The sequence below is a fragment of the Triturus cristatus genome, chromosome 12 (genome assembly GCF_964204655.1).
Source record: "Triturus cristatus chromosome 12, aTriCri1.1, whole genome shotgun sequence".
Classification (NCBI taxonomy): Eukaryota; Metazoa; Chordata; class Amphibia; order Caudata; family Salamandridae; genus Triturus; species Triturus cristatus.
This window is the reverse complement of record NC_140595.1, coordinates 621125979-622279411: the sequence shown is the minus strand read 5'-3', so window position 1 is coordinate 622279411 and position 1153433 is coordinate 621125979. Positions and strand designations below refer to the sequence as shown.

Sequence of the window (1153433 nt, the reverse complement as noted above, 5' to 3'; positions counted from 1 at the left end):
CCAGTCTGCCGATACATTGGATTTGCCTGGGAGATATTCGGCTCTTAAGGCGATTTTGTGTTCCAAGCAGAACATCCAAAGTTTCTTGGCAAGATTGGAAAGGTCGGCAGATTTGGTTCCACCTAGCCGATTTATGCAGGCGACGGCAGAGATATTGTCCATTTTTAGGATGATAGACCTGCCCTGAATGAATTGTTTGAAGCTCATCAGGGCGTAAAGACCAGCTGTCAATTCCAGAAAATTTATATGATGTAAGGATTCTTCCAGAGACCAAATTCCACCAGTGTTCTGGCCTTGAAAGCATGCTCCCCAGCCATGAAGGCTGGCATCTGATTCTAAAACGAATTCTGGAGTTGAGCCAAAAATTGCTTTCCCATTCCATGCCTCTAGGTTGTCCAACCACCAGGTCAGTTCTACCTTGGCCTCCTGGTCTAGCGAAATAACGTCTCCGTACCAAAGGCCCGATTGAAGGGCCCTTGCTTTCACCCTCTGAAGTGCACGGTAATTTAGAGGGCCTGGGAAGATGGCTTGTATCGAGGAGGAAAGGAGACCTAGTAATCTGGCTAGTTCCCTTAGAGGAAAACTCTGAAGTTTTAGGATATGTCTTATCTCTTTTTTTATTTTGGAAATCTTTTTTGGAGGAAGGAGTAGTAGACAACTTGTGGTATCTACTGAAAAACCAAGGAATTCCAGTTTTTTTGAAGGTGAAAGGATGGATTTTTCTCTGTTTATAATAAACCCCAGGTTTTCCAAAAGGTCCATCACAGTATTTAGATCTTGGAGAATTTGACAATGGTCCTGAGAGAGGATGAGGATATCGTCTAGATAAAGTATCATGCGAATACCTTTTCCTCTTAAGAAGGAAGCGATTGATCTCACCAGGGGGCTGAAGAAAGTCCGAAGGGGAGAGCTTTGAATTGGAAAAGACGGTTTTTCCAAAGAAATTGAAGGAAGGGTTGGTGGGTTTTGGCCATAGGGATCGTGAAGTAGGCGCCGTTTAGGTCTAACTTTACAAGCCAGTCGTCTTTTAGAAGTAAATCCCTCAGAAGGTGAATACCTTCCATCTTGAAATGTCTGTAGACAAGGAATTTGTTGAGGGCTCTTAAATTTATAACGGGTCTCCACCCTTTGTCTTTTTTCTTGACAAGGAAAAGGGTGCTGGTGAATTTTAGCATCTCTAAAGGGACTTCTACTATAGCACCCTTCTGAAGCATGGAGGAGATTTCCTCCTCTATAATCTTTTCCTGATCTAGGGAGAGAGGCATTTCTTTTGGGAAAGAAGATTGGTAAGGAGTTTGGATAAAGTCTATCATGAATCCCCTCACAGTATTTAAAACCCATGGGTCTTGTGTTATCAGCTTCCAGTTGTTGAAAAAGAGTTTGAGTCTTCCACCCTCCTTGGGGATAGGAGGGTGGGGAGAAAAGGTAGACATTATACTCACTTTGGTTGCTGTTGTCGGTAGATGCTCCGCGGGATCTGAAGCTTCTTGAGCGAAAACCTCTTCCTCTTTGCGGGAAGAATTGGGGAGTGTTTGGGTTGAAGAAACCTCTTCCGCCAAATCCTCTTCCTCTAGGATAGGGCCTTCTGTTGAATCGGCCGGAAGACTGGCCCCGTCTACCGGCCCTTCCGAAAAGGTTATTAGAGTTAAAAACTCTCTTCATATTCTGATGTGCTTTATCAAGGGCTGTGAACGTAGAAACGTATTTGCCTAGGGTCTTAATGAGGTCTTCCCCGAAAAGCAATCCTTTAGGGTTTGCAGAAGGTTCTTTGTCTGCTAGATCACTGAGTTTCGGGCTAATCTTGGTTAGAACTACTCTTCTCCTCTCAGAATTCAGGCTGGCATTAGAGTTGCCTAACAGAACAAGGGCTCTCTGACTAAGTCCTCTAATGAGTTCTGTGTCGAGGGGAGTGCCATTAATATGGCTTTCTTCAGAAATATCAATGATTCTTGCTAGTGGGCCTAGAATGTCGAGGACCCTATCTTGGCAGCCTTTTACGGATCTTTCCATGCTTTTTCTAGGATCCCTTCCGAGTTTGAAGAGGTACTTGATAAGTTCTGGGTCAAGATTAGGAGTCTGGCAAGTCTTATCTGCAAAGGAAGGTCGAGAGCATTCAGCTCTTAGTAGGTTCCGAGCATCTTTATCAAGGGGGTTTCTCAGCCATTTGTTTATAAATTTGCTCACGTGATCGTGAGGAATCCAATCTGAGCTCCTGGGGTGTTTAATGTTGAGAGGAGAAAACATCTCTTGGCCCAAAGGGTCTAGGATGGTATCTTTTGAGTGAGAGAGGTCTTCATCTAGAGAGTTGAATTCGAGATCGTCTTGATCTAGGTCTAGGACATATTCGTCCGGTGAGTCAGAGGCGTCATCAATATAGAGATCATCATCAGTAGCGAGGTCATTGTTTAGAGCACTTTGATATTTTGTGCCGCAGGGGACACCATGATATTTTGTGCCGCTGAGGACACCTTTAAGTATTGTGCCGCTAGGGACACCTTTATATGTTGTGCCGCTAGGGACACCCAGGGAAAAAGAGGTACGATGACTTCCCGTAAAAGAAGAGGTACTAGCCCCTTCAGTGCTCTTGGGGAAATATCTATGTTTTTACTTTTTTTGGTTCGTTTTCCCCTTGTGTGAGTGAGATCATCATTAGGGAGAGTATGTTGGTCAAGGGAGGTAAACTCCTCATCAGACAGGAAGGATCTTTTAGAAGTCATCACTTTAGACAAGGTCTCCAACATACATGATCTCATTTCCTCGTGAATGATGTCTTTAAAAGCCTCATTATTTAAAGTGGGGGTAGGCGCGCTAGCCTCTGCTTCGTCTGAGTCGAAATCAGACATGATAGGTGAAGGTAGAGATAAAATATTTATTAATTAAATATTAATATGTAAAATGCTCTCACTCTCTCTCTCTCTCCTTTTTTTTTTTTTAAATATAATAATGGGGATAATAAATAATAATATTAAGTTATATATATATATATATTTTTTTTTTATAAATTAATTTAAAAAATCCGGCTTGAGAATTAAGTTTGAATAAGGAATAGCTGAAAAGCCTAATAGTTTCTAAATCCTCAGTGCAAATTTGTTATTCAATTAGAAAAAGGGCTTAAGCTGGAGAGAAAACGCTGGATATCAACTGTCCTCCTCCTCCGGTGATCGAAACGCGCTCGAGCGCGATCACCGGAGGTTGTTTATGGCCTGGTTGCCATGGCGCGCTTGACGCGTGTATTGCAGGCTGAGAGGGATTCGAGGAATGATCCTTGGCAACACGACGACGTTAGCGTCGCGTTGCCAACGCTCATTCCTCCATTAGGGAAGGGGAAAGGTGCCGCTGTAAGCCCCGAAAGGGCAGAAAGACGCAGGGAAGCAGAGCGCACCGTGGGGCGGGCTGCGGGAAGTGAGATCGACTATGAGCGGCGTAAAATAAAGAAACGAAGAAAAACAGCGCAAGGTAGGGTCCAACCTCCATAAATTGGAGGCGGGAGGGAGAAAAACTGTGCCGAGGGAGGAGGGCGGGGGGGGGGGTCCCGAAGTCCCGAAAGGAATCAAATGGGGGCGGGAGGCCCAAGTGTGTGAAGGTGCAAAGGCACGAAAAAAGAACATAAGATTGCGAGCAGGCAGGGTATAGTTGGTAGATGGCACCCAATAAGATACATCAAAATAGGTTAAAACATCGCATGAATTGAGCAACACAATATAAAGACAAGTTAGATAAGGTATCACAAGAGAGAACTTATCTGTCCTGGAGCCGCATTTAAAAGAGGCAGAATACTGTGGGCTCATGCCTTTTACTGTGGTTAAATGTTCTATTTGGAATACTTCCTTTGTGATGTATGCGGCTGTCCTGGTGACGCAATTAAAAGTGTAAGCATAATGGTAGCCTCCGGTCTTGTAATGAAATTCTTCAGATATACCACTCAGTAATACAGATAAAGAAAATGCATCACATTTCCCCAATAGAATATCATAACCTCATCAAAGACTATTCTAGACCGAAGGACTGACAGTAACTGAGGTAAAGAAAAATATTTCCTATTAACTTTATTTTTCATTTCCAAGCAACAAAGCTGTTGCGCATATTTTTTGAAAAATGAATTGCTATTGTAAATATATATTTTTCTCTATTATTATCTTATACCTTAAGGCACTAAGAGCAATGCCGTTTTATTCTTCATTTTGTTTTTAAATATAATGCAGTCATTATACAGAGAGCAGTATTCAAACATGGCCGCCGCACTGACATTCATATGGTTGTGACGTCAAGCAGCAAAGCTGGTAAACCAAGGTAGTCTTTCTTCCAACTCCATGAGGTATTGATTTAGTCGTGTTACTGGTAAAGTTTTGCTGTCAAAGCAGGGAGAGGCTGACGGTGTGGTGCAGCGAAGCCATGTGCCAGGTGGAAGAGGAAGATGGGCAGTACTGCCAGGACATGGAGGGAGAGCAGCAAAGAGTAAGGTGAGGAGCCGGAGGTAGCGTTTGAAACACGTTCAGTACGAGGCTGACCCAGCCTTCAAGCTTATTGCTGTGAGAACCGTGGGCGGCTTTACCATACAGTGTGACAGCTTGCTGCCGCAGCATTTTGCTCACTGCTGGCACAGTGAAACCTGCTTCACCATGTACTGCGTTTATACAAATCCTCTACAAATTAGTTCAGTCCATAAAGGGTGACTTTTACACATACATTGGGGCTGCACGTGCTCTCATCTATTTGTTTTATTTTTTGCACAACGTACACACCTGCTTGTTTTTGTAGACTTTGACTGCGCATAAGGGTATGTAGTGCTGATTGGCACAGTGCTGTACACAATGGGACACTGTTTACAGTGGTCATGTGTTCATTGTATCTGCATGTGAGACATACTTACCACGAATAACGTTTACTTTTATTTATTTTATATGTTCAATTTTTATAGCGTGGTTAACTTAAGCTTTGTTTAAGCGCTTTACAGAGACGTGTGCGAAAAGGTAAAATCACATAATTTGCTTGAGGAGTATAATACAAATTCACAATTATTTACAAATTAAGAATGTGGTTGACGTTGATTATGATAGGAATCGACTACGGGAAGTATTTCAGGTCCACATCGAGCTGGGAGAATCCATTCGAATTTACTTAGTACACGCGCAATGTGATCAACGTTCTTCCTGTCAATGATCAATCTTGCAGCTGCTTTGAGGGCTTCTTTTTGTGGAGCTGTCCGAATTTCAGTAACAACAGTGAGTAAAAGAACGAGCGCCCACATAACCTGTTTTTGATCATGAGCAGGAATAGATGTATTTCAAAAGTTTTAGTTAACAGGTTTGTTCAATCTAGGTGATTCACAGTCCATTAATGTCAAGTCAGAACAAAACCCCCTTTATCTTCCAAGTCCACATCACCTCTTTCCTGGTCGATAGCATTCCCACCTGAGGACTTTGTTAAACCTAAGGGGCTTCAGCCAAACTAAAATAGCTCATCATGACTCTTTGTCCGTATCCATCCCAGTGGAGGCTCTAGCTTCATTGTCAGTGCCATTCGTGTTGCCCTGGGCAAGAGAGTAGCCAGAACATTAAAATGATTCCCCCTTGAACCGTATCTCTGAACACACAAAGCAAGCAATTGAGACTTTCCTTAGAATAGTTCCCATTAACCTTTCATTCTCCTTCCATCTATCTCTAATGCCACCCTTCCATCTATTCCTACGCCCATCTTTCCATGTCTTCACCTTTCAATTAACCCATCAAGCCCGGACTAATGCGTCTATTGTAGGGGCCTGTGTTTGACTTCATGGTCACAGGTTCAAATCCTGTGTTCACTCAGCCTTTCATCCTACTGAGGTCAATAAAATGAGTACCATTGAGTTGGGTAACAATAAACATTTGTTATTCAGCGCCAAGATGCCCTTCTGGGTGAACTTGCGCTTTACAAATCCACGTCCTGTTATGTTATATCCATGTATCTATCGAGTCACCCTTCCATCCATCTGTCTTTTATTCCATATTTCCACCTATTAATTCTCTCGCCTGTAGATTCTTTCATTCATGCTTTGATCCTTCCAATCACGTTCTTTCACCCTTCTTCACTTTTGTTCTTCCATCCTACCCCACTACTTTATCGCCCTTTCTTCCTCCTCCTGTTCTCTGTTTCTCTCTCTCTCTCTCCATCTTTTTTTTATCATGCTTACATTTTCTTTCTCACCCTTCTCTCTCATGCTCGATTTCTCTATTTGTCATTCATCATTTTCCTAATTTATTTTTCTCTGATTTTCTTAAATACACAGTTCAGTCTCTTGTCCATTCCCCACTGTCGAGGTATTTCCTAGTAGTGCTACCTATTAGCATTTTGTCTGCAGACAGAAGACACCCATAAAAAAAACATATTAATGTTTCAGTGGAACCCAGTTCTCCAACCTAGTGGCAGCCCCCTCTTAAGCTGCTATAGTGGGGTTCAGTCCGCCACTCGCCCTGGGTCGTGCCATCAGCATTGGCACACACCCACCGTTCCTCCACTGAGGGATCATCCTCCTACGGAAGTGATCTGTGCTCGAATTTTTTTTCCTTCAAGTTCTCAGGCGACTGACCCAGTATTGTCTATTCTGCTTGTGAACCCTTGTACTGATTGGTGTGCAGTACCTCTCTTTTTCTCTTGCAATCTGTGTTTTTCTTGTCACCCTATTTCTCCACTTGCCTCACTGCACACCAATTGTCTGTGCTCTAATATTATCAGAGCTCCTCTTGTCCGGTGTCTCTCTGGGTACCATCCTTTGAAGGCACTTGGGAATGGGTACTTTCTAGGGCAGCATTTTCAGTACCTTCCAAATTGGCCCCAGGGTCACTGGAAAACAGGAGGCATAACGCTTGAATTAGAGATTTTTTTAAAAGTTGAATCTAGACTTTCATTAACATCTTTCAAAACATTATTTTGATTTTGGTCGCATGCCTGCTTTGTGGCTCATCATACGTGTGGATCTTGCAGGATGCACGGAGGTAAAGCGTGCCTGTAGATCTGCTTGGTGACTTTGACAGTAGATTGAGCGTATTGAACTACTGGATTGTATAACATCTTTTCGGATGTTATTAGTTCTCATACCATTAGGTTGGATCTCTTACTTGAAACTGCATTTAGTACTTCAGGCTAATTGATTTATTTACTATTAGTCATTCACTCTGTAATTGCGCATCCTGGCACACTGCTAGTTGGGGGATGAAGTCCCCTTGGCTCTTGAGGGTCCTTGGGGGCCAACAAGCCCTCCTGTTACCACCAGTAAGACGCACACAGCTGGATTGCTGAGAGGTGGTCAGAGGCCATGCCCCATTTCTCCACCACTCTGCAAACGCACCTCCTGGTGCACTGCTGCTTGGGGGAAGAAGTTCACCTTAGTCCCGAGGCCCTCAGGAAACACGAGGACCACAATGTCTGGGGGGTCAGGGTATTCCTAACCTGCCAATTTTTCTTAATTTTTTTACTCGGACTCTGCTTTAAGCCGAGTCCCAAGATGTCTGCCAACACTTCCTGGTTGAAGTGTTAGCAGCAAATCACATTTTAGTAGGATCCGTGAGTCTACTGCAAGAACTCGTGTCCTCGGTTATCTATATTATTTTAAACTTTAGTTTCTCTGAAACTATTGAACGGATTTACACCAAATCACAACAAGCATTGACATAGCCAATGGGTCTCGCCTTTGGGACCTTATGTGTTTAGTTATCCAGCACAATATCCTTGGTGCAACAACATCAACTGTTGCATGGCTAAACACTTAAAAGGTCCCAAAGGCGAGATCTATTGGCTATGCCAATGCTTGTTAACACATTTCAATCTGTTCAACACTGCGACGGCCCGGACCTAATTCTGGGGAAAATATGACTCCTCTAATTTTGTGAGGTGCATGCATTACAAGAAGGTGAGACCTGCTAGCTTTGGCAATATTTTTGTTTTCTGTGTAATTTTGCCTCTATCCTAATCCCGCTCCATACTTGTTGCAAGATATTTCTGTGCGAGAAATCCTACAAGTTCCCCTATTTTTTCACCATGTAATTTCTAATCCCGATTATGATGTTACCGTGCTGCATAGCGATGTAAAAAAAATATGGGTAAATATTACAAAGATGTTGCATCCAAGTATGAATCTTTGGGACAGTACTTTTTTTGTTTTTATTTATTTTAGTCACAAAGTGGCATGACATATCTAACAGAGTAGTCTTACACAATTATAATGGTGGTACATTGCTTAGGAAATTTAATGGATTACATTAAGCAGAATGGAGACTGAGGTTTTGAATAAAGAAGATGCTTTGTGATGAAACGGCAAGATGACAGATAAGTAATAAAAAAAAGGGCAAGATTGCAGGCACACATGTTATAGTAACATGGAAGAAATATTCACAGCTTTGGTATGATCTTTGTTCTTTCACTCCATTTCCTTGGTTGGCATTTTACAGTAGCTTAAAGCAAGCTAGAATCTCCGGCACAGTGGATTCAAGCAAGGTCACAGTCTGGATGCTTCACGTGGTAGTTTGGGTGTGACAAGGAGGTTCTGGGTACCAGATCATTGATTTCTGGTGGGAGTCTAGTGGCCCAGTTGGTAGTACGAGAGTCTAAGGAGGTACCATGACCACTTTGTATGCTATTGCCAACAGATTTTAGAAGGATCTATTTGTAACGGAGAGCCATGCAGCCTCATGACAGATGAGTGTGTGTCTGGGAAGGTCGAATAAGGTTCTGGTATCAAAGTTGAGAACTGAGTATTGAGTGTGGGCCAAAAGTAGGTTGTTGAAATAATCTTATTTACTATGTACGAGTGAATTAATTAGTTCTTTGGAGGTATAGAACAAAAGCTGCAGAGGCATTTTCATATGCTTAGTAGATGACGATGCATCCCAGTGGCAGTGATGCACGATTCCGTATGGAGCACAATGCTAAGAGTTTTCATAGAGCAAAATCGAGCAAATTCAGTTTCCCTTGAAGGGAAGATTCCCTAATATGCTAAGCAAAAGAAAATCAGGAAATCCGGTAGAAAAGTCAAGCAGGAGGTGTCCCCAAGTAAAGCCTCTAAAAGGCAGAATCAAATAAAGATTCAGCCAAGTAAGTGAGAGTTTATTTGCTCAGGGGTCCAACTCTTTGCGCATGAAAAGTTTCCTCAAAGGAGAATGGCGAAGGAGCATCTGAATCTAACTAGCTCAGAAAAGCACAAATAAAACACATAATTCTCAACAAGATGTAACACTCCCCACGATTCCCATGGAGATGAGGCCAGCCAGGTTCGGACATTCCCTGGTAAGACGGTTTCAACCTTATTCCTAGTCATCACACAACTTGAAGAGATATCTTGTAGCAGGATGGTACATCACGATCAGCGGGTCCCAGGCATAGGTGTGGAAATTCACTCTACTCACTCAATGGAACGCATACAGATAAATAATTCTCACAGAATCCAAAACATTTTTTTTTAACATTCTATTTCACGTGAACTACTGTAGCTTGGCTCCTGAAACGAGAGAAAGAAAAAATACACAGCAAACGCAGAGCATTTTGTTTTACTACGAGTCACTCAAACTGAGGCCTACATTATTTCTACCTCTGGAAATAAGTGTTCATTTATTCCTCCGAAATAGCCTATAATCGCTGCCTCCGAACTACATCGTCCATCTAGTCCAACCTTTATTGTATATTATTACCCTGTTTGCCTACTCTTTTCTTGTGCGTTTCTCCTAAAAATGTTGCAGTGCAAACTTTGTATAGCGTTTGGAGAAGATAACTGACACGCGGAATACAGAGCAAAATGGATCTCCAAAGCAGGTCCAAGTACTGGCAGGACCCCTGAAGGAATCTTTTTCATGACAGCCTCTTTCTGTGACAAAATTGTGCATGTGGTTCACTTGACTGCTGTAACACTATCTCAAGAATTATCCCTAGACTGAAGTAGTCCTGGAAGTTCCTGTTTCTTGTAATTGGGCTGGAGTCATCAACTTCATGATGCTCCCAGAGTTGTCAAGAGCAACTCTGATTAAGAGTCACTTTAGTTTATACCTGCCATGCAGCATCTTAGCAGGTGAGATTATTCGACTACTGCATCAGAATCCCACCCAAAGTCACCTGCCATCATATATTTGAGATATCATAATAGGTATTCTGTCTATTTCTCTTGCTGCCGAGCTGGGGCTGGAGCTAGGGGCTCTAAATAGCGTCAACAACACACGAGGAGTCCACTGAAGAGATTTGAGAATCCGTCATGGTGGAATGTGAGGATTCTAAATGTACGGCCTACCGATCAGCCGTTACTCACTCTGCCACAAGGATTACTGAGCACAGAGGTAATTAAACTATCACTTTTTGCTTCTCAACTCCTTCACAAGTAAAGAAGATGTTCCCATACTGTTGCTTGACAGAAGGCCTAACAGAGAATTGATCAGAGTTTTTAAAATGGATGTGAACTTGAGACTCAAAGTTGTGGAAGTGGACTTAGTGATCCCTGAAAAGTTCCTGTTGTGTTGCAACCAATGTGATTCGTATCTGAATAGCCCTTTGCAGAACCCCAACATCATCCGCAGGGCACCAAAGGATGAGCACAAATAAAAAAACAATTTAAAGTTTCAAGCTAGACATTAGTAATTAAGGAATTGTGGAGTGGGAGCACCGTTGACCTTCATCCTCACTCCTGTCCTCTGAAGAATAATCATAGTATTTTAGGCGACCTGCTGACCAGCACACACCCACACCACTGAAGCAAGGAGCTTTACTTCAGCATTGAGGACCTTTGTTATGTCCCTTCACTTCTCTAGCCTTGCACCTTGACCCTGTATGGATTAGGTTAAAAGGGGGGCACCACCTAGTCTGTGACAGGCTAGGGCAAGAGGACCAGAAGAGGGTTATGTCTGTGCCGGATAGGGCAGCATGAGACACTGGTGCAAGGCCATGATTTCTCCCATTAGAACTTGGAGGACATTCAAACCGAAACAAATCTTGGGGTGGCAGTATGAGTGTTTTCAAGCAAAGCTTTTGTAAAGAGAGCTGTGCAGCACCGAATAAGTTGAAGAAAACAGTGCAGAAAGAGGCACTAGACACCTTTTGGTATTGCAGGCCTTCTGCTTGAGAATAGGGTTTCTTCAATGTGGGACAATGCTGATGACAGTGGGTACAGCACTATTTCATTGAACTTCTGTTGCTACAGTTCAAAAGTGTGGTTAATATGGAATGACTTGAGGATCTCTGAAAGCTTTAATCATCAAATGTGGGATCCTTTGAAAGGGCGTAATAGTTTTATAAAGAAATGTTATCGATGGATAGCTCTACATGAATATGCACCTGTTTTCAGGTGACGTGTGCCAACCATGGTGTTCTCACTTAATCAGCAATGACATTTGGGTCAGACTGATATTCCCATGCTGGAGAACTATTGAGTGCAGTCTCCCTTTTTGCTGGGAGCTCCATGATCACAAGGTTTTAGGATGTGGCTGAACAACCCGTGAATATCGAACACTATTGAGTCTCTTTTATCTTTGGTGTTATCCCAGTTGTTTTTCAGGTATATTATGGGATCGGAAAAATAATACGGTTCACTGTCGAGCCTTACGGGGACTCTGCTTTCTTCTCAGATAGTATAAGTATAAAATTGCTAAATTACTATGTTCTAATCACGTTTTGCAATTATAGAAATATAACCATCTATTTGTTGTTCTTCCTTGGTGCACAAATACGATTCCATACAGCTTGTGAGGAAAACATTCAAGCTGCAGGATGTGAAATTGCATGCGATGAAGCCTGAAAGGGCAGTGGTTCTGAGTGCCTGCAGAGTGTGAACTTGTGAATGCATGTTGGAAACATTGAAGTGGATGTTGTGAGTTTGACTTGCATTATGTAGAGCACTGACTTGAGTGAGCTGTGAGAACGACTCGAGTTGATGGCACTCCTAGAAGATAGCTTCCTAGTGCTCACCACAGGCACTTCATAAGTTCGAGGAAGTGAGACCTTGAAGTGTTCTAGGTCTATGATCTCATGACTAGAATGTGATTGACCAAGGAGATGTGTGTAAGTCCAAGTGTACGTTCCCATGAGGGAGCATTAACGGCTAGTCATTGAAGGTGTGCATAACATAATAGCTGTAGAATAAGGCATACTTCAGAGGACCATAGAATTGCAAGTCATTTGATAGATTGTTTACTAATAGGCATCCTGCTGTGCAGGTATCGTCGGATGGAGGCATATTTATGGACTTGATCAGGGTTTGTTGATTCACATGTACACATAGCAATGTGTTTGATATAGTGACAGAGGTCTAAGTAATAATCTAAAATGGCAGAAACCTCTTTTCATTCAAAAAGGCAAGAAGCATCAAAGATGCCCTTGTGCACACGAGACCAAGGCAAACATCATCTGACAATACTCCTTCTGTATTACAAATTTGGGGGCTCCCAAAAGTGACAGGCCACTTCCCCTGTGGTCAGTGCAGTGTATGCCATCTTACGAAAGCCAGTAAGACCCTAACACTTGAACAGGACAAAGTGTGGACCCAGCGGGCACACACGAATTGTAACTCATCAAACGTGATCTATTTACTAACATGCCCATGTGGCATCAGATACATTGGTATGACTACACGTAAAATAAAACAGCGTATTGTCGAACATAGAAGTAACATCCGCTGTGGGAAAAACATCACTAAAATGGCAGAACATTATGCACTTGTCAAACATACCCCTGACGACCTGAAATGGACAATTATTGAACAGATTAGACCAGGTAATAGGTCTGCGAATATCCTCTTTGAAAAAGAACAACGCTGGATCTATCGCCTTTCAAGTCACATTAGGGGATTCAATGATAATATTCCTTGGGGTACAGTACTAAAACGCTGAACATTACATTACATTAGATTACATCATTTGTATCGTACAATTCATTAGTAAAATGAACAGTAACACCACTATGCTCATTTCCTGGCATGTCATTCCAAGAATCGACATCACCCAAATGATTATGTTAATAACAGACCTCCTGGTGTTTACTGATTTATTTGAATCATGTAACTTTATTGTTATACTTTTTCCAGTGAAATGAACATTAACATCATTATGCTCATCCCCCTGCTTGTCGTCCTAACCGACTTCATCCAATTAACATCGTCACTAATGGAGCTCTTGGTGTCTATTGGTTTCCTAGGAAACCGTTGTGTCCGCGTATTACTCTTTACACAGGAGGCGAGCGCAGCACTCTAATCCTCCCCTCCCGCATCACATGATCAGCGTGATGACGCTACGTCCCTTAACTGATGGTAGCAGTCTAGTTTTCTATCTTCGCACTAACAGAATCACGTGTTGTGCGTGATGACGCTACGTTCCTCGATGGGAAGAACGCCTTCTATTTTAGTACACCTCCCGGCCCAGACGCTAACATTCGAGTTCTGAAGGTCGACCAAATAGGTTCTCCGTGGGCTGGTGACTTTGGAGTAGTAAGTAGAGGTCCTGATTTGCCCAATCCCGCTCCACTTCTACCACGTAAGTTTCTTACGTTTATTATTTATTTTTCGTTTAGCGTGTGACTATAAGTCCCCCCCCCCCCCCCCCACCCGGACTCATGCAGTGACGTTGAATTCAACATTACGTAAGCTTCTACATCTCTGTGGCTCCGTGTGGGTGTTTACCAATCAGTTTGCCAATACCTTGCGTCTCCATTCACAAAGCCAAGCGTTATTTTATTCTCTTCTGCCTCCCGTAGTCAGCCAGAGTTTAACGCTGATTAATAGTGCGAGGGCAAGAAGCTCTTGTACCTAGAGTGCACTTCACGTGAAAGTTTACCCTTGTTACAATTACTTATCACTAGGGCACAGCACTCTTTGGCACAATCGATTAGTGCTAATTTGCAGCACGAGAAATCCACTATACCGGCACGGGCTGATACGAGTGTCAACTCCCGGTGTTTCAGGTTCTGTTAAAATTCACAGTTTATGAGCATGAAGTTCATTCACAAATCTGTTTGAGTGTCCATGGTCTGTTCCTTGTGAATATTTATGTATGTTGTGAATCACTGTTTGTTTTGTTTTCTCTTTTACTTCTGCCTTGTTCCAACAGAATTGAAAGCTCTCAGAAATCCTGAAGGGTTATTTTACAACAACCGTAAGTTTTAGCGGTTCTGGACCCCACAGGTCAGGGTACGCCTTAGCGTGTGTATACCGCCGTGGTGGTCCACCATTAGGTCCTGAAGAATGCTTCATGTAGTATCGTGAGAAGCAGAAACATGTTGACCATCTTATTCACATTGCACTTTTCTTAGGACGTAGCTGGCCTATTTGTTACCAGAGTTCTCACGTCCACCACACTATTTTTAACGGTGTCCAGTTGACCACTATTAAAAGTTGTTTATTGGTTTAAATTGCGACACATTTTAAACAGCACCATCACGGATCGTACTACCCTTACACACACAAAAAAACCAGCTCCGCTGTAAATCAGGCGTTGTAGCACACCGGGGAGACATTCGGTCTCTCCGGTGGGAACCCAATGATGAAGCATGTCACCAGCTAGGCTGGTGAGTGAGGGTTCTTCTAAAAACAAAGTGATTCACCCCTGTGCTTTTCTGAATATTTCAGCACTTGTCTAATCCTAAAGGACACACTCTTTTTTTGTTTATATATACTAGCCCCGGGGGATTAAGAGTGGCTCCAATAAAATTTCCCTCTCTCTCTTGTTGTTAAATTATAGAGGTCTACATTTGACAGGAGGCTGATATAGTGGGAGGAGCCTTTGGTTCAAAGGGCTTGAGTGGGATTGTGGAGACTACAGAGATCCTTTCCCTACAGGTGTTGGTGAGGATATGCTTGGAGATAAGGTCTCAAATTTGCATGACTGCAGGAGCGCATTGATGCTGTCATCTATTGGAGGGTTGCTGCAGAGAGTTCGCATGGGTTATGTCTGGTGCAAGTGATGCTGCGTATGGTAGGTTTTTTGTTTTTCTTTAAATGGTTCATAGTGGGTTCCTTCCCCTTCCCTCTTGTGCAGACTAACTGTCCAGCTATCTTACTAGGCAGGGCTCATCTTGATTTGTAATGCTGAGGTTTCCATACTGCAGGGTGATTAGACCCTGGATTTTTAGTCATCCAGGAATATGGCTGGTGTTGATTTGAAATTTGGGTTTGTGCGTTAACTGTGTTGTTGATATTGCAAATATAGAGCCACAACAGCTTTTTTTTACTGTCCGAACAGCTTTGGTAGCCATATTGGCTTTAGTAGCTTCAGACGAAATTTTAACAGACCCGGGCAGCAGCAGGTTAGTTGTAGTAGTGATTCTGTTTTGAAATTACAGATTCTACACCTGATTATATGTTCAAGGGCTTTCCACCACGGATTTAATTATTTTATTGGTAGAGGCACTAGTCTGGCCCACTGAATGTTTTTTAGGGCCTTTCTCCCCAATGCTTGATGAAGGTAAGGCTGGGATTTGTACTCCATGTATGTAGCGATCAGCCCTGATTAACCACTCCCACTCTCAAAATGTGCTAGATCACTTTCTCTTGACAATTGATAGCATTGTTTATTGATATCCCTCTTGATAGCCGGGTAGGTTATGGCCTCATGACCCCAATTCTGAGTTGCCAAATCTAAAACTTCTACTGCTTCCTGCATATAGACCTGCCATGGATTAGGAGGTCCTCCATAGATGGGTTTTAGCATGCTCTTCAGGCTCCCTTCCGGAGCTTTGAGTACATGATGATAATATTTTGAGTGCACTCCCTAGCATTCTTTGCTCTGTTGCACCAGACCGAATTCCAGACGGATGCCGCTATTGCGGGTGTATTTGTGTAGTTTAAAAATGCTTTTGTATGCCCGGCATTGTGCTTTTTCCCTCATTGTGTTAATTTTGCCCGGGAATGTCTACTGTGCGTACCCCGCGATTGCCCTTATTTTAGATTGTAACACCTTTCTGATTAGGATGGTGGTGGGCTCTGCATTTTCTCATGTAGTTTACACAAAGCATAGATTGTAGACTCTACTTAAGATTTCATTTTGTGTAAATGCAAAGTTGCTTTGCCTGAGTCACTCAGCCAACACCCGAGATAGTTGTAAGACTTTTAAACAGTTATTGTCTCTTTTTCCATGTGCCATTTGAGGAGTGTTTTTTTTTATACAACTCCCGAAGGTCAATACTTTGGTCTTTTCTGGATTTATTGTTAATTCATTGATCTGATTGTAGGCGTTTAAAGCATCTAGTCCCCTTTGTAGTCCTATTTTTGTGGGGACCATCACCACGAAGTCGTCCGCGTATTGTAAAATTTGGATTTTATTGACTCCAATTTTGGGGACTGCGAGGTTGGTGTTGTGGAGCGTCTTGCCCAGGTCCGCTGTATATAGATTGAAAAGTGTTGGGGCAAGTACACAACCCTGTTTTAGGCCTCGATTTGTAATGCACCTTTTTGTTGTAGTGTTGTTTCCTAATTTAACTTTGATCCAAGTATTGCTGTATAACGAGATGATAGCGTTGAGGCCTGGTGGAATTTGGACCAAAGCTTACAACGTGGCACCCCGTCGAAGGCTGCTGAATAGTCTATGAAGCAGGCAAAGACTTGTTTCTTATTTTTGACGTTGGCTTGCTGACTTAAGTAAGATATGGCCATGATGTTATCGATTGTCGAAGAGACTTTGCGGAATCCTGTTTGATAAGGGGAAGGATTTCATTATCTTCAACTCATCTGTTTAGTTCTGTCAACACGGTGTTTGCATAGGCTTTCTCTTCAATGTCTATAAGGGTGATTAATCTGCAGTTTTTAGGTTCTGTATTATCGCCCTACTTGTATATAGGTTGTAAGATTGACCCGAGCCACGAGTCTGGCACCTTGGCCTGTAGTCGGCATTCGGTGAATAGATTGGATAGGACGCTCCCCCAGTATGTTGAATCTTCCCTAAACATCGCACTGGGTAGGCCACTGGGACCTGGTGCCCTGTCCTTCCTTATCTTTGTAACTATTTTTTCAACAGCTGTTGCATCTTGGTCATTGCTCACAACTACATTAGTAGGTTCCACTATGTTTTTTTTTTTTATACTTGCTGTGTGGCCGTCCATGGTCCTTCCGATTTCACTGCAACCTTCCTTTTCCACATAAATTGCTGACACATGTCTCAACCAACCATGCGTCTGCGTGTACCGAGTTATGCCGATCTACTTTATCATTATCCAACTGGGCTATATATTGCCAGAGTTGTCGATGTTTATCGGGTTTTGTTAGCTCGTGGATCTTGATCCCTTCTTCATCAAGCTTGTTTTGATTGAGCACCTTAAGCAGTTGTTTCCACTCTTTCTGCAGTTTGTTGCGCTTGTCCAGTGTTCTTTTTGAACCTGCAATCTTATGTGCTCTTTTTGCCTTGTTTAGGTTGCGAGTGATGTCACTCAGTTTTGGGTTGTTATACGCAGTTTATACAGTAGTTTTCTCTTCTGGTTTGGGCTCAGCTTTCTTCAAAGCTGTTTTCAGGTCAGTGGTCCACCCTGAACAATTTTCCATGTTCGGCCCAACCCCAGAGTGATTGCCTGTGTGCTTGTTTTTCTTTCCAGTCCTTAATTGCCGTCACCTGATGCTTGTTCCATTTTATTGTTTTCACAAGGGCATTTTCCTAAAAAAAAAGTGGTCGATTGAGCTGCCGCAATGATTTTTTCCCGTTCTTTGATTATGATGTTCAGTTCAACCTGGAGTAGTGCATGATCGCTAGTGTCATCTGCATTAATTTCAAAATTTTCAATCTTTCATGCAAGTTGGTTGCATAAAAATATAATCGATTGTGGAGCAATTCTTAACTGTAGTTGTCATTTGGTTGTTTGAGCCTGGGCTTTTTAATAGGTTCTTGACTGAATTGAGGTCGTAATGTAATAAAAAATTATTGAAAGTTCTTTCAGCGCTAGTTAGGTGCTTCCTTTCACACTGCTTTGTTCCCAAGTGGTGCAAGTTGGAGTCCACCACAAGCATTTTCGGCGGTGACCAGTGTGTACAAAGAATATCCTGTATTGTTGTGATCATAGATTTTGTTGCCTCTAGTTTCGATTGACCTAATGCGTTTAAGTATACATTTATTAAAAGCAGTGAGACGCTGTCTTCATTGTCCCTTTTTCCTTCAATTGAAAGTGCCTGCAGCATATTTGAGTGGTGTTTATAATCCTTACTGTTAGTTGTTTTGCGTGTTTGATAAAAGTCGAGATCCCACCTGATGGTCTTCCGTAGCAGTTGTGTTTAGTGGCTAATTTATGGAAGGCAGCATATTCTTCCAGGTGTACCGGCTCTGTAGCCCAGGTTTCTTGAAGGCATATAATATCTCCCTCTAGCAGTTTGTTTATTGCTGTGACTTGTTTCAGAGCTTTTTGTAAACCTGCCACGTTCCAGGAGACAAGTGTAAGGCTGTGTGGTGTCTTTTGGAGTAGCCCTGATGTGCTGGTATTTACCGCTGTTAACAATTTTGTCTCGGGCTGCGCTCGAGGGTCCCCCGAGAAATCAGCAATGAGTTCTTTTACGTCAGGTATAATGAGTGCTGCACTGAGTGTCACTTTTGTTCCCCTTATTATTCTCCCTCCATCGGATTTTCTGGGGTGCCTCTTCTTTTATTTTTCTGTTTGTGTCCTCCTGTGTTCTGACAGATATACTTAGGTTTTTAGGTCGAGCCTAGAAAAGCGCATGCGCTGTTGCTTGACTTTTTGTAAAGGGGATCTCGAAAGTGCTACCCAGGCATTTGCTGGCTGGCTACAAGCTTGAGTGCACGTGCACGCGCGGCCATCTGCCTTTCCTGTGCACCATCTGTCTTTCCTCTCCCTTGCTCCCTGCCTCCGCCCCTCCCCCCGCTGCTGCGCGCGCATCCCTAGCGTCGTCGCGATCACTTTATCTCACAAGTAATAGTGTGCGGTTCCAGGTGGTATGCAAATTGCATGAACTTTGTAAGGCATCCTCATTAATTGACATGCCATCGTATGGCAATTACCCACTTGTGGTGTTTTGAAACGCAAATGGTGCTTTTATTACACACATAGAAATGCATGTTTTCGAGGAATGCTCTTTGCTGTGGAGAATACTTTTAAGGTACTGGGAATTTCCCCTCCTATGGCCATATAGCTAGTGAGCCACTATCAAAGAATCTCCCAGGGTTGCCTTACACCCAGCATTTTTGAAATCGTGTTTCCGTGTTTGAGGTTGCCACCAGCGCGTCGGTTTCAGGAATGCCTTTTCTGACATCACCACGCATTCCTTAGCGTGCACGTCGGTTACGAGGTTATTTAAATCTTCCCGGATGTTTGCTTGTCAGGAGCCGGTGGCTGGGTAATAGGGGCAGGCTCTGAGCTGCACTCTGGTAAAGGGTGTTACTCCAAATACTTCCTTTCTTGTGCTCGGCATGATTTTATAAATATTATCCAATGCACTGATTCTTTTGTATCCCCACATCTACTGGGTTTTTAGGTCGAGCCTAGAACAGCGCATGCGCTGTTGCTCGACTTTTTGTAAAGGGGATCTCGAAAGTGCTACCCAGGCATTTGCTGACTGGCTACAAGCTTGAGTGCGCGTGCACGCGCGGCCATCTGCCTTTCCTGTGCACCATCTGTCTTTCCTCTCCCTTGCTCCCTGTCTCCGCCCCTCCCCCCGCTGCTACGCGCGCATCCCTAGCGTCATCGTGATCACTTTCACTTTCAGAGTGATCACGATGACTTTCACTTTTACGGCCGCGCGGCATTACTTTTACTGCCGCATTGCCAATGGTTGTTGCTTTTTATCGTTGCCACCTCACCAGTACGCTGGTACACTGGTCTTTGTTTCTTAGATGCTTCACAAAAACTGATTAATTCATCACCCAGTGGTGTTGCTAACTCTCACAATCTTGTGCCCCTCCAAATGTCGGTGCTAATCGAATCTATAAAGTGGTGTATGGTATGTGATCAACTCTATCATAGTGCCGCTGGGCTCATGTGTCTTGGAGGTTATTTTGCCCCAATACGGTTGTCAGTGAGCTCGCATACCATATGGTTGCATTGTTACATTTTGCAGAACATGGTTATTTTCCAGCACAAATTATTTTTTTTTTACAGTTAATATGCTGCACATTTATACAGTGTAGCCTTTTTCTTTCAGATGATGTTGATTTCTCTAATCCAAAAATCTTGTTACTTTCTCATTATTTTCATGTTACGGATCTTTTGCATATTAATTCCTGCCTTGGTCTCCCTCACTTCTCTTTCCAACTCTTTTTATTTATCTTTCAACTCTTTTTCTTCTCTTTTTGACTGTTTTGCAGCTGCTGCACATAAAATCTGCTTCACCGCAAGACATTCTTCAGAGACCGTCAAACTTTTTCTGGTGTAAACATGATGCTTCAGTTCCCTGTTTAGATATGTGTTCCTTATCCCTGACTCCTATGAGTTCGCCTGACTTCAGACTTTTACCTGGTCTACTAACAGCCCCGCCGTCAAAACATGGTCTTTCAAAGCCTGTCAATGAGTACAGCCTACCACGGCCTTGTGTAATCCTTTTGTGCAAATGCAGTATTTTCTGGAATGTTACCTTTGTTGTTTGTTTTAACTGCTTGCAAACATACATTTTGCACAGTGGACAATAGGAAACAATGTTGATTTGTTCATTGGAGGAATGGCAGGACGTCCTGTACCTCTGACTATCGATTTTGTATCATACCATTAGTCGGCATTACCAAGAAGGGATTTTGTCATATGGGACAGTTAACCTTTAGTGTCTTGTGGCCAACTTACTACTAGACTTCGAATTGAGCACCAAGTACCCTTTCTATCCCTGAGGATACTGAGGCAGAGCTGTTTAATTCATACTCTGTGGTGTGGGCTACAAATTCAGTACTCAGAACAGTGTAATAACACTTACATAAATCAGTGTCCAGCCTACATTTAAAACTGCATGTCAGGCCTCTAAAATCAAGCATTGGCATAGCCAATAGGTCTCGCCCTTTGGACGGTATACGTTTTTAGCCATCCAACAGTTGATGTTATTGCGCCAAGGATATTGTGCTGCGTAAGTAAATACTTATAAGGTCCCAAAAGCGAGACCTATTGGCTATGCCAATGCTTGTTAAAGTACCGATCTAGTTGTGTATTCAGGGTACCTTCCAAAATACTGTGGGGATGTTCCTTTACTTTCTTTGTATGGTTGGCAGTATTTGACTGTCCAAGTAAAATTAGCGGATATTTTTCTTGCTCGGGTATCATGATCGTTATACCCCAATTTTTGAAGATTTCTTTTTCCAAGAACACAGCTTCTGGAATATGATGGTTTATCCAGGTCACTACCGTATTTTCCTGAGTGGGATCGTCGTCCCTTGGTTCGAAGTGAACACTCGCCATATCTACACTTGTTATACTGGACAGTGATGGTATATGTTGGAAGAGCCTTAATAAGTTGCCCCCATTTAAGATGTCATACCTGCCCTTTGATTTGTAGAGTGGTTGGAAGATGCTTAGTTTTGCATCTCTTGTGTCGGCAAGATGGAATTTGTTGCTGTTGGAAACAGCCCACTCCCACTCCGCAGGGTGGTGGTGGACTCCCCGAACACACTGTGGTAGCTTGGCTCGAGTGGTCAGGGAACAGGCGCAGTGCTAAGCATACAATATACCCATACAAGAACCATGCGTGCATCCGTTCCAAAAACGACTCTACACCGTAAAAATTATGAAAATATTCTTTCTTTATCTTTTTCTCTTAGTTGCTGATTGGAAAAATAAATAAGACAATCACAATATACAAATTTAAATAGTGCAGGTCAAATAAATACTGGCTGTTTGATGAAATAAATAGGGGTGATCATAAATAACAGGGCATAAATACAAGTGCAATATATACAGACAATTAAATACTTTGAGGCAATAAATACTGTACCAATAAATATTGTACACCATCAAGTCCTGTGGACCTATAAATATAGTGAAGCAATAAATAGGTAAAAACTCAATACATACAGTATCCCCAATAAATAATTAAAAGTATACAGCAACCCTCATATAATCAGATGACACTTCAATTCTTAAGGGCTGAGTTGGCCCAGGCACAGCTTGTAGGGTTGTGGAAGGCTTGAGGGGGGCCACTCCCTGGCTGGGACAAGGCTGAGGCCTAAGCTGAGGTAGATCAAAGGGGGGAATACCAGTGCCCTGGCTTTCTCTCTCCACACAACCTCTCTAGGTTAGTCCCAGTTCACCCCAGGCACAGTCAGGTGGGTTTCAGCACCTCCCTAGCCCCTTAGAGCAGTCTCTCAGGTCTCCACAGGGCCTTAGGCGCCCTCTACTCCACTTACTGCCCTTTTTCTGATGTTCCGACGCCGCTGGAGTCGTGTCGACGCCGTGAGGCGGTTCCGGTTCGGTCTCGGCGGCCTCGGCACAATGTCAGTTCTTTGACGACGCCGGCAGGCGGTTCCGGTCCGATGTCGGTGGCCTCGGTTCGATCTCGATCTCGACCTCCGATTCGACGGCGTCGGGCAGTCTCTTCACGATGTCGACTTCGGGCGGCTCCGGTCCGATGGCGCTCTCGGCTCCGATGACGTCGGCCGGCCTGGCCTCGATGTCGACTTCCGGCGACTCCGGGGTGCGATCCTCACCCCCGACCTCCGGTGCTCCTCCTCACAGGCTCCGGGCGACTCCGGAGTGCGATCCTCACTCCCGACCTCCGGTTCACCTCTACCTCGGTCTCCGACGACTCCGGAGGGCGGACTTCACTCCTCCGATGACGCCGCTCGCTCGACCTCGGTTCACTCCCTCCTCGACCTCTGGTATTCCTCACGACCTCCGTCGGCGCCCTCTCACGACCTCAGGCGGCTCCGGGTACGACGTCTGCTACTTCAGTCAGCGCCGCTTCTCCACCTCGGGCTCCAGGTCTCAGGCTACTCGACGCCGGACTCCAGGGAAACCAGTTTCCAGGTCAGGATCTTGCTGCTTTCTTGGTTCTAAGGCCTGTTCCTGCTGTCCAGGTCCTTAGGATAAGTTTCTTCTGTCTTCTTCCCACACAGGGCTATAGGCTGGGATCCATCAGTAGGGACAAGTATCAAGGGTGGGTTTATGGACCCCACTCCAGGCACAAGTTTCCACCCCTGCTGCTTCACTCCTTCCTCCTTCACTGTTGTGCTCCTCTCTCTTCACCAGTCAGGTGCCAACTGCCAGCTCCAACTGCCAACTGCCTCTCTTATCCTCCCAACATTCTAAACGGTCTCCAACTGTCACAGAGTTCTGGAATCTCCTGGAATGTTCTGGAAGGTGCTGGTAGGTTCCAGTGGATGCTGGTGATGTCACAGGTGGCCACCATTTTGTGCTCCAGGCCCTCAGACAGAAGTTTCAGGGGTAGCTAAAATGGCTCCCTGAATCTGCAGCAACACGAAAAAGTCTGGTGGTTCCCAAAAAGGAAAAATTCAAACAGGGTTTGAGGCAAAAGTGGGACAAAATAAATAATGATGAGGAGGGACCACCCAAAGGGCTGACAGGTCTAACACGCGTCCCCCCCCCAGCTGAAAGTGGGGAGAGCTACCCAACCCCTTGGGAGTTCTCATCACTAAGGCGGAAATACCTTGAGAGACCGTCTGCATTGGCGTGGTCCACTCCAGGCCGATGTTCCACCTGAAAGTCCATCCCCTGTAGGGAAATAGACCACCTCAACAACTTGGGATTCTCCCCCTTCATCTGCATCAGCCAACGAAGGGGTCGGTGGTCGGTCTGAACTAGGAAGTGCGAGCCAAACAGGTATGGCCGCAACTTCTTCAGAGCCCATACCACTGCAAAGGCTTCACGCTCTATTGCACTCCACTTCTGTTCCCTGGGAAGTAGTCTCCTGGATAGGAAGACCACGGGTTGATCCAGACCCTCTTCGTTGAGTTGCGATAACACTGCCCCAATGCCATGTTCTGATGCATCTGTCTGGACAATGAACTTCCTGGAAAAGTCTGGGGCCCTTAAGACCGGGGCCTCGCACATGGCTTTCTTCAATCTCTCAAAGGCTTGCTGACAAGCCTCCGTCCAGACTACCCGTCGAGGTTGTTTCTTGGACGTGAGCTCCGTGAGAGGGGCTACGATGGTACCGTACCCCTTCACGAAGCGGCGATAGTATCCCGTGAGGCCCAAAAATGCTCGGACCTCAGTCTGTGTCTTGGGGGGTTCCCAGGCCATGATGGCCTCGATCTTCGCCTGGAGGGGTTGCACCGTTCCCCTACCCACCAAGTGTCCAAGGTACACTACCGACCCCTGCCCGATCTGGCACTTGCTGGCCTTGATCGTCAATCCAGCTTGTCTCAGGGCCTGGAGAACAGCTTGCAGGTGACGCAAGTGATCCTCCCAGCTGTTACTGAAGACGGCTATGTCATCCAGATAAGCAGCAGAGAAACTCTCCATCCCGGTGAGGATCTGGTTTACCAGGCGCTGAAACGTGGCAGGTGCGTTCTTGAGCCCAAAGGGCATCACACAGAACTGGTAGTGGCCATTGGGCGTGGAGAAGGCTGACCTTTCCCTTGCTCCATCAGTCAAAGAGATCTGCCAGTACCCAGAGGTAAGGTCAAAGGTACTTAGATATTGGGCAGCTCCCAGCCGGTCAATTAATTCATCTGCCCTAGGGATCGGATGTGCATCAGTCTTTGTCACTGAATTCAGTCCCCGGTAGTCCACACAGAACCTCAGTTCTGGTTGGGCACCCGGTGGTGCAGCTTTCGGTACTAACACCACCGGACTAGACCAGGGGCTGCTAGAAGGTTCAATCACTCCTAGCTCCAGCATCTGAGTGACTTCACTATGAATGCTGGCCTTCACCTTGTCTGACATCCGGTAGATCTTGGACTTCACAGGTGGGCTGTCTCCTGTGTCCACGTCATGGACGCACAGGTGAGTCCTACCCGGGACAAGGGAGAACAACGAGGAGTACTGCCCCAGGACCTGGCGACAGTCCTCCTGCTGTTCAGGAGTTAGAGATGGGGAGAGAATCACTCCCTCCACCGACCCATCCTTTTCCTGAGACGCAAACAGATCAGGGAGAGGCTCGCTTTCCACGTCCTCTCCTCCGTCAGTCACCATCATCAAGATGACTTCGGGCCTCTCGTGGTGGGGTTTGAGGCGGTTGGCATGCAGCACCCGCAGGGGCTGACGAGGGGTCTTCAGGTCCACCAAGTAGGTAGCCTTACCCTTCTTCTCCAACACCTCAAAGGGTCCTGACCAGCGATCCTGAAGGGCACTAAGCTCTCCTGGTTCGATCACCCACACCTTCTGGCCAGGCTCCAACTCCACCGGGTGAGCGTTGTGGTCATACCACGCCTTCATTACTGCTTGGCTGGCTTCCAAGTTGTCAGAAGCTTGCTTCCACAACTTAGCCATTTGGCTCCGGAAGGCCAGCATGTAGCTCACCACATCCTGGGGGAGCTTTCTGGGAGTTCTTTCCCATCCGTCTCTCACCAGGTTAAGAGGTCCACGTACAGGGTGCCCATACAGAAGCTCGAAGGGGCTGAAGCCCACTCCCTTCTGTGGCACTTCCCTGTATGAAAAGAGTAAACAGGGTAGGAGGACGTCCCATTTCCTCCGCAGGCTTTCAGGCAGACTTCTGATCATGCCTTTCAAGGTTTTATTAAACCTCTCCACCAGACCATTGGTCTGGGGGTGGTAAGGAGTCGTGAACCGGTAGGTCACTCCACACTCCTTCCACATTGCCCGCATATATGCTGACATGAAGTTGGTCCCCCTGTCGGACACAACTTCCTTGGGAAAACCCACTCGGGTAAAGATTCCCATCAGGGCCCTAGCCACAACAGGTGCTGTTATGGTCCTCAGAGGTATTGCCTCTGGGTACCGTGTGGCATGATCCACCAGAACCAGGATAAACCTGTGACCAGCTGTAGTTGGTGGATCTAATGGACCCACAATGTCGATGCCCACCCTTTCAAAGGGGGTGCTAACGACAGGAAGTGGTTCCAGGGGAGCTTTCAGCTTCACCCCTGTTTTCCCACTGGCTTGGCAAGACACACATGTCCGGCAGTAGGTATCGGACGACACTTTCATCTGAGGCCAATAAAAGTGTGGGACAAGACGGGCGAAGGTCTTGTCTTGCCCCAGGTGTCCTGCCAATGGTATCTCGTGAGCCAACTCCAGAAGGAAGGCTCGATAACGTTGAGGGACTACCAAGGCTCGTGACGATCCATGTAGGGGTGCCTTGGGTTCACTGTAGAGGAGGCCATCCTCCCAGTAAACACTGTAGTTCCCTTCAACGTTCCCTGCTGCCTGGGCTTCGGCCTGTCGCCTCAGCCCCTCAAGGGTAGGGCACTCCCTCTGGCCCTGGCAGAATTCCTCCCTGGACGGGCCTCCCTCCACGTGCCACTCGGCCGGGATGGGTAAGTCCTCCAGGTTGGTAACGTCCCCCTCCGCAGACTCCTGGCCCACCACCTCCGGTGGCCTATCCGTCCTACGGGGTGGAGACGCCGAGGCAGGCTCCTCCTGTCCTCGGTTCTTCCCTTGACTGGCAGCTGGCTGGGCCTTTGTTCCAGGCTCCAGCCGGAATGAACTCCCTCTTCGGGTAATCGCGGACCTTGTGCTAACACAGGCCCAGTCAGGTGTACCCAGCATCTCGGTGTGAGTCCGGTATTCCACCTCCTTCCAAGCGTTGTGCTCCATGTCATTGCCCAGCAGACAATCGACTGGCACGGCAGGGCTTACGGCAACTCGAAGTGAACCTGCAACCCCCCCCCATTCAAAGGGAACCTCGGCCACGGGATAGTGACCTGTTCTGCCGTCAGCCATCGCGGCTGGGTGGAGTACATCGGGAATTACCTGCTCTGGAGACACCAGCTGGCTACGCACCATAGTCATACTGGCTCCTGTGTCTCTCAGAGCCTCCCCTCTTTGGCCGTTGATGGTGATCCACTGCCCATACTTTGCGGTATTTGCGGGCACCTGGATCTTAGGAACCATCTCCCGTTCTCCCAGGGACACTAAAGTGACACCCGCCCACTCCCTTCCCTTAGTTAAGGGCATCTCCTCCCCGAGCACTACACTAGCTACTCCGGGGGGCTTTCCTCCAGTGGGAGGGGGTGATCGTTTCTGACACTTCGGATCTCCTTTATAGTGTCCAACGCCACCGCACTCGTAGCAATGGACAACCCTTGGCTGCTGACTCTGGCCAGGATTAGGGTTTCTGGGTGGGTTAGCCTTAGAGGTGAATCCTGTTCCCTTCCCTTGGAAGTTATTTTGGGGGCCTTTGGAGAACTCCTTTTTCTTTTCCCCTCCTTCTTTCTTCTGGGGGGCGCCCTGTCCGGCCTTTTGAGTATCCCCTCTAGTCCCCCTTGTGGACACCCGGGTACTAGCCCAAATGTCCGCCTCCTCAGCAAGCTTCCGGGGGCTGGTCAGCTTGCTATCCACCAGGTGTTGCCGCAGTTCAGGGAAACATTTCTCGAGTAGGTGTTCCTTCAGTACTAGGTCAAACAGCTCCTCGTAGTTCCTTACTTCACTGCCCTGAATCCAACCTTCCAGTGCCTTCTTTGCATAGTCCAGGAAGTCCACCCAATTCTGTGTGCCCAGTTTGTGACTACCCCTGAACTTCTGTCTGTACTTTTCAGGTGTTAGTCCAAACTTTCTGATGAGCGCCAGTTTCATGGTGGGGTAGTGGGTCTGCTCATCCTCTTCGAGGGCCAATAAAGCATCCCTACCAGCTGGAGGCATGTACCTATACAATCCTCCTCCCCAATACTTCACTGGAACCCCATGGGCCCTCAACGAGACCTCATAGGCTGCTAGCCACTTGGCGATGTCGTCACCCGCCCCATAGCTAGCTACTATGTCCTTTGGCAGGTAAGGTTTGGATTCCCTGGTGATTTCTTGGTCTTTGCTGCCACCATTAGGAACAGTTGGTGCCCCAATTCTTAAGATCTGAAGCTCTATCTCTTTCAGTCTTATCTCATGAGCCATCCTCTCTTTCTCCGTCTCATGAGCCAACCTCTGTTCCTCCTTCTCCTTCTCCAGCTTTGCTAAATCCCATGTGAGCTGTCTTTTCTCTCTCCGATCTGCTAACTCCACGCTGGATAAGCCCCCGCTAGAGACAGTGCTGCCCTTCCTAGAAAGTGTCCTGGGCCCTGCTGACAGGTTCCCCACCTCAGGTTGGTACATCTCAGCCCCCTCGGGGTCAGGCTCTCCATCCCTGTCTTCCTCCTCAGCCTTGCTTTCTCGGCGTGCCTCCCCCCAAGCCCTTAAGCTGGTTTGGAGTGCACCCTTCTTTGCTCCTGGGGGACAGTACACCCCCTCCCGCTGGCAAAACTCCCTGAGTTGGGCCACAGTGTACGTTTCTAGATTCTCTAGTACAAACTCCATCTTGCCCACTCAGGTTAGAGGACAGGTTTTGTGCAGTAGCAATGTAGGGGGGTACCTTTAGTAATACCTCCTCCCACCACCAGAGTAAATTTGGAAAAAACAAAAACCCACAATTAGGAAGGCCGCTCTTGAGAAAACTCCCGGTGTAGGCCTATGGACTACCCACAGTTATTGTTGAGTATATGTAGGCACAGCTCTATCCCACCACTGAACACCAATTTATGTTGGAAACAGCCCACTCCCACTCCGCAGGGTGGTGGTGGACTCCCCGAACACACTGTGGTAGCTTGGCTCGAGTGGTCAGGGAACAGGCGCAGTGCTAAGCATACAATATACCCATACAAGAACCATGCGTGCATCCGTTCCAAAAACGACTCTACACCGTAAAAATTATGAAAATATTCTTTCTTTATCTTTTTCTCTTAGTTGCTGATTGGAAAAATAAATAAGACAATCACAATATACAAATTTAAATAGTGCAGGTCAAATAAATACTGGCTGTTTGATGAAATAAATAGGGGTGATCATAAATAACAGGGCATAAATACAAGTGCAATATATACAGACAATTAAATACTTTGAGGCAATAAATACTGTACCAATAAATATTGTACACCATCAAGTCCTGTGGACCTATAAATATAGTGAAGCAATAAATAGGTAAAAACTCAATACATACAGTATCCCCAATAAATAATTAAAAGTATACAGCAACCCTCATATAATCAGATGACACTTCAATTCTTAAGGGCTGAGTTGGCCCAGGCACAGCTTGTAGGGTTGTGGAAGGCTTGAGGGGGGCCACTCCCTGGCTGGGACAAGGCTGAGGCCTAAGCTGAGGTAGATCAAAGGGGGGAATACCAGTGCCCTGGCTTTCTCTCTCCACACAACCTCTCTAGGTTAGTCCCAGTTCACCCCAGGCACAGTCAGGTGGGTTTCAGCACCTCCCTAGCCCCTTAGAGCAGTCTCTCAGGTCTCCACAGGGCCTTAGGCGCCCTCTACTCCACTTACTGCCCTTTTTCTGATGTTCCGACGCCGCTGGAGTCGTGTCGACGCCGTGAGGCGGTTCCGGTTCGGTCTCGGCGGCCTCGGCACAATGTCAGTTCTTTGACGACGCCGGCAGGCGGTTCCGGTCCGATGTCGGTGGCCTCGGTTCGATCTCGACCTCCGATTCGACGGCGTCGGGCAGTCTCTTCACGATGTCGACTTCGGGCGGCTCCGGTCCGATGGCGCTCTCGGCTCCGATGACGTCGGCCGGCCTGGCCTCGATGTCGACTTCCGGCGACTCCGGGGTGCGATCCTCACCCCCGACCTCCGGTGCTCCTCCTCACAGGCTCCGGGCGACTCCGGAGTGCGATCCTCACTCCCGACCTCCGGTTCACCTCTACCTCGGTCTCCGACGACTCCGGAGGGCGGACTTCACTCCTCCGATGACGCCGCTCGCTCGACCTCGGTTCACTCCCTCCTCGACCTCTGGTATTCCTCACGACCTCCGTCGGCGCCCTCTCACGACCTCAGGCGGCTCCGGGTACGACGTCTGCTACTTCAGTCAGCGCCGCTTCTCCACCTCGGGCTCCAGGTCTCAGGCTACTCGACGCCGGACTCCAGGGAAACCAGTTTCCAGGTCAGGATCTTGCTGCTTTCTTGGTTCTAAGGCCTGTTCCTGCTGTCCAGGTCCTTAGGATAAGTTTCTTCTGTCTTCTTCCCACACAGGGCTATAGGCTGGGATCCATCAGTAGGGACAAGTATCAAGGGTGGGTTTATGGACCCCACTCCAGGCACAAGTTTCCGCCCCTGCTGCTTCACTCCTTCCTCCTTCACTGTTGTGCTCCTCTCTCTTCACCAGTCAGGTGCCAACTGCCAGCTCCAACTGCCAACTGCCTCTCTTATCCTCCCAACATTCTAAACGGTCTCCAACTGTCACAGAGTTCTGGAATCTCCTGGAATGTTCTGGAAGGTGCTGGTAGGTTCCAGTGGATGCTGGTGATGTCACAGGTGGCCACCATTTTGTGCTCCAGGCCCTCAGACAGAAGTTTCAGGGGTAGCTAAAATGGCTCCCTGAATCTGCAGCAACACGAAAAAGTCTGGTGGTTCCCAAAAAGGAAAAATTCAAACAGGGTTTGAGGCAAAAGTGGGACAAAATAAATAATGATGAGGAGGGACCACCCAAAGGGCTGACAGGTCTAACAGTTGCCATTCGCATTATGCAGGTGTATGATTCCCTCGGACGTTATCTCTCCTGAGAACTTAGGTGTGACCTGAGGTTGCTTCTTTCCTTACCCCCCCATTTTGTCTTTGGGGTTCACCTTTGGTATTTTGTCCAAACAGATTTCTTTTGTATCTGGTGTGTCCCTATTTGCTACCTCCACTTCTTCAAGTTTCTCCTGTGTTTCTCGGGTAGCTAAATCAGTTGTAATTTTCGCCACTGCAGGACCATCTCTGGACTGTATATTTGCTTTAGGCAATTTGATAAAGGTTGGATATAGTTTTTTTATTCATTTGCAGGTCCTGTTTTTGATCTGGTGTTATTACTGGTTCGTTTGAGGCGTATGTTGACTGCCCCCAACTTCTTCTAATTTGTGTAGTCTTTTCGCACTTCTTTTGTTTTCTTAATTTTTCCTTCATGCGTCTTGTCAGATTCATCTGTGTTGGTTGGATTAAGGTTTCCTGCTTGTCCTCTGTATTTAAATTTTCTGTAATAGCTATCAGTTGATTGTCAAGTGCTGAGTCTGTGTTTACGCTGCCCTTGCTTGGTTCCTCTTTTGTGGTGTTATGCTGAGGCCGTGCAAGCGTGTTATTGTGGTTGTCGTTGGTTACTCTGATCTTTAAATCCTCAATGAGGGTGGTCAAGACTTCCGGGATTGTTGCTAATTTATCAATTGTTGGGCAGCAGGTACACTCCATATTTAGTGCGGTTGCGTAGGCCTGTGCTCGCATGACTAGGGAGTTAAGGTTAGCCAATTTTTTATCAATCCCTGTGATTGCATTTGCCATGATATTTAGCAGATCTACTTGAACGTCCATCTTGTTTGATTGGTAGTTCAGTGCCTCCAAAGTAAGTTGTGATGTTTTAAAGAAAATATCCCATATGGTTCCTGAGTCAATTGATGGCACTGTGTTGGTTATTGATACTGAGTCATTTGTCTCGGGGTTTTGACATGGCTTTGTGCATTCGAGCAACTGATTTGGTGGTGATGGTATTAAAATTTGTGTGGTTTTTTTCTGGTGCCTGTATGTTTTGAGCTGCTTCCAGATGGTGTGCTTGCTTTGATGTTTGATTAATGATTTTTACCAATACCTCAATTGGTTGTTGAGCCTCATTGCTTATAGATTGTTCTTGAGTTTTTTGCATAAGTGTGCTGTCGGACTCCTCTTGTTGGAATTCATTGGCTTGCGGAGATTGTTCTCTAGATGTAATAAATTCCAAGTCTGTTACGGACCCCTATGAATTATTTTGTTGTTCCGCTGGTTCTAGTTTTAACAGACCCTCGGTTAAGCCTATGGATGTTCTTAATTCATTTGAGACATTTGGCTCAAGCGTGTCCTTAATTTGTTTGTCCTTTGTTCTTTTATTTATTGGAGTGATTGGCGCTGGTAGATGGCTTTCTCCCTCTTGTTCTTTTATTTATTGGAGTGATTGGCGCTGGTAGATGGCTTTCTCCCTCTTGATTCGTGAGCATTGTTCCTACTGGGTATTTTAAGAAATCAGTCTTGCTTGGTGCATTGTTTGCTCTTGCAAAGATTGGAAAAATTTGCGAATTTAAAGTTTTGGCCTCCCCCCTCAATTTTTGCTTTGTTGTTTTTGGCTGTCATTCCTTGTGTTTTCCTTTTTATTGGAGGGAAAGGCACTCTGTCTCTTCCTGACCTCATGGTTCGCCCTTCTATTTTTAATTTTTTTTGTTGTTCTTGTATTCTTCCTTTTATTCTTCCTTTTAATTAAACTTTTTTTTTTTTTTTTGGTTAGTTTGGATGTTTGGTTTGGCAACCTATCTCAATGCCCAGGCCGAGAGTGGAATTGCAGAATGTCCAGAATGGAGCCCAGGTGATAACCCGGCTCCTAAAGCTCCTAGGGTGAACACCTGACAGCAAGAATAACAGTTCTGTTGCAGAAGTACCTCCCCAGGTGCCAGTCCAGATATCACACCAGGCTGTTCACCCCCTCTAGCCTCTCACTCACTCACTCACTCACTCACTCACTCACTCACTCACTCGCTTGCCTGCTGTGTCCTGTTTCCAATGCCAAGTCCTGGGTGGCTGGCTCTCACAGCTCTCACCACCTCTCTCAGCCTGGCCGCTCTCCCGCACCCTCACTCCACTCCACTCCTGAGGTGAGTGGATAGCGGGGTGAGAGAGGTGCAAGAATCAGCGCCCACAATGCACAGACCTGTAGTTGAGGCAGCGGGGCACCGCCGAGCCGCCCGCCGCACCGCTCAGCTGTCCAGCCACACCGCAATCCCGCTCAGCGATCCCGCTCTACAGCGGTAGCAATGCTGTCAGCAGCAGCGGAAGGGGCGACAGTGGTGAAAAGCTGCGGCTGAAGACCGGCAAAAGCAGAAGGCAGCAGAAAGCGGCTGAAGGACAAAAGAGCAGCAGCGGCCAAGACCACGTACATCAACAGCTACGGGCGGTAACTCCTCCTCTTCTGGCAAATGTAGTGTACTCAAGTGATGGACCAGGGCTTGCCGATGTCATCCGGGTCTAGTGTGCATTGTAGGAGAAGGATGTGGCCTGTCTTGAGATCTTCTGGGAAGAAGGCGTGAGAGAGATGTTGAGTAGGGGTGAGAGGGCTTCTCCTGTGAGGGCACTGATGAAGGTTAAGTGGAAGACATCATCTCCAAAGGAGACGTCTTTAAAGCAATTGAGTATGCTGGTGAGGTTTGCGACAGACTGGGGCAGAGGTTTTAAGGATGACTATTGTGGTATGTAGCACAGAGTGGTGGATATCGGAGGTAAAGTAGGCTTGATGTTGGTATTGCACTGTCTGATCTGATGTGTTTATTTTTTTTTCACTAGAAAAGTAGTTGATGGCATAACATTTATCTGTGTGGTGTAGGATTGGAAGGTCAGGTATGCGATTGATTCAATGCTTGATAACCTTAAAAAGTTTTCTGCTTCAATTGCCTGCGTCTTTTATATAGTTGGTATAGTGCTTGACTAGAACTGATGTGAGTAGTTCTCACTGCGTTGCAGGCAGACACTTCAGTAGTGCAAGTTTGTGAGTACTGTTTGCCTACCATTTACCTTCCTGTCTGCGGATTGAACGTTTGTCATTGGCAAGGTGTTTGGAGTAGCAAGTCGCTGAGGGGGATCATGTTGCAATTGCGTATTTTAGTTGTCATATGGATTTTCATCTGGTTGCCTAGAAACTAGTTAAAGTCGTTCAGAAGGGAATTGACATCAATTGTTGGTTGGGGGTTGCAGAGTGAGAGATGAGTTTCCGCTGCGTTGTCGAGCAAAACATCTTTAAAGATCAGAAGGTTTGTTCTTGTTTCGGTTGACCTTGGCATGTTGCTTCAGTGCTGAGCAAGGTGATGGTAATGTAAAGGCGGGCCAGTTTATTCCAGAGGTGTGAGCGGTTTGCATTGGATGGTTGGTGATGTGAAGACTTGCTTGAGGTTGTGGCCGGTGGAATGTGTTGGGTGGGTGATATGCTGAACCACATTGAGTGTGGTATTGAGTTTGGCAGTGGGTCTCCTTTCCGTAGTGTTTGAGTTGCTTGGGAGGTTTAAGTCACCAAGGTGAGTGATATGGACATGGCTGGTTTGTTAGTTCAAAAGTAAGATTGCCCTGCAGGGGTTTATTGACTTGATATACCAAGGCTGGTAACGTGATGTCCTCAAAGGCAGGTCTTTCTTGACCAGCACAGCTACAGTAGCTGCTGTTGTGCTGTAATTGGCCACCAACCTGTTTTTGATAGCTGTTCCCAGCAATGGATAGCCTTCCCTTTACTCATGTATTGATTTGTTGAAGAGCAATAGCTTGATCATTTCTGCATGAAGTATTGTTCATAGTAATAAGATTCTGAGTACATCGCACCCAAAATAGTTTGGTGGATTGGATAGTGTAACTGGTGATAACTACATAATGATGGAAAACATTGCATGTGTTAAGTACTTTAATATATCTCAGCCTGTTTATTTACATGCAAAAACACCAGTTGATGGACAGAATGCAGAACAATGTCATACATTCACCCCAGTACAGAGATCTGGGCCTAAATACATCGGTTTTTTGTTCACCATGCCGTTCCAGTTTGAACCCAGCCATATGCAAATCAGTCTTGACCCCTGTGCCTCATGGGAACAGTCCAGCCCGAACTGCCAAGCCAGGTCCTCCCTGGACTGGAAACAAGCATCCTAGGATCGGTTTCAGGGTTTCACCCCTCTTCAGCCAGGATAGCTTGATTCCAGTGGCATGGAGAGCAAGGGACCCACGTCTGGGCATACCGTTCCCACACGGGGTGACAAATGCAAAAACAACAGTTGATGGAAAACATTTCTTGTGTTAAGTACTTTAATATATCTCAGCCTGTTTATTTACATGGCACATGGATAAGAGGGTAGGAATTGAAAGATGGGATTATAATGAATGGTGAGTTTTCATTCTTCTTTGCTAAACTATGTTTTTAGAATCGTTTTAAAGGTGATGGAGGGGAGGCTAAGGGGGAGTATGTTCTTTGAGGAGGTTCAAGCAACATGCAAAGACCAAGATATTGAAGTGGCTTGGGTGTGACTAGAAGATTTGGCTTTGGAAGCAAAGGTGTGTGGAAGGGAGGTAACACACCTGACTAGGTTTTCGGCTAGTTATGAGACTGTGCATTCATAGTTTTGAAGGCTAGTCAAGTTCTAGAATGCTTTAGTTGTACAGAGACAGCCACCAAGGCTTGAGCTTTCTTTAAATTTCTGCAGCCGCTACAAGGTTCATAGCGTTAATCCACATCAGTTAAAATGGGCTTTTCCCAAACCTGAAGTTCACTTGAGCCTAGATGAGTCTGTGCCCAAGCTCTCTGATGTCGCTGCTGTAACTGTGTGAGCACCTACTTGTCACTGGGTGTATTGATGGCTTGCTTCAGGCGGAATTCTGGCATCCTTCTCACTCCCCCCTACACCTATTGTGAAACAGGGCATGTCGTGCTATCCAGTTGAATGCCCCAATCTGGATTAGACCCTCCAAACTGAGTGCCTTAGCTGTGATTCTTGTGAACTTCCCTCGGCCCCCAGTGGAGACCCTAAGCTAATGCTTTCAAATCGTATTCATATAAACACCTATCTTTCTGCTAAACTGTCTTCCAGACATAGTGATGCTCGAGTGACCACATGTATACCGTGCATGAAAGAGTTAAAAAATATCAAAGGAGACACTGGGTGCAATGTACGAGGATGCATCCACTCTAATGGACTTTACCATCAGCATTGTATACTCTGAGGCAGGGACAGGTTTCCGATGAGCTCTCTATAGCCTTCTGCTGTATGTTAGTTTTGTACACACCCTAAATGTACTGTTTGAACTCTGCAATATGTATGTTCAGTTTTACACACTCTGAGGGAGGAGTACTGTTTCGTAAATTGTCTTAACAGTGATCATTGCTGTGCACATTAACTTAGGAGTCTAGATTTTGCAGGTGTTTGTTTGACAGCTTTACATGCTGTCACAGTTTTGCACACTGACTGCACAAGGGGTCCTTTATGCGGTCTTATTATATTCTCCTTCCTCTACAATGCATTTTGGGAACTATTATTCTGTTTGCTCACATTGCATTTACTGTTGCAGGCGAAGGGCTCAGAGGACCCATTTAGAACATCCTTCCTGCTCATAAGGACCCTTTTAAAACCTATTTGCATCTGTGTCTCATGTTACAACAGTCCTCCCACAATGGGCTGTGGTAGATGCAATTAAGTTAACTCGCATAGAAGTTATTTCTGCAGTCAAATACTCACTCAGTCAATAATACCGTTAATGTCTGCACGTACTCGTTCGTTTTTGCCATTCTTCAGGGAGGAATATTAGTTTCATTCGGGGGTACTTGTATTCAGCTTGTACATTATTATAGCCATAACTTTATCTTCAATTCTCCACCCAACAGCCCTAAGGTTTTCAACCTCAGCACTGTACTGGATGACCATAATCTGGTTCTTGTGTAATCTTCACTCTAAGGTGAACATGGAAATGGCAGCAGTGCTGACCACAAGGCCTTACTTCAGAGACTTTAGAAAACACAGCTTGGTTGAGTGATTCTTTCCAATCATGGGTTATGTTGTTATATACAAGCGATAGCAACAGGCCTCGCTTGCTGTTCTTCCTTTAACAGCTCTTCAGTGCCTCCCATAATGCAGTTCACCATCTTTTAGACCCACTGTGTAACGTTCTCTGGACTGTTACTGTTAGTAGTGTAGCAACGACGCCCAGATGTATGTGCATGTCGTTTGCAGCCATCAAGAATATTATAAAAAGTTTATAAAATACCCTTTGTGTAGGATTTAAGAAAATGACATAACTATCTGTAGACTCCACCCTGTAAATTAATTAAATACCCCACCTAACCTGTCACCACCCAGCTTGGTTTGTAGCCTTACTGTGATGACTCAGCAGGCGTTGCCTACTTACTTTGTGTGCTCTTAGCCCAAAGGTTCTATGACCTAATCATCCTAATAGAAATGCTGCAGAGATGCCCAGTGACAATGGTGGTCCATGTGAATCCACTGGTGTGTGGCTCAATTGATCCTAACTCTAACACATCCATTCTTTGTGTGTCGAAGGGTCCTGTCCCATATTTTGAGATCCTCCTTCCTGAACCAAGGTCTTTCCAAAGACCAGAATATCAGCTTTGGCTATGCTTGTGAGCCTGTACTGGCAAGATCCCCGCCATGCCCAGTTTCCTTCACCAGACAATTTTCATTTTGATCTCACTGTTACACATTCGTGTATTCAACCAATGCCTTGAATCATGCACTGCTTCTCTCACGTTCAGCAGACACAAATCCTTTGACTCTTAGTACACTGATTTAGCCGCCTTGAAGCAGTGTCAAACACACAACATAAACAGAGTGCCTTGCTGCAGCAGCACTCACCAAATTCATCATTTGCAAGTGTAAATTTATCTGAAACTGAAGGGTTCATACTGACTTGTGAAAAGTGTTGTTTCTGTCTCTGCATTTTGTCTGTAAAGCTTTTCTTTTATTTAAGTCGTGTTTGCTTGTTTCTTTTCAGCCCCGCACAAAAGTGTATGAAGTGTAAAGAAGGTTCTGCTGCCTTATTAATCCGAGCAGGTGATGCTTTTTGTGGGTAAGTTTGTTGCAGTGCAAACTGCTTCTTGTTGCTTATATTGAGTAGGAGATGTAACTGCACTGGCTCGTACAACCTATTGAGCTTGAATGTCAGTGGGTAAGATATCTCCATAATCTTCATAGACCATTTGTATAGGTTGGTATCCAAGTCATACATCTGCATTCTTCTACATGGCACCTGTTATCTTCGTCACTATCCTTTTAAGTCATCTGACTATTCCTCAAAGTTGTGACTAGATGATAAATGGGGCGTTTAAAAAAAAATATATAATTCAAGAACCTGAGCTCTGAATGGGGAGTTTCTGACTTCAATGCACGATTACCAAATTTCAGTTGCCTGACCCAGGCAAGATTGTTTTGGTTTGTGTTGGGAAATCTGCTATGAACTGGTAAGATATCTATGTGATTTGTTGTGCCTGCTGTACATTTCTGTGCATAACCTGTATGTCACAGATTTGAATCCTGACAGGGCTGAAAAGTCAAGTCTCCTTTCAAGTTCAGTAATTTAATTGCTAGAGGGGTTTGACATTGTTCTAGGGAAATCTCAATGTTGGACACCCTGTCATCCCAAAGGGAAACAGATCTCATGTGGAATGTAAGTTGTTAGCTTAACAACAAGGGCCCCTGCCGTCTAATATGGGTATCCCTAGTGGACCAGAATTGGACACGTATTATTTTCTCTGCATGCTTCCCTTCATTTTCTTCCCAAATTGGAATTTGCCAAAATCGCAGCGAGTTTATTTTATTTTTTGGTAATTTCATACTGTTTACACCAAAGTGCTTTGCAAAGACTATCTGTGGTGACAAAATGCATTTTGCAATTTTGACAAGAGAAAATGAGAACATTTATCCAGATAGTGTACCATTGTGACAAAAAGGAGGGGGGACAAACCACATGTTTTAAGAGGGAGCAGAATTAATGTGAGCATATGTAATTCCTAAACTATAAATCTTACATCTCTCATTAAATAAGTCCTCCCAATAAAAAGCAAGAATTGTGCATCTAATGTCTGCGGTATAGGAATGACAAGATTCTTGTTCCATGCACAGTCCCAGCAAATAGCAGAATTTGCAGATTAACTTGTTACCAAAATACAAGAGTTATCCATGAAGTGTCAGATTGGAGCAATGACTGATGAATTTATATGGCACCAACGGATAGTGCAATGTAACAGTAATACAATTCAATAGAGACTACGGGCAGCAAGAAACCCATTATTGAAAGCTCTCTGAGACATTGTCAGGGTGGTCGAAGAATCTGCTTATTTATTGTATGAGGGAGATGGACGATAACGGGGAAAAAAGGTGAAGCGGTGTCTGCAGAAGGAAAAACTGATGGTGATGTGAAAGTGTTGGGGAAAAGGACCTTCTTGTCTACTTTGCAGCCAAATGGTAATAGGATGAAGGCTGGTGGTGCAAGAAAAACTGGGACTAGTAGGCAAGGCATCTAGGGGTATCACCAGTGTAGAAGATTTTATCATGCTACATCAAAAAATGCTATACCATAAATAGAGAGGAAGTGTTGTCAAAAAAGACATTTTGTGTGTATGTGCAGGGAGAGTGGTAGAAGCAAAGTTGTAGTTTCAGAGAGAAAGGGTAGAGTCAGGAGGGTGTTGAGTGTAGGCATTTGTCACCACAACAAGCATAGGTAGTGTCGCCCAGAGGTGGAATTTATAGTAAATGGGAAGAAGGTTTACATAGTGATTGATTTAGGGTCAATATATATCACAATCCTTAAGAGTGTGTTCCAGCACTATCATGAAGGCCACGGTTCTTTAAAGTCGGTCCTGGAGGGCCGAATCCATGTCAAATTTTTAACATATCCCCATATAAAAAAAGATAATTATCTTAAAAATCTGGCATGAATCTGGCCCTCCAGCACTGACTTTGGAGAACCCTGATGTAGGCCGATACAACTACTTGTAGTCCCAGGGGATGGGTGCAGGGCACGGAATGTTTGCTTCCATGCACAACAAATGGGTACCAGTTTACACACTACTACTGATGGATGAGAGCAGCAAGGGGGGGAGGGAGATCGTTGCAAATTTGTTATTGACACTGTCCTAATTACAAATCGGATATCTATTGGAACAGTGATGATCCAAAGAGATATGTTTTATCCTGTGAAAAATAATTAAGGGCACATAACAAAAAAAAGTGTGTTACAGCAAGAGAGTGCTAGGAGCAAAATTGCTTCATAAAGGCATTTGATTTGGTTCGTACAAGCGCCTTGAGACCCTTGTGGGTGAGTAGTGCGCTATACAAGTATCAATTTACAATTTATTTGGTTAGCTCCAGGTTTAGAGAAAGAGATAAAACGGGTAGTTTGTTTCAGAGGATGATACCTCAATTTTAGGATGGGTGCATAAATATAATTTGCATATCATTATTAATCTTAGAGTTATTTAAGTAATGGCTGCGGAGGGCACCACTATTGAGGAGATAATTTGTGATGCCAAAGATGTATTTCGAGAGACCTTTAACTCCTACAAAATGTTGAATCCATACAACACACAATGAAGAAGATATCCATGATAGTGAGCGATTAAGTACATCTATGCTGAAGGAAATAGTATGGGAAGGATTTGTAAAGCAAGTTATGAGATTTAGTTTTGTTTCCCCTACGGTTATCACAGAAAAGACTGATGGCAGACTAAGGTTTGTTGATCTGTTCCGCCTGAACCAGTACACCCTAGTGCATAATTTTCTTCTTCCAAATATACAAGATGTGGTACTATTGTTGAATGGATGTAGATATTCATGTTGAAATACTTTAAGTTGACTCCCACCACAATGAACTTTGTTTTCATGTATTGCGTCTTGTGGATGTCCAATGAGCTCCAGCACACCTGTGTCACTCTTACGTTACCCTTTCTCTTTCCCACACCCTACCCTTCTCCATTGAGTCTTAATATCCTGTTTCCTTGGAAGCTTTGCCCTTTGCTGTATGGGACTGTGTTGCACATTACCTATGTTGTTGTTCACCTCTCCAAGAAACAATTGTTTGTGAAGGGGAAAATGTTTGACTACACTTGATAAAGGAGATGTCTCCACAATGAGAGGAAAATGATTTAGGCCTTATTTAAAGTCATGGGTTTTGTATGCTAGGAAATATTTTCCGCACAGCTGGTGGATTTTTTTAGTTGTGCCATATATAATGAATTTCTAAATAGCAGTGAAATTTCAAAGGAATTTGTTGAGGCAGTGATTGTCAGTTTTCTGAAGAAAGACTGACCCCCCCCCCCCCCCCCCCCCCCCGGTACAGCCAGATTCGTATCGACCTATAAGTCTCTTGAACTCGGACCATAAACTTCTTGTTAAAGTTATTACATTAAGACTGGCCCCTGCTGCATAGTCCGCGGTACACAGGGATCAAAATGACTTTTTACCTGGCAGAACTATGTAATTAAACACAAACTTTCTTGCACAGCCCTTAGATTATTATTCTAACAACAAGGTTGAAGCAGCTATAATTGTATTAGATGCCGAGAAGGCTTTTGACTGTGTACAGTGGGGAGTTTTGTTCATGATCCTCCTGTGCTTTAGATTCCCTTCTGAACTCATAGTGCTGCTGCGCAATTTATATGCTAAAGTGGAGGCAAAAATCACGATAAATGCTCAGACAGTAGGAACCATCCTATATCCAAAGGCAAGCATCGGGGGTGTCCATTGTCACCAGTATTGTTTGCTCCGTTTGTTGAGCCTTTGGTGACAGCCCTCAGACAAGACCCGGAGATTTAGCTACCACTTCCTAGCGCCCCAGAACTAAAATTATTTGCCAACGATGATATTCTTTGTCTAGCGGGCACAGCTCACAATGTCTATAACAACGTCCGTAGAATACAATCATTTCAGCTGTCGGAGGTCATAAAACTAACCAGGCGAAATCTGAGGTGCTTTGATATCACTGCCCACCCTCAATTCTCCCTATGGATATGGATGGAACTTTTCGACAACTCGATCCATAAGATATTTGGACATCTTTGATTCACATGAATTCTTTTTTTTTTTTTAGATTTGTTCAACTTAAATTACACTGCTGTCCTCCGCAAAACATGTGCAGTGTTAAGTAGCTGGCACAAGTTACCACTGTCCATCATCCGACCGGTAGTGATAGTCAAAATGTCGATCCCTACTTTGTTTTTGTTTTTTCAAATATAGTGATTTCAGTCAGGCAATCTTTCTTTACTGGGGTGTATCAAATGCTGCGATATTTCTTATGGCAAGGGAAGAAACACCGTACTAAACTATCTATGCTTCAGCTATCTGTTTAGGATGGCGGTCTGGCACTTCTCTGAATGCGGAAGCCTCATCAAGCCACCTTTCTTGATTGGCTGAAACGTGCAGCCGCAGGAAGCCCCTCTTCGAGTTGCTTTATTCTAGAGAAAATGTTGGTCGAATCTGTAGTTCAGCTACCAGCTTTTCTGAAAATCCCAAAGCTGCCCAAATGCTCCAGATATAGGTTTTCACACACAATAACTAAAAGGTTCATGCGACTTCAAGAAGAATATCCATGTCCTTTGATGCATTTCTTGATGCCTTTGAAAGAATGTGGGCTAATAGACTTATCGCTGCAAAATAGCACTATCAAGAAAAGGGAGAAGGCAGGGTATTCTACTCTTCGCAAATTTTTATTAGCAGGACAGGTATGGCAGACAATGCTAACATTTCATCCGATCTCACATTTCCCCATCTTCAAATTCACGATCATCTTAAAGCTTCTATCCAGACGTCCAGGATAGCTAAGGAACATATCAGTAAAGCGCATTTTGTGAGGAAACTGATAGGGCTCGGAAACCGGAATCAAATTTTATATATGTATCTCCACGAATTAATTGCTCTTAGGGCTATTTCCTCAATTTCACAATATTTTAAGGGGAGAATGGAATTTCCTAGTTGGTGTAGATTTAATCGAATGGCCCATAAGGCCGTGAGCGAAACCAACTTTAAGCGTATTGCCTTTTACTCAAAATGGGCTGTGTATTATACCCCATATCGTTTGCAACGGATGTCGTCCTCATCCGCCAAATGTTTCAGATGTGGGCATCCTCGAGGGGACTGGGCGAATGTAGGGTTTCTATGTCCCAAATTATTTGATTATTGGAGCAAGATTATGGCCTTCTTATGAGGAAAACTACAAGTGAAAAATCAATTTGACATGTAGGGGGCGTTATTTGGGATCCCACACTCAAGCTGCTGCCTAAAGTTGCAACAGTACTTCTTTATTGGGTCATTAGTAGCTAAATCATTAATTTTGCAAAGGCCTAAATCCCCGATTCCGCCTCTGTACGAAGGTGGATAACGACAATGGATCGTGTTAGGAAACTAGAGGAACTGTATGCCCAAAGGGTAGGTGCACTGAAGAAAGCCAAGGGAATTTGGTATTCCTCCAGGGAGGAGGTAACAGATGAATGTTGGAGTGTATTATTATGTATTGACAACTCGAATTATAAATATGAAGTAAGATTTTATATTATAAACATCTATTGTTTTTTTTTTAATAACGATGGTACAGGTTTCTTTTCCCTCTCTTTTGGAATTGCTTCTGTTTAGGTAGCATTGTTTTTTTTGTTTTTTTAAATTTTTTATATCTGTAGGTGAATGAATTCAGTGTAATGGACCGTTTTGCTTTGGTAGAGGTACTGATTATCAATAAAAAATGTAATAGAAAAAAAGTTGTGGCATTTCAGAGGTTATTTGCGTCTGTAATGTTGCTACTGCTGTGTAACTGTTGTCATTTCCTGCTTTAAGGGACTGCTTTAAAGAATACTTTGTTCACAAGTTCCGGGCCATGCTGGGAAAGAACCGTCTCATCTTCCCTGGAGAAAAGGTAAATGCCCTGGATGGTTTGTATAGAAGTGTTGCAGAATGATCCCTGCTCGAAGTACATTTGCATTGGATTCCCCTCTTTGTAGATTACACGCAAGAAGGTTAGTAGATGGCCTTGGTAAATGTGTATTTTCTGTGATGCAGACATTGGTCAGAGCTACACTGTGCTATAAGAAAAAACTAGTAATGATGCCAGATACCAACTGCCAGAGGAATAGTGTGTTGTGCTGTGACAAAATAATAAGCCCTGCCACAGCAAGCGAAGTCTATGGGGAAATCAACATATTTTTTAATTGACCTCAGAATGGCTAGGAGAGTTTGCCAATTTATAAAACCCCCAGGTTGTGGTAGCTGATGTCTGGCTGTACCAGTTTGTGAAAAAGTGAGACTGGAGACTAATATATGGGGTACCTATATATCAGTTTATATGAGCTATCCGCTCCTAAATGTGATGGGCTTGGTCTTTCTGTATCATTTCCATAAGCTATACCAAGTCCGAAAGGCTCAGATAAGTGTTGCCATGTACCTTCTGTCTGCAGGAGAAAGACTGGGTAGTTGTGTACCATTTTCATCAGTCATCTCAATTGAAAGCGAAATAACTTGTATTTCTGCACAGTTCCCCAGAGCCACCAAATTCTCCAGAGAAAGGCTTACTTATTCAATTTTCATGAGCCATTCGGCCAGAGTCAGAAAGCTTTGCATTCCTGTACTGTTCCCTTAAGCAATCTCATCTCCGGGATAAACCATTGATATATACTAGTGAATCCCTGCACAACACAAGTAAGCAGTAATGCCACTTAATAAAATACTTGTATAAAGAGCCCTGTTTGGCAGGTGCAAAACAAAAACAGCAGTACCTTGAAAACAAAATGAAGATTTTAAAATGATATGCAACTGTTTTCCACTACAGCACAACCGTTCTACAAGTGACGTAATATAAAGGGAGTTCTACTGATGACCTAAAAGCCATTGAAGAAATTCTATATACAGGACAAAAGATTCACTCACTCGCAGTCTGGACAGCTCGCTGCTTGGTTGCCTATTTCACTGGCATCTTTTTCACATACACCTTAATTCTAAACACAAAGACTCACTTCCTACGTTAACCTGTACTATTCACATAATCCTGCCATTTACAAATAAAGCTTTAAGAATCAATATCCTTGTGGTGGTCTTCACTGGATGTAGCCATGACACTCGGGCTCTAGTGTATGACAAGCCCAGAGGTACAATCCACCAACTGTAATTGCCAGGCTGACACCAAGATCACACACCTAGTTCTAGCGTCCTCCTCTTGCTCAGCTGGAGTGGTAGACAAGATTGCCCCAAAAAACTGTCTGAATGAGAAGTATTTTTTTTAATTCTTTGATAAAGTTATCAGCACACAAAATATTAACACAGTTACATTTGTTGAAACAAGACAAGTAAATACAATGCACGATTTATGACTAGGGAGCTGGCCTATATAGCACAAAAAATTAAAGCATGTTACTCATGCTTACTTGGTATAAAAATGAAAGATACAGTTAAAAGTAGGGGATCTCCCACCTGTTCAGCCAGTGGTGTTCAATAAATTAGTCAGTAGAGTTGTCTGCCGTGGGTGGTATTCTACATTGAAAATGTACTCCTGCAGATGCTGCATCTATTTTCAGTTAGATGGGTGGGGAGATTGACTGGCGCCTGGAGCAGGGTGGTGGTCAGTTGCTAAAACAAAATGGTTGTCCATAAAATTAAAATTTAGCACTCGCACACAGTTACCAGTTGCTCTATTGTAATGCTACAAAGTGGTCATTAATGCTCAGCTGGTTTAAGCAATCTGAGTCACTCTGTCTTCCCCCATTTGCCTTAAGCTGAACTGCTTCTAGCCTCCTATGAGAATAATCCACTGCCAGCGTAGTCAGTTGTTAAGGGTCCAAGTGGCCGATTTTGTTATCTTACAGCAGGGTATCTTTTGTCTTTCTGAATATCTCTTCTTGACGTTCAACCCACTCCCACTGGGAGCCTGGTCTCCGCAATTTGTGCTGACTTTGTCTGGGCTGATAGGTTAGGTATAAGTCGGACACAGCCGTGACCATGTTGAGGAAGACTCTTGGGGCCTCATGTACAAAGGTATTTCTCATTCGCAAACCCTCTTTTTTTCAGTAAATCAGAGTTTAAAAATGCTAAAAATCCTTTTTTAAATGCACTAAACCCATTTAATTTTTTGGAAAAGGTTTTCCGAATCATAAAATGGGTTTAGAAAATCATCAAAAATCGCTATTTGGAAGGGCTGTGTTAACGTCTCCTCCAAATACGGATTCCTTATGGTATGTATTGTAATCTGCCCGCAAAACATTAATATTTTACCACAAACTCAAAGGAGGTGATAAGACATTTGCAAACGGGGAGGGGTTCATTTGTGAATTTTGAAAATATAATGTTTCTTTTAGCACGCATTACCTAACCATGTAGTTTGTAGGATGCAAGTAAGTACAAGATCTAGGTTTTTACCTTTACCACACATCCTTTACCACATGGTACCTTCCCACACAGGTAATTGTGTTTATAGCATACTTTTAATGCTGATTGTTTAAAGAAAATTAAAAAGAAGGTGCGGGTAGAGGTAAAGGGAGGTGGGAGTGATTTTAGAGTTTAGGGATGGGTAGAGATAAAAGGGGGTATGGGTGATTTTTGGCTTTAGGGGTTGGTAGAGGAAAAAGGAGGGAAGGGTACATTTACTGTTTAGGGTTAGGTAGTAGTAAAGGAAGGAAAGGGTAATTTTAGGTTTTATGCATGGGTGGAGGTAAAATGAGGTAAAGGTAATTTTAGGGTTTAGGAGTAGGTAAAGGGAAACCTGCTTAATTTAAGGGTTTAGGCATGTGCAGTTGTCAAGGGAGGTTAGAGCAAGCTTAGGCTTTAGGAGTGGGTAGAGATAAAGCTTGGTGGGGGTAATTTTATGGTTTTGGTAGAGGTAAAGGGAGGTAGGGCACATTTTAGAGTTCAGGGAGGAAAGGGGTAAAGGGAGGTTAGGAGTTAAAAATGAGGGTGGGGGGAGGGGGTTGGGAGTTTCCTCCCAAAAATGAAAATGTAAAACATATCAATGGAGAGAGAGAGAGAGGGTTTTCAGGGTGTCTACCCCAAAAAATAAATATATATGTATGTGGGTCCATGATGTATTGCAACGTGTTATAATGTATTAGATGCATGGTAATGGCATGGGTTGTAACACCTGTTTTTCCTCCCTAAAAAAGTTTGTATCACTTTTAATTTTAAATGCATCCGTTTCCCTTGAAGGCCACCATACCTGTGATTGTGGCTGTGAGACCGGCCTCGCGGCGTGGGCCCTCCTGACCAGCAAGCTACCCTGCAACCACGCCGAACCTCGATGTCACAGACTTCCGGCCCTCGTGGCCCAACATCCCGAGGGCCAGCCAGATCCCCTACACGCATGCCCGGCCGAGGGAGAGAGGAACCCCCCCAAGCCAGACCGAGAGGCGCCGACCCTGAAACCTCTGGTCTCTTCCCCGAGGGAGGTTTCGATCGACCACCAGGCCCCCGGTGAGCGGCCGCCTCGCCTGCTGGGTGTCTGGAGTCCCTCCCGGACCCACCTGAACAGATCAAAGGGCCGAGCGACAGGAAACCCCGACACACCGCCCCCAGGCACCAGACCCCTCTCCGCGAGGACTCCGGACTTTAAAGAGGAGGGGGAGTATAACAAGGGGTGCTGAAGGGACGGGAGGCAGAGAACACCTGAACTGACGAGAGCCTGCTGACCTGGTCGCGGCTCAATCGCTCCCCGAACCGAAGAACCCTGAACCATCTGAGCCCTGCTGACGCTGTCGCGGCTCCCTGAACTCTGAACCATCTGAGCCCTGCTGACGCCGTCGCGGCTCCCCGACCTCTGAACCATCTGAGCCCTGCTGACGCTGTCGCGGCTCCCCGAACTCTGAATCATCTGAGCCCTGCTGACGCTGTCGCGGCTCCCCGAACTCTGAACCATCTGAGCCCTGCTGACGCCGTCGCGGCTCCCCGAACTACGAACCTCCGGTGCCTGCTGAGTGACTCGCGGCCCGCTCCTCCAAGAGATTCGGCAGAGATTGCCAAGAGAAGCAACATCCCCTCAGCTCGAGGATTGAGAGCTGTGCGCCAGACACTCCGCAGAGACACTGATTCAAAGACTGTCCCGCTACCCCCTACCCCTCATCACGAGATCGCTGCCGCTTGTGGCACTAATTCTGCACCTGCCTTCCGGATCATAAAGATCCCTGACAACTAACGATAAAGTCTATTGTCTCGCAAAGAATTCCTGTGTGGTGTCCCTCTATCCGAAAAGGGTACGTGCAGCGTGTGCGATCCTAGATACGAGACCCTTCCAGGAAGGGCCTCCCCGCTCTTGCTCGGCCTAACTCTGGGCAAGGTGGGCCTCCGGGTGGTCAGGAAAGTATTCTGCAGCCTCCCCGGGGAACGCCTTCCAACAGTGGCCATCGTAGTGAGTTCGAATTTCCAACCTACCTCATGAATATTGCTGAGGTAGGTTGAATTGCAACCCAATACAGTTGTGTATTGTGAACCTATTACTACGAGGTTGTTACACAAAATACCAATGCGTTCGTTAGAAGTTGGTGCACAAACAGCAACCACTTCTGCTGGATCTATTTTAGTACATTCTGAAAAGGAAATTGAATATTGCAAATCGTTATTAGTTGCATATATGACTTCTTATTTGTAATCTTTGTACGAGGCCCTTAGTTCTGACCATTTAAAGGGCTTCTGTCCTATTTTACATCCTACACTTTTTTTGTACAGACTTTCACTCTTGCTACTGGGAACCTGCATCTGAAGAACTCCAGCCAAGGTTTAGTAAATAGCACTTGTCCCCGTGAAGCGTCAGACCACAGTCTGAACGCCATAGCGGATTCGCTGGGAACTGCGCATAGTGTCCTTGTTCGTTAGTGGCCTATATAAGAATGCCATCACTAAGGTTCAGAAGTCCTCCAAGGATCTCTACAATGACCTTTTGAAAACTGTCAGTGATCGAAGATGCCACAAAGCATAGGCTCTTCTGGAATTGAATCCCTATGTGAATGTGGAAAATTGTGATGTATCGTGACTTCTCATGGAACAACAAAGTTCATATCTGCATTTCTGAGATTAAGAGTGAGTTGATGGCAGTCTTGGCTGCTGGAAAGTAATCGTCTTGACGAGGTGAAGAATATTTGCTCCCTTCAAAGTTCAGTAGGATTGAGGCTTCTCGGAAATAACTCCAGCAAGGGTGATTTTGACACTGAAGATACATGTGGTCTCACTAGTGAAATCATGTTGGAGACCAGACTATGTGTGAGTTTGAATGATGGCATTATTATCTTTTTCTTGCCCTTAAGCAGTCCTGACCAAGCCTTCTCCATCTATGTTGTACAGTCTCCAAACGTCCTTCCCTTTTCAGTCCCTCCTTGCTGTAATCCTTCTACCCTTCTTGGTCTCTGCTGTTCAAATCCCTCCTCTCCCATTACACATCATACCTTCTTCCTGCCATGACTGAAGTCTTGTATAAGCATGATATCTCTGTCTTTGCAGGTACTGCTTGCATTGTCTGGGGGACCTGCCTCTAGCGCCATGGTTCAGCAAGTGCAAGAGGTATGATTTACTGTTTTTGCCTTCTATTAATAAACCAATTCTGTTATCGGCATTTTCCAATTATTGTTTAAATCGACATTGTCTTTGTTTACATTAATAAATTTATTTTTCATGTTGATGTCAAACCAATATTGTTGTGTATACCAATACATTGTGTATTGTAAGAGACATCACCTCAGTGTGCATCTGGGCTCAGTACCCATTGTGTCTGCACTACATGCGAGTGCCATCGAAAACTCAAAGTGCTGCTAGGACTAGCAGATTAGTAGCAGCAACTAAGTGGTATTCACTGCTACAAAATTCAACAGAACCGTGAGGGAATAGGTTTTGCATCTTGGCGAAGACCATCCATGTTTTCCCTTTTCTAAAAGCCCTCCTAAGCTATGATGAGAGATTCTTCAAAGGGATTTTAGCATGTCCCAGTCCCAATGTGATATAACAGGAAATGTTTTGGATCAGACCTGGTAAAATGGTGTACTGAGAGGTAGAAAGCCAAATACTTATTGTTCACTTCTACATGAGTATCCATGCTGGCTTGTTGATTGGGATGTATACGCAGTACCCACATATTTTTAGTAACTGCCTGTGTGATTCATGTATAACCAGCTGCTGCCTAGATTGCTGTTTTCATTGCCTGAAAAGGAATGTGCCAGTTAGTGTTCATCTGTTCTATCAGAGCAGTCAGCCAGAGTGGCAGACAACATTCTAGGCTTTTGAGTCTGTCTGTGCTAGAAGGTTAACATGAATATCTAGCTAGCCTGGGCCAACCTGCACGCCAAAGACCATTGTCAGAGAGATGAGTAAGTTATGCTGGTGTTCACCAAGTGCCACTGTTTGCACACTGTACTCACCAGATGCTTTTAAACAAGTAATCTGGTGTCCTACTCTCAAAAGATCAGGATGGCATGTGTTTTGAAATGCAACCTCTCCTGTCTATTTCGTGCCATTCTCTATCTGCCTGTAGCTCAGTCAGTCAGTCAATCGTCAGCCAGCTGGATGCATGGAGTTATTCTTCTCAATGCTAAATCCTTGTATTGCTTCTCTTTTTAGGGTTTGAGTCGTGCGGCTCCCAAAAAGCTACGCTTTGCTCCTGGGATCGTCCATGTAGATGGTAAGACTCTTTCCATTCCTCTGTACCTCTCTGCTTCACACTACTCAGTTACTTTACCCTTGATCTCGGAAGATTCAGGCACTGTCCACACATGCCGGCTGAGCAAGAGTGAGACTCTGACTGACTGTGTGTTCGGCTTAGAAGGAGCCCATTCAGCATTTTATTTTGTTTTACTTTCTTTTATAATCAAGTTGAAAATGCATGTTACTTAAAATGAAACACAATCTGTTTTGCAAAAAATATAGTTACTTGTTTCTCTGCTCACCTGCAACTCATTCCTACTTGTCTATCTGTCATCCCCACACACCCCAGCTCTCACGAACCATCTCTGAGACTCAATATCCAAGATTGTAGTTTAGCACACAAATCACTTTAAGAGATTTAAAAACCTGGTTTGAAAACTGCACTACATTGGACCTTGTGTCTCCTCGATGAGTCCTATCAGCTAGCCAGTGGCCCTACCCACTTGTCAGGCTTTTCCTGAAGCTTTATTTGTCTCTGTTGGACCTATCTCAGTCACAATAAGTAAACCCACAACCTAGGTTATCATCATCTTTAACCTTATGCTCCCAGTGAGAACGCCAATACCGGAATGTTTACTAGACCCTAGCAGTCCATCTTCCTAAATTCCTACCAAGCAAAACTCACTGCTACCCAACAGTTTGACCTAGAAATGGATATAAAGCAACATCACTAATGTCTAACAAAGCCTTTCAACTTCATGTTACCCTCAAAACAATACATCATCGACCTTATCGTCAGACTGGTGAATGGTTCTACTCCAAATTAAAACTGCACACTTCAAAGACCATGGAGTAACAAGCATTGACATAGCCAATAGGTCTCGCTTTTGGGACCTTAGAAGTGTTTAGCCATGCAACAGTTGCATAACTAAATACTTATAAGGTCCCAAAAGAGAGACCTATTGGCTATGCCAATGCTTGTTTCTGTTTATTACTGCTCTGTAGTAATGGCGGCACCCATGCTTTAGCTTAAACATTTTAAGCTAAAGTCGGGTGCCGAGATTGCTTCAAAAGTAAAGAATTGTCTATTTCTTTACTTTTGAAGCAATCTCAGCACCCGACTTTAGCCTAAGATGTTTAAGCTAAAGCATGGGTGCCACCATTATTACATAGAAGTAATAAACAGAAAACCAAAAAAGAACTGGCTCACGGGGAACATCAAAGCGGCCCTGCGGCCGTGAAAGTGATCGCGATCAAACATCAAAGCGGCCGCGAAAGTGAGGCGCCCGCGCACATGCACTGTAGCTCTAGGCTGGCCGTGGTAGCACTTTTTTGAGCCCTCACAAAAAGTCTCGCCAGACCAGCGCATGCGCTGGGTCAGGCGAGACCTAAAAAGTGCAACCAGAACAATTCAATTTGCCTCCATCAACAGTACAGTCTTTCAAAGATTCAGCGAGGAAGCCTAGCGATGTACATGTTCTTATTGCATTTCAGTTTCTACTTTCCCCTAGGAAAAGCTCTTAAAAAAGGCCCTCTGACTCTGTAATCGTACCAGCACCACAACTGGCATAAAACGCGCACAAGAACTCATCCGCTAAATGCAAACTTCCTCTAATGAAGCAACCTTCCCAACACAGTCTAGAATGTGCTACTTTAACTTGCTAATTATTACGGAAACCAGGGAGGTCATTAAAACTATAAGTGTAGCAGGGTTGCCAGCAGATTATCTGCCTCCAAAAATAAATATACGAAAGTATTCCCTTAGAATCTTGTGCTACCATATTAACCAGAACAATCCTCCATTTCTCTCCATCACAGGAGTGTCCCAGAGTGATCTAAATACCTCTTACATTATACTCATTCTAACCAAGCAGAGACTTGATCAGTCTGACCCAGGTAATTATAGAACTATGTGTCTGCTCCACAATTATTACAAGCTAGTTGTGACTTCTTCTCTCACTACAGATACATTCTGACTTCAGAATGCACCTGTAATAAGAAAATAATCTACACCATTTAACAGTGGGATTAGAACCTTCTACAAATAATTACACAGTTGGCTTTAGCAACCGTAATGTTATGGTTAAGTCTGTTTCCATTGAAAAGGCTTTATTTAGTTTTGTGTACATCTGTCTATGGGACATTTGGTGGGGAAGATGGAAAGGTTATGGGAGGGATCAAAAGAGGCAGTCACTGTTGCAGCTTTCATAGAAATATTTGCTAACAAAAACTGCTGAACAGAATAAAATCAAACTTGGAATGAAATTTAATATTTTCCTAGAATCTGGCATTTTGTGGTTTGGTGCAAATCTGTGCAGTAGTTTTTGACATATGTTGTAACAAAAAAGGTATTGTGAAGGGCTAATCAATTGTACGTCTTGACCGTTAATCCTCAAATTATTTGCAGATCTTGACCCTCAAATCCTTTTAGGAAAAGGATTTTGAAAAGGAAGCTTATACAGTGGGACAAAAGACCCTTTTCCCCTTAGTTTAGATCTGCAGATCTTCAGAGCATTCCAGGAACTGGATGATCTTATTGTCTGGCGGCAACTGAAATATTTTATTGCACCATATCTTACAGGGTGCCAGGCACCAAAGCCGTCATCCTTAAAAATGTGACTGGGAATTATGCGGAAGTTGGTGCGAGCTTCCACTGACCCCAATAAGGATGTAGTGGTTCCCAAAGAGGCAGATCCTTTTATAAGGATATGCTGATCTGTTGCTATGACTTTGGATTCATGAATTTTAAAACTATATCTTTTTTAACTCCTTGTTTTTCTGGCTACAGGTTTATTAATCCTGAAAAAGTGCAGGACACCTTTCCTGTGGCGAGATATAGCTGTTTTATTGCCTATAGCCAGGCCACCTGAGGCAGGGCATGGTGTAGCCAGCCTCCACTGCATGGCTGAAGGCCTTGTGCCATGTGGTTTGGGTGCACTTGAGTTATGGGTGCTGATCCAGGCTCTGCTAATATGGAAAAGCTGTGCACTGCTGCGGTTGGCCACATCATAGGTTTGAAGAGGGCTACAGGCTAGGTCCTTTTTTTCAAGCCCACTGAGCCCAGATACGCAGACCAAAACCACATGAAGATCTAGTTGGCCGCCTGAGGGTTGGATGCAGGGACTGCTCAAAGGCTATACCCTTTGACCAACACCTGCAGTGCATGTCCAAAGGCCATGTTAAACATGTTTTGGCCACATGGAAGGTATGGCCATGTCCTGCTTGTCCTGCTAATGACCTTGTACAGCGTGGGTTGGGGCACACATTTGGTTGGGTGTAGCGCCTGGCCCTAGGCCAGACCCTGCAGCCAAACCCCACATCATACAGCAGAAGACTGTATACTGTGGATGTTGGCCTCACTATGGGTTAGGAAGAGTGAAATATTAAAATATGGAAGTTAGATGTAGTATAGCATCAAACCCCCAAAGAGTCACTGAATAAACTTTTTTAAGGGTAAAGCATAGTTTATTTGCTCACACAACATTAACAGATTGAAAAAATAATAAACGCCATCATTTTCACGGTGACATTGGTCAGTTATGGTTAGCTGAGCAAACCACAACTTTCCACCAAATGCACTACTCGTGTCCTAATTCTTGATGTTGCGTCTCGTATCACCTCATGTTTCAAAATTATTTGTGATGATGGGTGTGTGAGAGAGAGAGAGAGATCCTGGCCAATTTCAGTTTTTTTTTTAGGGATTGTTTGTAACCATAATTTAATTTTCTCTGGTATTTTTGTTTTTTCTCAGAGGAATAATACTATATATAAAGCATGAGCAGACCATTAGAGAACGGAAGGCAATACAATTTACAAGGTATGGGTTAGACTATCAAAGGGGTCAAATGTATACATTTGTACCCATTCTGATACCCTACGTAAACAAAACTTCTCCGACAAGAGTGCTCCACAAATAACAAATCCGGAAAAACGAACAACAATAGAAACAAGTTCAGAGTTCAGTTCTGAACTGGATACTGATCAGGAGGATGGAGCAGGAGTTTCGAATAAAGATAGCGAAATGATAGAGCCTCCCTCGGTGATCGAAGAGCTCAGTTTTTTACATTTAGATCGGACAGGCAATTGCCAGATCGCGCCCACCACGAAAAGGAAAATTCAACAGAGGAGGCACCAGAGAAGAAGAAGAAGAAGGCATGGAACTCCGATCTGGGGTCAAAACAAAACTGATGCGGCAACGCAAGTAACATTGAGAGCTGGAACGGTGGTCAATCTATTGGATTTAAAGTTAACAGAAGAAGGTATTTTGTGTTTGGGACTTTCATTTTGTGCACACACAAATTGCAACTACGGACAGACGCGAATTGATGTTTTCAAATTTGTGAGGAAGCTGAAGCTGAGGAAGTTTTTCCACAATAAAAATAAGCAGGGAGACGTGGAATATCCTGGAGAGACCATCCCTGATTCGAATTTGGTAGTTGGTAACATGGATCTGCTGAATGATCTGGAACAATTGGAGAGGGACAATGAAGGAAGACACCCCCTTTCATCATCCAGGGTAACAGCAGACATTTTGGGTTTAGATATTTACGGCAGCACTAAAACACCTTTTAAGGGGAGAGGATGTAGCCTTACAGCTATAGCAGTCGACCACGGAGCTGGGGAACTGCGTTCGAGTCTCTGCAACGGAGCTCAACATCCTGTAATTCTGGGCAAATCACTTAATCTCCCCGTGCCTAACAAAAATGAATGTGTCTATCTGTAACGAAACTGGTGCTCATGTAAAGGGCTCTGATACCTGATGTCTTCGAGTCTAGTTCGCGCTATATAAATCTCTAAAAAAAAAAACAAGAAGAAAAAGAGCCCAAGACTATCTTTGTACTGAATCTTCCAATGGACTCCCTGGATATATATTCAGAAATTGTCATCCATGATTTAAAGACACTATCACTGATGTGTAGTGGGAACTTTTTGAGTGGTAACAAAAAGCAAGGATTACAATATCAGCAAGTTGTAGAAAAAAATCAAAGCCAGAAAGGATATTGTGGTTTGTCAGTGCAATAAGGGAAGGAACATCATCCTGTGGCCCCTTAACATGTATAATATTGAGGCCAAGGTGCAGTGGAGGGATGTAATGTGTTATCAAAAAGTACCACAAGCCAATCTAGTTGAAATTAAAAATGGATTCCATACTGATTTAGCCAGGTGGAGAGGGACAGGTCTAATCTCAGAGTGAATATTTGTATCTGAAGGTGGATGCCCCTATACCACCAATATTGTACCTGATAGCCAAAATACATAAGAATCAGGAGACTCCCCGCGGGAGACCTATCATTTCAGCGATAGGCAGCTTATTCAAAACCACATCCCGATACATTGATTTTTTTTTTTTACAGGAATTTGTAGGTAGTCTCCCTTTTCTATATACAGGACACAGGATTTTCTTAGAAGAAACTATGACATTCCGTGGGAGCAGTCCTATTTCTTGATGACATTGGCCGTGACTTCGTTGTATACCAGCATCTCCCATGAGCATAGACTTAGAGCTATGAAGTATTTCTTGGGTTCAAGGCCAATTTATTTGTACCAACATTCTGACCTGCTTATTAAAATGACAAGATGGTGCCTAGAATTTTTTTTTTTTTATGTATGGAAAGGAGACTTATAGGCAAGTAAGGGGCACGGCCATGGGCACCTGCTTCACCCCGAGTTATGCCAACCTACATATGGGTTGGTGGGAGGAGCAGGTGCTTGGGTCAAATATGCCAGAGAGTGGTTCGAAAATGTCATTCTTTGGACAAGATTTATAGACTATCTGTTTAACCTGTGGAAAGGTACCCCAGAATCTGCTCGGGCATTTGTGTCAGTATTAAACATCAATACCTTGAACCTAATATTTACTTCAGCTATTCGTACATCTGAGATTTGTTTTCTGGATTTGGAAGTTTTTGTGAAAAATAACAAATTACACATGAAGACACATAGGAAGCCCACAGCAGGGAACTCTATTTTACATTCAGGCAGCTTTCATCTAATGAAATTGAAGCAGAGCATTCCCTATGCGGAACATCTGCGGATGAAAAGGAACTGGAGTGATTCGACATCCTTGAAGGAGGCTCATGAGCAATTGCAAGAAAGATTTATTGAGCGAGGGTATCGTCCCCAGGTACTAGAACTAGCCAAACATAAGGTTGAGGGAACCACCAGTGAGTCACTTTTTTTTTTTTATAAACTCTTTTTATTACAAAGCTCGAGAGACCATACCATACAAATGCATTTCCATAAGTACATTAGGTATCGAACACAGAGAATCAATGACCATATGATTATTAGTAAAGCGGGCAAATTCGCTACCTTCTGGCACATCCCTAGTCTCCTGCTCCCAATTCTCTATACCTTCGCCTCGGCATCCACATTTTTTCCCATTTTTTTGACACCTCCCCTACTTTTATACACTGTTTCTTCTGCCCTCTGGCACCAATCAAGATGTTGTTTCCACTCCACCTGCGGGGGTGAAGGTGCTCCCCAGCACCTGGCAATATTGCGCTTCGCTACACCCGCTGACAGAGCCAGCCATATTCCCACGTATCTGGACCAGTCCGCATCACCACAAATCATTAATAAAGCCATTTCGGCTCTAATAGAACAGGCTCTCCCACCACCTCTGTCATGATGTTCGTGACTCCCTGCCAGAATCGGGATATCTCAGAACAATCCCACAGAATGTGCATAAAGGTCCCCTCCTCCCCAAATCCCCTTACGCACAGCGCTGTCAGTGCCTTACCCCAGGAATATAAGTGAGTGCGAGGATAGTATGTGCGATGAAGGATTTTGAGCTGTACTAGCGAAATCAGGAGCGTATGGCTGCCTCTCTAGGACTCTGAATCGCCTCTTGCCAGTCCTTGTTGTCCATGGACCCTAGATCCTTGACCCAGGCTTCCCTAAGAGCAACCAGGGGGTCTGGTATGTTGTTCATTAATTTACGATAAATCGTGGAGGCTGGTTTTTCCTTAATGGGATCTAGTGGTATCCTATCTTCTAACGGGGAGTAGTCTGGAATGGAAACTCCACTGTGTATATGTGTGCGCAGAGCATGTAAGAGTCTCAGATGTGTGTAGTTTTGCGATTGGTGCAAGTCGTACTCTTTTTGGAGAACGTCTAACGTAAGGGGCGAATCCCCCTTCCATACCTCCCTCACATATTCTATTCCTTTTAATTTCCATCCTTTAAAGCCCGACAGCGCAGCCACTTCACTCAAAAGATCACCCACCCATAGTGGGGTTTTGCCTGTCCGTTTCCCAGCCCAGCCCAGTAGTTTATTGGCCTCCCTCCAACACTGGATGACCACTTTTGGTGTGCTCTGGCCATTCCGGTCGCGACTGTTGGGAGTACAGGAGGGGTTCACAATTCTCCCCTGGCATGACTGCTTTATCCGCTCTATAGGCCAGCTCCACCCCCCTACGTACACCCAGTCATTAATGACCTGCAAGTAGGAGGCCCAATAGTACAGCCTGACATCTGGAACAGCTATACCCCCATCGTAGACTTCCCTATGTAACTTACGTAGCGCGATTCTTGGCGCGCCACCCTCCCACAGCAGTGTCTGCACTTCCTGCGATATACGCTTGAAGATATTCGGAGGAACCTGGAATGGGGTATTCTTTAAAATATAGAGAAGCCTTGGTAACATCATCATTTTAAAAAGAGCCGCCCTTCCCATCAGAGAGAGCGGGAGCGTACGCCAGTGACTGACGTCTGTAGTCAGGCGACTAATTTGGGGCCCAAGGTTCCTATCCAGGAATTCTTTATGATCCCTTGTGACGTTTATCCCCAAGTATTTTAAGCCCTCCAACGCCACCGATGCCGACCACCGCAGCGGGACTCGGGAGGGGGTGGGGGGGGGGGGGGGATTGTCCCAATTGTGGAAAAATCACTGACTTTGACCAGTTGATATTGTACCCAGGATAGCTACCAAAGAGCTCGTAAATATTGAGCACTCGCGCTATAGAGTAGTAGGGAAGTCTCCGGTACAGCACAATACCATCAGTGTACAGGGAAATGCGCTCCTCCCATCCCCCACGGCACCCGTATTCCCCAGATCATAGGGTCTCTCCTGACCCAGTTAGCCAGTGGTTCCAGCGCCAGTGTAAACAGGAGCGGGATAGAGGGCACCCCTGCCTAGTACCTCTCCGCAATTGAAAGGATCTGAACATGGCTCCGTTGACTCTCACCCGCGCCGTAGGCCTTTCGTACAGGAATCGGACCCACCTACAGAAAATGTGGCCAAAACCCAGCCTCTGAAGGACCATAAATAGGTATGGCCGTTCAATGCTGTTGAAAGCCATTGAGGTGTCCAGAGCCATCAGTGCCGTTTGTGGAGTCTCGTGGCCCCTAGTCATGTGCAGCACCCCATACAGTCTCCGCAGGTTGTGCCGGATACTTCTACTGGGCATGAACCCCGATTGGTCCACGTGTACCAGGTCCGCAATTACGGATACTAACCTGTCTGCCAGGGTCTTTGCCAAGACTTTGGCCTCCACGTTAATAAGAGAAATAGGACAGTATGAACTGCACAGATCTGGCTTTCCATCTTTATATAGCACTACTATCGTCGCTGCCCTTTGGTCTGCTGGCAGGTGCCCCAAGTCCCGCGCCTCCAACAGCATTTCTCTAAGCTGAGGGTGTACGATTGCGGCCTGTTTCTTGTATATCAACCAGGAGCCCATTGGGACACGATGCCTTCCCCGATTTAAGTGAGCCCAATGCTTTACCTAGCTCCTCCACCGTGATGTCTGCTTCTAATTGTTCGCGTCCCTCCAGAGACAACATTGGTAGGTTAAAGTCCTGAAGAAACTCAGCATCAATCTGCTTCTGACCTTGTGCACACCGGCGCGTATACTTGCTCGAAGTGCACCGCAAAGGCTTCTGCTATATCATGACTAGTGGATTTAAGCACCCCTTCCCCATCACGGACTCCTAGCACCCAAGATCTATCTCTGTCACGTCTCTCTTGCCACGCCAGGAGTTTAAGAGCCTTATCCCCAACATTGTCAATGCGATGTTGCGTGGCTAGTGCATATGCCCTCGCCTCACATTCTGCCAGAGCCCGAAGGTCCCGTTGTTTCAACCCCAACCTATGGCGGGATTCCGCGCATGAGGCTGTCTCAGCGTCACTTTCCATTTGGCTTATTTCTTGTTCTATATGCCTAATCTGCAGAGTCTCCTCTTTTCTCTGTGCTCCAATCAACGCCTGCGCCTGCCCCCTCAATACTGCTTTATAAGCCTCCCACAGCGTAATGTGTGATTCCACTGTCCCTTTATTTTCTTTAAAATACAACTCTGAGCCCTCACGGAGCTTGTCGCTAAGTGCCGGATCTCGAAGTCGCCAGGAATCTATCCTTGAGAAACTGGCTCTGTTAATAGTCGGGCCTTTAAGAGTGCTGATCAGAAATCCCTCTCGCCATGTGCTTAGCATTGGTAAAGTCTCCCACCTTGTCTGTATGGGTGGAAAAAATTGTCTATTCTAGAGAAGGACCCGTGTCTGGCCGAGTAGAAAGTGTATTGCCTCATTGCAGGATTATGGGCCCGCCATAAGTCCGTCAAACCCAGGGCCCTGACGAAATCTGTCAGACCGCGTTTCCCATGTTTACCAGACCGGGAACCAGACCGGTCCATTTCTGGGTCCATGACTGCGTTTGTGTCGCCACCAATAAGTAAGGTTCCCATAGGAAGGTCAGTTATGAGTGAACTAAGTTGTGGGAGGATCACCGAGTGGAGACCCAGCGGTATGTAGCAAGAAACCAGAACAACCAAGCGCCCCTCCCATCTACCCACGGCTGCCACAAAGCATCCTGCATTATCTGCCCATGTGCCTGTGATTACAAGGGGTAGTGTGTTTCGCACCAGGATTCCCACCCCTCGTGCCCCTGACGTAAACCCAGAGTGAGCTACCATTTTGTAGCCAAAACGATCTAGGGCCTTACATTTGCTCCCCCTCAGGTGCGATTCCTGAATCAGAACAACATCTGGGGAGTGTCTCTTAGGGTATTGCATCACCAGTGTGCGCTCAATCTTATGCCCCAGGCCATTCACGTTCCAGGACCAAATCCTCACACTAGCCGGGTCTCCCATGATCGCTGTTTGGGCTGATAGCAAAGAGGCACGCCCTCTCCATTTTCGTATCCTCTGCATCGACCATCAGTAATTTTTGTATATCTAGGTCTCGAGCGTTTCCCCCTCCCCTTTAAACAGAACAATCAATGAGTCCAACACCCCCCTCCCTGCATCCCTGCTTGGTGAGTCCCCAACCTCCCACTACCCAAACTTGCAGAGTGCCTGTCTCCCACTAAATACAGAAAAAAATGTTTCTGAGGGGTCGTGGACTAGCCTCCAGCGTGAAGTGATACCTGACTGCTGCCTGGGATTCTAAGCCCTTTATCTAGACCTGGAAGGGCCCTTTACCCTAGAGTTCCCACCTGTGGCGCAGCTGAGCCCCTAATTATAAAAGCAAAAAGTTTGGACAAGGCGTGCAACTCAGTATTGTGTTCAAGAGGTCCAAACCCCATTGTCTGGGGGGCAACATAAACCCCAGCCTCCCTCCCCGGGTCACCCACCACTTCACACAGTGTAACCCAAGAAAGTGTAACGCAGTTCCAGCAAACGTAAAGGTGTCTTATAAGTTAATCTCTTGCTGGCAGATCTAGCCCCTGGGCGACCCTCCGACCTCCTGGTCCAGCTCCTCACTGCCTGGCTCCGTCTCAGACCGCCTTTTCCCTCCTCTGCGGCACACTGTGCGCCAGTCCTCCAGCCAGTCACTCTCATCCGCCGGCGTGTTGAAAAAAGTAAGCTTTCCCTCTATCCCAAATTTTGAGTCGAGCTGGAAAAAGCATCCTGTCATGTTCTGCTCCCTGAGGGCTCTTTTAACCCCATCGAAGGAGCGCCATTGGCGTTGGACGTGCAACGTGAAGTCTGGGGAAAAAGCAGATAGTCACAGTTTCATGTCTGAGGTCCCCATGCATCCGTGCTGCTTGCAAAATGGCGTCTCTATCCCCGAAATTCAGGTTATGGGTGATGATGGTGCACGGGGGTGCCCCGGGGTGAGGCTTACCCCCCAGCATTCTGTGGGCCCGCTCCACTGAGAAAAACTGCGACAATTTTTTTGGTCCTTAGGTGATTCAGGATTAGGTCTTCCAGGAATAGGTCCATCGCCGGTCCCTCCATTCCCTCCGGCACCCCCACTCCGCGAATATTGTTGCACCGGGCCCTTCCCTCCTGGTCTTCAAGCCTGGCATAGATGTTTGCTTGGTTCTTCGTGAGGGTCGCCACTTGTTCTTCGAAGCGGTTAGTTTTCAACTGTACACTCTCAATATCCGCCTCCGTCGTGGCTACTTTTTCCGACATTTTGCGGAAATCAGTCCGCCTCCGCCGTGGCTACTTTTTCCGACATTTTGCGGAAATCAGTCCGCAGGAGATTCACCTCCTCGGTGACAGAGTCAAGTTTCAGCTCCAAAGTACCCTTCAGCTCCGTAATGGCCCTCATTAGGTCTTTCAATGTCCGGTCTGGGCTCTGATCGCCCGCTTCCTTGTGCTGTTCCCCTACCACTGCCCCCTCTTTGCGACAGAGGGCTACTGTGTACTTGTCTGTTTGATTAGCCTGTCTGGGCCCCAGCCCTTTATTGCGGCCCATGTCTCTGTCCTAGAGTAGCTCGTTTGACACCCCGGGGCTCCAGGTGTCCCTGCCGCAGCCGGCACCTCTGGGGGACCCCCCTGTATCTCGCCGGTGGTGGACTCGCTGCTCATCCCCGTCTCCGCCCGGCCTCCGGATTCTTCTTCCCAGGGATGTGCTAAGAATGGGCCCTCCTCAGTCGATGGGCGGCTGGTCCCCACATTCTCAACCGGTTCCGCTGGACTACTCCCGACTCCCAGCATCTATGCCCGCTCTGCCCAGCCGCTCGATGCCTCGTCCGTGTATGTGCACAAGGGGCGGGAAAGGGGCCTCTTCCCTGGCTCTTCTTCGGGGCCCCTGGGTCTCTCCCGGGCCGAGCTGTGCTTCCGTGTTGTCCCTCTGTGTGTGGTCCGTCACTACACTGCCACGCAGGCACACCTCCGTCCTTCAGGCGGGGCCCGCCATGGCCGCACTGACCATAGAGGGTAGCCGGAGTCCGCCGCTGTCTGCCTCTCACCCTCTGCAGGAAAGGTGCGCCGCCACCTCACGGTGTCTCAATCTTGGCAGCGGGGCTAGGATCGGGCCGCAGTCTCTCTCTGCGTCGGCTGATGGATGCGCTGCAGTATCGCCATATATGGCTCCCGGGGAGGCGCCATCTTGCCGGCTCGAGCTTCCTCCGTGGAACACCCCTCAACCGGCTAGCTGCAGTCCGCCGCAGGATTTTTGGCACCACTCTGTCACCGCCGCTGCCCTCGCACCGCACAACATGAGAGCAGCCCACCAGGCCATAGATCATGACTGATTTTAACGGGCATTCATGCAGTCCGCTAGCTCAGCACAATCAGCTTGCGGACATCTTCCTCGGCTGCTAGCCACGCCCCATTCACTGTTAATTTTGAGCAGGAAAAAAGATAAAGGTACTAGAGATCTTAGAAAAAAAAGCAAGGATGAATTGTGAATGATCACAGGATACAATGCCTACCATGCTATGGTGAGCGTGATAATGACTAGGCATTGGCATCTAATTAAGAGTGATCCAATTTTAGGAAGTGAAACATCTTGTAAACCTCAGCTGAACTTCAGACGTGCTAAAGCAATGCGTCAGTAGCTAGTTGTTAGCAGTCCTGAAGTGATGGAACTGGAAGGTTGGATGAGGCCTAGCCTTGGTTTACTTAAGTGTCACAGGTGCAAAGCCTGTAAACATGCTCTCAATAAAAGAGAGGTATATTCACCATTGTTGAAAAGCCCATGGAAAATCCGAAACCCCTACAGTTGTAGGAGTGGCTATATAGTATACATTCTACAGTGTTCCTGTCCTAAACTTTATGTAGGGAGCACCATTCATATGCTTCATGTGAGAATTTTGCAACATCTCAGGGCTGTGGAAAATTGTGATTAAAAGCTACCCTGTTGCCAGGCATATGAATGAGATGCATGGAGGTAATCTGAATGAATTGTTTTACTATGTTATCGATTCAGTCCCCAAGAACAGACGAGGTGGGAATCAAGAACTTAAATTCAGGCAATTGGAATCTAAATATATTGTGATATTAAATACAAAAATACCATATGGTTTGAATTCCAACGAAGAATTATATGTACATATTTAGAAAGGATTCTTCTCTTGATTGATAAAGTAGCAAATAGTAATAATGGATTACATGTATACATATGTGAAATCATGTTTTGAAAATTAAATTTTTATCACAGACAGTAAGCACTTAAGGGTAATTGGGTAAATTGGTGCGTGCGTTTATACAATAGGTTGTGTTGTGTGCTAAATTGAGTGGGGAACATTAATGGGGGATCTTTTAGAGATCTATCCTCTCCTCCCTATCTCCTCTCAAGTTGATATTGTAGGTGCAGACAAAATTACGTGCAATGCTCCATCGAACCCTTCTTCTCCCAGTCTATCCGTCACACATATCCGATCCCCGAGATCAGCTACCAAGAGCAGCACCCCCACTAATCGGATTGGTGAAAGAACTGAAGCCGGCTGACCGATGGTTCCGGAGATATTGTCGCCGGCATTTGTGGCCTGAACGAGTGGAGCAGCCGGGTGACGAGGTGCACGCCGAGGCAGAGTGCGTAACGACGCACGGCGGCCATCCTCTGGCTCAGACTGGGCTCTGGACCGGACCGGAGACACCTCGCTCAGCGGAGTCCCGTGACAGAGCACGGAGGTGGGGCCAACCTCCAGCTACCCTGGACTAGTGCTACACCTGAGGTCAGGGGCGAGATCCTGAGGCCTGTAAGATGTTACACGGACAGGTCACCGGCAACTGGGTGCTACTCCTTCCCACCGATACAGCCCAACCTGCGAAGAGGGAGCAGACACCGGCCACGACTCTCACCTGACAGTTGCTGCGACTCAGGGGCTTGCTGCGGTGCGGCACCACAGAGGCTCCACGCTGGGGCCTACAACGGTGAAACCCACGATGTCCGGGACAAAGAGCTCCAAGATAGTCCTGCAAAATAAACTGGACCGCTACACCATCTCCAAGACCTCACCCCAGGATCAATGGCCAAGAGAAGGGGCGAGAGGTGGGTCGAAGGAGAATCCCCCTGAACGGACACTCAAAGACGTCATGGAGGCCATTTCTGGGGTCCGATCCTCCCTGGAATTGAGGATGGACATGATCTCCTCGGACGTCGCACTCCTCAGGATGGACCTGGCAAAAAGTACCAAAAAATGTCAAGCAACTGGAAATTACGACCAAGAGCTTGGTGGACGATACCTCGCAACTTCAGACTGAGATCCGCGAGCTACAACTCTTTCGAAAGTTAGCAGAAAGTAAGCTCGATGACTATGAAGGGCGTACACGCCGCAACAACGTTAGAATTTTGGGAATACCGGGATGGGCGGAGGGACAAGCACCTAATCTTTTCATCGAGTAACTCATACTCACCCACCTCCAGCCTATAGGCCTGTCCAAATTCTTGGTGGTTGAGAGAGCGCACAGGGTCCCAGGGGGACGTCCGAAGCCTGGGGCTCCCCTGTGGCCGCTGTTGGCGCGGATACTGAACTACAGAGACAGAGACGTGATTCTCCAGAACGCCAGGACATGCCCCCCCTCAAATATGAGAATGCAAATATTTCCTTTTTCCCAGACTTCACACAGACGGTTCAATGACAACGGAGATCCTTCCTGACCCTAAAGAAGTCTCTGCGCGATAAAGGGATGAAATACGCCATTATGTTCCCAGAGCGCCTTCGAGTGGAGGCGGATGGTCGGGCCTGGGTTTTTGACACTCCCGAAACTGCGACGGAATGGCTGGAGGGCTGGCGAGGAGCTAGAGGACATAACTCCGATTGATACAAACCGTACACCCGCCCGCTGAAGACATGAGACCTGGTGGCGGAGAATTTTTCTAGTGTGAGGCTTGTGATCAAGAACAAAAGTTTGAAACACGTAAAGCGTAAACGCGTATAGAATTTGTTTGAAGTTGGAACCTGACTGTGCTGCAGTCCTCAGGCAGAGGCTAACTTTCCGCGAGGGCGTCCCAAGGAGGGCAACCTTTTGGTGTTTGGATTTTAGTGGCCGTACCCGATCGCGGGACGAACCGCCGCCTTCAGCGGATCCTGAGCGCCTCGACCACGCGGCGCTAATCGGAGTGGAAAGGTCAATTGGGAGACTTTTTAGAAGCCGCACAAGCTGTATTGCACTTTGAAACAACCATACATATGGATTTTATTGAAACATGAAAGGGAGTGATATGGCTACACCCACTTGGGAAGTATTGAACTATGGAAACTGCGAAGGCCAGAATGTCTTGCATGCAAACGCCTACTGTGGCGGTAGTACACGGCCACTGGGGCGGGACTCGATGAATAAAATCAGCAGGTGCTCCATAGTGAGGTGGCTGTCTTTCTCCTGTGTGGCTTGTGATCAAGAACGAAAGTTTGAAACGCGTGAAGCCTTTATAGAATTTGTTTGAAGTTGGAACCTGACTGTGCTGCAGTCCTCAGACAGAGGTTAACTTTCCGGGAGGGCGTCCCAAGGAGGGCAACCTTAGGTGTTTTGGATATATATATATCACTGCAGGTCTGTAATCCATTAGGAATAATGGTTAATAAGCATAATAAGTGAGGACAGCTATTCTTCCTGTGGATGGTAATTGAAGACTGTCAGTGTTTAGAGTAATTTGCAATATGAAGGACTAAAACATTTATATAGGGCTTGTACACAGCACATCTCTAGATACTGGACAACCCATTGTCTGTAGAACACTGAGCTTAGGGAGAGAGAAGGAGCGTTTTACAGTTCCTCCTAACAGTGTTATGAGGGGTTCAGATGTAACGTTACTGGGATGAAGGGCCATGTTTTAGGATATAGCATTGCTAAACATCATCTTGCAATTGAGTGGGAGGTAAGAGACTGGTGACAAAAAGCCTCAAGTTCCTGGTCTTTTAATAAGGTGTTTCTTACACTTGAGGTTGTTCTGCAAAGGTGGCAAATGTGTTTTTGTAGGGGTTAGGGAAGAGACATGCGGAGAAAGAAAAGTATTGTTGTGGGGAGGGTAGTGAAAGAAGATCACAAAGAAATAAATCTGTCTCTTCTGTATTGCACCTCTCTCTGACTGTTGGTAGTTTAAGATTACAGGATGCTTGGCACTCTGTCCACCTCCTTTCTTTGCTCACACAAATACATTATGGCTTGGATGCTGCAGGTATATGTCAGCAGAGGACATCCACTAAAGCGTTGGTCTGGGTTTTACCACGTTGTCTTCAGTATCTGTCCAGTTTCACAAATAGATAATGCAAGAAGCTTTCTGGGTTACCTCCACAGGCATACCCTGTAGTGCTCCCTTTATAAAAAGTGCCTTATACTGTAGGACAACAGCTCATTTCAAACTCTCCCTTCTGGTGCAAGTTTTCAGTAACCTTTGTTCTGTGCATTGTTTGGTTTCAGAGGGAGCAGTCTGTGGTCAAAGCCAAGAAGAGCGAGCTCGGACTGCTGCTCAGATGGAATCCGTTCTGAAGGCGTCTGGATTTCCATATCACGTCATCTCCTTGGAGGCGGTAAGGCTGGCGACATGGCACATAGGAATTTATGTTGGAAGAATCCTGAGCTGCTTTGAACAATAGTTTAATTGGCGTAGCAGGGTGTTATTTGTGACAAAAACATTCATCCTGGAATTGCTAAGAACAGAGAAATAGCACAGAACAGAAATCTTTCAGTCGCTTTCTACAGTGATGAATTCTGTTCTTTCTAGTGGGTGTGAAACTGTAGAATTAAATATAATAATGACTATTACAACGTATGCTGCAACCTCCACCAAACAAAAAAGGAAATATAGAGTAAGCGGTGACTCTATCATTGTTACCATATGTATTTACCAACATATTTTAACATCCTCCATAGTTACACTGCAGCATTTATGTGTGGCATCTTACGAAGTCCAGTGCAGACTCTTCTGCTGACAGATTCTACTCCAAACAGATGAGTCTCTGTTTAAGCACCTTGCCAGGGAACATAATGCGGGAGACTTATCACCCGGCACTGCCCTACCTTGACTCTCTGTTCCCCATCAATCTACATATTGATACCTCACAGCAGGTAGATATCCTTTGAGGCTTGACTCTCTAGGCCACGCAGTCTTAGAGGAGCCTGACATCCAAGGGTTTCAGCTTTTCCCCTCCTGCACAGTAGTGTCTCAGTAGGTACATCTTTATGGATAACAGACTTCTTCCACCTCCATGTTCAACCTTGCATATATCATGGAGGACTTCTTTTCCCTACATGTCCAAAATGAGGACATGCAAGAGGCCAGTGTGCTTGTACTTACTGGATGGTAATTGAAAATCCAAAAGGAACTCCACCACAGCCTCCCTGCCTTCTTTGTTCACTTTTACATGATTATGACCGCTTCTTGTTCGTACACAACCATACCACTTAAGGCTTCTTTTCATTCTCCGGATTAGATAGCGAAGTAGCCTTGCATGCACCAACCTCAATACGAGCATCATTTTATCTCGCAGTATTATGGCTTTACTGCTGTTTAGGTGGAAACTTCACATGCACACAAACATTATTCATAATTTGAAATACAGTGACAAGGTAGCCATATATCGGGAACATAGGTCAATTTCTACCACACAAACATTTTATGCTGTGCTTTAGATTAAGAGTTTACTGTGTGTTGCCAAGCTAGGTGGTCTATATTAAAGAATAAATACTTTCAAAACCAACATATCTTGAGGGTCATTTTGTACGATCTTTATGTTGCACATAGTTAGTGAGCTAGATTGGCATGTTCCAATCCGCAAGTGTACGTTTTCTCCTACTTGCTTCCTTTTGAATTTAAACAAGTAAAGAAGTGTGATGCTACTTAAATAGGTGGCCAGCCACTAATTATTGAGTCTTGCAGGGTGCCATCAGCAGGTGGTATCCACAGATGAGAAGTGGGCTCCAGTCTGAGTGCAGCTCCCACTGCTTTAAAGATTGCAAGTAAAGGTGTTGCTTCTAAAAAATAAATAAAAGAAAGGCTAAAAAAAAGACCGTTACTGATTGTGTGCAGGCATATGGCACTCACTGCGACACCCGCAAACAGTGAGCAGTGAAGAGAACTCTACACAACCTGTAAATCCCTATTAAATAAAAGCATATGAGTCATTTATTAAATATCACAATTGCATTTCTGGATAAATTGTGTAAACACAGATAGCTGAAAGGACAACAATTTAAATTGTAAAATGTTCCGACAAAGGGCATTTGGCAATCTAGTAGAGTTTCCATCTGAAAGAGCTGGTATTACTCAGAAGAATCATTGGCAAAGCTGCTAGGTCTCGCCTTTAGACTTATTGGCTTTGTCAGGGCCTTTTGACGATGCTGTGCAACATGGAAGGTGCGATGGCAGGGGCCGCATCATTTTATCATTTCATTGAAGTACGCATGAGTGATGTGCGCGTGCCTACAAAATGACACGAGCACCATTTTTTTTTTTTTAACCTATCTGAAGTAGGTCAGTAAATAAAATAAATAAATAAATACACTTTTTATGAAAAGATGATAGCCGTGAGTGGGTGCATGGAGAAAGCAACAGGGAATGGATAGCACTTTCATGGAGTGCTTAAGAAAAGAGAAAAAAGTAGCTCCCTCAAAGGGAGAAGTGGAAGGATAGAAGCCAGCCAATCAGGGAGATGGCAAATAGGTTATGCTCTAGGGGAGGCACAAATACAAGATGGAAAAGCTTGGACAAGGAAAACCAGTGGATAAGAAGCAAACCAATGAGGGTGACAAATAAGTCAAACAATAGTAGGCAATGGGTGGGCCGTAAGTTCTTGGTAAACCCACAATAGGTCTTTTGCAACAAGACCGCTTGCACTGTTGTGGTAGGCTTGACCTAAAAATGAGCGATCAAAACATAGTGAAATTTGAAAACAATTGATTAGGAATTGACCTTAATCCATGTGTTTTACAGCTCTAGTTTGCTACCACAATTCAGTAATACAGCCACAATACCTGAAGGACAGGAAATGTGAATACGCTTTGTGCGCTCTGATTCCTTGAGAAAGTAATAAAGTAATGGAAAGACTAGCTCTGGCACTTCGATAGAGACAGCAGCATGAAAAAAGGAAGAAATCGCGTGTTTATAGTGGCATAGTTTCAGAAAATGGCAAGAGTTGGAGTGAACAAGAAAGGTAGCGTTCTTCTGTGTGAAAATATAATTGTAGCATTTTATCGCTAGTGTGTGCTCAGCTTGGGCCTTATCCTCATTTGAGGGTTCCTTCACAGCTCTAAAGCGATCTATGGCATTCCTTCTCATATTGAATAAGATATCTTTGAGAAGAGTAAATGCATGCAGCGATACGCACCCAAAAGTACCAAATAGGACACATTACAGGTCACTTTATCTCCAGTCAAACATGATGCACGTCACACCATGGGTTCTACTGAACAGAGGATTGGGTGATGTCCCTGTTCCATTAGGGGCCATTGGGTTTCCAATGTGTATATGGTGTGCTTCTACTGCTTTGTTTTTTATTGATGCAATGTCAGTTAGTTCCATCAATTTATTCCGAATATTTATTCCGCTGGAGCAGAAATCAACATCGAGTATTTACAAATTCTTCATGATCACACAAGAACAGAAATCGATAATATACACATCTCTTTTCTTTTTCATACCCTTTAAATTGTTTCAATGAACCCTATAGTTTCAAAAACTTACTGTGGCTGCCCTGTCTTTTTTGTTTTTTTAAGTTTCTTCCTTAGACATGATTTTAAATTCATTAAGCCAGGCTTCAGGAGATGGAACTTCCATCGGCCGCCATTCTAGACCAGTAGTGCATGAGCAATCACACTACCGAAATAGATACATTTGCATACTTTTTCATATTGATTGCCGGGCCTCGTAGATACCCCTTCAAGGCCTTTCATGTATCAGGCGGTGGTCCAATGTTTGGGTTAATTATTCGAATCTAGTTTTCCAAACATGTTACAGCATGGTGTATTTATTGAAAAAGGGGGCACCACCTGCTATAAATAACGGTTACTAGTGCACGGAAAATATCAACTTTGCAAAGAAAAGCCCCGGTAACTGTACTCATTCATTTTTAACTTCATCCAAAATGTATGGCTCGGAGAAAGTAAATCTTCTTTATATTCATATCTGTATTGACAGTCGACAAATAGAGAAATTCCTAAACATAAGTATTCTCATTTTTTTTATATCAACAGCAGTGACTCATAAATAAATATTGCACGTTACTCTATAAATTAAAATACAAATTAGACGGACAACATTCACACCAAACATCCCATCTATCATACCTTTTATATTCAATCTAACATCCTTCGATAAAATCATGCAACATCTAGCAAGATAACAGTACATATAGGTCTTATATATACCAGCAATAATAATTTTCTATCTTCAATCAATTTTTAGTAACACAATTTATCTCTTGTTGTGCCTTTGGTATACAATATATTAATGTCCAGATATGATTCTAGAATGTTTAATCAATGTGGCTCATGTTCTTTATCTAGGATCTATACCCTGCTGTTGAAGTATCAAAATGAGAATATTTCTGTTTAGGAATTTTTCTATTTGCCAATTGTCAATAAAGTTATGAATATAAAGATTTACTTTCCCTGAGCCATAAATGTTGGATGAAGTTATAATTAAATAAGGTTGCCAGGGTTTTTCTTTGCAATTCCAGCTCAGTGTATTATCATAATGTATGAATCAATCCACATTCTTCCACAGGGCACCTAACACATCTGCTAGAATATTTATCACAAAATGTATGCTATCGGAACAGGGTTTACTTAAGTTGATATTCTGAATAATATTGCATTCTTCTAAAATTATAACTTCCATGGACCGAATACATGGATTAATTTGTTTCCATTTCTCATCTGAAAATTCAATCCCTATTCCCTCAACCTATAGTATAGGAAGTTTAGAATAATCTGTCTTCATTAATAAGAGAAATAGCTCATACAAGTCTATGTTAAATATCTCAAAAAGTGTGCAGTTTGCCAAATGATGCTTTTCTTTCCAACTGCAGGCCTTTAAATTGCCTGGCTCAGTCTTACAGTGCCGTACACCAGGGCACAGAAACAACTACAAGGAATGTGTGGACAGATTCATACAACACCAGCAGAACTTGCATAACACCACGAATGAAGTGATACTGACACAGGTCGAAGAGAGGCTGACCCGGCTCAGCACAGAAGACCCAGAGAGGCAAAATGTGGATTGCGCATTACCAGACTCCACAGGAAATCAGCCGCTGTCCTCTGTCCACACCCAAAAGTTGATCGATCTTTTCAGCTCTGTGACGACGTTGACCGCTAAAGAGGAACTCTTACAGACTTTGCGGTGAGCAATTTTAAATCTTTTCTCACTATATAAGAGCATCCATTTCTTTTCCCAAATCTTGCACAAAGATTGATGTACTTTTGTTTCTCATGTGACGTCCATCTACATTATTTAGCTATTTAAAAATCATGATCAAGATGACATTGACTTGATATTTAATTATAACTACACACAAGCATCAATTCACTCTCCTGCTGTACTCGGATAAACTGAATTTTATCTCTCAACTGCTGAAAACATTAGGAGTTGGAAGTGTGTGGAGCTTTATTTTAGGATATGCAGACAGTTCAACGTTTTGCAAACTGATTACAGGGTGCGCATTGCCAAGGAGGTGTGATTTATGTTATTTTGAATCATGTATTCATCCCTAACACTTTTCATCAAAGAAAGAAGAAATTAATAAAGAGTAGTTCGGTGCTCGTTTTAGCCCCACCTGGAAGATTTGGAATGATCATAATATTTTAAAGAATCCTTTTGATGCAATTTTATTCAGCTTGTGAAGGTAGTTTTCCCTTATTTCCAAGATCAGCATCGGGAAAGATTGTCAACCAGTCATGTAAGATATCTCAACTTTTGTTCTTGGCTTTAGTTGTCTAGTGAAGCAGAGGCATGTATGCGGTGCTCTTTGCACTAGAAGTTAAAGCACTTAAGTAATGAGACTCAGTATGACATAGAATTTAATGGCAGGCTGTGGCTCTCAAGCGGCCCATTCTGCCCATTCCCTGTCTGGTCTTCGTGCAAAGGGAGCTTTTGTACCTGACCCTCACTCAGCCACTGCGACGGATGATCATCATCCAATTTCAAGAGCAACCTTCTGTATCTGCTGTATTGTGTATGCCATTTCTTAGGTGCTCCTGGTCGGCGTGCTTCTAGTCATGATTATTTTGTTATATCATTTCATATATTGTCATTTTATTTATATATGCCTTAAAATTCCAGGACTCACCTAATCCTCCACACAGCCAGAACTCATGGATACTCCAAGGTGATGATGGGAGACAGCTGCACGCGCCTTGCCATCAAGTCCATGACCAACATCTCCTTGGGCCGTGGCGCCTTTCTTGCCACAGACACTGTAAGACTTGTAGGCTATGGTGGGGGAGGGGGAGAAATGAATGCGGAGGTGTTGCTGGCTATTGATCACATATCCCTTAAGAACATTGGATCTATTTTGGCGTACATTTCTTTGTACCATCAAAATTAGATCATACCCACTCTTGCCAGTGTACCTTCCGCTCTCTGACCCTGTATGCCTATTCTTACCCATTTCTTACTTGTGCCCAACAAACATTGCACATTTCTATTTTGGGGTGCGTGACCACCTACCGCTTAGTTGTGTGCCTGTTATACTGTCTCTCCATGCTTGCATTATTCTGCATCTGTCTACGCTGTATGTGACTATGAATTATACCCTTGAGACTCCCTTGTACCCATGCGCAATGTGCCTCTGTTATCTTCTTACTATATGCCCCATGTACGCACCTAATCCATGCCTAAGCACCTGTACCTGCACTGTCGCACCCTTGCAGTGAGCGCTGCTGCATGGGCTCTTGTGTTCCAGCATCTTCACTTATGTTTGAGACAATAGGACTTGTTTATGTAAATTATGACTTCATTTGTTGCAGTGAAAAGCAATAATTTTGCCACTAAATTTAAAATGTAAAAAGCACAATTGCCTATTTTGTCCTGTTTGATCCTGTGGTTTTTTTCTTAAATCAGAAAATCTTTCTGAATTTCCTTATCTTGGAAGTAAAGGCTGGTCTGTTTTCTTCAGACATTTAACCCTGTATTTGAAAGGTATTTCCTTTATCACCACAGATGAATTCTATGCTTTAAAGCAGTGGCAAATTAATATGAACACCATTTTATCATAGGCTGTCATTTCTCTTTTATTGTTTAGTTGGTCCGACCCTAAAGGGTCTTTTTATCCACTTCAGGTAAAATGTGTATTTCTTCTAATGGTAGCAGGACTCGTTACCATTTAATGCACCATTGTGAGGGGTTTTCCTGTAATGTATTGGGTAAGGTAGCACAGTGTGCAAGCATTTACTTTAGAGGGCTAGATGTAACCCGCCGATGACCAGTTCAAATACTGGCAGTGTGTATCCCTGATTTGTATAACCACTTTGGGTAAAAAAAAAAAAAGTAGCAAGCGAAAGCGTGTTAGTAGTATGCAGCTGTAGGAGAGTGGCATCGACTGCATAGTTGCCCCCAACTTTTTGCTGATGTTTTATGACACTAGCCAGGCTGTGGCCCTGCTATCCAGGACCCCAGCCTATCTGCTTCTTCTCTAAACTGATGTGAGTGCCCTAGGTACAACCCAATTGGATACTGAGGATACCCTGTCAACCCTTGTAGATGGTACCCTAGGTACCCAGGGCATGGGTCCCTCAGAGGCCTACCAGGGCTGCAGCACTTATTGTGCCACCCTGGGACAGCCATATCAAATGACACCACCAGACCACTACTGTAGTCTGGTTAAGGTGGTGCTGGCACCTCCTTACAGAGATACAGGTACGCTGTATCCCACCTATGTACAACACATGTATTCTCATTGGTCACCCCTCAAGCAGGCCTTGCTAATCCTACAAGGCAGGGTGCTGAGATGTGTGAGGGGGGACCCCTACCTGAGTAGGGCCCCTCTGCAACCCTTGTAAAACCATTGCTGGGTTGTTTGTAGTGTAGCCATACCATATACTCTTAACCGCATTATAAGTATATCGCTATAGTGTGATAACTTGAGAATGGCTACACAGAACCATATCGTGTTTGGTGTCAAACATGTAGGTGTTGGAAGGGCGTTCTCCGGGGGCTTCAGAATACGTTCCTGACAACCCTTTGACCCACCTCTCCCAGAGTTAGGCCGAGCAATGGCGGGGAGGCCCTTCCTGGAAGGGTCTCGTTCCTAGGCTCGTACACGCGGAGCTTACACTCTTGGACAGAGGGATACCACACAGTAGTTCTTAATAAGACAGTATACTTTATCGATAGTTTCAGGGGATCTTTATGATCCGTGATACCGCTGTTGGGATAATGCCACCAGCGGCGGTGGGTTCGTGATGGGGGTATTGGGGTAGCGGGACAGTCTTTAAGTTCAGTGTCTCTGCGGAGTATCCTATGCACAGCTCTCAATCCTCGAGCTGGGGGATGTGGGTTCACTCGGCAATCTCCGCCGATCCTTCTGGGTAGGAGCGCCGCGAGTCTCTCAGCAGGCACAGGTGGTTTCAGATTCTCGGAAGCCGCGACGGCGTCAGCAGGGCTCAGATGGTTCAGAGTTCGGGGAGCCACGACAGCAGGGCTCAGATGGTTCAGAGTTCGGGGAGCCGCGACAGCGTCAGCAGGGCTCAGATGGTTCAGAGTTCGGGGAGCCGCGACAGCGTCAGCAGGGCTCAGATGGTTCAGAGTTCGGGGAGCCGTGACAGCGTCAGCAGGGCTCAGATGGTTCAGAGTTCGGGGAGCCGCGACAGCGTCAGCAGGGCTACGATGGTTCAGAGTTCGGGGAGCCGCGACAGCGTCAGCAGGGCTCTCGTAGGTCCAGGTCTTCTCTCCCGCCTGTCCCTTCAGCACCCCTTGTTATACTCCCCCCCTCCTCTTTGAAGTCCGGAGTCCTCGCAGAGAGGGTTCTTGGGGCCTGGGGGCGGTGTGTTGGGATTTCCTGCTGCTCGGCCCCTTTTGATTTGGTCTGGGAGGGACTCCAGACGCCCAGCATGCGAGGTACCCGCTCACCGGGGGCCTGGTGGCCGATCGAACCCCTCCTTGGGGAGGAGATCAGAGGTGTGACAGGGACGGCGTCTCTCGGTCTCGCTTGGGGGTTTCTCTCTCTCTCGGCCGGGCATGCGTGGTAGTGTCTTGGGTTTTGCTGGGGCCCCGGCTGGCCATCTGGTTTACTGGGCCATGGTGGCCGGAAGTCTGTGATACCGGGGATCAGGTGTGGTTGCCGGGTTGCTTTTCTGGTCGGGAGGGTCCACGCCACAAGGCCGGTCTCACAGTAGGAATCATACCCCCAGTCCAATCATGGGCATGATTCCCCCCTGCTAGAGGGGCGATATGGGAAAAGCGGCAGAATTTAGACACCAATTTAAAAGTGCACACGTATCACAAAATGGATGCAACTCGCCACCCACACGACTCTGGCTGCCTGTTGCTGGGGAAAATCCCAGCCTCGGCAGCTGGACAATAGGGATCCTGTTGCAGGGAGGTGCCAGCACCTTCCCAGACAGGCTATGTGGATTGGAACTGGGTGGGTGCACCATAGGATACCTTTCAGAGTTGCACGTAGGCTGCTACAGCGCCTACATTCTGCATACACCGCCTGGAACCGGTTCAGGGGCATCCTGTCCCTCGCCCAGGCGGGAAACACACAAAGGGGAGAGGGTGTAGCCACCCTTTCCCGCCTCAACTACCATTGGTGGACACTGATCTGGACACTACCCTAATCTTGTGGATAAAGGTGAATAACGTGTCCCCGGAGATTCAGATTAATCTTGGACTTCACAGACTTGACCTTCGACGAGCTGCTGCCCAGCTGACTGAAGAAATCTCCCTTGGGGTAAAGGAGTTAGCCCCTGCTTGGCAGGCACCTGAAACACTGCAAGTGACCCGGTTGGAACTTCGCTGCTCCTTTGGACATCGACGACTCCTCTCAACCTTGAGGTGGGTTTCCTAGCATCCCAGAGGCCAGTGAGCGTGCCCAGCAAGTCTGAGCACCGTGGACCGTGTGGGTGCCGAGATCCCCGATACCCCAGGACACCGGCCACCTCTTGCGTAGCACACGACCCCGACCAGTGGGGAAGTTGTGCTTTGGCCCAATATTGAGCCAACCTCTCAGCAGCAACTGTGCCAAAGATCAGCGCCCTAGCTCACTCCGGTGGCCCGTGGGCACCCTTTTACGCGGTCCCTTGTCTCTCGACTTGTGGGCCCTGGCGGAGGACAAGCCTTACTTTTAAGAGTTCCCCTGGTTGCTCCAGGCCTGCTCTACAGTCTCCTCGAAGGAGACCTCTCACAGACCTCGTGGGTCTGCACCAGTAGCTGATTTGTTCATCTTGCGTGGGTTGCGTTTGCCAAGGCTTAGTGGATCCAATCCGGACACTAACACTGCAGCGACCCTCATCCGACGTGGGACAGTCGCCCTCCAGAAGCTGGCCTTCCCTGAAGCCTCCCGGAGCCCGTGGCTGCAGATCCAAGCTACACCTTTTCCACTTGAAGCACCCGACATTGAAGGGCTCTTTTCCTTGAGCTCCCTGGTCACTGTGCCGTGACCCAGACTCTGTCCCCTCTGCTTTCAGGTTCTTCTCTACAAGATCTACAACTTCAATCTTCACGGCATCATCGACGCTTTTGGCTAGCAGCAGTTTTGTACATTTTCCCATTGAAAATCAGCCCGCGACCCGACATCGAAAACTACCTATGCACCCGGCTTCCATGGGGCAAGTAACAATGGTACCTCGATACTCCCGTGGTAGTGGGCTCCTCAAAGGCTTAACTCTAAGTTTTTAACTTTGAACTCCTGCTAGAAGTGTCTTTAATCTGTTTAAATCAAACCGCGACATTCTCCATAGGCTTTAATAGAGATCCCGATAGCAGCTATTTCCACTGCACGTGCCTCCCGTGGGTCCCCTTCCTCATAACCTGGGGTGGATTCTTAAGGGGCCAGCGACCCTAAATGCCCTAGGCATTGTCTGTAGAATCGCGTGGTTCTTATACCACTTTTTTAATATATGGTTTGGTCCCCCCCTGGGGCCCTGTGATTCCAGTGCTATTTATTGTATCTATAAATGCTTGTTTGAATTGTAACTTTACCTCTAGCCTCATAAAGAGACTTGTGGGATTCTGTTTAGAATAAATACATATATTTTATATATATATACCTGTGTGGACTACTCTTTCATTTGGTCATTCAAGAGGTTATCTATGGTAAAACAATAAGCTTAACACTCCTTCAAGACTTAGCCTGAAGGCTGCTCTCCACAGCTACCACTAGGATAGCTTTCTTTAAAGGTTGTCTTTTAAACCTATCACCGTAAGAGTCGCATTGGACTGGTGCAAGGTGGCCACTATAACTAGTGACCAGCATATGCCAGGCCAACTTCTCACAGCAGCATACATAAGTAATGATATTTGAAACAGTACTTTGGCAGTCACGGCGAACCACAAGTTTCTTTATTGAATAATTGTAAATGGTTAGTGCTTTCATTATGTTCCTCTTTCAACTTGAATGGATTTGATTAGTTTTTGTTGGGAGTGTCACAGATACAGAAATCTTGTTTGCCATCTGCTGTATGCATTTGTGGTTAGAACAATATACGGTTTAGGGCAGCAGTCTCCAACCTTTTCTGTAGTAAGAGCTACTTCTAAAGGCCAAGCAACTAGTTCAGAGACCCTGCCACCACCACAGCCCTCTTCATTGACTTCAAGACTAATTTCCATATGTACAGTTTGTTACAGAGCATCTTGCTGAACATGTGACCAGTATATTTATCACATTTAGCTTTTTGTTCTGTGACTGTTTTAGACGTTATCACAGACATTTGAGAACATTTCTAAGCGACCTAACTGTAGCAGCATCTCTTGTCATGGGACATATTGCAGCCACGGTCAGCCGGAGACAGAAATTTCGGTGTGAGCTGGGTACATTGCAAAGACCCAAAGGGAAAACAAGGCAGTGCGCACACTCCTCAAAGCAAACTGAAGCCTGGTTACTTAGAGAGTGATATTTCTCCCGCTGCAGCTTTATACTCTCTTACGTTTGAGATGCCATATGATCCTATGGGGATGTCCACACGAATTGTTGAATCATGTACACACATTAATTATTGTACATATTATTCTGTTTGGTCAACAGTCTGATTCTGTTAGGGGCATTTTCTGGTCATATGTTCCTCGTTATTAACTCTCAAACATCCACAAGTGTATATTGATCTGCAGGTAGCAGATTTATTATCCACCAACCTGTATGTGCACATAGCACTTCTAAAATATATGATTTGATGTTATTTCTCCATGCACAGCTGTGTTGTGATATAATTTCCTTTCAAAATCTTTTTACTGATGATTTTACTTGAAAGATGCCTTGCAAATTGGCATAGTGTGGTTGGTTGTTTATCTCTTTTAGATCTCCTTCCCTGGTGTACCCACCCTAATTCCCTTCCGCCCCTGTCAGGCCACTCTGTTCCTCTGCTCATATCATTGTTAGAGACAGAACTGCTGGAAGATGTTTTTTTTGGGAGGTACTGTTCCTGAGAATCCTTCCTGCTTACCGCACCACCTGCGCAAAATACAAACCAAAGTCCCGGGCCTTTTAATTGATCTGTGGCGTCAAGGTGGCCGCACTGGCCACACAGGCCACACAGGTCATTAAGGATGGAAGCGTAGTTGTGAACTGCAAAAAGCAGACCGCGCGGTTCCTGGTTGGCAGTCTAATATTGCTGGTCCTGGGTTTAGGCAATGATGTGGCCCGTTTCACGCCACCCCCCTCACTGCAGCTAAGCTCAATTAAGCCAATTTGAGCAGCTGGTTTGGATGAGGACAGACCAGTAGTGCAAAGAGGCCTCAAATGAAACAAAACCATAAAGACCGTTTAAAACATGGCTGAAATGGTGTTAGAAGCTATCGGTAGCTCACGATCGACCACCGGTTGAAGACCCCTGATTTAGGGTATTTCCAAAAGGAAAAGTTTATTCCAATGTAGGAGATCCAGCAAAGTGCTCTGCTTCTGTTGTGGCAGATATGTTACCGAACGTAGGGTAGCAGATGCCACGAGAAGTGTCTTAGATTGTTAGGGGTTGCTGTATTACATACCTCTCCTTGTTAAGTTGGAGAGGTGAGTGGTTTTTATTCAGTCTTAAATGCCCTGTCATGTTCAGTGGTAGTGAATACTCCTGACTTGTCAACCCAGAGATAAGATGCACATCATTTCTCAGTTCTCAAATACACTTTTAGGTTCACCATTTAGTAAAATGCTCAATTCCACCTTAGATACAATATGTATAAGTGATTTTACTTTACTCATGCCTAAACACCCTAGTAGGTCTCGGGGAGGGGAAGGTTGCATATAGGGTTGATCCAGATGAAAGATGTAGAGGGGCTGAGAATTACTGAGGCTTGTATGCCTAGTGCGATCCATCCAGATCCATCCAGATGTATGTGCAGAGGTTGTTGAGTGTTAGATGTGCGCACATATCCCTGACCTATACCCCAGATATGCGATTTCCATTGTACCTGAGCAATAGTGTGGTCTAAATAACCCCCGATATGTCCACCAATGTGCACAGTTGGCTCAAGTTTATGTGGATATAAACTCCCTAGTAAAATCAATACAGAGATGACTCAGTCAGTCAGGCCATTTTACCTCCGTCAGACCCCCCAAATGGTTATACATGGGGCAAATGCCCCACTTGGTCCACCCAGACTTGAGGTACAAAGATAGATCAGAATTAGCTAAGTTTCAATACTTCAGTTAGATCCACCCAGATGTGAGAAGCTAGTTGGCTTAGAATTAATGAGGCAGCCGGGTTGTTAAGCTGTAGAAGTGAAGTCTCAAATCGTGCTTGTGCTCTTCCGGGTGTGACTGCTTAGATGTGCCTCTTGAATTCTTGGTGTCTTGCCATTCGGCCGTGGCTTCCCTTGCACCTGGTTTTTGAGTTTGTGCTACCGTTGGTGATTGCCGATGCTAGCACCACTTCCTGTATGATGCTTTACCCCCTGGTACCTGGGGAGAAAGTTGGGAGGCATGTACTGGAGTGTCTTTGTGGCGTGTTGGGTGGCTACACGGTTGGTCCTGGTGATGGTGGTGTCTGTGTTGTTGAGACCATTCGAGGCTGCATGTGCAGGTTAGAAAATGGGGAGTGGTGTAGCTTGTGGCTTACTGCTGCCTCTCTGACCAAGAGTGTATAGTTTTGCAGTTTGGTCATGAGGCTTAGAAAGGTCATTCTTCATTGTTGGGTGTTGCTCACTGTCTGGCGTAGGGGATGGGCACTGTTTACCGTTGCTACAACTTCAAGTACACTTACAGTAACAGTTATGTGCATAGGACTAGGACAGAAGGGAAGACTGCAGTGGTGTAGAACAACTTGACAACCTTCTAGTCCCTTCAGTGAAGAGAAGGTAAGAGAATGACAGACTGGTAGCTAGTAAGTACACAACACAAGAGGTTACGAGGCATACATCTGTGAGATAAGACACTGAAACCTCATTTAATTTGTATATATCAGGCTTGCTGATAATTGTACAAGTGATACGTTCCTCAACCCTAACTAAAGGTTCACATTATTGCTGGCAAGTGCTAGATACCTGTGGCTACTTGAAAGAACGAATTCTGAAAAACGAAGTTTGGCGGTGCGAAGGGCTCAGCACATTGTCCTCTCCTTTCGCCTTCTCCAGAAGAGGAGGTAAATGAGACACAAAGATAGCTAGTCCTGATTACGCAGTACCAGGGCGCAGGCCATGAAGCATCTCCCCACTCCTTTCGGGCTACTTGCTGTGCCAGTCTCTCTGACGGCACAGTGAGATCTTCCAGAAATAATCTTTCTGACTGCTGCAGGTCCCTAACTCGGTCTGCATTAACGCAAGTTCACCAGATCCCAACAAAACATTGGAATCCATAGAATTGACACACGCTCTATACGAAAAATAGTGCATACCTTTATTATCACCTAAACATTATTATTAAACCGTTACCAAGAAAAAGCATGCATCCGGCTGCTAAGCAGCAAAGAAAGAGGAAGTGCTTTTTCTTGGAGACTGGTTCAGCCCTGGCATAAATTCATAGCTGCACCCCAATTTATATTATTCTATCCTTGTTAAAGTGTCATACAATTATATTGAAACCAGGATTTAGCAAACTGCGTGTTACCATTATATAATAAATCCTGGTAAGTGTGGCACAGGTGATGATGGGCATATGATAGGCTGTATAACCAAATTTATAGATTGTGTTGCCCAAGTTAGAGAGCTCCGCATCTGTCTTACACTCAACTTGTTCAGTGCTGCCTAGAGTAGTGTTTAATGAAAGATTTTGACTGTTTTATACTAAATATTGAGTTCTAAAATATTTATGCTCATCGTGTTAAGAAGGGCAGTTTCCTTCTGGTAGAGTAATGAAATTTTGATGATGATCAGTTTTAAAATGAAAAAGTATTGAGAGTCCACCCCTGTGATGGTGTTGTGGTGATAGATCAAAATACACAATTATTAATCAAGTTGGAGGAAGTAGGGTCCTGTTGCTTTTTTCTGTCATGGATTGTAGTACACATTGTTTACATGCATTGATGTGGTGTATATCTTTGTCTTTTATGGATTGTTCTATATATATTGTGATAGCTTTAACTAATTAACAATAAATTAAAAACTAAAATGATTAGGCCTAAAATCCCCAGTCTACTAAAAGCCCCAGTCTCCCCCCACCCTGACAAAATGCAGGGGTGACTGCATTTTGTACAGCCTGAGCTTTCATCTGTAAGCTTCAATTACCTGTTCTTTGCCATTGCTGTTGAGATATCACAGCAAGTGAAACACTCTGCCAGGCATCCATTTAAACTGAAGTCCACAGCCTAGATCCACAACTGAGCCAATCTATTGCTCCGGCCTCCAAGGCTGGTTTGCCGAGCAACCACCAAATTGGGTCTAATTGCACCAGCCATTCACAGCACATAAAAGGCGAACTACAACACCAAGCATGACACAAAAACAAGTTTTTATAGATAAATCCAAATGTTTCTGCCCCTTGATAGTTTATAAATGGGGATATATTCTTTGGTAAGACCATGGCATCCAATCTCACTCCTTCCTTTTTTTTATTGCAGGGTTTTTCCGATGACCGCCATGGGGATGTGGTGGTGGTGCGTCCCATGAGGGACTACTCACTGAAGGAGATCTCCTACTACAACCACATGTTTGGTGTGCAGAGTATCTTTTTTCCAAGTCTGGACACCAAGGTGAGAACGAACAGTTGGACGTTCAACCCAAGTCTTTCCCATACACATGTGTAGATGTATGTCTGCCTGTTATCGGTGCATGCATGTGGTGTTTCTTGACTGGAGCTTCAGTCGCTGCTAGCCTGGAGAACCAGCTTGACCACTTATTTCACAGTCTGTGAATTTGGACAAAGTGGAGCGTAGTAATGGCACTTTTGGAACTTGTCCATGTTAAAAGTTGGGCAGTATAACATCCCATATTGCAGCTTGTAACATGCTCATTGCTTGTTGAAGGGTGCAGGCTTTTTGTTTATTGGCCTTGTCCAGATGTGTTACGGTATCTTTTTTTTTTTTCGTCTTGAATGTGTAATGCTGTTCCTGCTTTCCATTTCTCATTTAGAACTCTAAATGGCATCCCTTTAAATAGAGATACTAGCTTCTGACACACAAGAGGTAGACACCAGCTGCAAAGTAAAACATGAGAGAGACATCTCACTAGCAGGGTGCAGACAAAGCACAAGCATGCAATGAACTCAAGATGGACTTGCAAACATGAGAGAAACAGGCCAGCACGAGTGCGGAAAGACTGATCGTAAGCACTAAACAGAAGCGCAAGAGATGCAGAAACACAAGACTCAGGGCGGGTGGATATGTGCTAACTACAGACCAATCTCCCTCCTCCCTGCTCTGGCGAAGGTGTTGGAGAAACATGTTCAGCATACTCTGACCACCTTTATTGAGAACAACAAACTGCTGCATGATTCCCAGTCCGGCTTTCGTGCGAATTACAGCACGGAGACGGCTCTGGTAGAGGTGACCAACGCCATCAGGGAGACGCTCGATCATGGGGGAAAGGCTATGCTAGTTATGTTGGACCTATCGGCGGCATTCGACACCGTCCCACACGCAGGTCTTCTCTCAAGATTTAGGGAGATCGGTCTGCGAGGGACGGTGCTGGATTGGTTTCAATCCTTTCTTGCCGACCGCCGACAGGTGATCTGGGCTCCGCCGTTCTCGGCCGAAATGCTTTCGCTGGAGGTGGGGGTGCCTCAGGGTTCTATCCTGAGCCCCACCATTTTTAACATATATATGGCCCCTCTTGCGGAGGTAGCAGAGGCGTTTGGGGCCCGGGTCATCACATACGCTGATGACACCCAGCTCTTATTCACCTGCAGGAAGGGAGAGGCTTTCAGCGGCGGCAGAATCAAGGACTGTCTGAGTGCAGTCTTTGCGTGGTTTCAGCGGCACAGCCTGAAATGCAACTCAGACAAATCTGAGCTGCTCTTTTTCGGCTGTGCCCCTGATCCGGGCTGGAAGACATGGTGGCCCCAGGACATGTCCCCCCCAGAGAAGCCATCTTCTCAGGTAAAAAATCTCGGAGTGGTGTTTGACGATGATCTATCTTTCCGTCCACACATTCTGGGATTAGCAGGGAAATGTTTCAGCATCCTCAAGATGCTCAGGAAATTTCTTACTCTACTCTCACTGCAGTATCGTAGGAAGGTTGTCCAGGCGCTTGTGGGCTCCCGCCTGGACTATGCGAATGCTCTTTTTGCAGGCCTACCTAAGTATCTGTTATCTAGACTGCAGATTGTTCAGAATTTGGCGGCCAGAGCTATCTATGGGCTGCCCAGGAGAGCTAGTGCCTCTGCGCTTTTGGCTAGGCTGCACTGGCTCCCAATTTCAGGGAGAATTAGATTTAAGCTCCTCACTCTGGCATTTAAAGCCCTTCATGCAATTGGCCCTAACTATTTGAGGAAGCGTATTGTTTTCTATGTGCCGCGGAGGCTGCTGAGGTCGGCGGACCGGGCTATAATGGAGGTGCCTGTGGTCAAACGTGTTCGGATGGGAGGTCGTTCCTTCCAATACGTGACAGCCTGCTTGTGGAACGAGCTCCCACTCTCCCTCCGGAAAGCGAACAACCTCCTGGCTTTCAGGAAGGAGTTGAAAACTCTGTTTTTTACTAAGTAACCCGTTGTGACGGTAGTAGGTTTTTGCCTTTGGTTTCTTGCTTCTCTGGGCCTCTTTGCCAAAGCTCCGGGACACCCTTCTGGGGTAGCCGTGCGCTCAAAAAGTGCGGCTTAACATAACATAACATAACAAGATGAACAGACATTCAATCATGTAAGCTGATGACTGCTTTGACAACGGTGCTGTCGGGTGTGTCAAAGTGGGCTAATTTCCAACAATAATTACAGTGTCTACCCCAACTCCAGGAATGGAATGATGAATAGGGCTAGGGTAACTATTGAGCTGTGAATGGCAGGGCTCAAAGGATCAAACAGCTGAACCCCAACTCTGCAGCAGCTCCTGTTGCTAAGCTTAGGTTGGTTTCTGTGACTGCAGTACTCCTTTGCCAACCGCTGATGAGGAATGATTAAGAGATATCTTGCCCCAACAGCGTTTAAATAGTTGAGCCGAAATGGCTGTGGTGATTTAAGGGTCAATGAAAGCCAGTGAATTGGCATAGTGTTTGTGTTCTGTGCACTTCTTAACTTCATTTCAGTCGATTTAATCAGAGATGACGGCAGTGGTCTAGCACCTAAGTTCTGGTCTGTGAAAATGGAAGCACTGGGTTTCGATACAGACTTGCAGCACTAACCATGCTATGAGAGAAAGGGTAAATGAATATCCTCTTTGTCCAATTTGCATATATTTCCCAAAAATTGGAAGTGCTATACAATATGGGATTTTTGAATCCATGGTGGCTCCTCCTTGGAATCGATGGCACCATTTGGACATCATTTACAAATATAGGGGAGGGAGAACAGACAATGATTTCCTGTTTAACATGCAATAGAGGGCGTTTATATACCAGTACCTACTGTTTGCTGCACCTTTTAAATCCACAGAGGAGCTTTCAGCCTCTTTCTGTACATGGTCTGAGGGCTGAGCGTTCCAGACTGGTTCTGTTGCTTTCCCATTAGCAGGTTTTAATTGTGTTTTTCTTTCTCTGTGTCCTTCCCAGGCTTCTGCTAAGGCAAGTGTACACCGGCTGACCGAGGATTTTATGACCAAGCTTCAGGCAGACTTCCCATCCACCGTGAGCACTGTGTACAGGTAACGCAAGGCCTTCACACCTCCCAGTATGAGATAACTTTATTAGCAGGTGACTTCAGTGATTGTTCAGAAGTAAATCTGTCCCTGTAATCATTGTGGGTCCATGTGACTGATAGGCTACTGCCGCAAGAAACCATTGGCACTAGATAATCTTGAATCTTTCTGACACTTCTGTGGTACTTTTGATCTTCTGCTGATTCAGCAGCTGGTAACTGAGATCAGGCTGTCTGGGAAAGCAAAAATGTAGCTCATGTTCTTGGTGTAGGAGACAGATGCAATCTTAGATTAGACCTACAATTGTTTTCAGAATGGACTGGACAAATTCATATGTTGAGATGTCTTACTATGATATCAGTAGATTGCACAGGATTCATGCTAGAAGGACCTGAGCCATCTTTAATCCAATAAAGACACCATTTCACTTCCCTGTTCATTAGGCTCACTGATTAAGTGGTTAGGTGTATCTAGGTTCAGATCTTCCCATTTATATGAAGAGCATTCTGAGGAAAGCTCTAATTTCTCTTCGTAACTCATTTGCTAGATATGTGCTTCTACGACTACTGCGCTAAGACTATACTTGTAAATGTTCAGGTTTGCTGCCTGATTTTGCAAGCTTTGATGTATAGCTTCTGGAATGAGCAATCGCATGAAAAATAATCAAAGTTCCTTATTTGTTACTGCTGCTTTCCTTCGGAATACTACTTAAAAGCTCCCCCTTCAAGGTCTCCTAAATAAAACCACAGGGTGGCACTGCATGCCCTGAAAATTAGTCCGTACAGCTTGCCTTGTTTATGGTAGCATACAACATTTTCTGTCTTGCCACAAAAAGCAATACTAGCGAGCTTCTGTGGTGCTTGCAAAGTCCATGTTGAATGAAAAGAGGCATTACAAAGCTACTGAAGAATTAGGTGTGGGATGAAGATAATGTGCATTGCCCTCAGCAGCCAGGTGGTTGTATGCATTGGGGTAACTCACAAGCAGCTCTGGAGACTACCACCCTTCAGTGAGTGGTGAAGGCACCACTATAAGCTAGGTCCTTGCAACCTCCCTGCATGGTTGTGCAAATTACAGCTGCTTCTGACACACATTTGCTCTTCATCACAACATGCATTAATTGCGTATCTGTTAAACCAGAATTTTGACTTTTCCATGAGACAGCTCTGCTTGTCGCCTGATCACAGAGGTGAGGTGATCAGTGAAGAGCAGTATTATGTAGTAAGCAAAAAGACCAGCACCGTCTGAGAAGAGTAGATCTCTTGTGTGATAGAAACGGGTTCTGAACAGGCCCGCTTCTCCTCTTTAAGTTTAACTTGGTTTTATTCTTTTCTTTTCTTTTAGGACTAGTGAGAAGCTAGGTGTCACTCCCAGAGGACCAGCTGCCTCTGCTGATGTAGTGGACCGTTGTCTTCTTTGCATGTGTTCTCTGGACACTCATTTTGGTATGTATGTATTTTCATCATCTACTCTATACAGTGCTCTTCTCAAAGCAGCTGTGTTCTATGGCTCATGATAGAATTCAACAAATGTATTATGATCCTTGGTATTGCACATGCAATATTATGTGTGCCTATGTTTGTTTATTTTATAAAGCGCATCGATCACACCACTAGAGTATCATGGCTCTGAAAACATGTCATAAACTTCCGATTCAGATTCTTAAATCGAGATGCAATTAGTCAGTAGGTCATATCCGCGCCAAGACGCCATTGGCATTTGTGTGCTTAATAAAACATCAGTCAGTCACAAATCTTTATTCTATTTAAAAAAAAAAAATCATCAAAGATACAGATTAAAAAATTTCAAACATTTAAACACAGGTTAAGTTGAATGTATAGTACAGTATGATCTTACAATCCTACACATATTGAGTCATAACTGAATACCTAACACTCATTTTAAAATTTGTTAAAATCTAGAAATGTGTGACATTACTTATGGATAGTAGTACTATAATGCCCCTTCAATTTTCAGGCAATGTCAAAAACAGCCAAAAGTTGATAAAGTGCAATGCATCCATCACTTTCTCCCTTTTCGGGTAGGACTTTGCTTATGAATTTTAAAACTGACTACCCTTTCAATTTAAGAACAATAAAGTGCAGGAACATTCCCAAAATTATAGAGTGCAAATGCATCGACCACATTGTCCACTTTCAAATATATGAACAAGCGTCTATATACAGCATGCAATATTAAAACCAACATTTAAAATGAAAATTAATGTTAACATTTCAGTCCCTTTCTCTTACGAACTACATTTATGGCGAATAAATATCTACTAAGACTAAAAACGATTTTCTGGGATGTATCTCTTTTTAAAATTCTTAGCGCCTGTACGTGTGACCCAATTCCCATGTTACGACAAATTGGTTTTATCCATTTTTAGGTTGAGCCTAGCGCAGCGCACAAGCGCTGCTTAGGAGATGACCTCGTGGAATTGGTTTGTACTTTTTGGAAAACTCGTGCATGTACTGCACTGTTTCCAATGAGTACTCATACATGTACAGCATCTACCTTGCGGGAGCGGGCAGCTGAGCCATCTGTTTCCAATTATCGCGCCCGCGGTTGTTTACATTTGCCTGTCTCGCGGTCGCGTTAATTGGAAACAGATGGCTAATGCATAACTGTGTCCCATTGTAAAGGAAAGGCGCACTATTCCTAGCCAGTGTTCTGCCTCTGAAAGTAGAGTACTAATACCACCAAGTGGCCAAAAACAGAACTACAGCTGTTCATAATTCTGAAGTATGAGCACGCTATTTATTCACCTCTGGGAATTGGGTACTGGGACAGTCATTCTCCCCTTACTCCATACGTGTGAAATATTTGGCGTGAACAGTCCACGTTCTTCTCTACTCACGGGTACATAAAGAAACCAGGCTAGCATATTTTAACCAGGCACGACCGCCTAGCCAAGCAAACTTCTGAGTAAGGTTTACCAAACCGAGCACCTGAAGAGGAGAGACCCCGCTGACGTCCGTGCAGGAGCCCTGCTGAAGGACGCGCACTGGAAAGCCATTCAAGTCACTTTGGCTCTGACCGCCCGCACACGGGCATTACCTTCGAAAGAATAACATTAGGAAGGCGAAATTCGGCCAGGCAGGCAAACGCTTAAGAGACCTTCAGGTTGTACTGCCAAGCACCATGAAAACAAGCATTGGCATAGCCAATAGGTCTCGCCTTTGGGACCTTATAAGTGTTTAGCGATGTAACAGTTGTTGTTGCACCAAGGATATTGTGCTGCATAAATAAATACTTATAATGTCCCAAATGCGAGACCTATTGGCTACGACAATGCTTGTTTCAATAGGGATCGTATAGGCTGGGCAGAAAAATTATATATGTGGGTCATTTTCTACAGCATTTTGTGTACATAAGGTGCAGATAGCCTCTCTGTCATTTATATTATTGCACGGCCACTTTGATGTATTGAATTTGATCTGTAAAACATCAAAGCAGAACTTTATGTTCGAGGCATATGAGCTGCAGATTGTACACTTAGCATAGATCGCCATCTGGTGTTGGGCCCGGATGTTTACAGTTTGTTTTTCTTCTTGGACAGTCTTTGGAAGTCACGAGTTTGGTGACTCCTCCTTCGGTCCGTACTGCGCATGGGCTTCGGCCCCATCCTCAGATTGTTTTTTTCCGCCATCGGGCTCGGATGTGATACTTCGTGCTCCGGCTTCGAACTTCTACGGTTCCAGCCTCGACGGAAAATCCTCGTTTCTTCGAGTTTCTTCATCATCATCTTCATCTCTCGAAGCGGCACTTTTCTCCATCCCGTACATCGGCACCGGCCTTCGGGCCCTCCTCGACTCCGGTCCTGGCCGATGGAAAGGACTCCGTTCAAAAAGTGCCCAAAATGTGGGTCTAAATTTCCCCACACCGACCTCCATCAGGTGTGTAATCTTTGCCTCTCTCCAGAACACGAGGCCAGAGACTGCCCCGCCTGTAAGTCTTTTCGATCGAAGAAAACCATCCGGGATCGAAAAGCTCGACGCACCATGGCGCACTCATCGTCTGCAGCTCCACCGGACATCTTCGGAGACGGCGCCGAAGCTTCGGGGCAAACACACACCGAGCAGGAAGAAGACGTCGTCAGCGCTTCCGAGGCCGACGACTCCGACGTGGAGGACATCACACCGGCGCAGCGGGCCGTGAGTACTGTGCCCCCTCCCACCCCCGCGCCCAAAACCAAAGAGACTCAGGTTACTCCCTCGCCTGCCGGCCTGGGCAAAACCAAGACCAAAGCTTCGATCACCCCACCTTCGGGCCCGGTGTCGAAGCCTCCAAAGTCTCACGGCAGCTCGGGATCGAGCCAGCCGACGCCCGGTGCCGAAAAACAGCATCCGGCACCGAAGAAAGCAATATCCAGCTCGACTCCGAAGCCACCGGTGCCGAAGCCTGGACTCTCGGTGCCGAACAAACACAAATCTGTCGGCACCGACGCTCCGGCGCCGAAAACTCCTTCGACGCCGAAAAAACCGGAGGCCCCAAAAAAGCATGGCGCACACAAACCATCGAAGCCCTCGGTTCCGAAATCACCGGTGCCGACGGACGATTCGGCGCCATTGGCTCTGTTTACACCAGACCCTTTACAAAAGACTCTGTCCAAAGATCCAAAGACTGGGCTATTGACTTTAGTTATCAAGAAAAGACGCCTTGATACTCCGGCTCCTCCTCCACCACCCAAACGGAAGGACTCTGCTACTTCTCCCCTCAGAGTGCCCTCCCCACTACCGCCTCCTCTACCTCCTCCACCTCCTCCTCCCCCTCCCAAGTCTCCGCCACCTTTACCTCACTACTCTCCGACCCCGTCCCCAGATCCGGATGACGGGGTCCCGGACAATTATCCTGCGGACGCCCCAATGGATCCCACTCCACCAGGGACCCCAGACCCATGGGAGGATTACAATAACCCTGATGTACCCGATATTCCTCAGGACGACCTATACCCATCCAGGCCGTCTCCTCCAGAGGACTCCTTAGGGTTCCATCATTTAGTGCAGAGAGCAGCACACTACCATGGGGTGGACATGCACACTGAACCAGTGGAAGACGACTTCTTACTGGATACGTTCGACATACAGGACAAATCCACTTCTATCTTACCCATGCTTAAGGGTGTCACCAAGCATGCCGCAGAGGTGTTCAAAGACCCTGTCAGGGCCAGGGTACTAAACCCTAGAATAGAGAAAAAGTATAAGGCGACACCCACAGACCCTGCATACATTAAGGGCCCTGCTCCCTTAGATTCCCTAGTTGTCTCTACAGCTAGAAAGCGGGCTAACTCCCAGTCCTCAGGAGAAGCCCCACCGCCAGACAAGGAATCCAAACTCCTAGACGCGTCTGGCAAGCGCACCGCCTCTCAAGCTGCAAACATGTGGCGCATTGCAAACACACAAGCGCTACTTGCGCGCTATGACAGAGCACACTACGACGAACTTGAGGCTCTTATGCAGCACCTCCCCGAGAAACACAAGCGTAGGGCTCATGAGCTAATACAGGAGGGTAAACTCATTACAAACACCTCCATTAAGTGTGCCCTCGATGCAGCCGACACTGCCTCTAGAGCCATAAATACCAGTGTCCTGCTTCGTCGCCATGCCTGGCTCAGGATCTCAGGGTTTAAGCCTGAAGTCCAGGCGTCCATACTCAATCACCCCTTTGACCAACAAACTCTCTTTGGGCCCAAGGTAGACGAAGCGTTGGAAAAGATGAAAAAGGACACAGACACAGCAAAGTCTATGGGGGCACTCCAAACACAAGCCTCTAAACGTTCCTTTCGACGCTCCTCCTTTCGTGGCACAGGCAGAGGCTTCTCCACCGATAGCACCTCTACCTCCTACAAATCCCCTCCTCAAAATACCTTTTCAAAGGGCAACCAAAGGGGTGGTTACAGAGGCAACAACAATAAGGGCAGGGGCAAAACTAACAACACCCGTTCTGCCACCCCGCCCACACAATGACTTCCCTCCGCTCCCCCCAGACCATCCCACTCCGGTCGGGGGCAGACTACAAAACTTTATCCACGCATGGGAGTCCATAACATCGGACAAATGGGTGACCCAAATCATTCGGTCAGGGTACTGTCTCGAGCTAACATCTACCCCACCCAATATCCCACCAAGGCACCGCCCAATGTCTCAAGAACATTCCACACTGCTCAAACAGGAGGTACTCTCCCTCCTCCAAAAACACGCTATAGAGCAGGTCCCCATCAATCAGCAAAATCTAGGGGTTTACTCCCTATATTTCCTAATACCAAAGAAAGACGGGACCCTCAGGCCCATTCTGGACCTCCGGCCTCTAAATGCCTACATACATTCAGACCATTTCCATATGGTCACCCTACAACAAGTCCTCCCGCTCCTCTGTCAGGGAGACTTTCTCACAACCTTGGATCTGAAAGACGCATACTTTCACATTCCAATACACCCCTCTCACAGGAAATACCTCAGGTTCGTGGTGGACGGGCAACATTACCAATTCACGGTTCTCCCCTTCGGGGTCACCACCGCACCACGGGTGTTAACCAAATGCCTAGCGGTAGTAGCAGCACACCTCAGACGTCAACACATTCACGTCTTCCCTTACTTAGACGACTGGCTGATAAAAGCCGCGTCTTACCACCAATGCGTGCAGCATACAAACAGCACCATCCAACTGCTCCACCAGCTAGGCTTCACGGTGAACTACCAAAAGTCCCACCTCATACCATCTCACACAAAGCAATATCTCTGGGCCACTATAGACACCTCCAAAGGTATTGCCTATCCAAACTCAGCCAGAATCACAAGCATTCAAGCCTTACGTAAAACATTCCTTCCCCAACACTCTCTTCCAGCAAGAGTGTTCATGAAGCTCATAGGAATGATGGCGTCTTGCATCTTTATAGTGCCCCATGCAAGACTACACATGCGTCCACTTCAAGAGCGCCTAGCACAACAGTGGAACCAGGCCCAGGGTCAGCTGACGGATCTGGTGTTGGTGGACGGCCGCACACATCACTCTCTGCAGTGGTGGAACACCACAAACCTTTCCAAAGGGCGGCCGTTCCTGGACCCGGTTCCTCAGGTGATTCTAACAGCGGACGCATCGCTCTCCGGCTGGGGAGCGCACCTCCTACACCTCACAATGCAAGGTCTATGGACGCCACAGCAAAAATTGCTCCACATCAACCATCTGGAGCTCTTGGCGATCTTTCTAGCCCTAAAATCTTTCCAAAAACAGATTTCGGGCAAAGCAGTCCTCATTCGCACAGACAACATGACTGCAATGTATTATATCCAAAAACAGGGGGGGACACACTCTCCCCAGCTCTCCCGCTTAGCCCAGAGCATATGGAGATGGGCAATTCCCCAAAACATCTTTCTCCTGGCACAACACGTTCCAGGCGTACAAAACACCATGGCAGATCTGCTCAGCAGACAAACGCAACAACTACACGAATGGGAACTGCATCCACAAGTTCTTCGCCCATTCTTCCAACAGTGGGGGCATCCTCAGATAGACCTCTTCGCCACCCACGAAAATAAAAAAATGCCCAAGCTTCGCCGCCAGATACCCACACCCATTGTCCAAGGGCAATGCGATATGGATGAACTGGTCAGGCAGATTTGCATACGCCTTTCCACCTCTCCCACTAATTCCATTAGTGGTCAGGAAGCTACAACAGCACTCCCTCACACTCATTCTGGTAGCTCCGACGTGGGCCAGGCAGCCGTGGTACACCACGCTACTACAACTATCAGTGGTACCACATCAAAAACTGCACCTATCCCCATGCCTCCTAACCCAGAACCATGGAGAAATCAGGCACCCGGACCCAGCTCAGCTCAACCTGGCGATCTGGCTCCTGAAATCCTAGAATTCGGATACCTTAACCTTCCCCCTGATTGCATGAACATCATCATGGAAGCCAGACGTCCTACCACTAGAGCATGTTATGCCGCAAAGTGGAAAAGATTTGTTATTTACTGCCGTAACAATACAATCAACCCTTTAGATGCATCCATACAGCACATCATATGCTATCTGCTCCATCTTCACAGGTGTAACCTGGCATATTCATCCATACGCCTACACCTAGCAGCGATCGCTGCTTATCTACAAAACAGACAGCATTTATCACTCTTCAGAGTGCCCGCTATTAAAGCCTTCATGGAAGGCCTTAAACGAGTAATTCCTCCCAGGGCACCACCTTCCCCTGTATGGAATCTAAATTTAGTTCTTACACGACTAATGGGTCCGCCCTTCGAACCAATGCATAAATGCGAGCTACAGTTTCTCACCTGGAAAACAGCTTTTCTCGTAGCTATCACTTCCCTTAGAAGGGTTGGTGAAATACAAGCGTTCACTATACAGGAACCCTTCATACAAATACATCACAGCAAGGTCATACTTCGCACAAATCCGAAGTTCCTGCCCAAGGTCATTTCCCCCTTCCATCTCAATCAATCGGTGGAATTACCTGTCTTCTTCTCGCAACCTCAATCTGTTGCAGAAAGAGCCTTACACACACTCGATGTAAAAAGGGCCTTGCTATACTACATACAAAGAACGCAACCCTTCAGGAAGACTAAACAATTGTTCGTCTCCTTCTCTCCACCACATAAAGGCAACCCCATTTCTAAATCAGGGATAGCTAGGTGGATTGTAAAATGCATACACATTTGCTACCAAAAGGCTAAAAGAACATTATCTGTTCCGCCTAAAGCCCATTCTACAAGAAAGTTAGGGGCTTCTATGGCCTTTCTAGGGAATATACCCTTAGATGACATCTGCAAAGCAGCCACATGGTCTACACCGCACACCTTCACAAAACATTACTGTGTAGATGTGCATTCCAAGCAGCAAGCTAGAGTGGGCCAGGCTGTACTAAAGACACTATTTCAAACCACTGCAACGGATACCGGTGGTCGCCGCTAGGGTTGGGTACTGCTATATAATCTATGCTAAGTGTACAATCTGCAGCTCATATGCCTCGAACGGAATATGCTACTTACCAGTATGCATCTGTTCTTGGCATGTAGAGCTGCAGAGTTGTACACGCCCACCCGCCTCCCCGGCTACCTGTATCCGTTCCAGTACATCTTATTTAGATACTACACACATGGGTTTCTCACTGTGATTACCAAGCTCCATCATTTCCCTGTTGGCGAAAAACAATCTGAGGATGGAGCCGAAGCCCATGCGCAGTACGGACCGAAGGAGGAGTCACCAAACTCGTGACTTCCAAAGACTGTCCAAGAAGAAAAACAAACTGCAAACATCCGGGCCCAACACCAGATGGCGATCTATGCTAAGTGTACAACTCTGCAGCTCTACATGCCAAGAACAGATGCATACTGGTAAGTAGCATATTCCATACAGGGACTTGGCTAAATGGGGTTGTATTTCATCGATGTATACTTCAAATGAGAGAACCTGCGTGGTCAACCTTCCTCCTTTTGTACTAGAATACAGACTATCCTGAGTATACAACCAGTGGATGTTATTCAAGATTTTTTTTTTTAAAGCTGTGTTAATGAATAGGGATTATCCCAATAACTATTTAGGCCTAGATTGAAAAACCAACTGTGCACATGCCAAAGCCAAGGAATTGTAACATTGTAATCAAGTCTCAATACCTCAATTAACCCCTCTTTATAGTGTTTGAGCTCTTGTATGGTCCACAGACGGACCCAAAGCAACCAGGGTCTTAGAATGGCTTAGGGCTAGATTCGCCTGAGATTTATATCTTGGATAATGGGGACCATATGTGTGCGTACTGGGAGCTACAACAGCATCCTTATGAATTTATTCTCTTCCACAGTAAGCGTATTCTGACTAATAATGCCCCAAAGTTCTGCACCATTGAGGGTTGCTGCTTGCGCCCTACACTTGTAAACTTTCAAGGCAGGTGACACTGCTTTAGATATACTTTCCTGTTGCTTTTTCACAATTGCGATGGAATTTTGAACCAAAATGGACTTACATTTAAGCATCTGAGGTTTCCATGACAATTTAATATTGAGGGTAATACCCAGGTAATTAAAATTGGACACACATTCCAGTTTTTGTTTTCCAACAATTATATTTTTCTTAAAAGATGTGTGCGGATTTAAGGCCATGTATTTGGTTTTGTTTGAATTTATTTCGGGACATTTTTCCATGCAGTACTCACTAAAGCAGTTTTAAAGGTTTTACAATCCCTTGGGCGTTTGTGATATTAAAATTATGCCATCTGCAAAGAGTAGGGCAGGTACTGGCACCCCTCCTAACTTTGGTGAATCATGCTTACAACCCTGAAGATGTTGTACAACATGATTACATATAGTGAGAAGAGGGTTGGTTCCAGTGCACATCCTTTCTCTTACTCCTCTTTTAATTGGAATTGCCTCAGTAAGTTCGCCCCGCGGGCTCCTTCTGACTTTTGCATAGTTATCTTTGTGGAGGTTTACTATTTGACTCAGAAGGGCATCGGGAACTCCCTGGATTTTTAGGGAGTTCCACAATGAGCTCCTAGGAATGAGATCAAAAGCAGCCTTAAGATCTACGATACAGGCTCTGTACATATGGCCTCCCTTAAGTTTAGTATACTTCCATACTATACCCTACTCAATAATCTGAAGACCTGGTCGATTGTACTAGTTCTAGCTCTGAACCCAGCTTGGTATTGAGAAAGAATGTTATTTTCCTCTAGCCAATTATTAAGCTTAAATAGGATCTGTTTTGCATAGATCTTCTGTAGAGTGTCTATTAAGCTTATTGGCCTGTAGATAGCGGGGTCTTGGCGAGTCCCCTTCTTAAAAATGGGAATTATTTTGGCCCCATGCCATGATTCAGGTATTGGTGCGCCTGCACCCAGAGCATTGCAGAGTAAATTTACATAGGGTGCCCAGACTATACTATCATGTCTTAGCAGGTCTCCTTGGAACTTATGCGGACCTGGGGCTTCCCCCTGCTTTACTGCTTTATTGCTGCCACTGTATCATCTAGTGTGAAATAAGGGGTGCTGTTCAGTTCATCCCAGTCAACTATCTCGGGACTTATACCATTCGTAGGATTGGCAGTTTTTACTGGATCTGCAGCATTCAAATATAAGGCTGAAAAGTGACTTCACCAGGTGCCTGGGTCCAGATAGTGATCCAGACTGGAGTTCCCTGTTTTATTTCCCTGTGCTAATAGTTTCCAAAAGCCCATATGATCCTTATTTTTTGCTGCCTTGAGCAATTCATTCCAATTGCTGTCCTCCCAGTCTTTTTTGCCTGCACTAATTGTTTCTTATAGTTTTTCCTTCTAGCTTTTATATTTTCTATGTTGTTGGACCGAACAGCCGCCATCAATAGATGCTTTGCAACACAGCAGTCCTTGGTGAACTAGGGATTATGTGAGGAATATTTAATGGTGTTCAATGACTCATGCTCACAAGGGATTTTACTCAGGAGGATTGTTAGTTTCTCGGCCAAAATTCAGTGTATTTGCACAATAGGGACCTCACATGAGGCAGTATTTGTAGAAGCAGCTAATACATCTGCAAAGGTGTTATAGATCTTTGCCATGGCTTCGGGGTTTCCAATAATGGAAGACCATTTTAGTGCTAATCAATGGGTTTAGAGGAGAGTTACTCTTGGTAGAGCTTTTTCCCCAGAGTCCAGATTTCAAAATATGTGCCCTCCATTGACAAGTACAGAGGAAAATGAACCCAGTCATCTCTTGGCTCTACTTTTAAATTGATAAGGTTACTCCATAGGCTAATACTCACTAATATATTGTCGATTTTAGTCTTCGTATTGCTCTTTTGAATGTGTATGCACTCGGGCTGTCTAACGACAACCTGCTGTTGCATGCCCTCAGTCCTGGCCCTGAGACCAATCGGACCATTTGCTTTGCCGCCATTGTGCATGGTGGAATACCTCTTGCTTGATTTTCTTCTTCTAGGAGGGTTTCTGGGCCCACGGCAGGCTCAAACTTGCAGTTAAAATCCCCACTGAAAACATGTCATAAACTTCCGATTCAGATTCTTAAATCGAGATGCAATTAGTCAGTAGGTCATATCAGCACCAAGACGCCATTGGCATTCGTGTGCTTTATAAAACATATCGATAAACAGACTTGCAGCTGTTATTTGGATTTTCTTCAATTAGGCCTAGGTAAAGCCAGGTCTTCAGCCTTTTCCTAAATTTCTGATTGCAGAAATGGATCTGCCACCGACTGACTTACGGTTAACTTTGTGGGACAATGAAGTTGGGTTGGGTCTGAGCGGTCAAAGACTTGGTAGGTATATCACTTTATGTACTAAGAAGAGCAATTTAAACAGAACTTTCCTTTATGGCAGAGAATTACGTTTTGGCAAAGCTTGAGAAATGTGGAAGCTGCTCTGTGCCCTAGTAGCCAGTCTTGCTTTGAAATTCTGGATCAATTGTAGTTTTTAACAAGATAAGCTAGTAGGCCTAGGTAAATAGTGACAGTAATCCAAACAGGATAATACAAATGCATTTAGAATAGTGATCCCTTGAGCAGGGGTAAACCGATGGAGCACTTGTTTACGTGAGTGTAGTTGAAATAGGCAGGTTTTAGTTACCATGGATACTTGTTCTGATAGTGCAGAATAATTTTTAACACCCACGTTCTTAACTATTGGCACTAATCACCAGCTCCGCTGTAAACAGGCATAGTAGCACACCGGGGAGGTATTCGACCTCCCTGGTGGGAGCCCAATGATGAAGCATGTCACCAACCAGGTTGGTGAGTGGGGGCTCTTTTAACAAATCTGATTGATTTTGTGTGCTGGCTTTACTCTCTTCTATAGTTCTCCCATACTCTTTTGTTGTTTAATTTTATTATTTCAGGGGGATTAAGAGTGTGTTTTTACCCTCTCTCTCTTGTTGTTGTACTCTGTATGATTAGCTATTCAGTCATCTCGCAACTCCAAACTTTGTTCTCATGTGAGTTGAGGCACAACCTCATTAAAGTAGTGTATTTAGTGTGGAAACACAAGACCATCAACGAAGGTAGTTCTTAATATCTGTGTGGGATGCTGAAGTGCTTGAATACAGGGGCTGCATGCTACACTTTGGAGGGTGTGAGGTTGGAAAAGTGTTGTCTTTCTATTGGTTCTATGTGGGAAGTATTTCCATGTTGCGCATAAGGATCACTTAGGCGCTGTTGTGTAGTTTCCACTAATCAGTAGGAACTGCACGTTTGCGGACAACATACATTTAGGATGGTGCCAGACTGATTCCATGCACCTCCGTGGGATATGTTGTCCCTTGGAACAGCTAGCTCGCAGTGCCACGGTTAGCCCCTCTAAACCTCAACAGAGAGCGAACAGTTTTGGCAACCACTGAACATGAAACTTCGTTCCCTCAGGAACCGTGGTGACAGACTTCGAACTTTCCGCTTAGTCACTGGTGCTTTCTTGTGCTCAGAAACGTATACAGTGAATACACAAAGAGGCGTTTTCAATATTTATTGAACCGTAGTGATTAATGGGACAAAGAGAAGGCAACTGTAGGGAAAATGGATCCCTTACATGCAAGAATCATACTAATTCCTACCTTATTGAGTCATGGGCTCAGGGCTCAGCAGTGTGTTGGATGAACAAGTGGAGAAATAGACGGGAAGTTTATGGTTTTCAGTAAACTGGTATCTTTGAGCAGATCCTCCTGTCCCATAGTTCACTAAGCTGGTTACTGCATTTTTGTTGTTCATTCTGCAATATTTTGTTTAAAATGTATGGGCCTGAGCTGTACGACTTCCAGCCCGTGTTTAAGTTGTAGATTAATATGGTCTTGTAACTTTGAAGGTTCTTAGGGAGTGTTTGTTTGTTTGTGTTTGTTTTTATTGTTTCAATTAACTAAAATTGTTAACAAAAGTAAAAAGGCTGGTTGGGGCGCACTCCGTCCAGACACTTTTTTGAGTTTAGATAAAGCATAATCATTTCAACTGACAAAACTATTAATCATATATTAGACATAATCATTTCTTTAAAACATTCTGATGTTACTACTTTAAGAAAAGATGGGACCGCAAGATCAAGACTACAGTTTGTCTCTAGTCTTTAACTGAGTCATTATATAGCAGAACTTTCACCTTGTGGGCAAATTTCACTAATCTTGCTAGTTCCATTGGGATCTCTAGCTTGAAGAGAAGTTTCATGGCGTCTGTGCAGGTGCGTATCCCATATTTTAAAAACCAGGGTTTCAATAAAATGCGACGTGCATGATTCAAACTGTGACCTATGTAGACTATGTGGGCCATGGACTCCTCGTGCTGATGGCACAATCTGCAAGTAGTGACTACCTCTAATGTTTTCCAACGGCTGTTGATGTCTTTTATCAGTAGTACCATCAGTCTCACAGACAGGATTTGCTTTAAGATTGACTTGTTCAAAGCGGAATCAAGGTATGGCTGGCTCATTTTATCGTGGAAGGAACTGGCTAATATCCTGATGTTACTACTGGAGGACTCTAGTTCCTTCAAGTCCTCTTCCTTTGATAGCAATCTGACTTGTTTCTTTAAAATGTTTTTTAAAATTCCAGGTTGATAAATAAAATCCTGCCAATTGGACATGTCAAGGTGCAATTCAGTGCAAGCAGTTAAAAGGCCATTTGCCCATGGGTTGTCATTTTTCACGAAAATTTCCTTTAAGATTGCCCTCGAAAATAACGAACAAACAATGCCCAATGTTCATAATGCTGGTTATTTAGCCCAAATTCAAGACGTACCAAGGTGTTCCGAGCATGGGCGGGGATGTGAAAGATCTGTTTAAATGCCTGGCAATTGGCGCGTTCCATGATGTTAATTGATGCTGCGGGAAATGCTAGTTGGCCGTATGTAATTGTCGGGAGTAGCTTGGCTCTTATAACCTTTCTAATGGGACCTGTTGTCGGACTGCTTAGTTTGGAGTTTAGTTTGCACCTGGCGTACGTCACTGCCTTAGCTTTTGATTCAATAGATGCAGCGTGTGCTGCAGACTTCCCACTGCTCATAATCCAAACCCCTAAGTAATTATATTTAGTTGTTGTAGCTACTTTCAGGTTACCCATTTGCCATTGTTTTTTTTGTTTATTCGCATACTTCCCGAAAATTACTACTTTTGTTTTCCCTACATTTACTCTTAGATCATTTTCATTATTATAGATGTTTAATGCATCCAGTAATCGTTGCATACCCGTTTTGGTATGGTCCATAAGCACCATGTCGTCCGCATACTGCAGTAAAAACAATCTGGTAGGCCCAATTTTCAGGGGTAACAAATTCGCTTTGGAGATTGTTTTGCCAAAGTCTGCAGTGTAGAGATTGAAAAGCAGGGGTGCCAGTACATACCCTTGTTTTAGACCACGATCTGTGTAAATCTTTTTGGTCGCAGAGTTCATCGTTACTTTCACTCGTACCCAGGTTCCGGTGTAGAGAGCAGTAATTGCTTTCAACAGTGTAGTCAGAATCCCCCAGTCTTGTAATTTCCTCCACAGCAAATTCCTATTGACTCCATCGAATGCTGCAGAGTAATCCACAAAGCATGCGAACAGTGGGGGCTGTTTTTCCTTGGTAGATTGTGCTACCAGGTAGGCAAGGGCTAAGATGTTATCTAGTGCCGAAACTCCTGGCCTAAAGCCGAACTGATATACAGATCAGATCTTGCAAAAGGAGATTTGCATATCCTTTTGCCTCAATATCCAAAAGGGCTATCAGCCTGCAATTAGATGGATCTCCAGTGTCTCCCTTTTTATGAATCGGTTGGAGCAAGGAACCTTTCCAGGCTTCAGGCACCGTTGAGTTATCCAGACAGAACTGATAAAGTGGAGTAAATAGAGTTCCCCAGAAGTCGCTGTCATCTTTGAAATGGCTTCCAGGCAGGCCATTGGGTCCAGGGGCCCCATCCTTTCTGATGTTTTTTATTATTGGCGTTACCCGATTTCCTACTTCAGAAGTTTCAGATGGTTCTTCCGTGCTACTTATACGAGAATTGGTTGTGCTGGAATTAGTGAAGAATATTTGTTGGTATACTGGGCCATGGTCTGGAGCACTACAGTACAGTGTGGTCACGTGGGAGACCCATGTATGGCTGGCGACCCCATTGCGCCGGTCGTGGCCGGACAGCCTGTTGATATAGGCCCAAAATTCAGCCTGTCTATTGGACGCCAGCAGGCTGAAAATATGAGACCATTGCGAGTCCTGCAATTGCCTTTTGTGGTCACTTACATTTTTCCTGTGAGCTTTTCTTGCTAGCAACAGATTTCGTAGTGTTTTGTTGTTACCCTCTCTCATATTTTCACGGTTGGCTTGTCTCAGGGACCGGTTGCTTTGTGCGATTTTTTTTTTTTTTTTTTTTTTTTTTTCTCTCACATCTCGGATGCATTTGGCAGCACTCCCTTTCTCCACAATCTTGCTGATGGTGTGCTCTTTTACCTAACAAAAGGCGATACAGCTCCGGCACCAGGTTAGTCCAATTCTCAGCCATGTTACCAGCTGCGAAGTCTTTCGCAAATATGGGCCAGTTACTTTTCCAGTTTGACAGGCTAGTTGTATCAATTTTATTCCATTTTAGCCTTCTTAGAAGCGCGTGAATTTCCTCTCCATTGGAATGGCCTAAGAGGGTAATGTACGGAAGACTATCTGTTTGCAGTGTAATGGCTGTGACTAATGGTTGATGGTCACTAGTCTGCAGCACTGGGTTTTGAAGAGCTACTGCTTGATCGTGTAAACGATTGCACATGAAGATGTAATCAATTGGGAGTTAAATTTTTCCCTGTGAGGCATGGTTGGTAAGTGATGGATCTTGGCTTGGCCTCAAGCTGTACATGTTTAAAAATGTGTTAAGTAGAGTCCCAGCCCGATCCTTATGCACTAATGCATCATTTGCAATCCCCGAGTTCTGGGTGTTAAAGTCCCCGGCCAATATAATCCCACTATTTGGATAGTTACTGAGCAAATCTTCAAGTATGTCGACCAAGACCCTCATCTCAGAGTATCTTTAATTATCTTTGCAATTAAAATAGACATTCAAAAGGAGAATAGTTGATGGACGGCCATTCAGTTTTAATCCCTGCAGGTAAATAGCTTGTACTGTATCCGTGGCTAACACGGTTTCAGTTTTTATATTGCGGCTAATTCGTATGTATATGGATAAGCCCCCAGATGGCCTACCAAATAGATCATTCCAGGCTTTGTAGAAAGAAACAGCCAGCTAAAAAGTATGACCACTGGAGCAAGTAACCAGGTTTCTTGGAGACACAACAGGTCCCCAGACTGTAAGAATTCCAGTGCAGCTCTGTTTTGCAGCGTGGTTTTTGGACCGTACACATTCCATAAGATGACTTTCACAATGGTGGTCATTCGACTCTCCCGACAGTAGTTCCTTGTTGTGCTAGAAGCAATTTGGTTTTATGCATGTTCGAGTCATTACTGCTCCCTTTTGGGGGTTTCTAGATTGATCAAGTGGGACCTCTTTCTGTTAGGTTGGAGTTAGGTGAAAGATGTATTTTTAAATTAAGAAATGCTAGCATGCGAGGGACTGGTTTTGTCCCTTTTAAGATGGTCTTTCTTGGGGTTTGTGTCTTTTTATCAATAGGTCCACCTCCTAACGTGTGTTCTCAATTCCCAGGATTTTATTGCACACCGGGGTCTAATTTAGCATAAAGTTATATGTTTCATACATTGTGCTCTGGTCCATACCCGAGACTGCATTGTGCCTTTTGTCAGTATAGTGACACAGTTGCTTCAGAGCGTAGAGGCGCTGCAAATCCTGCATCTTTCGTTAACCCTATATTTTCTACTTACTTTTGAGTGATGTTCTGTTGAATTAGACATTACATTTCATAGTGCCTGTAGAAGGCTGGCTTAGTATATGGTGCTTACTTATGTAAGTGGAGCACCCTGCACTAATCCAGACAACCCTTATGTAGATTTTAGTGGTCTTAAACAACCTTAGAAAGCTCTCGAAGTGGTAGCTGTGGAGAGCAGCCTTCAGGCTTAGTCCAGAAGGAGTGTGAAGCAACTTGTTTTACCAGTACTAATCATATAGTGTAGGTTAAGTGAAAAAGAACCACACAGTGTAGTTATAAAAAATATGTATTTCTTATAAACACTCACTAACACATTGCAATATCTCCTCCCCGGAGATATACACACAATAGTTCAGTAATAGAACACGTAAGTAGCACAGATACACAGTGGTCTCCTGGGGGAGATCAAACCATATACTGAGAAAGTGAACCTAAAAGACGTAGAAGTGTTGGGGACCCAAGGAACCACCCAAGGTAAGTACCCAGGAACCCCACAGAGTCCGTGTACAGAGCGGGAACACGACTGCTTGATCAACACAAGTCCATGGGGAAGTCGCGGTTGCAGTTTTTAAGAAGGACCCTTCCCAGAGGACCTTGAAGAGAACTCTGTGACCGATAGAAGGTTAGAGAGTCACCCCACCCGTGGATACCCTGGGAACCACGATACCTACACCAGGGAAGCCGGGTACATATGTGCGAAGTGACGTCGGAAACCGCCATGGACCACAATGGAGGGCTTCAGTAAAGATGCCGCTGGTGAAGAAGCGGAAAGAGTCCGGTGAAATCCAAGGGTGGATTCAGGATAAGTGGTACCTGCAAGCAGAGGGGACAGAGTCTATCCCACTCAGGAGTGACCAATAGGCACGGAAGACGAATGCACACCTGTGTCAGAAGATGCAGGAGGGTTGATGGTGACCTTGGCTCTTTAGCAGTGTGGACCAGGCGACACTGTGGAAGACCAGGAACAGTTCACGAGCTGTCCGACATCGGATGTCAAGAGCCAGGGGGTTGGTGTCCAGCCGGAGCACCAACAAGCCTTGGCGGCGGCAACAAACATGGCAGACGAAAAAGGTACAGTGTCGGGACCAGCAAGATCCTAGGGACTCATCAAGTGGAGGTAAGTCAGAGTGGGCCCAGAACCAACAGGGGAGCCCACTGGAGCCAAATAAGACCCTCGAGAGGACCCACGGGCTGAAGGCACAGGAGTTGCTAGAGGACCTCGAGCAGCTCACCAATGATGCAGGGCCACGGTGCAGAGTATGTGGCGAGGACGAAGATCTTGGTAGCAAGAGATGCTTTAGGCTGGAACTTCTTGGAGCTCGAAGATCTCTGGAGAAAAGAGTCAACTGGAAGTCAACTTGGTGCACAGGGGTATTGCTTCAGCGGTTCCGACGAGGGATACTGGCTTCAATCTTGCTTTGAGGACAGTGCAGGCCTCGCGGGAGTTGCAGAACCACCACCTGTGTTGCTGAACATTTCGGAGTCCGTTGGAGCTCAGGAAGAGCAGACCAGTCCGCTTTGTTGCGGTGCCCTCAGATGCAGGGGAGTGACTCCTTCACTCAAAGGAGATTCCTTCGGGTGTCTTGAATGTCCACAGGCCTGGTGAAGAACCTGTATGGAGCACAAGCACAGACTATGCAGAAGACTGGCAGGACGATGAGACCAGGAGCAGCAGGAGTCTTCCTGGTGCAGACTCTGTTCCCAAAGCGAAGTCCAACGAAGTCCAAAGTACCCAGAAGGTTCAAGATTAACTGGTTTTGGATCTGAATCTTGTCCCACGACGAATTTGAAGAGCTACCCACAGGTAAACCCTTAAGTGCCCTAAGGAAAGGGTTGGGACGATTCAGGTTCCCCTCCCAGAGGAGGTGCTGGGCAGTGGGGGGGAGGGAGATACTCCCATGTCCTTTGTCCAGTTTCGCACCAGAGCAGGAGCCAATGACTTCCTGAACTGGTTCCAACTGGAGTAAGCAGACACCAAACCTGCCCTTCAAAGCAGTCTAGTGGCGCTGTCAACCACCCTCACCCTGGCCTAATACACTAAGTCCTGTCTGGGAGGTGGTCGCACCTCCCTGTGGCAGGAAACCTGTTGTTCTGCCTTCCCCTGCTTGAGCTAGGTTCAGCAGCAGGAGGGCAGAATCGTGTCTGTGGTCGGGAGTGGCCATAGCTTTCTGTCAGATTCTGAAAGGCTGGTACTGGGAGCACGGAGTGCTTCCCGGAGGAGCCTCACAGTGCATGAAATCATACCTTCAACACCGTTTTACAGTTTTGGAGTATGACTTCAACATGTTTGATACCAAACTTGCAAAGGTTCGTTACAGCCAGTTTAGAGTTAAACATTGCGTAATGACGCACTGGTCACTCTATATAGCGTAATGGTTGATGTACTTACAATGCCTGTAGAATGGACTCCAGTGTTTTTAGGTGTGCCCTTCTCATGCAGGGGCACCCTCACACTTATAACCAAGCACTCTGCCTTCAGGATTGAAAGGCTTGCTTTAGGGATGACTTGTAGGTTTTAAGTGTAGTTCTCTCCGATATAAGAAAACCTATATCTGTCGTAGGTGATGCTAGAACCAGCTTACACAGGCTGCAATGGCAGGCCTGTAGTCACATTGTGAGTGTTCTCCCATGGATAGCATAATGCATGCGTCAGCCCATGGGGGGGCCCCAGGTGTACCTATGTCCTGGGTACCATATACTAGGGACTTACGAGGGTATACCAGTAGCCAATTTGGAAGGTACCCGAGTACTCACCAAGGTCCAATTTAGGGAGGAAGCACAGAGACTGGGGCCCTGGTTAGCAGGATTCCAGTCAAACTAGTCAGAAAACAGAATTACACCAGCAAAAAGTGGGGGTAACCGTGAAAGCAGATCCTACTTTCCTACAGTGCTGATGATTTAAATGGAGCCACTGGCAGAGACTGGTTTTATTTTTCAGCTAATGGAAGCTATATATTCAAATTAAAGCCTTCTCTCTCTTCACTTTCAATAGGGACCAGATCCAGATGTCAACTAGACCAGTGCAGCAAACTCTGTTCCTTGGACCTTTTCCACTTAGCAGTTTTTGGAGAGTTGTTCCAAAGCAGTAGCCTGGATATATGGACCCTTTGGGATCAGTAAGTGACCAGTCTCCCTTTCCTCAGAGTAGTCTTTAGAGTCCACAATTCAAGGGAAAGCTTCAAGGGGTGGGTACAGTGTTTTACAGGATTGACCCGACAGTGATTAGCTTAATTCCCTAAACTTTGCACAAGTAAATTCTTACACAGTCTCCACCTATAGCTTTCTACATTATGATGCCCACAGTAGGACACGTCCATACATTCTCCCCACACCAACATAAAACAGAAACAGAATTTTTAACGCCTGGTGAACACATTCCAGATCAGCCAGTGAGTGGTATCGGTACTCTACAGAATTACCCAAAGCCTTCAGTTAAGGCACACATGCCATACTTTACGAAGAGTACGCATGCCAAATAATCCAATTAGTAAGTCAAAATCTTGGATAGACCTCTGGCCACACAGAGCAAACCTACAACACCTATGCTCATCAATATGAAAACATCATCTATTTCAGTTGCTTACATATTACAACTTGCAAACACCATTATATTCAGGTGTGGAAACCATTAAAACCGTCTCAAGAAGGTATTGAACATTTTGTGTGCTGCAGAGCCATACGTGTGACAACATGCCTGGCAATTAAATACCTATAAATGGTGGCCTTTAAAAAAAAATACACCAAACATATTTTTAATCAAAGGAAGTAAAATGGTTTTCAAAATCTGTTCAGCATTTGGGGACCTTTGACCTGCCAGATACAGGGCGGGTCTTGGATTTATTTGCTTTCTCTTAACATTCAAAGCAGTCTTAATGTAATTGGCTACTGTTTACTGTTGTTTTATAGTTGAACATCAAATCTATGTCCTTCCCCGAGATGCTCTACAGGTTCATCCAACACTTCACATAAAATAATAAATTGCACACACTCAAAACCCCTCGGATAATCCTCAAGTGTCTGTCATGGGGCCCCTGCAACACTGAACAATGACTCGACCTTCTTCAGAACATTTTTAGAAAGCGCTCTATGCAAACGAACAACACAGCACTGACATGATGTGTAATTGGGTGCCAAAGTGCTCACAACAGCACTGCCCACCAACACGTACCATGAAGCACTTAAAACAGCGAAAATCCATAATGAGCTTTGAATATAGCCCTGATATGGGTTTAACTGGATATTAAGGCAAACATCACTAGCTTCCGTCAGTTATTAATAAGCATTGGGCCAGACAATGTGTACTCGTACCACCTGAGGAACTATGAAAGCATTTTGATAAAGCCCTCTAGACTCACTCACCAAAAGGCCCATAACTTACTAAAGCTGACATCCTCACCATGCACAAATCCACAAAAAAAGTCAGGCTCTGGGCTGTGGTGAAAATGTTGGACTTCTGCGTGGAACCAAAAGTCCTGAGTGACACCCTACTAATATTAGATCATGCCCTGTACAAGTGCTAAACAGGGGTAATCTGCAACTGGGCACCCTTATAAAATCCAGAATTGCCCACGGTTTGATTCTTCAGCAGTTAAAGCATGACCATTGTTGAACAGTGAAACAGGGCTGAGCCATGAATGCGGGGTCCTTGTGAGCCATTAGGCGAGCAATTTTGTACGATTACTGTATTAACAAATATCTACTTATACACATTGGGGTCATTGTGGACAAGCATATGTGTCAGCATTACTGTTATTGATGCCATACAATATGGTCCAACATTTGACCAAAACAAAGTGGAAGAATTCATGTCTGAAAGCGCACAACTTCTTGTTTAATCATTTACTTTTAATTGCTGCAAAGATATAGTTTGGTGGGAGGATGTATACCAAAATCAACATTCAAAGAACCTTCAGGTTGCTTTACTTCTAAAAGAAGTTATTTGCCTCAAAACAGAATGGCCACGCCTAGTCTTGTATTGTACAGGATTGCTATGCGAGTGAAGAAAGACTATTGTTTACACAAATTGGCTTGTGGCTCAGACCATAGGATATCAACATGAATTAAAGTATACAGGCGGGGTAAAGCGCTTTGATTGAGCCCACGTGGACAATTGAACAGAATACTGTGGTTGAGCGTATACAACAAGGTGCCTTAGTAAAGTGTTTAAGCATGCAGGAAGGAGTCCTAAAATACTGTGTTTAAAATCATTGGGATGCTGCCCGAATTCATATGATATGGTCATAAAGTATCATGTGAATAGATAACTAACAGAAATAATGCCCACCTTTAATTTTATTATCACTGTACATCCCAAATCCTATCCTTTCCCTACATATGGGTTTCCAGTAGCAATTTCCATGTGCAGAAGCCACATTACCTACCATACATTTGACCAACCAATAGCCATCCGACTCAAAAGTGTCTAAAATAAGCTTGTAACTAACAGACTAGTGAGGTTGCTCAAACCTTTTTAAAGCAATTGGTTTATTTCTCATATTTGTGTATGATCATTTGAATCTTCTTTTGTGAAGTTTCAGATGTATTTAGTAATATGACTAATGAACGAACAAGGATACACATTTCATAGGATCCTAGTTTTAACCACTGATTACTTTTTTATAGTCTGTTTGGATGTTTTTGAAAGATAAGGGCATTTTCTGTTCTTTTGTAGTTATTGTTGTATGGTTGCAGAACTCATCTCATGTACTGGATTTTTGATTTTATTGATTGCATGTTTTGAAAATGGATTGAATTTGTAAAAATATATTTTAAAAGGTTTTCCGTGTTTACTGATGTGTAGGAAATTGATCAATTTTGGAAATTTTAGTCCTAGAAATAAAAGGTTGGGCAATATTTTTGTTTTTTGTTGATTTTATATCAATATCCCATCTTGCCACTGGTAATTAGAATTCTCTTGAGTTTTGCTGTCATGCACAAGGTATTGTACTAGAGTCCACATCTTGGTTTTTAACTGTTGTGCTCTAGTTCATACAGTGTGCACATGAAGTACACCTTGTTGACATGAGGAAATATGCTCCAGACCATATGTTGTAGGCATGAAGTACTGTGCTAGAGTTCCTGTAGTGTAGGCATGAAGTTCTGTACTGGAGTCTGCTAACCACATAAACATTCCCACGAGGATGGGTATGAACTACCTATCTTATGGACATACAGAGGGCAGCTCTCAGAAGTTCTTTTACACTATCAAGGGTTTTAAGCGCATTGCCTGCCATTCACTAAGCTGATGTAGTGTGTGTAGTTGACTCAAACCACATCCCTACACTGCTTTTTCTTGGATGGGTTCTACTGTGGGTCAGACCTGAATATTAAATGATGGTGAACTCCTGCTGAAACAATATAGTCTTCAAGCCCTTTTTAATACTCTACTGGCCTTCTGCCTTTGAACAGAAAGAATGTTTCGTAAATGAGTACTGTGTGCTCCCAGAGTCCTTTCTCCTAATTACTGGATTGGCCAACAGGACTCCACAGCAATATTCCTAGTTGCGAGTCCTTTAGGACCAGCTTTTTGACCTGCATCCAGAACTGGATATCAACCAGACCTGTGTGCCTCCTGTTAACTAACAAGGAGGCTTTTGTGGAAGACACTTTGCTCTCCTTACTACCAAAGAGTGTGAATGTAAATCCATGAAGTTAATCTTCTTGCCTAAGGGGTGCAGAGAGCTGTTAAAGAAGAGTTGCGAGATGACTGATCGTCTGACTCTTGGAAGCTAGGAGGTTCCTTACTTGTTCCGGCCTCAGATGATGGATGCATTCAACAACAACACAAAAAGAGGAGGTATGCCTGATAGTAGATGTTGGGGTTCTTGAGGCACTTGAGTAAATTTGCAGTTTTGCACAGACATTTAGTATGTTTACATCACACAATGGAAAGGAACAATTCCCATACATTTGTGTAAAATTACATTCTAGGAGCATGAGCCAAATAATATTGGCTACTAAGTCATGCTGAAGAAAAGTATCTCTTGTGCACCATGAAGATTGTCAGTACATGTTAATTCTAGTGACCTTCATTTGTCATCGCAAATAACCAAGTACAATTTAAAAAAAAACCTCAGTCTCTATAGAAATCTGTTCTCTTGTTGGCATTCACCAATGATGTAAGAAATAGTTGGCTAAATAGGCAAATAACAATGACATTAGTTTGGAGGTCTCTTGAGTCTGAGTGACATCATTCACAATCAACACCGGCCTCATTTTGGGCAGTTACCTTTTCTTGTATGCCTTTTGTTGATTGTATGGGCAGAAAACCTCAAACAATTATAAAATGCCCACCAGTCTTCATATTGGTCTTTAGTGACACTTTTCAATGTGCAAGAACAATGTAAACGTTGGGCCCCATTGTTGAATTAGCTTGCACATATGAAATACCCTTTAATGATCTATCAACACAAAACCTCCAAGTGCCCACTTATCCTGTGTGACACCTTTAGCCAGTCCTGTCTGTTTTGCCAGCACACTTTTTTTTTTCTTTCTCGTATACGTAGCTGCACCTTTCACATTATAAATATGGGCGTAGAACTGGCAGCAACAAAAGTGTGGTGGATTTAAAAAAAAAACAAAAAAACAGGAATGCCCCATGCTGTCAGACATTGCATGGACCTCCTGGGTAGCTGTGCTCAGAGCACTCTGTCTTAGTGCAACTTGTTTGTCGAAAATACCCTTTGGTATGTTTATAGTTCACAAATCATATTGGTTGCACTTCTGACTGAGGGGTTGAAACTCTCTATTTTTGTAGAACTTTTTCCTTTAGCAAAAGTGGTGAATAATTCTTAGTGTAGCAGTGCATCCTGCCCTACTAATAATTGCTGGTTCACTCACAACCTAATTCCTCCATACATTGTGACCTTCCCTTTCTTTACCGTAACCAGTTCAGTCGAGTACCAGATCATTCACCAGTCCTTACAAGAGTATGTCTGCTATTCTTTCCTATTGCTTCACAAAATACCCTCTCAGTGACACCCTAGTGGGTTTTTCATGTATGACAATGTTATTGTAAACGCTAATTATATCCAGTTTTACTTGAAATCACAACTTTTTCATAAGATTCTTCAAAGGTGTCTATTTTGTTGTTTTGAGTAGGTTTGTGGGTGTTGGCATATCTGTTCTGATTGGGGGTGCTTTTTTTTCTTATTAACATCAAAAGAATCTGTTACCCGAGTTGGTGGTTTTGATTTTTGGAGGGAAAGTTGAAAGGTTGAGTGTATCTGCTGGGGTTTCCAACCTTTGAGTAATATGCCCAACAGATCACAGCAGATGGAGGCTTATCTCGTAGAGCCTGTTGGCTAGCTAAAAATCATGACTTGATGCCAAAGGTACCAGAATGGCCCATCACGGTATCCTAAAAAACCCTTCTGGTCTCTCGTCTGGTACGACATTCAGCAGTAATTCTTTGCAAACACTTTTTTGCATTTTACATCAATGATGTTTCATCCTGGCATGCTTATGACTACATATGCATATACATACTTGGTTCCCTTTTTAGGTCTGTCTTGACAGCGCAGTTGTGTTTACCCATTGTTACCAATTTTTATTAAATGTTGCTAGAGGGGGCTTTGGGTTCGCCCGGAAGAGTATTTGAGTCTCACTGATGCTATTGGCTATTTGATGTAGGTTTCTGCCTCCTCTAAAGAGTTTCCATAAAATTCCCTGAGTGCCTATTTTGCATCTCAAAAGTACATTGGCTCATCACACATTTTATCTCATGCATGTATTGTATACAGAAAAGAATCCCCTTTTTGTTTTTCATTGCAGCATTTCTTTTTGTTCGAGGCATGTGGGCTGCTGAATTCATATCTGTGCATAGATCGCCGCCTAGTGTTGGGTCCGGATGTTTGCACGTTGTTGTCCTGGAAGAGTCTTCGAAGTATCCTTGGATAGGTGACTCCTCCCCTGGACTACAGTGCGCATGGGCATCCTCTCCATCCTCAGATTGTTTTTTTCCGCCATTGGGTTCGGATGTGCTATCTTAGCTCAAGTTAGGAAAATATTTGGTCGAGGCCAAAAGGCCTTTAGTTCGCGTCGGTACTGTTTATCGATCGGGTTTCGATAGAATTTTGTTAGTTTACTAACTTTCAGCACCGACTTCTTTCGCATTTACCAGTCCATCGACTACTTCGACGATGGAATCCAGGACGCCATTCAAAAGGTGTCCGGTATGCAATGCGAAGTACCCACACATCGACGTCCATCCGGTGTGCAACAAATGCCTTTCGCCGGACCACGACGAATCGACATGCATGGCCTGTGCCCGGTTCCGTTCCAAGAAGACTCTAAGGAACCGAAAAGCGGCGAGACTCGAGGCGCGGCACGCGGCACCGGCCCCAACAGACATCTTCGACGAAGCCGACGTCGAAGAATTAGAAGTCATACCCTCCAGTCCCGTTTCCGAACACGACCCCGGATCGGACGAGGGCGACGAGTCACTCTTCCACAGAGGTGAAGACGACACCGAGGTAGGAGACGACGAGGAGGCCTTAGGGGCCGAAGAGAGTAGCTCCAATGATGAACAAGGCCTACCTGTTCAAACCGAAGAAACACCAGCGCCACAGCCTTTGGCTCCGGTCGAGGGATCGCCTTCGGGCCTTACCCGAGACCCATCCCGTAGTTCTTCGGCCCCGCCCTCGGGCCCGGCCTCGGACGTTCAGCGGCAGCCATTGCTGCATAAGCCAGCTGGTTTCCCTACCACAAAACCGAAACCGAAAGCTGCTCCGGTTCATCCGAAACTGAAAGTGGCGCTGGTCGGATCGAGGCCTTCCACGCCTTCGACGCCAGCGCAACGCGTCGGCACCGACCGCACCAAGAGGGACTTCGGTGCCGAACTGGAGTCGGGCGACATCGGAGTCGACAAACGGAAAAAGGCCATCGGCACCGAGAAACCTACTCGGCTACCGACGCCAACGACACCGAGGGCAATACCGCCTGCTTCGCCTCGCGTCGCTCCCTCGACGACGCCGAAGCCTCACGTATCGAGGACGTCGACGGTGATCTCCACACCTCGACTCGAGGACCCGCCGGCACCGAAAAAATCCACGCCCGGCTCTACGAACCTGCCCGGTGCCAAAGCCTCAAAGACGCCCCAAGTGCGGCCTGCTGCGACGCAAAGCAACAAAACCACGGCGGCCCTCAAAGACCCGTCGGGTTCCGGCCCGATCGGAGCTCCAGCAACCTCTATGGGGCCAGCCAACATTACCTTCGGCTTGCCTCCGTCAACAATCCCGAAGATGTTCCAACTCAGGACACGGGTTACCCAGACTCCGGTTCCACCGGACGAGACGTCTCCGTCACGTGTCATCGACGCCGACACTGGCAGGATGATTCTGATGGATACATCTGCCAGTGGATTCCTCACCTTGTGAATATCCCCTGCGCCAGCATTCCACGGAACTTTTCTTCCCCAGCATTCCACGTCGACGTGGGCGACGTCACAATACATCGGCTCCGCACGCGACTCCGTACGACGTCATCGGAGCCATAAGAAGCCCACGTCGGCGTGATGACGTCAGTTCCCTTTTTTCCGCGCCGTCGACGCGCAACGGTTTTTTCCCAGTGCTCTCTAGATACTTTGTAATCTAGTGGTGTATTCTTGTTAAAATCGGTATGTCTTCGACGAGGAAGTCGGGCTTTAAGCCCTGTAGGGAGTGCGGAGGCCTGATGTCCATGACGGATCCGCATCAGAATTGTTTATGGTGTCTCTCCTCTGATCATGATGTGGATGAGTGCGGGTGCTGTAGGAGCATGAATCCTAAAGCACTGAAGGAGAGGAAGACCAAACTCTTCATGAAGAAGATCGGTGAGGAGAAGAGAGGGAGGAAGAAGGAGAAGTCCAGGCGGGAGTCTTCGACTTCGAGGTCGTCGAAGTCGAAGAAGCACCATAAGAAGAGGAAGCATTCTTCTCGGCGTCGGTCCTCGAAGTCTAAGAGGTCGAGGTCTGCTTCGCCTCGTCGACGTCAGAGCAAGGTCTTGTCTCCTTCGCCTTCTCCGGATAAGTCTTCGAAGTCTCCCTCTCCGAAGCGGACTCTGGCTCGTTCCCCGACGCCGTCGCCGGCGCCGTCCAAGGCTTCGACTCCGGGTCGGGTGGAATCTGATGTGGAGCAGGAGCAGGAAGAGTCTGTCCCGGTGCCTGATGACTCCGCGGTTCCGGTGGAGGATTCGGAGGAGCCGACGCCGGTGGCTCCACAGGAGGATACAGGGGCAGTTCCTTATCCCCAATTCCCGGCTCCAGGTACGGATCCTTCGGGATTTCTGAATGCCATGTATGGCATTTTTCAGAGAGCATCCTTCCCATCCGGAGCACCAGCAGGTCCCGTGGGTCCGATGGCGTTTTCTCTGGGAGTGCCGCAGCAATACGCTCAGGCTCCTTTTCTGCCTTTTATGCCGATGGCGCCTTCTTGGCAGTTTCCGGCGCCGGTTGGGAATCCGGCTCGACCTCGGATGGATGGTCAATCTTCGGAGCCTTCTTTGACGCCGAGGCCGACTCCATCGACGCCGCATCCGGCGCCGCCGACTCCACCTGTAGCGCCGCCGATGCCTTTGGCTCCACCGACGCCGCGTACGACGTCGACGACGCCGGCTCCCCGGAATCGATCGAGGCGGGAGGCCCAAAGGGTTTTGGAGGAGGAAAGATTTCGTGCTGAGGTGGAAGAAGGTGAAGTCGACTCTTCTTCGGATGAGTTTGGAGGTATAGAGGTAGCAAGTGGTTTGGATACCACCCCGGAGTGGGAGCATGCTTCTACAAGGTCTTCTCCACCACAGGAATTGGCGCCCTATCATGTTGTGATCAAGAAGGCCGCGGAGTTGTTAGATCTGCAGCTGCCCTCTGTGGAGTACAAGTCCAATCTGCTCACAGAGGTGTTGCACTCCCCGACGTCGGCTTCGGAGCCTTTGCTGCCTTTCAATGAGGCTCTCTTGGAACCAGTGTTGGAGGTGTGGAAGAAGCCTCTGTCAGCTCCAGCAGTTTGCAGGCAGGTGGCAAGGAGATACAGGGTTGCGCCAGGAGACCCGGATTTTTTATCCACGCATCCTTCTCCGGAGAGCCTAGTGGTGCAGGCTTCATGTTCTAAACATGCTTCGGGTGCTTTCCCCCAATCTCCTGCTGATAGGGAGTCAAAGAAAGTTGATCAGGCGGCCAAAAAGTCTTTCTCCTCAGGAAGTATGGCGTTGAAGTCATCAAATGCTACGTGCTTGCTGGGGCGTTATGTTCATGCCCTGATGGACTCTATAAAAACTCTGGCCCCTAAGTTACCTGAGGGGGATAAGTCGTCCTTCATGGAGGTTGTGGCGGACACTCAGGCAGCTGCCAGGCAGGTGATCCAGTCTGGACTGGATACGGCGGACTCTGTGGCGAGAATTATGGGGTCGTCCATTGCCGCAAGGAGACAAGCTTGGCTCCGTTCCTCAGGGTTTTCTGCAGATGTCCAGGCCACGCTGGTGGATCTGCCCTTTGATGGACAAAAGTTGTTTGGGGAGAAGGCAGATTCTGCTCTTCAACGTTTTAAGGACAGTAGATTAACGGCGAAGTCCTTGGGTCTGCAGGTTCCTGTGAGAGGTTCAACTTTCCGTAAGGCCAGGGGATTCGGAAGGTCATCCTTTCGCTCCTTCCGACAGCCACAACAGCAGCAGCAACAACAGCAGCAGAATCCTCTCTATCGCTCCTATAGAGGGAAGCAAAGGGGTCGGAGAGGTTCTGGTCGCAACCCCTCTTCTTCCTCCTCCTCCTCTGCTCCAAATGAGGCTTCAGGGAAGCAGCCCTAGATCCCCCATCCCGGATCATGTAAGACCTGTGGGGGGTCGGGTGTCCTACTTTCTACGGGGTTGGAAATCTGTTACAACCGACCTTTGGGTTTTGAACCTCGTAGAGACTGGGTACGCCCTTCCCTTTCGGGAGTTTCCTCCCCCTTACCCTCCTTGCCAAGGTTATTGCTCGGAGGACCACCTGCTTCTCCTGCAGAAAGAAGTTCAAGCTTTGTTTCAGAAGGGCGCGATAGAGGTGGTTCCGGAGCAGGAAAGGGGTCAGGGATGCTACTCCCGGTATTTCCTGATCCCCAAGAAGGACGGCAGATTGCGTCCGATTCTGGACCTCAGAATCTTGAATTTTTACCTGAAACAGGAGAAGTTCAAGATGCTGACCCTTGCGCAGGTTCTTCAAGCGTTGCAGCAAGGAGACTGGATGGTGTCGCTCGACTTGCAGGACGCGTACTTCCATGTCCCAATCCTGAAGTCGCACAGGAAGTATCTCCGTTTTACGGTTGGGTCGCAACATTATCAGTTTGCGGTCCTCCCGTTTGGTCTTACTACTGCACCTCGAGTCTTCACAAAGGTGATGGCAGTGGTGGCTGCTCATCTCAGGAGGTCGGGGATTCCGGTTTTCCCCTACCTGGACGACTGGCTTCTGAAGGCAGAGTCCCCAGAGATGGTGCAGCGTCATCTGCAGGTGACAACTCAGCTGTTATTCGACTTGGGTTTTTCGATCAATGTGCCCAAGTCTCACCTGGTGCCCTCTCAACGCAACCTGTTTATAGGGGCAGTACTGGACACTACTGTGTGTCGAGCATTCCCTCCTCCTCAAAGGATTCTCGACATTCAGGAGATGGTCCCTTTATTCCACAGTGGAGCGGTTGTTCCAGTTCTGAAGGTCCTTCGCCTGCTCGGTCTGTTCGCTTCCTGCATTCTGTTGGTCAACCATGCACGCTGGCACATGAGGGCGCTCCAGTGGTGCCTCCGCAAGCAGTGGTATCAGCACAATGGGGATCTCGGGGAGTCGATCAAGATCTCCGGAGAGGCTGCAGCGGATCTGTCTTGGTGGAGCGTGGAGGGCAATCTGTCCCAAGGGAAGCCTTTCCATCTACCTCCATCGGTGGCCACAGTGATAACGGATGCCTCCACCCTAGGGTGGGGGGCTCATCTGGGGGATCTGGAGATCAAGGGTCTTTGGTCTCCAGAGGAGAGGTTGTTTCATATCAACCTTCTGGAGTTGCGGGCGATTCGTTTGGCACTCAAGGCCTTTCTCCCTTCCCTTCGCGGTCAGTCAGTTCAAGTCCTGACGGACAACACGACCGCGATGTGGTATATAAACAAACAGGGAGGGGTAGGGTCTCTTTGTCTCTGCAGAGAGGCCCTGCGGCTGTGGTCCTGGGCTCAGGACCATCAGATTTGTCTGATGGCAAATCATCTGGCCGGGGTGCTGAACGTGCGTGCGGACAGTCTCAGTCGGCAGTTCTCCGCCGACCACGAGTGGAGGCTCCATCCGGAGGTGGTTCGTCACGTCTTTCGGACGTGGGGGACTCCTTGGGTGGACCTGTTTGCCACCCGAGAGAACGCGCACTGCCCGTCATTCTGCAGTCTCCAGTATCCGATGCAGGGGGCGTTGGGGGACGCGTTTCAGTTGAGTTGGAGCTCACGACTCCTTAACGCGTTTCCTCGGGTTCTGAGGAAGATTCGCCAAGACCGGGCCCAAGTCATTTTGATCGCCCCGGACTGGCCAAGAAGGGTGTGGTACACAGATCTTCTCCACCTCTCCTCGTGCCCTCCGCTCCGTCTCCCTCTGAGGGCAGACCTCCTCTCGCAGTCGGAGGGGCAGGTTCTACACCCCCACCTCCAGAGCTTACACCTTCATGCCTGGAGATTGAACGGGGCAACCTGAGTTCCTTCTCTCTCCCACCTGATGTGGTGGACGTTATTTTATCGGCCAGGCGACACTCCACCAAGTCCATATACTCCTACAGGTGGTCTAAGTTTGTAAAGTGGTGTGGAGAGAGGTCCATTGACCCTTTAAAGGCTCATCTTTCTGATGTGCTTCAGTTTGCTCTTTCCTTGGCTCAGCAGGGCTGTGCTGTGGCCACGGTCAAGGGCTACCTTTCGGCCTTATCGGCATTTCTGTGCCTTCCGGATCAACCGTCACTGTTTAAATCTCCGGTTGTTCTGAGGTTCATCAAGGGCCTTACGAACATGTTTCCTCCTACTCCATTTGTAATGCCTCAGTGGGACCTTAATCTTGTCTTAACCTTTTTAATGGGGTCCCCGTTTGAGCCTCTTCATAGTTGTCCTTTGAGGCTGTTGTCCTTTAAGGTGGTTTTTCTTGTAGCCATAACCTCGGCAAGGAGGGTGAGTGAGCTTCAGGCTCTTAGTTCCAAACCTCCTTTTCTTGCCTTACATGCTGAAAGGATGGTTCTCAGGACCAGGGCTGCTTTCCTGCCAAAAGTTGTTACTCCTTTCCATTTGGGGCAGTCTATTACCCTCCCTGTTTTTTATCCACCCCCTCATCCTTCCAAAGAAGAAGAAAGACTCCATCGCCTTGACCCGAAGAGGGCTATGAGTTTTTATTTGGACAGGACCAAGGACTTTCGTATGGATGACCAGCTTTTTATTGGCTACGTTGGTCGTTCTAAAGGTAGAGCGGTGCACAAGCGCACGCTGTCAAGGTGGATTATACTGACCATCAAGATCTGCTACGCCTTGGCTGGTAAGACTCCTCCTGAGGGTATTCGTGCTCACTCTACTAGAGCTAAATCTTCATCATCTGCTCTGGCCCGGGGTGTTCCTGTGGCAGATATTTGTAAAGCCGCGACTTGGGCCTCCCTCCATACTTTCGCAAAGCATTATTGCTTGGACTCTGAGATGAGGAGGGAGGGCCACTTCGCGCGCTCTGTCTTGCAAGACTTTCTGGTATAGAAAGGTGGACACCCTCCTCCGGGAGTGGGGACTGCTGTGGGAATCTATTCACAAGGTGAGGAATCCACTGGCAGATGTATCCATCAGAAGAACAAGTTACTTACCTTCGGTAACGCTTTTTCTGGTGGATACAGTATCTGCCTGTGGATTCCTCACCAACCCACCCGCCTCCCCGTTGTCCACCTTTTGTATACCATGAAATAGGTCTTGTTTGAAATGCTTATATTTTCTCTTGTACATTTGTAGGTAATGCTTGTTTGATTAGCATTCCTTTGTTTTGTATGCTATGTATATGTATTGGTTTTTCTATATACTGTGTATACTTGGGATTGTCGTTGGTTCACCTGTTCGCCTCGAAGGCACGGAAAAAATGGGTGGAACTGACGTCATCACGCCGACGTGGGCTTCTTATGGCTCCGATGACGTCGTACGGAGTCGCGTGCGGAGCCGATGTATTGTGACGTCGCCCACGTCGACGTGGAATGCTGGGGAAGAAAAGTTCCGTGGAATGCTGGCGCAGGGGATATTCACAAGGTGAGGAATCCACAGGCAGATACTGTATCCACCAGAAAAAGCGTTACCGAAGGTAAGTAACTTGTTCTTCTCCACGACCGAAGAATAACTTCGGAACCGCCATTGGACCCTTTCAGGATCCCACTAAAAAGGAAGCTGCCTGTGGAATCAGAACCTCTCCTTTACGAACCGTTCCATTCCTCCTACCAGGATCCACGCCGGTTCTCCCCCACACGCTCCGACACGGATGCATTGGAGGACTACATGGATGACCAAGCACCCTACCATGTAGACACAGACCCTGATGACCAGCAGGACCCTGATCAAACTTGGGGCGACCCTGCAGACCCCAGTGCACCTCTCGATACACAGGACCCACAACTCTATGGGGCAAAAACATCTCCCACGGAGGATACTGCGGCGTTCAACGCTCTTATTGAACGTGCTGCAAATAACCATGGGGTACAGCTTCACTCAGATACCATCGAGGATGACTTTCTAATGGACACTTTTGCATCCTCAGAAAGACATGTAAAAACTCTGCCAATGCTGAAGGGGGTCCTCAAACCAGCTAAGGACATTTTCAAGGAACCCACCAGGGCACGAGTGATAAACCCCAGGATTGATAAAAAATACAGATCAGCACCTGGGGATCCTACTTGCATCAAAGGACAATTACCACTCGACTCCATCGTCGTAGCGAATGCTCGCAAGAGGGCACACTCGCAAACGACAGGTGACGCTCCTCCCCCGGACAAAGAGTCCAAGGTGCTAGAGACCTCCGGCAAGCGAGTTGCCGCCCAGGCTGCCAACATATGGCGCATAGCCAACACTCAAGCGCTCCTCGCTCGCTACGATAGAGCGCACTATGACACATTGGAGCAACTACTCCAACATCTCCCTGACCAGTTCAAAGAAGGTGCAGAAATTCTTATCAGAGAGGGACAGCTACTCACAAATGCTTCCATCAAATGTGCCCTAGATGCTGCAGACACGGCTGCCAGGGCCATAAACACAAGCGTCATGCTGCGACGACATGCCTGGCTACGAATCTCAGGATTCAAGCCTGAGGTACAAAACAACATACTGAACCAGCCCGTCAACCCCGACTATTTATTCGGCCCAGAGGTTGACACCACCCTCAAAGATAAAAAAGGACACGGACACTGCAAAGTCCATGGGCGCCCTCCAAACTCAGTCCTTTCGGAGCGGCTCCTTTCGTCGCCCCGGAAAGAAGGGGGCAGGTAGAGGACAGGGGTCACAACAAACGTATAACGAAGGCAATACACAGACCACCTACGATAAAAACACCCGAGGTGGATATCGTGGCTCCAGTACAAAGGGCAGAGGACGTGGCTACGGCAACACCAGGTCCTCCCCCAAGAACAAGCAGTGACGCCCTCTCCCTTCCTCCCGACCACATACCACCTGTCGGGGGAAGACTACAAAGGTTCCTGTCCACGTGGAACTCCATCACCACGGACAGGTGGGTCAAAGATATTGTAAAATACGGTTACTGTCTGGAGTTAACCGCCACTCCACCCACAATACCACCAAGAAACCGTCCTATGTCCTCAGAGCACTTAACGCTCTTACAGCAAGAGGTGCAAAGTATGCTTCTAAAAGGCGCTATAGCGGTCGTACCCATCCACGAGCAGGGTACGGGGGTTTACTCCCTCTACTTTTTAATTCCAAAGAAGGACGGGTCGCTCAGGCCTATATTAGACCTGAGACCCCTGAACTGTAACGCCCTGAACGTCTCAGGATCGTTTAACAGACACGACAATGAGGACGCAACCACTTGTGAAGGGTTAGTTCTTTTAATGAAGGCAAATAAAATACAAAGAACAAACAAAAGTTATAGTCACTGGAATCCTCCAGGCTAAGTACGTTACCAGCCCACAGCACGGATGGTCCTAACCGTCCTCTGCATATACGCCGATCCCGGCGTATGCCAACAGAGGGCAGAAATGAAATGGCCGACAATGCCAATCGGTAGGCTGTGAGGGGCACGAAGAGTGTTGGGGAGAATCGAGGAGTCAGGGAAACACCCAGCCGGGGTCTCTACCTGAAGGGAGCAGCCGCTCAACCTCTTCCTCAGACTGCACCGGGACGCGGAGTCACCTCCTGGTGATACGTCACCGATACCCCAATCACAAGCAAGAAGACTGAACCGAGAGCAGCCGCTCGATCGATCCTGTGGACTTCCGAGTCTGTAACGCGGCAAACACCTCCTGGTGTGCGTTACAGCTGGCAGTCCCTGTGTCTCTGGTCGGGCTGGGAGTTACGACTCCAACCAGCAAAAGCGCCACTGCGCTTGGACTCAGCCGAGTCAAAAAGCGAAGCTCAATGGTTGACCGGTAGAGCTTCCGGGTCCTTCACAGGTGACGATGGGGCAAGACACGGCCCAGGGAGTAACGACTCGACCTACCTCCGTTCTTGCCTTACTGGAGCACCACTCCGGAACACTGCTCTTCACGAAGCAGGTACGTCGGTGTAAACACAATATCCGACAGCCTTGTACCTCCCGGTTCCTCCCTTTATAGGGCGTGTTTTCCTTGAGTTATGTAACAGCTCTCCTGTTTACATAAGGGCGTGTTTCCCTTGAGTTATGTAACAGCTCTCCTGTTTACATAAGGGCGTGTTTCCCTTGAGTTATGTAACAGCTCTCCTGTTTACATAAGGGCGTGTTTCCCTTGAGTTATGTAACAGCTCTCCTGTTTACATAAGGGCGTGTTTCCCTTGAGTTATGTAACAGCTCTCCTGTTTACATAACCTCTCAACCGCTAAGCATCCTGGGAGATGTAGTCCGTTTTCGCTGGTTACCGTTTTCCTCCCCTCGTATGACAGGAATTCTTGACAGTACATCCTCCCTCTCAGCGGCTCCCCACGGGTCCAGCGCTGGCAGGAAAACGCCGATGGAACAAGGAGACCAAGCGCGGAGCATGAACCCCTTCAGCCGGTTCCCATGAATGCTCCTCCGGGCCATAGCCTTTCCACGCAACCAGGTACCACAGCTTCCCCCTGCGCCATTTGGACGCCCGTATGCCCGACACTTCATACTCCACCTCCGACTCCACGCATACCGGCCGAGGTGTCCCAGACGGCTTGGAGGGTGCTGGTTTGAGCAATGATACATGAAAGACAGGGTGTATCCGCAATGACTGGGGCAAGCACACCTTCACGTTCACGGGACCCATACACTTGGTAATGCGATAGGGGCCCATGTACTTGGGATGGAACACACTGTTCTTTCGAAACCTCATGTTTCTTGTGGATATCCAGACGTAGTCTCCAGTGCGGTACAGTGGACCGGGCCTTCTCTTCCTATCTGCCGCAGCCTTGTATCTTCTCTTGGCCTCTATTAGGACAGCCCTTGAGCGCATCAACGTGTCTTTTATGTGTGCCACCCTGTCCGCTGTGGCGGGAATCCTGTCCTCTCTGAACGGATGTAGAAATGGCAAGAACCTGGGATGTTGGCCATAGTTGCTATAGAACGGAGATGACTGTGTGGAGCTGTGAGTGGCGTTGTTATAGGCTATCTCTGCAACCCATAGCAAGTCGACCCATTCTTCCCTGCCCTGGTCCACAAAACATCGCAGATACTGTTTGAGCGTTTGGTTCAGGCGCTCGGTTTGGCCGTCCGTTTGAGGGTGGTAGCTGGTGGACAGGGCGGTCTTAACATGCAGCGCAGTGCACCAAGTCTTCCAGAATTGCGCAGTAAACTGCGACCCCCGGTCCGACACGATCACCCCAGGTAATCCATGCAGTCGTACCACATTCTTTAGGAGTAGTGACGCCAATTCCCCGGCCGTAGGGACTCTCTTGCAGGGGATGAAGTGCCCCATTTTCGTCAAGTAATCCACCACCACCAGTATTGCCGTCATCCCCTGGTCTACCGGTAGGCCCACCACGAAGTCCAGTGATATGCTATCCCATGGTCTATCCGGGGTCGGAAGTGGATGTAAGAGCCCTTGGGTTCGGCCATGGTCGGCCTTCATGGTAGCACACGTAGGACACTCCTGTCCCCACCTCCTGACATCCACTCTCATGGTTGGCCACCAGAAATGCCGTCCCATGCTAGCCACCGTTTTTTCAAAGCCCAAATGACCTGCGCATGGAGAGTCATGGCACCAGATGAGTGCTTGTTTCCTTAGCCTAGGCGTGGGTATCAATAGGCACCTGCCCTTCAGGGGTATCCCGTCCTTCAGCTGCCATTCTCTGTGACTGAGGAGCCACCTCCGCCATGCGAATGACCTGATACCTCTCTTTATTCCCCTCAGGAAAGTATCCGGTTGGATAACCCCCAATACCATCCTCTGGGAAATGATGGAACGCTCGGTTGCAGGCAATGGTTCCTTAACTGCAGATTGACGGGACAGGGCGTCCGCCTTCCGGTTTTCCGTCCCCGGCCGATATGTGATGCGGAAGTTGAACCCCGCAAAGAAGATCATCCACCGCAGCTGCCTGGGAGAAAGGTGTCTAGTGGCCGTCATGAACTGTAGGTTCCGATGGTCCGTGTACACCGATACCACATGTCTTGCCCCCATCAACCAATGCCTCCATTCGGTGAAGGCGTCCTTGATTGCGAGAAGCTCCTTCTCCGCAATATGGTAGTTGCGTTCGGCGTCGTTGAGTTTGCGGGACATGTACGCAACGGGATGAAGCACCCCTGTGTCGTGGTTGCGTTGGGACAAGATAGCCCCCAGCGCCACATCCGACGCGTCCGCTTCCACCACGTAGGGGAGATCCGGATCGGGGTGAGCCAACACCGGCGCCTTACCAAAGGCGCTTTTCAGGGCCTCAAAGGCTTTGTTCGCTTCAGGGGACCAGACAAACTCCTTGGACTTCCTCAGCAGCTGTGTGATTGGGGCCACCACTCCTGAAAATCCATCTATAAACCGCCTGTAAAAGTTGGCGAAGCCAATGAAACTTTGGACGTCCTTCACGCTTTGGGGCACCGGCCATTCTTTCACCGCCTTGATCTTTCGTTCTGCCATCTCCTGTCCCTCTGGACTCAGCATCACTCCGAGGAATTCCACGGATGTGACGTGGAAGTCACACTTGCTGAGTTTACAAAACAGCATGTTTTCCCTCAGCTTTTGGAGCACAGCTTTGACGTGGTGTACGTGCTCCTCCACACTGGACGAATAGATGAGGATGTCGTCGATATATACGACCACGTAGATATCCAACTCCTCTCTGAATACCTCATTCAAAAAGTACTGAAAGGCTGCCGGGGCGTTGCACAGACCGAACGGCATGACGAGGTACTCAAAAAGGCCGAACCTGGTCTTAAAGGCGGTCTTCCACTCGTCTCCGTCCCTCATGCGCACCAGATGGTATGCCCCTCTCAAATCCAACTTGGTGTAGATACGAGCTTTCTTGACCTGTTCCAGAAGTACACTGATGAGAGGCAAGGGGTACCGATTTTTTATGGTTATCGCATTCAATGCCCTAAAGTCCACACAGGCTCTCAGCTCCCCATTAGCCTTCGGGATGAAGAAGAGTGGCGAGGCGGCCGGAGACTTGGACGGGCGGATGAATCCTAGCTTGAGGAGTTTATCCAGGTACCCCCGGAGATGCACGTTTTCAGGCTCCGTCAGGGCATACAGCCTGCCGCTGGGAACGCTGGCCCCTGGCACCAGGTCGATCTGGCAGTCAAACTGTCTATGTGGTGGTAGCACTTCCGCCTTCACCTCATCAAATACATCCTCAAAACTGTGATAAGCCTGGGGGAGAGCCACATCTTTTTCTGCCGCTGTAGCCACCGTCTGACTCCCGCTCTCATCTGCGTCAAGGGATTCCGTTCTTATTCCACAATGCAGGATGCAATACGGTGACGTCATTTCGATGCGATGTGTTGGCCAATCCACAAAGGGGTTGTGTTTCTGTAGCCACGGCAATCCCAATATGACGCCATATTGGGGCGCTCGGATGATGTTAAAATCGATTTGTTCCAAATGGTTCCTCCCATATCTCATCGGAAGGACCCCCGTGTGCTGTCCGATGGGCCCCGTCACCAATCGCCTTCCGTCTACCGCATAGACTTCTTCGGGTACTGCTTTGGGAAGAAGCACTAGCCCTAGCCTGCATGCCTCGTTGTGGTCCATAAACATGCCAGTGGCCCCTGAATCCACCATGGCCACAACGGGTATCCACTGGTCATGCACTCCCACGTGCACCGTGATAAACAGGTGTCGTTGTCCCTTAGTGACCGAGTTGGAAAGTGAAGGGATGGATGAGTGACTCCGAGACGCCCCTTCTCTGGTCTTGGAGTCCTCTAGTTTTCCGCCGGTATGTCCACCACGGCTGTTACCGACCGGTTGGCCCGATAACGTGACGTCTTCGGTTTGGCAGGGCATTCACGTACGTAGTGGCCTTTTTTGCCACAATATAGGCACAATCCTTGTTTGCGGCGTGCCTCTTTCTCCGTGGCTGTGAGGCTCGCTCGTATCGCGCTGATGTCCATGGGTTCTCCCTTGGATGCGGTGGAAGTTTCAGGACTTCCCACCGTCACATAGGATGGAAGGGATTTTCCTTTTCTCCCATGATCCCCCTTTCTTTCACTTAGCCTATGTTCCAGCCGTAATACCAGGTTGATAAGGCCCTCACATGTCTTGGGTTGAGGGTCAATATGAGCCACGGCGTCCTTGAGCTCATCGCACAGCCCTTGATGGAAGAGCGCCGTCTGTTTAGCAACAGGCCACTTGGTTTCCGCAACCAGCCTTCGGAACGCGTTGAGATACTGCACCAGGTCGTTGGATCCCTGTCTCAACTCAAGCATTTCACGGTCCGCCGTGTACGAGTCAGCCCTTCTGTCGAATACCTTCAGGAATTCCTCGCGAAAAGCACCCCAATCACATAAGAGGGGGTCGTCCCTGCTCACCAGAGGTACGGCCCATTGTGCCGCGTTTCCAGCCAAATAGGATATAAGGAAAGCCACACGAGCCTGACTCGTGGGGAACGCCTTTGGTTTGCACGATAAATGTAGCGCCACTTGTGTGAGGAATACCTGCACTGTGTTAGGATCCCCACTGTACCTCTCTGGTGTTGCCAAGGGGATGGCTACCGGCATTTCCACTACTACCGCAGGGGTCTGGTTCGTGAGGGAGGTGCTGGGCGTGAGCGGGTCCAATTGGATAGCATCCAGTCTGGCTTTTTCATCGGCTGTTTCTTGCCTAGAGGCAGCCACTTCAACTTGCATGGCCGCTAAAGCAGCCAGCACATCATCAAGTGTTGCCATGTCTGTTATCGACCGGGAGACAGTTAGTGTTATTAAGGTCGGATATTTTGTAACGCCCTGAACGTCTCAGGATCGTTTAACAGACACGACAATGAGGACGCAACCACTTGTGAAGGGTTAGTTCTTTTAATGAAGGCAAATAAAATACAAAGAACAAACAAAAGTTATAGTCACTGGAATCCTCCAGGCTAAGTACGTTACCAGCCCACAGCACGGATGGTCCTAACCGTCCTCTGCATATACGCCGATCCCGGCGTATGCCAACAGAGGGCAGAAATGAAATGGCCGACAATGCCAATCGGTAGGCTGTGAGGGGCACGAAGAGTGTTGGGGAGAATCGAGGAGTCAGGGAAACACCCAGCCGGGGTCTCTACCTGAAGGGAGCAGCCGCTCAACCTCTTCCTCAGACTGCACCGGGACGCGGAGTCACCTCCTGGTGATGCGTCACCGATACCCCAATCACAAGCAAGAAGACTGAACCGAGAGCAGCCGCTCGATCGATCCTGTGGACTTCCGAGTCTGTAACGCGGCAAACACCTCCTGGTGTGCGTTACAGCTGGCAGTCCCTGTGTCTCTGGTCGGGCTGGGAGTTACGACTCCAACCAGCAAAAGCGCCACTGCGCTTGGACTCAGCCGAGTCAAAAAGCGAAGCTCAATGGTTGACCGGTAGAGCTTCCGGGTCCTTCACAGGTGACGATGGGGCAAGACACGGCCCAGGGAGTAACGACTCGACCTACCTCCGTTCTTGCCTTACTGGAGCACCACTCCGGAACACTGCTCTTCACGAAGCAGGTACGTCGGTGTAAACACAATATCCGACAGCCTTGTACCTCCCGGTTCCTCCCTTTATAGGGCGTGTTTTCCTTGAGTTATGTAACAGCTCTCCTGTTTACATAAGGGCGTGTTTCCCTTGAGTTATGTAACAGCTCTCCTGTTTACATAAGGGCGTGTTTCCCTTGAGTTATGTAACAGCTCTCCTGTTTACATAAGGGCGTGTTTCCCTTGAGTTATGTAACAGCTCTCCTGTTTACATAACCTCTCAACCGCTAAGCATCCTGGGAGATGTAGTCCGTTTTCGCTGGTTACCGTTTTCCTCCCCTCGTATGACAGGAATTCTTGACATGAACCAGTACATTCTTTCAGAGCACTTTCACATGCTCACCCTACAGCAAGTCCTTCCGCTTCTCAAGCAGGGAGACTTCCTAGCCTCACTGGACCTCAAGGATGCGTACTTTCACATACCCATCCACCCCTCACACAAAAAATACCTCAGGTTCACTGTTCAGGGGCAGCACTATCAGTTCAAAGTCCTTCCCTTCGGCGTGACAACAGCGCCCAGGGTTTTCACGAAGTGCCTAGCTACTGTGGCAGCACATTTACGGAGGCAGCATATACACGTCTACCCCTACCTAGACGACTGGCTCGTTCAAGCGAAGTCAGCCCAGCAATGTGCAAGCCACATGTCCCGCACCATTCACCTTCTTCACAGTCTGGGATTCTCACTAAATTACCCAAAGTCCCATCTCCAGCCCGCACACGTACAACAGTACCTAGGTGCGACTATAGACACTCTGGCGGCCACAGCTCAGCCAAATTTAGTGAGGATCAACAGCATACAACTGCTGATCTCCAAGTTCAAACCCAATCACTCGCTTCCAGCGCGAGTGTTTATGCAGTTGATAGGCATGATGGCCTCCTGCATCTTCATAGTCCCGCACGCGAGGTTACATATGCGCCCACTTCAGGAGTGCCTAGCACGTCAGTGGAATCAGGCTCAAGGACAGTTGAAAGACCTAGTGTTGGTGAGCGGTCGGGCATACAACTCTCTGCATTGGTGGAATCCACAGAACCTTTGCAAGGGCCGACCGTTCCAAGAGCCTGTTCCACAAATAGTACTGACAGCGGACGCGTCTCTCCAGGGATGGGGAGCTCATGTACTCCACTACACAGTGCAGGGACTATGGACGACACAACAGAAGAAGATGCACATCAACCTTCTGGAACTGATGGCAATCTTCCTGGCCATGAAGGCATTCAAAGTACATCTGTGCAACAAAGTCGTATTGATCCGGACGGACAACATGACTGCCATGTACTACATACAGAAGCAGGGAGGAACACACTCTCCACGGTTGTCTCATCTGGCTCAGAGCATGTGGAAGTGGGCCATTCAAAGGAACATGTTCCTCATGGCGGAACACCTCCCTGGCAAGGACAACCAGATGGCGGATCTGCTCAGCAGACACAGCCACCAGATGCACGAGTGGGAGTTACACCCATCAGTGCTCCAACCGTACTTCCAGCAGTGGGGTCATCCAGAGATAGACCTATTCGCGACAAGCGAAAACGCAAAATGCCAAAGCTTCGCCGCCAGATTCCCACATCCGCAGTCGCAGGGCAATGCGATATGGATGAACTGGTCCGGCAGATTTGCGTACGCTTTTCCCCCAGCGCCGTTGATACCGCTGGTGGCTCGCAAACTACGACAACACTCCCTGACACTCGTCCTAGTTGCTCCCACGTGGGCACGCCAGCCGTGGTACACCACCTTCCTCGAACTTTCCGTGGTGCCGCATCAAAGGCTGCGGATCAAACCCGCGCATTTGACGCAGAACCATGGAGAGGTTCAGCACCCAGATCCGCAACAGCTGAACCTGGCGATCTGGCTCCTGAAGTCCTAGAGTTTGGCTATCTCAACCTGCCACCTGACTGTATGGACATCATCAAGGAGGCCAGGAGACCCACTACCAGGGCTTGCTATGCAGCCAAATGGAAAAGGTTCGTCATTTATTGCGGTAATAATGACATCAACCCGCTGGACGCATCCATCCACAACATCATCTGTTACCTCTTACACCTATACCGATGCAATCTGGCGTACACCTCTATACGTGTCCATTTGACCGCAATATCAGCCTATCTGCAAACCCGGCAGCACCTCTCTCTGTTCAGAGTGCCTGCCATCAAAGCATTCTTGGAAGGGCTCAAACGAGTCATTCCACCTAGTCACCCACCGGCTCCAATGTGGAACCTCAACTTGGTCCTCACACGCCTGATGGGTCCACCCTTTGAACCTCTACACTCATGCGAGATTCAATTCCTTACCTGGAAAGTGGCCTTCCTAGTAGCGATCACTTCCCTTAGAAGAGTTAGTGAACTCCAGGCACTAACCGTTCAAGAGCCATTTATTCAGGTTCACGCCAACAGGGTCGTACTACGTACCAACCCCAAATTCATGCCCAAGGTAATATCGCAGTTCCACATGAATCAGACTATTGAACTGCCCGTTTTCTTCCAAAACCCACAAACTGTTGCAGAAAGGGCACTACATACACTAGATGTACGGAGGGCCCTCATGTACTACATCGACAGGACTAAACCATTCAGGAAGACAAAACAACTGTTCGTTGCCTTTGCCCCACACCACAAAGGTAACGCCATCTCCAAAGCAGGGATAGCCAGATGGATAGTTAAGTGTATTCAAATCTGTTATCAAAAGGCAAAACGCACATTAACTATTCCACCACGAGCCCACTCAACACGTAAGTTGGGGGCTTCCATGGCCTTCCTAGGAAATATTCCCCTGCATGATATATGCAGAGCAGCCACATGGTCCACTACACACACATTTACAAAACACTATTGTGTAGATGTGCAGTCAAAACAGCAGGCAGCTGTAGGACAGGCTGTTCTCAAGACACTTTTTCAGACCGCTGCAGCTGGCACGGGTAGCCGCCGCTAATAGAGGGCACTGCTATGTATTCTATGCACAGATATGAATTCAGCAGCCCACATGCCTCGAACTGAATATGCTACTTACCAGTATGCATCTGTTCTTGGCATGTAGGGCTGCTGACATTCATATCGCCCTCCCTCCTCCCCGGCGCCTGTCGCAGCTGCAGCTCTCAGAATTACTGCAAGCATGGTCATCACTTTCTGTATCTACTCCATCACTGCCACAATGGCAAAAAACAATCTGAGGATGGAGAGGATGCCCATGCGCACTGTAGTCCAGGGGAGGAGTCACCTATCCAAGGATACTTCGAAGACTCTTCCAGGACAACAACGTGCAAACATCCGGACCCAACACTAGGCGGCGATCTATGCACAGATATGAATGTCAGCAGCCCTACATGCCAAGAACAGATGCATACTGGTAAGTAGCATATTCAATATTGGTCAGGAATTGTGTGCGAGTCACAAACACATCTATGTTTACAAACTCGCATACGGGCACACAAACCAGCTGCTTCAAAACATAACGAGTATTGCCAACAAATTGATCTGGCTTTAATGTGGTCACATACAAACCACTTGCATGCATTAGTACATTAAAGTCTCACCTACTGTCTTTGTTCTTTGTTTTCTTGTTTATTTAGCTGTGTACTATATAATGAAACTATCCCTTTTTTCCTCCCCATGGTGCACCACAATCATTGGTCGCTAACCTTTGAATGTGTTCTCTTTGCTTTTGTTGTCAGATGAATGTCCTTGTATTCACTGTCCTCATGCCCAGGCAGTAGCCTTATGGATATTGCCACAGTCGCCTGATCATTGTCCTCTTGAGTCACCCCCATGTGCATTTTGATAGGTATATGTTATGAGCAATTCAACAGGCAGACTGCAGAAAAACCAACTGGTCACTATACATACTGTGGGTCAGTTCTATTAATTTCTTCCAACACACAAAAGGCGAAAAAACGTAACTCTGAACTTGCAAAATACTGTTTATCATTGAGGTGTACTCACAGTAGTGACAGCCCCACCGTAAGCTGGTAAATTTCCAGGCATGTCATGACACTGAAGTAGAGTCCCTCTAGGACCTTTTACGTCTATAGTAACACAATACCGCCTTCCTCGCATACTTCCGTTGTTCACCACACCACTCTAACTTTTGCACACTAAAGAAAAGAGTGCTGGACCTACAGTACCGGGCTAGTAGGCATTGGTGCTTGTAAGAAGCAAGGGCACCGACCAACACGTACACCTGAGCACCACTGTGACAAAGAGAAGTAAGGAAACTATTACAGATTAATAAGGCAATATTGGTGTGAAATCGCTTGTGGCATTGGTGAGGTCGCGTACGTAGTGTCCTGCTAGGTAAACATAAGCTGTTCGGTCAAGGGGATGGTGTGGTTCTATTTGAACATAACATTGCCATTTCCTGAAGTCAAGTGGTTTTATAGGGACAGCATAACTTTTCTTTAAAATGACATACACGTGCTTGCAGTTTGCATTGGTATGTTTGTTTTTATTGCCATGTACTTAACGTCTAAAACTTTAATTGTACATCTAAAGAAAGACTGCATCAAGTGACCCAGGATAAAACACCATTACCAGCCATAGGCGTTCCTCATCAATGCACTTTCAGGATCCACAAATAACATATCCAAGTGTACTTTTCTGACCTTAGTGATGATGCTTTTTTTTGGGGGGACGCGCACATGCTAATAAACTCACTTCCGCTTTTTGTTTTATCCTACAGCGGAAGCCTCTGCTTTCCACGCTACCTTGGTGTCTGAGCAGTTTTCGAAGAAGACCAAACCTGAACTCTCAACTGCTGGGAAGACATGCTGCATGAAGGCTGGAGACGGTGCTGGACAGTGTGGAAATCCTTCCAGAGACTGTACATCAGTTCAGAGGCAAGTAAAGCACTCCTAACGCCCCCTTTGCTAAAAAAAAAAAAGCAAAGTATTCCTTTTTGTGAATCCTGCCAGATGTGTTGCCCATACCATTTGAAAGGTGAAAACAGAAGTAGTATCACAAACTAGATTTTGCTCCTTCTGTTCCTATGGTAGTTTTTGTCTGCTTAAAGGCATGGGTGTTTTTACTTGCTGGCAGAAAATATACACTAGGACTAGTTAATCACCTATTTATTAATTCATGGGGCCAGTAGCAAATCATTACATTTAGCTTGTCTGAGACATTGAACAATACAAAATGCTAATATGCAAACAAGTATAAACCTGTCTGAAACAACCAGCCTGTGTGCAAACTATCCAGACACTGGGCTCTTGCTTTCTGTGCCTAGGAGCTCGAGGTACCCAGAACTGTAGATGTTCAAAAGAGATAAGGGTGTCTTAGTTCCTTGGTTTCTCGAGTAGAGGAAATGTGTAGCCTATTGAGCTAAGCTGTTTGTGGAAGACCGGGCCTTGGCCGATCGGTCTATATAGTGTTGAACCTCTCCGCAGTGGCAGAGATAAGTTAAAGTAAAGATGCTCCTTAGATGTTGTAACCTTCTCTTGGCTGCACGACTTCTTAAAGGCTTCAGCCATTGCAGTCTTGTGATTCACATTCATAAACCACCACTGAGGCGGAGAACTGCAGAAGCCCAGCAAGACCATCTGATCTCATGCTGTTTAAACTAGCATTGTTCAGTGTACTCTACAACGCTGTTGACTTAATATGTTCTGATTGGATGATGTGTTGTCTAATTAATTGATTTTCTCTTCTTTCAGTGGTGATGGGAAGTCTACTTTTCTTAGACTTCTCTGCTATGGCTGTAGGTTGACAGTAAAGGATATGGTAAGTTTTACTTTAATGTGAAAAGATCTTCTTAATATCTTGACTATATATCTCCTTGGTTTACTCCTTTCTGCAGTAACTTCAGTTTCACCCAGTTTTTATGTCGCAGCCTACCAGACAGAGCGGCTGTCTGGTTTGCTAAAAGACATCTTGGGGACATTCAGAAAGTTGACCTAGGAATGCATTCCACCTGTTGCTTACCATTGACTTTGTGGTTTGTAACTCACGTTTTCTTTCTTTCTGTTTGCTGACTTTATTTGTTTTAGGCTGTCCAGCTTGAGTTTGTACCTTCCCATGCCCAAACTTTATTTACAGTATCCTTACGAGTTCTCCCTTTCTGTAAACAGGCCTGTAAATCTTGTTATCTCGTAACATTTGCTGTGCATTCAAAGACCACTGTCAAATGTCAGGCGTTTGTCTTCTGAAGTTGCTTGTTTACTTGTCTTTCTCTGACTTCAAAGTGAGAGTATTTATGTGACAATCTTGCAGGATACTGTGGGGTATGAAAGTTTTTTTTCTGGCAAATGACAACATTTAAATTAACTCTGGAAGTATTTCAGAATATATCAGAAGTAGGAACACAAAGCACATTTTTTGTTATTTCTGAAGTGTGATGGAAACAAATACTTTAATATGATCAAAACAAGTCATTACACTAGGTGATGCAATTTCCACACATTTTCGTTTCTGCGCTGTATAGATTTATTAGTAAAACTGTATGTCTGTTCAAATGTCATGGTCATTTCAATTGAAAATGTGTTGTCTATAGTGGCACTCTGCGTCCCTTCACTTTACTCTGCACCACTCCTCTTAACACCACTTCACTGCAGTCTGCGTCTCTCCACTCTACCCTGTACCACTGTACTCTGTGCCAATGCACTCTTCGCCACTCTACCCTGCACCACTTCAGTCTGGGCCACACCCTAATCAATTTTGCACAATTCCACTCTTCGCCAATGCACTCTACGCCAATGCACTCTACGGCAATGCACTCTACTCTGTAACACTCTACTCTATGCCCTTACACACTATGCTAATCCACTGTATGCCAATCTAATCTACTCTACGCCACTGCACTCTACATCACTATACTCTATTCCATTACACTCTGTGCAACTGCACTCTGCCCTGCACCACTCCACTCTGAAACAGTCTACTCTAAACCACTGCACTCTATGCCACTATGCTCTACTACACTCTGCCACTCTGCTCTGCGCCACTCCACACCACTCTACTATGCACCACTCTAATCTAGGCCACTGTGTTCTATGAAGCTGCATTGTATGCCACTAAATTCAATGCCGCTATAATCAGCAACACTGTACGACACTCCAGTCTATGCCAGTCTACTCGACTCCACACTATTCCACTCCACTACATGACACTCTCTGCCACTCCACTCTATTAACACTCTACTCTTCGCCCTTCCGCTCTGACACTCCACGCCACTCTCATGTATGCTAACTTTTTGCCATACTGAGCAGCAGCCACACTGGTGTACAACATGGCTAAGACACATTGGCAAAGCCAATAGCTCTTGCATAGGCGAGACTTATTGGCTTTGCCAAGGCTTGTTCTTTGTGTGCCCATCCCTCTGTTGTCTTGACGTATGCCATATTTTGTGTGCACTTGCTCCCGCTGTAAAGTCCACTGTTACCTCACTATATAAGATCGCCCTACTCCTCTTGACTTTCTGAAAATCTCATCTTTTTTCTCTCACCTCTTGGGATAGCCAGAGGCTACCAGACCGTATCAATCATAGGGATCAGTGCACTGTTGTACTTGACACCGGAAAGACTGTCAATCCAGTGATAGATTAGCTTAGCAGCACATATCGTGGTGGTAGGGGTTTGACACAGATCTAGCATACCGTAAAATCAGTGTTTGTTAGAGCAACATGTTCTAAAAAGAGTAGGCTTTACTTTCTGCACTTTGAAGTTAGGGCAGTTAAAATAACGTGCTCCCAAAGAAACCAGGCTGCCTCACTACCTGCTGGGGTTTGGAGATGACCTCACATACTATTTAAGGACTTATGAGAAAAGGCATTGATCCGGCAACATGTTGGCCAATGATATAAGTAAACGGAGCGGACCCTAAAGAGTCCCTATAATTGAGATTCCTTCGGGGCTCATATGGTGTCAACTAGTTTTTCTTCCTGTGCTATAAACAGAATGTTGCAATGTTTCAAGGGCCATGGTCTGTCTGTCCTTTGCCCTATTTTGTCTGCATCCTCCGGCTTAAGAGAAGATTGATCAGTGTTCTGAGCCAATATTGCATGAACATTGCCAAAAGCGGCTTGAGAGGACATGTAAACTGAAAATGGTGCCACTTGTTACATGAGGTACTGAACACTAGGAGGTGTCTGGTTTAAGGATCTTGTGCTGTAATGTGGTAACTTGACCTTATTCCTGGGACCAGAAATGGCTCCAGTGGGTCTCCCATAATGTTCAGGGTGTGAGAGGTTCATAGCAAACGGTATGGACCTTGAGGATGATAGCCAGAAGTCACAGCTTCAGGAGACTGCTTCTCTTGCACTGTAGAACATGGACATAATTTGTTTGTGGTGGCGAAATTCACAGGCATACGGGTGTCCACTGAACTATTTTTTTATCCACGGACAAAAAGGGACGCTTATCCCAGTTTATTCTTGGGTAGCCACCGAACCTTTAACCACTGACAGTTCTGGGATGTATATATTCTAGGATGTTTGTTCAAATTGCACAAATACTTGCCAGTGCCTTTTTGAGCTCATCCCTGAGGGCTACAGGAAAGCCTTCAAGTTTCTATCAGGATCAGAAAATGGCAATACAAGGAGGTTCTGTCTCGTTAAGGCCACGCTTAACTTTCACCACTGGGTAACAGGCCAAGGTTCTGACTACTGAACTGAAGAGCAGTTGTTTTATGGTCGGTGGGGGAGGTTTCGTCTGTTGGGTTCTCTGGCCTGTCTTTGTCTAATTACCTCTTAAAATAAAGGTATATTCTTAGCTCACAGGTTAAGTCAAAGGGTGGGGAGATTTGGGGTTTCCGGTAGGCACCGGGTGATGCTCTTCAGACCCATGAGGGAAGGGGGACTCGGGCCCCTAACTTTGAGCTATATTGTGTTGTGGACACAGCTGCAGTGGCCGGTTCGATGGTTGGAGGAAGGCCCCCTGCCCACAACCAATGTCAGTAAGTAGATTTCTAAATGGGTCACCTCTTTATACCTGGCTATTTTCATCGGGTACACATCTCCTTCATCCACCGCGGATTGCACAATACTGTTGGCTGCAATATGTCCATGGCAAGACGTTACTGCCAGCATATGCCCAATTGATTTCTCAGTGGCAGGCGACAGCATTCCAAGGTGTTGTCCGTAATGACAGGGTCCAAGAGCTGGCGGTAAGCGGTGCTCACACATATGGGGGACCTGTGTGGGGAGGGGTTGTTTCTCTCTTTGCAGGAACTCAGATGCATTGCTGCCGGACACCTTTAGACATATCATGCAATATTTGGCGCAGTAGTGGGGTCGAGCGGAACCTCCCACAGCTCCCCCGTTACACACAGCCCTCACACATTGGGGTGTGCGCAGATTTATAACTGCTCTTAATATGGCCTTACTAATACACAGCTATCAACCGGACACTAAGGCGCAGGAACGTGGCATGCAATTAACACGCGCCATTATCGGATAAGCAATGGACCAAGGCCCTGCAACAGGTTTGCTGCGTGTCTCATAATCTCATCTTTCGCTACACGCAATTTAATTATGTGCACCAGACATATCTTGCACCACGACCGATCCTGTTCCCAGCTGCCTCATTGGCTTATCCCAGATGTGGAACTATGGGTGCGGGGTTCATACACATGGGGTAGGAATGCCCAGTGCTGGTGAATGCCTGGGCTGAGAAAACAATAATAACATCTGCATTGTTTTACACGGCGCTCCAAATCACACCGGAGTCCTGTTTATTGGGATTCATACAAGGGCCAAGGGGGACAAACACTTGCATCAGTTTGTTGATTTGGCATTTATATTGTTCAAACGGTTAATTGACATGCCCTGGAAATCGCAAACCCCACCCAAAAATTATGCTGGGTATGTGTGCTGCATAAATGGGCGTGTGCGGAATGCGATGTCCTCGCGGAAACACGCAGTTGGTGGAATGATGGGAGAGTGAGTGTGATCTGTGGAACATATGTCCAGAACCTGGAGGCAAGAGATAACCTTGAGCGCATATCCTGTTCTTTAAATACGTATGTAAATCTAGATTGACTTTTGTTGCTGTGCTGTTGTGATGTTCGGATTGCCCCACTCAACGATCTCCGAGTGGGAACCCCTGTGATGATGATTTGTAAAATGGCACGTACTTTAATTGCAGCCCAAGATGGGCTTTACAACTCCTTATGTGATTGTAGATCATCCTGTATTACTTTTCCTTTTTTTCCTTCTGTTTACTGCTTTTGTTTCTGCATATATACAATAAAAATGTTGTTTTTTTTATAATTCATAGGATGTGGGACAGTAACATGGGGTGTTGTGGTACACTGTGGTTCTCTGGGCTGGCACTTCCAGTGGTTAGGTTGAAGGCCACGTCAAGAAATGGACTGATTCCAGAGGGCTATGACTTATCCAAACCTAGGACATGTGCCTGGAAACTGGAATTCAGGCTTCACTGATGTCTTTTCAGCCTCTCCCCTCCCAACAGTGTAAATGTCCCTTGTGTCTGATCCCGAACTCGTTCTTTCTTAGAGTTCCACATCCACTCAGCCTATCAAAAACTCAGAAGAATAAGATTCAGATTACTGCTTTCTTTAATCTGATTCAATCCATGTGAAAGTGCCACATTCCCCTGCTTTGGACTTGCACTACCTTCCTGGCCCATCATCTGTCTTGTGTGTACATATTCCTTTAAAGGCCCTGCTCTCCCTTGTTATCTTGAGGTTACTGTAATTTATACCACCCACCCCTAGCTGCGCTATCTTTACTTGTACTGCATTGACTGGTGCTTGTTGGGGGCAAGAAGTATTACCTGTTTTTCTACAGTTGGTGACTGTCATGCTACCTTTGCTGCTGTCCTTACATTAGTAAATTAGGACAGCTGAAGTGGTGATGGTGCCTTTACTGTAAGGATTGTGATCTTTTATTCATATCCATGCAGTAGCAAGTCTTAAAGGTTGATTGTGTTGCTGGTTTCACTTCCAATGGCAACTATAGAAAGCTGGGGCTATTGCTGGAACACTGCAGTTTAAGTGGATTGCAGCTTTATTATGGACATGACATGCTCTGTTTGTTATTTTTCCCACACAGTAAAAAAAGAGAGTGGATGTCTATGGACAAGAAAGGGGTTGAGGTGTGCCTGATTTCCCTGAAGAGTTAGCTTTGGTAGGATGGATGGGTTGGTGACCAATTACCTCTATAGGAGAATTCAAAAACCTTGCAAGGATTAGAGTTCCCACCTGAATCTTATGTTTTTGCATTAGAAGAAACCAGCTTCTTTTAAAGGTATTGGGATGTTGCAGTTAGGAGGAAGGGCATGCCTTCTCTGCCTCTCTCTCGATGTTAGGAGCCCTCCTCATAGCATCTTTATCTGTCTTGTTAGAAACACAATGTATATGCATGCATTGTGCCAAAGAGAAGGAGGAACGAAGAGTCTGTGACAGGAAACAAGGTGTAAGAGCTGCAGTATCCCTACTTCTAACCCTGTTAAACTCCCAGTTTTCTGAATGAGCCAAATATTTGAGAGGTGTGTGTATCCATAGTACAGGCTGGGTGTCTGATTTAACACCAGGGTTAACATGTTTCTAACCACTCTGTTTTGGTAGGTCATTCCTCAGGGCTATTAATGTGCACCAAGCTGTGAACTTTGATGCACAGAGGAGATGTCCAGTGTAGTTGACTTGTCCTCTTGTTCTCCAACCATTATCACACCCACCAGACCATCTCACCTTAAAATCACAGTAATGGTTCTCTACACCCTGTGTTCAGCTGTGCGGAAAACTCTGTGCCCAATTCTTCACTGAAATAAGGAGAATCTGATAACACACCTTTGCTTTTGAGTTGATCACTGACAGTCACCCTTAAGCATTTTTAGCATTTTGTGAATTTCTCATTCTGGTCCATCCTTTGATGTTTCATCTAATGCTTTGACACATTATTTGTTTCTCTCTTTCGACCCGGACTCCCTCTTCAATGTAATCTAACCTTTTTAGATGATTTCACAGTATTTAGAACAGAAGAAGTGAGTGTGCCGTCATAATTAAACAACAGTAAGGGTTGAAGTGTTAGTGGAAAGAAATTACATAGAAAATTACATTTACTCCCAGCACTTGGAACACTGCTGTTAGAATTGCTCCCATCCTGCTAATGTGACTGCAGTTTCTTGCTGACTTCTAACTTTGCATGTTCTTTCTGTTTTTTCTGCAGAGGTCCATGGATATGTTGCCTCCCTATATCCTTTTACAGGCCGATCAGCAGAATCGTAGGTATGTAGCGATAACAGATTGTTCTTTCTAAAAAAAAAAAACCTTTAAAATGATCACAGAGCACAGTCCTCTCAATGCTGTCAGCTCTGTGAATACTAGTTTTTAAGGCAGCAGACTTGTTGATTGGAGTCCCCTGTGCAATGAGTACCCTATTTAACAAGAACCCGACCCAGGCTTCTGCTCCCTGTGGAACCTGCCTAGAGCGCACGGTTTGCGACAGAAAAGGCCCGAGCACAGCTGAACCTACCATAGGAAAATATAAAGCAGAAGGCCGGCACACAGATTTACTCCTTGCAGTGTAGACAACCAATAGACACACCCAAGGACAAACCTGCTCCTTACAAGTAACTTTATACTAGGAACTCTGCACTACCAGCCTGCAGATGAATGCACAGACAGATACATTACAGTTTTCCTACCCAGCACTCTGTTGCTCATCAGTGTTCGGTTATGTCCTAGCTAGGTTTGGACTGTGCAAGTACAACCTACAGACCTGTAGTGCTCACGGAGCAGTGTGTTGCTGGAAAATAGACTCAAGCAGAGCCTAACTATATTTACTACAGGTGCCCCATGAGCACTGCTTTTATACGAAGGGGAACTAAGGGCATGCCCCCTGACCATGCCTACAGCGCACTGCACGATTGCACCACTAATCAGCTGTCCTGCTCCTTCTGCACCCATTTGTTTTGTCGCAGTATTGCATGTCTTCCTGGTCCCCCGTGCCTCTTTTTTGACTTGTACCCTATCACAATTGCAACCGACAAACATTCACTTTACTAAAGTCCCAGGATTGAAGATGTAAATCAAAGGTGTATACAGTTGTTTTGTAAAAGTCGTCATCATTGGAGGTTTCATGCATAGACACTGACTCTGCTGTCTACTGATATAAATGTAGATGTAGTGAATCTAGTTTACTTCTCCAGCATTGGATTCACATGTTTAAATAATTCCTGGTAAATTACAGAATCCCGGGTACATTAAAAACAATATCACTATTAATCTCCATGGAGGTAATTTAGCTCAATGGGCAACTCCCACATCATTGTAAAATACTTGAACTCTAGCTAATGAGAAGGGTGTGTCCTGAACTCAAACTCCCTCAGATGCTACCATTTTCCAAATGTTCTACTGCATTTATTTAGACTTAGAACCTTTCTTTTCTAATGACAATTCATTATGTCTTGAAGAATGATGGACGCAGATACTGGCTTGTTCGCAGATGGCTCTTTCTTTCTTTACATCATTTTGTTCCTCCTTCAGAGTTTAACCTTCAAGCCTAGCTGCAGCCCGGGCATTCTCTCTGGGTATATCAGCCAGAGCTCTGGGTCAGGGGAACAACCAATACAGCACACTTGCTTTCAATAAATGTGACAGTCGTGCAAAGAGTATCTTGAGAGGGCTTCCATATGGACCTACACTGAAGAATAGCAAAGGTTGGGCTGAAGAAAGTGCAGGTGGTAGAGCAAGGTTTCCTGCAGTTCAGTAGACTTTCCCTTGCATTATATACAAAATCTTCATGACTTCGAAGGGTGTGTGTTAATTGTGCCAGGAGCTCTTGCTAAGGAGCTGAAAACTTATTTTTTCAAGCAGAAATGCCAGCACACCCGACCTGTGGCAAAAAGAAGAGCATCGGATCAGTCACTGACCCACCTCTCCATTTAGATAACTCTGCTGCTTCCTAGTTCTCACCTGCAAGCATGGCATTTAACATAACAGATGGGCTCTGGCTATTGCTGTTATGGCCATACCCCACAGTTTCTTCAGAACCTCCAACTACACACAAGAAAGCACCAATGTCTGCCTGAAGTTCATGGGTAAAGTGAGCCTTTACATGCTCCTGGGAGGAGTCTCACAAACATATCTGTATGGTGTAGGACTACCCTGTCCCTTCTGCGCCTTTTTAAGTATCTCAGGACACAACTGTTCAGTATGGTAACACTCAGGATGTCCTCTTTCTCGTAGCCAAGAAGGTCTTTGTTTCAGTTGACCGATAGAACATATGCTTTCATGTTACAACTTATCAAAAGCATTGCAAATTTCATTTAAGGAAGGAAGGTGACCCTAGGTTCTGGTAGCTTTTACTTGAAGCTCAGAAACATGGCAAGTGCTCTGTAGAAAAGTGTCTTTATCAATGTAGAAAATCTGACAGTGAAGACCGAAAACCTGGCAGGGTCCCTCAGAAGGAGAAATAGTTCCTGACACATGCCTTGTGTTCTACAAATACGGCTCCTTGACTCGTCATGACAGTCTCCAGCACCAAATGCCAGTGCTTCACCATCAGACAGTGGCAACTATAGATATCAGGAGGAGGCTTTTCTGATTTTGTTGGTTCGGTGTCTTTGTCCATGCAGTTCCACTGTTTTGCGTCATCCCTAGGTATCTAGCCATGCTCTAGTGGGAGCCGCAGCCTGGGTCCCCTAGTATGGCTAATGGACTTCCTTTAGTTTTCAGTTGACGATCCATGCATGTTCAAGTTGCCTCCAACACTCCTCATGAAGATCAGCTGCAAGGTTCTTCACCACAAACAAGTGTCCCTTCCTTTGACTATCTCGCTCTGAACTAGCAGAGTTGAGTTTTCTAAGCATTTCAGCCGAATGCCAACAGATTGTTGAAGCAACAAGATCTCTTCCACAATTTACACATTCCATAAATTCCTAAAGTTTATTTATATAGTGGAGGTGAAAGAGTCTGCAAACTGTGGCGGCATGAAACCTTGCCCTAACTCCTGCACTAGCCTCAGCCTGGCTTTTGTGTTTCTTCGGTGTCGGTCCTCATGGCTGCTATCTTGAAGGACAGATAGGGATCCCATCCTGGTTCTCACTCCACCTCATCCTGTACCAGCTAAACGTAGGAGCTGAATACAGTCCTTTTAAACTCTTCTTTCTGGCAAATGCATAAAGCGGACATTAAGTACTTTTTCCAGGAAAGCCATTTCATCTGCCAGATGCATGGGTTGGATACATCTGTTGTTAAATAAAGAAGCACACCTCTGTTTCCTTAACAACGGAGTTACACTGAACCCCAATCTGAAGTTTATTCTGAAAATTCTGCGCTGATTACATATCAACAAGCTTATTTTTCATCCCGTGATCTTTACAATCATGACTTGGGCAAAGGAGATGACTTTGACTCTCTTGGCTGCATAACTTTTAGTAAAACAGATCCAAGTTGTTCAGAAAGACAGAATAGCTTTTTGTAGTCTTTAGGGAGGAGAATAAAGGCCATGTTGAGTCTATATAGAAAGCAGCCAGATGGATCGCCACCTGTATCTTTCTGCCATGCCAAAGGAGTCAGACCACTTACAGCAGCGTTGTATCCCACTAGGGGTGATGACGGCAACTATCTTTGCAGAATTTTCCCTCTTGGACATACATAAAGTGGTGACATGGTAAACATGCCATACCTCTCCCTTTATAGTCTGGTTATTAAGTCAATAATTGATCCCACAGTGAGATGAGTGGAGCTCTAGCATCTTTTTCAGTTATTTGAGCCTCTCTACCTGACCATTTCTTCTGCTTGCTACTCATGATTCAAGCATGTGACTCAGTGAAAGAACCAATAGTGAAGAATAAAAAATTACTTAGCTGAATTACAATTCTCCAATTTGGGTGTCTTTCGTAGATTCACATGCATGGCTTCTGTCACCTTGTTTTGACGCTCATTAAGTGCTTTTCATACTTGTGTGAAAGGAATTTCTGAAGTTTGGTAGCAGCTTTCAAAATGCAGTTCACAGCACATCCACCTCTCAAGCTGAAGTTTCCAGCCATTTGCAAGGATTTGGATATGCACTCTTTTGCAGGATGCATGTTAATATTACTCCACTTTTAAATGTACATTGGATTCCCAGCCCGATGATGTGTATGAATTTTTGAAAGATGCCTGCGATGGAGAATTGTAGTTGCATGAAACTAATTTTTTAATGTTCTGAAAATGTGGCTGAACTCAGGTTCTGGTTTAAATGGTGGTTGTCTGTAAAACCGAAGATGGCCAGCATCATACCCTGCAGGGTAGGGCATCCAGAGGTATTGCTCAATGATAAAACAATCTTCTAGATTGTTCTTCTGCTTTGCAATTTAGAACCATAAGCGGCACAAGAATAAAACCCATACCCAAATATTGCTCTTCAGGTAAGTTTTCTTTTTTTTTTTTAGCACTATGCTTTCCCCAAAAAGAACGTTGAATGTACAACCTCTTGCGAAAAACAATATTGCAGCTCACCACCCAGGACAACCTCTCTGCCCCAACTAACCCCCAATATACATCGGATTTTTGTCTTTCTTTCAACACCCATCCCACTCCTCACCTCCCATGTCTCCATTCCCAGTCAACAACCACCATCCATTCAACAACCACCTTCCATTCAACAAACTAATATAGAGTTAACTGAGGAAAAACCAAAGAGATCATCTTGTCCTGTGTGTATATTGTTCAGGATTGATTAGTGGCTAGAGGTTATGCAATACAGTCTTTTGTCAGACCATGGTCCACACTTGCCCACACAACAGCAGTTTAGTGGTAGAGCCTAATGACATCATTCAGGCCAGGCTAAGTCGGTGCCTGCTTTCGAAGAGGACGAGGCACCCAATCTCCCGCAGACATCCCTGTCTGAGGCAGAATCCTCTTTTCTTTGGGGCTGGAAGTGGTCAATTGCGAGTGCTCCTCTTGGTTCCTCCCCTCGTGATGATCGACCTGGAGGACTGTCTGCAGCTGGAGAGGTCGTCGCTCCTCCACCCACTCCCATGCTGCCTCCAGAGTGTCAAAGAATAGTGATTTCCTTGCGAACATCACTTTCAGCCGGCAGTGAATATCCACATGTATGGAATTTGCATTGCCCTGAGTTTCTGCATGACCCCCACAAAGGATTGGCACATTTGCTGAACTTTGATGGTATAGTCTGGGAACAGGAGAACTTTGGTGAATTCACACATCCATTCTTTCCACTGTCTAGCGGAGCACAAGATAAAGTCCCTGTCGGCATAGTTGAGGATCCACATGCTAATGAGATGCGGGGGCCCGGACAGAGGGCGGGGAGCCAGAGATCTGTGGGCCCTCTCCAGAGTGTAATACAACAATGGGCACACCTCAGGGAGGCAGGCTTGCAGCCAGGTGGTGAGGAATTGTTCGGGTCTGGTGCCCTCAGCTCCTTCTGGGATCACCTCCAACCACAGGTTATTCCTCCTGGAGTGGCCCTCTGCTTCTTCCGCCGTCTTTTCCAGACCCACTGGCAAGTGTTGCAACTGCCTAACCTCTTTATAAAGTGAGGTCATTTTGTCTTCTACATTGGAGACTCTGTTTCTCTTCCAGGGAATACTCATCATTAGTTATAAGCACTGAATAGTCCCGCCCACGTGCGGTTACCCTGGAGCAATAACAAAAAATATATGCATATACACCTATATATATATATTATGCATATATTTCCAATATACACGCATGTATATAAATATGCAGCCTAATCAATAATATGAGGCTCAAAAATGCCAGTATTGCATTGAATATTTTCATTTAAAATACTTAGAACATATAAAAATAACATTTTCATTGACCCAGAGAAAAAATACCTCTAACGTGTTTTTGAACATAGCCTTTATTTACAAAGGAAAAAGGCAAATTATAGTAGGCAGATTAGCCTAGGAAAGGCTGCATAGAGAACACTCCGAAAAAAACTGGTGCCGTGCCTTTAAGATCTCCAGGCTCCCATCATGCCCCACAGGTGACCATTAGGTCAGTTATTTTTTTTCCTGGCTCCTTCTGTGAGGATCCTGGAGCATTGAGCTCTTCAGTTAGTGTTTTTTGTCACTAATTGATCTTTTCAAATGACATTTTTTGTCTTCACTCTACGCTTTTAGGAACTATTGAACTATTCTCATTTTTTTTTCAGACTTTGCAGCTATTTTTTCTGTCAGAATGCCGGCCTTATTTAATAAGTGCCCTTCCTGTGGGAAGAAAATGGCAAAGTCTGATCCGCACTCAGTCTATATTCTGTGTCTACCATCTACACACACCTGAAAAGTTCTTCTACTGCCAACAATTTTCAAGAAGAACTCTTCGTGAAAGAGAGAAGATTAAGCTTCATTCTATGCAGCAGAGAGGAAAATCCGCTAGAGGCAAGGAAGGACGTTCCTCTAAAGAGCCCTCCTCTCAGAGAAGACCAGAGCGCAAGAAAAAAGGTGAAAAACGAAGACATCAGTCAAATTTGCTGTCGAGGGATAGGTCGACGTCAAATTCCCATGTGCTCTTCTTCAGCGTCGAAATCCCCGGTGCCGAGAACGATGTCGAAGACTTGTTTCATTGTCGAAGGGAATTAATACAGGTACTGCTAAGCCTCTCACCGACCGATGTTGACTTCCTCTCGCAGGCGGTCCGAGTCAGGCTTGCCTACGATGGTGGAAGGCAGACGCTCGATTTCGAAGACACATCACCGGCAGGTGAGGTCGCCATCGAGAACACCACCGACGTCGAAGGTACATAAAACATAGACCAGTCCGGCACGCACTCGTAGCCGTTCAACTATTTCGTCGGCAAGGTGAGTATCGCCGTCGAAGATTGATGTCAAGGAACTCACCCGCGAGGAAGTCTCCGACATCAAGAAAAAGGTCATCTCCAACGTCGAGAAGGTCACTGACTGGGTCGGCGTCGAAGGTCGACGTCGAGGCCTATTTCCACTGATAGGTCTCCACCAGCCAAGAGGTTGAGAACAGATCGCTCACCAGGGTTGAAGTCAAGGGATACGTCGTTGGAGATCCACGTTCTGACTGGTAAAGAGCTGGCATTTAGGAGTACTTCATCCTCTCCAGAATTGCGAATCGTCCAACTAACGCCGGAGGGCTCTCCGGTTCCAGTGCAACATACACCTCCGACTAACCTCTCCACAAGGTGGTTGGAGAGTATAAGAAAATGGAAGAGGCAGAAAATTACCATTGGGTCAGACTACTCGCAAATATACTCGCCTTCTCATTCACCTGACAGGCAAGTGCAACATTCTACACCTCAAAAGTCCACAGCTTCTAGGAGACACAGGTCAAGATCTCCTCTTAGTCATCTCAGATCTAGGCACAGTTCAACCAGAAAACGAAGACACAGGCCTTCGTCGTGGTATTCGAAATCGTCATCATCATCATCAAAGGCTTACTACTCTCTGACTCTGTCATCCACTCCGACGGCTAGAGTGTCTCCAGTAGATAGTATTATCACATTTAATCAGGTGTTGTGCATAGGGGCTTCGAAGCTCAACATTGAGGTGCCTACAGCTGTTCTATCAACATCTGTAATTTTCGAGACTCTGCATCACAGGTCTTCCACTAGACCTCTTCTTCCCTTGGTGCCTGGCTTACTAGAACCAGCTCTCCACACTTACCTGACACCGGCTTTGGTGGGAGCAGCATCAGAGGATATGAAAAAAGTACAGGGCTCCTGAGCATGACCCTCTTTTTGTGAGGTCGGCCCACCACCAGACTCTGTCATAGTATCGCCTGCAAGGAAAGGTCACACGGGGGCCTCGTCATCTACTGTTCCCCCTGACAAGGACAGCAAAGCCACAGACGCCATTGGAAAGAGAATGTGTAACACCTCTGCCTCTTTCATGAAGGTGGCAAGCGCATCTGCTCTACTAGGTCGTTATGACCGTACACCGTGGGACTCCCTCTCATGCTTTACAGAAAAATTGCCAAAAGAAGATCGGCAAGATTTTCAGGAGATTCTGCACGAAGGAGGTCTTGGGGCGAATCAGGTCATCAGCGCAGCAGCTGATTTCTCAGACCTTGCTGCCTATGGCTATTCTCATGACATCTGTGCTAGGAGATCCCCTTGGCTGAGACTCACAGGACTGAAACCGGAGTCCAGCATAGAATACTCAACCCCACCTTCAATGGTACATCTCTCTTTGGCTCTCATGCAGATGATGAGATGTCAAGGATGAAATCCGAGCTGGATACATTGAAGGCGGTTGGTTTGGAAAAAAAAGGACTTTCGACATCGTTATCGACCCTATGAAGGTCGTCCATACCAGCAGAGGGTTCAAACCCTCATTGGTCCTCTCTGCAACACCATGCAAGGTTGCATTTCCATCAGCGTAGACCCGGTAGAGGAAGAGGTGGCTCTAGACAAACCCCTCCTACTGCAAAACCACAACCTAAGCAGTGAGTTCTTGCTTCCTCCAACTCTGTTACCCACTCCGGTGGGAGGAAGTATAGATTTCCATTTGGAAGAGTGGATATAAATAACACAGGACAAATGGGTACTCAATATTGTGCGGAATGGGTACTCCATCAGATTCAAGTCTCCACCACCATCTGTACCTCCTCGAAAAATCCCAGTCGGTCAGCTAGATCTGCTGCAAGAGGAGGTATCCATCCTGCTACAAAAACAGGCCATTGAAAGGGTTCCCTTGCAACAAGATCAACAGGTGATTTATATACGTTACTTCCTGGTTCCAAAGAAAGGTCCAAAAAAGGAGTTCAGGCCAATACTAGATCTCGGACTCTTAAACAAATACGTTCTCAGAGGGAGATTCAGGATGCTGGCCTTACACCAAATCACCCCACGCATCCATCAAGGGGATTGGATGTGCTCCATAGACATTCGGGATGCTTATTTTCACATCCCAATTTCTCAAAAACACAGGCAGTTCCTTCGATTCAGGATAGAGCCAGACTATTTCCAGTTCAAAGTCCTTCCTTTCAGACTCAAGTGTGCTCCTCGCTCCTTCTCAAAATGCATGGCGGTGGTGGCGGCCTTCCTGAGGAAGCAAAAAATCTTAGTCTATCCTTATCTAGATGACTGGCTACTCAAGAGTGCCTCTCCCAGTGTCCTGCAGAATCATCTGAGTTACTGCATCCAAATTTTGAATCGACTGGGCCTGGGTGTGCACTTCAAAAAGTCTATCCTATATCCTACTCAAAGGATTCACTACTTGGCACTACGCCAGACGCTGCAAGCGCAAGAGCGTTTCCTTCAGAGGAGAGACTATTATCAATACTCCACAATGGTTGCAATCTTCTAAAAACATCTCATCCTACAGCCAGACATGTATCATCTCTGCTGGGTTCGATGGAGTCATGCATATTCATTGTCCCGAACGCCAAGTTACACATGATGCCTTTACAACAAACTCTAGAGGACCAGTGGTCCCAAGCCTAAAATGGTTGGGAGGACACCATAACACTTCCTCTCTCAGTCCAAATCTCCATAAGATGGTGGATGCAATGATCCAATCTTCTACAAGGAGTTCCTTTCCATCAGGAAATTCCCAGAGTATTGTCACAGGTGCGTCTCTACATGGCTGGGGTGCTCACATGGGTTCTCTTGAGGTACAAGGAATGTGGTCGGACAAGGAGAAAATTTACCACATCAACATGTTGGAACTCGGAGCTGTGCATCTGGCACTCAAAGCATTCTTCCCCTCCAGGGAGTCGCACTCCCTGTTGGTTCAGACGGACAACACCACAACAATGTACTACCAGAACAAGCAGGGAGGGACCAGATCAAGACCACTGTCTCTGGAGGCTTAAGCAATTTGGAAATGGCTACTGGCGAGGAACATGTCCATAACTGCAGTCCACCTTCCTGGCGCCCTCAATACACAGGCGGACGACCGAAGCAGAAACTTCATCAACACGCACGACTGGGTGCTCAAAGACGAAATAGCACAAGATATTTTTCGGACATGGGCTTCTCCAGACAATGACTTATTCGCATATGCGACAAACACAAAATGCCTCGCATTCGCGTCCAGGTACCCCCAACCAGGCTCCAGAGGGAATGCACTGTTGATGGACTGGTCAGAGAAATTACTTTACGCCTTTCCACCAGCCCCTCTCATACCACTGGTGATCAACAAGCTCTACAAATCCAGGACGGAAATGATCCTGATCGCACCAGAGTGGCCTCACCAGTGGTGGTACACAAACTTGTTACACCTCTCCAAGACACAGCAGAGAAGGTTGCCATGCATCTGCTAACCAGGTCAGGAGGGAAGGTCTTGCATCCCAACCTTCCGTATGCAGATCTTAAAGGAATCGAGAAGGCCTTCGACGAGAAAGTCATATGCTTTCAAATGGAAGTGTTTCTATTTATGGTATATAGCTAATGGTCATAACCCTATCAGGGGTCAAGGACAGGTTATTTTGCCTTATCTTTTGTACCTAGCTAAAGCAGGCTTACGTTTTTCCTCTATCAGCAATTACAGCTTATAGTAAGTCTCCTACTCAAATTTCCTTTTTATCAAATGCCAGTTGTTAAAGACTTCCTGGAAGGGCTAAAAAAGGTCTACCCTCCAATTCGGTTACCTTCTCCTTCCTGGGAACGTAATGAGGTCCTTTCTAAATTAATAGGCCCCCCTTTTGAACCCATCCATAAGGCTTCTCTACAGCGCCTCTCTTGGAAAGTCGCTTTTCTAGTAGTGATTACCTCGGCTCGTAGGGTAAGCGAGATTCAGGCCTTATGCTCCGCAGAGCCTTATCTCGTGTTCCATGCGAATTGAGTGGTCATGAGGACTCGCCCGAGTTTTCTGCCTAAAGTGATTTCAGATTTTCATATTAATCAGTCTATCACTCTACCCACATTTTTTCCTAATCCTACAACGCCTCCTGAAAGAGCTTTGCATTCACTTGATTTGAACAGGGTGCTAAAACTCTATCTAGACAGAACTAATGATATAAGGAAGTTTGACCATCTCTTTGTTAACTATGGTCCAATACGTACTTGTTTTCCTTCTTCTAAAAGATCCATGGCTCGATGGATAGTGTCTTGCATCACATTGGCCTATCAGCTAGCTCATAAGCAGCTTCCTGGCCAGCTTAGGGCTCATTCTACGAGAGGTAAAGCGGCTACTACAGCACTGCTTAAAAATGTACCTATTCAGGAGATATGCAAAGCGGCTACATGGCGGTCGGTTCACACCTTTGCCCGCCACTACTGCCTAGATTCTGATACTCAAGCGTATGCTCTGTTCGGACAAGCATCCTTGAGGAATTTGGATAATTGTTTGACTACAGAATGTTCTTGTTTTGCAGGTTTCGTCTGCAAGGTCCAGGGATGGGCTTGCTACTCTATTCAGTGCTTATGACTATTGATGAGTATCCCCTGGAAGAAAAGGATAAGCTACTTATCTGTAATCCTAGTTCTCTTCCAGGGGTATACTCATCAAAGTCATAAGCAACCCTCCCTCCTCCCCAGACGAATACCATGTCTGTAAGGATATGTCTGCTACTCATGTTATGAATACAATGTTATACGCTGTCAAAAAGACCTGACCTAACTGTCACCTGTGGGGCATGATGGGAGCCTGGAGGTCTTAAAGGCACGGCACCAGTTTTTTCTGAGTGTTCTATATGCAGCCTTTTCTAGGCTAATCTGCCTACTATTACCTTGCCTTTTTCCTTTGTAAACAAAGGCTATGTTCAAAAACACGTTAGAGGTATTTTTTCTCTGGGTCAATGAAAATGTTCTTTTTTTATGTTCTAAGTACTTCAAATGAAAACAAATCAATGCAATACTGGCATATTTGAGCCTCATGTTATTGATTAGGCTGCATATTTATATACATGTGTGTGTATATTGGAAATATATGATATATATATATATTTTTTGTTTTATTTTTTTGCTATTGCTCCAGGGTCCCGGCACGTGGACAGGACTATTCAGTGCTTATGACTTTGAGTATACCCCTGGAAGAGAACTAGGATTACAGATAAGTAACTTATCCTTTCAACCTTCGTCGTACTCTTCACAAGCTTTTGCAGGTCCTGGTGGAGTAGAGCGACCTCAACTGCTCCCCATACAGATCTTGTCTCACAGAGCCGGTTTAGAGTCTTTGATCACTTGAAGGATGAGAGTAATCTTGGTGGCGTCCAACGAGTCGATATTGGGGTCCCTATTGGTATTATCAACCCCTGGCTCCTGGTGAGCTTGGTAAACTAATTTATTTTCCCTTGGACCGGCTGTGCCTGGGTCTTATCTTTGCCCATTGTGACAGTCTGGTGGACATATAGGGCCACACGGGACAGTCAACACACAACAGCGACTCTGGGCTTTATTGACTCTCTGCTGGATTGGGCCTTATGTCGGCCAGTCTCAGAATAGAAGGACAAGGGAGTGCTGCGTGTGACCCTGTTCTCATGGCTACCGTCGTAGCTGGGGCTGCTCTTTGTGGTGCAACGCCTCTAGCATAGGGGGTTCAGCATCCGGGGGGTGGGGGGGAAGGTTCATATGGGGATCTCCTTTGCTTGTTCCTTACCTGGATACCCTTGGTCTGTACCCCACGTGGAGTCCCCTTGCAGCTCACACACGAGCGGCCCTCGTGTGGCAGTCGCACACTTTCCTGATCAACAGCGATGCTTTTCACCATGGGTGACTTCAGGCAGTCAGTTCCCACCAGGGCAGTAGGACCTGGTGTCCACTTGCACAGCTGTATTTTTCTCATTTCCTGGGCTGTGGAAGCAGCATTCGGGGGGGCACCGAGTCGGCATCCCCCCCCCACCCCGCAGCACAGCAGGCCGGTATTTACCACTGGGGCTCGCCCCAGCTTAGCAAGTGCCCTTGCTCAGGTTCTGCTTGACCACCTAGAAGCAGAAGGTCTCCGCCTGCCTCACTCTCGGGTTCAGCTCCGACCTTAGTCCTCAGGTCCCGTGCTGTCAGTCAGTGGCGCTGGAGGGGGGGGGGGGCAGTTTGGGGGGGGGAAAGAGGGCGGACATAGATGTTAAAGAGCATGGGGCTAAGGATGGGTCCCTGCGGGACTCCCGAGGTGAGTGAGTGTGGCCTAGACACTACATTTGATGAGAAGAACTGAAAAGTGCGGTCCGTCGACAAGTAGGATATCCATGCAAGCGCTGTACCTTGGAGGCCTAGTTGGATCAGTGTTTCAACGAGACTGCCATGGGACCCAGTATCGAAGGCCGCACTGAGATCTAATAGAATCGGTGCAGCTGTGCTGCCCGTATCCAGGAGCTGCCTTAGATGTTCTGTGACTCCTAGAAGGGTGGATTCGGTACTGTGCACGGCTCTGAAGCCTGACTGGGAGGGGTGGAGGGCATCCTGGGTCTCCACAAATGAGGTCAGCTGGGCATTTACATGTTTTTCTAAAATCATCGACAAGATAGAAAGCAAAGAAATTGGCCTAAAATTGGACCTGTTGTCAGAGTCCAAGTGGGGTTTCTTTAGCAGGGGAAGAACTATAGCATGTGTCCATACTTTGGGCAGATTCACCTCGCGTAGAGAAGAGTTTAAAAGTTCTACTACCAACTACACAAGATGATGGCTCAGTAAGCTCAATTTGGCCAGGGGGGGGAGAGGCGCTAGCAGTGAGCCCGATATGATTGACAGCAATAGGTCCAGAAGGTGAGGATAATCCAAGGGAAGCAAAGACTGCAATTTTGCGGTTGAGCAGCCTGGCGCCAAAGGAGTTACTTCCCTGGTGGAACATAAAGTGGAATTAGATCTTGGGCTGTTGCTCCTTGACTGGCTGTTGTCATTCTTAGTTACAGCCAGGGTAAGCTGAATATCTGTGACCTTCTTAACAAAGAAGTCAGCAAGCTCCTCGCATTGAGTTTGTGACCACGAGGGATATCTTGGACCACATTAAAAAGTGTTTTGGGGCAGTTTTATGCTTGAGAGATTTTTTTTTTTCTCTGAATAGAACAAAGCTCACGCATTTCTGCAGCGCACATGATACTGACTCAAGGCTATTTTGTATTTCTTTTTTGAGTTTGTCCTATAGCTTCCTTCAAGCTCTTTCTAATCGCTTACGGAGTTTCTTTTCTGCCTGTAAAGATTCATTAAACCAGGGGGCAGGGGCATGTTGCCTGGATGAGGATTTCGGTTTGACTGGTAAGATTATATCTAGAGAGTTTCTGAGCCAGTTGTCGATCGTAGATTGATCTTCTTCAACATTTTGTGCTAGCGAAGGTAAGGTACTCCGCAAGCACGTGTTAGTGCAGAAGTGTCAAGTTTGGCCCCGTTTCTGGCCATGGCTTTGGGTCAGACTGCAGCCGGAGTGTATGAGGAATGAAAAGGTATAGAAAAGGTTATTGCAAAGTGGTCAGACCAGAGTAGCGGAACAGGAGAATCCGTGGTGACGCCTGTAATATTAGAAAAATGGGGAAGAATTTATTAACTTAACGTTCAAAGCGCCCAGGTTGTCTAAGTGCTTGACTAAGTGTGCAGGTGACATCTTCTAAGTGCATGTTTAGGTCACCAAGTAGAGTGAAATTGGCGCTTTTAAGTATGACAGAAGAGATTGCGTTGTGGGTTGTAGAGCTCCAAATCCCAGTGTAGCCGCGAGGCTGGTAGATGATGGTGCCAGAGATCGTGAGTTTAGGCATGAGGCCAAGTGAAAAGAGCAGAGCTTCACAACCCAGTGAAAGTAAGATGTCCTTCAACATACACTTCACACTGATTGGCTGACAGATAAGCTAGACCAACATGGATATCTTAATTAATACTTTGCTGGCCAACCACTCACTGTGGCTGATGGCTGGACCTGAAAGGCTACATTGGAAAGAGAGCATCAAGTTAACTTACACTTGTCATCAGTTACACAAGCAACCAGAGAACAACAAGGCGAAAGGTAGACGCACCTTAGCTCCGGACTCTGATTTATTATCCTTGCTCTTCTTCACGACACCGTCCTAATACAGCCTCCCCTCTTCATAGCTTGAAAATGGTCTAATGTGTTCCTAGCCCCTCACAGGATCTGGCTAGTGCCCTAACTAGAAACAAGTACTGTGAAGTTGTAATACCACTGTATGCATAGAGATCTGGTGGGGGTAGATGGGGAATGGGGGTGAAAACCTTTTCTGTTTAAGTCTACAATGAGCCAAGCAGCATACTTTCTTCCACTGTCTATTGTAAATTCACTCTTTCCTTTTGTACTTTTAGGGCTGAGATGAAGAAGGAAATCCAGGAATTTCTGCTGTGCGAGGATGAGACAAGCGGCCCACTGACATGACACTGCAAGACACAGCAGCTCTCTTTACATCACTCTTCGAGACCTGATTAGCTTTATGTTCATGCCAAGACTATCTGTCATTGGTGGATCTATAAGAGAGAGCCAAATACTTCAGGATATCATTACAATCGCTTTCCAGGACTTACACCGAGAACAGAGCAGCAAGAGGTCTTCCTCTGTCGGGATTGCGTGCTGTCGGGACAGAGATAATCTGAACAAATGTCTGCCCAGATGCTGAGGTGTAGCTTCAAAACGATTTTTGTATTACATCACACATTTTCTCTTCTACTTTACATAAGCATTCAGAAACAAAATGTCTTTGTTTTAAATATTATAAATAAATTATTTTTTTAAATACCTTTTCATGTTCCCATTGTTTCTAATTAATTATTGGTGGTTGGAAGCCCTTATTCTTGCTCTGTCTTCCGCCCACGAATATTTTTTCCATCTATCTATCTACTCTGATTGATCCTTAGTATGTGGGTATAAATATTAGTTTTTGTCCCCCTCCACTGCCTTGTTCTTATCTGTTAATGTATTGTGGAGTTTTAAATAGCCATACGTGCTACCTTTTGGTTTCTTCAGAGCGCTATCGGGTACAAATTACAGTTAGTGCTGGAAGTGGAAATTTGCATCCATTCCGTAAGGGTGAGTCCTATTTTCTTCAACACAACCCTTGTTCCTAGATAATCCTAGATGAAGGCGAACTCTGTTTTCAAGAGTTTTCTGAACTTTGCGTTGTTTGGTTGAGCTGTTGTGCTTGGTTTAAGGGTGGTCCATTCTTGGTCCTTACGCACAGATATTTGCCACTGGGTCCACTTGTTTTAAGACATGCAGGTTAATCCAGTGGCTTGACTGGGAACGAGGATCTCTGGTAGGGATCTAGTGAGGTGTCCGCTTCTTCAGGTAAGCAGGATCTTTGTGCCTATATACTTTGTGGGTGGTGTGTAGGGCCTTAAATTTCATCCTCGTCTCTTCTGGCAGCCAGTAAAGCTTAGCTTTTTTTAATAGCAGGTTTGGTGTGGTTTCACCTGCTGAGGTTTAGACACATTCAGGCTCCCTGGTTCGGGAGTTCTTGGAGCCTCCAGCTTTAGCACAGGTAGCTCTCCTTCATCCAGTAAAGCATGTGGTGCACAAAACAGAAGTTTTGCTTTGAGTCTCTGGACTGTTTTTAAGGTGGAAGAGTGTTTGTCAATGTACATGTGGATGTTGGATACTACTGAAGATTGCCTGCCACAGATGTTAAGGGGAATAGAGAGCAGATCCTTTAGGAAAGCTGCATAGCACAGGGCAAATGGACAGTTCGATTGCCCCACTTATAGGACATTTTGTCTATGTCTGGTGAGGAGTGATTTGGTGCAGCGCAGTGCTGGTCTAGAGATCCCTGTCCAAAAACACAAGAATTTGAGAGGCCCGCTGTGTCATAGGCTGCTGACATGTCGAGAAGGATCAAGGCTGTTTTCTTTTGCAAATCCAGCAGAGGAGGAGCTCTTCCAGGATGTGGGTGATTGCAGTTTCAGTGCCTCACGTGGGGGCAAATCCAGTTTGGTGATCGGGAAGAACTTCGTTAAGTTCAACATATTCTTAAAGGCGTCCTTCATTTCTCGTGCCTTAATTTTGCTGAGCAACAGAAGTTTACGACAGTAGTTAGAAAGAACTTTCTTGCACTTGATAATCTAAGCAGTAAGGCAGAATCCCTATTAATGTCAGTCAGAGACGTTTTAAGGCATGGGCAAAGTGGGCTCTGCCCCAGCCTTTCAGGGGGCCCCCTGATAGGGCAGGGTCTGTTCTGCATAGTCTTGCCCTGGTGACCTTGAATCATTCTTAATCAGATTGTTTCAAATACCATTCTCCTTCAATTTATTATTTAGGTGGGTGACCTGTGAGTCTATTACAAACATTTTGCACAGAAATGTGGCGTTTAAGTTTCAAGCAACATTCATAAAAGTTGCTTTTACATCAAAACAGGACCTCACATATTCATATGCAGAGATTTTATTTGCAGTAATATTAGTGTGCTGCTGTTTTACAAATATAAGATGTAAACACATTTAGAATTTGGCCCAATGTGCCTGTGCACTGACAGTAACCTGACCAAAGAGGGCATGGAAGAGCTGAAACTGGATCATAAATTCAAAGCTGTTCTGAACAGGGGCCCCCAAATACATTTGGTCAAGGCCCCCCTAAATCCTTAACATGTCCCTGGTCAGTATGGGAAGAAGCAGGTGTGCTGGGCCTGACCTAGGCTGAACCTAGGGTGTTTAAGTGAGAGCCAGATCCATGCCATATTTCCAACATATCCACATGGAATAATTCCGCGGTTATTTATCCTGGAACTACGCTGATCTCCGCTCGACTAGACAATAATTTGGGCATTCTTAATCAGTCTGAAAATTGGTTTGACAATGCCTCGGATTTTCACATTGATCTCCCAACCCCGGATAGATTTCACTTTACTGAAACTCATCCGTGGGATAATTCTCGGGGAGGTGCGGATACTGGTTTTGCAGCATGAACGGTATTTCGCATATTAGATGAGTAATTCATGCCACCTAGTGGTTACAGTCAGAAAGTACAACTTGTATTTCTAACCTTTTGCATTCACAAAACTGAAGGTTTTATGTTCGAGGTAGGCAAGCAGCCGGGGCACTTATTGAATACCAGCTGCAAAACAAGCATTGGCAAAGCCAATAGGTCTCGCCTCTGCGAAAGCTATTGACTTTGCCAATATTTTTTTTGCCACGTTGTGCAGCTGTATGGCTTAAAGTAAAAAAAAAAAAAAACTATGGCGCGGTCAGCGCTAGCCGTGTCATAGCATTTTTTTAAACCTGCAGCCAAACAAACTCACTCTGTGCAACATAGCTAAAACAAAAAAAATTGACAAAGCCAATAGCTCTTGCATAGTCTAAACCTATTGCCAATGTTTTTTTTTCTGATAGGATGGAGCAAGTTACAATGGGGGAGGGAGGGGTTTGAGTGGGAGGTGGCAAACAACGCGGGAGGGGAAGAGGGTAAGCAACAAGCGACTGGGCAAGCAACCACGTCGGACAAGTGGGAAACTGCCTGCAAACACATATACTGCTGCAACTAAAAGAAAAAGAAAGTACCTCCAAAGTCTGTCCAGCAGTGGAAGGACACACGATGGGCAAGAAAGCAGTACTTGGGACCATGCTTCAGGGGAGGGACAAACACAAGAAGAAGTGAAGCCTGCACATGCTGAGCAAAGAGAAGCAAGGAAAAGAGTGACGATGAAGCCTATTAATGGTAAGCAGTGGACTGTATTTGTTATGGTGACAAGCCAATGTTCAAGGCTATGAGCCTAATCTGTTAATTGTGAAAAGTTATGTCCAAGTCCATGGGTCCAATCTTTTTTATTATGAAAATGTAGGACAATTGCAGTAGGCCTCATTTATTTATTGTGAAAATAATTTGTTAAAGCCAATAGGGTCTGAAGGGTGGATTGTTAGTACACTGTGTTAAAACATGTAGACCAGTATTGCGTGTGAATTCTCAGTTTACAGTTGTGGGCAAAGGTTTTGGTCCCCCCCCCCCCCCTTTCCCAGTTTTCCCTTTGATAAATCCTTTCTGTAGAAAATGTGCACTTTGATGCTCATTGGTTACCCTGGTAGGAGAGGTTGGATATTGTTTTGCCAACTGTAATTTTGGAATATTTCTAATTTCTAACTGTATGCCTGAGAGCTGCCTTGTGGGCCAATTTATTCTGAGCTGAGTAGGCCTGAGTTGGTAATGGTGATTCAAACTATAGGTCCAATTGGTTATTTGGGAAAACTTACATTGGGTGTCATAGGTCTGATATGTTTATTATGAAAAGTTACAACACAGGTTGTAGGCCTGACCAATTTATAATGAAATGTATTTATTAAACCAAGAAGCGTTTAAGGGTTGATGATTGTTGCACTGTTGAAGGCTGTAGACTGCTGTTTTGTTACATGAAATCTCACATATTAAAAGTTAGCAAAGTGTTTGGTATGGGTTATCCCATCTGAGAAAGAAAGGAGTTTAATATTTGCAGGTTGATAATCCTTAGTAGGTCATTTTCAGAGGAGTTGTGTATTGTTTTTCCAGTTGTAATTGTGTACATATTTGTTATTTTATTAGCATGTCCCTGATGATTGTCAGTTTATGTGCAATACTGGAGGAATCAGTTAGTTAGTTATGACGACAAGCCAGTAATAAAGGCTATAGGCCTGTCTGGATAATAAAGTAAAATTGTCCGTTGCCAGGGGTTTGTTTTGTTTATTGTGAAAAGTTATGACAAAAGCAGTAGGCATGGCGTATTTATTGTGAAAATAATGTGTTAAAGTCAATTGGCGTCTACGAATGTATTTTTTATTACACGTTAAAGCCAGAGTTATTGTTTTACACGGGTTCTCATAGATCACTCTAGTAGGCAAGGGACCTGGTGTTGGTTGCCTCTCACAAGACCCTGCGGGTCAAAGATCTACAGTGGTAGAATCCTTATTAGACCCTCTTAAGAGTTGTATATTGTTTTACCACCTCAAATTTTGTACCCATTTCTAATTTGATGACATAATGGTTGCCTTTTAGGAAAGCGTAAACTCATTCTAGTAGACCTGAATTATTGAAGGTGGTGAGCCTATGATAAAGGCTATAGGCCTGATGGGTTCATTAGGATAAGTATTTCTGATAGAGACTTCTAACTGCAGATTCATCACCTTGCTATATTTCCCAGGCATCAGACTGGATCCAAAAAATCTTGAGCTCTACCTCTGTGCACTGGTAGGTGGCATAGGTCGACTCGACATCAACGTAGTCCATGTCAGAAGTAACATGAGCGGTGCCTATATAGGTTCCACCCTGGTGTGCTGACATCCGTTCCTTTCTTTCTGCGCCAACAGAGAAGATCCAGAAGGCTTCTTCGGTTATTTTTGACCACTTTATTCAAATTTCTGTTGATTCTTTTTGAGCCGTGCTCCTAGTGTAATCGGGACATGTCTCATAATAAACCCATGGGGTTTAAACCATGTGAAGAATATCACAGACAGATGTATGTCTTTGACCCACACTGAGTTGGCCTCTGGTTGGGCCACGACTCAAAAGCTTGTATCGACTGCAAGTCATTGCATCTGAAGGCAATTCGAGCGTGCACAATGAAGCTCTTGGTGACGCAGCAGCAGAAGGCTCCGCGCCAATCTTGAAGGAGATCTCGGGCCCTTTCTTGGAGTCGATCCCGCAGATGATAGTTATCACGCTCCAAGTCCTCATCATCCAAGCCTGGTAAGTCCACGAAGTCAAAGCATTCTTCGACTTCTAGCAAGCCCTGTGCTTCTAGGTGCTGCTCCTGCACTCCACTCGCAGAGCTGGCAGCCAGGTCTGCTTCATTCTTCTCTGAGTTCCACAGAGTTAGAGCGACCACTGGCCAACTCAATGAGTTCTATGATGCCATGCAAACAATCTTTGGGCCAACGGCTCTCTCTGGCGAACTTTCGGGCCCCATGGAGCAGAGAAGTGCTCCTTCTGGATTACTGTCAGCGGGTTCGCCCTCAATGTCAGCCAGGCCCTCTGGAGCTCTCCAGACTCTGTTCTCTGGAAGAGAAAATGCTCCACATAAACCTCCTGGAGCAGTAATTGATTCAGTTGGTGTTAAAGGACTTCCTCCCATCCATCAAGGGAAGGCTGGTTCAGGTGTTCATACATAACAATACCACCATGTGGTACCGTAACAGCAGGGCGGGTGGGATCGTGGGCTCTGTTCCAGTAAGCTCTACGCCTCTGGACTTGGATGGAGCATCAGGACATTTTGGCTTTACAGCAGCTGGCCCAATCTCTAAATACTAGGGCAGACTAACTCCGCCGTTGGTGCCTTGCGGATCATAAATGTCCTCTACATCAGGAGGTGGAGCAAGGTCTTTTCTGCAAATGTATAGGACCACGGCTTGATCAATTCGCCACTGCCGAGAACGCTCAGAGGCTTGTTTAGTTTAGACGGCACCTGGGACTCCTCTACACGTTTCAGCTAATACCACTCCTGCCCCATGTTCTCAAGAAGATCAATCCGCCCAGGCCCAAGTCATCCTGGTGGCTCTGGTGTGGGCAGGAGGGTTTAGTATCCTAAACTCTTGAGCATGAGCATCTGTCCTCTTTCAGGATAGCCTCCCGTCACAGCAACAGGGCAGGGTTCTGCACCCGAACCTGTGCACGCTCCACCTTTATGCGTGTTGATTGAACAGCGACTGTTAAATGCTTTTGACCTTCCTCCCAAGATGTGTGATGTCATCCCTTAACTAAACCTGTATACGCCTGCTGCTAGGAAGAACTTGTGGCTTGGTGTTCCTCCTGTAACGTTGATCCACTTTCTGTCTCCCTGTCGGGGATGCTGCTGTTTGTTCTGTCGTTAGCCCAGAACGGCCTTGTCCAGGGCACTGTTAAAGGTTCTAGTTTCACCAGCTTGCCTTTTTTTTTTTTTGTGGTGACCGGATCAGCCTTCACTGTTCAAATCACCTGTTCCCTTTCCTCCTTTCCACACTGGCCAAAGCATCACTTCTCGTGATGCTAAACTCAGTGACTGAAGAGGCACTTTCAGTTATAATCTAGACTTATTGGACTTGCTAATGTTTTTTTTTTGTGGAAGGGTGGTGTTCCACCCCCCCCCCCCACCCCCCACACAAAAAATAACATTTACGATGCTTCTCTCTCTGATGTAGAGACTGGTATCTTTTCATTGTCAGCTAAAAGCTTTAATCTATAGCAATTACCATCTACAAAATATAATACAATTGGTCTAGGTCATTTTTACATGAACAAAACATAAGAGTGCATACCTGCCAACTCGCCCGGTGACGTGTGACACTATATCGGCTCACATCACACGTTCTCCCTGGTTATTGGCTGAAAACCACTGCATATAGTGATTTTCAGCTCGTTTTCCGAAGCTTTGAACTGCTGATGTCCATTAAGGGGTGTGAAAACACCCCAGGACATCGGCACCCACTTCAGCAAACTTTTTTTTCTTCTTTTTTTGGGAGGAGGGTGTTAGGGTGCAGGGTGGGGTTCAATAGTGCCAAAGTACTTCTCGGCTCAAGGCCCTGCCCCTTGCTCACACTGTGAGATTGCTCTTCAAGTTGGCAGGTATGAAAGCGTATATTCAAAATCTAAAACCAGTATAAAGCAGCTCTTTTCCTCCCTTCCCTAGTAATCAACCATTGTGATAAAAATTGTGATTGGTGGGTAGATTAAAGCTGAATCAGTCCTGAAGAGATGTTATAAGGAATGGGCAAAGTGGGCTCTGGCCTAGGGCCCCAGCCTTTAAGCCCCCCCCAATAGAGCCAGGTCTGTTCTGCGGGTCTTGCCCTGATAACCTTGAATAATTCTTAAACGGATTGTTTTAAATATTGTTTTAAATACTGTTTCCTTGAATTTATTTTTAATGCCGTTGATTTGTGAGGGTCTATAACAGGCATTTTGCCGTGAAACGTTGTTTTTATGTGTCATGTAACATAAAAAAAGTTAAACAGGACCTTACATGTGAGAAATGAGAGGGTATGACATAGATTTTGCCGTAGTATTAGTCCTGCTGTGTTACAATATTGAAAACACACATCACTATCCACTGTCAGTGACCTGGACAAGGAGGGCCAGTAAGAGCTGAAATTGTATAAGTTCAAAGTTGTTCCGAACAGGGACCCCCCCCCCCCCCCCCCCCCAAATACATTTGACCCAGGGCCCGTCAATCCTTAAGATGTCCCTGATGACCGAATGCCATTCCTACTTCATAATATGTAATTCTCGCACTTTTAAACAGCGGCAACATTTGTTTTCCTTCCATGGACAACTGTTTTTGTACAAATTAGCATAAAATGAGAAGGACTTTCTATACCACCCATTTCAGTCACCAAGACTCACCATATCCTATTTCATACAACAATGTGCCATGTTACCATGCTCTGGTAACACCCTAAGCCTGAATTTTAATTATCAAGTGCTTTGGATTTCGGGCGAAATTTAACCAATGTGCAGTTAATTGCATCTTAATTGGAAGGTATCCAGGTAGCACAGTCCCCTCGTACTGCTTAAAGTCAATTCTTAAAGTCTAGTAACTTTTTTTAATGGGTCCAACAGAATGTGCTTTCAGTGACCTCCATAGCATACTTACGTGTCCTCTCTATGTGCAAACCATGCACATTTCCTGTAATTACCCATCTCTCTAACATCACCCTTAGCTCTTGCATACAGAAGTGCACGAGGATTCACATATAACCTTTCCCAGAATGCCCGGCTGCATAAAGATCACATCTGATCGAGACTACTAGCTGCAGATTCCTTCACGTAGAATTATCCCCAGGCGTGAGACTGGATCCGGAAACTTTTTTTTTTGCCACAGCATCCCTGCGCGCCGGGGGCGGGGCGACATCACGCGACTCCGCCCAGGCGTCGTCCGCATACGCAACGTCAGCGAGGTCACATAAGACCCGCCCCAGCGCGCCTACGTCAGTTTTTTCCTTTTCCGTGCGCAACGCGGATCCGATCCTTACTACGGGCCTGTTGGGGCCCCTTTTTCTTCCATTTCCTTTTGGTGGAACAGTGTGCGAATGCCTTCGGGCTTCAAAACTTGCACATTTTGTGGTTGTCTTAGGTCGGCGACGGACCCTCACCTCATTTGTATGTGGTGTTTGGGGGAGGATCACCGCACCACAGATTGTGCGGCGTGCCAACAGTTGAAGCCGAAGTCGCGGCGGGAGCGCCGGATGAAACTTCTCTCGGCGCGTCTCTCCAGGTCGACGTCCTCCCCTCGGTCTGCTTCGGCGGATGGCTTCAGATACGGTCGTGGTCGTCGCCCTCGCCCTTCTCCGATGTCATGTGAGCGTCGCTCCCCGGTGGGTAAGTGTCGCAGTTTGTCCCCGGGGGCTGGTTTCCGGCCTTCCGAGGGCGTGGACTCTCCGCGGGTGATTCGGCCCACGTGTCGTCCTATCCACCGTTTCCCGGTGTTGGGGCGTCGAGAGTCCAAATGGAGACATACGCGGCGGCTTTGCAGGCCCCGCTGGCATCTCCTCCTCCTTCCCCTCCTGGGGCATCGACGGATCCCTCGCAGGGCCCTTCACTGCGCCGCCGGTGGCTCCGGCCCTGGCGCTGACTAGTTCTGATCCAGGTTTGGAGGATGTGGTGCTGTTAGGGTGCGGCTCCTCTGGGGCACCTCCTTCAGGCCACGGCGTCTCTGCCTCGCTGCAAACTCCTGCAGGGGTCCCTGCGGTGTTGCGGGAGGTCGCCGGGGCTCGGGTCGCATCCCCGAGCCCCTCTCGGTCCTTTGACAAGGTGGTCCTGTCTAAGGCCGAGGTGACACCGCTACGGCGCCGGCAGCAGCTGGACCGTGCGGAGCCACAGGGGTCGGTGGATCCTTCTCGTCCCGCTTCGGGTCGAGGCCGAGGGAGGACCACTCGTTCCTCTCCGGGCCCCTCTTGTCCCTCCCCACAGGCGGCTGCCTCGTCGGAGGGCGAGTCGGAGGTTGAATCGTCCTTGGCACCGCCACATGGGTTGCCGAGCGATCTTTGCCTCATTCTGGGACGCGGCTGGCGGAGGGCTTTGTGCCACTCCCCAGCCAAGTCTCGTTCCCCCACGCAGGGGGCTGCCTCGGCGGGGGTTGGGTCGGCATCATTCCGGCTCCAGCTCTACTCCGGTCTCCGCTGCGGGGTGACTTGGCGGTACCTTGTCCGGTGACGCCGGATGGTGCCGACGTCCTGCCTCAAGCAGCGGACTCTCCTTATTCTCCAGAGGCAGGCTGTATATTTGTGTCATCCTCCCCGGAGACTGGTCGCCGTTTGGTGTCTTTCTCACCAGCATCAAAGGGCGGTTCCCCGCCCTTCCTGAGGCAGAGGTGTTTGTCGGAAGAGCGGCAGGTCTCTCATTCTTCGGCTCCTTCTGACTTCCAGGTCTGGCCCTTGCCTGTCCCGCTTGGCCTCTGGGACGGCCGCCTTAGTTTGCAGCCGTCGCCCACGGAGGAGCTGCTTTCTCCACCGTGGGGCCCTACGGAGGCGGGTGCGGCCTTCGCTCACGCTGTGTCCACGGCTGTGGGCATCCTGCACATGGGTGACCCAGTGGCTCAATTTCCGGCGGACCATCTATTGGAGGTCCTCCACCGGGGCTCTGGTGGGAAGGAAGTCTTACTTCCCTTTGAAGGTTCGCTCCTTTCTTCCTTGACGGGGGCTTGGAGGCATCCTGCCTCAGGGGACCTGGTGCCACAGCATCTTCTGCACCGGCACCTCCCGGCGCCGCGTGACCGGGCGTGTCTTTCCCTTCAGCCCTCAGCCGCCAGCCCTCTTTTGCGGACTGCTTTTCCCTCCCTGCCGCCACTGTTGACTCTGTCGTTCAGAGAGGCCTGCTGGCTGGACTCTTGGGGGCGCAACATGTTTGCCTCGACCAGCGCGGCCCTGCGGGCCCTTAACACCTTGTGTGTGCTGGCTAGGGCCTCCTCCTGTTTGTGGGACTCAGCTGAGTCTCTGGGATCTGCAGCGTCCCAGGAGTCTGGTCAGGTGGACTTGCGGCATCATGCATTGGATGGCCGGGAGCTTGCGGCGTTTATTCTCCGCTCCGCTCTGGACATCTCAGAGGTGCTGGGCCGGGCCATGGCTTCCTCAGTCGCTCTCTGTCGCCATGCTTTGCTTCGGGATGGAGTATTCCCTGAGAATATTCGGGAGCGACTCATTGACCTTCCGTTTGATGGCAGCCTGTTGTTCCATGCCCCAGCCGACTCCGCCATCCAAAGGCTCTTGGCGGGGCTCCGTTCTCCTCTGTCCCCTCCTCAGTGACTTCTGAGTTGGGTTGATTCCGGGCCTTCTTAGGCTGGTTGTTCTGGCTGTGGAGTGTGTTTTCTGGCCGTTTACGTCCTTTCTTGGGACTCTGGCATTATTGGCTGCTGGACGGCCCTTGTGTTGATTGTGTATGGGTTCTGCAGGAGTTGTTGCGCAGACTTGGCCCTGAGATTGGGCCTTCTGCTTTGCTTGGGCTGCTTATCACGCCTTCAGCGGGGGTGTTATTTTCCCCGTGGCTCTTTTGTTTTTCCTCTGCTGCGGAAGTTCTTCCAAAGAGGGTTCCCATATCTTGGGACTTAACGTACCCTATGTGGGGTAGTGGTAACTGTCATATAGCTTGCGCTCTGCTAGAGGGTTCTGGTCGTCTTCGGGTGCCTGTTCTCCATGGCGTTTAGGTAGGTTGCTTTTGCTTCCTGAGGTCCTGTGCGCGGCCACTCGTAGTGGTGTGCCCGGGCATCTCCTCCTCTCCCTGCTCCTGTCCTGAGGTCTGGAATGATCCTGTGTTCTCCCTTGCCAGGCGTCGCCTACTCTGCTTTCCTGGGGCCTCGGGCTGTTCTTCTGGCAGCTTTGACTGCCAGTGCTGTTCTGGCTGGCAGGCTGCTCTCCATCTGGAGTGGGTTCGCCTTCTTTTCCCTCGTTTCCTTGGGCTTCTTCTTCTTCCGCTTTTCCTGTCTTGGCATTGGGCGGAAGCTATGTTGCCTTGTGGGGGAGTGGGGTGCTTCGGCCTCTCCGTCCTTGCCCTTGGTTCTTCTGCTGTGAGTGTATGAGCCTCTTCAGCCTTCTTTCCCTCCTACATCCCCTTCGGGTCGGTGGGGTTCTGCTTGTGGGGGTTCCCTTGGCCTAGCAGGGGCGAGGTTCTACCTGGTCCACAGATCTGCATTGGCTGGTTGGGTCCTTTTGCAGACCCTCCTTCCCAGGGGGTATGGCTAGGGTATCTATATTACGTGAAGGAATCTGCGGCTAGTAGTCTATCAGATGTACGAGTTACTTACCTTCGGTAACGATGTATCTGGTAGAGACGATTCTAGCCGCAGATTCCTTCACGGCCTGCCCTTCCTCCCCTATTCTGTGAGGACCCTTGGGTTGGTCTTTGGTACTCGCCTCCCGGCGGGGGGGGGGGGGGGCTGTGTCTCCTGTGAGTGCCTTCCTTGTTCTTGACGTGTGGCTCCGTCTGGGGGCGGTTCATTCCTCCTTTGGTCCTTTGGAGGATGGGGATCCGGTGCTCTGCTGCTCTGGCTACTCCAGGTTCGGGGGGGATTGCTTTCTATCCCTGTCCTTCCTCCCCTCCCTTCCATTGCTATCCTCTGATTAAGGGTCATCTGGCCTTGTCTTGCCTTCTAGGTTGGGCTAACTTGGAGGTTTGTTGTCCCTGTCTGTCTTGGGACTGGTCCCATTCCTTGCTCAGGATGGGGGGGGGGGTTGGTTTACTACATGTGCCATGACTTTTACGCATTTTCTTTGCCTCCGGCGCACAGGGATGGGAGGTTGTCTATGTGCTGGCAGGGTGACTGTGCAGGTTTCTGCTTCTTCTTCTTCTTTCCCTGCCCTTGGGTTCTGCGGTGTTGGCACTACTCTGGTGGTGGTGTTAATCACTGTTTCTTTCCAATTTTTCTGCTCTGCTCACACTGTTCCCGTGGTTCCACGTTGTGGTGCGGAAAAGTTCTCCGAAGAAAACTGACGTAGGCGCGCGGGGGCGGGTCTTATGTGACCTCGCTGACGTCACGTACGTGGACGACGCCTGGGCGGAGTCTCGTGATGTCGCCCCACCCCCGGCGTGCAGGGATGCTGTGACAAAAAAAAAGTTTCCGGATCCAGTCTCCCGCCTGGGAATAATTCTACATGAAGAAATCTGCGGCTAGAATCGTCTCTACCAGATACATCGTTACCGAAGGTAAGTAACTCGTACATCTGTGATGAAGTGCATGCCTAGTGCTTGTCTCACGTCATGTAATGGGGCACCAATTGCAGGAATGATCTAAGAATCTCTGCTCTGGGGCTATCCATAGGATCACACTAGCCCAATAGTTCTATGCTTAAAGTGCTGCCATAGCAGCTTTCATTTCATACACTTGTAAAATCGTGTTTAGACAGTCGGAGCTGTTCATGTTCTTACAATGTAGAACTGCAGCTTTTGATTATTCCAGGATAGCTTGCTGTTAATTCTGTTACCCAAGTAACCAAACCAACAAACTCATTCTGATGGGCTGCCCTTAATAGAGTACTGTTGGGTGAAGTGCATCTTCCACTCTATGGATCCTAGCCCTGAGTCTAAGCAGAAAGCGCTTTCTGAGTAACCCCAGGCAACTGTTTCCTAGAATATGATTGATGCCTTTAGCTAGAAAAGCAGTAATCAAGACTTTATGATATGCCTCCCTCTTTTTAGACTCTGTTGGTTTTTGATGCTCTCTTTGCCAGTCCTTCACAAATGGCTGCCTATCCAGTCTAGAATGTTTTAGCCCCAGTACTCTATTTAGCTCAATTTAAGCTATTTTTATTATTCTCATTCTTAGGTTGTTTAGTTGTAACAAAGTCTTGGAGAAACATTTTTTATCAAACTTTTGAAGACCTCAGTCACTTTTCACCCTCGTACGTGGCATTTAGTCACCACCTCCTTAAACTGTAAAACCTAAAATTCAAGCAGCAATCGTAGTATAATTTCTAGTTTTTCCTCTGGTGGATTTTATAACATTAGTCAGAACTAATTGTGCTGCTGCCGCCAAGGGTTCAAACACTATAGCAGCTTGCACAAAGCTTGGGAGTTTTTATGTAGTTATAAAGGAGTCCTGGTCACTTTCTGCCCACTGGACTCTTTCCATACCCATTACTACTGACCATGTTTCCAAATTAATAAAGACCTGCTCAGTTGGCCTAGATCCGCTTCCCTCCCTGAAAGTTTTTCAAGCTGGCATCTCAGACCTTGTTCAGACATTTAGGGCTCATACACCATCATCTACCATAACAGCAATACGCGAGGTTCCTTCCTTATGATATCAGACCTATTCAATATCAGCTTCCAGTATTGCCCTTGTGCAGCCTTCCCTTTTAGGTCTTCTCTAGCCATCCCTTGGGCTGGCTCACATAAAAGCATATGCAGATCAAAATGGTGCTACCATTGTACCAAATAGATAATTCCTTAAATAGAGGGCTTCTACCTCAAGTGCCATCAGAAGAGGGACTCCCTCTTTACTTTTACCATGTGTCCAATACATATTGAAGACATTCATATATGCTCCACGACCCTCCAACTGAATGTGCGGTATATTATGTGATTAAACTTGTAGGACTTCTAACTGCAAGTATGTGAAACCCAGGTCCCCAAAGCACCCATTGATCTCTCTTGTTTACACTTAACTGCTGGCTCAAATATGACAGATTCACCCATTAAGATCTGTTCAGTAGCCCACGTTTCTTGAAGATACCGTTGTTTACCACATCTAACCCAGTCAGTAGCCTCTGTTTTTCCCTTAAACTAGTAACATTTCAGCCTTTTATCTGGCAGAAGTTCCTAGTCGATTGCAAAAAGAACTGTTGATGGACAGAATGCAGAACAATGTCATACATTCTCCCCAGTACAGAGTTCTGGGCCTAAATCCATCGTTTTTTTGCTCACCATGCCGTTTCCAGTTTGGACCCAGCCATATGCAAAGGTTCCTAGTCGGTAAGACTCTTTGTTTCAGTTTTGGTCTGCTCACTCCTTGTTGTACTTCTTGTACCTATGTAGAACCTTTAGTCAGTTGTCACTCACAACCGAGGCTCTGTCCTCTTTTACTTGTGGAGTGGGCTGACAGCAAAATATTATTTTCTGCTTTTCTTGAAAGCAAATCTGTCTTTGAGGCTTGACATCCCTTCTCCAGCATTAGATTTTTGCTTAGTGACTTAAACAACTCTACTCGTGCCTTTACCGTAGATTACTGCCTGCTCGTATATAGTCCGAATGTAAGGGTGTAGTACATTCAAAGGGCGACAAATGTGTGTGCCCCCATTCGAAACCTTTTCAGAGAACTACTAAACTTGGTAATGATGGAGTAGCCCAGTTTGCCTTCATTCCGCTAGGTCTTTGCCCCTCCTGACCAAAACCTTACCTGAAATCATGTTGGCAGGTGTGCACGGTCCAGAATTGCTTTCACGAGTCTCAGAATATTACTCCTGTTCAAGTATATCAGGGGGGGGCGTGTGAATTATACAATGGCTTTAAAACAATTGCTAGATTGCAATTCCCATTTTGCTAACACTCGTTTTCAGCCTTACTTTGTTAATCTTCTCTGAAGTCATTCAGAGTCACGCCATGCTTCTCAGTTCGTGGTGCTAGTCTTACACTTTCAAGTGAGCTAGAGTTCCCGCATATCTTCCTCTAGCCGACTTCCGAGAGGTAAGTTTCCATTTCTCCTTCTGTAGTTGGTGGTTCTGTTGGATTTGGGGTGATGTCTTCCTTGGTCAAAGATTGTACCTTAAATTCTTCAGCCTCTGTCCCTTGGAAAGCACTAACATTACATTGCTTGTTTTTATTAATAATTAATGCCATAGCTGGCGGCCAGTTAAGTGCCTTGGTGCTTAATTTGTGTTTGCCAGATGTTAAAACTGAACCGGTCAGCATTTCAGAAGTTTCGGATGCGATCTCTTGCGAATTAGCAACTCGTGCATAGCTTTCCATAATACTTACTTGTCTGTCGTCCTGATTTATCACCTGGGTGTTTGCTTACAAAGCTCTTGGTGCCTCCATGTTCTTTCACGTGGCTTTGCATCTTTTGGGCCTCTTATACAGCAATGCTCTTTTTTCACAGTTTACTCTGAGCTACATCTAAAAAGTCAACAATGTTTTGGTGGTACTCTGTCTCTACAGGAGTGCCCTCAAAGCTAGTCTCCCCAGGGGCCATAAACACTGCTGAATATTGACTTCTGAACTTACTCCCTTGGGCTTTGTGGGACATTCTTTGCAAGGAGAGTATAAGGAAGGGCGCTCCCGGTGATACCTCTTGCAATCCCTGACCAATCACAGGTGTACCTCTTCAGAAGATGATGCTAAGACTTAACCTTTCTCGAATCCATTGGTATCATGTCCTTTAGGAGCTATAGGTTCGGGGAACTAAGTGAATTTTGTGCAATATTTTCATTTAGCTCAGAATGCGGTCTAGTCCACTGTGCCTTTGCTTAAGAGAAAAACAGCTACCAAACCTGTATAATAAATTATTTTTGGTGTTCATCATTGTGGTTTCGACTTAAACAGCATGCCTCCAGACAATCTTAATCCTTTGTGTTTTTCTGATGTGGGAGAGGAGAAGATTTAATCAAATGGTGTTTTTGCATTCTTTCTGATGACAGGCTGGCTAGGATCAGTCAGTCAGCACACTAGTAGAGGGCAAGTTTTTCAGAAGGCACCTCTCAGATGCATGAAGGGGGCATGTATTAATAAATCGAACACTGGAATCAGTGTGGGCTTATTAATAGATGTTTGATACCAAACGTCTTGGGTTTCAGTGAAGCCCTCATGTAGCTGGGGAACTTGTTTTCACCAGTGTCCAGCACATGTACTTAAAATGGCTTGCCTGGTCACATGTACTGGCAGCAATTCAACTGACCAGCACTGGGGCAAATCTGCTCATGCAGGTAAGTCCACAAATGCAGTATGGTTCACACTAACTTACGGCTGTAAGGCCTGCTGTAGGGGGTGACTTACCCAGGCTGCATGCAGAGTGTGTGGGCTTGGCACCCAGGGATGTGTGGCACGTCGTTTTTTCACTTTTGTCTGCACCAAGACACACAGCCTGCAGTGGCAGTCTGCTTGTGCTTGGTGAGGGGTCCCTTAGGGTGGCACAATTCATGCTGCAGCCCTAATGAACCCTCTTTAGTACCCCATGCCCTAGGTACCATTTAGTAGGGACTTACATGGGGGGTGCTAAATGTATTGCCAATTGGGGTACAATTGCTCAGTTTTACGGAAAGAGAGCTGGCACAGGGGACCTGGTTAGAAAGATCTCGGTGCACTTCCAGTTGAAATTACATCAAATACCAGGCAAAATGTGGGGGTGACCATGTCATAAATGGGACACTTACCTACACAGCCCACTCTCCCACCCCCAAGGAAAGAGAATGAGACTAACCTTTCCCAACAGTCTTCATTGTGTAAGTGGAAAAACCTGGAAAGGCCATCTGCATTGGCATGGTCAGTCCTTGGCCTGTGCTCTACTGTAAAGTCCATACTCTGTAAGGAGATGGACCAACTCAACAGTTTGGGATGTTCACCTTTCATTTGCATTGGCCATCTGAGAGGCCTGTGGTCAGTTTGAACAAGGAAGTGAGAACCAAACAAGTATGGTCTCAACTTCTTCAGGGACCAAACCACAGCAAAGGCTTCCCTCTCAATGGCACTCCAATGCTGCTCTCTGGTGAGTAACCTCCTGCTAATGAAAGCAACAGGTTGGTAATGGCCATCTTCTTTGGTTTGGATAGGACTGCTCCTATCCCATGTTCAGAGGCATCAGTCTGCACTATGAACTGCTTAGAATAATCTGGAGCTTTCAGAATGGGTGCTGAGCACATTGGTTCTTTCAGAGTGCCAAAAGCCTTTTGACAGCTCACTGCTCAGTTTATCTTCTTTGGCATTTTCTTGAAGGTCAATCCTCTGAGGGGTGCAACAATAGTACCATACCCCTTCACAAACCTCCTGTAGCACCCTGTTAAGGCAAGGATTCCCCTGACTTGAGTCTGGGTGGTTGAAGCTACCCAGTCCACAATTGTCTGGATCTTGGGTTGTACTTGGCATCCACCTACACAGTGTCCCAAATATACAACAGGGCCCTGCCCTATCTGGCACTTGCTTGCCATGATAGTGAGGCCTGCATTCTGCAGAGCTTCAAGGACCTTTCCAAGGTGGATCAGTTGATCCTGCCAAGTGGAGCTACAGAACGCAATATCATCAAGATATGATGCACTAAAAGACTCCAACCCAGCAAGGACTTTATTCACAAATCTTTGGAAGGTGGCAATGGCATTACACTAAATTGGTAATGTCCATCTGGGGTTGAGAATGCTGATTTCTCTTTTGATCCAGGGATCAGCCCAATCTGCTAGTACCCTGATGTTAAATCAAAGGTATTGAGAAACGTGGCTGCCCTAACCTGTCAAACAGCCCTAGGAATTGGGTGTGTATCTGTCTTGGTTACTATATTGAAGCCCATATAGATCACACAAAACCTCAGCTCTGTTTTTTCCACCCTTGGAATGAGGTTTGGGGACTAGAACAACTGGGCAAGTCCAGGGGCTCCCAGAGGGTTAAACGACACCCACATCCAGCATCTTGCGTACTTCAGCTTTGATGCTCTTTTTGAGAGGTAGGCTGTCCCCAGTGTCCACATCATGTGTGCCCCAGCTTGTCTGACCAGGGTCGAAAGAGAAGAGCTCAGCATACCACTGCAGGACTTGCCTGCAGTCAATCTGCTGTTGGACAGAGAGGGTGTCTGAAAAGACAACTCCATCTACTGACACATTTAGGGCTCTGAGAGAAGTCAGGGAGAGATTCGCTCTTTTTTTCCTGATCCTCATCAGTGATCATCAGCATGACCACATCAGCCCTGTAATGGTAGAGTTTGAGGTAGTCTACATGGATGACCCTTTTGGAATTCCTGGAAGTGCCATGGTCCAGCAGATAGGTGACCGCCCCTTTTCTTTCAAGGTTGGGTAGGGTCCACTCCAGTTGTCCCGGAGGGCCATAGGAGCCACAGGCTCCAAAACCCACACCTTTTGCCTTGGTTGGAACTCCACCAGGGCAGACTTTTGGTCATACCAGAGCTTCTGGAGCTCTTGACTGGCCTCAAGGTTTTGGATCATTTATCTATGTATTCAGTCATCATTGAACATAGGCTAAGTACATAGTATACTATGTCTTGCGTAGGCTTCTTTGAGGTCTCCCCCAGACTTCCTTCACTAGGCACAATGGTCCCATTACAGGATGACAAAACAGAAGTTCAAAGAGGGAAAAACTACTCCCTACGGCATTGCCATGCCTGCTTTTTGCCCACAGGGAAGTAAGACAGCCCAACTCCTTCTGAGTTTTTTAGGGAGTCCATTGATGATACCTTTCATGGTTCTGTTGAATCTCTCAACTAAACCATTTGTTTGTGTGTGATAGGGGGTGGTAAACTTATAGGTCACCCCACACTCAGCCCACATGGCTTTTAGGCACACATAAAGTTACTATCTCTGTCTGACACCACCTCCTTAGAAAAACCCACTCTAGTAAAGATACTAATTAGGGCTCTGGCAACTGCAGGAGCAGTGACATTTGTTAGGAGAATAGCTTCAGGGTACCTGGTGGCATGTTCCACTACAACCAGTATAAATCTGTTCCTTGATGCTGTTGGAGGGCCCAGGGAGGTACCGAAGCCAACCCCTTCCCTTTCAAAGGGAACCTCAACCAGTGGGATAAGGGGGGAAGCTTTTGGTGGCCACCTGCTTTGCCACTGGCTTGGCAGGTAGCACAGGAATTACAAAATGCCTTCACCTTTCTTGGACTTGGCGGTCCACTAGAAGTAGGTTACTAACCTACTCCAAGTTTTGGCCTTGCCAAGATGTCCAGTTAAGGGGATGTCATGAGCCAAAGTGAGTAAGAAATCTATTCACATCTGAGGCTGTTATATGGCCATTATCGACATTGCTAAGTGAGCTTGAGCTCTGCTGCCATGATGCTGCTTTTGCGCACGTTGCTGCATGCCTTTATTCTGCAAGACTCTATTCATGCCTTTCACATGAGAACTGTCTGCTTTTCCCGTTTTCTGCTAGTTCCTGGAGTTTAGTCTGAACACGATGTGCAAGGTCAATAAATAGTGCCCCTTGTTATCCTGTTCTGGTCAGTCCCTAGCACCTAGACAAAACATGCTAAACACTGCTAGAAACTCGTGCTTTGATATTACGGAGATGCATTTTGTTCAAACACACACTTGGAGAGAGATCTTTCCAGGGAGATGAGCTATGCTGTTCCGATGATGTAAAACTTCCATCCAGGCACTAAGGTATGGGGCCTGCTGACAAAGCCCAGAGATCTTCCTTTATATAATAAAACTCTACCTTACCAAGGGGAGGGTGATTAGGCCTTAAAGTCCTTTTTCCACTGTCTGTATACGATGACATCCCCCTTTATATTCTAGGGCATAGAAACAATGCTAATTGTTCTGAGTTTATGCATTTAACTCCTGTAGCGGCTCGTATACTGCATTATAGAGCACAATAGTTAAAATAAACATTTTGAACTATAACCATGACTGTCAATTCTCATTGTGGACAAGTACAAGTGAGCGAGCAAAAGGGTATGTCTTGCTACTGCGATTCCTGAGAGAGTCTGGAGTGTCGTGTTCTGGGTTGTCAAATCATTTGTAGCTTCATGATTATGTAGGGGAATGAATGAGACACTATTGCTAGTCGATTTTGAGATTTTGGGTACTAAGGTGGTAGGAAGGTACAACCCCTATACACGAGGTCCTGTTTTCCTGCGCATAGTTCTGTGTATGTGTAGAATCCACGCAACAAGGCACTACCACTCTCCTAGTGGCACCAGGTTTGGGGTCTCTGGCCTCAGTCTATAGAAGTCCCTCCTCCCAATAGGTTCTGTGGGGGCCACTGACATCTCCCTTTTGCTGATCAGCAGCTTGCTGTCTCAAGTTCTCAAGAGTGGGAGACAGGTCCTCTGCCCCTGGCACAGATATTTCCTAGTGGTTCCCCAGGGCCCAGGAGCTTAACCATGTGATGCACCAGTTCCTGGGGCTCAGTTCCCTCTAGGGCTGACACATCTTCTCCCCGAGGAGAGGGGACATGAGCTTGTGTCTGATGTGAATCTGGTTCCTCAGTCTTCTTCTTGCCTTTTGTTTTGGAGGTTTGGGGCATTTTTCCAGGCTCCAACGCCTCTTTTTCACCCTGGGCTTTGCATTGTGCACCTGTTTTTACATACACCCATTCAGGTATACCAGCATAGTTGCATGGGTCTTTCTTTCGACCACAGCCCAAAGTGAGGACTTCAGATCATTTCCCAGCAGACATTCTACATGCATTGCAAAGGCTACCACCATCTTCTTTTGGACAATACACCCTCCCCATTCTAAGGACACCATCGCCATGGGATGGACCTTAGTCTGGTTGTCAGCACTGAGGACTGTGAATGTCGTACCAGTCAGATACTGTCCTAGGGATGTCATATTTTCAGTCACCATGGTGACACTTGCACCTGTATCCCTCAGTACTTCATCTCTGATACCAATATGAGGTTGTTGTATGTATATTTCCAGGTTACTGGGCAGACAGCCAGGGCAGCTACATCCATCCGACCCTCGGAGACTAAAGTTGCTTCAGTGAGCTTTCTGACCACGTCAGGGCTCACCTGGAGGCTTACCACTATATTTGGTACTGCAGGTGCACTAGGGGGATGACATCTTGTGGGCTTACCAAGAACAGAGGGGCTTGCAGCCAATCCATTACCTACCAATTGTTGGTTTTACTGTCCCTCTCATTTGTCTTTTCCTTATTTAATGGCTTGCCTTGTCCGTCTTGGGTCTGTCTCTCCCTTGGAGCATGTACAATTTACTTGTGTTCTTCCACCTTGCGCTCCTCAACATCAGCTACTTTAGAGAACTTGATAACTGGGGGAAGGCTCATTTAGCTTCGATCTCTGAATCAAGATCTTTTTTGGTCCCATTTTCAATGGTGGCTTTTACTTCAACTTCGGAGCTAATTTTGATTCTGTGGGCGGTGGGTCTTGCCCTCGAAGACAAGTTAGTGCTGGTTGTGGTTGAGGTCAGCGCCCTTGACTAGACTCTCTGAAGTGTAGGTAGCCTCTCCAAGCTCAGTGGCAGCCGGCATGGCTTCCGGGTGGAGAGGCGGGGGCGGGCGCAGGGGGGTGGGTCACGTGGGGTTACTCAGGGGGGGGGCACAATAAATAAATAAACTTACCTTGCTCTGTCTCTGCTCTCCTCGTCGAGGAACAGGAAGCACAGCCAGACTACCCTGACCATTCACAATGCTGCAATGCAGCGTTGTGATTGGTCTGAGCATCCTGGTTCGACGCTCAACCAGGGAATGGGGGCCTGGGTATGTTCTCTTCTGTAATGCAGCCTGCATGGAGAACAGGGAAAGTGTGCATGACTGTTTGGGCGGCCCAAGAGGGACCGGCCGAACAGTTATGTGCATATAGCAGTGGGCAAACCAATCCTCCCCTGCCCTGCTCCGAGAGCAGCTCTGCCCGCAAAGTAGCACAAGCATTGTGAGACCGGCCTCACGGCGTAGGCCCTCCCGATCATCCAGCCGACCTGCAACCACCCCCAAGACACGGCATCTCCAACTCCGGCCGCCCCAGCCACACAGACCCGAGGGCCGGCCAGGGTCCCCGCCAGACTCGACACCCTACCACGCATGCCCGACCAAGGGAGCGGGAACCCCCCGAGCCAGACCGAAAGGCGCCAGCCCAGTCACCCCTCGGATCGCCTTCCCCCGGGAGGGCTCGATCGGCCACCAGGCCCCTGTGGCGCAGGCGCCTCGCCTGCCTAGCTTCTGGGGTCCCTCCCAGACCCACCTGAAAAGACCAAAGGAGCGAGCGGCAGGAAATCCCGCCGAACCCCCTCAGTCACCAAGACCCCTCTCTGCGAGGACTCCGGACTTCAAAGGGCAGGGGGAGTATAATAATGGGTGCCGGAGGGACGAATGGGAGAGAAGACCTGGAACCATCGGAGCCCCGCTGACGCTGTCGCGGCTCCCGAACACCGAACCACCTAGGCCTGCTGAGTGACTCGCGGCCTCCAACCGTTGAACCATCTGAGCCCTGCTGACGCGGTCGTGGCTCCCGATCTCCGAACCACCGGTGCCTGCTGAGTGACTCGCGGCTCTCCCCTCAAGGAAGATTGGCAAAAGATCGCCAAGAGAAACAACACCCTCCAGCTCGAGGATTGTGAGCTGTCCGCAGGGTACTTTGCAGAGACACTATATTCAAAGACTGTCCCGCTACCCCCATTCCCCTACCACCGATTTGTAGTCTCTTGTGGCACTGATGTACTACTTGCAACTTGGATCATAAAGATCCCTTGAACCCTTCGATAAAAGAACCTATCGTCTCACGAAGAAACACGTGTGGTGTCCCTCTGTTCGTAGTGTAAGCTCAGGGTGTGCGCGCCTGGTTCGGCCTACTTGGGAGAGGTGGGTCAAAGGGGTGGGCAAGACATGTATCAAGCCCCTCTCCGGCAAACGCCTTTCCAACATTTGGTGGCAGACGACGGGATCCGAGCCGACACCGAAAGAGAGCGTGCAGTGAATGACTGACGCACTACCAAACAGAGATGGAAGGAGAAACCTCCCTGGGTGCCGCAGGTACCGAAATGAGCTCGACGTTCCGAGAAGATCAATTGGACTATTATACGCATAGAGAATTAAAACAATTTTGCAAAGACCTTGGAATTGCTACCACCGGATTAAGCACAAAGGAAGACTTCCAGAAAGTATTGAAGACCTGGGTCGAGACAGGGGCGTCCCCGACCCAAACAGAAGGAGATTCCGCCCATGAACCACGAAGCATCCCGGTGAGAAACAGCGGGCCAGAGGGGAACCTGTCCCCCGAGGAACTAGCAGACCGAGAGAGAGGCTGCAACCACGAACTTGAACTGGCCAAGCTGAAAATCGAGGGAGAAATAAAACTGGCCGAGAAAAAGTTAGCCGTCGAGCAGTTAAGGCTACAAGGGGAACTCGAGGAAAAGAGACGCCAAAGAGAGCACGTAGAAAAGGCACTCCAGCTGGAACATGAACGCAGCCTAAAAGAGATCGAGTTAAGGGCTAAAAGTGAAGAGTCCCGACCCTCCGGGAATCTACCATCCGCTCCCACCGTGGAAGCCAAAGTCCACATCCCCAAGGATGTGGTAAAGGAGTATTACAAAAACGACGATATCCAGCAGTGGTTTAAGGCCTACGAAGTCGCCATGACCTCTCACCGAGTCCCGCAGAAGGATTGGGGGGCTGGGCTATGGGGGGTTCTTAAGCAAAGGAAGAGATACCCTGCTGGATCTGCCCTCCACGGTCATGAACTCCTACAGCCACATGAAGGAAGCCCTCGTGGGCCGATATGGACTCACCCCCGAAATGTACCGGCAACGGTTACGAGATTGCAAAAAGATACCGGGCACTACATGGGTAGAATACGTGAACTTTTACAGCCGGGCCTTGGACGGGTGGGTCAAGGGCAGCAAGGTCTCCACCTTCGAAGAGCTGTTTGATCTGATAGCTTGGGAACATTTAGCGGCCAATTGCTTTGTAGAACTGCGCCAACATCTCATGGACAGTAAACTCACCGACCCACCGACCTGGCCGCCGAGGCTGACCGTTGGGTGAACACCCGGGCCACCCGAGGCCCCGTGGGAGACTACGGTCGCCACAGTCAAGGACCCCCCCGCCAGAGGGGGGGAGGAAACCAAGGCCGACCGAGAGACTTCCAAGGGGGGCCCCCGCACAGCCCTCCCAACAGCCCACCGGCGGCAGGTCCAGCCCCGTCCCCAGCCAGCACCGGAGCCCCGGGGCGGCTGGGGCCCCGAATAACAGGACCACCTGCTTCCGCTGCCAACAGCCCGGACACTACGCCAATGACCCCCAGTGCCCCCTGTATCAACGACCCGCAACGACCAACCCTCCGGCCCGGCAGATGGCCTCCGTGGCCCTGGAGGAAGAGATCGAGGACTCCGAAGAGTGGGAACCAGCTGCCATGGCCCTGGTCTCCCTTGGGGATCGAGAAATGGTCCCCGTAACACCCTTGCCCGCCAACACGAAGAAGTACCGACAGCAGGTGACCATCAACGGCCACCGAGTCGAGGGCCTCCGTGATACCGGAGCGAGTGTCACCGCGGTCCACCGCAACCTAATCTCCGAAGACCAGATCCTACCCGGTGCCCTCTGTCCGGTCATATCCTCCGACAATTCCGAGAGCCTCTGCCAGATGGCTCTGGTGTCTTTCGAGTGGGGAGGAGTCTCCGGAGAATTGAAGGTAGCCGTCCGAACATCCCAGCCCGTAGACTGCCTCCTGGGCAACGACCTTGAGAGTTCCCCGTAGGGGCAAGTAGAATGAAGAGCCCATCTCGAGATGATGGGCCTACCCGAATGGGTCTGCGCCACCACGCGCTCCATGACCGCGCGATTGCCTCGCTCCGAGGGCGTCGAGTCTCTCCCACTGAACACTGTCCCCGAGAAACGGGATACCCTACCAGAGACAGACAGCCCTCCTCCGGAAGGAGAAGAAGACACTAACCCGGGCGAGGGGTCGGAACCTTCCGCCCCTGAGGCACTGACTGAGCTCGGAGAACTCCCCGAGATGGCCCAGTGGCGCTGTGAGGGAGGTCCCTCCCGTGAAGAATTCTGCCAAGAACAGGCCACCTGCCCTTCCCTCGTGGGACTCCGACAGCAAGCCGAAGCCCAGACCGCCGGTGACCGGTCCGGAACCCACTGGGTATATTGGGACAATGGCCTCCTATACAGCAAACAAAAGTCAGCCGAGCTAGGCACAGCCCGAGTACTGGTAGTACCCCTGCGCTTTCGAAGCCTCCTCCTGGGCCTTGCCCATGATGTACCCTTGGCAGGACACTTAGGCCAAGACAAAACTTATCAGTGGTTAGTTACCCACTTCTATTGGCCCAAGATGCGAGCAAATGTAGAAGTCCACTGTAAATCCTGCCTCACGTGCCAGGGCAGTGGGAAAAGTGGCGGAAAGCGCAAGGCTCCATTACAACCCTTTCCCATTGTGAGTACCCCGTTTGAGCGGGTTGGCATAGACATCGTGGGACCCCTGGATCCGAAGACCGCCCAGGGCCACAGATTTATCCTCGTCCTGGTGGACCATGCCACCCGCTACCCCGAGGCCATTCCCCTCCGCACCGTGACGGCTCCAGTGGTGAGCCGGGCTCTCATGGGGATCTTCTCCCGTGTAGGATTCCCCCGCGAGGTTGTGAGTGATCGCGGAACTAACTTCATATCCCGCTACATGAAGTCCCTGTGGCAGCAGTGCGGAGTAACATATAAGTTCACGACACCCTACCACCCCCAGGGCAACGGCCTGGTGGAACGCTTTAACAGAACCCTGAAGGGGATGATCCTGGGCCTCGAGGGGCCCCTGCGCCGAAGATGGGACGTCCTCCTCCCTTGCCTCCTGTTCGCGTACCGGGAAGTTCCCCAAAAGTCCCTGGGGTTCAGCCCATTCGAACTACTATACGGACACCCCGTCCGGGGGCCCCTGAGCCTGGTCATAGAGGGCTGGGAGACAAGACCCCAGGGGACCCCCCCGGATGTGTTCCGCTACATCCTGGCGCTCCGCAACCAGACCCGGAAGTTCAGAGAACTCGCAGAAGCTAACCTCGAGGCCAGCCAAGAAGAAATGAAGCGCTGGTATGACCAGAACGCAACTCTGGTCGAGTTCCAGCCGGGCCAGCAGGTTTGGGTCATGGCCCCGGTGAAACCCTGCGCCCTACAGGACAAATGGACTGGCCCCTTCAAGGTGATCGAGCGAAAGAGTCAGGTCACGTACCTGATCGATGTACAGTCCCCACGGAACCCCCTCCGGGTTCTCCACGTGAACCGTCTCAAGCCCCACTTTGTGAGAACGGAGTTGAGTTTGCTACTGGCCACCGATGATGGGGCGGAAGAAGACACGGAACCCCTGCCCGACCCCCTGTGCGCTAAAGAACTGGATGGTTCCGTGGAGGGAGTGAAACTGTCGACCACCCTCACTCCCCAACAGTCCGACGACTGTCGCCAGCTGCTCAGACAATTCGCAGACCTCTTCTCCCTCATCCCAAGAGTCACCGACTGGTGTGTCCACAACGTGGACACCGGCGACAGCCCACCTGTGAGACTCCGAGCCTACCGGGTGCCTGACCAGGTCCGCACCTGCATCAAGACCGAAGTACAGAAGATGTTAACCCTTGGAGTGATCGAACCCTCCGATAGCCCCTGGGCCAGCCCGGTAGTCCTGGTCCCGAAAGCGGCCGCCCCAGGGGTCGCCCCCGAACTAAGATTCTGTGTGGACTACCGGGGGCTCAATGCGGTCACCCGAGCGGACGCTCATCCTATCCCCCGCGCCGACGAGCTCATCGACCGCCTTGGGGCCGCTCGTTTCCTCAGCACCTTCGACCTGACCTGCGGTTACTGGCAGATTGCGCTCACGGAGGGAGCAAAAGAACGCTCCGCCTTCTCCACACCCGATGGACACTACCGCTTCAGGGTCATGCCGTTCGGGATGAAAAATGCCCCGGCCACTTTCCAGCGGTTGGTAAACAAGGTCCTGGCCGGACTCGAGGAGTTCAGCGCAGCGTACCTTGACGACATAGCCGTATTCAGCTCTCAATGGCACGAGCATCTCCAGCACCTCCGGCAAGTACTGCTGGCCCTGTGCCAAGCCGGCCGAACAGTGAAGGCCAGCAAATGCCAGCTCGGGCAAGGCTCCGTGGTCTACCTGGGGCATCAGGTGGGCAGCGGGCAGGTCGCCCCCCTCCAACCAAAGATCGACGCCATCAAGTCCTGGGAGCCCCCCACCACTCAGACGGAAGTCCAGGCCTTCCTGGGCCTCACAGGATACTACCGGAGGTTCATTAAAAACTATGGTAGCCTCGCAGGGCCTCTCACGGAGTTGACCTCCAAAAAAACTCCCGAAGAAGGTGCAGTGGACCCCCCCGTGCCAACAGGCGTTCGACGCCTTGAAAACCGCCATGTGCACCGCCCCAGTACTCAAGGCCCCCGACTACTCCCAAGAGTTTGTGGTCCAGACCGACGCATCCGAACACGGCATCGGAGCCGTCCTCTCGCAGTTCAACGACAAAGGCATAGATCAGCCCATAGCCTTCATCAGCCGAAGGCTGCTGCCTCGCGAACAGCGTTGGAGTACCATAGAACGAGAGACCTTCGCCGTAGTCTGGGCCCTCAAGAAACTACGGCCCTACTTGTTCGGAACCCACTTCCGAGTGCAGACGGACCACCGGCCCTTGCGGTGGCTGATGCAGATGAGGGGAGAGAACCCCAAGCTATTACGATGGTCCATCTCCCTCCAAGGGATGGACTTCACTGTCGAGCATCGCCCCGGAACGGATCATGCCAACGCCGACGGCCTGTCCCGGTTCTTCCGCTTCGGCAAGGAGAACCCCCCAGTGGATGGGTAGTTCTCCACGCCTTTCAGCTGGGGGGGACGCGTGTGAGACCGGCCTCATGGCGTATGCCTTTCTGATCATTCAGCCAATCTGCAACCACCCCCAAGACACGGCATCTCCGACTCCGGCCGCCCCAGCCACACAGACCCAAGGGCCGGCCAGAGCCCCCGACAGACTCGACACCCTATCACGCATGTCCGACCGAGGGAGCGGGAACCCCCGAGCCAGACCCAGAGGCGCCAGCCCAGTCACACCTCGGGTCGCCTTCCCCCGGGAGGACTCGATCGGCCACCAGGCCCCTGGGGAGCAGGCGCCTCGCCTGCCGAGCGTCTGGGGTCCCTCCCAGACCCACCTGAAAAGACCAAAGAAACGAGCGGCAGGAAATCCCGCCGAACCCCCTCAGTCTCCCAAGGCCCCTCTCTGCGAGGACTCCGGACTTCAAAGGGCAGGGGGAGTATAATAAGGGGTGCCGGAGGAACGAATGGCAGAGAAGACCTGGAACCATCGAAGCCTGCTGACGCTGTCGCGGCTCCCGAACACCGAACCACCTGGGCCTGCTGAGTGACTCGCGGCCCCAGCCATTGAACCATCTGAGCCCTGCTGACGAGATCGCGGCTCCCGAACTCTGAACCACCTGGGCCTGCTGAGTGACTCGCGGCCCCCAGCCATTGAACCATCTGAGCCCTGCTGACAAGATCGCGGCTCCCGAACTCCGACTACCTGTGCCTGCTGAGTGACTCGCGGCTCTCCCCTCGAGGACAAATTGGCAAGAGATCGCCCAGAGAAACAACACCCTCCAGCTCGAGGATTGTGAGCTATCCGCAGGGTACTTCGCAGAGACACTACCACCAAAGACTGTCCCGCTACCCCCATTCCCCTACCACCGATTTGTAGACTCTTGTGCCGCTGATGTACTCCTTACGCTTTGGATCATAAAGATCCCTTGAAACCTTCGATAAAAGAACCTATCGTCCTACAAAGAATACGTGTGGTGTCACTCTGTTCGCAGTGTAAGCTCAGGGTGTGCGCGCCTGGTTCGGCCTACTTGGGAGAGGTGGGTCAAAGGGGTGGGCAAGACGTGCATCGAACCCCCCTCCGGCGAACGCCTTTCCAACAGATATTCTTCCCCCCCACTGGTGTTTTGTGTGGTTCCTTTTCCGTGATAGTCAATTAGACACGTTTCCTCTTCCTCTAGAGGATTGGCCTCTTCCTCTGCCATTCCCTCTTCCTGGAAAGGGCTCCTTTTGTTGTTGTTGCCAACCTTGGTAGCTAGACTGTTGACCCATCTGTTGGTTTGGGTTCTGTCCCTGAGATTGTGGTGGCATCTGCTATCCTTGACCAAAGCTGCCTCTACCTGTGGTTTTTCTGTTAGAGAAGCCTCCTCTTTTAAAATAACCTCTTTTCCTTAGGGACCCCATTGCCCTTGCTGTTTCATTGTCTTTTTTAATTTTCTGGAGGGATTCATCCACTTCCTTGCCAAACAGAGCTTCTCCATTGAATGGTCTGTTGATGATTGAGGATTGATGTCTCAACTTCTTGTTTAAAGCCAGAATTTCGGAGCCAGCCATGCCTTCTGAGGATGGTTCCACATGCACATTTGCAGTATCTGCTGCATCTAGAGCTGACTTTAGGCAGGTGTTAGCCACATTTTTCCCTTCTTGGACAATAGATCTTGCCCTCTTTTTGTCCTCCTCGGGGAGTTTGTTCAGCAACTCTTCTATTTCATCCAACTGTTGGTGGCCAAATCTATTTAACAGGGCATTTGATTTGGCAATGCGCCACTCTGTTGCAGCTTCTTTTTCCATCCTTCTGCCCACCATATCCATCCTCTTACTTTCTTTCTCTGGTGAAGGCATGGTGTTGGAGACTACATTTGCTCTCTTCCTGGCTGTGGTGACTATGATGGAGTCAGGTGTAGTACTTCCCTGTATGTATTTTGGGTCCTTTGAAGAAGGCTTATATTTTTTCTCCACTCTGGGAGTTACCCCTTTGTTTTTAGCTGGTTCTTTAAAGGCTTATTTGCCTTGATCCAGGATACTGGGCAACATGTGTCCCCCTTTTCTTCCTCTAAGGGAACACCAGATTGGTTTGCTGCCCTTTTTACAATGTAAATATAGAAAGTAATGTCATCTGGGGGCGATGCTTTCGAAGGCTAGCTGGAGATTTCTTCCCCTGGACTCTCCGTGTCTAGGTCGTTCCATGTATCCTCAAAGATTTCGGAGTTTTCCTCTTCCTGCGGTACATCTCCGTATTGCTCAGGATCTTCGCCTCGAGGTTCGGTGCTGGTGGGTATTCGGAGATACGTTCTTCCTCCCCCTTGACCTCTTCAGCGTCCACGTTTTCCGGTTCGCCAGCCGGTGTGTTAGGGATTCGAAAATCCTTTGATAAGGCGTCCCATTCCTTTTTCTTTTGTATGAGCGTTGCCATCTCCTCCTAGAGTCTTCTCCTTTTCCTTTAGACCTCAAGGGCCCTCTCGGCGTCGGAGGCCGGGGACTTTCTTTCCTTCCCGGCATCAACGTTAGTCTTCGGCGGTGTTGTGCCCTGTTTTGCAGGTTCGCTGTCGACCCTTGCCTTCGGTGATTTTCCCTCTTTGGCAACCTTTGGATGGGTTCCGTGGGGTTCTTTTAATTGCAGCTGACCCTCAATCGCCTTTTTTGCTTGGCGTCAGGGCTGCCTTGGTCGCCTTATGTTCATGGCCCTTCGGTTCTGAGCGGATCGTTATGCTGTCTTACCTTCTCCATCTCCTTTTTAGGTCTCGCCTGGCTATCGCATAAGCGATCGCCAGGCGAGACTTATGTAGGGGCTTCCGAAAATGCTCCCAAAGGCTTCCCAGGCGGATCGGGTGGCGTTCACGCGCACAACCACGCGCATTCCATTTGCCACCAGCTACTTCCTGCGCGTGCGCTGCCTCACGCATTCAGAGAGATTTAGTAAGGGGCACAAGACCTTAGGAATGCGGTTTATGGCCAGTGCATGTGAGGCATTCAAGCGCGAAGCTGGCATCTGGCATCCGACTTGAAAGCAGCAGACTGCTTTCGCCAGAACTTTCGTTACAACTCACACCCCATATGCTCGTTCCCTCCCACCCTTCCTTTGACGTCCGCTTTTCTTGTTGTTTACAAACCACGCCACACACTGCTGCACCCCGCACACTGCTGCACCCCGCACACTGCTGCACCCCGCACACTGCTGCACCCCGCACACTGCTGCACGCCGCACACTGCTGCACGCCGCACACTGCTGCACGTCACACACTACTGCACGCCTCACTGCTACATGAAACACACTGCTGCACGCGACACACTGCTGCACGCGACACACTGCTGCACGCGACACACTGCTGCACGCCTCACACTGCTGCACGCCTCACACTGCTGCACACCGCACACTGCTGCACGCCGCACACTGCTGCATGCCACTGCACACCACACACTGCTGCACGCCACACACTGCTGCATTACACACTACTGCATTACACACTGCTGCACGAAACACTGCTACATGAAACACACTGCTGCACGCCACACACTGCTGCACGCCACACACTGCTGCACGCCACACACTGCTGCACGCCACACACTGCTGCACGCCACACACTGCTGCACGCTGCACACTGCTGCACACCGCACACTGCTGCACGCCACACACTGCTGCATGCCACTGCATGCCACACACTGCTGCATGCCACACACTGCTGCATGCCACACACTGCTGCACGCCGCACACTGCTGCACGCCACTCACTGCTGCACGAGACTGCTGCACGCAGCACACTGCTGCATGCCGCACACTGCTGCACGCCACTGCACGCCACACAGTGCTGCATGCCTCACACTGCTACACGAAACACTGCTGCACGCCACACACTGCTGCACGCTACCACATGCCACACACTGCTGCGCACACTTCTGCATTACACACTGCTGCACGCCGCACACTGCTGCACGAAACACTGCTGCACGCCTCACACTGCGGCACGCCGCACTGCTGCACGCAACACACTGCTGCACGCCACACACTGCTGCACGCCACACACTGCTGCACGCCTCACACTGCTGCACGCCTCACACTGCTGCATGCCGCACACTGCTGCACGAAACACTGCTGCACGGCACACACTGCTGCATGCCGCACACTTCTGCACGCCACACACTGCTGCATTACTCACTGCTGCATGCTGCACGACATTGCTGCACGCCGCATACTGCTGCACGCCACACACTGCTGCATGCCGCACACTGCTGCACGCCGCACACTGCAGCACGCCGCACACTGCAGCACGCCGCACACTGCTGCACGCCGCACACTGCTGCACGCCACACACTGCTGCACGCCTCACACTGCTGCACGCCTCACACTGCTGCACGCCTCACACTGCTGCACGCCTCACACTGCTGCACGCCGCACACTGCTGCATGCCGCACACTGCTGCACGAAACACTGCTGCATGGCACACACTGCTGCATGCCGCACACTTCTGCACGCCACACACTGCTGCATTACTCACTGCTGCATGCTGCACGATACTGCTGCACGCCGCATACTGCTGCACGCCACACACTGCTGCACGCCACACACTGCTGCACGCCGCACACTGCTGCACGCCGCACACTGCTGCACGCCGCACACTGCTGCATGCCGCACACTGCTGCACGCCACACAGTGCTGCATGCCTCACACTGCTACACGAAACAGTGCTGCACGCCACACACTGCTGCACGTCGCACACTGCTGCACGCTACCGCACGCCACTGTTAGAAAGGATAGACGGACCGGGAGGGTCGGCCGGGGTCAGGAGGAGAGGTCTCCGGGGAGAGCCGTCTCCAGCAATCGTACAGACAAGTAACGTCCCCCCCACAGACAGATACCACACACGGATAAGGTTCAGTGTTCTTTATAAGCACTTCTTAAGGTACGGTTGAATGGTACAAGGAGGTCTGGACTCAGGGGTCCCCTCGATTCAAGTCTCTCAAAGTAGGGTAAGGGGTAGCGGGACAGTCTGTCTACCAGTCAGGTAGTTTGGATGAGATGATGATTAGCTCACAATCCTCGAGCTTAGTTGGTGCGGGCCGCGGCAGCGCCAGCAGGTCCCGGAAAGATGGTCGATGGACGGTCCGCGGCAGCGCCAGCAGGTCCCGGTGAGGATGGTCGTTACAACGGGCCGCGGCAGCGCCAGCAGGTCCCGGAAAGATGGTCGATGTACGGTCCGCAGCAGCGCCAGCAGGTCCCGGTGAGGATGGTCGTTACAACGGGCCGCGGCAGCGCCAGCAGGTCCCGACGAGGATGGATGTTGTAGAAGGCCGCGGCAGCGCCAGCAGGCAGGACGATGGTTCACAAGAGCGGGCTACGGCAGCGCCAGTAGTCCGTCAAGGCTGAGTTCTCTCGGTGTCTCTCGACTCCAGGATACAACTGCCTTCCTGCTCCGGAGTTGCCCCAGTTATAGGGCAGGCGCTCTTTGATGTCCGGACCCTCGCACTTGGAGGTCGGAGGGCCCGGGATGAAGGTGTCCAGACACCCAGCAGGGGGTGGAGCCAGCGCCTGGGGGAGTTGGAGGCGATCGGCACCTGGCGGGGGAAGAGCTCTTGACACTTCGTCCTCCCATTGACCTGCCAAGTGGTCCGCTCACCTCCCGGGTGGATGGTGGTGCCGGGATGTCGGGGCCGGTCAGGCCCGGGGTTAGGGTCGGGGCGAGGCCACGCGGCCTCGTGGTGCAGGGCCCAAGATGGCGGCTTGAACCGGCCGGGGGAGCCGGTGGGGCTGGGCCCCGTGATGAGTAGAGGTCCGAGGGCAGAAGATCCGTCGGGAGACGGGGTACGGGTGCTTTTCGTGGGTTATGCCTGGTGGGCCGGAGCTCGGGCCCTGTCGTGCGGGGAGGGAGCAAGCCCTTCGTGTGGCCTGTCCAACATGCGTCCCCCCCAGCTGAAGGCGGGGAGAGTCACCCATCTCCTTGGGGACTCTCTTCGTCGAGGCGGAAAAAGCGGGACAGGCCATCCGCGTTGGCGTGGTCTTGGCCTGGTCGGTGCTCCACAGTGAAGTCCATTCCCTGCAGGGAAATGGACCAGCGCACGAGTTTTGGGTTCTCCCCCCGCATCTGCATCAGCCACTGCAGGGGTCGATGGTCGGTTTGTACCCGGAAGTGGGTACCGAAGAGATAGGGCCGGAGCTTTTTGAGGGCCCACACCACTGCGAAGGCCTCCCTCTCGATGGTGCTCCAGCGCTGTTCTCGGGCCAGGAGACGTCGACTGATGAAGGCCACCGGCTGGTCATGACCTTCGGGGTTTAACTGAGAAAGGACGGCTCCGATGCCGTGGTCGGAGGCGTCGGTCTGTACCATGAATTCCCGACTGTAATCGGGGGCCTGGAGCACAGGGGCGGTGCATAGAGCGGCCTTCAGCTTTTCGAAGGCCGCTTGACAATCGGGGGTCCAGTTAATCCGCTTCGGCTGGTTCTTGGACGTGAGACCCGTGAGGGGCCCCACGATGCTGCCGTAGTCCTTCACGAACCGCCGGTAGTAGCCGGTGAGCCCCAAGAAGGCTCGGACCTCGGTCTGGGTGACGGGGGGCTGCCAGGACTGGATGGCAGCAATCTTAAGTTGTAGCGGGGCCACCAGCCCGCTTCCCACTTGGTGCCCAAGGTAGGTCACAGACCCTTGGCCAATTTGGCACTTGCCGGCCTTAATTGTGAGGCCAGCCCGCTGGAGGGCCTGTAGGACCTCTTGGAGGTGACGGAGGTGGTCGGGCCAGTGGTGGCTGTATACAGCGATATCGTCCAGGTAGGCAGCGCTGAACTCTTCGAGCCCCGCCAAGACCTGGTTCACGAGGCGTTGAAACGTGGCGGGGGCATTCTTCATGCCGAAGGGCATGACCTTGAATTGGTAGTGGCCATCGGGGGTAGAGAAGGCTGACCGTTCCTGAGCCCTGGGTGTGAGGCCGATCTGCCAGTAGCCCGCTGTTAGGTCGAAGATACTGAGGTAGCGGGCGGCCCCCAGCCGGTCGATCAGCTCGTCTGCTCGGGGGATCGGATGAGCGTCGGTCCGGGTGACAGTGTTCAAGCCCCGGTAGTCGACGCAGAATCTCAGTTCAGGTGCGGTGCCGGGGGCAGCGGCTTTGGGGACCAATACAACCGGACTGGCCCAGGGACTGTCCGAGGGCTCGATGACCCCGATTGTGAGCATCTTGGCCACCTCCTCCTGTATGCAGGCCCGTACCCGATCTGGTACGCGGTAGGCCCGGTGTCGGACAGGGGGACTGTCCCCGGTGTCCACGTCGTGCAAACACCAAGGGGTGACCCCGGGGGTGAGGGAGAACAGGGTAGCGAACTGCAGCAGGAGGTTCCGGCAGCCCTGGCGTTGCTCCGAAGTGAGGGCGTCAGAGAGCCGGACCCCGTCCACGGAGCCGTCATTCTCCTGAGTCTTCAGGAGATCCGGGAGGGGTTCGGAGTCTTCCTCTGCCCCACTGTCCGTAGCCATCAGGAGGCTGAGTTCTGAGCGCACAAAGTGTGGTTTGAGTCGGTTGGTGTGGAGGACCCGAAGGGGGTTCCGGGAGGTCCCCAGGTCGATGAGGTAAGTGACGGGGCTTTTGCGCTCGACCACTTTGAAGGGCCCCGTCCACTTATCTTGCAAGGCACATGGTTCGGTGGGGGACATCACCCATACTTGTTGTCCAGGCTCGAACTCAACGGAGGAGGCATTGTGATCATACCACTTCTTCATGTCCTCCTGGCTGGCCTCGAGGTTCGCCTTGGCCATCTCTCTGAAGCGCCGGGTCTGATTGCGTAGGGCCAGGAGGTATTTGAAGACGTCTGGAGGGGTCTTTAGGGGGGCCATCTCCCAACCTTCTTTTACTAGGCTGAGGGGCCCTCGCACAGGGTGCCCGTGCAGGAGTTCGAAAGGGCTAAAACCGAGGGACTTCTGGGGAACTTCGCGGTAGGCGAAGAGGAGGCACGGGAGTAGTACATCCCAGTAGACCCAGTGAGTTCCGGTGGAGTCCCCTGCGTTCTGGGCGCTGGCTTGTTGGCGGAGTCCCTCGAGGGAGGGACAGGTCTTTTGTTCCTGGCGGAACTGTGCTTGGGTGGGCCCCCCCTCTTGACGCCACTGAGCCAGGTCAGGAAGGTCCTGGGGTTGCGCGTCCCCTTCGGCCGTCGGGTCTGGGAGGCTGGCCTCGTCGTTGTCTTCTACTGGGGCGACTGGGGGCGGAGGTGCTGGCCATTCTGGTTCTTCTGCTCGAGGGACGGCACGGGCGGCCATGGACCGGGTGGTTACGCAGGCCCAGTCCGGGAGGCCCAGCATCCCCAGGTGCTCTCTTCTCACAACGGTGGCCCACGGGGAACTCTCGAGGTCATTCCCCAGGAGGCAGTCCACGGGGGCATCGTCCCGGACCGTCACCTTCAACAGGCCGGAGACCCCTCCCCATTCGAATGGAACGCAGGCCATTTGACACATACTTTCAGAGTTGTCTGCCGAGCGGACGGGGCAGAGAATGTTCGGCAGGATCTGCTCGGGCTTCACCAGGTGACAGCGGACGGCCGTCACACTGGCGCCTGTGTCACGCAAGGCCTCGGCTCGCTGTCCATTAATGGTCACCCACTGACCGTATTTCCTGGTGTTAGCGGGTAGGGGAGCCCGCGGGACCATGTCTCTTCCCCCTAAGCACGCCAGGACCATGGCGGCCGGTTCCCACTCTTGCTGGGCCGGCTCATACTCCTCTGGTTCCTCCAATGATCGCTCTTCCCCCAGGGCGGCGGCAGCTACCTGGCGGGGCTTGGGTGTTTGGTTCTGCGGGCAGCTTGGGTCATTGGCGTAGTGGCCGACTCGCTGGCATCGGTGGCACGTGACGTTGGCTCGGACCCCAGGACGCCACGGGGGGTTGCCCCGACCGGCCGGAGCCGGGGTGCTGGCCACGGGTGTTGCGGGCAAGGCGTCTCTCCCTCGCCCCTGGCCCCCTCCTCCTCCCCGAGGACGGTGCTGGCCTTGGTTGTTTCTGTTCTGTTCGTGTGGCCCCCTCCGGCCCACTCGGGTGCTTTCCCATCGGTCAGCTTCGGCGGCGAGCTGCCGGGGGTCAGTCAGCTTACTGTCGAGGAGGTGCTGCCTGAGCTCGACGAAGCAGTTGTTCGACAGGTGCTCCCATACCATCAGGTTAAAGAGTTGTTCGTAGGTGGTGACCTGGCTCCCCTTTATCCAACCCTCGAAGGCACGGCTGAAATAGTTCACGTATTCTACCCAAGTTGTACCTGGGATCCGGGTGCAATCTCTGAACCTCTGGCGGTACATCTCGGGTGTGAGGCCGTAGCGGGTGAGGAGGGCAGCCTTCATGTGGTCGTAGGACGACATTTGGTGATCTGGGAGCTGCAGTAGGGCATCGCGCCCCTCGTTGATAAACCTCCCCCAGAGTCCGGCTCCCCAATCACTCCGGTCGATCCGGTGGGAGGTCATGGCGATCTCGTAGGCTTTAAACCACTGTTGTAGGTCGTCTTCTCGGACATACTCGCGGACAACATCCTTGGGGATGTGGACTTTTTTCTCGATTGGCCCCGGGGTGTGTGGTCGCTCAGGCACCCCCAGTTCTTTATTCTGTTTCCGAAGTTCTATTTCGGCCAGTTTGCGCTCGTGCTCGAGCGTTATGTTTTTCTCCTCCAGCTCTCTCTGTCTCTGCTTCTCTTCTCGTTCATCTCGGAGCCGCATGTGCTCGAGGTTGAGTTTCTGTTAAGCTAACTTGAGTTCCCCATCCATCTTGAGTCGTGCCATTTCCAACTCGAGCAATCTGGTTCTTTCTCTTTCTCGGATCTCCTCCTGCGAGAGGCCCGTTCCCCGCTCCTCGGGAGCCGTGGCGTTCCCCTCTGGTGTGATGCTGCTTTGGTCGGAGGGTCCGGCGACCCCAGTTTCTGTCCACGACTCTAGGGCGTGCTTTAGATCATCTTTGGTACTCAGGCCGGTGGTAGCAATGCCAAGTTCTATGCAGAATTGTCTCAGTTCGCGGTGGTTGTATTCTTCTAATTTATCCATTTGGAATTTCTCGGTGGAGTTGCTATCTTTGGCTGACATCGTGTTGTTGTCGTGGGGTGAGCTACTCTCTGTACGATTACGCGTTGATTCGGATCGCGCCGCTGGCCACCAATGTTAGAAAGGATAGACGGACCGGGAGGGTCGGCCGGGGTCAGGAGGAGAGGTCTCCGGGGAGAGCCGTCTCCAGCAATCGTACAGACAAGTAACGTCCCCCCCACAGACAGATACCACACACGGATAAGGTTCAGTGTTCTTTATAAGCACTTCTTAAGGTACGGTTGAATGGTACAAGGAGGTCTGGACTCAGGGGTCCCCTCGATTCAAGTCTCTCAAAGTAGGGTAAGGGGTAGCGGGACAGTCTGTCTACCAGTCAGGTAGTTTGGATGAGATGATGATTAGCTCACAATCCTCGAGCTTAGTTGGTGCGGGCCGCGGCAGCGCCAGCAGGTCCCGGAAAGATGGTCGATGGACGGTCCGCGGCAGCGCCAGCAGGTCCCGGTGAGGATGGTCGTTACAACGGGCCGCGGCAGCGCCAGCAGGTCCCGGAAAGATGGTCGATGTACGGTCCGCGGCAGCGCCAGCAGGTCCCGGTGAGGATGGTCGTTACAACGGGCCGCGGCAGCGCCAGCAGGTCCCGACGAGGATGGATGTTGTAGAAGGCCGCGGCAGCGCCAGCAGGCAGGACGATGGTTCACAAGAGCGGGCTACGGCAGCGCCAGTAGTCCGTCAAGGCTGAGTTCTCTCGGTGTCTCTCGACTCCAGGATACAACTGCCTTCCTGCTCCGGAGTTGCCCCAGTTATAGGGCAGGCGCTCTTTGATGTCCGGACCCTCGCACTTGGAGGTCGGAGGGCCCGGGATGAAGGTGTCCAGACACCCAGCAGGGGGTGGAGCCAGCGCCTGGGGGAGTTGGAGGCGATCGGCACCTGGCGGGGGAAGAGCTCTTGACACTTCGTCCTCCCATTGACCTGCCAAGTGGTCCGCTCACCTCCCGGGTGGATGGTGGTGCCGGGATGTCGGGGCCGGTCAGGCCCGGGGTTAGGGTCGGGGCGAGGCCACGCGGCCTCGTGGTGCAGGGCCCAAGATGGCGGCTTGAACCGGCCGGGGGAGCCGGTGGGGCTGGGCCCCGTGATGAGTAGAGGTCCGAGGGCAGAAGATCCGTCGGGAGACGGGGTACGGGTGCTTTTCGTGGGTTATGCCTGGTGGGCCGGAGCTCGGGCCCTGTCGTGCGGGGAGGGAGCAAGCCCTTCGTGTGGCCTGTCCAACAGCCACACACTGCTGTGCACACTGCTGCATTACACACTGCTGCACACTGCTGCACGAAACACTGCTGCACGCCTCACACTGCGGCACACCGCACTGCTGCACGCCACACACTGCTGCACGCCACACACTGCTGCACGCCACACACTGCTGCATGCCGCTGCACGCCACACGCCACTGCACGCCACACACTGCTGCACGCCACACACTGCTGCACGCCGCACACTGCTGCATGCCTCACACTGCTGCACGCCTCACACTGCTGCACGCCTCACACTGCTGCTCGCCGCACACTGCTGCTCGCCGCACACTGCTGCACGGCACACACTGCTGCACGGCACACACTGCTGCACGGCACACACTGCTGCATGCAGCACACTGCTGCATTACTCACTGCTGCATGCTGCACGACACTGCTGCACACCGCATACTGCTGCACGCCACACACTGCTGCACGCAGCACACTGCTGCATGCCGCACAATGCTACACGAAACACTGCTGCACGCCGCACACTGCTGCACACTGCTGCATTACTCACTGCTGCATGCCGCACGACACTGCTGCACACTGCTGCACGCTGCTGCATGCCACACACTGCTGCACGCAGCACACTGCTGCACGCCGCTGCACGCCACACACTGCTGCACGCCGCACACTGCTTGTGAGAAGTTGGCCTGGTATATGATGTTCACTAGTTAAAGTGACCACCTTGTACCATGCCAAGCAACCCTTATGGTGTGGTTGTAAGTCAACCTTTTCGGACTAGCTGCCTTAGTGGTAGCGTAGGCTAAGCAGTCTTTGAGGCTAAACTCGTTAAAGCGTGTTAAGGAGGCTGTTTTACCAAATGTAACCCCCCTTTATACCAATGAAAGGACACCACACAGATATATATTCAAAATATATATGTATTTATTTCTCAAAGTATCCCCTAGACTCTTTATGAGCACAGGAGCACAAATCGTTAAACAAGACAACGTTATAATATACAGAAGTTGCACTTTATATGGATGGGCCCTGGTGGCCACTCAAACCATATACTAAAATAGTGGTATAAGTACCACGAACAGGAAAGGGAAAAGGCCTAGGGCCTCTAGAATCGCTGGGCCTACAAGGAGCTAACTTCAGTTAGTAACCAGGAGGTCCACGGGTCGCGTGTGCAGTGAGGAAAGTTACACGCAGGCTCCCATAGGTTTTCAATGGGTGCGTAAAAGTTTAAAAGTTACTGCAGAAAGGGTCTTCTGGATGGACTACGATCTTAAGATTCAAAACACAGACACTAGAGATGTTGCTCTACACTTGGGCACCGGAGTGCCAGCTTTACCTCACCCACAGGAAGCGGGTGCATAGGTCTCGAAGTGCGTCGGGTTTCTTCTATCGATTCAATGGAGCCTGATGACAAAGATGCTGCAGGCGGTCGGTCCAGAAGAGATGCGGTGGATCCAAGAGTGGATCGGAGTTGTAGAAGACCTGTAAGCAGAGGGGACAGTGTTCACAGTCACTAGCCAGTGACCGGCGTGGCACCAAGTAGGTACCAGGCGATGTCAGGTGCAAACAGGTGGTTAGGTGTAGCTTGTCTCCGCAGCCACGTGGTCCCTGAAGGTCGACTACGTCCAGGAGTCAAGTCACGAGCTGTCCCACGCAGGCTCTCGCTGTCGGCGACTCGAAAGAAGCAAACAAGCCTTGGCAAAGGCAGGAGTTGTGGAAGGAGAGGAAAGCTGATTGTTCTGACCAGCGAGGTCAGAGGGGCTGCTCTTTTAGAGAGCAGCTAGGGCCAGTCTGGAGCAACCAGACCAGCATCGTTGATTTCAAAATAGGTCACCAAAATGGCCACTAGCCGACCGGGCAGGCGCGTCGAGATGCAAAGTGCAGAGGGGCCCCACGCAGATCGTGGAGATGCTGGAGGGCTCACCTTTGGTGCAGATGCTGCTCGGTGGTTGGGCTTCTCAGGACCCAAAGCACAACTTGGATGGAGCCTCTGTCGTTGCACTTGCAGCTTGTCGTCGGTCTTCCAAGATGGCTGGCTCCACGTGTCTCGGTGCCTCCACGGGTTCCTTCTTTGCAGAGACTGTGGATCGGGTTGTGAGAGGTCTGGAGGTCCAGGTCTTGTCGGGCTCTGGGCTCCGGCGGGAGGCGGCGGCAAAGCAGACGTTGAATAGCTGGTTGGTGCTTGCGTTAGCAAGATGGTCACTCCCTGACCATAGGGGAGATTTCCTTCAGTCCTCTGTGCAGCAGAGCGTCGAAGTTCCCGTCTTCTTCTTGTGGTTAAGTTGATTCCAGGATGTCTGAAGTCTTAGGACACAGCTCCTACCTTTAAGCAGATTCTAGGGGCCGGACTACCTGCTAGGTCCCTCCCTAAGGGTGGGACCAGGAAGGGGGGTGGTTACACCCCCAATCCTTTGTCCAGTTCGCCCCAGGTCCGGGGCTGGTGTGCCCCAGGACCGGTTTGAACTGGCATATGCACCGAGGCTCCTTGTGAGCCGCAGGCATGTCTGGTTCCTTTCAAGCCCTACCTGACCAATACACAAAATCCTGTCTGGGGTGGTGCTCGCACCTCCCCTGGCAGGAAACCCTTTGTCCACGTCTCCCAAGCTGGAAGGACTCCCAGCACCAGGAGGGCAGACTTGTGTCTGTGGTGGCAGCATCCATTTTGTGGAGCTGAGGCTATGTCTGATTTTACCCGGGTTTCAGGTACTGTACATGTTGTGTCCCTCTAGAAGGGTGGAATGCTAACCCCGTCGCCAGAATTGGCGAGGGGTTAGTATTCCAATTCGTATGACACCTTACTCGACATGTTTTGATAAAGCCAAACCAAAGATAGCATTTAACCGCGAGGTTCATAATGCACTTAAGAGTATATGGTATGACGATATCTGGAAACGGTAGAAGGAAGTTGTTCCGACCACTGCAGACAGGCTCAGCTCATGCCAGAGCACCATCTCACAGGAAACCAAGCACTCTGCCTTCAGGATTGTTAAGGCCTGCCATAGGAGTGACTTATAGGTTAACAGGTGTCCCATTTAAGGTTAGGTATAGGTATACTACACCTAAGTAAGAGGTGGTTACACCAACTTACCCCAGCTGAGTGATCAGCCAGTTGTGTCAAATTTGTTAGGCCAGGCCAGGGGTGGCACAATACATGCTTCAGCCCCTGGTAGGCCTTAGATACACCAATGCCCTGGGTACCTAGTGTACACTGGTACAGGGGCTCACAGGGTGATCCAATTCCAATTGGTTATGCACCTAGGGTGCATAGTGTTAATTTAGTTAGAGAGAACAGCAGGCTGGGGGTCTGATTAGCAGGCCCACAGCCTCAATATGTCAAAAACCAGTGAAGCAAAAAGCAAAAAATTTGGGGTGACCATAGGATAGCAGACCCTACTCTCCTACACAACCCCCCCCCCCAAACGCAGGGACATTAAACTAGCCTTGACCAGTCTCGTCTTCATGTCCTAAGTGGAAGTACCTGGAGAGACCATCTGCATTCCCATGGTCTGTACCTAACTGGTGCTCCACTGTAAAGTCCATCCCCTGTAGGGAAATGGACCACCTAAGCAGTTTGGGGTTTTCACCCTTCATCTGATTTAGCCACAAGAGGGGCTTATGGTCGGTCTGAATCTTGAAGTGAGTGCCAAACAAGTATGGCCTCAGCTTCTTCAGGGCCCACACCACAGCACAGGCCTCCCTCTCAATAGCTGACCAATTCTTCTCTCTGGGGGTCAACCTTCTGCTAATAAAAGCAATGGGTTGGTCTTGACCATCTACATTAAGTTGTGACAGCACAGCTCCCACACCCAACTCAGAAGCATCTGTTTGGACAATAAACTCTTTGGAGTAGAGTAGTCAGGACTTTTCTGGATAGGTGCAGAGCACATGGCCTTCTTCAGGTCATCAAATGCCTTTTGACAGCTTACTGTCCACTGAACCTTTTTGGGCATCTTCTTGGATGTCAGATCATTAAGAGGAGTCACAATGGACCCATAGTTCTTAACAAACTTCCTGTAGTACCCAGTCAAGCCCAAGAAAGCTCGAACTTGAGTCTGGGTGGTTGGAGGGGACCAGTCCTTGATGGATTGTATCTTACTCTCCAGTGGTTGAACTTGGCCTCCACCTATAAGGTGGCCCAAATACACAACCTTACTCTGCCCTATCTGGCACTTAGTAGCCTTGATAGTGAGGCCTGCCTTTTGCAGAGCCTCAAGTACCTTCTTCAGGTGGATCAGGTGATCCTCCCAGGTGGAGCTAAAGACAGCAATGTCATCAAGATATGCTGCACAAAAGTTATCCAACCCAGTAAGGACTTGATTCACCAACCTTTGGAAGGTGGCAGGTGCATTCTTCAGACCAAAGAGCATCACCAAAAATTGATAATGCCCACCTGGGGTTGAGAATGCTGTTTTGGCCTTAGACTCCTCAGCTAATCTGATTTGCCAATAGCCAGCTGTCAAGTCAAATGTGCTCAAAAACTTAGCAGAAGCTAGTTTATCTATGAGCTCATCTGCCCTTGGAATAGGATGTGTGTTGGAAAGGTGTTCGCCGGAGGGGGGGCTCAGATGGTTCAATGGCTGGGGGCCGCGAGTCACTCAGCAGGCCCAGGTGGTTCGGTATTCGGGAGCCGCGACCTCGTCAGCAGGGCTCAGATGGTTCAATGGCTGGGGGCCGCGAGTCACTCAGCAGGCCCAGGTGGTTCGGTATTCGGGAGCCGCGGCAGCAGGCTTCGATGGTTCCAGGTCTTCTCTGCCATTCGTTCCTCCGGCACCCCTTATTATACTCCCCCTGCCCTTTGAAGTCCGGAGTCCTCGCAGAGAGGGGCCTTGGGTGACTGAGGGGGTTCGGCGGGATTTCCTGCCGCTCGTTTCTTTGGTCTTTTCAGGTGGGTCTGGGAGGGACCCCAGACGCTCGGCAGGCGAGGCGCCTGCTCCCCAGGGGCCTGGTGGCCGATCGAGTCCTCCCGGGGGAAGGCGACCCGAGGTGTGACTGGGCTGGCGCCTCTTGGTCTGGCTCGGGGGTTCCCGCTCCCTTGGTCGGACATGCATGGTAGGGTGTCGAGTCTGTCGGGGGCTCTGGCCGGCCCTCGGGTCTGTGTGGCTGGGGCGGCCGGAGTCGGAGATGCCGTGTCTTGGGGGTGGTTGCAGGTTGGCTGGATGATCGGGAGGGCATACGCCGTGAGGCCGGTCTCACACGCGTCCCCCCCCCAGCTGAAAGGCGTGGAGAACTACCCATCCACTGGGGGGTTCTCCTCGCCGAAGCGGAAGAACCGGGACAGGCCGTCGGCGTTGGCATGATCCGGCCCGGGGCGATGCTCGACAGTGAAGTCCATCCCTTGGAGGGAGATTGACCATCGTAATAGCTTGGGGTTCTCTCCCCTCATCTGCATCAGCCACCGCAAGGGCAGGTGGTCCGTCTGCACTCGGAAGTGGGTTCCGAACAAGTAGGGCCGTAGTTTCTTGAGGGCCCAGACTACGGCGAAGGTCTCTCGTTCTATGGTACTCCAACGCTGTTCTCGAGGCAGTAGCCTTCGGCTGATGAAGGCTATAGGCTGATCTATGCCCTTGTCGTTGAACTGCGAGAGGACGGCCCCGATGCCGTGTTCGGATGCGTCGGTCTGGACCACAAACTCTTGGGAGTAGTCGGGGGCCTTGAGTACTGGGGCGGTGCACATGGCGGTTTTCAAGGCGTCGAACGCCTGCTGGCACGGGGGGGCTCCACTGCACCTTCTTCGGGAGCTTTTTGGAGGTCAACTCCGTGAGAGGCCCTGCGAGGCTACCATAGTTTTTAATGAACCTCCGGTAGTATCCTGTGAGGCCCAGGAAGGCCCGGACTTCCGTCTGAGTGGTGGGGGGCTCCCCGGACTTGATGGCGTCGATCTTTGGTTGGAGGGGGGCGACCTGCCCGCTGCCCACCTGATGCCCCAGGTAGACCACGGAGCCTTGCCCGAGCTGGCATTTGCTGGCCTTCACTGTTAGGCCGGCTTGGCGCAGGGCCAGCAGTATTTGCCGGAGGTGCTGGAGATGCTCGTGCCATTGAGAGCTGAATACGGCTATGTCGTCAAGGTAAGCTGCGCTGAACTCCTAGAGTCCGGCCAGGACCTTGTTTACCAACCGCTGGAAGGTGGCCGGGGCGTTTTTCACCCCGAACGGCATGACCCTGAAGCGGTAGTGTCCATCGGGTGTGGAGAAGGCGGAGCGTTCTTTTGCTCCATCCGTGAGCGCAATCTGCCAGTAACCGCAGGTCAGGTCGAAGGTGCTGAGGAAACGAGCGGCCCCAAGGCGGTCGATGAGCTCGTCGGCGCGGGGGATAGGATGAGCGTCCGCTCGGGTGACCGCATTGAGCCCCCGGTAGTCCACACAGAATCTTAGTTCGGGGGCGACCCCAGGGGCGGCCGCTTTCGGGACCAGGACTACCGGGCTGGCCCAGGGGCTATCGGAGGGTTCGATCACTCCAAGGGTTAACATCTTCTGTACTTCGGTCTTGATGCAGGTGCGGACCCGGTCAGGCACCCGGTAGGCTCGGTGTCTCACAGGTGGGCTGTCGCCGGTGTCCACGTCGTGGACACACCAGTCGGTGACTCTTGGGATGAGGGAGAAGAGGTCTGCGAATTGTCTGAGCAGCTGGCGACAGTCGTCACACCCTCCACGGAACCATCCAGTTCTTTAGCGCACAGGGGGTCGGGCAGGGGTTCAGTGTCTTCTTCCGCCCCATCATCGGTGGCCAGTAGCAAACTCAACTCCGTTCTCACAAAGTGGGGCTTGAGACGGTTCACGTGGAGAACCCGGAGGGGGTTCCGTGGGGACTGTACATCGATCAGGTACGTGACCTGACTCTTCCGCTTGATCACCTTGAAGGGGCCAGTCCATTTGTCCTGTAGGGCGCAGGGTTTCACCGGGGCCATGACCCAAACCTGCTGGCCCGGCTGGAACTCGACCAGAGTTGCGTTCTGGTCATACCAGCGCTTCATTTCATTTCTTCTTGGCTGGTTGAGGACCCCCCGGGGAAGTCTCTTGGTCGGCCGTGGTTCCCTCCGCCCCTCTGGCGGGGGGGGCCTTGATTGTGGCGGCCGTAGTCCCCCACGGGGCCTCGGGTGGCTCGGTGTTAGACGGACCGGGAGGGTCGGCCGAGGACAAGGGGAGAGGTCTCCGGGGAGAGCCGTCTCCAGCGGTCGAACAGATGAGTAACTTCCCCCCCACAGTTGTACACCACACAAGGATAGGATTTACCGTTCTTTATAAGCGATTTCTTAAGGTACGATGGAATGGTACAAGGAGGTCTGGACTCAGGGGTCCCCTCGATTCTAGTCTCTTGGTTTGGGAAAGGGGGTAGCGGGACAGTCTGGTTACCAATCTGGTAGATGTGATGATGGATAGCTCACAATCCTCGAGCTCGGTGTTCTAGCTTGGACGGGCTGCGGCAGCGCCAGCAGGTCCCGGTGAAGGTGGTCGTTACACGGTCCGCGGCAGCGCCAGCAGGTCCCGATGACGGTAGTAGTTACAACGGGCCGCGGCAGCGCCAGCAGGTCCCGACGAGGATGGAGGATGCTGAAGGCAGCGGCAGCGCCAGCAGGCAGGACGATAGTTCACAAGGCAGGGCTACGGCAGCGCCGGTAGTCCGTCAAGGCTGAGTTCTTCTCGGTGTCTCTCGACTCCAGGATACAACTGCCTTCCTGCTCTGGAGCTGCCCTAGTTATAGGTCTGGCGCCCTTTGATGTCCGGACCCTCGCACTTGGAGGTCGGGAGGTCCGGGATGAGGGAGTCCAGACACCCAGCAGGGGGGTGGAGCCAGCGCCCGGGGGAGCTGGAGGGCGATCGGCACCGGGCGGGGGAGAGCCATCGACACTTCTTTCTCCCATCGACCTGCCAAGTGGTCCGCTCACCTCCTGGGTGGATGGTGGTGCCGGGATGTCGGGGCCTGGCCAGGCCCAGGGTTAGGGTCGAGCTGAGGCCACGCGGCCTCGTGGTGCCATGTCCAAGATGGCGGCTGGTCCGGCCTGGGGAGCCGGTAGTGGTTCGGCCCCATGATACATAGATGTCCGGGGGCAGGAGCTCCGTCTGGAGACGGGGTGCGGGTTGTTTCTGTGGGTAACACCTGGGGGGCCGGGGCTTGGGACCTGTCATGCGGGGAGGGAGCAAGCCCTTCATGTGGCCTGTCCAACATGCGTCCCCCCCCCAGCTGAAGGCGGGGAGAGTCACCCATCCTCTTGGGGACTTTCCTCGTCGAGGCGGAAAAAGCGTGACAGGCCATCTGCGTTGGCGTGGTCTTGGCCCGGTCGATGTTCCACAGTGAAGTCCATCCCCTGCAGGGAGATGGACCAGCGCAATAGTTTGGGGTTTTCCCCCCGCATCTGCATTAGCCACTGCAGGGGTCGATGATCTGTTTGCACCCGGAAGTGGGTACCGAAGAGATAGGGCCGGAGCTTTTTGAGGGCCCACACCACCGCGAAGGCCTCCCTCTCGATTGTGCTCCAGCGCTGTTCTCGGGCCAGGAGGCGTCTGCTGATGAAGGCCACCGGCTGGTCAAGTCCTTCGGGGTTCAGCTGGGAGAGGACCGCCCCGATGCCATGGTCGGAGGCATCCGTTTGCACAATGAATTCCCGACTGTAATCGGGGGCCTGGAGCACAGGGGCAGTGCACAGGGCGGCTTTCAGTTTCTCGAAGGCCGCTTGACAGTCTGGGGTCCAATTAATCTTCTTCGGGTGTTTTTTGGATGTGAGACCCGTGAGGGGCCCCACAATGCTGCCATAGTCCCTCACGAACCGCCGGTAGTAGCCGGTGAGCCCCAAGAAGGCTCGGACCTCGGTCTGCGTGACTGGGGGCTGCCAGGACTGGATGGCAGCGATTTTGAGTTGCAGAGGGGCCACCAGACCGCTTCCCACCTGGTGTCCGAGGTAGGTCATGGATCCCTGACCAATTTGGCACTTGCCGGCCTTGATTGTGAGGCCGGCCCGCTGGAGGGCCTGCAGGACCTCTCGGAGGTGGTGGAGGTGGTCGGACCAGTGGCGGCTGTACACAGCGATATCGTCCAGGTAGGCGGCGCTGAACTCCTCGAGCCCCGCCAAGACCTGGTTTACTAGTCGCTGAAAAGTAGCTGGGGCATTCTTCATGCCGAAGGGCATGACTTTGAAGTGGTAGTGGCCATCGGGGGTAGAAAAGGCGGACCGTTCTTGGGCCCGGGGTGTGAGACCGATCTGCCAGTAGCCCGCTGTCAGGTCGAAGATGCTGAGGTAGCGGGCAGCCCCCATGCGGTCGATCAATTCATCCGCTCGGGGGATGGGATGAGCGTCGGTCCTGGTGACAGCATTCAAGCCCCGATAGTCGACGCAGAATCGGAGTTCGGGAGTGGTACCGGGGGCAGCAGCTTTGGGGACCAGCACGACCGGGCTGGCCCAGGGGCTGTCCGAGGGCTCGATGACCCCGAGCGTGAGCATCTTGGATACTTCCTCTTGGATGCAGGCCCGCACCCGATCTGGTACGCGGTATGCCCGGTGTCTGATAGGGGGACTGTCCCCAGTGTCCACGTCGTGCAAGCACCAGGGGGTGACCCCTGGGGTGAGGGAAAACACGGTAGCAAACTGCAGCAGGAGGTCCCGGCAGCCTTGGCGCTGCTCGGGGGTGAGGGCATCGGAGAGCCGGACCCCGTCCACGGAACCATCTTTCTCCTGAGTCTTCAGGAGATCAGGGAGAGGCTCGGAGTCTTCTTCCGCCCCACTGTCTGTAGCCATCAGGAGGCTGAGTTCCGAGCGCACAAAGTGGGGTTTAAGTCTGTTGGTGTGGAGGACCCGGAGGGGGTTCCGGGGAGATTCCATATCGATGAGATAGGTGACGGGGCTCTTGCGTTCGACCACTTTGAAGGGCCCCGTCCACTTGTCCTGCAAGGCACATGGTTCGGTGGGGGACATCACCCACACTTGTTGACCAGGTTCGAATTCGACGGAGGAGGCATTTTGATCGTACCATTTTTTCATGTCCTCCTGACTGGCCTCAAGATTCGCTTTTGCCATTTCCCTGAATCGCCGGGTCTGATTGCGTAGTGTCAGGAGGTACTTGAAGACGTCTGGAGGGGTTTTTAGGGGGGCCATCTCCCACCCTTCTTTGACTAGGCTGAGGGGCCCTCGCACAGGTTGCCCGTACAAGAGTTCGAAAGGGCTAAAACCGAGGGACTTCTGGGGAACTTCTCGATAGGCGAAGAGGAGCCACGGAAGTAGTACATCCCACTGGCGACGGAGGGGCTCTTCCAATCCCCCAATCATTCCCTTGAGCGTGCGGTTGAATCGCTCAACTAGTCCGTTTCCTTGAGGGTGATAGGGGGTCGTGAATCGGTAGGTGACCCCGCACTGTTGCCAGAGGGACTTCATATATTTCGAAATAAAGTTTGTGCCTCGGTCGCTGACGACTTCTCGGGGGAAGCCCACCCGGGAGAAGATCCCCATTAAGGCCCGGCCGACCACCGGGGCTGTTACAGTTCGCAGGGGCACAGCCTCGGGGTAGCGGGTGGCATGGTCCACCAGTACCAGGATGAACCGATGTCCTTGTGCTGTGCGGGGGTCCAGGGGCCCCACAATGTCTATTCCCACCCTCTCGAACGGGGTGGTGACAACTGGGAAGGGTTGCAGAGGTGCTTTGAGTTTGCGGCCGCTCTTCCCGCTGGCCTGGCACGTGGGGCAGGACCGGCAGTGGTTGAGGACGTCGTTTCTCATCCTCGGCCAGAAAAAGTGGGTCACCAGGCGACTGTAGGTTTTGTCCTGGCCCAGGTGTCCAGCCACAGGGACATCGTGGGCCAAATTTAACAGGAAGTCTCTGAAACGGAGGGGCACCACCAGCACTCGACTGGCCCCTAACTCCGCGATTCTCTGTTCACTGTATAACAGGTCGTTATCCCAATAGATCCAATGGGCTCCGGTGGTGTCCCCTGCGCTCTGGGCGATGGCTTGCTGGCGGAGTCCCTCGAGGGAGGGACAGGTCTTCTGCTCTTGACGGAACTGTTCCTGGGTGGGCCCCCCTTCTTGACGCCACTGAGCCAGGTCGGGAAGGTCCTGGGGCTGGGCGACCCCTTCGGGGGTTTGCTCTGGGGGGTCGGTATAGTCGGTGTCCTCTACTGGAGCGATCGGGGGAGGAGGTGCAGGCCATTCTGGTTCTTCTGGTCGGGGGATGGCACGGGCGGCCATGGACCGGGTGGTTACGCACGCCCAGTCCGGGAGGCCCAACATCCCCAGGTGCTCTCTTCTTTCGACGGCGGCCCACGGGGAACTCTCAAGATCATTCCCCAGGAGACAGTCCACGGGGGCATCATCCCGGACCGTCACCTTCAACATGCCGGAGACCCCTCCCCATTCGAAGGGGACGCAGGCCATGCGAAATAGACTCTCTGAATTGTCGGCTGAACGGACGGGGCAGAGAATGTTCGGCAGGATCTGCTCTGGTTTTACCAGGTGACAGCGGACGGCCGTCACACTGGCCCCTGTGTCACGTAGGGCTTCGGCCCGGCGCCCATTAATGTTCACCCACTGGCTATATTTTCTGGTGTTGGCGGGTAGGGGGGCCCGCGGGACCATGTCTTTTCCCCCTAGGCACGCTAGAACCATGGCGGCCGGTTCCCACTCTTGTTGTGCCTGCTCGTATTCTTCTTGTTCTTCGGAGATTTGTTCTCCCCCCAGGGCGGCGGCAGCTACCTGGCGGGGTTTTGGAGTTTGGTTCTGTGGACAGTTCGGGTCATTGGCGTAGTGGCCGACTCGCTGGCATCGGTGACACGTGACGTTGGCTCGGAACCCCGGGCGCATCGGGGGGTTGCCCCGGCTGGCCGGGGGCGGGGTGCTGGCAGCGGGAGCGGCCGGGACGGTGTCTCTCCCTCGCCCCTGGCCTCCTCCCCCTCCTCGGGGACGGTGCTGACCTTGGTTGTTCCAGTTCTGCTCGTGTGGCCCTCTCCGGCCCACTCGGGTGCTTTCCCACCGGTCAGCTTCGGCGGCGAGTTTCCGTGGGTCAGTCAATTTACTGTCGAGGAGGTGCTGCCTGAGCTCGACGAAGCAGTTGTTAGAGAGGTGCTCCCACACCATGAGATTAAAAAGTTGCTCGTAGGTCGTTACGTGGCTTCCCTTGATCCAACCCTCGAAGGCTCGGCTGAAATAGTTGACATATTCCACCCAAGTTGTACCTGGGATCCGGGTGCAGTCCCGAAACCTCTGGCGGTACATTTCGGGTGTGAGCCCATATCGGGTGAGGAGGGCAGCCTTCATGTGGTCATAGGATGACATCTGATGGTCTGGGAGCTGTAGCAGGGCATTGCGGCCTTCGTTGACGAACCTCCCCCATAGGCCGGCTCCCCAGTCACTCCGATCGATCCGGTGGGAGGTCATGGCGATCTCGTAGGCCTTGAACCACTGTTGTATGTCGTCCTCTCGGACATACTCTCGAACGACATCCTTGGGGATGTGGACTTTCTTTTCTGTCGCTCCCGGGGTGCGCGGTCGCTCGGGCACCTCCGGTTCTTTGTTCTGCTTCCGTAGTTCTATTTCTGCCAGTTTGCGCTCGTGTTCAAGTGTTATTCTTTTTTCCTCGAGCTCTCTTTGTCTCTGTTTTTCTTCTCGCTCTTCTCGGAGCCGCAGATGTTCTAGATTTAGTTTCTGCTCGGCTAACTTTAGTTCACCGTCCATCTTGAGTCGTGCCATTTCTAACTCATGTAATCTGGTTCTTTCTCTTTCTTGGATCTCCTCCTGCGAGAGGCCCGTTCTCCGCTCCTCGGGAGGCGTGGCGTTCCCCTCTGGTGCGACACTGTTTTGGTCGGGGGATCCGGTGACCCCAGTTTCTGCCCACGACTCAAGGGCGTGCTTCAAATCGTCTTTGGTACTCAGGCCGGTGGTAGCAATGCCTAGTTCCATGCAGAATTGTTTAAGTTCGCGGTGGCTATATTCTTCCAACTTATCCATTTGGAACTTTTCAGTGGAACCGCTATCTTTGGCTGACATCGTGGTTTTGTCGTGGGGTGAGCTACTCTCTGTACGATTACGCGTTGATTCGGATCGCGCCGCTGGCCACCAATGTTAGACGGACCGGGAGGGTCGGCCAAGGACAAGGGGAGAGGTCTCCGGGGAGAGCCGTCTCCAGCGATCGTACAGATAAATAACTTCCCCCCCACAGACAGACACCACACAAGGAGAAGATTCAGCGTTCTTTATAGGCAATTTCTTAAGGTACGATGGAATGGTACAAGGAGGTCTGGACTCAGGGGTCCCCTCGATTCGAGTCTCTCAAGATGGGGAAAAGGGGGGTAGCGGGACAGTCTGGTTACCAGTCTGGTAGTTGAGGTGGTATGGTGGATAGCTCCCAATCCTCGAGCTTGGTGTTCTAGCTGGGACGGGCCGCGGCAGCGCCAGCAGGTCCCGGTGAAGATGGTTGATACACGGTCCGCGGCAGCGCCAGCAGGTCCCGGGAAGATGGTCGATACACGGTCCGCGGCAGCGCCAGCAGGTCCCGGTGAAGATGGTCGTTACAACGGACCGCGGCAGCGCCAGCAGGTCCCGACGAGGATGGATGTTGCAGAAGGCCGCGGCAGCGCCAGCAGGCAGGACGATAGTTCACAAGGTAGGGCTACGGCAGCGCCAGTAGTCCGTCAAGGCTGAGTTCTCTCGGTGTCTCTCGACTCCAGGATACAACTGCCTTCCTGCTCCGGAGCTGCTCCAGTTATAGGGCACGCGCCCTTTGATGTCCGGACCCTCGCACTTGGAGGTCGGAGGGTCCGGGATGAAGGTGTCCAGACACTCAGCGGGGGGTGGAGCCGGTGCCTGGGGGAGCTGGAGGCGATCGTCACCTGGCGGGGGAGAGTCCTTGGCGCTTCGTTCTCCCATTGACCTGCCAAGTGGTCCGCTCACCTCCTGGGTGGATGGTGGTGCCGGGATGTCGGGGCCGGCCAGGCCCAGGGTTAGGGTCGGGGGGAGGCCACGCGGCCTCGTGGCGCAGGGCCCAAGATGGCGGCTTGACCCGGCCGAGGGAGCCGGTGGTGGCTTGGGCCCGTGATGCATGGAGGTCCGAGGGCAGGAGTTCCGTCGGGAGACGGGGTGCGGGTGATTCTCGTGGGTCACGCCTGGCGGGCCGGGGCTTGGGCCCTGTCATGCGGGGAGGGAGCAAGCCCTTCGTGTGGCCTGTCCAACAGGATCTTTATGATCCAAGATGCAAGTAGTACAGCAGTGGCACGAGTACCACAAATCGGTCGTGGGGAATGGGGGTAGCGGGACAGTCTTTCAAGATAGTGTCTCTGCGAAATATCCTGCGGATAGCTCCCAATCCTCGAGCTGGAGGGTGTCGATTCTCTGGGCGATCTCTTACCGAGTCGTCCTCAAGGGGAGCGCCGCGAGTCTCTCAGCAGGCACAGGTGGTCGGAGTTCGGGAGCCGCGATTCCGTCAGCAAGGCTCAGATGGTTCAATAGCTGGGGGCCGCGAGTCACTCAGCAGGCCCAGGTGGTTCAGTGCTCGGGAGCCGCGACCTCGTCAGCAGGGCTCAGATGGTTCGATAGCAAGAGGCCGCGAGTCACTCAGCAGGCCCAGGTGGTTCCGTGCTCGGGAGCCGTGACCTCGTCAGCAGGGCTCAGATGGTTCAATAGCAAGAGGCCGCGAGTCACTCAGCAGGCCCAGGTGACTTCAGCGTTCAGGAGCCGCGACAGTGTCAGCAGGCTCGGATGGTTCCAGGTCTTCTCTGCCATCGTTTCTCCGGCACCCCTTGTTATACTCCGCTTGCTCTTTGAAGTCCGGGGTCCTCGCAGAGGGGGGACTGGGGTGACGGAGGGTGTTCGGCGGTGTTGGACAGGCTACATGAAGGGCTTGCTCCCTCCCCGCATGACACGGCCCAAGCCCCGGCCCTCCCGGTGTGACCCACAGGACCAGCCCGCAGCCCGTCTCCAGACGGAACCCCTGCCCCCGGACATCTGTGTATCATGGGGCCGACCCACTCCCGGCTCCCCCGTCCGGACCAGCCGCCATCTTGGACACTGCACCACGAGGCCGCGTGGCCTCAGCTCGACGCTAACCCTGGGCCTGGCCAGGCCCCGCCATCCCGGCACCACCATCCACCCAGGAGGTGAACGGACCACTTGGCAGGTCGATGGGAGAAAGGAGTGTCGATGGCTCTCCCCCGCCAGGTGCCGTTTGCCCTCCAGCTCCCCCGGGCGCTGGCTCCACCCCCTGCTGGGTGTCTGGACTCCCTCATCCCGGACCTCCCGACCTCCAAGTGCGAGGGTCCGGACATCAAAGGGCGCCAGACCTATAACTAGGGCAGCTCCAGAGCAGGGAGGCAGTTGTATCCTGGAGTCGAGAGACACCGAGAGAACTCAGCCTTGACGGACTACTGGCGCTGCCGTAGCCCTGCCTTGTGACCTATCGTCCTGCCTGCTGGCGCTGCCGCGGCCTTCTGCAACATCCATCCTCGTCGGGTCCTGCTGGCGCTGCCGCGGACCGTTGTAACGACCACCTTCATCGGGACCTGCTGGCGCTGCCGCGGACCGTGTAACGACCATCTTCACCGGGACCTGCTGGCGCTGCCGCGGCCCGTTCAAGCTAGAACACCGAGCTCGAGGATTGTGAGCTATCCACCATACCATCTCCGCTACCAGACTGGTATCCAGACTGTCCCGCTACCCCCTTTCCCCAAACCAAGAGACTCGAATCGAGGGGACCCCTGAGTCCAGACCTCCTTGTACCATTTCATCGTACCTTAAGAAATCACCTATAAAAGAACGCTAAATCTTATCCTTGTGTGGTGTATCTCTGTGGGGGGGGAAGTTATTTCATCTGTACGATCGCTGGAGACGGCTCTCCCTGGAGACCTCTCCCCTTGTCCTCGGCCGACCCTCCCGGTCCGTCTAACAGGCGGGATTTCCTGCCGCTCACTTCTTTGGTCTTTTCAGGTGGGTCTGGGAGGGACCCCAGACGCTCGGCAGGCGAGGCGCCTGCTCCCCAGGGGCCTGGTGGCCGATCGAGTCCTCCCGGGGGAAGGCAACCAGAGGTGTGACTGGGCTGGCGCCTCTTGGTCTGGCTCGGGGGTTCCCGCTCCCTCGGTCGGACATGCGTGGTAGGGTGTCGAGTCTGTCGGGGGCTCTGGCCGGCCCTCGGGTCTGTGTGGCTGGGGCGGCCGGAGTCGGAGATGCCGTGTCTTGGGGGTGGTTGCAGGTTGGCTGGATGATCGGGAGGGCATACGCCGTGAGGCCGGTCTCACACACACACTACTGCATGCCGCACACTGCTGCACGCTTCACACTGCTGCACGCCGCACACTGCTGCTCGCCGCAAACTGCTGCTCGCCGCACACTGCTGCTCGCCACGCACTGCTGCATGCCACACACTGCTGCATGCCACACACTGCTGCATGCCACACACTGCTGCATGCTGCATGACACTGCTGCACGCCGCACACTGCTGCACGCCGCACACTGCACGCCGCTGCATGCCTCACAGTGCTGCATTACACACTGCTGCATTACACACTGCTGCACGCCGCACACTACCGCACACTGCTGCATTACACACTGCTGCACGCCGCACACTGCTGCACGCCGCACACTGCTACACGAAATACTGCTGCAGGCCGCACACTGCTGCACGACGCACACTGCTGCACTCCACACACTGCTGCACGCCACACACTGCTGCACGCCGCACACTGCTGCACGCTTCACACTGCTGCACGCCGCACACTGCAGCTCGCCGCACACTGCTGCTCGCCGCACACTGCTGCTCGCCACGCACTGCTGCATGCCACACACTGCTGCATGCCACACACTGCTGCATGCCACACACTGCTGCACACTGCTGCATTACTCACTGCTGCATGCTGCATGACACTGCTGCACGCCGCACACTGCTGCACGCCGCACACTGCTGCACGCCGCTGCATGCCGCACAGTGCTGCATTACACACTGCTGCATTACACACTGCTGCACGCCGCACACTACCGCACACTGCTGCATTACACACTGCTGCACGCCGCACACTGCTACACGAAACACTGCTGCAGGCCGCACACTGCTGCACGACGCACACTGCTGCACTCCACACACTGCTGCACGCCACACACTGCTGCACGCCGCACACTGCTACACGCCACACACTGCTACACGCCGCACAAGGCTGCACGCCACACACTGCTGCACGCCACACACTGCTGCATTACTCACTGCTGCACGACACTGCTGCACGCAGCACATTGCTGCACGCCACAGTGCTGCATGCCTCACACGAAACACTGTTGCACACCACACACTGCTGCATGCCGCACACTGCTGCACGCCGCACACTGCTGCACGCCACACACTGCTACACGCCGCACACTGCTGCGCGCCGCACACTGCTGCACGCCGCACACTGCTGCACGCCTCACACTGCTGCACGCCGCACACTGCTGCACGCCGCACACTGCTGCACGCAACACACTGCTGCACGCCACACACTGCTGCACGCCACACACTGCTGCACGCCACACACTGCTGCACGCCGCACACTGCTGCACACTTCTGCACGCCGCACACTGCTGCACGCAACACACTGCTGCACGCAACACACTGCTGCACGCCACACACTGCTGCATGCCGCTGCACACCACACACTGCTGCACGCCGCACACTGCTGCACGCCGCACACTGCTGCACGCCGCACACTGCTGCACGCCGCACACTGCTGCATGCCGCTGCACACCACACACTGCTGCACGCCGCACACTGCTGCATGCCTCACACTGCTGCACGCCGCACACTACCGCACGCCGCACACTACCGCACACTGCTGCATTACACACTGCTGCACGCCGCACACTGCTGCACGCCGCACACTGCTACACGAAACACTGCTGCAGGCCGCACACTGCTGCACGACGCACACTGCTGCACTCCACACACTGCTGCACGCCGCACACTGCTGCACGCCGCACACTGCTGCATGCCGCACACTGCTACACGCCACACACTGCTACACGCCGCACAAGGCTGCACGCCGCACACTGCTGCACGCCGCACACTGCTGCACGCCGCACACTGCTGCACGCCGCACACTGCTGCACGCCGCACACTGCTGCACGCCTCACACTGCTGCATTACTCACTGCTGCATTACTCACTGCTGCATGCTGCACGACACTGCTGCACGCCGCATACTGCTGCACGCCACACACTGCTGCACGCCACACTGCTGCATGCCACACTGCTGCACACCACACTGCTGCATGCCACACTGCTGCACGCCACACACTGCTGCACGCCACACACTGCTGCACACCACACACTTGTGCATGCCGCACAATGCTACACGAAACACTGCTGCACGCCGCACACTGCTGCACGCCGCACACTGCTGCATGCCGCTGCACGCCACACAGTGCTGCATGCCTCACACTGCTACACAAAACAGTGCTGCACGCCACACACTGCTGCACGTCACACATTGCTGCACGCTACCGCACGCCACACACTGCTGCGCACACTGCTGCATTACACACTGCTGCACGCCGCACACTGCTGCACAAAACACCGCTGCACGCCTCACTGCGGCACGCTGCACTGCTGCACGCCACACACTGCTGCACTCCACACACTGATGCACGCCGCACACTCCTGCACGCCACACACTGCTGCATTACTCACTGCTGCATGCTGCACGACACTGCTGCACACCGCATACTGCTGCATGCCACACTGCTGCACACCACACACTGCTGCACGCCACACACTGCTGCATGCCGCACACTGCTGCACCCACACACTGCTGCACACTGCTGCATTACTCACTGCTGCATGCCGCACGACACTGCTGCACGCTGCTGCATGCCACAGTGCTGCATGCCACACACTGCTGCACGTACACCACACACTGCTGCACGCACGCCACACACTGCTGCAGGCCGCACACTGCTACACGCCGCACAATGCTACACGCCGCACACTGCTGCACGCCACACACTGCTGCATTACTCACTGCTGCACGCTGCACACTGCTGCACGCCGCTGCGCTGCATGCCTCACACTGCTACACGAAACACTGCTGCACGCCGCCCACTGCTGCACACCACACACTGCTGCGCACACTGCTGCATTACACACTGCTACACGCCGCACACTGCTGCACGCCGCACACTGCTGCACGCCACACACTGCTGCACGCCACACACTGCTGCATTACTCACTGCTGCATGCTGCACGCTGCACACTGCTGCACGCCGCTGCGCTGCATGCCTCACACTGCTACACGAAACACTGCTGCACGCCGCCCACTGCTGCACACCACACACTGCTGCGCACACTGCTGCATTACACACTGCTACACGCCGCACACTGCTGCACGCCGCACACTGCTGCACACTGCTGCATTCACTGCTGCATGACACTGCTGCACGCAGCACACTGCTGCACGGCGCACACTGCTGCACGCCACACAGTGCTACATGCCTCACACTGCTACACGCTGCACACTGCTGCATTACACACTGCTGCACGCCACACACTGCTGCACGCCGCACACTGCTGCACGCCGCACACTGCTGCACGCCGCTCACTGCTGCACGCCGCTCACTGCTGCACACCGCTCACTGCTGCACACCGCTCACTGCTGCACGGCGCACAATGCTGCACGGCACACACTGCTGCACGGCACACACTGCTGCACGCCGCACAGTGCTGCATGCCTCACACTGCTGCATGCCTCACACTGCTGCACGCCTCACACTGCTGCACGCCTCACACTGCTGCACGCCACACACTGCTGCATGCCGCACACTGCTGCACGCCACACACTGCTGCACAATGCTACACGAAACACTGCTGTATGGCACACACTGCTGCACGCCACACACTGCTGCACACTGCTGCATTACTCACTGCTGCATGCCGCACACTGCTGCATTACTCACTGGTGCACGACACTGCTGCACGCCGCACACTGGTGCACGCCGCACACTGGTGCACGCCGCACACTGCTGCATGCCACACACTGCTACACGAAACACTGCTGCATGCCACACACTGCTGCACACTGCTGCATTACTCACTGCTGCATGCTGCACAACACTGCTGCACGCCACACACTGCTGCACGCCACACACTGCTGCATACCGCACAATGCTACACGAAACACTGCTGCACACCACACACTGCTGCATTACTCACTGCTGCATGCTGCACGACACTGCTGCACGCCGCACACTGCTGCACGCCGCACACTGCTGCACGCCTCACTGCTGCACGCCGCACACTGCTGCATGCCTCACACTGCTACACGCCGCACATTGCCGCACACTGCTGCATTACACACTGCTGCACGCCGCACACTGCTGCACGCCGCTGCACGCCACACACTGCTGCATGCCGCACACTGCTACACACTGCTGCACGCCACTCACTGCTGCATGCCACACACTGCTGCACGCCGCACACTACTGCATTACACACTGCTGCACACTGCACACTGCTGCACGCCGCACACTGCTACACAAAACACTGCTGCAGGCCGCACACTGCTGCAGGCCGCACACTGCTGCACGCGGCACACTGCTGCACACGGCACACTGCTGCACGTCGCACACTGCTGCACGCCGCACAATGCTGCACGCCGCACAATGCTGCACGCCGCACAATGCTGCACGCCGCACACTGCTGCACGCCGCACACTGCTGCATGCCGCTCCACGCCACACACTGCTGCACGCCACACACTGCTGCACGCCGCACACTGCTGCACGCCGCACACTGCTGCACGTCACACACTGCTGCATGCCACACAATGCTGCACGCCACACAATGCTGCACGCCACACAATGCTGCACGCCACACACTGCTGCATACTGCACGCCGCACACTGCTGCACGCCGCACAATGCTACACTAAACACTGCTGTATGGCACACACTGCTGCATTACTCACTGCTGCATGCTGCACGCCACAAACTGCTGCATGCCACACACTGCTGCATGCCACACACTGCTGCACACCACACACTGCTGCACACCACACACTGCTGCACACCACATACTGCTGCACACCACACACTGCTGCACGCCACACACTGCTGCATGCCGCTGCACGCCACACTGCTGCACGCCACACACTGCTGCACGCCACACACTGCTGCTTACTGCACGCCACACACTGCTGCATACTGCACGCCGCACACTGCTGCACGCCGCACAATGCTACACGAAACACTGCTGTATGGCACACACTGCTGCATGCCACACTGCTGCATGCCAAAAACTGCTGCATGCCACACACTGCTGCATTACTCACTGCTGCATGCTGCATGCCACACACTGCTGCATGCCACACACTGCTGCATGCCACACACTGCTGCATGCCACACACTGCTGCATGCCACACACTGCTGCACGCCACACAATGCTGCACGCCACACAATGCTACACGAAACACTGCTGCACGCCACACACGGCTGCACGCCGCACACGGCTGCACGCCGCACTGATGCACGCCGCACACTGCTGCACGCCAGTGCTGCATGCCTCACACTGCTACACAAAACACTGCTGCACGCCGCACAATGCCGCACGCCGCACAATGCCGCACAATGCCGCACAATGCCGCACACTGCCGCACGCCGCACACTGCTGCACGCCGCACACTGCTGCACGCCACACACTGCTGCACGCCACACACTGCTGCACGCCGCACACTGCTGCATGCCGCACACTGCTGCACGCCGCACACTGCTGCATGCCGCACACTGCTGCATGCCGCACACGGCTGCATGCCGCACACGGCTGCATGCCGCACACGGCTGCATGCCGCACACTGCTGCACGCCGCACACTGCTGCACGCCGCACACTGCTGCACGCCGCACACTGCTGCACGCCACACACTGCTGCACGCCGCACACTGCTACACGAAACACTGCTGCACGGCACACACTGCTGCACGCCGCACACTGCTGCACGCCGCACACTGCTGCATGCCGCACACTGCTGCATGCCGCACACTGCTACATGCCGCACACTGCTACATGCCGCACAATGCTACACGCCGCACAATGCTGCACGCCACACACTGCTGCATTACTCACTGCTGCACGACACTGCTGCACGACACTGCTGCATGACACTGCTGCATGCCGCACACTGCTGCACGCCTCACACTGCTGCACGCCTCACACTGCTGCACGCCTCACACTGCTGCATGCTGCTGCATGCCACACACTGCTGCACGCCTCACACTGCTGCATGCCTCACACTGCTGCATGCTGCTGCATGCCACACACTGCTGCACGCCACACACTGCTGCATGCCGCTGCACGCCACACACTGCTGCACGCCACACACTGCTGCATGCCGCTGCACGCCACACACTGCTGCACACCGCACACTGCTGCACGGCGCACACTGCTGCATGCCACTGCACGCCGCACACTGCTGCACGCCGCACACTGCTGCACGCCGCACACTGCTGCACGAAACACTGCTGCATGGCACTCACTGCTGCACGCCACACACTGCTGCACGGCACACACTGCTGCACGCCACTGTGAGACCGGCCTCGTGGCGTGGGCCCTCCCAACCAGCAAGTCACATTACAAACACGCCGAACCTCGTGGGCGCGGCCTTCCGGCCTCCGTGGACCAACATCCCGAGGGCCGACCAGATCCCCAACACGCATGCCTGGCCGAGGGAGGACGAAACCCCCCCCCAAACCAGACCGAGAGGCGCCGACTCTGTCACACCTCTGGACTCTTCCCCGAGGGAGGTTTCGATCTGCCACCAGGCCCCCGGTGAGCGGGCGCCTCTCCTGCTGGGTGTCTGGGGTCCCTCCCGGACACATCTGAACAGATCAAGGGGCTGAGCGACAGGAAACCCCGACACATCGCCCCCCCAGGCACGAGACCCATCTCCGCGAGGACTCCGGACTTCAAAGAGGAGGGGGAGTATAACAAGGGGTGCTGAAGGGACGAGAGGAAGTGAAGACCTGGACTGACGAGAGCCTGCGGACCTGGTCGCGGCTCGATCGCTCACCGAACAGAAGAAACGCTATCCGAACTCTGAAACCATCTGAGCCCTGCTGACGCCGTCGCGGCTCCCCGAACTCTGAACCAACTGAGCCCTGCTGACGCCGTCGCGGCTTCTCGAATTCTGAACCATCTGAGCCCTGCTGACGCCGTCGTGGCTCCCCGAACGCTGAACCATCTGAGCCCTGCTGACGCCGTCGCGGCTCCTCGAATTCTGAACTATCTGAGCCCTGCTGACGCCGTCGCGGCTCCCTGAACTACGACTCTCCGGTGCCTGCTGAGTGACTCGCGGCCCGCTCCTCCAAGAGAATCGGCAGAGATTGCCGAGAGAAGCAACATCCCCTCAGCTCGAGGATTGAGAGCTGTGCGCCGGATACCTCGCAGAGACACTGATTGAAAGACTGTCCTGCTACCCCTTTTCCCATCATCACAAGATCACTGCCGCTTGTGGCATTAATTCTGCACCTGCCTGCCGGATCATAAAGATCCCTGACAACTACCGATAAAAGCTATTACCTTATAACGAACTACTGTGTGGTGTCCCTCCATCCGAAGAGAGAGTAAGCGCAGCGCGTGCGATCCTAGGTGCGAGACCCTTCCAGGAAGGGCCTCCCTGCTCTTGCTCGGCCTAATTCTGGGAAAGGTGGGCCTCAGGGTGGTCAGGAACCCATTCCGCAGCCTCCCCGGGGAACGCCTTCCAACATTTGGTGGCAGGCGACGGGATCCGAGCCAACACCTAGAGATCGTGCAGTAGACGGCTTACGCACCACCAAGAAGAATGGAAGGAGAAACTTCCCTAGGTGCCGCAGGCACCAACCCAAGCACGGCATTTCAAAAGGACCAGTTAGAATCGTATACGCACCGAGAACTGAAACAATTTTGCAAAGACTTTGGAATCGCTACCACCGGACTAAGCACGAAAGAGGACTTCCAGGGGGCATTAAAAACCTGGGTCGAGGCAGAAACTCCCCGGTCACAAGCAGAAGGAGAGCACCCCAACGAACCACGAAGCAGCCCGGGGAGGAACGGCGCCCCCGAGGGGGGCCTATCCCCAGAGGAACTAGCGGACCGAGAAAGAAGTCGCAACCACGAACTGGAACTAGCAAAACTAATGTTAGAAAAGGTAGACGGACCGGGAGGGTCGGCCGGGGTCAGGAGGAGAGGTCTCCGGGGAGAACCGTCTCCAGCGATCGTACAGACAAGTAACTTCCCCCCCACAGACAGATACCACACACGGATAAGGTTCAGTGTTCTTTATAAGCACTTCTTAAGGTACGGTTGAATGGTACAAGGAGGTCTGGACTCAGGGGTCCCCTCGATTCGAGTCTCGCAAGGTAGGAAAGGGGGTAGCGGGACAGTCTGTTTACCAGTCAGGTAGTTCGGATGAGATGATGAGCTCACAATCCTCGAGCTTGGTGGTTAGGTGGTACGGGCCGCGGTAGCGCCAGCAGGTCCCGGTGATGATGGTCGTTACAACGGGCCGCGGCAGCGCCAGCAGGTCCCAGGAAGATGGTCGATGTACGGTCCGCGGCAGCGCCAGCAGGTCCCGGTGAAGATGGTTGGTACAACGGGCCGCGGCAGCGCCAGCAGGTCCCAGGAAGATGGTCGATGTACGGTCCGCGGCAGCGCCAGCAGGTCCCGGTGAAGATGGTTGGTACAACGGGCCGCGGCAGCGCCAGCAGGTCCCAGGAAGATGGTCGATGTACGGTCCGCGGCAGCGCCAGCAGGTCCCGGTGAAGATGGAGATTGCAGAAGGCCGCGGCAGCGCCAGCAGGCAGAACGATGGGTCACAAGAGCGGGCTACGGCAGCGCCAGTAGACCGTCAAGGCTGAGTTCACTCGGTGTCTCTCGACTCCAGGATACAACTGCCTTCCTGCTCCGGAGCTGCCCCAGTTATAGGGCTGGTGCCCTTTGATGTCCGGACCCTCGCACTTGGAGGTCGGAGGGTCCGGGATGAAGGTGTCCAGACACCCAGCAGGGGGTGGAGCCAGTGCCTGGGGGAGCGGGAGGCGATCGGCACCTGGCGGGGGAGAGCCTTTGACACCTCGTCCTCCCATTGACCTGCCAAGTGGTCCGCTCACCTCCTGGGTGGATGGTGGTGCCGGGATGTCGGGGCCGGCCAGGCCCGGGGTTGGGGTGCGGCCACGCGGCCGCGTGGTGCAGGGCCCAAGATGGAGGCTTGACCCGGCCGGGGAAGCCGGAGGGGCTGGACCCCGTGAGGAGTAGTGGTCCGAGGGCAGGAGATCCGTCGGGAGACGGGGTACAGGTGCTTGTCGCGGGGGTATGCCTGGTGGGCCGGAGCTTGGGCCCTGTCGTGCGGGGAGGGAGCAAGCCCCCTGTGTGGCCTGTCCAACATGCGTCCCCCCCAGCTGAAGGCGGGGAGAGTCACCCATCTCCTTGGGGGCTCTCTTCGTCGAGGCGGAAAAAGCGGGACAGGCCATCCGCGTTGGCGTGGTCTTGGCCTGGTCGGTGCTCCACGGTGAAGTCCATTCCCTGCAGGGAAATGGACCAGCGCAAGAGCTTTGGGTTCTCCCCCCGCATCTGCATCAGCCATTGCAGGGGTCGATGGTCGGTTTGTACCCGGAAGTGGGTACCGAAGAGATAGGGTCGGAGCTTTTTGAGGGCCCACACTACTGCAAATGCCTCCCTCTCGATGGTGCTCCAACGCTGTTCTCGGGCCAGGAGACGTCGACTGATGAAGGCCACCGGCTGGTCATGACCTTCGGGGTTCAACTGAGAGAGGACGGCCCCGATGCCGTGGTCGGAGGCGTCGGTCTGCACCACAAATTCCCGACTGTAATCGGGGGCCTGGAGCACAGGGGCGGTGCACAGGGCGGCCTTCAGCTTCTCGAAGGCCGCTTGACAATCAGGAGTCCAGTTAATCCGCTTCGGTTGGTTCTTGGACGTGAGACCCGTGAGGGGCCCCACGATGCTGCCGTAGTCCTTCACGAACCGCCGGTAGTAGCCGGTGAGCCCCAAGAAGGCTCGGACCTCGGTCTGGGTGACGGGAGGCTGCCAGGACTGGATGGCCGCAATCTTAAGTTGTAGGGGGGCCACCAGCCCGCTCCCCACTTGGTGCCCAAGGTAGGTCACAGACCCTTGGCCAATTTGGCACTTGCCGGCCTTAAAGGTGAGGCCGGCCCGCTGGAGGGCTTGTAGGACCTCTTGGAGGTGACGGAGGTGGTCGGACCAGTGGCGGCTGTATACAGCGATATCGTCCAGGTAGCCAGCGCTGAACTCTTCGAGCCCCGCCAAGACCTGGTTCACAAGGCGTTGAAACGTGGCGGGGGCATTCTTCATGCCAAAGGGCATGACCTTGAATTGATAGTGGCCATCTGGGGTAGAGAAGGCTGACCGTTCCTGAGCCCTGGGTGTGAGGCCGATCTGCCAGTAGCCCGCTGTTAGGTCGAAGATACTAAGGTAGCGGGCGGCCCCCAGCCGGTCGATCAGCTAGTCTGCTCGGGGGATGGGATGAGCGTTGGTCCGGGTGACAGCGTTCAAGCCCCGGTAGTCGACGCAGAATCTCAGTTCAGGTGCGGTGCCGGGGGCAGCGGCTTTGGGAACCAATACAACCGGACTGGCCCAGGGACTGTCCGAGGGCTCGATGACCCCGATCGTGAGCATCTTGGCCACTTCCTCTTGTATGCAGGCCCGTACCCGATCTGGTACGCGGTAGGCCCGGTGTCGGACAGGGGGACTGTCCCCGGTGTCTACGTCGTGCAAACACCAAGGGGTGACCCCGGGGGTGAGGGAGAACAGGGCAGCGAACTGCAGCAGGAGGTTCCGGCAGTCCTGGCGTTGCTCCGAAGTGAGGGCGTCAGAGAGCCGGACCCCGTCCACGGAGCCGTCATTCTCCTGAGTCTTCAGAAGATCCGGGAGGGGTTCGGAGTCTTCCTCTGCCCCACTGTCCGTAGCCATCAGGAGGCTGAGTTCTGAGCGCACAAAGTGTGGTTTGAGTCGGTTGGTGTGGAGGACCCGAAGGGGGTTCCGGGAGGTCCCCATGTCGATGAGGTAAGTGACGGGGCTTTTGCGCTCGACCACTTTGAAGGGCCCCGTCCACTTATCTTGCAAGGCACATGGTTCGGTGGGGGACATCACCCATACCTGCTGACCAGGCTCGAATTCAACGGAGGAGGCATTGTGATCATACCACCTCTTCATGTCCTCCTGGCTGGCCTCGAGGTTCGCCTTGGCCATCTCCCTGAAGTGCCGGGTCTGGTTTCGTAGGGCCAGGATGTATTTGAAGACGTCTGGAGGGGTTGTTAGGGGGGCCATCTCCCAACCTTCCTTGACTAGGCTGAGGGGCCCTCGCACAGGGTGCCCGTGAGGAGTTCGAAAGGGCTAAAACCGAGGGACTTCTGGGGAACTTCCCGGTAGGCGAAGAGGAGGCACGGGAGTAGTACATCCCACTGGCGACGGAGGGGCTCTTCCAATCCCCCAATCATCCCCTTGAGAGTGCGGTTAAAACGCTCCACTAGTCCGTTCCCTTGGGGGTGATAGGGGGTCGTGAATCTGTAGGTGAACCCCGCATTGTTGCCAGAGGGACTTCATGTATTTGGATATGAAATTTGTGCCTCGGTCGCTGACGACTTCTCGGGGGAAGCCTACCCGGGAGAAGATCCCCATTAGGGCCCGGCCAACCACCGGAGCTGTCACGGTCCGTAGGGGCACCGCCTCGGGGTAGCGGGTGGCATGGTCCACTAGCACTAAGATGAACCTGTGTCCTTGTGCCGTGCGGGGGTCCAGAGGCCCCACAATGTCTATCCCCACCCTCTCGAACGGGGTGGTGACCACAGGGAAGGGTTGCAGAGGGGCTTTCAGCTTCCGACCACTCTTCCCGCTGGCTTGGCATGTGGGGCAAGATCGGCAGTGGTTCAGGACGTCATTCCTCATTTTTGGCCAGAAAAAGTGGGTCACTAGGCGACTGTACGTTTTGTCCTGGCCCAGGTGTCCAGCCAGGGGGACATCGTGGGCTAAGTTGAGCAGAAAGTCTCTGAAGCGGAGAGGTACCACCAGAACTCGACCGGCCCCCAGCTCGGCGATTCTTTGCTCGCTGTAGAGCAGGTCGTTATCCCAGTAGACCCAGTGAGTTCCGGCGGCGTCCCCTGCGTTTTGGGCGCTGGCTTGTTGGCGGAGTCCCTCGAGGGAGGGACAGGTCTTTTGTTCCTGGCGGAACTGTTCTTGGGTGGGCCCCCCTTCTTGACGCCACTGAGCCAGATCCGGAAGGTCCTGGGGTTGCGCGTCCTCTTCGGTCGTCGGGTCCGGGAGGCCGGCCTCGCAGTTGCCCTCTACTGGGGCGACCGGGGGCGGAGGTGCTGGCCATTCGGGTTCTTCTGATCGGGGGGCGGCACGGGCGGCCATGGACCGGGTGGTTATGCAGGCCCAGTCCGGGAGGCCCAGCATCCCCAGGTGCTCTCTTCTCTCGACGGTGGCCCACGGGGAACTCTCGAGATCATTCCCCAGGAGGCAGTCCACGGGGGCATCGTCCCGGACCGTCACTTTCAGCAGGCCGGAGACCCCTCCCCATTCGAATGGGACGCAGGCCATTTAACACATACTCTCAGAGTTATCTGCCGAGCGGACGGGGCAGAGAATGTTCGGCAGGATCTGCTCGGGCTTCACCAGGTGACAGCGGACAGCCGTCACACTGGCGCCGGTGTCACGCAGGGCCTCGGCCCTCTGTCCATTAATGGTCACCCACTGACCGTATTTCCTGGTGTTGGCGGGTAGGGGAGCCCGCGGGACCATGTCTCTTCCCCCTAAGCACGCCAGGACCATGGCGGCCGGTTCCCACCCTTGCCGGGCCGGCTCATACTCTTCGGGTTCCTCCGATAATCGCTCTTCCCCCAGGGCGGCGGCCGCTACCTGGCGGGGCTTGGGTGTTTGGTTTAGCGGGCAGCTCGGGTCATTGGCGTAGTGGCCCAGTCGCTGGCACCGGTGGCACGTGACGTTGGCTCGGAACCCGGGCCGCAACGGGGGGTTGCCCCGGCCGGCCGGAGGCGGGGTGCTGGCCACGGGTGTTGCTGGCAAGGCGTCTCTCCCTCGACCCTGGCCCCCTCCTCCTCCCCGAGGACGGTGCTGGCCTTGGCTGCTTCTGTTCTGGTCGTGTGGCCCCTTCCGGCCCACTCGGGTGCTTTCCCATCGGTCAGCTTCGGCGGCGAGCTGCCGGGGGTCAGTCAGCTTACTGTCGAGGAGGTGCTGCCTGAGCTCGACGAAACAGTTGTTTGACAGGTGCTCCCATACCATAAGGTTGAAGAGTTGTTCGTAGGTGGTGACCTGACTCCCCTTGATCCAACCCTCGAAGGCACGGCTGAAATAGTTCACGTATTCTACCCAAGTTGTACCTGGGATCCGGGTGCAATCTCTGAACCTCTGGCGGTACATCTCGGGTGTGAGGCCGTAGCGGGTGAGGAGGGCAGCCTTCATGTGGTCGTAGGACGACATTTGGTGATCTGGGAGCTGCAGTAGGGCATCGCGACCCTCGTTGATAAACCTCCCCCAAAGTCCGGCTCCCCAATCACTCCGGTCGATCCGGTGGGAGGTCATGGCGATCTCATAGGCTTTAAACCATTGCTGTATGTCGTCTTCTCGGACATACTCGCGGACAACATCCTTGGGGATATGGACTTTTTTCTCAATTGGCCCCGGGGTGTGTGGTCGCTCAGGCACCCCCAGTTCCTTATTCTGTTTTCGCAGTTCTATCTCCGCTAGTCGGCGCTCGTGCTCGAGCGTTATTTTTTTCTCCTCCAGCTCTCTCTGTCTCTGCTTTTCTTCTCGTTCATCTCGGAGCCGCATGTGCTCGAGGTTGAGTTTCTGTTCAGCTAACTTGAGTTCCCCATCCATCTTGAGTCGTGCCATCTCCAACTCGTGTAATCTGATTCTGTCTCTTTCTCGGATCTCCTCTTGTGAGAGGCCCGTTCCCCGCTCCTCGGGAGCCGTGGCGTTCCCCTCTGGTGTGATGCTGTTTCGGTCTGGTGTGACGCTGCTTTGGTCGGAGGGTCCTGCGACCCCAGTTTCTGTCCATGACTCAAGGGCGCGCTTTAGATCATCCTTGGTACTTAGGCCGGTGGTAGCAATGCCAAGTTCTATGCAAAATTGTCTTAGTTCGCGGTGGTTGTATTCTTCTAATTTCTCCATTTGGAATTTCTCGGTGGAGCTGCTATCTTTGGTCGACATCGTGTTTTTGTCGTGGGGTGAGCTACTCTCTGTACGATTACGCGTTGATTCGGATCGCGCCGCTGGCCACCAATGTTAGAAAAGGTAGACGGACCGGGAGGGTCGGCCGGGGTCAGGAGGAGAGGTCTCCGGGGAGAACCGTCTCCAGCGATCGTACAGACAAGTAACTTCCCCCCCACAGACAGATACCACACACGGATAAGGTTCAGTGTTCTTTATAAGCACTTCTTAAGGTACGGTTGAATGGTACAAGGAGGTCTGGACTCAGGGGTCCCCTCGATTCGAGTCTCGCAAGGTAGGAAAGGGGGTAGCGGGACAGTCTGTTTACCAGTCAGGTAGTTCGGATGAGATGATGAGCTCACAATCCTCGAGCTTGGTGGTTAGGTGGTACGGGCCGCGGTAGCGCCAGCAGGTCCCGGTGATGATGGTCGTTACAACGGGCCGCGGCAGCGCCAGCAGGTCCCAGGAAGATGGTCGATGTACGGTCCGCGGCAGCGCCAGCAGGTCCCGGTGAAGATGGTTGGTACAACGGGCCGCGGCAGCGCCAGCAGGTCCCAGGAAGATGGTCGATGTACGGTCCGCGGCAGCGCCAGCAGGTCCCGGTGAAGATGGTTGGTACAACGGGCCGCGGCAGCGCCAGCAGGTCCCAGGAAGATGGTCGATGTACGGTCCGCGGCAGCGCCAGCAGGTCCCGGTGAAGATGGAGATTGCAGAAGGCCGCGGCAGCGCCAGCAGGCAGAACGATGGGTCACAAGAGCGGGCTACGGCAGCGCCAGTAGACCGTCAAGGCTGAGTTCACTCGGTGTCTCTCGACTCCAGGATACAACTGCCTTCCTGCTCCGGAGCTGCCCCAGTTATAGGGCTGGTGCCCTTTGATGTCCGGACCCTCGCACTTGGAGGTCGGAGGGTCCGGGATGAAGGTGTCCAGACACCCAGCAGGGGGTGGAGCCAGTGCCTGGGGGAGCGGGAGGCGATCGGCACCTGGCGGGGGAGAGCCTTTGACACCTCGTCCTCCCATTGACCTGCCAAGTGGTCCGCTCACCTCCTGGGTGGATGGTGGTGCCGGGATGTCGGGGCCGGCCAGGCCCGGGGTTGGGGTCGGGGTGCGGCCACGCGGCCGCGTGGTGCAGGGCCCAAGATGGAGGCTTGACCCGGCCGGGGAAGCCGGAGGGGCTGGACCCCGTGAGGAGTAGTGGTCCGAGGGCAGGAGATCCGTCGGGAGACGGGGTACAGGTGCTTGTCGCGGGGGTATGCCTGGTGGGCCGGAGCTTGGGCCCTGTCGTGCGGGGAGGGAGCAAGCCCCCTGTGTGGCCTGTCCAACAACTAAAAATCGAAGGAGAGATAAAACTGGCTGAGAAAAAACTGGCAGTAGAACAGTTACGCCTACACGGAGAACTAGAGGAAAAGAAACGACAGAGAGAACACGAAGAAAAGAAACTCCAACTAGAGCACGAACGTAGCCTAAAAGAAATCGAGCTCAAGGCCAAGAGGGCGGAGGCCCGACCCTCGGAAACACAACCCATCTCCTCCACCGTGGAACCGAAGGTCCACATCCCCAAGGATGTGGTGAAAGAATACTATAAGAACGACGACATTCAGCAATGGTTCAAGGCCTACGAAGTCGCCATGACCTCCCACCGAGTCCCGCAGAAAGACTGGGGGGCTGGGCTGTGGGGCCGGTTCCTGAGTGAGGGGAGAGATACCCTGCTGGACCTGCCCCCCACGGTGATGAACTCCTACAGTCACATGAAAGAGGCCCTGGTAGCCAGATATGGGCTCACCCCTGAAATGTACCGGCAACGGTTTAGAGACTGCAAAAAGATACCCGGTACCACCTGGGTGGAGTACGTGAACTTTTACAGCCGGGCCTTGGACGGATGGATCAAGGGCAGCAAGGTCTCCACTTTTGAGGAGCTGTTCGACCTAATTGCATGGGAACACTTGGCCGCTAATTGCTACGTAGAGCTGCGCCAGCACCTCCTGGACAGCAAACTCACAGACCCTCGGAAACTGGCCATCGAGGCTGACCGGTGGGTGAACACCCGGACCTCCCGGGGCCCCGTGGGAGACTACGGTCGCCACAATCAGGGACCCCCCCGCCAGAGGGGCGGAGGGAACCAAGGCCGGCAAAGGGAGCTCCCGGGGGGATCCCCGCTCAGCCCTCCCAGAGGACAATCTCCGCCCTTTCCAGCTCCGCCTCCGGCCAGCACCGGGCCCCCAGGGAGGCCGGGACCCCGAGGGAGAATCACATGTTTCCGCTGCCAGCAGACCGGACACTATGCCAGTGATCCTCAGTGTCCCCTGTACCAGCAGACCACCACCGCAACCCCGCCGGCTCGACAGATGGCCTCTGTAGCCCTGGGGGAAGAGATGGAAGACTCCGAAGAATGGGAACCAGCCGCCATGGCCTTGGTCTCCCTAGGGGACCGGGAGATGGTCCCCGGAACGCCCCTGCCCGCCAACACGAAGAAGTACAGACAGCAGGTGACGGTCAACGGTCACCGCATCGAGGGGCTCCGGGACACGGGGGCGAGTGTCACGGCGGTCCACTGCCACCTGATTTCCGAGGATCAGATCCTGCCTGATGCCTTTTGCCCCGTCATCTCATCAGACAATTCCGAGAGCCTCTGCCGGATGGCCCTAGTCCCCTTCGAATGGGGGGGAGTCACCGGCAAGTTAAAGGTAGCGGTCCGAACCTCCCAGCCCGTGGACTGCCTCCTGGGCAACGACCTGGAGAACTCCCCGTGGGGACAAGTGGAACGAAGGGCCCACCTCGAGATGATGGGCCTACCCGAGTGGGTATGCGCCACCACGCGCTCGATGACTCTCCGGGCGCCTTCCTCCGAGGGGGGAGAGGCCATGCCCCTGAACACCACCACCATCCCCGAGAGCCAGGATACACCACCAGAGGCCAACGACCCCCTTCTGGACGAACCATCCGCTCCCGGCGAAGAATCCAGGCCTTCCGACCCCGCAACCCTGACCAAACTCGGGGACTTGCCAGAACTGGCCCCGTGGCCCTGCGAAGGGGGCCCCTCCCGTGAAGAGTTCTGCCAAGAACAATCCACCTGCCCGTCCCTCATTGGACCCCGACAACAGGCAGAGGCCCAAGCAGCAGGCGACCAGACTGGCACCCACTGGGTATACTGGGAGAACGGACTGCTGTACAGTGAACAGAAGTCGGCCGAGTTGGGATCGGCCCGAGTATTAGTAGTACCCCTACGCTTCCGAAGTCTTCTCCTGAGCCTGGCCCACGATGTACCCCTGGCCGCACACTTTGGCCAAGATAAGACATACCAGCGACTCGTCATCCACTTCTACTGGCATAAGATGCGAGCAAATGTGGAGGCCCACTGCAAGTCCTGCCCACGTGCCAGGCCAGCGGAAAGAGTGGGGGCAAGCGCAAGGCTCCGCTCCAACCCTTCCCCGTCGTCAGTACCCCTTTTGAGTGGGTAGGAATCGACATTGTCGGACCACTGGACCCTAAGACCGCCCAGGGTCACCGGTTCATCCTCGTCCTGGTGGACCATGCCACCCGTTACCCCGAAGCCATCCCTCTCCGCACCGTAACGGCCCCCGTGGTGGGCCGGGCCTTGATGGGGATCTTCTCCCGCATGGGGTTCCCCCGCGAAGTCGTGAGTGACCGGGGTACGAACTTTATCTCCCGATATATGAAGTCCCTCTGGCAGCAGTGCGGAGTATCGTACAAATTCACCACCCCGTACCACCCCCAAGGAAACGGCCTAGTCGAGCGCTTTAACAAGACACTGAAAGGGATGATCATGGGCCTCGAGGCACCCCTACGCCGGAGGTGGGACGTCCTCCTCCCATGTCTCCTGTTCGCCTACCGGGAGGTCCCCCAAAAATCCCTGGGATTCAGCCCATTCGAACTGTTATATGGACACCCCGTCCGAGGACCCCTGAGCCTGGTCAAGGAGGGGTGGGAAGCAACCCCCCGGGGGACCCCTCCAGACGTGTTCCGATACATCCTGGCGCTCCGCAACCAGACCCGAAAATTCAGGGAACTCGCAGAAGCAAACCTCGAGGCCAGTCAAGAAGAGATGAAGCGCTGGTATGACCAGAACGCTACGCTGGTTGAGTTTCAGCCAGGCCAACAAGTCTGGGTCATGGCCCCGGTGAGACCCTGCGCTCTCCAGGATAAATGGACTGGACCCTTCAAGGTGATCGAGCGGAAGAGCCAAGTCACCTATCTCATTGATGTGCAGTCCCCGCGGAACCCCCTCCGGGTTCTCCACGTGAACCGCCTCAAGCCCCACTTTGTGCGGACCGAATTAAGTCTACTCCTGGCCACCGACGATGGGACCGAAGAAGACACCGAGCCCCTCCCAGACCCCTGGGGACGAAGGAAACCGATGGATCCGTGGAGGGAGTGAGACTGTCGACCGCCCTCACAGCCCAACAGACCGATGACTGCCGCCAGCTACTTGGGCAGTTCGCGGATCTCTTCTCCCTGACCCCCGGGGTCACCAGCTGGTGTGTCCACGATGTGGACACCGGAGACAGCCCGCCAGTGAGACATCGGGCCTACTGGGTCCCTGATCGGGTCCGGACCTGCATCCAGACCGAGGTGGCAAAGATGTTAGACCTTGGGGTGATTGAACCCTCCGACAGCCCCTGGGCCAGCCCGGTAGTCCTGGTTCCGAAAGCGACTACCCTGGGTGTTGCCCCCGAGCTGAGATTCTGCGCGGACTACCGAGGCCTCAATGCGGTCACCCGAGCAGACGCTCACCCTATCCCCCGTGCCGACGAACTCATTGACCGCCTTGGGGCCGCCTGCTACCTCAGCACCTTCGACCTGACCAGTGGGTACTGGCAGATTGCCCTCACCGAGGGAGCCAAGGAGCGCTCCGCCTTCTCCACCCCGGATGGGCACTACCGCTTTAGGGTGATGCCGTTCGGAATGAAAAATGCCCCGGCCACCTTCCAGCGGCTGGTGAACAGGGTCCTGGCCGGACTAGAGGGGTTCAGCGCAGCATACCTTGACGACATAGCGCTCTTCAGCTCCCAATGGACCGAGCACCTCCAGCACCTCCGTCAAGTCCTGCTGGCTCTACGCCGGGCCGGCCTCACCATCAAAGCTAGCAAATGTCAAATTGGGCACGGCTCCGTAACTTATCTGAGGCACCAGGTGGGGAGTGGGCAGGTCGCCCCCCTCCAGCCGAAGATCGACGCCATCTTGTCCTGGGAACCCCCTACAACCCAAACAGAAGTCCGAGCCTTCCTGGGCCTCACCGGCTACTACCGAAGGTTCATTAAAAACTATGGCAGCATCGCAGGCCCTCTCACAGAACTAACCTCCAAAAAACACCCCAAGAAAATACACTGGACTCCCGCCTGCCAGAAGGCGTTCGACACCCTAAAGGCCGCAATGTGCGCGGCTCCAGTACTCAAAGCACCCGACTACGCCCAGGAGTTTGTGGTCCAGACGGACGCCTCGGAACACGGTATCGGGGCAGTCCTCTCACAATACGACGACAAAGGCATAGATCAGCCCATAGCCTTCATCAGCCGAAGGTTACTGCCCCGGGAACAGCGGTGGAGCACGATTGAACGTGAGACGTTCGCCGTAGTCTGGGCTCTCAAAAAGCTACGGCCCTACCTGTTCGGAACACACTTCCGAGTGCAAACAGATCATCGACCCCTGCGGTGGTTGATGCAGATGCGAGGGGAAAACCCCAAGCTGCTACGCTGGTCCATCTCTCTCCAGGGGATGGATTTCACTGTGGAACATCGCCCCGGGACTGACCACGCCAACGCGGACGGCCTGTCCTGATTCTTCCGCTTCAGCGAGGAGAACTCCCAAGTGGATGGGTAGTTCTCCCCGCCTTTTAGCTGGGGGGGGGCACGTGTGAGACCGGCCTTGTGGCGTGGGCCCTCCCGACCAGCAAGTCACACTACAAACACGCCGAACCTCGTGGGCACGGCCTTCCGGCCTCCGTGGACCAACATCCCGAGGGCCGACCAGATCCCCAACACGCATGCCCGGCCGAGGGAGGACGAAACCCCCCCCCCCCTCCCCCCCCCCCAAACCAGACCGAGAGGCGCCGACTCTGTCACACCTCTGGACTCTTCCCCGAGGGAGGTTTCGATCGGCCACCAGGCCCCCGGTGAGCGGGCGCCTCTCCTGCTGGGTGTCTGGGGTCCCTCCCGGACACATCTGAACAGATCAAGGGGGTGAGCGACAGGAAACCCCGACACATCGCCCCCCCAGGCACGAGACCCCTCTCCGCGAGGACTCCGGACTTCAAAGAGGAGGGGGAGTGTTGGAAAGGCGTTCGCCGGAGGGGGGTTCGATGCACGTCTTGCCCACCCCTTTGACCCACCTCTCCCAGGTAGGCCGAACCAGGCGCGCACACCCTGAGCTTACACTACGAACAGAGTGACACCACACGTATTCTTTGTAGGACGATAGGTTCTTTTATCAAAGGTTTCAAGGGATCTTTATGATCCAAAGTGTAAGGAGTACATCAGCGGTACAAGAGTCTACACATCGGTGGTAGGGGAATGGGGGTAGCGGGACAGTCTTTGGTGATAGTGTCTCTGCGAAGTACCCTGCGGATAGCTCACAATCCTCGAGCTGGAGGGTGTTGTTTCTCTGGGCGATCTCTTGCCAATTTGTCCTCTAGGGGAGAGCCGCGAGTCACTCAGCAGGCACAGGTAGTCGGAGTTCGGGAGCCGCGATCTTATTAGCAGGGCTCAGATGGTTCAATGGCTGGGGGGGCCGCGAGTCACTCAGCAGGCCCAGGGGGTTCGGAGTTCGGGAGCCGCGACCTCGTCAGCAGGGCTCAGATGGTTCAATGGCTGGGGGCCGTAAGTCACTCAGCAGGCCCAGGTGGTTCGGTGTTCGGGAGCCGCGACAGCGTCAGCAGGCTTCGATGGTTCCAGGTCTTCTCTGCCATTCATTCCTCCGGCACCCCTTATTATACTCCCCCTGCCCTTTGAAGTCCGGAGTCCTCGCAGAGAGGGGCCTTGGGAGACTGCGGGGGTTCGGCGGGATTTCCTGCCGCTCGTTTCTTTGGTCTTTTCAGGTGGGTCTGGGAGGGACCCCAGACGCTCGGCAGGCGAGGCGCCTGCTCCCCAGGGGCCTGGTGGCCGATCGAGTCCTCCCGGGGGAAGGCGACCCGAGGTGTGACTGGGCTGGCGCCTCTGGGTCTGGCTCGGGGGTTCCCGCTCCCTCGGTCGGACATGCGCGATAGGGTGTCGAGTCTGTCGGGGGCTCTGGCCGGCCCTTGGGTCTGTGTGGCTGGGGCGGCCGGAGTCGGAGATGCCGTGTCTTGGGGGTGGTTGCAGGTTGGCTGAATGATCGGGAGGGCATACGCCGTGAGGCCGGTCTCACACGCGTCCCCCCCAGCTGAAAGGCGTGGAGAACTACCCATCCACTGGGGGGTTCTCCTCGCCGAAGCGGAAGAACCGGGACAGGCCGTCGGCGTTGGCATGATCCGTTCCGGGGCGATGCTCGACAGTGAAGTCCATCCCTTGGAGGGAGATGGACCATCGTAATAGCTTGGGGTTCTCTCCCCGCATCTGCATCAGCCACCGCAAGGGCCGGTGGTCCGTCTGCACTCGGAAGGGGGTTCCGAACAAGTAGGGCCGTAGTTTCTTGAGGGCCCAGACTACGGCGAAGGTCTCTCGTTCTATGGTACTCCAACGCTGTTCGCGAGGCAGCAGCCTTCGGCTGATGAAGGCTATGGGCTGATCTATGCCTTTGTTGTTGTACTGCGAGAGGACGGCTCCGATGCCGTGTTCGGATGCGTCGGTCTGGACCACAAACTCTTGGGAGTAGTCGGGGGCCTTGAGTACTGGTGCGGTGCACATGGCGGTTTTCAAGGCGTCGAACGCCTGTTGGCACGGGGGGGTCCACTGCACCTTCTTCGGGAGTTTTTTGGAGGTCAACTCCGTGAGAGGCCCTGCGAGGCTACCATAGTTTTTAATGAACCTCCGGTAGTATCCTGTGAGGCCCAGGAAGGCCCGGACTTCCGTCTGAGTGGTGGGGGGCTCCCAGGACTTGATGGTGTCGATCTTTGGTTGGAGGGGGGCGACCTGCCCGCTGCCCACCTGATGCCCCAGGTAGACCACGGAGCCTTGCCCGAGCTGGCATTTGCTTGCCTTCACTGTTAGGCCGGCTTGGCGCAGGGCCAGCAGTACTTGCCGGAGGTGCTGGAGATGCTCGTGCCATTGAGAGCTGAATACGGCTATGTCGTCAAGGTACGCTGCGCTGAACTCCTCGAGTCCGGCCAGGACCTTGTTTACCAACTGCTGGAAAGTGGCCGGGGCATTTTTCATCCCGAACGGCATGACCCTGAAGCGGTAGTGTCCATCGGGTGTGGAGAATGCGGAGCGTTCTTTTGCTCCCTCCGTGAGCGCAATCTGCCAGTAACCGCAGGTCAGGTCGAAGGTGCTGAGGAAACGAGCGGCCCCAAGGCGGTCGATGAGCTCGTCGGCGCGGGGGATAGGATGAGCGTCCGCTCGGGTGACCGCATTGAGCCCCCGGTAGTCCACACAGAATCTTAGTTCGGGGGCGACCCCAGGGGCGGCCGCTTTCGGGACCAGGACTACCGGGCTGGCCCAGGGGCTATCGGAGGGTTCGATCACTCCACGGGTTAACATCTTCTGTACTTCGGTCTTGATACAGGTGCGGACCCGGTCAGGCACCCGGTAGGCTCGGTGTCTCACAGGTGGGCTGTCGCCGGTGTCCACGTCGTGGACACACCAGTCGGTGACTCTTGGGATGAGGGAGAAGAGGTCTGCGAATTGTCTGAGCAGCTGGCGACAGTCGTCGGACTGTTGGGGAGTGAGGGTGGTCGACAGTTTCACTCCCTCCACGGAACCATCCAGTTCTTTCGCGCACAGGGGGTCGGGCAGGGGTTCCGTGTCTTCTTCCGCCCCATCATCGGTGGCCAGTAGCAAACTCAACTCCGTTCTCACAAAGTGGGGCTTGAGACGGTTCACGTGGAGAACCCGGAGGGGGTTCCGTGGGGACTGTACATCGATCAGGTACGTGACCTGACTCTTTCGCTCGATCACCTTGAAGGGGCCAGTCCATTTGTCCTGTAGGGCGCAGGGTTTCACCGGGGCCATGACCCAAACCTGCTGGCCCGGCTGGAACTCGACCAGAGTTGCGTTCTGGTCATACCAGCGCTTCATTTCTTCTTGGCTGGCCTCGAGGTTAGCCTCTGCCAGTTCTCGGAACTTCCGGGTCTGGTTGCGGAGCTCCAGGATGTAGCGGAACACATCAGGAGGGGTCCCCCGGGGGCTTGTCTCCCAGCCCTCCTTGACTAGGCTCAGGGGCCCCCAGACGGGGTGTCCGTATAGTAGTTCGAATGGGCTGAACCCCAGGGACTTTTGGGGAACTTCCCGGTACGCGAACAGGAGGCAAGGGAGGAGGACGTCCCATCTTCGGCGTAGGGGCTCCTCGAGGCCCAGGATCATCCCCTTCAGGGTTCGGTTGAAGCGTTCCACCAGGCCGTTGCCCTGGGGGTGGTAGGGGGTCGTGAACTTATATGTGACTCCGCACTGCTGCCACAGGGACTTCATGTAGCGGGATATGAAGTTAGTGCCGCGATCACTCACAACCTCGCGAGGGAATCCGACACGGGAGAAGATCCCCATGAGAGCCCGGCCCACCACGGGAGCAGTCACGGTGCGGAGGGGAATGGCCTCGGGGTAGCGGGTGGCATGGTCCACCAGGACGAGGATGAATCTGTGGCCCTGGGCGGTCTTCTGATCCAGGGGTCCCACGATGTCGATGCCGACCCGCTCAAACGGGGTACTCACAACGGGAAAGGGTTGTAATGGAGCCTTGCGCTCTCCGCCACTTTTCCCACTGCCCTGGCACGTGAGGCAGGATTTACAGTGGACTTCTACATTTGCTCGCATCTTGGGCCAATAGAAGTGGGTAACTAATCGCTGATATGTCTTGTCTTGGCCTAAGTGTCCTGCCAAGGGTACATCGTGGGCCAGGCCCAGGAGGAGGCTTCGGAAGCGCAGGGGTACTACCAGTACTCGGGCTGCGCCTAGCTCGGCTGACTTTTGTTCACTGTATAGGAGGCCATTGTCCCAATAGACCCAGTGGGTTCCGGTCCGGTCACCGGCGGTCTGTGCTTCTGCTTGTTGTCGGAGTCCCACGAGGGAAGGGCAGGTGGCCTGTTCCTGGCAGAACTCTTCACGGGAGGGACCTCCCTCACAGCGCCACTGGGCCATCTCGGGCAGTTCTCCGAGCTCCGTCAGCGCCTCAGGGGCGGAAGGTTCCGGCCCTTCTCCCGGGTTAGTGTCTTCTTCTCCTTCCGAAGGAGGGTTGTCCGTTTCTGGCAGGGTGCCCCGGTTCTCGGGGTCAGTGTTCGGTGGGAGGGCCTCACCGCCCTCGGAGAGGGGCAATCGCGCGGTCATGGAGCGCGTGGTGGCGCAGACCCATTCGGGTAGGCCCATCATCTCGAGATGGGCTCTTCGTTCCACTTGCCCCCACGGGGAACTCTCAAGGTCGTTGCCCAGGAGGCAGTCTACGGGCTGTGACGTTCGGACAGCTACCTTCAATACTCCGGAGACTCCTCCCCACTCGAAGGGCACCAGAGCCATCTGGCAGAGGCTCTCTGAATTGTTGGAGGATATGACCGGACAGAGGGCATCGGGTAGATTTTGGTCTTCCGAGATTAGGTTGCGGTGGACCGCGGTGACACTTGCCCCGGTATCGCGGAGGCCCTCGACTCGGTGGCCGTTGATGGTCACCTGCTGTCGGTACTTCTTTGTGTTGGCGGGCAAGGGTGTCCCGGGGACCATCTCTCGATCACCAAGGGAGACCAAGGCCATGGCAGCTGGTTCGGAGTCCTCGATCTCCTCCCCTAGGGCCACGGAGGCCATCTGCCGGGCCGGGGGGTTGGTCGTTGCGGTTCGTTGATACTGGGGGCACTGGGGGTCATTGGCGTAGTGTCCGGGCTGTTGGCAGCGGAAGCAGGTGATCCTGGTTCGTGGCCCTAGCCGCCCCTGGGCTCCGGTGCTGGCTGGGGGCAGAGCTGGACCTGCTGCTGGGAGGGCTCTGCGGGGGCCCCCCTGGGAAGTCTCTCGGTCGGCCGTGGTTTCCTCCGCCCCTCTGGCGGGGGGGTCCTTGACTGTGGCGACCGTAGTCTCCCACGGGGCCTCGGGTGGCCCGGGTGTTCACCCAACGGTCAGCCTCGGCGGCCAGCTTCCGAGGGTCGGTGAGTTTACTGTCCAGGAGATGTTGGCGCAGTTCTACAAAGCAATTGGCCGCTAAATGTTCCCAGGCGATCAGATCAAACAGTTCTTCGAAGGTGGAGACCTTGCTGCCCTTGATCCACCCGTCCAAGGCCCGGCTGTAAAAGTTCACGTATTCTACCCATGTGGTGCCCGGTATCTTTTTGCAATCTCGGAACCGTTGCCGGTACATCTCGGGAGTGAGTCCATACCGGCCCACGAGGGCTTCCTTCATGTGGCTGTAGGAGTTCATGACCGTGGAAGGCAGATCCAGCAGGGTATCTCTTCCTTCGCTTAAGAACCGGCCCCATAGCCCAGCCCCCCAATCCTTCTGCGGGACTCGGTGAGAGGTCATGGCGACTTCGTAGGCCTTAAACCACTGCTGGATATCGTCGTTTTTGTAATACTCCTTTACTACATCCTTGGGGATGTGGAGTTTGGCTTCCACGATGGAAGCGGATGGTAGATTCCCGGAAGGTCGTGACTCTTCGCTTTTAGCCCTCAACTCGATCTCTTTCAGGCTGCGTTCATGTTCCAGCTGGAGTTTCTTTTCGTCGTGCTCTCTTTGGCGTCTCTTTTCCTCGAGTTCCCCTTGTAGCCGTAACTGCTCGACGGCTAGCTTTTTCTCGGCCAGTTTTAGTTCCCCCTCGATTTTCAGCTTGGCCAGTTCAAGTTCGTGGTTGCGGCCTCTCTCTCGGTCTGCTAGTTCCTCGGGGGACAGGTTCCCCTCTGGCCCGCTGTTTCTCACCGGGATGCCTTGTGGTTCATGAGCGGAGTCTCCTTCCGTTTGGGCCGGGGGCGCCCCCGTCTCGACCCAGGTCTTCAATACTTTTTGGAAGTCTTCCTTTGTGCTTAATCCGGTGGTAGCGATTCCAAGGTCTTTGCAAAATTGTTTTAATTCTCTATGCGTATAATAGTCCAATTGATCCTTTCGGAACGTCGAGCTCATTTCGGTACCTGCGGCACCCAGGGAGGTTTCTCCTTCCATCTCTGCTTGGTAGTGCGTCAGTCGTTCACTGCACGCTCTCTTCTGGTGTCGGCTCGGATCCCGTCGTCTGCCACCAAATGTTGGAAAGGCGTTCGCCGGAGGGGGGTTCGATGCACGTCTTGCCCACCCCTTTGACCCACCTCTCCCAAGTAGGCCGAACCAGGCGCGCACACCCTGAGCTTACACTACGAACAGAGTGACACCACACGTATTCTTTGTAAGACGATAGGTTCTTTTATCGAAGGTTTCAAGGGATCTTTATGATCCAAAGTGTAAGGAGTACATCAGCGGCACAAGAGTCTACACATCGGTGGTAGGGGAATGGGGGTAGCGGGACAGTCTTTGGTGATAGTGTCTCTGCGAAGTACGCTGCGGATAGCTCACAATCCTCGAGCTGGAGGGTGTTGTTTCTCTGGGCGATCTCTTGCCAATTTGTCCTCGAGGGGAGAGCCGCGAGTCACTCAGCAGGCACAGGTAGTCGGAGTTCGGGAACCGCGACCTCGTCAGCAGGGCTCAGATGGTTCAATGGCTGGGGGCCGCGAGTCACTCAGCAGGCCCAGGTGGTTCGGTGTTCGGGAGCCGCGACAGCGTCAGCAGGCTTCGATGGTTCCAGGTCTTCTCTGCCATTCATTCCTCCGGCACCCCTTATTATACTCCCCCTGCCCTTTGAAGTCCGGAGTCCTCGCAGAGAGGGGCCTTGGGAGACTGCGGGGGTTCGGCAGGATTTCCTGCCGCTCGTTTCTTTGGTCTTTTCAGGTGGGTCTGGGAGGGACCCCAGACGCTCGGCAGGCGAGGCGCCTGCTCCCCAGGGGCCTGGTGGCCGATCGAGTCCTCCCGGGGGAAGGCGACCCGAGGTGTGACTGGGCTGGCGCCTCTGGGTCTGGCTCGGGGGTTCCCGCTCCCTCGGTCGGACATGCGCGATAGGGTGTCGAGTCTGTCGGGGGCTCTGGCCGGCCCTTGGGTCTGTGTGGCTGGGGCGGCCGGAGTCGGAGATGCTGTGTCTTGGGGGTGGTTGCAGGTTGGCTGAATTATCGGGAGGGCATACGCCGTGAGGCCGGTCTCACAGGGAGTATAACAAGGGGTGCTGAAGGGACGAGAGGAAGTGAAGACCTGGACTGACGAGAGCCTGCGGACCTGGTCGCGGCTCGATTGCTCACCGAACAGAAGAAACGCTATCCGAACTCTGAAACCATCTGAGCCCTGCTGACGCCGTCGCGGCTCCCCAAACTCTGAACCAACTGAGCCCTGCTGACGCCGTCGCGGCTCCTCGAATTCTGAACCATCTGAGCCCTGCTGACGCCGTCGCGGCTCCCCGAACGCTGAACCATCTGAGCCCTGCTGACGCCGTCGCGGCTCCTCGAATTCTGAACTATCTGAGCCCTGCTGACGCCGTCGCGGCTCCCTGAACTACGACTCTCCGGTGCCTGCTGAGTGACTCGCGGCCCGCTCCTCCAAGAGAATCGGCAGAGATTGCCGAGAGAAGCAACATCCCCTCAGCTCGAGGATTGAGAGCTGTGCGCCGGATACCTCGCAGAGACACTGATTGAAAGACTGTCCCGCTACCCCTTTTCCCATCATCACAAGATCACTGCCGCTTGTGGCATTAATTCTGCACCTGCCTGCCGGATCATAAAGATCTCTGACAACTACCGATAAAAGCTATTGCCTTATAATGAACTACTGTGTGGTGTCCCTCCATCCGAAGAGAGAGTAAGCGCAGCGCGTGCGATCCTAGGTGCGAGACCCTTCCAGAAAGGGCCTCCCTGCTCTTGCTCGGCCTAATTCTGGGAAAGGTGGGCCTCAGGGTGGTCAGGAACCCATTCCGCAGCCTCCCCGGGGAACGCCTTCCAACAGCCACACACTGCTGCATTACTCACTGCTGCACGCAGCACATTGCTGCACGCCACTGCACGCCACACAGTGCTACATGCCTCACACTGCTACACTAAACACTGCTACACGAAACACTGCTGCACGCCGCACACTGCTGCACGCCACACTGCTGCATGCCACACACTGCTGCATGCCACACACTGCTGCACGCCACACACTGCTGCACGCCACACACTGCTGCACGCCACACACTGCTGCACGCCACACACTGCTGCACGCCGCACAATGCTACACAAAACACTGCTGCACGCCACACTGCTGCACGCCACACACTGCTGCACGCCACACACTGCTGCATGCCGCACACTGCTGCATGCCGCACACTGCTGCACGCCGCACACTGCTGCATTCCTCACAATGCTACACGAAACACTGCTGCACGCCACACACTGCTGCACGCCGCATGCCGCACACTACCGCACGCCGCACATTGCTGCACGCCGCACACTGCTGCACGCCTCACACTGCTGCACGCCTCACACTGCTGCACGCCTCACACTGCTGCATGCCACACACTGCTGCACACTGCTGCACGCCACACTGCTGCACGCCACACACTGCTGCATGCCGCACACTGCTGCATGCCGCACACTGCTGCATGCCACACACTGCTGCATGCCACACACTGCTGCACGCCACACACTGCTGCACACTGCTGCATGCCGCTGCACGCCACACTGCTGCACGCCGCACACTGCTGCACGCCGCACAATGCTACACAAAACACTGCTGCACGCCACACACTGCTGCACGCCACACACTGCTGCATTACTCACTGCTGCACGACACTGCTGCACGCCGCACACTGCTGCACGCCGCTGCACGCCACACAGTGCTGCATGCCTCACACTGCTACACGAAAAACTTCTGCACACTGCTGCACGCCTCACACTGCTGCACAACTCACACTGCTGCATGCCGCTGCACGCCACACACTGCTGCATGCCACACTGCTGCATGCCGCTGCACACCACACACTGCTGCACGCCGCACACTGCTGCACGCCACACTGCTGCACGCCGCACACTGCTGCACGCCACACTGCTGCACGCCACACACTGCTACACGAAACACTGCTACACGAAACACTGCTGCACGCCACACACTGCTGCACGCCACACACTGCTGCACGCCACACACTGCTGCACGCCACACACTGCTGCACGCCACACACTGCTGCACTCCACACACTGCTGCACTCCACACACTGCTGCACGCCGCACACTGCTACACGCCACACACTGCTACACGCCACACACTGCTACACGCCGCACAATGCCGCACGCCTCACACTGCCGCACGCCTCACACTGCTGCATGCCACACACTGCTGCACGCCACACACTGCTGCACGCCACACACTGCTGCACGCCGCACGCCACACACTGCTGCATGCCGCACACTGCTGCACGCCCCACACTGCTGCACACTGCTGTGTGAGAAGTTGGCCTGGTATATGATGTTCACTAGTTAAAGTGACCACCTTGTACCATGCCAAGCAACCCTTATGGTGTGGTTGTAAGTCAACCTTGTCGGACTAGCTGCCCTAGTGGTAGCGTAGTCTAAGCAGTCTTTGAGGCTAAACTCGTGAAGCGTGTTAAGCCAGCTGTTTTACCAAATGTAACCCCCTTTTATACCAATGAAAGGACACCACACAGATATATATTGAAAATATATATGTATTTATTTCTCAAAGTAACCCCTAGACTCTTTATGAGCACAGGAGCACAAATCGTTAAACAAGAATACGTTAGAATACACAGAAGTTGCACTTTATCCACGCCACACACTGCTGCACGCCACACTGCTGCATGCCGCTGCATGCCACACACTGCTGCACACCTCACACTGCTGCACACTGCTGCACGCCGCACACTGCTGCACGCCACACACTGCTGCACGCCACACACTGCTGCACGCCACACACTGCTGCACGCCACACAATGCTGCACGCCACACAATGCTGCACGCCACACAATGCTACACGAAACACTGCTGCATGCCACACACTGCTGCACGCCACACACTGCTGCACTCCACACACTGCTGCATGCTGCACACCACACACTGCTGCACGCTGCACACTGCTACACGCCACACACTGCTACACGCCGCACAATGCTACACGCCGCACACTGCTGCACGCCGCACACTGCTGCATTACTCACTGCTGCACGACACTGGTGCACGCAGCACACTGCTGCACGCCGCTGCACACCACACAGTGCTGCATGCCTCACACTGCTACACGAAACACTGCTACACGAAACACTGCTGCACGCCGCACACTGCTGCACGCCTCACACTGCTGCACGCCTCACACTGCTGCACGCCTCACACTGCTGCATGCCGCTGCATGCCACACTGCTGCACGCCACACTGCTGCACGCCACACTGCTGCACGCCACACTGCTGCACGCCGCACACTGCTGCATGCCGCACACTGCTGCATGCCGCACACTGCTGCATGCTGCACACTGCTGCACGCCGCACACTGCTGCATTCCTCACAATGCTACACGAAACACTGCTGCACGCCACACACTGCTGCACGCCGCATGCCGCACACTACCGCACGCCGCACATTGCTGCACGCCGCACACTGCTGCACGCCTCACACTGCTGCACGCCTCACACTGCTGCATGCCACACACTGCTGCACACTGCTGCACACTGCATGCCACACTGCTGCATGCCGCACACTGCTGCATGCCGCACACTGCTGCATGCCGCACACTGCTGCATGCCACACACTCCTGCATGCCACACACTGCTGCATGCCACACACTGCTGCACGCCACACACTGCTGCACACTGCTGCATGCCGCTGCACGCCACACTGCTGCACGCCGCACACTGCTGCACGCCGCACAATGCTACACAAAACACTGCTGCATGCCACACATTGCTGCACGCCACACACTGCTGCATGCTGCACGCCGCACACTGCTGCATTACTCACTGCTGCACGACACTGCTGCACGCCGCACACTGCTGCACGCCGCTGCACGCCACACAGTGCTGCATGCCTCACACTGCTACACGAAAAACTTCTGCACACTGCTGCACGCCTCACACTGCTGCACAACTCACACTGCTGCATGCCGCTGCACGCCACACACTGCTGCATGCCACACTGCTGCATGCCGCTGCACACCACACACTGCTGCACGCCGCACACTGCTGCACGCCACACTGCTGCATGCCACTGCATGCCACACACTGCTGCACGCCGCACACTGCTGCATGCCACACTGCTGCACGCCACACACTGCTACACGAAACACTGCTACACGAAACACTGCTGCACGCCACACACTGCTGCACGCCACACACTGCTGCACGCCACACACTGCTGCACTCCACACACTGCTGCACTCCACACACTGCTGCACTCCACACACTGCTGCACGCCACACACTGCTACACGCCACACACTGCTACACGCCACACACTGCTACACGCCGCACAATGCTGCACGCCTCACACTGCCGCACGCCTCACACTGCCGCACGCCTCACACTGCCGCACGCCTCACACTGCTGCATGCCACACACTGCTGCACGCCACACACTGCTGCACGCCGCACGCCACACACTGCTGCATGCCGCACACTGCTGCACGCCCCACACTGCTGCACACTGCTGTGTGAGAAGTTGGCCTGGTATATGATGTTCACTAGTTAAAGTGACCACCTTGTACCATGCCAAGCAACCCTTATGGTGTGGTTGTAAGTCAACCTTGTCGGACTAGCTGCCCTAGTGGTAGCGTAGTCTAAGCAGTCTTTGAGGCTAAACTCGTGAAGCGTGTTAAGCCAGCTGTTTTACCAAATGTAACCCCCTTTTATACCAATGAAAGGACACCACACAGATATATATTGAAAATATATATGTATTTATTTCTCAAAGTAACCCCTAGACTCTTTATGAGCACAGGAGCACAAATCGTTAAACAAGAATACGTTAGAATACACAGAAGTTGCACTTTATCCACGCCACACACTGCTGCACGCCACACTGCTGCATGCCGCTGCATGCCACACACTGCTGCACACCTCACACTGCCGCACACTGCTGCACGCCGCACGCCGCACACTGCTGCACGCCACACACTGCTGCACGCCACACACTGCTGCACGCCACACAATGCTGCACGCCACACAATGCTACACGAAACACTGCTGCATGCCACACACTGCTGCACGCCACACACTGCTGCACTCCACACACTGCTGCATGCTGCACGCCACACACTGCTGCACGCTGCACACTGCTACACGCCACACACTGCTACACGCCGCACAATGCTACACGCCGCACACTGCTGCACGCCGCACACTGCTGCATTACTCACTGCTGCACGACACTGGTGCACGCAGCACACTGCTGCATGCCGCTGCACACCACACAGTGCTGCATGCCTCACACTGCTACACGAAACACTGCTACACGAAACACTGCTGCACGCCGCACACTGCTGCACGCCTCACACTGCTGCACGCCTCACACTGCTGCACACCTCACACTGCTGCATGCCGCTGCATGCCACACTGCTGCACGCCACACTGCTGCACGCCACACTGCTGCATGCCGCACACTGCTGCACGCCGCACACTGCTGCACGCCGCACACTGCTGCACGCCGCACATTGCTGCACGCCACACAATGCTGCAAGAAACACTGCTGCATTCCTCACAATGCTACACGAAACACTGCTGCACGCCACACACTGCTGCACGCCGCATGCCGCACACTACCGCACGCCGCACATTGCTGCACGCCGCACACTGCTGCACGCCTCACACTGCTGCACGCCTCACACTGCTGCACGCCTCACACTGCTGCACACTGCTGCACGCCACACTGCTGCATGCCACACACTGCTGCATGCCGCACACTGCTGCATGCCGCACACTGCTGCATGCCACACACTGCTGCATGCCACACACTGCTGCATGCCACACACTGCTGCACGCCACACACTGCTGCACACTGCTGCATGCCGCTGCACGCCACACTGCTGCACGCCGCACACTGCTGCACGCCGCACAATGCTACACAAAACACTGCTGCACGCCACACACTGCTGCACGCCACACACTGCTGCATTACTCACTGCTGCACGACACTGCTGCACACCGCACACTGCTGCACGCCGCTGCACGCCACACAGTGCTGCATGCCTCACACTGCTACACGAAAAACTTCTGCACACTGCTGCATGCCTCACACTGCTGCACAACTCACACTGCTGCATGCCGCTGCACGCCACACACTGCTGCATGCCACACTGCTGCATGCCGCTGCACACCACACACTGCTGCACGCCGCACACTGCTGCACGCCACACTGCTGCATGCCACTGCATGCCACACACTGCTGCACGCCGCACACTGCTGCACGCCACACTGCTGCACGCCACACACTGCTACACGAAACACTGCTACACGAAACACTGCTGCACGCCACACACTGCTGCACGCCACACACTGCTGCACGCCACACACTGCTGCACTCCACACACTGCTGCACTCCACACACTGCTGCACTCCACACACTGCTGCACGCCGCACACTGCTACACGCCACACACTGCTACACGCCACACACTGCTACACGCCGCACAATGCCGCACGCCTCACACTGCCGCACGCCTCACACTGCCGCACGCCTCACACTGCTGCATGCCACACACTGCTGCACGCCACACACTGCTGCACGCCACACACTGCTGCACGCCACACACTGCTGCACGCCGCACGCCACACACTGCTGCATGCCGCACACTGCTGCACGCCCCACACTGCTGCACACTGCTGTGTGAGAAGTTGGCCTGGTATATGATGTTCACTAGTTAAAGTGACCACCTTGTACCATGCCAAGCAACCCTTATGGTGTGGTTGTAAGTCAACCTTGTCGGACTAGCTGCCCTAGTGGTAGCGTAGTCTAAGCAGTCTTTGAGGCTAAACTCGTGAAGCGTGTTAAGCCAGCTGTTTTACCAAATGTAACCCCCTTTTATACCAATGAAAGGACACCACACAGATATATATTGAAAATATATATGTATTTATTTCTCAAAGTAACCCCTAGACTCTTTATGAGCACAGGAGCACAAATCGTTAAACAAGAATACGTTAGAATACACAGAAGTTGCACTTTATCCACGCCACACACTGCTGCACGCCACACTGCTGCATGCCGCTGCATGCCACACACTGCTGCACACCTCACACTGCCGCACACTGCTGCACGCCGCACACTGCTGCACGCCACACACTGCTGCACGCCACACACTGCTGCACGCCACACAATGCTGCACGCCACACAATGCTACACGAAACACTGCTGCACGCCACACACTGCTGCACGCCACACACTGCTGCACTCCACACACTGCTGCATGCTGCACGCCACACACTGCTGCACGCTGCACACTGCTACACGCCACACACTGCTACACGCCGCACAATGCTACACGCCGCACACTGCTGCACGCCGCACACTGCTGCATTACTCACTGCTGCACGACACTGGTGCACGCAGCACACTGCTGCACGCCGCTGCACACCACACAGTGCTGCATGCCTCACACTGCTACACGAAACACTGCTACACGAAACACTGCTGCACGCCGCACACTGCTGCACGCCTCACACTGCTGCACGCCTCACACTGCTGCACGCCTCACACTGCTGCATGCCGCTGCATGCCACACTGCTGCACGCCACACTGCTGCACGCCACACTGCTGCATGCCGCACACTGCTGCATGCCGCACACTGCTGCATGCCGCACACTGCTGCATGCTGCACACTGCTGCACGCCGCACACTGCTGCATTCCTCACAATGCTACACGAAACACTGCTGCACGCCACACACTGCTGCACACCGCATGCCGCACACTACCGCACGCCGCACATTGCTGCACGCCGCACACTGCTGCACGCCTCACACTGCTGCACGCCTCACACTGCTGCATGCCACACACTGCTGCACACTGCTGCACACTGCTGCACGCCACACTGCTGCATGCCGCACACTGCTGCATGCCGCACACTGCTGCATGCCGCACACTGCTGCATGCCACACACTCCTGCATGCCACACACTGCTGCATGCCACACACTGCTGCACGCCACACACTGCTGCACACTGCTGCATGCCGCTGCACGCCACACTGCTGCACGCCGCACACTGCTGCACGCCGCACAATGCTACACAAAACACTGCTGCACGCCACACACTGCTGCACGCCACACACTGCTGCATGCTGCACGCCGCACACTGCTGCATTACTCACTGCTGCACGACACTGCTGCACGCCGCACACTGCTGCACGCCGCTGCACGCCACACAGTGCTGCATGCCTCACACTGCTACACGAAAAACTTCTGCACACTGCTGCACGCCTCACACTGCTGCACAACTCACACTGCTGCATGCCGCTGCACGCCACACACTGCTGCATGCCACACTGCTGCATGCCGCTGCACACCACACACTGCTGCACGCCGCACACTGCTGCACGCCACACTGCTGCATGCCACTGCATGCCACACACTGCTGCACGCCGCACACTGCTGCATGCCACACTGCTGCACGCCAAACACTGCTACACGAAACACTGCTACACGAAACACTGCTGCACGCCACACACTGCTGCACGCCACACACTGCTGCACGCCACACACTGCTGCACTCCACACACTGCTGCACTCCACACACTGCTGCACTCCACACACTGCTGCACGCCACACACAGCTACACGCCACACACAGCTACACGCCACACACTGCTACACGCCGCACAATGCTGCACGCCTCACACTGCCGCACGCCTCACACTGCCGCACGCCTCACACTGCCGCACGCCTCACACTGCTACACGCCACACACTGCTACATGCCGCACAATGCCGCACGCCTCACACTGCCGCACGCCTCACACTGCCGCACGCCTCACACTGCTGCATGCCACACACTGCTGCACGCCACACACTGCTGCACGCCACACACTGCTGCACGCCACACACTGCTGCACGCCGCACGCCACACACTGCTGCATGCCGCACACTGCTGCACGCCCCACACTGCTGCACACTGCTGTGTGAGAAGTTGGCCTGGTATATGATGTTCACTAGTTAAAGTGACCACCTTGTACCATGCCAAGCAACCCTTATGGTGTGGTTGTAAGTCAACCTTGTCGGACTAGCTGCCCTAGTGGTAGCGTAGTCTAAGCAGTCTTTGAGGCTAAACTCGTGAAGCGTGTTAAGCCAGCTGTTTTACCAAATGTAACCCCCTTTTTATACCAATGAAAGGACACCACACAGATATATATTGAAAATATATATGTATTTATTTCTCAAAGTAACCCCTAGACTCTTTATGAGCACAGGAGCACAAATCGTTAAACAAGAATACGTTAGAATACACAGAAGTTGCACTTTATCCACGCCACACACTGCTGCACGCCACACTGCTGCATGCCGCTGCATGCCACACACTGCTGCACACCTCACACTGCCGCACACTGCTGCACGCCGCACACTGCTGCACGCCACACACTGCTGCACGCCACACACTGCTGCACGCCACACACTGCTGCACGCCACACAATGCTGCACGCCACACAATGCTACACGAAACACTGCTGCATGCCACACACTGCTGCACGCCACACACTGCTGCACTCCACACACTGCTGCATGCTGCACGCCACACACTGCTGCACGCTGCACACTGCTACACGCCGCACACTGCTGCACGCCGCACACTGCTGCATTACTCACTGCTGCACGACACTGGTGCACGCAGCACACTGCTGCACGCCGCTGCACACCACACAGTGCTGCATGCCTCACACTGCTACACGAAACACTGCTACACGAAACACTGCTGCACGCCGCACACTGCTGCACGCCTCACACTGCTGCACGCCTCACACTGCTGCACGCCTCACACTGCTGCATGCCGCTGCATGCCACACTGCTGCACGCCACACTGCTGCACGCCACACTGCTGCATGCCGCACACTGCTGCATGCCGCACACTGCTGCATGCCGCACACTGCTGCATGCCACACACTGCTGCATGCTGCACACTGCTGCACGCCGCACACTGCTGCATTCCTCACAATGCTACACGAAACACTGCTGCACGCCACACACTGCTGCACGCCGCATGCCGCACATTGCTGCACGCCGCACATTGCTGCACGCCGCACACTGCTGCACGCCTCACACTGCTGCACGCCTCACACTGCTGCATGCCACACACTGCTGCACACTGCTGCACACTGCTGCACGCCACACTGCTGCATGCCGCACACTGCTGCATGCCGCACACTGCTGCATGCCGAACACTGCTGCATGCCACACACTCCTGCATGCCACACACTGCTGCATGCCACACACTGCTGCACGCCACACACTGCTGCACACTGCTGCATGCCGCTGCACGCCACACTGCTGCACGCCGCACACTGCTGCACGCCGCACAATGCTACACAAAACACTGCTGCACACCACACACTGCTGCACGCCACACACTGCTGCATGCTGCACGCCGCACACTGCTGCATTACTCACTGCTGCACGACACTGCTGCACGCCGCACACTGCTGCACGCCGCTGCACGCCACACAGTGCTGCATGCCTCACACTGCTACACGAAAAACTTCTGCACACTGCTGCACGCCTCACACTGCTGCACAACTCACACTGCTGCATGCCGCTGCACGCCACACACTGCTGCACGCCGCACACTGCTGCACGCCACACTGCTGCATGCCACTGCATGCCACACACTGCTGCACGCCGCACACTGCTGCATGCCACACTGCTGCACGCCACACACTGCTACACGAAACACTGCTACACGAAACACTGCTGCACGCCACACACTGCTGCACGCCACACACTGCTGCACGCCACACACTGCTGCACTCCACACACTGCTGCACTCCACACACAGCTACACGCCACACACTGCTACACGCCGCACAATGCTGCACGCCGCACACTGCCGCACGCCTCACACTGCCGCACGCCTCACACTGCCGCACGCCTCACACTGCTGCATGCCACACACTGCTGCACGCCACACACTGCTGCACGCCGCACGCCACACACTGCTGCATGCCGCACACTGCTGCACGCCCCACACTGCTGCACACTGCTGTGTGAGAAGTTGGCCTGGTATATGATGTTCACTAGTTAAAGTGACCACCTTGTACCATGCCAAGCAACCCTTATGGTGTGGTTGTAAGTCAACCTTGTCGGACTAGCTGCCCTAGTGGTAGCGTAGTCTAAGCAGTCTTTGAGGCTAAACTCGTGAAGCGTGTTAAGCCAGCTGTTTTACCAAATGTAACCCCCTTTTATACCAATGAAAGGACACCACACAGATATATATTGAAAATATATATGTATTTATTTCTCAAAGTAACCCCTAGACTCTTTATGAGCACAGGAGCACAAATCGTTAAACAAGAATACGTTAGAATACACAGAAGTTGCACTTTATCCACGCCACACACTGCTGCACGCCACACTGCTGCATGCCGCTGCATGCCACACACTGCTGCACACCTCACACTGCCGCACACTGCTGCACGCCGCACGCCGCACACTGCTGCACGCCACACACTGCTGCACGCCACACACTGCTGCACGCCACACAATGCTACACGCCACACAATGCTACACGAAACACTGCTGCATGCCACACACTGCTGCACGCCACACACTGCTGCACTCCACACACTGCTGCATGCTGCACGCCACACACTGCTGCACGCTGCACACTGCTACACGCCACACACTGCTACACGCCGCACAATGCTACACGCCGCACACTGCTGCACGCCGCACACTGCTGCATTACTCACTGCTGCACGACACTGGTGCACGCAGCACACTGCTGCACGCCGCTGCACACCACACAGTGCTGCATGCCTCACACTGCTACACGAAACACTGCTACACGAAACACTGCTGCACGCCGCACACTGCTGCGCGCCTCACACTGCTGCACGCCTCACACTGCTGCACACCTCACACTGCTGCATGCCGCTGCATGCCACACTGCTGCACGCCACACTGCTGCACGCCACACTGCTGCATGCCGCACACTGCTGCACGCCGCACACTGCTGCACGCCGCACACTGCTGCACGCCGCACATTGCTGCACGCCACACAATGCTGCAAGAAACACTGCTGCACGCCACACACTGCTGCACGCCACACACTGCTGCACGCCACACACTGCTGCACGCCACACACTGCTGCACGCCACACACTGCTGCACACTGCTGCAAGCCACACACTGCTGCACGCCGCACACTGCTGCACGCCGCACACTGCTACACGAAACACTGCTGTATGGCACACTGCTGCACGCCACACACTGCTGCACACTGCTGCATTACTCACTGCTGCATGCTGCACGCCGCACACTGCTGGACGCCACACACTGCTGGACGCCACACACTGCTGCACACCACACACTGCTGCACGCCACACACTGCTGCACGCCACACACTGCTGCACGCCACACACTGCTGCACGCCGCACACTGCTGCACGCCGCACAATGCTACATGAAACACTGCTGCACGCCGCACACTGCTGCACGCCGCACACTGCTGCACGCCGCACACTGCTGCACGCCAGTGCTGCATGCCTCACACTGCTACACGAAACACTGCTGCACGAAACACTGCTGCACGCCACACACTGCTGCACGCCGCACAGTGCCGCACGCCGCACAGTGCCGGACGCCGCACACTGCTGCACGCCGCACAGTGCCGCACGCCGCACACTGCCGCATACTACTGCACGCCACACACTGCCGCACACTGCTGCACGCCTCACACTGCTGCACACCTCACACTGCTGCACACCTCACACTGCTGCATGCCACACACTGCTGCACGCCACACACTGCTGCACACCTCACACTGCTGCACGCCACACACTGCTGCATGCTGCTGCATGCCGCACACTGCTGCACACCGCACACTGCTGCACGCCGCACACTGCTGCACGCCTCACACTGCTGCACGCCTCACACTGCTGCACGCCACACACTGCTGCACGCCACACACTGCTGCACGCCACACACTGCTGCACGCCACACACTGCTGCACGCCACACACTGCTGCACGCCACACACTGCTGCACGCCACACACTGCTGCACGCCACACACTGTTGCACGCCACACACTGCTGCACGCCACACACTGCTGCATGCTGCACACTGCTACACGAAACACTGCTGCACGCCGCACACTGCTACACGAAACACTGCTGCACTGCACACACTGCTGCACGCCACACACTGCTGCACACTGCTGCATTACTCACTGCTGCATGCTGCACGACACTGCTGCACGCAGCACACTGCTGCACGCCGCACACTGCCGCACGCAGCTGCACACCACACAGTGCTGCATGCCTCACACTGCTACACGAAACACTGCTGCACGCCGCACACTGCTGACCGCCGCACACTGCTTTTATGAGAGTTTATGCTACTGACATTGTAAATGACAATGCCTTTTATTTGTTTTAAAACCAAAACATAAATAAAAGGCATTGTAATTTTACAATGCCAATAGCTCAAACTCTTATAAATGCGAGACCTATTGCATTGCAAATGCTTGTTTGACTCTCTCGCCTTCTTTTTGGCGTGGACCTTATCGGGGTCCCCTTCTGGAATTTCGACGTCCGATTCTTCGTGTGTCGACTCCACTGGAGCTCCATTTTCTTCCTAGTCACTAGAGAAACCCAGCTCCCTCAGGGAAGGTTTCTTTGTTGAATGCAACATTGTAGAGTGGTGGACCTTTCTTTAAGCTTCTTCGGCAGCAACACTGCGCAGGCCTCAGTCTTCGTCCTGATGTTCTTTGGGCAGGCAGAAATTGCACACGTCATGTGGGTCGCGTTGTGTGTATTTGTGGTGGCAACTGGGGGCAGAATTTGAAAGGGGTATTCTCCATGACCCCTACCGTGCCATTTGTGGGCCGGAGTGGTCCTCTGGTGTTCAAACGGACGCTCTGCTCCTGCTTTCGGCTACGACGTCAGTTGCTTGATTATACTTCGATGATCCATCGATGATAATCTTCTTTTGAAGTTTTATCGGGAAAAACAATAACTTTCTTTGGAGCGTCCCGTCTTGCTTCCAGACCCAATGGCAGAAAAAAGAATCTGAAGATGGCCACCACGCACGTCGACCTCCAGGATACCATCTGACATCACACAGGGCACCAAATGGTGGTCGACAGCGACCAAAACAAGAAGAAAAAAAGAAACAAAGACAATTCCGACCCGAACCACTAGATGGCAGAATGATGCACAGCATGTGAATCCGGAAAAGGATGCTCGCTGCAAAAGCCAGATTTCATTGAGAGCATTGATCGGCCTCCGGCTGAGATGGATTTCAAGGTGAAACCCCTGAAGATTGTTAGACGGACCGGGAGGGTCGGCCGAGGTCAGGGGGAGAGGTCTCCGGGGAGAGCCGTCTCCAGCGATCGTACAGACAAGTGACTTCCCCCCCACAGACAGACACCACACAAGGATAAGATTTGGTGTTCTTTATATGCACTTCTTAAGGTACGATGAAATAGTACAAGGAGGTCTGGACTCAGGGGTCCCCTCGATTTAGGTCTCTTAGGATAGGGAAGGGGAAGCGGGACAGTCTGTTTACCAGTCAGGTAGTTCGGATGAGATGATGGTTAGCCCACAATCCTCGAGCTTGGTGGTGTAGCTGGTACGGGCCGCGGCAGTGCCAGCAGGTCCCGGTAGAGATGGTCGATACACGGTCCGCGGCAGCGCCAGCAGGTCCCAGTGAAGATGGTCGAGGTAAGGTCCGCGGCAGCGCCAGCAGGTCCCGGTGAAGATGGTCGAGGTACGGTCCGCGGCAGCGCCAGCAGGTCCCGGTGAAGATGGTCGTTACAACGGGCCGCGGCAGCGCCAGCAGGTCCCGACGAGGATGGATGTTGCAGAAGGCCGCGGCAGCGCCAGCAGGCAGGACGATAGTTCGCAAGATAGGGCTACGGCAGCGCCAGTAGTCCGTCAAGGCTGAGTTCTCTCGGTGTCTCTCGACTCCAGGATACAACTGCCATCCTGCTCCGGAGCTGCTCCAGTTATAGGGCAGGCGCCCTTTGATGTCCGGGTCCTCGCACTTGGAGGTCGGAGGGTCCGAGATGAAGGTGTCCAGACACCCAGCAGGGGGTGGAGCCAGCGCCTGGGGGAGCTGGAGGCGATCGGCACCTGGCGGGGGAAGAGCTCTTGACGCTTCGTTCTCCCATTGACCTGCCAAGTGGTCCGCTCACCTCCTGGGTGGATGGTGGTGCCGGGATGTCGGGCCGGCCAGGCCCAGGGTTAGGGTCGGGGGGAGGCCACGCGGCCTCGTGGTGCAGGGCCCAAGATGGCAGCTTGACCCGGCCGGGGAAGCCGGTGGGGCTGGGGCCCGTGATGCATGGAGGTCCGAGGGCCGAAGTTCCGTCGGGAGACGGGGTGCAGGTGCTTTTCGTGGGTCACGCCTGGCGGGCCGGAGCTTGGGCCCTATCGTGCGGGGAGGGAGCAAGCCCTTCGTGTGGCCTGTCCAACATGCGTCCCCCCCAGCTGAAGGCGGGGAGAGTCACCCATCTTCTTGGGGACTCTCCTCGTCGAGGCGGAAAAATCGTGACAGGCCATCCGCGTTGGCGTGATCTTGGCCCGGTCGGTGCTCCACGGTGAAGTCCATTCCCTGCAGGGAAATGGACCAGCGCAATAGTTTTGGGTTCTTCCCCCGCATCTGCATCAGCCACTGCAGGGGTCGATGGTCGGTTTGTACCCGGAAGTGGGTACCGAAGAGGTAAGGCCGGAGCTTTTTGAGGGCCCATACCACTGCGAAGGCCTCCCTCTCGATGGGCTCCAGCGTTGTTCTCGGGCCAGGAGACGCCGACTGATGAAGGCCACCGGCTGGTCATGACCCTCGGGGTTTAATTGAGAAAGAACGGCCCCGATGCCATGGTCGGAGGAGTCTGTCTGTACCACGAACTCCCGACTGTAATCGGGGGCCTGGAGCACAGGGGCGGTGCACAGGGCGGCCTTCAGCCTCTCGAAGGCCGCTTGACAATCGGGGGTCCAGTTAATCCGCTTTGGTTGGTTCTTGGACGTGAGACCCGTGAGGGGCCCCACGATGCTGCCGTAGTCCTTCACGAACCGCCGGTAGTAGCCGGTGAGCCCCAAGAAGGCTCGGACCTCGGTCTGGGTGACGGGGGGCTGCCAGGACTGGATGGCAGCAATCTTAAGTTGCAGCGGGGCCACCAGCCCGCTTCCCACTTGGTGCCCAAGGTAGGTCACGGACCCTTGGCCAATTTGGCATTTGCCGGCCTTAATTGTGAGGCCGGCCCGCTGGAGGGCCTGTAGGACCTCTTGGAGGTGGAGGAGGTGGTCGGACCAGTGGCGGCTGTATACAGCGATATCGTCCAGGTAGGCAGCGCTGAACTCTTCGAGCCCCGCCAAGACCTGGTTCACAAGGCGTTGAAACGTGGCGGGGGCATTCTTCATGCCGAAGGGCATGACCTTGAATTGGTAGTGGCCATTGGGGGTAGAGAAGGCTGACCGTTCCTGGGCCTGGGGTGTGAGACAGATCTGCCAGTAGCCCGCTGTTAGGTCGAAGATACTGAGGTAGCGGGCGGCCCCCAGCCGGTCGATCAGTTCGTCCGCTCGGGGGATCGGATGAGCGTCGGTCCGGGTGACAGCGTTCAAGCCCCGGTAGTCGACGCAGAATCTCAGTTCAGGTGTGGTGCCGGGGGCAGCGGCTTTGGGAACCAATACAACCGGGCTAGCCCAGGGACTGTCCGAGGGCTCGATGACCCCGATCGTGAGCATTTTGGCCACTTCCCCCTGTATGCAGGCCCGTACCCGATCTGGTACGCGGTAGGCCCGGTGTCGAATAGGGGGACTGTCCCCGGTGTCCACGTCGTGCGAACACCACGGGGTGACCCCGGGGGTAAGGGAGAACAGTGCAGCGAACCGCAGCAGGAGGATTCGGCAGCCCTGGCGTTGCTCCGAGGTGAGGGCGTCAGAGAGTCGGACCCCGTCCACGGAGCCGTCATTCTCCTGAGTCTTCAGGAGATCCGGGAGGGGTTCGGAGTCTTCCTCTGCCCCACTGTCCGTAGCCATCAGGAGGCTGAGTTCTGAGCGCACAAAGTGTGGTTTGAGTCGGTTGGTGTGGAGGACCCGAAGGGGGTTTCGGGAGGTCCCCATGTCGATGAGGTAAGTGACGGGGCTTTTGCGCTCGACCACTTTGAAGGGCCCCGTCCACTTATCTTGCAAGGCACATGGTTCGGTGGGGGACATCACCCACACTTGTTGACCAGGCTCGAACTCAACGGAGGAGGCATTGTGATCATACCATCTCTTCATGTCCTCCTGGCTGGCCTCGAGGTTCGCCTTGGCCATCTCTCTGAAGCGCCGGGTCTGATTGCGTAGGGCCAGGAGGTATTTGAAGACGTCTGGAGGAGTCTTTAGGGGGGCCATCTCCCAACCTTCCTTGACTAGGCTGAGGGGCCCTCGCACAGGGTGCCCGTACAGGAGTTCGAAAGGGCTAAAGCCGAGGGACTTCTGGGGGACTTCTCGGTAGGCGAAGAGGAGGCACGGGAGTAGTACATCCCACTGGCGACGGAGGGGCTCTTCCAATCCCCCAATCATCCCCTTGAGAGTGCGGTTAAAACGCTCCACTAGTCCGTTCCCTTGGGGGTGATAGGGGGTCGTGAATCTGTAGGTGACCCCGCATTGTTGCCAGAGGGACTTCATGTATTTGGAGATAAAGTTCGTGCCTCGGTCGCTGACGACTTCTCGGGGGAAGCCCACCCGGGAGAAGATCCCCATTAGGGCCCGGCCAACGACCGGAGCTGTCACGGTCCGTAGGGGCACCGCCTCGGGGTAGCGGGTGGCATGGTCCACTAGTACCAGGATGAACCTGTGTCCTTGTGCCGTGCGGGGGTCCAGAGGCCCCACAATGTCTATTCCTACCCTTTCGAACGGGGTGGTGACCACAGGGAAGGGTTGCAGAGGGGCTTTCAGCTTCCGACCACTCTTCCCGCTGGCTTGGCATGTGGGGCAGGACCGGCAGTGGTTCAGGACGTCGTTCCTCATTTTCGGCCAGAAAAAGTGGGTCACTAGGCGACTGTAAGTTTTGTCCTGGCCCAGGTGTCCAGCCAGGGGGACATCGTGGGCCAGGTTGAGTAGGAAGTCTCTGAAGCGGAGAGGTACCACCAGCACTCGACCGGCCCCTAGCTCTGCGATTCTTTGTTCGCTGTATAGCAGGTCGTTATCCCAGTAGACCCAGTGAGATCCGGTGGGGTCCCCTGCGTTCTGGGTGCTGGCTTGTTGGCGGAGTCCCTCGAGGGAGGGGCAGGTCTTTTGTTCCTGGCGGAACTGTTCTTGGGTGGGCCCCCCTTCTTGACGCCACTGAGCCAGGCCGGGAAAGTCCTGGGGTTGTGCGTCCCCTTCGGTCGTTGGCTCTGGGGGGCTGGCCTCGTCGTTGTCTTCTACTGGGGCGAACGGGGGCGGAGGTGCTGGCCATTCCGGTTCTTCTGATCGGGGGACGGCATGGGCATGGGTGGTTATGCAGGCCCAGTCCGGGAGGCCCAGCATCCCCAGGTGCTCTCTTCTCTCGACGGTGGCCCACGGGGAACTTTCGAGGTCATTCCCCAGGAGGCAGTCCACGGGGGCATCGTCCCGGACCGTCACCTTCAACAGGCCGGAGACCCCTCCCCATTCGAATGGGACGCAGGCCATTTGACACATACTTTCAGAATTGTCGGCTGAGCGGACGGGGCAGAGAATGTTCGGCAGGATCTGCTCGGGCTTCACCAGGTGACAGCGGACGGCCGTCACACTGGCGCCTGTGTCACGCAAGGCCTCGGCCCGATGTCCATTAATGGTCACCCACTGACCGTATTTCCTGGTGTTAGCGGGTAGGGGAGCCCGCGGGACCATGTCTCTTCCCCCTAGGCACGCCAGGACCATGGCGGCCGGTTCCCACTCTTGCTGGGCCGGCTCATACTCTTCCTGTTCCTCTGATAGTCGCTCTTCCCCCAGGGCGGCGGCAGCTACCTGGCGGGGCTTGGGTGTTTGGTTCTGCGGGCAGCTCGGGTCATTGGCGTAGTGGCCGACTCGCTGACATCGGTGGCACGTGACGTTGGCTCGGAACCCAGGACACATCGGGGGGTTGCCCCGGCCGGCCGGAGGCGGGGTGCTGGCCACGGGGGTTGCCGGCAAGGTTTCTCTCCCTCGCCCCTGGCCTCCTCCTCCTCGAGGACGGTGCTGGCCTTGGTTGCTTCGGTTCTGCTCGTGTGGCCCTCTCCGGCCCACTCGGGTGCTTTCCCATCGGTCAGCTTCGGCGGCGAGCTGCCGGGGGTCAGTCAGCTTGCTGTCGAGGAGGTGCTGCCTGAGCTCGACGAAACAGTTGTTCGACAGGTGCTCCCATACCATAAGGTTAAAGAGTTGCTCGTAGGTCGTGACATGGCTCCCCTTGATCCAACCCTCGAAGGCACGGCTGAAATAGTTAACGTACTCCACCCAAGTTGTACCCGGGATCCGGGTGCAATCTCTGAACCTCTGGCGGTACATCTCGGGTGTGAGGCCGTAGCGGGTGAGGAGGGCAGCCTTCATGTGGTCGTAGGACGACATTTGGTGATCTGGGAGCTGTAGCAGGGCATCGCGACCTTCGTTGACGAACCTCCCCCATAGTCCGGCTCCCCAATCACTCCGGTCGATCCGGTGGGAGGTCATGGCGATCTCGTAGGCTTTGAACCACTGTTGTATGTCGTCTTCTCGGACATACTCGCGGACAACATCCTTGGGGATGTGTACTTTTTTCTCGGTTGGCCCCGGGGTGTGCGGTCTCTCAGGCACCCCCGATTCTTTATTCTGTTTCCGAAGTTCTATTTCCGCCAGTTTGCGCTCGTGTTCGAGTGTTATTCTTTTTTCCTCAAGCTCTCTCTGTCTCTGCTTTTCTTCACGCTCCTCTCGGAGCCGCAGATGCTCTAGATTTAGTTTCTGCTCGGCTAACTTGAGTTCACCGTCCATCTTGAGCCGTGCCATTTCCAACTCGTGTAATCTGGTTCTTTCCCTTTCCTGGATCTCCTCCTGCGAGAGGCCCGTTCCCCGCTCCTCGGGAGCCGTGGCGTTCCCCTCTGGTGCGACACTGTTTCGGTCGGAGGGCCCGGCGATCCCAGTTTCTGTCCACGACTCAAGGGCGTGCTTCAAATCATCTTTGGTACTCAGGCCGGTGGTAGCAATGCCTAGTTCCATGCAGAATTGTTTCAGTTCGCGGTGGCTGTATTCTTCTAACTTATCCATTTGGAATTTTTCAGTGGAACCGCTATCTTTGGCCGACATCGTGGTTTTGTCGTGGGGTAAGCTACTCTCTGTACGATTACGCGTTGATTCGGATCGCGCCGCTGGCCACCAATGTTAGACGGACCGGGAGGGTCGGCCGAGGTCAGGGGGAGAGGTCTCCGGGGAGAGCCGTCTCCAGCGATCGTACAGACAAGTGACTTCCCCCCCACAGACAGACACCACACAAGGATAAGATTTAGTGTTCTTTATATGCACTTCTTAAGGTACGATGAAATAGTACAAGGAGGTCTGGACTCAGGGGTCCCCTCGATTTAGGTCTCTTAGGATAGGGAAGGGGAAGCGGGACAGTCTGTTTACCAGTCAGGTAGTTCGGATGAGATGATGGTTAGCCCACAATCCTCGAGCTTGGTGGTGTAGCTGGTACGGGCCGCGGCAGCGCCAGCAGGTCCCGGTAGAGATGGTCGATACACGGTCCGCGGCAGCGCCAGCAGGTCCCAGTGAAGATGGTCGAGGTACGGTCCGCGGCAGCGCCAGCAGGTCCCGGTGAAGATGGTCGAGGTACGGTCCGCGGCAGCGCCAGCAGGTCCCGGTGAAGATGGTAGTTACAACGGGCCGCAGCAGCGCCAGCAGGTCCCGACGAGGATGGATGTTGCAGAAGGCCGCGGCAGCGCCAGCAGGCAGGACGATAGTTCGCAAGATAGGGCTACGGCAGCGCCAGTAGTCCGTCAAGGCTGAGTTCTCTCGGTGTCTCTCGACTCCAGGATACAACTGCCATCCTGCTCCGGAGCTGCTCCAGTTATAGGGCAGGCGCCCTTTGATGTCCGGGTCCTCGCACTTGGAGGTCGGAGGGTCCGGGATGAAGGTGTCCAGACACCCAGCAGGGGGTGGAGCCAGCGCCTGGGGGAGCTGGAGGCGATCGGCACCTGGCAGGGGAAGAGCTCTTGACGCTTCGTTCTCCCATTGACCTGCCAAGTGGTCCGCTCACCTCCTGGGTGGATGGTGGTGCCGGGATGTCGGGGCCGGCCAGGCCCAGGGTTAGGGTCGGGGGGAGGCCACGCGGCCTCGTGGTGCAGGGCCCAAGATGGCGGCTTGACCCGGCCGGGGAAGCCGGTGGGGCTGGGGCCCGTGATGCATGGAGGTCCGAGGGCCGAAGTTCCGTCGGGAGACGGGGTGCAGGTGCTTTTCGTGGGTCACGCCTGGCGGGCCGGAGCTTGGGCCCTATCGTGCGGGGAGGGAGCAAGCCCTTCGTGTGGCCTGTCCAACAAAGATCAATCCTCGGGTGTGGGTTTAGGAACAGAGCCTCAGGGCATGATTTTTGTTCTGGGCTCTGGGATTGCTTTCAGAGCAGTTTGATGCAAAGGTTGCAGACCTGATGTGTTCTGACCACAGGAATTTGATGTTACACTTGTGATAGAATGAGCAGCGGTACCCAAACTAGAGCTGAAATGCCTGAACCGGATGACAGGGGGAACAAGACAATTTGAGATGTTACCTTTTTCCCCTGTATATTTTGGACTAAGGGAGGAATCACAAGCCCAAAGACTTCTTCTAAGAAAAACAACTTGCAAACATTCATATCCAAAACTAGAGAACAGGAATATGTTAAGCATGTATATCTACAACAGCACATGCTACAAATAAAGTTTTGAAAATGCATCTTATGGGCATGCACAAACACAAACCCAAAAACCAAAAGCAGACTGGAAACCCAGAAGCCTCCTCTGAGTCAATATCATCTTTAGAATTTTACATTGTTGTTAGTCTCATAATTTGTTTGGTTGCAGAATTACAAGTGGAAACTTGCCATGATCCTAAACGTCATGCTAATCAGAAGGAAGGCATCACAAGCACAAGTCATGGTCACAGTAGTTCTATGATACTAAGAGCAAAAAATGAACAGCCTGTTTTGCATATTTCTGACTCCTTGATAACTGAAAGGAATTCATGTAAGGTACTTTTCAACAATACCACCTGTTCTGACATGTGAAACACTTCCTTGAGCCAGCAGTGTTTTATGACCTGGGTCAGCATTATGTCCTTACAAAGGCAGCAAATAAAACTGTGAATTCTGAAAATCTCTGGAAAAGTGGAAGTCTTCAACCTGCTAAATCCTGAAGAGAACACAAATGTGGGTAAACAAATTGAGTGATGGTACTCGATTTATTATTATTTTTTGTAAGAAGTCTTCTTGTAGGTAAGGCAAGAGTTGGGTTTGTGATTCATGGTGAGTGGCTATTGGACGTGGGGAACGACAGGGCAGAGTCCTGGCACCATTTCTTTTTACACTCTATATTAATAATCTGATGAGGGCCGTTGAGGAAGAAAGCACATACGTTCCACAAATTGGCCTGACCCCTGCTTGCACTTCTGTATGTGGACAATGCAGTGCCTATGGCTCATACCCTTAAGGACCTCTAAACTCTGATTGATTTGTTAATATATGACTTTCTTAGACTCGAGAGTGAATCTGTCAAGAACTTTTATCATGGAATGCAGTCCGAAGGCGGATACGTCTTACCAGTTTAAAATAAAGGGATACCAAGCTTGCAACAACATCCACCTTCTCCTACTTGGGAGTACTGTTTGATGTTCAGGGCACCTGGGGACAGTTGGTTGTGAGACCGGCCTCGTGGCGTGGGCCCTCCCGACCAGCAAGTCACACTACAAACACGCCGAACCTCGTGGGCACGGCCTTCCGGCCTCCGTGGACCAACATCCCGAGGGCCGACCAGATCCCCAACACGCATGCCCGGCCGAGGGAGGACGAAACCCCCCCCCCCCCAAACCAGACCGAGAGGCGCCGACTCTGTCACACCTCTGGACTCTTCCCCGAGGGAGGTTTCGATCGGCCACCAGGCCCCCGGTGAGCGGGCGCCTCTCCTGCTGGGTGTCTGGGGTCCCTCCCGGACACATCTGAACAGATCAAGGGGCTGAGCGACAGGAAACCCCGACACATCACCCCCCAGGCATGAGACCCCTCTCCGCGAGGACTCCGGACTTCAAAGAGGGGGGGGGGGGGGAGTATAACAAGGGGTGCTGAAGGGACGAGAGGCAGTGAAGACCTGGACTGACGAGAGCCTGCGGACCTGGTCGCGGCTCGATCGCTCACCGAACAGAAGAAACGCTATCCGAACTCTGAAACCATCTGAGCCCTGCTGACGCCGTCGCGGCTCCCCGAACTCTGAACCAACTGAGCCCTGCTGACGCCGTCGCGGCTCCTCGAATTCTGAACCATCTAAGCCCTGCTGACGCCGTCGCGGCTCCCCGAACGCTGAACCATCTGAGCCCTGCTGACGTCGTCGCGGCTCCTCAAATTCCGAACTATCTGAGCCCTGCTGACGCGGCTCCCTGAACTACGACTCTCCGGTGCCTGCTGAGTGACTCGCGGCCCGCTCCTCCAAGAGAATCGGCAGAGATTGCCGAGAGAAGCAACATCCCCTCAGCTCGAGGATTGAGAGCTGTGCGCCGGATACCTCGCAGAGACACTGATTGAAAGACTGTCCCGCTACCCCTTTTCCCATCATCACAAGATCACTGCCGCTTGTGGCATTAATTCTGCACCTGCCTGCCGGATCATAAAGATCCCTGACAACTACCGATAAAAGCTATTGCCTTATAACGAACTACTGTGTGGTGTCCCTCTATCCGAAGAGAGAGTAAGCGCAGCGCGTGCGATCCTAGGTGCGAGACCCTTCCAGGAAGGGCCTCCCTGCTCTTGCTCGGCCTAATTCTGGGAAAGGTGGGCCTCAGGGTGGTCAGGAACCCATTCCGCAGCCTCCCCGGGGAACGCCTTCCAACATTGGTTATAGTTAAAAAAAAAAAATGCAGATGAATAAATCAATTGCTGCATTAAAAATAATGTCAGCAAAGATATGGAGGAAGCCACTTAAAGAGCTATGTATTGTATATAGAGCAAAATGTATTCCATGGCCCAATATGGGGCTATGCTAATTTAGAAAAACTGCAGCGCGCAGTAAGTACCTTTCCGTTGCACAAGGTGTTTCCATTGATGTTTGTAAGAGGGAATTGGGGCTTTCGTTTCTTGAAGACCTTATTAGGATGCACCCTACCTTACTTTGGCACAGAATTTAAACAAAGACATGTTCAAACAGCAAGATGATGACTGAATGTTTATCTTTGGATCTGGCAGATACAATTCCATGGCTTAAATATGTCAAGGCCTTTTGCGGCAGGTTGGGTAGACCGGATTTCTTTCAATGGCCTGCATCTCTACATCTATTTACGAAGGCAGACATTAAACACATCAATTAATTTGTTTGAGGATGAAAGATTTTGCTTGGAGTATGGAAAGTCTAGTGTTTTAAATCATGAACTGATGGTAACTAATGAGGGCATACAATTTTATCGGGAACGTGCATATCCCTCAACATAGATTTGTTTTAACCCAGATTAGATTTAACCATTGTTTCGTGTCCGTCCCTAGAGGAAATGACTGGTCACCCATTCTTACTAGGTGCCTGTGTGATGGTGTTAGTGAGAAATGCACATTGTACGTTTTATGAGGTACCCCGGACACAACTTTTAATGCCACTACTGTGATATTCACACAATGCGGACCAGCTCTGCTTTTTTTTTTATTTTACAACTGCATTCTCTTGAAATCTGCTCAACTATGTCCAAGTTCTTATGGAAGGTTATAATGACACGTATAAAGTGGGTAATCGATTAAAAGGAGCTTCTGTATGTATATATATATATTTCTGTGCAATGATATTTCATAAAGGTGTTCATATTATTGATATTTTCTGTATTTTTTTAACCTAAGATAGTTGTTGGTGCAGTTATTTGTTTTCTCCTCTTTTTTATATGCAATGTACCTATTTACTGCCATGCCTTTATAATTTTATGTCTGAAACCAAATAAAGTTGAATGTATTAAAGTGAATTGAGTGATACTGCGCAATCAGATAGGGTTCCGGTGGGTGTCACAAATGGCCTTATTATTGAAACTTACTCTGTCAATGATATGAATTAGTATAGATCCAAACAATAGACGACTGCATAACAGAATCATGCTGAAAAACATTTATTTTCTTTAGTGCAACCAAATTATTTGGAAAAAGTTGGCAATGTAACTGCTTTCCCCACCCAGTGACAGCGACGGTAAGGTCACCTGCAGAAACAGGTTGGCCTATATGTGAAATATGAGATGTGGCCAGCTTGGCCTACAGCCTATTGACCTATCAGAGACAGAGGCATGCCAGGATGCTCTAAATTTCCGCAGAGGCCAGTCCGCCTTTGGTTACATTCAAGGTTATCAACAAACACAGATCTCTGTAAATCAGGGGGGGAGGGAAGAGATGTTCTCCTTTTGGTATTAAAGGAAAGAGGTGTAGTAACAGCTGTACTTTTCTTTTTAAATAAAAATACATTGTGTTTTTAAATCTTTTTATACATAAATATCTGTTGTGGTTCTCTTCAATCTGGTTCTCTTTAAAGTCTTGCATGATTCATATTCTCTATTGCATACAGTATTCCATGAAAAGCCGTTCTCAGTTGAGTGGATCCGCCTTTCCAGGCATTTAAGTCCTGTCCACAGTCTGTGTGCTGGCAGCAGGATTACTCAGTAAAAAAAATGTTTTTAAACTTGTCAGCAGCAGTAGGATATGTGTGGTGACTCTCAGGTGAGCCTCATGGATGGAGTTTTTAATTTCACTTTGGGCAAAGTATCTCGGTTGACGGGTATCTTGCTCATCTTTGACAAGTGCAGCAGGTGAAAATCTGACCATGTGTCACATACGGTGAGATTTGCCATTCCGACGTTTACGCTCACCTAAAATTCTTCAGAGTCCTTTTGTAGAGCCCCCGCTTTGAACTTCATCCTAGTTTTCTCAAGGGTGCAATCTTAATGATTTTCTGCTGCTTTGAATCCTTATGAATTAAAAATAAGAGACAAACATAGCAGCTATCCATCCCCACGCTTTGCTGCAAAAAATGAACTCAGCAGCTCATACACTCGGTTGTAAATAAGGACTCCTTTAAATCTAAGACATTGCGGTGGGTTTAAGGGGGTTGGCAGGTCCACAACAACCAAACTGTGCAGAGTAAGGGCTTGAGGAACGCCACTATAACAAGCACTGTTGGGTCGAAGATGGGAGAGAACAGGTGGTTCTTTAAGATGTCTGGACTAACATAAAACACAAAGGCAACATTGCAACCCTACTAGAAACCCTTAGTCCAGGCGCTAACCCTTGAGGACTGTAGCATGGTGCCTTGGCAGTGGCATCCCAGAGTTTGCACAGATGAGCTCCAGGAATTGTTAAGACATTAAGGCACCCCGTGTTCCACATTCCTGTCGCTAAGAGGTAAATGATTGTGAGCGCCCCCTGCGGGCTCCTGTGGGTCTTAGTCCTTCTCCCGGGTCCATTTGATCATAGTCTCAGGGGAGCGGTAGAGGAATATGAGTTTGGCATACAGCTCCTCTTCCAGCTCCAGCTCGCCTGTCTCCCGTACTAGGAAGATGTCCTGGCACAACTTCAGGATGCGATCCACACAAGGCAGTTCCTCAAACATAATGGAGTGGGAGATCTCACTGAAGAAGCCGCGCACAAATTTCCCGATCACCAGCACAATGGACACGTACAAACCCATAATCCTGAAAACAAAAAACATGAATATTAGTTTGCATCGTTTATTGTTGTACAAGCATTTTCTATTCATTAAATGAGTTGCCGGTCTCTTAGATGTAAAAACGTAATGCAGTGCTTTGTGCTGCGTTACGTTACACTATGGGGCCGATTACGATGCCGGTCGCAAAGCATTCCGACCGACTCCTTGTCTGAATGGTTTCTGGCTGACTCTGGCTCGGGTAGTCCGACCAATCAATTACAATGTTTTCAAACACCGTTCGGTCAGCCTACCATTGACTTCAATGGGAGCTTGTGTTCTGACCGACTACACAGGTTCCCATTGAAAAATGGGGTAGTTGCGGAAAACCTTGCACCCTCTAGCAGGCACCCCATGGTGCCTGCCACACTGTGCATGGTTGGAAAGATGGGACCCATGGATACCCCACTGGCCCCAACCGGAGGCCTCCGGGTGAAGAGGGGCATGCTACGGGCTTCCAACAGCCAATCTGTGTTGGACAGACCGATTCGGAAATGCTGTCTGAATCCGACATCGTAATCGTTCGGTCGGAAACGCGGCCCATAGAGACGTACGAGTCTGCTCTGACCGACTCGGTGTCTCCGAATGCCGTTCAGACACAAGTCGGACAGTCCGAACGGTTTCCAACCATCGTAATCAGCCGATCAAAAATGTTTCCGAGTCGGTAGGAAACGAGGCTTCCGAATCGAAAGAACGGAATGCCGTTCGGAGCCCTTCTGACCAACATCGTAATCAGCCCCTATGTTGGGAAGGCTTTACATGGGTGGAGCATGGGTGTTCCCGTGCTTCCACTCAAGAATGTATGACGTTATAACGCATGCAATTACAACGCGGTTTTCAACGCATATGAAATTACAATGCAAACCTTTACCACGCATATTCCTTTACCACGAACTTCGTTGTAATAGCATGATTAGTAAAGGCATACGTGTGATCAAGGTTGCATTTGCAAATGTAAGTATTTTACAGGTAAGTATAAACACTTTGTGTGTATATAAATTATAGGTTTATATGTACCCGTAAAATACTTACATATTTGTAGTTAAGGCATGCATGGTAAGGGCATATGCTTTGCTTAAAAATGACAGGTAAGTAAATACACCTTTTCTTATATATATTTATACATATATATGTGTGCGTGTATATATATGTTTTGATATTTCACACACAACTTATTTCACACACAACTTCTTAAGAATGTATGTGTGTGTGTGTATATATATATATATATATATATATATGACTTTCCAAACGACCAAGTTTCCAAAGTCTATGGCCCGTAGACAGGTGGCAAGTCAAACCGGGCAGGTCTCCCGGTGAATATGTCACACGCTGCAAACTTCTTCAAAGAAGGACTCGCACTCAGGGAAAACCAAGATTTATTCACCACGGTAACGCGTTTCGACAGACAAGCTGTCTTGCTCACACAAAATCGTGTACATTTCAAAGGAATCTTTATAGGTACAAACATGAAAGAAAGACTACTGTTTGTCAAATGGTCTCGACCTGCAAATGTGGCGGCCATGTCTGAGTGTCAAAAAACAAATAATACGTTATATGTTATACTCAATAGATCAGTTGGTATTGACAATACAGACACACATTGGATGTAAAACATGTGTATAATTATATTTTGTTATTGTAGACCTATAGTCCTATGTCTGTAATCATATTGCATCAAACGTGAATCTGAGCAAATCAGTGTAATTACTATAAACGGCAAATAGTGCTCGAAAAAATCATGATAAACACCCAGATCACATGCAGTCAGGCGATCAAACTTACATCTTGGGCGGGGATGAATCAGACTTTATACCCTTTGTTTTTACATAAATATGCTGGCGGCATAGTGCCCCTAATGTATTAGGTGATAACCCACCTAATACATTAGGGGCACTATGCCGCCAGCATATTTATGTAAAAACAAAGGGTATAAAGTCTGATTCATCCCCGCCCAAGATGTAAGTTTGATCGCCTGACTGCATGTGATCTGGGTGTTTATCATGATTTTTTCGAGCACTATTTGCCGTTTATAGTAATTACACTGATTCGCTCAGATTCACGTTTGATGCAATATGATTACAGACATAGGACTATAGGTCTACAATAACAAAATATAATTATACACATGTTTTACATCCAATGTGTGTCTGTATTGTCAATACCAACTGATCTATTGAGTATAACATATAACGTATTATTTGTTTTTTGACACTCAGACATGGCCGCCACATTTGCAGGTCGAGACCATTTGACAAACAGTAGTCTTTCTTTCATGTTTGTACCTATAAAGATTCCTTTGAAATGTACACGATTTTGTGTGAGCAAGACAGCTTGTCTGTCGAAACGCGTTACCGTGGTGAATAAATCTTGGTTTTCCCTGAGTGCGAGTCCTTCTTTGAAGAAGTTTGCAGCGTGTGATATATATATATATATATATGTATGTGCATATATACATATGTATGTGTATATATTTATACATTTCCATGAAACCCCACAATCCCTCAACCCATACCCATCCTAATCCCTAAAATTAACCATGCCACCCAAAAACCCATACACCCATACCCATCCTAATCCCTAAAATTAACCATGCCACCCAAAACCCCATACCCACCCTAAACATACACTTGCCACCCAAAAAACAATACCCACACTAAACCCTAAAAATACCCTTGCGACCAAAAACCTCATACCAACCCCTAATCCTTAAAATATCATTGCCACCGAAAAACCCACACCCACCCTAAACAATAAAAATATCCTTGCCACCCAAAAACCCATATCCACCCTAAACCCTAAAAATATCCTGGCCACCCAAAAACCTATACCAACCCTAAACCTATACCCACTCTAAATCCTAAAATTACTTTTGCCACCCATACCCTCCCTAAACCCTAAAAATAATCTTGGCATCCAAAAACCCATACCCACCCTAAAAATATTCTTGGCACCCAAAAACCCATACCCACCCTGAACCATAAAATTAGCCTTGCCACCCAAAAGCCCATACCCACCCTAAACCCTAGAAATACCCTTGCCACCCAAAAACCAATACCCACCCTAAAAATAACCTTGCCACACAAAACCAATACCCACCCTAAAACTACCCTTGCCCCCCAAAAACCCATACCAACCCTAAAATTACTCTTGCCATCCAAAAACCCATACTCACCCTAAACCCCTAAAAATATCTTCACCACCCAAAAACCCACTCACCCTAAAAATACCCATGCCACCCAAAAACCCATACCTACCCTAAAAATATCCTTGCCCTCCAAAAACCCATAACCACCCTAACCCTATAAATGCCCTTGGCACCCAAAAACCATCCTAATCCCTAAAATTAACCATGCCACCCAAAAATCCATAGCCACCCAAAAAATACCCTTGCCCCCACAAAACCTATACCCAACCTAACACCATACCCACTCTAAATCCTAAATTACTCTTGCCACCTGTGAGACCGGCCTCACGGCGTTGCCCTCTCCATCATCCCGCCAACCTGCAACCACCCTCAAGACCCGACATCCCCGACTCCGGCCGCCCCAGCCACCCCCGATCCACGGGCCGGCCAGAGACCTGACAGACTCAACACCCTACCACGCATGCCCAACCGAGGGAGCGGGAACCCTCGAGCCAGACCCAGAGGCGCCAGCCCAGTCACACCTCGGGTCGCCTTCCCCGGGAGGACTCAATCGGCCACCAGGCCCCTGGGGAGCAGGCGCCTCCCCTACCGAGCGTCTGGGGTCCCTCCCAGACCCACCTGAAAAGACCAAGAAGTGAGCGGCAGGAAATCCCGCCGAACCCCCTCCGTCATCCCAGTCCCCCCTCTGCGAGCACTCCGGACTTCAAAGAACCAGCGGAGTATAACAAGGGGTGCCGGAGGAACAAGGACAGAGAAGACCTGGAACCATCTGAGCCTGCTGACGCTGTCGCGGCTCCTGAACGCTGAAGTCACCTGGGCCTGCTGAGTGACTCGCGGCCTCTTGCTATTGAACCATCTGAGCCCTGCGGACGAGGTCGCGGCTCCCGAACACTGAACCACCTAGGCCTGCTGAGCGACTCGCGGCCCCCAGCATTGAACCATCTGAGCCTGCTGACGGAATCGCGGCTCCTGAACTCCGACCACCTGTGCCTGCTGAGAGACTCGCGGCGCTCCCCTTGAGGACGACTCGATAAGAGATCGCCCAGAGACACGACACCCTCCAGCTCGAGGATTGTGAGCTTCCGCAGGGTATTTCGCAGAGACACTATCTTGAGACTGTCCCGCTACCCCCATTCCCCACGACTGAATTGTGGTACTGTTAGAGTCGGGGATCTCTGGTTGGCGCAAGGTTGCCCTTGTGTCAAGCAGGAACCCTCTCCTCCACGTCAGGGCGCAGGATAACCCCTCACGAATGACCCTTGCTCACCCTCTAGGTGCGTGGCGTGAGCAGCCAAGGCGATTCCTCAGGCGTTGTTGGTTAAGCACTTACAATCGTACACACAGTAAATACATCAATCCCCCCAGAAACGGACACCAGACTTGGATATATATAAAAATACGATTCTTTATGTTAAAATAAGGTATATATATCTCAGCAGACTTATCACAAGACCAATAACGTTTTCGCTATGCCACCAGGTTGTCCAGCGGGCAAATGTTCGTTGTTCGTAGCTTCAAATGGATAGTTCGTAGTCTCTTTACTTGTAGTTCCAGTACTCACAGAGATCGGTTCCTGCGAACGGGGAAATAAGGCGTTGCGGGCCCCGAGCCCGATACTGGAACTTCTTTCGTGATGTGGAGAGTCGGCACAGGTTGGTGCGACTCTCAGCTTGGGAAGTGTTCTTGGGTCCTCAATCAGCAGGTGTGGGCACGTAGGCAGGCGCGGCCAGCGACCCTTTAGCACGGCGGTGCAGGAGGGTCTCCACAGTGGGGGCGGCGCGGCCTGAGATGTCCGGGGATAGCGAAGCGGGGTCGCAGGGCACGGTCAGTGCAGCTGGATGACCCGGCGTAGATCACAGTCGTCGGACGGCTTCCGGCGGGAGGGGTGATAGCGCGTTCAGCGCGCTCCAATAGCAGGCGGTGACAGGGATGCAGGCGGCCTGGCCCGGGGACAGAGAGCGGCTCGGGACGGAGCGGGGCTCTCACGGGTTTGAGGCAGGCGAGCTTCTGAGTGTCACGGCCCTAGGAGGGGCGATGAGGGGCGCAGTCTCTTTTCCAGCGGGATGCACACACGGCTCGAATTGGAGGACGAGCAAGAAGCACAGAGAACCCACTGTTCCTGGGGTTCAGTTCAGGGGGCAAGCTCAGATCAAGCCCTTGGAGAATGTTCAAGCACAAAGTAGCAAAGTCTCTTCAATAGTCTCTTCCTCTCCTTTCTCAGCAAGGCAGGCAGCAGGCCAGCTCCTCCAGCGTCTCCTTCTCCTTCTAGTCGGGCAGAGGTTCTTCGTGGTAAACAGGATTCCGATTTCTTAGGAGCCAGGCTCCTACTTTTATACCATGATTCTTTTGTTCTTTAGCGCCAGGGGGCCTAGGCCTGGCTCAGTCCAGTTCTGGAGCACTTTGTTATGGTGACTCTGCTCTTTCCTTTCAGCAGCAGGGCAGAGACATCAGCCGCCCCACAGGGGGTGGCGCCGGCTTTGTGGTGGCAGAGCACAGGTCTATTCAAGAGTCAAGGTGTACTCCTCCCACCCATCCAGGTGTCACCTCTCTACCCACCACCTGGCAGCCAACCTGTCTCTGGGGATTCCCCAACCCTGCTCCTTACTGTTGCCAGGCAGAACACATACACACAGCAGAGGCGGACTGAGATGGTCAGGTCAGTAAATACTAACTTTCTAAAAGTAGTATTTACAAACCCAGGATATTAAAATAAACTTGACTACAAGAAGTATTTTATTATTCTGAGTTCAGGCATACTAAACTTGACACTTCTACCATGCTCTCTGAGTCCACTGGGGTCACAGCGTTGGCGTGATCCCAGCAGCCCATCCTGGCCTATGGAGAGCAGGTAGCCTTCAATAGTGAAGAACGGAAAGGGCTGTAATTCACTACTAAGACATGCCACACACATCAGGGCATGTCCTACCTTATGCCTACAATGCACCCTGCCCTTGGGCCTACCAGAGGGGTGGCTAATATGTAGGTAAGGGAAGGTTTAGGGACTGGCAAGTGGGGGCACTTGCGCAGTCAGCGCGACGGTCCCGGACCGCGCACAGGGTCTGCGGTGGCAGACCCTAGACACATTTTACAAGGCCGCTTCCGTGGGTGGCGCAACCAGCGCTGCAAGCCCACCAGCAGCATTGGCATTCACAAGCCCTGGCACCCCTGGTGCACTTTACTGGGGACTGACAGTGAATCCAATAAACCAATCATGGACACCAATTACAGGTACACTTTACCTAGGGAGCACTTGCACTGCGGCACGGATTAGCCGTGGCGCAGTGCCCTGAGCGGACAACACCAGCAAAACAGTCGAGGCACACCATCAAAAAGTGGAAGGGAAACTCACGCCAAGGTGCCAGGTCTAACACGTGTCCCCTCCAGCTGAAATGTGGGGAGAACTACCCTTGCCCAGGGGGTTCCTCGTCACTAAGGCGGAAATACCTGGACAGACCGTCAGCGTTGGCGTGATCTGTACCAGGACGGTGTTCCACCGTAAAGTCCATACCCTGTAGGGAGATGGACCACCTCAACAGCTTCGGGTTCTCACCCCTCATTTGCATCAACCATCTGAGGGGCCTGTGGTCCGTCTGAACCCGGAAGTGAGACCCAAACAAGTAGGGTCTTAGCTTCTTCAGCGCCCAGACCACAGCAAATGCTTCTCGCTCAATTGCACTCCACCTACTTTCCCGTGGAAGTAACCTCCTACTGATGAAGGCTACGGGCTGGTCCCAGCCCTCCTCAGTCATCTGTGAGAGAACAGCCCCCACACCATGCTCTGAAGCGTCTGTCTGGACTAGGAATTCCTTGGAGAAGTCAGGGGCCAAGAGCACGGGCGCCGTGCACATGGCAGTCTTCAGGGTGTCGAAAGCTTTCTGACAGGTGTCAGTCCAAATCACGTTCCTGGGCTGCTTCTTGGAAGTCAGCTCTGTCAAGGGGGCAACGATCGTTCCATAGCCCTTGACAAACCTCCTGTAGTACCCAGTGAGCCCCAGGAAGGCCCTCACTGCGGTCTGCGTCTTGGGGGGTTCCCAAGCCAGGATGGTCTCGATTTTGGGTTGCAAGGGTGCCACCTTGCCACTCCCCACTTGGTGTCCCAAGTACACCACGGAACCCTGCCCGATCTGGCACTTGCTTGCCTTGATCGTGAGGCCTGCTCGGCGCAGCGCCATCAACACTTCCCAGAGGTGGCGCAGGTGTTCAGGCCAGGTGGCACTGAACACTGCGATGTCATCCAGGTAGGCGGCACTGAACGCATCCAGCCCAACCAGTACCTGGTTGACCAACCTCTGAAAGGTGGCAGGGGCATTCTTCATCCCAAATGGCATGACTCGGAACTGGAAGTGCCCATCTGGTGTAGAGAATGCTGACCTCTCTTTGGCCCCATCGGTCAAGGCGATCTGCCAGTACCCAGACGTTAAATCAAACGTACTGAGGAACCGGGCAGCCCCCAGCCGATCAATGAGCTCATCAGCTCTGGGGATGGGGTGCGCGTCAGTCTTCGTTACTGAATTGAGTCCTCTGTAGTCCACACAGAACCGGAGTTCAGGTGTGGCTCCCGGCGCAGCAGCCTTTGGGACCAAGACCACGGGGCTGGACCAAGGACTGCTGGAGGACTCAACCACCCCTAGCGCAAGCATTTTGGAGACCTCCTCCTTAATGCAAGCTCTGACCCTGTCAGTTACCCTGTAAGCCTTGTGCTTCACGGGTAAGCTGTCTCCGGTGTCCACATCATGGACGCACCAATCTGTGACACCAGGAACCAGGGAGAATCGGTCGGAAAATTGTCCCAGCAAGTGGCGGCAGTCTTCCTGTTGTTCGGGCGTCAGGGTGGGTGAGAGGTTAACTCCATCCACTGACCCATCTTTCTCAGAGGCCACTAAGAGGTCAGGAAGAGGCTCGGTCTCCTCTTCCATTCCATCATCAGTGGCCAGCAGCATGCCCACTTCGGTCCTCTCTAAGTGGGGCTTAAGGCGGTTAACATGTAGGACCCTCAAAGGGTTCCTGGGAGTCTGCATGTCCACCAAGTAGGTGATAGGACTTTTGCGCTCCACAACCTCAAATGGACCTGTCCACTTATCCTGAAGTGCACACGGCTCCACTGGGGCCAAGACCCACACCTTTTGTCCAGGTTGAAGCTCTACCAGAGTGGCATTCCGGTCGTACCACCGCTTCATCTCTTCCTGGCTGGCTTCCAGATTTGCCTCAGCAAGTTGCCTGAAACGCCGAGTCTGGTTCCGGAAGGCCAGCATGTAACTATATACATTCTGGGGAGGTTTCCTGGGAGATTGCTCCCAGCCTTCCTTTACCAAACTCAGAGGTCCTCTTACCGGGTGACCATACAGAAGCTCAAAGGGGCTGAACCCTAGAGACTTCTGCGGCACCTCTCGGTAAGCGAAGAGCAGGCATGGCAAGAGGACGTCCCACTTACGCCTCATTGGACCGTCCAGGCCCATGATCATGCCTTTGAGGGTTCGGTTGAATCTCTCAACCAACCCATTTCCTTGGGGATGGTAAGGAGTGGTGAACTTGTAAGTTACCCCACACTCCTTCCACAGGGATTTCATATATGTGGATATGAAATTGGTCCCCCTGTCGCTCACCACCTCTAGAGGGAATCCCACTCGGGAGAAAATTCCCATCAGTGCCCGTCCCACCACGGGGGCCGTCACTGTCCTCAGAGGGATGGCTTCAGGGTACCGGGTGGCATGGTCCACCAAGACCAGGATGAACCTGTTGCCCAGGGCTGTCTTGGGGTCCAGAGGCCCCACAATATCAATACCCACTCGTTGGAATGGCGTACCGACCACAGGGAAAGGTTGCAGAGGAGCCTTATGCTTCCCTCCGCTCTTACCACTTGCCTGGCAAGTCTGACAGGTTCTGCAGTAGGAATCTGAATTCTTATGCATTTGGGGCCAGTAAAAGTGGGTGACAAGCCTGTCATAGGTCTTGTCCATCCCCAAATGTCCTGCTAAAGGCACATCGTGAGCCAGCCCCAGTAGGAAGGTTCTGAACTTCTGGGGTACCACCAGCACACGGGCTGACCCAGGTTCAGCAGCCTTAGGCTCGGAATACAGGAGGTCACTCTCCCAGTACACGTAGTGTGTTTTGGCCTGAACACCATTGGCCTGGTCCGCAGCCTGTTGCCGCATACCCACGAGAGAAGGGCATTCTTTCTGCTCCCTGCAGAATTCCTCCCTGGAGGGACCTCCTTCTTGCTGCCAATGGGTCAGCTCAGGCAGATCTCCCAGTTCGGCAATCTGTTCCCCGGTAGGCTCCAGAGCATCCCCCTCAGGGTCTACTTCCTCCTGGGCCGTGGGAACTTCGGGGGCCGGTTTCCCGCGCCTCCTGCGCCTTCTCCCTAAGGCCGGTTCCTGGACCTCTCCCTCAGGCTCCAGGACCCTCTCAACACCCCTACTGGCTGCCATGGACCGGGTGGTCACGCACGCCCAGTCGGGTAGACCCACCATCCTCAGATGCGTGGTCTTCTCCACCTTTTCCCAAGGGGAACTCTCCAGGTCGTTCCCTAGCAGACAGTCTACAGGCATGTCAGTTCTCACAGCGACTTGTAGAGTACCAGAGACCTCCCCCCACTCAAAGGGAACTTGAGCCATTGGACAACGACTCTCTACGTTGTCAGCATTGACAACCCTACAGTAGGCATTGGGTACAATTTGCTCTTGAGACACCAGGTGTTGCCTCACCGAGGTCACGCTGGCTCCTGTATCTCTAAGAGCCTCAACCTTCTTTCCATTGATGGTCACCACCTGCCCATATTTCTTAGTGTTAGAGGGCAGGTAGGTTACAGGGACCATCTCACTGTCTCCTAGCGAGACTAGGGTCATCTGCCCGGGACCCCCACCCTCCTGGACTGCTACTTCCTCCCCAAAGTTAACACTAGCTACTTGCCGGGGTGGAGCACCAGTGGGTGCGGTCTTACCAAACAGGCGACACTTAGGATCAGAGGCAATGTGACCCGGGTCACCACACTTATAACAATTGAAGGGCCCCTTTGGAACAGGTCTACCTGTCGGGGCCCCGTTCTGCTGCGGGGGTGGGGGAGGCTGAGAACCCTTCTGCTGGTTCCCTTGGGAATTACTTTGGGGGCCTTTTTGGAACCCCTTCTGTTTACCCTTGTCCCCCCCACTCTTCTGCTGGGGACCCTGCCCACCTTTGGCGGAGTCTCCCACTTGACCCTTGTGGACCCTGGTGCTGAGCCAGCGGTCCGCCTCCTCAGCAAGCTTCCTCGGGTTGGACAGCTTGCTATCTATCAGGTGCTGGCGTAGCTCAGGAAAACATTGACTGGACAAGTGCTCCCATGCAATTAAATCAAGCAGCCCTTGATAATCATTCACTTTGCTACCCTTCACCCAACCATCCAGCGCTCTGCAGAAAAAGGTCACATATTCCACATACGTACTCTCAGGGATCTTCTTGGTCTCCCTGAACCTCTGTCTATATAGCTCCGGAGTTAACCCATACCTGGTCATTAAAGCTTCCTTCATATGGGGGTATGAGGTTTGGAGATCTAAGGGTAAATCTAACAGTGTGTCACGCCCTTCAGCAAGGAACCTTCCCCACAGCCCCGCTCCCCAGTCTTTCTCAGGGACCCGGTGTGAGGACATGGCCACCTCGTAGGCTCTAAACCACTGCCCTATGTCATCCTTTCTAAAATACTCCTTTACTACATCTTTGGGGATGTACACCTTGGACTCTACCTGCGCTGGTGGAGTGCTGCCACCAGAAGGAGCGGTGTCCAAACTTTTCGCCTTCAGCTCCAACTCCTTCAATCTTATATCATGATCCATTTGGCGTTGTTGTGCCTCCAGGGCCAACTTCTGCTTTTCCATTTCCATCTGTCCTGCCAACTTTGCCATCTCCATTGCATGCGCCCTGTCTGCTGCCCTGTCTGCCAGCTCCTCTGGCGACCGGACTCTGCTGGGCTCCTCAAGATTGTCGGGTGGAACGATGTCCCCCGCATTCCGTGGGTCTCGTGACTCCTTCCAGGCTCTCAGCGCCTTGAGGTACTGGTTCTTCTTCCTGAATCCAGCATGGGGAACTCTGAATTTTACACTGTAGCCTTTCAATTGCTCCGTTGTGTAACCTTCCAGTCTCTCCCAATCCACCTCATCTATTCCAGAAATCACAGAGAGCGCTCTTCCAGCAGAGAGTGAGCCAGGCATGGTTGCAGTAATGGCAGATGTCTCAACAAAGTTCACCAAATAAAAACCTGCGGCTGCGTTATTTGGTCTGCTCTCACTATCTGGTGATTAATAATTCACTGTATGCAAACTACAAGTGCAAATCCGAAATCCCAACCGCTGCCAACAATGTTAGAGTCGGGGATCTCTGGTTGGCGCAAGGTTGCCCTTGTGTCAAGCAGGAACCCTCTCCTCCACGTCAGGGCGCAGGATAACCCCTCGCGAATGACCCTTGCTCACCCTCTAGGTGCGTGGCGTGAGCAGCCAAGGCGATTCCTCAGGCGTTGTTGGTTAAGCACTTACAATCGTACACACAGTAAATACATCAATCCCCCCAGAAACGGACACCAGACTTGGATATATATAAAAATACGATTCTTTATGTAAAAATAAGGTATATATATCTCAGCAGACTTATCACAAGACCAATAACGTTTTCGCTATGCCACCAGGTTGTCCAGCGGGCAAATGTTCGTTGTTCGTAGCTTCAAATGGATAGTTCGTAGTCTCTTTACTTGTAGTTCCAGTACTCACAGAGATCGGTTCCTGCGAACGGGGAAATAAGGCGTTGCGGGCCCCGAGCCCGATACTGGAACTTCTTTCGTGATGTGGAGAGTCGGCACAGGTCGGTGCGACTCTCAGCTTGGGAAGTGTTCTTGGGTCCTCAATCAGCAGGTGTGGGCACGTAGGCAGGCGCGGCCAGCGACCCTTTAGCACGGCGGTGCAGGAGGGTCTCCACAGCGGGGGCGGCGCGGCCTGAGATGTCCGGGGATAGCGAAGCGGGGTCGCAGGGCACGGTCAGTGCAGCTGGATGACCCGGCGTAGATCACAGTCGTCGGACGGCTTCCGGCGGGAGGGGTGATAGCGCGTTCAGCGCGCTCCAATAGCAGGCGGTGACAGGGATGCAGGCGGCCTGGCCCGGGGACAGAGAGCGGCTCGGGACGGAGCGGGGCTCTCACGGGTTTGAGGCAGGCGAGCTTCTGAGTGTCACGGCCCTAGGAGGGGCGATGAGGGGCGCAGTCTCTTTTCCAGCGGGATGCACACACGGCTCGAATTGGAGGACGAGCAAGAAGCACAGAGAACCCACTGTTCCTGGGGTTCAGTTCAGGGGGCAAGCTCAGATCAAGCCCTTGGAGAATGTTCAAGCACAAAGTAGCAAAGTCTCTTCAATAGTCTCTTCCTCTCCTTTCTCAGCAAGGCAGGCAGCAGGCCAGCTCCTCCAGCGTCTCCTTCTCCTTCTAGTCGGGCAGAGGTTCTTCGTGGTAAACAGGATTCCGATTTCTTAGGAGCCAGGCTCCTACTTTTATACCATGATTCTTTTGTTCTTTAGCGCCAGGGGGCCTAGGCCTGGCTCAGTCCAGTTCTGGAGCACTTTGTTATGGTGACTCTGCTCTTTCCTTTCAGCAGCAGGGCAGAGACATCAGCCGCCCCACAGGGGGTGGCGCCGGCTTTGTGGTGGCAGAGCACAGGTCTATTCAAGAGTCAAGGTGTACTCCTCCCACCCATCCAGGTGTCACCTCTCTACCCACCACCTGGCAGCCAACCTGTCTCTGGGGATTCCCCAACCCTGCTCCTTACTGTTGCCAGGCAGAACACATACACACAGCAGAGGCGGACTGAGATGGTCAGGTCAGTAAATACTAACTTTCTAAAAGTAGTATTTACAAACCCAGGATATTAAAATAAACTTGACTACAAGAAGTATTTTATTATTCTGAGTTCAGGCATACTAAACTTGACACTTCTACCATGCTCTCTGAGTCCACTGGGGTCACAGCGTTGGCGTGATCCCAGCAGCCCATCCTGGCCTATGGAGAGCAGGTAGCCTTCAATAGTGAAGAACGGAAAGGGCTGTAATTCACTACTAAGACATGCCACACACATCAGGGCATGTCCTACCTTATGCCTACAATGCACCCTGCCCTTGGGCCTACCAGAGGGGTGGCTAATATGTAGGTAAGGGAAGGTTTAGGGACTGGCAAGTGGGGGCACTTGCGCAGTCAGCGCGACGGTCCCGGACCGCGCACAGGGTCTGCGGTGGCAGACCCTAGACACATTTTACAAGGCCGCTTCCGTGGGTGGCGCAACCAGCGCTGCAAGCCCACCAGCAGCATTGGCATTCACAAGCCCTGGCACCCCTGGTGCACTTTACTGGGGACTGACAGTGAATCCAATAAACCAATCATGGACACCAATTACAGGTACACTTTACCTAGGGAGCACTTGCACTGCGGCACGGATTAGCCGTGGCGCAGTGCCCTGAGCGGACAACACCAGCAAAACAGTCGAGGCACACCATCAAAAAGTGGAAGGGAAACTCACGCCAAGGTGCCAGGTCTAACAGGTACGTTGTGCCGCTGCTGTACTATTTGCCTTTTGGGTCATAAAGATCCCTGAAATCATCGATAAAAGAACTTATCGTCCTACAAAGAATACGTGTGGTGTCCCTCTGTTCACAGTGCAGCTCAGGGTGTGCGCGCCTGGTTCGGCTTACTTGGGAGAGGTGGGTCAAAGGGGTGGGCAAGACGTGTTCGAATCCCCCTTCCGGCGGACGCCTTTCCAACATTTGGTGGCAGCGACGGGATCCGAGCCGACACCGAAGGAGAGCGTGCAGTAAACGACTGACGCACTACCAAACAGAAATGGAAGGAGAAACCTCCCTGGGTGCCACAGGTACCGAAATAAGCTCACCGTTCCGAGAAGATCAATTGGACTATTACACGCATAGAGAACTAAAACAGTTTTGCAAAGACCTTGGCATCGCTACCACCGGACTGAGCACAAAGGAAGACTACCAGAAAGTACTGAAAGCGTGGGTCGAGACGGGGGCGCCCCCGACCCAAACGGAAAGAGACTCTACCCATGAACAAACAAGCACCCCGGCGAGAAACAACGGGCCAGAGGGGAACCTGTCCGCCGAGGAACTAGCGGACCGAGAGAGAAGCCGCAACCACGAACTGGAACTGGCAAAACTAAAAATCGAGGGAGAGATAAAACTGGCAGAGAAGAAGTTAGCCGTCGAGCAGTTACGGCTACAAGGGGAACTCGAAGAGAAGAGACTCCAAAGGGAGCACGACGAAAAGAAACTCCAGCTAGAACATGAACGCGGCCTGAAGGAAATTGAGTGGCGGGCTAGACACGAAAAGTCACAGCCGCCCGGGAATCCCCAGCCCGCTCCCGCCGGGGAAACCAAAGTCCACATCCCCAAGGATGTGGTCAAGGAGTATTATAAGAACGATGATATCCAGCAGTGGTTTAAAGCCTACGAAGTCGCCATGACCTCTCACCGAGTCCCGCAGAAGGATTGGGGGGCTGGCCTATGGGGCCGGTTCTTAAGCGAAGGAAGAGACACTCTGCTCGATCTGCCCTCCGCGGCCATGAACTCCTACAGCCACATGAAGGAAGCCCTCGTGGGCCGGTACGGACTCACCCCCGAAATGTACCGACAACGGTTCCGAGATTGCAAAAAGATACCGGGCACCACGTGGGTCGAATACGTGAACTTTTACAGCCGAGCTCTGGACGGGTGGATCAAGGGCAGCAAGGTCTCCACCTTCGAAGAACTGTTCGATCTGATCGCCTGGGAACATTTAGCGGCCAATTGCTTTATAGAACTGCGCCAGCATCTCCTAGACAGTAAACTCACCGACCCTCGGAAGCTGGCCGCTGAGGCTGATCGTTGGGTGAACACCCGGGCCACCCGGGGCCCCGTGGGGGACTACGGCCGCAACAGTCAGGGTCCCCCCCGCCAGAGGGGCGGAGGGAACCACGGCCGACCAAGAGACTTTGCCGGGGGGTCCTCCACCAGCCCCCCCAGCAGCCCACCAACGGCGGGTTCGGCCCAGTCTCCAGCCAGCACCGGAGCCCCAGGACGACCAGGTCCACGAGCTAGGATCACCTGCTTCCGCTGCCAGCAGCCCAGACACTACGCCAATGACCCCCAGTGTCCCCAGTATCAGCGAACCACAACGACCAACCCCACGACCCGGCAGATGGCCTCCGTGGCTCTGGGAGAAGAAATGGAAGACTCCGAGGAATGGGAACCGGCGGCCATGGCCCTGGTCTCCCTTGGGGATCGAGAAATGGTCCCCGGGACACCCTTGCCCGCCAACACAGAGAAATACCGACAGCAGGTGACTATCAACGGCCACCGAGTCGATGGCCTTCGCGACACCGGGGCGAGTGTCACCGCGGTCCACCGCAGCCTAATTGCCGAAGACCAGATCCTCTGTCCGGTCGTATCCTCCGACAATTCTGAGAGCCTCTGCCAGATGGCCCTGGTGCCCTTCGAGTGGGGAGGGGTCTCCGGAGAACTGAAGGTAGCGGTCCGGACCTCGCAGCCCGTAGACTGCCTCCTGGGCAACGACCTGGAAAATTCCCCGTGGGGGCAGGTGGAACGAAGAGCCCACCTAGAGATGATGGGCCTACCGGAGTGGGTCTGCGCCACCACGCGCTCCATGACCGCACGAGTGGCCCCCTCCAAGGGCGGTGAAGCCCTCTTACCGAACACTTTCCCCGAGAACAGGGACCCCCTACCAGAAGCAGACAACCCTCCTTCCGAGGAAGTAGGAGACACTAACCCAGGGGAAGGACCGGAACCTTCCGCCCCAGAGGCCCCGATGGAACCCGAAGAACTGCCCGAGTTGGCCCAGTGGCACTGCGAAGGGGGGCCCTCCCGCGAAGAGTTCTGCCAGGAACAGACCACTTGCCCCTCCCTCGAGGGACTTAGACAACAAGCCGAAGCCCAGGTCGCCGGTGATCAAACCGGAACCCATTGGGTTTATTGGGACAATGGCCTCCTCTACAGCGAGCAAAAGTCCGCCGAGCTAGGCGCAGCACGAGTACTGGTGGTACCCCTGCGGTTCCGGAGCCTCCTCCTGGGCCTGGCCCACGATGTACCCTTGGCAGGACACTTAGGCCAAGACAAGACATACCAGCGATTGGTGACCCACTTCTATTGGCCCAAGATGCGAGCGAATGTAGAAACACACTGCAAGTCCTGCCTCACGTGCCAGGGCAGTGGGAAGAGTGGCGGAAAACGCAAAGCTCCCTTACAACCGTTCCCCGTTGTAAGTACCCCGTTTGAGCGGGTCGGCATAGACATCGTGGGACCCCTGGATCCGAAGACCGCCCAGGGCCACAGATTCATCCTCGTCCTGGTGGACCATGCCACCCGCTACCCCGAGGCCATCCCCCTCCGCACCGTGACGGCTCCCGTGGTGGGCCGGGCTCTCATGGGGATCTTCTCCCGGGTCGGATTTCCCCGCGAGGTTGTGAGTGATCGCGGCACGAACTTTATATCCCGCTACATGAAGTCCCTGTGGCAGCAGTGCGGAGTCACGTATAAATTCACGACCCCCTACCACCCCCAGGGCAACGGCCTGGTGGAACGCTTCAACCGAACTCTGAAGGGAATGATCCTGGGCCTCGAAGAGCCCCTGCGCCGGAAATGGGACGTCCTCCTCCCTTGCCTCCTGTTCGCGTACCGGGAGGTTCCCCAAAAGTCTCTGGGGTTCAGCCCCTTCGAACTGCTGTACGGACATCCCGTTCGGGGGCCCCTAAGCCTGGTCAAAGAGGGCTGGGAGACAAGCCCTCGGGGAACACCCCCAGATGTGTTCCGCTACATCCTGGCGCTCCGCAACCAGACGAGGAAGTTTAGGGAACTTGCAGAGGCTAACCTCGAGGCCAGCCAAGAAGAAATGAAGCGCTGGTATGACCAGAACGCAACCTTGGTCGAGTTCCAGCCGGGCCAGCAGGTTTGGGTCATGGTTCCGGTGAGACCCTGCGCCCTACAAGACAAATGGACTGGTCCATTCAAGGTGGTCGAACGGAAGAGCCAGGTCACGTATCTGGTCGACGTACAATCCCCACGGAACCCCCTCCGGGTCCTCCACGTAAACCGTCTCAAGCCCCACTTCGTAAGGACAGAACTGAGTTTGCTACTGGCCACCGATGAAGGGGCAGAAGAGGACACGGAACCCCTGCCCGATCTCCTGTACACAAAAGAACTGGACGGTTCCGTGGAGGGTGTGAAACTGTCGGACACCCTCACTCCCCAGCAGGCCGACGACTGCCGCCAGCTGCTCGGACAATTCGCAGACCTTTTCTCCCTCATTCCAAGGGTGACCGACTGGTGTGTCCACGACGTAGACACCGGCGACTGCCCGCCTGTGAGACACAGAGCCTACCGGGTGCCTGACCGGGTCCGCACCTGCATCAAGACCGAGGTACAGAAAATGCTCAACCTGGGGGTCATCGAGCCCTCCGACAGCCCCTGGGCCAGCCCGGTGGTTCTGGTCCCGAAGGCTGCCTCCCCAGGGGTCGCCCCCGAACTAAGATTCTGTGTAGACTATCGGGGGCTCAATGCGGTCACCCGCGCAGACGCTCACCCTATTCCCCGAGCCGACGAGCTCATCGACCGCCTGGGGGCCGCCCAGTTCCTCAGCACTTTCGACCTGACCTGCGGGTACTGGCAGATCACTCTCACGGAAGGGGCGAGAGAGCGCTCTGCCTTCTCCACGCCAGATGGCCACTACCGCTTCAGGGTCATGCCGTTCGGGATGAAAAACGCCCCAGCCACGTTCCAGCGGTTGGTGAACAAGGTCCTGGCCGGACTCGAGGAGTTCAGCGCAGCGTACCTTGACGACATCGCCGTATTCAGCTCTCAATGGCACGAGCATCTCCAGCACCTCCGACAAGTACTAATGGCCCTGCGCCAAGCGGGCCTGACAGTGAAAGCCAGCAAATGCCAGCTCGGACAAGGCTCCGTGGTCTACCTGGGGCATCAGGTGGGCAGCGGCCAGGTCGCCCCTCTCCAGCCGAAGATCGATGCCATCAAGTCCTGGGAGCCCCCCACCACGCAGACAGAGGTTCGGGCCTTCCTGGGCCTTACGGGGTACTACCGGAGGTTCATTAAAAATTATGGTAGTATCGCAGGACCCCTCCACAGAGTTGACCTCCAAAAAACTTCCGCAGAAGGTGCAGTGGACCCCCCAGTGCCAGCAGGCGTTCGACGCCTTGAAAACAGCCATGTGCACCGCTCCCGTACTCAAGGCCCCCGACTACTCCCGAGAGTTCGTGGTCCAGACCGATGCATCCGAACATGGCATCGGGGCCGTGCTCTCGCAGTTAGACGACAAGGGCATTGATCAGCCCATAGCCTTCATCAGCCGAAGGCTGCTGCCGAGAGAGCAGCGTTGGAGCACTATAGAGCGAGAGGCCTTTGCCGTAGTCTGGGCCCTCAAGAAACTGCGGCCCTACTTGTTCGGAACCCATTTTCGAGTACAGACGGACCACCGGCCCTTGCAGTGGCTAATGCGGATGAGGGGGGAGAACCCCAAGCTACTACGATGGTCCATCTCTCTCCAAGGGATGGACTTCACTGTCGAACATCGCCCCGGGACGGATCATGCCAACGCCGACGGCCTGTCCCGGTTCTTCCGCTTCGGCGAGGAGAACCCCCCAGTGGATGGGTAGTTCTCCACGCCTTTCAGCTGGGGGGGACGCGTGTGAGACCGGCCTCACGGCGTTGCCCTCTCCATCATCCCGCCAACCTGCAACCACCCTCAAGACCCGACATCCCCGACTCCGGCCGCCCCAGCCACCCCCGATCCACGGGCCGGCCAGAGACCTGACAGACTCAACACCCTACCACGCATGCCCAACCGAGGGGGCGGGAACCCTCGAGCCAGACCCAGAGGCGCCAGCCCAGTCACACCTCGGGTCGCCTTCCCCGGGAGGACTCAATCGGCCACCAGGCCCCTGGGGAGCAGGCGCCTCCCCTACCGAGCGTCTGGGGTCCCTCCCAGACCCACCTGAAAAGACCAAGAAGTGAGCGGCAGGAAATCCCGCCGAACCCCCTCCGTCATCCCAGTCCCCCCTCTGCGAGCACTCCGGACTTCAAAGAACCAGCGGAGTATAACAAGGGGTGCCGGAGGAACAAGGACAGAGAAGACCTGGAACCATCTGAGCCTGCTGACGCTGTCGCGGCTCCTGAACGCTGAAGTCACCTGGGCCTGCTGAGTGACTCGCGGCCTCTTGCTATTGAACCATCTGAGCCCTGCGGACGAGGTCGCGGCTCCCGAACACTGAACCACCTAGGCCTGCTGAGCGACTCGCGGCCCCCAGCATTGAACCATCTGAGCCTGCTGACGGAATCGCGGCTCCTGAACTCCGACCACCTGTGCCTGCTGAGAGACTCGCGGCGCTCCCCTTGAGGACGACTCGATAAGAGATCGCCCAGAGACACGACACCCTCCAGCTCGAGGATTGTGAGCTTCCGCAGGGTATTTCGCAGAGACACTATCTTGAAAGACTGTCCCGCTACCCCCATTCCCCACGACTGAATTGTGGTACGTTGTGCCGCTGCTGTACTATTTGCCTTTTGGGTCATAAAGATCCCTGAAATCATCGATAAAAGAACTTATCGTCCTACAAAGAATACGTGTGGTGTCCCTCTGTTCACAGTGCAGCTCAGGGTGTGCGCGCCTGGTTCGGCTTACTTGGGAGAGGTGGGTCAAAGGGGTGGGCAAGACGTGTTCGAACCCCCCTTCCGGCGGACGCCTTTCCAACACCACCCAAAACACAAACCCACCCTAAAAATATTCTTGGCACCCAAAAACCTATACCCACCCTAAAAAATATCATTACCACCCAAGATCCCATGGCCACCCTAAACCATGAAATTTCCCTTGCCATCCAAAAACCCATACTCGCCCTAAACCCCTAAAAATATCCTTGCCACTCAAAAACCCACTCACCCTAAAAATACCCTTGCCATCCCAAAACCCATACCCATCCTAAACCCTAAAAATACCCTTGCCCTCTAAAAACCCATAACCACCCTAACCCTATAAATGCCCTTGGCACACAAAAACCCATACCCATCCTAATCCCTAAAATTAACCTTGCCACCCAAAAACCCATACCCACCCTAAACCCGAGAAATATCCTTGCCACCCAAAAACCAGTACCCACTCTAAACCCTAAAAATAACCTTGCCACACAAAACTAATACCCACCCTAAAATTACCCTTGCCATCCATAAACCCATGGCCACCCTAAACCCCTAAAAATATCCTTTCCGCCCCAAAACCCCACTCGCCCTAAAAATACCCTTGCCACCCTAAAACCCATATCCACTCTAAAATACCCTCACCACCCAAAAACCATACCTACCCTAAAAATACCATGCCACCCAAAAACCCATACCTACCCTAAACCCTAAAAATATCCTTGGCACCAAAAAACCCATACCCATGCTTATCCCCAAAATTAACCATGCCACCCAAAAACCCATAGCCACCCTAAAATTACCCTTGCCACACAAAACCTTTACCCAACCTAGCACCACACCCACCCTAAAATAATAATTGGCACCCAAAAACCTATACCCACCCTAAAATATATCCTTACCACCCAAAATCCCATGGCCACCCTAAACCATGAAATTTCCCTTGCCATCCAAAAACCCATACTCACCCTAAATCCCTCAAAATATCCTTGCCACCCCAAAACCCACTCACCCTAAAATACCCTTGCCACCCATACGCCCCTAAAATTAACCTTGCCACCCAAAAACCCATATCCACCCTAAACCCTAAAATTACCCTTGCTGCCCCAAAAGCCATACCCACCCTAACACAAAAAATTTCCTTGCCATCCAAAAACCCAAGCCCACACTAAAATTACCCTTGCTACCCAAAAACCCAAACCAAACCCCTTAAAATATACTTGCCACCGAAAAACCCATACCCACCCAAAACCCTAAAAATACCCTTGCCACCCAATAACCCATACCCACCCTAAAAATGCCTTTGCAACCACAAACCACATACTCAACTTGACCCCACACCAAATCATAAAATTACTTGTCACCCAAAACGCATACCCACCCTAGACCCATACCCACCCTAAAATTACTCTTGCCACCCAAAAACCCATACCCACCCGAAACCCTAAAAATACCCTTGCCACCCAAAAACGAATACCCACCCTAAATATACCCTTGTTACCCAAAAACCCACACCCACCCTAAATCCTAAAAATTCCCTGCCACCCAAAAACCAATATGAACTCCAAAATTACCCTTGACATCCATAAACCCATACCCACCCTAAAACCTAGAAAAATATCCTTTACCACCAATAATTCCATGGCCACCCTAAACCCTAAAAGTATCATTACCACCCAAAAACCCATGGGCATCCTAAACCATAAAATTACCCTTGCCAGCCAAAAACTCATACCCACCCTAAACCCTCAAATTAACCTTGCCACCCCAAAACCAATACCCAACCTAAACCCTGAAATTAATCTTGCCATCCAAAAACTCATACCCACCCTAAGCCTTCAAATATGCTTGCCACCCAAAAAACCATACCCACCCTAAAAAACCATATTCACCCTTATATACAAACACTTAATAATTATATTTAAAATGCATATGCCTTTACCATTAATGCCTTTACAACTAAATGTATTGTAAGGCCAAATGCGTGGTAAAATGTTGCGTTGTAATGGCATATGCGTTGTAATAACCACGTTGTAGTGGCATGCGATATAATTCCCGTGTTGTAATGGTTGTTTCCCTCCACTCATGTATTTTTGATGCAAACCCCAATTTACTAAAGGTAGTACACTGGATTTATGCCATACTGGTGCACCTCCCTGAGGCTGACATAATGAGTAATATCTCCATTTTTCCTTATTACTGCATCTTTCCATGTGTGCCACAACTTGCAGCATACATAGAAAGAGGAATATGCCTGAAAAGATTGAAGGTGCACCTTCCTGCACAAAAACAATCCTACCTGTAACGCACGATGGCACAAAGGAGCCTAAACCCGGGCTAGACTAGCTGAATGCGCCAGTAGTGCATCATATATTATTATATATGGAGCATTTCTCTTCTCTCCCTTTCACGCAATGTAGCAAGGCAACTTGCTGCTTTGCATGACAGGTTTTCGAGTCACAAATGTTAGGATCTCTTATTGATCAGGTTTTCGGTATTGCTACCAGCTGTTTTCGGTTTTCCTATCTTGGATGGATCATCTGTGTAGTTTTTCTTCCTGCACGGATCAGTTTTTTGGTTTAAATACCTTGCACTGATCACCTTTCCTCTTTTTTTCTAACTTGCATAGTTTGTGTTTTTTGGGTTTCCTTACTACCATTTTACACAGATTATATTTTCAGTTTTCTTAACTCACATGGACTAAATATTTGGTTGCGGCACCCACTGTGGATTGGCTTTCACTGCCTGGATCTTCTAACATCTGTTGGGTTTACAGTCCTCTCTACTTTCACTCAATGGATCAGGGAACCCATATTTACACTTACCCGTATCCGGCGAGGAAGCCCAGGCTTGGGGGGCTGACCTTGTCGCTGAAGATGACCATTGGCAGTATGTTGCAGTCGTCTTTCTCACAGTCTTTCAGTCGAATCACCCACCACTCTAGAAAGCTGCTTGTGCTGTTACCTTCGCCAATTCGCTGCCTCTTCAGCTGCACCTCAACATCTAGGTAGCTCTCCTCCTCATCTATAAAACGTGTGTCAGAGTATAAGCATGCATGTTGACACTGCTGTTGCCTCTCCAAAAACCTACAGGCATGGTTTCTGGCTGGGCGTCCATCTCATACAAGCATTGTAGCTGCAGGTGATCCACCAGGATCTCTCAACACATGTCTGATTATTATTGTCACTCATCACTAAAAGGAGTATAAGCATGCCTCAAATCTTGTAAAACTCACAAAAACTGACACAAACAAAAAACTATCAAGAAAGGCATGAGGGTGAAATAGTTCTTGAAGCGACACCGAAACACAGTCACTCTGCATTTGAGATTGTAATAGGATGGGTTCCACATCTTTGGTACTGAACTCTAAAAAGACGGCCTATGCCCCCCCCCCCAAACCCGCTTTGAGACTTTGAGTGCAGGACTCTGAGTAACCAAGACTGTAGTTTGTGGCCCAGTGGCATACTGCCTGTAAAAATACATGGCCAGATCCTGCAGCAGGTAAAGGCACCGCATCCTTCCTGCCCATTCTCTGCTGAGCCCTTTCTTGCCCCTGACCCATCATTATCCACATCTCAACCACTTATCTTGATGATGAATAAAGAATATTTGCAAGTGTTTCAAGCCATGTTATGCTTTGTATCCCCACACATTGAACCCTGCGTTTCTTCTCGCATTCATGGTTAGATGAGGGATCTTGGCCCCTCTAACTTAATCCCCTGTTTTTGGTGGCAACAGATCCCTGGTGCTTGGTCTTTTAGATTTGTGGCTCATGCCCACATTTCACTTCCCTGTGGGCAGGTAAGGCGCATGCTCTCCCCCACACTACCGCAGTCCACCACTAGTGGCTTTGGCACAGGAAACATTTGATTACACACAAGTCACTACCAGAATGTCCTACCAACCACATCAGTAATTGTACAACAGAGTGGCTTAGGGCCAGTGATGGCTGGTACAAACGTTCTGATCCAAAATTCCAATGTTTATCTTTGTTTCCCCATTTTTGACTGTAGACTATTCCACCTTCAATGGATGGAATGTTCTAATAGCATTATAGCCCTTCTACCTCTAACTGTAGCAGTTGTTAAAGGCCCACTGCCTCTTCATAGTCCCCCTATCTGTGGCTCTGGCATATAACCCAATAACAAGGTCATAAATAAAGGTTATAGCCCTTAGCAGCAGGCTATAATGATTTATTAAATACTGCCTCACTGGCAGATGCTTAAATTGCCCTTTATGTTAAAATAATTGCCACCACCAGATGACTGAAAGTAATAGCTATCATTGTTAAGAACACAGACAGAGATTAGACTCACACAAATCAGAATATGGGGGGAGAGGAGTCATACACACTTGGCTCCTTACTAGAGCCCTGGTTGACTAGTGCAGTGAGAGCAAACTTAAAAAGCTAACTACACGAAATGACAACAAACTCCACATATGCTCAAAAGAATTGGCCCTGATTAACATTGAACGTGCTTCAGAGATTGACCGTGGGTCAATTTGGCTGTTTAGTCGATTGAGAATAGGCTCAAAGGTGAGACTACAAGGACTTGCACCACACGGACAAGATTACAGACTACAACAGGCCACAGTCCAGGCTTTAGTATTAGTACACATGTGGACTCAGACCTTTCTCTCCAGGGACTAGCCAGACTCTCCTATTTTACACTCTGGCAAGTTGGTGCTCAATGGACTGAGGACAGACTCCCAAAGCTTAAAATCAAGCCGCTAGCTCCAGTTTTCACAAGAGTACGGACCTTCTCAGCTATAGTACAGTCTTGGCCCAAAAGTGATTCACCTGCTTACCTGCCTATGGCTTACAAATCCCATAGCATGAGGATTGGCCATTGACTCGCAGCTCACACATCACGCGTAGTGACCACAGACTCACTTGGCTGCGTACTAGACTTACACATTTCATAATTTGAGGAGTGCCCCCCTACTCACATGGTTCCTAACTGGAGTTAAGTATAGACTCACACAGCTCACATTTTGAGTATTGGCCCCAGAGGCACTCAGCTGCTTACTACGTATGGACTAACAAGCTCACGCTTTTGGGATTCGAACCAGACTCGTATGTCTAACACAGCTCACGGTTTGGAGATTGAGCCAGACTCACCTGGCTGCAGTTGCCTCACAGGATTGGCTTCTGGCCCATTCGGCGCCCGGATGTATTTTGGAAACAGATGAGCCACGCGACTGCAACAAAAATATAAAAATAATGAGAACCTAAAGCAGTTACAAGAAACTTTGAAACAGATATTTACAGGTTCACTGTGGGCATCTGGTTGTCACATGGTATTGCTGGTAGCCACACTGAGGTTTTGTAAGCGTGCTACAAAATATACTCACATCCAATACAAGTAGTCATCTAATTATATGGTTGCTAGGCAAGCATGAACCATGAGGGCATCTCAGTGTTGCTCTACGAAACCCATCTACACATACCCTCGATGAACATGTGCATCTCAGAAGACTGTCTGGCACAGGTTTGGTGACTCAATCGTGGGATTTAGCCATACCACCCCTGACACAGAGAGGAGTCAGAGCTGTGTAGGCATGTGTGCCACCAACACTAAATCTGTGGGGTCCAGCATCAAATATCTCATCGTGATCCAATTGAGAGCGCAGTCGCTGGTGTCTGCTCAGCAGTGGCTTTCTACTAGTGATGGACTGCGAGGACTGCAAGTGAGATGAGGAAGGGAAATGGTTCTCCAACCCACTGAAACACCCAAAGCAGATGGGAGTTTGAAGGCGGTGAAAAGTTGTAAAATACATAAACAGCAAATACTGGGTTGCACGATGAAGAATGTTTCTGAGAAGGAGAAAGAAGTATGGGCTAAATATATTTAGTTGTTGCCCGTTAGTCACTACTACCCACTGCAAAAGTTTCTCTGCATTGATAAGGATTTTTGAGTAAAAATAACCAGAACCAAATTAAGCTGCTGCTTCATTTGCAAACCAAATGAAGCAAAGGGGCAGCAAGAGGATTACGTTTAAACTGAAGGAAAGGAGGTCTGCGGGATGGGGGGGACTGTAAAGGGCTTTTGTGGGCATCTGAAACGTGCAATGCTTCTTCATTCAACCTTTGTTGGTCCTGTTTTACTAGAAAAGAGTGCGGTAGAATCTCATTCTTACTCTGCTGCCCCCTGTGTGTGACGAACTGTTCTGCAGATTTTCATAAGTTGGTCTGCAATGTCACGTGACCATGACAACAAGTTGAGTACTAGGTGGAGGCAGACAGTCAACCTACCTTTTCCCCAAGGACCGCACTGTGAGTGCATTTCTATGGCAGGGAATAGCAAATGTACTGGTTATACATTAGACCTGCCTGAGGCATCAATAGCGTTTATGCATCGTTTTCATAAATTCAATAACCTTTCTAATCCGCTGAGCTGTACAGAGTCACTGAAAGCTGGGATGGACTTGGTAGCCATCCCTTCTTCATCAATACTGCTAAACCATCTTGAATTTGACACGTTTCTTAGTTCTTGTCATAAAGCTAAAGTTAGTCCTCAATACCCAAACATATGTTGCACTTTATCACATACAGTTGTATACTCCCACTAAATTGTGCTTAAAATGGTGTCCACAAAATGTGCAGATAATGGACGAATACACACCCTGCATCCCACTCAATTAATAGACACAAAATAGGGATCTCTCCTTTCATCCTGGTTCTTTTTGAATAACTCCCCAGCTAAAATGACCTACGATCCATAGGTTTATCGATTACTTATGGCGTAGGACATTTTTGAATGGTGTGAATGTCTTTTCCCTACTTTTCACCCACAAAATGACCATCACAAATTTCATAAAGTGAATGAGCACCCCGTGACGACGACAGGGCAGTCAAGGATTGAATGAGCTTGAACTCCCTTCTCCCTGTGTACTGGCGGGCAGAGCAAGCGTTCACCCTGGCGGGCTGTGCAAGCGTTCACCCTGGCAGGCAGAGTAAGCGTTCGCCCTGGCGGGCAGAGCAAGCGTTCGCTCTGGCGGGCAGAGCAAGCGTTCGCCGTGGTGGGCAGAGCAAGCGTTCACCCTGGCGGGCAGCGCAAGCGTTCACCCTGGCGGGCAGCGCAAGCGTTCACCCTGGCGGGCAGCGTAAGCGTTCACCCTGGCGGGCAGCCTTGAGCAGCTCACTCTGCTATGGATGACAACATGGTCCATTGCTGTAAATATGGCACACTTCAGACCACCAACTGAACTACCTGGGTTCGCCCATGCACCTCCTGGTGATTCAGTTAGCATTGTCCACTTTACCCAAACTCACTCATTGTCTATGCTACGTAGATGAATCTGTTAATCAGAGGTGGGTACGGGGATGTCTGTGCCCAACAATCCCTGTTAATGGTACATATTTCCCACAAGTCACTGAACCCCATTATGTTGTTGCTTGCGTTCAGCCTTACACACTGCTATGCTTTGAAAAAAACAAGAAGTTCCGTTCAGATAGCTGGCAGCTTCTATGTAACGTAGTGTTTGGATGTCAATTAAGCTATCCATGAGTACTTCCCCTTGTACGAGAAATTAAGGGGGCAGAAGTAGACTGCAAAGAGTTTTTGGAGGGTGAGGGTGGGAGGAGGAGGCTTTAACAGCCTTGTTTACTGTCTGTAGTTTTTACATCTTGCATTAGTCTGCAGTAAAGAGGCAACTGTTGAAGGGGTGTAGCATGGGACAGAATATCTTGTCTTCTGTTTCTCAGCAGATCATTTCTGGTAGTGAGCAGGGATTCCTAAGGTGCTCTGTCATTTTAACTGAGAGGAGCAGAGTCACTGGCAAACTTGAGGGCTCTATTGCTGCTGAACCACAGACCTTCCGGCCCATTGCACTCATCTTCTTGATTTCTGCATTCAGATGTTTCTAGTGCCAATGCATGCTTTTTGCAGACTGCAGATACTGTAACTAAGTCTGGTCTTGGTTTCTGGTGAAGAAGTAATAGGATCTCGCTGGGCAGGTTTGTATTCCTTAAGGAGGCGTGGAATAGTCTAGTTTTGCCGTACAAATAACAAGGACAACCTGGAATGTCAAGATATCATCCACTGGAGAAGACCATAGAGGAGAAGCTGGTGGTGGCGCATGTGTATGATGAATCCGAGGCATGATACATGCATGTGCTCGAACAGGTGGCGGGCGTGCTCATATGCTTATGCCAGTCAAGAGCACACAGATGACACGCCGGTGCTGTAGGCTCTGAAAATCATAGAACTAATGGTATTGGAGTTCCTTGTGGCAGTGATGGTTCTGGTGTTATGGGTGCCACAGGAATGATGATACGATGTAGCACCGGCGGTAGTAGAGCATGTGGCTCTAGTGGTTCCTGCAGTGGATCCTCTGCTGGAGTGATCATTCTTGGTCCCACTGAAAAATCAGGTTCTTCTATAGGGACGGTTAGATCGGGGTGAGTGGACAACAGTGCAAATGAGACCATAGAGTGCTTTGATGCCTACGTCTCCATGTCGATCTCTGGGTACACACCAGAGAGAGAGGCATTCTCTGTGGCAATATATCGTATCTTATTGTCAAAGATGGTGCAGTGGAGTGCTTTGGTGTTAAATGACGGTGCAGTGGAGTAACGACTGTCGAATGTGTCGACGATCGATGATGTGCCGCTGTCATTACATTATCCCTTGCCAGTGCTGTAGTCGAAGGAGAAGGTACCATGGAGGTAGTAATCAGTACCCGGTCTCTCAGTGTCAATGTCGTAGGAACCTTAGGGCCTCCCAGGGGTGAGCATGTCAGTGCAGAAGTCTCTACGTTGGTGGTGTTTTCGGCATTTTCTCTACCTGGAACGCCCTCAATGAGGGTCTTTTTCACAGGAGGAAGCTGGTGCTTTAGAGGGAGCTGCTACTCTTCTCTGCTTCTTATTTTCATCTTCAGTCCTGAGTTCTTCTAATTTTTCTCTCAGAGGTATTCCTTCTCTGTCTTTAAGAGCCTTTTTTGTCACTTTTTGGCAAAAAGGACATTCTTTTACAGAGTGTGAGGTAGGAAAACAGACCACACACAGGTCATGAGGGTCCGAGATAGTCTTCTTTCGCCCACAGGACGGGCACTTCACAAAAAGTGAAGGCATTTTGAAGCAAACCATATTAGCTGAGGCCCTAAATAAATAGGGCTGTGAGGCAAATTGCCAGTACGGTGCATGCTGGGTAATGGAAGCTGCTGGTTTCCTTAACGCTACAGTGTATGCTGAATACAGCTAGTGCACATAGGACATAAGAGGAATCTTTCCCTACATATTTCTTTGCAGTTACAGCAGGGTCCCAGTCTGTCTAATTAGGCAGCACATTTCTGCATCTAGACGCTGCAATGTGGTTATGTTTAATTCTAAATACTGTAGTTTTCTGCAGAAAAAGGCTGTCAAAGTTAGCCTGTCACAGACTTATGGAAGTATCACAGAACTGTCCAATATAGAGGTGTCTACCATCAGCATCCAAAGAATAAATATATATATATATATGCATACATATGACCCAGTGGCGGTTACCATTGGTAGTTATAATTAGGACCACATTTCCATAGGAAATAGATTTTTTGGTTTGCTAATAACTTTGGGGCGTTTGACGAATCTTCACAAAACTTTCCAAACAAAACTGTCGTTCACGTCAACTTCTTCCTGGAAAGCTTCAGGGTGATCTATCAAGCAGGGGCAGAGAAAAAAATGGGAGGGTCCGAAACAAGTTTTCCTCATACAATTATCCACTAAGACTTTAGACACAGCTACAACCAAAACGGCTGAACGTTATTACACCGGATTTGGCAGAAAGCTAGATCTTGATCTAGAAAGCCTGCTTTTTGTGATTTGGTGTGAATCTTTGCAATCGTTTTTTGAGAAATAATGGCTCAAAAGGTATGCATATTTCACACTGCAATTATTCCACATAGGAGGGAGTTGTACACAATAAAATTAAAAAAGATATTAAAGGGTAGGGGTACCCTGACATGTGGGTTGGCCACCTTGAGGACAAGCACTGCCACTTGCAGAATCTCAGTGTATCCATGGTGAAATAAAATAAAGGGGGTGGGGGGTTGCGTGCAGATCCGTGTGCCCAATCCCACGCTGCGCATGGCCAAAGGCCATGCACGGCGGGGGGTTAGCTGCCCCCATGGCTTTATCACAGCTTCTCCAATAGCCAGCATCTGCTGTGGCTCACAACAATTGTGGGCTACCCGTAACTCTTCCTCTGATGGTATCTGATATCAGCCTCTTCCCGATATCACTAATTCATCTACCTGGATTCAACATACAGTGTCTTGACATTAGGGGACCTATTTCACAATGACAACCAGCATTGCTTGATCACTCCAATTATGGTTGCTTCCACTTTTTGGTCCTTATGATGACCCTCTAAAATTGTTTTACCAGGGTCAAAACATCAGCAACTGCACTAGCAGACTGATATCAATTATAACTATTTTCACACTGTACTCGTATTCTAAGTCAGGTTGTTAAAGTATATATTTATTATGAACCTCTAGTATAGTACATATGCTTGTATATAGCACCAGTGCACATATTTGTACGCTTGTCACTATCCCGTTTCACTGCTCCATTTTATTAGAGCACCTTCGTCACAATGCAATGTGTTTTCATATTAACTACAAGATTATACATTTAAAAGATTTCATGTTCATATCTGATTAGCCAAGGACGTTTAGGCATATAATTCCTCCAAGATGACCATTGTCGTCTTCCTATTAATTTGCCTGGGTTTCCAGGAATACAGGACTGCCCCATAATGTTTTGCACAGTACCGGGGCAGAAGCAGAAGGCTTGTGGTATTGTGCACAAAACCATTATCCTGCATAAGTGGATCAAACCTTTGAACACACTTGTATCAGGTGAACGTACATGTTAATATAAAGTTAAGGAATATGCTACTTACCAGTATGCATCTGTTCTTGGCATGTAGAGCTGCAGAGTCACACACTGAGGATAAGATCGCCATCTGGTGTTGGGCTCGGATGATTGCAGGTTGTTGTTGTCTTCGGAAGAAGCCTTTGGTCACGAGGTTGGTGACTCCTCCCCTGGACAACAGTGCGCATAGGCATCCACTCCATCGTCAGATTGTTTTTCGCCATGATGGGAAAAGATGGAGTGTATAGAAATGAAAGAAAGGATGTCCATGTGTAATGTCTAAGTAAGACGGATGCTGGAACAGATACAGGTCCCGGGGAGGCGGGCGGGCGTGTGTGACTCTGCAGCTCTACATGCCAAGAACAGATGCATACTGGTAAGTAGCATATTCCGTTCGAGGCATATGAGCTGCAGATCACACACTGAGGATAGATTATACAGCAGTGCTTCCCCTTAGCGGTGGTCGCCTGTATCCGTTGCAGCAGCTTGAAATAAAGTTTTTAGGACAGCCTGGCCCACGGAGGCCTGTTGTTTGGCCTGCACATCAACACAATAGTGTTTAGTGAAGGTATGCGTGGTAGACCACGTGGCTGCCTTGCAAATGTCTTCTAAGGGAATGTTACCTAAGAAGGCCATAGAAGCCCCTATTTTACGGGTGGAGTGCGCCCTTGGGGGAACTGTAAGTGTACGTTTAGCCTTGAGGTAGCATATTTGGATGCATTTAACTATCCACCGGGCTATACCTGATTTGGAGATTGGGTTGCCTTTATGTGGTGGTGCGAAAGCAACAAAGAGTTGTTTTGTCTTTCGAAAGGGTTTTGTCCTGTCGATGTAATAAAGCAAGGCTCTTTTGACATCTAAGGTATGTAGGGCCCTTTCAGCTACGGAGTCTGGGTTTGGGAAAAAGACCGGTAGCTCTACTGATTGGTTAAGGTGGAAAGGGGAAATCACTTTTGGAAGAAATTTAGGGTTTGTCCTAAGAACCACTTTGTTACGGTGTAGTTGTAAGAAAGGTTCCTCTAGTGTAAGGGCTTGTATTTCACTTACTCTGCGTAGGGAAGTGATTGCGATAAGGAAAGCTACCTTCCATGTTAGGAATTGTAATTCACATTTGTGCATAGGTTCAAATGGGGGACCCATGAGTCTTGTTAGAACCACATTGAGATTCCACACTGGTGCAGGTGGCAATCTTGGGGGAAGGATTCTTTTGAGACCTTCCATAAACACTTTGATGGCAGGTACCTTAAAAAGGGACAGGTGTTGCCTATTTTGCAAGTAGGCTGCCAAGGCTGCTAGGTGTAAACGTATAGAGGAATACGCTAGATTGCATCTTTGCAAGTGTAGTAGATAGCAAATGATGTTTTGGATGGAAGCGTCCAATGGATGTATGTCATTATTAGCGCAGTAGATGGCAAATCGTTTCCATTTAGCGGCATAACACGCTCTAGTAGTAGGGCGTCTGGCTTCCTTTATGATATTCATACAGTCTGGAGGGAGATTGAGGTAACCGAACTCTAAGACCTCAGGAGCCAGATCGCTAGGTTCAGTGTTTGAGGATCTGGGTGTCTGATTTCTCCATGGTTCTGGGTTAATAGATCCGGGGAGAGGCGTAGCCTTTGATGTGGAACTAAGGATAGTTCTAGAAGCGTGGTGAACCACGGTTGACGTGCCCAAGTGGGAGCCACTAGTATTAGTGTTAGTGACTGTTGTTTCAGTTTGCGTACCACAAATGGAACTAGTGGGAGAGGCGGAAAGGCGTACGCAAATCTGCCTGACCAGTTCATCCATAGGGCATTGCCCTTGGACTGTGGGTGTGGAAACCTGGCGGCGAAGGTTGGGCATTTTGTGTTTTCGGGAGTGGCGAACAGGTCTATGTCTGGTTGTCCCCACTTTTGGAAGAAGGGGAGTAGAACCTTGGGGTGTAGTTCCCATTCGTGGATCTGCTGTGTGTGGCGACTTAGGAGGTCGGCCACTTGATTGTGGATCCCTGGGAGATGTTCTGCTAACAGATAGATGTTTTGGGGAATTGCCCATCTCCAGATTTGCTGTGCCAGTTGGGACAGTTGGGGAGAGTGTGTCCCTCCCTGTTTCTGTATGTAATACATTGTCGTCATGTTGTCTGTGCGTATGAGGACAGTTTTGTTCTTTAGGTGAACTTGAAAGGATTTTAGTGCTAGGAACACTGCTAAGAGTTCCAGGTGGTTGATGTGGAGCAGTTTTTGTTGACTGGTCCATCTGCCCTGAGTGGTATGGTGAAGGAGGTGGGCTCCCCACCCCGTGAGAGATGCGTCGGTAGTTAGCACAACTTGTGGAAGAGGCTCTAAGAACGGTCGCCCTTTGGACAGGTTGATGGTGTTCCACCATTTCAGTGAGCGAAGTGAGCGACTGTCCACCAACACCAGATCGGTAAGTTGTCCGTGAGCTTGGTTCCACTGTTGTGCTAAACATTCCTGTAAGGGACGCATTTGAAGTCGTGCGTGTGGGACTATGGAGATGCATGACGCCATCATGCCTAGGAGCTGCATGAACACTCTTGCTGGAAGAGATGGATGAGTTTGAAACTGAGAGATGAGATTTTGTATACTGGCTATCCTGGCAGTGCTGGGATAAGCAATGGCCTTGGATGTATCTATGGTTGCTCCTAGATACTGATGTAAGTGGGAGGGTTGTAGGTGGGATTTGGGGTAGTTGATAGTGAATCCCAAATCGTGGAGAGTTTGAATCGTGCGATGAGTGTGGAGAACGCATTTTTGGTATGTATTGGCTTTTATGAGCCAATCGTCCAGATAGGGGAAGACATGGATCTGTTGTCTTCTGAGGTGCGCTGCCACGACTGCTAAGCACTTGGTGAACACTCTGGGTGCTGTTGTTACTCCGAATGGGAGAACTGTAAATTGATAGTGTTGCCCATCTACCACAAATCGTAGATATTTTCTGTGAGCGGGATGCATAGGGATGTGAAAGTATGCGTCCTTGAGGTCTAATGTGGCAAGGAAGTCTCCCTGTTGTAGGAGTGGGAGGACTTGTTGGAGAGTGGTCATATGAAAATGATCCGAATTTATATACTGGTTTAGTAGTCTGAGGTCCAGTATGGGCCTTAGTGTTTTGTCCTTCTTGGGAATGAGGAAGTATAGAGAATATACCCCTTTTCCCTGATGTTGAAGGGGGACTGGTTCTATCGCATGTTTTTGTAACAGGGATTGAACTTCTTGTTTGAGGAGAGAGAGATGATGTGAGGACATTGGGCGTTGTTTGGGTGGTATGTTTGGGGGGGATTGTATGAGTTCGAGGCAGTAGCCAGACTGGATAATTTGTCTTACCCATCTGTCTGTGGTGATGGAAGTCCAGACAGGTAGGAATTGTTGGAGTCGCCCCCCGACCGGAGTGGAATGGTCCGGGGGGAGTGGTGGCAAGTCACTGTTTGGTGGCTGGGGAGGTGCGGGTGTTGTTGTTATTGCCCCGCCCTCGGCCTTTGTTATTGTTTCCCCTATAACCTCCCCGGAAATAACCTCTGTTAGGGGATGTTTGTCCAGAATTTTTAAAGGTGGACGTGGTCTCAGTTGATGTGTTTTTGGAGCCTCCTCTATAAAAGGAGCGACGAAAGGAACCCCGGTTTTGAGGAGACTGCAGTGCTCCCATAGACTTGGCAGTTTCATTATCCTTCTTCATTTTTTCTAATGCAGTATCCACTGCAGGGCCAAATAACTGCTCTTGGTTGAAAGGTTGAGCCAGAATTGCGGTTTGAACCTCCGGTTTAAAACCGGAAATACGGAGCCAGGCATGTCGTCTGAGTAAGACGCTAGTATTGACCGCCCTAGAAGCAGTGTCTGCTGCATCTAAGGCGCATTTAATGGAGGCATTAGATATTAATTTGCCTTCTTGAATGAGGTCAGTGGCCTGGGACTTAAAGGGTTCAGGCAGATGTTGCATAAGGTCCTCAAGTTGGTCATAATGTGCCCTGTCATACCGAGCTAACAGGGCCTGGGTATTGGCAATACGCCAGTGGTTCGCCGCCTGTGCGGCGACTCGTTTGCCTGAGGCCTCTAAAAGCTTAGACTCTTTGTCTGGGGGGGGCGTTTCTCCAGTTGTCTGTGAGTTAACGCGCTTCCTGGCATTTGATACGACCAAGGAGTCTAAAGGGAGCTGGGCTTTAATGTATGCAGGGTCCTGCGGGGCTGGTCGGTACTTTTTTTCGATGCGGGGGTTGAGAACCCTCGCTCGAACAGGGTCTTTAAAGACGTCAGTGGCATGCTTTATAACCCCTTTAATCATGGGAAGTATATGACCAGTTTTTTGTGACTGCTCAAAGGTATCGAGGAGAAAATCCTCCTCAAGGGGGTCCGTGTGCATAGTGACACCATGGAACGTTGCTGCCCTATTTATTAGTTGGCCAAACCCTAGGTGGTCATCAGGAGGGGAGGGCTTGGAGGGGTAGGTAGTGGGGTCAGGCATGTCAGGCATTGGATAAGACCAGTCATCTACCGGTGCTGTGTCTGGAAAGGTAAACGGGTCGGTTGGATCAACAGGATCATTAAATAAATCAAGGTCCGCCCCTCCCCCTAAGTCATCATTATCATCCTGTGGAGGAGGTGAATGATAGGGAGGTGGTAAAGGTAAAGGTAAAGGAGAAACAGGAGGAGGAGGGGGGGGACGGGTTAGAAGGTAAAACAGGAGAAGAAGGACGAAGTGGTGAAGTGGCACAGTCCTTTTTCCGTATGGGAACTGGGGGAGGTGTAGTGTCCAGCTTCCGTTTTTTATATGGGATGGCAGTCACATGTCCAGTGTTAGGATTGATGTAGATCCGCTTTTGAGTAGGATCTGGTCGAAAAAGTTCATCTGGCTCCGAAGGTGGTGGCGGCGACGCCCGCTTCGGGTCTTTATGAGCTGTTTTTGGTGTGGACGTAGTTTTCGGTGCCGATGATGTTTTCGGTGCCGAAGAATGTTTCAGTTCCGATGGATTTTTCGGAGCCGATGGAGTTTTCGGTGCCGATGTATGTTTCGGTGCCGATGTATGTTTCGGTGCCGAGGGACTTTTAGGCATCGATGTCGAAGAACGTTTCGGCGCCGGTGGAGACTTCGGTGCCGAGGAACGTTTCAGTGCCGAAGGAGATTTCGGTCTCGAAGCCTGTTTCGGTGCCAACAGTGGGTTTTTCGGTGCCGAGGGTGTTAAAGGCACAATCATATGAGGTTTGCTCGAGCCCGAGCCACCTACAGGCTTAGATGTCTTCGGAGCCGGGCCCGAGGGCGGGGCTTCTGAAGAGGATTTCCGGTCGCGACTGGGCCCAGCTGGCGGAGTCTTGACCACTGTCTTTTTGGATGGGGCAGGGGCAGGGGGGGTGGTACTCACACGCTGCCCTGGAGTGATGAGGTCATCGGAATCGTCGGCCTCGGACACGATCTCGAGATCTTCGGTGTCGTCTTCGGGAACATCTTGAGCAAAGATGTCCTCCGGTTCTGGAGCTGGTTTGGCCATAATATGGCGTCGAGCTCTTCGGTCCCGGAGGGTCTTCTTCTAACGGAAAGCGGCACAAGCTGGACAGGTGGACTCGTTGTGTTCCGGTGACAGGCAGAGGTTACAAACCTCGTGGTGGTCACTGTGGGGGAACTTCGCTCCACACTGGGGGCAATTTTTGAAGGGTGTCCTGTCCATCAGCCGCTTCCGGAACCGGTCCGAGTTGATTTCGAAGTCGATGGAATGAAGATTAAAGAGTTAAATTGATTGCTAGAAGTTTTCTGCTGGAGCGGAAAAAAGTTCATCCGAACCCAATGGCGGAAAAAAACAATCTGACGATGGAGTGGATGCCCATGCGCACTGTTGTCCAGGGGAGGAGTCACCAACCTCGTGACCAAAGGCTTCTTCCGAAGACAACAACAACCTGCAATCATCCGAGCCCAACACCAGATGGCGATCTTATCCTCAGTGTGTGATCTGCAGCTCATATGCCTCGAACTATATGTTACGGCCACAAAAGGCATTACACAATGTATCCCTGTTATATATGCTAGGGCAACAAATTGTGAAACTCAAAAGGCAAAACATATGGGAGGGGTTTAATATAGTCCACACCATGTCTGATAAACCATGGTCCCTGTATCTCTATTCCACTTTAAAATGTAGCCTCCTGTACTGTGCCTAATCATTTTAGGAAATTGAAAATCTCAAACCTGTCCACATCCCTCTGAGCCATGTACCTCGGTTTGTTTAACTATGCCTTTTGGACTTGACATGTGTCCCACCAGATTGCATTCCATATTGTATTCTCTGTTTGCTTAGCTGTGCTACTAGAGCATGTGCATCTTTTGATCCAGGAGGGAACCCATACAATATTCTCCGATTGCTTAATCATGCCTTCAGTCGTTGGGCTGCTACGGCTTGGGGTGGACCCCATAAGCAATATATTACTTATCCTGTAAGGATCTGTACACAGTTTGTAGTGCCGTATATTCACATGCTCTGCATACTCCTGGCATATTTTGGGCTCAGATGTTTGCAACTTGCATTTGTTTGAAGAAGTCTTTTGAATCACAAGGTGTTGGACCCGGCCTCGTGGCGTGGTCTTAACCCTCTTGGATTGTGCTCGTCCCCCGCACCGGCCTACACGGGCCGCCCTCTCAGGCCGCCAGGGACCCCTCCTCCCTTCGAGGCCCTCTTTGGATTGTACCCGTTTTCCTACACCCACCTCAGCGGCCCCCTTTTCCAGGCTGCACAGGGACCCCTCATCCCTTCGTGGTCCCCCCCATGCTTGCTCCACGCACCAGCCCACGCAGCCCGGCTCTCTCCGGCCTCGGCCCCAGCGAAGCCCCGACATCGAGGCACCAAGATCTGGCCAGGGGGCACCGCAAGGCCACTTCACCACTCCCGGAGGAGGGGAGTTTCGATGGGACCCCCACCGTCCCTCAACACCTAGGTGCGATCGTCCTCCGGCCTCCCCGGGCCTGGCGCCTCTCCCGCTGGGCGTCTGGCCTCTCCCAGCCCGGCCTCTCCGCCCCCCAGGCGCAAGGGTCCGGACATCAAAGGGCTCCAGACCTATATCTGGGGCAACCCCGCAATGGGACAGTAGTTGTATCCCGGAGTCAAGAGCCCTGCTGATGGAATCGCGGCTGACCCTACGGAGAAGAACTCTTGCTTGATACTATACCACGAGCCCTGCTGACTGCGTCGCGGCTCCACCTTATTGAGACCAGGAACCTCACGGAACATCGGTGCCCTGCTGACGCTGTCGCGGCCCAACCTCGCTGAAACCTCCACCAGAGCCCTGCTGACGTCGTCGCGGCTCGAGCTGAACTGAAACACCTTAAGAGCCCTGCTGACCTGGTCGCGGCTCAAGCTCCACGAACTGATCGCCAGAGCCCTGCTGACGTCGTCGCGGCTCGAGCTGAACTGAAACACCTTAAGAGCCCTGCTGACGCCGTCGCTGCTCGACCACTCCGAGACCCGGAGTCCCTCCAGCTTGAGGATCAAGAACTGGGCCAAGGTACCCTCGTACCCCGCTGCTACTGCAGACTGTCCCGCTACCCCGTCCCTACCAAAGACTTTGAGACTCTTGCGGATCCCTCGATCCCCCCTTGTATATATCAATAACCGTAACTTCCTAAATGCTGATAAAGAATTGCTCGTCTTGATAAACAGCCTCGAGTCCTGTGTGGTGGTGTTACTGTGCTAGTACGGTATAGGAGAAGGACCTCTCCTAGGAGGCTTCTCAGCAGCGCTCGGCTACTTCGTAGAGTGTGGGGGCCCCTCTGGGTGGTCTCTCCGACTCCCCCGAGGTCCGCCTTCCAACATTTGGTGGCCAGCGATGGGATCCGAGCTGAACGCAGATCGTACAAGCAAGTAACCCACTCGCTATCCATCCAGACGAACAGAGACCATGAACAACCAGGAAACCACTGCGACCATGGAGTTCCAACCAGAACGATTGGAAGAGTACACGCACAAAGAGTTAAAACAGTTCTGCAAGGACAAGGGCATTGCGACCACCGGCCTAGGTACCAAGGAAGAGATGCAGAAAGCCCTGAGAACCTGGATAGAGTCCGAGGCGGGTCCCTCCCAGAGTGAAGGTCCCCTGCCCCTGAATGCAGCCACGCCACCGGCACCGACCCCAGCGAACGGAGGGAGAAACAGCCTGGAAACCGGCCTCTCCGCGGAAGGAATACGAGAACGGGGGAAGGTCCGGACCCATGAGCTAGAGCTCGCACGACTTCCGCTGGACGGCGAACTCCTGCTGGCCGAAAAGAAATTGGCCATGGAACAGCTACGGCTACAAGAGGAGATAGAGGAGAAGAAGCGGCATCGAGAGCTGGAGGAGAAAAGGCTGACCCTCGAACACGAGCGGGGCCTCAAAGAACTCGAGCTCAAGGCCCAGAAGGGGGAGACCGGCACCCCCAGCAATAGAGACGCTCTGCCGCCCACCGAAGCCAAGGTCCATATTCCCAAAGATGTCGTCAAGGAGTACTATAAAAACGACGACATCCAGCAGTGGTTTAAGGCGTACGAGGTGGCCATGACCTCCCATCGGGTACCCCGGAAGGATTGGGGTGCCGGCCTATGGGGTCGGTTCCTTAGCGAGGGCCGAGACACCCTACTCCAGCTCCCGGAAGAGGTGATGACCTCGTACGACCATATGAAGGAGGCTCTGCTCACCCGCTATGGACTAACCGCGGAAATGTACCGCCAGCTTTTCAGAGACTGCACGAAATTCCCCGGTACCACGTGGGTAGAGTATGTTGACTTTTTCAGCCGGGCCCTAGAAGGTTGGATCAAGGGGAGCAAGGTCACCACCTACGGACAGCTGGTCGACCTCATTATTTGGGAACACCTCTCCAACAACTGCTTCGTGGAGCTAAGACAACACCTCCTCGACAGCAAGCTGACCGCGCCGCGGAAGCTCGCCGCCGAGGCCGATCGATGGGTCAACACCCGAGTCCCCCGGAGCTCGATGGGGGAGTACCAGCGAAACCGCACCGGACCCCCCCGCCAGCGCGGCGGGGGAGGAGGGTCGAACAGGAATCGGGACAGCCCAGCCGGGCCGCTCCGGAGTCCGCCTCGGGGGCCGCCTCAGCAACACACCTCCCCGAACCTAGCCCGAAGAGGGACGACGCCAGCCAAAACCGGACCCCGGCCCACGATAACCTGCTACGGCTGCCAACAAACAGGACACTATGCCAGCGACCCTGCCTGCCCCATGAACCGACGAAGTGGGACCAGCGGGCCCCCGCCCCGACAACTAGCGGCTGCCACCCTGGGAGAAGGGGAGGAAGAGGAAGAACCCCTCGACGGAGGGTCCACTGAGTGGGAGCCGGCGGCCATGTCCCTGGTCTGCCTGGGCAGCCGAGAAATGGTGCCCCGAACACCCATCCCGAGCAACACCCAGAAGTACCAACAGTGGGTCACTATCAATGGACGACGGGCCGAAGCCCTCCGTGACACCGGAGCCAGTGTCACCGCTGTCCGCTGCCACCTGGTGGCCCCCGAACAGATCCTGCCGAATGTGCTATGCCCCGTCCGGACGGCCGACAACAGCGAGAGCACGTGCCAGATGGCCCAGATTCCCTTCGAATGGGGAGGGGTGACGGGCATGCTGAAGGTGACTGTCCGCGACGACGCTCCGGTGGACTGCCTCCTGGGGAACGACCTCGAGAGTTCCCCCTGGGCTCAAGTGGAGCGGCGAGAGCATCTCCGAATGCTAGGACTACCCGAATGGGCCTGCGCCACCACCCGGTCCATGGCCGCCGACACCGTCGAGCCCGAGGGGCCCGTGCCACCACCTGCCTCCAGCGAGGAAGAAGCGGACACCGATGCCAGATCCACGGTGCCCCCCCCGGACGAGATCGCCTCTCTCGGCACACGCCCGGAGCCTGCCCAATGGCGCCACGACGGGGGCCCCACCAGAGAACAGCTCTTGCAGGAACAGAAGACCTGCCCCACCCTTGAAGGAGTCCGGCAGCAAGCGGCCTCGCAGGCCAACGGTGACTAGACCGGAACCCACTGGGTCTATTGGGCCGAAGGACTACTGTACAGCAAGCAGAAGATTGCAGAACTGGGGGCCAGTCGAGGGCTGGTGGTCCCCCTCCGATTCCGGGAGTTCCTCCTTAACCTGGCACATGATGTGCCGCTTGCCGGGCACCTGGGGCAGGACAAAACATACAGCCGCCTGGTGACCCACTTCTACTGGCCCCGGATGCGGAGGGACGTGGACAACCACTGCCGGTCCTGCCAGACCTGCCAAGCCAGCGGCAAGACGGGGGGACGGGTCAAAGCCCCTCTCCAGCCCTTCCCGGCAGTCAACACCCCGTTCGAACGGATCGGAATAGACATCGTAGGGCCCCTGGACCCCCGGACCGCCCTGGGTCACCGCTTCATCCTGGTCCTCGTGGACCACGCAACCAGGTACCCTGAGGCCATCCCGCTTCGAACTGTGACAGCCCCCGTAGTGGGCCGGGCCTTAATGGGGATCTTCTCGAGAGTGGGGTTCCTCCGAGAAGTGGTGAGCGACCGAGGTACGAACTTCATCTCTAAATACATGCGGTCCCTGTGGCAGCAGTGCGGGGTCGCATACAAGTTCACCACCCCCTACCCCCCTCAGGGGAACGGACTGGTCGAGCGGTTCAACAGAACCTTAAAAGGCATGATCAAGGGCCTGGAGGAACCCCTACGGCGGAGATGGGATGTCCTGCTGCCGTGCCTCCTGTTGGCCTATCGGGAGGTCCCGCAGAAGTCCCTGGAGTTCAGCCCTTTCGAATTGTTGTACGGGCATCCAGTCCGAGGACCCCTCAGCCTGGTCAAGGAGGGCTGGGAGACGAAGCCCCGAGATGCCCATCCTCTTACCCGGGCCGACAAGCTCATCGACCGCTTAGGGGCAGCCCGCTACCTGAGCACTTGTGACCTCACCGCCGGGTACTGGCAGATCCAGCTCACCCCCGGTGCCCAAGAGAGATCCGCTTTCTCCACCCCTGATGGGCACTACCACTTTCGGGTGATGCCCTTCGGCCTGAAGAATGCCCCGGCCACCTTCCAGAGACTAGTGAACAAGGTCCTGGCCGGGCTAGAGGCCTGCAGCGCGGCTTATTTAGATGACATTGCCGTATACAGCAGCCACTGGGCTGAGCACCAGGGGCACCTCAAAGCAGTCCCGGCCGCCCTCCAAGGGGCCGGGCTCACGATCAAGGCCAGCAACTGCCAGATAGGCCAAGGATCGGTGACCTATCTGGGCCATCAAGTAGGGAGCGGTCAGGTGGCTCCCCTCCAACCGAAAGTTGATGCCATCCAGGCGTGGGAACCCCCCACCACCCGGACAGCTGTCCGGGCCTTCCTGGGCCTCACCGGGTACTACCGGCGATTCATCAGAGACTATGGGAGCATTGTCGGCCCCCTCACAGAGCTCACGTCAAAAAAGCAGCCCAAGAAAGTACACTGGACCCCCCGCTGCCAGACGGCCGTCGAGACTCTCAGAACGGCGATGTGCACCGCCCCCGTGCTACAGGCCCCTAACTACAGCAAGGAGTTCGTGGTGCAGACAGACGCCTCCGAATATGGAATTGGGGCCGTCCTGCCCCGGGTAGATTCAGAGGGACTCGACAGACCCGTGGCCTTCATCAGCCGACGGCTGCTGCCCCGGGAGCAGCGGTGGAGCACCCTCAAGCAGGAGGCCTTCCCTGTAGTGTGGGCCCTCAAAAAGCTCCGGCCCTATCTCTTCGGCACCCACTTCCGGGTCCAGACCGACCACCGGCCCTTGCGGTGGTTAATGCAAATGAGGGGCGAGAACCCCAAGCTGCTGCGATGGTCCCTCTCGCTGCAAGGGATGGACTTCTCTGTTGAACACCGGCCCGGCAATGACCACGCCAACGCCGACGGCCTGTCCCGCTTCTTCCGCCTCAACGAGGAGAACCCCCAAGGAAATGGGGGACTCTCCCTGCCTTCAGCTGGGGGGGGGGGACGCCTGTTGGACCCGGCCTCGTGGCGTGGTCTTAACCCTCTTGGATTGTGCTCGTCCCCCGCACCGGCCTACACGGGCCGCCCTCTCAGGCCGCCAGGGACCCCTCCTCCCTTCGAGGCCCTCTTTGGATTGTACCCGTTTTCCTACACCCACCTCAGCGGCCCCCTTTTCCAGGCTGCACAGGGACCCCTCATCCCTTCGGGGTCCCCCCCATGCTTGCTCCACGCACCAGCCCATGCAGCCCGGCTCCCTCCGGCCTCGGCCCCAGCAAAGCCCCGACATCGAGGCACCAAGATCTGGCCAGGGGGCACCGCATGGCCACTTCACCACTCCCGGAGGAGGGGAGTTTCGATGGGACCCCCACCGTCCCTCAACACCTAGGTGCGATCGTCCTCCGGCCTCCCCGGGCCTGGCACCTCTCCCGCTGGGCGTCTGGCCTCTCCCAGCCCGGCCTCTCCGCCCCCCAGGCGCAAGGGTCCGGACATCAAAGGGCTCCAGACCTATATCTGGGGCAACCCCGCAATGGGACAGTAGTTGTATCCCGGAGTCAAGAGCCCTGCTGATGGAATCGCGGCTGACCCTACGGAGAAGAACTCTTGCTTGATACTATACAACGAGCCCTGCTGACTGCGTCGCGGCTCCACCTTATTGAGACCAGGAACCTCACGGAACATCGGGGTCCTGCTGACGCTGTCGCGGCCCAACTTTGCTGAAACCTCCACCAGAGCCCTGCTGACGTCGTCGCGGCTCGAGCTGAACTGAAACACCTTAAGAGCCCTGCTGACCTGGTCGCGGCTCAAGCTCCACGAACTGATCGCCAGAGCCCTGCTGACGTCGTCGCGGCTCGAGCTGAACTGAAATACCTTAAGAGCCCTGCTGACGCCGTCGCGGCTCGACCACTCCGAGACCCGGAGCCCCTCCAGCTTGAGGATCAAGAACTGGGCCAAGGTACCCTCGTACCCCGCTGCTACTACAGACTGTCCCGCTACCCTGTCCCTACCAAAGACTTTGAGACTCTTGCGGATCCCTCGATCCCCCCTTGTATATATCGATAACCGTAACTTCCTAAATGCTGATAAAGAATTGCTCGTCTTGATAAACAGCCTCGAGTCCTGTGTGGTGGTGTTACTGTGCTAGTACGGTATAGGAGAAGGACCTCTCCTAGGAGGCTTCTCAGCAGCGCTCGGCTACTTCGTACAGTGTGGGGGCCCCTCTGGGTGGTCTCTCCGACTCCCCCGAGGTCCGCCTTTCAACACAAGGTATAGTACCTCCTCCCTTAGTTGGCAATGCACATGGGGATCAACTCTGTTGCTAGATTCTTTTTTGCACAGGGGTGATCGTACAGATGCAACAGTATAAAGGACATGTTGATGTCCATGGGTGGAAGTGGATAAAGTTAAATATGTAAATTAAAGAGGTATGAATCTGTAGCAACCACTGCCTCCCGGGAAAGGGGTGTGGGTGCATGAGAATTTACAGCACTACAGATGCTTACAGGGTAAGTAACATTTACCATTTGTAGCATGTGTGGCTGTAGATGCAAACCTTTCCCACTCGTCAGTGTAACAGTCCATGAATTCCTGAGGGAGATTGAGGTAACCAAACTCTAGGACCTCAAGAGCCAAATTGCTAGATTGAGCAACTTGGGCTTCCAGCTGCCTTGATCCTGCATGAGAAGGTCTAGCCTGTTGCGTAGCTTCTCGTGAGGTACAGCAGACATCTCAAGAGGGGTCTAGCACCAGGGTTGTCTGGCCCATGTGGGAGCCAACAAGATGAAAGTGAGGGAGGTTTGCCAAAGGTTCTTGGCCACGTACGGAAGGAGTGGGAAAGGAAGAAAAGTGCAAGCAGAGATCCCTGACCACTTCATTCATAGAGCGTTGCCCATGGATTGAGGGTGTGGAAAAGTGTAGGCAAAGATTTGGCATTTTGCATTATGTGAAGTGGTCTAGGTAGACCTCTAGGATTCTCCAACAACAGAAGTAGGACTCGCAGGTGGAGTTCCCACTCATGGACTTGTTGCTGCATCCTGCTGAGGAGGTCTGAAATGTTATTATTCGCTCCTGAAAAGAACTTTGGCAGGGGGTGCATCTGATGATGATTAACCCAATGCTAAATACTCTGTGCTAGAGATGATAACTGCAGGGAATGTGTGCTGTCTTGCTTTTGTAGGTAATACACTGTGGTCATGATGTCCATTCTCATGAGGACACAATTGTATCTGTTGACCTGAAGGAAGGTTTGGAGAGCTAGCTGGATGGCTAGAAGCTCCAGGTAATTGATGTGAATGGCTCGTTGTTGCTGTGACCCATAGCCCTGGCCTGTTAGATCTCCATCCTGAAAGTGAGATGTCTGTGCTGATTATCACTGGCAGAATGGAGCCCATAATGCGCCATCCCTGCAACAGGTTGTTGCTGTTCCACCACTACAGAGAGCAACAGGTGCTGGCCCGTTTTAACAATAAATCTTCCCAATGACCCTCCACCTGTGAGCATCGATCCGATAGCCACTGCTGTAGAGTACATATGTGTAGTCTAGCATGGGGGTTATGGCAATGCAGAAACCCGTCATCCCTACGAGACACATCAGAGTTCTGACTGTTAAGTGACAATGTGGCTGAAAATGAGGCAAGAGCTGCTGGAAAGCTTGCATTCTGATTCAGCGTAGGTTGACTGTGCCCATCATTGAGTTGAGGGTAGCCCCCAAGAAGGGCTAATTCTGGATGGGCTGGAGTTGGGAACTGGTGGCATTTATGGTAAATCACAACCTGTGGAGGAGGGAGATGGTGGTCTGAGTGTGTACCAGGAACTGCTGCTTGCCTGAGCTCATGATCAGCCAATCATCAAGATCTTGGAACAAGTGATCCCCCCCTTTCCCCACCCTTTCCCTGTCTGCAAAAGAAACCCTTGGATGAAGGGCACCCATGGCTTTACTTACTGGTTGAAGCCATAGAGGCAGTCAGGAGTGGTGGCACAACATGATGGAGGTATTAACTGCTCTAGCTGAAGTGGCAGCTGCATCCAGGGCACAGTGGATAGTGGCATTAGAGATGAGCTTCCCCTCTGTCACTATCTCTTCCTCTTTTATCTACGCTCTGGAGGGAGGTGCTTACGCAGGTTCTCCATCTCGCCCCACTGCGCTCTGTCATAATGAGACAGAAGGCCAAAGGAATTGGAGATATGTCAGTGGGTTGTGACACCTACCGCTACCCTCTTGTCTACAGCGTCAATCTGTTTGCTCTCCTTATCCAAGGAGGGGAGGGGGCATGGGTTAGAGGGAGGGGGAGCCACTGGTGTCTTGATCTACTGCTCACACTTGAGGGTTGTGGCAACCACCAGGGATTCCAGGAGGATATGCCCTCCAATGTACAAGAGGTCGCAGGGAAAAAGTTTATATTTCTTCTCTTTTCTGGGAGTGAGAATACAAAATTACACTGGCTCCTTGAACATCTCTGAGGTAGCATTGTGCATGCCCTTCAACATGGGAAGGAATTGGAGCTCCGTCCCGGAGAGTGTCTCTACCAAGAAACCGACATCCTCATGAGTGGTGTGCATGTCTACCTTGTGGTAGGTTGCTGCACGTTGGATGACCACGACAGTAGTGTTATCTGGTGAAGGAGCCCCTACTCGACGTGTTCGAGGTCCGAGTCCTCTGAGGCTCTACGTCATAGTCTTCCCAGGGGTCACCAATGGGATGTGGGTGGCGAGGGCTGTTGAAGTCCTCTATAGGAGAAAAAGGACTGGCTATGTCCAAAAGCACTGTAGTGACCCCCTGATGGGAGGTATGAGTGGGGGTCATGGGTAGTGGAAGTGGAGGGTGGATGAAAGTGGGGGATTGGGTGGAGGGCTGGTGGCCTTTTCAATGATTGCCTTCTTGAGTGAATGAGCCAAGGGCTCTGAAAATGGATCTGGAACAGGAGTGACTTTGAAGCTGAGCCTGCCTTTCTTAGTCACCTGTGCACCAAGGCTAGTAAAAGTCTTTCCTGTCTGGGGAGGGTAAAAATAGTCTTTTGCCGCTTGTCAAGCTTGTGCTGGAGTATTTCAAGGATGGGCTTTTTTGGAGTCTTCAGAGTTGGCTGTCGAGGCCAGTTTCAGGGCATGTGGAGTTTATTGCGCAACAGGGTCTTCAGCTTTGAAGTGGGTTTGGGCGTTTCAGCTCTGGAGGTGCTTCTCTGGACTCTAAGGCCGATGAGGGTTGAGCATCTTGGCTGGATCCCATCTTAGCTCTGATGGACTTGCCTTGATGTCGATCAGAGCCTAAGGGCAGCAACGCAGCTTGAGTTTGCAGTGGCTTGTGCTTGGGGCTCCATGCCCTTCCTCCATGGGTTAGTGCTCTGCCTTGGCACATGGCCGTTTGTGTGGCTTGTGAGGTTTTGTGTCAAACGTACTTACAACTTTCGGTGTCATCTTGGTGAATGGGCCGGTGCTGAGAGAGACACCTGCAGAACCTGTGTCGTCCTCTTCAGCATCAAGCAGGTCAGCTTCGCCGAAGATATCTACCATTTCCTTGAAAGATCACTGCAACTTGACACGGGCTCAGTGTCTGTCTCTCTGCTGTCGAAGGGTCTTTTGGCCCCCAAAGTCTAGGCAGGAGGCACAGCAAGTATTGTTGTGCGCCAAAGAGAGACACATATTTCGGACTTCTTACAGGTCACTTTAAGAATATTTTGTGTGCCACTGAGGGGCTGTCTGAAGGGCATCCGTTCCATCACCCTCAACACTTCTTCATTCTCCAGAGTCATTATGGAAGGGAAGGGGCCCAGAGGTGTGGGTGTGCCCCGAGGATAGGGGACCCATCTGCAGTGATGGTGTCTCGATGACAGGATAAGCAAGGATTGGGCTCAGGGAAAGCAAACGTTGAACGTGTAGAGTCCGGGTGCTGCATATCACCCAGTGGCAGAGAAAAACAATCTAACAATGGTGCTGATGCCCATGCGCATTGCCAATTATAGGAGGAGTCCCTATTTCTCATGCCGCAAAAGACTTCTTTGAACAAAAACAAGTTGCAAACATCTAAGAGCAACACTAGATGGCAGGTGTATGCAGAGCATGTGTATATACAGCCATACATGCTACGAACACTTCTTTCTGATGACTGAACAGTTCCCTGGGGTGGGGCCTCTGTCACTCTCTGGTAAACCCAGATAGTTTAATACTTATGAACCACTGGTAAACATCAAGGGTAGCTTCTAAAGATGGTAAGTATCTGCTTCGGTGTGACCCTTCCACGTAGGTCAAACACAAAAAACAGCCTTTTGACCATGCAAAAGGGTGCACAGGAATCTTTTGCAGACCCGAGGGCACATGGGAAATCAAGCGATTCACACAGGAGGAGAGGGAAGTGAAAACAATCTGACTCGGGTGATACATCACAATATCCACCGATCTTGAAGTAGACCAGGGGAGAGAAAGTTGTCGGAAATAAGCAGCCAGTGACAATGGGTTACTTTAAATTCTTGGCTCTAAAAGAGATGAGAACAGGTTCTAAATGGTGCCCTGCTCTGCAGGAAGTGTGAATGAACCATTTATAAGATCTTCCACTGTGAGTGGTTCTCTGTGATCAGTGGGAATGGGATGTTCAGAGGCATTGCTCTCCAGACAGTGCAAATGGACTGCTTCAAATGATGTGCTCAGTATGTAGAGGGAACTAGTTGTCTGAAACTCGTTGCCTGGGAGAAGGTGTACAGATTGTTTTAGAGGCCCTGCAAGCAGTGGCAAACTTACACTGGGCTGTCCCTGGTGCCATCAAGGAGCTCCGCTAGCTCTACTCGCACTGGATTCTCTGGCTCCAAGTCAGTGGAATGCTTCTCTGATGTGTGCTCAGTTGTTCCACCTTTCCCCAGATCTCTGTGGAAGAAACAAGAATACATTTAAAAAACAGCCAGGTGCAAGCCATAAGCAACACAAGTGCATGCATGTACAGTTTACTTTGCTACGCATGTTTCGTCAGCTCTGTGGGAGATATTTGCAGCAAGAGGCAGTGGGACATATACAAGTAATCGAAGAAAATAAGTCACTTACTTGTAACTCGGGTTCGCCAGCATTTGGTATCCTTTGTAGAGGCCCATGCTGGAATCATTCCCCGTTGCCAGGCTGGGAACCCCCTGATAATTTTACAAACGGCAGTCATCCCCACAGTAGTCATATACACAAATAAACATAAGCACACACACATTAACATTGATTAAAAACAATGCTTCCTTTTCTCACTTATCTGCATCATTATACGACCCAAACTTCTTCCAGTCAGAAACCACCTCACCCAACCGACCCTCTGACTGAAGTCTACAACTGTCAGATTTTCCAAACCACAAAACCTTAGAATGATATTATTGGAAGCCTCATTATCAGGGGAGGTGGGTGGGCTGCAGGTGAATCTGTGAAAGATACCAATGCTGGAGAACCCGAGTTACAAGTAAGTAACTTATTTCCTTCTCCAGCATTGGATCTATGATAGATTCACATGCTGGAATACAGACTAACAAAGCAGTAACAACTTATAAAATTTGTGGAAAGTGGGAATGAAGCCTACCATAAGCAATAAAATTCCTTAGTATCGCCTGCCCCACTACGGCCTCCTTTCTCAAATGCATGTCAACACAATAATGCTTTACAAATGCATGCGTCATCTTCCGCGTTGCAGCTTTACATATATCTTCCAAAGACACTCCAGCATAAAATGCAGCAGTTGGCACCATTGCTCTTGTTGAATGTGCCTTAACTCATCCCTTTAATGACCATTTTAGGAGTTCTTGCGTTGTAGTAATAAAAGGCGTAACCCATCTAGCAATAGTCTGCTTTGAGACTGCCTCTCCTTTACTTTTAAATCCAAAGGCCACAAACAGTTGGTCTTTCTTGTGCATCTCGCTTGTTGCCCATACATAATATTTCAGACATCTCCTAATATCGAATGAATGCAAATTCTTTTCGTCTCTGGAAAAACACTGGCCACGTTTTACTTTTATTACTTGCCTCAAATGAAACTCAGTTGGAACTTTCAGAATAAACCTTAGATCCGTTATCAATTTCACTGAATCCTTAAAAATCAGAAAAGGCTCCTTACAACATAGAGCCTGAATCACACTAACTCTTCTTGGTGATACGATTGCTAGCAGAAAAGCGGTCTTCCATGTCAAATATTTTAATGTTGCTTTATGGATCGGTTCAAAGAGCGCTTTCATTAAAACCGTCAACACAGTATTTAGTTACCTACCATTCCAGTGCTGGCTACTTAACTGGTGGAAATTTCCTGCACAGTCCTTTTATAATTCTTTTATCTTTCTCTGGGAACACAGATTTCCCTGATTTGGAGCTCTCAAAATCTTGGATTGGCTGCTAAATGCACTTTCACCGACATACAAGACAACCCTGACTCAGCCAGGTGCAATAAATAAGGATAAAATTGATGAAGCGCCATACTAATTGGATCCAACTCTTTACCTTTTGGATTGTATGTCTTAATTGTCGATGGAACTCTTGCCTTCCTCAACATCTCTCTACAATCCTCTTGAATGCTCAAATGTCCAAATTCCAAGTCCTGATGAGCAATGCTGTCAGATAAAGCGACTTTGGGTTGTTGTAAATAATTTGTCCCCTGCTCTTTGTGAGTAGCTGATCATCTGCTTTAAGCTGCACTGGCTCTTCCACACTTATTTCTCACAAATCCACAAACCAATGCTGACGTGGCCATGCAAGAGCCACTGGAATTACATTGCAACTCTCTCTTTATCTTGCATAACACCCTCGCAATCAACAGTATTGGCAGAAAGGCATACAAATGTCATGTCCAATTTATGGTAAATGCATTGCCATGTTTCTATGGGCAAAACCACCTGCTTGCAAACTTCCTGCATTTGCAATTCTGATCCACTGCAAATATGTCTTATATCTGCTTTCACCATCTCCTGAATTTTAAATTCAATTGTCTGGAATCTATTTCCCATTCGCGTGTATCCACACACTGTCTGCTTACAAGATCTGCATCCTCATTGTTCGAACCTGGTATGTCTTGTGCCATCAGCATTGCATTGTTGTTTGATTGCTCATTTTCATATTCTTTGCACTTCCCATGAAAGCAGCATTGATCTTGTTCCTCCTTGCTTTTGAATGTAATACATTGTTGTTGTATTGTCTGTTCTTACCATTACATGACAGTTTTCACTATATTCAGAAAAGCTTTCAGCACTAGCTTGATTGTTCAAAGCTCTAAAACATTTATGTGCAACCGGAGCTCCTCTTCTGTCCATAGCCTGCTCACATGCATCCCAAAAAGATGAGCTCCCCATCCTATCATGGAAGCATCCGTAGTCCGGTACATCTGTGGCGTTACTGCTTGCTGCACTTGACCTCTGAAAACATTCTCCCTGTTTATCCACCACTAAAAAGCTTTCCTCATAAGTGGCGTAACATGGACTATATCGTCCGAGTCTCCATTTACCTTTTGCTAATGCCTGGCTAACTGCTCCTGACAAGCCTCATGAGAAGCCAACAGTATGGAACCCGTAAAATACATTACAACATGGACCCAAGAACAGACTGGATCTTCCTTACAGTCACTCTTTCGTGATCCATTATCACAGAGACTTGTGTCATCAACTTCATGCCTCTTTGCTGCGATTAGTACATCATCCCTTTTGTTGTAACTATTTGTGCACTCCGAAAATCTACTCCTTGCTCAGTTGTAGTTGAGGCTTCTTCTGTTGATAGCTATACCCAGGTTTAACAGCAATTGTTCTGTAAAACTGGTCACTTCCTTTGCCTTCTGCAGGGTGCTTGCACTTATCAACCAATTGTCCACGTATGGATACACCAGATCTCCTTTTCTCCTTATGTAAGCTGCTATTGGTTCCATACTCTTTGCAAAAACTCAAGGGGCTGACCTCAGCCCGAATAGTAGAGCCTTGAACTGAAAATGCTGACCATCCATCGTGAATCTCAAAAACCTTGTGTGCTTTCTGTGGATCGGAACATTGAAATATGCATCATACAGATCTATGGCACTGAGGAAATCTCCGCTTTTGTTGTATTTATGTTCGGAGATCCAAAATTAGATGCCACTGTCCATATTTCTTTAAAATTAAAAGGAATCTTGAAAACAAAACTTTGAATTTCTCCTCCAATGGTACTATTTCGATGGCTTACTTCTCCATCAGTTTCAGAATTACCTCTTTCAAATCTTTCAAATGTCTGCGCATTTCTTTTATCGGTTGAACAGGTGGAGGCTCCTTCAGAAACTCAAAGCATGTTCATGCTTTACAATTTCCAAACCCCATCTGTTCGATGTCACTTGCTTCCAAGTAATAAATGTCCTCTCTGTTGTCTTTACTGTTGCACTTGCTGGCCATAACCTCCATATTGACCATACAACCCATACTGCCTGTAGGGTCGAAACAAATGTGCCTTGATGTCCTTGACCTTGTTTCTGAAACAGCCTTCTAAAACCTCTGTAAGGCTGCTTATTTTGCAACATCCTTCGAGAATGAGCCATCTCTGTATCTGTCTCTATTGTCTGCAAATCTTCATCCACCTTCTTTCCAAACACATTATTCCCGTCAAATTGCATGTCCATCACTCTCGATTTAACCTCAGGTCTAAGCGATGTACTCTTCAACCAGCTGTCCCTCCTCATACCCGTCACATTTCCAATTTGCCTCAATGCGCATGTAGAAGCGTCCATCGCAGCATCAATAAGATAAGGCGCTTGAGCTCTATCCCTTAATATAGCTGAAGCCATTTCTCGGTCTTTCTCCAGCAACTACTCTAAATATTGTGCCATATCACTCCAAAGTTGCCTATCCAATCTCACCACTATTTCAGATGCATTTGCAATCTTTACTGCAACAGCTGCCAACAGATTAACTCGTTTTCTCATATAGTCCTATTTCCTTCCCTCCTTTGTTGGTGCTGTGCATGCTGATGAAGAATTTCTATCTAGACCTTCTTTGTGCTGCAGCCGAGATGACTGAATCAGTGCATAACGGATTCAAAATGCATCCTGCAGACTCCTCAGGGCTTACATCCTTCTGAATAATAAACAGGTTCCATTCTGAATCCTCATTAGGAGATCCTGGCAAGCTCTCCACATCTGGATCATCATCAGCAGCAGCAATATAAACATCTGCATCTGGAGAATTTGCCTAGACTTCCTCTACACTCTGCTCCACAGATACGTTCTCATCTGCCTTCGCTCTCCTTGCTGATCCTCTAGCAGCATCACTGTCCTGTGCCCTAGACTGCACTGGCCTAAACTGTGGTGCTTGCTGCGTTTTAACCAACTGTGTTTGAAGATCATCAGCAGTCTTCTGTAGATTTCAGCAATCATATCCTGAATAGAAGTCAACAGCTGCATAGACATGTGCAGCATCCCTTCAGAAGAATGTGCTTTCCTTCCTTGTTGGACTTGGCCCTTCTGGCCGGTTCACCCCGAAACTTTTTGCTTCATATGGTGACTTGGTTTAGTGATTTTATGGACTTCGGCGCACTTTACCGCTGTGTCCCAGGGTAAAGTGCGTGCGTGTTGTGAGGTTGGCCTGCCCTCCCATAGGAATGCATGGGGGAATGTATGTGTCCTGGTAGTTCCTGATGCATGAGGTGTGCAGGCCCGTGTTTGGTATGTGCGGACTCGTGTGAGTGAATGCTGCGCGTTGATGTGTGCGGCGTGCATGTACCTGGTGTGGAAGTGCCACTTCTAGAAGTGGGCACTTCAGTGTGCAGTCTGAAATGTGTGGCTTGTCTGGCGATTGGCTGGTGAGGTCAGGTGACGGACTAGGGAATTCCCCAGTGTCAGGAGGAGTCACCCAGTGGTGAATGGGGAGTTAGCATGTTGATGGCTGGGGAGGAGTGTACCTGGGTCCTGAATAGGACAGGGCTTCCCCCACACAATGCTGGCGCCGGCCCCTGTGGTGCGTCTAATGACCCTAGCCCTGCCAGTGAATAGGGAGAGGGGCTGAGCAAAACAAAGTGCTCAGGAACCTGTTGGAACTGGTTCGCCCCTTACCTGCACCCTAGACAAAGCCTTGTACTGTATAAAAAGGGGCTGTGTCCCCTTACAGAGGGTTCTCTTCCAGGATCCACTTGAGGGGGGGCCTGCTGCTGCTGGGCGCCAGGAGAGACCGCCACTGGGGACTGCCTCCCTGCTGGAGGGCCCTGTGAGCTGGCTCTGGGCCCAGCCTTTGCCCCCTGCTCTCTGAAGGACCTTTTTGGTTGCTGGGCATTGCTTATAGCGCCTGGGAGCGCTTCCTGGACTTCGTAGCGCTGTACGCGCTGTTTTCCTAGGACTTTGCGCTGTTTTTCTTTATAGCGCTAGGCGCGCTGTGATCCTGATAGCGGGTGCCCACCCCGCGATTCTGCCGTGTTTTGATTCAGCCTGCGGGTGCCCACCCCGCTTAGGTGCGTTTATTTCGAGGGAGCCTACCCCTCTTACGGCCGGAATAATCACCGCTGCAGCCCGGGCTGAACCAGGAAGTCAGGCGGCTGAGGGCGGGCCTCCGGGACAACCGGAACTTAGGAAAGGAGGGCGGGAGCCTACCCCGCCTCCTACTGCAGCGTCGCGGCTTCTCCGAGCCCCGGAACAGGCAGGAGCCTACCCTGTGCCCCGGTGCGTTCTGACCGAGAGTACGATCCAGGCGGGAGCCCACCCCGCGCTGGACTGAGAGGAGGACGCGAGGCAGCGAGATGCGGCTGCCCCGACCGGAGTGCTGACGAGAGTAAGAGGACTCCCGAGGAGCGGGAGCCCTCCTGTGCCCGGAGCCGAGAGAACGAGGAGACGACGAGGGAGTCCCCAGAGCAATGGCCCGGTGAGTGCTTAAAAGGGCTGGGGGACTCCGCGCCTGTGCTGAGAGGGTGCGGGGGCAGTGTGACGAGCCCCGTGAGGCTCCAACGTTCTGAGGGGGCATTCCGAGTGGCGCAGAGTCCAGAGGGACTCCAACGTGTGGGGCATTGTTTCTCCTTGAGCCCGTGAGGCTCCCAACGTTCCGGGGGCATGCTCCTGTGAGAGCGCGGGGCGCTCCAACGTGAACACAGCTGAGTGTTCAGAGCGCTCAGAGCGCTGCAACGTGGGGATTGTGTTTTTGTTGAGCCCAGTGAGGCTCCAACGTTGTGCAGAGCCACGAGGGCTCTAGAGGGCATATCTTTAATGAACAGAGCCCAGAGAGGGTTCCAGAGGCACGCAGAGTGCCTGAAGTTCGTTTTCCAGCTGCCCAGCACTTAGTGGGCAGCTGCCACGTTTAGGTGGGGGACCATTCTTGTTTTAGTCTGCGCAGCTGGCGCAGCTTGACTGAACGCAGGGCGTCCTAGCCCCTACCAGGCCAGTTGGCCCAGGGACTGCCACAGGTGGTGGCTCAGGTGGAGCCTTGCGCAGTTGTTCCTACTTGCACCTCTGAATGTGTGTTGATGCATCATGTGCCATTGCTTTTACACCTCTGAATGTTTTTATGCATCATGTGTTTTCCATTGCTTTACACCTCTGAATGTTTTTAGGCATCATGTGTTTTCCTTCCCTACACCTCTGAATGTGATGCATCATGTGTAACGTTCTATTACCCCTATAGGTATTGTGATACGTAGGTGGTTGTTTGCTTTCTCCTAGTACAGGTGGTGCTAGTGAGGTTCTAGTTCCCTGCGTGACAGTCTCCTAAAGTAGTTAGGGTTACGTAGGTGGTACTCCCCCGATACCAGTAAGTACTGGTTGTGTGCTATACATATTATTTTTGTGCTACAGTGATCTTATATATTTTTGTGCTACATCTAAAAAGTGCTAATTCCTGACAGTGGTCCAGGTGGCCCTGTCTTGTACATAATCCCTTGTAAATTCTGCCCGTGCCTGTTGGCACATTGTAAAGTGTGTGTTTTTATCTAATGTGTTGTGTATAATACAAAGGTTATTTTTATAGAATACCTTGTGTGGAGTTTCCTTTGTGGTGGGCCTTGGGTGTTGTTGCTGGGTGCGCGCGCAAACGCTTTACACATCGCCTCAGAGATAAGCCTGACTGCTCGTGCCAAGCTACCAAGGGGGTGAGCAGGGGTTATCTTTGGCGTGTAACTTCCTTGCCCTGACTAGAGTGGTGGTTTCTGCCTGGCTTTGGCGCAAGCCTTAGCCAACCAGAAATCGCCAGGTATAACATTCCTCCTTTTGACTCTTGCCTCTCATAACAATAGTGTTCCACCAACTCATCCTCATTGTCATCCTCATCATCAACCATGTACAGAATATTCAACTCTCCTTCAAATGCCTCCATCTGAGCCATATCTGGTTGAGTGTCCTCATGACATATCTGTAGATGACCTTGCTCTTCTGGTGAAAGTCCCTGCAGTAAATGCTGTGGTGATTTTAATGGTACTGGGGACACCATAAACACCTGAATTTGAGTTCTTCCATTCTGTGGGACTCTTCCTGAACACCCTGCCCTATCAATCCTCTGGTTGACATGGGCGTCAGCATCATCTGCTCCCTTTTCACTGAGAGAAACAGTCATTGACAACAACTCCCTTGCTAACAAGAAAGCCTTTGTTGACAGCATCTCACTCATCAATGGCAGCCACTTCACCGACAACAAATCCTTACTCTACAGCTTTTCATCAGTTGACGGTAATTTCCTTGTCGACAACAAATCCTCCACCAATGACTTCATTGGCAGTGACTACTCCTGTGCCTTCTGCGCCAACAGTCTTGTCATAGAAGTTGATGAATCCATTGATGGCGACCTTTGTTTGTCGCTCTCGCCAATGGTAATTCCTCCGTCTGCGGCTTGTTTGGATTTCCCCTTCATCGTCATCGACCTCTGCCCAGAGTCTGTAGTTACCTTAGGCTTCTTAGATGGAACCTTGTCCTTCACCTCATCTTTTTCTCTCAATTTGTGCTTCTTCTAAACATAATGCCCCTTGTGTTCCTTCATACTAGAGTGCACAAGACCAGCTCTCAGGCTCTAAGGAGCAGAACCAGAGGGTCCTTTCTCCGGTCCTTTAGTTTCCAACTCTTTCTTCAAAATAGCCAGCGCCAGGCGCCTTTCCCTATCCTTCAGGGTCTTGGCTGAAAAGGTATGGCTAATCTTACATTTTGCTGGCTTGTGATCAGGATGTAAATAATATAGGCACTTCTTATGCTGATCTTCCAAATACATTTTTTTGCCACATACCTTACAAGCTTTAAACAAAGACTTCTTTGTGGTAGCCTCTGTCTCAGCCATGATGCGATAGATTTTATTTTTTCTCTCCCAATAGTAAAATCTTAAACAGCGTGTGGTAGAAAATCTGACAGCTGGAGGCTTCAGTCAGGGGATCAACTGGGTGAGGTGGCTTCTGATTCGATGAAGTTTGGGTCATATAATGAAGTAGATAGGTGAGAAAAGGTAACATTGCTTTTAAACAATGTTAATGTATGCGTTTATGTGTATTAATTTGTGTACATGACTGCTGTTTGCAAAATTACTGTTGGGTTCCTAGTCTGACGATGGGGAAGGATTCAAGCATGTAAATCTATGAAAGATCCAATGCTTGAAAAACAGTGAGGAACATAGAAAGCCAGAGAGGCATATGTTAAAAAAACACACAGTCATGTGCACATGACAAATACATATTAGAGCATCTGGTGCAAGGCACACAAGATGAAAGAGATTACCAGGCTCTTAGTGACGCTTACAGGGAGCTAAACACACAACAGTGGACACACATTTTTTGAGTCAAACAGATACACAGTGAAATACAACCAGCAACGTACACATGTATGTGTGTATGTATACAATGATATATATATATATGTCATGTGAGCAAGGGCCGAGTGGCCCGAAACGCGTCATGAGCTGTGCACATATCGTCGATTAAATAAATACGAAATTTGAGCATTGGTGATTCAAGTTGTCCGTTCCTATTTGTGTGCGTGATTGCACATTTGGAGAGTTTTTGAATATATATATATATATATATATATATACATACAAAAATTCTGCGAAGATTCGTCAACCGGCGCCAGACTTATTGGGAATAGAATGTTGCGGATTTCCTAAGGAAAATAGGTCCTAACTATAACAGTAGGTTATATATATATATATATATATATATATTTTAATCACGGAGGCAAGTGAGGCCCAATACCAGCAGCCCTGAAGGGTTTGGGGCTCCTGTGCCTGGAGGTCTTGTTTGCTGATGTTGAATCTGGAGCTCGATCCACTCATCGCCAGGAACCTAATTAAGGCAATGCTACTTTAGCAAAATCCATGACGATGCAGGAAGGGATTCGGAGCTGGGTGACCCCCGCCTCGATCGTGCCAGAGAACAGGCTTCGTTGCAGGTACTTAAGAAACAAAGCACTGAGCATGATTAATTTAACACGGGACAGTTTGAAAATTATACCCACTATTTACGATGCCAATATGATGAGTAACTTTTAATATGAAGGCAGATGAAGTTTACATGATTCCCTGCAAAAAAATATGCAACGAGATGCATCATGGGATTAGAAGTGCGAATATATCGGTCACGTGATCGTCGAGTGAAAAAGCACGCACTAATGCACTTTGCGCATAAAGACTCCATCCTGTGACCAAGGCGAAAGGTCGCCGAAACGCGTAAGGAATAAGGAGATGAAATTCTGTTGCGTTGCTGTACCTGCAAATAAAGCTTTCCCTCTGGTATTGGGCCTCACTTGCCTCCATGATTAAAGTCAATTGATGGGTCTCTCCGGTACCATTGTTGTGAGGCCGCCCTGAAGGGTCTGGGGCTCCTGTGCCTGGAGGTCTTGTTTGCTGATGTTGAATCTGGAGCTCGATCCACTCATCGCCAGGAACCTAATTAAGGCAATGCTACTTTAGCAAAATCTATGACGATGCAGGAAGGGATTCGGAGCTGGGTGACCCCCGCCTCGATCCTGCCAGAGCACAGGCTTCGTTGCAGGTACTTAAGAAACAAAGCACTGAGCATGATTAATTTAACACGGGAAAGTTTGAAAATTATACCCACTATTTACGATGCCAATATGATGAGTAACTTTTAATATGAAGGCAGATGAAGTTTACATGATTCCCTGCAAAAAAATATGCAACGAGATGCATCATGGGATTAGAAGTGCGAATATATCTGTCACGTGATCTTCAAGTGAAAAAGTGCGCACTAATGCACTTTGCAGGTAACGGATTACCTGTTACCTTCAAAATGCCATGAACAAATGAAGATTCCGCCTGCTCTACTGTTGAGTGCTTTTCCAAATATAGAGCCATTGAAATAAAATTAAACTGCACGACAGCTTCGTCGTGGGAATAGCACCACCTCATGAAAAGGAGGGGCCGCCAGCAGGAGTTTCCTGTTTGAAGAGGCACAGCAGACGGCTCAAGAAACGAAGGTGAAATCTAATCCGGAGCACACTGAAGTGCTTTTAGGCAACGAGGAACAATGACGGATTACCTGTTACCTTCAAAATGCCATGAACAAATGAAGATTCCTTCTGCTCTACTGTCGAGTGCTTTTCCAAATATAGAGCCATTGAAATAAAAAAAAATATATATATATATATATACACACACATACATATATATCTCGAAATACACGTCGACATACACAAAATAAGTTGCACAGCAATACTCACACACAATGAAAAAGACAGCGAGACATGCATACAGTGACACATACACAAAGCAAAATAAACACAGAGAGCAGAAAGACATTCGGACAGCAAGACCTGAAGAGAGATGGACAGGTACAGACATCACAGCTTATGTTGTGGCTTGGACATTTTGTGCCTGATAGTCCATTGTGAGGTAAGTCATAGTGGAAATGCTTTAGTGGAATTCACAGCATGGCAGAGAGAGACAATGGCGGGCAGCGTACAATAGAGTAGCAAGGTAAAATAGGTAAAGCCTAACAATATATAATATTGTGATCTGTCAAATTACAAAATTCCGGTTCAGCAGGCTACAATATTTCACTCTGGTAGACTACTATAAGCTGGCATTCCAGACTACATTAGGACAGTTCTGTCAGAAGCAACAGATTCCAATGGAGTAGCGTTGTAGTTTATAAGAGGATGGCCCGATAGATAATATATCAGGCTGACTATAAACAACATGGCTGACTGTAGTATACTATAAGCCATCTGTTCATCAGTACCTCTGAAAGTTCCAAGTGAAGCGGAGTGTGATATCCGAGGTACCATTCTGAAGCTCTTTCCTCATCTGCTCACGGCTTGGTGGGCTGATACTCCAGAGCGAACCAGAGCTGCCCTCGATGCGCGCGGTCACAATGTCCTCATAGCTGTACAGAGTGATGAACTGCATGGCAGTCTGGGATCATGGGGACAACAAGCAAGAGATCAACATCAGCACACACAGTTTACATGTACAGATAAGCAACCCATTTCTGTAAATAATAAGGCACCCTAATACATTGATGCACAACCATAATAATACATAAAGAGCATTTGCAAGAACTTCCCAATGTTTTAGTAGCCAAAACTCCCTTTTTGTCAATCCATCATGGGTGTACCAGTTCTGTCTTGTAGAATGGCTAAGTAGGACATATGTGACTTTGACTTTATAAAGACGTCAAGCTGTAACACTGGTATTACTGCTAAGCAGAAACCTTTTTCACAGCTTGTATCTCTTACAGACTTACTTTGCAATTGAAAGTAGGATTAAATCCATGGTTCACATCCTTAAAAGGTTTCATAGTGTTGATTCACTCTAATATCTTCTCAGATACTTTCAAGACAAGCCATCCGAGGAAACCACGGATACAGGCCTGCGTCCTCCCTCAACTTTCACCCCACATGATGGCATCACCCCGAATGAGATTTTGACTTTCGAGCAAGCAGTATCAAAAGAAGTGGAGAATGTCACCAGACCGACACTGTTTAATAACCTATCAACAGTCGAGAGGACAGCATTGAAAGCCCTTAACGAAGATTCAACCATTACAATCAAAGCAGCAGATAAGGGAGGTGCGATCGTCATCATGGACACACCAGATTACGATCAGGAATGCCTACGACAACTCTCCCAAGTCAAGTACTATACTAAGATTGATGGAGATCCGACAGGAAGGCTGATGACCAAGATTAAGTCCATCGTAGAATCAGCCGAAACGCAGGGCTGGATCACCAGGAATGAAGCACAATTTCTGGTGAACACGCAACCCAGAACGCCTGCCTTCTACACCTTACCAAAAATTCATAAGGGAGTTAATCCACCCCCCGGTCGCCCTATAGTCTCGGGCATAGGGTCACTACTGGAACCCCTCAGCAAGTTTTGTGACCATTTCCTTCGTCCATTGGTCCAACGGATACCCTCATATCTGAAAGACAGCAGGGACGTCCTCAATCTATTGGCCGATACTACCATGAGTGGAGAGATCGATCTCATGATGACACTGGATGTAGAAGCTCTCTACACGAATATTCCCCAAATGGAGACACTGAGGGTTATTGAAGAGCTCCTTCTGAAAGAAGAGTGGACATCACACACCCCAGTCTCCTTCATAATGGAATGTGCCACCATCGCCATGTGTGAGAACTACTTCATATTCAAAGACCAATATTTCCACCAGACCCAAGGAACTTCTATGGGCAGCACCTTTGCGCCGAGCTTGGCATGCCTCTACGTCGCAGAATTTGAAAGCCTCAATGTTGAAAAGACCAACCCCTATTCCAACAACATCATTCTTTGGAGGCGTTATATTGACGACATCCTGATCATGTGGAAAGGGGATCTAGAAACTTGTGACAACTTTTTCACTTGGGTGAATTCTTTGGACCCCTATTTGAAATTCACCAGATCGGTCTCTCCAACCGAAATACATTTCCTGGACTTGACAATCACATTGCACAATGGGACCCTATCGACCCACACTTACAGAAAACCAACGGACCGGAATAGTCTGTTACAGTATGAAAGTCACCACCCTAAGACCCTCAGGGATAATCTCCCCTTTGGCCAGTTCCTACGCCTCCGAAGGAACTGCGACAAGACCAGTGACTATAAAAAGGAGGCCTCCATCCTTAGCGACCATCTAAAGGCACGCAACTATCCCACCACCATCATCAACAAATCTAACAAAAGAGCTCTCAACAACAACCGGGAGGCATTGTTAGAACCAATAATGAAGGAGACGGAGGACATCATAACCTGTGTTACTACTTACACACCAGAATCCAACAAAATACAAAGAATCATCACAAAAAACTGGAAGATCTTGACCACAGGTACTTTATCTTTACCTAAACCAAGGTTTGCTAATAAACGTACAAGTAACCTCAGAGACATCTTGGTACACACACGCCCTAAAACCACTAAAACAACAGCTCAAGGTACCCTTTGGAGTTCTACTCCAGTCAGGGGCCACTACCCATGTGGAGATTGCGGAGTATGTAACCTGACTAAGGCAACAAAAGAACTCACCCTAGAGGCAGGCAAAGTTTGGACGCAAAAAAACCACACGAATTGCAACTCTAGGAACTGTGTCTACATGATCACATGCCCGTGCAACCTTCGTTACATAGGCATGACCACACGTCCAGTAAAAACAAGGATCATGGAGCATCGGAGTAATATACGATGCGGGAGAACCACCACAAAGATGAGTACCCACTTCATTGCCAACCAACATGGAGCTAACGAATTACACTGGACAGTACTTGAAAATAACCCTGCTTGGTCCAGTCAAAAACTCTTCGAAACTGAACAAAGGTGGATTTTCCGCCTTTCTACACACAGACAAGGTCTTAACGATGATATCCCTTGGACAGAAGTTAATACCACAGCAAAACGATAAAATTCATCTTCCACGTCGAATTAGATTTGCACATCTGCTCCAATCATAATTGTTAATCTACACGACCGTGGGGTCTAGACCGTTGATGTCTACAACTATGTACCATGTTATTATCAGGACCCCTTTGCAAAATAGAATATGTTGCTCCAACTGCTCTTTAATAGTAGTTTCCGCCTGTTTATAATCTCTGTGATCGATACCTTAGATTCCATTCAGGGTCAGGCATCTCGTCTTGTGACAAAATGGCGGCTTAATCTCACGAGATTTAGATCGCCGGTTGAAGGTTCATAACCCGGATCCTACCGCCTACGGTAACACCATGGTGAGATGGAGACGAGTAGGTTCTAAGACGAGCCCACGTCTCGTTCAGGGTAAGTCTGACTCCCCCACCCTCCTTCACTCCCCGAGACGCGAGTGCATGTAGCCTAGCCGCAGCATGTCGGCCCGCTATTTCCCGGCACGGTCACGTCCACATATCCTGAAACCGTAACTCTGCTTTTATATATCACGAAAGTCCGTTAAGATCCACGGTTCCCATTACTTACGGGCTCCGGATCATATGAGCACAACTAGACCTTGACTTTCTCGTTGGCACGGCACACCAGTGCCTTTACTTTTAACCCGTTCACGGCGAGTCTGCCAAAACCAACCCCCCCCCCCCGGTATCACGCCCATTCTCGTATTTCGAATACGTTGTCATACTACTTCACGAGTACGATCAGTGATCTCACCCCGCCGGCACGACACGCACAGTCGATACCAAGCGGGACCCGCATTACACTCACCCCTCCCTCACTGGACCTTTAGTTATCTATGCACCGGTCTTCCCACTCACGCTGGCACGAACGTGGCACCAGGGGTTTGTGGGATGCCGTCGCTTGTCCGTTAATGAACAAATTTTGCAACCATGCATAATTGTCTTCAATATAACCCCCTATTATCGACAGACCAGTATGTTCTGAGGGGAGCACTTGTTGATAAAGTTTTTTGTTCAAATTATTGTTGTACAATGGTTAATGATGATACATATTAGAATCGAACAATCTAACAGTTTTTCTTCCTGTATCAGTATATACTTATATGTTTTATTCAGCAATTTCACCGCTGACAGTATCATGTTGTAGGCTTGATGTCTCCTTTACTTCCTGTCATATAGTACACCCGCTCAATTGGTCGGGTCGTCTTCCCTCATCTATGAGGCTCCACATCCTACCTTGAGGAGGTAAGATTATTTTCTCGTCCTTGACAACGTTACCCCCCGTAACTGTTTGGTCCTACCACATTTGTGTCACTTTAGTCATATCATGCTGTGAACTCTTTCATGCCATGTTCTTTTTAATTGTTCTCCTAGCGTTAGTTCTTTTATTATCCCCTTGTTATTAATAGATACCGGCCATATTTGGCCTAGTCTGGATGATATACTGTCTCTTGTCTGGATGAGATCCTGTTTTCTGTCTCAGCTGATTAGATCACAGTCATGAATTCTGATGGTATCCATATCCCTTTCTTTTCTCCTTGGCCTTATCTACACAGGAAGAATGCCTTTAGGATAACCCCAAGTTGAGGATCCTATCCCTCTGAAAGGGTACTCACCACCCATGACTGTTTACTAAGCGGTCATATTATTCCGGTCCTGAAGAAGTGTCGCTTGACTTTGAAGCACATGACACGAAACATGTTGACCTGACTTAGTCCACCAATGGCTACTAGAATACCTTTAATTATCACACGTAGCCTCACTGTTTTTAACAAAGTCCCATCCTTGACCATTTAATAAAGTGAACTAAAAAGGTTAGGGGCCTTTTTTAATAATCACAATCTACACCTTCACCAAACAATGTTTCTCCTATAGCCCCACACACTGCACTCACCATACGGCGTTCACAGATCAAAAGATCTCCGATAAAGATGCCACCAGGCCCGTCGGACATTGCAGCGCCGGTCCGACGAGGAGCGCCCAATGATGAAGCATGACACCCTAACAGGTGTGTGAGGGCATTACGATCTGGATTTGCAGATCCCCCCGGATACCATTCGTAGCAGTGTAGTAGGTCATTGTAACCCTCTACCCAGGCCCATAGAGAGGAACTGTTTCCCTTTTTGATATTAATCTACTTGCCTTGGAGCATGGAAACAGGACCTCGATAAATAACTAGCTCTGTTGTCCCCCCTTTGATTATACGCTTACATACGGCTCCTTTGCCGAGGGACTATTATATTATATTATATATTCCCCTTGAACCAACGCTAGTTTTTCACACCCCTTTTCCCCCCCCCTCCCTTCCCATTTCCCGTCACCCTCCGTGACCTACCATTCCACTTGGCACAACCTTCCCACTTACAACATCCCTCCCCCTACACATAACCATGGACAACCAAGGTCTTAGTTTTTCAGATGACATGGTGTCAGAAATCTTACGCACCCCCTCCCTGCTACAAAACGATGGCAGTATTCCATCTTGCAGTACCACAGACGATTGGAATTCCTTAGCTAACCAGAAGAAATTACAGACGAAAATAGCACTCCACGGTGCAATGATGACAGAATACCTTAGGGCAAACATAGCCCCAAATGGACTCTTAGTTACGAATGCACCGAGAATCTTTCTGGAGGATATTGGCTTTAGGAAGGAATGGTCTCTTGTGGCGTGGAAGTGTACCAGGGACTGGCTGATACTGATTATAAATACAGCAAAACGCTTAGCTGACAAACTTTTGGTCGAAATAACAATTGCAGAGAACAATCTAAAAGCCTCAATTAACATCACGGCATTCAAAAGCAGACTTGCTGAAATCAATACAGAGATGGATGACCATAAAAATCATCTGATGCGACAAAAAATAACGAAATTGCAAAAAGATATCAAGAAATTTGATAAAGAAAAGGTGTATCCCTATACCAAGGATGACTACCAGATACCAACAGGTGAAGATTCATCCGACGGGAGCTCAGTGGAGAATAGATCTCGCACCTATTCAAACAGCAGTGGTTCCAGCAACGAGAGTAGGTCCAATTTCAGAAAAAACTGGGGACCACCACCACCTCCGCTCCTTGGCTTCCCTATGAATCCCTACTATGGGCAACAAGCACCTTGGAATCCCATGTACCAAATGCCCCCACCAATGTACCACTACAACCAACAACAACAACCTTTTTTAGGAAGAGGCCGGGGCAGGGCAAGAGGCAGAAGACGAGACGGAGTATTCAAGCAAGTCCAGTGGCAAGACCCTCCGGCACCACAGCAACAAGACCGGATGGAACTGAGATCCAGGAAGAACAACAGGACCTAGTGGTCAATCTATCCTCAAGAGTACTCACCCCGACGGAAAAGAAAGTACTAAACAGAGGTCTGGGTTTTGTTCCTACCCCACAACTGGATCGATTCCTTTTGCACAAAGAACTTCATAACTTCTTTCGGAAGATACGACTGCGAGCGTACTTTCAAGACAAGCCATCCGAGGAAACCACGGATACAGGCCTGCGTCCTCCCTCAACTTTCACCCCACATGATGGCATCACCCCGAATGAGATTTTGACTTTCGAGCAAGCAGTATCAAAAGAAGTGGAGAATGTCACCAGACCGACACTGTTTAATAACCTATCAACAGTCGAGAGGACAGCATTGAAAGCCCTTAACGAAGATTCAACCATTACAATCAAAGCAGCAGATAAGGGAGGTGCGATCGTCATCATGGACACACCAGATTACGATCAGGAATGCCTACGACAACTCTCCCAAGTCAAGTACTATACTAAGATTGATGGAGATCCGACAGGAAGGCTGATGACCAAGATTAAGTCCATCGTAGAATCAGCCGAAACGCAGGGCTGGATCACCAGGAATGAAGCACAATTTCTGGTGAACACGCAACCCAGAACGCCTGCCTTCTACACCTTACCAAAAATTCATAAGGGAGTTAATCCACCCCCCGGTCGCCCTATAGTCTCGGGCATAGGGTCACTACTGGAACCCCTCAGCAAGTTTTGTGACCATTTCCTTCGTCCATTGGTCCAACGGATACCCTCATATCTGAAAGACAGCAGGGACGTCCTCAATCTATTGGCCGATACTACCATGAGTGGAGAGATCGATCTCATGATGACACTGGATGTAGAAGCTCTCTACACGAATATTCCCCAAATGGAGACACTGAGGGTTATTGAAGAGCTCCTTCTGAAAGAAGAGTGGACATCACACACCCCAGTCTCCTTCATAATGGAATGTGCCACCATCGCCATGTGTGAGAACTACTTCATATTCAAAGACCAATATTTCCACCAGACCCAAGGAACTTCTATGGGCAGCACCTTTGCGCCGAGCTTGGCATGCCTCTACGTCGCAGAATTTGAAAGCCTCAATGTTGAAAAGACCAACCCCTATTCCAACAACATCATTCTTTGGAGGCGTTATATTGACGACATCCTGATCATGTGGAAAGGGGATCTAGAAACTTGTGACAACTTTTTCACTTGGGTGAATTCTTTGGACCCCTATTTGAAATTCACCAGATCGGTCTCTCCAACCGAAATACATTTCCTGGACTTGACAATCACATTGCACAATGGGACCCTATCGACCCACACTTACAGAAAACCAACGGACCGGAATAGTCTGTTACAGTATGAAAGTCACCACCCTAAGACCCTCAGGGATAATCTCCCCTTTGGCCAGTTCCTACGCCTCCGAAGGAACTGCGACAAGACCAGTGACTATAAAAAGGAGGCCTCCATCCTTAGCGACCATCTAAAGGCACGCAACTATCCCACCACCATCATCAACAAATCTAACAAAAGAGCTCTCAACAACAACCGGGAGGCATTGTTAGAACCAATAATGAAGGAGACGGAGGACATCATAACCTGTGTTACTACTTACACACCAGAATCCAACAAAATACAAAGAATCATCACAAAAAACTGGAAGATCTTGACCACAGGTACTTTATCTTTACCTAAACCAAGGTTTGCTAATAAACGTACAAGTAACCTCAGAGACATCTTGGTACACACACGCCCTAAAACCACTAAAACAACAGCTCAAGGTACCCTTTGGAGTTCTACTCCAGTCAGGGGCCACTACCCATGTGGAGATTGCGGAGTATGTAACCTGACTAAGGCAACAAAAGAACTCACCCTAGAGGCAGGCAAAGTTTGGACGCAAAAAAACCACACGAATTGCAACTCTAGGAACTGTGTCTACATGATCACATGCCCGTGCAACCTTCGTTACATAGGCATGACCACACGTCCAGTAAAAACAAGGATCATGGAGCATCGGAGTAATATACGATGCGGGAGAACCACCACAAAGATGAGTACCCACTTCATTGCCAACCAACATGGAGCTAACGAATTACACTGGACAGTACTTGAAAATAACCCTGCTTGGTCCAGTCAAAAACTCTTCGAAACTGAACAAAGGTGGATTTTCCGCCTTTCTACACACAGACAAGGTCTTAACGATGATATCCCTTGGACAGAAGTTAATACCACAGCAAAACGATAAAATTCATCTTCCACGTCGAATTAGATTTGCACATCTGCTCCAATCATAATTGTTAATCTACACGACCGTGGGGTCTAGACCGTTGATGTCTACAACTATGTACCATGTTATTATCAGGACCCCTTTGCAAAATAGAATATGTTGCTCCAACTGCTCTTTAATAGTAGTTTCCGCCTGTTTATAATCTCTGTGATCGATACCTTAGATTCCATTCAGGGTCAGGCATCTCGTCTTGTGACAAAATGGCGGCTTAATCTCACGAGATTTAGATCGCCGGTTGAAGGTTCATAACCCGGATCCTACCGCCTACGGTAACACCATGGTGAGATGGAGACGAGTAGGTTCTAAGACGAGCCCACGTCTCGTTCAGGGTAAGTCTGACTCCCCCACCCTCCTTCACTCCCCGAGACGCGAGTGCATGTAGCCTAGCCGCAGCATGTCGGCCCGCTATTTCCCGGCACGGTCACGTCCACATATCCTGAAACCGTAACTCTGCTTTTATATATCACGAAAGTCCGTTAAGATCCACGGTTCCCATTACTTACGGGCTCCGGATCATATGAGCACAACTAGACCTTGACTTTCTCGTTGGCACGGCACACCAGTGCCTTTACTTTTAACCCGTTCACGGCGAGTCTGCCAAAACCAACCCCCCCCCCCCGGTATCACGCCCATTCTCGTATTTCGAATACGTTGTCATACTACTTCACGAGTACGATCAGTGATCTCACCCCGCCGGCACGACACGCACAGTCGATACCAAGCGGGACCCGCATTACACTCACCCCTCCCTCACTGGACCTTTAGTTATCTATGCACCGGTCTTCCCACTCACGCTGGCACGAACGTGGCACCAGGGGTTTGTGGGATGCCGTCGCTTGTCCGTTAATGAACAAATTTTGCAACCATGCATAATTGTCTTCAATATAACCCCCTATTATCGACAGACCAGTATGTTCTGAGGGGAGCACTTGTTGATAAAGTTTTTTGTTCAAATTATTGTTGTACAATGGTTAATGATGATACATATTAGAATCGAACAATCTAACAGTTTTTCTTCCTGTATCAGTATATACTTATATGTTTTATTCAGCAATTTCACCGCTGACAGTATCATGTTGTAGGCTTGATGTCTCCTTTACTTCCTGTCATATAGTACACCCGCTCAATTGGTCGGGTCGTCTTCCCTCATCTATGAGGCTCCACATCCTACCTTGAGGAGGTAAGATTATTTTCTCGTCCTTGACAACGTTACCCCCCGTAACTGTTTGGTCCTACCACATTTGTGTCACTTTAGTCATATCATGCTGTGAACTCTTTCATGCCATGTTCTTTTTAATTGTTCTCCTAGCGTTAGTTCTTTTATTATCCCCTTGTTATTAATAGATACCGGCCATATTTGGCCTAGTCTGGATGATATACTGTCTCTTGTCTGGATGAGATCCTGTTTTCTGTCTCAGCTGATTAGATCACAGTCATGAATTCTGATGGTATCCATATCCCTTTCTTTTCTCCTTGGCCTTATCTACACAGGAAGAATGCCTTTAGGATAACCCCAAGTTGAGGATCCTATCCCTCTGAAAGGGTACTCACCACCCATGACTGTTTACTAAGCGGTCATATTATTCCGGTCCTGAAGAAGTGTCGCTTGACTTTGAAGCACATGACACGAAACATGTTGACCTGACTTAGTCCACCAATGGCTACTAGAATACCTTTAATTATCACACGTAGCCTCACTGTTTTTAACAAAGTCCCATCCTTGACCATTTAATAAAGTGAACTAAAAAGGTTAGGGGCCTTTTTTAATAATCACAATCTACACCTTCACCAAACAATGTTTCTCCTATAGCCCCACACACCGCACTCACCATACGGCGTTCACAGATCAAAAGATCTCCGATAAAGATGCCACCAGGCCCGTCGGACATTGCAGCGCCGGTCCGACGAGGAGCGCCCAATGATGAAGCATGACACCCTAACAGGTGTGTGAGGGCATTACGATCTGGATTTGCAGATCCCCCCGGATACCATTCGTAGCAGTGTAGTAGGTCATTGTAACCCTCTACCCAGGCCCATAGAGAGGAACTGTTTCCCTTTTTGATATTAATCGAATGGCTAAGTAGGACATATGTGACTTTGACTTTATAAAGACGTCAAGCTGTAACACTGGTATTACTGCTAAGCAGAAACCTTTTTCACAGCTTGTATCTCTTACAGACTTACTTTGCAATTGAAAGTAGGATTAAATCCATGGTTCACATCCTTAAAAGGTTTCATAGTGTTGATTCACTCTAATATCTTCTCAGGCATCAAAGTTCAAGTATTACAGCCTTGTAAAAGGGTACCCAGAATACCAAGACGCTACATCACATATTTTAGCCAATGTAAAGTTTCACAAACATTAGGCTGTTGTGGTATTTTTCTTTGTTATATAAAGTTTAGAATCAGCAGGCAACAGCTGCTTAACTAAGTAGCCATCAAATCTGAATCATGCTACTAGACACAGTGACTGCTACATCCTAAATATCCTGTCAAAAGGCAACAAACACTTCTCTTGTAGTACTTATAGCTTAAATCCAATCAACTTAGTAGATTTAGGGCATGCTCTTTTTGAGTTCAGTTTGTGCTCAGAACAAACGGAAGTAATTGTGCTTGAGAGGAAATCCTGAGAGATAAAATAATGGAAGTATATTCTACTATCCACAAGAAAAAAGTATGAGGCCTAAGATTAACCTTGTTCCCGTGGAAGGTGGTGGAAATGTAATCTAGACATTGACCTCCAATTATTGAAAGTGTCTTTTATATTGAAATGCAACATGCAGACACCCTCATAAAGAGCAAAACTGGGGAGAAATGTAACATAAGCATGTAACTGTGCTTTACAAAATAACAATATAAATACCCTTTTACAAAATGTATTTAATAAATACTGCTGCCCTTACTGCTGCCTTCAGTGCCGCCACGGAGACCGGGGTCTCCATTCCCCAAGTGCCTCAGCGCCAGGAGGCGCCAACAAAGTCCCAGAGCACCCGGGCCCATAAAATCACTGGATGGCTCCCGCAGCGCGGGAGCCCTTACTGCTGCCTTCAGTGCCGCCACGGAGACCGGGGACTCCATTCCCCAAGTGCCCCAGCGCCAGGAGGCGCCAACTAAGTCACAGAGCGCCCGGGGGTGCATAAAATCAACGGAAGGCTCCCGCAGCGCAGGTGTGCCTGGGCAAAGCCCGGGCCCATCAGAGCCCGAAGGAGACTGGGCTGGGCAACCCCTCTGAGCCCTGATAAAGAATTCTCCTGGGCTTGTGACTCCACCGGGCAGCTGATATAAGGTTAGTGCCCCCAATAAACTGTTGTGTGCTCCCCACCCCAAGCATTTGCAGGAAGCTCTTCTTTCTCTCTGTGGCCACCACCCCTGCAGACCAGCATAGACCAAAAAAAAAATCCTGAACCCTGGGTAACCATTCCCAACATGAACTACTGAGAAGTTCCACTGTGGCCATAACCTCTTTAAAAGATTGTGTCTTTTTCACTGCTACTAGCAAACATGGGAAAACCCACATGCATGGGGAAAAATCAATCTGTTCCCTTGCAACCCGCACCCTCCTTACAACCAACCTAAATTCTCAAAATGCTACAGAGGGTAATTGGCGCAGTTGCTACGGAAATTGAACTGACCAAAAGGTGCCTCTCATTAACCCCGGATCTAGCCCTACTTCCCACCATCTATGACCCTGTTAGTCCCCCCTCTGCCTTAGCCTTGGACTCGCCAACAGACCATCCAAGGATACGCGCAATGGACTGCGTGGCACACACCGTTGAGTTGCACCCGGTGGGTGCTGGCCCAAAAAACAGGAAACACAAACTTGCCACAAACTCGGGACCCAAGAGGAAAAAACAAACGGAGATCAATGTAACAACCAGTGACTTAGGGGTAATTGGACCAGGGGCATTACCGCAAGTGAGCCTGGAGCAACCAACTTGGGTGACTAACCTGGTAGTTGACCTTCAAGTTCAAATCAGGTCCATCGTAAAGGATGAACTTGATAATTTACTGGAACGGGTGGACAAACTATCGTCATTGGTTGAACTTTGGGTGGGCAAGGAAGAGTCAATTCATATGGGGGTTGAGTCAACAAAAACCCCAGTTTCACAACCAGCCCCTCTAGCATCTAATACCTCGACCTTCTCTACTAGGCCTAATCTAATCAATCAGGAGGGTGCAGGTAAATGTATGAGAAACCCACTGCCACAAAAATAGATGCCAGTATCCACCGCCAGGGGCCTCCCCAAGGGACAGTGATAGGAAACATTCCTAGGCCACCCGTAGTAAGACTACAAGCGCCTGATCCCCAGCAACAAGGTCCAATCTATAGGGACAGTACAAGGGCGGCTCCCCGCGAAGATGAGACTGCCATGCCATGCATTAATCTCCCCCGGACTCAACTCCCTATGTTATCGTATTAACAGGAGTCCCAGAGTTGAACAGGGGGTGTAGGGAATCCCATTTTGAACTAAAAAATAAATGCATTTTCTGGCTTGCTAAGCACAGGCAATTTTCCTACAAAGACGCAAATTAAATTATACTGATGCTTAGGGTAGGCTGGGTGGGATGGAGACCAAAAGATGTCCCTGGGGACTGTGTAGTGATACATTTCAGAAACACACTGGTCGTGGAAACTCTCATAGACTGCAGCTACCAGAGGGAGAAGGGGGGCACAGGTTCCTTCCCCTTGGGATACTTCTTCCCCCCAGGGATTATGCCTCATAACACAAGAAGAGCAGGCCACAACTGGGGTGTGTGGAGCCAGAATGAGTCATTTGCTAGTATGGATCAGGATATCCCAAGAGCACTATTTTACAATCTTCCAGTCTCAAATAGATACAGCCCACTAGAATCAGGAGACTGACTAACGTGCACTGGGCTCCTACTTGTGAGCTCCAGACGTCAATTGGAGATCCCAGGGGGACCAATGCATCAGGAAGAGCTTGTACAGCGGAGAGTGCAGGGCGTAGGAAGCAGAAAGGAGCACAGGTGATGGTCTACTTGGGAGGAGAGAGAGTGTAAATAGTAGAAAACAGGAGAAGGCCCCCACTAGTCCCCCATTGCATCAGCCATCCCGTCAGGATTCACAGATAATTAAAACCATCCAACCATTGGTAGTAAAGCCCCCTCCTGCCCCAGTTGGCGATTGCGAATTAGGCATCGGTGCAAGTTCGACGGGGCGGGTGGGGACCATTGACCCACATCAGGCCCATATAAAGGCCTGCGTCACTCAACCAAACAATTCAGCTAATGAAGTGGGCCCTTCAGGCCTGAAGTTACTATCCTGGAACATAGCAGATCTCACCTCCTAACTGGATAACCCAGATTGAGGGCTATTCATAAAACAACATGAGATCTGCATGTTCCAGAAAACCTGGGCTAGGGCGGACACACACAGATTGGGCTATGCGTCATTCAGCATCTTAGCTAACCAGGGGGGCAGGGAAAGACCATCTGGGGGACTGTGCATTTGGGTTGGCGTGCACCTGGGCTGTGAGATTAAACAGATAGAGACCTCATCACGAGACATTCTTTGCATTTTTCTGACTTTTGCCACAAAAACTAGAATTGCTCTGATCAATGTCAACTCACGGCCGGTCTATTATGGCCAAGTCTCCCCTACACTTGACCAATTGACCACCTTTCTTCCAACAATCCCCGATAATTACTGGGTAATCATAGGTGGGGATTTTAACTGCCAGTTCGAACCTTTGAATGGCCTGGCCACAAGTATCTCCAGCGCGGAGGACTCACTTTGGGCCATTCCAGAGCCCAACATCTCGCCTATTCGGGCTTGGACGCCGCTGGTACTACAGATGCATACGCTCACACTGAGCTCTTCACTAAGGACATGCAATGGCCGCACAGCACCCGACAGCCCCGGCAAGTGTACCTTTAACAGACCAGGGCAGACCTCGATCATAGATTACATCGCGGTAGACACCAAATCGTGGCACAGGGTCCTGGATTTTAAGATCACCCCTCGCCACGAGAGTGACCACAATGCTCTTTCTCTAGAGGTAATTTTACCATATGCCGGTAATACACCTAAAACACCATCAACACACAACCCTAGATTAACACAGGCAAATGGAGGGAGGAGAGTCCGCTGGGGGGAATTCTCCCAATCTCAGGAAAAGCTGCTATTCCTTGTTGCTGCAAACCAACTCTCAGAGATCAATGGTACCCCAAATTCCCAAACTAGAATGTTTAACAACCATCAAGTCCTGCTCTCCACCTTTTTATATTAGCAAGTAGTCTAGGCTGACTAGAAAACCACGTCATCCATGGTATAATGAGTGCTGCAGTGCAGCCAAGTCAGCCCTTTTAGTTGCCATTAAAGCAAACGACAGGCCATCAATCAGGGAAGCAAGGGAAATTTATAAAATCGCCATAGCAAAGTAAAAAAGCAGCTGGGAGCACGAAAAAAGGGATTCCCTCAGAAATGCATTAAACAACCATGACATGAGGGCATTCTGGAACCTGATTAATACAGGATCCCTTGAAGGTACAAACATTGGGGAGTAAGTCTGGAGAGCCCACTTTAAATCTTTATATTTAATGGGAGAGGATGAAGACGGGCTTGCGGCTAAGACTCTCCCCTCCCCTGAGCCAAATCATCGAGACACCCCTGTTTTCCCCAAAGGAGATCACTGAAGCACTGGCTAAGATAATACCAGCTAAGGCGCCAGGGTTGGACAAGATCCCTGGGGACCTCTTCCACTCTGAACCTTCTGTCTGGGCCCCCTATTTGTGGTCCTTGTTCATTTCCATCCTTCAGGGTATGGCGATTCCTACCACCTGGGCTGGGGCAGAAATTATTCCAATATTTAAAAAGGGTTCTCCGCTCATTCCCGCCAATTACCGCCCCATCAGCCTCCTAGATGTAAGCCAGAAAATATTTGCACATGCACTCTTGGGGCGACTGCAGTCCTGGATAGAAGAGCACAATGTACTAACCCCTCTTCAAACTGGGTTTAGGGCTAATATCGCCACAATTGATTTTCAGATTACAGATCCTATTCTGGAAAACTGTGACCATAGAGGGTGGCAGCCTCTATCTTATATTTGTGGACCTTTTATCTGCGTTTGATCTTGTCCAGAGGGATAAACTTTGGGCAATATTATTATTGGACATGGGAGCCCCTGAGTACCTTTGCCATCAGATGAAACGACTACATCAAGGTAATTTTGCACAAACTAGGTATGGCAAAAACGGAGAACTCTCAGCTCCTTTCCCACTAGAGAGAGGTATGCGCCAAGGCTGCGTCTTGGCTCCGACTCTTTTCTCCCTTTTTATTAATGGCCTAATCAAGTCATTGGCAGCTGGAAAGGATATTGATGCCCCCAGGCTAGCGAACCGCAAAATACCTGCCATGATGTTTGCAGACTATTCCCTTCTGCTCTCGAAATCCCCATGGGCATACTAAGGGCACTTGATACTTTTAGTGTCTTCTGTAGAAACAGAGGTTTGGAGCTCAACCTTAAAAAAAGAAGGTATATGGTCTTTAATGCGAATAACAGCACTCGCCCAAACCCCTGTCTAGAAGGAAGGGCACTAGAGAGGGTATCTATTTTTGAGTACTTGGGGATCACGCTTACTGAGAAAATGAATTGGGGGGCACAAATAAAGAAATGAAGTCTGAAGCTGGCCCAGTCAGCAGGGGGTATCTCAAAGGCATAAAAGAGCTGCATCCATAAAGCAGTAGGCCCTGTGGCAGAACTCTAGGAGGTACAGGTTAGGGGTGCTGCACTGTACGGAGCAGAAATATGGGGTCATTGTCCAACCGGCTCCCTATTGCACATAGAGAACTCCTTTGCTAGGCAACTCTTGGGTCTCCCCTCTAGTTCCCCACTAACACCCCTCAGAATGGACCTCGGTATTAGTTCTATTGCAGATGAAGTAGCTCTCAGACCTCTTCTATTTTGGTGATGCCTTTGGAGTACTCCCGAACTGGCTCCGTACAGTGATGAGATGAGATGTTATGGGCCTTCAAGGTGTCGGAAAACTCCCATGCTTGGCATATCTTAGGAACACCTGCCAGGCTCTGGGGAGGGGCAATTTGTGGAATACTGCAGAAGAAACCTGCCCCGTGACCCCTAGAAAGGTACTTTTAGAGACCTATAGAGAATATAAACTGGTCCAGCTATGGAGGGGTCTACGCCTGGTTGTCTAACCCTTAGGTTTCTCGAAGCAAAAGCCCAATACAGGCTAGAATCGGTGTTAGACGATATTTAGCCACTCCTTGCGAGGAAGCTATTCCTCCAATTCAGACATGGGGTGCTCCTGCTCCGATCATTTACCAACAAGTGAGCGGGCGCCCCAGTCTGGTTTGCCCTGTGTGCAAGAATGCAGAGGAAACTGAAATTCATGTGCTATTCTTCTGCCATGGCTATAGGAGGTCAATGTCTCGTTGGCTGTTACAGTTGTGCAGGAACCTGGGGTCCAGACACTGTTACGAGGTGTTTAGGTTACTTAAGTACGATTCTGATATGCCCATTGTGTTCTCCATCTCGCGCTTATTGTATTCTATGTGGTGTACTCGTAGAGCTATCTTAAAGAAGAGCCCATAGGCCAACCCCAGTTCACCACTACGCATTATGACAATCGGGTCTCGTACTTTCCCTCTTAAAATGAATTAAATAAATTGTCGTTCCCTATGTTTAGCACTATTTTAAACAGTTAGTGTTTTATGAATCACTGTACTTCTTAAATCGTCTTTTTTTTTTTCTTTCTTTTCTTTTCATACTAATTGTTGTAAACAGTCTAGGCCTTTTTTCCTTGTAAACGCGCTAGCCCCTGTCCCACCTGAGTCCTGTCTAGCATGCATGGCCCTAATTGCATGCTACAATCCTATTATAGACGAAGCTTTGCATGTGCATCTTCTCGCTCTCAGGAATTGCAAGATAAGGCGGCGGGCACCTGGATTTAATGGATCTTTCTTACATTTCTATGCCCACATTTTTATCCTGACATTGTCACTGTCTTTTTTAGTGAAATTGTTTTTTTTATACATCACAATTTGATACCTAGCTACCCAAAAGCATTCTTTTTGCTCCTTTTTAAGTGACCATACCTAAATGAAATTGATCTTTTTATTAAAATCACCCCATTGTTCATGCACAGGCACTTTATTGATTTTTACTTTGCGGCTAATGTAAAGGCCATATGCTGTGTGTATATTGTACAATGCTTTCTAGGCTAGCGACAAGAGGAGCTGACCTCGCCAACCCAAAATCACAGATAGGAAACTTATATTTCTCTCCAAAGTACTATCCGGTCCTATATAGCCTAAAGGCTATCACCAGCAATTTGTATGTAATGTATTGTATTTATCTACTTGTGCTTTTATGGCCCGAGTGGCCGATATAAAGATCTTTGATTCTGATAAAAAATATACAGATAATGCTTATAACAACATCTCAGAACAAAACACAGCCGGAAAATGAGCAAAACATCAGAGTAATTTAGCATTAATGGCCATGGCAAACAAAAGCTGCCAGTTCCTAAAAAGAGCCAGTAACTATTTCAAAATTGACCCAGATAGAATACAATTTGTCACTGAAATCAACACAAACTCACCCAAATAACACTAGCTTTAGCACAGAATCTCTCAATATGTGTGAGAGCCAGCTCTTGTGTACGTTTCATCTACTGATAACCAGAATACATGGTTCTCAGAAATATTGACTACTTTTGAGATAATTTCTTATATTTGTTATTGTTTACATATTTATACCATCTAACAAAAGGCAAAATTATAGGTTGTGGAATTAATACTATTTTATTTTTTAAATCATGTAGTTTCTTTTCAGAGGTTATGATTTGATGTCTGAAAAGCTGTGCTGCATGCAAGAGAGGGTAACGTTCAGTTAACTTGTGAGACCAGTTATGGTGCGACTGACGGTATAAATAAAATGAATACATTCTCTGCAGTCTTTTATGATTCTGGGACAGCAAAAAAAAACACACAACAGATTCTTAGGAATAAATGTCTGTTGTGTTTTCAAACAACCTGTGCAATTTTTCTAGAATGGAGTAATAACAATGAACCAACTTTAAAAAAAACTATATTGAGAACATAGCCCAACATAATTTCCAAACCACTGGATGAACATTGGACTTTATTTAACCGTAAATGATTTAGCAGAGCAGTTGATTATTACCAGCCTTCTTTTAAAGACTTTATTAGTAGAGCATCCAACCAAAGGTGGCCATTTACTGGAGCTCTTTTTACAACACTGAGTAGTTAATGAATACTAAACAATAACTATGTACATTAGAAAAATGAATGCAGGGGATAATGAAATGCATACAGTTAGTGGGAAAATGAGCAGTGTCTTACACCTGGTTGGACTTGAGTTACATGTGATTTGGCAATATTTGCATACTTGCCTCATACTTGTATCAATAACCTTAAAAAAACTGTTACTTGTTGCAACTCTGCATATTTATGATGAATATATCTTCCTGCAAATTCTTCATCCTACGACTATTGCTCCAGGTAGGTCTGGAAGGCTTTTCCAAAGCAGTAGCTCTCCAGCACCACCAGGTGGGACGAGGTTGATTCAGCGGTTATTTTGCCTGGCGGATGTGACAACATAGGAGGATTTTTAGGTGCCAACCGGCTCGCTGGTGTCAATATGGGGTTTTCACAATTCATTGATGTGGGTCTGGAGGTCTCTCTTTACAATGAAATGCCTATGCATCTTGAAAGCGAGTATGTCACATGCCTCCTCCTTAGATTTTGTGGTTTAAACACTATCGTAGGGGCCATAAGAAAATGTCCTTGCAGACCCACATGACGTACATTTGACGGCATATTCTAATGGATACTCCTAACCGCAGATTCTTCACCTTAGAATACTCCCCAGGAACCAGACTGGATCAGGAAAGGTTTTACAGCAATAACTCTGTGTGTCACCCAGTGATGCTGTGCTGGCTATTGGCTGGTTGATACTTTCTGGGAGGTGATAGAGCAGCGCTGCATGTCAGTAACACCAGTTCCTTTCTTTCCATGCTTTTGGATATGAATCTTAAACTCTCTTCCCAACTTTGTCGGTTTGTCTGCCGACTCCAAAAACTATTTAATCAGTGTGCTAGGGAACGATGACCCTACCAAAAATATCAGATTTCATGCCATGCCACAACGGCAGAAGGCAGATGTTGGTCATGGAACTGCATGAGGTGCATTATTGGTGTCTTAGTTCATGCCAGAATTTTAAGTCGGGAGGTGAAGCTGTATGTCACTGAACACAAGAAGAAATGACAGGCTTTGGGAAAGTCCCACTCTCGATCCAAATCATGGACCCAGTACAGGCCTAGGGACCATTTGTGCGACCTCTCAACTTTGTGGTCACAGACCTAAAGTAAGTCCAAGCGCAAGCATAAGAAATGAAGAGGGATTCGACCCCATCCCGCAACTATGACTCCATAGAGAAGGCGCGAGGGCATTATGATGTCAGGAAGCAGCCACCAGAAGGCCCAAGGAACCATTCTACCAGGGATAAAGCTGCTACCACTGCTTTGGTGGCAAAGTGCCTGTCCTAGACATCTGCCATGCTGCAACGTGGGCATCAGTGCACATGTTCACAAAGCACTACTGCCTTGACAGTCAGTTTGGCAGGAATTGCATTTTGCCTGCTTGTCATGCAGGACGTTTTGGTCCCAGCCCGCTCCACAGACCCTCCACCTGGTGCTGCGTTGGTATCTATTCTAGGGTGAGGAATCTGTGGTTAGATAAAGAGTATCTACCAGAAAACGCATTATCGAAGGTAAGTAACTTGTTCGTTTTGACTTGGAACACAATGCAGCGGCTTGTGGTTCTTGCTTTTTAGTGCACCTGAAAACCACTGAGGAGTGGGATGCCAAGTTATTTTTCGCCTGGCCCCACAGGGATACGTTGAAGCATTCCCCCTCCCCTTCAGGTACGTCTCTTGACAGGAAAAGATCTCCAAAAATATCTTCCCACAAAAACACAATATTGCCAATTAAAGGACAGATCCTCTTATGTCCTTGCTATTTTTAACAAAGGGGCCAGAGAAGTGGAGCTTCTGGAAGAAAGAGGATAGGATTTTATTCCCTTTGTTTCTTGGTATCCGAGAAGCATGTGGGCCCGAGACTCATCTTTGTTCTTCATCTCTTGAACCTGTTCACTCCACAGGGTAAGATCAAGATGCTGCCCCTCAATGCAGGTCATTGGCTACAGTTCCTTGTGCGCCAGGACTCCTACTTCCATCTGCCAATCCATCCTTGCCACAGATGTTACTTAATAATTATGGTGGGGTCCCAAATCTGTAAGTTAGCAGTCCTGCTGTCCAGAATGACAACCACTCAATCCCTGCTAGCATTTATGTAAAGAAGTGTTGGTCATCAGTTGAATTGCATGTCAGCTTTCCTCATGGCATTCCCATTTGAGGAAAAGCACATTTGGCTGGTTTGACTCAGAAAAACGTACTGTTATTGGTAATAACTTCAGCTCATAGGGTTGGAGAATGTCAGGCCATCTCATTTCATCCACCTTTCATAGTTTATTACTATAATAAGTTGGTTCTTCATTCCTACCAATCCTTCCTACGGAAAGTGGCATCTGCCTTTTTATATAGACCAGTCTGTTACTGTCCCATCCTTCTTCCCGCCTCATATTCAACCTGTTTAGATTGGACCCCAGATGTGTTGTGTCTAATTACATTAAGCCTGCTTGACAGCACCTTGGATAATGATCTCTTTGTGGTTTGGTCACACCTAAATAGGGCGAGGCAGTGACCAACCACACCAGTTTTTGTTAGGATTTTTATTAAGATCTGCTACACCTTATTCAAGAAAGGCCCTCCAGAGAGTATTTGTGCCCACTCCACTAGGGCATTGGCCACTTTCACAGCTGTCACCAGAGATGTTACAGTGGCTGACATCTGCTGGGCGGGCATGTGCTCATCCTTGTATACGTTTACCAAACATTACTGCTTCACAACCCAAGCACAGTGATGGGTTCTTTGACAGGGCTGTATTGCATGATTGCCTTTGTTAACCAGCACTCAGTCCCAACTCCCTGGGAGGTATTGCAAGAGTTTCTTGTCCTTCCTTACATGGTAAGTATCAGTGTTCTCACTCAATCAATATTTTCAAAGCACTTCATGGAAACTCGAGGATCTAGCAACCTTTCCTTTCTTCTTTCATCATCCATTTAGAGTGTAAATAATTATGAATGTGGCCTTGACATGAGCAATTACCTTGACTTTGTAATGGGCACGTATTGTATCAGAAATGTTGGGTATGATTGGTGTTTCAACTTCATGTGTGACTGTGCTGACCCCTTTCTCATCCTCAGATGTTGTCTGGGGTCAATGGCCATGGTGTTAAAGATTCTCAGTGGCTGTAAGTGGATATGTGCAGAGACATCATAAGACAAGGCAGTGTCATACTTGATAGACCATATCTCATGGTCGAAGCCATTAATGCGGCCATAGGATTTGCTAAAGCTAATTCTATTATGTAAGAGGGGTGAGACCCTCTTAACCTCACATAAAAGATGGTCAGCTTCACTGACAATGCTGTTGATTTGTCCACCTCAAAACTTCTTGTGCTAATGCCAGTGATGATGACCTGGAATGAAATCTGAATTTTGATTTCAGTATCCTCCACTTTGCAGGTAACTGGCAGTGTCCGAGTACATAATATGCTATAATTCTTTCCCACTAGCTTTGGCACAAAAACAAACTTCTGAGTTTCCACAAAAAGCAGCTTTGGGGCCAACTACAGTAAAACAATTCAAGGCACCGGATACCCCATAAAGATTGGAGTGCAGGTAAAATGTCAGCTGAAGTGATCCAATAGCCATTTATATGAATCCTTTCCTTGATCTTTTAGTATTTAAAAATGACAAACTCACACATGTATTACTATTTAAGAATATATTTAGTAGAATCATATTTCCCAGATCTCCAAGGTGTTTCCGTCACCTGAAATCTTGAATAAGGTCCTGGTTTTTCTTACATCCGAGTCGCACTTCCTGGGTATTCAGAATATTGGTGATTCTCGTTTAGACTTTGGCAGTGCCTTATGCTATTATCTCACTGGCTATTTACCCCATCCTGTCCAGCTAAGCTCAGACTGCAGTTGGACATTTGGTTCTCGGCCTGCCTCGCAGAGAACGCAGCTCACATCACCTTATTCAACTTGACTGTTTCCCTACAAAAAACATGTCAACTGTGAAAGCCTATGCAGCTACCACAAGGCACTCAATTCTCAAGCTGTCAAGTTTGTTACAACCCTAAGGGAAGCTTCAGTCGCTTTCAGCACCTTGCTTGAATATTCCTCAAGTCAGCTCACCAAGAGGATGGATCAGTTTTTTATTTGGCTGCAGTGATTTGGATTACATCCCTCTCACTTTGCAATCCACAGCCAACCATCTGAGTTTCGGAACGTTTAAAAAGTGCCTGTTTACTAACTAAATGGTAATTCTGCTCTGCGTTCCCACACATCTCAATGCTAGAACACCTTAACAGGTAAAGAAAGGTGTGCTTATAAACCAATAACAAATTAAAAAAGTATGAGGGTGGTGCTGAATCCAGGAGGGTCTGGAGATTCAGTCATTGTCATCGTACTCGCGATCATAGACCCACAAGTTATCTTCTATGTTTCAGATACAAACATCAGATGCAGAAATCGGAAAAGAAAATCTAATCTACACCAGCTCCTTGGGAAAAAACACTGTTTAAAGGAAGAAATGTGAGGGGAAGTGGAAATGCAGACAAAAGGAGAAGAGAATGAAGAATCAAAGGAAACAAAGAAAGAAGTTGGGACGTAAGAGAACATAAATAGAGGAGGATGAAGATAGGCTGTAGGGAGCAAAGAGGAACAGAAAAAGCTCCAAAGAGGCATGCAAAGGAAAATGGGAATGAAGGGCAATAAAGAAAAGAAGGAAATAGAAGGAGTGAAGTATGAGAAACCAGAATGGGGGATACAAGTGGAAGTAAAGCAATGATGAAGTGGGGGGATAAAATAAAATGCTGTAGAAGGGATACAAGTGGAAGTAAAGCAATGATGAAGTAGGAGGATAAAATGAAATGCAGTAGAAATCAAGTGGTAATGGAACAAGACCATAATAAAGTTATAAACGCGTCACAGGAGGAAGAAAATTAGATGGAGAATGGAAGAGGCAGCAATTGAGGTGATTTAAATAAGAAGGAAAGTAAGATGTGGAGGTAAAGGCAAGGAAAAGAAGAGAGTTAGCAGATACAAGTGTAAAAGGGAGGGAAGAAAGAAAATAATGGGAACGTGGTGCAGCTGGTCACCCTGGTCTATGGTGGCTTTTATTAACAATGATTCTATGCGTTTCCTCCTGCCACTTCTTTGGAGGAAGCTGATGTGCTTTTCAAATGATCAATTAAATACGTGAAAGGAAAAGCAACAGTGAAGGAGTTATGCAGGAGGGAGAGTAAGGAAGGAAAAAACTGTGGAAAGCATGGGTAAGGAAAAAATGACAGCGAGGACTCTGAGTTCAAGGCATAAAAGAAGAAAAGGAAGAACAAAGACAAAAGGGAAGTTGTGAAATGAAAGGATGGAAGAGGACAGAGGAAATAAGAGGAATACACCATGAAGCAAAGAATGAAATATACGGAGGAGATGGTAGAGCAATTAAGTAAGGAGGATGTGAGAGAAGAATAAAATACAATGAGACCGGAATAAGAAAGTTGCAAGGTGAGAACATTCCCTTAATAAATACATAGAGCGGTCCCCTGATACCATGTCCCCCCTACTCAAAGCAAGATTCTTAACAAGTTACAAAGAGCCTCTGATAAGTCAGTATCAAAATAGATTGATATACACAGAGGCTCAAAAGATTACTTACAGGCTGACGTTCGAATTCTCCAGTTAAAGCTTCATATGCCTGGGCTGTAAATGGCTGTATGGACTGCTGCTGAGCACTCATCGTAAACAGAGGCTGTGTGTCAGGAAAAGAGTGACAATATGAAGACCAGCTAACAAGAATAAATATAAATATTCATCTAGAACCTTTGCTGAGCATTTTTGCTTACCTCATAGCCCCCCAGTTGGAGCGTGACAGTGACATCAATAGGGTGGTTCACTACTCCCACCACAGAGCGCACGAGGGACATGAAGAGCAGTGGGAACCAAATGATACAGATGAGGAAGAGGATGATGAGGCCACCCATACCATACTTGACGATCTTCTTCTTCTTTTGACCTTTGGGTTGAGGATATTTCTAAAGAGGAAGAGAAAACACCACTACCTTGAGATACCGCAATGCGGACCTGGACCCACTCTAGTTACAGAATTTTGTTTACTTCCACATGTAACATAGTTATGTATGTCCTCCCTGCTTCACATGATCTTTAGGGATATCCCTGTCAGAATACGTAAACCTATCCACTCTCAGTCACAGAATATTTAGGAATACCCTACATCATTTATATAATGTTTGGTATAGCCTCCCTCAGTCACTTAGTGTTTGGGTACATCCTGCCTTTCACATAATGTTTAGGTAGTTCCTATTTCTGTCACATATTGATTGGGTATATGCTCCCAGAGTCACAGTGTATAGGTTTAGCCTCCCAAGTCACCCTATGTTAACATAAATCCTTTCGGTCACATAATGATTAGGTATACCTTTCCTCAGTCACTTAATGGTTAGGTACATACTGCTTCTACCACACAATAAGATATACCCTTCTTTCAGTCACAATGTTTAGGTTTATGCTTCCTTAGTTACATAATGATTAGTTACATCCTCACACTACCACATAATGATTAGATATAGTGTCCCTTAGTCACAGAATGTTTCTTTTATTGTTTTATTGATTACATGTTCAGGTAATGGACAGCAAGCCTTATAAGCCCCGTAAGTGTAGCAAAGATAAATCCCCCAGGAATCATGGTACACAAGCTTAGCATAGTCCATGCATCTCAGAGCAGGCGATCGAACATTTGGTTATATCAACTGCAGTAAATAACAGTATATCCATCAAAATGACTCCAACGGTTCCATCGTGGGACCATCATCCCTCACTTATCTGTGCACGCCTCATGACAGCATGCCTCACTATTGTGCTGATGCAGACGGAGTTACCCCTAGGAGTGCAATACCATTTAAGAAACTATGCAGTGGGGCCCAAATCTCATTGGGTCAAGTTGCTGAAGGCAATGTAGAGTAATAATAGTACAGTTGCTCGATGCAGTAAATAAAGCCCAGCAACCAAGACTTGACCATCGGCGACCGATTCCTACTACACACACACCCACCTTCCTCTTCAACAACAAGAGCCCCACAGACACCAGCCGGCAAACATCCTTGAGGATGATGAATGTAGAGCCCAGCGGCACCAGCAATGGCGAAGGTTGCAGATCCACCTTAAGTATTAGTGATAGATGATTAAGTATTAGGGAGGGTGTAAGAATTCTACATAGGTACCATGGCACCTCAGGCAGGCTCAGCCATCCACCAGATCTCTCTTTATAAGGAGCACAAGGGTATGGGGTACAGTAAATTTTTGTGCAGGAATTTATAATGGAGTGTAGGACTTGGCCCTTTTTCCCTCAGTTGTTTTCATTTTTCATGTTGATGCAGATTCAGGGAGCCATTTTATCTACCCCTGAAACTTCTATCTGAGGGCCTGAAGCACAAAATGGTGGCCACCTGTGACATCACCAGCATCCACTGGAACCTACCAGCACCTTCCAGAACATTCCAGGAGATTCCAGAACTCTGTGACAGTTGGAGACCGTTTAGAATGTTGGGAGGATAAGAGAGGCAGTTGGCAGTTGGAGCTGGCAGTTGGCACCTGACTGGTGAAGAGAGAGGAGCACAACAGTGAAGGAGGAAGGAGTGAAGCAGCAGGGGTGGAAACTTGTGCCTGGAGTGGGGTCCATAAACCCACCCTTGATACTTGTCCCTACTGATGGATCCCAGCCTATAGCCCTGTGTGGGAAGAAGACAGAAGAAACTTATCCTAAGGACCTGGACAGCAGGAACAGGCCTTAGAACCAAGAAAACAGCAAGATTCTGACCTGAGAACTGGTTTCCCTGGAGTCCGGCGTCGAGTAGCCTGAAGACCTGGAGCCCGAGGTGGAGAAGCGGCGCTGACTGAAGTAGCAGACGTCGTACCCGGAGCCGCCTGAGGTCGTGAGAGGGCGCCGACGGAGGTCGTGAGGAATTCCAGAGGTCGAGGAGGAAGTGAACCGAGGTCGAGCGAGCGGCGTCATCGGAGGAGTGAAGTCCGCCCTCCGGAGTCGTCGGAGACCGAGGTAGAGGAGCACCGGAGGTCGGGAGTGAGGATCGCACTCCGGAGTCGCCCGGAGCCTGTGAGGAGGAGCACCGGAGGTCGGGGGTGAGGATCGCACCCCGGAGTCGCCGGAAGTCGACATCGAGGCCAGGCCGGCCGACGTCATCGGAGCCGAGAGCGCCATCGGACCGGAGCCGCCCGAAGTCGACATCGTGAAGAGACTGCCCGACGCCGTCGAATCGGAGGTCGAGATCGAACCGAGGCCACCGACATCGGACCGGAACCGCCTGCCGGCGTCGTCAAAGAACTGACATTGTGCCGAGGCCGCCGAGACCGAACCGGAACCGCCTCACGGCGTCGACACGACTCCAGCGGCGTCGGAACATCAGAAAAAGGGCAGTAAGTGGAGTAGAGGGCGCCTAAGGCCCTGTGGAGACCTGAGAGACTGCTCTAAGGGGCTAGGGAGGTGCTGAAACCAACCTGACTGTGCCTGGGGTGAACTGGGACTAACCTAGAGAGGTTGTGTGGAGAGAGAAAGCCAGGGCACTGGTATTCCCCCCTTTGATCTACCTCAGCTCAGGCCTCAGCCTTGTCCCAGCCAGGGAGTAGCCCCCCTCAAGCCTTCCACAACCCTACAAGCTGTGCCTGGGCCCTATCAGCCCTTAAGAATTGAAGTGTCATCTGATTATATGAGGGTTGCGGTATACTTTTTAATTATTTATTGGGGATACTGTATTTATTGAATTTTTATCTATTTATTGCTGCACTATATTTATAGGTCCACAGGACTTGTTGGTGTACAATATTTATTGGTACAGTATTTATTGCCTCAAAGTATTTAATTGTCTGTATATATTGCACTTGTCTTTATGCCCTGTTATTTATGATCACCCCTATTTATTTCATCAAACAGCCAATATTTATTTGACCTGCACTAATTGAAACTTGTATATTGTGATTGACCTATTTATTTTTCCAATCAGCAACTAAGAGAAAAAGATAAAGAAAGAATATTTTCATAATTTTTACGGTGTAGAGTCGTTTTTGGAACGGATGCACGCATGGTTATTGTATGGGTATATTGTATGCTTAGCACTGCGCCTGTTTCCTGACCACTCGAGCCAAGCTACCACAGTGTGTTCGGGGAGTCCACCACCACCCTGCGGAGTGGGAGTGGGCTGTTTCCAACATAAATTGGTGTTCAGCGGTGGGATAGAGCTGTGCCTACGTATACTCAACAATAACTGTGGGTAGTCCATAGGCCTACACCGGGAGTTTTCTCAAAGCGGCCTTCCTAATTGTGGGTTTTTGTTTTTTTCCAAATTTACTCTGGTGGTGGGAGGAGGTATTATTAAAGGTACCCCCCTGCATTGTTACTGCACAAAACCTGTCCTCTAACCTGAGTGGGCAAGATGGAGTTTGTACTAGAAAACCTAAAAACGTACACTGTGGCCCAAGTCAGGAAGTTAACAGACCGGAGGGAGAAAAGACAGCTCACATGGGACTTAGCAAGGCTGGAGAAAGAGATGGAGGAGAAAAGGATGGCGCACGAGCTTTGGATGAAGGAGATGAAGCTGCGTGCCCTCCAGATGAGTGTGTCCAGCGAGGACACTGGTGGCAGCATACCAGAAGCTTCACAGGAGCTAGAAGTTTATGTACCCCAGGATGACATCACCAGGGTGTCTGAGGAGGCATTGGGGTGTGAACCTGAGGGGGTAGTGCAGGGATCTCCCAACCCAGCGAGGTGGGAGAAGTGGCAGATAGCCCAGCTAGGTCCCAGGGAGAGAGGGTTGTAGGGCCTCACGACCTATCTGTAGGAAGGCGTGAGACGGGGAGGTGTCCCGAGGTGCCCCAACCGAAGTCTCAGGGCCTGGAGAGTTCCACAAGGGAGCCCCAGGTTGGGAGCCTAGGCTGTCCCGATGTGCCCTCCAGTGCAGGGGAGCCCCTAGTGTCAGGAGGACCCAGGGCGACTGTAACCAGCGCGCCTGAGGTTCTGGGGTTGGCCCAGTTTCAGGGATTAGGTCCTGGGCTGGGATGCCAGGCTCAGGGGTTGCCTGACCTGGCGGGTGGGGCCTCTGTTAACCAGGTCCCCCCGAAATTGACTTCCAGGGGTACTTTTCCTGTTAGGAGGGTGCTGAAATCTGGAAGGGGGTGCAGAGGGAGGATGGTCTCGCATCAGGCACCGACTCAGCCTAAGGGTTTAGACCCTAGGTTGAAGGATCAGTTGAGGGGTCAAGGCCCTAGACTGAGGAGGAAGTGTTGGTCTGAGGGTGCCTTGCAGGGTAGGGTGAGGAACCCCAGAAGGAGAGTTAGGGGGAGGAGAGCCTCGCCCCTGAAGGCTGGTCAGCCTAAGGGTGTGAACCCCAGGAGGAAGGACCAGAGACAGTTTAGGACTGCAAGGAGGAGGACCGGAGTGGTCAACGGGCACTACAGGCCTGGGGCTACTGCCCCCCACTCCGCGAGATCACCCGGGCCAGAGACATCTGGACGGTCCAGGGGCCGGTCCTGGCCACAACTAGCTAGGGAGCCCCCGTGGGGTGGTTTTGTTGGTCCAGGGAGGGTTGTTAGGGAACCATTGGGTTCCAGAGCGGAGGAGAACTTGCGGGTGCTCCTGCCGTTGCGGGCCTGCGTCCACCTTTTCTCGCCCCAAGCAGGGAAGACCATCAAGGCATTGATCGGTCTACCCTGGCTTTTGGCTGGAAGGGGGTTGTGTAGGACTTGGCCCTTTTTCCCTCAGTTGTTTTCATTTTTCATGTTGATGCAGATTCAGGGAGCCATTTTATCTACCCCTGAAACTTCTATCTGAGGGCCTGAAGCACAAAATGGTGGCCACCTGTGACATCACCAGCATCCACTGGAACCTACCAGCACCTTCCAGAACATTCCAGGAGATTCCAGAACTCTGTGACAGTTGGAGACCGTTTAGAATGTTGGGAGGATAAGAGAGGCAGTTGGCAGTTGGAGCTGGCAGTTGGCACCTGACTGGTGAAGAGAGAGGAGCACAACAGTGAAGGAGGAAGGAGTGAAGCAGCAGGGGTGGAAACTTGTGCCTGGAGTGGGGTCCATAAACCCACCCTTGATACTTGTCCCTACTGATGGATCCCAGCCTATAGCCCTGTGTGGGAAGAAGACAGAAGAAACTTATCCTAAGGACCTGGACAGCAGGAACAGGCCTTAGAACCAAGAAAACAGCAAGATTCTGACCTGAGAACTGGTTTCCCTGGAGTCCGGCGTCGAGTAGCCTGAAGACCTGGAGCCCGAGGTGGAGAAGCGGCGCTGACTGAAGTAGCAGACGTCGTACCCGGAGCCGCCTGAGGTCGTGAGAGGGCGCCGACGGAGGTCGTGAGGAATTCCAGAGGTCGAGGAGGAAGTGAACCGAGGTCGAGCGAGCGGCGTCATCGGAGGAGTGAAGTCCGCCCTCCGGAGTCGTCGGAGACCGAGGTAGAGGAGCACCGGAGGTCGGGAGTGAGGATCGCACTCCGGAGTCGCCCGGAGCCTGTGAGGAGGAGCACCGGAGGTCGGGGGTGAGGATCGCACCCCGGAGTCGCCGGAAGTCGACATCGAGGCCAGGCCGGCCGACGTCATCGGAGCCGAGAGCGCCATCGGACCGGAGCCGCCCGAAGTCGACATCGTGAAGAGACTGCCCGACGCCGTCGAATCGGAGGTCGAGATCGAACCGAGGCCACCGACATCGGACCGGAACCGCCTGCCGGCGTCGTCAAAGAACTGACATTGTGCCGAGGCCGCCGAGACCGAACCGGAACCGCCTCACGGCGTCGACACGACTCCAGCGGCGTCGGAACATCAGAAAAAGGGCAGTAAGTGGAGTAGAGGGCGCCTAAGGCCCTGTGGAGACCTGAGAGACTGCTCTAAGGGGCTAGGGAGGTGCTGAAACCAACCTGACTGTGCCCGGGGTGAACTGGGACTAACCTAGAGAGGTTGTGTGGAGAGAGAAAGCCAGGGCACTGGTATTCCCCCCTTTGATCTACCTCAGCTCAGGCCTCAGCCTTGTCCCAGCCAGGGAGTAGCCCCCCTCAAGCCTTCCACAACCCTACAAGCTGTGCCTGGGCCCTATCAGCCCTTAAGAATTGAAGTGTCATCTGATTATATGAGGGTTGCGGTATACTTTTTAATTATTTATTGGGGATACTGTATTTATTGAATTTTTATCTATTTATTGCTGCACTATATTTATAGGTCCACAGGACTTGTTGGTGTACAATATTTATTGGTACAGTATTTATTGCCTCAAAGTATTTAATTGTCTGTATATATTGCACTTGTCTTTATGCCCTGTTATTTATGATCACCCCTATTTATTTCATCAAACAGCCAATATTTATTTGACCTGCACTAATTGAAACTTGTATATTGTGATTGACCTATTTATTTTTCCAATCAGCAACTAAGAGAAAAAGATAAAGAAAGAATATTTTCATAATTTTTACGGTGTAGAGTCGTTTTTGGAACGGATGCACGCATGGTTATTGTATGGGTATATTGTATGCTTAGCACTGCGCCTGTTTCCTGACCACTCGAGCCAAGCTACCACAGTGTGTTCGGGGAGTCCACCACCACCCTGCGGAGTGGGAGTGGGCTGTTTCCAACATGGAGCAACCTCAATCTATTATTACAGGAAATTGCACCGGTTTGTGTGCAACAGATCTTGTTTGATAAGGGGCTCAGAAGTCCAATCCCTACTTCGCTCTAGCCCAGGGAACTAGAGAGGGGCGTATGTGCTGAATTTTAGAGCTTGGTAATTATCTGTTTATTTGTGATAAGGAGAAGTGATAGTGTTGTACACGGTTTAGGTTCTTGTGGATAGGAGGCTAACACTGCCCGACATACTGTTCTCAGTCTTTAATAAAGTAACATATCCAGCGCTGTGCAGGCTATGCATATCTTTGATAAAGGAGTATGGAATGAAGCTGCCTCCCAGAAAAAAGTTGACCAGTGTTAGCAGCACACAGCTGGTAAGTCCATTGTGAATTTGTCTGTTCTTTGTGACGAGTATAGAGGGTAGTGCAACGGAGATTGTTCAGGGACATACCGTATAGGACAAGCAGTTTCCTGAGTTTATCCCACGCAGTGTATGAGTTTGTTTAGAGGCTCACAAGTTAATCTCAGAGCAGTTACGTGATAGGCATAGAATTAGCGTAGGTACGGGAGCAGCTGTATCCCTCTCAATAGTGATATGGCCCCACAAAAAAAGAGGTGGATGAAGCCATAACAATGCAAATTGCGCTTGAGCGCAGGGACAGTATAACTCAAAATCTGGCACGGCAAAGCCCCCCGGGTCATAGAACAGCATCAACACTTCCTGCTTAAGCTTTTGGGAGGGCACCCTCCTAAGCCAATTCTATCATGCACAAGTGTAGTTGTTTAAAGAATTGTTGGTTCAATGTGATGGGAATGTTGAGAAATAGAGTAGCAGGGGCAAAATAACAATTTTCAAATGGAACATTCTGACTGACAATGATAAAGGAAATGCCCACCATCGCCATACTTTATATTCGATTTTCGACACAGCAGTGCCATCGTTATCAGATATAATTATGTTTTCATAGTAGCCAAGCCAAATACCTAAATATTTAACAGAGGATGTACACAATGGAGAGGAAATTCTAGGGGGTGGGTAAGTGTACTACGGGTAAGCAGGAATATTGTGGATTTTTCCAATTTATAGGGAATTCACGAATGACTGGGGTGAGATTGCAGTTTCCGTCACAAAGGTATAGTGTAATGTCAGCATATAATGATTTAATTACGTTACGTGTAGTAAAATTAAGGCCTCTGTTTGCTTGGCACTGCCTTGTGACTGAAGCCAGAAGCTCAAGCACCAGAGCAAATAGAAGGGATAGCGGGCATCTTTGGCTGGTGTCCCTCTTAATTGAAATAGGGGTGGAAAGGAGCCTGTACAGGTGAAATTTGGTCATGGGCTCTACATACAGATGTTTAGCTCATAAAGTCAGGTGGGATCCCGATTCTGGCCAGGATACTTATTTATTTATTTAGGAGTTTTATATAGCGCTAGCCAGATCTGAAGGTGTCAGAGCGCTTTACAACATAGGTGGAAGGGAAATCACAAAAGAAATAACAGTAGTATACATGTTGATTCGTTGCGAGTTGAAATTCTCGGATCAGCATAAACATTGCATAGCAGGAGATCATCACAAAAAAAAAAAGTAGTATACATGTAGACTTGTGGCAAGTCAAATGACTCACATCGAAATACACATTGAATAACAGGAGATCACGGATTCTTAGGGTGATAAATACCTAGACTCGCGGGGAGACCGTTCCGGGAGGGGGGCATATGAATGAGTCAGAAGAGGGGTGAGGTAGAAGTCTTAATATTAAGGTGGCTGAGTGCTTCAATAGACAAGAGTCTGCATAACAGAAAGATATTCCCATTCCAAGAAGTGAAAGGCCTTGGTGGCTTCCAAGAAGACCACAACTGCTTAAAGATTGGGGTCTAATTGATGTATTAGAGCAAAAATAAATCTGAGATTGTGAAAGTTGATCTACCAGGGGATTAAGTCTGATTGATCCAGGCGTACCATGTTGAATAGTATTAACCACAGTTTGTTTGCCAATAGGTGAGTATTTTAGCATCTCTTTTTATGAAGAAGAGGGGTCTATATGATTCGCATAGGGTAGAAGGTGTGCCAGGTTTTAAAAGTGTGATCAATATAGTGTAACGTATTGATTGGGGAATGGTGCCCTTGCCATGGTCCTCCTCTTAAACCTGCAATGTCCAGGGAGCTAGTAGGTCTGCGTATACTTTGTAAAATTCACTCAGAAGCCCATCACCCCAAGATGCTTTTCATGTGGGCAGCCTAGAAATGATGACTTTGATCGCCTCCCAAGTCAAGGAGCCATCAAGAAAATGGTGTTTAGCCCCCTGCAGCCAGAAAAACGCAGTTCTGTCTAAGAAGGCTGTGGGTGCGTGACAGCGATTCGCGGGATGTGTACAGGTCAGAATAGAATGCCCTGAATTCTGTTAATAAGTGTTGGGCTTCATACAGCATCTTCCCATTACCAGTTTTAATTTACATTATGTCATGGAAGAATCTGGGGGGCTGCAAGAGGGCTGCTAGTGCCCTACCCGATCTCTTACCATCACCATACACTGTGGCTTTGGCATGGTGAGCTATGTGCTTGGTTAACCTATCCGCTACCTCTGTGAATTCAGTCTCAATTTGATGTCATATAGTACGACTCCAGTGTGCATATCTCCCCATCTGATCTATTCAAGTGGCCACAAAGCCTTTTCCTAACTGTGCTGTTTGGAGATGCATACACCAAGAATGCTGGTCTTGAAGGTTTCCCATAAAATACCCACAAAACAGACAATGTTCATTTGCTGCAAAGTAATTAACAATCTCATTTCTCACCTCCTCCCTAAAAAGCCCATACTGCGAGATGAAAGGAGACAAACTTCAGGAGAATGCTCGATGTTGGGGAGCGGGTAGTTGAAGCACAAGGTGCACTGGGGTGTGGTCAGAGAAGGTGTTCAGAACGTTTTTCCCTGTGTTGGTGTTGGGGCAAACGTCAGCGGTGCTGAACCAGAAATCCAGTCTAGACCAAGAGCCATGGACCGAGGATATGTGCATGCCTTCCCTAAGGGTAGGGTTTCTTCTCCTCCAGTTGTTTACTAAATTATGATCACTCATTAGGGAGCGTAAAACCACAGTGGTGGAGGAGTGCGAGCCAGGTATGTGATCTGTCCAGGGCAGGGGACAGCAACAAATTGATGCCTTGCCCCATAGGATGGAGTGAGTTGTTAATTGCAAACAGTGGTTCTACAATTGTACAAACTCAGGATCATCTGCATTTGGGCCAGAACCATGTATAAAGGATATGTGCTTACCATATATAATTTCCTGGACAATGAAGAATCAGCCATTGTTCACTTTCTGTAATAGACAAAAGGGTGTGCCTGTTTAACGAAGATAACCATTCCGCTGGCATAGGAGGCCTGCGTAGCAAGGGCACAGTACCCACTCCACTATGGCACAAAATTGGTGGGCTGAGGATTAGTGAGTTGGGTCTCCTGGAAAAAAAACTACTTCAATGTGTTGGCTACCCAGATATGATATCCAATATCTGGAGAACCGTGGGTTGTTTTTTTGTTACGTTTTTAAACATAGCACAAACATGACCCAAAGCTACTGGAGTGCTTTATATGAGCACCAGTTACATTACACTTAGACACTGGGAGATTAAGTGACTTGCCCAGAATCACAGGAAGTTGAGCTGAGGCGGAAACTCTAAACTGGTTCCCCAGTTCCAAAGTCAGCAACTCTGGCTGTTAGGCCACATCTATTTTTAGGCCCTTAACATTCCATGTGAGATATTGCAAGGTGGTTAAAGTCTTGGACTTCTTGAGTACGAGTAAGTGGTTATCTTGGTTAGCTTGATCCTTGATCGACTTCTCAGTTAATGTAGGGGCTGTGGGTAATGTGAACACACATGGTTAATGCACGAAATGCAATTTACTGTGGGGTCAATGTGAGGTGTATAACATTGAAATAATGACTCACACTTCAACCATGGTGACCACCCCAACTTGTCAGCAGAAAAAAACAGCCCCATTCCTCTCACCCACCAGAACAAACCCTCAAGCTTGACACACAAACGATGGGGCAACACCTCTAACAGGGAGATGCCTGAGAGGGTAGGAAAGAGTTATCGGACCAATACAGCATACTGAGTGTCGTTGGGCAGCTAAAGTGGGAATGGCAGTTGCCACGGTCACCATATGGGGGACATATCCCATTATGAACCACAGGTATGAAGGCTGCCCAGCATAAATAAGGTAAAATATATTAATGGGAGGGTTGAAACCCGGGTAAGCATTGCCCCTGGATGCATGCGTAGAGATAAGCCAAGTACAGCATCACTAGATACTGACACCAGTACATAGTAAGCAGTAACGGGGCTCATATAGGACCCACTGCACTGTTGTGACGTACCAGTGGTGCCTACACAGACAGTTATGAGAGGCTGTCATTGCAACATATTAAGTGATAATATAATTGTAGAAGAGCAAGTAGATACCTCGGGTAATCAGAGTGTGAAGTGAAAGGAGACCAGTTTGGGTTGACCGTAACCCGAACAATCAATTGTTGACAGTCAATCGTTGACACTCAAGTTAGAGTCCATTGCATGGGATGAATCAGGGGAGGCAATCTTATTACCGGATAAGATACATTTTATAAAAAGATGAGCACTTTGTGGAGTGGAGAAGATGTGGGGGTTGTTTTGATGGGTTATACTCAGCCGTGATGGATAGAACATGGCGTAAGGGAAGCCTGCTTTTGAGCATCTTCCACTTTAAGGAGAGGTATTCCCGGTGGGCCTTCTGCACAGCTGCTGTAAAATCAGGATAAATTGACAGGCAGTACCCATTGTGTGTCTGTGATTGCTTCTCTCATGCCAGCTGCAGCGCCTCACGGTCCCTGAAATTGAGAAGTCTCACGGGACATCAAAGATGTCATTAACGTGTCATGAGTGACATAATATGTGAGGTCATAAGTAGTACATGGTGGAGGCGCAAGTTATAATTTGTGTATCATTTTTGGGATTAAAACGTGACATTGTGACTGACATTTACACATAACTATCATGTCACATTAACCTTTGTTTTTTCCAGTATTTTTGTTTATACATAAAGTGATATCTTATGACCATACCCAACCCCAGGCCCCACGCACAACACCATACAGGTAGCTAACGGCAGCAGACCACTACCCCACATTAGTTAGAAAAGAAAAAAAAATCTAGTACTGCCGGGCTAGACAGGAGCTACTATGGCTCCCACGAGACCGTGAAGACATTACAGTTTTTTAGATTTGGGCCAAAGAGGAGTTCCCTCTGGGAACCAACCCCGCAACAACTACTAGAGAGGTCAGAGTTGCCCTACCCTGCCTCTTTATATAGACTGCCAAATTATATCCTCCTATGTCAATCAAGGATTTTTCAAGTGGTTTTATTCCACCCGGATTATAATTTGCTACATAATGCCCCGTTTATTCCCCTCATCTCAAAGTTTTCAAGTATATCCTTTATCTGCCACAGAATGACTAGGTCAATTTTTCATCATCAACGAATGTTCACGTATATCCTCTCGCCTCCACAAAATGCCTACATTTGTAAACAATCTTTGTCACAAAATGTCCTTGTTAATTATTCCTCAATAAAGAAATGCCCACTCTTACTTACGATGTTTGTAACAAAATGCCTATGTATACCATGCCTTTGGCACAGTATAGAAGCGATTAGATGCACCCTTCTTCCAATAATGTCTTAGTATATCCTTTCTACAATGTCTCTAACCAAGTTTACATTTTTACCTCTTACCTTTATATTGTCATTCTCACAAATAGCTATATACATATAATACATTTTCAAACCCCCAAAATACAGATGATCTTGCATGGAATAACCTGCATCACTCCAATTCACATTTTAGTTGCTAGTTACAAGGAACATCTGGATCCTATCTGGGTGGCTATTAAACAACTGAAACTGATATTCTGTTTATAGGACCAAGGAATCAAACCTAATTTTATAATTTTGTGAAAAAAAAGTTTATTAGTAACATGCAACTTTGGTAAGTGCTTGAAAAGTGGGAGAGGGTTAATTTCTAAGTATCGTTATTAGTCATGGTACGGAGCCAAAGTGTTGTACTGTATTGTATTGTAATTGCATTTATATAGAGCTTACTACCCCCTGATGAGGCGTCGAAGAGCTTTTTCGGTGAGTAGCACGCTACTCCGGAACCTAGGAAAGTACATGAAAGAGGGACATAGAAATGCTAGTTTACCAACACAGAAAGATACTTCTATTTTTTACTCAGTAGTTAGATACATGGAACTATAGGAAGAATTTGTAGTGAAACTGATTTGTCGCTGTAGGGGTGTTCTTTAGTGCCTATGTATATTTGTATGTACTTGTGTATCTGTACATTGCTTGTGACGGGTCTTTGTTCAACTATGTGCATCATTGCCTGGCTGAATGCATGCCTATATTTGTGTACACAAAGGTCTATTTTTAATGCATGTGTGGCTGTTTAGGTGTACACGTGCCTCTGTGCTGGTGTGTGCTTGCACGTGTGCCTCTACTGCGTTTGCAAGACACCCTTGAGTAATTCCAGCGTAATGGTGCACGGTGAAAACTAGCCATTGCTGCAAGAGCCTAAGCTTTTACCACTCTTTATCCTGAAGAAATTCTTGTTGGTGGATCCAAAAACCTTCTGTATAGTGTGTTTTAAGTCCTGTCACCAATCAGTGACATCCTTGACCGATCAGATGAAACAAGACTATCTAGTCAGAGGTCACCCCACCACCTGCAGAATCTCAGCAAGATGGCTAGCCTGCTAAACCAGCAACAATTGTAACTTAAATGTTTTTAAAAAAAATCGACCGGCTGGGACATGAGAGAAGAAATACTAAACAAACAATGAAAAAACATATCTGAAGCCTTTCTGCATTAGTCAACAGAACATGTGTAGTTTGTTTTTAAACACATACATTTCCCCCCACACAAAAGGCTGCACTCAGAGCCCACCCTGACAGACAGTAATAGAATCATATTGTTTTCCATCTTGCAAAATGCCTATGGATACTGCTTCGCCTGCTGGCAAATCGATATGTTACCTTCTCAGTTTCCCGACTGCACTTGATGATGAAAATATTGGCATAGATGTCTTCCACACACATCCAGTTGGAGAGGGACAAAGTGGTATCTGTCCAAACCCAGTCCATCACGGCTCGAAGCTCTACCAGGAATGGTACCAGGCGAAAGCTGCAGGAAAGACAGCAAAAGGATTCTTCTTCAAGCATCAATAGAAGAATTCAGATTTTCTCAGTCGTTTAGGTTTCTGTTTCTTGAATATTCCTAGTTCCTTGTGCATCTCTACTTGCTTGCCAGCATTCCCTCTAGTTTAGTCTTGGTTACTTATCGAGGTAGGGCTGAGCGCTGGGAAGAGCATGGGTGGATTATTTAGCAACCCTTCTAATGAATAGCAGTCATTGTTGGACTCTTCAGACTTGTTCCACATACTATACAGGGACATCAGCAGGATATCAGACATGGGAAAGGTGAAAAAGCCCACGGAGCAATGAGGTGTACATCTTAACCAATGCCATAAACCTATTGTGCATGGTACACCAGGAGGAATCTGTGCTTACTTACCCCTGGAAGAGAAACAGGTTGAGATGGTTGTACTTCTTGGTGAGAAAGTTTCCCAGAATGCGTGTCGGATAGCCACAGCGGATCTGGTAGGCCGAGAGGGTAAAGTAGATGCATTTCACAAAGTACCATAGCTGAGCCACGGAATTAAGGCTGAACTTCCTGTAAAAGTCAAAGAGAAGCAAAAGTCATCAGGAACACACCTAACTACCGTTTTAAATAAAGACAGATTGTCTTGGAGGCAAATCTGAAGATGCCACAGCAGGTGGGTGCCGCTGAAAATTTATGACGTCTGGGAAAGACTCAGTAACATACCAGGATCTCTATGTGAAAATCTGTTTCTTCGTGTCAGACAAGCTCATAGCAGGAAATACTGCTAGTAGGTTACTACAAACAATATTTAACATCAAAATGCTTATGTTTATCTGCAGTCACAACGAAGGCAGATGAAATGTGAAATCCAGAAATGTGGGGACAGAACCTCAGAACTACCAGAAAGGTGACAGTATTGTAAATATTGACATTACGTGTCAACGCTAGTACCACAGAGGTTTAGAGTCACCACTGGCAATACTGAGACTAGGTTTAGGCTGTGAGCATCCAAATAGTAAAAGTAATATTTAAAGTGTGTATCAGAACCTGAGTTTTTCCAAGTATAGGGGTGATGCTGGATGTCCTGAGAGTGAGTCCCAGGCATAGAGTAATACAGCAAACCATGAGGCAGAATCCATCAAAGTTGAGTTGTTTGTATCCAACAGAGCACATATTGAGGCTGGAGTAAGATTTCACTAGCATTAGAAGGTATACCGCCCTAAAACCAGCCACCAAGGCTAAATTAAATGAGTGGTTACAATATTCAGAACTCACAAATAAGTTATGTATTGTGAGATACAGGTTGATTAACGTGAAGATCCAAGGGCCACATCCAGGCACGCAACGCCCAGTGGGCTCAAAGGGATTCAGCCCCCCGTGTCGTGTGTGGCAGCCCGGGATGAGACAGCTTCCCGGGTACACACACAGCCGCACCCGAGTACTTCACAGGTCTTTAAAAGACCATTTGCTTGTAAATGAGGCTTTGTTGTTTTTTTCACCCCTTCTTCGAGCCCCTGCATCTCCACTCTGCCTATTGCTGGAAGAATTAGCCCCCCCCCCCCCCCGAAATGTTTTCTTAGCCGCCCCCCCCCCTGTGAAATTTGGCTCTAGTTGCGCCTCTGGCCACATGTACAAAGAAGTATTGCGGTTGCAAAGCATGCGATTTGCAAACAAGGGGCTTTCAATTACAAAACATGTTTTAAAAAGGTTTCAAAACCCTTTATGAGCCAGATTCCACCTCCTATCTAGAAATCGTTATGGAATTTTTCAGTGGTTTGTGATTGGAATTGCATTACCACCCTGAGATGCGATGAATAGCTGATTGGCAAAGGAGATGCTGCTTCTGTGGGATATATTCCCCTTTGGAAATCATGTAGATGGCTTAGGGGGCAGCAGACGGTGGTCCAGGAGCATTCTTCCACGATAGTGTTCCCACATGGAAGACTTATTTTTTAAAAAGCAGAACCTGCCCCTTTAATGGACACGGGCTGCGTTAAAAGAGGTTTCCTGTCTGGGAATGCAAATGCAGGGATGGGAAAGTACTATTCCTGGAAGGCCTCGATCCCTGCATTCAAAGCTAATCACAGACGTTCACAAATTGCATATACTTAGTTAATGGTCATTAGCAAGGTCATTTTGCTATCACTCCACATATGTACAATTTGCTATATGACCTATTACGATATAGGTCACATCGTAAATTGCATTCCCATTCGCAAATAAGTTTGCAAACTACTCTAAGAGAAGTGCACAGTGGTCATTTCTGCTGTAAGTGCATAATTCAGCAGGGGAGGTTAAATATTTAAACTTAACTTTGAGAATCCTATCATAGTAACAGACCACTATTAACAGCATGAAACAGGCCTCAATTTTTAAGGCATGGGCAGATGCGTGGAGAGGACAATGCTACTATGTTTTCTCCTCCTCTGTTTGGGGTCATGCTTACAAACTGATATGATAAGTAGCCCATCTCCACAACCCTAAAGACAACCTCATAACACTTGCAGCAAAACACTAGAACTCGGTGCTCACATTGGTGTCCCACCGAGGAAGGAAGAACATGTAAGATTGTCTTATGCACAAGATTTAGCATTTAGGAAATCAACCTTACCTGAGAAAACGACTATCTCCGACAGACAGAAACGCCTCAGGAATAAAGACACTCTTCAGCCGGGAACCTTAACATTCAATACTTCTCTAAAACTGAACGTCCTTCACTGGTGCTGCAAAATAGACTCTGGAACTCCCTTCTGGTCCAAGTAAGAACATACCCAGACATCCTCTCTATGAGGAAACTGATGAAAACCTATCTATCCAACTCCATTTGAATTCCCCCTTTTTCCCCCCCTTTGTAGTCAAATTCAATTCCACTTCAACTACCTACCTTAACACATCAATTAATCAGCTCAGATATCGTATCTTGTTTGTTGTTCTATGTGAAGCACACTAATTACTGTTAGGTACAGCAGCGCTATCTAAAAATGTTAAATAAAATAAATAAAAACTAGAAAGTGCACCATAGCTCGAGCTCAGGACTTTTCCTACAGAGGCATTGTAGACTTGACCACATTGTGAGAGTTGAGCTTAGCTCCACTGGACCATAGAGCTAGAGAGCGGCCACTCCGTTTTTCTTTTAAGAAGGTGGATAACCACCCTAATAAAAAGTTTATTTGGATTATGCAACCTTTTTTAATGTCACTCACCCACATCACATCTACACTGTTTTTTAGGGCCCTCACACCCACAGCACCATACGGCAAGGAACAAAATATCTCCGCCAAAGAGCCCCTTTATGGGTGCCCGTCGGGTATTGCAGCGCCGACCCAATGAGGAGCAAGTCCATATGATGAAGCATGACACCTAGCTTTCTGGGTGTATGAGGACTCTTGTTCTGAAAAGGAGGATTTCCCTCCCCCTGCAACTCGTAGTCCACTTTTGGGGAACAGCATACTCTTCATGTAATGTATTGACTAGGCACGTATGCTGGACCCCGTTAACAAGCCCTATCAGTCCCCCTTCTTTGTTAAAGAGCATTGTAGACTTGCCCTGCTGTGAGAGTGTTTGCAGTTCATCCAGGTTACCAGGGCATTTGGAAGTGAGTGTGGGGTGCGACTCAAAGACATTCAAATGGACATTGCCAGGGCAATGCCAAGTGCAGCCTCCGTCACCCATCAGAGTGGGACTGAAATTCATGGGTTGGCATGGCAAGTGAATTAGAAACATTGTGCTGCTTGTGTATTGAGCTGGTTGTGCTATAAAAAGCATGACATAAAAATTGATTCTGGCATTAATATGTTCCTAAATCCTGTTATTGCTAACAGATAGGTTAACTAAGGCACAGCCAAAACACATATTTTCTCTTCCCTTCTCTCTTGATCAATTGTCCCCTTTCCTGTTACCTGCATCTCAATGAAGTTGTGAAAGGGCAGCAATATACATTACTCAGTCAGCCAACATGACAAATTCTGCCTTGGCAGAATGGCACTTCCTCATTCCACATTAGTGCTCCAGCGCAATTATCAACCATGGGGTTGGCTGAGAGATTATGACACCTGGATACTGGAGTCCACGCATTGCGTGTAACTGGTAAGTGTTCCTGCCTTATTCCAAGTGTCTCAACTTTCTTATGGGGCATCCCTTTGCTACTTGCCGTACAAGATACATGACCAAGACTTCCAGGGGTGTTTTTTGCTGTAAAGTTTCAGTCTTCTTTGCAGCAACATTGGACCCTCCTTTCTCGTCTTCCTTCCACAGAATGCTCAGGTGGTGTGTGTCTGTAGCCTGTCTAATCATCTGGACCAGTTACTTAAACATTTACACTTGGATCCCTTACAATGAAGTGTACAGTCTGTTTGACACTTTGTAGGACCAGCCCTCATGCGAGGCTCACCAACAAACTCAGGGAGGTTGTTATAGTTTAGCAAATGTGAGCTATCGACTGCATGACAGCCCTTCTATATTCAACAGCACACTTCTGATTCCCTTAACTGTTACGACTTGTATGTGTTACCTCAACTTGCAGCGTGTCACAAGTCGCACATTGCTGGTCCACAATGTGCTAGAATTGTCCAATTGTACATACTATAAACAAGCGCAAGGTTTGGTAAGGCCTGGGTCCACACTTATAGTTCTTTACTGGCTTGTTCAATTTTAAAAAACACACTTAATGATTCGGATAAACAAAGTGTCAAAAGTATTTATTTCATTTATATATAAATAAACCCATTCATCTATGTTCTATTAATGCTTGATGCAAGATCATCTGAATTTATAATGAATCCAGATGGGTTTCATCATAAAATAATTGTTCCCATCGCCGTTCAAGCCTTTTTGGCTCTTCATTAAGTTTCACAACATGCCCAATTTTGTAAGGAGCTAACAATGGGTATTCAGTCACATACAACATTACCAAAAAACTGCTAGTCGTATGTACATCCTAATTCACTAATTAGTCAGCAACACCTACTTAGGTAAGAAACTTAATTGGCACGATTAAAATGAGATAATAAGAACACATTCATGCAAGTTCATAACCAGAGTCCCTTAATGGTACATTAGTTTTTACTGTCCTCCCACAGGAGCATCCCTTGAACTCACTAGCCCACCATGGCTTGGGAGAAGAAAGCCCTTGACTAAATAGACATGAATGCCAACTCAGGTAAGAAATTAACTATTGCGGAAACAAGGAGATATATACATTACATATACCTTTAGAATTTTAAACACTGACCACAGCTTGGTGGATACACCTGTGAGAGGATGTTTAAAACTTATGTGCCATTATGGGACTCAGGCAATGAACTTGCATGAACGTGTCCTTATGACCTCAATTATGCCATGCAGGACGCTGCGTGGTACAATATAGTTCAGGGTTCTCCATAGTTGGTCCTGGAGGGCCAGATCCATGCCAGATTTGTAAGATAACTACATTTATCTAAATGGGGATATGCTAAAAATCTGGCATCGTACAGCCCTCCAGGAGCAACTTTGGCAAACCCTGATGTAGATCAAAGTTTCTTACTAAAGTAAGTTTTGAGGACTAATAAGTGAATGAGGATACATATCTAATCTGACTGGCAGTGGTTTCGAATCTCAGTTGCAGATGAACATCCGTTGATATTTCTTTATAGAACTGGGCACATGAAGAGTCAAAAGATCTAAAATGCATTGGTAACAATTAGTTTATTATGCCCCACCTGGTATCATAAATTCAGATGATCCTGCATCAAGCAATTATAAAACATGAATAAATGTGTTTATTAAGATATAAAATAAATACTTTGGCACTTTCATTATCCACATGATTCAGTGTGGTTTTCAACTCTGAACAAGGCAGGAGAGCACCTATAAGTGTGGTATCAATCCTTACGAAACCCTACACTAGGGTGGAGTATGTAACACTAGATTTTGGATAGCTGTCGAAAATTGACCAATGTGCTGCCCACGCTATTTAGAGCTTATGGCCAGGTATATGCTGTAAACAGGACATATGGAACATCCGTCAATTTTGTGGTCGCTGCCCTGCACCTACCAAACTCTAAATACTCTCTCAATCTCTTAAAATAGTGTGCAGAGTTACCTGAACCTGATGTTGGTTGGGACTAGTTTATTTAGTTGTACATTAATAACGGAAATCGACTGCAAACCTTTCTGAAATTATTCCTGCTTCACCAAGTAGCCCAGCGCTGGTGACATCCCAGCTGGTCGGGATCTGAAAGCGAATAAAGGAGGATGGGAGTCGCTTCATTTTCGTCCTTAAACATTGTTAAACAGCTTATTGACCTGTTTCTGAGAACTGTTAGACAGGTCAGACTCCCATTAACGCATTCACAGGCGAAATCTCTGAGTAATCTGAAGGTCACGGATTCAGATCCCAGTGGGTCTACGTTAGCCTTTCATGTAACCACTGTTTTGGTTAATAACACCTGCTATCAGGCCTGAGAGGCCAGAGAAATGGTAAACATCCTATATAGGTGTAGCAACTATTAATTACACAAGGCTGGTGTTTTTAGCACAGGGCAGGTTTATGAACATATGTACTGCCAAATTACTGTCACTGTGTGCCATAGGACACACGTTACAACAAACAAATGATGGACGGAATGCTGACAATGCATACATTCTCCCCCAGTCAAGAGATCTGGGTTAAATCCATCGTTCTTTTGCCCACTACACCACCCCAGTTTAGACATGGCCATATGAAAATCAGTCTTGACCCTGTGCCTCATGGGAACAGTCCAGCCCGAACTGCCAAGCCATGTCTTCCCTGGACCGGAATCAAGCATCCTAGGACCGGTTTCTGGCTATCAACCGTCACACAATTAGTCACACAAATCCCCCCAACAATGTTGCTCTGATAGAAATCAGACACACTGCTACAGCCGCACTAGTGATCCTTGGCAGGCTCACAAATATCGCTACACTTTCTTTTGACCGGTTGTGCATAGATACTCAGCTGCCTCCTCCCTGCAGTTAGACAGAGATACACTGTCATCTTTGTGTCCCTATGCTACAAGCTAGACTCCTACTTAAGTGTTGTTGTCTCACTCGCGTATGATAGATACTCCCATCCACAGACCGGTCCACTGCAGACCAACATGCAGTACATCTGAAAAGCAACAGATTTTCGTTGCAAGGTAGAGATAATCTTACTTGTTGGCTGTTGCCAGGAAGAGCACGCATATATCATGTGTCCTCGTGTAATGCAACTGGTGCTATGTAAAGCGCTCTGATACCCGATACCTTCGGGTCAAGTTCGTGCTGTATAAAACTCCATAAAATAAAAATCATGGTACATCGTTATTTTTTATCTGCCGTTCACTACAAGAATGGGCAAGGAGACACTGGGGTAATAACTAGTTTCCCCTTATATACCACATACCCCAATGAGTAGTAATGACTATCTATAACTGCCTGCTGTTTTAAGTGTTCTAGTATTTAGTTGTACAATGCTGTTGTAACACCGTCAACCAAAGGATTCCCAGCCTGACGATAGGGTATATTTAAGCATGCGAGTTCAAGATCGAACTCGGGAGAAGGAAGAACCATCTAAAGTACCCTAATCTTTCTTTGGATCCCAAACGCTATGACTCTCACTTGGAGTACGACAAACAGCACATGTATATAATATGTGCATTTTTGCAGGCTTTCAGTTTTCCCACATCCATTATTTGGGTGAAGCCAGATTGAATTATGAATGGTGGAGGTACCACTTTTGGAAATTCTTATAGTGGACATCTGAGCACCTGGTGTTGGGGGATGGGAGGGCTATTGCTCTATGCTCTAACCTGAAGGACAGCAGAGGGAGGACTCCACGGCCCTCTTTGAACCCTTACACCAGCAATAAAATCTACATTCATGGACCTCCTTCAAGACATGCCATTCCAAAACACCAGCTACTCCCATTCTGTGTTACCTCTCTGTAACGCCCGGCAGGATGAAGAACATCCACAGGTGGATCCCAAAGACCAGAATGACCTGGAAAATCAGCTTCCCCAGCACAGTCTTACGCAGGTACAGAGCACGGTCAATCACCATGGTGGAGAACTGGATGAGCAGCATCACCAGGAAGGCCTCAGGCACTTGATCATCCGAAAGCGAAGAGGCAATATCAGCTGCAGCAGAGTGTTTCTAGTGTGCAAGAGAAAACAAAAATTGAAGCAACCATTCAATAGTGAAGAAAAGCTGCTGAGGGTGCGGCCACAGCAAAGGAAAAAAGAATATTCTATATTTAATGGCAAAGGACGAGAAGATTCCTCTAGCTCTAATCCTGAATTGGTTGTATATATGTGTTGGCATCAGTAAAGAAGCACTGTGCAGCACAAATCTAACATGGTGGCTTGCAAAGTGGTATGTTCTCTACTTATTTGTGCCTGGCATAGAACGAGCTTTTAATGAATTCAGATGTGCCTTCCAACAGGGCAGGACAGGCCATTCTGCCACTCTGGCATTTCACTGGTAAGCTGTAGGATAGGGGCCTGCTTTCAGCGGAGGATGAATTGCTGTTACCTAATCAGTCTAAATTGCAATACTCTAGCTACAGCCTTCTGAAGGGTGGGGCTGGTCTGGACATTTTTGGAATGGTTGTTTTTGACTTCCAGTCTGGACCTGGTTCCCATGTACATCTACCTCAGCTGTAACAGCTGGGTGTCAATAGATTAAAGGGGTGTAGGGAGAAGAATATGGAGTTTGTGTTAGCTAAGAATGGTTAAAATGGCTCCTCGTGCAGCAATGGTGTAACTAATGGAGATTTATACTGTGATTGCATATCCTACCAAAAATTTAACGGGTGGCGATGGACACTACTGGATAGATTTCTCTCTCCTTGATAATAGTCATTATGTACCTCAATTCTTTCTTTGCCAATTTGTTTGCAAGCTGAAGCACCAGAGTTATGGTGGTGGAGGGTGGTAATACCGGGGAAATACGGCAAGCTGATTGCAAAATATATAATATTCTTTTATAAAAGTGAGGATTCATGCAGCCTTCTGAGAGAGGTAGATGGTTTGGAAATGGATAACAGAAATAGCAGTGCTACGATTCTAAGCAGGCCACAAGAACATATCTTTAGATGCAAACGTACTGAAGATGTAGGTGGTTTTATTAGTTGACTAAATAAATTATCAAAGATCTCTGGTCTGCAGTGCTTAATTTGACCAAGTGACTGCAGGTCGTGGGCATCAACACTCATTTTTGGGGGCCAAACCATATTTTTTGTTATAAGACTTTGATCCAAACAACTACATAGGAAGAAAGTGTAGGTGAAAAAGAACACATAAGTGTGATAATAGAACAAGAAGTTTAGAGTGGAGGAATAAAGGAGCATGATGTGGAATCAAAACTAGGCAGCTTTGCTATTCGGCAACCCATACATTCCGTAGTTGGTTCCTAACAAAAACAGTGGCCCCCTGAAGTTATTTTTTTTGTAACAAATTAAGCACTGCTAGTCTGTATATGTAACATACGATGAATGGATCTTTGTGGTCTGAAAAGCTATATCATTTTCGCAATTTGTCAGGCAAATAAAACAGTGACCCACTTACAACATATAGAACTCCTTTGCATTTTGACACCATGCCAAGTAACCATTCTATCTAAACTCTTAATAGACATTTGTTTTTTAATTTTTTTTATTTGAAATATCTTGTTTCTGTGCAGGCAGAGAGAGGTGTTGGGAAATATGAATAAGGATAGAAAAGCGTCTGCAGGTAGGAGAGAAGACAATCAGGTAAAGAGCTTCAACACTATTAGCAAATGTAATGAAGAAGGAAGATGACCACCAGCGGGTGGTGGAGAGATATTATACTATTCTCTTGACCATTTATAAATTAACTGAATTCTTCAATGAAAGAGTTGGATGTCTTAAGTAAGATTACGTGAAAGTTATACAAATATCACCTTGAATAAAAATCTTGCTCTATAATACGGGGTTTCAAACTCAAAACATGATATGAATTCTATGGATGTTTTGTGTATTGTTTTGGAAAGTGCACAAGTCCCATGGTGCTTATCAAATCCAGCTTATACGTGCATTGCCAATTGACGTTCGTGGCCTTATTCCGGAAGAAATTAAGCTGGTGGTAAATTACCACTCTGCTGAAATTATCACTACACCTGTGGTAAAATTTGTCATAATGATACAGCTAAAAGACCGGTGCTAGATATTGCAAGTGGCATTTATCACAGCTTATGATTACTACGACAATGAGACACATAATTTTCTACTTTCAACAGTTAAATTTGCTGTATGTTTTACCACAGACAGTAAATGTTTCCTCTGTAATAGAAAGAAATCAGAAACAACAGCATTAATTATAGGGGCAGCGGAGGGAAAAATGTGGCATATTTCAGCTCCATGCCAATACCCAAGTCTGTAGTAACAATGCTTAGCCAACATATTAATCATTTAAGACAATCTCACGCTGATATTTTCTGCAATGATAAATACACTCATTTGGAGATGGAATTTTTCCAGCAATCAATAAGTTGTTAGATATTGCACTTATCACTTGTGCTAATTTTTACTACTGAGTTCATCCAGTATAATTTCGGTGGTGAGCGAACAGAATAGTTTTTTGCCAGAAGGCTGGGTTTTGCCCTTTCAGAACGAGTGGTATCTAACTGCTGGCGGTATTCCCCAAACACCCTTTTTCATCTGTATGTCAGTTGAGTTTTGGGGAATACTACAATGGATGTTCCAGTCAAAACTGGAAAAATCCAAATATTTATTTCCTAATCATGAAAAGCCTTACAGGGTTTAGAAAGCCAGAGGATATGTCAATGGAGCAGTAAGAACTAAACTAAATTAAATTAAACATGTATAATCAAATTTACCAGAAATACAACAAAATGGGTTTAAACTGGAGTAAGAGGTTTCATGTTTTAATGGTGATTTCCTATATGTCACTTGATGTGCACCGTGTACTTCAGAGCTTGGTTAGACAGTAAGAAAGGAAGGTGTGTGTAGAGGTGACATGTGGACACTGCTGTTCCGTTCGCGAAGATAAGGGCATGCCAGTGGTCAAAATCAGACATTTTAGGCTTTCGGCTTCTCGTTGTCCCATTGTATGTAACATTGCTAAAAATTAGGGGTTGGCCTAACTCCCTAAATTCAGTGTAGCATAATCATGTGGAATTACATAATAATTCGACAAGATTATGTTTGAATTATGTGAGAAGAGTAATTCTATGCTAAGCGCCATTTCTTAGCAGAAAGATGCCCCCTAACGTCCGAAATGAACGTAAGGAAGCATTTTGCGCTAGGACACAGTACTAAATGAAGCAGTACACGAAAAAGGAGTGCGAGCGGCTACTTGCGCTCGCTAAATGGGCTCTTGGGTTATGACTTTCCCCCAACTTACTACTAGAGTGTAGCGCTATTTTCTTAGCATGTGTCCAAAATGGACGCAAAAATACATTTTGCGCTAAGAAACAGCACTAAATGCAGCAGAACACAAAATAGCTCTCATGGTAGGACCCCCCCCCAAATTACTCTTATTTACATGAGCAGGAGTAGTCACGTAATTAATTATCAGTAATAGTGCATCAAAGAATAATGCAGAATTACAGAAATTACTCCGATTACTCTGGCGTAATTGAAATTCTGCCCAGGCCTACTGAAATTATTGTTGTAACCAGTAACTATCCACAGAGTTAATTCTCGGTTTCCTATGTTCTGTTGCCGTGCATCAATCTCTTCAAATTTCTCAGCAAAATGAGATTAGCCAGCTGGGAACAGCAATGTATATAAGTGAGAGATGGCAAAAATGATGAACCACCTATGTAAAGATGTGTGATTACCTGGTGCGACACCATTATGTCAATTGAGCACTATATTTACAATAATAATTACTTTGACTTACCATTACCTCAGCTTGGCTTTAGCACCCAACACCTTCATAAGGTGAAATAAGGAGGTACCAAACAAAAAAGTTCACAGCAGGAGGGTCCTAGGGAAATTTTAAAGACCACACAGGATTTTCTCCCCAATAATTACTCACAAAACAGTACGAAATCCTTGGGTCTATTAAAAAAAAATTAAGGAAAGTGTGTGGCAAGCCAAAACTGGATAATTACTGAAATATCAGCACAGAACCAATGGCTATACACCACAGCAATAACTGTGGGCAATTCCCTTTTTAGGACGAAATTCCTCACTCACCAGAGGTGACATGCTTCATCATATGGGATTCTCCTCTCAAAGGAAACCCCTAGTTCCTTTGAGGGCTACAACCCCCTCTCTGAGAGGGAGGAGCTCAGGGATGTTTTAAATGTTAGTAGGATATTATAAATCCACATATGAAGAGAAAACAGTGCGAGTGAGGGTGCAGCGCAAAAAATAACAAATGTGAGGAGGGTGAGACTAAAACTCATTTTCCAACCTACCAATGCGGTTTAAATCCATACCGCGGGTGCACTGCTTTTTAATCCTGGCAGTGGGTGTATTGGAATAAAGAATACTGGTTTACGCTCCCTAGCTAGTTTTAGTCTCACCCTCCTCACATTTGTCCTTTTTTTGCGGTGGTGTATAGCCATTGTGTTGTGATCTATGAAGATAGACACCTGGAGCCAAGAGGTATTATTAAGTCTTCTTTATTCAGTCTCCAGTACAGGTCACATCTGTCTTGACTCCAGCCAGCCTAGTGTGGTACCAGCTCCTACACCAGCCCCACCAGGAGCAGCCTGCCTAGCTGCTCAGCCCATCTCCAACTGTCATCACTCATCCACACAGGCACCCAGTCATTCCATTCATCACAGTCACACCAACATTCCGTTACCATCTCTCACTCTGGCTGAGCAGCTAGGAAGACCTAGGCTAATTACAATTAAATGTAATACTCAGGATATAACATTATCCCTTTCCTTTTAAAATGAAAACAAAGATTACAATACTGAAACAGATAACTACACACAAGATAAGCAATGATGTTCATAACTCAAGGATGCAACTAAAAATAAAACATCACAAAAGAGAGAACAATGCTAATAAAGAAAAGATGGGCAAAATACGACATATATGAAAACATGCATCAAAATTCCCCATCCTCCCTCAAGATTATTCAAATAGTTATTAAATCACAATCCAAGATAACGCAGAGAAACAGACTAACACTGCATCGCAGAGAAACAGACTAACACTGCGTACCTTCGGGAAGGAATATAAATTGTCAAATTACATACTAACAGTAACCCCATCCTTCCCCCTGAACATTTGAAAAACCATGTAGTGAAAGGTGAACACACCCCACGACAAACACCCGAGGCCAGAAACAGACAACAAGGGTGACCAACACTACAGATACACGTGTACCACAATATGGACCACATAGAGGGTACACACAGTGAGGCGCAGGGCGACTTACACATGACCACATCTGAAGCGCGGGGCGACTTACACAGGACAACATGTGAGGCGCAGGGTGACTTACACACACACAACATCTGAAGCGCAGGGCGACTTACACAGACGAACACGTGCAGCACAAAGCAACTTACACACATTGAACACAACACAAAACCGCAAAATGTCGCGTCACCACAATACATAGAGGCGGGAAACCACCCACCTAGACCAGAACAACAATCATGTAAGACAAAAGCTGTGACATACAAACCCTATGTACCCTTGTACATAAAACGGGAATTACACACACTGGTATAAGGGAGATAATCCATATACCTACCCCCATGTAGGGGTCACTAACTGGGACTAAAACCCAACCTCACCCCTCACCTAAGGGATAAACTGTGATGTCCACCCACTAGGAGACTAGGACGTCCCAACCAATTAAAGGGCGTAAAACTGTGGCATCACGTAATAATAACATTGTATGGTGAATACAAGTAAAATTCCAATAACAGTAGAACACTACTAAACTGTGTCCTACGCCGGTGAGCGACCTCTCACCCGAGTTGTTCTAGGTCAAAACACCCGCTGCATAAGGAAAACAGAACAACACCAACCGAAATGCTGAACTTGAGTCAACAACCCAAATGAGTCAAATACGAAATATCTGCAGACACACAGTTTTTGTATAATAGACTACAAAAACCTGAGTAGTGTTACTCTGTTCACACACGTATAGTGCATGTCAACTGAAACAGATACAGACTATTTTAAAAGAGCAGAAATGTCTCTTTACAGCTCCAAAAGAATCCCTCTTAGACGAATCTTCAACTTACTCGTGACAAAGGAACACGATGCCGCTTCCAAGGAAACAATACAAAGTCCAGCACTGAAATGGAGATTAAGCCACTGCACCATCCATCACCGTCAATGCTGCCTTGAAAACCCAAAAATCGCGTAGTCTCCAGCCATCATCCGGCCTTGTTGAACTTTATTGCGACAAGAATATAAACAAAAAAAAACGTGGTTGGCAAAATGCAATGCTACCTTCGTGACATCAGCGCTTCTATGAGAGACAAAACAGCAGTCCCCAAACACAAGATGGCGGCACGTTTTATTACGTCGTGCCGGATGGCTCCCGGCGTTGCTGTGCTGCAGAGCATCCATCAGCAGCTGACCGTGCCTCAGGGAACAGGACGTAACCACGGTGCCATGGAGACTAATACGCAAGGTAAGAGAGCCCGTGCAGGGAATGGCTCGTGCCTCCGTTTCTTTTCAAATTGAGCATGGCGGTTAAATGGGCATTAGCGCAGCTCCAACGAACACATGTCCAAATCGAATAAAAACTTTGTTGGGCAAATAAAGCAACCGGCACCAAACTCCATTTACACAATGCCGATTTGCTTGCCACAAAATTAAAGTCACAAAGTTTCAGAGGAGATACCAAACGGAGAAACTCATAAGTTGTGCTGGCATTCACCACAGATGCCTCTTAAACCAGACCTAAACACAGAGCACATTCTCGCTCTGTAGGAGAATTAGGCTTGTTCATTACAACTTCTCCATTTGTGCAGAGACTGCAGCCGATTGTAGTGACCTCCAGATCCAGGGCAAGCACAGTACTTGTACATAAGCAAATGCTAAATTTCGCTATCCATGTGTCACCAAGACACCAATCTTAGTTGAACCACTCCGCTCGTGTGGCACAAGTGAATCACCTTCACTGAGTTAATCCATAACTCACATCTTAAACAGCCACAATGCCTTTGCGCAGTGGATATATCCATACGGCATATTCAAAAAGAAGTAGTAGGGTGCAAGTCAGTCCATTCATACCCTAACATACAGACCAAACCTGTGGTCAAGTTCATGGAGCAAGATCAGGCAGGACACAGGTTGGGGCCGTCCGATGACAGGACACTGGTGGGGCCGGCTTGCCTTTTACTCCATTCTGTTTCATGTATTTTTCTTTCTTTTTTCTTTGTAGTTGCGCTAGTTCCCATGGTTTCTTTGTAGTTCCTGAGTTTCTTTTCAGTCCTTGAGTAGCTTGGGTTCAGGTCCGCTAGTCGCCAAAATTATGTTGTGATCTATGAAGATAGACACCTGGAGCCAAGAGGTATTATTAAGTATTCTTTATTCAGTCTCCAGTACAGGTCACATCTGTCTTGACTCCAGCCAGCCTAGTGTGGTACCAGCTTCTACACCAGCCCCACCAGGAGCAGTCTGCCTAGCTGCTCAGCCCATCTCCAACTGTCATCACTCATCCACACAGGCACCCAGGCATTCCATTCATCACAGTCACACCAACATTCCGTTACCATCTCTCACTCTGGCTGAGCAGCTAGGAAGACCTAGGCTGATTACAATTAAACGTAATACTCAGGATATAACACATTGGTTCTGTGCTGATATTTCAGTAATTATCCAGTAGTGGCTTGCCACACACTTTCATTAATTTTTTTGAATAGACCCAAGGATTTCGTACTGTTTTGGAATTAAGGAGGTAGCCATAAGGAGCATCTACTAGATTTTGCTAAATTACAAGAAAAAGCCTAGAAAATGGCCATGATCATTGTAATGTTCAGGTTGATATACCAGTCAGTCAATAAAATAAGCGTAGAGTTTATGACTTATTGTTGCCTTTAGGGAGCAAGCGTAGCAGTTCCATTAAGTAGGTCCTGGAAGGGGGAGGATTGATGCTACTTCCTGTGCAGATAAACAATGGGACATCCAGTGATATAAATTCTGTGCATATGAGTGATGGGAAATCCAGTGATGTCACTTCCTGTGCAGATGGGTGATGGAAATGAACCTTCTTGCGTGGCTTCTTCGTTTAAAGTCTGTTTTGGCAGGAAACAGTGATGTCACTTCTTGACGGATGGATGATGGGAACTCCAGTTATGCCATTTTGTACTGATGGATGATGGGAAATCCAGGGGTTTCAATTGGTTTAGATGGATGATGGAAATGAGTCCTCTTGATTGGCTTCTCCTTTAAAACAGTTTTGGTGGTAAACCAGTGAATTTGCTTCTTGTACAGATGGATGAATGGCATTCCAGTGAGGTCACTTCCTGTGCAGTTGGATGATGTTAAATACTATGATGTCACTTCCTGTGCAGATGATCCATCTGCGCAGTGTGAGAAAGTGCCATCTTACTTGCATGGTATGCCCCCACTTTTTTGCTGAATTGCTGATGTACTTTGACTGAGTGTGCCCTGGGCTCTTGCCAATCAGGTACCCAGGGCCTGTGTTCCTTCCCTAAAAACTGCATGAAGCCTAAATCCAATTGGCATCTCTGGCCACATGTCAGCCCCTGGTAAATGGTACCCTAGGTACCCAGGGCCTTGTGACCAGAGAAGGCCCCTAAGGGCTGCAGCACTTATTGTGCCACCCTTAGAGGCCCTGTACCCTGACACACACACACTGCCTTTGCAGGCTGAGTGTCTTGGTACAGAACAAAACAGAGTCGACATGGCACACATCCCCGTGTGCCATGCCCACAACACACACTGCCCTGGCATACCTCAGTCACCGATCTAGCTGGGTGCCCTATGCCAGTGGTGTGGGTACAGGTGCATGAGCCCTGTGCCCCTACAGTACCCAGGTCCTTTCCTGGGCACTGTAAGTGCAGTGCTGCCATTAAGAGTATGTGGTACTGGGAGGTCGTCAACATGAACTCCACAGCACCATGATGGCAACACTGAAGACTGAGAAGTTTGGTATCAAACTTCTCAGCACATTAAACCCGCACTGATACCAGTTTGGGATTTAATGTACAATGCATGACAGAGGGCAAGTTAGAGTTGCCCCCTGAACCTAACCTACAATCCACGTCTTGTCTGAGGGTCTGCCTAGGCTGCCACACAGCAGACATGTTGCTGGACCCCTGGGTAGAGAGCTGTGAGAAGTTGGCCTGGTATATGATGTTCACGAATTAAAGTGACCACCTTGTACCATGCCAAGCAACCCTTATGGTGTGGTTGTAAGTCAACCTTTTCGGACCAGCTGCCCTAGTGGTTGCGTAGGCTAAGCAGTCTTTGAGGCTAAACTCGTTTAGGCATGTTAAGCAAGCTGTTTTACCATATGCAACCCCCCTTTATACCAATGAAAGGACACCACACAGATATATATTCAAAATATATATGTATTTATTACTCAAAGTATCCCCTAGACTCTTTATGAGCACAGGAGCACAAATCGTTAAACAAGAAAGTATTACAATATACGAAAGTAGCACTTTATATGGATAGGCCCTGGTGGCCGCTCAAACCATATACTAAAATAGTGGTATAAGTACCACGAACAGGAAAGGGAGAAGGCCTAGGGCCTCTAGAATCGCTGGGCCTACAAGGAGCTAACTTTAGTTAGTGACCAGGAGGTCCATGGGTCGCGTGTGCAGTGAGGAGAGTTACACGCGGGCGCCCATAGGTTTTCAATGGGTGCGTAATTGTTCAAAAGTTACTGCTAGAAGGGTCTTCTGGTTGGACTACGAATTCAAGACTTCAAACCTAGACATTAGAGGTGTTACTCTACACTTGTGCACCGGAGTGCCAGCTTTACCTCACCCACAGGAAGCGGGTGCATAGGGCTCGAAGTGCGTCGGGTTTCGTCTATCTGTTCAGTGGAGCCTGACGACAAAGATGCTGCAGGCGGTCGGTCCAGAAGAGATGCGGTGGATCCTAGGATGGATCGGAAGTGTAGAAGACCTGAAAGCAGAGGGGACAATGTTCACAGTCACTAGCCAGTGACCGGCGTGGCACCAGGTAGGTACCAGGCGATGTCGGGTGCAAACAGGTGAAGAGATGTAGCTTGTCTCTGCAGCCACGTGGTCCCTGAAGGTTGACGACGGCCAGGAGTCGGTTCACGAGCTGTCCCACGCAGGCTCTCGCTGTCTGCGGTGTCGGTGACTCAGAAGAAGCAAACAAGCCTTGGCAAAAGCAGGAGTCGCAGGAAGTGAAGAAAGCTTTTAGCTCTGACCAGCAAGGTCAGAGGGGCTGCTCCTTTGGAGGGAAGCAGGGGCCAGTCTGGAGCAACCAGACCAGTGTCGTAGTTTTTCAAGATGGTCGCCAAGATGGCCACTAGTCAACGGACCAGTAACCGGTTAGGCGCGTCGAGTCGCGAAGTGCAGATGGGCCCCACGCAGATCGTGGAGATGCTGGAGGGCTCACCTTTGATGCAGATGCTACTCGGATGTTGGGCTTCTCAGGACCCAAAGCACAACTCGGAGGGCGCCTCTGTTGTTGCACTTTCAGCTAGTCGAGTGTCTTCCAAGATGGCTGGCTCCACGGGTCTCGGTGCCTTCACGGGTTCCTTCTTTGCAGGAACTGTGGATCGGGCAGTGAGAGGTCTGGAGGTCCAGTCCTTGTCGGTCTCAGGGCTCGGGCTCCGGCAGGAGGCGGCGGCAAAGCAGACATCAATTCGCTGGGTGGTGCTTGCGTTAGCAAGATGGTCACTCCCTGACCATAGGGGAGATTTTCTTCAGTCTTCTGTGCAGCAGAACGTCGAAGTTCCCGTCTTCTTCTTAGTTGCAAGTTGATTCCAGGATGTCTAAAGTCTTTGGACACAGCTCCTACCTTTAAGCGGATTCTAGGGGCCGGACTACCTGCTAGGTCCCTCCCTAAGGGTGGGACCAGGAAGGGGGTGGTTACACCCCCAATCCTTTGTCCAGCTCGCCCCAGGTCTGGGGCTGGTGTGCCCCAGGACCGGATTGAACTGGCATATGCACCGAGGCTCCTTGTGAGCCTCAGGCATGTCTGTTTCCTTTCAAGCCCTACCTGACCAATACACAAAATCCTGTCTGGGGTGGTGCTCGCACCTCCCCTGGCAGGAAACCCTTTGTCCACGTCTCCCAAGCTGGAAGGACTCCCAGCAGCAGGAGGGCAGACTTGAGTCTGTGGTGGCAGCGTCCATTTTGTGGAGCTGAGGCTATGTCTGATTTTACCCGGGTTTCAGGTTCTGTACATGTCGTGTCCCTCTAGGAGGGTGGAATGCTAACCCCGTCGCCAGAATTGGCGAGGGGTTAGTATTCCAATTCATATGACACCTTACTCGACATGTTTAGATAAAGCCAAACCAAAGATAGCATTTAACCGCGAGGTTCATAATGCACTTAAGAGTATATGGTATGGCGATATCTGGAAACGGTAGAAGGAAGTTGTTCCGACTACTGCAGACAGGCTCAGCTCATGCCAGAGCACCATCTCACATGAAACCAAGCACTCTGCCTTCAGGATTGTTAAGGCCTGCCATAGGAGTGACTTATAGGTTAACATGTGTCCCATTTAATGTTAGGTATAGGCATACTTCACCTAAGTAAGAGGTGGATACACCAACTTACCCCAGCTGAGTGATCAGCCAGTTGTGTCAAATTGCTAGGCCAGGCCAGGGGTGGCACAATACATGCTTCAGCCCCTGGTAGGCCTCAGATACACCAATGCCCTGGGTACCTAGAGTACACTAGTACAGGGGCTCACAGGGTGATCCAGTTCCAATGGGTCATGCACCTAAAGTACATAGTGTCAATTTAGCAGAGAGAACAGCAGGCTGGGGGTCTGATTAGCAGGCCCACAGCCTCAATACGTCGAAAACCAGTGAAGCAAAAAGCAAAAATTTGGGGTGACCATAGGATAGCAGACCCTACTCTCCTACAAGAGCCATCCGCTCTTCTGGGCCTGCAACACTGCACATCCTGGGCGAGGTACTAGGTCTCCTCCACAGGATGGGCAGGGGAAGCTTCAAAGGCATGCCGCCTTTGTGAGCTTCTCCAGGCCACTTGCTGTTATCAGCAACTGGCCCCCACCAGTTCTGACCCCCACTCTGGCGGGAAGACTGGCGGGAAACCCCAAGGGAGGAAAGGGGGAGTGCCAGCCTCTGTCAACCCCACCCCTCAGGAGGGGGAGGCGAGGTGAAGCACATCCCCGGGCTCTCACTATCTTGAAGATGGGGAGCCCTGCCCAATCAGGATTAGGCTACTGCCTCCCTCCCACAGGAGAGGGACAGGATAGGGGGTGTACCCACCCCAGGGAAGGGACCCATTGGTCCCTGCCCCTTAACTACATGTAACGCCCCTAAATTTAGTATTTAGGGGCACCCTGAACCTTCCTTCCTCAGATCCCGATTCTGCAGCTGCTAACAAGAGGAAGACACCAACTGATTTGGCCCCAACCCTACAGGCCGGTCGACCCTCGAACCTGCTCCTGCTAAGCCCCGGCGTCTCCAGTGGTCAGTAACCTCAAAAACCCTGGAGGACCTGACTGCCTTGTGACTCTTAAAGACCGGGACTCCCACGAGCAGTGGTCCTGCTCAACAACAAGCAACAACCCCTGGCACCAGCCAGGAACCGCAAACCCTGCACACTCTGCACCCTCCAGGCCTGGCCTGTGCCTGAGTGGACAAAGACCATGAGGACGTCCCCCTGGCGACTGTGACCCAGAATCCAGCACCCAAGGACCCACCTCGACACTCCTGAAGACGCCTGCAGCCTTAGAACCAGGGACCCCTGCACCCTCAACCAGCAGAGGGTAAGATTTCCCGACGCCAAAAGGCACCCCTGCACCCGGCGCCCTGCGGCCCCCTGTGCCCAACTCCTGGGTGCCTACCTATCCTACAACTTCCCAACTTACCTCTCGAAGTGTTGGTCGCACCTGAAGAATCTTCGTCCCCGAGCTTGCAGCCTTTGTTCGTCACTGAGCTTCTCCATTGAAATCCATTGTGTGCCCGATGGCTCAAAAGCACCCTGCACCCAGCCACCCGAGTGCCCCTGGTAGAGCAACCTCTATCCTAATCTACTTCCCCACTTGCCCTGAGCATGTGACCAGACCCTTCAGAGTGTTGCCACGTTAAGATAGGACACCGTTTATCTACAGAAAACTGTGATCTGAGGTAACACTCCCCTTAAGGAGGAGGTAAACTAACATTACCCCATAGACATTGGACCTGACTAAAGCTGGTGCCATTGTCCAAGAACTACCATATTCAATTAAGTATGGTTTTGTATGTCTATTTTATTGAGTTTACACACAGAGTGACAACATCATAGGTCCCGATGAATGCCGCGAATTTATGTTCAATTGGCAGAAACATGTCGACCATTGATAAATAGGATATTTTTTCAGTCCTTTATCACATGCTTTTACTTTAGCCCATGGGGACTACCATTAAACTTTTTTGTCACCCAGGAGCTATTTTTAATGCACCTTTTTTGTTTTGTACTGTGCACTCTGTCCCTTACTCCCATTGCCTAAATTGGTAACTCTGTAAAACACCTCACGCTCCTCTCATTTTTTGTGGAGAGTTGTAGCCCACATTGTCTACATTGCGGTGGCAGTGTGCAAGAGGGGACCCAATGATGAAGCATGTCACCTTTGGGTGAGTGAGGGTTCTCGTCTTTATTAATTAAGACTTCTGATTCTATTCCTTGTCTTCCTGCTAATAGACACCGTAGTGACCTTGTTTGGTCACAAGCATTCCATCACCTTTGTGAGATAGACAAGTGACCAGGAGCAAAGCTCCCACAGCCGCGTGGCCTGCTTGCCAGCAGCCACCAACCAAAGGCCCCCTGCCCGCCATAGGATAACATTGGGCCTAACTCTCTCTGCACCCAGCTGCCACTGTGCCGCTGAGGGTGTAACAACTGTACCTACCTGACCCTGGGAGACCCCTCAGTCTATGCCCAGAACCTGAACTATGCCAGTTTAGTACTTACCCAAAAGTCGATAACTCACTTTTCTTCAATAGGGTAACATTGACTGGTTTCACTTGGAAATTCGTGTCGAGTTTTGAAACTTTAAAATATTCATCTAAAATCAGCAGAATAACAAAAACGAAATTACTCACCTGTTATCAGGAGAGATCCCAGTGCTGGATCTTGGTGCCCAGCACTGACCCTGAAAAGTAATTACAACTGTACCTACTGCTAACTTGATTTTCCTCCATAGGATAACATTGCCTGGTTTTCACCAGAAATTCTTCTGTCGATTTTTGAAACTTACAAATATTCCTTAAAAATCGCCTGTATAACGAAAACGCTTTCTTTCAACTGTTTACAGGAGATGCACCAGTGCTGGGTCCAGGATCCAACACTGAGTAAGAAAAAGTAACGATAACCCCACTTACCTGCTAAGTGAATTTTCTCCCATAGGATAACATTGGTGATTCTATGTGAAAAAGTTTCTAAGTGTCAACTTTTAAAATACAATAATATACCTTAAAAATCATACCTGTAACCAAAACGTTTTTACTCACCTGTTTCCAGGAACTGTCCCAGGACTGAATTTAGGATCCAGTCCTGTGGTAAGAAAAGTAATCCAAAAAGTATCTAATTGCAATTACTTAGAAATTCCCATTGAGCTCAATGTATAATTGTGTTTGAAATTGTGTTGCCCATTGCAACAACTGTAGCTACTATATTCAAAAGTCTATTGCCTATTGAAAGCATGTATCTAAAGCATCTCATTCTGAGAAGGAATATGCTACTTACCAGTATGCATCTGTTCTTGGCATGTAGAGCTGCAGATCTATACACTTTTGCATAGATCGCCATCTGGTGTTGGGCCCGGATGTTTGCAGTTTGTTTTTCTTCTTGGACAGTCTTTGGAAGTCACGAGTTCGGTGACTCCTCCTTCGGTCCGAACGGATACAGGTGGCCGGGGAGGCGGGTGGGCGTGTATAGATCTGCAGCTCTACATGCCAAGAACAGATGCATACTGGTAAGTAGCATATTCCGTTCGAGGCATATGAGCTGCAGATTATACACTTTTGCATAGATTATATAGCAGTACCCAGCCCTAGCGGCGACCACCGGTATCCGTTGCAGTGGTTTGAAATAGTGTCTTTAGTACAGCCTGGCCCACACTAGCTTGTTGTTTGGAGTGCACGTCTACACAGTAATGTTTTGTGAAGGTGTGCGGTGTTGACCATGTGGCTGCTTTGCAGATGTCATCTAAGGGTATGTTCCCTAGAAAGGCCATAGAAGCCCCTATCTTTCTTGTAGAGTGGGCTTTAGGTGGAACAGATAATGTTCTTTTTGCTTTGTGATAGCAAATTTGTATGCACTTTACAATCCACCTAGCTATCCCTGATTTAGAGATGGGGTTGCCTTTATGCGGTGGAGAGAAGGAGACAAACAACTGTTTAGTCTTTCTGAAAGGTTGCGTTCTTTGTATGTAGTACAGTAAAGCCCTTTTAACATCAAGTGTATGTAGAGCCCTTTCCGCAACAGATTGAGGTTGCGAGAAAAAAAACGGTAATTCCACCGATTGATTAAGATGGAAGGGGGAAATGACCTTGGGCAGAAATTTTGGATTTGTGCGAAGTATCACCTTGCTGTGATGTATCTGTAAAAAGGGTTCTTGTATAGTGAACGCTTGTATCTCACTAACCCTTCTAAGGGAAGTGATAGCTACGAGGAAAGCTGTTTTCCAAGTGAGGAACTGTAGCTCACATTTATGCATTGGTTCGAAAGGCGGACCCATTAGCCTTGTAAGAACTACGTTTAGATTCCATACAGGGGAAGGTGGTGCCCTGGGTGGAATTACTCGTTTAAGGTCTTCCATAAAGGCTTTAATAGCAGGCACTTTGAACAGTGATAAATGCTGTCTGTTTTGTAGGTAATCAGCAATTGCTGCTAGGTGTAGACGTATGGATGAATATGCCAGGTTACACCTTTGAAGATGGAGCAGATAGCATATGATGTGCTGTATGGATGCATCTAAAGGGTTGATTGAATTGTTACGGCAGTAAACAACAAATCTCTTCCACTTTGCGGCATAGCATGCTCGAGTGGTAGGACGTCTGGCTTCCTTGATAATGTTCATGCAATCAGGGGGAAGGTTAGGGTATCCAAATTCTAAGATTTCAGGAGCCAGATCGCAAGGTTGAGCTGAGCTGGGTCCGGGTGCCTGATTTCTCCATGGTTCTGGGTTAGGAGGCATGGGGACAGGTGCAGTTTTTGATGTGGTACCACCGATAGCTGTAGTAGTGTGGTGTACCACGGCTGCCTGGCCCATGTTGGAGCTACCAGAATGAGTGTGAGGGAGTGCTGTTGTAGCTTCCTTACCACTAATGGAATTAGCGGGAGAGGTGGAAAGGCGTATGCAAATTTGCCTGACCAGTTCATCCATATCGCATTGCCTTTGGACAATGGGTGTGGGTATCTGGCGGCGAAGCTTGGGCATTTTTTGTTTTCGTGGGTGGCGAAGAGGTCTATCTGAGGATGCCCCACTTGTGGAAGAATGGGTGAAGAACTTGTGGATGCAGTTCCCATTCGTGCATTTGCTGCGTTTGTCTGCTGAGCAGATCTGCCATGGTGTTTTGTATGCCTGGGACGTGTTGTGCCAGGAGAAAGATTTTTTGTGGAATTGCCCATCTCCATATGCTCTGTGCTAAGCGGGAGAGCTGGGGAGAGTGTCCCCCCCCTGTTTTTGAATATAATACATTGCAGTCATATTGTCTGTTCGAATTAGGACTGCTTTGGCTGAAATTTGTTTCTGAAACGATTTCAGGGCTAGAAAGATCGCCAATAACTCCAGATGGTTGATGTGGAGTAACCTCTGTTGTGGCGTCCATAGCCCTTGCACTGTGAGGTGTAATAGATGCGCTCCCCAGCCGGAGAGCGATGCGTCCGTTGTTAGAATCACCTGAGGAACCGGGTCCATGAACGGTCGCCCTTTGGAAAGGTTTGTGGTGTTCCACCACTGCAGAGATCGATGAGTGCGGCCGTCCACCAACACCAGATCCGTCAGCTGACCCTGGGCTGGTTCCACTGGCGTGCTAGGCACTCTTGGAGTGGACGCATGTGAAGTCTTGCATGAGGCACTATGAAAATGCAAGACGCCATCATCCCTATTAGTTTCATGAACACTCTTGCTGGTAGAGAGTGCTGAAGAAGGAACTTTTGGCGCAGGGCTTGCATGCTTGCGATCCTGGCTGAGTTGGGATAGGCTATAGCTTTTGAGGTGTCTATAGTGGCACCGAGGTATTGCTTTGTGTGAGACGGTATCAAGTGGGACTTTTGGTGATTCACCGTAAAGCCTAGCTGGTGGAGTAGTTGTATGGTAGTGTTTGTATTTTGTACACACTGGTGGTAGGACGTGGCGTTTATGAGCCAGTCATCCAGGTAGGGAAAGACGTGAATGTTTTGTCTTCGGAGGTGTGCTGCCACTACTGCCAGGCATTTGGTAAACACCTGTGGTGCGGTTGTGACCCCGAAGGGGAGAACCTTGAACTGATAATGTTGGCCGTCTACCACAAATCGGAGGTACTTTCTGTGAGCAGGGTGTATTGGGATATGAAAGTATGCGTCTTTCAGGTCCAGTGTAGTGAGAAAGTCGCCCTGACGGAGGAGTGGGAGAACTTGCTGAAGAGTTACCATATGAAAATGGTCTGAATGGATGTATGCATTTACAGGCCGGAGGTCTAGAATGGGCCGTAGGGTCTCGTTTTTCTTCGGTATGAGAAAGTACAGAGAGTAGACCCCTAGATTTTGCTGATCGACGGGTACCTGCTCTATCGCGTGTTTTTGCAGGAGGGAGAGTACCTCTTGTTTCAGAAGTGTGGTATGTTCTTGTGACATCGCACGGTGTCTGGGTGGAATATTTGGGGGGGTAGAAGTTAGTTCGAGACAGTACCCTGACCGAATAATTTGGGTTACCCATTTGTCTGATGTTATGGCCTCCCAGGAAGTCTTGTAGTCTGTCCCCGACCGGAGTGGAAAGGTCTGGGGGGAGCGGGGGATAGTCATTGTGTGGGCGGTGTGGCAGAATGGGCGGTGTTTGTTTTGCCCCTGCCTTTATTATTGTTTCCTCGATATCCACCTCTTTGGTAGCCCTTTGAGAAGGTATTTTGAGATGGGGACTTGTAGGAAGTGGAGGCGTTATCGGAAGAGTAACCTCTGCCAGAGCCTCGAAAGGAGGAACGGCGAAAGGAACGTCTAGGGGTTTGTGATTGCAGGGCTCCCATAGACTTCGCCGTGTCTGTATCCTTCTTCATTTTTTCCAGGGCTTCGTCTACTTTTGGGCCAAATAAGTGTTGTTGGTCAAAAGGGTGGTTTAAGATAGATGCTTGGACCTCTGGTTTAAAGCCTGAAATTCTGAGCCAGGCGTGACGGCGAAGCAGGACACTGGTGTTTATAGCCCTGGACGCCGTGTCTGCTGCGTCAAGTTTGAGTTTGAGTTTGAAAGTATTTTTAGAGCGCACGTATACCAGCGGTTTCTTGACGCTAAGGCTGACGGGGACTGAGGTTATAGGCGGGGAGGGAAGGGGGGGCGTTTATTCAAAGGACTTTGTAAATAAGTGGGTTTTAAGGCATTTCCGGAACTGTGAATAGAGGGTGATGGAGCGAAGTTCAAGGGGAAGGGAATTCCAGAGAGTGGGGGCAAGAATAGCAAATTTGGATCCTCCCCACTTCTTTCTCCGGAAGCGTGGGATGGTGAGGAGGGACTGGGAGGAGGAACGTAGAGCCCTGGTGGGGGTATATGAGACAATCTCAGAGGAAATGAAGGCTGGCGCCAAACCCGATCTGGCTAGAAAAGTGATGGATGCGAGCTTGAATTGGATTCTTGCTCGCACGGGGAGCCAATGTAGTGAATTCAGAAGTGGGGTGGAATGATGAAATTTAGGGAGATTGAAAACCAGGCGGGCCGCCTGGTTTTGTATCTGTTGTAGGCGACGCAAACTGTATGCAGGGATGCCGGCATACAGGGTGTTCCCATAGTCCAGGCGGGACACCACCATGGCCAAGATAATGAGTTTGAGGGCAGAGAAAGTGAAGAAGCGGGACACCCTGCGTATGGTGCGCAGTGAGAGAAAGGAGGAAGATACCACAGAGCTAACCTGGGAGTGAAGGGTGAGTTGGGAATTAAGTTTTATGCCTAATGTTTTAACTGAGGAAGAAGGAGCAGGAGAGGGACCGAGGGAGGGGGTCAGAAAAGAGGGGACCAGGGGCTGGATGAGCCGCCCGTCAACACCAACTCGGTTTTATCAGGGTTGAGTTTAAGGTGGTTGTGGTTCATCCAGTCCCTGATATGGAGCATGACAGTTTGGAAATTAAGAATAGCAGAGGGAGAAGAAAGATTAAAGACCAGCTGGAGGTCATCCGCATAATTAAATACGGTGACCTCCATCTGTTGAAGAGAAAAAATCAAAGGGGCAATATACAAATTAAACAAAAGGGGAGAAAGAGAGGAACCTTGGGGGACCCCGCACTGAACTTTCCGGATGTCCGCTGTAAAATCACCCAGGCGGACAGCCTGGGTGCGGTTACTCAGGAAGGAGGATAACCAGACCAGGGCAGTCCCCCCGATCCCCGCCGCCCTGATACGGGAGAGTAAGATGTTGTAATCCACTGTATCAAAGGCGGCTGAGAGATCGAGGAGCACAAGGTCCTGGTGCTGATTGGTATCCATGCCCTCCCTGAGGGTGTCTAGGACCGACATGACCACGGACTCCGTGGAGTGTGCGGGGCGGAAGCCAGCTTGGCGGGGGGCAAGGGCTCCATGCTTCTCCACAAAGGAACTCAGGGCGCAGGTGACGTGGCGCTCGAGCACTTTAGCCAGAAATGGTAAAAGGGAGATGGGGCGGAAATTGGCTGGGACAGAAGGATCTGCCCCCGGTTTCTTCAGAATGGGCACGATTACCGCGGATTTCAGGGAGCTAGGAACTATGCCTTGAGAAAGGGAGCTGTTAAGGAGGTGAAGGGGGGGGTCTGGGCAAGAAACGAAGATGTGACGGAGGATGTGGGCAGGACAGGGATCGTGCGGGGAGCCAGATTTGATCAAAGGCACCAGAGAGATCAGACCTTCCTGAGTGATAGGAGGAAAGATGGTCAGTGCGCCTTTGGGGGGAGGACATCGGGGATCATCAAAAGATGGGGAAGGAGGAGGGATGTTAGACTTGATGGTTGCAATTTTCTGGATGAAATAATCATTGAGAGAGAGGCAGAGCTCTTCAGACGGGACTGGTTTTAAAGTGGTTCTGTCCAAAAAAGCCAGGTTATGAACGATGGTAAATATCTCCTTGGACTGGTTCTCTGCTGCTAAAATCTTGGAGGAGAAATAAGATGTTTTAGCCTCCAAGATACCTTTTTTGTACTGGTTCAGGATGTTGGTGTATTCCAGTTTCAGAGTGGGGCAATAGTTTCTCCTCCAAGCCCGCTCCGCGCGGCGGACTGTTAGTTTGGTGGTGTCAAGTGCACATTTAATAGAGGTGTTGGTAATAATCTTTCCCTCTTGTATTAGCTCATGAGCTTTATTCTTTTTTTTTTTCTGAAAACCTTTATTTACACATCGAATATTCACAGTCATGGGCCTACAACCGCATGGGCCGGCTGCTAATGTAAGACAATAATACAGTAGTCACAAGAGACGGAGCGAGCCGCAAGCATAACGGCTACAGCCGCCCACAACTGAACATAGTACTACAGAAAGGTTTCTTATTAACTATTTTATAAAGAAAACAACAAAAAGAAACTTATACCAGGCAAAAGAACTCCATGAATAGGGACTTGCTCTCTCATGGGCGGGGGACAACAGCGACAACTCAGCCAATTACACAGATATTCGTGTGAAAAAGGGGGCAGGGGGGGGCCGGGAGAGGAGTGGGCATCAATCCCGCAAAGCGACCAGGAACCTCAAAGTCAAGGGGACATCGTCACGTCTGGTGCGACCACCAAGGGGGGGGCGCAGATATTCCCCCGATAGGAATTCCAGGGACCCCACAACTTACTCCATGCCCTAGGCTTGCCCCTGGCCACGTACACCGTCTTCTCCCGGAACATGCACCAATCCATGTTTTCTTTCCATTTCGCAACTGTGGGGGGCCGGCCGGACCCCCAGAGCTGCGCAATGTCCCTTTTAGCGATCATGTTGCCCAAAGTCACCCAGCGTTCTTGTGCCACATCGCAGTCATTCGGTTCCCATACATTCAACACACATCGCCGAGCCTCAGGGAGCAGCGCCACACCCGTAACCTCCTCCATCACTGCATGTACACCAGTCCAGAAACGTATCACCTTCGGGCACTCCCACAGAATATGAAGAAAAGTACCAAGCAAGCCACAACCACGCCGACATAGACCATCATCTGTGTAACCCATGTGAGGCAAGCGGGGACCGGTGACATAGACCCTATGTAGCATCTTCAACTGCACAAATCGAAGGCGAGCCGGTATAGCCACCTCCCTCGGTGAGGCTATGGCCGCGACCCAATCCTCATCATCCAACTCTAGGCCATCAGCGACCCAGACCTCTCGCAAATGCGTGAGGAGGTCCGCTCGAGTGTTAATCAGTTTTTTATAGATCAGGGAGATAGTACTATCTGGCAGGTAACCATCAAGCAAACGATCTTCCAACGGGGAGGCTTCGGGGACAGCTGCAGGATTCGGGAAAGCGGAAAGTAGCGCATGGCGCATCTGCGCATAACGAAAGAACTCCCTATCGCTCAGCTTATATTCCGTCTGAAGAGCTTCAAACGATTTAAAAGTGCCCTTCGTCCAAAGATCCCCCACACGACTAATTCCGATCAAATCCCACCTCTCAAAGCCTTTCGAACGCCATAGACCTCCCAACGCATCCGACGCATACAGTGGAGTCGCACGAGACAGACGGCCCGTCCATCCCGTAGCAGCGGTGGCGCAATGCCAGGCGCGCACCGCGTTTTTCGTAGGACCGGTCAATTTAGCACTTCCCTTCGTAGAGTAAAGCGCCCTATTGAAGTCTCTGCCCGGCAACAGTAGCTTATCCACCTCGTACGCAGGGTTCACCGCCGGGCCGTATGTCCCATGATTCACCGCCACCAACTGGGACGCCCAATAATATCGTCTAATATCAGGGAGGGCTATGCCACCATCATACCACGGTAGGGTCAGTTTAGCGAGAGCAATGCGCGGCCTCCCATCCCAAACTAGCTGCCTCTGTAAGCTCTCTACCTCACTAAAGTATCGGGCGGGCACCACGTCCAGCGTATTCTGCAATGCATACAAAAAGCGTGGAAGAGACATCATTTTGAATAAGGCTGCCCGGCCAAGCGGCGATAGCGGGAGCCTACGCCAGCGAGCTACATCGGCCCGCAGTCGCTGGAGCGGGGGCAACAGATTCAGAGCATAACGGACCGCCGGATCGAGGGACACGTGGATACCCAGATATTTAAATCCAGAATGTGAAATCTGAATCGGACAGCCACGCGGGAGAAGAGGGGGGTCGCCAACCAGCACATAAACACAGGATTTCACCCAATTAATGACAAGCCCCGAATTGCGACCGAAGGAGTTCAGTACATCAAATAGCACTATCAACGATTTCCGCGGGGATGTGAGATAGAGCAAAATATCATCTGCGTAGAGTGATACGCGATCCTCAAACGTCGGTGTCCACCGAATACCCGTGATGGAGGGCTCCCACCGGAGCCACGCCGCCAGGGGCTCCAACGCAAGAGCAAAGAGAAGCGGGGACAGGGGGCAACCCTGCCGCGTGCCCCTGCCAAGCAAAAAGGGGGCAGAGACTCTGCCATTCACCACCACCTGCGCCAGTGGTTCCACGTATAACAACTTCACCCATCCAATGAACCCAGGTCCAAAACCAAACCTAGCCAGTGCCGCCCAGAGATACGGCCATTCCAGCGTGTCAAACGCCATTGTGGCGTCCAGTGACGCCAAAATGGCAGGCTCCCGAATAGAGTCAACTCTCGCGAGGACTCCATGGAGGCGCCGCAGGTTCAGCGCGGTGTTGCGATGCGGAATAAAACCAGACTGGTCCGGATGTACCAGGTCACCGATGACTTTAATCAGACGATTAGCGAGCACTTTAGCGAGAATCTTAGGTTCAGCGTTTAGGAGTGAGATGGGCCTATAAGACGCACAGCAATCACGCGGCTTGCCCTCTTTATGGAGCACCACAATGGTCGCTAGACGTTGATCACGCGGCAGGGCGCTGGCCTCTCGGGATGCAAGAAACATCTCGCGGAGATGGGGCGCCAACTTATCTGGACAAAGCTTGTAAAGCTCGATCGGAAGGCCGTTAGGGCCGAGAGCCTTTCCTGAACGGACCGAGCGAATCGCCGACGCTATCTCATCGTTTGTAACCGCCGCGTCGAGCAGTTTTTTATCATTGACCGAAAGGCACGGCAAAGCAATATCTCGCAACAATTGGCAAGAGTCCTCTTCTGGCCTCTCCGAGACCGGAGAGTAGACGTCCCGCAAATGGTCCGCAAAGCAGCCCACAATCTCCCTCGGATCCGTAACACTCCCACCATCAGCACGCACAATCACTGGGACCACACGACTCGCTCGTTCTTTCCTCTCCAACCATGCAATCAACCTTCCAGCCTTGTCACCAACATCATACAAGCGCCCCTGTTGCTCCCTACTAGCGAGCTTAGCGGCATCCGTAACCAACGCCTTGTAATCCGCTTGCTTCAGGCCAAGGGCATGGAGTTTGCCCCGTGTGACCCCCCGCCCGAGATCTTCTTCCAAGTCAGTTATGTCCGACTCCAGGCGTACCACCTCCTCAGTTTTACGCCTCTTAGCATGGGAGATCAAAGATAGGGCCTGCCCACGGATGACCACCTTGAAAGCCTCCCACAACGTTACGGCCGACGAGACCGAACCCTGATTTTCCTCGAAATAGCAGTCTAGAGACTTAACCAAAAGGGCACGAGTCGTGGGGTCATGCAAATACCAGGGATTAATCGGGGCCACCCTCCCCTCTGCCCCCATGGCCACATCTAAGTGGAGCAGGACCGGGGAATGCTCAGAGATGCCCCGGGTCAGATGTCTGACCTCCCCGATCATTTGGGCTTGGGCGGCCGGCATCAGCACATAGTCCAATCTAGATAAGGAGCCGTGGACGCCAGAGTGAAATGTAAATTGGGCGAGCCCCGGATGCATTGATCTCCAACAGTCCACAAGCCCCATAGTGTCGATAAAGCCACCCAGCCAAGAGTGCGCCCCGGGGAGGTCTCTGGGAGGGTGCCGATCCTCTCTACCCGACACCACAGAATTGAAGTCACCACCCACCAGCAAGAGGCCCTCCGGGAGCCCAAGCAGCAACCCTCCCAAGTCCGCAAAGGTAGTGGTTTGCAACCCCGGGGGAACATAAACTGAAACCAAACACCAAGTCTGTCCTTCCCACCGGCCCACCAACACCACGTAGCGCCCCAGGACATCATGTATTACCTCATCAATTTCCAGCGGGAGAGAGGATCGAACCAGAATGCCCACCCCTCTGGAGCCGGTTGTAAAACCAGAGTGGGCCACCAAACGGTAGCCCTTTCTATTCATAGCATGGCATGAGTGTCCCACCAAATGCGTCTCCTGCAACAGAACCACATCAGGAGAGTGACGTTTCAAATATTGTAGCACCACCCCTCGCTTCAATCGGTCCCCCAAACCATTTACATTCCATGTTAAAATGCGCAATCCCCTACCCCCCATCCCCACAGCAATGGACACCCCACCCACGATGAGAGCTAAAAACAGCACACTGATTGCCCGGTACAAAACGAACACCACACAAAAACAACACCCCTACCACCACCCCCCCAACTCCCGCTACAAACCCCCCCACCCTGCACCCCTGCACAGGACCATTAAGCCACCCCAACTCGCAGTGTGCCTGTCGCCCCCCCCATGAACCTACTCTAAGGAAAGAAAGAAGAAAACCCCTCCCGAGGAGGAAGAGTCTCACCAGATACCCCGCAGCCTCCCAATGATGAAGGAAGGGTAATGCAGTCCTAGAAAAGAAAAACCAGTACATCAAACCCAAGTCGGGGGTGAGCTCAAAATTGTCAAGGAACCACAAGTCATTCGTTCACCCTTGGTCTGCTGATCCACCACCCACATCCGCAGCTCGTTCCTTCCCGCCGTGCTGACGGTGCAAGGTGTCAAGCCAGTCCTCAACTGCCTCGGGCCGGTCGAAAAAATGAGTCCGTTCTTCCAATTCAATGCGTAACTTGGCCGGGAAAAGCATAGAGTACTTCAAGCCCATGTCACTCAGCCGCCGCTTGACAGTCATGAAGCCCATTCGCTGTTTTTGCACCGATTGTGTAAAGTCAGGATAGAAACTGATATCCGCATTGTCATATTTCGTCGGGCCATGCACACGGGAGGCCTGCAGGATCGCGTCACGGTCCCTGAAGTTGAATATCCTGGCAATGATAGGTCGCGGTGGGGCCCCAGGCCTCGGCCGGCCCCCCCCCGGGACTCCGTGTGCCCGCTCCACCGTGAAGAATTTGCTGAGGCCTTTCGGCGCTAATTTGGTCAGGATCAGATCTTCCACAAAGAGATCGACCGGCCCATCCTCCGACCGCTCCGGCACACCGATAATGCGTACGTTATTCCGCCGGGCCCTGCTTTCAAAATCCTCCAGTCTCTTGGCAGAGAGGTCGCTGAGGGCCCGCAAACTACGGATCTCCGTCTGCAGTTCCGAGACATCCGTCTTGAGGCCAGATGACGTAAGATCGAGTGATTTGACCTTCTCACTAGTTTGACAGATCAGCCTTAAGTAAGTTGATATCGATCAACACGGTGTCCAGCTTGTGGGCCAGCGAGTCGAATTGCTGGCCGACCGAGGCCTTCATGGCGTCGATGGCACCCATGACGTCTTGTAGTGTCAATTCCGTCGAGGGTGACGGGCCCTCCTTGGCTGTATCTGAAAGTCCACTCGATCCGGGAGATCCCTTCTGCTGGGCATAGCGGTCCATGTTGTTCGCTTGCACGTAGCTACCCCTCCGGGGAGCTCTAGACTTGTGCTTGTCGCCGTCCAGCCGGGTCGTCATCACTCAGCAGGGAGGGCAGATCCAGTACACTTGGTAGACGCAGCACTCACCCTGGGGAGTCCACCTAACTGATGGGCAGCCCCCGTGTCAATGCCACTCGACCGCTACAGTTCGGTCCAAACTCCGGGCGACTGTGAGCGCCTGCCACCAGACTCGTAGAGGAAAGTCGAAAACGAAAGTGAAACCAGGGGGGGGGGGGGATGCCAGCCCAAGACCCTAGTGCCGTTGTTGTTCAATTGGAGCTCGGGGACAGTGCCAACCCAAGTCCGGGGTGGCGCCACGGAGTAGGCCTCTTTCTGGAGCAGAGGATAAGTCGAGTTCCCAAAGTCCGATTTAAGTCCCGAAAACGGGAATCACCTCCGCTTCGGTTCACCAGTAATATTCCTTCAGAATAACAGGATTATAGCCAGGATAGACGTGGGAGGCCGCGAGGGTCCCGGGAGCCCTGTGCCTACGCGTCCATCTTGGTTGCGCGCTAGGCTCCTCCTCATGAGCTTTATTCTTATATTCCTCCGGGAGATGCTGCATGAGAGCCTCCAGCTCATCATAGTGCGCTCTATCGTACCTTGCTAGCAGCGCCTGCGTGTTGGCGATGCGTCACATATTGGCAGCCTGCGAGGCAGTGCGTTTGCCTGACGCATTTAAAAGCTTGGACTCCTTATCAGGTGGTGGAGCCTCACCAGATGACTGAGAGTTGGAGCGCTTCCTAGCTGTGGAAACCACTAGTGAGTCTAGGGGCGCAGGTCCTTTAATATAGACAGGATCCGTGGGGGCTGCCTTGTACTTCTTTTCTATTCTGGGGTTTAAGCCCTAGCTCTAACGGGGTCTTTGAAAACCTCTGTGGCATGCTTGGTCACCCCTTTAAGCATGGGTAATATAGCGGTGGATTTATCTGCTATGTCAAATGTGTCAAGTAGGAAGTCTTCCTCAACTGGATCACTGTGTAATTCCACCCCATGGTAATGTGCCGCCCGTTGTAAGAGGTGGTGGAACCCCAGGGAGTCCTCTGGTGGAGACGGCCTGGATGGATAGAGATCATCCTGAGGCACATCTGGGACATCGGGATTGTGATAATCCTCCCATGGGTCAGGTGTTCCCGGAGGAGTGGGGTCCTGCGGGGCATCTGTGGGATCATAGAATGGATCTCCGTGGTCATCAGGGTCCGGAGACGGTGTTGGAGACCGATGAGGCAAGGGTGGAGAAGGTGGGGGCGGAGATGGAGGGGGTGGAGGAGGGGGAGGAGGTGGAGGAGGAAGAGGAGGAGTTGGAGGCGGTGGGGAGGGTACTCTGAACGGGGATGTGGCAGAGTCCTTCCGTTTTGGTGGTGGAGGAGGAGTTGGCTTGTCCAAAAGTCTTTTCTTGGAAGACAAAGTTAAATGTCCAGTCCTGGGATCCTTAGTTAAAGTCTTTTGAAGAGGATCCGGTGTGAAAAGCTCCTCCGGCACAGATCACTCCATCGGTGCCGATGTTTTCGGAACCGAAGGCTTCGTCGGCTTATCCGCGCTGTGCTTTCTCGGGGTGTCCGATCTTTTGGTCGGTGCCGAGGCCGGCTTCGACACGGAAGCGTCGGTGCCGAGGGATTTGTGTTTGGTCGGCACCGAGAGGCCTGGTTTCGACACCGATGGCTTCGGAACGGAACTTGTTTTCTTCGGCGCTAAAGAATGTTTGTCGGCGCCACTAGGAGGCTGGCTCGAGCCCGAGCCGCCAGGAGACTTGTGATGCTTTTTCACCGGGCCCGAAGGTGGGGTGATGGAAGCAGTATGCTTGGCTTTCCCTAGGCCCGGAGGCGAAGGGGTAACCGGAGTCTCTTTCGGTATGGGAGGGGGAGGGGGTAGAGTACTCACGACCCTCTGCACCGGTGTGATCTCCTCCACGTCGGAGTCGTCGGCCTCGGAAGCGCTGACGACATCTTCCTCCCGCTCGGTGTGCAGCTGCCCCGACGCTCCGGTGTCTTCTCCGAAGATGTCAGGTGGAGCCGAGGTCGATGAGTGCGCAATGGTGCATCGAGCTCGTCGATCCCGAATAGTCTTTTTCGATCTAAAAGACTTGCAGGCGGGGCAGTCTCGGGCCTCGTGTTCGGGAGAGAGGCAGAGGTTGCACACCTGATGGAGGTCGGTGTGGGGAAATTTAGACCCACATTTTGGGCACTTCTTGAAGGGAGTCCTTTCCATCGGCCGAGACCGGAGTCGAGGTAGGCCCGAAGGCCGCTGCCGATGTCTGGAATCGAGGACGTGCCGAAGAGAGAGATGAAGAAGTCGATTCCGTCTAAAGAATCTCGATGGATGAGGATTCTTCGTCGAAGGTCGAACTGGAAAGGTTCGAAGTCGGAGCACGAAGTATTACATCCGAGCCCGATGGCGGAAAAAAACAATCTGAGGATGGAGCCGAAGCCCATGCGCAGTACGGACCGAAGGAGGAGTCACCGAACTCGTGACTTCCAAAGACTGTCCAAGAAGAAAAACAAACTGCAAACATCCGGGCCCAACACCATATGGCGATCTATGCAAAAGTGTATAGTCTGCAGTTCATATGCCTCGAACAGTATATTTTGATACCTATTGTTGGTTCTAAAATAAAACAATCATATATTCTTATATACAAACCATTGGCCTAGAGTTCAGTTCTTGAGTGTGTGAGACCATTTGCTGAGTGTGTACAACAAATGCTTTACACTGTCCTCTGATACTGCCTTACTACTCGACCAAGCTACCATTTTAGAGAGTAAGGTTATATCTAACTTTAGCCTCTGCCAAACCTCTGGGGACTGTGGACTCTGTGCACACTAAACCTATTTGGGAACAGTATATACAGAGCTACTTTCTTACATGCAGGAAGTGACATCATTGTTGGAAGAATTGAATGAACATAACTTATTGTGAGTTGATACAGCTAAACTTGTAAAGTCATCATACAAGTGTGGGAGCCCAGGGAGCGGATGGTTGTATCCATAGAAGAAGACGAAGACTATACCTACCAGAAATGTTTCATATATGAGAAGAAGCATGAGAACAGTGTTTACAAAAGGGATAATGGCAGCTTTTTAACAGAGTTAACTTTGAAATGTGTTCAGAATTCACTGAGGTGACCTCAGAGTTCTGCTTCATAAGGCAAGCAAAATTGACTGACTGCCACTAAAACCAGAACGAGCTTAAAACTGGGGTTCTGACTGGCTTTCATCAATTGCATTGATAACAAAGAAAAAAGAAGTCCACAGCAGTGTGGCTGGTACTGAAAAGGACCTTGTGCCCGTGGCATCCTTGCTAAAAGTGAGACACCTCCTGAGGGTTTCCCTTTGTATATTTAGGAGGCAGTGACCTTATTATCATGTATCACATTAGATATAAGCAAAGGACATCAGTAACTCAAATCAAGATTATCACAAATCGTGCCTTTGGATAAGTGAAATGAAGCAATGTGTTCCTATACCTCATCCCTTGATACCATCTCTGCTCTGCTACCGCATAAAAGACAGTTCATCTGTGGACTGCAGAACACAATACCTGTGGATGGGAGGTAAAGACGTACCCCAAATGCCCAGAATCCAAAGATGATGATCACAAAGTCTACCACATCGGCGAGGAACATCAGGGCATAGACATCAGTGGCAGCCCGGTACTCTGTATGCAAAATGTCACCAAAGAAGCCTTTCACAGGAAGGTAGATGCTCTGGGCTCTAAAACAGGAAGAATGGGATACACTCCATTAGCAAAACAAAATGTTACCATACTACAATCGTAGAAGTGGCATGCAGTAGTGTGAGCAAGGGCACACGCTTTGCTCAATTTAACTGGGGCAGAAAACTCCATCAGGGGTTTACACTTATTAGGCTCTGTTTTTCTTTATTTCCAGCCTTCTACCAAAATATCAGTTGCTTATAAAAACTACCCACAAAACACTCATGGCATAGTTGGGTTTTCTTACAATGCATTTATTAAATATTTGGAATGCATTATGCAATTGCTTAGCAGTGCAAGGCATAGAAGCTTGGACAATGTGAAGCCGTATTAGTGGAGAATTATGATTTCCTATTGGCATTCAGATTCAGTTTGTGCCAGGTTTGGAACTACATTTAAGTGGGGCCCGGTCTCTTTTGGGAGGGTGAAGGGAGTGACCTAATGGTACTCTATTAAGAGGAAAGGCCTCATTGAAGAGAGTTGTTTTCAATTCTGGAAGGCAACCACAATTAGTTGGTTTATATGGCCTGGGTACATTCCTAAACTGATACATTCCTTTCACACTCTGCCATGTCAGAACTTTTACCCCTTTAAAAAAAAACAAAATACAAAATGCATTTGATCCATATCTTCATCCACTGTAAATCAGACTTTTAGCTTGAAGCTGGTACCAGAAAGGGTCGGACCCGGGAGAGGCTGCTTACATGGTGACAAAGAAGACTTTGATCTTCACCCCTGCTGCTTTTATCTTGCGTCCGGTCTCGCCCTTTTTGACTTCTTCTGCTTCTGTCTGTGGTTTGTCACTCTCTGAGAATCCACAGTAATAAAGAGAAAAGAGGACAGAAGATTGGCAGCTGGTTTACAGATACATTTGACACATTATTTTGATATTAAAGAGTAGTCCCTCCATGTTACAATACAAAGTCTACAGATAATAAAATCTTAATCTTGGTTCTCAATCCTGGGAATCTTCAGTGAAGTTATACATTCTTGAATGATCCCACATGCTTGAGGGACACCAGAGTCCTACACACAGACAGGACTATTAAAGTGTTCATAACTATCAATGAAGATTCCATAATGGAGAATGTTTAATTAGTGAGCAATATTCAAGTAGGTAGAGGAACAGATATTGTTGAAGGACCGTCTGGCTCATCTGCCCGTCTGCTTCAATATAACATTTCATCTTCTGTTTCCAGCTCTGCTTTCACCCTCAAACTAAGATTACTACCCTTTGTCTGGCCTATGCCATTGTTAATTAATTTACTTCGACTTGGTCCCCTTTCTTGAATTTTAGATTCCATGCAAAGGTATGGACAGTTCAGTTCAGTTCATCTATCCCTAAAGGCACATGAAACAAACAAAATGTTCTCCAAGAGGTTTCCTCAGTCACCAGAAGGTGACAATCACTTACCACTTTGCAACTCCAAAGCCTCTGGTTCTTTTTTCCTTCCCCGCCACCTGAGACGCAAACTTGTCCCTCTTGGTTTGGAGTCCTTGTCCCCCAGATGCACCTCTGTTGCTATAGGGTCTGCCTGATCCAGCTCGAGGTCCATGCAAGGGGCACTTTCCTCTTGGTCACGTTTTAACTTCTCACTCTTCTTCTTGACTTTTGGTTCAGTCTCTTTATGATCCCAGAGGCCATAACTCTAGGAAAAACAAGCAGACATTGTGCATTGTTACTCACTGCTAGTTGTTGGATGGGGGTGTGTAGACAAGACATTCATACAACCCCCTTGTGCTATTGACTTCCTGGCCTTCCTCAAAAAACCTTACTAAGCAGCATTTTGATGTTGACCTAATTTCCACTTGTTTTTAAAGTCCAAGAACATGGGCAACACTGGAGTAGGATATGTTGCTGCCCTATGTAAAACAAATCGATTAAAATGGTGAAGTGGTGTACACAATGGCTATGCAATACAAGGAATTCACAAGATGGGACCATGCAATTGTGAATTCCCAAAGCTAAAATAACTTAAAATGATCTTTGCATTTGTCTTTTGAAAGGTGAAGCTGCCATCCAAAGACTGTAGAAAGGGATGTAGATTTGCTTACCATGAGGAGAGCTCGATGGAAGAATAGCGCCAGAAGTTGGAGAAGGTCGTACTTTATGTATGATTCTGTCTTTTCCAGTCCAAGGATGCGAGGAGGAAAGAACGGCTTGCCTTCATTGCGAAGCAGGATGATGTAACTGTTCCATGGGAAGAATCCAAACTGAAAAAGGTACTTGATAACAACCATCACCTGGAATAGAGACAGACAACAAGGAGCGATAGATGAGAAGGACTTACCATTTGCATTTTTTTCTATTCCCAAAAACTTCTTTTATTAAGGGAACAACTTCGGCCTTCTCTTAACTAAAGGAAAAGATCAATAAAAGCTTTACTTTCGGACCATTCATACATAGTCAGTCAGACTTGCCAGTGAGTGATAGGAGGGGTGCAAATAGCATTTGCTTGCATTATGAGTACTTGCTCCCCTCTTTGCAAAGGCAACTTCACCTTAAGGCAACTGCCGATTTAGGACAGTGTACAAGGCGTAATAACATGGACTGTTGCATTTGCAATTCCGCATTACCTATCATGAAGGTTGTTAGTGGGTATAAAGGTGCACCAGAGTCGTGTTACACAAAATGCCATGCAAGCGCAATGGACATGTGCCCCCTCTTTGTGCATCCTCAGGGCACTTTGGTATTATAGAATGGGACACATATGGTTGTGCAGGCACTTATGTAAAAGAGTTGGTGCTGATGCACATGTTGTGCCAGCATTATCTCAGGAGGGCATTCCCTCATTTGTATTAGTGTGTATGAAAATAGGATGATCAGCTGTGTCGAAGGCAGCCGACAGGTCCAGCAATATGGTCTAAAGGAGCCCCACAAGCATTACTTGGAGGGGAGTTGGCCTAACGGCTAGGGCGGTCGACCTCGAACCTGGGGAACTGGGTTTGAGTCTCGGCAATGACGCTGAACATCCTGTGATTCTGGGCAAATCACTTAATATCCCCGTGCCTAACAAAAATGAATGTGTCCTCATGTAACGCAACTGGTGCTATGTAAAATGCTCAGATACCCGATACCTTCGGGTCAAGTACGCGCTATATAAAACTCGGAAGAAAAAAAAAATGCTTAATATGATGTGAAAGAACACAGAGCTGGTGGATTTCCACTGACACTTTTTTCTACTCAGGCATACTTTGAAAACAAAATGGGAAATACTGTAAATGTTTCATATACTATAATTATAAAAACAAAGACATGGGACGGATCTTATTTTAGGAATTTAATACAGATTCACTAGTTGACTATTGACATTCATCCTCTTGTACAGAGAAAAACAGCACATTATCTACCAGTGGAGATGTCACAGGAAGTAAACGAAAACGGAAATATCCCATCCACTCATTACCTATTCCACAACAACCCTATCTCACTCCTTCTCACCACCAACTTTTCCATTATGGTTCATGCACCCTGTGAGGCCTCTAAAAGCTTCCCCTTGCATCAATGCAAATTTATATTTGTGTAAGTGCAAAGTGGCATATCTGCACATTTTGAAGGTAGTGCATATACAAAGCCATTTGCAGTAGTAAATCTTCACACACACAGGGGTGTACCTGCACAATACTTAGTTTCACCCCTTTTTAAAGGCATTAAATAAAACTTCTACAAAAAAGTCTATCAAAAGGAGACTGGCAATGCCTGCTGAAGGACATCTTTTGGATTTTGAAATCCATGTACCACTGAATGAGGCATTATGCCATTAGTCAATCCCATTCAAGACCCTAGAGACAAATTTATTTGCACAAGTCGAAAGTGCAGTCAGCACCAGGATATCCTCCAGGGGTTAGTCTGTACATATATTCTGGTTACATTGAGAGCTCATACTGTATTAAAATTCTTCACAAATAGGGGATTTGTGCATTTTTTGCAGTATGAGCAACGTTACGTGCTCACTTTACATGACTTGGATCCACCCACAGGGATTGTCCAGTGTTTTTATAACCTGTATGTGTCACAAACAAATTCACTTGTTTTGGAAACCAATAAGCACACCACGCATTCGTGTTCTTCAGAATCCTACCTCAGTGTACACAATAGCAGTCATCCAGAATTTCTTGCTGGGCCGTGGAATGGATAGCATTGCCCAGAGGAAGATGAGGATGGGCAAGAAGAGGGAGATGACGGATGCCGTCACCATGTTGTTGAGAATAATGATGAAGTAACAGAGAAGCTCCGAGTGGGCAGCGATGAAGCTGTAAATGGCCAGCAAGAGCTTCAGGAATCGGTTCTGAGATGTGTAGAACTGCTCCGAATCCTTTAGCTCCTCAAAAGGGAACTGCCTAAGAAAGTGACAAATATAAAACACAGATAACAGGCTCATTAAATATGTCTATCTCATATTATAGGTGATAAACACTATGATATGCTTTATATTCAGTAGCATCTTCCACTGGCCATTGCCAAAACATGATCATTTTCCCTAGATCATGAAGGAAGAACGTCTTTACATTTTATATTCAACCATTTTATGAGAAACTTAGCATTCCATAAAGTTTGTAGCTAACCCTTGGCTAAAGGTGGTTTAATATTCCATGTTTGACACCAATAATGAAACTGCCAAAATAGCTGGGTGAGATATATAACCATGAAAATAGTGTCCTTTCAGTTCAAATGGTCACTTGGTGTTTTGGACGTATAAGTGATGCCGATTAAAAGATCAGTAAACAAATTTGCATTCCCTATGTATTATATTTCAGCTTGATCATTTCAACCACCCACTCCCTTCAGAATTAGCGAAAGAAGACGGGACTTTAGTGTGTGAATGGCAGTGGTACGTGTATTTCTCCATATAGGTCTGTCCTTGTTCAACCGTTCTTCCATCTGGAATCCCCTTCTCTACATAAATCTCTTTGGGGTGGAAGTAAAGAGAGGAACTTGGTTAACATGCCCAAAAGATGCCAGGTCTCCAAACAAAGCCAAGGTGAGCCATGGCTGAGAAAAGAACATCCAGTGTCCTTGGAGGTTTGGAACACACATTTGTATGCCAAGGTGTCATCGCATTTTATCATGGCTAAACGGGGAACAGGAGTCCAGATCACAAATTGGAAAACAGAGGCTGATACTGATCGTTTATCTGCTCTTTACTCTCTACATGTCCTGAGTTACTATTTATCGGCAGGGCGCGTTTTATAGCCATCTGTGCGTGGACTGGGGACCATTGTGCATTTCCAGCTCCATGAGTAGCTGCTTGAGGGCAGAGGCAAGTTACAAATGTAATATCCCTATGATGACTAGATGTGGTGTGGTCAGCCCAGCTGGGTGATAAAGGCAGAAGTGAAAAATACTCCTACCAATATTACAGAGATGTACAATGGGCAACATTACCTAGTGATTTGGGTAAGTGGTATGCGATTCAACAGGGGGTGTACCCTAGTTATTTGCTTCCCCCACCTTCCCCTTCTTGGTAAACAGATAGCTCCTAAACTAACCAAGTTTCTGTTTCAAGATGCAAGGGCAATATTTGAATACTGTCCTTTAGTAACAATGCAGTTAAGCCTTTATCCACGGTACATGTGCATGGACTTATTCCAAAATAGTCAAGTGACAACTGAAAAGCTGCATTTAAAGAGGTATGTTGGAGTTAGTGCACAAAGAAGAATATGGAATAGCTCATGGTGAATGTCCTGCTAGTAAAATAGTCGAAGGCAAACGATAAGGACAAACAGATAAGGTGGTAGGGCAGAACTGACTGAACGTGTTCATGTAATGTAGGAGTTCCTGGATTTAGTAATATTTCCTTCTACTGTGTCCATGGAACTCGAAGTTGAGAAAAAACTGCTAAGATCTCTTTTTAGAAGAGCAGCAGTGAGAAACGGTAACACAGCTGATTATCTCTTAAAAATATTACAAAATCACAGATTTACAAGTAATTGTGAGATTTATTGTTAAGATTTGATTCATCGAGGCTCATACAGTACTGAAGGATTTTGTACCCTTATTGAAGAGGTGTTGTCTTGTAGAGTATTATTTATCATCTCTTTTGTATTCTAGAAATGGAAAGTCATTCATTCAAGGGTACAACAAAAAGGTTATACTATTACAGGACATGTTAATTTTTGAGCACTTAATGCCACGTCATAGGATGATTGATTCTGTAGCTGGATATTTGGATGGTGCTGTCGAGTGTCTTGCTTTGCTTACGTTTTCTGGATTGCTGTACACAATCTAGATAATATAAGACTGATCAATTTCAATGGGATTTGAAAATGCATCACATTAGACTTGCATTCTGTGCATTTGCTATTTATTTACTTATTACAAGAAAAAGCAGTATTTTAATGCTAAATGCGGTCTGTAGCAGCAGTTAGATGGTGCATAAGCAACTGGGTTCACAAGCAGGTAGGATTTGGGGATCAATGGTTTGTGGATATTTAACAATGATGCATACTGGATGAGCAGCAGCTGCCTGAAGCTCAACTCTGAGAAGACAGAAGTCCTCAGACCCTACCCTTGCATGGGCCAACACCTGGTGGCCTACAGCCCTCGGCATCCCCCCACCCCCACCCCCACTGACCACGCCCTGAACCTCTCTATCATACTCGACTCCTCCCTCACTATGAACCGACAGATCAACGCCGTCACCTCCACCGGTTTCAACACCCTACGCATCCTTCGAAAGACCTTCAAATGGATCTCCCCCGGATCCAGAAAGACCGTCACCCACGCACTCATAACATGCAGACTAGACTATGGAAACACACTCTACGCCGGAATCAACAAATCCCAGCTCCGCAAGCCCCAGAGCATACAGAACACCGCAGCCAGACTCATCCTCTGCATCCCTGGACATGAACACATCACCCAACACCTGCGACACCTCCACTGGCTCCCCATTGAGAAGTGAGTAACCTTCAAGATACTCACCCTTGCCTACAAATGCCTCCACAACACCGGACCCCAATATCTCAACGAAAGAATCTCCTTCCACGTACCCAAGAGAAACCTTCGATCCGCCGACCTCGCCCTCGCTGAAACCCCACGCATTCGCAGAGCAAGAACAGGTGAAAGAGGCTTCTCCTACATTGCAGCAAAGACCTGGAACGAGCTCCCTATCTAGATCAGACATGCCCCACTCTGTACACCTTCAAGAAGAGCCTCAAGACCTGGCTCTTTGCCTGACCCGGAGCTGCAACCCCCCCACCCTTCTTTCCCCCGAGTGCCTTGAGACCCTCACAGGTGAGTAGAGCGCTTCACTATTCCCTGATTGAATGATGTAACAATACATCATTTATTTCTTATTGTATACACATTTACTGGGGCAGATTTATTGGGGGGTGTGGCTTGACTGAAAAGATTCTTTCAGGGTGATGTGTTTTAATGATTTGTCTTGAAGACCGCAGGAACATAGAAAAAGTTAATAACGGCTGGAAGTGAGTTCCATAAAATGGTCTGAACAGACAGAATTAATAATTTCTAGACGGTGTGCATGGTGGTTTGGGTTGTACTAGTAGAATTGTAATTGGATGATCTTAAATTGTATGTTGGGATGCATCCTGTCAGGGAGGAGGTATTTATGGCTTGAATAATATGATAAACAGCAAATGGACTGCTCTGTTCCTAGCTGACAGCCAGTTGGCTTGATGTTGGTATTCAAAGATAGGAGTATTTCTCGGAAGATCAAAAAAGGGTCCTTTTGACAAAGTGGGGGGGGGGGGGGGTGAAGTATTGAGACAGACTTCCCAGGAGGTTGTTGCTGTTGTGCAGTTAGTTCAAGACAAGTGAGAATACAAGTGTTTGGGCTGTGTGAAAGAAGAGTGGGAGCCATTTCATGTATGTTAAAAAGTTGGACCCTAGAGGCTGTGGCAAAGTTGGTGTTGGAAGTTTCCATGTTCACAGATGATTTGGAGCGCTGTTTTAGATGGCTGGCTGCGGTGAGTTGGAGTATTTGGAGTGGTGTATATTGGGACATGAAGGGAGGCAGGTTAAGAAGCAGTTGGAAAGTAGATAATTTCAGTTTTGGATGAGCTCAGTTTACGTAATCCGATAGTCATCCGGTTTTGAATGACGGTCTGAAGGGGAGGATTGAAAGTAGGGAGATGAAGATCAGAGTATTTCTAGCGTCGCGACAATATGGGGAAGCTGAAAGAAGTGATTTCACCAAAGGGATGCAATGTAGATGGATAAGTGGAGAAGGTCCAGGACTGAGTCTTGTGGGACATCAGTGACCGAAGTGAGGGGGAAAAGAGCAAGGAGCACAATGACACCAGGAAGGAAACACCAGAGTGATAGGATGACAATCAATCCAGTACAGACTCTGTGATACCAAGGTTAGAAAGAATAGCTAGTAAAGTGGGGGTGATCAACAGTATCAAATGCAACTGAGAGGTTCAGAAATATGAAGTCAGATTTATATATAAACAGCAGAGGTAATGGAGTTGTACAGATGGCAAATGGAAGATGGGTGCAGTGTAGATCATGGGAACTGGATTGAAGAAGACCAAGCAGGCTATCTGTGGATAATAGTAATAGCTAGACGAATGTTAGTAGAGAGATTAATGTTAACAAATATTTATACATAATAAATATGTAGTATTTGCACATATTTTTGAAACATTCATTTACATTTATTTATATTTTCACCTATTTTAAATAATTTAATTTAACAATTTCCTATGGGGTTTTATTTTTAATTCACTACCTCTATTATGTTCTATGAGAGGGTCTTGTAGTACCAGCGGTTAGCCATGTGTAGTGCTGGACTTACAATAAAAATGTAAGTAACTACAAAAGTGTAAGTTACTACAAAAGTGAAGTTTGTGAACAATGAGTAGTAGTAAACTTACTCAAAAGTGCAAACTTACTGAAAAGTGCAGTCTGCTACTCTGACCCACAATTTCTTTCCATAAAATGTGTTAGGGCAGGGTGGACTTAGTCCTCGTTTCAGATGACCTTTTCTGCCTGAAATACCTGTTCAAAAGCAGCTCGCTGGCAGTCCGTGTCCGGTGCATCGGTTGTCCCATGATGCCCTCAGAGCTCCGCAGGGACTGTGCGTCCACTATCTGCTCCTCACTGTTTGCCCTGGTGTTGTAGCCCGTGGTCAATGGAGTGGTCACATCTGTATATTCCAAAGTGCTGCTGAGCACCTCTTCTCCATCACACCCACTAGGAAAGACAGAGAAGTATTAAAGAGTTAATATATTTTTCATATTTTACTCATGATTAACACTAGATCTTTGCAAATTCTGGAAAAAGGTTAAATTACCTGATGCAGGTTGTCGGAAATAGATTACATTTGTTATTTATCTCACATAAACAATATTTCTGTCTGCCAGTGAACAGCTTGAAGGATCCTTGCCAAAGGTAATGAAGATGAAGCATGAAGTGGAAATATAATTAGATGTAGCAGACATACAATCACTATGTCTAAGGCTTGAGTACTCCTGCCACATTTGTCCTAAGACACACAACTCAGTGTATTCTATACAATGTATTCAGTGTAGCTTTGCCATAAACAGTGCCATATACTGCAACTAATTCCTTGGCAGGTTTCAAAGATGGTTATGGATCCACTCACATCAAACCCTCATACCACAGCAACACCCTTTACTGACTGCCAAGTAACGTGTCTGCCTATATCCAGACTGACTGATTAAAACCAGGACATGTTCTACCTCTACTAAAAGAACTAAACAAAAACACAAAGTAAATGTTTGTCTCCGGCCAACTATTTCTTCGTATCCCAACTCCCATACTATCCAAACATTCAGAAGATATTTGTTTTCAACATAATTATCAACTTTGTCTATCCACCTGATAAAAAAATTATTAAATCAGATGTTTGCCATCTTCAGTATATGGAAACATCCTGCAAACCGGCAGCCAAGTTTTTAAACTCCACGAACCACAAGCACTATGGCTGTGTACTCATCTTCTCTGGTGTGTCTGTAGCCTTTAACACTTGTCAAGCACCAAAACTGTGCTTAGTGTGCTTGCCTCCATAGGCATGGAGAGCACGGTTCTGGAATAAAGTACCTTCTACAACTTTCATCATATTTCTGACTCCTGGTGCTCCTCCCGCTCACCACCAATTTCACTCCTAGTTGGTCTTCCCTATGGTTATGTACTGGGCCTGTCTCTATTCTACTGTCATTGTTACATTATTTCCCTTGATGACATCTTCTCACTTTGCTTTTCATATCGCCTTTACACCAATATTACGGGTCTCATGACTCAGTGGACTAGTGGTTCCACTCCAGGGATAGGCATTTGATCCCCTAGTCAATGGTTTGAATCCAGGCAGGTCTACCCAGCCCTTTATAATTCCAAGCTTGGTAACGAACAAGTTACTTACCTTTGGTGACGATTTATCTGTAAGAAACGTAGGTTGGTTAAAGATTCCTTACCTTAGAATTACCCCCCAGGCGTCAGACTGGATCCAAAAAGATTTTCATCAGCAGTACCCCTGTGCGTTGGAAGGTGCGTCGGTCATCTCCACATTCTTCGTTGGCGTTGTGGTCGCAGGGATGAAGTCGCAGTAGCTACATAAATGCCGCCCTCGCGCGCTGTCAGTTCTGTACACGACTTTCCACGCCAGAAGCGCAGAGCCATGCAAGACACTGACCACTGGTGCACAAAACTAAGGCCCTGAAAGGAAGTCCTGAACCCTAGAAGTCAGTTCGCAGAACAGGGAGGATGGGTGGGGCGGTAAGGAATCTATAACTAACCTATGTTTCTTACAGATATATCGTTACCGAAGGTAAGTAACTTGTTCACCTGAAAGAAATATTTAGTTATAGATTCCTTAGCTTAGAATAGATACCCCAGCAATACCAACCCCGGAGGTGGGTCTGCAAACTAAGTTCACACCAGAGAGTCCTGGAGAACAGAACAGCCAAAGAAGCTGTCTCTCCGGACGTGGCTGTCCAGGCAGTAGTGTCTAGTGAACGTGTGCAGCAATGCCCACGTAGCTGCCTGACGTCATTAAGGGGGACTCCACGTCACAAAGCAGTGGTGGCTGCCGTCGCCCTAGTGGAATGGGCGCGCAGCCCCACTGGAGGCTCCTTCTTTGCCAAGGAATAACAAGCTTTAATGCACAAAACGACCCATCTAGAAATGGTCCGTTTGTGCACGGCCCAACCTTTTTTTTGTCGCCCACGTAGCCAACAAAGAGCTGGTCATCCACCCGGAATTGTTTTGTGAGATGCAAGGAAAAGGAAAGCGAATGCTTTGGATCCAGACGGTGGAGCCTCTTCTTCTTTGGAAGGATGCGGAGGTGGAAAAAAGGTAGGCAAAGTGATTGTCTGTCCAATATGGAAAGGAGTAACCACTTTGGGAAGGAAGGAAGGACGAGTTCGAAGGACAACCTTGTCCGGATGAACAGTCAGAAAAGGAGGCTTAGAAGAAAGTGCTTGGAGCTCACTCACCTGTGCGCAGAGGTGATGGCCACCAGAAAGGCAGTTTTTAAAGTTAGAAGCCAGAGAAGACAGTTATGTAGTGGCTCAAAGGGAGTGCACATAAGATATGTAAGAACCAAGTTCAAGTCCCACTGGGGCATTACGAAGGGAACAGGAGGAAAAAGATGAGTAATGCTTTTAAGGAAGCGATTTACAACAGGGGACTTGAAAAGAGAAGGCTGATCAGGAAGCCTAAGAACGGCTGAAATGGCTGAGAGGTAGCCCTTTAGAGTGCCTGGAGCAGAGCCCTGCTGGGCCAAAGAAAGGAGGAACAAGAGAACCTCAGAAAGAGGGGCGGAAAGGGGATCCACAGCCTTTGCTGTGCACCATGCTACAAATTTGTTCCATCTGCAGGTGTATACCGTCTTAGTGGAGGAACGCCTGGCTGCCAAGATAACATCACAGACTTCAGGAGGCAGGTCAAACGATGTCAACTGACGCTGCTCAATCTCCACGCAAGAAGGTGGAGGCTGGACAGGGTTGGGTGGGTGGAGGGCAATCCCCTGCTGCTGCGACAGAAGATCCTCCCGAAGAGGCAGTCGGATCGGAGGATCGATGGCCATGTCTAGCAGCTCGGTATACCAGACTCTTCGTGCCCAATCCGGAGCCACAAGAATTACTTGGGCCCGGTCGTGCTTGATCTTCTTCAGCACTCTGGGCAGAAGTGGTATAGGAGGAAAGGCGTATAGTAGACTGCAACTTCAGTCACGACGAAAAGCGTCGCCTACCGAGGGCCGCCTTGGAAATTCCAACGCGCAGAATTGCTGACATTGCGCGTTCTCTTGGGTGGCAAATAGATCTAACCAAGGCTCTCCCTACTGTGAAGATGCCATTCGTGATTCATCATGCATCTGCGGCTAAGTTAGTCTGCCCTGGCGTTCAGTGAACCTGCCAGGTGTTGAACCACTATGGTTATGCCATGATGTTCCAGCCATGTCCAGAGGCGGAGGGCCTTGATATAGGGTCCATGACCCCACCCCGCCTTGTTTGTTGCAGTACCACATGGCGGTGGTGTTGTCCGTGAACACTTGCACTACTCTTCCCCGGACTGAGGGAAGGAATGCTTGGAGTGCAAGATGAATCGCCCGAAGCTCCAGAAGGTTGATGTGGAGCCCGGACTCTGCCGGAGACCAGAGGCCTCTGATCTCCACCTCCCCCATGTGCCCCCCCATTCCAGAAGTGATGCATCGGTCACCACTGTGAATTCTGGTTGGGGAAGGGAGAGGGATCTACCTTCGACCCAAGCCTGGTTCGTTAGCCACCACTGCAATTGGTGTGCAGTGCCCTCCGTGATCTGGACGCAATCGGACAGGTTCCCCTGATGTTGAACCCACTGGAACTTTAGGTCCCACTGCAGAGCCCGCACATGACATCTGTCATGGGCCACCAGCAGGATGCAGGAGGCCATCAGGCCCAGTAGCCTGAGGGTCATCCTGACCGAAACCTGGGATAAAGGCTGAAAGATCGGAATCATAGCCCGAATATCCCAGACTCGCTGTTCCGGGGGATAGACCCAAAACTGCGTAGTGTCCAGAACCGCTCCGATGAAGAGGAGCTTCTGAGAGGGAGTCAGGTGCGACTTCGGCGCGTTGATGAAGAACCCCAGCAAATGCAGGATGTCGTCCATAGTCTGGAGGTGGGAGATGACAGCCTGGGGCAAGGCCGCCTTCAACAGCCAGTCGTCGAGATAGGGGAAGACTGGAACCCCTGATCTGCACAGATGAGCTGCGACCACCGCCATCACTTTCATGAACACCCGTGGGGCGCTGGTAAGGCCAAAGGGGAGCACGGTAAACTGAAAGTGCTCGTGGCCTACCGTGAACCGCAGGTAACGCCGGTGGCCCGGCAGGACGGGGATGTGAAAGAAGCGTCCTGCAAGTTCAACGCTACAATCCAGTTTCCAGGGTCGAGGGCAGACATGACCTGAGCTAGCGTCAACATTTTGAACTTCTACTTCCGGAGGAAGCAGTTGACTTTCCTGAGATCCAAGATAGGATGCAGGACTTTGTCCTTCTTGAGCACCAGAAAGTAGTGGAAATAGCAACCACGACCTACTTCTGCGGCAGGTACTCGCTCGATGGCTCCCTTAGCCAAAAGAGCCGTAACTTCCTGTGGAGAGGGCCAGATGATTCTGTGACATGTGATGGTGCTGAAGTGCCATGGTTGGGGGGTAGTCTCGAAGGGGAGGGAGTAGCCCCTTCAGACTATCTGCAAAACCCACCTGTCCGATGTGATGGTGCGCCAGTGGGGGAGGTGATGGTGAATCCTGCCGCCCACTGGGGATTGGTGGCCCTCAAAGGTTGGACTAGGAGGGTTTGGAGGCTGCTGCAGAGGGGGCGGTGGCGGACTAGCCCACTCGCTGACCCCAAGAACCATGACGGTGATTCCCACGTCCCCGGCAGCGCAGGGGCTGAACAGCTTGCGCTGGCCTGTGGCCCTGGGTAGAACGTGTTGGGCTCCCATTCCGTATCCGCGAAAAGCAGACTGTGCAGGGCGAGTGGTGGAGAGGCCCAAGGACTTGGCCGTAGCCTGTGAGTCCTAGAAGCCCTCTAGCGCGTTGTCTGCTTTGTCGCCAAACAGGCGACAGCCATCAAAGGGCATGTCCGTAAGGGTTGTTTGGACATTCCCTGAAAAGCCAGTTGACCTCAGCTAGGTGTAGCGTCGAAGGGCTTCCGACGTGGAAATCGTCCTGCCTAGTGAGTCAGCGGTATCCAGCCCACAGCAGATGGTAAACTTCGCTGCGTCTCTCCCTTCGGCAACTGCACAGGAGAGTACACCCCGGGCCTCCTCCAGGCACTGAGGCAGCACTTGCACCACTGTATCCCACACGTAGTGGGTGTAACGGCCCAACAGGCATGCAGTGTTTACCGACTGCAGTCCCAAGCTACAGGAATAAAACATCTTCTTCCCAAGATGGTCCAGCTTTTTGGATTCCTGGGTGGGGTGTTAGGGAATGCGCCCTTGGAGGTGGAGGCTTGGACCACCAAGGTCTCAGGGGTGGGGTATTGGGAGAGGAAAGTGGGGTCGCCAGGGGCCATGCGGTAGTGTTGGGAAATCATCCTATCCACAGGAGCCCCTATGTTGAGCCTGGACCAAGTGCACATAAAAATGTCTGTCAGGGCTTCATTAAATGGCAGCAGGGGCTCCGAAGAGCTCGCAGCCAGTTGAAGCACCTCTGTCAGGAGGTTAGTCTTGACTGCCACCGTAGGTAGCTCGAGGCTGACAGCCTTGGCCGCCCTACACAACACCATGGCATAAGATGCTCCCTCCTCCCTAGCCACGGTCTGGTGAGGTATCCAGACCACTGGCTTCCCCCAGTTCCTCACTCCAGTCCGGTTCCTCCAGATCCCTCCCAGTCCTCCTCACCCTCTTCTGGCTGAAATCTGGATTAAAGGATCCAGGGTAGAACAAGGGTACAAAAGTACCCGTCGATGCCAGTCCGGCTCTGTGTCTACATCGGGATGGAGGCCGGGGTCGACGCCAGCTGGGGACACAACCGGCATCAGCTGTGGACGTGGTGCCGTTGGATTCGTCGCTGGGGGAGGTGTAATGAGGTCGACCGGTGCCGATCCGGATCCAGGCCTGGATCCAAGGGTACCCTGCGGAGCCGGAGCCGCTGGCGTAGAAGGCCCAGGGCCCCCAGCTGTGTCCACGGGGCCCGAAGGCACGCCGGCGGAGTCGGGCTGCCCAAAGATGGCATGCATCGCTTCGTAAAATTGGCAAAGCTGGGCAGGGATCGTTCTGGGTCCCAGGAAGGGAGGGAAAACTAGAGCCACGGGAGGGACACCACCAGCATCCCATGTCGCGTCGGTCGACAGACGGGGAGAAGGCGAACAGCGACGATGCTTCTTCGACTTCTTCTTGTGCTTTGACTTACCTGACCCAGAGTGCTAAGACTTGGAAGAAGAGTGCTAATGGTGACTCCGTGACCGGTCCCTCGACGTCCCTTGTGACCGGGACCTTGAACGGCACGGAGCCGACAGCTGGTGCTCAAGAAGCTTTCGGGACCGCTCCTGTAAAGACTTGGGATTCATGGTCCGGAAGTCGGAGCACGACTTGCGGTCGTGTTTGCGCTACATGCCAAACAGGCACATGCAGTGCAGATCCGTCACCGACATCGGTCAGCTACAGGAGCCACTCAAACGATGTAGACAAAAGTCGCTCAAAAATCTCTGTCAAAAAGTGACTGGAGGTACCGCTCTCCCTGGATCTGCGCTGGCTGACGCGGAAAAATAAAGAACTGACGTCAGCGTGCGAGGGTGGCATCTATGTAACTACCGCGATGTCATCCCAGCGACCACGATGCCAACGACAAACGCAGAGTCGACCGACACCACCTTCTGACGCGCAGGAGTACTGCTGACTAAAAACTTTCCGGATCCAGTCTGACGCCTGGGGGTAATTCTAAGGTAAGGAATCTATAACTAACTGTTTCTTTCAGATATTAGAATCAATGCGTTGGCCAACAACAAACATTTGTTATCTATCAGCAGTTTTAAGAACCTCTTCGGAGTGAACATACACTATATAATGAATATGCTACTTACCAGTATGCATCTGTTCAAGGCATGTGGGCTGCTGACATTCATATCTGTGCATAGATCGCCGCCTAGTGTTGGGTCCGGATGTTTGCACGTTGTTGTCCTGGAAGAGTCTTCGAAGTATCCTTGGATAGGTGACTCCTCCCCTGGACTACAGTGCGCATGGGCATCCTCTCCATCCTCAGATTGTTTTTTTCCGCCATTGGGTTCGGATGTGCTTATCTTGACTCAAGTTAGGAAAAACTCTTTTCAGGCCAAAAGGCCTCTAGTTCGCGTCGGTACTCAAATTTTGTGATCTCAATCTCCTCACTGTGCAAAAGCCCGTTGTGTCTTCATGAGGTTCTAGTCCTTCGGCCTCCAAAGACCTCTTCGATAAAATGGTCTGTGCCTCTCAGTCTGGGCTATTCCCTGCTTTTCTATCTTTAAACATTCCCTAAGCAACAACTGATGACACTTTAAAAGTCTTATCTATTTTTGCGAACGCAGGAACACCCACAATGTAACCATGATTAGTTTATTTATTAGGCACATGTAAAATCTATTTTGACCTCATTTTATGTACCCCCTATATAAAATGAAAACTACCAACCTATTTGAGGCAGCCACACTACCTACTATAAACGTTTATACTGCTTGTCAATCTTTTACACCAATGTTGGGAGAAAGGCTGCAAATCAAATGAACAGACCTATGACCCACCCAACTCCTAGGGTAAAGGTAAATCAAGCATTTATAGCACTTGCAGAACTCCCATGGTGCTTATGGAAGGCCCCCATCTCTGCTCGCATGTCTCTATCTAGCAAGAATTTATCATTCCCGCATTGTTTGGCATGTGGGCACTCTGCTTCCTCAAACCATCTTTACAGAGATACTTTGTTAATGATGCACAAACACTACACCTTTAATAGCATTTGTAGGATAAGGGTGGAGCATGAACAGAGGAGGCCCATGTCCTGCTTCCATATCATAATGAATGGCTGGACAGACCTTTATCTGTTTCCATCTCCTTTTCCACATTCTCCTGTAGGGATGTGATGTGTCTTCTTTATATGATGCCCAGATTGCGTCCCCTCAAAGTTATTACTGACATTTGCCTGACATTGGCTACTTGTGTTCAATACAATAGCTCTGACCACCCTTTTTCATGTCAACGAAAATCAAGCCCTTGCTGCAGACACTCCTCACTCATGGAGTTCCTCAGACCTAGATTTTCACTGGAAGCTCAGAGCACTTTCTTCAATTAACACGCTTTGCTAAACTACCTGGAACATCTTCACAGCTTTTCCTGTTTGCTGCAAAATCACATCTAAACTCTTTTAAAAGATTAGATGACCTATAAGCATATCTATAACACCCACTTGAGACCCGAATCCTCCTCCTCAGCACCATCTCTTTAACATTTTTAGATACCTATTTCCATAAGTAACCTCCACCAACCACAGCATATTTCCTAACCTTGAACTACCACCAATCCTTCTCATTCCTGATATTACTTTAATACACTAATAGTTGACAAACATATGCTTTTACTGGAGCAGTTAAGTTATTCTTGTGCAACTGCTACCCAGCCTTGGGTGTGGTCCACACAATGTGAAAGTCCAAAATAAGTAGTTTAAAAAGAGATAGACCACACACTAATTTTACAGGGCATACAAGTGACCACAAAAAAACGGTAGCGTCTTTTAAGCTATTACAGCTCTCCACATGTGTGGCAAGGGTTGCTCCTGAGGCTAAAACATGCCATAATGGTAGAAGACTCAGTTCCTTCCAAAAACCTCAGATTTGGATTTCCTGAAGGTGAGCTCAGAGAACCTTTTTTTTTAAATTGTCATAGTCCACAAACACGCATCAATTAACTACATAGAACATTTCCCAATTTGTATCGCGCATCGACAAGTGACAGCTAAACCGAGTGAGAAGTGGACATTTAGGGCCATTTAAATAGTGCACAGAAAGGACCTAACCTCCTCTTGGTGCTGTTAAATAATGGATCAAAGAATGAGTTACAAAATAACATACAAAATCAACTGGACAACTTGGAGACACCACTTCTCATCAAGCACGACTACAACGCCCCACAACTGTAATCCTAGATAGCCGGCCACATATGTCCGAAGTATACCTATTCCATTTAATTTATTTAAGGCACTGTGATTCTTTAATCATCTTTGAGCTACATGTGCACTATTTGGTGTCAGTTGCTTGTAAATGTGTGTAGCAGTATTGCATTTATAATTAAGCATGAATAGCACTCTCCCTCCCTGTGTGGGTATGTCTATGCTATACTAAAATTCCAAATGCATAAATTAATGAAAAATCCATCCAAAGCACTCAGATTTATAAAGCCATGCAGTGTACCATAAAAATACCTCTTCTCCAAAGGTGCTTTTCCATTTGGGGATCTCTCATACTGAAAGACACACATGCACCCTTTCAAACCACATCCCAGCGCTTTCTAATCCCCCTCTACACCCTTCTTTGCAGAACTTTACCTCCACCATACCACTCACCCACCAACATAACCACGTTTCTACATCAAAGGAACACTTTTCTTACCTAAAACATTTGCATGACTCAACCCATCCTTGCTTGTTAGAGTGGCAGGTACATATAACTGGAGTGATACAATATATAACTTCATTATGCACCATAAACATTGATTTTGCTTGAGCTTATCTTCCTATTAAAAGTGATTCAGCTGTTCATTTTAGTATCCATTCTCTGAAAGGCTCTGGTGGTTATATTGGCTAAGTCTGTATTAAAGTAATTTCCAACAGTATAAATGTAAATGGAAGTGGCTATTTTTCCAGCTGCCGGCAAAATAGTCCAATAATCTCTGCTGTTTAGCCATCAGCTGGAAAATTACACAAACCTCTTCTATTCAGCCAGCGGCCGTCTTAATATCTAAAACTTCAGTGTTTATCCAGCCGCAGGCTAAAAAGCACAGATTATGTAGTATTTGACTGGTGACCGGATGCATAGTGTGATGAAGGTCTTTATGTAGCTAGACATGAACAAAAACAAAAATTGGGACTCCAACGAAAGGTGGAGGGGTGGCGATCTTAGTAAAGGGGTGCAGGGGAGTGTGAAGGATTTGAAAGTACGTGTATGTCCCACTGTACAACAGTACATACAAGAGTAAGTGCATGAATTAAGCTAAATGTGGTACACAATTAAAATAACTAATGTACAAATTCAGCTTCTATTTCAGGAGCTTCAAGCTATGGCACACAATTTGTGCTGAAGTCTGGGAGTTTTTTGGCTTCATATGTCTACAGTTAAGTCTGACAAAAAAGAGAAAATGTTTAATACCCGGGGTGGCTCCTCCATTGGAATGGAGGAGCGCTGCCCCACTCATGTGCACCCTAAAGCCTCCGAGATAAAAAAATAAAATGGTAATTGATTATTATTATTTTATTTTTTATTGTCCTGTCCTGAACAGAGTGTCAGGACGGGGCGGGCCTGCTGAGTGAGCAGGGAGGAGTGGTGGTCAGAAGGCTGCCTTTGCACTTGTTTACAGAACGCAAGTGTCTTTGGCCGGCCGTCTCGAGATGGCCAGCCACACATGCCCACTTTAAACCTCTCAACCCAGCTGGCTTAAGACAGCTAGTTTGGAAGCAAGTGCAGGCATCGAGCGCCTTCAGGAGCGCCGAGAGAGGCTGCTCCCCCCAATCACGGTACTGCTCCCATGCTGGTTAACAGCAGATAAGCAGGCCTGGATTGGTCGAGGGAGTTTGCTGGGGCTGCACTGCAGTCCCAGCAGATGAAGTCGGAGAGAGGAGGACATCATCAGGATCCAGTAGGTGCTTTTCTTTTCTTCTTTTTTAAGTTTGTTTATCCGCCCCCCCCCACCCCCCCCCCCCCACCCAGTAGATGCCAGCCACCACTGTTTAATACATTCATAAATGTTTTCTTCACTTATGAGTTCAATTGTCTGCTCATGGTCATTCTATGGATAATTTTTTAAGAGTGTTACTCATTTTGGACTTCATATGGAAAGCCTTGTGCTTGTTTTGGGCTTCTTTGCAAGGGGGTGCTGCTTGCTTAGTATTTCAGACCTGGAAAAACAGCAGCATATAACAAGCAGCAGCAAAAAGGAAATGCAGAGAACAGGCGATATCTGGGCCACAGAATGAGGAACACTTACATAAGATAATTGAAGATGGGGCACAGTGCTTTGAGACACTTGCAGGAGGTAAACTGGGTAGAAACACAGTCATGGGTATGTTATGGAACAGATGAAGTGAAAGCAAGGGGCATGTAAGCAGAGTTTTTGGTTAATTCATTCATCTGCCACACTTTGTTACACTGTTCATGCAACAGTGTGAGCTTCAGGCTTAGTGGTTGTAGGAAAGGGCCCATTTTTGACATGGTGACCCCCACATTTTGCCTGGCATTTGATGTGATTTTGATGGGAAGTGCACTGGGTTCCTACTAACTAGGTCCCCAGTGTCAGATCTCTTTCCCAAAACTGTGCAAGTGTACCCCAATTAGCAATACCTTTAGCACTCCCTGTCAGTCCCTAGTGAGTGGTACCTCTGGTACCGAGAGCAAGGAGAGGCTAATGAGTTTCCTTAAGGGCTGCAGCACGAATTGTGCCACCCAAAAGGATCCCTCACCAAACACCCACAGACTGCCACTGCAGGTTGTGTCTTGGTGCAGACAATAGTAAAAACACGACAAGGCATACATCTCTGTTTGTCATGCCTACAGACACTACATGCAGTATAGGTAAGTCACCCCTACAGCAGGCCTTACAGCCCTGATGCATGGTGCACTATACTACATGTGAGGGTATAACTGCATGAGCAGGTATGCCCCTGTGATGGTCAGTGCTATTGCTGCCAGTACAAATGAGCAGGGAAGCCCTTTTAGGTAAATGCGTCAGACTCTTGTGAAAACGAGTTCATCACCTACATGATGGCTTCACTGAAAATAGGGATGTTTCGTATCAAACATCTCGTATTAATAAACCCACACTGATGCTAGTGTTGGATTTATTATAGATGCACACAGAGGGCACCTTAGAGGTGCCCCCTGAAAATTTACCAGCTACTGATGTGCTGACTGACTGTTTTTCGCCAGCCTGCCATCAGAGATGTTTCTGACCCCCAAGGGTGAGGGTTTTTGTTCTCAGGAGGTCAGAAACAAAGCCTGCTTGGGCAGAGGTTGTTTACAACCTCTCCCACAGGCTGACTTGCAGATTAACATTCCAAGGCAGGGGGGCTTCAAAGAGCCCACCGCCTTTGGTATGCATATCGGGCTTCTCTCACAGGAGATGAAGCCGACCCCATTTGTCCAGAGCCCTTTGGCACCTGGACAGGCGGGACAATTAGCTAGTCAAGATAGGCATGCCCACCTTCAGGCTAGTACCACCCTTAAGCTGGGCTACCTGAAATTGAGGTGACTTTTTAGAGTTAGCCATCTTGGTGATGCAAACTTAGGATCTCTGGGACAGGGTTATGCCCATGAGCACCCGACGGCTCAAAAGCACCCTGCACCCAGCCGCCCGAGTGCCCCTGGCAGTGCAATCTCTACTCTACTCTACTCTACTTCACCATTTTCCCTGAGCAAGTGACTAGGAGCCCAGCTCCCACAGCCGCGTGGCCTGCTAACCAGCAGCCACCAACCAAGGTCCCCCAGCCTCCCATAGGATAACATTGGGCCTAACTCACTCTGCACCCGGCTGCCCCAGTGCCGCTGAGGGTGTAACAACTGTGTAGACATGACCCTGGGAGACCCCTGAGTCTATGCCCAGAACCTTAACTCTGCCAGTCGAGTACTTACCCAAAAGCGGATAACTCTCTTTTCTTCCATAGGGTAACATTGACTGGTTTCACTTTGAAATTCTTCTAAGTGTGAAGTTTCTAAACTTTAAAATATTCACCTAAAATCAACCGAGTAACGAAAACGAAAATACTCACCTGCTATCAGGAGAGATCCCAGTGCTGGATCTTGGTGCCCAGCACTGACCCTGAAAAGTAATTACAACCGTACTAACCGCTAACCCAATTTTCTTCCATAGGAAACCATTGACTGTTTTTCCGTGAAATTTCTTCTAAGTGTTGATTTTTGCAAACTACAAATATTCTTTAACAATCGCACCAACTGTGAAAACGTAATTACTTACCTGTTTTAGATAGATGTCCCAGTGCTGAACCTAGGAGTCCAGCACTGGATTACAAAAGTAACAAGAACATACTTTACCTGCAACTTGAATTTCCTTCCATAGGATAACATTGCCTGGTTTTTGCTGAAAAAGTTTCGAAGTGTCGATTTTGCAAACTTACAAATATTCGTTAAAAATCGCCTGTATAACCAAAACACATTCTTCCAACTGTTTACAGGTGGTGCCCCAGTGCTGGATCCAGGATCCAACACTGAGTTAGAAAAAGTAACCATAACCCCCCTTCCCTGCTAAGTGAAATTCCTCCCATAGGATAACATTGGTGATTGTGTGAGAAAAAGTTTGTGTCAACTTTTAAAATACCAAAATATTGCTTAAAAATCACTACTGTAACCAAAACGCTTTTACTCAACTGTTTACAGGAACTGTCCCAGGACTGAATCTAGGATCCAGTCTTGTGGTAAGAAAAGTAATCCAAAAAGTAATCTATTGCATTTTACTAGGAATTCCCATTGAGCTCAATGTATAATTGTGTTTGAAATTGTGTTGCCTATTGCAACAACTGTATCTATTGCATCCAAAGTCTATTGCCTATTGAAAAGTATTTAACTAAAGTATCTCATTCTGAGAAAGTATATTTTGATACCTATTGTTGGTTCTAAAATAAAACAACTATATATTTTTATCCACAAACCATTGGCATAGAGTTCAGTTCTTGAGTGTGTGAGACCATTTGCTGACTGAGTGTGTACAACAAATGCTTTACACTGTCCTCTGATACTGCCTTACTGCTCGACCAAGCTACCACTTTAGAGAGTAAGGTTATATCTAACTTTAGCCTCTGCCAAACCTCTGGGGACTGTGGACTCTGTGCACACTGTACCTATTTGGGAACAGTATATACAGAGCCACTTGCCTACACTGTGAATTATGTAAAAATTGAGTTCAAAATCTGTTATAGCATTTAATGTTTGTTCCGTTGAAAAAGCTTGCCATCTTGTACTATTACCAAAAAATGAAATTATATATTTTGACATATTTACATTTTTAATAGCTTTTTATAAGTGTATAGATATGAAACAACCTGGAGATCCAAATCTTACAAATAATTTCAAATTAATTTGGAATACGAATTTTTATAATAATCAATTGAATTGCCTTGCATAAGGGGCCATCTGCAATTGGTTTTATCTTAAACAGATCACACAGATCAAACAGCATCATGTCATTGGGATACAACATTTTCAATTCTGGCCTTAGATTTACAAATCATTGTTTTCATGTGTTTTTTTTTCAGATATTTTTAATTGAACTAAAAAAAAAGAACTAAAATAAGGATTACAAATTCCAGATTGCACAGATTTTTTACATGGAAACTCAGGTAGAAAAAACACTGTTTATAGCTAAGGCTCCCTGTTTTCCATTTTTACTGATTTTTATAGATAAATACAGACAGAAATCAATGTATTTTCTTGTCTGTATTTATTTTTAAATGTGGATAAAAACGGAATTTGGGGGCTTTTGAGTGATTCTAAATACACTTTCCCATGACTGCCAAGACAATAACTGTGTTTTATAGATAAGGGGGTGAAAAAAGAAAGGAATTTTAGTAAAGAGGCTTAAACAGCAGTACATAGACACAAGGCTGATACTGAAATGTGCATATTTTTATATAAGTGCATTGATTTACCTTCTTCAGGTGTTCATATCACTGAAACCTGGCAGGCATTCAAGCATGACTGCATATTTATTGGTTAAATAAATGCCGAAATATACCAGTTTCAGCGTTATTTTTTTCACAAAACTCATAATAATAAATATGGATAAATACAGATAAAGTTGACAAAAAATAAATATGGATAAATACAGATGGAAATGTAAAAAAAAAAAATACCATAAAGCCAGGAGCCCTATTTATAGCCTAGAGCCTTTTGGTAAATCCTATATCTGGCCCAGGTGCATTCACATGATTTGAAAATGAAAGCAACTGCATAGCGCTACAAGAGTAGCGCTATGAGTAGAGCTTCACCTACTCTTTCAAAGGTTCCAATCAACTCAGTCATTAGCAGCCTCTTACGGTAGACCTAGAGGAGCACATCTATTTGTAAAGTAAGTGGCCGCTCTATAATGGATCTCTCAAGTCACTGTGTCCTGGCCCTTAGTAAAATGGAGGTGCATGCTGGACAATGACTGCCAATTTAACTTGGAAACATTCTCTGATTGCTATTGAGATCTTTAGATTGTACTGTGCAGGTATACATTGCATTTAGGCAGTGTTAGCCCTTATTTGCATAAGGACATGAGAGATAATTGTGTTCACTCCTTGTTTGAAGTTCTACCTGGTGGTAAGTGCATTTTAAAATCTGTGCTAAGCATAATCATACATCATTTCAGCTCTTTAGGCAGTAGCAGGCAAATAATGGATTTTTCACAGCTATTTGCATGGCCACTGGCCAGTCGTGTCTAATGCCTACTATTTAACCAGTGACCAAGTAAAAAGTATGTTTCTTTGCTATTTGCAAGGCTGCTACCCAATGGTTCATAATGTCTGCCACTTGGCCAGTGGTCGGGTAAATAGTGATATTTCCGTGTTATTTGAAAGGTCACTGGCTAAATGGTACATAAAGTCTGCTATTTAGCCAGCAGCAAATTAAATCATTACAGATAATATACATTAATTTTGCTATTTACTCGACCGCCGTCCAAACAGTACGTTATGTCTGCAATTTAGCCACAGTCCAGGTATATAGTAATGTTTCTTTGCTATATGTATGGCAGCCAGCCAAGTATCAAATAATGGCGGCTATTTAGATGGTGGTGGGGTAAATAATGGCGTTTCTTTGCTATTTATACATCCCCCATATAAACAGTACATAATCTTTATTATTTAGCCAGTGGCCGGGCAAATAGTGACGTTTTTCTGCTACTTGCAAGGCTGCTGACCAAATAGTTATATTTTACTATTTAGCTGGTGGATGGGTGAATAGGAGAGAATTGAATATGCTACTTACCAGTATGCATCTGTTCTTGGCATGTAGGGCTGCTGACATTCATATCTGTGCATAGATCGCCGCCTAGTGTTGGGTCCGGATGTTTGCACGTTGTTGTCCTGGAAGAGTCTTCGAAGTATCCTGGGATAGGTGACTCCTCCCCTGGACTACAGTGCGCATGGGCATCCTCTTCATCCTCAGATTGTTTTTCGCCATTGTGACAGTGATGGAGTAGATACAGAAAGTGATGACCATGCTTAGAGTAATTCTGAGAGCTGCAGCTGCTACAGGCACCGGGGAGGAGGGAGGGCGATATGAATGTCAGCAGCCCTACATGCCAAGAACAGATGCATACTGGTAAGTAGCATATTCAGTTCGAGGCATGTGGGCTGCTGAATTCATATCTGTGCATAGAATATATAGCAGTACCCTCTATTAGCGGCGGCTACCAGTGCCAGCTGTAGCGGTCTGAAAAAGAGTTTTGAGAACAGCCTGTCCTACAGCTGCCTGCTGTTTTGATTGCACATCTACACAATAGTGTTTGGTAAATGTGTGTGTAGTGGACCAGGTGGCTGCTCTACATATATCATGCAAAGGAATGTTTCCAAGGAAAGCCATGGAGGCCCCTAACTTACGTGTTAAGTGGGCTCGTGGGGGAATCGTTAATGTGCGTTTAGCCTTTTGATAGCAAATTTGAATACATTTAACGATCCATCTGGCTATACCTGCTTTGGAGATGGCGTTACCTTTGTGGTGTGGGGCAAAGGCAACGAAAAGTTGTTTTGTTTTCCTAAAGACTTTAGTCCTGTCGATGTAGTACATGAGGGCTTTTTTTACATCCAGTGTATGGAGTGCTCTTTCTGCGACAGTTTGTGGGTTTTGAAAGAAAACAGGCAGTTCAATAGTTTGATTCATGTGGAACTGCGATATTACTTTGGGCATGAATTTGGGGTTGGTACGTAGTACGACCCTGTTGGCGTGAACCTGTATGAATGGCTCTTGAATGGTTAGTGCCTGGAGTTCACTAACTCTTCTTAACGAAGTGATTGCCACTAGGAAAGCTACTTTCCAGGTGAGGAATTGAATCTCACATGAGTGGAGAGGTTCGAAGGGTGGACCCATCAGTCGGGTGAGGACCAGGTTGAGGTTCCACACCGGTGCTGGTGGGTGTCTTGGGGGAATTACTCGTTTAAGTCCCTCCAAGAAGGCTTTGATGGCAGGCACTTTGAATAAAGAGAGGTGCTGCCTGTTTTGGAGATAGGCTGATATTGCGGTCAAATGGACACGTATTGAGGTGTATGCCAGATTGCATCGGTACAGGTGTAGGAGGTAACAAATTATGTTTTGGATGGATGCGTCTAGCGGGTTAATGTCAGTATTATTGCAATAAATGGCGAACCTTTTCCATTTGGCTGCATAGCAAGCCCTGGTAGTGGGTCTCCTGGCCTCCTTAATGATGTCCATACAGTCAGGTGGCAGGTTTAGGTAGCCAAACTCTAGGACTTCAGGAGCCAGATTGCCAGGTTCAGCTGTTGCGGATCTGGATGCTGAATCTCTCCATGGTTCTGCGTCAAATGCGCGGGTTTGATCCGCAGTCTTTGATGGGGCACCACGGAAAGTTCGAGAAAGGTGGCGTACCATGGCTGGCGTGCCCACGTTGGAGCAACCAGGACTAGTGTTAGTGAGTGTTGCCTGAGTTTGCGAGCCACCAGCGGTATCAATGGTGCTGGGGGAAAAGCGTACGCAAATCTGCCGGACCAGTTCATCCATATCGCATTGCCCTGCGACTGCGGATGTGGGAACCTGGCGGCAAAGCTTTGGCATTTTGCGTTTTCGCTTGTGGCGAATAGGTCTATCTCTGGGTGACCCCACTGCTGGAAGTACGGTTGGAGTACTGATGGGTGTAACTCCCACTCGTGCATCTGGTGGCTGTGTCTGCTGAGCAGATCCGCCATCTGGTTGTCTTTGCCGGGGAGGTGTTCCGCCATGAGGAACATGTTCCTCTGAATGGCCCACTTCCACATGCTCTGAGCCAGATGAGACAACTGTGGAGAGTGTGTTCCTCCCTGCTTCTGTATGTAGTACATGGCAGTCATATTGTCCGTCCGGATCAACACGATTTTGTTGCACAAGTGTACTTTGAATGCCTTCATGGCTAGGAAGATTGCCATTAGTTCTAGAAGGTTGATGTGCATCTTCTTTTGTTGTGTTGTCCATAGTCCCTGCACTGTGTAATTGAGTACATGAGCTCCCCATCCCTGGAGAGACGCGTCCGTTGTCAGTATTATTTGTGGAACAGGCTCTTGGAACGGTCGGCCCTTGCAAAGGTTTTGTGGATTCCACCAATGCAGAGAGTTGTATGCCCGACCGCTCACCAACACTAGGTCTTTTAGTTGCCCGTGAGCCTGAGTCCATTGACGTGCTAAGCACTCCTGAAGCGGGCGCATATGTAGTCTCGCATGTGGGACTATGAAAATGCAGGAGGCCATCATGCCTATCAACTGCATGAACACTCGCGCGGGAAGGGAGTGTTGGGGTTTGAACTTGGAAATCAGCATTTACATGCTGTTGATCCTCACTAAATTTGGCTGAGCTGTGGCTGCCAGAGTGTCTATGGTCGCACCCAGGTACTGTTGTACGTGTGCGGGTTGGAGATGTGATTTTGGGTAATTTAGTGAGAACCCCAGGCTGTGAAGGAGGTGAATGGTGCGGGACATGTGGCTGGCGCATTGCTGGGCTGACTTTGCCTGAACAAGCCAGTCGTCCAGGTAAGGGTAGACATGAATGTGTTGCCTCCGTAAATGTGCAGCCACTGTAGCTAGGCACTTTGTGAAGACCCTGGGCGCTGTTGTCACGCCGAAGGGAAGAACCTTGAATTGGAAGTGCTGCCCCTGAATAGTGAACCTGAGATTTTTTCTGTGTGATGGGTGAATGGGTATGTGGAAATACGCATCTTTGAGGTCTAGCGTGGCTAGGAAGTCTCCCTGTTTGAGCAATGGGAGGACTTGTTGGAGGGTGAGCATGTGGAAATGCTCTGAGAGAATGTAGCGGTTGAGGGGTCTCAGGTCTAGTATGGGTCTGAGTGACCCGTCCTTCTTTGGTATTAAAAAGTACAGGGAGTACACCCCCGTACCGTGCTCGTGGACGGGTACGACCTCTATTGCGCCTTTTTGCAGCATACTTAGCACTTCCTGCTGTAATAGCGCTAAGTGCTCTGAGGACATAGGACGGTGTCTTGGCGGTATTGTGGGTGGAGTTGAGGTTAATTCTAGGCAGTAACCGTGTTTGATAATATCTTTGACCCACCTGTCCGTGGTGATGGAGTTCCACGTGGACAGGAACCTTTGTAGCCTTCCCCGACAGGTGTTATGTGGTCGGGAGGAAGGGAGAGGGCGTCACTGTTTGTTCTTGGGAGAGGATCTGGTATTGCCGTATCCGCGTCCTCTACCCTTTGTGCTTGAACCACGATATCCACCCCGGGGTTTTTTATCGTAGGTACTTTGGGTGTTGCCCTTGTTGTAGGTTTGCTGTGACCCCTTTCCTCTACCTGCTCCTCTATTTCCGGGGCGACGAAAGGAGCCACTCCGAAAGGTCTGCGTTTGGAGAGCCCCCATGGACTTTGCAGTGTCTGTGTCCTTTTTTATTTTTTCTAGGGTGGTGTCAACCTCTGGTCCGAATAAGTAGTCGGGGTTGACCGGCTGATTGAGGATGTTATTTTGAACCTCCGGTTTGAATCCGGAGATTCGCAACCAGGCGTGTCGTCGTAACATGACGCTAGTGTTTATTGCTCTGGCAGCTGTGTCTGCGGCATCCAGTGCACACTTAATGGATACGTTAGTGAGGAGTTGTCCCTCCCTGATGAGGATCTCTGCTCCCTCTTTGTATTGGTTAGGGAGATGTTGGAGTAATGTTTCTAATGTGTCATAGTGTGCGCAATCGTAGCGAGCTAGGAGCGCCTGAGTATTGGCAATACGCCATATGTTAGCTGCCTGGGCTGCAATCCTTTTTCCGGAGGTCTCTAGCACCTTGGACTCTTTGTCCGGGGGAGGAGCATCCCCAGTTGTCTGTGAGTGCGCCCGTTTGCGAGCATTGGCGACTACGATGGAATCCAGAGGCAACTGGCCTCTAATATAGGTAGGGTCCCCAGGCGCCGACCTATATTTCTTGTCGATCCTGGGGTTTATTACTCGTGCCCTGGTGGGTTCTTTGAAAATGTCCTTTGCTGGTTTGAGGACACCTTTCAACATGGGTAGAGTTTTGATATTCCGTTCTGAGGATGCGAAAGTATCCATTAGAAAATCGTCCGCGATTGTGTCGGAGTGGAGTTGCACACCATGATTGGCCGCAGCACGTTCAATAAGGGCGTTGAATGCGGCAGTGTCCTCTGTGGGAGATGTTTTCGCGCCATATAGCTGCGTGTCCTGTGTATCCATATGTGCACCCGGGTCTGCAGGGTCATCCCAAGCCGGATCAGGGTCCGGTTGGCCGTCAGGGTCCATCTCTCCGGGGTAGGGGACGTGGTCACCCATGTAGTCCTCCAAAACGTTGGTTTCGGAGTGTGTCGGAGAGAAGGACTGTGGATCTTGGTAAGAGGTATGGAGAGGTTCGTAAATAAGTGGTTCCGAATCCACTGGCAGCTTTTTCTTTAGAGGGATCCGGTAGGAGTCCAAAGCTGGTTCGGAAATTATCCTCCGCTTGTGGAACATCATTCTGCCGGTGTCGGCATCGATGATGTGGGATGGTGACGTCTCCGTAGGAGAGCGTTCGGCAGGCGTGATCCTAGTGTGGGTGACATGTGTTCTGATTTCGAACAGTTTGGGTGCCGTGGATGGCGGCAGGCCAAAAGTGATGTTGGCCGGTGCCGGAGAAGCTTTTTGAGCTTTTTTCGGCTCGGAGCCTGAAGGGTCCTGTAGGGCCGCCTTTTCTTTGATGCGTTGCAAGGACGCTGCAACTTGCCGCACCTGGAACGCCGACGGTTCTTTGGCGCCGACCGGTTCTGTAGAGGCAGGCGTGGACTTTTTCGGCGCCACGGGGTCATCGAGTCGAGGAGAGGTAGTAGCTGTCGACGGCGTCGATGATTGTGCCTTTGGTGCTGCTTTCGAAGTAGTGTGAGACGCAGCAGCTATTTTGACCATTGTGGCTGGAGCCGATTGTTTCGGTGCCGGGAGCCGAGGCGGTTTGGCGGCACCGATGGCCTTTTTCCGTGTGTCGGCACCGACGTCGGCTGCTGCGAGCTCGGCACCGAAGTCCCGTTTGGTGCGGTCGGTGCCGACGGGTTTGGCTGGCGTCGAAGGTGTGGTGGGCTTCGATCCGACCAGTGTTACTTTCAGTTTCGGTTTCTGTGGAACCGATACGGCTTTCGGTTTCGGTTTCGATGAAGGGAAACCAGACGTTTTGGGTAATAATGGCTGCCGCTGAATGTCCGAGGCCGGGCCAGAGGGCGGGGCCGAAGAACTGCGGGATAGGTCTTGGGTAAGGCCCGAAGGCGATCCCTCGACCGGAGCCATAGACTGACGCACTGGGATATCCTCCGTCTGTACGGGTAGGCCTTGCTCGTCACCGGAGCTACTCTCTTCGGCCCCTAAGGCCTCATTGTAGTCTCCTACCTCGGTGTCGGCTTCGTCTCTGTGAAAGAGTTGTTCTTCGATGTCTTCCGATCCGGAGTTGTGTTCGGAAGCGGGGCTGGAGGGTAGGTTCTCCACGTCTTCCACATCTTCGTCCTCGACGCTGAAGATGTTGGTCGGGGCCGGTGCCGCTTGCTGCGCTTCAAGTCTCGCTGCTCGTCGATTCCGGAGAGTCTTTTTGGATCGGAATCGGGCACAGGCCATACATGTGGACTCGTCGTGATCCGGTGAAAGGCATTTGTTGCACACCGGGTGGACGTCGACATGGGGATATTTTGCATTGCATACAGGACACCGCTTGAATGGTGTCCTCGATTCCATCGTCGAAGTCGGGTCGATGGTCGGATATGATGCGAAAAGAGTTGGTCTTGAAGTTAGTAAACTAACAAATAACTATCGATACCGATCGGGAACAGTACCGACGCGAACTAAAGGCCTTTTGGCCTGAAAAAAGTTTTTCCTAACTTGAGTCAAGATAAGCACATCCGAACCCAATGGCGGAAAAAAACAATCTGAGGATGGAGAGGATGCCCATGCGCACTGTAGTCCAGGGGAGGAGTCACCTATCCCAGGATACTTCGAAGACTCTTCCAGGACAACAACGTGCAAACATCCGGACCCAACACTAGGCGGCGATCTATGCACAGATATGAATTCAGCAGCCCACATGCCTCTAACATACACGATTCACCTGGTGACTAAATTTCATCTCAAAATGGCATTCAAATGGCCCCTAGAACTTATCTATGCACCTGCCTTGAAGCCATGCTGTTTTGAGAGTCAACAACTGTCTTCTCTGCGCCAGACTCCTCGTGAATGCAAACAGGTGACTCTGCTTCTGTGCTCGGGCTTACTCCTTCCTCATGCGTCAAGTATAGGTCTTCCAAGGTTCCTCGGTTAACATCACCTCCCTGGAATGAAACAACAAATTACTGTTAGTGTCCTCAACTATATCCAGATGTTCCTCAAGAGTATAACTAAAACTCAGTGATTTTTATTATGCAGAGGTATTGTCAGTTAATCTACTATAAAACTCATTTATTGCTGAATGCTTATGCATAGTTTCCATTTTCTTTATGCTTACAATGACTGTATGATCATCTTCAGAGGAGACTTGGTTCGAACATCAAATGCCTCACATGAACTTTGAAAATTAAATGTGCGCTGTGGCTAAATGTGGTGTGCTAGCAACGTTCGCCCGGGACTTTGAAAATAGAATAGGCATCACATTTTAGTGGGTATCTCTCAAGCATTTTATACTTAAGAAGATAATGTGTGCATGAGTTCCATTCAGAACACTGCCAACACACAATACATCTAAAATCCATAATTCTTGGAATGCAATTCCTCCAAACTCCTATAGATATAACCAGACGGCCCCATCCTTAGGAGTCCATTTTGTTGTGCTCCTGAATGACTATAGAGTGCCAGATGTGCTGCAAAAGAAGTCAGATGAGGAAGATTAAAAAAAAAGGGGCCCCTATCCTAACTTTCTATGTGTGTAGTCTCTGCAGTCGTAAACCTAATATTAGTAAAAAATAAACTTGCAGTTCATAAATACCAAAAAAATAGTAAACGTACACAAAAGTGTACGTTTATCTTTGTGGATCAGGCCCTCTGATGCCAAAAATAAATTACAAATGCTACTCTGAAATAATGCAAGGTGTACACTGTGTAAAGAGTCCAGGCAAACCCTAATTGGTTTACAGAGGCGCATATGAAATCCCAAATGCTCTCTTTTGTGGTAGTGTAGGCGAGCAGTTAGGCATGCCAGAGGGTAGTGGTAAGCATTTGTTGACACACACAGAGGCAATAAATGAGACACACACTCGAGAATAAATCCGAGACCAATTTAGAAAAATAAGTCATATTTTTATATACATTTTGATACCAAGAACTTCTATCAAGTAAGTACTTTATTAAATATTGATTTTAGAAGGTAAGTAAAATGTTTACATAAATGTGCTTTTTTGCACAATGCTTTCCTATTGGAGAAAATGTATTTATACAGTTATTTGCGTTCGGTTTCTGGAGGTCTCCTTTGGGACTTAGAGTAGTAGGGCACCATGGTCCAAAGTACCACCAGCAGTTACTCATTACCTGCTCTGGGGCATCCAGTTGCAGAGGTGCTGATCAGGTTGGTAGTTTTGCGCGCTATGCCGGTTGAAAGAAGGGTGGCCACCTAGAAACAGGCTGCAGAGGGGGACTTGGGAACAAATCCGGAAGCTCCCAATGGGAGGTTCGGGTCAGAAGGGTCCTGGGGACAAGGGGGCACAGCCAATTCATCGGTACCCGGTTTGAGTCGCTCTGTGCAGAATGGAAAAATCGTCTGGGGTCTGTGGACCTTGGAACCATGCGGTTGTTGGTTTTGCCGGTTGAGGGTGCAATATCAGGACAGCTGGGCCACTCTGGAAGAGGGTCTCTACGGTGCTGATGTCCCTTGATAGCTGCTTTGTCTTGGAGTCACTGGAGTCCCGACTGGACTCTCACGGTTTCTGCTTGCTGCGAGGAGTCCGGTACCCCAGGTATCGGTTGTGTGCGGCTCCAGTTGGTCCTGGTGTCCTTTCTCTTGTAGGGGGGGGGCACAGATCTGACCTTCAGGAGCAAAGGCTCGTTTTCCTGTGGAGCTGATGTGTCAGGCTTGCCAGTGAGCAGCAACTCGGTAGACAAGAATTTGTGTTTCAGTGCCTGCAAGCTGCAGGGGAGTAGCTCCTCTATTCCAAGGGAGATCGCTTGGTGATTTGCAAATGCTGGCAGTCTCCAAGGCTTCTTGGCAGCTGGTCAGCTGCAGGACGAGTCTATGGGTCGTGATTGCGAGACTTAGTGCGGCAGGCAGGGTTTGGACCCAAAAGTCCACAGCAGTCGTCCGTTCTCACTTTTTCTTGCAGCTCTCTGTGTCTTTTTCTTCTTGATCTGTCAAATTTGACTCCCTGGTGTCATGGATGGCACCTAAATACTCAATGTATGGGCGTTACGGGGAGTGACACATAGTAGCCAATGGGCTACTTACCTTTAGGGTGTCTACACTCCACTCTATATGACCACTTCCTGTGGGAAGTGGGGGCATTATCCTGACCCAGAGAGCCTAATCCCTCCAAAACTAAGATGGTGGAATTTCTAAGGGGTGGCACTAGCCTGGGAAGGGGGCACGCCTCCTGACTAGCTACTGTTCCCTCCTGTCCCAGTGGCAAATGGGCCCAGGCAGGGGATGGTATTTTTCCTGTCTGGGGAAGCCTTGGGTTGCACATCAAAGGCAGCAGAGGACTTTGAAGCCCCCTGCCTTGATATGCTGATCACTTAGCAATCCTGCTTGGAGGAGATAACAACACCTCTGGCCGGAACAAGCATTGTTTTTGCCCTCAGAGAACTCGGGCTCTTTCCTGCAGGTGGTCAGAAACCTGTCTGTGGTGGCCAGTTGATCTACACAAGTCAGCCAGAGCACTAGTAGTCGCTAGGTTTTCAGGGGGCACCTCTAAAGGGCCTTCTGGGTGCCTGTATTAATAAATCCATCACTGGCATAAGTGCAGGTTTATTAATACAAGATGTTTGATACCAAACATCTCTAGTTTCAGTGAAGCCATCATGAGGCTGGGGGACTCGTAAATACCAGCGTCCAGCACATGTCAAAATGGCTTCCCTGTCCACTTGTGATATCTAAGAATTGACTTAGACATCACAGGGGCATATCTGCTCATGCAGATATGTCCACACATGTAGTATAGTGCACTCTGCCTTAGGGGTGTAAGGCCTGGTGTAGGGCTGACTTACCTATACTGCATGCATGTAACACAGGAGGTGTGCCATGTTGTGTATTCACTTTTCTCTGCATTATGGCACACAGTCTGCAATGGCAGTTTGCATGTTGGTACTGAGGGGTTCCTTAGGGTGGCACAATTCATTCTGCAGCCCTTAGGGACCCGCTTTAAACTTCTTGCCCTAGGTACCAGTGGTCCCATTTACTAAGGACTTACAAGGGGTACTAAAGGTATTGTCAATTGGGGGCACAATTGTACAGTTTTAGGGAAATAGATCTGGGACAGGGAACCTGGATAGCAGGAACCCAGTGCACCTCTGTCAACATTGCATCAGATACTAGGCAACGAGTGGGGGTGACCATGCCAAAAAGGGGCACTTTCCTACAGCTAGCTCTCTGCAGTACTGGGGTGAGGAGGCTAAATATGGCACTGAGTCAAAAAACGGAATGTCTGGTAAAGAGGATTATGGTAATGTATCAGATCTTTATCAGATAATTTGGAAATTATTTGTGTGTCGTTGTGGGGCATGTTAAAGGTCATGCAGCCTATAAGAGCAAGGAAGAGAAAAAGTAGCAAAATAATGTTAATGCTACATATCTTTCTGTAATCTCCCTTGGCATGCAAGAGCCTTCTTATGTGGGTAAAATGTAGTGTTCCCCACATAATGCATAGGTAGCTGTTCAAAGTCATTCTCCTTGTGTGATGCGACTCATTCCTGAATCATCATCATCATCATGTATAACTTTATTTCACACAAGGATCTTAAAAAGTACACAACACAGAAATGGATTTAAACAATATAAAAAATAAAAATATAAAAACCATTTATAAAAGAGTGCATGGCTACCATAAGATACATTTTGAAAGATAAAATCAGAAGTGGACAGTTCATACAGTACATTTAGAATGCTGAATCCATAGAGCATGCCTGTATTTAGCCAAGCCAAATACTATTACCCTACGTGTGTCAATGAGCAAGGTTCTCATCACCTCAAGGTAGTGGCCAGGACCAACCAGTCTGCACAATGGAATAATCCACTTGCTCCTCAATGATTTATAATAGGGACAAAAAAATAACAGGTGCACAATAGGTTCTGGACATGCTTTACAGGATGGACATAAATCATCAGTGGAGACATTACGCCACTTGTTACAGAGCAATTGGGTGGGAAGGGTCTTATAGCGGAATTGTATAAATAATTTACGTACCAAGGGGGGGGACAATTTCAGCAATGGTATCTGCAAAGCTTGGGACAGATTTATAAACTCCTGAGACAATGTACCCACTGATTTTGCCATCTACTTCACCGCTATTTTCTCCCCGTAAATCACTTTGATCCTGGCCTTTGGTATTGGAGTCAGGCTTTCATGATTGGACCAGTATACCTCCAGCCCAAGCCTCCCAAGTAGGTATATCACACGGCTAAACCATGGAATAGATGCTACCTATTCAAAAGACCAATCATTGCCACTCGATATGAGGCTAACTCTTCAACAGACCACAAACGGTGCCAGAACATCAATAGTTTATAGTCTATCTTAAAGGCCAATAGTCTTTGGGTGAAGTCCAGATACAAAGGGGTCAGAGAGGTGCTAAGAGGTAGATTTAAGAGAGGTCTAAGAAAACAGTTTTCAATGGTGGTAAGGCAGTTGGTATTTCCACTGCCCCAGAGTTTCGTCCCATACAGGCCCCCCCCCAAGAACTTTGATGTTGTAGATTTCCAGTGCTGGGGCCACTTTCCTGGCTTTATGAATTTTACTAACATTCCTGAATCACATCAGTACCCACAATTCTGAGACTGACAATCATGCCTGCCTGTGACTTCAAGATGATCGAGTACAGAAGATGTACCACAGATGTAAGCAGATTGCATGGCACACAGGAAAACTGCATTAAACATTTAAGCAGCCAAGCTGAGATTTGATCTTCAAGACAAATTTAGCCACGAAGAGTAAAAAAGTGGTATGTTTAAATAAATGCTACAAGAAGCAATATATGAGGCTAGGTTATTGAATTCATTATTCGTGTATGATTTTTTTTAATGTGCTTAAAATTTGCTTACCATTATTAGCAGTCACAGACTATTTATTCAGGTAAGGATCACCATTGGCATGTTTGCACAGACTTACTCTCACTGCCGTCCTTTGCAAGCATTGCAGTTTGTGAATGTGTGTTAAGGAATGACTGTGTCAAAATCAAAGTGATGATTTGTCCCACTCGGAACGTCTACAATTGTCACAAGACCATGAGTCTCTTAACTGGACAAAATTTGGGAATTGTTCAGGTAAACAGACATCTTTTTTGCAGGTTTCAGGACTGAGTGAACGGAGCTTAAATCAATCAATGTTCTTGGGAAACAGCAATGGGCAACGTCTGACATCTGTAACTAACAGACTGAAGCTGTAATTCATTGAATCTTCTGGGAAAGCAGTAATAAGGGCTGGAAGACATATTGGAGCAATCAAATACACATACCTAAAATACTGGGAAGGTAGATGCAGTGAATGCTGCATCAATCATTGATTCTTTAGGGGAAGAAGCAGCGAGTCTCACAGTGCTCCAACAAAGCAACTGAATCTAGATGTAATCTTATATATGGCATTTCATCCAGGTGTATTTCACAGCAGTTCCATTTCATTGAACACTTTTCATTGAGAAAACTACTGATCAAAACTAAAGATGTGGCTAATTCTTCACATTGCAATGCCAATTTCCTTAAAAGCAATTAGTTCAAAATGTTTTAAATGAAAAGGAAAGAAATTACAATGAAAATTACCCTATTCCTTTGTAGTGATATGATTTTGTGAATTATTCAAATATGTGGTTTTAGAAATATCTTGAAAATGAACACTAGCTTTAACCAAACTCTTACCCTTTCTGACAGTAGGTCAAATCCCAATCGTTGCATTACCCAAAGCCATGTTTCTGGCACTAATCCTTACCAGGAGTCTACAATAATCAAAACCATGGCGCTTACCCTATTGTTTTCTCTAACTGTTGCCTTCACACTAACCTAAATCCAACACTAGCCTGATTCTGTACTTTATGCTAACCCAATCTCTAAATGTAATCCTGACTTTACCCCCTTACCTTATTGTAATATCCTTTAAATGAATTCCTGTGAATTTGTAGCAGATTTTTCCCAACTAAATTTCATCTTTTAAATGCATTTTCTATTGGAAAAAGGGGTTACATTATAGGATACTGTGCAATTAGTCAGGTCAGAAATGTTCTCTCTCTTAAGGACAGTGGCTTGTGGTAGTATTAGGACTGTACAACACGATGCACTGTTACTCCAGCATGCTAGGAATAGACTCCACTTTAAGCATAGAAGAATTCACGATTGAAGAAAATGGAGAACTGGGTCCTTGTTACTGGGTGAACCACAGTTTTGAGGTGTGAGCAGGACTCTGAGTTCTGGGCATACTAAGTCAGTGCCTTACATCTCAGGTCTTTCAGCTAACTTTGCTCTCAATAGTTTGTTACTCGACTACTTCTCACCCTTGCATTTATTTTGTTCTTCCTTTCGGTTCCCACCCCCTGCATCTGTATCTTACCTATGCTTTTTGTTCACTTACCTTTTGGCTCCTCTCTGTGTCAAGCACCTCACCTTCTTATGTATACGAAATGCTACAGCGCTGCCATTCTGTTAGCACTCCACTGGCATTTACCATCCATCGGCAATCTCATCTTCATCCAGTCACCTTCCCTAGAAACCTGCCTTCGCTAGGAAGCGGACTTCTCCATTTCAGAAGTCTGACAGCCTCTACTAGGCTATTCGGCTCCAGGACTGATTCCTGGTAGGGCTGTGCCTAGTTATATTCTTTCCTAACTGAGTGAGAGCTATTTAACACTGGCTTTGAGATGATACTCTGCTGCTGTGAGCACCATTCTGAACCTGTGCTACTGGTATCTCTTCTATCCTACTTTTTCTTGTGGTTCTTTACCTGCATATTATTATTGAGTACCTGGGTTGGAACAGGTGGCGGATTGGAAATGTCTAGTTAGCATTACAATATTATCCCGGACAACTTGTATAGAAACAATAGCTGTTCTGACAACAGTGCAATCAATGATGCAAGAAAACATTTCTATTCAGTCTGTGAAACCCTATGTTGTTGAATCACCAAAGAAGCAAATCACATTTTCGCGTATTTTGACTTTGCATGTTGGCTATTCACGGAGTGAAACTGTAATTATTCACACACTCAGTCTGAAATGTTGTGCAAATGTTGTGCAGTGGCAGCTGTTTGTTCCAATTAATCATTTTATTGTTTAAAAACTGTAAAGTGCTGCAGTACGATGGTGGTTTAATTATATAGCTGAATATTCTAAATGGACAGCAGTGAGCCTAACTGGACCACTTTTGATGCACTGGGATTGCTGCTTATGGTACAATCTTGTGTAAAAGATGCCAGATAAATTTCAAGTTAAAAGTATTTGAGCAGATTGGGCTAGATACCAAGGGCTCACCCTAGTATAAGGTATTAGGTGCACACAAAAAGTAATTTGCACAGGGAAATTTCACTTGTTTGCTGATTTACAAAAGAAGAATTGGTGGAATTATACCATTATATTGTATAGAAAAATTATATCAATGTGAATTTAGCTTTGCAGAAAGATATGCTCAATTGAGGTCCTACTGAAAAATGTACAAGGACGTCTGTAGATATTCAGAAACATTTGGAAGATAATGCAAATCACTGGAAGCCAGGGAGGTTTAGTCCTGTGAAAGGCAGGAGGATTTGAATTTCCAGTTGGGCAAAAGAAAGGGGAAATCCCCATATTTCGTGAGGGTTTTTGGAAAGGATTGTCTCCACCAGAAACATATCTCCTCTGTAAAAATACAGAAACATGCACATTTCTGCATCATTTACTGAAATAGGTTTAAAGTCTTGTGGAAGATCTAACTTAGTAAATTTTTTGAAATCTTTATTTTTTGTAAATTTCTAAGCATACGGAGGGATTCTTTGTGAATCTCTTAAAAGTCAGAACCAAACGTAGGAGGAAACCCACAAGAGTAAACCTATAACTTTTGCATCCTAGCCTTCATGAATTGGCCTATAATGCTCGGGAAAGGTTTGTGCACACTGTAATATGAATTTCTGAAACTCAAGGTAACGGGCTCAATATTTGGTGAAAAACAAAATAGTTTGCTACAAATGGCTATTAGAATGGCATACTAAACTGGCCAAACATCACAAAGGTGCAGTGATCCACAATTCTCAAAGCTCTTGCTTGGAAGTATGTTCCTAATAAGGCACGGCTGATTGATGCCCACACAATGACTCAACAGAGTTAACAAAAGGTCAAATACAACTGGTGCACATTTACTGATCAATGGACATACCTTGGACAAGTTTTTGGTGAGGACGTATCTTTCCACCCAGAGCACTGTGGACATGTTGACATAGTGTTTTGTGAGAGATCCAAGCCACTGTGTGACTCCATCCAACATAGTCAGGAATAGGACCCACAGGAACTTGAGGATGTCAATAACTCGCTGCACAAAATTACTTCCTTATAAAGAACACAGAAAAAGAGTACATTCAGAAACATTGAACACCATCCTTACTGGTTGAGTCCGAACCACCATGAAATCAACATAGAAAGGAAATGGAAAACCAATCAGTGACAAATGTTTTTGGTTGGGATAGAATAACTGGGCACCCAGGAGGGAGCGGAAGTACAGCACCAATTAAAGACTTTAAGCATGTTTTTTAGTAGGAATGGACCAGCCATGCACTCAACAAGAGAGAAAATAGAGAATCAATTCTAAAACAAATTAACACCATCTTTCTTGGTTGAGAAAGAAACAGCAGGCCCTCAATAGGTTAAGGAAACTGAGAACTCATTCGCAGATGTTCTTGTATGGGATAGAAAGACCCGACAATAGGGAAAGGTGCTGAAAAATATGTATGTTGCTCGAGGTCGTGCCTAAAAAAATCCACATTTAGCTGCTTTCCTTTACAGGAAATTGCATACACTGGAACAAACTTTCTTTTTGCATTCAATCTCCCACACTGCATTCCTAGACAAATTGCAAAACTCATTTGTCTGGCTTTATCTATAGGCAATGTGAATATTTGTAGTCTATCTAGCAATACTAGCAGTATACATAAAAAGGAAAATTTGATCCACATCACCTTTTTTCCTAACAACTGTGCCCTGGTCAAAATAAAATCTCTGACCGGTACTAGTTACGCATGTGTAAATGTACGTGTAGAGGTAATGCCCCAATATTTCAATAACAGCTGGAAAGTCATTGGCCTAACATTGAATGGGACAGCAGACAATGATTGCAGGCATATTAAGTTGACCAAATTAATGTTCTCTAAACACAGAGCGCTCACATGGTGCTAAGTTCTAGCCATGCTTCCTCAGTGCCTAGTGTTTGTTCCTGTGTTTTGCTCTTTAGTTTGCCATGTGTTTCTGCCTCTGTTTGCCTCGAATTATTTCCGTGTTTTTGCTCCACCTTTTTCATTTAGGATGATCCCCCATGCATTCACTGCGCCTACAAGTGAAAATATTTTCTAATATTAACAGCAAGATGCAGCATCACTGCCTAGGGAATGTCATACTTTTTAACTGAAAACCAGCTGACAATCTCTATTGATGATCTCAGTGAAAGTATACAGAGACAATTGCTGCCTTTAAGGCCCCATTAAGCATGATAGGCAGCAGTATAAGGAATGATTATCTCTCTATTCTGCTGCTACTGACTCCACCATTCTTAATCTTGCTACCCTCTGGACATAAAAAAGTACCTTATGCTCTGCTGAAAGAACTTTCATAAATCACGAGTCAAAAAGTTCTTTCACACTCATGGATCATATTAATTCCTATTGTGAGGCAGCAGCATGTTCTATTCAAGGAAGACAAGAAGATGTCTTTCAACTCTGATGTTGTTTAAAGATCAAACCAGCTGCTAATGAAAAGGTGAGCAAAAGGCTATGGTCTTCACAGTTTCCTTAGTGCTACGTCAAACATACACAGAATGTCCCTGGTTCATAATACATGTTTTAAACTGGAACAAGAGACAAAGATGTGAACAATTTCAGATTCCAACATTTACAGAACCATCCATGTTTAATAAATAAACCACCATTCCAAGGTAAGAAGCATGGGTGCCTTTGTAGATAGAAAATATCCACTTAGAGGCATTGGCAGACATAAATATCAGTGCATCGGACCACAAAGTGTGGTTTCTATTCCAATGCACCTCCTTACACCGTATCTAGAACTAAGCTACTCCTATCTCCACACTTTTTAGATCTACAAGAACATTCATTTCCACGCCTCTGTTAAAAAGATTCTTAAAACTTGAGAAGGCATTGTAACTGTAGGGTAAATACTGATCTTGGGCGAAGCAGTGGCAAACACTGCTCCAAAAACACACTGGGGACTCCAGAACAAATAAAGCATTTGTGCACAAAGCCTTCTCTGCAATGTGTCCATCCCCTAAGCAGCCAGTTCAATAACACAACACAGTAACTCCACAGAATTTAAGATTGCCATCTTCTGACCATGTCAACTGCAAAAGTAAAATTGGTGGAGAATACCTTGGCTTTTGGTAGTCCAAATCTATTATGTCATCCAAGAGTCCATAAGCTTAACCAAAACCCACCTCTTCTATAGTAGAACTGCCAAAAATTACTTTTTTGTTTTACCACATAGTAAAATAATATCAGGACATGACATATAACTCGCTGCAAAAGTCAGTTTGGTTTGTAGTCTAAACTCTCTACGTAAGCAGTTCAGTTCAATTCAATTCTCAGCAAAGTTGAATTGCAAGAAAACACACGAATAAGCTTGCCTATAGCAAAATGCTATTTTACCTGGAGAGCACAAATTCGTTGCACCATTTCTATATGTCAGACAGCAACCACATGATGCACATTTGTTTTTTTTAATGTAAATTTCGTCTTACCTAATGCTCTCTCCTCATCCTCCTGGCCTTCAATCTCTTCAGATGTTTCAAACTCAGGTGATTCAATGTTTTCTGGAACATCTGAAAAATCATCACAAGTGCACATACATCAAGGAAATGCTTTGTTGAAAATGAAGACCACTGTTGACTATAATGAATGTTCATATTAACCTTACTCATTATGATGTGATGATGCAAAATTATTGAACTCCTCTGAAAATCTGCTACTTGAGATTAATGTCCCAGCACCTTATTGGGCTTGTACTAGACAAGCAGGATTTGGATTGTAACACTGGGAATAATTTATTTTGTTTTGAAATGCATCTTACCATATTTGTCTACTACTGAGGTTCTTCATGTGCAGAATGATGGTCACAGTTTTTCTCAACCACACTATTTATTGGATTTCATGCATTTGTTGTCACCTAAGAGCAAAGTCTTGATACTGTGGAAATCCAGGGAAAACATCAGCTGAAGACTGGAGTTTAGATTTTAGTATTAATCACTTAGTCATTAATCTGGTGAGTCTAATGTTATTTTGCTTTATTGTGTTGACATCCATTTGGGAATATTACAATCATTTTAACTCAGTGTTCATATCCTTTTTCTCTTGCGCTTCTTTTAATTTATGTAAGCCATAATTGTTTTTATTGATGAGAAGGCACCTTTTTATCTACAATTCTTGTTTTGTTTCAATAATGTTTATGTTTTAAGTGGCTTAGTACACTCCATGTCAAACTTCTCTTCACCCCGTCTTTGTATTATTGCACTCTTTCCCTTTATTTTTGACCTCTACTTAAACCTATTACTTACCTTTTATACTAGACTGCCGGCCCTTCCAGGATCTTGTGCTGCCTAAGTTTTTGTTTTCCAAGTTTTTTCCTGATTTTCCCCCATTTCAATTTTCCACTTTAATCACATCACCGATATCACTATAAAACTAAGAAGAAAGTAAGTTTGATAAGGAAGAAGAAACTATAATAATACTTTATGTAATGAGTTACACAACAGAGATTTAGTGCTTCCATTTTCTAGATACACTTTGTCGAACTGAGCTTTTTTTCTTGGTTTGTTTTTCTAATCTTTTTGGTGTGATTTTATACATTGTTTTCATAGCAGTGTGGTCCAGGAATTTGAAGAATATGGGTAGTTCTTGAAATAGGTGTTGCTTTATGTTTTTAATTAATGTTTACACGGAGTTTATTAATTTTGTACCAAAATGTTTTACTGTTTGATTTCAATACAAACGTTAGTTACAAGCTTGGGACTTGCTTAATGGAATTTACTTCATGCTGAGAGGTATAAAACAACATAGTGTCGCAACGGCTTTGACAAAGATGCAGATGTAGATGCAGTCACTTTGATTCATGAGGTTAAGGTTAAGAAAAAAATTGATAACTATCTGAGAAAGTGTGTTTCCTAATAATATAGTGGCAGGGGATGGGTGCAGTGGGGGTCTGTGCACCAATGACACGGATAAACAAGGTAATCCTTAGTATGATCTGTGATTCTGGAGAGTTGAGCCGACATCTCTGATAAATGTAGCCCAGGTTGTTTTCTGAAGTGGAGCAGTGCTGCAACATTTCAGAGCAGGAGTGGTCCTAACACTGACCTCATTTGAGTAGTGAAAGAGCAAGTTGGTGGGTGGGTGAGTAAATAAAAGAGTGAACATGGTAGATGCACCCATCACTTGACACATTGAATGGAAAGGCCAATATTCAGTAAAGTGCTAAGAAAGTCATATTAGTACTGGCTAGTCTCAGTCTGTTCTGCTCCAAAATCACCAAATCAGTGCTCAAATGCAAGCGGGCCCCTCATGTATTAGTAGGCTCCCAGACAAAGGTACTGTCTGTGGTAAAGCCCAGCATCCAGGTGGCTGATGTGATGCTGAGAACAGTGGAGCATACCGACCAAGAAAGAAGATGCGCCTAGAATAGTATTCTTTAGGATGGTGCACTCTGTTATTAAGAAAGAGTGGAGCTCAGAATGGTATATCCTTCCTTAAGGGTAGTTGTGGTGATGAGAATGGTACATTCTATCCTTGAGGGGAGAAGTACTGCAAGAGGTACAATACTTTCAGCCTGAATTGTTTGTACCATTAGCATCTGACTATGGCACAGATGTCTTTAGGGATGTATTTATGGTCAGAATACAGTACATGTCTATAAGAGAGAAAGCGAGGAAAAAGGCAGAGATCATTCTCCAGGACAGATGTGATGCTGAGATTGATCCAGCACATATGTTGAACCAAGTCGAAAGTGAGGGGCATAAGAATGAGACAGTTTGTTTGTGAACAGGCTACAAGCTCAGAAACAGAATCCATTCCCACCTGTCTGTTGCAGCTTCTTCTGCCTCTCGGCCCTTCGCAGTTCCCGGTGGCGCTTGCGGCGTTCCTTTAGTGCTGATTTTGCATTTGTCACCCATGCCTGATATGCTAACTGGATCCAAAAGAGAACAAAAGTAGGTCATTGTCACTGGTAGTGGAAGCAGCAGAGAGCATTTAAGCATTTGAAAAAACTCATTGGTACCCATTTTAATAGATGTTTGTACAGCATGTCCCCTCGAGGTCCAGCAAATGGGATTTACTATGGACTTTAAAATACAGATGGCCTGAGGGATGGAAGTCAAGTGCATGAGAGATGTATTGATGCGAGAGGGTCACTGGGTGATTAATATCATGTAATGAAGAGCAGGTTCTTGGGTGGAGTTGGGGAGAAAGAGAATAGATGTTGATGGGTGGGTTCACAGAAGCCAAGAGGTTAGTGGTTGAATGTGAAACATGCCATATGCAGGCTAATAGTGTGAGCATGTCAGCCTCTAATGCGCAGAGGTTACGGTGACGGACAGAGAAGATTGGATACTGGAGTAGGGTGGAACAGTACTTAGCAAAGCTTTATGCAAAAAGTCTCGAAATGGGGAAAATGTTTAGGATTTCCCTGATGTGTGGAAAGGCACTGAGAAAAAAGAATTATAGATACCTTTAGCCAACACTTTTGGGAACTAGAGAGGCATATGGAGAGCTCCTTCGGGAGCAAATCATGTAAGTTGGAAAAGGATTGGAACTTTCAGGGCCACTACTACATGAAAGACACTTGTAGGCAGCTACATTATGGCACTACCAAAAGAGGGTGCGAGATTACCTTTGAGAGATATATATTTATGTGTGTGTGTGTATATATATATATATATATATACATACATACAGAGACATGACTATAGTCTTACAGGCACCATTTAGAGGTTAGCAGAGCCACAGAGTTTGTTCAAGCTTCACTCACTCTGCCACTGAAAGACTCATTTCACTATAGTTATAGAGAAAATAACCTGACCTATTGGTTACGAAGAAGGGAATCCATAGAGATATCTGTAGACGTTTTGTTAAGCTAGTGAAGGGCCTGAGAGAAGGGGTGAAGATGCAGAAGGGAGCAGCATCACGACCTACTTTAGGCCTTGCATGCCGAGTCAGGCTGAGTCATGACCCTTAACCACACTCAAAAATGGTAATATATAGCATTTCTATCTGTACTATAGATTACACAGTCGTCGATAGTGACTATGCTGTTATAGTCCAGGACAATTCCTGGACTGTTCCCATGAGGCACAGGGTCAAGACAGATTTGCATATGGCTGGGTTCACACTGGAATGGCATGGTGAGCAAAAAAACGATGGATTTGGGCCCAGATCTCTGTACTCGGGTGAATGTATGACATTGTTCTGCATTCTGTCCATCAACTGTTGTTTTTGCGCTTCTCTTGATCAGCCAGTTGTCTAAGTATAGAAAGATGTGAATGGAATTTCTGAGCAGGTGTGCTACTACAGCTGCAGTGCACTTTGTAAACACTCTTAGAGTTGTAGTGACAATGAAAACACCACCTTGAATTGGTAGTGTCAGTCTATTACAGCAAAAGTACTGCTGATGTGCTGGGTGGATTTAGATAAGTAAATGCTTTTCAGATCCAGCACTGACTTGAATTTACCTGTGTGCAGTAGAGGGAAGACATCCTGTAGAGTCACCATGTAAAGGTGTTCAGAGAATATGAACCTGTTTAATGGCTGTAGGTTGAGGATTGACCGGAGTGTGCCGTCCTTTTTGAGGAATAAAAAGTACTGGGAATAAACTTCTGCACCACATTGGTGTGCAGGTACTGCTTCTATTGTACCCCTTTGTAAGAGTTCCTGAACCTCTTCTTCCAAAGGTGAAGGTGGTGTGAACTCAGTACATGACGGCTGGGTGGGATGTTGTGTGTGGGAAGTGTCAAAGTCAAAAATAACTTTATTTAATTGCTTTTTCAGACAATCATAAAAGCACATAAAAACAGACAATTCATAACAGGTTAAAAAAAGAAAAGAAAAAAATATATAGATTATATACAATTCATTATAAAATTCAAATTAATAATACTGATGTCCCAAAGCATTCCTTATGACCTCGTTGATTAAAATACTATGTTTTCCATGCCTGAGTACATTTTTTAAAAACATTCCTATCCTCCGCTTTCTGTGAACATTATCCAAAAACTATAACATAATGAATGGCGGGTGACATTGTCCCATCCCCAGAGATTTTAAAATTGGGGCAATCCATTCTTTCCTTAATTTACTGTAAAATGTACAAAATAAAAGGACATGTATAGTAGTTTGTTCTAAATGATTGTCACAGCGACACATTTGCATTTCTCGGGCCCAATCGTTCATTTTCGGAAAACTTAGAAGTCTTTGGAAGATACCAAGCCTGAATCTAGTCAATAAAAATCTATCATACCCTCCAGGTACGATTGTTAAATATGGTTGTATACTGAAGGTGGTAAGTATCAACTGGTTATGCTGGACACTAGGCTTTACAATCTCTGCCAACATTCTTATATTGTCCACAAAGAGAAGACCCTCTTTTTTTAGATCCTTTCTAGTAATCAGCAGCACGGTACTTGGGTTGGTAAAATATTCTAAATGGACCAGGTCAGATATAAAATTTCGGACATACTTTACCCAGGGGATCTTTATGGACCCTTCCAGTTTCAAACTGTCTGTTAGGATATCCTGGTTTAGCTTTGTCTCAGGTTTTGTCCAGATCCTATGCCATAAAAGAATGGGCTCCATTTTTATAAGATCGGAGATGTACGATAATCCCAACTCGGCATGGCAAACATGCGAAGATGTACTACATGGCACAGCCAAGATGCATCTTAAAAAGGAGTTTTCCACCAATTGTAACAGATACGTGTCGACGAAACCCCACACCCCTGCGCCATACATAGCAGTAGAAATACATTTCGCTTTATAGATCTGGATAAGTTTTACTGGTGGTCTTCTCCCCAATTTTCTCGAGAAGCTAACAAGTGCAGTTGTAGTCCTTAAAAACGCTAACTTTTTTGCTGTTACTGCTTGAGTCCATGAGTCATTTTGGTCAAAGAGTATTCCAAGGTATGATAACCTCTTTGTGGGCCCAATCTTCTGGCCTTCCACAAACATATCCCTGCACCTCTGGCTACCACGACTGCACCTCGGGAAGTGTAATTCGAGGCAAGAACCTTCCTGCACATTGGAGAGTACCTACTAATCTAAGGAGATGTTTACTCCACTGACATAGAAAGTGCCTTATGCTACGTCATGGAGAGGGAAAGGAAGTCAGTGCTTTGCAGCAAAGGAGCCTCTTGTGGAACTACTTCTGCCTCTACCCCACCCATTGCCACTAAAGGCATCTTTTTGGAAAGACATAGGCTGCTGGGGGCCCTGAAGGCACTGCTGGAACAGTTGATAAGGTGGTCTCTGGTATGATCCCCCCCGGTTTGGCACCTCTCCTAATTTGCTACTTCCTGAAGGCTGACCTGGGACTGAGGTACTGCAGGGCACCTATGGGTTTGAATATCCATATCTTTCTTTATTTTCTCGAGCATCTGGTCCACCTGAGGGCTGAACAGGAACAGATGCTCGTAGCTGAAGGAAGGATCTAAAAGATGTTGTTGCACTTCAGGCTTAAAGCCTGAACCCCCTAAGCTAGGTGTGTGTGAAGAAAGATCCTGGTATTGAGGCCACTTGCTACAGTGTTCGCTGCATCGAGGGCACACCTGATATTGGCATTACTGATAGTTTTGCCACTGTAACCAATTTGAGTCCCCTTTTCCAGTAGACTTCTGGTAAGGGCTTTATTAGCTCCCCCATCTCCCTCCAGTGGTATCTATCACAGCTGGAAAAGAGATCCACCAAATTGCTAATACACCAATGTGTTGCTTGCGTCAATCTTTTTAGACGTCTTCTCAGGCGTGGGAACATCTGTGGCCTGAGCCGAGGCCCTCAAAAGGGCAGTTTGAACCACCAGAGAGTCTGGGACTATCTGACCCCTAACAAAAGTGGAGTTATCTGGATCAGGTTTATATTTCTTTTTCTATATGCAGGTTACCACCCTAGCCTTTACCGGCTGCTTGATATTTTCATTGGCAAATTTATGCATCCCCTTAAGCATGGGAAATTAGTGCAATTTTGGACTAGGTCTGGACTAAAAAGTCAAGCTCATACTCCTCCCTATGTAGCTTTATGTGGTGATGCTATGCTGCCCTCAGAATCACTGTGTGATATGCAGAAGTGTCATCTCGTTGAGGTGGTTTGACAGCGCATGACTTCAAGGCAGGGTCATCCGTCGTGTTCACTGCATAATCCTCCCATGGGTCGTCCAACCCGGGAGCCATGAATGATTCCTCATATGAGTCTTACGGATAATAAGGACTGCCTGTAACTGAGTCTGAATCCTGTGGCTCAGGTGGAGGTGAGAGTGGTAATGCATGAGGAAGTGAGGTAGAAATGGGGGGTAGGACTAGTAACAGTCTCAAATCTCAAACCCTTTTGGGGCTTCGGATGTGAACGCTGTGACTCCTGTCTTTCTTGGGAATACAACGCGTCCCTGTGCTTTGGCAAGAATGTTGCCCATATCTGAGTGCATGAATATCTTATTTTTTTTCACTTTCAAAACATCTGCCAGCTTTTTGAAAATGTAACCCTGTGGGACATACAATCTCAGCATTAATAGCTGTTTTACCACAGACTTCGGTGCCAGTTGCTTATTTGGGATTGGCTCCTGAAAAAATCAGCTTGTAGACTACACTGGGGGGATTTCAACACCAAATATGCCTGGTTCAGAACCTCAGTGCCTAGGGGACGGTGCAGCATGGTGAGCCCTGGTGCCCTTGGGTGGAGTTTTGGTAGGCAAAACCATGTTTTGAGTCCAAGGAGACCTTATTGGAGGCGCTGGACCTGAAGGTTATGAGGTTTCTGATTTGACTGCAGATTTAATGCCAGACTCTAGCATAAGCGGTATTCTGCCTCATTCACTGGCCCTCTGCGGGTCTGTGAGTGACTTGCAGGTTTGACTTGAGCATCCAGTGTGATCTTTGTCTTGGGTCCCAAGGCTGGCTTGTATTTAACCTCTGCTCAAGGAACCCAATCTCCTCTTCGACATCAGAGCTGTCAGAGAAGCGCACATCTGTATCATCCAGACTTTTGAAAGTGAAACTTATTTTTCCTGAAAAACGTACTTACCTTACTGTGAAGATCTTGGTCTTAAAATAAAACTCAAACAAAGCTTATTTTTATAAAATTGGTGTGGATCTCCTTTTTGAGTCGTGCTGTGTTAGGCCGAAGGCTGCTTACCCACACTACCACTAATAGAGCACTTTGGGTTTTACATTGAGCCCTGTACTCCTCTGGGGAATCTTTGCAGTCTGTGCACGGTATACTCACCTAGTGGTATACCATATACAGAGGCAGCTTCCTACAGGTATTGAGCTCTTGCAGCTGCACAGTGCGATCGCGGGCAGCTGGGGTTAGGAGTTGGGAGTGAGGTATCTTGCATGCCTGCAAGCTGGTGCCCCCTGTGGACCTACTGTGATGGGGGAGCACTGTTCAGTTTCGCTGTGGCAGGGGTGAAACCGCGGACGAGGACCCCGAAAGCAGAGTGGAGCGGCCATGAGTGGCAGAACCGTTGAGGGAGATTTCACATTACCGTAACACGTGTGGTAGGCATGCATGTGCTCCTGTGGACTACGGTTTATGCCCAAATACTGTTGTTTCAACAGGCGGCTTAGAAAATTACTGTACAAAGTGGTATAGGAGCATAGGTGCTCTGTGCCCTAGGTGTCGACTGGTATTTTTGTGATTTACCCTAACCCCTCTTTCCCGCAATTGCCCTAATGGGGCCATAAGAGCTACCATAGTGACAAATGTATTTGAAGTGATATCTATGGAATGTTTAGCTCTGCATCTTGCTTGATACTGTAAGCCTTGGGAAATACTTATGTGTTACCTGCATTTGGGGGACATATCTTGACAACTGCATAATCTACAAAGTATTTATGATGTATTACATTTTGGGTTTGTGATATATACAATATAAAAAGCATATTTTTGCATATACCTCTGCGTGGAGTCTCTTTTGTGGTGTTTTCATTGTTGTGCTGTGTGAGAGAGTTGCACAAATGCTTTACACATTGCCTCTGAGGATAAGCGTGCCTGCTCTGTGCCACGTTACCAGAGGTTGAGCACAGGTTATCTTTGGTGTGTAACTGACTTGCCGTAACTAGAGTGATGGGTTCTGCCTGGCTTAGGTGCATACCCTAGCCAATCAGAAATCTCATTTCTAACAGTATGCATTGTATTGTAACATTTATATAGTGAATACTACCTCTATGCAAGGCGCTTAAGTGTTTGTCTACATTGATTGCGTGCTGCACCAGTAGGATGTGTGGTTCAAAGGGTGTTGTCTTTGTTTTGTTTCAATGTGGGAGGTGTTTCCACCTTGCGTGTGGTGACCACTGAGGTGTGGTTATCATATTATGGTGAGAAAGTCGAGATTAAAACCCATGCCAACTAGTCCAATGGTAGAGTACTTAGCCTCTAAATAACCCCATATATAAGTGGCCGGAAGAGTAATGCTAAATATATCTTTTTCTGCCTCTCCCATCTAACACACTTTAAAAGTGGTTGTTTACAATTAAACAAGAGCATGTTAGAGCTGACAAAAACATGAACAAATTAATCAATCTCCACTCTTGGACGATACCTGGAATGCGCTCAGCTTGGCCGGCCTTTGATCCTCCTGCATGGAATCCTCTTCCTCTTCACTGTCCGATTCAAACAGGTAATACTCACCTGAGTGAAGCACTGCCAGAAGCAGGAGCAAAGAGTTAGAGGGCAGCAGCAGAAACTTGAAACTCAACAAGTATACGGGGGACAAATGCAAATCTATCTATTGAAAAATGTAAATTGTCTCTGTAGCTCATCTGTAGATGCTTAGCAAAATAGCCAATACAGTGCAACTTCCTGCACCAGCAGCCAGAGCTAAATTAGGCATGCTGTCTTTAATGATAAATCCATTTGTGAGGTAAATCAGTACTAAGCAAGGGTTAAAAAATTGCCAATGTAAGTTCCTGGTTAATCAAAGTCCTTCGAGTCGACAGGAATGTGAGTAAGTACCTAACCTGTGACCACTTCTCCAGGGTAGGTGCACTTATGGCTCTGATTCGTGCATATGCACCTGATGTCAGCTGTAACACTTGTGTTAGCTTCCCAGTGCATTCTGGGACTTGTAATGATGGAGAAACCACTGATAATTAAGACTTACATGAAGCAGTTCAGATCATATTGGGGTTTCAATGAACAATTTTTAATTTTTAAAAAGGCTGGTTAAACTTAAAACCATGCAACCCAACATGTACATAATAGGGCATCTTTGTCCCAAAAGGGAAAAGTCTCACTGTTCATTCAAACTGGCTGTTAAGCTAAAGAAATTAAGAGAGATAAATTAGGCTTAGGACAAACAATTAAAAAGACATCTCTCAATGAGGGACATTGCTTCCAGACAGAGGCAGTCAAGGCCTACACACTTCAAACCACATTAAATCACTTGATTAAACTTAAACTATCAGTTGTTCCTGAACTACCAGTTACCAAAAATATCAATTCCACCAGCTTTGCATATGAAATTCTAATTAGAAATAGATCAGTTGAACAAAACTTAAACCTATTTAAAGAAAACCAAAGTTTCAACAAAGCCTAAACAGAACTTGAGAACAAGTAGAAAAATAAACAATACTACACTAGCGAGAAATGAAGATCCACATCCTCCTAAATTTCACCCAGAACGAGAGAACAGTCATTCATACAATCATCCAAAGGCTAGCTAGAATCAGTGAATAACCATTAACCCAACCAAAGATATCCTGAACAGAAAAACAAACCAATGGTCACAGCAACCTACAGAAGAAAGACCAATACAAAACAATAATTTCAGAATAGAAAGAAATACAGAACGCAGTTCACTGTGGAATTTGTTTCCTCTAACCCTTTGCCTCTAGATATATCTATGAAATGCTAGAAAGCTTTTAAAATACATTGTTCCGGCAAGACTCTGGACTACATCTGACTGTGCTCTGAATTGAGAACTACCAAAAAAGCTGAGGATGTGATGATCCTACCTTCTAAATAAGTTTTTACTTCCACCTTTCCAAAGCATGATTGTTAGTGACATCTGAGCAGCGCCCATACTATAAAAAATATGAATACAATAAAGTAACATCCATCAAGAAACAAAAAATATCAAAAACTTAACTTAACTATACTGGAGGAAACAAGACATAACCAGCCAACGACCAACTAGCACCGGAGGGAAATCAAAAATGCACAGATTCAAACCCAAACCAAAAGTGGAGAAGAACCAGATAATGACAAATACTGGCAAAATCTTGTGGTAGAAGTAAATTAATGATATTTCACTAGAATTAAGGAAGGACCACAATCCCCTAAAAGGCATTAAAAGTGATTGTTTATAAGAGCATACTACTAAATTAGCTGTTGGATAGTATGCTGATATCAGGGTTATCTGCTAACACCAAGACCTACTTGTTTGTGCTAGCTGGCAGAATGAGCATATGGGTGCCATGCTCTTGTTTAGTAATCCCTTTCAAACAAAGCAAAGACTAACTACAGACACAAACAACCAGAGACGAACCAGAAACCCAAATAGAACCAACGCTCAGGCCAGTTGCTCAAAGCATTAAAAAATTAACCAGAAACACAAATAATCAGTACTATGAAAGTATTGGAGACAACCAAAAACACACAAATCCAAAGCCTAATCAGAACTAGACAACTGAAGAAACACAAATCATGAAAACCAGAGCAGAGCTAGATGACAGTTAAATATGCAAAGTCAGAAATACAAGTAGCAGAGCCCAATCAGAGCTGTGGAATAGGCAGCAAAATAGGAAAAACAAGAACAGAAGATAAAACACAAGTTTATTGAGATTAACAGAACCAGAGAATAATGAATAAGAATTGCAAACATCCATTTTCCAAATGCAAGGAGAATTTCCGCTTTGGAGGGAAAAAAAACATAAGGACAAACAATCAAAGCACAACCAGAACCATGGAACAACCAGAAAGCTAAACAAACAGAAGCAGAGTAAATACAGAAACTACAACACAACTTCAATTAGAAAGCCAGCAAACAGACAAAATTCTACTGGATCAAATGAATCACTATAAGTATCCTGTGCTTCCAAGTCATTTGCACTGTGCTGCTAAGGTGCATTTCTCTCGCTGGATAATTGACATGGAAGGCCTACAACTTTTAGTTAACTACCAAGCTTTCACTTAAAGGTGGATATCTTTGTCGGAATAACTACATATCACTTAAAAATCATTGATGCGCAGCACAGTTTAAATACCGTCAGAACCTATTCAAGCATTGAAACTTGTGCTCGGGTAGGCAGAACGCTCTGGTTTCAGTGTAATTTTGCACCCATATTTGCACTGCCCAACAAGTCTCAAAATTACATTTCTTTGACTGGCCAGTGCAAAATTGACATTCACGCCAGATGGTCAGTCCAAATGTCAGTTCAAAATGAACTCTACACTAGTGCAATTATGTAATTTGAAAACGTGTTTGTGCAAAACTGACTCTGTGGTGGTGCAATCTATGGGACCTCACCCTGGATATCAACTTTGACTCTGAACTTACCTTACTATCCCATATCAGAAAAACTAATTGCACATGCTTACAGCACCTAGGCTCCTATGAAAACTAGAAGACTCTCCCCCAACTTTCAACTATTTTGTAAGACCCTCATTCTTTCAGTTGCAACTAATATAGCATACTCTACAGGGGCAGATCATAGACTGAGCTCTAAGTTATATAATTGCATTGGAGTTAGTAAGGGAGTTCCTCAAACCTATGAACCTACCAAAGGTTACAGAATGTTGGAAATCTTTCTAATTCTCTCTGTCCCAAATCATCACCTGGATACTCTCACTGGTAAATAGCCACACTCTACAAATACCAATTTGTTGACCATAGCTGTAATTATGTTCAAATGTGGCCCAGTATGTCCAGTTTAAGAGATTTCCAGTAAATGAAACAAAAATATCAAACGATCGGGAGGTTTCTGTAAATGAAACACCTAAGGATGAGCAAAAAGCAGTAAATCGATGGCCCAGAGGTTAACACTGCATTCAACAATCGGCCTCAAGAATGGATTAGATTTGGTGCTAGGTTTCTGGGAAAAAAGACAAGGAGTGCTAAGATGAGTGTTAGTCAAATTACTCCTTTCTTGTGGTTATTATCAATCTGTAAGACACACAAAGTTAGTGAAGGGCCGAGCTTGACTGTGTTAGTGCAATCCATGCTGCGGCCGCCACCACACATGCATGAACAATACCTGAGGCGTGATCTAACCAAGGGCGCCACCATTTTTTTTTCTTTCTGGAGGTCTCCTTCTTGTCACTTTGCTCTGTTCAATGGAAGATGGGCACACTTGGGTTTAAGTACCATGTCAACCCACTGGAACACGTGAATATCACAAAATATGTATATGTACTGGTGGTGCACTGACAACTCTAGCTTGGGAAGGAAAAGCAACAAACTGCTGGAAAAGGCTGCATCAGCCACATTGGAAGCAAGGGCTCCACATTGGCCACCATGTAAAATATTTGATATTTGCAAGGGATGGGCCTTTTGTAAGCATGATCAAGTCAATGTACTTTCATATATCTTATTTGCATGTCAATAGAGAAATGTATCATTGTAAAAAGTGGCTTCCCCACTAAAACACATCATTTGTTCATTCAGACCCACCTGTTTCTTGATGTTGACTGTTGTTGGTACTGTTCCGCTTCTTTTTTAGAACAGGACCCAATGTTTCCATAATAAAATTACTTGTTATGTTATTAAACACCAGGGCTGTACCATATTACATTTACTGATTCTTTATATAATTAATTAACTAAAGGTGGGCACTGTTGGCACCGTGCATGCATGCAGCTATTGATGGATATTGCCAACTAGGAACAGGGTAGGAAAGTGGTTGTCATTAATAGGAGGGAGCCAAAGACATAAGGGAGTCAGACTCAACAAATAGGCACACTTCTGTCTCACTTGCAGGTCTGCTCCAATTTCTTACTTTATCCGATTCAAATGAGTGGGACAGATTACCATTTAAAAATTGGTAAGGTGGTGGCTTGGAAAGAGGGGAGACTGCATTAGACAATCAGGTTTTAGATGAATATGTTCCTTTCAAAACTGAACAAATCTTTAATGAAGAGTAGTCTAACAGGCAATACCTGTAGGTTTCTTAGCCTATATAGCTACTCTGTACTGTAAATGCAATTGATAGGCACACTTGAAGTTATGATTCTGTATCATTTCTAGCACTTGGTGCCTTGAACTTATACAGATGTGTACAATCTAGAGATGATGTAGCTGTGCAGGTATTAGAGGCTATACACATTGCAAGAGATGTTTTAGCCACAAACCTACCCATGCTGGGTTCAATAGAGCTAACGAAAAGTTAGATTTAAAAAACTCTGAAAGAAGGGATTCTCTCTAGACCTCAACCACAAATGTCATCATTGATATGAAATGTAGGTGGGACCTTGGGGAAAAATAAGAGGTTGTCATAAGTAGCACCTTGTCACAGTGGAGAAAGTGTAAGACTCTGTGGCCTAGAGAGTCTTAAACTAATTGACCTCCCTTGCACAGGTAAAAACCACCACATTCTCAGTCTTCTCAGGAAGAAAATTAAGGATATGTAAACAATGAGCTCAAATTGGTCATCAATTCTTAGCAGATGAATATATGAAAGAAACCATGGAATGGCATTAAACTGCATTGTTATACAAAGAAAGGGACTACTCTGGCTTATTTCCCTACCCTGGATACTAGATTGGGCTAAACTACTCATAAATCCATTTATCTCCTTTTCATTGGGGGTGTTTATAGATCGTGATCCTGGCACAACAGTTTGGGAGAAACATGTGGCAACTGTAAAAGGTTCCAGAGTGGTAATTTCCATGTGTTCAGAGAATACATATGTCAGGAATGAAAGTCATCTAAATAATGCATACTCTTGTGGGTCTTGAAAGTGCATGTAACGCTGTATACATAGACCTGGATGCATACAATTGTAGTATATATATATTTTGAGGTATGTTTGGGTGAAGGGTGCAGAGAGATGACAAATAGGGGGGTAGGCAGGAGTGCGCCAGGCAGTGGGAGGCAGGGAACAGCACAAACAGTATTTTAGCTCTTTCCTGAAATGCTGCCAAGGGAATTGTCACAGAAAAAGCAGAAGTTTGTTGTGGAGTGTTGTCGCTTAAAAAGATAAGACTCCTCCATTGTCGCCCTTAGTGGATCTCCTGCATCTCAAAGCCTGTTGAGGTGTGAGCCACAGGTTGTATGAAGGCTGCTGGAGATCTGAGTTGACATAAAATCCTCTATGCAAGTGAAGTATTGATAACTCTAGAACTCAGTTGTGAACAATAAAGCACCTGAAACTTTATGGAATCCTTCCTGGATTCCAGGGTGACATCCAGTTTGGACACAGAAAGGTTCAGGTGACCAAAGATCTAATCCGCACTACTAGCATCTCAAGTACAGTATTGAAAGAAGGTTGGAGAATATTGCTTCCCCTCGCAAGAGAAATTGAACTGGTAGTGGTACTTAGGTGACAGTTCTGATTGCTCCGGGGGTGTCCGAGACCAGTACCAGAGAAAAATTAGAAGATTTCTTTCAGCAATCTGGCATGAAGTGACTTCTACAAAGCTGCGTCCATACTCCAACAAAGATAGAACACGTCTTTGGCAACACTTTCATGTGTCCACCAACTAGCATACAGAGGGTAAGCAGAGGTCTGCTAATCCAATAAGTCATCTCTGTATTTAATTACCTGTTATGTGAGCACGCAGGAGGCAGGTCATATTGAGTCTTGACTGTTACAAAGCCCTGCTAGTTAGAGAGCTGGTAATGACATTACTATATGTGATCACTGAATCATGTTCATATATTTCCAGCTGGTAGAGACAAGGGAGTATATGTTACCCTGTTTCTTGATAATCAAAACATTTTCATATTGTAAGCGTGGATTGTGGCCAATGGGAGAAAGACCTTTGAGAAAGACCCCACTATGAAATGCGGAGATATCTCTGGATGAAGATGCTGAATGGACAGTCGCTACGGAGAGAAGGAGATAAGATGAGAGGAATGGAAGCTTATTGTGGCAAATGTTGAAGAGCGCACAATGCTTGACTTGATGGAGATAGATACACAGCATAGATACACAAGGCAAAAGAGATCCATAAAGCCCTGGACCTGGCAATAGGAAGCCATAGAGTGATAACACAAATGAAAAACTAGGCTATAAATTAATAACACTATCTCTGAATGAGACTATAACATCCAAAGCTTGGTGTCCATGGTAGTGCTGGTAATTGGGACCCTTAAAATGAAACACATAATGGCTTGAGAGGTTCACTGAGAACCACACTTAATAAATACAGTGTCCAGACTCATAGAAACCAGTGTTCAAAGCCTGCAACTTGGGTATGAAAGGAAGAGTCAAAAATGGAAAGTATGGATCTATGAAGCAATGGGGCTTCACACACTGACAAATTCAGGGCAGAACTGGCCACGGTACTACACTGGCATTTAATCCGACAGGCTAGGAGGCTGCTTTCAGAGCTGGGTGGGCTGGAAGGACCAAAACATGAAAGCCTCCGTCGCCTCATTCTACTCGTGACCGCCTGCAGTGACAGGGTGGAGGGGATTTGAACTTGTTTTTTCACAGGGCTGAATTTAGCCCCAGAGCAAATTGATGGGGTATTTTCCTACACCCTAAGGAGGCAAGAAACAAAACTGGGGCACCATCACAAAGTACATTCAAGTTCAACTGCTTGATGGATAACCGGGACTAGTTATAGGGAAGTGCTTCGATAGGAAGCGGCATACAGCATATATGCAAGCAGGGCAGGGTATGATGTAAGCAGTGAACAGCTTTAGCTATTGAGATACTTGAAGAAGAAGTTTCTGATTCTGACATTAAGCTTCAGGGCTCATACGAGCTACAAGTAGTCAAGAGCTTGCATGTAGACCACCACCCCTGCAATGCAAGCGCTTAGAGACAATTATGATTATACGCACTATACAAATGCCCATTACTGCCACTAGCTTGTGACCACTACTAAATATGAATAATGGTGATAGGTAACATGTTACTGGTAATTAAACTCTAGAAGACAGTGAAGACTCCTCTAGTATAGTGTGCGACACTTAGCAGCAGATCCATGAAAGTTACTGTTGGAAAGCTATTATGGATTACTGGAGCAACCAAAAGTGAAAGGAGACATGGTACTTTACAGCAACATAGATGAAATGACCATTTTTTTTCATTCTCATTTTTAGAAGAAAAAGATGTAACAAGAAACATCCATTACCTTCTCATTCAAAAGTAATCAGATTACTTTTCCACACAGGAAGCATTCATCACACAAACAGAAAAGACACAAAAACAAACACTTGATTGTGCCAAAAAATACAACACATGTTGGTTGATGTGGTGCGTGCAAAAATAAACTTTCAGCTACCAAAGTAACTTTGCTTAATGAAATGCAAATTTTAAGACAGGGAACCTATGCAAAAGCATGTCATCACAGAATGGCTTATTCAGGACCTCTGATGGAAAATCCTTGAGTGTTAAAGGCTGGCTGACCAGTGGCCTGTTTCTGGTCTTTTCAATGGAATGGAAAAGTAGGAAAATGCTACTTACCCAGTATGCATCTGTTCTTGGCATGTAGAACTGTAGATTCACTTGCTTTCCATTGCCCGCCATCTAGTGTTGGGTCCGGATGTTTGCACTTTGTTTTTGTTCGAAGAAGTCTTTTCCAGTCATGAGGTAGGTGACTCTTCCTTTCGGTGATAGTGCGCAAGGGCATTGGCTCCATTGTTAGATTGTTTACCGCAGAGGGTGATAATGGAGTTAGTAAGAGTAGTAAGAGATTTCCATGTATAAATGTATCTAAGTAAGGTATTACTGCAACAGGTATAGGTACCCGGGGGGTGGGGGGGGGCATGTGAATCTACAGCTCTACATCACAAGAATAGATGCATACTGTGTAAGTAGCATTTTCCGTTCCAGGCATGTGAGCTGTAGATCACATGCTTTGCATAGACTATACAGCAGTTATCTCCCAAAGCGGTGGCTAACCTGTAACCTGTAGCTGTTGCAGTCATCTGAAATAGTGTATATAAAACTGCTTGGACCACACTAGCTTGCTGTCTTGCTATCACATCTAAACAATAGTGTTTTGTAAATGTGTGAGGTGTAGACCACGTGGCAGCTTTGCAGATGTCATCTATGGGTATATTCCCTAAAAATGCCATAGAAGCCCCTAGTTTGCATGTGGAGTGTGCTCTAGGGGGAATTGTTAGTGTTCGTTTTGCTTATGCATCGCATGTCTGAATGCACCTGACTATCCAATACCTGATTTTGATATAGGACTGCCTTTATGTGGTGGCGCAAAAGTGACAAACAGTTGTTTTGTCTTGCGTAAAGATTTCTTCCTTTCAACAAAGTAAAGTAGTGCTCTTTTCACATCTAAAGTGTGCAAGGCACGTTCTGCCACAGAATCTGGTTGAGGGAAGAACACAGGCAACTCAACAGATTGGTTGATATGAAAGGCAGAAATTACCTTTGGTAGGAATTTAGGGTTGGTCCTTAGAACCACTTTGTTTTGGTGTACTTGTTAAAATGGTTCGTCTATGGTTAGTGCCTGAAGCTCACCTACTCTCCCCAGTGATGTAATAGCCAAGAGGAAATTTACTTTCCAAGTGAGAAATTGCAGTTCACATCTATGCAATAGCTCAAAGGGTGGACCCATCAGTCTTGTAAGGACAATAGTAAGATTCCATACTGGAGCAGGTGGAATTCTTGGAGGAATGATTCTTTTAAGTCCCTCCATAAATGCTTTAATGACAGGCACTCTAAAGGGAGACAGATGTTGTCTCTTCTGTAGGTATGCAGCTATTAAAGCAAGATGTAAACGTATGGGAGAGTATGCTAAATTGGAACGCTGCAGATGTCATAAATAGCATATTATGTTTTGAACCGAAGCGTCCAGTGGATCGATTTGATTGTTATTTCAGTATATCATAAATCGCTTCCACTTTGCTGCATAGCATGCTCTTGTGGCAGGACGTCTAGCCTCTTTGATGATGTTCATGCAGTCTGGCGGGAGATTAAGGTAGACAAACTCTAAGATTTCAGGTGCCAGATCGCAAGATTGAGATGACTAGGATCTGGATGTCTCATCTCTCCATGGCTCCGAGTGAGATGATTGGGAGTGAAATGTAGTTTTTGGTGAGGAACTACTGAAAGCTCCAACAGGGTTGTGAACCAGGGATGCCGGGCCCATGTGGGAGCAAACTAGGATGAGTGTCAGGGATGCCCGTCTTAGCTTCCGAACCACTAATGGAATGAATGGGAGAGGCGGAAAAGCGTAGAAAAGTATCCCTGACCAATTCATCCACAGTGCATTGCCTTTGGACAATGGGTGTGGATGTCTGGATGCGAAGCTTGGGCATTTTGCGTTTAGGTTTGTGGCGAACAGACCTATGTGCGGAAAGCCCCACATTTGAAAGAATGGGAGGAGAACTCAAGGGTGGAGTTCCCATTCGTGGATCTGTTGTTTTTGACAACTAAGCAGGTCTGCAATCTGATTGTTTACTCCTGGAAGGTGTTCTTCCAGGAGAAAGATTCTGTGATGTATGGCCCATCTCCAGATGGCCTGTGCTAGTTGTGACAGCTGGAGAGAGTGTGCACCCCCCGTTTTTGTATGTATACATTGCTGTCTTGTTGTCTGTATGGATCAGGATAGCTTTGCCTACTGGATGTACTTGAAACACTTTGAGCACTAGAAAAATCGCTAGCAGCTCTAGATGATTTATGTGAAGCTGCTTTTGTTGCAGGCTCCACATGCCCTGAATTATATGCGTCTGGAGTTGAGCTCCCCAACCAGTGAGCGATGCGTCTGCTGTTAGCACTATCTGTGGAACCGGATTGATGAAGGGCCACCCTTCTGAAAGGTTTTGCGTATTCCACCACTGCAGAGAGCGATGGGTGCGGCCGTCCACCAACACTAGATCTGATAACAGACCCTGAGCATGGTTCCACTGCCGAGCTAAGTACTCCTGAAGGGGACACATCTGGAGTCTTGTGCAAGGGACTATTAGGATGCAAGACTCCATCATCTCTAATAATTGCATGAACACTCGAGCTGTCCGCCTGGTGGGTGGGGTGGGTTGGGGTAGGTTTCAGAAATATAGGACTGTTTTAGGATACGGGATACTGACTAAACGTGCACCACGTGCTGATTGCTATGTATAGGATTCCTACATTGTGGGTAAGGGGTGGGAATCCCATATCCAGTTGAGCTACTACGCTTATATCATATGTGGTGATGCTTTGGTCACTTGTCCTGTGTGTACCTTGGCAAAGATCATGTCATAGAATGTACCAATGCTAATATGTAAAACCCAATAAAGTTTGGTTAAAAAAACCACTCGAGCTGTCAATGAGTGTTGAGGCTGAAACTGACAGAGTAAAGTTTGCATGTTGCGGATTCTGGCCAGATTGGGGTAGGCCAAAGCCTTTTGTGCATCTATTGTGGCTCCCAGATACACCTGTGTGTTGGATGGTTGTAGATGGTTGTAGATGGGATTTGGACAGATTTACTATGAATCCAAGATCGTGGAGCAACTGCACTGTTTTGCGAGTGTGACGTAGACCGCTTTTGGCGAGCTGGCTTTTATGAGCCAGTAGTCTAAATATGGGAAGACGTGAATGTGTTGTATTCTAGATGAGCTGCGACCAATGCCAGGCCCTTGGTGAAAATTCTGAGGGCCATATGCATGAGCACATTTTCCCATAGACACAGAATGGGCAAAACCCTTTGATGCATCTGGCCCTGGGTGCGGTAGTTAATCCGAATGGGAGCACCTTGAACTGATAGTGCTGGCCTGCTACTACGAACCTGTGGTACTTGCGGTGAGCAGGGTGTATTGGGATACGGAAATAGGTGACCTTCAAGTCCAAAGTGGACAGAAAGTCACCTTTTTGAAGGAGCGGGAGCACTTACTGGAGTGTGACCATATGAAAGTGGTCCGACTGAATGTATAGATTTAGTTCTCTGAGGTCTGGCATAGACCTGAGAGAGCCGTCCTTCTTGGGAATTAAGAAGTACAGGAAGTATTCCATGGCCCCTTAATGGGATTGGTTCTATAGCTCCTTTCTCTAACAGAGAGAGAACGTCTTGCTTTAGAAGGGTAATATGTTCCTTTGACACTGCGCGTGATCTTGGAGGAATGTTTGGGAGAGTGTCTGTAAGTTCCAGGCAGTAACCATATTGGATAATTTGTAAAACCCATTTGTCTGTGGTGACTGTGTTCCAGACAGGGAGAAATTGGGAGAGACCTTCCTCGACAGAAGTGGAATGATCAGGGGTAGCGGAAGGAAGTCACTGCTTGTTGTTTGCTGGGGAAGTACGTGTGGCGTTGTCTGTGCCTCCTCCCTTCCCATTGTTTCCTCTGAAACCTCCTCTGAAATAGCTTCTTGATGAGGGCGATTGGTTGTTGCCCTTGTAAGAGGAAGAGGGATTTTCTGTGGAAATATTTTTGGAGCCACCCCTGTAAAAGGAGTGCCGAAAGGAACCCCTATTGGCAGGTAACTGCAAAGCCCCCATGGACTTTGCGACCTCAGTGTCTTTCTTCATCTTTTCCAGTGAGGTATCAACTGTTGGACCAAGGGCCTGTACCTCAGGTTTGAACCCTAAAATTCTCAGCCATGCATGTCTGCGTAGCAGTAGGCTGGGGTTTACTGCGCGCGCTGCTGTGTCTGCTGCGTCTAGGGCGCACTTGATGGAGGTATTAGTAATAAGTTTGCCCTCCTGGATAACATCATTTGCCTTAGATTTATGCTAATCGGACAGAAATTGCATACGTTTTTCTAACTCATCATAATGAGCCCTATCATCTCTGGCTAACAAAGCCTGAGCATTGGCAATGCGTCAGTGATTAGCTGCTTGTGAGGCTACCCTTTTGCCAGAGGCATCAATTACCTTGGACTCCTTATAAGGAGGAGAGGCCTCACCTATGGTCTGAGAGTTAGATTTCTTGCGAGCATTAGAAACCACAAGAGAGTCAAAGGGCAGCTGACCCTTGATGTAGGCAGGGTTAGTAGGCGCTGTTTTATATTTCTTTTCAACACAGGGCGTGATGATTCTTGCCCTTAAAGGATCTTTGAAAACCTCATCTGCATGTTTAAGCATTCCCTTAAGCATTGGCAGTGCATGTGTAGTTTTTTTTTTAGAAGAACTTAGGGTCTCAAAAAAGAAGTCCTCCTCTAAAGCCTCCTTATCCAGCTCCACCCCATGGTAATGAGCAGCCCTGTTAAGAAGTTCAAAGTAGCCTATATTGTCGTCAGGTTGTGATGGCCTGGACGGGTATAAGTCTGGGTCAGTATCTGTGTGTGGGTCAGTGTCATAATCCTCCCATGGGTCAACATCTTGTGGCCTATTCTCATCCCCATCCAAATCCCCTTCATCCTGTGGTTCAGGTGAGCGTGGTGGTGGTGAATTAGTGGGTGCGATAAGTAAGTGAGGATTAGTAGGTGAAACATAAGGTGGTGATGAAGTGTTAGTACCCACATTCCTTTTCTTCAGGGGCATTTGGTGCTCATCCTGTTGGCTCAGTTTCCTTTTTTCCGGACGTTTGGCATGAATATGTCCAGAATCTGAGTTAATAACCAGTTTCATCTGTTTCGGATACGAAGGTGGATCATCGAAAGTTGCGGCTCTGAACTCTTCGGTACCATTGATTTAGTCTTCGACAAAGATGGAACGTGGACCTGGACATGCTTGGATTTCGGCGCCGAGGATTTCCATTCAGTGCCGGCATGGGGCTGCCTCGGTCCCGAGCCAGAAGGCTTCTCTTTGTGTTTTGGCGCCGGGCCCGCGGGCAGGGTGCTCGAAACATTTTCTCGGTGCCGACCTTGGCCCGCAGGCAAAGGAAGGACTGGAGCCTTTTTTGTCTTGTGCTATTGGGGCAAGGGGGTTTCTTTACTCACGGTACGCTGACCTGGTGTAACTTGCTCTTCTTCTTTCATGTCGGAGTCGGCTTCAGACATGCAGATGTGTTCATCCTCGGCTCCTTGAGCTTGTGTTTCTTCTCTGTCGGAATCTTCGCCAAAGATGTCCAGTACGGAGCCGCCTTGGTGTGCATCTCCTGACGTCAAACCCGATGGTCACAAAGCATCTTCTTTGATCGAAACGATCGGCATGCATCCCAGTCTTTTTCATCGTGTTCCGGGGACAGAGGTTGCACACTTCCTGCAGGTCGGTGCGCCGAAACTTAGTGCGACACCCGGGACAGAGCTTGAATGGAGTCCGTTCCATCGACTGCTAGCGAGCCAGGCACGGGTCGGCCCAATGGCCCTCCACGACTTTTCCGATCGAAGATCTTGGAGTCTAAACGATATGCGGAGAATGGGAAATGCGATCGAGAAACAATACCGTTGAGGGTTGTGGATTGTGCGAAGGGAACCCGAGAAATGGTACCGAACCGGAGCGCAGCAATTCACATCTGAACCCGATGGCAGAAAAAACAATCTAACAATGGAGCCGATGCCCATGTGCACTATCACCGAAAGGAGGAGTCACCTACCTAATGACTGGAAAATGCTTCTTCGAACAAAAACAAAGTGCAAACATCCGGTCCCAACACTAAATGGCGGGCTATGCAAAGCATGTGATCTACAGCTCACATGCCTCAAACGCACTGTTTCTGTCTGTCATCTTTGAGAGAGACGGACGTGAATACCATGGTGCCCTTAAGGATGGGTGCTGCAAGAGATGTATTATAACCCCGTTATTCACATTCATGACTGTGAGAGAGCAGGGTTACTATGTATTATATAGTCTCAGTTGAGGGTGCTTGCACAAGTGATAGTTGGTGATCACTTGTTCCAATGGAACCTTAAATAAGGTGGTCAGTGAGCTGGGAGGCTTTGAAGGGATTATCCAACTGGGCATTTGCCCAATGAGATTAAGAGGCAGTGCATCCCCGATCTGGTAATCTTTGCGTATTTGTGACCTGTTTGAATCTTAACAAACTACTGAATAAATATACAATTTCTTTGGGTATTCAACAGAGAATGTCTGGGTTATATAGGAGATAAGGTTTCCTGAAGGATCCGTGACCCCAAAGTCCATTGGGATTGGCTAACACTTTAACCAATGTCTATCCTGACACGCGTCGGTCTTTGTCACACCCCGTTGGCCTTCACCAGCCTGTTAGGATGATACCAGTTACAATATAGCCTGTCCTCCTCCATCTTTTGCTAGAGTTAAAAACATCTGAGATAAGTAATTTCACTTCAAATGGGACAAATCTCCTAGTGAATAATTCTTAGTTTTTTAATGGCTCCTAACTTATGATGCTAGAGCAGAATGCTGTGTATAAAATCCGATGTCTTACTCTAAAAAAAATAATAATAATAATCTTTTCAGTTTTTAGGTAATTGCCCACTTGTGAAAATCTTTTAAAGATGACAAAGTAGCCATATAAATCAAACATAGTAGCACTGACAACTACTTAACCACCTCTGAAAAAGTGGTCAGGCAAAGCACATGGAGATTAAGCCATATGCAACCAAAACAGTCTCTGAGGTGTAGTGGGAGACTGTGGGGGAAACTGTTTACAAATAAATGGGAACTCAAAGTGTAGGCAACACCATGATGTGAAGTGAATTGAGTATTCTGCTATATACACACACAAAAAAGTGTACAATAGCGTTCCTTCCTCAACTGTTTTATTAATTTATTTACAAGTGGGCTGCATGGTTGATATGCTGCCTTTAATTTTGTTGCATTGTATATAATATATTGGGATCAGAATTACTTTTGGTGGAGGGGAGCCTACCAGGAAGGGGATATTTGCACTCTGTGTTTTCATCAATTTTCAAACAGTGTGCTCATGTGGTCTTGCACTTCTAAATGTCACTCCACACACCATTGTTCCATCGTCTCACATTTCTAGGCAGAGCCAAAATCTTTTAACCAATCGCCTAACTCTCCCACAGGCCTTTGCATAGTAGCATTGACGGACGCACACATTCTGGTTTAATGCAGGGTGCAATTTTTCCAACCTCCATGGCCAAGTACATCCCACACAGGGTACCCAGAATGAGAGGGAGATTATGGTATTCTCCCTATTCAAAGGCTTACCTCCTTTCCCATCTTCCATGTCTTTGGTGGGAAGCCTGCTCTGGTGGTACTTCTCCTGCTTGGCTCGGATCCTTTCCATCCTAAACAAAGGATCCAAAAGAAATGGCGGTCAGTACACTGTGTTCCCTCTCATACTGTCCATGAGCCCTGGCATGGGCTGCTTCTTCATTCCTGAAGGACTGCACGAGAGTAGGAGTGGACTGTGCCATTTAAATCAGGTCATGATTTGCATACTTTTTTGTATGCTTCAAAAGGTCCAGCACTGTATTTATATCACCAGTTAATTAGGCTTTCTTATACCAATCTTTTAATTAGTAATCCAGTGGCTATTAATGTTGATATTTACTAATATATAAATGGCACTTACAGACATAATACTATCAACGAATAGAAGAGACACAATGTGCAGAAAGTCTGCAGAGCATTCCTAATCGAATGGAATTGCATGCCCTTTATTGCAGGACACTAAAAGCTTCCTCCAGTGGAAAAACCAATGTGAACACAAATTTAAATGCCAGCCCAGAATGAAAATGACTAAATATTTAATTCTTACCCCGCAATGCCGAAATTAAATCCAATGGATGAAATCACAAACCCGGAGAATTGCCAGATGATCATTGGTGGTTGCATCAAAGCGTCAACAAGACCCTTCTGCTAGTTGGCGTATGATGTGATCACCCCAGAAATGGGAAGAAGTCCTCAGACCAGAAGTTATTTGGAGGATTTTTTAACCAAAGTCCTTTGGTACTCACTGTCGTTTCAGCTGCAAGAGGGACCGCTTCTCTGTCTCCCGGTGAAAGTTCATGCTCTTCACCATGCTCGCTTTGAATAGCTCAAAACCTCTGCAAGACATATGAAAGAGAGAGCACGAAAGCATCAGAAAGGCGCAACTTACCAAGGGCACAATAATGTGGAGACAAATCCACTTCCCTTCACCCTGCTGTCCACCCGAACCCCCTATATCGTAGGAGACACAGCGGTATGGAAATCAAAAGTCTACAAGAGAAGCATGGTTAAATACACTTTATTTAAAAAAATCCATAACCAGTTAACAAGGAACAACATCACTGAACAAAAGCATGGTAAAGAGGCCATTTAACAATATTGTAAGTCAGTAGTTTTATAAGAACAAATTAATAATACATAGTTACAACTGAAATAAATACTAAATGTATTACTATCTATATGCAGTAACCTTAGAGGTTAACCTGGAATAAACCAGCAAATCCTTCTTCTTTATTAATGCCTTTGGGGAGGTGTTCCTCTCGTAATACTTTTTGCTAAGGGGCCAAATTAAACTGGTAGCATCAGTTGACCTAGAGAGAAAAAATGGGAATTCTGTACTGAATGTGCTTCAAAGTAAAAGGTTTCTCTCGGGGCTTAACAGATGGCTGCATATATTGATCTTCATCCATATTTTTGGTCATATATTTAAGCCACGCCCCCTTGGAAGCCACGCCCCTTTTTCCTTCGCGCTATTATAAAAGCTAATTACAAGCACTACCTGCCAGAACCTAGACTCTCCTGAGGCGAAAAGCCGGGAGATAGACACCTTGTTTTAATTATATGCACGTGGGATATTGTGAGTCACTTTGAGCATTTCTGTGATTTTAAATACCTTCCCTACCTGGCTGCACAGGACTCGATCCTGCTCAATCCACCGCTCAGCTGCCCAGCGCTGAAAGCGGCTCTCGAACAACAAACTCGGCGCCATTGCCGGCGTGCGGCTAAGCCACGCCCCCTTGGAAGCCACGCCCCTTTTTCCTTCGCGCTATTATAAAAGCTGATTACAAGCACTACCTGCCAGAACCTAGACTCTCCTGAGGCGAAAAGCCGGGAGATAGACACCTTGTTTTAATTGTATGCACGTGGGATATTGTGAGTCACTTTGAGCATTTCTGTGATTTTAAATACCTTCCCTACCTGGCTGCACAGGACTCGATCCTGCTCAATCCACCGCTCAGCTGCCCAGCGCTGAAAGCGGCTCTCGAACAACAAACTCGGCGCCATTGCCGGCGTGCGGCTAAGCCACGCCCCCTTGGAAGCCACGCCCCTCGTCTGATAAAAGTATGTGTCATTTCCGTACGCGCAGCGGATGGGCGCAGCGGGCGCGCCGGCAGCGCGCCGAAGGCGCGCCAAAGGCAAGCCCGTCTGGGCCTGTCCGGGCCCAGCCGGCCCCGGGCCCTACCACCATGCCCATTTTTGCCAAGAACAACCTGACATACCCACGGAACAAGCTTTTAGCCTTAAGACCCCAGAAACACCCTGCTTGCACGCGCACTCTGACGGCCGACAACCCATTCCTCAGATGCAACCTCTGCAACCCTGCCGGCGCGGATCCGGCTCCCAGTGTACTTCGACTAGGCCTACTCAATTGTAGGTCGCTCGCGAAGCACGCGCTCGAAATTAACCTCCTTATCGCAAACCACGCCACAGACATACTATTTCTGACCGAAACCTGGCTCACGTCCAGTAACGGCCCTGACACAGTCCTCGCACTCCCTCCCGGGTACCTCATGTGCTCCCTGAACAGACCAGAGGGGAGAGGAGGTGGACTAGCCATAATTTACAAGGACGTCTTTACATGCAGATCCTTAGACGGCAACATCAAGGGATGCGAAAGCTGTCATTTCACCATACAAATTTCCCCAGTTACCTCGCTAACAGGAACGCTGGTCTACCGCCCCCCGGGCCACCTGGCGGAATTTCCAAGCAAAATTATCGATCAGATCTCCATCGGGAGTACGACCTCCTCCAACTATCTACTTCTGGGGGACCTCAATGTTCACTTCCTGGACCCGGTCGACAAGCAGGCGTTAGAACTGCTACAGGACATCACCTCCACCGGCCTTGACCTAAAAAATGCGCAGGCCACCCACGAAAGAGGGCAACTGCTCGACCCCATATTTACAAACATCCCAGATCTGAAAGCGCAAGATCACGTCCCCCTCCCTTGGACCGACCACTTCCTGGTCCCCTTTGTATGGCCTATCAATATTCCGCCCCCTCAACCCCCCAAAATCAGAACCCTGACTAGACGATGGAATAAATTGAACCCAGAAGATTGGGACGCCAAACTTAGGGAAAACGTCCCCCCCCCTCTCAAGACCCCATAGCCGCGGACAACGAATTTAACGCCTGGGCCACTTAATCTCTTGACGCCATCCTGCCAAAAACGAGCTCTCTGAAACGCACCAAGAGAGTCAATCCATCCCCTTGGTACACCCCCGAACTTAACCTTCTACGGAAGGCCTGCAAGAGGAACGAACGCCTCTGGAGGAAGGACAAAACAGAAGAGAACAAAGTCACCTTCCGTACCTCCGTAAAAGCTTACAAAAAGGAGCTACGTAACACCAAAATTGCATTTTACGAGAGCAGAATCAAAAGTGCTGCAAGTTCGGCACACGAAACCTTTGCTGTTCTTAAAGAACTCCTTCATCCCCCTGATCCCCCCCTCAAACCACTCGACCCCAAAGAAGCGGAAAGCAAATGCACTAATCTTGCTACCTTCTTTGACGAGAAAATACAAAAAATTCTCGTGGCCATCCCCCCTCCGACTCCGAACCGGGTCAACCGGGTCACATGGACGGGGATCCTACCAGCCCCTCACCTTCCCTGGACTCCTTCGGCCCAGTGACCACGGAAGAGGTTGCGGCAACATTGGCCTCAATTAAAAGTGGGTCCCCCCTCGACCCTGCACCCCTCAGCTTCCTGAAAAAAGTGACCAGCACCATCATTCCCCCCCTCACGGCGCTGATCAACTCCTCCCTCTCGCAGGGTATAGTCCCCTCCAGATGGAAAGCTGCAGCGGTCAAAGGCCTACTAAAAAAACCTCCTTGGACCCACAGGACCTCTCCAATTACAGACCCATCTCTCTTCTCCCAGGAAATAGTAAGATCACGGAAAAATTAGTGAACAAACAACTGTCGCTATTCCTGGAGAGCAACAACCTTCTTGGGGTCTCTCAGACAGGGTTCCGACCAGGCCAGGGCACTGACATCGCCCTCCTGGCAGCCGTGGAGAAGGCCAGAAGCATCCTGGACACGGGAGGATCAGTGGCAGTGATCCTCCTGGACCTCAGTGCGGCCTTCGACATCCTACCTTAATCCAACGTTTGGGAGAAATTGGAGTAAGGGGTACGGCCCGGAAATGGCTAAAATCCTTTCTAGCAGACCGTTCCTTCCAAGTCTGGGAGAACGACAGCCACTCACCCGTTATCCCCTTCCGCTGTGGAGTACCGCAGGGCTCATCCCTAAGCCCTACGTTATTCAACGTATACTTGGCCCCACTGGAGAAACTGGTCAGTCCGTTCGGCGTGTCAATCATAAACTATGCCGACGACACCCAGCTGGTGGTTACCCTCTCACACCCCCACCACTCCCTCTCCGACCTTCACAGTTGCCTCACCAAAGTCCATCGCTGGATGAACTTCTCATCACTAAAACTAAACGGGTCAAAGACCGAGATACTAATGCTTGGCCACAAAGGGCCCTCCCTGCCGACTCACCTCTGGCCCAACTGCCTGGGTGACCCCCCCGTTCCTAAGGAAGAAGTAAAAAGCCTAGGCGTCTGGATTGAAACAGACCTGAGCTTCAGAACTCAGGCAAAAAAGACGGCAGGAACATGCTTCGGACTACTCAGAGCCTGTAGAAAGGTCTTCCCCCTGCTCCCTGCGAACGCCAAGAAACTCCTGATTCAGGGCCTCATACTGGCGAGATTGGACTACTGCAACGCAATCTACCTGGGAGCTCCCAAAGCCACCCTCAACACCTTGCAGAAAGTCCAAAATGCCGCAGCCCGCCTGCTCACTGGCACACCTGCAAGATCCTCGGCTAAGCCAGCCCTCAAGTTACTTCACTGGCTCCCAGTGAGAGAAAGGGTTGCCTTCAAGGCTCTCTGTCTTGCCCATAAAACCCTTAACAACAACGGCCCCCCTCTCCTCAAGGAATTCATTATCCCTTACAAAGCGAATAGGGCCCTCCGATCCAGTGATGAAAATCTCATCACAGTCCCCAGAGTTAAAAAAGCCAGGGCCGGTGGCCGCCGCTTCTCGGTCCACACGGCCAAACACTGGAACAACCTCCCACGAAGACTGAGGACAGAACCCAATCTCTTCCAGTTCAGGAAAACTCTAAAGACCCTCCTTTTTCCTCAATCATAACCCCCTCCCCGGCTGAAACCAATGGAGTCTCGGGTTTAGCTCTGGGATGCTCTAGGGTTACTATGCGCTCTACAAAACCTTTAAATAAATAAATAAATAAATAGATTGTATATGGGTTTAAAAGTCAGTGGATCGATATTTTGAAAACTTATGACCTAATCAGTTTCAGGCTCCCATGTTTACCTGGTAACTTCTTCACTAAGTGCGGAGCAAATCCATTTAGTTTATTTTCATTGAAATTAAATTTGAAACGCTTTTAATTTTTAGTATTTCAATATTGACTCTGCTACAGATACCCTCTCCAAGGACGTGACAGCATTTAAATTAAATACTTTATATAGCAACACAAAAAAGGACAACATTTCTCACTGGTATTAATTGTCTGTTTGCAATAAACAGTTTATTTTGTCTAATTCACGTTTATGCACTGCAAAATTATTACTGCAAGCATAAACACTAGGTTTATTTAGAGGGCATCTTGAAAATGCTTTTGTTAGTACTTTAAACTGGAAAAGCCCAAGTTGTGTCGGGACTGCCTGGTGGAAAGCATCTGAGGACTAGTCATGTCCACTTAGAGGTTTACAACAGTAAAGAGCCAGTAAGAGGTAGCCATTTTATCACAGCTACATTTTCACACAAAGTACATCATTTAATTGGCAAATGGATAGATGGAGGAGAGTCCATAATAAGACCTGGCTTAGACATGCAGAGAAAGATGAGTGGATGCCAAAGATTGTGGAAGGGGAGATGTTGTGTGGTAATGCCAGTGATCAAAGACTGGATAATGGAACTCCTTAGGTAGAAAATATAGTCTACAATATGTTATGTTAATGTTTATTTGCACAGCACGCTATCACCGTAAGGGCTATAGGTGCTGGCGTTTATTATAGGATAAATATTAGGGCCAAGATTTCATAACAAGCTGTCACAAGAATGCCTCCTTAAAGAGCCAGGTTTTGTGATGCCTTCTAAAGACTAGATGAGATGTTTCCAGATTGACTGCAAAAGCATTCCATGACTTGGTTAAACAGGCAGCGACATCTTTTATTGTGTGGAATCTAGGCAGAATCAATAGACTGGTTCCCCAGGAGTGCAAGGCCCTTTTAGGGTGTTAGATTTCCTAGCATTAAAAATCAATGCAGGTACATCCCCTGCTAATGACTTCCATGCTAAGCACAGTGTCTTAAAATGGTCCCTTTCCCTAATCCAGGACCAGTGAAGATTTTGTAATAATGGACTGGCTCGTGCAAGGCGTGGGGTGCCCCCCCCCCCCACTAATCTCATTGCTGCATAGTGGATTAGGAAGTCTGAAGAACATATTTTGAGGTAGCTCCAAATATAGTGCATTTGTGCAGTCTAATTGTGATCCAGTTAAGGTGCATACTGCCATACGTTTGCTTTCTGGGAAAAGATCAGAAAGAATCTTCATATAAATCTTGATGTGGTATGCATGAAGAATCTACAGCTGCTATTTGGGCAGCTAGAGATAGCTGGCAGTCCAACTCAACTGTGGAGCTCACTACACAGTAGACGGAGTAGTACCTAATACACTGTGCCAGTAAGAATCAACCCAGAGGTCACTTTGACCACTGAGTATTAATACTTCAGTATTGTCTTTTTTATTTATTTTTTATTTTTTATAAGAAACCTTTATTACACATTAAAAAGGATACAAACAAGGGCCTACAACCACAAGGGCCGGCCGCTAGAAAGCTCGGGAGCCAGCAAGGCAGCGCCATACATTCAAATGAGTCAGAAGCAAAAGCTCCCGGTAGTTCGTAAGCACATATAACAGGCCGCGGCCACAGTCCAAGGGCGATCAAAAAGGATGGTTTCATATTTTTTAATAAAAGAAAAAAAAAACAATAACACACAAACAAGGCAATGAGAGTCCGAAATAGCAGCGTGCGCTCCCCAGGACGGGGGAAGATCCACAGTATCTGGAATAACTCTTGACAGGAGGTGGCAGTGGGGGGCAGCGGAGAGGAGGACAACGCATACACAATTACGTAGAATGCGCGGCTAGGGGGACAAAGCGACGTCGACCTCTCGCGGCAGAGGCGGAGCGCAGATATTTCCACGATAGGAATTCCATGGACCCCACACCTTAGTCCACCTCCCAGGCTTGCCTCTCGCCACATACACCATCTTCTCCCTGAACATACACCAATCCATATTCTCCTTCCATACCGAAACCGTAGGCGGCCTCGGGGAACCCCACAACTGTGCGATATTGCGCTTAGCCACCATGTACCCCAAAGTCACCCACTGCGTCTGCGCCGCATTATAGTCATTTGGTTCCCAGACATTCAGCAAACACCTCCTGGCCTCTGGTAACAAAGCGACATGCGTGACCTCCTCCATTACAGTATGTACTCCGTTCCAAAATCGCACGACCTCCGAGCATTCCCATAGGATATGAAGAAAGGTACCCAACGAGCCACAGCCACGCTTACACATTCCATCCCTCGAATACCCCATACGTATCAAGCCAGGCCCTGTGACATACACTCTATGGAGTATCTTCAACTGCACAAATCTACAGTATTGTCAACAATTAGTTTAGTTTGTTGCTCTCCACTTACTGCCAAATGAAGCACATTGTTTTGTGGAATTTGCTATGGGAGGCAGGTTTGTTATCAAGGCACAGTAAAAGCGGGGTATTGACAGCGGACATATAAGCTTTCACACGCTGTTCAAGTAAGGCTTTCGCTAATGGCGCAGTGTATATGTTAATCAAGTGGGGGGATAGGAATGAACCTTGTGGGAACCCCCCACAATTACCTGGTGGCTTGGTAGATTTAAAGATGCCTAATTTTACAGCCTGATACAGCCAGAAAGAAAGGATCCAAGCTACTTTCTCATAACGAAAGTAATGTCTAAGGTCTTGACGCCGTCTAATAGGATGGAATGGTCGACCGTGTAGCAGAGACATCAAGCAGGATAAAGCCATTCAGTGGGCCATATTTCAGCTCACATCCTGGATCACCTAATATAGACAGCAATACTAATAAAGCACAGAGTGCCAGAGAAAACAAGCTCGTAAGTCAGCAACTAACTTGTTAGTTTTCAAAAAGTAGTGTGGTTTCGCTAACTGTCCTTCCAAAGCCTTTGCAACAAAAGCAAGTAGTGATATGAGTTGATAATGTTTTAAGAATCTGGGAACCATTCCCACTACTTTATTGGCAACAACAGCACAGAGGCATTAGAGTAGCATCCGTCACACATCCAGATCCAACTCTACAAAGGCATTATATTGTTTACTACTAAACCATGTGCATTCTTTATTACCAGGTGCTTGTAAAGCATGTGCTTATTAGTGTTCCACTACCCAAGACAGTCAATCGTTGGTGTTATCTCACAAGAAGAGTTTAGGGAGGCCACAATATTCCTTGGTGGTGAAACACTTTACTATACTGCTATGTGGTGGAGAGAGAAGCCTTCTTTGTACAGTGATTAATCAGCTCCTATGTGCTTTGCACTTTACCAGGTTTGTGCATTTTACATTGCATTGTATTCTGTAAATAATACTTGACCTTTTATCAACATTGGAAGTAGAGATGCATGTTTTGAAGACATCCCTTTAAAACCAGACTGACTACATCCAATGTATTATGACATAATCTGAATGAACAATGGAAAGCAGACTATAGTCAAAGGACCATATATTCCCTGGGCACTACTACAAACGTACGGGTGTAGAAATTAATACATCATTCTGCAACACTTCGAGATACGAGAAATAAGTGCTCACTGAAGTCACTTACATGGAATATTCTTGAAGGACCATATATTCTGATAAATGAGATGTCTGATTATATTCTGATTTTACCCACAAATCAAACAAAAAGCCTCAACAGTTTGCAAAAAGGGATGTCCACAATGGAACCCTTGATGAAGTCTTGGCTAATGGCAACAATAAATCAATAAAAACCTTGGTCATTCTCAAAAGTAATAACAGAATAACAAATGTTTATTGTTACTCAATTTAACTAAAGTTATCATTCATCAGAGAATGAAAGGCTGAGAAGACACACCAGAAGTAGAATCAGTGGCCCTTGGAACAGATACCTGCACTGGATTGGATGCGTCAGTGCACTAAGTCATCAAACCCAGAAAAGAAATGTTCTTAACAGGACTGTCCCTGCAGATTCATCATGTTTCTACTCTTATACACAGCACACAGTTCAGCATGAAACCAGTTGTAAAACACTTCAAATGTTGGCCGATGAAAACTGAGACACAAGGAAACAAAGTCAGTTTAATAAAATAGTGGAGCTGTGATTGGAAATTTGTCAGCTAGTGATAGATTGTGTAAAATGAGTGGACACAGTCTGGGCCAAGATAGGACAGGCATTCCATCATACCTCAGAAGCAAAGTAACTTAAAACACAAACAATTTAACGTATAAGCGTATTACAATGTCTATGCAATATATATGTAGGCATGTAACTTTGGAGGCATTATGAAGGAGCTTGGTAAGATTGTCTAAACCTTGATATAACAGCCTGAGACTGATAGACCACTCCTAAGATTTCCAAAGCATAATGAACATTTCCTCAGTAGGTTTTCTGAAATAGCAGAATATAGTGCACCCATCTGCAGTAACCATGGTGTATTACACACAGCTGTGCTACATAATTCTAGAGAACATATCCGAATTCTAGGTTTCCACTCACATATTTGAGTAAAAGTACAGTCGACCATTCTGCAGGACATGCGCTCTTCGAAATATATAAATATTTATTGGAATCAGCCATTGTAAACAAGGAAACACCCCGGGTGTGTCTTCCAGTTAGAAGTAATACACTTTACATAGGCAGTGTGGGTGCAGAAGGTAAATATAGATTTAACATAAACTGTTCAGTTCATTGAAAATGTCAAACAAATGGACAACTACTGGTGAATTAATTAGGGATAGTATTGCATGCGTGGCAGAGAGTGACATCAAAGTGCTATTTGGCCCATACGCAAATATATATGGGATGAGTTATTGAACACTAAGATCATCCTCAGACATTTAAAGGTATAGTAGAGTATGCACAAAGTACATGCCTTTGGACAGGACAAGAGCAGAGACACAAGGGAATGACAGGGGAAGGGAGCGAAGGAGGTAGTAGCATTGAGGTGGGTGGCAATGTGTGGACAGCCTCATGAGGCTGTATATATTTGTAACATTTACAGGATTTATTGCTCAGTAGGCAATGTCTAAAGAATAGAGTTGAGTTCTCATTTGAAGGGGACAAGTCTGAGGGGAAGGAGCAAGAAGTTTTAAAATGGAAAGAGCCCTCATCCTTAGAGACACCCTTCTGCAATTCTCATGATTTATCCTAGTATTCCTACCTATTGTGCTTTGAAAGGACAAAGTACGGTGACTTACACACTTCGTTTTTGAAACTACTCTCAAACAACTGAGTATTATAAGAAAACCAATGTCAAATGCAAGTACATTGAACTTACAAAAGCTGATGGTGTGCAAACCTAGTCTAAAAGCTTCGAGAAATTGATTAATTGTACCATTCGTAAAGACCAACTATAACGTTCTGGTCTAGCAATCAGAGCAGCATTCTAAACTCAATGTCAGCAGATCACAAGTGCTTCAGGCTCAAATGTCAGAAAGAAAGGCAAACAGATGTGGGAATAAAATTAGACACCTGGTGGCTTGGAGGGCTGTGGCCTGCAGATCTGCCATGACATGAAGGTAATAGGCACTGAGGAAGACTCTGCGTTGCAGCAGGAGAAAGAAAAGGCAAATCCCATCCCAGATGATTCCCGCCTCCTCTATTGGCAGCATGCAGTCCTTGTCTTTGTCCAAATCCTTTGCTGAAACAGAGCAACAAACACCAGATGAAGCTTTCAGATCAACAACATTTTTTACCAAAACGTTTAGAGGTTGGAGGATACATTTAAGTACTAGCGTCATTTATACTTGAAAGGAATGTAGAAATTACGCTAGTAAATAATACATAAGTGTGAAACACACATTTGTCAATGTAAAGCAAAACATTCCATTGTAGATTAAAAGAAATTATTAGAATTTGTGCCATTTCATCACTTGCATCTCATTGCACTGTAGCACACAGCAAATTAATGCATGTAAACGCACTGCGAAATGAACAACTGGACATTGTGTTCTTGGCACTGAAGCTGTATTCTACAAGTTACAATGGTGAATTAGGCGATGATGAAAAGTAGGCATAGATCACATATAAGTGGAAGGTTGTGGTGAATGCCTGATTTTAGGGTAAGTATAAACTAAATAAACCAGAACACACATAATTTGAGGAAGTCCCAAAATGTTATGTACATATGACAAAGGTTTCTTCTCACAAAAATACTCTCTCCTTCAAGCAAATTATTCATTATAACTTAAAGAAAAATGGGCTTTTGCTCTGAGGTAATTCCCATCTGGAATACCGACTTAATGACCAACCCTCAATTAATGGCCATTAACACAAGACATTCTCTCTCCAGTTTCCCAAAAGAAGTTTGATGCAACCATTTCAAGTTTAACTCTCTGAGCTAAGGCATTACTCCCAGAACTTGGAAGTCTGCAGAGTTAAAACTCGTGCCTGAAAAGCCTTTTTTCAGCACAGATATTCTGAGTAATGTTCTCCACATTTTCTTACTTCCTTACTTTTGAAAGCAGCTGTACAAGCTTGCTTTTAGGCAGTTGCCAATTTTTGTTGGTTCGAATGACCACTAAGATCCCTTTCACATGGATTTCCATGCATTGCACAGCATAGAGGCAGTGATGCTGTCCATGTTGGACGATTTTGGCAAGCTGGCTGATGGGTGGTGGTGTCAGAAAACCGGTAGTTTAGGTATGTCTGTTAGAAGCAACACCACTGGCCAGAACTTCTTGTTCTAAACCTTAATCAAAACCAGTATCACTGGTCTTAATTGGCTAAAATTCTTTTTAGCTAGAGGGCAAAGGGATGTTGCTCTTATACCTTTTGCCACAGAAGCCAGAAAGTTGAGCAGGGGTCAGTTCTTTCTAACTTTCCATTTAATCTGTGCATGTGACCCCTTGCCAAATCACTGTCAGGCAGTGGTGCAGTTTCAAATGTATGTCGAAAACATCTAGCTTACTTGGCCATCATAACATCACATAAGCAAGCGGAAATTCACTCTCGATGCGGAGGCTTTGACTGAGTACCTGGATTTTACTCAATAGTAGAGGTCACCAATTTAATCGAGGAAATCCCACCTGAAAGGAATACAGTCTTGATGCATCAAAAGGTTGTCTGGAACAACGTTGGCTGGCCTCACACGTTGTGTCGAACGCCTTAACCTTCTGTGAAAATTCATATTCTTGGCCTCTAATCTGGGTTTGTTCAACAAGGTAGCTAGAGTTGCTAATGCCTGCATTGCACCACTGAGAATTTTTAAAAGAATCCTTACCTTCTTTGAAAGAAGTATATGCATTTCTGTGAAAAATGTGACTATGCAAATTAATTCTAACCCCTTTTCCAGTGAAGATGTTGCTTCATATCCCGCAGAGCAGAATTCTTCTGTCCAGCTGGTCACCAGGCTCTCATGATGTGAGCATATATCATTACATATTTCCCCAGCAGTAGGGTTTGTTCAAAGCTATGACCTCAAGCTATGCACCAAAAGGTGACTACAGATGTGGCTTTTAAATTCAAGTGCTATCCTCTTGCTGTACCAACATATCTCTTTTTCTTGTGAGTAAAGCAACATCTACAATCTCTGCTTCTAGGTTCTTTTCCACTACTGAAGCAAAGTGTGGAATACTATACCCCTCACTCTACATATTGAGCTTTAAAGTGTTTGTCTTAAAAAATTCTTGAAGATAACAAAGACTTGGTATTTTAATGATTAATTTCCATTAGCCTCTGTTCTAGGGTCTGCTGCTATTTTTGTTTTCATTACCGTGTTAGTTGTGTTTTAGCCACCACCAAACCAGCACTCTTAAACAGAAATATAACATAACTATGTAATTTACACCGGCCGTCCTAAAAAAAACTTAGACTGCTAAAGGTGTAAAACAAGGAAGTCAGAATGTGCCTAAATTTATACCAAAGTCACCACCCGAAGGCATTAAAAGATAACTGCCGGTAGGCCAGTTCCTACGCCTCCGTAGGAATTGTAACACCCTGGATGAATTTGAAGCCCAGGCCAAAATCCTGTCAAAAAATCTTACAACAAGGCAATACCCTAAGAAAATTATAAGACCGGCACATAAGAGAGCCAAAAATAACAACAGAGAAGCACTCCTGGAAGTAAAAGAAAAGACAAAGACGGAAACAATCACGTGTGTAACCACATTTACACCTAACTCCAACTCCATCCAAAAGATTTTAAAAAAACACTGGAAGATATTGGAGACAGGAGACTTCAATCCCGGCCCCGTACCTCTGTTTGCCTTTTAAAGGACTCAAAATTTCAAGGATCGGGAGGAGCCTAGCGCGCAACCAAGATGGCCGCGTAGGTGCGAGGCTCCCGAGGACCTCCGCGACCTCCTGAATTAATCCTGGCGATATCCTGTCCTTGTTGAGGGGACTGTGTTGGGGAACCGGAGCTGAGGCGCCACCCGTTTTTTGGGCTCGAATCGGACCCCGAACGCCGGTGGGAGCATCGATCGAAGGTTGCGGCCTTCTCCTCGCCGGCCCCCCGGATTGGAGTAGTGGGGCGATCCGGGGACAAAGTGAATAACAGCGGCGAGCGGGGCTGGGCGACTGGCGTACCCCGCACTTTCACTTTCGCTTTTGCGCCCTCCTAGCTCTCAAGCCGGGTCGGGCTGCGGAGCGGGGTGCGGTGGCCTTGTCCAGGAGCCCGGCTGACCCGCCGGCGGTGGGTTGACCCGCGGTTCGGTGGTCGCCCCTGCCCCCCCCCTGGCACCCGTGACTTGGTATAGCGGCCCGTTTGGGGAGCTTGGCACGACGGTGGAAGAGCCAGCATGTCCACCAAACAAGATGGCGACCGGGCGAAGGTGAAGACGACCCGCCGTGGCACGGCGCACCAGGCCAACAGTATGGACCGCTACACGCTTCAGAAGGGTTCTCCGGAGACATCGCGTGCATCCCCGGTGGGCCCGACGGAGGCATCTGCTCATCCGGTGGATCTGACCCTCCGGGACGTCATGGGCGCCATCGCAGAGATGAAGGCCTCGGTGGACCAGCGTTTCGACACCTTAGCGCAAAAAATAGACTCGGTCCTTGTGGATGTGAGCCTTGTGAGGGCAGACTTGTCCAAAACAAACGACCGAGTCGCCTCCCTGGCCCACACCACAACGAGCCTCACGACAGACGTGGTGGCCCTCCAGAAGGAGGTGCGCCGGCTTGGCCAGGCGAGCGCCCTGATGGACCGGCGATTGGAGGACTCCGAGGGTCGGGCACGGAGGAATAATGTCCGTATTGTGGGGGTCCCGGAGGGACGAGAGGCGGAGGCGGCGGATCTTTTCGTGGAAGATTTGATCCTGACCCATCTCCAGCCCCGGGGGCTGAGTAAGCTTTTTGCGGTGGAGCGTGCTCATCGGGTCCCCGGGGGCAGACCTAAGACTGGTGCCCCGCCGCGGCCGCTCATCGCCCGGATTTTTTATTTTCGGGACAGAGATGCTATCCTCCAGACCTCCAGGCAACAGGGACCGGTCAAGCTTGACAACATGGAGATACATTTCTACCCAGACTTTACTCCGGCGGTCCAGAAGCAGCGACAGAGCTTTCTTGGGGTTAAACGTCGCCTAAGGGATCTGAACCTCAAGTACTCAATGCTCTTTCCAGCCAAGCTGAGGGTAGAGGTGGATGGTCGCACGCACTTCTTCGACCGGCCCGAGGCGGCTGGGGACTGGCTGGACACTCTGCCTGGAGATCGGGGCCGGGGGGGCGGGGGGGGCGCGGCTGGCGAGGAGGGCCCGCCGGATCAGAATTGAGGGGTGACTGAATAGGCCTTGCTCTGGACGTTGTTCCTTCACCATTTATTGATTGCGTATGTTCCCCTCCTATGGAGGTTGCGTGGGGTCTGTTGGGGGCTTCCCTCCTCCTCTGGGGGACTAGTTAGTATTTTAGCTATGGGGCGACAGGCACACTGCACTTTGGGGGGGCTGTCTGGGCTCATGCAGGGGTGCAGGGAGGGGGGAGTTCTGTTGGGACCAGGGGGTGGGGGGGGTGTGTTGTTTGTTAGCACCGCAGGGCAAACCCGCTATTATGTTGTTGTTATTAGGATGCTCGATGGGGGACGACCGATTGATTCGACGTATGATGGGGGGTAGGGATTTGACTGTGTTGTCATGGAATGTTAACGGCCTGGGGGATAGGATTAAGCGTGGTGTGGTCCTGCAGTACTTAAAACGTATTTCACCAGATGTTGTCTTCCTGCAGGAGACGCACCTTATAGGTAACTCCTTTCATGCAATGAATCGGCGGGGATATCGTTTGGTGGCACATTCCGGCTTCACCTCGGGCTCGCGGGGGGTGGGTATTATGATCAAGAACTCGCTCCCGTTGGAGACTGATGAGGTGCGCCATGATGAGAGGGGACGCTACACGGTTCTGGTGGGAAGAATGGAGGGTAGAGTGTTTATCTTTATATCAGTGTACGTCCCGCCTGGGTTACAAGCCACCACATTCGCGGACCTGGGGCGCCTCCTTCTGGACCTTCCGAGTGGCCTGCTGGTGGTTGGAGGGGACTTTAATGCGGTAGCCTCTGGGTCTATGGATCGCCATCCCCCTAGGGACCTCCCCCGGGCACAGGCGTGGCTGCCCGGCCTTCTGGACACGCTGGGCCTGGTGGATTGCTGGCGATTAAAGCATCCCGCATTGCGACAGTACACCTTGCACTCGGGTGCCCATGGTAGCCTCTCGCGGCTTGATTACATCCTTGTCCCGGCGGCCCATGCAGGGAGGGTGGGGGAGGTGCGCCATCTAGCGCGGGGTATCTCAGACCACTCCCCATTGTTGTTGCATTTCGATGTCTTCCCGAGGGGGGATGGCAGGGTGGCCCCAATCAATGCATGGTATTTGCGCGACCCCACCATTCGTGCCGATTTGATCAAATCCTTACAGCGATATTTCGACGAGAATGTGGGGTCGGTCTCTTCCGCCATCTCCCTGTGGGAGGCTTTCAAGGTAGTCCTTAGAGGGGAGGCCCTCTCCTTTATCTCCCATGCCCGGCGGCTCGAGCGGGAGGAGGTGACCCGGGTAGAGGCCGAGATTGCAGAACTGGAGGGTGACCTGGGGAGCGGGGTAACAGACGCCAAGTTGCATGTTCTACACCTAAAGCAGGCGGCCTATCGGGCCCTCGTCACGGAGGCGGCCAGGGGCCTCAGTAGAGAGCAGCAGGGGCGATTGTATGATGTGGGTGATAAGGCTGGCAAATTGATTGCGTGGTTGGATAAGAGGGAGAGAGCGAGCCGCGTGGTGCCTTTGATTGAGAGTGTTGATGGTGCGTGTGTCACCGAGCCGGAAGCCATTGTCTCCTGCTTCGCGGATTATTTCCGCGAAGTCTACTCCCCGGTTTCCCCCTGCTCGGAGGAAGATTCCCATGCCCTGCTTCGGGACATCGCACTGCCCTCCCTAACGGTGGAGGACAGGGATTCGCTGGACGCCCCTCCCACCTCGGACGAAATTGCCTTGGCTATTCGCTCGGTTGCATCCGGCAAGGCCATGGGCCCCAATGGTATTCCCATCGAGCTCTACAAGCTACGCCCGGATGTGTTGGCGCCCCACCTGCGCGCGATGTTCCTGGCGGCCCACTCGCAGGGTTCCCTCCCGCCGGACCAGCGCCTGGCCACAATTGTGGTGATCCACAAGGAGGGGAAGCCCCGTGAACGGGTCACATCCTATAGGCCGATTTCGCTTTTGAACGCGGAGCCCAAAATCCTGGCCAAGGTGTTGGCCAACCGGTTGGTTGGCGTGGTGGGCGACCTGGTCCACCAAGACCAATCTGGCTTTATACCGCACCGCAACACGGCGCTCAATCTGCGGCGCTTGCACGGGGTGCTCGCGCGTGTCCCGTTTGTGCGGGAGCCGGCCATCTTGGCGTCCTTGGACGCCACCATGGCGTTTGATACGCTTGAATGGCCATACATCTGGGCGATGCTGGCGAAATTCGGGTTCGGCCCGGGTTTCATTAGCTGGGTCAAATTGCTATATTCGGGCCCATTGGCGCAGGTGGTAGTGAATGGGCGAGTCTCGGCCCCATTCGCGCTGGGGAGGGGTACGCGACAGGGTTGCCCCCTGTCGCCTCTCCTGTTTGCCCTGGCCCTGGAGCCCCTGGCGGAGTGGCTGCGGTGGCACCCTTCTATCCGTGGTCTCCGCTGGACCCCCGAGCATGAGGACCGTGTGTCCCTCTACGCTGACGACATCCTTCTGTATCTCGCCTCCCCGCGTAAATCACTGATCGTCCTGGTTGATGTTTTGCGCTCATTCGGTCGCAACTCAGGCCTGGTCATCAACTGGGCGAAATCCTGTGTCTATGTGCTTTCCGGGGAGGCTCTGGCCCTACCACGGGACTGTCCGATCCAGATTGCCTCCCAAGGTTTTCGGTACCTGGGTATCTATATCACACCAGACCCGGAGGCCCGCTATGAGCGGAATTTGCTGCCCCCCCTCCAGCGCTTGAGGGAGGACGTGGTGCGCTGGCGGCGTCTGCCGCTCTCGCCGCTCGGCCGAGCGGCTTTGTTCAAAATGATGTCCCTGCCGCGATTCCTCTACGCCCTCCAGAATACTATGGACTTGGTCCCGGCACGCTATTTCCGTGAGGTGGAGGGCCTCCAGCGGCGCCTGTTCTGGGACGGGAGGCCGCGCATTGCTCTGGCTAAATTGACGCTCCCGTGGTACGATGGGGGGGTCGCCCTCCCGGACATTAAACGGTATTACTGGGCCTCCCAACTAGCTGCAATTAATCATGGCCTTTATGGGCCCGTCTTGAACCCGGCATTTGAGATGGATAAAATGCTCCTACCCGGTGGCGATTACAATCGCGCGCTCTACTCTGGCGCGCCCGACTCCCGTTTGACGGGACCGACGCGTGTTATGGTGCGTGTCTGGCACGCGGCTAATGCAGCTATGGGGTGGAAGGACCGTTTGACCCGGGCGTCACCGCTGTATGCGTCTGAGAGGTTGGGCTCCCTATGGACGTCGAAGGGCTTCGAGAAGTGGGACACGATCGGAATCAGCACGGTGGGAGATCTCTGGACGAGGGGGGGATTCAAAACTTTTGAGACGCTGCAGGCGGAGTTTCAGCTGCAGGGCAGTGAGTACTTTCGGTACCTACAAGTCCGCCATGCGCTGGGCTCCGTCTTCCCGGACGTCGCATCCATTCCGGAGTCTTCCCCCCTGGAGGACAGAGTGCTGGACGGCCATGTACCGGACAGCACGATCTCCCTCATATACAAAAAACTGATCAACGATAGATCGTGCCTGCTGACTAGTCTCCGCGAGGCCTGGGTTGCCGACGGGCTGGAGCTGGACGACGAGGATTGGATTTCCGCGGTGGCCTCTCCGAAAGAGGTGGCCATCCCGGCTCGCCTTCGTTTCGTCCAGCTCAAGATCCTTCACCGGGTTTACGTGACGGGGCCAAGGCTTCTGCGTATGGGTTTTGCTGGTGACGGACTGTGTAAGCGTGGCTGTGGTGCGCTGGCGACTTTCATGCATATACTGTGGGAGTGCCCGAAGGTGGAGCGATTCTGGCGTGGTGTGCATGAGGTCCTGCGTGTGGTTACGCGTGTCGCGCTGCTGCCTGAAGCGAGGAGATGCTTGCTGAATGTATGGGAACCGAATGACTATTCGGTCCCGCAGACGCGGTGGGTGACTCTGGGATACATGATAGCTAAGCGTGACATTGCTCAATTGTGGGGATCCCAGAGGCCCCCTGCGGTGTCGGCCTGGAAAGAGCATATGGATTGGTGTATGTTTCGTGAAAAGGTGGTGTATGTGGCGAGGGGTAAGCCTGGGGCGTGGGTGAAACTCTGGGGCCCCTGGAACGCCTACCGCGGGGGTATTTGTGAGCCACCACTGCTACCGGCTGCCTCGCCTGCTCCGTCTCCCTAGACGGCCCCCCTCCATCGGCCGCGGGCGCGCGGTCCCCCAGTCCCTGGCCTACTCCCATTCCCCTCCTCAGAGTTCTGCTGCTGGTTTGGATCCCCCACTTATGGAGCACGTGCTGTCACTTTGGATCGCGGGTTGCCTTGCGGGTGTGGTTTTTTGGTGTTGTTTTGTTTCAAGAAAAGGGAGCCGTACTGTGGGCTTGGAGCTGTGTGGCCTGCACCATTGATTACTCCTGTTTCACTGCTCTGCACTGCCGAGAGACTTTTACTGTATGTATGCAATATGCTTTTGTCATTCTAGCGGCCGGCCGGGTGGTTGTAGGCCCATACCTGTAACTTTTGCAACCTGCAATAAACGGTTTCAAAAAAAAAAAAAAAAAAAAAAAAAAAAAAAATAAAGTGCATGCTCACCAAAAAAAAAAAACAAAAAAAAAAAACAAAATTTCAAGGATCTTCTTGTACACACTCGCCCCACCATACAGGTACAGACGCAACCCACACTCTGGGCCCTACCCCCAGTTGTTGGACACTAGCCATGTGGATCATGCTCTGCTTGCTCCCAGACTACAGCAACAAAAGAAATAGACTTGGGTATGAGGAGACCATGGCCACAGAAACGCCATACAAACTGTAATACCAAGAACTGTGTTTACCTGCTCACATGCCCATGTTCACTCGACTATGTGGGTATGACCACGAGACAAGTAAAAATCCGCATCAGTGAACACAAAAGCACCATTCGCTGTCACAAGATGAATACTAAACTACAGACTCACTGTATTGAGAAAAATCATACCCCTGAAAGTCTGAAGTGGACAATAATTGACTCCAACCCTCAGTGGAGCACATCTGCCCGATACAGACGAGAACAACAATGGGTGTTCAGATTGAAGAGCGACGAAACAGGCCTTAATGATGCCATTCCATGGATCAAACTGATATCATGATCTTTTACAGCCAGACCCTTCTTCTTTTTCAGGTTACTTTATTATGAACCCCCTTTTTTAACACATACATATCAATATATAGATTTCTATATATTTATATATATTTTTTCATAACTAACCCCTTCTTTCCTCCATACATAACTCTTACAAATAATTTTGTATAAAGATTTCTTTATTCCACGTTGGTTCTCATCCTGCCTCTCTCCTTATGAGTGGTACTCATACTTGCATACCACTACCATTCCAAGATGGCTCATTCACCCCCTTAACCTCCCCCGCAACCCCCCCCATTGCACAATTTTCCATTTCGCTCCTCTGACGCCACGCCTATTTTGCTTGATTGGGTTTAACTCTCTTTTTTTCATATAACCTTACTGACTACTTTGCCCCTGCCCGGATATACAATGAATCCAGAGCTATTTTTCTGCCATTTGACACCACTCCATAATGGCCGCTACCGTAGCTACACGGTCTCTTCTTCCTGTTTGCTTCAACACCCTGTCACCGCTTGCTCTCTAGCCCGGAAGTCCCGCCCCCCTCTTCCCTTCTTATACTACGCCCCGCACTTCACCTATTACCAGCGCTACCTTCCGGACGTTCGGTCTACGGACACCTCTTGCAAGGAGAACTGGTGAGTGACTACAACGAATGGCACCACGGCTTTTTGGTAAGTCCCGTAATTCGCCTGTAATTGATTATCTACAGCTGTGGTTATCTCTGCTTGTATTCCACTCTCCTCATATCTAGCTTTCTCCCGGCTTCCAGACGTTACGCTGATGCGGCCGGTTTGTTAACAGGAGAGGGTCAGTGCATTTCTCATGCCTAATTTTGTGCTCCTTTCTCCTTTGTACTTTTAATCTTAGTCTTTCTCCCTAACCTATCTCAGCATATCCTTGCTGGTCTACATCGCTCCTCCCATGTAGCGGCTTGTGAGCGTTGATTTTCTGTCATCTCCGTTTTCAACACCATAACTCTCATGAATGCGGTGCTCTGCACTCACACATCGGCCATAGTCTAAAACGGACTCAAGTTTATCAATTCACGCACCCCGCATATACCTGCCATGTATGACCGACAAGCCCCATCGGCCATCCACTGTTTCCCACTTCCCCGATATCCCGCTTCTCACCCCTTCACCTCCGCTCGGCTGACGCTTGTCTCCTTCACGCTCTACTATGGGTGTTCCATACCCGAGCACCTTCATAGACGGAACACTTCGGTGTTGACGACCCCGGCTGCCATGTTCACCCATATTACATTCCTTTGGGAGTCACCCAGCTCCAGTGTAAGCCTCCGACACCTTTCTTACGGTTGTTGCTTTCCGCTTCCTATGCTTCATTCACCTCCACCGGCACACCTCCACCCCGGCGCCTTCCATCTCCGTCATTGTAACCACCATACCACTCACTCGTTGTACCACCTTTCTGTCGATTTTGTCACAGACGGGCATTTGACCATACCTCCTAGGACTCATTAGCGCACTTTTATCGCTTCTTCTTTCTGATAGATCCCTACTCCCCCAGGACTATCAGCCCTGTCATTCTATTTCTTCCTCTTTTCATTTTTTTCTGATTCTGCCGGTTCCGGTGCTCTCTCATCCCCTTTTTTTCTCCTACAGGTTCGACTATACTGTGAACGTGAACAATACGGTTCTTGGACGCAGTGACGTCTTTCCTACTCAGACTTGAGCTGACATGGTAGTATAGGGCTTTCCCTGACTCCCATTTTTTGACCTTCCTACTCCTCCACACACGGTCCTGACGAAGCGCACTAGGATCTATTAGGGACCGCTAGGCTGCGCGAAACATGTTGACCACCACAGACCCCTAACACGACACATACCCCCATATGGTTTGAGACCCGGCGGGACAATACCTATCCCTCCTCTCTAATTTTATTCAAAGGAGAATCTCTTAACCACACTAAGTTTTTAATTTACCTCAAGGACCTTTTATTAAAAAGTTCTTTCTCTTGAGGTACCAAGAGGTAATTTTATCTTCACTCACCAACATCACTTTGGCCCACACACCCACATGCACAAATACAGCACCTCCTTCAAAAGATCTCAGACAGAGAGCCCTCCCCCACGAGGAGCACCGCCCTATGATGATGCTTTACACTCGTATGAGTGTGTGAGGGCACATAACAAAAAAGGAGGCACACCCCCACCTCTAGCACACTCGACGACCCATTGGAGACAATCTCTTATGCCTCACAATCATAACCTTATTGTTGAGCATATATCCTTTCCCCCTCTTTAGGAACTGTGACCTTCTTGTGTTTACCCTAAATTTAGGCAGACATGAGCAAATGAAAGCAGCTCTGAAAGTACTCAACTCTGGCTCTTAGTTAGGTAAAGATCCAACTTAACAGTGTCTGAATCATGCACAAGGCCTGTTCAGGCAATGGACCCGCACCAGGAGATTATCATCAGCCTACTCAGACCTGATTCAAAAACAGGTCTTCAAGAGACACAATGCCAGAAGAAGAATCTCAAACAACCTAAACCTGTTCCACCGGGGTGAACTGAACTATCTTTATGCAGACCTGTCACCAGCTGGAGTCTAACTCCTTGTGACCTTTATTTTTCCTCAGTGTGTGTTGTCTTGCAAAACAGAGTGATTTGAAGAGACTACTGGCAACATGTGGAACAATCCAAACAGTCCCAATAAATGAATATAGGGCCACATGCAGCTAGAATATCTGGATTTTGTGGTGGAAGTAGCTTGAAACACTTTTCTTTCAGAAACTTTTGGCATTGTTGAGCTCATGTGCCTTGACAACATCAAACACTTGGAGCCTGGGTAGCATAGTGCCATCTTAGTTTCCTAATGGCAAAATAAATGGGATGTGATGATATTTAATTCTGAGGAGGGGAGGATTGCATTTAGGTGTGTTGAGGAAACTCATGGACAATCTTGCTTATAAGTGGGCAACATGTTTTGCCCACCAGGGGTTCCTGCATATAGTAATATGCTGTTAGGGTATCTCATCAAGCAGTAAATCAGTTTTGAAAAATGTGAAAGTAGAATAATTATGGCCTCAATACGACTTGTTTTCATGTGGGCCATCAATAAATATCAGATGCTGCATCTCAAAGCCATTCACAATTCAATAGCTAGCTGGCCACTAGCAACGAACGATGAGAAGCCACCTGACATGCTATTTTCCTCACAGTTGGAAAGATCTACTGGTCACCCATATTAAGCCCATGCGATTGTAAAGTATCTGGCTCTGATAATTCCAATTGCACCACCCAGAAGGGCCCTCATCCTTTAGACAAACATAAGAAAATACTAAACGTCCCAAAGGCTCTATAACAGGGATGCCTGCAGAGGTCGGTCTATAGAAATGTTATGGAACACGGCTATATCCCACCATGGAACAAACCACGAAGGTATATTTTTGCTATGATGCTTCTGGTAGAATTCATGACTGGCTATTATCATCTAAAACTAAAATCCAAATTAAACACAGGTGCTCTGTTTGAGGCAGGGCTTTACCACTCGAGCTGTTTCTTGCAGATGGAATGGAGTGCTTTTTTATTCACACTTTAAAAACTATTCATTCAATTCTGTTCCTAACTGGACAAAATGCCAATATGTAGCATAATTAGAGGGTAACTCACCAGTATAAATTAGATCCCAACCTTCTTATGATGTGTGTTAAAGCCTTCATGGCAAGGAGGTAAAAAAAATGGTAGTTCCCTTTTAAACCGAAACCGGGTAATTACACAACAGCATGCGACCTTGGAGTTTTTTAATGTGCAAGTCAATCCTCCCTTTCCCAGAAAACTCTCTCTGCCTCTAAGCCATTTGGAGATTTCCAGAAAGGCCCATGTTACTCAAGAACCTGTAGGTTTGGGACTAAGTCTGTGACGTTTTAGGGTCGAAGAGACATAGTTCTGTCAGTGTTACAACCTCTATTGTTGAATTCGTCCTATTACCCAGGAGAAAAGGTCATAAAGCAGACCGAAATGCAGGCTGGAAATTGTATGAACTTGATGACATTGTGCAACTTGAGCTCAATGGTTGTCCAATGGTGAAGAAAGTCTGGAAACGATACTAATCGAATATTGACGGTATTTTAACATAATAGATTTGCATACAGGACTCCATTTTGGAAATATCATGGATCGCACCAGATTCTGTGGAAGTGATGCACATATGTTAAGAGGGAAATTGAACAGACGCATAAACAATACAATTTCTAGAAGATATTGGGTCAGCTGAGATAAGACAATTGACCTCATGCACGTCCTAGTGCTGAGTGTTCAGCATGGAGCCGCTACTTACGGTTATAGTAGCCCTTGACGGTGCAGACCAGACTGAAGAGCTGGATCACCCAGCAGAAGCTGCTCTGCATCTGCTTCACAAACACACAAGAAAGCAGCTGTGGGAAATACAGAAAACAATGCAGGTTAAATAACTGACAAAGGACAATGGGGTAACAGTGATGAGACTGATGCTGACATCTGTCACATTATGTGATTTACTACAACCATTGGTACCTTGATGACTACAAGAGTTAGAGGGCAAAAAAGAGCAGAAGGAAGATTCATTTAAGACTGGCTCCAGAATTGATGCTCAAAGCACTAGATTTATCAACCTTCTACCATTTGCAAGTGCCGATTCTTTCTATGGATGGACTTAGAACAGATGCAGCTTGAGATGTCAGACAGGCCCAGTATTACACTCTGTGCTTTACCAAGTATATAAATGAATGTCCTTCGAGAACAGAAACCCAAAAAATCAGATTCAAGAGGCGACTACAAAGTGGTGAAATGGGATAAAAGTGTTAAAGTGGTAAAATGCCTGTTATGGATTTAGTCAGTAATTTGAGCTGTCTTTTGAGGAATTACTATACTATACAAACCAGGTTCTAGTCCTCCAGTTCATAAGGTGCAGAAAGTTGTGGGAAACAGCAGATTTTAAAACCCAATGACTGTAGTCACAAAGAGAATATGTTTCTAGGTTTCTTTCCCATGGATTTGTCCCCTTGTACCCTCAGAAATAATGAAAAAACAAAAACTGTAGATGCTGTGATAAAATACTATGCCTGGACCACTCTTAAGGATCACTATTGTGATAGGTAGTCAGTGACCAGAGAACAACTCTACTCCTTACCGAAAGCATGTTCTTGGCGATGAGGACTGCAATGATGAAAAAACAAAAACTGTAGATGCTGTGATAAAATACTATGCCTGGACCACTCTTAAGGATCACTATTGTGATAGGTAGTCAGTGACCAGAGAACAACTCTACTCCTTACCGAAAGCATGTTCTTGGCGATGATGACTGCAATGTTGTAAAAGATGAGGCAGTCCCAAATGGCGAGGCGCACTTTCAATGGCTTCTGCATCATGGCTGTGCCAAACAAGAGAAGGTAGAAGCATGCCAGCAAGTAACCAAGGCCAAAGATGCTGATGCGGGTGGCCCCAGTGACAAAGACCACAGCCAGAACAAACCAGTAGAGGTATCGAAACAATACCACCTTCAGCATGTCCAGGTAAGACCTGCAACAACAATTATAAGTACCACACTCAACAAAGTGACCATATATTGCATAATAAAAGGAGCCAGAACTACACAGTGGAGAAGTCCCATGGCCAACAAAAGAGAGTCACTCATGAGGACATTCTTTCTTCCATGGTTGCAAGAGTGTGCCCACCTGCAGTTGATAAAATTTGGCACTGGGTAATGCCGGTCCATGGAATCGTCCAAGATGTCCACATTCTCACCACCTGTAGTGTACCATTCCTCCTTTTTTTCATCGGCAAACACCTTCCACTGCTGAGAAGCGCAGAGCAACAACAGGAAATCATCTGCAGAAGTAAAAGAAGCAAGGTAAAGGAAAAAGACTGACCCAATTTTAGCAGCCTGGGTAAGACGTTAAGTATAGGAAAGAAACCTTAAAAGCACACTGTACCCTACTCATTTCAAGGCTAAGACCGTGAAACACTACACTGAGACTGTTTTTCTCTTCCTTCTCCAGATGCAACCCAAAACTCACACTTAATGAACTCTCCTTGCAACAGATAATTCAAGCCAGGAATAGCTTTGAGGCAGTGTAGTTTACATTGGTGTGCTGTACTGTACTGTGCTGTGCTAGATGCTTCACACAAGTTCAGGTCTTATCAAGCCTCTGCGTCAATATTTTCAATTTAAAAATATGACGTCTGGTTGTGGCCAGACTGACCTTTTGATTAGTAGACTAGCCTTCTTCACATACTTGGAAACACTGATTAAGCTTGTAGTGTTTTACACCTCCATTTCATCACATCATCATTGGACATTAACCTATTCATTGCCAAATACAGACAAATGCACAGCAAAGACTCCACAAAGCAGCCATTGTCAAAAAGCTGCCAGGCTGGACAGATTTCTACATCCTTCTTGATGTTGGAAAATTAAGTATCATTTGAACGGGGGTTTGAAATGGTCAATCTGTAGTAACCAGCACTATATACAAAGCTATTAACTGCAGGTCACTTATTATTGTTTTGTAGTTTTATATAGCGTGAACATGACCCGAAGGTATAAGGTATCAGAGCACTTTACAAGAGCACCAGTTGCGTTACACAAGGACACATTCATTTTCTTTGTTAGGTATTTATCACATGAAAGAGTGACATGTGAAAAAAGCATATGGAAATGCCATTTCTGGGTGAGTGAAGCTTGGGTATAGTAGACCCCAGAGCTAGATGTTAAGTTGTGTTATGTTAAATGTTAAATGAGTATTTGTAAAGCGCGCAGCTACTCAATAGAGTGTCCCGGCGCTGAAGACGTGGTGACGACGTTGGCCATGTGCTATGGAAACCAGGTTGAATATTATTTCTGGAATAACCAAGTTTTCAGTGACTTCCTAAACGCAAGAAGGTCCTGCATCAGTCTTAGTTCCAGTGGCAGAATGTTCCACAGTTGAGCCGCCTGTACCTGAAAGGAGCGTCCCCCTATCCATGCTTGGTGATATTTGGGAGTGCATGCCAACTGAAGCGTTGAAGACCTTAGTGTACGGTGAGGGCAGTAGAACTGGACACTCTTCCTGATGTACATGGCACCTATGCCGTGGAGAGCCTTGAAAGCCAGGACCCTAGCTTTAAAATGAATCCTCTTGCCAACTGGGAGCCAATGTAGGGATTTCAACTGCGAGGACATCAGTGCTCTTGTGCCAAGCATGAGTATTGCTCGGTCTGCTGCGTTCTGGGCCACCTGCAGCCCTGCCAGTAGATATTCCGGCAGCCCTAGGTTGGCGAGATGGCTAGCTTATACTTACTGATGAGGTTTGTTGAATTCGGAGGAATGTAGAAATCTGGGAGGTACATCCACTTGATGAGTGCAGAGTTGATTGGAATGGAATGCTTCCATCGCCAGGGGTAATCTAAGAAAACAGACAATATGTCAGCAGTAGTCTCCTTGAAGGCCTCCCATCAGGCTAAGCTGTATTTGTCAAAAGCACCAGACAAAATGTAACGAATATCTGTACAGCAATAATTCTGGTCAGTATTTAATTTGCAAACAAAATTAAGTACAAGGGCCTAAGGTTTTTCTTAAGAGCCTACTGATGGAGCAGTTGCATGCAAGGGTTGCTACATAATAAGGTAGCTTAGACTGGATTCCACCTCATGCCGCTTTCTTCCACCACCCTACACTTCCTGTCTTCATTATTCAATGTTTTTAACTTCGCCCATAAACCATGGAACAGACAACTCGAATGTGCTCACTTGAACGATCCCCCCCCTTCTTCGAAGCAAAACATAGCATGCAGACCTTTAAAAAACCCTTGAAACAAATAAACAGGAGTAGCCACGGTTGAAATGGAAGGTTAGGATGCATGGGTTTGGTCGGACCACTCTTCACCACCCATTCCATATACACTGAGAAAGCTCAAACAAAGTAGGAACATTCCTTTATGTCACCCGTAGTACTGAAGGATGGTCTCGGTTTCCTGCATCCCACATTGGACCATAATATGTGATCACACATTGCAATCATACCCAAGGATTTTATTGCTAAATAATTAATACAAATCTAAGCAAGAACAGTTTGAAGAACAGTCCAGTTTTTACAAATGTCCATGGGAAGGTGAGAAGCATACCTAGACAGAGAACAGGGGGCATCCCCACACACAGCAGATACTGGTAGAGAGTGAAGAAGAGTAGGAAGATGCAGTACTTTGGCCAGAGTTTGGCGATAGCTTCCCGCCGGCGCCGTGTCAGGATGACAATTAACCAGCAACTGTGTATGATCACCATGAAATTCATGCGTTGGCCAATCACATTTACCGTTAACAGGAAGCAGATCTGTAGCATCCGAGAGAAGGAAAGACAATAATGGTCAAATGTATTGGAGAAAGAAAGCTCAATACAAGCATAGACCAATGACTGACGTAGTAAAGTAAAACCCAACAGAATGGCTTTTGATGTAAAGAGATCCAAACTGGAGATAGAATAGGAGCATAATCACCAAGAAAATTAACATAACTTTTTAAAGACCAGTTGATAGATCTGTGTTCTTGGGTTGCACTGGACTCACTTCTGGGTCATATGGGAACTTTCATGAGGCAAGTCTTTAACTAACCTCCAAGCCAAATTTGTAGAAGAAATAGTTCATGAAATATTTGGCACAGCTGATGATTCCCTGGTCTAGCTTCTCGCGGGAAACACCCTCGAAGATAGTCTGGGTGCCGGGTGGCAACAGCTGGTAGCGCTTGCGGTAATATTCCTGATGGCGGTACACTATTGCCTCGAAAACCAGCAACATGAGCACCAACAGGTGATTCTGTGAAAATACAAGTTAAAATTATTTGGCAAATGGTTGTCTTGGGTGTTTCACTAGATTGGCTTCACCAACTAGAAACTGACAGGCACACGCTGATGACAGGTTAACCAGAAAGGCTTCTGCAATGTAGCAAGACTATCGGCATGGAGAGCACCGGGGAGGAGCATGTCAAACTGATAGGCAAAGACCTTCCATAAGCACAATGGGTCGAGACCTATTAGCCCATGAGGGGCGACTAGACCTAGTGAAAACAAGGCTTAACATCCATTCAACTCCAGAATGTTAACAGCAGATTTGAAACAGACAATGAAACCAAGGTCTTTGTGCTGCATTGTAATGCTAGAACTGCACATTTTACCTACAAAATTAAAAAATCTGTTTTTCTGTAACATATACTTTTCCCTGTTACCCATCCACACTTTTATGTATATATCCCCTCACCCCAAATCATCTGTCTCTGCTTTTAACAGATACACAAGGGTAGAGAAGTAATAGGTTAGCCCTGCAAGACATAGCCTCACCAGAATCTGTCCCCGGGCCTGCAATATGTGATGTGTCTCACCATCCATCACCACCATCCTCTAAGCAACCCTCCACCCCCTTACGCAAAATTAAGCAAAAAAATGACCTGCCACCTTCCCACTCCACCTTCAAAAAGTACCCTCTTACTCGTAAATATACAAAAATAATACCACCCACCTCTATCACTGTTTGCATACACCAACCCTCCCTGCCTAAAAGATTTTTTAAAAGTTGACCTCTTTCCACTCAAATTTAAAGGAAAGTGGTGGCACTGCTCATGTTTTTCACCATCAGTGCAGGTCAGGAGAGAGCCACCCTGACAGGAAATGTGAAGGGTGGTACAGGCTGTGCAATACTAACGTTCTTCCTTCACCCCCCTGATTGTAGAGATGCAGGAGAGTTGAAAGAGAGCAGATGACATCGCCAGCTACCACTCCACCATTGCACTTAGGTCTCCACTGGCCCGGGCAGGGGAACACAGCCGAAGCAAGAACTTGCCCTAGTGATGCAACAAAAGCGGAAAACAACTTTTCTTTCCTACTGTTGTTACATCATAGCAATGAATAACCACATTTCAAATACAGTTATTCACTAGAAAGGCTTCTACGGAGAGCTGTACATACAGGGGCAGCTCCTCCATTAGGGCGGAGGAGCGTCGCCCCACTGCTTTTTCGCAGTGCGAGAAGCAGAAACATAAAATGGTATAACTACCACTTTATGTATCTGATTCTCGCACTGAGAGAAAGCAGAAAGGTTTGGTTTGGATGGGTCCGCTTGAGGGTGAGGGGAGGAGTGGCTTGCCCAATGCTGTAGGCCCTGACTGTTTTGTCGGCCCTCTCCCTTTTCTCCATGTAGGCTGCAGCCTACATGGAGAAAATGGTCTCCCCATAGACGCCTGCCAATGCACCGTTGTGATTGGCTTAGGTGAGGGGAGGGAAGCTGCCTGCATCCTGTTCCTGCCGGAGGCAGGAAAGCAGGAAAATGAGGGACCCGGCTAGGAGCTGAGACGGCACGGGACCTGGGAAGGTAATTCTTTTTTTTTTTTTAATCAACCTCCCCCGCGCAAACCCCTGTCTGACCTCCCCAAGCCGCCTCCCCAACACGCAAGTCATGCCAGCCGCGACTGTGAACATAAAGTGATTTTCTCAAAATTGCATTATTTGGCCCTCATTCCTAGGTAATTCACACTTGCCAGTAACAGGAGGAGGGCTAACGAGGTACGTGGGTAAACAACCTCTCCCAAAGTTTGTCCTGGCTATTTTACCAGCAGCAAGATGGCATAATGTGTGGGTGGAAAACAGCCAAAAAGTGAGGAATCGCAATGGGAATCTGATGCTGAAACACTTCCCATGGTGATTCGCTATATCTAAAGGTGCTCTTTACTTCATGATTACCAAGAAACTTTGTAATTTCGGTGGGGGGACGCCACACCAGCTCTCCCACTGTACTCTGAATGATGGCCTATGAAGGAAAGCCATGAGTAGAACCTCTGTCATGTGGTCGATTACAATGTAGCCAAATAATAAATTTCTTCTAATGCTCAAGTCTCTGACCTGCTAATGATGAATAAGGTATTCTAAAAGCTTAACACGTAAAAATACAGCCACAAACCATCAGTAATTGTAGTCTTAGTCATAAGTATAAATGTAACCACAATGATTGGTTACAACACAACCATAGCCATCCACAATAATACAACCATCTACCGGGAGACAGCAGGTGTAGTACAACCATAAACTGCAGTAATAGTAGGACCTTAGCCATTGGGAAAAGTCTAAGTTTTGACATTGGCACAGTCCTAGTGATCTATGGTAATACAACTACAGCTATCTGTCATAGCAACACCTAAACCACCTGTAATATTACAACTGTGGCCACTGATAGTAACAGCAATATTTCCAGCAGTAATAGCACCACCTTAGCCACCCTTAAATGCTCAATCGAAGACATTGGTGGAAGTTCAACCTTAGCCATCAATAAGAGCACAGCCAAAGCCTTTGATAATCATCAGCAAGTGCCACCATTTACAGAAGTGAGGACATTGTACAAGCATATTCATCCGTAAGAGTACCAACGTAATCATTATCATCATGCCATCTACCACCTAAAATAGTACAGCATAAGCCATCAGAAACAGTGCATCTTTAACCATCGCAATGCTACAATGTTAGTCAGTGTGTTACACATACCTTAGCTAATCTTAAAAGTGCCATATTAACTCTCTGCAATAGTGTCACAGGCAACAACAATACATTTTAATTGTCTAAATTACAACATTACACATAGGCAACTGCATGCCTTTGGTAGTAATGCAACCATGCTATCAATAATAGATACCCCTTTACATTAAAAATAGTATAACCCAAGTAATTGGCTATTACACCGCTCCTGCCATCACTTGGTAATAGTGATTGTGCAATCACTGTTAGAGGAATATAGGAAGACTGGCAGTGGTGTACACTGCACAACCACTGTCGGAGAAGCTTAGTAGTGCGAGCAATCCTCGCCTACCTCTAAATTACAGCAGTAGCATGGTCTGTCCATTGCATCACACAAAGAGCAGTTGTGGCACAACATTTTATACACTCTCCCAGCCCACAGTAGTAGAACAACCTGTGCCATGCCTTACTCAAAAGCCCTGTTATTATATTAGCACATGATTTTTGTCACCTTTATAAAAAAAAAGAGTAATTAGCATAAATCACCGCCCACGAAGAACATTATTGGTACGACTGTGACATTGTCTCCCAAAAAGCACAGAAATGGCACAGCTTTGCCATCTAAGAGGACGTGTTGCACAGATGGATTGCTTTCAGGTAACCTCAGTCATATTACAATTAATCATTATCACAGGTGTGCCGACATAAAGTATGTTCAGTTCAAACAGAGAATATAAATACCAACCTTCACCCAGCATACACTTTAGAAGGAGAAACTTGTACCTGAATGTATCCTAGGTTAGGAAAGCCCTTCCGGATGCCAAACCAATTGGCTGGATCTATGGGTGCCTTGTACAGGGTGGAGTTCAGGATCTCCTCATCTTCAAGGTTCGTGCTATTCTTATATGGCTAAAAAGAAACAGAGGGAACAGTAGGTTGAAAGGGAGCAATCAGCGGATGTACCTAAAGCAGACACTACATCTCACTACATGGTAGAAAGAGTTGAACCATTGACACTAGCCAGGATTTTGAAATTGGCATCTGCATAAGAACATTCTCTATCGATTAGGAGATCATTTAAGAGAAATTCGGGGTAGCAATATTACCTGTACGCTGCAGCTTGTATCTTCTATGCACTGCTTTGCAATCCTTAAAATGTACCCACTCTGACTTCCGATCTTTTAAAAGTGGGTGTGCTTTTAGATTTTATGGTTTAGAAGCTGGTTACTAATGCCCCATCAATCAATCACTGTTTCTAAGCATGTTGGTGAAGATCTGTTTTATGTACAAAGATTTCTCCTTTTGCTCAAAGCAAAGGGATGTCACTTTTTGCATTGATGTAATGGAGATGTCTAGGAGCAGTTAATGTCACTTCCAGCACACCTTGTATTTTGGTGAATCAACACCATGTCTTCATAGAAGTAATAAGCCAGCTCTCAAGTGATTTTTCCAAATTGTTGACAAAACACCACCCTCTCGACACTGGTCCTCCAGTTCAAAAAGGAGCTCAATGCCCACTTCCTCAAAACCTAAATTATTCATTGCTCCTGAAGGAAGTATTTTCCAAACCTTTTCCATTAGCCAAACCTACCAGAATCCCAGTGCTTTCCCTGCTGAAATGACACCAACCCCCACATCCTATAAAGAGAACTAGGCCTGGCAAAAATATAGAGTGAGTGTGTGTGTGTGAGTGTGTTTGTGTGTAGAAATAGATATATATACACACACTAACTCTCTTCAGTGGGGATATGAAAGTGTTTTCCTTCCAGAGAAGGATTTAGATGAATCGGTCCAAATGGTGTATATTGCAGCAAATATTTCAAGTAATTTGGCTAGGCTCTTTCGAATCTGAACCATAGCAGCCCAGGTAGCATACCTTGCAGTCCACTTCAAGAAAATCCAGAATCACAGAAAGGAAACTCCTGCCTTTTCAATATGCATTTGTTCCCATTACACTTTTACACCAGCCAACCCACCTTGCTTGTACACGTCCCTGCTGAGTTTGCTACATCTGTGCCGTATTAACTTCCAGATAAAATACAAGCATATGGGGCATCGTGGGACTTCTACAGAGAACCTCGCTGGGTTTGCACGGCATAGGACTTCCATTTGCATCAGCTGGAATTAAATGATGGACTTTAACCACCAGCAAAGTGTGTTTAAACTACAGTTGCTGCAGTGTTCTCTTTCACACCACTAAGGTGGAAAAAGGAAAAATACTCTACTAGTAATATCGCTGTGGGATATTTTCACCAAGGAATATCAATAAACCTCAACTCGGGTAAGTAGAGCAATGGCAGAATATTCAATAGCAATGTGCAGCAGCATAACTCTGTCCTTTACCCTTCACTGATTGCGTTCCAACCTTGGGTGGAAACAGATCTACAGCATACTTGCCTCAATGCGGTATATAAAAAATATTGAAATATCTAGACATTATACAAAAACACGCTAATATTCCTGTTCTAATTATTTGCTTGACCTAACCTCAATTGATCTGCAACATGCCTTGGATGAAATTTACCATTTTGGGGGGGACCAATCATTTTTCAGATATCAATGTGCTAAAAAGTAGGGTTATGGCTTTTAGCAGCAAATAGAAAAGTATTCCCTATAGTTCAGTATTAGATAATCAAAAAGTGCAACTTGTAAGGACCTTATTTTCCCGCTCTCCGAGCACTAAACATCTCAATAACCAACAGAGTGACAAAGCAGTGGCCCATAAGGATGTGTGGGGACATTTGTTATGTCTATAAATCATTTCAGAAAAGACTAAGCATGAATCCTCTCTGCTCTTTGGGATCCTCCATTTCGGTTCAAGCATTGAGTCTTGAATTTGGACAGTCAGGTGCTTTTTCTCATACTGTGATCCATTGGGGAAAGGCTTTGATGCTCTCCAAAGAGGAAACTGAGAACAATCTTGAATAAAGAACTTACTACTGCCTATGGAAGAAGCCACACCCAAGACGTAACTATGCCCTGCAGACTTTTGAATTGTTTGGGGAGTATCTAGAGTTCTGCTCTTCCGGGCAGCTAAGATTGTCCCTAAAAAGGGCAATACCTACAAGTGAGCTTGACATTTTTTGTAAAAAGTGCACTCAATTTAAGTGCTGAAACTTGTTATGTGAAACACGACTAGTGACTAGAATGCACCCCCATTTGGAATTTTCTCTAGAATAGAAGATTAGTAAGAGTCATATTTTTGTTAAACACAGTCAGTCTACCACTTAATGACAACAGCCTATGGATGTGTGATCTCTCTGATGCCGGTATTCAAGATCTTAATAATACTTTGTTTCACTGTTCTGCTCCAATTGTACAAAATAGTATGTTTTTATGCCCCCAATTCTTGAACCAAAGAGTAAAAACATTGAATGATGCTCCAACATTAATGTTGTCACCTAATGAACAAGATTGCTACTATATTATTCAAATTGTAAACGTTTTTTGAATTGTTATTAACATGTACAAGTTTATATTAACTTTAAGAATTTGTACCATATTTTGACCTCAGAGGAGGCCTATATCAATTAAAGTGTACCTGATTTCCTATATTTATTTCCCAGGCCTGGAATTTAGCAAGGTGATTCTATACATTTATCATGACAAACTCTTACAACATTACCAAGTTTGAAAGAGGCATGTTCTGGGTTCAAAAACAGGAAACAGGTTTCAGCAACTCTCCATAGTTGCACTTTTCAGACTCAAAAAGGGGTTGTTGGAAGGTGTATAAAATACAAAATATGCTATGTAATTCTGAAAATACTTTGCTACGATGCTTACTAAGCAGAATAGCGATATATAATTTAAAGACTTGACTTTATTATTACTGCTTTTATATCTTTTTAATCTTAATGCAAGAAATTGTGGCGACTCCTGTGTGTGAGGCAGTTCCATTCCTCTTGTGTTGGCTCCATCCACTCTCCAGAGTTTTTAAGGGGCTCATTACCAGTCTTGCTTGAAAGTAAATGCGGTAATACTACACTTGGTATTACCAACACAGCAGTAGTACAGTAGTTACAGGCTGAGGTCGTACTGCATCTTTATGAGTTTCAGCCCTGGGAATTGATGTTTGCACACTGGTTCCTGTAGGTTTTCCTTTTATTCTGATCACTTTTGCCCAGATAAATTGTTCCTGCCTTTTACAGGTAAAATGTGTCTGGGGAAAAAACAGACACTTTTCAGCAGTATTGGTATAGAATTACTGAGGGCCTAAGTGCTATGAAATGGGTGTAGGGTGAAACACTAGTGCTTTGCAAACGCATCTAAAAAAAATAAATTCTAACCTCCACCTTTTGCCTTTGCACTCCTGCTCTGCCAATCTTTACATCAATATCCCAACAACATTTTCCCAATCGCCATCTCAACTTATATTTCACCCCCTCTTTCTCCACCTACATAATGCTTTCCATCTTTACGTCCCTGAGTTACTGCTTCCATGGGGCCAAAATTGTTGTAGTACAGAGGCCCAAAGGCAATTTGCCAGTGTTAAATAAAACACTCATAAAGGGATAGCAAAACATCTAGAATGGGGCATCAGAAGAGGATAAGCCTACAGGAAAATTAAAAGTATTCAGAATTCAACATCTTTTGCGAAGCGAGAAGGGTAGAGGCACAATGAGTCACACGTCATGTTCTGTCTAATAAGCAGCGGATTGCTCAAGCTATCTAAAAGACTGTGACCTGTTGGGGTTTGTACCCCTTTTTCTCAATTAATGGCTGTCTTGGTTGCAAACCAGGGCAAGGACTACCCACCTCAGTGCAGTTTCTTGAGTAGTCCTGGGGGTTGACAACGGTCAGCTGATACAACATCTTGCAGACTATGATGGTGCAGGCCCAGATGGTGGCTAGGCAGGAGGCCATATGCCGGAAGCGGGGGAATGGCATGGCGAAGGACCACAGGGCCACAAGCAGGAAGTTCATCACAGAGACCTGAAATGAAACAGAAAGGTTGAACAGATCCTTTTAAGGAGTTTTGTAGGTGAAGTAACGAACCACACTCAGCACTGACCCACAAGCCCTTCTATTTTAGGCTGTAGCCACACCACTGAACCTAAGCATGTCTTATCACATGCCATTTGAACGATCAACTCAGTACATGCAGTGAGCAAATTTTAAACCATGTATGGGCAGGTTTGCTCAAATCACAAGTTTAAAAGGTTCACCCACATTTCCTATAAAAATCTGCATGTTATTGTATTTCTGCCTTCTTTTATTTTAAATATTGTAAACCAGCTAAAGGATGTGTCATGATAATTATATGTATGTCTCATACACATTGCATGTTGGCATTTGTGTGGGGGCTGGACAACAGCTTCTTTGACTGGCTAAAGAATGCATGCAGCCATGCACATGGATGCAGTTAGCCATCGAAATCTAGGGTGACACATCAGAAATGGCTACAAAATAAATGGCCATGAACAAATATAGATCCAACAGGGTAGAAATGGTGATAGGGTTCTGTTAACCTTTGGAGTATAAGTCCATTAACAAGTAAGGATTTAAGTCTTTGATGAAGTTACACTTTACATCTCTGATGCGGTTGGATAATTATAGGACTGCTTTTGTAGAATTTAATATATATTCTACACCACAGTCATTATCAACAACAGTACGTAACACCTTCCATTTTATTTGCAAGTGCCTGGAAATAATTCTGTGAGCAGTACTATGGTCGCTGTAAATCTGAATGTGTCGTAAGGAGCACACAGGCTCCAGGCTGATGTCTGGAATGGGCAGTCAGCTTGGGGTATATGGACACTGTCAGTCATACAACTATTAAGCACCTCCACAATTAGTCACTAGGCTGCGATGGCGACACTTATGCATGGCAACAATATGGTAAATGAAAGGTTCAATGACCCTCTCTAAGCAGGTTAACTCAGCAAGTAATTCTCCCTTGAACTTTGGTTAAGTTCTTCTCTAGAAGAATATGCAGGGTTATTAATGGGTATGTAAGTTGTTCTACAGGCGGCATATTACCATGACCGAATTACCTTGTATCATGGCCTTCATTTTTCCTAATGAATGGGCAGCACTGTCTTCCTTCCTTGGAGATGCTTATTACTAAGAACCATAGAGCAGTAAGGCAGAGAAGCATTGATTGGCGTGTGTAGGGGTGGGGCGGGGAACACCATGCCAGACCCTGGAACCCACTATTATTATGCAACAAGGCAAAAACGATAATCTATCAGCATAATATGTTGGCATTAAATTAGGAGACAGCTAGTCCATTGGTACTTCATTAAATGCTCTATAATCCACCCCAATGCTGACATGACTGATAAAGCCACAGCTTGCAGAAACAGAAACTAAGCCTTTACTTTTACACCAAAAACAAGACAGACATAAGATTTTCACAAAGAAATGGAATTTAATTGTTTAAACTGGTCAGCATTGGAAGTGCAAAGTCCAGCCAACTTAATGCTGTGGATATCCGAGATCAATTGACAGGTTTATGTAGTAATATGAGCGAGACAATTTAGCAGGGAGAAGTTAAAAACCAATGGTGATGCATTGGATTTTTAAATGGATTTACATAATAATTAATGCCTGTGCATTCAAAATGGGATGCAATAATTGTGGAGTGTTTTAAAATAGTGCAATACTAATGTCATTTAGAAATGAGTTTTAAATGTATACCGAAGGTATATATGGACATTTGATTCCCTAAATAAACTATTTTACTACTGCTATTTTGCCGTCTGTCAATGCAGTTTTGGAGGGTGAGGCTGTTTCTCAAATACGGTAAGGAGTCAAACTATTTTCAAAAATGCAGACTGGTTGCTTACAGCAAATTACAGGTCTGCCATCTTAACTTGCTTGCCAAGATATACAGAGAACTATTATTAGCCAGACTTCAAGGTGACTGGATAACGCATCTTTTGTTTTGCAGGACAGAAATGGATTTTGCCATGTTGTTTAAATTTAGAATTACAGTTGTCAGTTCATTGCATTATAACAAAAGACTGTTTTTTGTACACTTTATAGATCTTCAAAAGACATTTTAAAGGATTGACTCAGGACTGTTGTCGTTTCGTCTGGTTCTGAAGGTAAATGTTAGTACATCATTGGGAGACTTGATCAAAACAATTATGCACGGGTATTTTTTTATTTTAACATATATGTTCACAAATTATATATCACTGAAAAAACCAAAGGTTACAGGGTTGTTATAGTTACGTTGACGTTCTACCCACACAAAACCATAGAAATTCAGCAGTTTGGTGTAATTCCTTTCAGCAGTTCGACCTGTAGCCGTCTCTGAAAGTTGCAAAATCCCCATAGATATTGTATGGGGGAAAAAGCGTTTTGGGACCCCCCATTTTTCTCGGCCCCCGCTTCATGGATCACTTTGAAAATTTCCAGACAAGAGCACAAGTAAGTTGTACACTAGTTTTGAAAATTTCATAAACGTTAGTCACCAGCGCAAAAGGTTATTAGCAAACACAAACGCTTCATCTATGGGAAAAGTTGGCCCTAACTATAGCTACCTACTGGCTAGCGCTAGCTGGATATATATCTATATGTATATCAGTTGCACTTGTCACTGGATAGTTATAAGTAGGATGGGGTTTCTAAAGGAAATGCCTTTTTTGTGTAGCTAATAACTTGCCGCGGTTTGACGAATCTCCACAAAACATTTTGGAAAGTGTTACTTTTTGACTAGTTTTCACATGGAAAGTTTCGGGGTTGATTCATCAAGTGATGGCTATGAAAAAAAGGGGGGTCCAAAACAAAATTTTCCAATTCATTTCTCCATAGGAACTTAAGACACAGCTACCGCCCAAACTGCTGAATGGATTTACACTATATTTGGCTGAAAGCTAGATCTCTTCAGACTCAGTCCTGAGTCATAAAAAAATGAACACAAAAAAACACAGGGGGCAGTGTAGGTATACACTGACTCCCCTAGGCCTGGTGGTGGGCCAGGGTCCAGGGGTGCCCATGCATTTTATTTTGGGGAGATTGTATTTCTGAGAGGCCACTTGGACCCCATTCCCTGGTTATGAGATGAAAAATGGGAGAGGGGCTGTGTGGCCCCCCTTCCTGTGCCCTTAAAGGCCCCGGGAGGCCCACCCCCAGGACACAGTCGTTTTCCAGCCCGCACCAGAGCAGACAGGGAAACATATGTTTTCTCCCATCTGCCAGGCCCAGTTTTCAAAATCTCCCGCCAAACGGGAGCATACATGGAAGTCTGCTGTCTGAGATTTAAACACGATCCCACTGGCTGGGAGCATACTTCTTTTCTGTTTCCCTGCCTGCACTCCTGCTGCACTCCCTCATCCCCTTAGAATTCAGGCCCCCAAGGGGAATGGGGTCCTTGGGGGCATATTAAGCCTCGGTGATGGGGCCGCACAGCCACCACCTTTCTGTTTTTTGTTGAATTTGGCTCCAGAGGATGGGGTCTCTAGGCCATATTAAGGCTTGGGGAGGAAGGGTCTGCATGCCCCCTCTTAATATATATGTTTTGGCCCAGGGGGATGGGGTCCCCGGGTCCCGCACCTACCCTGTGCTGTATCGCCAAAGGCTGTGAGTGGTGTGGGGTTAGCAGCCGGGGGGCTGCCTCTGGCTGGTTTGACAGCAAGTCCTGGCTGGAGGCCAGGCCCTGCAACCAATCTTGCAGCATGGGGTTGGCTACCTGTGGGGGGATGGCCGTGCATGGTGGGGGTTGGCATTACGTATGGTAATGAAATATGAATTTATTTTAAGGAAACCTAGAAATTGTGAGAAAGTGCCTCTTTTGACATGGTTAGCCCCCACTTTTTGCCCGGAAATTGGTGTGGTTTCGATTGTGGTGCACAGGGTCCCTGCCAACCAGGTCGCCGGTGCCAGTGCTTCTTCCCTAAAACTATTCCACAACTGAACCTTCAGGCCCCAGTGTAGCCCCTAGTAGAAGGAACCTGGGTACCTAGGGCATTGGGACTGAAGAGGGTCCCCTAGGGAACTCTCACCTCGGTCATGCAGACAGCACGAATGGCCTAGTGCAGACAAAATGACAATGTCGACATGGGATGCTTGTGTGCCATGTCAACTATCCCTGCCTCAGGTATAGGTGAGTCACCCATCTAGCAGGCCTCACAGCCCTAAGGCAGGGTGCACTATACCCCAGGTCCCAGGTAAGGGCATATCTGCATGAGCAGATATGCCTCTACAATATTTAAGGCCTTTCTTAGATATTGTAAGTGCCAGGGAAGTCAGAGAGTACTTGGGCAGAAAACTGGACAACTCGAGTTCCCCAGCACCATGACAGCTTCTCTAAAACCAGGAGTGCTTGTTACCAAACTACTCGCAATAAATCCCCACAGATAACAGTGTGGGATTTATTGAATCAGGTACTCAGAGGGCACCTCCGAGGTGCCCCCTCAAAACCGACCAACCCTGGTGTGGTCACAGACTGACTGTACGCAGCCTGCCACCACCAGACATGTTTCTGGACCCCTGGATCGAATCCCTCTGCTCTCTGGGACCAGAAACAATGCACAATCTGGCCAGAGGTGTCACACCTCCTCCCCCAGGATGGGCACAGTGCTCGAGAGGGAAGCTTCAAAGGCCTGCTGCCTTTGTAATTCGACCCCCAGCCTCTGCTGCCAGCAGTTGTAGGGAGCCCCCAGTTTATACCTCCCCTTTGGCCAGGAAAACCAGCAAGAAAACTTAGAACAATGGGAGGTGTGCCCACATCTGCCAACTCCACCCCCTAAGGTGGGGAGGTGAGGTAAAGCACATCTTTCAATCCCTGCCATCGTGGGAGATCCCTCTAATCAGGGCTAGGACTATACCCCTCCCGCAGGAGGGTGGTATAATGAGGGTGTAATCACTGCAGGTAAGGTGCCCTACCTGCACCTCCTCTAAAAAGAGCCTACATTTAGTATTTAGGTGGCTCCCCCAGAACTGGAAAATAGTTCCTGCCAACTAAAGAAAGAAAAGGATGAAGATGCTGCGCAGAAGAAGACAGAACCTGCCTACTGACTTGGCACCAGCCCTACTGGCCTGTCTGCAGCCCTCAAAAATACTGCAAAGAAACAATGCCTGTCCAGAAGTCAACGACCTCCACAAACCGTGGGAGGAATGCCTACCTCTGAAGAAGACAAGGCCTTCCGGGGACAGCAGCTATGTACACAAAAGAAAATAACACCAAGGACTCTGGTACTCTCTGAATCCTACATCCTTGACCACTCTGCACCCAACCCCTCTGGCCTGTGTCCAGGTGGCCCAGTGATCCAGAAAAGGTTCCCCAGTGATCCTGAGTCCAAGTCCAGTGTTGGATGACCCTCCTGGATTCCACGACAACTCCTTTAAACTGATTTAAGAGGCTCCCCCTACCGCGACGTCAAAGGACGCCCCTGCACCCGAAGCCCCTGGGAGTTGGTGAGCTGAACTGATGGTGCCCCTATGACCCTCAGTACCTCAACTGACCTCGGCTGTCGCTGGTTTCCTCTATGCAGCCTCCGGATCGACTCCTGTAGCCTGTTTGTCAAACCCAGATTTCCTATTGAAAAGCATTGGACGCCCATGACACTGTGTTTGCTCCCTGCATCCGGAAGGTCCTGTGCCACTGGTGGTGTATGTTTGGTGCTGCCTTGTGGCCCCCCCCCCACCGTGCTTGCTCTAACCCCCAAAGCTTGGCCCCTGCAACCAATCTACGTACCTACAAGCAGTGTGGCTTTGAGCACACCCAGTCTCCATTGAAACACAATGGGTCTATCTCCGAATTTGACCTCTGAACCCGGCCGCCCCTGTGCCGCTAGTAGTGCAGACTTTGTGCTTACCTGAACCTTACCCTCTGCTGATCTTAACCCCTGAAGACTGGAACAGTAAGTTGGGTACTTACTCGTAAAATCTCATTGTTGTTTTCCTTCATAGGATAACATTGAACTGTTTGAAAATTCCACTGTCGACTTTTAAAAGACTAAAGTATTTTTCCTGAAAAATGTATTTACCTTTATGCGAAGGTCTTGGTCCTAAAATAAAACTCAAACAAAATTTATTTTTCTAAAATTGGTGTGGATCTCCTTTTTGAGTCATGTGTCCCTTATTGGTGTGTGTGTGCAATAAACGTCTTACACTCCTCTCTGTTAGGCCTAAGGCTGCTCGCCCACACTACCTCTAATAGTGCACTTTGGGTTTACATTGAGCCCTGTACACTTCTGGGGGAATCTCTGGACACTATGCACAGTATAACCACTTAGTGGTATACTATATACAGAGCCAAATTCCTACATTGGTGGCACAGCGGTGGGGTACAAGACTTGACATTTGTTGTACCACTTGATCAAAAAGTGATTTCACAAGATAAAATCCAAAATTGTCTTTAGGTAAATATTTTTTCAATTTTAGTTTTTTCCCCAAATTTGTTAAACTAGTGTTAGGGTCTTGGCTAAGTTCCCCGCTGTTTAAGAATAAAAATCAGTAAAGTAGTTAGGCCTTAGTAGTCCTTTTGCATTTTTTAAGTCCTTAATAAAACCCCAACATCTTTAAATACCATGTCAGAAAATCCAGGGACCTTCCAGGGGCTCAACCTGGGCCCCTATGCACATCTGAGAGTAACCCAACTCAAAGAACTGTGCAAAGCATGGAAACTTAAACCATGGGCACTAAAGCCACAAAAGCCCATCTCCAGCAGTTGCTGGCAGAGAATGACAAGGCCAGGGCAAATAAAACGTCACTAAATGGGGAAGAAGTTGATTAAGATGATTCCAAGGTAGCGGAGGAGGACAATGGGGGGCGGAAGTAGTTGGAAAGAAGGAAGTGGAGGTGTACCCAACCATCCCTGTAGGCTGTCTGCTTGGAAATGATTTGCGGGCTGCCCCTTGGGCTGAATTCGAACTGAGAACCCATGCAACCATGCTAGGACTCTCAGAATGGAATTTTGTGAAAACCAGAGCACAGAGTAGAGCTCAAAGAGAAAATGAGGTACTGGAACTAAGATAAAAGGCAAGAAGACTGGGGGGACCAACTTCTAAACAGATTCCAAGTCAGAGCCCCTCTTCTCAGGAAGAGGACTTGTTATCCTCAGAGGGAACTGAGTCTGAGGAGCTTGGGCCTTACACTGGAGAGCTCTTGAGCCCAGGGGCTCTGTGCCAGGGACATGAAACCTGTCCTACTCTTGAGAGCCTGAAGCAGCAAGCTGCTGCACAGTAAAAGGGTGATATCACTGGCACCCACGGGGTCTAGTGGGAAGATGGACTCCTATACACTGAGGCGAGAGACCCTAAACCTGGTACAACCAGGACAGTGGTACTACCTCAGAGGTTTAAAGAGTTCTTCCTTACTTTGGCCCATGATATCCCCCAGCTGGGCACCTTGGTCAGGATAAAACATGGAGTAGATTAGTTAATCACTTCTACTTGTTAGGGATGTCTCAAAAGGTGAAGGACTTTTGTCAGTCATGTGTCTCCTGCCAAGCCAGTGGTAAGGCAGGAGGCCACTGAAAGGCCACCTTAATTCCACTTCCAGTGGTTGGGGTACCCTTTGAAAGGGTGGGAGTCAACTTTGTTGGCCCCTTGGACCCTCAGACAGCCTCAGGGAACAGATATATTCTAGTGGTAGTGGATCATGCCACTGGGTATCCTGAAGCTATTCCACTTAGGACCACTACTGCTCTAACAGTGGCCAAGGCCCTCCTTGGTATCTTTACCAGGGTTGGTTTTCCTAAGGAGGTAGTATCAGACAGAGGACCAAACTTAATTTCTACATACTAGAAACACATTTGGGAGGAGTGTGGAGTGACTTATAAGTTCACTACCCCTACTACCCACAAACCAATAGCCAGGTTGAAAGGTTTAGCCAGTAAATGAACTGCATTATTGCTGGAGTCCCTGAAAAAAAAAGTCATAAATCCCTTATTGGTCTGTGTGTGTGCAATAAATGTCTTTCACTCCTCTGTGTTTTTTTTGTTGGATTATTTGTTATTGGTTTCCAAAAAGACAGATAAAAAATGTCATTTAACTGTATCATATTGACAATATTATGGGTGACTATTCACATATGAAGAAATAAAGAGAAAGCAGATACAGTACTGATGAGGCGTCAAGTAATCACAGTGATATTAATTATGTAACAATATTGACATTCTATATCACAAATATGCCATCTCCAACTTTATTGAGGATAACAAAAAAGACTGTCCTTTGTTGTCCATATATGTGCAATATGTACCTAAGTAGCGTGCTTGACCAGGCATCCACCTAGAAATGTATGTGCATATACATGGATGCTTATATGGTAGCGCTGTGTGCGGGGGGATCCGTATCCAGTAATGTTGTATGTATCTCCGCCTTACACTCCTCTGTGTTAGGTCTAAGGCTGTTTGCCCACACTACTAATAGAGCACGTTGGGTTTACATTGAGCCCTGTACACTTCTGGGGGAATCTCTGGACTCAGTGCACGTTATAACCACTTAGTGGTATACCATATTCAGAGCCAGCTATCTACAGATATTCAATCAAAAAAACACAAAGGTTAAAGTAAAGTTACAGTTAAGTGACAAGTTAAGTAGCAATGTAACATTTTAAACTCTAAAAACCACAGAAATTCACCAGTTAAAGTTATCTGAAGTAATTATAACTTATGCTCTAAAGTAACTATAACTGACTTTCTCGCTCGCTCTGCCCTGCTAATTACCTGCGGCCAGGCCCTGTGACTAAGTGTGAGAAAGTTGCTCTATATATACTGTTCCCAAATAGGTACAGTGTGTATAGAGTCCACAGTCCCCAGAGGTTTGGCAGAGGCTAAAGTTAGATATAACCTTACTCTCTAAAGTGGTAGCTTGGTCGAGCAGTAAGGCAGTATCAGAGGACAGTGTAAAGCATTTGTTGTACACACTTAGTCAGCAAATGGTCTCACACACTCAAGAACTGAACTCTAGGCCAATGGTTTGTATAATAAAAATATAGAGTTGTTTTATTTTAGAACCAACAATAGGTATTAAAATATACTTTCTCAGAATGAGATGCTTTAGTTAAATACTTTGCAATATGCAATTGACTTTTGTAGGTAATAGTTACAGTTTGTTGCAATAGGCAACACAATTTCTAACACAATAATACATTGAGCTCAATGGGAATTTTAAGTTATATGCAATTGATTACTTTCAGGATTACTTGTCTAACTCCAGGACTGGATCCTAGATTCAGTCCTGGGACAGTTCTTGGAAACAAGTGAGTAAATACGTTTTAGTTACTGTTGTGATTTTTAAGCAATATTTTGCTATTTTAAAAGTTGACACTTAGAAACTTTATCTGATCAAATTACCATTAGCGATTTTTAAGGAATATTTATAAGTTTGCAAAATCGACACTTCACAGAAAAACTGTCAATGGTTTCCTATGTAAGAAAATTCAAGTTACGGGTAAAGTATGTTCTTGTTACTTTTGTAATCCAGTGTTGGGCTCCTAGGCTCAGTACTGGGACATCTATCTAAAACAGTTAAGTAATTACATTTTCATAGTTGGTCCGATTTTTTAAGAATATTTGTAGTTTACAAAGATAGACAGAAGAAATTTCACAGAAAAACAGTCAATGGTTTCCTATGGAAGAAAATTCAAGTTACGAGTAAAGTATGTTCTTGTTACTTTTGTAATCCAGTGCTGGGCTCCTAGGCTCAGTACTGGGACATCTATCTAAAACAGTTAAGTAATTACGTTTTCATAGTTGGTACGATTTTTAAAGAATATTTGTAGTTTGCAAAAATCAACACAGAAGAAATTTCACCGAAAAACAGTCAATGGTTTCCTATGGAAGAAAATTCGAGTTACTGGTAAGTGCGGTTAAAATTACTTTTCAGGGTCAGTACTGAGCTACAAGATGCAGCACGGAGGTCTCTCCTGATAACAGGTGAATAAATCGGAATTCGTTATTCGGCTGATTTTAGATGAATATTTTAAAGTTCCAAAACTCCATACTTAGAAGAATTTCCAAGTGAAACCAGTCAATGTTAGCCTATGGAAGGAAAGTGAGTTATCGGCTTTTAGGTAAGTACTCGACAGGCAGAGTTAAGGGTCTGGGCATAGACTCAGGGATCTCCCAGGGTCAGGTAGGTACAGTTGGTACACCCTCAGCAGCAAAGAGGCAGTCGGGTGCAGAGGTAGTTAGGCCCAATATTATCCAATGAGAGGCAGGGGGCCTTCGGTTGGTGGCTGCTGGCGAGTAGGCCATGCGGCTGTGGGAGCTGGGCTCCTGGTCACTTGCTCAGAGCAAATGGGGAAGTAGATTAGGACATAGGTTGCACTGCCAGGGGCACTCGGGCGGCTGGGTGCAGGGTGCTTTTGAGCCATCGGGCGCTCAATGTTATTCAATGGAGATCTTGGGAAGTGAACAAAGGCTGCAGGCTCGGGGACGGAAGATCTTCAGGAGCGATCAACACCTCGAGGGGTAAGTTGGGATCTTGGAGGATAGGTAGGCACCCAGGAGTTGGGCACAGGGGACCGTGGGGCGCCGGGTGCAGGGGTGTCGTTTGACGTCGGAAAATCTTACCCCCTGCTGGTCGCAGTTGGAGGTGTCCCTGGTTCTGAGGCTGCAGGCGTCGTCTGGGTCGTCGAGAAGGGTCCTTGGGCACTGGATTCCAGGTCAGAATCGCCGGGGGGACGTCCTCAGGGTCCTTGTCCCCTCGGGCACAGGCCGGGCTCGGCGGGTGCAGAATGTGCTGGTTTCGCGGTTCCTGGCTGGCACAAGGGGTACTGCTGTTTGAGCAGAACCACTGCTCGTGGGAGTCCCAGTCTTGGTAGAGTCTCAAGGTGGTCAGGTCCTCCAGGGTTTTTGAGGGTGCTGACCACTGAAGACGCCGGAGTTCCACAGGAGCAGGTTCAAGGATCAACAGGCCGGTAGGGCTGGGGCCAAGTCAGTTGGTGTTGTCCTCTTGTTAGCAGCTGCGCGGCGGGTCTTCTGGTTTCTTGATCTTCTTGCTTGTTTTCGAATCGGGATCTGAGGAAGGAAGGTTCAGGGTGCCGATAAATACTAAATTTAGGGGCGTTACAGGTAGGGTGAGGGCAGGGACCAATGGGTCCCTGTCCTGGGGTGAGTACACCCCCTATACTGCTCCTCTCCGGTGGGAGGGGGGCAGGAGCCTAGCTGTGATTGGGCAGGGCTCCCCATCCTCAAGATGGCCGGAGCCCGGAGTTGTGCTTCACCTCGCCTCTCCACCTGAGGGGTGGAGTTGGCACAGGCTGGCACACCCCCTTTCTCACGTAGGGTTTCCCGACAGTCTTCCTGCCAGAGTGGGGTCAGAACCGGTGGGGGCCAGTTGCTGAGTACATCAAGTGGCCTGGAGAAGCTCACAAAGGTGGCATGCCTTTGAAGCTTCCCCCTGCCCATCCTGGGGGAGGAGACCTAGCACCTCGCCCAGGATGTGCATTGTTGCAGGCCCAGGAGAGCTAGGACTCTTCACCTAGGGGTCCAGCAACATGTCTGCTGTGTGGCAGCCTAGGCAGCCTCTCAGACAAGACGTAGTTTGTAGGTTAGGTTTCAGGGAGCATCTCTAAGATGCCCTCTGTAGTGCTTTTTACATTAAATGCCACATTGGCATCAGTGTGGGCTTAATGTGCTGAGAAGTATGATATCAAACTTGTCAGTCTTCAGTGTAGCCATTCTGGTGCTGTGGAGTTCGTAATGACAACCTCCCAGCACCATATACTCTTAATGGCATCACTGCACTTACAGTGCCCAGGAATGGCCCTGGGTACTGTAGGGGCACAGGGCTCATGCACCTGTGTCCTCACGACTGGCATAGGGCACCCAGCTAGAGGGGTGGCTGATGTATGCCAGGGCAATGGGTTTGTGGGCATGGCACACAGGGATATGTGCCATGTCGACTCTGTGTTTAGTTCTGTACCAGGACACTTAGCCTGCAAGGGCAGTGTGTGTGTGTCAGGGTACAGGGCCCCTAAGGGTGGCACAATAAGTGCTGCAGCCCTTAGGGGTCTTCTCTGGTCACAATGCCCTGGGTACCTAGGGTACCATTTACCAGGGGCTGACATGTGGCCAGAGATGCCAATTGGGTTTAGGCTTTAGTACAGTTTTTAGGGAAGGAACATAGGCCCTGGGTACCTGGTTGGCAGGGACCCAGGGCACACCAAGGAAAAGTGCATCAGGTGTCAGGCAAAACGTGGGGGGGTTACTGCAACAGAAACCCACTTCCTTACACAAAGCCCCTGCCCCCCACAGACAGCCAACTCCAGGCTGCACGGGGCATTTGGCCATGTAGGGTGAGAGGTTGCCCGCAGGGCCTCAATCCCGCAATGCCCATTGCTGAACAGGGCCTGGCCGCAGGCTGCCAACCCCACGTCGCGCACAGCCTTTGGCGTATGTGGCATAAGTTTGGTCTTTAGGCGCTGGGGACCACATCCCCCCAGTGCCAAAACATTTATATTAAGAGGTGGAGGGCAAGCAGCCCTCCTCCCCTTGGCTTAATAGGCCCCAACGACCCCTTCCCTGGGGCCAAATTCCATTAAAAAGGGGAGGGGGCCATGTGGCCTCACTCCCTGAGCCTCATAGGCCACGGGGACCCCATCCCTCTGGGGCAAAATTCAACTAAAAAGCAGATGGGGCCACAGGGGTCCTGACCCAGAGCCTTATTAGGCCCCAGGGACCTCCAACCCTTTCCAAGCGTCATTAGGCCCTAGGAAACCCATCCTCCAGGGCCGTATTTTCTTAAAAAGCAGACGAGGGCCCCGCGGCACCCCCTAGCAGAGCCTTCATAGGCCCCAGGGCCCCATCCCGGGCCATATTTTATGAGTAAAAAAGAGAAAGGGGCATGTGGCCCTCCTCCCCAAATATTCATAGGAACCTGGGACCCCGCCCCAGGGGGGCCATACCTTATTTTAAATGAGAGAGGGGCTGCACATCCCCACTGGAAAGTTTTGAGCAAGGGGGCAAAGGAAAAGGGGGAAATCGCAAAAGTATATTTTGCTATTTGAATTCTCATAAGAAAGCTTGCATTCCCATAAAGAAAAAAAATAGCTGAAGGAAACAACACCAATCTAGCAAAGTTTCAATTTTAATCCAAAAGTGTGTTTTTTTGTAATTTGGTTTAAATGCATTCAGTTGTTTTCAAGGAATTTGTCTTTAAAGAGAGGATCAGGTTAGGTTAACCCTCAGAAAAAGTTAGAGCGATTTGGATGGTTGGTTTTGTGGTACCAAAATTGCATTAGCCATATCAGCACTGCGGCATTGGTACCTGTTCAGCAGTACAGAAACAATCGGATTGTCTGGCTGCAACATTGCAGAAAACGTAGCGGCCACTGATACAGGACTCTGTCCAAGAGTCCTGAAAAAATCTGAGAAGGGCCCATAATGGGGCAGGCTGAGCACACCCTGACCCCCTTGCCCCTGGGCCAACGTGCCAGCAATAAAAATTGTAAAAAATATTTTATCGTTGATACTGTGGTACTACTAAGGGACCCAGCACTGACCCCCATGTGGTACTGCAGAATTCCTGTGGTACGCAAAGTAATTTTGAAAAATGCCATGCACATTGAGGCCGCACACGTGGTTTTGGGTGCAGGTTACCGGAGGAGGTTGGGTGCCTGCTCAACTTAAAATATGATATGAAAAGCACAGAAATTCACTGATTTTTCCGTTGGCTGACTTCTGTTGGTTTACCAAATGGAGAATGGCTTGCCTTGGAGCAGCTAATGGCTCAGTTCAAGTTATTTGTGCTATTTATGGAATTACAATCAGGGGTATTCCATTTCTATTTGTGCTGAGAAACGTGTAGTATTAACATGTGGCATTTGTGACAGACATCTGAGAGCTTTAGCAGGAAATAAACAGATATGAATAGAGTGGGGTTACAGATAATATACAATGGCCCCTAAATCAGTGATACCATGGTTACACCACGTGAAATGTCAAAACTCTGGCATTCATTCGCAGAGCTTTTTGAGGACCAGCACACTGAAGTCCAGAAGGACCGAGACAGCAAGGTCTGGAACGGGAACATTGGCATTCATGGTGTCCAACTAGTGGAATACCGATCTGGCTAGAGTAGAACGACTTGTAACTTAGGAGATGGTTAAAAAAAATAACTCATCCATTGCACTTTAAATAATCGTACACACATATCCGTGTTTAACTTTCACATAAAGTTGAACACCTGGTTAATTTCCAACCCTGACAAGTAGATCCCCTTCTAGATCAGATCAGCTTGCAGGTAACAGCTTTATTATCAAGAAATTATGGATGGCACCAAGAGACTCCTTGAGAGTAAATGCTTGTGCTTAATACATTACCTAAATAGGTAAATATTGCACAGGCATTGATCTTGATGGCTTCATTCCATCTGGGGGCAGAAATCAGGTAGTCCATGGGGGCTTGATCTCTGAAATGGCCTCAGGCGGGCATTATAGTTTTACAAAAACTTCTCAATACTATACAAGTCATGGGTCCTCTGAACCGAGGATGGAGTTTTGAATATAATACACGGCTTCAAGTTGGGTCTACAAAAAGAGAGACATGTTGAATTATAGGGAATTGGGTTTTAAGATTAGTAGACTATTGCCTTATATAATACAGGAATACAGAATATCAGTGCTCTAACGTGGAGGCAGCAATGAGGAAGATCCTCTGATGAGCTAAGGATAGACATGAAGTAGATTATTTCTCATGGAGGTGAAGTAATTGACAGGGCATGACTAGCCTCCTGCAGGACTCTGAGAGGGGGCACATATAAAACATGCCAGGAAATACTTGGGGAGTTACTCGTCTTCACTTCAACATGAGTATGTCTGAGGGGCCCGAGTTTCACACAATTCTAAAAGCTACCAAATTCAGACCAACTTCTTCTTAACACCTATGATGTGTTGATGTTTGAACCCTCACACTGTGGTCCTTTACATGTGAATCTAAGGTCAAAATAAGGTGGCAGGCTGATTTGCATATGGTTCCGCCACACTTGCAGAGGCACAGTGGGCAAAATAAATGATGAACTGCAAGGCAACCCAAGCAATTTCCAGTGGCTGAGACTTTTGCAGGCATTTTTTAATTGTCTTAAGTGCGAAGTTCATTCTGGGTCCAGAGCGATCTGTTACTTTCCAAGCGCAAACATTTGGGACCATCAACAATCTATAACACAGTCACAACAATCCATAACACACACCGCCTTGATGCTTCCACTTGCTTGTAATTTACCAAAAATCATTGGTATTCCACATCGTAAATTTACAAACATTTACACTAGCAACCCATGATTTGCAATCTGCAAGGTATCCATGTCCTCCATAATATATAAGGCTTACAGTAGCTCATGATGTAAACTGTGCATATCCAGCCATGCCCTCTCATGAATTTGCAGAAATAAATTTGGCGTAGTCAGCACCTTTTTCTGACCTGCACCTCAAAGTTCTTATATGTCAAGATTTGGTATGCTTGAATTGAGATAAACGGAGGGGTTGAGCTGGGTATAAAAATACATTTACCTAAGATAAAATTAGATTGTGAGGAGTTTGTTATTTGAACACAATCTGAAAGGTCTAAGCTTCTTTCCACTTACCTCTAGGAGGGCCACCCATACTGTGTAGAGAGCCACTAGTTTGAGGAGGTGCAGCTCTAGCAGCCTCCAGATAAAGGCCTGGATCTGGTGGAGGACACTGGAGAACTTCCCATAGAGGACCATCAAGCGTTCCATCACCAGGCCCCATTTACTTGGAACCTCTGCAGAATAGCAAAAATGAAAAAGCATTTAGACAAAAGACACAATCATCCAGGTCAGAACAAGGCAAATAGAAGATCTTCTACCTTAAATTTTCCACCAGGGCTGGATTGTTTAATAGTTCATAAAGTATTAGAATTAAAAAAAGGAGATTCAGGGCTATCCCTTTGCATGAAACACCAAAAATATATATATACATAAATAATTATAATTCTATTTGATAGCAATCGCTGTATGAAATTGATCTCCATAAAACTACAAACATATCGGTCACAATTTCTGTGGGTTCAATACAACTGCCTACCTAGTACATTACAGCAAATATGACAGACAGCCGTTTCTCGTAATAGAATGTGGAGACGTTTTCCCACACCCTTCATTGAGTATAGCCTAGATGATAGATCATAAGTGGGCATCTCTCAAATTTAATTCTCGCTCTCACTCTACCTCTGTGCTTCCGTTTCTTAATAAGCAATGGGGAGGCAGGTTGGCTCATTGCATTTTTTGGATGCCACAACTGTGACATCAGACAACCTGTCACACTTTGTATCAGCATAGGCACATCCCGGAGCCAAGTATAACAGTGGGCAGTTACACTTTTTGATCTGGCTTGACAACCCAACTGTCACTAGACCTTATCAGATCATCAGGAAAAGAACTTTAGGAAGCAGTACTGAGAGGCAAACTTAGGCTCTGCCCATACACGGATATTCTCTACAGGCTTTTGATGGGGCAAAGGATAGGAACTTTGTTGCGGTCATGTGCGGGGAGGGAAACTTCCCATTGCATGCAAAAGGGTATGTACCTCTGCCCGGAGTCTCCCACCTGCAAGTGATAGCCTGACCTTATTTTGGCATTAACAAACAAAAACCTGCATTCAATCTAGAGGACTGGGCCCAAAATCGACTTTGAGACCTTGTAGGGGCACCAAAAGATTACCCTTGGCTAGGCACAAGACCACCATTTGCATCCGTGATCATGGAGAGTCAGTGGTGGCGACATAATGCAGGGCTTTTTACCTGTTCAGAGATATTATTACGAGGCCTAAAGGCCTGCTTGAGTAAAGTTCCACTCGCCTGTCATAAACAAACCCTGCGCTGACTTCCCTCTGTGAATGTTGTGTGTGTGAACACGTATGTCATATGGTAGCAGTACTCCATATTGTTTGTGAGTGTCTATGTTTGCTTTTATCAGTGGGGTCCATTTTGGATCTCCTCTGGTCTGTCAAGACAACATGGAGATTGAGAAACATACCCCCGACAGTGGAAGTGCATTACCTGCATTCCTTGAGCATGAGGATGTAACCCTAGAAAACAAGTGTGCCCAGATGGAGACAGACTGCTGTCAGAAATTCTATGTGACCTTTTAGCAAGGGACTTTTGGTTAGTCCTTAAGCGCTGCTATTTGGTTAATGATAGGGGGATGATGCTGAGTCAGCACAGACAGTTGCTATTGAAAGAAGTTTCTGGGAAGAGACTGGGTCCTTTGTTTTTCTTGTGTGGCCATCCTGAAAGGTGAATGAGATCCAGGAGCAGAACTCTACACTTATTAAGCTCATCTTGTGGAGCCAGCATTAGCACTACCTGCAGTGAGGAGCCATCATCTTGCATTTAGAATGTGTCTGCGCTACTGAGAAAAGATGAACTATGAAAAGAAACAATGCAAAACTGTATCTAAACTCACACAGTGGATCTACACCCCTTGTCTGGAAAATACGATATAAAAGTGGGTCCTAAACTTCCCTACTTTGTTCCAGTCTGACCTGCCTCACTGCACGTGGAAAAGAGCCACTGTGTTCCAAGACTGGTATCACTGAAGGTGAAGGGAAAACTGTGGGTCTGCAGTGACCTTGGAGTAGCCTGCCTGCTAAGAGGGTAGGGGAAGGAGCCTTTTCCTGCAGGAGTCTGCCTGCCCGTGGAGAACCCAGCTGGCGAAAATGGTGTAAGGAGTAGTCCAGAGGAAGCAGAGTATGCGAGGGAGAGTGACGAGAAGATGCTTGAAGTGTCCTGAGTCCCCCTTCTTGTTGTTGAGTCAAGCATGACTGAAAAAGGCTCTTCTATGATTTTCCAGTATCAACCATGTAGCAAAGGCAGACGGATTATAAGATCACCACGGAGAAAGAGGCAGACGTTCTGTGCTGACTTACCTTTGTTGCACTTCAGTGATAACGCCAGTCTGAAGGAGGGAGATCTTTCCACTGCAACTGCTGGAGGCGTCCTTGTCGACTTGCGTCGGTGCCAGCCGGTTGACGGCTGAGAGGAGGAGACAGGGCTGGGTTGCTCAAACAAGCCCCAGTGAATGGAACAAATCACCCTGTGCCCCCTTTACCGGCACTCCTACACCCAGTGAATCTGAGTGCATTCCCAACCAGGTAATTCCATACACCTGAGACCTATAGATTGTGAACTATTGGCTAATAGAGATTGGTGGGACAATTTTTATCGAACATTGTTATTTCTGCACCTAAACTGTATAGTAATTTGCTATGGACTGATCTCTGGGTCACAGAATGCTAGGGTGTTGCTTTGTGAACTATTGGCTAATAGAGATTGGTGGGACAATTTTTATCAAACATTGTTGTTTCTGCACCTAAACTATATAGTAATTTGCTATGGACTGATCTCCGGGTCACAGAATGCTAGGCTGTTGCTTTGCTGTAACCTAGTGACCCTGAACAGAAGAGTTAATTGTGATAACTTCTAAGTTCTCATTCTGTGGGGAACTCAGTAGTGCATCTCTGTAGAGCTGCCTAATCCATGTGCACAATATGCAGTTCTGCTGCGATTAAAATTGTTATCCTTTTCTCATAGGACAATCACTGGGCTAGGCTTGACATAAAACAAATCATACCAAATCATATTGCAAGGTTTATGAGAAGTCACAAAGCTCACAAAACTGGTCACTTGTGTAAAATCACAAACATCCTGAGAAAATGTATTGCCACACACGTCCACTGTCACAGCACGCCATGGTTTGGGGTCTAGTTTCACCAATTTGGGCAAGACATTACTGAACAAATGGATGTTTCAGAAAACTGCAAGAATAAAAGTTTCATAATTCAGGATGAACAATACAGGCAAATAAATAAAAGTAGTAGGCAAGCTATCATTGGTAAACAGCAGTCAACACTGAGTAAGCTTGAGTTCTTCTCTACTGCCACTTCACTTGGTCCCAGTGCCACTAGCCTTTCAAAGCCACCAGCCTGTTGTAAATGCCTGACATTTTTATTAAGGCTCACTCTTCTCTACCACTTGGTGCACAACATGCGCTAAGCTCTATACATTACCGCTATCAGGGAAACCCTTAATCTGTTTTTTGCTCCGAGAAGTGCTACCTGCCTCTAGTTGCCTCAATCAAAACACTAATTCTCTTGTAAAAATATGTATAGTGGTCTGGGAACCTGATGATTTAAGTTTGCCAGTGTTCCTCTTAAGTATGAATGAAAAACAGAAATTACAGACTCTACAGTGTGCAGAGAAGTAAAGTAGAAACAATTTATAGTTTAAAATAAAGATGCTTAAGATTTGTGTTACCAGTCTTTCGTGGGACATGTAGAGCTAAAAAATAAAACACAACCCATCCGTACACATTGCACACTACAAAGATCTTGAGCAGAATTAAACTCACTTTACTTTCACATTATCCAACATAATGTTTTACTAAACTAAAAGCTATACAAATCTCTACTAACTATACACAGTCAACTAACACACTCAATTAATGGATGGAAATCCCACAACTGTGCGTGAAGTGCCCAACGATTAATAAAATGCTGACTGTGCCAAAATAATGGTGGAATGTGATATACAAATGATGGCTACATAACATAATATTTTGCATGACAAATTCAAACAGAAGCTTCAAAATGTAGTAATATAGTGTGGCCTAGACAGACTCACATTGTGTATTTTAGTGTTTTTTATAATAAACAGCTGCGGTGTAATCTACAGAGCCCAGCAGAAACACACCATCCAGACAGCTCACAGCGCTACGAGGCATAAGCAATGCCAAAACTGAGCTATGTAAACGCTAAGTTATACAACATAACAAACAATACTTCTACTATTCAAACAGTACTTAATGATATTATATGATAATGGCATTCTTAAAATGTAGGGCATCATTTAGAGTTTGAGGGAACTCCTACAATTTCAGTGGGAAACTCTAAAATAAAAGTGCAGAATCCACCAGTGGAACTTCCTCCAGCATAGGGGTAGTATTGTGGACTTTATTCAGCTGGTGGATTCTGATTTCATATTTAGAATTTCCACCAGAAATTTGAGGATTTTTCCTTCTTCTGAACTGCACATGAGGCCTTATATCTGGACAACTGTAGCAAATGCCAAACTTCTTTAAGGCTCCAAGAGGACCCAGCAGAAGGAAACGTGAAAAATAAAATGATAATAAACCATGATATTATGTTTTTATTTTTCTTACGGCGCTTGAGCCAGCCTAGGGTGGGGTGGGGCCACGATGACAGCAGGGTTAGAAGGAGTAGTGTACACTGTAAGTGTGCATCTCAGTTTGGCCGGCTGTCTATGGATGGCCAAACTGACACGCACACTTAGATCTCTGCACAGCCAGTTGGAGAAGAGGTACAGTCCCTGAGTGAGTGTCAAACAAGCCCGCTCAGACCAATCACGGTGCTGCTCTCATGCTGGCAAATAGTATTACCAGCATGACAGCAACGTCTCGATTTGCTTCTAGGAGCCTGCGCAGTGTGCACCAGCCCATGGGGAGTCGGGAGTCCGGACTGGAGCAGAAGAAAATGGAGATGGCAGCCGGCAGTGGCAGGTAAGTACTTTTTTATTTTTTGTCATTTACCCTCACCCTCTACCACTTGTCATTAATAGCAGCCGCTACTGTGGGTGAAGGGTCAAAAGACAAATACTAAAGGGCTACATCTTGTGCACCAGCTATGTTGCAGGCCCTTAAAATAGTCTTTAGGCCACTAACCTATATGCTATAAAGATGTTTAAAGAATGTGATTGTATTAGAAGCTTCCAATCAGAAATGTCAGACATGATTTACAAGTTGTTTTCACTTACACCCCCATGTAAATTCTGAAGGTTGTCACTCAGGACAAGTGCTTTACTGCTAGCAATTTTAAGGTTTCACCACTATACAAGACCCTTATTTTGATATCTGTAGATCTAAGCTTGGGTGAGATTTACTATTTGAAACTGAACTACTTACATAGTATTCTGACGACTGCATTAGCCTGACCTTGTAAAGGGAGGACCATGAATGAGTAATGGCAACCGAGGAGAAACTTTCAAATAGTAGAGATGCAGACACCACACCTATTTTTGAATTCATGAAATTAGCGGGCATGGTAAATCTAGTTCAGTAATTTAGACTTTAATGCCCAGTATGCTTGGTTCATCACGTCATCAGCTGTGCTCCCCTGTCTGCAGCAGTGGAATTACACTGGAAGCTAATTTACTATTCTTAGTTGTGAGAAAGAGACCTACTGTCTCCTACCAAAAAGGATATTTCCTGGCCATGTATTTGTTAACAGTTGAATTATGTTTGTGTGTTTTAAACAAGCAGTATTCCTGGCCATCCCATAGTGGTTAAGTGAGCTGTCGGCCAGTAAGCGCAGAGACTACGCCTGGATCGCTTGGCATCAACCTGACTTCCTGGCTTGTATCGCTTGGAATCAACCTGACTTCCGGGCCTGTATCGCTTGGAATCAACCTGACTTTCTGGTTGAGACAAATATCCGCCGCCATTTTGGGAGGTGCTCTAGTTGTCTGGAGCTTATTATGGCCATGGGTGGCTATTTAAAACAGATGCATGTACGTCTATGCAATATTCGATTGTATGAGGAAGTCCTAGTATTCATATGTGGTCAAGGCCTATGACCACAGTTCCTTGGGGCAACTTGCTGGTGTGACGAGCAGAGTGCGACCAACTATATTTGATTTATTTACGGCTCCCTTGAGCCAACGGGCTGACGAGCCTTGGACCTGCACCTGCGCGCCATGAGAGGTACTCTACCTGTTTTAATTACTTTTTGGCAGTCCACGCGGCACCCCTATACACTTACCTGCTCCCTGCTGACGAGAGGCAACTACCTCGAAACACGTGTCCAGGGATGGCTAATGCGACACATACTTTTCTATACACACCGTGGCATAGGCGTACTCGCCGTCGCCACTACATTGACCACAGTTCCTTGGGGCAACTTGCTGGTGTGACGAGCAGAGTGCGACCAACTATATTTGATTTATTTACGGCTCCCTTGAGCCAACGGGCTGACGAGCCTTGGACCTGCACCTGCGCGCCATGAGAGGTACTCTACCTGTTTTAATTACTTTTTGGCAGTCCACGCGGCACCCCTATACACTTACCTGCTCCCTGCTGACGAGAGGCAACTACCTCGAAACACGTGTCCAGGGATGGCTAATGCGACACATACTTTTCTATACACACCGTGGCATAGGCGTACTCGCCGTCGCCACTACATTGACCACAGTTCCTTGGGGCAACTTGCTGGTGTGACGAGCAGAGTGCGACCAACTATATTTGATTTATTTACGGCTCCCTTGAGCCAACGGGCTGACGAGCCTTGGACCTGCACCTGCGCGCCATGAGAGGTACTCTACCTGTTTTAATTACTTTTTGGCAGTCCACGCGGCACCCCTATACACTTACCTGCTCCCTGCTGACGAGAGGCAACTACCTCGAAACACGTGTCCAGGGATGGCTAATGCGACACATACTTTTCTATACACACCGTGGCATAGGCGTACTCGCCGTCGCCACTACATTGACCACAGTTCCTTGGGGCAACTTGCTGGTGTGACGAGCAGAGTGCGACCAACTATATTTGACCTATGAAAAGATTGTTTACCGGCCCGGTTTTCAATAGTTGAATTCTTTTTATATGTTTCTTTTAACTAGATGTACTTCTGGCACATGCAGTAGTGGTTAAGTGAATCGTCAGCTTGTAAGTGCTGGTTCTACTCCTGGATAGCTTGCGATTAACCTGACTTCCTTGTTGGGGCAAATATTTGGCACCATTTTGGGAGGCAATCAAGTTGGTTCAGGCTGATTATGACCGAGGATGCCTATTTAAAGCAGCAGGTGCTTGCTTTTCTGTGCATGCATGTCTGCGCCAAAGGTGTGCTAAAGGCAAGCCTGTCTCCACCAGTCCATGACCAAGCATCAACCGGTGGCCAGAGATATTGCCTTTGCAGAGGCATTTGCACGGCAAGTCACATTTGAGCTATACTACCAGTGGGCTATGTTCTTGGGCTTAATATTCAGTGCTAATAAATACTTGCTCAGCAGGGAAAACTTATCAAAGTACAAATGATTAGATACAGAGTTAATTGCATCTGTTGTGTATAACTGAATCCTGGTTAAAGGAAAAGAGTTTTAGGATTAAAACTAATTGGTGCCTCTGGTATATAAATGAGTGACTGCTAACAAACACGGAAAGGCAGGGTGGTGGGCTAGCATTAGTTGGGCAAATAGGAAAATGTGAGAAAACAGAGAAGAGATTCATGCCGATGTGACGGTACTATTTACAAGTCTGCCCGATCCAACTGGATTGATTTGGCATGTGTTTCTTTGCTATAGCCCCCCACATGGCTGTCTAAGTGCAGAATCAGATTGATTGAGTGCCCATTTAAGCCGTATCTCTTCCCTCAACATTAGAAATATTATTGACGGGGATCTAAATGCGCACTTTGATATGCCTACTGATATATAACAACCCAAATTCAAAGGATGACTTTCCCTGTTCAACTTTAGTGCACCAGAGCGTTATTCTACTCACAGGGCTGGACACATACTGGATATTGTATGCTGTGATAACAATTCCAGCATTTTTCAGCAATCATTTGAGGTACCTAGATCAAATCATTTTGTAATCCTGTTTGGTTGGGCTTTGAAACTGGAACCCTCCATTAAACCATGTGGCATTGTGGTGAAAATGGTGCATAACTGGTGACATACTGGCGAAGAGAATCATGAAAGATCAGATCCCTAGAAAACAAGATAATACTCCTGAGACGACACTCAACCACTGCAAGTGGTTGGTAAACTGCATAGATGAGTTGATCCCCTCTAAAAGCATACTAATCAGGGGAAGCACAGACAACAAAATGTGTTTGATGGAGGAATTGAGGCTAACAAGGCTTAAACTCCATAAGGTGAACAGATTGGTGCCGGGCTTATTTGACAGATGCTAAAATGTTGTGGCTTTCTTGCAACGACGAGTATAAAAGGCCATTAAATTAGCTAAAGCTGCTTTATATTCTGATGAAATCATAAGAGTTCCAAATAGGTCAAAGGCCCTGTTCTAGGTGACTGACTAAATGAGAGATGCCCCAGGTCAACAAGCAGGTATATGTTTTGCGATCATATACAATTTAATTTGAAAAGAAATTAAAAATATCAAAGAGCATCTTGTGTCGACCTCAGACAGTAATAATACTTCTATATCAATAGATTTGTGGACAAGGATCTCTAAAACATTATGCCAACTTGCTCAGCTGAATGATGAGAAACAGACCATCAGGCTCAGGAGGGCATATTCTACCAGCCAGAAGTTGTGAGAAGCTGAGGCTAGTTACGTATTCTGAGGTTCATCGTATAATTAACGACTCTATTGTCAGCCTCAGTTCCCAAGGAGTTGAAAATAGTGAGGATTCTTCAATTGCTGAAACCAACACTCAATCCAGAATGTTTAGAGACTTGTAGAACAGTATCCCAACAACCATATCTTGTCAAATTACTGGAACAAGTTGTATTTACTAAGTTTGCATCCTTGGTTGATCATCAGTCTTTTCCAACCTGTGCACACAGGCTCCTGTGCAGAATGTAGTACAGAACATGCAGTCAATGCAGTATTTGATGACCTACGATGCTCTTCGTACTGTGATATGCCAGCAGAGCTGATACTATTAGATCTATCAGCTGCATTTGGCAATATGGATCACTGGGTGTTCTTACATTGCCCTGAGAACTATGGTATTAAAGATTCAGCTATAAACTGGTTCCAAAGTTTTATGCTTGAGCGCACTTGGGAACCTGGTCCCTATTTATGTGAGGGAAGGCATTTGACATGAGGCATTCCACAAGGGTTGGCGCATTTGCCATTGTTTTTTCATCTTTATGTGATGCCACAAGTCCACATGACTCAGGATTGGGGATTAACTGCTCTGATGTATTCAAATGACAAGTCCTGTTTGTGGTGGATGGCAACCCTAGTGAAAGGGCTGCTAAGTTACAAAACTGCCTGGACCAGGCAGTTTTGTAATTTAGCAGCCCTTACAATGGTCAATGTCTGTAGGAAGGTGGATATCTGACTATGGTTACCCCCAACTTTTTGCCTAGTGTCTAGCTGGTTTTTCGACTTAGTTGGCCTGAGATCCTGCCATTCAGGGTCTCAGGCTGTCTGCTCTCTCTGTAAAATGGACTCCATGTACCCTAGGTACATAACCAATTGGTAAGGATCACCTTATTGGCCCCTGTACAGTGTACCTTAGGTACCCAGGGCATAGGTGTATCCTAGGCCTACCAGGGGCTGCAGCATGTATTATGCCACCCCTGGTCTGGCCTTCCAATCAGACACAACTGGCTGATCACTCAGCTGGGGCAAGGTCGTGTAATCACCCCTTGCTTAGATATAGTATGCCTATATCTACCCTTATATATAGACACATGTGTACCTATCAGTCACTCCTATGGCAGGCCTTAACAATCCTGGAGGCAGAGTGCTTGGTAACATGTGAGATGGTGCTCTAGCATGAGCTGAGCCTGTCTGCAGCTTTCGGAACCATGTCCTTATAGCTGTTCTATGATATAGCCTACCATATACTCTTAAAGTGCCTTATAATCTTAAACGGTTATGGTAACTATGGTTGGGCTGTATCAAAACATGTCGTGTAAGGTGTCTAACACTTTGGAATAATACCCCCATACCATTTCTGGTGATGAGGATATTATTCCTCCCTTCTAGAGGGAGAGACATGTTAAAATCCTACTTTGCTGTGTAACCTCTGACCAAAGCCTCAGCATCACAAAATGGATGCTGCTGCCACAGACACAAGTCTGACCTCCTGCTGCTGGGAGTGATCCCAGCCAGGGAGGCCTGGACAATAGGTTTCCTGCTTGGGGAGGTGCTAGCACCTCCCCAGACAGCCTTTAGTGTATTGGGGCAGGGTGGGCTGAAAGGAATGAGACATGCCTGGGGCACACAAGGTGTTCCTTGCATAGTCCAGTTCAAACCGGCGCTGGGGCACTCCAGCCCCAGCTCTGGCGCGAAACTGGACAAAGGGAAGTGGGTGTAACCACCCCCTCCCAGGTCCCACCCATAAGGCGTGACCTAGCAGGTATCCCAGCCCCCCAGATTAGTATAAGAGTGGGAGTTGGGCCTCAAGACTTTAGATTATCCTGAACCTGCAAAACTGAACAGAAACTCTGGACCTTCGACATTCGACGAAAGAAGAAGACTGAAGAATCTCCCTTGTAGCCAAGGAGTGGCTACCCTGTGCAAACAGGCACCATCAAGAGACTACCCTTTGCTTTGCCCACGTTCTACGAGGAACCGACTGCAGAGCCCGACCAGAGCCTTGACTTCCAGACTTCTCCGACCCTCATCCACATCTGCAGCAGAGCTGAGATCCGTGGAGGCGACGAGCGACGTGGGACCGGCTACCTGGAAAAAGTGGCTAGTAACTTACAGCGCAGCTTCTGAGGTACCCTCGAAGTTGTGCACTGGGGATTGAGAAGCCCCAACCCCAAGCACCATCTGCACCGAAGATCAGCCCCCCACACTCCACGAGTCCTGCGTGGGGCCCTTCAGCATTTTCCTGCTTGCCGCGTCTGTCCGGTTGCTTGCCCGCTGGCTAGTGGCCTCTGTGACGACGCACCCTGAAATCTTCTGCGCTGGTTTGGCTCCTCCAGACTGGCTCCGGCTTCTCTGCAAAGAAGAAGCACCCCAGACCTTCCTGGTCTGCACCAGAAGCAAGTCCTTCGTTCTACGTGGGTTCCGCTTGCCAAGGCTTGGTGAGTCCTAGTCCAACTTCGACGCCGCCGACAGCAAGAGCCTTTGTGGGACAGCTCGCCTCCTGGTCCTGGTCGTCCTCGACGCTTCCTGGTCCTCCTGGCTGCAGCGACAAGCTTCACCTTCACCTGCAACTCTTCACGACATCGCCTGGTTCCTTCCTGGTTCCACGTGGTCACTGGCTAGTGACCTTGACTCTGTCCCTTCTGCTTGCAGGTTTCTTCTCTTCTTGATCCCAGCCTTGGGATCCACCGGACACTCTTCACTGACTGCCTGTCAGCATCTTTCTTCAGGCATCCATAGGAGTCGACGACGAAAACGACGCATCTTCACCCCTATGCACCCGCAGCCTGCGGGCTAGGTAACTTGGGTACTCCGGTGCTCATCAGGATAGTGACTATCCTAGTGTCTAGTTTTCAAGTCTCAACTTCCTAGCTACTCCGGAAGTGTCCTAAATCTACCGTTTTCTAAACTGTACTATTGCTATTGACTTTTACGCATTACGCGTGAGTGTTTCCACTCTGCACACGAATCCCGTGGGCCTCCCACTTCCTAACTAACGCTAGTGTAGTGTAGCCCCAGCGATTGCCTAGGCCTAGGCCTATTCTATTTCCGTGACAGTGGTTCTTATACCACTTACTTAGTATATGGTTTGCGTGGCCCCTAGGGCCTAACTGTATTACTTACCTGTGTGACTTACTGTATGCATTAATGAGACTGTGTTGTACTTACCTCTAATCTCATAAAGAGTGCTGAGGGTTTGCTTAGAATAAATACACTTTATTTGATATATATATCTGTTGTGGTGTCCTTTCATTTGGTATTCAAGGGATTATATATGGTATCACAGCTGGCTTCACATGCCATTCAGAGTTTAGCCTAAGACTGCTCTTGTCCATGCTACCACTAGGATAGCTGGTCTATAAGGTTGACTTTACAACCAATCACCATAAGGGTATTTGGACTGATATAAGGTGTACACTATAACTAGTGACATCATACATCAGGTCAACTTCTCACAATGTCCAACACTGGATGTCTCAAAATATGTTACAGCTGAATGGGGGGAAAACAGAAACACTTCGACCCTTTCATTAATATGTATGTCACCATGCTTTTGGCCTGCTTCTCTCGGCTGGTAACCTACACCATGTTAATGTGTTACGAACCTAGGGAATCAAATTGGATTCAGACTGGACAATGATGGAAAAAGAATCAACACAACTGTCAGGATCAATTTCTTCCAACTGCGAGTTCTGAAATAAATTATCCATCTTTTCTCTGTCCATCCAAAAGTACAGATTATCAGCGCCTTTGTCTCTGCTAGGCTGGATTATTGTAATTCAACATATCTTGGTCTAGCATCACAAGCACTTTATAATTTACAGATAATCCAAAACTCAGCAGCTAGATTGGTTTTAAACATTGAAAAGATTCAAATCTATCTCGGAGGGTTAAGTCAAACATCATTGGTTACCAATTAGCCAAAGGATTAAATTCAAACCCCTGTGCCTTGTATGTATAGCACTTTACATCTGTAAAAGCAGCCCCTTTACTAAACGATTCTCATGCTATATCCGAGATGCAACCTACACTCAGAAAAGGCCTTCTTATTGAATGTTCCCAGGTTCCACAGAGCAACTCTGGGAGGGAGATGTTTTCAGTGATTGCAGCGAAATTATGGAATACTCTCCAGAGGAGTCTGCGGACAAAACCTCTTTGGTGAAGGTATAGGAAATTGGTAAAAAGTTGGCTGTTGGCCCTATAGAAGGGACCAGCTGTTTTTTTCTCGAATAACGATCATTGGCAATTAACGCCAGATGCCCTAGGATGCATGTTAGCGCTCTACAAATTACCTTGAAACTATTCTAACTCCAGTCCTACAATATTTGGAAGCAGTGTAACTTTTCTCATACTTGTCCAGCCGGATCTTTACCTATAACATCCCCCAAACAGAGGAAATGAGCACCAAAATATTGCAACATGTTGCCGAGGGGCAACCTGAGCTACTGCTGCATGAGGGTGAACCTGAAGTCAAAAAGTAGGAATGCTGACTCACCTCACAGACACACTCTGGTTTATGGCAATAACTGATGACCCCCACATAGGGGGAGCCCCATGGCAACACGCCCTACATTACCCACACCCCAAACTCTGTTCTGAGTCCTTTGGCATCCACACACTAAACAAGCAATGTCTTTGAGACACACTTACACTTTCAAACATTTTTCATACATTCTGATCCAATAATTAAATGTATCTGGATGTTGTTGCTGAGTCACGCCCAGTCTGTCATGACATGACATGCATTTTCCTTCCACTACCCTACAAGTCAGTTGCTTTCATCCATGCTTTCCCGCTGTTTCACTGCTTTTGTATCTTTCTCTTCTTCTTGCCTACCTAGCTTTCTCTCTCTTGTTCGGAGTAAAAAATCTAAGGAAAATTGTTGCGGTCTGAAAAATGAGTAGCTGTGCTTACCGCCTCCAGCCAAAGGCACAAACTAAGCACTTCTCAGTCCCACAATTGTCGCAGAGAGAATCTGGATCCAAACTCTGCAGGCGTGTGTGTGTGTGTGTCTAGGCAATGCACCATCAGTACCATCAGGTGTCAGTGAACACCTTATTCATGCATACCACAACCTCAGGTGACCCTGTAAACGTCACCTGACATTCTCACATCAGGCATACATCTGATGCCATATGAAAAGCAACACATGGTGGTCAGGCTTTTGCAGTCAGTGACATTAAAACTCTTGTGTCATCATAACGTTACCTTCCTCAGCCAACTCTGTATCGGCAAGTTCAGTGTGAATGGCTTCTTCTTGGTTGGAGGCGGCAGGCTCCATGTCAGCCAGTAGCTGGCTTTCCGTCACAGGGTCACTGTTTGGGTAAATCACAATAATGCAGCTGTGACACAGAAAAAGTCTCCGCATTGATGAAAACCCAGAAAAAGCCTTGACTGTAACAACTAAGGGTGTCAGACTGCAGGTGAGTGGGGTCGCCAGTTCATTGCAAGCGGTTTGTCAATAGATTTTATGCTAGGGACAGGACTTTACACTTTTGAATTGGTCACCAGGGTAAGTGTTCAGATGTTAGAATTGGCAGGATCGATGGGTTGTGGTGTGAGGCAGAATGGTGCAAATGCCTTGCTTGGTCAGGAACTAGACGAGTGCAGGTGTTTAGAGAAAGACAAGCTTCTGCTAAGCGACCTCTGGTGCCAAGTGAGAAGAAGGTTGTGTAGATCGAACCTTTTCACGATTAGGCAACATTGTTTTCACATGGCGAGTTCCTATTTGCCAAACGCAAATGTGCCAGTCAACCTTTTGAGCCATGAAACAAGTCTATTTATGGGATTTCGAATATTTATGGGATGTGCCAAACCCAGCTGCCACATGTGGGATATCTTACATCTATGTGCAGGGCCACTAATTGTGTGGCAGGGAAGGACCCAACTACGCAGCAGGGTTGACTAAATTGTGCAGCAAGAAAAGGCAAATTATGCAGCATAATGCAGTACTCTTTTTGTTATACTATTACTTTGATAATTAGTCACTTTTACACATATTAACACAGTCGGGGCAAACCTTTTGCCTCATTAGTTTTAACACTCAAATACAGGAAAAGGGAACAGAAAGGTGACCAGTCAACATTTGCAATGGGCAATGGGCATTCCTCTTTACAGCAACTTGTAGCCACATTTTTAGTAACTTAAGATACATCTGAGATAGAATCTTTTTTTTAATGATCTGATTATGCAGCAGATGACGCATTATGCAGTGAATGCAGCAAATCCATAATTATGTGGAAAACTACAGCAGCCCCAAAAGTGCATAATTCTAGTGGCTCTGCCTATAGGCCATCAATACCACAACTTTTACATAGGAACCGAGTATCACTTGAGTATAATTGGTAACCTGTGTTTTTACACTACTATCCATGAGTAACAGTATCAATTCAATATAATATACCTTTATTCGGTCTAAAAACAATAGGCCATAAAAGTACATAGAAATATTGCACATAGCTGTAACAGTATATGCTGTTGTCAAAATGTGTTACTAATACGTCACAATAGTTCCACAGAAAGTCCTATACAAATTCCCTTTTTTTTGCCTCAAAATTAACTTTAATCAGCCTCATAGTTTACCTTATGTTGAAACATAATTCTAGTGATCGTGGATAATAGTTGTAATTAAAACAACTTTCTAAGTCATCCAAGTCAGAAACAATATCCGACCAGTCTACGAGTTCAGGGCAAACCTCCCAGCTGAAGCCATGATATAGTATAGAGAAGAAATAACACTCCCGCAAGGCATTGAGACGTGAACACATCAGGCTCCCATTCTTCTGCTCTGACCTACGAGTGGCCCTACAATGCTTGATTGGGAATTATTTTCTTTTCTTTGTTAGACACAATTACTGACTCTGATCTTGGGTGTTTCCTTAAATCTCTGACAGAACTTGTGCTATTGTTTACCAGACAACTAGTGCTTCAATGTTCAAAAATTACTGCAGAATTACACCTCGGTGTTAATTAAATGTCCAGTACGTATGTAAGTCCATATGTAGGTGTAACTGTGTATCGCTTACAGCACACATTTTACTGAAGTAAATCCATGTAATCCATGACTCACTGGCAATAATATATTGTGACTGCATGAGTCATTGTCGAATACAACCTGCACGGTGTTTACATGTTGGATTTTATCAAACCCCACCTTTCCTGCACATTGTTCTTGCACACAAATTGGCCTCGTACGCGACTTATAAAAATTAAAAATAGATTTTTTTTAAAAAGAAAAAATCAGAAAACGGATCTCACGGTGCAAGCCTGTAGTTCCATTCCGGACATGCATCACCTGCCTGATTATTTGCTCGATTCAGAAAAATATATATCCTTCCTGTTTCTTTATAATGTGTTTTTAGAAGCCAGATGGTCTGACCAGATGTTGAAGCCTGTGGTATTAAGTTTTTGTGCCAGATAAAAATTGGCTACTTTATTTTCAAAAGGGCAGTTCAGACATTAAAGCCAAAATTGTAATTAGGGCGAAATCACACAAGCATATTTTCTCCCTCACATGCAGACGGTGCCCTGTCGTTTCCCGCACCACAAATGGGTATATGACTTTCACACGTCAATCCTTGCAGACTCAAATGGTTATTATGGTTTCTTGCGCATTGAAAGATGTGCTGATGTGTTGACGTTGTTCGGACTCACACAAGAGGTCAACATAAAGCAATGACTGTGCCTTTCTTGATGCCTGAATGCCAGGACTCTGGAAGTATGCGAGAGCAGTATGTGTGCGCCGACAGTGACTGCGAAGTTGACGCTGAAGCCACAGGAGCTTGTCTTGAGGATGTTGTTATTGCAGCACATGGGATGGAAGTTATAGGGCCAGGTGTGTGTTTCCAAGACGATGTCTCAATGTGAGAGCTGATCATCAGTATGGTCCTCCCCTTTATTGAAAGCCAGGCGCCAGACGCCAAAGCCCATAATTTTTGAAAATACTGGAGACAATTCTGGAGACAGGACAAAGACTTCACCTTCTTTTGAGGATATCATTTCTAGATGCACTTTGTTTGACTTTGATCTTTTCTACCATCCTCAAAATCTACCTTTGTTTGATTATCTTAGGGATCGTACAATCTACACACTTTGAATCCCATATGTCCCATGGTTTGGTTTGATGGCAGGAGATACACACAGTGGTCTGGCAAGTCGGACTCAGACATCTTTCGGAAGCAGATTTTTTTTTTTTTTTTTTAAAAGGTCTGCTCTTGCCAATCAATGTCAAGTCTGGTATGTAGTCAACTTCAGCATCGTCAGCAACGCAGATCATCAAACAGTTCTTTCACGTTCAAGATGACCAGGCAGAATATTACAATGGTGGAGAGAAAAAATCTAATCATGTGGTCAAAGCCAAAAGGATTTGGGGTATCCGCGAATATCGCAAATCTTTATAGATCACGCACAAAGCCAATTAAAGCAGATTCTTTTTTTTTGCTAGCCAAAGAACTAGTAAAGTAAAACTGCCTCAGGGAGCAGAGGAATGAAAAATATGTACCTATAAGAAGGCCATGAGCCATGTCCCTCCTACTCCTAATCCCTCATATCAGGAATGACACAAAATAGATTGTGCTGTATGCCATGCCATACCTTTACCCCACTCTTTCCAATGAACACATACTGTAGGATATGCGCTCCCTAATCATGGTTTCATGTGCACAACCTGGATGGTGCATCATGTCCACTTTCCAATTCACTCATTCATCCATCCATCCATCCGCCCCGACTTATCTTCCCTTATCTCACTGTCTCATTTTCCCTCCCCTTATAGTCCTGTGAGACCCATTTTCGGGCTCACCCACCCCTACTTTGTGTCCCCTTTCTCCTGCTCCATGTTGCTACCTGTGCATGGGTTGCCAGATCTCCGGGATGGGTATCTGGGCCAGGTCCGTGATGCGCATGAAAGGACGGTGAAAGTAATGTAGCTGTAGGATGCAGGCCAGGAGGAAAAAGCCTGGGATGAGAATGCTTGAGAAAAGCTCGGTCACACTAAATTGCTCCAAACCCAAATCTCCCAACCTGCAGAATAGAAACAAAAACAATTATTTCATTGTATATATAGATATTAATAACTAGTTTTGTATCTGCAAAGCACAACATATTGGAGAGCAAGTGCCATGTATAACATACTTTTCGTCACCTGCATGCTGTGAGCTGATCCACCACTCAGTGCCTGGGAGTTAACTATGGCAAAAGGTTACATCGAGCCCTGGAAGTAAAATCCTCCATGGCAGGGTAAACCCTTCGCAATCTGCCCTCTTCCTGGAGATTCTATCAATGTCCTTACCTTCATGCCATAAGCTGCTCACACTGTCTCCAAGGGCCCAACACACCACACAGTCTGCCCATGCATCCTGAAGTTCCTAAACTGTCCAGGTGTTCTAAGCTTAAACCAGATGTTAAAGGATAGTTGTGCGGGAACTTTGGAAAGGAGTGGCCTAGGCCACCCTACTCGAGCAGTGAAAGGCATTCTTCTCCTACTTATCCTGGACATACAAGAAAAGGCACCGGACTCTCCTCACCTTCAAGAGAGAACAGTGGAAGTCATCAGAGTTAGAGAAATAGAGGCCACTAGACGCCCCACCATACAGAAGAGTAATGGAAGAGTCCCCACTCTACTGCCTCTCCCTAGAAGAGCACAATGGAAGTCACACCAACACCCAAAGGCACTGCCAGAATCTCCAATCAAAAGAACAAATGTATAGGGCACGGTTTATCTGTATATCGCCCTGACTACGTCAGTCACTTTGGGGAACTCTGAAAATTTATGTGCATTCTGAGCTAATTGGGTGGAGGATTTGCAACATACAACACATCTTTAAAAAGGAACTACCACCAAACTATATTATTTTTCCTAAATAAAGTTCCTCATGGCTCGCTATCACCTATCTTCTTGGTTACTTTTTTAACACAATGTGATTAAGAATAAATTAAAAGTGCTTTGTTCGGGGACAATGCCTGCTTATCTTTCTTTTAGCAAAACAGTGTGGCCCATCAGCCCATGGACTGGCCATAGGGGGTGTGCCCAAGGGTCAGAATGTTGTCCTTCAGAACATCAACTCATCTTTGCTCTTGACACCTGTGTTATACAAAGGCCAGTGTTCACTCGCCCCATCAGAAGAATGGAAGCACAGGCCCAGTTCCATGAAAAGATGTTGTTTGACACATATCTCTGTGCCCTAGAGGCAGCATCGGATACTAGGGCTAATTGTAGGGCAAAGTGATTCTAGGCAGCCACCTAAGATGACAATAGAGAGTGGGCACCAGATTGGTCTGCCACTAAAAGCATCCAATGTTACTAGCATGATTTTGTGAGGAGTGTGCAGAGGCAGACCCCCTTCTACAAGGATGTCCCTTACATAGAAATTCTGTAAAAAGGAGTCTGCAGAGGTGCTCCCAAATTCCGAGGAAAAACAACACTTTGCCTAAGATGAACAACTTCCCTACATCAATCCTACGGGCATCTCAACAACAATTGACTGCTTGAATGTGAAATATGCAACTTTCCCTTATTAAATGGGGATGTCCTACAATAAGGAAAGAATCTACCACAGAACCAGCTCTCTGCACCTAATTAATCTAAGTACTGCGCTCATTGGTAAACTATGTTATACAGTTCTCTGGCTCAGGGAGTAAAACTGTGAAATGCAAAGATGTGCAATGAAATCATATGGCATACTCAAGCCTTCCTACAAAAACTGTTCATCTGACAAGGTTCCCCCAGGACGTGGGGAATTTCAAACAAATCATTAAAGTACTTGCTATAACCCTACTGAATAACTGACTTGACCTCTCCGCCCTTCGGCTTTCTATTTGCTAAATAATTTGGCGAGAAAGAACCAACATATAAAGAACCCCTCAACTCAATGAATTTGCCAACAAGCTACAGGACAAGTCCTGTGCACCTCACACCCATGACTTACTGCTCATCTGTGAACGTAGTGAAGTTCTTCCAGTACATGGGAAAATCCTCAAACTGGAAGGTGTAGACTGCAATGAGCACCAACATGGTGTAAGCCACCACCAGCCACCAGAAGACCTTCAGCAGCTTCCGCCAGAGGGAATAGTACACCTGCAGGAGTGAGCATCGTAGAGAGAGACATGACATTTCTGACGCCAAACTTCAAAGCCTCTGTCCCAAACACTGACACACTCATCTCAACCCCAAACCTCCATCAACCCTAGAAGACGTTCTAGGCACAAATCCTGTAAGCCAAACCAAAAGTCTAACCTGTAGGATTCTTGTATCCACTATTAAGGACCCCTCCCTTGAGATGGGGTTTCTAAAGAGACCAACAAGTGTCAGATACATGCCATATTTTCATGATATTCACATAGAGTTTACATACAATGAATGTAAATGGAACCCCTTACATAGTCAACAGTTCTCTTGAAAATCTGGCAGGAACGTGGCCTTCCTGGAATGATTCAGGTCACTAATGCCAAGCTTTCCATCCATCCACTTTGAAGGATTTTTAACCCATCAACCTTTTTAAATGTCCTACCAATATCTTCTTAGACTCCATCTCCACCAACCCTAAAGGATGACTACTGCGACAACACTCTTGGTCAAAAATGTTTAATGTAAAACCAGATATTAAAGATTTATTAGTCACATAAGATTAAAAAATGCTACATACCCTGGAAGAATCGGTTTGTAGCGTGTAGTGATGTAGATTTACATGCTTCACCTACCGCTGCCATGTAGAGCTAGGTTAGGAGGTTTGCAAAATGTTTTTCTTTGAAGACGTCTCTTGAGTTACAAGATATGGTGTGACTCCTCCCTTGGTGTACATTGTGCATGAGCACTGACTCCATGTTAAGTGGGTGAGCGTGTGATTGGAAGGTGATTGTAAGTTAGGTGTGTAAAGACTAATGTGCAGTGAAGTTCAGTAAGTAAGAGATCTAAAAAAAAAACATGCTTCTAGGGAGGAGAGCAGGTGCATAGGAATCTCTACTTACATTATAAACAGATGTTTACAGGGTAAGTAGCATCTTCCGCTTGTTACATGTGTGACTGTAGATACACATGCGCACAAGAGACTGTAAAGCAGTGTCACTTAGATATGGTGGCTAGCGTGTAAATTATGCAGATGTTCACCTGTTGGTGGGCTAAGACATCTACAGAATAATGCTTGGTAAAGGTGTGTGGTGTTGACCAAGTGGCCACCTTACAAATGTACGCTAATGGGATAGTTCCCAGAAAGGCCATGGTTGCTTCTTTGTTTCAGGTGGCATGCACCCTTGGTGGAGAGGGTAGAGCTCTCTTTGTTTTATGATGGGAAGTTTGAATACATGTAGGTATACACCCAGCTATGCCTGATTTGGAGACTGGATATCCTCTTTGAGGTTGGTGCTGTAAATGTAGTACATAAGAGTTCTTTTGACATACAATTTGTGGAGTGCTCTTTCTCAGAGTCAGGTTGTGGGAAAGTGCTGAGCAGTATGGTTTGGTTTAGGTGAAGAGGTGATACCACCTTAAGGAGGAAATTAGGATTGGTTTTAAGAACATCTCTGTCCTTGTGGACTTGGATTTATTTATTTATTTATTTATTTTTGGTATTTATAAAGCGCAACACTCATCCCATAGGATATCACGGCGCTGTAGGAAAAGAAGACTACTGAAACTGTGGTGGGGGGTTAGTTTTTGGGAAAGAGATGAGTTTTTAGTTTTTGGCGGAATTGGAGGTAGTTAGTGATGTGTCTAAGGTCCACAGGTAGCTCATTCCATCTTTTAGCCGCCAAGTATGAGAAGGCGCGTCCACCAGTCCTTACTTTGTAAATACGCTTGGGTTTCGCCAGAGCTGAGTTGTTGGATCTTAGATTCCTATTGGGGATATAGAATTCAAGTTTCTCTTGAAGGATGATGGGGCCTGTTTTATGAAGGGCTCTGTGTGCAAGGCAGAGTAATTTGAAGGTTGTCCTCTGACGCATTGGTAGCCAGTGAAGTTTTTTTAGGCATGCAGAGGCCGAATCTCGCTTGCCTTTGTTACAGACCAGTTTAGCTGCCTGGTTCTGCAAGACCTGTAGGCGGGAGAACAGTTGTTCGTTCATCCCGTCGAACAGGGCATTGCCGTAATCCAGGCGGCTAACCAGGAGGGCCTGGGTGATTGTGCGTCGACAGTCCAAAGGTATCCAGGAGAAAATTTTTGCCAAGAGTTTGAGAATTGCAAAACCTTTGCCCCAGAGTATGCGGATGTGATCTTTCATGGACAGGGCGTCGTCCATCATGATACCAAGATTTCTGGCATACTGTTTCGGGACGGGGGCTGATCCCAGAGACGGGGGCCACCACGTGTCGTTCCATGAGAGTTTGGCTCCTCCAAACAGTAGTATCTCCGATTTTCCGGCATTTAATTTTAGGCAGTGGTTGCGCATCCATTCTGCCATTTCAGAGAGACAGCTGTGTAGTTTTTTCTTAGTTGTTTCCGACCCTTCCATTGTCACCATCAGCTGAGTGTCATCGGCATAGGAACATATGCCGATGCCCCACTTTCTTCCAATGTCAGCCAGAGATGAAACGTAGACATTAAAGAGAGTGGGGCTTAGTGAGGCCCCTTGTGGGACTCCACAGCCGATGGGACAGGGTTTAGAGTAAAATTGGCCCATGTGCACAGCTTGGGTGCGATTGCTAAGGAATGATTTAATCCATCTTAACGCTGTGGATTGCACTCCTTTGCTCAGGAGGATGTTTATTAGGCAGTCGTGTGATACCGTGTCAAACACCGCTGACAGGTCTAGCAGTATCAGGGCCACAGATCCCCCTTGGTCTGTGATGCATCTGACACTGTCCGACACTGCCAGCAACGTTGCCTCGGTGCTGTTATTGGCTCTAAAGCCGGTCTGGGAGGGGTCCAGAAGTGAATTGTCTTCCAGGTATTTGGACAGTTGTATATTAACCATTTTTTCCAAAGCCTTGGAGAGGTAAGGGAGCTGGGAAATTGGCCTGTAATTCTCCGGGTTGAGGATATCGGATCCGGCTTTCTTCAGGAGGGGAATTACAGATGCGTGCTTCCAGGTTTCTGGAAAAGATGCGGTGGTGAGGGACTGGTTAAAAAGTTTGGTGACGAAAGGGCAAAGTGTCGGTGCAATTTCAGAGAACACAAAATAAGGACATGGGTCTGCAGGAGAGCCTGATCTAATTGTCTTTAGAACCGATAGTACCTCGTTTTCAGAAAGTGGTTGAAAATTGGTTAGACGTGGGGGATTGCCTGCGTCCGGATGGACATTATCCTTGTCTGATATTGACGAATTTTCATCGGGGTTATCGGGCAGGGAAGAGGAATGTGAAGGGGTGAAAGTGGAATAAATTTTATTAATCTTCTCGACAAAGAAGGTGCTGATACGTTCGCAGGCCTCAGTTGAGGGGGTGAGGGTTTGTGAGGTGCTGGATGGATTACTAAGCTCCTTTACAATTTTGAACAGTTCTAAGGGCTCCTTCAGTGAAACACTTGCAGTTCACTCACGTGTCCAGGAGAGGTGATAATCACCAGGAAGGCAACTTTCCAATACAGAAACTGAAGAGGGCATGAATGCAGAAGTTCAAATGGTGGTCCCATGAGCCTGAGCAGGACTACAGTGACAATCTAAATGGGAGCAGGAGGCACTCTAGGGAGTATCACTTTCTTGTGGCACTCCATGAAGGCGTTAATTAACAGAATTTTAAAGAGGGACGAATGTTCCCTATTCTGCATGTAGGCTGCGAGTGTAGCTAAATCTAAATGAATGGAGGAGTGGGTGAAGCTTGATTTTTGCAAATAATACCCTGCACACTAGGCTTTAATCGGCCCACGTTTTGGGAAATGCAGTGGTGAATGAACATTTTCCATTTTGACGCATAACATGCCAGAGTCGTGGGATGTTGGGCTTCCTTTAGGATGGACATACATTCCTAGAGAAGGCTGAGTTATTCGAATTCTAGAACCCCAGGTGCCAAATTGGAAGTGTAAGCTGCCTAGGATCCGGATGCCTGACTAAAACTTGTCCAGCTTGAGCAGTAGTCTCGCATGAGGGTTGATGTGCCAAGGTTGTCTGGTCCAAGTTTAAGGTACGAAAATGAGGATTAGTGATGTGTGCCTGAATCTAGTGATCACATATTGAAGCAGGGGGAGAGGTGGAAAAGCAAAGGTAAATATCCCTGACCAGTTCATCCATAGTGCACTGTGCAGTGTATTCTGTGAGTGTGGGTACCTGGAGGCAAAGTTTGGGCATTTTGTGTTTGTTGGGGTGATAAAAAAAAGTCTGTCTGTGTAATGCCCAAACAATGGAAGTGCCTGTGAAGGACCCGAGGGTAGAGTTTCCACTCATGGATGTGTTGATGCTTCCTGCTGAGCAAGTCTGCAAAGGTGTTGTCCACCCTCAGGAGATACTCCGCCATGAGGTGAATACTGTGGTGGAGTTCCCAATGTCACATCCCCTGGGCTAAGTGAGGCAGCTAAGGGAACTGTGTGCCGCCCTGCTTTTGTGGGTAGCACATTGAGGTGCTGTTGTCGGTCTTTTAGGACTAGAGGAGCATGAGGGACTTGTAATAAGACTGTCCGGGTTAAATGAACATCTAACAGCTCCAAGTAGTAAATGGGGATACCCTGCTGTTGCAAGGGCCACATTCCCTTTACAGTCATGCTCTGGAAGCTGTGTGCCAAGGCCTGAGAGAGGGTTGTCTGGGGTGATGTTCTCTTGCTGTACTGAGTCTGTAAAAGGCCTTACTCCCAAAACGTTGTTGCATTTCCACCATTGCAGTGTTGTCTGTACCAACACTAGATCTTCCCAATGACCCTCTTCTTGGGATCTTGGGACCTTAGAACCACAAGGCACTATCGGAGAAGGTGAATGAGAAACCTTGTGTGTGGAACAATGGTGATTCAAGAGGCCATCATTTCTAGAAGGCGCATGATAGTTCACACTGTGAGCTGATGATTTGGCTGAAAAACAGGAAGCACCTGCTGAAAAGCTTGGTCCAGATAAGCTTTGGCAGCTTGGATTTGTACAGGCTTCAGGAGGGACTTGGTAGCGATTATGATGAAGCCCTGAATGTAGAGCAGGGGCACAGCTGTCTGAGGGTGTGCTGGACACTACCACTTAATGTTGCTCTTCATAAGCCAATTGCCCAAGCAGGGAAAGACATGAATGCCAGGCACTTCGTAGACACCCTTGGAGCTGTGGTGAACCAGGAGCTAGTACTTGGAATTGTTAGCGTTGTCCACATAAAACAAATCGAAGATAACCGTTGATGGGTAGGGTGGATGGGCAATGTGGAAAAAGGTGTCCTTGAGGTCAAATACAATAATGAAATCACCCTGTTGAAGAAGGGTGTTGACATTCTGCAGAGTTGTCATAAGATAATGATCTGATAGGATGTAGCAGTTGAGGGGCCACAGGTAGCGGATGGGCCTTCTTGAGGATTAGAAAAGAGAGAGTAGAAATCACTCCCTTTACATTGCACAAGCACCCTCTCTATGCCACCCTTCTAAGAGGGCATTCACTTCTTCCTAAAGAAAGGCGATGTGCTCTTTGCTGAGGGCATGTGTAAGAGGTGGGATGCTGGGAGAACTTGTGTGTAGTTCAAGGTAATATCAGTGTTTGACCATGGTTAGAACTCCCTAGTTGGAAATCGCATATCCTCCCCCAGACAGGTGATGGGATCGGGGGGGGGGGGGGGAGGTGGGCCAAGTCACAGATAAGAGGTAGGAGTTGGATGGTACGCTCTGAAATTTAGAGAGGCTCCACAAGAAAGTTGACATCGATCTGGGTGAGATGCAGGTCCACTTTAGCTGCTGTCCCCTGAATCCCCTCAGGATATGGCATGGTGTCATCAGGGTGGTAGGACTTCATTAGGTATTGGGGTTACCTGAGGAATCCACTTTATAGTCATTCCAGCGACCATCAGTGGGGTACTGGCCAGAGGGCTGGCTAAAAGGGTCGAAGGGACCTTGGAGACTACCTGGTTCAGAGTATAAAAGAGGGGACTTTTCTAGCCACATTTGCAATGGGAGTGGTGTGCATGGGAGTGGTGGTGTAGGGAGAGTGAGGTGGTGGTAGAGGTACATGTGAAATGTGTAGCAGAGGAAGAGGACTGGTGGCTCTGTTCTTGTGTTTCTTAGGTGGTGGCTCAGTGGAGGGAGACATGGAAGAAGGTTCCCCCTCAAAAGCCAGTCTCCTCTTTCTAGGTAGACATTCCGGGGTTGGTTGGGGAGGCAGGTATGCCATGATTTTGCCCGAAACTGGGTGGATAAACATACATTTGAGTCTGGAATTCAGTTTTTTGTGAAGCTTCTCTAAGATCGGAGCCTCAACATCCTCGGCTTCATGTGTACAGGGAGGCCTTGAGATCGGCTTTGGCACCAAGGAGGGTTTCGGAGTGGAGGCTGGTTCCAGCAAGGCCGAGGTTTGTCCACTCCAGATTGGACATATGTTGCTCTGACTCCTTCAGGTGGCTCGGGCTTGATGGCCGATGTGATTTTGCTCCCCTGGACTGTGGCTTGCTCAGCTCAAAAGCTTTTTGTTGGTGCCTACCAGAGCCGAAGGGTCACAGGTGCCTTTGCCTTGGCTTTTCTCAGCATCCATGCTCGGGGCTCAACATACGCTCACTCAAGATTTGTGTTCTACCTTAGCAGGCTACTTCTTTTGGGGCCCTGGTTTGTTAATTTGGGGCTCTGGGGTTGAAGGTATAGTCATGACTGTGGGCATGGTCTTCATGCGAGGGCTGGTTTTCGGTGTCGGTTGGCATCTGCTCATTATCAGACTTACTCGAGGACAATGGGTGATGGTTGCACACTGGGAGACTGAGCGGACCAGCCTTTTCATGTTCTTCGATGCCAAGGAGGTCTTATTCCTGGAAGTAATCAGGGCTTCAGAGAAGCTCCACTAGTGCATCTTCCTGTATGCCCAGCACAGTTCTCTTTGATACCAGAGGTCTTCTTGGACCTGAAAGCAAGGCACGATGGACTGCAGGCATCGTCGATGTCAGGTGACAGGCAAACGTTGAGCACTTTCCAGTGGTCTGCCCACACATATTTTGAATGGCAATGAGGGCAAATCTCAAACAGTGTCTGTTTCTTCACCCATGCAGCATTCTCGGACGCAGGACTGGAGGCAGTTTACAGCCCTGAGAGGAGAGAGGTACAAGATTCTCGACACAACAGGGTGTTGAAGACAATCTTCAGTGCTGTCGAAGGTGATCACATGTCAGGTGGGGTCAAGTACCGGCGTTAGAATCAGAAATAAAAAATTAACTGAACAGGGCCAACAAAAACGTGACAGTACACTAACTCTGAGCCCACTTGGTGCATGTTTTAACACGATGGCAGAAACTTATTTAATATGTAGTCTGAGCCATGCACGATGTACACGAAGAGGAGTCACACCATGTCTTGTGACCTGAGAGACGTTTTAGAAGAAAAACAACTTGAAAATGTACGAGACCAACACTAGATGAAGAGAGTATGCCAAGTATGTGTATCTACAGCCAACCATGCTACGAATATTTACATTCTTATGAACAGAAATTAAACTAATTTACAGATCAATTGATATCTTGAAGATCTGGCATGCAACAGGTCTTCCTGGGCCTATAACCTTTTCACCTGATCTAGGTGGCTTAGGCAACAACTATGTAGGACATGCATAAAGTCAATAGGACTCTACCTATCCTGTTAAACACTCCCTTGTCTCACTGGAATCACCATGCATTCACACTACAGGATGCTCCACCACCCTTGGTATTGAAGTGTTATATCCATTGACTCTTTAGGATCCTTCTCTCCTTCCCTCCATTTACTCTCTTGATGCCTCCCCTCAATCACCCCATGTTACATGAGCCTTCAAGAGCTGCAGGTTTGGATTCCTGACCGCCTGACACCAAGAACTCGGTCAATGTGCCAACCCAAATCAGAAATCAATCTATCGGACAGTTATCTCTTGGAAAGAAAACAAATGTAACACATGATTGTCAACCTTCAACAAACTCTATCATTCCACAATAATGATGAAAAGCAGAAATGATCCTAAGCAGTTATTAAATGCTACAAAGAAGGTGCATTTGAACTGATCACACATATTCACTTTCATAAATTAATTAGCACACGTCATCCACAGAAGGGGAATTCAGACCCTAAAAGGGGAAGACAAAACATATTTACGACAGCCACTGAAACTACTATCCAGTAACACTTTAGCCTATATCTATTCTGCAACAACCATCGTAACCCCAGAAGAACTTTCCTTCATCAATTTTATGAAAACCTTTGCTTAATCATACATGTAGGAATCCTCCGTCCATTCACCCTGTAGTAGCCTTTTATTCTCACTTGTGAAGAAAAATGTGATTCAAATGTTTGAGCTAATACTTTCAAACTACTGGGACTGCTCCAATGTCACACTTGGTTTGTGCTTTTACAGCAAGGCATTAGCCTTCAACAAATCAGTATAATTCTCCCTAAAATAGAGTAGTGGGCCATACACTGCTAGGTCATGTCCTACCTATACAAGGTAAAACCCAACTAATGTTTTTTGTCTCATTAGGCATTGCCAGTAAGCTGGTGCTTCAGACAGAGGCACTGAGAGTAGGGGGTTCATGTCTGGGTGTACACAACTAAAGTTTGGGTGAAACTGTGTAACGCTTTATATGGTCAATTAATCACTTTTCACGTACATCGCATATGCTCTTTGGGTAATATATAGGACCCAATGTTAAAAGTGTGTCCATCTGTGTTTAATAGGACATTTGCCTTTGGACTGGGACTTACCTGGAAAAGTGTAAGACACAAGAGGAAAAGGAACATGTACACAATCTTGTAGACGACCAGCCGTCCAGCAAAGCTTACAACGATGAACATCCCAGCACACACATAAATCCAGTACTTCGCGTAGAAGCCCATGACCAGGCCACCAAGAACCTTCAACATGTCCTTTTTCCTTTTGGGCTCTGGATGGGAAAAAAGAGAGGATCCTCAGGTTAGACTAGAATGCACCAGTAGACTTCCCCACGTCCTAGAATCGATCAAGGTCAAAGCATACTGAATCCACATGCCAGACCTTTTTGCATCAGAATGGCTCCATTAAAATGCTTGAACTGGTCCAGGGAAAGAGAATATTTGTTCCTATGAATGGGAAGAGGAAGAGGATATTCATAGAGTGGTTTTGATGGACGCATGCCAGTTAGTCATAAGACAGTTTTTAAGGGCATCCTTGGGCACAAAGTACACCACTTACAATATACAAGGAACAAAGAACCACAGATTGAGTTCAAGGAGGCAGGCAAGATAAAAGGAAGATCATTGGGGTAAGATGAGCTCAACCTTCAATATGGAAGGGTCATGAGAGAAGGGAACCTAGTATATTTTGATTTAATCAGTGAATGAGTTAGTGAGTGCCAATATTTATATAGTGTGCACTGGGTCCTTTGACAACTACAGACATTTGATCTGAATGATTGGTTACATTGCATACCGTTGCTGATATGTAACTTGAAAAAGATAATGTGGCTTAGGACTAAGACACAGAAGGGATTTGGCTCCTCCTGCAACCGCAGAAAAAAGAAATAAAGTATTTTTTCTTTTTATCTGCATATTTTATATCTATTCATCTCTCTCAATCAACTTTTCTCTCCTCTGACCTCTTTTTACACCTCCCTTTCTGTCTAATGATCTTCTACCTCTTGCAGTCTCGCTTCCTTTGCTTCCTATGATTTCACTCCTATTTAATAGTCTTCATTTTTTTTTGTTTTTCTTTCTTTCTTTTTTGTTCAGTCTGTCTTTGTGTTTGTCACTCAAAATATCATTTCCCCATTGTTTATCACCATTAGTTACTATTTTAGTATTTTTCTCCTAACCTCAGTCTCCCTCCCACTAACTCAATCTCTCTTGGCTACCAGCCTTTCTCTTTCAGTATCTATACCAGTGCCTCTCTTTCTTCTGTCCACCTCTTTCCCTTGCATCTCCATCTACAACTTAGTATCACCCTCTTTGATTGAGTCTCTCTCGTTCTCTGCCCATCTTTCCGATATCTCCACCAGTCTTTGACTGCGAATCTTTCGCTAATCAATTTTGACTCTCCTCTCCTCATCTCTCTATCTGCCAGCTCTGTCCTGTTTTTCAGTGTTTTAGCCTTTAGAATTTCTCCCACTTTCCATTGCCTTCTTGCAGCCACCTGGATATCTGTCCTGCCACCTAGGGATGAGGTTCAAACCTAAGCTTGGGAGTTCTCTTCATCCAAGTGCCAGGATCCAATAATTGGTGGACAAAAAGATAAGAACTGGTCTTATGAAACAGTTTGCCAATGTACATTAGCCAACTTGCTGTTGACATTCTAAAACCAAATCATCTACTTCTCATCCACAAAGGGTGGATAAACATCAGAATTTCAAGATAATCAAGATGTAAAATTCTCTAATTCAAATGAATTTTATATAAACTTAATCTATATGAATATATAAGGCCTTGGTTGGTCTGCTTGACTGCGTCATGCCTGCACAGTCTAGCATTGGCCTATGCCTCAAACCCATTGCAGCATATTATCCCTTCATCCAGGTTATGATGCACTCCTTGAAACAGGAGAGAGTAGGCGCCATTTTGAGACTAGGAAACCCGAAGCCCAAGCATCATAACTACCAACAACCCTCGTGTGAAATCATTAATTTCTACACTCTCATCATAGAGCCTTCACTTGATCATCATTAAGTATCCTCTGTGGCATGCCTTCCACCTTCAGCAAAGGAATGTCCAAAGCACCATGGTGCCTACTCACAAGCTCCACTTTATAGTGTGAAGTAGTCCTACGGTAGCAGTAACATACCACAAAGTGTTATTCACAAACCTTTGGCTGCAGCCCTACACCGCAGCCTCGCCTGTCTTTTCTAGGTAGAGATCTTTGTACACATAAGTCTCTATTTTAATAGTAAATGTGGGAGGAAAACTGGGAGTTCAGTGTGTCATATATGAAAAGAAATACGTTTGTAGCTAAACATATAAAGCTTTACTATGGCATTCTACAGGTACATTAAGTTTAGATACTCTCTATCTGCCCTACTTTTGGACTTGCATCTCTCAACAAACAAGTGCAAAACATTTCTTATCATGAATGTGATTATCATTCAAAAAACGCAATTACAAGCAATGACTGTGTCATCTGGGAGGGGGAGGTGTCCCTAGAAAGCCTTAACAGGGATACTGAGTAAAAGTGTGCCCTCGTTATGCCTGGGGAGCATATTATAAGCTTTGCCATTGTCACCAGAGGGTATTGGTAAAACACCTACGGAGATCCAAACACTTTTTTTGCCACCAAAAATACAAAGCATTTACTCAAATTGAGACAAACCACAAAGGGAGGTTTGAAATTCTACTTTCTTTAATGCAGAAATGTATATGGTAGCTGATGGGGGGGGGGAACCAGAAATGCCTTCTTACCAAAGCATGCAGAGGGTTGTCCCATGGCTTTCTGATCTTTGTAACTACCAGGCTTCCTAACGCTCGAAAATCTCTTCTTGTAATCTTGACTATCCTAACAGGAACCAAGAAATCTCACAAAGAGATACTTTATGCTATACTGAGAAGAAGTCTTTATAAATGCAATGAATTTCCAGAGAAGCTGGCTAAACTTTGTTAAAAAGTGTGTACAGGGCCGGCTTTAGGGCAGTGCAAATGGTGCAGCCGTACCTGGCCCTAAATTTTGTGAGGGGTGCTGTGTTGAAAAATAACTGTTGGTTTAAAAGCATGTGAACTTCAATGTGCGTCCAGCAGTTTTCAGGCAACAATAAAAATGTCAATATAAATCTGGTGATCAATGTTTCTACTGGTGACAGATTGGAATTTTGTCTGGTGGCAGTTTTGACTCATCATAAAGTAGCAAAGAGGGTTAACGTGTCTTCTGCAAAGAACGTGTACCATGCAGAACACAGACCTGAGTGTGAGTGAACTATGAGCAGCGCTATAAAAAATTAAATCTATGTCTGAGAGAGGCTTTGGAGAAATAAGGGGCATTGTCGGAGGGGGGTAGTGAGGGAATTCATGAAGAAGGTGGTCAAGGGGGGATAAAAAAAGAGTCACACTGGGCACCACCATTACTAAAGCCTTCCCTGGGTGCATAACTCATCACATTTCCACGCACCTGTTTCTGCAACGGCCACCTCTGTCAGTGGGACCGACGTCCTCCGCTTCCTCTTGAGGAGCTTCACCTTTACAAACTGCCTCAGCAGGAGCCAAAATGTAAGGGTGTACAGGAGCTGAGAAGCAATGGAAGAGTAGAAGTAGGCTCTTGTAAAGAGAAAGATAGAACCTGCAATACACACATCAGCAGTGACATTCGCCTATGCCGACACTCACTGCATTTACTCCCTGGGGGCCAGTGTCTCAAAAGGAAAATGGATCCTGATGTAAAGTCAAAAAAAGGTTGGATCTGAAGAGCTATTGACTTTATATCTCGAAATATAGAGGATCTTCAAAGTACCAACCTGATTTTCATCCCTAAAAATGTTTCCAAAAAGTACTAAGAATAAAAGTAATCACAACAACGAAATGAGAAGCACCAAGAACCCCCCACATGAATGGGCACTAAACCCCTTTCGCATCAAGAACCACTGATAGTTTGAACGCCGACAAAACCTTAAAACATTAATGAATAATGGACATGACTGAGTTTGGCCCCTGCTTCTACACACACGGCTCTGTTGGAGGCTTTATGCCGGTGACTTTACCGGCACTGAGCCACGAGAGAGACCTCTACCATTGCAGATGACTGATCAAAGGATGGCCTCTGAGCCCCAAAAAAATTATCAATTTATTTGCATTACCTTTCAACTCTCAAAGGCACCCTTGTTTGATTTGCTTGAAACAGGGCAAGTTAGAAACAATTCATAATATCTTTCGTTATCCAAGTGAGAGGCAAACCCCATCTGTATAACAATAACCCATGTTGAGGGGCTTACCATGGCTCCCAGGTGGAAGCAAGGATACTGCGACCGGATCAGGCCAAGCTGCGTCAAGTGCATGAAGCCGATCTTTGTTGGAAGTTCCGACTCCAAATCCATTGCCCAGACGTACTGCAGGCTGCACAGGGAGATGCCGTAGAGCAGGATGAACGGGGAGCAGAGCATGGCGAACTGGCGCCGGTTCCGCACGATCCAGATGAGGCAGGCCCAGAGCAGAAGCACAAATGTCAGCCAGCTGTGGTAGGTGATACTCCAGACCTGTGGCAAGAAAATGGTCAAAAACATGTTGAGCGAGCCAAACATGACCAATGTATGGTGCGATAAATTAATACTTTGAACTACAATCTAAGCCCTTGTATTTAAGTAATGTTAACCACACTGCTTTAGTGCAGAATAAGATGCAGCACAGATGAATTAAGTGTATAAAATAAGTTGGTTCTTGCAGGACTGAAAGTTGAGAGTTTCCCCAACGTACTTCTTTTCCATGTTCAACCTCATCTGAGGCTATAGTTTCATCAGCCTTCCTCATGTACCGTCAAGCATGTATGTGGAGTCTGTGACCAACCTAATTCTGTGTCTGCTTTGCAGTGTAACTTCCGTCCAGGGGACATAACCATGTGCATTTATGCAACTAATGAAAATGGTGTAAGGTTTTGTTCCTGGCTTGTTGTTTCCTGGCTTCCTCCTGCATCCTATGAAAACTCCCAACCGTTATCTCGAATCTTGTAACTCCAGTGGAATTTTCAACAGCATTTTTGGCAGAGGCCTTCCAGTGTTACTGCCAATAAAGTATATTAAGAGCAGTTACAATGCCCATGCAGACGAAATCTAACTGGTCAAGAGTATAGCCCGGCCTAAAGGACCAATGCTTTTCAAACATCTCCACAGACATGGCGGTCACTCGGGACCCAGAATTGACATATGTGGCACAATAGGTGTTTAGCACCACTGAGGAACATTTGAGCATCGTAATCTTCTAACTCAGTAACCGATAGGAGTTTCCTTCATCTGCATGTTCCTGGAGTAAATAATGGGATAATAAAAAGCTTTAAGGCTCTCCGGTACAGGTATATATGCTTAACAAATCTGATTTAGATTACAAGTACACTTGGATCTTCAGGAACCAGCTAGCAGCAACCACCCTAAAACAGCTATGTTCACCTTAAAAACAAAGGGCCTTTGAAAAATGTTGCTCCTCAATGTGAACTGCAGTATGGCTCGTCCCCGAGGTAAATAGGACTTTTCTTTAGAACCAGCTCAGCACACTACCACGTCTCTATGGAAATGCAGCATATAATGGGATGCAAAATTAGTTTCGACTACCCCGTTGTTCATCGGTGGCCAGGCTCTTCTGCATTACAACCCCAATCTCCATGAGAGACAGAAGATGACTTGCTGCGATGAGTGTTGCATTCACCCTCACAGTGAAGGTCCCATTGGCTGCAGACTTGCCAATAGATATTCTCTCAGACACAGTCCCACTATTCAGTTTGTTTATTTATATATTAACATGTAAAAAGCAATGTATTCAGCATTCACATAGGACATCTGGTATCGTGAAAAACTGGAAACTCATTTTCACTGGAATGCATTGCTGTTTTTCTATCAAATCTCATGCAAAGAGTATTTATATGTGCAATAGGTTTGTCTCTTTTGAAGTATTGCTTTGGGTCTGGCTTGCACATAGATTGCTCCAATCAGACCTTCAGCACCTAGCACTAATAACCCCCTTACCTCAATTGAAATATCATAACACTATGATCAGCCATGTGTCCTTGCAAGAGAGAGGTGAAATTATTTATTTAATTCACATTTCCATATAGTGTGCCTCTGTCCGAGCCAGATAGCGGTACAGGTCACATTTAAAACAAATGGAGAACAGGATCTCCTAACAGAGATTGGTGAACAGTGAAACGAGAGAGAGAGAGAGAGAGAGAGAGAGAACGAGAGAGAGAGAGAACGAGAGAGAGAGAGAACGAGAGAGAGAGAGAGAGAGAGAGAGATCGAGAGAGAGAGAGAACGAGAGAGAGAGAGAGAGAGAACGAGAGAGAGAGAGAACGAGAGAGAGAGAGAACGAGAGAGAGAGAGAGAGAGAACGAGAGAGAGAGAACGAGAGAGAGAGAGAACGAGAGAGAGAGAGAGAGAGAGAGAGAGAGAGAGAGAACGAGAGAGAGAGAGAGAACGAGAGAGAGAGAGAGAGAGAGAGAGAGAGAGAGAGAGAGAGAGAGAGAGAGAGAGAGAGAAAACAGTGAAGGATTGACAGATGAATTTGCAAATGAGCGGGGTTTGGTTTAGAGGGAAGAGTGCAGGGCAGGTCTAGAGGGAAGGGGTTGAAATCAGGGCAAAATGCAGAGAAGGCTGGTGGATAAAGGAGAGCAAGGGGCATAAGAGCTACAATAGTAGAAAATCATGAAGGATGAGGACACAGTCGGAGGTATACATAACAGCAAGTTTAAAGGTCAAGGGAGGGGAAAGCGGTCAGAAGACGGGAGAAGGCAAATGAGTGGCCGCTTGGATATATTTAAGCAGAGGAAGAGAACTACAGAATATCAGTTACGAATCAAGATATAGGCAAAACAGGTAAGTTAACTTTTTTTCTAGAATTTGTTTTGGCCATCAGGTAAATAGTTGGCAAAGAGAGGTGGCTACACACGACAAGAAAAGTCTTAGGTTAACTTCTCAGACTTAAGTGTGAAAACCTGAGATTTTAACTTTTTCCAGAGATTTATAGGCTCGAATGAAGGTACGCTATGTTTTGCAGCAGGAGGCTCAGTGTGGCACGGGCAACTTGAATTTAATTCTGGTGTCAAGAGGGAGCCAGGTCACAAAGGACTGGGGGGGATGTAATTGAATTTCTCTGCCTATTAAAGATATTCTGGAAGCAGAGTTCATCTGTGCCAGGTGGACCTTTGGCTATCTGTAAGAATGGAGTTGCCAGAATCCAACAATGATATGGCAAGAGTGTGGATGATCAGGTGAAAGACTAAGTTTTTTCAAGGAGAAGAGAGTAGTTTGAGGGTTTTATTTATGTCTGAGGCATGAGGATATGGAGAGAACTGGAATGATGTCTAGGCTCCACAAACACCATCCTCTCGAATGTGAAGTTAAATCTTCATTGAATGCCTATGGATCTGGGGCTGAACTGCACAGGGTCAGGGTTTGTACTTTAAACATATTACCTGGATATTAGCACTCATTGTGAGAAAGTGCCCTCTTTCTGCATGGTTGCCCCCACTTATTGCTGAACTGCTGATGTGCTTTGACTGAGTGTGCCCTGGGCTCCTGCCAATCAGGTACCCTTGGGTCTATGTTCTTTCCCTAAAACTGCATTGAAAGCCAAACCCAATTGGCACTCTCTGGCCACAGGTCATACCCTGGTAAATGGTACCACAGTTACCCAGGGCACTGTGTGCCATGCCTACAACCCACTGCCCTGGCATAGATCCGTCACCCCTCTAGCTGGGTGCACTAAAACCAGTGGTGAGGGTACAGGTGCATGAGCCCTGTACCCCTACAGTGTCTTAGTCCATTCTTAGACATTGTAAGTGCAGTGCTGCTATTAAGAGTATATGGTGCTGGCAGTTTGTCATAACAAACTGCACAGTACCATAATGGCTGCACTGAAAACTGAGAAGTTTGATACCAAACGTCTCAGCACATTAAACCCACACTGATGCCAGTGTGGGATTTATTGAAAAAGTCACAGAGATGCCCCCTGAAAAATGACCTACCACTAGTGTCCAGGCTGAGTGGCTGATTTCAGCTGCCACCACCAGACATGTTTCTGGACCCCTGGGTCGAGAGTCTACTGCCCTTGGGCGCCTGAAACAATGCACATCCTGGGACGAGGTGCCAGGCGCAGGGTCCACAAAGAGGAAGCTTCAAAGGCTTGCCGCCTTTGTGAGTTTCCCCAGGATACTTGCTGCTTCCAGAAACTGGTCCCCACTGGTTCTGACCCCCACTTTGGGAGGGAGAACCGGCGGGAAAACAAAGTGAGGAAGGGAGGTGTGCTCATCTCTGTCAACTCCACCCCTCAGCTGGGGGAGGCAAGGTGAAGCACAACTCTGTCCCCGCCATCTTGCAGATGGGGGGCCCAGCCAACCAGAGTGAGCCTCATGCCCCCCTCCCACTGGAGGGTGGCATAATAGGGGGTGTACCCACCCCAAGGAAGGGACCCATTGGTCCCAACCTTTTACTTACCTGTAACACCCCTAAATCTAGTAAGAAGGACCGAACAGCCGTGCCGAAGCTAACAAGAGGAGGATGCCTACTGACTTGGCCCCAGCCCTGTCGGCCTGTTCCCACCTCGAACCTCCAGAAGCGAATCTCCGGTGTGTCCTTCAGCCAGCAGCCTCAAGAACTCTGAGGACCTGCCCTGCCTTCCAAACCAAAGACTTTGTCTCCCGTGAACACCGGATTTGTTCACCAACAGATTCCAGATCCGCAAGGATCTGTAAATCTGCACCATTTGGCACCCGACGCACATGGCCCGAGTTCGAGAGGTCCAACACCACGAGGAGATCTCCCCGGCGATCCTGACCCAAGATCCAGTGAACCCTGACCTACCTCAAGCCTCCAGACAACGCCTGCAGCCTCAAACCGGAAGGTCCCCAAACCGCGACCAGGAGCTGGTAAGAAGATCCGACCCTAAAAGGCACCCCTACACCCGACGCCCCACGGCCTTGGGTGGCCCAACCGAAGGTGCCTAACCAACACCCAGCATCCCAACTTACCTCTCCAAGTGGTGGTCACACCCAGAAGACCTTTGTTCCCGAGCCTGGAGTGTGTTTGCAAACCCGAGACTCCCCATTGAAAGCTACAGGGCGCCCAAAACCAAAACAGCACTCTGCACCCGGCCGCTCCAGTGCTGCTGAGGGTGCACCTTTTGTGCTGGCTTGAGCCCCCATTTGCCCTGAGCTTAAGTCCAGGAGCTTTGCTCCCACAACCCTGTGGCCTGCTTGGAAGCAGCCACCCACCGAAGGCCCCCTATTCCCCATTGGATAACATTGGGCCTCAGCACTCTGCACCCTGCCGCCCTAGTGCCGCTGAGGGTGTAACAAGAGTGCATCCTTGACCCTGGGGGAACCACTGAGTCTAACCCCAGAATACCAACTCCCGCAACCGAATACTTACCTTTGAACCGATAACACTATTTTCCTCCACAGGATAACATTGACTGTTTTTCTGTGAAAAGTTTCGAAGTGGGGAGTTGGAAAATCTATGAAAAGCTTTAAAACTGTAACTGAATAACCCTAATGCTTTTACTTACCTGTTTACAGGAAATGTCCCAGTGCAGTATCCAGGCATACGGCACTGTGTGAGTAAAGTAATCTGTAAAGTAATCTACTTGACATTCTACTAAAAATCCAATACAAAGTATATGTACAGTATTTCAAAGCATTGCATTACTAGTAGCTCTACTGTAATCAAATCGAAGTATATATACAATTGCAAATCAAACTGTTTACAAACTGTATTACTACCGCAAAGTACTTATCACTTACGTGTACCAGGCTTGCTTGGCTCTAGGAAATAAAATAACTAAAAGATAATTTTTATACAAAACCAATTGATCTGAAGTTCAGTCTTTGAGTGTGTGACATCATTTGCTGCTTGAGTGTGTACAACAAATGCTTAACACTGTCCTCTGATACAGCCTTACTGCTCGACCACACTACCACAAATAGAGAGTAAGGAGCCATCTACTTTTACCTCTGCCTACCTTTGGTGTTTCATTGGACTCTATGCACACTATACCTCACTTTGGTATAGTATATACAGAGCCAGCTTCCTACACTCATCAATGGTCTTAAAGTAAAGAATCTAGGTTTGTGCATACACTTTATTGAGTGTATGCACTTCAATGGTCTAAAAGTAAAGAAGCTAGGTTTGTACATACACTTTATTGAGTGTATGCACTTCAATGATCTCAAAGTAAAAGAAGCTAGGCTTGTGCATACACTTTATTGAGTGTATGCACTTCAATGGTCTCAAAGTAAAGGAGCTAGGTTTGTGCATACACTTTATTGAGTGTATGCACGTCAATGGTCTCAAAGTAAAAGAAGCTAGGTTTGTGCATACACTTTGAGTGCATGCACTTCAATGGTCTCAAAGTAAAGAAGCTATGTTTGTGCATACACTTTATTGAGTGTATGCCCTTCAATGGTCTCTAAGTAAAAGAAGCTAGGTTTGTGCATATACTTTATTGAGAAACTCATCAAAGTGCAGGCCGCTGATGACTTTTTCTTTATAGTACTTTCTGTTTAGGCTTAAACAAGTAATTTCACTTCTTCACTCAGTTTCTCCTAGTTAAAATGGGAACAGAGTCTTTCCAAAATACAGTCTCAAAGCACATAAACACATCTCTAAAATTGGCCCCGCATGCCATTAAGATGCATTCTGATTGGAAGCCAAGTCACAGCATCTACAGGAACGACAAAGGCCTCACTATGCATTCGGTGGCAGATACTGGAGGGAACAGTCGAAAAGAACAATGCCTTCCTCTCCACAATCTCCGTTGTCAAAGTTTAAGAAGAAAGCAGTTTAGAAAGTACTTCCAGGTTATAAGCAATTGTCTAGTATGGCCTGAGATCAGACTACATTGATGTAGGAGTTAATAGTAGGCCCTCTTAGCATGGTTGGTGGATCCGATGGAGGATATTAAGGGAAAGATTCCTCACCAACACCAGAGGAAAATGGCCACAAATGTCACTCTTAATAAGCTATCCTATCTCAAATATGGTACTCAGGGTGCAGTTAACTTATGATATCAATATTGGCCAACATAAGGAGTCTCAAGTAGCTAGCAACTGGATAAAGAGCAGAGCCTTCTGCTATTTTCTCAGGACTCTCGCCACACCCAACTCATTAACTTTGTTGATATGATAACCATTTCCAGGGCAATGCTGATTATTTTAACAGCGCGTGGCCTCAGACCGTTTCAAGTTGCTGCATCAATCGTTGAGGAGTTTTTGTCAATCCTTCATTTTCTCTATTCCCTCTAGGTTTGTGCAACAGCAGATATCGAAAGATTCTCCTGTCTTTCATTGGTGGAAATCAGGCTTGGTGCAACAACGTTGTATCAACATGCAAATGGGTTAAGTAATCTTTTCAGGTAGAAGAAATGTTTGAGACAGAGATGAGTAGAAGTCGAAAGCAAGGGCGAGAAAGAAAATTAGATGGATGAAGTGACATAGTCCAATAAATACTCACAACACGAGGTACACAATCTCATCTGCAGAGGGACAGAGACATTTATTTATATGGAGAAACAGTGCAAAAACCTAACACCAGCATTTAGGTCGTTGCACAAACATAGGGCACCCTATCTCATCTTCAAGGCACTACATCACATGCCATGCAGATCATGCATATCTTTCTCTTTGCCCCGTATACGTGCAAGGGTGTAGCTATTTATAGTGTAGTGCGTGCAGGGTCACGGGGCGCATGGGTGTGAGGGTCCAGTACACCCCAATAATGGCTGGTTTTTGCACTCTACCTCTGGTGGGGGCATGTTCCTTGCTTGCATTAGGACTCGTGTGCCCTTCCTGCGCTAGTGTCGTCCCCATGCAAAACAGACTGGAGGTCACGTATTAGGGTGTGTTGCCACCAAACCTGTGGTAATGTACTACCTTAACAAATCTATCCAACCTAGGACCATGTAAGCTTTAAGAGAAAAAGAATGTTAGAAACACATATTTCCCATAAACCAGCACATACACCTTCTGTTTTTATGTTCTCTATAGACCCTTGCACTAAGAGACCATGTAAATGGTAACTGGTGTTTGATGCAGACAGAACAGAGGGTGTTGAGGGTGGGGGTGGGGGGGGGGGCACACAAGCAAAACGTGTGCATTTAAAAGGTGCTACATTTAAGCAGTTGGGGGGTTCCATGAGGTTTCTTATAGATCTAGTTGGGGCTTATAGGTTTTTGTAAATGGCTAACTAAAAACATTTGACTGCTTAAAATCCCAACTAAAACCAGCAAACAGCACCAGTAACCAATAAAGACAATGAATGACATTAGGAACCAGCTCCAAACTGTGACTTGAATTTCGTGCACTGCAGATCAGCAGGTATCTAAATGCCCAAAGGCCAACAAATGGACCCAGTAGAAAGCAGCTGCTACTGGTGGAGTTGAACTTGCACCATGGGAGAAAGAGAGAGAGAGGGGCAAAAAGGAACTGAGGTAGAGATGGAAGTGACACTGAACCTAATATAATGACAGAACTACACAGAAACACACAGAGAGACAGACACATGCGCAGATGGAGAAATACAAACATGGAATAGCAATGCAGGATGGGCTATAATTGATAAAGACATGCAGATGAACAAAAAAGTTAGACTGCTGAAAAAACATTGCACAGCGAACGAGAGAAACAAAAATAGAGATAGACAGACAGTCAGAAAGAGACAGGTACCACCAAAGGTAGGCCTCTACACATAACAATGGAGAGGGGTTAAGACTGTTGCATGCAGCCAGTCATGTAGTGTAGAGGAGTGTCTTACCATCATGGCGATGAGGGCACAAATATAGCTTTGGTTCATGATCACGTGACCCAACATGTGAAGTGGCGATTTCTCCTTCTGCTGCTCATTGATCTTCATATCTGTGGTAAACGAAGATTAAATGTAACCAATGGGTAGCAACTAAAACGGCATTTATCCAATGGGCAACATTCACTAGTACATGCAATCAATGACAGTCTTATCACTGGGCACATTTACCAATGGGCAACAAGCAACAGAACCTGCAACTATGGTCAGCAGCCCGTGAGTAGTACAATCAATGGATGGCGTCCAATGTGACATGTAAATATGTAAACAATTGACAGCATCGAACAGGACATGCGATTAATGGGAACCATTTAATACTATATGCAACCAATGGCTGGCATCTAATCGGGAAGCAACCAATGGGCTGCATCTAATGGGACATGGAGCCACTGAGCAGCACTAAACCTCAAACGTAACCAATGAGCAGCGTCTGATGGGACTTGTAACCAATGGGCAGCAGCAAACAGTGCACACAAAACAAAGAGTATCTAAGTGTCTATAATAGTGATTTTGAACTGGAATATGGTAAGTGACAAGGCGGAAGATGGCTCAAGAGAAGTTATGGAAACTGTCATCCTCTTTTTAAACAGTCTTTTCCAGCATCAGAAAATGTTTAAACTTTGTGACAAGCTGGCCTTGGATGATCCTCCAACGAATTACATGTGGATTTGGACAAAAGTAAATATTTATGGGCAACTGCTGATAAAATAAGATGAGGAGGATGGATTGGGCACATTGAAAACTTTATGATGGAAATGAGGTAAGAATAAATTTGGTTGCATGGTCCAGTGCTTAAACTAAATCAGTTTAAAGAAACCTGATCAACAGCCTTCTAAAAAATATGTTGTGTTTATAGGGTGAAGTTAATATGTTCGTTTTGGGCACACCAATATTTTATTTGAATATGCATCCTTGGGTGGGCTGGTGAATAGGGAATTCAAGAGATTTTCAGACAGGACAATACATGTGTAACACTCGTAGTGCGAGATAAGTGACTGACTCTGCCCCAGCTCTACAAGTCTTCCAGAGGCACTAACCCTGTTCCTCAAAGGCCAGCCTTGGTTTTAATGCATGATAATATAGGTAATTGTGTGTCGAAATCTTGTGTTCATACTATGTTTTAAAATTTCTTTATTAGAGGGCTCCCTCCTGCCTGAACTAATATATAGTCTGTTGCCAGTGTCTAGTCTTTGTCAGAAAAAATAAGTGTACAAAAAGGAAACTTAAGGTGAAAGAGAGGAGCCCTTCTGTGCCGTACAGGGCGAGGCAATGGAGGAATGAAATCTCTTTGTGTAGAGTAGAAAGACATTCTTTCATGATGATTGCTTGCAGGGGAGGAGGTGACCTGGCCTCTGTGTAAACGTGAAGATTTTGGGATTATAAACAAAACTAGGTAATTTCAAGGCCAAGCACCCAAGGGTGGCATCGTCATCCTTTGGTATGTACACGCCGTGCCACTATAGGCCTCTTTGAGCACTCCCAGCCCTGGATGCTTCCCAGTGAGGTCAATGCCAGCCCAGTACTCGGTCAGAATGATGAAATAAATGACTTCCTTCTCTGGGAGATTCTGGCAGCTCCCATCAATCCTGTGCCCAGGAGGCCCTGTCCCTTCACAAGGAGTCCTCATTCTTCTGCAGGTCATGTAGGAGTTTGCTGTGGACTCTGCCTCTCCGGGTGCAGAGGAAACGTCCCTTGGACAGGCGGTTTGTGCAGCGTTCTCTGTTCTGCTCAACGAGGTGTTTACATGAAGGACATGGGCCTCAGACCAGCGATGGTGCTCCCACAAAGCTTCATGCCTTCCTTGTGTGGTCTGATGTAACCATCTGCTTTCAGATCCAAGATGAACACCAAGGAGATCTGAAGCACCCAGAGGAATGCAAGATCCAGCTACAAGATCTCCGAGTACCGCTTAATCCATTGGACCTTCCCGATTGCCAGGGTGTTTTGCCACCCTAGGCGAGAATTGAAAAATGCTGTCCCCTCCCTTTAACTATCATCACTCTCTCCACCTTTCATCCAGGCTAGACAAATTAATGCATTAGATATTCCCAAACTCATGTTTTTTGCCGCCCTCCCCTTTTGCCACCCTAGGCGGCCGCCTAGTCTTGCCTAATGGTAGAAACGGCCCTGCCGATTGCCCAGAAGCCGAACGTCGCCTGGCCCCAGGGCCCTTGCTGTTATCACCCATTTCCAATGGTCTGCTCCTGCTCCCCAGTATGGATCCTGCATCCTCTGCGCTCAGGCAGCCTTGGAGCAGTCGTACTCCCCTGGGAGGAGCATGGCGAGGACCGGGGAACAGGACGGTACCAGCAGAGCAAGAGGGGCAGTGTAGGAGCTCAGCAACTGCGCAACCCCAGGCTTCGCACTGGAAGGGGCGGGACAGCCTTGTATGCAAAACCATGCCCAGGCCACCGCTTTCACAATAAGAGCATTGCATTATGAGCCAGTTATTCCACACTTCAAATTAGTCCCCAAGACCGGCTGGAGCCCCAATTAGGTGCATCTTAAAAACCTTAGGACACCGTGCTGAGCCTTAGGACAATGCCCTGCTTCCAGTGGTCGAAGTGGGCGGGAACGGAGGGGCACGGCGTGCCCCTACTTATTTAGTTTAACAAAGTCCGTTCCCCTACTTCTTCATTTCAAAAATGCATCCCGGGACGGCAGGAATGCTCTGAGTTTTAAAAAAAACCTAAAAGGATCACCCAGGCCGGTGTGCTGCATAGCGAGGAAGGCCTCTGCAGTTGCCAGGACCCCCTCCCACTTCCCCACTGTATCTGTGGGCAGTGACCTGCCCAGCAACACTGTAGGAGCCGTGGTGCACTGGAGGAGCAATCAATCGGAACCCGGCTACCTCTGATGGGCCTGGTTGTGCAGTGATTTACACCTCATTTAGTGAGGAGGCCACCCACATGCCCCCACTGTGACCAATACAATGGACACATTAGGACGCATTGGCGGCTCCGCCCTTGACCTCATCTGCCCTTTATTTTCCAGCTCACCCAGACTGACAATACCACACGGAAAGGAAGAGGACTTCATGTGGAATTCCTCGCAGACTGTGCTCAAACCTTGGCGCGTTTTAAAAATAAATGTGGAAAATGTCTTATCTGCTGTTTTCCGTAATATATATTTTATAAAATGTGTACTGCTTCTCTGTCTATGCAGGGCCGGCTTTAGGGCGGTGCGACCGGTGCCACCGCACCGGGTGCTGGCTTCCTCGGGGCGCCTTGTTTGAAAGTTTATCAAGGTTTTGAAGCACCTGCTGCAGCGTTTCTTTCCGCTGGCAATTTCCAGGCCTCACATACATGTCAAGAAAACTCGTGTGATTAATTATCTTCCTGGAGAGAGATCAGTGTTTTGTAAAGTTGAGGTTTTGACTTAGGTAAAGTTAGTGCAGAGGGTTAATGTGCCTGCTGCAAAGAACGTGTACCAAGTAGATTACAGAGTGCGTATGATGATGTGAAGAGATCAGCAGGTTACTGCTTTCAAAAGAGACAACCTTTTGTTACTTGCAATTTATAACTTAAAGTCCTGATATAGAATAGTGAGCTATTAACTTTCATCCCAGAACTGCATACACTCTGCAAAGTATACATTATTAGAACATTGATTAATGTTGCAAAAAGGGTTAATTTGGCTAGAAATCGATTCTTATTATTAAAGAAAACTCCCAACTATGCTGTTTCTTTTTCGACTCTGCGTTTGTGCTTCTCCACACCAACCACTCTTAAACTATACTGCCTACCAGTATGGATGACATGTGACTCCTACACTTTCAGTCCTTTGGCTTATGTAACATCTCCTATACACTGATTTACACACGTATGATTGATTGTCTCTGTGTAATGTGTGTGTGATGCAAAGTGCTCGGACACCCTACACTGGTATGAGTGGCGCTATATAACTAATTCAATGCATCTGAGAGAGTGTGGTTATGGTGACTTGGTCACTGTTAAAGGGTGCTAGTGAGAGAATCCGTGGTGGAGGTGGTCATTGGGGGGGGGGGGCAACAAACATTTTCGCACAGGGCGCCACCAGCACTAAAGCCGGTCCTGTGTCTATGTTCAGGGATGTGGTCTTTTTGAAAATACTGTTTACCCTTTTCTAAGGATATAACATAAAAGCAGCCCGAGGTGTCCATTTCTGTGACACCCGAGCACCAGAGCCCCTTGTGTACCCCATCCAGGGTCTGACTGTGAAAACAAATACGCCCTGGCTCCAAGGCCGGTCTGGTGTACTGGGCATCTGGTTTTATTACTGGAGGCTGCAAAATCGACCCCAGTAACAAAACCCGCAGGGCTGTCCAGCACAATGACTTCACACTCTTAAAAACGCAAAAATCACTGCAGGATTCCTTGTAAGCCCAGCAGATTTCAGGCAACAATAAAAGAGTCAAGATTTATTTCTCCGGTGGTTGATCTTCCTGTTGGAGAGAGATTGGAGTATTGTCTATTGCCAGTTTTGACCCATCCATTTATTTATTTATTATTTATTTTTGCAATTTATTAAGCGCGTACGTATGCCCTTGGGCGTCTTGGCGCTGAGACTTTAACAGAATCCAGAAAAAAGGACTTATCATTAATGGAAAGGAAAGCAGGGGGTTAGCAATGATTATTGATTAAAAAGCCATGTTTTCAATAATTTCCTGAACTGCAGCAGAGTGTGGCTTAATTTAATATGTAACGGTAACACATTCCACATTTTTGCGGCCGCTACCACAAAGCGTCTATCTCCCCAAGACACGGTTTTTGTGCGCGGGACCGAAATTTGGAAACTTGTTGTTGATCTCAAGGATCTTGGGGGTTGATATAGAATCAATTGGTCTTGAAAGACTTGTGGACCTTGCTTATTTAAAGCTTTAAACGTGAGACATAAGGTCTTAAATCTAATCCTATTCCTGACAGTAAGCCAGTGAAAGTCCCTAATAGTTTGACTAATGGGATCAAATTTAGATGTTTTGGAAAGCAGTCTTGCCGCTGCATTCTGAATTGATTGTAATTTTGCTATCACCCGGAATTGAGCATTAGCAAAAAGACCATTGCAATAATCCAAGGAAGATAGTACTAAAGTGCTCACAACTATTTTTGCCACATTGTCAGGTAGGAACGGGATGACCTTCTTAATAGTCCTCAATTTCTGAAAAGCAGATGAAGCAGTCTGATTTGCATGTAAGGCAAAATTGAGTTTATCATCAAAGATGATGCCCAAGTTCCTAACTTTATATACCGGAGTCGGTAGGGTGCCCATAGAAGGAGGCCACCAGACGGAGGACCAATCAGGCACTAGTTTTCCAAAAATGATCACCTCAGTTTTCTCCGAGTTTAATATGAGGCAATTTCCTGCCATCCAGTCTCTGATTGCGAGCATACCTTCCTGGAACCTTCCTGCTACCTCCTTCCCATCGTTCTTAATGGCAAGCACAAGCTGGGTATCATCCGCGTAAGAGGTCAGGCTCATCCCATGTTGTTTAATGACCCTAGCCAGATCAGACACATAGATATTAAATAGTGTCGGGCTTAGGGATGAGCCCTGCGGAACCCCACAAGGCAACGCCAGGCTAACAGATTTAAAAGGGCCTATTGTTACCACCTGTGTTCTGCCCGATAAGAAAGAGGTAAGCAGGTCCTTGGCTTTTGCTTGAATGCCTAGATTTCCAACACGGTCAATCAGAATAGAGTGATTGACCGTGTCGAATGCTGCCGAGAGGTCCAGTAGTATTAAGACTGTGGTCCCCCCTTGATCTTTGATGACTCTAATTTCATCAGCGGCTTTAATCAAGGCAGTCTCCGTACCGTGTAGCTTCCGAAAACCAAATTGAGTGTCGTCAAGCAGTTTATTTTGCTCTATATATTCTGCCAGTTGGAAATTTATGGCTATCTCAAGTACCTTTGCCAAGAAAGGTAGGCCTGCGATAGGTCTATAGTTCTTAAGTTCCTCTTTATCCAAAGAGGGTTTCTTCAGCAATGGTTTGATTGTCGTTTTTTTAAGGCTGTCAGGATAAATACCAGTTTTAAAAGTGGTATTACAAACTGTGGTGATAGTCTTTATAATTGTTTCCAAAACTGGGAGAAGAATCTTTGGAGGGCAAGGATCCAAGGCCGATCCTGATTTTATCTGTTGAATAATGGTCCTCATAAATGCAGTGTCTATATCTGTAAATTGGTTAGCAATATTATGGTCTGCATTAATTTTAGATGTAAATTCTGAATAAATGTCATTAACTTTTGTAAAGAAGAATGTTGCTATGGAGTCACAAAAGCTCTGTGAGGCGGGGGGTGCTAAATCTACCACTTTGCCAGCCAACTGCTGTACTACTCCAAACAATTGTTTACTGGAGTTTTTTGCATTTTCTATTTGGTGTGTATAGAACTTTTTCTTTGCCTCATTAATCATCCTTTTATAGTCATGTAGAGTATTTCTATATTTTTCTCTGCTCTCACTATCATACGATCTGCGCCAACAACGTTCCTGCACTCTGCATTGTTGCTTTTTTTTCCTCAAATCCTCATTGAACCAAGGGGCAGATGGTGTAGATCTATTTCTAGATATTGTTTTTATGGGCACAAGAGTGTCGATCGCATTTCCAATCCAAGATGTATATTGAACGGCTGCTGTATTAGCTTCAGGGGAAGTCACGGGACGCGATCTTTCTAAGTGTTGTTGGAAGGCTACATAATTTAAGTCTTTCCAGTTCTTGAAATACTCTTGAGTTGTAGGCGCGTGCTTCCTACCATACGCAATGTTGACAACAATCCCAGCTAATATAACATGGTGATCAGTCCACTCCAGTGGCAGAATATCAAAAATCTTTAGCCCATTAATGTTGGAAAACATAGCGTCCAACGTGTGGCCAGCCTCGTGTGTGGGTGTGGTAATCTCCGAGGAGAGGCCAAAGGCATTGAGATCTGCCAATAGCATTTGCGTGTCTATATCACTTATGTTATCGAGATGGAAATTCCAATCCCCTAGTATCATACATTCATCCTCAATAGCTAGGGTTTCCAGCAGTGAACTAAAATTAGATAGAAAATCATTACGGGAGCCCGGTGGTCGGTATAAGAGTATACCTTTGAGATTGAATGTAGGTGTGAGCAAGATGTTAAAGTATAATGCTTCACAGAACGAGGACTGAATAGGGTTAGTCCTAGTAGGGAACTGTGACCGCAATATTATTGCTACACCACCCCCATTTCTTCCTTGCCTATCCATTCTCTGTATAGAGTAGTTTGGTGGGACTGTAATAATTAAATCCGGGTCTGAGGAGTCGTTAAGCCAGGTTTCTGTCATGAATAAAATATCTATGTTATGATCCAGAATTAGATCTGCTATTTCCTGTCTGTGTCTTCCAACAGAGCGCACATTGACTAATGCCACTGTAATGTTTTTAGTTTCCTTTCTCATTGTTTCATGTCTTATATTATTCATGAATGGTGGGACACACTTACATTCTGGGCATTTGATTAGACCATCTCCCCATCTTACCAACTCAGGCTCATAATGGGTACAGCCATTAGTATGTACTGGTCTGTGTAGTAGCAACGCGTCCGAGGAATAAGTAATCAGGACCCCCTGCGTAGGTGAGCCAGGGGTTCTGGCCGACGGCCCGAACTCGGCGCAGACGGGCTTGCCTTTGGCGCGCCTTCGGCGCGCCGACGGCGCGCCCGCTGCGCCCGCCCGCTGCGCCGTCGGAAGAACATGGAAATTTAAGCAGTGCGGAGGAGGACGGGAGGCGTCCGACAACTAGAGCGCAACCTGTGTCGCTCCCCTAAGATGGCGGCTAGCGCCCTTCGACCCCACAACGTCAGCCCTCAATTGGCTGAGCTGGGACCATAGAGTCAAGCGCCAGGAGCCTCGCAGCGTCAGATCTCACACTCACAAGTGCCACGTTAAAAAACGGCAAGTTAAAATATATACAATATTTTAAAAATGTTTAGCTAAAATTTTGTAAGGTTTTTACAGGCAGGAAAACAAAAATATAACCCCCGGCTTCCGCCTCAGGGGAGAAACTGTCAAAGTCACCACACTACTGAGAACACACCCCTTATGTAGCCAGAGAGGACGGGAGGCGTCCGACAACTAGAGCGCAACCTGTGTCGCTCCCCTAAGATGGCGGCTAGCGCCCTTCGACCCCACAACGTCAGCCCTCAATTGGCTGAGCTGGGACCATAGAGTCAAGCGCCAGGAGCTTCGCAGCGTCGGATCTCACACTCACAAGTGCCACGTTAAAAAACGGCAAGTTAAAATATATACAATATTTTTAAAATGTTTAGCTAAAATTTTGTAAGGTTTTTACAGGCAGGAAAACAAAAATATAACCCCCGGCTTCCGCCTCAGGGGAGAAACTGTCAAAGCGCAGAGGGTTAAAATGCCTGCTGCAAAGAACCTGTACCATAGAAAGCACAGAACTGTATTTAATGGGCAAAGCTCAGTGGGTTACTGCTTTTGTCACAGAGAGCTGCATGCAAACTGTATGGTGAGGGTTTGGAAGTTATGTTTTTTCCCCAGTCATTCATTATCCTAATACTGCTAAAATTGGTTTGTTTGGGAAGAAATACATTCTTATTAGAAAATCCAACTACTGTGTTACATTTTGAACCCTCGGGTTGTGTTCCAGATCTTAAAAAAATGCCAACCAGAATTGATGGCATGTGAATCCTAACACCTTGTAGCCCTTTTTGTGTTGTAAACATTTTCTAAACATTGATTTACACACGTATGACTAATTGTCTCTGTATGTGTGCATGATGTAAAGTGCTCCAAGTCCCTCACTGGTATGAGAGGCACTATAAAACAATTTAAATACATGTGAGAGAGGGGCAGTGGAGAGATGAGGGGCGCTGTTGGAGGGTGATAGTGAGGGAATCCTTGAAGGGCCCCAACAAGATTGTCGTATCCTGGTGCACCGTAAGGTCATCATTTACTGTTCTCTAAAAGCTAATACAATGGAATACATAATACAATGTGTTGTAGAATGCACCATTTATGTAATTTTTTCCCAAATTTTCTAGGGGAGAGAACACCCTCTCCCCGTGTCCCTTTTGCAGTCATCAGGCTTGCTTGCTGCGTTCGCATGCATCACACTGTGCAGGGGATGGACACAAATTTGCCAGGGCTGCTTTGGGTTCCCAGTTTGGCCCTGTCTGGCACCAAATTAAAAGTGCCCCATTTAACAAATGAGATATCTAAACAAGCATTGGCACAGCCAATAGGTCTTGCCTTTGGGACCTCTTAGGTTTGTGATTTTGTTTTAGCAATGCATTACAGCCTACCTAATGTACGATTGTGTCACCACAAAAAATAAAATTGGATGTATCCTTCACTTCCCAAATGAAAATATAATTTTGCCTTTTACCCTCAAGAGCTCTTTCAAGTTTTTTGTGGTTAGAAGAGTTAGCAAGCCAGACAGTTCAAAAGGTATAGTTAGCAGGACACTTGAATACATAATGTCGATATTTGAGCAGCTTGCTGGCTGACATGAATGTGGAGGAGCCCTGTGGGTTTCTGTGAGTCAGATCAGATTTTCCTCAAGAATCCCTTAATCTTCTGAGCCCTGCTTATGCCCTTCCTTGCTGTCCACGAGTACACTAAAAGGCACACCTGTGTACACTAAGAGCACAGTTTTCATGTCCTCAACGTTAGAGGCAAAAAACACTAATTGATTTCTAAACAAGGAGTGTAAAAACTAAAGTAGCCATGTCGTTCCTGCTTATTTTGCACGCTTTACATAATCTTCCTGTGCCTAGGAGTGTTTGCTTTTTCCAGGATGTTGTTACTTTTTTCAGGCAGTGCGTAATTTGAATTGAGTCACAGCCAGGTGTTTATAATGGGGCAGAATTGGGTTGTAGCTGAAGGCAGTGCAAGTGTCTCTCAGTGAGACAGAAGGGTGCTCAGGGAGGATAGGATGTGGCACTACGGCCAGAGCTACCAAATCTGGAACTGGGGAATCGGGCTTCATGACCAGTCCACCAGACCACTCTCCTGAGGGAGCATATTCCCCTACTAGACCTTAGAAGGCCATACTAGGCCATAGAAGCCCTGGTCTCTAAGCACCAGCAAGTGGACCCTACCGGTGGCCAGTGTGGGTTAACCTTGAAGGCCTGTCCATCACAATCCATACTGAAGTTCACCTACAGTCTTGCGGGTAGGCCTACGAAGCAGCACACCCTAGAACAGCAGTGACCGTATTGGATAAAGATAGTGCATTTCTGCCCTTTCCCTGTGACGCAGCACAGCAAAGTAACTTGATGCGTTGCACCACCATTCCTCTAAATATGTCCCTAAGTTCTCAAACTTCACGGTGTCTCTTTGCTTCAAGCAGCAAGCACTTTTAACATGTGCTGCCTGCTTTTGGGCCGCTGCAATTACGCAGTAATGGAGGGCAAAATTATGTTGCAGTGTTGACTAAATTATGCAGCAATGAAAGACTGCAGCTTAATGTGGTACATTTTCTGATACTTTGTTATTTTGACATTTTTACACATACGAACAGTCTCTGCAAAGCTTTCGCCTCATTAATAGCAGCCCTGAGAACGTGAGCAGTCAACCTTTGTAAAGGGCCCTCCACTTCACAGCAACACAAGTCACGTTGTTTTGATCCATTTGAGATACAAACAAATTTTTAGGTAAAACCATCAGCTTATGAAACACGGCAGAGTTATAATTATGTGGAAAACATTTGCAAACTAGGATATTTTGCCATTCATGTTTGAACTTCTCTCATGCAGTCTCTGGTGCGTGGTATTCCTAGACACCTACAGTGCTCATGGAAAGACAAAGGAGGAAGGTGCCTAATAGTGATTGCAGAGGATAGTAGCCTGTAGGGGAGAAAATAACTGATTGAAATAATCTGAGGACCACTACCTATTTTTGACTCTACCAATGTTTGAGTCTCATAATTTCAGAATTGATGCATTTGCAATTCTGATTGCTATCTAACTTGAGTGGTAATTACACAAACTACTCATAAAATAGTTGTATCTCATTCATCTGATACTGCTAAAAGCATCTGCGAAACCACCAGGTCTGGGTTGTTTTAGAGTGCTAGGTCTGGATACAATAACAGGAAACTAAGAGGCATCTAATGCTGGCTTCATGACATGTTGCGTGAAGCATGTAAAAACACATGAATACAATTTTTCATTGACCGTGGGGCACAGAATGATGTCATCAACAGTGCTCCCCAACACGTGGGGCTTCCTGTCATCGAATCTAAATTCAAATGTTATGTTCAGAAATGGTTAGAAAAAGGGAGGCGAAGTGCTAATGAAAGAAACTGCATGGCTCGGACACAAATGGCTTATGATTCCACCTATATGCGTATTTGGGACATTCTGTGATTGAAGACGTATCCCACATTGTAAATGTATTTTAATGTCAATAACTCATCTATTAAACCTCAAATAAATGTGTATCTATTGGTTGCATTAAATAACATTATAAGCTGTAACTCATCAGTGAAATGCCAAACATACTAAAAATTGGGATGTTTTGCTCTTTCTAGCTACACCTGACTCCGCCCACTGACCCAACACTCGGAATATTCCCGCCCCCTCAGGCTCCGCCCACAGTCCCCCTACTTTTTTCCCCCACTTCGACCACTGCCTGCTTCATGCCAGAGCCTCTCCAGATGTTTCACTGTCAGTCCTTGCTTCCTCTCTTCTGACTTGCTGTAATATATACCCTATCGTTCTTATTTAACTGGCTGCATACTGATCAGCACTTTAGAAAACCATGGGAATAGAAAATAAATAAATAATATATCACTGTAAAAAAGGGCGATTGTTACTCAGTAAGTGCCACCGTTGATCACTGGAGGGCAGTACACTTCCGACACAGAGTGGCCTATTGCTACACCTCCACCAACGCCAAGGAGGTGTGAACAGGAAAAACATGAAGGGATAATTTCTATGACCACATTAGTCACATTAGTCCGGCCCTATCAGCGCTTTTTTTTAAATTTATTTTTTACATATTTAATTTGGGGTTCAGCCTTTTTCTAAGCACTCTCAAGGTATATGAAGGAACTGAGGCACAGAGAAGTAAAGTGATTTGCGTTCAATAAACTAATGTTGTAAAGAAGTGGGGAGGGCGGATTTGGAACTCGAGACCTACGCATCTTAGAGCGGCTACTTAATCTTCAGGGCTAGAAGCTGTACGAGCCGCCACCACGCAGTGAAAAGGAGATTGAACATGTTTTTTTCACCAGAGAAAAGTACAGCCACGTGCGCGCTTTACGAACCCCAAGAAAGGAACAGGGAGCATTCCTGAACACTACGAATTTTCTGCCGTCGCTACTGCTCCAGTGTGCGAGGCAGTCAGAAGCAGAGCCGTGCAGTACCACCAGGGGGCACACAAGTACCATTACTGAGTTTGGAACAAAAAGGTTCTAGGATTACAAATACATTTGTTCATTACCATTACCAACTGCACAAAGTATGGATTATAACAAAGCATTGGCAACATTTCTGGCTTTGGCAAACCAGTGCAATTATTTTTTAGTAATTTTTATTGTAAGCTGATGTTATAAGAATATGCTGTTACTTGCTCGCAGCAAAAACAAAACAAAACGTTAAAACAATGTTTTTTATATTTTTAACTAGTTATGCTTTACAACTAAAAGGCTTTCAGTTGCACCATGCGTTTTAGTATCATTAATGTTTGTGAAGAGAAGATCAAATCCCCACCTTACTAAGCACTCGTACTGCAGGCAGCGGCAATGTCATAAGGTCAGTGAAACTATAACAGCAACTACAAACTAGAAGTGAAGGTAAAATAACTAACCGCCATTTAAATATAATATAACAAATATTATTTTTTAAAAAGCTTACTTTCAGCTAGCTTTGCCACTGATTAGAATAGAACTATTTTCAGCGGATGTGAGCAATGTGCACAGGCATTGTGCAGTCATTCAAAGTGAAGGGAGCCAATAGGCAGTGTGGGCTGACCCGCAGGCGGAGTGGGCTGACCCGCAGGCAGAGTGGGCTGACCCGCAGGCAGAGTGGGCTGACCCGCAGGCAGAGTGGGCTGACCCGCAGGCAGAGTGGGCTGACCCGCAGGCAGAGTGGGCTGACCCGCAGGCAGAGTGGGCTGACCCGCAGGCAGAGTGGGCTGACCCGCAGGCAGAGTGGGCTGACCCGCAGGCAGAGTGGGCTGACCCGCAGGCAAAGTGGGCTGACCCGCAGGCAGAGTGGGCTGACCCGCAGGCAGAGTGGGCTGACCCGCAGGCAGAGTGGGCTGACCCGCAGGCAGAGTGGGCTGACCCGCAGGCAGAGTGGGCTGACCCGCAGGCAGAGTGGGCTGACCCGCAGGCAGAGTGGGCTGACCCGCAGGCAGAGTGGGCTGACCCGCAGGCAGAGTGGGCTGACCCGCAGGCAGAGTGGGCTGACCCGCAGGCAGAGTGGGCTGACCCGCAGGCAGAGTGGGCTGACCCGCAGGCAGAGTGGGCTGACCCGCAGGCAGAGTGGGCTGACCCGCAGGCAGAGTGGGCTGACCCGCAGGCAGAGTGGGCTGACCCGCAGGCAGAGTGGGCTGACCCGCAGGCAGAGTGGGCTGACCCGCAGGCAGAGTGGGCTGACCCGCAGGCAGAGTGGGCTGACCCGCAGGCAGAGTGGGCTGACCCGCAGGCAGAGTGGGCTGACCCGCAGGCAGAGTGGGCTGACCCGCAGGCAGAGTGGGCTGACCCGCAGGCAGTGTGGGCTGACCCGCAGGCAGTGTGGGCTGACCCGCAGGCAGTGTGGGCTGACCCGCTGCCCCATGCTGTTGTGGACGAACGTAAAATGTCAATGACAATATAGTAAGACCAGTGGATGGAGCCCACTGACCAAAAATGCCTCTAGATATGTATGTATTTATTAAAATCATTACATATCAGAGTTATAATAAAACTCAAAAAACAATTATATTAAAGACTAGTCTCATCTGTTTGACAATAAGGAACCTACTGACTTTCTAAAACAGACATACAAATACTTTCCATTTAAAAACTTCACGACAATATAAATACAATATTCAGGGCGGAGTGTATCCAATCAAGTTTTTGGAAAAACAATAGTCAGGTGAAACAGCTAAGGTGGCGTCTAAGGACTGGAGAAGATTTTTTCTTTGGCACAACATCATGCATTATCCAATCTGTAACCAGACATGACTTTGAGGTTGGCCTGGCTGAAGCAGAGTGAATGTGGTTATTAGGTATGGCTTGAGAGTCAAGTGTCCACTAACCTACTGTAACATCCTCCCCAGCCCCGGTACAAGCAAATGATCACGCCACACGCAAAGCTTTGTACTACACTTCTTTATTCCTCAGCGTGTAACCGTTAACGGAACATTCTACATCATGAATTCCATCACCCACGCACTTCCATCACTGTTCTACAGAGTTTGTCAGGATCCAAAAGGGTCACATCATCTCTAACTTACAAGACACTATATCTCCCCCTTTGTTAAATAAAAAGTACCAATAATACATATATACATTATAACTCTTTAATAAGTTGTTCTGGTGCTCGAATAAATCACCCAGATCTGGTCATGTAAGGCTGGGGGGATACCAGAGAAGTGTCCATGACTGGCATTGGTGACAGAGTCATCGGTAAAGTCAGTGGGCTCTCTGGATTCTCAGGTGGACAAGCCTCACTCCTGACATCTGGAGTTGGCGAAGGTCAAGGCAGGTGCCTGAAATGTGAAGAATCTGCCGTAATGGACTTTCCAGGATGGTGAGCAGTCACCATGTGTCCTTTACTAGTCACAACCCTCAGTGGGTCAGCATTGAAAGGAGCATCAGACGTATGTTTCCGTTCCTGTCTGATGATAACTTGGTCTCCTGTGTTGAACACAGTGTTCCGAGCACAGTGGCATCTGTCCGCATAGGTCTTCATTTTGCGTTTCTGAGATTAATTAGTGGTTTGAAGTTTATCAATGTCCATTGGGGCAATTTGGTTCCTATGGCTCTCCTAAGATTTAAGTTGCAGGGCTCTCACCCATGGTAGAATGGGGAGTCGACCTGTATGCACGAAGCGTAGACTGAACAACTGATTGGAGTTCAAGCTTTTCTAGCGCAGCACGCTGAACGTTCTTCTTGAGGGTACTCATAAATCTCTCCACCACACCATTCGCCTGTGGCCAGAGAGGTGTGCTTTTCTGATGCTTGACATTTAAATGAGCGAGAAAGTCTTTAAATTCTCGACTATTGAAAGGCGGGCCATAGTCAGATTTCAAAATTGAAGGAACACCCCATATTGCAAAAATACTATCTAGTCTCTCAATAACTTGGTCATAAGTAGTTGACGACAAAGGGGAAACAGGACTATTAATCAACAATTATTAGCAGATGATGTCCATTGTTAAGAGGTCCAAAGAACTCAATCTTCTCCCATGCATTCTTTGGAAAATCAGACATGTTTAATGGATGTGAGGGTTGTCTTAGATGACAAAAAGTTGCACAAATGAAATGCCTTTACTCTTTATCAACTCTTTCTTCAAGACGAGGGAACCACACTCGGTCCCGTAAAGCTCATTTTGCAGCAACAACTCCATGGTATTCCTCATTGATCAGTTCAATAACTTGTCTCAGACTCTCGGGTCTGACAATTCTCGATCCTTGTAAGATGATGCTTTCTGGGGTAACTGAAAGTTCTTCTAGCGCACTTTTGAATTTTGGGTATTCAAGGTCATCATAAAGAGGTTGAGTATGTTTTTGCCATGATTGGTGTGTAATAATGTCTGAATATTAGCAAATCCCTGCCAGTACTCGTGGCAGCAATGATTTTTTCTACCGCAATGTCAGCAGGGGTACTGGATTTCACAATGAAGTTAACATAAGCATCGGCCGCTATAGAAGTAGTGCCATGACACGGTATTGGCACACATGAGAAGTAGTCAGCAGGGTTTTCATCTTCTCCTGGACGATCCACAATCGTATAATCATAATCCTGCAATCACAACTCCCACCTCTCGATGTGAGGGAGCATTTGGGCTTTAAGATTGACGGAAATGGTGAACAGTGTTGGGTGGTCAGCGACGACTGTAAAATGCTTTCCATATAGGAACACATGAAAATGCTCACATGCCCACACCACAGCAAGGCTTTCTTTTTCTGGTTGTGAATAGGCACGTTCTGTCATTGACAAACTTTGGCTAGCATTAGCCACAATGTCTCTTGGGGCATTGGGATGTCCAGTGTGCTGGGCAAGGATGGCACCCAACCCCAATAGACTTGCATCAACAACAACCTTTGTCTGCAATTTCGGATCAAAGTATGCCATCTCAGTTGCATTCTGAAGTGTATGCTTGATTTTCTTGAAGCGGTGTTTCCATTCACTTGACAAATAAAATGGGACATTTCGTTTAGTTAAAGTCTCTCTATGGAGCCCTTACAGTGGCAAAGTCACGTGTGTATATATACCTTGACCATTAACTGGCCATACCAAGGACAGATCGCAGCATAGTTGCATCTTGTCGGGGAGAAGTGGCTGACCAGGCATGTACTTTATTTGATTCTGGAGTCATACCGCCTTCAGAAAAGATGTGACCAAAGAACTTGAATTTGGTTTTATGAAACTCACTTTCCTGCTTTTAAAGTGAGACCTGCATCAGCAATTATACAACACACTTGTGTAAGCGCTTCATCACGTTCCTTTCGTGTGGCCCCAAAAAATAGTATGTCATCACTGTAATTGAAAGCATTTGTGACTGGCTGTATTGTGCGAATAATGTCATCCGGGAAAGTTCTGCAGCTGATGACACTCCGAAACTTAGCCTTTTATATCAAAAAAATCAACATGAGTCCAAAAGGTAGGAATGTACCTGCAGTCCTCTTTGAGTTCGAGCTGGTGATTCCCTTTGTTCGAATCAAGGCGGGAAAAGACTTTAGCTCCATTCAGCTGCGTAATCATGTCAGCAATGTGCAGACCTGCATGTCTTTCTCTTTCGATTGCCTTGTTTGCTTGGCACAAACCAATACAGATGAGCACGGTTCCTCCACTATCCTTTTTCAGCACTACCACTAAGGGTAATAACCATGGCATCGCACCAGTGCATTGCTCAATGATGTCGTGCTTTAACAGTGTCTCAAGTTCTTTCTCAACAGCATCTTGTAAATAAAATGCAATTTGATGATATTGTTGAGCTACAGGACGGATCTCTTCATTTATGTGAGGTTGCACTTTCATAGTCTTAGGTCTTCCTATTCCATGAAACACGGATGGAAACTGATTCCATATATCATGCAGGCATTGACATTGTAGTTTGCAGAAATCAGCCCCGTAAGCAGCACTAATGAAAATGAGTAAACATGCACTCGAAGTGCCTGGCAAGACATGAATTGCTGCTTGTACTTTCGTCTTTTTATGATCCACAGTTGCTATGAACGAACCCTAACTTTGCAGTGGTGTCAAATCAGCTGATGTATACACTTTGGTTTTCGTCTGGATTAAATGGGGCACTGGAGACAGTTCATTCTACTTTTCCTCTGGCATTATGTTTATTGACGAGCCACTGTCTATGATAAAAGGTATTGAGCACCCATTCACTTTCAGTGTTATCTTATGACCGTGTCTAAATCAATTTTGCACTTTCACTTGTCGACCTAGCTTCGACCTGCATTCTTCCTCGCAAGAAGCTAATGCCACATGTGTAGGGCATCCAGAAGTCAACATTGATATCGCACACCTATCATCTTCACTATCGCTCGACAATGATGGTGACAAACTCTTAGACGAAACATTTGACGACACTTGTTCAGTTTCTACTTGCCTCAACTCATGTTGCTGCTTGGCCTTGTAGGTGTGAGCAGAGTATCTAGTATTACATGTAAAAAATGCACAAACCAGGGGGTTATGGGGTAATAATAGCCCTGCTGCACTCAACCCACCAGGTTGACAAAAACCTGGAAGAATCATCCTAGTGCCATAATTTCATAAACCATTACAACAATAAATGTTACAAATTGGTGGAGAGTCCAAAAAAGGCGAACATAATAACACTGTTTGAATTAAAGAACAATTACATTTATGTGTTGAAAATCTCAATACAATATTGATTTCATTAGTTTTAATTTTTGTTTTGCAAGTTCATATCTTTATGTCGTAGGTAACATTACTTCCCAAATTTCGTGTTCTTACTTTAAATGCTATTAATGTAGTATAGTCAAACAATTTCAAATTTCAATAGTCACTTTCCATTCTTTTCAAGTGCAAATATTGGCTTTTTTGATGTTGTATAGCACACGTTTCATGGCTTGAAGTGAACTGCTGCTTCTTCAGGGCTTAATCAAATCTCTGTACTAGCTATACCATAGGAATATCCTTTAAAAACGGCAAATGTTCTCTTTTATTTCCATCATCACATTAATCCTTCCAAAACATATGGATTATAAAAATACTCTAGCATGTCTGTGATTGCTTTTAACTAAGGCAATCTGCTGATCCCAGCAGGCCACCATAACTGTAATGGCCTCATATCACAGTGAGTCACAATTTATGCCCCATCTCATTAATACTCATGAGGTAGGTTGGATTGTGACCTCCTATGATTCCTAATCTTAAGTACCGACCTGCGAGGGTGCCCTGGTTCTGAGCAGGTGTGTGTGCCTAACCCTGCCTATGGCAGGTCACAGGATGCTTGTTTCCGGTCCAGGGAAGACCTGGCTCGGCAGTTCGGGCTGGACTGTTCCTATGAGGCACAGGGTCGAAACTGATTTGCATATGGCTGGGTCTGAACTGGGGTGGCGAAGTGAGCTAAAGAACGATGATGGATTCAACCCAGATCTGTGACTGGGGGTGAGTGTTTGAAAATTGTCCGCTCTCCGTCCATCATCTCTTTGTGTTTGCTTGGTTAATGGAAAGGCCAGGTCTTCAGCTTCTTGCAGAATTCAAGAAGAGAGAAGGAGGCTCTTATGTGGAGTGGGATGTAGGAGCATTGTAAGAGAATTCCCGTCCCCAGATCTAACTGTATATGCTTGGGATGTGTGCGAGTAAGAGTCCTGTGGAGTGCAGGTGTCGAGGTGGTTGGTGGAAAAAGATGCGACTGTTCAGGTAGGTGAGGTCTGAGTTGTGTAGTGCACTGAATATGTGTGTGAAGAGTTTGAAGTGAGCTTGTTTGCGTATTGAGAGCCAGTGGAGCTCGCGGAGGTGTGGTGTGCTGCGAGTTGTGTGGGAGGTCGAGGATGAGTCTGGCTACAGAGTTTTAGATGGTGTGTAGTCTTCCAGTGAGTTGTTTGTGATCTTGATGTAAAGGGTGTTCCCTTAGTCCAACTTTCTGATGTCTAGGGCGAGAGTGACCATTTTTCTAGTGTTTGTGGGAGCTATGTGAAAATCATCAGCATCTTCAAGGTGTGGAAGCAGGATACAGTGGTGGCTTTGATCTGTGCAATCATGTCCAATTTGCTGTTGGTGATTATTCGGAGGTTCCTGGTATGGGATATGGCTGTGGGTCAGAGTTCACCTGGCCACCAGTTGGAGTCCCAATGTGATGCATTCTTGCAGATCACTACTTCTATCTTGTTGCTGTTGAGTCTCAGACAGCGGGCTTTCATCCAGTTAGTGACTTCGGTCATGCAGGCAGTGAAGTGGTTTCTTGTTCTGGGTGTCCTGTCAGAGCGGGAGAGTATGATTTGCAGGTCATCAGCGTAGGAGAGGATGTTGATGTGTACATGGATGACATTGGCCATAGGGATCATGTATGCACTGAAGAGAGTGGAGCTGAGCGATGAATCTTGAGGCACCTACAGAGGAGTATGCTGGCTGTTGAGGAGTAGAGTTCCAAGCTGACTGCTTGTGTTCTATCCGTTAAGAAGGAGCAGATCCAGAGAGAGGGTCCTTGGATGCCAATGTCGTGCAGGCATCTGATGAGAATGGATTGTGAGACCGTGTCAAATGCTGCACAGAGGTACGAGATTATGAGGTATTCTGTGTCTCCTCTGTAAAGGATCATGGGGATGTCATCTGTGGCGACAATCAGGGCTGTTTCGGTACTGTGGTTAGGCCTTGTTCCACACTGCGTGGCATTGAGGAGCTAATGGTTGCTGAGGTGCTAAGTGAGGCATCGGTAGATTAGTTTCTCTAAGACCTTTACCTTGAATGGTAGAAGGAAGATGGGCCTGTAGTTGGAAGGCGTGGCTGGGTCAGCAAATGGCTTCTTGAGCAGGGCCTGTTGATGGCTTGTTTTCAGGTATCCGGGAATGTGGCTGATTCGATAGAGACCTTAAGGATGGGTGTTAGTGCGTCTTTGATCAGTAGGAGTCCTTTGGTAAAGGAGTGGGGTGAGCAAGGGTCAGATGGAACCCTCAAGTGAAATCTTCTTCTTGGCAGCAGTGATGTTGACTGTGGTGATAGCAGGCCACGAGGTCAGGGTTTGTTTATTGGCAGTGATGGGGATTTGAGCTGGGATGATGAAGGAGTCCAGTTCAGGGCAGAGGCTGTTGTACATGGAGGTGATTTTGTTACAAAAGAACAGAACAGCAGAGCTTTTGCAAAGCTCTTGTGAGGCGGTGATGTTGCTGGAGGTGGCAGGAAGTGTGGTGAAACCTTAAATGATGGTGAAGATTTTGTTGCTGGTGATGTTCTTGATGCAATCTGCAAGAGCTGTGCACTTGGTATTCTTTATCTGCTGGTGGTAGCCTCTTAGGGCTGATTTGAAGAGGTCTTTATCTGGGGTGCCGTGACTTCTCCATTTGCGCTCCAGTTGCTTGCAGTGGCGTTTCATCAGCCTGAGTTCCTCTGCATATCAGCTGGACTGTGGCCGGGCTCTTGTGTTTGGTTGCACTTAAGTGAACCCATGTCCTCCTTCTCCACGACATGCCATTCTTTGATGACAGTTCATAATTCACTGTTTTACATTATGATTCTAACTTATGAACTGCAAGTAATAAAAGGATCCCTGTGACAAAAGCAGAAACCCACTGAGCTATCCACATAAAATACAGTTCTGTAATCAGCATTGTACAAGTGCTTTGGAGCAGGCATATTACCCTGTGTGCTACTTGAGGAGTCAAAACTGCCACTTAACAAAACTCTGACATCTCTCCACAAAGAACATTAATCACCAGTTATCTTGGCATTTTCATTGTTGCCTGATAACTACTGGACACACAAGGAACTCGGCAGCAGGTGCTTTTAAATCTAAGTTATTTCTAAACAGAGAGCCCCGCCCACCCTAGTGCCAAGTGCGGCTGCACCGCCCTAAAGCCTGCCCTGTGTGCAGTCCGGTGCCCAGAGAGGGAGGAAGCCAGCTCCTTTTCTGTGATGCTTTCTAACTGCAGCGGGCAGTTCCGGTGGTGGTAAATCTGTGGTGGTATGAGATGGGTATGCTGATACTGATGAAGGTGTGGTCTGTTCAGGTCAGTTGCTGGGTTGTTATCTGCGATGTTGCTGACTGAGGAGCAAATCGGGTGCAGGAAGTGTCTGGCGGCATGGGTGGGTTTGTTAACATGCTGGGTGAGGTCGATGTTTCTGACATTTTCTGGAAGGGCTGTAACGTTTGGGTGGGTGTGGTCCTTGTTCAGTATTTATGCTCAATTCTTCTGTAATGCTCTGAATTTATTTGAAACTATAAGAGTTCAGTACTCAATTTGTCCTGGTGGTTGCAGGTGCTGGGTCCAGGCACTCATTTATGGGGACCAGGACCTATTTAATAACCTCAGACTTTGACCCAGACAAGAGAGAGACAGACAGAAATTGGTGAAAGGACAAAGAACAAAACAATTTGAAATCAGGGACAAAGGGAGGGGAAAAAAAACTTGCAGGAGTGAGATAAAGAGGCCAAGAATCTAGGATGGTGAAGGAAAGAAGCATGAGATGGAATCAAGAAAACCTCACCTTAATATTCAGCAACCCCTGGCATTTGGCAGCCCTGGCAACTGGTTATTACGAAAAACTTTGGGCATCTGCACCTATTTTTTTTTTTTAGCACAAAATAAGCACTTGGAGAGTCCAGCAGTGGAGTTTCCTCCAGTATTCCAGGGGTCGAGGAAGCTCCGATGATGGATTCTCTTTCAGAATAGTCTTTTCTTTCCCAAAAATACGAGGATTTCGTATTACAACCCTAATCCAAGTCAGTCCTGACATCTCCGATATCCGTTTGTCCTATTTTTCTAATCTAGTGAGGATGTGCCTTTTAATGTATCTCTCTTTATATATCTATTTACTTTTTAATCAAGACATTTTATCCCTCTAAACATGTGTATAAGAACAAATAAAATAATAATTTCAGCCTTTGAAATAATTCAATCAAATTAAAACCAAACTGAATTTAATTTCCTATAAAAAGCTGTCATTGCGTTTATCCTCCAAGTCCACCAAACCTTACTTTTCCCAGCCACGGGAAATATGTTCACTTAACACACCCATCTTTATAACATCTCCACCTCATCTTCTAATCGCTCCCTCACACCCCACTAGCCAAGGCCGTTTCTAGGCGTTTTGCCGCCCTAGGCAAGAATTGAAAAATGCTGCCCCCTCCCTTTTACTACCATCACTCTCTCCCCCTGTCATCCAGGCTAAAATAATGAATGCATTAGATATTCCCAAACTCATGTTTTTTGCCGCCCTCCACTTACCCTCATCTTGCTGGTGAGAGACTGTTGTCCCGGGAACGGAGCTAGTTTCTGTGTCTGATCCTCCAGCCGTTGCCAGCATTGGCTGCAGAAACACAAGGAACATGAGATATAGAACAGGAAATGTTAAAGAGGAGAAGACATTATTTCTGAGGCAATGGAATGCTCCAAAAAACTAAACAATAAATGCAAATAATGCACCATCACACAGAAGTTGAAATTATCTACTAAAGCACTCACCAACATGAAACTGCTTAAAGAGTAAAACAAGAAGCCATCATAAAAAGCTAGGAAAGGGGGGCTGTTTGAAATTATGGAAACGAAAGTGGCTGTAAAACATAAAGTAAAAAAATATTGGTAAATAAATACTGGCTTGAGAAGGACTAGTCACCAGATCAAATGCAAATCAACCAAAGGCAAGCACAGCAACTAAGAAGTTTGAAGCACGAGGAAGAAAAATGGGATAGAGGCAAAAGCAAAACAATATTAAAAAGCAGGGACAGGGACACAGATAAAAAAAAAATCCACAGAAAAATCAAGACACCAAAAAGACAGAGACAAACTGAGTAAGGGGCGAAAGAATAAAATGAATTCAATATATGTAAGAAAAAGAACAAAGTCAATATAAACATGTTGAAGAAAGCTATCCAAGAGCAAAAGCCAAGAGCTATTGGGCAAGAACACAAAATGCAACACAGACTCCTAAACCAGTCAATAGAGGGAAGAGCAAACAACAGAAAAACCAAAAAGCCACGTGCAAATGGACAAAACAACAAGACGGAGGCACAAGCAAAAAGAAAGTTATTAGGCAACGGTAAAATATGACAGGAAAAAGATAATAGAGAGCAAACGGGGGTAAAGGCAAGCATACAAACTAGAGGTATTTAACCTTGTTCCATAAGGACAGAATTCATTCCAGATGTGAGGCACATGTGACAAACCAAGAAAGAGACTAGAGCTAAGAACGAGGAAAATGAATAGAGGCAGGAGGAACCAGGGACCGCAATTAACTGGTAGAGGCTAGACACAAATCCAATATGATCCAGAAAAAAAGAGGAAGAGACAAATACAATACCAAACTCCGTATCCTAGAGCCAAGAAACAAGGGCAAAAAGGCAATAAAACACAACAGGAGAAACAAGAAAGATAAGTGAGAGAGAAACAACTAGATAACTAAAGGATGAAGAAAGAAGAGCAAAAAAACACAAAGGTACCAATGTTAAAAGTATCATGAAGATAATTTAACTAGGACTTAAAGATAAGAGTCATTCAAATGATACAGAGGCAAGTTAGAAATTAAAGAGCAAAAAAGTAAAAGAGATAAAGGCATAAGCAAACCATCAGATAGAGAAAAAGCAAAAACAAATGGATAAGAGCAATGATCAAACAGGGAGGTTAATTAAAGTGACGGTGCAAAATACAGGGACATACAGGAAAGACAAAAAATCAAAGAGCTAGAGGAAGTGCAAATAATGAAATAGTAGAATATATAAGCAAAAAGTAAAATCTAAAATCAAAGAGATTTAGAAAATATTTAAGATCATCTTTTAAATGAAAATCCAGGGTGATAAACCAAAGACCGGGGGACAGAAATTGGTAAGATGAATACATTAAAGACAAAGAAGAAGGAAAAAGGCAAATAATAGTAATTAATAAACAAAGATGGCGAACACAAAATGAACAATAAGTTTGAAGATAGAATAATACCCCACAGCATAAGAGGCAACAGCAAGTATACATGCAACTCAGCAAGGCCAAAACGGGAGATGGATATAACAGTGAGAACAAAGAAATAATGATAAAAGTAAAATAAAGGATGATCGTGGCAAAAGTAAAAAAAATAAACACAAGGGAAACCGTGGTAAAGGGGGTGGGGGCAAGGCAAGCGTGCAAGCAATAAAGACACAAACTAAACAAGATAGAATGGAGAAGAGCAAACAGAGAAGAGATCGATGCAAAAAAAATCTAAGATAGTGACCGACTAATTAAAAACAATTTACACTCATAAGTTAAGAATATAGGTGTTTAAAAATGAGGCAACGGAAAAAGAAGTGAAAGGAGGAGATAGGAGCTAGAAAAAAGCGAATATAAAGTGCAAATGTAAAAACGTGTAAGAGGTACGATTAATAGAGAACATGGACACACCACGTGTAGTTGGTTCATACTATCAGTCTCTCAACTAGCACCATATAATATGTTGTAGGCACCATCTCATAAGGCACTATCAGAAACCTCCTAAAGTTTCATTCAACAAGGCCAAAAGTGCAAGCAGGTTTCTCCTGCGCACACTGCTCTAGCTTCTCAAGCTGGCAGTTTCTTAGAATAACACAAACTGATAGGAACTTACGAAGGACAACATCTCCGTTCTTGATGGACACAAGCACTGGTATTTAGAGTCTTGTGAAATACCAAACTCCAGACACTTTTCCCTGTGCAGAATTCTCCAGGTGATGTATGGTGGAATTTGTAAGACGACAAAAGAGGTCAGAAAGAGAGAAAATGTGTGCCAATTGGATACATAAATTCGGATTCTGCACATTATCCCTCACTCCAGCAAGACGCTTATTTATGGGGCAGCCCCACCCAGAGGAAATACGTAGAGTTTTGGCATTTCCCTGGGCAGTATTACCGCCCGGTACGCATATTGATGAGTTGACGTAAACAGAGGGAGAGGAAGTAAGAAGAGTAAAGAGATGCTGCATTGGCAAGTATTTGATCTTGTTCTTGGGTGGAGCTTCTCCATTCCCAAGGTGTATGGAAATTAGGATGCACAAACTAAGAGGAGAGAATGGCAGGAGCAACCACCAGTATGGACTCATGAACGTAACTTTATATCTTCCACTCCAAGTGAGTGTCTGCAGGGGTGCAGGTGCCAAAAGTGCATCGATTGTACAATGTCCACATCTTCCTGAACAGTGATTGAAGCTCTCTTAAGTAGGACAGAGTGGGCATGCATGCCTTGCACAGGAAGGCCGCATTCATGGAGTAGCATTTAAACAATCAGCGACTGCGAGCAATACCAGGGTGCAATGGATGAAATGGAGTCTGTCTTCAAGGGTATTCTCCACATCTGATGGGAGCAGAGAGCCTGGAAGAAGCCCTAGCACTGCACAGGCAGCCATTAGAAAACACCAGTGCTACTCAGATGGCCAGCTTCTGTAGGATCAGCACTGTGTGTAGAAAAGAAAGTGTAACATCTTGACTCATATGGAATTCTCAGGTAATGTTGGAATACAAAAGGGTTTATTCGCCATCCTGTATATGTTAAAGACCATCCATGAGGTATCTGATTGCTTCATTGGAAAAAGGGGTTGTCTTTTTTTTTTAAGGATTTCCAAAGTCTTTAAAAAGCTTCCAGTAGCCTTCAAGTAGGGAGAACGGTTTACAATATTCAACTAGAAGTCCAGCCTTCATGAGACATGGAAGGAAATGTCACTAACTGGGCAAGATATGGTTTCTCCACAGCACAGATAAAAAAAAAAGTTAGTTCCATCTGCACTACATCCAATGACTAGTTTCACTCACTCCAAGAATGATGCTACCTACCTCAGCTACAGAGATACTAATAAAAGTGGCGTCTGCTGATACAAAGCAAGTCATGAGATAACATACCATTCACAATAGTAGCTAGTACTCCTATGTAGTCCTACACTCAACATCCACACTCCAAAGTGTTAGACTAGAGCATACACTGTGGTTCCAGCTACCACAGGACCCAATCCCGTCTACATGACAGAATACTACAATGTTCATGAAAAGAGTGTACAAACATCAATATTGTGAATAGTCCAACCTGTTCAGTCTGAAAATAGTCCATAAGGATGAAAACTATCCAGGTACAGCATATTTTTCACGGTTATCATTATACTCACTGATGAAAGGCACTAGGGTTTCAAAATTCATACTTATATATTTGGACCGACTAAATATTAAAGTTGAGTCCATGAACGTTTAATTTATTGAAACTGTATTTATGAAATTCACTAAAGAAACCCAAATATGTCTCAATACGTGACCATATGAAAAAATGTATCTGTTGGGAGACCACATCGAGAAGCACAAAGAGTTGGGGCATCTGAGTCATGAAAAGTTGTGCACCGAAGGACTCTCTTCCAGGGAAAGATGGCAGGCATCACTAGGTATAATGGCCCCCGAGCTATGCAAAGGTTACTGTTCTAGAGCAGGATGGGGGGCATATGGACGAGAGTCTAGATTTGGTGGGTGTATGCGGAAAGAGCAAACACAGGCCTTGGTGGAATTAACATCTGGACTGGTACAGCATCCTTGCTCTTTAAAGCAGGCATCAGTGAGAAGAACAGACTGTGGAGGAAATACACAGAGAATGACAATCCTCTTCAGAGGTGAGAACATGTTCAGGAGATGGGCTAGAGAGGCAGGGGTGTAAGGGTGATGCACGCACACCGCTAGCACCTAAGTTGTGGTGACATCACAACCACACATTCAGCACTGAGAGAGGTGAACCCAAAAGCATTACAAATGTAAGACTGAAAATTAAAGTGGTCAAGCTTACAGTGGCAAAGACGTAGATAGCGACAACGGTGAACAAAAAAAAGAAATTAAAGCAAAAGCCTGCAACAAAAGGCAAAAGAGAATTACAAGTGAAAGGCAAGATCAAGGACAAAAAGACAAACGAGACACAGTAAAACTCAACTGCAAAACATTATTAGTTTTGCCCAGAAACAAATGCAACACCACAGAGACAAAACAATGTAATTGGGCAAATGCACTTAGAACCAATACTGTTTCACCTTTGAATGGCACTTTATGTGCAGGGTTGTGATCTGATGAGAGCATCCTCCAAACTGTCTGCATGGAATGCATTTGGAGCTATATCTTTAGCAGGCCCCTGCCAATGTACACTAAATATTGTTGTTCTCATGGTAGAGAGCGCCCATGTCACACAGAAGGAGGTACCAAGGGTTGTGCTAGAGACTTGTGCGAAATGGCGGCTCTTAAGCTGAACATCTGGCCATGTCCTTTGCCGGTGACTTCGAAGACAATGATCGCCCAGAACCCAATGCACAAAGGAACTGAGAAGTTAGAACTCAGGGAAAATAACATATATTGGATCAGCGTAGCTTTCCTCCAGCTAGGGGACAGCTGGTTAAGTGCCACATGCTATTGTGTAAGGTGTGGAAAGAGGTGGTTCTTGAAATAGTCGCATATGCAGCATGATATGAAGCCATGTAGTGACTGCTTTGTCTAGTACAAGGCTATAATTTGAACAAGGTTACAGGATGACTCCATGTCGTCAGGGGGCACCGTAATCCACGTTTGTTTTGTTCCTTCTAGCGGTAATCTAGAGTTTCTCTCCAGCTACTTTGTTTAAGGTGTAACAAGATTTTTGAATTCATTTGGGGTTTTAAATGAGTGCTCAAGAATGCTTAGTGTTTCTGATGACTTGGAGTCATAAGGTAATCTTAATTACTGTGTCTCCAGAATTGCATTGCTTACCTCTCCCAACTGTGTGTTAATTAAATTTAGTAATCAATGTGTCTTGGTGTTTTTTCACAGATGTGTGTGGGAGGGCAATGATTTTGGCTTTGGTAGGGAATTAGAAAAGACAAAGGGTCATTAGCTTGCCAGGAATAGGCTTAGTAAACCATGTCCTTAGGGCAGTGGGGTTTGAGTGGGTGTGTTGGGGTTTGAGTGGGTGTGTTGTGGTGTGTGTTGGGTTGTGCATGTGTGTCTCTCGCTCTCTCTGTCCGTTTGTCATCAACCATGTGCCTTGATGGGAAGGCTAGTGGGGATATTATTATTTTGCCTTTGTGGTAGGACAAGTGGCTTTACCTGCTGGTGGCACAAAGGACTTCAGTCCAAAATGTAATTACTTAAGACCTGGGCCCAATACAGACCTGGCGGAGGATTATTGCTCTCTGTGCTCACCTTGCGCTCCTCTGCCAGGCTGTCCCTGGTCTTGGCCCAGCCCTCCGGATCAGTGAGCTCCACCTTGTCCCCTGCCAGTCTCCGCTTCGCAGCCTTTCCCTTTTAAATTGCGATACAAACAGAGCCAGCCTAAGATATTATGCACATACCAATAGCCACAAATAGAAAGTGAAGCAATCTATTTGATCACATTGCACACAACTGCAGGTATCCACACAAAAATAAGTTATTTTTGCTAAGGTCTTTTTATTAATTTTACAAAAGTGAAGATACCAAACCCTAATGATATGAGAGGTAAAAGTTAAATTAAATAAGCAGCCACAAAAGCACCAAGATGAATGCATCACTCCTTCTCCATTAGGTCCTCAAAATAATCCACACAATACTAGGTGAGGGCATAAACGCAGACTGCTGAACGGCCACTTAAAAGATGCGACAAAAGCAAATACTTGCAGAATTCATGGAACAAGAGCAATAGGATTTTATCTGGGCAGTAATGGCGGACAACATTGAACACTCCTTATGTCCTTCTCTCCCGGTACCTTGACTACCGACGCAAGAGTCTTTAATGACATTTTATCGATATAGAAAGACCATTCAGGAATGGAGGCCAATATGGGGTGTAGAAGGGCAAACTTTGCACCCCCACCTCTAAGGAAGATCATCGGAACTCCTCCTTCTTCGTACCCTTTATTCCAACACAATCGAGATCCAGGATGTATATTTCAAAGCAAGAGCAATCAGGGGACACCAGTGTCATTGTTTAAGTAGCCTTGACCTTAGTACAATTGGGTGTACATTCCATAGCCAGACTGTTGACATGGCACACTCACTGCACCCCCTTTTCTATACATTTACCTTAGCAGAGTCGGACATGCCTTATATAGTTTCATTTTTCAAAGGGGCTCACCACTCGAGCTCCTTGTAGTTACCAGACTCAGGGGTGTAATGTACATGGCTACAGCTCCTCCAGTCCAGTGGGCCTCTCTCTTCAGGAGGAACCAGCCAGGAGTTATTTCCAGGGATCCAGTCAGTGTTTCCAATTCACAATAATGCTTTTACTAAAACTGACATTATCTTGAGAGGGCATCGCTTAGGGTGAACAGTTATGCAATGGGTGATTAAAATCGAAAGTGTTCCTAAAAAAATGCTCACGCGTCCTCTTTATTAAGCTCCAACTCCATCGCAGTGGGAGACCAAGACATATATTTCATAGCTAGTTTTATTCTATATTGGCCCTTGCAAGAATGTCCGGCTAGTTGGATAGAGACCTGGATGTATACGACACAGACAGACTACTAAGATAACCCATTCTCCACGTCCTGTTTTCTAGAAATTCTTTAGCATTGCTGCTGGATTTATATTTTATAGAAACAATATTCCAGATCAACATTGTCTCTACCTTGCTCTGCCACATCATCTTAGAAGGTCTACTTGCCATAACCTGGTTCTTCGGGGGCAACACCTTGTGCCTTCTCTTGCAACACTTCTTAGGACTTGCTAGGAATCCGTAGTTGCTCTGCTGATGAATGATCAGCATTCCATAATCAACTCAATCATGTGCATACCTCCTCACATCACTCACCAGCAGTGATGTCAAGGTGCTGCAGACCACATCTGTTGTCTTCAAAGAAGGCATTTAATAGACACTCTCGTTTCTGCATGCCCTCATAGCAGAAGTTCTGTATTCATCCACAAGACATCCTCCATATTTTGTATCAGAAGCAACTATAAGACAATCAACAGAATCCCCAGGGCATGAAAAGGCAACACAGTCTCCAGTAGTCGAAATGGGGCCTGCCATCGCTCTCTTACTGCGCAAAGGATGTCCTGGAGACTAGCACTTGCTTCTTGAGCCCGTACTGGCCTGGGTTTGACTTTCCTGACCTTGGCTCAGTGTGTACCATATACAATCTTGGGAGTCAAGCTATTAATCTATTGCTATTAATTAGAATCTTCAGAAGGTGAAACAAATGCTTTCACCCAGTACCAACAGGCTAGCGCCTTGCTATTCCAATGTGCAATTCATTTTCATATTTTGTTCCTTTTCAATAGAGGTTCTGGTCTCACAGTTACCCTATGAGCTTGTGAGCAGCATCTGCATGTTTACATTGGTAAAAGTACATTGAAGACAAAGAAGGTGCAGAATAGAAATGTCAAACCTTTGCACACCAAGTCAGACATTTCTTTAAAATACAGGAAAAGGTAGTGGGTAACATTCAACACGTGAAGCTAAACTCCTAATTTCACAAGCGTGGGAACAAACACAGTGAAAAGAGTTGGCACAAATTCTAAAGCAGCAAAGAAAGTAAAACAACGACGTTTATGAAATGATGGGGTTGTAGGAAGGGTGGCAATAATGAACTCGAGTCCGATGGTCATCCAGACATACCTTTCCCTGAGCATCAGGCTCCCGTCTCCTGAGCTTCACCAGAGAGGCCACAGTGAAATAAAGCAGCAATAGAATCCCAGGATTCACGTAGACCGGCCAGTCGTGGGCAACGTTGAGGACCAGGTCTTCTTGGCTGGTGCAGTTTGAGTGCAGGATGATGTTCTTCAAACCAAACAACCTATGTAAAGAATTAACACTTGGTTACCGCCAGGGCTCTTGAATCATGGCATGTAATCTTCAAACTTTTTCCAGCTGTGTTTACGCATTTATTGTTTTTAAATCATATTTATAATTTCTTTTGTAGGTATTCGTGCACCCACCAAAGCAGACTATAACATACATTATGCAAATTTATGGAGTTATTTGGAATTTGGAGGATACAGGCTATCTGCCAAAAACCATGTCAGCCCTATCTCAATTGTATGCCTGGACATAGAATCTAAAATAAGGAAGACCGGACAGCTGCAAATGTTTGGTGGATGATACTCATCCACCAAACTTTAAAGAACACCTTCAAAAAGCACAAACACATCTTTAAATAAAGTTTTCAAGTAAGAAATTATTTCCAAATGGGAATGTTACAGAAAAGGAAGGTCTTTTAGCAGCATCAACATAGAGGAAGACCTAGGGCGTAAATCCAACTGGGTGGAGGGAATCGCTCACTCTCAGAGAAGCGCTAGAAAACACACATCCACAGAAGAGTAGGCACAGAATCCAAGCTCTAATTAATTGTACACCTTCTGAGGACCTAAGATTGTTTGAAACTTTAAATAAGGTGGCCCAGAATCCTCATATTTCAATATTATCCCGCATGTACTTTGTAAAATTCTAAGAAATTTGTGGAAGGAAGATGGAGGTGCCTACAAAGTCCAGCTCTGACCACCTCACCATTATTTGCCACTTATGTTAAACTAGTGGCCGAACCTGTAATCATGCCCCGCCAGCTACTGTGCATATAATCAAGTCCCATCTGACATTCCCATAGTGCCTCGCTGACTATATAACTGTATCAATAAACATTTTCTTATCTCTATTGCACCAGTAATCATGCATGATCACTATTGTGACAGTAACTATGAACTAGTCCTTTATAGTGCAAGTAACCATGTAGTAATTTGGAAGTACTGATACACAATGGTAACTCAGGCATCAGTCGTGTACTCATCAGTCTGCCATCGTGACAATAATCAACCCCTATCTTTCTTTAATGAAAGCAGGATGCTGAGCAAAAACAAGTTTATCTTTTCTTCCTCCACACAATACAGACTGTTTGTTTTCTATACAGGTCCATCTGTGTTTATCCATCTAAATTAAAAACTCAAAGGCTAGTTATTAAAACTTCAGCAAATGCTGGAATAATTGAAGACCTTGGATGGAAGCCACTGCAAAGCTGTGATTACTGTCTTCCCATGGACTGAGGGGGCAAACTAAGGACTCATCACCGACCTGTTCAAGAAAGTACTTATTCACAATAGTTGGTAGAAGTATCACATTTCTAGGAAATGTGAGGTTCATGATAGCACATTGAAGCACTGGCAAAGCCAATACGTCTGGCTTGCATTTTGAGTGCTAACTAAACCATTAGCAACCATGCTGGCGTGAAAAAAATAGGCCTGGGCGGAAAATTCCGTTCCGCTCGCGGAATTTGCGGAATTTGCGTAATTTCGCGTTCCGCGGAGAACGCGAAATTGCTCAAAAGTCTGCTTTCCGCGATTTCGCGAAATTTTTGCTTGTTCGCGTTCTCAAAATGCGTGTTCGCAAGATATTTCTCCCCGAGCACGCAAACAGCAATTGTGAACAGGAAAAAAGCATCGCGAACAAGCAATTCCGCGTGTTCGCGGAATTTCTGCGTGTTCGCGGAGATTTTTTTACCGTTTCGCGGAGATTTGCGTAACGCAACTACGCAAATTCCGCCCACCCCTAGAAAAAAACAAAAAAAATAGCTTCCTGTACACAAAGCGTCTAAGATATAAAGTATTTAATTTGTGATGATTCTATGTACGTTTGAGATGTAAATCAGTCCCCCATTCCCTGCCATGCAGGCACTGTATAGGAGGTGGGATGGTACAGCAAACAGGCGAGAGGGAAATGTTCCAATGGGAGGAGTCGGGGCTATGTGTATTTTGAAGCATTAGTAACCAGAACTCCAGCAGACATCTGTGCTTTCTTCCCAGTCCTTAAAATGAGACACACACTTTACAGCAGCTTTCCGTGCGTCTTTATGCTAATTTTGGAGAAATGCTGAGACTGTTTGGCCTTGAGCTCTAGTAAACATTACATTTTCACTATGTCAGCATGTTTTGATGAAAAGAGTCAACCACTGTGTGTGGCTAGTATCAAATCAGCATTGAAAAACAGTTTTGCCACTATGAGCAGAAGAGCCGCTGAGTGGCTCCTGTGTACACCAAAGGCTGCTGGCTCTAGGCAACATCGATCTGTTTGGGGCCAGGAATCATTGAATTCAGCAATTCATTGCCATTTTTCGCTAGGTCCACCTTCTACCATCTGAAGAGAGATGACAGAATAGCACCCTTTCACGCAGCCTAAATGTACGACGAGTTGACCTCCCTGCACAAAGGCATTGAATTCCTTGTCACCATAGGTACAGACAATGCCACATGCCTGCACAGAGAAAGAGCAAACATTGTCTTGCCTCTCAAACTCAGATTTAAGCAACAACCTTATCAACTCCATATGTGATCTCTAAACATGGGTTCTGTGGCGACCATTTCGTATCCACACAAAGGAAGGAGCCATAAAATTAAAACACCGACCGCTTGGAATGACTTCTATAATGGAACCACGCGAGCACTCAATCCTGCCAGAAGAGTTACTTTCACCCTTCCATTAATTCACCTATCCACCTTCCATTACAACCACCCACCTTTTGATTAAACAATCTATCCTTGCACCCACTGATCCACCCATTCATCAGTTTGTTCACCCATAATGCTTTCCGTCCACCTTTCAAACTTCCCAGCCGTCCATCCTTTTTTCCCTGTACCTACCACCATCCATCGATTCTTTCGCCGTTGCATTGGCCCCATCCACAAGTCAATTTGTCCACTCATCCCTTTGCATCTACCCAGCATACCACTCGTCCAATTATCTAGTCTTTCACCTTTTCTTCCATCCAACTAATCATGCACTCATCCATCTACACTCCTATGTTCATCCAGTCAGTCTTCCATCCAGTCTTTTGCCCCTCCATCCATGCTTTCACCCATCCATACTATGATCCATCTGCTCACTCAACTATCCTTCATTCCAACTTTCTTTGTAGCCAACAACATTTTTCATCCTTCCATCCACTTTTTTATCCTTCCATCCACCTTTCCATCCTTTTATCCACTCATAGATCCTTTCACCCTTCCATCCAACATCCGTAAACTTATCTATTTCACTCTATCTAGCCATTCGTTCACGCTTACGTTAATCCTTTCACCTATCACACCTTAATTCCTTCCATTGTGTCACCATTTCATTCATTCATTTTTTCACCCACAATTTAATCAATTCAACTACCATGTACGCTTTGGTTTCCAGGCTTTTGCCCTCCCTATATCACTTTTAACCTTTTTACGTCTATCATTTCCTTTCACCCTTCTTTTCCCTCTTACCATTCACTCTTTCTTTCTCCACTAATATCTTACTTGTTTATCCCCACCTTACTTTTTTGTTCGTCTCCCACCAAATGTTTCCATTTGCCCCACTCTCTATTCTGTTGAGTTTCTAGCTAAAGATAGTGTTAGATGTCTGTTGCAAATGCTGAGATCAGTGCTAGCAAGTTACAGCGTATCACATTTTGTCATACTGTACCATGGACAACATTATGTCATCAGTAATGTGAGAACAATAGTTTTCTACTTCACAATTTCACAAGGACGGGGTAATAATGCGGCTGGTTCATTACAGTCAAGCCAGACATGTTGGTCTTTGCCAATGATTGTTTCTCCACTGTCACCGTTGCTCTTTCTCGGTCTCTCTCTCTGTCACTGGACTTGAGAGCCTCTGGCCAACAAACTCTTCCCTTATAGTGTTATTTATAAGCATTTCTGATTTTGCTTGCTGGCACAAGAGGCTAATGAAACCTGGTGAAGCTTTTGGTGTGAGCCAGCTTGGCAGTCCATCGGGCCCAGTGGCACGCCCACCTACCCCTGCTTATGCAGCTAGAATGGAAAGTTCACTTAACAACTTCAAACAAGCTAGCTGCAGTCCCATCTGTCACACACATGGAAGCAAAGAATGTCCTGTGCAGGTTCTACATAAGGGTCTCTGACAGGTAGTTACTGAGATACATTAAAAGAATTGTGAGGTGGATATATTTACAGAGATAGTGAGAGTAGTGTAATGCGATATAGAGTCAAACAAGTAGAGGGACATAAAAGGAAACATGTGATTGAGGGAAAGATGAATTAGCAGGAATGAGGGGATAATATTGACTAGGGGTAAAGACAGAGGGCAAACAGTCAAAAGGGGAAGGATCAGCAGGAAGGAAATGTGGGATAGAGGAAAGATGGAAGGGATGGGTAAGAGATTGGGGACAGACGGAAACAGAGATCTAGGGCAAAAGATGGGGATAGAGGGACAGAAAGGTTAGGAACAGACTGAAAGCAAATGAGCTAGACAGCAAGATTAAGAGAAAGTGATGGGGGTAAAGATATAATGTAAAAGAGGTGGGAATAGAGGAAAATATACAAGTAAGGGAAAGATGCTCACAGAAAGACAGAACAACCAGACATATAATTCCATGATATATTTAAATGACATATAAAGATTAACGTCAATATTGTAAGGGTACTGAGGACAGAGCAGAGCACAGAAAAGAGAAGGTACAACATCGTGTCCGGTATTTTGAAGATCTAAATAAGCTAATCAGACTTCATTCCATTAAAGTGAAATGCACATTGAAAGGTCTCTGTAGAAGAGGGTGGAGTCACCCTGTACACACACACACACACACGTGCGCACACACACACACACACACACACACACACACACACACACACACACACGCGCACACATGCGCACACATGCGCTGTTATTGGATGCACCTAACTTGTTGCTGCACAGTTCTGTGCCTTATGCTTGATCATTGAAGAATCCCCTGGAGGAGAGGTCGCTAGCTTGAGGGCGAGGAGTGCACTTCATAGTGAAGGAACTGGAGGGAGTTGTGCGAGAGAGACAGGCCAGGATTAACTGTAAACATAGTGCTGAGGCCTGGCTCCCTAATGACACAGAATCCAGGCATATTGAGAATTGGGAAATTATGTTCCTCTCAACGCCCTCACTTCACCACTCACACATCCAAATCAACATCCATTGTGGTGTGATCATTGGGTGCAAGTTTTGCAGAAATCTGCATAAAGTCCCCAGTGCAAAGGCTCTACGATCATCGCAATAGAATCAACTCGCCCAATGGACCATATGACAATGCAATAGATAATGACCTTCCTAGAAACCTGCTCTACAGAAGCCATAGGTTCATTCACCACTGTTCATTTACTCTTTCGTCAAGGCCAGTTATCTATGTACATTCAACCAGTAGAACAAAACAATACTCTACAGAGTCTGAGGGCAAGCAGAATAGAGAACAAAATGGCACACAAGAGTAAGTTTAAAAAATCCTAGTTTTACAGTGGGGAGTCGGAGCGTACTCCGATGAGTAATGGAAGTAACAACTTCAGAGTGTATGGATACATCCCAAGGCAAAGGACAAAGAAGCTTGCTACCAACAAGCATGCAGGGACATCAAGAGCCACGTTTTGCGATATAAAAACCTGGCGAAACAACGTTTGTGGACACAATGGTAGCTATGGGATTATACTGTATGAGTTATACTGCATGGCAACAATATTGCATCCACTAAAATGTAAATGTAAATTTGATACTTGTATAGCGCACTACTCACCCGCAAGGGTCTCAAGGCGCTTGTACGAATACCGCTGTGGAACCCATCCTGGCTTTCCCTATGAGGCGTCCACTCCTGGGCACCCCCAAGGTGGAGGCCAGGCATCCTTAGCGTTGTGGGGGCCGTTGTAGAGATTAAGCAAGCTATTGCCCAGAGTTGCAGAGTGGGACTCCATGATTGGAATAAGCACCGAGGCGAGAATTATCAGGTCCGTGGAATTTTTGAGCCCAAGACCCGCCGAGGCGGGGAATTGAACCCTGGTCCCGGGCTAGACCTCTGCATCAGGGTCTGCCGCTCTAATCATTGAGCCACATCATTGAGCTACCACTCCTTTGGATGGCCAATATCCAATTACTATCGGTATTCCACTTGTACTGATCTCCTAAGTATGGGTTGAGTCGAGAATAGTAAATATATACTTTTCTAACAATGTAGTGGTAGGTCGGTGTAGTGGGTGCAATATTATTATAGATGACTGCTACCGACTGCGATGCAGTGTCATACAAACAATCTGGAAGTGGAGACGAAGAAGAGGCAAGTTGGAAGGCAACCAAGCAGCATAGAGAATGGTGATGGCTAGGGCTAGGTCAGTGCACTAAGAAGATGTGGCTAGGACAGGGTCAGTGCCCTGTACAGCTGAGGGTAGGGCAGGGTCAGTGCACCATCAGAATGTGGTGAGAGCCAGGGTCAGTGCACTGCAAAACTAGAACTATGGTAGGGTCAGTGCAATGCGGCCCGACAGCTGATGCAAGGTTGGTGTATCCATGTCAGGATTGTGCTAGTTTCTTCATTGATAAACCAAAACCCAATTTGAATACTTGATTTCACCTTCTTTCGAGATCAGCATTATAAAGTGTTTGTTACCACAAACCACAGTGTGTACGACATGTGGCTTAATGGCTAGAGCGTGCCTAAAAATGAATGTGTCCATATGTAATGCAACTGGTGCTCATGTAAAGCGCTCTGATACTTTCGGGTCAAGTTTGCGCAATATAAAAAACTGCAAAAAACAAAAATTACTGGCATGGGAGGTGGGGAAAGAAAGCTGGTATATATGTATTACAATATATATCAGCATTGGAATTGGAATATTGGATGGGTATTTATAGAGCGCGAACGTTCGCTCCGAAGGGAGCATCTTGGCGCTGTGAAAACCTGGGACCAGATCAGTGGAAGGGCGGTGGAGGGTTAAATGGCTGCTTTAGTCCAGTCGTCAGAGAGATTAAAAATCCACGTTTTAAGGTGCTTCCTAAATGGTTTCTCATGCGTCTGAAGTCTAAGATGCCTTGGCGTACTGTTCCAGGCTCTAATAGCCAGGGTGCTGAGAGTTTTTCCGCCTTTGGACTTCAGGTTGAATTTAGGGGGGGTCATGAGGTTTTCTTGAGAGGATCTGAGAATGCGACCCGGGATGTAATGAGGGAAGCGTTTCGACAGGTAGACTGGGCCGGATTTGTGGAAGGCTCGGAAGGCTACAACGAGAATTTTAAAGAGTATTCTCTTGTGCAAGGGGAGCCAATGAAGGAATCTGAGGGCAGTGGAAATAGAAGATTTGCGTGGGAGTTTTAAGACAAGACGCGCGGCAGTGTGCAGGACACTTTGCAGTTTCAGTCGGGTGGATTTCTTGGTCCCTGCCAAAAGGCCATTACAGTAGTCCACTCGAGAGAGAATGAGGGCTACCGCAATGGTCTTTCTGGACTCGAGCGGGAGAAAGTCAAAGAACTTTCTCATGGATTTTATAATGCCAAAGCATTTACCTGCTACAGTTGTGACATGGGAATCGAAAGAAAGATCGGAATCGAAGATGACTCCGAGGTTTCTGGCCGATGAAACTGTCTGGGGTGGGGCAGCAGAGTTATCAGGCCACCACAGAGCGGGACAGAAGGATGCGTTCTTTCCAATGGGCAGGATCTCGGTTTTGTTGGAGTTACAGCGAAGATGGTTGGTGTCCATCCATTGAAAGACCGCTGTGAGGCAGCATTTGAGGTTAAGTTCGGCCGAGTTGGAATTGTCGTCGAGAGGGATGACAAGCTGAGTATCGTCGGCATAAGACGTGACAATTATGCCGAACGATTCTATGAGTGAGAGCAGGGGGATGAGATATATATTGAATAGGAGGGGACTTAGAATGGAGCCCTGGGGGACTCCACACGAGATCTTTTTTTCTTTGGATTGGAAAGGGCCCAGTGAGATGGTTTGAGACCTGTCACTGAGGAAGGAACTGATCCAGGCTAGGGCTGAGTTGGTGATGCCAATGTCCATAAGTCTGTTGAGCAGTATGGAGTGGGAAATAGTGTCGAATGCCGCCGTGAGGTCAAGAAGGATCAGGATGGCCTTCTTCCTCTGATCATGGAGGTTTTTAATGGTGTCGGTCAGCTCGATCAGGGCGGTCTCGGTAGAATGTCTAGACCGGAAGCCGGATTGCTGGGGGTGAAGTAGGTTGTGGTCATCAAGGAAGGACTTGAGCTCTTTGTGGACTAATTGTTCCGTGATTTTGCCCAGTGCAGGTAGCAGGGTGATGGGACGAAGGTTAGTTAAATCAGAGGGGGGTTTGTTTGCCTTTTTCATCAGAGGTTTAACCACACCTTTTTTCCAGGCGAGCGGGACAGAGCCAGATTTGAGGGAGAGGTTAATTATTTCGTTAATGATGGGGTTTATTTCATCAATGATGGTGTGGAGGATCTTGGGGGGACAAGGGTCAGAGGGAGAGCCCGATTTGCATGAGAGGATCGCTTCTCTGGTTTGAGTTAGGGTTACCGGAGAGAAATGATTGAGGCAGTTTGTAGTCGGGCGAGATTTGTCTAGCTCCGAAAATGAGAACACCGGAGGGGAAGGGGGGAAGTTGATGTGGTCCCAGTCCTGAGGCGGAAGCCGGGAACTGGTGGTACTCTGCTGCATATTTTAAAAAAACTTGTATTGATGTAGCACAAACCTAGCAGTGAAGCAACGGAGATCTGTACATTACGTGAGGGGTGGGAAGACGTTCTTCAAGATAGTGTACAACTAGTGGGGATTACACAAAAACATTATACACACAATTAGGTACAGGGAGATTAAGCAATTTGCAAAGAATCACACAATGTTGAGTCAAGTGCCAAGGTCGGGATTTGAACCTAGGTGCTGCAGGTCAAAGGGAGGCAGCTCGAGACACCAGGCCACATCTCTTCCCAGGTGACCTGTTTTCGCTCACAAACCACTGGCGTATAAGATACATTAATCACTGCCATCTAACTTCGATTAAAGACCTACCCAAAAGCTTGAAGTGGCTTAAGTTTGTAATGACTCAACACCATCTTATGCCAAGTGCAAGGAACTTCCTGCCCTACTCAAGATGACCCCACTGCACAAAACCACTGATCTGTTATGATGAGAAATATATAGAATCGGTAATGCATGGATTACTCCGAACCTCCTAATCACCATGAGTGTATTCCATGCCACCATTTGTAGCTCAAATGTCAAGTAAACCGTTATTTGGCATACAAGCCATAAAGGATGCATAAAAGACACACACAAAAACAATCAATAAATTCCATTTGCTCATAAACATCAGAAACGTTAAAATAGGATACATAAAAAACAAGCAATGAGTTACATTTCAACATAACATCAGACCCTAAAACAATGTTCACAAAATTGACAAATTTTCCCTTGAATTCTCAACTTTAAATTCCTAATTCTACTGGACTGTTAAATAAAACTGGCAATAGAAAAACATATGAGGTTACAAGAAATTTGCTGTAGGAAAAGAAGGCCTATACCATCTACAATTGTGTGAGTGCTATAAGGGTAACAAAAACAGATTCCTCTGTGCCCTGTAAAACCAACAGAAAAGTATAAAGAGTCTAGTTCAGTGAGCTGAGTGGTTATCACAGGGGCTGCTAGGCAAATTCCCTTTCCATAAACCCTTCTCAGAGAAGGCGAGTAAAATGTGACCAATGACAAGTCCAGCTACAAGGCACCTACAGATTAAGCCTACTTGAAAAACATTCTCTGTGGTCTGTAGCCCCACCAGGTCTGTGTAGGTCCAAATATCAGCCCCATAAGTTCCAAAAGAGATGTGTTTACCTTCATAAATTGCAAAAAATCTCCGAGTGTTTTTTAGCCCAAATTACTGGCAAACCTAAAGAAGATCTTTCAAGGTGTTGTATTCCAACCCTTCAGCGGTGATCCTGTTTAAAAGCAGAGTCCGAAGGAACTCCCAAATACTGGAAAGTTTTCACTTTATGTAAAAGTGTGCCATGAACAAAATTATTTTCATGGTCAGAGGGCTGCAAACTGTCACAAAGGATTTTGCTAAATTCTTCTGTAAATCTAAATGACCATAAAGCACTGAGATGGATAAAGATGTTTTTGCAACCCCTTAGCCATATGTGACGTTAAAACTGCATCATCAGCATAGAGGAGCGCAAGATTATCTGTGGCATGTCCTGTCCTGATCCCTTGACTTTGAAAACCATCAAGGTCATTAATGTCAATAGAAAAAGTGGGCCTGCCCCTGAGGACACCCCTGCCAATCTTAACTGAGTTGGTGCCACCTATCCAAGCCCTTACTCGAGTCGCCTTTGAAGCAGAACTTCATCAACCTCAGTCAAGTTCCAGTCTTATTGGGCTAAAAGTGAGACGGAATGACAACCTCTACCCTGGTCATTGTGACTGGTCACTTAAAGTTAAAAAATTTAAAAAAAAGGTGGGGGAAGACTGGAAAGCAAGAACCACAGGATGGTGCCACCAGTGGGACTCATTGACACATAAGTGCGCCCAGCACACATTACAATTCAATTGCCAAAAAGAAGATTCTGTCCTCACGGAGATGGTCAGAAGAGCATTGGTTGCCATGCGTGTAACCGAACCGCCCCGCCGTACTGACTTTACAGACATAGGGACTTCACTGAAATCCCTCCAAACGTTCGCCAGCATTTGCTTGTTATTAAGAGACCCGCGGCCCTTCTTGAGCCATTGTCAAGGTGACATTTCTTCACTTATACATGTGCTGGCCTGCACCTTCCTGCACCCATGACCAGGATATGGGTTTTGGGGAGCTGGCAAACCTTTGTGTGTCAGCAACACTCCCTAGAGTCTAAGTCACCTTTACTCTAACGGAGGAGTGAATAGTCAATTGAGCCCCGGACCCCCCTCTTCCCCCCCAGGAGACTTTTTAATCCTCTCAGTGAAAGTACCAGGGAAGGGCAAATATTCTGCAATAACTGAGATGGAAAAGCAAGTTTTTTCTGGCCAGATCTGCAGGGCACTTGGCACCCATAGAGCTTGCAGTTTACACAGTTAATTCAAGATACAGATCTTGGTTGGAAGACACCCAATGACGCAATCAAGGCTCCGTTGGCAGCAAGATAAATGGACAGAGCCAAAGTAGCAAACACAATCACGCTCCTGGCCTCTGGCCTACAGTCCCTGCAGCAAGCGTTGGCCTGCATTGACCAACCTTCATCACAGCCAAGTCACGGAGCAAAACAGTTGGCTCAGGATCCACGGCACGCAATTGTGGCAAAGAGAGACTGGGTTGCAGAGGTTCAGTCGCTGAAGACCGGACCAAACCCAGGTCTGGATCCGTCATTATGGGCCCACTCAGGTCCCATGACTTCTAAGCAGGGCCTCTTGATCAAACTTGAAACAAAAGGTCTCCACGTCAGCCCAGATCAATCTCTGCTTCTTAAATATGGCTCTGGATGTCCTAAGCAGGCTTTCAAGAAAGCTCTTGGCAAAGGCCCTAGACCGGTCTTCGAGAAACCTGTGGAACAGATTTAAGAGCGCAGAGATCAATAAAGGACATCAATGAATTAGTGTCAGGCTTGAGGAGAGCTACCAACTTGACAAGGGCTGCATGGGACCTTAAGAGATGAAATCTGTTTAGTCTGGAAGAATGGGGAGTGATGGAGATGTCTAAATACCTCCAAAGAACAAAAAGAGTAGAGGAGATGTGCATACTGAGTATTAAGGATGGCTCTAGAAAATATGGTAATGAAATAAGGCTTGTGGGAGAGGAGGCTCTGAAGCAACTTGAATATGTTTGGGTGTTTCTTTGCAGACACATGGAGCTGCAACTCCTTGCTGCTTTCCGTTGGTGCTGAAACCAAAAATCTAGCCTTTCCAAAATTAAATAAACACAACGTACCTGAGACCTAGTGTCTCTCTCAAGTCAGATGATGTGCAAGTCTCACTTAGCACTAGGAAGACCCTTTTCGGGATATTTGTGTGCTTTACAAAAAAGATAAATTAAACAAATTAATTCCTCTCCCAAGAAAGGGCTGGTAAATACGGGTCCATGTGAAAATGTTTTAATTCACAGTTCCAGCAATGATGAATACAAAATTTAGAATTCATAATGACTTTTTTTCTTTACATTAGGGTTACGTTAATGACAACTCCACAAGAATGAGTGTCTTAATGACAAACATGAGGCATTACCCTTCAACTCCTATCCATTTGCAACTGATATCACATCCATATTTTTTTTTAAACTTTTATTTAAAAAAACACGTTTATAGATTTTCCATTTGAACATGATTCAATTGCAAACTTACAAACTCCAAGTACACTAAAGTACTAAAGTCTCGGGACCGAACGCCATGAATGGCGGGTACAGTGCAACAGTCAGCAAATAAATGGTGCCCCTGGTGTTCCATCAATGTTACTGAACTCATGGTTTGTAGCCGTACGATGAAAGGCAGCAGTCCAGGCCTGAAGCAACATCTCCTTCCAGCCTCCTAACACCCCGTTCTATTTCCAGCTCCTGTGAGTAAGGACCAAACCCCTTTAGCCCCATGGGATGGGTAGTTGGGCTTCCTAGCTGCGCTGGTAATTTCACAATATTCAGGGCTGCTTATAGCTCTCAATCCAGCCTCTCCAGTACCCCCAAACAAGAATTATTCCCCAGTGAGTATCTTCTGCATGGCCCTACGTTTGCATCTCTTTATACAAGGGGGGCTTGGGGGGGGAAGGCGACCGTAGGGAGTCCCCACCCCCGGGCAGTTTGGGAGGGGGTGTGTGGGGGGAGGGGTTTGCTGGCCCTGCGCGGCCTTTTTTGAATTTGGGCTTGCTAGTAGCGTAAATATAGCCCAAATGTAGCCCAATTATAGCCCAAATATAACTAAATTCTGCTCAGGTATAAATACCTTGGGCGCCCGCTCCCGGCCACCATTTTAGGTTTGGTGACCTGGTGGCCGGGAGCTAAGCTAGTGGCGTGTTTTTTGTTGTGGTGTTTTTGCTTACTTTTGCGAAGGTTGTTGTTGGTCGTGATGTCTTCTCAGGATTACCAAGTGCTTGAGGCTCTCAGGCTCTTGTCGGAGGCAGGCAGGATGGACCTGGTTATCGGGGAGGTCGCGGGGCCGTCGCGTCCCCTGCGGCAGGCCTCGGCCGGAGTGGCGGCTGCGGTTGCTGCGTGTACTTCGCCGAAGCGTTCCAGGCAGATTCCGGTGAGTGAGCGGGGACGCCCGCGTGTGAGAAGGGCGGTCCCCGCTCGTTATGGCCAGTCGGGTCGGGTAACGGTGCCGGGGGAGGCAGGTGTGGTGTCTGCGGCGGGGCCTGGGGCGGGTCTGTTGGTGTCAGCGGCGCGCTCCCTGTCATCTCCGGCGGTGGTGGGTAAGCGCGGGGGCGGGCGCGGCACTAAGCGTCGTTCGTCTTCGGTGCCGGAGGTGGGTTTATGTAGCGCGAGGGAGGGGGTGCGGTGTTGAGTGTGGGCGGGACGGCGGTTTTGGGACAGGAAGCAGGTCGGGCGCGGGGGGCGGATTTTGTGGCCGGCTCAGCCGGTTTTGGTTTTGGGGATTGTTCGTTTGTCGCGGGGAGTGCGGGGGGGCTAGAAATGGGACCGGAGTCGTCACGAGGACAGGTGCCAGTTGTGAGGAGCCTGGGGAGGTATTCAGAGGCGGGTGTGGCGGACGAGCGGTGCGGGGGGAATGGCGAAGCGGCGCCTAGCAGCCCATTATTGTTTTCGCCGGTTTCTTCTGTAGGGGGCGCGGTTTTCTCGGTGGGGGCGAGTTCGTTGGGAGAAGGAGAATGGGCACAGGTGGAGGGGTGGTGTCCGGCGCAGGAACTGAGGAGGCAGGGGGAGCAGGGGTTTTTGGAGCGGGAGAGTTCAGAACAGCTACAGGCCCAAGGAGGGGTGGGTTGGCATGCATTGGATGAGGAGCTTGTTGGGGGGCTGGGGAGGGGGGGGTTGGGGAAGAAGGTTGGTTTGTGGGGGGCGGGGAGGCAACTGGGGGGGGTTTTGAGAGCGAGGGCCTGGACATTTTTCCCTCCTGGGCAGCAGGTGTCCGGGGCCTTGGTGGGGAGGGAGCAGTGGGGTGGTCAGGTTCCCGGGGGCAGGTCACGGTGGGCGGTGACAGGACGAGGGCGGTGTATGGGGCGAGCGGTCGCGTCCGTTCGAGGCCGGGTAGGTCGCTGTCTATAGGGGAAGGATATGGCGAAGTTGCGGCGTCTGCTTTGGGTCACGCTATGCTGGAATGGAGCGGGGATGAAGAGGAGATGGTGTCGTCGCAGCTTGTGGGAGTGGGGCGAGCGGGTGTTTCGGGAAGTGGTTTATCAGGCGCGGGTTTTTTGAGTGGTGTTGGGTCGCGGGCAGCTGGTAGTTTTCTTGCTCCTGGCACACCAGTCCAAACTTTTTCTTTACAGGGTAGGTCAAGTAGCAGAGCAGCGGACTCGGTAGGGCGAGGTGCGGCCCATTATCGCCGAGGAGAAGGGAGGATGAGGCCTTGCGCGGCACATTCCGTACCGGCGGGGGATCCCGTCGCGGCCAGCTCACGAAGGTCCGGCGCGGCCTCGCTGGCCCCAACGTCACGCCGGTCAAGGTGGATGGAATTTTCTGACAGGATGGATTGTTGTGTTAAGCGAAGTAGAGGGGAGGACCGGCGTGTACAGTCGGCTCCCCCGCAGGATGGTTTTAAGGCCGCGGAGGCCGGTAGTGCTCATTCAGGGTCCGGTAAGGCCCGTGTGGTGGATTTTGCTCAAGAGGATTTGCTGGTGGACGAGCCAATACTGCTTGATTATGATGAAGACAGCCCCGAGGAAGGGGAAATTCGGGGCTACGAGGGGGGGGGGACATTCTCATGTTTCTCATAGTCTGTTACAGGTTCCGGGTGTGGCACCCATTGCACAGTCCGTTGTGGTGAAATCTAAAGGAGAGCACGGCCCGTCAGCGAGGGCGCATCCTCCAAGGGATTCTTCTGCACGGGCGGTGAAGCGGTCGGAGTCGGTCCGCACACCCTCTTTAGAGCCAGGTGAGAGCGCGAAAACACAGGCCAAACCTATTATGGTGTCTGTGGGGTCTGGGGAGGACGGGGGTGGGGGTGTGTCGGAGGGGAGATTATATAGAGGGAAGTATGTGAAGGATACGGGGGTTGGCACGGGGACGGAGGGAGCGTTGTCGGGGGCCAAGGTGGAGAGTGGGTCTACGGCGGAGGCAGGCGATGGTAAGGAGAAGCCGCTGAGCAAAGAATTAAAGATCAAGAAGCTCCCGTATATGGGGGTGACTAAGCCTCTGGGTGCGCATTTAATGCTGGCAACAAAAGAGCGTATTTGGAAGGGTGAACATGTGGAGATTCTGAAGCTGTTACACAGGGAGGTGAGGTCTAAGGAGGGTTCTAAAGAAGAGGAATAGGAATTGGCTAAGCGCCCTAAGGTGCCGCTGACGATCGAGAATTGGACGGCGGCGTTCTTAATTTATGCTAGTGTATACTGTGAAAAGTTTCCCGAGCGCTGCGTAGCCATATTTAAGTATATGGACGTTATACGGAAGGCTCAAATCACTGGTACTGGTTATGCTTGGGCTCAGTATGACGAGGAATTTCGGGCCCGTATGGCTTGGGATTCTGAAGCAAAATGGGGTGAGTTAGATAATGACCTGTGGCAACATACCATGGGGGCCGCGCCAGGGGGTAAGACGATTTTTACGGCTAGTGGTCTGCCGCTAGTTTACCGGCCCTTTCAGGGAAAGCCCACCCGGGGTGGGGTGGGAGGCTCAGCCGCATCACAGACTGGGGTCGGGGCTTGTTGGGATTTCAACAAGGGCCTGTGCACTCGGGAGTATTGTAAATACCGACACAAGTGTTCTAAGTGCAGCAAGCGGCACCCTCTCGTCAACTGCTGGGGCGTTAGGCCATCAGGAGGGCAGCAAGCAGGTGCAGGGATGTCTGGCAGTGCGCAGCAGTCGCAGGGTGGACGAGGGGGTAGGGGCGCACAGGGTTCTGGGCCAAAGGGCTCCTACACCAATTAAATTGGCTCGGCTACAGGATGCCTTAGATGGCTACGAGGACTTGGTGGCAAAACAGACTCTTTTGGATGGTTTCAGGTGGGGTTTTCATTTGGGGTACCACGGGCCCCGGCAGAGACGGTGGGCGGATAATCTGAAATCCGCATCAGAGCACAAACTGGTGGTGAGTGAAAAATTGCGTAAAGAAGTGCAGGAGGGGAGGATGGCAGGCCCGTTTGGAGACTGGCCAGTTCCTAATTTGATTATTTCCCCTATTGGTGTGGTGCCCAAGAAAGAGGAGGGGCAGTTTCGGCTGATTCAGCATTTGTCATGGCCTGAAGGGTCGTCAGTCAATGATTTTATCGACGAAGACGCTGCTTCGGTGTCATACTGCTCAGTTGACGTCGCCATGTCACTGGTTGTGACCGCGGGCGCAGCTGCAGGCATGGCAAAGTGCGATATTAAGTCGGCTTTCCGGCTGCTCCCGGTTCATCCGGACGACTGGCCTTTGTTGGGTATACAATTTGAGGGTGAATGGTATGTGGATAAGGCGCTACCTATGGGTTGCTCGGTGTCATGTGCTCTTTTTGAGCTTTTCAGCACTTTTTTGCAGTGGTTTTTCACGCATCGCACTGGTCACAGTTGGGTCACCCATTATTTGGATGATTTCTTTTTTGTGGGCTCTCCGGGCTCTTCGGAGTGCCGGCATGCGCTGGATTCGTTTCAGGAGCTTATGGAGGAGTTGGGGGTGCCTTTGGCTCCGGAGAAAACAATGGGGCCGGATACTGTCATTTCCTTTCTGGGCATTGAACTTGACTCAGTTGCGATGCAGGCTCGGTTGCCCGCGGATAAGAAATCCAAAATGTTGGTTTTGCTGGACGAGATGTTGGCACGGCCGAAGGTGACGGTGAAGGAAATACAGGTGTTGCTAGGCCATTTGAACTTTGCTTGTAGGGTGGTTCGGGCGGGGCGGACTTTCTGTTGGCGCCTGGGCCGGGCTTTAGCAGGCCGGCACTTGCCCCACCATCACGTGCGCTTGTCGGCAGGGGTGAAGGAAGATCTGCGGATGTGGTCCTTTTTCTTGCACTCATTTAATGGGGTGCCTTTGGCCAGGGACGAGGATGTGCAGTGGGATGTGCAACTGTTCTCAGATGCAGCGGGCAGTGAGGGTTTTGGCATCTACTGGCAGGGGCATTGGTGTGCAGAGCAGTGGCCACAGGAGTGGAAGAATGGTGGGCGGAGCATTGCCTTTTTGGAACTTTTTCCACTTTTGGTGGCTTTGACCATTTGGGGCAAAGAGCTGGAACATAAGAGGGTGCTCTTCCGTGTGGACAACATGGCGGTGGTGCAAATAGTCAATAGACAATCGGCCAGGGATGAGCAGATTTTGAAATTGATGAGGGTGTTCGTGCTGGGCTGTTTGCGCTATGATATTTCATTCAGGGCTTTGCACGTGCCGGGTGTGGACAATGACATTGCGGATGCTTTGTCTCGTTTGCAGTGGGGGAGATTCCATGGGCTGGCCAAAGAGGCGGACAGGACACCGACCCCGATGCCGGAGCACCTCTGGTCGGTCGGCAACGCAGGGTGTTTCAACTGGTGGTAGGTTCCTTGTCGGTTTCCACGCGTACGGCATATACATTGGCATGGAAGGAATTTTTGTCTTCATGAGCTTGTAGGAGGGAGGAGCCAGGGCGCAGTTCAGATGATGTGGTTCACTTTATCCTTGACCTCATTGAGAAGGGTCTGTCACGAGTCACTATTGCTGGGAAACTGGCAGGGGTTGCCTTCATGGGTAAGCTTTTTTGGGGTTATGCCCCGTCTGCTGGGAAAATAGGACGCAGGATGCTTGAGGGTTGGGCTAGAGAACGGGGTGGTACTGGGGTGTCTCGTTTGCCTATTTCCTGGCAGACGCTGGCTCGTTTGTTGGCTGTGTTGCCTGCAGTTTGCACAGATGATTTTGAAGTTTCATTGTTTTCTACCCTTATGGTTTTCATGTTTTTTGGAGCGTTCCGGGTTTCGGAGCTTCTGGGGACCAAGGTGAAGCGGGGTATTTGTTGGCAGGACGTTTTCTTATCGGACACAGGTGTACACGTTTTGTTGTCCAGTTCCAAAACAGATCAGAGGGGGGTTGGTAAAGGGGTTTGGTTAGAAGCAGGATCCCCTAGTTGCACATGTCCGCTGCGTTTGGCGAGGCAATGGAAGACTCTCTCAGGGGGTGAGGGGGGCGAGTTAGTTTTTCCGACACATAGATGGGGCGCGCGTCTCTGACTATCAGCTGCGTATGGTCCTGCGTAAAGGGTTACAGCATTTGGGATTGGATGGGGCTCAGTTTGGGACGCACTCTTTCAGGATTGGGGCGGCGACTGAGGCGCATAACCGGGGTTGGTCACAGGGCGATATAATGCGCTTGGGGCGTGGGTCATCTTCCTGCTTTCACAAATATGTAAGAGAAAATGCTCCTCCGGCGCCTGCGTCCACTGCTTTGGTTTGAGTCTCATGCTTGTTTTTCCTTTCAGGTTCGGTGGCCGGGCCACACACGAGGGAATTGACGGTGTGGATTGTGGGGCATTCCTTCGTCAAGTGGGCGCACGTTCAGGCGTGCAAAAGTTATTTTGGGGGGAGTTTGGGTTTCAATAGCAGCCTTTTTCGATTGGTATGGAATGGGAAGGGGGGTATGCTTTGGAGGGAGCTGATCCCCTGTTTGAATAAAGCCATGGTGAGGGGACAATGCCCGGATATTCTTTTAATTCACTTGGGGGAGAATGATCTTTGTAGTGTGAAAGGGGTGGTATTGTTGCGAGCCATGAAAAGGGACTTGGCGTTGTTGAAGGAGCATTGGTCCGGTTGTCATGTCCTCTGGACAGAATTGGTCCCGCGGAGGGTGTGGAGAGGGGATTTGAATCCCAGGGCGATTGACAGGTCACGGAGGAAGGTGAATTTGGAGATCTCCAGGTTTTGTCGGGATTTGGGCTTTGGGAGAGTGACCCACAAAGATATCCGCTTTGAGGCGGTAGAGTTTTTTCGGGGAGACGGGGTGCACTTGTCAAGGTTGGGCATGGATCTTTATTTGTTGGAGCTCAGGGAGGTTTTGTCGCGGTGTTTGAATGTACGGAAGCCGGAATTGGGTGTTTAAAGCTCTCTGTGGTTTGGGGGGGCAGAAAGAGAGGAGGGTGGTGGTCTCACCGCCCCTCTCTTTCTGGGTGGCGGGGGTTATGGTGAATTCTGGTCAGTTTTACCGGAGGTTGGTGGAGTTATTGTTGTTGAGTTGGGTTATCGACAGGGAAAGGTTAGGTTGGTAAGTTTAGTTCGGTTACACAGTTTGGGGGCCGATAGCTGTAAAGGGGCAGGCAGGGGAGTTTTGGTTAACAGAAGGTTTGGATTTAGAGATTGTTGGGGGGGTTATACAGGAGTGTAATGTTTTATAATGTTTTATATTGTTGTAATGTTGTAATGTACGGGCGGGGGCGGGCTCGAAGGTATTTAGGGGAGGGGGCGGGGGGCGGGGCTAGGCATGTTATATTTAGTGAGGTCTAGTTTTGTAAGGCGTTTTGGCCGAGGAGTTTATATTGTAATGTGCACCTGTTTCCAATAAAGCGGCCTTTTACACACAATAATCTTGTCAGTGGCCTGCTTCCCCCCCTCCACCCCTCCCTCCCAACTGCGCATCCTGCATCCGAACTCATCTTTGGAATCATCATATTTTTGCAGCCGACGTTCTACTATACGTGCTTTCTTTTCACACCAAAACAACCTCTGTTTACTTTCTTTAGTGTTTCAGTTTTAAGTATGACTTCGATATTGGCATTATTTTCAAAGTGCAGCTGGGATACAGAATCAAAAGTACGTTTAATTTTTGTAAACTGTAAATGTCTATAAAATGGTCAACCACAAAAAGACATGACTTATTTCACATTCCGATATAATAAAATCCAATTAAAAGCGCCCCGTCAAACATCAAGATGGGTATTCAGGAATTAACGTTATTCCAACTAATCAATTTCTTTCTCGTTTTTAATGCCTGTTGATGAACAAGAAAATGCTCACTGATTGAGAAACAAAAAGAGTTGGAGTATACAGTGAAATAGCACATGTGCAACACTGGCCTCGAGCACTTTTTAACCAACGCACTATAAAACTCACAAAAGAGGGGAAAAAGTGCAGCGTAGGCTCTGTTGATCCACCCTCCCAATGGCACTTTTTATCACCCACAACCGAGGCAAAAGATGAAACCTTAAAAGGGTTTAACGATTTCTCGTTTACACACATTCGAGTCAAAGTAAATACCTTGTTGGCACAACAAACATTTTGCAGGTAAGAAGTAATTTTACAAGCTGCGTGTCCTCACACAAAACATGGCTCAAAGCAAAAGATCGCTTAAGCCAGTTCTTCTATAGATAGGATTCTATTCCCAAGAACAATATACCAACAGGTGATTCTGACTGGTGGGAAAGGACAAAGTTGGGCAACATTTTGTTTTTCCTTGTGGGTGTTTTTGAGCCAGAGCCCAGGATCTTTTACAGTTAGGTGCCAGGGAACCGAAGAACCGCAGCCCAGCTGTGAGCAGCTGTTGGCTGGTCTGTTTTTACAGTACCCGGCTTGTTTAGAACTTCACCAGCAGTTAATCATTTCATGGCACAACACTCACTCTCAGGCCTACAACATGGATGTCAACAGGAGTTAGACAAGGATAGAAACTGCTATCCCAGGCTCTACAATTGTTACCCCTGGCACCACCCTGGACAACCCTGGTCTCAGGGGTCTTGAAGGCTGCAGCAGAAACAGGAAGTAAACACGCTGAGGGAGACATATTTACTATTTATAGATTTCCAATGTTGCTCTTTTGAGAAGCTATTGGAGTGGGACACCTTAATGTCATCGGGACCAAAGGGTGCACGCGTCCATGGCTGAGTAGATATAGAGACCGGGTGGCTGATGCCACTAACATGTCATTTGGTAGGTGAAAGAGTGTGCAGACACTAAACTACTTCAATATTACATTTATGATGGATGAAAACATTAGCTACGCATCAAGTGTAAAGGAACATTCTCTTTGCATGCCTTTAACAAAGGGGTCTTCAACAATATTAAGACAGAAGTAGAAGCTGTGGGTATACCGATTTTAAGAGGAATCCTTCAAATTCAATTTCAACTTCAACTAACTTCAACTATCACAATTTCAGAACAATGTCAGTAATAAGGCAGTGTTACTTTTAAACAGGACTCAGAGATGTTGAGTGATCAGACGAGTTTGAACATCCTTGGGTCTCCTCAGGATGCTGAAGCAGAGAGGTTTTGAGAGCAATAAAGCTCAAAGTGTAACTTACAAACAACAATGCCCATTTTATGACAAGTAAAAACAACAACAAAAAAGTGTTCTCTGGAATGTGCCAAAATGTAAACAACTAAATGAGGGTATTTTACAGTGAAAATATGCTACAGTCTGCCTGGTCTTTTTTTGTATTGGAGGTCTGGCATTAGCCAAGACCTTTTGATTTTATTAAAACTTGATGTATAAAATACTTATAGGAGCTTTCAGCCAGCCCTCTTTTTCAATTGGCCTGTCATTGTGTCGTTCACATTTTACTTCCACCCACTACAGGATATCCACTTCATACATTGGCTAATTTCACCCTGAGTGTTGGCATTTTGCCATTTCATAAGGAGCACTTCCACACAAAAGAGGTTTGTACTCAGTGTCAAGGACTACCATGTCAAAGTGTGCTTTGTGAGACCAAAAAATATATTTTCACTATCAGCCATGTTTTTAAAATTCGTTAGATTGACTAAAATAAAGATTTGCAAAAACTGTATTACAAAACAAGCACTGACAAAGCCAAAGCTTTGACAACCAAAGCCACGCCCATTGGATTTGCCAATGCTTGTCATTTCTAGATACGAGATTAAAACTCTCAATGAAGATCCTTAGAAGAGACATCCTTTTGGGGGCTCATGTGATGCACTAGTTTAGACATTGAGGGGGTCATATTACAAAGACTGCACTAGTGTGCTTCTCGGTTTGCATTGTTCAGCGCTCCGTCCATCATCTCTTTGTGCTTTTTTTGTTCGCCGTAAGTTGGCAGGGTATGCCTAGACGTGGGTCCCTTGCTCACTTTGCCACTGGATTCAAGCTAGCCTGGCTGATGAGGGCTGTTAGCCTGAAACCGGTCCTAGGAAGCTTGTTTCCGGTACAAGGAAGGCATGGCTTGGCAGTTCGGGCTGGACTGTTCCCATGAGGCACAGGGTCAGACTGATTTGCATATGGCCATGTCTGAACTGGGGTGGCAGAGTGGGCTAAAGAACAAAGATGGATTGAACCCAGATCTGTGACTGGGGGTGAATGTCTGAAAAGTTTCAGCGCTCCGTCCATCATCTCCTTGTGCTTTTTTTGATCCTTAGAAGAGACATCCTTTTGGTGGCTCATGTGATGCACTGGTTTAACTATTAAGCCATTACAAAGACTGCACTAGTGTTGGAAACCCTAATTTCAACTCAATCGTGCACAAACAACATCTGCACTAACCAAGCAGTGGAAAAACAACATTTTGCACCATCGAGGTGGTGAAAATGTCTTTTTTGCAACAACATTTACTTTGGTGCAAAATGTACAAACACACACTCCCTAATCATAAGTATTCTAAACACCTGTAGTGATTTACTATTCTCATTTTCTCCGAATCTTGCTCTATGACCCGGTCAGTGTCTCTAACTTGTGTCCTTCCACTTGCTTCACTAAATGCTCCCCAGTTCTAGAAGGTTTAATTGAAAGAAGCCAGCATCTTACTTTGCTGTCCGTTCCACAATTGTATTTGTTGGCAATCATTTACTGACAAAAGTAACATTCATCCTTGCGCTGTGTCTGTTCCTTATGTCTCTTGATTTCGTTTCTTATCAACTCATCCTTTAAGAAATGTTCCAACCTTTTCAATAAGATAATCTCCAAACTCAACTCCAAAACCTTATAGGATCAACTCTTCTGGCCACTGTATGTCCCAGTTTTACTGATTTGCTCTTCCTTGTACCACTACAGAACCTCTGTTGCTGAGGACCGTTCCATGTCAAGTCGAGAGTGAGAAAAAAACCACACGCTGCCTGTCCACAGGCATCACAATGGCCGAGAGGCAAATCTTTTAGTAACGTTAAAAATGGGAAGAACCTATCTCCCTGCCCCTTGAATGGAACAAGATTTGAACATTGATGAGCAAAGAACTCGGGCTCTTAGCACCCCCTCTTTGATCAAAATCAGAATAGTGCGATTAAACATTCTGTAAGCCCACTGCCCGCCCCTGTGCTAACTCATCCCTAAAACTTTGTATGTGGTAAAATCATTTTCTCTAAGTTTGCCAATATATTTTTTTATATTCTTAATTGACAGCCCAAGTTGATATTTTTAATTGGCTGCCAAGTCTCTGCAGTTCCAGTTCTCTTAGCATCTCTGGGCATTCCTCCACTTTAGCTGAATTTAACTAACTTTGAAGATGCTGTTCTGCTTTGTATGAAAGCCAGATGTATTTTTACCAACTGAGGTCATTGCCTCATTGTGTGCTCCCACAGATGAATGCCTTTGTTGCTGAGCATCCTCTCTAAGTATTGCAAGCCTAAACAAGCTGCTTATTGGCTAAAGAAACCCCTGAGGTTGGTCATCATTGGTCATATTACAAATATTTAATTTCCTGGCAGGATCTTTCAGAAGTGTACAAAATTAGTTTCAAGATTTCATATTGCATAGCCACGAAGTCATGAAAAGGGTGTTAAAAAGTGCAGTCCAAGCTCTGGATGGGTTCTGATCTGCTTGTTTTTCTTGATCTCTTGGCGTCTTTCAACGTGATCAATTATATATTTTTTCTAGTTCCGTCATAGCCACAAGCATGAGGGTTGGTGTTAGTGCCTTCAAGTGAGTTACTTCCTTTCTCTCTGGACAGACTCAATTTGAACTTTTATATTAAGAGAATGTGGATCATTATACTGAAGTGTTTACAAACACCACACTCCATTGGTTGTTTTTGCAATCTTTTGAAAGGTTTACTACATCAGTAGGTCAAGTTATAGACAAGCAGGCCAATGTGGGATCCTTGTCCTTCAAAGCAAGGTGGGTGATCACCCCAGATCACCACTGCACTGACGCAAGGGGTGGCCAGAAGCATAAGTGCTCCAAGAGTCTCTTAAGCCCATTGTTCCATCTCAGGGGACTGGAGTGGAGAAGATCTCCGTCCATGGGCAGAACTGAGCAAGAGCAGCGTATCACTGGCCCGTCTCCAGCCCGACTGTTAGCAATGCTTCCAATGTCCCTGAAAGCCAGTCCGTCTTTGGCAAGAGCATCTCTTAAACTGTAAAAAAAATCAGGAACGATTACTATAAAGATTTATAGAACGAAAACATTGGGAAAAGGACTTCGATCCTGCTCTCTCTGGAGACTCAAGCTCCTTAGAATGATGGACCTTGGTGGAGGATTTTATTGGCTACAACTGCTTCCTGGTTTTGGAGTGCCAAACCAATTAGTAAAGCACATCCCAGTCTCTGCAGTGGTACCCTCGGAAATAAAGCAACAGAAGGGTGAAAGTGCATGGCAGAACCAATGGGAGACTATAGAGCATGTGGCGCTGCCCACACCAGAGTTATCAGCTATTCCTGACTGATGGTTCTCCTCAGAGTACGGCATGTGGAGGCAGGGACCCAACACGGTCATATCCCGTTTGATTGAATACAGTGGAGAGTTATCTTCCTTACTGGGCTCTAGGATGGGTAATCGGGTAGGGGTACCACTGGTACGGCATTTGGCTTCTGCAGGCTGGAATTAATTCACTATGTGCTATCTGTGTACAGGGCTCAGGTTGCAGGAAAAAATACACTCGAAAAGTTTGTTTATTCTCCAGCAACTGGGCAGCTACTTATCGCTGGAATATGGCCTGTGTCAAATATGAGCGCCAGACAGGAATTCACTTGCAAGCAAAACCAGAAACTGGAATGGTCCAATAGACATGGACTTCTAAATAAATGTGTTTGCCATGATTGAAAGAGGGAAAGAAAAATGAAATAAACAAATGTACTTTGTATTACTTATTAATGTAATTATATACACATCTCAATACGGCTTTAGAATATGTAGGGGTCTGGGCAGAAGTAAAGGCACACCTTTAATTCTTTATACAACACCTAAATGCCCTGAAGCTAATCAGTAATTTTTACATTTGAATGGAATCACAGGTATGAAGATAGGAGGAGTTTACAGTGCTAGAAAAGAAGTCGTTCCTTTCTTAAGGTGTTTTTGTAGGAGAGTTTAACCATTTTAAACTGAAAAGTGTGCAAACCCTTCCTTTGATCAGACTCGTTACCATACCGCCACCATTCTCGGTCCCACTCTTCCTACCAGCCTTCTCGTTGCCATTAGCACTAAAAGTAATAACTTGTTTTTAGGTAGGGCTTCATGTTCACACTGTTGACTTTTCTAAATCCTGAAAATAAATTCCCTTTACCCATTTTCATGGCACTCACTATACCAACCTAGGAAGGATAGAAGCCGGTGTTGGCCGTGCACATAGACCTGTGATCTGCAGATCACAACAGATTCTAGTGGGGAGGATGAACTCACTGAGCCATCTTGTTGGCATATCTGAAAGCTGCTTCTACTAAAATCTAAGCTGGTATTAGGGTCGTTGGTGGAAGACTAAAGAACAGCAAGAAATATAGGCACAAGAAAAACAGTGTAAGAGAGGACCGAGAGAAAGGAAAGAAAAGCGTGATAAAAAAAGGGAAAGAGGGGGAGAAAAGGACAAGAGATAGGCAGGGCATAGTGGAGATTAGAGATGAATGAAACAGTAGGGAAGGGTGAGAAAGCTGGTGGGGGGTAGAGAGAAAGAAGGGAGAAAAAAGGAAACAAAAAGGAAGGCGGAATCACTGGAACCGCAACACGTTTTGAAAGGGAACAGGCATTAAATAAAATTATTTCATTGTGCTTGTTTTCTGTCTCATCTCTTCTTGTGATTTAAATACCAAGGCTGATCCTTAACTGTACTTAGTTCCGTTTAGGATTTTTGGGGACTGTGGCAATGCCCAGCTTTCAACTACCTGTTTTTTTTTTTATCTGCCCATGCCTTCCACTGTGCTACTTATAATCGCATTTCTGGTCATGTCACTTCTGTTTGAAAAGTTGCACCTTATGGTTCAGCTCCTCTGCTACAACCAACAGTCTGTTGACCACAATCTTCAAAGCTACCAGGTCAAGGCCCCAAGTCACTTTGATACTGGCTCCACAAACACCCCTTACTGAGGATCCTTTAGGAGTTTGGAAATCATTCTCCTCAGACTAATCTCTAAAGGTGGGCCAGAATATTTTGCCTAATTGCCTAGGCTTCTTGTATTTGGAGTGATCCTTCCTGGGTCGCTGTGTCCTGAAGAAGGCATTCATAAGTAAATGAATGTGCTGAAACATTGAAATTTAACTCTGAATTGAATTTAAGGACACTGTGGCTACTGATATGATTCAGCTACTGATAAGATTCATGATGAAGGCCAATTTTAATATTGATATTTCTGTTAACCTGAAAGAAATCTGAGCCCAATTCTCCTCCAGGTCTAAATGCATTATCTGTATAGCTCATTAAATTAATTGGGCTCCTTTATGATGTTTTTGATACATGAATATGACAAAAACATGGTCTAGTGAACACACTTGTATTAAGCTTGGTTGATTTGTAGATACATGTTTAAATGTCTCCCTTGTATTTTTGATTTACGAATATGAACTTTTTTTTTATAATTGAACTTTGCGTTACTCCAGTTCTTTTTACCTGAAGTACACTTTCACCAAGAGATGGCAGTCGAAACAGGTTACTTACCTGCAACAATAGTCTTGCAGCATGAGCCGAGTCAAGCACTCTGCATTATTCCACCATCGCGTGGCTAGGTCTATACTGAAGATAATGTTTTTTGTTTGGCGTCGGCCATATTCGGAGTAAGCATGACTCATTATGTGGCAAGCCATGAAACCAAAAATGCACCAAAACTTGACCTCAATTTTAGATCACTTTTAATCCTGGTGTATTCAGAAGTGCTTTTGGAGAGCTTCTCTATAGAAATCGCCAAGATCGATATTGAGAGAAAAATGCAATTATGTTAAAAAAAACATTAGGAGGATTGTAGAAAGTCCAGAGATCGAGGGATATCGTTTTTTTTTCAAGGGACCTACCAAATTGGAGAATTTGCCAAATTCATTTTTTCAAGTCACTCAAAGATGTACAAGGCAGTCCACACTCTAATGACTGCCAACGATTGCTTTTCCTTGTGAGTGAAAAACCACCAGCCCTGAACCAGGCCAGCCGTGTCTCATGTGGCTGTGATGTCATTTGGTTCTCATGGATGGAGCCCCATATCCAATGTCTGGCCAACAGATGCAAAGTAGGTGAATCATGAGGTGTCCCTTGATCCCTAGCTGGATCCTCTGTTATCCGAGCAGTGAGATGGCGCCGCTGGTTCTAACTCGTGGAAGGGCGTATGCGTCTGATGGTCAGATGCTGGCAGAAGAAACTCACATAACGCTTTTATAGGGGAAATATATGAAAATCCTTCACTGTTTGATCATGCCAGGAGCTCCCGTTAGGAGCTGGGAAAGACTAGCTAGTCAATTATGCTAGTAAAGAATTTAAAGGTATCACATTTAGACAGCTTTCCATCTGACGGGACTATGGTTTTTCCATTAGTTTGGCATTTTATATTAAAACAAGCCTTCCTGCTCATTCTACCTTGCCCCCCTTGCTTTTTAACTCCATTGCACCCCGTATACTTCTGTGGTTACAGTTTGATATTCCAAAATTGTTCACTTGAATGGGAACTCACACATTTCTCATGCTCCCATTTCTTAGGCCTTCAACAAAGTCATCCATAAAAATCTGTGTCCTCCAACCTTATTTAGGGCAGATTATGAGTCTGGGGGTCCACGGACTGCCAGACTAACGGGGGGCGCGGCGGTCTCCCGTCCGCTTTATTACAAATTGGCCGGTCGGGCCGCCAAAGCCCTGCCACACCTGCCAGGGCACTGCCGTTCCCTGGTGGTGTTGTGGTGGTCGGGTGTCCGCAATATCCTTGGCGGCAACGCCGCGGTCCTGCCAAGCATATTACGAGTTTCATCTCAGGCGGTGGTGTCATGGAGGATCTTACTCCATGAACATGGTGGTGGAGAGTAAAGGAAGGGGGCCCTGCAGGGCCCCCTGTGCCTCACTGCATGCAGATGCACACAGGGGGCACATGTGCCCCCATGTATGCATGCACTCCAGTTCCTGCATGAGATGGACTTTTCAGTCCGTGCCGTGCAGGAACTGTTTTTGGTGTTCCCATTGCAGTGACCATCTTCAGGGCCCCCGCTGTGGGAATGTCAAAAACAAAGCCGCCAGACAGGAGGAAATTCCTAATCTGGCGGGTGGTCTGATGACGGCTTTTGCAGTACGGCAGTGGGGTGGACCCGGCGCCACACCGCCAAAGTCGTAATCAGGCCCTAAGTGTTTTTCCCCTTCGGTGAGGTCTGTGAACTGCTGTAAACTACCCACTTTGCAATTATAGGCTAATGGTGAAGTTGATGATGCAGACTAAGAGGAAGGAATATTAATAGCTGTTAACGCCTGGCACAGTTTAGGCTGTGATGCTATTAACATATGTTCCCTCTAATCTGACCCAGCATGGCAGATGAATAAGGCAGCTGTCCCCGTCTGCATCAAGACCTTGCTTCACACTCTCAGTGAACTTGGAATGAAGGCAAACTACGGTGGATACTGGCACCGTTAAAGGTTCTGGCTGGCTGAGTCAATGCCAACATTCATTACCGGGTGCTACTAAAACTCAGGTTTTACTTAGTGAAAAGCAGGAGAGATGAAACCTGGAGCCCTCCTATCAGGCACTCCAGCAGTCGCCCGGGGGTCTGAACAGTCGCCCACCCCCTCGCTCAATGCCTCTTCAACAGCCCCAGGCATCAACTCCCACGCCTCCTTCAAGAACAGAACTTCCTTTATTCCCCATGTCAGTCCAATCTACATCCACATTCGCTTGACTCACTGGTCCACAATGCCTCTGCATCAACATGTCCAACTGCATGAACGCTGAGGGATCGATGGATAAGTGCTTTTTCAAGGACTCGTGCTGAAACTGAAGTCTTACTTCTGGGGCTTTGTCAGTCATTGTCCGACCAGCCAGTGTCTTCAAACACTCAATCTGTGAGGCCTAAGTGGTCTAAAATGTAGGGGCATACCATAAAACCAGAAAGAGCAGGAATCTCTAGGTTAATTCTACACAAAGTGGCAGTCTTGAAACTGGGATAGCAAGTTAATCAAGGCCTGGATGCTAGCTGAACCCACGGCTGCCGTGGAGAAACCTATTCAACAGAACCCAACTGTTCCAGACTCTACTTCCATCACAAGGTTCAGAATGCCCCTGCCTACACTCATGCCCAGTCTACAATATGAAGGAAAAGTTGTTCCAGTCCCACGCTGGCTCCACTGATGCACAGTGCAGCAACAGACAACATACAAGAAACCTGCCCGAACTACAAATGCCAGGATGACTCAACTCTCACTTGGGTGAGGACTAAGAAGCTAATCTGGCAATTTTGGATCCTAGAGCTCGAGGTTCTTAATCTGATTATGCCACATGGTTGCAATGTGTGATCCTGGGCAAATTACTTTAATCTCGAGTGCCTTAGATCCCCTAACTATCAACGTTTGGAAACACAGTTTATGGTGAAAGCATGCACTAAGCTCTATGTGTAAATGAACAAAAACCACCCAATGTTCCCCTAATAGGGATTGTTGATCTACTAATCTCATAGGACTCAGATTTACACCTCAGAAAGTTATATTCACTCCACATCAAGTGCCGATCTGACCTCAGTCTACTCAGGAAAGTCCTCAATCACTTGCCACCCAGGCGTAGCTACTGCCCCTCACAGAAATACCAAACAAGCAGAAGAACAGCGAGCAAAAGCAAACACCTACAGGGTGTTTAGTAGTAGTGTGTCCACTACATATCACTTTAATTTTAAAAAATCCCATAAAGCGTGATTGTCTATTAAGCTTATTTAAATCCGGAGCCTTCATAAGACAGTGTCTATCATGCATGGGATAAACAAAAAGGTGACCAGGTCGTAACCTATTCGCGGACGTCCTGTTTAATTGCGGCGGTGGTCCTCTGTAGTTTTGGACATTACCACTCCATTTTATAAGTATTAATATGTATGTAACACAAGAGGCTCTGGCGAGCACCCAAGCAAGATCGTGTGCATCAATCAGTGTTCTATATCACTAAATTGTACAATGACGTCACATTGCACATATTTCAACTTTACTACCTTTCAACTATTTACAATGTTGTGCACAGGGAGATGAAGTGATTTGCCCAGAATCACAAGATTTGCAGTCAAGCGCTAGAGCCAGGACTAGAGTCCTTGGCCCCAGGTCCCTAAGGCAGTAATTTAACACCAGACTATGTCTCCACCTTCTCCTTGTTCCACCAGGCTTGCAAGGTCGATGCCTCAAACTTGATCAAGGTGGTCTTAATAGTACTGCGACGCCCCTTAGAGTTGAACCACTCGATGCGGATGAACTTTTAAAGCCTAACGAGTCCAAAATTGTTGTCTTTGCTAAAACTAAAAGGTGGTTGGACATCAGACTTCTGGCCTGCTGCACGACAGTCGCCACACTCTGCACCTGTATGGAAAGTGATGCTTGTACTCAGCAGTTTTTAGATGTTTTTTAAAGCCCAGTAAAAACCAAACGCGTTCCAAGGGGACGACCCACTGACTAAAATACTTCCATAGGGTGCATTGTGTTTAAAATGAACTTCCAAACTTGGAGAACCTGAAGTCTTTTTTTTTTTTTAACTGCCTGGCATTACTTTTATTTCCCCTTTGAACTATCTCAGAGTCCCCGCCACTTCCTTGTCCAGTTTGCTCCAGAGAATTGATTACCATTAGGCAGGGGTATTCCACCTGATATCTCATCTTCCAAAAACAAAATGGGCACACTCTCAGAACTTTAAAATCCCTGTTCCCAAAGCTTGCCGAAACTTAGGACGAAAGATCCAGGAGAGAGTTCAAATGAAGATCGGATGCTAGGCGCTTACCCAGCGGCAGTGACCGTACAATGATTTCTCAACTCTGGGCTCTCAGAAAAGCATTCCCATGCATTCCACCATCACAAACCATCATTGTGACATCACCGGTTGTTCCATCCAGGTTAGGGTGTATCATTGGTTTGTGCAGGCCTAACTATCTTGCTGTGGAAACAGACCTCAGAAGCTTGTCTGGCCACCGAGGCCAAACTCTGAGGTCAGTCTTGTCCTTTGTTGCTTTCACTGGCACTCGATCAGCAATGGTGTACTCTCTAAGACATTGGGCATTATATCCACAGCCTTGCCAACTCTTATTTTATTAATTGAAAGTTTGGTCACTATATCTCAACCTACACCCTATCAGCGCTCCAGAAAAAGTATTTGTGGTTTCTTGAGCACACAAGGGGAAAACAAGCCTTCTCAGTGTTAGCTGTAAATTTTTAAATGCTCCATTAATGTGGTGTTTACACACCAATCGTCGACTACTCAGATGATTGAATGAGGCTGAGTTGCCCCACCCCCCATAGAATACATTTCACATATATTCACATTCTGAGATTAAGTGCCACAAAACCATACACAACGTGTTTTCACTATGGCTGGTGAAATACAATCATTTTATGGAAGATCATTATATTTGCAAGACTCCACTTTAGCCCTCTTTCCATATCCAGCCTCCTCATTTTTCCCCTAATTCCTAAACAGCTTGAGGTACCCCATGGCTGCATAAAGCACTAACACAACACTACTCATTGGTGTCTGAGTGTTCTATCGACCAGGGTGACGTCACCTTACTTAATGTGAGGAGGGAAAATTGACAAATGTACATAAAATGTAAAACGTGTTCAGATTCTCTGTCCAAGGCTAAGGGCCTGTTAGGCGTCTGTGTATTTGTATCGGGGAGGAAAGACTTCTGGGATAGAATGTTTTTTGGTTAAAAAATGAATGAGGTCAAAAGAGTGGTATTAATTTTATTTGATGCAATGCAGACCTAGGTGCATAGAGGGGCATTTTACACATCAGGGGGGCTCTCTCCAAAGAAGAGCTTGGTGTGTGGCGTTTGGTTGAGACCAACCTATAGAAAATAGGAAGCAAAGGGTAGGGATGTGGAAACACACAGTGCGACAACTCTGGGACTGGTCCACACAGAAGGTGTTTAATATTCATAAACCACACAAATGATGCATGAACTAGAGGTGTTTTCTGATGGTCTTAAATCTCCCCAGGTTACCGTGAAGATGTTCAGTTTGACAATTAGCAATTAAGAGCTCTAAATCCTGCTTTTTTTCCTAAAACCGGTTGGTCTTTGTCGAATGGAAATTTCAGGCAACATCTCAAAAGTGTTGCTAATTTTTAGAATGGACATCTGTGTTTATCCTCACTCCCTCTAGGTACAAAGTAAGGCTGTTTTGTAAGTACCTCCTATTGACACTAACTGAGAGACAAGAGTGCAGAAAAAGAGAAGGCTGCAATATGTCAGTTTTCTACACACATGTATTTAAAATGTTGGGTTTGCTTTAAAAACTAGACTTAAAAGAAAATATATCAGCAGCATGAGACATAAAATTAGTCACATTGTTTCTTAATCCTGAAACTAAAATCCTGAATTGTGATGGGAACCAAGAATGCATTAAGGCCAAGACACATTAATTTTACTTTGTGTGATACATAAAACTAACCGGTCTAAGATTTCCCATCCACCCTCCCCGCCACCCTAAAAAAAAAAACATGTCCTATTTAGCGGGTCCTGGAGATGGCGTGGCACAAGCAGAGGCGCTTTTGTATCCGCCATCAGCGCTGCCAAGGTCCAAGCTTACTCATTCTGTGGAGGGTAGTTGGGTCGTCACGGTCTCCGAAGCAGTTGACTGCATGAAATACAATCATGGAAATGGTGTGGGTTTCACACTTCAGTTGGGAGTTAGGGGGTCCCTTGGTTGGTAAACGGCTGCATAGTCCTACTAGTCAGACGGTCTTTCGCAGGTGCCAAGCCCAGTGAGGGTGCGATGGGGGTATTTAGCTTATGGTGCTGCTCAGTACGACCTCTGTTCTATAGGATTCATGGATCTGTAAATGGCTTCACCTTTCCAAAACACAAGTCTGCACCATGTTGTATACTCAACTTATAGATACCAACCCCGGTTACGACGCACTGGGTGTGGTGAGGTGGGAATGCTGTACCGCATGGACTCCTGGACTCGGACAGTAGACATGGCTTTGCTTGGCAATGCCAGGGATGAAGCCTGAGTTGGGATAGGCCACATACCTCATCATGTGTGCCCGGGCGTGGCACAATATTTAAAGGAGCACACTCTCATGGTACAGAGGGCAGCACTGTCAGACTTTACTTCTTCAGGCACAAAATTCTTCAGATGGCGGCACCTTTCAGGCAAAAAGGTCTTCAGGTCTTTCACTTTATAACTCAGTGACCGTTGTGGTCATCAGCTCTCTTGGCGCTGTTTCTATAATGGGAATTACTTTACTGAGTTTTAGAATGAGACAATTTCTGATATTACCCACACTGGACACATAATGTTTCTATTAGCAAGATTAATTAAAGAACTAATGCAGGAGATGAAAACATCCTGGGTACCACTGGAAATGATTAAGTATTAAAACATTTATGGGGACACTATCTGTGCTGCTTTTTTACTCCGAGTATGTGGGCAGCCATGTGCAGAGTGTAGAAGGACTGACAGAGAGGAATGAAAACTACTATGAAGTCACAAATATTTGCCATCATCCCAGTGACAACAGCAAGTGACACACGTGCCACGCCTTCCGTGGTTCAAAGCCTGAGGAATGGAATGGTTCTCTACAACAGAAAGGGAGAGTGGATGCCATTATCAGTCCCAGTAGTGCAAACCTGTTCTCTGAGGCGCAATCAGTTCTTTTTCTGGAGGCACGGAACAGGTGAGAAGGGTCTTGTGATGTGAAGCACTACTACCTAAACAGACCAGCACATCAACCAGGATTCGGGCGAATACCAGCCTGCTCATTGGACAAGTTACATAGACCAACCACTGGTGGAGACTGGGTTAGAAAACATATTCTTAGACGTTGAAGACAATGTGCAGTGCCATTTCAAGTTGAAAACCACATTTATAAAGGTTTGCCTCACTCTTCTACCCCTCCACTAGCCTTTTTCAATCCAAATAACAAACTCACATGTTCACCGCTCAAATACATTCTATGTTCTCCTATACTAATTCACCACTAATCCTTTTGTGTTCCGGAGTAGCTTGCTACTCGCCCAAAAGCGTATCGACACCTGGATTATGGAAATATATTATATTTTGGAGCCACTAAGCGAAGCCTAAAGTCACTGCACTGAGTTCAATACGCTGCGGCGAGGCTTGCACTGAATCGCCCAAAAAGATCTTCCGCTTCTGGTGCTCTCAACCAACTCCATTGGCTCCCTGTGTCCAAAAGAACTCGTTTTAAAGCCCAGTGCTTCTGCCATCGACTAATCAATAAACAAGGCCCCTGCTAGTTACATCCTCTGATTCAAGCATATAATCTGGGTTGGAACCTCAGATCCTCGGAAGCAAAACTTGCCAGAGTCCCCAAGATCAGGAAAGCCAGAACGGGAGGGAGAACCTTCTCCTATCAGGCAGCACAAATGTGGGACTCACTCCTGTATGCTCTGAGAGCCTCCCCCCCAAAAACTGAGTTCAGAAGCAAACTTAAAACATGGCTGCTCAGCAACCCGATCTAACTTCTGTCCAAATATTGTCTTTATTTTTTCGTCTTTCCTCAATTATGTTTCTGGGTCCAGAGCGGGGACACACTGTTGTGGTGTAACCAAGCGCTTTACAAAGCACATTATTATTATTATATAAATGCAATTACAATCATATGTTGTACAAAATTATTAAGATAAAGTGGTTGTTACTAGTTAACTCATGGCAAATGTGCTCTTTATAAATTACAAAACCCTATCGCGTCAACTTGCACAAATATGTGGAAAATTAAGTATTCTGTCTGTATTTGGCCAAAGGGCCTGCTCTTCCTTCTTGTGTCTGTAGGGGGCACTATTGTACAACATCCTCCTGTAGGTCTGCATTGCCTCGTTCTGGTTTTCCTTTCGCAACTGTATTGTTTTGTATTGCAGTATTTACATAGAGATTACTACTCCTATGTGGGGCGCTGAAGCTCCTTTGTTGATGTTCCTACTAGGGTAAACTAATCAAACTTTAATAAAGAGCTTAGAATCCTCGATGTGCCCCATTGGATTAACTCACTCGGATGACTTCAGCGCAGAAAGTCCCTGCGTTTATTCAGGGCGAGTAAGAATACGTGTTAACCAAAGAAGCGGTTTAATTTATAGTAAGTTATGTGTCCCTCCAAAAAAGAAGCAAAAAAAAAAAAATGAAGAGGGCACAGTTTTTGCTAGAGGTGACTGCCAGCGAATGAGACGATGACACGTTTGATTACAGAATGTCCTCGTCTCTTGGCTTCACCTCATGCTTATCGCAGTGTTTCTGGTTCTTTCTCAACTCTGCTTGTAAATCCGTATTTGTAGAGGGCGACCTACTCACCCTCACGGGTCTCAAGGCGCAGTGCTGAGCTGCCGCCGGAGCCGGGGATCGAACCGTGAACCCTGTGCTCCGAAGTCAGCTGCCCTGGCCGCTGCACCACATATGTTATTTTCCTTTCCCTTTCCTGTCATTCACTCTCTTGCTCCGGGTCACAGTCAGGTGATGTAAAAAGTCCGGATCCCTGCAATGAGTGCCTGTCACCGGAATAAATTAAGCATTGCACGAGAATCCTCCGGGGCCACGCGCTCAAAAGTCAGCAGAGCCTTCCTAAACATTACATTTGCTCCATGGCTCCTTATCTGCGTAAGTCATGAAGATGCAGAAGGCGCCCACCCAATCAGCGTGTCTGCCAGTCTCAGATCAAAGCCAGTCTGTGATCAGTCATTTCACGTCACTGATATCCCAAAGATGCTCATTTTGGCTCGGGGGACCAGAAAGTCCTACATTCATTGTCCTGTCCGCATAGACAGCAGAGATGCTAAGTGGCCACGTGTCATGTGTGAACACAACTGGCTTCTGAGACAACAGCAAGTTGCATTCTGCGCCTTTATTTTTGCTTTAACTTACCAAGCACCTGTTCATAAATCCTAGCATGGAAAGTGATGTTGGTTAAAAAGGTATAAATGGATCAAACTGCCGTTTGGCAGATCGGTGTTAGGATTTGATAGTCACAAATTAAGTCTTGCTTTTTCTCCAGCAGAGCACAAAGCATCATTTTGGTCACTCTCCCAGTATTATATTTTGTTAAACATATAAGTGTTTATAGGTGCTGTCATTTCCAGCAGAGAATTCTACTTTGGGAACACTGCGCATTTGAACCCACAGTGCCTTCCGGTTTAAGTGTACTTCAGTGCTTAGTCACTATTAGAGTAAAAAGAACAGATGATGGACGGAATGCTGAACAAATCAAACATTCACCCCCAGTCACAGATCTGGGCTTCATCCATTGTTTTTTTGCTCACCACGCCTCCCCAGTTTGGACCCAGCCATATGCAAATCAGTCTTGACCCTGCTCCCCATGGGAACAGTGCAGCCCGAACTGCCAAGCCAGGTCTTCCATGGACCGGAAACAAGCATTTTAGGACCTGTTTCGGGGCATCACCCCTCATCAGCCAGGCTAGCTTGAACCCAGTGGCACAGTGAGCACGGGACCAACAACGTGTCTGGGCATACCCTTGGCCACTTAAGGCGAACATAGCAAACACATACGATGAGGGACAGATTGCTGAACAATGCAAAGAGAGAATATAGAAGAAGGAATTTAGCACCTTTAAATGTAGTGGAAAGAGGAAAAGAATTTGGGAAAGATTGTCCAATCACAAGGTAACAATTATCTAAATAGTGGTCTATTTTCTGAGGAAGGTGGAATAGACTATTGCACCACTGAAACGCAGCTTCAGCAATATGTTTAGAATCACTCTTCAATGTAAAGATCTGACTGGATGTAATATACAGGATACAGTCAGTATCTTAGACGATATCATGATAAGAGGACTTGTTCTAATTCATACATGATTTTATGAGTGTCTATCTATTTTTATAAACAAAGAAGGGTGGTTAATGTACATTTAAAATATAATTTTTCATAATAAATTTACACTACAAAGACTGGTGTAAATTACAACATTGCTAATGTGTAACCACATTAAAAGTGTGAAACTTTCATTTCTCAAAACAATAACTTTTGAGCCTCAGTATACTTGGGGGCTTCATCATTGAAGATTGTTTGCAATACACGTTGATCATACCCAGGGGAGTATACTATTTGAGTGACGGGTTTTCAGCCCTGTCCCCTTGCCCTTGAGAGTTGACTCTGTTGATAGGGCAGCATCAGGTTTGAGGCATCAAAATGCGGCACGTTAAGTAAAGTGATTTGCGTAGGATCACACAGTTCAGTTAAGTGAGAATGCTGGGAATAGAACCAGGTTTCCCGGTTACACATTGTGCTATTCAGCCACTGGATGAATAGCTCCAGCTCGCCCCCTGTTACCACCAAAGCGCTATCTTTCATGCTCAATTACTTCGTGCCTTAAATGTGTACACTTTGGTCAGTAAATACAAGTATGGCCTGTTAATTTAATCTGCGCAATAGCTGCGCACAATGTCAACATGTTGAGCATACAAGAAAAAGGAGAGTCTATTGTATTAATTGCGCCGCCCGCCTTTCCACCACTCAAGTTGTAAAGAGTGAGCGGATCAGCACCTCAAATACAACAATTAAATTGATTGGTGAGATGCAGAGGAGTCCTCCAGCAGAGGCGGATGTCTGGTTAAGTCTTCAGTGAGAACAGGGAGTTTCAGCTCAGCTCAGCTGCTGACACATACTGCTGAAAAGCACCTTTTCAGATTTCATCAGCTTAGCTGCCTCGCCTTTAGAAACAGCTTTAGGGGAAAGGAAGTGCCTGGGATGTTTGGCTCGTCTTTATTTCAGCTTGCCAGACCCCATGGGACAATGGCTGAGTCAGAAACAGACATTGGGCCCCAGCCAGGGCCAGTATTGCTGGAATGGCCTACCTCTATGACTCACATTTCAACCCTCTCACATGAGTCAAGTAACTCCCATTTTATTTTATCTTAACTTCTTTCTCCTATGTCATTTATAGGACTTCGTTTTTCCTTTCATTTCAGTTTCTCCCTTTTATAATCCCCATAGGTACGGCGTGTCATTATTAGACTCCAATGGCCTTACTATATGGCTAGTCACACTTTGCACCGAGGGACATGGCAGCACATTTAGGAACAAGCATTGAAAATGCAATAGGTCTCGCCTTTGATTAAGTTAAAGCCATTTGCTTTGCTAATGGTATTGTATAGCAAAGCAAATGGCTTTAACTTAATAAAAGGCGAGACCTATTGCATTTTCAATGCTTGTTTCTCTTGCAGGCTGCAGTTTCTTAGTTTTGCTTTTTTAACAGAAGTAAGAAGGCTAAAGCATATTTTTCTTTAAATAATACTATCTTTACCACAATTTGTATTAAAAACATATAAGTAGTACATTTTATTTTCAGTATTTTATGGGCTACAGTAAATGTTTAGTTTTTTAAAATATTTTTATATTAATTTTTCCATCAAAGTAAGTTTTCTGTGACATGGCTTTTCACCAGGACTGACTTGTAAGCCTGGTTTCATCAATCTGTGACTGCTTCTTTTGCAAAGTTGATTACGGGTTCTTCGCAGGTGTCTGATAAAAGGAGAACCAATGCAGCTTTCCTTACAGCCCCAGAGCCATAATAACACAGAGGCAATGAGCATTTAAAAACTTGCTCTGAACACATGGGCTGATGGAAACAGAGAAAGCATCCCAAACAAGTAACCATGCCAAAAACAGAGCCGGGAGTGAACTCCCAGTGTGGGGGAAATGATCAGTGTTAAGCTAGTCCCAGCTCGGCCCCGTCACACTTTCATAGTTCGGGTGAGTGGGGTAACTAACGTTGGGGGTGAGGGCGAGGCGGTCACCCAGGCGGATCCGATGTCATTCTGATCGGGTGATTTATTTATTTTTAGGTCTCGACCTTGCGATCGCAAAGCGAGACTATAGAAAGCGGGTTTGAAAAGTGCTCCCAAAAAGCGGATTGCATGGCTAGCACGCGCACAATCACGCGCATCGTGCCGCCATGCAATCCGCCTTTTGGGAGCACTTCAAAGGGTCCGCTCCCCCGCCCCCAAGCGCGCGTGCGCCACGCTCCACCGGGCTTGTCTTGTTTAGGTCGAGCCTATCTCTTCCTCCGCATCGCTGGCCATTAGTTTCACTTTCCAGAAAGCATCACTGTGTCACACAGTTCACGTGACTTGCGCCACAAGTTCCAGTTTGTGGAATCTAATTCCTGTATTAAGCAGGGCACGGAGTCTTTGCAAAGCGTTATTTCGGCTGCATAGTGCAATCCGATTGAGAAAAATCTTGGAAAGACTTCACTTCGGTGCTACATTTATGAACCACCCAAAATATGGGCGCGCGCCTGCTTCGGAAAGCGACACTGCGGTCTTCCTAGCAGGCCCTTAATTGTGCAAGCTCTAACCTATTGCAAATTAGACAGGGAAATCGATTTCCTTTCAGAGAGCACTCGGCCCATCAAAGAGAACACGTTATCACCGAATATAATGGCGGGTTCAGCGCGAGACTTCTTTTCTCATTTCCAATTATGTGGATTTAGTTGCTTGTTTTACAAGGCAATCCGTGGGCATGAGAGCACGACGATGGGCACCAGGAATAATTAGGGTTTAGAGAAATGCAAACCTGAGGGACATGAATGGTTGCGCGTTACTAACGGTGTACATTACCGACTGCCAAACTACATCTCCGATCTCAGGACAGATAAATCCGTTTGTGTCAAGCACAGGCCTGCAAGCACTCGACAAGCACGGCAGACTCACAGTTGACTCGCAGTGTCATGGCACCTTCTGATTCCATGAAATAGACAGGTACGTAGTGAAATTGACAGTCTAGTGATTTAAATGCTCACTGGTCATGCATGTTGATACAGGGATGTACCAACTTTGAATCCTCTGAAGGGATAACTCAGGCTCTCACACTCCCCAACTCGCAAATTGCATTCTGTCAAAGGGTGCTATTAACACCTGTTATTTCGTGTGCTTGGAGATGCCAATCCTGTATTGGTTTTTGCCAAGTGCTCCTGTCATCCGAAATGTCTGTTTTTCCAGGTCTGGTATCTCTCCTTTGCCTTCTGTTCACCCCTTGTTTAGCTTAGCATCTTTGTATTCCTTTCTAAAAACAGACACACCAAAGGTTTCAATCAAAATGTAAGAGTTTAACAATGGATGTGTGTGTTTTTTTTCCCCTCCCTCACCCACTCCCTCCCTCTTTCTTTTAAAGGTTTTGTGCTGGCTAGAGCTATTGTCATCACACACACTAGGCATGCACAAAGACACGTACAGGAAAGGGCTATTAGAGAGCTCTTTTCAGCTGTCTGTGCAGCTGGTTTTATGGTGGGGTTAAACGGCTTGACTGTCAGCACTGGTATAAACCCAAACCATATTGTGGATGTAACTATCTATACATGTATATCTTGTGCTCTGCCTGTTACCAACATCCTAAACTATAGTGACATTAACAAAGCCACTTTTACCATTTGTTTGAGATTACAGGAGACTCGTCTAGTGGCGTCTTGTTTTGCACGCAGCACAATTACAACAGGGGCCCAGATACAGCTAACATCTAAGAAGCTTCTAGCAGGCGAATGTGAAGGCCATAAACCCCCCCTTTCAGTGTGAACACAAGGGATTGTAAACATCAAGGGGCCTTCATGCAGAGCTCAAAGACCTCATAAATCAGGCGCTTATCTCTGGGAAGCTCATTCCTTAGCTGCCCTCTAAGCATGGACAGGAAGGCAGGATTACGGTTCCAGCAACAAACAAGCATTTACGCGAGTAAATTACGCGAGTACGCGAGTTTAAGCTATAGGCATTGTAAATGACAATGCCTTTTATTTAGGTTTTAAATACAAAAATTAAAGGCATTGTCATATGCAATGTCAATAACTCAAACTCGCGTAAATGCGAGACCTATTGCATTGCAAATGCTTGTCTCAGATTGCGCCAGGCAGGCCTCTTACCTGGGACCCTGCCGGGGCGGAAGATTTAATTAGTGACTGATAAACAGAATTGGCTCCCCTCGAAATCTGCAGCCCGGGCCAGGCATAACAAGAATAAAGCATTGTGCCTGACAGCGGCAGGAAGCGGGGTCGATGCTCAAATGTTCCACTGGCAGTGTGCTGTCGCACTGCAGATTCCAGCGTGAACACGGCAGGGCGCAGTTCCAGTGCGCTATCTGGACCGGAGCTTAGTTCAATAAATCTGTCTCCTTAACAAATGGAGACAAGCATTGGCATAGCCAATAGGTCTCACCTTTGGCGCCTTATAAGTGTTTAACCATGCAACAGATAATGTTGTTGCACCAAGGATATTGTGCTGCATAACTAAATACTTATAAGGTCCCAAATGCGAGACCTATTGGCTATGACAATGCTTGTTGTTACTGGGGGCCGGTTTTGGAGCAGTGTTGCAATATTGCCCCCCTGTAATAAAAGCAGCAGTGCTGGGGGCAGGTTTAGTTATGCAGCAGTGTTTCACACTAGCACCCTCCCCACCCAATAAGCAAACGAAAGGTGACCAGTTAACCTTTGCGAAGGGCCTTCAACTGCGCCACAACAAATGGTGTTGCGTTTTTAGTAACTTTTAATCCATTTGAGATAGAAACGAGTTTTTTTGTTAAAATGTGTATATAATGCAGCAGATGATGGACAATATGGCAAAATTACGTGGAAAACGTTGAGGCCGCTAAATCGAATAATTCCATATGACTTGCCTTTAGACAACAAAATCTATATTATTTTTCCTTCTGGGACGATCCACATCTCTTGCGTTTTCATCTAGCGTTCAGAAACTTGAGGGATTGTGTTCTAAGTACGTTTACAACCAAACCAAAACCACAGGCTCAGACAAACTCGTTAAGGATGCTTCCAACCAGCTTTAAGGTACAAAAGACACACACATTTCTCGCTCATAGACTGATTAATTTTGTGTTTAGGAGCTTTCTAGCTGCCAACTTGTATGTAACAGTGCCACCTTGTGACTAGACATGAAATTAATTTACAGTAAAAAAACACTTTTTTGCCTAGATTACACAATCGGTTATCGCGTACCACTGTGCAATCAATCTACCCTAAGTAGAACAAATATAACCATACCTGCGTCACCGAACATTAATCGACAGTTGTCCTCCCACTAAATAGGACTTGGATCACTGTGTTCAGTCTGTGTTCATTAGCGCTGCTGTAATTGGGTTTTCACTTTTAGTTTTGAAGCTTACAGGATCTTTGGGGCCTATTCTTAAAGTAAGTTTATACCAGAGTAAATCTACACGTCTAAATGTACTTTTACATTTTGTAGTAAATTTACTACAAACTTCAGACTTACATGTGTGAGACAGGGGTGGAATCAATTCTATGAATGTAGTAGGAGTAAGTCCAGCATTATATGGGCAATCGCTGGTACTTTAACACTCAAATAACAGACAAGCATTGGCCGTGTGGCCGTGAAATTAACGCCGCGCGGCCATGAAAGAGAAAGCGAGCCACACGGGTAACATGGAAGGGGGGGGGCGGTGAGTGCTAAAGCAATACAGGGAAGGCTAGCATATGGTGAGCACTTTCGCGGCCGCTTTGATGTTGTCAGTGGCCGCGCGGCTCACTGAGAACATCAAAGCGGCCGCAAAAGTGATCAGCAGGCTGACAAATGGTGCGCGCGCCCGGCGCACATGCACTGTAGTTGGCGGCCTGAAAAGCACTAGTTTGCACTTCCAAATCCTGCTTTCTAAAGCTCTCGCCAGAGCAGCGCTAAAGCGCTGGCTCAGGCGAGACCTAAAAATGTAAACCCCTAGTGGAACAAGCGCGGCCCACTTTTAATGGTGGATTATGAGCAAGTGCGGCTGCGAACACCACTTCCCAATCTGCGCACACTTCCTCTGCAGTGTACCCGACTTCAAAGAACCCCTAACAAGCTGCCTTTGTTTGCATCACAGAGCTGAGCTAACGATTAACAAGTCAGGCGGACTTCAGAAAGGAGGGCAGGGTTGTGTGCCGGCAGCATGAATGCATGCAATACATTTAATAACAAGCGCAGTCCTCTTTTAATAACAAAAAAAGTGGTTACCGAGGCTGCAAAGTGCTTATCGACTTGCGACCCAGGCAGCCCGCGCTCACAATGACAAAGAAAGAGTGCGTCCCAGCTAATGAAGGAGACGTGTAACGCCGCAAGTGAGAGATCCAATCCCCATGGGCGGGACCAAAAGTGGACAGGGTGGTAACCAGGAGGGACTAAGAAGCCTCCTTTATAATGAGAAGCCACCTTTTCCCACGCACTATGACGCAAGCCAATAGGAATCATGGGCGGGGCTTCAAGTCCCCTTTCTGAACAGTACTGATTTCAAGAGGCTTTTGAATGCCGAGAGCAGCACATGCACGCTGCTATCGACAGCCGAGACCTAATAAAAAGATCTCCACTAGACTGGTGGAACACTTCACCCCAACTCCACGCACCCCACTGATTTCAGATTGACAGTCCTGGAACAAGTTACTTACAATCTGCAGAAATGACTCTTCGCTAAAAAAAGAAAAATGGAGCTTTACAAACGCTACACTCCATCGGGAACTGAATAACTGTATAGAAGGGGATTGTGTAGCTCATCTTTGAAGGTTTCATTAACTGCTGCTGAAAAAATGCAAAATGGTTAAGGTATAGCAAGAAACACTATTTTACACCGGAGAAGTTTCTCTAGCTTTATTCAGGTATAAATATCGCTTTAATATCATTTTTTCTTAAATGCATGTTGTTTTTCAGTGTTAACTAGTAAGAGCTCTACAACACAGCATAGCTTCAAGACAGCACCTACATCTCCTCGACACCCCTGTGATGCTGCACAGACGTGACGCAGTCTCACTTTGAAGTAACATGTCTGTCTAGATTCGGCATCCTCCGCGTGCCTTAATATGATTATCATTTTACCATAGCCCACTCGACAAGCTATGGTATGCGTTGTTCCTTCTTATGCACCTTTTGGCTTTTAACATTGATCAATAGGAGCTCCTCATTACAAAACACCATTTCAAGATTACGGTGACGCTATCCGCTTTGAAGTAGTACATCTGTTCAAATTCACAGATGCTGCTACGAACCAGTGTCCGGTGAATGCGCAACTCGTTACTCGCAGTCACGGCAACACACAGGTTTCTCTGTGTTGGGTGACAGTTACAACTCTACGACCCCCTTGTGCTCCTTTTTGCAGGCAAGAAACCAGGAGACCATTTGCTTTAAGATATGAGGTGACAAAGGCTCGAAGGTCGAGGTGCATGATAACGCTGCCCCAAATCCCAATTTAAACTCCTCTGCTAGATCTATCGCAAGGGTGTGTAAATACTTTATTGATTTACTAATTAAAGTAATTTAAATTCGAAAGGTCTGTCTGTCTCACATTAGTTGTTAAACAATGCCCCTTTTTAGGTCGAGCCTGGGAAGCGCATGCACTGCTCTGCGAGGCATGCTGTATTCGTGTATGGGCTTAAAGCCACGCCCACTCTCCGCCAATATTTGTCATTTGCTTGTGTCATAGTCCTTCGTAAATGCCGACTTTTGATTCCATAATAGGCTTGTTAGTCCCTCCTTAGTACTGCCTTGTCTTCATTTGTAACCCTCCCATGAGGACTGGCCCCTTTACTTATTTTGTTGCACATTATGTCTTATTTCGTCTGTAAGCACTATTTTCTTTAATGAGTTTCTTCTATTGTAGGCACGACATGCTTTCCAGCAAAATTCTAACAACCAGGCGTGCTTTCACTTTCCAAGCAGCCCAGGACAATGGCGGCCGCTACTTTCAAATGCAATAGGTCTCACGTTAACAAGAGTTTGAGCTATTGGCATTGTAAATGACAATGCCTTTAATTTATGTGTTAATTATCAAAACAGATAAATAAAAGGCATTGTCATTTACAATGCCAACAGATTACACTCTCGCAAATGCAAGGTCTATTGCATTGCAAACGCTTGTTTGTTCTGTTGCAGATGCACCTGTGAGACAACCATAGCATGCTGGTCTGTCCCTCGTTCGCCCTGATGAATTTGCCTTAAAACTGAGATGGCAGTGAAACATGTTGACCCTCATCACAGCCCAAAACGTTTCCTGAGTTTTAACACATAGTTGGGACGCAAAGTTTGTTAGGCATTTCCCAGATATGTCTTTAGAATAAGTGCAGACACATAGTATTTCCAGTAATTACCTGACCTCCCCCCCCCCTCAGATCATGTAAAGCAACAAAGTGGTCAGTCGGAATTACCTCTATGTTTTTGGACACCACACAAGTCCGTGGAGTTCACATTTTCCACGTTACTGCCTGGAACCAGTTCTTTCCTTGTAACTGCTATGGGTCACCTAACTTTTCACGAATGAGCACCAACAATTAGAAGCCCGGGACACAGCAGCCACCCGCATTGGTTGTCCGTCTGTCACTCCTGTGAGGCATCTCCTCAACTCTGATGCAGTCCTTTTGGGTGCATTCTGTAGATATTGTTTTTGCTGCTACTGACATTTCATCGTTGAACAAATCCCAGTTAGCAGCACTTTATCTGTGACAAAGGTGCCCAGTAAAGACTGAAGCTCATTTTTACAGCAACACATAGGGTAGGGCCTACATTTGCGCCTCTTGTTCTGGTCTCTGTGAGGGATCTTGTTGTCATGGGTATGTTAGAGAACTTGCAGAGCACGAGGTTTACCCGCAGGACTCTTTCTACTATTGTTCTCTATAGAGTAGCACAAAAGTCAAAAGATTATGCATAAGTATCAAAAGCCAGCTTGAAAAGTCAGGGCTTAAAGCTTTCCTAAATGGGACGAGTTCCACAATTGAGTGAACCTCAACTGGAAGAGTGTTCCATTCTTTTGGTGCCAATGTCTAAAACATGCGCTCTCCAATCCACTGTTTCCAAAATCTAGGTACCACCTGAAAATGAGCAGAGAGCTCTCCCTGTAACATATCAGGACAGGTGGTAATTTAGGAAATCTGTCAATCCCTGTAGTGCCTAAAAAGTTAGGCAACACATTTTAAATTTAATATGTAGTCTGTTAGGAGCTAATGAAGGCTCTTCAGGTAAGGAGTAATCTGTGTTCACCAGGGAATTCTAAATACTGACCTAGCTGGGCATTCTGAATCATTTGAAGTCTTCTTTTAACATAATCCAGATTAACACCAAGAAAAGTTGCCAGAAAAGTCTTCATAGCTTCAAAGGAAAGAAACAATTGAATCTTCCTGATAGTTCATAAGATGAAGACACATTTTGAGACCACCACATTTATTTGAGGCTGCATAGTAAGATGCAGATCAATTAGAACGCCAAGACTTTTTGCAACTGGCTTCGGCGGTGGTAGCGTGCCAAGTTCTAGGGGACAATAACAGGTGGGCCATAGTGAGTTATTTTAATTAAACACCACAATTTTGGTCTTCTCAGCATTCAGCTTTAGATGATTGTGTTAAACCAAACGAGGGAAGGGGGGGGGGACTATTATTTATTCAGGTCCAGCATACATGCCCATGGATATATCTAAACAATACTGGTATGCAGTTCCTATTGTAAGAACAGGTTGTTGGTGAAGATCAAAATGCTCCGAATGGAGTAGAAAGCAAGGAGAGTATTCTCCTTTTTTTGGGAAAAAGGCCCTAACACACCCAGCCAGCTAGGTGTCATGCTTCATCATCGGGTCTGCTCCTACTCGGGTCGGTGCTGCAATACCTGATCAGGCGCCCGTGATGGGGCCTACTTAGCGGAGATCTTTATTCCTAAAGCCGTTGGGTGACGTGCGTGTGAGGGCCCTAGAACAGTGTAGGTGATGGTGATGTGTAGGGAAATGTGAAATTAAAATAGGGAGAAATGGTCCATTCAAGATAATTTTAATGAAGTTGGCCACTTCCCTAATTAAAAAGAAAAATGAGAGTATATTCACTCTATGGTGTGAGGTTCTACGCTAGTAATGATGGTCAACATGTTTCTTGCCCTTGTATCAAATAGATGGCAATTCTTCAGGACCAATAAAGTACTACCTACACTTTTTGGTAGTGGTCACTAACAGTAATTAGTGAGCGGTGACCACCGTTACAGCACCCTAAAAAGTGGTGGTACCTGTATTTCAGAAAAGAACAACAACCCAATAGGGTCAGCTTTGGGTCGCAACAGTACCGGCCGGTGTAGACACTAAGGTGTAGTGTCGGTACCCCAGGAAGAGGATCGGCGTCTGTCCTACCCCTCACTCGGCCAGTCCGAAGAACTTAATTTCACATTTCCCTACACATCACCTACACTGTTCTAGGGCCCTCACACGCACGTCACCCACGGCTTTAGGAATAAAGATCTCCGCTAAGTAGGCCCCATCACGGGCGCCTGATTGGGTATTGCAATGCCGACCCGAGTAGGAGCAGACCCGATGATGAAGCAAGCCACCTAGCTGGCTGGGTGTGTGAGGGCCTTTTTCCAAAAAAAAGGAGATTACTCTCCTTGGTTTCTACTCCATTCGGAGCATTTTGATCTTCACCAACAACCTGTTCTTACAATAGGAACTGCATACCAGTATTGTTTAGTTAGATGATTGTGTCTCATCTATCTAATGATAAAGCACATCGTATCTTTAAAGTTATCCTGTGCTGGGGTGGAGTATCAAGCCGAAGTAAAATCTGACAATCATCAGCATAGTTAAAAATCAGACAACCTCTTTTGGACAGCTCCTTTATAAGAGGTTGAATATAGATGTTACAAAAATTAGAAGAGTAGTTCCCTATGGAACACCGCAATCAATATTAATTTCTCATGTCAGAAATTGATTAAGTTGGACTACCTGCTTCCCATTCTCCAGAAAAGAGGTGAGCCATTCGGAAACACTCACCATAAATCCCACTGCTCGCCTTCAGCCCAGTAAGATCTTATGGTCAGCTGTGTCAAAGGCTGTGGATAAATGGAGCAAGTTCAAAGCTGGAGCGCGACCATCACCTAAATTCTCACAATAAGGCAGTAACAAGGGTAATACTGTGGCTTTTTTACGAAAGGCAGGACCTTTACCTACCTTCAAAGACTCATTTAAGAGACTAGTAAGAATGTCTAGGTTGGATGGCTCCCTGTTATCCGTTTTTATTGATTTTTACAGATAAATACAGACAGAAAAACATTTATTTTATTTGTCTGTGTTTAATTTTAAATGTGAAAAAAAACCGGAAACTGGATTCTTTTTTGAGTGATTCTAAAGGCTGTCAGTCATAACTGCTTGGCTAATAGCTGTGGATTGACAGGTAAGGGGTTAAAAAAAGAAGGAACTTCTTGTAAAGAGGCTTAACAACAGTAGATATGCCCAACTTTGATACAAAAAATTTCATATTTTCATGTATGTGCATTGATTTATCATCTGTGGGTGTTCAGATCATTGACAACTATCAGGCATTCAACCATGAGTGCACATTTATCGGGTACATAAATATGGAAATATACTAGTTTCAACTTCATTTTTTCCCAAAACCCAAAATAAATATGGATAAATTACAGATATTAGCAAAAAATAAATAAAGATAAAAACAGACAAATGTAAAAAAAATACTAAAACTGGGAGCCCTAATTATGATCCAATAAATTAAAATGATCTAACTTGATGATATTTTCCTTCCCTTCCAGCCAATCACACTCCGCACTAGAGCTATCTAGTAAGGCATCTTTAATAGTCTCGATTTTCTCAATATAAAAACACATTTAGTTCATCACAGTTCTCTTGTGAGTGTCTCAGTGGCTGACTATTTCTAACCATACTAGAAATGCTGCGCATAATGCTAAACATTTCTCTGTGGATTTTAAGCCTTGCAAATGTTATTTGTATAATATGAGGCCTTAGATTGAACGATCAGCTTCTTACAGTTAAATAGACTTCTTTGAAGGCCTGTATGCTCAAGTCATCATCATTTTCCAACATAAATGGTCAAGGTGGCCAAGCTGTACCTTAGCTCCTGCTCTAGACCACGGTGCTGGCACGATCCTTGTTTAGCTCAATTTTACTCTGAAGGAGCATATTCATGCTCTACTATATCAATCTTAGGCTTTATCAAAAGAGAGCACGTTACATCATAAAAATAGATGGAAAATCCTTCATATAGTGTGGTGGGCGGTAAACTACCGGGAGCATCATGGCTTTATTTACAACATCTAATCTAAACAACAGGATGACCTTTCCCATAATAGGCTCAATTTTAAGCAGTGTGGTGGCAAGGGGTTGCTTTATAAAAAGCCTCAGTACCCCCTCCTATTTTAAAATTGGTCTGGTTCTCATTTGAAATAAAGTAGCCCAAGGTTTTATCTGAATAAAACAAAGCCAGAATGACAAACATACATTAAGTATAACTCGAGATATGATATTTTAAAGATGAAATCCCCAAAAAGTGATTTGAACTCACTAGCAGTCAAAAGGTCCCTTGAGGTCGCAAGAAACCGGTGCAAATCCAAAGTTTGGGTCGACCGCAATGGAAGGCAGGCCGGCTACAGAAGCCATACAGGGTCTGCTGAAAAAGTACATTGGATGGAGCAAGGCGTCGACATAGAGAACATGATGCACTGATCTTTTCCAGGCAGTCAGGTCACTGCGTTGCTATTGGTCTCCGTTGAGTTACAGGCAATGAGTCGTCGTCGAGCCACGCGGAGCTTCGTCGTCGAGCAGTGTAGAAAATCTCGAGGGATCAGCACTGCGCTGTCGTCGAACCACGCAGTCAGGACCGTGTCATCGTAGAATCTGTAGTGCGTATGCAGGCTATGCACAGATTGTTCTCCTGCAATCAGGTCGATGCGCCGGGTTTGGAGCAAAACAGCTGCAGAAACACTTCTGAGGCCCAGGACTGGAGGGGGGCACCTCAGGTAAGGGGAGGACTCCCAGATTGCAGAGTCCAGCAGCACCAGCAGATTTGCAACACGTCTTTGGAGTCCCTGAGACTTCTGAAAACAGAAGGTATGCCAGCAAGCCCTTGGAGAATCTTGGGTTCAAGGTTGAAGAGAGCAGTTCCAGTGCTTCTCACTTCCAGGCAAGAAGCAGAAGGCCAACACAGCAGTGCAAGTTGCAAAGTGTCAGTCCCTCCTGTAGCACAGCACTCAGCAGGCCAACACAGCGGAGCAAGGAGCAAAGTGGCAGTCCCTCCTACAGCACAGCAGCTCTTCTTCCAGTCAGAATGTCCTTGGTTGCAGTAGAGGTCTGTTTTGGTGGTATCAGGGCACAATCAGCTTCTTACAGTTAAATAGACTTCTTTTGTATACCAAATTTGCCTTTGAAGTGGGGGGAGACATAAAAGAGGCCTTTGGAGATCACAAGGTCCCGGATTTTTCAGCCTGGCTCCAGACACACTACAGGGGGGTATGCTGATCTTTGGGTGGGGACAGGCACAGCCCAGTTCAGCAGCATGTGTCAGCTCCTCCCTCCCAATCTACCTCAGGAAGGCTCATTATCCTGGTGATGGGTCATCAGGATGCAAATGTCACACCTCAGCTCCATTTGTGTGACTGTCTAGAGGGAATGCACAAAGCCCAGCTGTCACCCTAAACCAGACTTGTATTCAGAGACAGGCCAGGCACTGAATGGCTAATGTAAGACATTCCCAACTTTCTAAAAGTGCCATTTTCATGACTGCAATTTTAAAACCAATCTTACTAAAAGATACGTTTTTTAAATTGTGAGTCCAGAGACACAATACTCTATCTGCTCCCAATGGGAAATTACACTTTAAAGATGTTTAAGGCAAACCCCATGTTAACCCATGATAGGCCTTGCAGTAGTGAAAAACGAATTTAGCAGTTTTTTACAACCAGGATATGTAAAACTCAAAAGTACATGTCCTACTTTTTAAATGCACTGCACCCTGCCCTTAGGGCTGCCTAGTGCCTACTATAGCGGTGACATATATAATAAATGGGAAGGTTTGGGCCTGGCAAGTAGTTTAACTTTCCAGGTCGAAATGGCAGTTTAGAAATGCACACACAGACTCTGCAATGGCAGGCCTGAGTCATGTTTAAAGGGCTACTGAGTGGATGCCACAATCAGTGCTGCAGGCCCACTAGCAGAATTTAATTTACAGGGCCTGGACACATATAGTGCACTTTACTATATGCCAATCATGTATAAGCCAATGTCACCATGTTTAAAGTACAGACCACATGCACTTTAGCACTGGTTAGTAGTGGTAAAGTGCCCAAAAACTAGTTAAAATGAAGCCAGCAAAATAGGAGTTCAGGAGGCAAAAAGTCAGGGAAAACCATGCCAAGGATGACAGGTCTAACAATCATTATCATCAAGATCAATGCAAGAGACAAAGGCAGATAATTGAGAAAGAGAAAGACAATAGAACAGTAACAAGGGGAGAAAGCCAGGATGAAAAAGAACCCACAAGAGTGAGCTAAGGAGACAGGAATTGTAGGGTGGTGAAAAGGCATGAGGTGGCATCAAGATTAGGCAGCCTTGGTATTTGACAATCGTGACATTTGGCAATTTCGAGATAGAAGATAAGATAGCAGAACAAAGAGGGGAGAGCATGCAGCAGCTATAAAATGAGAAGGTTAAAGAGGAAGACTAGATGACTGCAGGACCTTGGGAGTGAACAGTGGAGAAGTGGTTTTCTTTGATTGGTTAAGCAGCTGGAGTTTATATTGCATCAAGATGTTGTTTGATGAAATGGCTTCCAGGAAGTGAAAAATAAATGGAATTGTCTGGATCTGCAGTAGGGAGGGGCTCCAGGCACCATAAGAGGGGAACACTCGCCATCTCCCTCCTGCATTTTCTTATTTTCAGTCTGGCGATACCACTTGCTGCACATTGTGTAACATGAGCGATTACCCCGCTTTCTAAAGCCAAAAGCCGAAAGGTGTTTCTCCATAAATTGCTCTGATGGGAGGCTTTAAGCTGTAAGATTTGTGAAAGCTAAAATCTTGTGTTACTATCTAAACGTGAACCCCTGTAGAGGTCTGTGTAATTTACAAACGCTCTGGGTCTGAAGGACAACCCCTATAAGATCAGTCTATCCTGAATCCTGAGAGACAGCTCCACTGTCTAAATCCAGCACCAGACAGTCTGTGTAATCTGATCAGTCATACATGTGGAACCGGAGACAGGCGCTCTACTATGCGATGGCTCTGCCTGTAAGTTCTCTTTCCTGAGAGGTGGCACCCCTGTCTAAAACAAGAGCCTGTTGGTAAGTGTAACCTGTGGATAGTTTGCCGAGAGTAGCCCGACAATGTTAGTTCGGTCACTCTACTATAGCAAATACTTGAAAGTTCTCTCAAAATGTTTCTCTACGTTTTGTTCTTGCAACAAAAACATTGCTTTGATATCAGAAATGAATCTTTGAAGCTTCTGTGTTTGCCCCTCTCTGTGAGGTAGTTCCATGCCATATCCAAAATGCTCCTTTGCTGGTGCTTTCAAACACTCTGAGGCCCAGTAAACAGAAAAAGAGAACACAATAGCGAGGGCATAGCTTCAAACACAGTATGGTGCATCAAAGCGTGTTGACTGGGCAAGTATCTCTGGGCGTGCCTCACCGTGCATTCAGATGAACTTCCAGTTTACAAATAGTTGTTTGCAGAAAAAAACACAGACTCAGGCCTTCGAAGCATGCCCAGTGCAGCACCGTGGCAACCTTTTGGTCTCCGGTTTACATGAGCAATGCCCCCTGCAGCACCAAGGCAACCCTGTGGTCTCCAGGTTAATACTAGCGGACCATTAACTCTTACTGACTAATGTGAGCAATAAGCTTTTTTTTAAAATTCTGCTTCACTGTTGCTCACAATTTTTCATTGGTGCATTGTCATTTCTTAATAATTTACATTTATAGAGCTCTAAAACCAAATGGTATCCAACCTGTTGCCCTAGCAACAACAGTGATGATCTCGTTGTGCAACACCTTGTCCACTACTAAATATAGTTAGGGAACGGCTAAGACCTGGATTTTTTTCCTAAAAGTTAGTAGATTCTCCTCTTTTCTTAAATCGAGTGATGACTTGTTTAAGGGTTTGGCTCCTTTTACTGCTAATATTTTACTTCCAAATGAGGCTTTTTGAAACGCCTTCATCAAGAGTCCAAGTTCTGCACAGCTTAGGCACCTCTCACTGTTGAGGCTTGAGAAGACCTTTCTTTGGAACTTTGGGCCTGTTGACCAAAGCACGGCCTATGCCTCCTGTCTCTTGCCAAAGGAGGAGCCGATTCCGGGCACGGTTTCCTGTCCTAAGCCCTCCTCATCTGTGTTTCTAGTCCTCATCAGCTTCCTGTCCATGTACCTGGCGAACAGGCTGAAGCTCTTCTGGTGAAACGGTGAGACCGGAAAACAGAGGAATGCCATCTTTGCCGTGGGACAATAAGCGTGCCATCAGACCTGAGGGTGGTCATCTCAGGGTCAGCTCTAAACTCCACACACCAACTGACAACAAGCAGCCTTCCTGTCTCAAGAAAATCTGGAAGCTCCATTAGAAAATTGAGGTGTCATCATTGGCAAAGCAACACTTTATTAAAAGCTATGCACATGCTAACTTGAGTGGCACGCGAGAGATGGAGCTAGTGCAAAGAGCTTTGCCAAAAGATGTACGAAATCAACAGGTTTTATAAAGCTGCTTTTTACTCTAGCCTACATAGAAGCAATACGGATACCTCCCGGCTGCTGAGCCTCTGAGACAGCCTCACCATAGAAGCAATATAGATACCTCCCAGCTGCTGAGCCTCTGAGACAGCCTCACCATAGAAGCAATATAGATACCTCCCAGCTGCTGAGCCTCTGAGACAGCCTCACCATAGAAGCAATACGGATACCTCCCGGCTGCTGAGCCTCTGAGACAGCCTCACCATAGAAGCAATACGGATACCTCCCGGCTGCTGAGCCTCTGAGACAGCCTCACCAAAGAAGCAATATAGATACCTCCCAGCTGCTGAGCCTCTGAGACAGCCTCACTGTGGGAAGAAAGCTGGGTCACTAAAAGCTAATGTCCAAGAGTTCCTAGCACAGGAACCTGCCCTGGTGCCTTCTGCTCTAAGCAGCTGGGCCTGACTAGGCAAGCCCCCCAAGGATCAGCTAAAAGATACCAGTGAAAAAGGCCAAGCATCACTTTCAGGAGCTGCTCTCCTAGCAGCATTGCTGAAAACAGCCATCAAAGCAAGGGCAATCAGGGCAGAGGTAGAAAGTCAATATTTCCAATCGATGGGTTCTAATTAAAACTAATTCGAATCAGACAGCTGTGGTTACAATTGCAGAGAAACCAACGGGGTCGAACAGGAAATAAATACATTCGAAAAAAGAGAAAAAAATAACAATCAGATCAGAGGAGAGATGAGGTAGGAAGTAAAAGAAAAGCAATGAGAGGCGAGATGTGGTGTGGGGTGTAAATAGGCACGGGGGCGGCGTCTACCAAGAAAAGTACAGCAGAAAATGCAGAAAAGGGAAATGGAAAGGATGAGGGTGGCAGCGAGGACAGATGAAAAGCAGGAGTGGAGATCGACGTTAAAGGGGAGTACACCAGCTAAAAAATAAAAATAAATCTCTATTAAAAAAAAAAATAAAGCTGATATGAGACAGTTGCAATTTAAGTGCAAATAGACATTTTCGACATACCAACATTAAAATATTTTGTTTTGCACAAGGTGTTTGAGCTAAATGATTTAAAATGTCACCATAGATTCCAAAGCTTTTCTATGGCTCAAGTTGTAGTTCAATCTGGTTTGCCTTGTCTGTTAAGATGGCGCCCACTGAGCCCAAGGGTCTACACTAATTGTGATCACATTTCAGAGTGAATTATTATTTTCCCATATGCCTTTTGTAGCTCTTTCACTCCGAATTAAGTCTGTAACTTTCCAAGTTCTACACCAAACGTTAGGACATGGTGGGTGGGTGGGTGAGGGGAAAGGGGGGGGGGGTCAAGTTTAAAGCCAGGCCATTTCTGTGAAAAGAGAGGGGAGCCTTTTTTTTCCAGCCCTTTTGCCTTTGGGTGATGGCCAAGGTCCACTGGTCAATGGTTCAGGTATCATCCCTGGGTTCAACAATCAGGTCTGCTCCTGTGAGCAGCATAACGTCTGCTCCAGTGTGTGCAACAATGAAAGGAGTGCACCAGGTAAGAGCAACAGCAACTAAAACACGAAAAGGAAGGGCGACCATTGAAGGCATAAGGAAGAGTTCAGAGAAAGAGAGAAGGATGGAGGTAAAGAAAATTAGAGAGTGAAGGTTACAGAGAAGCAAAGGAGAGGATGACCATACCATGGATGGACTGAAGCTCCCAAGCACAATTAATTCATCATGAACTACAACGACTTCCTGACCCCCCACCCAACAGTACGCACATGTTCATTAACTCATCAACATTGCTGGAACCTAGAAGAACACGGCAAATAGTGATATTTAGGATTTTTCAGGGACTTTAAGATAATTCCTCTCCAGAAGACATGGTTATCGGAAGACCTTACAATGAACAAGCGGAGGGTCTTTAGCATTTAAGTGAGCTTACAAGAGTGACTGATGGTCTCGGCTTAAACATGAAGTTGATGCACTTGACTTGCCAGCACTTTATGGTTGATTGCATCGAGGACTGCGGGGTCCGGAAGTGACTGAGAGGTTGCACAATGGAGAACAGCTGCTTCCCCCGAGGCTCAAGCCACGATGTCCATAGGTCAAAAGAGGTGTTATGAGGCATTGCTTCGGATTATGCAAGGGAGTGCCTCATACTAAGAGCCTGGTCTTGAGTAGCCTAGTCTAAGACGCATGGCTATACCAAGTTTTTGACTAACATGCAGAAATTGGTGGTTCAATGTCGATTCCTGTATATAATGCCGCATTTTGGGCCAAAATTTCATCTACACTTTTCACCAACTTTCAGCGAGTTAAATACTTCCAGTCTGCAATGTGCCCGCATGAGACTGATTCTCTGTTTGACTGGTAACTACTGTTAGCAGCCAATGTGGCATTACTAGACAACTCGTGATCAAACTTTAGGTGGTAGTTTGAAACCAAAATGTAATGGGGTCTCTTTAGAGACTGGCTGGGTGCCTGCAATAAGTCTTGAACAATACCTAACCTTTGACACAACCTGCCTTTCGAGCACCACAACCTATTGAAAGGCAGGACAAAGAGGGAGTTCCCAGAACATCAGTCAAGGGTTGCTAGGAATCTGTGATATTGAATTTTTTGAATGACCAAAAGCTTGCAGAGTAAAACAAATATCACCATTATTTCTAGACTGGAGAGAAAATACACCCCATCCCTCAGTATATCTCACTGAGCATCAGGAACAATGTTAATTTCTTTCCACCATCTTTTAAAGACTGCTCAATGCTAGACATAAATGTGACAACCTAGAATAAGTCCATTTGGTCGGATTTTGTTCAGCCAAGCCACCTAGTGCCCTCCATCACGTTGAACATCCATAATTTGCCCCAGGTCCTATGTAATATGATGGACAATAGAAATATTGCATTTGTTATGTTGCATCACCCGAAAAGCCTAGTGATTTGTTTTGACATAGCCACTGGACATAAATAGCAAAAGTTCATTGCACTCTTAAATAGATTTGTCATCAATTTGCCATTCGGACAGAAGCTGAATGGTGTAATTAAGTTTTTAAAAATCTGAAAGAATGAGTTATAATAAGACAAAACATTCTTTACTAAGAAGCAAGCCAAGACCCTGCCTAAAGCCATCTGCGTTCCAGACAACATGTTTCAGACTGTTAGTTTGATTAGGTTTGGATGACGTTCTACATGGGACAGAAGGCACCACTGCAATTCTCCCACCTGAAGCAGAAGAGATGGCTTTGGACTGATAACATGAGATGCTGGTGTCCATGAGTAAGAAGTTACAAACCTTCTAAGGTACAGTTTGTCAATTTTGGCCCAAAATATCATCACAGTTTGATTGTCAGCTAATAATGGGGTTTTGAGAAAAATCATATATACAGAAGTGCTCTCTCCAAAGTGAAAATTGGCAATTTTTGAGAAGAATCGAGTTCAAGTCCAACAATTAATGAAAATATTAGGTCAGTTGGAAAAACAGTTGGTGAACTATTTAGTAAGCTTCAACTTCCAACTTGATAGAATCCTTAAGACACAGATCAGTTTCCAGAAGCTCGTCTCCACAATACACAAAATGCTAACCCTGGCTACAATGAATAGCACAGTACTAAGCTGATGACCATCGCTAGTACACTGTGAATTTGTAGACTTGGCGTAAGCTCATCACAGGTTGTGCCAAGGCAGACTGGGGAAGCAGCTTCTGAGGCATTTCAGCTGGTTCTTTCTACATTGGCAAAAAGAAGGCCCCTATCCAGAAATGTCACCTGCTTTAGTAGACTAAAGCATGAATGTGTTTGCACTCATGCATCATTCAATCTATGCATTGTAGACGTAGGTGATGAACGGTTTGCAGCTAGAGCTCTCTCCCCTCCCTTAAACACAAGGCGTGAACACATTGTTGCTGGTCATGCAGCTGATGATACAATATTGACCCAAATATATAAGGATAGGGTTCCAGAGGTCGCTGTGAGAACTGACTTCCTACGGGAAGGCCAATGTCTAGAAATAATCTGGTTTATAACTAGGGCTCCCGGCGTTATGGTATTTATTTTTTCAATATTTCCATCTGTATTTATCCATACTTATTTTCTGGCCATCTTATTGGCATTTATCCATACTTATTTTCTGGCCATCTAATTGGCATTTATCCATATTTACTTTGTGCTTTAAGAATAAATGGAGTCGTAACATGGTGGATTTCCACATTTATTTAACTGATAATTATGCACTCATACTTTAATGCCCGTTGCGTTTTAGCAAATGAAGCAGCCAATATAGCAGAACATTACAACCACATGTAAATACTAGCAATATATACAAATATATGTTAACATATGCCTGCATTTAAGTAAATCCCATCCTGTTTTCTATCTCTCCATGCTGCCTCTCTGCTTTGATATTGACTTGGAATTCATGAAGGACAATGCCGAAAGCCTATCACAAAAAAGCACAATGTGCTGTATTTTCCTTCTTTTAAAAATAAATACACACAGTAAACACGTTGTTTTCTGTCTGTATTTATCTGTATAAATCAGCAAAAACTGAAAACTTGGGAACCTTATTTATAACTAAAGTGTTAAACTTTGGCTGAGAGAAGTCGTTAACATTCTGGTGGGTTGGGGGAACACTCAACTGGATACAGTGAGATACCTGGGTCTACACATCAATGATAAATGAAACAGGGTGCCCCAACCTCACCACACAAATGTGGGTGAACAGGTGGGCCTAACTATGGAAGGCTACATTGATTTCTATGGGAGATCCATAGAACCCTCTCCACAACCGTACAGTGGACGCTTCCCTACAAATTGACAGGCCGGCTTTAGGGCAGTGCGGCTGGTGCGGCCGCACTGGGCGCTGACCTGTGGAGGGGGCGCTGACCTCAAAGGTGTGCTGTGTTTAGCAATAAGTTATGATTGGAGAGATGAGGGGCACTTTAGCCTGGTGGTAGTGATAGAATTCGAGAAGGCGGTCATAAGGTGTGGGGGCGCTAAAAATGATTGTCGCACCGGGCACCACCAGTGCTAAAGCCGGTCCTGCAAATTGATACCGGACAGGCAGCGCACCCACAGGGAAGCAAGGATGGTACGCCTTGTAAATAAAAGGAGGAACATTTTATGTTCTTCTACCAGGATGAGGCTACTCTGTCTGGCAGCTTGTTAGACTTGGAACCTGCCAAAGGATCAGAGTCCAGCTTGTAAAAAGAAGGAAATAAAAAGGTTAAAAAAATCCAAAAATAAAGAGTAAAACAAGTGGCACATAGCGCTCTAGTATGGTATCCTTATAGGCTGGGGCAAAGTCTGCCATATCAGCGTTTTAGTGGAAATAGCCTGCAAGGAAACATGTAAATTTGCCTTTATGCTTCTTTGCAAGAGAGATAAAACAGAATTGGAGAGGGGAAGGAAGAAAAAAGTCCTGGAATTCCCAGTCCGGTTTCCTCATTTCAAGCCCTCACAGCTCGGCTTCATTAAGAAGGTACTCCAATGAGACCGGATATATCGGGAACCTCGCGGCTTCTGAATTTTCGCCTTTGCATACATTGGACATGATTGTGTTACAAGGCTGGTACCAGGGGAGAATTTGAAGTTCATAATCTCCCTTCACTGATTGTAAAAGGTTAACTTGGCTGGTGACAGGGTCATCCTTATTTGAGGTGAAGATTGAAAAAACGCATGAATAAGGTCTACTGACCCCTTCCAACTTCAGTATAATACCATCAGTCTCTTGTGAAGAGGGACCCTTTCCTCGGGTGTGTGGGTGAATTGCAATAATACATACCTGCGTTGCTGTTAGGAGGACTGAGTGCATGCAGCATAAATTTGTTTCATGGAGGGTGTGCATGGTGATCTTGGCCCTCTCGGACATTGCTTATATTTTAATACCCGTATAGAGCTGGTTAACGCGATTTGCGTTTGGGATGGAATACAAAACGTGGTCTAGCCAGCACCAGTTTTGTGGGAGGAAGCATTCAAATCTGCCCTCCTCCTTTCATTGGCTGGTGGCCAAAAAGGTAAACAATGTCGCCCAATCATTGTGTCCTAAATCTCTTTTCAGCTCTCCCTGACTTGCATGTGCTTTGGAGCCTTCCTATCAGAAATCTGAACATCCCACTGGCCCTGCTAGTGCTAGCTGAACATCTGGAACTACATCCTGCCCATTCTCTGAATACTGATGTCAAGCCTGAAATTTTCTGCCAGGTGCCCTACGAGAGCACGTGCCCACAGGCTTTAGTGCTCGTGGGAGAGTTTCCACCTGCAATGACGACCTCCAGACAGCACCTTTTTCACACTAACCTGAAGCCCTTTGACAGAACCAACATATGGTCAAAAACATCAGGTGAGGAGGAGAATGTGCAGGTGACTAGTCAGTTGTAGAGAACATTCCTGTTAGCCTGGAAATACGCACAAACAAGAACCTTGCTTTTTAACACTCATTGACTCTGGGTGTGCTCCAAACACACTGAATGGGTCCAGGTCCATCAGCTGCTAGTCTATATAATAGTGGAGCGACAAGCAAGTCCCCCTGTCCTCAATTTGTCCATCGTCATTGTCCTTCATTCAAACCAAAACATTCACTCCCAGTTAGAGGTATCAGAGGGGAAACATCCATTACAACGCAGTCATTAATCGCACTGCATTTACAACGCAGCTGTTACAACTTAACTGCCTTTACAGCGCATGCCATTACAACACGTCACTACAACGCATGCCATTACAATGCATACCATTAGAACCCATGCCATTACAACGCATTATAAGGTAAGTAATAGAGATGTTTTCGTTTTAGGGTGGGTATGGATTTTGGAGTAGATGGGAATAGTAATTTTTACCCCTACACTATCCAACACTTTTCCTACTGTTGCACTCACTGGAGTGGGAAGAGTAATTCGTACCCCTACACTATCCAACATTTACTCTACTGTTGCACTCAATGGAGTGGAAATAGTAATTTTTACCCATACACTATCCGACACTTACCCTACTGTTGCCCTAAAAGTATTATGCGTTGTAATGGTATGCGTTGTAATGGAATGCTTTGTAATTGTGTTTTTTTAAAACTGTGTGTTGTATGGCATGCGTTGTAAAATCATGAGATGTAATGGTAGTTGCGATGTAAAAACTGCATTGTAAACGCATGCTTTGTAATTGTTTGCGTTGTAACGTCATATATGCCATCAGAGGTGCCAGAAGGGACTCCCAAGCTTCCGGACCTAGGCTCAAGGATTTGTGTGATCCTAAGGATTATCCCCCACTGAGATACATACATGTTTTCCATCCTGAAAATATGAAATCATAATAGACCCAGTGACCCTAAGGACAGTAAATTCCAACTGGTATAATTAGAACTGTTCAAAACAATAACCTTAATTTAAGTATTTTGCCTTTTTGCAAAAAACAGAAAACCCCCCACAAAACCATTTGTCTGTGGATATGAGAACCTGCCCCTTATTCCAGCATCAAAAACCTCCTTCCCTTTGTCTTGGTTTCCATGCCCCTGTGTCTGGAATTCCTTGTAAAAGACGTTTAAGGACCTATAATAGTGCTAGAGTTATCACGGTGCGCCAAATCGATTGTCCATTATTTCTTATCAATTTGGAATTACAGGAAAAGGCCTGGGAATGGCTGTCCAAAGATTTTAAAACTTGAACCCGAATGTTAATACTGTTATAATGAAGCATAAATGTGGCGAGCGCAGAGTGTCTGCCCCATGGTTCACTCCCCAGTTAAGGGTGCAGCGGCAGGGCTGTAAAAGGGCAGAGAGAGTTTGGCGACGGGCCTATGACCTAACCGAGAAAGCAAAATTTCGAGGATTAACTAAAGCCTACCATCAGTCAATTTGGAAGGAAAAAAAAGCATACTTTGAGCGTCGAATTGATGAGGCTGAAAATGGCTGTAAGGAAATTTTTAAAGTTGTTTTGGATTTTATGTCCCCTGCTGTTTGCACTCCATCTCATATTCATTCCGAAGAATGGTTAAAACAGCTTGCAACTTTCTTTACGACCAAAATTACAACTATTCAAGCCTCTCTTCTCGACCCTAGCTCACACTTGGCCGCAGGTTTCTCATCCCTCCCTGTATTTAGGGAAAGTTCAGGCCCTTCTCTCTCACTTTTTCCTCATCTTTGTCTTGACACCTCCCTGGAGCTTCTGTCTGGTTTGAAATCAGGTTCTCCACTTGACCCGTGCCCAGCTAAACATCTGGGGAAGGTAGCACCTGCTTTAAATGCTTTACTGAATCCACTCTTGAATTCTTCATTGATAACAGGAGTGGTCCCACAAGCATGGAAACATGCCTTGATCCTGCCATTGATCAAGAAGCCTACCTTGGACCCCCTCATCCATGCCAACTATAGACCTATCTCCCTTCTCCCCGCCCTGGCGAAGGTGGCCGAGAAATTTGTTCATCGGACGATTTCTAATTTCATTGAGGAGCACGATCTGCTGCACGACACGCAATCTGGGTTCCGTGCAAATTTCAGCACAGAGTCGGCCCTCTTAGAGGTCACGGATGCCATCAGGGAAGTACTCGACTCTGGAGGAAGGGCTATGTTGGTAATGTTAGATCTATCGGCGGCGTTCGACACCGTCCCTCATGATCGCCTCCTTAAAAGACTCTGGGAGTGCGGCATTCAGGGAACGGTGTGGAGTTGGCTTAAATCTTTTCTAGCCGGCCGCCGACAAACGATCTGGGCGCCTCCTTTCTCCGTGGATATGTCTCCATTAGAGGTAGGGGTACCGCAGGGTTCCATCCTTAGCCCCACGCTATTTAATATCTTCATGGCTCCTCTGGCAGCAGTCGCGGAATCTTTTGGCGCCCAGGTCATATCCTACACCGATGATACCCAGCTCCTGTTCACTTGTGACAGGGGCGGAACTTTCGATGGCGTACAGATCAAGGACTGTTTGGGGGCGGTCTTCGAGTGGTTTAGGTGTAATGGGTTAAAGTGTAATCCCGACAAGTCGGAGTTGCTCTTTTTTGGTTGCACCTCTGAACCAGACTGGAAAGCCTGGTGGCCTCAAGATTTGTTTCCACCTGACAGTGTGTCTCTCAAGGCAAAAAACCTGGGAGTAATTGTGGACAGTGAACTGTCTTTTGGGCCACATATTTCGTGCCTCTCAGGTAAATGCTTCGGCATTTTACGGATGCTGAGAAAGTTCCTTCCTCTTTTGTCTGTTCAGCATAGGAAGACTATTGTTCAGGCTTTGATTGGATCGCGACTGGACTACGCAAACGCCCTTTTTTTGGGCCTACCAAAATATCTTCTGACCCGTTTGCAAGTGGTCCAGAATTCGGCAGCCCGTGCTATTTACGGGCTCCCAAGAAGAGCCGGCGCCACGGCCCTTTTGAGAGACTTACACTGGTTGCCGATCACTAAAAGAATTCTTTTTAAGTGCCTGACTTTTGCCTTTAAGGCTCTACAAGGCTCTTGCCCCAAGTACATAAGGAAACGTCTTTCCCGATATGTACCGGGCAGGGCCCTGAGATCATCTTTGCTATCTAAAATGACAGTCCCGGTCATTAAGCGTGCAAGGATGGGTGGTCGATCCTTCCGCTACCTAGTCCCGAAGGAGTGAAATGAATTACCACTCTCTCTTAAACAGGCCCAGAGTCTCCTTGCCTTTAGAAAGGAGCTTAAAACGTGGCTCTTCACTAATTAAGTTTTTCTAGATAACCTGAGTTTCTTTTCTGTCTCTTTTTTGCAGTCGTTATGTTTTGTTTTTGTCTGCCAATGTTCTTCAGCAAAGCGCCGGGACGCTCCTGGGAGTAGCCGTGCGCTATAGAAGAAATAAATTAACATAACATTTGAATATCCCTTTATCACTTCTGTAGTTAGGGTTAGAGATTTCAGATTTACTGTGCATCTCCACCACTGTAACTTTTCTTTTATTGAAAGATGTATATTAAAAAAGTATAAGTGTCATCGATTGTGATATTTACATATATTATAATGCATCTTGTCCCAACTTCACTCCTCCTCCCCTGAGCCACACCTTTACTGCTCGAGGATGCAATGGACCTGAAGCTGCCGACTAAGACTGAATACCCAACACCCGTGTGAATTTGGAACACATCTTGGCTCACCTTTCCTTAACTTGAACCCGTCTAAGATGGAAGTCCTTCTTATTGACTGAAATTCGTCAATTTGCTAGAAAATAGACTGGCCTAATCCACGGTTAACAGCCCTATTTCCGCTCATCAGATTTGCAATCTGGGCATTATCCCTTATTAAAAACTCGCTTGAGCTTGAAGGGGCGCGCATATCCCAGTCTTGTGTCAACCAACTAAAGTTGCTTTGACTGGCCCTCCCGTTTGTGGACACCTTTTATCATATATCTTCCATCATGGCGTTGGTATATTCTCAGCTTGCCTTTGGTAACAACATTCTACTGCGATAATCTGTCACACACCAAATGAAACTACAGGTGATTCAGAACCCAGCAGCCAGACTGATCACAAAGAAATGGGAAGATATTACGTCAATTCTCTATAAACTACAACGGCTCCTATTGAAATAAAGTAAACATTTTAATCCCTCAATATACTTCCCAAAATCAAATTTTTTGGGGGGGGGGGGGGGGGGGGGTTTATATAGCGCGAACTAGATCCGAGACATCGGGTATCAGAGCGCTTTACATAGCACCAGTTTCGTTACAGGACACATTCATTTTTTTGTTCAGCACTGGGAGATTAAGTGATTTGCCCAGAATCGCAGGATGTTTAGCATCGTTGCCGAGACTCGAACCCGGTACCCCAGCTTCGAGGTCGACCATTCTAGCCGTAAGGCTACATGTCTCCTCTCCATTATTCATAACCTCCAAATTTAACCGCTTCTGTATATCATGTGCATTAAAATCCTTCTTCCTAATCTTCTCCAAGTCCTGACATGAGTAAGCCAGATTGAGAGGTAGAGCTTTTTCAGTCACCGCCGGTAAGATTTACAACGCTCTTAACCTGTCTCTACTTCTCAGTCTTCTCTTACGTTGTTCAGAAAGAAGCCAAAGGCTCGGCTCTTCTCACAAGGAGGTAATGAATCTCGGGCAGGGTGGGGTCTCTCTTGCCGAGAAGCTCAGCAGACTGTACGTACTACAAATGCCCTTCAAATATTGCTTGTTACTACCCCCTAAATATGTGGGAAAAGCCTGAAGATAATCTGTAAAAGAAAAGGCCAGCACCGAACACAATGAATTTACCAAACAGCTGTAAGCAACTTACAAACTATAGGTTTTGCCATAACAATCACTAAGATTCATTTAATTTCATGGATCCCACTTTTATTAGGATAATTTGGCGGTAAGCAAACCCCCAAAACATAACATAGCCTAACATAGCCCAAGAGCATGTTATGTGGGCCAGATAGATATGATAGATTGATCAGTATGGCAGAAGGAAAAATACTAGGTAGTAGCGCATCTTTTTTAGTAGGACAGTAGCCTTCTTGTACTAAATGTATCCCTTTACCTAAGAATAAGGGCCATATTTAGGGGTTAGGAAAGAAAAAACTGAAAATGTAGTTGATATCACATCCACCATATTAAAACTGCAATAGGCTTTAATAACATAACGTGTATTTGTAAAGTGCATATTCACTCAAGGGTATCTTGGTGCTGAATAACAGAGGTTTGTGATGAGTATGACTTCTGCTAAATTCTAAACAAGGCCCTAAGTCTTTGGAGCGGCACCTTCCAAGCAGTCCGCATGATAGAATAAATGCACCATGTTATGGACGAATTATGGTAATAGAGAGCACCAATAAAGCCTAATAACTTGTTGTGATGGGTCACCCATACAAAGTAGTCGGATGCTTCACCTTTGCGAAGCAGTACTGCTTCTATAGACATCTTGAGAAGAGCTAGAATACAAGGAAAGGTCAAAACGCATCAACAGTTGAAGGAGGCGAATGGAAAACAAGCAAATGAGGCACGTGGATACATAGGAGGGGAGATGAGGATAAGGTTCACCATGCGATGGTGATGTTTGTAGTGAAAAAGTGATGCTGTAACACTGCATCTTAATGAATGTCAAAAATCAATGCATGTATGAGTTATGCGCATGTTGATGCACACTCTGTGATGACGTAAACAGTAATAGAGCTGAACTATGTTTTAATGGACAATACAAATATGTTTTTAAAAATAGTCTAAGGAGGCAACAACCTTTTTTAAGAAAAGAAGAAATAAATGAAATCCTCTGTTCGGCAACTTAGATACACGTAAAGAGTACTTGTGTTGTGCAAAGAAAGCATATTCAAAGGACTTTTTGATAATTCTTGTAAATAAATATTTTTAGCCTTTTTGATAATTCTTGTATTTTAGTTTTAAAATAATTTTTCAATACCATTAATAAATAAATAAATAAAATCTTCTGATATACTGGTGATGTAAGAGCTCCTTGATATATTGATAAATTGATAAAATATTGATAACATTAAAACTGGTTTATCTAGGAAAATGGAGGATTCATGACAAGTGGAAAGATTTTGTTTATTTAAATGAATAGTATAATATTCAATCCCAAAATACAATCATTTTACACTTACGTGTCTGCATTGTCTAGGGCTCTTCTTGGGATTGTTTCTCCCAAAGTCGTGATCTCTAATGAAGGAACAAACTTCATTGGAGAAAGCAAAACTGAGCCTAAAGCAAACCTTGAGCCACATTGGACATTCTATAGTTCATTGGGCCCCTGGTTGGTCGCAGGAAGATTTAAGTTCTTGTGGCCAAGTTCCAGGCTACACTCGCCTGTATGTCTGTACTGCCAAGATATTCATGACAGCTTTTTAGGCAGAAACTTTGTGGCCCAGTTCTCCCCAAACTGCCCTAACATCAAAAACTAAAATGGTCTTCTGAACTGCTGGGTGATGACTGGTTTTTGAGGCCATGAAGCAGGCATTATGGACTGCACCTGTATTGAAGGCTTCTTATTATGGTCTTCTCAAAATTGTGCAGGCAAATGCTTTTGATATTAGGGAAATTCTGACTCTAGTGAGTGGGAGAGGAATTAAGGATCCCGTCAGCTTTATTATTCAAAAATTCTTCATTGTGGACAAAACTGGGCTGTGATTGACAAGGAACACATACGGCTAATTATCATTGGGCCGATAAACCTCCTGGTAACTCCAGACCCCCTCAGAGTTACCTATTTCAAGCGTAACCAACTTTGGAGGGCCATAGTTGCCTGGGATTACAAGTGGGACCCTACAAGTCCCCTTGGAAATGAGTAATCGTATGGTTAGTTTATAATTGCAGGTCTGATTCCCGCTATACTTCAACACAAATCAAAATCAATAGATCCGAGGTGTTCCCGTGCATCTCATAATTGCGGTAAATATCATTAAGTGCCACATCAGAATTAAAAGCCCATGTATAGTAAGGGCGATAGCCTTTGTCTGAACCTTAAAGCACTAGGCACACTGTGCACCCTGAACATGGAAACCAGAATATTGTTTGCACAAAATCTAGGACAAAATATTTCAACTGAAATATTGACCGGGTAAATAAGTATAGATTTTCCATACCTAACTTGATATGTGATGTTGGGTATAAATAATCCATACTTATTTACCAATAAATTACACACTTACACACACACACACTTACACACACACACACACTTACACACACACACTTACACACACACTTACACACACACTTACACACACACACACACACACACACACACACACACACACACACACACACTATTCCTAACTCCGCGTCTACATACCTTGAAGCGGAGTTAGGGATAGTAGATCTATACTTTACTATATGCACTTTCCTTTCAATATGTTGTCCTTTGCTAGTCTGCCCTCAATATCTGTGTACTACGATATTGTAGGGGTTAATTCAGTAGGACAACCACCAGGCACTACTTGTTGAGTACCTATTTTAAATTCCACATAGACCCTTCTCAGTGGCTCTTGGCAACAACATCTGAGTAACAAAAAACTTCAATATTTGCTTGCATCCGTTGCACTGTTGTATGGAGCTCGCAACCGGGACATCACATAAGAATGCAAAATGACATTCTCAAAGGCTTTCCTATTAAGATGACAGAGAGTCCCCCTGAGCCTCTAATATACATTTTAAGTCCGATTGCCCCAGTACTTTCTCATTTCTGCATGGATTTTTACGTAGAGCAGCCAAAATCTTGGGGTGAGAATAAACATGTCCGCCGTCTTCCCATGGATCTCATAATTGCGATGGGAGCAGTTACCCATCGTATTTGTATAAAACTTAAAGCATTAGGCTCTGCTGGTTGAGAACCGATTTAACATTCCACTTACACCAAATACCCTTCCAGGGGCACTTGGCAAGGAAATCTGAGAAACCCACATGACTTAAATATTTTCCTTGCCTGCATCTGTTGGAGTCTTGCATGGAGCACACTGCAGGGACCTCACATAGGAATGCAAACATACTTCTGTAAAGGCGTTCCTATTTAGGTGACATTGAGTCTCCCAGACAGAAGTAGTCTCTGAACTTCTGATGTGGGAAAGAGGTGAAAGAGGTGCTGAGAGCCTTTGCATCGCAAAATCAGTCTGTGCGAACCAGTTTGCCTAGACCAGAACCATAGATCCCAACTCCGAATAGGAGCCCTTGGGTCCAGTGGCTGCCCTGAAAGTCATGTGTGCCTACCCACTTGATAGTTTCCACTGCTACCAGTCATTTGTGGGATACATACCCTTAAAGTTTAGTACTCCCAAAGCAGGAGCTTAGTCCTGATGTAGCAAGCTTGTAGAGAACATGGCTACTGAGACCAGTCCCAAAGTGGACTCTCCTGAATTGTGTTATATGCATAAAATGCCTCCCACACCTATAATCATTGGCTTCCAAATCTTTGGTCGTCAGTTTACTGACCTTTTCAAGAACATTGATCATGTGAGTCTTTACACCATTCTCCTTTGCCAGCCTATAATCCTTATGGTGGGAATTACCGTTTAACTTTGGAAGGCGAGTTCTGAAGATTTTGGAGGTGTGAAGATTTTGACAGATGCTTAGGCATCCAAGCTAAACCCACCTGTGTGGCCAGATTTGCATCCAGGTGCACTGAGATGATAGCGTAACAAACAAAGAACTGTCGGACCAGGAATACATTGCATCATTCCACTTTCCACCTTGGGACTGTAAACAAAGTTGACCTGACAGCTGAAGTTCTCTGAGACTTTAAAAAGTTTCCTGAAGCCCTTCAAAAGCCCAGTAACGTCTGCAGATCCCCGGAGCCAGAGACCAGCATCCACGCCATACCATGTACTATATCACGCCATATACTAGGATGTAGCCTAGGATACTTTTACATAAGTGGAATGCCCTCCTTATGATCCTAGGATGCCTCTTGTCTCTTTTTGTCTTCAACACTTTCAGTAGCAGCGATGATACCCAGTATTGAACCAAGTGTTCACTTTAAGTTTGGTTAGGACTTTGCTCACTGCAACCAGGCATTCTAGTTGCCCTGAAAGGACCTTGGTTCCTCCTGCCCGTTGTGACTATCATTCCTTGACAAACCAACAATGAATCAAGATACATTGCAAATTACTGTTCCACTTCCCAGCATGAAACTGCCAAAACAAATAAAAAACACTAAGGCAGATGTGTTGTAAACACAAAATCATCTTAAACAGGACATAAACCCAATGCAGCCAAACAACAGTGTATGACCCTGGTTGGTTTTATGTTTGGCTTCTTCCTTCTCGGTGCCTTGATGAATGTCCTCAAACTTTACAAACAAGGTAAAGTTGCATCAAAACTTTACATGATTAAATATTTCAATCAAGGAGTGATGGATATGTGTATATATAATGCACTCTATTCCATCGTGAGTGTTGACGTCTTTTGGAACACTCACGATGCGATTATCACGCATTGCATGCTTTTGTCATGAGGGCTGTTTCCAGCTACCTCCTACTCTGAATTCCATCTGCCTGCTCAGTCATACAGGAAATATGTGAACACACAACCCCGTGCCTCTAGCTGCATCTGCACCTATATCTTTATAAATGTATAAATATATCTATGCAAAAATTTATTTCTGCATAAGATACATTGTGAGTAACGATTTTTGCACCAACGGCTTCTGGTTAAATCATACATCTCAAGACATGGTTTGTAAATATCACCAGAACCCCAAGATGGTAATTTTAGGCGCATAATACACATATTACCCGTAGTTTATGTTTTATATTGCATTTTTTATTTTTGGGTAGGTTACTTGGAACAGGGAATTGTTTATTGAACACAATAAGTGATATTCTGGACTATGATGGTTGCCTGTCTGTAGAACAAAAGCAAGAAAAATACTTAATCATGTACTTAAGAATACAGAATTTTAAAGAAATACCTTTTGTTTAGTTAGAAAAATCACATTCTCTCAGGAAAAGAGAGAAATTGTTCAACTTGTTCTCCGCAAAGTGCAGCTAACAATTGCTGCTGATATAGAACATTCAGGCTTTGTTTGTCTTTCAAGAATAGAATTTTCGTTAAAGAACGGACAATGGTAAAGCTCTCTAGAGGGGGTTGGAGTGATCATTTTGATGAGGAAACTAATTTCCCGGGGACACGTGAAATTTTTCCCATATTTCATAGGCCCCAGTAAAATACTTTCCACGAATGTACCATTTATTTGAGAGAGGGTGGCGGCCACCAAGAATCCAAACAACAGACATGTCTCCTTTTAGGCCGAGGCCGGTGTTCCTTTTCATTTTGTAGAAAAGACATTTTGTAAACAAATTTCCACGAAATATGGGGGATACGTTTTTACCTCATAAATGCCACGAAGCATGAAATTTCATGGATGACTTATCAGTTCTCAGTGGTTTGTGAACAAGCAAACCTTCATGAACCATGAAACGCACCAATGATACAACAAACGCCTAAATGGTGAAACGACAAAACGTTCACAAAACTTACAGTCAATCTGTGAGTATTTTCTGCGTGTGGATTTGGACTCGAAGCAAAACAGAGAAAAAGGAAGAATGAGAGAAAAAATAGGATACCAATGACAAAAGCAGAATTCAGGCAAGAAAAAGAACCTGCAAGAAATTTGACCAGAAGTGTTGGGTGGTGGAAAAAAGAGAGGAATGATGTGGAATCAATCGCAGACAGCCTTGGCATTAATCAGGGAAGGCGGCAGGTGCCTAAGAAAACTTTTGACCCCCTGCACTTACTGTTTCAAATATAGCCCGAATACAGCTATGTACAGCTATGTAATAACTTCTCAAAATGTTTGTCAGTAAGTAATCCAAATGTACTATTTTTAACTCTTTTATAATGGAATTCTTTGCATCTCATTGAAAAGGCTGCTACACAAATCTGGTCATTTATTTATTTGAAGAGTTTTATATAGCCCTGGCTAGACCTTGAGATATCAGATCAGTTTACATGAAATACAGTTTTGCATAATTACATTCGTTACTGGAGCATAGATGTCTTAAAGAATGTTCAAGTTTACCCATATTGCATCAGTGCTATCTCCAACCCGTTTTTTATCATCTACTGCTGTGAGTTCATGCAACGTTTCTCTCAAACCTGTCAATCTGACGCATGCATCTTGTAATGCATGGTAAGGTATTAGTTTGTAAGAAATATCCAACCCCCAGGTTCGGTGTCAGGTCATCGCCCATCTACATGAGAATGTCGTTGAGATGTGACCCCACACAGACTGACGGACATCAGGTAATGGTGTTATCTATGGACTGCGATCACTTGACTTTGGTTAGGCTTAAAGATGGTGGTTCTTACCTGGCCCAGAGGCAATCAGGGGGGATGAGCTCCTGGAAGAATATAGTTTGGTAACAGTAGAGACAGATGAGGTGACCTCCAGCAAAGAAGCCCACCATCACACACAGGGTGTTGAAGCCCAGGTGTCTGATGGGAAAGTGGCATGCCCACCAGGTGCAGATTCCAATGAACAGGAGGTAGTAGGCACCGGAGAAGGCAGACGGCAGGGTGATCCCTGGGGAGCAAGTAAACACAGGTGATCACGGATAGGTCCCTAGTGGAGCCAAGACAATGACACTACAACACTATCTAGTTCTAACGCATGCACCTACCTGTCCAATCATCATCATACTCCAACACCATGCTTCCCTCCCACTACCAGTGTCCTACTCTGTCCTATCAGAAACCTACTAAGTCATCAGCATTGTGATGTCATAACCTCGTTCTACTCAAACATTTCTTCCAAATGCCCAGTCACCTTCAGCAATTTGCCCCTACACTATCCGGTCTGATTTCCTTCATGCTACTGCCCTATCACCTGCCTAGGCTGACACCTCTATGGTTATGTGCTATCCCTGTACTGTCATCAGTATTGTCCTGGTGTACCATCACCACCACCACCACCATTCTGCACTTTCCTGTCCTACACTGTCATCAATCTGCCCTCCCATCATCCTGTCCTATCAACTCCCTTGAGCTAATGGCTATATTGCCAGCCTACCCTGACACCTCTATAGCTCCGTGCTATCAGCTGCATTGTCGTGCCCTACTGCCAGCATCATTCGACACTATCACAGTCCTGTCCTACCCGCCATTCTGCCTGCCCTGCCACGATCGAGGTCTACCACCTGAATCCTCCTGTAGTTTGTTAAACTTGTCTAGTATTTCAGGTCCTCTGATATTTTTCACTCTCACACATTTGATAAACTGAAATTCCAGGAGTATAGGACACTTGTTCCCTTTGCCTTTCTACAAGTGTAGACTGGCCTGCAGCAAGGTCTGGTGACTTCCAGACTGATCTCTATTAAGTGAGTACAATATGGTAGGGCAGAGAGAGCAGCTCCCTCCCACACACACACTTAGCCACCTCACCTATCCGAGCTTTCACTACCACCCATCTACCAGTCATTCATTCTCACTATTCACTATTGATCCAAACTATTCACTACTTATACATTCTCACCCCTCACACATTTAAACCTCAAACTTTAAGTCATCTACTCTCTAGATAACCTTCACACCTTCACTTATGCACTCGCTCAGCCACCATCACAGCCTATCTTCTTATTCTGTGCTTCAGCTTTACGTAACTGATTCACTCACCTACACTCTCACCATCGCCATCACTCAGCCTCTCTACTCATTCATACTCTTAATACTGATGGACAGAGGGCAATGAGGGAAAAAGGAGGAAGAAGAACAAAAGTAGGAGTGTAATGAAGGAACATGAGGGGGTATAAAAAAGGGCTTGATGTAAAGGAGGGATTAGTAGGGATGGGAATTTATGAGGGGCTGGGAGGAAGAACTCAATCTACCTGCCAGAGCGAGGAGCACAATGGCTAAAGACTTCCCAACCATCCGGAGCACCTTGTGTGCCGTCACCCGCAGCCGAGCGGCCAGCTGCCCCGCATGGTTACGAGCCAGTGACAAGTCTTCTACACCTTCTGGCTGCCCCAGACTCCTGTGATCAGCATTCGCAGTGTCCTCTTCTTCAACCTGGAGAAAACAAGAAGGATCTATTGAATATCACAGAACCTTCAAAATATAGGATGCTATAACATAAATGAATGGCAATCTATGGCCAATGATTGTCTCTGGTGCAGCATTTGTATATTTTAGAAATTTAAATTAATAATATATTCACCATACACCTTCTTTACCCGGTCCCTATACATGTCTAGTTTCTCAATCCTCTCCTCGTAGGATCTGTGGTTTAAATCATCCACCATTTTTACTGACCACCTCTAGGCTGTCTCCAACAAACCTTTATTATCTTGTAGGTGTCTGTCTGAAGATGTAGCCTGCAGGACTGAACACAACCACTACTAATGGGGCCTCCAGGACGGGACACAATCAGACCCAGATTTGGACTGGACTCAACCTGGCAAGATAGGGAATCCAGGACTGGACATAAGCCCTCCATATGGAGCCTCCAGGACTAGGCAGCACCAGCACAGTTGCCCCCAAGGACTGGGCATCACCACAAAAGGCACCTGCATGACTGGACACAATCACTCTAGATAGGGCCTCTCAAACTAGGCACACTACTCCAGGTGGGGCATCAAGGACTGGACACACTATACCTGGTGAGGCCACCATGACTAGGCACGCAACTCTAGGTGGGACCTAAAAGAGATGTAAACAAGTCACTACCGTTTCTAGCAGAGAAAGGAAAACGCAACATAGTCAAAAAGTCTTAGTTAATAAAGACAAGAACCCTCACTCACCCAAGGGTGACATGCTTCATCATTGGGTCCCCTCTTGCACACTGCCACTGCAAGGTAGACAGTGTGGGCTACAACTCTCTTAAACAGAATGAGAGGAGCGTGAGGTGTTTTTCAGAGTAACCAATTTAGGCAACGGGAGTAAGGGACAGAGTGCACATTACAAAACAAAAAGGTGCATTAAATTTAGCTCCTGGGTGACAAAAAAATATTTTTAATAGTAGTCCCCATGGGCTAAGGTAAAAGCATGTGATAAAGGACTGAAAAAATATCCTATTTATCAGTGGTCAACATGTTTCTGCCATGGTATGTGTTACGACATTCTCGAATTTAACAACCAACATCAAAAAAGCCATTAATTCTAACTGGCACATCCTCAACACTGGGAATTTAACACTAGAGCGCCCCATTTTCGCATTAAAACGCAGTAGTAATTTAAAAGATTTGATGGTCCATACTAGACCTAAGAACAATAACTGTCTGAATAGACAAACTACACTGTGGAATGCTGAACCAGTGATGGGACACTTCCCATGTGGATCGTGTTCAGTGTGTCCGTTTACTAAACATGGGACAGAAGTGGATATACAGTCTGATAGACCGTGGAGATTAAACAAACACACTAACTGTAATTCAAGCGGGGTCATTTACATGATCAAATGTCCCTGCTCCTTGATTTATATTGATATGACCGCAAGAAAAGTGCGTTTAAGGATTACAGAACATCGTAGTACCTTTCGATGCAAGAAAGCCAACACACGCATGACGAAACACTTCTTGGAACAAGGTCATACTGAGAATGATCTACAATGGGTGGTCATTGATAAACCCAACTATGACGTTAATATGGGCCCCCTGGAAACCGTATTATTTTGCCGGGAACAACGTTGGGTGTTCCGGACCAAAAGCCACATTAGTGGCTTGAATGAAGATATCCCATGGGGGGCCTTATGATCTGTCTTGGGTCTATTTCTGACTTTATTTACAGATGCTAATTTAGCGAGTACAATTGTTGTTTTGAGTGTGTTTAGAGTTTGCATTGTCTCCATTGCATGAGTTGTAATTTGATTGTATTCAATAGTTCGTTTTACTCTATGAACTTATAGGTCTTTGTGATTCAGTTTGACTTATATAGAGAATACTAAATACATTTACGACCCACTTTCCTTATTTGATGAATAGGAAGGTATATTTGTCAATTCATGATTACTATTTCTTTGGTGTTTTTGGGATAAACTACAATTCCCAAGTGCCCCGCGACCCGTGAATGAGAGTCTGTATTTCCGGGTACTTTTAGACATCGTGGGCATTAGAACGTATTGCTTTATGGATTTATACACACTTGCAATCCATGTACGCTTTTTATGGAATATACATCTCTCAACCCTTTTCTGTTCTTGACTCGCTTAATGGGACGTTATATTTGGATTTGACGATACGAATCCCTTGTTGTGTTGGGATATACTACATTACCCAAGTGCCCCATGACCCGGTAGTGAGATCTCACACTTCCGGTTGAATCTAGACATCACGGGTAGCGGAGGGAAACTTTAAAAGGGATTTCGCCAAACACATTTTTTCCCCCTTTTGGAGTGTTGCCATGTGAATACTTGACACCGTTTATCATCAGGTAAATGGAGGGGTGGCGGATCATTGTAACCTGTTTTAGAGGACGTTGGGTTCTTTGTAGATCTCTCGATATCCATGATAACCCTTGAGGTGCAAGCCTTTTTTTAGTTAGCCTTACATGCACGATCTCCTGGTTTTTAGCGGATGTAATGTATTTTAGAGACTCTGTTTTGAATGCTCATATATAGTGAGGACATTTTCGGGCTTCTCCTTTCTTCAATACATTCACCCTTAACCAGTAGAGTGGCTGAAGGAGCATGCCGATCTCATATCAAGTATAGACGTTTACGATGCTGTCCATCTTTATACAGCATATTGAGGTTATGTCTAGATGTGTGGACATTCTGTTACCATGATCTGGTGAAGAATGTGATTTGCCTTTTCTCATGTTGCTTTTATTGATTTTACTTTAGAAAACCGCGATCTGAGAGCACACTCCCTTTAGGGAAGAGGTAAATTAACATTACCCCCTAGGTGAGTGTTTTTTGGTTTTTGCTACATTCTTGTTTAGAGCGATGTATATTAATGTGCACACTTTTCAAGTCTTGGAATCCACGTGTGAAATGTTATATTTACGTGGTGTTTGGTGCAGGGATTTTTGCAATGGTGTCCATATTAATTATGTTTTATATATGCATTTTTTGTAGACATTGAACCTGACTGAAGCTGGTGTCTTTGTCCAAGATTCACCATATCTAACTAAGTATGGTTTTCTTTGATTTAATTTTTTCATTATTTAGTTTATACACAGAGTGACAACATCATTGGTCCTGATGAATGCCGTGAATTAATGTTTAAACTGGCAGAAACATGTTGACCACTGATAAATAGGATATTTTTTCAGTCCTTTATCACATGCTTTTACCTTAGCCCATGGGGACTACTATTAAAAATTATTTTTTGTCACCCAGGAGCTAATTTTAATGCACCTTTTTGTTTTGTAATTTGCACTCTGTCCCTTACTCCCGTTGCCTAAATTGGTTACTCTGAAAAACCCCTCACGCTCCTCTCATTCTGTTTAAGAGAGAGTTGTAGCCCACACTGTCTACCTTGCGGTGGCAGTGTGTAAGAGGGGACCCAATGATGAAGCATGTCACCCTTGGGTGAGTGAGGGTTCTTGTCTTTATTAACTAAGACTTTTTGACTCTGTTGCATGTTCCTTTCTCTGCTAGAAACGGTAGTGACTTGTTTAGGTCACTATTATTTCATCACCCTTGTGAGATATATAGTTGGGAGTAGTGATGATTGAGTTTACTCCGTACAAATGAACCCCCTTGTGAGATACACCTAAAAGAGACGGAGAGACTGCTCCAGATGGAACCTACAGGAATGGGCAAACTACTCCAGATGGAACCTCAATAATGGGCACGCTACTCCACATGGGACCTGGAAGAATGGGCACACTACTAAAGATGGGACCTCAAGGAATGGGCACGATTCTCCACATGGGACCTCCAGGAATGGGCACACTACTTCAGATGGAATCTCCAGGAATAGGCACGCTACTCCAGATGGGATATCCAGCAATGGGCACACTACTGCAGATGGGACTTCAAGGAATGGGCACACTACTTCAGAATTGGGACCTCCAGGAATGGGCACACTACTCCACATGCGACTTCTAGAAATGGGAACACTACTCCAGATGGGACCTTCAGGAATGGGCACACTACTCCAAATGTAACCTCCAGGATTGAAAGCTACAGCTGAGGTATTCAGGACTGGACACAATATAACCATTGCTAATAACAAGTACAAGGGAAATGGAAAACACCTGCACTTTTTGCTGTGTACATCCCTCTTTATTACAGCATCGTTGTTGCTCTGCCCGATCTTCCTCCATCACTGGTCACATTTTTTAAAGTACTCTGGGGTCATCACGTGACAACAGGACTCTAGTCTTTGGTGAAGAACTCCCCACATGTCCAGTTCTTACCTTGGGACATCAGCACCCCTTATTTGCGTGACTTCGTAATTGGCTTCCTTAAACTTCAGTAGTGACCTCCTAAAGCGCTCTTCCAGATTAGACTTTATACACGTCATCTGGTGCATCAGTCCTATATAAGACCTGGATCGAGTCTCAACTTACCTTCCACCTCCTCAGGTACTAGGAAGTATTGAGAGTGGTTTCCTTTGAAACCTTCTTGTGTTGGTACTTTTTCTATTGCCTGTTTTAGGCATAGTTCTTTGATCTCTGCGTTTAGCAGCGTTTCTTCTGATTTGCTTATTTTTTTCTTTTGGGTGGATTTGCAGGTAGTGTCCTTGTGAGCTCTATGCAATATCCATATTGTATCAAATGTAATATCCAATTGTCTGTTGTGATCCCTTTCCATTGTTTGTGGAAAAAAGATATTCTTCCCCCACACTGGTGTTTCGTGTGGGGTTTTTTCTGTGATTAAGTCAGGTAGACCCATTTCCTCTTCCTCAAAAGGATTGGCCTCTTCCTCTGCCATTCCCTGTTTCTCGAAAGGGCTGCTTCTGCTGTTGCTGCCAACCTTGGTAGTTAGACTGTTGACCCATCTGTTGGTTTGGGTTCTGTTCCTGAGATTGGTGTGGCATCTGCTGCCCTTGACCAAAGCTGCTTCTACCTGTGGTCTCTCTGTTAGAGAAGCCTCCTCTTTTAAAAGAACCTCTTTGCTGTAGGGCCCCCATCGCCCCTTGCTGTTTCATTGTCCTTTTTAATTTGCGGGAGGGATATATCCACTTCCTTGCCAAACAGAGATTCTCCGTTTAATGGTCTGTTGTTATTCTGATGTTATTCTGAGCCAGGCATGCCTTCTGAGGATGGTTCCTGTGCACATCTGCCTGCTTGCAGTATCTGCTGCATCTAGGGCTGACTTTAGGCAGGTGTTAGCCACATTTTTTCCTTCTTGGACAATAGATTTTGCCCACTTCTTATCCTCCTCAGGGAGTTTGTTCAGCAACTCCTCTTTTTCATCCCACTGTTGGTGGCCATATCTGTTTAACAGGGTATTTGAGTTGGCAATGCGTTACTGTGTTGCTGCCTCTTTTTCCATCCTTCTTCCCACCACCATATCCATCCTTTTACTTTCTTTTTCTGGTAGAGGCCCGGTGTTGGAGACTGCATTTGCTCTCCTCCTGGCTGTGGTGACGATAATGGAATCTAGTGTAGTACTTCCCTGGATGTATTTTGGGTCCTTTGAGGAAGGCTTATATTTTTTCTCCACTCTGAGAGTTACCCCCTTGCTTGAAGCTGGTTCTTTGAAAGATTCTTTGCCTTGATCCAGGATACTGGCCAACATAGGTAGATACCGTGTCCCCTTTGTTGCAGGTGCCGGGGTTTCTAGCAGGAAACAAGTGTCCCTCTTTTCTTCCTCTATGGGGACACCAAATTGATTTGCTGCCCTCTTTACAATGTCATTATAGAAAGCAATGTCATCTGGGGGGATGCTTTTGAAGGGTAGCTGCAGATCCCCTCTTCTGGACTCTCGGTGTCGAGGTCATTCCATGTATCCTCGAAGGTTTCGGAGTTTCTCTTCCTCCGGTACGTCTCCATATTCCTCGAGATCTTCGCCTCGAGGTTTCGGTGTTGGTGGGGATTCGAAGTTACCTTCTTCCTCCCCCTTGGCGTCTTCAGCCTCTTCGGCGTCGACGTTTCCCTGGTTCGGCAGCCGGTGTCTTAGGGATTCGAAAATCCTTTAGTGAGGCGTCAAATTCTTTTTTCTTTTGTATGAGCGTAGCCATCTCCTCCTCAAGTCTTCTCCTCTTCCTTTCGACCTCGAGGGCCCTCTCGGTGTCGGAGGCTGGTGACTTTCTTTTCTTTCCGGCATTGACATTAGTCTTCGGCGCTGTTGTGCCCTTTTTTGCGGGTTCGTTGTCGACCCTTGGCTTCGGTGCCTTCTGTGATTTTCCCTCTTCAGTAACCTTTGGTTGGGTTCCGTGGGGTTCTTTTAATCGCAGCTGAGCCTCGAACGCCTTTTTGGCTCGGCGTCGGGGCTGCCTTGGGCGCCTTATGCTCATGGCCCATTGGTTCCGACAGATCTTTATGGTGTCTTACCTTCGCAGTCTTCCTTTTCGACTTTCTTGCCTTCTTTTCAGCGTAGGTCTTTTTGGAGTCCCCTTCTAGGATCTCGACGTCCGATCCTTCGTGTGTCGACTCCGCTGGAGCTCCATGTTCTTCCTCGTCCCTAGAGAAACCCAGGTCCTTCAATGAAGGTTTCTTAGTTGACTGCGACATAGTGGCGTAGTGGGCCTTTCTTTGGTTTCGGCGTGTCCTGAGCGTCTTCAACAGGAACGCTGCGCAGGCCTCACAGCCTTCGCCCTGATGATCTTCGGGCAGGCAGAGGTTGCACACTTCGTATGGGTCGCGTTGTGCATATTTGTGGTGGCTCTTGGGGCAGAATTTGAAGGGGGTATTCTCCATGACCCCCTACCTCGCCATTTGTGGACCGGATTGGTCCTCTAGTGTTCTAACGTGCGCTCTGCTCGTGTCTTCGGCTGCGTCGTCGGTTGATCGATTATACTTCGATGATAATCTTCTGTGAAGTATTTTCAGGAAACAAAAAACCTTTTTCGGAGTTCACGTCTTGGTTCCAGACCCAACAGCAGAGAAAAGAATCTGAAGATGGCCACCACGCACGTCGACCTCCAGGATACCGTCGGACGTCACAGAGGGGACGTACCTGGCACCAAATGGTGGTCAACAGCGACCAAAACAAGAAGAAAAACTAACAAAGACAATTCCGGACCCAACCACTAGATGGCAGACTGATGCACAGCATGTGAATCCAGAAAAGGATTCACACTGCAAAACATATGTTTCTAAAGCGCACATCCACCAGTGGGTTTCTTGGCTCCAAATAACATGTTTATGTCTACCCATTTCAATAATACTCATTTTATCAACCTCCGAAGGACCAAAGGAAGAGTGGCCCTCCCAGGATTCAAACTTATGACCAGATGATCAAACACAGACTCTTCTTGCAGAAGAATTTGTTTACTGAGTCACCATAACCATCAACCAAGGTGGGCTCTTTGGGATACAGGGAAGTATGACACACTTTTCCAAAGCAAAGCCATTTTGGACATGTTGTTATATATGTACAGCTTAAAGTGCAGGGTTTGTGTTGTACAGCTGCCCTCAACTACAAGACGTCTGATAAATGAACAGGACAAATATATTTTCCTCCTGTAGCCCTCTGCTGAAATTAAGTTTCATTTTCCTACTTTACAGAAAAATTGCTTAAGCAAAGCCCTAGCTAATAACCTAAAAAGGAAACAGCAGGAAGTCATGTACAGAGTTTCAATTTGGAAGAACACAACATTATAAAGGAAACTTTGCTGCCATAACACAAGGCACATGTTTAAATGACTGTTTCTGGTTCTCATACAAGGCGGGATGGAGCGCGTGTCCTGTGAAAGGAGTGCTGCTAGCAGTAGGATACATTAGAGGCAGGATGTGAATTAATTAACAACTGAGTAATAACACCAAACCAATAACAATGATGACTATATATACCCTCCACATTCCATAATACAAGGAAAAATGCATTCCTAAGCACAAACCCCATCTGCTCGCAATGTATCATTCTCTGTATTAACCACCTCTCCTGCCTTGCCATGACTGAAGAATTCCCCCTAAGTGCAAGTGCATTGTAGATAAAATATAATGATGAAAAAAAAGTACATTCACAGCGGAATCAAGAGAGATGTTGGTCACAAAATTCTTCCTTAAAAGAAAACAAAATTGACAGTCTTTGGTATACAACCTCATTCATAGGGGTTTCCTACAGACTGTGAGAGCTAAAGTGGGTGGGCCTCATGTGACATCTAACATCAGAGAGATCCTTTCACCAACCTGACATGGAGAGGAGAAGTGACATCAAACAATGACTCCAAATGAAATCAATGGGTTGGTCCTGTTTCTTTCTAAATCCTCCACAACCTCTAAGATGGACAGGACCTCATGGTGATAATGTGTGCTATGGCGAGAAATAATATTAGGTGGAGGGGGGAGAAAATCCACAATTAATTTTTCCCATTTCAGATTACGTCTGTGAGACTGGCAGTAGGATGACTGCATGCATCAGAAAAGTGTGTGATCTTCTGCTCATAAATTTGAATCCAAGCAGGGTTCAGCCTCCAAAGACCAATAAGACGAGCGCCATTGAGCTGGGCGATAACATCACCTTAAGAGTCAAAACTATTTCTGTATCTTATGCTACTCTCAGCAGCCATGAGTGTGTTGGTTTCATTTCCTTATTTCCCATCATGTTTCTGGTGGGTAAAATGTTCTTCCCGTAATGACAATTGGTTCCAGAACATTCAGATACCCTCACTTCCCTATTCCCGCCTATACCCTGCATAACTCTCTATTCTCAACATCACCGGATGACTGCCCCACTCTGACTCCTCCCATTCCTTCACAGAAAATCACAAGTCTAGATTACAGTATGGTACATGACAGCCCCTGGCTAGGCGGTGACTTTTTCAACTTGGCAACTATAACCAGTCTTGTACACTTTCACCCTTAATATATTGCATCACCGCGTGAGGAGCTGCAGGGACGGCCTGGCCAATAGAGACTGTAGGACTTCTCAGCACGTGCTGCCCCTGGCGGACCACGAATATGGGGGGAAAAGCAGTCACACGGCACTCACTCTGCCAGATGCTGCTGGACTGTCAAGTCTCTAAACTTGACCATAACCTAATCTGCTTTTGGCCAATATGGCCGTGAAGCTGGCTTCAAGTACTCTGCACGGTGACTTCAGCAAAGGGTGCCCGAAATATCTATGTCCAGTGAGTGGTCTATCCATTATGGCTCAAAAGGAGACCGCGGATATCAACCCGTATCAAGGAGAATATAACATTGGCAATGCCACCTACACATCCGCATGGCAGTCTTCTACCTCTGCCTATGACTAGCTGTTGGTCTCACATTCACTTTGGTGCTTCGGTCTGGCCTGTCCAACATCTGCCTGCGAAGGCTGGATCCATGACAAATTTTCTACACAGCCTCATGGGATAGATTTCGATATAACAATTAGAATACATTGCCAGTGCTTATCCTAAAAATCTGGCCTAAATATTGACTAAAGGGGCCAATGTTGAACATCTTCCTCCAAGCTACAAGTACTGTGACATTTAGGGGGGTTAAACTGAAAACTGTTGTTTTCGCTAGGCCAATTGAGAGGAAAACTCATTTCCACAGCAGCTGCATCCTGGTGCCCCTGCAGCTGGAGCCACCCAAGCTGGGTGCCAGCCTTTGTGTCAGATAAATTGCATCCACGTGGGCAGAAACAAATTCTGTCTTTCAGCATCAGCCATGCCCGCAGTGGCCCATGGGCAACTTGGGAGATTTCCTTTCAGACTAGTGCCACTGAAATGCCAGTAGGGCTGGAGCAGGAACTGATATGCGAAGGTTCTGGGTTGGTCGCACTCGGTTCTCAAAGGCATTCACATGTTGGGAAACTAGATGTTCCTATTGGCTCAATCTGCCTTAAACCTCAGACCTTGTGCTAGCAACTTCTTCTGATTTCTCTCTACTGCCCCTGTAGGCCAGGTGGAGTTTTGGCTGTAGCTACTGACTTAGACAAGTTGTAATCAGTTCTCAGGCACAAGGGGAAAACAGTCTTTAACCTCGACGGCACCTTCCCGCGCTCGGCTTCCAATGGATGCATTGTTGCAGCACGATGGAGACAGTGATGTCACCGGCCTATCACACACTGCACTTATTCATGAGGCCGCAGGGCTGGCCTGCTCCTCTGTCTCATCTCCATTCCTTCATTCATTACAAGTCTGAGACGGTCTACTGTGGGTTCCAAGCCGGGTCTGGCAGCAGCAGCAGGAGGAATGCATCAGGATCAGCCAGTTGGGAGGAGTCTGGGACACCCTTTCAGCCATTCAACATTGGGAGCGTCCGCTTCATTTGTGTTCAGACGATGGCCAACCTCATTGAACGTGTAACGTGCTCTAAAACCAGGAGCACTCACACATCCTGTTCATGTGCGATTTGGAGTAAGATATTCATGCAACAGAAGCAGCAGGACTTCTGTGACTCCCTGTCCAGTGTTAAGTCCTGAGGGATCAGCCTGTCTCGGAAGAGTGCATGTTCCAGACCGGTGTCTCTGATAGACCAGAAGGCTGGGACAGTCACTCAGGGGGCATTCTCTCTTGAGATGATTGCCTCCCCCTTATCTATTCCCACCTTTGAGAGTCTTAGACAACTGAGTGGCACTGCCCCAGCCCAACTAGCCTTACATAGTTGTTGACATGCAACTCTAGAACAGCAGGTATGTAATAGACCATGCAGTGCAGGAAGGGCCCACCGACTTCCTCGATAGACACTGGCTTAAATTTCTTGGAGGGACTACATTTAGTCAAACTTTAGGCACCTCACACAGTCATTTATGTTACATCACTGTAGCACAGTCCTGGAATGGTACAGTCTGCTCTAACATGTTCACAGTTCCTATATAGGTGGTATCTCTATGGCTTGTTGAAGATAGCATACGAGGCACAGCGCCCCTAGTGTACATTATAAGGATGCTGCAAGTCATCAGAGTTTGATGACCATATTGAGTAACGAGTTTGAAGCCAGAATTCTTATATCGAGTGAAATAACAGAGAGGTGAATTACAACATCCTAATTACGAATGTTAAAGGGTATTTCATTCCTTCTAATGCCTGGTCACAGAACTAACCTTCCCCAAGCTATTATTTTTTTAATTCTTGCTCGCTTCCTCTTTCTTGTGAGAAGGATAATATGATGGGAGATTCACAGAATTCATTTGACTTCTGTACTGTGGAAATGAATGCACCATTATACAGCCTAAAACTGGTCCTAACCTAGACTTCAAGCAGCTCAATGTAAATCACATTTAAAAGAAGGTGTTTCAGCATGCAGCTAAAACTGCAAAGTGCAATAATTAAAATATTGCAATTAATGTCTCCTTATCAGCTAATAACTGTACGTTCTCAGAGAAAATAGAGCAGAATAAAGCTTTAAAGCCAGTAATCGCCACCATTGTTGAAACAGCCTGGGTGATTCTGTTCACTCAAGTGTGAATGTATGCGTTGTGGAGTAGCTATGTTATGTTATGGTATTTGGATTTATAAAGCGCATTACCGCCCTATGTCCTTTTCATATTACAGGTGACGAGTGAGGTCAACTAGAGTGTACTATATGGGATAAAGTACCCTCTACTGCACATTTTTTTGCAGGGCACCAAGAAGTTCAGTATTTTATTACTTGAAATACAAGGTTTCATAATTAGCCTTTGGCCAGAAAACATACATCCTAGGCCTCTCACTCCCTTATATGAAAACGTATGGTTAGGGATATATCAACAAACACAGAATCAGTAGTGCTACAATAAATACACCACATAAAGCAAATAAATTGCTGCAAAAACATAGCACAAGCAGTTTAATTTAAGGAACTCTCTAAAAATGGGTGTAGTTCAAAAAATGTTGCAACACAGAACAAGATTTCTGCATTAGAATGAACTCTACAGCGGCACAAAAATAAATATATTTAGAACTATGCTACTGACGTTTTGCGTAGAAACAGATCGGAAGCGTTGTAAATTGCAGGTGTCACTCTGCTCCATGCCTGCCTTTTGTACTGTCTGTTGGCTCTGGCAGCAGCCACTCTAACATCACAATTTAGCTGTAATTATTTATTACAGATGAGCAGCTACGCCATTATCTTATTATACAACATTATTAGCGAAGTCGAACATTGATGACAGGATTTTAATCTAGGAGTGCAGACTCCCATGGATTGCAACAATATTAAGGACAGGCTTTTATAAAGTTATAAAAGACTTCATGTTTTATTTTATTTTTTTATTTGCTCAAATCACTAATTTTGCACAGGAACACATTGGGCCAAACAAATTGTAAGGATTTGCAACACTGGGCTCATTCACTGAACAGCACGGGGTAAAAAAACACTAGAATTAATGATAAAAACAAACGATCTTTGGCATCTCTCCTCGCTCAGCGCCCTGACAGCTGACGCGGGCGGGTGACTCTAGCAAAAACAGAAACGCCATTGGCCGATTGAAGGGCACGCCCCCTGCCAATAGCCACGCCCCTCTGCAGTACAAAGCGCGCGCTGAATACGAGCGCTGCGCTTTGAAAGCAGTTTCTCCTGAGGCACAGCCGGGAGTAGGAACCTCTGCTCAATTTTAAATTGTGTATAATTTGTGTTTTTACCTCCTTTTTAAAAAACAAACGATCTTTGGCATCTCTCCTCGCTCAGCGCCCTGACAGCTGACGCGGGCGGGTGACTCTAGCAAAAACAGAAACGCCATTGGCCGATTGAAGGGCACGCCCCCTGCCAATAGCCACGCCCCTCCATTCACTCCTCACATAAAAGATGTGTACTTACAGGAAGCGCAGCGGACGAGCGCAGCGGGCGCGCCGAATGCGCGCCAAAGGCGAGCCCGTCTGCGCCCGTCCGCGACAGGCCGGGACCAGGGGCCACAACCCCTGTCTCTCCAACTACAGATAGACCAGGCAACTCTGCGTTGGCATACTCTCGTGGTGAGCTGCTCAATCTTAATACTCCCTTACCATCCTACAATTCCCTTTGTGCTAGAGTTGGACCCTCCCACACCGTGGGCCCCTTTAGCTGTCGTTACTGTAGATGGAATTGTAACTACCCGGAGCCACCCTCACCTGAAGACACACCTACCCAGGACTACACATGTATTTATGTCAATGCAAGGTCCCTTCCCAAACACTCTATCGAAATATGGGACATATTACAGGATAGCAAACCTGATTTTGCTTTTATTACGGAGACTTGGCTCGGCGAGCACAATACCCCGGATATTACTGCAGCCCTACCAAATGGGTACAAAATCATTAATCTCAATCGACCAATTAAGAGAGGAGGTGGAGTGGCCATGATATGTAAAGATAGCTTTCTATGCCGTCAAGAAACAGTCACACAACTAGTCAAACCCGAAGTTTTAATTATCTCCATCTCCATCAATACTCAGGTGATCCTCGGATGCGCGATCATCTATAATCCCCCAAATAGCACAATTGACTTTAGCACCCAACTTCTAGAACAAATCCTTCCATTCTGTCTCAACCATAAAAACATTATAGTCATCGGTGACTTCAATGTTCATTTCGATCTATCTGATAATCCCCTAACTAAACGACTGGCCACAGACATGGAAATTATGCAATTAACGCAGAAAATAGCTCGCCCCACACATAGAGCGGGGCACATGTTAGATCTTATATTTACTAACATATCGAAGACCAACATTACAAATATAACCCCTTTGACATGGACGGACCATTATAGGATAGATTTTACATTAAACCTACCTATAAAGACTAAAAGACCGGTAGCTCAACCGACTAACTCTACTAAATGTTGGAGTAAATTCTCTTTGGAAAAATTTAAGGAAGATTTCTCTCATATTCTCAACTCTCGAATGACATGCGAAGAAGAAATTTGTCTATTGCGTGGCAACATAGAGAAAACACTAGACCATTGCTTGCGGACTCGCGCAACCAACCGATCCAAACCGAAAACCTCGGAGAAATGGTATGGCCCAGACCTAAAAATTGAAAAAAGAAAATGCACCACACTTGAGCATAAATGGAGAGTGAGTAGAAACCCCGATGACAGAGCCACTTACAAACATCAACTGAAAATATACCACACCGCCATACGCAAAGCAAAGAAAGACTATCTTTCTCAAAAAATACTAGAGAATAAAAACTCGTCCAAGGAGCTTTTCAAAATAGTAAAAGAACTTTGCAATCCCCCCAGTCTTACATTTAATTTAACGCCATCACAAGAAAATTGCACAAAAATTAGTGACTTTTTTAGCGATAAAATTGACAAAATATATGCCTCTTTTACAAATAACAGCCAGGCCCCTGTGGAGTATCAGATGGACTCCACTTTGCAAGCCAACTGCTCTACCTTTGGCCCATTTTCAGAAGACGAGGTCACCAAAGCCATGTCAGAAATCAAATCAGGCTCGCCATGGGATGTCTGTCCACACTATATTTTCTCTCAACTAACTCCCATAATTGGCCCAGCAGTCACAAAAGTTTTTAACCAGTCCCTGGAGCAAGCTGTATTCCCAGAAGTTTGGAAAAATTCGGCGGTTATCCCACTACTAAAAAAGGCGGGCGCGGACATAAACGACCCAGCCAATTATCGTCCCATTTCACAGCTCCCCTTCCTATCCAAGGTTTTAGAAAGACTGGTAACAAAACAACTGTCAAGTTATCTGGAAATCAACAATCTACTAGATGTCTCCCAAACCGGTTTTAGATCAAATAACAGCACAGAGACTACGCTCCTGGCTGTAATGGACGATATCCGAATGCAGGTCGATAAAGGCAAAACGGTCGCCCTGATACTCCTTGATTTATCAGCGGCGTTTGATACCGTGTCCCATAAACTGTTAATTCACATGCTTGCCGCAAAAGGAATACAAGGTAAAGCCCTAAATTGGCTGGAGTCCTTTCTATCAAACAGATCCCAGTCCATCTGTTTAGGTAACTTTACCTCTACCCCTCGAAAGATTAAATATGGAGTGCCCCAAGGGGCAGCATTGAGCCCAACATTGTTCAATGTATACGTCTCCTCATTGGCGTCGATTGGCAAGAAATGGGGCATTAATATTTGCTCCTACGCTGACGATACTCAGCTGATGGTAACCCTAAATGGGGAAAATGACGCCAAAAGTAGACTGCAAAACTGCCTGTCAGAGCTATCCAATTGGATGCATGGTCATTATTTAAAACTAAATGCTGACAAGTCAGAAATTCTCCTCTTCGGTGGGACTAAACAGCTCTGGGATAACACCTGGTGGCCAATTTCCTTAGGTTCTCCACCTAATCCCACATTGTCCGCAAGAAACTTAGGAATTCAGATGGACACCACTCTATCGATGAAATGCCATGTCACCTCAATATGTGGCAAAGGATTTGCCATATTAAAAAGGTTGATACGGGTCTTCCCCTGGATACCACTGGAATGCAGACAGATCCTAGTCCAGTCGCTACTAGTTAGCAGGCTGGACTATGGGAATTCTCTATTTGTGGGTATGTCGGACTACTTATTTAGAAAACTACAACTGGTCCAGAATGCTGCTGCTAAAGCTGTTTGCAATAAGAGAAAGTATGATTCAGCCACAAGCTGCCTGAGAGCCTTACACTGGCTGCCTATGAGGCAAAGAGCCACGTTCAAAATGCTATGCATCGCCCATAAAACAATATACAATACTGGCCCTTTCATTCTACGGAATAGAATTAAGTTCTATGCTCCAGCACGGAACTTACGTTCACAAGCCTCAGCCAAAGCAGCCACCACACGGATCAAGCTATCCAGGATGGGCGGACGTGCCTTTTCACACATTGCTGCTAAATGTTGGAATGATCTGCCCATCAACCTCCGACTCACGGACTCCTACCCCATCTTTAAGAAAAAACTAAAAACTGCATTATTCCCCATATCAGAATAATCAACAAGTCCCAGGAAACTGCCTTAGATTTTACTGCTCAGTATTGCAGCGCCGTGATATCCTGGTAGGATGAATGTTGCGCTTTACAAGTACACTTAACAATAACAATAACGATAGGATTGTTAAAGACCTATTGTGACAGCTTTGAATTTGCCTATTATTCTGTGGAACAGTACACGCATCCTATGATATAAGTTACTGTTTGGGCGGAAGGTTCTGGACTTATGGTGCTACAATTGTCAGGGTCCAATTTAGTTGTGGCACATTCCTCGTAAATGGCTACACCCAAAAGCCATTGTAGATTTGAGTGTGAAGAAAGGTAGAGGGTTGTGCCCTCTCGATTAGTCAATGTTGGTAAGAAAATAAAAGTCTGAAATTTTTCTGATGTTTATCACGTGCTTGGTTTTATTTATATTTCCATAGATCGATTGCAGATAGAGATTGTGAAGAGCAAAGCCGACACGTGTTTCGCCCTAGTGGCCCATTGGCCGTGGGCTTTTTCAAGGCAGAGCTTTGTTATAACCAATAATCTTCCTATTCCTTTGAAAGTAAAAGTAAAGTGCTTCGTCTCTGCGGTCCCAGAACAACCGAGTTCCGGTTGACGCTGTCAGATATAACCTGACTCCTGTCCTGACGTCCGGACAGGAGTCAGGTTATATCTGACGGTAGGTAAACAATTGAAGTGCTAGAACTGCCCTTCTATTTAAGCTTCCATATTAATCTGGAATACACATTTAGAGAGCGTGAAACAAAATGTGTCAGAAGAATAACTTCATTATTTTGTTTGATTAAATCAATATTTTATTAATCTGATTTATAGGTCTTTATAACCTTCCTGTTGCCCAAGGGGCTGAATATTTAGAAAAAAATAATTAATAGTATATTTACAACATTTGTACATTCAATCCTGACATATCACATACACATCTCATGCACTCACATCCATTCCTACTATCACACAGACTTAATTCACATTGAAGCACAATTTAAACAATCAAAAGACCACAGAGTTAATTAGTAGAACGCCAAGTTTGACTTCTAACACTTCTTAGTTTTCGGTATTTTTAGCCTCTTGTGGTCACAGAATAAGGTCTACGCGTTTCGAGACCCATGGATCATCGGGTCTCTCTTCAGGACCTTGTGTCAGATGGAGACGGACGGGATTTGTAGTTGAGTGGGTTTGCTAAACCCACGTGAGGAAGTTTGATTGTTTAACAGGAAGGCAGCTGGTTGGGCTGAACCTTGGGCAACAGGAAGGTTATAAAGACCTATAAATCAGATTAATAAAATATTGATTTAATCAAACAAAATAATGAAGTTATTCTTCTGACACATTTTGTTTCACGCTCTCTAAATGTGTATTCCAGATTAATATGGAAGCTTAAATAGAAGGGCAGTTCTAGCACTTCAATTGTTTACCTACTACAGGCTCAGCTTAACTGCTCCCAGCCCTCCTCCATTAGTGTTCATCATCAGGTTATATCTGACAGCGTCAACCGGAACTCGCATCCTATGATACTTTTTGAGTTGGCAAAAGTTTCCCCTGGCACAGTGCCCCCAAGGATATTTTTTCCTGGTACATTGTGCAGAAGGGCACACTCTCCCATGGCAGAATATACCCAAGGCTTTCAGCCACAGTAACACCTAGGTGGGGGGCATGTCACCAGCAAGCAGTGGCATGGACAGGCCAACTGGTAATGCAGAAGTAGCTTGTCCACATATTGAGGAGTGAAGACGCCGTGGGGTGCACTGCCCGGCTTGCGCTCATTCACTTGTTGCCCTTTCATCCCCTCCAAATTCAATCAAAATTGCTACAGTAAGATCAGCAAACTGTTGGTTTGTCTAAAAAAAAAGTTCATTTTACCAGTTTTGTGTTTTGTAGTTTTTGCATATGATAAACGAGTGTTGATTGTCTTTGGATGCACGACACTTTCGGGTAATTACCCTGTTCGCAGGGCATTAACAGTGGTTTCTGTTCTCTGCTATTGTCTTTAACTCTTTTTAATTTCCTGCCTCAAAATCACAGGCCTGAGTTTATGTCGAGGGCGCATAATGAGGGGCAGGCAGTCAACAGCTGTTAAAGCCATGCACAATATGGGCATTGTTGCTATGCACCGCTGGCAAAGGTACCCGGCAAATAAATTCACCCCCTACATCCGTTTCCGGTCTCTGCCACTGAACCTAGAATGTAGGTGAACATGACGTGTTGGTTCCAACATTGTATGAGCGGATCTATACAGGGTGCTGAACTTACAGGAGAGGGACAACGGACGGTATACAAGTTATAACCATATGAATGTTTGACGACATAAGTATATGGACTCTGAGAAATGAGTGAATACATAATGATCGAATGAAAGCCTGCAAGGTTCAGGTACGCTTGTGGTTCACTCTAAGCAATCTGAGGTGTTGGTGTCTTTCCCTGCGGGCTCGTGCACACCCCTAAGGTTTGTGCACCTCCACCCCATCACCCTATATGCACAAACACGGAGACACTGCCCCTGGGCCGCGGAGGTACCCATGGCACCGTTGCGCAAACACTTACGTCTGTGAACACTGTGAAATAAATAAAGAGATGGAAAGCATCCTATTTTACTGGGAAAGCATTTGCAGTCCTCCATTTTTGTCAACTGTGTCCATGCTGATTACAACCAACAGGTTCAGACTGCGGTATTTCTGGTGCATGGCATTACTGCCTCATCTTACTGCCAGTCGTGCAAGTTTTAGTAAAGCATTGTGTTGACACCCGTTCTACTTGTGTGTCCCCTCGAGACTGATAGTCTCATAGTGACAGTGTCGACTCGTATTATAGTGTGTAACATTAGTATTGTGTTATGTTGTGTAGGATGCTGGGTGCTTCCCACTTGGTTCAATCATCTTCAGACTGTAAATATATTTAATATACGAGATGTTATTAGGTTGCGTAGACACAAGTCTTGGCTGGACATGAATACCTTGTCACTTGGTTCACTGTGTTGTACTGTACACAGACTCACCCCACACACACGCTTGAATTAAGCCTTGCACTGCTCATGCACGTCTTCCCAGAGACTCAGACTTTCTATTGCAGGCTCAGTGCCTTTAGTGTGGATTACGAGGGCCCCTAAACCTTCTCCCAGAGAGCTCTGTTGCTGCTGTAAATACCCAAAGTCGAGAACCAGCCTGACGCCAGGCATTTAATGGCTTCCAAGAGACCCTGTGTCGGATTTTAGTCCCAGTCGTAGGAGGCCAGACTTGTTCCAGAAGGCAGTCCGATACACAATACCTGCTGGCGCCTGTGATGGGGGTCTCTGCACGTTTTATTAGGTAACAGGATCTGTGGGCTCCGAATCTGAGTGACAGCTGTCAATGCCACAGCAGGCATCGATGAGGACAGACCGAGACAGCTAGGAGGCCTCCATGGACATCTATGGCTTTGGGAAAAGTCAAACCAGCCAATGGGTGAGCGTCATCAGCCTGGCGCGGCCAATGGGTGCTCCGGCAGCCACACCATGGGGAGCAGACGACAGGTGCTGCAAGGTGAGCTATATGGCCATGCTAAAAGAATATTCATACACATACTTTCCAGAAAGCTATAAGTTAAATGTTCGAAGCAGCTGCCTGACTATCTGTACATCACCCTCTAAAGAGGCGACCTTGAGGTTTCATATGGCAGTGGCTCATGCACTGCAAGAACTGCTCTGTTCTGCTCACAGACGAGCATCTGAAATGGCTAGCACCTGCATAATCATAGTTTCTGAAGGCACCCAAGGGCCACCAGATCCACCTTTTCTGCCCATTTTTAATGCCTGATCTAACACCGCACATATACCTATGTCTGAAGTCTTCTTCCATCCATCTGCAGAGTCTGCGCCCACACGCCCTGCTTGTCACGCTTCCTTTCAATAGTCTTGAACTTCCCAACCTACCTACCTACAACATCAAGAATGATCTCTGATGAATTTTCAATGAAATATAGAGTCCTCCAGTGTGCGGTAGAAACCCTTGACTTAACAGTGTCCAACACTGGTCCAGGAGGAAAAGTGTCATAGCAGATTTGTTGAACATCCATATGGGATCAATTTATATTCAACACATCTATATAAATATTATTTTCATAGCTTGTGGTTATTCTGAAAACGTGGCCCTTCTGAACACACCTTAGACATCCCTGCCTTAAACATGTTTTATTATACAGTCAATCTCCCTTCTCTCTTTAGGTTGTGTACATTTTACAAAATCAGAACTACTGGAGAGGGACCCTCCTACATTAAGTCTTCTTACTGAATTTGAGGGGGAACGCTCCTGTGACTTTTTTATGGACTCTCACCCACATATATCTATGTGGCATGCTTCATTGAATCCTCACCAGGTCTAGTTGTCACAACCGGGTGGGCTCAACCGCTCTCTGGGGGAAGAGTATTTTGATATAATTGAGAAGCTTGAACTGTAGCCCAGGAACAGATAGAAAAGACATGCAGGTTTCCTTCAGAGTGCATAGCCAGATTAAAAAGAACAAGGAGGGATGTATTTGGAGGGCCCTTTGGCGCCTCTGTTCTCCGGTTGACATGTTTCAACTGTTTGTGCTTACCAATAAGGTTGCCCAGCTTTCATCAGAACCTCCCTGCTCCCAGCTGTATAAATCTCAGTGTTTAGCAGGGCAGCAGGCCCAACCCTCTATTCTTTTTTAAAATGCATACATTCATACTACATGCTCATAGGGTACTACATTTTGGAAGTTCACGCTTAATTTCTACCAGGAACTCCCCAGTGCCTTGATTAGGTAAAGGCGTTCCTCCTTAACCCAATAGGTCATTTTGGGAGAGCAGCCCTCATATCGAACTTGCACCATATGGCGTGCTTGGCGGAGTACCTAATTGTGGCCCATGACTCCTAAATACATTCTACTCCTTCCAGACTTCAGCCACCACTTTGTCCTGTGTAATTTACTTCCATCTGGAAATTCTTCAAAAATAGACAATACAGTACACCAGGCAAGGCCAAGAGAGTGATGATATGCTTTATGTAGTACTTCTCATAATGAACTTCATCATGTAAACCATTTGGGGTGTTCTGGGTAAGTTGTCCCACAACAAACTCCCATTTAGTGGTTGCCAAAACCGAACTGCTACCTGGGTTGTTTAACCACATACTGGGTGACTCTAATCTTCGACTGAATTGATTCTTAGAAGGAAATTCTTTATTGCACTTAAATTCCTGTATTTTCTGTGTGACCCTTCATGAGCGTCAAGTATGGTGAAGAGCTTAGCACTACTTGTAAAGAGAAACCCAATTTTTTTCTCCAATGTGACGAAAAGCTTCCTTGTAGCAAGAAGCGGGTCCCCTACTTGATGCTCCCCTTCTCAGAGTGAACTCTGATCACAGGTACCCAATGTTCCCTTTCACATAGTCAATTCTCATTTCAGGTGCCCTCACTTGGGCTATACTGTTGTTACTTAACTTCTCTATAGGTCTTCTTTATGCACCTATGGCAATAGTCCAGAATACCAAAGTAGATCTGGTCCTTTGCTCTTCCTTGATCCCATGCCTACATTACAAAATTAAACAAGTCTTATATATTTCTGCTCGCAAAGTCATGCCGACATGGGTCCCACTAATCCACAACTTTACAATATTCCAGCAAACTTTGCATTTACTTCTCTATGGCCAATTTCAGGTGGCTGGACTATCACCGAAAGGTTCCTCTCCGCTTCCACTTATGTGGGGTGTATGTGCAACTCCTTTCTCTAGTCCTCTGTCAACAAACCAACCAGTGATTAAATGCGGTTGAAATTAGTTCTGCCAATACTCATGTACACTCCCTGCGTGTCTTAGGGTGCATTCCATCAGGCCCCGTTCTCCTTTCCCAACTTTAGGTGTGCTGGTTCTTTTCCTTTATCAACATTCCACAAACATCTCATCAAATGTATCCCTACTTTTCTGGATGTTACTTTCTTTTCATTTCAGCTTCAAAAATCCTGTACGGACAGACTTCCATTACATACAAACCTAAAACAGGTTCTGTTCCACCCCTCCGTTGACCAGTATTGCTAATACTTTCTTCCACTTGTGATTTAGGTCTAACAATTTGTCTTTTATTCCTTCAGCTTTTGAAAGTTGATATCCCAGCTTATTCCAAAACGTCAATTCGATAAAGGTCATAGGAGCATGTCCTCTTTTCTCCCCACTCCTACCAGCCATTAAGGGCACTGAGGACATTTCCACTTCTTATGAGCCAATGAGGAAAAAGTTGGAAATGCTCGCCCCTCGCTAGTCAATCAGGACACAAAGGGCTATCCCAATTTCCTGCCAGTTCGTCCCAGAAGGAAATTACTGCCAGAAGAAACTTTTTCAAAAATCAAAGTCAACACCATCAGTTCCACTAATCCAGAGCCAGCACAATCTGAGACAGGTCACATGACCTCACCACCCCCTTCTAACAAAAAACAACCAATGAGGAATACCCTGCCATTTTCTTTTTTTCTGATGCAGACTCAGGGAGTCATCTCCCAGATATCTGAATGGCTGGGTCAGATCCCTGCTTCTTATACCTTAAAGAAGCAATCCTAATGTGCCAGAGTCAAAGCACTTCTTGTCCAAGCCGAATAACCCCTCCCAATGCAAACCTACAATAAATCCAGCTACTCATATCATTCTAACTCCAGTAACCTGTAGAACATACCATTCATCACCACACAGAAGACACTTGTTTTTCATGTGTTATTCAGCTGAAAAGGAGATACATTCGTCACTCACGACCTCGATGTGCTCTTCATCACTGAAACATGGGTCACCTCCACCCATACCCAAAAATGTAGTACCCAAAAAATGTAGTACCCCCAACTCCTCGACTGAAAAAAAACATCTAGGCGTCACAGCAACCAACAAACCATTTTACTCTCTAGCAACCCTGCAATATTCAAGGATCTCAACCCCTACCAGTGACCTGTATTGTCCCTCCAATTCCCCTTATTTCCCAAACAATCTTACACCTCAATCAAATTTCTCCTCACCCGCGACTGGAAAAGGATTCACCAAAATTCAGCTGTGGCTGAAAGCTCCACACAGTGAAATCGGCCTCTTCAGAGAATGCTTCTTTATCCTCTAAGCATGGATGTCAAGCACAAACCCGACAACAGACACAGCCAACAGCAATCTCATCCTCATCACCAAAAGCACTGATCAAACCAAAATGTTAGGCCCTGATGAAGATCTTGCAGACGGGCTACTCCATAACAAAGGTGATGGATATCACGTCCACCGAAATATAAATCCCATTATATCCAATGAGATATATATTTTGGCGGATGGGATATTGGTCATCGTTGTGATGGAGTAACCTGTCCGCTGAGATCTAAATCAGGCCGTAAATCGCTGCTCAACAACCGCAAATCACTTGGCATTACCATTGACTCCAACCTTTAGTTTTTCTGTAAAGAAAGCAGATAGTACGGCATCTGCTGTCACTGCTACTAAAAATCAAACCATACCATTCTCCAGCTGATTGCACAATCGATTCACAAGTCTGGTTCTCTCAGATTTGGACAATGGAAATACCCTGCTCTTTGGTGTTTTTTCTTCAACCAAGACTCCACAGAAGAGCATTGTCGATGTCCACATATGCTTGGAAAGTCTGGGGGAATTCAACCAATTCTCTTCCCATGAGATTGATCTTCCTTGGGTACCCACGCTCGTCTGCATCGTGTACATCATCAGTTGCATCACATACAAAGCAGTAACAATTCACATACAAAGCAGTAACAAGCAGCTCACTTTGCTACTGAGCTGAAAAACTGAAAATCTCTGGGGGGCCAAGTCCACATACAGAGTCAAGACATAGCCAAGCAAAAGTGACGAAGATACATAAAAAGGTGGCTAGGATTCCCCTAAATACTCGTGAAGAACACGGAACAAGAACTCTCTGCACATTAGATTCTCTCCCTTCACTCCTTTAATTAAAAAAATAACTGAATAAACATTGCTTCAAAGAACACATCATCCAACGTCAAGATGGGCTTATTGGCTGCTGCTACCCACTCTCACTCGACTCCAAAGTGTTTCAACCTCCCTGTGATTTCAGATTTTTTAGACAAATCTCATATTGTTTCTTCTCCATCATGTACTCCATTGCTCTCTAGCTAAGTTTGCCCTCTTTATATAACAGCATTGTTACACTCTCAGCCACGTACTTTGGATACTACGGTGGATTATTCTCATTTTGTTTGAAAAGGAAGCAGGGCATCCCTCATGGCTGCAGAGGATGCTGGGAGCCAACACAGCTCCGGCAGTACAGGGCTGATGAGCCATAGTTGGCTAATGGTCTCCTGAACTACCCCAGGGCTCACCGAAGATATGCCACAGTCATTCTTGTCGCTGTACACAAAGCGATGTGTAAAATAAAAACACAGCTGCGTTGATCCTTGCAGGAGGCTCGTCTTCACCAAGCTACGACGGGTCAAGGCTAGCACGTTCACGGAGAGCATGCTGGCAGACCCGAAAGAGAGGCCGAAGCCTGAGTGAGCAGGGGCTCTGAACGACCTGGTCATCATTTGCCGGGGCAGAGCAGCTTCACAAAAGGTGCCCTTGCAAGAGGACTTAATGAGTTTTATGCGACATGTAGGAACCCAGGTATGATGAATCCCAGTGAGGCCAACTCAGCTTTTCATCCTTCTTAGGTCAGTAAGTAGAGCACCAGTAAAAGAGGGGATTGTAATATATTTTCAGCGTTTTCAAAATGCATTAGTATAGCATGAACGGCAACAAGTTAATAACTTACTCATGTATAATATTGCCCAATGATGGTGCAATGCTGTGCATGGATTAATCCACCAACAGGGTTGGGGAGAGAGTGTTCCAGGACGGGAATGCCATGGAAATCTGGAGAATCAAACTTTTTTCTGGCTCATTACCCCTTGGAAATGGATGGAAATGTACTCTGGTTAAAGGCAGGAGTACCTTAGCTTCTAGAATGGAAATGGCCTTTATACCTTCAAAACTGGTTAGTGTGACGAGTGTCTCCATCGGGAACAGGGTTTCCTCGTGGACAGGAAAACATTTTTAAAAGCATCATTGCCCGATGGCATCTCTCTATTTGCAACTCTACAGGAGCAAGGACATCTGCCTAGACTCAAATAGAGATTCACAAAAAACATTGGAGGAGTATGCCTGGAAACCTTTGTAACATTCTACAAATCCGGTTTCTGCACCCATGCAACGTTACAGAACTTTGAGTGTAAACTTGTGAATGGTTATTCGAATGGGGCCAAAAACCCTTTACCAGCCATAGTTATTTCGGTTCGGATATGTACAATCAGAGTTTACTGAAGCTGCACATTGCACGCACTGGCCGTCGTCGACTAGGGCAGAGTGCTGTACTTCACGAAAACATTACAACTACATGCATGCAATGCATGAAGACGGCAGTGGCACATGCGAGGACACCAACGAAGCAGACTTCAATCGCATGCATGTGGGGCCAGAATAACTCACTGCCCACTTTTTACTCTGAAAGAATGTGCGCGCGGAGGAAAACCAACATGAGCTCGCGTAAACGGTGAACGAGATCCCAAAAGTGGCGCAGTGGTGAAAGCGGCAATAAAGAGGCGCACATGCGTCAAGGAGGTGTTGAAATGAAAGAGCGCGTGGAATCTAGGGTTCCTGGGGCATGCTGGGAATGTCTGTCTGGACTCCAACCGACGTCTCGCGGGAGCAGACGCTCTTCTCCAATGATCAGTCCAATCAAGTTATAAATAATACCGGGCTTCAGCCGTGCGGAGCCAGTTAAAAGTCAAGGATTGCAATCACAATAAATGTATCTGTCCAATTACAGCCACCATCGAACATCTCATCCAGGCAGTGTAAATACATGCATCCTGCCCCCAACTATTCCGCTCTCTATGGCACGCCCGGGTGAGGAGACTTAAGTCAGGATAAGGGCACCCCTGCGGTCAGTCACCCACAACATCAAAATGCTCCCCCACAGAGGCCTTACTGCAATTCAACCCTATTCCGACCAAACACTCCCCACTGAGTACCAGGCTTGCTATTCTCTAAAGCACTTCAGTGCCTCGTTAAGGATATTAAGTGCTACATAAAGGCCATTACAATAAAATGTATCTGGTTGCCAAAAAGCAACAAGCATTGACTAAGACAATAGGTCTGGTGCTGACCACCAGCCTTTGGCTTTGTCAATATTTGTTTTGTCATGGTTTTTTTTTTGGTGGGGAAGCTGCCAGGTCCCCATCAATCTCAAACGGCACAAATTGCCTAGTAGTCCCGGATACTTAAGGGAACTACTTTGTGTGCGGATGTGCTCTTTGTGAAGGCATGGAATGCTGTCGCGCACAGCGATGTAAGCCAATGGCTGAAGTAGGCGGACTTGTTGGCCCGTGCTGCAGTGGGAGGAAGGCAAAATATGAATGCCAATAGGCTAAAGAATAATAGGGGCTGTCTGAAAGCCCTTATAAGTATATTATACATATAATATTAGTGAAAGCAAAAGCTAATGGTGAACGCAAGGTATAAAAAAGCATTGGCAAATCCAATAGGTCTCACCATTGAGACCTATTGGCTTTGCCAATCTTTTTTAGAGCTGTTGTACAGAATGGCTAAAGATTAAACAAACAAAAAAACGGGGGGAGGGCATGATGTGGCTGCTGCTGTCAGGTAATTCTGTAGGCATGTGCAACACACATGCATGTGCCTACAAAATGCATGGGTGCTTTTTAAACTTTTTATTTACTGGTGCAAGATGGATTGGTAAATAAAAACTAGGTAGTGCAAAAGTTTTTTCTTTAAAAAATAAGTGGGTGGGGGAAGCAACAAGGTGTCTGGGGTGGAAGCAACATGTGAGCATGTGGGGGAAACATCATGGAGGGTATGGTCGAAAGCAATATGGAAGGCAGCGAGAGTAGTATATAAGATGGGTGAGAGAGAAAGCAATGTAGACAGCAGGGAAACAGAAGCACATAGATGAGGGAGAGAGTTGGACAGGGAGAAACACATGGGTGAGAAAGCAATGCGAGGGAAGAAGCACACAAAGGCAAGACCAAAACAGAGGGGCTTGGGGGATGTAACATGGAGCACAGCAGAGATGCAAAGAGCAGTACACAAGAGAAACTCTCGAGAAACACCTGCACTCTCATGGAGTGCCTAATCAAAAAGGAAAACATTTGTGCCTGAAAAGTAAACAGTGGGAGGACACAAGTAGTGAGGCCATGCTCTAGGGGAGGGACATGGAAAAAACCACAGGAGTATAACCCATAAACCAATTGAGATCTGGGTAATAATATAACAAGCAACAATATCTCAATTGGTATCAATGGTGGAGACAGTTAACTTAGTATGTAGCATACATTACAAGGAAAGAAAAAGGGAGACCCACGAAAGGTTTTACAAATGTGCACATGGCATCATATATTTAGAAAGGAAATATTGGAAGCGGTACAGTTGTATCAGCACTGTAGACATGAATTATATAGACAGCCCAATTTGGACTTGGTGCACAAATGTGCTCGTGACATATCAGTGGCGACGCAAGTGACAAAGTGAATATCAGCAAAAAAGTGCATAGTGACACACGGTGAAAATATGTACAGGTGACTGTGTGGTTCAGCATGAAATGATTTACAATTGTTGCGTAGGAATGGATGGCGTGAATTAAACTGAACCACATGGAGAAAGGGCGCCTTCAATTGCGCTGTGGAGTTGATGATGTTTTGATCCTATGGACTCAGGATCATCTTCAGGACGGGGCTGTTGTTTTGAAAGTGCTGAGAGCGCTACAGTTCCAAGTCCTTGCTGGGACTGTGGAGGAATGCTGGCATCTGTGAAAAGCCCAAAGGCATATGCACGGCGTGAATAAATCTGTGTGGACATGGAGTAAAAAGCCATGTGGAAGATCGACTTATGGATCATGCGCCGTGGAGGGAAGGCGCTATCGGCAAAGCGGGCTGGTTGGTTTAAATCAACGTTGAATCCGGAATATCGTGGTGAAGGAATCAATCCTGGAGGAGGGGTACGGCGCTTAAAGTCAGCCGAGGACCGCCACAGTTGTGTCCGGGGAGGGACAAACACAAAAAGAGGAAGGAAAGCTGAGACAACCATTGTTCGAAGCAGGATTGACTGCGTTCATTGGTTGCTTTATTAAAAGCATGCCACATAATACAATGAACACTACGTTGTCTTTTTCCATTGCACAGCAATTATTATGAGGCAATCAAATATGAAATGTATGCAAATGTGATGTTCACAGCAACATCCTAATATGGGGTTCCTTCTCCTACTCCTCCCAGGATTGTTTGGCTCTCTTCTCCATTGTTACCAGAGGACCACCCCCATTCCCTTTCCTCTCTATGAGGTGGGTGAAAATCACCCAGTCAGCTGCTGACTCACACTGGGATGGGCAGGCAAGAGCTGATCAGTAGAGAAGAGAGTCAGGCAGAGGGAAACAAATTGAAGAGACCCAAACCAGTGCAGTACTGCAGTCTCTAAGGGGGCAGAAGGGTAATCGGGCACTTCCCAGCAGTACTGCCAAGAGCATATTTTATTTATTTATGCAGTTTTATGTAGTGCAAATTTGGCCCTATGGTCTCAAAGCACGTTATATGAACACCAGATGACATTACAAGGACAGATTTTGTTGTTGTTTATTTTTTAGGAACCAGGAAATTAGGTGATTTGCCAAGAATCAAGAATGTTGAGGTGACTTTGGGACACAAACCTGGTTCCCGAGTTCTGTAGTTGTCTGCTCAGGCAATAGGCCACATCTCCTCTGGCAGGGTGTAAAAGGGCCGCTGACTACTCCTAGATCCTTTTAGGCACTGGGCTCTGGGGAGGACCACCAGGAAACCTCACACAGTCATTTGTTTATAAAATGCTGGAATCTGCACACTCTCTCCTGTAATGATCTAAAGCCTCAATTACACGATAACACAAACAGTGAGCGCTTTTACCCCTTGGAAGCTCTCGCTCTTTGTAGAGGAGCCAGGGCCAGTGTTGTAGCCAAAATGATGAGCCCACCCAATACTTAATTTGTAAAAGAATGGGCGTTCAAAAAAATCAATCAGGGGTTTTTTGTAGAGCGTGCTACTCGCCCGTTAGGGTCTCAAGGCACTGGGGGGGGGGGGGGGGAGGGGGGCGGTGCAGCTCTGGATCAATCGAAGAGCCAGGTCTAGAGGCTCTTCCTGAAGGTGTGCAGCGCGGGTGAGCATTTGATGTTGACTGGGAGCTCATTCCAGGTCTTTGCTGCTACGTAGAAGAAAGCTCTTTCTCCTTTTGGGTACGTAAAAGGGGACTCTTTCGTTGAGGTATTTTGGTCCGATGTTGTGGAGGGATTTGTTGGCGTGGGTGAGTAGCCTGAAGGTTGCTCTCTTCTCGATGGGGAGCCAGTGAAGGTCTCGCAGGTGCTGGGTCATGTGCTCATGTCGAGGGGTTCCGAGGACGAGTCTGGCTGTGTGCGTTCTGAATGGTTTGGAGCTTGCGTAGCAGGGATTTGTTGATTACGGTGTGGAGGGCGTTAACGTAGTCCAGTCTACTGGTTATGAGTACGTGGGTGACGGTCTTTCTGTGTTCTGGGGGATCCACTTGAAGGTCTTGGAGGATGCAGAGGGAGTTGAAACAGGTGGAGGCGACGGCGTTGATGTGGTGGGTCAAGATGAGGGAGGAGTCAAGAATGATGCCGTGGTTCTGGGCGTGGTCCGTCGGTGTGGGTGAGCTTCCAAGGACAGAGGGCCACCAGGAGGTGTCCCAAGCAGTAGGGCAGGGTCCGAGGACGAGGACCTCCGTCTTCTCCGAGTTCAATTTCAGGCAGCTGTCACTCATCCAGGCTGCAACGTCTTTCATTCCTTCTTGGAAACTGAGTCTGGTGTCTTCGGGGTTCTTAGTGAGAGGGAGGATGAGCTGGGTGTCATCGGCGTAAGATACTATGCTGAGGCCATGCAGTCTGATGATGGCGGCGAGGGGTGCCATGTAGATGTTGAAGAGCGTGGGGCTGAGCGAGGATCCTTGGGGTACTCCACAGTTGATCTCAGTGGGTTCAGAGAGGAAGGGAGGGAGTCTGATCCTTTGGGTTCTGCCGGGGAGAGAAAGGAGCGGATCCAGTCGAGAGTGATTCCCCGTATACCGGCGTCGTGGAGTCTGGCTGCGAGGGACCGGTGTTATGTTATGTTATTGTATATTTATAGCGCGCTCAGCTAATCCTAGGAGTGTCCCGGCGCGAACTACGAGGACAGTAGGACAATAAGAGATTAAAAGAGATGAGTTTTGAGATGCTTTCTGAACAGATTAGGATCCTGAATCACCCGCAAAGATAGTGGCAAAGCATTCCACAGCCTAGAGGCCTTAAAAGTGAGAGTTCTACCCCCCATGCGTTGAAGGCGAACGCAGGGGGTAGAGGCAAGAAGCAGCGATGAAGATCTCAGAAGCCAGGTAGGCTGGTAGAAAGAAAAACGCTTTTTAAGATAGGAAGGACCTCCATCATAGAGGGCGCGATGTGCAATAACCAAGGCCTTAAATTCGACACGTTTCCTAACTGGGAGCCCGTGAAGTAGACAAAGTGAGGGAGAGATACAACTTCTGATGGGAAGATTAACCACCAGCCGGGCCGCAGCATTCTGAATTACCTGTAGTTTTTTCAATAAGTAATCAGGCAGACCGATGTAGAGACCATTGGCGTAGTCGAGACGGGAGAGGATCAGAGCCCGAACTACCGTCTCCTTAGCTGATCTAGTCAACAAAGGCAAAAACTTTCTCAAAGATCTGAGTATGCCGAAGCAACAGCCGGTAAGCTTTTTGATCGGAGTCAAAAAAGAAAGTTGTTCGTCAAACCAGATACCTAGGTTTTTGACTGGGAGACCCGAGCAAGATGGAGGAGGAAAAGCTGGGGGCTAGATAGAATCTCTAAAGTTAGGAGGAAATTTACCGTAAAGTAGAATTTCCGTCTTTTCCTCATTGCATTTCAGTTGGACGGCCGATAACCACTGAAAAACGGCTAACACACAGCTCTGCACTCTGGAGGTAGAAATGTCGGTCCTGTCCCATGTAAACAGGAGTTGAGTGTCGTCAGCATATGCAACAACCCTGGCCCCCCCTTCCTCAGCCAATTGAACCAAGGGCGTGACATATATATTAAAAAGCAGTGGGCTCAACGAGGAACCCTGAGGAACTCCAGTGGCAACAGGCTGAGGAGGGGACGCGAAAGGTGGAAGCCAGACCTGTTGTGACCGTGAAGAGAGAAAAGATTCCAACCACTTCCAGGCCTGACCTGTTATGCCGATAGCGGCTAACCGGGTTAGAAGCAGGGCATGAGGAACGGTGTCGAATGCAGCCGACAAATCTAAAAGGATAAGTGCTGCACTCCCCCCGGAATCCAAGCACACACGGATAGCCTCCGAGACCTCAACTAAGGTAGACTCGGTGCTATAGGAAGCTCTGAAACCCGATTGAGCCGGATGTAGAAGCCTCGAGTTCTCCACAAACTCAGTCAGTTGTTTGTTGACTACCTTTTCACAGATCTTAGCCAAACCAGGGAGTAAGGAGATCGGGCGATAGTTGGCAGAGTTGCTGGCGTCAAGAGATGGTTTTTTTAACAATGGGATAATTTTAGCTTCTTTCCATTCCCGTGGAACAACAGCCTCAGTAAGGGACAGATTAACAAGAGTATTGACTTCGGGATTAACTGTCTCCGCAATAGAGGCCAGGAGCCTAGCCGAGCAAGGATCAGACGGGGAGCCTGACTTCAAGGATTGCAGTAATTTCAGAGAGTCAGAGAGCAATACCGGGGAAAAGTCGGAAAATAGCACCACCGGAGTAGGGCTAACAACCGGAGGCCCCCTGGTAGAAGCAAATGTCGTCTGAATGGTCCGAATTTTAGCAACAAAAAAATCAGAAAGCTTTTCACACCCAGAAGCAGACACTGGAAGTTTCGTGGCCATGGCTTCTGGAGCCATAAAACTCTGAACAATAGAAAAGATTTCTTTTGAGTTGTTACTGGCACCCACAATCCGTTTAGTGTAGTAAAGACTTTTCGCTTCACGGATGGCCTGATAGTAGATCTTCTGAGCATCTCTCAATGTCTTCTTGGCTATTGGACAAAAGCCAATACGCCAGCTGCGTTCCAGCTTTTTGCAATGCCGTTTGAGCAGCTTCAGATTAGGTGTAAACCAGGGTTGAGATGGAGAATCCCTATGGCGACGGCGAGAAGACAGGGGAGATAGACTGTCCACCGCACGTCCAATCCAACCCAGGAAGCATGCGAGAGCCTCTTTAAGGTCACAAGGAAGAGTAATCCTAGAGTTGTTGAGGCAGAGGGCAAATGCGAAGGGGTCAATTTTTGCTGTAGTAGGACAGGAATTAGGCTGATGATCAGAAAAGCCTTCACTCAGAGACCAGGTAAAACAGGAGAGGAAATGATCAGACCAGGAAACAGGAAAAGGATTATCCAAAGAAATAGGGAAGTTAGAACAGATAGGGTCCAGAATGTGACCACCACCATGGGTAGGAGAGCTGACCCATTCGGTAAGCTGAGCTAGATCAACAGCCTCTAAGAAGGCTTTAGAATCATTAAGGTCCCGTAGGTCAAGATGAATATTACAGTCACCCAAGAAAAGGTATTGTGTAAAACGTAGGGCACGGGAAACAAGCAGCTCTCCGAGATCCCCAAGAAAAGGGCCAGCGTATCGAGAATACAATGGTAAAGTCGAGGAGTTCACTCTGAGCCAACGAAATATTGTTGCCCAATGTCACCTCCCAGACATTTCGGTAGATAATGGCCACGCCTCCACCCCTACCACTCAAGCGGTCAGCAAGGCAAATAGAATAACCTGCCGGGATAGCCATCTGCACTATTGGATTGGAAGAGTCATTCAACCAGGTCTCAGTAACAAACAGGAGATCGAAATGTAGATCCAAAATGAGATCAAAGATCTCCTGGTAGTGTTTGACTAGAGAACGACAATTAATCAGGCCCGCTTTTATAGTTGGAAGGGCTTTAGAACTCAACGTCCCTCTGACCTCAGGATATGTAGCTCTAGGGGCTCTGCAAAGTTGGAAATTGCACTTGGAGCACGATGGCGGCCGACCACAACTAACATCCAAATCCATGTTGGGTGTACAGATAGCAGATCTGAGTGCTAGTAGATCAAGCCGGCTATATATCGGAGGGATTACCATGAAACGAGAAGAATGGACAGCATGGCTGGCGCTGGACGCCTCCAGGGTGCGGACGGGCGCAGACGGGCTTGCCTTGTGCGCGCCTTTGGCGCGCCTTTGGCGCGCCCTCTGCGCGCGTCCGCTGCGCGTCCATCCGGCGCGCATTAAATAATCGTCCCATGTGCTAGATGCTAGAACGCCCCAGACCCAAGATGGCGGCTCTAGGCGGCACAGCAAGGGATCAGGAAGTAGAAAGACACAAAGTATACAATCAAAGCAGGTTAAAAATGCAAACTAAGGAGCAGAATGGAAAAGTATTCAATATTTTTTAAAGTGCAAGTCAGGAGGCTTTTAAAATGCGAGTGTGCAAATTTAAGCAAATATCATGTGCAAAATAAGCATTAAAACAGTTCTACACAGAAGCGCCAAACCAACGTGAGGCGAGGCGTCTACTGTGCCTCGGAGCGCTGCGCGTCCATCCGGAGCGCGTTAAATATTCATCCCGTGTGCTAGATGCTAGAACGCCCCAGACCCAAGATGGCGGCTCTAGGCGGCACAGCAAGGGATCAGGAAGTAGAAAGACACAAAGTATACAATCAAAGCAGGTTAAAAATGCAAACTAAGGAGCAGAATGGAAAAGTATTCAATATTTTTTAAAGTGCAAGTCATGGGGCTTTTAAAATGCGAGTGTGCAAATTTAAGCAAATATCATGTGCAAAATAAACATTAAAACAGTTCTACACAGAAGCGCCAAACCAACGTGAGGCGAGGCGTCTACTGTGCCTCGGAGGTGTGAGATGTTGTTGAAGGCGGCGGAGAGGTCTAGTAGGATGAAAACTTGTACAAACACCTTTTAGATGTACACCCTTTGAAATCAGAGGTACTTTCAGTTGTAAAAGTGATTTTGCAGTCTATGTATTAGAATGCACTTGCAACAAAAGGAACATAGGAAGCACTATACAACCTGTACATGTGAGTATTTTGCAACATCTAAGGGCGATCGCCAATGATGATCCAAGTTACCGTGTAGCCAGACACATCAATCTATGCCATGGAGGTAATGCAAAGGATTTATCCTACTTTGTAATTGATGCTGTCCCCAAGAACCCTAGGGGTTGCAATAGACAGTTGTTACTCAGAAGGCTAGAATCTCAGTACATACTCTTATTGAACTCTAAGATCCCACATGGGTTGAACTCCGATGAAGCGTCATCTGTTCACCTGTAGCTCCTTTTCTCTCTCAGACTCCGGGTGTTTTGGTTTTATTGTACTTCTAGGGTTTTCTACATTCTTTTATGTATTAATAGGGTTCATTGTCACATGGTATATGTTTTGTTGGCTCAGATGGTTCTAATGTATTGTCCATAGATAAGGGTTACGATTGGTTAGACAATACATTGACTGTATGACTTTGCTGTTTTTTCATTTGCATAATTTAAACAGGCCCACTTGCGCTGAATCCTGAGCATCATCTGCGCGCAAAATGAGGATATGCATTATTGTTACCCCCTCTTTATTTTAACGCTGCAATCTGTTCTACGAAATTGTAGCAATTGTTTTCAGTCACCACTCACATTAGTGAACAAATGTGGCTCGAATTTTGCGATTTGTCTCCAGTATATTTGCACAGACTATTCGTCACTGCTACAGGTATGTCTCCTGTGTTGTTTATCAGGCTCAGTACCTTTTAGATCGCAGCAAATACCAGCCTACATTATGAGTACCATCACTTGTTTGTATTATTAGCATTAGACTGATGTTAAGTCTTCCATATTATTAATTTATGTCAATATAAAACATGTTATTGTTTGCACTCTTTTCCGCTAACGTTTATGTCTATGATGACTTTCGGTTGCTGTGACAACTGTGAAGAATAAAGATGCATTTAATGTTCTACCTTAATGGCGCCCGATGTTGTAAGCAAGGTGGGTCAGTCGTCGAAACGCATCAGAGGGCTTTCTAGTGGAGTAAATTCTAGTGTCATACTTCCACGGTGTAATTGCCTGTTTTTTGGCAGAGAAACAGGTTTGGAGATATATATATACATACACATATATATTATCTACTGGCGGTCGCCAGTAGATAGTTATAGTTAGGACCGTGTTTCCATAGGAAATCTCAAAATTCTATTTTGAATAACTTTGGCGCCGGTTGACGAATCCTCGCGAAATTTTCAAAACTAATGGGGCGCTCCGCTCAGCTCCTACTCTGAAAGTCTCGGGGGGGATTCGTCAAGCGGGGGCAGAGAAAAAAGAGGGGTCCCAAAACGCGTTTTCCCCATGCATTTTCCCATAGGACCTTTAGTCGAAGGTACAGCCCGAACGGCTGAACAGAATTACTTGAAATTTGGCAAAGAGGTAGTCCTCAGGTCAGGGATGTGCCTTTTGCATATATGGAGTCAATCTGTTCAGTAGTTCCTGAGAAAATTGCAGTTAAAGTACATAAATATCTATAGCCGCGCACGGTGCGTGCACCCTAACGTGCGCGAGTGCAATTCTGATTGGTGGTTACATGTCAGTGAACGTTCGAATCGGTCGAAATCAGGAAGTGTCGGCCGCCATTTTGTTTGTTTTGAGTGTGAGAGTGAAAAAGGAAGGTGGCGAACGTGAAAAGGGGGCAGGGTAGAGAGTACCTGACCCCCTAGCCTTTGTCAGGGGTCCCTGAAGGACCCCAAAGGCAGAAAAAAACATTTTAATTTTTTTTTTTTTAAACGCGGGGTGCGCGCACCGTGCGCGCACGGTGAAAAACCATAAAATTTTTTTTTTAATACGCAGTTTATTGTAAAATAAATATATAAAAATATAATAATAAATACATAACTTAGCATTTAAAAAAACGTACAAATTCACTGAAAAAACCATAGGTTTAACACACGTTATAGTTAGGAATTAGCATTTAAAAAACCTTGCAAATTCACTTAAAAAACCATAGGTTTCACACATGTTATAGTTAGGTGGACATTTCACTCGTAAAAAACCAATGAAATTCCACCGTTATAGTTAGTTCAGATAACTATAACTCGCGCGACCGCCACTCTATCAAAAGGATGATGTCATGAGTGATGCCACTGACCATGTCATGAGTGATGTAATATGTGACGTCATGAGCAGTGGATTGCGGGCGCGCGAGTTATAGTTATCTGAACTAACTATAACGGGGGAACTTCATTGGTTTTTTACGAGTGAAATGTCCACCTAACTATAACATGTGTGAAACCTATGGTTTTTTAAGTGAATATATATATATATAGAAAACCACGCACCTACCTTGGAGTCCGTGTCCCGATTTTTTTTGCCTTTACAATTGGAGGTGACAACAGTGGGAACTCTGGTGTTTGTTCATATATATATATATATGTGCAAAGAACATCTCCTCTCATCTGAGAAAATTCAGGGACACAGCGGGGCTTCAATGACCATTTATTGGAAGAAAGTTAGGCTTGACGCGTTTCGACGGGTTGCTATATATATATCAATATATATATATATATATATATATACATACACACGCATATATACACACACATATATACACACATATGTAACATATATACACATATAAACACATATATATACTCACACACATATTTCAACTTGCTACTAGTTCCTCCCTACCATACAACCGTCATAGAACAGTATAGCTAAACATCTAAAGCCCAAAAAGGAGGCTTATCATTAGTGTATGTTCATTCAAACCACAGCCTATGACTGTTTGGAAAAGACAGCCTCGCCCACGATTAGTGTCATGCTTCATCATCACACTCTACATCTCAACATCAACTTTGTCAGGATGTGCTCAACCATCTGAATGGGAACACAATCTTGTGTGAAAGAGATCGCAGGTACCTACGTTGCTGGAAATTAAATTATCTTGAAATAAGAAAAACTATACTTTATTGCCTTAGAGTTTTTTCAGACAAAATTAAAGATATAAGGATTGGAAAGGGAAAATAGCGTCCCACAATCTTTATTCTGAGTTGACATGTTTCAGCGTTTTTAATTGCATATAAGATCAAGGGGCTTTCATCAGGACTAGATGATCCCCATTTGTCTCTTATTCCAGTACACTTAGTGTATATTCGACAGACAAAACAAAAGCATGAAAAGATACTCGCCCAGTATATGGGCTCAAGGTTTTTCCCTGTACGCAAGGGCGAGAGACATCATAAGAGTGGAGAAGGAACATCTCCCTGTAGTCACAGATTCATCAAGGGATCCATGTCATGGTTGTTTGCCTTTCTCCCCACTGGTGGAGCTTTTATTTTATTTTCAGTAACACAGTTACTTCAGATCCCTTTCACACAACATCAAGTTCTCCCATTTTGATGTCAGGATGTAGAGCCCGATGATGAAGCATGTCACTAAATGTGGGAGAGGTCGGTTTTCTCCAAACAACCATGGGTTGTGATGTGAGCATCGACTCATAACAAGCAAACAAAGCAAAGCCAGCATGGCAAGCACCGCTCCTCCCCCACGTGTACAGAACCCAGGTTATACTCACAAGAAAGATACTAAGAACAGTCAGAGCAGCATTAGCCAGTGCAGAAGCTCTGCTCTTCGTCCAGGTGTACTGTGGGCTTGCATTGAGTGCACCAATTCTATATAGTACAACAAGCTCTGCTCTTCCTCAACGGTGTACAGTACACCCAGGGCCGGCTTTACTGCTATTGGCGCCCAGAGCCACAAACATTTTTGCTGCACTCTACCCATGACCTCCTCCTCAGATTCCCTCACTACCACCCAGCAAAAGTGCCCCGTATGGTTCCATAGCCCTTCTCTCACATACATTTCATTTATTTTAAAGCGCTGGGAAAGGCTGGCTTCACTAATAATAGGAATAGATAATGAAAGACTGGGTAAAAAAAACATAACGGCTTTACCCATTTAATACAGTTTGCATGCAGCTCTTTGATGACAGTTCTTAACAGTCACTGTTCAATATTAGGGTTGAATCTTATGAACTGCGGTAACAAAAGGATCTGTGTGACAAAAGCGGTAATCCACTTAGCTATCCATATAAAATACAGATCTGTATGGTACGCGTTCTTTGCAGCAGGCATATCAACCCACTGCACTACTTTATGGTGAGTCAAAACTGACACTAGACACAACTCTGATATCTCTCTCTCTAGCAGGAACAATAATGACAAAAGTTATCTTGAGATTTTTATTTCAGCGTGAAAACTGGACGCACAAGGATCCATGCTGCAGGTCTTTAAAAATCGTATGTTATTGCCCCCCTCCCCCCCCCCCCCGCCCTGGCTCACTGCCCCCCTCCCCAAGTCAGCGCCCTATGGGGCCACAACAGTCGCACTGCCCTAAACCGGCCCTGAGTACACCGATAATACTCACTTGGAGAATCCCAGGTATACCCACTACAGTATTAGCTAGTACAGTACCTGCTGCTCATCTTCCAGGTGTACCGTGCACAGGTTATACATACTCACATGGAGCATACGAAGGATAGCCAGTGCGGCAAGCTCTTCACCTCCTACACGTGACCCATTCACAGGTAATCCTTACATGGAGCGCAGCGAGCATAGTGAGTATGGCAATCTTGGCTCCTCCTCCAGGTGTACTGAGCACAGAAAATACTCACATGGAGTGCAACAAGCACAGTGAGTAAGGGAATCTCTGCTCCTCCTCTAGGTGTACTGTGCACAGATTATACTCACATAGAGTTCACCGAGCATAGGGAGTATGGCCAGTTCTGCTCCTCAATCAAGCGTACTGTGCACAGATTATATCCACATGGAGTGAACCGAGCATGGTGAGTATGGTCAGCTCTGTCCCTCCATCAGGCATACTGTGCATGGGTTATACTCAGAAGGATTGCACAGAGCATAGTGAGTACGGCAATCTCTGCTCCTTTCCCAGGTGTACTGTGCACAGATTATGCTCACATGGAGCGGACTGAGTTTAGTGAGTACAGCAATCTCGGCTCCTCCTCCAGGTGTACTGTGCACAGATTATTCTCACATGGAGTGCACCGAGCATAGTGAGTACGTCATTCTCTGCTCCTTTCCCAGGTGTACTGTGCACAGATTATACCCACATGGAGCGCACTGAGTTTAGTGAGTACAGCAATCTCGGCTCCTCCTCCAGGTGTACTGTGCACAGATTATTCTTACATGGAGTGCACCGAGCATAGAGAGTACGGCAATCCCTGCTCCTTTCCCAGGTGTACTGTGCACAGATTATACTCACATGGAGCGCACTGAGTTTAGTGAGTACAGCAATCTCGGCTCCTCCTCCAGGTGTACTGTACACAGATTATTCTCACATGGAGTGCACCGAGCATAGTGAGTACGTCAATCTCTGCTCCTTTCCCAGGTGTACTGTGCACAGATTATACTCACATGGAGCGCACCGAGTTTAGTGAGTACAGCAATCTCGGCTCCTCCTCCAGGTTTACTGTGCACAGATTATTCTCACATGGAGTGCACCGAGCATAGTGAGTACGTCATTCTCTGCTCCTTTCCCAGGTGTACTGTGCACAGATTATACTCACATGGAGCGCACTGAGTTTAGTGAGTACAGCAATCTCGGCTCCTCCTCCAGGTGTACTGTGCACAGATTATTCTCACATGGAGTGCACCGAGCATAGTGAGTACGGCAATCGCTGCTCCTTTCCCAGGTGTACTGTGCACAGATTATACTCACATGGAGCGCACTGAGTTTAGTGAGTACAGCAAATCTCGGCTCCTCCTCCAGGTGTACTGTGCACAGATTATTCCCACATGGAGTGCACCGAGCATAGTGAGTACGGCCAGCTCTGCTCCTTTCCCAGATGTACTGTGCACAGATTATTCTCACATGGAGCACAGCACTGCGAGTATGGCCAGCTCTGCTCCTCCATCAGGCGTACTGAGCACAGATTATACTCACATGGAGCGCACTGAGCCTGGTGAGTACGGCCATTTCTGCTCCTCTGTCAGGTGCATAATGCACAGATTATTCTCACATGGAGCGCAGCAAGCATAGTGAGTACGGCAATATGTCTGGCATACTGTGCACAGATTATACTCACAAGGAGTGCACTGAGCATAGTGAGTACGGCCAGCTCTGCTCCTTCTCTGGGTGTACTGTGCACAGGTAATCCTCACATGGAGTCCCCTGAGCATAGTGAGTATGGCCATCTCTGCTCCTCCTCCAGGTGTATTGTGCACAGAATATACTCGCATGGGGTGCACCAAGCATAGTGAGTATGGCCATCTCTGCTCCTCCATCAGGAATACTGTGCACAGATTCTACTCACATGGAGTGCACCGAGCATAGTGTGTACGGCCAGCTCTGCTCCTCCTCTGGGTGTACTGTGCATGGGTAATCCTCACATAGGGTACACAAAGCATAGTGAGTACGGTAATCTCTGCTCCTCCTCTAGGTGTACAGCCCACAGATTATATTCACATGGAGTACACCAAGCATAGTGAGTACAGCAATCTCTGCTCCTCAATCAGGCATTCTGTGCACAGATTATACTAAAAATACCATACACAGCCAGTAGAGGCAGCGCTACTCCAGTTGTACGGTGCAGAGGCTCTACTCACATGAAGCATACACTTAAGAGCCAGTACAGCCAGCTCTGCTCCTTCTCAAAGGTGTACCACGCATACCAGTGGTGGCGTGAGGACCCTGTCCCCTAGCTGAAACAAGGGCTGGGGGCTCCTACTGAGCCATCTAGGTGGGTGACATGCAGAGACGACTCAGCCCTTCCTATCAGTGCCAGTTAGATCCACCCCTTCCGGTGACGGGAGCAGCACTGCTTCATAGGAGAGGTAAGCCACAAGCAGAGCGGCTACACTCACTGCAGCATCACATGCCACACGGGAGCCAAGCCCCACTCGTATGGTCAATGTGTCCTCTCCGCTTCATATGCAAAGAAAACCTAACTACATACCTGCCAAGGTTTAACATTGCTTTTGTGACACACTTTCATAATTTCAGTGTCATTATGAGTGACACTTTCTCGCATGCAAAAATCAAGCAATGAAGACGAGGCAAACATTAATATCAGAAATGGCACCCATTTGAGCAACAAGAAACTCTAGGATCTTAAAAGTGCTGCAAAGCACCAGAAATGGAAGGGCACTAGCCTAGTGCTCTTGTAACCTGATCGTCCTGTAAAACAAGGCTAGGTCGGACACCTTTGTGTGTTTTGTCGGGCGAGTTAGCAGAAAAGCTATTAAAACAGATCCTGCCTTAGCCAACCTATTCCAACTGGGCCACCTGGCTGGCACCTCCCTTGCAATCAAATGCAGAGCTGAGCATCTGCAGTCTGGTACTGTCCTATGGGGGATTAATAATGAATATTTCATTTGCACAAATGAATATAAATGGTCCCAACTAACCACCGGTAAAGATCTGCAGTACTATGCATACAAGTCCTTAATATGTGAATAACTAGTTGCTCTAGATACACTACGAAGCAACACAATAATTATGTCTCCTATTGCAATAAGAGCCAATTTCAAAGTAATGACGTGAAATACAATACACTCATTTGTGCAACATAGCAGGCTTTTTTTTTTATTTAAGATTCAGTGCTAACATCACTGTCATGATATATTGTTTATAAAGTTCGCACTTCGCTAAATTGGCTTCATGGTAAAGGTGTGCACATCACTTATTTCCAACCAGGGGGTCCAAAGAAATTCACCTGCTCTGCAATATAGTCTTCTTCTTAGATGTGCCTGAAGATTTGTGACGCTTTTCCTTTATCGTGAAACGTATCATGTAAGCTGCTCTTTAGGCATTTATTTTTCTGTAAAACTTGGAAATCGGACTTCCACATCCCTTGTCACTTCAATTTCAGCTCATTAATAAAACACAAACCTCATATAATTTTGGTAAAATAACAAGTATTTCTGTCTTTACATTCTTAAATGCATATAGTCATTTCACAAAAGTGAAAATGAAAATTTAGCAAGCAGTGAGAGAGGTGATGATTTTGAGATCCTCCCTAACCTAGGGAGAGAACCAAGCAATAGCCTTGAAAACAAAGAGCACATCTTGCTGAAGATTCGGTGGTGGTCCCATCCTCTTAGGACCACCTCAAGCACAGTTATGGGCAAAAATACAATCCCAACCAAAGGCCCTGCAAAGCATTATGGGACGAGATTAGCAGTGGGCAGTGAATATTATAGTATCCAATATCAAAATAATTCTACAAAGAGTTGCAGTTCAACTAGTCGTTACTAGGTGTCCCTCACGAGTCAAATGCATAAGTATTGAAATTATTCGGTTAGGGGGGACCCCAAAATCATCACTTCTCTCATTGCCTGATTATTTCTCAATTTCAAAATTTCACTTTTGTGAATTGGTTATATGCTTTATAGTATGTATAGTTTCTTTACCAAGCATTTGTGGGTGCAGTTTAGTAGCAGAATGAGTTCATTGCCCAGGGTTAATATTCATCTCAAGCATTGTTATTTTATATATGATTCCAATATATGTGTTTTATCTGCTTAGGTCAAGCCTGTAAACAAGCAGAATGTGAGAGGCCCCTGAACATGGATCTCTTCTCAGAGGTCTAATAATTATACAGAGGTCAGCGGACTCTACAGCCGCTGCAGGCAGCACTGACCTGCATGGGCAAGCCTCAGTCTGTGAGTAGTCAGGCCTACGGAGGCACACATAGGTGACAGAGTTAGCCAGGCTGCTGAGGAATGAGTATATTAAAAGGAGCCTGCCTTGCCAATAAACGAGCATTTATAACCCAACAGTTACGGGAAACAGCCTTTAAAACAAGGTTTTTACCTCGTTGTGCATTTACCACACATTTTGTAGCACACATATTTTTACAGCGAATATGCATTTACAACGCATGCCAATACCACGCATATAAGGTAAGTTGGGGGTGGGCGGGGGGTCTCCCCCCACAAATGCATTGTTTCTAAATATAAAAACAATACATGGTATTGGCATGAGTTTTAAATAAATATTTGCCGTAAAAACATGCGTGCTAAAAAATGCGGGTCAAAGGCATGTGAAGTAATTGCATGCGTTGTACTGTCATACAAACAACAGTTACCGGCCGCATATTTACCAATTTGCTTTCAGATCGTGTGCGGTGTCTTTCATCATAAATCTTTTTGTTGGGAAAGTGGATGAGGAAAGACGTCAAGAGAATGTATCGCACGCAATTTAATTGCAAAGTACATTTTTAGTAAACGAAAGTGGAGAATACCTCACTCCACTTACTATTTACTGCAAGGCAGGCAAGCACGGCAATTTGGTTACGGGACGCTCAAGTCCTCAATCAGGAGCACAAATCAGATTCTCCTGTGGGCCTCAAAACGCTGTGCTGTGCCCGCAGCATTCAGGGCTGCTCAGCTAGTCTGCACAGACTGGACTGAGGTGACCTGCTCTGGTGGCAGGCTATTAAGCCTGGAACCACTTGACCGGAGGTGCCGCTGTCGGTTCAATCACTATTAGCTGGCCGCCGCTGATGGGGTTGGTCCAGTCGCAGAATGATGTATCATTTTAGATATTAGCAGGCAGCTGCCTGTGCCACTGCTTTGCCAGCAGTCTAAAAACTTGAAGTGATGCTCGCTGGGCATGCGCGGCCTATTAAAGTATGTGGTTCATCTGTAGTTACTGATAGTTCTGAGTAAAAATGGCTACACATAGGAATCCGAGATGGGCAGATGTCTGAGCACTGTCATGGCTATACGAGTGTTCAAGAGAATGTAACAGCTAAACGTATTGTACATAAATGTTAAGCAAAGATCTTCTATGTTAGCAAACCGATAGCTCGCCATTTATACGTACAGCACTCTGTGGGGTGTGTTTTTGTGCAGCATTACTAATAAAAGCAAGTTTTTTTAAAAAAAAGTATGTGTATGACAAAACTGTTACTTTGTTACCAGGTAGAGCTGCCTGTGAGCAGCCTGAACCAACCGCCAAGCCTGCCTGGAGCAGCGCACTGTGCGATGCCATTCCAGTTTCAGTAGTGACCATGCATAAACAGCGCTCTGGCTTGACTGCTCCGGAGGCACTATTATGCGTGACTTTGCATTTAAGTGCGGTAATGTGGACCACCACACTGAACTGCGTTCGTTTAACGCTTAATGCGTGGTACTTGGCAGGGCTGTAATTATTAGCATGACTGAAGACACAGTTACTGCTGCAACCCTGTATCCCTTCACATATATGGCTGAAATACACTGAAATGATAATTTTTCGTCTTTGCCAATTTTGCATTTGAAGTTGAATGCATAAAGGTTTTAAAAGATGCCTGGCAGATTATTGCACTTTGGCATGCCAGCCTGGTACCTGAAAGCCAGATAGTTTTTGAATGCCAGAATCCTTGCTGCCTTGAATGATGACCAGATAGAAGATATACGTCTTAAAATATCATTATCGCTCAACGTGTTAGCAGATAACGGATAATTAGACTCCATGTGATCTGGGTAAATTGGTAAGATGCACCATTTAGATGTTACTAAGTTATAGGCAACTTTACTTTCTTGTACGGAACCCAAAAAACCCTGTGGAAGGACAACACCAGTAAGCAGACTCTGATGTGTTGAGCACTCCTCAAGAAATGCTTGGAAAACATGAAGACTTTTCGCTAAATTCTTCAATAATTGTACAAAGTGCACCCCTTGAACTCCCCTAGGTACATTAGAGTTTGCACATTTTCCGTGCTCATTCACTCATGGTTGTGCCAAACGAGGTGGAAAGTGAGGGTCATTTATTTCCTAGTTACTCCCTTGGTGCACAGGCTATACTCACGTGGAGCATACCAAGCTTAGCCAGTACAGCAAGTGATAGGACCATAGTTTTCAGGGAAAAATTCCATAAACCCTTGCACCCTCTCTGAGAGAGATCAGGAGCTGAAGGGCTGCACTGTGTGCCACTGCATTGCAGTGGTGGCTGCTACTTAACAGGGGTGGTGGGGTGATGAAAAAAAAAAAGAAAATCACTTACCTGCAGACTGGCCGCCACCTCTGAGTCCTCTTTCGTTGACTCAGGAAGCAGGAAGCACCCAGGCTCTCAGACTCCCCTAGCCAATCATGACGCTGCTGCCACCGGCATGACCGCAGCGTTGTAATTGGTCTGAGTGCCATGGTACGGTTCTCAGACAGGGACTGGGAGCCTGTGCATGTGCCTGTGCCTGTGCATGTTCTCCACCCAGGATGCACAATACAGCCCGGTAGAGAACATGCTAACTGCACATGACTGTTTGGCCGGCCCAAGACGGCTGGCCAAACCATCATACGCACTTAAGAGAGTGCCCACCACTCCTCCCCCTGCTCCAGTGACAGCCTATCCCCACCCACACCTTAAATGTAAACCAGCTGAGCGAGGACAGAAAATTGAATAATAATAGCATTGCATTATTATCATTTTATTTTTCCTTTTTGAACTGCTCACAAAGTAGTGGGGCGATGCTCCTTCCCCTTAGCGGAGGAGATGCCGGTGCTGCATTGTTCCTACTTGAGATCAAAATGATGGAAGAGGGACCTTGGACCATGATGTCAAGTGAAGACTAAGCCATCAGCAGGATGAAGGAAAAGGCCATTTTCTGCGTACAGATGTGCGATTGGTGGTTGGTGGTGTGGTCTGTATAGGATTTATGGTGCAAGATGCACAGTTTGTTCTTTCTGCTTCTAAGTAGTAGGGCATGTGGTAAGTCCCTAGACCCTGCAATCTTGATGAGTAGCCCTGGGAAAGATTCCCACAAACAAAAGATGACACACGAGTCAGGGATGTGGGGAAGGCTGGGGCTGCCCACTTTAATAAATGCTTAACCTGGCAAGGGATGTGGCAAAGCTTCTCAAATGGAGCACCCTTATTTTTGGAAGTGCTACATTTATATAGGCTGAACTCCAACATTTTGGCTGCAACAAAATACTGAGACCTGCACATTAAACCACATCGAAACAAAAACGATGAACAAAGAGACAGACCACCAACTAAAAGATAGGTGGGGAACAATTATGGCTAAAGTTGTTAACTTTTCAGGATGGCTAATGGTGCTAATTTTTCAGGAAGTGGCTAACTTTCAATTTCACAATATTTCCTATAACTCCTCATTTCCTCGTCCTTGGCTTCTTTCTCTTTCAATCTTTCTTGCAGTCTGTGTCTACCTCACTGTTTCTTTACAATGAATTACATTTTGCCACATTTGTCATACTTGAGTGTAGTACAATGTCAGAGTAAACAGGCTGGCAGTGTACCCCAATACCTTGCTGCACATGAAACCTCTTGGTACCAGTGTCGCTAAAAGAACCACATTATTATTTCAGAAGCAGCGGAATGGACAATATAAAATTACATAATGCCCCACGTGCCAACAATAGCCCTAGAGATGAAATTCCTCTCCCCATCTTAGAACAGTTAAACACGTACAGCACCAAAGGCCTACAATTCATCCAAGACTCGAAACCACTCAATATAATTCTCTGGTGAACACATTCAACCACAACCTCACAGAGGAATTTGATGGCTGAATCCTGGATTGGTTTTCATCTTTTCTATGCGAATTAGAGCTTAATTTGTAAAAATAAAAAAACAACAACAAAAAAGAAAAGAAAAAACACAAAAAATGCAGGCGCTTGGCTCTGCTGAAGGCCACGGCTTCAGAATACTAGGGTTGCCTAGTCTTGATTCCACCGCATGCCTCTTTCTCCCAGCTCCTTACACTTCCTGTCTCTGTAGCTCACTTTTGTAGGTTCCATTTCGTTCCTGTTTCCCCCTTTGTCACTGTTTTCTTATCCTTCTCTCCCTTTTCTGCCTTTCTCTGTCTTGCTCAGGTCAAGGTTTGATAAAAATAAGCCCCAGCCCCCAAAATATGACTGCTGGTGCTTACCTCAAGACACCACAAGCTCCGGAATCTACAGCGCAACGCCCCTGTGTGAAACGACACCCCCTCCCTGCCAGTGCTCCACTTATAGCAACTTTAACTCTCCTGAATGATTGGTTGTTGGTGCATGAACATTTAACAATATATTACACCAATTCTCTACAATTGCACTGGCTCCCTGGTTCATTCTATGGTTTAATAATCACTGGGGCACCTGTCCTGCCTCATTCTAAGTCTTTGTGTAGAAGATGGGGTTTTTGCAGGGGTTTCAGGGGGATGAGAAGCCCTGATCCTCTTGACTGGATATTCCAAGACATTAGACCCGAATATGAGTTTCCTGGAGAGATAGAGGGTATTTTATGCCCTTGATAAGATCCAATACCACAGGTCCAGAATTGTTTGAGTTGCAATAAATTCCATCTATTGCCAGTGAAAATCAGGCATAACCTGGATTTTGCTGCTCAATGCACCAAAGTTTGCATGGTCCAGTAAACAGACAGCTTTGACCTGCCAGAATTCATCAAAGGATGAAGACTTTATTGCGCCAAGTATTTACAAGGTGTGATAGATTCCTTACAACTGATAATTCCGATATCTGCTCAAAATGAAGTTTGTGCAGGGGTCGGAATTTATCTTTAAATGGTCTCTCTGAGATGCTGTTCCATTGCATCATTTTGGGAATTTTGCGTTATGTTTGTTATCCGAAATTGCTCAGATTACGCCATTATGCCACATCGTGTAACTAAATTGCATTTGTGTTAATGTTATAGCAGTAGAGTGCACGAATGACGCACATGACAAAATGTAAGGGGCCATTTTTTGCAGCACTTTTTCACCAAAATGTGCTCTTGCGCCTGGAATGCACATGAGAAAGCACTTACCGGTTTTACATTTCATGCAACAGTAATTTCCCCAAAATGTATCGTAATTATGTGAAAGTAAATATTGCATAAGGTCCTACGTACTGAGGAAATATTTCTTCAGATTTCAGTCTTTTTAATTGGTTCTTTGTTATCTATTGTAACGCGGAAATTGTTCCGAATGGACTGGTAGGCCATTTTTTCGTTGATTTAACTACAAATTGAACATTGTAATTTTACTGCTAGTAACTTTCTGAGTCTGTCCAAACAAACATTTTATTTGTGGTATTGCAGTTAATATTTAAAAAGATTATTTTAGAACAGTGCTCTAGTTGCCCTCGAGGTGAAGGTAACATTATGTCTGCAAAAGTAAACCCATAAATAAAACAATGCATTAATAAAGGCCACAGGCGACTGTCATACCTAAAATCCCAGTTATGGAAATTTTGCCAGGAATGTCTGAAAACAAAACGTTATTTACCTGTAGAGTTTTTTTCCAGTAGGAATAGTTATACATTCAAATGCAGTACATATGCCTTCTAGCTATAGTGATTGGTTGGAAAACAGTAGCTTATTTTTTAGCAAAACGTTTGCTGGGATAAACAAGTGTTTAGGTGTCCTGCATTTTGTGGTGTACTTCTTGCAAAACAGCGGACTACTCAAAATGGAGAAACTCCAAATCTTGTCATGATTTAATCCCTTTCTGCTATTTATTTAATGTATTTATTAAAGGTTATATAGCGTGAACATGACCCTAGCGGGTATCAGAGCATTTACAATGATCAAGGCGACATGTATAAAAACAACATCATCGAGCATGGACAAGATGAGGGAACCGCTCCTAGAGAGCCAACCACAGGTTCCAGGTGCACAGCAACCAGTATAACATAGTACCAGGTAGAGCAAGCTGTCTGTGGTAGATACTTGTCCTTCCTTTGGGATTCACATGAGAGAAAAATACAAAGCATGTCCCTAAAACATGCACCTTCTTGTTTTCTCCTCCAGAGAAGTGTGCCATTCTCTACTGATCGAGACATTAGAGGCCATGGAAAGAAGCACCGTCTTCGCTCACCTCCTGCTCCACAGGCTCCATGGACTCGATCTTTCTACTTCGAGAGGATGCGGCTCTCTTGGGTATAAGACGGTTGCACAAGCCCAGGCTGATGGCCGACACCAGCAAGATACCAAAGTCTGGAGCAACCAGACGCACCGTGTTTGGAATATCAGTGAGGTCAAACCTGTGAAAAAGAGATGCAATGAATGATCAGAAAAACAGCACCACGCACATATTCCAAAACAGATAAAATACTCCGATTCAATATAAAGACATACAAAATGGCATTAACGTAGGAAAGAGGAAGGTCTCTGCGCTTAAGAAAAGAAAACTTACGTGAGAAAGTTGCTTTCTTCTCATTTACCAATGCACACCAAATCCAACAGGAAACTCAATAGGAAGACTCATTTTCTACTGGTGGTAAGCTGGAGTTAGCGTTCTCATGTACATCAATGATGTAGAGTTCACATGAAGACACTATCCCTAATTTAGCAACATGAAACGGGCTTCACATGGAAGCACTATCCCTTACGTTTCGCTGACCACACACCAAAACACTATGCCCAGTCTTTCACTGATAGAGAGCTTTCATGGGGACAGTGTATCCAGTCTTTCAGTGATGGAGTTTTCACGGGGACACTGTATCTAGTCTTTCACTGATAAAGAGCTTTCATGGAGATACGGTATCCAGTCTTTCACTGATAAAGAGCTTTCACGGAGACACGGTATCAGGTCTTTCACTGATAAAGAGCTTTCATGGAGACATGGTATCAGGTCTTTCACTGATAAAGAGCTTTCATGGAGACATGGTATCTAGTCTTTCACTGATAAAGAGCTTTCATGGAGACACGGTATCAGGTCTTTCACTGATAAAGAGCTTTCATGGAGACACGGTATCAGTTCTTTCACTGATAAAGAGCTTTCATGTAGACACTGTATCTAGTCTTTCACTGATAAAGAGCTTTCACGGAGACACGGTATCAGTTTGTGAGGGATTGCGGGACGATATCACGACTATGACGCCATGGAAGTACACTGGGCAGAACTTGCGACACAATTCCAGTCATAAAAGAGGCGCAGATAATACCGGACTACGATACCCATACTCCTCTCATGTTTATCCACAGACGGGAGGTAAGGACCCGGAAGAGGGCGGGGTTAACCCCGGAAGGGTAAATCAACACCCAATGAAAGCTGAAGAGGAAGAGACGCCGTCGTCACGGACCAGAGGCGGGAGTGTAGACGGAACTCGGGACGAGCAGAACGAAGAGAACGACTTCGAAGCAAAGAAGGCAGGAAGAGCAGACGCGAACGAGGACACCCGGGAGGAAGACGGAGACGACGCGGAGCCGGAGGACCGGTGGTGCGAAGATTGGTGGTTCCCTCCGGAGGATGCTGGGGAGCGGCCGCAACTCAGGGAGAGTTGCGGCGGGGCCGGTGAGTGAAAGCGTCACAAGGGTTTAAGGGTTAAGGGAATGAGGGGCTAAGTCTGAGGCGGGAGGGAACGTACGGAGTCTGATATCCTGTACCTGAGTGGCCCTGTGTTTGCCTTGTTACGCTCTATACCTAGTTAACGACCCCGTGGATTGCTGACTCCTCACCCCGTGCACCTAGTCATTGCGCCTTGCCCATTAGAAACAGGAACAGAGAAATAGTGAGACGACTCCTGATAGTGAACGTACTTTTGTTAAATATCCCATTTCCCTTCACGACCCTTCCACTGATAGACCCCGAACAAACAAACACTCCGTGGTGTGGTGACGGTACTACTAACAAACGAAATACCAATAACTACCTAACTGACGGCTCCCTCTTTTCCCTCCTATGAGCCTCCGTGAAGACCGCTGCGACACTGACGAAGGAACACCTGGCACGTCACACTCTTCAGATCCATCAGGCTCGGCTGCAGCACTCGCAGGAGGAGAACCACAAGAGGCAATACCATCCCAAACTGTCTTGTCCAAGAATCAAAATAAAATTCCTTCTTTTGGCAAATACATACAGCCTCCTCGCCTGTTTATCAAGCCTGCCCTCCCACACAGTTCTTTCACTGATAGAGCGCTTTCATGTAGACACTGTATCTAGTCTTTCACTGATAAAGAGCTTTCATGGAGACACGGTATCTGGTCTTTCACTGATAGAGCACTTTCATGGGGACACTATATCCAGTCTTTCACTGATAAAAATCTTTCATGGGGACACTGCCACAGTTTATGAAAGCTGAATCTCACATGAAGATAATATTCACAGCCTGGCGCACTGGGCACTCTGCATCGAAACACCATCCTCACCCTATCAGCAAAGTAGACCTCAGATGAAGACACTATCATCAGCCTACCACAAATGAAGATCTGACCCGGAACTCTATGTACAGTCTATCACTGTTGAAGCTTGGCAACTGAGACCTTATTCCCAACCCGAAGCCCATGAAATGGGCCATCCCTTGAAGACAAAATCCAGTCAAGCACCAGTGAAGAAGTCACATGAAAAAACAATTTCACAAACAGTTAATTCCATCAACGTTTTCAATCCTTCTAGTGACGCTATCCATTTGGACCAAATCTTCATGCAAGAAAAATACATCAAATAACTTCCAGCATAACACCATAGAATGGGGATCACCAGGTTGAAATGTGCCCCCTTGTCATGCAACATTCCTTCTGGTTCATTGCACACAACAGACTTCGCAGTACTGCCAAGACCTCAGACAAGCAGGAAATGCTGAGGTCAGAGATATCTTCTTCTCTTCTATTACTGGTACTTACTCAATGCATACAAAGGTCAAAGTGGAACTGTTCCTTGATATCAGTATCTAATCTTTGCATGAAGCCCTGAGAGTAGTTTTCTACGTCCGGGGCTGAAATACATGTCACAGAGATGTCAATGAAGACATTGTTTCTTTGTGTGACCGATCACATGAAGGACACATTGGGTACCACCTTATCTCAGTGTTTGACAATATTCCAGACACCTCAAGTCCTGTTTAGGATTAGGAAGAACATCATTTTGACTCACCTCATCACCCCGATGTGACGACTCAGTGTTTCCCATGTGCTACCTGGAAAAGAAAAAGAAACAATATACCAATAAATAGAAAAGATCTCTTCACAGGTTAGAAAATCATCTTCACATAAGTAGCGCACATGTATATCTGTGCAGAAAAGCATATCTCTACACAGGAGACTTTTTAATGAGGGATAGGGATAGCGGATGTATGGATGAACAGGTCATGAAAGCACCGGGGACATGGTTTGTGTGAGGGCGACAAAATGAAGTGTGAATACCTCAAGATACGAAGGAATGTTGGTTGTATACAGGAAGGGCCGTAAGATGCACGATTATCGGCATGTAAAAGGGGAACATTTAATGAAATGCAGAGATTGAGATGTGTACGGGAAGATGCACTAAGACACTGAGAACCGGGCCTTATGGGGGAAGAGGTCATGCGATAAAGGGATATGGAATGTGCAGAGGAAGATACAAAAAGAAAATGAAACCACAATACACTAATAAGGGCTGTTTAAGAGAAGATAATTTACAACTAAGGGATAACAATTGTGCAAATGAACTCAATCACAGACACAGCTGTGAATTGAGACAATTATTAAAGGGGAGATGTAATTAAGTATGGATATGAGCTGTATGTGAGAAAAAGTACTAAAATATATGGAGCTGGAAAGAGACTATAAAGAAAAAAGCCCTTAGTACTGTGTTAGGGAAGGTGTATTATGCCATATGGATTAGGGCCGTGTAAGTGAAATTGGAATGAATCGCAGATACAGCTGTGTAATGAGACAAAGGTATAAAAGGGAAGATATAACGCGGTATAGATGTTGACTTTGCGTGACATGTACTAACAAATATATAGAGTTTTGAAGGGAAGATGTAATGAAGCAAAATTAATAGTGACATGTAACAGAAGGTGTACTATGACATAAGGATATAGGTTGTGTAAAAGATCATGTCCTACAATGCAGGTATGAATGCAGTATATGAAAACCACTATCATACTTCTGGACCTCTCGAGGGCCTAAACCACTGTGGATCACAAAATAGAGCTGAGAAGATTCAAGGCAAGGGCTGGAGTGTCTGGATCTGCGCAGGGATTAATCAGATCCCTTCACTCCACCTGAAGCCAACATGCCCGACTAGGGGTAGTGAAATCATCTTCGCATGCAGTTTCATGTGGAGTGGAACACATTTCGTACATACCATGCCTGCTTCTTAACATCTGCAAAAACAACAGTTGATGGACAGAATGCAGAACAATGTCATACATTCACTCCAGTACAGAGATATGGGCCTAAATCCATCTTTTGTTTGCTCACCATGCCACTCCAGTTTGAACCCAGCCATATGCAAATCAGTCTTGATCCTGTGCCTCATGGGAATCAAGCCATCCTGGCTGAAGTGGGGTGAAGCCCCGAAACCGGTCCTAGGATGCTCGTTTCCGGTCCAGGGAGGACCTGGCTTGGCAGTTCGGGTTGGACTGTTCCCATGAGGCACAGGGTCAAGACTGATTTGCATATGGCCAGGTCTAAACTGGGGTGGCATGGTGAGCAAAAGAATTATGGATTTAACCCAGATCTCTTGACTGGGGGTGAATGTTTTGATTTGTTCTGCATTCCGTCCATCAATTGTGTCTCTTTTGCTTTTTAACAGCGACATGCACCCTTAGGCACAGAGTCTTGAGCAGCAAGTGAATCTCCAAATGCACCCACATTAAGTTTAAGTTCAAATATTGCAATTAAACACTACCATATGGATGGAATATTTATTGTACTGGGTAAAAATATATTCTAATTTATGGTCTCAGTTATTACCACAAAGAGGAGTAAAATGTATACCCCACCCTTCAACTGCCCCATAAGCTAGGACCACCACCATAGACTCTGCTTGTAGTAGGAATCTTGGTAATACTATCTGACTCTGAACTCTCTATTTACTCCCCAAGTTAATGTGGTTGGAAAGGGCATCGATTTGAAGATGTCCCCACTCTGTAAAAAAATGTGCTCCTTAAAAACAGAATAGTCCTTGAGATGGTGCATTTAGACAAGTGCGACATCTTACACCGGGCTCCCAAAGCACCTCCCAACAGGTTGGAAATGCTCCAAACCCGGAGTCCAGAATGTGAAAGCTTGAGCGCATAACACCTACCCTGAAAGCACTTGATGGGTTCATCTTAGGCGTTTGAAGTTCAATGACTGGTGCACATTTCCTAATTTCCTACTTGGTGAAAGTTCTAGTCTACTTGCATTCCATTTTGTTTCGAACAGGATCTTACATTCAGGGAACACACATCTTATCACGCAAAAAACCTTCAAAAGGAAGGAACATGGAGACAGGTTCAGAGAGTCCAGGGGCTCAGGCTGTGGAATGCTCTAGACTGCTGATTGGACGCCAACATTGTAAGCTACACAGTGGACACATTGTGAAGCATTCTGAAATAACTACAACTCAATGCGCAGCATTTTGTAAAATGATTTAATAAATAAATACATAGGGGTAAAGTAATTAGACAAAAATGTGAGGATTGTGTATGAGGAGATGTAGTGAAACATGGTGATAAAGGTTATGTAATGTAGTACAAACAACGTAGACACTAGAAGGGACATTGTAATGCAATGCATGGATAAGAACTTTGTAAGAAAAGACAAAGCAGCGCTATAGAAGTTCTAAATAGTTGGATCTTTTCTTAACACCTCTCTGTAAAAGTTGTGGCTGGTGCAGTTCTAGGACTGTGAGGGCTCAACATGTGGATCTTCAATGCAGGTGCTTACAGGGGCGTAAAGCCCTTCTTGAAGGGGCTAGTGGCATTGATGTATGAAGCAAAAACCTCTTCAATGAGGCTTGACTTCAGGTTTCATTTGCAAGCTGACAGATGTGACTGATTCCTGAGAATGTGGCTCCCAAAGTTCCAAAATTTTCAATCCTCGTCAAAATTCTTCTGAACCATATGTCCTCTGATAAAATTTGGTGTGAAAATTCAGGTTCGATTTATGTGATCTAAGATTGCAGGGTTGGGTCAGCATCTGTAGATATTTTGGGGTTTCTTTAAGATTTAACTAAACTAAAAAATGAAGTTCATAAACCTAGGAGTGTAAATCGCCACCTGTACCTCTATCTTTCTATGGGAAGATCTTCACACATGTAGGTTTAGTACTTAATAGTAAATGCATGAGAGACTGGACAGTGACTAGAAAAGAGGGCACACTTACCACTAATTGGGAGGGGGCTTTGGGAGGACTAAGGAGGGGTTTAGAGAGGGGTTAAGGAAGGGACCTGCACCCACCCACCCAAAAAAGTGTTGACCCATTTCTAATCATGCAGTGCACTTCTAGAGTTACTACAGTCAAAAAGTACCCACAACAGTTGTAAATGTGCTCCAGCTCAGAGTTGGAGTAAGTACAGCAGCACTAATGGCCAGCCACTGATACTGCAACACCCTTACATGAAAAATAATTAAGGTAGGGACTTAAAAATACCCCATAGGAAATAATATTAAATTACTACACCATACCTAGAGCCCCACCAACGGGGCAGAGATCTCCCTATGGCAAAGTATAAGGAAAAATGTTAGTGCATTAAACTTTACAAGCATTAGTACAATTATTCCTATAATAAATATTAATGTAAACATATTTAATCCATTTACTTTGAATGTAGAATAAAATAAAAAATATTATAGCACTATTAATTTAAAGTTACATTTGCTTTAAAATTTAAAAATAATGTTATTAAATTATTTTACACAAAATATATATATATATATTTATTAATTATATTTAATATTTCTTGGAATTAAATTAATAATACAGATTTGTTTTTAAGTCAAAATGAGTAACGTTTATTTAACAATATTTCCTATTTGGTTCTAATTTAAGTCCTTGACACCATTATTGTCTATGGGAGTGTTGCAGTATTAATGGTTGCCAATGTGTGGCGCTGGACTTACTACTGCTCCATTTTGGCTGCAGTAACTTACACTAGTAAATTTGGCTCCACCGCCTATTTCAGGGGGTAAAGATATGCAAATCTGCACTTTTTAATAACTTTACACTTGAAAAGGGTTATTAACATAGCCAAAAGTAGTATAGCTGCTATAACGTGTAGGAGAAAACACATGTGTATAATTTACTCAGAGGTGTAAGATACCTTTGTGAGTAGCCCCATTGTTCTCTATAAAACAAATAATGAGACAAAGGGGTAAAGGCGGTACAAAGGAACACATTACATAACAAGCCTCTGTCCAGAACATCCCTGCTATTGGCCATATATCACGTGGACCATCCAGGATGTGCACTTTAGCAACATCTGGTTTCCTGACAGACCAGAGTCACTGTCATCAAGCGATAATGTGGTTCAGGTAAACTGGGCTCATCCATTTATAAAGCAGCATTGCTTCCATTGCAAGCACTGACAGTGAGAATTAGGTTGAATTGAGGGAAACCTAAGTGGCTATGTTAGATGATTGGGTGGCAGTGTTTTATTTCATTATGGTTGGAAGTGTTTTAGTGTGGGAGATGTGTGGTCAGAGGGCTGGTCCATTTTCAAACAGTCACCAAGGTGTTGGAAGTTAATTGATAAACATTAGAAATAGTCTGAGTGTGATGCCAATACCTAAAGTTGTCCGCGTGCTATTAAGGTACAGCAAATTTGGAATCCAGAGAGAACATCTAAGCACAAGAAGGGAAGCATGTATTCTTTTTGGGAATGGAAAAGCTTTAGAGTAGAGCATGTTGCATGAGTTAGTATTGTCACATGAGTTGGACTTGTTATGGGAGCATGGAACATGAAATGTTGGCTAACCTATGGGAGTGTGGGAATGTAGAATGTATGAGGGTTGTCATGGAGTTACGGTGGATAAGTCATTCATCACAGATGCCGTTATGCCAGTATCTACAATAAGGAATGTGTGGAATGATGTTTTTGTTGCTTGAAAGAAACAGAATGTTTCAGACATGGTGCTGTCAGAAAAGAGGAGATAGAATATATGAGAAATATTTTAGACATATAGAGCTTATTGAATGCTTCAATAATGTTCTTATTTCAACAAGGAGGGTATGCATTAAGTGAGTGATATGTTGATTAGGTTAGTGAGCATGTGGGAGCATAGAGCATATGAAATCGATGAGGAATTTTGTGTGATCATCATCATAAAAACTTTATTTTGGTCTGAAGACCATAAAATTGTACAAGTGCAATATAATTCATACAAGCGATTAAGAACAGACTAAATACATTAATAGCTTAGTATAAAAATATAATTCACACCATAATCTAAATTTCACCGGAAAAATGTATTGAACATAGGTGCACCTAGCAATCAAAGCCATCAAAAGCTTATGCCTATTCCAAAGTGGGTGACATGGCTCGCTATGCTACCTTAGTACCAGTGTTGCACTATGCTCAAAGCGGATTAGGAATTGTCAATAAAACATGGACCAATAAGCTATTAAAACAATAAAAAGACTTTTTAAGAGAAAACACGATAACATATGCAGCAGACTCACTCTTTCAGCAAGGTCCTTCTAATTGCCCACATGATTCTCAATAAACTTTGTGACTGAGCAGGCTATCACTGGACTGGAGTCCGATTTCAGAATGCGAAGAGCTTCACCGTGACAGCGTGTGCCCAATTGTTTGCAAATTGGTTTAAGCCATTTTGCTCTAGGCGGGAATACAATGGACAAACTAAAAATACATGAGCAATAGTCTCTGTCCCAGGGATGCAACCTGGGCAAAACTGAGAGGTAGTGGAGGATAGTCTCCAGGAAGCTGTAAAAGAGTTCAGGGGGAGGGAAACTAAACTGAACTGCATGTAGAGTTTCCTGTTCTGAGGTATCGTAATGATCTCTAGGTATTGTTCCTATAAAATAGACAACTTAAAATCCATGAACTCCGTGGTTGAGAGACCCCCTAGATAGATAAGTGAAGCCTGTGCGACTCAGCCCCAGTGCTGTTTCTTAACTAGGTCTTTGCAGGGGACCAATGCTGGGTCCTGAACATCCCAATAACCCTCTAATCCTATTGCAGTAGGGAGTTCACTTTGTGGATCCGACCTGTCTTCTTGAGGTGGTCGAGTGTGCTAACCTCCATGAGAGCGGCAATTTTGTGTGAGTGTGGAGGATATGGAATGTGCAAGGGATGTTGCTGAGGCAGCTTGGAGGATATGGATGACATAGGGGATTTAAGGCAGGATAGAGGATATGGTATGTTGGCAGGATGACATATACTCACTAAAAGTGTGTTATGGCATCTTTGGTACACCAGCTAACACTTAAGTTGCACATTAACAGGTGAAAACAGAGAGAAAAGTCAGACACTGCTGAGTTAAGAGAAATTAGGGCATCAGGAAAACCCGGTTTCTATATCAGGAGTGATGGTGCCCAGGGCTTGCTAAGTTCAGATAGACACAGCAGTGCACGGTGGCAAGAGGATCCTGCACAGGTGGGATAGCCAGCGAGTGCATGGTCAGCCAAGCAGACAGCACCACAGGAGACTATGTGGGGTCTATGCTCCATGGCGAATCTTAGACTTTCACAGTTTGGCCAGACGAAATGAGCAACAGCATAAAGGAACTCAAGCAAGTGCCCAAGGGATCTCTTGTACCCATCAGCAGCACAGCGACTTTGATGCGAGTCCCAGACAGTGGCTCAAGATATCAACGCCTGGGGGCTTAATGGACTGGATTAGAAGTGAGGGTTGATATTGACACTGGATTTACCAATGAGGGCTCCACCTCTGTCTCTTTCAGAAAGAGGTGTGAGGGTTGAAACTTAAAAAGGAGGATCACCATGATATATACAGTGGCGTAGCAAGGTCAGGTGGTACCCGGTGCGGAACATTTCTGGTCATCCCCGGCTTGACAAAATGGCAAAAAATGTGTGTTTAAAATACATTTTTTTGCCATTTTGTCACCCCCCTCAGTGATGACACCCGGGGCGGCCCGCATCTTGTTGCTTTCGCCAAATGTAGCTCCTGGGTTGCTGGGTCTTCTACTTTTCTTTTCCTCGTCCCTTCTTTCCATTTCTACCTGAGAAGTGGCTTTCTCTTCACCTGGACTTTTTTTGGGACATGAGGATACATCCAATGATGCTCCCTGAGGGAGTCATATGATTTACCAGGAATAATCTCTGGCAAAGTTATACATACATGTATTATTTCAGAGGAAATTAGATTTTGTAGCACATGCACTAGAAAAAGAGGGTCTCAAAATCCAGATTGCGAAGTTAGACTGGTCTAAGCAGAAGACCAGTTATGGAAAAAGTCAAGTCCCTTAAGTCTTAGGCAGGAATAATGGTCTACTTTGGGGTGTGTGTTCTTGCCTCCATGTCTTGGACTGAGATCATCTGCCAGAGCCTGAATGCAAATGGAGGTTTCTACTCTTACTAAGCTGTACATAAAAGGCCAGAATCCTTCATTCTCCCAGTACTAATGGGCAGAACCCAGTCTCTCTATATAATGTACACAAATGGGGCAGCACTGTATACAGTTTGACACAGCAATATGGTTGGACTGCTCCTAAAGCCGCTATCGGAGTCACTGAGTTTTCCGTTCACTTGAATGTTGTGGCCCAAGGAGGTTCTTTACTCACAGTTGTGGCCCAGCCACATGTCCAGGGTGGGTATTGTGTAGAGGCACACTTGAAAGGCTAGGTGTGCACAAAGGAAGATGATGCTGGTGCTGAGGAGCGCTTTCAGTAGACGTCCGGTGTGACCTGAAAAACAAATAATCAGGGGCGTAAGTCATGCTGTGTGTACACATTTGCTCATGGTCTCTGAGCAGCCAAGGCTTTGAACAATATCAAAGAGACTGTAGTAAAAAAGAATCAAGCAAGAGGAAACAATGAGCCACCAATTTCAACATAAGAACACTCCCTTGACCAATAGTTGCCACAGAAGACCAGCACATATGATACAGCTTTGGAACATCAGTCTAATAAAACAGGCTAAATAGAGCATTTTTACACCCATGTTATATGTGAGGAATCTCAACACAGAAGTAAGAGAACCAACATTTTCACTTTGATATGTTACACTCAATGTGCATTGTACAACAAACATTCACTCATAAAAGGTATGTTGACCCTAATATTCATAGGTGCACTTTCTTTGTCTTCTTTGGAATACACCAGATTTGGTCAATCCATAAACGAGTGCGTCAGAACGACCAGGGCCCAATCACAAACGTTTTTATAAGTACTGAAAATCGTACCACAGGAGTACTCTTTTACATGCCTTAGTGAAACAACCCAAAACGTCCAACTCCCTATCAATAAAAGTGCAAAGAGAGCAGATTTCTTTCTAGTTGTACTTATTCTATACAACTATTCCCACTTTAGATATTTTGGGGCCGAGCCACAAAGGCATGGCCATTTCAGAGTAAATAAAAGATTACTACAGGAGTACAACTTTAAGTACTCCAAAATGCCATTTGAATAGGCCCCATAGTACTTGTCTACCTACAGAGCCCCATTTTCGACTAAATCTTTCAGTCCATGTCACATATAACTTAGTTGTAGTATCATTTTATGGTTTCAGCCAAAGACCCCAGAGATCAAACATCTGTGCCAATATTTTAGCAGGTGACAATGATAGCTCACTCCCACAGAGAGCCTTAAAGGACCAGGGACAGCAGAGCACATATCTGACCACCCCCATGAAGACAGCCTTGGCACAAATGAGAAGAGAAGAACAGTGCAGGGAACGATTTATAGACTACCAGAAAAAGTAGAATATAAACACTGATGTGCTTAAGCAGAGAATGTTCATTAGTACTAAGTGGAAATCAGATTGGCCACAGTTCCAGTGACAGGCTATGTCCTCGAATCTCAGTTATATCCCGGAAATATTTTGGAGAGACTGTAAAGGCTTATAAACTGCGCTGAACAATATAAAGCAATGCAACAGAATACAAACATTCAAGAATTGCAAGTGACTTACACTAGCATTGAAGATAGATATGGTAGCTCAATGTTGCTATTCGAGGATATGGGAGTCCACAGTGAGAGATGATCAATTCCGACATGAAATATGGCTACAACTTTTACAAAGAAAGACGCCAGCAAGACCATATTTACATCCCAAAGGCTTGCATTGCAGAAGTTCCACAACTCTAAGTGACAGCATGCACACCCAGTATTTTATTCAATTGATCTCAACTTTTTTTAATTCACCCTGAGGTCTATGACCCCACTCCGCCCCCCAGAGATCATGAAGGTGCCAATCATAGGGTACGCCAGTATATCCTTACACTGCTGGCAGCTAGGGGAGAGCAAAAAAAGTGTGCCCCTATTGCATTGGACGGAGAACCTTTCTTTGAATAAGTCTAGGAGAACAGTCGGTTGTTTATTTGTCAAGGCATCTTATACAGCACTAACTTGAGCTATAATGGTATTGAAGCCTTCTGATGAGCTCTGAATGGCCATAGCCATAAAGGTTCTATGTGTCGGGGATAGGCAAGGGACTAGAGGGACACCAAGGATGGTAAGCCTTAGTCTGAGGGTTCTTGTGAGCAGAATTGCCCCGAAACGAAGTCTTGGCAGTGCACAAGGACTGAAAGCAGCCCCTTAAGTATACTGCTGAGTGACCCCTTCTCATGAGACCTAGCCTTCTATTTAGGTGAACAATGTAAGGTATTAAGAGGGACAGTGCAAAGGACCAATAACGTGTTGCCTTAGCGCTTCGGTGAAGACCTTGTCTGTAGTTGTGGTTTTGACAGGTGTAGGGGTGGGGGGAGGGTTAGTACGGCAAAACCTGTAGTGCATCATAGTGGGGTACAGGTGATCGAAGCTCTGCTCACTTGAGTAAGTTATGGGACTGGAACCGATCACTTAAGATCTGAACAGACGCCTACTGAATGGGCAGATAACTGCCTTTCCTATGTGCAGACTGATGATGGCAGAGGGCAGTGTAAGTTGCTACTGGCACTTGTTTGGTAGTTCGTCAGCTGGGCCAAGAGCTGGCAAGTTAGGAGAGTGTGAAACGCACAAAAAGGTGATGGAAGCTGCAATAAGTCTAACCAGTGACAATAGCTCGGGGAAGCACTCCACCCCATCGTTCTTTTGCTTGTGTTCCCGTTCAGGAAGGACACAGCTTAGTAGTTCAGGCTGGACTGTTCCCATGAGGAACAGGTTCAAGACTGATTTGCATATGGCTGGGTCCAAACTGAGATGGCATGCGAGCAAACGAACGATGGGTTGGAGTGCTACCCAGAGCTACTGCCAGTGGTCAGACTTAATGTAAGTAGTCTCCCATCCCCTTTTGTGTGTTTCATGTACTGCCCTAAGTGGAACGGGTATACCCAGACGTGGGTCCTCTGCTCACTGTGCCACTGGAACCAAGGTGTACCCCCCTGATGAGCCATTAATTAGGACAAAACCGGGCGTGTGTTGCTTGTGTTCCAGTTCAGGGAGGACCTGGCTTGGCAGCTCGGGCTGGACTGTTCCCATGAGAAAAATGGTCAAGAATGATCTGCATATGGCTGAGTCCAAACTGAGGTGGCATGGTAAACAAAAGAGGGATGGGTTGGAGAGCTACCCAGAGCTTTTGTTTGTGGTCAGAGGTATTGAAAAAAGCCATTATTAGGGTTCCTAATGAGTCAGTAGGCGTACGTGGGGACAGCACATACCACTTATCACAGCATGTTCCTCCTCCTCTGCCAGGAGGAGGGCAGGGGGGAGCATGTGCTGGTCGAAAGCCTTGTTAGGCAGACATTTTGCCTGTGGGAAGGGTGGACTTTAGCTGTTCCTCTACCTGGCATTTTCTAAAATAGCTTACAAATAGAGAAGGGTGTCTTGTCAAAACAGTTGCCCAATTACTAGCCTAGATTCTTCAACAATCTTCCCTACTCCTTTGTCTTCAGCACTATCGCTTGCGAATGCCATGTCTGGTAGCATTGAAATATAATGCAGGAAGGTGGGTCTCTTGCATTTGTCGGGTGAGCTGCATGGACCGTTCCGGGAAAGCGGAAGACCCGCTAGATCAGGCAGCTTCGGAATCAATTACTTTCCTGTATAGAAGGCTGAATATGTAAATGTAAATGTTTCTTATATCTGCAGCAACGAGTTACCAGAATAAATGAGTTGCTAAAACAATAATTTCCATTATTTGATATTAAATATTTAAAATGTTCGGAGTGTGTGAAATGGTGGAACCCCGGACAGTTTTCACTGTTTTTTTTTTTTTTAAACAGGTGTCTATCTCCTCTCTTTCTGATTTACAAAGCTACTTATTTCAAGAAAGGTATTAAGTAAACTATTTATAGTTAAGAAATAGTTGATGTGCTTCATCATTTAATTATGTTTAGCTCTCAATAAAAAACATTTTGAAGCCAGTAGACATTCATATACGTAGATGCAATTACTGACAGGAATAAGTGGGGGAAAAGTGTCAAAAAATAAATGTCCACAGAGCAACTGTGGAGCACAAATCTATTTGTTTTAAAAAGCTTCTAGCCTCTCTAAAAACAATCTATTTCCAGAAGTCTAAATGGGTGATTTAAAAAAAAAAAAATGATGTCCACCAAAATGTTACTATAAAAACTGAGGAGTTAATAAGCAACAGAGAAGATGGGTAGCCTGGGAAAACAGATGTAGAAAGGGGATGCTGGACTTTGGTAGGGGTCACTCTCATTAACGGTTTTTAGCCCCTTTTTGAAATATAATTCTTTAAATGACTAAAAACCCATACTTCCCTCACATTAGTTTCAAATGAGCTGCTTTCATATCTGCAATATATCTTATTGCTCATTTACTTAATATCCTGTGGAGAAGTTTGATTTGGATTCTCCAGCTCCTATTCCAAAAACAGGATCTTCAGAGGTGTCTCGCTTTCTCATGAGTATAAAATGTTAGTGCTCGAATTGTTTATTGGAACTTTGTGGGTAAATTGGAGTAGACGTCTCTGTAAATGAACTGACAGACTGCTGCTGCTGTTGTAAGTACATGTTTTAGTTGACATGTCAGACCTTTAGGTTACATGTATGAGGAAAATATTTGTAAATATATAGATAGATAACTCTCATTTTAGCTTCTGAAGTGCCTTTCATAATTTCGACTTCACTCTAGGCCTTCCATAATGTAGGATTTACCGCAGGCCCTCTGACTCCACCAGTCAATGAATACTTGAAAGTGCCCTCTCCACTGAATAATATTTTATGCAAAAGTTGGTCGCACACTGCTCGTCACACCAGCAAGTTGCCCCAAAGGACTGTGGTAAATGTAGTGGCGATGGCGGGTACGCCTATGCCACGATGTGTAAAAAGAACAGTATGTGTTGCGTTAGCCATCCCTGGACACGTGTTTCGAGGTAGTTGCCTCTCGTCAGCAGGGAGCAGGTCAGTGTAAAGGGGTGCCGTGTGGACTGCCAAAATGTAATTAAAAACAGGTCAAGTACCTCTCATGGCGCGCAGGTGCAGATCCAAGGCTCGTCAGCCCGTTGGCTCAAGGGAGCCGTAATAAATTATGCAAAAGTTGGTCGCACACTGCTCGTCACACCAGCAAGTTGCCCCAAAGGACTGTGGTAAATGTAGTGGCGACGGCGGGTACGCCTATGCCACGATGTGTAAAAAGAACAGTATGTGTTGCGTTAGCCATCCCTGGACACGTGTTTCGAGGTAGTTGCCTCTCGTCAGCAGGGAGCAGGTCAGTGTAAAGGGGTGCCGTGTGGACTGCCAAAATGTAATTAAAAACAGGTCAAGTACCTCTCATGGCGCGCAGGTGCAGATCCAAGGCTCGTCAGCCCGTTGGCTCAAGGGAGCCGTAATAAATTATGAAAAAGTTGGTCGCACACTGCTCGTCACACTGTGGAAATGTGGATTTTCCTGATCAGTTATGTCCCCTATCTTGGACCCCAACGGTTCTATATGCATGTTACAAGTACATGTATGTTCCCTCCAGTTCCAGTTTCTAAGACGCAAACATATGTGTGTCTACCGTCAACATGTTCTCTGTCAGATCCGCCATCAATGGGCTGGATATTCGATTCCTAAGCATGAAAGGCCACCGACTTTATATGGCTAAGTTACTCCATTTTTACAGTTCAGGCAAGTAGGCCCGATTCTGTCCTCAAAGCCTTTCCCTGCTCTCTGTCTTTGACAGCTTCAGCTTGAGCTCGCATCTGTATCCATGAACTTTGTCCTACTCCCTGTGCAGCTAACGGTGCCTGCCTCGGCCAGTTTTCGCCTGCCTGCCAAGAAGCTGTATTTCACCTTCGAATTATCTATTTTGCTCTTCAGCCGATGCATTCCTGTCTAGTGATTTAGGTAAACATTTCCTTTAGCTCACAAGCAAAGGACTCAGCCTTTCCGTCCTCCTGCAAGTGATTCATAGCCCTGCTGCCATGGAAAGTTTTCTGCCCCTCGCATCTCATATAGACACTTAGACGCTTGTACACGCACATACAGTTAGTATAGAATAGATTCTGTCCGAGAGTCCTTCCTTGTGGATAACATAGTTCTCTAAAACATAGGATGTTAGATATGATTTGGGATTAGGTTGACTTGACCCCTCAGACTTTTCGTCTCCATATGTAGAGTTAATGTCAAGTCCCCTTCACCCCCTAGTTGCACGTCAATTACACGTCATGCTGCTGCGCGCGCATCTATGCCAAGTATTATCTTATAGATCCACCTATGTCTGATAATCCTAACCAATCATGTTTCTTTTATTCCTTATTACGCCTAGTTTCGATTACGTACCTGTCATGTCACTTTTCTTATCAAATGTTACGCCTTCTACATTCGTTTCATTGTAATGCACTTATTATAAAAATGCATGTCTGTCAATAAAGTATTGTACTTCACTTCCTGAACCCTCGTGGTGACGGAACCTGAAGGCCGCGACTCGAGTCGGCCATTTTGAATGGAATAAAGCCCATTTAGAAAACCTCTTATACCACGGATTCTGCCTCTTGTTATTCTGAGCTATTTTTACTTTATCTTAAGATTCCGTATGAAATTCAGTCCGGTAAAGAAGATTTTATTTACCACATAATGGCGCCCGAACAGGGACACTTTCTCATCTCACGCGCCGGCGGTGCGTTGCAGGCCCGGTCTCCTGCCATAGCTGGACGGACCATAAACGCGTACCAGCAGGATTTCCTGTAAGCTCCCTCCGGTCAAGCGGGGGCGACTGAGGCTGCGATCAACCCAGACGAGGCGGTGAGAAGTGCGAAGTATCCCGACCAGAGCCTAGCTGAGAGAGCAAGATCCGAGGTATACAGAGGCCCACCAGGTTTCTCGAAATCCCGATGTCCAGAGGGTCCGCTATCCGCAGTCATCGAGTCCTGTCCATTCTCTGAGGCCTTCCGTTTCAAGGAGCTACTCGGTGAGTACCATCGCCGGGGAGGCGTGTTGACGCGCACATAGGTTGTGCCGGTCAAGACGGATTTGGGTACACAAATCCGGTCTGCACTGTTTAGCAGTGTATATGTACTGTTTAGCAGTATATCAAGTATTCCGAAGTATTCAGTTATTGTCAAGAATTCAGCGTGGTGATTAGTTAGGCAGACTGTCATCATTGTCGGTCGTTGTTAAAATGTTTAATGTTCAATGTTTAAAATGTTCAAATATTGTGGTATGAATGAGTGTTCATTGTTCACTGTTCATTATTGTGTTTTTCGTATTAAGTGAGTTCAAGAGTAAGTATCAGATCAGTTGTCAATATGCCGCTCTTCTCGAAGTTAAGACAGATTACTACCAGAAAAGGGGTGCTTGAAGAAGCAGTTCCTATTCCTCCTAGGGACACTCCAGGGCATTTTATGTACCATAAGCATGGCTTAGATGCCATATTGTTTCTTGATCTATGGGTAGATTATACCAAGGGATTGCCGGAAAGTCAAAGGTGGCCCGCAGCGGGAACCTGGGATGCAGAGTGCATCATGAAAGTGGAGGAAGAGTTATGGAAAAGAAAGGTCAGACAGTCACAGAAAGACGCTGTTGAGTTATGGCGTAAAGAATCTCATAGACGTACAGAAAAAGCACGTAGACAAGAAGAGAGGAGTAAAGAAAGTTCAAATAAAGCTCAAGAAAATCCATTAATTGAGGAAGGTATCCGAGTGAAATCAGAACAAGTAAATAGACAAAGAAATGCTCTTATGAATGGTATGTATCCCCTCCTAGCCGAAGGACTACCTAAGGCTGCTCCAGAGATGCCAAAAGACTTGCCACCCCCATTATTTCCAATTAAGGTACATCCTAAAGGGCATCCCAGAACCGCAGAAGATGTTTTTCTTTCCTCATATCTAGACGACGCAGCTCCCGAGTATGCTAACGCCACACCACATAGACCGTCTGGCGGAGGGGTTCAACGTCAGGATCAGGTATCTGTCCCCGTGCAACAGCAAGTCCCGATACAAGCTTCGGCAAGCACATCTGTTTCCGCATCTGTCTCCGCAGTCGACTCTACAGAGGTATTGACACCCATAGTTGCTGTGTCACGTTCAACGAATCCATTCACACCCGACGCCCCAGATGGGGCCACGGGAGGTGCTAGCAGTACCTTTACACCACCCAGAATAAATAAACTTGTCTTTCAAGAGTCAGCGCATTCACGTACACCTAAATTCGTAAGTGAACGTACGCTTAAGGAACTCCTTGTAAATTGTAGATATGACCCAGTGGCTGGTAAAGAGGACGAAATGGTCCTGGCATCATTACGTATCAGGCGAGCCGCAGAGTATTTAGCAAGGTTACCAGGAATGACTACGCATCTAGATAACATATATCATTTTGTTCAAACGGGACGAGATCCAGGATGTATTAACAGAGCTATGGAATTCCAGAAAGTAGAGATACAGGGGGAACTGTTACGTTTCCTCATAAACTGTGTGATCAGAAATCAAGACCGTCCGGGGGTAGACCCGAATACAATGCTTATTCTTACAAGATGGAGTCAGAATATATCAGAAGGGAGACACGATAAGCAAAATTGTATAATAGCCATGTGCCGAAAAATCCGTAAAGAAATAGAGCGTATTCATGAAGAAAGATTAGGAACAGACGAGTTTGAGCAAGATGAAGTGTCCGAATCAGGGAATTCCGCAAGACAGTCAGAGACCATAGCCTATGTAGGCAGAGGAAGATCCTGTGAAAATACTAGATGTTTTTCTGATCCCATACACTCTGTATGCCCAAATAATAGCAGAACGTATCCGACGCCTGTAATGAATCTGAAGTCTCCTGAACATTCGTTTCAAGCCGCAGATAAAATATTACGAGAACGAAGGGGTTACCACCTCCTCGATTCCATGGATGAGCAAGAATTAGCCAGATCAGCCGTTCACTGGATTGACAGTCCTGAAAAATACGGTGATGAGACCGTAGCACACACGTTTTTTAATCTCAGTGCAGATGAACAACGTTTAGCTGGAATATATATGATTCAGCAACTCCTCATATTATATAAGAGCCAACATGCTGACCCTGGTCCTTTACCTGATATATTAACGGAACTACTCACGAACAGATGGAGAGGTTCTAGTAACAAGCTAATTAAAGAGATATTAGTGTCACGTAAGCAGTATGTCCTTTTTGTAAGTCCGGATTCTCTCTCGCTGCCCCGCAGAGAAAGAGCGCCGTACTATATGGATAGACAAAATCCTTTACGAGAAGTGCACCCAATAAAAGGCGAAGACAATGAGTTTCACCGTGTATTTGTTTACACACCCATATCAAAAATGGAATTATTGGAAATGAAGAAAGTAGTACCTAGTCATGACAAAGACCCAGCGGGTTTCCACCGAGAAATTAAAGACATGTTACTGATGGGAGAGTACACCTTTCCTGATATTATGACGATATTAAAGGTGCTTTTGCCTGCTGGCATTTATGAAAAATTGAAAGAAAAAGAGTGGGAAGTGGGAGACCAAAAGATAGACTGGACAGCATTAGCAGAGGAAGAAAGGGGCCGAACTGCAGGTTCAGGGCTCGGGGATAAAGTTAAACTGTTACCAGGTTTACTAGTACAGGTACTGCCACGTTTATTAACTACAAAAAAGGAAGATTGGGGTGCAATCACAGCCTGCAAACAAAAGCAAGATGAAGACACAAGCGATTATTATGCTCGATTTGAAAAATGTTTTGGTATAAATAGTGGTATAAAAGCAAGTAGTGACTCATATCCACATTTATTTGTGACAAAATTAGTGGAAAATGCATTGCCTCCAGTGAAGAATAGAATATTGAAATTCGAGAGTACCTGGCAAAGCAACACTCCGTCACAAATGCTACAAATGTTACAGTATCATCACAATAGAATTAGGGATGAACAAGAACACGAGCATAGACGCATGAAGGATACAAAAATGAAAATGCTAGTTTCTCAGACAGTACCAGCAGATGGTCACAAAAAGGGTGTGACACATTCTGGTGATTCTGCAGTCCCTGTAAAAGGAACCTGCAATTACTGTAAACAACTAGGCCATTATGTACACGATTGTCCAGTCCTGAAACGTAATATAGCTACAGGTATTGCAAAGGAGAGACCACGATTAGTTAGACAAGATCAGAATGAACAAGGAGCTATGCAGCATGGACAGTCCATGCCAATTCAGCAACAGTCCATGCCAGCCTCACAGCAACCCATACAGTTTGTGCCAGCTGCACCACCGTTGCCTGCTACTGCCACACAAACCACAACACGACAAATGTATCAGACTGCACAGTATGAATACCCTGAGTATCAGCGTTACGCATGAACCAGCCTAGAGAGGGAAGTTGACTTACCGCTTATCGAGATTCCTGTAGATCAAGAAGGACCTTATGTACATAGTGAATTATTAGGTCAAGATAGAAAATTCTTACTCGATACAGGGGCAAGTCGAACAACCATAAAACGTAGTGAAGTTCCAGGGGCACCCCTCTCAGGCTCTCAAAATGTTTCCCTTGGTTTTTCAGGAAAACCTATTGTTAATGAAGTATCACAGCCTCTACCACTTACGATAGGACCTTTGACACGAACTACAGATTTATTGCTTACTAAATCATGCCCAGAAAATCTGTTAGGAATTAAAACTCTGAAAGCACTAGGAGCCATAATATGTTGTTCTCCGGAAGGAGTAAGGTTGTTTTTACGTGATTTTAAAGGTCACTATGTGTCTAGAGACATGGATCCCCGACTACAGACTTTACCAGTACATCTATGGGCACAAGGCCCTACGGATGTTGGCTGCATGAACATTACACCCTATCGAGTCACATTGAAAGCAGGAGTGGTACTACCACGAATGCGACAATACAAGTTACCGCATGATGCTGTAGTGGCTTTGCTGAAAATCATTGATGAGCTGATTGTCCAGGGAGTAGTTGTAGAAACAGACTCCAATGTATGTAATTCACCGATAATTCCGATTCTTAAACGAACTGATCCTACTGCCCCACCAGTGTACCGATTGGTTATTGATTTGCGTGAACTAAACAAGTGCATTGTACCACAATTCCCTGTGGTCCCTGATATATCATCATTGTTGACAGCAATTGATTCCGAAGCAACATTCTTTACTGTAATTGATCTCAAGAATGCCTTTTTCAGCGTCCCAATAGATCCGGAAAGCCAATATTTGTTCGGATTCAGTTTAAATGGGCGCAGTTTTAAATTCTCACGCGCTCCCCAAGGATTCACAGAAAGCCCCAGCATCTACAGCCAAGCACTGAAACGAGAACTTGACAGTATCCACATGCCAGTCAATACTGCACTGCTTCAATATGTCGATGATCTGCTGATCACCGCAAGAAGCGAGCCAGAATGTGAAAGGGCTTCTCTGACAGTTTTACATTTCCTAGCCGACAAGGGGCACAAGGTGTCCCCTTCTAAGCTGCAATTCTGTGTCCAGCGAGTTATTTATCTTGGTCACTCGCTGTCCAAGGAGGGAAGGCAGCTTACACCAGATCGCATCCAGTTAATTGCTAACATGTCAATACCCCAGACACAAAAGGAGGTGCGAGCTTTCATAGGCCTCACTTCATATTGTAGGCAGTGGATCCCTCAGTACGCATTTCTAGCAAAACCACTCATTCAGTTAACCACACAGGAGGCAGCCACATCGACTGTCCTCCCTTGGACTCAGGAACATACACAAGCTTTTGAAAGCCTAAAGGAAGCTTTATGTCAAGCACCTGTTTTAGCAACACCATGTTATAGCAAACATTTTACACTCTTCGTTACAGAACGCGAAGGTACTGCCTTGTCAGTACTCACTCAGGATCAAGCAGGATCACGCAAACCATGTGCTTATTTTTCCAGTACATTAGATCCCGTAGCTCAGGCTTTGCCTGCATGTCTGAAATCAGTGGCAGCGACAGCTTTAGCAATCAGACAAAGCGATGCCATAGTATTAGGACACCCATTGACAGTACAAGTACCACATGCAGTAGAGGTTCTTGTGAACCGAACACAAACACAACACTTGACCATAGCAAGACTTACCGGTTATGAACTGACATTGTTTCAACCACACATAGAGATCCGACGGTGTAATACATTGAATCCTGCTACACTATTACCTGTAATTGGAACAGACCCACTAGCTCATGATTGTGTTGAAATCATTGAAATAAAGACGAAACCTAGACAAGACTTGACAGACGTTCCATTGTTAGATCCAGACCTGACGTTGTATGTAGACGGATCGTGCATGAGAACAAGTACAGGAGATTTAGTGGCCGCGTATGCAGTCACAACAGACACTGAAGTTATTGAGACAAATTGTATAGATACTTTGTCAGCCCAAGCAGCAGAACTTATTGCTCTAACACAAGCCTGTATTCAAGCCACAAATAAGAAAGTTAATGTATACACTGACTCACGTTATGCATTCGGAGTTGTACACGACTTCGGCGTGCTGTGGCGAGAGAGAGGTTATTTAACTTCCCATGGTGCCCACATTCAGCACGGACCCCTCATTCATGCCCTGTTAGATGCAATACATCTACCCACTGCTATATCCATTATGAAATGTAAAGCACACACGAAGGTTACTGATATCATTTCTCAAGGCAATGATTTAGCTGACAGAACAGCTAAACAGACTGCTCAGAACCACACATTAGACATGACAAAGCAAATGGTTCAGACACCAACACAGTGTATGACAATTAAGGATCCCGCACTTGACGTAATTGACATACAGACACATGCCACAGCAGAAGAAATAAAGAAGTGGACTGAACTAGGAGGGATCCAGACAGATCAAGGATGGATGACGAAGGAGAAATCTGTATGGTTTCTCCCTGATTCCATGGTTCAAGCCATTATAGCTACAGTTCACAGTCCAGCACATTTAGGAGAGAAGGCTATGCTAGACAGCATTCAGCACATTTGGTTCAACAAACATTTACGAGCAGCAGCTAAACAAAAAGTTCGTACCTGTATGATATGTTGTCAGTTTAATCCAGGAAAGAGTGTTCCCGTAGAGCAGGGTGGATTTCAGCCTCCTGACCATCCTTTTGAAGTCCTCCAGATGGATTATATTCAGATGGAACGTTGTCGAGGATTCAAATATGTTCTCGTAGTTGTCTGCGCTCTCTCCCGTTGGACAGAGGCGTATCCCGTATCAGATTACACTGCCCCGACTACTGCCAAGCAGCTAGTTCAAGAATTCTTCCCACGGTACGGTTTACCACGTGTTGTATATTCAGATAACGGCCAGCCTTTCTCATCCGAATTAATGAAACATGTCTCACTTTTGTTGGGATATCAGTGGAAATTCCACTGTGTCCGACACCCCGAGGCAGCAGGTCTCGTGGAACGACATAATCAACTTTTAAAAATCAGATTGTCTAAAATATGTCAGGAAAAAGGTGTGGACTGGATAGTAGCCTTACCAGTTGCGCTATTTTACATGAGGATGGTAGCACACTCTCGAACAGGGCTATCCCCTTATGAGGTGATCTTTGGTAGACCACCGAATATGTGGGGGACGCCTATACCCCGTAAAATAACTGATGTTGACTGTAATATGCTGACAGATTACCTGGCTTCCTTGATGTCTGCACTACAATCTTGTCGTTCACAGGTAGTCGCAGCTTTTCCCGACAACACCGAGGTGAAACCTCATGACGTAATTCCCGGCGATTATGTTCTCGTCAGGAATTTCGATCGGAAAACCCAACTGGAGCCAAGGTGGAGGCTTCCTAAGTTGGTCCTGCTGACGACCAGAACAGCTGTGAAGATCGAAGGGAGAAAAGGCTGGGTGCATTCCAGCCATATCAAGAAATTTCATGGACTTCCTCCTGACACAAACAGTACTCCCCGTGTGTCTTCCCCCATTGACTTAAAGCTACCTTTGGCTGAGGCCAGTAGCACCGAACTCTATAAGCAGAAACTCAGGTCCAGATCCAAACTGTCGGACGATTTGATTGTTTAAGTCCTCTCCAAGGTGAAGCGGTTGAATCTGTCCCGACATGTATCCCTTAGGTCTGAATGATGTAGAGTCCAGAATCATAATGAAACGACATGCTTATTGTAAATTACTGCGTAGCCACTGTATTGTGACTTTATTAATTTTGTTTTCCTTGAGTTTTTTAATAGTTACTGCAAGTATATTGTTGCATATGTATTATCCTGTTTCTAAACGTGCTTTCAATATAACTGATGAACATTTTTTTAGTGACCTACCCCCACATGAGTTGTCCTATAGACTTGCGCTGCGCAATAACACCTTCATTAGTATGTTACATCATTCCCATCAGACTAGTAATGCCACCAATTGTTGGGTGTGTGGCCGACTCCCTCCCTATCAGAATAACAAAGGAGTTCTGCCTTTCTTTCCACATCCGTTCACACACAATGGCTCCTGTGGAGCATGGTTTAGTTTATTAAATTCCATAGACCCAGACACAGCAGTTTATCAACAACATTGGATATGGGGAAATCTGAATCTAGTTTTATTCAAAGTCTGTCACCCTAATAAGGAGGGTCACCCCAGTAGAACAGGAACTGAATTAGAAAATGAAGTGTATAAATTAGGTAATTTTACGCCTAATCTTATGATTTTGAATGTCAAATCCGAAGTTGAACTAATTCTGCCCACTATGTCAGTATTTCCAGTCAAGGGTGAATTATGTGTGAGAAAAGTTGGTTCCATACATATGGGCCACAGTAAATGCGTTACTACAGTAGAATATAGTGATCAAGGTAAATCTTCATTTAGAGCTTCTAGCCATTCTTACTTTATATGTGGTCAGACGGCATATATGCGTCTGCCTCTAGATTGGGATGGTACCTGTTACATAGCATTCCTTTTGCCACCTGTTTTCCTAGCCCCCCCTGATTATTATCGAAATGTTCATTTAGTACACAATAGAGAGCGAAGAGATCTCCCAGTGGTCGATTATACTGAGACGGCATGGGACAAGTATGTAGATTTCAATAAAGGTATCTTTCCCTATATAGGTACAATATCAAATAGTAAGCTGATACGCAGACTCACCAAGACTCTTGAAGCTGTAGTAAACGAGACTATAGCCGCCCTAGGCAATCTGACAGAGGAACAATCAGTGATGAGAATTGTTGTTCTCCAGAATCGTCTTGTCCTTGACGTCATCCTGGCCGATAGGGGCGGAGCTTGCAGGGTCATCGGATCCAGCTGCTGCATATTCATACCAGAAAATTCGCCATCTGTATATAAAGCTATAACACGCCTTCATAAGATTGTAAGCCAGATACACGAGAATCCAGGCACTTGGACGTGGTCCGGGTGGTTTTGGAGTGTGATATCAGCCTGGGGATGGAGAGTTCTATCCTTCCTAGGTATTGGCCTTCTTATGCTCTTCAGTTGTTGTTTATGCCTGCAATGTGGACCAGCGATTTGTGGTCTGTGTGCCACATCATGCATTCCATATCACAGTTCTCGTTCAAAATGCCGGAAGAAGGAAGAAGAAATGATGCTCCATGAGCAAATCGATGGAATGATGAAGATTGATATCTCTTGAAGGGCAAGTAGGGGACAAGGAGGGAATGTGGAAATGTGGATTTTCCTGATCAGTTATGTCCCCTATCTTGGACCCCAACGGTTCTATATGCATGTTACAAGTACATGTATGTTCCCTCCAGTTCCAGTTTCTAAGACGCAAACATATGTGTGTCTACCGTCAACATGTTCTCTGTCAGATCCGCCATCAATGGGCTGGATATTCGATTCCTAAGCATGAAAGGCCACCGACTTTATATGGCTAAGTTACTCCATTTTTACAGTTCAGGCAAGTAGGCCCGATTCTGTCCTCAAAGCCTTTCCCTGCTCTCTGTCTTTGACAGCTTCAGCTTGAGCTCGCATCTGTATCCATGAACTTTGTCCTACTCCCTGTGCAGCTAACGGTGCCTGCCTCGGCCAGTTTTCGCCTGCCTGCCAAGAAGCTGTATTTCACCTTCGAATTATCTATTTTGCTCTTCAGCCGATGCATTCCTGTCTAGTGATTTAGGTAAACATTTCCTTTAGCTCACAAGCAAAGGACTCAGCCTTTCCGTCCTCCTGCAAGTGATTCATAGCCCTGCTGCCATGGAAAGTTTTCTGCCCCTCGCATCTCATATAGACACTTAGACGCTTGTACACGCACATACAGTTAGTATAGAATAGATTCTGTCCGAGAGTCCTTCCTTGTGGATAACATAGTTCTCTAAAACATAGGATGTTAGATATGATTTGGGATTAGGTTGACTTGACCCCTCAGACTTTTCGTCTCCATATGTAGAGTTAATGTCAAGTCCCCTTCACCCCCTAGTTGCACGTCAATTACACGTCATGCTGCTGCGCGCGCATCTATGCCAAGTATTATCTTATAGATCCACCTATGTCTGATAATCCTAACCAATCATGTTTCTTTTATTCCTTATTACGCCTAGTTTCGATTACGTACCTGTCATGTCACTTTTCTTATCAAATGTTACGCCTTCTACATTCGTTTCATTGTAATGCACTTATTATAAAAATGCATGTCTGTCAATAAAGTATTGTACTTCACTTCCTGAACCCTCGTGGTGACGGAACCTGAAGGCCGCGACTCGAGTCGGCCATTTTGAATGGAATAAAGCCCATTTAGAAAACCTCTTATACCACGGATTCTGCCTCTTGTTATTCTGAGCTATTTTTACTTTATCTTAAGATTCCGTATGAAATTCAGTCCGGTAAAGAAGATTTTATTTACCACAACACCAGCAAGTTGCCCCAAAGGACTGTGGTAAATGTAGTGGCGACGGCGGGTACGCCTATGCCACGATGTGTAAAAAGAACAGTATGTGTTGCGTTAGCCATCCCTGGACACGTGTTTCGAGGTAGTTGCCTCTCGTCAGCAGGGAGCAGGTCAGTGTAAAGGGGTGCCGTGTGGACTGCCAAAATGTAATTAAAAACAGGTCAAGTACCTCTCATGGCGCGCAGGTGCAGATCCAAGGCTCGTCAGCCCGTTGGCTCAAGGGAGCCGTAATAAATTATGCAAAAGTTGGTCGCACACTGCTCGTCACACCAGCAAGTTGCCCCAAAGGACTGTGGTAAATGTAGTGGCGACGGCGGGTACGCCTATGCCACGATGTGTAAAAAGAACAGTATGTGTTGCGTTAGCCATCCCTGGACACGTGTTTCGAGGTAGTTGCCTCTCGTCAGCAGGGAGCAGGTCAGTGTAAAGGGGTGCCGTGTGGACTGCCAAAATGTAATTAAAAACAGGTCAAGTACCTCTCATGGCGCGCAGGTGCAGATCCATAGGCGTACCCGCCGTCGCCACTACATTTACCACAGTCCTTTGGGGCAACTTGCTGGTGTGACGAGCAGTGTGCGACCAACTTTTGCATAACACTGAATAATATTGCTTAATTAGAAAATTGGAATGTTGAGAGCTCCTCTGGAGACAAAGAATTGGATCATCGACAACAGTGGCTGGCTCACTGGGTTGAATATTCTGCCTCAAGCCACACCAGTTGTGAAAGATTCTCTACATTGTTATAGGCCATTTCCTACAACTCATGGAGAGGGTCTTTAACAACCTTTATAGCCCTTGACAGTAGGCCTTAATTCTGTACTCCAATATCATGTCACCCAATAGATCCTGTGCTTCCTGACCCACAGATTTGCTGTGCCTTAAGGGGTTCGAGGGATTTAGGGCCACTTTTATAAACAGGGTTACCTTAATCATTTTCAGCAAAAAAGACCTATATTGTACACTTAGAACGTTTGATCTTACAGCAGTGGGTCCTTTCTTCTTTATTTGAGCATACTGTGTCCATCTTCCGCTTTGTTGAGTTTATCTCCGATTCAGAGGGGAACCAGCAATAGCAAAGCCAGGGGAGGATGCTGCTTAGGGCAGAGGAGCCTGCCGGATGTGAAAACGGGCCATCCACCCTACAAAAGGGGTGGTAGAGATACAAAAGGGGAAAGGATTCCAAACTAAAACAATAATATTAGGTTTTGAATTGATAACCTTTATTACTGAACAATGATATTTATAAAATTAAGATCTTCTTATTAGATCTGCCAAATTCCTGGAGTGGTGTTAGTGCAAATTTTGTTAAACGTATTTTTCTAAAATGGAAATTAAGAAGGACTAAAAGGTGGGGAAAAACAGGAAATAAGAAAAGCTGTCCATGCAAACCTTGTTCAAGTAATAGGTAGAAGGGAATGAGAACCAAAGGAGTGAATCGATTGTAAAAAACAAAAACCCACAAGATAAATACAAATCAAAATAGGAAGTATTCTATGAACAAACGTAGTTTGATATCATGGATCAGAAAACAAGGTGGATTTCCCAAGTATGCTGATGCCTATTTCTTGGTTTCATAACTCAACACTTTTAGGTGTTTGTGTTCTTTTTTCAATAATTAGTTACTATTAAAGCAAGCTTCACACTAGACATCGCCACCCCGAAGAATGCAAAATAATACTTCGGGACCTAACCAACAGACATGGAGGTGGAATTTCCATAATCTACAAGGACCCCATCTCCTGTATGACCTCCCCAGATAACTCGACCCTAATAATGGGACATATCAACTTCCAACTTCACACAGATGGAAAAAGCACCATCAGAGGCACCCTCGCCTACAGACCACCGGGAACACACCACAGATTCTGCAACGATATCCCTGACCTCATCGCCCCAATCACCGACACCAAGCACCACATCTTCCTGGGGGATCTTAATTTCCACTGCGATGACCCAAGCGACACTAACACAACCAACCTCCTGGAAAGCATGAGTAACATTGGCCTCAAGCAAATTGTCACCGACCCTACCAGAAACAGTCAAGTACAACCACGTCTCACAGTGCACCTGGACCGACCAATTAAGCGTCCACTTACCATCTCAGGACCCCACCAACACTGGGACCATGCACCTCAGTCCCACATGTAAAAATTGGGGGAAAAAAAAGATTTCGGAAGACCAGTGGAACTAAGCTCTAAACTCCCACCTTCCAGACACAACATCCAACCCAGAACAAGTGGTGAAAAACTTCTCTCAGTTGATCACAGAATGCGCCAACACAATCGCCCGAATCCAAAGAACCCGCCAGAAGAGCCAGCTGGTTCACCGCTGAACTGAAATCCACCAAATGCAATTACCAGCAACTAGAAAGGAAGTGGTGCACCAGCAAAGACACAAGAGGCCATATCGCCTTCAAGACAGCACTCAACCAGTACCAGCAGCTCCTGAAAGAAACAAAGAACACTCAAGCAGACCGCATAGAAGCCAGCTCAAACCACAACAAGGAGCTCTTCACCATCGTAAAAGAATTCTCCAACCCCACAAACACCACAGACGACATCCTGTGCGACACTCAGGCAGACTTCTTCCATGACGAGATCTCAGTCATCTATGAAAACATCAAAACCCACTCCTCTAGTACCGACAGCATCAGCCTGCTCACACCCACGAACATAAACCCCAAACATCCGCTCACCCATTGGGTCTTCCTCACAATACAAGCCACAATCTCCATCATGAATTCTGTGCACTCAGGAGTACCCATGGACCCCTGCCCTCACCACATTTTCAACCTCGGGAGCAAGACGATTGGCGAGCACTTCAAAACAGACAGAGATCTTCCTGCAGGCAGGTGCAGTGAATCACTGATGTTCCACTACTTTTAACATACCTTCACTACATACAGTTTGAGCAGTGCCCATAATCAGTCTGCTGTGAAGCACACAAGTGTTATGAGCTGCCCAAGTATAAGCTTTGTAGATATTCGCCCATTCAAGCCCTTGTTTTTTTGGCTAGAATGGTGTTTTCCTGTCGTACATCTATGCATCACCTTCCACTGTAGTAACACCCCAACAACTCAAATGCATTACTGATGACGAGCCGAATCAGCGGCTGGTGACATGGCACACTTACTTGCTCTACGAAAGGTTTCAAACAGGCTTTCTGTCTTGCAAATGTCGGAAGTAAGGTAATGTAAATTGGCATTGCCTCATGCACATCTAAGCAATGTAAAAGTCATTGAAGTTGCCAGACTATGGCAGAACAAAGTATCATGCACTGAGTTCAATGAAAGGAGAAGGTAAACCTGTGAAAAGAATCATCTTATCTGAGTGGAAGCAGAGATTGGGTTCTTTCCATTAAAAGACACCCAGCTACCTCGCCCTATAATCTGAAGCAAGGTCCACCATTAAGACCATTTTGGCAGTGAGTAGGACCAATATTACCATTTACAGGGATAAACCTTGAGAACAGAAGAGCTTTGAGGACCAAAGGAAGAGACTAGTGAAGGAAATCTGACATCAGACAATCGGGGTTTATTGGGACAGTAACAGACCAAGATTCTTTGAAGGCCTTAATAGCCACCTACTGAGTCCAAAGGAAAGATACCAATAGACAAGTTTAAAGTTAATTGCTTAAGAATTCCAAGATCTGAAGTTGGACAAATCGCTTAGGGTGCAGTCGTTTAGAGACTTGTGAGTGCATTGCTGAGCATGAGGCTTTATTGTAAACCGGCATTTGCCCATCTAAATATAGATGAAACTCCATAGGAAGACCTCTTTCTCTGCAGACCTAGCCACTCAATCTCCAGACCCCTAGGCAAAGATCATGTAGAGATGTGACCAAGATATTGGGTTGGCGAGGCGGGGAAGGAAGTGGACACAGTCTCAATGGTGAGTCCAATTGTAACATGAGAGGGTACCAAGAATGCTAAGGCTATTTTGGTGTTGTTAGGACCACTGCCGCATTTTATGCTGTATTTTCCTCAAAGCTCTCAATAGAAAGGGAAATGGAGGAGACCATGGGTCTTTCACTATTTTAGATAGAGAGCAGGAAATAATTAGTCAAGTGTCCAGGTCTAGAAAAATCTGTGCCACTCTTAAAAGTATTGTTGCAAGTGATGGATGAAGTACTTTGGTAAACAAATTAGGTACAAAGACTAACCCAGAACGAAGTACCTGGAACATGAAGCACTCATGTTTCACGAAAAGCAGGAAGACATGTAGACAAAATGTGCAGATGTAAGTCATTTACATTCCATAATGTCTGATGATAAAGAGGCTGAATAAATGTGAGTATAGCATGGAAGGTGACAATTTAGAATGGTGGTGGAGGACAAACATGTTTCTGAGGTTTGAGGCCCATTTTCTACATTCTGTATGCTTGTACACTAGAAACAGAACTGTGTACACCCTAGCTCCTTTTTCCACATCTTGCTCATCTGTTATGTTATGTTATGTTATTTAAATTTGTATAGCGCGCAGCTGCCGCAGCAAAGAGGCGTCCTGGCGCTTATCTCTGACCGAATTCATGTTTAATTATCAACAAGGTCACACAGCAGTGCCTACCTTCTTTTTTCTAGATAAGGGTAGTGGGGAGCCCAGGACTGTTGTGATCCTATCATGATCTGACCACAAGAAGGGCCCACTATACGCATATGGAAGTGTGCCACTGTTGGTGGGCATGCAAGAGCAGACCACTGATGACTAAACTTGGGAAGTTCCCTGTGATGGTGAAATAGTCATTCATTTTCAAGGGCTGGCTGTGTGGAGATGTGGTAGTGAAGGCTGTGATTGGATCTTTTTGCATAGAAGGCTTACAGGCTATGAGTCTGCCACTAAAAGCTTTTTAGGCACTGTGAAGTTACTAGTCACCTCAAAGACCTAATAGAAGGAAACCTGTGACCTCAAGATAAGGACTGCCAAAAAGGAAAAAACACCCTAGAGTCTCTGACAAGTGTTTGACTTAGCCTTCCAGCTGAGGCTCTAATATCTTGGAGCCAATAAAAGATTAAGAGCAGCAGCAAAGTTCTTTAGACACCATTCATCTTCCATGATCTCATACATACGTCGCATCATTGAGATGGTAGCCCCTGAAACTGCAGCCACAGAAGACAGTCCGTGAAACTCCGGTCTCAACTCATTGACCGCCCCGGGGTACCGACGGACAGAGCGGGGCCCCCTTCCCTCAGTTGTATCCAGGTTGAGGTGAGGGTGTCATCCAAACTATTTGGATGGACCCAATAAATACTGAACACCTGGATCATCGGTGTCTTATTATTACTATTATTTTGTTCAATTTGAGCACACCACAGCAGTAGCTTTATCTTTCACCCGGTCCTGAAGAAAGCCCAGATCCTTGTATAGATCCCAAGGGCTGAAACATGTCGACCTATTGCGAAGAGTAGTGTCGAATCTCCACTACTCTACCTTATGCACTTTTTTAATCCGGACAGTGAAACCTACACAGTAAAGCCTTTTTTGGTATTCACTAGCCAGTTTTAACTTCACCACTAGTTTTCTCACCACTAGTTTTCTCACCACTGATTCTCTAGCACTGCTCTCTTTTACCTCACTCACAGTATAAGGAACACTACTCCTTGTGCATACAGCCTCATCCTCGCTGAACAAAATCCCTTGACTCCTCCCTCTTAGTGAGGGGGTTGTAGCCCCCTTTGGAACTAGGTTTTTCCACTGGAGTAACGAACCCGATGATGAAGCATGTCACCTCTTGGTGAGTGAGGGCTCCAGTCCTCTTTTGGGATTATCCCTGTGGGGATTCAATTCACCTGCCTTGGTCTTTTGTGTTCACTACCTTCTTAGACCAGAGATGACCTCTGTGTTTACTTAGTATATGGGGAAACTTCATCTTGCTGGTCTATAAACTTTTTCCCTTTGACCCCCCTAATTCCTGTTGTTTATAGTCTGTTAAACATATCAGATAAAGATCTGATCTGGTGTTCTGTGAGAGAGTCTTCTGTAAGGAGGCACTGTGAATCTAGTCTCCGAAGGAGACAGGCAAAAACAGGATGTTTCTAATGAGTGCCAGAGGGACTTGTGGAATTTAAAAAGAGGAAAGTGATATAGGATCTACAGTAGGGATACTTTAGTTCCTATAAAATAAAGGACCAAAGTGACCTGCATATCTTCTGCTTGAGGGTTCACATAATACATTAAGACTAGAACGTGAAAGGCACTCAAGGAGGTAATGTTCAGGGACCTTAAAACAGGAGGTAAAGACTGGAGACTTGTAAGTACAGAGTTCACATGCTCAGAGGGACCCGTCACGTGGCATTCTGGGTTTAGTTTACCTTTCCTTAAGGGCTTCAGGGTATTCTCAGGTGACAGATGATTTGAGAAGATGCAGATTGCAGGAGAGCAGGGAGGGGTGAAAAATATTCCCTCCAAAATAAGGTTTTGCAACACAGTACCACGGCTGCTTATCTTTGGGCAGAGTTGCCAAGTTCTGATTTTGGCCTTCAGGCAAATTTCATATTTCACTTAGAACTGTAATAATATATTTCTTCGCTAACAACTAATTATAAATGCCAAGAGAATACAGTCATCACTTTGTTAGCCATGCATAAACATGAAATTACTATATAAGGGGAGCGCGGCTTGATCCTGGACAAGAGGGCTGCCGAATCTCGCTGCTCAGCTGGTATAGATGAGGATCCGGAGATTAATAACGATCTGATCAGACATTCATGTCACATATTGGGAGTGATTTTGCCCTCTAAATGACTGTAGGCTCAGAGTTGATAAGAATTTGCAATAATTGGTGTTTCTTCAGCCACACCACCTGGCAGATCGGCTCGGGAACAGGATGGCACCTACCTGAAAACGCGACTGAACACTCCCACTGCTCCTGCACCTAAAAATAGGTTCCACTCCATTTTTCAAACCAGGGGACTTCCTACTCTCCTACAGACATCAAACAATTTAGAAGCTTCCACAAATTGCAGTAAGAGGCTCAAAGTAAGCAGTAAAGTAATGGGGTGGGTAAGAGTAAAAACAAGCCGACTTGCAAACTAACTTGAAAACAAGATGGCACCTTTCTGACATCATGGCTGACCACTCCTGCCCCATGGCATTTTCCAAATTCTGAGGAACTTTACTGTCAACTGGTACTTGCAAGAGTTGGAAGACAACAGGAGACTGCACAGCTCCTCAGACTAACAGTAATGCGGTAAGTAATTCAACTACACAGCAAGGCAGCTGGAACAGTAAACCCACATTAACTCGTGCTCCTCATCTCATCAATCAAAGCAATGCTTTGACCAACCCTCAACATGCGAACTCTACACATAAGGCCAACTTGCATTGCCATATTGATCCCCGAAACAGGGTCTGACCCAGCGACTCGTACTCCTCTCAGATCACTGCGCTTTCCCTCACCGTGTCGAATTACAAACATAGTACTCTTCTGAGTCCCCAAGGCACTGTCTGACTCAGTGACTCTTGCTCCTCTCCTATCAACCTTGCTTGCCTCATCATATCCCACATTAAGGTATAGCTCCCGACTACCCAGGAGTTAGCAAGAGTTCACCTGAATACTGTGATAGACTTGAAATTAAAACACTCCAAACGCATCAAAGAGTTGTTAAAAAATAAAAGCACTAAGTGTGAACCATACGCTATGCAGTCGAACGGCATGATTAAAAGGACAGCAGAATTAAAAGCCGGAGAAATGCCAGGATACCTGCATAGCTTTTACTAGTCCTGATGGCCATCTGTGACCTGATTTGACAAGTGTTGGCCTGGTCTGTCTAACTATCCAAGGTCTTTATGTAATGAACTTAACCATTGCCTCTACACTCGGTCGTCAGAGCTTGTTCAAGCCTAACATCATTGCTTAAATAGACTATTGCACACTGCTTGATCTTCAGCTGTTGCCAAAGCCAGGGCATCCTCTAAAGAAGACCGAATCCAAGAAGACCGAATCTATCTACATATTTCGAGTCCTATTGCCATAATACTGGATAGGGTATACACCTGAAGTGGAAATAGATCTGATGAAGTGGATAAGATCTGGTTTACATTCTGCTTCTTGAAGGTATATAGGGCGCGTTCATCACTAGACCATCAGAGCTAACTGATCAGTCCTGCACACTCACAATCCAGCATCCTAATGGAAGCCTTGAGATACCATAACCTTCCTTCCTTAAAAGGAACCTGGCATCAGCCATCTATTCCATACCTAGCCCTATTGTCGAGTTCATCAAAACTAAGAAACGCCGGAAATAAAGGAGAGAGAAAGAGACACGGAAGAGACAAAAGAATAAAAGGTGGGCCAGAAATGAATGAAATATGCCCAACTCATCCCGGATTCTTCAATTAAAAAACATATCAGACACTCCCTCCAACCTTGTTCTGATCTTCGAGAAACTGAATTCGCTACACGAGCTTACCGGCTGCACCAAAATAAACATTGACCAACTGCAACTAGAGATGCAAGGTCTCAGAAAGGAGTTCCAACTATGTTTAGCAGACTTGAAGAAGTCGAATCCATTATTAAAGATACTATCTTGGCCCTTCAAACCCTAGACAAAATCTTTAATAACAAAATTCAAGGCTCGGATCACACATCCCTCTGGGGTAATACACAAACATACAAATGAATGGTAGCTCCACTGTGTGGCCTAGCTTGGCAAACAAAGGCATTCTGTATATCCAAAATCTCAGGGGCGCCCAGCGACAAACAAATCAGGTGGGACAACAGGCAAAAATATATCCCACTGACAGATACTAATAAAAATCAGCAGTGCCCTTAGGCTCAAAGCCAAAGCTGTCAACCGTAGTCCGTTTTAGACATTGTTTATAACAAGCCATGACTGAGAGCTCTAGAGTTGAGACTGAAGGCACTGCGAGTTTCTCACAGTGCCGGTCAGTGAGTTAAACGATCTTTAAAAAAAATAAAAACATTGACTTACCTACTCGCTTGTGTTAAATGCTCCTCTTCATCTGGCAGCACAGGATCCCAGAGCTCCAGCCAGCAACTCGCTCTACCAATCTTGAGGATTCGCTTATGCTGCTCAGGCAGCATGAGAGAAGCACCAGGATTGGCTGGTGCAATGCTCCTTATAGCACTTGGGGTCTGTGTTTGCTCTCCAACTAGCTGCCTAAGACAGCTTGGGCGGGAGTGTTCAAAGTGCTCATGTCAGGCTGGCATCTCAATATAGCCGGCCAAAGTGACGTGCGCACTTTAACGTGAAGTGCATATTATTCCTCCCTGCTGCTGCCCCGCCTGCCAGCATGAAAAATACAATGGTAATAAATCTGTTTTATTACCTTTTCATTTTTCATGTTTCCTGCTCTCCAGCAGCGGGGCGATGCTCCTCCGCTCTCATGGAGGCACCGCTGCTGCAAGACCTGGGCTCTCCAAAAATACCCACAACCTTAGCTGAGATAAAAACAACACGCAACCTAAGAAACTTGGACTTTTACAAATCCCTAAAATTAAAGGTTGCGCTGAACAAAATCAGGGGAAAAAACACATCTGACCTCATCAATATAATTACAAAAATGTCTACCTTACCACATGTGGCGGCCACAGCATATAGTAACTAAAACTCCCACAACATAAATAAGATACTCACAGTAGCAATTCAAAGCAAATGGCAAGAGACCTCTACGGCAGTTACCCCCACAAACCCTTCTGAGGACCCATGGAAAATGATATAGAAACTATCCCTCAAAATTAAAACCTCCCCATCTTATCCCAAAGCAAACTATCGACACTCCATAAAGCATTCTGGACAACTGAGAAACTCTTTACATCAGGACTCATAGAATCAGACGATTGCTGGAACAGCCACAAGGCCTCTGGCTCACTCACATATATGCTCTTCGAATGCAGACTGCTTGACAAGTTCTGAAAAAAATCACACAAACCCTTAAGGATATATTTCATTCAAACCAACATAAGCTGCAACTTTCAGGCGATAATCCTGATCCCTCAAACCTCTTGCAATATTAAATTCTAATAATCTCTGCCTCCTCGATCTTCTGTTAACCGTAGTGATCAAAAACATTTTCAGCAAATGGAAATCATATCAGAATATCTAACAACATACCTGGTGAGCCAGGGTATGCTTCGCAAAAAATACGCTGACAACTCAGTAACTAACAAAAACTTTAACCCTACATCCTCACATAAACTTTGGAATAAAATGTATCTACAAATCCAAAAGATAAAACCCCTATGAATACTTCCAAAGGATATACTCACATATGTATCATGTCACACCGAACTCAGGTGGTTCGACACAAATACTCCCCCTCACAAAGATTAGGGCATGGATTGGATCTCTTACACGCTCCCGCCCCCATCTTTTCACTACCTCCTCCCCCTCTTCTTTTCTCTCTCTCTCCTGTTTGGTTTCTCCCCTGCTCAATGAAGCCACCAACAATGCTCCCCATACACTCACTATGATTCAACGTGATCTCTGAATATGTTAATTGATATATTAGTCTTTCGCTTGTTCTGAATATATGATGTTTTGTAAATGTCTCTGACTATCATCAGCAAGAAATGAGTGTTATAAGCTTAAAAACAAACAATGGCATTTAATTCATCTCTTGTACATGTTCTTCCCCTAAGAAAAATCAATAAAATCTTTTGAAAAGAGATTACTCTATAAGAGAACATCAAGCCAGGAAAGAACAAGGCAAGATGGTAACACATAATTGTATCTTAAAAGCGCCATCCAGTGAAAAGAAGAAGCCAGATCACTTTACCTAATCCTGTTTCCATAACAACCACCAGGAATGAGAGTGACCTCTCTATCAGCTTTCTACATTCCAGTTCTTCTAGCTTCATGAGGCGAGTCCACATGAGAGACAACCACCTGTGGACTAAAACACTAATATTTAATTATTTTCCCTCTTCATTAATCCAGTCTCTGAGTACTGACCAATGGGCCATATAAAGTCCCTTATAGGACTCAGCCTCTATATGGTTGAAATAGAGGCACGGTTGACCTCACAGAAAGGGCCACCAATGGGGTGCAATCCGGTGTTTGTGGATTCTGCAGGTTGCACTGCTCTTCTTATTTTTTTGGGCGGGTCGAGGAGGGGTTTTACTGAGCTGGTGAACTAGCTTTGTGCAATGAGCATTTGGAAGAGGCTGTACAGACACATGACGGCTGCGGGCAAAAGGTCGGTGCGGGTTGTTGGTTGAACATGCCCTTTTGTCCAGCAGCTCTCAGACCACTGAGTGGGGGAGAATGAGACTGTGGCATGTCAGATTTCACTGTAGGGGGCTTACAATATTGAAAACTTGTAGGCCGCAGTCCTTCTCCAGGGGCCGATATGCTGTGTGTAAGTCCATACATGGTATGGTTGCGCAGTGTACAATTCGATGATATTGGCTTGCATGTCACTTGCTCGACATCTTAGCTTCATTTTAGATTGGGAGGCCTCGATGCAGGCAGTGGACATTTGTCATACTGGAACACCAGGAACGTGCCTCTAAATCAAGCGTGTAGTGGTTTTCCTCGTGGCCATAAGAACATTGCAGCATCATTAGAAGTGTCAGCAAAAAATGTGATCTGGGGGAAATACTGTTATCACAGTGTCAGATCTTGTCTCGATTTTTGGTAATCCTACAGCTTCAAACATATAGTGGTTGAGTCTGACTTGGTGGAAAGACACGAGGAAATTATGTGGAATTACTTACTGGAAGACTACAGATCTTGAGGTTTCGGTTCTATGATTTGCTGACTGGGGCAATAAACATTTTTGTGCTAGCTATGGGTAACAGGCCTCCGAAATCAAATTTGTCAGGAGTCTTTCCTTGTTCCCTTTGCCATCTAAGCTGCACAGTGGCCTCCCTTGGAACCTCTCTCTCAGGTTTTTCTTGAGACTTTCTTGGGACCATTATTTTGGATGGAAACCTGAGGGAGTAGGGGTTCTTGATATTGAGAACTCCCCATGTATGAATGTCTCCCAATAAATCCATAATAATATTGACTCCTCAATCCATTAGACTGAGGACCCAACCTACCCTTTCATCTTTCCGAAAGCCCTTAACGACTGTACTTCAGCTAAATCCTAGATGTCCTAACACTACCACTGGAAGTCATCACTCTTTTCAGATTCCCAAAAAAGTCTGCTCTGTCCGTTTCACTTACTGCTCATATCCTCCCACCCTTTCAGTGGCTTCATTGAATCTTATAATACTACATTGTCGTGGTTGTACTTCTGCAAAGTGTGTAATGCTGCAGGCTGCAAACACACTATGTAAAAGCAGCTACATAGCACAGAGTAGTCTGTATACCTTCTATCCTGGGCTGATGTCTGCTGCAGGTTCACTATTTTCTATGACTGATGTCAGATGAATAGAGAGACAGGTTTTGATAGGATGAGAGTTTGTACACAGCGATAGGAGTGGTAGACATCATCAGCTCCCATGGCCAATGAACTGGGCTCAAGTGAATGGTCCAGCATGTGTGGCGGTGCATTCTCCTAGAGGCATGGCAATTTCCTGGGCCAAACCTCAGAGACCCTCTGTTGAGGAGGCGTTTTCGAAATTGGCCAAATGGTCGGATCTTTCTCCCTTTACAATGTGTAGGTTTAGGATTCTCCGTGTCTGGGTTTAGATTCCAAAGTGTTGGATGCTTTGTGTGGGTTCTTTGTTGTTTTTTTTTTTTTTTTTTTTACCAACAAACTTTATTGATTTTCAAAAGACATAGCATTTAGGATTATTGACATTATGATCATGTCAGACGGGAACATATGCAGTACTATTAATTTCTTACGATATTACTGTCTATGCATATGCCACGAGTGTAAGACAAGGCGGCGAACATTGAATTTCCCAAATGTATGTGGTGATCACCAATATTCAAATGTAACAGTCCCCTCCCCTTTAACATAACATTCATCCATTCATACATGTCTTGCTGCAGCGCATTGGGTAACAAGTAGATTGGTTGGCAAACGTACCATGTTGTTCAGCAGTTAACAGGAACAATCTCGGGCAATAGGACTCCACAGTCGGACCCCATGCTGGTTCAGCCTTAGGTGACGCACAGACCTTTTTACCCGTCAGAGAACAGTGATGGGCAACAGCTGCTGCATGTCCAGGATATTACATTGGGCCTCCCATTAGCAGGTATAAGTATTTAATTATTGGGCAACTCTAGAGGCTTAAAGGACTCCAGCAAAGCATCCTATTCCGTTGCGAACGGTGGCTTACGCAACCCACTATATTCTTCCTGGCGAATAGCATTGCTCTCTGCTAAACCCCACCTCTCTACTTTCTCCATCCACAGCAATAGCATTGGAGTAGTTGCCTATTTCCCTTCCTGGTCAGGAGGCATTTTGCCAGAAGGCGTGCCGGGTCCACAAATCGTGCCCTCACCCCGTTGCCTTTGGAGCATGGCTAGAGACCCAGAATGCAACTCTCAGCTAAATGCTAGCTGACCCCAACAGTTACCACCTCCAGTGTGGTGCCAATCTGTGCCCAGCATGAGGATTTTGTGGGACAAGCCAACAGCATATGCATCAGGTCAGCATCTTGTTTAGGAAAACTGGGTCATGTTGGGGAAACATTGGGGAATATAGTGTGGAGTCTATGTGGTGTAATGTATGCGCGGTGCAAAATAGAGTCCTGTATATATTTTAATCTAGAGTTGCAGGAAATTCTTTGGGGGAATTCAAGGAGAAAGGTCCATTCCTTATCCCGAAATTGAAAGCCCATATCCGCCTCCCATCAGACCTTCGAAGGAGTCAGAGAGGTTGAAGGGTTTATTTGTTGTTAAGCCATAAACCATGTACCGTGGCATATCTCTCTGAGATAGACAAGAAAACTTGACAAGGAGGTAAGGTTTCCATTATGGGTCAATTATTACATTACCCCCATCCTAGCCCTTTACTCTATCCTGGTGGCATCTGATGGCTTCATCGTTATAAAACGAAGGTAGGTCATAAAGGAAGGAGGTCGGGAGAGGGATCCTTACATTGACCACCTATTGGAGTGTGTCAGGGTTGAAGAACCGTTTGGGGGGAACGTTAACTAAATTCTACACAACTAGGAGCGTGCCTCAGAGTTGGGCTGACCTGGTGTTTTTAAATCGGTGCCAAAGAGGTCCGATTCAGAGCAATGAGATTATTGGTAACATCGCAACATTCAAGCATGTCCCTTTATCTGATGAACTCTATGTAGCTTTTTTAGGTTTTCAGGCCTATTGTGAAATCTTTTTCTAGGTGTACTTTTTAAAGCTAAAAAACAAAGTGAAACAATCCATCTACTGTGGCGCCTGGTCACAATCAAAATGCTGTCCAAACATCACACTCATGGTCAACCCCAAACATATATTTTGTTCCTTTTGCAGTAACTCAGCACTCCACTAGGTGGCACTGTAAGGACCCTCCTTTACAAAGCACCATCTGGAGGCGTGCCACAGGACTGCAAAAGGACCATCAAATGCCGATTCACAATGTATATGGAACATCACAGGGGATTTACCTGAAGTGCAGGCAGTCCTCGCACCATTCCCAAACACGAGCTGCGGTAACACTGACATTGTGATAGATATCCTCGCCAAGTTACAGAAAAGTTTCACCTTCCACGTAATAACAATTTCAGAAAAGTGGTACCTGAGTAGGTCAAATGGGGTTGGGCAGACTCTTGCTTCAAAATATCATACCATTAGGCTGTCACTTTAAAAGACATCACTTTTGAAACATCCTAGGCTCAAGGGAACTAAAACATTTTCCTTTTATCGTGGCATGCACAGGCTGCAGTGTGCCACTGAAACAGAAAGGAAATAGCTTTGGCAAAAACTATTGATTTCTTTTACAAACACAGGTCAAATGCAGTGCTTAATTTGTGACGGTGTTTGCAGGTGGTGGGAAACGGCACCAGGTCCGAACTTGGAGCCAAAAGCAGCCCTTGCAAATTTTCTACACATAGCGAGCAACCAAGCCTGACCACTGTAAAGCAATTTTTTCTTGGGGGGAGAGGGGGGGGGGGGGGTGGGGGGGTTTCTCAACCAAAGAATATTTGGAAAAAAATGCAAATATTGTGTTTTGTACAACACGTTTTTCATTACAGAACCTTTTACAATCACTGCATGGATGGATAGAGATTGGGGACATGGCTGCATGGCTCAAAGAATGCATGAATAATTGGATGCATGAGCAGTGGGTGGATGAATTAATTCAAGAATGGATGACAATGAATAAACATGTTTAGCTACCTGGAGCAAATAGTCCCAGTGCACTAACCAAGAGTGGGTGCTCTGGTTTTCATTTCAGCTTCTGCATGAAAACATCACCCTTCCCAAACACTACTACCACCAATCACTGTGAAACATGTATCGCCTGGATGTATTTAACACAAATAGCTGAAGTAATGTCTTAAAGAATTAAACACAAAACATTAAGCTTTGGTAGAAAATGGTAGAAATATAAAGAGATAACCATGTAGTGGCCAAATTGCACAAGGTGAAACTAGGAAAACTTAAAACAAAGTCACGGCTTCCACTTGACCACGTTGTGTGATCCTAGGCAATCACTTTTTTTTTTTTTAACGGTGCCTCCCTTTTCTTCATCCTGACATGAAAGCCCCTTGAAGAATATCAGTGCAGGGTGTGAGCTGCATAAAAACAAAAGACTATATATTAAGAAAACAAATCTATAGTAACACCCTAGGCCACGTATTAGGAGACAAAAGACAACGGAGTCGCCTCTTGTTTAATTAACAGCATCGTCATTAGGGCAGTGGCTGCACGGATGTTTTTAAGTGCATGATTAAAAGCACAATTTTGATGAGACTTTATCATATATGTACTGAACTCTCTGAGCCGAGCCACAGCAGATCCTTCACCCCTTCTCTCTGAAAATCAGCACTGCTCGTGGCAACCCCAAAGGGTTGTACGACGGTACATCGCATGCCTTTTACACACATTTCTTTAGCGTGCATGTTTTTACTGCGAAAATGCATTTAAAACGCATGCCAATACCATGCATTGTTTTATATTTAAAAACAATGTATTTGTGGGGGGAGAGCCCCCCCAACTTACCTTAAATGCGTTGTATTGGCATGCGTTTTAAATGCATATTTGCGGTAAAAATATCCGTGCTACAAAAAAGCGTTGTAAAGGCTTAACAAGGTAAACACCTTGTTGTAAAGGCTGTTCCCCTCCCCCCCCCACCCCCCATAGGAGACAGGAACCAACCAAAAGCAAAAACAAATGGTTTTGAAGCAAGCGGTCTGGAGTGACATGCTTAAAACCCTTTGTTTTTCATTGTTTGTAAAGTCCAAAGTGCTGCAGGCAGGTAATGACAGTGACAAAACCAGCCCCCACCAGCAGTAAAACCGGCACCCACCCTGCTAGCCTACCGGGAAAACGCCTGGTTCCCTTTACAGCCAGTCCGGCCCTGACTGGCATTGGGTTTTGGGGGCCAGGACTAGTTTTCATCCTTAGGTTTTGACCCAGAGCAAATGAGAGAAAGGCAGAAAAGGGAGAAAGAAGGAGGGAGAGAAAGATAGGAAAATAGTGACAGAGGTAGAAAGCAGGGATTATAAAGAACATGGAAGAGCGAGATAAAGGCGACAAAGTAGGAGTTGGAATAAAGATGAATGCAGCGGAATCAAGACACGGCAGCTTGCAACTCAGCAAGTCTGGTACCCGGAAGTGGGGCCTCAGCTCTTATTATCTTTATTATTATTATTATTCACAGATTAGGCACTGGGCAGACGTGGCCACCTGCAGTCATCACATTTTTAATTTAGGTCACCATCCATTCTCAATGCACAGGCCTGTTAGCCCATTGATCTGGCGAGGGTCACACAGTGCTTCGGCGGTAGACTCGGGACATGGTTGTGGGACCGGTTCACTCTGGAGGCTGTGCGCTCCCCGTTAGAGCGTAGCCTTTGTTCAACCAGTAACACAAAGGCCAGGTCTGTTACCTGGCTGTGCCCTGTCTAAATACCGATAGCGACGCTCGCTCTTCTCATGTGAGCTGTGACCGCACAAAGGTACTCTGCAGGGCTGGAGCAGCGCCAAGAACACAGGCTTCTTTGTGCCCTAAGTAAACGGGCTTCTTCAGTCAAAGGAACATCAAAACAAACTCGAAAGGATACAATGGAAACGCACCAAGATTCAGCTCTTAGAGATACAGTGTAACACAACGAAGCGCAGCCCTAACAGGGATACAGTATAACACACATAACACACTGAAGTGCAGCCCTAACACCTAACAGAGATACAGTGTAACACACCGAAGTGCAGCCCTAACACAGATACAATATAACACACCGAAGTGCAGCCCTAACACAGATACAATATAATATAACACACCGAAGTGCAGCCCTAACACAGATACAATATAATATAACACACCGAAGTGCAGCCCTAACACAGATACAATATAATATAACACACCGAAGTGCAGCCCTAACACAGATACAATATAACACACCGCAGTGCAGCCCTAACAAAGATACAGTGTAACACACCGAAGTGCAGCCCTAACAAGGACACATTGTAACACACAAAGGTGCAGCCCTAACAAGGACACATTGTAACACACAAATGTGCAGCCCTAACAAGGACACATTGTAACACACCGAGGTACAGTTTTTACAAGGTTATGTAATAACACCACAATGTACATCCCTAACAGGGATTCAAATGACACACCAAGGTAGAATTCTTACAGTCATACATTACTACACACCATGGCACAGACCTAACAGGGATGCATTAAAAAACACTAAGTTTAGTTTAGTTTAGCAATTTATAGAGCACACAAATACCCTGGGGTGTCTCGGTGCTGCGGACTAGGTAGAGGTTGGGCCAGAGGGAGAGGGTCTATTGATTGAAAAGCCAGGTCTTGATCTGCTTCCTAAATGCTAGTAGGGAAGGGCATGTTTTGATATGTTGGGGCAAGGTGTTCCACAGTTTAGAGGTGGCGACCGTAAATCTTCTGTCACCCCAGGCTACTTTCTTTGTTCGGGGGATGTGCAGGAGATAGGCCGTAGAGGAGCGGAGGGTTCTGCTGGGGATGTAACCACGTAAGGCTTCCTCAGAAAGACTGGTTCGCTGTTATGAATGGCCTTACAGGCAAGGCAGAGGGCCTTGAACTTAATCTGGCTTGTTATGGGTAGCCAGTGAAGGCTTTGTACTGTTGCTGAGATAGGATGGTACTTGGGGGCAGGGGCGGCTGGTGACATTTGAAAGTGGTGTGGCATAAAATGATTGGTATACTGCACCGTTGCGAGCGAGTGTAGCGAGCTAGCCCGAACCACCATAAGGGGGGATCATTGAGATTCTCTTCCAGTGAACATTTTGAAAAAGAGAAGAAAAATGGTGCATTGTCAAGCAAATTTGAGAAAGCAGGAAGGTTAATAAAGCAATTGTGAAAGTGCCTCTGTGAACTGTCACTTTTCTCTTTACCTATCTCTCTCCCAGAGTTCACCACCTTCACCTGTAAGTGGCTGCAAGCTGCTCTATCGGCGTCACTCTCTTCCAGTGACACTCTCACTTTCCCCTCATCTAAGTATCCCTTCCTACCTTATCTCTTTCGCTATCTCAGCATCTCCCCTCCTCGGTCACTGGCTGGGTGCTGCTGACACTGCCCGGTGACTGTCTCTTGCTGCCCCTTCCATTGTCTTGCAACCCCCCCATGCTCTCCTCTCTCCCTATCTTGCGTCCTCTTTCTATCTTGCTATCTCTTCCTATCTTGTTGCTGTCACATCCATCTTGCTTGCTATCCCTCCCTACATCTCAGTATCCCTTCCTCCCTCGTCTCTTTCTCTGTCTCCGTCTCCGTACCTCCATTCCCCCGTCATAGCAAATGACAAGTAGTTACGACAGAGCACATCTCACACAAGAATCGGATGAACTATCTCTGGACTCTACTATAGCGCCTAATATGCTCCAGTGATTGCAGGTGGTGGGCACTTAGCTCTGCCACTCTTTTAAGGTCCGGCGTCTGGTCCGGGGCGTATTTCTCATCATCGGTTCTGGTTGCTCGTTCACTCAATCTCCCTGTCCCTCTCACGGTTGTCCTTATGTACCGCCCTCCCCAGCACATGCCCTTGTTCGTTGCCACCCTTCAGGAACTCCTCGCAACACTTGTGGTTAACAATCCTTCGGTTCTCCTGTTGGGGGATTTTAATTTCTGGCCAGGTGACGCAAAGGAGGATCTGTCCTCCAAGGATTTTTCGGCTACTCTTCAGTGCCTTAATTTTCATGCCCATGTCACTGGCCCCACCCATGTCCAGGGTCATACACTTGACCAGATTTGGTCTTTAAGTTGTACGCTTTCTCCCCCTAGCATTTCTCCCTGCACCTGGTCTGATCACTCTCTTATTTCCTTTTCCATCACTCTTGGTGCTCCTGATAGGCCCTCCCTACCCAAAAGCCTTGTTGTTCGAAATTGGAATCGGGTTGATTTAGACTCTCTTTCTCTCTCTCTTGCTTCTTCCACTCCTGATCTTTCTGCACTCCCTCTGGACTCTCAAGCTGAAGTGCTTAACACCTGGCTGTCCTCCTCTTGTGACCAGGTCGCTCCGCTTAGGAAAACCAAGGCCGTTCGTCCCTATGACGCTCATAAGTGGTTTAATACCAAGCTCAAAGCGTTGAAATTAGATCTGAGACGCTCTGAGCGTCATTGGAGACGAAATTACTGCCCCGCTCTTCGGGCCCAATATAAACATCTCCTCCTGGAATACAAGCGTGCCGTCCTCCTGGCCAAAACAAATTACTTTTCTGAGAAAGTGGCCCTCTCTGCCAATAAATCCAAGGAGATTTTCTCCTTGGTCAAAGATCTGGCGTTCTCGAATCGTACCAATTCCACTCTTATCCCTTCTCAAGACCTCTGCTCTTCGCTCAATGATTTCTTCATCGAGAAGATTATCAAGATTAAAGCTAACATCCCCCTGCTCCCTCCCCTTACCCCCACTTCCTCTTTTTCGGTTCTTTCTTCTTCTTTTGATTCTTTTCCCCCTATTTCTTTAGACACATTTCTTACTTTGCTCGCTAAGATCAAGTCTGGCTCTCCAGCCGACTGTGCACCGGCCCGGATTTTAAGAGCTCTATTTACTAATTGTCCTTCTCCCCCTCTTTCTTTCCTCAATGCTTCTCTTGCCTTGGGCTCAGTCCCTTCTTTCTTTAAATCCGCTATTGTTCTGCCCATTTAAAAAAAATCTGGCCTTGACCCTTCACTTCCCTCTAATTTCAGGCCTATTTCCCTTCTTCCCTATCTTGGCAAGGTCTTAGAGAGCTATGTCACCTCTTGCCTCTCTGCTTACATTGAGGAGAACCAAGTCCTGGCCTCTCATCAGGCAGGCTTCCGTCGAGGCCACTCCACTGAGTCAGTGGTTTTGGCTGTCCTCGACGAGCTGAAATCTAAGGTTGATTCTTCTCTTCCTCAAGCCCTGGTTCTCCTTGATCTATCCGCTGCGTTTGACACGGTCGACCATTCCATCCTTCTTGACCGTGTCAGCGCGGCGGGCATTCGGGGCCTTGCTTTCTCTTGGCTTGCCTCCTTTCTTTCTGGCCGCTCTCAGGCTGTTCACTTGTCTGGTTTCTCTGCTCCCACCCGCTTGGTTTCCTGTGGTGTTCCCCAAGGCTCCTCTCTTTCTCCTCTGCTATTTAATCTTTACATTTACCCTCTTATCTCTGCTCTTCTTGCTCAGGGGGTCTCTGTGTACAACTACGCCGACGACCTCCAGCTTGTCTTTGATCTTTCTTCTTCACCTCTGTCTTTCTCTAAATTTTGCTCTACTTTGGTCTTTATCTCGGATTGGATGAGCTCTAACCATCTCAAGCTTAACCCGGACAAGACCGAGTTGGTCTTGACGGGCGGCTCATCCAGTCCTTGGTCTTCTGCTTTTTGGCCCCCCTCCTTCGGCCCTCTCCCAACTCCTGTCTCTTCAGTCAGAACCCTGGGTATTCAGGTCAGCCATGATCTCTCCATGCATGCACAAATTAGTTCTGTTGTTTCCTCTTGTTTTCTATCCCTTCGGCTTATTCGAAAGATCTCCCGCTTTTTTTCTTCAGATGCACTCAAAATCATCATTACGGCTCTGATTACCTCCCGTCTTGATTACGGGAACAGCTTGTATGTGGGCATTCCAGCTTACGAATCTCGCCGCTTGCAAGCTATTCAGAACCAGGCCGCCCGTCTCATTTTCCACCTTCCCAAAACTCATCATATCACTCCCGTCCTCAGGTCTCTTCATTGGCTCCCTGTTCTTCAGCGATCTCTTTTCAAAATGGGTTGTCTGGTTTTCTTGGCTCTTGCCCGATCTGCCCCTGTATTCATATGTTCCCTTATCTCTTTTCACACCCCTGCTCGCACTCTCCGGTCTTCTTCTTTGGCCCTTCTTAATGTCCCCCGCTTCCGCAAATCCAGAACTGGAGGCACACGCTTTTCTGTTTTGGCCCCCCGTTTCTGGAATAGTCTTCCCCTTTCCATGCGATCCATTCCCATTTATTCCCATTTTCGTAAAGCTTTGAAAACTTTTCTTTTCTCTCAGGCGTACTCCTGCTAATCCCTTCGGGCTGCTTCTGTGACTGTTGCTCTTGCTACCAGCGCCAGGAAGCCGCTTGGCCGCAGTGCGCTTAATCAAATACTTTTTTCATTTCATTTCATTTCATTTCATCGGCCTTCACCCCCAGAGCAAGAGAGAAAAGTCAGTTAACCGGGGAATAGAAAGAGAAGGAAACAGTGACATAAGGGAACGAGGGTGCAGAAAGGAACGTGTGAGAGTAACGGAGCTGACCTAATGCCCATTGCTTTTATCATTACAAAACGAAAGCAGAATGGTTTAAAAAGACCACGTTTGTGAATACAGAGCCGCAGTATGCATTTTGTTATCCAATGCACGCAGCCAACAAGCAGGTATTTCAGTACCTCCAGGAATAGTGTGCTTTCCCACCCAGGTAAAACGTGCTTGTTCAAAGAGCGAGGAGGCAACAAAAGTAGGGCTTCACTGGCAAACACTGTAATGTGGCGCTAATGTGTTTAGGTGTGAATAAATCAATATGGCCACCTTGCTTTAGTTAGTTAGTTATTTTTCATATTTTGAATGTTTTATTTCTCTCTACCCTGAGGCTGCACTTAGAAATTGAAAAATGTCAGCAAAAGACTACGTTTCCACTCCAGCAAGTGTTTTTCTTTTTTGGATCCATTTCACAGGGAAGCAAATAAACGAAAGGAGGAAAGAGAAGGTAACACCTGTTTCTTGAAGTCTCCGACCGGTTTTTACTACATGAGGAGGAGCGAGACAGAGAGGGAAAGGGAAAGGGGGAATAAAGGAGGGGGGAGGCAGCTGTCAGCAGCGGGAGAACTGGACTCAAGCAGTGACTTACGACAGAGCACATCTCACAATCGATTGAACATCATGAACTATCTATCTATAGCGCCTAGTGAGACCTAATGCCCATTGCTTATATCATTAAAAAACGAAAGCAGGATGGTTTAAAAAGGCCATGTTTGTGAATACAGAGCCGCGCGTGCAGTATGCATTTTATGTTCCAATGCACGCAAAAACATTTTTCAAAGAGCGAGGAGGCAGTCGCGAGGGGGTGGGGGGGGTGGGGGGATCTCGCGAGGGGGGGGGGCCGAGGGAACAAAAACGTACCTGACCGCCTCTGCTCCTGGTCCATGTTGGCGCCTCTGCCCTCTTCAAACAGGGTCAGCACTGGAGTGGCAACCCCTCAGCCAATCCTGGCGCTGCTGCGGCACCAGGATTGGCTGAGGGCACGGCTTACGCTTCGCCCGCCGCCTGCCCATTAGGAGACCGAGGGGCTCCTAATGGGCATGCGCAAGGCAGTGAAAACACAAGTGCGCATGACTGGGCACGGGCTAAAAATTAGCTCACCATGCCCACTCATGCACACTTGTGCTGCAGTGCTGCCTGTCCCTGGCTTGTCTGACAATGCATGTCAGTCAACATGACGCCGGACCGCCCACGGTCCGACGTCATGCTGACTGACATGCATTGTCAGTTCTCCCCACCCTCGGCGTCTCTGAACTTAAGTAAACCAAGTTCAGAGATGCCGAGGGAGCTGCGGGCGTGGGCAGGGGGGAAACGCCCCAACGCCCCCAATGGACGCACCGCCACTGCACCCTTTGGAGTCTGTTAATGACTTTTTTCTGGGCGTTAATTAGAAGTCCATTGCTATAGTCGATTTTGGAGGTGACTAGGGTATTGATGATGGTTTTCCCTGCGTTAAGTGGGAGAAAGGGTAGAAGTTTTTTGATCATCCTTAGAGTGTAGAAGGAAGATGAGACAATAGAGTTGACGTGCGAGGTGAAGTTCATTTTATTGTCAAAAAGTACGCCCAGGTTTCTAACTTTAGACACAGGGGGAGGTGGTGGGCCTAGTTCAGTAGGCCACCAGACGGGGGACCAGACCGGATGGATTTTGCAGAGTATCAGGACCTCGGTCTTGTCGGAGTTTAACTTTAGGCAGTTTTTAACCATCCAGGAGCTGATGGCGATCATGCCCGTTTGGAATTTGGCAGCCATTTCTCCTCCATTTTTATGGATTGCTAGCACCAATTGAGTATCATCGGCGTAGTAGGTGAGACTCATCCCGTGGGTTTTGATGACCCTGGCCAGGTCCGACACATAGATGTTAAAAAGTGTCGGACTCAAGGATGAGCCTTGTGGCACGCCACACGGGAGAGTAAACTGGGGGGGATTTGTAGTTGCCGAGGCTCACTAGTTGTGTGCAGTTGGCAAGGAATGAGGTCAATAGTTGTTTGGCCTTATGTTTGATGCCTATATTCGAGACACGGTCGATCATGGTGGAATGATCTACCGTGTCAAAGGCTCCTGACAAGTCCAGCAGTACCAATACTGCTGTTCCCCCATGGTCTAAGATGGATCTAATTTCGTCTGATGCTTTGATGAGGGCTGTTTCCGTGCCATGGCCTTTCCTGAAGCCAAATTGAGTTTCGTCCAGGAGGTCATTGTCTTCTATATAGTTGGCAAGTTGTGTATTCATTAGTTTTTCAAATATTTTGGCAGGGAAGGCTTGTGATGGGTCTGTCATTTTTAGTATCAAGAGGGTCAAGGTGCGACTTTTTCAGAAGTGGCTTGATGATGGAGTTTTTCCATTTGGCTGGGTAGTTGCCGGTGTTGAACATGGCATTGCAGATGTCCGTGAGGTTTGGGGCCAGAAGTTCAGGAAAAAGTTTTTAAACCGATGAAGGGCATGGATCAGTCGGGGAACCGGACTTGATAGTTAGAATGAGGTCCGTGATTCGTTTTGACAGAAACACCTTGAGTATCCCCAGGTATGGCCTATTGTGGGTTACTTAATATTCTTCCACATATCCCAATACATGCCTTCGATAAATTACACCCATTCAAAGTATCACCAGTAAAGGAGCTATGTTGCAACACATCAAGGCATATCGTTCACAGAGATATATAACAACAGACCAGAAGATAGCCTGTAGAGTGATACTACAATAAATCAAGGTAAAGGCCTTACAGAGATATATTACAACAGACCAGGATATAGCCTGCGAAGCGATATTACAACACATCAAGGTATAGCGTTCACAGAGATATATTACAACACGCCTGGATAAAGCCTGTGAAGTGATATAATACTTCAAGGTATAGGCCTTACAGAGATACATTACAACAGAGCAGGATATAGCCTGTGAAGTGATACTATAATACATCAAGGTATAGGCCTTTCAGAGATATATTACAACAGACAGGATATAGCCCGTGAAGTGATACTACAGTACATCAAGGTATAGCACTTACCGAGATATATTACAACAGACCAGGATATAGCCCGTGAAGTGATACTATAATACATCAAGGTTTAGGCCTTACAGAGATATATTACAACTAACTAGGATATAGCCTGCAAAGTGATACTACAGTACATCAAGGTATAGGCCTTACAGAGATATATTGCAACAGATCAGGATATAGCCTGCGACGCGATACTACAATACATCGAGTATTTTCTATAAAAGCTATATTACAACATATGAAGGTATGCGTATCTATTCAGCAACGAGATACATTGCACTGCATCAAGATGTAGCATGTAATGAATTTCACTGTAACACACATTAAGGCATAGCCTTTTAGGGGATACACTGCACCACACATAAAGGTAGTAGCTATAAAAAGGCGCAATGCCACACAAAGTATAGTCTTTAGGAACAAATTACAATATGCGAGGCACCGTCCATAAAGATAATCCTTGCACCAACATCAAGGTATAGCCCCATAAGAGGTAAATTACAAGACATCCAGATAGAGCCAGTAAATAGGAAGATTGTCATGGTGTAGCCTGTAAAGAGATGCATAGTGTCACAGATCAAAGTGTAGTCTGTAGATATACATTGTACTATGCACTAAGATATAGCCAGTAAAGTGATACAGTACAACACATCCAGCTGTAGCCTGTAAAGAGATGCATTGTCAGGGTATTGGATAACACATTAAGGTGTGCCAGTTAACAGACGTAACAACACATCAAGGTATAGCCTGTACAAAAATATGTAAGAAGTAGGAATATGTAGCCATTAAAGAGACACAGTGTACATATCATGAAAAGACCGCTAAAGCAATGCACTGTAAAAAAATCAAGGTATTACCCATAAGGATAGGACTTACTTCACACATCAAGCTATAGCCTGTAATAGGATATATTGTCAAGGTACAGGATCAATACTGCAAGGTGTAGCCCCTAAAGGAACAAATCAGGGCATAGCCTGTACAGGCCCCAAGGAATGAATGGGAATGCATTCGCAATTAGCAATTACTAAATTGGTAATCGCAATTTGCGAATGCAAATCCAAGGGGGTCTGGGGGCCTAAGGCACCCCTGAGGCAACCCCCCAGAAAAGGTAAGTATGCACATGTGCAGCACACACATGCCCTAAGGGAATGTGTGCGCTACACAACGCACTGAAAAAATGAATTTTTGTTTTGCATTTTCCAATGCATGCACGAATTACCATCAATTTGAAGTTGATGGTAATTAGCGTTTCCTAAATGCACAGTCGCATTTAGGAAATGCTAAATGCATATCAAATAGGGAATCGCAAATTGTGATTCCCTAAATGCATTTACAATTTAGGTAATCGCCAAAAATTGTGTTTACCTATTTTGTGAATGCAAAAAGGTACATGCATCCGAAAAGGCATTTTTTCAGTCGCAAACGGGCTGATTCGGCCCATTTGCAACCGTTGAAATGCTTGATGCATGTGCTCCTTTCCTTTAATAAATGATCCTTATCTGGCAGGTGAATCACACTCATCATACTTGTATAAATTGAGTTTTAAACCCCTAAGTATATTTCAATATTTGATACAGGCTGAGATCAACATTGAAGGGTTAAAAGGCCACAACCCATGAGTGGACTAGCAAGAGAAAGTATTAATGAGAAATGGGTAGTCAAGAAATGCATATGAGCACAATTTAATGCTATATCAAAGATGTCATATGCCACAAATCTCATAAAACAGATACGTTCTGGAAGAACGTAGAGGTGTGACATAGGCTGTTGCCTCTTTCTGGGATTGTGAACCTCAGCAATATGTAGTGAGCATGTTCACCTTCCCAGGTTCAGCATAAAGGTTTGGGGTTCAGACTATTACAACAACGCATCCTACAACTTAGGGTTAGCTGTAAGCATCTCTGGTTAACTTGCAAGAGTGGTCAACAGGAAAGTCACTTGTAGAGTAGTTAATGACTGGCTTTACTGCTGTCTGTGATTAATATTGTTTTTGTGTTATTTAGAAGGATAGATCAGATTTTGGGCTAAAATGACAAACTTATTTATATAGTGGCAGGTGGAACGACCCAGATATTTCAAAAAAACAATGTTTTTTTTGTTCTGCAATATTTGAAGTAAGTTTAAGTACCTTGAAGATGGCAGCCATCATTATGCCCTTTATTGATATAACACAGCCCTACCTAGAAAACCAGTGAACTCATCCTCCAGCCACCACTATAAAAGGTCAGATCAACTGGTTAACCCATTTCCTAATGATGGTAATGAGGTCCAGCTTCAGCTATCAAAGTTTCAAGGTAATAATTGCCATAGGTGATGTACCCGTCTCCATTCCTCTCCTTTTTGGGTTACATCCATGTTCAGTGGGTCACAAGAGGGTTCCCTCAACAGAGTGTGCCAGAGGAAGGCACCTGCATGAACTGTCTCAGAAAGGGCCACATATTTAAGTGGTACATTCGTGGCACTATAACTTGTATGCTCCGAAACTTGGGAATTGTGCTTTAGACCACAAACGCTCTTGCTGAGTGCCGCCACCCCCCCACCAAGGATACTTAAAGCCCGACTGCACAATGCATCAAGTCTTCAGAAAGAAACATTAGTCTTTACTTGCTAAAGTGATGCCTACATGACACATCAAACTTAATTAAAGTACATATGCCCTTCAATACTTTATCTGTGCAGTCAAAAGAATCAGCACTGGCAGGGGAAACTTGAGCGACTGAAGGTGAAGAGATTCAAACCCAACAGCCTCCTCCCTGAAGTGCTTAATTTGTAATAAATAAATAAATATCTACACAAGCGACACTGTATTCAATTCTATTAGCCAGTTAATGCCCATTTTTAATACTGGCTCTGGCCACTACTGGCAGGGATCTACTCTTTACGGTCCTGTGATGCCCCCCTATTGGGCTATGCGTCATCACAGCCTTCCTCCTTCACCTGTACATTTTATTTTTGCACATCTTTATTTCTTGTGCTTTTTACACTGACATTCTTGTTCAGTCATTTATAGCCTGTGGTCACAACCCCATCCCCTTCTTAATCTCGTCCTTCCTTGATGTGCCATCATCATTCTTTCTTCCTTTTTAGGTCGAGCATTCGAGACCTATTGTATATACTTTAGTATGTACATTTATGTGTATGTACTTTGTGGGCTCTGGAGGTCAGCCCTATGACTTGTCTGCTTCTGCATAGGGACTTTTTTTCCTGTTCAACTGCCTCTATTTAACAGTCTTGATAGAAAATGACCAGTAGAGGTCAGTAAAATACCAAAATTGCTTTCTGCTTTTTCAACTGCCTCTACTTAACTGTCTTGATAGCAAACGACCATTAGAGGTCAGTAAAATACCAGAATGGCTTTCTGCTGAGGAACTTTCTTTTTTTTTCTTCTTTTTCTGGCAACTGCCTTCATTTAACTTTCTTGATAGAAAATGACTAGCAGAGGTCAGCAAAATACCAGAATCACTTTAGCATTCCTTAGATTCAAGTCAGTAGACAACAATATTTTTTTCAAATATTCTATTTTCAGTGATATGACCACCAAAGGCCCTCATCTTATATTAAAAACAGAGCTTAAAGGCAATATTTCTCTCCCTGTGTTCCCATACCTGGCGTGTCACACAGATTGGTGCTTACTTTCCCTCCATGGTAAAGAACAGTAGATGTTTCAGAACCCAGGCTAATGTGCTGCATAGCTAAATACATATAAGGTCCCAAAGGAGAGACCAATTGCATTGCAAATGCTGGTTCCTACATGTTTTCTCCTTGCTTCTCTATTTTTCTTTCACTATCTGTTCTCGCCCCTTCTCTCCCCCTTCATTTTTCTCTACAATTTTTCTGTTTTTCATCCTACTGTTATTTCTTCTCTTCTTTGAGAAGATCTTGATTACAGCCACCGTTTTTGTCTTTGTTCATGTGTAATTATGTCTGTCATATTGTATATTGATCTGTCATGTATATATTTTTTGTGTAATGTATTGTATTCTTGCCTTATAATTTGAGATTATACATACATCATTGTTTCCAATGAAGATATATATATAATAAACATGTTTTGTGTAATCTATATACAATAAAAATCAAACATGTTTTTATAAATATTGTGTACACCGAGTTCCCTTTTGAATAGGTTACGGTTGTTATTATTACATATTTGTAATATCTAGACTGCCTAGGGTGTTTAGATTCATATTTGCTATTTGCCTTGCCCTAGGAGACTTTAAGTCTTAGCAGGGGGTCCTTTGTATATGCATTGTTTACCCACAGCTTGTCAATTTGTTTTTTTTAGATATAGCACAAGCATGTTCCTTTTGTGTTAGTTATTGCTTGACCCTATTTGCCTGTTTTTCTTATCTTTCCTTCTTTATTCTTTCTCTCATTTTTGTTCGGTATTCATTTCTGATATTGAATCTTTGCTATTGGCTGTTTATCCAACATGGAATAGTTGAAAACGTTCGGGTTCTCAGATGAAGATTTTGCCCTATTAGTTGGCACCAGCAATGCTTTTGGTAATAGTTCCACCTCTACTACTACTCTTAACAATGATGACTCATTTAAACTTCTTAATCTAAAAAAGAAAATTAAAAGAATAGAAGCTCACAGTGAATTTATGTTGGAATATCTGAAATCCGGAGTCCTACCACAGGGGCAAAGAGTACGGAATATTCCTGGCTTATTTGTTGAATTCAGGAAGTTTTTGGAAAAATGGAGTATGATAGCTAATAGATGTTCAAGGGACTTAATGATCCTTATTATTGCTATCCTCTCTTAAAAATGAACTATTAGAATTAGAAGAACAAATCAGAAAATCTAATAGTATAGAAGAAGCTAAAAAGAAACTTGAAACTGCAGAAAAAGAACTTGCATCGTTTTCTGAATATCTTGTAAAATGTAAAACTGAGAAATTAAGAAAAGATCTACGCTACTACTCTATGACCAAAACCTATCCATATCTTGATGAAAACTACTATCAACAAAATCAATATTCCCAGGAAAATAATTATAAAGCACGGCAAGTTAGAACTTTTTCTGATACATCCGACTCTGATGGAGATATAGTTCCATAACTCATCTCTAGACCTAGCCGCCCCTACAACTCACAATACCAGCCTTTTTTAGCCCAACGAGGGACACGCAGAGGGTGACAACGAGTTCGTTTTCAGCCCCAAATGAGGGGAAACTACCAACAACAGAATTCCTATATACCACCAGACAACCAGCACTTGTTAGAAACCAGGAATCGACAATATTGGAGATAGCTTATACCATCCCCATCTTCAATTTGTCATCAGAACTCTTAGATTCTAATTGTATGAGTCTGCTTTCAAAGGGATTGTCTTTTGTACCTCACTCATATACTAATAAATTTGAATTATACACGGATATATTTTCATTTTTTTGCAAAATCAGACTGAAAAAATATTTTTCTCAGGAGACTACGAGTACCCCTCTGGCTACTGCGGACACCACTGTAGCTTTGCCTTCGTCTTTTACACCATCATTAGAGCAGATAGGACCTGAAGTTGGAGTGTTTGAAAAAGTTTTTCTTAAACGACTAGACCAATCCACCGCTTCATTCCTAAACCCCTTTTTAATCTCAGCAAAGAGGAATTCTCTTGTTTGTCCACTCTTAGAGAGAACAAATCAATCACAATTAAAAGTGCGGACAAAGGGGTTGGCATAGTTGTGTTAAACACAACTAGTTATGAAAATCAAATGTTGGCCCTCCTAGGTGACCCTTTATTCTACACCAAAGTCACTACAGACCCCACCAATAGAGTCGGTTTGGTAATCCAACGATTATCAAACATAGCTCTCTCAAAAGGAGAGATAAATAAAAAAGAACATGCATTCCTGAATAATTCCAAGAAGACAATGCCTTGTATATACGGAGTACCCAAGGTACATAAAAACCTTGTAGAGCCTCCTTTACGACCAATTGTATCTACCATCGGATCGGATCGGTTACAGAACCACTATCACTACGTCCTTATATATCTAAAATTCCATCATATATCAGAGACACCGGAGATATGATCTCGAAGGTTGAATACTTACCTTTTAATTCTAATCAAGAAATTTTGGTGACTCTAGACGTAGAGTCACTATATAGCAATATCCCCCAAAGGGAAGCTATAACAGTTGTATCCTGGTTCATTGACACCTATGAGACCCCATGTCCTAAAACATCTGTTTTAGAATGTCTCACTATTGTACTGACAGAGAACACATTTGAATTTAACAATATTTGGTTCAAACAAATTTGCGGCGTCAGTATGGGAGCGACAGTAGCTCCATCTGTAGCCAATATTTACATGTCCAAATTCGAACTCCATTTTATTTACAACGAAATTGCCCCCTTTTTTGAATCAATATATCGGTGGGCACGTTACATTGACGACATTTTTTTCATCTGGGGAGACAATGAGGAAAAATTGGAGGAATTTCTACAATGGTTAAATGTAAAAGACATTAACCTCAGATTTACAGCCCACACAAACAGACAAGAGGTTGATTTTCTAGACATTATGATTAAAGACAACTCTGGTCATCTAGAGGTAGATCTCTTTACCAAACCTACAGCCAGAAATACTTTGTTACATTTTAAAAGTTACCATCCTAGATCACAGAAACAAAGCATCCCCTTTGGGCAATTTTTGCGACTTCGTCGCAATTGCACTAACATTAATGATTTTGATTTGAAAGCATCAATTATGAAAGCTAAATTTCTAGCCAGAGGCTACCCATATCGGCTGATACGGGAGTCTCTAAAACGGGCAAGATTTTATGATAGAGACCATCTTCTACAAGTTAAAGACCCCAAAATCAATGACCAACTAGTATGTGTAACGAAACATTCCACCATGGATGAACAAGTCCGACGTATCATTAATGCCAATTGGCATATATTGAACATTAACCAGGACCCACTTTTACAACGTAAGAAACCATTGTTTGCACATAGACGTAATAAAAATCTGAAGGACATTATAGTCAGATCACGCTTTAATACTCATGTTCCCTTCATACAGAAAACTATTGATGGGACATTACCAATTAGAAGAACATTTAAATGTTTACGCCCTAATTGTAAAGCACGTGATGGAGCTATAGAGGGACATACCATTACCCATAATGGATACACTACTGATTCAAAATCTATGACCAATTGCAAAACAGACAATGTTATTTATCTGATTGTCTGTCCGTGCAATTCTGGATATGTAGGATAAACTTCTAGACCCATAGCTACTCGTCTCAACGAGCATCGCTCAGCCATTCGAACTAATAAATTGTTGGCACTCATAGTAAAACATTACGAAGAACGACAACATTCTGCCAATGATATAAAATGGCACATACTTGAGAAAATCAACATTAAGAATGAGAAACATAGCGAGGAAGTCTGAAAAAAACGAGAAGTTTTCTGGATTTTCACCCTTAATACTTATTATAAGGGATTAAATAGTGAACTACCTTGGGAGAATGCCAGCATATTTAACAAGTTCTAGTTGGCATTTATTCTCCTTATTTTTTTTTTTTTTTTTTTAAATTATTTTTATTGCAGGAATCAGTAAATCGTTACATGATCGGCCAACATTATATCCCAAACCAAAGCATTGAAACACAACCCTCCATCCCCCTCCGGATGTTGCTTACACAGCCATTCAGCCCACAACCCTGGGGTCGGGCGGCGAAATTCGATGGGGGCTCCGGAGGATGTCGGGGTTGGCCCGGAAGATCCATTGTCCGTCATCTGCTTTTCTAAACAAGCCTATAACTCCAAAAGAACCCCCCACCCTCAAAACACCCCAATCCCAGGAAAATCCCTCCCCCCCCCCACGCCATCAGCGCGCGGCATCCACCGCAACCGGATCTTCTAGAGGACCCATAGGGAAAACAATAAAGCTGGGAAGTGCAACCATCTAATGGGACTCGGGGCGCGCCGCTTCCTCACGTTCGGCGTCGCCGGGGGCGCAATAATCCCTAAGGGCCTGCACTAGCATCTCCCACTCCAGCGCTGTCTCCTCGGCCTTCTCGTTACGCTGCCTCCAAGCTAGCTGGTATCTAAGCGTGCTCTCCCCTGCTGCCCACTTCAAACATTCGCTGTGCCACCGGCTCCCCGTCGGGCCGGCCCGTGCCTTTCAGTTCCTGGTCACCTCCCGCTTAGCAAGGAGCAGCCCCAAATCAATGAATTTACTAGATTTTTTATTCTTGGGGGTATGAGGGAACCAGTGCAGGAGACCCACCGCCGCATCCAACGAAAGGGATCGCCCCGTCGTCTCCTCCAGGGTCTTCCCCACTTCCTCCCAATAGGCCGACAGTCCCGGGCAGGCCCACAGCATGTGGAGAAGGTCCGCCTCCTGGGCCGGGCACCTGGGGCACTCCGCCGATGCCGTAGCAAAATATCGCCTGATTTTCACCGGGGTCAAATATGCTCTATGGAGCACATAATAATGGACTAATTGAAAGCGGGCGTGGCGTGTGCCCTTCCAGGCTCGCCGCACCAACTGAGCCCAGGTCGTCTCTGGGATCTCCCTGCCAATGTCCTCCTCCCATCGGTTTCTCAGGGTGGTGAGGGGAGCCAGCCCCTCGTTGAGCAGTCTACCGTAAAGGCAAGTGACCGCCTTTACCGTGCCCGCGGACATCATCACGTATTGGCACACCGGGGATAAAGGGGGTTCTGCCTGCCCGGACCGCCAGTGCGCCTGGATCGCTCGAACAAGGGCCGAGTGCAGCAAAAAGTCGCCGCGGGGAATCCCGAAGCGATCAATGAGCTCCTGGAATGGCAGGATCGTCCCGTCCTCATATAGATCACCGATGAGCTGCAGACCGGCGTCCTCCCAGGTCGCCAAGCGCGACCAATCACCCCCATGGGGCAAAGCCGTTAGCATCCCCAGCGGTATTTCGGGTGCATACGGTATTCGCTGGTGGCCCCGGGCGTGAGCTCGGTTCCAGCACAGGCGAACGGTCCGCTCCTCCATTGACAAGTCCTGCAAGGCCAATCGTTGCCTCATCACTATGAAGGAGAGAACATGCCTGGCCATACCCGTTCCCCTCCTATCCTCGGGGCCCCGGAACTCCCGAGCGATCTCCTGGGTGAAGGTCTGGAGCTGCGCCGCTAAGTAATACTTTTCGAAGTCCGGCACCGCAAGCCCACCCTCCTCCTTCGGCCTCATCAGGGTCTTGAGGGCCACCCGCCGGCGGCCCGAGCCCCAAAGGAATCCGACTATCAATGACCGTAATAGTCGAAACGTGGTCGGTGGGATCCAGATCGGTAGTGTCCGGAAATAATATAACATCCGGGGGAGCGCCACCATTTTAAGCAGAGCAATCCGCCCTGCCACCGAGAGCGGCAGCGTGGCCCAAAAGCCCATACTGCCTCGAAGTGCCCGGATGCCCCGGGCAATGTTCCCATCGAGGAGGCCAGAGGGTTCATGATAAACATACACCCCTAGATATTTGAAGCAGTCGGGTTCCCATCTAATCTCCCTACTTAAAGCAGGTGTAGGGGTGCCCCTGCGAATCGGGAAAAGACAAGTCTTAGTCCAATTCACTCGGAGGCCCGAGACCTCCCCAAACTCCGTGAGCGCCGTCGCAGCTCCCTGTAGAGCAGCAAGCGGGTCTTCTAGGAAGAGCAACAGGTCGTCTGCGTATAGTGAGACGTAGTGCGGGCCCGACAGGGTCCATAGGCCCGCGTAATGGGCCCCCGACCGGAGATGCAACGCAAGAGGCTCCACCGCCAGCGCAAAGAGCAGTGGGGACAGCGAGCAGCCCTGCCTCGTGCCCCGTTCCACCGGGTATCGTGAGGAAATCAGCGGTCCCGCCCGGACCCTGGCCGACGCCGAGGCGTACAGCACCCTGGTCCATCTGACGAAACCCTCCCCGAGGCCGAACCTCCGCAACACAGTGCAAAGGTAGTCCCATTCCAGGCTATCAAAAGCCTTCTCTAAGTCCACTGATAGGACAACCGGGCACGGGGCGTCTACAAGCGGTTCCCCAAGCAGGCGGCACAACCTGCGAATGTTCATGGTCGTGTTACGCCTGGGGATAAAACCAGCCTGGTCCTCATGCACCAAGGAACTCATGTGCCCAAGCAGCCTCGTGGCCAAGATGCTGCTCAGTATTTTATAATCCACCGTCAGCATCGATAAGGGACGGTAGGACCCCGGATCGGATGAGTCCCTGCCGGGTTTGAGGAGCGGGACCACCAAGGCCTCACACATCGAGCCTGGAAGACGCCCTAGCCTCCTCGCCTCTTTATATACCACCAACAGCCTAGGGGCTAGGAGGTCGGCATAGGCCGCGTAGAACTCTACAGGAAGCCCGTCCAGGCCCGGGGTCTTATTTCTCGCCATCTTTTTAATGGCGCTACGGATCTCTCCCAGTTCTATGTCGGCCCCCAAGGTTTTCGCCACCTCCTGCTCCATTGTTCGAATCTCTAGGGGCCGCAAATAATTATCTAGCAGGTCAGGGTCTCGGCCAGAGCGACTGCGGTATAAGCACTCATAGTATTGCCGGTAGCAGCTCAGAATCGCAGGCTGAGTATACACCAGGGTTCCGTCTGCCCTACGCATGGACGTTGTCAGTGAAGTCTGCCGCGTAGGGTTGGCCAGCCAAGCCAACAGCGCGCTCGACCTATCCCCCTCTGCGATGGACCGAACCGTATAGGCTTTATAGTCAAAACAGCGGAGCCGTTCGACCTCCGCCGCCACCGCCTCTCTCGCCTCCGCCGTGCGTACCTGTAAGTCTGGGCGCCCTGGGCGGCGTAATTCCAACTCGCGGAGTTTCCGATCCGCTGTCTCTAGGTCTGCGAGGATAACTCGCCGCACCCCGACCTGTTTAGAAATGCAGTACCCCCTCACCACCACCTTAAAAGCGTCCCACTCTAACGCTCTCGTGCTCACGGTGCCACCGTTGGACGCGAAGTTCTCCGAGATCGTGTCACCCAGATCCGCCTTGAAGACACCGTCCTCAAGGGTCTCGGGACGCAATTTCCAGGTGGACACCGCAGGTACCCCGGGAAACCAGCGAAGGTCCAACAAGAGGGGGTTATGATCAGAAATGGTTCTGGTCAAATATTCAGACCGGACCGCCGCCGAAACCAATTCAGGCGAGCCAAGAAATCCGTCCAGTCGAACGTGCAATTCATGCAATTCATGGAGGCTCGAGAAGTAGGAGTAGTCCCTAGTTGTGGGGTGTTGCGCCCTCCAAATGTCCGTTAGACCCCAGTGAGTCTGCCAGTCCCGACGGTCCCTAGCCAAACGACGAACCGGAGAGTCAGGGAGGGGTGGGTGCGAGCGGTCATTGTCTACATCCACTACAGAATTGAAGTCTCCACCCAGCAGGATGGGCCCGGAGAGGCAGTGGGCCAGCGAGCCCGATAACCTGGAAAGGAAGGCAGTCTGGTCGACATTAGGAGCCTACACACAGCAAACGTTTAGGTCTCTCCCTCCCAAAGTCCCCGAAATGGCCACATAGCGCCCCTCTGGATCTATCACTGTGTTCGTGACTTGGAAGGGGACCCCAGCCCTAACCCAGATCAGCGCCCCTCTGGCATACGCGGAGTACGAGGTGCAAAAGACCTGCCCTCTCCATCTACGCTGTAGCGCCGCCCCTTCCGCCTTGTTCAGATGGGTTTCCTGCAGCAGCGCCATTTGTATCCCCCTACGCACTAAGTAAGCGTGGACCTTGTGACGCCTGGACATTGTATGAAGCCCCCGTACGTTCCAAGTAACACATTTCAGATTGGCAACCTCAGCCATTGTCCCATATCAGTCTCGCAAAGTCTCCCCAGCTGGGTCCCAACCATGCAAGGACATCTATCCTCACAGCACTGATGGCGGCCATTGTCCCCAACCAAAACTGAACAACCCAAAAATTAATCAACTCCCCATCCACCCTCCCCAGAACAGGACCCAAATAGCACCATCTAGTTCCCATCCAAACCACACTCGCTAACAACCCACTACACCCTACTAATCCTGCAGTCGCCACCACAGGAAGGCCTTAAGGGCCAGGTGCGGGCTGGACGGAGGCAATGGGCCCTCGTCGCCCAGGCCACCAGGACTAGAGCAAGCCCAAAACAGTGTCACGAAAAAAAAAACCCCCAGGGGGCCAGTCCAGGGCACCCCACCCATCCTACCCCGATAGACAGCAACTCTTACCGTCCCCCGCCATCCCCCCGCCGGGCCCCCACCCAACCTGAAGAAGCACACCCTGCTACCCCTGTCCATCTAGTATGTCCTCCACCGATTGTGGTGTGATCTCCGGCGTATGGCCACTGTCCGGCACAGATCCCTCGGAGTCCGTTGAACCCCCCTCGTCACCCGGGACCCCTTCCTCCACAGTGGCATCGTGCCGCGACCCAGACAGCGCCGTCAGCACCTCCAGCACTCCCCTCCGCTCCGTCGATGTCTCCACAGTTGAGGGACCCCCCGATCGGCCCCCACGACCTCGAGGCCTCCTGGATCTCCGCCTCTGTCCCGGCTCTGCCATCCGTCGAGGCGAGGAGCCGGGTCCACCTTTCCCCGCTCTATATAGTTCGAGCCAGTGACAAACGTCCTCTGGGGTGTCGAAGAACTGGGTCTTGTCATCGACAATTACGCGGAGCCTCGCCGGGTAGAAGAGCGAGTACTGAATGCCCTCACTCCGGAGCTCGCGCTTGACCGCCAGGAAGGAGAACCGTCTGCGTTGAGTCTCATAGGTGTAATCCGGGAAGATGTTCACCTGGCTGTTCGCCACTTTGAATGGTCCGTTATGTCTGGCGGCATTGAGGATCAGGTCCCTATCCCTGAAGTGCAACAACTGCGCCACCACCGGCCGCGGGGCACGGCCCTGCTGCGGCGGCCTTGCCGGGACTCTATGGGCACGCTCCAGGGTGTAGAAGGAGGACAGACCCTCCGGGGCCACCGTGTCTCGGAGCCAGGCCTCCAGATACGCCACCATGTCGCCATCCTCGATCTTTTCCGGTAGGCCTACCACACGAATGTTGTTCCTCCTGTTACGGCCTTCCGCATCCTCCGCTCTCTGCTCGAGGACCGCGATCCGGGATAAGGCCTCCTTCACTTCCACGGCCAGGGTGCGCTGTGCTGGCTCCAAGGTTTTCACCGAGCCCTCCACTTCCTTGACCCGGTCCGACAGTTTGCCGTGGTCCGCTCTAAGGAGACCCAGGCTCGTCGCCACCTGGGCAATGTCCTGCTGGAGGGCCGAGCGCGTGGTCGCTATTGCCTCCAAAACGCGGTCGAATTGCTGCTGCAGAGGTGCACCGCCGGCCTCCTCTGGGCCCCCGCGTTCCTCCTTGTCCTGGGTCTCCAGGTCCGAGACGACCGGGGCAGTCCCCTTGGCGCCTCTAGGTTTCCCCATGTCGTCGGCCGCTCTCCGTCCGGGCCCCGGAGCAGGCGTCCCCGAGTGTCGGCACCGGCTACGACTCCCTCGGGTGCTAGGCCTCAGGTCGAGTGCCGGAGACCCCCGTCTCCAGGGCCCGTTGGATCGTCCCAGCCGCGGCCCGTGCCACCACCGTGTCGTCCGGGGGCACCGCGGAGGAGGCGGGGACAATCGTCGCCGGGCCGTGCAGGCCCACACGGCCGACCGAGTCCCGGAGCGAGTGTCACCAGCTCTATCGGATAACTCGCGGCTCCAAAGGGTTGCGCCTCCCATGGGAGTGGGTCAGCCAGGAGAAAGTAGCCAAGTGCGATGCGGGGAGTGGGGCCACCGTCGGGATCCCCAGTTGTCCCCGCGTGGGATCCGCTATGGCGAGGGCATCCGTTCATCCGAGTGCAATCCCCAGGGAAAGAGACCACTCCGACCGATGTCCAGCTTCAATCCCCACCGGGAGATTGCCGAGCAGGGGGCGCCCTGCCGTCAGCGACGGTCCTCCAGTCTATCGGATCCGGCCAAGGGGACAAAGAAGTCCGGGCGCCATGTTGGGTCACACTCCGCAGTTCCCTGAACTGCGATTTTCCCCGGGTCACCGCTCTTGCCGATCGCGCCGGGGGCCCCGGCAGGCCTCCGTCGGGCCGGTCACCAAAATGCGGGGGTCGGGGTGCCCCGCAGCCGCCGATTTACAGGATAATCACGGGCTCAGTCCCGGAGCCGAGCTCTCAGGCGACCATCGCCATCGGCGCCCAAGCCACGCCCCATCAACATTTATTCTCCTTATATATTTTCATTAAAAAATTCTTTTTGATTTTCGCCAAACATGATTTGACTAGCATCATTCACATAGGTAGTAAGGTCTCTTTTTCGGTCGGTCATTATATGCATATCTTAGTTATTTGTCTCACGTCCTAATTATTGGTCTTTTTCTGGGGTCTCTTTATTGCATGCTGAAAAAACTGATCATTTGTTACTGACGCTACAGTAGCGATAACATCATTCACAATGAAGATATATCATTCATGTTTATGCCTTATTCATTTCGAACCGCTGTCCGCTTTCTACCTCGCCGGCTTTATTCTGCTCTCTTCCGGCAAACCACGTGACATGGTGGGTTTATTCAAATTGAGCCTTCCGGCCCGGGATCGCGCTAATGCCAGCGGTCCGCACTCTGAATATAGTTCGACAGTCGAGAAGTCCGGGTAAGTTCCCCCCTGTTTTATCGTCAAGATATATAATGAAAGTTCGTCTACTTTTTGTTAGCTTCTGTGAGCGCCACATATGGTTAAGCTTCCTTTGTATATTATGTTTCATTTGATTATGTAATTACCGATTTGCTATCTAGTTCTCGGGCATTATTCTACCTTTTCATGTCCCCCATTAAGGCTGATTGATTTTATATATCGGAATCTTGGACATACATCTATGATATGTAGCCTTTAGACGACAATTTATATCATTCTAATACCGCTTCCATGTTTCTGTTTTCTTTTGAATCTTGTGTTGAAATACGATCACACTACTCTTGTCTGATACTTTAACATACGACCACTGTACATGTCTCAAATCTCTTCTTTTCTTCAGTGCTTGACATCCTGTGTGTTTTGGAAACAACCTTCTTCCACACAATAATAATCGTTTAAAGCCTGGTTTGACTGCGCACGTTATCAATACAGTGGACATTGGGGCTTATTCTTCGAACCGTATTTTGTCCATTTGTTGGAATCCTGTCTCAGGTATCTTTTTTCTTATTTTTTGCTATACCGTAAACCCCTAGTGGGTTGCGCTGATATAACATTTGTGTTTTTTTATTATTTCCTTAGTTTATTTTCGTTTTCATTTATTTTTTGCTTCTGTCTAGTATTTTCCTGAGTTCTTATTGGCTCAAAGTGTCCCTTTTCTGGATCCAGTGGCATTCTCCTACTGATTGCTTTACTTCATCATTAATGTGAGCAACTATAGCCCATATTTTGCAGGCTAGTTTTTTCTTTCAGATTGTAATATATTAATTAATTATTTCATGTGTTATTTTTACACAAACATTAAAGTTTTTCCGATTCTTGTTTTGTGTGCCTCTCTTTACATACAGGTAGTTTTTACATCCACAATTGGTCTTTATAGGCTATACATATATCGACGATTATCTACAAAGTAAGAGATTTTATACATCACAGCTCATCTCTGGTCATGAACTGGGTGTCCGGTTTCCTTCTCTCTTTTTCTGTTTCGTTTTTTCTTATCATTTATCTTTTCTGTTTAGCTGTTTGGTGTTTTCACCGCTTACGGGTATCTTCTATGTGATTAAGCACGAGTCTTTATTCTGCACATATTCTTTCTCCTTGTACTCACTCTTTTTCGTTCTTTCTCTTTCACATTGGATGATCATTTCATTCTTGGGTCTTTTATGACAGCACAAAATTATCATTGGATGAATATGTGTTAGGGCACTCAGTGTTTTTAAAGAGTTGTTCATTTATGTTGATTATTTTTATATTAAGGGAAAAGAATTTGTGGCTCTCCTGATGAAGACGCTTTCTAGCGTCGAAACGCGTAGAGAAGAACTTGATTACAGCCACCGTTTTTGTCTTCGTTCATGTGTAATTATGTCTGTCTTATTGTATATTGATCTGTCATGTATATATTTTTTGTGTAATGTATTGTATTCTTGCCGTATAATTTGAGATTATACATACATCATTGTTTCCAATGAAGATATATATATATAATAAAAATGTTTTGTGTAATCTATATACAATGAAAATCAAACATGTTTTTATAAATATTGTGTACACCGAGTTCCCTTTTGAATAGGTTACGGTTGTTATTATTACATATTTGTAATTTCTAGATTGCCTAGGGTGTTTAGATTCATATTTTCTTCTCTTGCCTCCACTTTTTCACAGTTTTGTTCCTTCTCTCCATTGATTACTCTTCCTCTCATCTCCCGTCTCGTCTTCCTTTACTTTTGTGCTCTCAGGAAGTCTAGCTTCAGAAATGGCCGACTAACAGCAAAGAGTCCAAGAGCATTGGCCTAGTCAACACAACAGGCCCCACTAGGGCTGCAGTAGCACTCGCATTAGAATTGGGACTGCACCCACAATGGGAAGTTAAGAACCCTGGTACCCTGAACTAACTCTGGTACCCCGAAGGTGGTGTCCACTACTAACCACAGGCACAGATTAAGTACTTCCTCCCAGGTGCCCGTGGCGTGCTCAGATATATCATGCAATCTTCCATTCTCCAACCACTTTCTTCTTCAAACACTCAATGACATTTTCCAAAATATTCTATGAATCTAAATGTGTATCTAGTGCAGAAGGGCTGCGTTTGCTCTAGCAGTTGGACGACCAGAGCCTGTTTTAATGGCCAAGAATTTGCAGGCCTAAGTATTGTTTATGAAGTGTGAATGGAAATTTGAGATTATTCTCTGGCATAAGTGGGTGGCCCACTGCTTTAGAGAAATGATTATTGTAGCTAAGGCTGGTTAGCATACTCCGGCCAAACAGATCCAAATAATTATAAATAAAAGCCAATCCAGTGAAACATGCAATGACTCTGCTCTAGCTCAACTCCAACTAAGGACTTAAAGTAATGTGTGGGTGCGCATCTGTCAAAGCTTGACATCAGCAACAGGCCAGCACTATTATTAACTAGCATTGGCAAAGCCAAAAGGTAAGCCTTTGCAAGCCTACAATTTTTTTTTCTGCAAACATATCTACAATACATTAATGATGCAAAAGTAATAAAGAGTAGAAACGTGAAATTATCTAAAGGTGATCGGTGTACGTTTGCAAAAAGAGAAGTAAATAAAAATGACCCATTATAAAATTGATTCACTTCAAAAATACATTTAAAAAAATGAAAAGAAAGCCTACCAGTGCTAGCACTGTAGTTGACTACTTTCTAGGTAGATGAGCACATGTGCAAGAGCCAAATGCCATCCATCACTCACAGTGAAGAAAGTTAGCGGCTGAATTGGGCTGACCCACTGCCCCATACTTTAGGTTGTGGGGGACAGAAGCAGCATATGAATGTAACTTGAGCATAGCAATGGATGAAGATGGTGGCTCATAGGCCCTCTATGTATATGTAATTGCAGAGATGGTTTCTCCATTAGAGCTCTGGAGCTGTGCCCCTCTTAAATTCCTAAACATTCACCTAAACAAATATGAAATAGATCAATTTATTTAGAGACACAATCATATCTCTATAATAATCAATGTATTTAAGGCTGGGCTGTCTGTCCAAGGCTGCCTGCCTCATCCCACTCTGAAGCAGGAGATGGAAGCCAGGCAGTAAATCAACTTTCTGCAATGTTATGCAAGACACAGGGCTTACTCTTCATTGCCATTGTAGTCTATGGTGGTATCCACTGTAGGCCACTGACGCTGTCAGCATCACGGTTTTGGAGGTCGGAGTCTGCATCCCTGCATGAGGCCAGACGTCCGCCATTCACAGGCATAGATCCCACCCTTTCCCAATGGCCACATGGTAGGACTCGATGCAAGCACATGATTTGGTGTCTTGTCCTAGTTAATGGGAAGTGTTATAATGCTAATCTTGTGTTGTGTATATTGTGCAGAGCCCCCTGGTCACGCTAACCTCCCCCACTGTGACACCTGCTGTATTTGTTCCCCTTTGAAATTGATACAAAAGACGAACAGGGCCTTTGCTCCCTTATGAAGTTGATGCAAATAGCTGAGTCAAGTACAAAGGGAAAAATACGTGCTTATAGTAAAGACAATTACATGCTGTATGGTATTACACCTGGCCCTATCTTCATGGCCTTAACATTAACCTCTTCAGTGCCCATGACGAGATAGTTTCGTCATGGAGCACGGTTGCGCTGTGCCCATGACGAGACTATCTCGTCATGAACCCCGGCCGCTAATGTAACGCCCGGCACAGGGCGGGGAAAGGGCGGGGCACTGAAGGGGTTAATGCCAAAAACATGGATTGATTTATGGACAAAGGATATTAAAAACGTTAAGGTAAGGCATGTCAGCAATTTAATTCCTCTTATTTCACATATTTGACTTAATCTTGTATTCCCCAAGAGTGTTTGCTATTTCGTCATGTTGTGTTTCTGTATTTTGTGCATCTTACTACTCTTGTAGAGTGCATACTTTGAGTCACTTCAGCTATTTATGAAGGGCTTTTGAGAACTCTGGCTCTGAAGGCAAAGCAAAGTGCCTGTCAGTGAGTTAGACTCTCTGCAGAGCGCACAGAACAATTGTCATGTATTTCAGCTGTAATTGAAATTCTGTGTAAATGTGTGTAAAGGGGGTACACAGAAGTCAAAATATTTACAAAGTAAAAGAAATAAAGTGTTTAAATGTGAGTGAGTGCAGTGTATGTCTGGGGGTGGTGAAGTGATGGAGATGTGGGGAAGTGCATTCGGGGAAGAGTGAAAAGAGGGTGCTGAACAGGAAGGAGATGAGGCTGAAGATGTGCAGATGGACGAGATGTGCAGAGAAAAAGTGTGCACATGTCTATCCGGCATTTGCGGGTCCATGACTGCATGGAGGGTTGCGATCATTGTACACGCGTCCCGAGTCTCGTTTCAAAAGGGAACAGTGTGCTGGAAGTAGGGGACAAAGAGACTTTTGTTTTATATTATCTTCCAAGATTTCTCCCTGGGCTGCGTGAAAAGACCTTGCACTTACCGGAGCATTTGCTACCAGCGTGCTGCATTGTGGTATCGGCAGTCCACACATTTGAACTGCCGTTTGACTGCTGCAATGAAACTTTGCTCAGGTGAGCGCCCCACCACCATGGGAGGAGGCGCCTATATAAAGATACCAATATGGGAACTTTGGTGAAAAGATGATGGCATCTGATGAAGGCAGACCGCCGAAGCGCGTTATGCCTAATTCTTTTAATAAAAGTCCTTGAAGCCCCGCTGCGTCTCTTGATCTACTCGGAAAGGGAGGAGATTTGTTTGGTACATGTCTAACAAAGCGCACATAACTGAAGGCCAATACTCCTACCACAAGCCTCAATAATATTTAATTCACAGTCTCACAATTTCAAAAATGAAACATTTCCCATGTTAATTAAATATAACAAATCATTGTCACTCAATTATCTTAAACAGCTAACAACCACCAACAAAGCCAATAGTACTGGCAGGTTTTAATGGTATGTCAGTTGTTGTGTTATATGTCTGGATGCAATAACATCTCAGGGAGAAACCAAAATATCCGTTAGGGTGGCAAACTATGGAATCACAGAAATTTATTTTACATATTCCCTTTTAGAAGCCCCGCTTATTTCATCGAAATTAAAGACGTCTCTGCACATATTTCTACATAATTGATTCCATTCAGCAGCTGTGGGTGCTTCCTGAAGCCTGCTTAGATCATTTTCTTCCAAAGTCGATGCTGTATGCAGTGCCAGACAGTAGGCAAGCACACACTTAAATGGGCCTGAAGTTGTCATGCTGTACAATATGCACATTACAGTAACTGTTGAACCTATTAATGTAGTAAGAAATGGGGCAGTTTTTAACTAATTTAATTTTTCACAACTATACGTTCCCACTGCTTTATGAACCTTGCTTTCTAACTAAATCCATTTGCTTTAAAATACACCATTTGCCAATATTTTTTCTATTTTTTCTTGGGAGGAGGACGCCCCTGGACCCGATGTTTGCCCATTAAGCTGGTTGGGTTTGCTCAGAACAAAAAAGTCATACCTAACGTTTACGCTTCACCACTTTCAAATGTCACCAGCTGCCACTGTGTAAAGGTACATATATTTATTATGATTTTGTTTTTAGAAACATGCAATTAAAAACAACTAGACGTTGCTTTGCCCGACCTAAACATTCTACCACCTTTTGGAATGGAAATATACATGAAACTTCAGACTTTTTGCATATACCCAATTACTCTACAAATTTGTCAAGGACAGTACGTGCCACTACAAGGGTGGGAGAAGATCACTTATGCGTCTGCGAGTTGTTGTTGCAGCAACACTGTTACTGAAACTTTAGGGTATGCACTGGTAGCAAGCTGCAGCTGACAAGCTCTCATAAAACGTAAGTTGAAATAAAAAGTATTTTTTTTAAATTAGACAGGGAGGGGAAGGGGAGCAACAGAGGAGCACTGGAGTGGGTTCTGAAAGCAAGCAGTGCCATGAGGCGGCAGCAGTCAGTGGAGAGGGCAAGTGGAGTAATGGTGGGGGGGGTATTATAAAAATGGCACTCAGTGGGATAGGGAGAAGAAACCAAAGAAGAGATAGGGGTTGGGAGAGCAACATGAAAAGAGTAAGAGGGAGTCCATGAGCATAAAGGGGGAACAAAAAATGAGGAAAATGAGCAAGAAAACACATGCACTACTATGGAGTGCAAAAAGCAAAAGAAAAGTAGTTCCTTGAATGTAAGCAATAGAAGGAGCCAATGAATCATCTAATCAAATGATGGTAAAGAAGCTACCCTCAAGAGGAAGGATAAACAGAAGAAGAGGTAGGAAAACCATCAAATAAGAATCACACAAATGAGATTTACAAGAAAAATAGGTAATGATGAGCAATGGGCTGAATTAAAGCAACTGCAAGTATTGATATTGTCTGCAGTAGGTCTTAATAACAGGCAGCTAAAGTGATGTGCAGGTGGGACCTATAAAGAACAAAATTATCAGTTATGTAAAAGATTGGCTCGATAATTTGGATAGGAGACTACCCTCCTCAAGGAATAATCATAACCCTTAGAAGTTCTACCTGCCCATTCTGGTGATCCTATTGTTTACTCCTGGAAAGTATTTCACACATTTGTCACCCCTATCCAAATGCTAAGCAATGGTTGGAACACGTTGGATAGCAAATGCAAATTAGCCCCAGGAACCTCAGGCAGTGAAAAGGTAACTTTCTAAAAGTTATCATTCTTTAATATTATTTCAAAATCTAACTTCTCAATTGAATTGAATTTTTAATAACCATTAAAAATTGTTGTTTAATAATTTTTCTAACTAGTCCCATTCCGGAGATACAATATTAGGATTTTAATATGTACTCTGGGTTTCTACATAGGCCAGTTAAGCCTACCGCAGTAAAAAATAGTTTTTTGGCACTTGTCACTGTAAGGACATGTTAACATTACATTTCTACGTGTCCTAAAATACCATGCGCTTTGCGTTTGGGCTACAAGACCTACATACGGGTCATGTATGAATATTTAAAAGGGTGGTTTTTAATCTGTCAAAATAGTTTATTTCGATTTGTCGAAATACAGTTTTTACGTTGCTATAGTCCAGCTACAAATGTAGGCCAAAAGCCATGTTTTACACTGTTGTGGATAGCACCGTAGGCATTTAACTTCTAGGCCCTGGTTACACTTTGTTCCATTTACAAGGGACTTGTAGGCAAGTGAAATATACACAAATTAAGAATAGGTAAATTCAGCCATGTTAAAGGGAGAGTACAGGCACTTTGCTACTGGTTTGCAGGGGTAAATCGAAAGGAGTTCTGGATTTTTTCTGACTTTAGATGACCACTCAGAAAAGGCACATTTTCTACAAATTGTCATTTTCCTTTTGCATTCTTTTATTAAATAGAGAATACAGGGAAAAAAACTGGACTCTGGAAAAACTGGTGGTCAAAAATGGGGTGTAAAATAAAAAGAAAAAGAAAAAAGGGTTAAAAGGAGTAGACTTTCCATCTACAATTCAGCAGTTCATCTATTTATGTTTTGCCTGATGGAGTAAAGATGCATGGGGCAAGGTAAATTTGTATTTACAGTTCACTATAATTTCACTTACATGCACGCGGATAACTCAAAAAGAAACAGAACCATGCATAAACTGGTGAACCAAACTGCAGACAATATTTCAATTTCAACCCGCATACAATATTTAGATCATTTAAGTATTCACTTTCTGGTGGAAGAGGTTCTTGCATGCAAGACAAAGCTCTTTAATACAAAGCAATAATATTAATAATGATATGTGATTTTATGTAGCCGGGTGGGATTAGCTTATCCAGGAAGCCTTTATAAAATGGAAAACTGTGATAGATTTACAGAAATGCATTAGAAAACTGAGGTCAGAGATACACATCATTATTTGAGTTTGAGCAAACTATTGACTAAGCTGCTGTGGAATGCCTTGTTACAGAACCGCCGCTTCACGCCATTGGTGGATTCTGGGCGAGGAAGCTCTAGCTGGGTTCGAAGAATGACAGCTCATATGGGAGACTGTCAAGGCCTTCCGAGAAAATTGAATGGAAGATTACATAGGCAAATGGAAACTATGAGGCAGCCTCAAAAGCACCTCTGGATAACCTTTTTCTTACTGAAAGATGTAACTAATAGCTATAGATAATGAGAATTACTTGTGTTTTTTAACATAAAGAAAGAAAATCTTCACATTTGGCACAGTGAAGTTGAACAAAATTTCAAATAAATGCTTAGCATGCCCACAGTTTTTTCCCCCTTTTTTTAAAGACAAAGCCGGTAAGAGGACTCTGCAAGTTAAATGTTTGCTGCTGACATAATTTGATACATGGGTAAAGAGTTTGAGTCCTGGCACTGCCATTCAGCTTTTCATGCTTCCAAAGTGGGTGAGTTAAGTTCCCTTTCCTGTGATTTATAGTGCTTAAAATGGCACAAATTGTGGTTACCGATCACATGAGGCAAAATAATTAATTAGTACAATTTGGGCACATGTATAGCTGCCATTAGTGCAGAGGACCAAATGAGAGGCGTGGTCTATGCATCCCAATTATGGCTGACTTTTACTTGCCAACCAGTGCGTTTAAGGTGGGCGGAATCTGCGTAGTCGCGCTACGCAAAGCTCCGCGAACCGGTAAAAAATCTCAGCGAACACGCAGAAATACTGCAAACACGCGGAATTGCTTGTTCGCGATGTTTTTTTCCTGTTCACGATCGTTGTTTGCGTGCTCGAGGGGAAATATCTCGCGAACACGCATATTGAGAACACTTCCGCGTTCTCCGCGAAACACGAAATTCCGCAAATTCCGCGAGCGGAATGGAATTTACCGCCCAGGCCTACAGTGCGTGAGGGAGGTCCATTTACCTTTGTGAAAGAAAACAGATACTCGGGAAAGCTCATAGAGGTCTAACACAGGTTCAAAGCAGAAATAGGTACCAAGAATCAAAAATATTCTAAGTGCGATTCGCTATGTCAAAAGCCCAGAGCTCCACCATCTGAATTTTTGGAGCACTTACTGCTAAAATCTATACACTTTTATACTGCTTTTATACATTTTCTTCAATGTATTAACCTGCGGAAAACAATACATGATCAAATCAAAGCTCAAGATACACACCAACAAGCAGGCTCGTAGCTCTTCTTGTGGGAAGAGTGTGAGAAGACCTTGGGAGCACAATGCAGTGGGGAGCAGCAGAAAGCAGACCACTAAATCTGCAGTTCTCGCTCAGCAATGCCAACTTCAAAACTTGGCTATGCTTACTTGAACTGTAGGCCTAAATGTGCATATACATACATATATGGTCTGCTTGTACTAACACATGCAAGTTAGTTCTTACACCTGCTTTTAAAGCACTACTACAACCTTCCCTTTATTTCATATTAACACACATTTTAAACGCACAGCCATTTGTATTTCAGTGGTGTGCACTGCACATTTATATATATACATACATACATACATACATACATACATATATGGTCTGCTTGTATTAACATAGTGAGTGAACAAGAGATAGATAGATAGATAGATAGATAGATAGATAGATAGATAGATAGATAGATAGATAGATAGATAGATAGATAGATAGATAGATAGATAGATAGATAGATAGATAGATAGATAGATAGATAGATAGATAGATAGATAGATAGATAGATAGATAGTCACTGCTCAGGGGTGAACTCAGGCCTGCACTAGGGAACAACTCATTAGTGAAAGGTGGACCGGCTGTTTTAAGCAGCTGGTTTGTCTTTCATTGAAGGCGTTAAACCGAGCCTTGCCATGAAAGGGGAGAAGGGATCTCCGCTGTACCTGTGTGCATAGAAGCAGGTGCAAAAGACTTAACATAATATGGCACTGGAATACCACGCCACCCTCCTCGATATCTTGCTCAGGGTCGCAATCAATTAGCTGGCGATGTCTGAAGAAAATCTGTTCAGGTCACATACAAGTCAGATTTCAGGATAACCATACGAGAAATCTTTGTATGCAATAAACAAAATACAACACATACAGTGGTTACCCCAGAAATCTGATGCAAATCCAGTCCTACTGGACCTATACTCAATATTCTAATATGAAATACTCTAGTATGAAGGCCTTGCCATCTTGAACACCACCATTAGGACCCCCCTGAAAATGGAACACACTACAAAAGTAGAAGGAAGGAGAAGACCTAGATAAGGCTATCATAGGTCAGTAGATCTGGTGAGGAAACATACGGCGTATCGATGGAATATCTCAAAGCCATGGAATAATGGATGCACTGCAGCATGGTTTGACCAAGGGAGGTTACGGGGCACATGTGCTTGATGGATACATGGCTCACCTTTGATAGTGGGATAATAATAAATAATATCCGTTAGGATTTTAGTAAGCCAGACAGGTTTTGTTTTCTAATTTGTTTACATATAGTGATATTTTTCACTGTGCTTCGACAAGTTGAGAGTATTTGAACTGTTTTCGTGCTCTGCGGGAGTACTGAGATTACATTTTGGAAGCAGCGATCTATGTACAATAAATAGTCTGAGTCTTTTGCGTGGGAGGAGCAGATGCAAAGTGGGTTTTTAGAAGGTTGGTGAGGGTGCCCATGGCAATCACCAATAAACTAGTACGAAAGTCAGAGTGGGGACGGATTTGTTTTGTAGAAGTTCGACACTGGTGGAATTTTAGTGCACATTAGGGGTTGATGGCAGGGAATAACAGCCAACTTTCAGTAGCCTATCTGGATGAGACACTTGACATTTCAGGGCTCTAATGATACACCCTCAGCCAGAATCCAATAGATTGAAGACAAAGAACAGCATGAAACTAAAGCACAGGAGAGAGGGCTTTTCCATCCATGGACCCATGCTCTGTACTAACAGCCCCATAAACCATCAAAACCACCAACACCCTCCTCCTACTCAAAAAAGAACTGAAGACCCTCCTCTTCAAGGGACATTGCACTGAAACACCTTAGAAAAGCCCCTTAGTAACATTTACACATTACTCTACCCACCTTCCTTGCAACTTCGAAGACTATTTTGTATCGTAATCTTGGTGACCGGCCTTGAACCCTTGCACGGTGTTGCTGCCACTACCTTGATTTACGCTTCAATACATGCTCATGTATGCACAGATTTATGAATGTCAATAGGTTCTTAGGAAATCAGATTATGTGTGTGGGTAAGAGGCAGTGGGTGATGGAAGTCCAGAACCCAGGGGAGAACTCAGCAAAATGGTGCCCTTAAGGAGGAGCTTGAGAACAGTGAGAGGGTTATTGTGGAGGCCTCTTTGGAGTTGTTAGAACTGAGGGGCCTAGTTTGTTTGTGAGGTACTCTGGTTCTATAGGGTGGACGTCTTTGTATGGGATACACACATATATGAAAGGATTCAGGATTTGATGGGTTTTGGTGTAGTATGGGCAGAATAGGCAAGCTGGGATGCTCACGGCTGAGGCCGACTTCCCTGTTTTACGTTAGTTGAAACGTGAAGTTAGAAATGTCTGAGGATACAGAAGAAACAATTGCAGTAGTACAGCTAGTTTGGGGGGGAGGGTTCAGCAAAATCATAGGAGTAGCAAAAGTGACATCACACCTGTTAACCTTTTGTTACATTGTAGAAAACAACATGACCTATGCCAACCTCTGCTCCCTACTGCCCTCTACTTTTGGACTTGCTCTGTTAACAAACCTTGTTGCATACTATGATCTGTATTATGTTAATAAACTGTGACTATTGACAAATGAAAAGGGGCATTTTCAAACACGGTGGCAGGTCAGAGTGACTCAGATGCGCTATACGGATGCCGTCGTTTACAAAAAGAGTTTTTACCCTAAAAACAGATTTTCCAGCAGGGACAGTGGGGGAAAAAACATTACACTAGTAAGTGCTATATAAATACAATTTAAAATTATGTGAAACAAGTTACTGACATGTAACAATAGTTCTGCGGCTTAAGCTATTCCAGTTCATATGTTGTACATTATTCTGACATCTAGTGACTAAGTTTAGAAATATAAGGCTTTACATTTGGGCTTCATCCATAGGCAGAATCAGTGTGATTCATAATGTCTAGGACAGACATAGAAGTAAATATAGTGTGAGAGCAAACACAGATCAGGACACTACGTAGAGTGTAGGGATGTTAATGCAGGATGGCAACAGCCTAAAGAGATGGGCCTGGCATACCCTAATAATACCAAAGGAAATGATGGACAGAGTGTTGAACATTGCAAGCACTCACCCCCAGTCAACTGATCTGGGTTTAATCCATCACCGTTCTTTAGCCCACTCTGTCACCCCAGTTCAGACATGGCCATATGCAAATCAGTCTGACCCTGTGCCTCGTGGGAACAGTCCAGCCCTTACTGCCAAGCCATGTCTTCCCTGGACCGGAAACAAGCATCCTAGGACCGGTTTCTGGCATTTCAGCCGTCTTCAGCCAGGCTTGCTTGAATCCAGTGGCAATTTAAAATTACGTGAAACAAGTTACTTACGTGTAACAATAGTTCTGCGGCTTAAGCTATTCCAGTTCATATGTTGTACATTATTCTGACATCTAGTGACTAGGTTTAGAAATATAAGGCTTTACATTTAGGCTTCGACCATAGGCAGAATCAGTGTGATTCATAATGTCTAGGACAGACATAGAAGTAAATACAGTGTGAGAGCAAACACAGATCAGGACACTACGTAGAGTGTAGGGATGTTAACGCAGGATGGCAACAGCCTAAAGAGATGGGCCTGGCATACCCTAATAATATCCACAGCCAGGCTTTAACCACACACCACGGCATGCTGCTTACACATTACTCACCCTAACCATGTAATGTTTATTGTATCATTGGAGGCTGGGATATTCCTGGCAGTAGGAGCTGTTTATGAGCTTAGTGAGGAATGGAAGGGATGCTCTCTGGATGAAATGTTTACTGCAGGTGCTAGAATGTAAATGTTTACCGCCCAGGGACTCCTTTTCACAGCTGACTTATGTGCGACTGTCAGTGTCGGATTATTCTTATTCAGTCACCCATTCTGCAGTAACCTATATATTTTTATTTTAGGTTTCATGCTTTCAATCTTCTAAGGGTGGCAAAACAGCTATGATTTATAGGGTCTACTGTACTGTAGGTTTAGGGCACTGATTATCCCTGTTGGGGTATCTTTTCCACTCAGGTTCTACTCATGAAGAATATATTCCATCTTGTTAAAGATGCGGCAATGGGTTTTTCTAATTTAAATGTGTATCAAGCCTCAATTTCATTCTTTTTCTATTGCAATTCATTGGAAAAATTATATTTTAGAAGGCTCACAGAGGAATCAATGTCAATTTATATATGATAATTTAAGTTAGCAAACTGAAGATCATCGTACCTCCGAAAGGGATCTTTTCAATTCTACCAAGGTGAATTAGAGAAATCAACGTATACTCAAGCCAGACCCAAACAAAGTCACGTGAAGCCTTCATCAGATCAGCCCACCCCGTTCACCCCAATGGGTCAGGTGTCCTATAGGGACAATATTAAAACATCTCCTCCAAAACTTTTATAAAGATCAATAAATCAAAAAAAACATCTCAAACAAATAGAGAATCTCCAAATATTGGCTAAGCATGTGTAACCAGCTGAATAATAAATATGGTTCCAGGACATTCACCATGATCTGACGGGGACTTATTGTGAGAGCGGACTGAGGACTGGATGCTTTTCGAAGCGTGCGTTCAGTGCAGGGCGGACGTTGTGAATTGTCTGCGCTAGGCCTGATCCGGAGTGGTTCACATGGGTGGATGAGCAGGACTCCAAAAGCGTACATGAAAAGCAGGTGAAATACAGGAACTGTACTTGCCCAAAAGAAGAATCCATGTTGGGACCACATCAACGGTTATAATTCATTGGAAGTAGTGAGACGTAGAGACGGTAGTTTGATTTGGAATGGAGCTCAAGAACAGCAGACAGCAAAATCAGTGCAGGTGATGTGTTCCCGCTGTGCGGCAGACAGCATCACAAGGTATTTTGGCAGCTTCCTTCTGGGCAATCGAGCACCCAGGTAATTTCCCTCATTGCTGAAGAACTGACACTTGATTGCTTTCATACAAAATTGGACATCTCCAAAGGTACAAGATTGGGGTAAAAAGAAAGCACAGAATCTTACAAAACCAATTAACTCTAACCAGGAGGGGAGGCGGCAAAGGGGCAGGCTAGCCAGTGTGCCTTACCCTGCTCAAAAGTAAGTACGCTGTGGGAAGTGTAACATTCTCCATCGCATTCTGGGGCCTGGTGAGTCTTCCATAGTGAAATTTCTATCAGACAAGACATTCCTCCCCATTTGCTCCTCCAACTCCCCAAACATCGTTTCCCGCCTCACTGCCACTTACCCTTGAGCTGTTGGGCGAGTCGGGAGAGCTGCATTCAGACCACATGAGACAGGGCAGGCTGTGACCTAGATGTCTAATTTCTTTGGATACTCCATTTTTTCAATGGAGTTGTCCTCCCCAGAACCCTGCATTTTCTTTTATGATGTTTCCGCCTGCACTTCCCATCATGTGTTTACCCTTGTCTAGTACAGGTGGTGTATTGTCCCTTGGGGCAATGTTGGTGGCTTTAAGACCACATTGTTCTCCTTTTCTTCCCTCCCCACTTGAGCAGAGACAACGAGCCCTATGGCAATGGGGCTACAGAACAGGAACCAGAGCTACAGCACTCAGGGTCCCATGACGGCAGACATATTGAGCTGAGCTAGCGCCACTCTCCAAAGAGCTCCTCTAGTTTACGGTATTGCTTTAACGATGTGGATATTGGATCCACAGATCTGCAGGCCATCTGGCTTCATGCTAAGCGGACATGGCTAATAGATCATTGGAATATGTGATTGCTCGAAGTCCGTGTTGTTAGGTTACATAATGATCGGGCATAAAAGATTTGATTAGCAATCATCAGATGGCGATAACGCAATTATTCTGTTTATTCAATAGCACAAGTTATGCCGTGCCCTTTAATAAATGGTCTGAATGGAAGCAATTGAGTTTGTGGCTCGCATGCGGATGTCAGACTTTGAATGGTTCATGTGAGTTGGCCAGCTTTATAAAAATGTACATTCATTTTTTATTTCCTCTCGAGTCACGTTTTGACCTTTTGCCTCGTTTAATGAAAACAAATGTAAAGCATATGCAGCTTCTGGAACAACATTTGTTCGTATGTCTTCAATTAGGGCAGGTTCTAACTCACTTTGAGAGCCGAATATTCTCTTAGGGCACTAGATGACTTGGCTTTCTTGCTTTTTTTTTTTTTTTGCTTAAGTTAAATTTGCTTGTAACAGGCTGATAATGCTACTATTAATCTACATTTGATTTTGATTTCTGAGAGCTTGTTACATTCCCAAACCAGGCTGCTTCGCTCTACTGGGATTCCTTTCCTCTCTCCGCACCACAGTCCTTCATGCAGATTTCTCCGTCCTGTGAAATCAAGGTCTCAGCCCCCATAGGTGGGAGGCTATTTCAATAGCCTACATCATTCTCTGACTTAGATACTGTCTGCAACCACCCTATGTACATGCCCACCTGACAACTTATGCCAACCAACCTTATCAGCGGAGTTGTCCTTGCAAACATAATCCATGCCCTTCAGAGACAAATTAACCCCATGGGTCCAGCTAATATGACCAGTATGTACACCCCACCTCTCATACATCAAGGGTGAAATTACACCAAGGGTCTCTTGCACAGCCTTCCCTACTGTGCTGCCAGAGGACGCCTCTTCAATAAACTGAAACCACAGCATAAAGCCATCATGAAGAATCAAACCAGAGGCAGTAGATAAAGAAAGGCTCTAATCCACCAGAGGTAGTAGAGAATGAAAGGTTCTAATCTACCAGAGGCAGTAGAGAAGGGAAGGCTCTAAACCACCAGAGGCAGTAGAGAAGGAAAGGCTCTAATCCACCAGAGGCAGTAATAAATCTATCAATCATATCATTTGTAAAGCACACTACTTACCCGTGAGGGTCTCAAGGCGCTGGGGGTGCTGCTGCTGCTCGAAGAGCCAGGTCTTGAGGATTCTTCTGAAGGTAAGTAGGTCTTGGGTCTGTCGTAGGTGGGTGGGGAGGGTGTTCCAGGTCTTGGCGGCGAGGTGGGAGAAAGATCTGCCGCCGGAAGTCGCTCTTTGGATGCGGGGGACTGCGGCGAGGCCGGCGGAGCGGAGCTGGCTGGTGGGTGTGTAGAAGCTGAGTCGTCTGTTGAGGCACGCTGGCCCGGTGTTGTGAAGTGCTTTGTGTGCGTGGGTGAGGAGCTTGAAGGCTATCCTCTTGTTGACGGGGAGCCAGTGCAGGTCTCTCGGGTGGGGTGTGATGTGGCTGTGGTGGGGAATGTCGAGGATCAGACGTGCGGAGGCGTTCTGGATGCGTTGCAGCCATCTCAGGAGTTTGGTCGAAGCTCCAGCTTAGAGTGCGTTCCCGAAGTCCAACCTGCTGCTGACGACGGCCTGGGTGACCATTCTTCTCGTATCGGTGGGGATCCACTTGTAGATCCTGCGGAGCATACAGAGGGTGTTGAAGCAGGAGGAGGAGACGGCATTGATCTGCTTAGTCATGGAGAGGGTGGGGTCGAGGATGACCCCTAGGTTGCGTGCATGGTCGGAGGGTGTTGGGGCTGTTCCCAGTGCGGTCGGCCACCAGGAGTCGTCCCAGGTCGAAGGGGTGGATCCTAGGGTGAGGACCTCCGTCTTGTCCGAGTTCAGCTTCAGTCGGCTGTTCCTCAGCCATTCCGCAACGGCCTTCACTCCTTCGTGGAGGTTGGTTTTGGCGGTGTGGGGGTCTTTGGTGAGGGAGAGGATCAGCTGGGTGTCATCAGCGTAGGAGATGATGTTGAGATCGTGCTGTCGGGCGACGTGGGCGAGGGGTGCCATGTAGATGTTGAACAGCGTTGGGCTGAGGGATGAGCCCTGGGGTATGCCGCACATGATCTCGGTGGCATCGGAGCAGAAGGGGGGGAGGCGGACGCTCTGTGTTCTGCCGGAGAGGAAGGATGTGGTCCAATCCAGGGCCTTCTCTTGGATCCCGGCGTCGTGGAGGTGTGATCGTAGTGTGCGGTGGCAGACCGCGTCGAAGGCGGCTAAAAGGTCCAGGAGGATGAGGGCCACTGTCTCTCCGTTGTATAGCAGAGTCCTGATGTCATCGGTGGCGGTGATGAGGTCAGTTTCGGTGCTGTGGTTGCTGCGGAACCCGGACTGGGACGGGTCCAGGATGCTGTTCTCCTCGAGGTAGCGGGTCAGTTGTTTGTTGACGGTTTTCTCAATGACCTTCGCTGGGAACGGGAGCAGGGAGATGGGCCGGAAGTTCTTTAGGTTCTTGGGGTCTGCTTTGGGTTTCTTGAGTAAGGCGCTGATCTCGGCATGCTTCCAGCTTTCCGGGAAGGTTACTGGCTCGAAGGAGATGTTGACTGCTTTCCGGAGATGTGGTGCGATGGCTGTACTGGCTTTGTTGAAGATGTGGTGTGGGCATTGATCTAAGGGTGATCCAGAGTGGATGGTGTTCATGATCTTGTTGGTGTCGTCGTCGATGTTGGTCCAAGAGAGCAGGCGGTTGTGGTGTGGGTGGTGGTGGTCGTGGGGGCAGAGGTCTCAGTGGTTGTCGGGGCAGTCGTGACGTTGAAACTCGTGGATGTCGGCGATCTTGCGGTGGAAGAAGGTGGCCAGCGAGTAGCAAAGGTCTTGCGAAGTTGGGATGTCGTTGGTGTTGGAGAGTTCCTTCACGATGTTGAAAAGCTCTTTGCTGTTGTGTGCGTTGTTGTCTAGGCGGACTTGAATGAGGTCCTTTTGGCGGATCTGATGAGGTGATGATGTCTGCGGGTGGCGTTCTTGTGGGCTGCGTAGCTGTCCAGTGTTCGTTCGCGGAGGCAGTTCTTCTCCAGTTTTCGTCATGTTCGTTTGGAGGCCTTCGGTGAACCAGCTGGCTTTCTTGCTGGTGTGACTGTTGGAGGGTTTCTTGAGTGGGACGAGGGTATTGGCGAAGTCATAGATCCGCTGTCTGAGATTGCGGGCGGCGGTGTCGGCGTCGGTGGGTGGGCTCTGGGCGAGGGTGGTGGTTAGCTGGTCTTCGGTGACTTTGCTCCAGCAGTGGTGGGGCATCTGTTGGGTGCGGTGGTGAGTGGTGGGTTTCCGAAAGGTGAAGTGGATGCAGTGATGGTCGGTCCAGTGGAGTTCGGTGGTGTGGTTGAGAGAGACGTGGGGGCTTGCGGAGAAGATGGGGTCAAGGGTGTGGCCGGCGGAGTGGGTGGGTGTTGTGACGAGTTGTCTGAGTCCGAGGTTGTCGATCAGAGTGGTGGAGTCGGTGCCGTCGTTGTTCTCGAGGTGGAAGTTCAGGTCCCCGAGGAGGATGTAGTCCGTGGATGTGAGGGCGTGTGTGCTGATTAAGTCGGCGATGGAGTTGCTGAACTGTGGTCGGGGTGTCTGTAGACGAGGGTTCATTTGAGGGTGGTGTTGGGGTCTGTGTGGATCTGGAAGTGCAGGTGTTTGGCGGTGTTGAGGGTGTCGCCTGAGTTGGTAGAGACCTTGAGGGTAGACTTGTGGATGAAGGCAATTCCTCCTCCAACTCCGTTGGTGCTGTCTCTGCGGGTGTTCTTGTAACCAACCGGGATGGCTATGGCGATGTCGGGTGCTGAGGCGGGGTTCAGCCAGGTCTCCGTCAGGAGGGCGACGTCTGAGGACATTGAGTCGAGTAGGTCCCAGAGTTCAACGGCGTGTTTGCGGGCGGAGCGGGTGTTGAGGAGGATGCATCTGAGGTGGTTGGGTTCTTTCCTGTGCGGTGGTTTGGCGGAGCGGATGCTGGTGAAGCTGCAGTTCTGGCAGGTGAAGGGTCCTTGGATGTGCTTCAGGGTGGCCTGGTAGCAGGTGTGTTCTCGTCCGGGGTTGAGTGCATGGAGGGTGCTGGCATCATAGCGGCGTCGGGCGTGGTGGCGTTCGCGGGGGCAAGGGGTTCTGGCACTGGGCGTGGTCCAGGCGCGGTCAGGCTCGGACAGGCATGCCTTAGGCGCGCCTTTGGCACGCCAGCAGGGCGGACGCACAGCAGCCGCCATAAGAGGGGAGGTGGGAGGGAGGAGGACCTGGGAGGGGCGGGGGGAAATCGGTGAATGGGCGAGCGGGGGGGCGGGGCCGCAGGGGACGCAGCAACGGGAAGCGGGACTGGCGAGGAACAGAAGGCAAAAGGGCACAACAGCACAAAATGCAGTCACAGAAGGCAAATAAAGCACAAAATACAGTTTACAGAAGGCAAGAAAAACACAGTAAACCAGGCAAAACAAACCACAGGCCTACCACTGGCCACCAAGGATGAGGCACAGGTGGCAGCCTGCGGGTGGAGGCGGGCCTCAAACTACAGCAGTAGCTGGGACTCAGACACGGGCACAGTCAGGTGGAGCTGCGCGGTGTGGGGCGCGACCTGCCTGGCAACAGGGTCAAGGGTCGCTCCGAAGGGAAGGAAAGGCTCTAATCCACCAGAGGCAGTAGAGAAGGAAAGGCTCTAATCCACCAGAGGCAGAAGATAAGGAAAGGCTCTAATCCACCAGAGGCAGTAGAGAAGGAAAGGCTCCAATCCACCGGAGGCAGTAGAGAAAGAAAGGGTCTAATCCACCAGAGGCAGCAGAGAAGGAAAGGTTCTAATCCACCAGAGGCAGCAGAGAAGGAACGTCTCTAATCCACCGGAGGCAGTAGAGTAGGAAAGGCTCTAATCCACCTGGACAATATATTGCAGTCAGATGTTAGAGTAATAAACTATGCCTTCTTTGAGCATACAACAGAATGTCTTTCCAAAAAGACCCAAACCGTCATTCATTGTTGTTGTTGTATATTAAAAACGAGGATTTAACCACACCTTCTTTTATGGAGGTAATTGACTTGCTTTGACAACATATTCATTGACAAGGATAATCATACTGAAGGCGGACTCTTGTCTCCGAGTAGACTTATAACCATTACAGAGAAAATAGGTATCATACAAGAGTGTATACTCCACCGTGCCTTTAGTCTCTCGCATCATGGTCATACTACGTTAAGGTTACGGGATGACTGCATGTCATCAAGTACTAGAAATAACAAGAGCTCCTTTACAAAAGCTAGAACCCGGTCTTATAATACATATAATGTATTATATGCATTAATACATATAATAATAACATTCCCACATCATATGCTCCACGCCACATGACTCTTGGGGGGTCACTTCACCACCTGAGTAAGCCACCATCTCCATAGGTTGTGACTGGGTCACTTGCACTGCGATTGGGTCACTTACACGTTAGGTGCCTGAGATGCCCGCAACTCAGCGCTCCTGGTCTCAGGTGTCCTCTTATTTTTGACCATCCTGATGAGAACCCTACATCCAGAACAAGATTTGAAATGTCGACACTTAAACACCTTACAGATATTGGCATAGAGAAAATGTATTTATTTATATAGACCCGCCATATGTGTGCTTTAAAAACTTACGTGAATGTGTAAAATTGTATATTTTTTATAATCTATTCACTTGAATGTTTTTGACTTGGGACACCACACACAATTGCTAATTTTGTCTTGTTGTACTTATTTATGAATATGGTATGTTTCATAAGATGTGTCGCTATATGTTCATTTTTATAATTAAAGCAACTTTTGGGCCATGATTGAAATAATGTTGCCTTAATTGCTGGCCAATATACGAAAGTAATATATTGTGAAGAAGATTGTTTAAATGAATTCTAGGTGGACCACCGTGTTTCTTGATGCAGGGGCACCATATCCCAGTCCATGGCTTGCCTTTTACAAATCCTTGGTTACACGTGTTGGTTGTTATAGTGGTGAACTCAAATGAACTAGGACTATACAACTCCCAGGGTGAATAGGTTGTTAAAGGTAAGGCCAAGACTGTGTAAAGGGACATCTGAGGACATGGATTCATGTGGTAACCTTACACTGAAGAATGCAGCGCTGGCTGGGCAGTGAGACATGGTCCAACCAGTTCACCCAGGATGGGGCCATCTGTGTTTGGAGATCTCTTTGAAAGCAAAAGGTAGCAGGCGAAATGCAGATAGAAGTGTAAACATTTATGTGCCAGTTTTGAAGAGGAGAATTAAGAAAAAAAGAATTTAAAATATCATCGTTGGCACAGCCTGCATAGTGAGGTAGATGAAGGAGGGACAGCAACAGGTGGGTATGTGGGCTCACTGGGGACCTGACAGGCTTTTTTCAACAAATTTTTGTATGAATCCGGGTGAATCGGCAACCCTTCTGTACATCACTGGAAATCACATACCGCTACAGTGCTTAATTTGTAAATAAATGAAGTGATTTAAAGTTTTTCTTCTGAGCCCGCCACCAGCAAGGTCAAATGCTGGGGTTTCAGAATATGAAGGGTTTTCTTGTTTGGATTCAACCTTGCACCTTTCTTCCACCATCCTATGCTTCCTGTCTCTTTATCTCACTCCTGGAGGGTCTTTCTTGTGTCTGGTTTCTCCCTTTGTCACTGTTCGCTTATCTTCTCTTCTTTCTGTCTCCAATTTCTACTTCTCTATTGCTCTGTGTCAAAAAACTGCTGATGAAAAAAATTTCAGTCCTCAAAAATGAGTGCTGGTGCCCGTCACCTGCACCCACCGGCACAAATTAAGCACTTCATGCAGAAGGTTTTCTACGTCAGAATCCAATGGTTCTCGCATGGCACTGAAGCGGTCTTACAGGGACATGTTAGCAATGCATGCAATATGCATCTGTTCCTGTTCAAAGTGATTCAAAAGGGAGGCGAGTGAACATTCCCAGGAGGCACCCCTAGACTGAAAAAAAGATATTTGACTTTCGACTGGAATAGAACTGTGGCCCAAAGGAGTTCCAGAGTGCTAACGAGGGCGCCGCTTGGCCCCGTTGGGGAAACTTTAAGGTGTAGAAGTTCTACCAGGTGTACGGCTGTAATATGTGATAAACTGAAACTTTACACACCAAAAGGGGAGTGGGATGGAAGGAGGATTGAGGTACACCCCCCTCCATGAGCAGAAATATGATGACGACATTAGATGCCAAGGATATGCATAATTCGACAACTTGGTGTACCCTGGTTTTATTGATGCGACTGGTAGCGCTACAAAACAAAATGGCCTCCCGGGACACATTTTGAGATTATAATTAGGTCCCAGTTTACCTTACTGTTCGGAAGTTAGTTATCGAGATATAAAAACAATGCAACCTCGTAAAGAGCTCCGGAAGGAGCCAGCCGCGATTACATAACACGGTTCTTGTAGTGAGGAGGGCCCCATAATGAAGTAGGCCACCTAGGTGGGCGAGGGTCTTCATCCTTTTAGGGATAATCCGCGCCCAACCCATATACAACACCCTAGATCGGAGGATTTTCAATTTTTCAATTATTTCCTTAACTCCAGGGATCAGGTCCTCTTTTGTGAATGCTTAACTGTAACCGGTTATATTAAAGGGCAAGGCCAGCGAGGAATAGAGAAGAGAGATGGTCAACATCTCAGCACAAAGTAAATGATTTTAAGTTTGTACTGGGACTTGAAAGCTCATAGCAAGATTTTAAGGCTGGCTTTGGAGGCTCTAGGCTTCCTGTCTTGGAAGAGCACTCTTCTTGGGTTTGGGGATGGGGGAAGGATTTATTTAAAAGGGGGGGGGCACTAAGAGTGCGATTTTATTTGCAGTCGCAGGTGTTGGGGCCTGGTGATAGATATTTTCTCAGACAGGACACGCTAAGTATACTGTCTAAACTCCCTAACGTTCAATCGAAATCTTATAAGGAGTAGTTTCTTTTCTGTAACTCCAGTTCTGTAGTAGGGGTATCTCTGTTATAGTCATAATCTAGTGAATAGTCCCGCCCATGTGCGCGGACCCCGGAGCAATAAAAAATAATCTCTAAAAGGTGACAAATCATGCAGACCTGCATACACCTTTAAGAGAGAATTTAATTTAAAGACAGATAATGCAGCCTATACCCACAGGCTACACTGTCCAGTACTTCAACTAGAATTCCACCAAAATCCACAAACAGCACTGCCTGTCCAGTTTTTCTCCCCATAGGAAAAAACCCTGCCTCTACCAGCAAAAGCCTCTGGAATGATAGAGAGGAAGGAGTGGACAGACAAGCCCCATAGGCTGCCATTATGTGGCTTGGAACAGGATACTGTGCCTTTAAGAAAACTTTCCAGTTTTCCAGAACTTTCCCCAGTATCCCAGAATGCCCAGCAGGTCCCATTTACTTTCAGTTCTTTTTGAAGGCGTAGCACGCCAGACCTGTAGCATTCTCCATATGAATAAGTATCTCTCCACCGGGGAGGAGGGCGGGCGCTTATGACTATAACAGAGATACCCCTACTACAGAACTGGAGTTACAGAAAAGAAACTACTCCTTCTGTAGTAGGGGATCTCTGTGTATAGTCATAATCTAGTGAATAGAATGGCAAGCCCATCCCCACACAACAAAAGCGGTGGAGAACACATAAGACACAACCACTACTGTGCGAACAAATTTCGCAGCGAAGCCTGCCCAACCTGAGCATCTGCCCTGGCATCCGAGTCCAGACAGTAATGCGCAGCAAAGGTATGGACCGACTTCCAAGTGGCCGCCTTACAGATTTCCGCAATCGGAACATTACGCAGCAAAGCCGTCGTGGCAGCTTTGCCCCTGGTGGAATGAGCCTTAGGTTTACCCCCTAAGGTCTTATTAGCCTTTTGATAACACAACTGTATGCAGGACACAATCCACCGAGAGATGGACTGCTTAGAGGTCGCAAGACCAGTCCTGACTGAGCCATAATTAACAAACAATTGGTCAGACCTACGAATATCCTTGGTCTTATCCAGATAAAATTTCAACACCCTACGGACATCCAGGGAATGGAGAGCCCTTTCCGCTGGTGAAGAGGGATTCTGAAAGAACGTAGGTAAAGTTATGGTCTGATTGACATGAAAGTCAGAGATAACCTTAGGAAGGAACTTAGGGTGAGTACGCATCACAACCTTAGCAGCATGAAACACAGTATAAGGTTCTTGACAACATAATGCCTGAAGTTCACTCACCCTGCGGGCCGATGTAATGGCCACTAGGAACGCCGCCTTCCAGGATAGGTGCTGCAATGAAGCCTTGTGAATAGGTTCAAAAGGCTCTCTCATCAGTCTGGACAGCACCACATTCAAGTCCCAAGAAGGCGAGGGAAGTCTGACAGGAGGGAACACCTTCTTCAAGCCTTCCAAAAAATCCTTGACCACAGGAATCTGAAAGAAGGACGTCTGTGAAGGGCACTTCCTGTAAGCAGTCAAAGCAGCCAGATGAACCTTAATGGAATGGAAATTAAGGCCAGACTGCGCCAGATGCAAAAGGTATGGAAGGATGACATCTTCCTTACATGTTGTCGGATCAAAGTTCTTGGACTTACACCAGATACAGAACCTCTTCCACTTGTAAGCATAGGATGTCCTAGTGGAAGGTCGCTTAGACTCCTTCAGAATGTCCATACAATCGTCTGGTAGATTCAGATGACCGTATTGCACTATTTCAGGAGCCATGCCGCCAAACTCAAAGACGAGAGGTTGGGGTGCACCATCCGCCCCCCGAACTTCGTGAGAAGGTCCGGCCTGCACGGCAACCGCATGTGAGGAAGGAGAGACCGGTGAAGAAGGTCCGTGAACCACCACTGCCTGGGCCACTCCGGGGCGATCAGGATCATCCGCGCCCTGGACTGGGACAGCTTGATGAGCACCGCCGGAATCAGGGGAATGGGTGGAAAAGCGTACAGAAAGCTGTTCGACCAATCGATCCATAGCGCATTCCCCAGCGTCCCCCGCTGGTAGTACCTGGATGCGAAGTCTCGGCATTTGCTGTTTTCGGCGGTGGCGAACAGATCTACGTCTGGAGTCCCCCACCTTGCGAAGACTTCTCCTAGTACTTCGTCGTTTATGACCCATTCGTGGTTTTCCTGAATCAGCCTGCTCAAGGCGTCTGCCTGAGCATTCTGCACCCCTGGCAGATGTGTGGCCGTGATCGTCAATCCTCGGGCCAGCAGCCAGCGCCAGATCGCCTGCGCCTCCTGCGACAGAGTGCGCGATCTCGACCCCCCCTGCTTGTTGAGGTAATACATCGTGGTTGTATTGTCCGTCTGTATCAGCAGCGAGTTGGTCTGGAAGGACGGAAGGAAAGCCTTCAGTGCCAGGAAGACAGCTCTGAGTTCCAGGAAATTGATGTGGTACGTCGATTCCAAAGGAGACCACTTCCCCTGAATCTGCAGGTCCCCGGAATGCGCACCCCAGCCCTGGAGAGAAGCATCCGTCACCACATTCGTCGTGGGAATGTCCTTGTGGAAGGGAACTCCCTTGAGGAGGTTTTCCGCCGAACACCACCACTTCAGAGACTGACGAGCATGTAGAGACAGTCGGATCTTGTCGTCCCAAGAGCCTGTCTTCTGATCCCACTGATCCTCCAAGCACTCCTGCAGTGGTCGCATCTGTAGACGTGCGTGCGGAGTGAGGAAGATACAGGAGGCCATCGATCCCAGTAGAGACGACACCTTCCTCACAGTCGTCGATGGAGCAGTCCTGAGGTCCTGAGCCTTCCGAAGGAGTGATAACCGTCTCTCCTCCGAAGGAGACACGCTTGCTGACCGCGTATCTATGGAGGCCCCCAGGTACTGTATGCACTGTACCGGAGATGGGACCGATTTGGACATGTTGACGTGTAACCCCAGCTTGTTCAAGAGCCCGCACGTCCAACGGAAGTGTTCTTGCGCTTCCTCGAAGGATGACGCCTTGATCAGCCAATCGTCCAGATACGGGTAGACAAACACCTTGTTCCTCCGCAGGTGTGCCGCCACCACCGCCATGCACTTCGAAAAAGTCCTGGGAGCAGACTTTAGCCCGAATGGCAGTACTGTGTATTGATAGTGATTGGCGCCGACTTGGAATCGCAGGAACTTCCTGTGCTTCTGTGCTATGGGCACATGGAAGTACGCATCCTGTAGATCTATGGCACAGAGCCAGTCTCCCCGTTGCAGCTGAGGGTAAATCTGGTGCAACGATAGCATGCGAAACTTTTCTCTGCGAATCCACTTGTTTGCTTGTCGCAAATCCAGAATGGGCCTGAACTCGTTCTTGTCCTTCTTGCGAACGAGGAAGAACCGAGAGTACAGACCTCTTCCCCTTTGAGACAAAGGTACTTCTTCTACCGCCTTTTTTCTCAACAAAATGTCTGCCTCCGCCTGGAGCTCCCTCAGCTGGAAGCGAGAGCTGACCGGCGGAATCGCTGGAGGCGGGCTGATGAACCGAAGACTGTATCCATTGCAAACAATATTCAGCACCCACTTGTCCTGAGTAATTTTTCTCCACTCTGCCGGAAAAAATCGAATGCTTCCCCCCACTGGAGTGGGTAACGGTTGAGGGGGAAGTAACAGCTCAGGGCCGAGACCCGGCCGGGCCCTTGTTTGTGGTAGTAGCCTGCTGGCCACCTCTGCCCCTCTGGCGCTTCTGGAAGGGCTTGCGGAACTGCTGCTGTTGTGCCTGCTGCTGTCCCGAGCCCTGCCCACGCCCTCGGCCCGACGACCCGAACCTCCTCTGGAACGGTCGTTTCTTTTTCTCGGCCTTCTCTAACCCGACGGCCGTCAGGGTTTCCGCTTCAGCCTTCATGCGGGCCATTTCATCGTCCGCATGCTTCCCGAACAGGGTTTCCCCCGAGAAGGGCAAGTTGGCCACTCTCTGCTGCGCCTCCGGCTTGAGGGACGTCAGGCGCAACCAGGAATGCCTCCGCTGGTGGACGCCATGACAGTAGGCGTGGGCGGCCAATAGCGATATATCCGCTGCTGCGCTGATCGTTTGGTTAGAAACCAGCATGCCTTCGCGCACCGTCTCCAAGAAGTCCTCCTTCTTGTCTCGTGGCAGGAGGTCCGCATATTGCTGCAGGGATTCCCACAGGGCCCAGTCGTAACGGCCCAACAACGCCCCTGCACTCGCCGCCTTCATCGTGGTGGCAGCGGTACCACACACCTTCCTGCCCGCAGAGTCCAGCCAGCGGCTTTCCTTGTCCGGTGGCACCGTGGAGGCCGGGGCGGTCGCATGTTGTTTTCTCGCCGCCGTCACGATAACCGAATCCGGTTTCGGGTCCCCTCTCAAGAATGACGGATCCGACTCCGGGGCCCTATATTTCTTCATGAGCCTGGACGGAGCGGCCTTCGCTGTTGCGGGAGTGAGGAACAGTTCCAAAGCTGGTTCCACCAGTCCAGGCACGAGAGGCAGGAGGGGGCGAGACAAGTGTCTTTTATGAAGCGTCTCAAATATCACGGACGTCGTGGGTGTTGGAACCGTCACCGTGATATTCAGCTTCGCAGCCCCTCGCAACAGCACCTCCTGGAACGAGACCAAGTCGTCCACCGGCGACACCCTAGTCCCCGGGGAGTCCGACAGCGTCGGGGAAAGATCCCTGTCCGAGGAGCGCGACCTGGACCTATACCTTCTGCGGCGTCGTCTAGAGTCTGACGAGGATCGCCCTCGGCTCCGCGATCGTCGCCTCCTGTGAGAGCGGGAGCGCGACCTCTTCGGCTTATGCCTGTCCGCCGGTCTCGCTGGTCCAGGCGACCGTGGGCGTCGTGGCTTCGGGGTCCCTTGCGGCGGAGTCGGGTACCGTGGAAGGGAAACCGACCTCGGGGGGACCGGCGGCGGCACCGCAGGAGTGCTTGGCAGCAACAGAGGCCGGGGTGGCGGAGACAGAGTCCGCGGCCGCGGAGGAGGCGGTGGAGGAAGTGGAGACGGTGGTGGAGGAGGTGGAGGAGGTGGCGGTGGTGGTGGCGGTGGAGGAGGCGGTGGCAGAGGTGGGAGAGGAGGAGGCGACGGAGACCTCCGAGGCGGGGTATACACCACTGAGTACACCGATCCCGGCGACTCTCTCTTCCTCGACGTCGACGTGTGCCTCGACGTCGACCTGCGCCTCGACGGCGATCTTCTCGGCGTCGATCTCCTCCTCGGCGTCGACTTATGTCTCGACGGCGACCTCCGCCTCGACGGCGACCTCCGCCTCGACGGCGACCTTCGCCTCGACGGCGACCTTCGCCTCGACGGCGACCTTCGCCTCGACGGCGACCTTCGCCTCGACGGCGACCTTCGCCTCGACGGCAACCTTCGCCTCGACGGCGATCTTCGCTTTCTCGACGGCGATCTTCGCTTTCTCGACGGCGATCTCCTTCTCTTCATCGACGGCGAGCTGCGATCCCTCGACGCCGAACGCCGACGCCGGGTCTTCTCTCGACGTCGACCGCTGGACGCAGTCGAAGACGGCGTCGTCGCCGACGACGCCGATGTAGTCGACGGCGGCCTATTCAGGTCCCTCGACGGCGATCGTCGACGCCGTTTCTCCCCAGAGCCCTGGGGAGACGGCGAACAGACGGTGGTCATCCTCCTCGACGTCGCCGTCGACGCCCTCGACGTCGACGGGGAGCGGGAGCGCTTACTGGTCTTCCTGCCCCTGGGGAGCCCCCCAGAGGCCTCAGTATGGGCCAAATCAGCCCCTCCAGACCCACCTGGTGCCTTCAGTCTTCGCTCCTCCAGAGCTTGAAGCCTGCTCTTCATCCTGTCCCTCAGGGTTCTTGCTGAAAACGAGTGGCAGATGGTACAGCTTTCAGGCACGTGGGACTGGGGAAGGCAAGCTATGCACACCTCGTGTGGGTCAGTTTTAGCCTTCTTTCGACCACATTCCGGGCACTTGTCGAACAAGCCAGGCATGTTGACAGTACCAGCTACTAAACACAAGAAAAAGTGACAAAAATTGCCAAAATCTCAATGAAAAACCTTGAAAAAGGTAGAGCTCAATGCTCCAGGGTCCTGCTAGCAGGAGCCGGAAAAAAGAACTGAAAGTAAATGGGACCTGCTGGGCATTCTGGGATACTGGGGAAAGTTCTGGAAAACTGGAAAGTTTTCTTAAAGGCACAGTATCCTGTTCCAAGCCACATAATGGCAGCCTATGGGGCTTGTCTGTCCACTCCTTCCTCTCTATCATTCCAGAGGCTTTTGCTGGTAGAGGCAGGGTTTTTTCCTATGGGGAGAAAAACTGGACAGGCAGTGCTGTTTGTGGATTTTGGTGGAATTCTAGTTGAAGTACTGGACAGTGTAGCCTGTGGGTATAGGCTGCATTATCTGTCTTTAAATTAAATTCTCTCTTAAAGGTGTATGCAGGTCTGCATGATTTGTCACCTTTTAGAGATTATTTTTTATTGCTCCGGGGTCCGCGCACATGGGCGGGACTATTCACTAGATTATGACTATACACAGAGATCCCCTACTACAGAATTAGCTTTGCCTCATCAGGACATTTAAAAGAGACCTCGTGGCACTCCCAGGTGAAAAGCCCAGGTCTGGTAGCTCAGTGGGCTTAAGCATCCACTGCAGGCATCTGTGTTCTACCTTCAAGTCACAGGTTTGAATCTTGTTTCAACCACTCAGCTTTTCATCCTCCTGATGTTGCTAAAATGATTACCACTGAGTTTGGTAATAAGCATCTGTTGTTATTGCTAAGACACCACAATGGATGAAAGGGGACTTTGCAAAAACATATATTGACACAACATCAAACAATGTAGTTCACGAAGGGTTGTCTACTCAACAGCACATCTCTCACCAACATGCATCATACGACTACTCAGAAAATGTTAGATTTAACATGTGAAAACCTGCTTTGCACAACGCTGCATGACAGGTATACATTTGGCTGGAGATGCGTGTCTAGAAAACAGTCATTCAGAACAGGTACACACTCATGAAGTCCACTACCAAGGTCCCAGGAGGGATTGAACACATTTCAGTTTTCACATTACACAATGTGAACCCGGGCTGGACTGGGAACACAGACCAGCCCCGGCAATTCAGTTGGATCGGCCCATGGGGGGTGGGGGTAGAGTGCCAGTGAGAAGCACTGCTGCTGGTCCCAGGGGGGTGCTAGTGAGGAGCACTGCTGCTGGTCCCAGGGCGGTGCTAGTGAGGAGCACTGCTGCTGGTCCCAGGGGGGGGTGCTAGTGAGGAGCACTGCTGCTGGTCCCGGGGGGGGTGGTGCTAGTGAGGAGCACTGCTGCTGGTCCCAGGGGGAGGGCTAGTGAGGAGCACTGCTGCTGGTCCCAGGGGGGGTGCTAGTGAGGAGCACTGCTGCTGGTCCCGGGGGGGTGCTAGTGAGGAGCACTGCTGCTGGTCCCAGGGGGAGGGCTAGTGAGGAGCACTGCTGCTGGTCCCAGGAGGGGTGCTAATGAGGAGCACTGCTGCTGGTCCCAGGGGAGGGGGGTGCTAGTGAGGAGCACTGCTGCTGGTCCCAGGGGGGTGCTAGTGAGGAGCACTGCTGCTGGTCCCAGGGGGGTGCTAGTGAGGAGCACTGCTGCTGGTCCCAGGGGGGGGGTGATAGTGAGGAGCACTGCTGCTGGTCCCAGGGGGGGGGGGGTGATAGTGAGGAGCACTGCTGCTGGTCCCAGGGGGGGTGCTAGTGAGGAGCACTGCTGCTGGTCCCAGGGGGGGGTGCTAGTGAGGAGCACTGCTGCTGGTCCCAGGGCGGTGCTAGTGAGGAGCACTGCTGCTGGTCCCAGGGGGGGTGATAGTGAGGAGCACTGCTGCTGGTCCCAGGGGGGGGGGTGATAGTGAGGAGCACTGCTGCTGGTCCCAGGGGGGGGTGCTAGTGAGGAGCACTGCTGCTGGTCCCAGGGGGGGTGCTAGTGAGGAGCACTGCTGCTGGTCCCAGGGGGGGTGCTAGTGAGGAGCACTGATGCTGGTCCCAGGGGGGGTGCTAGTGAGGAGCACTGCTGCTGGTCCGGGGGTGCTAGTGAGGAGCACTGCTGCTGGTCCCAGGGGGGGGGTGATAGTGAGGAGCACTGCTGCTGGTCCCAGGGCGGTGCTAGTGAGGAGCACTGCTGCTGGTCCCAGGGGGGGTGATAGTGAGGAGCACTGCTGCTGGTCCCAGGGGGGGTGCTAGTGAGGAGCACTGCTGCTGGTCCCAGGGGGGGGTGATAGTGAGGAGCACTGCTGCTGGTCCCAGGGGGGGGTGCTAGTGAGGAGCACTGCTGCGGCTTTTCTTACAGGGGCCTATATTGCTGCAAAACCGGCCCCCTTTACTCAAAACCCGGCCCCACCCTTCGGGCCATCAGGAAAACACCCAGTGCCCGGCCCTGATGTGAACTAGGATTTAAAAAGTGCATAAGACAAAGTAGTCTTCACTAATGAAACACAAGCAAACCAATCTAAACACCAAACACAATTATAGAAAACCCAGGAACGGATGAAAACAGTGATCAGACTTTGAAATGCGCCATAATGCCAACAAAGGGTAGATGTGTGCCATACAAATGCTGGCACAGTCCTCGCCCACTCTCGCTCCGACTGTCTAGAGTTTAAGGACTAACTTGCAATGCCAACGGCCCCAGTCATTTGGGTGTCCCTGAATGGTTCCCAGCAGCGGCACCTCCTTCAGACCACAATGGACCCGGCTCCCGTCCATCCGCCTTCCTAACTGCCCCTTTCTGTGGGGCGGGGGCTGTCTGCCAGGTCCTCCCAGCGGAAACAAACACACAGGGGCTGTGATGGCCCAGGAGGTTAACAAGCATTTATAATGCAATGGTCTCGGCAATATTATAGGTAGAGCTATTGGTATTGCTCATTATTTTTTTATCATTTTTGTATCCCTAAATAAATGGCATTGTCATTTCTATTGGCATTAGCTTTTTTTTTTGCATATGTGATACCTATTGCATTAGCAGAGAGAGATTGAGGTAGTGAGATAGAGAGAGAGAGTGAGGTATTGAAATAGAGAGTGAGGTAGTGAGAGAGAGTGAGGTAGTGAGAGAGAGTGAGGTAGTGAGAGAGAGTGAGGTAGTGAGAGAGAGTGAGGTAGATAGAGAGTGAGGTAGTGAAAGAGTGAGGTAGTGAGGGAGAGGGATGTTGTGAGGTAGTGATATATAAGCATAGAGTGATGTTGGGCCTAGTCGCTCACTCAGTAGTAGTGAGTGCAGTCAACAGCGGCGGCGGCCATTGAACGAACCTGCACGATGGAGACCGTGGTGCGGGTATGCTGGGACGTGGCACTGACTGGGCGAATGCTAGCACAGTGCGCACGCTGTGAAGTGCGCACGCTGCCGCGCACAGCCCCAACCCCCGAGAACCAAAATCCAGCAGTGTCCCGCCCACTGGCCCGGCAGCGACACTGCATCAACACAATCGAGCCACGCCCGCGAGCCGACTTAGCCGAGCGAGCAGGACACTGATCAGAAAAGATTGAATCCATCACTCACACAACTTGAACGAAGTGAGTGACAATACTGCAGTGCAGACAGAGACAGTGTCTCCAGAGTCGGATGGACGAGAAGTAGTCAGTTAAAACACCGCAGGATCAGAAGGAGTGAAATAACAAAGGCTCATTTACAAGCGAATGGTCTTTTAAAGACCTGTAAAATACTCGGGTGTGGCTGTGTGTGTGTGGGGGGGGGGGCAGAGAAGCCCTCTGATCCCAATGGGCGTTGCGCACCTGGCTACCCCTAGCTCTGCCTTTGCGACCCCTGGCCTCAGAGGTTGCAAATTCAATGCCAGGAACACAGGGGAAGCTGGGGCTTCACTCTCTTTATTTTCTGTCAATTTTTACATTAATAGTGAATAAATAAAATATATTATTTTCACTAATAGTGTAATAAAAATGGAGTACAATAAGCAGGAAAATGCCCTTCCATGGCAGCTGAGGTAAGTATAAAATGCTTTTAAATGCATGTTGTGTGCATGCTTATGGATGAGTGTGTGTTTATGTGTGAGTGTATGTGTGCGAATGTGTGTATATGTGTAAGTGTGTGAAAGTGGAGGTCAAAGGACGTGTGATGTCACTTCAGTTACCCCTGGCATTTCGGTGTGACGTCCATTTGCCGTCATATAGAAAAGCCAGGACTACCATAAGAGGTCGTTCACGACATGAGGAGCTATGTGACATCTATACGAAAACAGCTGCTAGAATTAATAGTGGATGTTTCAAGGCGCTTCAGACAAATCCATGAAATTCCCATTGTTTTTGCTGCCCCCATGGGGCCCGCATTTTACAGCCACAGCAGCGCGTGGACGCGTGGAAGTCGGAGACCTCGGTGTTTTGAGAATATCCTCGCACCCCCAGTCCTAGCGCCACCACCCCGCCTCCATATTGACTGATTTATATTTCCCGTCAGTCGGAGAAGGAGTATGTTTGTCAGGACGGCGCCTCAAACACTGCCTATAGTTAGTCTCTGTTTGTGAAGCTCGCGCCTTCCAGTTGCAGCGGGCCGCATGAAGGGGAATCTTTTCATCGGAATGCAAGGGGGATTATGGGAAAACAGAACGTAGGCCGGGAGGGACCCTGCCTTTGTAAGGTTGGCAAGGCGAGAAGTGACGGGAGGCCAGAGCGTCACCATTCGCCCGAAAGAACCGACCTGAGCCGTCTTTATTTTTTATTTAATTTTTTAGTTATGCTTTTACATAACATTAGAAAACACAAGACAGTGACAATTATATGCCAATGTCGTCGAACTGAAATAACAAATCGTCCTTCCTGTTTGTCCCCCCCTTGTACGGTATCATTTTCTCTCCAGTCCCCTCCCTGATTCTTCCTAAAGCATCGACATTTGGGCCGTCATTACGAGCGCCCCATATAATTCCGGTACGTCCAATAATTACTGTTAGATCACACATCCGAATTTAAAAAGTTTGGCAGCTACAACAGCACATCCGCAGCTTACCCAGACATTTCGGCTGGTCAACCCTGCCGATATGTATCAAGAGGTGGTTGTACCTCAGCCTGTGTACACTGCTGAGATGTGGTTTTCAGACTCTTCCCCTGAGGTGGTTCTCTCCAGCCTCTTCTGTGAGACTGATGGTCAGTCAGCCTTGCCTTTGAGGTGGTTATGAATAGCCTCCCAAGGTAGCTGTTTTAGACCCCCCTCTTGAACTTGTTGTCCACCTCTCAGAGTGCCTGCGTTCAGCCTCCTCTCCTGGGGCTGATGGTCAGCCTCCCGTCTTGAGAGGGTTGTCTCCAGACTCCCCTACCGAGGTTGGTTGGTGGTCAGCCTCCCTTCCAGGGGTAACCGCTGCTGAGTCTCCTCCCGGCTCTGGCTGGTCTGTCTCTCTGTAAGTGCAGCTCTCCCCCCACCCACCCCTCCTCGCCCCCGCCGGGCTCCCCCTCCCCGCATCTGCCGGGAGGAGGGGAGGGCTGGAGATGAAAGGAAGCCGCCGCCGCTGATTGACACCACATTGATAGACACCCGGGAGGGGGCGAGGGCGGGACCCAGAGCAGATCAGACAGGAACACTGCGAGGAGCTGACCCCACGGGGGTGGGGAGGGGGGGGCGCTGCTAGGGGGAGCTGTTGGGGGAACAAGGAAACAGTTTACCAGAGCGGGAGGCAGAGGGAAAACAAACTTAAACAACGAGGAACCGCTGGCACTGCGCGGCGGCCAGATTCAGAGGTGTAAACTCATTTTTAATGGAAAGTTGAAAAATTACGATATCCTTTTACAAATTATTTCGTTATTTAAGAAAGCACAGCTGTACACACTGAATGTCATTTAAGCTGTGGTTTATACATATACGCCACCGGGAAAAAGCCATGCGCGGATGAATGAGAGTATTTGAGATATATTTTAATATGCTTTTTTATTGTTAATCGAAGATGTAGTGACAAACTTTATTAGTCCGCTTATTGTCTTGTGCACGAGGCACTCCAGGGCCCCGGAACGCAATACTTGCAGAGACTCGTCTCTCACAAAGCTGCCTTCCTGCCCTTTCCTACTCAGCAACTGCAGATCAAGTTGCAGAGCTCAGGTCAAGCGATAACAAGCACAAAGGCAGCGGCGTTTTCGGATTCGGGGGCGTGTTCCTGCTGTTCTAAAAAGGGCGTGGCTAAAAAGTGGAAAGAACAGCAAGGAACACGCCCCCGAATCTGAAAAAGACGGAGCCTATTTGGAGGGACGGCTCTCTCCTCCAATGGCTGTCCTCCGTTTAGGAAGCCAGCCAATGGAGGAGAAGCAAAAAGAGAGGCGGGCTAAATAGCCACTCTAGGAAACATTAAATCTCGACTTCCGGTTCTGCCTTCGGCAGACCGGATAGTCCTCGACCTAAAAACACACACACAGCGGGACTCTGCTTGCAAGGGTACTTGAGACACAGCCTCGCCCCTTCTCCCGTGCTCTGGGGTCCGTTGGAGGAGCGAGGGTGACCAGACCTTACTCCATAGGGAGCAACCATTCTGCATCTGTGCTGGCCTCGCAGGAGCGCTTTTTTAAAACTGTTTGCAATATAAGCAATACTGTCCCGTTCAAAGCTCGTGTAAGACATGTCTGCTGTCAGGCAAACCGAGGGGTGCCATGGGAATCCATGTTCTTCTAAAATGGCTATAGGTGCAGTAGACAGCCAGCTGCAGGCATGTGACACACACTTGTGTTCGTTTCCTTGCGTAGTTGTTTAGGCCTTCAGTGGCTTCCAGGGTTGGTGTGAGGGTAGGGGTTATATTACTCTTGTGCATAATTAGTAGTAATGTGGAGGGGGCGGCATTTTTCAGTTCTCGCCTAGGGTGGCCAGACACCTAGAAACGGCCCTGGCAACATATCTAACTTTAACTTTTGTGGACCGGGCAGGGGAGATCGCACGGCATATATAAAGCCTTTGCCTCAGTCTGAGATCCACGCACCACCATGAGCAGCTAGTATTAAGTGCTTTTCCAAGCTCGTGACGAACCACAGGAGCTTGTCTGGTTAGTGTGCTCGGAGATAGACAAGCATTTAATACACAGCCACAAACGTAATAAGAGGTGTTTGATGGACACATCGTTTCTACAGCACCAGTGTGCTGGAAGCAGCCTACTTAGGGTACAACTGTTGGACAGACTGTACAAAAACCAAGATACTTCAACTAAAACAGAAATAAAGAAAAGTCAAGTGCTGGCAACTGAGCCTTCGCTCTACAGCTCAGAAAACCAAAATGAGATATGAAATGGAAATCAGAAAATTTGAATGAGACACGGGACGAGCTAAGGGCATAAGAGAGGAAAGACAATGAAGGGCAGGGGAAAAGGAAGAATTTTAGAGAAAGGAATATAGAATAAAAGAGGGCGAACTTAGGGTTACCAAATGTCTCCATATAATCATGTTTACTATTTTCCAGGTCTGTGTTCTTTATAAACCCAAGGCTCTGGGAGTTGCAGTCTTATTCTCCTCACTTGTATCTAAATTGCCAGATTACAAATGTTCGAAGGAGAGACTAGACTGCAATAAGGTGTTCGGGATGGCAAGGAGCCATCTGTTAACCTAGGGTACAGAGAGAGTTTAAGGCATGGGCAAAGCTTGAGGCTTTGGCTGTTTTCTTTGGACTCCTATCACTGACATTAACATATAATTTAATATTATTTGGCATTATGAGTGCTTGAATTGGCCAAAAAAGGGTGATAACGCTAAAGTTGTTCAGAACAGGGTTCCCCAAAATCCCTTGCCTCGAGCTCTAAAATCTTTAAGATACCACTGGGCCTACAATCACAAGAGGTTCAGGAATGGATAGAAAGAGCATTTCCAATAGGAATGACTGAGTATGCACCATCACAGGAGGACAGTGAGAGGGGCAGACATTGGCGACGTGCAGGAGAGAATAGGGAAAGTTAGAATAGCCACAAATTCCAAAAGGACAGTAAATAGGTTAAGCGAGGAGAGACCAATCCAAGTGAATAATGACCACATGATTGAGAGGATTGGTTCACTGATTGAGACAGGCATGATCAAAAGTCGGCAAGGATAGGGACTGGGATAGCAATCAGCGGAGGTGGGGGAGGCATTGAGAGTCAAGTATAGTGGGGTAATGAATAAACCGAAAGTAGATTACATAAATGAATACCCCACTACCTGTGACACGGGCACACTGCTGGCTTTGGAGTGCTGTGGTTTTGGGAGATTGAAGGATGCTAAACCCCTTCAGCGCGGCGCGGATTACCGCGCCGTGCTGAAGGTTCGTTGCGCGGGCGGGGCCGTGACGGAGCGGTTCCGTCATCCGCACAGCGCGACCGATGCGCATGACGGAACCGCTCCGTCATGCGCATCGAAAGGGTTAAAATGTTTCTTATTGAACCGGACCATGACCAGCTTGGTTGCGGAGCCGAGAATGGTTCCGTATAGTGTTCGATAGGTTAAAATGCAGTGAAAAATAACCCCACTTAAGGAGGGTAAGCAAAATCAAGCTTTGCATAAGGTGTGCCCAACGCTGACTCAAACACCAGATGTTCAGGGTCGCCACTGATTCACATTTAGATTATAACTAAAAATATTAAATGTGGATTTCTTAAATACCTGGCATGGTTCCAGTACTCCCATATGTTACATATGTTACTCTGCACACGCCTGCTCTACATTTATATTTTGTGCTGAGTGCATGTAGCTGTAGTTCCTCTGTGCTGCTTAAGGTTTCGGGGAGGGGGTGGCAGGGGTCCCACTGGGCTGAACACCCAATGTGTAGGATCGATACATTGGTTTTTAGCTAGAGAAGGACTTTGGTGGTTTCTCGTCCACATGAGAAGTCTAGAAGCCGCACTGCATACAACTAGGAGGATATGGAAAGTGTCTGCTGAGTGTTCTGTGTACAGGCTTTTGCAGTACTGGTGCATGTTGGGCAACGATCTCCTAGAGGTGCTTCAGATGTTGCCGTATCCAGCCAGCATGACTGTAAATATATACTTTAAAAGTCTTTTCGATGACTTGTGTTACTGGGGGGAACTTATCATATGGAAATGTCAGATGGTATAAAGAGATGCAGAACATCTTAAAACTGCCTGATCTCAGCCAAGCAGGAGGATCAGTGTTTGAGCAGCACTGTGGCTGGGCCAGGTGGACTCAGTCCAAGTCAGACACTTTGCAAGGGAGAAGCCAAGAATCATTGTTTCTTTTAATTCATCGTTGGAGAGTTTACAGCTAAATGTGAACGACGGCTGGATATCATCAGCAGCAAGATAATGAGGGTGTTACAAGTCTTCTGTTTATTTCCATTAATTATAATCACTTTTTTAAACTTGATGCATCACAGACACAGACAAATATACTACGACATTCCACGAGAAAGGGAAAGAGGCAGATGAAGACGCAAACAAAATGGATAAAAGATCCTTAACTGGACCGGTTATAGAAGAAACATTTCTGTCTGTGGTGACATCTGCAAGACCTCACATTCCAACTGCAATCACACGGGCTAAGAGCTGCTCCAAGAAAGTAAACATTACTTGCCAGACAATATGAAGTTGAGAAACTTATAACAAAAACGAATTCAAGAAAGTGAGTGGCTCTTCAGGGATGTGGAAGCGGTTGAGAGAGAGTTGGATGTTAAGGTGAAAGTGAAACTTCTACAAGTTCCCATCCAGAACTTTAGTTTTTAATGAACTCACACAAAACGTATTAGGACAGTCCCACATTATCCTGAATGAAATGAAATCCAGTATTTGTAAAGCGAACAATTACCAGAGGGTGTCAAGGCGCTGGGGGCTGTCTGGAAGATAAAGCGATCTATTGCCCAGAGTCACATGGTGCTGGGCTAACCTGCCGCCAGCACCAGGGATCGAACCGTGAATTATGTGGTCCGGAGTAAAATGCCAGCATTTGTAAAGCGCACAGCTACCTCCGGAGAGGTGTCCTGGTGCTAGGGGCCGTTGGTAAGATTAAGCGATCTATTGCCCAGAGTCACATGGTGCTGGACTAACCTGCCGCCAGCACCAGGGATCGAACCGTGAACCCTGTGGTCCGGAGTAAAATGCCAGCATTTGTAAAGCGCACAGCTACCTCCAGAGAGGTGTCCCGGCGCTAGGGGCCGTTGGGAAAATTAAGCGATCTATTGCCCAGAGATACATGGTGCTGGGCTAACCCGCCGCCAGCACCAGGGATCGAACCGTGAACCCTGTGGTCCGGAGTAAAATGCCAGCATTTGTAAAGCGCACAGCTACCTGCTAGAGGCCGTTGGGAAGATTAAGCGATCTATTGCCCAGAGTCACATGGTGCTGGGCTAACCTGCCGCCAGCACCAGGGATCAAACCGTGAACCCTGTGGTCCGGAATAAAATGCCAGCATTTGTAAAGCGCACAGCTACCTCCGGAGAGGTGTCCCGGTGCTAGGGGCCGTTGGGAAGATTAAGCGATCTATTGCCCAGAGATACATGGTGCTGGGCTAACCTGCCGCCAGCACCAGGGATCGAACCGTGAACCCTGTAGTTCAGAGTCAGGCACACTGCCCGCTACGCCACACCTCTTCCACATTATCCTGGTTTTCCAGATATAGATAATTAATTTGAACCCCACAGAATAGAAACCAATTTTAAGAAGGGCCATGACACGGGTAACAGGCTTGTCTTGGTTGAATGACCATGGAAGAACCGGCAACTAGCATCGCAAACTTCAGGTCAAATCAGCTAGAGTGGCATGAAGTTGTACACCAGTGGCCTGTTATGGAGTTTTTCAGTACCGGCATATTCAAGTTTTTTTATTGATCAGGCATTTTCCTATTGTGGCCAAGTTTGATAGCACTGCAACTCCATTGTCCCCAGTTTTCCACATTATTTAGTACGAATTACATATAAGTTACTAGTTTTGCCCTACCAGACAACCCCAATAAAGCATTCTGCTGACCAAATCACCTCATGGGGTCTAAAACAGTAGATTTTAGAGAGTCTATTAAAGAGGAAAGTCATGTGTGGGATTTGGATCTATTTCTTGCTTTTTTTTTTTTATTACTATTTATTTTTTTAAATAAAAAATGGCACCAAGTCCGCTTTAGTTTTTGGGATGAATGCTCAGGATAAAACATTATTTTTAAAAGATGAATTGAAGAAGGAGCAGCGGTCTATAGATGTATCACTATACAAGACCCTGGTCGGACAGACCAATATAGGCATGGGAAAGAGATGTGGAAATATAAGATGGGAAGGCACATTATGTATGTGTAGGAAGAAACCCATAGTATATCACGAAGAGTGGAGCGAGCCAAAGAGCATGGGTGAGGTGGGAAATGATAGTGAAAAGAGATCCAAAATACAGAATTAAGGGATGCAAAAGAAAAGCTATGAAGTTGTAAGAGAGGAAAAGGCACAAAAGCAGAGGAAGGAGTGAGGAACAGAATGTATGGGATAAAAAGGAAAAGGGAATAAAATAGAGAAATAATTCATACGAGCGAACGTAAAACAAACTGAATGAAAGACCAACACAGACACAAAGTGACAAAGGGAAGAAAGTCAAAACAAGAGGAGGGGCATCAGAATGCAACATTACATTTCTAGTCAAATAATGCAGGTGGAAACATACGATCGACAATGGGCTTAGTGTATACAAAAGAAAACAGATGGGAGTGATGGGGAAAGAGGGAAGGAGAAACGAAGGGCTGTGAGAGTGAACGTAAGAAGGACAGCAGGGGCGTAAAGGGTGGAAGAATGAAGAGACATGAAGCAGAAATGTTTACAGGAAAGGGGGAACCCTGATGGAATGAGGGCTCCATCTGGAAATGCAAACCACAAAAATGTTGGTTACAGAAAAAAGGTAATCAACAAAAATAAAGATCAATGAAAATATTGATGTGTTGGACTTGGAAATTCCATTTACAGAAGTCCTCAGGCTAAATAAATTACTACTCCAGCGCCAGCCCTAGCATACGTAGACATAGGTCATGGGGTAAGCTACAAGTCTATATGTCTGTTGGCTGTCATTTTTCCACACTACATTTCCGAGTCTTCATTTTACATTTAGAGATATTTTATATCTACAAACCTACTTAATCGCAGAAAGAGGGAAGGTAATAGTGGCAAATGACAAAATGGTCAAAGTGAAAAAACAGGACAATTTATTCAAGTTGTTTTTATAACCGACATTTTGCAATTAACAGTAATCCGTACAAAACATATTTTGACTCTTACCTCGAATGCTGCGTTCACTTGGACCAAGGAACCATGGGAGAAGCAGCAAGTAAAGAAGATATACAAGTGACAGGGCATTATACCGGAAGAGGCAGGCTGAAAAGAAAAAAACAAAAGAAAAAACATTAGCATTGAAAGCATTAATGTGGGCAAAGCAAGTGAATATAAGCCTTTCAGAAGAAAGTTCCCTGCGGTAACAGAAGCCCCATTGCTCAGAACAATTGGGCTCCCCATATATCCACCAGGTAACCTCGTAGCCGAAGATGGTAAATACGCCGGAATGCGGCTGTATTGTTCTTACACACATCACTCCTTGCTTACATGCAGCTACTGGTTCACTGCAACATGTTGGGAGTGCACATCCGATTTTATGCTTGACAAAAAAAACCTTCTCGCAATCAACAAGCACAACAAATGGAGTAGCCACTTTACCAACCACCCGGAAGTGATTCGGGCTTTCGTCAGCGAATGAAATGCGCTACACATGATACAATACTATACCATACAATAAATTACATGCAGTTGCACTGCTGACCTTGCAGAGGGCGTGGGAAGTTGCATTATACAAAGCGTATTGAGAGACTTCTAAAACTTTACGTAGGCTTTGCAGGAGACCATAACTGCAATATGGTCATGGCATCTAATCCTGCTCCTAACCTGCAGCCTACTGGGAAAATGTGAGAGTGGCAGAAAGTCCAATATAGATCCAAATTCCCAAAAGTCTTGGAGGAAAGCAGGGGCAACCAATGGGAGAGTCCCCATGCAACACTGGGTCTACAGACGGTTGAGTTACACCCTGGAGCACAGGCTGTAGTAAAGGACAGCCTGTAAGTTCAGCTAGCAAGAGTTGGGGTTCACCGCTTCACATGCCTCTCGATCACCACCTCGACCACAATGTTCGAGGTCTCTGCCTCTTACATGATTTACACAGTAGTTACAAACGCTCTATACAATTTATTACAGATGTGCACATACAAACATTCACTGCTGGATCATTGATATTGCTGCATTATGTTGTACTTTCTTAATTATGTGTATTCTGCTACCAGACTGATTATAAGGTAAGCCAGCGTGCATAGTGACAACACAAGCAAACAACTCTGATAATGTTCATACTGTCATAAGTGAAGCAAGAGCAACATGTGTTGCAGAGGAAAAGAACATTTGCAACCACAGTTATGTTGTCAGGCTTTGCATTTGCAGCGAAGTGGCAGTGAGCTATGAGCAACGGGATATCATAATATGTATTTATGCACCTCATTGGCAGCCAGAGTTACCCTTAATGAGCTCGTAAACAGACACCTCAAGCTTTGAGGTATCAGAGCCAACGCCAGGTGCTTTAAACCACAGGGCATCGATCGCCACCCGAGTGCTCATTGCTGAAGGCTAGACTCTCTTGATTTCATGTAACACATGCATTCTAATCTACTGATTATTATTTATACTCTAGGTCAATAAGCACTGGCAAATGCAATAGACTTGGCTTTGGTAAGCATGATTTTTTTAAATTTTATTTTTCATATGTATTAAGCAAATATAATTTTAATTTTTTTTTTTAAAGCAGCGGGAACCCCTTCCATCCCTAACAGTCTTGGCACTCCAGCCCTTTCACTGAAGCGAGCTCCTGATCTGGCAGCTGTACACATGTGATCAGACAAAATGACATCACTCTGATTGCAAGACAACAAATGGATGAAGTGAGTGTGGAAGCAAAAAGTGAATCACTCCAAAACAGATCAAAGGATGAAGAGGCTAAAGGAAACGCCTACATGTGTGGATGAATATATTAAAAAGAAAAATAAACATGAGTTTGGCAAAACAGTTAAGTTTGCCTATAGACCTATTGGCTATGCCAATGCTTGTTAACTCTTGGATGGATGAAAGGTTCAGTTTGTCATATAGCTATTAATACTTATAACCAACGAATCAGTGGTGAGGGCTTAGCTTGGCAAACCATAAGAGGCCATGATGGGTAAAGGCTGGTGGAGGCTCTTGATGCTGCGGTGACAGAGGCTGGAGCTGGCCTCTTCGCCGGGAGGCAGGAGGTGTTCCTGATGGAGAATATGTACAGGACCTATGATGTCTATGCAAGCTTCACGCCTACACACTGAGCAAGTGCAGTGTGATTTGTAAGCTACCCTTCTCACATTGCATTGGGGCGGGGTCACTCACACCCATGTATGTAGCCCTGGCTAAGGAGGTGCCTGATACCAGCTGAAAGGGAATCACATACAGGGTCTCGACCACTGCGGAGCGAACAACAGTGTGAGGGTAGACAGTAACCGGCCCGAGTGGAGACAGACACAGGATTGATCAGTTTCATGGGAACATGCATAATATAATGGTAATGTTACCCACTTTTATTTCTATTGTTAATTAGTATAATTACAATGTTACATGACTAACACTTGTTACATAATATTGTTCAATTGGCACTTAGTAAATCTACATTGCTACATTTCTAAACTAGTTACATGGTTTTATAGGTGGCGCAGTCAAAATTGATAGTTTGTTCGAATTTTTTATGGGGAATCCCGCTAAGTAAGATTTTGAAAGGAGGATGCTGTTAATCCGGAGAATACATACTTAGTTTGCATGGTTCCGGAATGACGCAAGCCCCTTGTGCCGCATGGATGCACTGCAGTTTAAGAATTGTAGAAAGGATTCTTGGCTGTAACATGCAACTTTAAAAAGTACAGAAAATGTTCTGTCTTCAACGGATTAGAGGTAAAGCTCAGAAAATTACAATTTGCCCTTTCTTTTGCAGAGAGTGGCTTTACATATAACATTGTGGCCTTTTCTGAGATTATCAGGAAACGGGTAAATACAACTGTTACATTTTGATAAGCACACTCTTTCTTTCCTTTCTGTTTTTTAACCCCTTCCATGCTTATGACGAGCCCAGCTCGTCATGAGGCACAGAGGAGCTGTGCTCATGACGAGCTGGGCTCGTCATAACGGTCGCGGCACTCCCACGCACAATTGATTCCCCGCCTGTGCAGGAGAATCAATCAGTGGGCGGAGTCGTGACGAGCCCAGCTCGTCATGAGCACAGCTCCACTGTGCCTCATGACGAGCTGGGCTCATCACGAGCACCGCGGTGCCGCGCCGCCCCCCCGCACTGTGGGGGAATTACCCCCCGCTGCAAAGGGGTTAAAGGGAGACTTTGTGGTGTGTCTCAATGTTGTGGTATGCTAACCACAGAAAGAAGCAACTTGCTGTAACACAGCAAGGAGACATGCTGAAATAGATGAAGCATACAGGTAAGGAGGGTGATTTAAAGTCGCCTTCATGAGAGAGGGGAAGCCATGTGGACAGTCAGGGAGTCAATTGAGTGTCAAACCTCAGTGTCCATGAGGTAGTGAGCACACAGCGGCTGGAGTCTTAAGAATGTTGGAGCTCTTACATGTGGCAACAGAGCAGATTCCTTCAATGGGTTATATTATGATAAAATATTTATGGATGCCCCAGCAACGGGGCATCCCAGCACTAACTGTCTAATATAGTGGGAGGCCGAGGCAGCTTAGTGATTGGAGAATGGCTAAGTCTTCACGGTCTTTCTAAAAATCCAGTGATCAAGGATGCTACCGATAGAAAGAGGTAGAGAGTTCCAAAGGGCAGGTGGGTCTTAAATGTATTTTCTGGATTGAAACAGGGTGGAAACATGCCCGATTTTTTTGTTGGATTCGAGTCACACCCTTTGTATATTCACTGACGATAATATTATGATTTACACAGGATTTCCATGGGGTAAGGGCCCCCCCGGAGTAATTTTGCTACTGCATCTCGTGAAATTACCCCAAGGAGATTTTACCACGGTGTTCTGAATTAATGAAACTGAATGGGCATCAATGTGTGGATGCTATTTCACTACACAAGAAATCCGTACACTTTTCCATACACACATTCCTCCAGGTAACATCTGAAGGAAATTGTGCAGGAGAAATTTGCAGGAGCCAGGTAATACCACACAACTCCGAATACCGGGTGTAGCATTTATACCTTAATATTTCTCAACAAGTCCTACAGAGGGCCAAATAAAAGTTGCCTCAGGTTTTAAGATCTTCTCCGACATTATCACATAACATGTAAAGCACTCCGATACCTTCGCGTCTAGCTAGCGCTAGATAAAATTCAAAATCATTTTGTTGTTTCAACCTTACGGCGACTGGGTCACGCATTACAGGGTCTCCAACAGATTTCTAAGTTCTCTACCAGGTTGGCTGGTGGTTTTGTCAAAAAATCTAATTAATGATTAAAGTGGATTAATGTCTTATTCTTCAACATATGAACAGATTTCGCATTGTTTACTGGGAGATTTTCTACATTCTGTTGCAAGGATGATCAATTTTGCCTTAGATAATCGTTTGACACAAAACGGTCTGCTGTCTGACGAGCAGTAAGAGGGTTTCTGGGAAGAATGCCATGAGCCTTTCATCTTCATGGGGGATTGGTTGCAGGTTTATAGCAATCATGCATAGAGCAGCCAGATGTGGCTGGAAGACGATTACTAAGAGGACACAATTGAGGCTCGGTTGTTGAGCAGCGGTTAAGCAGCGGTTAGATATTTGTAGGTTTTCTGGAAGCTCTTGGGCCGATTATCTCGAATCCTGGGCATGATACCACACGGAAAGAATTCAGCCCTATGGGCATATGTCTGCAGGTATAATGTAACGAGCAGGTTCAGGGACCACATTTTGCTTAACTAAAACGTAACTGATACGCTCACAGCAATCACTTGTTTAAAATGGCAAGTGGGAGTTCCACTCCACATGGTAAGTTTTTCCCATTAGCTCACTATTTAACTCTGCTCTAGAAGTCGATTCTTACATTTTTGTAAAAATGACTACTAGATAGAAACCTAACCCGGGATACTGACATCTGAAATTGAATGACCGTCCCTATTCCTGATTTACAGACAATGAGAAGAGGAGAAATGTTATCTTATTAGCTCCCAAAGTTTCCGCTTATGTCGGCATGACTTTAACTCATAAGTATTCCTACAGAGAGCAGCGTGGTAATGTATAATCAACTCAAATGGCATCTTTCCTGATGATTTTGCTACCAACTATGTCTGCCAAAACAAACGCCCTTACTAGCAGAATAGACAATTAATACGTGTGGGCAAAGTGATATTTTTAGATAGAAGAAGAGTCTGGTGGTCAACCATGGGAAACGGCCACTACAAAGCAACCGTTTGAACGCTTAACCTTAACCACGCATGCATAACAACGCATGCGTGGTTACCACGTATAGCCTTTACCACACATTCCTTTACTACGAGATACGTAGTAAAGGAATGTGTGAAAGGCTAAACGTAACAAAAGGGGGCTTGGGGGGGTCTCCCCCCAAGAAAAAATAAAGCGTGTGTTAAAAAAAGGGGGCTTGGGGGGTATCCCCCCCCAAAAAAACCGCACCTGTTTCTGTAGGCAATCGGCGTTGTTAAGAGGAAACGGAAAGACACTTCCGCTTCCTCTTTACGACGTGCGACGCACCACCGAAGAGCCTGAAGAAAAGAGGATGTGGAGAGGTAAGGGGGATTAAATTCAAAAGTAATAAAGGAATGAGGGAGTGATGTAGCGCAGGGGAAATTAAATAGAAGCGTTTGTGGGTTGGGGCAGAAGGTCGCACAAGGGTACAGGGAAGGGGTAATATATAAAAAAAAGAGAGCGAGAGGGGGGAGGGCACAGAGGAGCAGTGAAAGGAATAAGGGTAGGGATCGGAGAACACCTATACCAAGAAAATGCCATTACCATGCATCGTTTTACAATGTAAAGGTATGCGTGGTAAAGAAATTTTCGTGGTAAAGGTTTTGCGTAGCAATGGCATTCGCGTTGTAACGCATGCGTTGTAAAGGCATGCGTTGCAACGGAATGCGTTGTTACGTCATACAACCACCATACAGCAATCTCATGTTAGGATGGCTTCCCTATATGACTTAGTGATTCCGTGTCTAGTGGCAGCAGAACGGTCCATTTCCACTGATGGTACATTCATCTCCCTCACGCCAGTTGCAGAGACCCATGAGGTGTTGACTTCCACTCAGGCTGTCTTTTGTTTCCCTCGTCATACCCAAGTGGATGTAAAAAAGCCAAACACCCCTGGTTTAAGGACAGTTGTCGGATGGCTAAGTTAGCATTGATAGAGGCAATCAAAACCAGAGATGGACCCCTAATCAGAGAAAAGAGGGCGCCATATAGAGAGAGCATCACCAAAGCAAAACAAAACTGTGGGAGCTGGACAAGTGGGATACTTTGAAACAGGGCTATCCACCCATGACATCAAGGTGTTCTGGTGTACAGTTAACCCAGGTAGCAGTGAAGGGAAGCTGGCCATCGAAACAAACATTGCAGCCGATGTCTGGAAGTAACATTTTGAGGCCCTGTATTCTAGGTTGGAGGATGAGGGCACTAACAAAGCTAAAGATTTTTCATCACCGCATGACACCAGCTCCGAGGCCCCTTAGATAACGCTGACAGAAGTAACCAATGCCATAAGCAAAATTGTCCCTTCAAAAGCCCCAGGTCTAGACAAGCTCCCAGGAGACCTTTCTCGCACCGAGCCGACTATCTGGGGCCCCTATTTGTGAACCTTGTTTAACGCCTTACTGCAGGGAATGGCAATCCCAGCAACATGGGCTGGCGCAGAAATTCTGCCAGTTCACAAGAAGGGCTCACCACTTCTCTCCTCCAACTACAGACCCGTAAGTTTAATTGACGTTAGCCAGAAAATCTTTGCCAGGGTACTGTTGGATCGTCTCCAGACCTGGATGGACAAATTTAAAATATTGAGCCATTCAAAGCTGGCTTTAGGAAAAATACGTACACTATAGATCAAATATTCAGGCTTCAACTCTTGTACTGGAAAATGGTGACCATAGAGAGTGTCGGCCTCTATCTGATCTTTGTGGACCTAAAATCAACATTTGATCTGGTACCAAGAGATAAACTGTGGCTATCTTAAGTGATCTGGGGGTGCCGTCTATCTTTGTTATATGCTTAGGCGTTTGCACGAAGGCAATTATACCCAAATCAGGTTCAGTAAACATGGTGAACTTACCACTCCCATAGCTATAGATAGAGGGGTAAGACAGGGGTGTGTGCTAGTGCCCACCATTTTTTGTCTATTTATAAATGCACTTGTAGATACATTGAATGCGGGGGAAGGATAATGATGCACCCAAGATAGCGAACTGCAAAGTACCTGCCATGATGTTCGCCGACGACATTCACCTGCTCTCAAAGACACTGATGAGTATCCAGAGAGCCCTGGACAACTTCAAGACCTTCTGTGACACTAGGGGTCTTGAGATTAACTGCCAAAAGACCAAATACATGGTCTTTAATCCAACCAGCTCAACTCACCCTAATGCCAGCTTGCACAGTATCCCATTTGGGAGGGTCTCTGTATTTGAGTACCTTGGGGTCACTTTAATGGAAAAATTGACTGGGGGTCTCAAATCGATAAAACAAGTCTGAAGGTAGCGCAGAACACAGGAGGGCCGATGAAGGTATTTAGGAACTCCTACCATTAACCTATTGGTCCAGTTTTGGAAATCTATCAAGTGCAAACAAGGTACGCTCAGGGGCGTAACACAGGCCCCTGCGGTGCAGGGGGGCCCAAGCTCCAGGGGGCCCCCTCAGTGCAGCACTCTTGCCGGAGAGCTCTTGATTGAGCTCGGAGGGGGCCCCTTCACGTTCCTTGCAGGGAGATCCCCTCAATTTTCGTTACACCAGTGGGTACGCTGCAATGGACAGGGCTGAATTCTGGGGGTGTAGCTCTCTCAGAAATATCACCAAGACCGAGAATACTTTTACCAGGCAGTTATTTGGTCTACCCCTTAGCTCTCCCCTTACGCCGCTTCATTTGGATTTGGGGTTTAGGGCAATTGCCATCGATAATGCCCTTAGAACCCTGATTTAGGGGCGGTGCATATGGGTAACCCCAGAAGTGGCTGTGTATAAGAACGAGTTAAAGGAGGTCCTGGGCCTGCAGGGCGCAGGGAAACCACCATGGCTGGCGTATGTCAGGAGTTCATTTTTGGAGCTGCCTTGGCTACAGAAAATCCAGACGCCGCTGGCTGATCCAAATATGTAGAAACCAGGGGACCAAACACTGTGTAGAGGCTTTTAGGTTGTTGAAATACAACACTATGCCCAATTCTATCTGGGGTGTCACGCTTCCTATTCTCTATGTGGTGTGCGCGCAAGTCGCTCCTGAAACGTAATGCACAGGTTTAACCTAAGACTCTCCTGGTCTAATTTTAATCGGGCGCCCTCTATCTTTCTTAATGTAATTTTTATATGTGATTTTTAAAGAGTGCTTTTTAGTGTTTTATTAATCTGAGATATATCAGCTCTATTTCTCTGTATTAACTGTATATTTTTAATACAACACCGTGTATGAGTTGTTATGTACCCTGCTTATTTATTGGGGTGCGGGATACTAGCTTGCAATAGTAATATAGGACTCTAGGGCCGCGAGTATAGGCCCTGGCGGAAGCTCGTATGTATTTTTTTATGCACTTGCACTTTTATGGTCAAATGACCACAATAAAGTATTTGAAATGATTGATATTTGTGTGTGTTTGTATCTATTCAGTCAAGTCAATCACTCCTAACCTATACTTGACAGAAGCTAACAATTCCGTGACGCAGGAGTGTGTGTGTTAGGGACACTTGACCTCCATTTACTGCTCACAAACAGACTCTACATGGACACCAGCTCTAGCCTTAAGCACTCAGTTGTAGTGAGCCCGCTTCGGAGCCAGGGATATTCCAAAGTGGTCAATGGCTCACGTCTCCAGTCACTAATTGTGATCCTTAGCGCCAACCCGCCCCTTCCACGGAAAATAGCAGCCATGTAGGATATTATATGCCCTTTAAGAATGGAAATGGCTCCATCAGTTCTTTGTTTTACTGCCCTCGCTCTACTGAAAGACAGAGGAACAATGATCGCATATAGCCAGGACAAGAGGTACAATGGTTGCAATCCATCAATGGAAGGAGGCGCTATAAACTGTTAGACCTCTCTTCCAGGTCTTGCAGCTTGAACCATGGAGTGCAGAGTGTGTACAAATATAAATGCAGGGCCCAGATTTGTTTCGGACGCTCCTGCCAACAATGCTGCCGAATGCCAGAGTTGCAAATAACAAAGCTGCCTCGTGTCGAGTCCAACACATGCCTACTTCTTCCATCACCCTCTATAGTTGTCATGTCTTTATAGACTCGTTGGTTCTTTTTCACCCCTTCTTTCTCTCTGCCAATGCTTTCCTATCTTTCCCTTCCTCCTCCTGTCTCCCTTTTCTGCCTCTCTCTCTCGTGCGCAGGGTCAAAGTTTGATGATGAAAAGTGAGCCGCAGTCTCAAGAAAGGAGTTTGGGTGCCCATCACGTGCAGCTATCTGCACAAATTAAGTTTGGAACCATGCAATATGTTTGATCGTTTTTTTGTTATAGTCATGTGTGGCCAGAGCTGGAGAAAATCCCCCCGGTGAGACCTCCCCAGTGATGGCTAAAATGTTGCGAACCTTTTCTTCTGCTGCTTGCACCCAACTGTGGCTGATTAATGGGACATCTAGTCAGTCAATGATGTCACAAAGGGTCTAAAAGCTGATCACTAAAATAATTTTTGAGCCGTTACTGGCGGGTGTGCCGGACTGGGTGAACAGATGAACCCTCCAACAGGGCAGAAACCTCTTCATTTGTAAAGTCATCAGTAGAGCAAGGCCCACAAAATACCATTGCACTTCAGACTAAACACATAGAAAGAGGAAACTTCTGAATACATTTGACACAAATTTCGGAAACAAGCAAAAACAAAAAGTGCAGAATCGAGGGGGATGCTTCTCCAACCACTATATTTCGATCTCTACATTGCTCACCTCTTGCAGGCGCAAGGACGGGGTCAGGAAGTTCCACTAATCAGAGTGCCCTCAAACACAAACTGGTTGGGACAAGGACTTCCCCCGTACCCGCTTTGGACCGGGCATTCAAATTGCACCGGTCCCTATTTTCATTTATTTTCAGTCTCCCACCACATTGTTGGGCGGTGACTCTTCTATCTGTGTAAGCTAACGGTCGAGTGCCTAAAATTGTTGGGCATAGGATTTCTCCTGCACCTGCTTTGGACGGGCCATTTAAATTGTACCGGTCCTTCTTCTGATTTCCTCTCGGTCTCCCACCACGTTATTGGGCGGAACCTTGATTCATTCTTGCTGGTTTGACTGTGTGAGGGTTTTTTTCCTAATTGTCTGGAAGGTCCAATTCATTTTTTACCTTGAAAATTACATACTGGATGCTCTGAATTGTGTCTTTTCTGTCCTGATGAAGACTATTTGTTTTGGTTAAAACGCCATCAACGCTCATCTTTGCCACACATTAAAGAGGAAGCATCTATTGCTATTCCTCCAATTGTTCGTTTCAGTTGTTTTCGTATATTTTTGCCACTGCCATTGTTTTATTGTTTACACTGTCAATTGTTCCCTTGTATTGCTGGTTGTGTAACTTTCACGCACCTGTTTGTTCATTGTTGTATTGTAATTTTTCTACTGTTTAACTAAATAAGTATTTTTTGTAATATTAAGTGTTTCCGTCATGGGTATCATTTTCTTGCATTGCGCTTTTATTTATATGTTTTTTGTGTAACCTTTTTGCTTAAACCATTGTTATTATATACTCAACTACAACTGGTCACATTCTACCCACAACTGGTCACTTTCCACCCTGCACTTCCGCTTAAGATCGTCTGGTCCCAAGTACTTATTCTCTTCACTTTGGTGTGTTAAACCGAAGCTCCAATCTCCAGACTGCCCATGGCACTCGCCCAATATAATTATGCCGAATTTATCTAAGACACTATTGTGTTTCCATCCTATGACAGATCTTTGAATCATCTGCAAATACCAGCCACTTACCTACCAGCAGGCCTCTAATCCCACTTCTGAGTGCACTGTTTACATGTGCTTGACATTCCTTTAATACCTTGCACTTCAATTTTCTCTTTATTTCCATGAACCTGTCCTTTGTGAGTTTTAGGCCCTCCTGAAGGTCCAGAGAGAGAAAAACCAACTCCAGCTTTTGAGACCCTTGGTCACAGTTCACTCATCAAATGCCAATGAGTTAACAAGTGTCTGTCTTGGGGACCCCCATCTGTGCTAATGGCCAAGATCATAGGGCCTTGTGACCCATCTTCCGGCCCCTGATTACTGTGTCAGGTGTTTATTTTTATTTTTTTTCCCGTGGAAGGAGAGAGTATTTTTTGTTGCACTTTTGTAATACTATTATCACTGGTGAAATACCTGGTAGTTCTGAAGCAGGCTTCGTCTGGCCCGAAACATGGACCTGTGGCTCTTGACCCAAGAATCCAGTGAACTGTAGAATATATCAATTGCTCTTGTCCCACACAAAAAAACAATGATACCTCTACAGCCCTCCACAGAAACCGAAAGACATTTTTGTGGCTTTTTGCAATAATTTGGTGTCACCACCAGGTGGCGGTCTACGGATGTTATTGCCTTACATAATTGAAGTATTCATGCCTGCTACAAAGATCTGGGAAGAGGTCACAGGCAGGGTCAGCCAAGCTTTTGACCTTGCCACAGTTGAAAAAATTGGTCGCAATACTATTGGGTGATAGTAAAATTTGTTAAGAGCATTATCTCTGTCGGGAGAGTGATGCACGCTGTATAAATGCATTGAGAAGGACCCAGTATTGCTCAGCACAACAAGCTAAATGCTTTACGTAACCTTTGTGCAAGTCCAACAAACAATGAGGGATCAAAATGAATCTCTATGTCCTAACCCCGATATGTCAGGAAATATCCATGTGTATTAACGAGGCAACCAGAATGCTGCGCTGTATACATCTCCTAGTAGGACAATAGTGTGATTATTCTAAAGAGGGAGCCGGTGAAAGGAAAGCTATGTTGAGTGCCTGCTAGCTGACACTGAATGCAGACAGATGTATCCTGGAAGGGTTTCGCGCTTCCTGGTAGTCAACCTGCAATCCACATGTCTCAGACCGCCCTGCACATCTTGGCACCACCACCACCCACGCTCAGTGCAGTTGCTGCCAAGTCATAATTCCACATTTGTCCGTGGTCAGGCGCGAGGTTTCCCGCCTTCTGAAAAATGCAGCCACAGCTTTGTTTCTCTGCCTCTCTGCAAGCCGGTTTCTAAAATTTTGGCCCAAGCGGGATGAGAAGAGGAAATACAGGGGAAATTAAGTTCAGACTCCTTATACATTTCAGCCTGGGAAAATTAATCAAAACCTCTTTTACTGACTGAAGATGAACTTGCTGAGATTTGTAAAAATGAGGTATATGAATGAACATCTGGCACGGTCAATGGCCCAATTTGTGCCTAATCACAAAAACATTCAGCATGCACTTACATTATATACATGGTAAGTCAGGCAAGTTCTTCGGGGCCTCTACCACTCAAGGGCAGTTAGGTATTCCTTGTGACATGCATTGCTGTTTTTTTTTTTTAAACAGAGTTTTATATAGCGTGAACTTGACCCAAAGGTATTGGGTATCACAGCGCTTTTCATGGCACCAGTTGTGTTACATGAGGACACATTCATTTTTATTAGGTACGGGGAGATTAAGTGATTTGCCCAGAATCAAAGGATGTTCAGCGTCATTTCCGAGACTCGAACCTGGTTTCCCAGATTCGAGGTCGACCGCCCTAGCCATTAGGCCAACTCCTATCCCCTGTTGTCCTTGGATAACTGGCACCAAGTAATACTGTGAGCTCACTCAAAGGCAACTTCCTCCTCACTAGACTTTGATCTCCAGGCTACAGCATAAGTCGGGCTGTCAAGGATTACTTTTGGAGGGTGGTGGCCAGTAGAACAACTAGTTCAGGCAGCGCATGTATTCCCAATATCAAAATTATGTCTTGTTATTTTTTGCAAAAAGAAGTAAGACTTTATTGTTAAGTCAATACGCTTACTAACTTTTTGATGGTTTAAGACACTTAGAATTCTTTGTTTTATCCAAAGAGATCCACAAAGTTTTGTGGGCCTAGTGGATGGGATATGGTTAAAAGTGGTAATACTTATGCGGAAATCCAGGTTACCATTACACTTTGACTTAACTGTAATAGCCAAGTTTAGTATCTGCCCTTGGAGCACTTGTGCACAAACATCTTCCTGTTCAGAAGTATGAGCTTTCATAGTCTCTTGAGTGACCAGAGTTTCTGCAGGTGGACCGTCGGATCAGTAAAAGCCTAGGACAGCGGTCGGTGTTGCAATGCTCAACAAAGGTGCACTTGAGGGTCTCCTTTTTGGGTTGGAATGGCTTTGCGGTTGCTGTAAGTTCTTCAGATACTTTTGCTTCTTGAATAATTGGACCCAGGAGAGCAGGATATCAAAGGGAGTTTATCTGATGCCGCGTTGGTTCTGAGGATGGTCTCATGTGTACCAGTGAGACACCACATCTTCTCTTTTCAAAGTGCGCAAGTCCCTTTGGCCAGCCGTCTCGAGAGGGTCAGCCAGACATGCGCACTTTGAAACCTGTAACCCAGCTGTCTTAAGACAGCTGGGTTAGAGTGAGTGCAGGCCCCAGTCATCTACCCTCAGTGGCTGCAGGGGCTCACAGCAGTGGTGAAATGAAAAAGCACACAGGCTGGCTTTGTGATTTAGGTAAAGGGGCTCCCAGCACTGATGGACCACCAACGCAAGGTATGTGACCGGAGAAAAAGTGAATTTTCTCTTTAGCATGCCACATATCTATGGTAACCAGCTTCAGGTGAAAGTGCAGCTCTGTCTGTGTATTGCATCCAGACTGTTTCTTCACCAGCAACAAACCACAGAATGCGGGAGATAGAGGAGCCCTGGGACCTGGGCTCACTGTGTCACTGGATTCAAGCCAGCCTGGCTGATATGGGGTAATGCCCCGAAACTGGTCCCAGGATGCTTGTTTCTGGTCCAGGGAGGACCTGGCTTGGCAGTTCCTGCTGGACTGTTACCATGAGGAACAGGGTCAAGACTGATTTGTATATGGCTGGGTCCAAATTGGGGTGGTGAAGTGAGCTAAAGAACGTTGAATTTAACCCAGATATCTTGACTGGGGGTGAATGTTTGATTTGCTCTGCATTCCGTCCATCATCTGTGTGTCTTTTGCACTGCCTAGCCAGGCCTCAAAAGGAGAAAAACAGTATATGCATTTCAAGTTCCACCCATGACTACAAAAACACACACTTTAAAATTGTCACGAGTTAGGTATGCTTAGCTTTATCCAGGGTCAGAATAATGTTTGCATTCTGTGGCCTTAATAATGCTAATGCAAAACTACAAGTCCTGGCATACATGTTAAAGACAAAACAGGCGAGAGAGACAATATGTTTATCCATGACATGGGACAATTTAAAATGCCTGATTATATATAAAAATATATCTGACGCCAGAGCAGGCGGATGTGAAACTGAACCGGCGCCGGCTCACCATCCTTTGATTCTGGGCAAATTACCTGATGTCCCCCTGCCTTAATAAAGAAACAACAAAATGAATGTGTCCTTGTGTAATGCAACTGGTGGTGCTCATGTAAAGTCCTCAAATACCTTCGGGTCGAGCTCACGCAAAATAAAAATGCAAAAAAATCCATCTGCTCGCAGACTGCTTCAAAACCTTTCCGTAACATTTCACATGTACTATTGACACAACTGGGAACGTGGGAGATCCTGCACTCCCGAAATTAAGCACATCACACTTTTATATGGTCACACATGCCATCCTTATTTTCCTACACATTAGCTGGTACTACCTGTTTGTTACACCTCACACACTATCCCACACGTGCGCCTACCTATGCTTAACTTCGCATTACCCCATAATAAATGCATATCTGAGCCCACTGGTGCCCTCTTGGGCTCCCTTCACCACCTGCGCGCCCATCAGGTGGGCACTCGCACACCCCTGAACAGGCGCACGTTTCATTACAAACACAGACATTCTAAAACAAACACGAGCTCCCGAGAAAGCACACAGGCACATTCCAGCACAGACAGCGCCCTGTTCTCTGACAGCATCCGAGCCCAGCGGTGCAGGAAGATGGAAAATTCCTGGCCTGGGTATTTAGCCGGTACAAGACCGCCCGTCAGGGAGGGGAACAGCCTGGAAGTGCTGCCAAGCTATACTACATACATGCGGTGTAGGGCGTGCTGTAGAAACGAGGGCCTGTGAGAAGTACCGGCCACAGGCTGCGTGAAGCATCCTCTCCTCCCTCATTCACATCACTCTCATACCTGCCTCCTCCTCCCCCATGCCTCACCCCGAAGACTCCTCCACATTCCGCAGCCTCCCTCACTGGGTGAGTGGACATACCACAGCAGCGTGTTCCAGTCTTTTCCTATTCCCGGACTCCTTTCCATCTTGCCCTGTCCTCCTCCTCCTGTTTCCCAGAAGCATCTTAAAGGAGCTGTAGGTGAGGAGGAGGAAGGACCCGAAGCGACATACAAGAACCCACCATGACCTACAACACCCTCCCTTCTTCTATCTCCCACTGCCATCCGCAACCAGACACCACACACGAGCGATAGGTGCAAAAAACAGCGCTGTGCGAAAGGGAGCCAATATTTGGGTAGCGCTACTGTGCCATACTAATGATGGAAGGCGCTATACACATGCTGATAAACATGACGTATCTTTATATCCTCCATCTTGTTTTTTTCCCTCATTCCCCATTCCTCTTTCCTGGCAGTATATTAAAAGGCCGGGGGTCGAGGCGGAAATGACGTCGAGGCACCAATCATGCTCACCCATATATCTTCCATTCTCCCTGTTCTAACACCCCTCCGGTACTCCCCCTTCCCCTTTCTTCATTTCACACTCGGATATCTGAAATGGTCCAAGTGTAATGCAGGGCAATACAACACAATACAAGGTACTTTGTTGACATGGCAAACGCCAGTCGCCAAAGTAAGCTTGTGAAACTAAACCCATATCACAGTCTCTCCAGCAAAGCTTGGTTCAGTTTTCAAGCTACTCCCAAGTCCACGTTTTATACGCCGCCGCTCTTTTTTATTTGACTTTATTTATTTATTTATTTATTTAATGCGTTTTTATATAGCGCAGACTTTACCCGAAGGTGTCAGAGCGCTTCACAATAGGAACAGTAATGATACATAAGGAGAAAAATTACAAGTGAGCATGTTACAAAATAAGACATGCCCAATCCGCTGGTTCCGGAGGCCTCCTAGCAGGATGCTCAGTTTGAGTTCTTAGATCTAACTAGCAAAGACCTGCTTTTCCTAGCTGAGTGAGAGAAGAAAGTCTCCTGTGTATCTTTACGCGCAGGACCGAAGAGGACAAAGTGTCGCTGTGTCTCCTTCACCCACATGCTCTTGGCAGACTCAGTTCTCTCTGGGGCTGCGGTTTGATCTGTGTTGGCTGGTCTCTATTCCTAGCCTGTGGTCAGTCAGTCTGCATTTGGTGTGTTTTCGTCAGTGCTTTGGGATTTTCACCACAATAAGTTATTCTGTAGTTCAAATTTCACCCCAGTGTCCTTCAACATTTCATCTTCTTCTGCTGTCCCGCTTGTGTCTTCCGGGGCATTGTGTAGCGCTTCTTTGGGACCTGTTCAGCATGCTCAAATCCTTCTCCTTTTTATTTAAAATCTTCTGTTTTTATTGGTCTGATTCAGAAGCTGGCATCAACATCCTGGTCCATTCCAAGCCCATTCCACTAGTTTGCATGTCCTTGAAGTGGCTTTGACCGTAATTTGCTACGCACACAAGACATGTTCGCTTCTCCTTTGCTGAATCACAGTCCAGCTCCACTCAGTCTCTTCAGAACAATACTTCACAGCCTTTAGATGTTCAAGCCTACACCTGTCTCGGTTTATTCTGAACAATGGAACTGAAAGAGGTCCTCATTTCTAAGCTCTGCAGTGGTGGCTGGTATCTACCAGGGGGTTGCGGACAGGAGGACACGTGCCCAAAATTAAATAAAAAAGACTTACCAAATTAGGTTCTCGGCTCTGGAGCACTTCTTTCGCCGATGCCAACAGGAGCTGGATGCTGCAAGTCACTTAACCAATCCTGGCACTGCTTTCATGCTGTGAGAGCCGTGCCCTGATTGGAGAGAGCAGCCTCCCGCAGCACTCCACAGCGTCATGGAGGCCTGCACTTACTCTAATCCAGCTGCCTTGAGACAGCTGGGTTAGAGGTGTCAAATTGCGCATCTCTGGCTGGCCGTCACAAGACAGCTGGCCAAAGTGGCATGCGCACTTTGAAAAGTGCATAGCCAGCCCACCCTAATCCCTGCTGCTGTCACTTAGCAGCGGGCCGACACTGCTCGGGACGGGGGATGAAAAGTACAATGGTAATAAATTGCCATTTTATTTTTCATCTCAGGGGCTTTAGGGGGGATTTAAGTGGGGCGCCGCTCCTCCGCTCCAACGAGTAGCCGTCCCTGAAGCTATGACCATTTTTTAAGTAATTCATCAGAATTTCCTACTAATGTGCCAGTCTGCTTTTTTGCCAGGGTCCTTCTTTGCGAACAAGAGCACTCATGACTGATAAAGGTAACCACAGATTCACCCTGAAACTTTGGCAAGTTTCAAAATACACCTCTTGGATGTTAATGACCTACACCGGACAAACATGCAATAAACAAGCTCCAGATTGAAGACTGCCTAGTGAGCATATCCCCTCAAATCCCAAAACGAACCATCTTTTTGTTGCACAAAGGAGCCCCTCCAGCTGAGTTCTGCTGTGCTACCTCTTCTTCCTGGTGCCAATAGGAAGTTATAACACGGGCTGCGAGAAGGGTCTTAAATCACATATTATTCGGTAACCCAACGAGCCTTCCTATCTGTGCAAAGGTTCGGCATCCAGCCCATGTCCCTGAGGATCTAGAACTCAACAGCCGAACAGCAAGTTGCAAAATTTGCTTTAAACCATCTGGATCTAGATCATAACGTTTTCTTGCGAAGTTACAGGACAAGCTAATTCCCCACGCAAGGGAGGTGATTTTGCACCAAAGTCTATTAGAACCTTGAGAATATCCACTGTGGTTCACGAGACTTCAGGCCACACAGACAGGCCGGCCGTAAGCAAAGGAAGGCCAGATCCACTACGCCTGTGGCACTGGAATATTCCAACCAGTGGTGGCACTGGAATATTCCAACCAGTGGTCCCAAAGGTAGAGGCAAAGGTAGATGGACCTGTAACTGGACAACCATATTTTAACATCAACTTCTCCCTTTTGACCATATTAAGTGATCCTTGGCACATCATCTTATTACCCAGTGCCTCAGGAACCCCACTTACTAAAATTTGGGAGCATTTAGAAAAGATATTAACCAACAGGTCTGGGCAACCTAACCGTACTTGGTGTATCAATGTTTTTTATCCTCCACACTGCTCAACAAAAACAAACTAGTGCATGGGTTGTCACCTTAACTTTATGTAAAACTTAGAACCAGCAGCTGGGCTAAAGACCCACCGTACTGATGGAGAAAGAGAATGCGGCACACAGGAAAAAGGCATTATCTTGGATTAATAAGCCTCCCAACAGAATAATGTGGGTTTTCCATAGAACCCATAAGTAATGATGTGCATTATCTACAAACATGTATACATAGATCATATATGGAGCACAGTAGAAAATGTACCAAAATATAGACTATTTAAAAGGACTAGCTTCGTGTCTCTATAGAGTGTCTATACGGAAACTCAACAGAGTTGGTTACATTCTGAACTTCAGTTTATGCAGAGGTCATGAACATCGTGGGAAATTGGACAGACACTGACGCAATGTCCATAATTCCAGATACCTGCTATTTACTTTAGCAGCAAATAGAACCCCTGAAAGAACGACAGGTATTTGCTACATATTGCTCACTTCCAAATAAAATGAAAAAGGCGAAGCGGGTGGAGTGCCGTAGTCTGTAAACACAGTAAAGTCAAACTTCACCCCTAAAACAAACCATGTCCCTTTTTTTAAATGTCCTCGTAAACATATACATGACGGCGGGCCCTTGAACAATAGTTGCTACATTTGTTGCGAGGATCAGAATTTAAGCGGCGAGAACGCTGAGGCGCTGTGCTCGGCACACTGTCCCATTGCCCTGGACTGCCTCTTTAAAGAGAGAAGTGCACAGCTACAAGGAAAGGGGGAAAAAATCTACTTTTTTATAGACCTCACCTTTACGAGCATGGTGAGATCTTACAAGACCACACTGTTTCCTCACATTTGAGTTCCCCTTTTAAGTAACTAGGCTTGGATTAAAGATTAATGATTTAAGAGTCCTGGCTCCCTCTCAGACATGCCATATAATCTTGTGTAAATACCTATCCCTGCGCCTAAGGCATTTAACCAAAATATGAGTTTTTAAAAGCTTGTTCGAGGTATGAGTATGTTCAGTGTAATCTCGTTTCTATAGGTACAGAGTTTCCATAGGTCTATAATTTCACAACTGGCAGACTTCCCTAATGCCACAGGCTTAGCAATGTTGCCTGATAGTTACCACATTTCGCTAATTATATATTTATGTTATTTCACAGTGAAAACATTTCCATAATTACAGTGTAGTGCCTCCATTTAAGATATTGCCTAGTTCCAAGGATACATCATTAGTACATTTAGTGTTACATCATTTCAATGTTCTATGGCTAGTAGAGTTCCATTGTTATACAGTTGAATGGTTAATTGATGCATGGTGCTCTTCAATTACAATTTAAATTTCGCACAGGTCCATTGTTTTATCATAATGTAGCATTGTTACACTCTATTTCCCCAATGCAATAACATTATTAGAATTCTATGGTCATTTAGGTAGTTTAAAGTTTCATGACTAGTTAGTTTATATAGTTCCATAGCAACATACTCTTCCACATTACATTATTTAGGTGAGAATTGGTTCTGTAATTACTAAATTAACATAGTTTCATTATTATATAATTAGTATGGTTAGTAGGATGTTAAATAATTAGTAGAAGTCAACTGTTCTAGAGTCAGTATAATGTCATTTCTAGACTCCTAGTGTAGTTCAGGTCTTAAAAAGTTAATATGCTTCCATTGCAAACGTACAAATAGTATTACATTTATTCTAATACCTGTTTGCATCAGCCATTTACAATGTACCAAGATTTGATCTGTAAGGGCCTAGGCTTTACTTTTCACCTTGGCATACATAAGCTAGAAAGTTAGATTCCGGTTAGCTTAGCATGAGAGCTTCTGTCGTGTATCTTAGTTTCAAGGTCTTTCAACCAATGGCAGAAGGGCTTGTCTGACACATCAGTCTCGCCTGGCGTAGGCTGTGTAAACATGCGCAGTCACGCTGGCGAGATTTAATGAGGTAGGGTAGCTTTCACTAGCGGGGTTTAAGCCCCGCCCCTCTTTTCCATTGGCTGGCGTCACCGTTTATGGTAAACGGGGGCCAGCCATTGGAAAAGAGCTTCCAGTGACGTACACTTTTCTCTTTTAGAGCCGTCCCAGTTGGACTGGCTGCCTCGACTTACTGCTGGCGTAAAAGTTTTATTATCTTTATGGGGCCAAACACATGCCCCCATAAAGATAAGAAACCTTTTAGCACAAAAGGAAGTCAGGCAAGCCAGTCCAACTGGGACGGCTCTAAAAGAGAAAAATGTACGAACGAAAAACGTCATGGCGAGCGCTTTTTTTCCGGGTGTATTACTTCCATTTGGTTCACTGAAACAGATCATAACCACAGCAACCAGAATGCATTTGTTCCATAAACACAAACTCTGTATTCCCGGTGCCATGGAGGCATCTGCTAATCCTTTTCTGTTCCCTTCCCCCCACCCAGGAGGTTCCTCCTGACCCTAAAGCTCCTTAGAGACTCTTCCGTTCTTTGTCGCTACCCCATCCCCCATGACCTCTGCGCTACAGGCCCCCATGCGTTGGCCATCCGCTGGGATCTGACCCTTTAAATCGCCGCCATCTTCACTCGCCTTCCTCTGACAGGGTCTGTCCCTGCCCACCCTTCCGAGAGCCCCGAAAAATCTAGCTCCCTCTACCCCACCTGTGCTGCGTCCCTCCCTCTGGCCCCAGGGGCTGAGAGCACCCTGTCAGCAGTTGGTCAGCGTATCAGAAGGCAACAGGCGAGCAGGAAAGTTCTCCGCCACCAGCAAAGCCCTGGCGTCCATTGTACGCACCTGGGCACAGCCACACTGGGGATTAAGGGGATCTGCGCGGGCAGCGAGCCTGAAGTATGGAGGTTGGACGGGGTGGCTGGTGAGGGGCGGAGGGAACTCTTCTGTCCCCCAGCCATACTTTTGACCTCAGAGCTCTCGAGTGATCCTGTCACATGTCACGTGAAACACATTTACGCGGTGCTGCTTTTTCAGGGCGAAGCGCCTTGCATTCTGGGAAGGGAAGTGCAGGCTCGCTAAACATTGGCTTCCACGGAAGTATGCACGGTTGGAAGTCGCGTTTGGCTGAGTCCTTGGTATTAAGCGCAGAGAAGCCCAAAGCTCCCGGTCACTGGGGCAGGTAGGCGAGACCTATTGCATTTTTAATGCTTGTTGTAGCTGTTTTGGGCCAGTTTTTACTGTTAAGTCCCCTGAAATTGGCACAAACATTGCCTGCAGCAAGCACAAATGCATACAGCCTCCCATATCATACAAAGTACCTTAAAGCGTAGCTTTACGAGTTCAAACTGCTCCATTTACAAATCTAGACCCCTGTTTTAACTATCTGGTTTGCCAATAGGCGCCTCTTTTATTTTGTTGTCCCTGCTTATTTCCTGTCCCAAATCGAGAATTAGGGCATCTGCTCCAGGCCAGATTATCAGTAGCTACACTTTCTGTAATGTGAATCCTTCCTTTGCCTATGTGAAGACAATATATACAAGTAATTGGTTTTCGAGATGTTTAGGTATCATATGCTCAATAACATTGTGAGCGCAAAGGTACTTTGGTTTGGTTCACAATTACTAGCCTTCTTTTTGTTAATGAACCGGTTTCCAGAGTTTGTGTGGCTCAGAGAAGGATTCTCATCAAACAATGCTGGTTTACCAGGCTGGGCAACTCGCTGCTCTCAAACTGAAGTGGAGCCCCAGGGGGTTGGACAGGACTCCACACAATGGCTCCCAGGCGCTAAAGGCAAGGGAGATATTCTCAAGGAGAACTGGAGTGGAGGGCAGCCTTGATGCGAGGAACTGTGTCAGAAAACTTTAGTGCAGGAAAAAGAACCGGAATAATAAGTCTGAACATCCTTATTGTCCTATAATTGTGCTTGCTATAGGTTTTATTTTGAAAGAATGCAGAATGTCATCCAGGAAGTTAATGACCATTTTTAGAATGGGTGGCAGGCAGAAAACAGAAGAGTCCCTGGAGGAGAAAAGTGTGCTTTCCACAGTATATAGCGAGTGTGAACTAGAAAAATGCAGAAAGGAAAAGATAGGCGATTGTGATGCCCCTAAGCACAGACCCAAAGGGAATAAATGTGAATGTGAAAGAAGTTCGCTGCTCGAGCAGCACCGGGTCCTTCATTAGTTTCTTTAAGCCAGCAGCAAAGCATTGAACTAGTGAGAGTGCAAGATACCTTCCTTCCTCCCTCCATGAGTTCAGTTAGATGAAGCTAGCTGAGATACTTCCTCCTCCCGTCTTTGTTATCCTTGCTCCATCCAGGGAATGAGCTACTACAAAACCATGTACAAGCCTGTTTGTGTTCCTGAGTGTGAATATGGTATTTAGAATGGGGCTAATACATCTAGAAAAGAAGAACCCTCAGCAAAAGGGACTACTTCCCAAGTGCCGTACTACCAGTATGGAACAAGCATGTGCAGATTCACGATCCAGTGGGTAGGACTCACTAACGAGGATGGGAAAGTTCCTTACTAGTGAAGGGTACCTTCAATTTAGTACGTTTGACTAGTGTGAGAAAAATCTAAAGGATCCTAAAAACAAAACAGAACCACAGCAATGGCCAGTATTTCATCCTTGGTTTGAGGAAGCGAACAAACACAAGTACGAGTCTCAGGTCCTTGAAATGAAGAAGACCCAGGAGAAATTCAAATAACAAATTAGATACTTGAGGGACAGTGTTCGGGCTTGTGTCCTCATGGCCTCACCCAGGGCCAGACTGGGAACAGCAACCAGCCCTGGCTTGTTGCTTCTCCTCCGGCCCTAGGAACGGGAGGGGAGGGGGGTATTAGCCACTAAGCACTGCTCCCGCTTTTCTTACAGAGGATCAATTTTGCAGCACTGCTGCAAAACCGGCACCCTGTAAGAAAAGCGGCTCCCTGTGGCCACAAAAGCGGCCCCCACCCCTCCGGGGAAATGCCCGGTGCCTGCTATGGCCAGTCCTGCCCTGGCCCCGCCTCCTTCTTACTTATTACCTCAGGAAACCAAAACAACAGAGACTGAAGAACCCAAAAGAGAAGAAATCCTGATGGCCTTGTTTTCCCCATAATACCTTAATGTGCTATGGGTGCGCCTATAGCTGCACCCAGAAACTGGAAGTGTTGCTTTGTTTACCGAATATTAATTTCTTTGCTTATTATAAAGAAACATGTTAGAGCCTTTGAGTAGGCTGGATTTGTATTTTAACACCTTCCTTATGTACATACTTTATTTCTATTCAAATAGTCTGTGGTTTCATTCTTTTAGAGTTTGTACAGAAATAGACAAGGTCCACAGAGTCCTAATTTCCTCAAATAACCAGATGATGGTGGTAATCCATAGGAAATGGTTCTTGCCTTTGATAAAGGGTTTCGATCCACTGGCTTTGAGAACGTTTTTATGCCGCCAGAGATTCCTCCGGCCATGCACGCACATGGAAAGTGGCCAACTTGCTATGGGATTTCAAAAACATAAATTCCATTACAAGATGGCTGCCCGGCATGTGTGGGCATATAATAATGTCATGGTTTAACGGCGTTTCTAGTTTATTTGAAACTAGATCGCAAGATGGCTGCCTTGCAGGCACATAATTGCATGGTGGCCTTTAATAGAGTTTTAAAACTACACTACAAGCAAGGCCAGCTTTAGGGTAGTCGACCAGTGCCACCACACTGGACACCGAGCTGGGGGATGCTGTGATATGAAATATAATATGGGTTTAAAAGCGCCTGCTGCAGAGTCCCTTGTGTGCCCAGAAAACTTCAGGCTAAAAAGAAAGATGGCCAAATAACTCTAGTGATTAATGTACCTACTGGGTAGAGATGGAGTTTTATCTGGTGGCGGTTGTGACTCGTCAGAAAGCAATGCAGAGGGTGAATATGTCTGCTGTAAAGCACGCTTCCTATGCAGATCATAGAACTGTATTTTATTAAAACCTCTCAGTGGGTTACTGCTTTTATCAGAGATATCCCTTTGTTAATTGCAGTTCATAAGTTACACTCCTAATTTTTTTTTTATTAAACCGTTTTTATTGCAGAATCACAGGATCATCACTGTACATACATTACGGGTCTGCATCTCAATCTCCTGTGCTAGATTTCTGGCAGGTCGGGATATCTTCGTACACAGCTTATTAGCCCACATCCCGGAGGCCGGGCAGCGTCAACAGGATGGACAGTGTCCCCGAACGATCTCAGCGGCTAATGACTTTAGTTTACTCCCAGGACGTCCATGTTCTGCTTTGGAATGTTTTCTCCCCCCCCCCTCCTCCCCATCTAAACCCATTCCCCAATCCGAGCCTCGAGTGCCCTCACCCTCCCTCCCCACCCCCCACAGTGCTATCATCGACGCCTGGCAGAGGCTCGAATAAATGAATTTGGGTACTTTGTGTCGCATTTACCTATCTACTGTGTGTGTGCGACTGGAGTAGCCCGGGGGCTGCCCTCCCCGTCCGATGGGACCCCTCCGTCTTCAGTCTCACCGTTGCCCAGGGCCTGCACCATCACCTCCCACGCTGTGGCCGCCTCCAATGCCTTATCATCCTCTCTACGGCTCGCTAGCTGGTACCTGAGTGTACTTTCGCTCGCCGCCCACCTCTGCAACTCCTTAAGCCATCTCTTATGCGTGGGGCCCAGCTTTGATTTCCATAGTCTCGTCACTTCCCTTTTTGCTAAGAGGAGGCCCATATCAATAAATTTACTCGTGGTTTTGTTCTTGGGCGTGTGCGGGAACCAGTGCAGAACGCAGACTGCTTTACTACATTGCAACTCCCTGTCTGTCACCTCAGCCAGCGTCTCGCACACAGCCTTCCAATAATCACTCAGGCGGGGGCAATCCCACAACATGTGGCCGAGCTCCGCTCCAATCGTGCTGCACCTAGGGCACGCCGCCTCCTCCGCCCCGAAATATTTCCGAATTTTGCCCGGCGTAAGGTAAGCCCTGTGGAGGACATAGAAGTGAATCAGTTGGAAGCGGGCATTTCTCGTGCTCTTATAAGTTACAATCCTAATATAGCACAGTGAGCTATGAACTGTCAAAGAGCTGCATAAAAAATCCAAGGCATAAGTTGGAACATCACGTTTTTAACCCAGACTTTCATTATCATGATGTTGCTTAAAAGGGTTTGTTTGGGTAGGAATTAATTATTAGTAAAGCCAACCCCAATCACTGTGTTACGATTTGAATCCGGAGTTTGTGCTTCTCCAGACCAAGCACTCTTAAAAGATACTGCCTACCAGTATGGATGACAAGTTACTCTTACACCTTGTTGTCCTCGTTTTCTTATGTAACATTTCCTATACACTGATTTACACATGTATGATTTATTGTCTCTGTGTAATATGAGTGTGAGTTAAAGTGCTCTGACACCCTATGTTGGTATGAGTAACACTATAAAAAAATTAAATACTTGTGAGAGGGGGGATATAGAGAGATAAGGGGCACTGTTGGGGGTGGTACTAGTGAATCCACGGTGAATTAGGTCATTGGGGTGCCCACAAAGATTGTCTCGGTGGACTCCACTAGCGCTAAAGCTGGTCCTGATTACAAGATGGCCACTGTGCGTGTATGGCATCCATTTGTAAAGGAGTTAAAAAACAACAAAGAAGAAACTCCATGGTAAGATGGCTGCTGGTTAATGGTGAGCATGTTATCAAGAGATCAATGTAAAAGAAAGGAACTTGTAAGAGAAACTAGTGAACAGCCTTTGCATGCCATAAATACATAAATACAAAGAGGATGTAATTGTCAAACAAATAAGTCATAAACCAACAATTAAATTGTAATCATGTCATTAAATACATCAAAGAACACACCCTGACTGTGAATTACAAGCTAGAAGTCATGATGCTTCTACGGTCTGCCCAAAGCACTTCATGAACACCATAATGGGAGCACAAGCAGGGCAATGAAACCATTCCCAAAATGCCATCACATTCATGGGCAGCCCATTCAAGAAATGGCAAACCATGAAAAAACTGTGAAAGCCAACCAATGCAATGGGCTAAAACAAAGTCCAATCTACCTGTACCTCTTCTTATGTGTACTTTTATTAATCATTGGTAATAAAGAATCTCCCACACTGGTACCGCTGTCTATAGGTGAGGCCTAAAAAGACTCATTTTATCCTACTTGGATTTTGTAAGAAAAGAAAGACCTTGTTTCCGTGCCAAAATACCATCACCAGAGCAATCTGTTAAAGTACACAAACCAGTGATGGATGGAATGCTTGAATTAATCTCAGCCACTGGTAATCACTCGGGCCGCATCCCAACCCATCGTTAATTGCACACAATGCCACCTCAGTTTGGATCCAGCTATATGCAAATCAATATTGACCCTGCTCTAATGAGAACATTTCAGCCCGAACTGCCAAGTCAGGTTTTCCCTGAACCAGAAATCAAGCAACCCAAGACCGGTTTCACTAACTAGGACACAACCGGTACTGGGTTGCTTGTGTTCCGGCTTAGGTATGCCAGAGAAATATCTTGCCAAGACTTTCTACTAAAGAAACTCAAAAACCAAATCTCCCTATAATCTCATCCTACCCCAATTAAATACACTACAAGAGAATGCAGGTATTTGCTCTGAAGGTAGCCTATTGCATAGTTTGACTGATGCCACTGTAAAATATATTTTTATATCACAATAGGTTTTCGGCATTAAGTGCGTTCCATCCGTGGTTTATCTGGGGCTGTTCGAGATTCATTTTATGTGATATACATATATATGTCTTATTTCACAATCCACTGAAAACCACCCAGATGTTCATGACCCTCCTCATATTCATAACTGGAGTCTTACTTATTCATACAGGAGTTTATAAAATACTGCACAATCCCTGTTGGCCATGTCACGGTGCTGGAGTGTCCAGAAGAAAGGCCGAGCACAAAGTCTGCGTCTTGTTGTTGAAATCCAACCACGTGTGTAGCCGGTTCCCTCTCCAGTATTCCTCTGGTGATATAATAGTGAAAGGGACCCCGTGACAGAAGTGGTGAAAATCCACGCGTCACTGCATTCTTGCTTTATGAATTCTTGGGTTAGTCGCCTGGAAGAATCTACGTATATGCGGGATGTTCCCATTACAACAGATGAAAGTACCATTCACCTAGCCTACACCCACTGGACGATCAGCTGTGGACCAGCACCCCCCCCCCCCCTCTTTAAGGGACGGGCTATATCGGACGGGATATTTTCCTGATCGAACAGACGACGCTCAGGCTCATCAGGGCCACAATGCTGGTCGCGCCATGTTAATCAGTTCGGGTGATTTCTTTTGTCGAAGCACACGTGAAATCACTAATAAATGTCTCTTGTAATAACCACAAAATAGAAAATAATTTGTGTGGGCTTCTCTTCTTTATTTTCGAGTTGAATCTTCAAATTCTTTAATTTGCAAACATTCCTCCACTCCCCAACGCGTTTCGTCGATAAGGGATTAACCCATACGACTTCCTCAGGGCTGGAAGTAATAAATAATAAAAACTGGAGTACAAAAACTTCCTTATTCCATTCTTAATAGCCCACATTACTTCCATGTGCAAAAGGAAATAAACATGCTGTGTGATTTCACACTTTTCGTAACCCGTGTTTTACACGTTTTTTATATTTTTTAACAATTTTACCTCAAAGATTATACACTGATTACACCTACTTTGCCACCATCATAAATGTGAGGATTGAACAATTCCAGTGATGGCACCATTCCCAAACATGCGGCACATGCTAAAATATCAAGCCTGAATAAATAGTCTGTACCTTATTTCTTGTAACTTTCTCCTATAAAGAAACAACCACGTAAAACCGCATTGCACACTGCGGAGCACATGAGGCAAAGGCTGGACTTGTCACCACATTTGACAGGACAAACGTACCTTCATATACTGTTTTGTTAACTTCAGTAGTAATTGTTGATCATATCCAAATTGGGTTGTTGGCGCTAACCTGAAATATAATTCCACAATCAAAGTAAACTCCGTCCTCTATTATTTTTTATCCAAGATCAAGCAACACAATTTCTAACCGTCTCATAGTCACTACTTCTCACCTGATTCTTTGTCTTGTCTCTCTAGTAAACCGCAATCGTATTCCCAATCTTTAACCATAAGCATTAGTCATTCAATCCTCCACAATCCCTGCAGTACGGAGATCTAAAGGATTAAATAATCAAGTTACTCCCATTCAATAGGTTCTTAATAGTCAGAGTCACATTAGAGCCGACACTGAGAATGCTCTCCCACTTACTTTCAAAACACCATGGTCCCTGAATACAGGAACACATCCGTGTTCGCTGTTACCGCGTTTGTTTAAACAAACTATGGAAACGAACAAGGTGACTTGCGTTGTGGATAATTTACCAGCGCCATTTTGGATAGGTCATACACTAATGTATTTGAATCGGAAGAATATCATAACGTATTAATGACCGAGTAAAACACTTCGACCGTTCTGATCCTGCACCATAATTATGGAAATTATTCTCCCGCCCAGTTCGGGTGGACCTGCTTTACTGTATTATTAAGTATGATTTCCCTATTTTCTTCCCGAGGACATTTACATTATTCAGTAAGTTCAGAATCCAAATGAGATTAGTCGGCTTCACTAGGAGACGTCCAGCTTCCAGCAGGACTAAGAAAGGAATATTGGGGCCTTCTACTGGTCGTATCCCGGTACAATTTTTTGGGATAGCAGACTGTCTACTTTGGGTGACACTAGATGGTGTGCACTCAAAAGAAGATACATTGATTGCAGTAGTCTATATCATAAGATTAGTTGTGAGCGCCTATACATGGAGCCCAGTTCTGCATAGGACTTCCTGCTTATATTTTCCTGGCTCGTTTGTCATTCTTCCAGTTGTTTTCGCCTTGAAAAAGTCCATAGGACAAAACACGTGTCGGCTGCCAGCTTGTTGCATCATACTGATAAGAAGGAAATCAGAAAAAAAAAAGAAAGGAAAATTTGGAATGGACTACCTCGGATTACTTTTGTGGTCAATTAACCCATACACTTTATGGACTGCTTTTCTGAGTGCCTCGGTATTTGTGGTTCTACATATACCCCTCCCTTATTAAGGGACAGGATCCCACTCATTTGAAGCTACTCTTCTGCTTGACCAGAGCTGCTCCCTGGTCACGGTCTGCCTAGTGGACAAGCACACTGAAGCGGCCACAAGGGTGACACTGCAGTGCTCTACCAAACACCTGAAATAAACACCCTAAAACCGGGGTCGCTCACCCTCCCACCTATTTCACTTGCCACAATATCCCTTTACATATATGGTTTCTAAAATGTAACCCAATATACAAAAGTTTAATAATTAGCACTACTAGAAGATTTATTAGTGGCATATATGTAAAGTGTAAACTTAGCTACAGAGACGTGTATAGGATGGTAGGTGTTATCAACCAGGTATGACCACTGTAGGTACAGAAGGGCCGAACCCATGGCATCGGTTTAGAATAACCACAGACTACATAAATAGGATTCTTTTAAAGTTACTGTGTACAAATTCAGCTTACATGAACACCCTGAAAATCTGTCATTAATCTTGCCCTTCTGGACTGACGTTGGGCACCCCTGGTATATAGGAAGAGGTACCGAGTGGAAGGGAAAAACATCATGAATGGGAAAGGCTTACAGGGGAGAGGATAATGGTGCTATGGTACAGGGGAGTGGCAGAGATGTGGATGGCATAGATGAGGAAGTTTTTCCTCCAGCGCCCCGCCCATTTGCCCAAAGCGATTATAATTGGACCTCAGGCCCCAATTCTCACAAACTTGGTACTTTTCACAAGTCAAACCCCACAAGTGCCTAGAGGCCATTCAGTTTGCAGTAAGTCTTGCAAGAAAAATGCACCTATCCAGAAACACACTGCTGCTGTGCAAGGCACTTAAAAAGGCGGAGTGGGACAGAAAGAGAAAAAGAACAGCCTGTGTAAGCACTTTCTCAGCTCTATGCACTGGAATGCATAAATAAAACACATGGCGTGATATAACACCGCCTCTCGGGTGTTGTCCAAACATTATTAATAATTCATGAAAATATGAAATATGGCGCTGGGAATTACATCCTCTGTAAATGACTCTGTGCACTTCAGTCACTTTAGGATTCAGGCGGTCAGCTCTCTAGAGTGGGTCAAAGCGTGGCTCCTTTATCGTGCTTTTTTAACTCACAGCGCTCTTGGATGCAATGAAAGAGAGGAAGTGATGAGACTTTTCTGAGACAAGAGGTGGTGAAGCTGCATTGTGCATTTATATAGTGCTTCATTGCCAGTTGTGGGGCACCAAAGTGCATTTTTTGGATGGGCAATATGCTACACCAGTTGTTCTTAACTAGGGGCAAGCGATAAACTCCACTACTCAGGCAGAGTTTGCTGAGTTATGCCCACTCCACGCTCCGCTTGAAGCGCACAGTTTGGGAAAAACTCCACCAACCGCTGCACGTAGGAGTTTTTTCTCGTGGACAGCTCGCCAATGGTAAGTTGTCGAACGTGACAATCAAGCGCTAGACCACTTACTGGCGAGATTGATCAACACGGGTGGTCGAGGCATGTCGCTACCGCTCACGTTAAGAAAGCTGCCACTTGCGTTGAGAGAGCTGCAGCTCGCGTAGGAAATCTACACGAGTTGCATGAAGAAGCAGCACCCTCTCGCATGCCCTGCGGTGCCGTTCACGCTGACAAGCTCAAAGGTGCTAAAAATCAGCATGACTTACTAAAACTCTGCGGCTTGCGGAACTCTGCGGAATTTCGCAAAGTTTTTGGTTAACTTCGCGAATTCCGTCCACCCCTATTCTTAACCTATGATCCAGGGACCCCTGGGGGTCTGCAAAGCCTAATCCGGGGTCCGCGACAGCGCAGAAAATTAAATAGCAAAAGATTAATAAACTGCTTTTTAATAAAGAAGCAAAATGTAAACCTGCTGGCCAAAAATTAAGTTAGTATCCTCAGATTGATTTGTGGGAGCAGTGCAAGTGCATCAAACAGAATGTAGTATGGACAATGAGTGGCCTCATCTGAATTTTAGAAACACTCCAACCTTTCCTTTAAAAATAAAATGTTGATTTGTTTTTTATATTTGTGAAATAAATAAAGTATTTAATCATTTGTGTATTTGTTTGATGAATGCTAGTTTCTTCATTTTTTGTGTATTGTTTTGCAGTTCAAATTATCGAAAATACTCAGGCTGTGGACCCTGACTTCCAGTAATGACACTGTGGCGGTCCCTGGATTCCAATAATGATTCAGTGGGGATCCCTGGGAGTTAGTAGTGATTAATTGGGGGTCCACAGAAGTCAAAATGTTAAGAACCACTGATCTACACCATAGAGAATTATTTGGTAGGAAAACTGTTGTATCTGTGTATTGTGTGGTTTGGAGTGACAACAGAAGTGCTCTTGCCTAGGGGCACAGCACTAGCAGTGTGATTTAAGAGTGATGTGCAAACTAGAATTGTAATTACCCGAGGGTTATAACTTACCCTCTCTTGTTTTATCTTTTTGTTTACTAGATGCAGGAGAAGGAAGCATGTTCTTGTGTGGGGTTTAGGCGAGTGCAAAGTTATAAAAATCAGCCAACTTGCGACCATGTGCATTAAAAAAATATTGAACAGCTCTGCAAGAAGAGAAGCTCTCAGAGTTTATAAAGAAGGGGAGTTTCAGCGGCTCTTTCTGCAATCGGAAAATGATCCAGCTTAGGACACTGACAGCACAGCGCAACATGTGGACTGATGCAACTTGACAGCAGTTCACCATCATATTTTTCAGGTCCTGACCCACAGGCAAGGTTTTGTCCTAGACATTGCATGCTGTGCCTTCTCCATCTTTCCTACTCCTCCACCACAGTGCCGGCACCCATTCCATACACTGTCCACTTACAGCACTCTGCAATGCTAACCAGCAAAGACAGGGGTTGCAGAGGCCATAGTCCTTTGCATTTCCTGGCACAGGATGTCTGCTGTTAGAAGAAAAAGTGGATTTTCTACATGGTCACACCAGACAATTGAGCTCTTTGCTGGACTATATATTTTTGTTGACTTTAGAACTCTGTGCACTTACCCCTTGTTGAATTGGCCTATTACTAACTGGTATTTTTACCTTACCTAAAAGCCCCCAGAGTAAATGCCCTAGGGGGGCCAACAAGTTAAGTGCCACTGGTGGTATGCAGCATCCATTGCACCATCCACTACAGTGGCAAAGCAAACATGTCTTTAGGCCTACCTTGTGTAGATTGAATTGCAGTGATAACCCTGCAGTGCGACCTGTCAAAATAACCCCTTTTGACAGATAAAAATTATTTTAAATGCCAGTAAGTCATCCCTGTGTAAAACTTGTAGCTCATTAGATGGTGTCCATGGTATTCACAAGTGGTACATGCAGAAAGTTAATATTACCATGTCCCTGCAGTGACAAGGCCCTAAAAGTTATTTTTTTACTGTGGAGGGCATGGCTGTCCTGTGTAGAAAACCACAGTGCAGATTAACATACTGGTATCACTAACTCAGGAAGGGCTCAGATAAAAAAAAAAATATATATATATATATATATATATATATATATATATATATATATATATATATATATATATATATAGCGCAAACTCGACCCAAAGGTATCAGAGCACTTTACATGAGTACCAGTTGCGTTACAGACAGATACATTCATTTTGTAGGCACTGGGAGATTAAGTGATTTACGCAGAATCACAGGATGTTGAGCGTCCCTGCTGAGACTCGAATCTGGTTCCCCACCTTTGAGGTTGACCGCTCTAGCCGTTAGGCTACATCCATTTGATTTTAATTTGTAGAGCAAAACGTTTACCCGGAAGTGTCTTTGCGCTGCCACTGAACAAGTGAGTAGGTGACTTAATGTGGCAAATCATGACTAACCATCCAGCTTTTCAGAGCTTCCCTAAAACCCAGCAAAGAGGTGGCTGTCTTCAGTTCCGGAGGGAGATGGTTCCAGTTTTGGGAGGCGCAAACAACAAAGATCCTGCCTCCCCAGGAGGGCAGTTTACAGGAGGGATCTACCAGGTTTCTGGCAGAGCTTGAACAAAGGGCCCTACCAGGCGGATACCATTTGAACTTTTCTTTCAGATAGGCAGGACATAGAGCCTGAAGTGCTTTGAAAGCAGTGGCAAGGCCCTTGAAGACTGTACGCTTCTTTACGGGGAGCCAATGAAGTGTACTGATAGCTTGTGAGGCCAAACAGACTCCAGGGACCTTCAAAAGCATCCTTGCTGCTGAGGTGTGCATGATTTGTAGTTTGTTGAGACTTTTTAGGGGGTTTTGGTACAGACCATTACAAAAGTCTACTCTGGATAAGACTGATGCAATAATAACCGTCTTTGGCAAATCAAATGGCCGAAATTGAGCACATTTCTTGACAATGCGCAAGGAGAAAAAAGATGCAAAATTTACTTTATTGACTTGCTCTTTAAACGTTTGCCTGTCATCAACCACGATGCAGAGGGTTTTTACCTTCTTGACAGGCATCAGAAGGGAGCCTAGCTCATCTGGCCACCATGAATGGGACCAGAAAGAGGAGTTGTTACCAAATATGATAATGTCTGTTTTAGAAGAATTACATTTAAGAGTTTAAGTTTTTATCCATCCATTGGCTCCCTGTGCTCATACAGTTCCGAAAGGTATCGCTCATATTAGGACCCTTGTTAGAGAGCGAAACCACAATCTGTGTGTCGTCAGTGTAAGAGACTAGCGACAACCCAAAAGACTTAATGAAGGCTGCCAAAGGGGTGGCGTAGAGATTAAAATTCGAGCCCTGTGGTACCCCGCATGGTAGTGAAATGGGCTCAGATGTAAAGTCTCCCAAGTAGACCGATTGGATCTGGTCTGTGAGGAAGGAGCGCAGCAAGGCCAGAGTTAAACCCTTGATCCATAAGCTCTGGTACCAGTCAATCAAACAGGTCATGATTGACTATGTCAAATGCTGCAGATAGGTCAAGCAAGATAAAGGCAGCGTTACAACCCTTATCCACTGAGGCCCAAATTTCCTCCGTGGCCACAATTAGTGCCGACTTTGTGCTGTGACTACCTCAGAAGCCAAACTGTGTATCATCTAGCAGACTACTGTTTTCCAGAAACTTGACCAGTTGTGTTTTAATGGCCTTCTCAATTACCTTAGCCAGGAGGGGAAGCCTGGAGATAGGCTGACAGCTGTTCGGGTCCAGAGCATCTAAGTTGGATTTCGTCAACAGTGGGAGAACAGTAGCTGCCTTCCACTGTTTAGGATATACACCCGAACTAAACATGGCATTGAATGTCTTAGCCAGGGGACTATTTTAATAGTTATCAAAAATCCAATTCATTTATTTATATTTTTTATAAATTATAAGGGAAAGTAATTTTTAGAGAGTTACCTTTTCTTTGCCTGGAGTTCTTGGAGGCTAATTTGTATTAGCTCTTCAGCAGAAGCCGAGCCAGTGATTAATCTTGAATGGAGGTGAAATGCCTCCCAGGAGCTGAGATGATTCCTCTGAGCTCTATAGAATATGCAGGATGGGGGCTGCGGGCCTCCTTCTGACCGTGGTAAATGCGGCTTGACAGAGTGCTTGCAAATTGCAAGAATCAAAGTATCAACAGAGAGGTGTACTACTAAGTGTAATCAAGTACAATTTCAATGTTTCATTTGTAATAATAATAATAAATGTTCATGTACGGCCCATTATTGCAGTTTCAACATTTTGTAGCGCTGTTTTCAACAGGTGTAAACATTACCCAATGAAATTATTCACCATGCATCGATCACAGAAAGATGAAGTACTGTGTTGCCCTTTAGATCACAGGCATTAGTTGCACTCAGATAACTCACTGAGCCAATTTGCACATTCATGCGTTCTGCCAACTATTTCAGTGCAGGGTTTTGGGTTTAGCCGAGATATTCAAAACTGGGCTCCGGGCAGCACAAGGCCTTTATGAGTATGTGGAGGACATAGATGGATAGTCTTCCGGCCCTTGTACAATATAATGGATGCATCTAGCCAGCCAATAGGACGGGAAGGTGAAAATGCATATAAATGTGCATTTGAGGTATTAAACTAAATCTGATAGTTCTGTTTAATGTATGGTGTTGGCAATGCAAACCTAACACACATTATTTACTTGTTAGTGATATATACTAACCCCAACAGTGAAACGGGTCATTCTTAAGCACATATCCTAGAGTTGCAGGGTTGTCCATCGTTGGGCCATGAGGGAGGGAGGGCAATGGTGCTGAACCATGCAAGATTTTCATGGTGATCACAAGTATGTAAATTACTCTCATTAAGATTCATTATATGAGCAGTTATGTCCTTTGGATGAATTGGACAATCTGGTGTCCGGCCGACCCGTTATGAATCGGTGTTGGACACCCCTGAACATATCACCGTGGAAAGATGCTTCAAGATATGGGTTACCTATAGCAACCAGCACTGGCTGCCATCGGGCCGCCACATTTAATAAACCAGCTGCAGAAGTTCTTTCAGTCTTGGTCCTTCAATTATGGAATTAGGTCTACTCATATTCGCCAAATTATGAACCACTAGAACTTTTGTTCAGTGCTAGAGGTGCCCGCTCTGCTATTTCTTTTCTCCTGCCTTCCATCTTTAGGCCAGTCCGAGCACCTAGGTGCCTCCCGGTGAATGCTGTACTCTATAAGTGCCCCGCTCCCTCATTCATTCATTCATTCATGGCTCTTCCCCATCTTCCACCCCAACCCTTCATGTACTGGCTCTTCTCAGCCGATACCATGCATGGCTCATACGACAAGTGAGACCTCGGATTTAGACTGAGCCCAGAGCCCAGCTACTAGGTCTGTCTCACCTCTTACTATGGTCTGGCTGGATCGATTTCGAGGCAAGTACTGAACACTGTAAACATATTAAATACACTTTCTATGTAATAGTATATATCTGGAATCACCAGGCTTACGATTCATACAGTAGGCAGGACAAACCAACCAGACTTTGACAATGTCATTTTGTATCCTTGGAACACTGGGTGCTTTCCTAGGACAGGAAAAGCCCATGTCACATTAAGAACTCGTTCACAATAAAAGCCAGTGCAGTAACGGCAACTATTCTTTTTACCGAGAAAGGGTCACGCTCTAGGTGCAGAAGTCTCGCTCCAGCCACCCTCTGGCCTCCGATTCTGATTTCTACTCTTGTAGAGGGGGCAGGAGGCACACTGATAATGAACAGAGCACGGACCTTTGGTTGTCGGGACCCCTGTGAAGCCTGCCCTTCAGGTGACCTGGCGATCAGGGAAGGTTCCCTGTTGCCCGCCGGCCAGAGCGCCGAGTGGTCGTGTGCTCTGTAATGGCTGCCGCTAGCCGCCTCACCTCCTTTCTGACGTCAGCGCCTGACTATGGCTTCATCCTCTGTGACGTCAAGGCCAGGCTGGGCCCTTGTTCTCCGTGATGTTGGGTGTTTCATGTGACCTCGTCTTCAGGCCCCAGCCTGCCGGATGTCATAACTTACCAGCAACCTCATGCAACCACTTGACCTTGTGCCTTAAATTATTCTAGAATACGAAGATACGCACGCGAAAACATGCACAAAGGAAATATTGTCGACAATTCCCGTCTGATTTATGTTGTACGTTATCATACTTGAATAATTTGTCAGGCCTATAAAGTTCGTTGCAATCAGATACCACTCCAATAGTATGTGAAAGAGGGCACACAGGGTCAAACCCTCAACTGTTTCCAAGCCTTGAAATTCTGTCAGTTCACAGCTTGCCCGCACGAGAGCTTTGACACCTGTTAAAAGCAGCATTGGCAAAGTCAACAGGTCTCACCTTTAGGACCCACTTCGCCGATGCTTTCTGGTGATGTTGAACAGCGTCTGCAAAAAGCAATGGCTTTTGCTGGAGCTGATTAGTATGGGCAAAAAAAGGCGCAATGACAAGGCGTCTGAAAGAACCTACAGAATGATGCAAAGTCATTTTCTTTTATTTATTTATTAACAGAGCTAAGAGTAAGGATTCCATTTAGATCAATCAATTAATTTTTGTTTTTCAAATGTGCAGAAGTAATTTGCTGTCTGACCCACCCAAAAAACAAATATTTTAAAAAATCATTTAAAAACATGTTGCAGCAGTGGGGTGGCAATGTAGGCGCGGGTGGGGAACGGCTATCAAGGTAAGAGCAACATGGAGGTGTAGGGGAGAGCACACAAGGAAGACAGTAACAGAGTATAGGGTGGAGAAGCACATGTGTGAAAGACAGCAGCATGAAGCACAGGGTAGAGAAGCACATGTGTGGGAGAGCATCACAGAGCACGGGTGAGAAGCACACATGGGAGACAGCCCGTAAAACACATTCACTCTTTTTTTCAATTTTTTTTTAATATCTTTATTACATTTTTTATTAATACCCTAAGACAGACAATCTAAGCATTTGTGTATGAAGCACTTCTTACCAGAGCGTTTTTTCCGTGTCGCTACATTCATACGTCTAGGTGTTAACATCTTATATCTGCAATGCAAGCAACATCTGTATCTTAGAAGTAGGCGTGCTATTGCATATTAGCATGGGTGTCCACAGCCCACACAGTAAAACACATTCACTCTTATGGGGGTCTTAAGCAAGAAAGAAAAAAAGTAGTTCCATAAAAGTGAGCAGTGTAAGGACACATGTAATGAGGTTATGCTCCAGGGGAGAAAACAAACACAAGAGGAACAAGGCAAGCCATTGATTAGGAACCAAACAGATGAGTGATAATAAAGACAACCAATGGTAAGCATTGTATGGGCCTTAAGCTTACTGTAAGTTCTTGGTAAGTCGATAATTGGTGTTTTACAGCCAGAAAGCTTGCACGATCTGGTAAGGCTGGACCTAAAAAGTCAAAGCCACTTTCAAAGGAAGTTTTAGAACTCTTCACATATAAAAATCGCTCAAACTCACATTGGTGAATCTAATAGGTATGTCCTGGGCAAGCTGGTGCAATGGTTAGAATCTTGTTTTCTGCATTGTTTATTAAAAGCAAATACTTCAAAAATAAAGAAAGATGCGCCTAAATGCGGTGCCCATATGCTTGCAATAAAATAGAAACTAGTTTCATTTTAATGTACATGAAAGGAAAACATGATGCCTATTGGTATGACGGAATAAGACTATTGGTTTTGAGTTACCGTAAACTGAAGACCTAGTTTAAACAGATGAGGATGCCTACAAAAATGATAAAGAATGGAAAGAAAAAAAACTTCTCAAAGTAAAGTACTGGCCCACTAGTCATGAAGTCAGTTTGTTAGATGTACGTGCAAATGATCAGGGAAAGAAATGCTGTCAACTCACAGTGAAAGAAAGCCATTGTCGGAAATAGACTGACCCATTGCCCCACGCTCTATGTTGTGGTGGGCAGAAACAAAATTTTAATGAGAACTGAACATACCAATGGATGAACAGGGCTGACCCAAAGCCCCCTATGTATATACATATTTTATATATATATTTTTAGATCTGGCTCCAAACAAATACCCACATATATACTAGGAACAAGCAATTGCAATGCAAAAGGTCTCACATTTGCGAGAGTTTAAGCTATTGGCATTGTAAATGACAATGCCTTTACTTTATCTGTTTTGATCATTAAAAGATGAATAAAAGGTATTGTCATTTACAATGCCAATAGCTCAAACTCTTGTAAATGCGAGACCTATTTCACTTCAAAGAAGCCGCCCCCATGGTCCCGGGCTGCTTGCAAAATGAAAGCGCGCATGGCTTTAAAACTCATTAATGAAAATACTACTCTCAGACTAAATAAGACCTACTGTGTAACAACCAAAGTACAAGGGTCAGTCCTCATGGGAGGATACAAATGAAGACCGGGCGATACTAAGGAGGGACTAACAAGCCTATTAACGAATCAGAAGCCAGCATTTACAAAGGACAATGACGCAAGCCATTGACATACGGGCGGAGAGTGGACGGGACTTCAAGTCCATAATCGAATACAGCATGCCTCACAGAGAAGCTGCATGCGCTGCCCAGGCTCGACCTAAAAAGGGAGTCTCGAAACATCTAAATGTTTTATATTGAGCTTTAAAAATTATCACAATTGAGTTGTTTGTGGTTATGGGGTTGGACTCGTATATGGGTTCATAAATTTCTAGGTGTTTATGTGGAAATGTAAAGAATTGGTTAATACAATTGTTGGTGCATGTTGAGAACTCTTTGTGGAGGTTATAGCTCCATTTTGGGTGTGGTGGGTACAAGAGGTGGTACATATATTTGCATTAGCTGAAAGTAACATGAGGTTCATACTTTATGAAAGACTGCCTAGGAACCAAGCTCTTTCGCCTTGAAAAACAAAACACACAACCTTCCACACTTCAAAGGTATCTATACAACACCCACATGGGCCTCACATTGAGTGAAGTAAAGGTAACCCTCTCTTGTTGTTTGTTCTCCTGCTCCGCTGTTTCCAAGGGTTAGAATCTGCAGAAGGACAAAAAATGTAAACATGGCCCCAACAGCCTTGCTTACTTTTCATATTTTGCACTCTGTGCCCTTCCTCAGACGCTCAGCAGCAAATACAAGCCCATTGATGGGCTAAAACAAAGACAAGCTGTCAATGCTACAATGATGTGAAGATAGGCGAAAAATGGTGCCTAATGTTATTTACTGCACCCGATGATTTTGGTGACTATACGTCAAAAAACACCATCTTGAATCATTTTGAAAATCGGTGCCACAGTTTAACAAGTTTACACCCCTAGCTGCCATTCTCTGTATTCTCCACCTTTTTAGGTCTCGGCTAGCGTGGGCTGCGCACATGCGCAGTCTCGCTGGCGAGATTTAACGTTTGTAGGTATTTTCTGTAAAGGGCTTTAAGCCCCGCCCCTCTTTTCCATTGGCTGGCGTCACCGTTTATACTAAACGGTGGCCCGCCATTGGAAAAGAGCTGTTCATGACATTTTTGTTCGGCTTTTTGAGCCGTCCTATTTGGACGGGTTCGTCTGCCTTCCTCCCGTCATAAAAGCTTTCTTATCTTTATGGGGCCATATGTTTCAAACACATGGCCCCATAAAGACAAGAAAGCTTTCACAAAGGACGAAAGTGAAAGCGGACCGTGCTTGTTTTATATACTCGCTGACTCCATCGCTTTATTACAGAAGGTAATGATGATCCCCTTAAATCCAACTTCCGCAGGACCCGCTAGACATTGATACGGTTACTTGTACATGTACACTGGATGTACAACCAGGATGTATTCACAATGCAAAACTGAGGAATTGGTATTGCAGATGTTTAACTGTCGATCTTGCTCCACACTAAAGTCAGCGCCTGTAGCTCTCGGAGAGGCGATGCGTGGTGTTAGTGGAAAGAGTAAAACAAATTAATTACCTGCTTTATATGTGCGATTTAGGGCTAAATGGCGGCGTGGCTAGAGTCCCGTTGCTATAGGAACCTCCCCTCCCGGATCCTTGCAGGGGCTGCCGGTGCCTCAGTTCGCCGGTCCCTCCCTCCGTGCGCTTCTGCTCACAATTGGGGCGGGCTCTCCCGCAGCTCCCTACGCGGAATATGGCGGAGACCAGGGCGGGAGAGGACAGTGAGCCGGAGGAAGAGGCAGCAGAGACGGCTGTCGCTGGGTCCCTGGGGCCAGGCGGGGATGCCCTTGTTGATATTTTAACGGATAAAAATAATCCCAAATCTTGGCGACTTCCGGATCCCACCACAGCCAATCACACGGCAAAAGGTATTTTGGAAATCATCAGTGCTCTCGTAATGTGTAAACAAACCTGGGAATGGCACATCCCCTACATCTCAGCCAATCGTAGTGCGCAGCAGAGATTTACGAAGTACTCATTGGCTGTAGGTACTCACATGCGTCAACGGTGTATAAACACTGATCATTCAACAATAGCGGGGGCACAGTTTAAGGGTTAATCCTGGAAGTGGAGCGGCGTTTGATGGGAAATCGGGTGGTAGTTGGCTTGTCAGTTTAAAACGTTACTGACCTCAGGTGGAGAACTGCCACAATTAGTGATGGTCGGACCTTATGACGGGTCAGTCATCCGAAGCGGCAGTCGGATTTCAAACGGGTAAATTTACGTCTGAAAGAAGGTTGTAGGCCAATGGTGGCGAGGAAGTGTTGTGTTTGTTTTAACTAATGTTCTTGGCACGGACCCAAAGGTTCTGCTGGATGCTGCTTGCAGCACACCAACAGTTATGTGACTTGGGTCAGGCCATTGGCTTTGATGAGGTGCGCAGCACGGCGCCACAGGCTTATGTGGCATGGTTGGTATCTAGTGACACAGCGCCAGCGCCCAAGTTTTTAAACAAGCATTGAAAATGCAATAGGTCTCGCCTTTTATTAAGGTAAAGCCATTTGCTTTGCTATACAATACCATTAGCAAAGCAAATGGCTTTAACTTTATCAAAGGCAAGACCTATTGCATTTTTAATGCTTGTTAATAATGAAAGCTAGACTGTTTAGACTAAATAATTCCTAGTCACTATCAACTCCATTAACTTAGATTCTAAAGCAGGGGCTATCACATTTAAACCCAACCTTGCCTTTAATGGAGACAATGGGATAAGGAAAGGACAATATAGGTCAAATCAGCAATAAAAGGCAGAGAAATGTGACTATTCTTCCAAAAATGAGAAGAGCCATTTGATTAGTCCCCTGCACAATTAGATTGCCTTGGTTAGGGAAACTGGGAAGGGAGGCGAGGGCGCAGAAGGGCAGGTAGATGCCAGTTTAAACTTGTGCCGTCTCAAATCTCTTGTGCATCTCCTGTTGGGGGAAGGATTGATTTTCTAGTCTAACCAGCTCTGAAGTGATGTTATCAGAAAATACAAATATTATTTCTTAGTGTATTTCATTAGACAGACCAAACAAAATATGGTGGAGCACTAGAATGCACTAAACTGCCCTGGAGGTATGGGGTGTTGTGTGTGTGCTCGAGTATTGAAGCGACATTACAAATGACTCAGTCTAAAATCCCACAAGTCCTGAATTTGATCACCTTGAGAGCATCATGTGATTCACTTGGTTTATACAAACACATATATTCACTGAATAAAACACCGTTAAAAACTGCATTATGGTTCTGGCTCAAACATGTAAAACCACTGAAATTCATAAGTTATGGTTAGCAACACACTCAATACACACCATACCTTGCGGCACCCACCATGTTTTTCTCCTGTTGACTGTTTTTGGCACTTCTGTGCTGCTAGCAAAATGGTGTTTTGAGCTGGTGGATGCTGCAATTAATGGCTGTGTTCTGTGTGTTGATAACTATAACTGGCAAGTTGCAGTGGGTTTCTTCATTTGAGCCAAAATCATAACTCAGTTTTTAACTGTGTTTTTTTTCACTGCATTTCATTTTTTTGTGGTGTAATTGAGAACCCCCAGTGAGCATGGCATTTGGCAGCTGAGCTTGGGTGGACGGCCTGGCTACAAGCCATGCCCTGCGCCCAATCTGCCATGAGCACCCCAAGCCCTGAAAAACCACAGAAATATTCAATTTATAGTTAGGAGCACAACCCATAACTTACACAACAGCTTGCAAACCATAACTCGCACACCAAATGCAATCCTTATGACCTCACGATATTTATACCAATAAATAGCACCTAAAAGCAAAACGTATTGAACAACAGCACAATCTATCCACTTAATGATACTACATTCATAGTTGTCTCTGCCAAAGTGGTGTAAGAACAATTTGATGTAGTAATGTATTACCACATTTGTAAAAGAAACTATTTAATTGAGGGTTTAGGTCACAAGCATTGCATTTGGTGTGCGACTTGTGACTTGCATGGCTATTATTCAAGTTATGAATTGTGCTCCTAACCATAACTTGTGAATTTCAGTGTTTTTCAGCATTAATTTATAACTAAGTCTCCCTGTTTTCCGTTTTACTGATTTTTACAGATAAATACAGACCAAAACCATTTATTTTGTTGTCTGTATTTATTTTTAAATGTGAATAAAAACGGAAATTGGGTGTTTTTTGAGTGAATCTAAATGCACTTTGCATTGACTGCCGGCCAATAACTGTGTGGATTGATAGGAAAGGGAGTTGAAAAAGAAAGGAATTTTAGTAAAGAGGCTTAACCAGCAGTGGCAATGCACAAGGCTGATACTGAAATGTGCATATTTTCATATAAGTACATTGATTTATCTTCTGCGGGTGTTCATATCACTGAAACATGGCAGGCATTCAAGCATGACTGCATATTTATTGGATAAATAAATATGGAAATATACCAGTTTCAGCTTACTTTTTTCACAAAACCCATAATAAATATGGATAAATACAGATACACTTGACAAAAAATAAATATGGATAAATACAGACGGAAATGACAAAAAAATAAATACCATAAAACCAGGAGCCCTATTTATAACCAACCATAGCTGCACTTTAATTGCACTTAGCATTATATTTCACACATCTGCATATTTAGGTTGTGCCATTTTTTTTAATGTGCATTTATTTTAACATAAGGTATTCAAGCAAAACCAGGAGTGTGCCATGTGATAAAATTGCACTGAAGAGCCTTGTAGCTATTAGGAGAGTTGTTTTTCTGAAGAAAGTAATTGCAGCATGCAATCTATGGGCCAGTAAAAGTGTTTTTCTTATTTCAATTTTATTGTTCTGTGATAGTAGATTCAAATGTGACATACTGCACTGTAGAAATGTGTGTTTCTTAGTACAGGGACGCTAAACAGCATGTTAATGGGCCACATGTATTTTCACAGCCATGGCATGCGTGCATGTATGTATTTTTAAATGTATACACACAAAGTAGATGTTGGTGCAACATTATGCTGTGTCCACAGTAACATGCATCTTCCACTTGTACCATTCCTGTTTTTTTAATGTATATTTGGTTTCCCTATGTGGACAAAAAGGGACTGCTTAGAGGCAGGTTACATAAACCCAATATTAACATTTACACAACACAAACTATGTCCTTTACTGTATTGAAAATACAATCCATCATTTTTTTGTTTGAATATTTTTATTAATTATTAATACATTTTCTTTATAATTTTCCAAAACAACATCTTATTGTCTGACATCAATGAGTATCGCTTGCTATGCCCCATAAACTTAGAATCATGTTTAACCATAACGCTGGAATACTCATCCAGCAGCTAAGTCTCTAGGGCATTAACCGCCCGTACATTCTAGCATCTCCAACCGGGCGCAGGGATGAAAGCTTTTAGTGTACCCATTGCCAACTGTAGTTTAGGGTGCAACAGAGCTCAGGACATGCAATCATTATACTAAACAGGAAATATTCCGCTCTTGCCTGAGAAGACCGTGCTTTGCAAAGCGCAACCGTTAAGGTATATCTCGAAACGGTCCTACCACAGCTAGAGCTATATATGGCCTGAGATGTCCCCTCTGTTCGCATATTATTTTCGTTTTTGTGTCTTATAATATTCAACACGTAAAAAGAGAAAAAGAGAGAAATTATTTTCCAACATCTAACAATAAAACTCAACTAATAAAGGATGTCAATGTGCTATAGTGATATGTACGAAGTACTTGGTGCGTCTACCATCTATAAATAGCCGTGTCTTGATTGATATGCTATTGGGGAGTGTGGGCTGCCACCACTGTTGTTGTTATGGGTGTGTAGCTGTCAGGGCTATGTCCACTTACATTTAATATACTTAGGGAATGCAAGGTTTCGGTCTGCGTCAGTCAGTCTGGGCGAGGTAGCATATAGGTGCAGCGCCTCCTCTATTATTTGGTGGCGTATCAAGCGTTAGGCCCCCCCTGTTGTGCGGGCGTCAGCTGTTGTGGGATATCGGAGCACATTAGCTTTTTGAGCATGTCATCCCAAGCCTGTGCAATGGAATGCTTTCTCAACCCCGCTGTCTCCTCTCTGTGTAGGGTGGTGCTCTCTGCCTGCGCCCACACCTCGAACGACTTCCTCCAGTGCGATATCTCTGGCGGTTCCTTATGTTTCCATCTTTTGGTTATGAGTCTTTTCACCTTTAGGAGTCCCAAGTCCTGGAATTGGAAACTTGCTCTATGTGTTTTATGTCTTCTATAGCACCCCAGAATACAAACTTCCCAGTTATCTTGCACTCCTGTGTTTGTGCATGTAGTGAGCGTTGCTAATATCGCACGCCAGTAGGTGTGGAGCTTGGGGCAAGACCACAGCATATGTAGCAGGTTGGCATCCTGGAGACGGCACCGCGGGCATTCGGAGGTATTAACATTAAAATACCTATTAATTTTATCTGGGTATAGATATGCCCTATGTAGTATGTACGTCTGTATTAACTTGAATCTTGAGTTACGTAGGACATGGGTGGCGCTGGCCAACACCCGCTCCCATTCCTTGTCCGTCCAGGGGCGACCTCTATCTTCAGTCCAGCTGGCCCGAAGCCTGTGTAACGGCTTCCCTGTATGGCTGCGAAGGGCCTGCACCAACCAGTGTATTATATGCGACCCCTCTCCCATCACATGCAAATACTGCAGTAATAGATGCGTTGGCGGTTCTTGTGTAATGTCACCCTACGCTAGAGCAAGCGTCCGTTTGATGGTTGCATACGTAAGGAATTGGCCCCCCGGCAGTCCAGTATCTGTTGTTAGTGCCTCAAACGTCACCAGTGTGCCTTCCATATACAAATCCCCAAGTGTTTCCACTCCTGCCTCCAGCCAAGGCATTAATGTTGCGTCAGCTTTGTATTCTCTACCCCTAGGTGTCCCCAGTAGAGGTAATGTTGGTGCATATGGAAGTGTTTCTTTCGTTAAGTAAAGGCTCCTCTTGTAACATCTATGCGCCAGTTCGATGTGTATTTGCATTGGTCGGGGAATGTTTGCAAGCGGGTGAGACAGTCTGCAGATCTGATTCTGCATCCAGGTTTCTATGTCTGTCGCACTGTCCATGAAGTTTTTCCCACTTAACCACTTCGTCACCTATTGCAATTGCGCGGCCAAGTAGTAAAGTTCCAGGTTGGGCACCCTGCGTTCCATATCAGGCCCCGAATAAACCCCTCCAGTTCTCTAAATAACCGAACTGGTACGTATACAGGGAGATTCGCAAAGTGGTACAGGAGCCGAGACAGCACTATCATTTTCGTCAAGGTGACGCGGCTCATCACATTCAGCGGCAGCGTCCTCCAGAATTGCATCTACGTTTTGATAGAGGAAATGGCTCTAACTAGATTATCTTCCAGCACATCTCTTTGGGATCAGTATATATATACACCTAGGTATCGGAACACGGTTGGATACCAATTCAGTGCAGTCCTATTAATTACTATATCTGCCTCTGCCACCTCTGCGCGGAAAGAATAGGCGCCAGTCTTGGCCCAGTTTACCCTAAGACCTGATATTGCCTCAAAGCTACCAAATAGTGCTGAGATTCCCGGCGGTACAGCGTGTAAGTCTCTTATGCATAATAACAGATCATCGGCATATAGTGATACCGTGTGTACTCCGTCATTTAAAGGGATGCCCCAATCCTCGCCATCCCCTCGAAGGAGAGCGGCCAATGGTTCCATAGCTAGGGAAAATAGCAGTGGCGACAGGGGGCATCCCTGCCTAGTGCCTCGTCTCACCCTAATCTCCTCCGACAGCAGCTTGCCCGTACGAACTCTCACTGTTGGGGCGTTGGTACAAAAGTTGCACCAACTGTAGATATTCATCACCTAGATCGAATTTGCGCAGGACCGCTGCTAGATAAGGCCATTATATCAGGCATCCGGATCGAGGCAGGTCTTCGCTGCATACCTCTGAACTCTAAACAGCCTGCGGATATTATATGATGTGCTTCTATTAGGAACAAACCCGTTCTGATCCTCATGTACCAGAGACGGCACAAACGGGGCTATACGTCTAGCAAGAGGGGAGGCCAAGATCTTGTAGTCTGTGTTTAACAGAGCTAACGGGAGGTAAGAGCCTAGTGCTACCGGGTTACTGCCAGGTTTCAGTAATGAGACCAGCGTGGCCTCATTTTGTGTGGGTGTGAGAGTCGCACATTCCAGCGCCGCCCCATACATCCGCAGCAGTTCTGGTATTAGCACGTCCGAGTATGCCTTGTAAAACTCGGCTGGCAGTCCGTCTGGGCCTGGTGTTTTGCCATTGGATAGTGCATAAATGCTATCTCTTTTTTCATCCGATAGTAGAGGGGCGCTCAAGTCCTCTCTCTGCTGATCTGTTAGCTGCGGCAGGGTTGCAGTTGATAGGAAGTCCTGTACATCGGCGTCCGTGGCTACCGAGTAGGACCTGTATACTGCAGCGTAGTGTTCCACAAAGGCGCTATGTATGTCTTTCTGGGCATGCACTTCAACCCCTTGTATTGTTTGTAGTGCCGTCACAGGTGTCGTCTTATCGTCCTGGTGTATCAGCCACATCAGCAATCTACCCGGCTTATCACCCATATGGTGTGTTCACGCAGAATGTGCCGCATAGTTTAAGTTACGGAGCCGATCCAGCAATCCCGAGTGTTCTACCCTGAGGTCTGCTAGTGGCACCGCGTTACCTGCCAGCGCTGTATCCTCCTCTCGGAGCAATACATTTTCTAGTCGTGTCAGATCCACCTCCAGTTGCCTCCGAATGCCCGCCAGTGCTCCCAGGCAACTCCCCCTGACAACAACTTTGAATGCATCCCACTCTGTCTGAGGGGTCGTGGCCGTGCCGGTATTATCCTCGAAGTATCGCGCGATTGTAGCCGCTAACAGATTCCGGAAAGGTGAAAATACAATCTATCTCATGTATGCTTTCAGGCTACCTGTTTTTCTGTGCTCTGATTGTATGGAAGGTTGTTCTGAGAACCCTGCGGGCAAACTAATAGAATCTTTGGTTGAGCTGAGAACATAAAGCCAGTGCAACATGGGACGAAGCACCGAGGTCCTCGCACAGTGGAGGGAAAAAGCAGATGGGAATTTTGGCCATCTAAAGACAGAAGAGATCCGTTGTAAATTCAAGGGACAAAATCACAAGCCTTTTGGACCATGCAAGCACAGAATGGCCTTATTGTGAGAGATCAAATCACTGTGCTTTGGGCTAATCATGAAAAGAAGTACAGACCTGGTTGGAACAAAGTGGTTGAGCATCTAAGCTCGCGGAGGACAGAAGGGTTCTAGCACACGGGTTAAAGAGTTGGCTTCCTTTAAGTATGCCGCATGGTTGGAAGTGCCCAATACTTGAGCAGCAGAGGAAAGAAAGCCCTTTGTGTCAAAGTGATTACGTCTTTGTGCCAACCGAGAGCAGAATATTGCCGTCCTTTTTGAGTTGTATAGATTGGTCAGGGAGGTATGGGAGTTTCCAGGGGGGGGGGTGGGGGTGAAAGATTACCCTAAAAACGCTGGCAGATAGGGGAGGGATGTCCCTTGGGAAGTGTTGTCTTAAGGAATTCGAGGTCTTGGCCAAGACATATTTTGGAGCCCCCTGTTCATTCATTTTACTGCCCATGTTCTGCTAACTGAAGCTCACGTGTTGACAAAGAAACTTTCAGTACCGGGGCTCACCCAAATACAGTGGAAGCTATCCTTCCAGAGCCTCCAAACATGCGTAACATGCCACTGGGCAAGGTAAGGCAGGCAGAGCGGAAAGAGGCGGAGATATGGAAATAGAGATAAGGTAAATAAAGAAAACGCAGAATTTTCTATGGGGCCCCTTGAAAGGTGGGGCCCTGGGCAATTGACTACTTTGGCCTTGCCTTAAAACGCCTCTTCCCTTGGTAGGAAAAGTAAGACCCTTGCAGCTACTTTCTGGCCTCAGGCAGGAAAGTAAGAGTCAAGACTAGAAGAGGGGTCAGCGATTACAATCTAATCCCTTGCTGCCAATCAAGAACCCTCCGTTCCGGTGAAGACAGTGACAACAACTGTACCATGTCCTACCCAAGCGTAGCCTCGAGTATTTGGTTCTAGATGACTGACTGCATCGGGTGCCAGCACTATGCTGTTGGGCCACAGAGGACAGATGGGCCTTGTCGTAAATAGGGCTGCCCTCTGACTGTTTTTACTGGCCTGGCCTATACTGTTAAGGCCAGGCCAGGCCAGGCCAATAAAAATATTGGGTAAAAGCAGTGAATACCCTCCCTCCCCCCCCCCCCCCCCCCCAAAAAAAAAACCTAAAACAGCAAACAAGAAAAATGAGAATGAGAGCTGTCTAAATTGTTTCAGAGTTATTATTAGAGCAAACAGTGGGATAATTGCCATGCTACAAAAGAATCCCTTCAATTTTACTTGAATTATTTTTCACCTACTAGATCTTAGCCGCTCCACAACAGCAAAAGGTAAACGAATGGCCCGTGTATTTTCCTGAAAAAAAGAGGCACCCCTCCTAAATGGGCCTTTTGGGCCAGCTGAAGAGAAAATGCCTTGTCTGTGGGACAAAGTGATTGGTTACTTGAGCCAGGAGTGAATGTTAGGGGTCACGTTTTGAGTGACTTCATTAAAACAGGACAAAGGGTCTTGATGGATTTCGATCAACAAATAATCCGAGCCAATTCAGGACAGAAGGCGGTCTGCGGGGCACAGGGCAGAGGCGGAGGGGGTCCGGTCTCCTGGCACACAGCCTCCTCCCCACCCCCTACGGAGCAGATTAAACAATTACAAGATGGCGCCGCCCGGATTTTCATCGCGTCGCCGTGTTGACAAAACAGGAAACATTTCAATTCGAGCAGCGACAGCTGCGCGGGCGAGATTCGGGAAATGGACCAAACGGGCAGATAAGCGTCGAGAAACCAGACTGGAATAAATAAACGACAGCGGAAAAACAAACACGGGCGGTGTGACCGCAGTTCAGAATAGGATTTAGATGTGAACAGATTGACGATTAGCGGGCAATTGGATGGGGACAAGCAGGGACAATTAAGAGAACAAACACAACATAAAATACATGCCTTTCACTAGCGGAAGGTCTGAACTGCGACCACCCTATGTTTCCCCCCCAAATCCCAAATAAATATCCCTTCGGTTTTCATTATGGTTTGGGGCTAGGACCTTAGCCTTTCAAAGTCTCTAAAGTTCTTTCACTTGGTTCATTTCTGTTTCTGCTTTGTAAGGAATTCTACTGCGTTATATTTAATTTTAACTTATGCAGTCACCACTTCTTTTATTTTGTTTAGATTGGGTGTATGAGATTAGGTGGGAGATTTAAAAGGACCTTGTTAACCATATTAAGCCAAACACTACGAGTGTGCCAGATGAATTCCATATTAATATTTCTGTAAAAGAAAAAAAACATCGCAGTTATAGTAAGACATGCTGTCAGCAAGCAAAACGTCTTAGAAAACGAAAAGTGCCTTAAGAAAAAGTGTTAATTATACCTCAGTGCAGCCAGGTGCAGATGAAAGAACATGTTTGAAATTGTTTCATTTAATTAGTTACAGTTTATGAACCACTTACCAAGGGGAACTTGCTTCCAACTTTGTGCAAAAACAGAGGTGTATTTTTAACAAGCATTGGCAAAGACAATAGGCCGCACCTATGGGCAAGCTATTGGCTTTGCCAATCGGGTGGTGGTGGACAACGAGAGGGTGGGTGTGAGGAAACGAGCATTAAAAATGCAATAGGTCTAATCTTTTATTAAGTTAAAGCCATGTGCTTTGCTTGCTATACAATACCATTAGCAAAGCAAATGGCTTTAACTTAATCAAAGACGAGACCTATTGCATTTTCAATGCTTGTGTTTTTTTTTAGCTGTCTCCCACAAGTGCTCCCCCCCCCCCCCCACTCCGTGTTGCTCTCTTTCATCCATTCTTGCCCTCGGGCTGGGGGGGGGGGGGGCAGGAATGTCGGGGACACACGGTCTGTCTTTGGGGGTACAGTGAACCTCGGTGCACACAGAGAAATCCACCCCTGCTTCTGTGTAGTAGGGGGAGGTCATTAATTGGAGAGGGCTGTTCAGCCTCCCACGGTTCCAGGGGCCACTCTGAGGTCCAGTGTCTGAGACATGTGCCCTGGTGGTTTTCAGCCTCCGGAGTCACCTGCGGGTTTGTAAATATAATACAAACACACACCCTCGATTAGAGGAATTAAAACTCACAATGTGATGATGTGCTGGGGGAGGAGGCAGCTCGAGGTGGGGAGGGGTGAGACTACTGTAACAACACTGCTAGCAGGGGTTCTACTGAGACACTGATGACGTAGGCCCCAATTAATTGGTCACAGAAAGAGCGAAGGTAACTTCTCGTGCACAAGAAGGGAGGGTGGGTCCTGAGTTTAATATTAAAAAGACACTCAATTGGGTAAACACACTCTACAGAAACACTACTCACAGTCATTTTTAGGTCTCGCTGAGTCAGCGCGCATGCGCTGCTCGGAGAGACTTTAGTAAGTGAGGGCTTCAAAAAATGCTACAGCCGGCTACAGCTTGCAGTGCATGTGCGCGGGCAAGCTGTGGCCGGCGGTAGCATTTTTCACCCCAGCTTTTTAGCCAGCTTGCTAGAACGCGCAACAAGCACGCACGCTTGCGCGCGCATCCCTTGCATGTTTTAGCGCGTCATCGCGATCACTTTCGCTTTCACAGCGATCGTGATGACTTTTGTGGCCAATGCTTGTGTTTTTAAATTCACCGCGTTTCCATCTGTTGCGTGATGATTGTTGAATGGTACATAATTTTGAAAAGCTTTCTACTTGAGGTTCTGTGAAAGAGGAAGCTGGGGAGCATTACACAGCATGCATCCATCGTACAGTTTTTTGGTGAGTCATGAATATTCATGACACCTTAATTTTGCCTGTAAATTTGCTTTTTAGGTTCGGTCCCATCTCTCCTCTATACTTTCCCGTCTCCTTTCCTTCCTCACCCTTCCCATCGCCCTTTCGAATCTTTGTCGTAGCTCTTTGCCTTACTGCGTGCTTGTTGTACAATCTTCCATTGCTTTTCTACATGTAGCTTTTCTTAACTATTTACTCTTTTGCTTGGTGGGTGCTTTGCCTCATGTCAGTTTGCTTCCCCCCTACCTTCGATGCTTATTAATTCTCCCATTATCGTCTACAGTGTCTGTATCTTGGTACTTCTGTTCTCAGCTAACCTTTTGTACTGTTCATCGCATCCTCCACCGAGATCTAGTTTCCATTTTCCAGCATATTTCATGCGATTTGTTTTACATTTGAACCCCACGCTGTGGTTGGACAGAATTGTAGTTTTATTTCTTTTTGATCTAAGTTGCAGTGTGTATTTTTCCTCCCTTTGCCACTATTAGGTGTGGTGTATTTGTTTGGCAAAGTTGGAATTGAATCGGCCAAGGCCCATGTGAGTTGCTGCGTGACAGTGAAGAACATTGAACGGACAGTCTACATTTTGCCACGTGAAACAGTAAGTGTCCAATTGATACCTTATTTGTTTTCGTCTTGTATCCCATTTTTTCAATTAACAATCATAATTTCCAGGTGATTTTCGGGTATGCCTTTTACAATTGAGGCTATGAGGGCTGCTGTTTTTAGTGATGTAGATTTTATATATTTTTTATTTAAAGAAATTAGTGGCTGTCCATCCCCAATCCCACTGAGTGTGCACTCTTGTGGCGTTTCATGTTCTCCGATTTTGCTTTTTCCATTGTGGTGCATGCCATCTCCAGTTGCATGGCTAGACTCTGAGTCGGTAAAACTGCTGTGGCTTTTAAGGATCACATGTCCCCTTGATTGGCAAAACCAATAGCTCTAGCTAAACACTTATAAGGTTCCAAAGGCGATACCTATTGGCTATGCCAATGTTTGTTTAAACTGTACTCAATGACATCCTCAGCCTTCTGCTGAGAAGGGTCCAGAAAATAAAACCCGGCTCTGCTCCCTGTGACAAAATACTCCTGGGGCAAGGTGAGGGCATTCGACCCTCACCTTTTCCTGCCCATTATGTGAAAATCCAGCAATTGTCGGCTTCATACCTGCCCCAGTCAGTAGAAGAGCGGGTTTCTATGCCAGCAGTGGGGAGCCCTTGGGAGTGGGGAACACGAGGGGGTGTCATGGCCTTGCGCTCTTATGGGGCTGTCCATGGAGTCCCCGTTGGCTAAGGCTACCAGATGCCTTCATGTCAAATCTGTTCATTTTAACTGAAGCAGGAATACAACTCCCAGAATGCACTACTTCATGTGCCTGCCACACAGGCTCAACATGGTTTATCGAGGTAACTCAGATGCCGTTGTCCAAATCCTGCTGTCATTTAAACCAAATACGCACTGGGACCGGTTCCGGCAGGTGAGATCCCGCTGTAGCTGGGGTGTTCTGGGAAGACCGCGAGACAACAGAACAAGCGCTTTACTGCCCACTTCTCAGCACCACCCCTTCCCGCCCCCTCTTCCTAGGAGGCTCTCACTCTGTCTGGAGTCCCTGTCTGTGGCTAATTAATACGAGTCAGCGCCGCTCCTCTTACACACCACTGTCAGAGGACTCCCCCAAACCCCCCCCGCTAGAACCCCAGACAGAAGGCCCAAGGTGACTGAGGGTCGAGGTGGGAGGGGCACCAGAACAAACAAATAGCAGCAGTCATTGTGTTCAGAACTTAGCCAAAGGCACTAGGCGCTATAATAATACAGGGCAGCAAAGCAAAACAAGCGCGACCCGTCATGGGACATGAACGGCTCTTTACAGGGCGGACAGAAGATGTGCACCCGGGGACTGCCTTTACTAGCGGGGAAAAAAAAGTCCCCAGTGTATCATGCCGCCAGTAAAGCATCCAATCCCTGCGTGCACATCTTCTGTCTCGTTTGTCTCCCCGCGTGCACACTGGAATCGTATCGATTCCAAAAGGCCGCTGCATGGCAGCGCAGCGCATGCGCTGCTTTCGCCAGGCCGAGACCTAAAAAAAGCGCTTTGATGCAGCCAGTGCTGGTAACATCATAGCACTTTTTTTTTCTAAAAGCTGTTGAGGAGGAGTGGAATAAGCAATTGGGGTTACAAGGGTGTGAAAGTGAAATAAACAACATGCATAGGAGAGTGGGAGGAAAACAAGCAACATGGAAGAGGGTGGGTGAATAAAAAACATGGAAAATGTGAGTGGGAGCCGGAAGAAGCAACATGGACGGGTAGGAGGGGGAAAAAGTAACAAAGCTAAGGATGGCAGGGGAAAAAGAAAGAAAATGAAAACAGTACTTCAATCACACAGAGCCAGCAGCGTAAGGAACATAATCTAGGGGGGTGGGCAGTATTTGCGTAGTCGCGCTACGCCAAGCTCTGCGAAATGGTAAAAAATCTCCGCGAGCACGCACGAATTCCGCGAACACGCAGAATTGCTTGTTCGCGATGCTTTTTTCCTGTTCGCGAACGCTGTTTGCGTGCTCAGTGAGAAATATCTCCCGAACACGCATTTTGAGAACGCAAACAAGCAAAAATTCTGCGAAGTCGTGGAACGCAGAATTTTGGGCAATTCCGCGTTCTCTGCGGAACACGAAATTACCCAAATACTGCAAATTCCACGAGCGGAACGGAATTTGCCGCCCAGGTCTAATTTAGATGAAGCAATGAGTACTTGGTCCGTGCTCCAGCCAAAAGAAGAGGAAGTGAAGTCAGCTTGTGCTGCTCAATTAAAAGGCAGCAAATGTGAGTGACAAAGAAGCCCACAAATGGCAACCAATGGGTGGGCTCCAAGCCCTGTTTAGAACACAATATCTCATGCATGCAAGAGCGCATGCACCGACGCAGGCAAGACCTAAAAAGGCTATAGTTACTAACTGCAGAATGGCTCATCAGGCCAGGTCCTTTTAGTCTTTCCATTTTCTGTCTGTCCAACACTGCAGACTAATAAAGGTCCAAATTACTAATTAAATCCAATGATGAGGGCAGGTTGCGTGCTTGCTCATTACTGCTGCTGAGAGTTCGAAACTTAAAAAGTGTTGCACCTTTTTCCTTATTTTGAGATGTGTGTGAAACAGGAACGTGTTCTGTTTGACTTCCTGATGTGCAGCAGGTTTTATCTGTTGAGGGTTGAGAGTATAAACACCTGCATCAGGCACAATGGTATTTCAGATAACACATCTTCAAACTCGATGCACAGATTTCTACTATAAACACGAGGACAGACCTATTTTCTTTGTCAAAGCCTGTTCTTATTCTGCAAGGAGTGCCACTTTCTTCCTTTTAATTTCCTGAGGTTCAGATGTGTACCATGCATTTTGTAATTTGTGCAAAAAACAATAAACTTATGGAAAGAATGCTTGATTTAATCTCAGTCACTGACAATCATTCTCCCGATGCATATTCTCAGAGTGTAATATGCTATTTATTAACATCGTTGAGTGCAGTGGTGGGATGCAACATATCGATAAGCAGTGTCTCCTACTTATTATTGTTCTTCTAGAACAATTTACGTTCTCTCTTCTGTAATTGTTTTTGGGGTCTACTTGTTGGGGTGGATTCTTACGAGGAGGACTACCTTTTTTTGTTTATGTCTTTTTTTCTACATTGTACATTTGAATAGAAATGCTCTAATTTCCATCTGTTGCTTTTGGAAATCTGTTTCTTTAGGTTCCGTATAATATGTGATGCTTTAGTGCCAGTAATGTAAAAATCACGCAATCGATATAGAAGATGGACTAAGGGGTTGCTCGGAGTTTTTCCACTGGTTGCCTCTGAGGACTATAAGCACCATTCACAACATGGAGATTTACAATGGCACTAATCTAATGTGGCTCCAGGTGTTCCCATTAGCCCTATCCACAGTGGCCATGTTGGGCTAGTCACTGTGTAATCTGCTCAATCTGCAGAACATTACTTTTTTATCTTTGTAAAAAATCCTTTACCTTACACTGTTATATCTGTACAATGTTACAAAATGTTCCCTGGTATGTTTTCACTGTTGTATGTACTCATTAAGCATTTATCTGTGGTACACTGGGCACTTGAGAGCCATAGGCTGCTTTAAAAATAGTTAAAAACCCTGCTATTTAAGTAATCTTACGTCGGGACAACCCTTTTTCCTTTTCCACCATTTGGCATTCGCGCCGGGACACTTCCGAGTAGCTGTGCGCGCTATAAATGGAGGCTAACATAACATAACTTGTCCACTTCTGAATGCATTGCCCATAGAATCAGAGAAAATGACCTCTTTAACTGTATTTCTTTACAGCGGGAAAAACACAAACTCTAGCCAAATGACAACACAGCATTGAGTCGGGAACATTTAATGTTACTTCGCCAAGCGCCTGAGTGCACTCACGGTTTAACAAATTCGTCCCTTTGGGTTTGAGAATGTTATCATATACAGTACATAGTGGCAAGGGCACTTAAAAAAACTTCAATATTTTATATTATCTCTCTTTTGAGAGACCTGGTTAAGGTAGTCTTGGGTAATCAAGGGCTACTTGGTTCCATTTGTGATAATGGGAGTAATTTACCACTCGTGTCCTGGCCACACTTTGCTATTGGACACCAAATTGAATTATCATGTACGCCCCTCATTAACAGTTGACTCACTGGTAACACGGTAGAGCCATGCAAGGTTTGATGAAAGAAATAATGAGTTTTAGATTCTCAGAACACAAAACCCCACACTACCTCTTAATAACTAAATGTCCAGTCAGCACTTTACTCTGTAAAAAGGAATGTAGTTTAACACAACACAACTAAAAACTATACATAAAAACACACAAAGAAAAAAAGAACTATCAAGATTTTGGTGCACCTTCCTCGAAACCTCTCAGAGCCTAAAAATCTAACGAAGCACCCACCTCCCAAACACACAAATAAGTGCCCACACACAATCCTGGGAAGTACATTTCCACTCACATGGGGGTGCAGGGGACGCGTCCTGTACCAGATGAAGGGGACATGAACTAAAGGTGTCCATTAGTCCAAATAACAAATCTCTGGGGATGAAAGGTGGTTCTAGTTCCAAAGGGCAAAATTGATTAAGACCATGTAACCTGCAAACTGTAGGATGCAGCTGGGGTTTCTCAGCACTCAGAGTGCCTATAGATCGAGGGATATGGTCTCCAGTGATTAAGATAACTAGAGACAAGAGGCCAGGGGTGTAAATGCTGATGTTTTGAGAGCATCTTGGCAGACTTTCACAGGCAGCAGTTCCCATTCAGCACAGCCTCACATCCCTTCAGGCAACCTGGGGTGTACCTAGGTTTTTTTGCCGTGTTGACAGGGCCAAGGACAAAAAAAGATCCCTGATCATGAAGTACAGAACAACTCTACCCCTGAAAGAAGTTTTAAGCTTCTCTCATGTGCAGCAGCTGGGAAGACTTTGGCGCAGGACTGACGTTGTATCATCCCCGGCAGGTCCTCACATGCAGATTGGGTATTCGGCTTCTTCCTTCAGGCAGGCTCTGGTTTGTAAGGCAAACCCCAGCGTCCTCTCCACAGCTGGCAGGGCTCTTCTACTAGCAAGACTGTCCCACAGTGCTTCGGCTAATATTCTTGGCCCAGACTTAATCCTTAGAATAGTGCTGACCCCCCTAAAGAAGTGGACACTTTGGGTGATCCGTTGACCTGAAGGCACTATTTTGGAATCTCAGACCATTCAACAGGGTGGTCTTAGTGGGTTGGGGCAAAAATCTAAAATGGCAAAGGCTATGCAGGGAAAAATTGTATAGGGCTGGGAAGAATGCACTCCAGGATCATGTAAAGGGCATTCCATCCTAACATCTGTGATGAAATGACTGCTGCAAAATCCACCACCATGGGATTTGTGACATCGCTTTCTCAAAGTAAACACAAATCCAGTAGTAGTTCGAAAATAGACATTATCATCGGGGACAGACACTTGCACCTAGGCAGTGTTGACTTGAGAGGCCTAAAGTGTGAAGGGCAAATGTCTTGGGCTCAAGTCCAGTCTCTGGCCTGTAGGTCTATTTCAGGTTTTGCTATTTTATCTTCTGTTGCAGAGATTCGCATAATCCTTCCTTCCCATTACCAAGTCTTCACGTTGCTGTTGAGTTTGGTAACTTCACACCCTGTTCTCAAGGATTCCATCACAGGCAGGAGTCTGTTTGATGACTGTTTCAGTATCAGTAGTGCACGCATGCTTAATCCGATGCTTTTGTGTATTTGTTTGGTTGGGTATGCATGTGCTGTGATGGGTAGCATTGTTGATGTGCACAGGTGAAGATCTTTACTGATTCAGAAGATTCCTTCTGGGAGGGTTAGTATGTGAATTGCCCGGCTTTAGGGATATGTGTGTGGTAAAAGTTATGGGGGGATCCTTTTTTTTTGTTATGTGATTTCAATGAGTGTTCTACTGTTTTAAGAAGACTTGACTTCTGTTGTTAAGCTCAGAGAGAATCAACTAAATGGTACCCTCTGAGCTGCGTCGGATATGTGCCCACTGTTCCGATAAATGTACAATGTTGGAGGTTGAGACCGTTTCTTTAAACTTGTGGTTGGTTCTGTTGTGAGCTCAGTCATACAACAACTCTATGTAATATATGAACATGGAATATTTTAGGGGCAACTCATGGCCGACAAGTGAATGTAGTCAGTACCAGCTCCTCCACAAAGGCGGTGAAGCGTCACCCCACTGCGTAAAGAGCAGTGCAGAAGAAACATAAAGGGATGATAACCTGGTTTTTATCATTTTATTTTTCACTACGGGCTGGGTTAGGGTAGGGCTGGAGTTACGGGGGAGGAGTGGTTTGTCCACTCCAAGTATGGATGACTGCTTGGCCGGCCCTTTAGGGGGCCTTCTTGCTGCTACCGAAGCAGAGGAGAAGGTGGCTGAAGGGACCAAAGGGTAGAAACAGCCGGCCAGCAGCAAAAGGTAAGTGGATTCCTATAATTTTTTTGTGCGTCCCCACTCCCCCGCCTCCCCTGACTCGCTACCCCCGTCCCCTGCCGGCCGCCACTGGTCAGTACCATTAGGTTCGACCAGCCTACCAAACAGTAAAGCATTGTGAAAATTGGGTTTATCCACTTCTATGAAGGATTGCAGCTACATGTGGTTCGAACTGTAATTTTTAGGTCTCGCCTGCTTTGCAGCGCGCATGCGTTGCTTCGCCATGGCGAGATCTATTGTGGTCGCTTTTGTGTCCAGCTTCTCTGGAAGCGGGGTTGGTGTCCGCCCTGTCTGCATTAGGCCCCGCCCACCCGTACTGGAAATTTCGCTCGCGCACACTCACGCACGGCGTCTTTTATTGTAGGAAACAGTGGTGGGATGTGTTCTAATACAGCACTCGGCGCGTTCATAGAATTGTGTTTTACATCAGTGCTGCAATGTTTTAAAATATGGCACTCATGCATTCTGCTCTATACTATAGCTATTTAGAGCGCATGTAGTTTCCACAATCTCAGCGTTTTGTTTTATACCCGCCGTTACCATATACAATTTGGTTTCACTTTCGCAGAATTATGTTTTAGAGCAGTGCTGCAATGTTTTAAAATACGGCACTCATGCGTTCTGCTCTATACTCTTGGCTTTAATAATGTAATCTCCTTTGTATGGGGGAATGCTCCTAAATCAGCGGCGCAACGTTCCTCACAAACATGTTTTGCATCTTTTTCTCGCAAAACAGCGGCGCTGCATTCTGCTCTATATTATAGCTCACCATAGCGCATGTCGTTTCTACAACCTCAGCGTTTTGTTTTATACCCACCGTTAACATACACATTTCGCTTTTACACTCGCAAACAGTAGGGCGTTTTATATGTTATGTTAGTGTGTGGCTTTAGCTCCTCACATGAAAAACATCTGTGAGTTTACAAATTTTCATAATCCGATTGAAATGCCCTTAGCGTGCAAATGAACTGAACTTAATGTTTCTACTTTACATTTCTCTTGTTGTATATACTCTAGCCAAAATGTGCTGCATTATTACGGACTTCTCCAGAGGGAGATTACAGGTCTCGTCAGTATAAATCAACAGAACACAAATATTGACGGAGCAACAATTTCTGCACATATTGCTTTCCCTTTCAGGAGTTCAGACCTTTATATCTGGTTGTTAGTGTGCGACTTCTAACGTTCATGGAAAATATGTTTAGCGGCTTATTTCTATTATAGTTTTCCAACCTACGGCGCTCCGTTCTCCTCTAAATCATAGCATTTGTGCTGTAGTATACAAGTTGTTAACTCTCCATGTAAACGTTTGTCTGCCTACAGACTTCATATGAGGCAAACACATGCCCTCCAGCGCTTTGTTTACAGTCTGGGAGGTAACTTGGTGAATCTTATCTATGGCACCATTTACTTTTCGTAGTGAATTATTCAAAAGCAAAGTGTTGGTACGGAAGAGGGGTCTAGGGACACAGTGAGGAACAGCAGGTTATAGAGGCTCCAGAAGTGTACCACTGGTGGTACTGTCCCTCTCGTTCCTTAGTATGCGACAGGTTGGACACTCTACGCAGGGTACCACATACAAATAATAAGGCGCCCATACATTAGCAGAACTGGTCCGATTTTAAACTTTTAGAAATATATCCGCTAAACTCAAGCTTTAGTCTGAAGGAGTATGATTTAGTGTCTTGTCGTTTTGTCGGCAAACAAAGCAAACCTGCCCTTTTGATTTTGGGGGGGCTGTGGGAGTGACGTGTGCTGTTCCTGCTACTCTGGGGCTGTATATGTCTTTAAATAACCATTTAGTAGCTTGTCGTTTTGTTAGCAAACAAAGCTAAGCTGCCTTTTTTTGATTTTGAAGTGTTAGAAGTGCACTGTACTGTATCTGCCATCCCAGGGCTGTATGAGTATTTGAGGGCAGTAGGGTAACTTGGTGTGTGTCTGGATACTGTCCGCTGCCAGCACTGTATGTGTAGTGGGAACATTCCACCTCACGGGCAGTAGTAAGGTGTACATAGCCCGCGTCTGCTGTATCAGCTGGTGTAGTGAGATCTTGCCCAAAGGGGTGTGCTGCTTGGTTGTTTTTGTTTTGCAGTTTTATACAGCGCGAACTCCCCCTAAATGTAATGGCAAGCTTTACAGGAGAACTAGTTGCATTGCACAACAACACATTGCCTTTTGGAACCCGCGGGGACATTAACTAATTTGCCCAGAATCCCAGTACAGTGAGCTAACATCCTCAATTGTACCTGGTTTTCTAGCTTTCCGCTCGCAGCTCTGGGCATTACGCCGCAACCTTGTGCTTTAGGGGGATTGCCTACTGTCGTATTGTGCTTATGATCCGTTTGTACGGTTCTATTACAGAAAGTGCTACTATGCTCCAATGTTTTCTGTAATGCCACACAGTGATGCAACGCATCACATGTTGGTTGGGGGGGGAGGGGTGGAGACACAATGAGAAACAACATATTATAGAGTCTGTAGAAGTGTATCTTGGGTGATACTGTCCCTCTCGTTCGTTAGTATGCAACAGGCTGAACACTTTACGTAATGTACCGCCTGAAAATAATAGGGCACTCCATACATTAGCAGAACTGTTTTAATCTCAAACATTCAAAAATAGATCCTATGAACTACAGCTTTAGTCTGAATAGGTACAATATACTGGCTTCTCGTTTTGTCAGCAAACACAGCAAAGCACAGAAAAATAAGATCTAAATGCAGCTTTCTTAAAGGCCAGCTAATTTTAGTAGCATGCCATATAAATAAAATAGCTAGCTACTAAAATGCAGTGGATGAACAGCCACAAGTTACATGCGGCTTATGATTCTTAGTTGCTTTTTCCTGATGCTCAATTTTGCCCTTAATAAATAAGGAGGAACACGCGGTCACATAAAATGCATTTACAAAGCAGTAACCTTTTTTAGGGTGTATGCAAGAAGTATAATACCCTGTTTACGCAACCTTAATACATTCCGGAATATTAAATGTGCCAGCTGGTACACGTATGCCCATCTACATACTTCTTACGGGGCAGACACGTCCCCCCAGCACTTTGTTTGCTGTACAAAAACACATTACACTTCTTACACCACCACACTGGCTACAACCGATACTATAACACAACTATCAATCCACATTATTGATACCCTTGCTAATGCTACTAATGCTAGTATATCAACAACGATCTATTGCAAAAATCAACACTGCACACTACTGCTACATACACCTATTGCCAGCAGCACTAACTGAACATAAGCTATAATACACATACTCCACACATACATGCAGCTCTTTATCTGGCAAATACATTCACTACACAACAAACAAAATCATTTAACAAAATTGTATTACAATGCCAATAACCCTACCGCTAACTGATGCGAGACCTGTTGCATTGCAAATGCTTGGATATGCTTTGCTGCTGAAAGAAGTTACAAGGGCATTGCCTCTTGGAGCCTCGCACACAGCATAAAAGCCGGGTGTTTGCCATAGGGAGTATAGGAACACATTAGTCTAAGAAAGATTGCCTCCTCTCCACATTTTACGATCATTGTTTTTTGCTTTATAAAAACAACTCTGGAGCCTGTCAAAATGCAGTTACAATTTAAAATACTTTACAGCATCACTGACTCTAAATGAATCCCTTCTTAATTCACAAGGCAGCCTTGGACATTAATCCTCACTGTCTCGTGTCAATCACTGCTTGCAGTCGGCTGTAAATTGCTAAATTGAGATAACAACAACCTTCCTGTGTGTTCCTCCCTGTGTTTGAATTTGTCTTGGTATGAGTTTTTTTCCTAAATGTGCCTATCTGTGTGTCTTTGCAAGTTTGTGGCTTTGTGCGTCGGTGTGTGTGTGTGTGTGTCTCTTTGGGTGCCTGCTTTTGTGTGAAAGTGCTTCTGTGGGTAGATTTGTAAGTGTCTTTCCAAATTAGTCTGTGTGCATGTGTCTGCCTGTGTATGCCTATGTGTGTTTGTAGGCGCACCAAATTGTAAACTTGCTATCACCTGTTTCCTGTTTGTAATCTGTAGACAATATCTCAAATGGCACATGCGGTTACGCTGTTAATTTAGACACATTAGTTTATGAAATTATGTGAGCAGAGTGATAGAGTTAAAGACATGTTGCCATATTTAAGTAAAGCCCCCCCCCCTTTGCTAACACTGAGACTCCATGTAATGTTACACATGTTCTGCTGAGTCTATTTGTGGCTGTTTTATTACCAGAATGGTATGCTTTTCTAAATTCTGTACTTTTGAAATACTTAAGTAGTGGATCCTAACAAAAAGCAGACAAAACAAGCATTTGCAATGCAATAGGTCTCGCATTTGCGAGAGTTTAAGCTATTGGCACTGTAAATGACAATGCCTTTTATTTATGTTTTAAAAACCAACACATAAATAAAAGGCATTGTCATTTACAATGCCAAGAGCTCAAACTCTTGCAAATGCGAGACCTATTGCATTGCAAATGCTTGTTAGAACCTGTAGTGTCTCTCTCATAACTACCCCAGCCAAGGTCTATTCCCCCCCGTGTATCTCTGTGTGTTATTTTTGGGTTTTGGTGGTACGCGATGGTGAGTGATTGTGTTAGTGTGTTATGTAGGGTTGGATGCACATTTGGGTTGGAAGCAGAAAGCTGTGTGTGCGTGTGAAATATATTTTAGAATATCATGTGTGATGCGGTTGTGTTGGTGACTTTGAGAGAGAGAAAAAAATAAAGAGCTGAACTTGCATTATTGTTGATGCGAGCTGTCACTTCTCAAGTTATGAATACCTACCCAACACACTGGAAAAAGTATCTGTGTATCTCTGTATGCAGACAGTCCATGTCTTAAAAAACCCAGGCAATCAAACCTCCCTTCAATCTGACAACAAAAGGCCTCATCCCTCCTAATCCCTCTAACAAACACGTCTTTGTCTGGCGAACACCATCCCCACTTAGAAGACTACTATAAGCGCTTTCTGCGGAGGCCGATTGAAGAGCGGCCCTGGGAGCCGGTTCTTAAGAAAGCTGTTATTGTGTTTTGACACTAATAAAAGCTGCAGGATAAGTTAAGTCAGCGCTCCGTACATTTCCGTCTGCAGCAGATGAGAGGGAGCCAAGAGCGCTGATGAGCGCTCAGCAGTGTAAAAGCTCTCACTTGGAGTCCCGGCCTCGGGATCAATAACCAGCTGCAGGCTTCGCGGGCGCGAGGATGGCGAAGTCATTAGGACCCCGACCAAGTGACGTCAGCAGTCCCCGAAGCGCGAGGCCCGTCCCACCCAGAAAAGAGGCGCAGGCGCGTGCCAAAAGTTGCCTGTGCAGTAATATGAAACGCAAGAATGGACGCCATGGCCTTTTCATGCATGTCGTTAGTGGTGCCAGGGGTTGCAGCTGCAATGTCTGGCTGGCCCCGTGTGATCCCTGGCGCTGCCTTTGCGACCCCTGGTCTCAGAGGAGGCAAAATCAGTGCCAGGAACATAGCGGCAGCTGGACGTGTTTTGTGGATTCTTGTTTTCTGTCAATGTTGTTATTACATCAATAGGGAATATTATTATATTATTTACTATAAGTGTAATAAAACGGAGTGCAATTAGCTGGAATATGACCATTCCTTGCAGCTGAGGTAAGCAAAAAAATATATATAATAATGCTTTTAAATGCATATTGTGTGCATGTTTGTGGGTGAGTGTGTTTATGTAAGAGAGAGTGTCTGCAAGTGTGAATGTGTGTATGTGTGAGCATGTGTGTGTGTGTGTGTGTGTGAGTGAAAGTAAAGGAACACGCATTGGCATAGCCAATAGGTCTCGCCTTTGGGACCTTATAAGTGTTAAGCCATGCAACAGTTGTTGTTGCACCAAGGATATTGTGCTGCATAACGAAATACTTATAAGGTCCCAAAAGTGAGACCTATTGTTTATGCCAATGCTTGTTTACTAAGTAGGCTTAATTTCCATGCTTGCACTGGGGCCCACGGCACCTCTGTTGGGTCACGAGGAGAGACCCTCTGCCAAATCAAAGAATTGCTCTATGGCGACGAGGGGGGGGGGGGGGGGAGGGGGGGGGACTATGTTGAGGCAGGAGATGCTCTCTCCTGTGTGGTAGGCCGCTGCGTGCTTAGGAAGCAGGGGGCAAATTTCACCGCGCAAGTGAAAAGTCCCCAAAAGTAACACAAAGTAGCATTCATCGTTGCACTATGGTATGGTGCAATAGTGTGTGTGTGGCGCTATGAAGCCTCAAAGTGCAGCAGAAAACGGAAAGAGAGCGAAGTGCTCCATCTATGTGTACAGGTTGCTGTTCCCTCTCGCCCTTTCACGCAACGGAACAGAACAACTATGGTTGCTGCGTTGAGTAAAATAACAGTACATTTTCCCCGAGGTGTCTTGAAACAAGGAGCGCCCTGCATGGTGGAAGGAACTGCATGGGAGCTCCTATATCGAGGGGGGCTCTTATCCCCCTTGTGATAAGCCAGCAGGGTCACCCAGAAGGATGCGGGCTCTCTGGGGTTAGTGGTACTTCGGGGGCACACAGAGTAGGAGTGAGCGCCAGACTTCTGGAGTAAGTTGCGGGTTCAGGGGACCCCATTCCACAAACAACTGAGTGCGGCAGGAGAAGGGGCTCTTCTGCAACCACAGAAGAATTGAAGGCAGAATGAAAAAGATGGAGCGCAAGAAATAGCACGGGAGGATAACAAGAAAACGGGGCGGAACAGAAAGGGGAGGAGGGTTAAAAGAAAGGCGCAACTGCACAGGGAAAGAAAAATACTATAAAGGAGGGGAGAATAACTGTATGAAGGGAGGGCTGGTGGCCCGCTGCCTTTAAGGGGCTATGTAAGGAGAACAGAGCGTCTTGCGGGTAACTGTAAGAGTTGTGCCCCCAGGCAGAAAACTGAGAATGAGGGCGGAGAGTAAGAAAGACAGAACAAAGTAAGCACCAGAGGTGGGCTGTAGGAAAGAAGGTGAAGAGAGACGGGAGACGAGAGCAGAACCACGAGCCAATACAAGAGATAGGTTCACCAGGGACTTACCTTTTCCGTAGATTAGGAGCGGGATCTTCTGTCCGCAGCTCAGGAAGAGAGGAAAGTGGGGCGGCGGGGGTGGAGGGCTGAGAGGTGGGAGGAGGTGAAGGGGGTGTTGAAAGAGGGAGGAGAGCTGGGATGGAGGCAGACCCAGCCCTGCAGCTGCCTCTGGTTACATGCTGGCGCTGGGAAGCACCTGCTCTCGCAGCGTGGGGCGCGAGCCCCCTCACCCCGCCCCCTGCAGAGCATTCATTAGTGCCCAGGAAGCGGCAGCGCAGAACACGCAGCGAGAGGGCGGGAGGGGCAGACACACCTTCCAAAACACAGCGTCGGTGCGTTTCACTCTCAGCGCTACTCACTGTGAGAGGTGTTGAAAAAGAATCAGTGAAATTCCCTGAGGAAAAGCAAGTACAACCTTAAAGTTAAGAACGATGCAAAGATTTAATATATTATCTTTCATAAAAAAGTGCGTTATAAACTTCAGTTAACAGTCATTGACTAAACACTTCAGTTGTCTTCAAAATGGAACGAGAACAATTGGATGGAGTGATCGAAACACATTTTGTTTAAACGCCCCACTAGACGTGTGCTAGTGGCGTCCCTATAAATCACCAAATATAAACATTTAAATGAGAAAATTAAATTTAATGCATGTGGCAAAACTTGAAAATAGTGGGAAATAAATCTGCAATGTGGTGCTGCCCTCTTGTGGACATACAGAAGAACTGGGCACCGAAAGCTGAACGAAACAAGCGCTGAAAGACGAGCGTGGCCCGCGGCCGCGAAAGTTAAAGTCGTGCATGCACAGGGTTTATCTTATGAATACAGCCTACATGGAGAAAAGGGAGAGTGTGCCTGAGTGGTTTGGTCGGCCCCAGATGGTCGACCAAGCAGTCAGGGCCCACAGCATTGGCCTAGCCACTCCTCCCCTGCCCTCGAGCAGACCCGCCCACCCGCCCTCCCCCAATCAAACCCTTCTGCTTTCTTGCAGTGCGAGAAGCAAAGACATAAAATCGTAGTTTTACCATTTCATGTTTCTGCTTCTCGCACTGCGAGAAGGCAGTGGGGCGACGTTCCTCCGCCCTCATGGAGGAGCCGCCCCTGGAGGTGGTCTCCCCTGAGGTGTGTCAGCGGAGTGACAGCAGGAGGGGCCGGTGGAGCAATTAAACAAACAAGTAATGAGCGCAACTGCTGTAGTCAGCTGCAGCAGAGCGTGCGTCCTGGGTTTCCCACGGAAGCGGCCTAGCTAGGACTGGGAGCCGTTTGTGGGCACACCGAGTCAAGCACAAACAGACGAGATAAAGCTCTCTTACTCTACGCCAAGAGTCACTTCAAAACATGAAGCCACCCAGGGTATAAAAGCTACTGTACAGGCCCTTCAGGACGACCTTGAAAATTCCTGGTTGAGATCAATCACCCTTTCAAGCAACGAGGATCTCCTACATGCCATGGAAGTAAAAACAATTATTCAGGTGAGTGAAGTCAAAGGGCTAAAGAGAAAAAATGACCACAACACAACAACAAAAGAAGACGCGATGACACAGGATAAGTGTCGAAATAATGGCACACTCGCCCAAATGTTCTATGATGCTTCGCCGGTCACCCCCCAACAACATTTAAACATTCCACAAAACACCAACGAAATGAGCACTGGTCCAAAAGCGGCACAAGGGCAGCCAGATGGTGACCTAGGTGGCCATGCAGGTCTGTATATCTCACTACTACATACTTTATAAGCCTCAACAAAGGCACTTACAATGCAATCTGACAAACTGGATATTCACATAGACCTAATGAATATAATGTCTACTTATATTTGGTGTATTCTTACTAAGCTAGAAAATCTCACAGACCGAATAATAAGAGTCCAAATGATTCAGTCACCATTGCTAGCAACCTGTGCATGTGGCCCAATAATCGACAAATTAAGTACGCTACCAGCGATATTGGAAGAGATAATATGCATCAAAAAAGCCAATCTGGCTAATACTCTTCCGAATAGCAGTCAAATACAAGAAAACATCAAACATCACATAAATCAAGAAGGAAAACTACATGAATTTTGCCAGCCTATAGATGAATGAGTGAACATCCAAATAGGTAGGAAACAAGAAGGGCATTACAAGAGGAGGTCAAGCAGCCCCCAACAGAAGGAGTAAGCATAGACAAGCCCACTACCTGTTCATGATGTATCAGCACATTGGTGCAAGATTTTTGATGTAACCAACCTTTGATGCTGTAAAATTAATAAAACGTTTCAAATAAAGTATAGGTGAACCCAAAATGGGTAGGCTAATGAGGAGGCAAAAAAAGCAAAAGAAAAGCAAGTAATAAAACACGATAATTGGAAAAACAACCGCAACCTACAGTATACCCAATATTTGGAACAAGCTAAGATAATAAGGCAAATCCATGTTTCTAGAAATTCCACAAGTATCAGTATAGTGGCCAGAACATGCAAAACAAAGTGGGTACCGGAGGAGGTAGACAAACTTGAAGAACCAAACTCTACTAAAGTCTCAGGACCAAAATCCCCATCCATGGAAGCCTAGGATAGCTTGACAAAAACTGATATAGCCAAAGAGTCACTAAAATGGCAGCGAAAGATACAAGAACCACATTAACAGCGGGTAAGTCACAAGCAGAACACCGATAATCTCAAAAACCCAATACAAATGGGAAAAAAATGATAAAAGTGCAAAAGGAACAACTCAGCAAAGTCCATCTCTCAAGGACAATGATGCACTTTGGACTAGGGCAAAGGCCTACCACCCCGAAAGAACCAGAGACAAGGAACAATCAAGCCACTAACTCGAACAAAACCAAAAGGAACAGTTTAAACAGTACATCGGATACACTCAGCAATCCCTGCCAACAAAAGCCACCAAAAAAAAACGGTGCCCAAGAGACAGAATTTTTTGGACAGGCACAGAAAGCAATACACGACGGGATAGAGGGTCATCAGGAGTGTCTCCCTTTCACTAACCCAGAAGAGTGCAGGTTATCAGGCAATGTAATAGTGGCGGGTACCACGCCCCAATAAGCAGGATCTTCTTAATAGCATTATAGGCCCCCGGGTAAAGCAGCGCATTGGGCCCTGCCTACACAACCACTCACAGGAATAAAAATGTTTAACGGGAAATTAGTGTTAAATTCTGGTCTACATGGGGCCCCTATGCTCGTGGTGCCCCCAGGCAACTGCCCAGCGTACTTATGCATTAAGAGGGTACTGCTAAGCAGGTCACAGGGCTATTGTACAAACCCATAAAAAGTCAAACTCTTCAGAAGATACCCGGCACCTACATCCGAACATAAAGGTAATGCAACAAATGATTCTAATACCAGAATATGACTCTCAGGATCGACACAATATCCTTAATAGGGGGAACATATTAAATCTAACAGCAGAAATCCAAGGGCTAAAGCATATAGAAACTTCAGATCTCATATCAGTGGAATTTATTCCAGCTGAAGACCCAAAACGTGTGGAACAAACCCTAACCACATGGCAAACAAAAGAAACAGCACTCTTCATTCTGAACTTCACACAACAATTCGTAGCATGGGGTATAAAGTTATCTACACAAACTAAATCACGTTATCCCTAACTCTTGGTCTCAAAACCACTTTCACAATCACAGCAATCATCAACAAAAACATCAGAAAAGTCCTTGGTATACTCGGTGCTGAAGAACGCCTGAGAAAGAAGCTTAAGTACAACAAGCATTTGCAATGCAATCGGTCTCGCCTTTGGGACCTTATATGTATTTAGCCATGCAGCACATTAGCCTGGGTGCTGAAACATCTACTGTTCTTTAACATGGAGGAAAAGTAAGCACCAAACTGCGTGACACGCTAGGTATGGGAACACATGGAAAGAAATATTGCCTTTCAGCGGGAAATGGTATAGTTTTTAATATAAAATCAGGGCCTTCGGTGGTCATATCACTGAAAAATAAAAGATTTGAAAAAAATATTATTGTCTACGGGTGCTCGTGCAAGACAATTTCTTTAGACTGGAATCTAGAGAATGCTAAAGTGATTCTGGTATTTTACTGACCTCTGCTGGTCGTTTTCTATCAAGACAGTTAAATAGAGGCAACTGAACAGAAAAAAAGTCCCTAAGCAGAAGCAGACAAGTCGTAGGGCTGATCTCCATAGCCCACCAAGTACATACACATATAAGTATATACTAAAGTATATATAAAAAGTTCTCGAATGCCCGACCTAAAAATGAGGAGCGACGACCAGACAGATATAAGCCAAAAGCAACAGAGTTGGCTTCCAGCCACCCAAAATGCATACAAGGAAGAATGACCAAGGAATCATTCAGTAAAGAAGTCAGAGAGGAACAATTCACATCTGCTCTCCTGGAATATAGCAGGAACCAAAAAAGAAACAGGGTCAAGATGTTCTGACAAAATTAGTGTCTAGCGCAAATGAAACCAACTGAAGTACCTTTAGGGAATTCGTTATCAGTCTGTGCCGACCAGGGAAAGTAATAAACAACTCAAATGCCCAGGAGCAAGACTGGGTTGAATTCCTGGCCAGGAGGTTCGAGGGAAGCATAGGGTGATCTTTCCTTCGAGCTGCACTGCTGTGCTTACCGCAGTTTGTGTCCTTGTGTCTTTTGCAGTCCCCGGGGTGTGCTGGTGCGTTGTGCTCCCTGCCCTGCTGTTGCCGTCCTGGCCTGTGTGGAGCCCAGCGCGGAGCCGTACTACATTACCCAGCAGCCCTAGCGGCGGACCCGGAAGCCGCCGACCGCCGTTTCGCGCCTGGAGGCGCTTTAAAAACGGACACTGACACTAACAGAGCGGGTGATCTTTCCTTCGAGCTGCACTGCTGTGCTTACCGCAGTTTGTGTCCTTGTGTCTTTTGCAGTCCCCGGGGTGTGCTGGTGCGTTGTGCTCCCTGCCCTGCTGTTGCCGTCCTGGCCTGTGTGGAGCCCAGCGCGGAGCCGTACTACATTACCCAGCAGCCCTAGCGGCGGACCCGGAAGCCGCCGACCGCCGTTTCGCGCCTGGAGGCGCTTTAAAAATGGACACTGACACTAACAGAGCGGGTGATCTTTCCTTCGAGCTGCACTGCTGTGCTTACCGCAGTTTGTGTCCTTGTGTCTTTTGCAGTCCCCGGGGTGTGCTGGTGCGTTGTGCTCCCTGCCCTGCTGTTGCCGTCCTGGCCTGTGTGGAGCCCAGCGCGGAGCCGTACTACATTACCCAGCAGCCCTAGCGGCGGACCCGGAAGCCGCCGACCGCCGTTTCGCGCCTGGAGGCGCTTTAAAAACGGACACTGACACCGCATCGCGGGACCGCGCGCAGGCGGCGCCAGGCTAAGCCCAGGCAAAGGGCGGGCCCTCTGTGGCCCTCAGAGGCCAGAAGAGACCGGACTGGGCCAGGTTTCTGTGCATCTTGTCGATTGGTGGTGACCGCGCATTGATTATTGTTGCCATTTGATATATCCATTTGTTTTTTAATCTGATTGTCCTGTTTGTGAGTGCGTAGGCAGACACTAGGGTTTCTGGGCAGAAGCTTAACCTATAAGCGAACGGAATGGTTAAATCAAAAACTGATAAAGCGATGGCGGCTCCAGCTACCCTAGATAATTTCCTGGTCAGGAAAGTAACACAGATTAATAATGATAGACGTGTATCCTTGGGGAAAGGCATCGTGATTGAAGATACATTATTAGAAAATTATTCTCTAAGCCAGCCCCAAGACCCTGAGATCAACCCGAGTGGTGTTATCTCTACGGCCCTCCCAGTTTTCATTCCTGTAGAGGTGGAGGTCCATTCTGCTTCTCGGGTGTCGTCAAGTTCTGATGCTGATGTATTAAATGAGACCCAACCTGAGACTAGGCATACGAGATCATGTAGAACACGGTCTCAAAGGGAGAACGGGAAACATAATAATTGTAAACCAAAAAAGAAGGTCGGCAAGCCAAATACTGGTACTGTTATACCAAACCCTTTTGTATTCGCGGCCACTAATGGTGCTGGTAATGGAGCTAATCTAAACTCGGATATGATTGCCTCACTCTTAAAAAACTTAGAAGCTTCTTTTACTGTCAAAATGGAGGAGCTTATTAAACCATTAACCACTAAGATTGATGATTTAGCTAAGGAAGTGATAAGGCTGGGTGACCTGTTATTGTCTCGGGAGATAGTTCAGCCCAGTGGAATTGATTACTCTGGGGGGAAAAGGAGAGATACTGCTGTTCCTAATGATATACAGAATAAGGGGAGGGGAGAATCTGCTGATACAGTTATCCCAGGACCCGTAACTTGTACCCAGCCGGATATTCCTGTGGAAACTGTTTTGCAGCAACAATTATCCATAACTCCCCACAGCATTAGAGCCTCTAGTGTGGCGAGACACAATGGTCATCTTAATCTACCTCCTTATAAAAGGAGGTACTCAAAAGACCAGATAACAGGGGTAATGGTGAATGAGTGTCCCAAAACGTGGTTGGGCACACCCAGTGTTGTTTAAATACCCCTCACACACCAAGAATGGCCCATGGTGTCATGCTTCATCATTGGGGTCTTCCCGCCCCGCTGCGGGACGGGGCGTGCTACGACCTACGACTACGTGGGAGCACTTTTGATGAAGTACTATGTGTGATGTAAAGGGAGGGTCTATTGTAGTTGTGAGAATTCTCACAACTACAATAGACCCCAATGATGAAGCATGACACCATGGGCCATTCTTGGTGTGTGAGGGGTATTTAAACAACACTGGGTGTGCCCAACCACGTTTTGGGACACTCATTCACCATTACCCCTGTTATCTGGTCTTTTGAGTACCTCCTTTTATAAGGTGGATCCTTTTGTTTATAAACTGATACCTAAGTGGAGGATGTATCCACCTTAGCGCTTACCTCTACACTCCCTAATCTTGTTATACTTGGCATCTTAATCTACCACCAGACTGTGCTCCTTTTGTAGTAGTACTGACCAATGTGCCCTCTTGTGGCACCCACCCTGCATCTCCCCATGATGAATCCTTTATCTCTCTGAAAAATAAGACAGTGTCCTGGCTCAACAAAAATTGTGGATTTCCGATTTCCTATTTTGACGAAATATTAACAGTAAGGCGTGTAAATTGGGTAGGGCCGTCCAAAAAATCTGGTTCAGGGGATTGTATAGTCGTACATTTTAAACACCCCCAGCATGTAGCAACCGTACTTTTGAGAGCTGCTGCACTGGTTTATAACACAAATAGTATCTGTGTACGCCCCTTGGGTTATTTTTATGCACATTTGTGCAAACCACGACTGCAACAGAATTTAACCAGGCGGGGACGTGAACCTTTTACTCCCGTGCAAGAGACCCATCTTCTGCATAATATTACTAATTCCTGTGGTGTAGGTGGACCGATTGGCGTGTCTAATAGGAGTGTTAGTGCTGGACACTATCAATATGGGCCGAATCTTCACACACAGAATAGGTTCGAAGTATTATCTGGTCTTGAACTGTGCGATTGACGGGGGGCACCTGCAGCTCAGGACATCAGGTGAACCTACTAATCCAGATAATTTGGTAGGTAAATTGTCAGGATGTCTTGCTGTCTCTTGGAACATTGCGGGTCTTGCTGCCAAAATGTCTGATGTAAATTGGGTGATCTATATCAAACAATTCTCGATTATTTGTTTACAAGAAACCTGGGAATTGGGATGTGAACTCTTTTTGGAAGGGTATAGGGCCTTCTTCGTGCCAGCCTTGCCATCTGTGCGGGGTAGGCCCAAGGGGGGCCTTGTAATTTTTGTATCTATATTAATTCCCTGTGAAGTACAAAGAATTGTTGCACAGCATACAGGTGTAATGGGTGTAACCTTAAGTGGAGGTAATGTCCGTGTCGGGCTGGTGAACTTTTACAATGCTGTTCATGATAGTGGTGGCAGGAATCATATTTATTTTTTAAATTCCTTTGTTTCAAATTTTATGGAAAATGTGGGCCATAACCTCCTGATTATGGGGGATTTTAATTTGCATCCTTCTATAGACCCATTGCACAAATGTTTACCAGAAATGGTATGTGATCGGGCAGACTGTCTCCACATGGAGCACACAAAGGAGGGTGAACTGTGTAATGACTTTCTGAATGACCATGACCTCTGTTTGGCCATGTCTTTAAAATACCCGCTATTTCGCTTTGATACCCCTACTTTTAAAGGGCATGGAAGGGGTACCTTTATAGACCATATATTGGTCTCTCAGACGATGCAAACTTTTGTGGATTCTTTTACCATCGACTTTAGTGAATTCAGTGACCATAATCCTCTTATAATCGGTCTAAACTGCCCATGGTTCAAAAAAGGTATTACGAGTATCAGGCAAGGTAGTTTGGTTACAACTGATGGTAAGAGGCGCTTAAAATGGTCTATGGTCTCTGAGGATGTCCTCTATAAGAATATCACTGCAGGTTGTGCCGAGGACATCAAAGTTTGTATGAATGGGGGAGGTGAACCCAAGCTGGTTCTAGAAGCGTACCAAAACATTACGGAAAGGGTATCAGCATTTCTATCGGTCCCATATAAACCCCGACTTAACTTAGGCCCGAGATGGTTCAGTCATGACTGTACTCTAGCTGCCCGTAATTTGAGGGTAGCCTTGGCAGCAACCCCGAGGAACAGGGAGGCCGTAAAACTCTGTAGAAAGGAATATAAGGCTACTATTGCTGCCCGTAAAGAGTTTTTGAGGAAAGAGTCCTGGGAGGAATTGCTTGATCCCGCTACTTTGAATAACAGCACTAAATTTTGGGGTCTGGTAAAGAAACCTTTTTTGACTGGGGACTCGGGAGATGGACTGGTTTGTTGTATAACAAAGGAGGAATGGGAGAGTCATTTTAAAAGTTTATATTATTCAGAGGTAGATGCAACTATGGTTGCTGTCCCCTCTGATAGGGAAAGTACTGCCATCATTTTTGATATAAATGAGGTTCTGGTTGCTATAAAGGGTCTTACTGCTAACAAAGCCCCTGGCCCTGATGGAATACCACCTGATCTTTATAAATCTGATCCGGACTTTTGGGCTCCCATTCTGACTGCTGTTTTTAATGCAGCAGCCACATTGGGTTGCCCGGAGACTTGGGGTCTCTCAACAATAGTTCCGGTCTTTAAGAAAGGAGACAGGGGTAGTGCTTTGTGTTATCGCCCAATCTTGTTAATTGATTCAATGGTGAAGATAATGGGGAGAGTTATACTCCAACGCCTAACAAGCTGGACGAACGAAAACAATATTTTGTCGACCTCTCAATATGGTTTTTGTGAAGGGCGTTCAACTATAACTCAATGTCTTAATTTGTTTCTTATATTGAATAAATATACTGTTGTGTATAAAGGAACAATTCACCTTGCCTTCATGGATCTGTCCTCTGCCTTCGACTGTGTCAACAGGGGGAGGCTGTGGCAGACCATGAAGGACAAGGGTATTGATAAGGGGATTGTGGAGTTCCTTGCGGACCTGCACAACGACACAAGAGCTAACGTGAGGTTTTCATCGACCGGGGAAACTACAGGAAGTTTTAGTATCAATAAAGGAGTACGTCAGGGGTGTATTTTGGCCCCTTTTCTTTTTAACTTTTATATAAATGACCTTGAGGCTGTCTTACAAGAGGTAAAATCAGACTGCCCTAGAGTTGGTCTGAGGGGTATCCCTCTACTTTTATATGCTGACGATGCGGTCTTAATTTCCAGAACAGAAGTTGGTCTCCAGGCACTATTGAATGTTTTTAATAACTTCATGTGTGATAGGGACCTTAAGGTCAACAACTCAAAATCCTATATTATGCATGTTGGCCGACAACCGAAGAAGAAGTTCAATTTTAAATTGAATGATGTCTCGATCCCTACCACTCAAACATTCACCTATTTAGGTATCTTATTTGATACCAAACTTAATTGGGCTCCTCACTTGGCCAAGAAAAAGGGGGAAATGACTAGAGTCAATGCCTCCATCTTCAATACTGCGTCTAAACTGGGGAATAAACCAAATGTGGCTATGATGAAATTATACAACTCTAAATCCATAGCCACTGCTGTATACGGTAGTGAGATATGGGGCTACATAAATGGCGAACAATTACAAATAGTTGAAAATACATTTCTAAAACGCCTGTTATGTGTCCCATGTAGTACCTCGAACTTAATTGCACATGAAGAACTTGGCTGCCAGTATTTATCCGACATTGTCAGTTTAAAACCTCTGTTATGCTGGGTAAAACTATGGTTAAGTGATGAAATCCCTTTAACACATTTGATAGTGGAAGACCTTATATCACTTGATCATGCCATGTGTGTACCTTGGCTTAAATACCTGAAGTCCCAATTTTTGAAACTTGGTTGCCTGAACTTGTTTGATAAACCGAGGAATATAGACAAGGGTGATGTAGCAGCAATTAAAAAAGTTTTCTTTATGAAATGTATTGCCCTAAGAGATGAAGTTGAGCTCTTAAAACCTAATGTTAGAAAGTATATTATGCTGAGTACTTGCAATTCTATGGAAAAGTATCTAACATGCTCCTTCACCTCACATGAGAAATTTTTGCTGACCCGATTCGGGTTTAACATTTTCCATCTTCTCTTATTTAGACCCACGGCAGATATTTTTAAGAAACCTGTAGCTCCCTGTGGCTGCGACGGGAAGTCTCCACAGGATATGCTACATTTTATGTTTTTATGTACATTTTGTGAATATCCCCGTAGGAGATACCTTGTTACCCTTTTAAAGAAATTAAATTTTAAACAAATTAGACCTGCCTTTATGTACTTACAGCTGCTGCACCCGGATAGTGTCCTCCAGGTGTTAGAATTTTTAAAATTGACACTAAGATTTAGAAAATGTTTAGATGAATAAATGTAACTTCCTCTGAACTATTAGTCGCCCATTGCACTTATGCACTTTTTTTTTCCTGTACTGTTTTGCCTTTGCACTCTTTTATGGAATTTATGTATTGTATGTCTGTGTGATCGATTTTGTCATTATTGTGATGTTTTTTAATATCAACTGTTTATTGATGTGTACTTTTATGGATTGAAAAATATCAGAAATAAAGTCATTATAGTGGCCACCTTGGAAGCATAATGCCAGAATCATAGATAACATCACAACCTGAACGTGCCAACAATCGAGAAAACGGTGAGTGGAATTAAATAACTGTAAAAACTAGTACAACCGAAGTAAGACAAAGCTCCCCTCCTGCAAATAAATTAACCTTGTTGAGCTATTGAGTAGAAGAAGTAACTAACATAAGATGCAAAGGCAGAAGAGATGGTGCACCAGGACCAAACAGTATTTCCCAGGCTCTTTACAAATGAGATTTGGCTTTTTGGGGCAATCATCTATCCATTCTAATTGAAGAAGCATAACCACTAGGTTGTACGCCATCCAGTTGGCATGGCTCAATTATCAATCCAATCTACCAAGGGGGAGACTGACTGAACCCGGCAAATAACAGGCTCATAGCCTTACTCGACGTAGAAGTAAAGTTATACGCATCACCGATCTTAGCGGACCTCATCAAGTGGTCTGATAAGCACAACCTAATCCTGGCCAATCAGACAGGCTTCATGTGAGAAGCTGGCTTGGTATATGGTGTACACATATGTAAGTGGGTACCTTGCACCAATCCAGACAACCCTTATGGTGATATTAGTGGTCTTAGACAACCTTAGAGAACTCTCTAAGTGGTAGCAGTGGAGAGCAGCCTTCAGGCTTAGTCCAAAAGGAGTGTAAAGCAGCTTGTTTTACCTGAACATAATCTTATAAGTATAGATTAAGTAAAAAAAAAAAAAAAAGTGTAACTATAACAATATGTATTTTTTTTATAAGACACTCACTAACCTATTCAGATATCTCCTACCTGGAGATATACACAATGCACACAAAACTTCACAATAGAAACAGGTAAGTAGCACTTAATACACAGCGGTCACCAGGGGGGGACCAAACCATATACTAAATAAGTGGAATGTGAACCACGACTCGAGTCAATACTGTACCCAGAAGACGTAGAAGTGTTGGGGACCCAAGGAACCACCTGAGGTAAGTAACTAGGAGCCCCACAGAGGTCGTGTACTAAGTGGGAACATGACGAAATGCTGTCTTTGATTGTCCTGATCTTTTCAATGAAGAAAGAATTTAATTTTTCACATAAAGCTTGTGTGGGGGCCACTGGAATGTTTAGGTGGTCGGGGTTGGACAATTCTGAGACGGTTTCAAATATTACTTTAGTTTTATTTTCAGAATTTATAATCTTGTTTGAAAAGTAGATGGCTTGGGCTTCCCAGATAAGCAGGGCAAGATTGGGAACCGAAACCGGCCCAGGCAAAATGCTCGGAGAAGCCCCCCTGGGGGTGAGGGGGGTGCAGCCGAGCGGTTTGCTAGGGCCGGTTTTGGCCGATTTTGTTACAGGGGGGCGATTTTCCCGACCCCCGGAAACAAACACGGCCCCCAGGGGGTCAAAACCGGCCCCCACCCTGGCGGCTGACCGGGGAAACGCCCGGTGCCCCTATGGCCAGTCCGGCCCTGCAGATAAGATTCTTGTAAGACTTTAACTACAAGAGTAATTGAAACTTTTTGTCGGGGTTGTATGCTTTACGCCATTTTTGTAGAAAGAGTTTGGCTTCTTCAAGGTCATCTGAAAACCATTTGGATGCCTTGTGGTGACGAATTAGGCTCGCTGTACACTGAGAATGGCATGAGTATCATTTGCTTCTCTGAGCCAGTTCGTCATTGCCCCCTCAAGCTCCTCCTGGCACGCACGCCCGCTGGGACGGGACTGTGCCAAAGAGTTGCAAAAGGCAGTGAGATCTACATGTTTCCAATTCCTGGACAGAGTGCCAGGACATGGGGGGTTCCTAAAAATAGGCAGCACCCATTCTAAATTTACTTCAACTATGGTCTGACCAACAACAGGGAATTACCTGGAGATTGGAGATTCAGCGACCAGATTTGATCTAAAATATGGTCCTTGACATGGGCGGCTGTAGACACCTGCCGAGTGAAACTCAAACTGGTCAACGGCTCAGTCAGATTGGAGGGTATGGGGTGTATGAGTATTTCCAGCCGAGTTCTGGGTTCTGTCTTGAATGGAATCTTATAAAAAAAGTTTTGCACTAGGTACAGTCTGACTACATACTGCTAAAACAGATGTATTTTGGAAGCAGGTGTTTTAATAAAAGCAAAATGTTTTTGCACAATTACTTTGTTGACCTACGATAAGAGCTACATAAATGAACAATAATACTGACCCCATGAGAACCCAAAGTAATATGGCGGCCATCCCGGGTGAATAAAAGCCCCACCAATGACTGCCTTTCAAAGTCACTGGCCCTTAGGAGCATCTTCACACTTCTGTCCTCTTTTCCCGTCTATGGGATTCACTGCTAGAAGTGAAAATGGGTTGTGCTTTTGTGGTCAAGAGGAGGCTCGGTTTGGGTATGTGTCACAAGGGGCAAGATGTATGAAGCCATTTAGCGCTCGCAAACCCTGTGATTCCCTAAAACAGGGGGTTTGCAGCTGCTAATTGGCTTTTTAGTATGTGCTACACCCATTTAACAAACTAAGTACTGATCAGTTCGCAAAATGGGTTTGGAAATGCCAACTGGATCGCAATTTGAAAGGGGTGAGTTTGAGGCGTCCCTTCCAAATTGCGATTTGCAATGCTATCTATCAATGGTTAGTGACCACAATGAGGGTCCCCTGGAAACCTCTTCCACTTTGTGAAAGTAGAAAAAAAGCTTTGCAGTGGCCAGTGGTCTGGGGGGGGGGGGGGGGGGGGCAGTGGCAATATTTCTTTTAAAAACACACATTTTTTTTTAAATGCAGCACCGTTTCCTTTAAGGAAAGCCACATTAAAAAAAAAGTGATCACAGACATGGTGGTCAAATGACCCCCTGCAGGCCCATCCCTGTAAAGGTCACCGATTTAAGTAAATCACAATTTTACAACCTAACTCATGAATAGTAATGAGGTAGGTCAGACTTCGACCACTCATTCGGATCTATAAATATAAGGTCACTTTGCAAAATAATGTAATGGTTGCAAAAATGCTGCTCGCAAACTGCAACCACTATTTTGCGACCACATCTACATACATCTGGCCCAATGTTCTGTGCACGGCCCCTACACCTTGAGGGATTCCTTTATACTGCTCCACGCGAAATCTGCTTCTTTAACCTGGTGGGGGCCAGCATCTGGTTTGCACGTCGGCCCCCGCCACCCGCCCATCCAGATATGATATTTGATGAACTGCTGTAAGCGAGTGTTGGCTGTTCCAGATCTGTAATGTGAATTAATGAATAGAATTTAAGAGGAAGAGTTCAGGAAGAGTGCATGTCTTCAGGGAGTAAGTAGCATGTACTTAGTTACACAAAGTGGACAGCGCATCTGGTACGTGCGAGAAGGAACGCAACAGGAGGGCGCTTGTCAGGTCCACCTGAAGTCCTATAGAGCAGCCAACAGTAAGTGATAGCAGTATGCAACGCAAAGTATTTAGGAAGCAGGGCCTTATATAGTGTATCACAGCACATCTGCAGGTCTGCAACAGCAGTGGAGGGAGCTACTCCAGGAGAGAAGGGCAAGGATATGTGCAGTGATGCTATAGTGCTCACTTGCAGACAGGGGGAGACACTCTAAGTCCCACCCATGTAACCGAGCAAGATGGCTAGCGAGTTGAACACTCACTATGGACATGTGCGGTGATCTGCACTGGTGCGTATTTTTTTGCTTGTGGCAAGCAGACGAAAATCACAGTGCCAAACCACCATTTTTATTTGTTCACATCTGCCTTCCAAAGGCAAACTCAGGAGGAAAACTCCAGATAGCAATTTCATAGTGGAAGTGAAATTTCCCACATGCGCGATCTGCTGGCATGTCTTGCATGCCTTTGGCTGTGAGCGGCCAATCAGAATTGTGTTGACAGAGGTATATATTCTGATTGGCTGAAAGGTTCCCTTCTTGGTGAACATTCTGAATGGATGCTGGCATGCACTCCTAATTCCTGTCAACAGCCCGGACCTTGCTTGACTGCATTTTGCAGTTCAGGTGGGTGCTGGCAGCCCAAACAAATTCTTTTGCGGTTAGGCATCAAAATCAGCCATTTTTGTTTTGAGATGTGCACCGAATTTTAATCTTTTTTTATTTTACTTTCACTTCACAAGTAAACTATAACAAGCATTGGCAAAGCAATAAAGACTTTTTATCTTTACCAATGGGTTTTTGCCGATTCTGTTCTCCATTAACAAAAAGTGGAAACAGTAGGGGGAGCTATGGAATACTGTGGGCGAGCAACACAGAGTGTGCCAGGGGGGGTAGTAGCACACGTAGGAGAGAGGCAAAAAAAACTCAAACATATACACTCCTGCAGAGAAATAGAAGCAACAAGTGATTCCCGAAATACAAGCAGTGGAATGAATCAAGTAATCCAATCAGAAAACGGCAAAGAACAAATACTACTCCATAGGCAGCACAAACAAAGACTAGGGAGGAAAGCCATTAAATAAGAATTAGGTAAATGAGATTAATAAGAAAGCCACCCAATCAAGAGCAAGTGGCTGACCCAAAGTCCACTACTTTACATATTTATTGTATTAGAAACAACAGGACTACAGCAACATACAACTGAATTGATTTAATGACAGGACCTAATAAAAGACTGATTTCTATGATTCATTTTTCATCTAGCAGGCCACAAGTTTGAATCACCTACATTGTTCTGAGCTCAGTAAATTAAGAAATATTAAAATTGAAAGATAATAAATGTTATTTACAGGGTTTAGAAATATCAGAAGGGTAATATGATGCAGTGTATTTTGAATAGGTAGGTATTGTTACAATTGGTTGCAAGTCTCACATCTCATTCTAGCTAAGTGTCAATTAACCAGTGCTTAATTTGAGCTGGTGGTTTCCGGTATTCGACACCAGCACTTAATTGTCAGCACATGTAGTTAAGACCGCTGTCACATGGTGGCCATGTTTGTCTTATTTAAAGAAAAGCCTAACAGATGTTTATTAATTCAGTATATATTAAAAAGTCATATTTATAGCTTTGGAGGCCTGGAATAGTCAGAACTGTCACACTTGTAGGAGTGTGATGGTTAGTAGTTATGTTGCTACTGCAGAAGTGGACTCCTGAAGAGGGCCCGGCACATTTTTTTTTTAATACAAATTGAGCTGTGCAATTAGCCCATTACTTTTAAAAGGAGTCTCTTATCTGGGGCCAGGCCTGATATAAGGATGTTTGCTGCTCTAAGCACTCGCGTAACAAAACTTGAGGGGGCCTCCCTGCAAGGTACATGGAGGGGCCCCCTCCGAGCTCAATCGGGAGCTCTCCAGCCAGATTGCTGTGCTGATGGGGCCCCCTGGAGCTTGGGGGCCTCCCCAAACCGCGGGGGCATGTGTTACGCCCTCTAAGCAAAATTATATCTGTTCACCCAAGAAGGAGAGTTATATTTGCCATTGGGCCCATCTTGGCCCCTGTGCCTGTGCTGCCCTTGCGGCCGCCTCCAGTTGCTTGGCTGTGGAATGAGCATTGCTCTAGATTCACCTTGAATCTGTTACGAGCTTAAAGCCTGACCCAAATATGTCCCATTCCATCTCCTAGGACCACTCTGGCCTCTGGGTCACTGCAAAGCAATGGCTTCACCCAGAATGACGCTCCACTACCAAAATCTGAAGATTCTCTGGAATGATTTTGGCAGCTTTCTTCACAAATGTTCAAAATGCAAATGTTTTTGCAGAGACGGGAGCAACACAAGCTGAGACGTCAATGAGTAAATACCACAGTCCCCCAACTTAGAGTAGCTGGGGTCCTCGGTTGTCAACCTCTGGGAGAGTTCACTACAGGTGAACACACTTATAACTTTGGGGGAGGAGATCTGAAGGATAAGGCCTGCGCAATGAAGCCTAGAGGAGGATACATTAGAAGGGGTATAAACAGAGGACCAAATAACTCCTAGCTCCACCCTTGACCAAAATGTGCAATCCTGGGCAAATTACTTCATATGCCTGTGATCGACTCTCCTATCAGGCGAAACTGTGAGCTAGTTGTTTAGCACCAATATTTAATGGTGTGTATATATAACATGCTTTGGCAAATTAATGTAATATGCCAAGACATGTAAATACAGGCATTCACAAATGCTGTTTACATGTGGTGTTTGCACAAGTGTTCCTCAGCACACTAAACTCTGCGTTGTTGGCTTTATCAAAGCTGGGAACAAGGGTATAAAAAATAATAGCTTTCTGTACAGAACACACGGAGGAATTTCAGAACTAAATTTCAGAACTAAATTTGACAAGAGTGTCATGAAGTGTCATTGGAACCGCTTCCTCGAAGGCGGAATGATATACCAAATTGCCAATAGCATGAGTTGAGAGAAAAATACCCCTGTGGGTGGAGTCCATACCAACTCGATGTATATTTTAAAGAACTGATAACAATATGTATTGCACAGTTTCTCTCCTTGCCAAGAGGATAAGAACAAACATTAATGAGACTTGAAAATTTGACAGTTTGGTATTAATACTGTCTTCAGGTAAGATCCCAAAAATAATTAATGTCAAGCTTACCTGTATCTCTTGGCCCATTACATCTGAAATGATCATACCGACTTAGCTCCAAATGCCCTGAATCTGCGGACACTGCATAAACATGTGGACATCATCTGCGCTTCTCTGTTTAAATTGGATCTCTCCTAATTCTCCAAAGGTTCTAGATTGGGTGTCATCGGTTCAAAGAACTTATAAATTGGATATGGAATGTAAGGCAAAGAAAAGATCTAGATTTTGGGTGATTTGGGATAACTGGGTTAATAATACTAACTTGAGCCTTGCAATTGCTTAGTAAATCATAAAAGTCCAATGATTATGAAACAAGCGAGTCTTGAGGAAAATGGTCCATGGGCAACTTTGGTTGTTATACCATCTTTGGAAATTCCCAGGTATAATGCGGTTGGTTTCCCTAGATACCCACGAGGTGGAAAGAGTATTGTTGGGTCTCGTCTCTTCCCTGTGGGGTTGAAGAGGGTGCCATGATACCGCTATTCGATCACTCACTCTATTTCGTTAATGAGGACAAAAAAACCCCCAAAAAACCAATATGTATTGCAGACCGCTTTACTGTCAAGCCAGACCTAAAAATAATTAAGGTGCTTATAATACATCTTACTGTCCATGCCATTAATTGCCGACAGACCCGACTGGAGGTAGAATTAAAATCTATTTACATAGGTGAATGCAAAGGGATCCTTTTTTTAGTGCTTGGTTTATATTTGCATGGGAAAGATGAACTAATACCCAAAGGCAGGCCTTATAGGAGTGCTTTTTTTCATTTGTTGTTAAGAATTCCAAACTTGCAACAAAAAAAAAATAATCTGCAAATTAGTAAGTGGTGGCAAGTTAAGAAGAATGTCATTCTTCACGTGAATGAGAGAACAGATATTGATACTGCTTTAGGACGGGAGGGTCTGTGTTGTAACCCTGCCAAAGATTTGGATTGATAAACCTTACGACTAGAATGCACCTTGATAGGCTCTGTCTGCAGGGCACGTAGAAGACCAGAATTTAGTTTTGCAACCAGAAACTGCTCTCCAACTTAACTTTTATACTAACAATCTATGACAACACAAAACGAGGTAGGGTTTTCAAGTTTTAGCAAGCATTTGCAAGCAATAGGTCTTGCACCGCCACTAAACACCAAGCAATGTTGTGAGGGTGCAGTACCACAGGCTGTCACTAGGTGTCCCTTGGGACCTCTTTTGGCCATATTTCGTACTGCACCCTGCAACATGGCCAAGGTCAGGATATGGTGCAGCGGTGGGAGCTACTGACTTGGGATCCCAGTTTAAGTCTGGTGTCAGCCTGATTCTTTATTTACCCCCCAGTGCATGGATAGGTGCGCTATATAAATAAAAGCTACAAATGTAAAATAACATAAGAATTCAATGTTCGGGGGGGGAGGGGCCAGCAGTGTCGTTAGCAGAACAGCAGTGGCCTTGGAGGCGTGGTGGGCACCTGGAGTAGTGCTGTGGAAGGGGTGAGCGGGAGGCACGGGGAGATTAAGGGATGTACGGCAAGCAAATGAAGAGACAGGATAAAAGCGACAGAAGTTTCATTGCATAAATAAACAGAACACTTGAGGACCAAACATGCAGCCCAACAAAAAAAAAGAGCTCTCGAATTATAAATTACCTGCACAGTAAGAGCACATGTAAGGGGGCCAGTCCTCCTTTGTGGATACAAAATTCCAAAAGGAGGGAACCATTCACGCAGCCTCCTTCCAGAGTGCCATGCAACCCTTCACCCCTTACAGAGTACCATGCACATGCAGCACAGCCTCCTTCCAGAGTGCCATGCAGCCCTTCATCCCTTACAGTGTACTGTTCACATGCAGCACAGCCTCCTTCCAGTGTGCCATGCAGCCCTTCACCCCTTACAGAGTACTGTTCACATGCAGCACAGCCGCCTTCCAGAGTGCCATGCAACCCTTCACTCCTTACAGAGTACTATTCACATGCAGCACAGCCTCCTTACAGTGTGCCATGCAACCCTTCACCCCTTACAGAGTACCATTCACATGCAGCACAGCCTCCTTCCAGAGTGCCATGCAGCCCTTCACCCCTTACTGAGTACTATTCACATGTAGCACAGCCACCTTCCAGAGTGCCATGCAACCCTTCACTCCTCACAGAATATCATGCACAGGCAGCACAGCCTCCTTCAAGAGTCCCACGCGACCCCCCTTACAGATCGTCATGCAACCCTTCACTCCTTACAGAGTATCATGCACAGGCAGCACAGCCTTCTTGCAGAGTGCCAAGCGACCCCCTTACAGAATGTCATGCAGCCCTTCACCCCTTACAGAGTACCATTCACATGCAGCACAGCCTCCTTCCAGAGTGTCATGCAGCCCTTCACCCCTTACAGAGTACCATTCACATGCAGCACAGCCTCCTTCCAGAGTGCCATGCAGCCCTTCACCCCTTACAGAGTACCATGCACATGCAGCACAGCCTACTTCCAGAGTGCCATGCAGCCCTTCACCCCTTACAGAGTACCATTCACATGCAGCACAGCCTCCTTCCAGAGTGCATACAGCCCTTCACTCCTTACAGAGTACCATACAGTATTCTTTTCTATCCTACAGAGTTCCATGCTGCCACCTTTCAGCGTGCTAACACGTCCTGCCACATCATAATGCTATGCCTCCCCCCATATTGCAATAGAGACCTACCCCTTACATGGTGCCATTCTTACATTCTTCCTGCCTTTCACAAGTATTGACAGATGGACTTCCCTCTAAAGTCAGCATTCCTGTCCCCATGACGTCATCAATGGATACAGTATGGCAGAGATACTGCTAAACGTACTGGTGGTTTCAGATAATGACTGCCCACAGGATGGAACAGTCTCTGCCCGGGATGGCCCTAGACTAGTCACTCATACAAACACATGAATGTACACACAGTCCCATCCCTAGAGACAGGTGTACCCTTGCATGCCTCCTCCCCTGTTCTAGTCGCAGGAATCTTTGTCTTGTAGGCCTAGAGCCTGGTGGACCCTTGCATGCCTCCTCCCCTGTTCTAGTCGCAGGAATCTTTGTCTTGTAGGCCTAGAGCCTGGTGGACCCTTGCATGCCTCCTCCCCTGTTCTAGTCGTAGGAATCTTTGTCTTGTAGGCCTAAAGCCTGGTGGACCCTTGCATGCCTCCTCCCCTGTTCTAGTCGCAGGAATCTTTGTCTTGTAGGCCTAGAGCCTGGTGGACCCTTGCATGCCTCCTCCCCTGTTCTAGTCGTAGGAATCTTTGTCTTGTAGGCCTAGAGCCTGGTGGACCCTTGCATGCCTCCTCTCCTGTTCTAGTCACAGGAATCTTTGTCTTGTAGGCCTAGAGCCTGGTGGACCCTTGCATGCCTCCTCCCCTGTTCTAGTCGTAGGAATCTTTGTCTTGTAGGCCTAAAGCCTGGTGGACCCTTGCATGCCTCCTCCCCTGTTCTAGTCGCAGGAATCTTTGTCTTGTAGGCCTAGAGCCTGGTGGACCCTTGCATGCCTCCTCCCCTGTTCTAGTCGTAGGAATCTTTGTCTTGTAGGCCTAGAGCCTGGTGGACCCTTGCATGCCTCCTCTCCTGTTCTAGTCACAGGAATCTTTGTCTTGTAGGCCTAAAGCCTGGTGGACCCTTGCATGCCTCCTCCCCTGTTCTAGTCGTAGGAATCTTTGTCTTGTAGGCCTAAAGCCTGGTGGACCCTTGCATGCCTCCTCCCCTGTTCTAGTCGTAGGAATCTTTGTCTTGTAGGCCTAGAGCCTGGTGGACCCTTGCATGCCTCCTCTCCTGTTCTAGTCACAGGAATCTTTGTCTTGTAGGCCTAAAGCCTGGTGGACCCTTGCATGCCTCCTCCCCTGTTCTAGTCGTAGGAATCTTCGTCTTGTAGGCCTAAAGCCTGGTGGACCCTTGCATGCCTCCTCCCCTGTTCTAGTCGCAGGAATCTTTGTCTTGTAGGCCTAAAGCCTGGTAGACCCTTGCATGCCTCCTCCCCTGTTCTAGTCGTAGGAATCTGTCTTTTGGACCGTTTTCAAAATGTCCACACACGCTTGCACCCTGACTCCTGCTGTTCTGAACTAAATTGGTTCCTGCTTTCTTGGGCATTCTTCTTCCTAACCACATGCCCACACAGTGTGGCTAATGGCATGGGGACAAGCAACGTGACCATCGCCATGTTGTCTTGTCTCTGGGTGACTGAATGTGCTGCAGGCCCTGAGATAGTTCTGGGTGTAGGAGAGAGAGAGAGAGAACGCAAAAGAAATAGTCATTTGACTTTGACCTGGAGCGCGAAAAAAAACACAGAAAAGGAAGGGTGCAGCAAAGTTGAGAAAACAATGACAAAGGAAGAAAAGAGTGAAAAAAAAGAGCCTGAAAGAGTGTGATAAAAAGACAAGAAGTGTAAAAACGTCACTGCATTTGTACAGTAGATCAAGTTACATGTACACAGGGGCGTTATTGAGGCCCCACTTTAGCTGCCTGAATGGAGTGAGGGCCACTGGAGGTAACATAAAACCTTTAACAAGTTGTTTATGGCTTCTTTGACTTAGATTGGAGACACTGTTCTTCAAACAAGTCATAAATACCCCTGCAGGAAAATAGCATGATGGAGGCGTGGGTCAAATGAAAACACGCGAAGCAAGGAAGTATGGAGAGAGGGGCTCGAGGGAAGGAGAAACTAAGGATAGACGGGTACAAGTAAAGATGACCAAGATCATTGGACACTGAGATACATTTGGCTCCATTGTTATCCAAATTTCAATGGAGAAGCAGCCAACCGAGTGCTAGGCTCACTCACCTCACTGGCTCATTCAATGCCACTTGGGATATGGTTTAAAGTGGAGGAGATGTTATTCTTCAGGCTCCTCCCTTACAATAATATCAGTCACTGGGACAGTAGATGGTCTGTAACTGTCCAAGAAACTCTTGCCTTTCTAGGAAGCATCTTCACTAATTCAACTGCTCAGCAAAGCACTTCTCAGTCTCCCTAGCTTGCAGCATCAGTCACAGCCGTGCTCGCCACAAGGGGAAGGTAGAACAGAGCAACTGGTTATAGTCAGTGGAGACAATCAACAATGAGGTCCAAGACTGATCCTCAGTGGGAGCAAGACCACAAGCACACCATCAGCACCACAGGAAGGTGGGTAGGTAAAGATGTGATGACATCCGGTGTCTATGTCTATTCGCACCACGACTATGCGTGTCAGTCACCTCTCTCTGGTCCAGGTGGTGCCGTGCTTTGCCAGACTATTATCCTATAGCGCACCAGTGTTGCCTGCAAATCATGCCATATTCAGCTTCAGAATAACACACTTTCACATGCACATCAGGCTTACAAGAAGGTGCTTAGGGTGTTCCACTGTACAGTGCAGAAAATGCAGTGCTCAGTAGGAATGCAGTGTATTCTCAGAGGATCAGTAAAATACTTCTTGCAGCTGCTCTGCACAGTTTCATCGAAGCTTGCAGAACAGTTTGCTAATTTCAAAGAGCTTCTCCAAATGTTCCATACCCTTCGTGAGAACAACTTTTCCACATAAGAGAACATGTGCCTTATGTAGGATCTATTTTCAGAATGAACCAATGTACACTAATTCCTAAATGGCATTAGGTAACTCTTTGCGCCGCTGGAGATACCTCATTCGATAACCATCCAGGCACTCTCTCTGTTGCATCACTAAACCATCATGTGTCACTTATTGGAATGAGTCTTTGAACCCTTCCCGAACCATCCAGCAGCCAGGCAGATCTCGAAGGGGAGCTGCCCAGGACCTGCTACGACGTGCTCTCCTTTTCAAGAATCATCTCACCACAGGAGGATGCTCCACCTACTTAGATGGCCGGCACAAGCAGTGAGGCATGATCTATCCTCCCTCCAAGGATCCACCCAAGTAGATGACTCACGATGATGTGTCCATCATGAGGATTGTCAGGAGGTGGGGGGTTGGTGTAGCAATAGTTGACTCATTCAGGAAATAGCAAGGGCAGGAAGTACCATCATGCTTAAAAAATATGCAGAATGTGATTTTCTTTGTGGAAAGTAGGCAACTACTCACTCTAAAGTTACTTTCTAGTTCATCCTGTTCGATTTCTTCAGGCCACAATTGGTCCTTAGTTTCCAGCCGAAGGACCCAATCTGGAGTATTGTGTCCAACTCCTCGGCGTCATCTGGATATTTTTTTAGTTTCAGAGGCCTCACCTGGAGTATTGTGTCCAGTGTGGAAGGACCGATCTGGAGTATGGTGTAAGTTTAAGAGCCCTCATCTAGAGCACTGTGGGCAGTTCTGGGCACCACATTTGGAGGGATTTGACCAATCTCGAATGCCGACACCCTTGAGTTTTACATCGGGTTCTGAGAGATATAGCTCCAGAAAGACAGTCATCCTTGAGACCTCCAAGAGCGGACGACTAGAACGGTAAATTGTTCATACTGCAAGTCCATGGATGACTGGCGTAAAATTCTGAGGGATACACCAGCATCAAGGAGTATAAGGAACAGACCTTTGACTTTCTACAGAGAATAAAAGCACTAAAAGAAAAACAATTAAATCGTACTAACTACTTGAGAAAAAGAGCAACACAAGAGATAGTAAGGGGTGGTGTCAGGACTGAAGCAAGATGAGAAACATGTTTTAAAGTCAAAGAACTGTCCATTTGAAATTTGTTCAAAACAAAGCCTAGTGCACTGAAAAAAACACAACAAAATGAGATTTAGGTGTTGAAATCATCTATGAGATAAAGAATTTAATGTGTGATTCAATGTACTTTTGAGATGTAAAAAATTAAATCATGCATTGCAAATTAAGCACTCTTACTTGCTGCACTGATTCACCTAACAGCCAATTGCAAGAGAGAAATATTTATTCAGGTGGAGCAACATTCTGTGTAAATTTTACAAGATTGATAACAATAGGTTTTGGCAGACAGGTGCTTTCAAGCCTGACCTAAAAATACACTGGTGTAGACTATGTAGGGTGCGTGGGAAAAACAGAAAAAGAATCTGTCAGCGGTCTAGCCTTCTCTGCCAGATCGAATAGTGGATGTCACTCAAACTGCAGCTGTCACTGGGACAATACATCTAATATATCACATAATATTGGTTCACTTCACGCAGACACCCAGTAAGGAACTGATATTATACAGTGGCAGCGTACCCATGTACTGGGTGGGTTTACCGATCATGTTTGGATCCTCTAAGCAGCCAATGTCCATTAAGGGTCTAGAAAGACCCCAGGACAAAAGCAGCAGCCTTGGCAAGCTATTGTTGTATTTTGTTGGAGCTGTTGGTGGGATGAGGGGGCAGAAGTGCTTCTTTGGCAGTTCTCAGGATGAAGCTCCACCCATTCAAGGACCCTCTCCTCCTCACAGAGGGATACGCAGATCTGACCAAGTGTCCTGCAGTAGCAGTCTGCTTACTGCCAAAGTCTGGGTAGTACATGCTATGTGCTAGAATGCAGTGAGACATATTAAATATCCCCTGCCCCCACCAGTCCACTCAATCAAAACAGCAACTCACTTCTGTTATAGATATATATATATATATACACACACACACACACACACACACACACACACACACACACACACACACACGCACAAACACACACACACATATATATATATATATTCACTGAAAAAAACATAGGTTTTACAGACGTTATAGTTAGGAATTAGCATTTAAAAAACCTTTGAAATTCCCTAAAAAAACCATAGGTTTCAGGGACGTTATAGTTAGTTGGACATTTGACTCATTTAAAACCAGAGAAATTCACCTGTTATAGTTAGTTGAACTAACTATAACTTGCGCGCCCGCAATGCACTGCTGATGATGTCACATATTACATCACTCATGACATGGTCAATTACATCACTGATGACATCACTGATGACATTTCAAATGACATCACTGATGACATCATCCAGTGAATGTATGTTTCTGTAAAGTTCAAATATTTTTCATATACATCTATGCCAAGGTGTATTGAAGAATTAATGCATTTACAAGTGCCTGAAGGGATTATTTAGTAGGTGTGTGACTGACTGTATAAGTGAGTGATTAAACATGTCTTACTGAATGCATGGGTTAGTGACAACACTGTGTGAAAGTCTGTATTAGTCTCACAGTTGGTGTGTAAGCAACTGCATGGGTTGCTGAATAGCTACATGAGTATCTATATGGGATACTGATTTGTTGTCTGAGTATCTGTATGCGTCCCTGAGTGTCTGTATGGGTGGGTGGGGGTGGTGTATGACTCATAGATGTCTGAGTGGGTGATTCACTGGTTGTATGGATTCAAAGGCGCATCTGGGAAGGGCTGTATGGATGAGTTACTGTGTGTATGGGTGTGTTGGTGAGTGAATGAATGTCCCAGTGGTTTATGTGTGACTATATATGTTTTAAGGCACTATATGTGAGTGTTGGAGTATATAAATGACTATACATGAGAGTAAGTTATTTGAAGAGTTCGTGTGTAAATGATTGTCTGCTTTTTATCAGTAATTGTATAAGATAGTAAATATGTGTTAGTATCTCTAAAAATAAGTGATATGGTGTGTCTATAAATATCGGACTTGGTGTGTATAACTGTATACATGAGTAAATGGATATGTGATTGATTCTTTGCATTACTGACTAGGTGTGTGAGTAACTATGGATGAGCGGCAGTGTGTGACTGCATGTATAGATGTAGGAGTGCATATTATACTACTGTATTGATGAGTAACTACATGTATATGTGACTGGATGTGTGTGTAGACCTAGGAAACAGTGAGTGGTATGTAGTATATGGCATTGTTGTGTGTATAGTTTCAAAAATTGTAGTCTGCATTTTAGAATGGGTGTATCAAAGTTTATATTAGGGCATCAGTATGTGCATCAGATTATCACGTGGATGATGTCATCAGTGGTGTTATCAGTGATGTCATTTGAGTTGTCATCAGTGATGTCATCATTGAGTCTCTGACCAGGTCATGAGTGATGTAATATGTGACCTCATCAGCAGTGCATTGCGGGCGCGTGAGTTATAGTTAGCTCAAATAACTATAACAGGCAAATTTCTCTGGTTTTATGAGTCAAATGTCCAACTAACTATAATGTCCCTGAAACCTATGTTTTTTTTAGTGAATTTCAAAGGTTTTTTAAAAGCTAATTCCTAACTATAACGTCTGTAAAACCTATGATTTTTTCAGTGAATTTTGAAGGTTTTTTAAATGTTAATTTCATATTTTAATGTTTATAAAACCTATATTTTTTCTATTTTTTTTGTAATATTTTGGAACTCTATTATACTTCTTTTTTTAACTTTAAAAATTAAGAAATGTTTTATATCTTCCCCCAAAAATATGTATATATATTTTGTTGTTGTTGAGAAAACTGCACTCCCATACCGGTAGTGTACCAAGCTCCATCACCACGTGAATCCTATCCGCCATATTGCTAAACTCGTAAAGGATGTGCATTTCATATCCGACGGATTTGTGGCACCGCGTCCCGCGCAACATCATATACGTATGAGTTCGCACCAGCTGCTACATAGGTATCCGACGGGTACGCAGTACCAAGCCACGCATTACGTCATGTACGTATGAGGTCGCGCCCACTGTTCATTGCGTATGCGATGAGTGCACGCTGCCAGGCCCTGTGTTACGTCATAGACTTATGGTGTCGCGCCGGGTACGCCATTCCCTTGGTTTTATTTTTTATGTCTCAAAACTATATCTAAATAACTTTAAACTGTATATGAGAGCAAGCGATAATCTAAAATATTGTAAACATTTATATATTTCTAACTGTAATAAACTTATATTATGATAAATATATTTTCTCAAAATCTTGTCGAGTGCGGCCCCATTGCACCCTCGATGCGCGATTGCCATGTGATCTTAAAGAAAAGCATTTGATTAGTTCATAACATTTCCCATTGTAACAGTTAGAGGACCCCACCCATTTTAGTCATTCTCTCTACAGCATTTGATGAGACACACCCCTTCTGCTTAGAGAGCTTTTTTGAAAAGTTATTTTGCTGTGTACACATATCTTCTACTACACACAACATGCAACGATCATCTTGATCAATATTCATGGTCTGTACATTAGCCTTCCATGTGTGATCGCCGTGCATCTCAAACATTACATCAAAAATCAGATGTGTGTTACACAATGCCCCTGGTGTGTGTGTGTGCACATTATTGTGCTGCCTTTCGGCATGGGTATTGCTGGCCCGAAGGGGTACCATCAGCCACGGGCAGAGTGCACATCCTAGATCACATGTGACAAACAGTAAACAGTAAGGTGTACACTTCTATTGCTGTATTCTCTGTTGTCAGGCTTTACCAGTATGGTAGTGTGTCATATGTGAGACTTTCAGATTCATGTTTGGCATGCATTGCTGGATTATAATGAACGTTATCACTATTTATGACGTAGCCTCACTGCTGATCCTCCCTCCATCCGAGCACATTCACATGTGTGCGTTTTGTGATAGCAACACTTTCAATAATACCGCACACCATTGACATGAGTGTCTGCGCATATCCACAACCTTGACAACGACATGTGATGTTGGCCATTCAATGTTTTCGAACAGCATCTCATTAGCGATAGTTGCCGCCCTCCCGGTACATGCTACATTAATGTAAATTGTGCATTCCGCGACATCAAAACTGCAACAGAAACACACTTCCTGGCCAGACAGGAACTGAACAACACCCAGGTCCCCGGAACTATTATTCACACCCCTACGCTCGCCTGGCGTACGCAAGCCCAGCCCACTTTGCGTACGTATAAATAGGATAACGATGACGCCACATGTCCCAGTTCTTCTACACTGCCTCAGGTGATATGGCCGCATCCACCTCGCATATCGCAATGCGCAATAAAAAAAAAGGGATCCATGAGGCGTACACCATTGTCGCAATCAACACTGCACCTGAATTGTGAACACTGCTGCCCTTCGTGTTTGGACACACAACAATGGCAGCAGGTGAGCAGTGGGGCCTGGGTGCACACAGGCTGCAATTGAGTGCAGTGCTGCGGGAGGGGTGGGGTGCATCAGCCTGGGTGCGCAGGTACAAACAAGCAATATTGCCCTGCTTAATAATGTGTTCTCTGACCTCATTCAGTCACATGTCTGTCTCATTTTAAGGACCTGCAGGACCGTACTGTAGGCCTGAGCCAGCAGGCAGCGCTGCCCTACAGACACGTGTTGAGCGCAGTGCTGCGGGAGGGGTGGGGTGCATCAGCCTGTGTGCAAAGGTGCGAACAACCGATGTTACCCTGCATACCGATGTGATCTTTGACCTCATTCAGTTACATCTCTGTCTCATTTTAAGGACCTGCTGGACCGTACTGTAGGCTTGAGCCAGCAGGCAGCGCTGCCCTACAGACATGTGGCGTTGGCTTTTGGGGCACTGTAGTGAGCTGATTACTAAGTGTACATGCACACAGGCTTGCGCCACTGCATTACACATGCACATTATACTTCTAGCATGCGCTCTGTTCCTTTGTATGTGAACGTTGGCATAACATATTATTTAACCTTGTGTATTCTCGTGCACTCCCACTCATCTTTGAACCACGATTACCACTAACAGTTCGAAAATCGTACTTCAAGAAGGAAGGATGCACTCAACTGGTGTTCTCTATTAACGTTTAAAGAAACCTTCATTTACCTCAAGAAGTTTCTAACATTATATTTTTTCTCCCATTTCAGACACTGGTTTAGTGGAGCCAAAATGGGCGGAGCGGGTGCTCACCCCGTGATGATGCCCTGGTCATTCTGACGCCTTCCACCGTGGTATCAAGACACCGTCCCCGACCAGAGACCTGCTGGGCCAACCTGATAGTGGCACCCCGGAGTTGGAGCTCACACCGGCATGTCCTAGGACACACTAGTTGTGGCAGGTGAGCAGTCAAGCTTCGGCGCGCAGGTGCTGCAATTGAGCACAGAGCAGAGAAAGGGGCTGGGGTGCAGCAGCCTGGGTGCACAGGTGCAAGCAAGCGATGTTGCCATAGATGATAATGTAATCTCTGGCCTCATTCATATCTCTGTTTCATTTTAAGGACTTGCTGGACTACACTTTCTCGCGGACCCCAGCATCCCAGTCACACGGGTGACGGGAGGTGAACAGTGAGGGCTGGGTGCAGTAGGCCGGCGCTCTGTCTCCTCCTCCCTCTGTTCTTTTCACTCTCCCTCCCCTTCTCCCTTCCACCCACTCGCTCTCTGTCCCATTCTCACTTTCCTCCGTTCATTCTCACTGCCTTTCTTTTTCTCTTAGTCATGGCACACATACTTATGTTTCTTTTTTGTCTTGCATGTTTTGTACGCTGCTTCCGGAGGAGTCCCACCCACTTCTTTCATGTTTTACTGTTGTTCTAATAAAGTTACTTTTCCATTTATTTGTGTTGTGTTAATAAAAGTTATTTTTTTACCAATAAATGAGTGTATGGGTCTTATTTTTCTGACAACACTTGTCTGTAGTTTATTGTGAAAATCGGCAGTTGGTAGTAGGTTATAAGGGAAATTTTGTTTAATTTTCCGGTGCACCTACCAAATATAAACCAACAGACTATTACACAAATGAAGCCTGGGTAATTGTACAACGGCAAGAGTTCTATGAGTGTATCACTTTATAACACCATGAGTACTGCCCGTGTGATTTCAGAACCAATAAGGCACTGCCTAGGGCCACCGAGGCTTCAAGGTCTGGTGAGGCCCACCCTGCATATTTAAATAAAGACACAGAGGTTACCGATCCCCGGTCTTGAGTTGGCCTCGAAGCCCCCAAACAATTCGTACACAATAGAGGTGTCGATCCCCTAGTCTGTGAAACGTCTCTGTGCCCTCCCGCACCTAATTTACATGTGAGATTAAGATCCCCAGTGCTTCAGAGACCACACAATATAATAATTGGATTGGCCCCGGAACATTACCCACCAGTGTGCTCATTTAAATGAACGGGTGAGACCCCGCTTCATTTTTTTTTCTCCATTTTTACCATCCAGTTCCTCTTTATTGAAAGAATACGAGGTTTTCCTCCTCTCGCTTCAACGAGGCAAACAAGAATTTACTATCACAGGGTGCAAGCAATGCTCCCACCCTGTACTAGCAAACATAAATGTCCCGCGCTTGCACACCCCGGGACATTGTATGACCTGCGCCTGGGAGGTGGCGCTCCATGGGACCATGATGCTTTGTTTAATGCATAACTACAGAATTAGTATAAACGCATACTAACACTACTTGCACACGTGTGGTACAGCAACCAGAGTGTAGTGAAGAGGAAGCCCCAAATCAAAAAATATAAATCATACCAGAGGTAGGATCACATAGTTCGATCAGCCGATGACCCTGGGATGAGTAGAAGCAGCATCACCAAGAAAACGGGTCTTCAGCACACGACCCTGGGATGAGTAGAAACAGATTGAACAGGAAGACAGCAGTGGATCCGATAAGTAGATTTATTGCAGGAAAAGAAGACAGCTTAAACAGCCACCAACAGGAGCAGACAGCAAGGCAATCGTCTTCTCCAGCACCATGTACAAACTCCCAAAGATTCCCCTCATGACAGCCCTACATTCTAACATTACATACTTACATTATAGTATCATTATATACTAACATTGTACTATGACTTACATTGAAATAGCACACAGAGCACATCACTTTACAGCAATGAGCTCACGGTTTAATCCCCGAGTGTTCAGACCAGTAGGGTGAGTAGTTCGCTTCCAACTCCCTGTATAGTATAAACGCATACTAACACTACTTACAGTTATACTACAGCGGTCAGTATTCTACAGTGCCCACAGCCCATCACTTTACAACAATCAGCTCGGTTTGATCCCCGAGTCTTTACACCGGTAGGCGTAGTACTTCGCTTCCCACTTCGGGTATAGTATTAAACGCATGGTAGAGCTCAGTAGTTTGCTTCCCACTCCATGTATGGTATAAACGCCTACTAATACTACTTCCACAGGCATCCTACAAACACCAGAGCACATCACTTTACAGCAATGACCTCCCGTTTTAGGCTCTAGGTTTCATACCCGACTGTAGCACCATCTCATCTCAGCACCATGTCACTCTGAGCAACACCGCACTTTCAGACCGGTAGGTGTGACTACTTCGCTTCACACTCCCCCACAGAGGTTACAGTGCTCCTATCCTCCTGTTTCCTACTCTTTTTGCGCTTTTTCCCCCTTACTCGCTTCAACGGAATCACAAAATGGTGGCCAACACTTCCTAGTTGCAACCGCTCGCAGCGCTCACAACCAATAAGCAGCAAGCTCATGCTCGTAACGCCTCAGCCAATCATATGGCAGAATTCCCAAATATCGATATCTGTAAATTTCGATACTTCTCCAAAACTATTGAACGGATTTACACCAAATAAACAAAAGCGTGCTTTCTAGTCCAAGACCATTCTCCCTGCCAAATTTGGGGTAATTCAGTTCGACCTGTAGCCTTGGCTAAAGTTTCCTATGGTATTTAACATGGAGAAAACACATTTTGGGACCCCTCCTTTTTTCTCGGCCCCCCCCTTGACGGATCACCCCCAAACTTCCCACATAGCGGCTGATATGAACAAAGAATTAGTTTGGAAAATTTCATGAACATTCATCAAACGACGCCAAAGTTATAAGCAAAACAAAAAATGTTCTTCCTATGGAAACTTGGTCCTAACTATAACTACCTACTGGCGACCACCAGTAGGATATTAGGATATATATATATATATATATATATATATATATATATATATATATATATATATATATATATATATATATATATATATATATATATATATATATATATCCAAATCCTGGCCCGGCAATAACTCCAGGAAACCACAGGCACGGACCTCAGCGTACTCAGCACAAATCACGAAGGCATCAGGATGATGCAGGAAACAGTGAAACTTTTATTGGTCGACAATCGCCACCAAATGATCAGACATAGTGCCTGCCATGACGCGTTTCGCTCGCATCACGCGAGCTTGATCACATGACGGGTCTCATGATCTAAAAGCAATTTAAATAGCAAAACAAGGCAGGGAAGGTGCTCAACTGCCTGTCAACTGTCTATTTACAACCTTCTCACAGACTTTGGCGAGACTGGGAAGGAGAGAAATAGGTCTATAATTCCCAGGCATCAAGGGATTGAGGGCCGGCTTTTTTAATAAGGGAAGAATTTTAGCCTTCTTCCAATCATCCGGGACTCGGGCTTCTTGCTGAGAGTAATTTATGATAATGTTAACCTCAGGATTAACAACCTTCGCTATAGCTGCCCTCAGTCTGGCGGGGCAAGGGTCTGCTGGTGAACCTGATTTTAGTCCCTTCAAAAGATGGTGATAGATGACACTGACCGTGACAGTGATGGAGTTAAAACCTGATATAGCCTTCTAGATGACACGATACAGAAGAGACCCACCTACAATGTTGTGTAGAAATAAACATTTGTATTGAATCAAACAGAGTTATCAGGGCTTCTTTGTATAACATTTGTGAAAAATCTCTGCTTGGCTCGTCAATGATCTCAGAATGTAGGCGACACAAATCCATGCTGAACAGAGCAAACTAGGAAACTCAAACTCATGGTTGCGACTCAGCCGCCCTCGTACTCCATCTAGCTTATGTAAATGTTTTCTTTTCTCTTTACGTTTTGTTGTGCTGTTTTATGTATCATGTGGGTGCCATTTACACAGCCTCCCAGCCAAGCAGAAAAATAGTGTAAAAATTAAATAAATATTACATTACTGCATTTTGCAAATCAGTGGCATGGTTCCCTTTATGCGAAAGTGATGACAATGTAGATTTTGATGCTGAAAAACACCTGGTGACTACAAACTGCATTATTCATCATATCAGGGACGTTTTAAGGATTTTGGGGGCCCTGGGCCAAATTTATTTTGGCGGCCCCTGTTGGGAACGGCTTTGATTTTAAGATCCAGTTTCAGCTCTTTCATGCCCTCTTTGGCGAAATTCTAAATGTATTTATATCTGATATTCAGGGATAGTGATCTACCTTTTCAGTATGTATCACAGCAGCAGCTCACTCATATTACTGCAAATAATCTCCTTGACTCCCTCACATTTCTCATATTTAAGGTCCTGTGTGATCTAAAAGAAACTTTTTATAAGGATATTGCATGGAACATAAACGAATTTGTCTGCAAAATGTCTGTAATAGACGGTCACACATTAAAAATAAATAACAGAAAGACGATATTTACAACAGTCTGTTAAGAAATTATTCAAGGTCACCAGGGCAAGATTCTGTGCAGAAGACGGATGGCTCTATTAGCCCCCTCTCCCCCCCCCCCCCCTCACCGCCTGAAAGGCTGGGGCCCTGGGCCAGAGCCCACTTTGCCCATGCCTTAAAATGTCTCTGGTTCATATTGGTTTGCTCCATGGAAGCGTGTGACAATAACAGTAAAGCGGAGAGCTGTGTCCTTTAAGAAGTTCTGAGAGTAGTGGAGGGTCTTATCGAATTACCTGCTGCTTAAATAAAACAGAAGGCCATTCTTACAATCCCAGGGGATTAGAATTCTTTCTTGAGCTATTCTTCCGTTCGCTCCTATTTATCTTTACAGAGGTGCACTCTAGTCAGAATGAAGATGTAATAAGATCTAATTGTGTCTTTGCTTTATGCTAGATGTTTACATTCTGAACGGGGCCTGTTCACCAAGGCATTTGGAAGTAACCAAAGTACTACTCCTGCAGTCCTCGTATAAGTACTCTTACTGGCCTGCAAATATCTGAAATGGGATTAAAATTGGACTATTCAGGTCATATTAGTTCAAATGGAAAGGACTGTGCCCTCTTTGTATTTTGACTAAGAGAGTTGGGTGTTTCAAGATAGATTCGCAGGGAATGTAAGAATACATGAAAAGGACTCCCGTCGTACTACTTTCCATGCTCATGCGTGCATTTGTGAATCACCCCCAGGGTCTTTGGTCAGAATGAACTAGTGGGTTTAAAAAATGTATATATTGATAAAAGGAAATTAGGCATTTAAAGATCTTTCCCTCAGCTCTGTACGTAATGTCTCTTAGTAAGGGCCTAATTATGACTTTGGCGGTATGGAGCAGGCCGCCACCCCAGTGCCCCACTCCCACACTGCCAAGCCGCACTGACACCGCCAACCAAATTACGAGTCTCCTAGTGTTTTGCGGGCAGTGCTTTGGCGGTCCCACTGGAAGGGCCCATTAAAATGGCACTGCAATGGGAGTGCCAAAGGCTGTTCCTGCACTGCATGGACTGTGCAGTCCATGCTGTGCAGGAAAAGGGGTGAATGCATTGGGGAAGGAGGGGGGGGGGCACATATAGGCACCCGATGGCCCGAGGAAAAGGGGGCCCTGTAGGGTCCCCTTTGTTTCCTCACCGCCGCGGTGAGGAAGCTCCTAATATACTCAGCAGTGGTGCTGCCAGCAGATTAGAGCCTCTAACCGCCACAGGATCCATAATCTCCGGCGGTTTCGGCGGGCCAGTGATGTTCTCATTGCCGTGATTGCAATACAGCAGGTGGACCGCCACCAAGGGTTCGGAACTCATAATCAGCCCCTAAAACATTATCCATTTATGATCTGTTTCTAGGGGATTCCAGATTATGCTAGCATTACGAATGCCTACAGATCGCTGCGGTGGGGTTCAGTACTGCTTGGACATTTGAACAATCCCTCATTTGCTTGATATTTTCATATGTTCCCTCACTCCCCCTTGCCCACCTCCAGCCCCAAATTAAAAGCAAAATTACTAGTTTGTTCAAAACTATCCTAAACAGGCCATCTGATAATCTTTCCTTATTGTGTGGAACCCTAAATCAACAAAGTGGTTTTATGGGATTTCCTTTGCTAAGAATTACAAGGCCTGATCCAAGAAGGACACATCTGGAGTCAGCAGCCAAGACTGTTGTGTTAACGAAGAGTCACTAATGGAACTTCTTGCAAGAAGCGGGACCAGAGGCATTCAATACTGGAGGTCTTTCAGAGATTATAAGGAGAAAAGACTCCTCCGCTTTATCTGGTAATTCAAAAGTTTTTAATAATCAAGCATTGTCTCCCCAGCTGCGGTCAGATGTTCCTTTGAGGACTGTACAGTCTTTGTAACAAACTCAATACACATCACAGAAAAAACACCTTCTCTGGCAGGAAAATTACATGACTTAGGTGCACTTCCTCTCTGTGTGTTTAACTACTTAGAAAGGAGAGGCCTGGTTACGCCAGTCAAATTTGTTGGCACTGAATAGCTTTTCTACCTGGAGTGGGCGAAGTTGCCAAAATAAAACTTCCATAACTTCTAGAACTTTCTTTTTGAATGTAATCAACTTTCGGAACTTTACGAATTTACCAGCGCTTAAAAATGGATGCCAAAGTCCCCAGAAAGCGGCTACGCTGGAAAATCAAGCCCAGCCTACTTTTCACACGAGAATGGTCCAAGAAATAAAGCTTTTGTGGAGAGAAACTGTTTTTGCAGGAAAACGTACGCACACATAAAAATGACAAACTTTGGAACCTCATTACAGTTTCATCCTTTCAGATGGAGTTTTGATTTAACTGAAATGATCCGTTTTCCCATTTTGATTCCCATCGACGTGTTTCACCTACATTCTGAGATCATTGTCAAGCCACAAGACAATTTCTTCCTGACCCCACCGTATTAAAACAAAAATACATAAAGTGCACATGGCTCTCACATCCTGTTAACTAGGAGCACGCAGGGGGAATCAGAAACCACTGAGAGACAACGAGTGGAGCAAACACCTTGGAAAATTGTCTGCTGTAATTTAGTCATTGCACTATTTACTGACGTACAAAGATAGCTTCAAAATATTTTTTTCTGACAAATAAAATTGAAAGCAAATCTTGCCGTTCTCTGCTCCTTATGGGCTGCCAGAACTCATCATAAAAATATCCTAATGCAAGGAACAACTTTCAAGGGCAGATCAGGACATTGCTGGTTCTGTCTGGTAGGACCCTGCAGGACACATGGAACTCTACTGCACAATACAGAATGTTTTTAATGTATGATTTTTAGCTTCCATGCAACACTGCTTTATTTTGCCATTTTGACAAACAATATGCCGGGTTCTTCAAAGTTCGGCACAAATCGAATAATATACTATTTATTCCCTAAATTCAACGCAACATGCAGATGTTTACAGCATCTTTCGCATTTCTGGTGCGGCGGGTCAGTTTAGACCACGCGAAGACCTATTTTTGCTAGCAGACAGGATTACATATGACGAAGTCCCACAAACCGCGGTGAGCTGCAGAGCAGCAGGTATTCCAGAAGCAGACGAAGACATGGTGGTTTTGCTTGGCTTGAAGGTACACACTATAATTCATCTCATTCCCCAACAAAATCATCACACCATCGCCCACATCGTTTACAGGCACATTTTAGGCTGACTTTCAGCAAAACAGCCTGAACCGCCAACCGCCAAATACGTCTAACTGATCGTAGCGTCTCAAGATGGAGTTTTTCTGAAGTTAGACTCACAACTAGTGCTTCACACTGTTTCAACACTTTTTTAAAAATTTTAATTTTATTTTAAAAGTTTTATATAGAGCTGGCTAGACCAAGAGGTATCAGAGCACTTTACAAGAGAAGATAATACATAGCAAACATGGCAAACAAGTAGATGAAAGATAATTAAACATCATGTGAGATATACAAATCAGAATAGATATACATAATACATAACAAACATGGCAAACAAGTATAAAGAAGATAATGAAACATCTTTGTGAGATATACAAATCAACATAGATATTCAGGTGCAAGAGCTATGCATTTCAAGTAATTAGGTATATGATATTTGAGAAATGAACAAGTATAACATGGTGATTGGCGATCAGGAGCCGGACACAGGTTAGGACCTCCAATAATAATTTGGTAAAACATGGTATACAAGTAGATAAGATCACAAAAACACCATGGGAAATATATAAATCAAATAGATAAACATGGGGAAGAGCTATACATATCAAGTAATTAGATAGATGATGTTCAGGAAAATGTACAAATATTACTGGACTAGTATAACATGTTGAATTGGGGATCCAGTGCAGATCACAGGATTAGGATCCCCAATAATAGTTGAGAAGAGGGATTTTGAGGTCTTTTTTTAAGCTGAAATAGGAGGGGTTACAGCGCAGGTTTTTTGGGAGGGCATTCCAGATGATAGGGGCATTGCCAGAGAAGGAGCGCGATTGTGTGGCTTTCTTTTTATGCAGTGGTGGGATTAGGAGGAGGGTGGTGGTGGTGCTTCCCAGAGGTCGTGAGGTACTCGCAATTAGGAGTTTCTTAGAGAGGTACTATGAAGTGTTTTGGTGGAGGACTTTGAGTAATGCAGGCAGATCTGCCTTCAATAGGGAACCATTTAAGAGATTTGAAAGCCGGGGATATATGATCGAAGCGTTTGCAGTCTGTGATGAGCCTGGCTGCAAGGTTGAGCACAGCTTTGATTGGAGTGAGGTGGACCTTGGGGATTCCGTTGAGGATGGTGTTACCATAGTCAATACGTGAAAGAACAAGTGACTGAACTACAAGTTTAAAGTCATCAGTGGGTATGAAGGGTTTGATTTCCTTGAGGTGACGTAGAGTGAATAGGGCTCCTTTAGCAGAGTTTTTGATGTGGACGTTAAGGGTTAGGGAGTTGTCGATAGAAATACCAAGAGATTTGACGGAGTTAGACAGGGTGAGTGAGCAGTTGAATGCGTTAAGGTCAGAGATCCAGGATTGAACGGGGAGAGGGTTATTTTTAGGGGAGAAGAGAATGATTTCGGTTTTATTAGGGTTAAGTTTGAGATTATTGGAATGGAACCAGGTTTGGATCTTGGTGAGGGTGTTGTTCAGGTGTAGGATGTCAGCATGAGTTTAAATCTAGTAATAGATTTGGGTGTCATCGGCGTAGAGGTGGTAGTTGATGCCTGCTTGTTTAAGAATGAGGGTGAGGGGATCCATAAAGAGGTTAAAGAGGGAGGGAGAGAGAATAGATCCTTGGGGGACTCCAAGGGAGACAGGAGTGGAGTTAGAAAGACAGTTTTGAATTTAGATTTGCTGAGTTCGGTGTTGTAGGTAGGAGACAAACCATTTGTATGCAGTACCATTAAGGCCGAAATGGGTCCTAAGCACATTAAGTAGGGCTGAATGGTTGACTGTATCAAACACTGCGGAGAGATCGAGGAGGATAAGAAGGCAAGTCTCACCATTATCAAGCGAGTGGTGAATGTCATCGACGACATTGAGCATTGCCGCTTCGGTGCTGCAGCCTTTCCTGAAGCCTGATTGAAAAGGGTCAAGTAGGTTGAAATTTTCGATGCGTTTGTCTAGTTGTGGTAGGACACATTTTTCAAGGACCTTTGAGAGAAGGGGGAGGTTAGTGATGGGGCGGAGATGGTTTAGGTCATTGGGGTCAGCATTGGGGTTTTTGATTATGGGAGAGATTTGTCCAAGTTGAAGGGAGGTGGGAACACAGCCAGTGGAGAGAGAGGTGTTGAGGATTGTGGTCCAGAATGTGGTGATGATGTGTTTACGGGCAGGGACAAGGTTAGAAGGTAAGGGGTCTTTTGTGAGGGAGGAAGGTTTAGGATTGCCAATTATATTAAGGACCTCTAGCTCAGTCACAGGGAGGAAGTTGAGCAAGGAGGCATTGTACTTTAATTGTGAGTTAGTGGAGTTGGTTCTCGGAGATGTGGTAGGAGATAGGTGTGGGGAGTGGTTAGGGGGTGAGGAAGTAGGTGGGTGAGGAGAGTCACTGGGGAGTTGTAAGATAGTGGGCGGCAGAGAGGTGAGGACAGGTTTGCATAGGGAGTTGGAGGGGAGCTGTGTGGGCAGGAAGGATTGATTAATTTTGGCTATTTTTTCCTAGAAGAAGTAGCTCACCGATCCTTAGAGAAACTATTTACGCTCCAAGGTTGCCACTCGGGTGGCTTGAAATTGGATTGTAGAAATGAATTGTGGTAGAACATCACAATGGGCGAGCAACTGGCTTTGTCAATCGGATTGGGGTGGCTAATCGGGGATAATGGCATGATTTTAAAAAGCTCTGCTTCATAGCGCTTTTTAGCTTGAGACTGCAGAGATGGGGCAGGTGGGTGGTGGAGAACAACCAGGGGGTGGTGATAAATTAAATAAAAAAATGGTCACAGTGGGGGTGGGAGGGGTGAAAATAATACGTAACGAAGAGGATAAGAAACAGGGAGGGGTAGGGGGTAAGGTAAAGAAGAAAAAGCTATAACACGGCCAGCGTAGACCGTAGGCGCGCAACGCCCATTGAGCTGAAACGGCTTCAACCCCCCCTCCCCCTCCCCTGTCGTGTGGGTCAGCCTGGCCGAGACAGCTTCCCGGGCACACACACAGCTGCACCCAAATAGTCCACAGGTCTTTAAAAGACCATTTACTTGCTAACAAGGCTTTGTTGTTTTTTCAACCCTTCTTAGAGCCCCTGCATCTCCACTCTGACTGTCGCTGGAAGAATTAGCCCCCCACCCAAAAACGTTCTAGTAGCCCCTCCCCCCTCTCGAAATGTGGCTCTAGTTGCACCTCTGGTAGACCGTGTCCTAGCTCAGAAATAGTACTTGAATTCCAGCATAAGCAGCAGATGATATGGCCAGCGTGGGGGCACTAATCAATTGTAATTATTCTGTACTTGGTCCGCACAACACAGCAAGAAAAGGAAGTGAGGAATGGTACACACTGTAAAATCAAAATGCAGGAAAGAAGAGCAACAATAATGCCAACAGTTGGTAAACTATGGACAGGTTCCAAACTCATTATTGAATACAAGAGTCTCACAAGCGAGAGCGCATGAGTTTGTGCATGCTCTCAAAGGCTTCACTTAAAAACAGATAAAAACCAAAAAACAGTTCAAATTTTTAACTCAAAGCAATAGAATTTTTAGGTCTAGCATGTGCAGCGCATGCGCTGCTCTGAGAGGCATGCTGTATTGGAGTATGGACTTGAAGCTCTGCCCAGTCACCGCCTATATTTTTCATTGGCTTGTGTCTTTGTCCTTAGTAAATGCTGGCTTCTGATTTGTTAATAGGCTTGTTAGTCCCTCCTTAGTAACGCCTTGTCTTCATTTGTACCTCCAATGAGGACTGGCCCTTTTACTTCTGCTGTCACACGGTATGTCTTATTTAGTCTGTAAGCACTATTTTCGTTAATGAGTTCTCCTACTGCAGGCATGCTTTCCTGCAACATTCAGCCCGCCATGTGCGCTTTCACTTTCCAAGCAGCCCGGGACAATGACAGCTGCTTCTTTGAAATGAAATAGGTCTCGCATTCACAAGAGTTTGAGCTATTGGCACTGTAAATGACAATGCCTTTTATTCATGTGTTAATTATCAAAATAGATAAATAAAAGGCATTGTAATTTACAATGCAATAGCTTAAACTCTCGCAAATGCAAGACCTATTGCATTGCAAGTGCTTGTTCTCTATGGCAGTAAAGTTGCTGCCCAAATTCCCAAAGGCCTGACACTGGGTCCATTAAAGACATTTGCAATGGATCAAATGGGATTCACACCAGGGGATAGAGTAAATAATCTACAGTTGTGTTTAGGGGTTAACTGATAGCTCAGGGGCTGCTGTGGGCAAGGAGTTTAGTAACCTTATCCCAAAACTGCACACCTGCACTCCAAACCATGTAGCAATGTCCACCCCAACAAAAACACACTGAACTCTGTTGGGGATGTCCATAGACTGAAAGATGTTTGACTCGAAAACCACTAGGCAGGGAAGAAAACAAAAAATCAAAGAAAGATGCAACAAGACGATTCACACAGCCAGACAAGAGGCAACGCAATCATGGGAGGACAATGAAAATTCGAGAGACATATGACTGGAGTGAATGTTTGGCTCAGAAAGGAAAGGTCACATAGTTGGGTTGACGTTACTTCAATCAAAAATCGGACCTTGGGACGTAAAACAATAACTAGTTCAAGTCTAAAAAATCTTTGTGACCCATTTAAAGTTGGTTGAACTTGAGCTGAACTTCTTCCGTCTGTTCCATTTCCACATACAATGACACTAGGATCAAGATATCCATTAAAGTCTTGTGTTAAACTTTCAGAGTTTAGCAAAAGGCAAAGCAATCACCCACTGTGGAGGCCGCCCAAGGTGGTATTGCCTTCAGCGGCGTGGCAGACTTGTTGAGGTCATGTCTGTGGGCGGGAGCTGGTGCCCATCTGGGGCGCACCAGAACAAAGCCAGGAAGTGACTCATGCTCACCACTAATTACACAGCCAATGGAAAACTGCAGATTTAAGCCCAGCATAGCATCTAAATTTAGTATTCTAGCAGAGGTGTAAAGGAGGCACTTACAATCAGTCTACAATGATGATAAAGGGGTCCCACTCTCCACAGGCCCCTGTTTGACCCATGATCTTTATCTAAGTTAGTAAATGTAAGTGATATTCTACAAGATTCTCACCATATTTTTCATTGAGGTCCCATAATTCGGAATTACGTCGGCAACTGATTTCGTATAGTAGCAGCGACTTACAATTCAAGCCACAAGTGACAACAACAAAAGACATAATGAACCATTTCTTTCCTGCAGCCACAAACATAAAACACACAGGAGAGGTGGAGAAAGAGCATTTGCTAGACTCGCCGTTTGAGTAATTGATGATTAGCGCCAACACTTGCATTGGCGCTGCTAGCTAGAATAGTGTTGCATTTGAGGACGGTTGTGGTCACTTGTTCATGTGAAGTCACGTGAATAAGAGTAAATACAATATACGGTTCCACACTCAAACCGCCTTGGTTCAGAGCAGAAGGTCCACTGTTCCAAGGAGAACTCTAATTATCTTATGAAAGCCCTTTACTTAATGTGTGCTGGTGGTGGCATGTGGTGGCACAGACTTTCATTTTTGGGGACAAAAGTATTTTTCATCATCAAACCTTGGGCCACAGCAACAGAGAAAAAGACAGAAATGGAAAAATGAAGGAAAAGAAGACAGGTAGGCGATCAGTGAGAAAGAGAGAAAGTAGGAATTGATAAGAATGTGCAAGAGTGAGGTCAAGAGATGGGAAGTGTAGGGTGGAAGCAGCAAGAGGCATGTGGTGGAGTGAATACGAAGCAGTTTTGGCATTTGGTAATCTTGAAAGTCGACAACAATGGCAGCGGGCTCCAAAGAGAAACAATGGCACTTATGTTTTTTTTTTATATATCATTGTTAATAAAAATTGAGCACTGCGAAAGCCCCTTTTGCCAGCACTTTACTAGGACGAGTCATTTCTTTTAAGTAACCAGTGAAGGTATGAAATGACCGTGAAAGTTCTGATTGCACTCTAAGTCATACTGGGAAGATCAGGACCAAAGCATGGTCATGGCACCATCTGCTTAAGTGACATATTCAAGGCCGTAGAACTTTCACAGCACTTTTGACTCACTCTACAGATTAGAAAATAAATGCCAAGAGGTCAGTGTGCTACAAAGGACTCTGTGCCCTTTTTTCCTCTTTCTGGGTTTGTAAGATGGAGCTCCCCTAGCAGGTCTTCTGCTGCATTTTTCACACGGTCGTTCACCACATTTAGCTTTAAAGAAGCTTCTTTCTCAGAACTTCAGCAACCTGGTGGCAGGGATTGTTTAATTGGTGAAAATAAACCAGGGCAGGAGCCTAGGTTTTCTTAGAAGCCTACTACTGCTAACTGGGATGTTGCCGAATAACAAAGCACTCTAGTCTGGATTTATCTCATGTCTCTTTCTTTCATGTCCTGGCACGATCTGCCTTTTCATGTCACACATACATTATTTTTTATCCCTGCTTTCTCCCTCTGTTCCTTTGTCACAGTATCTTTCTCTTACTTTCTCCATTCCCTGGCTTTCTTTTTCTCGCTTTGGCTTAAAGTCTGATGAAATACAAGCCCCAGTCCCCAAAAAGGAGGCTGGACTATAGATTATCCTAGAGTAGAACAACAGACGATAACTTATTCCGGACTAGTAGGCCACACCGCGTGTTCTTCCAGAGAGGTAGATTAGACAACGACTTTTTCCAGACTGGTAGGCAACTCCGCGCGTTCCCAAGAGCAGGAAGATAGATTGAGGCCAATCCTAAAGCAGTAGGGCAGACTGCAGGTTTTCTCCAGAACAGTAGGATTTCTCCCAGAGTATATAACAGGGTTGATTCTTTCAGCTCAGAGGAAGAATGTGGCTCCTCGTTGAATAATAGCCTGCTGCTTCTTCCAGAATAGCATTAGGACAGACATAAGCATCTCCAAGCTCTAGGGAAGACCATGCCCTTTCCCAGAGTAGTAACGCAGACGCTGGCTTTCACAAGTGGACTGGCACACAGTGGTTCTCACAGTGCAGTAACATGGACTTTGTCTTCTTACAGCATTAGATCAGACTCATTGCTCTGGACCTTGAGGATTCCAGGCTCCGCACAGAGCCGCAGTGCAGACCCTGGCACCGCACAGACCCGCAGTGCAGACCCCGGCGCCGCACAGAGCCGCAGTGCAGACCCCGGCGCCGCACAGAGCCGCAGTGCAGACCATGGCTCCGCACAGAGCCGTAGTCCAGACCCTGGCTCCGCACAGAGCCGTAGTGCAGACTCTGGCTCCGCACAGAGCCGTAGTGCAGACTCTGGCTCCGCACAGAGCCATAGTTCAGACCCTGGCTCCGCACAGAGCCATAGTGCAGACCCTGGCTCCGCACAGGAAAAATATCCTGTCCTCCTGGTTTGTCAGAGTGGGTGACCAATATCCACACACTTGCCTGCTACAATAATCACTATGAATAAGCCATAGCAACAGCATTTCTCATCACTTTTTTAAATAAACAGATGAGACGTATGGAATCAGACATAACTTTTCTCAGTGAACCAATCAAGCCTAGAGCCGTTACTGCTTTGTCACCATGGCCAAATAAGGCCTACTGCAATGAGCTTTTCCACAAGACACCCACCATGCAGACAGTTATAAAATTACAAAGATGTCAAAATTATGATTGGCAAATCACAATTCAACCCTTCTGAAAATGGCTCTAGAAAGTATCTTTGCAGTGAAAATATTCTATCGCTCACGGCTTGCCAGAGTGGTTGACTGACACCAAACCCCTGCCTACTACAGAACACCAGGAGATTACGTGTAACAAAATACCTGTCAACAGCTTGTAACAATGTCATAATAACTCACTGTTAAAGGTCTATTGGCTTTAAGAAAAGAGTTGCACTATAAAAAAACCAGGACCTACAACCTTTGCCATACATTTTCATAATAAACAGATCAGACATAACATTCCCAGTGAACCGATCAGGCCTATAGCTTTTATCATTGGCGTGTCTCCATAGTAAACTATGATTTGTATGGTGTGGTCTAAAGTTTAAGATTTTCCACAAATGTATACAAATTTGCAGTTGGCAAAACAAAATACGGCCTCTCCTCAGAGGGCGGACCACAGGATTATCACGGTCACATCGGAGGTGGATGACATCGCTCCCTTTCCCTCTACCATACCCTGGCTAATCTTACGCCCCATGCAGGAAACCGAGATAATCAATCTCATCTCCACCGCCAAACCCTCATCTCACATCCTAGACCCCATTCCACCCCAACTGACCAAAAAGCTGAAGCTCTCCCTTGCACCGCTCTGGTGCACGATCATAAACAGCTCCATGAAAAATTGAGTCGTTCCAGATTGCCTTAAAGTTGGACAAGTAACGCCTTTGTTGAAAAAACCCGGCCTTGACACAGAGGATCTAAACAACTTTAGACCGGTCTCTAACCTCCCTCTTCTGTCCAAAACCCTAGAAAAATGCGTACTTCAACAACTAACCCAACACTTGGACAATATAAAACTCCTCGACTCCCATCAGTCTGGCTTCAGAAAAGGCTGCGGCGATCCTCAACATCATCCACAACATCCACAATTCACTCGACTCAGACCAGTGCTGCCTACTCATTCTCCTTGACCTATCGGCAGCATTCGACACGGTAGACCACATACTTCTCATTAGGGCTCTCCAAGAAAGAGCTGGTCTTGGCGAGGTGGTCCTCCAATGGTTCTCTTCTTTCCTACAAAACCGCACCCAAAAAATAAAAATCAAAAACTTTACGTCCGACCTCCATCCAGTCAACAAGGGAGTCCTGCAAGGCTCAGTGCTCTCTCCGCAACTTTTCAACATCTACATGGAACCTCTCACCATACTACTAAAAAAAGCCAACATCCGCTTCCATCTCTATGCAGACGATACTCAGGTCTACTTGGAAATCGACTCCATAAGGGACATTCAATGACGTACTGAGAGATGTCCAACAGTGGCTGTCAAGTAACCACCTTAAACTAAATCCCGACAAAACCTAAATACTCCTCATCTCGAACAAAGAGGAGAACCCCCAAATTGCTGACTGGCTACAAGCTATTGATGCGCTCAACGCCAACCTCACCCTGGCCGGCTCTGTCAAATCACTAGGCATCACGCTAGACCCGAAACTCGACATGTCCATACCCATCAAGAACTCAGCTAAGAGCGCCTTCCTTAACCAAAAGCTACTGAACAAAATAAAACCTTTCATCCCGCCCAATGATCTCAAACAGGCCACCCAAGCATTGGTACTGTCAAAATTGGACTACGGGAATGCAGTCCACTCAGGAATAGCAAAATCACTTCTTGCTCCCCTCAAAACAACGCTCAACGCGGCAGCCAGAATGGTCACCGGAATCAAGAAATTCGACCACATTTCTCCTGCACTCAGAGAACTCAAGTGGCTCCCAGTGGAAATGAGGGCTAGTTTCAGAACAGCCTGTCTCACTCACAAAGCCTTGCACACAGGCAAACCCGAATATTTGGTGGCTAAACTCAAAAAAGCCGGTCAGGCCAGGAACCTCAGAAGCTCAAACTCTCTTTTACTCATCCCGCTGAAAACTCGAAAACAAAAAACTGCGGCTCGATCCTTCGCCGGGAGTGCACCCAAAATCTGGCACTCCATTCCCCCTCACATCAGAACCATCCCCTCCTTTGTTAAATTCAAGAGTCAACTCAAAACCTTGTTCCTCGACCGCTCCCTAGGGAACAGATAGGAGCAGTCGGAGCCCGGAAACAGGCTCTATGTCAGCAAGACCGCGAAGCAGAACTCTCAGCCGCCGACCTTCCATATTATTGTTTTATGTGATTATCTGCATTGTGTCTGATGTAAAGCGCTCCGATACCCTCGGGTCAAGCCAGCGCTATATAAAACTTCTTAAAAAAATAAATTAAAAATAAATACATTATTAAAAATCTTCTCTTCCCACAGTTTGTCACAGGGGTAACACCAAAACCTTTGCCTACTACGATAATCCGTGAGATTCCATGGAACGAAATTTAACCACTCGTACATGTCTATTGGCAATAACAAATGGTTTTCACAATAAATGAAAAAAATAAATGAAAGATAAATGAAAAGCACTTGCCACCATAACTAACTCAGTCCTGCTGTATGGAGGATAAACTTTCTCACAAACCAAAATATACAATACAAGCACTTTTAGCATTTGTGAAATCTCTTTTTTTGTTGAACACATAAGGTCTGCTGGTAGCTGGGCTGTCAATCCATACCAAAAAATACACATAATTTACTGTAGAATTATCCTTTTGTATAATTGTCTCACCTATGAATTTAGGTATAGAAAAAAAACTGTGATTGGTTATTTTCCCACTTGGGAGAAATTATAAAATGGTAGTGGCCCCGATGACAATAGGACAGTAAATAAGACGCGATTTTTAAAAATTATTTTAAAGGATGTAGTTGAAGGGACCTTAATACAAAAGGATAATTATACAGGAAATGTATTCACTTGGAATCTGACTGAAAATAATTGTGAAATGATGTACATAAGTAATGAATGTATGTATATATTGGAAAATTGTGATATGTCATATTGTTAGTTTATTTTATCAATTAGTATTTGTCATTGCACATCTGTTTAAATCATGAATTTGCATGAAAATGAAATATTAGGGTGAAATGATGACTCACGAGGAAGACGCCCCATAGATTGTGCTCAAGATTGATATTTAAATGCCGTTGCTCAGGGTACCACGATGTTGAATAATTTGCATTGAGCACATTTATGGTATGATCAAATTTGTTGAATAAGAAATCAGTGTGTTTTAGCTCCCAGAAACATCTTCTATGTTTATGATTTGGTTTAATCACGTGAGTACATATAACAAAGTAAACGAATGGCGTACCAGTGCGTGAACAAGACTCTCAGCGCGGCTGAAACGCGTTGTGGTAACCTTCAAAAAATACATTCAAAGCTTCCACAAGGTGTCAGCACCTGGTTTTCTGCTGCTGTTCTGCAGTGGGGCACAATATAAAGAAACTAAGGGAGCTGTCTCAGTCAGGGCTCGACTAAGACAGACAGACACACACACACACACACACACGATTTGGGACAGCCCTCTACATCCATTGGGCAGTCCAGCTGCCATTCTCTTTGGGGATATGGGTCATCCCACTTCAGCCACTGGCTCACTGGGAGTGAAGATTTGTTTCCCCCCCCATGATCACAACTGTCCATCTGGCAATACTTTACTTTGACAATCTTGTTACTTTCTATTTTTCATCCTTTTAAAAACAAAAAAATTGTCTTGTGTGTTTAAATGATATATTCAAGTTATAGTGATTTAAAGCCAAGATAATATTTTCCTTGCTCCAAATAGAGCCATATTTTGCAGTGATGTGCATTTAAACTAAATAAGAACTCTGTACTTCTTCTAGATACTCCGGCTATGAAGCACCTCTACTGTTCTACCCAGTGTTTTTTTTTTTATTAAAATAATATTGCAAGCGTACGGTCACCTCGTTCAGGCAGCAGCTTTTTTATTATTATTATTGCGGCGTCGCAACCGCTTGCCACAGCCAGGCTAATTCGCCTCGGCAATTATTGTATGGAAAAAATATTTCAAAGCTACTAGGCATAACAGAGACTCCTTTCGGAAGCAGTTTCTCTCGTAAAAGGGAGAGCAAGGCTGTCTCTCAATTACTGGGCCCTGAGAGGTGCGTGCCCTGGGCAGGGGCAGCATGCCACAGCAGTAGGGCTGAGAACCAGGCAAGCAGGGCCCAGCCCTTGCCTGACCCTGGCTGTCTTGTCTTAACTCGCTCCCAGGAGCTGAGGTTGCTAAACTACAGCATTTGCATAACTGGTGAGCTCATGACAGAAATATTCGGCTTCTCGGGCTAGCAGCAACTGGGAGGGAGGAGACGGGGTGCGTTATGGGGAGGGGGAGAGAGAGAGAGAGGGGGAGAGAGAGGGAGAGAGAGAGAGAGAGAGAAAGAGAGAGAAAGAGAGAGAGAGGGAGAGAGAGAGAGAGAGAGAGAGAGAAAGAGAGAGAAAGAAAGAGAGAGAGAGAGAGAGAGAGAGAGAGAGAGAGAGAGAGAGAGAGAGAGAGAGAGAGAGAGAGAGAGAGAGAGAGAGAGAGAGAGAGAGAGAGAGAGTCAGGGGGAAGTGGACAAGGATGGGGAGAAAAAGTGAAAGGATACAGGGAAGCAGTAGAGGACAGAGGGATGATGGGTGGAAATAAAGGAAGGAGTGTGAAAGGGGAGAATGGAGGTGGGAGAAAATGAATAAAGAAGGGCGGGAAAGAAACAAAGAAAGAAAACGGGAGAGGAGGAGGAGAATGGAAAACAAAACCTGGGAAGTGAAAAGGAGGAGATAGAGAAGGAGGTAGTAGAATGGAGGAAGAGTGAGAGACAAGGTGAAAGGAAGGGGTGAGACAACAAAGAAAGAGCAAAAGTAAATAATGTCAAGGGAAGCCAAAGGAGGAAGTTACAGAATGGGAAAACGAGCAGATAAAAAGGAAAAAAAGGAGTTAATGGATATATAGAAGAAAATAGCCCGCTGGGGAGTAATGCATGGAAAACTGAAGCTAGCATAATAAGGATAAATTGTAATTGAGTGAGGAAAAAGTGGAGTAAAGGAAGAACAAAAAAAGAATTGAGTGGAAGTTATGAAAGGGAAAAGAAACCGAGGTAAGCTATAGACAAGTAACAATGCATACCCAACACGATAGACACATTGAAAGTGACGGCAACTGTTTTGATATAGTGCTTAATACCACCGTTTTCCCGTTTACCAGCGAAGTATACATTAGATGCTGCACATACTCTATTAACTAGCAATCAATATTGACCTCGGAAAGCCCAAGTTGGCCGAGCAAATATTGGTAAATTGAGGCCTGTAAACCATGAAGGTGTCATTAGAAAATGCTCAACTCCAGGAGCCGCCTTGTAAAAGTCCATTAGTTAACTTTAACAAGGTATGAAGACGCAAATGGGTCAACATGGAAAAACTTGGAAATTGGAGGCAAGAGAAATTGGAGGGAAGATGAATTAGGTGATGCCTCAAGAGGAGATAGTCGACAAAACTAAAATATAGGGATGTAGTTCCAACTTCTTCATGTGCCTCATCCGCTGCAGGAGGTCAATAGAACATGGTGAAGGGAATTGAAGGGGAGGGGAGGGGAGGCAGAAGGGACAGCAGAAGGAAACGAATGCTAACGTGAGAAGGAGAAGAAAGAACAGGTCGAGGTAAAACAAGGCAACGAGGAGAGCAAAGGACATGCTGTAGAACCGCAAGCAATGAGGTATCTGTGAAAAAACTGCAAGGACAATAGAGGCAAGGAGGAGGGGAGGGTGGAAGGATTCTACAGGGGTCATGGTAGATGGGACTGATTATAATTCACTGGATTTATTGCACTTCTGAGGTCCTCCTGCCATCCCACGAGCGTCCTAGAGTTAAAAAAACACTTTCCCTGACTCCGGCTGAGCCAACGGGTTGTATGACGGAATCACACATGAGTTTAGCATGCATGCCTTTTCAACGCAGGCATTAGAACGAATGCATCATTATGACACATTCCTTTAGCACGCAAGTCGTTACAACGACTTGCTTTAGGGGGGTGCATTGGTGGAGTGGTATTAGCTATAAAGTCCAACACCTTCCCTACAGTTTCACAGACTGGAGTTGGAATAGTAAATTTACAAGAAACCTCTGGATACCCTGTATTTCTTAAAATTTGCTTTAATTTTTCATTTGTACGGATGTTCTGGGGAAGCAGATGTTGCAGGCAGGAAATGAGGTTTGAGGTCTCGCAACAGACAAGTTATATTTATATCCTACCAAACCAGAAGTGCTGAATGCCCACATTTTACCCAATACCCTTAGTCTTAAGGTTCATAAAAAACGCCCTTGTCTTTTGAAACCACACTGAAGGAACCAAAACAAATTTCTTCCTTCAATTCCAACTCTTACATTGCGCTCCTAACTTTTTTCCTCATCTAACGACTTCTCTTTATTTATGCTTGTATGGTCTGCCTACCCTAACCTTCTTAACAAACTGATAGAGCGTCACGTTATTCTGAAATTTGTATGGGGTGCTTCATATTCACTGTTAGTCTGCACCCACATATTAATCAATGTAGGTTAAGTGTGACATAGAAATGTATCACTAGAATTGTTTAACTTAGGTGCGATTAGAAATGTAACAATGCTTTTCATGAAGAGTAATGCTGCAGATCATTGCAAATGTATTTTAGTAAACGCATAATGTTTGATTTTCACATAATGCAATGTGTTCGTTTAAACGTGCGCCATGTTAAAGTTGCACGTGCAGTTTGCTTATTCAAGTATATAAGAGTAATGAAACTAATGCTTAGAGTGTTATTTAGGAGTGTGTTTAACAGTGTAAAGGCCTGATCGCATATACGTTTAAAGAAAAAGGCCTGTTCATTTTCTTATGTTAGCTAAACGTTGTAGGCCGAAAATGATTTCCCTTGGTAAAGGCTTTTGGTTTTGGGAGAATAGAAAATCTTAGAGAAGAGAAACGTTTTTCGTTCCCATGTTTCTGTTGCAGGTGCAAGGACATTTAGCTCGTTGGAGAGACTAGGTCTTTGTTTTAGGAATTAGGATGGTACGAGAAGCCACCAGGGGAGTACATTGGAATGTGCGGATGATACTTTCAGCGGAGAAGGTGCCTGGGACCCAAGGTCAAGCTAACCGTCGTTGGATGAAGTACAAGTTTCACTGGAAAAGTACTGGAAGAAGACCTGGCTGAAGAGGTGTGCCGAAGGGCGTGTTCTACGATTTTGGGATTTTGTATTAGGGACAGTGCCCCGAGGGTTGAGCAGTTGAGGTTTAGATGGGAAGCTAGAAGGAGCATCTTAGAACAAGCTCTGGCTAAGTGAATGCACGTCTAAGGAAGTCTTCACTTCTGACACCTTTTTATTCTCTTGCCTAGGACGGGAAATGCGAAGTAGGGATGTCACCTTAGAGATAGAGTAGGGAAAGACTAACTGTTTTTCTTTTAGGCTAATGGATTCAGATATAGAGATTGGACTAACCATTGTTTTATTGATGCTTTTAGAATTGATTATCCTTTTTATTCTGAGTCGTATGAGACTCTTGCGTAGAATTTCCTTTGTATTAGTGCCCATTTATTTTCTTCACCTTGTATTAAGGTGTTTGTATGTGCATTTATTCCTGGTTGTAATACAATCTAAAACATTTAGATTCGGAGTCAGTGGTCCTTAGAATGGAAATTTGACTTGGTTAATTATGTATTGAGATTTGAATTTTCTCCTCTCTACACTATTTAGCAGATAAAAAGATCCTGGTGACCTGAGAGGATTCTTGGTGATAATTAGGTAGGCAAGAATCCGGTCCTATCAGTTGGTAGCTACAACAAGGCCAGAACTCCGCTGTCTGGCTCTTAATGCGATCAGAAAGAAATGAAAATCTTTCTCCTGCCATCCACTCCTGGCAGTGGCTACAAATATCAAACAGATTTAAATGTGAAGCTCCCACAGCTCTTTTAGATTGGTGATATCCTCTTAGTGTCCCTCAGGATTTGCAGGCTATCTGGTGAGGCCCAAATCTTCTTATTTTGGGCTCTGCCAAATTCCATCCACAAATCGTCACATGGATTCCCACCTCTTTCAGCTTTGCAAAGCTGGACAGATTTTGCTTTTCAACAGTAATGCAGCTTCTGTCTCATGCCATCTCCTAGCACCGACCTCCAAGGAACCTCTTGTGGACAATAAATACAATCAACATAATGCAGCTTAGCCTACCTTTTAATATACTTCCCAGCACATGACAAAGCGCTACATACTGAGTCTGTAAAGAACCCAGGGAAGTTTTGTATTTGGTGTCCAACAGAAAATCCATGTAATATTATAGAAATAATGTGAGACCAATCTACACAGCATAGTCATTGTACAAAGAATGTATTGACATAGACAATCCCTTTAAGATCCAGCACCAGGTTTTGGAAGAAACACTGAGGGTGTGATGGACAGGAGTAAAGCAGTCAGAAGATGTTCTATGGAACCCAATAGGACCTCTCTGTAGAGAGAAATTATAAGGACTTTCTTAGACTACAGCATGTGGCGATCCACATCTGGTGATATTTCAGAGAAATTAATTGATGTGAAGCCTTTCTTCGCTTCAGCGTGAATGCCAAATTGTTTTTTCAATACCTCTCGCTGGGTCAGCTTTCAATTCTGGCAACAGAAAACGTAGTTCAAGTCGCCAAAACCTGGTGATGTAACTTGTTGGCGAACCTCTGCACTGGCATTAAATATTTTTCCTCCCAAATGAATTATGTTGAACTTTGAGGGAAACCTAAAAGAACAAAACGCACAATTCTTCAAAGAAATCCTACAACTAAACATTCTCCAAGGAAACTAGCTAGGTAGCCTCATAAAAGACAAGGTGGCCGGAAAGAGAGTATCGAAAAGAGACAGGTGAGATTAGAGATACACCAATAGGTATGCGAAGGATGTGAAGGTGGAAGAAGGAATGTACTGCCTAAATAAACATCTACGCCTTCTATTTCAATAAATACACACAAATATGGCTGGAAGACAAGTTATTATGAGATTTGTACGTTCGAGTGCTGTGACTGCTGGCAGAAGGGCCTGGCGGTGGAATTATAACTCATGAGACAATGAGTAGTGGCACTATAACTATTTCTTGCTGCCCACTTAGTGCCACCAAAAGCCTAAATGGGAATGGCCTGGTCGAGAGTGTATAGCGGTTTCTTGTATTAGTCCCAGACTATTTGCTTTCACACCCCCTTCACTTCCCCCCATTGTGGCACATTCACAGGCCCCAAAACTACATGTCTGCCAGAATGCCAGCTCCAGAGGTGCCTTGGGCTTCTGCTACAAGAAAGTGGCTACCTGGTTGGTTGAAGAGACTTAGATCATTTGGAGGTGCAGGGCCTTTTGCAGTGGCACTGAGGTCTGGTTGGCAATGTCCGGTAGCATTACGAAACTTGAGCGGGCCCCCCTTCACACTACATAGAGGGGGCCCCCACACTCCACACACCATAAGGATCTCTCAGGCCAGGGGCCCGTGCACAGTCCCGCTATTTGTCTAGTGGCCCAGCGCACATAAAATCAACGCTGCACCTTCTGCAGACGATAGTCTTTCACCTCTGAGTTTTTGGGGTGGTGGCAGGCACATGGTTGCGCATCTGAGAAGAGCATTTAATAATGCTAGTCTAGACTCCCCTCTCTTAAAGCTCCCTGTCTTTTCACTTCTCAGTCTAGCTTGGCTGCGGGCAAAACTGCCCAGGATGGAACTCGTCATAAGGATGCGTCATGTTCGGCTTGGAGCTGCAATCCTGCTCCAGTCCTCCAGTCGAGCTTTTTTCTAGAGCTTAGCTAAGAGCAAAGCTTATAAAGCGGTTCGATCCTTGATTGGCTGCCATCCAAAGCTTTGAAGAAACTCAAGCCCAATTGTAGATGGGACCCGATCCACCTACCTGAAAACAAAAATACATACCGTCTCTTTTGAGCCAGTTCTTCAGCATCTCCGACCTTGAACTTCGCCTACGGTGGGACTTACGCTGCTGCTTCTTGACCGTTTCATCTGCAAGGTCCCTCACTCCGCATGGCTGGGTCTAAGCCCGAGGAAGATCTGATCTGCCAGATGTCATGGTGCTGTACCTACCTGCAAAGAATACTTTCCCAAGGGCAGGGGCACCACTAGCAGCAACAGGAGACTACCAGACGACCAACACCACCCCGTGCTGCTGAGTGATGCAGCAGCAAGCCACGGGGGGAGCCTTCCAGGACCTATGAACTAATGGACCATGTGCCGGTGAGCAATCCGATAACACACTGGCGACCATGTTCCCCTGCACCAATTCAAACCTGGATTATTTTGCTGTTCCTCCCGCCACATAACTTGTGGCTACAAGGGGGAGATCTCCTGCTGTATATTGTGCCCTAAAGCACACTCCAGGGTCTCATTAGGAGCATAGTCATGTAACACAAATGTCCAGCAACGAGGCCGGTCCTTGTGCATCGAGATCCTGAGCTCGACCTCTAGCCTGCAATGTCCAGCTCTAACTTTGGAACATCCGTGTCAGGACTGCACATCTTACCTGGAGCTGGGAGAGACTCTCTCAACCCCACCAGCCGGAAGGCATTTCCTAAGAACCCATGACAACTGAACCTATGACGTGAATGCCTACAACTTTAGAATCGTTCGGATTACCAAAGCTTCAAACGAACGACAGCCAGGCTTTCCAGGGCTACATCTATTTGTATTCTGTGTTAATTCAAACGTTGTGGTCCTTGCTTATATAATTAAAATTCACATACAACAGAGGAGAAACATAACAAACTGAAAACTCTTCCATCAAAATGGCGCCTCCTCATGGCAATGAGCTACTGTACCACCAGGTAGAACAATAAACCCCCCACGTTGAAACATGTCAACATCAAGGAGAGCTAATGAGCTGTCCATGGTGCTGATCTCTCATAGGGGTACACCGGTCCATTACTGTACATGAGAACTGCTTTGGACAAAAAGCAGAACAGAACAAATCAGAACCCTGCGGGGAACAACTAACAGAGCCAAATCGAACCTATTTCATGAAAATCTTCTGTGCGGGTGTGACTGGGGTCTTAAGACTCACTGGAGTGCTTGATTTTTATGGTATTATAAACATGGGAGCCTACAATCCATGTACAAAAGGCAGTCTATACTTTCATTGTTACAGCTGAGTTGTGATATTATAACAAGAAGCCAGAGTCAATGACAGGTCACACAGCATAACTGCAGCTGCAGTTTAAACAGTGAAAAGGAGTACTAGCTTTTCGGATATGTTTTTTTCTTAAAAGAAAAAGTGATCAGTGGAAAGAGATATTGAGGCAAAGGTTTATTTTTCCATCCTATAGGCAGTTACTTCAGCCTCATTCCTCTATATTATGATGCAACTGAATTGAAATATCCTTATATCAGACAGCAGGAGGTACTTTATTCCATAGATCATTCAAGTGTGCTTATTGGAGCATTATTTCATTTATAAACCAATAATCATGGCTGAGTTGTAGTGGATTGATGTTTACTATGGTTTACACCAGCCATAAAATCTCTCTTTAGCTAGGCCTGGATACCTCATTCAAGGTCACCCAGGAGACTTGCGGATGCTTTGGAGACCCAACTATCTTTCTCAGACCAAGGACCTAGAACCCTGGTCTCTGTGACCTGCAATCCACAACACAATAATCACATCATTTAAAAACAATATTAGAATGAGCACAAAGCACCGTCGCACACGCTCACGTTTTGAGAGCTTTTTGTGTTTCAGAACGTTACTAAACAAAAGTTTAAATCCTACCATTGAAATAAAGACAGAATACAAAGAAGACAAGAAATGTACAAATAGTCCTTCAAGGACAGAAAGGCAGGCGCTTCAGAAATCATTATATGTGATTGACATGAATCATCCATATTTATTTACAAAATGCTGGTAAACGCATTTTGCAGGCACATGGAGTGTCAGGGATGAAGCTGGGAGTAGGAAGGGGGAGCTTGTGAGCCCTATGCTTAGCAATGAATGGTCATGCTATGGTATCTGCCCCACATACCTATGTGAGCACATTTTTAAAAAGTGCAGTAGAAGGGGACTCCAAGCTCCCTGTCCTCAGACAGGTAAGTCAAACAAATGCACTGCACAGTTTCAGCAAAACTGCCGCTGCAGTGTAAACTAATCAACCCGCGATTATATTTCAATTCAAATTAGCTTTGTTGAAAAATGTTCTCTCTGATTTTTACACTTCATGTCAATTGCATCCCATCTCTAATTTTCTGATGTTAATCGTCATATTTCGTCCACAGGCCCAATGCATTTCGGACTTCGTTCTTCAGAGAGAAATGTTTAACATGACGTCTGGGAGCCTGCGGAAATTCCAATGTAGTACTCACGGCCATACTGCACCCTAGATCAGGAGTAAAGATTATAACAGTAACAGCAAGGTGCAGTACAGGGACACTTTTCTAGCAGTAACAAGCATTGGCATAGCCAACAGGTCTCGCCTTTGGGACCTTACAAGTGTTTAGCCATGCAACAGTTGCATAACTAAATACTTATAAGGTCCCAAAAGCGAGAGAAAAATTGGCTATGCCAAGCGGCAGTGCGGCTGTGAAAGGGATCACGATCAAACACCAAAGCGGCCGCGAAAGTGAAAGTAATCGCGGTCAAGCGCTGCGCACGCGGACATGCACTGTAGCTCTAGGCTGGCCTGGTAGCACTTTTGGGAGCCCTCTCAAAAAGTCTCGCCAGACCAGCGCATGCGCTGTGTCAGGCGAGACCTAAAAAAGGACCGCATAATTAAGGCAGCAGTAGAAGCTTTGAGTAAATAAACAATTTATTAAACCCACATGTGTCCTTTTACTGCTACAAAAAGAGCTGCTCTGAGTAACTTTGTAAATATGTAATATATGTTTGTCCAACCCTAATCGCTTCAACTTTTCTTAAAATGTAACCTTGAGTGAATTTGCAACTTGTATATATGGAACTCTAACCACTAGTATCTGTAGTAGACTTTTGTACTTACCACCATTCTTATGTGGATTTAGAGTTTATCTGTTTGTATATTTTATGTAATTCATGTACTCTGAAGTCCTTATGTAATGTAACTGGTTCTAGTGTAAAGCGCTCTGACACCTTTGGATAAAGTTTACACTATATAAAAACGCATAAATAAACTGTCATGATTTAAGGAAGCACTACGTTAAAACCTACCATCTAATAACACAAATAATTATTATTTCAATATAATGTTTTATGTATACACACAGCTTCATATGAGAATTCTGATGTTTCTAGGCATTGTAAATGATAGGTGTTACTAGTACGCAATTTAACGCTCATCAACTGACCGACTTTGGAAGGATGGAAAGCTAAGTTGGTCCTGCCTGAAATCATTTTGTGTTCAGCAGGAAGTGTCCAACTTGCTGAGCTATCCCCCCAGACTTGCGTTTGTACCTTCTTTGTGGGAAAACTTCTGAAAAAGGACTACAAGTGAAACAGATTATGTGAAAAGCCAGGGGGATGTTTATCTCTTATTACCCTACTGTGTAAGGTTCCCCGGTCACATTTTAGGTCTGGCTAAACAGCTCTCCCGGCGAGACATTTACCTTTTGCTAAAGTAATAAAATATGAAGAGTACTCTAATTCTGTCAGCATGTGCTCTTTTTTTTATTCACTGGAAGTAATACTCCTTCGTAGGTGATAAGTTCGCCACCAGAAAAAAGGCATTGGTATGGTAGTAGGGTGGGTTTTGCCTTGCTCAAAACACTTCCTTATTTAAAACGGCCTGGCAGTTCGGGCTGGACTGTTCCCATTGGGCACAGGGTCAAGACTGATTTGCATATGGCTGGGTTCAATCTTGAATGGCATGGGGAGCAAAAAAAATGATGGATTTAGGCCCAGATCTCTGTACTGGGGTGAATGTGTGACATGGTTCTGCATTCTGTCCATCAACTGTTCTTTTAAGTGGCATGCAAGAATCTGTTGTATATATTATAACTACATAGTTAAATAAACATCGACAGTGGATAACATCCAGCGGGCATATGTAGTCTGACAACATGCCTGCTGGCTGCCAAGCCTCAATCCCTACAGAGTCTCCTGGCCACCTTTACTCCAGCACTGTGTGCAAGTCATTAACATTTCTAGCATTTTAATATGTCTTTCAGACAGACAGCCACTTCCGTCTGTGTTACAGACTACTTGTTTAACATCCTGGTTCTTTGTGCAAGACTGTCTGTACGATAATTATCTACAAACCGAAAACATTTGCCCTTCATACAAAAAGGTCTTCATTAGGAGAAGCCCAGAGCGGTTCGGCTGATTCTATTTTTCTTGAAGACACAAGTGGAACTGGGCCCTGTATTCCAGGATCCACACGTTATTCCCCATTCTGGGAGAAATAGCTTGTAATGGTTGGATTTAGGAAAAGTGGTATTGACTGCAATCCAAGACCTAAATCCGTGGAACTCTTACTGAGGCACAAAATGTTTTGTTCTAAACACAAAGTAGGTCTATTTGCTTTAACAATGTTTGAGTCACTCCCAGGTCATTTAAACGGATTGGATATTGGTAATTTATTGTACCCTTAACGATCATGTTTGGCCCAGAGCAAGGTGCGCTGGCGTGTCAAGGAGGGAAAAAGAAACCGGATTAGAAGTGGAGACAGCCAGGAATGATTTAGAGAAATGATACAGAAATAAGGAGAGACAGCAGAGAGAGAATGGGTAAAGGGAAAACAAAGGAAGTTGCCGAAATTTGAGCGAGAACGAAAGAGAAGATAGAACAAGCAATGAAAACGCAATAGGTCTCGCCTTTTATTCAGTTAAAGCCATTTGCTTTGCTATACAATACCATTAGCAAAGCAAATGGCTTTAACTTAATAAAAGGCGAGACCTATTGCATTTTCAATGCTTGTTTTCCAATGAGATATTTAAACAACAGAGACGTGGTCAGCAAATTAAAGTTTCTATCAAACTTTGAGCAAGCAAACAATTGTCCGTGTTCAAGGAGCGAGGACCAGGTTTAACACTGGAAGACCCGGCGAGGATTGCAGGACTGGAGCAGGTGTCCTACTGTTTATGTGGCTGTAATGTGGCAGCAGCCTGGGGCTGGATAGATAGATCAAGTGTCTGTCTCTGCGCTTTCGTGTCAATGCACCGTATTCTGTAGGAGTGATTCGTGATAGATAAGGGTGGGCGTAGTTCGCGAAGTAGCACTTCGCGAAGCTACGCAAAGTGAAGTTCGCACTACGCGTAGCACTTCGCGAACTGCGAAGTAACATGTTCGCACTGTGCAAGATGTTGTTTTCAATGATTGCACAGTGCGGACAAGCAACCGGCACTGTGCAATCATTGAAAATGGCATCTTGCACAGTGCGAGCTGTAGTTTTCTGCTGCTCGAGTAGATTTTTCCTCGAGCTGCAGCTTTCTCAACGCGAACTGGTAGTTTCTCATCGTGAGCGGTCGCGAGCATACGCGACCCCTCGCAATGAGAAACCTGACCTTCTCGCGTTGGGAATCTCGCCGAGAGGTTTATTTTCCATGCTCGCGATCGCGAACAAGGAAAAAGTCTCGCCAGGATGTCATTTTGCTTGCTCGCGGTCGCCAACTTGACGTTGAGGACCGCGAGCAAGCAAAAAATGACCGCAGCACTACGCAACACTACGCTACGCGTGTTCGCACTGTGCTACGTGCAGTTCGCGTAGCGCGAAGTAGCGCGAACTTCGCAAACTACGCGAGCGTAGCGTAGTGCTTCGCCCAGGCCTAGTGATAGATGCATTCTAGGAGTATTTTTTTTTTTTTAACAGTACCGTTTGTGGTATATGTGTTTCTGATTTCTAGCCGAGGGCATTGATATTATGTGGATTGGTCACATAAATCCAGTCGCCACTGCTACAAGAAAAGGCACATTATATAGCATAAGGCGGCACATTGTATCACTATAATCTCGTGTTGTTGTCTTTGTAACAACCAGTAGTATTATCTGGGCAGAAGTTTCAGCTCATTGCTATATATTCGGCTCATAATTTTGCCAATCAGCTACTAAAAGGTGACCAGTTAACCTTTGAAGTGGCATCTCGAGTTTCAGTAACTTTTGAATCGATTGAGCTAGAAATTATGTCTGTCGAAAATGATAATTGTACGGCAGAATGTGGCAAAGCTATAATTATGCAGAAAACGCCGCATTTTCATTACCGCATAATTACTACAACCCTGATAATTGCTGCTAGTAGCAAATGGAGTCGGTTTAGCTATGCAGCAAAATTGTGCCTGTTCTCCTAAAGGTTAAATGCCCTCCCTCCTCCACCCGCCCCCCGTCTCCTTCTAGTAATTGTGCAATTAATGTGCAGCGTCCGATGTCGGCATTTTGCAATATATAAGCGCCAACAGTTTTGCCAGATAAAGGAACTAGGTGCAGAAAATAAAGTGATTTGCCCAGGATTATTTAATATATTCTGTGGGGGGAGTGGTGGATTGTGAAGGTGCTCTTTCAGTCCCATCTAATATGTTAATATTATTTGTATTTTTATTTTTTTTATGTGCGACTTTACCTGTCCGGGTTTCGGGATGCCGATTCTGTGTAGTGCTCAATTGCTTCGCCGCTTCTAAGCACTGTGGTCAACAGGTGTTAATATTACCCAGTGTCTTATTTTATTTATTTTGAAGGTTTTATATAGCGCGAACAAGACTCTTGCGAGTATCAGAGCGCTTTACAGGTAAAAGAAAGCAAAGTGTGGTATACATAGACAACAAACAATAAACGAAATACAATGAGTAGACAGAGTTCAAGTGAATTTAGCCATGAGGATAGCTTTCACTTCTCTTTTGAAGGAGGAAGTGGAGGGGTTCATTCTTGTTTCACTGGGCAAAGCGTTCCATATCTTCGGAGCCACACCAGAGAAGGAACGGTTATACGTTTTTTTCTTGGCAAGTCGTTGAGGTTGTAGGAGAAGGGTTTTGGCGCTCCTAGAGGCTCTGTTGCCCATAGAGAGAACCAGTTTCTGTGCTAGGTATTGTGGGGTTTTGTGGTAGAGGGCCTTGTGCGTCATGCAGGCGATTTTTAGGTGAATTCTGGCTTCAAATGGGAGTCAGTTTATGGCTCTCAGGTCAGGGGAAATGTGTGCGTTTCTTTTAGATCCTGTGATGAGTCTAGCAGCTGAATTGATCATGGCTCTTAACGGTGCTGTTGAAGATCTTGGGAGGCCGCATAGGGTAACTGCTCCATATTCCACTCGGGGGATTACTAGGGCTTGAACTGCTTGTTTGAAATCGTGTGCAGGCAGAAAGGGGTCTTAGTGCGCAGTATGTCAACCTTTGAAGGCTGAAAGGGTTAGTTGGCCCTTGCAGGGTTTGACCCCGAGCGCTGTAACACCAGCTGTCACCAGTGAACCCTTAAGGGGCGGTAACAGATGGGAAGCTTCACCGCAAAGGGCATTTGCTTTTAAGTAATTTAGCCGTCAGATCACACGCCTGGGGAAATAGCAGTCCTTTGGGGGGCGGCACTTGTACTTTCTTTTGGTCTCTTGGGGCACTGCGCGTCAATCTAATGTGAACCCACGACAGGCTGAAAAATACAACCTGAAACGGTGACGCGCTGTATTTGAGCGTGCCTTTTTGTTGCACTTCACAGCGGCCAGGGCTAGTGAATGGGCAAATGGCAGATGTATGAGGAGACAGGGAGGAGGGGGGAATGTGGAGCAGCAGGGAGCGAGGGCTGATTGTGGTACTAGGCCCGGAGAAAGAACAAGGAGAGTAGCCCAACGAGATGGTGAGGGCATGGCACCAACGAAGCTCTGAAGTAGATACAGATTTAATTTAAGGGACAGAGGAGGCACATTTTTTTATGTTCCCCAAAATCGATTCTGCAGGCCACCCATGTCATTCAGCATCTCGCCCAAAAAACATTTTCCTCCGCACTCTGATGCCACATACAGGGCTAATGAAAGAAATTAATAATTAAACAGGATCCAAAGGGAGATAAAATCTCGCTGTTCAAGCGTTCTGTTAAAATAGCCCCATCAATGGGAAAGGCTATATTTGGGGTTTATTTCTCGTGTAACGTTGCAAAAAACTATTTAGGCACCAAACCCACCTCAGCTTACAAGAGCTAGCGACAGACACATTGTTGGCGAAAAAAACAAGCTGTCGGCGTTGGGAAAAATATAGTGTAGAGCAGATAATGAGTGTGTAACACCGCAGTGAGTGATCCAATCCTGGTGGGCGGGGCTTAAAGGAGACAAGGCGGCAACAAGGAGGGACTCAGAAGCCTCCTTTTCAATCGTGAGCCAGTGTTTTGCATGCAGGATGACGCCAGTGAATGAGGAAAATGGGAGGGGCTTCAACTCCACCTCCGAGAGCTTTGGAATCTGTATTTATTCCAAGAAGCTCTCGTATGACGAGAGCAGCACATGCGCGCTGCTTTCGCCAGCCGAGACCTAAAAAAACACAAGTAGTGCAGTTGCTAACAGCCAATGTGATATTGCTGTATTTCATTGCTGCCATCGAAACACCAACGAAGGGATATAAGCAAACCTTCGGGCAGACAGAGCTGTGGACGGAAATGAGAGGAGAAAGAAATGCAAGAATGACTTTCGGGCAGACAGAAGCGAGGACACGCAGAGGTCAGGACAGGCAGCGGTGAATGCATGAGGGGGGCAGGTGAAGGCAGACAGCACAAAGAGGACAGGTACGAGTGGAGAGAGGCGGGGACAGGTAGGTGGGAGGCAAGCGAGGAGGTACAGGTCCTGGGAGGCAGAGGCGGGTGCAGCCTGAGGTGAGCCTGGCAGGGGGACAGAGTTGTACTTAGAAAAGAGGGCAGAGACAGGTAAGGACAGGCAGAGGCGGGCACACTGGTGGCAGACAGGTGAGTGAGGCATGGAGAGGCCTAGCCATAGGTGAGGACAGGCAGCCATTAGGAAAAGCAGAGGGGAGAAGACAAGGTGGACAGCATGAGGAGGGGTAGGTGATAAAAGAGGATTAGGTGAGGACAGAGGGAAGGACAGTCATTAAATAGGACAGGCAGAGTCCCGGACTGAGCTGAGGACAGTCAGTGAGGTAAGAGGCCTGGGCAGAATAGATGACAATCAGAGGAGGTTGCCATGGAGATGGGAGACTCAGAAGCGAGGGAAGGCTGGCGGGTCAGGCGCAGGGGTGAGCTCAAAGAGGGCAGTCAGAGGTGGGCACCGTCATGGCATGGGTAGGAGGAGCGGAGGACACAGTGGCTGCATAGACAAGTGTAAGTGGGACAGGAAGAGGTGATGGCTGTGGAGTGCACAATGAACACACATAGGTGAGAAGGTCAGACAGAGGTGATGACAAGCAGAGGTGAGCACAGAGTTTCAGGAAGGTATGGAAAGGCACAGGTGAGGCTACTGATAGATGGGCAGAGTGAGACAGGTGAGTGGGGCAGGCTGAGGCAAGGATAGAAGTTAGGACCATTAGTGGCTAGGACAGGCAGAACCACGGCATATGTGAGGAGTTAATAGATAGGCACAATAAAGCCAAACAGGTGTGCAGGAGAGGAAGCGTATAGGGCATGGTTGATAGCAGTGAGAGGTAGGCAGTCAGAAGGCAAACAAGTGAGTGACATAGGTAGAGGCAAGGTTAGACAGAGGTGAGAACAGGCAGGTGAGCGCTCAAGAGGTCAGACAGGGGTGGCCACTGTAAGAGCGGGCAGGTGAGGGTAGCGAGAGCGTGGGCACCGCGAGGGTAGAAGTGACGACATGCAAAGGCGAGGACACATATGACGCCAGTCAGAGTTGGGCACACAGGTAGGATGATGCACACCCTGCGAGGACACTCAAAGGTGGGGACATACAGGGGGCAGGGCAGATGTTAGGACAGGCAGAGGTCAGCGCAACGAGGGCAGAAAGGTAAGACGGACAGACCGACCAGAGGTGAGAACAGACGCGGCCCTGGCATGTATAGGTGCGGATGTCACCATGCCATGCTGCAAGGGGATCACTCCGAGGGACTTACCAGGACCAGCCAGGGAGGGCGGGCAGTGCCCAGCTCCGGAGAGGCAAGGCCTCGTGGGGGGTGTGAAGGGTGTGTGTCTGCCCGCAGCTGGGTGGGGTGTTTACACACAAGGCATAGTGTGCGCCCAACTGACTCAAACTTCATTACAAGTAAAGCCCAGAGGGGTGCCGCTTTCAGCCATGATCAGCCAGAAACTGGAGCCAGCGGGGCCGCCCCAAGCCAGCAGAGGGGCAGCACGGGGGGGCAAGGCAACACGGGACAAGAAGAGGGGCTCAGGGAACTAGCGGAGGAGCCGATAGAAAGAAAGAGGGGAGGGGAAGTAATGGGGTGGCGAGGTAGGGAGGTAGGGAGGAGGAGAGGGGATGAGGAAACGTGGGAGGGGCTTAGGAGAAGGAAATCGGGGAAGTAAGAGGATTGGATGGGAGACGTGGAGAACAGAGAGTGGGTTGGATTGAGAAATGCAGGAGGGATCATAAACAAGTGACGGCAGAAGGATGTCTGGATAAACAAGTGCGGCCCGTCATGGGACGGACAGAAGATGTGCATGCGGGGACTGCCTTTACTGGCGGCGAAAAAAAAAGTCCCCAGTGTATCACGCCGCCATTAAAGCATCCAATCCTCACATGCACATCTTCTGTCTCGTTTGTCTCCCCGCGTGCACGCTGGAATCGTATCGATTCCAAAAGGCCTCTGCATGGCAGAGCAGTGCATGCGCTGCTTTCGCCATGCCGAGACCTAAAAACGAGATGACGATAGCTGAAAAGGACTGAAGAGAAATCAGAGGAAAAGAAGAGAGGAAAAATGTGGAGCGTGGGCTGAAATTACAATAGCAAAAACAACAGTTGATGGACAGAATGCAGAACAATGTCATATATTCACCCCAGTACAGACATCTGGCCCTAAATCCATCATTTTTTTGCTCACCATGCCATTCCAGTTTGAACCCAGCCATATGCAAATCAGTCTTGACCCTGTGCCTCATGGGAACAGTCCAGCCCGAACTGCCAAGCCAGGTCCTCCAGGGACTGGAACCAAGCATCCTAGGACCGGTTTCGGGGGTTCACCCCTCTTCAGCCAGGATAGCTGGATTCCAGTGGCATGGAGAGCACGGGACCCACGTCTGTGCATACCCGTGCCACTCGGGGTGACAAATGCAAAAACAGCAGTTAATGGACAGAATGCATAACAATGTCATACATTCATCCCAGTACAGAGATCTGGGCCTAAATCCATCGTTTTTTTGCTCACCATGCCATTCCAGTTTGAACCCAGCCATATGCAAATCCGTCTTGACCCTGTGCCTCATGGGAACAGTCCAGCCCGAACTGCCAAGCCAGGTCCACCCTGGACTGGAACCCAAGCATCCCGGCTGGGTTCAAACTGGAATGGCATGGTGAGCAAAAAACGATGGATTTAGGCCCAGATCTCTGTACTGGGGTGAATATATGACATTGTTCTGCATTCTGTCCATCAACTGTTGTTTCTGAAATTACAATAGACATAGATGAGAAGATTTGGAGGAAGAGCAAGCAGGGAGTAAGTGAATGTGAGCGTGGCAGACAGTTCCAGTTTTATTAACAGAGCATCTCAAAGCCATCTCTGGGCATTTAGGTGGCATGGTGCACAGTGTGACACTATATATGGCGCCGTTCTTTGACTATTAAAGGTAAAAGGCTCACCAATACTTCAAAATCCAGTGTGAATAGATTGAGCAGTCGTTTTGTAAAAAGCCTTAAACGTATTCTCTGAAGAAAGGTTTGCGCTTGCCACATTTTCACAGAAAAAGTAGGTTATTGCCGAACGTAACCACATTTCAGCGCAAAAGCTGGCAGAGCGATAGCCTGTGCGGTTCATCCTGTTCCTCTAAGTACGCTTCCAAGGAAGATCAAATAATTGTTCAGAATGATGCATCTACTTGTCATTTAACCTCTGCCAGCAGTGCGCCTCACCTGACTGTCAGTGCTTTACTTATGTTGATTGATGTTCAGTCTTATTTTCTGGACTGTCACTTTAATTTGATTTTGCTGGGATTGTAAGAGCATTGGTCATTGATTCTCAGTACTGCTGGGTTACTAATCCGTCCACTATTAGGAGCCACGGATAATTCAAGAGCCTATGGATGCATTTAATGTGAGAAGGGCACTGGTGCATGTATTGTGAGATACCACTAATGCATGCACTGCTACAGGCTACCAATGCAAGTCCAGGTTGGGACTACTGATTTCAGCAGGTCCAGGGTCGGGACATTGTTCCAGCAGGTCCTGGGTAGTTGCGAAGTCATACCCTGAGGCCTTTTAATGCATGTGCTTACTCGGCCACAATGCAGTGCCTGTAGAGGACTAGCAGTTGCATTTTTAGATCATTGTGGGTGAAAAGAACACAGCAGCTTTCACCCATGAAACCTAGGCATCTGCTACATTCTCAGAATTCTTCTCCCCTCCCACCCAAAGCTAACCACCATACCCGGACTCACCAAGCTTCTTAGCTTGCTTTAAATTGAAGTTTGGAAGATATTTTATATAGAATGGATCCAGTGAGTTGCAGTTATTTTTACCCAACAGCCCATATGGAAAGCAAAACTGAAAGTCCCAGAATAAATTTTCACACCGTTGGCTTAAAAAGTCAGTTTTGCATGGACATATCACACCATAACTTTAAGGCTTGGTTCGCCACTGGGACACTTCTCCAAGTCAGTGTGCATTTTTGCTAATGGAGTTGGGGTATTGAATGTCAGTGTAGTGAGCTGTGTTTAGGTTATTCTCATCCCATGTAAGGTGGCCCTGTTGGGTACCATCTGCTGTTTGTTAACTGACTTCGGAGCACAGGGTTCACAGTTTGATCCCCGGCTCGGGCGGCAGCTTAGCTCAGCACCATGCGACTCTGGGCAATAGCTCACTTAATTTCCACGACGGCCCCCAGCGCCTTGAGACCCGTAAGGGTGAGTAGTTTGCGCTTTACAAATACGGATTTACATTTAGTGCAGTTTGCAATTCGGAGTGGTATTTCGTGGTCCTACACACTTCATCGTTGATATTCTGAGTGAGAAACAGAACAGCAACAGTAGCTCGTATGAGCTGTCGGAATGTAATGCAGCCATTTAAAAACCTATTCCATGGCATAGAAAGGGATTATTTGCAGAAACATCTCATTGCATGGACAAAACTGCTATATTCCGCTCGTAATAAGATGCCACTCAAAATGTCACACACGTCATTCAATGTGACACATAAAGATACAAACACAAAAATGTCACACATAAGAAACCTGATAACTTGCAGCTATGCATGCATTTGATTTGTGCTTTTGTAGCAAAACGTCGTCCCCACTCAAGGAGACGAAGACGTTTCTAAAAAACGTTGCCACATTTTAAAATGAGTAACCAACACAAAAAATATTTATTGTAACATGGGTTACACTCATTTGACCTGCCCCCACCGGAAGGTGCGAATGGCGACGCAGGGGCACGTACAGCAGGATTCTGGAATATATAGCAGCGGCGGCCAGCAACTTTACAATATGGTGTGGCGCGACGCCCAAAACTCTCACCACATATGTTGCACTAGCTGGCACACAGGCTCTGAATGTGGTCTCTCCTGGCTCTTGATGCGGTCTTCGTCCTGGCGCTCTTCTCGACGCTGAATCGGGCGGGAAAGGGAAGGACTTCCTCCCTTGTACAACGTGAAACCAACCAATCCTGGAGTTGCAGCGCAGCTCTAGGATTGGCTTGAGCAGGCTAACCCTGTGCTCATTTTGAGAATGGGGGCCTGTGGCTGCAATCCCTCGGCTGTTTCTCAGCTCTGGTATTGCAGGCTCTGAAGTGCGCATGTCAGATTGGTCGGCTCTAGACAGCCGGCCAATCTGAAATGCGCAACGGCAGGGGCTGCATTAATGCAATTGCACTAATCACCACGGCCCCCTGCCCTTGCACTCTAACAGCAAAAGCCTGGGACACACTTTAACAAAATAGTATTTATTACCATTTTATTAATGTATGTGCCTGCTGCACTCGCAGTAGGCGGGGCGATGCTCCTCCCGCATACCGGAAGAGCCACCGCTGACTAAAGGAAGTGTCACGCACTGACCATATAAAACCGCTAGAGAAGCCGCCTGGGAATGTTCTGGAACACACTGGGCCCAAGGTTAGAGATGGATTGGAGATATGTAAGCGCTAAATCCATTTGCACGGTTTAATGTGTTTACATAAACCGAGGCAAAATAGTTTTGGCAAACCCAGTGCAGGGAGTGTTCATGCCAGTGAAGGGAACAGAACGATGGGTGGGGCTGGGAGGCCCAAAAGAGACTAAGGGTTAGAGAAACGAGAGGACACAGCAAGGGAGATGCATATTAAGTACAGAAAACGTTCTTCACAAAAAATAAACTTGGCCCAGTATATTGGTTTGATTCTAACATCAACAAAGTGAACAAGTGCTTTTTAAGAAGAAAACAAATGTAAGCTAATTTGAATGGAATAAGGGAACCACGTGCAACAGAGAAATCCGTGTGTAATTTATAGGCCACCAGTTAAAGTCTCAAGTGGGACTGACTCACCTTTCATCCAAAAGAAGTGCCAGAGTGCAGCGTAATGACTTGACACGTCGTTTGTAGTGCCAAGAAGCATGGCTGATAGCTAGCCCCATTTGCTGCAAACCTTAACAAGGTCAATATGTTTGGCGCATGCGCAAAGTACACAACAGATGGGCACACTAGCACACGTGCATGTTCCTCAGCATGCCTCAGTCTACCTTACAGGGTTCAAAGAGCATGGGCTCTGGCAACGGGGTCCTCCTAAATATAAAGATGTGTGCTGTTCCTAGCGGGTGAGACTGGATCAAGGAGGCCTACAATGATCTAGAAGTCAGTGAAATCAGGAGAAACTTCCTCCTTTAGGAAAAAGACCCTCACACATCCAGCCAGCTAGATGTCACGCTTCATCATCAGGTCTGCTCCGAATCGGGGCGGCGCTGCAATCCCCGATCGGCGCCCTTATGGGGGCCTTTTGATGGAGATCTTTTTTCCTTTAAGCCGGTTGGTGTAGTGCACCCGCACTACACCAACCGGCTTAAAGGAAAAAAGATCTCCATCAAAAGGCCCCCATAAGGGCGCCGATCGGGGATTGCAGCGCCGCCCCGATTCGGAGACCTGATGATGAAGCATGACATCTAGCTGGCTGGATGTGTGAGGGTCTTTTTCCTAAAGGAGGAAGTTTCTCCTGATTTCACTGACTTCTAGATCATTGTAGGCCTCCTTGATCCAGTCTCACCCGCTAGGAACAGCACACATCTTTATATTTAGACTTACGATTGGGCTCCGTGTGCTGGACCTGTGTTCCTCTTCTTATATTTAACGGGGTCCTCCTACCAGCCCTCCGCACATCGGTCTTGTGTCGATGTCCGAGAGCATGGGCTCAGGCGCACACCAGCCGTGTCTCAAGGTCATGGCATGCATCAGCCTTGTCTTGAGGTCATGGCATGCATCAGCCTTGTCTTGAGGTCATGGCATGCATCAGCCTTGTCTCAAGGTCATGGCACGCACTGGCCTTGTCTCGAGGTCATGGCACGCATCAGCCTTGTCTCAAGGTCATGGCATGCATCAGCCTTGTCTCGAGGTCATGGCACACACCAGCCGTGTCTCAAGGTCATGGCACGCACTGGCCTTGTCTCGAGGTCATGGCACACACCGGCTTGGTCATGAGCTCGTGGCACGCACCAGCCTTGTCTCTAGGTCGTGGTACATACCGGCCTTGTCTAGAGCTCATGGCACACTCCGGCCTTGTCTCAAGGTCGTGGCACACACCGGCCTGGTCTCAAGGTCGTGGTACACTCCGGCCTGGTCTCAAGGTCGTGGCATGTACCAGCCTTGCCTCGAGGTCGTGGCAAGCACCAGCCTTGACTCGAGGTCATAGAGCATAGGCTGAGGTACACACCGGCCTCGTCTCGTGATCATGGCACACTCTGGCCTGGTCTCGGGGTCGGGGCACACACGAGCCTTGCCTCGAGATCAGAGACTATGACCTCTGGCACACACCGGCCATGTCTCGAGGTCATGGCATGCACTGGCCTCAACTCAAGGTCAGAGAGCATAGGCTGAGGTACACACCGGTCTTGTCTCGAGATCCGAGGCACACACCGGCCTTGCCTCGAGGGCAGAAAGCATGGGCTCACATGCATGGGTTCCGGCATGCACCAGCCATATCTCAAGGTCAGAAAGCATGGGTTCTGGCACACACCAGCTGAAGCATACACCGGCCTTGTCTCGAGGTCCGAGGCACACACCGGCCTTGTCTCGAGGTCAGAGAGCGTGGGCTCTGACACACACCAACCTTTTCTCAGGTTCATCAGGTGCAGGACGCTGCAATCCTGACACTTTTACACCAGAACTACCACTCTTCGGCCCCTGCTGCTCCCAGCCCCCTACATGGACTGGCAGTGGATGTAATACCCTGGGCCATTCAGAAGGCATTTCTCAAGGGTGGGTCTTCTAACAGCCTGACTAAAAACTATCCCCTCACACGCTTTACCCTTCTTTCGTGATTGCGAGTGTTTCCTGTATGGGAAATGACCCACAGTCGTGGGGTAACATTGTAAACACAGCTACTCCCATTCAGAGAACAGCTCCACATCCTTGTGTTTACTCCCAGTGAAACAGAGAATTTGTGATTAGTTCATCACTCGGTCTCCCCAGCACCTCCATACCAGCTTTCCTGGGTGAAAATCTGCTTTGGGTTCCAGAGTATCGTGCTACCTGCTGAAAAGCACTTCGACACCTCATCAGTGGTAGCAAGCGCTATCTAAATGCAAACCCTTCCCTCTTCAAACCCTCCACTATCCTTTTTCTGTCCAAAAAGACACATATACCCACCGCTGAAATTAATTTAATATCTCCCTATACTAATTCACCACTAATCCTTTTTGAGTTCCATGGTAGCGTGCTACTTGCCAAAAAAGCGCTTTGATGCCTCGTCAGGGGTAGTAAGCGATATATAAATGCAATTACAATATCAAAACATTGGTGCACACAGAGCAAGGTATACATTGACCCTCCGAGGTCCAGTGCTTCCCAGCTAGATTTGCCGTATACATACACTAATGGAGACAGACCAATCGACACAGTGGCAATCATGCACATAGATACACACTCACATGTAATCATGTGCAGCCGGTACCACAGAGTGATGTGCGTTGGGGGAGCAATAGGTGATGGTCAATAGGGAAGGATACAGTGATGTGCAATAGGAGAGCATAGAGTGCTGTGCAGTAGAACAGCATAATGTGATGTGCTACAAGGGAGTAGAGGGTGGTATGGCCTAGGGATCACAGAGTCATGTGCACCAAGGGAGCACCGGCTGTGGTACCTCAAGGGAGCACCTGCTGCGATGCCCCAAGGAAGCAATGGCGGCCTTGCCCAAAGAGAGCAATTGCTGCCGTGCCCCCAGGGAGCACCAGACTGTGGTACCCCAAGAGAGCATGGCTGCCATGCCCCAAGGGAGCAATGGCTGTCGTGCCACCAGGGAGCCCCGGACCGCGGTGCCTCAAGGGAGTGAGCACCGGGTGTGGTGCCTCAAGGGAGCACCGGCTGCGGCGCCTCAAGGGAGCACCGGCTGCGGCGCCTCAAGGGAGCACCGGCTGCGGCGCCTCAAGGGAGCACAGGCCGCGGTACCTCAAGGGAGCACAGGCCGCGGTGCCTCAAGGGAGCACCGGCCGCGGTGCCTCAAGGGAGCACCGGCCGTGGTGCCTCAAGGGAGCACCGGCCGCGGTGCCTCAAGGGAGCACCGGGCTGCAATGCCTCAAGGGAGCACCGGGCTGCGATGCCTCAAGGGAGCACCGGGCTGAGATGCCTCAAGGGAGCACCGGGCTGCGGTGCCTCAAGGGAGCACCGGGCTGCGGTGCCTCAAGGGAGCACAGGCCGCAGTGCCTCTAGGGAGCACAGGCCGCAGTGCCTCTAGGGAGCACAGGCCGCAGTGCCTCTAGGGAGCACAGGCCGCAGTGCCTCTAGGGAGCACCGGGCTGCAATGCCTCAAGGGTGCACCTGGCTGGCCGTGAAGCCTCAAGGAAGCACTTGCCTTTAAATCATCAAGGGAGCACCTGGCTGTGAATCCTCAAGGGAGCCCTAGCTGCGGTGCCTCTGGGGAGCACAGACTGCAGTGCCTCAAGGGAGCACCGGCTGCAGTACCTCAAAGGAGCACAGGCTGTGGTGCCTCAAGGGAGCACCAGGTGTGCATTTCAGGGACTCTACTGATCTCCGTGTGATGTAAGATCCCAGCAGGAGTTGTGTTAAGTTTCAGTAGCACTTATGATCCAGGTACCCGAGTGCCCTCTGAAACTATTAAGTGTTCTGTCAGTCATCGCCCCCTCACCCCCACCCCCAATCCTGCAGCTCTAAAACACCAAAGGGCAGGAGTGATAAACTGTCTCATTAGAACGCATTGAGACCAGACAGCTCTCTAATTAGAGGGGTGTGTCCAATGTTTATTACTTAACTGTAGGTTTGTTTATTGGTCTTTCGTTTCTGGACTTTCTGCTTTCTCTTCCCCTAAGCCCTCAAGCATAGTTTGATACTTTTGTCCCACATGTAAACTCATCTATGTTTGTATGTATGCATGTAAACTCTTTGATGCAAATAAAACATGTCCCAAATACCAAAATAACTTTTCTTTGCATTCTCTCTCCTACTCTCACAATTTGAAGACGGCAACTTGAGGATCAGTATTTTGTACTAGAGCGCACACTTTGCGTGAATTTCCTCACGTGTAACTGGACACTCGCGAGGGAAGAGCACGTCAAATTACACTCACAGAAATTTGCGAAAGTCGGGAGTGTGCAATATTTAATGAATTGCGAACACACCGAATTTTAGGCAAAAGGCAAATCGCCTCAAATGTCATAAATGTCACGAGCTTTTCAAGAAATACGTGCCAAGTTGAAAAAAAACACTTTGCACAAAGCTATTTATAATAAAGTGATGCAGATTATCTATTCTATATGGGAACTCACCAATCTCTTTATTGCCAGCTTTTCTAGGGTTGTTTTATACAGCACTCAAGAGACCTGGATGCTTGGATTAATTATAAATGTTTTAGAATGCTGTTTAATTTTCAGAATATTATCCCCTCTCCTAGTGCACATAAAATGCCGTCAAGGTTCACAGTACCGTTCACCACCAGGGATGCAGCATGAGTTGCATGGGCCCTAGTGCAAGCAAGGAAATGGGCTGTTGCGACTGCTGCCTGAGCAGTGTAATCCAGCAATTGTTGGCAGAGCGTAGCTTTTGGGGGGTGGGGGCTTGGGGTGTTACACCCCCTTTCATAGTAAATGTATTTTTTGATAAATAGTTGGAGACAGGTGCTTTCAGTCAGATATGGGGCGGTGTCTGTCGGATGTCACCAGGAATGTTTACATACATACAGAAAAATACTCACACACTCTCTCTAGTAGTGGCTGCTCTATTAAACGGTTGGTGAGCAGGTGGTGGGGAAGTGTGTGAGAGGAGTTGAATAACAAAAAAAGAAGAAAAAAAACACTTACCTGCTGCTGGACGCAGTCTCGGGGTTCTGCTCCGGTCAGACTCCAGACTCAGAGGGGTTGGTGCATACTGCTAGGCTCCTAGAAATCAATCACGGCGCTGCTCTCATACTGGTAATACAGCATAAGAGCAGAGCGCTGTGATTGGCTTGAGCGGGCTGGTTTTACGCACCCTCAGGTCCTAGGAGCCTGTGCCTCTTCTCCACCCGGCTGTTCAGCGCAGCTCGGGTGGACACAGATCAAAGTGCGCATGACGGTTTGCCCAGACTTAGACAAGAGGACAATCCGTCATGCGCACTTACAGTGGGCACTACCCCTCCCCCTTGCTCTCATCGTGGCCCCACCCTGCCCAGACTTGGCTTGCTGGCTCAAGTCTGGAAAGAAAAATAAAATGGTTTATTTTCATTTTATTTTCCCCTCCCTCAGCTGGCTCTTGGGTGGGGGGGGGGGGAGGGAAGGGTAGGGGAAGGTTAGCGTGCTCCTCTGCCATAGCAGAGAAGCAGGGCCGGCCTGGCCGTAGCAGGCACCGGGCGTTCCCCCAGTGGGCCTCTAGGGTGGGGGCCAGTTTTGGCCTCCTGGGGGGCCGTTTTTGTTACCGGGAGCCTGCAAAATCGTCCCCGTAACAAAATCGGCTGAAACCGGCCCTTGCAAACAGCTCGGCCACACCCCCTCAACCCCCCAGGGGGGCTGCCCCGAGCAGTTTGAAAGGGCGGTTTCGGTTCCCAGTCCAGCCCTGCAGAGGAGCCGCTGCTGACACTCTCCCTCTGTATTTAAAGTCCTCGAAAATATTGGTTGTTTCTCAAAATATTCTTTTCTTTCACTTAAAACTCATACCATTGCGCAATCCTCTCCCTTTCCACTGCCTTTTAAGCCCCTCTCATGCACCCTGATTGTTGTATATTGCATTTTAACATTATACGCCTTTGTGATTGTTGAACAATCTGAAGCTCGCACCACCCTAACCTTACTGATCAAGGTACGCCAATGATTATTGGGGTTCAATGGGGTCCTCAATCCACACGGCTCTGGTGCCACTGCACCTGCTGCATCATGAATAGCTATGCTGCTGTTCTTCCCTCCCCCACCCCCGAAATGACTCGCACTCCATATTTTCTAGTTGTACACAGTACAGCGGTTATTGGGAATTCTCAGACTTACACCCTCAAAACCTCGCAAACTAATACCCGCCAAAAGCAAGACCACAAAATGAAAGATCAATGAAAGACACATTAATAAAAACATTTAAAGGTGACGTCCTATAAAGACCTATGGCAGAGCTCCCTATGAATGTCCTCCTCTGTTCCTGCCACACGGGAACATGCAGCAATCATGCCGTTACATTTTGATTATGTTTTTTTATCCACATCAGTCCCTGCAGACAGCGTGCAGCTGGCGGGAGACCGGAAGGAGCTCGGTTTCCTCGCGCACAGAGTCCACGTGAGTCGACGACAGATTCGCCACAGAGGTGCGAAGAGCCGACGAAGCGGCAGCAAACTGCGATGGGTGGGAGGGGCCAAAGGAACAGAGAGCCCTCGTGTACGAAGGAAGCAACGTCACGAACACACCAGCGCCCGGGAGGAGAGCTTACAAAGACTTTACACCAAACCGGCAAACTCACACCGCAGCGCAAGGAGCAGCCGCAGGCGGACTAGAGACGGCTCTGTGCCACGCGGAGGGCAGCAGCCCAGCTCACGCGGGGCGCACCGCCAATGAGTTTTATTGCAACCCGTGTTAATCCCTTCTCTGGAATTGCTTTGTACAAGTTAGAAGCAACTCTTATCCGTCTCACTAAATTACGAGCGGTGTCGTGCGTCCCCATCTACTAAACTCTCTGTAATAAGCCTCCAGCAGTCTCCATTATTTAGGGGTCAGAATGGTGCTAACTGGGCAAAGGATGGTGCTAACTGGACAACGACCGCTGGTTAACTTGTACCGGTGGCTGCCAATGGACACCACCAGCACTTATTTCTGGGTACGGGCACTCTGCCACCTCCTGCACTGTCCCAGTCTGAGCAGAGGAAACAGCAGATTCGTCCTTCTTTTATTTCCAATGGACACAAATAGGATGAAAGCCAATATAGTGATCTTCTCCATTTGATTGCATTGGTAGTCTTTCTATGTCTGTGAACGAGAACGTAAACTAAAGTAGGTCTGTTTCTCTCTCCTGGCAGGGTGGGCAGCATGCCCTGGTGGTCCAGGGGCAGAGGTACTGCAGGTTAGTCCGGTATCCCCGCTGGCTTACACCAGCTCCTCAGGATAGTTTTGGGGACCGACACTTATATTTTTACAAATTAAGCACTGACAATGACCCACAAACAGAATGTTGGTAGCCAGAACAAGAACCCAAATGGGACAGAGCAAGCTGGACATAGACTTACAAATGGGATGGAGAGGTCTGGACAAAGACCCACAGACAGGATGAGATCTCTGTCCAAAAAGCCAAAGAGAAGGACGCGCTAGCTGGGCAAACAGGTAAGGACACAATAGAGCCGGCTGGACAAAGAGGACAGGATATGATCAAGCAAGCTGGACAAAGAGGTAAGGACATCATGGAGCTAGCAGGGCAAAGAGCAAAGGACATGATGGAGCTAGCGGGGCAAAGAGCAAAGGACATGATGGAGTTAGCGGAGCAAAGAGCAAAGGACATGATGGAGCTAACGGGGGGGAAGAGCAAAGGACATGGGGAGAGGATGTAGCCTTACGGTTAGAGCAGTCGACATCGAAGCTGGGGAACAGGGTTCGAGTCTCGGCAAGGACGCTCAACATCCTGTCATTCTGGGCAAATCACTTAATCTCCCCGTGCCTAACAAAAATGAATGTGTCCTTGTGTAACGAAACTGGTGCTATGTAAAGCGCTCTGATACCCGATATCTTTGGGTCTAGTTCGCTCTATATAAAACTCTGAGAGAGAGAGACATGATGGAGCTAGCGGAGCAAAGAGCAAAGGACATGATGGAGCTAGAGGGACAAAGAGCAAGTGACATGATGGAGCTAGAGGGACAAAGAGCAAAGGACATGATGGAGCTAGAGGGACAAAGAGCAAATGACATGATGGAGCTAGCGGGGCAAAGGACATGATGGAGCTAGCGGGGCAAAGAGCAAAGGACATGATGGAGCTAGCGGGGCAAAGAGCAAAGGACATGCCGCAAACCAGAGCAAGGTGAAAAGTAATACATGAAGCAACCATAATGAGAAAATAGCGAAAGAAGCACAACATGCATACCACACTGCAGATCACAAGAGTTTTCTATAAATACTTAAAAAGATAACACAAGCTGGTGATCTATGCCTTCGTGCCAAGGGTTGACTCTGCCCAGCCTGTATGAACCAATAAAAGGTAGGCACTTAAAAGGGCAAACTACAAACATCATTATGTGCCAGGAATAACCACAGTTGAACCACAGACAATACGCAGAAATGTAGTAGCAAACGTGCTCCTGCAAACAGAGGGTTGAGCATGATATTTAACAGCGCCTTCAAAAACTGCAAGAAATATTCTCCACCGTCTTCATACCATCCCGCGGTGCGATGTTCCAGCTAACAACCCCTCCTATCAACTCCCAAGAAAAACAGCTATTTTCAAACATTTGGCCTATTTTCTAATTTCCCAATTTCCTCTTCCTTCCCAGATGCCCATTCCCAGAGGTCCTGGTTTCTTTCGCCCTCTTTCTCCCGCTCTCGCTTGCTCCCTCTCAAAGTAGGCGGCTTGTATCAGACACACTGCACTGATGGCAAGAAGCCACATGGGCGCCTGTCCCTTGATGCAAGTGGCCAAACCAAACAGCAGCTCGTGCGCGGGTCAGTCCTTGCGCCGCCTGCCAAGTGGACCAACAGCCCCTCCAATGACCAATGTTTACTCTGCTACGGAAAGCCTGGCCACTAAGTCCTGCAAGCCACAGTAAATGTTAGATTTTGTATACAATGCTAGTATGGTTGCCATTCTTTCTACTTTCCTCATGCCCAATTTGTGCTTCATTTTGGAGTGTACTCCAGCAAATATTGAACCCACCCAGTGCCAAATTCCAGGGCAGTTTTGTAGAGGTCCCTTCTTTCAGCATAAGAGATCAACCTTTAAAAGTATGCATAGCCATGCCAAGATAGCAGGTTTGTAAACCAACTAGTAGGATAACAGAAAACTTTAAGAGCTCAACCTACGTAATATCCATTTAATAGCAAACTTTGTTGTAAAAGATTAACCTGCAGTAAAATTAACGATAGCCAATGGTCCATATCAGTGAGTCATATGGCCACGTAACAATAAATGGTCGTGTACACAGATTCCAACAATGCAGCCGCATCATTTGCACAATGTTAATTCGATTATTATCCATGCTAAAAGCACATTTAAAGAAATCAATGTGCATAATCTAGCTTTTGCATCCCATAAAACAACATCACCTCAGTCTACCTTTGAGTACCAACAAGGCAAAGTGAGGATCTGCCCCAGCAAATTCCCAGCAAAGGGGGCATATCTGGTGCTTCTAGAGACAATCTGGAGCTCTCTTGCTAGAGGTTCCCTGGGCAGCTCCCTACAATGGTCTTGTCGTAGCTCCATCTTGGTACTGGTCCTCCTAAAAACCTTCCGAAAACATTCAATTTCCAGTGGGGAAACTGCATCAAAGCTTCATACATTAAGTCACGAGCACATCATTTGGGGTGAATGATGTTTATCTAAAGTGACCAACCGGTAATGATTAAAAAAAAAACTGAAAATTACAACCTGCGCACTCGGTCACTTGAACATAACACAAGGGACAGTAGTCACATAGTGCAAATCTGGAATCTTCAAGCATGCAATGGAAACGTTTTAACAATTACGAGAAGCAATTGAGAAAGTGAGCACTGCAAACCATATGGATTATGAGTCATGAAAGTTAGTCTCTCTGATCTGTATTATACGGGAATTGTAGGAGTGTGGTGCAAGCCGTGAAACCCTAACATAGTGTTACAGTTTGCCACCGCACAATCGTGAGGCCAGTACAAAAAAAGCGTTATAGAGGCATACAGAGGGTCCTCAGGTGAAAGGCAGACCAGAGCTAGAAAGGCTCAGAGAAACAGGAGTATCCTAGTAACAAGCATTTACAATGCAATAGGTCTCGCAACTGCGAGTTTTTGAGCTATTGGCATTGTAAATGGCAATGCCTTTTATAAAAAATTAAAAGGCTTTGTCATTTACGATACCAAAAGCAACATCTATTGCATTGCAGAGCGCGGTCTCCGTGAAGCGGGCGCCGCGCTCATGAAAGTAAAAAAAAAAAAAAGGAAAGAAAGAGCGCGGTGTCCCTGAGGCGGGCGCCACGCTCATTACTAAAGTTAATAAAAAAATAATTAAAGAAAAAAGCATCTTCGAACTAGGCAGGGTCAGAGAAACAAAAAGGCTCTCGGACGAATTAGAAGGCTCAGAGGAATCTGCCCCAGTCATCTAAAAATGTGTCCACCCAAGCTCAAATTAGGTCCATAGAAAGTTGAATTTCTGGTTAGAGCTTCTAAATCCTGATTAACACAATTGAGATGAAAGCTTTTCTGTTCGCAAATCACAGTTACTAGCAGGGGGAAATCTGCCCATGAACAAGTGTAGGGGTAGGACCGTGTAGCATGGGTATACCCAGGCGAATTGCATATGAATAGGCTGTCCGGTTTTAGGTTTAAACCTATAATAACTGATAAAACCCCACTGAGAAATAGCCCTCACCAATGAAAACATATTAACACTGAAAAAACACCTGCACAAACACAAGCTAAATGCCATTCAAAGAAAGGAAAAAGAGTGAAAGTAATTTCTTTTTCTTCTTGAAGGGGCCAACACAATATAACTTTGTTATACAAGCTAGCAATAAGAAAGTCTGGGCTAACATTATTCTGCTTGAGTTTTGTTGTTTAGGGATGCCACTAAAATATTGTTTCTTCTTCCTTTTGTTTTTTTCAGTTTTGTGGTCTTTGGTCTAAAGAAGCATGTTTTAGGTCTTGTTTAATTATTTTATAAACTGTAGAGAATCTGGAAATATCAAAATCATATTTGATATTTTGGCTGCGTTTGATTCTTTCTCTGATAGGTAAAATGGCTGGTTTCATAAGAATCTTTCCTAATATTTGTCATCACATTTACCCACAGAGAATGGGTAAAAACCCTTAACACATCAACCCCCAGTTTCTAGTGAGTCAGTATTGATAGTAGGCGAATTGCCAACACCTCCGGCTTTAAACATTCAATGCAAGATAGTGACAAGTATATGTGAAAAGAGCGCTATCACCAGGCACCTGGGATAGTGGTTAAAACATGACAGCAGACGTTTGGAAAACATGGAACGCAGGGTCACTCGGAATGCACTGCAAAAGGGTTCTTTCCAAGTTCAACAAAGATTGGAGTGATACTGTTTGTATTTGCAGTGATTCAGCTATGTATATGAAAAAGTTGTGTGATGACTTGTCAAAATTGATACCGGAGATGAATGCTTCTCTGTAAGAGATCCTTGCCACTTGTTAGATGGTTTGCTGAAAGCATCTTTACAATCTTCAGAGCTAATGAGAAATCCTATTGACTTTTTAGTCCATTCTGGTGCACTGTTTTCTTATGCACAGGAACTAAAACACAAATATTTATCGTTTCATGCTTTGTGTGGCATCAAAGAAAGAGTCATCCCAACTGTGTCCCTTAGCTGATGGTTCTCAGTCCAAGGGGCTATGAATTATCCATGTGCCAACCGTTTATAAAATGTTTACTGAGTGACGATGCCAAAGGCAAGAAATGTGAGGATCTTTGGTCACATATTGATAGTGATGTGAAAAAAGTACACTCTACTGCATTCTTAGATTTTTATAGGAAAACATAACTGCTGTAGTAGACATAATAAAAAACTGGAGTCTGAAAACACCCTTGTCTGCCAAGTGTTCAGCATAATTGGTGTAGATGTGAAACATCTCCTTGAGTGTAGGCCGGGCGACATCTTTAGTGACTTTGACACTGCAACATGTTCCATGTTAGAGTGCTTGCCACTTGGTAAGCAAAGCAATGGTGAAGGGCAATTCAGGAACTATTATTTTACAATGTATGAGAAATGGCTTCCAATGATGCATATAAATGTTCCTTCACCACCAATGGCATTTGAAGTCAATGAAACCTCACTGTGGTACTCTGTTCTAGATCCCTTCCGTAATGAGGAATTTCCTCCTTAGTTTCAAAAGTGCTGCTTCATTTTTGACCGCATCAATAACTCTGAGGGCATAAGCGCCCAGATCAGCGCAAATGTTGTAGAACCTGCCCTGAGAATCGCAATCTTCAAGTGAACCAGTATTGGCATGGAAAGCTATGTCAGTGGCCAGATATAACAAATTGTGTACTGGCTGTTTTGGCGTTGCCCATCTCAAGTGCCAATGTTGAGAGGGCTTTTTCACAGAAGTTTACATGGGAAGGAAAGAGCGAGCGCACATGACCAAAGACTCACTGAAGGAGTATTGTATGGTGTACTACAATTAGTTTAATTTGCAAAAATCTATATGGACCTCATATACACTATACTTACACTGTTTATATACCATGCGCTATCAGTGCAGAAAGCAAGCAATAATAAAAGCAAAATGTTCCATAAACACCAGAAAAACACTGTTTCTGTAGTTTTTAATGGCGCGAAAATGTGTAACCACTGATAGCCACTGATTTTTAAAGGTATTGAAATCACTTGAAAACACTAAAAAAAAAGAACACCAGAATTGACCAGAAATAGAAACTGAAAACAGGAAAGCCTACATATGAAGTATTTGTAGCAACAACAAAGTCACATAGTTGAGCATTGGAGTACTCACAAACATTTTGCAGAGTCATCCCACACCTGAAAATTTAGATTAAGGAAAAACATGAAGAAAATATTACATGTGTTCATAGACGTCGGTTCACCAAAATACCAGGGGTAGCGGAAGTGACATCACAAGCTATGTGATCCCGCCTGATGTCACAAGAAGTGATATAACATGAACTTTGACCTGGTGACATCACAGGAAGTGACCACCTGCCCTTTGACCCACCCCAATGATGTCACAGGAAGTGACATTGCAAGGTATTTACCTTGATAACATCACAGGAAGTGATATCACGTGATCTTTGGACCCCATGAACTCAGAGGAAGTGACATTGCATGACCTTTGGCTTGGCGCTATTACATGAAGTGATGCACCTAACTTTTGGTTGCTTACATCTCACACAGAGGCTGGAAAATCTGGACAGTTACAAAAGAAGCACCCTATAAACATCAGGATAGAAAAACTGGAAAAAAAATATAACTTTCTAACCTGTACCATGCTGCTTTCATGCAGCTCTTAGATGGCAGTTCCTAGCTCATTGTGCTAGATTACGAATGTAACTTATGAACTGCACAGTAACAACAGAATCTCTGTGACAAAAACAGTAACCCACTGAGCTATCCACATAAAATCTAGTGCTTTGATATGCATGGTACACGTTCTTTGCAGCAGGCATATTAACCTTCTGAGCTACCTCAGGTAAGTTAAACTGCCACTAGATAAAACTCCCATCTTTCTCAAGTAGGCACAGTAATAAATCACCAGAGTTAACTTGACACTTTTATTGCTGTCCAAAAACTGTTGACTATACAAGGAACTTTGCAGTGCTTTTAAAACTGCTGCACTGCTACAAAACCGGCAAAACCTGCCACCCACCCTTCCAGCCTCATGGGGAAACGCCAACCTGTCACCCGATGCCCGGTATGGTCATTATGGCTTTGGTCGTGTTCAAAACAGCCAATATCTTGTTGGCTAGTCTACCAGCACTGAACATTAAAAATTATTTCATTAATTAGATCCAAACAAAGACCACAATTACAGCGCCAACCTGGAGAAAAAGCCTTGGCAGCTCCCATTCACATACATTTAAATACATTTAAATTCTTCTACTCTTAAACCATGCCTGAAGCATTTAGGGCGTTGTAAAAGGCCATAAACTACAAAGTCTGGAATCTGGCTAATCTGTTCCACCACCCTGGCTAATGAATACATACAAGGTCGTGGCGGTTTACTCCATTAATTTGTTCATCCATTCATGCATGCGCACATTCATTTATTTATTTGATCATTCATTCATGCATTCATGCGCTACGAGCCAACACATATAGCAGCAGCCACAGGCCTCTTCTGGACAATTCTGCACAAGTAACTATGGAATAACCAGGGATGAAAAATGTGTCCGTGACTGCCTTTAAGGAGAAAATAAATTACAATCTATATAGCGTGTGTTGCAATAACTGTCCAACACTAGTAATTAATACCATGTAGAAAGACAACTACGTTCCAAAGTAGCAAGATAAGAGTTTTTAAAGCATACAGTTAATGTAAAACAAGGAAATGCGCCAAAAGTTTTTTCAGTTATAGTATATTTATTTGGAGAAAGATTCAAAAATCCTTGTTGAAGAGATAAAGCAAATTTGTTTGCAAAGAAGATTTGACTAGTTGAGAAATATTTGAACAGACATTAACACTATAATCCTGATGTTGCATGGGGTGTGTTCCCTTCCCTATGCCCTATATAAGGAAGTGGGCTATTCAGGTTTTCCAGATTTCGTATGCAGAGGTCAAAACATAATTTTCTGCAGCAACGTCAAAGAGTAAACCATTGAAACTGTATTTTGGTTTAGGAGTGTCTCATTCTAGAGAACAAAAAGTAACAGGTACATGCGAGGATGCATACGAGGATATTGTGACTTCTAGGACTCCATTTTAGGGAAAGGAGAGACTAAAATGGCTTTCAAAATATTATTGCAGGGGAGGGGGGAATCAGATGAGCTCTCACTACTGTCTCCTGGGTAAGGGAGACTAGGATGACTTCCAATTCAATCTCCAGGGCCAGGGAGAGCAGCATGGCTTCCAGTAATCTCTCCTGAGCAGGGGACTCTAAGGAGACTAGTATATGTTGCCGCTGTTTGGTGCTATCAGAGCTCCTTTACATCAACCTCAGCAGACTTGGGGCACATGGACAGTTATTGTAAATAGTGCAGGGTATACGGAGCCATTGTGCTAGGACCTTGTGGTACACAGTGTGCGGAGCGCGTGGCACATAGATAGACGGTGGGAGGAGCTTGCTCTTTTTTGGAGGGCTTTAGCCTCCAAGGTATCAAGTTGTCACATTTCACAGGCACATAACTCCCACTGCCCAGTGGTGATGCAGCTCAGGAGTGCATAACAGATGGTGCAGAGATAGGACTGCGGCATTTAAAATGGTGTGTGCCCTAGAGTAGGTATTTACATAACGTGTGAGCAGGGCCACTGAAAAGTGTCGGGGAGGCCCAAATTATGCACAAGCTTTGAGTAAATTATGCAGAAAGAGAAGGCAAATTATGCAGCATCATGCAGCACATTTTGTGTTAGTACTACCTTATAATTTTGGCATTTTAACACTTTTCTGGGTAAAGGTTTGACCTCATTCGTAACACTTTGACACCCCAAAAAATACTAGTGAAGCGGATCTCAGACCGCTAACAGAGCTCTTGAGATCAGACTGAACCAGTGACCACATCTTGACGAGGGTAATCATGTCTGAACTTGTGCCTGGCTGAGGAAGGAGCTGGAGTCAGTTCAGGGCAGAGGGATGAGCAACAGCCTGGGACTGTCTTTGGAGAGCAAGGGCTCGAGCCTGCACAGATTTCTAAAATAGTCTAAATGGAGCGACGCGGCCAGGAAATTAATCCATTCGTTCTGCTGGTTTACGCATTCCTGGCTAATATGAAACGCGTAAAAGGCTCTGCATGCGCGGAATACATCGCATCCGGATTCCAATACATCATTTTCTAGCATTTTTTTGAGACAGTCTTCGAATAAAATATAAACTCTGTAAGCAATGGTATTTAACGTAACTTCTCTCTCCTCTGCTTTATTTGGCAGAAGGAACACTTTGTGGCCGCCAGATCTGCCCTGTGGGCAATGTAATTCCTCGCACTAAGTCAAATCTTCTACGCAGCCTGCAAAATAGTGCTGTAAAAGCACGCATCTGCTTTAAAGCAGATGGGAGACGTACATCACGGGAAGGCGATTAAGAGGATCATATTAGTGTTCTACCAAAAATGACTACAGTGGCGACAAAATTGGGATTTTTAGGCCTGCTGAAGGCTGTGAGCAACTGCGCAAGCATAGAACAAAGACACCTGAAAATCGCAGAGAATAAAGGCACATGGAACCGGAGCACGCCGATGCAAGCCCCTCAAGTGATGGTCATACTAATGTTATGGACGGTCAGCAAAAGTGGCCCATCGCACCGAGTACTGCAGCAAAGAAAAAAGTAAACAGAATGCCCATGCATGCGCATTTGCCTGATTTTCTGGGTAGCATCAGTGCCTTACACGACGCTCCCCACCAGTGCCTTACATGGCGCTCCCCACCAGTGCCTTACACGACGCTCCCCACCAGTGCCTTACATGGCGCTCCCCACCAGTGCCTTACATGGCACTCCCCACCAGTGCCTTACACGGCGCTCCCCACCAGTGCCTTACACGGCGCTCCCCACCAGTGCCTTACACGGCGCTCCCCACCAGTGCCTTACACGGCGCTCCCCACCAGTGCCTTACATGGCGCTCCCCACCAGTGCCTTACATGGCGCTCCCCACCAGTGCCTTACATGGCGCTCCCCACCAGTGCCTTACATGGCGTTCCCCACCAGTGCCTTACATGGCGCTCCCCACCAGTGCCTTACATGGCGCTCCCCACCAGTGCCTTACATGGCGCTCCCCACCAGTGCCTTACATGGCGATCCCCACCAGTGCCTTACATGGCGCTCCCCACCAGTGCCTTACACGGCGCTCCCCACCAGTGCCTTACACGGCGCTCCCCACCAGTGCCTTACACGGCGCTCCCCACCAGTGCCTTACACGGCGCTCCCCACCAGTGCCTTACATGGCGCTCCCCACCAGTGCCTTACATGGCGCTCCCCACCAGTGCCTTACATGGCGCTCCCCACCAGTGACTTACACGGCGCTCCCCACCAGTGACTTACACGGCGCTCCCCACCAGTGACTTACACGGCGCTCCCCACCAGTGCCTTACATGGCGCTCCCCACCAGTGCCTTACATGGCGCTCCCCACCAGTGCCTTACATGGCGCTCCCCACCAGTGCCTTACATGGCGCTCCCCACCAGTGCCTTACATGGCGCTCCCCACCAGTGCCTTACACGGCGTTCCCCACCAGTGCCTTACATGGCGCTTCCCACCAGTGCCTTACATGGCGCTCCCCACCAGTGCCTTACATGGCGCTTCCCACCAGTGCCTTACATGGCGCTCCCCACCAGTGCCTTACATGGCGCTCCCCACCAGTGCCTTACATGGCGCTCCCCACCAGTGCCTTACATGGCGCTCCCCACCAGTGCCTTACACGGCGTTCCCCACCAGTGCCTTACACGGCGCTTCCCACCAGTGCCTTACATGGCGCTCCCCACCAGTGCCTTACATGGCGCTCCCCACCAGTGCCTTACATGGCGCTCCCCACCAGTGCCTTACATGGCGCTCCCCACCAGTGCCTTACATGGCGCTCCCCACCAGTGCCTTACATGGCGCTCCCCACCAGTGCCTTACACGGCGCTCCCCACCAGTGCCTTACATGGCGCTTCCCACCAGTGCCTTACATGGCGCTCCCCACCAGTGCCTTACATGGCGCTCCCCACCAGTGCCTTACATGGCGCTCCCCACCAGTGCCTTACATGGCGCTCCCCACCAGTGCCTTACATGGCGCTCCCCACCAGTGCCTTACACGGTGCTCCCCACCAGTGCCTTACATGGCGCTCCCCACCAGTGCCTTACACGACGCTCCCCACTAATCTGGTGGTAATTGTGCTGCTCTAGAGCTCACCTCGGTCATACCACTGCGGTCTTCCTCATAGCCCTGAGCGCTAAGCACAGACTTTAGCTTATCCATCTCAGCACCTCAATGCTGCCTGCAAACGTGTAAACTGTTGGGTTCCTTCTCTCACTGTCTGCAACAGGTTGATTCGGCCTACTCAACAGTGGAACCTTAGTACCATGACGACACTTGGGGGTGTTGCCCTCCCCAACCAGACATTTTATGCTGGAACAAACGCAGTGTGCTATGGCATAGTCAGGGAAGAAAAGGCCATTCTCACTCAAAGTATTCCCTGATGAGTAGCAAAATATACACAAAGCTACCTGCCTGCTTCGTACACAGAGCAAAACTTACACAAATTAACAAGGTAATCGTTGGCGAGGGCCCGCTTGCACTACTGTTAATGAGATAGGATCGTCCGTCTCAAGAATGTCCAGCAATCAATGACACGCCCATCACTTTCTCGTGTGCTTTGCGTGGCCAGTCCAAGGATTTCCTGCTCTCAAGGCAAGCAGACATTTGACCACGTTTCCCCAAAAAGGAGACCATAATTGATATTTCTATTGGGAATTTAGATATCCTGGCTGGTGGCACAATAGGCAGCTGCTAGTTAGTCTGCAAAAGTACCTCCTGTGATGTTTTTAAAGGCACAATCTCCTGTAATTTGTGGAGAAAAAACACACTCCTTGTCAAAACCAACAGAACAAAGTGAAGAGCTAAAGCTGGGCGCATTGTAATTAGTGAGCGCACTTGTGATTGTTGGATAGCTCTGAGAGAAGTGTTCGGCAGACACGGTCAGTGCTGGACAGGGGTCTTAAAACCAGCAGACCTGAAAATGTTTCAGCACATGTGTTAAATTGCACAAGAGAGAGAAACTACAGAGCCCAACTCCTTTCCAGAAAAGTTGGGAATGATTAATAGTTGCTCACAAAGTGGACGGGATCTTTGTTTTAGTTGACCTGGTCCCACAATCCCTTCTACTCCTGGAGCCGGGCAGATATGGCGGCCAACATGTATCGCGTCTGAGGTATGTGGGGGGTGATGAATGGGAGCAGGAAGCCACCAATCATGCAGCTAAAGCTGGTCGCTTTGTAATTAGTGAGCGCACTTGTGGTTGTTGAACAGCTTTGAGAAAAGTGTTTGGCAGACACAGTCAGTACTGGACAGGGATCTAAAACCAGCGGGCCCGAAAATGTTCAGCACCTGCGTTAAAATGCACATGGGAGAGAAACTACAAAGCCCAACCCTCTTCCAGGGAGGGTTGGGAAGGATTAACAGTCGCTCCAAAAGTGGACGGGATCTTTGTTTTGGTGTACATGGTCCTGTGACCCCGCCTACTCCTGGAGCCTGGCAGACATGACGGCCAACATGTACCGCATTGGAGGTATGTGGGGAATGATGAATGAGACCAGTAAGCGGCCGCCGCTTTGCACTGAAAGCAGCAGTGATAGGAGCAGAAGTGCGGCGGGGGAGCGGTGGAGGGAATGGCATGGCGAAAATCGCATGGGCTTAAGCACGTTTTTTTCCTCACCCCTAAAAATCAACAAACCAAAATTCTGACGCAAGGCAAGGCAAAGTAAGAAAATAGTCCAGCCAAGGTAACATAATGCCCCTTGGAGAGAAGAGACATGTAAGAGGGCCAGTAGCCATGGCCGTGAACCAAACCATGAAAGGAGGGAATAATGTGACCCATTTGCCACACAAAATAAACAGATTTAGAAAGGCACTGCAATGAATCAATGAAAAGCGAGGGACGTGCCCAATGCCCATATATTAGATACAGCACATCTCGAAGAGACCGCGCATGCGCTGCCTAGACGAGACCTAAGACGCACTCCCAGCATTGGGGCGAGGGGGTACCTGTAGCCAGACTGTCCATGCCTAGGGGTTAGCAGTGTGAGCAGTTTCTCTCTGCCATCATGGGAAATCGGTTTATATCCATCCGCCTTGGGCCATTGACTATTACAACCGCATACTCATGGAGAAGTGGCTGCCCTTCTGACGTCAGAAGCTGAGCCACCACTCACCCTTGGAGCTCTCTTATTAGTTCATCATGAGAGCTTGTTACAGGGTGATATACACTAAAGGGGTTGTTTTTCAAACATTGTGGCTCGCCAGTAAACCTCCAACTGGGGCTGGGACGTGTACCAATGTTTGTCCAGGGGATTTCTCAACTGGACAGACGAAACCCTACAAATTATACCATTATGCAATTCAAGGGTTTTCCCAAATCCCCATAATGTGATGCACGGATGACTGCGTCGCTATAACACCCATGGTGGTAATACGTGTTTAACAGAAAGAGAGTGAAGCTAGAATCAATGACATATCAAACTGCCACCGCCTGGGGATTAACGCAAACCATACATTACCCCCCGACTGCGTTCTTCTGCCTCTGTGTATCCGGGAGTTTGTGCATTCATTTCTGTGTGTTCCAGCATGTTGCGTCTCTGTGAGTTTATTCATGTGTGCACTTTGGTGCATGTCTTTTTGCATGGGTGACAGTGGCGGCTCCTCCGCTAAGGCGGATGTTCCTGGAATCAGATGCAGGAGAGCAGAAGCAGAGACGTGGGATCCAGCGGCAATGTAAGTGTTTATTGTATTACTTTTTCTTTTTGTACATTGCGCCTCCCTCCTGCACCCTCCCAGCCACCCGCGAGCAGTGCCTGCCGCCTCTGGTGGGCGAGTGTGTGCTCAAATTAATAAATGTGTGTTTCTGCCTGTGCAGGTATCTTCTTTCTTACCGTGTGGTTATTACACAGGCATGTTTGCACGTCTTTCCATTATTGCTGGATCACATCACCAGCAACTCACCCATGCCACTGCAGATGTGGACATGTCTGTGGGTCCACTCGGCTCCAGGTGTTTGTATTTCATCTGCAAATTTCTTAGAACACAAGTGGAGCAACGCACTGTGGCGGGTGGTGGAACGAGACTCCCCCAAGCGAAACTAGGCGGATGCTTAAACCAGTCGACATTTGTAATGAGCAAACAAACACTGGCCCTAAATACATAAGTAAATCATGAGACACATTTTATCACCAGCGTCTCAGGGTACAGGATCAAGAGCATCTTGAGTTGTTCCTGAAAGAGGAGATGCTGGCAATCTGACAATGTATCAAATCAAAGGAATGCACACACCAGCCAGTGTCACCATAGCAACAAAATAAGACCAGTTATTTCCCCCATCAAGGCCCAGATTGCAGGCCATCATTTTGTTTTGTAGGCAGTCTCCTTAAATAGATTGCAAGTAGTCCAGAACACTGTGGCTCGTTTGGTCTCCAATGCTCCTCCCCGAACGGCCTCCCTCTCCCTCTTGCAACAATTGCATTGGCTTCCGGTGCGGAAGCGGATTAGATTTACGATCTGCTGCATTGTTCACAAATCACTAAATGGCCTAGGTCACAGTTATCTATCAGATACATTCACCAAATATCTGCCACCTAGGTCCCTTCGATCAGGGTCTAAATCTCTACTTCTTACTCCGCGCTACAAAAAATCTCGCTTTGGTGGTAAAGCGTTCTCTCATCTAGCCCCTTATTACTGGAAACAACTTCCCATTCATCTGCGTCAATGCCCAGACTACTTGAAGTTCAGAAAGCTGCTGAAAACCTCACTGTTCTGATTCACTTCTATTCTTGGTTGGCTGTAGTAGCTATAGCGCGGAGATACCCCTGACGGGTAAAAATTGATAAATATCAGAGCTTCAGCGCGGCAGTGCAGTCAAGGGCTGCTGTTTTTTTTTTACCACCACAGTGCTTGTTAAGGCAGACAAACAGCCAGGGGTCGCATGCAAGGTGTCGGAGGTTGCAACAGGTGACATCCATGCATGTGTTGATGTTCATATCTGCTGCCCATACCCCTACAGATTGCCCGCCCTATGGTCAATCCTTAGAGCTAATGATATGGGATGAGTACGCATGGAGGACTTCGACTGAAAGATTCCAAATCTTACTCCTTCAGGTTGCCTACCCTGTGGCCAATCCTCTGAGCTATGTACATAGAAGAATGCACTGAGGGATTTGACAGAGATTTTAGAACTTACGCCTGACATTTTTGTTAATCACCATTATGTCAAAAATCTCCATAAATTTGTAGGTAAAAATAACGATGTGCGGATTCCGACAGTTTACAGATTTTATGGGGGGGGGGTCACAGGGTGACAATTGTACAAGGGTAGGAGGGGAACGAGTTATCGCCAAGGAGATGTAGAAGGAAAAAGGACTGTGACAGATAAGAGATGATAGGATGGACATCTAGTGAGGAATAGGTAGAGAGGAATGGGTTTGGGTTGGAGAAACTAAGGCTATATTGGGAAAGCAGAACCTCGAAATTCTCCCATTGTAACATAGGCCACAGGTGAGTTTTAGAGGTTACTGGGCTGTTGGGCTTACAAATGATATAATCTACTCTCATTAAAAGTTCTGAGTTTCATACAGCCCTATTGGACCTTTGTGTGGGCCAACCTACGCCATTAATGCCTTCTGATATTGCCCCATTTGGCATTTCTCTATGACATAACGGATATCCCGGATGTCAACTTCCACACCCATTTATTATAAAACCAGGAAATGGGGGTCCAGTGCCCACGGATTTGATCTGTTTGTTATGTCAAAGCCAGTAAGGCCTGCCATACTTATTGTGAAAAGCACGTGCTAAATGCAAGAGATGATTTTTAGAGGATTGTTATTACACCGTGCTAAAGCCTGCAGATAGACATTTTGTTACATGAAGTATAACAGATTACCGTATTAGGCAGGACTGGCTTTAGGGCAGCGCGACTGGTGCGGCCGCACTGGGCGCTGACCTGTGGAAGGGGTGCTCACCGCTGACCTCAGGGAGCGGAGGGGGGACCAGGGCCGGACTGGGAACCAAAACCGGCCCTGGCAAAGTGCTCGGCATTGTCTTATGATTGGAGAGATGAGAGGGACTTTTGCTCTGTGGTAGTGAGAGAGCTCGAGGAGGCGGTCATGGGGCGTGGCGGCGCCAAAAGGGATTGTCACACCGGGCGCCACAAGCACTAAAGCCGTGCCTCCTAGTAGGCAACTGTTTTTGTGCTGGTTAAACCCCCCGACAAACCATGGATATAGAAGACTTGAATCCTTCTAAGGCCCTCTTAGGAGTGATAGTATTTTGCTTCTCAATCTGCACATTTAGTATACTTTTGAACTTCTATGACTGCATGCTTGATGGCTGCCTTGTGGGAAAGCTTAAGCTCAGTACAGGAGACCTGAGTTGGTTAGGGTGACAAACCAATAACAGTTAGAGGCCCAACTGGGGCGCAGAGAAAAGTTATGTCAGATGCCATAGGTCTAGTCTGTTTAGTATGAAAAGTTATGATCAAGGCAGTAGGCCTGACGTTTTGTGAAAAAGCATTTGATAAAGCCAATAGGCCTCGAACAGTGGATTGTTATCACATTATGTTACAGACTATAGACAGGCATTTGGTTACATCCGTTCACTAGGAAAAGATATTGCAGATGCCACTGGCCTAATCTGTTTATTGTGATAAGGTCATAAGGATGTTGAAAAGCATAGGTTAAAGCTAATAGACATTAAAGGGTGGATTGCGATTTCGCTGTATTAAATCCTAATGCTAGATATTTTGTTGCATGAAATGTCACAGATTACCATTCTAGGGAAAGATTTTGATGTTGGCTACCACCTCTAACAAACTCTAGGCGCAGAAGATTTGCAATGTAATAATTCTTGCTAGAATCTCTTCGAAAGGCCTGACTGACTGACTGCCAAGAACTTGCGATAAAAAAATTTAACTAACTGCCAAGATCTTGTAATAAAAAAAATCATTAAATAATACATAAATCCAGGCATATAAATATATACTCAAACAAGGTACACAGAGGCCTTTCGGTCAGCTCTTTTCTAACATTGGTCTGGCTGCGTGTCATTTACATGCCGATTCCAATCATGACAGCATACTGCACGGGTAATGGTTCAGTCGACATCAGTTATTTGCTCTCTTGCCCTGTGAATGATGGCATTTTCTGACCACATGGGCATGTCTACCTGAAAATGAGCATGCTTCAGTGTCGGAGCTGGCTGGCCAGTCCTTTAGTGTTCAGTTCTCATCTTTAATAGTTCCGTTTTCATGTCTTTGCTTCTTCACTTTTTATTTACATTTTTCTTAAATGTCAACTACAGCTCACAAAGCAGTGCTAATGGGTTGTTCGTTTGCCACTCTTCTGCAGTACCCCACATGCCAACTTTATGGACTCCGTCAATGAATGCTGTGCTCCATAGTATATCATTTTTGTTACCTATCCTGGATGGTCAACATATTGCTGTAAATCTGGTGGCCATGATAGAAATTTCAAATTACAATAGGCTATGTACAGTACCTGTGCAAGATGAACACCCGGTCCTGTGTTTAGTTTTGTTATTGCAAGCATATGCCTGTCGTATTTACAGGGAGGACGTTTTCTTTTTGTCTACTTCTATTCTTCTAATGTATCTTGCATAGGTTGTTAGTTTGTGTTCGTTTTATTGTAGTGTTAGAAGGTGAATGCAAGTGTAAGTCAGTGGCTGGATGAACGGGTACCTGAGTGCAAAGATGAGAAACACAGTGCATATATGATGACTTATTAAGGGCCTAATCCCATCACTGACACAAGAGGCATGATTATTCATAAGCCAGACCTATTGGCATTGCCAATGGTTGTTTCGACTTACAATTTGGGAATTGCAATGCACAATGGGGTCCAGAGCCAAACAATGAACCAATTGAACTCCCTTCTGTTAGCCTCTGATCGCTTGTAAAAGACAAACACTGTTTTCACTTGGAGCCCACTTAAGATGCAAAAACACAGAAGACACTAGCAGAAGTGGGTAAGCGCTGCCCAGAACCTGGCTACCAGTTACTTGGGAAGATTCTCTGCAAACAGCCAGATGTTCTTGTGATGCTGTTGACAAGAAATGTTTGACGTATGTTACCTTAGTGTAGTCTCGAAATCCAAACACCCCTGGCTAAGAGACCTTTTGTTGGACTATCTGGGGATAATATGCTAAAATGGTTCAGCACATGTGCTTTCAAAGTCCCACAGGCTCCTCCCTCGGGTGACAGAGTCAGAATGCAGTGAAAGACAGAACTTGCCTTTTCAGTAAGAGGCTGTTCCTTGGAAGCAACAGATTTTAGCTGCGAGAAGAAAAGTTCTGTTTTCTGCTTGAAACAAATATGCGTAGGAAAATGGCGGCCATCAGAGCATGTGTGTTGGCTGGCAAAGAAGGGAGTTGGGCAGACCCTCCCCCACCATCCTGCCCACGGGAATTTTTCCTGGTCATTCCAAGGTCTAAATGTGCAACTCTGCCTCTGAATCTTACCTTCAGATGATTGGTCCAACAGGAAAAATCAACCTGTGCATGTCTGAAGGCAGGTGACCCACCGTAGCCCTAACAGTTGTGCATAGTTTCTACAGTATAGAGATGGGCCCCCGGAATAGCACGCCTGCAGCTGAGTACTTCACATCACCATTGGAAAATGAATGCAGACCCTGCGTCACAATGAGCACTAAGGACAAAGCAGGGCCTGGAATACCACCAATCACCATTTGAGATTAGCTGCTTAGTGGCTGTCTGGATTACAGATCTTGTGCTGTCAATCACACTGTAAACATGACCAAGGACTTGCTATGGATGGGAGAGGGAGGAAGCCAAGTGGTAACTTGCCCACTCGTGGTACACCATTGGCCCTGGCCTAATGGTGACAGTTATGGCATACTGCGGGTATCTCTCCGTGAAGATGCGGACCCCTGATATTGTGCGGGCCTGAGCATATTAGGGAAAATTTGCGCCAAAACAAGAGCATCCACTGCATGGGAGATACCACGCCTATTACTGTGGTTGTCTGGGATAGTGTTGATAATTCTGAAATAGCATAAAACTCCATGGCATAGTGCTACCCGTACTGGACTAGTGCTGGCCCTGGCATAACCATGGTAATTGTTTGCATGCTTTTGGCATCAAATGCATGACAGTGCCATTCTCTGGAACAGTTTTGGCACAAGTATATTATAGGCATGTTTTCTACACATTTTTAGAGACATTGTAGTGAAATATACAGAATCTGCCACTAATGTTTCCAACTGTTCTTGGGCAGGTGAACCACCAAGATCCCTAGTGAGGGGCAAGCTTGCTTGACACCCCAGGCAAGCATTGGAAACTTTAAAGAGGATCTCTTCAGCTTTGCTATTTTAGAAACTAAGTAAAAATAATGCTGAAAATGCTCTATTTAGCCCAAGGCTTTCTATATTTTCTTGTGGGAGAATCCCCTAAATGTCTACTGCTAGAAGTAGGGTGTGCTCATTTTTAATCGCACACTGTGCTTCAGGTTTGTAGTCACCCCACACCACTTTTAAAGAGCACCATCGGCTGCTGTCTGTGTAGGTGAGACCTATGTTGTGTGTGTGCGCCACTCAGTGCTCTAAATGGACCTGCCAGGAACAGACCCTGGCAAAGCCAAAACATGGACAATAAACAAGCGCCCTAAGGGGCCGTCCGTTTCTGTCATTCACTGACTGAAGAAAAACTCCAAACCTTGCTTCCTGTTACATGCTAGTGTTGCAACACAAGTCACTAGAAGTTCCTTGTGTGACACAGGGACTAAGTTACAAGTGGCTGCTGTTACCATTGATATTCCAGGTCCCAAGGCATTATTTCATTTCAACTAAATGACTAATTTATTGACACTTTTAACCTCCACCATGTCAAGTTTTTTTAATTGCTTTTGGCCCTGGATAAAGTGCTGTAAAAAATCTCATATAAAATATACTGCTGATTTTTATTATACTGTGTCTACTGAGACACACTAAATTAATTAGTCAATCAAAGGATGCTATTTTACATGTACTAACTACATAAGCCACGCCTCGTGTAAAGGCTGATCAAGGTTTACGCTTTTAGGGCCTGCCATCTTTTTAATCCCACTTAACGCAGTGGTGCAATTGGAGTATGACTGGGAATTTGTGTGGTTCATCTACATATTGTGTGTGTCTGAATGTGTGTTTCATAGTGTTCATATACGTTTGGGATATCTGTGAAGCTGTGTATAGGGAAAGATGTGTCTCTGCAGAGGGTCTCTGCATGGGATATGTGCCCATGCGTGGGGTGGAAGGGGTGGTGTGTGAGAGAGCGTGAATTAGAGAGGCTCCGCATGAAAGGAAGAGGAGAGTGTGCGAAGTAGAGAGAAAGAGAGAGATGGACCCATGTCATCTGAGACACCCGACCTTCAGCCATAACTGGTCTCCAGGACTGGTCTTCCAGCCAACTGCCTCTGAATGCAATGTGGTGTTGGCTAGAAACCCTGGACATGTGTTGCACATGACATGGAGCCTCTTTGTAGCTACGCAGAGGGAAGGGAGGGGCTGAATAGAAGAGGGACAGAAAGGGTCATGCAAGCAGGCAAAGGGTGATGGAATATTACATAAAAAAGATAGACTGCACTGCCTCGAGGCCCTTCGGCCGACTGTCTGACCCAGACTTCACCCCCCCTGCTCAACTGAATATCAGAATTGTTGGTTGCTTCCTAAAGTGTCCGCAATTTCCTGTAGCTCTCTGGAGCACCTCAGGGGATTCCAAAGAAAGATCCACCAATAAGTTATAAATTACACGGCTGCATCTTTGTGCGAGAACTGTACTGCAAGTCCTTTAGACCCCACCCCTTTTGTGTAGCGCACAAGAAAGTCAGACAAGCAAAGACTTATGACAACGGTCTCAGCGACAATGTCAGTATAAATCCAGTCGCGCAGTTCAACTATGGATAAAAATGAATAACAGGACTTTTTAATGATGGGCAAATGTTATATTTACTCCACCGGTGCTCTTTGAGTCACAGACAGCGTGCTTTGATTGTAATTCACTCCGATAATATGTTTGATTTGCTATCAATGTATTGTTGTATCAAAAATGCAATAAAGTTGATTATCAAAATAAAAACGTTAAAAAAAAAAATGAACAGGACTTTTTATATTTAAAATTTTTAAAAACACTCTAATCTTGCAGAGATAATACGTTTATGCCTCACACTCTGTCCATATTATACATACACATATGTTTAAACAAGAGGTATCCTTTACATTTTGAGATTCTGGAAAGCTTCCATCAGAAGTATTTTGCCCCAGCCCTTTTCTCTCTGTCAGACTCTTTGTTCATATTGTTGAGGGCCTTTTATAGAGCTGGTCACAAGAAGGGCCATAGCCGGGAGAATTTGTTTTTGAGGGCATGGGGCATGGCCCGTAGGGAAGTCAACGTCATTAAAGAAATATACCGGGTTCAAGAGCGTGTTGATGAGGTTTACAGGTAATGTTCATAAGAAATGTTTTAGAAAAATGTTGTTGCATGTGGTTACATTTTTACACACACAAAATGCATTTTCTTTTTTGATTAAGGTATAATTTTCCTTTGAATAATTTTTGGACATATGCGGTCCACCAATGCTCGTTAAGGCAGATGAAACACTGAGTCCCTGGGCATGCAAAACTCTGCACTCTGGAATGTGCTCAACTCACCTCGAATTCTGAACTCAGTAACAGTAAAGATACTCGTGAGATCTAAATTGTCGAAACTTTTGTTGTAACGGAACACCAAAATAACCGGTCAGTGATCACAGAACATCCGCTATGACTCACCCACCACGCCTTACTGGAGGCTTTCTTCCCGCTCCATTGTTTTCCTTTTTGACTAAACGTTGCTGTCTTCCTCCTCTTCCGCTCTTGCATTTTAAAGCTTATTTGTGAAAATCTAATTGTAATTAAAAATCAAATGTCTAAGTGTGATGCAGGTGGTCCTTGTGCAGGCTTCATTGGGCACTTACAAAATAGAGAGATTCCAAGAGAAACACTTTACCTCTGTGAATTAAATTGTAAATATCTACATATGTAAAGCAAGTGAACTACACAGTGGACAGACAGTTCATTACATATTTAACCCCTTTAGTTGGAGTTAAACATTAAAGAACTCCACAAAGTGTGCAGTTAATCCTAATTCATGTTCACTGTTTTCACTTTTGAAATGAAAAAGTACTTTAATTGAAACAACTAAAAGCTAAATATAAAATTATAAATCTACACGATGAAATAAAGACCTCTCTAGCCCCACTGGAACCAGAGATCTGCTTAAGAAGGTCTCTTAGTGTTTAACAAAGTATATCGTTATGGTTTTCGGAGTCCACAACGGTAAGTTCTACCTATTGTATATGCTGCAGAATTCTCAGGGTAAAACCCTTTCCTCCTACACTATGACAAATGGAAAACCCCATCCTAGTGCTTGTGTCACAGAGTTCAGAATGTAACACCCGGCTCTCAGGGTACGGACGTCGGGCAGTCCAAGGCAGACTCATTGATTTGTTGTCTGTTAAAAACTCTGAATCCGAAATCAGCAACATACAAATTTCCACACAACAAATTAAGATCCAACCAATGGCTTTCTTTAAACAGGAAAAGTACCCTCACCCCTAAGCAGCATAATATTATACTCAAAATGGCAAATATTTACAAGAATCCAGTTGGACTTACAGATTGAATTTCCTTCTTTACGGGCCCTGCAGTTTAAGAAAGTTAAAAAGTCACATACCCTAACGAAATATTCTGGGGAGAAACTAACCCTGAAAATGTCGTCTGCTCCCATTATCACTGAGGTACAATGTGGCAATTTGCGTACCAGCATGGTTTAATCCTAAAGACCAGCAATTCTCCTGTAAGGGGCCTACTCGAAAACATGAGGTTCCACAATCAAAAATGTTAAGTCCACAGCCATGTCAAGCCCTACAAAATTTAAAATGAAAGGTCAACAGACTTGGTTAATAATCAACAAAGTAAGTTGGTTGGCTTTACCGTGAAGTCAATAAGCAGAACAATGTTGTCCCTGCCTAGAGACCCAGTAAGTGTTTTAGGAAGACTTAAATACCTGCATACAGGTATCAAGCTTTTTCCGAGGCGAGACCAAGAAAGGGGGCATATGTATTAAGCACTTTCTTATTCCATTCATAAGATCATTCACAGTCCAAATTCCCATCCTATAGAGTTTGTTAGATAGTTAAAAATGCAAAGTCCGTTCCTATTTTTTCCCCTGAAGTTGACAGTGATAAACCCCTTCTGGGGGAACACAAGCTATGCAAGGCCAGTTTCTTCCTGATTGGGGTAGCTTGGACCCAATCAAATCCAATAAGGAGGAAGCTCAGCATTTGGGCAGAGCCAATAAGATCTTTTTCTGATGATCACATAAAAGATGGAGACAGCTAACCTGTAAAGCCAGACATAAAAAAAGTAATAAAATCCATTTACAGCTAACATGCCAGATTGAAATCTATTTCATTAGAAACATATGTTGTCTCAGTTAGGACAATGAGTTTGCACACTCAGTCCAGGCAGTATCTGACTAGAGAAGAATCCTGATTTAAGAACTTTAATGTTACCAGTTCCTGAAGGTGCTACACATCTCTGGAAACCCCTCTGTGTTCAAATTCAGTTATTCTTGAAGCAAGAATTTGCAGTTCAAATTTGTATTTAATCTGGTTCGAATTACACTATTCTCCCCCGCTGTTGTCTGGACGTTGATACTGATGTTGGCACGCTTTTCCACTGAAAACGTTTTCAGCGCTGTGAGGCATGGCCACGTTTGCACTTTAGTTTATAAGAAAGCTGAAGAAAGAAAGTGCTAAATTAGCCATCCATTATTCTACAGAATCAATTATTAGCCCAATCCATCTTATGTGCCGCGTTAACGCCGGGCATTCCGCAGGGATCTCTGTTGTAGTAGCACTTGGTAAGAGGAAAGGAGGTCTGTGGCATATCAGTGATGCTCAAGTACGGGTATGTTGACAGTTCTTGTTCCCAGGGGATTGGTGCTGATGATGCGAATGCTTTACAATCTTCGCTCCTGTGGGAGCAAGGCATTTGATGCACATGTAGAAATGCACCAACAGAGAAATGTTTACAAATTGGAAAAACATGTTTTGGCAGTGCTCATTCCTGGGGGCTGATATGAGTGATGCAAACACTGAAGGGGTCAGAAGCCCCTGTGACTATAAGACCTGATCCTACGAGCAATGCGATGCCTCCAGGTCAACAGAATGTGTACGTGGCAGGTGATCCTCGACTTGGCCCTCACTTCATAAAATGTCGTCTTTTTATAAAGGCCAAATACAATCTTTCAATAAAAGACATGTCCTTAAGCCCTAATGAAAACCATTTTTACTTCCCTCCCCAGGATGTTTCCACTCTTAACTGTGACTGACAGATGACAATCGATACTGAGTGACAGCTGCCTGGGTTTTGATGTGCTCAGTAATTGAGGAGCCCCAACGGATGCTAGGGAGAGGTGTGGTGCAGAGGCCAGAGTTGCCGAGTCCGGAGCGGGTGCTCTCGGTGTGATCCCCAGCGCTGACTAGCTCAGCTCAGCATCATGTGCCTCTTGGCAATAGCTCACTTAATCTACCAGACAGCCCCTAGCGCCTGGATATCCTTAGGGGTGATAAGTTGCGCTTTACAAATCTGGAATTATTTTAACCTGCAGACGGAGAGCAGGCGTGAGCTTTGGTGCCCCCATCCCTGCTTCTCCATTGCAACACACAACACTGAGGCTGAATTTCACAGGGCCATCGCAGATGAGGATTGTGTTTCCAACCCAGCATGGTCTTGTGGCCTGTTCACTTGTGCCGCAAGGTGAGGTACCACAGGACATGCTGGGAAGCCACACATTGGTGAACGCCATTCACACAGTTGAAGCAGAGTTGTGAATCATTGTATGTTTGCCAACCTCTCATATTCTTCACATAGATGTAAACATGGCATCGATACATTTTGTGTTGTATATTGAATCAGCCAGATAAAGTACCTTTCTAGTTATGCGGTGGAACATAAACCAGATGTGGACTCAAGTTGTAAGTGACTTCATGCAATTCTGGGCAGTAAGAAACCAGGAAAAGATCTTCGGGCACAAACTTCATTTGGGATTGATTTCCATTTTTTTTTTTTTTTTTAACAATAAGCAGAATGCCTCATCTAAATATTAAGCTGTAACATGTGGAATATGCAAAGTGACGAGTCGCAAAGACACAAACGTACGCATTGACAAAGCGAATAGGTATGGGTTTAATGCGTGAAAGCATTTGGTGTTAGCACACTAGAGGAATATAGGAGGGAGCCAGCAGGAGCGAAAAAAGTGCAGTAGGGTCTCTAGAAATTATTTTAAGATGGGCACAAATAAAACTCACAGGCCACCGACAGTGTGCAAATGTGCGTGTATAAATATTACATGAGTAAGCCTTCTTATTGAATGTTTACCAGTGGTTTCAAAGCTCATATTTCACATAAAAGAGGTTTTAACTGAGAATGACTTTCCATAATTCACAGTGCTGAGTTAATTTGTAGAATATTTAGCTTCCTTAATCAAATAAAGGAGTTAAAACAATGGTGAGCTCAGCATTAATTCTTTCTTTCAGTGCTGGGAAAAAAACACTTTCCCAATGACAGTGCTGCTGCTCTCAGAGCGGTAACCACACATCTGATAAGTACACTCTTGCAGGCACATCCTTGATAGAGGCATCTACCAATGAATCCTCCCCAGTGTGTGAAAATAAGCATTGTAAATGCAGAACCACGTCAGCAAAAAAGTTACGTTCTCCCATTTGCACTTTATTTTCTTTATATGGGTCTTTTTAAACCTTCTCTGTAGTTCCAATATACTGCAAAAAAGCATATTTTAGCATGCATGTTTAATTTCCTTACAATGCAATTTACATTTAGAATAGGCAATAAATAACACATATTATTGCATGAAATACTTTTTAAATATTAGCACCTTATGCCTAACAAAAACATACCTTCCCCAGTACATTGACACATATCTGAAGTGTTAGGCAAACAATGAATACTAATGAATGCTCCAAATCTTTCTAAATAGTAGTAATATCAATGAGTAAATCATATAATACACAAAATACATAATGATTAACATGTAATATGGTTCTATATTGCCTCTGCCTTCCGCCTCATGGCATATAAATGCCATCAGAACCCATTGACGGTAGTGCAGCACCTATTGCACATTCAGTTGCCCATTATGTACTACATCACTATATATTATTATAGTAATACAACTAATTCTAATATATAACTAATTCTAATATTTATATACACACACAAACACATATATATATTTTTTTTCAATTATATTATTTAATTTTTTTACTCTGTGGCAGTTGCCAATGAATAGTTATAAGAGTCAAAGATTGCACAGGAAGAACATTTGTTTTGCTAATAACTTTCGCATTAAATCTTCATGGGACTTAAAAAAAAAAAAAAAAAAAAACGTTCAGCCACCTCGCTCCTTCCTGTGAAGTTTCAGGGTTATCTGTCAATCGAGGACTGAGAAAAATGGAGCGGGGTCTCAAAAAATGTTTTTGCCATAGGAAAAGTCAGACAAGGATACAGAGAAAATGGCTGACGGGAACTACACCTGATTTGGCAGAAAGGTAGAACTTTACTCACGAAATGAGTTTTTTACAATTAAGGGAAATCTGCTCAGTAGTTTTTGAGAAATTAAGGTTCAAAATGTATAGATCTATTGCCTGTTGGTCCTGTGGAAGTCACATAGAACGATATAATTGGTCGAGAGTGCTTGTTTTCATGTTGGCCGGCTTGCTACTGAGCTATCTGATTGTCAAGAATTCCTGTCATGCGAGGGGAGGAAAACGGTAACCAGCGAAAACGGACTACATCTCCCAGGATGCTTAGCGGTTGAGAGGTTATGTAAACAGGAGAGCTGTTACATAACTCAAGGAAAACACGCCCTTATGTAAACAGGAGAGCTGTTACATAACTCAAGGAAAACACGCCCTTATGTAAACAGGAGAGCTGTTACATAACTCAAGGAAAACACGCCCTTATGTAAACAGGAGAGCTGTTACATAACTCAAGGAAAACACGCCCTATAAAGGGAGGAACCGGGAGGTACAACGCTGTCGGATATTGTGTTTACAACCGACGTACCTGCTTAGTGAAGAGCAGTGTTCCGGAGTGGTGCTCCAGTAAGGCAAGAACGGAGGTAGGTCGAGTCGTTACTCCCTGGGCCGTGTCTTGCCCCATCGTCACCTGTGAAGGACCCGGAAGCTCTACCGGATAACCATTGAGCTTCGCTTTTTGACTCGGCTGAGTCAAAGCGCAGTGGCGCTTTTGCTGGTTGGAGTCGTAACTCCCAGCCCGACCAGAGATACAGGGACTGCCAGCTGTAACGCACACCAGGAGGTGTTTGCCGCGTTACAGACTCGGAAGTCCACAGGATCGATCGAGCGGCTGCTCTCGGTTCAGTCTTCTTTGCTTGTGATTGGGGTATCGGTGACGCATCACCAGGAGGTGACTCCGCGTCCCGGTGCAGTCTGAGGAAGAGGTTGAGCGGCTGCTCCCTTCAGGTAGAGACCCCGGCTGGGTGTTTCCCTGACTCCTCGATTCTCCCCAACACTCTTCGTGCCCCTCACAGCCTACCGATTGGCATTGTCGGCCATTTCATTTCTGCCCTCTGTTGGCATACGCCGGGATCGGCGTATATGCAGAGGACGGTTAGGACCATCCGTGCTGTGGGCTGGTAACGTACTTAGCCTGGAGGATTCCAGTGACTATAACCTTTGTTTATTCCATGTATTATTTTTGCCTTCATTAAAATAACTAAACCTTCACAAGTGGTTGCGTTCTCATTATCGTGTCTGTTAAACGATCCTGAGACGTTCAGGGCGTCACACTGATTGGCTGATAGCAATATAAAAGAAAATGTTGCAGCAGTCCTTACATGACAAGGGAACTCGGGTCCCGTGTCCCATGTCCCGAAAATTGAAAAGAATAAATGAGGTAGTCGGGGCAAGAGTAGGGGTATCCTGGCCTTTATGGTGGGGTCTGAGAGGGACCCACCCTCCCCAGGGCCAAACAGAAAAAACAAACTTGACCTTTTAACGATCCCACAGGAACCAGAGCAGCCTCACGTGTGCTCCTAATGATCTCCTACAAGACCCAGGACCGGTCCTGTGCAGCGGGAGGGATTGCCCGCTCAAGGGGTTGGGTCGATAGGTTGGACGCAGGGTCTGGACACAGGGCATGCCCTGTGGCCAAACCCCCTGCCTGGCAGCACACGCAGCCCAAGGCTGTGTGTTCCAATGGGTTGGGAGCAAGGCCTTAACTTACACTAAAAAACGAGAAAAAACCTTAATGATTCACTGAAAAAACACTGCCTTTAAAAAACCAAAACAGGGGGAATTTGCCATATACAAGTAACTGACATAAGTATAACATTATAACTTGCACCTCTGCAATGCTCTCTTTATGACCCCACATATTAAAACACTGATGACATCTGAAATCTATGGAGGTGCAAGATATACTTGTGTCCCTGTTTTTTTCTTTTTAAACAGCAAGGGTTTTTCAGTGAATTTCTACGGTGTTTTTTTAAAAAGTATTTTAAAATCTTATTACCTTTATCAGTGAAGCTGACGTCTTAACGGTATTCAGATATCATGAGTTTGATGGAATTACTGTCTCTGGTGAGCTGTAGCACGGAGGTGGCTGAAGCCTGCAGCTGTTCAATGCAAGCACTTCAGTGGAAATGTGAGGGTGCACCCAAACATAGTATTGGCAGATACATAAATACTCCATTGGGCTTAGTCAAGGTGTTATTTACAAAATATCAAACCAAGGGCTGAAAGAGTCTGGTTGAAGAAAGCCAATGATTGAAAAGGGCAGCCCCCATGCCCATTCTATGTATTTTGTTAGCAACAGTGCTGTCAAAACCCAGACTTAATAACAAATGTAATGCACAAAGGTTAGCAAGGATTGTGGTACAGCCATGGTTAAGCTAGAGACCGATATGTCTCAATGCTGTAATTTCAAAGAAATGGGCTGCCAGCTGGGCCTGCTATGTTTTTTAATGTCATTTGATCAGCCCCAGAAGCTGTATGGATTGACTAGAGGTACCAAGTGAGGGTGTGTGAGACAGTGGGTGCTCCCTACAGACCAGGATGCCGCACACTTCGGCAGAGATGGAAAGCTAGGTTTCCAAAGCCATTTTCTTGGTTTTAGGATAAAGTAGTCAAGGCCTAGTAGTGCTGAAATGTTGATTTAAAGGTTGCATAGACACAGTCTAACTCAATTAATATTATACAAAATGAATTTGACTGTCTAGTCAACCTGTAACAATGTTTTTTGTAACCGATGTAACTTTCCTCGTGTAAAGCACTCTGATACCTCTGGGTCTAGCCAGCGCTATATAAAACTCAAGTAAATAAAAAAATAAATAGTCAGGATTATTCATTCAAAAAGCAATAATTTAACAAAACAATTAGAACTGTAGTAGAGGATAAAGAAATCAACAGTGCAAAACATAATTCGAACTTTCAAAATATTTTAAGGAAAGTAGCATTTAGGGTAGGAAAAAAAATAGGCCCAGATCTCTGTACTGGGGTGAATTTATGACATTGTTCTGCATTCTGTCCATCAATTGTTCTTTTTGCATTTAGGATAGGAGCCTACTCCACAGTACTTTACTGCTAAACCAGTCTCTTAGGACAAATTGAAAAATGTTATCCGATTTTAGTTCTTCATCATAGGATCAAGAAAGGTCAATGTTGTATCATGGGCAGCTATTTGGTGGTGCCCTAGGGGTGCAGTAGTCCAAAATCACAGAGTAGGAAAGTCTAACAGTACATACAATGATTCAAATGCTAGACAAACAAGCATTGGTAAAGCCAATAGGCCTCCCATATGAGAGATATTAGCTTTGGCAATGTTCTGTAGTCATGCTGTACAGCAGCACAGATTGCTTACAGTATGGTTAAAACTAATTTAGGAAAGTGCTAGGGAGTGATCAGGGCTAATGCACTTTTTTGTAAGTGCATTTTTTGCTGGATGATTCATAGCCTTTTTTTACTATTATTTTTTGCCATACTGCACAGCAGCCACACTGCTATATAGCATGACCACAAAACATTGCCAAGGTAAGCAACTGGTTAAGTCTCAGCACCCCTGTGATTCTGAGCAAAGCAGTTAATCTCCCCATGCATGAAAAATAAAAAATAAAATGACATTCGGCACAAAAATCCCATCTCATACAGAAATAATGTGTGCCCATGTCATAGTGAAAATGCATTTGGTAGCAGATAACATCTGTTGTCACATTAAAAGAAGATTTAAAAGGAAAAAACAGCTTCTTTGTAGGACATGTGGCACAGTAATGCATAGTTACAAATGGTGAGCGGTTCGGGATGAAAGGCAAGAAAAAATAAAAATTGTCCCTCAATCACAGTGCAATCAGAAAGAAGGACAGCAATTGAGGTGAAGCAGTTGTACTTGGTCCATGCTCCAGCTGAAAGAGGAGGAAGTGAAGCCAGCAAGCACTGGCCAATTAGAAGGCAGCAAATAAGAGTGACAATGAATCAAAAGAATGTTAAGCAATGGGTGGGCTGCAAGCCCTTGTTGTATACATTATCTCTTGCAAAAGAGCACATGCAGTCCATCCGCTGTCGAAGGAGAGACACAAAATATTGGGTGTCCTGCTACCTCGTGGTTAGAGTCAAGGGTCAACATAAACTTCTGGCATTGAAATTTCATGATCTAGGATTTCACATTGAAAAACTTCCAGTGATTTCATTATGCATAAGTCGGATGCGGCTGAAAAATTCCAATGGTGTGTGTGATGCAGGGCTTGTTATGTTTAGAGGTTCACAGATTGGTCTCCTCACTCTGACACTTGACCTGCTGCTCTGCAGACAGAGGAAATAAAAAGCCCCTCCGCCCTGTCAGTTCTGTCATTATTACAGCCTTGCAGTGTCTACTGTTGTTTTTTCTGGTGCCTTTTTGTTAAGCAACAACCTCAGTCATTAATTGGTTAATTTAATTGATTTTCAGTATCATTAAGTCATTGGGGGGTATCCGCTGAGTCAATATCAAACCTATATTCAAAAGCAATTATTTTTGTCAAGCTGTGTCTCTGAAAAATAGCATTCATTCAAAGCCTTTGATTAATGCAACAGAGTTAAATGTTCATAGGCATCAGAAGGCGAGTGCAAAGAAAAAAATTGCATCAATTAAAAAGGGACAGTTGAAGTCACTTTTGTTATCTCTCTACGCATGCAGTCTCCATACAGGGAAATACATGTCTCCGATTGTTATACATCTTTGAGACACATTGCCTATGTGGACAATCTCACAGTTGAATGTGTCAGCACAATAAAATCATACTATTACAGTTATTTGCTTGGAATCATCCAAGCAAAAAGTACACAAGAATAATTTGCTTGTCCACAATTTTGACCTTTTTCCTCAAATAGGGTGGTGTGGAAACCACTGGAGAATGTCTGTAAAGAGGGGCAGGGTGTTAAGAGCTTCCAGAAACGTCTTGATTGTACTTGTGAAACGTCCACAGATTCCAACCCCCTCTGAACTGGCTTACAGCCTCCCCTGCTGTACACTGCCGTCAGTGCAGGGTCACAGCACAGAAAATTGGAGAGCGGTTCTCTGGCCCCAGGCCTCAGGGTTTGCACCTACTTGAGAGGGCTGTCCTTGGCAGTAGTAGTTTGATGGTATTCTCTGCACCAGCACAATGACTGGGAAAGTGTTGTTGCACAGCTAGAACCAGGGCCAAGAATGAGAGGAGTAAAAATTTCCAAGCACAGGAGGGGGCAATTTGTGACAATTGAAGGAAACCTACTAATCTTAATGAGATTTCCCAGAGCAGCCAGGAGAAGTAAAAAGTACAAAATGCACAGTTTCCAATGCCAAGAATGAGTGCTTATCATTGTTGGCAGGACTGATAAATACCTGCCCCCACTGACAAAATACCAGACCGTTGGCAGATGCCGTAATTTGGATTGTTAGCATGATTTGCTACATGTTTTAGCATCAGTATATATTTTTTCAGCTACCCCAAACTTCATAAAGTGAAACAGCTCCTTCCAAGTAGTTTATATCACTCAATTTTACTTCTTTTATCAGGATTCCATGGAAGAACTTGAATCAATAACTTCAACAAATTGTCAAGTTATATTGTTCTGAAAGAAGCATATTAAAATCCCTGAATCCCCGCAGTCATCAGTATTGACAAGGTGCCGCCACTGCAGCCACGGATGAGAAGCAGCCTCATTTATTTTGGTCTCAGAAAGTTGTGAAAGTTTTGGTAGCTGTGAGAGGCTTACAGTCACCGATTGCTGAATTATTGAAACAGATATGTTGAGGGATCTCAACGGTCTTTATTTTCTAATCCCTCAGGCACTCTCAGGAACCCTTAATTGTTTGCCCTTGAAATATAGACTTATACCCAATTTAGAGCTTGGCGGGCAGGGTACTCCACCACAAACGAACACCATCACCATCAAACCCTTGGTCCAACTCCTCTATTATGAGTTTTCGACAGCGGTGCCCCTACCATTAGAAACCTACACTGACAGCCTGACAGGGTAGGGGCCATCGTTGCAAGAACTTTAGATCATCAGCCCGATTTAAAGCCGGAGGTGTGATGCGCTCTTTTCTCGGTTTGTGATAGCTTGGATAAACCTGCCAGTCCTGAACAGAAAATAATTAACAATGACTTCCACAAACTGGAAGAAAACTCAGAGAACGTCAGATCATTAGTAATTTGTTTTAAAAAACAAACTCCCCCTTTGGGAGTTTGCCTTTGGAAAAACAAACCAGTTTGGTGAGTGGTTGACTGAAACATGGCAGATGCTCACCAAACGTTCTGTGCCCTCACAGGGGCTGCTGTGGTGGTTGCCGCTCCTGTGAACACACAGAAATCACTGCTGACCCAATGGTCCTCTGTAAGGGAAGTGAATGTAATCTCCTTTGCCACCATCATGGTCAGAGTAAACACCACCAGGACCCTTTATTAGGTTGAGCGTCAGCGCGCATGCGCTGTATGCAAAACTTGCTGTAATCACTATACCTACTGTAATCCTGCCTCATGCTTCCCATTGGACGATTCCAGCGTCACTCTTCTTTGCAGCCTTCTAATTCATTCCCAACCCGATACCTCACTTCCATTTTGTTGCTCGGGAGCACCACAACTACAAATTGATTTCTCTTCATCAGTGGCCGTCCGCTGTTATCAGTTACTATTTTTTCCTGCCCTCCATTTTTCATTAAAAAAAATTCTCTTCTCCATCCCTCCATTTTTCATAAAAAATGATTTCATATGCCGCTAAACATATACCACGTGGCACACCTTGCTTTCAAGGCTCCATATTTCATTATTTATTTGATATGCTGACATACATTTCTTGACGACAACACTTATTTCTAGACTGTTCTTTTCATTAATTTTATTATTTTGAGCAAAGTAGAGACAGCGCGGCACACCGCGCTTTCAATGTTCTTGCGGTGGCAGTTTTACGAGCACTGCTCTCTATCTTTTAACTATGAGGCTGTTTCAAACAAGCATTTGGAATGCAATAGGTCTAGCATTTGCGAGATTTAAGCTTTTAGCATTGTAAATGACAATGCCTTTTATTTATCTTTTAAAAACCAAAACATAAATAAAAGGCATTGTCATTTACAATGGCAATAGCTCAAACTCGGGCAAATGCGAGACCTATTGCATTGCAAATGCTTGTCTTTTTTAAAGCAAGCTGTATTCAGGAGTGCAACTTATTGAATTGAAACAGGCCTGAGAGAAGTACGGGAGCTGGAGAGGAGGGGTGCACCCTGATGACGCTGTAGTATCACACACCTGCACAGACTCAACCATATTAATTGTGAGGCACAAAAAGAGAAAATCTTAAAATGAGGTAAGTTATTTCAAGTAAAGCCTCTGCATAGATCCCTTGAAAGCACCTGTAGCAATATAGAAGTTAGGGTCACAAAAATGTCCATTGGGGCGTGGCTTCTAAGGCTGTGCATCACACACCATCCTACACCACTGCTCACTGCTGCCTCTGCCATGCACACTATTTTGGGGGACTACTAGTTGATGTCCGTTCATTCGACACTGGTGCCCAAATCTGACTCAATAGCATATGCTCATGCCAGGGTGTCACAAACCTTTGCTGCCTGTGCGTTGCACACTGTTGCTACTTATGCATCTTACGCTGTGTAGGAATGTGCCCTTTTTTACATGTCACCCTCCACTTTCTGCCAGATATTTGATATGATTTTGACTGGAAGTGCACTGTGTTCCTGCTAACCAGGTCTCTAGTGTCAGATCTCTTTCCCAAACTGTGCAACTGATTTCCCCTCTCTAGGTCCCTAGTAAATAGTACCCCCAGTAAACGAGGGCCTGAGGTACCATAGAGGGTCCCCAAGGGTGGCAGCATGAATTGTGCCCCCCTAAGGAACCCTCACTAAGCTCATGCAAACTGCCACTGCAGACTGCATGTCTTGATGCGGACAAAAGTGAAAACACGACTTGGCACACAGCCTCTGTGCCCTGCCTGCCGAAACTGCATGCAGCATAAGTAAGTCACCCCTGCTCTAGGCATTGATGCCCTAAGGCAGGGTGCAATATACTGCATGTAAGGGCATAACTGCATGAGCAGATATGCCCTCGTACTGGTCAGTTACATTACTGCCAGTATAAGTGATCAGGGAAGCAATTAAAAATGCACGTGCTGGACACTGGTTTAAATGAGTTCCCCAGCTACATGAGGGCTTCACTGAAAATAATTATGTTTGGTATCAGACATCTCGAATCAATAAACCCACACTGATGCCAGTGTCGGATTTAGCAATACATGCACCCAGAGGACACTTTAGAGGTTCCCCCTGAAACCCCACCAGCTACTGGTATGCTGACTGTCTGGTTTTTGCCAGCCCACCACCAGAGACAGGTTTCTGACCCCCCAGGTGAGACCCTTTGCTTTCCGAGGGCCATAAACCAAGCCTGCTGGGGCAGAGGGTGCTTGGCACCCCCACCCAGAGGATGACCTGCGGAGAGCTTCAAAGAAGCCCACCACCTATGGTATGCAAATCTGACTTCTCTCACAAGGACATGAAGCTGACCCTCTTTTTCCTAGAGCCCTTTGGCATCCTGGACAAGTGAGAAAATTAGCTAGGCAAGACAGGTGTTTCCACACTCAGGCAACACCACCCCAGAGCTACTTGACGTGAATGCCACTTTTCAGAAGTGCCCATCTTGGTGATGGCAAATTTAGGATCTCTGGGACATGGTTAAATCCACTTGCCCCAGGAAGTGGCCATGTAGGGGGAGTACTGACACCATGGAAAAGTAGTCCATTGGCTACTGCCCTATACTCTAACATCCCTAAATTCAGTATTTAGAGGAGCCCTGGCACATGTAAATCAGATACTGTCAACCATAAAAAGGGTGGAAGAGCAGCGAAAGCAAGAACTGCAGAAGAAGCAACTAACTTGGCAACAGCCCTACCATCCTGTTCGCCTATTCGACAATTGCGCCAAAGTTTCTCGCCCTGCAAGCTGCTGATCCTCCAAAGCCTGGGGGGACTGCCAGCACTTCTCCAAAACAGAGCGGTTTCTCTGAATCTTGCAGATACCAAAGAATGAGCTGGGAGGCTCCAAGACCGTGAATTCCCGAAACCAGAAAGGCCTACTGCACTCAAGCCGCCACACCCGAGCTGAAGTGGACCAATGGTGCCAACGTGATCCCCAGACCATCCAGACTCAAAGCCTACCTTGGGTCTCCCCGCTGTGGGCTCGTACACCGGCTGCTACATCTGTTTGCAGGCTCCATCTACCACTACCACTCCTGGTGATGAAAACACGATGCCTAAGGATACCTCTGCCCCCGTTGCCCCTGGAAAAGAGGACCAAAGGTGTCCCCCCATCCCTGAGCATTGTGAGGTCTGAGCCCCCCTGTTGTTTCAGTCCGACACTGCAACAATTGTTCACAAAAACCAATCCCCATTGACTTGTATTGGGTACCCAAAGTTGTTGTGCACCACTGCATCTGGCCGCCCTCGTGCTGCTGGAGGTGATCTGCTGCAGCTCTGCTGCTGCTGCCTTGGACCTTGCCCCATACACCGAGTAAGTCCTGGAGGACAGACGCAAAGTTTCTGCAACTAATTTGTAGGTCATATTTCTTTTTCCTTCAATAGGATAACATTTCAGCCTCTGAAAAATGCACTGTGTCAACTGTTTGAATGCAAACTTATTTCTCTCGAAAAACATACTTACCTGATCATATTGATTCCGGTGCCGAAACCTATATAAAGATGCCGTTTTCTTTTTATAAATTGGTGTTGATCTCCTTGTTGAGTCGTGTGCATCCTTTGACTCTTTGTGTCTGTTTGGGGACGTCTCACACTCCTCTCTGATAAGCCTAAGGCTGCTCGACCACACTAAACCCTAAAAGAGCTCCTTGGGATTGCTAGAGCAAGCCCCCGTCCACTCGCAAGGGAATACCCGGACTCTTTGCACATTATATCTCAAATTTGATATACTACATAAAGAGCCGGCTTTCTATACGATGTTACTGCCTTTTCTCCGTACACTAGCTCGCCAATGCAATTGGCATATTGCACACTGCTTCAGGTGCACTAAACATTCACTTTGGGGTTGCAATGCCCCCCTGCTTTTCTTTTCGGGCTCTTTTGATTTGAGAAGAACTTTGTTACCTCGTGTTAACAAAACAAATTGTAACCATCAATCCGAGTGTTCCACCCATAGTTTCAAGGTGAGCAGAAGGCAAGCGGCAACAGGCCTCAACGACTTGGAACCAGAAAATGATAAGGTGCCAAAATAAAAAAAATAAAAAAAACATTTTTTTTTCCAAATCACATGCAGGCTTATTTCGAAAGAGCGTTGAGCATCTGGGAGCAGAACATTGTATGGAGGCTTCTGGGAAAGAGGAGATGGGCTTTTTAGATGGTTCATCCCAGGACAGGCACATATTTTCAACTAAATATGCAGGTAGAATTTGTAACCCGTGTGAGGTCCACAAATGGATATTAAGACAAATACATTATTAACAGGTGCCAGCAATGAAAAGAAAATGCACCCACGACCACCTACAAAGTGACATTTTCTCTGCAGTTTCTAAAAACAGCTAACATGGTCTGCCGTGTCAATCTTCACATGGTGCGAAAAGTTATGGCTAAAAAGAAACAAACTACTGGCAAATCATTCTCCAGTTTTTGTTCCACAAATGTACATTTTGTTTTTATTGCATTTCAATTGTTTTGGACTTTTTTAAAGTCTTTGTTAAGTAGTTTGTGTTTTTAGTTATGATACAATATCTGTTGTATTGAGTTTTCTATTTTTTTATTTTTACATACCGTCGACTGCACCCTGTGGGAGCATTAGAGCACGTTACATAAGAAATGTAGGGCAAGGCTACATATATCGTTTAGGTTTGTTTGTGTTAATGAAATGGTAATATAAGATCTGACTCTATATATCGATGGTTTGAAAGTAGACCTTCCATTGCCCTTATCACAACCCATTCAGTGGCGGTCACTTGATATATTGTGGTAGATAATGTGTTATCTGCAATGGAAAGTCCTCTAAGCACAGCACATCATTTTTAAGGACGATAAGGGTTTTTTCCATTTTGTATCCGGGTTCAAGGGTTTCTAGTGGCATAATAATGTTTGCTTTGAAGATAAATGAAGTAGATAGGTGGGGTGGCTGGGGGGGGGGGGGGGGGGGAGGGTTAAAAACTAGCCTAGTCATCCTTACTCCCAGGGCAGAATTACTGCCACCCTCCTCTCGTCACTGCTACAGGGTGCCCCCACAGCGGGTAGCAACACATGGCATTGCCCCCCCTGAGAGCAAGGCTCAAAGGAGGGGGGCTAACATTCAAGGGTGCCTGGGAAAAGGTTTGACACTGGCCAACCCAACTCAGGAATACCCCCATTATCTTGCCAATGAGGCGTGGGGACAAAAGACCAATTTTAAATGTGAAAGTTTACAACATGTGTAAAAGTGGTGGGCAGCAGTGAAGGGCTTCTGTGCACCGCTTTTATATATAGTGCATTTTACAAAGAGCGGGAAATTCAAAGCTCAAACTCACTAACACTCCCAAAGGACGGTAGGCCCATCCCCATGAACTCTCAGTATGGTCCTGTCCCATGACACTGCTGGCACCGTACCCTCACTGTTAAAGGACGGGTCAAGAATTCGGTGCTGAGCCGCCGCTGATGAGGAACATGAATGGAACAAGAAGCCATACCCAAGCCGCTGTAGGTACAGTACCCACCCCATGCGTTAATAGGCCTAGAAGTAACTGTAAAGTAAGTTAAGTAGGCCCATGGACGTGGCTAGCTGGTCTGCATACAAATCATGCAAGTAGTCCACAGGCCATCAACTCTGGAAGGCTAGTGGGGATGCAGACTGCCTGCCACACAGAGAGAGGACTTTGTTAATCCACCTGAAGTTTGTCAACGTCCTGGGATGTCATCTCATGGCCAAAATTCCTTTTAGGCCCGCCTGCTCCCACCCAGAGACACCGCTGGCATCTCTACAAAGTGCATTGACCAAAAGATACACCACGGCCATCTTGATAGGTGGCCCAGTAACTGGAGTGGTATTTACTGCACCAGATAAAACCTGCATCCCAGCTCAGCGGAGCCAGATATGAGAAATATCACCAAATTAAGAGTTTTTTAGGGGAACTTGCATTTTTTTGTGCAGTGATTTTTGGAGCTTATCGCAACAAAATCTGAATGTTCCAGAAATAGTCGGCATTTTCTTGCCCCTAATAAATATTGACAGGTTTGACATGGACATTTATCACAAAACCCTGTTACCACACATATAGCAAATAACTGAAACGCTCTCCTAAAGGCCTGTATATTTGGGAACTGCATTTTAGTTGATCTGAAATATCCGGTTTGGGAATAGCATTGTATTAAATGGAAAAAACGAATAGTGACCGAGTTCTTATGAAGCCATCCCACAGGGAGCGAGCTGGACGTGTCTGTAGATAAAGCTTTTTCCAGGAAGGCCCATCTGGACTTTCCTGCAAACCTCTCTCGCCCACAGTATCCTGTTTTTTATGGAAAATTAATTGAGTTCTGTACAGCGAATGAGGGGCGTTCGTGACCCTACGTCCCCTGGGGCAGGCAGGTGACTCATAGGGCAAGTGAAGGAGGTGGAAAAACCCCACTACCGCTTCAGGAGCCCACCGTCCCCTGCCAATGAGTAGAGAGAAAAAAAATATGTTGTAGAAAATTACACGTGGAGCAGAGGAGCCATAAAGTTGCCACTTGGAGCTGTAAACACGAATATATGTCGTTACTACGCATTCCGTTGCAACGCATGCCTTTACCACGCATGCGCTACAACGGAATGTTTTTTCTACGCATTGCCTTTACCTCGATTTTTCCTTTACCCCGCTTTTTCTTTTTTGGGGGGGGGGGGGGGGGGGAGACCCCCCCCCAAGCCCGCTTTCTTCTTTTTTTTGCCTTTTTCTCACGTCTTCGCCGACACTAAAAAAGGACTGACGCTTTTTTTCGGATGAGGAAGAAGACGTTCTGTGATGACGTTGCTTGCGTGGTAAAGACGGTCGTGGAAGCAATACGCGTTGTGAAGACGTTTACGAGGTACGTGTACCGTTGTAAACGTAACGCGTAGAAAAGCCTTCGTGGTAACGGCTGTTTCCCGTAAACACACTACTTAGCTCAAGAACAGGGCAAAAAGGAACAAGGAGCAGTAAAAAGAGAACTGGTATACCTATGCCAAATTTTCCGTGCCACTGCTCAGACTGTAGGAGTGATGATGCGTGAAGGCAAAGGTGAGTGCGGCTGGATGAGTGAGTTGGGGTCTGATGCCCGAGAAGAGAAAAGACCTTGAGCCAGGTGGGGTGTCCTAGTCACCTACTTGCTTTATATATATACTTCTCCCATATGGAGTATACATGGAACTCAGGTAATAAGGTAACCTAGTCCCGTCACGTGACTGTTCAAGATAACCAGTGCTTGAAATTGGAAAATAGAAGTGCAGCTTTTCTGTCCCAGAGTACCTGCTTGTTTCTGAGAAGTGCCGGCACTCTCCAATTAAAAGTATTGCATCTGTCTTGAGGAGTGCCGGTACTCTTCCTCTCAAAATAGAAAAGTACTGATACTCCGTACCGGACAGTACCGGTTCATTTAAAGCACTGAAGATAACACGGACCACCAGGCCTGACTGTTCCTCATTGGCTGCTGTTTGGGCCAATCAGGAAGCCAGAAACGTTCTGTGTCTGTGCTCTGCTTGATGAGGCAGAGGTGGAAAGTAGAAGGCAGATTGCCATGTATTCCTCATCACTTTGATTAACTGCATTTTGCATTTGGATGAAATGCTTCACCAATCCCCACGGGGCTGCATGGGAACAATATAAGAAACTCGATTTTATTTGATTTATCTTCGTACAGCACTAATGTGACATCTAGCACTGGCAAACTCAGTCAAAGCGTTCTGTTTATAGGAAAATGTTGCACTACACTTGAGCCCAGCATGTGTTTTGCATTTTTCTCTACGATTGCTAAGATTGTAGAGAGCAATAACATTAGAAAGGTTGAGTGTGGAACACAAAAAACATAAGATGTGTTTTATTAAAAGTTATATTAAGAGACTTTTTTTTATTATCCAGAGAATGGTTTTCAAATATTTTCACACCATTTATAGTGCAATAGAAAAATACAGCTAATGACCAAGCGGAATTTGTAGTACCACATCTCGCAGAGAAAGACACACATTGCCTGCCTGCTAGGATCTCTTGTTAATGTACAAATGCATGTGCTTTTGCAGTTAACCCATGTATTGCAACTTAAGTTGTTTGTTTTTTCGCAAGCTATTGAGACAAGCGTTGGCAAAGCCAATAGGTCTCGTCTTTTCGAATTATTGTTTTTGCCACAGCATCAGCAACAAATAAATGCCTAAAAAAAATCAAAGGAAATGGGCAATAACTTGCACACGTATATGCGCATGCGTGCATGTGCACGAATCATGAACTATGACAAGCCAAATCAATAATGCGGGGACGAGCATACAACATGAAGTGGCCTCCATTTTGTATTTTTTTTTCTTCTTATTTACCATTCCATGATGGCAGATGCAAATCTTGGTGCAGTAAGTAAAAAATAAAACTGTGCAAAAGCTCATTTGAAAAAACAGGAGCAGATCGGTAGCAAATGGCCACTACTGGGCCTTCCCAAAAACTGTAATTTTTTAAAAAATGTTGGGAGACATGAGAGAAAGAATGGTGAAGCAAGAGAGGAGTGCTGTTAAGGCAAGGTGGAGAGGGAGGAAGCAACGGCGATTGGGCGGAGAGGCAATGGAAGTGTTTGAGGCAGGGATTACAAAAATAAAACAAGGAGGGATATTGGAAGCAATGGACAAATTGAGGAGATGGGAGCAACATGGAGCACACGGGGAGGGCGGGATTTGTTTTAGAGAGGGAAGCAGCACACAAGGTAAAGAAAACACATGCACTCTTAATGGAGTACTGAAAGAAAATAGTGGTTCCCTAAAAGTGAGCAGTGGGACGATCCAAGTCATCCAATCAAAAGGAGCGTAAGAAGGTTATGCTCTTAGGAGGGCCAAACATAGGAAGAGAAAGGAAAGGCATCAAATATGAACAAGCTAATGATTGACAAGAAAGTGAACCAATGGTAAGCAATGGGTTGGCTGTTTTTGGCATGGTACACAAAAGGTCTTTCAACATAGACATCTTGTGGCCGAAACCTAAAAGACACATTTTGGAAATGTTCAAAAACTTAAAAAGTAAAAACCTTTTGTACTTGAGGTAGATAAATAATTAAATCCTTTTGCTAGTGACCAATAAACATTAATGTTTGACTAACAGATTGCAAGCACGTTATTATATTGAGAGTAAATAGGAGCCATTATGGCGACGCATAGTAGTCAGTTAAGTTACCCAGGCATGTCATCACCATTGAACTGTGATATTTGTAGTTTGTTTTTTAATAGAAATGATGACCTACATATACAAGAGCACTAGACAAGCTTCTTACACTAACCATAGAACAACTCGGGATAAATTAATCTTTGCATAAATGCAGAATTCTGCTCATTTGGAACAAATGTCAAAATGCAATGTATGCATTGATATTTCCAAAGTGCAGCACAGATATATTTGGTAATAGAATGGAGCATTGTACAGTGCCAGTGGCGGCTGTGTTGCCCCACTGCTTTTAAGCAGTGCGAAGAAGAAACATAAAATAATAATAACTTTAAGTTATTATAATTTTATGCTTCGTGCTGCTTTGCGTCCGGGTGGGTGGGCAGGGCTGCTTTCAGAGCAGGGTAGCGGAGGAGTGGTTTGCCCACTCCTAAGGTCACAATGACTGTTTGGTCAGCCCTCTCGGGCCACCCAAACCAGTCATGCGCACTTTCCCCATTCTCCATGCAGGCTGCATTACAGCCTCCGTAAAGAACAAGCCCAGGCCCCCATTCCCTGGTTGAGTGTCAAACCAGGACGCTCAAAGCGAATCACAACGCTGCACTGCAGTGTTGTAATTGGTCATGGGAGCCTGGGTGCTTACCAATCACAACACTGCATTGCAGCGTTGTGATTGGTCAGTGGGGCATGCTTCCTGTTCCTCGAGCTCCACGAGGAAAACAGGAGCAGAGACGTGCGACCCAGCGCAAAGGTAAGTTTATATATACATATATACAAACACACACGACAGCCCCCACCCCGCATGCATTTGTGTAGCAGTTGCTTCACGTGTTAAAAACCATGCATTGTTGACTATGTACGAACTCAGAAATATTCTATTATTTGTTACGTTGAAATATGTACATATTACTATTTGATTATCACAGTCTAAATTGATCTGTGTATTTATGTCACTACAATGTTGAGTATAATGGGCAGTTTTATCTCCCATGAAATCAGACGAATAACTTGTGTTTTCCTAAAGTCTGTTTTCTTGTTCTATGAATGTTCATTCACGACTTTTTGTACAAATCAGAGCACTTCCGGGTTGGAAAGGGACTGTGACTAAGACCGCTCCAGTCAAAACCCGTCAGTCAATAAAACTTTATTTTCCGAGATCCTGGAGTGCGGTTAATTCTTTCGCGTGACAACGTGAGGACCTTTTGCAATATTATTACGGGTCCCGCGCCCGCCTAACCGGCACCAACCCCGCTTGGTGGATGCAGTCGGATGAAATGACAGAAGCCATTTGCAACAAAGGAATCTTTCCCGACTCCCGCCGCTGTGTTAATCTAATATGCCCGAGCAGAAGGTGAGCGGAGTTCACGGAGTGTGGCTTCTAGGGCGGAGGACACAACAAGGTTCATGGATCGAATGGTGACTTCCTTTCCCTTGCAGCGCATCGACGACCAACAAAACAAATCAATTTCACTGAACGGTCAGGGTGCTGCTGTCTTCGCGATACACAGGCATGTGTCTGACGGAGATCAGCGGGAGGATTTTCAGGAGCCCAAGAATCAAGAAGCTTTTTCTTTCCAAGCTAAGCTACACTGCAGCGCATGAACATGTGTGAGGCAATCTGCAAACGGCTCGATGTGGCCAAAACTTTTTTTAATGAATTGGACAACCGTGTGAGCGACGTGACCACAGATGGAATGCAGGCTGACACTGGAGGGGCGAGAACCCTCAAACAGGATTTATTTCGTCTTGAAAAACTTTACAAAAAAGAAGTAAACAGGAGCTGGGAAGTAATATCCTTCAACAACTATATCGAGGTCGGTATGGTCCCAAGGGGGCTACGTAACCTCATCACCCCTACATATTAGAACCCAAGCCAAAAACTCCTTGAAGAATGTTCGTCACTTACGGCATCAACCTGCAAGCAAATGCTGGGACTGTTATCAAAATACGCAGCCATAGAGTGAGAACAAGTGAGGGCAGAAATTAAGGCGCTGAAAGAAGCCCTGGAGAAACACCCCTCGCAGGACGAAATTGGAAAATTCTTAAAAGAAATGGAAGGACGCCTTGCCAAATACGAGGAAGGTATCAAGTTGAAGAAAAGATGGAAAATCATCAGGGATAAGAAGGATTACACGAAAGAACGTATCCTCACTTTCAGCAAGAAATATGATACAGCAAGATGGGATTTCAAACGATTGGAATCCCTACGACAACAGGAAACCGCAACTTCTGAATCAAGCTCAGACACCTTGTCAGACCTGGAAGAGCGACAGGGTAACACAGCTCCTGGGAATGTGCTCTTCACCATCCTGGAAGAATACAGTTTTTTACGGCAAAGCTAAACGGTGGAGAAAAAAACCCCAAGAGGAAGAGGAAAAGGAGGAGGCAACAAAACAGAAAAACCAGGAGACGAGGCACAGGAGAAAGACAACGAGTAGCTGCATGGGAGAGGAACACGGCAAAGCAAACGCAACAAATGAAGGGTGAGACTAGTTTTACTATTGTTAATCTATCCTACCACACTATTACCCTGATGAACGCTCCGTTCTGGGTCTTTATGCCCAATTGCTAATTTTGAGTATTCCGACACTCACATTGACTTGTTTCTTTTTGTAAGAAAGTTGAAATTACTTAAGATACACGTCTTGAAGGCAAATGGGGACAATGCAGCAGTGGTAGTGGAGACAGGAATACCCACCGATCCAGTGGCAGACGATCTCTCTATGGGGGACATTGAGATACTGGCATCACTTAGGGAAATGGATCTGGGGGTGAAGGATTGGGAGAGTGACAAAGATCTACTGAACAACATGGGCATCATGACTGACAGAAGGATCAGGAATGATTTTAAACCGAAATCCAAATTTAACCCGGTTACACTCCATGACAGTATTGATACCCATCATGAAATGGTACTACATGACCTTATGGAAATTTGGAAACAAGGGAGGAACCACTTTGCGGAGAATCTAACAGAGGGGCAAAGATCAGGGCTGGAGTCCTGAAAGAACTGTGAAAATGTTGTGGTAAAACCCTCGGATAAGAGTGATAACGTGGTCCTCTGGGACATCAACAAACACAGCAGAGGCAAAGAGACAGTTAGAGCACTCAGGGAACTATCTGAGATCTAACATGGCACAATACAGCAAAACCATCTCCTGTTACCATAACCTCCTTAACAGGTGGCAGGAACAAAGCATTCTAAGCACAAATGAATTAAACTTTTTACTAGTGAAGAAACCAGTCACTCCTGTCTTTTACATGCTGCCGAAAGTCCATAAACATCCTACGGACCCACCAGGCAGACCAATAATCTCGGCCAATAACAGTCTATTGGAAAATACCTCAATTTACCGTGACTATTTCTTGTGTCCATATGTAATTAACCTCCCACCCTATTGCAGGGAAAGCATGGATTTCATATCCAAAATTCAAGAGATCCCTTGGAAGAATACATACATCCTGGCCACAGTAGATATTGTTGCCTCATATACCTACATTCAATAGGAGTTGGGGGTGGAGGCATGCACATCTTTTTTTAGAGCTAGACCGTTAGCCATGTTTGACCAGTCAATGCTTCTACTTGAAATGCTAAAATTCTGCTTGGAGAATAATTTTTTCATATTTGAGGACCAATGGTACAAGCAAATCACAGGGACCGCGATGGGGAGCTGCTTCGCTCCAAGCTATGCCTGTATGTTCATGAGGTGGTGGGAGGCGGAGCATATTTGGAATGAGACGAATGAGGAATACATGAGTCATCTGATCCTGTGGACTCGTTACATAGACGATATTTTTCTGATATGAGACGGTGCAGTGGGTTACCTTGGAGGCGTTCCTGAGGGGGGAGAGCTGACAACAATTTGAATTTAAAATTTACCAGCAAACTACATTGCAACACCATTGAGTTCTTGGATATACAGGTTGAAGTGAGGAATTACACCATTCTCACTAGAGTATTTAGGAAAGAAACAGCTGGCAACAGCATTCTTTATGCCCACAGTAACCATCCGGACAACCTATAAAGAAGTATCCCATATGGAGAACTTCTGAGGGCAAAGAGGAACTGCAGCACCAAAGAGGCATATGCAGCAAAGGAGAGAAGGATGGTAGGAAGATTTAAAACAAGAGGGTATACTGGAAAAACCATTCGAGCAGCAATTGAAAAAGCATCTAGAATAGATAGGACAAGCCAACTAACACCCAGAAGCAGGGATAAGAACAAACACGAGGTGAGACTGATATCAACTTTTAACTGTGAATCCAGGTCTATTCAGGGGATTGTGAGAAAACACTGGCACCTTATAAGATCAGACACAACTATTGGTAGATTAGTCACTTCCAGTCCACACATCACCTAACGTAAGAGTAATTCCTTACGTGATATCTTGGTTCACAGTCATTTGACCCAGGGCAATGCAAATGCGGGATCTTGGTTGAGGGAACTCCCAAGCTTTCACAAGTGTGGGAGATGCAAGCCCTGTGCCAACAGCTCTAACATGAAAAGTTACAATCTCCCAACAGGCAAGACAGAGAAAATACACAAATTCATCAGCTGCAATAGTGACTATGTGGTGTATGTATTAGTGTGTTTGTGTGGCTTGTACTATGAGGGCAGTACCATTTTCCCAGAAAAAAAAAAAGAGGATCTTCGAACATCTTTGAGCAATCAAGAACAAGGACATGACATACGATTGCTAAACATTGTGAACGTGTACATGGAAATGTCTCAAACATAGTTTCTAAAATATCGTTTTTTGGTGTTGACAGGATTCCAGCCAAGGCAAGAGGGGGAGACAGACAACGCAGCTTGAGGCGAATGGAGTCTCAATATATCATCCGACTCAGACAGCAGACACTCTGGTGACCTCAACCATGATGAGGAGCTCCATGTACATTTAGGATAGTTTCCCCATCGGGATATCCATTGCAGATTTCTCAGTATGGTATTTTACCTGCGAAAAATGCGCGTTTTGCTTAAACTGGAAAGAATAGCACACAGAGTAGACCCTTTTTTGGATGTTGTTTTATTTTCATATTTTCTTTGGATTTATTTCCTTTCTGCACCTTTTTTTAAAAACTAGCATCAAGATTATGCAGGACTTTTTAGAACACAGCCAGGAAAGTGTAGAGATTTACAAGGTAGAGACTTAGCCACTCATTCCATTTCATTTAGGCATCATACGGTTGGTACCTTGAATCTGCCATTGGGCATGCATTTGTGTAGCAGTTGCTTCATGTGTTAAAAAATCCGCAATGGTGACTATGTACGAACTGAGAAATATTCTATTATTTGTTAAGTTGAAATATGTACATATTACAATGTGATTATCAGTTTAAATTGATCTAGGTATTTAGGTCACTACAATGTTAAGCATAATGGGCAGTCCTTTCTCCCATGAAATCAGAGGAATTACTTGTGTTTTCCTAAAGTCTGTTTTCTTGTTCTATGAATGTTCATTCACGACTTTTTGTAGAAAATAGAGCACTTCCGGGTTGGAAAGTGACTGACAAAGACCATTCCGGTCGAAACGCGTCCGTCAATAAAAATTTATTCGCCGAGATCCTGGAGTACGGTTAATTTTTTCGTGTGATGTGAGGACCTTTTGAAATTATATATATATATATATATATCATGTGATCAAGACCGCTGTGTCGGTCGAAACGCGTCAGAACCGGATTGAAGTTTGCGTGGAAATAAACTAAGCTAAATACCTGTACCAGCGTATCTGTGTCCGTGTCTTGGAGCAACACCGGCTGGTGTTGCGAAAGGAGGAGTTGATATATATATATATATATATATATATATATATATATACACATATACATACACACACACACACATACATGACAGCCCCCACCCCGCACACCCCCCCCACCACCCTCCACTGTACAGTGCACCAGGGCTAACGTAGGGGCTATACGAGTTAAAAGTGAAAAATATTAGTGGTGGAAAAGAAGGTGGCAGTCGGTTGTGTCAACCTTATTTTTCCAGAATGAAGGAGACCAATGAGCTACTCCACCTGATAAGAAACTAAAAAGGTGAGGGTCTCCCAATAAAATACAGCAAAGTTCACTTTCAGAATGGCAGCCATAGAGGTGATCTGCATCTCAAATGACTTCATCTTTCGAAGCTGTAAGTTCAGCTGCCCCCAACCCCACCTGTGCCAAAACCACCCCCACTACAACAGAAACAGGACAGTCCAGGGAGGTATCTGGATGGCGCCAATCAGATGGGAAGTAGTAATTAACGATGAGGGGACTAGGAAAAAATTACAAAGGAGTCGTAGAAGTAGAGAATTCAAATGGGAAGAACAAGGGGAGAGCCAGGTTGGGAATACCCAACGTGGGGAGTGGCAGAAACGGAAAGGAAACACTATGCAATGTGGTGACAAGGGATAAAGGCACAGGGAGTGGGGGTGCGTGGTGGATACTTGGGGATAGGGAAACAGATGCGGGGCATGGAACGGACACCAAGAAAGGAGCAGAAACAGTGGAGTCTTATGTGGTAAATACTACAATCATCCATGGTGGAGGGGAGATACAACAGGTTTCACTGGCAGACCTCTGTGAAGACACAAGGAAGATGCATGAAATGCAGGGCCACCCAAACAACCCGACTGTGAATCTTTGGAGTGGAAAGGGCGATTTCAGACCATTCCACGGAACGCCTTTCTGGTGCACTATCTATGCAGCTTCTCAGCTGGTTATTGTGTGACTGTACCGAGAGGAATGTGACAGTTTTCATCTTTCCCACTCGAAGGGAGTATAACATTTCCACTAAGTAATTACTTTCCTCGATGAAGTTGGAAAGTGTGGTCATGGTCATAATAGATAACCCTAGAGAGGATGAGTGTACAGTAAAAATAGAGCAGTCATTGTAAACCGCATGTCCATGATGTAGGAATCCTCAAATGACCCATCTATACCCATGAGGAAGCAGCGGATGAAGAGGTATTTACTTCAAACAGCGAGTGGAAAGTTGCATTTTTAATAGGTACTCCCAGAAATAGAAGACCTTCTAGGAGAATGCATGGGAGGGTTGTGGAAACTGAAGCTACATTAGAAATCCTTTTGAGGTCTGTGCTGACAGCACAACTGACTACACGACCTATTGTCTACTGTCCTGTATCGTTACAAATTCTTCAAAAACAATACGGAGTGAGCTTTGGCTATCCATAGGAGTATTACTCGCTCTCCCCCTCATGCTAATGGATGCTTGGTGTGTCATTTCATCTTCTATGGTGCGCTAGCATTCCAATGCATTAGGGACTATTTCACATCTGAAAAGTACACCGAATAATCCCACGATATTTGCCTTTTCCACATTTTTGTTTTTTTTGGGTCGAGGCTAAAAATGCCAGCCAGACCTATTGGCTTAGCTAGTGTTTGATTAATATACTGGACAGTGGTTACATGAACACCCTCTCAGTGGAAGAGCCGGGGATAAATAGGGATTATTAGTTAAAAGGTTAAGAATACCTGGGACAGGCGAAAAGTAGAGAGTACATGTTGAGATTGGCAGCCATGTTGAATGAGTGTGGCTCCAGAAGGTTGCCTGCAGACTAGAGGGAAGGGCAGTACTTCAACTCTGTCACAGACGAGATTTTTAAATAAACTGTGAAAGGGCAGCACCAGTGACCTGTTAAACGCCCCCCTCTCCGAAGTTGTGGGACTTTTGGCAGTCCTGATCTAACAGACTACAGATGCACACGCCACTGAGAAAACGACCGTCACAAACAGTCAACACAATGCAGAGCAAAGCCATCAAGCTCTGATCCGGAGCTGGCGATGACAGACGCCACAGTGTGTTTATTTGTCCAACAAAACCGGATTATCGCAGAGTAACAGCTACCAGAGAGGCGACAGCAAGAGAGGAACTATAGAGAGACCGGGATACGCTCAATAGCGTAGCCAAGGGCCCTAGAGCAAGCAAGGAAATGCGCCGCCTGCTTTCTGGTTTGTAACATACAGCAATAACAAGGGTTCAGTGGGCCCTTCAGGCCACTGGGCACTGGTGCCACTGCACCTGCTGCCAGTGGTGGCTGCTACAAAACGAAAGTGGGGGACGGGCAGGGGGAGGGATGGGGAATTTAGGGGGAAAAATTAAAAAAATCTAAACTTTCCCCTCGCTGCCTCCAACGGCCGCCTCAATCCTTCAATCCCAGCAGTCTCTGGGAAGGCACAGGCTCCCCATCCAATACAGAGCCTGCTCTCATGCTATGAGAACAGCACCAGGATTGGTCTGAGTGGCCTGGTCTGGCGCACAGACACTGCTGGGGAGCCTGCGGCTTTTTTCCAACCAGGCTGTGAACACAGGTGGGTTGAAGAAATAGAAGTGCGCATGTCTGTTTGGCCGACCGAAGACAGTCCCCCAAACTTACATAGGCACTTCTAAGTGCTCACCACTCCTCCCTTTCATGCCCCCCCCTACACAGGCATGCCAGCCATGCACAGAAAAATAAATTGATAATGTTTTACTAGCATTTAATTCTTCTGTGTCTGACAAGTGGGGCGACGCTCCTCCGCCAGTACGGAAAGAGACGCTCCTGTCTGCTGCACCAATTATAGCTGCACCCCTGGATACACTGCTACATAAAAGATGAGAGAGAGACTGCAGGCAAGATACGGCTACAAAGAGGTGCAGAGACTGAAAGCAAGATGACAGCACAGAGAGGGAACAGGCAGGGAGACATTCAGAAGAGGAAAGAGACCAGAGACAGCGAAGAGGCATTATTGCATGGTAGAGAGTCAGGAGAAAAGATTGCAGAGATGAGAGACATGCAGTAGGCATGGGAGCAGACAGGCAATGGAGGCAAGAGGGAAGAGAAGAGAAGAGAACATGAATAAAAAGCAAAACGCCAGAAAGAGAGAGTAGGAAAAAGTGTGGACGAGAGACAGACAACTGTCAGGAAAGGGTGACTACGATAAACAAGAGGAACGAGTCAAGGGCAATAGACACGGAAAACAAGAGGAGGAGAGCCCGCAAGGAAAAGGGAAGGGACAGAGAGCAAAGGGAAGGGTGGGGCAAACAACAACAGAATGAGAAAGAGGGGCAGATAGTGAAAAAGAGGACTCCATGCACACTAAAGTGATATATCGAAATGGGCATCGGTTCAGCAACTCACAGCTGAGTCACAAGCACCGCTGCATTTCTTCTAGCCATGAAGTGCCATGGGGTAAGCATGGGGCGCCTGTGCGGTTTCGTTCTAAGCTTTAAGTTAAGACAGAGGCTCCATATGCATGTATTGGCCCGGTCACATTAGGGGCCCCCATCAGGGCCAGACCGGGAAATCAAAAGCAGCCCTAGCAAAAATTATCAAACCAGGACCGGTCCTTTCATCTCTTGGTGCAGTCTCCACATTTCCATCCATCCATCCATCCATCCATCCATCCATCTCCTTCCCTTCCCTTCCCTCCTCTCCGATTCCTTTCTCTCTACCTTTTTCCCCCCCTCCCTCTCTTTTTCTCGCTCTCCTGAAGTCTCGCTGTGCCTCCTGCAATAAACATCGGAGGGCTGGGCAAAGTGACAGACGCAATTAGCGGCCTTGGGCTTTCAACAGTGGCATCAACGGGCGCCAGCCCACCGGTGAAATGCCCAGAAGAAACGACCAGTCCGGCCCTGGGCCCCTTTCTTCATCAGACTAGTGTGTAGGGCACAACAGAAAGAGTTGACAAGTACTTGTGCATTTCCCTTTGGGCCTCCTGCCAGAGCCACTGCTCTTTTGGAAGGATGCAGAGACCGGCAGCAGTACAAACCCATAGTCTCCTGGTGTTACCAAGTTCCATTTTTTTTGTTATAAAACATTTTATTATTGTTTTGCAAGTTAAGCAATGTAGTCACTAACAAATCTATTTTCTAACAACTATTTTCAAAAACTTCTACAGACTATTGAATCTGGCAATTTCTCAACTAAGTCAGCCGGGCCTCCCCAACACATCCGACTCAGACCACGGTATTTATTCTGCATGGATTCAGGTAATCCCATAATTAACAACATCCCTTTGTATTATCGCCATATTTTCACCGCCTTGTTAAGAAAACCCTTGCAAACTTCCTCCTCTGCGAGGATTCACCAGCCCATGTCCTCCTTTCAGCTTTTTAACTCGGGTGGGGTGCTCATCCCCATATTCGGCGATGTCACTCTTTGACACTACTAGGCTGAGGCCTACAATTAGATGTACTTATTTTAGCGGCCCTCCCTACCCCAAACAATAATTAGAATCCAGGGGCAGCTAGCAACTTTAAAAATCGGTGGGGCACAGGGCGCTATAAAACTCATCGATATGTTGCCTTTCTCCTCTCCAGACGACGAGGAGCAGGAAAGGAAGGTGGTTTACTTCCTGCATGAGAATCCAACCAATCCTGGAGCTGTTAGGCAGCTCCAGGATTGGTTGTAGCTGGCTCGCCCATCGCTCATTTTGAGCCTGGGGCCTGTGCCTGCAATCCCTCGGCTGTTTCACAGCACTGGGATTGCAGGCTCTGAAGTGCGCATGATAGATTGGCAAGGCGTAGACAGCCGGCCAATCCGTCATGCGCACTGAGCAGTTTAAGCAGTCATCCTACAATACGGAGGAATCTGTCTGTCCGCCCCCACCATCACGCTTGCACTAGCCCGACCGGCAGCACACAGAATAATAAAATGGTATTGACCATTTTATTATTCTGGGTGTACCCGCTGCGCTCGCAGCAGGAAGGGCAACGAGCCGCCGCTGCTAGAATCAACGCAGCTGTAACATCAATGTGTGCTCAACTGCCTGTCTCAAACCGTCACTTTCTTCCAGAAGCGTTTGATCTTGGGCATGACCACAGTATACGGATAGAGGGGTCACTTTGATTGCAGCCTCCTTCGCATTTGTCTGTATGGATCTTCTTTATTTTCTGCAGTATGTCTCTAGTATAGTAGAATCTGTGTAGGGTCCACTATTGTTTGAATCGAAACACTTTCGTATAATTGCCACCGCACGTGGGGCTCTCAGGGCCTCTTCCCAATTTCCTTCCTGCGGATCCCCTATATCCCTCTCCCAGTCACTCTTCAACCTCACCATAGGTTTGGGGAGTTGTTAATTATTTTCTTATAGATCAGTGAGGTAGCCTTTTTTAAACCTGGCTCTGCCAGGACCCTGTCCTCCGCCAGGGAGGAGTCTTTTGTGATTAGAGTTGCTAATGGGTGCCAAACTTGCATGCACCTGTAGGCTTCCGTGCCACCTAATTGGTGCTCTCGTTGGAGCGCATCGGGGGCAGCCTTCAAGAGGTGACAACTTGCTTATTATTCATATGTAATTCCTCCTAAGGAAGAATACTTTGAATTTTGAGCTGCAGATGCTCCCTTGCCCCTACGTCTGCACTGACAAACTCTTCGTTGATAAGTCGGAGTCAGGTTTCCAGCCCTAGGCATCAGTCTGTGATGGACTCCTCTGTGCCTGTACTTTTAGTGGATCAGAGGGCTCCCTGAAAAGTACTGAGGAGGACAAAGACTGGGGCAAGGTGGACGCCGAGGGAGGTCACCAGTGACATTATCATTTTGTCTCCACCAAACTGTCTCCCAAGATGATGATGGGGATGATGATGATGATGATGATGATGGTGATGATGATGGTGATGATGATGATGGTGGTGATGATGATGATGGTGATGATGGGGATGACCAATAGACTTAGCATGCAACAACAATACATACCTCATTGGCAGGTTTACAGGAATTATGCGGCAAAGGAGGACTGAATTAGAGATCAATGTTGACTAAATTATGCGTGGAGGTAAGGCACATCACGTGGCCTAGTGCAGCATGCTTTGCAGAAGTATTTCCCTACTACTTTGTTATTTTAACGCACATTAACATTGTCTTGGTAAACGCTTTACCCCACCTTTTATACCAATCGGACAGGATAAAGCAGGAATCCTCAACTAAAGGATGAACAGTTAACCTTAGGCAAAGGCTCTACCACTGTACAGAACCATGTGTGGCATTTTTTAAAGGAACTTGTGATCCGTTTGAGCCAGAGACAACCTTTCTGTCCACTCTGCACATCATGCAGCAGATGGTGGGGTATGTGGCAACTGCGGTAAATCTCACTGCTGCTGACCACATAAATAAGAGTAGTCGAGGCCTTTGGCAATGCCTTACCCCGCCCCTCCTACTTCCCCTACTTTTTTCACCCACTCTCAACCTCCCACATTCCAACCCGCCCTTATTTTCGCCAGTTCCCCTACATCCCATGTGAATTCACTCTAACACATGCACCCCTTGTACCACCCTTAAAAGGTTTACACTCAGGGGTCTCCCTCATTCGCATGGGTTTTCCTCCCCACCCCTTACTAGTTGCCAATCTACTATCCTTACTGTTTTTTCCAACCTATTCGCATTCCTCTAGGCACCTCCCTAATTGAAGTCTAGGGCCATCATGGAAAGGTGGCATTGGTGTCTGTCTGCAGGCAGGCTTCCATTCTTCAGGGAAAGGGAACATATAAGTGGAGAAGTGTGGCTCACTGGTTAGAGGAGGCAGACCTGGAAGCAGAGGTCAGCCCGGGACCAGGGTTCAATTCCCGCCTCGGCTGGGTCTTGAGTCCATAAAATGTCCATGAACTCGATAATTCTCGCTCCAGTGCATACTCGATTCATGGGTTCACACTCTGCGACTCTGGGCAATAGCTTGCTTAATCTCCACAACGGCCCCTCGCGGCGGGATGCCTGGCTTTCACCTTGCGGATGCCCTGCCGGGTTATCTCACAGGGGAATACCAGGACGGGTTCCCTAAGCAAGCGCTTAGAGACCGCTTGGTGATTTGCGCTATATAAATTCCTGTACATTTACATTTACATAAGGGTGTCTCTACTGGAGGACTACATGTTGAGCACAAGTATGTTTATGAAAGTTAGGTCCCTCCTTACTGGAGTCTGTCACTGCATGGCAGGTTCACTTGAATTGTTTGTATTTTGAGACAAACCTGAACAATAGGGTTGAGAGCTGTGAGGGGGCAGGCACAAGTCATTAAATTAAAGAGGACACACTTTAATCCATTTCTCAAGAGATACAGCGAGGGGGAGAAACTGAGATCTGTGGTATTCATTTCAGAGACCTGGGGTTCAGAGAGAGAAGGCTCACTGGGGTCCAAGAAGGGGTGAACAGTTCTCCACTGGGCATCACTTCTAACAGCAGCCATTTTGTCTACGTTAGATTTGCTCTGATCACTGGTTTGCGATCTTTCTTCTCATAGAGGTGACAGCAAAAATACAACAAAGCTGCTAGAGACAATTTTAAGCTTAAGAAAGTCTCATACATACCAACAGTCCAAGAGAACTGAACTGAGATTCAGTATATTCGCGACTAGGGTGCAAGGGTCTACGCCCAGCTCGTAGGACCTGGTGCATCAAGAGCAGAAGTAACTTATAGTGTTTGATGAACATGGGCCACAACGACCTCAGACTTTGAGATCGAGCAATACGTGGAAACTAGAGTACGGTTCAGCAAGTCCGTGTGTGCAGGCAGGTGTGCCCTGGCATGCAGGGCGCCAGATGGTGCCGTGTCTTGCCAAGAAACCTGGCACGGTGTTGAAAATCGCCCTGGCTTTAAGAGGGAACGAAAGACTAAACTTTTAGAAGATCTTACAAGGCATCAGGCACATTAAAGATGCAATCAAGCTGGAGCTCTGCACTTTAGCACAATTAGGGAAGCTTAGGAGTGAAGAATAAGGACTACTACATATAACACAAGGCGAGAGGACGAGTAAGCTGGTCTGATGGATAAGAGGATAATGTAGACGAGCTTTACGGGTTGGGATGGGGAGGAGGAAGGCAGCCTACGGTGATGGGTACTGAATATGAACTAAGCCCGCAAGAAGTCCGGCTGAGATAGGAATCAAAAGTTGGTGATGAAGTTGTCTGCCCGCAGCAGCCGTGGGTGGCGATTAAGAGGGCTGGCAGCAGTTGAGGGTTTATGAGGAAGTTGAGCAGCAGTAGGCAGATACATCCACAGTGTGCTGATGAAAGTGGGCTGTGCAGAGCGGTGTCTGATGGTGCAAACAACCCACTCAGTGAAACACTTTGATGGGTGGCAAAGGATGGTGGTAAGATCTTGGAGAGCATAAGGGTAAATGTGGGATTATGAGGATGGTCCAAAGTGTTCTGGGTTTGCAGCAGAAGGTGGGCTGCAGCGGGCAGAGGGATACAATGACGATTACCTTCAGGGGCCAAAAAGTGATGGTGAGGTGAGCCACAGGGGTCAGAAGGTGAGGATCACTGTGAGCTGCAGAGGTCACAAGGGTGATGATGAAATTGACCTGCAGGGATCAGATGATGATGAAGAAGGTGATCAGCAGGGGACAGATAATAAAGATGAAGATGACCGGTAGGGGCCAGGAGGAGATGGGATGACCTGGAGGGACCAGAGAGTTAGGATGAAGGCCCATCATCCCTTATTTTTGGGGACTGACACTTATTTTCCCGCATCAGATACTTACTGAGTGCAAGAGAGGGAAAAAAACTCAAGATGGGAAAGACTGAGTAAGAGAAAGACTGCAAACCTGACACAAAGGGAGAAAGCAGGAACCTGCAAGAGCGAAAAAAGGGGCAGGGAGTATCTGGTAGTCCAACTTTTGCATAATTTATTACGGCTCCCTTGAGCCAACGGGCTGACGAGCCTTGGATCTGCACCTGCGCGCCATGAGAGGTACTTGACCTGTTTTAATTACATTTTGGCAGTCCACACGGCACCCCTTTACACTGACCTGCTCCCTGCTGACGAGAGGCAACTACCTCGAAACACGTGTCCAGGGATGGCTAACGCAACACATACTGTTCTTTTTACACATCGTGGCATAGGCGTACCCGCCGTCGCCACTACATTTACCACAGTCCTTTGGGGCAACTTGCTGGTGTGACGAGCAGTGTGCGACCAACTTTTGCATAATTTATTACGGCTCCCTTGAGCCAACGGGCTGACGAGCCTTGGATCTGCACCTGCGCGCCATGAGAGGTACTTGACCTGTTTTAATTACATTTTGGCAGTCCACACGGCAACCCTTTACACTGACCTGCTCCCTGCTGACGAGAGGCAACTACCTCGAAACACGTGTCCAGGGATGGCTAACGCAACACATACTGTTCTTTTTACACATCGTGGCATAGGCGTACCCGCCGTCGCCACTACATTTACCACAGTCCTTTGGGGCAACTTGCTGGTGTGACGAGCAGTGTGCAACCAACTTTTGCATAACGTATCTGGTAGTGTATTAATGAGGCACGAAGGTGATCTAAGACTACCAGCCATGGAAGCTGGCACTCTCACATTAAATTGCACCGGCCTCCTGCTTTGGAGCAGAGTTTTTGCTACTGTTACTCTTTCTTTTACGAATTAAGCAGTGGATCAAGGTAAACTGCAAAGACTGACAAGGCCATGAACCGTCGGGGTTGCTTGTGTTCTCTTCTGTAGGGGGGGCCTGGTCTGGCAGTTCGGGTGGACTGTTCCCATGGAAAGCAAAGTCAGTACTGATTTGCATAAAGTGGGCCTTTGTGTAGAGTGGCACGGTGGGAGGAAAATGATGGGTTGAAATGCTACCCCAAGGGATTAGCAGTGGTTGTACTATTTGCAAACATTCCTCCCATCACCTTTCGTGTGATTAGTGATGAGGTTACAAGAGGGAGACACAAGTTGATGAAACTAATCTGAAGCTGTGAAGGCAGCTTATGTGTCCTCTGGAAATAATAAAATAGAACCGCGGAACCCATATAGCGGCAACGAACACAGAAGACAATGGTTGGGGATCTCAATGATGATAAAGATGTCCAGCAGCCAGTGGTGAAGCAAGTTTGCCATAAGATCTAATGCAAGCTAGGAAGTACAGCCCCCATACTAGTCAAAGCCCTCCAACCCTAGCAAGCCAGCCTCTCTGGCACTGCCTTCACCCGCTGCACAGCCACCGGAGGAGATAGTACTGCTAGTAACTACACGATACTAAAAACTGGATTGACATTTGACGCATCTTTTACAGAACAATTTAGTGATTCACCACCAAGAATCATTTGGTACAAGTAATGTCAAGAGGTAACCTTGCTCAAACCATGATCAGATCATGGACTTCCCTAGGGGAGGTTTTAAATTGTGTGTCCTGGCAACAACGGGGCAATAATAATGCTTACAATGGAATACATTTTAAAGACAGTGGGTTATGGGGGAGGAACATTCTTCCCGAAGACACGTTTGGTACAAGTTAGCATGCAAAAGGTGCAATTTAAAGCATACTGGCTGCTAACTCCTACTAAAATCAAATGATTTGCTATCAATTTATACTGGAATTTGAAGGGAGCTTTTTATGTTTTGTTGTGGCAACGTACACAAAAAAATAGGGCTTTTTAGGTCTCGCCTGATCCAGGTGATGCGCTGCCCTGCGAGAAATTTAGTTAGGGCTTTTAAAAGTGCTGGCACACGGCCTAGCGCGTGCGTTCACGCGAGCTTGCACGCAGCCGGCAACTTTCAGTGCCCGAGGCGCCATCTGGAGCTTTCACTTTTTCCGCTGCTGCGCGCGCACCACTCGCGTGTTTGCCGTCGCGCGCGCACCCCTGCTTTCACTTTTGCCGTCTTGTTTCATTTGAATACAGGCCGTTGTTTACTTACTTGTTTGAAGCAATCTTTATTACAGACCGTCCGAATCCAGCCCACCAGGGCGTGGTGCCTTGATCATTATGTGCTCAAACCGCCGTGTCCGGACCGCAGCGGCCGCCTTTCCTCAGCAGGCAGCTGAGCCCCCACTGAGTGACCACTGTCACCAGAAAAATCATGCATGCGGTGGTTGTGTTAGTTTCTGTGCTGGCCCGGTAGTCCAAGTCTTTACAGGCAGGCTACGCAGGGGGCCCGCCTGTTGCCCCGCCACCGGCTCCAGTCACCTCCAGAACTAAAGTAAGTGCCACAGCCAGAGAGAGCGTCAGTGTGAGCCAACAAACACCCAGCACATAGTAAAATAGTAGTCTGTATTCCACAGAATACTTGTTTCCAGCAAATTTAAATACAATAAAATGTGCGTTGTTTGTTGATTTTCTTGGTGCCATGGGTATGTCATCTTTTATTACATCCATGCTCAGGAAAACTGTACAACTGAAGGCGGAGACGGGATGGGTGGGTGGTCTTTTCTCAAATTCAGGAGAATACTAAGTGCCCGCCTCATCAAGCAGAACGTGATTACTCCGATTCCTTATACTAGCCGCCAGAGTTGCTGACTGATTTGACATCTTAAATCAGCTACTGTCTTCTCCCAAGTCACAGCTGACTCTGACAACTCTTTGAAGGCTTTGCCATCTGACCACCTAGACTATTTACTGTTTCTATCAGTTGATTATCTACAACTGTGGATTGTGATTACTGCGACTAAATGTCGTGATTGTTCAGAAACAGATTCTGACTATTAATACAGTAGTATGAAGTTTCTCACCTCTTTAATTAATTAATATTTTTGGGAATTTGCATCATTTACGTTATTTGCCCCTTTCCTAATATACAACCAGAATTCAGCTTAATTCTTTGTTCTTTAAATGGAAGGCAAGCTATCAATGGCATCCAATTGCACAACAGTTATAAAGTCGAACTTCAGCTCTCACTAGAAAATTACTTCCAGTTTTGCCTTAGATACTTAAACTCCATGAACTACACCTTCACACTATCACAAACCCACATAGTATTTGTCCTGCAGGTCACCTTGTTTTACCTCCTTTTCAGCTGTTTATTTAAAGTTCAGTCTCTAGGCTTTTGCCTGAAAAATGTATTTTTTAAACAAGTAACTTTGCCTCAGTTCTAATCATTCAGAGTGATAAGGAACAATGATTAATTTACTGGCAATACAAAGAAGGGCAGCCGGAGGAGTTGGCCACTTGCGGAATGAAAAACAAGTGAGGGAAAAGTAAGGGGATGTTAAGTAGTTCACATAGCAACTATTTTACTAATACAAGCCCCTCTGACTGTTCCTCGATGCTGGTGTATGCTAAGCTTGCTTTCTCGCTCCTCTCCTTTGTATGTTGCGTTCATACTTCCTCCCCACCTTCTTTTTGGGTGAGGTTTCTTGGGTTATACTACTCTATGCGCTGTGTTCTCTTCCTTTTTCCCCTTGCGCTCGTTTCTCTTCTTTCCTCCTCATCCTATTTTTCACATGTCTTGCTCCTCATTGCTCACCCCTCTCATCCGTTCTTCCTGCCGCTATTGCTTATGTCTCAGATTACATTCTTATTCATTACCATCACTCCCCATAACCGGGAAACAGCGTTTACAACGCTGTCGGTACAACGCAGTGCCATTACAATGTGGTCAGTACAACGACTGCGTTGTTACCACGCATATCATTACAACGCTAGTCATTACAATGACTTGCTGTAGGGGGCATTAGGTGTTGGAATTTAAATACAACACCTTCCCTACTGTTGCACAGACTAGAGTTGGAATAGTAAATTATACTATTCCAAATTCCAGCGCACCCCCCTACAAGCAAGTCGTTGTCATGACTTGCGTTGTAATGGTTTGCGCGGTAACAACACAGTCAGTGTACTGACCGAGTTGTAAAGGCATGCGTTGTAACGTCATATATTCCCCATAACCCTGCCTCCTGCCCCTTCGGCCCTCCATCATTGTCCTTTCTCACCTCTGTCGCCCTGCATGAACTCCCAGGCGAACAGTGACATGCAATTACTGGTTATTTTACCACAGCATTTATGGTTAGATTCTTAGTATTGTGCTTGGGATAATTCTTTCAATTATGGCACACTCTCAGCTGCAGGCGCTCTACACACTGAACTATCTCTCTCACTGGTGGTGCAATGTATATGTAGGTATGTTTTTTTTTTTAAAGCACACCTAGATCTTGAGCGTTATGCTTTCGTTTTATTAAAGAGTTTGTGCCCTGTCTGCTCTCCCACTGCCCCATCTGCCCCCTCTCATCCCTCCCTCACACTCCCTGTTTCTTCTCTGTACTGCCTGCTCACACATGCTGCCTTCCTGTATCTCCTCACCATGGCGTTGCAAATAGTAATGCAACGTCAATAGCTTAAACTTTCAGTAATGCGAGACCTATTGCATTGCAAATGCTTGTTTAAGGAAGATTCATGCCAAACAGTGAATTTTACAGTACATTTGGTCAGTTGCATTGAAAAAAATGGAATTGATTTACAAATAAATGAGATAGGAGGACTACAGGGCCTTCACTCAAGAATAGTTTAGTAAAAGTCTTGGGAAATGAGTCCTTTGAAAGCACACATAGCCAGTGCCATTGGACAATACTGAAATAAATAAAGTCCCTTTTCCTTATTGGTTTTCCCCTAAATAGCCTTTAGTGACAAATGGTGCATTTTCAGGCCCACTGGGGACAGCAATGTGGTCAAAACTGCAAAGGACTTATGGCATCCAACTCCACCTCCCTCCACAGTGACCTACAGTAGCCATCAAAAGCACATAATAGGACTATGTCTGTTTTATGCACATACTATTCCTGATGCTACCAATGTTTGGAACAAAAATATCAGTTCATAACTTACTCCATGCTACTGGCGTTTACCACCACAAAATCATATTAAATCATATCCAATCTCGAAATAGAATATCCCCCATATCAATAGTGTGGCAGTTCATCTGCAAAATGCCCCAGTGATAAACATATGAGGCAGGTCTCTGCCCTTGTTTCCAGTAAGGTGCGCGTTGTGGTCCTGCCCCTTCCTGCCGCACACAAAAGTTTTAGAGCGTGCACATAACGACAGTGAGCGCAACAAAAATCACCATAACTCCTGGGAGGACGGGCCACTTGACTCACCAGACAAAGGTCCCCAGGACATGCTGCATGAAAGGCTTTAGGGACAGCCCTCTCCTGGTTCGGGGCTGCCTGCAAATATTCTTTGCAGTAAAGGCCATATTTCTTACATTCACCCATGCTGCAGAAAATAACATATTTCCCCACGTTCCACATGCAGCAGTAATGCTTCAGCTGCAAGTCCATACTGACCTCCAGGGAGCAGCGTGCTACAGTGACATCACAAAGGTGTGACAAGAAGTATGCGTCTATAGTGAGCTGCTGATATGTTTCACAAGAGCTGCATGCTATATTGACATCACAAAGGTGTGGCAAGAAGTGTGCATCTATAGTGAGCTGCTGACAGGTTTCACAAGAGCTGCAGGTCTATAGAGACCCACACAAGGTCTGTGTGCTTTCAGGGACCAGAGGAAATTGAGGTCTATAGTGACATGCGCATGTCACAAGAGGCGACATGCCAGGCACACTGATGTGGACTGCCTATCATAGCGGTCAGCTGTCCTGCACATTGACAGACTGGGCCTCTACAGTGGTCACTTTCATACTGTGACTGACATGCAACCTGGTACTAGAGACTTGGACACTCAGGTGTCTGGGTGAGACTGGGTGAGATTCAGGGCCATGGAAAGGATGTTCTCGATGCCCAAAGTGCCCATCACAGGTAACTAGCAGGGAAGATTTGCTATCATCTGAGGGGATCTCTGGAAACATTATGTACGCAGGATCCTGGCTCTTACACGCCGTAGTGGCCACCAAGATTTTGCAAACTGCTCTCTCCATGTCGGGGAGTGAAGGAATGTAAAGTGACCCTGTTCCAAATTTCTATAGTTAATAGGTCATGTTTATTTATATTTTGTATTCTAGTATGTGCAGTCTTCGATTTATAATAGGAAAAGCAAAAACATGAGTACTAGAATGAAGAGAATGTAAAGATAACATCAAGAGTGAATGAGCTACTCAGATCTTACTCAAACATACTTCATTGCTAGTCACTCTCTGGGTGCAATTGTTCACTTGGACATGGCTCAGGTCAAGCTGGTGATACAATCAGGCTTCAGACTTCCAGAGTACTGGGCCTCCTTTTTCCAAGAACTCTACCAGCCTCCTCACGGCACGCACAAGACAGCCACCTACTGGTAGTATTTTTACGAAAAGTTGACCAGAGAGCTGGAAATAACTCAAGTCGTCCCATAAGTGGCACGAGTATCTCAACCAGACCACTTTATTTCTGTGCATTGTGGGAAGTGTAGTTTTGCACTTGCAATGGGACTATATCACCTGCACGTGGAAGAACAGAGATTAAATGCCACTCTGGGTAAATAGTTAACATCTAACATCACCAGTTTATTGATGTTGCCCTCTTATGTCAATCAAGCCAACGTATTGTTCTAAGTTTTTGTGAATACGGTCTGTATATTTTTCTAATCCCAACTGGAGGCCCTTTACGAAGGCAACAGCTAGCAGAGGGCAGGAGCCCAAGTCATTGAATTGGGCTCCTGACCAAGGCCCGTTTAAGAGCAATTGGTCTTAATTTGGAGATTATCTAAATGTCTGTTGCAGGATCCTTTTCAACTTGCAAACATACTTTGTAGTACTTATTAGGGAAATAAAGAATCAGAGAAGCAGGTGCCTGCACCTACCGATTATACACCCCTCCGAGACCCCCATGCCGCCGCACACACCCCTTCCAAGCAGAGGTGTACAGCGCCAGAGCAGCCGGTGTCAAAGCGCCCAGAAGCGCTGGCCTCTGGGTTACCTCTTTAACCTTGTTCAGGCCTGAAAAGGCCATCGTAACAAATGCCACCGAGTACCAAGCTGGGATCCAGGGCAACATTTGGAAACAGGAAAAAGATTTTCAAAAACCAAATCTGGGGAATTTGTATTCTACATTGGGGCTCTTCCCATGCACTCAGAACATGCACGCGAGCACTCACCGGGCTCCAGACTGGCTTAGATTGAGCTGTCTCTTGTCTAGGAGTGCACACAGACGTCACTGCAAACACAACACTGTTTCACCAGCACTCTCCCGGTGGTATAACAACACAAACTGTTCAAAACGGACGGTACACTTTTTACTCAAACCAATCATTCTTTTCGACCTTTCTCTCTATAGCAATTAAATGGTTTTTTTATTCAAACTTGGGGATCGTCACACTGTGCAGTTTGAATCTTCACAATCGAGTTTTTTTTAATTTTTGGAGAACTGGGAAATTATAATAAAGTTGCAGCTGTAGTATGCGGCCCAAGGCCAACTTTAGCGTTGGTGTTGCCCAGTGCGACAATCTTTGTGGGTGCTACCCCACCCACCCCCAAAATCCTCCTTCACGAATCCCCTCGCCACCACACCTGAACAGTGGCTCTCATGTCGGTCTCCACAGCCCCTCTCTCACATGCATTCTATTTGTTTCAAAGCACTACACATACCAGTGCAGAGTGTCAGAGCACTTTAAATCACACATACACTATACACAGCCAATGAATCATACGTGTGTAAATCAGTCTATAGGAAATTTTATATAGGACAGTGACGATTACAAGGTGTAGGAGTCACGTGTCACAGATACTAGTAGGCAGTCTATTTTAAGAGGGCTTGGTTTGGAAAAGCACAAACTCAAGATTAAAATGTACCACGGTGGCTGGTTTAACTAGTAAGAATGCACTTCTTCCCAAATGAACCCTTTTAGCAACATTATGATAATGAAAGACTGTGTGGGGGGGGAGGGGGGAGCTTAACATTCTAACCTAAACCATGCAGTTTGCATGCAGTTTGCCTGCAGCCGTTTGATGAGAGTTCATAGCTCACTGTGCCATATTAAGGTTGCAACTTATGAACTGCAATTAACAAAAGGATCTATGTGACAAAAGCAGTAACCTACTAAGCCATTCACATAAAATACAGTTTGGTGATTTGCGTGGCACATGTCCTTTGCAGCAGGCATATTAACCTGGTGAGCTACTTTATGAGTGAAAACTGCCAATAGACAAAACTGTATCTCTCCAGCGGCAACATTAATTACCAGAGTTATCTTGACATTTTTATTGTTGCCTGAAAACTGCTGAGCACAAAAGGAACTCTGCCGCAGGGTGTGATTTCTAAACACAGCGCCCCCACCCCCAAAAGTCAACGCCAGGTGCAGTTGCACCAGTCGCACCACCCTAGCGCCGGCAATGATCCGACCGAAGTTTCTTTTTTTTTTAACCCTTTTTATAAAACTTAAATCAAAATCTGCAGTGGCTCTTTCATTAGGTGCACCCACTGCTGTGGCAGCTGAATTCTGCAGTAGGAAGCCACGACACAACATGTTCTGTTGCTGCAGACAGACAAAACTGTGTGTCTTTCAACTGTCTCCCGTCACTTCATCCAGAAGCTGGAAAGAGTCTCAGGATGTGCACTGCAGGGATTTACGAGCAACTAGCATGCTGAGCGCAGGTGGTAAGCAGTTTTCAGACTGCATTCCTACAGTGGGTGGTGGTAACACTCTGCTCTATGGCCACCCAGCCTCCATGCTGGCACCCCCGCTGGGCATCTTGCATACCACAGCACGTCTCGTCCAGGGCCTGAAGAAATATGACCACAACCATCCCCATCCTGATGGAACATTACTGGCAGCGCCAGCCAGCCTGTACCACCTGCAAAACTAACTGCATCATTTGCAAACACTTCATGACCAGCACACCCGCTTACGGGGTCAGACCGGGACAGAAAATAGCCCTGGGCACCAAAAGGAAAAGTTTCCCCCAACTGCAGAATTATAAAGGTAAAAAAGTGCCCCATGTTTGCAAATTGGGGCAGTTTTGAACTTGTAAAGAAACGCTGTATAAGTGTTTTGAGAGGTATGGGAGACTGCATGGATTTGAGCTTGCTGCAGGCAATGTTTATTTTAATACCAGGGAACTCAACAGTAAAAACCTGCCCAGCAGACTATAAAGTAGGCGCAGAAACCGCCATACAAATCCAGCACACACACAGAGCTGTCAGACCAGCCGGTTGGGCACTGCCCGATTTCCATACAGGCCAGTCCGACCCTATACATCTATCTTGCAGACAAGCTCTGTTGGTTCTCAGTGCACCAGCATCCAGGAGACCCTCAGACTGCAGACTAAGAAGTGGAAAAAACTAAAAAAGACAAGACGCCACACCTTTTCCATCTATTCACCTAGGATCTGGATCAACAGCCCGGTATTCACCAGGACTGCCCCAAAGCTGCTCCAATTTAGGAACGAATAGAAGACGTACCTCTTTAAAGAACAATAGCTCACAATGGATTGACTATACATAACCCAGCCTCCTCTCCTATCACTCGCCGACTTTAAGCTTGCCTTTGACCATGTACAGCTCTCCGCTGCCCTTTGGCTATGTTTGCACTATAGAAATACCATATACAACAGGTAGTGCTGCAGCTACCTGTTGACTCAGCAACTGACGTATATAGCACGCAGGCTTATTTTCTTTAAATTCTTTTTATTGAAAATAATACAATAACATCACACACTACAGAGTCTCGGAGGATGGGTTATACGAAGCACGCAGGCTTTTAATGGCACTGGGCACACCAGTCAAACGCAGTGTTAGTCGGTGCTTAATTTGAGCCAGTGGTTTCCGGTGCTCAGCACCAGCACTTTGTCAATGCTGGCTCTTGTAACAGCTTGCCACATGATGGTGATGTTTGTCTAATGAGGAGCACAACAGTTGCTTAATAATTAAATATACATTAAAAAGACTAATGCCTGCCACCTGAAGCTATAGGAATAGCTTGGGCAGCAGGTAATTAGGGGTGGGCGGAATTTGCGAAATCCACTTTCGCAAATTATCGCGAAAATGTTTAAAATTATCGCAAACAAGCGGAAATATCGCGAAGATGCAGAATTTTTTTTCCCCGCATGTTCGCGAGATTTTCTGCATGGTTGCGGGTCGCCAACTTACCCATGTGGTTGCTCGCGGGCTCGGCCATCTTGTTTTGAGTTGTCTCGCGGTGCATGATCGCGAGAAGAAAGACGTGATCGCGCGACGCATGACGTCACTGCGGGCGCGAACTGTTGCGAGACAGCGCAAATGGCTAAAAACAATCCAACATCTCATGGAGAACGTGACTGGATCAAGAAAACTTGTCGGCGAACGCAGGGATTCAGGTAAGGCGATCGCGCGCGCGCGAGAATATATTATTTTACAGCGCGAGCAAGAAACAAATTATCGCCAAGCTGCGGAAAGCGAAAATTTTGACATTTTCGCGCTCTCCGCGGAACGCGAAAATGTCAAATTATCGCAATTTCCGCGAACGGAACGAACTTTTCGCCCAGGCCTACATGTAATACTCATTTTTAATGTATATTTAAAATCTGAATTGTCACACTTCTATAAGTGGGATGGTTAGTTGTGAATAAGGCTCCCAGTTTTCTGCTTAAACTGATTTTTGCATATAAATACAGACGGAATAATATTTTTTCTTTGTCTGTATTTATAAATAGAAAAATGGCAATTAAATGTTTAACTTTGCTGCTGTCTGCGAGGAGAAGAGGAGCCTGTTTAAGCTGAGCCCGTAACAACAGTTGACATTAAGGGGCCATCAGGCCTCCTTTTGTGTAAGTATGCTGGCTGGATGCTATGAGGGGGCCAGGGGGGCAGGGGACACACACACATAAAAGCAATTGAGGAAAAACAAATGCACAGAGCTTATCACTCCACAGGTACTTAAGAGAGGCATGCTTTTGACTTTGTTCAGTCACTGAATCCAAGAGATATGCATGCATTGTAGGAATGTTAGATGTGTTGGTCTGTCCCAATATTTACATAAATAACAATTTAAATACCACTATTATGTTTAATTTCTTTTATAGCAATATAGCGCTACTTAGCCCAATGCAGGGTATCAGAGCGCTTTACATCACACATTATACACCGACAATAAATCATGTGTGTGTAAATCAATGCATAGGATGTGTTACATGAGACATTGAGGGTTACAAGGTCCTTCATAGCTCACTGTGCTAGATTTGAAAGATTGCAATTTATTGACTGCAAGTAACAAAAAAAGGATATTTTTGTTAAAAGCAGTAACCCATTTACCCACCTACATAAATCTATCTAAACCTATAAAAACCAAGCGCACATTGCATTTGTAAATAAACGTGAAAAAATACTAGCTGCAGCATCTTCATTCGCTTGTGCCAAAATAAAATGTGGAACCTTTCTTTTGAAGCCTTGTTCCTTTTGGCAGCTGGCTCGCATTAGCGCTGGGACATTTCAGCGGAAGTAGTCATGCGTTTCATAAATTGTTTATTAGTACTGGTGTGGGTACACGGTCATGCTTTAGAAAGATATACGTGACCTTGGGTAATGGGATATCCGATCACAGGAAACAAAATAGCGCACCTCTTCCTCCACGAGCTGGACAGGGGCATTACAATAGCCCCCACAACCCCTGCAATAGGGTGGGGGGGGTCGAGCCCCAGGGGCCCACTCCGGCACTGTGTGGCACAGAGAGCTCCTGGCTGGGTCCATACAGGGCCGGACTGGCCGTAGCAGGCACCGGGCAATCCCCCGGTGCGCCGCACAGGTGTGGGCCAGTTTTGGGCCCCTGGGGGCCGTTTTTGTTACAGGGCCGTTTTTGCTGCAAAATCAGCCCTGTAACAAAATCGGCCGAACACCGGCCCTGGCAAAGAGCTTGGTGGCACCCCCAACCCCCCGGGTGACCTGCCGAGCACTTTGCCAGGGTTGGTTTTGGTTCCCAGTCCTGCCCTGGGTCCAGAGCGTGGGGCAGGGCCGGCGCTAGGCATGGACAGTATGGGCAGCTGCCCAAGGCCTCACACTCAGCCCACAAGCATGGGGCCCGCACCAGTGCAACCCACCACCAAACCTCTTGTGCCCCTGCCGATCACATTGAAGAAAGGTGTCGGTTTGCAATTGGGCTTACTGGAGGGGGCCCCATCTGTGGGCCTCACAGGGATGGTGTGGGGGAGGCCTAGGGGAGGGGGACACTTCATCTTGTGCCAGTTGCAAGGAGACACATTTTGCAGGTGTGGCCTACAATTAGGCCTCCTGCCTTGCTGCCCATTGAGAGACACTGCAGGACACCCATTGTCAGCATTTTACCGGCTGCACAGTTTTAACTCTCAGCCTCCAAGCAATTCTCACACCTTCAGCCCATATGAGCTGTGAAAGAGGTGCTTGTAGGTGGAAGAGGGGGGAGCTGCGGGCCAAAGCAGCTTACGGAGCCCTGAATGTGTTTGCAAATTAGAGGGGCCTCGCACATTCCGCTTCGCCCAGGGCCCCAAAAATTGTAGAACCGGCCCTGCGTGACCCCCCCCCCCCCTTCCGTTACTTTGCAGAGCGGCCCCCTTAAGTTTTGTTAAGCCACCGGAGCGGGAGTACTTGAGATAATTCGGATCAGTCACTAGAGTGAGTGCCCTCTCCTTCTGGGCCCATGCCCACTGCACTGACTGCACCATTGATGCCCTGACACTGCCTGCAGGGACTAGTCGGCGATGAGGACTGCTGCCAACAGGAGTAGGGTCACCGCCTCCATCCAGGTCTACAGACACCATTTCCAGTCCTGGACTTTCAAGTATTAAGATAATGCATTCTGGGTTTTGTAGTCTTGATTGGTTTCTATTGAACTAATTAGACTTGCACCTAAAAACAGTAATTTGTTGCTGAAAAGTTCAGGACTAGAGGCAAAGTCTAGTGACCTGGAGTTAGGTGCTTACGAGACAGACGAGACCTTGCTAGTGATTTAATACCCTTTCAAAGGCCCAACCCTCTTGAACTTGGGCCGTTTTCCTATGGACCGGTGGAGTTTCAGAAGTTTGCATTTTTGTAGCCATGTTACGTCTTTATAAGCCGGTGACGTTGCGGCCAGAAGCCCAGATGAGTGTGCGTTTGTCCCAGAGGCCCCCCAGACTCGATTAATGCGCTGCTCCGCCGCGTGCTGCACGGTAACATTTTCCACTCACAGCCCGAGGCGGGAGCGGCTCCCTGTGTCGGGCACCAGGGCTCAAATATTTGACGGTTTAAATAAACAAGAGAGTGTTTCATGTAAACTCGCGGAAACAGAGCATACCGTTCCAAGGGCCCGCTGCCAAGGCCCGGGGGAGAGCTTTACGCAAGGAACAGGAGGAGGATGCTTCGGGAGACGCGCTCGGGAGCAAGGATCAAAGGAGGGCCTCAAGTATGCAGGAATGGAGGGACCGGGAAGCTGAAAGCAGAGGGCGGAGGGAACCAGAAGAGAAAAGGTTCAAAAACGCAAGGTCCAAAGCAAAGGCTTGAGAAACGCAGAGAGCCAGGGCAGAAGTAAAAGAAAGGACACAACAATGTAGGGTCAAAGGAAGGGAAGGAAAACCATGGCGCAAAGGGTGCGAGGAAAGAAAATGCTGCACAGTGCGGCGTGCAAGGGCGGAAATCAAAGCAAAGGTCCAAAGACTGCAAGTAATAATAATGGAAGCATCAAGGCAAAGCTCGATAGGAAGTGGAAGCACAGAAATCATAGCAAAGGCGCAAAAATGTAAAGTCAAAGAGATAGAACGAAAGATTAAATGCAAGCGAAAAAAAAGCAAAGGCTCGATAAATAAAGGAGGCAAGTGCTGAAAGCAAATACAATTTGGAAGGGAAGCAATCAAAGTCACAACTCAGTAAATGCCAGATGCAGGGTTGCAAAGCAAGGCCCAGTCATGCAAAGTGCAAAAGCATAAATCAAAGCAAAGGCTCGAAAATGCAGGGTGTAACAGAATCACAACACAGCCCGAAAATCTAGGACGCAAAAGAAAACACTAAAGGAAAGGCCCAAAAACCTAAAGATGCAAGAGAAGAGATAAAAGAAAATACAAAAAAATGCAGCGTGCAGAATTGAAGCAAAATTCTGAAGAAATGATGAATTCAAGCGCTAAAACACAAAGAAAAGCGCTAAGTATGGAGGGTTAAGCACAAAGGCTCAAAGAGAAGGTTTAAACTACGTAAGGTTACCAGTGCCCAGGACCCAACCACACACACACACCAGGCAAAGGAGACAGAGACCTAACTCACAGCTTTGCAGCTGGGAAACAAAGAGGAAGCAAGATACCCTGCAAGGCCCTGGGACCAAGATGAAGCTGGCAAGCACACGTATTATAGCAAATTCTGCTGCGTCAAGAAGGGACCTGGTCCCGTGCTCAACTGCTGACTCTTGCACGGCGGTTAGACGGAAGGAGGCGGACGAGGGAGAAGGACTTCTTTGTTTCACAAATAATCAGGCTCCCTAGTGTCTGGGTAACTGAAGCCCACATGAAACCCCGGCATGACCCGCACAACTTGTCACCGTGAAGGGCAGATAGGCCACCGCTCAATTCCACCAACCCCAACATAAGGCAGCCATCTTATGTCAGGCCATGCTCAACCGGATGCAACCAGGGATCGACATTGCACTCAACCTCGGAGGACCAAATACAATAGGCTTATTAACTTTAGGCGTTTGTTCTCGTACTGGCATAGCTCCAAGCAACCGCAGAACCCAATGCAGAGGACATCTTTTTTGTAGTAGGGGATAGTATTAAAAATAATATTAATAACAATATAACAGCAGCAGTAATAAACAAGCATTTGCGATGCAATAGGTCTGGCATTTTTTAGATTTAGAGCTATTGGTTTTGTAAATGACAATGTCTTTTATCTATGTGTGTTTGGTTTGGATTGCAGTGGCATTTGAACCCTTTTTAAGTGTTTACCGATGCCAGGGGGTTGTGTGAGGAAGGGGGGGGAATACTGTTGTGCCAGTCATTCACAGACCTCTGCCTGGTGAGGAGTGATGACCCCCCTTTACTGTCTTCAGCTTGGGGACGGGGAGAAGGGCAGATGTATGTGAAAGGAAGATGGGGAGAGAGCGTGAATTAAGAGTTGGGTGGGGTGAGGGGGTGAAGATAGGATTAGGGGGCGAAGAAAGGGTTGGGTGAGGGGATGGCAGAACAGAAAGGGGAGAACACCGAAGGAGCAGAAAGGTGGGACACGGATTCAAGCACTGTGGAGAGAAAGAAAGAAAAAAAAACGAGAAAACAAACGAACCCGAGAAGGGCCACAAGAGGCAGGAGGAAGAGAGAGAAAGAAGAAGCTGAAATGGAGAAGAAGAGAAGATAATTGGGATGAGAGGAAGAGTGTGACTGAGTGACATCGTGTGCCCACGCCCAGGTGCCTCGAAGCCAGCAGCAGCGCAGTGCTTGGTGACTAGCGCTCTCCTTGATGGCTGCAGTGTGTTTGTAAGTTGGCAGTGCACACTGTGACCAAGTAGCTGCCACTGCGCAGGGTACTTGGTTACTGCCTCTAGGCACTGTCTGGTGAGTGTTGCAGCTTCCACTGCACACTGTGGTAGTGACGCTTTGTGCAGTGCACAGAGTACAGCTGTTATTACTGCAAGGCGCTGCCCATACCATGGACTTGTGTGAGGGTGCTACGAAGGCTGCCGGCCATACATGACTGTCACTGATGTTAGCACAGCGCTCTCTGTTGCCTTTGTGCATGTGCTGCTGGCCTGGCACGTGAACACACGTGTCTTCCCCTCTGCTTCTTTCCTAAGGTCATCCTGTGATTTTTAAACCCAAAGACAAGGTGGATACATCCTCACACACTGCAAGAGTTAACCACTGCTCTTGGACTCGGTCCTGGCAGCACTAGAGGCTTGCAGCCCGATTCTGAGTTTGCTGGAAGCAGGACATGTGCCAAGCAGCAGTGACTAGCCCTCTATGCGCTATAAATAAAGCAGATGGGTCATTCGCTGAGGCTTGGCAGATGTCCCGCCCCGTGTTTTCTACAGCCTCTGCCTAGAAGACAGACCAGCGCTTTCTGAAGTTTATACCAAAGAGGAAAGAAACAGCCCGAACCGTCATTGTACGCAACAATCCTATGTACAGGTGACTTGTGGGAAGGCGCCTGCAGAGGCATGTTTTGTTGTGTTCACAGCACCGCCAAATAACACCAGAGTAATTAATATGCATCAAATCGGGAGTCACCCATGTGTGATACGCTTATTTAGAAGGCCACACGCTACTTTTAATAAGTTGACGACTGCAGCAAACCGAATACATGTTACTACATACTACAAGCCACATGGACAACGGGAGGGGAGATGGGGGCCCCTGCATTTGATGAAAGCGGGCGCCGTGCTGAAAACTGAAGCGCCGGCCCTTGTAAGTTTAATGACATGTACTAAAAGCGCCGGCCTCCTGAAGCTGCTGTAGAGGACGACAGCACAAGGGGGAGTGGAATGTACATTTCAGGACTTTTTAAATATTATGCAAGACCGCAGAAAATAACCTAAATAAAGAAACCTTATGAAGGTGGCCCGGATAGAAAGCAGCCCTCGCGCATAATATAAAACAAGCATTTGCAATGCAAAAATGTGTTCGGCTCCCACCCTATAAACATTTTAAAAAAATCGTTAGGCGAGAGCATGTGCTGCCTGCAACAGCAGGGAGGACCAAGCTATTCGAGAGAATAGTACTCGAAGGCTGTAATTAAAGCCTACTGAGTAACAACACACGTAACAGGGGGTGTTGCAGTGGGAGGTTACAAAATGAGAAAAGGCGGTACTAAGGAGGGACTACTAAGCCTATTGACCAATGAACAGCCACAGTTTTCAATAGGCAATGACACAAGCCAATGAAAAATATGGGCGGAGAGTGGGCGGAACTCCAAGTCCCTTGCAGAGCAGCGCATGCGCTGCCCAGGCTCGACCTAAAAATGTGATGGCAAGAATAATCATAATAATTATGTGTACATATTATCACACTAAATGTTACACTTCTATTTCTAAAAGGTGGAAATAACACATGTTATCACCCAATTTATGGTGCTTAATCCTGCAGGCATACATCTCAAACAGGAGACTTTCTACATAGGCTAGTATGAGTGGCAGGTGTAGTTGAGATGGACTATAAACTAGGAGATGGTAGGAGGGGGGTCTAACAAGTAATTGGGACATTACAATGTATAATTGATGTTTACATAGTTACATTCTCCGCAAACAATTTGAGCAATCGAAAATTTGAAGTTTTTCTCAGAATCACATAACCTTTTCGTTCACATGCTGAAGCCAAGATTGAATCGCATATTTTAAGGTGCACATAATTTATTTTCCAGACCGGATGTTAGGATAGTGGTTTACATTTTATTTGATTGGATGCTAAATGCAAAGCTCCTTAAAAATGATTGGATACAGAAAAGACCAGGTGGACAGAGGCATATTAGTCTATAGGGGAATTTGGAAAGTTCTGAAAAGGCTGGTGGGTCAAAAGAGGAAATACAAGGATGAGGCTTCAGCAGCAAGTCAGGCTCTGCATGACAGGTGGTCAGCAATCCTGGCGTTTAAGTGGCACTGAACTACCATGAAATGTACACGCCTGTGCACATGCACAAGTATACACAAAATACAAGTGTGTCGCTTTTACATCTATTTGCTTCCGTCCTTACTTCACGCTCCGCCGCAGGTTCGCTGCAGCGCAATTGGAATGCAAATCTGACCTCCAATATGGCACCGCAGGTTATTCCACATTGGCCCTTTTCTAAACCAACCTTCAACCAAGGGTGCACAATGAAAGGACTGGCCCAATCGTCATCCACCTGGAAGCACCTCCATGCCCTATATTGGGACATATATGGGGAGCTCTCCACTTGGGAAAGATTACTGCCACAGCAGAGTAATTTAGGGAAAAGAATGTGGGGTGCAACACTGCCTTCCCAGGCACTGCACCACATGTAGAGAAAAATGCCCAAATCGCCTGTCCGTGCTGGGCACATCAGCACTTGTGTGCCAACTTCAGCTATTAATATGCCTCCAAAGTGCACAATCTGGGCACATTTATGAATGGCTGTCAGACTGGTATATTGGCATCAAAGCACTTTACTAATGGGCACACCTTTTTCATTTAATACTCCTTTTGTTTACAGTCACATTACTTCAAAATAAAGGCTCTGGTTTTCCAGGAGATGCCTTGCAGGTAAACCTCAAGAGGCTTCCAGTGATGTGCAGAGGAATCCTTCTAGAGGTCTACACTCGCACTGAAGGGCAGAGCATCACAGAAGGCAGGCGCTGCTCACAGGCCCATCTAAGCACTTGTGGCACAAAACACCAAGTCAAGTTAGACAACTGACAGTCACAGTGGCCATCTAGATTAATCCGGGAATGTTTCTCCAGTTTTGGTAGCAATTGCCAGTCCAATCAAGACATGTACAAAACAGAAGAGTTCTGGTTCGGCACAGCAACAAGGCAATTTGTCCACACAGAGGCTGCAAAAATGGTGTCACACAGCTTACTGCTGGTGGAGAATCTCTTGTACATTAGGTGAACATGTTCCTAGTCTGGTGATAGGCCCGCGATAAAGATCTTTGTACCCAGGCCAATCAACCTTTTCAACAGTGCGAGTACCAGCAACTCTTGTGGGAATTCAGTGGTGGCGCCTAAAATGTAATGTGGTGTTCCCACCGTGTATGCAACATGGCGTCTGAGAGGATTCTAGGAGGACACTGCTTTGAGGCCCTCCTTCCCGTCAGGCAGATTAAACCCGCCTGATGCTACAATGCACGGCCACCTCTCGTGGTGTGGGCGCCTGGATTCCAGATGCAGCTTCTATTTGCCAGGCTCACACATAGGCTCACTTTCTCTTATCACCCTTCTGTGAAAACAAAAATGGCGGAGGCCTCGCTATTTCCAGAGTAAAGCTCAGCTTTTGGCGGGCTTTTTCCAGACCCCAATATTAATAGTTCGCCAGACAGGTAAAATGTATATGTTGTCACTTTAATCAAAACTTGCTTTCTGTATCTTTTGGTGGAAACTCAAAATCCAATTATAAAACTTTTACAATTCTACCGGTGTCTTTAATTTCTTCGAAGTGGACCTTTTACTGCTGCCGTTTAAAAAAAAATGCAAGTTAAATTACAGTTTATAAATCAGCGGTGCATTGCACAGGAGGGTAGACAGCTCCCAGTGCTTATTTTGTAATAAATACATAAATATTTAATTCTATAACTTAAGTGCTCGAACTCCAGGTTTTTCTTAGAACCACTCCGCCAGTGCTATAGAATGCCGGGGTTAGTGAATGTTAAGTAAGCAAAGACCCCGATTCCACCTCATGCCTTTTTCTTCCCCCACCACTACATTTGCTCTCTCTTTAAGTCACCCCTAAAGGTTAGATTTTATCGGTGCTTCCTCTCTGTGTCACTGTTTTCTTGCCAAAGTGGAATGGTTGGAAATAAGTAACCATTCTCGAAATAAAGAGTGCCGCAGCCCATCATCAGCGACCAGCAGCACAGCCCTTTCTAGGTTTAATTACAATGTAATAGTAACTCCATTGTGCTCTGTAAAGCTATACTGTGGAGAGGAAGTACTGTCTACAACAAGCACATTTAATATGCAAGCCATTTCATACACCAGATTGTCCCACGGTGGCATGCATGTGACAGGTCTGCTCACTGATGATGCGGAAGGGTGCAGAGGGCAATGCTGAACGGCACAGAGCTGCCATGAATACATGGTGCCACTGTGTGACGCGATATGGTCTCTCTCCACATGGTCCTTCCAGTGAAGAGCTGATATCACATGGTGGAAAACAAGGTGAGCTGGAAACCTTTGCACTGGGTGGGTTTTCAGCTTGTGTGTGGTTGATCTGTGGAGCTAAATCCCATCCAGGTGTTTGCAACCTCCCTGAGACATGAGGGGCAGCGTCAGTAACTCTTGTTAGTGTTTCTGGGGGAGTGAAGGAGTCTCCGCTTAGGTAGTGGCATAAACTTAGCCAGAACCGCTGTCCTAGAGGGCGTGTTTGCGTACATAAAGAATACAAATAGCATCTACTGCAAAAGTAAACACATAAAAAAAAAAAATCTGTGAGATTTTGTTGCAAGAAGAAATTTGAATCAGTTTAATACAATTTAGTTGTTTTTTCAATGAGCCATCATAGCTCGGAATGAGTAGAAACATGCAGAAAGATTCTATCTTTTCTAGGATTACCTGAGGAGTACAAAAAAGAAAAATGTCAGCATAAATATTTCCTTTCTGGTTGTCACTGTACAGCTAGAAAAACAGAGCAGAAGAAAGAAAAGCCATACTACGTTTTGCTGCTTTAAGCTGCTGCTTTAATTATGCTCCATGACCGGACTTGCCTGTTGGCCGGGGTCGGTCGGACTGGGAGCTCAAAGCAACCCTGGCAATTTTGTCGGACCAGCCCTGGGGGCAGTGCTTAGTTTGTAAAATATTAAGTGCAGGTGCTCAATTTTTTTAAGGAGGCGACACCCACCCCCTGGCTCCACCCACTCACTCATCTGGCCCCACCCACTTCCAGAACTAGTATTGCTGAACTTGCCATAACAAGGGTTAGAACCGATATCTCCAGGTTGAACGGTCAGGAAATGAGCCATGTGTATTGCCATAAGGATGCACAAGAGGACAGTCTATACCCTGTAGTCTATACCCTGTGGCTGAGGGTCAGTCACTTGCCGTGTGTCATCGAAGCACAGATGGGCCAATCTCCTGAGGAGGTGCCTGTCACCCACAGGGGTGTAAATCTGAAAAAAACCACACATCCACCCAGAGAGGTGGAAGACTGAGCACCACACACTCAGGACATCTCTCCTCCATGTCCCTGGCCCACAGGAAGCCCATCAAGGCCCCATTAGCTCCTGTATCCACAGGCTGTCAGGATCTGATTTGCAGAACCCCTGCAGGTGCCAGGTAGTGGGTAGAGACCCATGCGAAGGACGGAGCTCCTGTCTGGAGCCCAGTGCTGAAATGAAAGCCCTGCTCTTCCTTTCTGATTATGCTTATTCTGAAATGTCGCTTACTCACACCTGACCGCCCCACCTCTTCTCCCTTGTGGCAACCAGACCCTCCAAAAAAGAAGCATCAATCAATGCAATGCACTCGCAGGAACGCAGCCTCGCAGTCGCAATATCCAATCATAATGTAATGTTTAGCAACCCCTGCTCTCTAAATATAGCAGCAGCTTCAGCCCCACCACAGAGGACAAGACGTGATTCTTTGTGATTTTATATATAACATTTATACATTCTATGGTTTTTAGGTGAGCCGCACCAATACTTCGTAGACAAAAGTTGCAGTTGAGCTCTATTTGCAATTGCTGTTCATATTTAATTTCCTGCTTCATAAGGTCCTCTAAGGTGTTCATCGCCACGCAATGTCCGGTTTAGCATTACTCCATATGGGTATTAACAAAACATTTCAGTCTCCTCTAAACATCCCAAGCTTCAAAATCGGGTAAACTCTGAGAAAAAGTGGCGATGCATGTTCTAGGCAACAGCAAACCAAACTCTCCCTTCCAGCCTCCTGAGAAATTCCCAAGTTAAGCAGCTACAAATTACTTCAAACAGAAACGGCGCTAATTCATCCCTTTGCCAAACCATGAAGTGGCCAGGCAGCCAGAAGATAGCTGTGGGTGCGCTAGTGTGAAATAAAGTGAGAAGAGCTCAAAGTGCGTGTGCATGCGAAAAATGTGTGTGCGAGAGTGATAGTGGTATTTTTTTATTGGGCCAAAACACACATAATATAGCGTGCATTGTTTACATTCTGCTGTTTAAATTAGTTTCAAGCTCAAAAGAACACATTTTTCAATGTGAAACTACCCCTTGTTTTGGAAAAAGTCATTCTCATTTTAACTCCATCAGTCACCATGAGCCCTGGAGCCTTGAGGTTCAGGTTCTTCAAGCAGCTCGCCTGAAGAGTGCAGTATTCATTTGATGTTGCCTTGTGTTGGCAGCGAAGCAGTGCGGATGGAAACTGTCATGTACATCCTGACACAGTCTGGGTCTTTGAGATGAATTCGCAAATCTAAAATATCTGCGAGTGTTCACACACAAGGCCTGTCTGATTCAACTACGTGATTTGCATCTAAAGTTACTACAAGAATGGAGATGCTAGAGCCAGGGGTCCCACAGTGGGCCAATTTGCGCTAGAAACACGAACATAGATAACCTGCAGGAACGTCTCTCCATATGTGTGTGTCACTAGGCCCTGCCTAAAACTTGTCTCATCTTTCAATGCTGCAACCTGCCCTTTTTCATTTGCAGATTCTGCAAAAAGAAAAACATGCCGGTTTGCATATGCAGCACTGGCAATTTACTCTGGGAACCCATAAATTGGTAGGTCAGGTGTATCAGAGGAAAAGGGGCAGTGAAGTCACAAGGCGCTGAGCTTGAAAAAGTAGAGTTGACAGTAAACATACATTTATTTGCGGCAAAGAAATTGGCGAAGAGGACACACTAGTAAATCTGTTGCAGATTACCTCAATGGCGACTTGTTAGAGTACTATCTACTACTCACTTACCTGTGACTTGCCGTCTCCGTGGCACTGGCTCCATTAGATCGCTGGCCAATGATGTGTTTTGGTGGGGCCCAGGCCCAGGCCCAGGCCAAGGGTATCAGCGTGCAATGCAAATGACAACAAGGCAAAAGGGATAATCTCTGGCCTGCTTCTGCTGGGTTTTCATTTCAGTGCGTGCAACAGGAAGCAACTACGCACTTTTTAATTACTTTGAGGATGTCGCATTAAGTTTAATGCCACCGCACACACACGGAGAGGTAAAGGTGTGTAAACTTGTCTCCTATAGCTGAAGAGGCAGGAAGGGCACGTGTAGTTTGCTTAACCTTTCACAAGTAACTGGTGACTGCCTGGAGACGAAAACCCATTTCCCCTCAAATCTTGAGTGTTTTCGAGTCGCACTGCAACCATAAAGACTTAATATGGAGCCGAGAAACTCCTACAAATAATTATACTTTTCTTTAGTTCAAAAAACCACTATTACGTGCTAAATCTGGCTGAAAAGTCTTATGCGTTAATACAGAATCCGGAACTTTTCAGGACCTAGCCTGCCTCGCCCGCATCTCACACATCAGCCCGCCCTCAACTGTAATAATTAACCAATGCAAAAGAAAATGCTTCTTGAAAGGCTGGTTGGGCCATCCTCTGAAGACATACCAGACAAGACATGAATCCGAACGAACGGAAGGAGGAGGAGGAGACAGGCCAGGTAGGTACATGTATTTTTAATACTTACTGGGCTTACCACACAGGAAGAAAAATTCAATAGCCCCGGCCCTGTTAAAAAAGTGCTGGTGCTAAGCACCGGCACAAATTAAGCACTACCTGGGGGTAAGGGAAGGATGCACAAGTGTGAATCACAGCTGCTTTTGTTACTGGGGGCCAATATTACAGCACTGCTGCAAAACCTGCCCCAGTAACAAAACCAGTCCCCACAGCTGCAAAACCGTCCCCCACTCTTCCAGCCTCCTGGGGAAACGCCCGATGCCTGGTACAGCCAGTCTGGCCCTGCTGTTGACCCTGGCAGCAGGCACTGTGATGCCAGAATTCAACTGTAATAAGTTATTACAGTTGAGTTCTGGCATCATTTCTTCATAAATTGGCAACTGGATGCATCACAAGTGGCAGATTATACAGAAATTAGAGATGGGTTTTTATACAGGAACTACAGAACCCCATGGATTATAATTGTATTACTAAACAATACACATATATATTCTAACACTGATGACATGATCCAACAGGATGCTCCAATAAGCAACACTAAAAACAACTAACTACAATGCCCATAAAACCTTTTTGATTGCAGTCACAATCATTGCGAATGCACTAATTACAAACAGTTGTCTTTTCAACAGACAAAAGAAAAGGCTTAAAATGCAGAGTGCAGAGCAAAGTAAGGGACTCGAGCAAAATTCTCAAGAAATGATGGGCCGAGGAGCTAAAACACAGAGGAAAAGGGAAAAGTAAAGGCTCAAAGAGAAGGTCCAAAATATAAAAAGTTAGCAGAGCACAAGACACAACCACACACCAGGGGAAGGAGACAGAGCCTTAACTAACAGCTTTGCAGCTGGCGAACAGAGAGGAAGTGAGACACCCTGCAAGGCCATGAGACCAAGAAGAAGCTGGCAACTAAAGGCTTTCTAGTGTGTTGTGCTGCGTCAAGAAGGGACCTGGTCCCATGCCCATCTGCTGACTCCTCTACTGCAGAAGAGGAAGTGGACGAGGGAGAATGAGTTCTCTGTTTCACAATTAATGAGGCTGCATTGTGTCTGGGTAACTGAAGCCCGCATCAAGGCCTCTGGGATGTAGAGGTATAGGGTGGGTTGGCAGCGCCCGGGGCAAGGCAAGCATCCTTCTGCATTCTTAGGGGCGCAAGATTTTCTTTTAAAAGTTTGCACCCCTAAGAATGCCCCTAAGAATTTTGCACTGGGGCAACCGCCCCTCTGCCCCCAGCCCCCACACTACGCTACTGCTGGGATGAGTCACACAACTGTCCATAGGGAATGTCAGAAGGGCAGATATGCCACTGCTCAATTGCACCAGCCCAAGAACCCCAAGATAAGGCGGCCATCTTATGTCAGGCAATGCCCAGTCGGCTGCAAGCAGCGACCGGCCTTACACCCCACCTCCGAGGACCAAATACAATGTGTTTATTTAACTTTAGTTTTTTTTTCCTTCTAGTTTTGGCCTAGCTTCTGGAAAAAAACATAATCTGCAGGGGGACATCTTTATTGTAATAGGAGATATTATTAAATATATTAATAATAACGGCAACAGTAATAGAAATAAATAATGAAAAAAATAATAAAGTGTGACTATTATCGCAATAAAATATTACACTTCTATTTCTAAATGGTGTAAGTAACAGTTGTTATCATTACCCAACTTATGGTACTTAAACCTGCAGGCATATATCTCAAACAGGAGACTTTCTACATAGGCTACTGAGTGAGGTGTAGTTGACATTGATAATTAAACCAGGATATGCTGGGAGAGCGATGGCGAAAGTGAATGCGACAGATCAATGTATCCTTGATATTTACATAGTTACATTCTACACAGGGGCGTAGCTTGGTCAGTAATATAGGGGGTTTGTAAGCTTCAGATTTTCCAACAATCAGGCTGGTATATAACGTTTAGATACATGATAAAACAAGAAGGGTGTATGAGAGGCGCCTTTGGGGCAGTGGAAAGGAAGAGGAATGCGGACTGGTAGGAGTACCAAGAAAAAAGCCACAATATTTTGCAAACTAACCCATATTTTTGAGGACTTTCAAAACAGATAAGTGTGTGCGTTTTTGTCTGTGTTTATGTAAAAATTCCAGCTGAAATCCCCTGACAGCTCACAATACCCGACTGAAAGCACCTGTACCCAACATTTTTATTAGAAAATATTTTTTTGGGAGGGGTGTAACACCTTAAACCCCCCCCCCCCCTATAAGCTACACACACAATTTGAGCAATAGGAAATCTGATTTGCCCAGAATGAATAAAACCTTTTTCAACAGGTGCTGAAATAAAGATTAGATCCACTGTTCCAAAGTGCACATCATTTATTATCCAGACTAGATGCTAGGATAGTTGTTTATGCTTTACTTGAATGGATGCTACATGCAAAGCTCCTTAGAAAATGATTTGATGCAAAGAATGTTAGGCGTGGGTTGGCCTACAGGGGCATTTGAAAGGTCTCAAAGTATGGTTCGTCTGAAAGGGAAACAAAATGTTGTGGCGTTCTGCAACAAGTCAGGCACTGCATGTAACTAGGTCTCTTGGGTGGCCCTGAACTACAATGAAATTTAAAAGCCAGTACACATGAACAGGTATGCTCAAAACGCAAATGTGTCCCTTTCACAGCTATTTGCTTCCCTCCATGCTAAGCGCAGCCATAGGTTCGCTGGAGCACAATTAGAGCACAATTCTCACCTCACGCACGGCACCAAAGATTATCCCACATCAGGTACTTTATAAACCCACACTCTACCAGCGGTGTACAATGAAAGTTGCCTGTTCCTCATCTGCCCAGAAGCACCTTGAGGCACTATATTTGGGGATAGATAGGTGCTATCCCCTCAGAAAAGATTCTTGCCAGTGGAGTCTAATTCAGGGAAGAGAATGTGGGGTACATATACTGTCCTCCCAAACACTTCACCATATAAATATAGAGACAAAAGTGCCCAGACCGCATTTCCTTGCTGGGCACAATAGCAGTTGTGTGCCACATACAACTATTAGTAGGGCTCCAAAGTGCACACTCCAGGTACTTTTATGAATGGTTGGTCCTTCTGCTGTTTACACTCCGATTGAAGGACAAAGTATCACAGTAGCCAGGCACTGCACACAAGCCCGTCTAAGTACAAAACACCAAGTCAAGGTAGGCAACAGACAGTCACATTGACTTTGGAATGTGGATTATTGGTAGGGGTAAATCTGCACCTACCACTAGTAATAAGGCCACCAACATGGTATAGGGTCCAGTAAAGTTCTCAGTAAATTAGTCCCTTGCTCAACCCTTGGTAGCTGACAATGAGCAGTCAGGGATAACTTGGGAAAGCGAAGTGTAAGGCATTTAAAAACACAAATACATTAAATAAGTAAGACACAGAACACAAAAATATCACACCAATTTATAAAACTAGGTTATATTTATATTGACAAATAGACACCAAAATGACAAAAATCCAATGTAGGGAACCGGAGATGTGAATTTTTTAAAGATGAACCCCTTTATAGTGCTTAAAAACAGCACCACTTTTGGACATCTGATCATGCTGGACTAGGACAAAGTCAAAGTTTGAGGCCGACCGCAATGGAGCTCGGGTCAGATACGCTATGCAGGAGGCCTTGGTCAAAACTTTACCTTCACACTTAGAAACCTTTCTGGAGGATTTTCTTCAGACATCGATCAACCCTTCACAACAGTCTGGATTCGGCACAGGTTTACCGGCTTGACTTTCTGCGAGGCCCAGGCAAATTCCTGGAAGTCTTGAGCTCTAGAGCTTTCAGCAGGACGAACCTGAAATCCTGGCCAGGTCATGGTTGAAGGTAGTCGGCTTGACTCTCCACATCGGGTCAGCCACCTCATGAAGCTTTTTCATAAAGTTCTCCAAACTTCAGGAGGTGCTTCCTGAAGGTCTCTTTGTAGGTCAAAAGTGTCCAAAACACCACTCCAAAGGGCTGGATCTCAGAGATGGTCTCTGGGAGGCCTGGGCTACAATTCTCACAATGCACATGGCCAAATCCTTAAGAGTCCACTGGACGCACTCCAGGATGAGAACTCTTGGTGGAAATGATGCAGGAGGGTTCTGTTGAACTGTAGCTTGCATGGAGACCACTCCTTAATCCTTTTTGAAGCAAGTCACAGTTCACACGTCTGTAGTACCACATTGTGCAGCAAGTGCAGTCATTCAGAGTGCAGGCCTTTGGGTGCAGATCCAGATTCCAGCAGGGCAGTCCTTCTCCTTCTAGTTTCAAGCAGCAGATCTGAGAAACTATGCAGCTCTTGCATACTTATTCAGTTCTCTGGGGGTGAAAAACAGGAGGGAAGATCTGTCCAATGTGATGCTGGGTGCCGCCCAAAGCATGACAACCTCCTCCAATGTGTGGCATCTTCTTGTCCCACAAAGCACTGCACTTCCAAAATCCAACATTGATGAATTTTCTCCTACAGATGTAAGAGCTGGCTAAATGAACTTACTGGTGTTGCTCATTTACCTAAACCCTCCCAGTCCAGACCCCTCCAAATTCCATTCTTGGCCCTGCTATTAGGCAGAAGAAGGGGTGGGCCTGGGTGGCTTTCCTTTCTGTTCTGCTCTCTTTGAAGCTCATGTTTTATTACCGTTACCCCTGCCTGGCCTGTTCTTTGCAGCTGCATAACTCCCACCATCACATAACCTCTGCTCCGGCCAGGCCACTTATCACTGAATCAAAACAGCCTGGCTAAGCCTGTTAAGGCTGACCAATCTGCAGAGACTACTATGAGGCTGGATTTTGGCTTACAGAAGACAAAGTTCTGAAACTTCTCTTCTATACTAGTTATGATAAATTCAACAGTGGCAAGATGTTGAATTTATCTTACCAATCTTTTAAGCCTTTGAATGATATTTAAACTCCTTTCGTAGCAACAGTTATACCTAAAAAAATATTGCAATGTTAGCCTATTGAGCTAAGTCTCTACAATGGGGTCAAATTAAATTGGTGGTTTATCCCTCACCAGGGCGTATGAAACATCTTTTATAAGGTCCCTGCTTATAGTTACATGCCCCCCACCTCTGGGACACTTAGGGGAGACCTCTACGCAGGAGCCTCGGCCAAACTCCTGAAATGACTTCAAAGCATCCAAAACACCTCTGCACGCCTGATCCTCGACATCCCTCGCCGCAGCCACATCACACCCCACCTGAAAGACCTGCACTGGCTCCCCGTCAGCAAGAGGATCACCTTCAAGCTCCTCACCCACGCACACAAGGCACTCCACAACACCGGACCAGCATACTTCAACAGACGACTCAGCTCTACACCCCCAACCGCCAGCTCCGCTCACCTCGCCCTTGCCACAGTCCCCCGTATCCGAAGAGCGACCTCCAGCGGTAGATCGTTCTCCCACCTCGCCGCCAAGACCTTGAACACCCTACCCATCATCCTACGGCAGACCCAGGACCGTCTTACCTTCAGAAGACACCTCAAGACCTGGCTATTCAAGCAGTTGCAGCATCCCCCCCCCCCCCCCCCCCCAGCGCCTTGAGACCCTCACGGGTAAGTAGTGCGCTTTACAAATGTTCTGATTGATTGGGGGTGTCTAATATGTAAAAACAAAAGAGGGTAGATCATCACTTTTAAAGTGCCCATACCGCCAATGTCGAATTTGCATACAATTTACTTTTAAGGACAGTCTGCAAAGCCAGGCTGCTTTTAAAATGACAACAGGCACTCAGGAGGTGCACACATGCAAATGCAGGAAAGCTGCTGGGCCTATAAACTTCCATGCCCCATTATATACTAGGGACTTATAGGTAGTTTGAACTCCTTAGCCCTATTATATACTAGGGACACATGAGATCTGTCAATACCAATCGTGAGAATTTACTTGAAAAGATAGGCTGCAAGGCAGGACTGCCTTTAAAAGGGCAGCAGCGCGGGCAGCAGTGCACACATGCAAGTTCAGGAAATCTGCTCGGCCTCTATACCTCCATGCCCCATTATGTACTTGGGACTTATAGGTAGATTGAATCGCTTGGCCCCATTATCTACTAAGGACTTTTAGGGTCTGTCATGGCCAATTGTAAGTGTACCCAATTACATGTACCTTCAGAGCACTAGACCTGGGCCTGGTTAGCAGAGCCCAGGGCACGGTCAGTCTGTTACCACCAGTACCAGTCAGCAAAAGAAATGGCAGTGAACAGGACAAAAGGATGATTTTCTGACAGTGACTATTTAGATTAATCCGGGACCATATTCCCCTAGTTTTAGTAGCAATTGCCAGTCCAATCAAGACGTGCAAAAACAGAAGACTTCTGCTTCAGCACAGCAAAAAGACAATTTGTCCGCAAAAGGCTGCAAGAATTGTGGCAGACAGCTTATTGCTGTGTATAGAATCTCTTGACCTTTAGTGGGGCATGTTCCTAGCCTGGTATAAGCCCGAGATTATGACCCTTTTCCCTGTGTCTGTCAACAGTGTGAGCGCCAGCAACTCTTGTGGGAATTCTTCGATGGCACCTGAAATTTAATGTGGTGTTTCCTGTGTAGCCAACATGGCGTCTGAGAGGTTTCTAGATGAAACTGCTTTCCGGCCCTACTTCCTGTCAGGCAGATTAAACCCGCCTGATGCTACAATGCATGGCCACCTCTCGTGATGTGATTTCTGACGCGGCTACTATTTTCAAGGCACACACATATCCTCCCTTCCTCTCTTGCAGTTAAGTGAGCGATTATCACCCTTCTGTGAAAACAAAGATGGCTGGGACCTCACTTTCTCTAGACAGCTGGTCTTCTTTTGGCGGGCTTTTTCCAAATCCCAATTTTCATCTTTAAACAGGCAGATAAAATATAGATGTACTCACTTTAATCAAAATGTGCTTTGTTTGTTTTGGTGGAAAGTAAAAATCAAACGACAACTTTTAGCTTTCTTCTACTTGCGTCTCTAATTTTGTCCCAGCAGAGCCTTCAATGCTGTTATAGCAAAAAACAAATGCAAGTTAAATTACAGTTTATAAATCAGCGGTACAGCCAGTAGGATTTGCACATTGGCCAAATAAAAGTGCTTAATTTGTAATAAGTTAATAAATATTTAATTCAATAACTTATTTAAGTGCTCAAACTCCAGAATTTTCTTACAACCACGCCGCCAGAGCTATAGAATGCTGGGGATGTTGAACACCAAGGCCGGCGAAGACTCTGACTCATGCATTTTTCTTTCCCCACTGCTACATTTCCTGTTTCTTTATCTCATTCTTAAAGGTTAGATTTGTATATGTGTGATGGTGGAAAACACGAAATCACCTGAAACAAGCATTGGCATAGCCAATAGGTCTCGCCTTTGGGACCTTATAAGTGTTTAGCCATGCAACAGTTGCATAACTAAATACTTATAAGGTCCCAAAAGCGAGACCTATTGGCTGTGCCAAGCGGCCGTGCGGCCGCGAAAGTGAAAGTGATCGCAATCACGATGAAACATCAAAGCGGCCGCTAAAGTGAAAGTAATCGCGGTAAAGCGCGGCGCGCGCGCGTACATGCACTGTAGCTCTAGGCTGGCCTGGTAGCACTTTTTGGAGCCCTCTCAATATGTCTCGTCAGACCAGTGCATGCGCTGGGTCAGGCGAGACCTAAAAATGAGTGCTGTAGCCCACCATCCACAGCTACCAGCACAAATTAAGCCCTTTCCAGGTTTAAGTACAGTATATTAGTAACTCCACTGAGCTCTGTAAAGTTACATTGTGGTGAGGCAGTGCGGTCTCCAACAAGGGTCTCCAACCTTATATGTAATAAATCTACTAATGTTCAATGATTATCATCCAGAGCTACTGCTATGACTGCTGTGAGAGTGAGCATAGCAGACAAGCTTATAGTTGTGGCGACCCCATACAAGAGTAACAGCAATGATGATCAATGCGGAATGCCTCTACGTTAGGAATACATAACAGTCGTAGCTGTAATGCCCCCGATACCAAGGTAATAAAAGTAGTAAGAAACATCCCTGCATCGCTTAAATAATATATTATTATAATTACAAAGTCAACTGTTATTTTCCAAAGATCAGCTAATTAGTTCTGAAAATACATCCTGAATTCCCGCTTTTCAATTTTGGCGCACATATATTAATTCAACCAAGCAACTGAGGAAAGCAAATGTTTATGCTTTAATATTCTCACAACAACTTCTAATTTAGAAGGCAGGGCAGCACACATGAGAGCTACAGTCACATGCTGGAGAGCTACTAGTAGCTCAGAAGTTACTCTTTGGAGAAGTCTGGTCTGCAACAAGCACACTTTTCATATGTATGACATCTCATACATCGGATTGTCACACTGTGGCATGCATGTGACACGTGTTGGCACTGATGGTGCAGAATGGTACAGGAGGCAATGCTTAACAGCACTGAGCTGCCAAAGCACGTGTGCACCCTGTGTGACATGATATCGGCTCTCTTCACATGGTCTTCCAGTGAAGAGCTGGTATCACATGGTGGAAGACAAGATGAAATGGAAACCTCTACATGGAGTGGGGGTTCAGCTGGTGTCACCCATCCAAGGGTTTGAAACTTCCTACAGTCATGGGGGGCTGCATCAATAACCCTGGTTTGTGTTTCAGGGGGATAAGAACCTCTGCTTATGCAGTGCCAAACTCTAAGCCCAGACCTCTCTCCTTGGCCACGCGCCTTCCATAGCTGGTGAGGCAGCGAGGGGTCAATAGTCCACCCCTCTCCTCTGAAACATTCAAATATTTCAAAGGTTTGCAAGTATTACATTGCCCTCATTCACACCTGCCCTGGCCTGGCCCACTGCAGCCCACAATTACACAGAGCACAGACACCACCCTAGCTTAGCAGAGCTTTGGAGAAAGATCCCAAGTCTTGAGCTGACCGCCAAAAAGATGCCGCCAAACATAAAAAAATTTGGAGGCGGATGAATCTCTAACAATACAGATCGCTATTGGTGATTAGTAGACTCAAAGTCACACAACTGAGCACACAGATCCATAGGGGTTGTGACATGATTTCCAAGGCCAACTTGAAATCATAAAGTTCTCCAATGGACATACGTAAACAACACTCCAGGCAGAGGTGCAACAGGATCCAGTCGGCTGCTAGCCAATATGATTAGATTACTTAACAATGCACTTGTGTGCTCCAACATTGCCAGACACAATCCATTAAGCAACACAAAAAAATAATAAAATACAATGCCCAGTAAACTTTTTTTGACTGCAGTCACAGTCATTGAGTATCCCAGAACAGCGATGGCCGCCAGGATTCCTAAAGCAGAACAGGACCATACAAAGAGTAGAGATGCACTAGACAAATGCTCCTATCCTAACAAACAGTTGGCTTTCCATGGCCATCACATTCATCCAGCTCATTGATCAGCTCATGAGTTGTACATTTCCACTTTTGCAAGGTAAAAACCAAGACATGTTGAACTCCATGAAGAAGCATCATAAACCGTGCAGGGTGAAACTTGGCAGCCTGCTCCTTAAGCTTTCAGCCTTTGTTTTGATTTTGTCTAAATTAAAGGTCTTCAAACATTTTTGCTCGGACCCTCCCCTAAGCAAAATGTTTTGAAGTCGACCCCCCTCCAAATATTTATGGCAAGAAGAGGAGTGGGAGGGGCAGAGCTTGAGGTCATTTGAGGGGTATTTTTCTCTAGCTCATAATCCAATGTATGACTTACAATAGTGCAAGCACTTCAAACAAACTGACCAAAAACACTACACTGCGTTCTGTCGGGTGTTGCAATTTCTTTGCATAAAAAATAGGTATTGAAAGGTCACAACTATATAAGAAGATCAATGTATGTTCTTCAAAAAAACTGGGAGTATGTGGGCCTATACTGACCATTATCCAACACCCCCAATGCACTATTTAAAAGACAAAGTGATTCTGCCCAGCTGCATTCGGCATTCACGCGCTGTGGGGAATCTTTGTTTTTGATGCAAGCTGTCCATGGTGACTTTAGGATCGTGGCGTCACTACTATTTTAAATGTTTTTAAGCCTTAGATCATGAAACATGTTTGGAAAGGTGAGCAATCTGTGCCCTTAACACTGTTTGTTGTTGGCTCAGGCTGTTGGGGGGGCGGGGGGGTATTTGGGAGATGGATAAAAAAAAAAGAACAGAACAGTCGAACGGGGGGGGGGGGGGGGGGAGGCTATTGGGGAAGCGGCCAAGCCAGTGTTAAAAAAATAATTAATAATAATAAAGTTAATTATGATCCAAAAAACTTGTTGGATTTCGGTCATGATTCTACTGATTCTTTGGCACACGCTGCCTGAGTTTAAAAAGTCAATGACCGACGGCAGTGCGACAGTAATTAATTCAGGCGTTATAATATCCGTCTTGTCTACCTGTCTGAACACCTCGTCGGAGAGTGTGTGCATGAAAAACAAAAGCATTTGGTGGCAGGGTGTATTGCTCCGACCAATACACCCCCAAATGTTTTAGTTTTTCATGCACGCACTGTCACGCTCTCAACATCTGGCTGTGTACTATTGCTCCAATTCAGACATATACCCCGACGGGGGTGTTTTCCCTCCATATTGGGGGATCCTTATTTGTTTTGCTTCATTGGGTCCACTTGATTGGTGCCCCCCCACCCCTTGAATACTTAAATAGGGCACACTACACCTCCAGATGCATGAAAGGCTGGGATTTTTGCTAAAGGGCGGTGGCAGCGCGTAACATATGGTTTGGTACTGGTAGGTTAGATTAGGTGGGGTAGGTTGGTGTGGTTGGAGAGCAACAAAGACATGGTAGGTGATAAGCTGGTTTAGGTGTGGTGGGTTAAGTATTTCTGTAGTCAGGCTTAAAAGGTGTAAGAGTGCATGCATCTGTATACATAGTACAAATGGAAATGGTGTTGCCTTTTTGAACAGATGGGGATTAAAATCTGGATTTTGCAACAAAGGTGTAAACTATATGAACAACCTTTAAGATAAATGGATGAAAACGTTCACACGCCAGTCTTTACACTTCCAGGAACATGCTTGCCTGCGGCCCGTAGTTAATGAGACACTGAGGCAGTTTTCTTCTATATAGTTAATGGGTTTGGGGGTCACTAGAGGTCTTTATGGAACAGAGTGCGCCCTTTCCTTTGATATATATATATATTAATGTTCCACATGCATGCTGAACTTGTAAGATTTTGGCTGCAGAGTGATGAGCCAGGATTCACCTGCAACAATTTCCTAGTTTCAGTTTCACTCAAAATATTGACCCAGCAGATAGCGCTGCTTTCAGTCACCATATTTCCTAATAATATCACAGTGAGTTAATCACACACGTTGAGGTATATAGGAAACGGGTAGCTTTCAGCCTCCACTAAGCCCACTCAATCTTCCTGGGTCGAAATGTTGTGCATTGTGAAGGATGGCTTTGGTATTATATATGGGTTTCATTTAAAGCACTATTTAAAAGTATGATTAGAATGACGTTTAAGAACAATACAGCTAACTTCAGACTGCTGCTGTGCTTGCATACTGTCCTAAGGTGGTTTCGTTTTACAACGATCCATTGGCAGGTGTTTTTGGCACGGCTCCAACATGTACAATGTGTAACAGATGTCCTCCGACATTGAAATTTTGGCTCAAAGTGAACTTTCTATTGGAATGCAAACCATTTCCACTGTACTGGTAGTGTAGCTTGCATTGTGATGTAAATTTGAGAATGTGGCTAGCGTAACAGTAATTAACTCAGGCTGTACCTACATCACTACAATATGAAATCTCTTCATTGATGTCATAACTATACTCTCACAATTTTGCCTTATTAACCTTCTTGCTTTCTAAAATTTGCTTGAAATTGAACCATTTGCCCACTCAAAATGTTCGGGGGGGGGAATCCACGATCCTCCCTTATAACAGTCAGACTCGCCAGCTACGCTTGCTCGCCATAGGGCCCTCATCCCGATCTTTTAAGTCCACCACTTTGCAACATCACCAGCTGCCACTGCAAATGACCCCCACATATAGAACCCCTTCCTCTGGGCCATCTCTTCGACACTATCCAAGGATCTCACTACTTTCCTCTTTCTCCTGGGCCATTACTTTAAGGCCCCTGGAGTACCCCTGATCTGAGATCTGTGCCTGAACGTGACCCTTCTGGCCTGCTCCCCGCCACCCCTTGGATTCTCCTTAAAGAGCATCTTCAGGTAAACAAAGGTCAAAGTGGGTGGGATATATGAGGTCCAACATGCCCATCATTTTTAATTTAATTTTACAAAAGCAGCTCCCATACCTTTTGTTAAACCCCTTGTTCATAAACAACCATCCCTGAGCAGTTAATGTGGCCCTTCAGCTGCCCCTGCCTGCGTGAAAGTGAAGGAAGGAGAGGTTTGGGGTGGGGAGGGATTTTTCCTACGTTGTGAAGCCCAGCAAGGACGGAGAGCTAAAGGAGAAACAGAAACAGGCCTTTCCACCCGGTGCCTACTACTTGAAAGAAATGTAAATGTGTGCAATTTGTTAATCATCTGATGTAAAAGCTGTGTGCCAGCCAGTATAGGCATTAATTGATGGAGTTCCTTGAAGCTAAATGAGTGACAAAGAGTTATTCCTTTTGATAGGTAATGTCAGGGTGTTATAAATTGAGCCCTGGAAAGTGTACTTTTTATAGACACTTATAGAAATATTCGCACTTGGTATAGTTTACCTATTACTAAAATATATACGTTGAAAGCACTTGTTTTTATCTTAAACAGTAAATCATTTTGCAGCAGCCAACCTCACACTATATATTTTAAAAAATTCAATAATGGCTTCCATGTTCGCAGTGCTTTCTGTTCCAAACTGGGACCTCACAGCACTATAAATACACAAGTCACTATTCCCCACATCTTGAGTGATCACATTACCCACCTGAAATTTCATAACATAAAAGAGTGCATTTCCAATCTATTAGCTTAACTTGCATTTATTTTTCAATTTAGGTTTCTACATTCTTTTATATGCAGGTAACTGAAAGTGATGAATCAAGACAGATGCTAAATATTTTGTTCTGTCTAGCCATGTTTTTGACCCTGCCACCGTCGCACTCTGGATCTCAGTTCCCATGGTTTTATTTAAGCACTTAAAGGGCAGCTGTAAAGGAAGACAGCCTGGAAACGAGCCGAATAAACAGAGTCGTGCTGCCAGGCCATATTCATTTACAAATCCTTTGGAGGCATTTGCGGCCCATCCACCCTCCTAACCCCCCCCCCCCCCGGGAATGCAGCCACAGGCCCACAGTTGGCAGACCTCTGGTCTAAGGCCTAGTGCATGATCTTTGCCTTCTTCTGGGTGCACTTTGTGGGGGAAAGCACGTTGTGCACAAGTGTTCCTCACAATACCTCATACTGGACAAAATGAGGTGGAAACACCTGGTCAGGGTCTAATTTACAGCATCAAACATATAAGCATATTTCAGAAGCAGCAGCACAGACTACTTTAGGAGTCCTCCACTCCAGAAACCATTCGTACCCCTGAGCATGGGGCATGACCTCCTCTTCCGCCTGACCTTCGCCAGGACCTACCTGGACAGTAGCGGCTGCTACCAGACCCGGGTGGTGAGGCAGGTGGAAGGAAGGGATGACGAAAAAAGAAAAGAAAAAAAAAAAAAAAACACTTACCTGCCACCTCTCCTCCGTTATCTCCCTTCTTCCTGCAGTTCCAGACGGCAGCAGGAAGCACCCGGGCTATCAAGCTCCCCTGAGCCAACCATAACACTGCAATGCAGCGTTGTGATTGGTCCGAGTGCCATTGTTCTGCACTCTGATGGGAATGTGGGGCTTTGCATGTCACTCACCAGGCTGTGTTATGTAGCCTGGTGAGGAAGATGCAAAGTGCCCAGGATTGTTTGGTCGGCCCAAGAGGGCCGGCCAAGCAGTCATGCACACTTAGGGAGTGTAAACCACTCCTCCCCCTGCTCTGGCCTGCCCCACCCGAGAGCCACTGACTGCAATAGGAAAACTAAAATGATAATAACAAAAGTAATTTTATTTTTCCTTTTGTTCAGTGGGCAACGCTACTCCACCTTGGCGGAGGAGCCGCCACTGTTCCTGGACCCTTCACTATCCCCCCACTTGCCACATATACCCATCGCCTCCCCAAAGAAGAAATAAACACCAACTTAAATCACAATTCTCATCCACTTAGAGCAGGTTCTCATAATACAGTTATTTTAGCCTTTTCACCTGAAAGGACCATTCTGGCATCTTTTTCTGCAGTGTCAGCCCTTCCAGAATTCCAGAGGGCTGCTTTATTTTTCATGTTGGTACCCTAGTAGGAACCTGTTCCACCTAAGAAAATGTTGTTCTCAGCAGCTCCTAATCTGAGAGGGAAGCCATCTCCCTCAGATAACAAGTATTCGCAATGCAAGAGGTCTCGTATTTATGAGAGTTTGAGTTAATGGCATTGTAAATGACAATGCCAATAGCTCAAATTCTCGCAAATGTGAGACCTATTGCATTGCAAATGCTAATTTTGGAAAACGCACCACATGCCTCCTTTTCACGTTAATGGCGGCCGCGCCCCTTTCTTTAGACCCGGCTCATCTAAAGAAAGGGGCGCAGCCGCCATTAAAGTGGAGGCGCAGTATGGGGTACATTTACTACAAAATAAAATCCATCTGTTTGTAATGTTGACAATGCTTTTTTTTGTAAAAGTGTCCCATGCCGCGGTTTCACTTTAATAGCGGATGTACACCTTTCTTTAGACGAATCGCGTCTAAAGAAAGGGTCGTGACCAACATTAAAGTGAAAGTGTGGTATGGGGCACTTGTAAACAAAAAAGGTGAACAAATAGTAAGAAATAAAAACATGTGGCTGCGTTCGGCACCGCAAACAACAAACTAAAGGCACGGCCACCACTGTATCAGCGTGGCGTGCTGTGCTATAAAAAAAATGTACCATTGGGGGGAGAGTGTGTTCTGCCTGCAGCAGCAGCAGCAGGAGAAAATCATTTAACCAGATTGTGCTTGGAGGCTGTAATTAAAGCCTAACGAGTAACAACACATGTAACAGGGGGTGTCCTGATGGGCGGTTACAAAATGAGCCAAGGCGGTTCTAAGGAGGAACTACAAAGCCTATTGACCAATGAAAGCCACAGTTTACAAAGAACAATGACACAAGCCAATAAAAAATATGGGCGTAGAGCGGGGGGAGCTTCAAGTCCATACCTGACTACAGCATGCCTTGCAGAGCAGCGCATGCGCTGCCCAGGCTTGACCTAAAAATGCCTTTTACGGTAGCTCCATTTGCATCCAGCTCTTTACACTCCTTGTACAAGTGGGAACATAATTGGATATTGCTTCATCATCGCCTGACAGCAAAACCATTCACCTTTATCTCCCCATCTATTTGTCCCATTGAATTGGAAGTGAGCAGGGCTCCTGCGTGCCATGATGTACTGCCCTGGTGATGGCCTGCTGTTCCCAAGACACCTGCCCTATCTCCATCGCTCTGCCTCCACTTCATTATACCTGGAAACGTGTAAATATTGCTATGTACTTTTTGCCAACAAGAGAGCTGGACTATCTTATCGCACCAGGTTGGCTTTATTGATCTGCGGCGCACAGCTCTTCCAATTTGCAATATTTCATCCTAATTGCACGCCCTTGCCCCATATGGATGCACATTTGATCTGCCATCTAGGCCTGGGCTTGGAAAAATGAATCCTCTCAAACAGCCCTTGAAAGCATATAATGACAGTCTATTGGTGTCTAAATCACTGGCCTGGTGGATTAACTAAGCTAACAACCAATCGATCACTGCTGGGAGAGCTTTGCTGTCATGATGGTGAGATGGTGAAGCTGACATGCCGAGATTGGACCACTGGGGATGGAGCCCGTTGCGAGGTGTCTTTTATTAACTAGGTATTATTCTCGCCAATCTGTTCGTCTTCTGATTTGTATGCGGCAGCACCCTTTACCACACAAAGATTTTTCTGTGTCAATTCTGGGGTCTGAAAGGAACAGCTTCAAAACTAGAGGCCTATAGGCCTACGGAGGGGATTCGCAAAGGCCAAGACTGCCGCAGCCATGTAGGCCTTGCAGGAAAGACACTGAAGGTGTTAATAGTTACCTTTTAGATAAAGTGCTCCAGCCCTCAGGAGCCTCCGTTGGAAGCCCCTGGTCTCTATAGAAGTTGGTAAATTTGACCACAAAGAGTAGCTCTGAAAGGTCGAAGGGCTGGTGCAGAAACAACATGAACACGTTGCAGCAGTGGGTTGAGATGCAGGTGCTCTCCCTTTTAAAATAAAGAAGTGCAGGTACTCAGTACCAGATAGCACCAGCCCATTTAAAGCACTGCTTGACAATATGGTTCCGTTTCCCCACATTTAAAATTACAGAAAATAAAGACAATTAAGGCGGGCTTTGCAAGTGTTTGCAAAGTGTGTGATAAAGCAAACTCTTTTATTAATTACATTTTCGGCTTCTGAAATGTTCCAGCGATGGTGGACGCATCATCAACTACGTCCACGGTACGTATCATCAGCTAAGTCCAGGGTGTCCGGGAGACATAGGAGAGACCACGTAGTGAGCTGGCGCTCTTTGCTGCCACTATGTGCTTCTGAAACGCACTTCCGGATACAGAGCACTGATAAAATCTTCATGGGTGACACTGACTGCCGCACGATGAAAATTGTGCACGAGCTGATAGAAGCAAACAGGCCTACTCGAAAATCAGATAAGAATCAAGGATTTGGTGGGACATTCTGTAGGAGAGATGCGCGCCACGCGCAGATTAAATGCAGGTTACAGTGTTTCAAAGCAAAGACTTCATTTGTGGACATTATACAGGAGATGCAGAAGCCCACCTGAATCTAAAGGCCAAAGGTCGTGATCCAGGAAGCCCCATCAGAGACCAGTCTATCCCACCTAGCTCTGCTGCCCTGTAGCGGAGTGTGGGCTTCTCGTCTTACATTGTTAGTTAGATGTGAAGACCCTTTGATGAGTTGTCAAGACCCCACCAATGCACCATCTCTCTCCCTCCAATGCACCATCTCTCTCTCTCTCCAATGCACCATCTCTCTCCCTCCAATGCACCAACTCTCTCTCTCCAATGCACCATCTCTTTCCCTCCAATGCACCATCTCTCTCCCTCCAATGCACCATCTCTCTCTGGAACAGCGGAGGGCTCTTGATATACGCAAACTAGGCAGTCGCCTAGGGCGCCCAGAAAAAGTGAAGGACCACTTTCAGGAAGGATTTTTTTTAAATTTAAAGCAAAGTCAACATTGGGGGTGCTGGCTGCATGATCCTTCTAGGGTGCACAGTTGCAGGGAGAGGAGTAGCAGTGGGCAAAACATTTGCCAAGATGCAAAACCTGCAAAATCCATTTGCAGAAAAATCTCACTCATGAAACGAATTCTCCACTTTTTTGCAAAGTTGTTCTGCTGCACAAATTCCATGAATTTCATGGCGTTCCAGAGTGTACGTGGAATTTTCATCCTCCCACTGGCGTACCAACGACAACGAACCAGCAACATGTCACGTTTTTCTGCTAAAGGTGAAAACTATGAAACTGTGCATTTCGCAATTAAAAGGAGAAAAAAAAACACACATGACTACTCAGGAGGCCTCCTCAGCACAAGACAGCAAAACATCACCAGTCACGAAGTCAAACAGTGAAGAAAATAAACAAGCAAATGATGTTTTAAGTTCCGAACCCGGGATCTGGAACTTCCACCAGGGAACACCAAGCATGTTCCCTCGCTCCTGCACTTCAGAAAATATAGTTCTTCAACCAGCTCCTCTTTCATCACTGTTAAAAAGCACACGTCTTCATGCTAGGGTGGCCACCACACTCCATGTTATCCCGGACACTTTTCCTGTCTTGGGCTTCCACATGTAAACCTAATGCATTCTGGGTGTTGTAGTGTTCCTTGGTTCCTGTTAAGCTAGTTAGACCAGATAGCAGTGATTGGTAGGTTAAAAGCCAAGGACTAGAAACCGTGCCCGTGATGACAACGCGAGGTAGCCACCTTAGCGCCTATGCGCGCTCATGCCTACTATATTTCTCTTATACCTCCACCTGGAATGATCCTCTACGCTTGTGTACTCCACTCTTGCTTCCCAGTTCGATTTGTGATACATAAATACTCGTACATAAATATTTACACAGCTGGAAGCCCTAGTTTAAGATCTCTTCGAACAATGAATATGGCTACCTTAAGTCACCTTGGAGTTCTCCATCCATACAGAAGAACAAGGCCAACTTACGAGTACTTTTTCACGAACGCACTTACAATCAGTTGTACCCTTTTAAGCCATGGTAAGGTTTCGGGGGTTAACTTTTGCACTGTGTCCCCTCGAACCACGTATTCCAGTCCTGGGCTTCCCTCTTATCAATCAAAATATTTCCAGTTGTGTCAACTCAATTGAAGTGAACAAAGACTACAATTCCCAGAAGGCAATCAGCTGTAAAACAGCCCAAGATTGGAATACACTGCCACCTATAATATGGAGCAAATACCAGCACTGTAGCGGACACTTTATTCCATTAATGCATGGTCAGACCATCACACACCTCCCTTCTTGCCATGCTTGGTCTCCTTCCCATACCTACAATCACATGTGACATATGCACTGTAGAATAGACATCAGAATGCATCTGGTAATTTGTGACCAACAAAAAAAGTTTGAAAACAACTTTGTGGTATTAAATATGTAACACCGAAGTAGAGTCCTGGTTTCCGGTGTTAGGCTCCAACAGTTCAGTAGACATGCTATTGAAAATATCTATTTATCATATATATATATATATATATATATATATATATATATTACCTGCTGGCGGTCGCCAGTAGGTAGTTATAGTTAGGACCCCTTTTCCATAGGAAAACCTCAACATTCTATTTTGAATAACTTTGGCGCCGGTCGACGAATCCTCGCGAATTTCTCAAAATAGGTGGGGCGCTATGCTCCGCTCCTACCCTGAAAGTCTCGGGGGGATTCGTCAAGCGGGGGCTGAGATAAAAGGGGGGTCCCAAAACGCGTTTTTCCGATGCATTTTTCCATAGGACCTTTAGACAGGGCTACAGCCCGAACGGCTGAACAGAATTACTAGAAATTTGGCAGAGAGGTAGTCCTCAGGTCAAGGAAGTGCCTTTTGTAGGTTTGGTGTAAATCTGTTCAGTAGATCCTGAGAAAATAGCCTTTAAATCAATATATATATCTGTGGCAGCTTACGGTGCGCTTACCGTGCGCTTACGGTAAGCTTACGGTACACGTACGGTGCCGTGCGCGAGCGCGATTCTGATTGGCTGTTAGATCATAGTAAACATTCGAATCGGTCGAAACCAGGAAGCGGCGGCCGCCATTTTCTCTCTCGAACTGTCAGGGGGGTGAATAAAAAAGGTGGATAATGTGAAAAGGGGGCAGGCTCGACAGTTCCTGACCCCCTAGCCTTGGTCAGGGGGTCCCAGAAGGACCCTCAAGGGCAAAAATTAAAAAAAAAAAATTTCAAAAAAAATCGCCGTATGCGCGTAGCGTACGCGCACGGTGACCTGCGGAATTCCGCGAAATTCGCGGAATTACGCGTACCGTGCGCGCACGGTAAAAAAAAATTTGCAAAAAGGAAAGCTTAAAAAAAAATAAAAAAAATTGTGAGGTAAGGTTGGCTCTTATAAGAGCCGTTGGGTTCATACAGGGATGGAGGAAAGAAAGAATGGGAGTATTATAAGCGTCTACAAACATGCTGGTCTATCTGATTGTTAATAAGGGGAAGACTGACCTCCCCAAAAACAATAAGACCACCACATTTTGTACACCTCATTTCAACACTCGCAAATCGAGGGTTGATGTCCAAAGGAAAAGAAGAAGGTGATGCTCCAACAACAGAGGAAGGGCTCAGCTGAGCTGCCGATGATGTACTCGGCTGAGCATCTGAGGCTGGGCTCTGGTGACTTACTGAAGAGTTTTCTCCAGTATGTCGAGCAAAGGTCCTTGGGTGTTTGTCCTGAAGGTGTCTCGTCATAGAGTGATTTCCAAAGGAATATTTCTTCCTTGGATTTCCTCTTGATAAAACACGATCACAAAGTATGCAAGTGACCAATTGAGCATTCACCTTTTTCTCCCCCTCTGGAAAAGTGAAATACTCCCATACAAAAGAAGTCTTTTGTTTCCTCCTTCTCTGGATCATGGTGGTGCTGCTGGCCTCACTCTCAGAAGAGCCCTGCTGTTCTGCCATTGTATCCCAATGTCAATCCAGCTCCTGCTCCTAGAGAATCACAAGCAGAAATGAGGGGAATGGGTGTGGTGTGGGAAGAATCTGGAACTGAAAGTAGTTTCAACCAATGAAAAGTGTTCTTTCAAGGAGTAATGAGGGGAATGGGTGTGGTGTGGGAAGTTTCTGGAAGTGAAAGTAATTTCAACCAATAAAAAGTGTTCTTTGTAAGTCACATGACCTACAGTGCGCGCACGTGACGCTTACGGTGCGCTTACGCAGCGCTTACGTCACTTTCGCGCATGCGCATTACACGCCCCTGCGTAACCGCGACGTTGCTTCCGGGTGTACGCGTACGGCACGCACGTATCACGTATCGCGCATGCGCATTACACGCCCCTGCGTAACCGTGACGTTGCTTCCGGGTATACGCGTACGGCACGCACGTATCACGTAGGCGCGCTGCACTAATTACGTCCAGAGCGCGTAGCGTCAGCTTACCGTACGCGTATTCTACAAGCGCGTAGCGTCAGCTTACCGTACGCGCACGGAAAAAAATGCATAAAAAAAAAACCTTTCCATAATGCAGGATATAGTACATAAATTATTAAAAAAAGGCTTACAAAAAATGACAAAAAAAATTTGCATTAAAATATAATTAAATTATAAAATCGAAATAAAAAAAACACTATCCACATTGACCCCACCCCCTGTGCTTTTGGTGGCCGAAGGCCACCAAATGTACAGGGCTTATTATAGTTGATAAAAACCGTGCACGGAACGAACTGCGTTAAGTGGGCGTGCACGCCACGAATGGCGTAAAGTAACTTAGCATTTAAAAAAACGTACAAATTCACTGAAAAAACCATAGGTTTCACACACGTTATAGTTAGGAATTAGCATTTAAAAAACCTTGCAAATTCACTGAAAAAACCATAGGTTTCAGACATGTTATAGTTAGCGGAAACTTTACAGATAAAAAACCAATGAAATTCCCCCGTTATAGTTAGTGCAGGCAACTATAACTCACGCGACCGCAATCTTCTGCTGATGACATATGTGTCTTTATGAAAAAAAAAAATTTCTAATATATGTATAGCTAAAAATTTATGGAAGAAGACATGGGCAAATAAGTGTCTAAATACAGTATTAGCATCAGCAGAGGATTGCGGTCGCGTGAGTTATAGTTGCCTGCACTAACTATAACGGGGGAATTTCATTGGTTTTTTATCAGTAAAATTTCCGCTAACTATAACATGTCTGAAACCTATGGTTTTTTCAGTGAATATATATATATATATATATATATATATATATATATATATATATATATATATCTCTTGCAACGCAACGAGAGATGTGGCATTCCCCATCTGGCATTGTCGTGGATTAGATCACTTCTCTTTGACCGTGGACAAATGGTTATGTAAGGACCCTTTGTATCCCCCGAAAGAAAGGTCACCTCTGGGATATCGCAAGGCTCATCGCTCAGCCCAGCACTTTAACATTTATATGGCTCCCATGATCGAGTTGATCACCTCCTTTGTCATTGAAGCCACTTACAATGCAGACGATACGCTGGTAATCTGGTCGTTGGATACAGCTTCCATTAGATCAGAACACAACATCAAGAAACTGCCTGGGTAAAGTAATTAGGTGGATGCAATCCAACCATTTGAAATGTAACGACGACAAAATGGAGATTATGCTGCACAGGAAGTCCAATTAATTTTATCCAGCTTTGTGATGGCCTAAGTCAAATTTAAAATGCTCATACTTAGTTTCAGGGCATATAGGCAATCAGCCCCAAAAATACCTCATCGCTAGATTTACTCAATATACGCCACCACGAATGCTCAGGTCGTCACACGACAACCTCCTCAAACCCTCTATGTTCAGACTCAAAACGAGGCGCAGAAAATCTTTCGCAGTCTTGGTCTCAAAGGCCTGGAATGCTCTCCAAAGACAATTTAGACTTATTGAATCAGAACCCATTTTCAAAAAACAACTTAAAACATGGATTTTCGGGATCCCTAATTCAATATGTTACTCTCTCATCCTCAGATCTTCTACCTTGTTGATCCTTGCGTGGCAAGCATTGCCAATTACCGTTCAACACCAGGATGCTCCCTGGGAGTGACAGTGTGATATATATATATATATACATATATATATCTATATTCACTGAAAAAACCATAGGTTTCACACATGTTATAGTTAGCGGAAATTTTACTGATAAAAAACCAATGAAATTCCCCCGTTATAGTTAGTGCAGGAAACTATAACTCACGCGACCGCAATCCTCTGCTGATGCTAATACTGTATTTAGACACTTATTTGCCTATGTCTTCTTCCATAAATTTTTAGCTATACATATATTACAAATATTTTTTTTTCATAAAGACACATATGTCATCAGCAGAAGATTGCGGTCGCGTGAGTTATAGTTTCCTGCACTAACTATAACGGGGGAATTTCATTGGTTTTTTATCAGTAAAATTTCCGCTAACTATAACATGTGTGAAACCTATGGTTTTTCAGTGAATTTGCAAGGTTTTTTAAATGCTAATTCCTAACTATAACGTGTGTGAAACCTATGGTTTTTTCAGTGAATTTGTACGGTTTTTTAAATGCTAAGTTACTTTACGCCATTCGTGGCGTGCGCGCCCACTTAACGCAGTTCGTTCCGTGCGCGCACGGTGCGCGCACGCGGTGCGCTTCGCGCACCGCGCGCCCACTTTACGCAGTTAGTGCCGTGCACGCACGGTGGGCACGCGGTGCGCTACGCGCACCGCGTGCCCACGTTACGCTAGATGGGCCATGTACGCACGATGCGCTTCGCGCACCGTGCGCACATGGAGGACATATTATGCGCTTCCTTGTGATAGGTAATCTGTTGACATTTTTTGGGGAAATGCTGTGCTCTTATATGCCATGCACAAATGGTGGCCTTCTGCCACCATTTGCACACGGGGTGGAGAGAGTGGGTTTTTTTTTTTTTAATAATTTTTTACCGTACGGTAAGCGTAATCGGCGAAATTTTCGAAAAATAAAAAATTACCGTTTTTTGCCTTGGGGGATCTTTGAAGACTCAACTAACATGGTTATGTGCATGGGTGCTGTCTAAACAGCCCCTTTATATGTTTTTGGCATTTGTTTATCAGCTCCCCCCTCAGAGTGCGAGAGAGAAAATGGCGGCCGCCGCTTCCTGGTTTCGACCGATTCGAATGTTTACTAAGATCTAAGGGCCAATCAGAATCGCGCTCGCGCACGCCACCGTACGCATACGGTAAGCGTACCGTAAGCGCACCGTAAGCTGGCTCAGATATATATATTGATTTAAAGGCTATTTTCTCAGAATCTACTGAACAGATTTACACCAAACCTACAAAAGGCACTTCCTTGACCTGAGGACTACCTCTCTGCCAAATTTCAAGTAATTCTGTTCAGCCGTTCGGGCTGTAGCTGTGTCTAAAGGTCCTATGGAAAAATGCATGGGAAAAATCCGTTTTGGGACCCCCCTTTTATCTCAGCCCCCGCTTGACGAATCCCCCCGAGACTTTCAGGGTAGGAGCGGAGCGTAGCGCCCCACCTATTTTGAAAAATTCGCGAGGATTCGTCAACCGGCGCCAAAGTTATTCAAAATAGAATGTTGCGGATTTCCTATGGAAACGTGGTCCTAACTATAACTACCTACTGGCGACCGCCAGTAGGTAATATATATATATATCTCAAGTTTAGGTGGAAAGGAGCTCCAGTATAGAGCATTCTCAACACCAGTGACACTCTAAATTTGCTCACCTCAAATATTTTTTTTCTTTGCACAATTAATGCGTCACTATCTCTGAATGGGTATTGTTTTGACTTATACTGGGTGCTCCCTTGTGTCTGGACAAAGCTATACCTCTCTGAAGAGCTCTGATGAGAGCGAAACATGTGTCAGGGGTTGCTTTTACTCATTTCAGGTTGGCTTGGTTGGTATTTTACCAATCCAAAGCTGTAATACTGTGCCAGGAGTGGTAAAAGGATTTGGACATTTTACAGCTTGGCACAGATAGCACTGTGCTAATCCTATGCTTAAAGACTTTGCGGAAGAAATGGCAAAATACTCTGTCCCTTTCTATCTCACCGTAGATGGCACTGAGCTAATCCTACACTTAAAGACTTTGATAGAAAAGCAGGCATTTGAGGTGAGCAAATTTAGAGTGTTGCTGGTGTTGAGAGTGCGCTATACTAGAGCTGCTTTCCACCTAAACTTGAGAACCACCCAGAGTTCTCTACTCTTTTTTTGCATGATTTATGTGTTACTCTATGCCTAAAAGGGTATTGTTTTGCTATATTTCTTCATTCATTAATTCAGTTAAAAGAAAGCTCCAGAAATGGGCATCAAAAGCTATACTTCCTCTTCGCTGTTTGACTGGCAATTGGCGCTCTGCTAAGGAAGCTGGCCTCGTGGCATCAGCTCTTAAATGTAATAAGTTATTACAGAAGAATACTGATGTTAGTGTTTAACAGATGGAAGCCTGCAATCCATATATAAAACGCCTGTTTCTAATTTAATTATTACAGTCGAGTTGTGACATTTCTAGGCACCTGTAATAAGAAAGTGATGCATCCGCTCAACCGTACTATATTACTACCTTTGACATCATAACGCTTGCTGCCCGTAGCTAAACTGAATGGCAGGGCAAAGTGCATCATTGCAGCTGCACTTTAAATGACGAACTAAGAACAGTTGTCAGCAGAAAAGAAATATTCAAGGCAACATGTTAATTTTTGCATGTTATATGCCATTACAGGAAAGAAAGAATATATTTTTTTTAATACACTTTCTGAGCTACAGTCATTTTTATTCTGACTAACATTAAACTCAATCTAATAGGTTTTTGCAACAACAAAAAATTCACATTGCTTTTTGGTGTGTTCAATTTTGCACTTCACATTCTTCATTTCTGCAACCGCATTATCTCGTTCATAGGGAGGAGCAAGTCACCAAGAATTGATGCTTTTTATGAGAAGGATGATAGTGTGACTATGTAATAAGAAATGCAATTGGGAGGGGGGAGCCATAATGTTCCTTTTCACTTACAGAATCGTCAGAATTTAGGCCACCCTGTATTATTCTTTAACGGAGTGTTCTGGCTAAATTCCACCAATCTCTGTGCAGTGGAATTTTTCTCCCGCGAAGCTCCAGAATATGCAAGCTAGATGTGTCTTGTCCCCTAGCGCGATTTTCTAACACAAGCGGTCACCGGCGTTCATGAGCGTTTGCGATCAGAGGGCTGCCGCTCTAATAGATTTAATGCCGCTCAAGTAGATTTTCAAGCAGCAGCAAAATGAACTCAAATGGCTGTGTGTTCTTGCTTAACGCATGGTGCCATTGGCACTGATTTTCAGTGCTGCTCGCACTACCGGCACTAAATTGCAGTGCGAGCAGCACAAGCTGCATATTTTCCGCAGTTGTCAGAATTCCGCAGAATCTCAACGTTTTTCTGTAACTTTACAGAATTCCGCAAAATGAAACTCCGCAAGTTTTGCCCACCTCTAAATACAATACCTTTGGTCAGATCGTAACAGGATATTGCAATTTGCTGCGGAGATCCATGGTCTTCTAAAGGAACTCAGCCTTGTCCTATATATGGTCATGGAAGTCCTTAGGGACTTTCAATATCCGTATATTATACAACCGGGGGTGCTTTAGCCCATATATCATACTTGAGTAGTGATATCAATATTTTGTTGATGGCAAGTAATTACGTCAAAAGTGAAATATGGACTTATATAGGCATTTTATGCGTCCAATAATTAAAGCTAATTTAATTACATTTCTTGTAGATGTAGTCCCCTATATTATACACAATGAGATACAGATGTGCTTATTTAGTACAGCAGGGAAAATTGCCAAGACTGGTTGAGACCTCTACAAGGACAAGATATATACAGTTGAGAGGTACATGTTTAATTAGCTGGAGGTATGGCTAACATAAATAATATGCCTATGAGGTTGATAGATGTTCCTACAATCCATTCTCCTAAGTGCTTTGTCAGATGGATGTTTTGTCCTAAGAAGACCTACTGAAAGTAATTTGTGGGTCGAAACGTCAACACCGGAGTGAGGATCATCTAATTTGAAACAGTTTCTATTTCTGAATTATGCTGGACTGAAAATCTTAAATTATGGAAACCCAAAATGTATATTAGTATTATATTTTAATTTTTCCATTGCACATATGAGCACTACGCTGTCTGCACTTTGACTCATCTTCTAGCACCTTGTTGAAAGAATTATAAAATTGTGATTTTTGTAGATGATTATGATCAACAGGTATTTTAACCTCATGGGTAAATCTTGAGTGAGACCCACGGAACCACTTGCTCTATGATGCATTTTTACTAGGGTAGTAAAATCTTTAGGGCTGGTCCCAGCCCTCTCATATGAAGGCATTAAACTCATAGGAATCGGATCATAAGACACCTCTTTGGGATGGTCCATAGCGCTGAATAGCCCGGCTGCCAGTTTCCTGAGGGAGTGTATGACAGGCTGAGGAGAGGGATATTTGGAAATAATGTAGGTGGAGATTTGACAACCCTTAAATATCAACCTGAATCATCTTTATACTGTTTGAAATACACAAAGGACTAGGGGTGGATCTTGGTGAACAGGTAGACCAATACCTCTTCCCTGCCTCCCAAGCAGTCGACGAGGCAAGGACATTGTAAGGCGTTGCAGGGCGTGGCAAGGGACAGGAGTATGATTTCCACTAAAAACAGAACCCCCTCTTTGACCAGGTGTAAAGGAGACAGTTTCCTAAACCAAGAACCACAGATGTTAGGCTACTTTTATTTATTAAAATATGATGTAATTGAGGTACACTGTCTAGGTACTTTTGTGAAGTAACCTTGCTCAATTTCATCACAAACACTGTTCTAGTCTGGAAAAAACATTGCTATTATGACAGTTAGGCCAACAATGAATGCAAACCAAAACTACAATATCCAGAATGCACTGTTACACAAAAGCCCAGGAATGGAAAGCGTCTATGCTGAAAGAGTGATTTGGCCTCCCTAAATCTCTTGAGTGTCGAGAAGTGACTCCTGCAGTCTGGTTGGCTCTTAACATATTAATTAAATACAGCATGGAGCGGTCTCGGTTGCAGAACCGATATTTCTTTAATGTTCTTGAAGAAAAGAAGCTTGCTTCTGGCCAGGCACAAAGGGTTCTGCTTTCCCTCTTGGCTCCAAAATATTTTCCACAGAGAAGCCTCCAAATCACTTACAAATATGGTTTACAGAGAAGTATTAATCTATTTTCGATTTCCCAAACACAAACCATTTAAAAAGAAAATATTTCGTTAACAAAACCCAAGATCTTTACATTGTTGAAATCTTAGAAAAGAGCAAAATTTCTACTAATATTATTTTCTAATGTCTTTTTTTTCTAAAGGTGTGACCAGAGCAGAAAACAGAAAAGAAAAGCTTGACCATGGTAAATCCCATCCAGACAAAACAATTGGAAAAACGAATCAACGTGAGGCTGGAGGATTAGCTGTACCAGTACCCACAGACCCTTGACGAGAACAGCTCTATTACACCTTGGTTTGCGTACGTAAATATTAGGCATGTGCAAAATATTTATTACGCCGCCCTAATCTTGAATTCGAATTTTTCATCCGGTCATATAATAATAAATTAAGTCCTATATGTAAAGCGGGAACAGATCACCCCCTTAAGGGCTTCAAGGCGCTGTGGTCCATTAGGGAGATTAAGTGAGCTATTGCCCAGAGTCACATGATGCCGAGCTGAACGGCAGCCGGGGATCGAAGCATGAACCCTGCGCTCCAGAGTCAGCCGCACTGGCCATTGCGCCACACCTCTCCTTATATATTATTATTAAGGCTCCCTGTTTTCCGTTTTTACTGATTTTTACAGATAAATAAAGACAGAAACCCATTTATTTTCTTGTCTGAATTTATTTTTTACTGTGGATAAAAACAGAAATATGGCTTGTTTTTGAGTGATTCTAAATGCTGTCAATCATGACTGCCAGGCCAATAGCTGTGTGGATTGACAAGCAAGTGGATACAAAAAAATAAGGATTTTAGTAAAGAACCTTAAACAGCAGTAGATTTGCACAACCTTGATACTAAAATGTACATATTTTCTTTTAAGTGCATATTTTACCATGTGACTGTGTATAGATCATTGAAACCTGTCGGGCGTTAAGGCACGAGTGCACATTAACTGGTTAAATAAATGCAGACATATACACATTTCAGCTTAATTTTTCTCACAAAACCTAAAATAAATATGGATAAATACAGGTAAAATTAGCAAAAAATAAATATGGATAAATATAGACGGAAATGACAAAAATATAAATACCATAAAACCGGGGGCCCGAATTATTATTCCCATAACATGAACTTTTGTGTGATAATTGTCTGCGGGAATTTGGTTTGAGTAGAAAATGTCTCACTACTAGAGTAATTTTCTCTTCAACCCAGTGTCATGTTGGTATCACACGTAAATGTTGTATCTAAGACCTTGGTGGCTGGGAAAAAAAGTTTAAGATACTGGCAAAATCCTTTTCCCAAAAATTACTTAAGTTTCACGAAAAAGTTGTAAATTTCACGTACACCTAATATTTAGTGGAAAGTCCTTTCTAATCACTGTAGCGCAAACACCATGTGTGATCCTTAGCAGGTAAATATTTTAGGAATACTGACTGATGTTATAGTCATGCATACAGCATACCTCGACCTGGGAAGAGGACAAACAACATTGCCATTGAATTCGAAAAATGTTGCAGGATTCTCTTAACACTATAGGAATGTATCCATGGCAACATGGCTTAGGGAGTTCCAAGCTTGCTGCTGACATCTACTGTGTCGTGCGAGCCATGAGTTCAAATTTCATCAAGGTCAATTCGGGTTTAAAAGATGCAGATTTGTGGTTTGAGGCATTATAATACAGCACATGATTATTACTTACAGAAAGCATAAAGCCCTCTTTGTAGAGCCTAAAGAGAATGCTGTGCTAAATGTAACTGTACTCTCTGCTTGTGCTTACACCGTCCTATCACACAAACATTCATTACAAAGGCTCAGTGTGGCAGGACAACATTTTTAAAAAGAAAAAAAAACTTTCTTTGTAAAAGAATGAGTTCTGGGGGGCCCAAAGTTATGCTCAGAAGCCCTCAGTATGCCCAGACGTAGGCCCCGTGCTCACTTTGCCACTGGATTCATGGTATCCTGGCTGATGAGGGGTGACTCCTCGAAACTGGTCCGAGGATGCTTGGTTCTGGTCCAGGGAGAACCTGGATTTGGCAGTTGGGGCTGGACTGTTCCCATGAGGAGCAGGGTCAAGACTGATTTATGACTGGCTCTGAACTGGGGTGGCGTAGTGAGCAAAAGAACGTTGGATTTCACCCAGATCTGTTGACTGGAGGTGAACGATTTGTTCCACATTCCGTCACTCATTTCTGTGTCTTTTGCAGAAGCCCATTGGTGGCACTAAGGAATGTTGGGTACCAAATCCCAAGCCAGTGTAGTGTTATTTTACCTCATCCCTTCATCCTCCACCACCAGACACTACCTGCCCCCTTTATCTCACTCCATCAGGTTCTTTTTTTTCCTAGTCACTGTTTTTTCACCTTTCCCATCCTCCAGCGTTCCCTTTTTTGTATTTATTTTTTCAGAGTTTTATATAGTGCAAACTTGATCCGAAGGTATCAGATACATTCATTTTTTGTTTGTTTGTTAGGCACAGGGAGAATATGGGACTTGTCCGGAATCACAGGATGTTGAGCGTCGTTGCCAAGACTCGAACCCGGTTCCCCAGATTCAAGGTTGACTGCCCTAGCCTTTAGGCCACATCCTTGCCGGTCTCTTACTCTGGGTTAAAGTCTGATGAGGAAAAACGTGTGCTGGAATAAAAAAATTAGTGCTGGTGGACCATACGTCTCAAATTAAGCACCGGTCTCTAGTTTGAAAATAATAGGTTATTCACAAACAAACAATAGGATATTCTATTCCTAGGATATTCAACAATGTGAGCCAAAAAGCCATAAACCAATATTATTTTGTTGCATGAAAAATAGACTCCTTTCAACAAATCCTTCTTGATAGCTTGTTCACATCCCCGTGACAAGATAACTCAAAACTAACTCTCACAACTGCACAACCAAACAAAAGCCAATAGCTACAAAATAAATAAATAAAAACACAACGTACAAAATGAAAAGAAAACAGTATAACAGTAGAGGCCAATTCATCCTGCCAGTAATAACCAGTTTGTGCCAAAGTAAGTGAGAAATGAAATACTAGAGTAAAGCAGGATAACCCACAGGCAACATATTTTGAAGGCATTAAGCAAACACTGCTTATTGCACTAAGACCTTTTTTTTAGCAGGATAGATAAAGATTTAATATAGAACCCCTAACTTAGATCATGACTGCTTGAGAAAAGCATCCCCCAGGGGAATCTTGAAAATCAAAAAGTTTCATTGGTATGGCAGAGTAAATGCCCGAGGTTAACAGGGGCGGCTCCTCCGCTATGGTGGCGGAGCGTCGCCCCACTGCTTTTAAGCAGTGAGAAACATAAAATGACAATAACTCATATTGTCATTTTTATCTTTGGTGTCCTGCTGCTTTGCAGCAGGCAGGTGGGCAGGGTTGCTCTGCTCTCCGAGCAGGGAAGGAGTGGTTTTCCCACTCCTAAGTACGCAATGACTATATGGTCAGGCCTCTCGGGCCGCCCAAATCAATCATGCACACTTCCCTGTTCTCCATGCAGGTTGCATTACAGCCTACATGGAGAACATGCCCACCCCTGCAGCCCCTGGCGGAGCATCGAGTCACAGCACTCAGACTAAATCACAATGCTGAAATCGCAGTGTTGTGATTGGCTTAGAGTTGGGAGCCTGACTGCCTGCTTCCTGTTCCTGTCGGAGACAGGAGAGCAGGAGCGGAGAAGACGCAGGACCCGGCCTCCAGGTAAGTTTTTAAATTTTTTTATTCTGATACCCCCTCCCCCGCCCTGCCACCCATGACCCATGCTGGCTGCGACTGGAAGTTCACATAAAAAACAAGCATTTACAATGCAACGGTCTCGGCATTGTTAAAGTTAGAGCTATTGGCATTACTCATGACAATATTTTTGTTTATGTTTTTGTTTTTAAAACATTTAAAGAAACGGCATTTTTTATTTACAATGTCAATAGCTTAATCACTCTCAAAAGCGAGATTTATTATGCGAGCATTATTTGGGAAGTTTGGCAAATCCATAATTATGAGGAAAACGCTGCAGCATCGCAAAATGCCAGTGGCCCAGACTAATATGCATGATTAGTATTTGGATTCCATGCTCATTCCTTCTTTGTCCTCTATGCTGAAACTGCTGTCTGAAGTGTCAAATTTTATTAATACTAAACAAAAATCGCACTACCGTGCCAAGGCCAGAGTTGGCGTTGATAATGATTGTTTGAAAAGGGAACTTTGAAAGGATACGAACTTGACCAATTCTGGTTTCAAAATATAAGAGAACACTGTAGAGGCATGCGTCTACCGACTGTTATATATAATTTGGGATATATTTCTTAATCTGTCGAGTTCAGCCACTGCATGATTATATTGTTGTCTCTTTTTGAAACTCAGGAGCAGTAACATTGTCGTGGTGTCACTAGGGCTTCAAGTGGATGCTTTTTCAATATTATATACAAGCCACAGTTACTGCCAATTTATCTTATGCAACTAACAACGATTGACAAAGCCAATAGTCCTAACTTGTTGTAGGTATCATGTTACTTGTTGTATCATTATGCCTGGATGCAATGACAAAAGAGACAGCAAAATACAAGTCGTATAGACCCCGCGCAACACCGCCCCCCACCCCCACCCATTTTTTTTAATCCCACTTAAAGCCCTGGGTAGGATACTCAACAACAGGGCCGAACTGGAACCCCAAAGTAGGCCTGGCAATTATGTCGGACCAGCTGGAGGGTCATGGAGGAGGTTAACTGTGAAGCACTTTTGCTACAGGAAACGCCCGATGCCCGGGCAAGCCAGCCCGGCCCTGCTCAACAACCCCGTTCTCTCCCGCATTTACCTGTGATCAGGCGCGCAACACCCATTTAACTCAAAGGGCTGTGTTCAATTTTGCACTTCACATTCTTCATTTCTGCAACCGCATTATCTCGTTCATAGGGAGGAGCAAGTCACCAAGAATTGATGCTTTTTATGAGAAGGATGATAGTGTGACTATGTAATAAGAAATGCAATTGGGAGGGGGGAGCCATAATGTTCCTTTTCACTTACAGAATCGTCAGAATTTAGGCCACCCTGTATTATTCTTTAACGGAGTGTTCTGGCTAAATTCCACCAATCTCTGTGCAGTGGAATTTTTCTCCCGCGAAGCTCCAGAATATGCAAGCTAGATGTGTCTTGTCCCCTAGCGCGATTTTCTAACACAAGCGGTCACCGGCGTTCATGAGCGTTTGCGATCAGAGGGCTGCCGCTCTAATAGATTTAATGCCGCTCAAGTAGATTTTCAAGCAGCAGCAAAATGAACTCAAATGGCTGTGTGTTCTTGCTTAACGCATGGTGCCATTGGCACTGATTTTCAGTGCTGCTCGCACTACCGGCACTAAATTGCAGTGCGAGCAGCACAAGCTGCATATTTTCCGCAGTTGTCAGAATTCCGCAGAATCTCAACGTTTTTCTGTAACTTTACAGAATTCCGCAAAATGAAACTCCGCAAGTTTTGCCCACCTCTAAATACAATACCTTTGGTCAGATCGTAACAGGATATTGCAATTTGCTGCGGAGATCCATGGTCTTCTAAAGGAACTCAGCCTTGTCCTATATATGGTCATGGAAGTCCTTAGGGACTTTCAATATCCGTATATTATACAACCGGGGGTGCTTTAGCCCATATATCATACTTGAGTAGTGATATCAATATTTTGTTGATGGCAAGTAATTACGTCAAAAGTGAAATATGGACTTATATAGGCATTTTATGCGTCCAATAATTAAAGCTAATTTAATTACATTTCTTGTAGATGTAGTCCCCTATATTATACACAATGAGATACAGATGTGCTTATTTAGTACAGCAGGGAAAATTGCCAAGACTGGTTGAGACCTCTACAAGGACAAGATATATACAGTTGAGAGGTACATGTTTAATTAGCTGGAGGTATGGCTAACATAAATAATATGCCTATGAGGTTGATAGATGTTCCTACAATCCATTCTCCTAAGTGCTTTGTCAGATGGATGTTTTGTCCTAAGAAGACCTACTGAAAGTAATTTGTGGGTCGAAACGTCAACACCGGAGTGAGGATCATCTAATTTGAAACAGTTTCTATTTCTGAATTATGCTGGACTGAAAATCTTAAATTATGGAAACCCAAAATGTATATTAGTATTATATTTTAATTTTTCCATTGCACATATGAGCACTACGCTGTCTGCACTTTGACTCATCTTCTAGCACCTTGTTGAAAGAATTATAAAATTGTGATTTTTGTAGATGATTATGATCAACAGGTATTTTAACCTCATGGGTAAATCTTGAGTGAGACCCACGGAACCACTTGCTCTATGATGCATTTTTACTAGGGTAGTAAAATCTTTAGGGCTGGTCCCAGCCCTCTCATATGAAGGCATTAAACTCATAGGAATCGGATCATAAGACACCTCTTTGGGATGGTCCATAGCGCTGAATAGCCCGGCTGCCAGTTTCCTGAGGGAGTGTATGACAGGCTTAGGAGAGGGATATTTGGAAATAATGTAGGTGGAGATTTGACAACTCTTAAATATCAACCTGAATCATCTTTATACTGTTTGAAATACACAAAGGACTAGGGGTGGATCTTGGTGAACAGGTAGACCAATACCTCTTCCCTGCCTCCCAAGCAGTCGACGAGGCAAGGACATTGTAAGGCGTTGCAGGGCGTGGCAAGGGACAGGAGTATGATTTCCACTAAAAACAGAACCCCCTCTTTGACCAGGTGTAAAGGAGACAGTTTCCTAAACCAAGAACCACAGATGTTAGGCTACTTTTATTTATTAAAATATGATGTAATTGAGGTACACTGTCTAGGTACTTTTGTGAAGTAACCTTGCTCAATTTCATCACAAACACTGTTCTAGTCTGGAAAAAACATTGCTATTATGACAGTTAGGCCAACAATGAATGCAAACCAAAACTACAATATCCAGAATGCACTGTTACACAAAAGCCCAGGAATGGAAAGCGTCTATGCTGAAAGAGTGATTTGGCCTCCCTAAATCTCTTGAGTGTCGAGAAGTGACTCCTGCAGTCTGGTTGGCTCTTAACATATTAATTAAATACAGCATGGAGCGGTCTCGGTTGCAGAACCGATATTTCTTTAATGTTCTTGAAGAAAAGAAGCTTGCTTCTGGCCAGGCACAAAGGGTTCTGCTTTCCCTCTTGGCTCCAAAATATTTTCCACAGAGAAGCCTCCAAATCACTTACAAATATGGTTTACAGAGAAGTATTAATCTATTTTCGATTTCCCAAACACAAACCATTTAAAAAGAAAATATTTCGTTAACAAAACCCAAGATCTTTACATTGTTGAAATCTTAGAAAAGAGCAAAATTTCTACTAATATTATTTTCTAATGTCTTTTTTTTCTAAAGGTGTGACCAGAGCAGAAAACAGAAAAGAAAAGCTTGACCATGGTAAATCCCATCCAGACAAAACAATTGGAAAAACGAATCAACGTGAGGCTGGAGGATTAGCTGTACCAGTACCCACAGACCCTTGACGAGAACAGCTCTATTACACCTTGGTTTGCGTACGTAAATATTAGGCATGTGCAAAATATTTATTACGCCGCCCTAATCTTGAATTCGAATTTTTCATCCGGTCATATAATAATAAATTAAGTCCTATATGTAAAGCGGGAACAGATCACCCCCTTAAGGGCTTCAAGGCGCTGTGGTCCATTAGGGAGATTAAGTGAGCTATTGCCCAGAGTCACATGATGCCGAGCTGAACGGCAGCCGGGGATCGAAGCATGAACCCTGCGCTCCAGAGTCAGCCGCACTGGCCATTGCGCCACACCTCTCCTTATATATTATTATTAAGGCTCCCTGTTTTCCGTTTTTACTGATTTTTACAGATAAATAAAGACAGAAACCCATTTATTTTCTTGTCTGAATTTATTTTTTACTGTGGATAAAAACAGAAATATGGCTTGTTTTTGAGTGATTCTAAATGCTGTCAATCATGACTGCCAGGCCAATAGCTGTGTGGATTGACAAGCAAGTGGATACAAAAAAATAAGGATTTTAGTAAAGAACCTTAAACAGCAGTAGATTTGCACAACCTTGATACTAAAATGTACATATTTTCTTTTAAGTGCATATTTTACCATGTGACTGTGTATAGATCATTGAAACCTGTCGGGCGTTAAGGCACGAGTGCACATTAACTGGTTAAATAAATGCAGACATATACACATTTCAGCTTAATTTTTCTCACAAAACCTAAAATAAATATGGATAAATACAGGTAAAATTAGCAAAAAATAAATATGGATAAATATAGACGGAAATGACAAAAATATAAATACCATAAAACCGGGGGCCCGAATTATTATTCCCATAACATGAACTTTTGTGTGATAATTGTCTGCGGGAATTTGGTTTGAGTAGAAAATGTCTCACTACTAGAGTAATTTTCTCTTCAACCCAGTGTCATGTTGGTATCACACGTAAATGTTGTATCTAAGACCTTGGTGGCTGGGAAAAAAAGTTTAAGATACTGGCAAAATCCTTTTCCCAAAAATTACTTAAGTTTCACGAAAAAGTTGTAAATTTCACGTACACCTAATATTTAGTGGAAAGTCCTTTCTAATCACTGTAGCGCAAACACCATGTGTGATCCTTAGCAGGTAAATATTTTAGGAATACTGACTGATGTTATAGTCATGCATACAGCATACCTCGACCTGGGAAGAGGACAAACAACATTGCCATTGAATTCGAAAAATGTTGCAGGATTCTCTTAACACTATAGGAATGTATCCATGGCAACAGGGCTTAGGGAGTTCCAAGCTTGCTGCTGACATCTACTGTGTCGTGCGAGCCATGAGTTCAAATTTCATCAAGGTCAATTCGGGTTTAAAAGATGCAGATTTGTGGTTTGAGGCATTATAATACAGCACATGATTATTACTTACAGAAAGCATAAAGCCCTCTTTGTAGAGCCTAAAGAGAATGCTGTGCTAAATGTAACTGTACTCTCTGCTTGTGCTTACACCGTCCTATCACACAAACATTCATTACAAAGGCTCAGTGTGGCAGGACAACATTTTTAAAAAGAAAAAAAAACTTTCTTTGTAAAAGAATGAGTTCTGGGGGGCCCAAAGTTATGCTCAGAAGCCCTCAGTATGCCCAGACGTAGGCCCCGTGCTCACTTTGCCACTGGATTCATGGTATCCTGGCTGATGAGGGGTGACTCCTCGAAACTGGTCCGAGGATGCTTGGTTCTGGTCCAGGGAGAACCTGGATTTGGCAGTTGGGGCTGGACTGTTCCCATGAGGAGCAGGGTCAAGACTGATTTATGACTGGCTCTGAACTGGGGTGGCGTAGTGAGCAAAAGAACGTTGGATTTCACCCAGATCTGTTGACTGGAGGTGAACGATTTGTTCCACATTCCGTCACTCATTTCTGTGTCTTTTGCAGAAGCCCATTGGTGGCACTAAGGAATGTTGGGTACCAAATCCCAAGCCAGTGTAGTGTTATTTTACCTCATCCCTTCATCCTCCACCACCAGACACTACCTGCCCCCTTTATCTCACTCCATCAGGTTCTTTTTTTTCCTAGTCACTGTTTTTTCACCTTTCCCATCCTCCAGCGTTCCCTTTTTTGTATTTATTTTTTCAGAGTTTTATATAGTGCAAACTTGATCCGAAGGTATCAGATACATTCATTTTTTGTTTGTTTGTTAGGCACAGGGAGAATATGGGACTTGTCCGGAATCACAGGATGTTGAGCGTCGTTGCCAAGACTCGAACCCGGTTCCCCAGATTCAAGGTTGACTGCCCTAGCCTTTAGGCCACATCCTTGCCGGTCTCTTACTCTGGGTTAAAGTCTGATGAGGAAAAACGTGTGCTGGAATAAAAAAATTAGTGCTGGTGGACCATACGTCTCAAATTAAGCACCGGTCTCTAGTTTGAAAATAATAGGTTATTCACAAACAAACAATAGGATATTCTATTCCTAGGATATTCAACAATGTGAGCCAAAAAGCCATAAACCAATATTATTTTGTTGCATGAAAAATAGACTCCTTTCAACAAATCCTTCTTGATAGCTTGTTCACATCCCCGTGACAAGATAACTCAAAACTAACTTTCACAACTGCACAACCAAACAAAAGCCAATAGCTACAAAATAAATAAATAAAAACACAACGTACAAAATGAAAAGAAAACAGTATAACAGTAGAGGCCAATTCATCCTGCCAGTAATAACCAGTTTGTGCCAAAGTAAGTGAGAAATGAAATACTAGAGTAAAGCAGGATAACCCACAGGCAACATATTTTGAAGGCATTAAGCAAACACTGCTTATTGCACTAAGACCTTTTTTTTAGCAGGATAGATAAAGATTTAATATAGAACCCCTAACTTAGATCATGACTGCTTGAGAAAAGCATCCCCCAGGGGAATCTTGAAAATCAAAAAGTTTCATTGGTATGGCAGAGTAAATGCCCGAGGTTAACAGGGGCGGCTCCTCCGCTATGGTGGCGGAGCGTCGCCCCACTGCTTTTAAGCAGTGAGAAACATAAAATGACAATAACTCATATTGTCATTTTTATCTTTGGTGTCCTGCTGCTTTGCAGCAGGCAGGTGGGCAGGGTTGCTCTGCTCTCCGAGCAGGGAAGGAGTGGTTTTCCCACTCCTAAGTACGCAATGACTATATGGTCAGGCCTCTCGGGCCGCCCAAATCAATCATGCACACTTCCCTGTTCTCCATGCAGGTTGCATTACAGCCTACATGGAGAACATGCCCACCCCTGCAGCCCCTGGCGGAGCATCGAGTCACAGCACTCAGACTAAATCACAATGCTGAAATCGCAGTGTTGTGATTGGCTTAGAGTTGGGAGCCTGACTGCCTGCTTCCTGTTCCTGTCGGAGACAGGAGAGCAGGAGCGGAGAAGACGCAGGACCCGGCCTCCAGGTAAGTTTTTAAATTTTTTTATTCTGATACCCCCTCCCCCGCCCTGCCACCCATGACCCATGCTGGCTGCGACTGGAAGTTCACATAAAAAACAAGCATTTACAATGCAACGGTCTCGGCATTGTTAAAGTTAGAGCTATTGGCATTACTCATGACAATATTTTTGTTTATGTTTTTGTTTTTAAAACATTTAAAGAAACGGCATTTTTTATTTACAATGTCAATAGCTTAATCACTCTCAAAAGCGAGATTTATTATGCGAGCATTATTTGGGAAGTTTGGCAAATCCATAATTATGAGGAAAACGCTGCAGCATCGCAAAATGCCAGTGGCCCAGACTAATATGCATGATTAGTATTTGGATTCCATGCCCATTCCTTCTTTGTCCTCTATGCTGAAACTGCTGTCTGAAGTGTCAAATTTTATTAATACTAAACAAAAATCGCACTACCGTGCCAAGGCCAGAGTTGGCGTTGATAATGATTGTTTGAAAAGGGAACTTTGAAAGGATACGAACTTGACCAATTCTGGTTTCAAAATATAAGAGAACACTGTAGAGGCATGCGTCTACCGACTGTTATATATAATTTGGGATATATTTCTTAATCTGTCGAGTTCAGCCACTGCATGATTATATTGTTGTCTCTTTTTGAAACTCAGGAGCAGTAACATTGTCGTGGTGTCACTAGGGCTTCAAGTGGATGCTTTTTCAATATTATATACAAGCCACAGTTACTGCCAATTTATCTTATGCAACTAACAACGATTGACAAAGCCAATAGTCCTAACTTGTTGTAGGTATCATGTTACTTGTTGTATCATTATGCCTGGATGCAATGACAAAAGAGACAGCAAAATACAAGTCGTATAGACCCCGCGCAACACCGCCCCCCCACCCCACCCATTTTTTTTAATCCCACTTAAAGCCCTGGGTAGGATACTCAACAACAGGGCCGAACTGGAACCCCAAAGTAGGCCTGGCAATTATGTCGGACCAGCTGGAGGGTCATGGAGGAGGTTAACTGTGAAGCACTTTTGCTACAGGAAACGCCCGATGCCCGGGCAAGCCAGCCCGGCCCTGCTCAACAACCCCGTTCTCTCCCGCATTTACCTGTGATCAGGCGCGCAACACCCATTTAACTCAAAGGGCTTCAGCCCCCCCCGTCGTGTGTGGCAGCCCGGGATGAGACCGCTTCCCGGGCAGACACAAAGCCGCGCCCGAGCACTTCACAGGTCTTTAAAAAGACCATTTGCATGTTAATGAGGCCTCGCTGTTGGTTCACCCCTTCTAAGAACCCCCGCAGCTCCACTCTACCTAGATTCAGCCCCCCCACCCCCTAAATCAGCGCCACTCTGCCTACTGTTTAAAGATTCAGCCCCCCCGAAATTTTTGCTTAGCCCCCCCTCCCCCGAACATTAACTAGCAAGTGATTTCGCTGGTCGCTTTTTCACAAGCTCTGAACTTTGGCAGTGATGTTTCCCCTTGATAGAGAAGTTTCAGTTTCTGTTTGAGATACACGCTTACGCTTTCTATTTGCAAGAATCGCAGGCTCCAATGAAAAATACCACTGGGAGGTAGGTCGAAGGGAAAGTCCGTAGCGTTTTGTAAAAGCATATTTCCAAGCAGTCATCGAACACCGCCGCCTTTCTCCGAGGCAGAGCAGAAATGCCTCGGAGAAACGCAGCGTCGTTTTCGGATTCGGGGGCGTGTTTTGCTGTTATCTCCTCCAGCCATTGGCTGGAGGAGATAATTAGACTTTCTGCAAAAAACACGCCCCCCGATCCGAAAAGGACGGGGCCTGATCGGAGTGACGGGACCTCTTCTCCAATGGCTGGCCAGCATTGAAGAGGCCAGCCAATGGAGAACAGGGGAGAAGAGGAGCGGGTTCAAGCCCCTCTTCTCCAAGTCATTAAATCTCCGACTTCTGGTTCTGCCTTCGGCAGACCGGCGGTCCTCGACCTAAAAAGGTGGGCTGTATGCACTGTGTGATTTGCTATCCTCGATCCCCTTGCAGAAAATAATAAAGAAAAAAAAATAAAGGTGGTCTATATAAGCGAAACCCTGAAACTATTTGTATGACTACCATAAATTAAACAAGCTTTTTTTCTTTCTTTCAGCCATGTTGCACTAAAGCCAACCCTGCTGTACAATATGGCTAAAAAAACATTGCCAAAACCAATAGATCTTGCATAGGTGAGAACTGTTGGCTTTGCCAATGCTTGTTTTCATTGAGCGAGCAAACCTATGTAATGAACAGGCTACCAACATGCAAACGAATAGGATCTTTGATACGCAGGCATTGGTGAGGTTTTTGCTGGGTGCTTTGCTCAAAATAGCATTAGAGGTTGATCTCTGAATTGTTCTAATAAATCTTTCGAGTGTTACTGGCTGGCTACATAAATACTATAGAAAGGGCTGTCCTTAAGAGGTACGTATCGACGAGGTGACGCTCACATTCAGAATACAAAGCCCTGTTCCAGATAAATAAATAAAGACATATATTTTACATTTTCCAGGAGATGTCTTTTAATCACAGCATACTGCACACAACTCTGTAGGATTCCTTTTGGGGTTCCTGGATGTCTGCATTGATCGAAATCCAATCCAATAATCGGTATGAATCCCCGACCCGCCACCTCTTTGCTGAAATGCGAGAGCGCTATGGCACATGCAATGGAGGTTGCCAAGAGCGATGTAACTTCGTCACTGCAAGGAGGCTAGAAGTAAATGGGTGAAATAAGGCTTCTTCGTGGAGAGCACTCAAACAATTTCACGGTCTCTCGATGAACTCCTTTATAGCAAGGAACACCTTTTGTGTTAACACGGATGTGCTACTTTAACACAGCTTTATGTAGTATACTCCATCATCTTGCTGTAAACCCAGCAGCTCAGCAGCAGTCTGCGTAGACGTACTCACAGCCACACTTGCATATAAACTCACGTGTCATTGGAGGAAGGGCCAAATGGGCGGTAGTGAGGCAGTCATATGTAATGTCTGACACGGGACACCTATCGGCCTTTCAGAGGCACCAGGCCGGTTGATAAACTGACAAGTTTGCTATGATACCACCATCTGTTTGAATGTACCGCATATAATTATATCTATATTTTCTGCTGTTGGCAATAACCAGATGGAGAAAACATAATTTTACTGCATTCTTTGAAGACAGTCCAATATGAACACACTATTTAAATTGAACAATGATAAAAAAAAAAATCAAAACCTGCAATGAAGTGAACGTAGCATGAACACAAGCTGTCAAACTTTCACTTTGACACAGAAGCATGGAAACCATAAATAGGCGTACAATGTACCAAAATAAATCAAAGCTTTCCGACTGACACGGATGTACCTTAGCAACAAGTGGAGGAGGAGTAGATTTCAGTAACAAGGAAAACAACCGCCCTCGAAAGACTTTACCTGACATTTAACCTCAGTCTTTGAATGCCCAGCAAATGTGACGAGATAAGAACAAGATTTACAGGCCTGTTTATTACAGAAAACAAGTTTGAGGAAGAATACTGTAAACATGGCTTTCACATGGGGAGGTAGGAACTCAAGCTGGACAGCCTAAAGCAAATAAAGCCAGCAAATGGGAAGCAGGAAAACACGAGTTACAAACCCCAATGCCAGTGTCAAGTGAAGGGCAGAATGCATTCCCAGGTCAACTTTCTGAAACTCCACAAGATTTCTTTCACATACCACACAGCTGTGCTGTCTGATAGACTGCGACCTAAAAAGGGTTGATTATTAACTATAGTATCCTTTTTTTAGATGTATTTGGCAGAACTCAGTCCACAGATACCAGTTCCCCTCAGCCACTCACTGACTGATTATAAACATGGTAGCTATCATGGAATGGTAAAGAAAGGACAAAGTGAAAACATGACTTATCTTGCATAAATGCCTTAATAATTGCTTAGAAAATATGAAAAAGCAAATCAACCGATGTGCCTTGACAAGTGCAGCCATATTTCATTAATCAGTTGTGATTTCAGCTTTGTACCTAATTGAAGCTCACTGCAGTATTTTTACACACTTACACGCATTTTAAATGAGTTTCCATCTTGTTATCCAGGGTTGTACACTGCATATTTTAGGGAAACCATTCTAGTAAGTTTGGCCTTGTTCTGAAGTTGGCACACCTAGGTGAGGATTTTAGAAAGAGTTAGAGTCAGCTCTTGCTCATGATACACGTGTATCCCTCCCAAGTTCTTCTTGCATTCTTCCCAAGAGAAGAACCTGTACCTGCTCAGTATCACCTATACATCAGCAGGTTTTTGTTTTATCAAGTGTTCCCCCTTCTAGTCACTTGAATTTACAAAACCTGCATAAATGTAGCACCAAAACGCATAGCGTTCATTATTACATGCACCACCTGATCGGAGGCAAAGCTCTGGTCCATAGATTAGGCAATTACCGTACTTATTTTTGTATACTTGTTGGCTATTTTTGCATTAAACACACGTTCGACCTCTATGCAATATGGGCTCTCCAAAGCAAGTGTTTTCCTTTCCAAAGGTATAGAGAATACACAATATTAAATTAGGTAGAATGCTGCTCCAAGATGGTTCCCTACAGTTAGAATCTGGAAATGGTGCAACAAAACTAGGGAGTGAGGTGTAACAAAGTATTTTTAAAAAGTGTTTTGCAAAATATACAAAATTTCCTGAAGCATCGGTTTTCGGACGAGTTTGTGAGCGTCAACACTCCAGTGCAATAGGGCTACTCGCGAACTGATTTTAGATGAGAGATATACCTACATGTATTCAATAGAGGTGGAATTAATTACACATTTAAACAGCCTATAGAAACACTGTGCGACTATAATCCTCCGGTGGGTTGACCCAAGATGAGATTAACAAATATCTCCAACCAATGGCTGAAGGTTCTCCAGCAAAAGACACCAATCACTGAAGGGGGAGGACTCAAAAGTACCTAAAGTATAGCATACAATATGCCAGACATGAATGTTACAAGCTACCTGCACATGAAACCCAACTAACAATGGCACAAACAAAATTGACTTGTCTTCTTCACTTAAAACCAGCCCCACTAGGAGCTCACATGAAAGTCTGCCTCCATCACTTTCTTAAACAAGCACCAAATGTTTGTGAACTACATCAATAGCCACACTTCTTCTGCTATCATCAGTGATAGACGGGTCTCAAACTCTTTCTTCTGGACCTTTTGAACTGGTTGAATTCAAGATTTCAGCCACCAAATGCTCTCTTAACCTGGTTAATTATGTATTCATGTATGTGTCGTACGTATAGCGCGAAAGAAGTCAAACGGCAGTGGATCACTTCAGATGGTCGGAGGCAAAGACACAGTAGAGTGAGAGGAGAGGTAGTTGGGCTCTAGGAACAGGAATGTACTGATACTGCATTGTGATGTAGTGTTCTTTAAACAAGCATTGGCATAGCCAATAGGTCTCGCCTTTGGGAACTTATAAGTATTTAATTATCATTGGTGCCACATCAACTGTTGCATGGCTAAACAATTATAAAGTCCAAAAGGCGAGACCTATTGGCTATGCAACGCGCTTTTTTGTCTTGGATATTGTACCTTATGTAGATTACATTGTATTGTGCAATTTTTCATTCTATATTATTTTGTTTGTTGTTGTCTTCATATGTATGAATTTACTCTATGCATGGTTTGTCTGTCTAATTGCATTTTGGTGTCGGGCATATGACTGTTTGTTTCTTTTTATTTCATATCACTCATTGTGTCAAAGTTCATTCTACAATGTATTTGGTTTTATATGTAACAAATGAACATTAGTAGTGATTTCACTACAGCATTCATAACATAATGTATAGCATCATTTTAGATAAATAAATGAAAGAAAAAATAATTTAAATTTCTTTGTTTGGTCTGTGGACACAGCTTAATTTATGGACGTATTGCCTGTATATAGTGTGCTAGTGGGGGGAATGTGTTCCTGTTTTTGTACGTGGGACACCACAACCATCGCAGCCAGTATCGAGGGGTCTCCAAGCCCCAGAAGCCCACACTGCTTGTCCTGGAGGAAATTTGCCAATTCATTTCCATCGAGAGAGCTTTGTCAAGGGACCACCATAGCATCAGAGGCATGTGGCATCTATAAAAGAAGCAGAGGGTGTTTCTGTTCTTACTTGTGCATAGCTTATTTACTTTAGGCGAGTTAGTAGGTGTTCTGGTTCACAATGTTAATGCAACAAATGCTATTTGATTATATGCTGATGTCGTTTTAAGAGTATTATGGTTAAAATGCGATAATCACCATCTATCACCAAAATATTTTAAGACTAGGCTTAGAGCTGTAATTTAACTAGTCCCAGGGCACTGTTTGTTTATTATTAGCTAAACTTCAAATGATGTGGTTTGAACAAAAAGCGACCAACAGTACCAATTAAAGAGGATATTTTCGATCACTATTTTTTCCAATCAAAAGATTTTCAACAAAAATCGTGTTAACAATTTCCTTTCATTAAAAAAAAACCCCTGATCCCTGAAGACTCAACTTTCCTGGCAGGCTTATCGAGATTCTACAGAAACACTTTCCAGAGTGACTTTTGCTCCATTTGCCTCCTCCTTAAGCTCCCAGCAATTACATTTTGAAACAATCTGAAGTATATGTAAGTACCGTGCGCCACAAGGCAATACATGAAATAAAAAAAAAATGAATTAAAGCCTTCCAATGCCATTATTAGTCAAAGGCTTCCTAAACAAACGGACACTCTCGCCGACTTTGCACCGATGCACAATGGAGACTAGAGAAGGGCAAAGGGTGCTATTCATTTGCAAGGGTCCTTTAATGTCACTCTTAGTGAACTGGAACCCATAACGTCTACTTTTTTTTCTCTTTCAGAACCAGTACAAGGCGGATCTGAACTGGATGAAAGAAGTTGGGTGAATGGCTGCTGGTTCCTTGACGGTGGAGCAGGCAAAGAAAGCAGGAGAACTCATTCGCGAGGTGCGATGTGTGACAGATCGTTAAAGACTCGACCGGCTGCATAATCTGCGGAAGTCTCCGCTGTGAAAATTAAAAAGTAAAGAGCGGGGTGGGTCTGGCATTCACAGGTACGCAAACGCACACTCCCCACTAACAAAAGCACCTGCTGTTATTTTGAGAGAATAGTCACTCACAGCGTTATCCTGACAGCCCCTGAGTCAAGAAGGAGATTTGTGCGATGGATGGCGGCATGAGTGAAGACTCGAACCTGTCCTCTGGTTCATAACTTGAGAGAGAAACACCAGAGTGCATGCACGCATATAGAGATCAGCACACAGACACACCTGAACAACAGGGACACGTGACCGTAGAGCAAAGTAGAGCATAAGTAATCAATTGCCACATGATTAGTCAAGCGTCGCGCTGATCGTAAGCAACAGGAATAAAGTTGATAAAAAATCATTACCAGCTTCCTCCTCACATCATTTTGAAGCTCCAATGGCACAAGGGGGCATAGGGAGGAGGCAGCCGCGGCCCAGGGAGGAGTTCCACAGCATCGTGCAAGAAATAAAGTTGTGTTAACGAGCACTGATCTGCAGCGATTGAAAGACGTCACTGGAGTGCTTTATTGTGTGGTGCTAGACTCAGTGGTTAAAAGTTCCTGTTACTGGCTTAAGTCTGTAGGTTTGAAATAAAAGCGCCTGGTCCAGAATATTGTCAAAGGTGCGTGCGCAGTCTGATCAAGCATAATAGACACAAGAACGTCACTGAAGAAGGAGAGGCATAGCGAGCATTGGAGAGGAGGAGCGAGGCGCGCACGCTTGTGTGCGTAACCGCAAGCTCTAGGCCGCCGCAAGCAAAAGCGCATGGTAGCATTTTCTGGAGCCACACACTAAATGTCTCTCAGAGCAGCGCATGAGCTGGCTCAGCGAGACCTAAAAAGGGCATCTCCAAATGTTTCCTAAATTGGAGAAGCCTTGGGGTGCTCCTGATTGAGAACGAGGTGTTGTTCCAGATACTGGGTGCATAAAAGAGAAAGGTCCTCCTGCTTTGTTTTTTTACACTTTTTGGCTACAGTCCGATGGTGGCCTGACTGCAGGTGTGCCGTTAGCCTCCAGGGATGGCGAGTTGGACTACATGATAAGCCAGGGTGCTAGCAATGAAAGCTTTGTATATGATGCAGCTAATTTTTAAGATGGTGTAGGCCAGAAATGGGAGCCAATAGTGTTTTATCAGGATTGGGGTGCTGTGATCCACGTACGGTCCAAAACAATGAAAAGGGGATGACCTGGACCACTAAAGCTATGTTCAACTTCTGAATGTCCACACAACCTCAACTTGCTCTTTTCATCATCTCAGAATCTTCCCGTCACTGAGCATCGACCGCAGCCATTGCCATGACAAACTAACTTACATCACACTCAGTTGCTGTGGAGAACAATGTACCATTTCATGAGTAAGAAACCTATAATTTATCAGAACAGGGGTCTTCTTTCCACCATTACTTTTTATCATTTTTTTAATGGTTCTTAAATTAAAAGTTACACAGCACAGTGACCAAGTAAGGTATAGAATATATCTTGTGTACACATTAGCATAATCTTTGAACTAGTACACGTTGATATGCATGAAGACATTTACACAGTTTCCAAACATAGCAAACAGGCTCTGATTCTATTATTATCAAACAATCCATGGTGCTGAAGTGCAGTGATGTCTTCTCTGTTCTCAAAAAAACTTTACGTTGGCATGTGGAGGTCAACGGAGAAAGCAGGTGGGTAAACATCAATATGTTGTGAATCCTACACAGGAGGCCAGAACTTTGGGAGACTGGGGGCCTCTATTCAACACAATTGAAAACTTAGTAGGAGCGTGATGTCCCTTTGACATTAAGATTTAGATCACATGCTCCATTTTCTTCTCAGATGTGGACCCCACAGGCACCGTCTTGTTCTCAGATGTGGACTTCTCAGGCACCGTCTTGTTCTCAGATGTGGACTCCTCAGGCACCGTCTTGTTCTCAGATGTGGACTCCTCAGGCACCGTCTTGTTCTCAGATGTGGACTCCTCTGGCACCGTCTTGTTCTCAGATGTGGACTCCTCTGGCACCGTCTTGTTCTCAGATGTGGACTCCTCTGGCACCGTCTTGTTCTCAGATGTGGACTCCTCAGGCACCGTCTTGTTCTCAGATGTGGACTCCTCAGGCACCGTCTTGTTCTCAGATGTGGACTCCTCAGGCACCGTCTTGTTCTCAGATGTGGACTCCTCAGGCACCGTCTTGTTCTCAGATGTGGACTCCTCAGGCACCGTCTTGTTCTCAGATGTGGACTCCTCAGGCACCGTCTTGTTCTCAGATGTGGACTCCTCAGGCACCGTCTTGTTCTCAGATGTGGACTCCTCAGGCACCGTCTTGTTCTCAGATGTGGACTCCTCAGGCACCGTCTTGTTCTCAGATGTGGACTCCTCAGGCACCGTCTTGTTCTCAGATGTGGACCCCTCAGGCACCGTCTTGTTCTCAGATGTGGACCCCACAGGCACTGTCTTGTTCTCAGATGAGGACCCCGCAGGACCCAACTTGTTCTCAGATGTGGACTCCTCAGGCACCGTCTTGTTCTCAGATGTGGACCCTGCAGGCACCATCTTGTTCTCAGATGTGGACCCCGCAGGCACCGTCTTGTTCTCAGATGTGGACCCCGCAGGCACCGTCTTGTTCTCAGATGTGGACCCCGCAGGCACCGTCTTGTTCTCAGATGTGGACCCCGCAGGCACCGTCTTGTTCTCAGATGTGGACCCCGCAGGCACCGTCTTGTTCTCAGATGTGGACCCCGCAGGCATCATCTTGTTCTCAGATGTGGACCCCACAGGCACAGTCTTGTTCTCAGATGTGGACCCCTCAGGCCCCATCCTGTTCTCAGATGTGGATTCCTCAGGCCCCGTCTTGTTCTCAGATGTGGATTCCTCAGGCACCGTCTTGTTCTCAGATGTGGACCCCTCAGGGACCGTCTTGTTCTCAGATGTGGACCCCTCAGGCACCGTCTTGTTCTCAGATGTGGACCCCTCAGGCACCGTCTTGTTCTCAGATGTGGACCCCTCAGGCACCGTCTTGTTCTCAGATGTGGACCCCTGCAGGCACCATCTTGTTCTCAGATGTGGACCCCACAGGCACCGTCTTGTTCTCAGATGTGGACCCCACAGGCACCGTCTTGTTCTCAGATGAGGACCCCGCAGGACCCAACTTGTTCTCAGATGTGGACCCCGCAGGCACGGTCTTGTTCTCAGATGTGGACTCCTCAGGCACGGTCTTGTTCTCAGATGTGGACTCCTCAGGCACGGTCTTGTTCTCAGATGTGGACTCCTCAGGCACGGTCTTGTTCTCAGATGTGGACTCCTCAGGCACCGTCATGTTCTCAGATGTGGACTCCTCAGGCACCGTCATGTTCTCAGATGTGGACTCCTCAGGCACCGTCATGTTCTCAGATGTGGACTCCTCAGGCACCGTCATGTTCTCAGATGTGGACTCCTCAGGCACCGTCTTGTTCTCAGATGTGGACCCCGCAGGCACCGTCTTGTTCTCAGATGTGGACCCCGCAGGCACCGTCTTGTTCTCAGATGTGGACCCCGCAGGCACCGTCTTGTTCTCAGATGTGGACCCCGCAGGCACCGTCTTGTTCTCAGATGTGGACCCCGCAGGCACCGTCTTGTTCTCAGATGTGGACCCCGCAGGCACCGTCTTGTTCTCAGATGTGGACCCCGCAGGCACCGTCTTGTTCTCAGATGTGGACCCCGCAGGCACCGTCTTGTTCTCAGATGTGGACCCCGCAGGCACCGTCTTGTTCTCAGATGTGGACCCCTCAGGCACCGTCTTGTTCTCAGATGTGGACCCCTGCAGGCACCATCTTGTTCTCAGATGTGGACCCCACAGGCACCGTCTTGTTCTCAGATGTGGACCCCACAGGCACTGTCTTGTTCTCAGATGAGGACCCCGCAGGACCCAACTTGTTCTCAGATGTGGACCCCGCAGGCACGGTCTTGTTCTCAGATGTGGACTCCTCAGGCACGGTCTTGTTCTCAGATGTGGACTCCTCAGGCACGGTCTTGTTCTCAGATGTGGACTCCTCAGGCACCGTCATGTTCTCAGATGTGGACTCCTCAGGCACCGTCTTGTTCTCAGATGTGGACCCCGCAGGCACCGTCTTATTCTCAGATGTGGACCCCGCAGGCACTGTCTTGTTCTCAGATGTGGACCCCGCAGGCACCGTCTTGTTCTCAGATGTGGACCCCGCAGGCACCGTCTTGTTCTCAGATGTGGACCCCGCAGGCACCGTCTTGTTCTCAGATGTGGACCCCGCACGTGGACCCCGCAGGCACCGTCTTGTTCTCAGATGTGGACCCCGCAGGCACCGTCTTGTTCTCAGATGTGGACCCCGCAGGCACCGTCTTGTTCTCAGATGTGGACCCCTCAGGCACCGTCTTGTTCTCAGATGTGGACCCCTCAGGCACCGTCTTGTTCTCAGATGTGGACCCCTCAGGCACCGTCTTGTTCTCAGATGTGGACCCCTCAGGCACCGTCTTGTTCTCAGATGTGGACCCCTCAGGCACCGTCTTGTTCTCAGATGTGGACCCCTCAGGCACCGTCTTGTTCTCAGATGTGGACCCCGCAGGACCCAACTTGTTCTCAGATGTGGACTCCTCAGGCACCGTCATGTTCTCAGATGTGGACTCCTCAGGCACCGTCTTGTTCTCAGATGTGGACCCCGCAGGCACCGTCTTGTTCTCAGATGTGGACCCCGCAGGCATCATCTTGTTCTCAGATGTGGACCCCACAGGCACAGTCTTGTTCTCAGATGTGGACCCCTCAGGCCCCATCTTGTTCTCAGATGTGGATTCCTCAGGCCCCGTCTTGTTCTCAGATGTGGATTCCTCAGGCACCGTCTTGTTCTCAGATGTGGACCCCTCAGGGACCGTCTTGTTCTCAGATGTGGACCCCTCAGGCACCGTCTTGTTCTCAGATGTGGACCCCTCAGGCACCGTCTTGTTCTCAGATGTGGACCCCTCAGGCACCGTCTTGTTCTCAGATGTGGACCCCTCAGGCACCGTCTTGTTCTCAGATGTGGACCCCTGCAGGCACCGTCTTGTTCTCAGATGTGGACCCCACAGGCACTGTCTTGTTCTCAGATGAGGACCCCGCAGGACCCAACTTGTTCTCAGATGTGGACTCCTCAGGCACCGTCTTGTTCTCAGATGTGGACCCCGCAGGCACCGTCTTGTTCTCAGATGTGGACCCCGCAGGCACCGTCTTGTTCTCAGATGTGGACCCCGCAGGCACCGTCTTGTTCTCAGATGTGGACTCCTCAGGCACGGTCTTGTTCTCAGATGTGGACCCCGCAGGCACCGTCTTGTTCTCAGATGTGGACTCCTCAGGCACGGTCTTGTTCTCAGATGTGGACTCCTCAGGCACGGTCTTGTTCTCAGATGTGGACTCCTCAGGCACGGTCTTGTTCTCAGATGTGGACTCCTCAGGCACGGTCTTGTTCTCAGATGTGGACTCCTCAGGCACGGTCTTGTTCTCAGATGTGGACTCCTCAGGCACGGTCTTGTTCTCAGATGTGGACTCCTCAGGCACGGTCTTGTTCTCAGATGTGGACGCCACAGGCACGGTCTTGTTCTCAGATGTGGACGCCACAGGCACGGTCTTGTTCTCAGATGTGGACGCCACAGGCACGGTCTTGTTCTCAGATGTGGACGCCACAGGCACCGTCTTGTTCTCAGATGTGGACGCCACAGGCACCGTCTTGTTCTCAGATGTGGACGCCACAGACACCGTCTTGTTCTCAATTGTGGATGCCACAGGCACCGTCTTGTTCTCAGATGTGGACGCCACAGGCACCGTCTTGTTCTCAGATGTGGACGCCACAGGCACCGTCTTGTTCTCAGATGTGGACGCCACAGGCACCGTCTTGTTCTCAGATGTGGACGCCACAGGCACCGTCTTGTTCTCAGATGTGGACGCCACAGGCACCGTCTTGTTCTCAGATGTGGACGCCACAGGCACCGTCTTGTTCTCAGATGTGGACGCCACAGGCACCGTCTTGTTGTCAGATGTGGACCCCACATGCACCGTCTTGTTCTGAGTTGTGTACTCCGCTGGAATCTTATCTTGCACATATTAACCCAATATCAATCCAATGAAGCCGCCATTGGCACAGCCCGCCCAAATTTTAGGTGCAAAGCGAAACCTTTAATGGTGCTTCCAAGAAATCTGCCGGGCATTCGAGGGACTTTGGAAAAAGGCTGACATGAACAAAGGTAAATTTGCCAGCGTATTCACAAGTGGTGACAAAGCCTGGAGAGGCTTTAGGCGTCACCCATGGCATGGGGCCACTTGGCAGGAATGAAAGAGAACCAGGCAGAATGTATGTGCGCCAGGGCTTGGACTGTCTATGACCTACGGAAATCATGAGACTTTTATGAACACATCTACACTCGCCCTGAAGCACGCTTTACCTCACTTCATTAAGTTTTGGCATGCTATAAAACAACCGTACTAAATCTACACGGCAAGATTGTTTGTTACTCACTCCTTCCACACGTGTTATTAGTGGGGAGTATGCCTAGGTGACAACATTGGAGATGAGGTTGTACGAGTCAGGGAACAGGTTATGATGTAAAATAATGGTGCAAAAACAGCCAGCACGGCAGACAGTGCACCGATAAAACACGACGACCATCTGCCAAGGTACTGGGCCAGGGCCGGCTTTACCTAAAAAGTGTGAACTGAAAGCACTTCATTCATCAACAATTAGAGCAAAGTGCCCAGAAAGGAATGTTCTCACTTGCAACTTGCATCACCTCCTGTTGCCTAGAGTGCAAGCTTTATATCCATGTATTTATTTACGTGTCTAGTTACCATGCCAATAGCTAGCATATATTAACGGTGTTTTTCTGAAGGTTTATGAGTGTGTCCCGTCCAGAGGTTTCCATGACATCTGGAAAGCATACACTTGTATCCCAGCAGGGCCAACTCCATCTTTCAGCCTCTCGTCTGAAGACAGGAAAGTACAGGACCAGAAACTCCCCTTGAGTAAGAGCTGATTCACCAACGCTTCACACCATTTCCCATGACCTAGTACAGACACACAAAGCAAAGGCGTGATATCAAGGGCTAAAACAAGCAATGCACCAGCACTAACTTACAGCAGAGGCTCCTACGCAGGCGCGCAACGCCCATTGGGCTCAAAGGGCTTCAGCCCCCCCCGCCCACCGTCGTGTGTGTCAGCCCGGGCCGGGACAGCTTCCCGGGCACACACACAGCCGCACCCGAGTACTTCACAGGTCTTTAAAAGACAATTTGCTTGTTAATGAGGCTTTGTTGTTTGTCACCCCTGCTTAGAGCTCCTGCAGCTCCACTCTGCCTATTGCTTGAAGATTCAGCCCCCCCCCCCCGAAAAAATTTCTTAGCTCCCTCCCCCCAAAACATTTGGCTCTAGTTGCACCTCTGCTCCGCCGCCATGGCGGAGGAGCATCGCCTCACCTGCCACCAGCCCCAAAAAAAGAAAAACACTAGTTTATTATCGGGTTTTTTTTCCTCTCGATGCCGAGGCTTGGGGGGGGCGGGGCCACGGTGGTGACAGGCTGGAGGGGGAGTGTTGGCCACTGCCTTCACGGAGCATGTGGGTTTGGACGGCCGTCTCAGGCCGGCCAAACCCAAATGCACAGTGCAGCTCTTTCCAACCTCAGCTGTAATGCTGGGTTGAGGAGAGCAGGCACATGCTCCCAGTCTGTGTGGGAGCGCATATCATCGGCACTCAGACCAATCCTGCCGCTGCTTTCAGCAGCATGAAAGCAGCACCAGGATTGGCCAGAATGCACTCTGGGAGCACCAGGATTGGTGGAAATGCACTCTTGGAGCCTGTGCCTGGAGAATCGAGGAGAGCGATGCGGCGAGCAGGTAAGTGTTTTTTTATTTTTATTTGTCTTCCCCCACCACCATTCCCCACCGTCAACCCCGTCACTCTGTCAACTCACCAGCCGCAACTGACTAACTACCCAAGAGGAATAAATACATCAAGCCAAACCCAAACAACAAGACTGCAAGTACAGGTGGGATGGCATGGGCAGATATCACCACCAAATGCATTGCAATACGTGCTACAGCGCTGGTGACAAATGCTAGACCACATCAAAAATCAGGCTAGCCTACACCCACCCCGCTAACAAACACATCCAAGACGAAACAAAGGTCACATTATTGGTCCTAAATAGACAGGGACTGTGGACAAATAAATGTGAGATGTAAATAATCTAGTGCCCGTAACCCACAAAATGATATTTAAGAAATAGCTAAAAGAGCTTCAGTGATGATATTTTATGGGTTTAGCATGTTCTGAACTCCAGTTAGAAACATTTAAGTTAATCATGTATTTGATCATCTGCTTCACAGTGGACATTATTAAGGGTTCACAATGCAACAGGTTATGGCTGCTCATTCTTGGATGGGAGCTGTAGTCTGTCAGGAGACCTGCAGAACTAAGGCCAGATACTCATAATAAAAATAAACTTCTAGTTGGAGCCCTCGAACGCTACATGTGCAAAATTCTCTTTAGAGAAACAACAAGTCCTATTACTTGGCCAATCAGTAAAGGCCCAGCCCACATAAATGGGCACATGCTGGACGGACCTCACAAACAATATTAAAATATCCAACATAGAAATACAACTTCAAAAATGGTCAGACCCGTCACAAATCAGTAATAATCTTTCAGACATGTCATCGTTTGTCATCCACACAACAAACCCCAGTTATCCATCTGGACCCAACTTATAAATAGGATTCGTAGAACAATTGAACCCATCAAACAAGTGTGAAGTTGGTTAGAAGCTCTACATGACAATGTAAACAAGGGACAACCACCAACATGAAAATACTAAAACCAAGGACCCAAAGTATCCAAGTGTTACAGTGAAGCAATGTGTAAAATCCTTGGAAAATAAGACAGAAGGTAATTGTGGGAGGAAGTGGAATAATTCAACCTTCTCAACGACCAACAACTGGAATTGAGAACCGGAAGCATAATAGGAAACCATAGTGGTGAATGTTAAGTAAAACCTCTGTGCCCACTAGGAAGACCACCTGCCAGATGTAGTACCCTTGACCTAAAGTCAGCATATAAAGTGATAAACCAGTGGAATGGCCAAGCAGGCTACGATGGCGGACGTGCTCTGCTGAGACTCCACGATCGGGCAGGCACGCGGACAGCACCACATCGTCGAATCTGGCATCTAATCGTCTCACTGGTGTCGGAACAGAAGCTGCACGCAGCGATACCAAAGAACTTTGAAATACTACAGCACTCGCTGAGAAAACTGCAGTTGTTTCACCCCGGGGCCCGATAGCGTCCGCCTTTGCTTTGTGTGTCCGCGCTCAGCCCTGATTCCTACGCGGCTGTGTTCCAGCCACAAAAGAACATCCTCGGGCCGGGAGTGCCTAAGCACGATGACCAGAGAAGACCGGACATGTCAGAGCTCACTCAGCTATAATCAACCCTGCCAGCCGCTGCACGCCCATCATGCTGCAGAAAGGGCTGAAGGCTGTCGGCAGCAGCCCGGCGCAAGTAGCAATGCGACCTCACCTGGTCAGTGAATTTCCTCGGAGAACGTCGGGAGCTACCCCTGAGGTGGACTTTGCCAACACCAACGCGCGGATGACAGGGAACGGCTCGCCCGTGCCCCCCCGGTTCAATAATCGGGGCCGATTCGCGCCGGACTTGCCTGACTTCAAAATGGCGCCCGCGAGCTAAGGAAACAGCCAGACCAACAAGCGAACATCCCCAGGGGACTTTCGTGTGGCATACTAAGAGGTGAGCGGCGGGGATTCGTTCTGATTTAACTGGTGCTGGATGTGCAATTCCCCAGACCGCAACACCTAAGGACAGACCACGCATAGCGACAGCCACTGCCTGACCTTAACATGGAGGCCTCAAAGGTAGATTAAAACCTACGATTACATTACTGCTTCACCTACAGACACAGAAGGCGGGTGCCTGGAACCCCCTCGATGCCCGCCTTGTGCCACTGCACCGCCTATGACGCGCATAACCGCCAGCAACTAGCACAGACACTCTAGGTGTGCAGGGACCCTCTGAACGCCATCCATAACGGGCGATACCACAGCGGAAACGCCAGAAGGGAGAGATTCGTGACGGAATAAATGCTGGGCTCTGGTAACACACGGACCGGTCGTTTACTTCCACTCCCTTGCCTGAGGACATCCTTTCTCCTCTCTCGGAGTCCCTTCAACTGGCGGCGTTTTTCCATGTGGCTCGCGCGTTATCAGGCACGCTTATTACTGCCACGCCGAGTATCTCCGTGGATAACCCGTTGTTGCCCTTGCAATCTTTCTTTATCGATATAAAAATCCCTGCTTTCCCCGTTCTAGTTTTACCTGGGATCAAAATCTAATTATCACGCCGTTGAAATCTCACTGTTGAAAGGTCTGGTTCTGACTTCAAGTCCTCAACATCCTTAACAGCAGATTCTACCCAAGTAAACGCATTGACCCCCGTTCTTTTGAGGCCAGAGCGGTTCCGTCTGTGTCTTCATCTTGACTTATCTGCCACGCCTATAGTTTTCACAGGTCCCAGCAAAAACCCTAAAATTATTTCCTTGTTCGCCCTGAGGAAGGTGGCACCAACATTTCGGTGCGTTCACCGAAACGCGCGTCGGCGCTTCCACGAGGTCCACCCAAGCCCTACTTCCTTAAATTCGAACATGTACCATTTAGCACAGTATTGAATGTTGATATGCTTTTGTCCATATATTGATTACTGTGGCTGTTTGGACCTCTAGTTGGCCATTTGGATTTTTATGTGTCAATGTATGATGTCTGTTTTTATGGCGTGATATGATACCGGTATTAGTTTGTGAGCTTGTGTGCGTTTGATTGTGACTGGGCCCTATTCATATTTGTGTATTGTTATTTTATGTTATTTTTACAAATTACCAATAATCCTATGTATTGAATTTATTTCTCTGAAATTGACTAAAGTGAAAAATAAAACACTAATGAATCTTTCTTTGGCTATGTGCTGAAAGTTCTTTGAAACTGTTTGCTTTGTAGGTCTAGTTTAAGTGTTAGTATACCAATGAGATGATACACTGTACATTTTGAAACATATAGGTAGAGTACCTTCTTCTCTCTTTGATTCTGGTAACACACGCCACACGTGGTGGGGGATAAGAAACAAGTCGAGCGGGGTGCGACTGCCGCCGGAGGTGCCCACCACGAGTGCGACTGGTGACTCGACGGAGCAGGCCCGACCGGGGTGGGAGTGACCAGCGGACGCACTATACACCCTACTTCAAGCGGTCAACTGGAGAGGTAACTTGGCCACAAAGAGGCACCACACCAACTGCACCCCTACCGCCAGTAAAACATGGCACGAAGAACTTCGCCCCATACAACGAAATGGGGAAGCCCAGAGCTACGCAGCATATGACTGTACCAGAAACTGCACCGGAGAACTTGCCGCACACTCATACACTGGCCAAGCTGTCCACGACCCAACCGGAACCGACTATCTCGGACAAACTTGACCAAGTACTAGCGGCAATCGAACTTTCTAGAGTCTCCATGGAGGAGCGACTCGGCACCCTAACCACTGACATCAGTCTCATCCGAGACGATCACAGAAAGCTGGCCGGCAAAGTAAAAGACGGAGAGAAGTCTATAGCAGACCTGCAACCCACCGTTAACGCACAACAAAAAACGCTCCAGACTGTCCTGGGTTGCCTGGTCACCGTGGAAGAGCGTATGGATGATTTGGAGAGGCGCTCGCGGCGCTGCAACATCCGAGTGCTGGGACTTCCAGAAGGAGTCGAAGGGGCACAACCACTCGCATACATGGAGGCCTGGGTGAAATCTTTCACCCCAACCACAGTCCGAACAGCCTTCTTCTCTATAGAATGAGCTCGCCGGGTCCCAGCCCGCAAACCGGCACGCGGAACCCACCCTGGCCGATGCTAGCTAAATTTCTGCACTTACGACAGTGATGCGGTGCTCAGGGCTGCCAGAAGCACGGGCCCCCTCCAGGTGGAAAACAAACACATTATGATCTTTCCTGACTATACTCGGGCGGTGCAGAAACAAAGATCATCGTTCCTAGAGATGTAACGCTGACTGTGGGAGAACAATATACAATATTCATTACAATTCCCAGCCCGACTAAAAATCATTTATGCTGGCTCCACCCAGTTCTTCTCCAATGCCGAAGAAGCGTGCGAATGGGCAGACGACCACTGCACACAACGCTCCACAGAAGAGGCCAAACGGGAGTGGAAACAAAAAGCACCACGCAACAGACAGCGCAGCCCACAACAAACACAAAAACAGAGACTACATGGAAGGAGAGAGCTAACAGAAATCCACGCCCTGGAATCCCCTGGCCTGGGGCAGATCATTCAAGACCGACGCAATGTCCGGCAAGCGGTGGCAGATCTTAGGCCCACCCCGCCGGAGGAAGACAGACTGTGCCCCGCACCTTTTCTCATCGGAAGGAGAATACGATAGCGATGAGACTCAATCCAAAACCGACTGAATCACCTTGCCACAGGTCACCCCACAGACCGCCAATGATATGCACTAATGGAAGCGCAAGTCTGTAATTAGAAGTGACCTGCTCGACTAGTAGACCTATGCTGCCACACACAAATAGAACACACCCGCAACGTGCATCACGTCATCCCTGATGGTCCACAGTCCAGATGACGAACATTGATCCTGCAAATGCCCTGTCGGGACTCCACCTCGTAGGCACAAACTGCCACCCCCATGTATCAATTGTTCACGCTCTAGTTCCATGAGAGTCAGTTTGGACGTATCGGCCCCACTGATAGGTCCCAGGCTTTGGGACTGTTTCCCAACCCCGGTTATTGGTTCACCGTCCCGGTTCACTCTAACCCTTTACCCCTCAGGGAATGCACGCAACAGGGCAGCAATCCTACTCGGATGGACGTCACCGACCTCCATTTCTGATGATCACACAGCTGGGGCACCGCCAGAATCCATGACGCAGCCATCATTTATCACACCAACGTGCACAGGTAACAATCACCGCATACCCAAATGCAGAGCACAGACATTAGTATCATAACCCTAAACACATGGGGCCTCCATACGCCTAGCAAACGGTACTCAACATACTCCTACATGAAACGCCAAAACTCACATATAGCATTCCTACAAGAGACACACACTCACAACGCCAGAAATCAACAAACTACGGGCCAGATGGCGTGGAACCATATGTACCACGTCATACTCTGCATATGTCTGGGTCCTGCCAGGCACCCCATTTCAAGAGCTCCGGAGAGTGGTAGACAAGGAGGGTAGATTTGCACTGCTGGAGGGGCTCTTGGATGGACAATCCATCCTATTAGGTAGCATATATGTTCCGAATGTTGAACAAGACAGATTCTGGGATTCCCTCACTGGGGTTCTAGCCCAATTCGCATCTATCCCACGGATCCTAGGGAGAAGACTACAACTGCACGCTCAATATCGCACTAGACAGATCCCACCCGCCACCACCACACTCTCCTGCTCCGAAACAGACAGAGCACTTTCGAAGATGGATCACGCACTGGGCACTAGTAGAAACATGGAGAGCACACCACCCTCTATCACGACTATACTCGTTCCACTCAATTCCACACAACTTACGGATCCGATTAGATAGATTTTTATGCTCCCCATCACTGATTCCCAAAGTCCAGCACACGGACTACCTAGGCCGAGTTATTTCTGACCATGATGCTCATATATTACGCATTCATTGGAGGCCCCCACGTCCCCCGGTGCCCACTTGGAGCCTGCCACGTGACTGTCTGATGGACCAAGTCTTCAAACACGACCATGGGCAAAACATACAGGACTACTTTACCAACAACGCGGGGACAGCAACATCCAAACTGATAGAATGGGACGCATTTAAGGTAGTAGCTCGGGGAGCATTCATCAAACAAATAGTAGGGGTGAAACGCACACTGGAACGAACACTCACCAGCACCGAAACAAAGTTAGCTACACTCACAAGACGAGAAGATGCAGATGCTGCGGCGCAGGCCAAAACACAGTACACAGCTGCCATGGCAGACTTACGTAAATACAATTTTAGAGCCTACGCCACTCGAATGCATAGGGAGAGAGATAAAAAAGGCACACTCCTAGCATGGCTAGCAAAACAGGACACAGACCCAAAACCCATCACTGAGATAATGGACCCCCTTGGTAACTTAGTGCGATCCCAAACGGACATCTTACGTGCATTTCAACATTATTATACTACGATCTACCGCACCCCGACACAGTTCGGACAGGAGGCGATAGACCACTTTCTAGACCCCTTACCTATCCCACACATCACGGAATCAGACAAAACTACACTAGACGCCGAAATAACGTCAACTGACGTCATCCATGCGATCCGTGCGCTAGCGCGTAGCAAGGCACCGGGCCTAGACGGCTTCCCTCTCGAATATTACATAACCTTCCCTAGGTCCTACCCTCCTAACATACACACAGCTTCTCTATTCCAAGCTTACATCTCGCATTCCAATGGGCCGCTACATATCGTCACCGTTCAAGGTAGAGAGAGGTACAAGACAATGGTGCCCACTATCGCCCCTGATCTTCGCCCTGGCAGTGGAACCTCTGGCTATACAATTACGCCAGGAGGGAACCGAGTGGGGCATCCCCATAGCGGACACCATCCATAGTGTCTCCATGTACGCGGACGACCTCCTCTTATACATCCGAGATATCACCGCGGCCCTCACACCCTTCTGGACAATCCTGATAGTGTTCGCGGAAGCGTCCGGATTTAAAGTAAATTGGGACAAATCCACAATCCACCCACTGCACCCACACCTCGCGCCACATGAAGTGCGAATCGGCATGCAGAGTCTGCCTTGGAGCACAAATGCCCGCCGATATCTTGGCATCCGCCTATACCACTCCCCCAAAGACATTTATGAGGGCAATCATCGCAACGTACTGGCCGGAATCAGATCGGCGGTGGGCTTCTGGAAGAACCTTCCGCTGGCCCCAATCGGCCGTGTGGCCTTACCTAAGATGATCATTGTCCCCGGCTGCCGTACCACTTTACGAATTTACCGGTAATTCCACCCAAGGCCTTTTTCCGCAACCTAGACTCGCTCCTCCGCTCGCTCATCTGGAGGGCAAACAGACACAGGATAGTCCTCACTAAACTACAATTGCCCACCTCACAAGGGGGTCTAGGCACACCCTCCTTCGAGTCGTACTTTCTGGCGGCATACAGGTGAAACACACACGACTCTAGGCCCGGTTCCTACCCCGGAACTCTGCCGCCTGCTGCTCCCAGGCACCAAGCCACGGCGGACATATCCGCTGCAGGTATCGGTGGCCCGTAGATGCATGCAAAGAATACACCGCATGTCGGCAGAGACCCCACACTACTCCCCTCGGCTGCCGCTGGTCGGTTGGCCCAGACAGGAGAAATACTTCACTACTACCATGCTCCGTATATGGACGGAATGTGAGTTAACGGAGGCTGAATCTCTATTCGCAGATGGGCAGCTCAGACCTTATTGCCAGCTCATGGAGGACTACGATCTCCCCTCGGGTCAGTTTTTAATCCACCGACAGCTACTAGAAAATTATCGGCCACACTCTAACCTCTCTACAGGCGAGCCAGCAACACACCCGGTCATTCGTGCCATCCTGTATATGGGTACGGGCCGTCACCTAGTCACGTGGCTTTATAAGTCCATAAGAGAACTCACAAATAAACCCCTTTTAACCATACGAGCCACATGGGAAGATGAACTTGAACGTCAATTACACGACAAAGAATGGGAATTGGCCCTTGTCTACTCCAAAAAAGTATCTAGAAATGCACGCTTCAAAAATATACAGTTCTATGTTCTACATAGAGCGTACCAAACACCAGCACGCCTGCAACGGTTCTACCCGGACACCCAATTTCTCTGCCCCAGGTGTCATTCACCAGACGCCCACTTCCGCCACATGTTCTGGAGCTGCCCCACCTTACAACCGTACGGGACTATAATCCTCGAGACACTCAAAGAACTCACAGGTCTTACAGATATACACACTTGGGAGGCAATCGCACTCTGAATATTCCAAAGACCAAAGATACACAAAGTGCCCGTCCGCTTCATATCACTAGCAACACTACTAGCAAAAAGAAGTATCGCCATGCACTGGCGAGTCCCATTAGGCCCCCCAATAGAGGCGTGGATGGGAGCGGTACAGAAATGGGAGACAGCAGAAAAAGAAACACTAAGGGAGGAGGAGGTAAAAGGAATGCGAAAACATCCTATATCCATGGAGTGGGCCCTGTTATTATACAGTTCAAGCAACTACAAATGCGTACCGACCTTGGCAGCTCCCAGCACAACTCAGCAGACTCGGAAGCACGAACTTCAATTGGAAATACGCAGGACACTGCCCCCACCGCCCCAACCAACACATGATGCACAAAAACTCCACAGTGCACTGCACCGTATACTGCAACTGACAACGTTGTCCAAATGATAGCCCATAAGCAATGCTGTGACACACCTACAGACTATAGCGGACGTGACCCAGACGCCCTATCCAATGCAAACACCCCGACTCCCTCCTCAATACATTCACACTTTTTACTCCCCAGTTCCTCCAGACATCACTTTGCGAAGAGAATATGTAGACAATTAGACAGATGCCCCCCCTAGAGTAAATGATATACGTCCTACTACTGAACAGCAATACTACTGTAGTTCAAATAATTGGAATGAGATGCAATGTGATTTTATTGCAAAACTGTTAATAAAAATATTTCCCAAAAAAATAAAGTGATAAACCACTGCTATCTGATAACGGGGCAGCCGCTGAAGGAATCTCAAGTATGGTCAGGGAGTGGGTCCAATCAATCATCAGCAGTTGTAAAAAGGGGGTAAGAATAGCATTCTCTGAACAAAGTGTAAGGTCCATTTAACTTGTGCCCCAGGGTAAATCCCCATACATGTGGCCATTAACGTAGTGAATAAGCAACATGTGCTGAAGTTCCAGATGTAAGCGGAAGACACAAATTCACCCGTCTTGGCAATGGAAAAAGAATCAATGCCACCGAGTGCTGGACCACATTATTTACTAGATGATGGCAGAACTTCCTATGTCTGATGCTGGGAGGCACAAAGGATGGAATCGCCCTATCCCATTCACCACCACCTTTGATAACAGTCTAACCCACAATCTAGATGTGATCTTTTATTTGGACCTGCCCTTCACTGCGCTAGTAAACGCAGTGATCAAAGGGAGCATCTTTCAAATGTTCCAACGGTAAACATCGTTTACCCCGAAACCGGAACCCCGCATGCCATTACAACACTGTTCTTACAACGCATGCCATTACTCCACAAGTCAGAACAACGACTTGCTCTAGGGGTCAGAAGGTGTTGGATTTAAAATCCAACACCTTCCCTACTGTTGCACAGACAGGAGTTGGAATAGTAAATTATACTATTCCAACACCCAGCGCCCCCACGCCCCCCACAGAGCAAGTTGTACCGACTTGAGTAATGGCATGCGTTGTTACAACGCAGTCATTGTAACAACCGTGTTGTAATGGCATGCGGAGTTCCAGTTTGCGGGAAAACGAGACATATTTGTTCCAACTTCACATAGTCCTAACGCAGCCCTAAAAATAAAAAATAAAGATAGTGGAGCAACCACAGCAATGATCTAATAGGAATTTTGGGGTTTTGAGTCCTACTTAACAAAACTTGTATGAAACAGTCTCATTGGAACGGCTGTTATTAGAAAGCAGAAGTAAATTCATAGTTCAATTCACAATACACACGACATTCTGGAATTACATATGATTTACATATTTAAGCAGCCGCGGCATGCAACGAAGAGACCATCTGAAAGAATGCATGCAAATGGCAAAGACATGCAAATCAGTCCATAGATGTATGTAGACCTAGAATCGTTGTGAACACTGAGGGCACCTATAACATTCACTACTGCGCTTTCCCATCGCTCTTCTGGGTCTTAATGAGTGCCCGTCGTTGTACTGTTCCACTTACCCCTGCAGCTGCCATTTAAAACAGGAAATGCGAAGGGAAAAAACATGGGAGTAGACCCCTATATGTAGAGGAACCTACAATCTTGGACACTCTCTACCCCCAAGAGTGCAGCCTGATTAACTTGTCTTCAGGAACTTTCTGAAAAGTTAACTATTCTATGCAGAGGCCAATTGAGAACTGTGACGACAAGACAAGCATTTGTAACCCCAAATGTCTTTTTAGGTATCTATTCTCTGCTGATGAAATATTTTTGCAATAAGTGCCGCAACTTGAAGTGATATGTTTACTACTGGAGAAAATTACTTAAAAATAAATGCTTCTTGATTAACACTGCTCATTTTATTAATTTGGGTGGGAGGAACAAATGGACTTTCAGAACAGTTGTACCCAGCTGAGGTTTTTGCAAATCCAGTTTTGGCAGAGCAGGTGATGTAGGCACAAGGTGAATAATGCAATACTACCAGCGTCACGCCGTTGTTCAAGATGGGGTAGTCAGGTTTTAATTTAGGTTTCTTAGTCCCTAATGCAGAATTTTCAAACCATAAAAGTAGCAACATTCATGGGAAGTATGCCCCAAATGCCTGGGTAGCTGAACGCCCATGCCTTGTATAATTCATGCATGAAGTCTATACAAGCATTGGCAAAGCCAAGGCATATAGATGAAATGTGCTAAAGCATGCAGCTTTAAAACATTAGAACGAGACACCTGTGGAGTGGACCGTGATGGATATAGTTATAAAGTACTCTCACATGCAGGTCAATGCAAGCCTTCAAGTAGACATGGACGGATACACCCAAACAGCCAGCGGCATCAGGTGAGAGTTGAATACACCGCTGGGCTGAGCCAAGACGTGATTGACGAAGTCTCCAGCAAATGGCTGTAAGAAGCTGGTCAAAGAATGCCAATGGTTGAAAGGGGAGGACTCAAAGCTCACTCTATATATATTGTTAGCAATGGATTGGTTTGACGACTGTTGCCAATCAAAACCCAGACATTAAAAACAAGCATTGGCATAGCCAATAGGTCTCGTCTTTGGGACCTTGTAAGTGTTTAGCCATGCAACAGTTGCATAACTAAATACTTATAAGGCCCCAAAAGCGAGACCTATTGGCTATGCCAAGCGGCCGTGCGGCCGCAAAAGTGATCGCGATCAAACATCAAAGCGGCCGTGCGGCCGCGAAAGTGAAAGTACTCGCGTCAAGCGCGGCGCGCGCGGCCGCGCACATGAACTGTAGGTCTAGGCTGGCCTGGTAGCACTTTTTGGAGCCCTCTCAAAAAGTCTCGCCAGAGCAGCGCATGCGCTGGGTCAGGTGAGACCTAAAAATGTATTCAGGTTTGCGGCTGGATTCCTAAGACTATATGCTCTTTCAAAGAAAATGGACTACAAAGAGCAAAGGGAAATAATCTTACTGTCATGCCTTGCCATACTCCGAGAGAAGAGGGGTCAGGGTACACCCCATCTCAGTGCCCAGAAAGGTTACTGGTGCCATCCTTAAAGCAGCATAACCTATTGAAACTTTCAAACAGCAGAAAGAAACTGGAGGAAGAAAGGAGTAAACCAGCCCCAAACAGAGCAAAGATTTCTGAAAGGAGGAAGTTTTTGGCATGATTATATTTTTTCTAGCACTGCAAAGTATGTTGCTGTTATATCATCTTCAAAATTATAAAACAAGACAACAATCTGAAAGAATAACCTTAATTCCATTAAGAGCACCTGGCGATGCCAGACTTATGAACTTCTTAAGTAGGAAAGGTCTTCAACGCACTCTTCTCAACATACTGGCATGCGTTCTTTATTTGTCAACGCGCATAGCCTCCCTAAACATTCCGGTACTTGCAGCGGTAAATATTTCCAAGCTTCTAACCTGAAAGTGGATGGAAGTTCTTAGTTTCTCTTCATATATTTATAGTAAACAAAGTTCTCGCATGTCAATGTGGAGCAATGGTGCAGGACGACCAGCGTCAGCTCCTCCGCTATGGCATGCATGAGAGCAGCTTCAGGATTGGCCGCAGGGGAGTCTGTGCCTACAGTGTAGCCTCAAGAGGGGCAGAAGACAGACGGAGGGGTGGGCTATAGGCCGCAGGTAAGTTATTTTATTTCCCCCCGTTGCCGTCTCTCGACACTCTCCTCTGACACCGGCCACTCCTGAGTACGGCCTTGCTCCGAACCTATATCAAGATTGTAGTCTCTGCAGCATAATAAAATATTACAGGTACAATAACTCACGAAGGTGCAGAAAGAATGCCTCATGGGGCACTCCTGTATGCAGAGGAACCGGAGTTACTATACAGTCAACACAACAGTGGTTCCTTCAGAATTATTCAATATGCATTTCCATATATATCGCTGCAGATCATTGAATGAATTAGCAAATAATTATAATCCTAAGTACAAATCAGCCCTACATATATGCACACAAAAAGACAATTTATGTTGCAGTCAATTAAATATTTATGACTCAAGAGTGCTTCAAATAAAAGTGAGCTGGTGCAGTGCAAGTGAGTTGTGAAGAAGTGGCTATTGAGAATATGCCAACAGGTCTTCACAGCACTCCTATTGGCTGCAGTATCAAATACTGGTCAGGACACAGTTCTCAATTAACTCAATTGTCTCTCAACAGTGTTAATTTAGTAAATGCAGTCCAATATTGGAATTAAAGTCAGCATTTCGTCCCGGGAGCCAATCCTCTGAGACTGTCTTCTTCAGTACAAAGTTTTGCCCTAGCAGTAAAAAATGCAGCCAAAAGCAGAGGAATGGAAGGAACAGTTGGGTTTCACTACATCCCAACTTGGAGGCAAAGATGGGTTCAAACGACAGACTAAAGGCTTGTGCACTGCCACAGCAAACAAGACAGGAGCTGAGGCCAGCCCGCGAAGGTGAACGAACTCACTGATGACATGAACTACTTTATATTACTCTTGCAAACACTTTTGGCAAGATGGCTCAATGCACTTGCTGCTGACATCTGGTGTGACCTGCAGAACTAAATCACAGCAAGGCCGAATCATCAATTCATCCTTCACAGGTGAGTACATGTAGGCTGGTTAATAGTAACACCGTCTATTTAAAGCGCTTAAATGGCACAAATGCAAGCAGGCATAGAAACTAATTATTTTTGCTAGTTCGTTTTATTTGTTTCTCAACCGCGACGGAGGAGCGTCGCCCCCCGCCCTCCTTCCCCCCAAAACAGCAGGAAAATACAAATAAAAGAGCACTTGTTTTATTTTTCCTTGCCTGCGGAGTCTTGGGGGCGGGGCCTGGTGGTGACAGGCACTGAAGGGAGTGGTAGTGAACTCCCATCACTGCGCATGACGGTTTGGCCGGCCGCCTCATGCTAGCCAAACCATCATGCGCAGTCAAAGCTCTCTCCAACCCAGCAACGCAGCTGCGTTGGACAGAGCAGTCACAGACTCACAGTCTGTCCTGGAGCGCAAATCGAGGGTGCTCAGGCCAATCCGGAAGCTGCTTTCATGTGCGAGAGCAGCTTCAAGATTGGCCGCAGGGCATTCTGGGAGTCTGTGCCTTCCTGAAGAGGTGAAGAGGAGCAGAAGAGCTTGGCAGGGATGGCTGGAGGTAAGGTTTTTTTAAATCTGCCGCGATACCTATTGCCCCTCCCCCTTACCTCCCACCCGCCCCTCCTCCTGAAAACTGGCCGCTCCTGTTTGTTAAGAAGGGTCATGTCTGGTTTCAAGAGCTTAAACATATCTAAAACAGTGACATACAATACTCTACAAGAGAAAAACGCTTCATGTATTGTATACAATAACAGGATATTCTTAGGTAGTCATCTAAGGTCTTACTTCTAGGTGATAAACTTTAATGAACAGTTACAAATATGAGGGCTATTTCCCCTTTCTCTTATGCGTACTATTTTTATGGACTGTAACAACTGTATTTTGGCATAATTATCAAAGACAGTTATGAATGTGATAAGAAAGCTTCAATACCTCTGCTGGGCAGACCCTCATATCCCTTTCCCCAGTGATGGGAGGGGTGGTGCAGAGGTTGGATTTAAACATATTATCAAGACTAACGAATTAGAAGAAATCTGCTTATGCATATTTGTTTCCCAAACCAGCCACTGGAAGCATAGCCAGGGACCTAGAGTGCAGAGGTGGAGACACGAATTCCTTAAGTGGGCGGCGAGTGAAAGTGTGATCAAGCTACGACTGGCGCATAGGTACCAGAAAGAGACGATGTTGGAAGTGGCGCGAGCCTGGGAGGCACTAGTTGAAGCATTACACGGGTCTGGAGGAGACCAAGAAGATGAGCCTGCCCACAGATAGACCACAGGTAGTAAACAGCGCAAGGGAGGCTGAGAGGACTGAAAGCACAACCGGAGGAGAGGGAGATGGGTGGCAAGGGGAGAGAAGCCGAGCAATGGCAAAGGCGCACAGAGAGCATACACCTATAGATCAAGACACATTGAGATTAACTGCTGTTGGGGGAGCACACTGGTGGGGAGGGGAGGGGAGGGGTGGGTAGGAATAGAAGTTATGGAGTTGGGGAAGATTAAGGGGAATAGAGATAAAGGAGGGTGGTAGGGCAGAAGTTGGCGAATGATAGGCAACGAGAGTGTGGGTAATAATGTAAACTTTTGTGGTTGCATAATATGACAACTATGTAGGGGTGAAGGGAGGAGCACAGTACTCCTGAGTATTGAATGCATCAATTGTGAAAGAGATGATGCTGAGATGGAAATGGAAAATATTTTAAAAAAATTGTTAAAAAAAAGAAAAAAAAAATGCATATTTGTTTCCCAATTTTTTATCTAGATAGAAAACTTGTTTTCTTGTGTAGAAATCTCTCTCCTACACCTTTTGAATATATGGGGGTGCTTTTATATTTTACTCCAAACACACACCTACTCTGGACTATTCTGAATTACAATACACTAGGGGGGGGGGGGGGGAGGATACATGGGAGCTGCTTGTGAATATCCACAAAGTTACAACAGCTTTGACAGCGTTGTCAATATTACCAGTGATCACCCCTGAACATCCTTTATGAACCCCAGTTTCCACATTCCTTTTTTAAAAGTATGACTGTGGCGATCTTTATTGTCTGAATCAGTCACATTAAGTTGGAGTTGACATTTTTGCACATCAAACTTGAGTAGGTAAACATTCCTGGGAATCTGCCCATCAGTCGAGTCTTGAGGTGTTGCAGCAAGTACCGCAATGGGAAGACTGAATGCGCCCTATGAGGTGAACCTACCCGAACGTGCTATTCATGTAAGTACATCAGACACAGATCCTGGTGCACCTAGACTCGGCACTTCAGTCACCATGTGCACCATTTGCTGTGACCGACTAACTCTAATGTTGTTTATTTGAACCTCTGTGCCTTTTAAGTGTGCCTTTTAAGTGGAGTGTTGTGGCTCACTGGTTAGAGGCAGCAGACCCGGAAGCAGAGGACGGCCCAGGACCAGGGTTCAATTCCCGACGTGGCAGGGTCGTGGACCAGGGCCAGCGGACTCGATAACTCTCGCCTCGGTGCCTACTCTAACCAGGGATCACACTCGGCAACTCTGGACATTAGCTTGCCTCATCTCCACAACGGCCCCCCACATTCGCCGGGGATGCCTGGTTTCACCTTGGAGATACCCAGGAGGGACCATCTCACAGGGATAGCCAGGACGGGTTCCCCAGCGGTCTACAGCGCCACGACGCCTCAGGGCAGCAGTGCGCTTTACAAGACACATACATTTACATTTACAGTGCCTCAGGGCTCTTTAAATGAGCAGAATAAGACATTATACCACTATATACAAAACTTCTCCTCCAAACACATAAAAACACCTTTACCGCACAAATCTTGTTTTGTCTTTTTATACTGCACATTCAAGGAGAAACAAGAATTAACAAAGCCAGGAGGTCTGGCTTTAGTGAGCAAATGCATGTAAACACAGACATCCGCAAATGCGGTTTACATGCCAAGTAAGCACAAATTATGTTTTTTTCACATTAAAGCATGCCGTATTGGCTTTGCCGGTGCTGGTAAGAGAAATACAAATAAGGATTGTTTCAAGTATAAAATGCATATAGTAAATAAAGAAATGAAGGGGAGATAAAGAGTGACAACTGAGTGTGCTTTACAGATGTGAAATAGACCCTCGTGCATTCCATTTGAAACATTTCCTAGAAGACTCACCAAATAGCCAACAGCATGATGTGACTAGGCACCACTTCTCTGGGTGGAGCCAATGCCCACTCTACATCAGTGCTTAATTTGAGCTAATGGTTTCTGGTGTTAGGCACCGGCACCTAATTGCCAGCACCAGGGCTTATGACAGTCTGCCACATGGTGGCGCTTTCTAGCTAATTTAGGTATGAGCACAACATCCGTTTTTTAGTTCAATTTACATTTACAATGAATAATACCTGCCTCCAAGCCATTCTTATAGCTTTGGGGGCCTGGTATAGTATGAATGTCACACTTGTAAGAGTGTGATGGTCAGTAGCTGTGTTTGTAGTGTCATTGGCAGCTGGTAGGGGCAATGTGTGGTGCAAGCAGCAGTGGCCTCGTGACGAGAGCCCCGGCATTCATTCTTTTACAAACTAAGCGCTGCGTCTACATATATTTTAAAGAATTGGTAACAGATTTTGCAGACAGCTTTGCTGTCAAGCCAGACCTTTAGTAGAAAGACGCCGGAGCTTCCCGCAAAAGGATAACGAGATATCTGCAATATTATCAATGCAGGGATCCCGAAGAAACTAATTCATGGGTGTCAAAAAGGCAAGACGGGTCGGCTAAATGTGACCAAACATTCTCACACATAATGAGAACATCGAACAGCAATGAAAGTGCTTCACTGACTTCTATTGGAGGCCAAGCTTAAAGTTTGATACCCTCTACACTGTCCACAAAGCATGTTGAGGAAAAGCCTAGACATTTACAGGGTATACAACCACCACTGAACCTTAGCTCTACAACCGTGCACCACTTTACCAAACAATCTATCAAGAGTCACCAACCAGGGCCGGACTGGCCATTCCGTCTCTCTGGAATAACCCCAGTGGGCTGCAGGCTAGAGGGCTGTTGTCAGAGTAGGATTGGCTGCCGGGTCAAAACAATTAAAGCCTGCGTGGCATTTTACGAATCACATCCACTTGCATTTTGAGGCTGGTTTGAATATTTTGCAAGGTCTCATTTAGCTTTCCTGTCTGGACCGTCTACCACAGGGCTACAACTCAGTGCTTCGAAAGGCCCGTCCAATTAAAGTGCAGTGTTACAGCACAGATTGTTCCTGGCTGGGTCTCTTCTGGGCAAGAAAATATCATCAATGGTCCCCATGCACTCGCTGAAAACTCCCTACTGTTAGTCTGTGATTTTACTGTACTTCAGAAGATATATATATATATATATATATACACACACACACACACACACACACACACACACACACACACACATACACAAGGCCAATAGGTGGGGCTTTAGCAAGGATGCTGTGCCTGGTTTCATTTTATTGTACAAATATATGCACAAAATGGCAAAAATATAAAAATAAAGAGGTGGCCCAGCAACCCTGAAGTGTACTCCCTTTCAGGCTACACATTTGCTGTCGCTCACATTGCAAGGCAGTCAGGGACGAAAGTGGGCTGGTCCAATACCCAATGTTGCATGCTGTGGTTGTTGGAATCAATGTGTGAAAGACATCTGAACAGGTCTATGAATGAACAAGGCTAACAGACAGCCCCAAATCGATGTCAATATGTACGTATGCTTAATAAGAATTTTGGGGAAACAAGGGGCAGCTAAATCTGTATCTAGATGGCTAGACCTCAAATAACGATTTAATGGGCAGCTGTAAGAGCCTCTGTACGTCCTAAAACTATGTCCATGCCTCCAAAGATGCCCTAGTAACAGTGCTTGATTTGAGCCGGTGGTTTCCAGTGCTCAGTACCGGCACTGAATTGTCAACACCGGCACTTGTGGCAGTCTGCCATAAAGTGGCACCCTCTGGCTAATTTAGAGATTACCACAATAGCACTTAATTATTAATTCAATGTACATAAAAAATGACTAATGCCTGCAGCGGAACTCATTCTTTTAGCTTTTGGGGGCCTGGAATAGTGCGAATTGTCTCACTTGTAGGAGTGTGATGGTTGGTAGCTGTGTTACTATCATTGGCAGCGCTGCCAGGGGCAATGTGTGGTGGTAGCCGCAGTGGCCTTGTGACAAGTGCCCTGGCACTTATTTTTTTTTTACAAATTAAGCACTGCCGAGTAATTACTATCACACCACCTTTAAAATAAGAATTAACCAAGAAGCAAGCATATAACAAGAAACTAAAATACACATGAGAAGCAGAAACCTACTGAGAGAATGTTATGCATCTGGGAAGTGGCGCCCGAAACGTGACAACCAGAGGCCTTTGAGCCAACCCCCCCCCCCCCCCCTTCTGTCTACCACACTCAGATCTGCAGATTAGATCGGGCAACAATTTGGATACAAACAATACAATGTAGCAAAAGAAGAAGTCTGTGAGACACAAAGCAACTCATAGTACACGAATTAACATAGTTCAGCTGCAGAAAAAACACACGGAAGAGGCGTTGCTTCAGAAAAATCACTGACGTGATGAACGAACAAACAAGAAATGTCCCATGGGCACTGACCGAGCCCACTCACCCTGCATCCCACTGATGGGTATTAAATGTCACTGAAAACGAGGTTATTAATTGCACAGATGAAATGAAATCGCTTTAAATACGGAGTGACGCGTTGTCTACCAGAAAGAGGGGCTTTCCCTCTCTATGATGGGCGGCAGGAGGAAAGAGACAAGAGGTCTGAATGATAAACAAACAGCGACGGATACAGTTAAACCAGCTCACTGGGTCACTGCATAACTTGCACAAAGTCAATATTTGAACCCCCTTCTGTATCTCAGCCTCGCATCTTGGTAAAAGAGAGGCCCGCGAATGTCTTAAGTTGTCCCTTAGATTGTCACCTGACATTTGGTACTTATAGTTTCGCTTTTCCGGTTACAAAACTTGGACTACATATCCCAGAGTGCCAAAAAGAAGCAGGCTTGTACGAGCAACTCACGCCTGACACCGACAGGCCGCTCAGCCAAGCCACAGCTATAACATTTTAGTTGCCTTGCTTCAAACTGATCAAAGTGCCTAGACACACCGGAAGTGATACCGTGTGCTATGCACATGCAGAGTTTTATTTGTTACAGGTGGCTGCAGGAACGGAATTCCTCGCCCCCTGGGGCTGTTCACCCTCCCCTGAACCTGCAGTCACAGACTCAGTGGCCTCGAGACCTGTGGGCGCGCGCCTAATGCTGCAGAGCCGGGCGGCTCACTGCGGGTAATTGCGTTAATTAGCTGCCGATTACATTCAAGTCTCCCACAGCCAGGGAACAGAGCGGACAGGACCAAGCATGTGTGCGAAAGGGTGATTAAGGGCGCCTTGAGGCGCACCCGAGGCAGGACCCGCCCTCTCATACATTCACGCGCTTCACAAACACACTCGGACAGAAATTATGTCCTGGCACCAAAATAAAAGTGGCCCTCCTTCGCATATCAGGGCAGTTTTTAACTTGTAAAGACACGCTGTGTAGATATATGTATGACAGCTCCATCGTGTGACAGCAACATGGCTCGAGGATGTTAAAAGGTATTTTTACAACCCAAATTAATGGCACTTTTTGTTGACTAATGCAGGATAAAAGGCCGAGCTAGCTCCGTGGATTTAAACCAGTGTCCCCAATGTCTCACCAGCACCTGCAGCAGGGGTGCTAGCCAACTGAGCTACCGTGTAGGCTTCCGCCATGGCACCCCTCTGCTCCTGTTCACACCCTGGAGCAAGGCCAGTTCTTCCACCTAAAATGCAAGTACACACCAGCCTGGTACTGCGAAGGGCCTGTACTCTCCCTTTAAAAGTATCGAGACCTTGCCGAGAAGTGCTGGTACTCAATTTCGAATGAAAGAAGTGCAGTACTCTGTATCCCCACTTAACAACCACGTGTGATTCTGAGCACAACACTTATCTCACCACCGCACGTCTCTTTCATCAATGAGCTAACAATGCCAACAGTAGGCGCTACAAAAACAGACCAGACCGGCACCTGTACAGGTGTTGGGATAAGCAAATCACAGACACAGAGTAAAAGTTGGAAGAAAAGTGGCCTTACCTGCCAGAAGAGAGAGCGGCAGCAGAAGCCAGTAGAGGAACCCACACAAGACCCGCAGCTCCATGGCCGGGTTCCCTGCGCGGGGGTGAGGGGTCACCCCGGAGGAAGGCGATCAGGCACTCGGCATCACCGCCCAATCTTTGCCAGCCAGCGGGGTGAGCAGGTGATTACGAGGTCGTTCCTTCAGAGCTCCAACATAAATCCACTCGGTCCGGTATCCAACTGAAAGCGCCCCGAAGAAGGGCCCGGCCGTGCCCGCAGGACAGTCCCAAAGGAACGAGGGCTTTGATGCACAGCGTGAGCAGGAAGTGGGTGGCAGAGAGGGGTGCCCGCAGGAGCTGCTCCTTCTTGAAAACTTCCCGCTGGTTCTGTAACCGGGCGCTGCACTCCGCGATCAGTGGAAAATCCGCCTCATGTGGAGGAGGGGGCGAGGGGCTGCTGCTTCCAGACCTGCAGAAAGGGAGAGCAGAGGAGAGTGACTGGGGGGAGGCAGTGCCACGATCTTCCAATGCCCAGGTCTGCCACACATGACCAGCCTGCTGGCTGTGACTGATGTATACCTTTCGCATGTGTCAGCACGGCCCCTGAATGTATCACGTGGAGCCCAACCCCAAACTAGTGAAAAGTACCTTTTGTTCTCAAACTCTCCTCAGAGAACTCCAGTTTCACACGTCCACGTGAGAGTGACTCGTGAATGTAAGTTATTTTGTATTTGCACTCTGGAATTTGTAGTCCTGCAGATATCATTTCAAAATCAGGACTGCAAGTCCCATAATGCAAAGTAAGCCCTGGGATAAATGAGGCACTGGAATATGCATCGTCCTGTGAGACACTGGAGTTCGGAGGCTTCCTCGTTCAGTAGCCGCTCATCCTTGCCCCCCCTTTCTATTGGCCTCGCGGCCAGTTTACTAGTGAATGGATCACCTTCCCCCCCTACTCTTCCACTCCCCGCGCTGATATCCCAGGGATACCAGAATGTCATTATCCGGACCTCCTGTCACCGAAGATACAAGTATCAGCGAAGTGTAGTCCGATAACAGAAAAGGGCATTCTGGAAGTTGCAGTACTGTTTCCCCTCATATAGGCTAAAGTTCACAAGAAGGAGGGTGGATGGAACATGCTGTACCCGGTGACACGGCGTCATCTTGTAATGTCACCAGAGCCTCTCTTGGGACCACCCGCTGTCTAAACCTCCTATCTCTGCTGACCCCACACCAGGAGACTTTACCTACAAAAAGGCGCGTGCATGCCGGGACTACAGGTCTCTTCTTATCTATATCCACCTGGTTCCGGGCACAGAAGACCCCCCGGTTAGAACAAGCTCAATACAGGGCAGGTCTGTGGGGATATCGATGTCAGCACATGGCGGGGGGCGGGGAGATAGGCAGGCAGCCTGGAGGGGGCACCAACGCCACAACAGTGCAACTTGGGGAGGAGGGCCCCCTCACTGCAGAGAAGACAAGCTAGGGGGAGTGGCACCCATTTTACTGCATGGCAGGCGGGCAGCACCCACCTCATTACAGGACAGGCAGGGAACGCTCACCTCACTGCAGGGGATTCTGGTCAGAACCCTTCCACCCCTTTACAGCATAGACTGGAAGAGAGGGTGCAGCCCCGTGGCCGAGGGGCACAGAGTTATGCCAACTCCTTACTTGCCCAGTAACTTATGGGTTGGGAAACACCCTCGTTCCCTCCCACCGAGTACAATAGGATCAGCACTTAGCTCGTCTGCCTACATGTGGCTGACATGTGCACCCCTCCTTCGCCCCGCCCCCTTCCTGCGGTTCAAGTCCTTGGCACACACCACGTCAGGGTGAGTCTGTCTGTGCACAGGAGAAAGCCTCCCCCGCCCCCACCCAACGAACCCAAACACACTCGTTTCCCATAGCTACGTACCTCCTCCTTCCTGTCTGTAGCCGTGCCATGCCCCGGGCTCCTATCTCCGGGGGTTTAAGGCTCCCGGGGCTCCTCGCCACAGTAGGGCCACATCTTAAACTGACCTTTCCTCTTCGGGGTGAAGGGCGGTCACATGCCCTGCGGACCTCATACAGAGGCGGGAAGGGGGATGTCTCTTGAACTACTGCGCGTGTTCTCTTCTAGGTCCGTTGGAGTTAGAGTATAGCGCCTAGAAGCCGGCTGCACGGTTGGCTCCCCGGCGATGCAGCTGGGACTCTCCACGAACTTCTGTCTGTGCACGCGTTCTCTGGCCGGGCCAACTACGTCAAAGTTGCACTTAGCAGAAAACATTCACCAGCCACTGCTTTCTGTGCGTGGGGGAGACCTGCATTCCAACAGCAGCAGCGCCACTTAGCGAAGAGTCGAGGAAAACACGCCCCTCGAGGACTAATGATGTTAGATCGCTGCAAAACCCCATCCGTCTTTTCTTGCTGGAGCAACAGTGCCATCTAGCGACAGACACGATAATGGCCTCCCAACTCACGTCACAGAGAAGTAGCTTCGCTGGTTGTTTGTGACGAGTTCAAGGGGGATCCCCTAATTCGGAGTATCGAGCATTAATAAAAACAAAGCTTTAAAAATATGTTTTCTAGCACCTTTAGGCTGACGGCGATTTTGGTTATTTGCATTGCCTCACTCTGTGTTCGGTGCAAATGTTTTTACGTCCATGTTTTCCACTCTACCCAAATGAGCACACAGATACTGCACCTTCTTTATTTTGTATTTATTTAATGTAGCTTTATGTAGCGCAAACTTTACCCAAAGGTGTCGGAGTGCTTTACAAAAGGATCAGGTAAGTTACAAAAGGTACACAAGATCGACTAAACACGCTAACAAGTTACATATATACAGTTACAAAAGTCACACAAGATGGACTAAACACAGCAACAAGTTACATATATACAGTTCCAACGCTTACAAGTTGCATATATATATATATTGTAAAATAATAAAAAGGTGTTCACGTTAGGTTAAAATAGGAGTAAATTACATATTTTAAAGTTGACCTCATGCGAGTGCTAGATGGCCTTAAGGGTAAACAAATGGGTTGAATTATTCCAGGTAGTGCCTTTGGAGGAGGAGGAGGAGAGTTTTAAGATCTGTTTTGAAAGTCTGGAAAGAGGCGGTGGTTCAGAGGGATTAAGGAAGTGAGTTCCAGATTCTGGCCAAATTACCAGAGAAGGATTGCGCCCTAAATCTTTCCCTTTTAAAGGTAGGAGGTTCGAGCAGTAAGCTTTCCGCATTGCGTGAGTGTCTAGAGCTGCCTGAGATTTTGAGTTTATTGGCCAGATAGCGAGGGGTGGAGGCGAGCAAGGCATTGTGGGTGATACAGGCAGTCTTGTAAATTGACCTTGCGTCGATAGGAAGCCAGTGAAGAGAAAACAGTATGGGTGTGATATGATCATTTCTTTTACACCCCTGTTAGAAATGGGGGTCTCTAGTTGGCAAATGCTCTCACCTTTGTCCAAATAGGGACCCTTCTTCCTAGTCAGGATAAGGGAGTTACACTCCTAAAATAAACACAAAAAGTCACCAACGACAGACAAGGGTTAAGCACTTAAATTCCCCAAATTCATGTTGTCAAAGAGCGGTGCATCCACTTCCAGCATCCGTCGTTGAATGATGCTACAGAGTTCAAAGATTTAACAAATAAGGAAGGTGCACTCAACAAGAGTCATTCAAAAACACAGGTAAAGTCCATTTATCTTATTTTTATTCCAAAAGGTTGTAAACAAAACGGCAAACAGCCAACGCGTTTCGTCCCTTTTGCCAAGGAACTTCTTCAGGGCTATAGATAAATTGACACGAGTAATACTGGAAAGGCGATTCACACAGTATCCCAAAAGATTATTAGGATCGATGTACTGGAAAAATATTCAGCAAAAATGTATATAGATGACATCAAAATATGGATCGGATAATAATGTAAGGGTCACTTCCATATTAAAAGGGTCACTTCCATATTAAAATAGACCTTGAAAGCATAACAAGTGATGCCAATGACAAAAACTGGCTGCCAGTTATCATGCTGTATGGCACGGTTATCGTTATCATTATTTCTTACAAATCTGGATTATAACCACAAACTATTTTTGTCATTGGCATCACTTGTTATGCTTTCATGGTCTATTTTAATATGGAAGTGACCCTTTTAATATGGAAGTGACCCTTACATTATTATCCAATCCGTATTTTGATGTCATCTATATACATCTTTGCTGAATATTTTTCCAGTACATCGATCCTAATAATCTTTTGGGATACTGTGTGAATCGCCTTTCCAGTATTACTCGTGTCAATTTATCTATAGCCCTGAAGAAGTTCCTTGGCAAAAGGGATGAAACACGTTGGCTGTTTGCCGTTTTGTTTACAACCTTTTGGAATAAAAATAAGATAAATGGACTTTACCTGTGTTTTTGAATGACTCTTGTTGAGTGCACCTTCCTTATTTGTTAAACACTCCTAAAATAACCCCTGCTCACCCCCTTGGTAGCTTGGCACGAGCAGTCAGGCTTATCTTAGCGGCAGTAATACCAATAGTACCAACAGTAATACAGTCTAGGCACTATAAAAGGACACCACACCAGTTTAGAAAAATATCTAATATTTTTATATACTTAAGACAAGACCAAAAACGATAAAAATCCACAATACGTTACTTAAAAATCTACAGTTATCAAAGTACGATCTAAAAACAGTTCCTTGATGTCGATAGCTCCATACGGGGCTATCACGGCGTCGTGAGCAAAACAAGCCAAACAGTTCTGGCTGACTGCGGCGTCGCGGGCCAGCTACAGTGTCGGGAACACCCACAAACAGTAGTTTAGTTTATTACAGTTAATTAAAACCATAACATACAAACGTATTAATAAAATTCAAGGATTAAAATATGAGTTAATAAAAGCAGAAGAAAAAGAAAAATTATGTATACATTTATAAATCAGCTGTATTTACATTAAGTGTCACAGTGCTTATCATAAAGAGTTTGACTTTTATCGACGTTCATATGTGCAAGTAAGGATAGAGTTTGACAGTTGCTTAATGCTGAGCATTATGCAATGCAATTAGGATAATATTAACAAACTTCACAGCTCTTGCTAAGACTTGGGCTGAGTTATTACTGAAGCATAAATCCGATGCTTCCCTGCAATGTCTCAGTAACTTTTCCCGTTAAACTGGGGCCAGTAGGCGTCGGCGGTCATTGGCAAGGTGAGGACAACAACATAACAGATGAAACCAGGACTCATATGGATAGTTGCAGAGCCTACATGTTAGCTGGCCATTCTTCCGAGCCCACAGCGGGTTGAAGTCATGAATTGGGAGTGGTAGCAGCCTCATATAAATAATTTTATTACGAGTCAGTGATTGAAGAGAGCAGCTAAAATATGGTTGAGGTTTCCCCTTGATATACGAGTCATTCAAAGCTGCAAGGAGCGATTGTTTTGGAAGCCGAGCAACATCTCTCTCAAATGACACTAAGGTGACTTGTTTTTTTATCGTTTTTTTCCACACTGGCAGGGAAATGATTGGATTAGTAAAGTTGGTGATTTCAATCTTTAATGTGGAGATGGCCACGTGCAGCTGTCTGTACCAAGGAGAAAGTTTGTCTGTGAATACTGATTGCAATTGTTCTTTCATAGATTGAGCAGGTGCACGTAGAGTGTGGATGTAAAATTTAATTAAATCTCCCAGGCAGTGAAGATCTGCGCTTTCCAGGCGCAGCTCGAGTCTCAGTCTCGTCCTCTTAGCATGCTGGGGAACCGAAAATATTTTCTTGTAAGCCTTTATTTGATATTTTGCTAGAAATATATCCATTTTGCCAGGGAAAGCCAGGTGGCCATAGGACACTGCCGGGAGCAGTTTGGCGCGTAGAACCCTTAAGATTGGCTCAGCCGGGGGGACTGTGCAAGTGCTGATTCAAGCGCCTCAGACTGTATATAATGCCTGCTCCCTTGGGCCGAAGATGTTTAAGATGGGATACTTGATTAGCCTTTTCATTGAACCAGACTCCTAGGTAATTGTAACTGGTACAGGTTGCAATATGTAGACCGCCTGCTCGCCAAGACAGATTTTTCTTTTTTTTGTATTTCCGAAAGATCATGACTTTGGTTTTTGATTCGTTCATCAGAAGGTTGTTTTTTATATTATATGTGTTAAGGGCAGTGAGCGCTCTTTGTAGACCCATTTTTGTATGGTCCATGATAATAATATCATCAGCGTATTGCATAATCTGTAGTCGTCTGCCACCCAATTTTGGGACGACCAAGGTTGCGCTTGACAGTTCTTTTGGCAGATCAGCAGTGTAGAGATTAAATAGTAGTGGGGCTAATACGCAGCCTTGCTTTAAACCATTTTTAGTTGTGATTTTTGCAGATACTGTTGTGGCGCTTGTTTTAATCCTCACCCAGGTTTTCTGATGCAGAGATATCAGGGCAGAGAGAAGTGCAGATGGTATTTCCCAGGAATTTAATTTGTTCCATAGAGTCCCTCGGTTGACTCTGTCGAAAGCTGCGCTGAAGTCCACAAAGCAGCAAAATAATGGTAGATGATTGGCCAGAGTGGCTCTCCACCAAAGATAGGACAGCGCTATTATATTATCCGTCGTGGAGCAGCCTGATCTGAAGCCGGACTGAGTATGAGGAAGAATGCTATTTTCTGTGACCCAGTTCTCAAGTTCTCCCAGCAGGACCCGAGCATAGGCCTTAGCTTCGATATCCAATAGAGCTATTAGCCTATAATTTGCCGGATTTGAGCATTTACCCTTTTTATGAAGAGGATGTAATATTGAGCCCTGCCAGGTGGATGGAATTGTAGCTGTGAGAAAAGCTTGTTTAAAAAGAGGTGTAAGGATGTCTGCCCAGAATGGACGATTTGATTTAAAAACTGTGGCGGGTATTCCATTTGGCCCTGGCGCACCATCATTCCTCATACGACTAATGATCTTTGTTACTTCGGCTGCCGAGATGCCTAAGCCCTGGGTGTTTTCATTATTTGGTCCTTGAGGAGGGGAGAGAACTGACGACTCCCCTGTCCCGCTGCCGTAGAGCTGAATTATGTGGTTCACCCAGACATTCTCAGGTACTCCGTTATCCTTGGACTGGCCACTGTTACTGACTTGGTTGATGGATCTCCAAAATGGGGCTGGAGTTTTTTTCTTTAAGAAGAGAGAAGATTTTAAGCCAGGATTCCTCTATTCGTTTAGTGCGTTGCTCCCATGCACGTTTCTTTTGGGCAGCTCGAAGTGATCCATTTATGGCGCATCGCAGTGCTTTTTCCCCTTTTTGTCCTGCATTTGGGGGATTTTGACGCTTCCGTTTGCTTTCCGACATTTCCTTATTTAGGAGCTGGTTTAGATCGTTTGGTGCCTGGTTTTTTTTGAGTATCCAATGTTTTCCCCAGTGCCCGATGCAGGTCTATCAGGAGAATAGGCCAATAATCTAAGAGGGCTTGCGAGCCGAGAGCAGTATTTAATTGTTCATTTTTAGTAAACCATGCAGACAGTTTTGTACCAAGATTGGTGTTCCACTTTATCCTACGAGGGATTTTATCTCGTTCCTCGCCCGTAGATACGCCTACAGACGTAAATTTGCAAGATACAGGAGCGGAAAGGCAAAAGGATGCTCTAAGGGGCCTGTGGTCACTCTCTGCTCGGTTGTCAATGTCAAAATCATTCAGGTGCGAAGCTAATGTGCTGCCAATGAATAGGTAATCAATTGTAGAAATATTCCTGTATGTTGGAAGCGGTACCTTTTTAGAAATGCAGGGCATCGATGACCTCTTGTTGGGCTTCCGAAAACACGGCATCCGCAGGCGTCGGTTCAGGATGTCGGTGCAGGAGTGGTCGGGGGCCTCGAAGTCACATGCGTTGCAGGTCGATCTCCCCTCTGTTGGAGTCAGGAGTGCTGGCGTCGGCAGGCGTCGTGTGCTGTGGTACGTAGTGCAGTGGTGCGGCTTGTGGTACCCTCAGGTTGCGGTACGAGCAGCGGCTCAGTGGCGGCGTCAGATGTGTCGTCAGTGAGACCAGGGTCGCGGTGCGAGATGAAGGCGGTGCTCGTCACGGTGCAAGCAGCGACGTCATCATTGCTGAAGCGCTGTCATCAGCTGATAAACTGGAGTCGATGGCGTCGGTAGGCCAAGCCTGCGTTGCAGGATGAGGGCGATGCATCGTGTAACTTTACGAGCGGTGCCCTCGAACCAAGGTGCAAGCAGCGGCGTTGATTTCGGCGTGGAGCGGCATCGTCGAGGATACCAAGGCATCGTCGTGAAGCATGGTGGGTGGAGTGCTGTGCCCTCAGGTCGCGGTGCGAGCAACGGCTCTGTGGCGTCGTCGTCAGTGAGACCAGGGTCGCGCTGCGGCGCTGCCCTCTGCAGTGCCAAGGCATCGTCATGAAGCGAAGCGGTGCAAGTGCGGTGCCCACAGGTCACAGTGTGAGCAGCGGCTCGGTGGCTGCATCAGCAGGTGTCGTCGGTGAGACCAGGGTCGCTGTGCGGTGTTGCAGCGGTGCCTTCAGGACACGGAGTCGGCAGCGTCATCGTAGATGTCGTTGAGTTGCTTTTCTTCTGTTGCAGCACAAAATACACAGTCCCCAGTGCTGAGGGCAGAAGAGCTTGAAGTCTTTTCTATTCCTGAAACTTCTTGAACAGGGTGCAGGCTCTACCTCAAGCCCTTGGAGAAACTCACAAAGTAGAATGCCGAAAGTTCAGTCCAGTCCTTTCACTGCCCAAGACAGAAGCAGCCACTACAGGCCAACACATCAAAGCACACAGCAAAGTGATAGTTCCTCCTCACAGCTTCTCCAGCTCTTCTTCTTGGCAGTCTTCTTGATCCAAAAGAGTTCTAAAGTTCAGGGGTCGGGGCCCCAATATTTAAATCCCCAAATCCTTTGATCTCTTAGGCAGAGAGTGTCTGTGCCCAGCTAGAACCAGTTCTGCTTTCGTTGGTGTGATTCCCTGGCAGGAGGTGTAGACGGCATTGTCAGAGGCAGACCAGGCCCTTGAGGTGCAAGGAAATCTCCTCCCCCTTCCCCCATTGCAGCCCAGGTCTATTCAGCCCTTTCCTGACCCACCTAGACTATCTGGAGCCACTCCTGCTCCCCCAGCCTTCGGTCATCCAAAACCCAGACAGGCAGTCCACATTCCATAGGGGCACACGGGATGACTGAGCAAGAAAATTCCTACTTTCTAAAAGTGGTATTTTCAAACACAGAATGTAAAAATCACCTTCACTAAAAGATGAGTTCAGGCATACTAAACTTTATTTTCCTACCTAATTCCCGGGGCCAGTTATGTTTATATGATGTTATAAACAAACTTCCCATTCTGTCCTATAGTGAACAGGTAGCCTTACAATAGTGAAAAACGAAATTGGCTGTAATTCACTATCAGGACATGCCAGACACACCATGGCATGTCCTACCTTTCACATACACTGCATCCTGCCAACAGGGGTACCATGGGACTACCTTAGGGGTGCCTGACATGTAAGAAAAGGGAAGGTTAGGGACTGACCAGTGTGTGCACCTGCCAAGTTGACATTGCAGTTACAAACTGCGCACAGCCTCTGCAATGGCAGGTCTGAGATACCTTTTCAGGGCTACTCACGTGGGTGGCACAATCAGTGCTGCAGGCCCACGAGTAGCGTTTGATTCACAGGCCGTGGCACACCCAGTGCACTTTACTAAGGACTGACAAGCAAATCAAATATCCAATCATGGAAACACCAATCCATAACACGCTTTACCACAGGAGCACTTGCACTTTACCACTGATCAGCAGTGCGAAAAGTACGCAGAAACGCTACGCCAGCAAAATCAGAGTCAAAACCGGGAGGTCAGAAAGCAACAACTCAGGGGAAACACGCCAAAAGATGCCAAGTCTAACAGCCCCATATACAAAGCAAGCTGCTGAATGGAGGATGGATTTTAGTGGGGAAAGGTGAGATTTGGGGAGGCCAGCAAGGAGAGAGTTGCAGTAGTCCTATCTGGAAAGAATCAATGATTGGACCAATGTTTTTAGGTCTTGCTGAGGAAAGAAGCGTCAAACCCCCCAGAGACAGCGCACTTGGTAGCGTGCATTCTTGGCAATGGTATTGATATGGGACTGTAGGTTGAGCCTTTTGTCTACGATGATGCCTAGTGATTTGGCACTTGTCAACAATGGTAGGCTTGTTGTTGAGAATGTTCAGATTGTTCATCCAAGATTGGATAGGAGGAGGAGATAGTGAGGCCGAGAGGATAAGGAATTCTGTTTTGGAATGGTTCAGTATTAGTTGATGAGTTGACAGCAGGTAGTGGATGGAGTTGAGAGTGGTGTTGACGATCGAAATGTCATGAGTGGAAGACACCTTAAGGTAGATTTAGGTGTCATCCGCACATAGGTGATAATGGATCCCAGACCTTTTTAAGATATTTCCCAGCCGTTCAATATAAAGGTTGAACAGTGTGGGCGTGAAGATCGAACCTTGAGGTATGCCTTGTCCAACAGCCATTGAAGGGGAGAGACAATTCGCTAATTTGATCATCTGGGGTCTACCCGAGAGGAATGATTCAAACCATTTGAGCAGTGCGCCTTCAAAACTTATTCTTAGCTTGAAAGTGTTCAAAATAGTGTTTTAATTAACAGTGTCAAAGGCTGTGGCTAGGTCAAGAAGAATCAGGAGACAAGATTTGCCAGAGTCAAGTACTCAGGGGGCATCATCGATTACTTGAAGTAGGGCTGTTTCGGTACTGCACCCTTGGGTAAAACAAGATTGAAAATCGTCAAGGAGGAATTTGTCCTTAATATGTTTGGAAATTTGCTTCACCACACAACTTTCTGGAGTTTTAGCAAGAAAAGGGAAGTTAGTGATAGGGAGGAAGTTGTTGAGATCTTTCACATCAGGAATAGGTTTCTGAGGAAGTGTGGTAGCCTGTCTTGTTTTATGTGCAGTATGAAGGGAGTCTTGGTTGAGGAAGAGGTTAATCAGATGGTCCAGTAGGAGAGTGTGTCGGTGTAAAAGTCAATGGCAATGTCACTGGGCATGGGGGTCGATGGAATGGTTAGAGGGTTTAGTTTCTAGAATGCTTTCAAGGAGGGCCGTTTCAGTAATTATGTCAAAGTTCTGCTACAGGACTAAGGATGTGTGGTCCTCAAGGGGGGTAGGATGGTGACCTGATCCACAAGTGATTTTACTTTTTCATCAAAGAATAGTGCAAATTCTGCCGCTATCTTGGGGTGGGGGCAAATATGGTGGAAGAGGGAGAGACATTGGTGCTTTTGATAAGGTCGAATAACCTTTTAGGTCTGATTTTGGCAGATTTGAGTAGGGTTCTGAAGGGCATTGCTCTTTCACGGAAGATGTGTTTGTGGTAACAAGATCTTGTGAGGAAGAGATTGGAGAGAATGTCTCCATAGTTTCTCAAGGTTCCTCAAGTTGTTTCTTTCTTCGGAGAGGGATTTATTGAACCACGGAGCAAAAGGAGTGGATCTTTTCTTTTTAATTTGTAGTGGAACAATATTTTCAATTACAGGGGATAGACTGGTGAGACATTGGGTGGTCAGGTCGTTGACATCAGAGTGGTGGTCTAAGATTAGATGTAAGCTCATAGCTGTGTTGCACAAAATGTCAAGGGTGATGTTTTTGGTGTTACAGAACAAGGTAGTAGTTCTTTTAGGTTGGCCAAGAGTAACAGAATGAGATAGGTGCAGAGGGAAGGGGATGAGAAAGTGACCAGACCATTCTACTGGTATAGGATCAGCAGCTGTTAGCATATCTACTTTGGAGATAACAAGATCAAGAATGGAGCCCTTAGAGTTTGTCGGTTTTGTGTTATGTTGAACAAGATCATTTCCTAAGAGAAAAGTGGAAACCTGTTGACCACTAAATCTGCCAGATTACCCCAATGAAAGATTAAAGTCTCCAATAAAAATCTGTTTGTTGCATTGCGAGTATTGGTCATTCGCAAAGCTAGTGAATTCCTCTGTGAAGGTGGAGCTGTCACCAGGTGGGTGACGGATGGTATGAAACCTGACAGGGGAGTTGTGGTGTATTTGAAGCTCCAGAGAAAGGCATTCAAAGGTGCGGGAAGAGCTTTTGGGAAAAGCTTTGAGAGGAAGGGAGTTCCTGAAGATAACTGTTATGCCTCCCCCGACTTTATATTCTCTATCATTACTGAGAATGGAATAGTCAGTGGGGAGCAGAAGATTGAAAGAAGTATGAGAAGTGTCGTTGAGCCAAGTCTCAGTGAGGAAAAGTATATCCAGGCTGTAAAGAGTAACGATGTCTGAAATTTCCAGCTTGTGTTAGTTCGCGGACCTACAGTTGTGAAGCAGACAACTAACCTCGGAGATGACTGTTTTGGTGAAAGGGGTCAGGGCTTTTCGGGGTGATAAGGATAATGTTCCTGACAATAGGTGGCTGGATCGAAGATTGTTGATGTTTGGCACGGGTGAGGGAAATGGTTGGTAAAGTGCAGTGATTAGCGTTAGCTGGAGCGGTGAAGGTATGGGGGTTGGAGTTGGAAGAAGTGTAGCTAGCTAATACAATGGAAATGTCACTTCGTGACAGATTGTGTGAGGCGTTTTTGGAGCGTGGGAGCAGGGTACTTCTCGGGAGTTTGGAGAAGTGAGTGCTCGCTAAGGGAAGTAGGGAATTGGGAAGAGTGGACATTTTAGTACTTAGATGGGAGATGGTAGTTGCAAGCTGGAAGATAGAAGAAATTAAAAGTCCTAGTTTATTTTCTAAGGAGGGAAGATCTGGAAATGGAATGTTAGGTTACTCAATGGGTTTGTGGGTGGGGTTGAACTTGAGAGGGAGATCATGGAGAGGTTGTGGATGTAGGAATAAAGAATGGATGGAGACTCATCAAGAGATGTTGAGTGGAAGTAATTGTGAAGATGTGGAGGAGAGAGAGTTATCTGGGCATACATTGAATAAAAAAGATGTATTGACTTCTAGCTGAGGAAGAGAAAGGTGGGGTCTGTAGTTGGAGGACGGGGGTTAGAAGTGAGTCATAGGAAGGCAGAGCGTCGGGGGAGAGAAGAGGAAGAGGTGGAGAAGGAGTGCAGGCTGGGTGCAGTGAGTGTATGGGGTTGGAAACAAGCACGAAAAGGATTGTATCCCCGGCTGGTGGTTATAGAAAGTGCTACGTTCTGCTAGGTTAGGGGAAAAGGGGGGGAGTTTGTCATAAGCAGATAGTGGTTCAAGCAGCAGTTCTGAAGTCTTGGGGGTGAAGAGAAATGTAAGGGGTTTGCACAGGATTCATGATAAAAGGGGAGGGGGAAGAAGGGAGTGGTGGATAAGAAGAGAGAGCATATGGTGGAAAAGTCACTGTGAGAGCTGGGAAGTCAGGCTGTTGGAAAGATGGATTGAATAGGGGGGGTGATTAACCTGGTGAGGGGGGAGGTTTCTGCGTAATTCCAGGCTGGTATATGGGTGTAAGTGAGGGAGCAGGTCATTGCCTGGCAAGGAATGTTGCGGGTAGCATTTTAGGGGGGGAAAGAGGGATGGAAGTAGGTGATGCAGGGGTGAAGGAGGGGAACAGGACTGCCAGATGGGTGGCTGTGCCCCAAGGCAGGACTGCAAACTGGTGTCCTGGTGGATAAGGGGAGGTGAGAGAGAATTGAGGGAGGAGTTAGATAAGGAGTCTGGAGAGATCGGAATGCCATGGATGGAGAGCAGGGATGAAAATAGGTGGTCGAAAAGAGAGAGATAAGTGTCTTTGGTTTGGATCAGGACTTTGTCGTTGTTGTAAAGTGAGATAGTGAGTGAGCCATCGAAACAAGCTGAAGGGTAGATTTTCAGTTTGTGCCTGTTTGGGATTGAGGAGGAGAAATTAACGTTGAGGGAGATATTGAAGAGGGTGGTCCAGGATGAGATGTTGCGGTGAAGAACATGAGGTCGGTTTTGAGCCTCCCATAACGACCACTATGGTATTGGTCAAAGAAAATGGAATCTGGAAAAAGAAGGTGAAGTGAGGGGGATGTAGGGGAAGAAGAGAACTTCATGAATGAATTGAAGGCGAGTAGTAGCAGAAGGAGGAGATGGCACATAATTCTGGAAGAATTAAGTAAGAAAGGTGTTTGGAGGGAAAGGGCGAGGAGAAGGACCAATGGAAGATAAGGGCAAGATGATGTAGCTGAGCCTCTAGGGCAAGAAACGTAACAGTTGGGGCACATTGCTTCAGCTGATCTTTTGTAGAGTCGGAAAAGAGGGCACAGGGAGAGTCTTAGGGGAAAACCATTGACGGTTGTGTCGGTAACGCACAATGTGCCCAGGTAGGAGGTCACAACATCAGGAGTGAATCACAGACCAGGGATGCATAAAAAATGAGAACAAAGAAAAATAAATAAGATGCAGCTGTATCTCTGTGAGCATCAATTGCGTGGAGAGGCTTGTTGGTGCAGCTGACCCTCAGCAGTGAAGGAAGAGGGGTCACAGGGAGTCTTTGGGGAAAGCCATGATGCTTAGGTCAGTACTGCACATTCAATGTGGCCAGGTAGGAAGGCACATAATCAGGAGTGAGTCACAGGCAAAACATAAGATAAATAGTATACAAAGATGAGTACATAAATTAATCAACAAGATACGTCCATGTAGGCGGTCCCCTGCTACAAGTTGTGCTCTGGCTGCTGGTGAGGCTCTTCAAGTCAAGAAGGCAGCCCCAGTCGGAGCAGAATTCGCTCAAGAGAACAAGCGGCGTTTGAGGATACTGCCAGTCCAGGGAGAAGTGGGCGGAAGCAATGGGAGAAACTCAGGGGCGCAAAGGAGGCCCGCAACGAGGCCCATGACCTTCGCCTCATCCGACTCAGGTTCACCAGTACAAGTTCGGACACAAAGACAGATAGGATGGTAGCCCCTTTCAGGTCAGGGGACGCAGGAGAGACCCAGGGACAAGGGTGCTGTGAGAATGAGTAGGAGGGAGCAGGGGCGGGCTTACATAGGGAAACCAGGACCCTGCCCATACTGGGGGAGGAGGCTTGGCACCTCGTCCCAGGATGTGCATTGTTTCAGGCCCCCCAGAGCAGCAAGCTCTCAACCCAGGGGTCCAGAAACATGTCTGGTGGTGGCACCTGGGGAGCAGCCACTCAGCCTGGACACTAGTGTTAGGTCATTTTTCATGGGGCATCTCTAAGATGCCCTCTGTGTGCATTTTTCAGTAAATCCCACACTGGCATCAGTGGGGGTTTAATGTGCTGAGAAGTTAGATACCAAACTTCTCAGTTTTCAGTAAAGCCATTATGATACTGTGAAGTTCGTAATGACAAACTCCGAGCACCATATACTCTTAATGGCAATACTGCACTTACAATGTCTAAGAATTGGCTTAGACACTGTAGGTGGACAGTGCTCATGCACCGGTACCCTCACCACTGGTATAGTGCACCCAGCTAGAGGGGTGACTGATCTATGCCAGGGCAATGAGTTGTAGGCATGGCACTCAGGGATGTGTGCCATGTCGTCTCTTCACTTTGTTCTGCACCAAAACACGCAGCCTGCAAAGGCAGTGTGTGAGTGTAAAGTACAGGGCCTCCGAAGGTGGCACAGTAAGTGCTGCAACCTTTAGAGGCCTTCCCTGGTCACAGTGCCCTGGGTACCTGTGGTACCATTTACCAGGGTCTGACCTGTGGCCAGAGAGTGCCAATTGGGTTGGGTCTTCCATGCAGTTTTAGGGAAAGAACATAGCACCTGGGTACCTGATTGGCAGGAGCCCAGGTCACACTCAGTCAAAGTACATCAGGAATTCAGCAAAAAGTGGGGGCAACCATGCAGAAAGAGGGCACTTTCTCACACTGCCCCAATCAGGTCTAGTTCCGCATGAGAGACCAAAGCTCTAAATGTACTGCCAGACCAAAGGGGGAGCAGGGAAGACTTGCAAAGGGAGCCTAGGACCTCAGCCATGCCCGATCCAAGGTCACAGACCATAAGTTATGGCACATGAGGAACCACAATGGCGGCCCCAATCAGAGCTAGTGCCGCAGGAGAGAATTAGGGCCTAAGGGTGCTGCCAGAGCGGGTGCGAGAGAGCAGGGTGAGAGGGAGCAAGGGGAAACTCGCAATCAGCCTCCGCAGGACTCAACCAGGAACATAAAACATAGGTGGGGCACAAAGACAACAAAGATGGTGGCTTCAACTAGAACTGGAGCTACAAGAGAGACCAAAGGCCAGCGAGTGTTGCCGGGCAGGAAGCAGGGGGAGCAGAGGCAGACTCAACAGAAGTCGCACAGAGTCTGCTCATGCGATCCTCGCTCCCAGTGCACTTTTCTAGAGGCACAACATGGGGAAAAACATCCCCCGTTAAATTGCAGCTCCCTCCCTTCATCACAATCAGCAGTACTGGGCCCTTTCCTCACAGCGGGTCTGTTCTTCTCCGTTTTGGTGCCAAGGTCAGTTTATTTCCCGAAGGTAATCCTCCTTCACCTTGGGAATCGCATCGCGATGGTCGGGGGGAAAGGGACCGTGCCTCTGGACAGGCAGTCCACTACTTGAAGTCACTCCTGGAGGTGCACTAGCCTATGTTTGTCTGTTGGCTGCAAAGCAGATCAGGCCAGAGATAGAAGGGAGAGTACGGGTGAGTACAAAGTTTGGTCTGTGAAGTAAATCACAGAGAAGGCACCATGCAGGGGAGCAACATCGTGGTAAAGCGGCACCGCAGGACTCCAAGTCGGCGGGGGACGACTGACCCTTGTAGCTGCCCCAACTCAGTGTCTCCAGTCAGCAAGACGTCTGGTTTACTCCCAACGAGAGAGAAAGCCGATATACCATCAGTATACCGATCGCTGCAGGGCGGGGTAAGGCATCATCAAAGAAGAGCACCCGGCCACCACTCGACTCATAGATGGCAAAGACGATTAGGAACCACAAGAGCTGCAGTCCACCCTCCGCTCATCTACAGATCTGAACAGTGAAGTAAGAGGCTCATGCAGGCATTGTTTCACTATCAGGCAGAAAGAAAAGCAGCCATCCTGTGGTAGTGCAGTGACACTGCGGCCAGGCGGGAAGCACCAGCTCCAACCCGGGGTGAGATGAAGACAAGATGGCCGGCTTCTTTACCAGCACTGATCAACCCCAAACCTCCCGGGCCGAGGTGGAATGCACAGGATCGAGGGGAATGCATCCAGGGTAGTGAGAGGGGGCACCACCGCATCGTGGGTCACACTCAACACCATCAGGGTGAAACCTTCATCCATCCAGCTAAAATCCCCTTCCGGATGCTTACCTCCTGACCACCAGGGATCAAGTCAGGAGCCTCGGGAACATCCGGGTGAGGCACTTTAAGAACCAGTTTGTCCTTCAGATACGATCGAGGTGAGTCCGGAGGGTAAGTAAAACAAGTGCTGCAGAGCGATGCTACTGAAGGGAGGCCAAAACAGAGATATTCACTAGAAAGTGATCCTGAGCCCTGGAGCCCCTTTGGAGGCTCACCCTTCCGGTGGCCATCTTGAAAATCCTTTCTGGTTTTTAGGTCTTGCCTGAGCCAGCGCATGCGTTGCTCTGCGAGACATTTAGTAGGTGGGTTTTCAAAGTGCTACCCCATGCTTTGGCTGGCCTAGCGCTTGCGTTCACGCGAGCGTGCACGCGCGCAACCGCCAGCTTTCAGCGCCCGATCAGGCGCCATATGTCTTTCCTCTCGCTTGTTCTCTAAACGCTCCTCCGCCCCTCCCCTGCCGCGTCTCACGTTAATTTGCGCTGCTTTCACTTTCCCCGCACACCAAACAGAGCCTTGATGACTGCAGTGACTCGCTCAAGCTTTCGACCGGCTTCAACTTTTCAGGTACTTTCTTTCTCAACATATACTTGTTTAATTTTGTCTCGGCGCGCTACAGCTTTCTCGTTTCCTCCCTTTTCCTTCTTTTCCTCCTCTTTCTTTTCTTTTCTTCTCTTCTCTTTCCCTTGTTGTCTCTCCACACCCTGCTCTTTCTCCTTCCTAATGTCCCTTTTATCCTTTCCTCCCCGCATCTCCATCAGGCTCGCGTTCCTAATCGCCGCTCTCATTTCCCCTCTTCGCTCACTTTTCTCTCGCTTCCATTTCTTCGTCTCCCCTTACTCTTCCACGGACACTTTTCCTAGACACCCACTCGCCTTTAATCCCTTTTTCCGGTTGCTACTTTCCACTGTTTGCTCTTTCCTTAATTCTCTACCTCTTCGTTTTTCTAGCGCTCTTCTCTTCTTTCCTCCTTTTCTTACTCATCCATCTTGCCTCGTACTTTTCCCTCTCCTCTTTTTATCAACTTCCGATTTTCTCTCCCCTTTTTCGTTGCCTCTTACTCTCCTTTCTCTCAAGTTTTCCCTTATCATTTTCTTGGTCTCCTTTTTCTTCTCTCTCACACACTTGTCTGAACCTGTCTTCTCAGCTTCTCTTCCCTATTTAGCTTATTACTCCCCTTTTTTACTTCCCCCCCCAGTTCCACAGGAATGCTTTGGTACAGTTTTTTTCGGTAGCGCATTGCAAAAACAGAAGTGCTTCTAGGATCTTTGTTTCTTTTTCCTGCTTTCTCTTTTTTGCTCCTTGTTTTCTTGCTCCTCTTTTCTCTTTCGTTCTCATGTTCTCCTCCCCCTTCAATGGTTCCACCACCTTCCCCCGAGTTGTCTTTTGTTTCTACCTCCTTTTTCTCTTCTCCCCCTTCATAATCACTCTCCTGGCTCCTCTCCCTGCTTCACCTTCTTCCCACTTCCCCCTTGATCTCTCTGTGTCTGGCTTTCCCTTTCCTCTCCCCCTCCCTCAGGGGGAGCTCAGTGCGACCTGTTGCTTCCCTTTCCTGCCACAATGACTCTTCCTCATGTTGTGGTTAATGAAGATGCATTGTGAGCCTGGCCGATGACACTTCAAGAGGGATTGCTCCCCTACCCTCTCCCTCCTGGAGGGAAGACCTACCTAGTGCCGGCTGACCGTCTTCACCAAAATGTGTGATATTCGGCAAATCACTTTGTTTTGCGGCCTCAATTTTCGTGCCTTAGGGGATTCAGATTTCTCAGTGTAATACGTTTTATTTATTCATTCAGCACAGATCCTCTATAGTTTAATCTATTGGTATCAGCTGCCATAGCGCTTTAAACTGAAGAGCTGTACAAACATTATTAGTGAACTGGCCAATACAAATATAAAGCTTCAAAAATACAGCAAGTGTAAGAAAGAAAGGAGAGAAACAGGCGTAGCCAATAGGTCTCGCCTTTGGGACCTTATAAGTTTTGAGTTATGCAGCACAATATCCTTGGTGCAACAACATCAAGTGTTGCATGGCTAAACACTTATACGGTCCCAAAGGCGAGACCTATTGGCTATGCCAATGCTTGTTGCTCTGGTGATTTTGTCCGGGTTGTACCTTTTGCAAAAGTCCGTTCTGTGTATTTTCACTCGGCTAGTCGGAGGCAGGGGAGCAGGAGCAGAGACGCAGGACCCGGCCTCAAGATGAGTCCCCCCCATCACCACCCGCGAGCCATGCCAGCCGTCACTGATCTCCACCCTGTGCAACATAATTACTTCTTTTAATTTTTCTTTCCATCTCTATGCTGATGAATCACTAATCTTTTTCTCTGCACCATTTATCATGTACGTTGATTCGTGATAAGTGTGGTTGCAGAGACACACAGAATGGCACAGGAATGTGTGTGTATTGACATATGTTATGAGTTAGTGGGGAGAAGGGTCTGGCTAGTTCAGTAACACTTCAGCCACAACACTTGAAAGGAGAGGAGTTCAAGCCTGAGAAGCACAGAGAGAAATTGAGACCAAATCCTGGTTCACAGCGCATTGCAAGGGTTCATGTAGCAGATGCATTGCTCAGCTGAAGCGATGCGCCAGTTCCAAGATGCATCGAGGCTGCGATGCAAAGTCTTGTGTCGGGAATGAGGATTCCGCTGACGAGACCTTGCAATATGAAGTCCGGGGTCTAGGGTGCGTTGCGCAGTTGGGGTGATGTATCATTTCAGAGAAGCTGCAAGGTTGCGATGCAGAGTCCAACATCATCATCATCTAAGCTGCCGTTGACGAAGGATGCAATGGCCTGCACCAAGGATGTGCCATACAGTGGCGGGCTGTGATGCTCTGTGAGTCATTAAGACGGGGAAGAGCCATGCAGCGGTGATGATGTGTCAGTTTTGATCAGGGTTGCTCCATGCAGGAGAGAGGATGCTTCAGTTCCACGGGATCCACAGGGGCTTGGCGAACACCTTAGGCCCTCTTCCAAGGGTCCAGGCCTGGGGTGGCACCTTTTGCAAGGGCAGAGTCCAGGTGCTGGGATCAAGGTTTTTGGAGCCTACTGTCCCTGAGGCTCAAGTCAGGAGTCCAGCCCTTGGAGTCACTCTGTGGTCCTGGGTTCAACAGATGCAGTTCAAGTCCTTCTCACCCAGGCAAGAGGGTAGCAGGCAGCACAGCAGGGCAGCAGTTCCTTCAGAGCAGCAGTCCAGCAGAGTGGAAGTCCTTTCAGCAGCACAGCAGCCCTTCCTCCAGGTAGCGAATCCACAGATCCAGAAGTGTACTGAAGAGTTGGTGTCTGAGGTCCAGTATTTATAACCAGTTCTGCCTTTGAAGTGGTAAAAGTTTCTAGAGGCTTGCCTTTGAAGTGCACAGGTGCACTTCCTTCCTTGCCCTGGCTCTAGACTAACTACAAAGGGTATGCAGTCCTTTGTGTGTAGGCAGGACACAGCCAAGTAGGACGATTCAGGTGGCCTAGCTCCGAGGCAAGATGGCCGTGTAGTGCCTCGGCTACGCCGATAACCTCCTCCCACACAATAATCCTGTCATATATCCTGCCATCAAGCACCATCACCTGACTCCCTGCGACCAGCGGACCCGGCCCCTGCCTCGTGGGGCCCCGGCGCTGTCTCCGATCCGGAGTACCGAGCCCCGTCGCATTGGGGCCTAGGAGCGTCTGTGCAGCCGGGGAGTGGAGTGAGCCTGGACGCCGGAGCGGCTCGGAGGTGTAGACGGCCGCGACTCACCGGAAGTTGCCCGGACGCTGCAGTCGCTTGGAAGCCGAACTGGGTGTTTCCTCTGGAGGGTGAGAGATGCACCCCACAGTGGGCGGCGGCGTTGTCCCCACCCCCCCCCCCCTCCTGGCACTGAGGGCGCATCGGTGGAACAGTCCCGGGCGGAAGGAATTTTCCCCGCCCCCCTTGGAGCTGTATCGCCCTCTGACCTGGGGGGCCTCTGTGGGGTCCCCGATATTGCCGCCAAGGGACCTGCAGGGCACAACTGGAGTGGAGGCTTTTCCCCCCCGCCTCCCCCCCCGCCGCATCTCCCGCGAGGGAGGAGGCCACTGATCTGCGCTCCTCGCGGTCGCGGTGGGGGACTACTGACACACTGGAGCTGATTTCAGGACTCTGGGCGGCGGAGAGGTGAGCCTTGGATTGCTTTGCTGCGGAGGTGCGTGCTGCTGCGGGGGGCTAGCTGTGGACGCCCTCATCGGTGCTGCCCTTGTGACGGTGGCACTCTACTGGGTTGCGGCGTGCTGAGGGGACTGTGGTGACCCATTGCCGTCCGATCCACGGGTGCCCTAGAACTTGGTGAGGCGCAGTACCATTGAGACACATTGCATCAGCTCGGTTTGGTCCCCCTGACTGGGGGCGGGGACTCCGCGGCGGGGGTGTGGCGGTGTGGTGGTGTTCGGGGCCTGTGGGACTCGGCGCGGGATATCCGTCCCCTGCACTTGACTCTCCTATGTTGGGAGTGAGCTGGTTGGCCCCCGCTTGATCCTCGCGATCTATTCACTGTGGGGGGACGCCATCTTGTGTCGCTATCCTTACCTGTCCTGCGCTGAGAAATCTCCTTGAAGCAGCGCCTGCCACGATCGTTCTGCCCAGGTGCTGCCCCTGTTTTTGAGCTTACCTGCCACCTATGTGATACCAACCACCGGCCCCGAGATGTCTGGAGCCAAGGGAGCCAGGGCGTCCCAGCAAAGTAAGCTTGATCGGTACACATGTACAAAGGCTGATCAACCCGACAAGAAGGCGCCGGGAGATGTGGCCCAGCATGGCGCGGCACACGATCCTACTGAGCCCACTGTGAAGGACCTTATGGCGGCCATTACCGGAGTCCGAACGTCCATAGACACTCTCTCCTCCGAAATGACGCTGATAAGGGCCGACCTTGCCAACTATCGGGAGAGAGTGCAGCAGCTTGAGACCACCACCGAGGGGCTTGCGGGCGACACCTCGCAGCTGCAGGCTGAGGTTGCTGAGCTGCGGGCCTTCGGCAAATCCACAGTGGAGAAACTCGACGACTATGAAGGGAGGATGAGGCGCAATAACATACGCGTCTTGGGGGTGCCAGAAAAAATGGAGGGACAGGCCGTGGATCTTTTTATCGAAGACCTAATCTCCACTAAACTCCAGCCCAAGGGTCTCTCCAAACGTTTCGTTGTGGAAAGGGCGCATAGAGTGCCTGGGGGTCGCCCGAAGCCGGGGGTTCCACCCCGCCCAATATTGGCCCGTCTGTTAAATTACAGAGACAGAGACACCATCCTCCAGGCCGCCAGGGTCACCCCCCGGTTCGCCTGGACAACGCACATATAACCTTTTTCCCCGACTTCACCCGCGGGGTGCAGATGCGGCGGCGCACATTTCAGGAGATCAAAAAGCGGCTGCGCACCAGAGACTTGAAGTATGCCATGCTCTTCCCCGCGAGGTTGCGGGTGGAGGCGGATGGGAAAACCCATTTCTTTGACCATCCGGACGCCACCTCTGACTGGCTGGACGGTCGGGGGGACCCGCGGAGGCCTGGCCCCTCGGACGGCTGAGACGTGGGGAGTGCCGTGCAGGTCTCCGATTACCGATGGTGGAGTCGCCGTCTCCTGCTGTGAGTGGGCCTATTGGGAGGGCTCTGCGAGGCGATCGGATGCAGGACTATGCACAGTGCTATTATATTGCGTGACTTCGCATATGTAGACCCTCTTGCATCATGGCTTGGATGTATTAACACTTGGGAGTGAGGATCGGGGAACTGCTACAGCCTCCCCTCGCGTTCTTCCTGTAGCTGTTTTTTTTCTATTTTTGTTGTTTTCTTTCCTTTCCCTTATTGTGGGCGACAGGCACTCTGCATTCTTGTTTTGATGGGTAGTTTGAAGCCCAGAGTGCAGGGCAGCAGGGAGGGGGGGGTGTTGGGGGGGACTGTTTGTGTTTTTGGTTGATATGTACGATTTTACGTTTGATGGCATAGTGTTTCACTCTACATTGCTAGTTCACTCATTGCTGACACGCAAATGGGTACGCAACGCAACAAGGAATTCAAAATCCTAAGTTGGAACGTTAACGGGTTGGGGGACAAAATTAAGCGGGGTGTGGTTACCCAGCACATAAAAAGACTGTCCCCGGACGTAGTCCTACTCCAGAAAACGCATCTCATAGGTAACAAATGCAGAGCAATGTGCAGGTGGGGTTATTCGATGGTGGCGCATGCTGGCTTCACGTCTAGTTCGAGAGGAGTGGGGATCATGGTTAAAAACTCATTCCCGCTGTCTGTCACATCCTCCTATGTAGACGACCGTGGGCATTACGTGGGTGTTGCCGGCACGTGGGAAGGGCATACCCTAACCCTTCTTTCAATATATGTACCCCCAGGGTTGCAGTCAACTACGTTTACTGACCTTAGTGCTCTACTACTTACCCTACCTGTGGGGCAGCTTGTCATGGGAGGGGATTTTAACTCTGTCGTGTCAGGCGAACTGGACAGACACCCGCCGCGTCAAATGCCCCAGTGACACACTCACTCTCAAATTTTCTGGATGCGATGGGTTTAGTGGGCTTATGGAGAACATACCACCCGGACAAAACACAGCACACTTTCTACTCTAACGCACACCGCAGCCTCTCCCGATTAGACTACATGATTGCCCCCGCCTCCCAGGTTGCTCATATCCATGAAATTAGGCACCTTCCAAGGGGTATATCTGATCACTCCCCTCTTTGGGCCCATCTGGTTCTAGATCATAAACAAGTAGGTCGCATTGCCCCCATAAATCCCTGGCACCTCAAAAACCCCAAGATACGCAGGGATCTGATCAAGACTATTGATGATTACTTCACAGATAACGAGCATTCGGTCGATTCCCCGCAAGTACTATGGGAAGCGTTTAAAACTGTGCTCCGAGGACAGGCCCTGTCTCTCATTGCGGGGGAAAAAAAGGAAAGACTGAAAGTCATCTCAGACGTTGAACATCGGGTGCACCAACTTGAGCAGACCGTTAACTCCAATCCTACACCCGATGCGATGCATGAACGCCGACTCTGTCAGGATGAATATTGGGCCCTGGTCACTGAACGCGCCAAAATACTGGGACAGGAAAAACTGGGCCGTATATACGATTGGGGAGACAGAGCGGGGAAACTGATTGCCTGGCTCGATAGAAGAGAGCGTGCTAGCCGACTCGTCCCTGAGCTCAGGGGAGTGGACGGTATCCCTGTTACGGACCCCCAAGAGATAGCCACACAAGACGCAGCCCACTATGCTACAGTACATACGTCGGTGGCCCCTCACACAGTTGAGGACTCCCTAGACCTACTCAGGGACATCTCCCTTCCTAACCTTTCGGAGGCGGACCGTCAATTCCTGGATAGCTCCCTCTCCACTGAGGAAATCGCTATAGCCATACGAGCGTTGCGGTAGGGTAAAGTTCTGGGCCCCAATGGTCTTCCTATTGAGCTGTACAAGCTTCGCCCCGACAAACAAGGACACTATCTACGGTCCATGTACACCTGCAGCCTGGAGACGGGGATATTGCCTCTGGACCAACGCTTGGCCACGATTGTTACCATACATAAGGAGGGGAAGCCTAAAACAGATTGCTCATCCTATCGGCCTATCTCATTACTAAACGCTGAGCCCAAAATACTGGCTAAGGTACTTGCTAATCGACTGGTTAAGGTTGTGGGGGATCTAGTCCATCCCGACCAGTCAGGCTTTATGCCCCGACGGAATACCGCCTTGAACTTGCGTAGAGTACACGGGGTGCTGGGGAGGGCCCCCACAATACGAGAAGATGCGATCATAGCCTCCTTAGATGCCACTATGGCGTTTGACACCCTTGAATGGGCTTATCTATTTGCAGTGCTAACAAAACTTGGTATGGGTCCGATCTTTATCAGCTGGGTGAAACTCCTCTACGCCGCTCCTATGGCACAGGTAGTCATCAATAATAGAAAATCCGCCCCCTTCGAGCTCGGTCGTGGCACCCGCCAGGGCTGCCCCCTTTCTCCCCTCCTGTTCGCTCTGGCCCTCAAACCCCTTGCAGCATGGATCCGCAACGACGTGGCCATTCGTGGGTTGCGGTGGACGCCGGGATGGGAGGACAGAATATCCCTCTACGCGGACGACGTTCTCCTCTACCTCGCATCCCCCAAGAGATCCCTTACTATCCTACTCGACATCCTAGACATCTTTGGGAGATACTCTGGCTTCCGAATCAACTGGCAGAAGTCCCTCAAATATGTCCTGAGCGGTAGCACCCCGCACCTGCCCCGAAACTGCCCTATATCGATCGCGACGGAGGGATTCAGATACCTAGGCATATTTGTCTCTTTAGATCCTGCGCTCCGATATGCACGTTACTTGACCCCACCCCTGCACCGCCTGAAAAGCGACATTCTACACTGGAAATCGCTCCCTATCTCCATGCTGGGTAGGGCGGCATTTTTCAAAATGATGTCCTTGCCGCGCTTCCTCTACGATTACAAAATGCCGCGGATCCCGTTCCCAATTCTTACTTTGGGGAAATAGAGAGCCTTCAGAGGGCTCTCCTTTGGGGAGGAAGGCCACGCATAGCATTATCTAAGCTCACGCTTGGCTGGTACGATGGCGGAATTGGACTGCCTGATATAAAAAGATACTATTGGGCAGTTCATTTGATCGCGATAAATCATGGCACCTACGGCCCCCCCGATGCCCCGGGATATTGTATGGACCGCTGGCTCCTGCCTAGCGGGGCGTACGGTCGAGCACTATACTCCACTCCAGGTAAGTTCTCCCTGACTGGGCCAACCAAGCACACAACCAAGATATGGCACACTGCGACACAGTCACTGGGCTGGGCCAACCGATTAACGCTTGCTACCCCGCTATGGGACTCTCAAACACTGGGATACCTGGGAAACTCAAAGGGGTTTGATAAGTGGGACCTGATCGGTATTTCCAAAATCGGTGATCTCTGGGAGGCGGGGGGAATAAAGCCGTTCAGTGCTTTGCAGACTCAATACGCACTTGCTGACTCCGAGCGGTTCAGATATCTCCAGGTCCGGCATGCACTGCGGACCGCACTGCCGGGAGACACCTGATAGCACCCCCCTGGAAGACAGACTCCTTGATGGACACCTGCCCGAGCGGGCCATATCCCTGACTTACAGGAAGCTGATCAATAACATGCGGGACCCTTTAACCATACTGAGAGAGAAGTGGGCTGGGGACGGTGTAGAACTAGATGACGAGGGGTGGCAGGCAGCGGTCTCATCCCCTAAAACAGTTGCAATATCAGCAAGGCTCCGCCTAGTGCAACTCAAAATATTGCACAGAATATATTTAACAGGGCCGCAATTGGTGCACATGGGAGGCAAACTGACGGGTCCTGCACCCAGCCAGGTATTTTCATACACATCATATGGCATTGTGGGGTAATTCAGGAGTACTGGCAGAAGATACATTGGTGAAGTCCTGGGGGTTGAACTCCGGCCGGAGGCTCCTAGGTGTCTCCTTAATATCTGGGAACCCACGGACCTCAACGCCTACGCCATACAATGGGTCACGCTTGCTTGTATGATAGCTAAAAGAAATATTGCACAGCACTGGGGGGCCCCGCAAGCACCCAAAATTGCGGAATGGAAAAAGGACCTTGATTGGTGCATGCAAAGGGAAAAATCGGTCTACATTGCGAGGGGTTGCCCACGGAAGTGGTCTAAGATTTGGTCCCCTTGGAATTTGTACAGAGGTGAAATATGTGCCCCCCCCCCCCAGATTGAACGATTTCGATGTCTCCCCTTCCCCGTAACTCCAACGGCAAAAGTATATTGTCTATGTATGAAACCTTGTGTTTGCCACTGCCTATGTTGTGACACTGTGAAGCTATGCCTTGTTGTCGATGTCTTTATAATAAAAAGAGTTATAAAAAAAAACAGTAGGACGATTCAATGCAAGTGTAAGTGGGGCTGTGCCCAGCTCACCCCTCCCATAATTAGCGCACCTAAGTTGCAGGAACCAAGTGGTTAAGGCAGGACACTCCTTTCTTGCAGTGTGGTTTCAGGCACAACAGTCAGGGATAACATTTGGAAAAACAGGCCAATTGAGCTGCATTTTAAAATCGAATTGATCTCAGATATGGGATGGTAGTGTAACATAAAATCACTGTATGACACTTCTCAAACACCAGTCCTGATTCTCACCACTAATCACTAACCAATGTTAGAAATTGTGTTGTTGGATGACTGGGGTATGAACCCTTGTCAAGTAGCAACCATAATCCTTGTCAGGGTGAGGTACAAGACGACCACCCTCTGGTAGCTTGGCGCAGAGCAGTCAGGTTTAGCTTATGGGCAATGTGTAAAGTATTTGTGCAACTCTTTAAACAGGAATAAAGTGAAAACACCACACATAAATAATACCATACCAGATTATAAAAATAGAATAATTTTAATAAATAAAACAAGATCAGAACAACAAAAGTCCAATCAGTTGAACCGGAGATATTCAAGTTAAATTTCAGAGAAAATTGCCCCAAAAAGCACAAAGCTCCAACTGTGGATATCTGGTAACGCCAAACCGGGACAAAGTCACAAGTTCAGGCTAATTGCAATGGAGCCAACTTTCTAAAAGTGGCATTTTTAAAACTGTAATTTAAAATCCACCTACACCATGAGTTAGGACTTTTTAATACAATTCCAAAGACAACAAACATGAATGTTCCCATTTGGAAGTTACAGCTTATTAAATGAAATAAGGTAACTCCAAAGTTATCCTATGGGAGAGGTAGGACTTGCAGTAGTGAAAAACGAATGTAAACGTTTTATCACTACCAGGACATTTCAAATTTAAAAGTATATGTCCTACGTTTTAATGACATTACAGCCTGCCCGCTGGGCTGTTCTGTGCCTACCTCAGTGGCGACTTTTTTGTATTAAAATGGAAGGTTTAGGCTTGGCAAAAGATTTATATTGCTAGGTCAAAATGGCAGTTTAAACTGCTCACACAGGCTGCAATGACAGGCCTGAGCCATGTCTATAGTGTTATATAAGTGGGTGGCACAATCAGTGCTGCAGGTCCACTAGTAGCATTTAATTTACAGGCCCTGCAGACACATAGTGTCACTTAACTAGGGACCTACAAGTAAATTAAATATGACAATTGAGGATAAGCCAATTCTACCATGATTTATGGAGAGAGCTCAAGCAATTTAGTACTGGTTAGTAGTGGTAAAGTGCACACAATCCTAAAGCCAGCAAAAACAAAGTCAGCAAACGGAAGACAAAACGTTAGGGGAAAACCACACCAAGCATGCCAGGTCTAACAACATACTTAATACAAAATAGCCAGCAAGCATAAAATAAGTATAGGCAAATTGCATACTCAACGGACCAGAGCTTTTACCCCGATCAGTTGGAGAAATGTAATGCTAAAATTCATGAATTATGGTTCTACATTTATCTACCTATACTCACTGGAAATAAATGTTAGCAGGAAAGTGTGACTAACCTACAGACACGAGAAGGTCAATGTGCCAACAAGGGATTTCGTTTTAGAATGATCTGTTAATTGTAAATTTCAAAGATTTGAATCAATAAACATGTTAAGATGAAATAACACCACTGTGAAATCAATTGAATGATCTGAACATCATAAACATATAATGATAACAACGCACACGGGGGTTCTTTTTGTGATTTAAACACAATAATTTTTATAGTTTTATCCAAAGTAAAAAGAGTACAAAAGAGACATAAATTAGAGCAATATATCATGAAGATGACCATCTAATTCCAGTTTATCTGTTATGTACAGTAGATTGTATGCTCAAAAAGAGTTTCATCTCTGTTCAAACTAATCAGGAATAGATGTGTGTATCTAGATGAAATGAGGACTTAATTCCGTCCCCTGTTTTCATGATATATTGCTCTAATTTATGTCTCTTTTGTACTCTTTTTACTTTGGATAAAACTATAAAAATTATTGTGTTTAAATCACAAAAAGAACCCCCGTGTGCGTTGTTATCATTATATGTTTATGATGTTCAGATCATTCAATTGATTTCACAGTGGTGTTATTTCATCTTAACATGTTTATTGATTCAAATCTTTGAAATTTACAATTAACAGATCATTCTAAAACGAAATCCCTTGTTGGCACATTGACCTTCTCGCATCTATTTGCCCAAGCCCTCAAGGGTATATTGGGTTTGACCCCTATCTAATATTAACCTACAGACAGGCTCTAATGAGCAGGTGCTGGGCTTTTCTATTGTGAAGAATGTGAGAAGGCCTTGGGAAGCTCCCCAGAAATACTAAATTTATAGTTGGTAGAGATAACTATAAGATGTGCCCCCATGCACTGCTTATGACCTCACGTATTACATCACTCACGACATGTTCATAGACATTATTTAAGACATCACTATAATGTTACTTTAAACTTTTTCTTCAGTGAATTTCTAAGTTTTCTTTTAAAGCAAAAACATTTTTTTTTTATCAGACCTAACAATAATGTTACTTTAATCATTGTTTTTTTTCAGTGAATTTCTAAGGTTTTTAAACGTAAAGAAATACTTTATTCCCATATGTAAAGCAAATCCCCAACACGCATGGCCTTCGGCTGTGCACAGCTGGGGAATGGGGAATGTCCGCAGGGCCTGGCCGCACCAGGACGCACCAAACCCCCCCCCACCCCCCCGCAGGCAGCAAACCTCATGCTTTGCACAGACTTTCGTTGCACGTGGTGTGGGGTTGGCCCAGGGCCTAGCATGCAGCCAGGCCCTGCGTTCAACTAACAATAGGCAGCCACCCAAAGGTAGCCAATCCCATGCCCTGCTGACCCTTTGCTTGTGCGTGGCATGGCGTTAGCTGCAGGGCCTGTATTGCAGCCACGTGGCCCCTTCCTCAACCTTCAAAAGGTCCTGGGGACCCCACCCCAAGGTGCATATATTTTGTTTTAAAGGGGAGAGGGCCCGTGAGCCACCCTCCACCCTCATTAGACCCTGGGGACACAATCCCAGAGGCCTCATTTATTTTAAAGGGGAGGGGTGCTTATGGCCCCTCCTCCTGAGCCTCATTAGGCCCTTGGGACCCCATTCTCCAGGGTGGTATTTTTTTTAAGGGGAGGGGGACAAACAATCAGGCCTTGGGGACTGAATCCCCTGAGGCTGTCTATTTTTTATTTTTAAAAAGGGGGGAGGGGCTGCTTGCCCCCTCTTTCCAAGCCCCATTTGACCCAGTGGACCCCATCCCCCAGGGCCTTGGGTATTTTTATGGAACGGGGGCACATGGCCCCCCTCCCGAGCCTCATTTGGCTCTGGGGACCCCATCCCCCTGGGGCAGTGTATTTATATTTAAAGGGGAGAGGACCTGCATGGCCTGACCTCCCTGAGCCTCTTTTGCCCTGAGGACCCCATTCCCCAGGTCCTCAATTTTAAATAGGTGAGTGCCCCGGTGTCCAACCAGGACACCCACTATCCACATATTAGGAGCAGCAGGGGGAGTCCTAGGGCCTTTGTTCAACAATTAGAGAGAAAGGGTTTTTATCAGGGAGCACTCCCAGTCCCCTTAGGATATGAACCATAAACAATTGAAGGAGTATACCCCGAAGAAAGAAGAAATCAACGAGATACGAAGAGGGTGATAAGAGGAAAAAAGTATTCCTTTTTAAGAAGACCTCTCACTCACCAACCTAGTTGGTGACATGCTTCATCATTGGGGTCACACCCACGTAGCCGAATGCCGCCCGGGTGTGCTTCAACACCTGATTACAGTGGAGCAGGTTTTATTTGCAACGATAGTGCAGGTGAGTGAAAAACTGAGTTTAAAATTGTCTTTATTGTACTCCCTAGAGTTTAATATGGAGCAATAAGACAAGATTAAAAGCAAGGTGTGATACCTGGATAGGTTAAATTGACCTACGGTATCTATCTAAAATGGTGATCGTGGTGGTCTACATATTTCAACCTGTTAGTGATATTACAAGCTTTTCTTCAGGACCAAACAATGACCCGAGAGGTATGCATGCGCTAAGGTGCACCCTTCCCTGGGTCACTCGTGTGCCATGCCGTGTACTTACGGTATGGAAACCTTTCAGCCTTCTGTGAAATGAATAAACAAACTGGAAGACAAATAAACAATCACACACAGTTCTAGTTATTACTGTGTGCTGGTCATTGTAAGCCTCTCGTTCGTGTCTTATTGTGAGATATTTAGCGTTGTCTGTATAGTGTACACACACACCATGCACGACGTTCCATTTTGTGCATTGTGAATTCACATAGTTATAATGAAAACAAAAACTAACCAGAGTGAGAATCCACTCCTATTCATGGCGTCTTACCCACACTGAGCATTTTTCTGTGGGTGTCAAAAAACTGCTCACCAAAAAGTGAGTGTACTTTGTAGTTGGAGCTATAGAAATTCATATGTGTACTACTTGTGCACAGACTAACACACATCGAGGGTAGGGATAAAGAATCAAGCTTACTAGAGACTAGCTTCTGCCTCGCCTCATGGAGACCGTGGGGGGCGCTGGCTCTAGTCACACTCTGTGGATGTAAAAACACAGCAACGTTGCAGTTTTTGGTCATATACCTTATGTTGGACTTGGCCCTTTTTCCCTGAATTTTTTCGTTTTTACAGTGTTAAGGTGCAGGTGCTCCCTTCACCCAAGATGGCTGCCACAGACCCCTGCTACTGCAGAGCGGCCTGTCATAGTAGCACCCTAGCTGCCAGGAGCTGGCTGGAACCCCACAACAATGTTGCGACACCAGCCCACCTTTTTGTCCCATAGGTAGAATGGGGAAGCTCCTGGAATGTGCTGGAACCTTCTAGAAGAGAGGTGGGGTTTTACTTTTGCCGCCTTGGCTAGAGGTCACCTGACCTAGGGCTACTTAAGTGAGGGAGGGAACTTTTTGTAGTTAGTTGGCCAGTGGGGTAAAGCAGAGCTGGAAGAATCCACGCAGGAGTGTAGGCGGTAGGGCCTAGCCAGGGACTTATGCCTCTGAGAGTGACAGGATTTAGGTGCTGCCTCTTAAGTGAGTGAGGGACCCTGTGAAACCCACTGATCTTGCCCAGCAGTAGGAGGACCTAGAGCACCTCTGCCCAACCTGACTAGGAAGGACCTAGTCGCCAACTCACTCCCTACCCCCCTTTGTAACAGAACCTCTTAAGGGCGCCAGATACATCTGCGCCAACAAGACTTCATCTAACATCTGAGAACAGAAACTGAATGCTGAGACTGCGTGTCCAGACTAAACTCCGAACTTATATGCCAAGCGCTGAGACTGCGTGTCCAGACTGAACTCTAAACTTATATGCCAAGCGCTGAGACTGCATGTCCAGACTGACCCCTGAAACCTGATGCCAAGCCGATTGGAGAACCCCCGGGGATCGACCAGGTAGTAGCGCTGTGATCCCTGCGCTCCCTGACCTGGCCTGGGACCCCCGGCAGCGTGCTCCGCGAAGCGCGGAGCTCCCCTCCTTAATTTGAGCCCCCCCTGTGACGTGGAAGCCAGCGCGCTCACCGCGGCGGCCCAGAGGCCGGAGGAAGTGCCCTGCAGAGTCATGAGGTCCGTGGAGAAGCCCGGGGCCCCGTCGCTGCCGTCGCAGCTGTGAGAGAAGGTGCGCGAGGCCGTGGACGAGATCCCCCCATCGCCGCTGGAGCGGACGCCTTCCGACGTCGAGAGCAAGGTAAACCTGGAGGCTGGGATTGACCCCGGTGCGCCCCCTACTGGTTGGGAGCCACACCGCACCCTGAGCCCGAGTTCCCTCTCCGCGGGAGTCCCCCTTGTCAGCGCGACAGAGAGACCCTGCCGAGGGACCCTTTCCTTGTGCCCCCTGGAACGGTACTGAAGCGTGGTGCCCTACGAACTGCACCGGAGCCCGAGAGACTCGCTCCTCAAGTCCCGGTGCGCTCCCCGCTAAATGCTCCGCTCTGAAGTACTGAGTGATAAGTGAATACGAGCAGCGCTCTGCCTGTCATGCTCCGTTCTGAAGTACTGAGTGCTAAGTGACTACGAGCAGCGCTCTGCCTGTCGTGTTCCGTTTTGAAGTAGGGAAGGCTATTGATTACGAGTAGCGCCCTGCTCTTCATGCCCCGTTTTGAAATATCGACTGTCATTGGTTACGAGTGCCGCTTTGTTTTACATGCTCCGCTTTAAAGTATTAAGTGTCATTGTATACGAGGAGCGCTTTGTTTTACCTGCTGCGCTCTAAAGTATTAAGTGTCATTGATTACGAGGAGCGCTTTGTTCTGCATGCTCCGTTTTGAAGTGTCCATTGTCATCAATTACGAGTAGTGCCCTGTGCTAGATGCCCCCTTCAGAGGTAGTCACAGCTTAGCGTGCCCAGCGCTGTACTCATCCCTAGGGTGCTACAGGTAGCTGAACCTACTCGTGAATAACGCGCTGGTGAAAGTAAAGAGTGCATATCCACCTCCTTGAATTGCATGCACACCTCCTGCAGTGCCAGTATATTCCATGAATTGCATTTTAGAGATTAGGACCTGCATTTACATCTCCTGTCTGACATGTATATCTTGAGGGATTGTATTACAACGCATGCATTGCACTGATACCTTATGAACTGCATCTACCTAGCTCTACTTGGATAAACTTGAATTATTTGTATAATTTATACTGTGTGGCGTCACTTATTGTGTGTGTTCCCCGTTCATGAGAGGGGCGTGTTGTATGGTTACTTTACACACAGACCTTCTGGTGCCAGCCGCTCGTGTCACATTACCGCCCCATAGGGCCTGGAGACCCCAGGTCCTACATTGTTGGCGAGCGGTGGGATCCTAGGACCTGTGACCATACAGCACCCTTCCGTGAGGCGGAGGGCGCCACAATTAAACGCCTAGTTGTTCTAGAACTCTAAAACCATTGATTGCTGCATTGTTATTTCCACTGTCCAGGTTGAGAGTGCAAGAGTCCTGGTTAGCTGATAACTGTTACCTATACCCTAGGAAATTTTCTCCTTAGTGTCTAGGTCCCCACCTGCCAGAATGGAATTCCGGTTAGCTGACCTCGAGGGGTACACTGTAAAGCAACTGAGGGAGTTCGGGCAGGGGATGGGGGTGCCTGGGATGCAGAAGGCCAAAGGACCGGAACTCCGCACCACCATTAGGGCATGGGTAGAGGCCCACCCAGAAGGGAGAGGGGATGAGGGGCAGGAGGCGCCAGATGCACCTCAGGAGGAGAGCGCCCCAAGAAGTGATCGACATATTAAACGAAGAGGTGTCTGAAAATGTGCCCCCAGGGAGACGTTCTGGGGCCAGTAGTAGGAGAGGGTCGAGGAGGAGTGCGTCTCCAGAGGAGTACGAGGACAGGAGGGAAGAGAGGCAGTTAAGGTGGGAGCTGGCCAGATTGGAACAGGAAAGGGAAAACAAGAGATGGGCAATGGAGGAAAAGAGGATGGCGCACGAGCTTCGGCTGAAAGAGCTGGAGTTGCGTGCCCTCCAGATGAATGTGTCCAGTGAGGACACTGGTGGCAGCATACCGAAAGCTCCACAGTGTGAGAAGTTGGCCTGGCATATGCTGGTCACTAGTTCTAGTGGCCACCTTGCACCAGTCCAATTCGACTCTTGGTAGATAGGTTTAAAGACAACCTTTTAAAAGAAAGCTATCCTAGTGGTAGCTGTGGAGAGCAGCCTTCAGGCTAAGTCTCTGAGGAATGTAAAGCAGCTTGTTTTACCTTATAATCTCTTGAATTACCAAATGAAAAGACACCACACAGGTATATATATGAAATATATATGTATTTATTACTAAATATACTCTACTAATCTCTTTATGAGATTAGTCCCAGGTAAACATTTAAAAGATCAACATTTCTCAACAAATTAAGCACATAAATCACTGTAGCCCTAGGGGCGTGCCAGACCATATACTAAGTAAATGGTATAACAAATTCGACAAGCAAAATGAAGAGGCCTAGGGCCTTGGGAATCGCTGGGGCTTCACTGCTGTAGTGTTTTCAGGTAAGTAACTAGCCCACAGGAGGCGCGTGCAGTGTCTAAACACGCACGCGAGTTTCTCATAGACTTCAATGCAAAAATGTCGCGATTTGTATTTTAAAGTTCTAGGGCACTTCTGAGTGGACAACAAGCACACAACTTACAGGGTAAGTATTTCGATAGCCAATGCACACTTGGGCACCGTAATGCCAGAGTTACCTCACCCAGGGAGTCCGGGTGCACAGGTGTCCTTTGGTGTCGGGTCGCGATGCTGATTTCAATGGGAATCGAGGTGTTCTTGCTGCTTGTGTCGTCGAGAGAGGTGTCCGTTCGGTTCCAACGATGGATTGGAGTTGCAGGCGACCTGGAAATTGAGGGGACAGAGTTCAGAGTCACTTGCCAGTGACCGGTGGCCTTCAGGATAGATGACCACAACTGTCGCGTCGCTTTCGTCGCTGATGGTGTTTTGTCTCTTCGCCCACGTCGTCCAGGAGGGATCGATGACAATCAGCAGCTGGAGTTGGAAGGTCCCACGACGTCTGCAGCTGTTGGCGGTGTCGGCACTCGGATTGAAGCCAACAAACCTTGGCAACTGCAAGTCTCGTGTAGATGGAAGATTGTGGATGGCTCAGACCAGCAAGGTCCGAGGGACTTACCCAGCGAGGGTAAGTGAGGGTAGGCCCAGAGCAACCAGGCCAGCCCTTGGAATAGTCAAGGATGTCTTCAGGAGGGCTACTAGCCAACAGGCAAGCAACCGCGAAGACGCCTTTGCAGGAAAACTTCAGCAACAGCCCACGGTCACTCGGGAAGGGGTAGGCCGCTGATCTTTCGTTCAGTACCTGCTCAGGACTTGGACATTAAGTGGTCCAAAGCACAGGTTTGTAGTTTGTCGTTCAGGGCTTGCACTTGAAATCAGTGCACGGTTCCCTGGTATTGTTGTTCCTCGTCACTCGTGGGGTCCAGACGCCACAGCTTCGCTGGGGACTCAAAATGGCCGTAGAGAGGTCAGGAAATTGACTTCAGGGGATGCAGGGACTTCGGGCTCCGGCGGGAGCGGGAAAGTTTGCAACCGTTGTTCAGTCCTTAAGGTGCCTGCAAAGCAGGGGAGCCACTCCTTGGCTCCAAGGGAGATCCTTCGGTCTTCTAAAGGTAGTAGAACGTTGAAGGGACCGGATTCTTCTTCGTAGAGTGTCGTCCAGGTGTAATCTGAATTGCATTGGCAATATTTGGTATCTTATACTGTAAAGATGGGAGGGACTAGCTCTATGGCCACTCCTCTAGGAGGGCCAGGGTAGGGGGTGGTTACACCCACTTCCCTTTGTCCAGTTTCGCGCCAGGACAGGGGCAGAGGCCCCTGAACCGGTTTGAGCTGGCATATGCACAGAGGAGCCTACTGCTCCCCCAGTGCAGGACTTCAAAGGCACTCTAAGAGTGCACCCACCCAGCTCCAATACACTAAATCCTGTCTGGAAGGTTGTGACACCTTCCTGTGACAGGAAACCCTTTGTTGAGCTCCCTCCACTGCGAGTTTCGGTCAGCAGCAGGAGGGCAGCCCGGTGTCTGTGCTGGTGGCATCCATTTTGTGATGCCAGGGCTTTAGAAGATTTCTACTGTTTGGTACAGTGGGTACATGTCGTCCCCTCTAGTAGGGTGGGATCATACTCCCACACCAGTTACTGGTGTGGGGGTATGATTCCAAAACGTTTGACACCAAACACGACATGTTTTGATGCAGTCATTCCAAAGTTAGCATTAACCGGGAGGTTATAATGCACTTAAGAGTATATGGTTTAACCGCATCCACAAACAGCAGCAGAGAATAGACTCTGCCAGCTGCAGAGGGGTCCTGCTCAGGCAGAAGCACCCCCTCACATAGTAAACCACGCACCCTGCCCTTGGGATTGATAGGGCCTACCATAGGGGTGACTGATAGGTTCATATGTGTGTGTATGGTGAGATATAGAAACCTATACCTCAGTGAGGAGTGCTAACACTACCTCACACAGGCTGCAGTAGCAGGCCTGTGGTGTCAGATTGAGAATGCTTCCCAGGGGTGGCATAATACATGCTGCAGCCCCTGGTAGGCCTGTGAAGTACCAATGCCCTAGGTACCTAAGGTACCATATACTAGGGGCTCACAAGGTACCACAGTATCCAATCACTAGTGCATCTAATATGCACACCAATCATTTTTAGGGAGTAAGCAGATAGGCTGGGGTCCTGAATAGCAGGATCCCAGCCAGACTAGTCAAAAACCACTCAAACACCAGGAAAAAAGTGGGGGCAACCATATAGTCAGATTCCACCTTCCTCCATAACCCCCCCCCCCCCCAAACGAAAGGAGATAAGGCTAACCTTGTCCAGATAAGCCTTTATTTCCTGAGTGGCCATATAAGGAAGAACCTGCACTAGCATGGTTGCTCCCTGTCTCATGGTCCACTTGGGAAATTCTACCCCAAGGGGTTCTAGAGTTTCTCCAAAGTCTAGGGAAATTACCTGTATTGGTTTTTGGGTCAGAGGTGGGCTGGTGGGGTGTCTGAGTCTGGAAGTGAGGCCCTATTTGGGTTGGTCTCAACCTCCTCAGATCACTGGCCACTATGGAAGCCTTTCTGCCCATGACTGTGTCATATCTGGCCCTAAGGGTCAACCTCTGGCTGCCTACAGCTGGGGGTTGGATCCCTTTGGTTGGAATAGTGGAGGGCACTGGAAGGTTTGGGGCAACTAGGCCCCAGGTTTCCCTGTGTTCAACAACATCCATTTGAGGGGTGCCTATACCTAGGGGTAAGGGGGATCCCTCAGGTTGTAGAGGAATTTTCACCTGGCTAGAACTACTCTGCTGGGTGTCCCTAATCTGCTGATGAGGGGGTTCCTCTGGACAGGGGCCCATTAAGGGTCCACTGACCTCCCTGACCTCTGCAGCCCTGGGCTGACTGAGGCAGGGTAGAGAGGGGCAGGATACCTGCTCCAGACTGGGTACCACCTTGGAAGGATCCCCTGCCATCAGAGAGGTGACCAGGCCAGGCCTGTCCACTTCTGGGGCAGTTACTTCACAAGGGGCAGGATCAGTTCCCTTAGAAACTTGACCCTCACCCTTGGTCTGGTGGGGGGAGGACAGTTCCTCTCCTCCTATGCTCTCTGTTTGGGTAGAGTGATCCATAGTTTCAGGCTTCACTCCCCTTACTTTCTCCTGGGGTGGAGGTGAGGCCCTCAGGGTCTCATCCACTCTCTCAGGGATGCCTAACATTCTTAAATGGGCAATGCGGTCTACCTCAGCCCAGGCTGAGATCTCTAGATCATTCCCCAGTAAACAATC

At 46.7% G+C, this 1153433-nt stretch overlaps 2 protein-coding genes and 1 long non-coding RNA gene across 7 annotated transcripts; 1 reads left to right on the top strand and 2 right to left on the bottom strand.

The window, feature by feature from the left end:
• Nucleotides 1-4292: 4292 nt before the first annotated feature.
• CTU2 (cytosolic thiouridylase subunit 2) lies at nt 4293-155000 on the top strand. Of its 2 annotated transcripts, XM_085637871.1 has the most exons (15): nt 4293-4460; nt 37477-37551; nt 43305-43383; nt 48936-48995; nt 50046-50106; nt 66606-66715; nt 71213-71526; nt 72466-72601; nt 82326-82457; nt 85405-85496; nt 86835-86935; nt 132196-132352; nt 133169-133235; nt 139639-139697; nt 154572-155000. In XM_085637871.1, exons 1-15 carry the CDS (start codon nt 4393-4395, stop codon nt 154639-154641), a joined length of 1581 nt encoding a protein of 526 aa, XP_085493997.1. In that variant the 5' UTR covers nt 4293-4392; the 3' UTR covers nt 154642-155000. The 2 variants fall into 2 exon arrangements, 1 of the variants encoding a protein (XP_085493997.1); XR_014972061.1 differs by lacking the exons at nt 139639-139697; nt 154572-155000 and adding an exon at nt 106257-106380 and having other exon boundaries at nt 4303-4460.
• A 107449-nt stretch (nt 155001-262449) lies between these two features.
• Nucleotides 262450-1117257, bottom strand: PIEZO1 (piezo type mechanosensitive ion channel component 1 (Er blood group)). 4 transcript variants are annotated; one of them, XM_085638610.1, is made up of 52 exons: nt 1116960-1117257; nt 1115064-1115513; nt 820271-820366; nt 723525-723647; nt 715943-715985; nt 712946-713111; nt 664065-664245; nt 662551-662764; nt 590974-591151; nt 588582-588680; nt 582678-582759; nt 560081-560181; nt 551567-551827; nt 550750-550864; nt 547392-547570; nt 538572-538720; nt 536491-536667; nt 532855-532961; nt 518901-519061; nt 503170-503346; nt 499198-499323; nt 495533-495733; nt 495051-495255; nt 494229-494333; nt 492624-492777; nt 492225-492468; nt 491249-491345; nt 477650-477818; nt 467587-467676; nt 466835-466914; nt 454945-455016; nt 451290-451390; nt 444569-444677; nt 442240-442320; nt 439660-439829; nt 431310-431464; nt 408786-408980; nt 403900-404158; nt 401873-402061; nt 401232-401466; nt 400522-400624; nt 399669-399816; nt 369947-370161; nt 362443-362601; nt 361905-362052; nt 348036-348224; nt 347849-347941; nt 323791-323963; nt 312421-312543; nt 289029-289108; nt 286732-286930; nt 262450-264034 (listed from the first exon to the last, which is right to left on the bottom strand). In XM_085638610.1, the coding sequence occupies exons 2-52, from the start codon at nt 1115125-1115127 to the stop codon at nt 263785-263787; spliced, it is 7590 nt and encodes a 2529-aa protein (XP_085494736.1). In that variant the 5' UTR covers nt 1115128-1115513; nt 1116960-1117257; the 3' UTR covers nt 262450-263784. The 4 variants fall into 4 exon arrangements, with proteins under 4 accessions (XP_085494736.1, XP_085494737.1, XP_085494738.1 ...); XM_085638611.1 differs by lacking the exon at nt 1116960-1117257 and adding an exon at nt 1116607-1116701; XM_085638612.1 differs by lacking the exon at nt 454945-455016.
• LOC146776421 (uncharacterized) lies at nt 1026691-1028253 on the bottom strand. Its single transcript, XR_014972168.1, has 3 exons — nt 1027803-1028253; nt 1027682-1027763; nt 1026691-1027650 (listed from the first exon to the last, which is right to left on the bottom strand). It is a non-coding gene; the product is annotated as an uncharacterized LOC146776421 (long non-coding RNA).
• Nucleotides 1117258-1153433: the final 36176 nt, after the last annotated feature.

Bases quoted from the DNA above. Each gene is read 5' to 3' on its own strand.
- CTU2 (XM_085637871.1), top strand. From the start codon at position 4,393: ATGTGCCAGGTGGAAGAGGAAGATGGGCAGTACTGCCAGGACATGGAG. The intron at 133,236-139,638 runs GTAAGTTTTACT...TTTTTTCTGCAG, and splicing joins GGTTGACAGTAAAGGATATG to AGGTCCATGGATATGTTGCC. The intron at 139,698-154,571 runs GTATGTAGCGAT...TTGTACTTTTAG, and splicing joins GCCGATCAGCAGAATCGTAG to GGCTGAGATGAAGAAGGAAA.
- PIEZO1 (XM_085638610.1), bottom strand. From the start codon at position 1,115,127: ATGGAGCTGCGGGTCTTGTGTGGGTTCCTCTACTGGCTTCTGCTGCCG. The intron at 820,367-1,115,063 runs GTAAGGCCACTT...TTTTCTTTTCAG, and splicing joins GCCGCTCTCTCTTCTGGCAG to CCTGCCTCTTCCGGTATAAT. The intron at 536,668-538,571 runs GTAAGTCATGGG...TCTATTCTGCAG, and splicing joins ACTACGTTCACAGATGAGCA to GTTGGGAGATTTGGGTTTGG.